We start from the raw sequence: 1,124,790 nt of genomic DNA, 5'->3' as shown, positions 1-1,124,790 counted from the left end.
GCCCAGGTATTGACCATGACCAGCAAGCATCGTGAGACCTGAAGGTGACTCTTTTCTCTGATTGTGTTGGTAGCAGCAAGCTGTTATCTTACTCTGGATTCTGATTACATACAACGTATACAGTAATTACGTAACAGGCCAGGTGAGCATTAAACAAAGGCTGTTTTCATTTCTTAAACTTCCTGTGCAATTCTTTAGCATAAGGATGATACACAATCTGGCAGAAAGTCAAGTGTTTTAAAAATATTTTCGGGATGGTCATTAAGATATCATTGTTGTAATTCCTTAAAGTTTATGGTAACTTTTAATTGTATGTTCAATAGGAACAAATCCAAGCTGACCTATCGAACTGGTTGGTTGTGTAATTAATACACATAATAAAGACATTAAAGGACCATCTTAGCTAATAATAGCAAGCTTATCTTCCTTAAGTGAGCTATTTTTTTCCAGACAATTTGCAACATAATTTATTTAGGCTAGTTTATGTTCACCAAATTTCTTTACGTACTGTCTACTAGAAGCAATTTGTCTTTTCTTCATAGGCTTATAAATTTGAGTTTTAAAGCCAATTAAAGAAAGAAAATAACCAAATTAACTCTGCTAATTTATTTAACTAAGAACTTTTACAGAATAAAAAAATATGGAATTTTATGTCTTACTTTGTCTTTAATGACTTTCCTTTTAGTACATTAGACTTCAATGCCCCTTTATATAATTTTTAGAATTGAGTTAATAATTTAACTAATACATCTATATTTATCTTCTATATATAATAGATGTGTTATAAGCTATAAGCTCCTCTAAACAATATCAAATATGAAATGTTCAACACAAATCTGTATTAAAGAATTTGTTTTTACTTCTTATTTGGTAAAACATTAAAAAGTCTCAATAGCTTTAGAAAACATTTATTCAAATACCAGGCTAGATGTTGAGGATATAGTGATGAAAATGTAATCTTAAGTTCACTGTGTATTGGGAATACAGATAAGGAATCCAAGGGTTTCATTACAGTGTGATGAGTAATATAACAAAGGAATTCACATAATATTTAAAGATGAGAGCAGAGAATAGAGGCATATTTTTTAACCTAAAAATTGACTTTGTTGTCAAAGAAGATTTTCTATAGGCAACTAAACTTAATGGGTTTCTTGAAGGAAAAGAAGGTATCAGCCAGGAGGAAACACGTGTGTGTGTGTGTGTGTGTGTGTGTGTGTGTGTGTGCATGCGCACACATGAGAGACGGAGAGAGAGGTAGTACTTTGGGTATTTCAAGTATGTGCAAAGCATGTGCAAAGACATTATGGCATCAAATAGCAATGTCTCACTTTTAATTCTATACTGAAACTAAAGGTTTAATAACCATCAATGGAAAGTTGGGGGAGGTAAACAGGAGACAGATCATGAAGAAACCTGTAAAACATGCTAAACAAATGACTCTTTATTCTAAGAATAATGTGGATCCACTAACAACTTTTACACAGAATAGCCTTTTTTTCTTTTAGACTACAATCTGTCCTTCAATATATATAAAAATAATATGGCTTCCTTTAAAAATTTTTGAAGTACAAAATAATCATTTTTTTAAGGCTAAAACAATTATAATCTTTGATAAGATTTTCTGAATTACTCTGTCATATGATTTGTTTAATTAAAGAAGTCTCCTTTCTTTCACCCTACCCCTTCCCCAACCCTTGGATGGGATTATTATATGATTTCCTTGGAGTCACTCAGTTGAGAATAACAGATTTAGGATCAGTGTGGAATGTGGATAAAGAAATCTCAGAACGAACTGGGGAGATCTGTTAGCAGGCTATCGGGTATTGCAGGTAAGAGTGATGTGTGTCTGTGCTGACATAGCAGTGGTAGGAACTGAGAGAATAGGATTGGTATAAGAGACACTATGGAAGTTGCATCAGTGAGACTTGGTGGTAGATTGAATGGGGGATGGAAAGACAGAATGGTTGAAGTTGACTGCCCAGTTTCTGGCTCAGACTATTGGGTAGATGGTGACACATATCACAGTATTTTGAAGGAGTATGGAATAGAGGTAGAAAAGATGGTGAGTTCAGTTCAGTTCTATTGACTTAGAGATAAATAATGTGTAATAGGCATATGGAGATATGGGTTGGCGCTCAGAAGAGATATCTGCTAAGCAGTTATGAATTTGAAGCTCATTACTGAACAGATAGTTGAAGTTACACGTCTGGCCATGATGTTCCAGGACAGAGAGTTTACTGGAATCAGAAGAATACAAATCAAGAAACTCTGGGGAAAACTCCCATATTGAAAAGGAGAAAGAGGAAGATAAAACCTGAAAAAAACTGATAAAGAGCAACCATTGACATAGGAATTAAACCAAGACAGCAAAATCTTGGAAGATGCTAGAAGAAATAATCATAATGTCAAAAGTGATGGAGAGGTCAAGTAAGATGAGGACCTACGAGTGTCCATTCAATTTGGAGTTACTTTTTTTAACTCCAAAGACACAGGCACACACACTTGGCAGCCAGATTACCTCATTTGTAAAAATTCAGGTGGCATTTTAATAATTTTATTAAGCAAAATAATTTCTCTAGAAGAGATAAAACCAAGCCAAACCAAAAAATACTAATAGCATAAAAGCATTTCCTTTACTTATCTGTATAAATGTAATAAGACACTTTAGTCTTTTGGTTGAAGAGAAAGGAGAGGGAGAGGGAGCATTATATTTATGGCATTAACATTCTTATTATTTAAGTCAATTATAGATTTTAGTAAATCCATATATTCAAAATGAAAAAGTGTGCCCCTCCAATCTATTTCTCTTTTTTTTTCATGGCAGTATTTGTATTTCTTTTTATAAATTTAAATAATAATTCTGAATGTCATTTTCTAGAATCACATTAGTGATTCTAGATTCATAATATAGAGATTATAATGTGAAATTTAATACCATATTAATGCCTTTGGAAGAAGGTAAGAGACAACATAGCTTAAAAAGTAAACAATTATAGCACCCTTTATGCAGAGGGGCTATAGGTTTCTTCAAGGTAATTAGTAAATTTAAAAGCATCAATTAAGATTTGTTCCCAGAGTGAGGTTTTTCTCTCTGATGCAGGTTTTCCAGTTTGATCCTTAAACATGGGAAGAAACATACATAAAGTTTAAATCTGGTGGCAAGACAGGAAAGAGAAGGGAAATACAGAGACTTACCAGTGTTATTTAACAGTGTTGTGAACAACAGGCCAACTTCTATTTCAAAGTGAAGTGATCACAAAAGCTCAAAATAGCCTTGGGCAGTACAGGAGAGCAGAGAAAGCACTGAACTGGATGCCAAGATGAAATCGATGAGAGAGAACCGTTGAAAAATTGTCAGCAGGAGTTACATTTTGGGCCTAGGCAAGAATGTGATGGTTCCAAAGGGCTACCCACTCTCTGAAACAGGATTGTATGAATTATATTTCCTAAATATATAGCACCTGCAGTGTGGATGGCTAGGAATTTTGGAGAAGTTAAATTGGTTGCTTATTTCATTGCACATCAATGCAAACATTTTTCGATGAATAGAACATGTCTACAATTAACAAAAGAAAGTTCCAGAAAATGTAGCACTCCCTAAGCCAGAGTCTGCTTGGTGAATAAGTAGATATGTTCTTATATCCTTGATCAGCAACATCCAAGGGACAGAGACAGGACTGATGAAGATTTCTATTCTCTCAGTAAGTTTAGCAGAACTGATTGGAGTCATCTGCCTTAGAACATCCACAGAGCAACGATGTCTGTATATCTCAGTATATCTCGGATGTCCTCTAATTCAGATTGTGAGGGATGGAAGAACTTTTGTCTATTTAGAGTCAGAGGACACTCTAGACACTCTAGACAGTTATGTGCACAAAAACATTCCAGAAATCCCCCAGGGTGCCATGTCTAGAAATAGTAATTTCTTGGATTATTGATTTAAAAATGTCTCAGTCTGGAAACCAATTAGAATTTTTACCTAAATATTTCAATAATCTAGCATTGTGTGTCTGATTTAAGACACCTTTGAAAATCACTGCAAGGTTGGGTGCGATAGTTTACGCCTGGAATCCCAGCACTTTGGGAGACTGAGGCAGGTGGATCACTTGAGCCCAGGAGTTCCAGACCAGCCTGGGCAACATGGTGAGACCCCCATCTCTACGAAAAATACAAAACTTAGCTGGATATGGTGGCGGGGCCTCTGATCCCACCTTCTCGGGAGGCTGAGACACTCAGGCATCTCCCAGGATCTCTTGAGCCTGGGATATCGAGGCTTCAGTGAGCCATGTTTGCGCCGTTGCACACTCCAGTCTAGGTGACAGAGTGAGACACTGTAAAAAAAGAAAAAAGGAAAAGAAGAAAATCACTATATATATCCACATGAGTATATGGACATGGACACACACAAGATTTGGAAATTTGATTCTGGACATGACTCAGAAATATGAGATTAAACTCTGCTGTGGAAAATGTTCAAGTCCTGATATTGATGTCTATACCATAATTTCCATCTTGCTAAATGTGAGAATTTTTTAAAGAACTATATAAAAGTTGCTTGGAAAAGCAGTATATTTCTCTAGAAAGATGATTAACCAAATGCTAACCAGACATTATCAATGAGGAATAGGTGATTGTTCACATTTCTGTGATCTTTTGAAACATGATAGGAATAGTTAACTATTCCATAAAATTTGTTTTCCATTTTATATATGTGAGGGTTACTGGAAACAAATGAAACACCATTAGAAAGTATCAAATTCTCTCCTTGGAATGAATCAATTTTCCACCAGAGCCAGTGAGGCAATTCCTTAGCTCCTGGTTGTCAAACCCTGCCTTCAGAGAGTGACATCTATCTTTCTAAAGTCCAACTCCTACCCCACTTATTCAAAAATATTCACTGACTGCATATTAATTAGCAAATAACGCTCCCTCCAGCTCTCCCTGACAAAAATTGAACTCATTTTCAGATTCTTTCCAAAATGTCATCTCCTTCCTGAAACCTTTTCTGAATCTTTTCAACCAAATATATTCTCTCCTTCCTCTGACCTCACAAACTATCTCACTCTTCACTGTGTGACATTTATTTGTTTAATTTGTTAATTTGCCACACTATTTTGTAACTTCCTTGAAGGCAGAGTTTCTTCTTTGGGTTTGTATTCTCTATCTCATTAGATCAATATTAGATAGATAGATAGATAGATAGATAGATAGATAGATAGATAGATGGATAGATAGATAGACAGATTGATAGATTGATACAGAGCAAGAGAGAGAGAGATAAGTAGATAACTCATGTTCAAATAACTTGTTTTTAGTGGAATTAACTTACAGAGAAGAAAAGCAGGCAAGCATAAAAGGATTTTGAAAGATAGAAGATACTTTGGCCAAAAACGTATTTATCAGCAGCATACTAATGAGCTTAAACTTGGAGGCATTATGCCAACCCAAATACAAACTAGTTCTTTTTTTGTCAACACATTTTCACTATTGTCACGATAACTTATTTATCATATTTTTCTCTTGACTCACTTGCCTCCAATTATTGGGTCCTAGAATGATCATGTTCCTGCTGGACAGAGCAAGACGTGTTTAGAAGTTTGCTTATGGAGATCAAAGTTGTTACAGTTTCAAGGTCATCTTATCTTTGCACTTTAAATCTACTATTTAGTTCGTCTTAATCTTTAGCTTTTGTCTACTTCCAACCTCTGAAAGTAATTTTACTTCTCATTTTGAACTCCATCCCTGTGTGGAGTTTCATATGGCTCTTGGCTGTCCCAGTCCTGCCTCTCAATGACTCACAACCCTGGCATGATCTTTAGCAAGATTCTTCTTAGTTGTTTTTTGTTTGTTTGTTTGGTTGGTTTTTTGTTTGTTTGTTTGTTTGTTTATTAAAGGGCAAGGTGGGTAGGGAAATGGCACAGAAGAACGTACATCTGGTTGTTTATGTGATTATCATCAGATAGCTCTTGCTCTTTACATGATTTGAAGTCTTGTCAGGGACACTTCTGCTTCGGCAATGATTTCTATAGGAAAGTGAAGCCCATAACATTCAAACTTGTGTTTTTTATCTTCTTGATTACTAATTAGCTCTAACTTCCAATATCCACAAGTAAAACTTTAGTGTCAAATTAAAAGTCTTTAATTGATTACTTTAAATTTGAAGGGCATGTATACTTATTTCCATGGAATTGCAAGATCAAAGGGGATGAAATTCCTGCAAGCAGTACTGTGGCCCTCAAATCCTCTGATATTAACTGCTCTTAAGGATATGGGGAAATGGGATATTTTGGGATGGTCTGTAACATAGCTCTTAGGAAATAAAAAATAAGTTAGGAATAGAAGCTTCAAAATACATTAGGAATAGTGTAATTACACATTTAAAAACTTAGATATGTGTGAAAATAATGTTTTTAACAAATTATTTGAATAAGTAAAATAAATTTAATTTTTAAATACTTCTTTTTTTGTGAATTATTTCTTCCATGATGATTTAGAGGGTCTATCATCAAACCAGTACAAATATTTCATAAATATTATCTGCCTCATTTCTAACCAATTGAGTAATTTGTTGCACAATAAGCCACTTCACATCCTTCTGCAAGAAAAACATTAGCTGTGAATAGTAAAGTCATTACACAATGAATTAGGACACGTTTAAAATTTGCTTTAAATATTTCTTTAGAGGAGGGAATACCACACTTCCACTTAATGAAAAGAAACGTTTTTACAGTCCAGAGGTCTTTAGCTTCTTTTACACCTATTGTGCCATGAATGCATAGGAGACAGGTTCCAGCAGCTCAGGCTTCTTTCCACTGATTCTCACAAAGTGTGCTTCTCTGGGTGGGACAGGCTGGTGCGTCAGTTGAACTCAGGAACCTTTCTCTTGGCTTCCTTCTTTTTCTGACCATTTCCTTTATGTGTTTTAGGAAACTGTCTCAGCACTTATGGTGCTTAATATGCTCAATATGCACATAAATTCCCTTGGCAAGAATCTCGCCCTTAACTTGTTTACAATGATGCCAACAGCATGCTGGGTAACATCGTAGACTCTTCCAATTTTGCCATGGTAGCACTTGTGGGGCATTCCTTTTCGAACAGAACTCATTCCCTTGATGTCTACAGTAACACCTTTCTTAAGTTTGCATGTACAGGGCCAAATGAACAACTCCCTGTTTTCCAAAAAGCCTAGAGAACATCTATCAGTGCCTGTCCTCTTTCCCTATGTGTTCATCATTGTGGTGAATTACTGAAAGATGATGGAATTACTGAAAGACGGTGGTTCTGGCTGAAAGGCTAATTTTTTAATTTAAAAATTTCTAATGATTCTACTTTTGTAATTTCTAATTAATTTCTAAAAAGCAATTGTATAGTATTAAGTAAATTTCACTTTTCAGAAATGTTCTAAATTTGTTTTTTTCTAAACATGCTAATACCACAATTTCAGATTCAGATTGATTCTGTTTAGTAAGCCATTTATAATTTGCTTGTAGTTCCTGGTAATAGTATGAGAAGGCAACTTCTTCTTATTTATTTATCCAAATTTGCAGTACTATTCAATTCATACAGTATTTACTCATATCCCATTTTAGCTTTGGCTAATTTCTCTTTGGAGAAATATGGGAGACAATGGAATCTCACTTTGGAAAAGAAAAAGAGAAACTAATTCTTATTCAGTATCTATTACATACCAACCACTGTGTCAGATACTTTAATCTCACAACTATCCTTTGAGGTTGCCAAATTTTTGTGCATTTTTATACGGTTGAAGAAATAAAGTATCAAGAAGTTAAGTAACGAAGTTGCAAATAACCTAAATGACTGGAAGCTTATGGATTGAGTAAACTGTAGTACATTCATGTGTTACAACGCAAAAAAGGCAATGAAAGATTAGCAATTATGTTATTATTTGATATCATAAAATGCCTACTAGATATTGCCAAATTTAAAAAAGAGTACACACAACCATTTATATGTATGTATATGGGTGTCTATACACACACATCTATTTTTTAAAAAATAAACTAAAGACATACATACAACACAATACTCACAGAATCACATAAAATCAAAAAACACATTAAAACAGAGAAACCTGGTAAAAGTTGCTTTAGCACTTATATCAGGGTAGTGAGGTACAGATGATTTTCATTCTTTTGTTTATTTACTCTAAATTTCTGACAATGAGTATATCTCAGCTTCATATTTTAAAAAAGCAATGTATCAATCATTTAAAAAATACATATTCCAATGTTACACAATTATAAACATTAGAACTCAGTTTTGAAATATAAGGTTATATTCCTTCCTCCATGATCAAAGATAGACTACTCAAGCCTAAAGAAAAACACTCAGACACTTGCATGTGGGAAGTGGGGGGCAGGGAGAGAAAGAGAGAGAGGGGAGAAAGTGTCAAAGACACACACACACACACACACACACACACACACACACAAAGAGGGACATAGAGAAAAGAGCTTGCATTTGGCTGTTCTTCACATTAGATTACCTTCATTCTAATTACTGATTGTACAGTTGTAAAAGTCCTTCCCCATTACATATAAGGATATTTTTGAGTTCTACTGGTTGCTATTGCGAAGCTATGAAGATCTTCATAATTACCTTCAGGCAGTTAAAAATTTAGAGATCCAGAGAGGTCTAGGTATAGATTCTTTTGGAATAGCTGGGCCAGCTGAAATTGTTAGGAGGTTAATATTCAGTACAAAGGAATTTGGCTCTTCCTGTTTAAATCGCAAATTTGATCAACGCTTAGGTTAGAAGATTTCAAACCAAATCAATTGTATATAGAGAAGAACCGAGAAAAAAAAAAAAAAAAAAAAAAGAATCCATTTAAACAGCAGAGTAGGTATAGTAATTGGGCCTATAGATCACAGAACCAACTGGTAAGATTGTATTACTAAGCCAAAATCATCACTGAAAGAAAATAAAGCCAGGTGACTAAGTCAAGGTCTGGTATGACAATGGTCATGAGTCAGCACAAATAATCTTGGCACAAAAGTTTCAGGACAGGCTGTCCAAAAGCAGCTGAGTGGAAGATTCAAGTAAGGTTTTGTGTGTGGTGTGTTACTCTGATCTTCCTCCCTGACTCACTTCCTTGTTTTCTCTTTCCCTGCTTCTTCCTATTCCTCCCTCCCTCCCTCCCTTCCCTTCCTTAACTTCCTTCTCTAATTTTCCTCTTTTACAAAAATAATCTCTACTGCATACATTGTTTGAATCACTTATAATGATGAATAAGATGTGTCTCCTGCCTAAACAGAGTTTACAGAATATGTGTGTTGAGATCACAGGTTAATATTTGTGTTTACTTATTATATCTTGAGGACTCATTTGCAGTGTTTTACTTGTTCACAATCTAACATATGGATTTAATGCTGAACACACGGCTCATGCTGTAGAAAGTTATGGGCCTTTGGACAGAAACCCTACTCCTGACCTTCAAACTGAAATGGATGTCCTAATTGATGTAATGTGTATAGCTAACGATGTTATACAGTAGAACTCATTTGTAATAGCGGTATTGAGAGAATTGGCTAATGGCCACATGTAGACTTAGTGATAAAATGAGAGAAATTCATGATGAAACTTTAAGAGGACATGATTTTTCTTCCAGTATAACTGAATCCTTGCTATTATAAGAAATATTAGGGTGAAATTTAATAGAATTACACAAAACATATTGAACTACTGTTGGAATAGTATGGAATGTGATATCAAAATCATGCTTCAATAGAATATAAGTTTAGGCTTGAAATATGTTATATTTCAAGTTGAGCTTCATGACAGCTGAATAAGGGATATGATATTGCCTTTTAATGAGCTAATTTCTTCCCAATTTTAAGAGTGACCAAAGGTCAGCCCTTTTGGATTGCGCAGCACACACTTGTAAGAAACTGTTATAAATCATCCTTATGTTCAAGTGCAAGGCAACTATAACACAAGCCCATGTATTAAATCAAAAGTGCCTTTCAAAATATGAGAGAGAGAAGCAAATGTTCACAGTAACAGTATGATAAGGGTTTTATGAAATAGAAAATTAACCTTGGTAGTTTCTCAGTGGACAAGGCTTAGATAAAATAAAAAAGTTATTCCTTTGGTATGCTTAGAGGATACCAAACCATGTAGAACAATTTGCATTTTAATGTGGATGTTGTGCCGTCTGTTTATTTCTGAGTGTCAGTCCTTCTGCTTTATCCCCATTATTTTCAAAACTGTAAACTACGTACAGCATGGCTCTAATGAATCAGGTTGACAGGGGTTGCTAATGCATTGGAACATTTCTGAATGTTCATTCCAGAGAAATATGAATTTAGCAAGTGCCATATCTGAAACCAGTACAGAACCTGGGGGTGGATAGTTGGTATTGGTGGGTGGTCAGAATTTGACACCCATCCCCAGTCTTCAAAAGAGATTCAGAGAAGTGTTTCTAATAAGATTGAACTTAAAAGGATATGACAATGGGAATACCAATTGGTTTAATCCTTTTGAATGGCAAATTATTATTAAGAATTAGCTAACATTAATTTAGTATTTTCTATATGCCAGGAACTATATTAATTTATTTATATATAATTTAATAACTAAATTATTTTATGTGTAAAATATTTAAAATTTTAAAATTATAAATAATTTTAAAATTATTTATAAGTCTTAAAATTATTAATGGGGTCGGGCACGGTTGCTCACACCTGTAATCCCAGAATTTTGGGAGGCCAAGATGGGTGGATCATGAGGTCAGGAGATTGAGACCATCCTGGCTAACACAGTGAAACCCCTGTCTCCACTAAAAATACTAAAAATTAGCTGGACGTGGTGGTGGGCACCTGTAGTCTCAGCTACTCGGGAGATTGAGGCAGGAGAATGGTGTGAACCTGGGAGGTGGAGCTGGAAGTGAGTCAAGATCGTGCCACTGCACTCTAGTCTGGGTGACAGAGTGAGATTCTGTCTCAAAAAAAAAAAAAAAAAAAAAAATTTAATGGTTTTGACCTAGTATTTCTATATCTGAGAACTTAGAGTAATAATTAATGGCCCATATAAATAATTATGCACTAAAATGTTTGCCTCAGCATTATTTACATAGCATAAAGTCTGAAACAAATGTCCAACAGTGAAGAATGCTTAGGTAAAGTTACATAAAGGATACTATACAGTCACTGAAATCATGTTTGCAGTGAATACTTAACAGGAAGATGATCTCCATGCAATGTTAAGAGAAAAACAAAGTACCACGCAAAATAGTATATATAAAATACTTAAAAATATAATAAATGATAAACTTCAGAACTTTTATAAAAAGACTTAGAGGAGATACAGCAAAATATCAATTGTGGTTATATCTGGGTAATGGGAATTATGAATAATTTTAGTTTTTAAAATTTATTTCTGTACTTTCTAAGTTTTTTATAAAAAGTTTACATCAAGTATATAATTTGAAAAATAAGCTTAAACATTTTCTGGCTGAAAAGGATTCCTGGCTTCCCTACAGGGAGATTCCCTTCACACAGCTTACTGCTCAACTTCCTTATCAGTGGGACCCCTGCTCATGTGAATATTTCTTTGTGCTAGTTTTTGGATCTCCAGGCTAGAGCAGTTTTCTTCTGGGCTTTGAAGCATTTTGTTTCCTACCTCTTAGTAATCCACCACCAACAGTTGACTACTGGTTTTGGTGTCCACCCTTTTATGAAGCCATCCTCAGGTTAAGGTGGTTAAGCCGTTCCATTCCATCATTAGTTGCTCACTGCCACACTGGCTGGCTTCATGCTTTAGTGAAGCTAGTAAAACCTCAAGGGATGTATCAAGTATCCCAAAAGGTACTTAAAATTTTGGGATGACCAGGGGGGATATCTAGCCATCTTCAGCTCTCAGAAACTTCACTACACCTCTCTACCAATAACCCTGTTTATACTGAGGACTTTAATGACAAGATGGATTACAAGAATGTTTTCATGCAAGTCCCTAGGACTCCTGGGTAAATAAAGGGTATGGGACTTTGGGATTAAAAGTCAGTTACTCTCAGAGACCTTGGAGCATTAGAGATACTCAAGAAGTATCTGATGAAGGAAAGAATACTAGGGGTGACAAAGGTAGTCTTTAATATAATATTTTTACTAATCAAAAGAATAAATATTATTTTTCAGGGAATAGACAGGAGGCGGGAAAGACATACGAAGGAAGCAGGGAACTCATTCAGAGGCAGGGAAAATTGATGGAACATGTGCCCTGTTTTGGGACAGATATTCAGGGTTAATAAGGAAAATTAAGAGAATAGTTTAGTGTGATATGATATCAATGGACATGTAGATAACCGATATCAGTCCTTTAACAAAGGAAATTGCACATTGTTTTTTCAAGAGTTTCAAAGAGGTACAATTTTTATTGCCTTGACCTTCTGTGGCTGACTGTCATAGGTGAACAATGGCTGCCCCAAAATATCAAGTCCAAATTGTTGGAATTTGTAAATGTTACCTTCTTTGAAAAAAAAGGTTTTTGCAGGTATGACAAAGTTAAGGATTTTGAAATGAATAGATTCTCCTTGGATGACCCAGGTGAGCCTTAAATACCATCAAAATTGTCCTCAAAAAATACAGGCCGAGGGAGATTCCACACCGACACATGGAGGAGACAAACAGAAGAGGAGGGGGCAATGTGACCATGGAGACAAAAATTGGGTGATGGCCACAAAACAAGAAATACTTGGAGTTACAGGGGAAGTAGCGGGAGCCGGTGCAGACGCGAACGACTCTGTCTGACAGCTTTGGGGAGAGCCGTGGATCTTCCAACGCGGAGGTTGAGATCTGAGAACGGACAGACTGCCTGCTCAGGTGTGTCCCTGACCCCTGAGTAGCCTAGCTGGGAGAAATCCCCCACTAGGGGCAGTCTGACACCCCACACCTCACAGGGTGGAGTACACCCCTGAGAGGAAACTTCCAAAGGAAGAATCAGACAGGTACACTCGCTGTTCAGCAATATTCTATCTTCTGCAGCCTCTGCTGCTGATACCCAGGCAAACAGGGTCTGAAGTGGACCTCAAGCAATCTCCAACAGACCAACAGACAGTCCTTCTGACTGTCAGAAGGAAAACTATCAAACAGGAAGGACACCTATACCAAAACCCCATCAGTACGTCACCACCATCAAAGACCAGAGACAGATAAAACCACAAAGATGGGGAAGAAGCAGGGCAGAAAAGCTGGAAATTCAAAAAATAAGAGCGCATCTCCCCCTGCAAAGGAGCGCAGCCCATCGCCAGCAACGGATCAAAGCTGGTCAGAGAATGACTTGGACGAGAGGAGAGAAGAAGGCTTCAGTCCATCAAACTTATCAGAGCTAAAGGAGGAATTACGTACCCAGCGCAAAGAAACTAAAAATCTTGAAAAAGGAGTGGAAGAATTGACAGCTAGACTAATTAATGCAGAGAAGATCATAAACGAAATGACAGAGATGAAAACCATGACACGAGAAATACGTGACAAATGCACAAGCTTCAGTAACCGACTCGATCAACTGGAAGAAAGAGTATCAGCGATTGAAGATCAAATGAATGAAATGAAGCGAGAAGAGAAACCAAAAGAAAAAAGAAGAAAAAGAAATGAGCAAAGCCTGCAAGAAGTATGGGATTACGTAAAAAGACCAAATCTACGTCTGATTGGGGTGCCTGAAAGTGAGGGGGAAAATGGAACCAAGTTGGAAAACACTCTTCAGGATATCATCCAGGAGAACTTCCCCAACCTAGTAGGGCAGGACAACATTCAAATTCAGGAAATACAGAGAACGCCACAAAGATACTCCTCCAGAAGAGCAACTCCAAGACACATAATTGCCAGATTCACCAAAGTTGAAATGAAGGAAAAAATCTTAAGGGCAGCCAGAGAGAAAGGTCGGGTTACCCACAAAGGGAAGCCCATCAGACTAACAGCAGATCTCTCGGCAGAAACTCTACAAGCCAGAAGAGAGTGGGGGCCAATATTCAACGTTCTTAAAGAAAAGAATTTTAAACCCAGAATTTCATATCCAGCCAAACTAAGTTTCATAAGTGAAGGAGAAATAAAATCCTTTACAGATAAGCAAATGCTTAGAGATTTTGTCACCACCAGGCCTGCCTTACAAGAGACCCTGAAGGAAGCCCTAAACATGGAAAGGAACAACCGGTACCAGCCATCGCAAAAACATGCCAAAATGTAAAGACCATCGAGGCTAGGAAGAAACTGCATCAACTAACGAGCAAAATAACCAGTTAATATCATAATGGCAGGATCAAGTTCACACATAACAATATTAACCTTAAATGTTAATGGACTAAATGCTCCAATTAAAAGACACAGACTGGCAAACTGGATAAAGAGTCAAGACCCATCAGTCTGCTGTATTCAGGAGACCCATCTCACATGCAGAGACATACATAGGCTCAAAATAAAGGGATGGAGGAAGATCTACCAAGCAAATGGAGAACACAAAAAAGCAGGGGTTGCAATCCTTGTCTCTGATAAAACAGACTTTAAGCCATCAAAGATCAAAAGAGACAAAGAAGGCCATTACATAATGGTAAAGGGATCAATTCAACAGGAAGAGCTAACTCTCCTAAATATATATGCACCCAATACAGGAGCACCCAGATTCATAAAGCAAGTCCTTAGAGACTTACAAAGAGACTTAGACTCCCATACAATAATAATGGGAGACTTCAACACTCCGCTGTCAACATTAGACAGATCAACGAGACAGAAAGTTAACAAGGATATCCAGGAATTGAACTCATCTCTGCACCAAGCGGACCTAATAGACATCTATAGAACTCTCCACCCCAAATCAACAGAATATACATTCTTCTCAGCACCACATCGCACTTATTCCAAAATTGACCACATAATTGGAAGTAAAGCACTCCTCAGCAAATGTACAAGAACAGAAATTATAACAAACTGTCTCTCAGACCACAGTGCAATCAAACTAGAACTCAGGACTGAGAAACTCAATCAAAACCACTCAACTACATGGAAACTGAACAACCTGCTCCTGAATGACTACTGGGTACATAACGAAATGAAAGCGGAAATAAAGATGTTCTTTGAAACCAATGAGAACAAAGATACAACATACCAGAATCTCTGGGACACATTTAAAGCAGTGTGTAGAGGGAAATTTATCGCACTAAACGCCCACAAGAGAAAGCAGGAAAGATCTAAAATTCACACTCTAACATCACAATTAAAAGAACTAGAGAGGCAAGAGCAAACACATTCAAAAGCTAGCAGAAGGCAAGAAATAACTAAGATCAGAGCCGAACTGAAGGAGATAGAGACACAAAAAACCCTCCAAAAAATCAATGAATCCAGGAGTTGGTTTTTTGAAAAGATCAACAAAATTGACAGACCGCTAGCAAGGCTAATAAAGAAGAAAAGAGAGAGGAATCAAATAGATGCAATAAAAAATGATAAAGGGGATATCACCACTGACCCCACAGAAATACAAACTACCATCAGAGAATACTATAAACGCCTCTACGCAAATCAACTAGAAAATCTAGAAGAAATGGATAATTTCCTGGACACTTACACTCTCCCAAGGCTAAACCAGGAAGAAGTTGAATCCCTGAATAGACCAATAGCAGGCTCTGAAATTGAGGCAACAATTAATAGCCTACCCACCAAAAAAAGTCCAGGACCAGATGGATTCACAGCTGAATTCTACCAGAGGTACAAGGAGGAGCTGGTACCATTCCTTCTGAAACTATTCCAATCAATAGAAAAAGAGGGAATCCTCCCTAACTCATTTTATGAGGCCAACATCATCCTGATACCAAAGCCTGGCAGAGACACAACAAAAAAAGAGAATTTTAGACCAATATCCCTGATGAACATTGATGCAAAAATTCTCAATAAAATACTGGCAAACCGGATTCAGTAGCACATCAAAAAGCTTATCCACCATGATCAAGTGGGCTTCATCCCTGGGATGCAAGGCTGGTTCAACATTCGCAAATCAATAAACGTAATCCAGCATATAAACAGAACCAAATACAAGAACCACATGATTGTCTCAATAGATGCAGAAAAGGCTTTTGACAAAATTCAACAGCCCTTCATGCTAAAAATGCTCAATAAATTCGGTATTGATGGAACGTACCTCAAAATAATAAGAGCTATTTATGACAAACCCACAGCTAATATCATACTGAATGGGCAAAAACTGGAAAAATTCCCTTTGAAAACTGGCACAAGACAGGGATGCCCTCTCTCACCACTCCTATTCAACATAGTGTTGGAAGTTCTGGCTAGGGCAATCAGGCAAGAGAAAGAAATCAAGGGTATCCAGTTAGGAAAAGAAGAAGTCAAATTGTCCCTGTTTGCAGATGACATGATTGTATATTTAGAAAACCCCATCGTCTCAGCCCAAAATCTCCTTAAGCTGATAAGCAACTTCAGCAAAGTCTCAGGATACAAAATTAATGTGCAAAAATCACAAGCATTCTTATACACCAGTAACAGACAAGCAGAGAGCCCAATCAGGAATGAACCTCCATTCACAATTGCTTCAAAGAGAATCAAATACCTAGGAATCCAGCTTACAAGGGATGTAAAGGACCTCTTCAAGGAGAACTACAAACCACTGCTCAGTGAAATCAAAGAGGACACAAACAAATGGAAGAACATACCATGCTCATGGATAGGAAGAATCAATATCGTGAAAATGGCCATACTCCCCAAGGTTATTTATAGATTCAATGCCATCCCCATCAAGCTACCAATGAGTTTCTTCACAGAATTGGAAAAAACTGCTTTAAAGTTCATATGGAACCAAAAAAGAGCCCGCATTGCCAAGACAATCCTAAGTCAAAAGGACAAAGCTGGAGGCGTCATGCTCCCTGACTTCAAACTATACTACAAGGCTACAGTAACCAAAACAGCATGGTACTGGTACCAAAACAGAGATATAGATCAATGGAACAGAACAGAGTCCTCAGAAATAATACCACACATCTACAGCCATCTGATCTTTGACAAACCTGAGAGAAACAAGAAATGGGGAAAGGATTCCCTATTGAATAAATGGTGCTGGGAAAATTGGCTAGCCATAAGTAGAAAGCTGAAACTGGATCCTTTCCTTACTCCTTATACGAAGATTAATTCAAGATGGATTAGAGACTTAAATGTTAGACCTAATACCATAAAAACCCTAGAAGAAAATCTAGGTAGTACCATTCAGGACATAGGCATGGGCAAGGACTTCATGTCTAAAACACCAAAAGCAACGGCAGCAAAAGCCAAAATTGACAAATGGGATCTAATTAAACTAAAGAGCTTTTGCACAGCAAAATAAACTACCATCAGAGTGAACAGGCAACCTACAGAATGGGAGAAAATTTTTGCAACCTACTCATCTGACAAAGGGCTAATATCCAGAATCTACAAAGAACTCAAACAAATATACGAGAAAAAAACAAACAACCCCATCAAAAAGTGGGGAAAGGATATGAACAGACATTTCTCAAAAGAAGATATTCATACAGCCAACAGACACATGAAAAAATGCTCATCATCACTCACCATCAGAGAAATGCAAATCAAAACCACAATGAGATACCATCTCACACCAGTTAGAATGGCAATCATTAAGAAGTCAGGAAACAACAGGTGTTGGAGAGGATGTGGAGAAATAGGAACACTTTTACACTGTTGGTGGGATTGTAAACTAGTTCAACCATTATGGAAAACAGTATGTCAATTCCTCAAGGATCCAGAACTAGATGTACCATATGACCCAGCCATCCCACTACTGGGTATATACCCAAAGGATTATAAATTATTCTACTACAAAGACACATGTACACGTATGTTTATTGCGGCACTATTCACAGTAGCAAAGACTTGGAATCAACCCAAATGTCCATCTGTGACAGACTGGATTAAGAAAATGTGGCACATATACACCATGGAATACTATGCAGCCATAAAAAAGGATGAGTTTGCGTCCTTTGTAGGGACATGGATGCAGCTGGAAACCATCATTCTTAGCAAACTATCACAAGAAGAGAAAACCAAACACCGCATGTTCTCACTCATAGGTGGGAACTGAACAATGAGATCACTTGGACTCGGGAAGGGGAACATCACGCACTGGGGCCTATCATGGGGAGGGGGGAGGGGAGAGGAGGGAGGGATTGCATTGGGGAGTTATACATGATATAAATGATGAATTGATGGGTGCTGATGAGTTGATGGGTGCAGCACACCAACATGGCATAAGTATACATATGTAACAAACCTGCACGTTATGCACATGTACCCTAGAACTTAAAGTATAATAAAAAAAAAAAAAAAAGAAAAAAAAAAAAAAGAATGAATTATAAACTTAAAAAAAAAAAAAAAAAAAAAGAAATACTTGGAGTTGTCCAAAGGTGGAAGAAGCAAGAGCAGATACTTCCCTGGATCCTTTGGAGAGACTGTAGTCCTGCTGATGCCTTCAGAGCAGTGAGGGAACACATTCCTGTTGTTTTCGGCTAGCAAATCTGGGGTAATTTGTTATGGCAGCCCTAGAAAACACACACAGTGAATAAAATAACTTTTGTGTGGGAGAACAGCCTCATTCTAATTGGTTGGGGAGGAAAGTGATTGCCAATAGTGTACCTGTAAGATGGTGGAAGGTGAAATCAGCTGTAAAGCATAGGAAGGCAGTGGTGGTAGGTGTCTGGGAGTACGGTGGTCACAATAGCATCTGCTATTGTAAGAGCACTGGGGAGTGAAGGGGGGAGAATAAGAGTGGAAGGGTCACTTTCCTGAGTGCCCTAATCCCTCTTTTAGTTGACACATCAGACCTAGCCATCCAGATGAGATGAAATTGTTCTATTTACAAGACTGAGTGGGAACTGGAGTCAGGATACTCTGTGGGGTTATTTATCCAAATCCATGCCCAGTGCATCACTCGAAAAATAGGTTTATGCCATAGTTTATCAAGATGGAAACCAAAAAAAGGAAAGTTGCCAAGTTAATTCTTGGGGGCTTGAAGAACAGTTGTTTGTAAAGAAATGGTTTAAATTACAGATTAAAAAAAAAAAACAAAAATCCCTGCTGCTTCAAAACTCAAACTAGACCACCTCCACAAGCATTCTTTCCTCAAAGCTCCCTTGTAGATGCCAGACCTAGTAAATTTACATTTGACAGACAAATAGCCAACTTTTTCATGTTACACAAAGGCAACATTATAATCTAGCTGTCAGGCCTTAGCTCCATTGATGCACTGAGATGTGGGCCAGATGAAGATCATTCAGGGAATCTAGCTCCAGCGAGAGTTTCAGGGAGCCCTCCCTCAGTTAGTTGAAATCCCAGACGCTTATCACAAAAGCAAGAGAAACTTGATAATGACCTGGCAGTGGTGACCAGACTTATTCTTCCTAGAACAAGAAAGTGATATTCAGAGATTGACATACCCTTAAAACGATCAAAAGGGAAAAGCAAGCATTTTCTTTTTAGAGGTTCAAGTCATGCTGAGTTTGGTCAGATAGTGTGAGGGGCCCAGTCGAGTCACTTGTGAGAGTATATAATATAAAGTTGGCAAACAAAGAAAAAGAGTGAAAAGAATGAGGTATTTATTCACTAAAAGGACCAATGAAACTGATCCCCTCTAAGTGTAAAAGGAGGAGTAGAGATTACTGCGCCTGTTGTTTAAAATGTGTGGACAGAAGATTATTTCTAGAGGACGCTTAGTATATATTTACCATGGTATACACCAAAGGCAACAGAATTTTGTTATGTCACTTACCATAAAATAATAGAATAAAAAAATCAATATTGATGTTTCTGTTTTAAAAAGTAATACATGTTCGTTATTTTAAAAACTAAACAAGAGCTGTAATAAAAGTGTACAGTATGGAGGGCGACATTCTCAGAGATATCCACTTCTTGGTGTCAGCCACAATTAACTGTTTGGTGTACAAAATCACAGAAATAAGGGCTGATAAATGTGTAGATGCCATCTAATCCAATTCTCTTATTTCATAGTGGAGGAAGATGAGGCACAAACAGGGCTATAAGGCTATTGAGTTATTGAAGATTGTTCACTTAGTTAGAAAACAATGCTGGTTTGCTCTTATATTACCTACAGATACAGATAATTTTATTCACCTGTTTTTTTTTTTTTCTGTTGCGCTATCAGGGAAACACATCCTAGATATTCAGAACCCCCTACTAGGTTGACTAAAACAAAGCAAGGAAAGAAATTTTAAAAATAGCAGAGGGCTTCTAAAGACAGCTGCTTGAGGTAAGCAAATGAACAGGTGTTTATGATTGAATTATTAGCCTCAATAAATTGAAAAAAACACTGTTCCTTTTTCAAACTTGAGGTAAAAACACAATAACAAGAGTCTTTATTACTCTCCAGAACTTTCTTTGTTGAATACAGGAGTATATTTTTACCTTTTTCTCTAGGAAATCAGCTTCCAGTTTCTGAATCATTTCAGCTAGTTTTTATATGCTTCCAATCAAGCCTTTGCATCACTCCTGCAAGCTGCTTATTTTGTGGCAAACAATATCAAACAACTTTTTATTTTTTTCAGAGATATCCAGAATTTCACCAAATGCTGATGTTTTTTCCTCTAAAAGAGTCTTTGTGAAAATCCCTTACTTATTTCTGTCTAATAAAACCGTATTTAATATTTACTTTATCCAGGGAAGACTGTTTCAGTACTATGAAAATCTCAGAAGAGCAACTAGAGTCATTTAACCTACTCTTAATCTGTCCTAATGCCATTTCTCTCTTAAATGTGTCTCCATTTTTTTCGGAATTGTATGCCTCTTAGTTTTTCAAAGCAGTGACTAGGTTGAGCAGAGAAAGGGCCAGTACAGCATTTGTTCTCCCCACACGGTTGAGCATAGTCATCAAAATGTCCTAAGATATGTGTATGAATAATCATCTAAGAATATGTGTATATTCTGTATTCATATAGAACACATTTGTATACGTACATGTTCTCTGATACATATAGGGTTCTCAATTTTTGAATAGGAAAGGGACTTGGACTTTGAGACCTATAGATTTGGGATCAAATGTCAACTTCTACTTCATGGCTATGTGATCTTGGAAAAGTCATTTAGCTTCTGAAATTTAGTTTTGTCACATACAAAATAAGGATAATAATGACTATCTTAAGGTGATGTTACAAGGATTATATGTGGTAATGATATAAAGGGTCTGTCTGATAAATGCCCGACATATCATTGTCAACAAATGGCAATTGTTATTTTCTCATATAATCACATACATTTTCAAAAAACTAAACCATACTGACTGAAAATATTCAGCATTTGCCCTTTCTGTCCTCTAGAAAATGCTACTTCTTTGAGATCATTTGCAAATTGTAGCTTTGTTCAGTCTTTCTCAAACTTAGATTTTCTCCCCTGCTCCATCTTTGACAGCTATAGCTGCTCTGCTATTATCACTTTCTGGCTCCTCTTGTTCATGCATCATTTCAGATTGGATGATAACATGCTCTGGAACCACTTCAGGTATTCTGCCCTCTGTGCAATTGCCTTAGAATCAACTTCTCCCACAATTGGTTGTCACTGGTTACATTTTTATCAGTTAACCAAAATGCTTAGTTGAGCATAGATTAGGTTGTCATGCCTCTGGAGAGCCTGCAGTTCAGAACTTTTTTACTGGACACTTTCTCTTGTCACTGCTAAGAGGAACATGTCAACAGTGAAACTTATCTGGAAGCTGAATATGAAGTAACTGATAGATTTAGGTGTCACATTATATAGTAGACAGTAGTGTTGCTTGATAGAACATCCTTTGACTCCATGCCAAAAGGCACACTGGGTTCACTATAGCTGTCTAACTCTTCCCATATCAGTATGTCATTTCGAAGCTTGCTAAAAATGTAGCAAGAAGCCAGGATTATTTTTAGTTGGAAAACTTCATTTACTTCTTACAAGGTAAATAAATCTTTAATAACTTCTTTAATTTAGTCTTGTTTTTAACACATGAAATGGGAATAAATATTCAGTGATGTGAATGATGGATTCTCTGTAACAATGAAATATTTAAATGGTCTTACTAGGAGCAGTAATCGACCATAACATTTCTTTTTGACACTCATAAGTATTTTCTGTTAAGTGGGAGTAATGTTTTTAAAACTAAACATAAAATCATAAATGTAGAGCATTTTCAATTTGAACTTTTTATACTTAGAAGTGAGCCTTTATTCAGAAGGCTCATAGAAGTATTTTCCTTAATTTTTACATATATAAGGATCTCTTCTAAATTAACATCAATTTTATGATTAATTTTGAAACAGAAACCTAATTTTTAGTCACTGGCATGAAATGTTTCTTGGAACAGCAAAGAGAAATTTATTTTTGTTTCTTACTAACTCAGTCATCATTTAATGCCATCTGATATTAAATGCCGTATTTTCAACAATCTAAAATGAATAATTTATAAAATGTTTTAATTATATTGTTATGATATTAAATATGGTAGGCTGTGTATAGTAACACAAGCTCACCAATAATGAATTTGCTGAGATTAACTGTGAAATCTGGTTGAGAGATATGCCTGTGGAGGATTATCCTCCCTTGAGAGTAAGAACTATGAAGGTGGTTCATTCATTTGACTAAAGCTTTGAGCTCACGCTCATGTGGTAGGCTACTTTTCCTCTATTTCTTATCAAAAAAATGTGTAGCCAGAGGAAAATAGTATTTTCAAGTATTTCTTATGGTAAATTAAGACAATAGTTGCTATCATTTGAATGTTTGTTCTCTGTAAATATCATGTTGAAATTTAATTCCTAGTGTGGCAATGTTGGGAGGTGGGGCCTGGGGGAGATGTTTGGGTCATGGGGCACATTCTGCATGAACAGATTAATGTTCTCTCTTGGTGCTGAGTGAGGTTTCACTTTATTATTTCCCATAAGAGCTAGTTGTTAAAAAGAGCTTAGTACCTCCTCCTTCTTTGTCTTGGTTCTTCTCTGTACATGTGATCTCTGCACACTCTGGCTTTCCTTAACCTTCCAACTAGTGGAAATAGCCTGAGGCCCTCACCAGATGCTCAATCTTGAATCTTCCAGTTTCAGCAAAACTATGGACTAAATAAATTTCTTTTCTTTATAAATTATCCAGTCTCAGCTATTTCTTTAGAATAACACTAAGCAAAGTTAAGCCAATAGCTCTTGTATTTCCCGTATCTGCATTGCTTGAGATAGATCATTATGTAGCAAAAATTCCTGATCTTTGACTTCACCAGAACTGATGGAGGTGTATTTTGTTGCTGTTATTGCTGTTGTTTATTTTTTCCTTTTAAATTGTCTAAAGGACTATTTATCAGTCAATTTTTGGCCATTTCAAACTTGTGGTATTTTCCTGTATGGGTAGGTTTTAGTCAGGAAACCAGAAGCCACTCTGGATATTCAGATAGGAAGGGTTTTGATACAGTAATTGTAGGTATAATCATTGTTAGGGCTGCAGAGCGAAGGTCAGGAAAGTCTCCCTGTTGATTCAAGTAGCCAGTAGACCTACAGAGCATTCTCAAAAGTTCATCCGGAAGCTGCTGTGAATGTTAAGAATCAACATTCCTGCTGCCTGAGATACTCAAAGTGGCTGATTTGAAAGCTGTCACGCATAGAAGCTCATGCCTGCATGTGCGTATTTCCTTAATTGTTGATAGAAAATAATGTTTTTTTCTTCTTTGATACCTTTACTACAAGCTTGCTTGTCATTTGCAGACTAATCTGTAGCCATCCAGTTAAATGGGTTCTGGGGAAGGGAGTTTCGGGTTTCTCTTTGTTGAAGCAGACAAAATGATAAAACAGGCAGAGTAATGATGTCAAGTTGAAGACAACTCTGGCATAGCCATGTTTTGTCAACCTAGCATTTGTATATAGTCTTCTACCTACATTCTAACTTCAAAAACAACAATCCAACTTCATGCTTCCACATGATATGATGTAACTATGTCTTATCCAGCCATATATACATATACATATATGTATACACTCTCTCCCTACATGGGTAGACACAAAGTTCTATAAATCACTGTATGCTATTTTTGGGTGATGTTCCTTCTTTTTCTAACTCAGTTCCAATTCTCCTTTGGTATCTCTTAACTTATAGACTAAATTATAAGGTAAATCTCTGTTAATACACTTTGCATTAGATAAAAAATGAGGATGGTGGCAAAAAAATCTGGTTAATATATGCAACTATGTCTATCATAAATCAGAAAAGGAAATAGGCTTAGCTTTCACATGCTTCACTTCTACAAGTGAATAAGAGGCCATAATTGGTCTTTACAATTTCGCTCCCTCTCTATCCATTTGATTTGCTCTCAGTGGGCGCCTTATCTGGTCATGGTTCTTTACTCAATGGGATGATGCAAAACCTCATTTTTGAAGGGCTAGAGCCACTAGTTGCCTTGCTTTTTTGGGGTGCTCTACTCCTTTGCTAACCTTTTACACTAGATATACAAGTACTGAGGGGCAATCCAGAGAATCCTTTGAATCCTCTTTGCCTTTATTATGCAGCAGCAACTCTATTTCTCCTTGACAATCAATATTATTCACTCCAGTTAGTACAGCCAGCCCTTCTTTGACTGTTGCCTTAGTGGCATGAAGAATTCAAAGTGACAGTTTAAATTTCACATTCAGTAGAATCATTGTTAGGTCCACTAGTGTAAGCATTCATTTTTTAGAAATTAAGTCCTCTAAACCTGCAGAGTCAAAAACTGGTAAAGAGAAGTGATGTAGTTTGGATCTGTATACCCACCCAAATCTCATCTCGAATTGTAATCTCCAGGTGTAGAAGGAGGGACCTGGTGGGAGGTGATTGGATCATGGGGATGGATCCCCCATGCTGTTCCTATGAAAGTGAATGAGTCCTCACAAAAACTGATGGTTTTAAAAGTGTTTGGCAGTTCCCCCCACGTTCTCTCTCTCCTGTCATCATGTAAGAGGTACCTTACTTCCCCTTTGCCTTCTGCCATAATTGTAAGTTTCCTGAGGCCTCCCCAGCCACATGGAACTGAGTCAATTAAACCTCTTTCCTTTATAAATTACGCTGTCTCAAGTTGTATCTTTAGAGCAGTGAGAACATTGACTAATATAAAAACCAAAGCTTTTGTGATTGGGTCTTTAAGAATAACAGAGAGAGGAACCACTCCCGTTCCCACTTCTTGGCTCCTTTATCCATGTCTTCTGGCCAGGGGAAAAGACGGTGTCATGTTGTCATATTGTTTGCTAGTTCAGAACATATATGAAATCTTTCAGGACAGCACATAGCCAAAAAAGCTATTATTACTTGGCCATCACCTAAAATGGGTTTTTAATAGGGTATTCCAGACAGGCCAATTTGAGGTGATGTGGTACACGGTAAGACCAATAAATTCCCTCATTCTTTGCTGGTCAGTGTGTTCTTTGGCCAGAAGCAAAGTTATGTGGGCATCATTAAAGAGAATCAAGTATTCCATTAGTCTGTGGATACTGGTACTTTACAAAAGCAGAGCAGACAGGGATGACACATTCATATGTACTGTGTTTATTCAGGTAAAACATGCTGCTCTTTCTTCCATGATGGAAATGGTCAACATGGCTAGTAGATCCCCTCAATAATAGTGCCACAAAAGGAAATCAGCATCAAACTCAACTGACAACATACTAGGTTTTTAGCAACTATGATAGCTAAAATAGTCTTATTGAAGAGAAGACCCCACTTTTGAGCCCATGCATAGTCTCTATCACTGACACTTTGACCATTTTATTTATGAGCCCACTGGTCAAGCTCAAATGGCTGGGAAGAGGGTGGCTAATATTTGTAGAAAGCATTCTCTCTATTTTATTATTGGGAAAATGCCTTGCAGTTGAAGCCTGTTTGTGAGCAATTACTTGGGGCACAAAAAATTTCAAACTCTTACCATTCCCAGAGGTTTATCACTTCTTACTCAGACCTTTGTGTTATCAATCCAGTATTTTTTTTTTTCAAAATCCGGAGAAATGAGAAAACCACTTTCCATTGTCCAGTGTAGATATGACATCTGTTTTCCAAAAAAGAAAAAAAAAATGAATGCAGTTCTGCCCACTAGAAAGATTTCCTTTCTCCCCAATCCTTAAGGGCCATTATATAGTGGGACTGAAAGCTACATGGTACAAGACTGTTGTGTGGACATATCTACAAACCAGGACTGATTTGTTTTACCTCAGTCACTTGATCATGAACTCCTCCTGAGGTCCCAAATGTGGTGTGTGGTATAGTTGTCAATGCAAGTTTTTGATGCCAAAAGTTCAAATTTTGCCATCAGTTCAAATTCTTCCCCATATCTCATGTTTCTACTCTGGCTGGTATGAAGGGGAACTAATGCCAAACTTATGTGAACTTGCTGAATTTTTCTCTATAATGCAACACACCTGTGTTTTCAGAACGACTTGAGTTCAGTTGCATATATGCCACTTAAGTTTGATAATGGAATGCTGCTATACACTCTAAAAAATTGAATCAATCCTATTGAGATTTAATTTATATACCAAAATGCATTCATTTGAAGTGCATAATTTGATGAGCTTTGGCAGTTGTACTCCTTGCATGACCTTCACAAAACCCAATATGTAGAACATTTCCTTCATTCAAAAATTACCCTGTGCCTCTTTGCAGTCAGTACCCGCACTTATTCCTGGCCCCAATTAAACACTGATCGATTTTTATCACTATAGATTGGTTTTGCCTATTCTGGATTTTTATATAAGTGGAATCATGCAGTATATAGTCTTTCATGCCTGGTTTTATTTCACTATATAATGTTTCTGAAATTCATCCATGCTGTTGTATATATCAATAATTAGCTCTTTTTCACTGTTGAGAAGTATCCCATTGTTTGAATATATCACAATTTGTTTACCCATCACCATGGTGGATGTACTTGTACAAGTTCTTTCTGTGAACAAGTATTACTAATTTTCTTGGGTAAATAAGAATGAAATGACTGGTTCAAATGTTCTGTTCATGTTTCACTTTATAAGGGACTCACAAAATGTTTTCCAAATGGTGGTTGATTATTCCCACCAGCATTACAGTAGGGTTCTCACTGTTTCACATTTCTATTTTGTATTGTCAGACTTTTAACTTTAGCAGTTTCTAACGGGCATTTGGTGGACTTAATTTTGATTTTTCTGTTGATTAATGATATTTCCTATGCTTATTAGCAATTGATATATCTTTCTATGTGATGCATGAGTTCAACTCTCTGTCCATTTAAAATTTTATTGTTTTTCTTATTATTGAGTGGTAAGAGATCTTTATATATTCTGGAAACTAATCCTTTGTCAGAAATGTGTACTGTAAATGTTTACTCCCAGACTTTAGCTTGCCTTTTTATTTTTGTAAAAGTGTCTTTCAAAGGGTAGTCATTTTTAATCTTGATGGAGTACAAGCATCAGTTTTTCTTTTATGTTCATGCTTTCTATGTAGTATGTAAAAATAACACACAAAACAATATAAATAGTATACCAAGGTCACAAATATTTTCTACTATATTTTATTTTAGAAGTTTTACAGTTTTTCACACAGGGCTATGATTTAAGTTAATTTTTATGTATGACTTGAATTAAGCATTAAAGCTTATTTTTACTTTGTTATTTTTATCTCTGGTTAGAGTTAGGTCTTCTTCATATCATTCATGTCTCTGTTTAAAATCTTTAATATTTCCTCTAGGTTCTTGAACACCTGGATATAGTTGTAATAACTGTTTTAATGTCTTTGTTTATACATTCTATCATCTTCATAATTTCTGGGTCAGTTTTGATTTAATTTTTTCTCTTCGTTATGAGTCTTATTTTCCTGATTTTTTATGTTTGTATTGCAGGCTTTGTGAAATTTACCGCATTGACTGATGGATATTTTTGTATCACTGTAACTGTTGTTGAGCTTTGTTCTGGGACATAGTTAAGTTACTCGGAAACAGATGGGTTCTTTCAGGTCTTGAATTTAATCTTTGTTAGGTGGGATTAGAGCAGCTAATTTTGTCATGCTACTGAAGAAAAGCCATTATGCATATACTACACAATGCCCCATTTTCCACTCTGACTAGTGGGTAGAGAAACTATTCTTAGCCCTGTGCAAACTCTGTAAATTTTCTCCTCTAATCCTTTTGGGTTGTTCTTTTTCCATCCTCAGAGAGTTTCTTCACAGTAATGCCCTGATTAATACTCAGACAAAGCCTTGAGGGAAGGAGGATCCTGTGAAGATTTCTGAATCTCTGTGTAATTTTCTCGTCTCTGGTACCGTGACCAGCAAAATGTAGCCTTCTCCAAAGAGACGTGAGCAGTTTGTCAGGAATTAGAGTATACTGGCACTTGAGTGGTGTTAGCTAGGGAAATGAAATGTTTTGTGGTGATGTCCATCAATTTTAAGGCCTAATTTCCTCATTGTCAGACATATCCCTCACCTAGACAAGGAAGCTCATGTCAGCTGACTAGACATCCCCTCTCCAGGATAATGGTGGAGACTCCCTATGAATCTAGCCCTCTTGATTTCCTTTTCCTTTTGTTGCATGCCAACATGCCCTTGCTTGATAAACCCTCTTTCTTTTGTGATAACTTTGTAGCTCTCTCAGTCCCAGTGACATTACTATCTTTGCCAATTAGTCATCTCACTGGGGTTTCCAAAACTCTTTATTCACAAATACTGATAGTCCTATAAGTCATTCTTATATATGAGTAATTCAGTAATTATATGTTGATTTTTACCAGTTTTATCTTCAAAGATCAATTTCATTATAAGTGTTGTGACTATAATTACTGTGAAGAATTTTTGAACATATTCCTATTTCAAACAAAATCTTTGCTAGGACCTTCTATCTTATTTGTATGAGCTCCTTTATAATCTAGATTTTTGGGTATCATTTATTTGTTAATATTTTCTAGTTTGATCTTGTCCTTATTTTAGTTCTATTTCATTGTCTATAGAATTAAAATAATTTTTTTCATGGTGGATTGGTTGGCAAGGGAAGACGGCGGCAAACAGGGTCTTGCTCTTTTGCCCAGGCTGGAGGGCAGTGGCTCAATCATAGCTTACTGTAACATCAAACTCCTGGGCTCAAGAGAGTCTCCTAGCTCAGCCTCCCAACTAACTGGGACTCTATACATGCACTATGACTGGCTAATTTAAAAAATTATTTTGTAGAAGTGGAATCTTGCTATGTTGCCCAGGCTGGAACAGAATTAAAATTCTAATTTAGTAAAAACTATAACATCTTCACATTTATTGTTTTGTCTCTTTCGAGTGCTGTTCCATCTCTCATATTTTTCTCCTTCCTGACTCTCCCCTCATCACTTGGCTAACCCATAGCAGCGTGGGGGTGGGTCCATAATAGCCCTGTTGGCACAATCTGATTCTTCCTCTTTGATGATAGTTTATTTTAACCCAGGGACCATCTGAATCAAGATGGCCTAATTAGCATTATTTTCCTGGGACTTTAAATCGGGGCTGTAAAATTTAAATTGAAAACAAGGAGAATCACTTGAATGAATAAGATGTAATCTTACGACACCATAGAAGAGATATCTTAGTTACCACATCACTGGGTGTTCAGAGAAGAGGGGAATAAATGAACTTAATGCTCAGTAAGAAGCAGAAGTGAGAGGAGAAAGGGAATTTTCTGAGATTTTTATGTCTTCTGCTCCTTAGTTCCAGTGTTTCTCTAAAGCCAGCCTGCATTCCTGTTCTTGGTCATTAATAAAATATACTTATATCTTTATAATAAATTCTCTCTTTCACTTAATTTAGCTAAATTTAGTTTATAGTACTTCTAATTCAGAAGTTTTAACTAATAAAGAATTCAAGTTTTTTCCTTTTTCGTAGCAAGTTTGGTGTAAGCTGTCAGATGGAGTATCCAACATTCACCCTAAGAGTAGGAACTAGATAAATTATATACCATCTTCTGGGCAGCATATGAAGGCAGTTCACAAAAGAAAGAGGCTGAGGTCAAGGCAGAAGCTAGTTATGTATATTTCTATCAATTCTTATAATTTCTAAGACAAAAAAGATTAAGCTTAAGCTAGGTTAGAAAACCATGTGAGAGACTGGTTAAGTATCAACACTAGACCTGGAGAAGGGGCAGACACAAAATGGAAGAGTAATAAGAGAAGACTGAAAGTTACACGTAGTAAAATTAGATAATCCATACAGAGTCAATCTAGAAAGAGTCTCATGGTTAATAAGTTTAGTTAATCCTTTATTTTTTCATTTAGCAGCTATATAGGCAAAGGGTACTGGACAAAACCAGGATATACAGCAGAAACCAAGGCAGACACAGATCTTCCATCATGGAGCTCATATTCTTGTGGCTTGGAGAAGGAAGGTATTAAATAATTAAGTATACATTTATTCATTCATTATTACTGTAATGAGTACTGTTAAAGGAGAACCATTAAAGTTTAAGCTGATGGAACTTGACCAGGTCTGGGTGACAAGGAATGATTCTTTAAGAAAGTGAAATAAAGTATCTTTGTATGTATTTTCTAGGCCAGATGTTTAAAGGAGAAGACTTGTTCCAGTGGGCATGTGGATTTAACAACAACAATAACCAAAAAAAAAAAAAAAAAAAAAAACACTTTTTAATTACTTGTAACAAAAATTGGCAGAAATGCAAAAGTGTATGGATTTAAATTTCTGGGTTTTTTTTATGCCTTTGACAATGTTCTTCTTGAAATAAGTGTTAGTCTTGTGACTTAAAATGCAGAGGATAATACACATTGTCTAGCTTTGTCAGAGGGATGCAGTGAGTGCAAAGAATTATCTTGCCTAAGAAATCTAACATTCTAAATGGAAAGGCTTTAAATATCAAATAAACCCGATGCTACTTTATTTGATACCTCCTTACACCATTTCATTTAGGTTTATCTTTTTTCTGCCTCCTAACTCACATGCTCAGACTTTTCTTGAAACCTTCAGGCACTGAGAAGGAAAAGAGAACAAGGAAACTAGAAAATTTTAAGCATGAGCTATGTACCAGCTCCAATAGGAGATGCTCGGCCATTTTGGGCTGCGTCTTTAGCATTAGAAATCCAATCTTCTCCTCAATGATCTCTTTATGGAATTCTCCAACAGAACAGAGCTTTCTCACTAAGGCCAGGGACCTCTGGAGTTATTGTGTGGATTTCAGGGGGTCAGTGAAAACTTGGAAAATGTATATATTATCCTATATTTCTACATTTCTATAATTTATAATTAGATTTAATTGTTCTTATAAATTTTTATTTGTAAAAAAATATGTTTAGCTTAATGAACAAGACGTGTAGAGTTTATTTTGTTATTACTTGCTATTACTGCAGTATTTAGAAAAGGACCTTGTAAATGTCAGTTTTTTCCTATTATGCATAGTTTTAAAATGTTAAGATTAGTAGAGTAAATAATATTGTTTAACTACTCAGTATGTTGTAGGCAGAATAATGGCCAACAAAGATATCTACCTCCTTATCCCTGAATCTGTGAAGATGTTGTGTTGGCGTAACATCATGGCAAGGGGGTGTGAGGTTGTAGGTGGAATTAAGATTGCTGATCAATTGACCTCGGAATAAGAATATTTTCCCGTATTATTGAGATGGGTGTAATGTAACCACAAAGGCCTTTAAATATAGAAGAGGAAGGCAGAAGGACTGGAGTCAGAGTTATTCAATGTGAGAGAGACTTGCCAGTCTGTTGCTGGCTTTGAAGATGTTAGGAGACCACAAGCAGGTGTTCTCTAGCAGCAAGCAAAGGCAAGAAAACAGATTCTCCTCTGAAGCTTTGAGTAAAGGATACAGAAAACACCTTGATTTTAGTCTAGTGGGACCTATTTTGAACTTCTTATCTCTGGAATTATAAGGTAACAAATCTGTTTTGTTTTAAGCCACTGAATCTGAAGTGGCAAGAAGCTTACTAATATTATCAGGTAGGAACATTAGATTACTTTTATTGCCCACACTTTGTGGGCCAAGTAAATAATTAAGTACTTTACGTACATATATTTTTTAGTTCTATCTGACTCCAGGATGTACAGTCTTAACCACTGTGCTATACAACCTCTTTTACAAATTAATAATTCAGTGAATGATTGAAATACAGAACATCAAGTCTGTGCTCATTTGGAACACATATGAAGTACTCAGCAAATGCTTATAAGTCCTTTTCTGAAGAGTGGCTTTTTGGCCCATAGGAATATTCAGGAAGGCAGAGTTATTCTACCTCCCTGGATAGAGACATCATGGCCGGAGCAACTTTGAGGTTAGCACATTCTATTTGAGCTGTTCATTACATTCATCATTTTAGATATACTCAAGCCTTTGAGGGTTTATTTCTTATAATTCTGAAAATACGAAGATATATGAACCTCCTAGTACACCCTGGTGAATTATCTTAATCAGGGTGTTTCCCTCAAGGTATTCCAAACAGACATTTTTTATAATATGAGAAAGTGAAAGCATATTGAACCTAAGGCCAAATTATAGATTCCCTAAAGGTAAGCATCATATAAAACAACCGATCCATTTTTTTTTTCTTCACCTTTCCAAACTTGTTTTTACCCATTTGCTTGAAATGTTTTCTCTCTTGCTCTGTAAGTATGTTTTGTGTAGTGCCTGATTCTCCCTATGGTATTTGCTTTCCATTAACTTCCTATTGATTTTCGGTTATGTGAACACAGTACTTCAGGAACATAAACTGCAAACACCAGACTTAAAGAAGTCTGAACTCAACTGTTTTATCTTGGTGACAGAGTACTACAACATGAATATTACCTGTGGCCTCTTTTAAAAAATGTATTTAAAGGCAGTTGTGACAAGTAGGGTCAAGTCTGAGTAATGATGTATATAAATTACAGTGGGAAAATATCTGGCGTCTCAGGATGAAGGATGTTCAAGTTGAAAGGACAAGTCGGAACAGATAAAGATGAGTTTTTGAAAATATGGCATTACAGAAGGTGAAGCAAAGTGTAAGTCATTGTAAAAAGAAAGGTGCCAAAAAATGAGAAAAGTGAGGAGGAGTGGGAAAGAAGAAACACATAGCAAGTGGATATGACACCCCAAAAGGAATACCGTTTTTGAAACAAGTGAAATTTAAAGTTATCTTAAATTAATCTGATTGATGATTTCTCTCACATTTAAAAGCATTCACGTTTTTATTGTTTTGCTTTATAATAAGCTCATCCAACCGGCAGCGCACAAACCGCATGCAGCCCAGGATGGCTTTGAATGCGGCCCAACACAAATTTTTAAACCTTCTTAAAACATTATGAGTTTTGCCAAAAGCAACTGCAACAAAACACAGAATTGACAAATGAGATCTAATTAAACTAAACAGATTCAGCACAGCAAAAGAAACTAACATCAGAGTGAACAGGAGACCTACAGAATGGGAGAAAATTTTTGCAATCTACCCATCTGACAAAGTTCTAATACCCAGAATTTACAAGTCAGGAAACAATAGATGCTGGCGAAGCAGTGGAGAAATAGGAACGCTTTTACACCGTTGGTGGGAATGCAAATTAGTTCAACCATTGTGGAAGACAGAATGGCGATTCCTCAAGGATCCAGAACCAGAAATACCATTTGACTCAGCAATCCCATCACTGGGTATATACCCAAAATACCAAAATAGTATTCTACTATAAGGACATGTGCATATGTATGTTTATTGCAGCACTATTTACAGTAGCACAGACATGGAACCAACCCAAATGCCCATCAATGATAGACTGGATAAAGAAAATGTGGTACATATGCACCATGGAATACTATGCAGCCATAAAAGGAAATGAGATCATGTCCTTTGCAGGGACATAGATGAAGCTGGAAGCCATCATCTTCAGCAAACTAACACAAGAACGGAAAACCAAACACTGCATGTTCTAACTCATAAGTGGGAGTTCAACACTGAGAACACATGGACACAGAGAGGGGAACAACACACACCAGGGCCTGTTGTGGGGTAGGGAGGTGAGAGGAGAGAACTCAGGGGATAGGTTAGTAGGTGCAGCCAATCACCAAGGCACATGTATACCTATGTAACAAACCCACATGTTCTGCACATGTACCCTGTTTTTTTTTTTTTTTTTTTTAAGAAGAAATAAAAAATATATGAGTTTTTTTGTGATTTTTTATTTGTTTTTTTGGTTCATCAGCTATCATTAGTGTTAGCATATTCTATGTGTGACCCAAGACAGTTCTTCTTCCATCATGGCCCAGGGAAGTCAAAAGACTGACAACCCTGCTTTATAATCTCAAACACAGTAGCACACTTTGAAGATCAGAGAGAAAACACTTAACCTCATCAGTCTTGGTTATGTCACCTGTAAGATAGAGATAATAAATATTAACTCAGAGAGTTACTGAATGGCTTATGTGTAAGTAGAGAAACTAGTAAAGGGCCCATGTAGCTTATATATATTTTTAGAGGTGATAAAAATAACCAATAACCACATTTATAATATATTGAAGTTAATTGAAATGAAAAACAATAAATTAACAGAAAAGATTAGCCATAAATAAAATGAGTTGCACTAATCAAGCAAAAAACTTAATTTCTTTCAATTATTTTATAGATTTTGACTGAAGTCCACAGTGCTGATTAAATTCACATCTCTATTAAGAGGCATTAATTGTACAGAAGAAATAGACAAGCCAAGGAGATCGATGGCAGAAATAGGATTACTTTAAGTTGGTGTTCTATGAAAACAATCTTAAATTAAAATATTGAAGTGAGATTCCTTTATATTATAATCTCATGTTTCACAAATTTGTGAGTGTATGATTGTACTGGGCTAAGATTGAAATTGAATGTTTTTTCTATTTTCTATATTAAATCAATAACAAGCAATTTTCTAGAATTTTGAGATTATATTCCTCTTTCATAAGTATTTTTAGAAATGGAACTATGTTATAAATATAAGAAAATTTTGTCACATTACTGAAAAATGTTTACATAAAAGACCTGAATTTCATGAAGAACCTTAAACAATGTTCATCTCCATAAACATAATGTCTGTTCTGAAACTTCTTTCTTATTAGAGCCAGGAAATAAAGAAAGGTGTATTTTTGGAGGAAAGATAAATTGCCTGTGATATCTTAGCTTTATGCCTTTTTTTCTTATATGTCTTTTATACTAATGAGAATTCTATTTATCTTTTATGAATTGATTGTTTGAAACACTATTTTGTTATTTTTACCATATTTTGTTTGGGGCATTTGATACTCTTAAGCAAGAAATTTAGTTACTGAGTATTTTATATTGATCTAGTTTCTTTTCTTTCCATCATAAAGTTATTTTTTATTTTTTTATTTTTTTTTGAGACGGAGTTTCACTCTTCTTGCCCAGGCTGGAGTGCAATGGCACGATCTCAGCTCACCTCAACCTTCACCTCCTGGGTTCAAACGATTCTCCTGCCTCAGCCTCCCGAGTAGCTGGGATTACAGGCATGAGCCACCATGCCCGGCTAATTTTGTATTTTTAGTAGAGACGGGGTTTCTTCATGTTGGCCAGGCTGGTCTTGAACTCCTGATCTCAGGTGATCCACCCGCCTCAGCTTTCCAAAGTGCTGGGATTTCAGGTGTGAGCTTCAAGTACAGGAAATAACGCTCAGTTGGGACTGAGTTGGACTGAGTGGGTTTACGATTAACTGTGGTCTGCCTGAAACAGAAAAAGTGCTGTCTGTAGCAAATGTATCTTGAAGGACTGATGGCTACACCTCCTGTTGCTCTGTTCCTATTCTTACACTAGTTTTGTAAGTATCTACAAGATAAATAGAAAACTCTCATTAGTATGAATCATATATAAGTTCCATTTCTAAATAAACAAATTATTTAAAAAGAAGTTTTTTTTTTTGTTTTTTTGTTTTTGTTTTTGTTTTTGTTTTTTTTTTTTTTTTTTTTTTTTTTTAATTGAGTGCCTATTTTCCCAGTCTTACCCTCTTCCAGGATCGTACTCCTAGTTGGGAAAAACACTGGCTCTTGATAGGTTACTTGATATTGCTGTAGTATTGACGTCTCCATCTAGACCATGGTTCAGTATAGTAGGACATTACTTTTTCTGACTGGTGAAGAGAAAGTCTAGGTTTTCAAGTATCTTGGAAGACAATGGATATGCTACCACCTGTGGTAGTCCTGTTATTTGATCAGGGCTTAGATCTTTTTAAAGGAGCTTTCCTTAAGAATTCTCTCTCTCTCTCTCTCTTTTTTTTTTTTTTAAAGTTCTAGGGTACATGTGCACAAACGTGCAGGTTTGTTACATATATATACATGTGCCATGTTGGTGTGCTGCACTCATTAACTCGTCATTTATATTAGGTATATCTCCTAATGCTATCCCTCCCCCCTACCCCCTCCCCACAATAGGACCTGGTTTGTGATGCTCCCCTTCCTGTGTCCAAGTGATCTCATTGTTCAATTCCCACCTATGAGTGAGAACATGCGGTATTTGGTTTTCTGTTCTTGTGATAGTTTGCTGAGAATGACGGTTTCCAGCTACATCCATGTCCCTACAAAGGACACGAACTCATCCTTTTTATAATATTCCATGGTATATATGTGCCACATTTTCTTAATCCAGTCTGTCACTGATGGACATTTGGGTTGATTCCAAGTCTTTACTATTGTGAATAGTGCCGCAATAAACATACGTGTGCATGTGTCTTTATAGCAGCATGACTTACAATTCTTTGGGTATATCCCCAGTAATGGGATGGCTGGGTCAAATGGTATTTCTAGTTCTAGATCCTTGAAGAATCGCCACACTGTTTTCCACAATGGTTGAACTAGTTTACAGTCCCACCAACATTGTAGAAGTGTTCCTATTTCTCCACATCCTCTCCAGCACCTGTTGTTTCCTGATTTTTTAATGATTGCCATTCTAACTGGTGTGAGATCGTATCTCATTGTGGTTTTGATTTGCATTTCTGTGATGGCGAGTGACAATTAGCATTTTTTCATTTGTCTGTTGGCTGTATGAATGTCTTCTTTTGAGAAGTGTCTATTCATATCCTTTGCCCACTTTTTGATGGGGTTGTTTGTTTTTTTCTTGTAAATTTGATTGAGTTCTTTATAGGTTCTCGATATTAGCCCTTTGTCAAATGAGTAGATTGCAAAAATTTTCTCCCATTCTGTAGGTTGCCTGTTCACTCTGATGGTAGTTTCTTTTGCTATGCAGAAGCTCTTTAGTTTAATTAGATCCCATTTGTCAATTTTGGCTTTTGTTGCCATTGCTTTTGGTGTTTTAGACATGAAGTCCTTGCCCATGCCTATGTCCTGAATGGTATTACCAAGGTTTTCTTCTAGGGTTTTTATGGTTTTAGATCTAATATTGAGGTCTCTAATCCATCTTGAATTAATTTTTGTATAAGGAGTAAGGAAAGGATCCAGTTTCAGCTTTCTACTCATGGCTAGCCAATTTTCCCAGCACCATTTATTAAATAGGGAATCCTTTCCCTATTTCTTGTTTTTGTCAGGTTTGTCAAAGATCAGATGGCTGTAGATGTGTGGTATTATTTCTGAGGGCTCTGTTCTGTTCCATTGGTCTATATCTCTGTTTTGGTACCAGTACCATGCTGTTTTGGTTACTGTAGCCTTGTAGTATAGTTTTAAGTCAGGTAGCATGATGCCTCCAGCTTTGTTCTTTTGGCTTAGGATGGTTTTGGCAATGCAGGCTCTTTTTTGGTTCCATATGAACTTTAAAGCAGTTTTTTCCAATTCTGTGAAGAAAGTCATTGTTAGCTTAATGGGGATAGCACTGAATCTATAAATTACCTTAGGCAGTATGGCCATTTTCACAATATTGATTCTTCCTATCCATAAGCATGGTATTTTCTTCCATTTGTTTGATCAAGTGGGCTTCATCCCTGGAATGCAAGACTGGTTCAGCATACGCAAATCAATAAACGTAATCCAACATATAAACCAAACCAAAGACAAAAACCACATGATTATCTCATAGATGCAGAAAAGGCCTTCGACAAAATTCAACAGCCCTTCATGCTAAAGTCTCTCAATAAATTCGGTATTGATGGAACATATCTCAAAATAATAAGAGCTATTTATGACAAACCCACAGCCAATATCATACTGAATGGGCACAAACTGGAAGCATTCCCTTTGAAAACTGGCACAAGACAGGGATGCCCTCTCTCACCACTCCTATTCAACATAGTGTTGGAAGTTCTGGCTAGGGCAATCAGGTAAGAGAAAGAAATCAAGGGTATTCAGTTAGGAAAAGAAGAAGTCAAATTGTCCCTGTTTGCAGATGACATGATTGTATATTTAGAAAACCCCATTGTCTCCGCCCAAAATCTCCTTAAGCTGATAAGCAAATTCAGCAAAGTCTCAGGATACAAAATCAATGTGCAAAAATCACACGCATTCTTATACACCAGTAACGGACAGAGAGCCAAATCATGAGTGAACTCCCATTCACAATAGTTTCAAAGAGAATAAAATACCTAGGAATCTAACTTACAAGGGATGTAAAGGACCTCTTCAAGGAGAACTACAAGCCACTGCTCAGTGAAATAAAAGAGGACACAAACAAACGGAAGAATCCTCTCTCTTAATACAGCTTCTCGTGATGACTGGTTTACCTTCCATGATACCATTACATCAGAGGAGAGCCTGGAAAAAGTGGGGTGGATTTTGTGTGCATGTGTGTGTATGTAAGCAGTGTATGATTCTTATTGGCTTATTTCTTCATAATTCAGCTAAAGGAAAGTGTATGGTGACGTTGATCTAACTAGCATTTATTTATCTACCTTATGTTTCCAAGAAATCGAATATTCTCTTGAGTTCCATTTACCAAAGTAAATTTTAAATCATCCTAATTTAGAGCAAAAGCATAGTTACTTTTCAAAATTGCAATTCCATAAATTTTAGCTTTATTTTCCAAGATGAGAAAAACAATAGAGGAAAATTCCCACTTTCAACCTAACTCAGTTATCATCAGAACATTCAAGGCTGGATCTCCTAACCAACATTGAAGAAGTATCCCCTACACTGGGAAAATACTCCTGGTCCTGTCTTTACTTCATACTGCATTATTCTCAGATTGGAAAAGTATATAAGTACGGCAATTGAATCTACTCCCTTCCCCACATATCCCTCCCTTTGTAGTGAGGTCAAGCTCGGCTCTTTCACTGTGTTCATAGTGTCAGCATTTTTGTTAGAAATTTACGATGGGTGTGGGGGCATTACAATGCATTCAACATTTTTTTTTCAATGCCTTGTATGTGGAAGTATGGTGACATGTGCAGCCAGCACTAAGTAAAAGTTTTAATGGGAGGGGAAACTAGTGTAAGAATAGGAACAGAGCAAAAGCAACAGGAAGTGTGGCCATCAGTCCTTCAACATACATTTGCTACAGACAGCACTTTTTCTGTTTCAGGCAGACCACAGTTAATCTTAAGTTAGAAGAAGAAAGAAGCAGAGCTGATGCAATATATATCTATATCTATATCTATCTATCTATCTATCTATCTATCTATCTATCTATCTATGGAGAAAGTTAAGTTGAATGTTGCAGAGTTAACATTCAATAAGTATTTGGAATGTTAGCAGTACAACCTTTATTAGCAGCTACAAAAATCAGACTACATAGATTTTTGATAACAAGATGACCAATTCAAGGTGACACAGAGGCTTGTGCTTGGATAAGGATGTCTTGTAGACTACTGACCTACAGGGCAGAATTTCCCTTAGTACATTCATCACTGTTCAGGTCTAACTTGCATCCTTTTAAGTACAGACACCTGACCCATCACACCCGCAAAAGCAGATCAGATCAATCTCAAGCAATGAACTTGCACTGACCAAACACACAGGAAGTGCATATAAAAGTAGATTCCTCAAGGCCACATCTGACCAGAGTATTCATTATTTGTTACAGAAGACTCTTGAAAGTGTTGAATGGCTATCTTATCATTGTTTTTTCCTCCCCATCTGAAGATGCAGACACTATTTGAAAAGTGGCTACATCCCAGCCTATGATTGTTCTCAGGTGGCATTTTTGTTCTTTTATTTTCTAAATCTTGATGGGTACCTCACTGTTATTCCCATATATCACTCGCGATATTTATATTATATACTAGTAATTGAATGTGGGTTCCATATTCTACATTCATTTGCTAGAAAAATGATTGAGATTGGACTGTATGCCAAGCACTGGAGTAATCTGTTGGTTAGTTAATTCATTTATTAGTTTCTTTAAGATATACTGTATTTACTATGTATTGGGGACTATGTTATAAGCTTGAAATATCATGGTGAACATGCTTGACAGTGGCTACTTTCAAAGTATCTACAGAAGAATTGAGAAATCAAGTGAACAATCACAATACTTCTGATAAGAGATAACACAGAGGAGGTACTAGGTTTTCTGTTTTTTTTTTTTTTTTTTTTTTTTTTTTTTTTAAGAACAATATATACATATAGTGGCTTTTGTATTGTAAAATTCAGTGGCAATGTAATTTGTATAAAACAAGGGAACCCAAGTGGATAAAGTAGGAAATCAAAATATTAGCTAGTAGTAAAATAATTAAATGACATTCTCTGGTCTGGAAATTTTGCCAAGTCTTTTCAAATGAAAGAAGAAAAAAACAAAAACAAAAAAAAACGTACCTTGGTTTGTTTCCTAACAAGTCAAAAGGAAAACCACGATGCAACAACATTGCAAGTAACAGAAAATCTTTAAATAATGACACTGAAATTATCTTATAACTTTAATAAGTAAAAGTAGAAGTGCAGAAATAAACAGAAGTTTGGCAGACAGAACAGATAGAAAAATTTCAAACCTCAGGAGAAAAAAAAGTCGAGATCTTCATGAAACAAAGCTTTAAAGGAGAAGAGTTAATGTTAGAAAACCACACAAAACTCTAAAAGCTTAGAATATTCAGATCCCTAAAGAAATAAGGAGAGCATCGCATAGATTTTATGGGGCATTTTATTTTCACAATAGTTGACACAGAAAGTAATTTTTTTTTCCCAAAGAGAATGTGCCATATAACAACTAGTAAAATAGCAAAAACAACAGGCAAAATTGGATAAAATACTCTGTTTTCTAGCAGTCCAGGAGTTTACTCTGTAATTTGTCTTTTAGTTTTTAACTTAGCCCATCCCTGACTGTCTCATATAACAATTGGTTTGTAGATGATCCCATCATTGAGTAGTTTGGCTGTCTCTGAATCATAGGCCAGGTACGGCATTCAAACTTATGTAAAAACATTACTCTTTTGGTTCTTAAAAAATATTTTGTGAAGGAGATGCCACAAGCTTTCCCTTAGAAGCCCTGTGGAAATCATCTAACTGCTGGGCTATTATTAGACACATTATCAAAGATTCTGCTTTTTTGCAAGTCTCTTCTTAATACAGTACTAGCACATGATGACAACAGCCCATGTTATTATCATGTCATTCTAGTACTTTAATAGGTCCACGGGAGGAGAATTAGTTTATTCCTTTGAGATTTTATATAGATTTTCTTTCTTAATTTTTATCTACAGTGTAAACTTATACCCAGATCATGTATTTTACTTACTTTGTATTTTACATAGCACTCTCTTTGCCTTTAGTCAAGGTTTAGAAGAGACAATGAGGAAAGATCATTTAAATGGTAGTAGAAATAAGTTGAATTTGAGATTTGAAATGGATGTGAAAGGACTTGGAGAGGTAGTTGCTGAAGTAAGAGGCAAAGCTGGGACTTTGTCTTTGGAGCAGCCTTTTTGGACATGTAGAACAGTATCTTTGCCAGAGAACATTCTGGACCAGGAAAACTGGGAACATTAATCTAGATTAGTACAGGACTTTGAACATAATTGTGACTACCTGACTTGTAAATTGGAATATCCGTATTTTTCTGCTGTCCTTAGTTAACTTTGTATTTTAAAATACTCATCTGAATATATCTGCTACTTTTGCCCACCCAGAACCCATTATCTTTTCTTCAGTGCGACACTGTTCCCTCCCCACCTTTTTTGGAAAAGGATGCTGCTCCAGCTTTTAGGGCTTTTGTTTTGGAAAGGCAGACCACCAACCTAGATCCAGATGTAGCTGTGGTCCAGGCCTACCCAATGACCTTATTCGATTTCCATACCTACAAAGCATGGTTGAGAGGAGGAAAAAATCCACACTTTTCAGAGGCAATCCTAGGTTTGTACTTTTGAAAAGGAGGAGCTCTTTCCACTGTGGTTTTTGAAGGTCAAGGGCTGCCTGGAGCTGCCAGTAGCCATCTTGCCACTCCCTGTGCTAAGCCTGACTGAATAAAGTTCACACAGAGGAAAGCAGACCTGAGAGAAAGAGAGGGACCAAATCCCTACTAATCTCATTTGACACACTCGGTCTACTGCCTTCTGAACATTTCTTGAGCCTGTAGATTACCCTACCTCCCTTATTTCCCATAAGTCACCATGACTTGCATTTTTCTGTTACAACCAAATTAGTCCTAGGAAATAAAATGTTTGTTTTGCTTCCACACCCACCAGGGGGCTTGGGAGCATCTATATTTCAAAGCTGAGAATTCTTCACAGAATCCAGTTCCCTTCTGTCTTGTTTTACCTTCTGAGGAGAGGACCACGAAGGTAGCGCCAGACACATTACACAAATGGCGGCTGTGTTTCATCTCTTTTGTGCAGATAGTTTAATAATAAATACCTCCTGCCCTTATTAGGGAACAAAATAATTTTATTTTATATAGAAATTTCGGCTGTAGTGAATAGCAGTGAAACACTAATATTTATTAAAGAGAAATCACCACTAATACCCTTTGTGGAGCCCAAGGGGATGTAAGAAAAAAAGGAACAAATGGCACCTCTACTCTATAAGCTGCCTAAGTGGAATCTTAATGTAGAATTTGTTGCTTTGCAGTCTTCTTCTTCTTCTTCTTTTCTTTTTTTAATCTAGCAAGACTGGTGTTACAGAGGATCACGGACGTTAGTAACTTGTTCTTGATAACCCTTGGAGAGCTGGATAAAGGAAAGACACTGCCCCCAGTGAAAAGGGATGATCTGCAATATCTGAAGAATTATTTCCCTGGAAGACAATGTTATTATGAGATACTGGAATATTATGACTATTTTGGCAGCTTAAAGAAAAATAAATTCATAATACTAGATATTAATTATATTCAATGATATACATAATTTATAATACTAGGATAGAAAAAATCTTTATTAATTTTCAAGTAGTTACATCATTTTTTCCTTCTTACTTCTTAGCATGAAGGCCATTTATGTACTGACAGATGAAATGTCAGGTTGAGAAGGCTCTAAGTCATTTGACAGTAGGGAAAGAGTTGGGTTTTCAGCTTGGAACCAAATTTTATTTTATTATTTTTAGAAAATTATATATATATATATAACTTAAAATGGAAAATTGCACAAATCATAAGTGGACAGCTTGATACATTCTCACCAAGAGAACACATCAATGTAATGAACACCCAAATTAAGAAACACTACATGATTAGCTCCCAAAAATCCTCCATTCGGCTACTGTCTAGCCAATTCCCTACCAAGGGCAACTGCCACACTGACTTCTAACACTGTAAATTAGTCCGTGGCAGAGATTTTGAAAGGCAGTTTGTCCTTGAAATGTGAGGGAAATTCCATTGATGATTTTAAACCTAAAACTATATGAATATCTTTAGCAACAAAACCTACTTTCCTCCAGACCACATAGGAACCCGCCTATGCCTGTCATATTTCCTCTGGAGCATTTTAAGGTTAAGTTTTAGATCTTGTAGTCTGGTGATACAGTACGCTTTGACATAAATGGAGTGAGGTTGCCATGGGGGTGCCCAGCTCATGTAGGGGGTGCCCAGCTGGTCTGTGATAGTCACTGGGAGAAAGGGTTAAGGGGAGGGCAGCCATGTCCTTTCCTTCTCCCTCTTATCCTGCACTGTTTATTCTTTAAATAAGTAAAAAGGGAAAGAAAGAAAAGTGTCATTTAAAGGGTTCCAATTTAAGTCTCCAACTTTATTCTGAAGCCCTGCTTAATCTTTCTTGATACTACCCTAAGGAGTGCAAATCTCTTTTGGCCGATCCACTTTCCTTCGAGGAACCAAAAGTGAACACAAGCAAACAGGCTAAAAGATAGCACAAGAGCACTGGTCAACCTGTGCCCTGTGTGGTTGGATCAAGTAGAGGGAAAACATGATTTGCTTTAAAAGAATAATGGTCATTGCAATGTCCTGCTTCTGTTCTGGGGTTCAGAATGTAATATTCTGCATCCAGTTAAAGTAATCTCTTGGCCATTTACCACAGTTAACAGTAATTAACAGAACCTACTGAAAATGCAGACGCACCCTCTTCAAACTAGTAAGTGTTATTCATCATGCTGGGATATTGAGAGAGATTTGACTTCGAGAAGCATGGAGAAATGATTTGGTTTAAAACTAGAAACTCTGGATTATACAAACACTGATGGCACTAAGCAAATTCAGAATTAAAAGAATATGCCTTCAGAGAGACAAATGCCATAGGATCTCTCTCATATGTGAAGTTTAGAAAAGCCAAACTCATAGAAGTAGAGATTAGAATGGTGGTTACCAGAAACTGAGGGTGGTGATGGTGGGTGGAGAAAGGGGAGATGTTGGTTAATGGATGTATCCATTTAGTTTCAGTTAGGCAGTAGGCATAAGTTCTGGTGATCTATTGCACAGCACAGTGACTGTAGTTAATAGTAATGTATTGTATATTTCAAAATTGCTAAAAGAGAGGATTTTAAATGTTCCTACCACAAGAAATGATAAATATTTGAGGTGATGGATATGCTAATTAGCCTATCAGATCATTCCATCATGTATACATGTATCAAAACAACCTTATACCTCACAAATAGATGCACTTATTGTGTCAGTTAAAAATAAAATTTAAAAAAATTTTTTTAAAGAATGTGCCTTAAAAAATATTTTGTTCTTTTCATTAAATAATAATCTTAGTAACACTGACAGTGAGAATCTATAAATTCAGCAATTTCCAGAGCAGTCGTTTTAATTGGATTTATAAGGGATATTATAGTGGACAAAACCGTCAGAATATTTTATGTAGCAGTGTCATGGTTTATTATACAGAATTCATCTAAAGTACACATGCAACACATCACATTAGCTTCTTACAAACCTTGCAATAAGTAATTATTGAGAAGAGTTGAGAGGGTGATTTTCTGAGTTTAACAAAGAAGACCTTACATCTAGAAGCTTGCAGTCTTCTTAAAGACAGAGATTCTGAGTTGGTTTTGGCTCGGCGTCACCCTTACCTGAAATAGTATGTGGAAAGCCACAATAATGGGAATGAGCATCGTGTATCTGGGGGAGGAATAGACAAGTCAGTCCAGCTGAATGCTATGTATGTACGTATGTGTTTGTGTGTTTATATACCAAATGTAAAATAAAATAAAGTACAAGTCATAAAATTGGACATGTTATGGATAGTTTTGTATTGTCATAAACACATTTACACTCAATAAATGTGGAATGAATAAATCAAAGGACAAAAAGCTTTGAATACCTAATGGAAGCTGAGGGTGTTCGTCTTGAAGGTAACTAGAAGATGTAAGTTATTTCTCTCTTTGTGGCCAGAAAGTCTAGAATTCCTTTTATAGACAGAGCAAAGTTGCAAGTTTTCAGACAGATGGGAATTGAAACAACTTTTATCTTTAAAGACAAAATCCCACCTAACATTGTGCATGTTTAAATTTATGTGAAGTTGCCCACAGGCAGTGGAATGAGTTAATCAAATGATAAAGAAATGTCAAAACATCTTATACTTGTATATAAACCTGGTGGTTCAGTATCCTATAAAGTACAACCAATCCATCTGTCCCAAAGCCTAACACCACTTTTTTTGGTGACATTAAATGCTTTAAATTATGTCAGCAAGATTTGTGGCAATGCCAAATGCTAGAGTGATCAATATCAAATGCTAGAGTGATCAAACCCAAATATTATTGTATATGATTACGTGTGTGTATGTATATAAATATACACCAAAATGCTATACAAATCTATACATACTTTTGGTAAGTACTGTACACACACATACACACACATAATTACTGTTTAAAAAATTCCACATGATGAAATTTTCTTTTAAACTTTAAAAAATATTAGCTCATTAGACTTTTTTTGGGGGGGGGACCGGGTCTTGCTGTGTCACCCAGGCTGGAGTGCAGTGGTGTGATCTCGGCTCACTGTAGTCTCTGCCTCCCAGGTTCAAGAAATTCTCCTGCCTCAGCCTTCCAAGTAGCTAGGATTACAGGCTAATTTTTGTATTTTTAGTAGACACAGGGTTTCACCATGTTGGCCAGGCTGGTCTCGAACACCTGACCTCAAGTGATCCGTCCCCCTTGGCCTCCCAAAGTGCTGGGATTACAGGCATGAGCCACTGCACCCCGCCAGCTCATTAGACTTCCTGATAGGATTTCAAATTTTATGTCTTGTCTGAAGTCAGATCTATAACTTTAAAAATATAAACTAGTTATTTTTGTTTTCATTTGTTTTATTTTTCTGATTTTTTAAGTAATTAGTTCTACAAAATGGTCTACTTGGCTGTGCTCATGTGTATAGCTGATGTCGGCATATTAATAGCCAGATGTAGATGACATATTTTGATCTCTGGTCTCATCTCTCTACTGTTACCATCAACACTGTTACCAAGCATGAGCTGGGCAATGCAAGGCAATTATTTTCTGACCCTTGTAGTCTGCATAATTTTGTTATCCCCTAGATACAATCTCTATAAATAGTGTTTGTTGGGTTCTGGAAACTAGAGTGGACAGATGGCATGGAGGACATAATCACCAACCTTACCCAAGTATGTAACAGATCTGAGTATATAAAGAAACCTTGGGTATTTCTTGTAGTCAGTATGATATTTTGCTCATAAATTTCCAACATAAGGTAAATTTTGAAACAAAAAGGTAAGGAAAATAAAGCTTTAAGACTGTTTTCAGCCTGCTGTTTTGGAGGAACAAGGGACAGAATCTGGTCATCATTCCATTCTGCATCTTTGGATTATTTTAATGGATTATGTCCCAGATGGATATTAGCATGTTGGTAGGGCATGGGCAGCTAAATGGTCAAAATTTTTAAAAAGCAACAGCTACTGGATTGGCTTGAACTGTTTCCTTAAAATGGCAGATTAGTTTTACCAGTGGTGTTTTTAATACAGCTTCACAGCAAAGCAGATTTGTGTAATTTGGCCACCTGCTATAAACATCAATTTTAATCAATCACGTATGTCTTTGCCAATATAGTTTATCAGTGGTAAATGTTTAAAGATTTTGAAATAAATTTTATGATAAAATTAAGCAGCCATCTGGAATTGTAATATAGGTTTTTTTCTAAATGGTTTGCAAGTCATAAATTTTAAACACTATATATAGAGAATACACACAGTAAGTGTACATTCATTTTGTCCTTGTTTACAATGTTGTTTTCGAGGACATTTCATTGTGAATAATACAGAAAATTTACCTTCTGAACAGGACCTATCAACAGTCTCGGGCAGAAAGATGTTTGAGCTCTGCTGGTCTAGACCTGTGTGCTTGGATAATGAGTCCAGCTATTCTTGCCAGAACGGCTTGGCAATTATGATTCAATCTCTGTAGCTTTTCAGTCAGTGTGAAATTATTGCAAAAAACAAAATCTGCTTTCTGATACATTTATTTCAAGTGATATTGCTTTAATAATGTACCCCCAATCCAAGTACACTTTACAAGAAAAATGTTGTATTTAGCCTGCATATGCAAGTTGCATATCCTCCCCATTAGAATAGTAACTTCTCAAATTGTTTGGGAAAGATACCTCCAAAGAATTTGCGTAATTATTATATTGCAATCTGGATTTGTGAAATCAAAGGTGCAGATATTCCTACTAATCTAGAATTAGTAGGAATATCTGTACACAACCCCTCAATCCACTTATTTCATTACATGGCTTACTTTAGGTTTTCTTTTTTTAGGCTTATTTTGGAATAATTTATTTCTTCATTACCAGTCGTAGAGAATGTGGGGGTTGGTTTTTATCTCCTCTGTTTTATCCCCCTTTTTATTCTTCTTTTATTGCTCATTTTAACATGCCACCTGTGGGGGTTTCTCCTTGACATAACTAGTATTCTTCTGGCTAAGACCATATTTTATTAGTTTTATGGCTTGTCTTGCCTTTATTCAAAATCACAGGTCTAGAAAAAGACTGGATACAAATGTAAAATGTAAAGAAGAACAAAAATACACTTTAAAAAAGGCTTTGGATTGCCAATATAAAGTCCATTATTAGCATTCATAAAATAAACTATTTTAGAGTCAATAAGGATGAAATGCTCTACTTTTAATTTCTGTGGCAGTATTAAAAATACTGTGTATGGGATATATCCTACTTTATAGGAATTAACTTTGAACATGCAAATAAAACAGGAATCATATAACCAGTCTTATGTATTTAAGATTTAATCTAAAGTCAAAATATTTTATATATTTGATGTGTATCCTTAGGTTATCACTTTATGTAGATAGATGTGGAAGTCTTTAATACTTAACAAAACACATATAATAGGCTGGGCACTTACCTATATCATCTGATATAAAACTCCTGTGAGGTAACTAGGGTTGACTCTAGATAACAAACTATCATCAATATACTGCAGTATGTCTCACGTAAGCTATATTTGTGGCACAACTTGATGTGTGGTGTAATAGTCATAGTTATGAATAAGCATATGTTTGGATAATACAGGAGGATGCAACTCACTCTTCCTTGAATAGTAATGATTTCACAGAAAAACTAATATTTATTCTGGGACACAAGGAATGCATAGGATTTTATCTAGTCCAATTTAATTCTTGTACAACAGAAGTTGGAAAGAGAAAATGTCATTGACTTTGGAAAGTAGGAACTCTTGCTATGAAAGTTGGAGGTGAAGAGTATTCCAACAAAAAGAATAGTATGAAATGATATAGTCAGTTAAGGGAAAGCCAAGAAATTGAAGTTCATAAGATTGGGAAGGTAAACAAGATGGTGAAGAAGTAGAGTAAGGAGCTTCGAACTCATCTAAGGTCAGGTTATCAAGGGCATTATTGCCAAGATAAGGAATAATTCTGCAGGCATGGAGAGCTAGCCAGTATTTTAAAGCAATAAGACTGACATCAATTTATAAGCTTTTATAAAGAGATTATCAAGTTATACTGTGGAGGTTGTACCAAACAGGAACAGATTGATAGCTGTGCCAATTATACAGAAATGATACTGATCTATTTTTTTTCCTTTTAGCAGAAAAGGAAGCCATGGGTTTTTCTAGGAAGAGCTCTCTTATATGTAACTAATTAGCATTGGTTTTACTGCAAGATTACAATAAAATATATAAAGATTAGACAACATTGTTTATAATTAATTTTTTGCATTTTTTATTTTCGACAAGACAGTTTATCATCAAGTTTATATAATGATTTGAATACATCTTCATTCTTTTTTCTTCATACTTTTTTAAATGATGTTTTTCATATGTTCAAGTTACTATTCATCCATGTGGTTGACAGAGGCCCATGAGGTTGATAAATGAACTCCATTGTAACCAAAACAACTATTTTTAAAAGTAAATATGCCTCCTTTACCAAGATTTTGAAGACATCTAAAAGCAAAAGCAGTTGATCTGTTTTACCTTCCTTACCTGACACTTCCTGCAAAGAAAACACAATGTAAATTGTTAGAAAAAGATTCAAAAGGCAGCTGACTGAAAAGAAAAGGTGAAAAAAGTACATAAACGAGCAACACAACAAAAGACAATTTAATTATTGTACAACGAAAGTTGAAAAGACAAAATGTCATCGACTTTGGAAAGTAGTAACTCTTGCTATGAAGATTATTATTACTGTTATATATAATGCCTTTATTATTTATTCTGTCTTGTTTATACTGTTCAAAATCTCTACTGTGATAGATTATGAAACAGAGAATATTCTTGTGCCTGGAATTGTTTGTCCATGTCAAATATTGTTTGATGATTTTGACTTGATTTGACAAGTCAGGTCAATCAAAACAATCAAGTCTCTATGCCATATTTAGTCTCATTATCCTGTCAAAATTTAGATATTTTGTAATAGTAAAGCATATTAATTGTTTGCTGCAAGAAGTTCAGGGTCCTTAGCTGTCCTTCTAGCATGGAAAATACTGTTCATTTTAGTGAATATGTAAAGGAATAGTTGGATTAACTTTTGAGCAAAGCAATTTATTTCCTTACTTAATGCAAGACTAGTACTAATGATTCTTGTAACAATTGTCATAAAGATGATTCATATTTTTCTATGTGGCTTTATAAATGCACCATCTAGCATAAGATAGAAGATTCTAGTTTAATTGCTAACATTTATCTTTTTGGGTCTCATTTTCCCCCTGGAGTAACATTTCCAGAAATGATAAAAAAAATCATTACTTAAAAGATTGGGCTTTAAAATTGGAATTCAAGGTTATTAGATAAAAATTTCTGTGGGGGAGGAAAGTGCATGTATTATCCTAAGTTATATATTATTTTGGCTGTTAAACCATAGATATAATTAAGGGGTTAATTGTTGTAATTGTCTTTGGAGGTCAAAGTTTAGATTGAATGAGCAATTGAAACTTGCTATGTTTTAAATGTAAGAAAAATAGAAATTTGCTTTACAGTTAACCTTTTAAATAAGACCTTACAGGAGAGTTTTTTTCTGTCATTCTCCCTCTCTTGTCCTCTGCCTTGTCCCATCTCCATTACTTCCTTTTTGCCTCTTTTCCCTCCACAAATATTTATTGAGAGATTACTGAACGAGTATAAAATGTATTAATGTAGTGGCAAATACATTGCTGTACAAACAAATGCAAAACTTTCTTAGATTAAAACACTGTTAAGGTTAGTTTTGAGCAATATTTGAAGAAGGAAAGGTCTGCAGTGTTGGAGGGAAGACATCAAGAGTGGGCAGTGACTACATCAGGATAAAATTGACCATTTAGGAGCAAGTCCAAAAGTCCAGTTAGGTAGGAGTCCTAGAGGCACAGTAGCACTGGAGGGCAAGAAGTCATGTTCAAGCTAGCAGGGGGGAAGTTCTATTAGATGATGACTCAAGTAAGGAAATAATAAACAAACTACAGTTCTAGCAGGCCCTCATGAGGGAAAATTGCATGATGTGGAAAGGGGCATTGGCAATGAGAAGGGAGGCATAAGCAGTGTTGGGCTATCAAAGAGGATAGATTCATTTTAAGAGAAACCAAGTCACTTTGGCTTCAACAGTGAACATTGGTTGGTCCATAGTGTGGATCGACAAACAGGGTGAACTTTTGTCGAAAATATTAATTTAAATTGTTTGGTTAGCTGCTACTGTTGTTGTTTTGAGGGGAGATTATAGCTATCATGCAATCAAAATAGTATCTAAGGAGGACAATTGCAGAGAGCATGGTGATTAAGAGTGTGTACTTTGGAGTCGGATTGCCTGAATTCAAATCCTAGTTTCACTATTTACAAACTTTGTGACTTTGGACAAATTATTTAACCTCTTTGTACCTCCGTGTTCTTATATTTAAAATGGGAAGAATAATAGTGCATACCTCAAAAGATGGCCATAAACATTAATTGAAATATTTGTAAAGTGCTTAGAATAATACCTGACCAATAGTAAATGGTTGTTAAGTGTATATGTGTATGTGTGTGTGTGTGTGCGTGTATATATATGTATATATCTGTGTGTGTGTGTAATAAAGGCTGTATGAGCAGCTCATGACAGAAATGGTAAACACTATCATTGTAGGGAACAAAAGACAAATGTATAATAATGTTTGAACTTGAAGTAAAGCTTGCAGTATGTAAAGGATGGAGCGGATCTAGAGTTTATTTCTTCTAGTTTTACAAGGCCGATCTAGCATGTTCTTGCCCAAACATGCTAAATTAGCCTAGATGTATTGTTAGCTCAGCCAGGTAAGTATGAAAAGGATCTAGTTTCAAATTCCTGCTTTAGGGAACAAGGACTATTGAGATTCCAAACCACTCTAGAGTTAGTAAAATTGAACCAAACTTCTCTTTCTAGGAGTCTTGAGAATATTCAGGGTTAGAAACCTTGGTGCTTCTGAGAACACCATACCACATAGTCTACATAAATCCAGACTCCAAAGAAACATGTCAAACAGAAGACCTGAAAGGATTTTAGAGCTGGTTCAGAGGCTGTTACCTGTATTTTGCTCATTCATGAATTGTTGGCCCTTGTGATTTGCAAATGTTTTGTGGGTGGCACCTGGGACTTTTTGACATTTGGAAGTCTCATTCAATATTTGAGTCTATGATGCAGTCATTTGGAGAGTCCTAAAAATATGAAGATATTTTGTAGAAATTTTAGGATGATACAGATTAAGAAATGGTTGATTGTCCTGTTGAGAGGTTGATTCAGATTTTCTGTTATTCCAGGGGGAGAATTCTATTGATGACAAAAATGTAAATTTCTTTCTATGTCACTTTGTTCAGTCTGTGGGGAGTAGCAAAGGATTATTCTTTACAGTATGTTTTCTAATGATTTGTCCAAACTAATTTTGTATTCCAGAATCACATACTGCTCTTGCGTTTTTCTCCCCACATTTCCCTTCAGTGGATTATTTATACTTTTAACAAAATGATGAATGGGTCATTGTATATTCAAAATGTGTTTACTTCCTCTGGAGAATCTGAGTGAAGCAAGTACATTCTTGCAGAAGAATCCTAACATGGTTACCTATTCCTTTGAAATTGGTTTTATCTTTGATTCTGAGAATTATCTACAAATTGAATGCTGTATATTAAAAAGCTACAATATTTCATATTTTTAATAGCAGAGATAAAATTGTAGAAACAAGTTATAACAGAGAAAGGATTTTAGTTTCTTCTGGAGAACAGTATTTCATAACATAAAATAAATCCACTTAGGGATTTATAGAATATTTTTTTCTACATATTACTGTGAAACTTTTAAGACATAATTTTTTTTCTCCTTCCTGGAAATCCTTTCTCTCTCCTCTCTGTGGCCCTTCTCTATCCCCCACCCCATTATTGTACTTTGACACTTAAGCATTTAACTACAATTTTGACCTAACAGATGTATCTGTTTGTTTCCGTATAGTAATATATGTTTATTTTAGAGAAGAAAAAATAAGATGAAGTAAACATATACAGCAACTGAGGCACAAAATTTTGCAGTGACTTGCTTCATTTTCCCCTTCCTAATTAATCAAATTACTGTCAAATGTTCTATTTAAATTTCTCAAATTAGAATATAGGAAATATTCAGATATTTTTTTAAAATGTAATTATATACATAAGCATAAGTAATAGCACAGAATGTTGCATAAGCTGAAAATGTATATAAACTTAGCTGTCATTGATCATACTGAAAATTATTTCTAAGATGGATTTCAATAAACTACAGATTTTTAAGATTTTTAGAATTGTAAGCTCTGATCAAGGCACTGTGTTACTTACATGGGGATGTATTGTGTGCATGACTTGGTCCATACTTTCCAGAAATTTATAATTTAGTTGAAGAGAAAAGAAGTAGACACCATGAAGATACAATCTAGTCTGTGAGTGGCATAGATTTTGCTATAGCTCAGAAGAATGAAGGCATTTTTTTCATTTCAATAGTTTTTGGGGAACAAGTGGTAGTTTGTTACATAGATAAGTTCTTTAGTGGTGATTTCTGAGATTTTGGTGCACCCATCACCTGAGCAGTGTACACTGTACCCAATGTGTAATCTTTTGTCCCTTATCCCCTGCCACTCTTCCCTCTGAGTCCCCAAAGTCCATGGTATTATTCTTGTGATGCCCTTGCATTCTCATAGCTTAGCTCCCATTTATAAGTGAGAACATAAGATGTCTGGTTTTCCATTCCTGAGTTACTTCACTTAGAATAATAGTCTCCATCTCCATCCTGGCTGCTGCAAATGCCATTATTTTGTTCATTTTTATGGCCAAGTAGTATTCCATGATACATAAACACCACACACACACACACACACACACACACACCACATTTTCTTTATCCACTTGTTGATTGATGGGCATTTGGGCTGGTTCCATATTTTTGGAACTACAAATTGTGCTGCTCTAAACATGCATGTGCAAGTGTCTTTTTCATATAATGGCTTATTTTCCTCTGGGCAATAGCCAGTATTGAGCTTGCTGGATCAAATGGTAGACTTAGTTCTTTAAGGAATCTTCATACTGTTTTCCATAGTGGCTTACTAGTTTACATTCGACCAGCAGTGTAAAAGTGATCTCTTTTCACCACATCCAAGCTGACATCTATTTTTTTTTTTTTTTTTTAATTATGGCCAACTGTTGCATGAGTAAGTTGGTATCTCATTGTGGTTTGAATTTTCATTTCCCAGATAATTAGTGAAGTTAACCATGACCTATTTTGGGTGCAAGTTTGGCTTTGGGAAGTGCTTTGGAGCTTCTTCTGAGTCCAACCACTGAGATGGTCATCGAAAGTCGTATAAAATCCACTTCTCATTGCATGTCACAATTCAATCTAGAAATGATTTGTTGTTTTTGTGTTGAATAAGAGAATATGACACTTCCAAATGACTTTTTTTTTTTTTATTTTCAGTCAGCTCATGAGACACTCACTTATTGAGCTTTTTCACCTTTCCAATTTGCTTCAAATGCCAAACAACCATAGAATGGTCAATGTTGAGTTCTTCTGCATCCTCTTGTGTAGTTGTGGGAGGAGCAGCTTCAATGATGGCTCTCAATAAGTCATTGTCAACTTCTGATGGCTGGCCACTATGCTTCACATCTTCAACACTCTCACCTCCTTTGCAAAACTTCTTGAACCGCCACTGCACTGTATGTTCATTAGCAGTTCCCGGGCCAAATGCATTATTGATGTTGTGAGTTGTCTCCGCTGCTTTATGAACCATTTTGAACTCAAATAAGAAAATGGCCCAAATTTGCGTTTTGTCTAACATCATTTCCATAGTCTAAGATAAATATAAAATAAACATCAAGTAAGTCATTAGCAAAACAACATAAAGCAAGAAATGCACATTAAAATGATGTATGGCATAACAACACTTATTTAAGAATGTATTTCAATATCAAACAGCGAATTTCAACAATGCAAAAACTGCAATTATGTTTGCACCAACCTGATAACTGTGAAATATACTTTGCTTTAGGCTGCTTCTGTCACTGAAGCTGACTAGTTACAATCTTACTAGGCACTGAGAATTGAAAGGACGGTGCTACAGTTGACACAGATCACCAGTCCTACACTATTCAAAATTTTACATTAAAAAATATTTATTGAGTACTTTTCATATTCAAGGGACTGTAAAAGACAATGGAAATAATTTTCTAGAAGAGTAAAAAACAGATTTGTCTCCAAAAATTTCACCATCCACATATGGAAACAATCAGGCTAAAAAGTCAAACCAAACAAATCAAAGCTTTAAGGAAACATGGTTAAAGGAACTCAGAAAAAAGGGTGTCTAATTCTGTTTTAGGGTATATAGTAAGCTATGACCAGAGGAGTAAATCTCAGGATAAGTCCCAAAGATAGACCAGGTAGGAAAGGGCATTTCAGGTAGAGGAAACTGTATAGGCAGATACACTAAAGTGATGTAAAGTAGAGAATCCTAAGGAAATTGCAGACTAAATAGTAGAGTGCTGATGGAGTTGTCAAAGCCATGACCCCAGAGTGTGGCAAAGGGCCGCTCATGAAATGTCTTGCACATTAGCCCGAGGTAAAGTGTTTTGAAGTGCAGTCCTACGAGTCCTATAATGTTAGAAGAAATAATGCCGTCATAATTCCTAAACATATTATGTCAAGATATAACACAAATCTATGAAGTGTTGTGAAACAGGATGGTGCAGTCTAATGGGAAACAAGTGGTCATTTTTCAGGATGAATCTAGATTCCCTGAGGTGAAGGAGAGTCAGAGTGTAAATAGATACAGAAAGTTTAATGAGCTTTGAAAGGCAATCTTTATTGAGTCAGAATGTAAAAGAGTCACAAAATGAATAACACAGATGTATTAATTTATTAATAAATATTTATTAACTGCCTTTAATGTATCCCTGTGGGAGATGAGAGTCTTACTCTTCAGAATTTTGTAACATACCACAAACATCAAGATCTTTGAGTCTGGAGAACCAAAGTAATAAAATTGCCTAGACAATGTTGTGGCTACTTTTGGCCCTCCAGGTGTCTTGAGTTAATAATATTGCTGATCTGGAAAGAGTAGGAAGTTTAATGAACAACTGCATTTCTTAATGTTCTTGTATGTGTTTCTTTTGAGAACTGAATGTTAGCCTATTTATAAGACATGCCACAAAGTGATCTAGTAGAAACTCTTTAAGCTCATGCTACAAACTTGGGGTTGTGAATTAAGCAAATAAGTTGGTATTTTTAGTAAGTAATGAAAGGAGGAAAGTTGTGGATGAGTAGAACAAAGAGATAGGTTTAACAATCATAACACACAAAGTCGTTTGGTGGTCTATATCCAAACTTTCATTGATTTTGTTCATGTTTTGTCCTAGAATCTTGAGAATCGGGAGAATCTAGTCTCTTCCCCAACCTCAGAGGTGAAGCTTGATTAGTCCAGGCCAGTTATGGTAATGCCACACCATTGTCAAGTGACTCATTCTGTTATGGACATAGGATGACAGAATTTTGGCAAATAAGATATGAGGGAAAATCAGTTGGGTAGCTTCTGAGACAGTTTTAGCCATTCTTATTTAGGATAGAAAGATGAGAAAATGCCCTGTTCTGGCTTTTCAATATTACTATGTGAAGATGTAATATTTGAAGCTGTTGCAGCCATCTTGCTATTATGAAGGGCCAGAGGACATAGTTCTACTTTGTGATGATGGCAGTATGGAAGGGATGAAAAGGACAGGAGTTATTTTTTGTATAATGGACTGAAGAATTAACCAGCTAACCATTCTTGCCCTGCCACAGCTCTAAACTCTTACATAACATAGAAAATGTATTTACAAAAGCCAATTTTGTTTCAACTGCTTTTCTTTTCCTTGCAGCTGAAAGCATTCTTGTGGAGGAATGCATTTCTTCTATCCTCTTATTTTCAGTATCTGGAAGCCTGTAAATTAAACAAACAACAACAAAAAAGGCAGACCTACAGGAGGAAGGGCATATATTTCTTTTCTTCTTAAAATTTTATTGACTTATGATTGACATACAAAAAATCTGTACATATTTAATGTACACAACTTTATGATTTTGAAGATAAGCATACATCCATGAAGCCAGCACCACAGTCTATGCCATAAACCTATTCGTTACCTACAAGAGTTTAAAACTTTATTGAAGTATGATTGACGTACAAAAAATCTGTACATATTTAATGTACACAACTTTATGATTTTGAAGATAATATACATCCATGAAGCCAGCACCACAGTCTATGCCATAAACCTATTCATTACCTACAAGAGTTTACTCCTGACTTCTTATCTATTATTCTTATCTCATATGATACAAAAAAGAGAAAATAATTTAAAAATATCACCACAAGGAAGCATCAAAACACAAAGATAGACAACATGAGATGGAGAGAGGAACACAATAACTGCAAAACATTCAGAAAAACAGTTAACAAAATGCCAATAGTAAGTCGTTACCTATCAATAATTACTTTAAATGCAAGTGGATTAAACTCGCCAAAAAAAAGACACAGAGTGGCAGAATGGGTTAAAAAATAAAACCAGAATCCAACTATATGCAGTCTCCTTTCTCTTTTCTGTATCTGCTGCAAGTTTTTTCTTTGTGATTATGATGAGGCTTGCATAAAACTCTTTGTTACTGTAACAGTCCATTTTGATTAATGACAACTTCAATTGCATACAAAAACTATACTTGCACTCCCCTGCCCCACTTTATTTTATTAATGTCAGAATTAACTTATTTTTATACTATGTATTCATTATCCAACTTTCTATAGTTATCAGTTCTCTCAATGTTTTGCCTTTTAAGCTCTATGTTAGGGTTAAGAGTGATTTATGTAACCTCATTATTATTTTACATTATTCTGTATTTGTGTATATATTTACCTTTACTATTGAGAGTTATGCTTTCATACGTTTTCATATTACTGTTTAGTGTTCTTTAATTTCAATTTGAAGAACTCCTTTTAGCACTTCTTGCACGGCAGGTCTAATAGTGATAAACTCCTTAGTTTTGGTTTCTCTGGGAAAGCCTTTATGTCTTGTTCATTATTAGAGGAATTAGAGGAAAGATTTTCCAGATATATTATTGGTTAGCAGTTTCTTTCTTTCAGCACTTTGAATATATTATCCTACTCTCTCCTAGCCTGGAAAGTTTCTGCTGAAAAATTCGTTAGTAGTTTCATAGGGATCCTTCCTATGTGATGAGTCACATTTTTCTTACAGCTTTTAAAATTCTCTCTTTGACTTTTAGCAATTTAGTGATAACGTGTCTTACTGTAGACCTCTTTATTCTTTAAGTTCTACCTGGGGTTTTGGGGGCTTCATAAATCTGAATGTTCATTTTCCTTTTCAGATTTGGGAAATTTTTATCCATTATTTCTTTAAGTAAGGATTTTGCCCCTTTCTCTTTTATATTTTTTTCCTGAGGCACCCATAAGGTAAATATTTATTTGCAGGATGGTATTCCATAAGTCCTGTAGGCTTTCCTCACTCTTTTTCATTTTTTATCTTTTCATTCCTCTGAGTAGATAATTTTAAATGACCTGTATTTGAACTAATAAATTCATTTTTCTACATGATAGTCTGCTGTTGAAACTCTCCATACAAATTTTGAATTCAGTTATTTTCTTTTGCGGTAGAATTTCTGTTTGGTTCTCTTTTATGATTTCTATCTCTTTGAGGAACTTCTTGTTTTGCTCCTGTATCATTTTCCTGATTTGTTTATTTGTCTATCTGTGTTCGCTTGCAGCTCATTGAGTTTAAGATGATTATTTTGAATTCTTATCAGGCAGTTCACAGATCTCCATTTCTTTACAGTTTGTTACTGCCATTTTATTTTGTTCCTTTGGTGGTGTCGTGTTTGCCTGATTCTTTGTGAATTTTAGGCCTTGTCTTCATGTCTATGCAATTGAAGACATCATTTTTCCAGTCTTTACAGACGAATCAGTCCAGTCAGAGATGCTGGATGAACTGGTTGGTCAGGTGGGGGCAGGACTGCTGTTGATGTCTTTGGGAAGGTAGCCTGTAACCTGGGTTTCTGGGAACAGGCCTGGCTCTGGTTTCCATTGGAGTAGGTCTGGTTTTGGGGTCATGATAAAGTCTAATATACACTTTCCTCTTCGTTTCTTCCACAGGTGAACTCCTGGGCCAGTAAGATCTCTTTGGGCACTTCATTAAGTGGGCTAGGGAAATATTGATGTGGAAGTGAAACTATCCTTTCTACTCTGCTTATTGCGCCTTTTCTAATTTCTGTGCTCTATTTGTGTGTTGCAGCCTTTCACCTGGATTCCAGAGTTCTTATCAAGATGTTTTGTCCGTGGATGTTTGTTAAATTCATTTCTGTGGCATGACGAGGGCTGGAACCATCTATTCCACCATATTGCTGATCTCATTTCCCCATATGTTGCTTTATTGATATTAATATTTTATATGCTTGAGACCTCAGAAAAAGAAGTGAAAACCCCAAAAGGCAGTTAGACCCAGAGGCATATATACCACTTTAATGAAGGGCAATAAATTGCAGAGAAGAAATCAGCAATAAAAAACGGGATTTGGGCTCCTAGGGACAGTAAATTGTGAAAATGTGACTAGTATAGTAGATAAAGCCTGTTTAGTATGGTTTGTCATACAGGTAGGAGTTGTTTACCTCTTCCAGGTACAGGAGAGGAGAACACCTTTGAAAATGGAAACTTATGTCACTTTTACAAAGGAAAATTTATTCTGTGATTTTAGGCAGAATGTTGACACCAGAGAATTCTTCCTGCTGCTTCTCAATTTCCTTCAGCTCAAAATGATCCTTATGCCAATATGGAATATTTTTGGGGTGGCATATTCTGCTCCTCTTCAGCATCCTTCCTGGTACGTGAATTACCCAACTCTTGTGTTCTCAGAAGTTGGGCTTGAGCCTTTTGTTCAAGCTTATGGGTACATTTTGTACTCTCTAGGAGCTAAAGCAGATGGGAAGGTAGTTTTTAGCTAAGATATTTTTACAAATCATAATTTTTATGTCTATAGTAAAACCAAATTTTAAGCATCATTACAGCAAATCTAAAGTGGATAAATGAGTTGAGAATTTTTTTTTAAATTAAAATAGTTTTAAGAAATTGACATGTAGGTTCTAAACTAAGATTTAATAGCTAACAATTAAGACACCTTCCTTATTTTTATGACTGCTGAGAGCAAAAACACAAAGACCTAAAGCAAGTAATTGAAATAAAAAATGATGGATTGGGCCGGCAACTATTCTTTAGATATAAAAATAAATGCAGTCTGTCTGGAATTCAAGGGGAGTTGGTGATCCTTAACCCTTCCTTCAGATAGACATGTAAGAAATACAAAGTTTAACCCTTAGTAAATAAAGCTTGGGAGTAAGGCAATTCAGAAATTTGAATCATATGACCAATAAAATATCTCTCTTTATGTCACTATTGATATCGTTTGTGTAGGGGTTTGAATGGCATTTAAGAACCTCTTGGTTATATGAAATTGAATTTCAGTGAAACTAGGCTGTTATTTTGTGAAGTATCTGACTTAGCATTTTTTAAGGAAGATATCATTTTAATTAGTGTATTTGAAGTTCCAGTGGATAGTTTTACTCTTAAGTAATGATTTTCTTCACAAACTTCAGTTCTGTGTCCTATATTACTGACCTTTACAATGTCTCTGAGTTACTGCTGTTTTCCGTTCTTAAATTGGGAGGACTTTATTCCTGATTGAGAAGCAAGAACTGAAAATGTCACTTTTCCCTTTGAGGTGTGGAGGAAATCTTTTGGAAATGTTCAGTCTCTAGTTTTGTAATGTGTAACTTATACTCGTATAGAATGTTAGGTCAAATTTTTTTTTAATCAGTGTAAGGGCTTGACGCTCATGTAGATACAGGAAGTGAAACTCACAAAAAGTCTCCACTTGTTTTAGGGAATTCAGTACCCAGATGAGAGCAATTACAGTCAATATTATGTTGGCAAGAAATGTCAGAGTTCAAATGGCCAGTCTGAGTGTTCACTTTTTCCTTTACTTGCTCAGTAATCATGGCTTTAGAAGGTTCTTTTTTTAAGAAAAGCTGTGACCTCACCTGAATTGAAAGGTGGAAGCCATGTTTCTTATCATGTGTGGCATGGCCTCTGGTCAAGTGAAAATTATTCACTTACTTGGAAAATGTCTTTGGTATAGGAAATGATGTCCTGAAATTCATTAAGGGTTTACCATGTGGTTGGATTGTCTATATGAAGTGATCACAGAACTTCAAACATCATTCTATTAATAACAGCTTCCTAGGCTGCAGGGAGAAGAAGTTCATTTTCTCAAATATTTGTTGAGTACCACCACAAGACATGGACCTGTACTAGGTTATTGATGTTTATAGATAAGAAGTTTCCTTAACTATCTATAGTTTCTTTAACTGTACCTCAACTATATCACCTGTAGCTCATTATGTGTAGATATCGCTGCATGTATGATCTATTTTCTTCTACTACTACAGACTAGTAGGTATCAGAGTTTACAATTCTACCAAAAGAACCTATAGTCCCAGCTACTCAGGAGGCTGAGGTGGGAGAATTTCTTGAACCTGGGAGGCGGAGCTTGGCTGAGATCGCACTACTGCGCTCAAGCCTGGCAACAGAGCAAGACTCTGTTTCAAAAAAAAAAGGTCGTTTTGGGTTCCAATCAGTTTCCTTAGGGAATTAGTCCCCTCAAGCTCCAAAGAGAGTGGACAGAAATGTCTTATCTCTCCAATGGGTAATTATGACTTTTCTTTAAGTCTACTACTGCAGACTAGTGGAAGGAAATAGATCATACATGCAGAGATACCTACACGTAATGAGCTGCAGGTGATATAGCTGAGGTAGAATTAGATGTGGGTAATACAGTTGAGGTAGTTATAGCTGAGGTGCAAAGGACAAAAGTTAAACACTATGTGATTAAAAGAAAATCATCCATCATCTGAGCAACAACTATTCATTGACCATCTCTAATGTGCCATGGATCATGCTTTGTACAGGTGTTATGATGGTGAACAAAATAGACTTTTGGAGTTTATTCTTGAATGGTAATGTATTAATTAAAAGGTCTCATTAATGTTTAATTACAAACTAGATTAACTATTGTGGTTGAAGTGGACAGCTGGGTCAGGGGTGGAGTATATCAAGGATAGAGAATTTCAGTTCTGTATTTTATTAATTAACTGGGAAACAGGAGGTATGTTCTATACTTAGATTTAGTTGTGTAGCCTTTTGTGCTTCAATTTCATCATCTTCAAAAGCAGGAAGAGCTATATTCATCTTTTCTCACAAAGCAAATTAACATAAATGAAGGAGCCTTGGAAGATGGAAAGCATTATACAAATGTAAGTTGTATAGAGTTTTATGGTAATTGCTAAAGATACTGAGGCAGAGATAATCCTTTGTAGACAGAGGTTTTGGTTAACTTGTAAGAATAGAGTTAGTAGAATGCTAGACGCAGAAAACAGATTTCAGTGATTTCAGGAGAAAATCAGAGGGAAGGAAGAAGCACGAGGTGGGGCCAGAAGTGGAAGTCTTCAATTCCTTTAGAAAAGGCACATGCAGATGGGCGCAGTGGCTCACACCTATAATTCCAGCACTTTGGGAGGCCGAAGTGGGTGGATCACAAGGTCAAGAGATCGAGATCATCCTGGCCAACATGGTGAAACCTCGTCTCTACTAAAAATACAAAAAGTAGCTGGGCGTGGCGGTGGGTCCCTGCAATCCCAGCTACTCAGGAGGCTGAGGCAGGAGAATCACTTGAACCCGGGAGGTGGATGTTGCCATGAGCCGAGATCGCACTACTGCGCTCCAGCCTGGCAACAGAGCAAGACTCCATCCCAAAAAGAAAAAAACTTTGGGTTCTGATCTGTTTCCTTAGGGAGAAATTATTCCCCTCAAGCTCTCTTTCTAAGAGAGTGGCCAGAAATGTCTTATCTCTCCAGTGGGTAATCGTAAGCTAAATTGGCAGAAAATTCCCTAAGGACGTATGTCTAGGGTATTGTAGGTTTAGGTCATATCTGAAAGGGTTGCTCTCCTTCTTCCTTTTTCAGAGTACTCTGTACTGTTATCGATTCCTTTCGTTTTTTTTTTTTTTTTTCTGAATATTTTCCTAACTTATTTCGTCTACATGTTGTTCTACAGGTAAACCTTAAAGATTACATTCTGTTGACCTTGTGCTTTCTTCAGTCTAACTCCTTGGCACACTGAAACCACATTTGATATTGAATGTTTTACATAATCTATTTCAGGAAGTAAAAAAAAACCTAGAGCTCCCTCTTATTTTCCTGTATGTTAAATAATCACCCTCTCTGATATTATAGCTTTTTAAGGAACACATCCTACAGAATTGATAGGTTCTTTTGGTAGAATTGCCAACTGTGATATTTATTTCATGCCTATACATCATTCTCAGCAGGTCAAAAATCATTGTATTATGAGCATCTAAATTGGTTCTTTAATATATTTTTGTTAGCAACAGCACATCGCCTGAAAAGCAACACTTAAGTCGATTCTGTGGACATAAGGATGATTTGGTATTGACATCTGTCAGCCTGTTAATTACTAAGGAAGATTTGGCTGAATTAATTTGTTTCCTGGTTAGCTCCTTTTCTCCTGCTCCATTATGTCCTTTACTATGTTGCAACCTTGGACAAATTAAAGATACATTCCAAGATATGAGAAGAATTTTCATCAAATGTATAAAAATCAAGTACATAAACATACATGAGAAATTCAGTTTCCAAAACATAGGACATCGTTGTGCAGAAGAACAGCTTTTTGAAGCTTCCTATAGAGGAACACCTCCAGTTCTATAACATTTCTTCAGACACTTAATGATAGTTCCCCTGCGCCAGGCACTGTCTGTAAGGTGAGAGCTCAGGCTGGGAAGAGGGGTGGGAATGGGGTGAATGGGTAGGGGGTGGGGACAAGGAAATAAACATAAGTGTACACGCACAACAAAAAGGCCCTCTCGGACCTTTAATTTTGTATCACCTGCCTGTATTGATATTCAAACATGAAAAATTTTTGAAACAAATTTGAAGGGGGAGTGGTCCTTCACCAACTAAGGCAGGTTATTTTTTCCTTTGTACTCGCAATCATCTTTTCTGTAGTTCATGCTGTGCTCTCACTCTATGTGCTTGTTTCCCATCTGAGATAACCGTCCCCCTTTTCTGTTTTCATGACCATTATTCAATGGAAAATTGGAATAAAGTAAAACAGGACAAGCTTGAATTACTTTGAGCTCTTTGTTATATCTCGTCATTTTTTTGGTCTCTTTTCTCCACTACATGTAAAGCAAAAAATAACCTTTGTCCATGCTTTTACCTCACTTCTAGATATGTTTTTTTTTAACCTTTTCTTTCTTCTCTTTTGTACATGGTTTCTTAGTTAACATGACAAGTTTTCTGTTTTTTCTAAAGCTAATTTTAAAAGGAGGCCTATAATATTTGTGTAAAGTTTTTCATTCCTCCAGTCATCCCATTTTCTATATGACTTTAATGTGTTATCTGCCAGAACAACTAGAATAGATATCTCTGTTATTTCTGCACAGATGACAGAGTGAACAAGACTTTGTCCTTATAATTTCCATCAACAAAACCAAACCAAACCGCTTACTGTATATGTATTGCCATTCGTGTTTAAGTGCTGAAAATGGACTTGGAGACTTATCTCAGCATTATCACTTATGTACTCGAACTCTTCTTTATTTGAGTAGGGAATCCTTCTTGTGACTTCCTTCAGGATGTGGACACATTGAAAGATTAATTATTCACATATCAGCTGGAAAAAAGTGAGGTGACAAGTGTTGACATTTGCATTTCTGAAAGAGGCACGTTGTTACATCAAAAAAAGGATAATGCCAATTAGGATTTTATATGTATTATTTCATTTTCACAATAACAATGTTAGAGGAAAGCTCAAAAGTAAAGGCTTTTGTGAAAATGATCAGATGATAAATCTTGATACCTATGTAAGAGATGAAAGCACCACAATTTTTTAGAAGATGAAAAATGAAAAAAAAAAAGAAAATGAAACTTAATTTGGTGTTGTTAGAAATTTTATATTGGGAGTGGAAAAACATGAAATAAAGGGAAAATAGCTTTAATTAAATCCAAATTCCTTCTTTGGAAGTGCTGTGCATAATCTCCCTAATATAATGCTGGTGTACATTTCCCCTAACTCTATTAAAACCATCATCATCATTGTCATCTTCATCAACATGGTCATCACCATTGAACATACACTCCATACAAAATAAGATGTTATGTGTTTGTATTATAAGCAGAGATTAGACGATAACTCTACTCACAAGGATGCTATAACTAGTAGTGTAGATGGTAGATGTGCACAACAATGAAGGAATGTTTGATGGTATCTAAGTTGTGTAGTCATTAGTGTAGATGGTAGGTGTGCACAACAATGAAAGAATGTTTGATGCTATCTAAGTTGTGTAGTACTTGAAGAGTTTCCCCTAATCAATCTTTTTCTTTCTTTCTCTCTTTCTCTCTTTCTCTCTTTCTCTCTTTCTCTCTTTCTCTCTTTCTCTCTTTCTCTCTTTCTTTCTTTCTTTCTTTCTTTCTTTCTTTCTTTCTTTCTTTCTTTCTCTCTCTCTCTCTCTTTCTTTCTTTCTCTTTCTTTCTCTCTTTCTCTCTTTCTTTCTTTCTCTCTTTCTCTCTTTCTCTCTCTTTCTTTCTTTCTTTCTTTCTTTCTTTCTTTCTTTCTTTCTTTCTTTCTTTCTTTCTTTCTTTCTTTCTTTCTTTTTTTCTTTCTTTCTTTCTTTCCGTTTCTTTCCTTTTTTAAAACAGGGTCTTAGTCTGTACCCAGGCTGGAGTGCAGTGGCACAATCATGGCTCACCGGAGCCTCCTCAACCTTCTGGGCTTAAGCAATCCCTCAACCTCAACCTTTCTAGTAGCTAGGACTATAGGCATGAACCACCATACCAGCTCATTTTTTTATTTTTTAATTTTTTGCAGAAACATAGTCTCACTCTGTTGACCAGGCTGGTCTCAAACTCCAGGGCTCAAGCAATCCTCTGTCCTCAACCTCCCAAAGTGCTGGGACTACAGGTATGAGCCACTGTGCCTGACCAGAATTTTTCTTGAATGTGATATTCTCCTTCATTCTATTACACATAATTTCTCTAATCTTCATAATTTAGTTATCATTGAATTTCAGTCTATCTGATTCATATAAATAAAACCTGTCATTCCAAATATGATTTGTCCTGTTTACAAAACTAATCTAATAAGAACTGTATTTGATTCACTAGAGAATTCAGTATAGTGGTGCCTCAAGTTATTGATACCTGCATTAATCAGGGTAACTAAGGCTTACTACTGGAACAAGTAATGCTGTAAATCTCATGGGCTTAACATAAAGTCTGATGTAGGTTTGGGTGAGGGCTTTCCTAGGGGGCTTACCTCTAAGCAATGACAAAAGTATGTAGGCTTTTTTCAATTTTGTGACTCTGCCATCTTTAAGTCCATCACTTCCTGCCTCAGCTATAAAAGAGAGAAAGAATGAACTATCAAATGAGACTTTTAGGACTATATCACATGTGGCTTCAACTTAACAGCAAGGATAGCCTGGGAAATGTCATCTTCCTGTGTACCTTCCCAAAAATAAAATGAGTTTGTGAATACATAGCATTTTCTTTATTACACTATAGAATATCCAAGTAGAGATTGGATATTCTATAGTGTAATAAAGAAACTGGGAAATTAGGAGTTAGGGCTGAATGATAAGTCTAGCCTCTGAAGACAATGACAAGGATATACAGCTGATTAGTTGGATATTGGATAATAAAACCCATCGCCTAAAGAAAGAGAATAGCAAATGATTAAAAACAGGATTTAAAGAATGGTTTTTACAATGAGGGACAATGATAGAAGCTTGTTGTGGTGTAGACTTGTAGTTACCTCTTAATTTCCATTTTTTTTCTTCCTTTGTAACAAAACTCTGATTTTTTGCCTAACTAAAAGACTATTGTATACCCTTCTTTATAGTAGGGTATAACCCCATGACTAATTTCACATATAAAAATGGAAAGCGGGTGCACATTAAAGAGTAGGTAGGTGGTCAATATACTTTTTCTGTCTCAATCCTCCCAACATGCCCTCTTTCCCTTTATTTCTCCAAAATAACATGTTTGTTGTTTAATAGAGATGACATTATCCTAATCTAAGTCTTAAGATTCCTGTACCTCTTAAGTCACACTTTGCCAAATTTTTATTCAATCGCTGAAGGCTCAGTTTGCCTCTGAAAGAAAAAATAAAAGAGCAAGTGAAGTATTTCTGACTGTGAGGGTTCTTATATTGGCAGCTTAGTGTGAGCTTAGGGGATATGTTAGCATTGACTGTTTTCTGTATCACCTCAGGTGTATTTTGTCTTTCCAATCTTGACTTCACTTACCTACTCAGTCTGACTAATGTCCTAGTAGTGGCAAGCATGTAGATGTCTAAAAATGTAGAAATTGTAAGAAAGAGGTTGTTTCAGGGCAGCATTTGGAAGTGGCTATTGCATGGAGGCAAACCATATCTCTCTTCTCCTGCCAGAGGTTGGTGACCTTGATGATGGTCTCTAGTCAAGAGCAATCCCATTAGTGAAAAAAAAAAAACAACAACAACAACACTGACAGTGACTGCCTCCAAATATTCTCCTGTCTGCTACTATAGAATCTCCTAGTGTTTCCCATCTTGTCAATTCCTTTCCCTCACCTTTTTTACACTGAGTGAACAACTTTTACTTAAAGTGTTAGGTACTAACCCAGTTCTTCTATCACCATTCACCCTGCTTCCTTCCTTTCTTAAATGCTTCCTGCTGTGTAACCCTCTGCAGCTAGTGATAAATTAGTTTATGTTTATGTTTTCTTAAGAAGTGAAACTGTTGTAGGTTGATCTATTACATAGAAGTACATACTCCTCAGTAGAAGGCAACTTATGATTGTAGAAACTGGGTGTTTGGTGAGAAGTTGATACTTAACTGACCAATTAGGAAAAGGGGCACAGAAATGATTGAGACCCTCAAGGAGATACAGATTCATTTAAGTTGAGTGTACCACTGCAGACATCATTTTGAATATCTGTATTACGAGTAAGTGGTGGAAATTCAAAGACAAGTCCATACTTTATGAAAGCAAGAGGACAAGAAATCTGTTTCCCTAAATCTGTAAGCATACCCTATAATTCATCAGAAACAGCAAATTCACAAACACAAAATTGACAGAAATATGTAAAACTTTTCCAACAGTTTGCTTCTGAATACATTAGAAAATGTGACAGAACATAGTAAATTTCTTGTCATTTTATTTCCCAAGGGAAGTGCTAGGTTTCTAAATCCTAGAATATCATCAAATTATATTTTGAACTCTATTTCTTTTTGAGCTAGAATTTTAAAAGATTACATGGTTTTTTTTTTTTGCAGAATATGTTCATCCAGTTACTAATAATGATGCTGAAGGAATGGAAATGTAATTTCTAGGAATCACTTACCACTTTTTAAAGTTTTATAGTTTGTGAACTGGAATACTGAAGATTGAAGTATGATTTAATATTTGGTGGAAACAGGAGAGTTTATTATTTGTAGCTCTGATATTAGAAATTACTTGAGGTTTCTGTTACCAAACTTCACAAAATATATTTCATAAAAATGATTCTTAACTCAGGTTATACATTTTTAAAAAATTATTCTGAAAGGAATTAGATATTTGACATTGTAGCTGACCTAAATAAATTGGAGAAAGTTCTTAAACAATTATCTTTCATTTTCCCATCAATAAATGGAGCAATAATAATACCTAATTATTTATTGCACAGGAGTCTTGCAATAATTAATTAAAGCTTTAAAGTACTTTGAAGATGAAAACAATTTTATAGGCCTCATTATTAAAGGTAATTTTTTTATGGTAAATACTAACCAGTCGAAGTCCTTCATTTGGTCTTTTAAACTTGTTTTTAAATGCTCTATTCGGATCCATGTGTTAATTTAAAAAGTTAAAAACAACACTTAGGAAACAGATATGAAATTCTGCTTTCAATCTTGATGCTTCACTTGTGAAAATCATGGGTAAGTTTTTTTTCTGAATTTAGTTTCTTCATGTTTATACACCTCTCTGAAATACCACTGAGTGGGCAAGTATTGCTCCCAGCTCATTATTACAAAAAGGGGTTTGCCATGTTAAAGCTACTAAGATTTTTATTTTTCTGAAGCCCTTTGCTTAAGGCAAAGACAAAGTGTCATCTCTGATAACAATTCTGCATATGGAAAACACAAGATTATTCATCCATTTAAACATTTATTTAGCAAATGCTACAGCTTACAAAAGACACACCCCTTGGTAAATTGGAAAATATGTCACTTGCATAAAATTTGTATCCAATGAAAGAATCAAGTAATTAAAATCAAGGTGGAAAGTGATTGGTGTAATATAGGTCAAAAGTCAGAATGGCAAACACTGAAACATTACAAAGAGAGGCATCAAATATGCTTTTGGGAAGCACTCAATTTTTGTGTAGGTGATATCCTAGATGTAGCTTATATTTAATAGGAAAGAAGGCAGTAGTGGTATTCTAGAACAGTGATTCTCAACAAGGGCAATAGTCCCCTATCCCCCATTCCTGGGACATTTATCAGTTTCTGGAAATATTTTTGGTTGTCACAACTAGGGAAGTGCTACTTGCATCTAGTGGGAAGCTACTAAACATCCTATGAAACACAGGACAACCCACCACAACAGAGAATTATCCAGCCCTAAATATCAACAAGACTGAGCTCGAGGAAGTCTGCTCTTGTGGGAAACCACAGAACTATCAAGGCACCAGATGGAGAAAGTACAGGATGTATATCAGGAATAGCTAGGAAGAAGTAGACTTTGAAGGTAACATTGAAAGTGCTTTAGGATAGCCTTGATTATTAGATTAAACTACAGAGCTGACTCATTGAATCACTCATGTACTGTGAGTCATTCAATAAACATTTATATCTCAGGCAATGGGGACAGAGAGATAGAAGATATAGATCCTGCTGTAAAGTTTACAATTTAGTTGGAGACAGTTAGATAAACCACCCACTGCGTGAACAAAGTGATATCTGTCAAACACCAATTCTACTGTGTCTTTATAAAGAGTTCAATTAAAAATAAATTTTGGAAAGAGTATGCACTACATACTTCTCCACACCTTGGAACTATATACAGTCTTGTTTTGTGTATCAGTTTGCCTTTATTTCAGCCAGCATTTCTTTTGGCAGTGTACTTTTAATTTCCTTTTTTCTAACAACTATTAGCAAGCCATGATGTATTGGATAGCTCCCCTTGCAGACAAACTCTGGACCCTTCTCCGTGCTCTTCCAGGCTCAGGATACTGATCTTCAGGAACTTTATGCTGAGTGTCCCTGTGTTTGCTTGTGGATTGTGTTTGGCCCAACAGGGACATTTACAGGAGATGAGAGGGTGAGAAGAGAGAGTGGTTGGGGCATTTGGTCCCTCAACTCCCTCCTCCAAATAGCCAGGTCACCGCAGACTTGTTGCATCCCTCCACTGAAGCCACACTCCTTTCAGATGCCCTTTCTTACAGAGCTACCCTGTCTGGGTCCTTATAACTGCTCCCTCTCCTTATCTCTTCTATCTAAAGCTGGCAATGCTCCTCATCTGTTGTGAGCTGTATGCTGCTGCACTATCCCTCTTTGGGAAACTTCCTACACATTTGCAAAAATCCTTTATTAAGCACTCCTCAAGGTGCCAGTCTAGGATTCTCATTGTTATGTAAGGGGAACATGACTTGGGAAATGCTTGTATAGTAGTTGCTTATAAAAAGAGTTCTGCATAGCAAGGAGTTCAAAAAGTTGAAATTTCATATTATGACTCATACACATCTATTGAAGAATGTATTTGTTAGCTTATATATTCCTGCATGTATGTATGTATCTGTATGTATGTATTTATTTTGAGATGGAGTCTCGCTCTGTTGTCCAAGCTGGAGTGCAGTGGTGCAATCTCAGCTCAGTGCAACCTCCACCTCCCGGCTTCAGGCAATTCTCCTGCCTCAGCCTCCTGAGTAGCTGGGATTATAGGCACCTGCCACCACACCCAGCAAATTTTTTTGTGTATGTGTACTTAGTAGAGACAGGGTTTCGTCATGTTGTCCGGGCTGATCTCGAACTCCTGACTTCAAGTGATCCACCTGCCTTGGCCTCCCAAAGTGCTGGGATTACAGGAGTGAGCCGCCACGCTCAGATTCATTTATTTATTTTTAAATGTGGTTTAGCTGTTCCCCAGAACCATTCTGCTGTTCTCTGTGTAATTCCATTTTTGCTATATTTGGTTTCAGTGAAAATTTAAGGTTTTGAAAAAGTGAAGTGACTCAAAAAGAGCCATGCTTTATTCTAGTAGATGGATTTCAAAGGAGGGAAGAAGGCATGAGGCAAGGAGACAAACCCAGATGTGCATTTAATACTGGGTAATTAATACTTTATTCATTATGTTTTCTTTTATTTTAGAATTCTAGTGAACTGACGACAATACTTTTAAAATGCAAGATAATGATTTGAGGAGTTAGCAATGGCAGGGAAAGCATGAACGGAAAACGATTGTGCTATTATAGTGACAACGCCTGGAAACTCATTGAGTCTGACAGTGTAGAAAGATGATGTGATATAGGCAGGAAAAGACAGTAGTAAAAATCCAAAATTTAATGTACAGAAACAACCTTGTCTGTGGCCATTGCACTCTGAACACGCTGATATTGTCTGATCTCAGGGGCTAAGCATGGTCCAGCTTGGTTATTATTTAGATGGGAAGAAATATCTTCCTCCCCAATTCCTTTTTAGTTACCAATTTATCTATTACTTTTATGAACGTTAAGAGTCTACATGGAGATTAGATTATCATGCAGGGGTATGACAACCTTTTAATGGAGAAGGTAACTTCTGGTATCTATACACTGGAGAAAAGGTGATTCCTACAAGAAATGAACTGCAGATGCAGATCCGAATAGAATGAAGCAATAACTCTATTTCCCTCTTTTGATCTTTGAAGTATCTATATCAAAAAAATCTTCTTGGTGGTGGGGATATACCATATGGACATGGGCCAAAGACTGCAAAGAGAGACTTAGGTAAAATCTTGTCTTTGTATGAGGATTCTACTTGAATTCAATAGGCCTCTGTCCCCAAAGAAAAAAAAAACATATATATATATTTAATAATATATATTTTATTATTATATTATTATATTAAAATGATATATATTTTAATATAATTAAATATATATATTTAAGTAAAGGTACACATTTTGGGGTTTTATTGGTTGTGGTTGTTCAGTTAAATTAATTTATCCTTACTGAGCACCATATATGCCAACCACTGTCATCCATTCTAGGAATGCACAAATGAATAAAATATGGTCCCTGTCTTTTCTTTTATATTTTCTGTGAACTTTCTACTTGTGTCACAATGGTGCAATGGGAAAAGAAGAAATGGATAATTTATTCAACTTTTAATCAAAGAAAGACCCCCTCCTAGTTAGCATGGTGGTAGCAGGGATAATCTGTAAGGAACCCTAAATCCAGTGTGAGCCTCTGAAGAAAGTGAGGATGGTTAGAGTAATCTAGCCCTGCCTCCACATCAGGACATACTTTCCATGACCAGCCTGGGTGTGTCTTTATTGTTTTTCCGCATTAAAGAGGGTAGCATTTCCTTTTAGTTAATGCCCAGATTCCCCCCAGAAAGGTTATAATAATTGAAGTGTAACAAAGTTAGTGTCAGGTTAATGTCCACTTTAATGGGAGAATTTCAAAAACTAATATTTTCAGTTTTAATAATACCTTTTTGCTTAATCAAATGTCTGTTATTCACATAGTTTTTGTTAGCAATCAACACCAACAAAAATATTTGATGAACCCAGATAAATATTTGAGAAAGTTGTATGCTATAACGCTTCATTTTTAAAGATATGTATTTTGTCATCTCCAAGTTTTCTTTTTAAAATTGCTATTCCAACCCTTCTTCCCCTCAATTTACCAGCATCACTAAATGCCCACCTTGTTGCCCAGTAGTTGATGTATTCTCTCATATTTTAAAAAGCTTTCTTGAGGTATAATTTACATATGATAAAATGCACCCATTTTAAGTGTACAGTTCAATGAAATTTAGTAAATTTTTATAATTGTGCAACCATCACCACAATTCAGTTATATAACATTTCAGTTGCCAAGAAGTTTTCCTCATGCCCCTTTGCAGTTAATTCGTGCTCCCACTGCAGCCGTAACAATAGCCACTAATTTTTCTGTCTCTATAATTTTGCCTTTTCTAGAAATTTTGTATAAAAGGAACCATACAGTATGCAGTCTTTTGTGTCTAATTATATTTGTATGTTTTTGAACTATTAACTTGCCACATGTATTAGTACTTTGTTCCTTTTATTGATGAGTAGCATTCCGTGTTTGGATATATTTTGTTTATTCAGTCGTCAGTTGATAGATGTTTGGATTGTTTCTCATATTTGCCTATTATGAATTGTTCTGAACAAGCGATTATGAATAATGATTTCTCACACACAAGTGTTATGTAAACATATGTTTTTATTTCTCTTGGGTAGATACCTAGGAATAAAATTTCTGGGCTATATGATAAGTATATTCTTAACTTTTAAAGAAACTACCAAGCTACTACTTTTCCAATGTGTACGTACCATTGTGCATTGCCACCAGCATAAAAGGGTTTGTTTTTCTACACTCTTACCAACACTTGATATTTATTGTCAGTTGTTTTGATTATAATCACTCTAGTTGGTGTGTTGTGGTGTCACCTTGTGGTTCAATACCCATTTTCTCAATAGTTACTTATGTTGAACCCATTTTTATATGCTTTTGCATATCTTTTCCAATGAAATATCCATATCTTTTGCTCATTTTCAAATTGGGTTATTGTTCTCTTGGATTGTAAAAGTTCTTTTTATATTCTGAATACAAGTCACTTAGATGTGATTGGCATATATTTTGTCCCATCCTGAGGCTTGTCTTTTCTTTATCTTAATGGTGTCTTTAAAAGCCGTGCTTGGTTCTCTTCCCGCCATCTTGGGAGGCCTGCTGGGAACGGGACTTCTAAAAGGAGCTATGTCTGGAAGGCTGTGGTCCAAGGCCATTTTTGCAGGCTATAAGCGGGGTCTCCGGAACCAAAGGAAGCACACAGCTCTTCTTAAAATTGAAGGTGTTTATGCCCGAGATGAAACAGAATTCTATTTGGGCAAGAGATGCGCTTATGTATACAAAGCAAAGAACAACACAGTGACTCCAGGCGGCAAACCAGATGAAACCAGAGTCATCTGGGGAAAGGTAACTCGGGCCCATGGAAACAGTGGCATGGTTCGTGCCAAATTCCAAAGCAATCTTCCTGCTAAGGCCATTGGACACAGAATCCGAGTGATGCTGTACCCCTCAAGGATTTAAACTAACGAAAAATCAATAAATAAACGTGAATTTGTAAAAAAAGAAAAAAAAAAAAAGCCATGCTTGTGTAAACATATGTATCCACAAACATAAACAATGTAGGAGTTTTATTTTGTCTTTTTTATTTTATTAAAATGGAACTGACTCTATATACTTTTCAGCATCTTGATTTTCTAATTCAACATTACCTCATTGAAATTCATCCATAATTCATATCATTATTTTTAATGGCTGCATACTCTTTCATGGTATGCATTCCCCCACTGATGAGCATTCAATTTATTTCTAGGTTTATTCCACACCCCCAACAGCCAGTAAAACAATAACCACATTTGTACCCATTTATAGATCCTTTATGGGTGCTTTTTATTTCTACAGTTTCAAGCCCAGGAGTAAAATTTTTGGCTCAAAGGCTTATATGGTTTTATTTTGATTTATGTTACCAGATTGCTTTCTGAAATGTATGTGATAATTCACTTTTCTCTCAAATGTGTGGGCATCCTTTCTCCCATATTCACGTTAAGTCAGGGAGCTATCCATTTTCAAAGGTTTGCCTTTAAGAAGGTAAAATGTGACTGGACATTTGCATTCCTATCATGACTAGCAAATTTGGGCATTTTCATATGTTTGCTAGTTGACTGAATTTGCTCAATTGTTAACTTCAATTTAACCCTCTATAAATTTTTCCTTTGGATGTTTTGTCTATTTTTTCAGAATATAAATATATTCGGAGTTATAGATATTGGGTTTTGTCATTTGAATTGCAAATATTTCTTCCAGTTGTATTGTTTGACCATTGGTTTTGCTTTGATCTCCCTTGCTACAAGAATTTTTAAATTTTTTGATTCCTAGTCTTGAAATATTTGTAATATCATTACTATATATTTTTTAATTCTTTAAGGTGGGTACTAAATTCCTTTATTTTTGTCTTTCTCCTTTAATAAAGAAGTAGTGTCCTGGAAGTGATAACATCCCAGTGTCAAACACCTAGAGTCCAGATCTGGGTTTCTTAAGGTCATTTCTAAAAAGAACCAAGAGTCCTTGAAGAAATGGCTGATTAAAGGTTGTGGCCAAGAAAAAACAATCAAATCTGAATTATTTTGTGGCGTTAGAAACAAAAAAGTACTCAGAGACTAATGGAGGGAGTCATGTTAAAACGACTCAGAAATCACATTGAAGGAGCCACTGCTGGTCTAATCTGGAAAAATTTGAACATCAAAAATAGAGAATAAATAACAGTCAAACTGAGGATCACAAAACATTTGAATAAACAAACAAACAAATAAAAAAAGAGTCAACAGAGATATTCCAAAAAAATGAGAGACTAATAAATGTATGGAAAACATGTCTATTTAATAATCACTGTTGCAGCTCCAGTATAACGTGATTAGGCAAGAACATGGACAGAGGCTAGAACTTTTGGCCATTAGATTGTTGGGGAACACGGTAGTCTCACAAGGATACAATGTTTGATAAGGTTTGGCTGTGTGCCCACCCAAATCTCATCTTGAATTGTAATTCCATGTGTTGTGGGAGGGACTGGATGGGGTTAATTGAATCATGGGGGCGGTTTCCCCCATGCTGTTCTTGCGCTAGTGAGTGAGTTCTCATGAGATCTGATGGTTTTATAAGCATCTTGCATTTCCCCTGCTATCATTTGTTCTCTCTCCTGCTGCCCTGTGAAAAGGTGCCTTCCACCATGATTATAAGTTTCCTGAGGCCTGTCCAGCCATGTGGAACTGTGAGTCAATTAAACTTCTATTATTGATAAATTACCCAGTCTCAGGTGTTTCGTCATAGTAGCATGAGAACAGACTAATGTAGTAAATTGGCACCACAGAGAGTGATGTGCTGCTATAACGATACTTGAAAATGTGGAAGTGGTTTTGGAACTGAGTAGCAGGCAGAGATTGAAACAGTTGGGAGAACTCAGGAAAAGAAAGGAAAATATGGAAAAGTTTGGAACTTCCTGGAGACTTGGAGGGCTCAGAAGACAGGAATATGTGGGAAAATTAGGAACTTCTTAGAGACTTGTTGAATGGCTTTGACCAAAATGCTGATAGTGATATGGACAATGAAGACCAGGCTGAGGTGGTCTCAGACGGAGATGAGGAACTTATTGGGAACTGGAGCAAAGGTCACTCTTGCTATGCTTTAGCAAAGACACTGGCAACATTCTACCCCTGACCTAGAAATCTGTGGAACATTGAACTTGAGAGAGATGATTTAGGGTATCTGATGGAAGGAATTTCTAAGCAGCAAAGCATTCAAGAAGAAGCAGAGCTTAAATGTTTGGAAAATTTGCAGCCTTATGATGCGATTGAAAAGAAAAACCAATTTTCTGGGAATTCAAGCCTGCTGCAGAAATTTTCATAAATAACAAGGAACCAAATGTTAATCACCAAGACAATGAGGAAAATGTCACCAGGGCATGTTAGAGACCTTCACAGCAGCCCCTAGCTTCACAGACCCAGAGGCCTAGGAGAGAAAAAGGGTTTTGTGGGCCAGGTCCAAGCACCCCCTGCCCCGCCCCCTGGCAGCCTTGGGACATGGTGCCCTGTATCCCAGCTGTGTCAGTTCCAGCCATGGCTAAAAGGAACCAAGGTACAGCTTGGGCCATTTCTTCAGGGGTACAAGTCCCAGGACTTGGCAGCTTACTTGTGGGCCTGCGGGTGCATGGAAGTCAAGAATTGAGGCTTGGGAATCACCACCAAGATTTCAGAGGATGTACAGAAAACCCTGGATGTGCAGGCAGAGGTGTGCTGCAAGGGTAGAGCCCTCATGGAGAACCTCTGTTAGGACAATGTGAAAGGGAAATGTGGGGTTGGAGCCTCCACACAGAGTCCCCACTGGGGCACTGCCTAGTGGAGCTATGAGAACTAGAACACCATTCTCCAGACCCTAGAATGGTAGATCTACTGGCAGCTTGCACCATGTGCCTGGAAAAGTCACAGACACTCAATGCCAGCCTGTGAAAGCAGCCAGGAGGGGGTGGTACCCTACTAAGCCACAGGGGCAGAGCTGCCTAAGGCCATGGAAACTCATCTCTTGCATCAGCATGACCTGGATATGAGACATGGAGTCAAAGGAGATCATTTTGGAACTTTAAGGTTTAATGACTCTCCTATTGATTTCAGACTAGCATGGGGCCTGTAGCCCTTTGGTTTTGGCCAATTTCTCCCATTTGGAATGGATATATTTACCCAATGGCTCTACTCCATTTTATCTAGGATATAACTAACTTTCTTTTTATTTTACAGGCTCGTAAGTGGAAGGGATTTGCCTTATCTCAGATGAGACTTTGAACTCGGACTTTTGGGTTAATGCTAGAACAAGTTAAAACTTTGGGGGACCTTTGGGAAGGCATGATTGTGTTTTAAAACATGAGGACATGAGATTTGGGAGGGGCCAGAGGTAGAATGATATGGTTTAGGTGTGTCCTTACCCAAATCTCATCTTGAATTGTAATCCCACATGTCATGGGAGGGACCCAGCAGGAGGTAGTTGAATCATGGGGTTGGCTTCCTGCATGCTATTCTCGTAAGAGTGGGTGAGTTCTCACGATATCTAATGGTTTTATAAGTGTCTGGCATTTCCCCTGCTGTCATTCTCTCTCTCCTGCCACCCTGTGAAGAGGTGCCTTCCTCCATGATTTAAGTTTCCTGAGGCCTCTCCAGCCATGTAAAAGTATGAGTCAATTAAACCATTTTTCTTTATAAATTACTCAGTCTCAGGTATTTCTTCATAGCAGTGAGAACAGACTAATACAGTGTTACTTCATAAATTGCTTACTAATTGGAAAGGGGAAAATGTATTAATACCTTTAAGATAGAAAGATCTGACAACCAAGTAGACAAACTTAACATTGCTAATAATAGGACAACCTGATATTTTGTTTCTCCTCTGCTAGGCAATATAAAGTATGTAAATCATTACCAACAACCTATGCTTGCCAAAAATGTTTATTCTAAATAGAACATCTACCCAACTTCTCATTTATGTAATAAGTATAGGAATTAGAGAAACAAATGAAGTAGCACTATTATGCATCAATCAGACAAATCCATGATTTGGGACATTCTCTAAGTCAACTAATTTGGCTCTTTTAGAAAGTGAAAGTTGGCCGGGCGCGGTGGCTCAAGCCTGTAATCCCAGCACTTTGGGAGGCCGAGACGGGCGGATCACGAGGTCAGGAGATCGAGACCATCCTGGCTAACACGGTGAAACCCCGTCTCTACTAAAAAATACAAAAAACTAGCCGGGCGAGGTGGCGGGCGCCTGTAGTCCCAGCTACTCGGGAGGCTGAGGCAGGAGAATGGCGTGAACCCGGGAGGCGGAGCTTGCAGTGAGCTGAGATCCGGCCACTGCACTCCAGCCTGGGCGACAGAGCGAGACTCCGTCTCAAAAAAAAAAAAAGAAAGTGAAAGTCAAGAGAAAATAAAAATGTAAGAGGCTTGGCATGGTGGCTCACACCAGTAATCTAACACTTAGGGAGGCAGAGGTGGGTGGATCACTTAAGACCAGTTTCAGACCAACCTGGGCAACATAAGTGAGAACTCATTCTCTTAAACAACAACAACAAACTCCTGCCAGCAGAAGTGTGCTATTAAAAAAAAAAAAAAAAAAAAAAAAAAAAAAAAAAAAAAAAGAACTATCTAGATTAAAAATGATTTCAGAGAAGTAATCTTTGTTGTAATATGAGAATTTTTCTTTGGATACTGAAGTTGTTTTAAAGATATAAATTTATTTTGATGAAAATTGAGGAAACTTTAATATGGACTGAATTAGATGACATGAAATTATTATTAATTTTTAACAATTTTGATAATGATATTGTGCTTATGTAGAAGCTTGTCCTTATTAGGATATGTGTGCTGAATGTAGGCTTTAATTGCTGCAAAAGTCTTCCTCACATAAAGTCAAAACTTTTTAGGTACTACCTATTCATCTTCATTCTGCCATCTGGAATTAAAAGCATCAGCTGATACTGTCACAAGAAAATTGTCTTCTTTGTATTAGTAAAATAATTAAAATGTATATATACAAGACAGAGAATTACAAAATTTGTGTATCAATACTATTATATTAATTTTATGCTACTATATAGTATATGCCTTTTTAGATGTTTAATACCTGCTAACAGATATGTTTAGGTAGAAATGATGTATATAGCTATTTCCCACCATTTAGATGCCATGAAGTTGCAGTGATTAAATAAATATTTGGCAAACTGGAATAACCTATTTTAAAGTGTTCTTTAAAAGATACGCATAGGCCAGGTGCAGTGACTGACGCCTATAATCCCAGCACTTTTGGAGGCCGAGGTGAGTGGGTCACGAGGTCAAGAGATCCAGACCATCCTGACTGGATCTATTAAAAATACAAAAAAAATTGGCCCGGCACGGTGGCTCAAGCTTGTAATCCTAGAACTTTGGGAGGCCGAGACGGGCGGATCACGAGGTCAGGAAATCGAGACCATCCTGGCTAACACGGTGAAACCCATTCTCTCCTAAAAATACAAAAATTAGCCGGGTGAGGTGGCGGGCGCCCTGTAGTCTCAGCTGCACGGGAGGCTGAGGCAGGAGAATGGCGTGAACCCGGGAGGCGGAGCTTGCAGTGAGCCGAGATTGTGCCACTGCACTCCAGCCTGGGCGACAGAGCGAGACTCCCTCTCAAAAAAAAAAAAAAAAAAAAAATACAAAAAACTAGCCAGGCATGTCGGTGGGCCCCTGTAGTCCCTGCTACTTGGGAGGCTGAGGCAGGAGAATGACGTTAACCCAGGAGGCAGAGCTTGCAGTGAGCCGAGACTGCACTACTGCCCTCCAGCCTGGGCAACAGAACAAGACTCCATCTAAAAAAAAAAACAAAAAAAAAGGTATGTATGTACATGTTTGTGCACAGACACATACATATTTGTGTATCTTTTTAAAGATTATATTTTATATGACATATATTATGTGATATATTATTATACAACAATATATTCTACACAACTATTTTTTCTTCAATTTATTAAAATATTATTTTCATGTAATCCCAGCACTGTGGAAAGTTGAGGTGGAAGGATTGCTTGAGCTCAGGAGTTTGAGAACAGCCTGGGCAACATAGTGAGAGCCCATCTCATAAAAATTAAAAACATGTATATATTATTTTCAGTTTTATACTTGACAGTCTTTACAAGAATTTCAAGGAGGTATAAAAATAATGCAAATTGTCTGGAAGAACTCGTCCTCTCCTCTCCTTACTCCACCCTGCTATTGGGAAAAAGATTAGCTGATGGTCAGTAGTGAGTCTATAACACCATCACTCCATGTTCCTGGCTGTTTAAAGCCACTCACACATGTGACTTCTATCTTTACAACACATGAAGTAGATGAGGCCAGAATTCTGCTTCCAGCTAACTGGGAGACGTAGTCTGTTCCCAAAGACTTAAAATATCTTCAGGTCAGGAGTTTCAAGGTCTACACTTAGAGGGCAGAACCAGGAAGTCCATAAAGTCATAGGTTTCAACCGCATCCTTCAATTTAGTATTTCTAACAACAATGCTGGTATTTTGATAGCCATCTCTTTAATACCTGCTTCTATTTCCAACTTGTTTAGAGCTTCAAGAGGGAGATAAGGTTTAATTTAGTGCCTTCCCCAAGCCCAGCATTTAGGGATACAGAGGTATTATGTATTTTAAGCATGTGCTGTAGTAGCCAATGGGAATCCAGAATGTTGTTTATTTTCATTTTAATTTGACTACAGAATTGTTTATTTTAGGTCCTTTGATCCAATGCTAATTTAAATCATTTTCAATAGAACATTGTTTCTTTCCCTTCATGCGTTGAAACTCTAAATAATAAAAGATACCATCATTTACTTCAAAGTCCATATTCTCCAGGCATTATTTTTGAGCTTCACATAGGCTTAGAAGAAAAACTGATGAATAGTAGTGATGTGATGGTTGTGGAAGCAGTTGCATAGCTTAGATAGCTCAGGTTTTAAATCTCAGCTTTGCCTTATATTAACTGTGTGAACAGGTTAAAATGACTTTCATCTCTCTACACGTGTTTCCTTGTATGTAAAATAAGAATAACAAAAGAGTAGCTGGGAAGATTAGTGAGCTAAGACATGCACAGTGATTACCATGTCTCCTGCCATATGTGCCTCGAAAATTTAGCTCTTATTATACTTGTTTGGTTCATAGTAGCTGAGGTATTGGGTAGAAAAACTGAGAATTCATTCCTTTCTTGATTAGAGTGAATGACAATCCATTTGCAGAAAGCTGGAGAGAGATCTCTCCAGAAATAGAAAGAGACAACAGCTCTGGAGAACTGAGAACTAATGGGAACTACGCTCCACAAAGATAAGGAAATCAAAATGCCAAGAACAATATTTTGAGAAGAAGGGAAAACGAAAGAACAGAAAAATTATCAGTTATGTAGCGGGGAGAAATCTGAAAGGAAAAATCTCAAAGAAAGGGGGACTAAAGAAGTATAAAGCTGATTATTCTATACTGATCCACCCATCAATGTGCTAATCAAGCAGTAAGCAGAAGAAGGTTGCAGGATGAAAGTATGGATTCTTCCTGACCATTCTTTACACAGTAGATGATTTCTCTACTTAATGACAACAGCAATAGGCAACTGGAAAATGTCACTTAGCTAGCGTGTCCAACTCCATCTTCCTTGACTTTCCTGGTGAAAGTTTTGTCTGTGTAGAGACTACGTATTTTATTCTAGATTCCAGGTTGACCATAGAGGTAAGACATGCAGTGCTTTGGAGTTTGTAATTTTTTTTTTTTTTGACGGAATCTCGCTCTGTCGCCCAATCACCCGAGTAGCTGGGACAACAGGCGCCTGCCACCACGCCTGGCTAATTTTTTGTATTTTTAGGAGAGACGGGGTTTCACCGTGTTAGCTAGGATGGTCTTGATCTCCTGACCTCGTGATCCGCCCGCCTCGGCCTCCCAAAGTGCTGGGATTACAGACATGAGCCTCCGTGCCTGGCCTGGGATTTGTATTTTCTTAATTCTTTTGGTTGGTATTTTGCAGATTTGGGGAGAAAAAATTGTTGAGAAAAACAATAGTATTATATATGAAAATTCAGCTGCTACCTTTTTTATGTAAAAATAATTCGGCTTTTCAATTATACGCTTTCAGGTATAATCTGTTGTTTCTATAGCATCATTAGTGACAGTATTTAAAAGTCTCTAAGCTTGACAGTTCACTTCGACAAATGCAAAGAACAATGAGCACTGATTTTCAAGAAGCTAATAAGAAGTAGTTTAAGAAAAAAATTGGCTTAATTTGAGTTTATGATAATCCAAAATTTTGCAAAGATTTATTTATTTATGTATCATAGTGTGCTTTTGAATTAGACATTTCTTGGACTAACATGTTTATTTTCAGAGGATTACAAGGATGTAATAAACAACATTCCATTTGATGTACATAGCTGCGAATGTATTTAACATTGAAAGTTTCAAGCACTTTCTTTTAGTATTTGAATTTTTCATTTCACTCTTTCTAGCAAGATAACTTAGAGATATGTATGAGAAATATAAAGTAAATGACAAAATAGAATGCTGTATGGAGGACAATTTGATGAAAATATAATTGATTCAGAGATTTTTGTTGAACAAATGAAACCAACGATATTTTTCCCCATCAGAAACTAATTGCATTTCTTTCTTATTTCCTTGGAGACACATGTGGAATAAAATGTAATAAATACTGTACTTGTGTGTTTACTTACCAGAATGTTCTCTTCAGAAAAAGTAATGATACCCTTTCATTGACATCATCCAAGTGATAATATACTTTTGTTTCTGTCATTGGAGTAATAATAACCTTTCAACCACATCACTGCACAGTGCTTCTTTCTTTTATTGTACATAATGCATAAAAATAAAGAGGGTATATTATTTCTTAAGGAAATAGGTTGTTATTTAAATAAATTCCAGGCATCAGAAAACTACAGTTCTTGCTGGTGTGTACTAAAAATTCTATAGATACTTATAACTTTGTATAGAAATTTAATTTTAATATTCTTTTAATTGTCACATCATACTTAACTGCAGATCTCTGCTATTTCACATCTCAAAAATATGACTTAAAACCAGTTACAGTTGTTTATAACCCAATGATAAGGGATAAGAATTTTTTTTTTTTTTTTTTGCTAGATACTTTTTAGGCTAAGTTTCAAAGTCTGATTTGTGTAAAATATTACTAGCATATAAATAGTTTGTTAATAAAACATCCAAGCTTATGCTGATAGGTGAATTTGCTATAATTTAATAAAGGCTGACACTACTCATAGTGAGAATTTAACCTTTTTCTCTCAGAATACATTATTCATTTAAATGAACTCACAGGTTTAATGTAAAACATTTGATATATATTTAATACGATCCTTTACAATTGTTTCCTAGCATAATAAATTGAATACGGTGTGAAACAAATTGTGACTTTGTTTTTTTACTTAGTATCTCAAGTTTGAAGAACTTAAGTTCTTCATGTTTTTGCTTAAGTTTGATTTACTTTATCATTAATCATAATAATAGGATTTGTGCTAGATGATGGAAATCTAAACAGTGTTACTTGGCATAATAAGAAAAGTGAACTACATATTGAATGTTTAAAATGAAGAACTGATCTTAAACTAATCAGATTGTTTCATGATGCAGACAGCAATCTCAGGAAATAGGCTTAGCGGAATTTTCTGACAATTAAGTATAAAATTTTACATGCTTTAAGTAAATATTTCTTAAACAAGTGTCTATTTCTGGTCTCATTCCATGCTTCAAAGAGTTTCATCTGAGCTTAACAATGTTGGTTTGAAGGCATGCTTGCAAATAGAGGGCAGAGATGTTACCTCTATTTCCAGATTTCTACTATTGCAAACAGTCTCTAAGTTAAAGCCAAAGTTGTCTATTTTATTGGAACAAGGAAAGCCTGATTAAAGCTTTTTTCAGAATACATATTCACTCAGCAGAGCAAGAAAACAACTTCAAGACTGACATAGCTGTTCTAAAAGTCATCTTTTGGTTTTATTGTTGGAAAGAGGGATTGTTCTTCAAATCACTGATAATAAGAGTGCTTAGATAACACTGTTACTTAGTTGGTGTTACTTAGCATGCCAAATCTCTTTCTGTACATATTAAAAGTGATAAGTTGTTCTCAGCTAAGACTGTCTAATAATTTTTTTTTCTGGTAAGAGCTTTATTGAGATATAATTCACAAGCCATACAATTCACCCATTGAAATTGTACAGTTCAATGGTTTTTACTATATTCACAGTTAATGCAATCATCACTGCAATCAATTTTAGAACATTTTCATCACTCCAAGAAGAAATCTCATATCTATTAGCAATCTCTCCTCATTTCCTCCTAACCACCCCTCAGCCAACCTCTCAGCTCTAGGCAACCACTAATTTACTTTCTGTCTGTATATATTTGGTTATTGTAGACATTTAATATAATTGAAATTATATAGTCTGTGGTCTTTTGTAACTAGTTTCTTTCACTTGTCATAGTGTTTTCAAAGTTCATCCATGTTGTAGTATGTATCAGTAGTATTTCAATGCGTTTTATTGACAAGTGATATTCCATCATGTGTATATACCACATTTTATTTAACTCTTCATCAGCTAAGGACATTTGGGTTGTTTTCACCCTTTGGCAATTATGAATAATGTCACTATGAACATTTGTGTACACATTTTTGAGTGGATATATGTTTTCACTTCTCTTTGATATATGCCGAGGAGTGGAATTGCTGGATGATATAGTAACTCTGTGATTACTCCTTTGAGGAACTGCTGGACTGTTTTGCAAAGAGATTGTTCCATTTTTCATTCCCCTGAGTGGTATATGGGGATTCCAGTTTCTACATGTCATCACCAACACTTGTTATTATCTGTCTTTTTTTTACTATGGCCATACTGGTGGGGGTGAAGTAGTATTTCACTGTGGTATTATGGAAGTAGTATTTCATTGCCTTACCTTTCCTTAATGATGTTGACATTCACCTTTCAGTGCTTTATTGACTGTTTGAATATCTTCTAAGATAAATGTCTATTCAGATTCTTTGCCTATCTAAAAAATTGTGTTGTCTTTTCATTGTTATAATAAGAGATCTTTATATATTATTTTACCAATTTTGCTTTGTGTGGTTTACTAAGATAAAAACCTCGTGTGTGCAATTAATAAATTTAATTGTTAGCAAAATTATTAAAACAATAAATTATAATTTTTGGTCCACCTGAAATAGGGAAACTAATTTGACTCAACTTTTCTTTCAATTGTTGTGGAGTCCGGTTGACTACCAAATTTTGTGAATCTTAGTATTTTATCCAGTAAACAAGCTTATTAAATAACAGGATGTACTGATTAGAGGTTACTTTCAAGAAATTAAATATTTTTGTGTCTTCAGAAGGAGTTCTCCTTTTGGAAAGATACTGTATGAATAAAGAAGTAAATTTTCATGTACATATTTTTTTTAAGTGCATCTCAGTTTTTTTTAAAGGAACATTTAAATTTTAGCATTTGAGCAGCTATCTTTCCTTCTTTCAAACTTTTCTCATTATCCTTTCCCTGTACATATTATTATTTATAGGCTGCAAATGAGATCTATAAGAACATAAATGGTTTTCTATTTCAACAGAAACAATCACCTCCACGTCTCACTTTCATATCTTTAAATAAGATAAAAGTAAAAGTCATGGTTGTCCCCTTGGTTTTGCTGATCTGAACCATTATCCAAGCACACTGTGGTAGAGATATAATAAGCCTGCTTTGCATAAAAGATCAGTTAGGAACAACCAAGGCTTGGAGAAGAAATCAGTTACCACTAAAATGTCAAAGTATCAAGTATTTCTGCATGTGTAACTAGAGGAAATGGAGAAGACAGCAGTGCTTCTGATGAGGCCCAAGGTCTCTGGCATTTGAAAGAGAGGTGACAGCTGTTGATGGTCACTTTCTTTGGGTCTCTTTCCTTGGGTCAGGATTGTACATGAAAGTCACTTTGGATACATTGGCCAGAAAGAATGTGTATAACCTAACACAAATGTGACCTTCTTTTTAAGAAAGGAAGAAATTCTTGGGAGATATAACTGAAAATTATCATCCCAATTTACAAACTCACTGGACAATATGAATTTCTCTTAGGGCTCCTAGTGTATTTCTGTCAGACAATAAGTCTTTGCCATGAAAACAAAAATGAAATGGACTGTAAAACTGAACAGGCTGGGCTCAGTTATAGATCTGATTGTTTGGCTATATGCAGGGAACCAGCATTTAAAATATAATTCCAACTGTAATCTGAAATAAAGCAAAGTCTGAAGGTATGGCATAGCTTAATGATAAAATAAGCTCATAAATATCTATAAATGCATTTATAAATATATGAAAAGATTTTTAAAGCAGATGTAATTCTTTGTCAGAAATACAGATATGATTCTAAATATCATCAAGCTTCTGCTAACAAAAAGATGCAAATGAAAGTCATGATCCAAAAGCTGGGCGTAGTAATAATTCTGGTATCTGGTTTGAGTTTTAGCTCCTTTCGTAGCTGTCAGCAAAATCATCCTCTGAACTTCTCACTCTTATGCCCGCCCGTCTTTATTTTAACTCATAGACAAGCAGTTGGAATTTTACCATTTAACAGCCAAGCCCTGTGGCAGGATAATAAGTAACAGTCCACTAACATGAATGCAGAGAAAAGCATATGTTAGGCCAGGAGGGATGAAAATTGTCCACAAAGAAGAAAAAAATAGAAAAAGCAAATAAGACAGAAAGAAAAAGATAAATAAAACCTTAAGGGCCAGAATTTTCTGTTTACAAATATGCTCTCCTTTAGCCTAGCTTTTACAAGTGGGTGACTGCATTTTGTAGTCTTAATAAATCATGACTGCTTAACCATGCATATAAAGCTATTAAATTAAGTTACCAACAGCCAATCCCCCAAAACTTATATGCATGAAAAGACATAAAAATATAATAAAACAATAAAGAAAATTTCCTATTTAAAATTTAATGCTGATATGATTAAAAACATGTATCAACAGCTTAAAGGCAATCAGACTTCATAATCAAGGAGTAGGCGTGTTATAATAAAAACAAGCTCTAGTTTCATTTCTGGTGCAGGTTTAATTTATTATTATTTTTTAAAAAGCTGAAAATGGTAGGAGGTGATTCATTTGTTTGGATTGAGGACTACATCTGGTTCAGAGTTAATAGTCATCTAAAAGTAAAGTATCATTTGAGAAGGCTTAGGGGTATGCCCAAAGTTTTAACTTTACATCATTTGCTAATGTGCTAGCTATCTGGAAGCTATTAAATTAGAATATTTGATTTTGCTGAGATTAAAAAGAAATATTAGACTCATAGTTAATTTTTTGTGCAGAAGGCTTCCATTATATTCTGCAAAGTTTTAAACATCCAATGTAACAGCCTGTTTTTGGTTTTTTTGCTTTAGGAAATGTTCTTCAATTTGCCATATAGGAAATTAAAAAGTATAACATTTGAAGTAGGTTAATGTTCTGAGCTTATGTTTTACAAAGCTTTGAATATTAAAACAGTTCATGGTTTAAATAATTTCATGGTTAATATTTGTTCTGTATAAATTCACTGGTTTCCTCTACTACGACACGCTAAATTCCAGAGAACCTATATCTGAAGAAGAATTAGTTGTAACAAAAGTATTTCTTTTTTATCTTTCTTTAATGGGAAGATCCATATAGTATAGGAAATTGTGAGAATACTAATGAATTACTCAGAAATAAACTAAAACTGTGAAAAAAGTAAGGAAGTTAGAGTTGAGAGAATGTCAAGATCAACAATGGATTTAGACTTAATTGTGTATTTGGTACATTTAAGTGTAAGTACATCGTTGGTCATTTATAAGTTTTTAGACTACAATTTTTAATAGTTGGTTTTCTCTTCATTTTCCTTTCCTAAAATTATTTCCTCTTCTTTCTTTTCATTTTTTCCTTTATTCTTTGTTTCCCAGAGAAATTATTTTCTAGCACAGCAAGACGTGATTTTCTTGCTGAGGAGCAATTGCACGCTGAGGAGGATTTTAAGATGCTGATGTTTTTCTATTTAGTTTTGCAGGCTCAGGGCACACATGTATGAGTGTGTGGAGTGTGTGTACATATCAAAGAAGTTTTTATTCTAAGACAATTTTGAATATAGGTTTGAATTTATTACCTTTCTCTTTTGCCTAGTATGTTATACAAATTCTACACAGTTTTAGAGCCAAATTACAGCAATCAGTTCACAATCCCTGAGATCATATTCTTTTCTCAAAAATTCTTATTTATTTGAAATGACTATATTGACTTATTTTAACTGAAATATAGTCACAAACAGGTCCTCTTGTAATACTTTTCTCAAGGTTCCAGCTGAGAAACTGCAAATATGAAAATACAACTAATTTCTTCAACTGCTTATTAAATATCATCTTTGGTTACAGTTCAAGATCAACTTCTTTGGGACAGGCAACTTTCTACTTATGTATGAGATTTTTTAAAATATTACTTATGATTGTTTCGGTGTATGAAGGATCCTGTCACTGAGGTAGTAAGCATAGTATCCAGCCAAAGCTCAGCAACATGCAAATTACCCATGTAACAAACCTACACATGTACCCTCTGAACCTAAAAGTCAAAAAATAAAAATAAAACACGTATTCCAGTAACTTATTCTTTAAAAAAAAAGATTGTTTTTAAATTTTGGAAATAATTTTCCACTGCAACAGTATTAAAAGAATGGAACTTGGTCCAAGAATAACCCCTAAACTGGTTGTTTATCTCATAATAAAGCTGAATTGTGGAAATCTAGAATCTAACTTCAATACACGGTTTTCAGGAGAAAAACTGGATGGGAATACTCTTAATTTATTGATTTTTCTAATTTATCAGAATTTTGCTCTCCTTGTGCAATCCAATTCTTACCTCTGGATGCATGACTTCATAGGGAAAAAAAATGTTCATTTCTGGCTCGCCACAATTTCGTGCTCATTTTAACTGAGCCCTGATCAGTGCCCTTCTATTTTAATTTATCTGTTGCTGGTTCTCTAACAAAATATCCAAAGAAGTAGCTGCCATGGATTTTTTATCTTTCCAATTCCATATTCCCTTCCTTCTCAACTTCCATTTGTATTCCTCATCAAATGATTATTCTCTCTGTTGATTTGAAAAGATTTAGGGCACTTTCCCTCCTCCGCAGCTTGTCAACTTGTGATTTCCTTTGATTTCAGAGAAAGAGATGATTCTACTATAAAACCAAACTATCTCTCTGTCCTTGACCCAGCTTTCCCTGTTTCATAAGAGATATTATTTTTATAGATATTCTTTTCTAGTCTTCACATACACATTTGTTCCTTCATCCCCCTCTGGCTACTGTCCTCTTTCCTCTTTTCCTTTAGTGAAAAATATCTTCCATGTCCCTTGCATCTCTATCACCCTAGATGTAAGTCCATTTAATTGTTTTCTCTTTGTTCCCTTTCTATGGGAATTGCCTTCTCAAGATCAACTTTGTATCAGCTCTAGCAGCCACATATTCACTCAGTCTGGTTAATTCTTTAGTGCAATTCACAACTTAAAACTGCTTTTTCCTTGACTTCTGGGAAAGTACATTATATTGCCCCACAATACTCAGATTCTTCTCTTCCTACCACCTAAATGCTCAATCTTTTTCATATATTCTTTTTCACTCCTCTGTGTGTTTTCTCTACTAAATATGAAATCTCAGCGATCTCATCTACCCCATTACTGCGACTCTCCCTTCTATGTGAAAAAGCACAAAATAATAATCATTTCCCATTTTCAAAGAGCTTTTCCTTGGATACTTATATTTAATCTTTAATAAGAATTTATGAGGTAGATATACCCATTACACAGACTACCAAATTCACATTTTCGGTTTCCTACTAATTTAGTCATTCTCCATAAGTCAACAAGACATTTACTGCACTTAAGCATTCACTATGGTATAGTAACATATCAAAAATTAAGTCTATGGTCTTTTTATGTCCCATCCAGTGTCCCTTCTCAACTTTCCTAATGAGATTAAATTGGCCAGGCTACTGGCGAAGTCTGTTAGTTCAAAGTCTTAAGAGTAAACTTCATTTCAAACAGTAGAGGCTTCCAATGGGATGAACTTGGATTATTAACTATTGGTGACCCTCCCCATTGTCAACTCATCCTTTAGAAGCCCACTCAAATGCCACCTCCTTCAAGAGTCACCAGCTTATCCTAGTGTTCCTAGGAACATTTTCACAACTCTGTTCCTGTGGCACTTTTTGTCCCCATCCTGATATTGCTAAATAGTGTGGCTGTCAGAGCTCCGGTTCTTGGGTCAGACAGGCTTGTGCTCCAGTTTTTGTGCTGTCACTTACGAGGTGGATGACTTGTTTCAAGTCACCTTTTTAAAGCTTCATTTTTCCATATTGGTACACAGTGGTCATGATTATAATGCCTAGTTTGTGGGATGTTTAAAAAGATTACATCAGATAATCATATGCAGAACTGGAACACACTAAGTGCCCAAAAAATTGTCAGCTAATTCACTTTCCAAAACGTAATATTCTGAACACATTCAGAACCTGACTTTTAAGATCCAGTTCCTGGTTTTGTGCCCGAGGCTTTACAATGCTGTGATGCTGTCATCTGGTCATGACTCAGAATACTTTGATTATCTCTGCTATACAATGGGATGAATTATAATTTAAATAAGTATTTGTAGGGCTGGACGCAGTGGTTCTTGCCTGTAATCCCAGCACTTTGGGAGGCTGAGGTGGGTGGATCACTTGAGGTCAGGAATTCGAGACCAGCCTGGCCAACATGGTGAAACCCTGTCTCTACCAAAAATACAAAATTAAGCTGGGCGTGGTGGTGGGTACCTGTAATCCCAGCCACTCAGGAGGCTGAGGCAGGAGAATCACTTGAACCCAGGAGGCGGAGATTGCAGTGACCCAAGACCACACCATTGCACTCCAGTCTGGATGACACAACGGGACTTCATCTAAAAAAAAAAAAAAAAAAAAAAAAAAAAATTGTAGGATAGATGAGAAAAATTTCTATAAAGATGTTCACAAACTATAAGATTCTTGCTAAATTATAAGCAATGATTAAAATCAAGCATCTGAACAGCAGAATCTGGTTTTGTACATCTTTGCATTTTGTATGTTACATGAGCAAAAACAGAGTGGCTTATATTAAAAACATTTAGTTATTTGTTGATTGAATTTACTTTGATGTCAATCCTCCGTTTCTTATATATATGCACTTTCCAAATCCCACTGACCTAAAAAAAAAAAAAAAAAAGAAAAATCTCATCTTCATTACTTTACCCCGTAAGCCAAAGCCACTCCTCTAATCAGACCCCAACTCCCTTTAAGAATAACCATACGTGTCTCCTACTTGGCCCCATACCTCCAGCTTTTAACTCTATTAATCCATTTGTTACAATGATATACAATAAATAATCTTCTGTAAACACTCATTTGACCATGCCCTTCCCTTGTTTAAAAACTCGCAATGACTTGCTTTTTCCTAGCACAGCAAAGCTAAATTTCTCCCTTGAATTTTAAAATCCTCCATCTGTTTCTACTCTTCCTATGCAATATTATTTTCCATTATTCCTTAACAAGCTTCCACTGTCCTACTGAGACAGGTATATTTTTTGTCTCTAGTAAACTAGGCCCTGAAGATAAAAATTTGCATAAAATATTCAGTAGCATGTTCCTTATTTTGCTCTCACCTTCTATGCTTTTACACATGCTATTTATGTCTCCTGGAATGCCTTCTCCTTTCCCATCATCTGACATACAGTTACCTAAACTCCATGACCCAATAAATATTTTTTCTCCCCTGTCAACTATTTCTTCATGAACCTCCCCCTACTCTTAATGTTGTTACATAGTCTCTAAAAATAATCTAAAATAGATGATTTAGTCATGTGGAGTAAGATTCAGAAGGTATCCCAGGCCATGTAGTTATAGTCTCTTAACTTCAGCAACGTGCCTCCCAGATTCCCTTCTTCTCCTAGAGATATTCTATATGTAAACAAACTATTACATATATTCTTCCCTTATCTCTCTTTCTTCCCTCTTTTTAGTGCAAATGATGGAGGGAGTAACAAAACTGTCCCTAAAGAGATCACATTTAAGCAGAAACCTGAAAGAAATGATTGAGCATGTCAGGTAAGGATCAGGGGAAAGAAGATTCCAGGCAAAATAAGCAGTAATTGCCAAGTCCTTCAGATGGCAGCAAGCTTGTACTCCAGGGAGAATAAGCTGGACTGTGTTGTCTGAATGGAGCGTAAGGAGGAGATTGTGGCAGAGGAGGATGGGAAGTAGGAGGGATCAAACCAAGGAGAGTAAACTAACCCATGGGAAGTTTCGAATTTATTCTAAAGTTGATGAAAATCTATTACAGAGTTTTGTGGAGAGCATACTGTGAAATATTCATATTCTAAAATGACCGTGTGGATGCTCTGTTGGGATTTTTCAATAGGCAAGTATAAATAAGCAGGGAAGATATTTATTATGGATCTTGGAAAAAGATAAAAAAAAACTCCATAAAAAACTGTGAAAACACTTTTCTAAACTGCCTGTGACATTTCAAATCAATTGCAATTACAAATTACTTAGAAATTAATGACATTAAGATTACTATATATTAAAACCCATAGAATATAAACATAGTGGTACTTGGTGGGAGGACATTCATAACAGGAGATGTATTTTTTTTTTTAATGTTGAAGGTAAGTAACTGAAAAGCAACCAATTGAAAGTATAAAGATTAACAAAGTAAGGTAAAATAATTTGGTAGAAAGGATGAAACAAACTATAAACAGGAATTAAATATAAATACAATTAAAATTGGCAAATTTGAAGAAGAAAAAGAGAAGATGCATGAATAACTGTTGTGAGTAACTCTCATGAGGGTGGTTCAGCTCAAAATTCCACCTTTTCTGGGACTGGTTTCTAATGTATAGCAACTGATGCTTGGTAGCCCAATGTATGATATGTAGTCCTATCCAAGTAATTGTGATTCATAGAGGAAGGATTAGTGAACTCACCTTAAACCAGTGGTTCAGTTTGGGCTAGATTTTCCTGGAAATTTGACATTTAAAATTGTTAAGAAAAAGAGAGTGGTTAGAGCATACAGCAGTGGTCATTTGGGGATGTGCCTCCGCTGATATGTGTAGTAGGCGCTCCAAATGTTACTTGCATTCATAGATATTTTAGAAAGCTTGTCCAACCTGCAGCCCATGGGCCATCTGTCACCCTGGATGGCTTTGAATGTGGTCCAACACAAATTTGTAAACTTTCTTAAAACATTATGAGATGATTTTGTGATCTTTTTTTTTTAAAGCTCATCAGCTGTCGTTAATGTACATTTTGTGTGGCTCAAGACAATTCTTCTGATTTGGCCCAGGGAAGCCGAAAGAACGGACACCTCTGCCAGGGAGGTTCTATATTCACATTATTCATACGTACATTAGCCTAAAATCCATCTGTTTGAAAAGAGTTCAATTTTTAAAAATTATGCTTTTCTCCCATTCATTTTCATAGTAACCTTTTTCTTCTTTACAAGAGAGAGGCATATGTGTCCATCAGTATTCTTGAGTATTACAATGGTGCATTGTATTAGTGTGTAAAACTTACCAGAATGCCAAACAATGGACAAACAGAAATAGCGATGTTGGTGCTGAGAAAGTGAATGCCTAATGATTGGGTAACAAATCCTCTTGCAAATCAGGGGATTTCTTTTTCACTGAATTAAATAAAATTTAAAGAGAACCTAATAGAATTTCTATTGATTAATCTTTAAAAATATTTTTTGAAGAAATATCACTAAGTAATTTTTGTCATATATCCAATAATGAATTCAAAGAACTGGATACCATGGCTATATCAAAACTCCCTCTAGGACCTATTGTTACTTTATGTGAACAAGCTTTCTTAGCACTTGCATCTATGACAATGAAAATAGGGATTATATGGATGCTGAACTCTATTTCAATTGACAATAGTAACATTCATTGATGGATATGTGAATTAATAGAAAAAATAAGTGAGAAATCAGTAAAGCTTCAGTTCCATCTATTTCATTAAGAAATGCATTTTCAATTAAAGTTTACATTTTCATGATTGAAAATCATCAACATTTGCAAATTTATTGTGTAAGTCACCTGCATACAACTAATAATTATAGAAATAATTTAGTCTGGAAAAAAGTAATTCAATACTTAGAAACTTATAATCAAAGGAAATTAAACTTTAAGTTTATATCATTTTCTTTTCCTTTTTTCTTTTTTCTTTTTTTTTGAGGCAGAGTCTCCCTCAGTCGCCCAGGCTGGAGTGCAGGGGCGTGATCTTGGCTCACTGCAAGCTCCGCCTCCCGGGTTCATGCCATTCTCCTGCCTCAGCCTCCAGAGTAGCTGGGACTACAAGTGCCCACCACCGCGCCCAGCTAATTTTTTGTATTTTTAGTAGAGACAGGGTTTCACCGTGTTGGCCAGGATGGTCTCGATCTCCTGACCTCGTGATCCACCCGCCTCGGCCTCCCAAAGTGCAGGGATTACAGGCGTGAGCCACCGCGCCCGGCCAAGATTATATAATTTTCTTGTAAAAATATGTTAAAAGATAATAGAAGATGCCCAAACATAAAAAATATATATTATCTTAGTATAAAGTTTTATGGGGCAAGTAAAAGATAAATAAAAAGAAAAGAATTATGTAAAATTTTTACTTATAAAGAAAAGACTTTTTAAAAATGGATTGTAGTGGGTGTCAAATTATTATGGTATTTAGATTCCCACTACATACAATTTAAAGTGACATGACAGTTTTATTTTTAACGTTACATATTTGCAATAAGAAGAAAGGTATCTTTTGTAACTTCTTATATTTAGAACGAAAATTTTAGTTCCCAACCTAAAAATTCATATACAGATATATAAGAAAATGTCTGGAGACTTGTTCTAGACAGAAGACCTACCCCTGAAACTTGTGCTGCGGAGGTCTTACAAAAGAACTTCTTTCTTTCACAAAGTGAAGAGTTAGATTTGCAATTGAAAGAACCTAAAGAATTGCCAGCTTTTTGTTGGTATGAGTTAAGAACACAGGCTTTGAGTTCAAACTCTTGTTAGGCCACTTGTTCTCTGTCTGATATCAGACAAGTAACATAATGATTTACCACTCAGTTTCCTCATCTGAAAAACGGGAAAAAAATGTAGTACCTATCTCAAAAGGATATTATGAGTTAAATTAATACAGTGCCTGACAGAGAGATCCAAAATGGTAGTATTGTTTTTATGATAAAGAAATGGACTCTAAAAATACGAACAGCAAAGAAAACGTTAGAATATTTTAAACAAATATTTGACAAAATAACTGAAAAACTGGATTACTGAACTTGCCTTTAAGAAAATACATATACAGATTTTGACTCATCTAAAGAAGAAAATCTGAACAGAGTAACAATTATAGAAGAAGCCAGCACCTAAGAAAGATACCAGGAATAGATGATTTTATAACCAGGCTCTTCTGAACCTTTAGTAAAGGGAAAATTCTTAAGTTTTTAATAACTGGTTCTGAACACAGAACAGGATGGAAATCTTATTTCTGTATTGACACTAGCAAACCACTGATAAGCTAAACCTGTCCCAGAAAGGAATCATTCATATATACACACACACTCATGACAAATCTTACTTATAAAATATGATTTCAAAATCAAAGTTTTCTTCAAGCATATAGCCATGCTTATGCATTAGAGAAACTATTGTGATAATGGGATAGAAAAATAGAAGCCACAACAAAACACCACATCACCTACTTATATGAAGAGTCAGTGACCTGAGAAATAGAGACATATAGGATGTTCTAGATGGGGAAACTCAGTATTTTATAGCTAGTAATTGTCCTTAAATTAATCTATATATTGAATGTGATTCAAATAAAATTTTCAGTAGAATCTTGAATCTCGATTTTATCTGAATCAATGTTTGCAAAGAAATGGGCACTCTCAGTCATGCTTGTTGGGAGTGGTGTTTTCTGCATTGGAGCGGGGCTAATATGGCATTATATATGTAGCTGCGTAATATACATATTCTTTGATTCAGCTGTGAGACAGATGTTTATTAATTGGCAACTGTATTAGTAATGGAAGAAAGCAAGTTGAAAAACTGTTTAATATAATTTTATTTTGCTAAAAATCTTTATATTTTTAGGCATATTTACATATATAGAGAAAAGTCTCTCAAGATGCACATCTAAATGTTAATGGATGAGGCATTAAAAACTCTTTACTAATTCATACAGTGCTATATGTTAGTTTTTTGAACAACAAGAACACAATATTTTCATAATTAAAATAAAAAGTCAAGTCTTGGGAGGGATCATAAGGTTGGCAGTGACTATTGGAAAAACCACATGTCACTTAGCTTGGAATTGCGTCAAAGAGACATAGACTGATGGAGAGATGTCAGGCTTAGTAAAAGCATTTCCTTATAGCCTCTTTATTTAGTAATTAGTGGCAGATCTGCTTTAGAAACCAGATTCACTCTAATTTCAGCTAAACTACACTATCTCTTTTGCAGTTGAATGTTTAGACTTAAGCGTAAGTCCTCACATTCATCTCATTTAATGTTGCTTTTAAATTACCCTGTTCTCTTAACCTAATCCAGATGGTTTGGGAATTTTGGTTAAACAAAACAACATAGTCTCTTCATAGTTTTAGGTCACATTACAGATTTATCTAAGTTATTGCTTAAATATTTTCATTGTATAGAACAAAGGATCAGTCTGAGTTTTTGTATCGAAAGTCTCCTTGTTTTAAGGATATGGATGTTAAAAGAAAGGTAGACTGTCACAAAACTGTGCTGTCAGTCACCTGTCCTTGGGATGTTCCCATGTTCCTATCTTTCCTTTTGTTGTTTTGCCTTCCAGTTGCATCTTCCACTCTGAACCCACCCAGAAGCATTAGACTTGCATCCTTCCCCAGCTTGTCCCCATGTGGCTGAACCTACTTTCCCTGTACAGCCTTTAAATATGGTCCTTATCCTTGTCAAAATGCTTGCTCTCTCTCAATCTCTTTCATCTATCTGTCTGTCTGTCTATCTATCTATCTATCTATCTATCTATCTATCTATCCATCCATCCATCTACCTACCCACCTATCAATCATCTACCTATCATCTCTCATCTCTCTCTCTCCCCCGCCGCTCTCTATCTCTTTTATCTACCCATTTATTCAGTATAGGCAGCTGTTCTTGATTTTCACGTGGATATGATGAATATGCTTACACTTTTATTTAAATAGCTTTATGTATTACCTCTCCCAGGAGAGTCTAAATTTGAAAGGAAAATTTGACCTTGAAGTTTTCCATAGATATATTTCAAATAGAAGAGTAAGTCTCTATGAACCCGAAGGACTTCGGAAAAAAGCTTAAAGCACTCCAGCAAATACTAAATGTCTCTATTTAGCATACACTAAATACTAAGTATCTTTGGATCCCCATGTTTTGTCTGTATAATTCAAGCATTGCTGAATTATACTTCATAATACATTTATTTTAATATAAAATTGTGGTTTCAACTATGAAATAAAATGAACCATTATTTCTTTTTTTTTTTTTTTTTTGAGACGGAGTCTTGCTCTGCCACCCAGGCTGGAGTGCAGTGGCCGGATCTCAGCTCACTGCAAGCTCCGCCTCCCGGGTTTACGCCATTCTCCTGCCTCAGCCTCCCGAGTAGCTAGGACTACAGGCGCCCGCCTCGTCGCCCGGCTAGTTTTTTGTATTTTTAAGTAGAGACAGGGTTTCACCGTATTAGCCAGGATGGTCTCGATCTGCTGACCTCGTGATCCGCCCGTCTCGGCCTCCCAAAGTGCTGGTATTACAGGCTTGAGCCACCGCGCCCGGCCCTGAACCATTATTTCAACAAATCTTTAATATGGTGGATTCTTCAACAAGGTGTCTTCTGTTATACCATCACTCCTCATGTTTTCTTGCATATCACGTCCCCAAAGCACAGTATTTACTACTTAACTTTCGCATGCATTTGCATTAGAAGAGTGTTTGTCTGAGTAGGGTATTATCTTGCGGTATTATTTGGTAAAGAGAGCTTGCCTTCCCAACATTTGTCAGGGACCTGCCACGCTTACTTGTAGGAGTTACATGTAAAGAAAAGCATAATGTGTACGTAAGTTCCTTGCTGAGATTTCCATGCACTTTGAAAGCTGAATTTCTAAGAGGCCGTTTCAGTGTCTCATGAAATTACTCACTGGAAGGAATGGATGCAACTTAAAAGAAACAGAAGTTCCCAGAGAGTGCTAATGCTCTGCTAGAATGAGCATCAGTAGGCAGGTAAATCAGTCATACAAAATGAAATTATGTATGCACCTATTAAAGATTACCTTCTTTCTAAATAAATGAAAAATTTTATGATAGACATATTGCTTGTAATTGAAAGTCCTTGATTGCAGGGGTGCAATGACAGCAGGAACTCAAGGGAACCTGCTTGAATGAATTCTTTTTTAAAACAATATTGAAAATACACATTAAAAAGAGGTATTTTACTTTCTTCCAAATGTTTAAATCAGAAACACAACAGAGTAAAATAAATCTCTTAGTGCTAAATAATCTTAGAGAGTAAAATCTTGTTTTTTGTTAATAAAAATAACATTCTTTCAGAGCATTATTTTAAATAATTTAGTAAGTGTGATCTAAATAGTTTATGGTTACAAGGTACATAACAGATATTTACCAGGAACCATTCATATGAAACAAAAAGGGGTGCCTTTGCTGATAAAGGTGAGGAGGCCACTACAGGATAAAGTCAGAGGATATAGGAGAAAAATAAATAGAAAAATGTACTTGGAACCACATTCAGGGACTTTGGTAAGGCTTGGAGGGTTTAAATGACTAACAAAATGTTTGCTGGTAAAACTGGAGCTTAGAAAGCATAAGATACCAACTGTAAAGATCTCACCAAGCAAAAGGCTCTCTTTTCGTGGAAGCAGTAAAACAGTGAGAAAATGAATTCAGATCCTAAGAACTAACCATGTTGTATGGATGATGGATGATGTGTCTTCAGTCATTGTTAATAGAAACTTTCTATTGTTCTTTCAAATTCTCCCTACCATATTATATTGGCAATTTCATCTCCATGTTCCAATTCCTTCTCATCCTTAATTCCCTCATCAGTCTGTACTGTTTCTTCTCATGTCCGTACAAGTACAAGGAAGTGGCAGAGCTGTCCTCAGCACAAACTTCGCCTAAGTGTCTCTTACACCACTTTGGCACCTCAGACTCAAAAGGGGAGCAGGAAACATCAAATTTTGCTTAGCTCTGTGCTGGTGCCAAGCCAGCTTCAGTCAAGAGACTTTCAACAAATCTTTAATATGGTGGATTCTTCAACAAGGTGTCTTCTGTTATACCATAAATAATGGCAATGAAACTTATTAGGAAAGAACGTCAGGGCTTTCTTACATATTATATATATATTTTTTTCTCCAAGAAGAATTTCCCTTCACATGTAAGATTTCCCTGTCCCAGCATATGCGCTTTTTGCCAAAATCTCCTCTTGTTGAGTGACAATGAGTTCAAATGATGCAGTAAGTCACTTTTGACCTCTCATTTCATTTCATTTTGTCACAAGTGACTGGTGTTTAGGCTGAACTATTTTCCTGCTTCTGCAGGACTAATGACCTTGGGCTCGTGAAGGTAAATTTTTTGAGGCAAAAACTAGTAAGGAAGTACATGATTCTCTCAAGATTTCCTTACTAAATACTTCACAGAAGTCTAATGCTGCGGCTTGAGTATAAATTGTCATCTTTGGTACAATGTGGAGTTAATGTTTAGCCTTTATTTTTTTTCCTTGATTAGTTTTCTCTTTGCTCACTCAAGCAAATCTTGTGCCTTTTGCTTTTATGTTATTCGTTTTCGATTTGTACACTTTCCATGAGTGAAGGGGAGTTTATGTGGGAGGAATTGTTGTCATTTGAAAGATTCTCTTAAAGCATTTGAATAATATCTTAAATAATAGCGATTTATGTGTCTAAAAGCAATTAAGGTAAATAAATTCAGTATTTTGACTTTTAAAATAATGCATGTTATTGAATTCTTCCCCATATTGTTGAAACTTTGCATGAATTTGGTTTCAAAGGCCAACACTAGGGGTCACCCTTCCTTATTGTAAAGGTTTAGTCATTGTCCAGAGCCCACTGACAACCCATTATCTCTGACGAAAGTGAGGAATTTTATAAAGAAAAGCAAGACTTTCAGCTCTAAGAGTGCTAGTAATGTTGCTTTTTGTCCTTGCCCTGTTGTGAAGCCCAAATTTGTAACAAAATTTTATGAATGAGGAAATGATGTTGAGCTTTTAGGGGGCAAAAATATTCTGAGAATAAAAATTTATTCAGCTTGAAGTAGGATTTAAAAAAAATAAGCATTTTAGGGTATTATTTATAGGGTATTATTTGAAACCATTAAGTTTAAAAATGCATTTTTTATTTAATAATCTATATTATAGATATACTGAGTTTGCTTAAGAAAATAGTACAAATGTCTTCATAAAATGAGATGGGAGGACTTAATGATTATGCATATCAGACTATGGGCTTATAAAAGTTAGCTGAGAATGAAATTTTAGATAAAAGGTGTATGCTGAAATATATAATGTTTGTTCATGCTTTGTTTGTTTGGTGTGTGTGTGTCTGGTTGAAAGAACATTTCCATCTATAATGATGCAAAGAATTTACATAGTAGAAATCGCTAGTTGATCATTTGCTCTGAAGTTCAGTTTTGAAGATAAGTTTAATAATTTTGTCAGGAAGCTTGTGTCTCACTCTGTCCCTATTTCTTCTTAGCTGGATTATTTCACACATAATGTGGTTCTAAAAGAGATCACAATTCTCTCCAACAGTCTTGAATTGTTTTTGCTTTCATTTAAAAACTGTTACCTCTGCCCTTACACTTTTTCCTTGTTTTGAAAGTGTTCCCGTTGATTTTTCATTTCATTCATCCAGATCATAAAGATAATAATCTCAGTTACGAAATGTTTATTATGTGCTAAGCACAGAGTGTTCACATCTTCATTTTAGAGATGAAGAAACTGAGGCACAGTGGTGTAAATGGAATGCCAGAAGCAGGATCTGAACTGGGGCTGCCAGACACCAGAATATATGAATACATTCCTAAACTTTAGGTTGTGCCGAATTGGCTACCCAACCACAAAACTGCCTGTCAGTTACACAGCATACATGCATAAGTGCCCCAAGAGCACCTAAACATGAGTTGGGAAGTGCACAATTACCAGGAATTTTCTGAAGATACTGATATAATTTCAAATGAATGATTCTAACAGTGGCATTTTGGACACAGCAGTGGGATCAGTAGAGTGCCTATCTTAAAAAAGTGGGGATCACCCAACATCCTCAATTTTCCCACAAAGGAAGCACATCAATGAGCAGAGCCAGCAGCCTTTGTAGCAATAACTGGGTAATCCCCTCCTTGGGGACAGTGATGTTTGAGGGTGTTGGGAAGACAGGGAATGGTTAAACAGGATATAATGACATGTAATTGGTTCTTTAGGCAGATTTGCCCCCGGTCTATAGCTTTCCCCAAATTCAGAGTAACAACAAATTTCTCCTTCCTCTGCGCGCCTTAGCAATTCGTATATGTGTTATTACTGTAATTTGCTCATTACCTCATAATTATGTCTTTGGTTTCCTGCACCTCATCTATATGCTCACGGAAGTCAAGACTATGTCTGGTTCTTTGTCACATCGCCAACATATATCACAGTGTCAAACATACGAGAAACAGATAACAGTTGTGAATAAATGAATTCATAATTTTAAGAGACTCCTTGCCATATTTTGCAATATGAGATTAAAATGTTGCACAACACCATTAAGATGAGGATTGGGGCTGGGTGTACAGGGATGCTATGCTGGACAGATGCAGCAAGTTACAAGTGATTCAGAGAGAGAAAGAGAGAAGGGAAGGGAGGGAAAGGAAGGGAAGGGGAGGGGAGGGGAGGAGGAGGAAAAAGGGAAGGAAAATGATGAGGCTCACCTCATACCTGGACCGAGGTAGCCTTTCTGCGCCAGTTCCCAGGTGGTAGTCTATATATTGCACTGGAAAGGTTAAAATAATCCTTTGCCAAACTGAGTCTGGTGTAGGCAATTAAATCTCTGCTTCATTGTCAGCATTGACAGAAACTCTATTTGGGGGCTGAGGAAACATCCTCTTGTCATCTAGATGCCTGATGAGACATCTGTCACTCTGCATCCATACCTGCTGCTCCTGTTTACACCTCATCAATCTAGTTATAAAATCTGCCAATTTGCCATGTTTGCCCACAACATTTTTACTCACACTTGATTTTTTTGGAGTTGAGAAACCCTCTTTGAAATTTAAGAAGTCATGGGGAAGACTTAAATCATGGAGATACAAGAAGTCATGGATTTAAGAAGTCACAAGCCCACCTCTGTATTGGCTTTGTTCTGTGCATTTAACTCATCACATCTCTCTCATCTGTTCTCTGAGCAAATCCTTCTCCTGGCCTCAGGTAGGTAGCCTTGGCACTAGCAAGTGGAGGGAAGGGAAGAAATGAGCAAGAAAGTTCTTACTTGACTGATGCTTTCAGGAGCTGGCATTGAGCTCTCTGGGTCTTGATCTTGTTTTGAAATACCTTTTTCCTCTTAAAGCACTTTTGGGGTTCCTTACAGACTCTCCCGCTTCCACCTCATGTTGTAGATGACCTCACACCTGTAGTTCTCTTGAAAGGGAAAGTTTCTTCCCCACCTTTAAATTTAGACATGCATTACTCTTTAAATGGTTTCTTCAAAGACCTCTGCTTGGTTTTGAGATCAAGAAAAAAGAGCTCCTAATTCTATTTCCCTTGTAGAGGAGAAGCACAGCACACAAACTCGCCAAAAATTCTCTACTAAATTCCTCCAAGACTGTTATATACTCAGTGGGTGAGATGCTAAAGACTCCCCCAAAGCCAGATCATGTCATCATTTTCTGCAAATTTCACAGGTAGTGTTGTACCTGATTTTAATATGTAATCTTAAGGTTTTGGCTGAAAATTGAGATGAAAATAACTCTTAACGTTCTGTTAATCAAGTTACAACTCGGGCCAATATGCTGAAAAAGAACACAAACTCCTTGCAGTTAGAATATTTGGCTCGTGTCACAGAGCCGGTCAATGGCAGATCTACTTTTTTTTTTAAAAAAAGTTATGGTTAAAATATGCATCACATAAAATTTATCTTTTTTTTTTTTTTTTTTTTTTTTTTTTTGAGACGGAGTCTCGCTCTGTCGCCCAGGCTGGACGCTCTGTCGCCCAGGCTGGAGTGCAGTGGCCGGATCTCAGCTCACTGCAAGCTCCGCCTCCTGGATTCACGCCATTCTCCTGCCTCACTCTCCCGAGTAGCTGGGACTACAGGCGCCCGCCACCTTGCCCGGCTAGTTTTTGTATTTTTTTTAGTAGAGACGGGGTTTCACCGTTTTGACCAGGATGTTCTCGATCTCCTGACCTCGTGATCCGCCCGTCTCGGCCTCCCAAAGTGCTGGGATTACAGGCTTGAGCCACCACGCCCGGCCTAAAATTTACCATTTTAACCATTTTTAGGTGTATAAATCAATGGCATAAAGTACATTCACATTGTTGTGCATTGAATCTACTTTAAACCAAAGTCTTTCTTCTTCTAGGCTGTGAGCACGTTGTGTGACACCAGTGATTTTTATTCTGTGCTTTGTGGCACTCTGGGCTTCATGAGAGGTGACCACCAGGCTCTTCATACTCTGTTATTTCTCCAAGTCTTCTCCTCAACTCGAGCATCTTCTCTATGATTAATGAGGTTTCTTACATAAATATTTCACTTTTAAGCTGGGCACGGTGGCAGCTAGCATCCCAGCACAGTGCTGGTGGTCCCAGTTATGAGGGAGGCTGAGGCAGCAGAATCACTTGAGTCCAGGAGTTCGAGACCAATGTGGGCAATATTTATTGAGACTCTGTCTAAATAATATGAACAAATACATAAACAATTTAAAAACACTCTCTACTTTTTTCTCCAGTCCCTCTTTTAAACCCAAGCATCTCCTCTATGATTAATGGGGTTTCTTACATAAATATTTCACTTTTACATTCTACTCAAAACAAATGTTTAAAAACATCTGCACTGTATCTGTCCTCAAGAACCAACTGCTCTATTCCACCATTTTGCCCATTTCTGTTAGAGTTTTCCTCATGTTTCTTTCAACTCCTGAGATAATAAAACAAAAACAAACAAACAAAAACCCCAAACCAAACAAAACAAAATCCTCTGAGCTATTTGTAAGAATAAACCTAAGTAATATCAATTTACAAAGTCCAATCCCTAAACCTTATCCCTCCTGAAAGTTTAACCATGTCTTCGTCTCATAATTAAGTAACCCAGGTACTGATTCTGTGTTTCCTGCTGTGGCCTGGAGCATCACTCATTAATTTGTATGATATTTGTAAATACATAAGTAAGGAATTAACCATAAAAGAAAAATGGATGCATTTACCATGCAAATGGGAAATGTTATTTCAAAAAACAATGTAAACCCGTGTGAAATCAAGTGACAAACTCAAAACATGTTTTCACATCTATGTCAGAGCTGGTAAATTCTTGTTTTTAACACTTGATGCTCTTGCTCACCCACTAATATTTCTCCAATTTGAGCTAGCTTCCCGGGATTTCTCATCCTCAGAAGAGTTGCTCCTCCCCTACTTTGTCAGTGTGATTATCTCAGTGCTTTCAGTCTCTGTGAGTAAAATGATCAAAATGAAAATATAAAAATAAGTATTTTTTCTAGTCTTTGAACAGCAAAGATCTTTCTTACCATGAAAAATTCATAGGAGCCATAAGGAAAGAGTCAGATTTGGCTGCATGGACATTTAAACAAAATTCATAATAGACAATGAGATGAGACAAATATTTGTAACATTTACTGACATAATACAAATATTATTGAAAAATGGAATAATTCCATAAAAATGAGAAAAAGACAATATATAAACAATTGTTAGGATATACTGATGGTAGAAAATATACAAAAGCTAAACTTCATAGTAAGTAGATGTGAAGAAAAATGAGATACCCTCTTCTTTGCTCTTCAGACTAGTGACGATCAGAAGATGTGATAACCATCAGTGTGACAAGTTTGAAATGAACCAGTACTTTTTAATATGCTGTTGATAGGAGGCTGAACTGGTGCAAAATTTCTGGAGGATTAGGCAATATAGTTTCATTCATTCACTCAAAAATATTCTGTGTCTGCAATGTGTCAAGTATTATACTATTCCAGGCACTGGGGTTAAAACACGAAACATGACTGACAAAAGTCTCTGACCTCATGGGATTTCATTGTATTAAAACTTGGTGTGCAAACCCTTTGACCCAATAGTAGCACTTCCAGAAATTTATCTTACAGAATAGCTTGCAAAAGTGCACAGAGGTTTATGTAAAATGATATTGATTGTAGCATTGTTAGTCATGTGAAAAATTAGGAACAAGCTGAACTTCATCAATACAGGACTGATTGAATAAATTATGGTATTCATTGTATAAAAAAGTTTCTGTAGCTATTAAAAATAGCTTAGGTAGATTTAGGTACATGGGTTTAGGCATAAAAATATTTACCTCTGTAGACATATTGCATTGAAGAAAATCTGGCAAAACAATCTGACCAAAACTGGTTTCCTCTGGAGGTAAAATTATGGCAGACTTTCATTTCTTTGTGCATTTTAGAGTGGTGTAATCCTGTTTTCCAAAGGGCTTTGGTTGTTTGTACAATTAAAATTTTAAAAATTACCATCTTATTTCTATTAATTAAAAATGCAAATTAAAACAACATAAGATATCATTGTTGTCTCTCAAATTGGTTTAAAAAAGAAGAAAAAGAAAAAAAAGAACTGTATCGGCAAAGATGTAGAGAAATATACATCAATATATGGATGTTCTATTGACACCACATTTCTAGGGGACAGTAATTTAGCAGGGGCTAGCTCACGGCATTAGGCAATACTGCTCCCTAGAGGTCATTATCATTCTCTGGTCACGCTTTCAGACATCCCAGGGACTTAGAAATAGATGCCTAGCTAGGATTCTACGCTTAAACGTCCACGCACGGGGATGTGGCTTTACTACCCAATAAACCAGCAAGCGGTTCATCTTCAATCCTGCCTTTGTCAACTGAGGGAGAGGTCAGTGATATGAAAGGAGGGATGTGTGTCATCAGAGACCCAATGCTTGTGAAAGAGCAAAGTCTTGGAAAAGGGAGAGGTTTCTTGTTGGCTAACAAATGAAAGAAAGCACCAGTATTCAGTGTTCCAGAAGAAGGCAGAGCCTGGTTCTGTGGGAAAGAGCAGGAAGACTGAAAGATCAGAGGACAATTCAGCAGGGGGACTACAGAATTGTTCATATCTCCCCGTACTCCTCTCGTCCACTACTTATATGAGGAACAGTTGGGAGAGTAACACTAGAAAGCACCAAACCCCCACATTTGTATTATCACACTGGAATACACTCATTTGGATTTACCAGCAGGGAGGCCAGTGATAAAGATACACATACCAAGGCCAAAAAGCATATCTGTTCACCTAACAATTGCACTGCTAGGAATTTGTCCTAAGGAAAAATACTTGCCATGACCATGGTTTATGCACAAGAACGGTTATTGCAAATAGCAGAAATAATCTAAAGTCCAATCATAAGGGATTACTGAAATATATTTATACCATTATCATGTGATTGCATACAAGGGAGCCTTAAAAATAATCTTGAACAATACTTATTGTCAAGGGAAAATGTTAAAACAATTCAAGTAAAAAATGAGACTGCAAAGCATATATCTCCAATGTTGTAAGAATCTAAAATAGAGGGATATATTCATATGATTAAGAGTATATGTACCAAAATGTTAACAGTGGTTATTCTGGATAGATGGGATTTATTTTTATGAGTGATATTTTCTTATTTATTCTGTTGCTCACTTCTAAAAAAAAACAAATTTTTTTTTGAGAAGTCTTGCTCTGTCGCGCAGAATGGAGTACAGCAGCACAGGATCTCAGGTCACTACAACCTCTGTCTCCTGAGTTTAAGCGATTCTCCTGCCTCAGGCTCCTGAGTAACTGGGATTACAGGCACCCATCACCACACTGGCTAATTTTTTGTATTTTTTGTATTTTTTTTTTTTTTTTTTTTTTTTTTTTGAGACGGAGTTTCGCTCTGCCACCCAGGCTGGAGTGCAGTGGCGCGATCTCAGCTCACTGCAAGCTCCGCCTCCCGGGTGTCCGCCATTCTCCTGCCTCAGCCTCCCGAGTAGCTGGGACTACAGGCGCCCGCCACGTCGCCCGGCTAGTTTTTTGTATTTTTAGTAGAGACAGGGTTTCACCATGTTAGCCAGGATGGTCTCGATCTCCTGACCTCGTGATCCGCCCGTCTCGGCCTCCCAAAGTGCTGGGATTACAGGCTTGAGCCACCGCGCCCGGCCTAATTTTTTGTATTTTTAATAGAGACAGGGTTTTACCATGTTGACCAGGCTTGTCATGACCTCAGGTGATCTACCGCCTCGGTCTCCCAAAGTGCTAGGATTACAGACGTGAACCACTGTGCCCAGCCCACTTCTAAAAATTTTTAATAAACATATCCCTTTTATAGTTAGAAAATATTTAATCCAGAGAAGTATCCCTGCTTGAATTTTAGGTATAATTCAGATTATTACTCTTATGTAATTATTCTCAGAATAGTTATTTACTGGCTTAATTTTAGAGTCAGTGATTTTAGGTAACCTAATATGTGTCTTTAAGATTGTCCCCTTATCACAGAGAACATAATGATATATATATATATATATATAATACGGCTAAAATTTTTTTTTTTAACTAACAATGGTAACTAACTCTTATGTAATTATTCTCAGAATAGTTATTTACTGGCTTAATTTTAGAGTCAGTGATTTTAGGTAACCTAATATGTGTCTTTAAGATTGTCCCCTAATCACAGAGAACATAATGATATATATATATATATAATGGCTAAAAATTTTTTTTTAACTAACAATGGTATATATGAGTCAGAGACATAAATTCCTCTACACTATTATAGTAGAGTTAATATCACTATTCCATAGGCTCTTTTTGGGAAGTAAATGAAATTAATTCATGCAAAAAGCCTCATGAAGTGTCATTCTCATAGTAGTCTTTATTTATTACCTATTAGCAGTGCAGCATATCTATTATGTTACTGTTTCTTCTTTGCTTTCACCCATCATGCATGCTTTGCAGAGATTTGTATATATTCAGTGTACTTCTAGTTGGTTGGATAGATACTGGTGAGCAACATGTTCACCATTCAGAAATTTTTTTTTTTTTTTTTGAGACGGTCTCACACTGATGCCCAGGCTGGAGTGCAGTGGCATGATCTTGGCTCACTACAACCTCTACCTCCTGGGTTCAAGTGATTCTCATGCCTCAGTCTCCTTAGTAACTGGGATTACAGGTGCCCGCCACCACACCCAGCTAATTTTTGTATTTTTAGTGGAGACGGGGTTTCACCATGTTGATCAGGCTGGTCTCAAACTCCTGACCTCCTGCCCAGTATCCCAAAGTGCTGGGATTACAGGTGGGAGCCACCACACCCAGCCCAAACAATTTTTATTCCCCACCTTGCTGAGAAAAACCCTGAAATCTTCAATGATGAGATAGATGAAATCTGTTACTAAATTTCATATGGCTCCACACTATTAAATGCTGTTTGGCTTGCATTTGTCCTCATTTTCATCAGTAGTTGAAGGAAAGTGCCATCTTCTTGGCAAAATATTATAAGATCTATTGGTTTTTATTATTGTGTAAGCTTGTTTCTTGACATAATCAAATTTTGCTCGAATGTATCAACTAAGTAGAAAGCAATTTTTAATGGCTCTACATTATACTCACAAGTATACTGTGGATAACACTGGAAAATGTATCAACTAAGGAAAAGATAAGCAAATATAACAGGCACAAATGATGACTTTACATTTATAGTAAAAGTTTCTCACACCCATACCTAAACCCAGGAAATTCAGAGGAAGGCTGGTCTTTAACTGTGAAGCATTTCATTTAACATTTCAATATTGCAATATTTCTAAATAAATATCATGTAAGATTCCTATGAATTGCTCTGTGACATCTTACTACGCAGAACTGAGTTGAAAGTAAAAAGGATCTCTGAAGTCATTGAGATATACAATTTTAGTTTGAAAAATGATTTTTGCATTTATTTTTGCAGTTTTTCTACATCAAAGAAAACTATTGATTAAGCAAACCACACTTATTACAACAGCACAAATGTGCAACGTTAAATAGATGTATTAAAATGCGAAACACTTACCTTCATATAATTATATAATTACTAGGCTATTAAACCATAGGTAAGAAACACATAATTTCAGTGGAATATTACTAACAGAAAACTTTGTCGTGGGAATTAGAATGATCAACTTTTCAGAGTCTGAATTATTTATTAACAAGGAAAAATTATCAAATGGCTCTTTGCTCTTCTCATGTTTATAGGGCCATGATGTAAAAAAGAAGCAATATATAAAGTGTCAAAAGAAGTAGCAAGCTCATCTATACTAAGAATTCAGGATTTTTAACTCTCATAATTTATGATCTAGTAACTTTTAAAAATAAAGGAGGACAGGAAGATGTACTCCTGATTTGTGAACCTCAAGTTATTAAACTATCCAAGTAGTGTTAGTCTCTCTTCAGAGGCAATACATTAAACTTGCTTACTTATTTGTTATGCACATTTATGCTGCTGACTGGAACTAGTATGGTTATCTCTGGAAATTTCACTTCAAGTTTTTACTGGAAATTCAGAGAAATAAAATAATAACTAATTGTTCTCAATCATATTATATAGGTTTGCTACTACTTCCAAAAATAAGGTAGGTAAAATACCCTAATTGACCCTATCAAATAAAATAATAACAGTTTTTAAAATATTTAAACATCTTGAAACATATTAGCTGGCAGAAAGGAAACAAATTTTAAAAGAATAAGCACAAAATGAAAATAGAAACCGTAGAGGTACAAAAGAGCCAAAGCTTGCTTTCACTCTGGAAGACATGGAGTGCAGGGAATAAGATATAAAGCCTAGAACCTTTGCAGGATCGATAGTCTTACAGCAGACACTTTCACAAAGCTCAGATTCTAGTGTAAAGATTTAAGAGTGAAGAATAAAGAACCCACAATGCTGAAGGGGAGAGCAAGGAAATTTTCCTGTATCGACTTTTGTTCTGGGATGAAGGGAAAAAAGAATATAAGAATTTATGTCCATAAACCAACCCTTAAGTAAGTTTGAGGTCCAAATTCCCACTGAGTTGTTCTAAAACACTTAAATGGAGAATTTAGCTTATACTTGTCCAGGGTTGGTAATGCCTTCAGAAAAAATTTGCAGAAGCAAACTCAATTTCTCTCTGGTGAAATACAACTTCAAATATGCTCTCAAGAATTCACTCATACCAGATTTTCAGCTATACGAGTACAGGTTAAAAAACAACAACTCTCTTATAACACACACACACATACACACACACACACACACACACACAAAAATAAGTAAGAGACCATATGAGAGGGCCAGATGAAACAGTAGACTTCACAATGAGATTCAACACTTTAGACCTTGTTACAAATGCATCTGAAGTTATTGAGGATAACTAAAAATGTGCATACTAACAGAGTACAATTTTCAAACAAGTAGAAGGAAAAATGTGATCAAGAAAACCCAGTTCCAATCTCAAAAATATAAGAAATGAGTAAAAGTGAAAAAGAAACAGGAAAACAAAAAACTCAGGTCAATAACAAGTACATATAAAGTTGATATAAATAAATCCAAACACAGCAGTAGTCACAATGTAATAAATGGGTTAGTCTCTCAAGTGTATCATTTCCAAACTAACAGTAGAATGTAATGAAGAAACAAGACTCTAATCCAAAACAAGACAAAAATTAGTTAAAGCAAAATGAAACAGAAAATATAAACAGAAAACAATAAAAATACATAAGAAAGTGGCACAAATAAATCCAAATGCAACTGTAATTGAAATAAATATAAATGGTTGAACTAGTTTCTAATTACCAAAAAATTATCAGATTAGAATAAAAAAACTTGCTTCTCATACAAGATAAACTTCATATTACAAAAACATAAAAGTAAAAGGATGAGAAAAACATAGACTAAAAATATATTAAATCAAAAAAAGGAATATTATTATAAGACAACATAGACTTTTAAAGCAAAAGGCATTATTAGATATAAAAAGTACTAAACTGGCTGTAGAAATGATTGAAATGATAGGGGAACAAATCCACTCTTTTAGTGGAAGATTTAAAAGTACAACTCTCCAGGAAATGATAGTTCAAGGAGACAAAATAAAAAGTGAAGATACAGAGCATTGATATGTTTGATCAAATAGACAGAATGATGCTCCCAAGGCATCATTATGGGCTCTGCTTGGATGGACTCGGTATGAGATAGTTCATCATTCACCACTGATCTGCATTACCTTTGTTATATATGTTTTCTATAAGTATGTAGATCTATCTCTAAGCTATCCTCTGTTTATAGCTGCATTGAAATAACAGCAACATAATTGTTAAATTTTTTAAATAAAAACAGTGGTAGGACAGTATTTTCAACAGCCATGAGGCATGACACTTGTAAGTAAAATATAGCTGAATGAATATATAGGCATATATATTTTTTCATTACTTTCTCTATGGATTTGACATGTAAATATAATCTTTTTGTTTATTTCAACATTAGCATAAATAACAATCATTTAAAATTCAATTCTATAATTTTTAGTATTTGTTTTGCACCACAAAATAATAAAAATCTTTGCATGATTTTCCCATAGAACAATCTACATGTCCATAATCTTGTTATTTTAGTTAAGAATTTTGATTTCCCTACTTTTAAAATACAAAATTAGTATTTACACAGTGTAGTTAATTAAATTTACTAGGTAATTTAATCAAATTTACTGCTCTTTTGTTTTCATTTCTTGTGATAATTTTATGCATCAGCTAGACTGCTTTAAGGGATGCCTATGACTAGTCAAACATTATTTCTGGAGAAGGGTGTTTCCTGAAGAGGTTAGCATTTGAATCACTGGAGTAAATAAGGGAGATCTACCCTCAGTAAAGTGGGTGGGCATCATCTAATCTGTCAAGGGACAATTGAATAGAACAAAAAGGTGAAGGAAATGCAAACCCTGGCTTTCTCCTTCAGCTAGGACATTCCCTTTCCCTTGGACATTGAAGCTTCTGGTTTCCTTAGAATTCCACTGGGACATACAAACCACTTTCCTGCAAACTCCACCATCTTTGGCCTCAAACTGGGAGTTAAACCATCAGCTCCCCTGGTTCTCAGGCCTTTGGACTTGGACTGCATTACACCACTGGCTTTCCTGGTTCTCCAGCTTACAGATAGCACATAATGGGACATCCTGGTCTCCATAATCATGTAAGCCTATTCACATAATAAATTTCCTCTTATATATGTGTGTGTATGCATATATATACATATATATGTATGTTCTGTTGCATAGATATATATACACATATATATATCTGTGTCATATATTCATGTATGTATGTATGTTTATATACATATATATATATGTAAAATAGACTGTTGGTTTTGTTTATCTGATAACCCTGACTAATATTCTGACTTACCACCTTTTCACTATTCCTTTGATATAGTTCATGGATAAATTTTCTTTTGGAGAATAACTACTGGGTAAAAGATTTTAGATGTTATATATCAGAAAACATTTCTATTTTGCCTTCACTCTTGAATAACATTTTAGTTAAGTATAAATTCTATGTTGATAATTTTCTTTTTCTCCCTTCCGTCTTTCCTTGAATATAATTATTCTGTATAATTTTGAAGTACATTGTTGCAGATGAGAAGTCTACCTTCTATCTGACTGTCATTTGTATATAATTTTTTGTTTGGCTCTGGTAGATTTTAGGATTGTCACTTTTTCCTTGATGTTCTTGTAGGGACAGAATGGTGCAATACCTTTCCTTGCCCATCAGAAGGATCATAGCCTACACTCCCATGACAAAAGATACGTTAACAAGAGCATAACAAATTTATTTAATCAACATTTTACATGACACAGGAGCCTTCAGGAATGCAGAGCTCAAAAGGCCCAGGAAAAACTGTCTTTATGCTTAGGCTCAATGAAGAATAGACAACCATCTAGAAATGTAACTGGAAAAAGGTATGATCTAGTGATAGCAGACTGAGGGGAAAAGTCCACCAAGGCCTGTCTGTTCAGTTTCTTCTTGGCCTCTCTGTGTAGCATTTCTTCCTCCTGGGTATATTGCAGGACTCCTCTGGAATGAGGGTTTTATGACCTATTATCAGACAAGGTAGGTCAGAGAACATTGTTATGGCCAGGTTCTACAGAATAAGGTGGGAGAAGGTTATAGTAATGTTTCTAGATTTTGTGGTTTGCTTTGGAGGAGAAGGGTTCTAGTTTCTATGACTCGCTTTGGAAAAGAGAAACTGGTTTCTATGATTCCCTTTAGGGCAAAGGGAGGGACAGGAGACAGGAGACAGTAGAAGGTCAGAGAGAGACTTGGCTGCTTCTGAGGCCCTCCAGTCTCCTTAAGTTCAGAGTACTCAGCAGGCTAAAGTGCCACACTATGGAGTATTATTTTCTCAGCCCCAGTACTAAAGTGTCAGCCTACTGTGTACATGTGTGGAGTTTGCCAACAAATCAGAATACAATAGTCCCCTCTTATCTGCAGGGAATATGTCCCAAGACCCCCTGTGGATGCCTGAATGGCACAGAGTATCAAAGAACCCCATATATATTATGTTTTTTTCCTATCAAACATTTCTACAAAAAAGTTTAATTCATAAGTTAGCCACAGTAAGAGATTACCAGCAATAACTAACAATGAAATAAAACAATTATAACAATCTTCAGAATGGCACACGATCTAATATGTAATTTTTTATTTCTGGAATTTTCCATTTAAAGTTTTTGAACTGCAGTTGACTAGCAGTAAGTGAAACCACAGATTGGGAAACCATGGAAAATTCTGGAGCATTCTCGAGCAGTTATCGCTTCAATATTATATCTCTACCAGTCTTTCCCATTAAGGAAGAGTTTTAGCCTTTCAACCCACCTTCTATACTTCTCAATTACATTTCTATATTTATTCTAGCTTCTCTGAACTGTGTGCAAGATGAGTTCCATCCTTATGTCATCTCCCTAGTCATTCTGTAGTTGTTACCATTTTTATATTAATCATATGTATTGAATTTTATTTTAATGGTATAACATGACAAGCCACAGACAAAACCCCTCAGACACCGAGTTAAAGAAGGAAGGGGTTTATTCGGCCGAGGGTGTCCACAAGACTCCTGTCTCAAGAGCCGAGCCTCCTGAGTGAGCAATTCCTGTCCCTTTTAAGGGCTCACAACTCTGAGGGGGTGCACATGAGAGGGTCATGATTGATTGAGCAAGGAAGTGGTACATGACTGGGGGCTGCATGCACCCGTAATTAGTTTGGAACAAAACAAGATGGGGATGTTCACAGTGCATTTCTATACAATGTCTGTAATCTACAGATAACAGAACCAATTAGGTCAGGGGTCGATCTTTAACTACCAGGCCCAGGGTGCAGCGCCAGGCTGCCTGTGGATTTCATTTCTGCCTTTTAGTTTTTACTTCTTCATTCTTTGGAGGCAGAAATTGGGCATAAGATGATATGAGGGGTTGTCTCCTCCCTTAATGGCATTGTTTTTTATTTTCAGGATGTTTAAACGATCTTTTTATATTCTCGATAGATTTCTTAAGATTCTCTATTTTTTTTTCTTTTCTTCTCTTTTCTTTTCTTTCTTTCTTTTTTTTTTCCCCCAGACAGGGTCTCACTCTGTCACCCAGGCTTGAATGCAGTGATGCGATCATGACTCAGTGCAGCCTTGACCTCCTGGGCTCCAGTGATTCTCCTACCTAAACTCCTGGGTAGCTGGGACGATAGGTACGGGTCAGCACACTAGCTAATTTTTTGTACTTTTGGTAGAGACGGGGTTTTGCCATGTTGCCCAGGCTGGTCCTGAACTCCTGGCCTCAAGCCATCTACCCACCTCAGCCTCACAAAGTGCTGAAATTACAGGCATGAACTACCATGCCTGGCCTGGATTTCTAAATTTTATAATTTGCTAAATTTAAAGCAACCTATACCTCCTTTTTCCCTTGAAAATCTTCACCATATTTATTTAAAAATCCTCGTCCCAATTTTTTTACAAGTTTAAATTAATTGAAATGAATTTACATTTTAATTGTTGACTTTTCTTAGCTGTGTTTTGATATTATGTTTTTATGTGGTTTCTAATTTTCACTGTTTCTCTTTCTCTCTCTTCCTCTCCCTCCCTCGCTTCCTCCCATCCTAACCAGCAGTCTGAATTTGCTTCTGGCTAGCCCTCTGATTCTTCAATTGAGAACCAGGTCAGGAAATGTTAGATAAATTTATAAATCCAGTGATTGGTATAGTTTAGCTTCTTGTTATAATTCTTGTATATTTTTTGTCTATTTTTTTTTTTTTTTTTTTTTTTGAGACAGAGTCTTTCTCTGTCGCCCAGGCTGGAGAGTGTGGCATAATCTCTGCTCACTGCAAGCTCCGCCTCTGGGGTTCATGCCATTCTCCTGCCTCAGCCTCCTGAGTAGCTGGGACTACAGGCTCCTGCAACCACGCCTGGCTAATTTTTTTTTTTTTTTTTTTTTTTTTTTTTTTTTTTACTAGAGACGGGGTTTTACCGTGTTAGCCAGGATGGTCTTGATCTCCTGACCTCGTGATCTGCCCACCTCAGCCTCCCCTGAAACATCAGTGTTTTACAATGTTTTGCATTTATATTCCATTTCTGGTCAATGGAGATACTTACTTTGAATTTGAGTTTGGCTATGCCATTTTGTTTCTCTATATTTTATCTGCTGGTATCATGGAGAAGGGTTTATCAAAGGGTGTGTGAATGCTTTGTACTATTTTGACCTGGATATCAATTTATTCATCTTACTGTTCGGTTTTTCATCATCCTTTTCTGCCGTGACCCATATTTTGTCTTCTTGACATTGTGATAATTTTTGAAAGTTTGCCACAGGTCTTTAAGCTTCTTTTTAATTTGTTTAGTGTCTGGCTATTGAATTGCAAGTCTTTGCCACCCTTCCAGGTATAGTTCTATTATTCTTGTAGCTGCAATAGCACTGTTTCTTGGTCCTCTGCATTTTACTCTGTGCCGTAGCCCATTCTTCTCTTACACTCTTCTGTTATGTTCTGCATTTTGTTCTCAAATGCACTGGAGAGGAGAAAAACAATAACATCTTTTCCTTACCTACTGGTAGGTTAATGACTGAGGCACCTATAATGAAAGCCAGATTAATGAGAAAAGCATACAAATTTATTTATTGTTTTACATGACATGGGAGCCTTCAGAAATGACCTGAAGAAACAGGGAAACCTGTGTATTTTTTACTCAGATTTTTAATGCTCAGACTTGATGAGGAATGTACAGTTGTAGGGAAGTATGATTGGACAAAGTGGGTATGATTTAATTATAATAAACTGGGAGGAATTTAGCAAGGCCTGTTTGTTCTGATTCTTCTTTGTGTCCCTGTGTCTTCAGAGGTAAGTGTGGAGTCCTAATTAAGGAAAAGGAGTCAGACTGGTAGGAGCAGGGAAAAGCAGAAAGAAAAAGAAGATACGCTCTAAGTTGCTTTTCATGGTCCAGAACACACAGCCCTCCTGCACAAATAATTCATAATATTCCTGTACCCAAATATTGCCAAACCCTCGGCCGAAAGAAAAATTCAAGTTAGCTCACTGCAACCTTGGCATTATCAGTGTTGCACAAAACCCTCTTCAGCCCACAGCACAAGCACCATCCTACGAAGTCCTCAGCAAGCCTTTGTTTCCCTGCAGTCAGTTCCTATCTTGCTGACTTGCCCATTACACCCTTGCAACATATTTCCATACTTCTCATAAGTCTGCTGTTCTTTACCTACAACTGTTGTAGTAAATTCTTTTTACTGCCTGTGTGACACTGGCCCCAGATAGTCGTGACCTGTGACAATAAGGATGTTCTTTGCTTCTGGGTATGAGGAGGGCACCCCGGAATGAGGGCCTATGACCTACTTCAAAGGAAGATCGAGAATTATTTTATGGCCTGCTTCAGAGGAAAATGTTGGGAGAAAATCAGAGAGACTGTCCTGCTTCTGCTGTTTTCTTAAATGCCACAGTGCCATATTTTTGGGGTAGTGTGTGTCCTGAGCTCCATCAGTACCACTTTTTTTCTGTTGACCCCTTAAACACAGATATTATTTTTAAAACTGTCAATTCTAGCCATCTGACAAAAAAGTTCTTGAATTTATAGGATGTGCTCTTGCTATATGTGACCAGATCTCATCTTGGTTGTTGTGACTTTCACGGATGTCTTTGGTGCCTCATCCATATCCTGTTGGCATTCACTCTAAAGGTTTGCTTTTTGCAAATACATGACTCTTCCACTTAGGGAATTTTATGTTTGTATTAGTTTGCTTAGGCCACATACAATACAAATCAGAAATTCTGGAGGTATAATACCTCCAAAACAAGTCACCAGAAATTTTGGAGAAGATGTGATGTGTAATTGTTACAGGTTGCTTGCTTCTCATTTGGGATAAGTCTGATGCATGTTTTGCACTGTCTCCTGGAGTTCCTTAGTGGCACTTAGTTCCACTTGCCCTCAGTGGTAGTTTACTTGTAATGCAGCTTCTATTGATTTTATTTTTTTCCTTTTTTTCTCTATTCTTTTGTAGACACTTACCTGGATCACTGAAAAAACAAATTACTTATATTCTAACCTTTTTCACTGGGTTTGCCTCTGGGGAAATTCAAACTCAGATACAAGTCAGTCTCATCTGCCTACTGTATTTAGTGTTTATCCATTTCTATTTGGTCTCACAACATATTGTGGCTATCTCTTCTGAATGTTTTTAATTTGCTCTCTGTATACATGTCTCCTTTATCTATGTGCTGAACTAGTCATATACTCTTTAAGAGGAGTTCTTTTATTGATATGGACAGGAGGCAGGGAAATACTGGGTAGAAGAGGGTGGTTCCCTGGCAAAGGCCCCACCCTCAAGCCTGGAAACCCATGGGCCTAAATAGGAATAGGCATTCCTGTTTTGGTACTTAAATGGTGCCTTTTTCCAAGACCACTCTGGCCTACCACACCCCTATCCTGTGCCCATATAAACCCCAAGCTCCACTGGCAGAGCAGCAGAGTAGAGTGGCAGAGGAAAAGAGAAGAGTGTTAGGCAGGAATCTAGACCCAACATGGCGGCATTACCCAACGTAGCAGGCCTTTTGTTAAAGACTCCCTTCACCCTTGTACACACCCGCAGACTTACATGCATCAGAGTTCTGGCTGGGCAACCACACTCCCCCATGACCTGCAGCTCACCTGCATTCCACAAGTTTGTAAACAGCAGTTTTGGTTGACAGTTTCCAAAGACCCCTTCCTCATGACCCTTACTCAACTCCTGCCCTAGTAGTTTCAAGACCCCCCAGGCCCTGTTTGCACAACCAGCTTCCCTACTCTCGGGCTATAAAAAGCCCCTACCCTCCTCCCTCAGCGCGACTTCCTCAGCCCACACCTTTGGACCGAGGAACCTTGCCCACAAGCCCTAATAAAGGCTATTCTCACTGCCATTTCCCTTGTGTCTTCGTTCCCGGTTCGGCTCCAGCCTCAGTTTACCTTTACAAAGAGGAGTATCAACGTCAAGAGGAATTTGGCTGGGGACTGTGGGAGAGGAGCTCGGCCACAGGACAGCTGAACTCCAGGGGAAGATCATCTTCCCACTCCATCCCCTTTCTAGCTCCCCATCCATCCTGCTGAGAGCCATCTCTAGCACTCAATAAAATCCCCATATTCACCATCCTTCAAGTCCATGTGACCTGTTTCTTCCTGGATGCTGGACAAGAACCCTGGTACCAAAAGGGCAGGATGTAAAAGGCTGTCACCCTGACTCTCCCCTGAGCTGGTTAACACTTAGCCATCTGCAAATGGCAACTGCTAAAAGGGCATTAATTGTAACACACTCCTAGATGCTACCGTGGGGCTGGAGCCCAAAAGTGCTTGCCCAGGTGCCTGCCTGTCTGCATGCTCCTCCTCCTGTAAGGAAGCAAATGAGCCACGCCCCCCGTTTCAAGTCCCATGGAGGGGTCAGGGAACTCTCATGTTTCATTACTTTTGCAACATGTGCTAAGATTCCAGCAACATCCTCAGAAAAATTCTCCCGTATTCACTCCTACGGTCTCTTCCTTTTGGTCTTCCTTGTCTCTCTTTGGAAACATGAACTGCTTTAAAAAACTGCTATATTCATAGTAGAGTTTTCACAACCAGGCATAGTTTAGAGCAGACATAGGCAAGACTTTATCATCCACATAGATACTATGAGTTGTTTCATTTTGTAGCAGCAAAGGTGTGATTGCACAGTACATCCATAGGAAGCTATACTGTAATGCCCAGACCGTTTATTCCCCAAAGAAGACCACCAGAGTCCAGAGTCAAAGCCAAGCGGCAAGGATCTTTACTGCAAGTTTGAACTTGGTCCCTCCGTTCCACAGCATAAAAGAGGGCCCCGAACGATGCATGTGCTCGCTTTTTATATCCCGATGTAAACAGGATATGTAAGGTTACAGAGGAACAAGGGAATTCTTTTGGTTACAGCATTACAATTGGTTAACATTTTAAGTTATACTTTTAGCAGTTTTTTTATTGGTTCCCGCGCTTTCAGTAAAACCACTCCACAAACGGTTGTGACCTTATCGGGGACTCTCCAGGTGGTGTTTTTGAGACAAATGGAGGAATGTTTGTACTGGGCCCAGGACTGAGATATATGGAGGAATGTTTGTACTGGGCCCAGGAAGTTGAGACAAAATGGAGGAATGTTTGTACTGGGCCCAGGACTGAGATATATGGAGGAATGTTTGTACTGGGCCCAGGAAGTTGAGACAAATGGAGGAATGTTTGTGCTGGGCCCAGGACTGAGATATATGTTTGATTTCTTACATTACCTGTTTGTTGACTTAAGAATTTAAAAGAGGGGAGTAATAGATGGTATGGTTTAAAGCTTGGTTTACAAATATCAGATGTGATGGCATCTTATAGTACTACTTCTTTTCTTTCTACTTTTTTAGTATAAAATAATATTTAATAATACTTTATTTGGATAAAATACTTAATACTTAATATTATATAGTATATACTTAATACTTTTATTTGAATAAAATAATTATCTAATGGGTAAAATGGTTAATCTGTGTAAATGTATTCTGGATACATAACTATCTTTTATAATGCTACAACTAGCAAGAACTTTCTTGTTTCGTATTTTTCTTCTTCTCGTATTTTTCTTCTTTTCATTTTTTCAGCAGGGAAGTCACATTGATTTCTGCTATAGAAAGAAGGCTAAAAACAGCCACAAACTGCTCTATGGGGCAATTTAGTATCGAAAATCAGCTAGCAGAATAGATAACATTCAAAGACAAAACACCACCAGGCAAATTCAAGAGCATTTAGACCCAACTTACGTTTAATCTCTCCCCAGTTGATAATAGGCAAATATTGATAGTGGATACTAAAATCTACAAAGCAAAAAAGAATGATTCATGGCTATTGAAAAAAACCACTGCAGTCAGTTGTTTCTTTTCGTCTGCCAGTTGCTTCTCCTTTTTATCTCTTGGATTGGCTTATTGTTTCAAGCTTTGTTCCTCACTTAGAGGCAATTTACACAGAAAAGAGGTTTTCATTTGCATATTCTGCTGAGGAACTCAAAGCATGTTTCCTTGGAAACTTTGGTTGTCTGAAACAATTATTTACGTAAACAATGTTTTTTATCAAGGCTAATATTTCTAAAGAAAGAAGAATATTAGTAGTTTGCCCCAAATAAAGCATAAATTAAGACTAACATATTTTATCCTGAGATTCATTAGGATTAGCAAAATTTAATTATTTTGTTGTAGGACTCTTTCCTTAGTTCAGCTAAAATCAGGGGTCCTTATCACATGGCCATAAAAAATTAGGCTAGCAGAAAATTTTGAAGGGTGAGGAGGGGAAGATTTATGGGGTGAAAAGGAAAAGAGAGAAGCAGGGACTCTCTGCAAGGCCTGAGTCCCTGCTAGTGTGCTTCTAGCCTCGCAGCTGGAATCCCAGGTTCCACCCAGGAAGAGGAGGGGCCAGGCTCCTCCCTGTTGCAAATGGCATGAACTTCTGTGTTTCTACTCTAGTGTGCACTCTTCTCAGTGTACAGGCTAGTTGGAGTTTCTTTGGGGATCCCTTCCCACCTGGCTGTCTCACGTTCATCAACACTTTGAAATAATCACCAAAACTTTCATAACATACATTAGGTTACATGTTCAATACATTATACAACAGTAACACCTCCTACCTAATTTAGGACTGGTAGGTGAAAAGTTAATTGAAATAGTTGTCTAAAGTGTCATATCAGAAGAAAACAAAAAGATAGATACTGTTAAAGAAAAAATATTTATGTCACTTGTTAAAGATGGTAATGCAGACTTTATTCAAAGGGGGCCATAGAAATAGGTATAGGAATGCCTGCAATGGGATTCTGCAGCTGGGGAGAGGGAGTGGACTCAACTCCAACTGGGACAATACCATAATTCATGCCAAATTTTAATTTTAAAATTTATTTCCAAAATAAACACAATAGTGAAGATGTAAAAAATATATCTATATATATAAAGACAATATATGTATATGTACATCACACATATATTCTATCTTTTAAAATAGGAATTCCTAAGCAAATAATACTTTTGTGCTTTCTCTTACATTAGCAAATTATTTGAAATGGGGAGACTAACATTCGGAAATGTTATCAGATGTGTCTTATAATTTTCCTCTTTTCTCTAAGTGCCAGTTCTGTTCAGAAGTTGAAAAACAAATCAAGTATCACCCACCTATTTAACATTGTTGTCAGAATCCTTCAACTCCACATGTAGCTGATCCCCAGATCTTTGACTCCCAATTATGACAAGGTATCCAGTGTTTTCTTTTTCAGTTTCTTACCCTAATCTCTAGCTCCATTTTGTAGCTTATTTTCTTTCCCAAAATGAAAAGTTATGTTATAACTAATTTATTGCCTTTCTACTCACATATAGTTATATTAAAAATTTGGGCATTGTAAGAAATGACGTAATAGTAGAAAAGATAGATTTGGAACTAAAACCAAACAGGGAGTAGATGCACCATTGTGGTAAAATCCAGCTTATCTTCCCAGAAAGAAATCAAAATTTCTTGAATGTCTTCTATATCAGCCTGAGTTTGGCAGCCTATATATTACTGATAGTTGATAAATATGTATTGAAAGTCTCAAAATTATAGATTGAAATTGGCAAGCTTATTTATTCTGGCAAAACTGACATTCACTTTACTAGAATTTAGGCAGCCGTCTCAGCTCTTCATGGACAACATAACCTCAAAATTATGACAGAAACTGAGGAAAAAATCATGATTAAATATTCCCAATTCTCAGTTTGGTTCCATGTACTTAGAAGTTCTTCATGTTTTATTTAAATGAATTTTCATTGTCAAATTAAATACCACTTACAAATTTTTCTCTCCAGCCAAATCTTTTCTCTGAATATCAGGTTTCTACATCTGTTTGCAGTTAGTGACTCCCAAACTCAATTCCCAATCTTTCCCCCCACACCCCCTCACACTTCCCAAAATCCGTAAAAGCCATCTTCATCTCAATAGCACAAATCCTTCCAAGTGCTTTGGCCGAAAACTTGGGTTCATCATTGACTCCTCTTTTTCTCTCTAATCCTGTATCTAGTCATCAGGAAATGGTGTTTTCTGTAATTTCAAAGTATGTATAGCAGCTTAACCACTTCTCTGTCTGAATCACCATCTATAGACTAGAAGATTGCAACAGACTTCTATCTGTTCCTCCTAGACTTTTAAATGGTCTTCTTACCCCTCACCTTGCTCCTTTACAATTTGTTCACATTAAACCAACCAACTGAACTTTTTAAAATGTAATTTTCTGTTTTTTTTTTTTTGAGACGGAGTCTCGCTCTGTCACCCAGGCTGGAGTGCAGTGGCCAGATCTCAGCTCACTGCAAGCTCCGCCTCCTGGGTTTAGGCCATTCTCCTGCCTCAGCCTCCCGAGTAGCTGGGACTACAGGCGCCCGGCACGTCGCCCGGCTAGTTTTTTGTATTTTTTAGTAGAGACGGGGTTTCACCGTGTTAGCCAGGATGGTCTTGATCTCCTGACCTCGTGATCCACCCGTCTCGGCCTCCCAAAGTGCTGGGATTACAGGCTTGAGCCACCGTGCCCGGCCTAAAATGTAATTTTCATGTCATTTCTCTGATAAAATTCTCCATTGGTGCCTCATTTCAATTTAAAAGCTGAAGTTCTCACAATGGCCTATAAGCCCCTTCATGACCTGGTTTACTGTTACCTGTCTTACACAGGAATACTGATCAAGATCTACCAGGGGAAGGGGCCCTAGTGAACACAGCCTGATGTCAGGGGAGAGCCTTGAGGAGATCTTTGGCTCCCAATTATGAGTACAAAAAAGTACAAACTAGGAGTTTGTACTCATAGGAACGAGTACTCATAGGAATTGTACTCATATGAATGAGTACAAACTAAAGGAGTCTCAACAAAACAGCAATGCAGACTTCACTTAGCTCAGTCCCTGATTTATTATGAGGATAGCTATGCCTCTTGATTTTATTTGTCAAGCAGCAGTTGGTGGGGAAAACTTATCTGGAAGAAGTCAATATCCTTTGGAGTCACCACAACTTTTTACACACAATTTGTATGTTTCATTAAATACTACTAGACATGTTATGAGATAGGATAATATGATCAGAAATACAAAGAAAAAACCAGACCATACAGCAAATCCACACGGTGATTCTGTTATTAGAGTTAGCAGATAGAAACATTAACATAGCTGTAATTAATGCATTCAAGAATTTAGAAAAATGGGAAAAAGATGAAAAGTTAGACAATGTTATAGAATTACAAATTGTACAGCAAATTGATATTCAAGGCTCAAATTAAGCTCTATAGAAATTTTATAAACAGTAGAAGATAGGATTCAATAGAAAATCTGAGGCCTGAATGCTCAAAAGAGAAAGGACATTAGAGACATATGAAACACGTGGATATGATCAGGAGTTCCAGGAAAAAGTAAAAAGTGTAGCAGAAGTAATATTTGAGTAGATCATAGCCAGGATTTTTTTTAACAACTGATGAAGGACTCAAGAGAAAGACTCAGAGAAGGACTGTGCTAGAAAACAACCAGAATAACAAATACAAATAAATCATATGCAGGCATATAATAGCAAAGCTCTGAAAACCAAAGTCTAATAGAAAATCTTAAAAGCAGGAAAAGTGAAAAAGACACTTCACCTTCAAAGTCTGACAGCTAAATACTCAGCAGAAATTATGGAAGCCATTTATTAAAAAGTCAAAATATAATAGATGCTAGCAAGGTTGTGGCAAAAAGGGAATGCTTAATGCTTATATGCTACTGGTGGGAATATACATTAGTTCAGCCATTGTGAAAAGCTGTGTGGCAGTTCCTCAAGGAACTCAGAACAAAATTATTTGACCCCGCAATCCATTATTGTGTGTATACCCAAAGGACTATAAATCGTTCTAACATAAAGACACATCCATGCGTATATTCATCTCAGCAATATTCACAATAGCAGAGACATGAAATCAAACTAAATGCCCCTCAATGGTAGATGGATAAAGAAAATATGGTACATATATAATATAGAATACTACGCGGCCATAAAAAGGAACAAGATCATGTCATTTGCGGCAACATAGATAGAGCTGGAGGCCATTATCCTAAGCAAATTAACACAGGAACAGAAAACCAAATGCCACATGTTCTCACTTATAAGTGAGAGCTAAACACTGAATACACGTGGACACAAGAGAACAACAGATACTGGGGCCTGCTTGTGGGTGAAGGGTGGAAATAGGGAGAGGATCAAAAAACCACCTATAGGGTACTATGCTTATTACCTGGCTGATGAAATAATCTGTACACCAAACTCACGTGACATAAAATTTACCTATAACACAAACCAGCACATGTACCCTTGAACGTAAAATGAAAGTTAAAAAATACATACATAAAACAAAATCATGATGGAAGCCAGAAATCAATAGAATGACACCTTAAAAATGCTAGAGAAAAAATGCCTACCTGAATTCTACATCAAGCAAATAACCCTTCCAAATGTAGACAAAATAATTAATGACATTTTCAGAAAAATAAAGAATGAGAAGTCACCACCAGCAGATCTGAATGAACAGAAACACTTAGGAAATTCCTCAGGCAAAAGTAAAATAATTTGAGATAGAGATGTAATGCCCAGACCGTTTATTCCCCAAAGAAGACCACCAGAGTCCAGAGTCAAAGCCAAGCGGCGAGGATCTTTACTGCAAGTTCGAACTTGGTCCCTCCGTTCCACAGCATACAAGAGGGCCCCGAACAATGCGTGTGCTTGCTTTTTATAGCCCGATGTAAACAGGACTTGTAAGGTTACAGAGGAACAAGGGAATTCTTTAGGTTACAGCATTACAATTGGTTAACATTTTAAGTTATACATTTTAGCAGGTTTCTATTGGTTCCTGTGCTTTCAGTAAAACCGCAAATGGCTGTGTCCTTATCAGGGACTTTCCAGGTGGTGTTTTTCTAAAGTTGAGATATATGATAGTCTCTGAGTTGAGAGATGTGTTTGTACTGGGCTCAGGAAGTTGAGAGATATATGGTGGGTTGTGTTTGTACTGGGCCTGTTTGTGTTGAGCCCGGGGCTGAGGAATGTGCCTGATTTCTTTTATTCCCCCCTTTCAGAAACATGTAAATTCAAGAGGTAAAGATAAATATGTGGATAAATCCAATCACATACTATTTTTAAAACAACAATAATAGTAATTATTTGTAGTTCTTAAAATATGTGAAAAATTAAAATATACAATAATACAAAGTATCATAGGGGGCTAATAACAAATTTGTACTACCATATCAACATTCTGATTTTTTCTAATCTTTCCTCTAGAGCTACAGGCTGAATGACTTTCAGTGTATTGATGTTGACAGTTTTACCAAATCTTTTGCCATTGCCTAATAGAGTCTTTCATATTTTCCATTTCTGTTATCAATTTCTTCATTGTCTGATCCCTAAGCCACTGTGACACATTCAAGGCATTTTTCAAAGGATGTATCCCACTTCAAATTACCAATATCTATATTAGTTAAGATGATATCAGAAGCTATAAAATTTAGGCCAGTGTGGTGGCTCACACTTTCCAGCACTCTGGGAGGCTGAGGCAAGTGGATCACTTGAGGTCAGGAGTTTGAGATCAGCTTGGCCAACATGGCAAAACCTTGTCTCTAATAAAAATACAGAAATTAGTCAGGCACAGTGGCACTCCCCTGTAATCCCAGCTACTTGGGAGGCTGAGATAGGAGAACTGGTTGAACCCAGGAGGCGGAAGTTGCAGCGAGCCAAGATCATGCCTCTGCTCTCCAGCCTGGGTGACAGAGTGAGACTCTGCCAAAAAATAAATAAATAAATAAAAGCTATACAATTTAGAAAGAAAGCAAAATTTTGTTTCTTTTGGTGAGTTTATATAAGTAGAGTTTTTCTCTTTTTTGCTCAAGTAATAGTCTAATATAGGTGTTCTTGGTTGATAAGTAGCCTTGTATCCAGTGATTCAAGACCTTAAGCTCTTTCCATTCTGTATCTTCAATATCCTTTAGGACCTTGAAGTCCTCTGCATTTATCTGGCAGGTCAGAAAAGAGTGAGAATAAACCAGAGCTGTTGTTTCTCAGCCTGAAGTGGCATCCATCCCTTTTACTCACAAAGGATTGGAATTACAGACTTTGCATAGACAGCTGCTTCCCAATAGAAATGGGTCTTAGTTTTCAACAAAATCTTTAAAAAATGAAAATAAAAAAGCTTTAAATCCAATAAAGTTTACAGAATAAGGATAGAATACATTTTTATTTATAAAAAGGATAAAAAGGATAGCTGAATTTTTGTACACCTGTTCAATGCATTTCTCTTTTAAGCTAACTGTTACTTCAAAACAGTCAAAAAGTTTAAAAATTAAAAATTTTATGAAGCAAAAAAGTTATTGAACAGAAATTTTTTTTATAAATTAGTGTAGCCTAAGTGTACAGTGTTTATAAGTCTATAGCAGTAGAGTATAGTAATATCCCAGGCCTTCACATGCACTCATCACTCACTCACTGACTTACCCAGAGCAATTTCCGGTCTTGCAAGCTCCATTTCAGGTAATTGCCCTATATAGGTGTACCATTTTTTATCTTTTCTATTGTATTTTTACTGTAACATTTCCATGTTTCAGTATGTTTAGATATACAAGTACTTATTATGTTACAATAGCCTACAGTATTCAGTACAGTAACATGCTGTACAGGTTGTATAGCTTTGTAGTCTAGGAGCAAAAGGCTATACCTTTTTATATATACCTTTTATATAGTCTATATATGTAGTAGACTATATCATCTAAGTTTGCACAGCAGTAAAATCACCTAACGGTGCGTTTCTCAGAATATCTCCCTGTTGTTAAGAGACATATGTCTGTATATGCTTATTTTTTTTTTTTTGGTGGATATATTTTTACATCTTTCTACATCCTACTCAAAAGCAGAAATTATTTCAACCATCTTATATTGTGCCTTCTGTTTGTGGAGACAGAATTATCTCTACTGTCTGTGTTCACCGACAGACCAATTTCTTTCCTACCATCCTTTTATTAAGGGTACGGCCATCCCTGAGTGCGGCTATGAGTAGGTCCAAGATTTTGTCTCTTAGTTTCTTTCTGCACCTTAAAATACAAACCATTAGTTCATTGAAGTCAATAAATCGTTTATGAAGAGTGATGATTAGGTTTTGGTGTATCACACAGGTTATTAGTGCTTTGTTTCTATTCTCTCTTCTCTCACTCACCCTTTTAGCAACTCATGGGGGAGTTCCCCCATCCCCAATGCGCTAAACTATACCTATGAAAGCTTGTTTTCTAGATTTTATTCAGCATTTCTAGGGGTTCTGTGGTTGGACAATATCTACTGTGCCATATTGACAGAAAACAGAAGTCCCTTTTTATGCCTCCATGTAACTTTTGACCTTTCCATCACACAATCTGGAAATACTGTTTTTCTTCTTCTGAAACCCTTCAAAATTTTTCAGTTCCCCCTTAATGACACTTATCGTGTTCTCTGTTATGTCACTACTAGTTTGCATGCATGTCCTAGATGTACTATGAGAATGTAAGTTTAATAATGAAATAATATTCTTACATTCTTTATATCTTTAGGGCCAGGTGTAATACATTGCAATATACTATGCACTCAATGGAATAACCGATGTATGGAGAGTATAATAATGTCAATGAATTTCTCCAGACAAAAAGCAAAACATTTCCATGACCCAGGTAAAATTCTGCAGTTTTTGATCCCTTTAGTTGTAGAAACAGACAAGAAAAAAATCCAAAGACAAGAAGACAACGGTGCTTTTCTCAAGCCAATTACAGCGAAGTTATATTGCCTTCATTATATAGTTGCCAGATTTAGCAAACTATTATAATAATATAAATCTCTCCATTAAATTTGAATTTCAAATAAACAATGAATTTTTAAATATATAAATATGTCTCAAATCGCAGTATTTGTTGTTTATCTGGAATTCAAATTTAAATAGATGTCCTGTATTTTATCTGGTAACCCCAATTCACATTACAAGTAAGATGCTCAGAATCTAAACTTCAGGTTTAGACTCCTTAGACTGTATCCTATACCCCAAATATCTCTCTCAATGCCACTTCTCTCATTATCAGGAGAACCCACTCACGATGTTTAACGTGGGTTCTTTTCTATTTCCTAAGTGTCTCGGCTGGGTTGATAAATAAAGGGAAAGAGCACAAGAGAGAGAAATTTAAAGCTGGGTGTCTGGGGGAGACATCACATGTCGCAGGATCTGTGATGCTCCCCCAGCCGTAAAACCAGCAAGTTTTTATTAGCGATTTTGAAAAGCGAAGGGAGTGCACGAATAGGGTGTGGGTCACAGAGATCACATACTTCACGAGGTAATAAAATATCACAAAGCAAATGGAGGCAGGGTGAGATCACAGGACCACCTGATGAAGTGAAATTAAAATTGCTAATGAAGTTTCGGGCACGCATTGTCATTGATAACATCTTATCAGGAAACAGGGTTTAAGAGCAGATAACCTGTCTGACCACAGTTTATTAGGCGGGAATTTTCCTCCATCTAAAAAGCCTGGGAGCGCTACAGGAGACCGGGGCTTATTTCATCCCTTAGGCTTCAACCATAAAAAAAGGGACACCTTAAAAAGGGGCTGTCTGTAAGCCTACCTTCAGGGCGCATTCTCTTTCTCAGGGATGTTCCTTGCTGAGAAAAAGAATTCAGCGATATTTCTCCTATTTGCTTATGAAAGAGGAGGAGTATAGCTCTGTTCCGTCCAGCTCACCTGCGTCCAGTTCAAAGATACCTCTCCTTCCCTGAACATCGCTGTTACCCTGTTCTTTTTTTAAGATGCCCAGATTTCATATTGTTCAAACACATGTGCTCTACAAACAATTTGTGCAGTTGATACAATCACAGGGTCCTGAGGCGACATTCATCCTCCTTAGTTTACAAAGAAGATGACAGGATTAAGAGATTAAAGTAAAGACAGGCATAGGAAAACACAAGAGTATTGATTGGGGAAGTGATAAGTGTCCATGAAATCTTCAAAATTTATGTTCAGAGATTACAGTAAAGACAGGTGTAAGAAATTATGCAAGTATTAATTTGGGGAACTAATAAATGTCCATGAAATCTTCACAATTTATGTTCTTCTGCCGCGGCTTCAGCCGGTCCCTCCATTCACGGTCCCTGACTTCCCGCAACGTCTCATGAGGGTAATTTCCCAGTATTCTTTTTGTTTTTCAAGAGTGCGATTAGCAAATTGACAAAACTAAGCTGTGTTGCATGAATAATAGTAGGTATATCCTGGAATTTGCAAATCTCATGTAACATGTGCCTAAGATAACAGTGATCTTTTGGATTCAATAATCCAAATAGATGATTCTATTAATGGATATCTCAAACCAGAGACAAAAATATCAACAAAAAGCAAGGAAGAAACTTGTCTTCCAAACAACTCAATAAGGTGACTGCTAGTGACGCCCATGTTTGGAGGAGTTTTCCTGCCTGTTGGAACCCCTAGCATGCAGATTCTGTGATTATTAGCTATCTTGTGTTAACTGTAATTGAAAACATTTTTTGTTTTTTAAAAAGATATTAAAAATTTCACATGATCACTTGCAGTCTTGCATTCTAAAAATTTATTAAAAATCATATTAAAAATACAACCAGCCAGGCGCGGTGGCTCAAGCCTGTAATCCCAGCACTTTGGGAGGCCGAGATGGGCGGATCACGAGGTCAGGAGATCGAGACCATCCTGGCTAACACGGTGAAACCCCGTCTCTACTAAAAAATACAAAAAACTAGCCGGGCGACGTGGCGGGCGCCTGTAGTCCCAGCTACTCGGGAGGCTGAGGCAGGAGAATGGTGTAAACCCAGGAGGCGGAGCTTGCAGTGAGCTGAGATCTGGCCACTGCACTCCAGCCTGGGTGACAGAGCAAGACTCCGTCTCAAAAAAAAAAAAAAAAAATACAACCAAAACTCATCATAAATAGGTCTTTTAGACACAAAATTGCACATACCACCAGAATTTCTCTCCAGATCACATACTACTTACTGCACACCACAACTTCCCCACTATTAAAGTATGCAAAAAGTCTAGAAATCAAATAGACACATTATTGGAATTATGAACAAATAAACTGCTACCTAAAATTGTTGTTTTATTATTATTATCAGAAGAGGGAAGAGAATATGGAATTGTTAAATGTTTCAAGTGAAATAAAAAGAAGTTTTTGAGTATTTTAAGTACATGTTTTGTTTTGTGAGACAATAGAGATTTTAAATTACAGCAAAAATAATGGTTACATGGAATATAAGGAAATACTTGTAACTGGAGTATAAACCAGGAAGATAACTGACAACTGTGGATAATTTTCAGAGGAACACTTATGATCATCTTTTTCAGATGAATATTTTCTTGATGATTTTGCACATTCTACAGATTTCTCTGTGGTTTGTTTATATATAATGAGTCAGATTTTAGGAATGGAAAGGACCATTTTCTTGTGGTTCTCAACCATTTTCCTGTGGTTCTCAACCATTTTCCCCCTACTCAACACACCTGAGGAAAACAACCAACTCCTAAAGGTAACCACTGGAGTGGTTCCCAAAATGGTAGTAGTTCAGAATTCTGGTGAAGGATTGGGAGGCTACAGAGTGACAAAAGTAGCTTGATGAAGTCCTCCAAATAATTCTGGCATCCGGCTGGGTGCAGTGACTCACCCCTATAATTCCAGCACTTTGGGAGGCCTAGGCAGGGGGATCACCTGAGGTCAGGAGTTCGAGACCAGCCTGGCCACCATAGCAAAATCGCATCTCCACTAAAAATACAAAAGTTAGCCGGGTGTGGTGGTGGGTGCCTGTAATCCCAGCTACTCAGGAGGCTGAGGCAGAATCACTTGAACTGGGGAGGTGGAGGTTACAGTGAGCTGAGATCGCACCACTGCACTCCAGCCTGGGTGACAGAGTGAGACTCTTTCTCAAAATAATAATAATAATAATTCTGGTATCATTTTTCCTTTCTGAAGAATCATATATCTAATATAAACTTTTTTTTTAATGAAGTAATTGAGAGTCAGTTTTGTCCAACATTGCTGAGAAAATCAGATAAGAAAACAGAATTGGAAACGATGTCTGTGTCTCCCATTTTTAAATGCAGTGCTCTTTCTAATGCACCATATTTTACCCTCCTCTTCATATACTTCTCTTAGTGACCGTAATGATTTATCACTTCAGTTCACAAATGCATGTGGATTCTTTGACCTTTTTCTTTTTCAAAAAAACTGATTTTGTTTAACTGTGTTAAAACAGTGAGTCTCTGGCAGATAAATATTCAGACATGAATTGCCTTAGTTATTCCTCCTCTGCTGCTTCCTGACAGACTCAAAGGTATCAATATAGTTCTATCAGTCCTTAAGCAGATCTTGTCTTTTTGTATTACGTAAGGTTTTGGAACACATTGTTAGAATCTTTAATCAGGGATGAAAAAGTTCAAACCTCTTGCCCTAATGATTAATTCTGATTAACTCATTTAACCAATCTGGTTTATAATTCCATCCTGTGGTTTCACTAATTTCGTAAGTTCAGATGGTCCAATAACAAGGAGGATAATCTTATGGGACAGTAGTCAGTGATGATGCACAGTCCTTTTCTAGTATCAGAGACAAGTGGGTGAAAAGAGGCATTGGCATGCAGCTGAGATCTGTCAGTTCCTGCTCATGGCACCTGGTTCTTGGGTGAGAATCAGAGCCAATTTCATCATATCAGAATGACTAATCCTACTCACTATGTAAATTATTTTACATCCATCAATCTAATTTCTGAGCTTTGAGATATACCCTTTTTTTGTTATGTCTTGAACTTTCTTTTGGTCTATTAACTATCTGTGTATATAAACTCATCAGAATTATATATTTTTTAGTATACATTCATTCATTTATGTTAAAAATATAGTCATTGAGCTCCTCCTATATGCCAAACATTGTCCTAAGTCATGGGCACAGAACAGTCACTACAGCAGTCTTTGCTCTCATGGAGTTTATAGCCTGGTTGAAACTTATAATTTTACAGTCTGGCTGGTAAAGATTTTACACACACACATATGCATGTGTATGTGTGTGTGTGTATATATATATATGTTTATAAATATATATGTATATGTCTGTGGGTATATGTTTGGTGATAAGGGGTAATAAAATAAAGTGAGTAAGGGGACAGAATTTCCCAGGGGTGTTATTTTAGCTAGACAGCAAATGCCTCCCATATGTAGTAATGTATAAGTGGAGATATAGATTAAGTGAAGGAGTGAGCCAGGGTGAAATCAGACCAAAGAACGTTTCAATTCTTGCTTTGGGAGGAGCTTGGTTTGTATGTCTGTAGAATTGCGGAGAGGTGATTTGGTAGGAGCACCATGACAGGAAAGTGAGAGAACCTGGCATCTGAGAAGTTGTCAGGAACCAGGTGATGTAGGGCTTTGTAGGCCTAGTAAAGAGTTTGGACTTTATTCTCTATAACATGTGCATATACTGGGGGGTTTTGAGTTGATGAAGGAGATGATCTTGTTTATGTTTTTAAAAATAGTACAGGAAAACACCAGCAAGATGGGAGATTATAGATGCCTGGCATTTATCCTCTCAAAAACAAAGGACTAAGGCAGAAGATACACAGCTAAGATTTGACTGGAGTGTTGAAGGGGAGAGTGCTGGAGTGCAGTGGGGGAGTGGAGAGGTACCTATGGTGATTGGAGATCCAAGAGGGAAGTGTGGAGGTGCCTCACCTCTGCAGCCCCATCTCCCCTAGCCTGGATAAGACCTGACTGGAGTCAGAATGAATTCTTGTTGAGGGGAAAAGGTAAGCAGAAGAATTCCACAGCCTCCATTGCCATCACAAACACCTATAGTCCTTGTAACAGGAGACTCCCACAATCTCCCAGGTTGGAGGACTTCCAGGTTTTCATGCCACTGCATTGCCCTGGATTGGGAGCACAGGGTGTGTACTCCTCACACCCTATCCACTCCCTGTGAGGCAACTTGTTTCAGCACCGTGCCATCTTGAGAATGGAACCACCTCTGAAGTGCGCCCTCCTCTGGAGGCCAGTGGCCACTGTAATTCCCCAGCATTGAGGCTCCATTTTTGTTCCTCCAAGGGCACGTCAGTGGCTGAACACCACAACCCCAGTAGCATGGAACCTAAGCCCAGGATTGGTTGTGATGTTGTTCCTAGGCAGGAGGGAAGTCAACTCCTGTTACCCTAACTTCCAGTCAGAGAAACAATCTGATATTCCCACCGAGAACCTGCCCTTAAGCTGGTCAAACTGCTGCCTACTCTTCCCACCAAGCGGGAGAGGCCTTTAAGCCTCCGAGCAGCTGACGTGCTCCCAGGCCAGCAAAGTGGCTACATACCTGATTCAAGAACCTGAGTAACAACCCTGAGGGCCCCACCCCATGGCAGACGAGCCCTTAACCTGCCCAATGGCCCTGCACCTGCAGCCAGAGCCTGAGAAAAACCTCTGTGGGTTGCCCCTAGCATAAAAACCCCAGGCCAGCTGAGCAGCTGTGTACCCATGTCCCAGGACTGAGAGAGACCTCTGCAGGCTTCCCCTGGTGGGCAGGCCCCTAGGCCAGTCAAGCAGCTGTCTGCCCATTGATATGCTTTGGCTGTGTCCCTACCTAAATCTCAATTTGAATTTTATCTCCCACAATTCCCACATGTTGTGGGAGGGACCCAGCGGGGCGGAGGGAGTGGGGTAATTGAATCATGGGTGCTGGTCCTTTCCTGTGTCATTCTTCTGATAGTGAATAAGTTTCATAAGATCTGATGGATTTATCAGGGGTTTCTGCTCTTGCTTCTTCCTCATTTTTCTCTTGCTGCTGCCATGTAAGAAGTGCCTTTTGCCTCCCACCATAATTCTGAGGCCTCCCCAGCTGTATGGAACTGTAAATCCAATTGAACTTCTTTTTGTTCCCAGTTTTAGGTATGTCTTTATCAGCAGCGTGAAAATGAACGAATACACGTATGCTCCGAGCCGAAAACTAGCCCCATGGGCCACCCCCCACAGACATAACCCCAGGCCAGCCAAGCAGCTTTGCACCTATAGCCCACTCCTGAGAAGCTGCCCTGCAGGCTGCCCCTGGCATACATACCCCTAAGTCAGCCAAGCAGTTTTGCGCCCACATCTCATGCTGGAGAAATAGTCCCACTAGGCCACTCACAGCAGATATGCACCTAGACCAACTGAGAAGCTGTGTAGCCATATACCAGACCTGAGAAACAGCTCTGTCAGCTGCCCCTGTTGGCCAAAACCCACCATGTCCCCAAGTTGGCCAAAATCGACCAAAACCAAGATGGTGACAAGAAGTGATTTCTGCTCGTCCTCACTGCTCATTATATGCTAATTATAAGGCATAAGCATGCTAAAAGACACTCTTACAAGCACCATGACAGTTTACAGATGCCATGGCAACATCCAGAGGTTGCCCCATGTGGTGTAAAAAGGAGAGGAACTCTCAACTTTGGGAATTGCCCACCCCTTTCCTGGAAAATTCGTGAACACTCCACCCCTTGTTTAGCATATAATCAAGAAATAACCATAAAATAGCCAACGAGCAGCCCATGCTGCTGCTCTGCCTATGGAGTAGTCATGGTTTATTCCTTTAATGAACTTGCTTTCACATAAGAAAAAAAAAAAAGAAAAGTAAGAAGCCAGGAATAAAAAGTTAAACACTGCATGTTCTCACTCATAGGCAGACACTAAAAATAGTTGATGTTATAAAACTAAAAAGCAGAACAGAGGATACTAGAGACCAGGAACGGTAGAGAGAAATGGGAGTTCAGGAGACATTTGTTGAAGAATGCAACATATATAGCTAGATAGGAGGAATAAGTTCTAAGGTTCTGTACCACTGTAGGATGAGTATAGTTAATAATAATATATAATTTTAAATGGCTAGAAGGAAGACATTGAATGTTCCCAGCAAAAAGAAATGATAAATGTTCAAGATAATGAATATGTTAATTACCCCAATCTGATCACTATACATCATGTGTGTTGAACATTACTATGTACCCCATTAATGTGTATAATCATTTTTTGTCAATTCAAAAAATAAAATAAATATTAGTCAGAAAAACCATTGGCAGTGGAGAAGGAGCAAGAAATCTGTAACTGGTTGTGAGCAATTAATTGTAAACACCACGGCACTTGGACCTACCCTGAAGGCATTTTAAAGGGAATGTTTTCAATATTTTCCAGTAGGATGGGGACAGTCTGATCTCAGTGCCCCCACTGTCTCCCGGCCTTTTCTGGAGCCCCAGCCTTGCTGTAGCCACTTGCAGAACAGCCTTGAATGCCCAACCAGGGTGCTCCTGAGGCCATCATAGCTCCTTCACTGGGAGACTGTGCCTGACTATCAGCACCCCCTGACATGCAACTACCCCTCTGCAGCCTCTCCTCATTGCAGCCTCCCCCAACCACTTTGCAGATGCACACTCACCAATGCCTGCGCCATACACTGTTTTGCTGGCACATGCAGGTGGACTTTGCCTCTTCTCCTCCACTAGCATGCATGCACACACTACATTGCTCCACTGCCATTGCCACAAATGTGCTGGTATGGCTAATGCTACCAAACCCCCATGGGCACCCCACCCCCACCAATGTGTGGGCACCTTTCTGCACCACTGCACACTGTTGCCAGTGTGAGCATGTGCATGGATGCTCGCCTCCCACCCTCACCCACGCCCCACCCCTGCCAATGCATATGTACCTCATCATGCCATGGCTCCTGCTGGTATGTAGTTGCAGGTAAGGATCCCACTGCTATTGCCCCAATGAAGCACTGTGGTAGGCACTCCTCGTTGAATGTTGATGCCAGCAGACCTGCAACACTTCAGCTCCAAAATGTAGCAGGTTTCTAACCTCAAGGGGTCACAGAACAAAGCAATGGGCCTAGAAACAGCCCTTCAGGGCTATAGCACACAGCCCAAGAGTGATAAGCTGAGCTTTGGTCCCCTGAAAACTCCCAGTAACAAGACCAGTCAGGTGAGCCCACCTTATACAACAATCAAACCCTCAAGGTATCAAATATAAAAGGAGAAAACCTCTTCCAAAGGACAGCAACTTCAAAGATTCAAGGAATATCAACTCACACAGATGAGAAATAACTAGCACAAGAGCTCTGACAACTCAAAAAGCCAGAGTGCCTTCTTACTTCCAAATGAACACCCAAGTTTCCCAGCAATGGTTGTTAACCAAGCTGAAATGGCTGAAATGACAGAGTTCAGAAACTGGATAGGAATAAAGATCATCAAGATTCAGGAGAAAGTTGAAACCCAATCTAAGGAATCTAAGGAATCTAATAAAACAATACAAAGAATGAAAGATGAAATAGCCATTTTAAGAAAGAACAAAACTGATCCAAGGGAGCTGAAAAACTCACTACAAGAATTTCATAACACAATTGCAAGTATTAACAGCAGATTGGACCAAAGTGAGGAAAGAGTCTCAGAGCTCAAAGACTGGTTCTTGGAATCAATATAGTCAAATGAAAATAAGGAAAAATAATAAAAAGAAATGAGCAAAACCTCTGGGAAATATGGGATTATATGAGGAAAACAAGTCTATGACTCATTGATGTCTTTAAAGGGAGGGAGAGAAAGCAAGCAACTTGGAAAACATATTTGAGGATACTGTCTTATGAAAATTTCCCCAACCTCACTAGAGACTAGGCCAACATTCAAATTCTGGAATTGTGAATAATCCCTGTGAGATACCACAAAAAGATGACCATCCCCATTACACATAATTATCAGATTCTCCAAGGTCAACATGAAAGAAAAGGGGCAGGTTACCTACAAAGGGAACACAATTAAGCAAACAGTGCAAACTTTCAGCAGAAACTCTAAAAGCAAGAAGCAATTGGGTACCTATATTCAGTATTCTTAAGGAAAGAAATTCCAACCAGGAATTTCATATCTAGCCAAACTAAGCTTCATAAGTGATAGAGAAATAAGATCCTTTTCAGACAAGCAAATGCTAAGGAAATTTACCACCAGACCTGCCTTATAAGGTGTCTTTGCCTTATAAGGTGTCTCTAAGGGAGTGCTAAATATGGAAACGAAAGACTGTTACAGCCATCACCACACATAAAAAAACCACTTAAGGACATAGACCATTGACACTATAAAGCAACTACACAATCAAGTCTGCGTAACAACCAGCTAACAACACACTGGGATGTATTAATCTGTTCTCATGCTGCTGATAAAGACATACCTGAGACTGGAAAATTTACAAAAGAAAGAGGTTTAATTGGACTTACAGTTCCACATGGCTGGGGAGGCCTCACAATCATGGTAGAAGGCAAGAAGGAACAAGTCACATCTTATGTGGATTGGTGGCAGGCAAAGAGAGAGAGAACTTGTGCAGGGGAATTCCTCTTTTCTAAAACCATAGGTCTTGTGAGACTTATTCACTCTCATGAGAACAGCATGGGAAAGACTTGCCCCTGTGATTCAATTACCTCCCACAACACATGGGAATTCAAGATGAGATTTGGCGGGGGACACAGCCAAATCATATCACAGGATAATATCCAAACATATCAATATTAACCTTGAACAAAATAGGCTTAAATGCCCCACTTAAGAGGCAGAGAGTGGCAAGTTGGAAAAGAAATAATACTCAGCATGCTGCATTCAAAAGATCCATCTTAAATGCAATGAAACCCATAGGCTTAAAGTAAAAGGATGGAAAAAAAAAAAAAACAAAACTCTACCAAGCAAATGTAAAATAAACAACAACAACAAAAAAATCAGGGATTGCTACTCTAATTTCAGACAAAACAGACTCAAAACCAACAACTATCAAAAAAAGACAAAGAAGGCCATTTCATAGTGGTAAAGGGTTCAATTCGATAAGAAGACCTAAATATCCTCAATATATATGCACCCAACACAGGAACACCCATATTCATAAAACAAGCTCTTAGAGATGTAGGCAGACATTTAGTTAACCACACAATAATAGTGGGAGACTTCAATACTCCACTGAGAGTATCAGAGAGATCATTGAGACAGAAAACTAACAAAGTTATTCAGGACCTAAACTCAACACTGGACCAAATGGACTTAAGAGACATGTATGGAACTCTCTACCCAAAACCAACAGAATATACATTCTTTTCATTTGCACATGACAGGTACTCTAAAATCAACCACACAGTCAGCCATAACACAATTCTCAGCACTTTCAAAGGAACTAAAACAATATCAGCCACACTCTTGTACCACAGCACACACAAAAAAAATCAATACTAAGAAAAGTGCTCAAAACCACACAATTACATGAATATTAAACAACCTGCTCATGAATGACTTTTGGGTCATTCAAACGATTTGAAACAATGAAATTAAGGCAGAAATCAAGAAATTATGAAAATGAAGTTACAACATACCTGAATCTCTGGGACACAGCTAACACAGTATTAAAAGGGAAGTTTATAGTGCTAAATGCCCACGGCAAAAATTAGAAAGATCTAACATTAACAACCTAAATCATACCCAAGGAGCTAAAAAAATAGGACCAAACAAACCCAAAACCTAGCAGAAGACAAGAAATAATCCAAATCAGAGCTGAACTGAATGAAACTAAGATGTGAGAAACCATACAAAAGACAAACATAACCAGAAGATAGTTTGTCGAAAGAATAAAAATATTTATAGATTTCTAGCTAGACTAATAAAAAAAGAGAAGATCCAAACAAACAGACAGAAATTGGATGAAGAGGATGTTACCACCAACTCCACAGAAATACATAAAGCACTCAAAAACTATTTATGAACACCTCTGTATCCACAAACTAGACACCCTACAAGAAATGGATACATTCCTGGAAACGTGCAACCTCCCAAGATTGAACCAGAAAAACACTGAAACCATGAACAGACCAATAACGTTCAAAAATTCAATCAGTAGTAAAAATTCTAGCAATCAAGAAAGCCCTGGACCAGACTGATTCAGAGCCGAATTGTACCAGACATATAAAGAAGTGTTAGTACTATTCCAGGGCCAGGCACAGTGGCACATGCCTGTAATTCCAGCACTTTGGAAAGCTGAGGCAGTTGCATCACTTGAGGCCAGGAGTTTGAGACCAGCCTGGCCAACACGGTGAAACCCCATCTCTACTAAAAATACAAAAATTAGCTGGTCATGGTGGCCCATGCCTTAATCCCAGCTACTCAAGTGGCTGAGGCACAAGAATGGCTTGAGCCTGGGAGGTGGAGGTTGTGGTGAGCTGAGATTGCACCACTGCACTCCAGCCTGGAAGACATAGCAAGACTTGGTCTCAAAAGGAAAAAAAAAAGAAGAAAAGAAAAAAGTGTTAGTACCATTCCTACTGAAACTATTTTTTTAAATTGAGGAGGATGTACTCTTCACTAACTCATTTTACAAGACCAGTATCATCTTGATAGCAAAAGTAGATGGTAGAGACACAACAAAAATCAGAAAACTTCAGGCCAATGTTCTTTTTTTTTTTTTTTTTTTTGAGACGGAGTCTTGCTCTGTCGCCTGGGCTGGAGTGCAGTGGCCAGATCTCAGCTCACTGCAAGCTCCGCCTCCCGGGTTTATGCCATTCTCCTGCCTCAGGCTCCCGAGTAGCTGGGACTACAGGCGCCCGCCACCTCGCCCGTCTAGTTTTTTGTATTTTTTAGTAGAGACGGGGTTTCACAGTGTTAGCCAGGATGGTCTCGATCTCCTGACCTCGTGATCCACCTGTCTGGGCCTCCCAAAGTGCTGGGATTACAGGCTTGAGCCACCGCGCCTGGCCAGGCCAATGTTCTTGATGAACATGAATGCAAAACTTTTTAACAAAATAATGGCAAGCTGAACCAAGTAGCACATCAAAAAGCTAATTCACCACTATCGAGTAGGCTTTATTCATGGGATGCATGGTTGGTTCAACATATATGAATCAATAAATATGATTCATCATATGAACAGAACTATAAACCAAAGATCATCTCAATAGATGCAGAAAGGCTTTTGATAAAATTCGGCATTATGTTATGTTATATAAAAAAAAAACCTAAAGAAACTTGGCATTGAAGCAACTTACCTGGAAATAATAACAGCCAGCTATAGCAAACTCACAGCCAACCCTAAGACCGAATGGGCAAAAGCTAGAATCATTCCCCGTGAGAATGGGAACAAGACAATTATGCCCACTCTAATCACTCCTATTCAAAATAGTAATGGAAGTCCTAGAAAGAGGAATCAGGCAAGAGAAAAAGAAGGCATCCAGATAGGAAAACAGGAAGTCAACATATATCTGTTTGCAGATTATATGATTCTATACCTAGAAAATCCCATAGTCTCGGTCCAAAAGCCCCTTGATCTGATAAACAACTTCAGCAAAGTTTCAGTATACAAAATCAATGTAAAAAATTAGTAGCATTTCTATACCTCAACAATGTACATGTTGAGAAAGCAATCCCATTCACAATAGCCACACATGAAAATAAAATACCTAGGAATACAGCCAACCAGGGAGGAAAAAGATCTCCACAAAGAGAATTACAAAACCCTGCTGAAAGAAATCAGAGATGACACAAACAAATGGAAAAACATTCCATGCACGTGGATAAGAAGAATCAATATTGTTAAAATGGCCATACTGCCCAAAGCAATCTACAGATTCGATGCTATTCCTATCAAGTTACCAATGACATTTTTACAGAATGTATTAGTCCATTCTCATGCTACTAATGAAAACATACCCAAGACTGGGTAATTTATAAAGAAAAGAGGTTTAATGGACTCATAGTTCAGCATGGCTGAGGAGGCCTCAGGAAACTTACAATCATGGTGGAAGGGGAAGCAAACATATCCTTTTTCACATGGTGACAGCAAGGAGAAGTGCAGAGTGAAGTGAGGGAAAAGCTCTTTATAAAACCATCAGCTCTCATGAGAGCTCACTCACTGCGATGAGAACAGCATAGAGTTAACTGCCCCCATGATTCAATAACCTCCTACCAGGTCCCTCCCACAATATGTGGGGATTGTGGAAACTACAATTTAAGATGAAACTTGGGTGGAGACAAACCAAACTCTATCGTTCTACCCCTGGCCCCCAAATCTTATGTCCTCACATTTCAAAACACAGTCCTGCCTTTGCAACAGTCCCTCAAAGTCTTAACTCATTTCAGCATTAACTCAAGATCCATGTCCAAAGTCTCATTTGAGAAAAGGCAATTCCCTTCCACCTATGAGCCTGTAAATTCAAAAACAAGGTAGCTACTTCCTAGATGCAATGTGGGTACAAGCATTGGGTAAATCAGCCATTCCAAATGGGAGAAATTGGCCAAAATAAATGGGCCACAGGCTCCATGAAAGTTCAGAATCCAATAGGACAAGTTATTAAAGCTTAAAGTTCCATAATGATCTCCTTTGACTTCATGTCTCATATCCAGGGTATGCTGATGCAAGAGGTGGGCTCCCATGGCCTTGGGCAGCTCCACCTCTGTGGCTTTGCAGGGTATAGCTCCCCTCTTGGCTGGTAGCTGGTGTTACACAGGCTGGTGTTGAGTGTCTGTGGCTTTTCCAGGTGCATGGTACAAGCTGTCAGTGGACCTACCATTCTGGGGTCTGGAGGACGTTGGCCCTCTTCTCACAGCTCTACTAGGCAGGGCCCCAGTGGGGACTCTGTGTGGGTGCTGCAGACCCCACATTTTGCTTCTGCATTCCTGTAGCAGAGGTACTCCATGAGGGCTCTGCCCCAGCAATGCAACATTCAGATGTTTCTATACAACCTCTGTAATCTAGGCAGAGGTTCCTAAAGCTTGATTCTTGTCTTCTCTGCAACCCCAGGACCAACATCATGTGAAAGCCACCAAGGCTTGTGGTTTGCATCCTCTGAAGCCATGACCTGAGCTGTACCTTGGCCCCTTTTAGCCATAGCTGGAGCAGTTAGGACACAAGGTACCAAGTCTCTAGGCTGCACACTGCAGGGGGGTTCTGGACCAGGCCCACAAAACCATTTTTCCCTCCTAGGCCTCGACCTATGATGGGAGAGGCTGCCATGGTCTCTGATATGTCCCGGAGATATTTTCCCCATTGTCTTGCCGATTAACAGTTGGTTCCTCCTTAATTACGCAAATTTCTGTAGTTAGCTTGAATTTCTTTTTCAAAAATAGGTTTTTTTTTTTTTTTTTCTTTTCTATTGCATTGTCAGGCTGCAAATTTTCTGAACTTTTATGCCCTCCTTCACTTTTAAATATAAGCTCCAATTCCAAACCACATCTTTGTGAATACATAGATCTGAATGCTTTCAACAGCACCCAAGTCACCTCTTGAATACTTTGCTGCTTAGAAATTTCTTCTGCCAGATATCTTAGATTATCTCTCTCAAGTTCAAAGTTCCATAGATCTCTAGTGCAAGGGAAAAATGCCATGTGTCTTTGCTAAAACAGCAAAATTCACCTTTGTTCAAGTTCCCAACAAGTTCCTCATCTCCATCTGAGACCACCTCAACCTGGGCTTCATTGTCCATATCACTATCAGCATTTGGTCCAAGCCATTCAATAAGTCTCTTGGAAGTTCCAAACTTTCCCATATCTTCCTGTTCTCTGAGATTTCCAAGTCTCTACGAAGTTCCAAACTTTCCCATATCTTCCTGTCTTCTTCTGAGCCTGCTACCCAGTTCTGAAGCCACTTCCACATTTTCAGGTATGCTTACAGCAGTAACCCACTCTACCAGTACCAATTTACCATATTAGTCCATTTTCATACCCCTATAAAGAAATACCCAAGACTGGGTAATTTATAAAGAAAAAGAGGTTTAAGGAACTGACAGTTCCACATGACTGGGGAAACCTCAAAATTATAGCAGAATGTGAAGGAGGAGCAAAGGTACATCTTGCATGGTGGCAGGCAAGAGAGCATGTGCAGGGGCACTGCCCTTTATAAAACAATCAGATCTCATGAAACTTATTCACCGTCATGAGAACAGCATGGGAAACACCTGCTCCCATGATTCAGTTACCTCCTACCAGTTGCCTCCTATGATACATGGGCATTATGGGAGCTACAATTCAAGATGAGATTCTAGTGGGGACACAGCCAGACCATATCACAGAATTAGAAAAATCTATTCTAAAATTCATGTGGAACCCGAAAAAAGCCCAGGTAGCCAAAGCAACACTAAGTGTATTATGTCATTCTTGCATCACTATAGATAAGTACCTGAAACTTGGTAATTTATAGGAAAAGAGGTTTAATTGGCTCATGGCTCTGCAGGCTGAAAAGGAAGCATGGCAGCAGCTGCTTCTGGGGAGGTCTCAGCGAGATTTTACTGATGGAGAAAGACAAAGTGGAAGCATGGACTTCACATAGCAAAAGCAGGAGCAAGAGAGAGAAGGAGGAAGTGCCATGGACTTTTAAATAACCAGGTCTCATGAGCAGCCACTCACTATCTTCAGGATAGCACCAAGGGGATGGTGCTAAATTATTCATGAAAAATCCTCCCCCATGGCCCAATTACTTCCCACCAGGCCCCACTTCCAACATGAGGGATTACATTTTAACATGAGAGTTGGGTAGGGACACATATCCAAACTATATCACTATGCAAAAAGATCAAAGCTGGAGGCATCACATTACCCAGTTCCAAACTGTATTACAAGGGTACAGTAACCAAAACAGAATGGAACTGGCACAAAAACAGACACATAGACCAATGGAACAGAGTAGAGAGCCCAGAAAAAGACAAGACATCTACAACCACCTGATCTTTGACAAAGTCAACAAAAACAAGCAATGTGGAAAGGACTTCCTATTCAATAAATGGTGTCTGAATAACTGGCTAGCCATGTACAGAAGATTGAAAGAGAACCCTTTCTTTTACCATATGCAAAAATCAACTCAAGATGGATTAAAGACTTAAATGTAAAACCTAAGACTATAAAAACACTAGTCAAAAACCTAGGAAGTATTATTCCGGACACAGGCCCTGGCAAATATTTCATGACAAAGATGACAAAAGCAATTGCAACAAAAATAAAAACTGACAAATGTGACCTAATTAAACTAAAGAGCTTCTGCATAGCAAAAGAATCTGTCAACAGAGTAAACAGACAATCTAGAATGGGAGAAAATATGTGTAAACTATGCATCCTACAAAGGTCTAATATTAAGAATCTATAAGGAGCTTAAACAACTTAACAAATAAAAATTAAAAAAAACATTAAAAAGTGGGCAAAGGAAACAAACAGAAACTTTTCAAAAGAAGACATGCAAGTGGTCATCAAGCATATGAAAAAATGCACAACATCACTCATTATTAGAGTAATGCAAATCAAAATCGCAATGAATATCATCTCACACCAGTCAGAATGGCTATTATTAAAAAGTCAAAAAATAACCGATGTTATTTCAGCCAGTGTGGAAAACAGTTCGGCAATTTTTCAAAGAACTTAAAACAAAGCTACCATTTGACCCAGCAATCCCATTATTGGTTATATACCCAAAGGAATGTAAATCATTCTACCATAAAGACACTCTCACATGTACGTTCATTGTTGCATATTCACAATAACAAAGAAATGGAATCAACATAAATTCCCATCAATAGTAGACTGGAAGAAGAACATGTGGCACAGACACAACATGGAATACTATGCAGCCATAAAAAGGAAAGTGAAGCAACACTGATGGAGCTGGAGGTCATTATCCTAAGTGACCTAGTGCAGGAACAAAAACCCAAATACCGCAAGTTCTCACTTATAAGTAGGAGCTAAATAATGAGTACACATGCACACAAAGAAGGGAACAATAGATACTGGGGCCTACTTGTGGGTGGAGAGTGGGAGGACGGTGAGGATCAAAAAGCTACCCATTGCATACTATGTTTATTACCTGGGTGATGAAATAACATGAACACCATGCACCTGTAACACACAATTTATGTATATGACAAACCTGCTCATGTACCCCTGAACCTAAAAGTCTAAAAATAAAATTTACCATTATTTATGGTGCTATGTCTATTTGTCTGTCTGTATACATTATGTCCGATGTAAGTACTTTGAAGATGCACTTTTTCAATAAAGACATTTTCAATTCCTGGTTCATTTAGTCATAAATGAATGTTTACTGAATATGTTTTCCATATCTATAGGGATAACTATACAATTTGTTTAATATGTCAAATGACATAAATTTTTTTCTAAAGGATATTTCCATTCCTGAGTAGACCCAGTGAGTTGTGGTATATTTTTATACATATTGTTAGATTATTTTAACAAATATTTTACTTTTTATTTTATTAATAACATATTTTACTTGTATTTTATTAAAAGTGTTTGCATCTCTGTTATAGATTATATTGGACTATAATTTTCCTTTATTTTACTATCTTTGCCTGGGTTTGTTGTTCAGATTATAGATTGAGGAATTTTTCTGATCTTTCTGTTTTCAGGAAGAAATTGTGCAAGATCTGAATGATGTATTTCTTTAATATTTTATCAACCTCAGCTATAAATTCATATGGTTATGTTGTTTTCCTTGCAAAAACATTTTAAACTACTGGTTTAAGTTTAGTAATGATTATAAATGACTATTCAGATTTTCCATTTCTTCTCAATTCAGGTGACTAGTATTTTCCAAGAATTTATTCATTTCATTTAAGTTGTAAAATGTAGTGGCCTATTTCTGCTCCTAATATCCTTATATTACTATATTCCCCTCAAAGATTTCAAATGCAGAAGATTGAGTTATTCATAATCTTTGGATGATGGCACATTTTCATTATGATCCGTGTTAGTCCTGTTTCTCTTTCTTTCCTTTCTCTATTTATTCTCCATTTCCAAACCCCATAGCCTATGGATTTGCGTCTATCTTTTACTGTGGTATTAAAATAATAACTCTAGCTTCCCTTATGATATGATAACCCTCAAATATTTTGTACATCCCGTGACTGAAGTTTTCTGTGTTGTTTAACATGTATCTTTAGAATGCAAAAATATCTGGATATTGTTCTTAACTATTCCACTAGTCTTTTCTTTTACTGATGAGTTTAATACGTTCACATTTATAATGATTGCTAACATATTGCGATTGGCTTGCATCTTCTTACAAACTTTCTACTTGTGTGGCTTCTTTATTTTATGTTATTTGCTTTCCCCTCTTTTCACTCTCACCTTCTTTAGATCACATTTTTTAAAACTTCCTCCTTTAATTTTTCTCAATTCATTTTTTTCTCCTAACAGCCTGAAACATTTGTGATCTGCGTATTATTTTTGCAAATAACAAAATCTTAAGCAATCTTAGGTGATGTATTTAACATACTTAACAAATTCTAAATTAAGCAGTATCTTTACCATGATTCCAAATAACATAATTAAAGTACTGTAGTTAATTTAATTTAGAATTCAAAAGTTTATTTAGTGTTTGATATCTTGATTGCCAATTTTTGCCAACAAATTAGGTATTATTGTTATTGTTGTTGTTGCTGTTTTATTTATCATATCAATAATGTATGGACATATCTGTATACATGCACTATCTTTGCCTGTAACTTTTACTCAATTAAACCTTGTATGTCAGATTGATTTCTATTAATATTTGTCAGAGGTAAATATTTTAAACTTTTTTCAGTAATAAGAACCCTATGTGGTAAAAATCCCTAAAATTTTGTATGTCTGAAAAGAAATTTATTTTGCTGTGTTCTTAAAAGATAGATTCATTGGGTACAGAATTCTAAGTTGAAAATTATTTTTCTTGGTATATTAAACATATTCCACTTGCGGTTTCTCTTATCACTGTTAAGAAGTTGTGTCTAAATCTAAATGCTGTTTTCGTGATTTTTTATTTTTATTTTTTGGTCTTTCTGATTTCTTTTAAAACCATTCCTTTTTTTTTTTTTTTTTTTTTTTTTTTTGCCATTTTGCAATTCACATGCTGTGTCTAAGCATGGATTTTTAAATTTATTCATCCTGTTTGGGGATCCCCAAATTTCTTAGATCTGGTAATTGGAATTTTTCAACAATTTTGGAAAAAATGTAATCTCTTTGAATAGCTGCACGTGTCTGGAACTTAGCCCTGGAGCTAAGGGAAGAATGAGAAATATCTGAAGTGGAGTTTCCATCTTGATATGCTGGTAGATGGGAGACGAAAAGGAAATTTGGACACAAACATGTAAGAAGAAAGAAGCTGCGAAGGAATAGGGAGAAGACGGCTATCTACAAGCCAAGGAGAGAGGTCTCAGAAGGAACTACTTCTGCTAACACCTGAATTGCAGTCATCTGGTCTTCAGAATTCGTGACTTTCTCATGGAGTTCTAACTTGCTTGAAATTCTTGGTTACCTGAAGTATCTGGCATATTGGAAGGAATCCTCTGGACTTTAGAGTGCAATTACCAGGGCTGGATGAATGGCTAATTGGATTAAGGGTTCTCTGGATTTGCTGTTCTAAAGCTGCTAAAGTACCTGCTTTTCTGGGCTACCTAATGCTTGACCCCTTCACCTAAGGGAAGAATGAGAAATATCTCATGGAGTTCTAACTAGGGTACATGTACCCTAGAACTTACAAGTATAATTACAAGTATAATAAAAAATTAAAAAGATATGATGTCCCCTAGACACAGGGGACACATTAGGTATTTCTCCTAATACTATCCCTCCCCCAGTCACCCACCCCCCAACAGGCCCCAGTGTGTGATGTTCCCTACCCTGTGTCCAAGTGTTCTCATTGTTCAGTTCCCACCTATGAGTGAGAACATGTGGTGTCTGGGTTTCTATCCTTGTGATAGTTTGCTGAGAATGATGGTTTCCAGCATTATCCAGGTCCCTGCAAAGGACAAGAACTCATCCGTGTTTATGGCTGCATAGTATTCTGTGGTATCATATGTGACACATTTTCTTAATCCAGTCTGTCATTGATGGACATTTGGGTTGGTTCCCAGTCTTTGCTATTGTGAATAGTGCCGCAATAAACATACATGTGCATGTGTCTTTATAGTAGCATGATTTATAATCCTTTGGGTGTATGCCCAGTAATGGGATTGCTGGGTCAAATGATATTTCTAGTTCTAGATCCTTGAGGAATCACCACACTGTCTTCCACAATGGGTGAACTAATTTACACTCCCACCAACAGTGTAAAGGCGTTCCTATTTCTCTGCATCCTCTCCAGCATCTGTTGTTTCCTGACTTTTTAATGATTGCCATTCTAACTGATGTGAGATGGTATCTCATTGTGGTTTTGGTTTGCATTTCTCTGATGGCCAGTGTTGATGAGCATTTTTTCATGTGTCTGTTGGCTGCATAAATGTCTTATTTTGAGAAGTGTCTGTTCATATTCTTTGTCCACTTTTTGATAGGGTTTTTTGTTTTTTTCTTTTAAATTTGCTTGAGTTCTTTGTAGATTCTGGATATTAGACTTTGTCAGATGGGTAGATTGCACATTTTTCTACCATTCTGTAGGTTGCCTGTTCACTCTGATGGTAGTTTCTTTTGCTGTGCAGAAGCTCTTTAGTTTAATTAGATCACATTTGTCTATTTTGGCTTTTGTTGCCATTGCTTTTGGTATTTTAGCCATGAAGTCTTTGCTCATGCCTATGTCCTGAATGGTATTGCCTAGGTTTTCTTCTATGGTTTTTATGGTATTAGGTCTGACATCTAAGTCTTTAATCCATCTTGAATTAATTCTTGTTTTTGTCAGGTTTGTCAAAGATCAGATGGTTGTAGAAGTGTGGTGTTATTTCTGAGGCCTCTGTTCTGTTCCATTGGTCTATATGTCTGTTTTGGTACCAGTACCATGCTGTTTTGGTTACTGTAGGCTTGTCATATAGTTTGAAGTCAGGTAGTTTGATGCCTCCAGCTTTTCTTTTTGCTTAGGATTGTCTTGGCTATGCAGGCTCTTTTTAGGTTCCATATGAACTTTAAAGTAGTTTCTTCCAATACTGTGAAGAAAGTCATTGGTAGCTTAATGGGGATGGCATTGAATCTGTAAATTACCTTGGGCAGTATGGCCATTTTCACTATACTGATTCTTTCTATCCATGAGCATGGAATGTTCTTCCATTTGTTTGTGTCCTCTTATTTTGTTGAACAGTGGTTTGTAGTTCTTGAAGAGGTCCTTCACATCCCTTGTAAGTTGTATTCCTAGGTATTTTATTATTCTCTTTGTGGCAATTCTGAATGGGAGTTCACCCATGATTTGTCTCTCTGTTTGTCTGTTATTGGTGTATAGGAATGCTTGGGGTTTTTGCACATTTATTTTGTATCCTGAGACTTGACTGAAGTTGTTTATCAGCTTAAGGAGATTTTGGGCTGAGGCGATGCGGTTTTCTAAATATACGATCATGTAATCTGCAAACAGGGACAATTTGAGTTCTTTTTTTCCTAACTGAATACCCTTTATTTCTTTCTCTGGTCTGATTGCCTTGGCCAGAACTTCTAGCACTATGTTGAGCAAGAGTGGTGAGAGAGGGCATCCTTGTCTTCTGCCGGTTTTCAAAGGGAATGCTTTGAGGTTTTGCCCACTCAGTATGATATTGGCTGTGGGCTTGTCATAAACAGCTCTTATTATTTTGAGATACATTCCATCAATACCGAATTTATTGAGAGTTTTTAGCATGAAGGGCTGTTGAATTTTGTCGAAGACCTTTTCTGCATCTATTGAGATAATCATATGGTTTTTGTTGTTGGCTCTGTTTATGTGGTGGATTATGCTTATTGATTTGCATATGTTGAACCAGCCTTGCATCCCAGAGATGAAGCTTACTTGATCATGGTGTATAAGCTTTTTGATGTGTTACTGGATTCGGTTTGCCAGTGTTTTGTTGAGGATTTTCGCATTGATGTTCATCAGGGATATTGGTCTAAAATTCTCTTTTTTTGCTGTGTCTCTGCCAGGCTTTGGTGTCAGGACGATGCTGGCCTCATAAAATGAGTTAGGGAGGATTCGCTCTTTTTCTATTGATTGGAATAGTTTCAGAGGAATGGTACCAGTTCCTCTTTGTAGCTCTTGTAGAATCGGCTGTGAATCCATCTGGTCCTGGTCTTTTTTTGGTTGGTAGGTTACTAATTATTGCCTCAATTTCAGAACCTGTTATTGGTCTATTCAGAGATTCAATTTCTTTCTGGTTTAGTATTGGGAGGGTGTATGTGTCCAGGAATTTATCCATTTCTTCTAGATTTTCTAGTTTATTTGCGCAGAGGTGTTTATAGTATTCTCTGATGGTAGTTTGTATTTCTGTGGGATCAGTGGTGATATCCTCCTTTATCATTTTTTATTGCATCTATTTGATTCTTTTCTCTTTTCTTCCTTATTATTTTTGCTAGCTATCCATCAATTTTGGTGATCTTTTCAAAAAACCAGCTCCTGGATTCATTGATTTTTTGGAGGGTTTTTGTGTCTCTATCTCCTTCAGTTTTGCTCTGATCTTGTTATTTCTTGCCTTCTGCTAGCTTTTGAATTTGTTTGCTCTTGCTACTCTAGTTCTTTTAATTGTGATGTTAGGGTGTTGATTTTAGATCTTTCCTGCTTTCTTTTGTGGGCATTTATTGCTATAAAATTTCCCTACACACTGCTTTAAATGTGTCCCAGAGATTATCATATGTGGTGTCTCTGTTCTCATTGGTTTCAAATAACATCTTTATTTCTGCCTTCATTTCGTTATTTACCCAGTAATCATTCAGGTGCAGGTTGTTCATTTTCCATGTAGTTGTGCAGTTTTGAGTGAGTTTCTTAATCATGAGTTCTAATTTGATTGCACTGTGGTCTGAGAGACAGTTTGTTGTGATTTCTGTTCTTTTATATTTGCTGAGGAGTGCTTTACTTCCAATTACGAGGTCAATATTAGAATAAGTGCAATGTGGTGCTGAGAAGAATGTATACTCTGTTCATTTGGGGTGGAGAGTTCTATAGATGGCTCTTAAGCCTGCTTGGTGCAGAGCTGAGTTCAAGTCCTAGATATCTTTGTTAACCTTCTGTTTCGTTGATCTCTCTAATATTGACAGTGGGGTGTTAAAGTATCCCATTATTATTGTGTGGGAGTATAAGTCTCTTCGTAGGTCTCTGCTTTATGAATCTGTGTGTTCCCATATTGGGTGCATATATATTTCTGATAGTTAGCTCTTCTTGTTGAATTGACCCCTTTACCATTATGTAATGGCCTTCTTTGTCTCTTTTGATCTTTGATGGTTTAAAGTCTGTTTTATCAGAGACTAGGATTGCAAACCCTGCTTTTTTTTTTTTTTTTTTTTTTTTTTTTTTTTTTTTTTTTTTTTTTTGCTTTCCATGTACTTGGTAGATCTTCCTCCATCCCTTTATTTTGAGCCTATGTGTGTTTCTGCATGTGAGATGGATCTCCTGAAGATAGCACACCGATGGGTCTTGACTCTTTTCCAGGCTGTGTCTTTTGACTGGAGAATTTAGCCCATTTACATTTAAGGTTAGTATTGTTATGTGTGAATTTGATCCTGTCATTATAATGTTAGCTGGTTATTTTGCCCATTTAGTGCTACAGTTTCTTCATGGCATTAATGGTGTTTACAATTTGCCATGTTTTTGCAGTAGCTGGTACCAGTTGGTTCTTTCCATGTTTACTGCTTCCTTCAGGAGCTCTTGTAAGGCAGGCCTGGTGGTGACAAAATCGCTCAGCATTTGCTTGTGTGTAAAGGATTTTATTTCTCTTTCACTTATAAAGCTTAGTTTGGCTGGATATGAAATTCTTGGTTGAAAGTTCTTTTCTTGAAGAATGTTGAATATTGGCCCCCACTCTCTTCTGGCATGTAGGGTTTCTGATGAGAAATCTGCTGTTAGTCTGATGGGCTTCCCCTTATAGGTAACCTGACTGCTCTGGCTGCTCTTAACGTTTTTTCCTTCATTTCAATCTTGGTGAATCTGACAACTATGTGTTTTGGGATTGCTCTTCTCGAGGAATATCTTTGTGGTGTTCTCTGTATTTCCTGAATTTGAATGTTGGCCTGCCTTGCAAAGTTGGGGAAGTTCTCCTGGATAATATCCTGAAGAGTGTTTTTCAACTTGGTTCCATTTTCCCCATCACTTTCAGGTACACCAGTCAAACATAGATTTGGTCTTTTCACATAGTCCCATATTTCTTGGAGGCTTTGTTTGTTTCTTTTTACTGTTTTTTCTCTAATCTTGTCTTCTTGCTTTATTTCCTTAATTTGATCTTCTATCACTGATATCCTTTCTTCCACTTGATAAAATTAACTATTGAAGGTTGTGCATGCATCACAAAGTTCTCGTGCCATGGTTTTCGGCTCCATCAGGTCATTTAAGGTCTTCTCTACACTGTTTTTTCTAGTTAGCCATTTGTCTAACCTTTTTTCAAGGTTTTTAGCTTCCTTGCAATGGGTTAGAACATGATCCTTTAGCTTGAAGAAGTTTGTTATTACCAACTGAAGTATAAAGCGTACTTCTGTCAACTCGTCAAAGTCATTCTCCATTCGGCTTTGTTCCATTACTGGTGAGGAGTTGCAATCCTTTGGAGGAGAAGAGGCACTCTGGCTTTTAGAATTTTCAGCTTTTCTTCTCTGGCTTCTCCCCATCTTTGTGGTATTATCTACCTTTGGTGTTTGACGTTGGTGAGCTACAGATGGGGTTTTGGTGTGGGTGTCCTTTTTGTTGATGTTGATCCTATTCCTTTATGTTTGTTAGTTTTCCTTCTAACAGTCAGGTCCTCAGCTGCAGGTCTGTTGGAGTTTGCTGGAGGTCCATTCCAGACCCTGTTTGCCTGGGTATCACCAGCAGGGGCTGCAGAACAGCAAATATTGCAGAACAGCAAATATTGCTGCCTGATCCTTCCCCTGGAAGCTTCATCCCAGAGGGTCACCCGCCTGTATTAGGCATCTGTCGGCTCATACTGGGAGGTGTCTCCCAGTTAGGCTACATGGGGCTCAGGGACTCACTTGAGCAGGCAGTCTGTCTGTTCTCAGAGCTCAAATGCCATGCTGGGAGAACAGCTGCTCTCTCCAGAGCTGTCAGATAGGGACATTTAATCTGCAGAAGTTGTCTGCTGCCTTTATGCCCTGCCCACAGAGGTGGAGTCTGTAGAGGCAGTAGGCCTTGCTGAACTGTGGTGGGCTCCACCCAGTTCAAGATTCCTGGCTGCTTTGTTTACCTACTCAAGCCTCAACAATGGCAGACGCCCTCCCCCCCCTGCCAGGCTGCAGCCTTCCAGGTCAATCTCAGTCTGGTGTGCTAGTAGTGAGCAAGGCTCCATGGCCATGGGACCCACTGAGCCAGGCACATGAGAGAATCTCCTGGTTTGCTAGTTGCTAAGACTGTGAGAGAAGTGCAATATTTGGACGGAAGTGTCCCATTTTTCCAGGCACAGTTTGTCACGGCTTCCCTTGGCTAGAAAAGGGAAATCCCATGACCTCTTGCACTTCCTGGGTGAGGCAATGCCCCACCCTGCTTCAGTTCACCCTCTGTGGGCTGCACCCACTGTCCAACCAGTCCCAGTGAGATGAACCAGGTACCTCAGTTGGAAATGAAGAAACCACCTGTCTTCTGTGTTGATCACGCAGGGAGTTGCAGACTGGAGCTGTTACTATTCGGCCATCTTGGAAAGGACACCCGTTGTGGAGGGGGCATCATATCTTTTAAGGCTAAAGCTGCCTCTTAGAAGTTGCTATTGCCAAATACTTTCCCATCCTCCTATATAGCTAGGAAGCACAAGGCTCAGGTTCTGCCAATCATAATTGGAATCAAAGCCAGTGATAAGAAGAAACAGGTCCCTGGGCTAGAATCTATTAGGAAGTGAGTTGGAGGCAGTTATAGCCAAGCTACAGAGATAAATGAAAATAAGGACATTCTGTCAAAACTTATGAGATATAATTGAAGCTACACTTAAGAAAATTTGTAAGTGGCAATAAATCTGGTATACATCCACAGTGATCCTTGAAGTGCTACCTGTGGTCTCTATACAGGCTCCGTCATTGTAACAAATATTTATTCACTGGACTCTTTCTCAGGTGGGCTTTGAGATAACATTCCTGGCTGTGTATCCCCTAATTCTTGTTCTCTACCTTTCCTGGAGATCTTTGTGCCTCCTCACATTCTTTATTACATGTTGTTCAAGAGTAGACAAAAGTAGAGAGAATGCATAATGAACACCTTGTACCCATGACCCAGATTCAACAATTATCAATGCAGGACCAGTTCATCCATTAAAAAATATACTTTAAACAAATTCAAGACTTTATATCATTTCATCATAAGTACTTCACTTTGCATCTTTAAGAGATTTAAAAAAAAATTATAGCCACTAACAAACAAAAAATTACCATCTTCAAAGAGTAAAATTAAAAATATAAGACAATATTGTATGTATATTGAAAAGAATAGTCCGTAATTCCTGAATTTCTTAACCTAAGAAATAACCTAAGAAAATAAGCTAGAACTAATGTTGAAGTTGGCTTGAACCAATGTGGCACCTATAGAGGAATCAGTTTCTCAATATTTCTCAAAGGTAAACCAAGATTTGTTGATGTTTTGGATAGGGAATGTGGGAGGAAGAAAAGCTAAGATGACTCCATGAATTTTGGCTTGACTGGAAAAACATAAGTTGCCATATTAGTGAGAAGAAGAAATAATGCTACGTGAGTCATGATTTCCAGAGTCTTTCCTAATAATGTAACAATTCCTGCTGGATATAAGTAAAAACTCCTCCAAAAGATCAGATTGGTTCAGTACCTGTTTATGTTACTTCTTGAGTATTTTTCACACTTGCTAATCAAACTTAGGTAGGCAGCAGAGATAAAAATGATTGGTGGAGCTATGAGGGAAATTTTCAGAGAAGCTAACAATTACCTTGCTTGACAGGCAGAAACAATGATACTTAAATGCCTTTAGGACTTGGCATTTAAAAACTAGTGGCCTAAAAAACCCTAGTTTAAAGGAATGCCAGCCTTACCATAGCCTCACAGGAACCCTGACTTCACTATCTGTTTGCTACTACAAAAGAAATAAGGGAGTTTCTCCCTTCTCTTGGTTGAATTTTAAATCAGTACTAAATGCTGAAAAATTAAATATTTAGGTTGGTGCAAAAGTAATTGTGGTTTTTTCATTACATTCAATGGCAAAAGCCATAATTATTTTTTGCACCAACCTAATAGATTTAATTTTTCCTTTTTAATTAGAAGAAAAGGACTCGTTTATTTTCTCCCTGGGAGTAGAATGAAGAAATCTAGAATCATTTAGTATTCTGATACGTTTCATATTGGTGGAAAAATAATCAGATAAAAAACATAATTAGAAAAATATATTTAACAGAAATCTTGAAAAAAATATAGGAATAAATCTTTTTTTTTTTTTTTTTTTTTTTTTTTTTTTTTTTGAGACGGAGTCTGGCTCTGTTGCCCAGGCTGGAGTGCAGTGGCGCAATCTCGGCTCACTGCAAGCTCCATCTCCCGGGTTCCCGCCATTCTCCTGCCTCAGCCTCCCGAGTAGCTGGGACTACAGGCGCCCGCCACCACGCCCGGCTAGTTTTTTGTATTTTTAGTAGAGACGGGGTTTCACCGTGTTAGCCAGGATGGTCTCGATCTCCTGACCTCGTGATCCGCCCGTCTCGGCCTCCCAAAGTGCTGGGATTACAGGCTTGAGCCACCGCGCCCGGCCAGGAATAAATCTTAAAATTTATATGATGAACTTTTTTCTGGATACACACTGTTTTTTTTTATGTGTGAATTTCGTATAATCTAGGATGTTTTGTTATTAAAGAAAACTATTTTTAAAAAGAACACACTCAAGTAGTAACTTTTTAAAAATGCAAGAGTATATCAGAATCCAAGTATTTTCAGTAATGACATGTTTTGTGTACTATATTAATACCCTACAGGCCAGTTCCTATAACAATCTGTCTTCCCCCTAATGAACAGTGCTGTGATTGCAGATATTTCAAATAAAATCTATCTCTTAACCTAAGAAAATAAACTAAAAGAAAACTCAAATTTCCAGGGTCAGCAAAGCAGGAATCTTTCCAAAAAGAATTTTAATTTTTTATTCTGAATGCATTCCTGAAATATAAAGTTTTCTAACTGAGCATTTCCTTCAATTCTTTGCCTCTCCTGATGACACTGCTAATTCAGTACCATTACATTGTCATCAGGTACCAGGACGGCCCTCTTTAGTTTACAAACCACTACTCCTGTGGCTGTGCCAGATGTAAAATACCTTGCCTTGTTTTGAAACCCTTACTATGACTCCAAGCCACCTTCCTCAATTCTTTCATGACTAGGCTTTTCAGTCTTTCCTTCTCATTCACTAAAGCCTTTAATACGCGAATTACAGCTTTCCACCTCACATCATATTCCTGCCATATTCTTGGTGACTGCAACAAACAATGTGGATGATTTTTGCAACATTCTAATTTCTCAGTTTCTTGCACTCTTATCTCTACCCATCTTCAATCCCTCAGTCACTGTCATAGCCTAAAAATTTTATCATCAAGGACTTACCCACTTCAACCATTTGATTCAGATCTTAATTTCTGCCCACAGCCTCTTCTCAGGACAACTTTCTTACTTAGTTCCTCCCAGCTTGTCTCTCCTCTGCCCTCTCTGGAATCTCTGGCATTGGAATCCTCTTTTTTTTCTGCTTTCCCTGCTCCTGCATTTACATGCATTCTTATTCAGTTTAGATGTCCAGGTTTATTACTTCACTTTCCCAGTATCTTCAGTCTCACGTCAAATTCTCTTTCGATCCTATCTGCTGGGAAAAACATACCTGTATCCATCAGGAACAGTTGTTGCAAGTGATGGAAACTGCTCTGACTCATTAGAGCAGAAAGGAATGTATTAGAAAGATACTTGGTAGCTTACAAAATAGGTTGGAAGACAGGAGAATGAAGCTCAGAAAATAGGCTGGCATCAAGGGAGGTTCTGCAAAGAACCTGTGTGCAGGGTCAGGCCACAGGGACATCTGGGTAGGGTGCTGATGCTGAAGCAGCCAGCCGCACTGACACAGCTCCTCGGAACAGTGCTGCCACAGCACACTAATTCAGATACTGATGGATTAGCAAAGCTGTGCTGTGGCCACAAAAGACTTCTAAACTCTGTGCCTTTGTATCATTTTCTCAAGATTCGGGTGGGAGCAGATGTTATGTTGGTTCAAACAATCACATTCTGGTTTTAAGAATGGGAGGTAGAAAGTTCTCTCCCCTTCATCTCATCACATTTATATTTTTCCATCTTTTGTCTCATTTATTAATCTTCCATGCTCTAGATCCTTCCTCTTCGCATTTTTTTCAGATTTTTTACTTGGTTGATTCTTCTTCTTCTTATGAGATGTTGGAAAATTTATTATGTATGACCCGTCCTGTGCATTCTCCATCCATTATATAGTCCAAGGATGTTTAGAGGATTCTCATTTAAGTAAAGCATTGAGCACCAGCATCCTTGAAAAACCCTGTGGCGACTGTCTTCTGTAGCCCAGTGACCACCATATGTGATGCTGCCAGTAAGACAGGTTTCCTAATTTCAGTAGGGATGGTAAGATCCAAGAGCAACAGAAGCTTAGCAGCTGTGATTTAATAGGACAAGGTAGGTACATTTACTGTAATGGAAAGTAGGCTTGAGTTGGTAATCTAAATATTTTAAGCCACAGGAATTTTTAGAGGGGACTATTTATAAAAATGGGTGTGTATCAAAGGTGTTTTTAAATCATTGTTGGCAGAGCCACAAGATGATAAAGCTGATTTTTTTTTTAAACTATAGGGTAGAAATAATGGATAGACATAGAAAGAGAATGCTATATTAAGATTTCTAAATTATATACAAAAAAAGTCAGTGCCCTACAGGGCATACAATGTTTTCTATGGGATAAAAATCCTTTGCATATCTACAGGACAAAATTAATCTGCACTGCTACAGAAACAGAATCATCTACATAACTATCAGTTTTCTACTTTTCAACACCTATCCTTATAGAGTTGTAAAATACTATGATCAAAGGCACATCCCCTTAGGGTTAGATAATCCTTGTTAGATAAGCCTCTTAGGCAATATTCTAGTATGACATTGAAAGGACAAGCAGTTTTCCATTATTTCCAAGCATTGGATTTTTTTTTTGTCTTAACAGTTCCTCCCTTATAAACACAAATTCTCTTTATCCCTGGCTGCAGACAACCACTGATGTTTTATGTCACTATAAATTAGATTTGATCTCTTAGAGATTCTGTCAATGGAATCATGTAGAATGTACTCTTTTGAGTCTGGGTATTTGGCTTAGTACAATATCATTGGGCTAAATATATTGTAGTGTTTACCAGTAGTAAATTTTGTTGTTGTTGTTGAGTTGTGTATGGATATCCCAAGATTTGTTTATCCACTTACTTACTTTTCATGTCTTTTTATCTTTCCAGTTTTTAGCTATTTTGAAAGAAGCTAAGGGTCTTCACATATAATAAGTCTTATGTGAATGCTTTCATTTCTACTGGATAAATAACTCTGAGTTACATTAATGAGTTACCTTTATAAGTATCAATCTAAATAAACAGGGAGAGGCTTTCTAAAAGAAAAGGATATTTATTTGGGAATAGAGCATAGCAATGGTAATACATGTGCCATAGTAAACCATATGCATATTCAAAGAGGTAAAGGAAGACAAAGATTTTTAAAGAAAAATTGAAGATGATCACACAATTGTTTTAAAATAATCCTCAGCTACAAAGATCAATCAAAAGGGTGACACCAGTCTGAGGGTTGACAGCCAGTTGCTGGGCAGATATCCTTGCAGAAGTATTGTTTTGTATAAGGATGTGATGGTCTTTTTGCAAGATTATGCTTTTCACAGATTCTTTTGTGATACTTTTTATTATCAAGCATACGAGCAGGAGAACCCTCTCTTCATGGTGTTGCCTGGCTCTATTTGTCAGGGTTTTTTTTTTCAACATTAGTGACTCCATGTTGATTCTGAAAACTTTCCCATGAGAAACTGCCAACAAGTTTTTCAAAATGGTTATGTCATTTTAGAATCTTTTAGTGTATGAAAGTAGCGGGGACTCCCCATCATTACCAACAATTGATATGATCAGTCTTCTTTGTTTTAACTATCATAATGAGTATGTAGCAATAACTTATTGCAGTTTTAATTTTCTTCTTTAAATTAACTTTTAAAATAATACTTTAAGTTCTGGGGTACATGTGTAGAACGTGCAGGTTGGTTACATAGGTATACATGTGCCATGGTGGTTTGCTGCACCCATCAAACTGTCATTTACATTAGATATTTCTCCTAATACTAAGCCTCCCCTAGCCCTCTACCCTCTGACAAGCCCCGGTGTGTGATGTTCCCCTCTTTGTGTCCACATGTTCTCACTGTTCAACTACCACTTACGAGTGAGAACATGTGGTGTCTGGTTTTCTGTTCTTGTGTTAGTTTGCTGAGAATGATGGTTTCCAGCCTCATCCATGTCCCTGCAAAGGACATGAACTCATCCTTCTTTTTTATGGTTGCATAGTATTCCATGGTGTATATGTGCCATATTTTCTTTATCCAGTCTTTAACTGATGGACATTTGGGTTGGTTCCAAGTCTTTGCCATTGTGAACAGTGCCACAGTAAACATACGTGTGCATGAGTCTTTATAGTAGAATGATTTATAATCTTTTGGGTATATATCCAGTAATGGGGTTCCTGGGTCAAATGGTATTTCTAGTTCTAGATCCTTGAGGAATCGCCACACTGTCTTCCACAATGCTTGAACTAACTTACACTCCCACCAACAGTGTAAAAGTGTTCCTATTTCTCCACATCTTCTCCAGCATCTGTTTTTTTCCTGGGTTTTAAATGATCACCAATGTAACTGATGTGAGATGGTATCTCAATGTGGTTTTGATTTGCATTTCTCTAATGACCAGTGATGATGAGCATTTTTTTAAGTGTTTGTTGGCTGCATAAATGTCTTCTTTTGAGAACTGTCTGTTCATATCCTTTGCCCACTTTTTGATGGGGTTGTTTGCTTTTTTCTTGTAAATTTGTTTAACTTCTTTGTAGATTCTGGATATTAGCCCTTTGTCAGATGGGTAGATTGCAACAATTTTCTCCCATTCTGTTGGGTGCCTGTTCACTCTGATGATCATTTCTTTTGCTGTGCAGAAGCTCTTTAGTTTAATTAGACCCCATTTGTCTATTTTGGCTTTTGTTGTCGTTGCTTTTGGTGTTTTAGTCATGAAGTCTTTGTCCATGCCTATGTCCTCAATGGTACTGCCTAGGTTCTCTTCTAGGGTTTCTATGGTTTTAGGCCTAAGGTTTAAGTCTTTAATCCATCTTGAATTACTTTTTGTATAAGGTGTAAGGAAGTAATCCAGTTTCAGCTTTCTACATATGGCTAGCCAGTCTTCCTAGCACCATTTATTAAATAGGGAATCCTTTCCTCATTGCTTGTTTTTGTCAGGTTTGCCAAAGATCAAATGGTTGTAGATGTGTGGTGTTATTTCTGAGGTCTCTGTTCTGTTACATTTGTCTATATATCTGTTTTGTTATCAGCACCATGCTGTTTTGGTTACTGTAAGCTTGTAGTATAGCTTGAAGTCAGGTAGTTTGATGCCTCCAGCTTTGTTCTTTTTGCTTAGGATTATCTTGGCTATGCAGGCTCTTTTTAGGTTCCACATGAACTTTAAAGTAGTTTTTTCCAATTCTGTGAAGAAAGTCAATCATAGTTTGATGAGGATAGCATTGAATCTGTAAATTACTTTGGGCAGTATGGCCATTTTCACTATATTGATTCTTCCTATCCATGAGCATGGAATGTTTTTGCATTTGTTTGTGTCCTCTCTTATTTCATTGAGCAGTGGTTTGTAGTTCTCCTTGAAGGGGTCCTTTGCATCCCTTCTAAGTTGTATTCCTAGGTATTTTATTCTCTTTGTAGTAATTGTGAATGGGAGTTCACTCATGATTTGACTGTCTGTCTGTTATTGGTGTATAGGAATGTTTGTGATTTTTGCACATTGATTTTGTATACTGAGACTGCTCTCTAGACTCCTCCTCTCTGGGCAGGGCATCTCTGAAAAATAAGCAGCAGCCTCAGTCATGGACTTGTAGATAAAACCCCTATCTCCCTGGGACAGAGCACCTGCGGGAAGGGGCGACTGTGACGTAGTGTCAGCAGACTTAAAAATCCCTGCTTGACAGCTCTGAGGAGGGCAGTGGTTCTCCCAGCACAGTGTTTGAGTTCTGATAAGGGGCAGACTGCTTCCTCAAGTGGGTCCCTGACCCCTGTGTATCCTGACTGGGAGTCACCTCCCAGTAGGTGCTGACAGACACCTCGTATAGGAGAGTTCTGACTGGCATCTTGTGGGGGCCCCTCTGGGACGACGCATCCAAAGGAGAGAATAGGCAGCAATCTTTGTTGCTCTGCAGCCTCCACTGGTGATACCCAGAAAAACAGGGCCTGGAGTGGACCTCCAGCAAACTCCAGCAGATGTGCAGCAGAGGGGTCTGACTGTTAGAAGGAAAACTAACAAACAGAAATTACAAACAACATTAACAAAAAGGATGTCCACTCAGAGACCGTTTCCGAAGGTCACCAGCATCAAAGACCAAAGGTAGATAAATCCACAAAGATGGGGTGAAGCCAGTTCAAAAAGGCTGAAAATTCCAAAAACCAGAATGCTTCCTCTCTTCCAAAGGATCACAACTCCTCACCAGCAAGGGAACAAAACTGGGCAGAGAATGAGTTTGATGAATTGACAGAAGTAGGCTTCAGAAAGTGGATAATAACAAACTCCTCCCCAATGCAAGGAATCTAAGAACCTTGAAAAAAAGGTTAGATGAATTGCTAACTAGAATATACAGTGTAGAGAAGAACATAAATGACCTGATGGAGCTGAAAAACACAGCATGAGAACTTCATGAACCATACACAAGTATCAATAACTGAATCGATCAAGTGGAAGAAAGGATATCAGAAATTGAAGATAAACTCAATGAAATAAAGTGAGAAGACAAGATTAGAGAAAAAAGAGTGAAAATAATAAAACAAAATCTCCAAGAAATACGGCACTATGTGAAAAGACCAAATCTACCTTTGATTGGAGTACCTAAAAGTGATGGGGAGAATGGAACCAAGTTGGAAAACACTCTTCAGGATAGTATCCAAGAGAACTTCCCCAACCTAGCAAGGCAGGCCAACATTCAAATTCAGGAAATACAGAGAACACCACAAAGATATTCCTCGAGAAGAGCAACCCCAAAACACACAATTGTCAGATTCACCAAGGTTGAAATGAAGGAAGAAATGTTAAGGGCATCCAGAGAGAAAGGCTGTGTTACCCACAAAGGGAAGCCCGTCAGACTAACAGTAGATCTCTCGTCAGAAATCCTACAAGCCAGAGGAGAATGGGGGTCAATATTCAACATTCTTCAAGAAAAGAAGTTTCAACCAAGAATTTCATATCCAGCCAAACTGAGCTTCATAAGTCAAGGAGAAATAAAATTCTTTAATTTTCTTTTTCTTTTTTTTTGACAGAGTCTCACTCTCTCACCCAGGCTTGCGTACAGTGGCGTGATCTCGGCTCACTGCAGCCTCCGCCTCCTGAGTTCAAGCAATTTTCCTGTCTCAGCCTTTTAAGTATCTGGTACCAGAGGTGTGCACCACCATGCCTGGCCAATTTTTGTTTTTTTAGTAGAGACAGGGTTTTACCACGTTGCCCAGCCTAGTCTCAAACTCCTGACCTCAAGTGATCTGCCCGCCTTGAACTCCCAAAGTGCTGGGATTACAGGTGTGAGGTAACTGTTGAAGTCTTTTACTTATTTTTGAGGAGTGTGTCTTTTTCTACTAAATATTTATTTTTGAATACTCTTCGTAGATTCTAAATATAAGTCATTTTCTAAATATATATACTGAGAATGTTTTCTTTCAGTCTGTGCACTGTCTTACCATTTTCTTAACAGTGTAATTTAAAGAGCCTAAGTTTTGAACTGAAGGGGTACGGGACATGCCATGCCAAAATATGCTGCTTTGGTATATTGAATTATTTTGATCTGAAGGCACTTGCAAAGCAGTAAATGCAGGTAGAGGCTTTTCCGAACTCCCCTTATCTATCAAAAGAAAGATCCTCCAAAAGAAATTCAGTTGTCGTAAGTCTCTTCCCCAGCAGTTTCATCAGCTGGGGAAGATTGACTCTTATCACAGGAGAGGAGACTAGATTTCAACAGTATACCCAAACTTTGTCACAAACAATCATATCCCTCACCTATTCACCTTCCTTCCTTCCTTCCTTCCTTCCTTTCCTTCCTTTCCTTCTTTCTTTCTTTTTTGAGACAGGATCTCACTTTGTCACCCAGACTGGTGGGCAGTGATGTGATCTCTGCTCACTGGAGCCTCAACCTCCTCGGCTCAAGCTATCCTCCATCTCAGCCCCTCACGTAGCTTTAAGTACAGGCATGCACCACCACACTGGCCAATTTTTGTGTTTTTTTTGTAGCGATGGAGTTTCACCATGTTGCCAAGGCTGGTCTTGAACTCCTGGGCTTGAGTGATCCACCCAGCTCAACCGCCCAAAGTGCTGAGATTAGAGGTGTGAGCCACCGCATCTGGCCCCACCTATAATTTTAAGGACCTGTATTAGTCTGTTCTGCGTTGCTATAAAGGAATACCTGAAACTGGGTAATTTATAATGAAAGGTTTATCTGGTTCACAGCTCTGCAGGCTGTACAAGAAGCATGCTGCCAGCATCTGCTTCTCCAGAGGGCTTCAGAGAGCATCCAATTATTGTGAAAGAGGAAGGGGAGCTGGCGTGTCACATGGTGAGAGAAGGAGCAAGAGAAAGAAGTGGAGGTGCCACGATTTTTTTAAACGACCCGTTTTCATGTGTACTAATTGAGCACTTATTATCATTGGAGGGCACCAAACCATTCATGAGAGATATATCCCCATGACCCAAACACCTTCCACCAGCCACCCCCAACACTGGGGGTCACATTTTCGTATGAGATTTGGAGGGTGTAAATAGCCAAACAATATCAAGGTCCATTGAGTTTTCCTAAAAATCATTAACGCTCCCCTAATTGGCCTACTTTACCCTCCTCCCATTCTCCTCTTAAGACTGTATATAAACTTTCAAATCTCACTACTTCTTTTTGGTATTCACTTTTTTTTACCCTTGTGATGCTTCGTGCGTGTACCACTAAAAATTAATAAATTTGTATACCTTTTCTCTTATTGATCTTCCTGTTGTTGGTTTATTTCATAGACCTAACTATCAAACTTAGGAATGTGGTGAGAAAATCTTTCCTGCTCTGTAGAATTTTAATTAAGTCCAATTTACATATATATGCATAAGGATATGGATATATATATGAATGATGATTTTTCTGTACTATCTTTGCGTACTTCACTATTACAAAGAGGGTGTCTTATGTTTTCTTCATAGAAATGTTACATTTTTAGGTTTTATGTTTAGGTCTGTAATACACTTATACACTTTGAACCAATTTTTTTTTTTTTTTTAGATGGAGTCTCTCTCTGTCACCCAGGCTGGCGTGCAGTGGCATGATCTTGGCTCACTGCAACCTCTGCCTCCCAGGTTCAAGTGATTCTCCTGCCTCAGCTTCCTAGAGCTAACTTTTATATGTAAAAAGGTAATAGTAGCTGTCAGGTAGTAGTAGAGGTTTACATTTTTTTCCACGTAAATATCAAGTTGTTCTAGTACCATTTGATGAAAATATAATTTTCCTATAAAATTATCTCAGCATCTTTGTCAAAATAAATTCAGTGCAAATGTACAGACTTACTCTGTATTCTGTATTTTGTTCCTTTGATCCTTATCTCACTCCTTATATCAATGACAGATTGTCTTGATTTCTGTAGCAATATACTAAGGCTTAAAATCAAGTAATGCATGTTCTTCAAATTCATTCTTCTCTTTATTTATGTATGTATTTATTTATTTATTTTATTAGACTTTAAGTTCTAGGGTACATGTGCACAACGTGCAGGTTTGTTACATATGTATACTTGTGCCATGTTGGTGTGCTGCACCCATCAACTCGTCAGCACCCATCAACTCATCATTTACATCAGGTATAACTCCCAACGCCATCCCTCCTCCCTCCCCCCTCCCCATAATAGGCCCCAGTGTGTGATGTTCGCCTTCCCGAATCCAAGTGATCTCTTTGTTCAGTTCCCACCTATGAGTGAGAACATGCGGTGCTTGGTTTTCTGTTCTTGCGATAGTTTGCTGAGAATGATGGTTTCCAGCTGCATCCATGTCCCTACAAAGGACACAAACTCATCCTTTTTTATGGCTGCATAGTATTCCATGGTGTATATGTGCCACATTTTCTTAATCCAGTCTGTCACTGATGGACATTTGGGTTGATTCCAAGTCTTTGTCGTTCTTCTTTTTTAAAAAAATTTTCATTATTCTAGGTTCTTTGCATTTCTATGTAATTTTAGGAACAGCTTAACTTTCACAAAAATCCTCCTTGTGTTTTATTGGGATTGTATTGAAGAGATAGGTCAATTATGGAGAATTGTCTTGACAGCATGAGACCTATGAATTCATGAAGATAGAATTTTCCTTCGTTTCTTCAGGTGTTTTAACATTTTACCCAGAAACGTTTTGAAATATTTAAAATGTAAGTTTTCCGCATATTTTAAGCATTTATCCTTCAGTATTTCTTGTCTTTGCTGCTTTTGTAAATTGTTACAGTTTGAATTTCAATTTCAAGTTATTCATTGCTAGTAAATAGCAGTAACATTGATTTTTTACATTGATTTTATATCCTGTATGCTTGTTAAATTTTCTTATTATTTCTCAGAATCACTTTGTATATTTCTTACCATATTCCACATGAATGATCATGTCATCTGGGAATAAAGACAGCTATATTTCCTCCTTATCCATGAGAATGCATTTTGTTTATTTTTCTCACCTTATTGCATTGGCTAAAATTTTCAGTACAGTTTGAGTAGAAGAGCATATACCCTCATAGCTCCTGATATTTAGTGAAAACATTCAATTTTTTCATCATTAAGTATTATGTCACTATAGGTTTTTCATAGATGCCCTGTTTGAGTCAATTTCCCTGAATTTCCATTTTGCTCAGAATTTTTAATGTGGGTGGATAATACATTTTGCTAACTGTTTTTCTGCATCTACTGGGATGTTCATACGACTTAACATTTTATTTTGTCAATATGTTTCAGTATATGGCTTGATTTTCACGTGTTAAACCAACATTGAATTCCTGAGATAATAACTACATTTTTCACTTTTTCATTGTTGTATTATCTTTCTATATATTACTGGAATTGATTTGTCTAGCATTGCTAATTTTATCTAAGTTTTTCATCTATTTTCCAGATGGATATTAGTTTATAGCTTCCTTCCTTCCTTCCTTCCTTCCTTCCTTCCTTCCTTCCTTCCTTCCTTCCTTCCTTTCTTCCTTCCTTCCTTCCTTCCTTCCTCTCTCTCTGTCTCCCCGTTCAAATAATTTGGCTCTTTTTCATATCAGGGTAATGTTGGTTTCATAAAATCATTTAGGCAGTGTATTTTCTAAAATTGTTTTCACTTATTGATATTTTCTTTTTCTCAAAGAGCTTGATAAAATTAAATAGTAAATTCTTTGGTTCTACATTTTTTTTGTGCTAAAGTGAATTGAATATGCTTACATTTCTTTAGTAAATTTATGGGTATTTATGTTTTCTATTTTTTCTTGAGTGAACTTTGATTGCTTGTGTCTTAGAAGAAATTTTTCCTCTTTATACAAATTGTCAAACTTGGTGTCAAATTTGACACATAAACTTGATCATTTATTCTTAAGTACAAGTACACTTACACCTGTTTCTACAGTTACTAAAGACAAAAAAACCACATAATTATATCAAAAGATGAACAAAACATTTTCAATAAAATTCAACATCTATTTATGTTAAAGACTCTCAATACACTAGGTATTGAAGGGGCATACCTCAAAATAGTAAGAGCTGTATAAAACAAAGCCACAGCAAACATCATAATGAATGGGCAAAAGCTGGAAGCATTCCTCATGAAAACTGTCACAAGACAAGGATGCCCTCTCTCACCACTCATATCATATAGTATTCTCTTCCTATTTCGATGCCCTTTGTTTCTGGCCAGAGCAATTAGGCAAGAGAAAGAAATAAAGGATGTCCAAATAGAAAGAGAAGAAGTCAAACTATCCCTGTTTGCAGACAACATAATCCTATATCTATATCCCATATCCCATAATCCCATCAATTTAGCCCAAAAGCTTCTTAAGATGATAAACAACTTCAGCAAAGTCTCAGGATACAAAATCAACATGCAAAAATCACTAGCCCTCCTGTACACTAACAACAGTCAAACCAACAGCCATGAACGAATGACTCAAATCAGGAATGAACTCTCATTCACAGCTGCCACAAAAAGAATAAAATACCTAGAAAGACAGGTAACTAGTGAGACAAAAGATCTCTACAAGGAGAACTACAAACCACTGCTCAAAGAAATCAGAGGTGACACAAAGAAATGGAAAAAGCTTTGATAGGAAGAATCAGTACTGTTAAAATGGCCATACTTCCCAAAGCAATTTATAGATTCAATGTTATTCCTATTAAACTACCATTGATATTTCTCCCAGATCTAGAAAATACTATTTTAGAATTTACATGAAACCAAAAACAAACAAACAAAAAGAGCTCAAATAGCCAAGGCAATCCTAAGCAAAAAGAATAAAGCTGGAGGCATGGTACTACTCTACTTCAAACTATACTACAGAGCTACTGTAACTAAAACAGCATGGTACTGGTACAAAACAGACATATAGACTAATGGAATAGAATGGAGAACCTAGAAATACGACTGCACACCTACAACTGTCTGATCTTCAACAAACTTGGCAAAAACAAGCAACAAGGAAAGGATTCCCTATTCAATAAATGGTGCTGAGATAACTGGGTAGCCATATGCAGAAGATTTTAAATTAACTCAATTAACTCATACAAACATTAACTCAAAATGGATTAAAGACTTAAATGTAAAATCTAAAACTGGCCAGCATGGTGGCTCATACCTGTAATCTCAGCACTTTGGAAGGCGGGGATGGGCAGATCACCTGAGGTAAGGAACTTGAGACCAGCCTGGCCAACATGGTGAAACCCCATCTCTACTAAAAATACAAAAATGAGCCAGGCATGGTGGCGCATGCCTGTAATCCCAGCTACCCACGGGGCTGAGGGAAGAGAATTGCTGGAACCTGGGATGAGCCAAGCATGGTGGCACGTGCCCATAATCCCAGCTACTTGGGAGGGCTGAGGGTGGAGAATAGCTGGAACCCGGGAGTCAGAGATTGCAGTGAGTTGAAGTGGCACCGTTGCACTCCAGCCTGGGCTATAAAACAAGACTGTCTCAAAGAAAAAAAAAAATCTAAAACTATGAAAACCCTAGATGACAACCTAGGCAATACCATTCAGGACATAGGCATGGGCAAAGATTTAATGACAAAGACCCCAAAAGGAATTGCAACAGAAGCAAAAATTGACAAACTAGGATCTAGTTAAACTAAAGAGCTTCTGCACAGCAAGATAAACTATGAACAGAGTAAATAGATTACCTACAGAAAGGGAGAACATTTTTGCAAACTATACATCTGACAGAGTTCTAATATCCAGCATCTATAAGGAACTTAAACAAATTTACAATACAAAACCAAACAATCCCATTAAAAAGTGGGCAGAGAATATGAACACACACTTTTCAAAAGAAGACATACATGCGGCCAACAATTATAATTGTAAAAAGCTCGACGTCACTGATCATTAGAGAAATGCAAATCAAAACCACAATGAGATAACATCTTACAGCAGTCACAATGGCTATTACTGAAAAGTCAAAAAAAGAACAGACAGACGCTGGCAAGGTTATGGAGAAAAAGGGATGCTTATACACTTTTGATGGGACTGTAAATTAGTTCAACCATTGTGGAAGACAGCATGGCGATTCCTCGAAGACCTAAAGAAAGAATTACCATTCGACCTAGCAATCTCATTACTGGGTATGTACTCAAAGGAATATAAATCATTTTATTATAAAGATACCCACATGCATGTTCATTGCAGCACTATTCACAATGGCAAAGACATGGAATCAACCTACATGCCCATCAATGATAGACTGGACAGAGAAAATGGTACATAACACCATGGAATGCAATGCAGCTGTAAAAAAGAATGAAATCATGTCCTTTGCAGGGACATGGATGGAGCTGGAGGCCATTATTCTTAGCAAACTAACACAGGAGCAGAAAACCAAATACCGCATGTTCTCACTTATAAGTGGAAGCTAAATGATGAGAACACATGAACACACAGAGGGGAACAACACACACTGGGGCCTATGAGAAGGTGGAGGGTGGGAGGAGAGAGAGGATTTGGAAAAATAACTAATGGTTACTAGGCTTAATACCTGAGTGATGAAATAACCTGTATAACATACCCCCATGAGACACGTTTACCTATGTAACCAATCTGTACATGTACCTGTGAATTTAAAAAGTTAAAAAAAAAAATCTTATGTCATGAAAGGGCTTCTGAATTTATGATATTTCTATTGATTGTATGTTTGTTATATTACTGTACAGTTTTACTTTTTAAATGTAGCCAAGTATTTTAAATTCTCTTATTGCTTTAATCTGACAGAATTATATTATGCCTCTACTAAAAAAATAAATGTTTTTTAATAGCTACAAGCTACAGTTGACATTACATTTATAGAAACATAGATTGAAAAGTCATGTAAAAGGAAGAAGCATATATGAAAGAAAATAAGTTTTTGTTTGACTTAAAGATTTGTTTAACTTTGCTCATTTATTAATTTGTTAAATCTACAAACATTGGGCTTAGCCCCAGCAATATAACACATTACTATGTACTGAGGATATAAAGTTATATAAGACCTCTTTAATGTCCATGAAGTCACATGTTCAAAAAGGTAAAAATTAATTTGATACCATGTTAAAAGTGATAATTTAGATATGTGGTATATATACTCAATGAATAACTATACAATCAGTACATTTTATAGTATTAGTAGTAATAACCATGATAATATTATGCTTATGTCAGCCTGTATTTCCCAGCTTTAAAAATAGTACTTTATTATATTTGCGTAGAACTCCAGATTAGTTCTAGTACCTGTATTGATCACAGTATATTTTTAGTGTTTTAAAGTCCTACAGCTTAGGGCACTGGAGTTTTCATGACTGGAAATGTGAGTCTTTTCCAAAACGTTCTGCACTCAGGAGTTATAAACTTGTGGGATCCCAGAAAGAAAGTTAAGAAGATTGTAAATGTGGCAGGATGACTTCAGCTGACAGATTGGTTTCTAAGCCTAACTGAAACATCCTTGAATACTAGCAGGAGGAAAAATAACCCTGATGCATAAATGCAGGGAAGCTTATTTCCTACTTAGGCATATAGGAGAGAGGTTGGTGGCCCATATTTAAGTATATGTCCATTTTTAAAACCACAGACTAGTAAGGTTTTGGAATACTGGATATAATTAAAATAAATTCCTATCAATTGAGATAACATCATCACATCCTAAAATGTTTGTTCCATTCTGAGGAAGCTTAACTAATACAATTATATAAGACAATTTTTTCTATAAGAAATGAGCACAGACAGCAGTATTGAGAGTTTTTCTCCTACTGAATTAATGTGGGGATAGAAAAGACTGAGAGTTATGTTATTTTTATTTTTTGCTATTTCAAGCCAAAAAGGATTGTGATCAAAGAAGAAAACAACGAACTAAGAATAATGTGTTAGAAATTATCTCATAGAAATAGCTGAATTAATTTGTATAATTTAACAAATTATTTATAATTACTATTACTATTCTTTTTATTCAACTTTTTATTTTGAAAAAAATCATAGGCTTACTAACAGTTGCAAAAATAATACAGAGAGGGTCTGTATATGCATCACCCAGTTTCTGCCAACAATGGCATCTTATGCAGTGTTATCTAGGTCAGGATATTTATATTGGCAAATTTCAATTAAACTAGACCAGTTCCTCAAATGCCACAAACTACCTAAACTCACCCAAGATGACATAGATAATTTGAATGTTACTGCAACTATTAGAGAAATTAATTTGTCACATAAAACTTCTGAAAAGTGAATTTCATTGCAGAATTTTACCAAGTACTTACAGAAGAATTGACATCAACTCTATATAATCTCTCTCAGAAAATAGAAGAGGGTACACTCCTGACATATTTTTGAGGCCAACATTATCATGATACAAAAACTAGATGAAGATTGTACACAAAAATCTAACTACAAACCAGTATTTTGCAAGAATATAGATGCAAAAATCCTCCAGAAAATATTATATTAAATTCAGTAATACATAAAAAATTATATATAATGACCAAGCGAATTTTTCTCCACATGTGCGAGGTTAGTTTAACACTAAAATAATCTATCAATGTAGCCACCATATTAAGAGACTAGAGAGGAAAAAATCACATGGTTACCTCAATTAATTCAGGAAAAGTATTTGACAGAATGTGAAATTTATTCCTGATAAAAACTTTCAGTTAATTGGGAATAGAAGAAAACTTCCTCAACCTGATATAAAACATCTATGAAAAACCTCCGTGTATCATCATCTTCAACACTGAATACACTGGAAATAAGGCAAGAATGTTGCTAAGGTTTGAGTATTTGTCCCCTCCAAAACTCATGTTGAAATTTAATCTCCAGTGTGGTATCACTGAGAAGTGGGGCCTTTTTAAGAGGTAATTGGGTCACAAAGGCTTTGCCCTCAGGAATGTATTAACCCATTTGTGGATTCATGGATTAACAGGTTATCAAAGCATTTGGACTGGTAGCTTTATGAGAAAAGGAAGAGAGACCTGAACTAGCACACTCAGACCCCTCACCATAGGATGCACTGTGCCACTTTGGGACTCTGTAGAGAGTCTCCACCAGCAAAAGTGCGCTCACCAGATGTGGCCCCTTGACCTTGGATTTCTCAGTCTTCATAACTAAGAAATAAGCTCCTTTTAAAAATAAATTACCCAGTTTTGGATATTCTGTTGTAAGCAACAGAAACAGACTAAGACAGATGTCTACTCTTGCCATCCTTATTTCACAGAGTTTTGGAAGACCTTGACAGTGCAAAAGGCAAGAAAATAAAAGTACGTAATTTGGAAAGGAAAAAGTAAAACTGTCTTTACTTTGAGATTACATGATATTCTATATATAAAACCATAAAAAATCTAAAACACATTAGAACTACTAAATAGGCTTGGTAAGGTCAAGGGTACAGTCAGCACACAAATTATTTGTGTTACTTTATTCTAACAGTAAACTTTTGGAAAACATAATTTAAAACACAATACCATTTATAATTACTCTGAAAACACATGAACTACTTAGGCATAAATTTAACAAAACATGAACAGAATCTGTATGCTAAAAACTACAAAATCATGATGAAAAAAGGAGCTAGATAAACAGAGACACAAACCATGTTCCTGGATTGGAAAGCTCAACATAATAAAGAGGTTAATTCTCCCCAAACCAATTTGTGGATTAAACACGTTTCTTGTCAAATTCCCAAGAAGATGGAGGAAGGATTGTATGACTGTAGTTTCAAGTGATTTATGCACATTTGAACGTCAGTTGACAAAACAAAAAAACAAGCGTACGCAAAACCGTTTACAGGAATTTGATTAAAATTAGTCATGTATGTAAAACACAAAGCTACAAACATTTAAAGGAGAACACTGGAGAAAATCTTCATGACTTAGCATTAGGCAAAGACTTGCTAGACATAACATCAAAAGCATGATCCATAAGAGAAAAAGTAGATAAATTGAACCTCATAAAAAATTTAAAATATTTGTCCATAAAGACTCTGGCAAATGTCTATTAGGTAAAGTTAGTTGATAAAATAAAAGCCACTGACTGGGAGAAAATATTTGGAAATCACATATATGACAAAAACTTGAATCCAGAAAATAAACTTTCAACTCTACAGTCAGAAAAAAAGGAACCCAGTTAGAAAATATTAAAAAATCTTGAGCACTTCACTAAAACAGTTATTGAAGTAGTATAGTAAATAAACACGTGAAAGATGTTCAACATCACTAGCCACTAGAGAAGTGCAAAATAAAAGCTACAATGATATGCTACTATGCACCTATTAGAATGGCTACAATGAAAAAAAGAAAAAAACTAATAATACCAGTGCTGTACAGAATAGTGAAATCTGCTGGTGTAAAGGTAAAGTGGTATAGCTACTGTGTAAATCAGTCTAGTTTTTCTTAAAAAGTTAACCATACACTTACCACACAACTCAGCAATTACAACCCTGGTTGTTTATCCTAGAAAAATAAAAATTTATGTTACACAAAAACCTGAATAGAAATTTTTATAATAGTTTTATTTTTTATAGCTACAAACTTGAAACTACCCAGAAGTCTTTTATATGTATGGGTAAACAAACAGTGTTTTATCTATACAATGTAATACTGCTGTACAATAAAAATCGATTAACTATTGATACACACAGCAACTTGCATGGATCTCAGGGTCATAATGTTGGGGGAAAAAGCCAGCCTCAAAAGGTTATGTGCCATATGACTTCCATGCATTTAAATTCATCAATATTTATTTATCGTCCAGATTATGGTCTATCTTGGTAAATGTTCTGTGCATTTTTGAAACAAATTTGTATTCTTTTTTGACTGATGATGTTCAATATAATTTTAGAGTGTTGCATAAATTTCAAGCAGCTGAAGCTGGTTGATAGTGTTACTCAATTCTTCTAAAGTCAAACTGAGTTTTTAATCCATTCAATGTATCAGTTATTGAGAGGGGTATTGAAATCTGCCTGTGTAAATGTGTATATGTCTATTTCTCTTGCAATTCTATTCTTTTTGCTTTGTGTATTTTGAAACTCTAGTTAGTAGTGTGATGTCCTTTGATATATTTACTGTTTTATCCTTTATGAACTGACTTCCTTTAACCCAAGTCATATTCTTTCCTTCAAAGTCCATTTTATCTAATATTCACACAGCAATTCTATCTTTCTTTTGATTTTTTTCTATCCTTTATATTTAATGTTTGTGTATTATGTTTAAAAATGGTTTTATTACTTGTTAAAGAAGAGAGTAAACTCATAGTCAACAGGGGCTGGTGGGGTGGATTGGGGGATTGGGGAGATGTTGGTCAAGGGATACAAAATTTCAGTAAGATAAAAATCAGTTCAAGGTACAACATGGTGACTACAATTAGTAACAATGTATTCTGTGCTGGAAAGTCACTAAAAGAGTAGATTTTGAGCATTCTCAGAACAAAAAAATGATAACCATGTGAGGTAATGCATATGTTCATTCGCTTGATTCAGTCATTCCCCAATGTATACATATTTCAAGACATCATATTGTACACCATAAGTATATGCATTCTTTTTTGTCAATTAAAAAATAACAAGAAAAATGAATTTCTTATAGTCAGCATATAGTAAAGTCTTGCTTTTTATTCCATCTGATTATCTGTACTTTACTTTTCCACGGTAAAGTCGTTTATATTTAATGTAATTATTAATATGGTTAGGTTTGAATCTACACACTTGTTATTTGTATTTTATTTTTCCCTTCTGATTGCTCTCCCCTTTTTCCTTTATTGTGCCTTATCTTTGATTCAGTGATTATTTTATGTCATTGCTTTTGTTGACTTATTAGCTAGAATGATTTGTTTTATTATTCTAGTGGTTTAATTAGAGTTTAAGTCTGACGTTAGAATTTTTTTTTTCTGTGAAGGAAGTTATTAAACATCTTAGGCTTTGAAAGTCATATGCAGTCTCTGTGGTATACTCCTCTTCCCCTCCTTCTCTTCTTCCTCTTCCCCTCCTTCTCTTCTTCCTCTTCCCCCTCCTTCTCTTCTTCCTCTTCCCCCTCCTTCTCTTCTTCCTCTTCCCCTCCTTCTCTTCTTCCTCTTCCCCTCCTCCTCTTCTTCCTCTTCCCCCTCCTCCTCTTCTTCCTCTTCCCCCTCCTCTTATTCTCTGTTTCTTCTTGTTCTTCATCTAATAAGCCATTAATAATGAAAAACAGTATTCTTAGCTCATGAACCACGCAAAACAACAAAAACCAATAACAATTAAAAAAATAGACCATAGGCCATAGTTTACCGACCCTCAATTTAGAGTCAGATCTTTAACTTATCACAGTCTATTTTCAAGTGCTCTTATACCACTTTATATATAGTACAGGAATCTTACTTTGTATTGCATTTTTTTCTACCTCAGTCCTTTATGCTATTGTTATGTGTTTTATTTCTACAAATATTATCACCCCATGCTACATTGTTGTTGTCTTTGCGTTAACAATACTATGTGACTGAATAATAAGAAAAAACATATTTATCCACATAGCTTCCGTTTTCAGTGTTCTTTGTTCTTTTGTGTTGATTCAGATATTTATCCAGTGCCATTTTTCTTCTGCTTGAATTTCATTAGCAATTCTTATAGTGTGTATTCTGGTGATACTCTTTTTTTTAACTTTTTTATGTCTGGAAAAGCTCATATTTGCCTTTACCTTTGAAATATCTTTTTTTCTTGTGTAAAATCTACATTGAGTTTTTTATTTCAGTGTTTTAACCACATTGCTCTATTATCTTTTGGACTACAGTGTTTTCAATGAGAAATGTGCTATCTTCCTTATCTTTGTTGCTTCTTATGTAACAAGTGTTTTTTCCATGTATACTTTATCACTGGTTTTGAGCAATTAGAATATGATGTGTATTGGTGTAGATTTCCTTATGATTCTCCTACTTTCGATTTTCTTGAGTTTGGTGTACCTTTGAGTTTATAATTTTAATCACATATGTGGAAAAATTGGCCTTTATTTAATTAATTTTCTGTCTCATCATAATCTTCTCTTTTTTTGAGTCCTCCAGTTACTCATATGTTAGACCACTTGTGGTTATTTAACAGCTCACAACTCACTAATTCGCTGTTCAGTTTAATTATTTTTATACATCATGGGTTTTTTTTTTTTGTTTGTTTCTATTGCATATCTTAGAGTTTGCTAATATTTTACAATATCTCATCTTCAGTTAAACCTATCCAGTGTATTTTTCATCTCATATATTTTAGTTTTATCTCTAGAAGCTCAGTTCACACACACACATACATATATATGTGTGTGTATATATATGCAGAATATATATAATATAAAACATATTTTGTATCTAACATGACATATATAATATTGAACTTTATAGTAGATATATAGTATATATATGACTCTATTATATATCTTATATATTTTATAATTTCACATATGATATATAAATTCCCCCGTGTGTGTAAATATATGTGTGTATATATATGTGTGTGTATATATATATATTACCCCCATGTCTCCATGTCTTTTTGTCCCATGTACTTAATATGTTCAATCCTTCCTCTAGCTTTTGAACATATAAGGAATAATTATAGTGACTGCTTTCATGTCCTGTCCACTAATTCTAATATCTGTTCCTGTTCTGGGTCAGTTACAACTGGTTGATTTTTCTCTAATGATGGGTCAGTCATATTTTCTTTGTTCTTTGGATACTCAATCGTTTAAGTGAATGACAGGCAATGTGAATTTTGCTTGGTTTGGTACAAGATACTTTTGTATTTCTAGAAATGTTCTTTGCTTTTAGTCTCAATGCACTTAAGTTATTTGGAAACAATTTGATCCTTTCTGGTCTTGCTTTAAATTTGTTTGTGAGGACAAAAGCAACATTTAATCTCGGGCTTATTTTATCACATTACTGAGGCGAGACCTTTCTGAATACATAATGTGCCCCAAATTTTGAGGTTTTCTAATCTGGCTGGTGGGAATAGGCACTTTTTATGGCCCTGGGAGAATACTAGATACTGGCCCCTCTAATTAATGAGGGTAGATAGATTTTTCTTTGCTTTGAGTATTCTCATGACATTCATATAGCAATGAGTATTCTTTTGTAGACTAGAGACGAATGCTCCACAGTTCTTTGGGGTTTACACTCTGCGAAGCTTTCTTCTCATTGGTAATCTTTTCTACAACTCTTTGTTTTGATTTTTATGGATTTTCAGCTGTTTTCTTCACTTATGGAGTCTGCCATTCTCCTCTGGGTAGCCCTTTCCTGCACAGAAGCCTGGTAACTCTTTCAAGACAGGAAGTTTGGGCAGTAGGACTCACCTAATTTGGCTCCCATCTCTCAGGGATCATTGTCTTTAATCTGATGCATTGAAAACTATTGTTCCATATATGTTTTGTCTGCTTTTGTAGTTGTTCAAGTAGAACAGTTTTTCTAACTCCTTAGCCAGATGTGAAAGTCTCCCACCATTCTATTTTACCTACATATCTAAAATATTTCCTACATTCTCTGCTTCGATTTTCACTCTCTTCTAGTAAATTTCCTTTGTTGCAGTGAGAGTGATTCTTCTAAAATACTTAGCTGATCAAGAAAAACTCGGCTTTAAAATGTTCAGGGCTTCTGCTAGCATTTAGCACACACACGCGCACGCGCGCGCGCGCGCGCGCACACACACACACACACACACACACACACACACACACACACAAATAAAAACTTAATATAGTTTAGAAAGAAGTCTTTCATTCAAATCTGGCCTCAACTTCTCCAGTCCAATATCCTTCAAGTCTTCCTCTGTAACCTATATTCCAGCCACACTGAACTTGGAGTTCTTCAAAGGTCCAAGACAGTCTCACATCTTTTAGATACAGATACATACTTTCCCCTTTCTCCTAGTTATTTCCTACTCTTCTTTAATGATTTCCTACTTATCTTTAAGTGGAGAACGTTTAAAGTACACTTCCTATAGGTTTAACTCAGTGTCTACCACATAACAGGCAAATAAGAAATATTTCCTTTTGCATATTGTTATTTGGTGTTGGGGAAGATAGGATGGAGTAAAAACTAGACAAAATCTGAATATTTGTGATATTTTGTTTTAAAAACTAAATGAGTTCTTAAATAAAATTATGTTACTCATGCCTATCTTCTGAAGATCTGTATTTTTTTTGACTGAATGGTTAGAAAGAAGTATGTTTGTTTTCAACAACTCAAGTTTGCAGCAGAGTTTATCCACCTGCTTCCTGTTCTCATCTCTCTCCTACTGAGTCATCTGGACTTTCTCCAGGGCTCTCCATTTAGTATCAGATTTTACCCAATTTAAGGCTGGCATAATCGTTCAATTTGATTCCAAGAAAAGTTCTTCTACTCCTTCCCCAGGCCAGCTGGAATCGTCTTAAAACCCTTTCCAATTTTCATGGGCTGTCTTCTGTTCCAGGTTCCTCTTGACTTGGCTTTTTCTTGTAACACCAGATTCTCTAATGAGGCAAAGGCTATTGGTCTTGACTGGTGGTGGGCAGAATTCGTAGTCCTATTGCAAACCACCAAGCAGAAATTATTTAACTAGTGAGGCAAGATGATATTTAAATTGTTTGTTAAATCAAAGAAAAAAATAAAGGGCAAAACCTTATTTTTACACTTGAGATGAATGTCCATAAGACAGTATTCTCACATAAAACTAAAATGCATTAAGTTACTAACATGAAACTCTATTTTGCACTGTTTCAAAGGAATTTCTTTTTTCAGTTAAATGACTTGAAAATATATGTATGATAATACTTCAAAAGAAAAAACAATTACTTTGGCTTTACTTCTTCAGACCTTTTCGAATATAGACTGCACTTAATTACTTGAATCATATATCCATCTGTCATAAAATATTAAGCACTGATATATGAAAAACACAATGCTTGATTTGGGAACATATAAGAGTCAACAATGGACATGTGGAGTCCGCTTTCATGTACGTGTATATAAACAGATCACTAAAAGGCAAGTTATTGGCTCAGAGCTGAACTGTAAAAGTTTAGAGCATCTACATTGCCTAACTATATTCTATACCTATTTTTAAAAAATATTTTGCAGAAACTGATATACTAATTAAAATTTGTCTTCTTTTTTCTTTATTGCTTCTTCATATCCCAGGGGCACAGAATCAGATAAACATTTATCTTTGTTTTATCACATACTCTTATTAGTGGTGCTTGTGTACAGTGTTTATGAGTCTGTTTTTGTTTATGAGTAATAATGTAACAAACACCAGTTTCTAACCTGACACCCAGTTTAGAAACTACAACATCTAATGATCTGGTTCTTCTCTTTTCTGTTCTCTATGTACTTTCTCACCAACTTCCAGTCCGTATTTTTCTGAATTACGTTTGGATATTCTCTTGCTTTAAAAAATATGACTTACTCATAGCTATGTATCTATAAAAAGTAAATTGCTGTTTAAAAAATATATTATGTAGTATTTTAACATTTTGGATTTACTTCCCCTACTTAATTTTAGACAGTTTTTATTTATATGTGTCATTGTGTGTAGTATTTATTCATTCATTATTTAACATTATTGCATTTTGGGAATATAAACTAATGTGTTCATTCATTTGCCTGCCAGTGTGCTTTTGGATTGTTTTCAGATTTTTACTATTATGAACATTGCCAATATAAACTGGTACATACTGATATTCTGTACTTATGCACTGGTCCACCTTTGCAAACAATTATCTTTGGTATAAAATTGTCTGAATTAACCATGATTTTCCTAAAAGTTATCAGAACAAAACAGGAGTGTTCTAAACTTTGTTGTTATATGATCTCATGGATCTCAGATAAATTTAATTTATTGTAATGTACGAATGTGTAGAAATGTAATTTTAATACTTTTCTAAAAGTTATTTTTTCTGAAATCTCAAATTTGTTGTTCAAGGATTAAATTCAACCTGCAAACGTTTTTGTTTGCCTCACAAAATGCTTTAAAATATTAGATGCAAACATTTACTTATTGGAATATAAAATACGAGTCTTGTTTTTTATATCCTCTTGAACAATATAACAATTTGGCAGCTGTGAGTCTTTATTTCATACAATTAGCAAGAACTGTAGTGACAGACTCCTTGAAACTGGGTATCAGCTCGGAGGCATAAGGCTGTAAGAGAATATTTGACTAAAAGTGAACTAAAGAAAGGTAGTTTAATAAATAAATCTCCTTCACTCCACAGGTAGATGATTTTAGCAGTTCAGTTTCTCAACAGCTCTCCTGGATTTCCCCTCATTGCCACAGGATGACTACATTGCCAACCATTGTATCTTCAAATGACAGTGTCCAAGGCTGGCAGGAAGAAATTAGCTTTCTCTTTTTTATCAGTAAAAAGAAGTTTTCCAGCTATCTCATCAGGTTCCATTGTTCAGGATTGTGACTGACTGTCTTAGTCTGCTTTGTGCTTACAGAGTACCTGAGACTGGGTAGTTTATTATGAAGAAAAATGTATTGACTCATAGTTCTGGAGGCTGGAAAGGCCAATATGAAGGTGCCAGTATCTTGCAAGGGCCTTCTTGCTGCATCATCACATAGCAGAAGGACAAAGAGAAAGAGGGGACAAAACCTGTCCTTTTATAATGGCACCAATTCCACCCATGAGAATGGAGCCCTTGTGGTCCAATCACCTCTAAAATGTGATTACTTAATACTGTTGCAATGGCATTTAAATTTCAACATCAGTTTTTGAGGGAACGATCATTCAAACTACAGCACTGACAGATGGATGCAATGGTCTAGCTGCAGGGGAGGCTGCATAAGTAAATACCTGAATTTTTAAATCTTTCCATCAGGAGGCAGGTTCTGTCATAAAGGAATAAGGGACTCAGACAGTTTTCCAATGTTTCTGCCTAGAACACTTCACTAATATACAATTTCTTCATGGCCTATGTAGGTATTTGTGAACTCTGCTCAACATAATTATTTATCAGATAATTTTAAAGAGTTCTTAGGCTTATGCAAACTTGAGCAACATTTTTTATTGACCAGAAAATATTACTGTTTCTTATTTCAATCTATATGTTCCTACTAAAAGTGTAAATATGTTTTGTCAATATGCAGTGACAATGACTTATTTAATTCAGATCTCAATAAAAAGCAAAAAAAAAAAAATTAACAACTAAAATGGAAGGGAGTATTTACAATTTCAGGCTATTTTTAAAAACTTTGGCAAAAGAGTCAGTAATTATTACGTAGATTGATCCAAACTTTAAAATTCTGTTAATAGGATGATTTGTTGCAAATTTTATAGAAATTTACATTTCTATAAAACACACATTTTTCTAAATATAGAAAAATGCTTATAAAGTGAAATATAATACAAGAAAAATACTTTCAACTTATGAATTTTTCTTTTTTCATCATATTTTTAAAGGTGAACAGGTGCTCTTTTGCCTAATGAAAAAGAACATGCTAAATACTATGTTGTTTCTCAGTGGGTGTATCAGTTAATGTAATTGAAACATCTATTTTTGCACTGGACAACCATTTCTCATGGTTAGCTGAAAAAAGTAAGCCAAGAGCTGTAAACAGATTTTACAAATTGAGAGGAAATAGAAAATATCATCCTAATACCATTTTTTCATATGATAGAGTGCAGAATTTTTAACAAGATATTTGGAGTGAAAGAATCCACTGGTATGTGTTCAATATGTTTATGTTATTCAACATCACTTTTAATGGTCTCTTTCAAACTATTTGACATTTCTTTTTGTCCTAAGTCCTTTTATTCAAATTATGTCTCTTGTATCTCCTTATCACAAAGCAAAACTTACACTAAACTTTCTTTTCTGGGGCCAGGTAGGACAGTGGTCAGTGCCTCCTGAAGTTACTGAACGCGTGATTCTTACTTGCTTCTCTTAGGTCTGCTTTCGTATTCAGAATTTTTTTCTTAAGGTTGCATTTGTAATTTATTACTTTACCACAAGGGTGCACTAAGAAGCCCTCATAAACACAAGAATCAGCTACTTAATTTGCTGAAACTCATTTAATGAGAGCAGTAAAATGTTTTCATTGGATTCACTTGAAAGTGTTGATACTTAAAGAACTTTCGTACATTGTTAGAGATACTGTGCATAGGGTCAAAACTATATTTCCCTCACAAATAAAATACAAAAGATAGAGTTTGTTTTCTATAAACTAATCATTAAATCTTTAAAATATTTCATAGATTGTTTCAGGCATGAAAATAAATTCAGTCAAGGTTTTTTTATGTCTTTGGCAATTAAAAAAATAGTTTCCTCTTGGAAAAAAATGTAATTATTTGGGAGAAATTGTGATAGAATTTTAGCATATATTCTAATTGTGAACTGTAAAACTTTATATTTTGTTAGCATCATGTCAGTTTTTCTTCATTACTTGAATTGTTACGTAAAATTGTCTATTGGGTTTTTATAAGCCTTACATAAATCAAGAGGCATTTAACATACTGCATATACAATCTGCACTATTGGAAATGAGGAGATTTCTTTTCAAAAAACAAACATTCACCCAAACCTAATTATGTCTCTGTATTAGAAACACATCATGTCTGTCATCTTATTGACAAGTGGCAATCATTTTTCTTTTAGATAAAGCTTTGCAATTGTTGACATACAGATCTGACACAAGCTTTATTCTGCAGTGAACGTTATTAACTGCCTATTGTATGTCAGACACTGTGATAGATTTTGCAGAATCAAGGATTAATAACAGCAACAACAAAGACCTCTTTAAAAGGCTTTCACCATCTATCAAGATGGTAGTGGAGATGGAGTTACTAGAGAGGAGTATGAGAGGTCAAAGCTTTCTTCAATATGCATTGGAGAGTTTGCATTAGCAGAGTGAATTTATTTGCAAGGGACATAATGCCATATTATGTTTTTATGTTCGGTAATGGAAGAAGCACTAGGTTGAGAGGCAGAAGTTTTTGAGTTTTAGACTCAGCTCAATCAATAATACTTTGGAAACTTCAAAATATCTCATTTGTAAAATACAAGATGTAGAGTACATGATCTTTCAATTTTCTTGAGCTTTAACATGCTATCATGTCACTTATGTGACTGCAGGATTAAAAGATTTGCTCCACTGCATGCAAAAGAAACTGGATTGCAAACAATATTTTATAGTAACAGGACAATACATATATTGTAAGCTTTTAATTTTGAATATAAAGACATTATTCATTTTTACAGTTTAGTTCAGCAGTGGGCATCTTGCCCATATGATAGGCACAAAATGACCCCTTACATAGAAAATAATCCTTTGAATACCACAACATTCCAGTCCACTGCTGTTCATTACTGTACATTTCTTGGTAGGCTAATTGGTTTGATGATGAATAAAATGTAGAATACCATTCCAAGAAATTATATTTAACATTGAAAATTAAATACTGTGGGATTTCTTTTACTCTGTTAACAACTTTTTATTTTTTATCTTTTTATATTTTTATTTTAATTTTTTATTTCAATAGTTTTTGGGAACAGGTGGGTTTTGGTTACATGAATAAGTTTTTCAATGGTGATTTCTGAGATTTTGGTGCACCCATCACCTGAGCAGTGTACACTGTATCCAAGGTGTAGTCTTTTATCCCTCATCCCATCCCACCCTTTCCCCAGAGTTCCCAAAGTCCATTATATCATTCTTATGCCTTTGAATCCTCATAGCTTGGCTCCCACTTATCAGTGAGAACATATGATGTTTAGTTTTCCATTCCTGTCTTACTTCACTTAGAGTAATGGTCTGCAACTCCATCCAAGTTGCTGCAAATGCCATTATTTCATTTTTTTAATGGCTCAGTAGTATTCCATGGTGTATATATACCAGATTTTCTTTATTCACTCATTGGCTGATGGACATTTATGCTGGATCCATATTTTGCAATTCTGAATTTTGCTGCTCTAAACATGTTTGTACAAGTGTCTTTTTCATATAATGACTTCTGTTCCTTTGCATAGATACCTAGTAGTGGGATTGCTGCATCAAATGATGATAGTTCTACTTTTAGTTCTTTAAGGTATATCTGTACTATTTTCTATAGTGGTTGTGCTAGTTTACATTCCCACCAGCAGTTAGTGTTCCCTTTTCACCACATCCATGCCAATATCTATTATTTTTTGATTTTTAAATTATGGCCATTCTTGCAAGAGTAAGATGGTAGCACATTGTGGTTTTAATTTGCATTTCCCTGATCATTAGCGATGTCGAGCATTTTTTTCATGTTTGTTGGCCATTTGTATATCCTTTTTTGATAATTTTCTATTCGTGTCCTTTACCCACTTTTTGATGGGGTTGTTTTTTACTTGCTGATTTGTTTGAGTTCCTTATAGATTCTGGATATTAATCCTTTGTTGGATGCATAGTTTGCAAATATTTTCTCTCACTCTGTGGGATGTCCATTTACTCTGCTGATTATTTCTTTTGCTGTGCTGAAGCTTTTTAGTTTAATTAGTTCCCATTTATTTATTTTTGTTTTTGTTGCATTTGCTTTTGAGTTCTTGGCCATGAATTATTTGCCTAAACCAATATCTAGAGGAGTTTTTCTGATGTTATCTTCTAGAATTTTTAATGGCTTCAGGTCTTAGATTTAGGTCTTTGATCCATCTTGAGTCAATTTTTGTATAAGGTGACAGATGAGGATCCAGTTTCATTCTTCTACATATGGCTTGCCAGTTTTCCCAGCACCATTTGTTGAATAGGGCGTCCTTTCCCCACTTTATGTTTTTGTATGCTTTGTCAAAGATCAGTTGACTGTAAGTATTTAGCTTTAATTCTGGCTTTTCTATTCTGTTTCAGTGGTCTCTATACGAGTACCATGCCATTTTGGTAATGATAGCCTTGTAGTATAGCTTGAAGTTGGGTAATATGATGCCTCCAGATTTGTTCTTTTTGCTTAGCATTGCTTTGGCTATCTGGGCTCTTTTTTGGTTTCATATGAATTTTAGGATTTTTTTTTTCTAGTTCTGGGAAGAATGATGATGGTAGTTTGATGGGAATTGCATTGAATTGTAGATTACTTTTGGCAGTATGGTCATTTTCACAATATTGATTCTCTCATCCATGAGCATAGGATATGTTTCCATTTGTTTGTGTCATCTGTTATTTCTTTCAGCAGTGTGTTGTAGTTTTCCTTGTAGAGATCTTTCACCTCCTTGGTTAAGTATATTCCTAAGTATTTTATATATTTTTGCAGCTGTTGTAAAAGGGATTGAGTTTCTGATTCGACTCTCAGTTTGGTCACTGTTGGTGTATAGCGATGCTATTGACTTGTGCACATTGATTTTGTATCCTGAAACTTAACTGAATTTCTTTATCAGATCTAGGAACTTTTTGGATGATTTACATATTTTTTTTAGATGGAATCTTGGTCTATCACCCAGGCTGGAATGCAGTGGCATGATCTGTGCTCACTGCAACCTCCCTCTGCCTCTTGGGTTCAAGCTATTCTTCTGCCTTAGACTCCTGAGTAGATGCAGATGAGTCTTTAGGATTTCCTAGGTATACAATCACAGCATTGGCAAACAGTGACATTTTGACTTCCTCTTTTCCAATCTGGATGTTCTTTTTTTTCCTTTTTCTTGTCTAATTCCTCTGGGTAGGACTTCCAGTAATATGCTGAATAGAAATGGTAAAAGTGGGCATCCTTGTCTTGTTCCACTTCTCAATGTGAATGCTTTAAACTGTTCCCCATTCAGTATGATGCTGGCTGTGGGTTTTTCATATATGGCTTTTATTACTTTGAGACATGTCTCTTCTAGGCCAATTTTGCTGAAAGTTTTTATCATAAAGGGATACTGGATTTTGTCCAATGTTTTTTCTGCATCTATGAGATGATCATATGATGATCATATGATCATCTTTGTTTTTAATTCTGTTTATGTGATACATTGCATTTATTGACTGCCAAGATGATACCCACTTGATTGTGATGTATCATCTTTCTGATATGCTGTTGGATTCAGTTAGCTAGTATTTTGTTGAGGATCTTTGCATCTACGTGTGTCAAGGATATTGGTCTCTTGTTTTCTTTTTTTTTTGTTATGGGCTTTCCTGGTTTTGGTATTAGGGTGATACTGGCTTCATAGAATGATTTAGGAAGGATTTCTTCTTTCTCCATCTTTTGGAATAGTTTCAGTAGGATTGGTACCAATTCTTCTTTGAATGTCTGATAGAATTCGGCTATGAATCCATCTGGTCCTGGACTTTATTTTGTTGAAAAATTTTTTTATTACTGTTTCAAACTTGTTGCTTGCTATTGATCTGTTCAGAGTTTCTATTTCTTCCTGATTTAATCTAGGAGGGTTGGATATTTCCAGGAATTTATCCCTCTCCTCTAGGTGTTCTAGTTTGTCCACGTAAAGATGTTCATAGTATCCTTGAAGGATCTTTTGTATTTCTGTGGTATTGGTTGTAATATCTCCAGCTTCATTTCTTGTTCAGCTTAATTATATCTTCTCTCTTCTTTTCTTGGTTAGTCTTGCTTATGGTCTATCAATTTTGTTTATTTGTTCAAAGAACTAGCTTTTTGTTTGATTGATCTTTTGTATATTTTTTTCAATTTTATTTAGTTCTGCTCTCATCTTTGTTATTTCTTTTCTTTGCTGATTTGGGGATTGGTTTGTTACTGTTTCTCTAGTTCCTTGAAGTGTAACTTTAGTTTGTTTATATGTGTTCTTTCAGGCATATATGCATTTAATGCTATGAGCTTTCCTCTTAGCACCGCTTTTCTTGTATCTCAGAGGTTTTGATAGGTTGTGTCACTGTTATCATTCAGTTCAAATATTTTTTAAATTTCATTTTGATTTCATTATTAACCGAAAGATCATTCAAGAGCAGGTTATTTAATTTCCGTGTATTTTTATAGTTCTCAGGGTTCCTATTGGAGTTAATTTCTGTTTTATTTTCTGAGATGATACTTGATATAATTTTGATTTTCTTAAATTTATTGAGACTTGTTTTGTGACCTATTGTATGGTCTATGTTGGAGAATGTTCCACGTGCTGATGAAAAGAATGTATTCTGTATTGTTGGGTAGAATGTTCCATAAATATCTGTTAGATCCATTTGTTCTAGGGTATAGCCAAAGTCTGTTGTTTCTTTGTTGAGTTTCTGTCCTGATGACTTGTCTGGTGCTGTCAGTGGGATTTTGCAGTCTCTCAATACTGTAGTGTTTTGCAGAGGACTTTATTTCCCATCACACCTATCATCACCTTTATTTTCGATTTAATTTTTTTAATTATAGAAAATGTAAAAATGTAATAAATGAGATAGAATGGTATAATAAATCCCCTGTATTCCCCACATAGCTTTGACAATTATCAACCCATGACCAATCTTTATTACCATATGCCATCCACCCCTGATCATCATGTCATCTGAAAATACAATCACAAAGTGATCCAAACCATTTGTAAACCAGGTTCAGGCTTTTTCCTACTCGTCCCTCCTCCCACATGGCCACTGGTGTGAGTTAACGTGGATGATAGGGAATTCTGGGATGCCTGATCCTGTGCTTTTTTCATGCACTTTAGCCTTATTTGGACTTGATCCTGGATGTATTATTTCCCTCCTACAATGTATGGCTACCAGGTCTGCCTGACTTTAAGACTTAATAGACCCAATAGTACACAGTCCATGATAGGGTTTTTGAATGGTTTTTCTTCGCAATTTTAGAAGCATTTCATATGTTTGTGATATTAACTGTTTTCTGTGACAGATATTTACTTTTGTCACTTGCTCATTTGATTTCCACTTTGTTCATGACTTTTTTGGTCTCACAGACTGTATGTAATAAAATGTATCCATCTTTTTTTTCTTGTAGTTTTAGAATCTGAAATTTAGAAATATATACAATTTTGTTGTAATCATTATCCTTATACTAATGCCTTTATAAAATATTCTTATTCCTTCCCCACTGCCTTTTTCCCCACTATTGGCCACTGGTGTTCTACTATGTTAATGAATTCAGTTATTGTATTTATTTCTTAGGGTTATCATAACAAATTACCACAAACTCAGTGGCTTAAAACAAAAAAAATTTTATTCTTTCACGGTTCTAGAGACCAGGAGTACAAACTCCACGTGTCAGTAGAGCCATACTCCTTCCACAGGATCTAGGGAGATTTATTTCTTACCTCTTCTGGTTTCTGGTGGCATTTCTTAGCATTCCTTTGCTGAATAACACCAGTCTTTTCTTTCATGATCACATTGCCTCTTGCCCTTCTCTATTCTCCTCTGTGTGCCTCTTATAAGATTCTTCTCATTGGATTTAGGGCACACTCTCATAATCCAGGATGATCTCCTCTCAAGGTCCTTAATTACAGCTGTAAAGACTGTTTGTCCAAATTAATATTTACAGGTCCTGAAATGCAATATGAGTATCTTTTGGGTGCTTGTTTTTAACTTACCACAGTTAGTATCTGTTCTACTTCCTTCCCATACCCAATATAAAATAATTATAGTGTATGTATGCCTCCACAGAAATACAGTCATTGTGACTGTACTATTTTCTTTATAACTATCATTTAGCTTTAGGTCTATAGGTAAATATATACTTAACGCTCGTTCCAGAGCTCATGCTGATGGCTCCCAATTCATGTAGGTTGTTGAAACTTCTCTAACAGATTTCTCCACAAGTGCTCATAGAAGCAATATTCTCTGTGCTCTTGATGTTCCTAAGAGTTGAATGCCTTTTATGTCTGTATATATTGTATATTTATAGGCATATATGGCAGTTAGCCTGAATAGAAAATCATTGATTTACATTTTCTTGCATCATGTTTTCTTCTGACAGAAAGGGCTGATGTCAAATAGTCTAACAGACAAATTTCCCTTCTCCTTTAAGTGTCTTGGTATTTTGCCTACATGTTCAAACTTCCCTATATGCTTTTTTTCTTTTTTCCCAAATACAATAGTTTTCCTAAAATGTGTCTTGATCTTTCCTATTCTGGACCATTTGTCCATGTATACAATGTGCCTTACAATATGTACTTTCAAGTTATCCTTTTTTTCAGGGATTTTTTTTGAATTGTGTTATTATTATTTCTTATTTCATGATCTTGGTTTTTATATGTTGGATCTTGCCTGTCTTCCAGCTATCTTTCATTTTCTTTTGAATCCCACTTCATCTCTTTCTTCATTTTATGTTGATTTTTAAGCATTGGATGCTTTCCATCTTCCCTTTCTCTGAAGTCATTGTGTGTGTGTGTGTGTGTGTGTGTGTGTTTCCCTGCTAGTTTAGTCTTTATTTCTGAAATAATTTTCTCCTATTTATAATTCTTTCTAAGTTTTGACAGCTTTCCTTTCTCTGGTAGTCTCAATTATGGGTATGTATGATTCTATTTAAGCTGCTCATTCATGGCTTCTAACATTTTCTTATTTTCTTTGGATTCATTTTTAAAGATAGGTGACTGGTTCGTAGGAATGTCTTTCTAGTGGGAGATATTGTCTTCATTGTCTATGGAGACATAAGCCTTCTCCTTAATCTCTATTTTATTCCAATAATTTTACATGTGATTTGACTATAATTCTTTTTATTGTCCATGCTTGAGATTAATTTTCTTGTATGCTTAGGAGAAAGGCATGGGTAATATTATATTTCCAAGGTTCGTAATTCTGGATGTCCTTCTTAGATGTCCTTCTTCTGCTAGCTAGGTGAAGTTTGAAAACAAATGCGTCCTTGTACTCTCTGAGACGTTATGGCTCTTTTCTTCCCCACTACATTAAGTGATGTTTCTCTTCCTTTGCCCTATTGCTCATCTCCTACACAGTTTGATTCTACTCCCCAGCAGGTTTTCAAAGACATATTGCTTGAGTTTTGTTTTTTGTTTTTGTTTAGTTTTTAAATATTTTTACTGAGTTCAGAGGACTCTGACTACTCCAACACCATTTGACCTTACCATGTTTTGTTAGATTGTACCTGCAAATTGAAGCCTGTTAAGTCCTTTTCCAAATCAGTTACTTTTCTGACATTTGCTTTCTGTGCTTTCCAAAGCTTGGTGACTTGGGCATTCTCTAGATCCCATGGCTCTCAAAAGTCCTTGTGCCTTCCCTCTGCTTCCTCCTGCATGGTAAGCCAGGACATTTGGGTCTTGTTCTTGCAGTTTGTATCCTCACCTATTAGCATTTTAAGGTTTGTGAGGATAACTTACCACCTAGTATTGATGTAAAGGTTGTCCATGGTTTTTGATGGTCCTACTCCAAGTGCTCTGTCTGCTTTTATGGGAACATTAGGGAAGATAAAAAGCCATGCATATTAGTTTGCTAGGCTGCAATAACAAAGTGCCTGAGACTGGGTGAGTTAAATTCCCCGTTCTAGAGGCTGAAAGTCCCAAATCAAGGTGTCAGCAGGTTAGTTCTTTCTGAGGGCTGTGATAAAAGAACCTCTTCTAGGACTTTCTCCTTGGCTTGTGGAGAGTCATCTTCTCTCTTGGGGAGGACATAATTCAAACCACAACACTATGTAACAACTGCTGACTTTCAAACTTTATTTTCTTATTTAATTTTTTTTTTTACAAATCAAAAATTAATCAAAGTACTTTGCTTGATCCATCATATGTAGTTCTAATGTCTATAAAAGAAGATTGCAGTTTTTAAGGAGTTTGCAAACAAATGGAGGGATAGTTGTAACACTGAAATGTATGAAAAACTGAGTTTTTCATGCTTTAGGAGTTGAAACAAGAGCACTCAATAAAGGATTTTATAATCAGGAAAGGTTTTCTTTGAACTGAGAGTTGATCCAAGTTTTGAAGAATAATGGGAAGGATCTGCATAAATGAAAGGAGCATGTTTTCAATGTGATCAAGGCTTAGATGTGCATACCTGTACAAATTGTCCAGAGAAGACTTAGAAGTTTATAGTGGGCCTTGGGAAGTAATGGGAAAATGTTGGATAGCAGTGATTTAAGCAGCTTTTGGTGACCTTGAATGTTAGGTAGAGTAGCTAGATTATCTAAGAAAAGAAACTGAAAGCTGATCTGTTTTGAGGCACATTGTGTGTAAAGCAAATTTAAGGAGATTGTCAGCAATGTGCTTGATGGAGTCCAATTGAAATTAGTATTTTAATTTATAATATATAAAATAGGTTTACATCTTTTTTTTTTTTTTTTTTTTTGAGATAGAATCTCGCTCTGTTGCCCAAGCAGGAGTGCAGTGGCACAATCTCAGCTCACTACAAGTTCTGCCTCCCAGGATCACACCATTCTCCTGCCTCAGCTTCCCAAGTAGCTCAGACTACAGGCACCCGCCACCACATCCGGCTAGTATCTTGTTTTTTTTTTGTTGTTTTTTTTTTTTGTTTTTTGTTTTTTGAGACGGAGTCTGGATCTGTTGCCCAGGCTGGAGTGCAGTGGCCGGATCTCAGCTCACTGCAAGCTCCGCCTCCCGGGTTCACGCCATTCTCCTGCCTCAGCCTCCTGAGTAGCTGGGACTACAGGTGCCTGCCACCTCGCCCGGCTAGTTTTTTATATATTTTAGTAGAGACAGGGTTTCACCATGTTAGCCAGGATGGTCTCGATCTCCTGACCTCGTGATCCGCCCGTCTCGGCCTCCCAAAGTGCTGGGATTACAGGCTTGAGCCACCGCGCCCGGCCGTATTTTGTATTTTTAATAGAGACGGGGTTTCACTGTGTTAGCCAGGATGGTCTTGATCTCCTGACCTCATGATCTGCCCACCTTGGCCTCCCAAAGTGCTGGGATTACAGGCATGAACCACCGCACCCAGCCTACATCTTTTTTTTTAATGCTGGTGGAAGTTAGGAAATAAAAATTAGCCTTGATAATATCCCAGGAGATTTGCACAATTGTTATCTCATTTACTCTTTGCAAAAACACTTCAATGGACGTGTGAGTGCTCATATATTACAAATAAAATTAAGTCCAGGGAGTTGAAGCAACTTCCTCAAACACATATATTTCATACATGCTTAAGTTAAAATTTGAATCCAGGACCTTCTGGCTTCAAAGTTCATGCTCTTTTCACTGCCCTACACTACTATATAAGAGGTTACTATGTTTTAGAGGTGTTATAAAATATATATTAGAGATCTGGCAATAAAATCATAGAGGAAGGGATAGGCATTTTAGAGATCTGGCAATAAAACTGTAGATGAAGGGATAGGCATGAGAAATTTGAGGGAAGCAGAATGAGTTAGAGAGTGATCATTTATTTTTTGATCTCATTTATGCATTCCATGAATCCAGCATATTGTGACAACACATTTGTGTTTTTACAAACTTTTTTTATGAGAATGCAATGGCGAAACTTATTCTCAGTATTATACTAGTCAGAATAGCATTCTATGATCTTTCCCTGCACCGGAGTAAAAATAATGTCCAGAAAATCAATAGTATTTAATTATCATTCCTGGACATAATTTTCCTATATATTAAAAGGAAATATTTCATCACCATTTTTCTTAAGTTAATGGTCAACTGTCTCCTACTTATTGTGGGTATAAAGGTTAATTTTAGTTTCAACTCGACTGGGTTAAAGGATATCCAGATAGCTGATAAAATACTATTTTGGGGTATGTGTATTAGTCTGTTCTCATGCTGCTATTAAGGACTGCCAGAGACTTGGTATTTTGTAAAGGAAAGAGGTTTAATGGACTCACAGTTTCCCATGGCTAGGGAGGCCTCAGAAAATTTACAACCATGGCTGAAGGGGAAGCAAACATCTCCTTCTTCACATGATGGCAAGAAGGAGAAGAATGAGTGCCCAGTGAAGGAGGAAGCCCGTTATAAAATCATCAGCTCTTGTGAGACCTAACTCACTATCACAAGAAGAGGATAGGGAAAATGGCGCTGATGAATCAATTACCTCCACCTGGTCCCTCCCGTGACATATGGGGATTATGGGAACTACAATTCAAGATGAGATTTGGGTGGGGACAAAGCCAAACCATATCAGTATGTCTATGAAAATTTTTCCAGAAGAAAATTTTTAATCAGTGGGCTGAGTTAGGAAGATCATCCTCACCTAGTGTGGGCCAGCACTATCAAATTGGTTGAGGGCCTAGATAAAACAAAATGTCAGAGGAAAGGTAAACTATTTCTCTTTATCTTTCTACTGGAACTGAGACACCCTTCTTTTCCTGTCCTTGGACATCACAACTTCAGTTTCTCTGGCCTTTGGACTCTGGGACTTTTATCAGTGGCTTTCCAGTTCTTGGAACTGTGGCTTCAGTCTGAGAGTTCTTATTTGGTTTTCAGGTCTTTGAATTTGCACTGAGCCAAATAGCTTCTCTGGTTTTCTACTTTGTAGAGACTATCATGGGACTTTTCAGCCTCCATAATCACATGAGCCAATTCTGATATTAAATCTTCTCACACATCTTTATATCTTAAGGGTACTGTTTGTTGAGAGAAACCTACTAATGCAATGGCTCTGAGAGAAGTCAATTTGATAGTTGAAAGTACATAAAGAAAATTGAGAGGAGGAAAAGAGGAGCAGGAATCACTAGCTAGGTCTTTCTTTATTTTGGGGATAGCATTTAGCACAATAGCAATTCAGTCATGGCATTTTGCCTTCCTCTTCCCCCAGCTCTGGTTTCTGGTCTGTTATATTTCTATGATCAGAATAAATTTTGGACCTCCCTTAATTACATCACATTCTATATAATTTAAGGATGTTAATGTGTTGTCTGCACAAACCAGGGACGTGAAATAAGGGATACTAATTCCCATGAAACATGCACAGAGTAAGACGTTTCTTGCATTTAGTATTTTAAATTATGTCTTATATAATGTTAAAGATGAATGAATTATATTAGCGCATTGTGATAAAATTTATATTATGTTAACGTATTTTCTGTTAAAATTATGAAATTATGTTAAAGATTAAGGAACATATATTTGAGCCTCATTAGTAGTCACTGAATGCTATTTTAAAAAATACTTTTGACATACAATAAAAAAACTTTATAAAATTAAACTCTAACAAGTAGGTGATAAAAGTCAATGTATGAAGTTCATTTTTATTATAAAAATAAATAAATATACAGGAATCATGGAGATGTTGCCTTATGAAACTTTTTTTTTTTTTTTAAATTGAGATGCAGTCTCCCTCAGTAACCCAGGTTGGAGTGCAGTGGTGCTATCTTGGCTCACTGCAACCTCTCCCTCCCAGGTTCAAGTGATTCTCGTACCTCAGCCTCCCGAGTAGCTGGGACTACAGGCATGTGCCACCACGCCAGGCTAATTTTTTGTATTTTTAGTAGAGACGGGGGTTTCTACATGTTGGCCAGGCTGGTCTCGAACTCCTGACCTCAAGTGATCTGCCTGCCTCGGCCTCCCAAAGTCCTGGGATTACAGGCGAGAGCCACCTCACCAGGCCTAATTTTTTTTTTTTTTTAAACCAAAGAACATTGATTAGAGTTCTGATTCCAGTAATGGTAACTTTTATCAAACTGACCCTCCTATTGACAACTATTACATGTCTAGTTTTAAAAAACTGTTTGAAGAGATTAGAAAGCAATGAAAAGCACCAGAAACTTCATGGGATACAATATTTTAAAGACAAGAAGTGAAGAAGGTAATACTTCTATTTAGCTGGTTTTAACCCAAGGGTACTTCCCTGTTTCCTGAGACATGTAGAGAAATAGAGGTCAAATAAAAATTTCAATTCTTACTAAATTGAAAGGACAGAGGTTGAAAAAGACAAGAGCAGACAGAAATTGAGGGGAAAGTCTCAGGAAGGAGAGAGCCATAGAAAGGGGATACCCGCCGCTAAATTCTGGATACCAATTCTTCCTACACTTCTTTTAAGTCCTTCAGTGATTCCTAAAATATGCACATGACAAGCAAGACTCCAAAGAACTCAAAGGAAAGCAGAGTTGGGAGGCCAAAAAAATGAGAAGAGACTTCAGCGCTTGCCCCTTGCTCAGGACAAAGAGTTTGCCTTTACATGTTGCTAAGTTAAGTCTCTAGACCTGTGACAGAATAAGTCTCTCTTTTTAAAGTCACCCAGTTTGTGTACTTTGTTAAGGTAACCCTCGTAAACCAATATAATGAGCAAATCACATGCAGTCATATGTAACCAAGATAATAAATCATGACCAATGGCAGTTTATTCCATAAATGCAAGATTGATTTAATATTTGAAATCAATCAATGTAATTTTACCACATCGACAAGAAAATGAAAGAAAAATATGATCAATAGATGCACAAAAAGTATTTAATAAAATTCAACACTAATTCGTAAGAAAAAAAAAATCCCAGGAAACTAGGAGTACACAGAAACATTCCTAACCTGATTGAGGAAACCTATGAAAAACCTACAATTAACATAATATAACTCTTAGTCGTTCATGAATATATATATTATTCAAATGAAAAATCAAGCACTCATTGCTCTCAGCACTTCTAGTCAGTGTTGAAAGTCCTAGCCAGAAAGTTAAACAAAAAGAATAGCAAACTATCGCAAGAACAGAAAACCAAACACTGCGTGTTCTCACTCATAGGTGGGAATTGAACAATGAAAACATTTGAACACAGGAAGGGGAACATCACACAGCGGGGCCTGTTGTGGGGTTGAGAGAGGGGGGAGGGATAGCATTAGGAGATATACCTAATATAAATGATGAGTTAACGGGTGCAGCACACCAACATGGTACAGGTATACATGTGTAACAAACCTGCACGTTGTGCACATGTGCCCTAGAACTTAAAGTCTAAAAAAAAAAAAAAAAAAAAAAAGCCATAGGATCCAGAAAAAAAAAAAGAATAAAAGCAGACTATTTCAAGAGAATGAGAAGACAAAGCACAGGCTGGGAGAAAAAATTTTCAAAAGATACATCTGATTAAAAAAAACTGTTATCCAAACTATACAAAGAACTTTTAAAACTCAACAAGAAAATAAACAATTAGGTTATAAAACAGGCAAAAGACTTTAACAGAAACCCCACCAAAGAAGACATACAGATGGCAAAGAAGCATATAAAAAGATGCTCCACATTACATATCATCAGGAAAATGCAAATTAAAACAACAATGAGATAAAAGTAGACACCTATTAGAATGGCCAAAGTCCAGAAGGTTGACAACATCAAATACTGGCAAGGATGTGGAGCAACAAAAACTCTTGTTCATTGTTGGTGGGAATCCCAAATGGTGTGACCACTGTGGAAGACAATCTGGCAAGTTTCTCACAACAAAACACACTCTTATCATTTGATGTAGCGATTGTGATCCTTGCTATCTACCCAAAGAAGTTGAAAAGTATGTTCACACAAAAACTTGCACTCAGATGTTTATAGCAGCTGTGTTCATAATTGCCAAAACTTGGAAACAACCAAAATGTCCTTCAGTAGCTAAATAACTGTGGTACATCCAGACAAAGAGATATTATTAATGGGTAAAAAGAAATGAGCTATCACAACATGAAAAGACATTAAGCAAGCTTAGATACATATTATTAAGTGAAAGAAGTCAATCTGAAAAAGCTACCTACTATATAAACCCAACTATATGACATTCTGAAAAAGGCAAAACTAAGGGGACAGAAAAAAAAAAAAGAAACAGGGAGTAGGGTGGTGGTGGGAAAAGGGATGAAGAGGCAAAACACAGAGAAATTGAAGGGCAGTGGAGATATTATGATACCATAATTGTATTTACATATACAACCCTGGTGTAACTACTAATTTCTGGTGATGATCATGAGTTAACGTAGGTTCATCAACCGTTAACAAATGTACCATTTTAGTGAAGGGTGTTTTTAATGTTGAAATCTCTGTACCTTACTCTCAATTTTGCTGTGCACCTGAAACTGCTCAAAAAAATTAATTTTTTTAAAAAAGTTTTTTTTTAAAGTAGGAAGATTAGAACGGAAGAAGTAAAACTTTATTTGTTAAGGATGACATAACACATTGTATACATAAAAAATTTCTAAACATTATAAAAATAAAGTAAAAACAAAAGCAAAAGCCTACTAGAACTAATGAGTGAATTTAGTGTGGTGACACAAATGCTTCCAGAAAACTGAAGAGGAAGGATTTCTAATCTATTCTTTTTAGGCCAGCATTACTCTGACAAATGCATTACTCTAACAAACCAGACAAATGCATTACAGGGAAAAAAAATTACAGAACAATATCCTTTGTTAATGTAGATTTTTAAATTATTAATAGAATTTAGCTAATCAAATATAATATATACAATTAATAAAGTGATATGAAAAAGTGATGTTTATGCCAGTAACACAAGTTTAGTTTAACATTTGAAAGTAAGAGAATATGACCCATTATATAAACAAACTAAAAAAGAAAAAACACATGCTTATCTCAACACACGTAGAAAAAAAGTTTAAGAGAATCCAGCTTCTAGTACTATTAGAAACACTCAGCAGGCCGGGCGCCATGGCTCCAGGTGCTTTGGGAGGTCAAGGTGGGCAGATTGCTTGAGCCCAGGAGTTCAAGACTAACCTGGTCCACATGGCGAAACCCTGTCTCTACAAAAAATGCAAAAATTACCTGGGTGTGATGCTGCTCACCTGTAGTGCCAGCTACTTGGGAAGCTGAGGTGGGAAGATTGCTTGAGCCCAAGAATTCGAGGCTGTGGTGAGCTGAGATCATATCACACACTCCAGTCTGGGTAACAGAGCAAGACCCTGTCTCAACAAATAAACAAACAAGTAAACAAACACACAAAACCATTCAGCAAACAGGAATGGAAGGTGTATTAGTTAATATTCCCCAGAGAAACAGAACTGATGCAGATGGATAGATAGATGAATAAATGGATGGATGCAGAAAGGCAGGGATTGAGAGACATTCATTTCAAGGAATTAGTTCATGTGATTGTGGTAGTAAGCAATTCTGAAATTTGGCAGGCTGATAGGCTGGAATTACTGGCAAGATGTTGTGGTCTTGAGTTTGAAGATAGTCTGGAGGCAAAAATTCTCCTTTTGGAGACCTTACTCTTTTATCTTAAGGCCTTCAACTGACTGGATGAAGCCCTTTGCATAATGAAGAGGAGTCTACTTTACTCAGAATCTACTGATTTACATGTTAGCCACTTCTAAACAGTATCTTTACCGGAATATCTAGAAGGGTGTTTGACAAAACAACAGGGCACCATAGCCTAGACAAGCTGACACATAAAATTAACCACCATAGAAAGGAATGTCTTCAACTTGATAAAAATCGTCTTTGACAAACCTACAGTTAACCCCATTTTTAATGGCGAAAGATTAAATGCTATCCCTCAAAGATGAGGAAGAAAGCAAGGATACCCTGTCTCATCATTTCTATTCAACGCTGTATTTCAGATTTTAGTCAATACAATATAGCAAGCAAAAGAAATAAAAGGAATCCAGAGTGGAAAAGAAGTTGTATTATTTGTAGATGACAAGATGGTAGAATATCCCATGAAACCTACAATAAGGCTACTCTAACTAACAAGGGAGTCTAGAAATGTTGCAGGATATAGGATCAATATATAAAGTTAATTATGTTTTTACATAGTAGTAATAAATAGGAAAATGGCATAAAATAATACTACTTAAAAATACTACATCTAAAATACAAACTAGGGAAGAACCTGACCGAAAAAGGGACAAGACTTGTATACTGAAAATTATAAAATATTGCTGAGGAAAATTAAGGAAAAGCTAAATAAATGGAGAGATATACTGTGTTCATGAGTCAGAAGACTAAATATTTTTAAGATGTCAGTTCTCTAAGAACTGATTTATACATTCAATGAATTACATTCATGTACATGTTGCCCAAAGCTGCTTTAGCACTACAGTAGCCAATTTGAGTAGAAGTTGCCACAAGGGATTGTATGGTCCATAAAGCCCAAATTATTTACTACCTAGCCTTTTACAGTAAAAGTTTGCTGTATTTCATTTTCCACACTGATCCTAGTTCTTTTTTCTGGCTCCTTCCTGTGTCACCTCCGACTTATACACCAGCATGCCAAACTTCTAACACACTTTCTAATGTACCATGCTGCCTCTCATCTTCTGTTTTCTCTGAAAGATTGTAAGCTTTCTCTGAAACCTTCATGAGGAAGGGATTGTGTCTAATTTGTTTACGGGGGACTGGCATATAATATCTTCTCAGTAAGTAACTATTGAATGAATTAATATATAAATGACAGCTTTGGACAAGACAGGTTTGGACCCAGGAAGAATGGTCGAAAAAAGCTTTTGTGACTATTATAATGGCACTTACCATTGTTCTCTTCCAAAAGAACTCTATGTCATTTCTCCTGGCTAGACTAGATTCCAATTTGAGACACAGAGTTAGAATTCTTAGAATCTAACTTTTTTTTTTTTAAATAAATTGTGGAATCATATCACAAAGAATTCTTATACAAACATTTGTGAAATTAACCTTCCCTCTGATATAACATTGATAGATTTATGAATTCTATCTTTCAGAATTGCTTTCTGAATTTTTTTCAATCCTATTTTAAATGAAAATAAAAATTAGTTTATTGACTGATATGCTAACACAGGAGGGGAATTCGCTGGGCTCCTTTTTCAGATCAACCACTGAACCACTGACTTATTTTGTATAAAAAGTACACATTTTTATTTGCAGCCCAGCTTCTTCCTATTTAAGGTGGTGAGAAAATGAGTTTTGACATAATTCCTTAATATGATTGTCAGGCGAATCGGCATCCCTGTAATATTTTAAAGTACAAAATTTGGAAGCTCTCTGAGTGCAACTTCAGGGGTTATGGAGGAAGAACGGGTAGGCATCAGTAGCTGGGTAGAGAAGACAAAAGTTACACTTTTGTTATGTAAGTAAATACTATCTTGATATTCAAAGTAAATAAATGAAGTGCTTTAAAGTATAAACGAAACTTGAAACTGTGTGATGGGAACAACCATATGATACTGATCAGTAAAAGTTACAAATGGAATCTTGAATGAAAATTACTGATTCAAATCACTAGTTACTTAGTTTAACAATTGAATTGAAGGATCTTACCTGGGACAACCACATTTCCATTGAAGGCTAAGGGGCAATACAGCTCTGATACTATGTGTTTGGTCATTTGGATTAAATGCAGTAGGAACAATCTTAGGAAGCCAGAAGATACAGTGAGACATCTAAACAATAAAGGGATGATATTTGGGAAGGAAAAGCAGGTTCATTATTTAGACATTAAAAAGTTAAACGGATGTTAGACATAGTGCTTTTTTAAGATAAGGATTTATGTCATAACCATGTATTGGATTATAAGGAAACTGGAAAAATATATTGCAAAATATAGATTTTAAATTGGCTAGAAAGAATACAAAGTGACATCAGTCATGTTGCCCCAGAAAAATAACGTCCTAAAATCTCTCTTTGTATTTTTTTGGCGCAGTGCATTTGGCTTCCACCTGTGCAGGAAAAAAGGTGATGGGCAGAAGCTGCTATCATCCCTGCAGAATATTTTTGACTCAGTAACAGAAAGTGACATCCTAAGTTACAGAAAATTGGTAGAGATATACAATTGGACAAATAAAAGTCATTTTATTTCTTTCAGAAGTTAGAGTGTATAAACTAAGAAACAAAGGTTTGCAAAGCCAAAAAATCCAAACCTTAGAGGAGAAGTAAGCAGAAACTGTTGACTTAGAGTAAAAAAATTAAAAAGGTAGACAAAGAATTAATATATAATAGGATTACTGATGCATTATGTTCTTTTTGTGTCATCTCCTTGGTTCCAGAGACAAAGGAAAGATGTGTGAGAAAATAAGCAAAACAACAGCAATAAAAAATACCCAACAACACTCCCAAAAAAGACACAAAACCCCAAATTTGAATATTTATGAAGAAAAATATTTATGAGGAAGGTCAGACTTGAAATCAATCAATAAATCTGAATTAAGTAATAATTTATCAAGTGATGTATGATGTTTCTTGAATTCATAAAGTACCTTCAGAGGGAATGTGTTCTTAGAAGAAAGACAATAAACCTCTTTAGAATTGGGTTTAGGGGATGGCACTTCATTCAAATTTGAAAAACAGAAACAGCTGTTTCTGAAGAGCTGCTATTATTAAGATAATAACAAAAAATTGTTAAAAAGCCTTTAGATATAGGAAAAAATCAACTTATTCAACATGGTTCCTTCAACATTGACAGATGACAGCATTGCCCATGGATGTTGAGTAGGGAAGTATGGTCCAGGTACTTTTCTGGACACTGGAGATTCTCAGGGAAGTCACAGTGTCAGTTATTAAGTTGCTCACAGTATATTGAGAAAGAGATGTGGAAATAAAAAATACACTACCATATATTTTTGGAGAGGTGTACATAGAATACATATATATTTTGATGAAAGAGCTCTTATGTTTCAAATTCTCAGAATGGATTCTCAATTTGCAGGCCAGAGAGAGATCTTACCTACTTTATTCAGCACTGTATTTCCAGTCCCTAGAATACTGACTGGCACAGAAGAGTACTCAGCATTTTTTAAAAGAATGAACAAAAATGAAATCTGCCTTAGGATGTTAGGCTAAATTTTACTGTGGAGATGATGCATAAACCGATTCTTTGGGAAAGACAGGAAGAGAATACATCAAGTTACTCAATGGCACAGAAGGACGAAACAGCTTGATAGTCTGGTTAACAGCCAGTAGGTCTGAGTGGCTGCCAGCCTTGTTTGGGAGATGAAGTCACTAAAGGCTGAACAGCCTGGAGAGGGGAGCAGGAGTTATCATTTTAGATAGATTAGGCATGTAGAGGATACTGAATGTTTGGTATGGAAGTTCACCGAGATAATAGAAGAAAAGCTCTTGCTTGAAATTTCTTCCTGAAAAAGATGAGTTTCAATACTGTGTTAAATCTGACTGTGGCAAGATTTGAATGGGCATCTCCACCAGAGCAGAGGAAGTTCTGAGACTTGGAAATGACAGAAGCACTTTTGGATGGTGGACTTTGGGTGTGTGTGGATTGCCTCTGGCCATGGGAAGGCAGGCCAGGAGAAATAGACCCAAGGGTCGGACTAGAGCTACTCCATATTGTAGTATAAGTCATTTACTGTTCAAGAATTCTCTTCTTTATCACACAGTGGTGATATCACCTAGTGGGGTTCATGGCTAAACTCGTAGTCTGGTCTCAATTGATGGTAGGATATTAAGATAAAACCTTGGGATACTCTCATGGAAATCTGCAATGAAGCCATTGATGTCTTATGCGGTTGCAGCTTGAATAAGACACTGTGGCACGTTGTTTGGACATAGGAAGCACACATAAATGTTAGTTGCCTTTATCTTTCTTTGCCCCATATCATGAAAGGCAAATACTTAATGATTTCCATGATCACAAGCATTTGCCTTTCACTGCTCTTTATCAGTATCCGAATTTAGTGTCTGATCTTTTTTTTTCTATGTAGACAATTTTTGTAGTTTTTAGTAGAGACGGGGTTTCACCGTGTTAGCCAGGATGGTCTCGATCTCCTGACCTCGTGATCCGCCCGTCTCGGCCTCCCAAAGTGGAGCCACCGCGCCCGGCCGACAATTTTTATTTATCTGCTTCCTCTTCTTAAAATGCTTACTTTCTCTCCAACAAGTCATGTTAATCAATTCGATTAAAACCTGGATATTATCTCTATAAGGATACCTAATATCAACCTAATCTTGTGTATTTATTTCCTATGCTTGCAATTGGTTTTTCTTTATTCTCACCAAATCTTTTTTTTTTTTTTTTGAGACGGAGTCTGGATCTGTCGCCCAGGCTGGAGTGCAGTGGCCGGATCTCAGCTCACTGCAAGCTCCGCCTCCCGGGTTCATGCCATTCTCCTGCCTCAGCCTCCTGAGTAGCTGGGACTACAGGCGCCCGCCACCTCGCCCAGCTAGTTTTTTGTATCTTTTTAGTAGAGACGGGGTTTCACCGTGTTAGCCAGGATGATCTCCATCTCCTGACCTCGTGATTCGCCCGTCTCGGCCTCCCAAAGTGCTGGGATTACAGGTGTGAGCCACCGCGCCCGGCACTCTCACCAAATCTTAACCAATACTTAAGGCCTCTAAGTTCCCATCTAGTGCAAGAAGATACCTTCAGCCCTACTATGTTTGTCTGAATTCAAACTACTATTGCTTTTAGGTCAGTACTACTCATTAGGTTTTAATGATTTTGTGTGTTATGGGTGATGTCACCAATAGGTTGTAAAGTCCTTGACCATCGGGTCTTCTGTGTATTTGTATCCCTCACAATGCTAAGTCCAAAGCTCAGTGTATACTCATTAAGTGCTTCCTACTTAAAGAGTCCACGTGCGGGTGGAACAATGATTCTTAAGTCTCTCTACAGCCCTAAATCATGCACCTTTTTGATTAATCAGAGTAGGGAGATGCCTCTCTCACCACTTTTCTCTTCCAGACTTCTTTATGACCTTTCTTTTGACATTCCACTATTTTCTTTCCGCCATCAACGACTTGCTCAGCTCTACATCAATGAGATCTTTGTGATTACAAAATAACATGAGGTACGCATGGAAAGAATTTGTTGCATATCACTATAAATGAGATATTGCTCATATGAGGTAATGTGATATGGCAAGCCCCAATCACTAGAATGTTCTTGGTGTATTATTGAACACAACACAAATGGAACAATTGCAACATGCACATATGACTTTGCAAATTTATTCTCAGAAACGGTGAAGTAGAAACCCTAAATAGCTGCTTATAATTTGCTGTGTTATATATAAATACAACTAAGTGTAGACTTATCTCCAGCATCTGGTTTAGTAAACTGGTTATCAGCTATCTAAGGATCTTTGCTATTATATGAATAAAAAATTTTAAAATGCTTGGTTGAACTTTTCTTTTGTGCTTCTTAAAGGTAGAAATAGTAAGCAAGAATACTGGAACATTTATGAAGAAAATAAATGTTGCACAAAAAAATCTGTGTAGAAAATTGGACTGTTGATATAAAATTGTTATCACTCTGAATATTTTCTTATCATCATCTCAGAGTTTTTGAATGTATCATTTTCTAAGTTATTCTAAATAGCAAATGGGAATCATGTACCCAGTTAATTGACAATTTAATTAGCTGAACTATGATAGTATTTTTCTGATGGGTAACTTGGAATATTAGTTAAGGCAAGCTGATGTATTGTCTGCGTTTGTTCTGCAGGCACAGCTGTGTTTTTACTTCTACTGACGATAACAATTTTTTAACCCCTGATTTGTGATAAAGAAGGTAAGACAGTCATTTTTCTCTAACAATATCTGTGGTTGTTATTCCCAAGAGAAATTGCCTAAAGGCCCTCTTTTCCAGTTATAAGTTTTCTCAAAGACAAAAAATTCAGTCTCTCAAAAGCTATGAAGAGCTGTGAGCAAACTAGGCTTTTCCCAGTGGGTTTTCCCATAGCATTTCAGGACTACTGCTGTGCCCCTGACTGCCGAAAGTGAATGGGGTTATAAATTGTTAGGACTAGAGAGACTAGTTGGAAATATTGGTGAGATCAATTTAACAGTGACCAGTATGCAGTCTATGCTCTCTCAATGCTATTTAAAATTAATTAAATATGATGGGAGGTAGAACCCTAGAAAAAAAGAAAATCAATAAAACTAGACATCTTTACTACTGCTTTTGATTGTTTGTTGGTTATTTTATAATGGCAAATTAATGAAGTGAGGATTATGTGTAGAATTTTGTGTGTGTACTTACATACACTTTGTTATGTTAAGAGAACAGTTAGCTTCAATGAAATATAGACTTATCTTTTTTTTTAAGAACTACAATCACATCACTTTGACGGTCTGTTGATGTATTTGATGAAGCCAGAAAAGAGCCGTACTAAAATGGGAGCCACAGTCCGTATGAAACATGCTAATGTTGATAATTTATTTCTACCTCCTTTGCCTTTCTTAGCCTTTCCTCAACACTTGGACCACACTAGCCTTGAACACAAGTTAAGTTTACAGTAAGAGCTACAGAGACATCAATCCCTCAGTCCCCATCTGGCACCGTCACAGGTGTCCCATGTCATTCTGCTCACTTAAATACTTATGTTTTCATTTACTTATTCTCTGAAAGTCCTCCTGGTAATTTTTTTTTTTTTTTTTTTTGAGATGGAGTTTCACTCTTGTTGCCCAGGCTGGAATGCAGTGGTGCAATCTCGGCTCACTGCAACTTCCACCTCCCAGGTTCAAGTGATTTTCCTGCCGCAGGCTCCCTAGTAGCTGAGACTATTGGTGCCCACCACCAAGCCCGGCTAATTTTGTGTATTTTTAGTAGAGATGGGGTTTCACCATGTTGGCCAGGCTGGTCTTGAACTCCTGACCTCAGGTGATCCACCTCCGCTTGACCTCCCAGAGTGCTGGGATTATAGGCATGAGTTAACATGCCCAGCCTCTTCTGGTAATCTTTTGCTGTGGCAGTTGCTTCCACTATCATTGAGAAGCCCCTAGAGGACTGTAAGGGTCCATCCACCATGGCTATCCTTAGAATATTAATACAAGCTTATTTTTCCCACCAGTACTCACATTTTTTCCTCACCTAAATACTATCACAGAATACTGTAAAGTTCACAGAATTGGCAGATTTTCTTCATTGATTTCAGCATGACTGACCAACAAAGTGTCATTGTATTTTTCAATGATTACTGTACTTTATCCTCAGCTTTATAGTCCTTTTCACTGAGGTTACAAAGATGAAGGGTAACAAAATATAAGAATTCTCTAAAAAGTATTTTCAAAAATGTTCCTTCCACAGTCACGTGTGTGGGCCTTTTGAATCTCTCTTCAAGAAGAACTTGCTGTTTAACTGTAAGTAGTGCAGTGAGCTGAGAGCCTACAGCTGTGAGCACATTCAGTATCTTTTGATCCAAGTTCATACTATTCTCAAACAGCCCCTAGTCAATGACTGAGCATGGTCTGGGCAGTGGTCCTGGTACATCTGCCCAGAACAGGACTCCACTAAGGGACAATCTTTGCTCCAGAGTTCCCTGTTGGGTTGGTTGAGATTTCATCAGAACTGTATCACTGCTGAGAGATCTCCCTGCCCAATCCTTCTTATAGCTCATTTTTCCTTTTGTAAGTATCAGATTTTCATTGTGACCTCAAGCCTCTCTCTGCCAGATTCTGATTCTTTCAACTCTTATCTTTTATGTGTATTGCCTTTCAATAAAAGTCTTGACTGCCTATATTTGTCTCAGAGTCTGCTTCCCAAAGAACATAGTATTTTACCTGATTTGTTTAGTACTTATATCATTTGCTGTGATTTATAATCTAATTCCCCTTTTACTCTCTTAAGTTCTTCCACAAACAGAGTTTGAGACTGGGGCTTACGTCTGGACAGCTTATTTGCTAAGTTATTCTAAAGAACAGGAGTGGACACTGGAACAGAATGAAACAGAGAATCCAAGGGTAGTTAGTCAGTTGGTCACTGTGAGCTATTGGAGGAAAGTACTACTAAATACCTGTTGAGGAGGTTGGTCAAACCCTTTCAGAACTGTTTGCTGGAAGAATGAAAAAAGGGAGTTGATATGATTTGGATTTCTCTCCTTACCCAAATCTCATGCGGAATTGTAATCCCCAGTGCTGGAGGAAGGACCTGATGGAAGGTGATTGGATCATGGGGGTGAATTTCTCCCTTGCTGTTCTCATTATAGTGAGTGAGTTCTCACCAGATCTAGTTGTTTAACAGTATGTAGTGCCTCCCACTTCACTTTCTTCCTCCCGCTTCTGCCATGTAGGACGTGCCTACTTCCCCTTTGCCTTCTGCCATGATTGTAAGTTTCCTGAGGCCTCCCCAGCCATGCCTCCAGTACAGCCTGCTGAACCATGAGCCAATCAAACCTCTTGTCTTTATAAATTACCCAGTTTCATGTATTTCTTTATAGTAATGCAAGAACAGACTAATACAAGAGTGATTTTCATCACCCCCTGTGTCCCTACTTGGTCAAAGGTTGCCCTTAGGGTGTTAACTCATTTGCGCTGCCTGGTTTCCTTGTATATGCTTGTATCCCAATGATTGAATGGATTCCTGCTGGTGACCCAGGAGTGGGATAGCAGATAATCCTTTGCCAGAAAGTGAGAGACAGGAGGAATACCTGAAGCAAGATGCTATCACTTATACCTCTGTACAGTTTTTGCTGCATTAATGGCTAAAATTAAAAGGCAGGTCAAGAGAATTTGAAGTGTGCCCCAAGAAGTGTCTAATATACCTTCTTTGGAAGCTTCATTAGAAGTTAGGCTCAGGCCGGGCGCGGTGGCTCAAGCCTGTAATCCCAGCACTTTGGGAGGCCGAGATGGGCGGATCACGAGGTCAGGAGATCGAGACCATCCTGGCTAACACGGTGAAACCCTGTCTCTACTAAAAAATACAAAAAACTAGCCGGGCGAGGTGGCGGACGCCTGTAGTCCCAGCTACTCGGGAGGCTGAGGCAGGAGAATGGCATAAACCCGGGAGGCGGAGCTTGCAGTGAGCTGAGATCCATCCACTGTACTCCATCCAGCCTGGGTGACAGAGCAAGACTCCGTCTCCAAAAAAAAAAAAAAAGAAAAAAAGAAGTTAGGCTCAATTTCTCTTATCTTAAGGACTTCTGGCAATTTTCCATCTTTAAGCCTGTTTTCACTGTATTAAGAAAATTTTGAAATAAATAAAATTATAAAAAATGATGCAATAGGATCCTACATACCTAGCTTTAACAACTGTCAATATTCCACCACTCTTATTTCATCAATTGCTCCCTCACCTTTTCTTCTGGCATATTTTAAAGCAAATCCAATGCAATATATCAATTTTTATCTATAAGAACTTTAGTATATATCTCTATTAGATAAGAACTTTTAAATCTAATCACAATATCATTGTTACACTTGGTAAAATAAATGTAATCTAATGCCAAGTTCATGTTCATTTTTTCCTTTTTCCAACATGCTTCTTATACAGTTGCTTTATTTGAATTAGAATCTTAACATTGCATTTGGTTTGATTTTTTTCATTTAATATATAATATTGTGTGTGTATGTGTGTGTGTGTGTGTGTGTGTGTGTGTATACCTAACACCCCATTTATCTGTTGAAGCAACAGCAACTGGATTATGTGTCCTGTGGAATTACCTATACTATTTCACTGACTGTTAATGATTCCATGGTGTTTGTATAAGATACTCCTCCATACCAGAGTTTTTAACCTGGGTATTCCAGATTGATAGAATTCAAGGAGTCTGTTACTATGGATTGGATAAAAAAGCATCGTTATGTTCCCTGACCACTACCAGAAAGTTAGCATTTCCTTTATATTGAACGTAGGCAACCAATCACAGAAATATTAGCACCACTCTTTAGGCTTCTATTTGTCACAAGTAAACAAGTAAACGTTTTCATATAATATTACAGTTGTTGCAGATATCTTGAAATGCTATTTTCCTTTATTATTATTCTATTGATTAATTTACATCAACATTTAACTGTGGGTATTAGATACCTCACTAGAATATAAGTTATCAGTTTTCTTGTCCACAATCCTGGTTAGCCAACTAGGAACCAAACCTGAGCCTAATAATTATTTATTGACAACACCATGACTTGGTTTGGATAGACTACATGGGAGTTCTCAACTCTGTTTGTGTTATTAAAAGGCAGTCTTTTGTTACACAAGCTATGAATGTAGACTACGCAAGTTCAAACATATCTTACAGTTGAGGTAAATACCATGTTTGCTATTTAATGTAACTTCTTATTACTATAAGTAGATTGTGTGCTTCCAGCTCTAAGCTTTGTAAGCAGCAGAGGCTCTTTCTTGTTTATCTTTTTTCTTGGTATCCTTTGAACACTATCTATGTTATGAAACAAAAACTTTCACATACTAAAATATTAGCAGTGAATTTCGATTTCAGGGAGACTCTATATGTGAAAAAAATCTTGGAAATTTATGTGTCAAAATGGATTCTGATGTATTTCTTTTGACAGGTCTAAATCAACTAAAAATTATTGCACCCAATCTGTGTCACTTGGAGATGAAGAAAATAAAAAGCAGCAAAAAAATATTCTTTGTTAGAGAGAATTCCTTTTTACTATTTTATTTTCAAATTTATAGAAATTCTTAAGTTGTTGAAAATCATTTATCAAGTTATAGGTGGCAAGAAAACATTGGGGATTCTTATTGTACTTGTCTTTCCTTCCATATACTTCCTAGGTGAGTAGTTTTATTTCTTTAGTAAGAAAAACAAATCATGATAAAATATTGAATTATTTCTACACCATAGTAAGGTGAGTGTATATTTTATCATTTTCCCTGTATTTTTTAATTTTCTCAGTATTAAAAAAACTAAAAAACAATGACACCATTGCTACCCTCAAGGAGCAATGCAATAAAAAAGACAAGCAAGTAAAACACCGATTTGGAAAGTGTGTGACTCATGCTATATTAGGAGAGACTATGTGCTACGAGAGCAGAGAGGCTGGATGCCTAACTGATAAGAACTAGGGAACTGCTTCCCAAAGGCATGGCCAGCAATTAAGAGATGAGAAGGAGTTGATGAACTGGGAACTGGAGGTTGAGTTGCTGCTGAAGGCAGTAAGAAGAGTATTTACAAAGGAAAGAGAGCCAGAGAGAACATGATATTTTGGAGTAACTGGAAGGAATTTTTAATGTCTCAGATTCACCTGGTGTGTGAAGGCGTTGTGAGAGTGGAGGCTAGAAAGGCAGGCAAGAGTGAGATGCTGAAAGGAAGTAGATGAAACTCTCAGGAGTTTCAAGTTTATCTTGAGTGAGGGAACCCACCAAAGACTTTTCATTAGGGCATAATATTACCAGGTGTAGATTATAGAGAGATCATTGCAGGGAGACCAATCAGCTTGATCTTATAATACGCTATTTGAGACGTGATTATCTGAATGAAGGAGAGAAGCGGTAGGGCATAGGGGAGGAAATCAGATGTAGGAAGAGAAACCTATGGGACTAATTACATGTGACTGAGGAACGGAAAGAATAAGCAGATGACTAGGTGAGTAATTTTGAATGAACTAGGATTTCTATTATTGCTTGACAAGTGTTACTAAAGGTACGCAGTATAAATGTGACCTATTACCCTGCATAGTTTTTGAAAGACTACCTTAAATATTTCAAATGTTAACAAAAACTAGATTTTAAAGAAGTTACAACTTACTAATAATCATCAAGATTTAAGTACTATAATATTAATGAGTTGCTATTTGCTACACTGTAAAATTTAGAATCCAGATGATAATTAATGGGACACTTTGCACTGTGACATCAACTGTTATTAAAATAATACCTGAAGGAAATAATTAAATGTGTTTATGAGATAAATAGCTCTTTCTTACCACATACTTTTTCAGTCATTCATTTAATTTTAAAATTCTCAGATTTGTACTGACTCTAAATCAGGGGTTCTCAAACTTTAGTCTGCATCAGGGTCACTTGAAGACTGTTAAAACTCAGAATGCCAGCCCGGAATTTAAATTTGGAGTAGCATTTGGGAATGTGCCTTTCTCAGAAGTTCTTAGGTGATGTGAATGCTGATGGGCTATGAACCACACTTTGAGAATCACTGTTGTAAAATGTTATGTGAATTTATTTAGTCATTAATTCAACCACTGTATACAAATTTAGAATGAGTACCTACTATGTATCAAAACCTAGAAATAAAACAGTGGGAAAGCTACATAGTGAGTGTGTAAGTTTGGTTTATATCACAAATTAATCCAGTGTTTAGCTACTACTTGCACTTTCATGTTTCTATGGTATTTTTATGTCACTCAAATTTTTTCCATATGGAATGAATCAGTATTTTATTTATCAAATCAAGACAATTATACTTAAAATGAAATGTAAAGCTATTTCACTAAATCTGAAAAGTGAGATCTGAAGATCTTATATTTATAAATAGTGATTGAGATACTGTATTAGCTTGCTAGGACTTCCAAAACAAAATTCCACAAACTGAGTGGTTTCAACAACAGAGGCTTATTTCTCAGAGTTCTGAAGATGGAAAGTCTATGATCAAGGTGTTGGCAGGACTTACCTTCTGGTAAGGCATCTTCTCTTGGCTTGCAGATGGCTGTCTTCATGCTGTGTCATCACATGGCTTTTTCTCTGTGCCTGTGCCTTCCTGGTGTCTCTTTCTCATCTGATGAGGACATCAGTCATTTTGGATTAGGGCCCCACCCTACTGGCCTCATTTTAACTTCACCATGTCTTTGAAGGCCTTATCTCAAGTATGGTCACATGGATGAAGGCTCATGCTTATGACTTCATTTCACTTTAATTACCTCTTCAAAGGCCCTATCTCTATACATACTTACATTCTGAGGCACTGAGGGTTGGGACTTCAACATGTGAATTTTGGGTAAATGCAACTCATCCCATAACAGATATTCACAGTTGTTACGAGAAAATATATCCTTGAAATACAACTGTAAAATTGCCCCCTTTGAATTTGTATCTAAAACATTCTCTTTTCTTTTTCATACAGTCAGTCCTTCTACAGCCATAAATTAAGTGCTACTACATTTCCAGGGCTACCATAGGAGCCAAGAGAATAAACGAAGCTTATTTTGCCTTCATTTTCGAAGGTTATTTCTAAATATTTATTTGTAAATTTGTCTATTAGTGAATTACAACCCCTAGTCCTATAGAAGGCATATTTTGTTGAAGGGTCAGTTTCTCAAAAGATCTAAAACATCCCATTTAATTTATAGTCGGATCGAACTATCATATAACTCACAATATAAACTAACCTAATCTCAATTTGGGCTAAGGATAAATTGGATTTTCTTGATGCAAGTGGTAAAACAATTCACACAAGGTTGTTCACTCAAAGGAAGACTCCTCTGTAAAATAACTACTTAGGGAGTTGTGGACAGGGTTGAGAAAATAAATGAGATCCACTGAGGTGTACCAAGCCTAGCCATACCACTCTTAGATCAGAAGGTTCAAAGGCAGGAAATTCGGATGTTGGAGCCTGCTGAAAACTGGAATGAATCATGGAGGAAGGGACACACATGGGGAGCTGTAGATGGGTGAGTGCGTTAAGCTACTCACAGAAATATGACCCAAAGCAATGGAGTAGTGAAAATATAACAATTTCTCCTTCCTTCTGCCCTCTGTTCCCCTGATGGTGCCTTCTTTTATTCGAATCCCATAAGAAACCAGACAACAAGGGAATCTGAGTGACATAGTCCATTGGGATTGGCAAAGAAAGAAGTAGAGTACATGAAGACAGGGGAGGACCAATGAATAACAGCAAATAACCAGCACAGAAGCCACAGTGGGGCTGAGATTACAGTCAGCACAGCCATTTGGATATGTTATTTACAGACGAGAATATGTGTATGTCAAGTATTGTTGGTATAAAATAAGCTTGTATTCTTCTGCCTCTGAAATTGAATCACGGAGAAGACTAAGAAATATGCACAATAGATCACAAAGCCAAAAAGAATAAACAATTGTGAGCTAAGTCATGTACTGAGAAGAAGAAAAAAAAAAGTGGAGGCTCAGTCCAGGAGAGATCACTGGGGGTAACAAATTTATATTTTTACAAAAATCAGTTGACCAATTTTAATGATGGCTTAACTAGTGTCCTGAGCTTATTATGCTCAGTGTCATGGTCACTCGATAGTTGATGTAAGATATTTTCCCAATCCTTGTGGAGGATATGCCCTACTGGAATCTACTTATTTGAGAAGCCTTTGAAAGAAAGTCTTGGCAATATTCTCAGAGTGACCAAATATTTCTGTCTTTGGAAAGAGTTATACAGTTTCAGAAACTGCTAAGGTAGCTGTGTGGTATTTGAGCTCTATAGATGGACAGTGTAAATATGTTACTTGAAAAGATAAATGAATACCATAGTATAATAGGAAATCACCAAGTTTTTTTCTCCAACATTTAAGTGCAGGGGTACATGTGCAGGATATACAGTTTTGTTACATAGGTAAATGTGTGCCATGGCTACACAAATCATCTCATCACCTAGGTATTAAGCCCAGCCTCCATTAGCTATTCTTCCTGATGCTCTCCCTCCTCCGAATCCCCACCCTCCAACAGGTCCCAGTGTGTGTTGTTCTCCTCTATGTGTCCATGTGTTCTCATCATTCAGCTCTCATCTCTAAATAAGAATATACAGTATTTGGTTTTCTGTTCCTGCATTACTTTGCTGAGGATAATGGCTTCCAGCTCCATCTATGTACCTGCAAAGGATGTGATCTTGTTCGTTTTTATGGCTACATAGTATTCCATGGTGAACACATTCTACATTTTCTTTATCCAGTCTATCATTGATGGACATTTAAGTTGATCCCATGTCTTTGCTATTGTAAATTGTGCTGCAATGAACATACGAGTGCATGTATCTTTATGACAGAATGATTTGTATTCCTTTGGGTATATACTCAGTAATGGGATTGCTGGATCAAATGATATTTCTGCCTCTAGGTCTTCAAGGAATTGCCGCACTGTCTTCCACAATATTTGAACTAATATATACTCCCACCAGCACTGTAAAAGCATTCCTTTTTCTCCCCAACCTTGCCAGCATCTGTTGTTTTTTTACTTTTTAATAATAGCCATTCTGACCAAGTATTTATGTATATAAAAAAGCAAAAATTAGAAATATCCTTGTAAAATATTTTACCTCATTTATCAAAATAGTTGGAGCAATTATAAACAAGAGAAAATCCACCATATGATTAATTTACTCTTATCTTTGCACAGTTTCTGGGTTTTCTAAAATGCAACATATTATTGACAAAACATTCCATCTTTTAGACAAATTCTACAACTTTATCTCCTCTGACAAATATTTATAAGTTCAATTTAACTGAACCCATAAGCACTAGAACTTACTATTTCCTTAGTGAATCATTTGAACAAATATACATCACTGCTGGAAATAATTAGCTAAATTACTAGATTGAATTCTATTCATATAATTGTTTGTCATCTGTCTCTTCAAATATTTGTAGCAATTATTTTATTTTTATTTTGCTAAGGTTTACATTGGAAAAGGACATATATGTTGGGAAAAATCATACAGTGATTAATCCTGTAGGCTTGCAGTAGAGTCCACAGATTTGAGCTGTGGCTCCTCCTTGCTAACTGTTTACCTTAATGAAGCTTTTAAACTTCTACAAACTTTACTTTCTTTATCTGTAAAATGAGGAATAATAGCAATATTTCTACAAGAATTATTATGAGGAATGTATGAAAAATGTATCTTGATTAGTCAGCAATTTAAGTATTTAAATTATTATTGCTATTGTTAGTACATATAGCTAATATTATACACATCTAAAATATCAAAATAATGATAATATTTACTTGTTTATCAGTATGCAGTTTTTTGATGTTTATATCACTGAATATTAGCACAAACAGCACAATATGCAACATTCTCATATTTTAGGCTGACCCATTACTTAATTTAGTGTATAATATGCCTATGAATAACAGTAAATTAATATTTTAGACTTAATATTTCTCTTTTGCAATTATTGATCTTTTAAAATAATTTATTATTGATGAATCGAGAAATAAGATTTTAATATTAAATAGTCCATCTTATAAAAAACATATAATAGCTTAGTAATTTGGGTGAAATTTTAGAGAAAATAAATTCCTAAATGTTAAGTGTTTCCTGGCTGGGCATGGTGGCTCACACCTGTAATCCCAGTACTTTAGGAGGCTGAGGTGGGAGGATCACTTGAGGCCAGGGGTTTGAGACCAGCCTGTGCAACACAGCATGACTCCATCTTTACAAAAAAATAAAAAAGTAGAAAAATTATCCAGGCATGGTGGTACATGCCAGTAGTCCCAGCTGCTTGGGAAAATGAGGTGGGAAGATCATTGGAGCCCAGGAGTTTGAGGCTGCAGTGAGCTATGATTGCACCATTGCACTCCAGCCTGGGCAACAGAGTTAGGCTCTATCCCTAAAAACTTTTTTAAAAAAGTTTCCTCTAGTCAAATTCTGAGGCATTCTAAAAAGTCAACATTTCCATCTGTTCTTTCTATCATTAGTGAAGCAGGTGGTGTATGTAATATCCAAGGTGAAGTAAAAATCATTTGGGCTTTCAAAAACTCTAATATAAGTGTATAAGAAATTAGTACTACTCCTGTTTAGAGAAATTTTTTTAATGGAAGACAAATAATTATAGTCATAGATATTTTGTTTTCCCCCCATAAAAATAGAGGAAGACCTTAGGGCATTTGTGCCTAGTCTTATGTATTTAGAAAGTAGACCCTCCAAGGAAAAATAATTCTAGAGATCAGAAATTCATATCCACAATTAGTATGCCTTGGCTTTTCTACCATACTTTACTGCATTCCTCATGTTGCACATAACACGCAGACACAGACACCCAAGAGAAAGTGGCTTAAACGTTAAAGGGGATTTATTGGCTTTTATAAGTATGTAACTCTGGAAGCTCCTTGACTTTCTGAGCTGGTTTTGATTCAACAACCTAATGGTATCTTTACGGACCCAGTGTTTTTTGGTATTTATTTTCGCCCATAGTCAACTTCATCTTAGAGCTTTCATCATGACGACAAAATTGTTGCAGCAATTCTAGTGTGTATAACCATACATCATCCTGAAATAAGAGGGTTTCTTTTCCAGCATTCTAAGCAAGGGTCCTAAAATTCACTTGTCAAAGTTCAGCTTCTGATTGGATCAGTTAAGATTACCTCCATACATTTGAAGTAACCATTACGCAGGGGATTAGAAATGTGCTGATTGATTTAGGTCAATCAGATGCCATGCTCTCTAGTTTAACTTTTCTTATAGTATCTGGGCTACATAGTGGAATGGTATATATACAAACTGAAATTCATAATGCTCTTAGGAAGGAGAAAGGAGTCAATAGATGCTGACTAGATGGCCAATTAATCCACTGCAGGGACTTCAATCAGAGTCAAAAAAAAATCACAAACATCACAGAATCTAATCTCAGAGATTTTGCTAATATAACTACATCTTAAATTACATATAGAAATAAATAAAAACACATCTAAAGAACATGTCTACTAATATTACAGTAATTATTTAACTTATTTTTTCTCAAAGAGAGACTGTATTACCAAGGGTTACCTATTTTTTTAAATGCAGATCTTACTGAAGCATATAGATCTTGGGATGCAAAAGTCTTAAATGACTGTGACCAAGTGTATATTGGGCAATGTGTTGCAATGGAGTGCATTATTAGTTACAGAAATTGGGTACTTAAAAAAAACTAATAAATGAATAATATAATAGAAAAATCTTCTAAAAATATCCACTCCTAATGGCATCTGGGAGACACTTGTCATGTGAATCCATCATGCTCAGTTTAGATACCTTTTCATCTGCAAGCATGACATTATTGGATTTCTAGATCTGGTTTAGCACTGGATGGTTTAAGAATGCATATATGAAAATTATATGTGGTTTCATCTTTACCATTTCTCTGGTGCCATCAACAACCACACCCCCTATTTCAAATAGACCTCCAGGACTGACAACTAACTGTGTATGAAGAGGGAAGGAAGAGTTAACATTCCTCTTCTGTCTTTTTGGTTTTAGCAAAACCACTCTGGATGAGTTGAGGCAAAACTTCAGTTAGAAGAGACTTGAGAATATTGGGTCAATACACAATACATATTAGTCAAGGTTCTCCAGATAGTCAGAACCAATAGGTACTTAATAGAACCTATGAATATTATAAGGAATTGGCTCATGCAATTATGGAGGCTGATGAGTCCCCAAATCTGTAGGTGGCAAGCTGGAGACCCTGGAAAGCTGATGGTTTTGTCCTAGTTGAGTCTGTAGGCCTGAGAACCAGGTATAGTTCTAGTATGAAGGCTAGTAGGTTTCAGACTCAGGAAGATCCAGTGTTTCAATTTGAGTCAGAAGGCAGGAAAAAACCAGTATCCTAACTCAAAGGCAAGAACACTTCTTTTACTCAAGAAAGCCTCAGCCTTCTTGGTGTGTTCAGGACTTCAGCTGATTGGGTGAGTCCACTGAGTGGTGGCCCACCCACATTATAGGAAGGACAGTCTGATTTTCTCAGTCTGCCTATTCAAATGTTAATCTTATCCAGAAACACCCTCACAGACACATCCAGGATGATGTTTGACCAAATGTCTGGACATCCCATGAGCAAGTCAAGTTGACACATAAAATTAACCTTCACACAATATAAGCTCAGGATGGTTTGTGTGAAAAGTTAACAGATGCTGTAAATTCTTCTTTAGGGACTGAACAAAGCAATTCTGTTCAATTCAAATGAACAAGATATAAAGAGTTGCTCCAAATTTTTTATGACTTTAGAGCCAAAATTCTTCAGTTCTTTATACATTTTTATCCACATGTAATGACCTACACAGAACAAATAAACATGGGTTTGATTATGACTGTATTTGGAGGAAAGAAGTAGGAGGATTAGAAGGATTAAGGATATAGAAAACGTAATTTAGCCTAGAAAAGAGTTCCAAAAAGGACACCTTGAGAATGTGCATATCTTCAGGCCAAACTATGCTTAAAATTTTCCAGGAAGTTTATTGGTGCTAATATTTCTTAAAATCCTCCAGAAGAGTAGGCTCAGACAATAATTTGATAGTGAAAGTATTGCATATTATATATAAAAGGAATTACTGCTAAGTTAGGCCACGCATGAGTTGGTTTACATGAAGAAGAAAGGGCTTGGTGGTAGTTTATGCTTAGTTGACACTGGAGGTCGGAGAAGTGCAGAGAAAGACCCCCTTGACTGCATCTCAGTCTATGCACAGAGAGGCAGCAGCTAGTAATTGAAAGAGCCCTTTTAATAAAGGATTCCATTAAACAAGGGAGTCTTGAGCATTGTCAGTTCAGGGCTCTGGTCTGATATGTGACTTAGAGAGAGCGGTATATTCTAGTTGTTTATTTTTTCTAAGCAACACAACATGACACAGACATAGAGAAGACTGAAGGAAATTCAGTGTCATTTTGTTCCCTAGTGAGTTTGCAGCTTTGTAAGCAAAAAGAGAGGTTATCCTTATCTGGAAATAATATTTTCATGAAGGGCACACATAGCAGCAGCAGTGTGAGAGGCCACCCTCAGAGTGCTTCGGTAGAGGGCAAACTTCAGGGAGATGCTGGACTAAGTCCAGAGAATTGTTTGTAAGCTTATACAAGACAAAACAACAGGCAGAGAGGACTGGATGGGGATGCTGGATATTTTTTATAGACAGATGGAGTCATAATCCAATGGTATTTGCATTGTTGCTATTAATAAGATTACTTCATATTGGCAAGGGATGTATTCAATAGTCTATTTTTTAGCTTTATGATTGTAAAAACTAAACAAACATATAAAAAGAGACAATTAATGAACCTCAAGGCAAAGAATACTTGTACTTATGCTATGTATTTCAAGGGAACTCTGTTTTCCTGTTACATTACTTCCGTGTCAGTGACTTCTAACGTCAGTTGTAAAAAGGATTGCGGATTACTTACATTCAGTTTAGAGGTTAGTTTGATTGCCTGAGGCATGGAGAATTAAATGAATAAAGGAAGACCCAGGAGTTCTCTTTTATATTGTGGGAAGCTAGCATTTGATATGCAAACCTTTAAAGAATAATTCTTCAGATTGGTTAGCATCATTAGAGATGAGAAATAGTTACTTATGAGAAAAACATGGAATGTCTTTGATGGGTTTGCATAAATGACTCCTCTACATGGCCCTAATTCTGATGTTTTTTGATGTTTTAAGTGGAAATTTTTTGTTAGTAAATTGCAGTATGTGAACTATACAATAATCTTTCAATACATTTCTTGTTCTGCTTATATTAAAACTGTGGGTTTGAGGTATTCAGACAAGAACTGTGTCTGGTAAATGGATTATATTTTCTATGGAGTTACTGAAAGACACATACAGCATTAACACTTGAGTATAAATAAATTATTGAATTTGATGGTATTTGGTTCAGACTGGATCTTTAGACTCTGAAAATTTTCTTTTCTCATGTTCATTGCCTCTTGACTCCATCAACTTTGTCTTAGAACTGGTTTCTACACAAGAGAAGAAAGAGTAAGAGCCTTTTATTCAGTAGATTGAGGCTCAATGTTATCATAATGAACGTCAATCTAGATCTCGTCTTTACTTATTTCTGAAAATCGGAATTCTGGCTTGCTCCTGTTAATAGGCTACATGGATTAATTAAATTAACTAATTTTTCAAGGATGCGAATATGGTCAAACTCCCTACCACAATAACATCGTGGCATCCAAGTAAGTAAGTTTGAAATTGTCCTTAACTCTACCTTCTACCTCATACCTTCTATCCCACATTTAGTTGTTTATCAAGTTCTATGTTTTCAAATTTCTCGTGAATATTGTTGGTGTTTTGCCCATATCCCCTTGGGTTTTCCTGTCCTTTCTATGTAAAATGACCTGATTTCCAAAGGCCATTTTTGTCTAATGGCAGCCCTTGTATTGTTGAATCCATTTTGCCCTCCTGCTACTAAATGCACTTCACAAAATAAGAGTTGGAATGAAGAGATAAAGAATAGAGGTTCCTGGGAATTAGCATCCTTCTGGAAGGAGCTCTTAATTGCTAAGTAGCATATTGGCTCAGGGTCTCCTGTTGAGGGAACTCCCAAGTTATACACTTCTTCACCTGTTTTTCCATAGCACTTTTCCTCTGTGTTTCTTAGATTTGATTATAGAACATCCATGGGATCTTATCTCTTTTGACTCCTCCTCTCAACTGCTCCAGCAAAGGGACCAGAAAAGGGACTTATCTCTGCATTTCCATGATCTCGGGCTAAACTTGGCTCATGATGGGCCTTCAACAAATGGCTACTGAAATGAACTGGGATTATCCTTTGTGGCATCGAATCCCTCAATCACCCTTTTTAGTCCTCTGATTCTTCTAGAATTGTGGAGTGTTTGACACTCCATAGAACATAAGCTTCTCTTTCAGGGAATGGACTCTTGGACTCTTGTGCCTGAAATTCCAACTCATGACTTTTGCCTTCTAATTGATGACAAGTTTCATTTGATTTGTTTTTCTGATTTTTGCTTTCCTGGCTAGTCTTTCAAAAAAAAAAAAAAAGAAGAAGAAGAAGAAGAAGATGGCAGAAATGAATTAAGAAGAAAGTGAACGAGAAAAAAAGAAAAGGAGAAAATAAATGAACAAAATGAGAGAGAGGTGATGGGGAGAAGGAGGGAGGAAGTAAAATGACAGGAAAATTAAAATAGAGAAGAACGTTGAGAGCTCATGCTAGATGTTCTTTCTCTTTTCAATAAAGTTGGAGAGAAAATCAGTTGCCGAGATAAAGAGATAAGAAGATACAGGATTGAGTGGAACGGAAAAGGCTTGAGAAACCTGAAGAGGAAAACAGTGCAGATAGATAAGCAGCAGTGAGGCACAGTATTGGCATTTCTTCAATCAGTAAACAATTACAGAGCACCAATATGTATCCTGTCCCATACTGAGCATGATTGAGATAAAGAATACACATCCATTACTTTATATCAGTATTTTCATTCTATTATTTTCGCCAAGTTTACCCCTCAAAACATCTAAATAATACTATTAGCCAAAAATATGAAAACATTTATTTAAAAAGCAAAGCATATATCAAATATTTGCCTTTGAAACTAAGCATTCTTCCATTACATATAGCTGCTACCAACGTCAGAATCTATTATTTTGCTGTTTTGTTGTCCAGTAAAGAGAAAAATACTTCTGGCAATATCACTTTCTTTATTATCTTTGCTGAAGTTATCCAGAAATCAGGATATTGAGTCATTGTCCCAAAGCAGAAAAAAATACCTGCTGAGGTCTGCTCAGAGATTTACAATATATTCTAAAGTAAAGTGTAATTTTATAACTAGAGTCTTTTGACTCAATTTCACAATTCTAAGAACTTTTAGGCCTATGGCAAAAATCTTAATCTACTGGCTCAGGTTTTAAATTCAATCATAATCTTACATTATTCTTCCATATCACATTTCCTTATCAGTTTTCCCCAAGAAAGAAGGCAATATTATATGTCAAAATTACTAAGTACACTATTTACACTTCAAACCTTGTGCAAAGTTAATTATGCAATTATAAACAATGTACATAATAAGTAAAAGGGTGGAATTGGCATCTGACACACCTGAAATAAATTTTTTTTTCTGTCACTTATTAGCTGTGACCTCAAAGAAGTTATTTAGTCTTGTTATATTTTAGATTCTGCTCCAAAAATGGGGAAAATGGAGCAATGTAAGAACCCAGTGAATTAATAGATAGAAAACTAATAAAAAATTGGCTGGTAATAACACAAAGTTGATAAATGTTAACAATTTATACTGAATATTTGCTTTTCTTTTAGTTTGCTTTAAGCTGTTCATTATGTGGTCTACTTTCCTACATACTGAGAATTTCCAACCTAAAACTCTTGGTGAGGGAGTCTACTTTGTTATATAGAAACTTAAATGACAAGCATTTATGATGCTTTCTTGTCTTGCCTCTCTCAGTTAGGCTTGGAAACCAAGTGCCATGTGGCCTATACTTTGAATTGAGATAATGTTGCAAAGAAATATACACAGAAGTGCATCTGTCTTAAAGAAGAAAAAGACAGCCATAGCAATGACAACCACCTTCCAGGGGCAGCAATATCAGAAGTCTCAGCAGACATTTTGAATTGTTAGTGGTGCTTCCTGTGGCTTTGAATGTGTTTCAGCAGTGGCAACAGTGGCAAGAAAAGTGGCAAGTTCATAGGGTATTATTTTGGCTGCTGCTCTAACTGTGTGACTGCTAAGCCTGGTTCTCTAATACCACTGAAATTATTTCAAAACCTGCTTTTCTCTTGAATCAGCCAGTGTTAGTTTTTGTTGCTTTCAATGAAGAGCCCGGATTCATATAAAATTGGGACCAGAAATATTTGCAAGCAACAAGCCTAAGGGAAAATTAGGGATGGATTTTGGGGGGTTGAGAAGTCTGGGATTTGTTAACTGGCTTGGAGGCGGAAAAAATCTAGTATTAAAGGAAAGAGCTTTGGTAGTCAACGGCATGTGGTACCCAAGCCACTAATTAAATTATCCCCTGTGGTCATCTACTATGAAATAACCATTCAAAGAAAGGCTGTGACAGACCCAGTGTCTATTACAGTATAGTATGAAGGGCAATTCAATTAGTATGGAAGACTTTTTTCTGAATATATGGACCTCCTAAAAAAAGAGAATGGTTTTCTCAAATTCCAAAATTCTTGGCTTAAGGCACAGACTGTAAGGGAATTTCTAGGTCCCTGCTGATAGAAGAAAAGATATCCATCATCTTTTGCTATGCATAGCTAAGATACTGAAAACAAAATGTAAGATTGAGTTTATGTATTGCTGAATTGTGTTGAGTGAATTCATTGTTCATACTTTTATTAGTACATGCAAAACACTGTCCAGATACAAAGATAAATTAAATAGATCTTGCTTTTCCGTACAGAGAGGCACAAATAACTTAATTGTAGTTGTTTAATCACCCAGATGAACCCATCTGTTTTTGTTAGGATTATATTTGCCTGCAAGTAACAAAAGTCCAACTAGTGCAGTTTGTACCTAAACCAAGAAGCCCCGAGGTAAGACGTGGTCAATGCATTCAAAAGCTCTGTGGTGTCGGGGCCTATGGCTCTGTGTTTCACTTTGATGTTCCCTCATGTCAAAGGATGGCCACTGCAATTCTTACCTCTTCATTCATGTTCAGGGTAGGGCCATGTTAAGAAAAAAAGGGCGAAATCTGCTGTAAATCTGCTGTGTATTTCCCCATTTATCAAGAAAATAAACATTTTCCAAAAATACCATCAATCTTACACACTTCTGCTAAGGTATCGTAGTTACCTTTGGTACGTGTGTGTCCACCCTGACAATAAGAAAGTATAGAAAAAAACAGGGAAGTTTTGTCATGATGCATTCCATTGGGCTATACACATTGCTCTCTGAATCAAAGTGAGAGTGTTAACAAATGAGGTAAGGAATGAATATAAAGTTGTCAACTAATAAGGTATGCCACATTATCCTGTATTTATTATGCCAGATTCTGAGTGTATGATTGGAATACATATTTTTAGTAACTTGCAGCACCTCCACTTACTCATCTAAACCATGGAATAAAGGTCACTATGATAGAAAGGACAAAATGCAATCTGGTGATTTCCTTTCCTAGCAAGATAGTAAGTTGAAACCAATATCCTATCCCTGGAGAAAAAGACCATTATCGAAAACTTGAAAGAAGCCCAAGATACAATAAAATGCCCCGTTCTTTGGAAAGATCTAGTGGAATGCCTCAGACAGCTGATATATCCCCCATCTTCGCCAAATTTCAGTGATGTGGCAGTCCCCTGATTTTTCGAAGAATATATTTTCTCTCTTCTGCAGCTGGTTTTTCTCACCAAGGTTTCCAGCTTGGTTGTCTCTTATTGCTTATCTGGCTTCTTTAGCATAATGTCATTGATGTATAAGTAAACTACTCAGTTTTGTGCGGTATCCTGGGGCTTCAGGTCCCCTCAAGCTATATTACAAGAGTGTGGGTGAGAGTTAACAGAGATGAAAGACCAGAGTTTAAGTGTATATGTCAGGAGTCACATCAGTGTGCTTCGAGTATGACAGCCTGATGAACCAGTCGCTTGAGTGTTTGTGTGTGTATGTGTTATTATGGGTGTGTTTACAAAGACAACTCTAATACAGTTACTGATTTATTTCTAACCATTCTTTCTTAAATCATTTGGGTTTTGGATTACCATTCCTAAAGGAAACATGTATTGTATTTTTAATTAGATTGGTTATTAGGCCAGCCCGTACAGGTCAACTTAGTCTTGTTAGGCTATGAAGTAGGTATAGTGTGATTGCACTCATGAGATTTTAGGTCCTATAAAAAGGAGATCATGAACTGCAGTTGAAGAAGAAAAAAGAGGCATCTTTCTGTCTTTAGGGCTTTGGGAAAAAATAAAAGAACCAAAACTGTTGCTATTCTACTTCCTGGTTATTGATGTGTGGCCCTCATCCAGCTTTACTGTAAGATACACATTCCAAAATTATTGACTTTTAAAAATTAATTTACACTAATATTTATAGCACTGTATTTGCTAGTAAATGTGAAGATGCTTTACGTTTGGGTTCACCAAGTGCTATTTTGGTAGGCTGGCTCTACCTACAGGACTACTCCCAATGTTGGTTCACCAGACCTCTTCCGCTTTCTACAGCTTCTTCTTTTCTCCAATTCTAAATACCTAGATAATTCTGAAACTTTATCTTCTGGAGATTCCTTTGGTGGCACAGCTTGGCTTCTAAGAATTGGGAGAGTGGATAAAGGTAGATGGTTAGCATTTTGGGATTATCTGTACATTGAGTTTTAATGAAACTGAGGCCTGTTAGAAAAATTATCTTCATTGTTAAGCAGACATTGTCATTAGAAAGTCCTAGTAGTTTTATTCCAGGGCTCCCGATGCCCTAGGAGCTACTAGAAAGCATATTGCAGACTTCTGCAAGGCAAAGAGGGAAAAGAGGAGAGAGCTGTTCAGTGGGCAGGGCTCCAGCTCTCTTCTTTGCTTACAGACTTTTGTGAAGCACTAGATGATATTTAATGCCCATTGCAACTTCAAAATTCAATAGCTTGATACTTACAAATTCCCCACTTATAAAATCTTAATTTTTTGAAATGTGTATGATATTTTGTGAGTATTAAAAAATATTTGATGAATTTGAGAGAATTAAATACAATGCATTTTAAAGTGTGATTATTTTTATTTATAATTAAAATCAGTAATAGATAAGTACATTGAATTTTAGAACAAAATAAGAGTCTTAATTTTTCTTCCAAGGCTTGATAGATTAAAGCAGCATTAAATCCCTATTCCACCATTTCCTAGCAATGTGAACTGGGAACCTGTCTTGAACTTTTTATTGTTTAATTTCCTCATCTGTAAAATGAAGATAATAATGGCATCTATCTAGTGGTAGTAAAAAAATATCGTAAGACATTTAAAAGCTTTAGGAGAGTGGCTGAAAGATAGCAAGCACTCAATATAAATTATAATTTTTGTTATTGCTTATAGTGAAATTATCAACTCGATATGGCTTGACCACTGAAAATTAGAATGCCTAATTTATGCAATTGCAAAAAAAATAGGACATCTAGAATAGTTTGAAGTAGAAACACAAAAAGGAAAACAGATGGGCAATATCCAGTAAGAAAATTTTGCTCAGTATTGCCCATCTGCTTCTCTCTGCCTGCACGCTTTGCAGTAATATAAATTTTCAAAGAGCCAAGTAATATAATTCTCAATCTAGTTTAATTTGTGTTTGCACTTCATTGGCTACTGGCAAGGGAATGGTTAGATTCAGATTTGATGATAATGCCACATAGTCCTCATGTTTATCCCATGAGAGGCAAAGCTGTACAAAAGATTAAAATTAGTAGGAGGCAATTATTCTCCTTATTAATCAATTCTAGACACATTTGGCAGCTTTTCTCTTGCAACAGAAGTACTATTCAAATAAAGGTGGTAGAGACTCTTTTCAAAAATGTTATTTTAATTGAAAGTGTCAAGCTCTCTTTAGTAGACCATAACCTTCTTTGCCTAAGAATGTGTTAAGATTAGTATTTTTTCATTTGAAAATTACATAGTTTTCTAAAAGCACGATCATTATTCATTTTCTTATTACCTTAAAGCATGCTTCTTCACAGTGAAAATAAATAGAAGCTTATTTGATTCAGGAATTATGAAATAATGCACTTTCTGCCTAACAGGAAAAAGTTGATATTATTTTGATTTCTTTTAATAAATGGCCATTCACGCAGATCCAGATTAGAAATTGGATGATGGTTTTCCTAAATGCAAGACTGAAATAAAGCTTCTGTATTTAGTAAGTGATTGCCAGGTTTTGCAGAAATAAAGACAGAGATTAAGTTTGTAGATTACTAGGCCACATGATCATTTTTTCTGTTTTAAGAAGTCGATTCAAGCAGGCATTTGGGAATGAAAAATAAAAGACAGTAATTTGGGGTTTATTGTACTCCAGAAGGGGAAAGTGTGCAGATGGCTTTTCCTCTCCTTTCTCCTGGATAATTCTTAGTAGGGGTAGGAATGTAGGGATAGGAAGGTAAGGATAGGAATGCTCTACTACAATCAAATACCCCAACCTCTCAAGGTCTAATAACAGCAAATGTTTAGATCTTATTTACACTACATGTCACTTAAAATGGCATGGGACCCAGGTACTGCCTTCTCCGGACCATTGCTAGTCTCCGTGACAGAGTGGGGAAAAGCATGCTGAAGTACACAGAAGTGACGAATGCCACATTTCTTAATTAACTGACCAAAACAAGTCACATGACAAGCCGGGGTTCAGATCAGTGAATTGTAACATCCCCACTGGTAGGGTCAATGAATTACCCCTTTCAGCACTCATCACAAATACAACTGAAAGAGATCTTGTCGAATCCCCTGCAGACCTGCATCTGAAAAGTAGGAGGACAGAAAAATTCTAGTTGTGTTAGGTTGGTCATTTTTGTAGTGTGGGAAGAGAGAGAAAAGATCCAGTAAGAAGTAAAAAACATAAAATTGACCTTTATCCTGAGTAGAACTTCTAGCCATCCCCAAATTACTCTGGTTGAGTGTTTTGAGATTATATGTCCTGACATGAACAGGGTGCTTCAATTTTTTAAGGACAATTTACTCACTAACTTAAAATTCAGAGTCTGTCAAATGATTTTCTTTCTCAATACCTCTTTTTTTTTTTTTTTTTTTTTTTTTTTTTGGAGACGAAGTCTCGCTCTGTCGCCTGGGCTGGAGTGCAGTGGCCGGATCTCAGCTCATCGCAAGCTCCGCCTCCCGGGTTTATATGCCATTCTCCTGCCTCAGCCTCCCGAGTAGCTGGGACTACAGGCACCCGCCACCACGCGCGGCTAGTTTTTTGTATTTTTTAGTAGAGACGGGGTTTCACCATATTAGCCAGGATGGTCTCGATCTCCTGACCTCGTGATCCGCCCGTCTCGGCCTCCCAAAGTGCTGGGATTACAGGCTTGAGCCACCGCGCCCGGCCTCAATACCTCTTTTGATCCAAATGTTCTTTCAGTTGAAAATTTTTGTAACACTATGCTAGTTACAATGAATCTACAAGTACTTCATAATTCTTTCTATATTTCTTGTCATAATTTTTGCCTCCATGTAGATAATGGATATATTTTGATCCTAACCGAATTATAATATGGTGTAAGGTAAAATAGGTTGGTGGGACATTTGGCTTCTAAAGAATATTATTTGACACTTAAGATATAAATTTCAACCCTATTTTTCTCCTTCGGAGGAGTGCTGATTCAAGGAGCCATTCTATATTCTTAAACCTCTAAGTCAGGGTTAATGATGTATTTTATGTTCCATACAAGGGTTTTATCTACCGCAGAAGTTTTGTAAAAAAGTCCAAAAGAAAAGAATTTCCTTTAAAATGGTAGAAGCTGTTCTATGGTATGTGTTATCAATTATATTCATAACTAGGAGCTCATTAATTATTTTTTTGAAATGTTTTTGTCTCTTTGTGGTAGCCTTCTCTTAATTAAATATCAAAATCCTCACTGACTCTTCTGGTATATTTCTGCCTTTCTCAGTTTCCTGACTGTCTTTTCACCAGGAGAAGAGGAGAAAATTATCTGGTCTGATAAACTGAGGAGTAAGAATTGGGCATGTAACGCTGTGGCTTTGCTATTTCTGATGTTTGACTGCTTGCTCAGTCCACTGTTCCATAAATAAGTTTTCTTTGGGTGGGGCTCTGTGGAGTGGTGAGGGTGATGCTTGTAGTTTCCTGGAATTGACTGCTAGCTGGTGGAAGTGCCTCACTCCAGGATTTGGTATTGAAAAGCTCTCCTGTTTACCTAACAATACTATGGTACTTTCCAACATTACGATGGCATATACTGATTTTTTATTTCTTCTCTGCCTGGCTCCTTTGTCTATCTTTTAACAGATACTAAACTCAGGGAAAGAGAAAATTTTTCAAATCCTAAACATCTAATCCTCCTCTAACCAGCCCCATCCTAGGTTCACTGCTACAGATTAGTCCATCCAGTTTCCCTGCTGCTCTTCACTAATTGAAATGGAATTGCAGGAGGTGGGTCTGGAAATATATATTTTCAGAAAACTCCATATATGTTTTGATATGCTCACAGGTTAATGAAGATGTTGACACATCGATTATATGTGTTGCATATTTTTTCAAGTTTATGTTTATGTTTTCATATTGTTTATGATTTTTGACATAAAGGTTTGAAATTTACTGATAAGGCTATTCATCTTTATATTTTTCCATTTCTATCTTCCTCTACTCTGGGAGTTGAATATTTTCCTGTAGATTTTTAGGGTTTGAATTTAAAATAGGTTATTTAAAAATCACTACATGAATGCATGCATATTGTTTAAAAAGCCCCAAATTGTATAGAAAAATATTATTAAAACACAAAAATTGCCCATTAGTAACACTTCCAGCCTTATAAGCAACCATCAGGAACAATTTGGTACATGCAGATATAGCTTTGTATTTCTAATTTTAATATTAACATACATATTCCTTAGTAACTTTAAGAAGTGTTTTTAATTTTGTGGGTACATAGTGGGTATACGTATTTATGAAGTACATGAGGTGTTTTGCTACAGGCATGCAATGAACAATAATCACATCATGGAAAATTGGGTATCCATTTCCTCAAGCATTTATCCTGTGTGTTACAAACAATTCAATTATACTGTTTAGTTATTTTAAAACATACAGTTAAATTGTTATTGACTATAGTCTAACTATTTTTTTGTATGCATCAACCATCTCCATCTCCTCACCCCCCATCACCGCCTACTACCCTTCCAAGCTTCTGGTAATTATCCTTCTATTCTGTACCTCCATGACTTCAATTGTTTTGATTTTTAGGCCCCATAAATAAGTGAGAACATGCAAAGTTTGTCTTTCTATGCCTGGCTTATTTCACTTAACTTAATGACCTCCAGCTCCATCCATATTGTTGCAAATGACAGGATCTCATTCTTTTTTATGGATGGATAGTACTCCATTGTTTATCTGTACCACGTTTTCTTTATCCATTCATCTGTCAATGCATACTTTGGTTGCTTCTAAATTTTACCTAGTATAAACCATCTTTGCATTCCTAGGATAAATCCCACTTGGTCATGATGAATGATTGTTTTAATGCGTTGCTGAATTTGGTTTGCTAGTATTTTGCTGAGAATTTTTGTATCAGTATTAATCAGGGTTATTAGCCTGTAGTTTTATTTCTCTGAGGTGTCTTTGTCTGGTTTTGGTATGAGGGTAATATTGGCCATGTAAGAATGAGTTTGGAAGTATTCCTTCTTCCTCTGTTTTTTGAAACAGTTTCAGTATGATTGATATTAGTTCTTCCTTAAGTGTTTAGTAGAAACAGCAGTGAAGCCACATCGGGTCCCAGGCTTTTCTTTTTTGGAGAACTTTTATAATGGCTTTATGTACTTGTTACTTGCTATGGGTCTGTTCAGCTTTTGGATTTTGTTATGGCTCAATCTTGATAAGTTGTATGTGTCTAGGAATTTATCCATTTCTGTATTTTGCAATTTATTGGCATATATTTGCTCATAGTAGCCACTAATGACCGTTTAAATTTCTGCAGTATCAGTTGTGATGTCTCCTTTTTCATTTATGATTTTCATTATTTGGGTCTTCTCTCTTTTTTCTTAATCTGGCAAACGGTTTGTCAATATTGTTTATGTTTTCAAAAAAACCAATATTTGTTTATTGATGTTTTATATTGTTTTCATTTCAAATTCATTTATTTCTGCTCTAATTTTATTATTTCTTTTCTTCTGCTAATTTTGTATTTGGTTTGCTCTTGCTTTTCTAGTTCTTTAAGACTCATCATTAGGTTATTTCTTTGAAGTTTTTCTTTCTTTTTTGATGTAGGCACTTATAAAGTTTCCTCTTAGTACTGCTTTCACTGTATCCCATAGGTTTTGGTATGTTGTGTTACCATTCAATTTTCTTCTTAATTTCTTCATTGACCCACTGGTAATTCCAGAGCATATTGTTTAATTTCCATGTATTTGTGTAGTTTCCAAAATTACTCCTGTTATTTATTTATAGCTTTACTTCATTGAAGTCAGAGAAGATGCTTGATATTATTTCATGTTTTTGAATCTTTTAAGACTTATTTGTGACCTAACTTATGGTCTATCCTTAAGAATAATTCCTGTGCTGAAGAGAAAAAATGTGTATTTTGCATCCATTGGATAAAATGTTCCATAAATATATATCAGATCAATTTGTTCTGTAGTAAAGATTAAGTCCAATGTTTCTTTGTTGATTTTCTTTCCTGAAGATCTGTTCAGTGCTTAAAGTGGGGTGTTAAAGTATCCAGCTATTATTGTATTGGGATCTATATTTTCTCTCTTTAATGCTAATAATCTTTGCTTTATATATCTGATTGCTCCAGAGTTGGGTTCACATATATTTTAAATCCTTATATCCTCTTGCTGAATCGATCCCTTTATAATTATATAATGGCCCTTTTGGTCTCCTCTTATATAATGACCAGTTTTTATTTTGATATCTATTTTTGTCTCATGTAAGTATAGCTACTCCTGCTCTTTCTTGGTTTCTATTGGCATGGAATATCTTTTCCCCTCCCTTTATTAATTCTATGTGCTTCTTTACAGGTGAAGTGTGTTTCTTGTAGGCAACAGATCATTGGGTCTTTTTTAAAATCCTTTCAGCACTCTGTCTTTTGGTTAGAGAGTATAGTCCATTTACGTTTAATATTGTTATTGATAAATAGGGTCTTACACCTGCCATTTTGTTATTTATTATCTGTTTGTTTTACAGGCTTCTCTGCTTTCTTTCTTTCCTTCCTGACTTCCTTTAAGTGAAGGTCATTTTCTCTGGTGATATGCTTTCATTTCCTTCTTTTCATTTTGAGTGTCCTTTGGATGTTTTTCAATTTGAGGTTGCCATGAGACTTGTAAATAAATGGGTTATCTTATAACCCATTATTTTAAACTGATGAAAATTTAACTCTCATTGCCTAAACAAACATGCAAAATTAAAACTAATAAAAGCTCTACACTTTAACTTCATCCCTTCACTTTTTAGCTTTTTGTTGTTTATCTTTATGTCTTTTTATACTGTCTTTGTTTTGAAAAGCTGTTGTTGTCATTATTTTTGATTGTTTCATCATTTAGTTTTCCTACTTAAGTCAGGAAAAGTTTATACACCATAATTACCGTGTTATACTATTCTGTGTTTTTACTACTACCAGTGAGTTTTGTACCTTCTGATGATTTTTTTCTTGCATATTAACATTCTTTTCGTTCAGACTGAAGAATTCCTTTTAACATTTCTTATAGGACAGGTCTGGTGTTGATAAAATCCCTCAGCGTTTGTTTGTCTGGGAAGGTCTTTATTTCTCCTTCAAGCTTAAAGGATATTTTCACTGGATATACTACTCTAGATTACAAGGTTTTTTCTTTCAGCACTTTAAATATGTCATACCACTCTCTCTTGGCCTGTAAGGTTTCCACTGAAAAGTCTTCTGCCAGATGTATTGGAGCTCCATTTTATGTTATTTGTTTCTTTCCTCTTGCTGCTTTTAGAAACCTTTCTTTATTATTGATATTTGGGAGTTTGATTATTAAATGCCTTGAGGTAGCCTTTGGGTTAAATCTACTTGTTGTTCTATAACCTTCTTGTACTTAAATGTTGATATTTTTCTCCAGGTTTGGAAAGTTCTCTGATATTATCTCTTGGAATAAACTTCTACCCCTGTCTCTTTCTTTGCTTCTTCTTTAAGGCCAATAACTCTTAGATTTGTCATTGTGAGGCTATTTTCTAGATCTTATAGACATGCTTTATTGTTTTTTATTCTTTTTTTGGTACCCTCTGACTGTATTTTCAAATAACCTCTCTTCAAGCTCACTAACTGATTTGGATATGTGTTCCTGCTCAAGTCTCATGATGAATTGTAGTCCCCACTACTGGAGGTGGAGCCTGGTGGGAGCTAATAGGATCATGGGGTAGATTTCTCATGAATGTCTTAGTACCACCCACTTGGGGTGTCCTCATGATAGTGAGTTACTTCTCATGAGATCTGGCCATTTAAAACCATGTGGTGCTTCACTTTCTTTCTCTTGCTCCTGTTTTCACCATATGACATGCCTGCTCCCCTTTCACCTTCTGCCACTCTTCCTGAAACTTCCCTAGAAGCTGAGAAGCTGGGAATACTTCCTATAAAGCCCATATAACTGTGAGCTAATTAAGCCTCTTTTTTAAATAAATTACCCAATATTAGATTTTGTATAGCAATATAAGAATGGCCTAATACACTAGATATTTCTTCTGCTTGATCAGTTCTGTTAGTAAGAGACTCTGATGCATTCTTCAGCATGTCAATTGCATTTTTCAACTCCAGAATTTCTGCTTGATTCTTTTTAATTATTTCAATCTCTTTGTTAAATTTTTCTGATAGAATTCTGAATACTTTCTCTGTATTATCTTGAACTTCTTTGAGTTTCCTCAAAACAGCTCTTTTCAATTCTCTGTGTATATCTCTCAGGATCAGTCACTGTTGTCTTATTTAGTTCATTTGGCAAGGTCTAGTTTTCCTGGCTGGTCTTAATGCTTGTAGATTTTCTTCACTGTCTGGGCATTAAAGAGTTAGGTATTAATTGTAGTCTTCACAGTCTGGGCTGTTTGTGCTTGCTCTTCTAAGAAGGCTTTCCAGGGTTTTGAAGGGATTTGGACCCAAAGCCCAATAACACAGTGATTTTTGCAGACTTGTAGAGGCCTTAGTGGTCTTGCATAAGATCTGGAAGAATTATCTGGATTACCAGGCAGAGACTCTTGTTTTTTTCCCCTACTTTCTCCTAAACATAAGGAATTTTTCTCTCTATGCTGAGCCACCTAGAACTGGGGGCATGGTGATACAAGCACTCCTGTGGCCACCAGTACTGGGACTGTACAGGTTCTGACCTGAAGCACAGCACTGGGCCTTAACCAAGGCCCTTCCCTTAGGGGTGTCCAGTTCCCCCAGGTCCCAAGCATGTCTAGAGATGCTATCAGAGAGCCAGGGATTGGAGTCAAAATCCTTAGCAATTTATCAAATGTTCTATTCTATTGAGGCTAAGCCGACACTCAAGCCAAAATACAAAGTCCTTCCCACTCTTCCCTTCCCTTTCCATAGGCAGAGGAGCCTCTCCCTATGGCCACCACTTGTCCATGGGTTGGGGGGTTTCTCCTAGGCCATCACCAATGCTCACTTAAAGCCCAAAGGCTCTTTTGTCAGCTTCTGGTGAATGATGCCAGGCCTGGGACTCACTCTTTGGTGAGTTGGCTTTATTCTGGCCTAGTACAGGTCCAGAAATGCTTTCTAAGAGCCTAGGCATGGTCTTGGGAACCCCAAGAGGCTGCTTGTTGCTCTAACCTACTGTGGCTGAGCTGGTATGTAGGATATAAGACAGTCCACTTTAATTTTCTCTCTGCTTTTCTCAAACAGAAGGAGTCTTACATCATAGCCACCATAGCCGGGAATGTGCTGCATCTCCCCTGCAACCAGGAGTTCTCAGAGCACATGGCCCACGGTGTTCCCTTCTGGCCCACCAAAGGGAACCCTGTTCCTTGAAGGTTATATCTAGAAATGCAGTCTGGGAGCGACAGCCTGGACTAGAAGTCTCACAACTCTGCCCAGTGCCCTATCATGCTATGGCTGAGCTGATATCTAAGATGCAAGACAAAGTCCTCTTTACTCTTTGATCTCTTCTCCTTAAGTAGAAGGAAGGAATAACTTCTATTGCTGTAAGCTGTACTGCCTGGGGTTGGAGGAGGGATGGCGCCAGCCCTCCTTTAGCTGTGCCAGCTAGTGTCTTCCTAGGTCGTGTGCCACCCTACTTTGCTGGCTCTAAGCCCAACCCAGCACTAGGAGTTGTCTAGTTGTCTTTGTGTCCTAGGTTGCCTTTCACGTTTACCTAGAACCACAGAGTACTTTGTCCTGCAGTGGAGAGGTTTGCCAAGGTGTGCCAAGAAACTCAAGTTCTGATGGCTGGAATGGACCATTCCTCTCTGACTAGTGCTGGTTCAAATGCTCTCTCCATGCACAGGCACTGGCTAAGCCTGGTATGGCTCTATTTTCTACTGTGAAAGGGCAGCACTGAGTTCAATATAAAGTCTCCCAGTTGCTGTGCTCTCTTGCCCCAAAGAACACAGACTCTCTCTCTGTGCAGCACTGCCTCTGCAGGAGGAGATTGGGAGGGGTGGTGTGGGTGATTCAAGACTGTCTCTCCTGCCTTCCTCAATCCCTCTTTACATGATATGAAGTTAAAACTAGGTACTGTGATTGCTCACCTGATTTTTGGTTCTTGTGACAGTGCTTTCCTGTGTTCAGATAGTTGTTAAAATTTGCTGTTCCAGTGGGGGAGACAAATAGTATAGGCTTCTTTTCTACCATCTTGGCTTAGTAACTTTTTAAAATTAGTATGTCTTGGTGAAATTTTCATGCCTGTGGAACTACTTCCTTTTGATAATGGCATAGTATTCTATAGAAAGGAAAGAACATAATTTTTAAAATTGCCCCACTGATGGACTCGAGGTCTCCAAATATTTACCATTGCAGACACATCGTTTGCAAGTACAAGCTTTTTTCTTTGAGCTACTAAAAATAGAGCCTCATGTTCTTCAAATTAGTGCAATTAAGATGACATGGCATAAAATAGGATTGTGATAGACCACTCAATACCCGTGTGTCTTTGAAACTAGAGCACCAACCAAAACAGAATATGGTACTTGGGGAGTCAATGTGGGCTGCCCAGGCAAAAGAGTTCTTGTGTTTGGAGGCTGTCACAGTGGATATAAAAAATGTACAAAATCACTAAATGGGAATGCTGAAGAGTAGGTGCTGAAAGAGTGCAGTTGAAGAAGAGCTGTGAGCTGGATGGAAGCCCTTAACATGGGCAATGAAACCTTTGTGAGATGAGGGCTACGTGAGGCTGAGGGCAGGTCATTATGGGAAGTTGGTTGCAGGAACTGCCTCTTAATATAGTCCTGATACTATTGAATCAGCCCAGCTGTAGGCTTTTTCCTTTTATACTGGAGGTTGTATTTCTATTCATGCTTTCTGTACTTCCTTTGCTGGGAAAAAAAACCATGTAGTAACCTACACAGATTCTATGTGATATTTGCACCCATTATCTTATTTATGAATCAAGTACTCATAATTCACATTAGAGAAATATGGGCTGAGGTAAAACAGACTGTGTATATGAATCAGATGTTTCTACAAGAGGAATAATTAGAACAAAGGAAATTTATGTTTTAAATGTTGAGGATTCTACCAAATTGTTCCCCAAAACAATGATAATAATTTACAACAAAGGGTTTGAGAATATTTTTTCTGTATGTTCATCAGCACTAGGTAGGATTAACTTTTAGATTTTGTTTGTTCAATTTATTTCACCCATCAGAGTAAAAATAGATACTTCATAATTAAAACAATATCTTATCTAAGATAATTAGTTGAAAAATTTTTGTGTCTTTTTCCCAATTTAATCTTTGTTCTTGTGAATTATTTATTAATATTCTTTGCCTACTTTTACACTGGGTTGCTTGCTTTCTTCTTAGTAGTTCACAGAAATTAAAAAACATGTATATAAACCATGCACCCATTGTATGTTGAAAAAAATTCCTCACAGACTTTGGCCTGTAACTTAACATTACATGTGGGTTATTTTCACATGAAAAAAAATTAACATTTTTATGTGAAAAATTATGCTGATTTTTCTCTGGTGGTTTGGAACTTTATGATTTGTTTAGGAAGAACTTTCCTACTCCTCTATTATTCATATGTGAATACATTCTTTTATAATTTTCAGGTAGACTTTTGAAATGCTATTGTATTGTTAAAATTTGAATTTATTTGATATTTATTATTCTGTAAGATATGCAATAGTCACCTGTTTCATTTTTTTCCTCAATTGATATATAGTTAATGATCATAGGGTCAACCTTCCTCCCCTAATTCATAAGGATTTTACCTATAAATCTAAATATACACTATTGAATTGATTTATTTCCAAATTGCTGAACTGTTGATGTCTTCCCTGGTTGTTCTTCTTTTTTTAATTGAAATTTTGTTTTGGCTATTCGTAACCTATTTCCCCCCTAAGAAAACTTTTTTAAAGTAACTAAGACCCTCTCCTTGAGCAAACTTTAGTTAGGTTCTATGAGCCCTCTTCTGGATAAGGCCTTGACCCTGGACTTCCATGTTTGTCCTTTCTGAGTCCAGTTTTAGCAAGAATCCTGCTGAGTCCAAGAGTGAGTCCCCCACCCCTGATATCAGGTCACTCTGGCATAACTTCAGCAAGAATCCTGTTACGTTGGTTTGGCAAGAATCTCCCTGCCCTTGATGTATCCTTTTAGTAAGTTTTCATCCACTGACTTCGCAATCTACTCCTTGGCTATGAATCCCCACTTGTACTTCTTGCATTCGGAATTGAGGTCAATCTCTTTCCCCCATTGCAGCATCCTTGACACATACAAGCAGTCATCAGTAAAGTGTTCTTATCTTTTTAACAAATGTCAGAATAATTTTTTCTTTAACAAGAATCGACTTGTCATATTTCATAAATAATTCTAGGGTTTTAATTAGTATTGATCAATTTTGAGAATAATATTTGGCACATAGTCTGTATTTCTAGCTTTTTAAAAAAAATCTGTTGCATGAGTATAATTTTATTTTTATAGGTCTAGGTATGTGCATACAAATACACATGTGTGTAGTTTTAAGCTTTAATAATATCAGAAGTATAGGCATAAACTTACAAAACATATTTAAATGTTCATTTAGTTTTTTTACATTTTTTTTAGTTTTGGGAATTAGAATAATACATTTTTAATTCTTTTTAGTCAATGTTTGCCATGTTCAATCAGAAAGACTAAAACAAAATTAAAAATTTATGATTCACTAAATTAAATGCATGTATAGGAAATGTAAACAAATACACTTTCAAATGATTTTGGGGGTAGGTTTGTATAATTTGTAAAAAAGGCACAACATTTCAAAGTAGATAGAGGGGAAAGGCTTTTCTTGGCTTTTTATCCTGAAAATGAGACTAAAAATATAAAACAAATATTTATCTTATGAAAATAAAAGATCATTTTAACTGCTCCTATTTATGGCATACTGAAAGAATGAAATGAGACTGTTTTGTTGTAAATTTTCCTGATAATATTGTGTGAAAACATGATATAAAATTATTTATTTCACATTTGGCCTTTGTAACAAGGTCCTTAAACAGTCTAGTTTTACTTAAGTATGCAAGATTGGTTTGTTAAGCACTTTGATCTTAAAATCATTCTCTTTTAAAGCATTCATCTTGTTACTATCCTTCTTCATTTTATCTTCTTTAATTGCTAACTGGACTAATTTCAAATGATCTGGTCTGTACCTTATGTAGTTCCCAAGGTCACTTTCAATGACTTCATGCAGCGTTATAGTTTTTGCATAATTTTCATTTTCATATTGTAGTTGATGTATATTGTACTTTTTACTGTACTATTAGAAATAATTTCTACTAATCAATAAGAGACTGACCAATAATTTAGAGTGACATGCAGGGATATGCTTCACTGAAGTTTGGGAACTAATTTTAAAATCGAGCTATTAAAATAGTTATTTTAATGTTATAATGACTTAATAATGACTTTATCTTTTTCTATCTAATCTAACAACTGTGGAAACTCAGATAACTTTTACCCAGACAATCATCATACCCTTTTATCACATGAGTATTATCCTGTGTTTTTTCAGTCAACTTCCTTTTTTGGGTAACTTTTATATTACATATCTTTCCATGTTAGGACCTAAAAATATACTTTATTCTTGTATGTGGTATATATGCTTCATAGGTTTATCAACTCCTCTGTTGGTAGAAATTTAGGAGACTTCTCATTTTTCACTAGTACAAAGAACACTGTGCATGGTTGGTAATGGAATAAAGGATGCATGGATTTCAGGATTAAAAAAAAAAGAACACTGTGCATAGCTTCTTAAAATTATTATTATTATTATTTTCTTTTTGGAGGGAGCACCCAGATCATAGCTTTTTTTAGTTATATGAGAATATTTCCCAATAATAGACATGAAATGAACTTGCTGGGTTGAGATTTTAGGTATTTTACATTTAAGCATATTTTGTCAATCTGTACTCCTCAATGTGTTTAGAAATTTTGCATTTCCATAGACAGTACATGAGCATCCCATATTATGCTCTGTCCAACTCTTGAATATTTCCAACTTCTTGTTTTTTGTTTCCAACCTGATGGATGAAAACTGGCATTTAATTGTTTTAATTTGTGTTTTCTTACTAACTGGCAAGGGTGAGCATCTTTTTCTATGTGTATTGCTCTTCCCATTTTCTCTTTTGTGAATATCCTCAATATATATGTTACTAATTTTTTTCTATTGAATTATTTGTCTTCTCTTGTTCATTTCTAAGAATGTGATATATGTTTGAAGTACTAAGCTTTTATCTCATATACGTTACACATACTTTCTACCTGTCTGTTGCTTATCTGCTCATTTTATTTATTGTAATGTTAATATTATATATGACTTTTCAATTTTGAGGTGTTAAGGCTTCCCTATCTTCAATTATATTTTCTTCTAATGTGTTTATAATTTTATTTTTAATACTTTTAACACTGCCTTTAAAACTTAGCTTTAAGTTAAGTTCTTAATCTGCTGGAATTTTGATTTTGTGAAAAATGTGAAGCAAGAAAATCCAGTGAGGTTTATCTTTAAAATATGCCTAGTATCCATCTCTTCTCTCCACCTCAGCTACCCTCTGGTTCTAGACACCATCACAGTTACAGATTTCTGCAATAGCATGCTAAGTGATCATCTTTTGTCTGTACTTGTTGACTTCAAGCTATTTCAATACAGCATCCAGAGGTATCTTTTAAAAATGTAAAATACACTTTGGGAGGCCGGGGCAGGCGGATCATGAGGTCAGGAGTTTGAAACCAGCCTGACCAACATGGTGAAAGCCTGTCTCTACTAAAAATACAAAAATTAGCCAGGCATGGTCGTGCACGTCTGTAGTCCCAGCTACTCAAGAGGCTGAGGCAGGAGAATCGCTTGAACCTTGGAGGCAGAGGTTGCAGTGAGCTGAGATCACGGCACTGCACTCCAGCCTGGGCGACAGAGGGAGACTCCATCTCAAAAAAAAAAAAAAAAAAAAAAAAGTAAAATAGCAATAGCTGCTGTTTTCACTCAGAGTAAAACCAGTGTGTTCAGAATGGCTAACATGATCTGTCCCCATTCTCACTGGCCTCTCTTATGACTTTGCCGACCCCTTTCTTCATCCTTCAATGTCTTAAAGTTTGTATTGGCTTTAACTTACACACCACCTCAGCTCTATGCACATATCCCACTTTCTACACAGAGTACCCAAGGACAACCTGGTCTGTTCCCATAGGCCTCAAGCTAGGTTGCTGCTATAACAGCTTCTTCTACTTTAGACTGATTGGCCTGCTCTTGCTGGTGTTCCTGGTCCCTCTTTAACATATGAGCACAAACTTTCTTTTGCTTCTTTTTTAGGGTTCCTGTGTTGCCCCTAAGTTTCAAGACATGGGCAGCAGCTCTTCGCTCTTCATTTTACTAAGCACCCAAACATGTGCAACTCAGAAGTGTGAGGGGCTAATTCCTAAATAGTGAACTTCGACAAAAGGGTGATGGAGTCAGTGGACAAATTATTTTTCCCTTTTCCTCCTTTTGGAGGCAGAGTAGCTTCATGCAATTTCTGGAAATGTCTTGCATGGCTAAGCAATTGGCTTGCTATAAATCTGTGTCCAGCTCAACGATATTTTCCTTTATTGTCTTCTATCTAATTCCCTGTTTTACTTCATTTTTCCAGCATTCCTGCTTCTCTGGGATTGTACTTCATAATAAAACGTTAGCACAAATGTATTTCCTTTAGGGTCTGTTTTCTATAGCACCATGGCTAAGACAAATTTTTCTGCAATGTTGTGCTTTCACTGAAACCTATCCCAGTCACCTACTCCAGGCACCGCTCACCCCTACAAATCTCTGACTTTCTCATTTATTATTATCTAATGTATAATTTACTTAATTATTATAATTATTATTTGTATCTTCCCTCCTTCCCCATAATAAAAGCTTTCAGGTTATAGAGAATCAGAGGTCTTTGTTTTGTTGATAGCTGTATCCCCAGCACCTAGAACAATGCTGGGCACATAGTAGACCCTCAATATCAGTTGAATGAACTGAAATGAGGTCTGGTATTGATACTACTGATGAAGCATCACCACCATTGCCACTATAATAAATTTGAACTTATCTCTGCTTCTTTATACTATCAGATGTAGGTTAGGAGGCCTGTTTGGGCAGGAGCTTCTGATTGGCAATGTTTAACACTGTTTCCCTTATCAGCTTCCAAGAAACTGATTTGTTTTCTGTATTGGATGACAAGACCCCTCCTTCTACCAAAAAATCAAACAATAGTTGGTTCCCCAAAAGAAGGACTAGCTGAAAAAAAGAAAAAAATTTCCTTATAGGATTGAATTAGATTTACAAATTAATTTGGAGGGACTCTTTATATTTTGAATATTGTTATCTAAAAGTATTGAATAATCTTTTATTTATTTAGGTCACCTTTTATGTTATCTGGATGTTTTCAAAATATTGCTTTGTATCTTTGCCTTATGCATTTCTTGTTATATTTATTACTAGACAGAATTTTTCAAAACTAGTATGAATAGATTCTCATTTTCTAATTGATTGTGTTTGGTATATAACACAATTGTTTTTTATTTCTATAATAACTGTGTATCTGTCTTCCTTGCCATACTCATTATCATTGTTTTAAATAATTTGACATTTCTCACATTTAATTACTCAATTTATTTGGAATTTTATGTATGGCATTTAGTGAAGATCTAACTCAATTTTATTTTTCCAGTTGTTCACCCAAATGTCTAAGCCATTATAGTTGATACTTCTCTTTTCTCCTTATTAATTTATGATGCAAATGAGCATATACTAAATTATTTTGTGCCTAGGCTAGCTATGTTTTTGAATTATTTCCTCCACATTCATTGTTCAACTTCATAGAGAAATCTATTTCCTTGACTGTGTGCTCTGTCCCTGAATGACTATGAAATGCTTGTATAAGAACTAAAAATAACCATCTGGACATCTCCAATAGCAATTACTTCAACACATCTAACTCATACCTGGCAGTCTTTCTCTATGTCCTATCTCAGTTATTAACACTGCCAGACGGCCAGTTGCTCCAGCCAGAAACTTTAGAATAATCCTTAAATCCCCATATCCGGTTGGTTAGGAAGTCTTATGAATTCACTGTTCCAAACATCTCCAAAATATTTTCTCTCCTCTCCACTAACACTGCATTCATTGGAGTGCTGTCGGCTGTCAGATCTCAGCTTAAATGTCACCTCCTGTGAGAGGGTTTCCTGCCACCCTATTAAAGAAGACTTCACCTTATGGTTACTGTTGTATCACCTCATTTCTTTCCTTTATAAATGTTCTAACAGTTTCTAATGACTCATTTAAAACTTTTTACTAATTTATTATTTATTTCTCCAGTAGAATGTAAGTGCTGTGACAGTGGGCCTTGTCTATTTTGTTTTCTCTAGTAACGACAGCGTCTAGTTTTTAGCATGTAGCGGGCACTGTGTAATTATATAAGAATGAATGAATTAATTAATTAATGACACAATGCCCTCTTATTAGTTTTATATGCTTCCACCTGTCTTAGTCATTTTCTTCCAAACAGCCCTCTGCACTGATAGAACTGGTTACCAAAATAGTGATCTAATCATGATAACTCTCATTTAAAAACCCATTGCTGCCTCCTTAAGTACAAGATAGATACTACTTTCCTTAGCCTATAAAAAAAAATGATAGAACTACTTTGAATCTACTTTAAATGAAGTTTTGAGTAGAATTGAATATATGATATTAGATCAAAATCTTAAATTCATATTTCTGTATTAAATTCTGTATTTAGAAAAACTGAGTAGTTTTAGAGGGAAAAAAACAACATGAATTAATCCAGATTATGTGTATCCTTTCTTCAAAGATGTTTCCAACTTATATTTTCCCAAATATTAAATTCTTTTATTTCTATTCTCCATAGGGATTTTTTTGTTTCTATTAATTTTTTTCTATATTTTAGAATTTTAACCCTTAAACACTGTTTTTTTTTTTCTAGGTAGAGCTACAGAAATCAAACAGAAAATCATTGTGTTTTGGGATTAGACAGCAGGGTTGATTTCTCTTATGCCATTTTTTCTTCTACAGATAATAAGCCGGCACTGTGTGATAAAACTTTCAGGGACAAGAAAAATGTGCTGTGTTCGCAAATACTGTCCACATGTGACTTTTGAATATGTAAAATGACTAGGTGACTGAAAACTTGAATTATTAGTTTTATTTTATTTGAACTTATTTAAATTTAACTAATCGTGTGTGACTAGTGGATACTGCATTGGACAGTGCTAAACACTCCAGGAAGAAGGCAAAAATTATCAGCCTGTTTGAAAAAGCAAGACTCAATTATCAGCTGACTATAGGAGACAACCTTTATACATAAAGATAGAGGATGAGAAAAATATGCAAAGTAAAGATTAATTATCAAATATATAGAGTGGATATATGAATATTATGCACATGGATTTTGGCAGAAAAAAATATTACCAGAGATAAAGAGAGATATTTAATTGTGATAAAAGATCAGATTTTGAGGAAGATATAACAATAGTAATGTGTAGACACTGATAATAGAGCTTCATCATGAGTAGAAATATTATGATGAAGAACTCTTAATCTTAAAATGAAGACAAATCTTATAAGATTGTGGTGGTTTTAAAATATACTCAAATGTTTTCTGATACTCCTCTTTTGTAAGGTGTAACCTAATTTCTTGTCTCTTGAGAATGTGATCTGTACTTAATTATCTACTTACAGTAAACAGAACTTGATGGAAGAGGTGTGTGTGACTTCTGTGACTTAGTCACAAATGGCATTGTGGATTTCTCCATGCCCTCTTTGTCTCTAATATCACTTGCTGTAGTAAGCCAACTGCCACACCATACGGACACTCAAGGACCCCTATGGTGAAGCACATGTGGCAAGAAGCTAAAGCCTCCTGCCAATGGCCATCTTAGACATGGATCCTCTAGCCCCATTCTAGCCTTCAGATGACTATAACCCTGGCTAATATCTTCACTGCAACCTCATGAGAGACCCCAAGTCAGAACTACCTGAGTAAATTATTTCTGAATTATTGATCACAGTAACTCTGAGATAATAAGTGTTCAATTTTTTAAGCTGCTAAACTTGGTAGCAATTATTTACTAAGCAATAGATAATTAATAGAAGACATAAAAGGTGAAATAGAAATAGTCACAATTATAGTTGAAGATTTCAATATTTATCTCTTAGAAATCAATAGAACAAATAAACAGCAAATGATAAGTATAAAGAAAAATGCTATAAACAAACTTCACTTAATTAACCTTTATAGAACACTCCACCTAAGAAAGGCAGAATACCATTGTTTTCAAGTGAATATAGAATATTCACAAGTATAGATATACCATATACTACAATAAAAAACAAGTTTCAGTAAGTTAAAAAGTATTGAAATCATACAGATTATGTTCTCTGGCCATAAATAAATTAATGAGAAATTAATAACGATAAGATATTGTTATATCTAGCAAAAAATTTTTGCTAGAAATTTCTAGTAAAAATAATAATATTATTATCAGCAATAAGATATTGTTATTTCTAGCAAAAGCTCAAAAATTGAGTATTAACAACATACTTAAAAATAATATGTAGGTCAAATAAGGAAACACAAAAGAAATATTTCAAGTTTTTCATTGAATAAAAACTTTTCAATTTTCAAATTTGTGTGATGCACCTAAGGCTCTACTTAGAGGAAAATTTAGTGCTTTAATACTTAGGAAAGAAAAAAGGTTTACAGTCAATCTAAACTTCCACCGTAAGAAGCTATAATAAAACGATGAGTGAAGTAATCCCAACATAAGTAGAAGGAAGGAAATTTTAAATATTCAAGTAGAAATTAAAGATACAGAAAATTTAAAAAACAATAAAATAAAAAGTAGTAAAGCCAAAAGCTGATTCTTTGAAAGAATCAACAAAATTGACAAGCCTCTAGTTTGAATGATGTTAAAAAAATCGGGGAGATACAAACTACCAATATCAGGAAAAGGGGGTATCATTAAAGATCTTATAGACATTTAAGGATAATAAAAACTATTTTGAGTAACTTTTTGCCAATAAATTTGACAACCTAAACAAAATAGATACATTCCTTAATAGGTACAAATCACTAAAACTGATGCAAGAAGAAATAGAAAATCTGAACAGTAATTCTATGTTTACTTAAAATATCATGATATAATTCGGCTCTGTGTTCCCACCCAAATTTCATTTTGGATTGTAGCTCCCGTAATTCCCATGTGTTGTGGGAGGGGCCTGGTGTGAGGTAGTTGAATCATGGGGCGGTTTTCCCCTTACTGTTCTCGAGACAGAGAATAAGTCTCACAAGATCTGATGATTTTTATAAGGGGGAGTTTCCCTGAGCAGGTGCTCTTTGCCTGCTGCCATCCATGTAAGACATGACTTGCTCCTTTTTGCCTTCTACCATGATCGTGAGGCCTCCCCAGCCATGTGGAACTGAGTTCATTAAACCTCTATCCTGCATAAATTACCCAGTCTCAGGTATGTCTTTATTAGCAGCATGAAAATGGACTAATACAGTAAACTGGTACCAGTAGAGTGCAGCACTACTGAAAAGATACCTGAAAATGTGAAAATGACTTTGGAACTGGGTAACAGGCAGAGATTGGAACAGTTTGAAGGGCTCAAAAGAAGACAGGTAAATGTGGGGAAGTTTGGAACTCCCTAGGGACTTACTGAATGGCTTTGACCAAAATGCTGATAATGATATGGATGATGAAATCCAGGCTAAGGTGGTCTCAGATGAAGATGAGGAACTGCTTGGGAACTGGAGCAAAGGCGATTCTTGTTACATTTTAGCAAAGAAACTGGTGGCATTTTGCTTCTGCCCTAGAAATTTGTGGAACTTTGAACTTGAGAGAGATGATATAGGGTATCTGGCGGAAGAAATTTCTAGGCAGCAAAGCATTCAAGAGTTCACTTGGGTGCTGTTAAAGGCACTCAGTTTTAAAAGGGAAGCAGAGCAGAAAAGTTTGGAAAATTTGCAGCCTGACAATGCAATAGGAAAGAAAATCCCATCTTCTGAGGAGAAATTCACGGTGGCTGCAGAAATTTACATAAGTAACAAGGAGTTGAATATTAATCACCAAAACTATGGGGAAAACGTCTCCAGGGCATGTCAGAGACATTTGCAGCAGCCCATTCCATCACAGACTGGAAGGCCTAGGAAAAAAAAATGGTTTGCTGGGCTTGGTGGCACACATTTGTAATCCCAGCTACTTGGGAGGCTGAGGCAAGAGGATGGCTTGAACCCAGGAGGCAGAAGTTGGAGTGAGCTGAGATCGCACCACTGCACTGCAGCCTGGGTGGCAGAGTGAGACTCTGTCTCAAAAGAGAAAAAAAAAAAAAAGAAAAAAAAGAAAAAAACCCTAAAGGACATGTACATTGAGAACTATAAGGCACTGCTTAGAATGTTAAAGATGTAAATAAATGAAGACAGGCTGTATTCATGAATGGTAGTCTAAATATTGCTAAGATATCAATTATCCCACAATGTATCTATAGGTCCAACCTCATCACAATCATGTTACCTCTTCTCCTTTTTTTTTGGGTAAAAATTGATAAACTGATTTTTTAAATTATGTGGACTTAAGAAAGCTAAACATACTCTTACCATATGATCCAGGCAATTGTACTCCTGGGTATTTACCCAAAGGAATTGGAAACTTGTGTCCACACAAAAACTTTCAAACAGATGGTGATAGCGCTTGTATCCATAATTGTCAAAACTTGGAACCAACCAAGGTGTTTTTCAGTAGATGAATGGAAGAGTAAACTGTGGTACTTCAAGATAATGAAATATTTTTTCAGTGCTAAAAAGAAATGAGCTATCAAGCCATGAAAAGAGGAAACTTAAATACATATTACTAAGTGAAAGAAATCAATCTGAAAGGCTATATATTGTATGATTCCAAATATATGAGCTTTTGGAAAAGGTAAAACTAAGGGGACAGTAAAAAGATCAGTGGTTGCCAGAGTTTGGAGGCAGGAACAGGGAGGAGGCATGAATAGGTGGAGCACAGAGGAATCTCAGGGCAGTAAAATTACTCTATATGATAGTGTAATGTTGGATACATGTCATTATAAATTTAAGTAATTGTAAATTACATTAAACCCTGATGTAAACTATGAAGTCTGAGTGATAATGATATGTCAGTGTAGGTTTTCAGTTGTGACAAATATATCACTCTGATGGGTCATGTTGATTAAGGGGGAGGCTATGCATGTGTTGGGTCAGAGGGTATATGGGAAATCTCTGTACCTTCTGCTCAATTTTGTTGTGAATCTAAAACAGCTCTAAACAATAGTCTATTAAAATTAAAAAATAAAATATTCAACTTTACCAATAAATAAATTTTTACCTAAATATTACATAACATGTGAAAAACTTAAAATAGTAAAGATAATTTCATTTTGTAAAACAACATTGTAGGATTTACATTACCTAACTTTGAGACTCACTATAAAGCAACAATAATAGAGACTGTGATAGTGGAATAAGGATGGATATATATATGTCAATGAAAAGAGAGTCCAAAAATAGACCCACACATGGTCAACTGACTTTTGAAAATAGATCTAAGATAATTAGATGAGCAAATTATATCTTTCTCAACAAATGATGCTGAAGTGAATGGATATCCGCATGGAAAAAGAAAGCCCTTACCTAAGCCTTTACTTCATAGCAAACACCAAAATTTGCTGGAAATAAATTATAGACCCAACTGTAGAAGCTAAGACTATAAAATCTCTAGGAAAAAAATAAAGAAGATAATGTTCACAACTTTGGCGTAAGCAATGATTTCTGAAAAGGACAAAAATATTAAGCACAAATGAATGATTTAATTGTATTTAATCAGAATTAAACACTTCTGCTCTTTGAAAGCACTCAAAATGGAAAGTCAAGTCACAGATTGAGAACAATACATATTATAGTAAATGTACTTGACAAGGTCTTTTCTCTGGAATATGTATTTAAATCTTATTAATAATCAGGCAAACAAAGCAAAATGAGCAAAGATTTGAATAAGAATTTCACAAAAGAAGATAGACAAATGATCACTAAGCACATGAAAATATGTTCAGCATCATCAAAGAAGTGCAAATGACACTGCCATTGAGATATCACCACACAAGCACTAGAGTGGCTAAAATGTAACACTATTAGATGTTAATAAAGCCATAGAGCATCTGGAACTCCTATATATTGCTGTGGGAGGAATGTAAAATGATACAACAACATTGGAAAACAGTTCCACAGTTTTATATAGTGCTAATTACATACCTGATAATATAAACAACTCCTAAGAATTGATAGGAATACAGAAATATAAACATGACCATGTAAACACTGTGTTTAAATAATCATAGCAATTTTATTCTTCATAGCCCCAAACTAGAACAACCCAAATGTACTTTAATAGTTGAATGTATTAAAAAATTGTGATATATCCATATGATGTAGAATGATAGCTACTATTAGAATGAGATAGAGTATTATTCAGCGATGAAAAGGAATGTACTATTGATATAAGCAACATGACTATACCTCCAAAACATGTTGCAAAGTGGAAGAAGCCAGACACAAAAGATTGCTATTTTATTACTGTATTTACATGAAATATGAAAATAGTTATAATCTATGGTGACAAAATTAGATCAGCAGTTGTCTTTTTCTGGGAATGAGGGTTGGGGGATTTATTGCAAAAGATCAGAAAGAAAACTTTTTGAGATTATAGAAATAGACTGTATATTGGGCACTTTGTTAGATGAGTATTTACATTTAAAAAATGTTTCAAACGAGCATATTTATTGTGTGTACATTGTACCTTTTTTGGTTTATTTGAAAAATATATAACTCTAAATATACTGGTTCATTTTAATTTGGGTTAAATATTTAAGAATTTTTTCCATGTGCTGAATCAAACAAGTAGAGTTGACAGTGGAGATCATAGTCTTATTCTCAAGGCATTTTCATGTAAAACAGGAGCTCAGGTAACTGGAGAGACTGCAGAAAAGCAGGTACAAATATTGATTATAAAATCCTGGGAAAATGTAAAGAGGAAGGGGATAGAGGGAACATGGTATATTTTCATTCTATAATTAGAGTTAGCAGCTGCATCATTCTGATTTTCCTTTTTATTCATTTCAGATTAACTAATTTGAGTTGAGGTCATAATATTGTTGAGTAAATATAATCATTCTGAGCATAGCAATAGGTTTAGAAGGTTAATTTAGGGTGCCTCTTTGTTATTAGATGTACCTGAAAAACACTTTTAGGCAAAATTAGACCAAATTAAAAACACTGGTGTTTCAATTATAATAAACACTCAAATATAAGTTTTATTATTTTTATTATAACAATAAATAATAAATAATGTATAAGTGTGCAGACATGGGCCAGACTACGTTTTGAAAATTTCCACAGTAAGGTAAAGGATTATAAAGCTTTCTGGTATAATACTAACAGAATTTAAAAAACATGAATAATATTAAAGAATGGGCTTTAGCTAGTGATCAGTTCTCTTGGAAGCAATACTCTCTGAATTTTACTGAAAGAAAATTCAACTTTAATACAATATTTAAATAAATCAATACAACATCTTAACTATAAAATAAAAAAGAGAAAACTATTTGTATAAGACAATAGGTATTTCAATATATAAATTCTTGGGTAAAACTACCTTAGGAGACAAAATAAAATAAAAGTTTGCACCTATTCTTAGGTGACCCCAATATAATCGATGGGGTGTTGATATTGTGCTGGTGACTCAAATACCATGGGCAAGGTTGTCAGCAGTGTTGTGCTTCTCTGAAAGCACATCAAAAAAAAGTCCAAAAACGCAAAGTAAATTATCTTCTCAATTTATATAGTAGATGTATCCTAGAAATTAAAAACAACATAAAAAAATTTGATGTGGAAACATACTTAAATTAGGTTTCAAATATAATGCAAGGTTTTGTTGTTTTGTTTGTTTGTTTACTTATTACATGAATGACCAGTGACCCATTCAGAAGTCCAAGGACAAAATATGTTGTAGGATTGTCCTGACCACTGAGGGACAGCTCGCACCCTGACCCCACAGTATACTAAGGCCTGCAGTACCCACCGTTCCCGGAGTAAACTAAAAGACATCCTCCTGCAACTCACAAAATCCATTAAGGAGTTGTTTCAAACCTTAGGAGAACAACTGACTTAGGCCATAAAACACAAACGAACAAACAACAACAAAAACTAGGCATAGCAGTAGTTCTGTTGAGTTAAAAAGGAGAAACCAGGACTGGAAGAGATGAAATTGTGAGTCTGGAAGGAAACCATTGCAAAGGCCTTTATTACGTTTAAGTAAATGTCTCCTAACTGAACTGAAAGCCTTCATTGTAACCATTGCTTTGGTCAGGAACATTTCAGAGACGCCGGGGGGCTGTTTTATTTTGCACTCCCTTTCCTGTCCTCCCAGCAGCCTACCTAGCAGTAAGTTCCCCGGCCTGCAGTGTCCCCAGAGGGCACCTTCCCTCGACTAGCAACTTCTGAAACACCCTGGCCTTGGGCGCGTCTTGGATCTTCTAGGTACCCAGTGGCTGCGCACAGTTTTGCCAGGCCTTTCTTAAGAGGTAAAAGTTCCTGGCTGTTTGCATTTCCCAGAAATAATGTTTTCCATGTGTAGGGATTTTACAGATTTCAAAGTGCTTTCATGTCAATTACTTTATTTAATTTAAAAGAAGTTCAGATACCAGGTCAAGCTAGGAATGATCCGGTTTCAGAGGGAAGGAGCGCTCTAGAAAAGGAGGATCCTTTAATAGAGGGCCGTCCTGGGGCCGCGTGCCCGGGGAAGGCGAGAGTGGAGGAGTGTCCTCTCTCTCCCCCACCCTCAGGCGGCGGCCTGGCCAAAGCCAGAGGGGGCTGTCTCCTCCTCTTCCCCAGCAGCTGCTGCTCGCTCAGCTCACAAGCCAGGGTCAGGGGACTGGGCGGCAGCGACTCTTCTGGCTCCTGAGAAGTGGATCCGGTCGGGGCCACTACGATGCCGGGAGCCGCCGGGGTCCTCCTCCTCCTGCTGCTCTCCGGGGGCCTCAGGGGCGGTCAGGCGCAGCTGCCGCAGCAGCAGCGGCGGCCACAGGCACATCAGCAAAGAGGTACAGTTGAGGCACGGGCTTGGGTTGCATCCTTTGTCGGGACGGAGACCCCTCACTTCTTCCATTCTTCCGAAAGTTGCTGTCTGGGGACCGCAGTCTTGCTTCGCCTTCAGAGAGTGCGCTTTGGGGCAAGAGGAACTTGAAGCAAGTTCAAGTTCAATGCCCTGAGAGAGTAGTGTAGGGGGAATTACCTAAGTCCTGCAAAGGGAATGGGTAGTGCTTTTCATTGTTCATTTTTTTCGAAGAGATCTTGCTATCACGATACATCCTGTAAATTGATTTCTGAAATCTTTCCAAGAGGAAAACTTTTTCCAGTTGGAAAAAAAAGAATTTCTTCAAATCAGATCTTGTCTTGCAGAGAAAGGTTTCCCAAGCTGTGTGGTTCATACGGAGGGTAGCTGATGCATCTAAAAAAACAATTACCACACACACAAACACACACACATACACACACACACACACACACACACATATATACACACACACACACATATATATGTATAAATTTTACGGAACTTTGTTTTCAACTTTTAAAACAGGATTTCTAAAGAGGTTATGTGGTTTTTTTCTTTCATGGCAATGGCACCTCCAGCCTCACCTTTTTCAAGCCCACATCTTATCTTCATATCCTATTTTATTGCAGTGAAATCGGGAAATTTCTCCTTTTGTTTAAACACAGAGGAGACTTCTATGTCATGTGTACTTTAAGGCCACAGTGATGAGATATTCACTTTGGGGGACTTTGGAAGATGGCTGTATTTAATGTAACTTAAATAACTTATTCTCCTCAGAGCCTCTTAGTGTTCATGTATATCTCTCTCTCATTTCTGAAACTTTTGGGAGTCTTTGAAGAGTTATTTTATTATCATGAATTTTACAGGAAGCACATGTGCAGCATTCTAAAACATTGTAACACAGTATTTCAGCAAACAATTCTTTAAGTTGGAAAACCTGTATCAAAGTAAAAAAAGTTAAGAAATATTTATTATTCTGTTTTAAATATCAAAATGTTTAACTTAAGAGTACAAAATCTGGAGGTTAGAAGCTTTTAAAAGTTTTAGTGAGGCTGAATCTGCTAAAGTTTTGAAGTATACTTATCCTTCTTCCAGTTAACTTCTAGCTAAGTCAATAGTTCTGATATTTGTTCTTATAATCTTGCATTTTTAGCAGTACTTTTTTTTAAGGAGTAAAGAGATATCCCAGGCTCCTTCTATAATAATAACTCCCTGATTAAAATTCTTGGAATAAAAATGGCCTTGCATTCACTATATAACTTTTTTCTTCTATTTTTGCTTTTGCTTCTCTGAGAGGTAAAATGGGGCCAATATGACTTAATGAGTAGAATTTACGAGAGTGATTTTGAGAGTATCTCTGGCCACTGATTTTTTAAAATGCTACTTTCAACTATTAAACTTTGCTCAATTACAAGATGTGTTTAAATAAGACATAATACTTTAATAATATTAGGTAGCTGGGAGAAATGAGGGGCCAGGGGCACCAATCCTTATGTCCACTTGGAATGGGGTAGAAACGCAAAGTATGCAGTGTAGCGATCAAGTGAATTGTTGCTGAGAATTATCCTGAGCACACATAGGATTTCTCTTTTTTCCTCTCCCTTCTTATTTACTCTCTTTTCAAATAAGGTAATAGTAACTCTGATTTCTATGACCCAGGTACAAGATAAAGTGAATTCCGGAGGAAGGGTTTATACTACCATTCTGTCAAGATACCACTTAAATGCTATATACAATAAGGAATTTTATTCAAAATAACTACAACATACAATCTACTATAGACTACTATAATCTGCATTCTAGTATCCATTATTGTCTTTGTCATAGACCATTTACAACATATTTGGAGGTTGGCTCAAGGATAAATGATTTAAACCTGTTAATGTTAAAAGTATGTACAATTCATGGAACTTTAAAATTGGATAGTGATTTATGATTTAAAAATGCCTTATGTACATGATCTTTATTCGCCTTCAGATATTATTATTCTCAAAGGACAAATTTAGAACGTGGGCTTGTAGTAGCAGTAATTTAAGTTTACATAAGAATAACTTCATTTTCAACAATAAAACACTTCTGGTATTGTTTGTGCTGAATTTTCTTTTTTATGGTTCCAAGGTTTCTTTCCATTAATTTTTTAGGCCATGTTTTCTTTTCAGTGTTGTTGCACTGAAGCAAGCCCTCTGTGAAAATCATGGGATATGAGTATGACTGAAGAAGGGGTTGCCTGGCTAAGATCAACTTTTCTGTTTTCGATTATACCAGCACTGACCTTTCTAAGCAAGCGCTAATTGTGTAGAAGTTCTATTTCTCCTTATAATTCGATGCCAATTTATTAAGAATTTTTGAGATGAATCAACCATTTTGAGATGTTGTAATTGAGTTAGAAACATAATCAGACTTTGTTTTTTACTTTTTCTTTGAAATCTTATGTGGTTTGTATAGCATACTCTATTGTAGTATGAATAGCATTGATTCAGCAAGAATGATAGTCCAAGGAAATTCTTTAGCTATATTTAAAATTGACAAAATAGGAGAATGATGTAATCAAAATGACTCTGTATTTCAGCAAGTCAGTGTCTAAAATTTTTTCTGATATTCTTGTGAATAATATGTGGAAATGGAAGCATAACGTTAGGTAAATTGCAACTGATTGAAAAATAGTTTCCAAAGAATATTGCATAGTGGATTAAGATCATTCTGGAAAGAAGTCTCTAGCAGTTCAACAGTGGTTTTCTTATGTTCAACTATCTTGGTAATGGCTTGATGGAAAATGTAAAATCCAAGCTTATCAGAATTGCAGGTGGTCCAAAATTGATACAGGTGGCTAAGCAGGTTACTAACAAGTTCAGAAATTTTGAAGGTCTCTATAGCCTGGACCATGAATGGCACCTACATGAAGTTGTTTTTATTATTCATATCCACATGTTAAAAAAAGTCCATTTGTGCTCTTCTGGAAATTAGTTACATCCTTTATATATTTAGGAATGAATATGAAGACAGGAAGAGAAAGGCCACTCTGAATTGCAGCAAGTTCAATATGTACATATAGTATAATACAGTGACAAAAAAGGTTAGCTCACTTTTATACAAAACTCATAGAAGCACACAGGTCTGTTGGTTAACACACATTTGGGTATTTCATTGACAAATGCGTGTAGATTCAGAGAGGGGAGAGCAGAACGGTTAAGAGTCTGAGATTTTCAGAAGAGGAATGTCCCAAGTAAAACCTTTCCATCTGAACAAGGAAAGATTTAGGGAAGGCAGTCATAAGAAATGTCCTCAAATTTTCCGAAGAGTCGTTATGTTAAAGAGAGACTATTCTAAAGGCTGAACGTGGATTCATAGAAGAACATGACAAACAACCAGGTTTGAACTTTATAATATGGAGAAAACAGCTACTCTCCTCACTCTCTCCCCACACCATTTTGAGCTGTTCAGAAATAGCTGGATTGTGTTTGACCAACTTGCTTCTGGAAATGACCATGCAGTGATCAGATGTACAACTAGTGAGGGATGCTTTATGAGGGAATACCTCTACTGAGATGAAGTTAAGATCCATCAACTGTCTAGCCATTTTTCAATTCTAAGATTCTAATATTGTAGTCTATTGTTTTTAGAGTGCATACTTGTATTTAAATTTCTGAATTCTTAAAATATCAAGAAAATGTTAAATGTATAAAAATGTGCTTTTAAATCCCTTCTGGGATTTAAAATAAAAACATGTTTGAGACAATCCTCACACATTTTTGGCAAGAATACTTAGATATTTAGCATGAAATTTCCACATCACCGTCAATTGCACAGTTCTAAAACATCTTGTGTTATAACACGCAAGAATAGAAATTACCTGAGAAGTTTTCAGGGGACTCATAGTGGCCATAAACCTGGAATTAATTTTTTTAATGTTTTTCTTTGCTGCATATGTAATTTTTTGGCTTGTTTGCCATATACTGACCTAATCATTTAGTAAAAATGATTCATAACAGATAAAATGCATGGCATTTCAACATATTCAAAATATTTATATGAACATATTCAACACTAAATATTATAGATGTGATAGAATTAATAAAATTTATATAAATTTTATTTTACGTTATATTTCACATATTAATGTATACAGATTTCTGGTCTATCTTAAGATTTTTCTACCCTAGGATTTCATGCAAACTAATGAACTGAATCTATATCAAGAGATGCTGGGGGCTGGGCAAGGTGGCTCACTCCTGTAATCGCAGCACTTTGGGAGGCCTCGGTGGGTGGATCACCTGAGGTCAGGAGTTCAAGACCAGCTGAACCAACATAGCGGAAATCTTGTCTGTACCAAAAATACAAAAATTAGCTGGGCGTGGTGGCATGTGCCTGTAATCCCAGCTACTCAGGAGGCTGAGGCAGGAGAATCACTTGAACCCTGGAGACAGAGGTTGCAGTGAGCCGAGATCGTGTCACTGCACTCCAGCCTGGGCAACAGAGGGAGACTCTATCTCAAAAAAACAAAACAAAACAAAAATTTAAAGAGTTGCAACTTATCATCTGTCCAGTTTTCAGTAAGGCCTTATTTAGCTTCTAGAAACCATGTGAAAAAGATCAGGAAGAAATTATTGTAAATAATTATTGTAAGTGGTTGCACAAGTGGTTTAACTTCTAATCTAGACGATTCGGGTTTAGAATTTGTTTATAGTTGCAACTTGAAACTCGAGAGCTAAACAGGAATTTAGGCAGAAGCTCAGTTGCAGTGAATGAGAAAACAAGATAGAGTTTAGAGAAAGATAAAAGTAGATTTTCCAGGCTTAGTATATACCAAGCAGATAGAAATAAAACTAATTCTAGGCTTTCCCCATTGTTAAGACTGAATTTAGAGGTCAGAATTTGTGAAGGAAATTGGTGGGGTTGGGCCTATATGCATTAGAATGTGGTAAATGAATGAATGTTTACACTGAGTAAAACAGACAAAAAAATTCCTGCTCTTGTGGAACTAATATTTTGTTGGGATGGAGATGAGGAGACAGGACTATGATGAATATATAATGAACTAACATAAGAACACCTATATTGTATAGAATGTAGTTGATGATAAATGCCCTGGACAAACAAATACAGCGGGGTAAGGACAGTCAGGAGTTCTAGGAATGGAGGGAGGTTGGTGGCTGTTTTAAATAGTTGGTAAAGGTTGACCACTTTGAGAGGATCTCACTGGGGCAAACACTTGAAGGTGACGTGGGAGTGATTCGTGCAGTTATCAGGGGGAAAAGTACCCTCTGTACAGGGAGCGGGCCTCTGAGGCCTGCTAAGCTTGGAGCATGGTGAGAAGGCTCAGAGGAGAAATGGGAAACTGGAATACATAGCATTGTTGACCTTAATTGTAAAGATTTTGCCTTTTAGTCTGAGTGAGACAGGGAGGCATTGGTGAGTTTTAGCAGAGTTAAATAAACAAATAAAATCACTGTTATGTTTTTTTTTTCTCTAACACGCACCAATCCACGGGACTAGACCAACAGTCCAAGCATAGAATTATCTTAGATTCATCTCCTGTCCCAAACATTCCACTGATACAACACATTTAAATGATTCTACATTCAAGAGCATTCCACTTCAACCATCCTGTCTTATCTTATCATGGTGAAGCTCAGATGCGTCTTTGTAACACTTCTTTTCTTCCCTTTGGCAACTCAGCACTATTCCGTTATTCAAAATATATCAGTACCTCAAAAACAAGTTGTGTGCTGGGAACTTCCGCAGCTTTTAAAAATTTTGCTCCAGTGTACTTAGAAATATGACATAGATTTTTAATGGTAATTTTAAATAGTATGCACTTTAAAACAAAAATGAATTATTCACAATCTCACATGGACATATAGGAACTTTGGAGTTCCCTTTTTTATTTTCTATTTCAATATCAAACGCTAAAGTTCGGACACAATTGTTGAAAATGACATAGTGATGTATTGGTCTGATGACTTATTTTATGATATGAACTTTGAAATGCTATCTCTTTTACATTCAGAAACTTATTCTATGCTCTGTTTCCATTTTTGTGACTATTTTAAGAATCGCTGTAAGTTTTAACAATAACCTTTTGAACTATAGTATGCAATTTTGGCCTAATTTAATTCTGTCATTTAGAACAAAAAGGTGAAAAAATTGGATAGCTTTTCCCTCTCTCTCCCTTTCTTCTCTTTCTCCCTTTCTTTCTTCCTTCCTCCCTTTATTTTCCTTTTCCTTTAGTATTCTTCCTGTGAATAAAATATGGTAATTAAACTAGATGATTCTAACAAATGTAACATTCAGGAAGATAGTAAGGCAAAACGTTACTTAAATTTTCCTTATTAAAAGCCACAGGTAATTACTATCTAAAGATAATTTGGGACATACTTTCAGGGTGAGTTAAAGCTAAAGACATTTGCTTGTCAAAGATGTATAATATGGGTTTAAAAATGTTTTTCTCCTAAGTAATCTTGAGTGTGGATCTTAATATGGGAACTTTATGCTATTTGGCTTTTATTTGGACACGTGACAATATCATTGAGGATTGCCTATTAATGGGTTATTATTCATAATATCGGCCTCGGTGACGTGCCTAATCTAGTTCAAATAACAAGTTAATCTATGCAAATTGCTGATGATGAAAACCTCAGGAGCTGTTTAGTGCCTGACACTTAGGAAATGTACCTTGTGCAATGTTAAGTATGTCTCTGCATATGGAGTTCACTCAACTGACCCCCGAACTGTGTACCTTCCCAAGGCTCTTCATTTAGCTGCGTCCTGAGTGTCAGATGGTTTACATTGGTACAATAATATGTAGCTGCATTGTGAGCATTAACACATTTACTTACGTAGCAGAGCTATCTAGTAGATTAATATAATTATCCTCATTTTGTAGAAGGAAAATATGCCCAGCAACTTGTCAAGGACAAATAAAAATTCCAATGCTTGTTTTGGAGTTAGACATTGGGCTTTTATATATTTATCTTTTATAAAACACCCTGAGGAAAAAAAAAATCCATTTCTGAGTTATGTTAGTCTATCATAACCAGAGATTCATTTGGTATTATGGAAGAACAAAAAATAAAATGTTTAGTCTTGAAGATTCTTTTTCATTTAAATACACACACACACACACACACACACGCTGCTGCTTATTACTATGTAGACATATACACACATGTGTATTACTTAAAAGTATGCATTAATTCAAATGCATTCATCACATTTTAGTCTTTACATTCTTAGAACTTTGATTACTGGACACTAGGCTATAAGAAAATATTAATTGATTCTTTATTGGCTTTTCTGAAGTCACTTTACAGAAGTTACTGCAGCAAGCTAGAAATACAATGGTATTTATTATACTGTATAATGAACTCTTTAAAAATAGTCAATGTGTAAATGTCAGTGAATGAAAAGAACAAGAACCAAACAGATATACCTAAGAATCAGAGAAAGGTTAATCTCAAAAGTCCTTCTGAAAAGATGAAAAACCTTAGCATCTTCATAAAAACATTTAAAGACTTTCATTGGAAGTTGAACTCAGTTAAGACAAAATTTTTCTAATCTCCCAGATTTTGAGAGGGTGTGTTTGTGTATGTATGTAATTGCAGCACCAGTACACATGTACCATTTACAGCCTAGCACTCACAGGACCTAATCTGTATATTTAGTATGTTGTCTGCTTGATTTTTGTTTTCTTAAGGTATTAGATTTTGTTTATCAAAATCTTTGAATAAGAAAATCTAAAAATTGAATTTCTAGAAAAGTCTCATTGCCCTGACAAAGGATTATGGACCAAAGAATAAATTATAAATGAGACAATTATAATATTCCATCCAGTAGCTATACTGTTAAAATTCCAAGGTGTAATCCCTTTTGAATGACCTGTAACTTAGAAGGTCCTATTCTATAGAAGAAATAGAGTTAGTAGAGTTTACTGCATCAAATATCTTTTTTCAAATGCCTACGTATTATAGTTGACACAATTTCCTGGCTTATTGCCTTCTATGCAATTTTCAATTACTGGATGAAGCTGAAAGTTTGAAAGAGAGCATGAAGCAGTGCAATTGTCATTTCAGTGAGCTACCTCGTCTCATTGGTTTGTCATGGTGCATATGTAAAACACTGAATATAAAACATGAAACATCTAGTATAGCCTCAATAAATGTTCATTTTCAAAATGCCTCAAAAAAGGAATTAAACCTAACAACATAACATGACATTCTCTGGCTGAAAGAAACACTCTTCTCCAATATCATGTGGTATACCAAATTCAGTTGAGGGTGTTTGTGAAGGAAGGAATTTGCTTATATACTTGAAAACACAAGTGTTTGAATTCTGTTCTAATTAGAATTTGCACTGCAGTGTTTCTTTATTCTCAACTTTATAGCTTAACCTACAATAAAAACTCTTATTAATACGTACCTCTTTATACCTTCAGTTTCCACATACGGTACCCTGCTTTGGAGGTAACTTTGAATCGTAGAAAATGTATGGACTTGGGAGAAGGCTAGAATTGGATTCATAGCCAAGTCACCACTTTACTAAGATCAAAAGCCTGAGTCAACAGAGTTAAATCTTCTATTTGTAAAATAGGTTTAGGTTAGATAATAAATGTGAAAATGCTTGCCAGCTAATCGGTAAATGCTAGCTCTTTTCTTATTTCTTTTATGAGCATAAAACTAAAAAAATGATATTTGCTTTGCATATAACATATCGGTTTTGCTTAAAAACAGCAAAATATTCTAAAAATTTCTTTGAGTAGAACCTAAGAGATTATAGATGGCAAACTATTTATCTCATTGCCAAGAGATTGAATAATTCTGTCGAGGTTACACAGCAAGTCAGTAACAGAGATAAGAAGAAACACAAGTTCCTATAATTAGCTAACAGCTACGTTAGTAGCTCTGTGTGAGAAGTGATTTAAAACAGGCAACATGATGGAAATTTTTGCAATAATTTGTAGTTATTCATACTTCAAATGTGATACAATAAACATTTTTTCTAGGAATCTCATTGTTAACTATGTATTTATTTTGTTGATAAACTATTTTTAAAAACTTCTTTAATACATATAGTATGTTTAGATAAATATATGGCACAGAGTAAGCATTTCATAAAGGTTAGTTATTATTCTTAGTCTATGAAGTATATGTTTTCCTTGACACCTGCTTGGGTAGAGATGACAATTTGGCATGTTTGACACACAGTGTAAGTCAATTTCAGCATGGCCTTCAGTGAAAAGTCTATTGGATTCCAGAAAAGCTCTCAATATAGATTGTCTTTATTTGGACTCTCCCTAATTACTACAGTAAAAAAAAAAAAAAAAAAAAATTCTTGGAATACATTATTTAATACAACTCTGGATAGGGAAGATTTTTAGTGTGTCTACTTGTGTATTAAATTTTTAGTATGTCTATTTTGTATTAAATCTACTATTAAAATAAACCACCAAAAAACAAAACCAAAAAAACCTACTTCAGAAAATCATGTAGCACTCTAACAAATCTCTAGAGAAAACTGCTTTTCTAAACTTGGGAACACTGGATTTTGAAAATATTTCAGACAAAACACTTCTTATAGGCCCTTTTACCTTCAGAAAGTTTCAATCTTGCCTAACACATAATGTGCAACTATTCATTTTTTCATTCTGATACACTAGAAAAGGCACTGGATTTGTAATTGGAATTACAGAAAATAAATTTTCTCTCTAGCGCTTCCTAAAGAGATTACCTTAAACATGGATAAGTCATTTAACTATTCTGAAATTCAATTTTCCATCTAAAAAATGACAATATAATGTTTGAATCTATTTCATGGGGTTGTTATAAGGGTTAAATAACCTAAATAATACAAATACCATTATTAATACTATTTGTTATTGTAATAAATGACAGAGTTGGCTTTAGGCATCATTGGTTATGAAGTTTGCTCCACCCCCTTTCTTTGTTTTTTCCCCCAGTGGCTCTTAACCATTTGTTACTAATTAATAATGTTATGTATTAATATACATATATTTATTAATAATGTTTTAAAAATTCTCAACTTTATAGCTTAGCCTACAATAAAAACTAATTAACTAAGTATTAATATACTTAGTTCTCCTGTTTTCAAGGACCCATGACACATAGCTTTCAAGCATGGCACAAATTATTTGTTTAGTAAACATGTACATACTACTGCATAAGAAGAAAATGCAGTATCTGGAAATGTACATCAGTTTCCTACAAACAAGTAGCAAATAGTAAGTATTTAGTGAAACTATAATAATAAACTACAAAAAAATAGTCCAGGGGTTCTGAAATATTTTGTGTCAAGATTCCTTTATCCTCTTAAAAATAATCGAAGCTTTGATTTATGGTATATCTACTATTTGTATTAAAATTAAAATTGGAAAACTTAAAAATGTTTGCTAATTAATTTAAAATAACAGTAATAAAACAATTGCATGTTGACAAAAAGAACATAGCTTTATGAAAAATAATTTTATATCCAAAATAAAACTCTTCATGTCTGGTTTAATAGAACTGGATTCTCATTTCTGCCTCTGCATTCAAATTATTACGTTATTTTAGTTTAAATTATTTTGGTTTAAGCATATTAAGAAATATATAACAACAAGCATAGATATGCTGTTAGGAAAAAAGAGGAGGCTTTCAGTGCCTTTTAAGATAGCTGTAAATATTCTTTGATTCTATATCAAAACTCAGTAAATGGTAGTTTTCAAAATGATTGGCCACAGTGTGGTATCTGACACTGTATCAATGATATTTTTGTACTCTTTTATATTAAAATGCACTGATCTATCTTGAACTTAGAAAGAATTTTACCCATGTGTGATGTTATAGCATCATTCATAGATCATTTGGAAGATACTGATTTACTACTTATGCAGATCATCCACAAGTTGACAGATTTTCTTGTAAAATATTTTTTTAAATCACATTTTTATTACTATTGATCTCATCAGAAAAGTCCCTAAATATTAGAAGCTGTTAATCTCACAGTAATAGAGACAAGTTTTTCAGAATTTTTATTTTCCTTTGTAAGTTCATGTAGTTACTGACAAATTTTGTTATTTTTCTTGAAATACAGTTACTTTATTCATTTTTAAAAAAATGTTTATCAAACAACTGAGTCTTAAAAACCATAGTCAGATACTTTGTGTAGTACATAGGGTATTCCACGAAAAAAAGTGGCTAGTTTAGCTTGCAGCTGAAAACAGTCGTACAAATGCTTTTCCTCAAATCAACCATCATGCTTCAGTATACAATTAATGCTAAAAAGATGTACCCAAGGGTAAAGATTTAATAAATTTAATCATTGTTACTACTTCATCAGGTACATTCATCTGTGAAACTTGTTGTTTTTTTCTTCTGGGAGTGTGTAGTGGTGAAAAGTAAACTGACCACTAGCATGGTTTAGTACCCCTGCCTTGATTTGTGCTAATACCATCAGTGTTTCCCATAACTATTACTTTTGCACCATCAGTGCACATGTCAACACAATGAAAAGGCAGCTAATAATTAAATCTCATTACTGAAAGCGTTTTTGAACTTGTGTACCTATGGATAACAGATCTTCCTCTGAGCTCTACAGAGTTAGACTATAGTTAACTTCCTCACTGCCTACCTCTTCACCAATTCTACAAAATCTATAGCCATATGAAGGTAAATTTTGCAATCAGAAAAAGCCAAAACCACTTCCGTTTTTACCTCAGGTCTAGTCTAGGCAAGTGATACCATTTCTTTTTAAGGTGGAAGAAATCCAGAAGAGCTTCTTCTGTGGAAAAGCAGGAAGGGTTAAAACCAGCCAGACATACATCCAGAAATCAAAATCTCTCCATATCACCTGCCCTTCTTTCTTTCCGTTCACTTGCCCGAACTAGAGTAGAGATAGTGTACTTACCCACAGTTGGACATATGATGTTATTCCTAACAGATTTTAAAAATGAACCCATGGCCGGGTGTGGTGGCTCACGCCTGTAATCCCAGCAGTTTGGGAGACCAAGGCGGGTGAATCACGAGTTCAGGAGATTGAGACCATCCTGGCTAACACGGTGAAACCCCGTCTCTACTAGAAAAAAAAATACAAAAATTAGCTGGGCGAGGTGGCGGGCGCCTGTAGTCCCAGCTACTCAGGAGGCTGAGGCAGGAGAATGGTGTGAACCCGGGAGGCAGAGCTTACAGTGAGCAGAGATCGCGCCACTGCACTCCAGCCTGGGCGACAGAGCGAGACTCCGTGAACTCATGAGCAAGGCTTAGTACAAAGGAAACATGCTAATATCCGTAACTCTGAATATTAGCAGAGGAGATTTTTATTCCTTGCTGAGCTCCTGAACTCACATCAGGAGGGGTCCTTTGTACTTTTCATAGAAAGAATTCTTGTTAGAAGCACTGGATATCATATTTCTCAAAATATGGAATTTTCTTCATTTATTTCTAGCCTTTGAAATTTTGTGATTTCTAAAGCATTTAAAAGGTTTTGTAATGTTGAGAACCTAAAACGTGATTCTTTTCTCTGTGCCCTTCTCATACCATTATATGTATGTCAAATGATGGATCTGGTTTCTTTTTCTTATTTTTTGGGAGCTGTCCAGAGACTCAAGGATCCATCCTTTGACCAACTTTTTCACTCTTCAAGGTCCTCATGCTGCTCTGATTTCAGATATATAGATATATTGCTTACCAAACACTGCTGGGTCTGAACATGACTGGTAATAAGATATTTCCAGATTAAGTGGACAAATTGCTCAGAACTTTTTAGTATCACAATTTAAATGACTAAATTTTTGAGGTTTATGTGTTTCCAGCCCAATATGCCCTCTCCTTATCTAATATAATTTATCTTTTAAAATTAGACTGGCTTTGCATATGTCAGATTTTGTATTTAACAGACATTTTATGTATTTCTTTGTTAGGAAGTGTTCAATGTTAGACAAAGGGAGCAGTTTACTTTGGAATCCATGTCCTGGTCCTGCTGAATAACATGCCCTCACCCTCCTTCTCTTTTTTTTTTTTCTGCCATACACTTCCAGTAACATAGAAAGAGTTAATTGGTGTGTCCCATCTTTATTGCTTTTGTAAATAGCTATAGATACACTTTATAGGTAGATAATGGTATGTTTTAAAATTCTGCAAAAATACCTTTTCAATTCTCTTTATTCTTTTTCTCAAGCTTTGATAAAATATTTTTCATTCAACTTTTAGGGACGGATTTTCTCCATAGAGTTCCTGATGTGGTGCTACCGGAAGTGGGGCTGAGAAAACGTTATTCTAAAGTTCCTCATTCACCTAGGATCTGAAATTTTATCTTTATTTATTTATTCCTTTGGGTAAAACATTGCCCTCACAGGCTATTCTTTTCTAAAATGTTTGCTGTGCTGTTATTATTCACTTTAATGCAAATTAATTTATCCACTGACCTTCCTTCTTGACAGTTTAGGACTGTATTAAGTTTTCAGATATGCTTGGTGAGAAATAGTGAAATAAAACTAGTTAACATCTATGCAATACTTAACTATGCGCCAGCACTGCTGTAAGCATGTCTCATGCCTTAATTTATCAAAGGTAGGTACTATTAATCACATTTAACAGAAGAGAAAACTGAAATACAAAATGTTAAGTAACTTTCCAAAAGCCAAGCAACCAGTGAAGTGGTAGAGACCAAGATTTGGACCTAGGTGGTTCTTCTTTGTGGCCCGTTCACCTACCCGTGGCAGCATGTGACCTGAACCCTGAAAGAGCACAAATTAGTAAGTAAAGGGCTTCCTTTAGTGACATACTGTAGAGGTGATTTTGTTTCCCTTTTTTGTGAGGTTTCCTATGAAAAGATTAACATTTAAACAATATTTACCATTTACATTCAGCACTATATCCTGATATATCAGGTGAGTCTGTGAACATTTTTTTTTTAAAGAATCCTTGGAGATCGCAATGAATAAATTCTTAACTGTGTCAGGTATGCATGCATTTTTTGAGTCATATTTAAGAGTTTGTAGCACTTCTAGAATTATTAATTGGTAAGAGTGTGCTTTTTTCTCTTTGTTGTTGTGTGCAGTGTTAAAGCAAAAATAATCAAGGCCCAGGGCTTTTCCTGGTTAGTTAATGAATATATGACAAGTGATGGCAAAGGGGTAGTTAAAGTTATTAACTTAATCATTAATTGGCCCAGGGTATCCCCCAAAGCCACAGCTGGAACTGAAGTACTACAAAAATGACGGTTTTGTTGTTATACCTTTTCTTTACATAAGGAAATAAATAAGCAAAAAGAGGGAGTATCTTACCTATTTGTTGATCAAATATCTTGTAATTCTGCTTATGGTAACTCCCAGAGTAGAGAATATCATCCAGTTGGCCCCCTTTTTGAAACTGGATTGCAATGGAAATCCTATTGGCCAGGTTACTGGGTAACAGGAGCTGTAGTGCTAGAGCTGTGACTGCATCAGAAGTCCAGCGGTGTGGGCACAAAGCAGCGCAGCACTTTTGAAGTTAGACATTGAGAGTTTGAGTCCTAGATTCACACCTTGCTGGCTGAGTGCTGTTGAAATAGTGCTGTTGAGTGAATTATGTAACTTCTTTAAACCTGATAATCTCACCTTTAAAAGAATGACAATAGTAGTGCCTTTTTAAACATTAAATGGAATTCAATGTTTAATTTGTATTCAGAAGAGGATGGAATCATTATTTAAAGACTTTATAGTCAGTGGTGTTTTCAGCATGGGCAACAGGAGCTTTAACTTAAAAGATCTAGAAACTGGGCTTGTTGGCCATAGTTTTAGTGTGATTAGAGGTGGTCATAGGCTGGTCTAAGTTGCCATATCCTGGTTATGGATGGTAATAGAACTGCCTATTTATTTGATGTCTTTGCTTAGTTGTCTCCTAGGTCCTTCAAAGCCAGGACTGAACATAGCTACTCTGCATTTCCTCAACTCTTCTCCCATCAGCTTTTCCCAACTCAGAAAATGGTACCATCATTCACCCCTTGAATCAAATTTGACATCTAGAAGTCACTATTAACTTCTCTCTTTCCTTCACCTTCCAGATTGAAATAATCAGCATGTCTGTCATCTACACCACCAGAGTTTATTCCATAAATATCCGCATCTTTTTGTCCTTATTGCCTTCTAGACCACAGTACTGTCTTTTTTTGCCTAGGCAACTTCAGCAGCCTCCCAGCTGCTCTCCCTTCTTTTCTCTTTTCCATTTTACAATCAGTTTTCCATGCAATAGGCAAGGTGAACTCTGAAAATAGTAAATCAGATTAGATCTTTCCTCTGCTTAAAACCTTTCAATGCATTTCTATTATAAGAATAAATTCTAAATTCATTAGATTTTAAGGCTATTCATGACAGCTCTTGTATTTTTCTTTGATTTCAAATTATTCTCTTTTTCTGTTATTTTCCAGCAACAGTAGAGACTTCTTTTCCATTTCAAGGCCTTTGTCCTTGCTGTTCCTCTGTCCATAGCATTGTTCCATTAGATCCCCGATGGCTGTCTCCTTCTCAATGTTCCAATCTCATGTCAAATGTCACCTCTTAGAGAGGCCTTTCCAGAGGGCCACTTTAAATTAGTTTCTGTCAGGCACTCAACTCCCTGTTGTAATTCCTTTGAACAATTAAATAAATGTTTATCTTGAATACCCTTGTTTATTTATTTTTCTTCTTTGTTGTTTGTCTCCCCAGACGGTTGGAATATAAATTCTGTTCTAAAAGGATCTTCATCTCCAGAGTTGAGGAGATACATAAATAATTTTTATTTTGAATTAACACATGGCTGTGTTCAGGCTCTTCTGAATGTAATTCCATAGAAGAGGTCAAAAGTGGATTCCTATATGTAATGAATCTGTCCTGTTTATGATTTTCAGTTATATAACGAGTTAGAAGACCAATCCAATCATATTTCAGATAAATCTCAAGAGCAATTGCTATGGCAGAGAACTAGAAGGGTATTTAATCAACTAGTTCCTCTTCTAAGATCTTTAGCTCTTTAACAGTTATAAATTAGTAAAGTATGTTATATAATGCTAGGACTTTTTGCCTTTCATTGTTTCTATTGCTTTATCTCCAGCTTCTAGTCTGACATATGGTAGGCACTCAAAAATTGGATGAAGAATCAGCTCTTTTTGGACAGACCAAGAGTGTTGTCTTTTAAAACATTTTATGTGTACTTTTTCCCCTGATCCTTTTATAGTATGAATGAATATTTGTATAAGATATAAATTTCTACAAATACTGAAACACAGTATGGACAGATACAAGTTATCATTATTAATATCACCTAGATAATAAATAAAATATCTTAGAAAGTAAGGCTACCTTAAATTATCTTGCTTCTTGAGTTTTTATTTTTCCCCTCTAAGGATATTCCAGTAAGAGTTGAGCAGTATTTAAGCTTTGGATAAGGAATGCATATTTCTTGGCTTAGTCAGAACTTTTCTGGATGGAAGTTCTTTTGGGATGAGAATTACACTACGTAAGATTAAAATGCCCATTTAAGATGTAAATTCTAAGGATAAAATATAGATAACTCACATGGGGCGATTTGATTGGCATCTGTTTTCGTTTTTCTTTGTTTCTTTTTAGATACCACCAAAGTCCTTCCTATTTCAGGCAAAAAGATATGTTTTTAAAACCACTCACAAGGCCTCTACAATATGTCAGATAATTCGTGTGTGTGCATGTCCTTGGATGTGTATGGTCTCTTGCTTGAAGTTATCAGCCAGCAAAATGGTGAAATACTTAGAATCAGTAAAACATCTGGAGGTCAAGAAATGCAGGGCCTATATTCTTCTCCTTATTTTAAGAATGAAACTAATAAAAAGTAAGGTAGAGCTGACCCTTCAGCAAAGGAGGGATTTTTATTTACGTGTGAATTTGAGAGAAAGGGGGACAAGAAAAGACCTTTGAGATCAGGGCCCAGGTCTGTTTTGTTGCTACTGTATCCTTACTGCATAGCACAGTGCCTGGCACCTAGAATGGTCACAGCAAATATTGAATGAGAGAAAAATAGAAAAGGAAGAGCTAACTTTTAGGAAGGAACACTTATTTCCCACTTACAGGTATTGAAAAAAATATGAAGATGGTTAACATTATGATACTGTCAGATGTAGGCAGTTACAATTTGTACTCAACTGTAGAAAAAAGAACTAAAAACAGAATTTACCAGGACATAAAAGAAAGGTGTAAGAGCATGGATTCCTGAAACAGGATGTTCCAATTAAATATTTAAATTTAAGGGAGGATTCTAGGAGTTTAACAGCTATTTAAAATATGCCCTGCTGGTATTCTTCCTAGGTTCTCCACACCTTCAAAGCTCATCACTTGGACAAGATTGCCTCTTTACTTTCTCTAAATTAATCTGGTTCATCCATTTTTGCAAAAAATGACAACTCCCCTCTCTCACTAAAGTATTTGAACCATCCAGAACACCCTCCTGTCTAGGCATGGTGGCTCACAGCTGCAATCCCAGCACGTTGAAAGACCAAGGCAGGAGGATGGCTTGAGGCCAGGAGTTCAAGACCAGCCTAGGCACAATAGTGAGATCCCTGCCTCTATAAAAATAAAATGAAAAAATTAGCTGTGTGTGGTGGCACACGCCAGTGGTCCCAGCTACTCAGGAGGCCGAGGTGGGAGTATTACTTGAACCCGGGAGGTCAAGGCTGCAGTGAGCCATGATCACACAACTGCACTCTAGCCTGGGCAACAGAGCAAGACCCTATCTAGTAACAAAAAAAAAACCCAAAACAAAAACACGTTATAGATTATCTATAGATTCAATTTTCAAAAATCCTAGGCTTCTCATCCCTAAATATTGTTATAATACTGCAATTTTCAAATTAGCTTTCACTTTTAAGAAATGCTACTTTCCATATTGGAGTGAATAATTAATATAGAACAAAAATGCATGTCTGGGATTTAGAAAATCTTGGGATTCTGTTTCTATCCTTGCTTATTTTTTATTAAGCTCAGTCATTCATTTTAAGAAATGATCCCCTTTACCCCAACTGTAGAGGTATATACTACCTTATATACTACCATACTCAAAAGGTTAGTGAAGAGGCATAGAAAGAGTAGTGAAACAGTGAAACCTTCTAGATGCCATACAAAAGTGAAGCACATGACACCACCATGGTGAAAAGGAAGCTAATGAAGACCATCAGATAGTATTTGATTTTATCTCTCCATAGAAATCATGATAACTATGTTACATAGTTACTGAAATTTAGACATTAAGTTTATGGAATCTCTCTGACAGTTATATTAGCTAATCACTGAACAGAAATTTTAAAATAAGTATTTAATATTAATTCCCAGTCTTAGGAGAATATTTAGCTAATAATTCTACAGTTAACTGCAGAGTTTATTCATTATTCAATTAATAATGTCTTTTCAATCACTTTACTGTTTCTTGATTCATGAAGAATACATACCAAGTGTATTAGTCTGTTCTCACACTGCTGTAAAGAACTGCCCACGACTGGGTAATTCATAAAGAGGTTTAATCGACTCAGTTCCGCGTGGCTGGGCAGGCCTCAGGAAACTTACAATCATGGCAGAAAGGAAAGCAAACACAATCTTCTTCATGATGTCAGGAAGAAGTGCAGAGCGAAGAGGGGGAAAAGCCCCTTATAAAACCATCAGACCTCATGAGAGTCACTATCATGAGAACGCATGGGGGAACCACTCTCATGATCTAATCCCCTTCCAGGAGGTCCCTCCCCCAACACATGGGGATTACAATTTGGATTACAATTCAAGATGAGATTTCGTGAGGACACAGAACCAGACCATATCACCAAGAGAATAAAAATTAACACAGAATGCCACTTTTCTATTCCCTTTAAATATTTCCAATTGAAAGTATTTCCATGACCTGGCAAGTTCTTATAGAATTCAATCACTATTGATGTCCCAATTGGTATAATAAAAGAAGAAAACACATAATTTTGAGACAAATCCACCTTTCCCACACTCTCAGCATATAAACACATAACTGAAACAAGAAAAATGAGAAAATAAATCAAATACATAATATGATGAAGAATTTACACTATTCATTATGATATGTGGGACCAAAGTGACAAAAGTAATTGGACAAAGATAGACTCAGCAATGAGGACCTGGAAGAAATGAGTTTTCAGCCCATTTTAAAAGTAGAAGAGAAGGTAGGGTATCAAAAGTAGAGTGTGCTAAGGAAAGTGGAGGGTATTTTTGTCGTTGTTGTTGTTTTTAGAGACAGGGTCTCCCTCTGTCACCCATCTTTGCCCATTGCAGCCTTGAACTACTACTGGGCTCAAGTGATCCTCCTGCCTCAGTCTCCCACAGTGCTGGGATTAGAAACGTGAGCTAGCCACCACCCAATGTTTTCTTGATTCAGTAAAGGAAAATTGATGGTTTCTCATGTTCACCAGAGGGAAACATCCATTCATTTTATCAATGTGTTCAAAATAATTCTTACTCCTTCTTTCACTTTCAAGTGTTTAATTCATTTTTGTATTATATTCATAAATATGACCAGATACAACTTAGAATATGTATACTATCTTATTTCATATTAACACACACATTTTGTTCTTTCACAATAGATTTGTGTATGGTTTCATATATTAGAGTGTTAAATATTGAATTTATTATAATTTACTTAGTAAAATATTGATGTTAAAATCTAGTATGTTTATTTGAGGGGTATAGGAGGCTTACAGTGAGATCATCCTTTCATCAAGATTTTTTTGTGAGACACTATTACTGGAATTGTGCTTTGTGCATTATATTCCATTGACGTAATTTTAAACTTCCATTCTACTTCACTACAGATGGAATTTCATTATATCTGACTCCACAATAAGTGGGTTCCAGAATCGTTGACATTTAGTAGAATTACAGATATTAATGTCTTTGTATTTTCTGCATTAAAATGCATTATGTGTGCTTTCAATTCTGTTTTAAAGAAACTGCCATTGATTTACATAGTTGTATGGAAGAGTTTTGTTCAAATGCCATTGCCTGATTTCATAGTGGCTTTTATTTTCCTTCTGAAATCATTTACAAATATTTCTTAGGGTATTGGCTACTGTTGGTTTGAAATGAGATAAAACTTATGGACTATAAATATGTTTGTGTAAATTTTCTCTAGCAGTAAGTCTTTCTAAAATCTTTGTGGACATTAAGCTGTAATTGTAGCTTTTTCTTGCAAGTTTCTTTATTCTCTGCTTTATTATTCCCTTGTAGGAAATTAAGTATTTTATATAAAAATGCTTAGAACATCTTTCTCTTTTAAAGAGGGAAATTAAGATAAAGAGCTCGGTGAGAATAGGATCTTTTCCTGGATTGTATGTTTCTGAGATTTGGTGACAGAGTGACTGCTGTGGAGGCAGGAGAAGGAGGGATCCAGGCTGAAGAAGTAGACAAAGACAGTGGACTTTGGTTTTAAGAGGCCTGCTGCTGGGATCTTCTCACCCATTCCTAGCAGAGCTCAGAAGTAGGCATCCAGTTGCAGTAATTGTGTTTTGGGCTCAAAGGAGCCCTTAGAGTGCCAGACCTAAAGAGGCAACGCCCGATAAGAGTTTCAATAGTTGTATCCATTCTAGAACCGCCATTTTCTTAAGAGTCTGAGGCCCAGGGACAAATGCCCAGAACGTATATACACTTTGATAGAAGGAACATTTCAAATCCATCCAGGTCAAGATCACTCACTAGGTCTTGTGCACCTCCTCCTCCTCCTCTTTTCTGTCTGGAGTTAGTAACCACCACAAAAGACAGCTTTCTGACTTGTCATTATACCACCCACAGTCTTATTTTTGGCTTGGTTTGAGGGTGTCCTGTTCATAACTTACGGAAACAGATTTGGAGTGTGAATGCCCTTGACATCAGTTTTAATAAGCATTTTTAATTCTACAATAAAGTGATTCAGATAATTTATTTTTCCTTTGTCTCTATCTCCCTAGATAGAAATATACAGAGGTTGGATTCCTGATGAGTTTCTTTCTCTCCTCTCTTTCTTTCTCCCTTTCTTTCTTTCTCCCTTTCTTTCTTTCTTTCTTTCTTTCTTTCTTTCTTTCTTTCTTTCTTTCTTTCTTTCTTTCTTTCTTTCTTTCTTTCTTTCTTTCTTTCTTTCTTTCTTTCTTTCTTTCTTTCTTTCTTTCTCTCTGTCTCTCTCCTCTCTCTCTCTCTCTCTCTCTCTCTCTCTCTCTCTCTCTCTCTCTCTCTTTCTTTCTTTTTCTTTTTCCCCTTCCCTTCCCTTCCCTAGTCTCATCCTGTTGCCCAGGCTGGAGTGCAATGGCATGATCTTGACTCACTGCAACCTCCGCCTCCTGGGTTCAAGCGATTCTCCTGCCTCAGCCTCCTGAGTAGCTGAGATTACAGGCGAGCACCACCATGCCTGGCTAATTTATTTTTGTATTTTCAGTGGAGATGTGGTTTCACTATGTTGGCCAGGCTGGTCTCGAACTCATGACCTTGTGATCTGCCCTCCTTGACCTCCGAAAGTGCTAGGATTACAGGTGTGAGCCACCATGCCCAGCCTTCCTGCTGAGTTTCTTAGTATTATTGCCAGGTCGAAATTTAGGCATAGTAACATAAAACATGTTGTTCTGCATCTGGAGGCCAGAATATAATAAGCATTGTTAATTTAGTTAAAGGAAAAGGCTGCTGTTGAAGATTACACTTCTTGTGTATGTGTAGGAGATAACAGAATAATGTCTCTTTTCCAAGATGCATATGGTTTTCTTTTGCTTATATGCCAATTTTAATCAATGGAGGAATTAATAAGTTAAATTAAATAATTAACCATTTTATAATTTTAGTTGGATATTGGTTGACCAGTACTTATATGATGGTATAAAGTTCTAGAAACTGGATAACTTTAAAAATCTTTCCATATAATGCATTATATTCTGGGTCATAGTTTCCTATGTTATAACTACTAAACAAGATAAACCAATTTTATTTTCAAAATCAATCTTTGGGGTAACTTTTACTTAGAGCCCTGACCTAATAAATCATGTACGTGTTTATTTCTGACATGTATTTTGATAATCATTTAGATTAGTCTTATTTATGTTGATATGTATGATAAAATTTCTTTGGAAAATATGGTTTATTGAGTTTAAACCTCTTATCTCCATTTAGCTTTCCTAAATTTTAATTATATTTTTCTGTTCTATTGAAGGCATAGTACCAATTTTGTGTCAGGCATTTTATTCACTTTGTTTCAACTGTTCTTGAGACCCCTGAGGACTAGGACTATTGCAGTTATGAGTCTATAACTGAGGAAAGGAAGCTTATCTGGACAGGAAGATATTTACAAAGTGATATAAAGACACAATCTCTTTTTAAAAACAACGTTTTAAAGGTATAATTTCTATAAAATAAAGTTTCTGTACACATAAGCAGTGTATGTGACATTTGACAAATATATATATATACCCATATAACCATCACCCCAACCAAAAACAATAGAACATTTCTACTTTTCCAGAAAGCCTTCACTGGTTATTTGCTGTCTTTTTCCACAGCCCTGAAACTCTTATCTGATTAGTTTCATCTGTCCTAGAATTTCCTTTATATGAATCACCAACTATGTACTTTTTTCTGTCTGCCTTGTTTCACCCAGTCTACTGTCTGTAAACATCATTCATGTTTTTGTGTCCATCATTATTTTGCTCCTTTTAATTACTAACATTTTCTGTTGTATGAATGTACCTCCATTTTTATTTTATTGGCCTGTTGATGACATTCAGACTGTTTCCAGTTTTAATTATTATGAATAAAGTTGCTATATACAAGTCATGTACAAGTTTTTTTATGGACATATGTTTTCATTTGTCATATTTATCTAGGAGTCAAATTCCTGAGTTGCATGAAAAAAATGTTCATTTAATTTTATAACAGAAAAATTATTTTCTAAATAAAGGCATGATCTTAGTCTGGTAATGTTTATTTACTTCTATCAACATATGTGATTGGTGAGTTAATTTTTTGGATAATGAATGATACCATAACTGATGCTTTTTCTTCCTACTTCTTCCTTTCTCCCTCTTTTTACATAATTAAAAAAATAAGGAGAAAAGTTGGCTTTACAGGGAAAGATTTTGTTTTTTAAGTTTCTGGCACATTTGAGATTTCTGTAAAATTCTTCATAAGCATATAAAACAGAGTAAGTATATTTTGTTTAACTTTTAAAGCAGGGTATTATCCATTTGTTAGTTAATTGCTTAAAATTTATTATAATTATGGGTAAGACAGTGATACCAAAGGAAGAAAAGAAAAATTCCAGTTTATTCATTAAGTAAGAATGTGTCAATGCATTTTGAGTGAAAAAAGTCATTTTACACTCAAGATACAAAGATGAGCAAGATAATTTTTTAACCTCAGGAATGGCATAGTAAACAGTAAATGTATGTATATCATTAGATTTATACAGTCAGGCTGAATGTAGAAAGGGCTCTAAGAAAGTTATTAAAATTGTTTTTAAATTATGAGGAAGTAGAAACATTTCCATCTAACAGGAGTAGGGCAGTTTCACAGAGGAGTTGGAATTTGGACTGAGTTTTGAACAGAAGAGAATTTTGACGGGCAGATCAGGAAAAGAGCAGTGCAGGAGGAGGGAATGGTGGGCTGTGGAGCATGGGCGATGAGAAAGGCAGATTAAGTTAAAATAGGGTTGACAAATTGTGAGAACACAGGATTAAGGGACTGGAATTTAAGTTTAGATTTGCTTTGATAAAGAAAAATGTTACTTTGTGATGAGAGAAAATAAGCTAAAAATTAAAAATTTAGAAACATATCCACTCTGAGAGATTAAGAAAAGTAAAGATGGGGTCTGCTAACGTGTTATTGAAATGGACTGCAGAGTACAGCCATTGGCATTGATGAGTCTAGATGCTGTGAGAAAGATTATTACTACATTGACAATTCTAAGTAGCTGGAGAACTTTTAAACTTTCAAATTCCATATTTTTAGTAATTTTTCAAATATGATTAATTTAGCCCACAAAAATACACCCCATCATTGATATAACCAACCATTATAATTATTTATTCGACTGGTGCACTTTGTCTCTAAACGACACATTTCTATGAAAAAAGATCAACTTCACTAGCTCCTCAGGCTTCTGGCTGTGACTTTTCATAAATGCCTGCATGAAAGTAAGCTATAACTTTGCTTCATTGTTGTTTGGATGACATTAATAATGGTTTTACTTACTGACTACAGGCATTGTAATCAAGATTCCATTTTAAAACTGTGTACTTGTAACTTATTGCAACATAGTGACCAAGACACCATATTCTTACTTCTGGAATCAATTTGTGGACATTGTTAACAGTATCTTCACAATTGCACTAGTCAAGCAGTCAGAGCTAAGCTTTCAGAGCAGGTTAGGGGAAGCTTGTTAGCAATAAAATATAGTCAAAATATACCAGGCGTAATCATATTTTTATGTAGTGGAATTACCTCAGCACGTAGTGACTCTAAATTAAATGAGTTTATAATTGAGGTTTGTGTGCAAGGGAAAAGAAAATTCGTCTGTTATGGAAACTCTATATATTTTTTGCATTATAGCCAAAGTCTTAGTTACCTTTTGAAGGTATCTGTAGGTGCCATTAAATTCAGCTATCCTCTTCAGCTGTGGGTATAAGCATATGGCAAACCCAGGCAAAAATTAGAAAAATAAAAAGGATGGTAAAGAAATGGAAGATAAAAAATTAATAAGAGAAGAGGCAAGCTAACTTTCTCATCCATTTTTTTCCCTCAGGTTATTAACAGAAATTATTTCCAACATAAATGTCCATAAATAGTTTTCAAAAACTAGAAAGAAATTGCATTTCTACTTTAAAAATAGCTTTCTATGGCTGAAGGTTTGCTTCAGTTGTTTTACTGTCACAACTCCCCAAAGCCACCTGGTTCTGCGATGTCGTATCAATTTGATACTTCAAACCAATGGTTTGTGCTCTTTGGCTCCCTGGTGCAAACAGGGAGATAAATGTTACTTAAATAGCAGGTGAATGTAATTTTGCATTTTAGAAAATGTCTGCACGTTTATTAGAAAAGTGAATGCTGAAATCAGCAACAAAATGTAAAGTGAGCAACTGAGAAATACTACTTATGATAAGAGCTCACTTGTATTGTTTAACTGTGTAATCCTCTATCATATATATCTATAATACTTGCTTCAAGTTCATTATAGCTCCTGGGCCCAGTACATCCTAGTCCAGTTCCAAGCATGTCTAATTTTAAAATAGCTATGCTCACTTCAAAAGAAGATTTTGCTACAGCTTTATTTTATGTTATAGGCTTTATTTATTTATTTATTTATTTATTTATTTTGAGACAGAGGCTCACTCTGTCGCCCAGGCTGGAGTGCAGTGGTGCAATCTCCGCTCACTGCAAGCTATGCCTCCTGGGTTCACGCCATTCTCCTGCCTCAGCCTCCCAAGTAGCTGGGACTACAGGTGCCTGCCCCCACGCCGGGCTAATTTTTTTTTTTTTTGTACTCTTAGTAAAAACGGGGTTTCACCATTTTAGCCAGGATGGTTTTGATCCCCTGACCTCTTGATCCGCCCGCCTCGGCCTCCCAAAGTGCTGGGATTACAGGCATGAGCCACAGCACCTGGCAGGCTTTACTTTTAAAGTTGTATCACCTATAGATAACAGAGACAGCTTTCATGGACACCTCAATTTAGAAGAGTCTTATGGGCAGTTTGTGAGATAAACGGTAAGTGTATGTGCTAATCAGATAATTCTTTTACTGGAGCCTTTAGGTGAAGATACCAAATCTAAAACATCCTGATAATTAAACTGAGTTGATCATTATTGGGTTCATTATTATCAAATTTAATTATGCTTTATTTTGTGATGTTTAAAATGTGTTCTTAAATTCAGTAGAATATTAATATATCATACTTTTCCATTTTTTAAATCTTATTAAAAATAACAAAAATATTACTTATCCAAAAATGCTTTATACTTAATGTACATTACTGATTTAAAGTAAAAGAACGACTAAGACAATGAGCCAGACCTATTTATGAGTAGCCCTAATTGGAGCAGCTTATTGCTGGACCCTATTTAGTGGTAGAAATAAGATTGAGATGGCTGAATATTTCATCTAATTTGAAATACTTTGGTGTCACGTGGACCTTTTCCTGAATACCATGGCTATGTACTCGCTATTTGGCCAAATGCTGAAAATGAACATATATTTGCCTCTGCCAAAATGTTTTGTAAATGTTCACTCAGACATTGACATGAACAAGGCAGAAAGGTTAATGGAAAAAAAATGATTTTTCTTTAAAAAACATACGTACACATACACATTGCCTGTCTTGTAGTTTTTAACCTGCTTTTTAGATTAGTCCATGGTTGTCTTGGAAGAGGTGTTGGAGAACAGGGTGAGAGCTAAGGAAGTAATTCTACCCAAAGCATTTCTGGTTCTCTTAGTATTTTGTGGAACAGCATGAGAGATGTCTTCCAGTTGTGTAGGATAAGCACAGCCCACTGAACACTGCTTACCAGCAGTTTACCACAAGCCAGTTATAATGTTAAAAACATCGGAACCCTTTCTTTTCTTCTATATTTGAATAATGATAAATGCCTTCATGCTGTGTGAACACTATTGAAGTGTGTTTCTCTGCAGGTAAACTTGGCAGTGTCTTGTATAACTACACTCGATGGGAGTATTACTTAAACAGTGTGAAATACATTGTCTGATAAAAATTGTATCACAATTTGGAATGATGTTTATGCAAGTGGATAGTCTGCCAGTTATTTTATAGTCTGAAAAATGAACCTCTAAGGCTACAATATAAAATCCAAGTCTTTATAGTTGGATATTTGTAGTGAAAACAACGGTGGGGGGATAATATAAGCTTAATCATTTGGTGATTAGTCTACCAACTATTTATGATGAGAGATAACCTATCTGTTCTTTATTTCTAAAATAAGATGTATAATACAACTAATTAGTCACTATTTTAAAAGGAATTTAAATATGGTTTTCATTGAAATTCAAATATTGAATTGCATGTGTACCTAATGCCTAATTATTTACATGTCGGCTAATGTTATCTATTATTTAACTGCTGTGCTGTTCTTAATTGCTGCTAGTTCATCTCCGCCCATCTCCTTTGGTGATGATAGTCCTGAATTTCATGGTAATTTTCAATAGCAGTTCAATGGTTCTAAGTGAGTAGCATAATAGCCAGGTGAAAAAAAAAAAACCTATTTGACTAATTGGGATATGGGAATTGAGGCCCAAACTTTTAGTCCTTGTTAAAGTTTTTAAAACTTCAATTATCTTGATTCATATTCCCATTTGTTGGGTCAGTAGGCACTCCAAAAAAATATAATAATCAGAGAGAACACTAACTGTAGGTACTAGTTTTAGCAATGGAAATAACTGGTATTAAAATCACTGAGCTTCTGTTACGTGAATACCTGAGTGTTATGTGGCTACTTCTTAAATGGAGTATGCAGTGCTCTTATAATTGGGCATTTCAATTGAACATTGATTCAGTAAAGTAACTGGCATTTCAAGTCTTCCTTCTCTAGTGATTGCTTTATCTTTATTCAATGATTGCTTTTTAAAGTTAGAATCTGGTGGCATAGTGCTCCATGGTTCTTTCCTATGGAGTGGTGTTTCTCAAATAGGGTCGATGTGGAGAAGCCAGGAGACATCCTACAACTTTGAGAAGCATTTGATGTTGGCAGCAGTGGCTATGAGGTTAGTGCATGAACTTAGGGCTGGAGGTGAATCTTAACCTTCGATTCAGCATCTTTCCCATCTGAACATTCAAGTCAAATTGGAAACCTGTTGGCCCTCCAGCTGGATCTTTCCACTGTTTTAATTGGAATGGATTGGATAAGTTATAAGCCAGATGGTAAGACTGGATCTGATGGGATGGGGTTTGGTGAAGTGGAAACTTTTAAGCATTAGGTTTGAGATAGCTAGGGAGTGTTGACCTCTCTTTCCCCCTGACGTTATCCTCACATTTGGTTTTATTCCGCCAGATCTACCTTGGTCCACCTGATTCTTGTTTTCACTTTTTTCTTTCATTCTCTTTGTGCTGGCTTTCTTTCCTTTTTTAAAAATCCCATAGTATCTCGTCATCTCTTCTTGTCCTCCCATTCTACAAATAGAACATGAAATTGAAGCCCCTCTTAAAAAAAAAAAAAAATTATAGAAATAATATATGTTTACTCTGTGCTTACCACAATTAGAAACTATATATAAGCAAAAAAGAGAACTTGCCCATCAATCCACGTGCAACACCGGTTGAATACCTTGAAGATTTGTAATAGTATATAGAGAAGAACATTCATTTTCTTAACTATTTAAAAGTGTGTTCCGCATTCTCAATTAAAAGTCATTTTATCTTTTACTTTTTCTTTTATTCCTTTTTAAGCAGCAAAGGAATTAAATTTCCTTTGTTTTATATATGGCCTATTAACCTCAATGGAGAAAGAGGCTCCCCTTGCTTGCTTCAGGACTTACATATTATTATAATTAGTCCTTAGGTCAATGAAATGAGAAGAGCTTCACATCAGCCCTACTTCTTTCCCATGGAATTTTAATTTCTCCACAACCACTTTACTGAATGTGTATAATTTTAAGAATTATTTCATTTTCTTACAGCTTTTTCTCTGTATTTTATATTCTCACCCTATTATCTGTCCTTTTTCTTTTTTCTTTTTTCTTTTCTTTCTTTTTTTTTTTTTTTTTTTTTTTGAGACAGGCTCTTACTCTGTTGCCCAGGCTGAAGTGCAGTGGCAGGATCATGGCTCACTGAACCCTTGACATCTCAGTTTCAAGCGGTCCTCCCAATTCAGCCTCCCCACTAGCTGGGACTACAGGCTCTTGCCACCACACCTGGCTAATTTTTCTTTTTTTTTTTTTTTTGTAAAGATGGTATTTTGCCATGTTGCTCAGACTGAACTCCTGGGCTCAAACAATCCTCCCCTGTTGGCCTCCCAAAGTGCTAGGATTATAGGCATGAGCCACTGAGCCTGGCTTTTATATTCTTAATATTTCTTGTTTCTTCTATTTATTTTCTTTACTTTAAACTCATTGTCATAAAGTGGTATGGGTTAATCAAGAGTGATGGAAAGATTAGCTCTGTTTTTTTGTGTGTGAGTGAAAGATTTAGAAGTAAGAAAATATAATTATTTTTCTTCCCAAAGTGATACTTACCAAAACACTGGTAACATTACTTTAAATTTCCTAAATTTGTAATTCAATTTAGTAAAGTAGGACTTCTGAAATGGATTTTTAGATATATTGGGGGAAAAAAATTCAGGATCTAAGGTAAACTTTTTAGGATGTATATATATTTGCATGGCAGTCTTGGTTGTGTTTATCTGAAAATTGAATACATTTTTATCATAAAAATCTACATAATTCTAAACAATCTTAAGTGAAATTAGAATTAATATAAAGAAATAAACAAATATTGGAAGTTAGAATTTGCAGATTTATTAGGTGTTAAACTGAATTTTTCATCTTCTACTCCTATCCTCCCATATATACTACATAGAAAATTGTCACCCAACCTATTGTAGAACTAGAAACCTAGTAGTCTTCCTCATCTTCATTTTCTTCATTATCTCCACTACACTAAACATTCCCTTGTAACAAATAAAATATTCACAGCATTGTGCAAAAAAAGTACATTTTAAATTTCTAGTATAAAATTTGATTTGTGATTCTGAGCCCCCAGTTTCCTTAGGGCAAACAATATGGTTGCTTTCAATTAATTTTAGTCCAATCCAGTAATTTTTCAGTTACTTTTCCATTTAAAACAAGTAGTTCGAGGTTCAGCCTTCTGATCATTTTCTTTTATTTTTTTTATTTTTTTTATTTTTTGAGACGGAGTCTTGCTCTGCCACCCAGGCTGGAGTGCAGTGGACGGATCTCAGCTCGCTGCAAGCTCCGCCTCCCGGGTTTACGTCATTCTCCTGCCTCAGCCTCCCGAGTAGCTGGGACTACAGGCGCCCGCCCCGTCGCCCGGCTAGTTTTTTGTATTTTTAAGTAGAGACAGGGTTTCACCGTATTAGCCAGGATGGTCTCGATCTCCTGACCTCGTGATCCGCCCGTCTCGGCCTCCCAAAGTGCTGGGATTACAGGCTTGAGCCACCGCGCCCAGCCTGATCATTTTCTTGATATGGAATCTGGGAGCAGCAGGGAACATAAGTAATGTCACGGTGTCAGGATTGGGAGGTGTGCATTTTGGATCCTGATTAAATGCATCAACATAGGTAATATATTGTGATTGTTTCAAATAGTGAAGATCAGAAATCCTTCCTGGCACAAATTCAGTTCCCCACAGTAACCTCAAAATTGACTTCAAACCTACATTCTATCTGACCCATGGTGTTTCTCCTCTTCCGTCACTTTTCACTGTGTTCTGCTGATCTCCAGCAAATGAATGCGCTCCCATTCTGTTTCCTCAATGATGGGCCCATAAAAATGCTGGAAGTTTTCTTCTATTTCCCTCTTTGAGAATCATGAGGCACTCATTGGGATTGTGGTTCTGGGGTTATTTCCCTCTTTGTGCGTATTTATGTATCAGCCATATACAATCAACTGTTCTGTCAATATCAAGAGGTGGCAATTTTAAGTGTTCTATGTTTTAAACTTTAATGTATAACTTATGTCAGTCAATCGTGATAATACCACTATTCTCACTAGTCATCATCATCATCATTATCATCATTGTCATCATCATCATATAACAATTACATAATGGTTAATATTGGCCACAAATCAATCCTATTTCCTTAAAATCTATTAGATGAGCCTTATAAAACTGCCCTTTTTCTAGGTTCAAATGGTGAGTAGAAGTAATTTCATATGGTTCAACTTATTATTACTTCAATTTCCTTACAGGCTTACAACCATCACAGTGATTCAGGCCACCATCATCTCACCACTAGAATTCATCACTGTGGCCTTCTGATGGATATTCTTGCTTCCAATTTAGCCCTCCCCCATTTGTTTGTTATACTTCAGCTAGACTAAGCTTTATAAAACACAATAGTATTGAGCAATTCCTCTCTCTAAAATGCTGTCATGGCATCTGATTGACCTTAGTATAGAATCCAAGCTCTGCTAATGTGATTTATAAGTCATGTAGCCGTACATCCCAGTTAGTCTCTGACAGCCCTGGTTTACAACTGCTGCCCCAGCCTAATTAATAGTGGTGCTCCCTTTATTCTCAGAAGTGGACTGGTTTGGATGATGAATTACATGACCACCTTATTTATAAGGTACTTCACGCTCTGGTCTCTGCAATTCTCTCCAGCCTCATCTCGCACCACTTTTTAAATCATAAAAATGAGCTGTATCCATTCTGAATTCCTTTGGATTTATGGGATATATCACTGTCTCTTTCAGTTCAGAGCCTGTGCCCATCATGCTGCCACTGCCTAAAACATCTCTCTGTTAACCTGACTAATGCATGCCAATTTTCATGCTCCTTTTTCCTTTTTTCTTTTCTTTTCTTTTCTTTTTTTTTTTTTTTTTTTTTTTTTGACAGAGTCTTGCTCTGTCCCCAGGCTGGAGTACAGTGCTGTGATCTCAGCTCACTGCAATCTCCACCTCCCGGGTTCAAGTGATTCTCCTGCCTCAGCCTCCAGAGCAGCTGGGACTACAGGCGTGTGCTACCACGCCCAGCTAATTTTTGTATTTTTAGTACAGACGGGATTTCACCATGTTGGCTATGTTGGTCTTGATCTCCCGACGTCGCAATTCGCCTGCCTTGGGCTCCCAAAGTGCTGGGATTATGGGCGTGAGCCACCGTGCCCAGCCCTCATGCTCCATTTTTATAGTTTCTCCAAGAAGCACTTTCTGACCTCTAGAGTAGTTTGAATTTTTCTATTTTCTGTACCCATATTGGCTCTATTCTTCCCCTAATCAAACCCTTTTCCCAATTAACCATGTTTATATCCTAGTTTATGTGCTTCCTTTTACCTTGAACCATTGTTTCTCTGGGGCCTTATAAGTATTTGTTATATAGATATTACATATATATATATAATATGCATATATATACACACATATATGAGTGTATGTGTGTGCACATGTTGAACAAATTAATGAGACAAAATATAACTTTAAGGTTGTTTTTGGACTTTGACATCTGGTCTTGACTTTTTATGCTGAGAAAGGGATGTTGAGAGTATGAAGCACTATAATAAGAGAGAAGAAGAGAAGGAGAGACCAGAAAAGGGCCGATGATTGAATATCAAGAAAGGAACAAATAGAAAAGAACTGAGAGGCTTTGAACTGACAATTTGGATGGGCAACTACATTCCATTTCTGATCATCGATCCTGTCTTTGCACGGTTGCTTGCACTTATCTTAGCAGTGGCACTTAAAAAGCCGGAAACACATATCTTGCCTGCAATGTACAAACTTACCAGAACATCTTATATAGTAACAGAATTTTCAGTATAAGTATAGATAGTAATTATGTTTGAATTTGAGTAAGTATTTGACTAAGATTATCTCTCCTTTTTTAAAAGTTGGTAAGTTATGTTAAACAAAAACAAAACAATTTCTAAAACGATGACTGAAAGTAAGGATTGTTTAAATCCGTTTTATAAAATTTACTTCCAGAAGATAAAAGTGGGAAGCTGAAGTGGCATATCATTTCTAAGCTATTTTTGTAGGTCGAATTGCATCCTTCAAAAAGAAATGTTGAAGTCTTAACCTCAGGTACCTATGAATGTGACCTTATTTGCAAATAGGGTCTTTGTAAATGTGATTAAGTTAAGGTGATGTCATACTGGTTTAGGGTGGACCCTGATCCAATATGGCTGATATCCTCATAGAAGAGGGGAGGAGATACAGAAACACAGGGAGAAAGTTGTGTAAAAGATGGAGGTAGAGATGCAAGTGGTGCATCCACAAACCAAGCAATGCCAAGGAAAGAAGCATGGACATTTTTTCTTACTGTGTCTAGAAGGAACCAACTAGGCTGACATTTTGGTTTCGGACTTATAGCCTCCTGAACTGTGAAATGAATGTCTATTGTTTTAAGCCACCTAGTTTGTGGTAATTTAATATGGCAGTCCTAGAAAACTAAGATAGCGAAATTAGGAAACAAATATAGCTATACTAGGAAACAAATATAACTATTTTAAAAGGGGAAAATATATTCAATATATTAAGTACAGAAAGGATGAAGATATAGATAGTAGAACGATCAGAGGAATAATAATTTTTTCCCACTGTTCTCAATATCACTGCTAATTCCTATAAGAACACAATTACTCAATCACTAATCTGCTGTAGTAGTCTGATCAATGCTAAGCCATACAGCAAGAATGAATAAACCCCCAAATCTTAAAAGCTTGGCATTACAGAGGTTTATTTCTCAATGATGCAATGTCAAATACAGGTCCCTCTGGTGACTCAGGGTCCCAGTTGTCCTCTTCCTGTGATGTTTCCAACTCAGGAAATGGCTTTTATGGTTACTATGGCAGAGATAGAGAGTAATGGGGAGCTGGCACCTAGGTCTTCAGTGCTTCAGCTAGGAAGTCATAGTCATGACTCCACTCCACATTTTTACAATCTGAGAATAGTCAAATGCCCCTCTTAACTGCAAGGGACTGAGAAGTGTAGGGAACACAAGAATATTTTTTGAGAGCTATTATCTCTACTTACATATAATGGCAGAAGAAAATATGCTCCAAAATTTATTAAAATCATACTATGCTCTCAGAGATTCTAGATACTCCCTTAATTTGATTTTTTATCCCAGTTACAGTTTTTACATGCTTCTTTTTATATACATATATATACACCCACACATATATATGTATTTATGTGTGTATGTATACATAGCTGTTACACAAGTCTTTCCATTAACGTGGTGTTATATTTCTCTTTACCAGAACTACTAACTACTGACAACATGAAACTCTTCTCCACCCAAAATCATTCCTATTTAAACATTTATTAGTGTTCAATTCTAATACCATTGAACTGCTCATAAAGGAGAAAGAGGAAGAGAAGAAGAAGGAGGAGGAGGAGAAGTTTCCTGTTACGTTTTTAAAGTAAAGAAAATATCTGCCATTTTGATTATTTTGAGTATCAATTAAATTATCAGTTAATAATTCAAGAAAATATATCCTAGGAAAAAAATTCCCCTATATAATAAACTAAAGCTTTTTAAAATATCCTTCTTAATCCCTCATATGAAAAATTTATACTCCCCCTCTTAGATATTAGTAAGAGCCCATCATCCCCGCTGGCTTTGCAGGTCCAGCTCATGCAGATGGATTGTTTCCCAGCATGTGGATGCTCTATTTGACTCCACTGTAGGCCAGCCATCCCTTCTCATCAATCATGTTGCAATTATTTTTACCCAATTACATATTCTTTTGGAGAAGAGAATTATTTAACCAGAAATAACATCAACAAGCCTTTTACAGAATATACATGCTTAAGTTTCACAGCATATTGTTGAGATATTTTGAGTGTTTAAAAAATAGTATGTGAATATATTTTGGTTGTAAAAAATTCAAACGAAACTTTATACCCATTAGGATGGTTGCCATAATTTTAAAAATGAAAGGTAGGCCGGGCGCGGTGGCTCAAGCCTGTAATCCCAGCACTTTGGGAGGCCGAGACGGGCGGATCACGAGGTCAGGAGATCGAGACCATCCTGGCTAATATGGTGAAACCCCGTCTCTACTAAAAAATACAAAAAACTAGCAGGGCGACGAGGCGGGCGCCTGTAGTCCCAGCTACTGGGGAGGCTGAGACAGGAGAATGGCGTGAACCCGGGAGGCGGAGCTTGCAGTGAGCTGAGAGCTGGCCACTGCACTCCAGCCTGGGCGGCAGAGCAAGACTCCGTCTCAAAAAAAAAAAAAAAAAAAAAAAAAAAAAAAAAAAAAAAAAAAAAAAATGAAAGGTAGAAATTGGTGAGGATGTGAAGGAATTAGAAGCCTTATGCATTGTTGATGGGAATATAAAATGGTGTGACAACTATGGAAAACAGTATGGAGGGTCCTCAAAACATTACAAATAGAATTACAATAGGATCCAACAATTCTACTTCTGGGAATATGCCCCAAATAATTAAAAGCAGGGTCCTGAAAAGATGTTTGTACATCTCTGTCATAATAGTATTATTTACAATGGCCAAAAGGTGGGAACAACCTGGCTGTTGACAGATAAACAGTTAAATAAAATGTTGTACATGTATACGATGGAATATTATTCCATCTGTAAAAGAGAGGAAATTCTGACACATGCTACCATATAAATGGACATTGAGGACATTCTGCTAAGTGAAATATACCAGTTACAAAAAGACAAATACTGTTATGATTCTACTTACCTAGAGTCGTCAGATTCATAGAGACAGAAAGTATAATGGTGATTACCAGGGGCTGCAGGGAGAGAGGAATCGGGAGTTATTATTTAATGAGTACCAAATTTCAGTTTTGCAAGATGAAAAGCATTCTGGATGTGAATGGTGTTGATGGTTGCACAACAATGTGAAGGTACTAATACTACTGAACTGTACACTTAAAAATGGTTACAATGATGAATTTTATGTTATGTGCATTTTACCATACTTTAAAATAATTCAGAAACAACATCCTCACTCCCAGCGCTCTATACAGAGAAAACCAATGCCTTTATTTTTTAGTTATGCATTTACATAGACACAAATTCTCATATAGCATTATATGGTTTATTCTTTGATTCATTTTGTTTATCACATAAATGTCATCTTAATGCGTATCTTGTTCTGCACGTTCAACAGTGTCTCAGTGTTGCTATGAGAAATGGAACAGGGAAACTTCCTGGGCCTAAACTGAATAGGCCATTTTATTCTCTACCACATTCTTTGTCGTTCTATCTCCGTTGGACTGGGATTCTCCATTGGTCCTTCACCAATGAGTCATTCTGACAGAATATTTCACCAGATCTAGGATTTCTACATAGTACTTCTTTTTTTTTTTTTTTTTTTTTTGAGACGGAGTCTCGCTCTGTCGCCCATTCTGGAGTGCAGTGGCCCAATCTCGGCTCACTGCAAGCTCCGCCTCCTGGGTTCACGCCATTCTCCTGCCTCAGCCTCCCGAGTAGCTGGGACTACAGACGCCCGCAACCTCGCCCGGCTAATTTTTTGTATTTTCAGTAGAGACGGGGTTTCACCGTGTTAGCCAGGATGGTCTCGATCTCCTGACCTCGTGATCCGCCCGTCTTGGCCTCCCAAAGTGCTGGGATTACAGGCGTGAGCCACTGTGCCCGGCCTCTACATAGTACTTCTAACATTTCAATATTTCTTTGCCTAAAATTTTCTGTTCTATTTGAAAATTGTGTGCCGTTTTTTTTTCTTTTTCCTTTTTGTCACCTACATGGGGGGGTAGAGTGTTGGCCTTCAAAGGTGAAATTGCATCTTTCCACAACTCTCAGTTTTCTTAGTTTTGAGTCTGTTCTTAACTTATTTTAAAAAGCTCTTTGGTCATGGTGGCAATAGAGGTTACAGTATGAATACCAATTCCTCTCGTTTAGGCCTCTGTTCTTTAGATATGGTCATTTTACTGCTTCAAGGATCAGAACGTATCATATCCCAAAGTATAATCCCCAGACGTAACTCAGATATGTATAATTCTTTAATAATAATGTGATTTGTTCTCAATATTTAAAGTGAACCCAAGATGAAGAGTTGGAAAGAAAATTTTTAAAACTCTAATGCTTTAATAGGCTCTCAAACTGGTGACAGCTCTAATCTTCTGTTTCTTTTGTCAACATATAAAAATCCAGAATAACAGTTAAATATTCCATAGCTAACTATTATTTAATACTAATATTATGTCTTGGTTAATGGAAGACACCATAGACCAAATTTGAATATTTATGCTCCTTTTTAATATTGATAATCCTCTTTCTGAGATAAATTCAGGAAATCCAACCTTTCTCCTCAGCCCTTTTGAAATAAAGACCACTTTTCCAATTAGGAATATCTAATGAAGTGTTAAAGCTCAGAGTTGAAAAGATGCTTTAGTATTCATCAGATACAATGCTGTAGTATTATTGGTAAGATTGTGAAACAAATTCCAGTACACTTCAGCTCTGCTGACAAAGATGAAATAGAGAATAAAGGAGGTATGCACTGACTCTTATTAAGGTTGACATCCAGTTTGAATATGTTCATCCTCTAAGGTATGGTTTTAGGTATAAACCATCGAGCAAGCACAAAATAGCGAAGCTGAGAGCTGCAGGACAAAAAGATCTGGTGGATTCTAAAGGACTGAGAATGACCGATGGCTACTGAAATGAAGTGTGAGATGGTATTCATAGCTGATATTTGTCTTTAACTGATAAAATGGCTAAAACATTTCCTGGTCAACACACCACTCTTTCTCCTCTCTTCTCATTCCTCTAGAACAGTGGCCTTCAACCTCTTTTCTTGATAAGTAATGCAATTAAATTGGATAATATCTCTCTTTCTAACACATTCACACATAATAAAAATGTCATGAGATGTCTTAAAGAAATACTTAGACATTTTACATTCAGTGGACTCCAATATTTCTATTTTATATTCTTTTTAAAATACTGATTTTGACCTATTAAACGGACTTCAAGGTTCACTAATAAATAATAATAGCAATTTGAAAACTACTCATCATAATGTTTCACCTTATATATTTGACTTCATTAGAATAATTGAATGTATGTTTATTGTGTAATTCAGGAGTCCCCCACCCCTGGGCCACAGACTGGTACTGGGGATTGGGGACCCGTGCATTCCACCAGTCAGTGGCCTGTTAGGAACTGGGCTGCACAGTAGGAAGTGAGTGGTGGGTGGGTGAGTGAGTGAAGCTTCATCCGTATTTACAGCCACTCCCCATCACTGGCATTACCACCTGAGCTCTGCCTCCTGTCAGATCAGCAGTGGCATTAGATTCTCATAGGAGTGCAAACCCTATTGTGAACTGCATCAGTAAGGGATCTAGGTTGCATGCTTCTTATGAGGATCTAATGTCTGATGATCTGTCACTGTTTCTCATTATCCCTAGATGGGACCATCTAGGTGCAGGAAAACAAGCTCAGGGCTCACCCTGATTCCATGTTATGGTGAGTTGTGTAATTATTTCATTATATATTGCAGTGTAATGATAATAGACACGAAGTGCACAATAAATATAATGCACTTGAATCATCCCAAAACCACCCCCAACCCTGGTCTCTGGAAAAATATGTCTTCCACAAAACTGGACCCTGGTGCCCAAAAGGCTGGGAACCACTGGTATAATGAATTAGTTCAAATTTACCTGCATAGATAGTAAAAAAACCAATACATTTGCAAGCTGGAAACTTTGTTCAAAGACTGTACTTGAAAACCTTCATAAAGGATTTCATTCATTAATTCTTTACTAAAAATTCATGTCTGTGCATGTTAAGGCAAAGAGAATAGAAACCTCTCTTTAAAAATTGCAAAACTCTTATAATGCCTTTCAGAAGATCATCTTTAAGTATGTGCTTCTTAATTGTTCCGCTGGAAGTCAAGTTTTCACTTGTATTTTTACATGGTGAACTCCTAGGAATGAGATATAAAAACTGTAGGATATGTTAACATAAGACTCCTGAAAGATTCAAAATTCACAGCTATCACCAATTTCATCCTTAAAGTGTAGTGTTCCTTCTTCCTGAAGAACTTTTCAAATTCTTACCTGAATTATATTTATTAGTAGTAGTTTGTTTTTTTTCCCCAGAAATGTGAAGCCAGTAAAATTAGATCAACATTCTTTCTATTGACTCAAGAATACGAGAAGGTCAATCTAATGATATGAAATTTGCAGTCTCATCTGGGCCCATAGATTTAAATATTACTTCTATGTTAGTGACTTCGAAATCCTTATTTCCATATTTGACCCCTTCTGTGAGTAAGCTCCATCTCTAACTTTCTATCGCCTTTGGATATCCTTACTTGCACATTCCTTCCAGAACTTACAACTTAACATGGCTTAAACTTAACAGCTAAACATTCTCCCTCTGAAGTATCCCATTCTTTCCACAGTCTTCACCCACCTCCATTAAGTTATTTTCCTCCTATTTCCAAATTTCTGCTGAGGGTCCCATTAGTCTTGTAGGTATAAACCATTAGATTCCTACTAGACCCCTATCTTTCTTCCCATTATATCAATGAGAAAAGTCTTGATTTTATTTCTTTTTTTGTCACGATTTTTATTAATAGGAAATAAACACTTATTCCAGTTTCAAAGTTGTTATACTGGAAGTTGCTAATTTAAAAAAAATGAATTTTAAATAATCACTTAATCATCATGCTTTGACTAAGACAATGAAATGTGGCTTAAAAAAATATTCAGCATCATTTGCTCATAGGTCTTTCAGAATTTGTTCTTAAAGTTTCTGGAACTTTCATGTCTGTAAAGTACAGGAAATACTGAGCTACATTGGAAAGCCTCTCTGGGACAGGCAATGGGGAGTTAAGCAGTCATCATAAAGGAATCAATGTACATTCAGCACAGTGACTTGGACTGCACAAGAATCCCTTCCCCTCTGCAGTAGCTCAAGAGAGACATGTTTCTAAGCACAGAGGTATGAGGAGTCTCAGACTGTTTTTTGCTGTTAGAATTGGTCTCCCCATCTAGTAACAGTAAATCTCTGACATGGATACTATTGGCCCTTAATGTTCTGTGATTTTAGGAAATAGTTTGGATTTAGTTTAATTTATTCAGAAATCAAACATGTTTAATTAGGTTCACTACTCTGGCAGAGTAAGTGTATGCTGGTTTAGTATCTTTATAATATATATATAATGTGTAGGTAAATCATAGTCTTAAATCATACTTAGAATACTATATTATTTAAACTAATATCTATTTTAACAAAATGTTTATAACTAAAAACAGCTGATGAAACTAAATCTGAAGGTATGCCAAAGAGGACTCAGCTCTGTGTTGCTTAAAGAACTTTAAAAAAGCATGTGCCCATAAAGTCATTCAAGGAGAGGGAAGGAGGTCCCCTTCTCCTTATTCTTACTATAGAATTCCTATTGGGGCTGGGCCAGAAATGAGCACTTCTAAGTATTTCAGAGAAGTCCAAAGTGTTAAAAAAAGGCTTCCATACAAAAGAACGTCTTTCTGAATCAGTGAATAGTAATGCTCATCAGAATTTTCTAATAACACAAAAACAAAGCCAAGTCCACACATTCGATCAGTTGTCAAAGTAATGGGAGGTGGATTATGTCAACCTTAGTCAGAGCTCCTGCTGGCTTCTTCCTATACACTGTTCACCAATTTGAGTAAAGTGGACTTTGTGAGAGAATAGTGTTTGATGGCCAGGACTTCTTTTGGGCATTCTTCCTAAGTGGAATACACAACAGATAAGGGAGTAGAGGAGGTAATACAGGGAAGCTACTCATTCCAGCTCAGAGGGAGTTGATGAAGCCCATATATGCATTCAAGGAGCCAATGACATCCTCTATCTGTGGGTAGTGGCTTATGTGGTGGTCATCCAGAATCAACATTGTGGACCACGGCAGCGTTTTCCCGTACAGCTCCAAAAACTCTGGATAGAGATTTACAGGATCCAATGGCCCATAGATAAAATGAATAGGGATAGTTACAGAGGCAAGAGCTCCCACACAGCACCTTCTGAACTTCTTCCTCTGATTGATGTACTGTAAGAGACCATCAATGGCTAACTTCCCGTCATTGTTGCGGATCCCTGCCCACATGTCCCACAGCTCACTCTCAGAGGGCCAAGTATACAGCCCAAAGACTGTGGTGAGACCTCGAGAGAATACAAAGAAGTTCATCAGTTGTGTGAGGATGGGTGATAGCACACCTCCATCTTTGAGTAGCTTTTGAAGAAGGAGAGGACGGTGAGTCTCAGGGAAGATACCTCCATTTGACAGACAGACTCTATATGGTGTGCCGATCAGATGGATTCTGCTTGTACCTGTAGAGAAGCTCCTGAGCAACAATTATCTCCATAGTCATGAGACTTGATCCTGAGGTTCTGGAGCCCCAGATGCCGCAAAAGTGCTTCCACGATGCTGACCTGCTCAAATATGGAGTTGTGATGTGGTCTCGGTTTGTCACTGAAGCCAACGCCTAAGAAATCAAGGGCACTCACTCGATGAAACCTCAAGGTCAGACCTTCCCAAATCTTGTACCAATCGTAGCTGGATGTTGGAAAAAGTGTAAAACCACAACTATCTCCCGACTTCCATCCACACCCACAGAGTCTTGGTAGAAGATACGCAGTCCCTTGTAAGTGAAAAACTTGCCTGAAGACTTCCATGAGTGAGGATCAGGTGAGAGCTGAGGGGGCGGGATGTGCGAGTACCAGCAGCAAGCAGAAGCACCGCCCACAGCCCCACCCGGACCCACCTGGACCCACCACTCCCTCATCCTGCGGAGGCGATCTCTGCGCACGGCTGCGATATCCCAAGCTGCCCGCCGCAGCGTTGCGCAGCAGGGCTGGCCGGCAGCGGGGGCGCAGTCAGCAGCCCACAGTCCGCACAGGGCGGCGCCGCGCCGGGCAGCTGTAGCCACTCTGGCGTGCACGGCGGCACTGCATTTGCTAGGCGCGACTGCCGCAAGGGAAGTGCCCGGGTGTGCTGGTTGCCGCGGCCTCTATTTCTAAACTATTTCTTTTATTTTCTTATTTCTTTTAATTCCTACAGCTTACACCCTCATTGACTATTGCAACCGCCTCTTGAGGGGATTGAAATATTCACAGATATTCCAGTTACTCTCCTTTTGGGCATATAGTAGGATTACATTTGCTCACCCCTGAAATTAGGCATAGACACAGTCAATGAAATGTGAACGGAACTGACATGCGTTACTCCTAGACTGAGTACGCGTTTTACAAGCCAGTGCATAATTCACCATGCTATAGAGACAGATGATCTTCCAGATGGATGCCTGAGTGTAGTACAGCTCAGTTCCCCCCACCCTTCACACATGGGCCCAAAATGTACACGGAGCAGCAGCAAGAAATACATGTCCTTGCTATCTTTGTTAGTTTAATCCACAGAGACTTTGGAGTCCGCAGTTATCCAGTATCCTAGCCTGTCCTGACTGATATGATCCCTTAACTGATTTCTCAACTCACAGTCTCTTCTCCTTCCGATTATTCTACATCACTATCATATTAATCTTCCTGAAATAGAAGTCTAATTACATAAATTCCTTATGAAAATCTTTCAATATTTCCCTGTTATCTTCACTGGCTTTCACATCACAGAGTGCATCTCAACTTCCTTTTAAAACGCCCACTGTTTCTCTACATGTACACACACACTTTCTGACGCCTTCGCTTTTCTGTTCCTGTGATTCTAGGATGCTCTCTGCTAGTGCTGTCGGTTTAAGTGCTACCTATTCTTAAGTAACAGTTCAAATGCCAGTATCTCTATGAGGCCTTTTCTGGATCTCTGGAAAAAAAAAAGGGGGCGGGGGGGGGGGGGGGGGACAAGGAACACCTTCCTCCCAAAGGAACAAAGAATGGCAATTACTTATAAGTAAGACAGATTTTAGCAATTGGACCATTTTTGTCTTAAATATAACTAACCTGTCTCTGTAGCTTACAAGGTATTCATAAATTCTTCAAACAAAAGAAATTTATCATAAAGGATACAGGTAAATAGAAGTTCTGTGAAATTGTTTTAAAAATAAGGAAAGAAATGATTTCCCAAAGGACTTTGAGTGTTTATTGTAGTTCTCATCACACTTTGCAGTGGCCATTTCTAGCACTTTTCAGGCAGTAAATGGTCTTCTTTCACTTCCACATTGTTGAAAATTCTCTTGCATAATGCCTAGTAAATATCTGAATGAATGAATGAATGAATGAATGAATGAATGAATGAATGAAATTAAGGTTACATTGTATTTTACAACTACCATTTTTTTCTTCAGAAGTCACAACAAGGCAAATGTTGCCAATAAAATAGTTCTTAAGTCAAAAAACATAAATATCTGAGAAATGAACTGAGAAAAGGAGAAATCGTTACAGGACATGAATGATACAGGATAATAGTACATATCAAAGGGTGAGCTCCGAGTCACAGCTTGTGGGATTAGGCAAGAACATATCTAGTCATAGTCTTTCAAATAATCTTCTTAAAAATTATTTTTTCTGAGATCCACTTTTACTCTTTTCTCTGACTAATTTTATTTAGCTTTCAAGCATTTCTTTATGACTTCAGTTTTTAAACAATTTAAGCAAATAAAAATTACATTACAGAATTGTTACTTTTGAACTCTTACTTTCCACTGGGACTGTTATTGTAAAATCTGTTCTTATTCTTTTAATTTATCTATATTCTTTTGTTTTAAATGTAATAATTGTTCATTATATTTTTCTCCAAGTGCTTTAAATGCACCAATCCTTCTTTTCTGTATAAGTATCAAAGTCCATAAATATTCTTTGTCATTATCCTAAACTTGAATAATGAAAAAAAAAAAAAACCTCTCACAACTTTTTATTATACAAAATAGTACTTAAAATATCCCCCTATTTTTACTGTAAATGTAGTCTTCACAGCAATAGTCAAGAGAACAAGACTTAGTCATTCTTCATCACACATTGCAAGGATTATGCCTCTTCTGTTGTGAGGCCTGCAGCAATATTCTCACAAGTGGAGCTCTGGGTCATTGACTGCACTTTTGCTAATGAGAAATCTTCAGTAAGAGTGACCGGGCCTTATGCAAATATCTCCAGTAGTTTCTTCCACTAGTGATGCCTTATAGCCTCAGAATCCATCACTCAACAAGTGTTTACTGAAAACTTATTGATACTCAGACCTTAAACTGTTACTAAACAGAATACCAGATATGGGATAGAATTCCTGCCTGAAGAGTTTATGCTCCAGACAAGACTTACATATATTACAGAGAAGCGTAACAGAGCAAGTGATTAAGTTCTAAATTTTACTGTACACCCTAAAAAAAAAGGAGAAATTGATATGGAACATGAATGGTATAGGAAAATGGTCCTTAGGGAGGCCAGACATGAGAGGGTGAGCTCTAGGTGACCACTTCTAGGATCAGGCAAGAGCATATCTAGTCCTGGAGTTAAGATTTCTATTTTTTCTAGATTTATACAGGTATAATTGACAAGTAAAAATTGTATATATTCTAGATATGCATGATGATTTAATATACATATCCATTGTGAAATGATTACCACAACCCAATTAATTAATATGTGTATCACCTCACATACTTATCACTCTGTGTGTGCATGTTTGTTTATGCATGGAGGACATTTAGATCTATGTTTGGAAAATTTCAAGTAAACAATACAATTTATTATGTATGGTCACTATTCTGTACACTAGTTCCCTAGAACTTATTCATCTTATAACTGAAAGTGTGTACCCTTTGACCTAAACCTCTCATTTACCCCAATTCCTGGCAACCGCCATTCATTCCACCATTCTACTCTCTGCTTCTATGAGTTCAACTTTTTTAGGTTCCACATGTAAGTTAGATCATACTGTATTTGTTTTTCTGTGTGAGGCTTATTTCACCTAGCACAATGCCCTCCAGGCTCATCCATGTCATTGCAAATAGCAGGATTTCCTTCTCTTTTATGGCTGAATAATATTCCTCTATCTCCCTCTCTCCCTGTCTCTCTCTCTCTCTCTCTCTCTCTGTGTGTGTGTGTGTGTGTGTCTGTGTGTCTGTGTATGTGTGTATACCATATTTACTTTATCCATTCATTCACTGATGGATACTTAGGTCATTTATTTATCTTGACTGTTGTGAATGATGCTGCTATGAACACGTGGATGCAGATATCTCCTTGAGATACTGATATCACCTTTTAATATATATAGCTAGAAATGGGATTGCTGGGTCATATTGTAGTACTATTTTTATTTTTTGAAGAATCTCTATGCTCTATGGTGTTTTCCATAGTGGCTATGCCTATTTACATTCCCACCAAAAGTATAGAAGGGTTTCTTCTTCTCTGTTTCCTCTCCAACATGTGTTATCTTTTATCTTTTATGTAGTAGCCATCCTAATAGGTATGAGGTGATATCTCACTGTGGTTTTGATTTGTAGTTCCCTGGTGATTAATGATGTTGAACACTTTTTAATATACCTGTTGGCCATTTGTATGTCTCTTTTTGGAAACATGTCTATTTTTTAGGTATGTTTAGGTTCTTTGTCCATTTTAAAATAGCCTTATTTTGTGTTTTCTTGCTATTGAGTTGTATGAATTCTGTATATATTTTGAATATTAACTCCTGATCATAGATATAGTTTGCCAATATATTATTGCATACCACAACTTGCTTATTTATTTTGTTGATTGTATCCTTTGCTGCAGAAGTTTTTAGTTAGATGCAGTTACACTTCTTTGTTTTTGCTTTTATTACCCGTGCTTTGGGTGTCATATCCCAAAAATCATCACCAAGACCTATGGCAAGGAGGTTTTTCCTTATATTTATTTTAGAAGCTTTATGGTTTCAGATCATACGTTTCAGTCTTGAACCCATTTTCAGTTGATTTTTGTATATGGAATAAGATAAACATCCAAAATCATTCTTTTGTATGTGGATATCTAGTTTCCCCAATACAGTTTATTGAAAAGACTATTTGTTCCCCATTGTGTAGTTTTCATGGCCTAGTCAAAGATTAGTTGGCCATATATTTGTGGGTTTACTTCCGGGTTATTCCATTTCTTTGGTCTATATGTCTGTTTTTATAGCACTGCCACACTGTTTTGATTACCATGGCTTTGTATATAGTTTGAAATCATGAATTATGCTTCTGGCTTTGTCCTTCTTTCTTAAAGATTGCGTTGGATATTTTGGGTCATTTGTGATTTCATTTGAATTTTAATTATTAAAATTCTTATTCCATTTTTAGAACTGTTTTTTCCATATTTTCTTTTCTTTTCTTTCTTTCTTTTTTTTTTTTTTTTTTGAGGTGGAATTTCCCTCTTTTCACTCAAGTTGGAGTGCAATGGTGCAATCTCACCTCACTGCAACCTCTGCCTCCTGGGTTCAAGTGATTCTCCTGCCTCAGCCTCCTGAGTAGCTGAGATTACAGGTGCACACCACCATGTCCAGCTATTTTTTTTTTGTATTTCTTAGTAGAGACGGAGTTTCACTATGTTGGCCAGGTTGGTCTCGAACTCCTGACCTCAGGTGATCCACTCACCTCAGCCTCCAAAGTGCTGGGCTTACAGGCATAAGCCACTACACCCGGCCATTTTTTCTACATTTTCTAAAAAAATGCCATTGAAATTTTGAGTGACTGCATTGACTCTGTAGATCATTATGGGTAATGCAGACATTTTAACAATATTAGTTCTTCCAATTAATGAACACAGAAAATCTTTCCATTTATTTGTGTCTTCTTCCATTTCTTTCTTCAATGTCTTATAGTTTTCAGTGTACAGATCTTTCACCTCCTTGGTTAAATTTATTTGTAAGTAAGTATTTCATTATTTTTGATGCTATTGCTTTGGTTTCTTCTTATTATTATACTTTGAGTTCTAGGGTACATGTGCACAACGTGCAGGTTTATTACATAGGTATACATGTACTATGTTGGTTTGCTGCACCCATCAACTCATCATTTACATTAGGTATTTCTCCTAACGCTATCCTTCCCCCAGGCCTGCACCCCCCAACAGACCCCGGTGTGTGATGTTCCCCTCCCTGTGTCCATGTGTTCTCATTGTTCAACTCCCACTTATGAGTGAGAACATACATTGTTTGGTTTTCTGTCCTTGTGATATTTTGCTGAAAATAATGGTTTCCAGCTTCATCCATGTCCCTGCAAAGGACATGAATTCATCTTTTTTATGGCTGCATAGTATTCCATGGTGTATATGTGCCACATTTTTTTTATTGATTTTTTTCCAGTCTATTATTGATGGACATTTGGGTTGGTTCCAAGTCTTTGCTATTGTGAATAGTGCCACAGTAAACATATGTGTACGTGTGTCTTTATAGTAGCATGATTTATAATCCTTTGGGTACTTAATTCTTTTTTGGATAATTTGTTGTTAGTATAAATGCACAACTGATTTTCATATGTTGATTTCATATCCTGCAACTTTATTGAATTTCTTTGTTAGTTTCTAATAGCACTTTAGATGGAGTTTAGGGTTTCCTACATATAAGATCATGTCATCTGCAAACAGAGACAATTTACCTTCTTCCTTTCCAGTTCAGATGAATGTTATTTCTTTTTCTTGCTTAATTGCTCTGGCTAGGACTCATAGTACTACATTGATTGGGAGTGGTAAGAGTGGGCACCTGATAAGGTTAGGCTTTATGTCCCCACCCAAATCTCATCTTCAATTGTAACCCGCATCATCCCCATAATCCCCACATGTCAAAGGAAACCAGGTGAAGGTAATTGAATCATGGAGGGCAGTTTCCCTGATGTCGTTCTTGTGATAGTGAGTTCTCGTGAGCTCTGATAGTTTTGTAAGGGGCTCTTCCCCCTTCGCTTGGCACTTCTTCCTGCCACCTTGTGAAGAAGGTGCCTTGCTTCCCCTTGGCCTTCTGCCACAGTTGTAAGCTTCCTGAGGTCTCCCCAGCCGTGCTGAACTGTGATTCAGTTAAACCTTTTTCCTTTATAAATCACACACTTTCGGGCAGTTCTTTATAGCAGTGTGAAAACAGACCAATACAACACCCTTATCTTACTCCTAATCTCAGAAAAGCTTTCAACTTTTCACTATTCAGTATGATATCAGCTGTGAACTTGTCGTACATGTCCTTTATTATGTTCAGATACATTCTTTCTATACCTAATTTGTTGGGAGCTTTTATCATGACAGGATGTTGAATTTTGAGAAATGCTTTTTCTGCATTTGAGATGATAATATGATTTTTATCCATTATTCTGTGAAGATGGTATACAGTAGTCCCCGTTTATGCATGGGGGATACATTCCGGGACCCCCAGAGGATGTCGGAAACTGCAGATTGTACTGAAACCTACATATAGTATGCTTTTTATTCTATGTATATACCTATGAAAAAGTTTAATTTATGTTAGGCACAGCAAGAGATTAACAACAATAGAGTGATTATAACAATATACTATAATAAGAGTTATGTGAATGTTGTCTCTCTCACTCCCTCTCAAAATATTCTATTGTATTAGACTCATCTTTCTTCTTGTGATGATGTGTGTGATAAAAGGTCACCATGATGAGATGAAGTATGGTGAACGACACAGGCATTTATGTAGGCATTAATCTACATAAAATTAGGTTACTATTGACTTTCTGATGATACATCAGAAAGAAGACCATTTGCTTTGAGTGACTCTTGATTATTGAGCTATGAGAATGTTGATGGTTGGGTGCCAAGTGTGTATGATGTCAATGTCCAACAGGTCGGTTGTGATACAGTTTGGATACCCTGGAAAAAGGAATGGTTCATCTTCTGGGTGGGAGGAAACAGGACAGTGTAAGATTTCATCCTGCTACTTAAAATGCACAATTCAAAACTTATGAATTGTTTTTCTGAAATTTTCCATTTAATATTTTCAGACCACGATTGAGTACAGGTAACTGAAACCATGGAAAGTGAAACCAAGCATAAGTGAGAATTCTATATCACATTTATTGACTCATGTATGTTGAATTATCTATTTATTCCAAGGATAAATACCTCTTAATCATGGTGAATGTTCCTTTTGATATGCTGTTGAATTTGATTTGCTCGTATTTTTTTTTGAGGATTTTTATATCTATGTTCTTCAGAGATATTGGCCTGTAATTTTCTTTATTTGTGGTGTCCTTGTCTGGGTTAGCATTGTATAACAGTGACCTCATACAATGAGATTGGAAGTGTTCCCTCCAAGTGTCTGGTCTTAGATTTTTCTTTATTGGGAGATTTTTAAAATTTCTGATTTATTCTCCTTACTCATTATTGGGTACTCATTACCCAAATTTGTTTGGATTTTCTATTTCTTCATCACTCAGTCTTGGTAGATTCTATGTGTCTAGCCTTTATCAATTTGTTGTAGGTTATTGTATATTTTGGCATATAATTGTTCATAGCAGTCTCTATGATGCTTTTTTATTTCTGTTGCAATGTCTCCTCATTAATTTATAATTTTATTTAGTTGAATCCTCATTCCTTTTTTCTTGATTTGGCTGAAGGTTTGTCAATTTCGTTTATCTTTAAAAAAAAAACTCTTAGTTATATTGATCTTTTCTATTCTCTTTCTAGTCACTATTTTATTTATTTATGCTCTAATGTTTATTATTCCCTTCCCTTTTCTATCTTTTTTTTTTTTTTTTTTTTTGAGGCGGAGTCTCGCTCTGTCGCCCGGACTGGAGTGCAGTGGCCAGATCTCAGCTCACTGCAAGCTCCGCCTCCCGGGTTTCCGCCATTCTCCTGCCTCAGCCTCCCGAGTAGCTGGGACTACAGGCGCCCGCCACCTCGCCCGGCTAGTTTTTGTATTTTTAGTAGAGACGGGGTTTCACCGTGTTAGCCAGGATGGTCTCGATCTCCTGACCTCGTGATCCGCCCGTCTCGGCCTCCCAAAGTGCTGGGATTACAGGCTTGAGCCACCGCGCCCGGCCTCTATCTTTGTCTTAGTTTTTTTTTTCCTATTTTCTTGAGATATAAAGTTAAGTTGTTCATTTGAGATTTTTGAAAATATAGGCATTTATCAATGTAAACTTCCCTCTTAGAACGTCTTTTGCTGCATCCCAGAAGTTTTGGGATGTTGTATTGTTATTGTGTTTTTCATTTGTCTCAAGACACTTTGGATTTCTCCTTTGACCCACTGGTCATTTGGGAGTATATTGTTTACTTTCCATGTATCTGTGCTGGGATTAATATTTCTGACTTTTTAACCAGGCTGCCTGTATTCTAATTACAACTTCACCACTTACAGGATATTTAGCTTTAGGTAAGCCATTTAAACTCTCAGTGCCTCAGTCCCCTTATCTGTAACAACGAGGAAGATAATGATATTGATATTAATAATAATAATAAGAGTATCTACCTCCCTGACTGATTGTGAAGATGAAATGAAATAGTCAGTAGAAACTAGTTAAAATTGTTCATAGTATACAGTATTTATTCTTTTTATGTATAACTGATGTTTTATGAGATCCTTAGAGTGCTAGACACTGTTTGTATGAATTATTTTATATGATCTCACCACAACCTTATAAAAAAGTTTTTATTGTCCCATGTTTCAGATGGAGTGGTTACAGGAGTTAGTTTCAGCCACCAGTTAGTATATAGAGAAGCTGCTAGGCAAACATAAGATTTTATTTTTTAATCTAGCATAAGGACCTGAACATTTTACCACATCTGTCTTCCCTGTTGACTATGAATTCAATGCCTAGATCCCACGAGGCAAGGGTCAAAACTTTTGATGTTGGGAATGTACAACTCATACTTCTCAGAGGATGTCCTTCTGAGACGTATTCTTTCTCTTGCTTACTTACGTTTTGTTAATTTTTGCTTGGTTTTTATTGTTTGTAGACATCAGTTTGTAATTTCTTGTGTACCACAGAAATGAAAGGAAGGTCCTGGGAGTACCAACATTTAAGAGTGACCAAAACAATGGAAGCCAGCAAAAGGGATAGAAATCTATCATCTTGACTCCCAAACCTACTCATGTTGATAGTCTTAATCTTAGTTAATGATCCCTGCTGCTTGATCCAAAAACCTCAGAATGACTTCACTCATTTCCCTCCTTCTGCACTGTTGTTACCTCTTCAGAGACAAAACTTCAATACTTTTCACTTAGACTTTCACTACTGACTTCTAACTCATCTTTTTGCTGCTAGCTTTCTCTTATTTTGAGCAGTTATCCAGCTAACCCTAAGACTAGAGTAAATTTCCAAAAAAATAAAAGATTCTGCAACTTTTCATTTCTCTTCAATTCCAACTCAGGTTCATATGTTTGTCACCCAGTCTAGAAGGGCTTTCCTCCACAATTTTGTTTGGCAAACTCCTTTTCGTCCTTTAAGACCCAACAAAATTGTTGCCTTTTCATGGAAATGGACACTCTTCCATCCTTCTGATATTAACAATGTTTTGTTCTTGTGTTCATGATAAACCTTGTCATAATATATCACAGTTTGTCCTGGAGGAAAGCACCACAAGACCAAGAATTTCCTTTTGTATTCATCCCAATACTTGATACATAGTAGCCATTTGGTAAATATATGTTGAATGAAAGCATGAATTTATAGCATATTTACCTTCACTTGACTTGGAGTTTCATAAGGAATGCAACAGCATCCAATTTATGTACTTTCTTTCTGCTTAACAAAGTATCTGACACATAGTACAAAAGTTAAATATAATAAATAAAAGATTAATTGCATAGATATTTTTAAAGGAGACAGAAGATATATTAATATCCAGGAATTTCACCCTAGGATGGAAGACCTGTGGGTGGTTACAAGTAGGTAAGCAGAGTCGAAAATGTAGGGTCATTTTCAATGGCAGAGGGGAACAGGAGAGTCAATAAGAAACACATGCTCAAGGAGCTTGAATGGAGACTGGAATAGGCATCTCTTTATTATCTTATTGGCTGATTTATACTTCTTATAAAATAATTAGCTTAAGCATAACCTCGTCTAAGAAACAAGAATCTCTCCTAGGCAGATTATCCAAAGGTTTGGGTCCAAACGTGATCCGAAAGTTTACGGTGGCCTACCATGGTTCCTTTACAAAAAAAGACCAGAAATGTTCTACCATTCTTGCTCATCATGATTTTGCCTCAATTTTTTAAGTTATGTTTCATTCATAATGGATTTTTTCTTTTTTTTGGTTTTCTGAACGTGTTCTGTTCCTTTTACTGCCTTAAAAAGCCCTTATCGCTGAGTCTTCCTACTATTTCCTTCACCTCCACTTACCCTACTGAATTTTCAAACCACAATTCAAATATTCCTTCCTTAGGGGAATCTCACCAGACTGTCTCCCTAGACCACTACACCCCACCCAACAACTAGATCATATCCCTTTATTAAGGGTACTATTGTTTCAATATAATTGCAATTATAATTATTGACCCATTGAATGGGTTGATTCATGTCCTTTCCTTCTTCATTATAAGCTTTAAGAGGGCAAAATCTATTTCTGTTTTTCTTATCATCTTTCCCTCTTTAGTGCTTCCACATTGTCTGGTACATTTCAGACACCTAATAAATATTTGTTGGAAGGAATAAATATTAGTGAGAGAATAAATGGGCAATGCATTCATGAGTGAATAAGGATTATATCATATTTTTGTGGTAAATATTTTGTTTACCTCCAATTACTGAAACAAAGAGTTCCATATCCTGAAATATGACCTGAAAGTCATGAAATGAAAGGTTTGATAAGGCTAGACATGGTAGCTCACACCTGTGATCCCAGCACTTCTGGAGGCCAGGGTAAGAGGATCCCTTGAGCTCAGAAGTTCAAGACCAGCCTGGGCAGCACGATACCTTGTGTCTGCAAAATAAGAAACAAAATTAGCTGAGTGTGGCAGCACACACCTGTAGTCCCACCTACTCCAAAGGCTGAAGTGGGAGAATTGCATGAGCCCAGGAGTTCCAGGCTGCAGTGTGCTGAGATCATGCCACTGTGCTCCAGGCTGGGTGACAGAGCAAGAGCCTGTCTCAAAAAAAAAAAAAAAAAAAAAATTTAAATAAGAAAGTTTTGATAAGCAGAATATTACTTTAAATATGAATGAGAAGAGATGTATAGCATTTGTAGGTGTACAGAGCCATATATTCCATAAAGGAAGAAGTTAAGAGCAATGACATGGAATAAGCATGGGGCTTTTAAGAACTTGTCTAAGTAGAGGGTATTCTTTGGTCAGTACTTGAAAAAATAAAATAAGGCTTGCTGGAGTGGAGCAAGTCAATGGAAAGCCTTCACAGTTAGGAGGAGCATTTACACTAAATGACTTTTTTTCAAACATTCAACAAACACTGACTGTCTATTGGTTACCAGCCATATAATGTTAGGTGCTAGGGAAATAGAAGTAAGTAGAATGAGGTGGGGGAGGTTCATTGTGGCTCTTGGAAAAGAAAATACATAATCAAAGTTGTGTTAGAAGGGTCAATCTGAAGGCTTTTGAAAAATGGATCTGGGATAGGGAGGATGTTTGCTGAAAGAACGACTCAATCGATTCAATTAATTCAATAAATTAATCATGATTTTAGTGAGTATTCTGTGAACCCTCACTTAGTTTGATTACCTTGACTGTGACATTTAACTTTGTATTTCACTACTTATTTGCTTCTCTTACATTCAGTTAAAAATATTTTTAAAATACAATTTTCAAGATTCAGAAACAAAAAAATAAATGACATTCTGGAAAAAGATAGATGTGCTTAGAACCAAAAAATAAAAATAATGGAGATGGTAAATATATAAGTGAGAAATATGATGATGATTTTCATTAACAAAATATACCATTAAATATATTCTCATGTGGTCCAAAGTAATTTCATTCTCTGTGCCCAGCGAGTTGTTATCTACCGATGGTGGTTTTTCAAATGCACCGTGCAGTTAGAGGTCTATGACCCCCATCATAGACCTCCATCACTGAGAAGTTCAGAGGTAGAAGATGCAGCGGGACAACGCTGGCCTCCATTAATCTTAGCTTGAAAAGAGGATCTTTAGAGAACACTATCTAAATTTAGCTGTGTTCAAAATGCCCCACCACAAAAGAGCAGCATAAAGCAATCTCATTAAAACAAGCTCAGAAAACAATTCCAGGATATATGAGTAAAAGCAAACTGAACAATGGAAACACAAATAGTATGACCTTCTCTTGACTTGTACTTGCACAGCTCTACTTATTCAAGTTCTGTTTTGGACATTAAGCTTTTTTCATAGCCATAACTTTGTGTTTTTTCAATCATCCCATCTATTATATTTCCCCTTTTACTTTTTATTGAGTTCTTTTAGGAGAAATTTGAAAAAAAATCTTTATAAATTGAGGTTTTCTACTCAAGAGCTTTTAAAATAACAGTACATCACCAGATCATTAAAAAAAGTGTTCTATCGTAGTTAAGTTACTGTTCATTGAAATTTCTCTAGTCTTCAATGGGAGAGCTCCTGTTTCTTCCAGTTGAGCTCAAAAGGAAAAGCAAAAAAAAAAAAAAGATGGGCAGAAGCCAGAAATGCTGAATAAATTAGTGTCCTTTTTATTTACTTTTTAAAAACTATGAATTGGCTCATTTAAATAGATTCTAAAAGTATTTGTATGTGGGTCCGAACACTGTTGTCATGGAGATTAAAACATTTTTGCTATTGTTGTGTACACTAGAGATGGCAGTTTTCTTCTAGTTGATGCTTCTGTGGAATAAAAAAGAGAGCTGAGAAAGGTATGTCTTAATGGAATTGTTAATATGTAGTCTTATTTTGGATGACATTTTAAAAGCACTTGCATATTTAATCTGTGTATAGTAGAGCATGCTGGGCAATTATCAATTCCATTGGTACCTGCCTCAGTTGCAGTTCAGTCTTAAGGGGCGGCAGGGGTAACTGAAAAGTGTGGGAGCTGAGGAAGTGTTTGAGAGCTTGTGGGCAGTGTGCCTGCTCCAATCGTAGTCTCAGTGAGGAAGAGCACCATCTGTGCAAGATTTTCTCAGATGTCCTCTGTAGAACTCTCATTGTCATCAGTTCTATGTGCTCTAAAATCATTACTTTTTCTTCTTCATTTTGAACGTAAGCTATTTTTTAAGACATATAGGTTTTATTTCTGTGTGATCAAAAACTATGTCTCAGGCAACTTCTACTTTTTGGGATTCACAATTATTTTCTTTGTGGTCTTGACTGTCTCACTCTCTCTGTTTGTATATATATCCATAGATGTATATATACAAACAGAGAGAGTGTGTGTGTGTATACACACACACACACACACACACAGAGTCAGTCTTGCTCTCTTAACCAGCTGGGGTGCAGTGGCGCAATTATGGCTTACGGGAGCCTCCACCTCCCAGACTCAAGCAATTCTCATGCCTCAGTCTTCTGAGTGGCTGGGACTACCAGCATGCACCACCACACCCAGTTAGTTACTGTACTTTTTTTGAAGAGACAGGGTTTTGCAGTGTTGCCCAAGCTGGTCTTGAACTCCTGGGCCTCCAACAATTCTCCTGACTTGACTTCTCAATGTGCTGAAATTATAGGCGTGAGCCACCTTGCCTGACCATCGTCCACATATATTTTTGAAAGTGACCTACGAACAATGAGACTTCTCTAAGTTTTTTTCTGTTTGCTAACTTATCAGAGAAAACTAGTGGAAATAATATTAAAAAGAAATCACTAAATGCTACTCGTGGATAATGTGCAAGAAAACACAGCAAAATTATTAGGCACAGATGAAGAAGAGAAGAAGAAAAATGTCCGCTTTGTGAGAATACCACAGTAGGCCCTTCAGATAGGAGGTACCTTATTAAGAAAGAGCAATTCTTATTAATGAAGATTTAGAGAGATCACTTATAAGATGTATTTATGGCAGCAAGATCATTCGGTACATATATGTAAGAGGAAACCAAGATCTGAAAAGATTTTCAAAGGTTAGAGTGATGTATCTGTTATGATGCAATTAATAGTGATACACTCTCTATTGGAGATTTGTTCTCCAAAACTTGACCATCTAATACTTTGTAGGAACTAATATGTATAATCTTAGGGGGCTTAGTGGACAGAAAGTTCATTAGCTGTTGGTATTGCGATAGAATGAGGAAAAAGCAAATGGGGCCTTATACAATACGAATAGAATGGTTTCTCAAAGAGTAATCTATGGCTCACCTGAGTACAAATCACAAAGGATGCTGACAATGCACAGTTAAGATTCCCTACCTAGATTAAATGAATTAATTTTGGACTTGGGTTTAGATATTTACATTTTTATCAGGACTTCTTATGTTCACCCCAAAGTTTGCAAAATGCTTATCTAAAATAAGAAAGGTAATAGGCCTGATCCATCTTCTGCTTAGTAGGCTAAATCTGGAAAATATAAACCTCAGGTGCCAGACTACAGAGGGATATAGAAAAGCAATTACTTTTTGCATTAGTCCATTCTTGCATCGCTAAAATCCCAAAGACTGGATAATTTCTAAAGAAAAGATGATTAAGGCCGGATGTGGTGGCTCAAGCCTGTAATCCCAGTACTTTGGGACGCTAAGGTGGGCAGATCACAAGGTCGGGAGTTCAAGACCAGCCTGGCCAACATGGTGAAACCTCGTCTCTGCTAAAAGTACAGAGAAAAAAAGAAGGAAGGAAGGAAGGAAGGAAGGAAGGAAGGAAGGAAGGAAGGAAGGAAGGAAGGAAGGAAGGAAGGAAGGAAGGAAGGAGGGGGGAGGGAAGGAAGGAAGGAAGGAAGGGGAGGGAAGGAAGGAAGGAAAGAAGGAAGGAAGGAAAGAAGGAAGGAAGGAAAGAGAGAAAGAAAGAGAAAGAAAAGAAAAGAAAAGAAAGAAAAAAGAAAAGAAAAGATGATTAAGTGGTTCTAGATTCTACAGGCTGTACAGGAAGCATGCCAATCATGGCAGAAGGTTAAGGGGAAGCAGGCATGCCACATTGCATAAACAGGAGCAAGAGAGAGTGGGAAGGTACTACATACTTTAAAATGACCTCATGAGAACTCAATATCATAAGGACAGTTCCAAGGGGGATGGTGCTAAACCACTCATGAGAAATCAGGCCCCATTATCCAATTATCTCCCACCAGGCCCCTCCCCTAACATTGGAGATTACATTTCAATATGAGATTTGGGTAGGGTCACACATCCTATATCATTTTTGGAGAAAGAATGGAGGTAGCTGTGAAGGTTTGTTACATCACAGCATTTGAGGAATGGCTGGGGTGATGGCAAATATTTATCATCTAGAAGAGCAGGCTCAGAAAAGATATACCAGTTGTTTTCAAATACCTGAGAAAATATCAGTAAAAAGAAGTATAGTCATGTCTCTCACTTGCCTAAGCATTTTGATTAAAAATGCATTTTAGTAGATTTAATTATGCCCTTTTCCTCTGGTGACCATCTGTTAAAATTTTCAAAACCTAGACCTATTAAAAAAAATTGTCAGTAAGATGCATTTGTTGTACCAAACTTCTCAGTTTTGGACTTTCTAATCAGTGTTGTTGCCATTGGACTTACCCACCAGCTTGCCTGTTAATCCATCTGATCTGTGTCACTTAAATACAGCAGGGAGTGAAGAACAGCTGCTTTTCTTATTTCATTCTCCTTCTGTCTGTCATAAAATCCAGGTACCAATAACTAGGGATAAGCGTTTTACCAAGAGAAGTTATTTCAATAGCTTGAACTTAAATACCAGCTTAATAGTCAAAAAATAAAAATAATGTTTAGTGTACGTTTTAATAATGGCATATAGATGAAATATTTGGACTTGGTGACTTTTAAGTTGTGGTTGCTTTTTAAATGACTTCTCTGGATGTTTGAGGACTTTGTGTATACACAAAGTCCTATCACATTTGTGGTAGAAAGATTCTAAGATGACCCTCAAGATTCACAGCCTCTGGGGTACACATCCTATATGATCTCCTCCTGTTGAGTGTGATTGGAGCCTATGAATATGACGGGACATCATTCCCATGATTAGGTGACATTTTACAACAAAGTAGAAGATATAATTCGGATATAACTTAGGTCCCTAATTAGTTTTCTTCATGCTACTCAAATGGAATATTGTCCTGAGGGCACCCAACTTAATCAAGTTAACTCCTAAAAGAGCATCTAGTTCTCAGAGAAGATTTCCTGCTCTTGAAGAAGCAAACAATCATGCTGTGAGAGGGCCACTCAGCAAGAGGCTCAGGAGGCCTCTAGAAGCTGAAAGCAGCCCTGGATTGATAATCAGTAAGAAAGCACAGCTGAGCTAACACAGAGTCTGCAGCCTCTCTAGGTCAACAGGAACTGTCATAATCAATGAATGTTGTTTTAAGTCACTACGTTTGTGATAATTTATTATACAGCACTAAAAACCAAATACGAAAGATTTTTTAAATATCTGAGTTGAAGATATCTTAAGCCAAATTGCATTTAATACACCTAACTTACTGAACATCATAGTTTAGCGTAGGCTACGTTTAACATACTCTGAACACTCACATTAGCCCACAGTTGGACAAAATTACCTGGCAGCTCAGTACACTGTGGAATATTGGTTGTTCAACCTCATGAACACGTGGCGGACTGGGGTCCTCAGCTCACTGCCCCTGCCCAGCATCACACAGAGAAATGTGCTTCATATCACTAGCCTGGAAAAAGATCAAAATTCAAAATTTGAAGTATGGTTTATATTGACTACGTATTGCTTTGGCACTGTCACAAAATCGAAAAATATCAAGTTGAACCACTGCAAATCGAGGACAATCTGTACCGCCAAAGAGCCCATTACTCAAATCCTCAACTTTTTCTCTTTAATACTTGTGACCTCTATTTATATAGTCAATACTTCTTGATTTGAAAAAGGATTGGATGATAATGGAAGTGAAAAGTTTGAATGATTATACCCATTCTTTCTTTTTCTTTATCTACAAACCAGCATCCTGTTGGAAAAGTGTCTAATTTTAGTTCTCAGGTTGTAAACTGCTGAAAGTTGAGGTTTTCTTATTGATGATTCTCTGCTAACAATTGATAAGTAGGTCTCACTGAATATCACAATTAATCTATTGAAGAAGATTGAGCGATATACACTGTTAAACCAAAGGAAAAATGGTAAATGAAATGATGATTTATATTTTTTTCCTAATTCATGAGCATTGAATATTAATTTAGTGGTCTGCACTTGTAGCTTGTTAATTGTTTGATATCTAGCTGAAAAGTGAAGTGTTATATCACAGATAGCTTTTCTAATTGCAAACACATCACCTTGTTTATTCATTTGTTCACTAGTCTTTAATTAGGTATCTATTCCGTACCAAATGGTATGCCAGGGGTGAGGATCTAAAGATAGAATAGAACGTTTCAGTACAGTGTGAAGAAAGAAACATAAAGAAATAAGACTGCTAAAGTATTTTAACTACCAGATTTGCACATTGACTTCATGCTTCATTTGGATTTTCTGAGGCTTCAACGTTTTCTGTTTTTAAGACTAACCTCAAGGGTCAACTCTTTCATGAAAATTAATTGCTATTTATGTTTCCATCTATAAGAAGAGTGAAATAAACAATGAAATCTAATGACATTGAAAAGTGCTTTCGATGTACTGTTGATTGGGAAAAGCCACATTTTTAACTTGTATTTTCAGTGTGATTCCAATTTTATAATTCTACTCTCGATCTGTGTATGTGAATATAATACATAAGAAAGAGGTTGGAAGTAATTCCATCATGAGGTTAACAAGTTTTAACTCGGGTGAGATTGTGTGTGATTTTTAAAAATTATATTTATTCTACCTAATAAGCATGTATTACTTTTATAATCTGAGAGATAAACATTATTGAAAAAGAAGAGCATGAATTTAAAGTGAGGATGTGAGACTGTAGTTGTTACATATTTTTTTTTTTTGGTTTGGAACTTGGTTAGGAAGGGAAAGAGGGACAGAGATTGTTGGACATAGAGGGAGATGCAGGCCTGAGGACAGTTACAGAGTTATAAAGGGAGAGGCTTCAGTATCATTATAATATGAGCAGAAATTGCAAAGAGTGAGAAGCTAAAATGGAAGGGAGACGATAAACAGCTCAACAAGGTTTTTAGGGAAGCAGAAATGACTCAGATTTGAAATATAGGTGACAGAATTAGTCCTAAGGAGGAGAAAGAAAAGATCTTTTGAGACTATAAGAAAGGAGGTGGAGAGTTGATGTCGCCATAAAAAATACAGAGATGAAAGGGTGGGAAGTTAAAAGAGCATGTGTATGTAGCCTAAATTCTTGCTACGAACTAGAAAGCCAGGTCATTAGCTGAAATTGAGAATGGGGTAGGGGTGTTCTTGGGGAGGTTAAGGCTAGAAAAATCCAAGCAAAGCAGGTAACAAGAGAGGGACTTGATTTCAGACTGTGAACAGATTTGAGTCAGGATCAGAAAGCCACCCTGGGATTTCAGTGCTATAAACCTGTAGTGGGAACTCTATAGGAATACTAATTTCTCCCTTCATATACAAAGACACTATACTGGTCCTGTAAAGAGGCTTAGTCACTTCCCAGTTTATGTATTTCAAGATTATATTAAAAAAACACAGTTTTTCAGTTTGTTCCCTAACCTGACCCCAGTCTCCCTGTTTCCATCCAAGACATATCACTGCCACTTCTAAACCACCTCCAGCCACACACACAACACACACTATGCTTGAGTCCTTCCAAATTACATACCTTCCTCTAAATATTAGTGTGAAATTAGGACATTTGGGAAATGTGTTTGATATGATTTGCATGTTTGCCCCTTCAAATCGCGTGCTGAAATGGGATTCCCAGTGTTGAACGTGGGGACTGGTGGGAGGTGATTGAACCATGGGGGCACATCCCTCATGAATGGTGTAGAACCATCCCCTTGGTGATAAGTGAGTTCTCCATTAGTTCCCATGAGATCTGGTTGTTTAAAAGAAATTGGGATCTCCCCCTGCTTTCTCTTGCTCCCACTCTTTCCATGTGACATGCGTACTCTAGCTTTACCTTCTGCCATGACTGGAATCTTCCTGAGGCCCTCACCAGAATCAGATGTCTGCACCATGCTTCCTGTACAGCCTACAGAACAGTGAACTAATTAAACATCTTTTCTTTATAAATTACCCAGTCTCAGGTGTTTCTTAAAAGCAATGCAAAAATGGCTTCACACTGTGATATTTGGTATTTTCTAGTCCAGTAGCGAACATCCCCCCAATCTAGGATAAATATGGTATGAATATTTGAATATTTTTATGAGTAACAATTAAGCTTATTGAATTATCACAACTCCAGTGAGATATGTCTAATTTTAATATGATTAGAAAGATGAAGAAGTCAAGACCAGTGAGGGCTACTAAATTTTCAAGGACACGCTGATCCTCATGTGAGAGCTGGAACTCAAAACCAGACCTTGACTTTGTCAATATGCACTTTTGGTTCCCAATCTGATATTAGGTGCAGATTCTTCTCTCCTTTAACCAAGGGCCAACTGATACACCCTCCCACCCCGTCCTGCCCCAGCTCTCCTCTTAGAACCAAACTGTTGCTCCTCACTTTAGTGAGGTGGAAGGAAGACTATTTCAAATTGACTGATGAATTAACCCTATCAAAGGTCAGAAAAATGTCAGATAACCTACAGGGGGAAAAAATACAATAAATATCAAAATGTGGAAATGTTTAAAAAAGAAAGACAAGAAGGATAGGGGAAAAGAGAGGGAAGAATAGAGACAGAAAGGAAGAGAGAAGGGAAGGAAGAAGAATGTTTGATGAGCTTATGAAGGATGTCTCTTTGCAACTGAGTGTGTGAATTTAGATGCGTTTATATAACATGAAACAAAAGGAAGTGAAGGAAAAAAAAAGATACATTCAGTGATTTAAAAATGGGGTAATTCTTTCTGTTTTTATTTCACACGTCTTTTGTAACTTATTTTAGAGTTTTAAAACTTTGTAGACGTATTTAAAATGCTCAATTTTAACTAAAACAATCACATTTTTAAACATAAGGGCATATATTTGGTGTGACAACCTAACATTTACCACTAAGTTTTAAAGATGAACCCGTTTTAATTTTAACTAGACGATTTAAAACTTTTTTGATATACTTGAGAAATTGGGACTACCAAAAACCCCAAAATATGATCCTTCATAGTTTTTATTATTTCTAAAATATTTTGATTCTAAACAAATATATGTAAATACTATCTGGAGAATTTTAAATACTAAAAGGTTAAGGAAAATATTGTTTAAGTACTTACAATATGCCCGGGACTGTACATGATGCTAAAAGTAGCAAGATGCAATGGTTACTGACTTCAAGTGGCTTCTTTTTGAAACAGAGGGCAGAAATGAATAAATCTAAGAGACATGATGTCAGCTTGTTCCACACTGGTGAATATGTGGCACTCAGAAAAAAGAGTGTGTGAAACTGCAGGAGAGGAGAAGCTTTGGGTTTGGCACTCCAGGAAGATATGTTCAAAGCAGAAGGGTAAAGGGCACTGATTGTTCAAGAAAAGTGAGTACTCTGGAAAGGGTCATTATTTCTGAAGCAACATACCAAAAAGGAGGCAGGAAAAGAGAAGACAAAACAGCAGTGTGGAAGATGGGTGAGGAGCCAGACCACGTGGGTAGAACTTGAGTATCAGAGTGTTTCTCCATCTAAATGCTACTAGGACTAGAAGTCTTATGGACATTTTATTTACTCTACAAAGTACCCACCTCAGTGACAGATAAAGAGTCAACATCTGGGAGTAGCTTAGGTGGGTTCCACACTGCCCAGGATTGAGCCTCTTTCTCTCACTTTTTAGCTGTTTGACCTCCGTCAAGTTATGTCACCTCTCATGCCTCTGTTTTCTTGTCTGTAAATTGGGAATAATAAGGTACCTACCTCTTAGAAGTATTGTGAGGATTATATATACATATGTATAATAATACATCATATATAATGTTAACATATATTAACACATATATATAATCTGCACATATGCTTATTATATATATTACATTATATATTCATGTATACATACACATGTAAGGTGCTTAACAGAGTCCCTGGTACCAAATAAGCAATGAATCAACATTAACTATTATTATTTAGTTTACCTGAAACATTCAAATGGTATAGCACCAAGACTATGTAAAAATATCGTGTATCTCAGCTATTGAAACTTTTTTCAGATTTTTGGATATCTAGGATAGAGAAGGGGAGGAAGGATCTAGTCACATAATATTTGAGAGTCAGAAAATTGTTTCAACAATAATGTGTTTGTATTTGTCTGTGTGAGGTTTCTATGATGGTCATTTTCATGGAGCCAGTCAAGCATTGACTTTGAAATTAGGCAGATATGAATTTGAATTGCAGTTTTCCATCTACTAGCCGTTTGACCTTGTATAAGTGACTTTAACTCATTTTTTATTGTTAAAAATATAGGGATTTTTCTTTGTAAGATTTTTCAAAAGGACTCAATGTGATAACAGGTATAAGTGCTTGGTAGAGGGCCTGCCATAGATAAATCCTCAATGAAGGGTAACTGTTACTAAAAGGAAGATATAAGGGGAGATATGACACCACTTCCAAATGAAAATCCTCGTTCAATGTTGGAGCAGGGGGACCCCCTTTAAGAGAAGCATCCTCCCAGCGTAATGTCCAAAATGAAAATATTTCATTCATAAGCATAAAAAAGGAGTCATTTTAAGTGAAGTGACCGACTTATCAAGCCAATCCACTGAACTGTAGCTTGGAGTCTGAGTTACAAAGTAATCTATAGTGATCTGAGGGAATAATACAAACTCCAAGCTAACAACTGTAGAATAAATTCTACTGGTATTTGCAGTCAAGTGTCATGAAGGCTAATTCTCCTTTACAGAGGCAAAAGCTTCTTATTGTCCCCAAAGCTGTTGATATAATATGCAACTCAGCATGTTACAGAAATGTTGTTTATCCACTTTGGCTATTTTGTTAAAAAATTTTTTTTCTACCCTTTTTATTTACTTATTTTAAAATTTCTATATTTAATAAGTAAACCAAGCTTCAACACTCTTTAGAAAACATTTCAGGCCAGTCATGGGGACTCACACCTGTAATCACAGCACTTTGGGAGGCTTGTACAGGAAGATCGCTTGAGGCCAGGAGTGCAAGACTAACCTGTGCAACATAGGGATACCCTGTCTCTACAGAAAATGAAAAATAATTAGCCGGACATGGTGGTACATGTCTGTGGTCTCTGATACCTGAGAGGCTGAAGTGGCAGAATTGCTTGAGCCCAGGAGTTTGAGGCTGCGGTGAGCCATGATTGTGCCACTGCACTCCAGCCTGAGCAATGGAGCAAGACTCTGTCTTGAAAAAAGAAAACAAAAACAAACCATTTCAAATTCAAACAATATATTTTTCTGAATTAAAAAAGAAAAAAATACTTTTTTTTAAGTATATGAAAAAGCAAATGTCTTTTCTAGAGTATATTACATTTTAACAGCTCTTGAAAATTCAGTTAAGTGGTCTAGTGCTTGTGGTAATCTGGATGTTAGCTAAAAAGAATAAAAATTAATTCCATATATTATCAACAGTAAAGAATTTCGGAGTATCTACCATAAATAAGGAACTGCTTTAAATGCTGGAGATCTACATACGGTTAAGATATAATTTCAACCCTCAAGGATCTAGTTTGTTGAGAAACACAGGCATCAGAACAAATAAATGTTCTTGAATTCAACAAAATTAAAGCTTGATTATTCAGAAAGCAATTTCATCTATATTTAGGAGATGTTTACAGGTGTTATATTTTATAATGCAGATCTGAGTTCACTTTTTGTATAAGTAGAAGGGTCACACTTTTATATTAATAGCGATAATATTACTAACATTGTTAGATTTCTTCCATGTACTTTCCTAGATTTTGTTTATTCCTTGAATTTTATAGAATAGGTAGTTTTTCTTATGTTAGCCTTCAATTGCAGGTGATAGAAATCCAAATTGAGCATCTACTGACTCCTCTATTGATCTGTCCAGGGAAGTGCAGAGGAGATCTGCCTTAGCCATCTGTTGACCAGAGGACAAATCACATCATCAGGACTCTCTCCTCTCTCCTCTTGGCTTTCCTCTTTGTTATCTTTATTTTCACTAAGGCTTTCTTTGCATAAAATGGCTATCAGTAGCTACGGGATTAGGTCATGGTCTGTAGCAGTTTAAATTGGAGAAGAAAAAAGACCTCCTGTTCTTAAAGTCCCTATTAATCTCTGTTGGCCTTGCGTGGTTGATGTGCCCAACCATGTGGGAACACAGGGCAGCTTAGGGCGTATTTCCATAAATATCAGAGACGTGGTATTGCCTAATATATATTTCATAGCTAACAAATGACAACTGGAATTGAAGTCCATGTTTCTTCCGAGTGACCACTCTTCCTCTATTTAAGTACCTTTCAACTGAAACTGTTTCCTAGCGTTACTTTAATTTTGTGTGAAAAACTATCTTCTCAATTTTAAGTAAAAGCAATGAAAAAGGCCCTCTAATATTTTCTGCTCACAAAAAAAATTAGCTTTATAGATAGTGGACTTCATCAGTAGATACAGTCTTTAAGGAAGAAAACATAGTTCATACACAATATTACTATACCACTTATTATGTAATGCCTCCTGGATTCTGTAATAATTGATGATCTGTGTGATTCACTTGCCATCTTCCAAGATGTGCCCCTCATTGAAAAAAACAAAACCAAAACCTGTGTCTGTAGTATGTATATTTGTGCATTTAAATGTTTGTACCCATGGACTTGTGTGTGTGTGTGTGTGTGTGTGTGTGAATGTATGTCTATGTATATGTATAGTGTGTGTGTGAGAGGCAAAGAGAAAAAAAAGTATGATGTTAGCTTATCAATATATTATAATGAAATTGTGTTGACTAGTTTCTTTATCTTTCTCTTCCAAACCGATAAAAGGACAATTTTTGGTGTGCCATTTAAAAAGAGAAGAACTTTTCCCGCTATACTGAGGGCAATTTTAAAAGAAGGTGGTTTCTCAGATGTTTCTAGTCAAAATGACAAACCTACAAAGTACACTTGCGTTACTCTATGTATACTTTATTGGCAGTGTCCTTTAAATGTTGAGTCCAAGCTAATTTTTCTTAATCTTCAAAAAGTTTAGGGATCAAATTGTATCCTGCAGATTTTTGTTGTTTTTGTTATGCTAAATTTCATTTCATCTCTTTTTCTCCTTTAGTTCTACAGGGAAATTAGGTCAAGATTGTTTGAAAGTAGACTTGAGTCCAAAAATTTGTCTCTTTGACCGGTAGATTGTTTACCAATTTTAAAAAATATAGCATGCATGTGGAAGAAAACGTTACTTTTGCATGGCAGCGTGTTGTCATTATTATTAGAAGAACACATCTTTCAAAGAAAGAAAATATAAACTCCATAGTGATGCCTGATATTATTCTTGAAGATGGTTATCATTTTAACTGTTATAAAACAGGAAGGAACATCATGGAGCATTAGGTTATAATATCTAGAGTCCCACTAGCACACCATTAAATAAAGTGAAGGTATGAATATTTAAATTAGGATTTGTTTTTTATGCTATATTATGTCAGGAAGAAATTGCAAGCTCTGGAAATTCTTTGTGTCTTAGGAAAATAAGATTCTATTTTTTATAGCTCTTTTAAAAAAATACCTGCATCAGCAGACGATTGGTAGCAGTCATCATATTTGGTGTTATTTAGTATTTCTTAAAAATGTGGCAGTGTGTTTATGTGGGTGTGGCGTGTTGACATTTTTACATTATCGATTTCCTTGATTCAATTTCTACTCTGTGCTGACCTGTCATATGGGATAAATATAACTACAGTAAAGCTCTATTGTACTTCAGTATAGTACAACAGATAAGTAAGCCAGGTATAATACATTTGGGTGAAAAAAACTACAAAATCATAGAGGGGGAACTTTGTAAGAGCTTTTAAAACAATCTTTTGGTTTAAGGCAGAGAAGTATTCTACAATGAAACACTAGATTGCATAAGATGAGCCTGTGCGTGTTCCAACTTAATTTTCTTTGTTACTCTAAGAACTCCCCATATATACGTAAATTTTAGCAGTATTAATGGGCTTTCTTCAGTGTATCAGAAGATTGTAATTTGTGGATACAATCTTCTTCTGTCTCTGTGTCTTTGTCTATAAAATGAGGATAACAATAGTTCCTATCTACAAGTGTTATTGAGAAAATTAATGAATCATATGTAAAGAGTTCCGGACATTTCCTGGTATGTAATAAATGCCTCATAAGCCTTTCCTTTGATTATCCCTCAGATCTTGTATTAAAAATACAAACCAAAGATTTATCACTACATTTAATAGAACCATTTTAATGACTGTTGGATTGAACTTTTCCTCTTTATAGAGATAGTAGCACTTACTACTATGGATAAAACAAATGCATGATCCATCTCAATAATAATTGTTATTTAGTATTTCCTTGTGAAGGGTGATTCTTACTATTTTTTTGCTCACACCTGTACCTTATGGATTTATCTCTAGACACAGAGATAGAGGTTAAGTATCTTTACTGGTACCACACAGCTAGGAATTGGCAGAACCAGGATTTGGGCACTAAGATCTGTGTACTTAACCACTAGCCTACATGGCCATTGGAAATGAATTATACAGAGATGAAAAGTTTTAGTTATAGATTCCCTCATCGAAACTCAAAAACAGAAGGCCAAATATGTAAAAGAACACAAAACCGAGAATATTTTTGAAAATAGAATAAAATGTAACAGAAAAAAAAAATCACGTTTAATAGTTTCTTTCTTCTATTTCTTTTACCATTCCAGTTATGGGCATTTGGATACAGTTTGGGTTTAATAAAACCCCCAAGTATGGTTTTTATTAAAATAAACAAATCTGTCATTGGTCAATACATTACATTTATCTCTCTTTGCTAGTAGTGTCAAATCTGAGCAGCAAATGTAGAGCTACTATACAAAAATCAAAGATTTAAAAGTTTTAGCATTGCATTGAGCTGTTAATCACTGTGAAAACATTTTGAATGCCTCCATTTTTTAGATGATAGCTACACATTAAAGAGGGAATGTAGATAGGGTGGTTGATCCGTGTATCTAAATAGACTATAGTATGCAAAAACATTCAGTTAAAAAATATTCCTTGAGCAAAAAGAAAAAATAAAGACAGCTGATCAAAACACATGAATTTATATGACTCAATAATTCTTACATTATCATACATTTTGCTACCACTTTTATGAAAACAATTCACAGAATTCACAATGTGAGGAGCAATTACCATCGAAGATACATAACAATATGCCATGCGGTATATAGAGCCACAGGATGAAGATGGCAGGGTTTTTTTTTGAGACGGAGTCTCGTTCTGTGGTCCAGGCTGGAGTGCAGTGGCCTGATCTCAGCTCACTGCAAGCTCCGCCTCCTGGGTTCACGCCATTCTCCTGCCTCAGCCTCCCCAGTAGCTGGGACTACAGGCGCCCGCCACCTCGCCCGGCTAGTTTTTTGTGTTTTTTAGTAGAGACGGGGTTTCACCGGGTTAGCCAGGATGGTCTCAATCTCCTGACCTTGTGATCCGCCCATCTCGGCCTCCCAAAGTGCTGGGATTACAGGCTTGAGCCACCGCGCCCGGCCGATGGCAGGGTTTTTTGGGCCATCAATTTTACTCAAGGGCATTTTAAAATAATATTTTAATATTAAAGGAAGCATATCATGCTGTAGAATAAAATTTATTTGAATTTTTAAAATCTCCAACCTGACTCTTCTATGAAATTTCAGAGTTGTGGCTGTTAAATTGGAACTATGCCACCAGACCCTGGGGTATGTCTATTTATTCTTCTCTGCTTTTAGGGAATTTTTTTAAAAAGTTTGAGAAACCGTGAGAGAATGCAGCCTTCATAGTAACTCTGTTTGTAGATTGGTAGTAACGTTTTGATACTTATTATGAACCCAAGAGTGGAGGTGAAACACAGCACTGGATATTTTTATATGTGTTGGTCTATGTCAGACAAATAGGATAGATAAAATGATAGTCTTGTTAGTGAAAGAAAATAAGGACAATTAATGTATAATAAACTTAAAGTTACATGATATGACAGCACAGAATTAAAAATACGTGTGTCTAGTAATTTTTTTTTTTTACCTTGGCAATTGTTGCTTTCTTCGTAGGCTTTTCCTATTATTTTCTGTCAAGACACTGCAGTCTGTTTTAATCAGTATCACCTACTGCTTCTATTTCACTTGTCATATCATACTAATTCATGTTTGGTTCTCAACTAATACTATTTCAGGAGGTCACAAAGAAGGTTTTTGTTTTGTTTTGTTTTGTTTTGTTTTGTTTTTTAAAGGAACACCAAAATCAAATGATGGTATGGTGGATTTTATGTGTGACTGAGCTTGTGTGGAGTGAAGAGAAATTCAAAATAAACTGCTCTCTGAGACACACTGCACAGAAATACCAAAGCAGTGCAATTCTCTCATAAATTAAAGGTTATATTGTCATTCTATTTTAGGCTCATCTAGAACATGATGTTTCGAGAGCCACAATTTCTCAGGACACTCTTCTGTTTTTGACTGTGGTACCAAGAAATTTGCCAGGGAAAGAATGACTTGCCTTTATTCTTTAATTTTTAATCTTTATTCTTTATAAATTTAATTCTATTTTAGCAAATTAAGAATATTTTTCCAAAATCCTTTTAAATTATCGAGTGTTTATTATGAGTATTTATGATGTGCAAGGTGCCAGGCTAATCGCTGGTTGTATATAAAGGTATTTGGACTCCAGTACTATTCTATTTTTATTTTGTAGTCTGCGTGAATTTATAAATCACTAAATCTTTTAGGTTTAATACTCAAAACTCCTTTTGTCTTCAATATACCTACCACAGACTGCAAGGGATTATTTCAAGTAGTCAGTTGGGGGTTGATACAGTGTTAGTGTGTTTACACAATTCTATCAATTTCAAGTGTGTTCTTTATTCTTTGTCTTTAATTTTTCCAGGCTGAAATAGTTATCTTTTAAAGTCTATTCTACAGCAGCTGCTCCACTGCAGTCATTGCCTTTAGCTCTCTCTGGATCGCCATTAGGCCTCCTTGAAGTCATGCTTATTACAGATACGTGAGGAGTGCATTTGGCAGGGAGGAGGGGGGAAACAGATGTAGAATAATTCTTTTTTGTTGTTGTTTTTAACGACTTCTTCTATGATGGCCAGTGTTTCACTGATCTTGTTGGCTGTCTCAGTGGCTAGATGATTTGTCTCGAAGAGCAGTTTACACTGAGTAGTGACCAGGTCCTTGAGAGCTCTTAGCTCATCATCCTTTAAGTATAATTTGGAGTATTCTTCCCAGTCTGTACTACTTCATGGATTTTTCTTTGTTTTTTTTTTTTTTTTTTTTTTTTTTGCCTATTGTATTTAGAGATTTTCCTGAAATAAATTTCTCACTATGTGTTTGACTACCAAGAAGAGTTGTATCATCTGCAACTTTGAGGTTTCACTTGAAAATCCTCTTAGCTCATACAGGGAATACTTCATTCCAGTAGGTTCTTAATGTCCTTCCCTGTTTCCTGTTTCTAATGCATTTATTGCTCTTTAAAGATGACCTTATACTCCTTTTTCTTATTATAAAATATTGCATATTCATATTAAAATCTGGAAAATTCATAGAAGCAGAAATAAGTAATCTAATGAATCAAAAACAAAGTAGTGTTTATTAATCATTGCAATTATTTATGAATTTTGGTTTTAATTTTTCAACATTTGGTCTACTCGATCTGTGGCACACATTGTTCTATGAAATCCAAACAATGTAATTGTAAAGTCTCTGGACTTCTTAGAGCAAAAGTTTTAAAACCCTCAGTTATATGTTTAATATATTTTTATCTATTTCTAGATTTATTTTAAAGGCAGAAAAATAGTATAACAGGCTCCTGGGTACCCATGGTGTTTATATATTATGAAGAAATAAAATATTACTCATACAGTCGAAACCCTAGCACTAAATTGCTTTCCCTCCCTTCAGAGGGAACCTATTATAATTTGTAATTTGTGATCATGAATGATTTCAACTAATTGCTATGATATTTGTATTTATTCTGCACCTTCACCCTCATCATCATCCTTACAATAGGCTTTATCTTCTGGAAATATGTATAATATTGATGTGCTTTGGTTTTAATCATCACCTGCCTCTTGCCTCAGCAAGCTCTAGGTTGTATTTTAAAGGAGGTTAAATATATTTTCACTGAATTTAATTGTATCTAAGTAATACCTTTTGAAGAGTCAAATAATACAGAAAAGCTCATAACAAAAAGTTGCAATTCTTCTATCCCTCCTTCACTCTCAGAGACATGACTGATCTATCTTAGCTGTTTCTTCTAGCATTTACCTCCGGATTTAAAAATAATATATTTAAACAACTATAACTTAATTTAAATATTTTAGACATTATCTCTTCCTTTCCTAGTATGGAAGAGAAAGGTGGAGCACTCTCATCTGACCCTCACACATTTCTGCCTACATCCTGCAACACATACTTAAAATAAATATTTAATGCTAACATTATTAAAACTATATAAATATTCCTCACAGCTGAGCTCTGTGGTGCACTGTGTCTCCTTTTACTTTCTTTCTTTTTTTTTTTTTTTACATGGTTGCCTGGTTTTAATAGTTGCCTTGTTTTTAAAAATTAGTCTTAGTTTACTATATATATTTTCCTAATTTTAAACTACACACTCTGAAAGAATTATTAAACTCCCTTCAGTATGTTTCATCGCATTTGGAAATCTATTAATTGATGATTTTTGTTATTATTTGTGTTTCATTGTTAAGAAAAACCATCCTGATGCTTTTCGCTCCCACATTTTTGTAACTTCCTTAGAAAGAGGGAAGAAAAGGTAAATGTTTTCCATAAATTATGTGTCTGAAGATTCTGTAATTCCCTCCTCTTTTAGACATAAGCTGGCTCTAGAATTCTAGGTGGAAAGCATGTCTTCTCAGAATTTGAGGGTTCTGCTTCATGGCTCTCAATTCTTCACTCATCTTACTCTATGCACCCTGGGCTCTTTACATCCCTTGAGGACTGAAGCATGTTTCCACTTCGGGTCCTTTGCACTGGCTGGTCTTCTGTCTGGAACGCCTCTCCCCAAGATATCTTCTGGCTGACTCTCTTTTCTTCTTAGAAAACTGCTAAGATGCACCATTCCCAATGAGCCCTTTCTTGTCCTTTTATTTATTTTTGCAAACTGCTGCTGCCCACTGCCATTCCTGGTCTCCATAAACAAGTCTTAGTATTTCTTCCCTTTCTATTTTCATGTTGAAATACACTATATAGTTTACTTATGTATTAGGTAAACTTTTTATTGCCTCTCTCTGTACCCCCCAAGCTACTTCCTGACCCTTGAAAAACTGTAGATTCCATGATGGTATAAAATTTTTATTACTTTAAAAATGTTTTTCTAAGTTAATAAATTATAAAACAATAATATATTCAAAGCAACTAGATGTATGCCTAAACACCTAGAAGAGTGCCTGGCACATGTTAGAAATCAGAAAGTATTTGTTATGAATAGTTTCATGATTTTCCACATTGAAGTTGAAGAGTCTTGCCAATTTCCCCCATCTTATATATGTGATCAGATTTTTGCATCTGTAAACTTTTAGGATTTTATCTTGGTCCCAAATGTTCTGCAGTTTGATCACAATATGACCGGTGCTATGAATTTTTTGACCCTGGAAATTCATATCTCTAACTTATGGATTTTAATTTTTCATATTAATTCTTTAACAACGTGTTATTTATCTATGGAACTCTTCTTAGTTGGATATTGAATTTCATGGATTAATCCCCTAGCTTTTTGTCTTTTCTGTATTTTGATTTGTCTCTCTTTTTTTTTTTTTTTTTTTTTTTTTTTTTTGAGACGAAGTCTCACTCTTGTCCCCCAGGCTGGAGTGCGATGGCATGATCTCGGCTCACTGCAACCTCCGCCTCCCGGGTTCCACAATTGTCTGGCCTTGGACCCCTCCCTGAGTAACTGGGATTTCAGGTGCCTGCCACCATGCCCTGCTAATTTTTGTGTTTTTAGTAGAGACAGGGTTTCACCATGTGGACCAGGCTGGTCCAGAATGCCTGACCTCAGGTGATCCACCTGCCTTGGCCTCCCAAAGTGCTGGGATTACAGGTGTGAGCCACCTCACCCGGCTGATTTCTCTTTTATTTCCTTTTCTTTATATTCTATTGTTTCCCCTGGGCGGACTTCCTCACCTTTGTCTTACAACATTTTTTTAATTACCATAATTTTATTTTTAATAACTCTTTTGTGCTTTGAATAGCCTTTTAAAAATTAATGTCTCATCCTGCTCTTGTTTTGTGCATGCCATATGTTTCGCTAGTTCTCCGAGGATGTTAACTCATATTTCAAGTTTTTAATCCTGTTTTTCCCTTTGTGTCCTCCTCTGAATGCCTTCATTCTATTTCTCTATTTTGTTTACTTTCATGGGAGATATAAAATTTCTGGGAAAATTTTGCTGTCCAATAATGCTTAGCTGAGACACTAAAATGTTAAATCTCTGTATGTCAGAAAAATATGTTAACTCAAGTATGAATGAGGTATCATTTCATTGGAAGACTCCCAAATATCCTCTCAGTAGGTTATTTTTATGGACTGGTATTTTCCAATCTTTGCTAGCATTTCTGTTGAGAATGGAACATGAGCTAAGGATGAGAATGATCACATTCTACAATATGTAGATTTTCACTTCTTCATTTTTAGTATGAAATCTTGTCCTCACCCCTCATCCTTCACTTCATGGTAATTGGACACTTTCTTATTAAATTTCCCTAGAGAATTTTATTAGGGTTCTGTAGAGGAATAGAACTAATAAGATCTCTTGGCCGGGCGCGGTGGCTCAAGCCTGTAATCCCAGCACTTTGGGAGGCCGAGACGGGCGGATCATGAGGTCAGGAGATCGAGACCATCCTGGCTAATACGGTGAAACCCCGTCTCTACTAAAAAATACAAAAAACTAGCCGGGCGACGAGGCGGGCGCCTGTAGTCCCAGCTACTCGGGAGGCTGAGACAGGAGAATGGCGTGAACCCGGGAGGCGGAGCTTGCAGTGAGCTGGGATCCGGCCACTGCACTCCAGCCTGGGCGGCAGAGCAAGACTCCGTCTCAAAAAAAAAAAAAAAAAAAAGATCTCTATATATATGATATATAGGATATATATGAGATATATAATATATAGGATATGATATATATCATATAATATACGATAAGATATATGATAGAGCATATACGATATATAATATATGATATATGACATATCACATATGACATATATGATATACCACACATACGATATATGACATGATATATGATATGTATCACATATATGATATATATGATATACGACATGTATCACATATACGATATATATGATATACGACATGTATCACATATACGATATATGACATGATATACGACATGTATCACATATATGATATATATGATATACAACATGTATCACATATATGATATATATGATATACGACATGTATCACATATATGATATATATGATATACGACATGTATCACATATATGATATATATGATATACGACATGTATCACATATATGATATATATGATATATGATATATGATAATATGAGTTTAAGTATTAACTTACACGACTGCATATATCTATTTATTTATTTATTTATTTTAACTTACACAATCACAAGGTCCCACAATAGGCTGTCTGCAAGCTGAGGAGCAAGGAGAGCCAGTCCAAGTCCCAAAACTGAAGACTTGGAGTCTGATGTTTGAGGGCAGGAACCATCCAGCATGGGAGAAAGATGTAGCCTGGGAGTCTAGGCCAGTCTCTCCTTTTCACATTTTTCTGCCTGCTTTATATTTGCTGGCAGCTGATTAGATTGTGCCCACCAGATTAAGGGTGGGTCTGCCTTTCCCAGCCCACTGACTCAAATGTTAATCTCCTTTGGCAACACCCTCACAGACATACCCAGGATCAATACTTTGTATCCTTCAGTCCTATCAAGTTGACACTCTATATTAACCATCACAAGAATAAATTCCCAGTGGTCTCTTGCTAGGTTCAGCAATGGGATAGTAACTAGGTTTATAGGGTTGGCAGGGGGATCTGGATACCTAACTAAGATTTTGCAGCCTCAACATTTACTCCAGCCTTGTAAGTTACTTGGTGCTTCAAATTTCAGAGACATTCTGGGGATCAGCAGCTCAAATAACACTTCTTGCTGTGGTTTGCTCCTCCCCTTTGCAGATACATCCTATCCCCAGCTTTCACCGCTCTGGGCTAGTACCACTTACTCCATCCACTTTTCTTCCGTCCTATATGAATTTGTTAACACTTCTTTTCTGATGTCATCCTCTGGCCCATATATATACATATTATATATAATATATATATATGACTTAACTCTTATTTTAGAAGATTTGTAGGTTATAATAGCATTTAAGTGTGTGTGTTCACCATCAGGTTTAACCAAAGTCCTAGGCCTGAGTATTTCTATCTGAAGAACAAACAGAATATGATCTTACTTTTGTACTTCTATTTTTGATAGTCTATAATACTGAGCCCTATCTATGCTTTCAATCAAATTACCAATGGTATGAAACTCTTTAATTTTGTGTGACTCACATTAATACAGAGAAGTAGAGGGTGGCTTAAGAAGTCTTTAACTGCATGACTATTGTGAGGAGGATGCTTATGAGTTGTTCATTTCCATGGGGACAAGGACAATCAAAATACAGTATAACTACATTCAGAGTGTTATTAGAAGTTAGGTAGTACCTTTTAATTGTTAAACAATAAAGTAATAACATTTTGCTCATTAGGCGTGTGCTTATAAAGACAAAGAGGCCTGATTTACTGATTTAGTAATTTTGTCCAAGGCTTTGACATCCATATGATGTAGACCTCTGGGTACCAAAGAAGTCTATAAATCCCAATCACAACTGTGATTAATTACAAAAATCTTATTCATGTATTTCTTTAGCTAATGACAGAAGTAGAATCAACTAAATATTACTCCAAGTTTACTGCCCCTATTTCTCTTCATTTGAAAACAGAATTTTCTCAAAAGACAAAGGGAAAGTTTGTCATCCACATCTCTTATTAATGAAAGAAAATGTAACAATCAAATACTCACATTTCTCCTTCTGAATAAAACAAACTACTGATGAGAGACTAAGATAATTATTTTTAGTATCTCTGTTTATTTATTTTTTGGAAAAGTGAAACAAGACATGATTATATTGGGAGAAGAATAGTGACCCAAGGACTAGATGGCCTTCTTCTGGTACAGTTCTTTGACTATCTGGTACACCTCTGAAGTGTGATCAAACATGACTGATCATAACTAGATAATCTTTAAAGCCCTTATCCTCCCTCCCTTTCTGTGTTTTTACCTTTCTTCCCTTCTTGATGCTAAGACTTTGATACTAAGTTGTTCACAACTGACCCACATTCTAGGGTGAAATGATGGTGCATGTTGGAGACAAATGTACAAATAAATACCATACGGTTACGTTACTACTGTGAAATGTATGTAGAAAATACTGGGGTAATATGGACTATTTTCTTGATAATCTAATTTCTTACCTAGTAGACAGTCAACATTTCCAGTCATGGAAATGAACTATGTCCACATGACTGAAATCCTTCACATCTGGCTATCTTTAGTCACTAAATTATGTCACATTTAGTGACTGAGTATTTTCCACAGAGTGCTTTGTTTACTGTTGTAAAATCTTAAACCAAAATGTTACATCAAAGGAAGAGTTGCATCAAAAGAACCTCAGCGAAACCTCAAAACAACCAAACACTCCACTTCTCTGTTTAAATTATTAGCAAAAGCAGCTCTGTTATCTCAGCTTCTAAGCTAACCAGACTCATCATTTTGGCCTTTCATGTATGCTTTTCCCATGGCCAAAACGTCCGCAAATTACTAATAAATGCTGGCAAGGAGAGAGGTTAAAACAAGGAAGCCACGCGTTTTAGCTGACAAAACGTTCATTGAAATGCTGTCTGGGTGAAGCACTGAGAAATTCATCATCTGAATAGTCTAAATTATAGTACATGAAGCATGCAACTTGCTAGGGGGACATACCTTCAGCATTATTCGAGGTTAATTTAAACCAACATGCAGATATTTGTATGCTTCATGTGTGGTATCCCAAAAGGTTGTGTTTTCTCTTTTGATCTTTGAATATGCTGATCACCTTTCATGAACAGTGGCATTCAATGCACTTTGAAGAAAACATAATCTTTTTATTTGAAGGTAACTTGTAAGAAAGAGAAATCATTAAAGCCCGGAGTGTAGGATTGTTGTTGACTGAAATGGTATCAAGTGAGTTAAATGCCCCCTATTTTAAAAGTGGGCATGATCTCTATTATTACTAAAAAAAAAAAAAAAAAAAAAAATCTGCATTTTATGTTTTATCTGACATGGGAAAGGGATGCTTGATAAGTAGCCAATGATGTTGAACTGGCTGTATTTTCCGACTGACTTGTTTTTCTTATGAAGGCAGCAGTTTAGTAAAATTGTGTTTGTTTTTCTTTCTGATAGGCTCTAATTGAAGTTTGAAGGTTCATTACACAGTGCCTGGGAATATGCTGTCAAATACAATTCACCTCTCCCACAGTGAATGTTGGCATGATTTTATAGGACAGGGTACTCTAGAGCTCAGCTGTCATAATATTTGGCTCCAATTTCATTCATAATGGACAGAATATCTACAATGTTTTGAATCCCTACTTTCAAATGTCAGTACACTGCAACAAATATTGAAGAATGGATTTGAATCTAAGTAGATGAATATAGGCCTTCAAACAACACGTTGTATGTTGTTTCCTTCAATTATGTTGAAATAATGTAACCTTAAATGTTTCACAGATGTATCACTTGAAATCCAAAACACATACTACTCATCAAAGTCATCTTTATTTAAGCTTAGGAAGAAAAATAAAAATCTAAAATGTTTGCTCTTAGTCCACACACACTTCTCATCTGGCAGGACATTTCTGATTTTATCTGGGAAATTGAATATATGTCAGGTAGGTTTGGGTTGCTGAGTAAATGAGTGTGCTTCAGTGTCAGGACTGTTTTTATTAACAGATTTTATAAACTGACTTGGTAGTTTCCAGTTCCGTGGCAAGAACAATCTATCATAATAAACCTGTAACATAAATGTACAGAATACATTCCTGTTTCAAGAGTCTATAAGAGGAGTCCCCTCATGAACAATTTATATGAGAGGATTATAAAATGAAGTTCAGCAGTAGCACAAGCAACTGTGGTGAATGGTGTGTTGTTAAGGTACTTTAAATCATGAAAATTTATACTTTCAAGGATTTATTAATCTTACTCCAAATATGTATATTTTGGTAAATAGCAATTGGAAAGAAGAGTTTGTATTTCTTAGAAGCACAGAGCTGACCAACATATTGGAAAACTAAATAAAGCAAGCCAGTGATCTCTGTTCTGAGTGAAATAATTTGCTCTGTTTGACATCTGGGTGCAATGATGGCTATGTCAGTGTCACTTTATTTTTCTTTTGTGCAAGTTTGATAAACTCTTTAAATACTAATGTGTATTTTAGAAAATGCAAATTCTGTTATATTCCAGGAGGAAGAAAATTGCCTTAGGATATGAATCAGATTTGATAACGTGATCATCAACTGAACTATATCTTATTTATTTAATTATTCTAAATTGATAACATCATGAAAGATAATTGAGATTTTTTCATTTTTATTTTACTCTTGTTTCTTGCTTATTTGAATCATTCATTTTATTCTTCTTCCTACTCAGAGAGGCTAAGCTCTCAAAAGGAAAGAAGTAATTTATTATGTATAAGTTTCTAAGCATAGATATTTTTCAACAAACACGTAAGCAATTATCGAGGACATTATTACTTATGTCACATAAAAACTGTGTTTAAACAGGTTAAAAATATTTTCTGGTGAGTTTTATTTATTTTACAATGTTTACAAGTGAATCGTCAAGCTGTCTCCCAATATTATTTCCTCTCCAGATAGCAATCTTTAAATCCTCCTTAAGTCATCTTTTATTCCAGTTTTCCTTTTTTTGAGTTTAAACGCAATAAATTATAACAATACAAACCTTATACTCTTGGTCCCATAGTTTCTCTTTTCTGTTGAAATATAGCTTGCTCTTTGGAATATTTACATGTAAACCAGAGGTGTTTATTTTGTTGTCGTTGTTATTTGTTTGTTTTTGTTTTTTGAACAATCTGACTATTCTAAAACACTTTTTAGGATATCACGAATTGTCAATAAGGAATTGAGATCCACAGATAAATTTACCAGGAACAGAAAATTCTTTTGAATACATTTTTAATCTTTAAATAGTCACAGATCAGCACTATTTGTTTTTTTTTAAAGATTTTGTTAAATAGGTAGGACTTCACATTGGATTCAACCTCGTATTTAAAATGCAAATACTTTTTGATTTCTCTTTTTGCTAAGTAATATTCTAAGATATTAGTCATACATTTTAAAATGTTGTGACTATTTTTATGTTCCATGTTTGTATAAATGTAGAGATTAGACACTTGTTTAAGATCCTTAAAGATCTGAGGTAAATTATTTTTGAGAAATACAAATTTCTTTCTGTAATTTCTACCTTCTGTGAATAACTTCCTAAAGACTGTTCTGTTGGTCTTGATTTATATGCAGGTCTCTTAAAATAAAAAATAAAAATAAAAAACAATACATAAGGACAAAGACTGGAAATAAAAGAAAAATAATTTAAACTCAAGAGATTTTCTTGGGTAAGGCCTCAGAGAATGTTCCAGCTGTCTTAAGAAAGGCATTGTATATAAAGGCCACATTTAGCTGAATCGATTGAAAAATCCTTATTATTTTGAGAAATAATTCAATTGTTGTCTCAATGCTAAATATTCATGAAAAGTATCTATTCATTCACGTAATCCTTTTTAAAATAAAGTAATTAGAAAAAACAGGTCAATGTGCTAAGAAATGAGCTTTTCTTTATCAAATGGTTAATTCTTTATTAAATGGTTATTCTTTAAAATGAGCAAAAATGAGCTCTGTGAATAAGGTACTTGTAATAATGAAAGTACTATATGCAGGAATACTGGCTTTTTGTTTTTAATCTGCAATGGGTTAATTAAATTTCATTGTGAATGTATTGCATAAAGTATATTCCAAAGGCACCATTCTTCCTCATAATACAACTAGCGAAGGTCTAAATTTCAGTGACTCAAGTGTAGGTGGGAAAAAGTCCTCATAGACTTTACGCAAATTGTTAGAAAAGCTTACGTAAACATGACTACTGTGAATATAGACCAGGGACGTGCCCCAGAGTCAATGCGTTCTATTCACTTGCTGCCACAATGCTTTCAGGCCTAGGCTCTTTGCAGACAGAGAGCAGCATCAGGGAATGGTTAGTACCTGTGCCCAGCGGGGTTTGTTGAACTGCTAATGGACACAGGTAGATTCAAGTCCTCTATCATTCCCAAAGACATACAAAATCAAATATTGACTTAAAGAGAAATATAAATGAAATACATTCTAAAAGGAAAAGAAAACAAAGAAATGTCTTTTACAAGGCACTAAAGAAAGACACAAGGGAACGTTCATATAGATTATTTTATTAAATATTTATTGAGCAAAACGTTTGTGCCAGGCACTGTTAGATTGGCCTCATGAGCTTTGCATGGGCACCCACTTGCTATACATCAGGCTTGGAAACATACTCCTAACCAGCATTTATGCTAGACATGATTTCTATCTCATACTGTGCTGAGGCAGTGACTAAAATCTATATTGACCAATACCTGATGAGTATATTTGACAGATGTTTAAAAATTAACCCTGCTCAAAAGTGTAAGGGAATCTCTGCTAATCAAGATCATAGGTTTGCACGGGTTCCTAGGAGGAAAAGAATGAGTGGGACCAGTTTATACATCAAGCATCAAAGGACTCTGTTCTCTCCTTAGGGAAACATGGATTTTACTGCTCAGTGGATGATGAAAATTTGATTCTGACTTTTACACCTCAGATTATTTCTAAGTTATTCAGCCTTAGCCTAAGATTCCCAGCCCCAGGTCCATCGTTGCTCAAGGGTAAGGTCACAGACCTAGTGCCTGCATTATTCCCCTTCTGCCCAAGTTGTGAGGGCCACTTTTGCTCCCTAATAATTTGCATTAAACAAACCAGTTACTAGATTCCTTCTACAGATGAAAATGCATTTATTCAATCAAACAAAAGGGAATCCATGTGAGGCAACTAAGGAAAGGCTTTCCCTCCAGTCTGGTGAGCAGTGGCTATGGCTCTGCTGGCTCTGTTTTGGGAGGTCTTTATAAATGACCACAATTAAGCTGTAGATGTACTCATGCCCTAGATGTAACCATCTGTTCTGGGGAATATGGGTTGGTAAACTCATTGGTGTCTAACACTTATTCATGTCATTCATTCATTCATTTATTCAAACAAATATTTTTGAGCTCTTATGAGATGCCAGGCACTGTTCTAAGCAATGGGAAAACAGAAGTAAACAAGTGCCCATTCTTAAGATGCTTTTATTTTAGAGGGGATGGGAAGAAGGAGAAAAAGCCAATGAATAAGGAAAGAAATAAATCAACAAGATAATTTCATATAATGCTAAGGATGGGAAGAAATGAAAACAGGTGTTGGAATAGATCATGGGGTGGGAGTTAACTGAAAGGGTAGTCAAGAAAGGCCCTGCTAAAGAAGGGTTGGGTTGGTTAGAACCCAGTGAAGGACTTTCCAACTCTGTAGATGTTTGCAGAGAAATGCAGAGGTCCTAAGATGGGAATGAACATCTCATGTAGGGTATAGCTTCTCATGTTTGAGAAACAGAAACAAGGCCCTAAAGGATCTAATATTGTGAGCCAGGATAAGGGCAGCCAGGGTAAGGGCAGATGACATCTGGAGACAGGTAGGACCTTGTACTGTGTATGTAGGACCTTGTACATGTAGGAGTCAGATCACGTGGGACCTTGTGCTTCGTTTGAATTTTATTCTAAATGTTGGGAATCGATTAGATGATTTTGAAAATAATACTTGCTTAATACTGTGCCACTCTGCCTACTTTCTGAGAAACAGATCATAGGGAGACAAGGGTTGGAGGCAGGCAATGCTTCTACAGAAGGCTTCGATGGGTTCGGTTTCTATAATTTCCAAACTCAACTTTGATGGGTTTGGTTTCTATAATTTCCAAACCCTGCAGGAGACCACTACAGCTTCCTCCTCAGTTGCTCTTATTTACTATGGGTCCAAACCCCTGAGCAGATAAAATCTGGCATCAATAACACTATCAATTCTGGCTAACACCTTGGCCAGTGGAAAGAATTAATATAACAGGAGGGGAGATGACAGATGGAAAACCAGTTCTTTTACCTCTTTTTTGGTCTCCACAGGATGACAATAACACTTTGTGATAATCACATGTACGCAATTTACCAGAAGTTTAGAAATCTTAGATTACCACTAACATTCTAATTTCTAAAGGCAGTAGACATGAATTCCTGCAGCTCTCTGTGAATAGATTTTAGCTGTTAATATTATGTTACAAATTCCTACATAGTTTAAAATATTTAGGTTAATGTTTCCTGTTAGTTAATTGATTTTTTTTTTTTTTTTTTTTTAAATGGAGTCTCACTCCGTTGCCCAGACTGGAGTGTAGTGGTGTGATCTCAGGTCACTGCAACTTTGCCTCCCAGGCTCAAGTGATCCTCCTGCCTCAGTCACGAGAGTAGCTGGGATTACAGGTGCATGCCACTATGCCCAGCAAACTTTTGTATTTTTAGTAGATATGAGGTTTCACCATGTTGCCCAGGCTATTCTCAAACTCCTGAGCTCAAGTGATCCACCCGCCTAGGCCTCCCAAAGTGCTGGGACTACAGGCATGAGCTACTGCACCCAGCCTCCTGTGAATTTAAAGTAAATTAATATTATGTACACAGAAGTTACAACAAAAATGCTTCTATTTGGATAAAACAAAAAAATTAAAAGTACTTTAAAAGTGAAAGATACCACAAACTTTAGAAATAACTGGTATTTGTATGCAAGCAGGCCCAAATCTAATGTTGTATGAAGATCAAAGCCAAGTACAATCGTAGCTCATGTTGCAGTTATTTCGAGGTCTCAAAAGGGATAACAAAAATCTATAATAAAAAACAGAATCTGGGTTAAAATCAGTGGAAATAATTTTTATTTCAGGATCAAATAAATTGAGTGAAATGAAGTATCTGGCTCTTGGAGGAAAATACGGTGTCTTATTCTTTAAAATCTTTAAATTTATAAGCCATAAACTGCAAGTCACTAGCATCATTATGTTGATGAATTACCAGGTTTAATTCTTATAAAAATTGAAATTATCTTCTGAATGCTAAGTCATATTTTAGCCACAGGTAGTTTTTTTTGTTTTGTTTTGTTTTGTTTAATCAATAATTCTTGAAAGAATGAAACTTATTTGACTTTTATTATGTGACAAGGTTTAAAAAAATTTGCTTGAATAAAACATTATGGCATCTGAATTCAAAGCATAAAGGCAGAAAGTAAAGTATGAAGATCTTTCAAATGTCTGTCACTTTTAATAGTTTTGTTCTATGTTATATGACCTGCGAATGTTAAGAGTCTGTAAGAGTTTCTTCAGCTGCATTTGATTTTACCAACACCCTGTGGGTACAGTTAAGAAGATGACTTATTTGAGGCTTTATAACTGAAATTGGATATGGTTCAAATGTTGAACAGATATAAACGTACTTTAATTAAGAACAAATATTTTTATAAGATTGCTCAAGTGACTTCTCTCAAAAATTTATTCTGGAACATCAGCAAATAAATTTGCATTACAAAATAGAAAATTCAATTGTGGAAAGTCATATTCTAACTTATTCTGATGATGTATTTCCCTTGTCAGGAAGCTTTTCCTTGAAGTGTGTTTTATGATTTGTGATAGAATTACCGTCACTAAGTTGATCATTTCCCATTGGTTAGTCTACATTTACTGCCTTTTAGTGACATGAGTTCAATTCTAATTAAGAATGAGAATAGCCTATAACTGTAAACATGGATAGCTACATGTGTCTCTAGTGAGAGGTACTAGTCCCCTTTGACATTTCTCTTAAAGCAGAATTTATCTGGGGTAGTGATGGTTCTACTGGTAGCCATGTGGGAAGATAAGGAGCCCAAGATATTCATTTCTACTGCTGGCATGAGGAATGCTGTTTTTCTGCTCCATGCCAGTCTCTCATTTGATTCAGAAAGATTTGCGTGTCCTTAGCTTTGACCATCAGAAAGAGTCCATCTCCTTTGCCCTCCTGTGCCTGGTACCTGAAAGACCTAGTGAAGACTGAAAGAAAAGTTTTTATTTTTTTACATAGTGAAAGCACTTCAAAGCATTTTGTTATACATATCTATAATTTAACATGATACCTATATTGATCATTTACATTTCAACACATTATTTTAGCAAGCAATGAACCGTTCTTAAGTGCTTAGTGTTGTCATAGGCATAAATCAAGTAGGATACCTGCCCTCAAGAAAGTGTATGATTTTGTGCATTGAGGTAAGAGAGGAGTACTTTCACAGAAACAAACAAATAATTATTTAACAAAATGGATAACTTAGGCTCATAGGTGAATGTGAGAATATGGAGGAGAATGAAAATCATTGCCAGGTGAGTGGTCAAAGAGTGCATTCTAGAAAAGGTGGTACTTGCACAGGGGTTTGAAGGATGCACTGGGATTAAATAAGAGAGAAATGAGAGGGAAGACAGATCTTCCAGGCAGAGTGTCTAGAAGCAGAGCCAGCAGCAGATTTCAGTGTAAGCAATTTATTGAAAAAGTCCTCTCAGATGATATCTGTGGGAGGATAAAGAGAAGCTGAAAAGGGTAGGGGAGAAAGTAGACAAAGATGTGATCTCCAAAGTTGAGCCTCAGACTGATACATGGCATGGTCTGAAGGGAGAATTGCACCACAGAAGTGGGTACCCCTTAAGGAACAGGATGCCGGGATTTTACACCTCATATCTGTCAGTTATTGGCTCCAGGTTCAAGGGGTAGGGGGAAGTGCAAGTGATGTATCTTGCTAGAGGTGTCAGGGTGAGGAGGCTCTCATTCAAAAAGGCAGATCGCTGGAATGAGGCAGCTGCAAGCCATTAGCAACTAAGTCTTGCCTCAGCTGAGAGATGGGTATCACGATGAAAGGCCTGGTAAAGGGTTATGGGTGTGCCACCAGTGGAATTTCCTACAATTGGAATATATATGCTAGGTGCATACAGCGTTAGGTGTGAGAGGGGAGACCAGCCTGTTGGAAAGTATTCATTAATGCATATTTGTCAAGAATTCTAGCTGGTAACACTATTAAACATTAGATATTGCTATTTTATGTTCTTTGAAGCAATTACACTGTTGGAAAAACCTTGTTTTGTAACAAATCCATTCTATTCACTGTCTCACAGATTTAGGACAGTGTATTAATTAAGACCACTAGATTTCAAGTCAAACAGACCTGACCTTAAACCTTGACCTTGTTCTTTGCTGTATAAATGGTTTTGTAGGAGTTACTTAACCACACTGAGCCTCAAATTCCCATCAGTTATATGTGGATTATAATGTCTGCCTCATGCTTGTTGTGAACGTTCAATGTGATCATTCATATGAAGAAGCAATGAACACAGGGTCTGGTGCACATAAATGTTCACCAAGTGATAGACATTACTTCCTTCTGGATGAGTGAAACCTTGATGTTTTCAGTAGAGGTATTTGGAACTATGGTTGAATCTTTTCTGGGAGTTATTGACAGGACTAGAGTCAGGATGAGGTGGATGAAATGCCAGGTACTTTCATTTGTATGACTTGAGAGTATATGCATCTAATTTTGCACCCTCAAGCACCTCTCTCACCTCAACATTGGAAAAAATATATGCCGGATTAAAAAACATTAAATTGGAAAGAATGGTTTGTAGAAATGTTAGCGTATCCATAAAACTCATTACAAAGGAAAATATATTAGTAATAAAATGATTCTAGTAATACCTTGGGAACCACTCTAATTCTAAATCATCTCTATGTCTCTTGTAATGGCTTTCCAATATTCTTTGAAAAATGTTGAGGCTATTTTAGTTGTGATATTGGTATTCTGATTTAGTTTAAATATCCTTTTATTCTTGAGATATAACATTTCAACTGAATGGCAACTATGGTGCAGTTGAAAATGTACAGAAAAATAAATTACAAATTAGTCAACATATTAATTTAAAAGCAGTTACAAGCAAGTTACTATATTGCAATGAAAAAAAGTTCCTAAAATTGGTAATTCAACTATTGCTGTCCTAATAGCTGAAGTCATTTTCATGTGTGGCAATCCTAAATCAAAACCATCGTAAGATACTGCAGACCTCTTAATAGCTTGGCTCCAGTGCTAATGAGCCGAGGACATTAAAGCTCATTTGAGAGCGGGATTCATGACTTTTTTTTACTGTGCAGTTCTACCTCTGGCTTTATCTCAAAGACATAGCCACACATGGAGAAGACACTGATAATACGAGACTTTAACATTCTTTATAATTGTTCTTTTGCCAGGATCCTTATAATCCTTGAATCAAAATGACTGAAGCAGTTATTTTTAAAAGTAGAAGCTAGATCTAAAATGTATGATTTCGTGTCTCTTTCTTTTGACATTATTTTGTTCAGAGCACCTTTAAAAATTCTATTGGTGATTAAAATATTGAAACTATGACAGTACTTATGGTATGATTTTTAAATACTTCTTTCAACTATATACTTCTATAACTTATTGGCTTATTATTTGGTTTAATTGTTCTTAGGTAGTATTAATTATGAGAATTTGCTGACTTTCTTCTTGGGAATTTGAGAATAAAGGAAGCGGGAAAGAGGAGGTGGTTGGAGGATGGATATAAATTGTTTTTTCAATGTACTGAAGGCATTTCAGATAACCAGAAGAATCACAGAGATAAGGGACCATTTGGCCATAGGATTAAGCCTGTCACTTTACCTACCCCATGAATAAGTAACTATAGCAACTCACTAAAAGTGCTTAGCCACCATGGGAGTGGATGGAGTTCTTGCTTTGTGGGGACAATGCTGTGGGACCTCAATGCCCCCATCCGTAAGGGATCTTGGGAATTGCCTTCTAGCAGAGAGGCCAACTCACATTTCAGATAAATATTTTTCTCTCCTCAATGGCTTTTTTAAGCTTTGCACATTAACACTGACCTAGTGCACCATTTAAAAGTCTTAAATATATCACACAGTGGCCAGCCCAATCAGGGTAAGTGGTCAGACACCAGCATGCTGTGCACAGTGTGCTAGTTGGCCTTTGTATAATACAGGGTACACCATTTATGTCCAGTTAACCAGGTGACCCTCTAGTTGCTTTATTAAGCACAGGGTTGACTGTGAAACAGGTCACAAGGAGGACAAAAAGTGTCCTTGCATCCTATGAAAACAGTTACTTGAAATCACAGAATAGCTCCTATTAATTGCTAAAATCCAATTTCTACCTGAAGACATGCCTCCATGACTTGTGAGAAAAATCAATTCTTTAGGTAAATAGGATCTGCAACTCAAACACTCAGACCTGTTAGAGTATCTAGCAGAATGCCAGGAGATAGACTGAGCTGCAAGATAAATATGGAGCCATCTTGTGGGATATAAATTTTAATTAAAGGTTTTAAGTGAGCATATAATAAGGAAAGCATTGTTTTATATTAAAATGTATTCAATTATATTATGGGATGGAACTGAAAGTTCACATGTAGTTTTCAGATGTGTCCCCCAAAGTTAATATATTTCCTGGGCACTCGTTCACTCTCTTCTGCCAATAGTATTAATGCTTTGGGAAATGTTTGAGAAGTGCTGTTCTAGTGGAAATGAGCCTGTGGGTTCACTGATTCATTTATCCACTCATTCATCTACTCATTCATACAGTGTATAGCTTTCAAGCCACTTGTATGGATTATTTTTATTAACTTTGAATATCAAAACCAATAAAATAGACTTTGTGTCTGCTTTGTGACACAATCTAATGAGTAACAATTTTTAAAAGAAAAATAAATAGCAAATGATGAGTTAAGTACAACAATAAATCAAACATAATGCTATTAGGACCATATGGCAGAAAAACAACAGAATCTTAGAAGAGTTAGCGAAGACTTCCCAAAGGAAGTGGCAGTTAACCTGAGGTTTTTAAGGATGAGCAGGAGAATTTCAGGCAAATAAAACTTGCAGTGGGGTTGGGGGTAGGTGGATGGACCATGATATTCCAGGTGAATAATTGAGCGCTTTAGCTTGGGAGGAGGGCCCTAAGTGAGAAAGTATATGACGTATTTCAGGAACTGAAAGAAATTTGGAATGCTTGGAATATAAAGTGTGGGGCAAATGATGGAGGACAAAGAGGCAGCAGGAATAATATGGTTTGGCTGTACCTCCACCCAAATCTCATCTTGAATTGTAGTTCCCACAGTTCCCAAGGGTCATGGAAGGGACCCGGACGGAGGCAATTGAATCATGGAGGCAGGTCTTTCCCATGTTTTTCTAGTGATAGTGAATAAGTCTCACGAAATCTGGTTATTTTATAAAGGAGAGTTCCCCTGCACATACCCTCTTGCCTGCCACCATAGACGTGACTTTGCTCTTCATTTGCCTTCTGCCATGATTGTGAGGCCTCCCCAGCCATGTGGAATTGTGAGTCAATTAAACCTGTTTCTTTTATAAATTACCCAGTCTTGGGTATGTCTTTATTAGCAGTGTGAGAACGGATTAATACAAGGCATTAGAGGAAAAGAGTGGGGAGGGGTAAGGTTGAAAGACAAGCAAGAAGCAGATCATGAACCACTTTGTGAGGCTTGTTAGTGAGTTTCAGGGAAATCCTTCTGACTGCAGTATGGAAAATGAATTGGAAGGGTTAGAAGAGGAAACTTCATTAAAAGGTTATGAAGTAATTAAAGGGATTTAGGATAATGGGCTGAACTAAGATGGTGGCAGTGGGAATGAATAATATGAATGGACGGACAGGATTTTTTATTTTTATTTTTATTTTTATTCTGTATTTTGACTCAGCAGGCGTTGGTAGCATTAGGTATAGAGAGTGAGGAGGAAGAAGGCTTTAGGCATGACACTCAGATTGCTGATTTGGTTAAAAGAAGCACAGAAAGATACATTTGAAGAGGAAACAAGAATCCCCACTTGGAGTTTTTTGTTTTGTTTTGTTTTTGTTTTTTCCAGTTCCTGATAGATAGCCATGCTCATGTGTCCGAGTGGCAGTTGAGTATTTAGAGTCAAAGCTCAGGGGAGAACTCGAGCTGGTGATAATGATTTGGGAAATTTTAGCATATAAATACTCATTGGAACACAGGGAAATGGGAGGTAGTACCCAGGATAAGCTTGCAGAAGGAAGAGACTGTATGGTAGGAACACAGAGAAAGATATCAACACCAGAGAGGAAGAGATGCTTTGCTTGAGGGTGGACTCTGCATTTACATTTTTCTCTTTGAGAGAAGCATCATGACAACAAGAAATTTGATTTATTTCATATTTCAGATGGTTTTGAAAGTGGTATCTCACTAATGAAAGGTGTGTGAAATGAATATTGTCGACATTCCTGAGGAATGTATATTGGGGCCTTAAAATTTGTAAGTATCATAAATATCATATGAATCCTAAGAAATTCTGGGATTTAAGGATGAGCAGGAGACTTAGGTTCTTGATTCTGTGTTATGTTACTCTCCAAATATCGTGGGACCGTAGCACTGATGAAAATGATTTATACAGTAGTCTTATGATCCAATACCCATGTATGAATAAAGGTTACTGTTCCTGTCCTCTAAATTGGGGTTGCCAGTGTAATACAGAAAGACTACCATGTGCTAGTAAACAGAAAGCACAATCTACATTTGACCTTATTTTCCTCGTTGGATGTGTTTATGAATATATTTTATTCTGCTTTTATCTGTCTGAGATTAACGCCTTGTCTGGCCTTTTTTCCTGTGAGTACCTTTGGTTATAAAGAACTTCTCATTGTTACATTATCAATTTTCAGCCTCTCTTCTTTTTTATTTTTTAATTTCTTTGCCACCTCCTTTTAATACATAATGTTCTTTCTTCCTTCTTTCCTCCCCTTCTCTCTTTCTTCCTTCCTCTTTTCTTTCTTTCTTTTTCTTTCTTCTTTCTTTCTTTCTTTCTCTTTCTTTCTTTTCTTTTTCTCTCTTTTCCTTCCTTCCTTCCTTCCTTCCTTCCTTCCTTCCTTCCTTCCTTCCTTCCTTCCTTCTTTCTTTCTTTTTCTTTCTTTCTTTCTTTTCTTTCGTTCTTTCTTTATTTCTTCTTTTTCTTTCTTTCTTTCCTTTATTCTTTCTTTCTTTTCTTTTCAGGGTCTCACTCTGTTGCCCAGGATGGAGTGCAGTAGTGCTATCATGGCTCACTGCAGCCTCAACCTCCTGGGCTCAAGCAATCTTTCCACCTCCGCGCCCCTAAGCAGCTGGGACTACAGTCAAGTGCCACCATGCCCAGCTAATTTATTTTCGGTTTTTGTAGAGATGAGGTCTCCCTATGTTGTCCAGGCTGGTCTCAAACTCCTGGGCCAAGTGATCCTTCTGCCTTGGCCTTTCAAAATACGGGATTACAGATATGAGCCACCTTCCCCAAACTTCCCCTCCTTGTTTTGTTTGAGAGATTCTTAAAGTAGATTGTACTTATGATAAATGTTGGTTGATTCATTACCTTCGACAGTGCTTTCAGTCTCTGATGGTTCAGAGAAATGATTGTGTGTGGTTTACATTTCACCTGAATCAGGTTTCGATTGAGACAATAATTTCCTGACTATGTCTCCACTTCAAAAAATTAATTTATTTTCAACTTTTCTCTAGTTTTATCACTGTTTTGATACATAGTCTTGTAGTGGAGGAAGACTTATTGAAACAATTCCATCGCTTTTTTTCTCTTGTTTGCCTTAGAGTATGGTTGATTCATTCTCTCTCTAGGTTGGAGTCATTGCAAAATCAGTATTTTACTTCTAAATGACTCTAAAATGTATACATTCTAGTTAAGTACTCTCAGCACTATGAGTTGTCCTTCTTTTAAAGGGAACTTATTTTTCTAAATGATATCATTAAAAACAAGCCATTCCATGAGAAGAGAAGATGAGTACAGTGTTGTCAACCTGCAATAAAATAAGTACCCTGAATATCCAGCTTCACTGACTAGTTTAACTGGCTCATTCTTACTCGTTAACCAAATGGTTTTGAGATGCAAAGGCAGAGTCTGAGGGGAATTATCAATGAATACTTGTAATGAACCATTGAGGCTGGTTGTGAATAGTTGAAACTTTCAATATTAAGGCACTGTATGCCAAGAATCTAGTTATACTTTCAGAAAAAATTTTTTCTGACCATCCACCCTGAGCCTTAAGCAAAAGTACCTGCACTTCTCTCTCCCCGCTTTTTTTTGTTTTATTTGAGAGCATTGGCATGGTCTCGGCTCACTGCAACCTCAGCCTCCTGGGTTCAAGCAATTCACCTGCCTCAGCCTCCTGAGTAGCTGGGATTACAGGTGTCTGCCACCAAGCCCAGCTAATTTTTGTATTTTTAGTAGAGACAGGGTTTCTCCATGTTGGTCAGACTGGTCTTTGAACTCCTGACCTCATGATCCAACCGCCTGAGCTTTCCAAAGTGCTGGGATTACAAGCGTGAGCCACCATGCCCAGCCAGGACCTTCCCTTCTCTAAACGCACTTGCTTGTAGTCGTTGGAGGAGATAGGCTTTGATTAACTCATCAACCTAATTGCAAGTATCATTTGACATGAGAAAGGGTAAGAAACAGGATTCTCAATAGTGTGATCTACAAGATAGACAGCAGTCAGTAGACTCTTGGGCAAACTGTGGTAAGATAGAAGGTTGAGAAAGAAGTTTTCGGAGAAGTCTCCACAGGAACATAGTTCCTCTCCTGCTGTATTATGGAGAGAAGATGGAGCCTTCAGAGATATAAAAATGTCTTTGTGGCTGGAATGCAAAGATGAAGTGAAAGAGTTTGAATTGAGGAAGGGGCCAGAGCATGCAAGACTTTAAAGGTTACTTAAAGAATTTGGTGCATTGTACTCATTAAGTGATGTGCTTACCACTTAGATCAACAAACATTCTGTAAAGGCTTAGATAGTAAGTATTATAAATATTACAGGTGATATGGTCTCTGTTGAAATTATTCAACTCTGCTGTTGTAACGGAGAAGCAGATATAAACAATATGTATGTGTGAGTGGATGTTTCAATAAAACTTTATTTACAGAAACAAGCCATGACAGTATCTGGCATATCCCCTGATTAGATTAATCCTTACATTGCTGCCTTATTTCCCAATGTCTCCATTTGAACTAGTGCAGGGATATTTTGGAGACTTTAGCAGTGCCTAGTCAGCAAGCATCAGTGTCTTTAGACATTGAAAATAAGATTAAGAAAAAAATAATGGACTCCTTTGATTTTCCTTTGAAGTAATGTCATAAGAAGAAAACAGCAGGCTGATTCATTTGCCAAGAAAGGAAGAGCATAAAAGACAAAATGAAATGCCAGAAACTAGGTACTAGAGGAAAGGAGTGCTAAGAAAATGTTCAAAAGGTATCTTGAAAAGCAAGGATCACCTGGTAGGTGAACTTGTTCAAAGTGTTCACTAACTCACCTTTTGCAAGAACAAACTATCTTATGAGGCTCTGCTCCAACATGTCTGATACACAGCACCTGCAGTCAACAGACTCTGTAGTTGCAAAGTATTGAGTTTTGTGCTCAAGCTACAGAGGATAATGCACTATCATAAAATTGTTCAGATGAAACCCAGCAAAGCTTAAAAGACTAAGGTGGATTTTGCCTCCTCTTTTAATCTAGTACTAATTTCTTTGAGTAATTTCAGAAAACTTTTTTATGCTAAAGTGATTCGTTTATGAAGTTCTCGTCGGCTGGGCATGGTGGCTCACGCCTGTAATCCCAGCATTTTGGGAGGCTGAGGCGGGTGGATCACGAGGTCAGGAGATCGAGACCATCCTGGCTCACATGGTGAAACCCCGTCTCTACTAAAAATACAAAAAATTAGCCGGATGTGGTGGCGGGCACCTGTAGTCCCAGCTACTCGGGAGGCTGAGGCAGGAGAATGGCATGAACCGGAGAGGCAGAGCTTGCAGTGAGCCGAGATCGCGCCACTGCACTCTAGTCTGGGAGACACAGCAAGACTCCGTCTCAAAAAAAAAAAAAAAAAAAAAAGTTCTCGTCAAAACCACCATTGTATTTAAAATATTTTGGAGTTATAATACAGGACACAAGTGAAAGAAGATACTTACTAGGCAGGATGGGCTAGATTATGCTGCAATAATGAACTACCCCCAAATCTTTAGTGGCTGAAAACAATACAACTTTTTGTTCCTCATTCACAATATGGGTTCATCATCGTCAGCAGGGTGCTCCAGGAACCATAACTGCTGATATAGTTACTGACAGATCAGTAACCTTCTCAGTGTTGCTGGTGGCCATGAGAAAAGGCAACAATCATCTTTCATATCAAATATCAGAACAATGCAAGAGAAATATGGTGATTTTACTCTGTATATCAGTATCACACACACTAACATTTGGTGTGCATTTTAGAATATCTTGCTGGTGCCCAGTCAATGTGTCAACTTTTTGCACTGTATACCCCTTGAAATGTCAATACTCCACAAATATGCATAGTCTGCTGACAGTAACCTGCCAGGTTCTAGACTTCCATATTGATCACTGTTAGCTGAATGTGTAGGTGAATTTTTTTTTTCTTTTTTGTTTTTTGAGACGGAGTCTCACTCTGTCGCCCAGACTGGAGTGCAGTGGCGCGATCTCGGCTCACTGCAAGCTCCACCTCCCGGGTTCACGCCATTCTCCTGCCTCAGCCTCCCGAGTAGCTGGCACTACAGGTGCCCACCACCACGCCCGGCTAATTTTTTGTATTTTTAGTAGAGACAGGGTTTCACCATGTTAGTCAGGATGGTCTCGATCTCCTGGCCTCATGATCCACCCGCCTCGGCCTTCCAAAGTGCTGGGATTACAGGTGTGAGCCACCGCACCAGGCCATGTGTAGGTGAAATTTTTGTAGGGTATGCATGTGACCATTCACAAAAGGCAAGAGGTTCTCTTTGGAATTTAATTTTCTGTGTGAAAAAGAAATCACATTTTTTTGTGTGTGTGGAACATTTCTCATGGAATAATGGGTCATATTAGGTTAAGTTTAGGAAACTGATGTTTATTGAGCTGTGCACATATCTGCTAAAGGAATTTCACATCTATAAATAAATAAGCTTATTTTTCCATGGTGCCAGAGAGATAATGAGACTTTCATATAAAACTATTTTTGCCAGCTGAAATATCATGATTGTTATTCTAATATTTCCTCCACAAAGACTTAGTGAACTGCGTGTCCATTTTAGAAAATTGGAGTAGATATTTTAATTTTTTCTTGCTTCTTGAGAACTACTATCAACAATAAAAATAGCTTTGATTTTAACGTGTATATCTTAAGATTTCTTTGATCAATACTAATGAAAATAAATCTGAAATGCTAATCATTGGACAAATGTGAGATTTTTCCTTTAATTTATACATTAATTGATGTAAGAGAGTATTTAGAAAGTTTCAATCCTTTCCAGGTACAATTGTAATTGTCCCTTACCTCAAACTAAACAAATGGACTCTTTCCCATATTTTTCAACTTGGTGAAGGACATTCTAATCATCTAGATGCCTAAGTCAGAAACCTAGGAGTCATCCCTTCATTCTTTCTGTTCCTCACAGTCACACTTAATTAGTTGAACGATTTTTGGTCCCTACATACTTCCTGATTTCCTTCCCAGTGCCCTACTGCTTCTCTCCTTAATTCAGATAATCATTTCTCGACTATCCCATTTTAAGATCAAGCTATTTTGTCTCCCTGCAATGATCTTTCTAGAACCTGGTAATGTCATGCCCTAATGAAAAGTCTTTAGTTGGCTTCTGTCACCCAGGATAAACTTGAAACTCCTGAGAGTTGGATCTACCTCCTTTCAGAATCTCACCCTTGCCTGCCCTTCTAGCCTCCACTCTCAAAACTCTTTCACACATCATTTGAAGCTGAGACATTAAAAATGCTTTCCAGGGCTTGGTGCAGTGGCACACACCTGTATTCTCAGCATTTTGGGAGGCCAAGACCAGCAGATCGCTTGAGCTCAGGAGTTCGAGACCAGCCTGGGCAATATGCAAAACCCCATCTCTACCAAAAAAAAAAAAAAAAAAAGATTAGCTGGGCTTGGTGGTTGTGCCTGTCATCCCAGCTACTCAGGAGGCTGAAGGTGGGAGGATCCCTTGAGTTCAGAAGTTCAAAGCTTTAGTGAGCAGAAATTGAGCCACTGTACTCCAGCATAGGTGACAGAGCCAGACCCTGTCTCAAATGATAATAATAATACCTTCCAGTTCCTCCAAAATAACATGTCTTTCCTTTGTAAATACTCTTCTTACTGCTTTTAGCAGACATTCAACCTGCAGGTCCCACGTCATTGACTCATTCTTGTCTCTTAATTGCTAGCCAAGCCTTTGGGAAGCCATTCTCTGGTTCCTACTCAGTTAGGCACCAACCTCTCCGCTCTGATAGTACATAGGCTGTCCCTGTAACACAGCATGAGCCACAAACTTTCCAAACTGGTGTTTACCTGCTTGTCTTCTTTACTGCGTTGCTCCTTGAGGTAGCAAGGATGTCTTCTTTATTAGCCTTTATATACTGAGAAAATTTTAAAATACAGGAAAAGAAACATGATAAAATATATACCCACATGCCTAAATCTTAGCAATAACTGTTGACATTTTGTCATGTTTTCTTTTCTTACTAGAGAAAGAAAATGAAATAAAACTAACCTTCATTTCCATCCTACTTTTCTGCCTGTCTTAGAGGCAAACAATATCACCGGTTTGTTGTCAATTTCTTTCCCATTAAAAATACTTTTACATACATATTATGTATCTATAGTCAACAAATCTTATACATATGTGGTGTTTGTGCTTTTCCAATTTTAGAAATGGTTTCCTACCTTTCTTAACCTATGACTTCTGACAATTTTCTTTCAAAATTATGCCAATATGTATAAATCTCAAAAACATAATATTGAGTGAATATGCCAATTGGTAGAATGTCATGCAAAGTTTAATTTTTGTCAATTTTATGAGTGAAAATGGTATATCACTGTTGTTTTTACCTTTCTGATGAATGTGATTTAACTTTTTCCCATTGACCATTCACATGTTCCCAACTCTGAATTTCTAGTAAATTCATGTTTTTCCAGGGAATGAAACAGTGAATGGCCAGCGTCTTGAGGAAATGGGAGTATTCTAGATGCATAGTCAGGCAGTGTGGTTAGTATTGTGCAAGAATGGTAGGAGAGGATGGAGAGGATGGAGAGGAAGATGGGAAAACACCTTGCTAAGAAGTTTGGATTTTATCTTCTGGTGATAGAAATGTATTGATGGGCCCTGACAAGGGTAACAACTACTTTAGAGCTGAATTTCAAGAATCAGTTTGTGAACAATGCTTTGGAGATTAAGACAGTAGGAAGAAGATTTGAAGCGGTAAAGTGATTTAGAAAACTATTGCGGTGGACAAGACAAGAGATAGTAATGGCCTGAAATGAGCAGAGGGAGTGGAAATGAATTCACATGGCTGCAGTTGCCATTTATTGGAGAAACTGAATTTCAGGGATTTGGATTGGGTCAAGGTATATTACGCACATAACCTAAATGTTAATGATATTTGTTTAATATGCACCAATGATACTCATTTTTCCCTTCACTAAACTGAAGATTAAGGCAATCAGAACCTACTAAACATTGCTGAATTCGCCATTGTATCCCCCAGTGCTAGCACACAAAAAGTATATAACGCATTCTACTAACTACCTTTTGTAGTGTGGTTATTCTTGCAGATTTCACCCTTTTCCTTCCTTTCAGTAATTCTTGTTTCCTCATGCCCCACATATCATTTAGCCACCACATCTTTTTGTGTTATTTTGTTTTCTGCAATGATGCTGCTGCAATTCAGAACTGCTAGCAAAATCTCGTCTTTAGCTTGATGTGATATTTTCCTGCTTATAAACTACCCATGTTCTTGCTGTGCTGTAGTCAATATGTGTAACTCTTTTAAAGCCTCCTCATTCGTTGCAGATGTTTGCAAACTTACCTCTCTCCTTAAGGACCTATTAGTATGTATTTAAATAGGAAGATCATTAGAGACAAGTATCCACATGTGAACTCCCTTAGCTACTGTTCTTTTCTCTAAATTTGTCATTTTCTCTGTTCAAAACTTTTCCATCTTTCTACTTTGTGGACACCTCTGGAAAAAAAACAAAGTAATGTCTTACCAATTTTGCAGAATTGAATTACGAGTTTCTCACACCAAGACATTTTTCTAGGGAACAAACAAGGTTCTTTTGTAGAGACGAGAATTTAAATGAATTTTTTGCAGTGGGAAGAGAGATATTTCTCGCTAGTCTTACTGGTTTTCATCTGACTTTATAGTTTAAACTTGATAGCCATTTTGATGGCAATAAACATGGTTTAGTTAAATTTTACTCTGTCCTCAATTTTCCTGAGGGAATATCAGCTGCTGTGTTTGCTTTACAAAACAACATAAATTGCATGTATCCACCCTGGGAATCACTTCACTGCATTGGATCTGGATGTGAAATAAAGATTCATGAATATCTCACAGTTTACTAGGAACCATCACTTTCTTGCTCTTCTGTGTAGACCTTCTGCTAATTAGTTACGTGGTACGTCTAAGATACGTTATTTTTATTATACATTCAAAGACTGTATTACTTTTTATTCCTTTGATATAAATCATAATATAGTGTCTTATAAGTACAGCTTTTTAAAAACTCTTTTCATAGACTGCCTCATTCTTTTTAGATTTATGCCCATGATGTGCATGGTCTTGAATGTGGAATAGGTCTCTCTGAAGAAAAGTGGGTCAGATGGTCGTTCGTGCAGATTGGAAAGAAACTGGTAGCTTCCTGGTCTCTTTTGAAGGGCTCTGTTGTAAAATACGGATTAGTCAAGGTTTACAGTGCTGTTACTAGCCTGAACACTTCAAACCACCATGCAATTTAAAACTATTCAGTGCTTATGGCAAAATTCTGGTCTTTTGATGTTGGGGCAGGAGTAGACATTTTATTGGAATGAAAGGCAAAAATAGAGATGAAAAAATTGGATCATTTTTGGCAGGGGGATTGACTTACCTTTAATAATAATTTTTTATACCTTTAAATCCAGAAATGTCAAGAAGATGACACACAAGAACAAAACAAAAGAAAAATTCAATTTAGAGCCCACTTAAGTATCTGACATTGATCTTCCAATGCCTTAAAAATGTTTTTATTATGAAAAAATTTGAACATATAAAAAATGGAAGATACGGTGTAAGGAACCTTCAAGTACACATTACTTGCTTCAATAATTATCATCCATCAACCAATTTTGTTTTCATCTGTAACCCCACCAACTGTTCTGTTTTCCCACTGGAATATTTCAAAGCAAATCATCGTCTCATGTAATCCATAATCTGCAAATATTTAAGTATGCATATCTAAAAGTTAGAATTGTTTTTAAAAACATAGTCTCAATATAATTAAACACTAAAAAATGAACAATAATTATTTAATCCCATCAAATATTGACAAGCTATTATTCTTCTAATATATATGAGCTAGAATTTTATGTAGAGAAAAGCTTTCCACCATTGACTCTCGTTTATCTACAGGTAGAATTCAAACAGGAAAGCAGATCAAATACTTGATTCTTTCTATTTCCCAGTTTTTAGAAAAAGTGAGTTGGTTTACTAGTATCCTTTAATGATAACCAGTTGGCTTTTTGTATCTCTATGAACTCATAGATTTTAAATATATTTGATGTGTTTCAATTCATTGCAGTTATGATTCTTTTCAATAATCAAATTTTCTCATCTTTGGTTGGTAGGAGTGTCTTCAACTTGGCTTTCTAGTCCTTTAAACTCAGTTTTCCTTAATGATTCCCATGCTTTTCAGTGTTAAGGTATGGTAGGATTGTTTTGCATATTTCCTGCCCTGGTCTTAGAAGCAGTCATTTCATGGAGGAGTCCTGGTTCCTTATAGTGAAAAAGGGTATTTCAAGACTACAGGTCTGTAGGGCTGTTTATTGTTAATATGTAGGTGGTTTCTAGGTCTTTTCAGTGGACCAGGTGGGAAATATGTATTTTAAATAGAGAAAATACATTATAGTTTATTCTGACATGCCCATTTAGGAATACGAGGCTTATATTTAAATTCATTAATTTCATATTTGTATCTTTTTTCTCATCCACTGAAAGTTTTGATTCCTAATAACTTGTTTACTCTGTCATGCTCTCTATATAACATTTCATAAAAATAATAGAAATATTATCATATACAACATAGTTGCTGAAATGACTTTGAAAGATTTCTTAGCTACGATTTTATATTTCTAAAACATCCCACTAGGCATCTACAATCAAATTACCTTTAAAAAAAAAATCACTTGAAAAAATTATTTTATGGTTAAGCCACCAAACAACTTCATTGGCTTATTTGACTTTTTGCCTGAAAATATTTTAAATACTTGTTTTATAATGATGCAAAACTCTTTTACATAGTTTCAAGGTCAAATTTGCAAAATAAGTTATATTCAGAGACTAGACTCTCTAGATCCATTCATCCTGTTTTCTTCCTCACTAATGTGTAACCATTTTCTTTAGGATTATCTTTCCTTTTGTTAGAAATATTATATAGAAAAATAGGGTACTTAAACAGTCCACTTAAGAATATTTTTCCAGTCTTTTGCTGCTACAAATAATCTTGCAATCAGTTATTTTGTGCATGTGTCTTTTATTTTTTGTCGGTGCATCTTTAGGATAGAATTTTTTTTTTTTTTTTTTTTTTTTTTTGAGGCAGAGTCTCACTCTGTTGCCCAGGCTGGAGTACAGTGGTGTGATATCAACTCACTGCAACCTCTGCCTCCCAGGTTCAAGTGCTTCAGCCTCCCTAGTAGCCAAGACTACAAGTGTGCTTCAGCATGCCTGGCTGTTTTTTTTTTTTTTTTTTTTCGTGTGTTTGGTAGAGATGGAGTTTCACCATTTTGGCCAGGCTGGTCTCAAACTCCTGATCTCAGGATCCACCGGCCTCAGTCTCCCAAACTGCTGGGATTACAGTTGTGAGCTATTGTGCCCTGCCAGGATAGATTTCTAAAAGTGTGATTACTCAGTCAAAAGGTAAAAGTAGATACATTTATTAGATGTTGTCAAATTCTTCTTTGGGGATAATGCCACTTTCCAATCCTAAAATCAGCATGTAAGAGTGTGTTGTGTTTCCATAGGTTCGCCAACAAATTATCTTGCCAAGCTTTATGTTCCAAGGCTTTGTGGGGATATATCTGGTAGTTGATTGGGGCAGAGAAAATGAGAAAAACTTGTATGAAGAAAAGAGTCCTGGGCTTGAAACTAAAAGACACGGGTTTAATTCTTTACCATTCCTGATCACTTGTTTCACCTTAGACAAGTCAGCTAACTTTTTTCATCTGCTCCACAGATCTGTGGTAAGGATTAAATGAGATGACATCCATGAAACATATGACAGAATACCTTGCCATAGTGGTTACTCAGCATGTAGGTTTTTTGTTTGTTTGTTTGTTTGTTTGAGACAGAGTCTCCCTCTGTCACCAAGCTGGAGTGCAGTGGTGAGATCTCTGCTCACTGCAACCTCTGCCTCCCACATTCAAGTGATTCTCTTGCCTCAGCCTCCTGAGTACTTGAGATTACAGGCATCTGGCACCACATCCAGCTGATTTTTTGTATTTTTAGTAGAGATGGGGTTTCACCGTGTTAGCCAAGCTGGTCTTGAACTCCTGACCTAGGGTAATCTGCCCGTCTTGGCCTCCCAAAGTTCTGGTATTATAGGCGTGAGCCACCGCCCGGCCTAGCATGTAGTTTCTAAAAGGCAAAGCAGTTGCGATTTGTACAACATTTGGATATCGACAAAAGTTATTTGATGAGAACATACAAGGGGACACCTCTTATGGACTAGTGATTTTAGGATTATCCACTTGATGTTACCTAAATATCCTTCCTAATGCCAAACCAACACACAGACTAAGAATATGTGATGCTGAATTAAAAAAAAATTGATTTCTCTATCAAATATACTTTTAGGTTAAAAAAATACAAAGCATAAAATATTTGTATGGGCAAATGGTTTACTAAGGGTGTCTGGATTATTTTCTATTGAGCAAAACGTGCTAAACCAGCATAAGACGCACTAAACTAAAGTGCAGTAGAGATGCTACTGTCAGCAAGAAAAGGACTCAAAGAGACAGGAAGCCCAATCCAAGCATTACCTGGACAATTAAACAGTCAGTTATTGGGATTTTCACAGTTCTTAGAGTTTAGACTAAGTTAGCTTTTTTTTTTTTTTTTTTTTTTTTTTTTTTGAGACGGAGTCTTGCTCTGTCGCCCAGGCTGGAGTGCAGTGGTGCGATCTCGGCTCACAGCAAGCTCCGCCTCCCCTGTTCACGCCATTCTCCTGCCTCAGCCTCCCAAGTATCTGGGACTACAGGCGCCTGCCGCCACGCCCGGCTCATTTTTTTTTTTCTTTTTTTTTGCATTTTTAGTAGAGATGGGGTTTCACTGTGGTAGCCAGGATGGTCTCCATCTCTTGACCTCGTGATCCGCCCGCCTCGGCCTCCCAAAGTGTTGGGATTACAGCCGTGAGCCACCGTGCCCGACCTAAGTTAGTTTTTTTAACTTTAAGTTTTAAAAATCAAAATGGAAAGAAATTCAGTTCTTAACTTTTTTTTTTCTGGGCTTGATGATGATTAAATTTCATCAGAGATGAGCTAAGCAAATTAAAACTGAAGTATTTAATTTAGAAACCTCAGAAATTTCTTCAGTCCAAAATTGTTCATTCAAACAAGTTTATTATATTCTCAAATTAATAGGATACTGAAAAATCTGAAATTATTCTTTCCTGGAAAGGTAAATCGATAAACAGGACAAAATCGCTATTTTATAAGTAATACATATTGAGTCAAGAAATAGTAAAGGATTATTTGTCTTCAAGAAAACATTTGATGAAGAATGGCAATATTGGTGATATATAGATGTAAGATGCTTAAAAAGAATGATTATCTAGAGGATGTTATAGATGTTATAATTATCTTTAAGTCTGCCTTCTCTAATTCTGTAAGTTAGTTAAAAACAAATATTGATACTTTAATTTTTTAAATATTTTTAAAAGTAGCTGAAAATGGGGCTCCATCCTTCAAAGTTCTAACAATATAATTTATAATAAAGAATATGTATGAGAAACATTTGTTCTTAGAAATTCAGAAAAATCAAATATATAATATGAAGACAGAATAATGTAGAGAAGTTAAAGAGGAGAAGGGGGTGACGAATTCTGAATCAAGTGAGTTTTAGCTTCTTTTAAGTGAAATCATGCATGCTCCTCACATATGCTAATGTACAAAACATCAATTTATAGAATAGTATTTGAATTACCTGCCTGGCCTTTGCAAGACTAGACCTTTGAATGTGCATTGGAATTCTTGATGTATATTTTCTAGCTAGGTTACTTGATGTATATTTTCTAGCTAGGTTACTGAAAGGAAAGTGTCTAGCAAGACACTTTCCTTTCAGTACCTTGGGCCCCCCGTCTATTAAGTGGAGATCATTAAAATCTGTCTTGCATCGCTGTCCTAAGGATTTGAGATGAAACATACCAAGGGCTTAGCACATAGTAGGTGTTCCTAAATGGCAACTTTATTCTTCACCTCAGGCTTTGCTTATACTTATAAAAGCCAGTTTTGTAGATAATTTGCTGACTAGAACTAAGAATAGTTATAAATATTATAAATATTGGCTTAGTTTATTTGAGCTGCTATAACAACATACCATAAACTGGATGGATTATAAGCAACGAAAATTTATTTCTCACAATCTGGAGGCTGGGAAGTCCAAGTCCACAGCAGTGGCAGATTCAGTGTCCAGTGAGTACCCGCTTTCTTGTTCATAGACAGCACGTTTATTTTCTGTAGCCTCACATGATGAAAGGGAGCAAGAGGGACCTCTTTCAGACACTAGTCACCTCCCTAAAGCCCCACCTCCTGATATCCTCACATTGGAGGTTAGGTTTCAACATATGAATTTTAGGGGGACACAAACATTCCTAACATAGAAAATACATATTATTTTAAAATGCTTTCTTATTCTTTATGATAACCACTATTAAAGCCAAACAGAAAGCTGTAGAACTAGCCAAGGTATCTTACATAGATTTGCTTCAGAGGAGTGTTTATTAGATTCTGTTGTATACAATATTTGGTTAGTTTTTTCTGTTTTTCGGGTCCTCGGCCTATGCTATTACAGAAAGAATATTACTCTCTTTTGTATTTATTATTGGTTTCCTGAAGGAAGCAATTATTTTAATTATTGATTATTTATGGTTTAATGGGGAACCATTTTATTCTAAATCATAGAAATAAAACAATAACAAATAGGATGCATGCAAAATATCTCATAAATGTGTACCTAATAAATAAAACATACATCTTCAAATATGAATATGCATTTAGAGCCTGGCTTGCTGTCTGACGTCTTAACTTGTTCTGTGCTTCAACTTCCTATTATAATGGATGCTGCACATGGAAGCTCTTGGGTCACCACTGGAGGTAATAGCACCCTGTAGAGTTTTGTGTCTGGGAAGAAGTGGACTTTGTGGTTAGGCGATTACATATTTACACATTTGCCTTAAGCCAAGTACATGTTAAAGGACTATTTTGTATTTTGATTTTGTTTTTAAGTAGGCCCCTTTCTTTCATGTTTATCTTTCTTTAATTGGGGAGTGTATTGTTTATTAAAAAGCTTTAATCTGAACTACTTTCATTGTGTGTGTGTGTATGTTTGAAACAAACAAACTAAAAATGTTTTTAACTGAGCTGCAAGTGAAGACTTGTCAGTACATAAATTATACAGTATTCTATATCCCTATATATGCATAAAGAGGATATTTTAGTCAACATATGTCCCTGTATTTAAAAGTTAAAAGAACCACTCTACAGAGCTAAGAATACAGGTGTTTTAATTTTTTAAATGATTATAACAGGGGAAATTCCACTGTTGTTTCTTTAGTGTTTGATGAGAGATTGTAATCTAATCAGTTTAAACAACTATAAACACAGAGATGATCATTTAAGTTGGATTTTCATTTGAAAAGTAAGTTCTTGGAATTTAGCATATTGCACAATCTGTCCCATACAGGGGGAAAAAATCACCTACTTGTGATTTTTGCTAAATTTTTTTCCCTGAGAATAGAATCCTGCTGGGAAGCTTATTTTATTCTCTTAGATTTGCTTCCTCCTTTTTTCCCCCTCCTGAGAACGATGACTGGTTTACAAATAGAAATTTATATCAACTGACACAGTCCTTTTTCCTTATACTGTTGATCTCAAAACTGTTCTGCAGTCCTGAAATATGAAACACCATTGCCATTTTTTGGTACAGCCAGTGCTCTCAAAAATGTAAATGGATGAAAGTGATTCAATCTATTATGGAAGCAGAAACATCTTCCTATTTGCTTTACAAATTTTTCCAAGTAAAATACAGTCAGGTTTGTAACATTGCATAAAAACTTGTTTTAGAATTCTTTACAATAAATTGAAGAAAACAAAGCAATCTGTTTCTCATACTAAACTGTGAGGTGAAAAGCATTATTTTAAAGAAATATTTCCATTTTGTTAGTGTACAAAATTCTGTAATAGTGGCTAACTTCTTTAGGAAACTTTTTAGGTGAAACTTATGATTGACTATGAAATCTATTCTAGGACAAGTAAAATAAAATGAGAATAGAATTTCATGTCTAATTAAATGATGAGATATCTAGGCAAACTAACCATTCAAGTTTCAATTTTTATGAATACTTTCTATGTGCCCCTGACATCTGTACATGTGTTTAATTTCCAATGAACTCAAAATACTTCAAGTGGTCTCATTTGAGTATTAACTAGGGAAATAAATTCATAGTCTAGTAATTTTCTTTTATGTCTACATTATTTTAAAACATAGCATAGATTTTCCACTGTGCTTTATGACCAGAACACATTTATTTGTAGAATATTTCACTTATTTTATATTACAGCATATGGTATAGGACAATTGATAAGGTCAACTGTTAAAAACTTCAGATGCAATGATGGAACCTTGGCATTTATAGATGTAACATTCACAGTTGCAACTCTTTCAGTTTCAGACATTTGTGAGGAACCTCACAGGTGTGTGATATGGTTTGAAATTTGTGAGGACAGCAATTCGTGCTCTGACTCCAGTCATTGGCGGCCAGTGAGGAAGTGCAACTGATCACCCAGTATCAACTTCACAATGTGGCTTCCACTAATCGGCACCTTATATTAATTTTTATGAAATAATGAAAACCTTATTTCATAACAGGAACTGGTACCCAAAAAGAAGTTAAATGGCTAATCCTTTACAGTTTTTATAGTTTTGGAAATTTGTGATCTCAAGACTATCCCTCAAGAATGTCAAGGTTTTGCTGAAGTTAAAGACATTTGTTATTCTGTGGTCAGATTATTTCAGTAGTTGAGATGTAGTTTCACATTAAGGGAGAAATCTACAAACTAGAAATGGTTTGCAAATGGCAAGGCAAAGCATTCAAATAACTGTTACGTGTGATAAAAATCTCTTTTGGAATTCAGAATGACTAGGTACAGGGCCCAGGGATTGGCATTTAAAGAGAACTCTTATACACACACCTAAATTCAACCAAAAAAAAAAGTCTGTACTCTATAATATCCAATTACCTTCATTGTGTAGTGGGGAAAACGAAGAGTTGAGTTTCTGGTTAGCTAGATTAGGGTAGGAAGACACCAGCTGTTTGTTTGTTTTGTGCTTTGACATTTCAATTTTCCCACTTAGCTTTGTCCGTCTGTCTTCCCTTGCCATTGATGATTTTGTTGTAGGTACATCACTTCCTTGAATCAACGGATATGAAGAGAAAGCTGTAACTGAAGTTAGAACAATGTTAAAGTAATGTCCAGCTCTCAGTTATCTACAGGGTTATCCAAAAGAAAAATGGAGGCCGGGCGCGGTGGCTCAAGCCTGTAATCCCAGCACCTTGGGAGGCCAAGACGGGCGGATCACGAGGTCAGGAGATCGAGACCATCCTGGCCAACAGGGTGAAACCCCGTCTCTACTAAATATACAAAAAATTAGCCCGGCGATATGGCGGGCGTCTGTAGTCCCAGCTACTCGGGAGGCTGAGGCAGGAGAATGGCGTAAACCCGGGAGGCGGAGCTTGCAGTGAGCCGAGATCGCACCACTGCACTCCAGCCTGGGCGACAGAGCAAGACTCCGTCTCAATAAAAAAAAAAAAAAAAGAAAGAAAGAAAAAAGAAAAATGGAAATTTCATTTAAAATAGCTGCATCTTTTAAGTAGGAATATTTTGGGCTATTATATGCCAAACCCATCACTGGTACTATTTAATTTCTCCTCCCATCAATTAGAGCTCTCCCTGAGACATACTGTGAAATCTTTCTGAGGATGAAATCACAACCGCAGCAATGCCACTGATTATTTTCAACTACAACAACCACACTTCTATGCACATATATCAATCATGCCATAAGACATTCTGACTAAAAAGCTCAAAAGGAAATAATTAAGCATTCTCTTTTCCATATGAAGGTATTACTGACCAGCAGAAAGTGGAAAAATGTATACATAATATATATAGATACTGACTTAACAATGAGTGAACAGTTGCGTCTCACAAATTTCAGTAGCGTTGTGTTGACAGTGGTTCATGGTGCTTCTGCGTTGCTAGGCAACCCAAGAGGGGATGGCGCATTTAAACGCAAATTTACTTATATATGTTAGATTTTAGACATATTATATTGAGAGCGTATTACACATATCATTACCGCTAGTTGTACATTTCTATTCTGTCTTTTATGTGAGCTTCTCTGTATGTACATGAAAGACACTCTGCCTGTATCCTTGCTCCTCTATTTTTGAAAATTAACATAGTCCTAATATGCATTTTTATGGTTGACAGTTGTGGCTATATGAGAGAAAATATGTAGCCTTTGATGTAAAAAATGATTGTTTTTAAAAAAACATAAACTGTCCAATATATGCTTGTGTGTGTCAGTCAGAGAAGGGGAAGTTGGAGAGAGGCAGTGTTTCTAAAACAAGAGATCTATGAAAGAAAGGAACAGTCTGTTAGTTCCACCTGGTTCTTCTCATTTAATTACTATAATTAATATGTGCAGAAGAAAAATTAATAGGGTTCTTAAATCCAGGGAGATATTAAATGTCAGAAATGTGGATATTTGAATTAAAGACGAATCAACTTGAACAATACATTATAATGTTAAAGAACTGGTAGCATATTAATTTCAAGTGAGAGTTTTAAACTTGATAACTGCAGTGGTTTTGTGAACCCAATTTTAAGAGTTAAATGTTGTGTCAATGCCATGAATCAAGGAATAAATAACAAAAGATCTTTATGAAATGATGCATAATAGATTGTGATGGCTGAAGCTGCTGAAAATTGATGGTCTAAATCAAAAGGATGGATTAGGAATCTTTGTGGAATTATTACACACCTGTAGTTTTGTGAGAAAAGCAGGGAATGTCAAGATCTTTTACTTCAAGGAGGACTTGAAGAATTTGGGGGTATACATTATTGTATTAGCTTACTCAGTTTACAGCTAGCTAGACAGTGCAAACTTGTGAAGGAGGATGTTTTCAGTATATCACCTGAGGATCATGGCACTAGTCCTGAAGAAGTAGGTGGAGCTTTTGATCTCCATCATACCATATACACACCTATGTGTGGAAATGCTAATGGGATAGAATCTGATACAGTTAGTGTCTGAAACACTTTGAGTTCCTTATGGTACTTTGAATCAATATTTAGTTGAGTACTTGTTGTTCATTTCTTTGTATTATTCTCATTAGACTGAACCTGTATAGGTTTATCTTTGAAACTAAAGATTAAATTGAAAGTAAGTTCTACTGCATATTTTATCAAGATTATTTTTAAAATAGCTTTTATTACAAGAATCCTGAGTACATATCTACTGCTATCCTCTACTGCATAGAAATTTAGAGACGATGAAAAAGTATGCTCCTGGCTTTGGTTTTCTGGGCAAAGAAAATTAAAAACTTTAAACAGGTATCACATAGAATAATATACTCAACAGAAATTATTTTGTGGGTGACAATTTTAATAGGCATTATATGTCAGATGAAATAACTAATTAACATTAATTCTATTATATTTAGCATAATACCATATATACCTGGGTGAATAAAGAAGATTTCTAAAGGATGAGTTTGAGAGGTATTGATAAGGACCAGTTATTTAGTAAAGAAATCCCATGATTCATTAGATTTGTGACTCTTCAGTGACACATTTAATTAGTTAATGCTTTGTGAATCCCAGAATTCTTTGTAAATATTGTGATATACCATATTTTTGTCGTATGAATAACAATGTAATTCTGATTCTCCTATAGCTGAATCTCTGCATTCTATCTTTCATGCTACTTTGAATTCAGTTTTTAAAAGTGAGTTTAAACAGCACAGTACTTATCATATGATATTCAACAACCTGACTGATTTGTTTTCCATTTTATTTTATTTTATCAACTTTTATCTTAGAATCAGGGGGTATATGTGCAGGTATATATCACACAAGATATATTATGTGATGCTGAGGTTTGGAGTACAAATGAATCTGTCATGCAGGTAGTGGGTATAGTACCCAATAGGTAGTTTTGTTTTGAGATAAAGTCTCACTCTGTAACCCAGGCTGGAGTGCAGTGGCGCAATCTTGGCTCACTGCAACCTCCACCTCCTGAGTTCAAGCACTTCTCCTGCTTCAGCCTCCATAGTAGCTGGTATTACAGGCACCTGCCACCACGCCTGGCTAATTTTTTTGTATTTTCAGTAGAGACGGGATTTTCACCATGTTAACCAGGCTGGTCTTAAACTCCTTACCTCAAGTTATCCGCCTGCCTTGGCCTCCCAAAGTGTTGGGATTACAGGCATGAGCCACTGCACCTGGACCCAATAGATGGTTTTAAACCCTTTCTCCTTCTCTCTCTCCCCTCTCTTGTATTCCCCAGTGTCTATTGTTCCCACTTTTATGACCATGTATTTTTCTTTTTTAAATCAGTAATTTTTTAGTTGTTAAAATCAATTTTTGCATAGATGACAATTTACTTAGCCTAATTTCTCATTCTTAAGTAAAACAAAATAAGGACTTAATGAATAGACTTGATATATACTGATTTTTTGGCATAGATTACTCAATAAGTACTGAACTTTTTTCTTTAGGACGTTTAGAGTTTTTGACAGGTATATAGTCAAGTCCTACTCTCTTTTACTTCCTTTTTATTCTCTCTGATTATTTGTATACGAATTCATTCTTTATTGATAATATCAACATGACAAAACATACAAGGCCTTTGTCCTAATGGATCGTATAAATCTAATGCAGGAGGCAGACAGTAAGTAACTAAACAATGAAATGGTGTATGTGGTAAGTGCTATGAAGGAATTAAACAAGGTGACACAACAGAAAATAGTTGTGTCGGGCAATTTTAGATAGAATGGTGAGTGAATGCTGTGCATGGAGGTGACATCTTGCCAGAGACAGGAGGACGAGAAAGAGCTTGGCATGTGAAGATCGGGGAAATGAGCACACTTGGCAGAGTGAGGCAAATATGAAAAGGCATGATGATGGGGAGTGTTTAGTGACTATTATCAGAGTAACAGGCAACCTACAGAATGGGAGAAAATGTTTGCAACCTATCCATCTGACAAAGGGCTAATATCCAGAATCTACAAGGAACTTAAACAAATTTACAAGAAAAAGCAACGCCATTGAAAAGTGGGCAAAGGATATGAGCAGACACTTCTCAAAAGAAGACATTTATGCGGCCAAAGACATATAAAAAAAGCTCATCATCACTGTAATTAGAGAAATGCAAATCAAAACCACAATGAGATACCATCTCATGCCAGTTAGAATGATGATCATTAAAAAGTCAGGAAAAAACAGATGCTGGAGAGGATGTGGTGAAATAGCAGCACTTTTTCACTCTTGGTGGGAGTGTAAATTAGTTCAAACATTGCAGAAGACAGTATGGTGATTCCTCAAGGATCTAGAACCAGAAATACCATTTGACCCAGCAATCCCATTACTGGGTATTTACCCAAAGGATTATAAATCATTCTACTGTAAAGACACATGCACACGTATGTTTACTGCAGCACTATTCACAATATCATAGACTTGGAACCAACCCAAATGCCCATCAATGCTAGACTGGATAAAGAAAATGTGGCACATACACACCATGGAACACTATGCAGCCATGAAAAAGGATGAGTTCATGTTCTTTCCAGGGACATGGATGAAGCTGGAAACCATCATTCTCAGCAAACTAACACAGGAACAGAAAACCAAACACTACATGTTCTCACTAATAAGTGAATGTTGAACAATGAGAACACGTGAACACAGGGAGGAGAACATCACACACCAGCACCTGTCAGGGGGGTGGGGGGCAAGTGGAGGGATAGCATTAGAAGAAATACCTAATGTAGATAACGGGTTGATGGCTGCAGCAAACTACCATGGCATGTGTGTACCTATGTAACACCTGCACGTTCTGCACATGTATCCCAGAACTTAAAGTAAAAAGAAAGAAGAAAGAAAGAGAGAAAGAAAGAAAGAAAGAAGAAAGAAAGAAAGAGAGAAAGAAAGAGGGAAATGGGATAGCCAATGTGACTAGAGTGAAGTAAGGGTAAAGAAGGGGAAGAATAGTATGAGTCAAGGTTGAAATTGAAGACATGAACTGGCTATTCAAGACTTTATACCTGTGATGTGGCCAGGCATGGTGGCTCACACCTGTAATTCCAGCACTTTGGGAGGCCGAGGCAGGTGGATTACTTGAGGTCAGGAATTCCAGACCAGCCTGGCAAACATGGTGAAACCCTGTCTTTACCAAAAATACAAAAATTGACCAGGCGTGGTGGCATATGCCTATACTCCTAGCTACTCGGGAGGCTGAGGTAGGAGAATCACTTGAACCTGGGAGGCAGAGGCTGCAGTGAGTCAAGATTGCACCACTGCACTCCAGCCTGGACAACAAAGCGAGACTCTGTCTCAAAAGAAAAAAAAAGTTTATACCTGTAATGAAATGAGAAGTTCAGATTTTCTGGTGTGTGTTGTATAAATGAAGGATGCAATTTTCTCAGACAGAAGATAAAAGGAGTTGAGGTTCGTAATGAGGTGATTTTAAGGATGGATCATAGAATCATCAAGCCAGGAAGAAGAGAGTGAAATCAGGGAGAAGGCAACGATGGGAGAAAGGACCCTGACTTACTATAACAGAATCCAAGAGTCAGAGAGCTGCACAGATGAGGTGTGGTATGCCGGTCAAGGGAAGAGCCATGGGAGTGGGTGCCTGATACTGAGAGGAGGAAAAGAGGTCAGCGAGGAGGTAAAGAGCCTGGGCACAGTCATGTTGGTGGATTTTACAGTTACACAAGGAGAGATAGGACGGAAGATGGTGAACCAGAAAGTAAGTCATTAATCATGGCTGAAAGGTGGTTTTATGGGGTATGTGGATTTTCGGAGAGAAAAAGAAAACTGATTAGGAAGTAGCATCAAAGAGGAGCAAAGTTGACACACAACCTATCTCTAGATCTTGAAGGTCTTATAGGATATTGTTTCTAAGTCAGAAGTATGATGATGAATGATCATTTTCCTTAAAATAAAATCATATATCAATACTTACTGACTTGCACCTATGTGCACTTCTAGGAAATTTAGCCAGCATGTATTTCCACAAGGGCAGGGATAGTTTTTGTTCTGTGGACTGCTGAATGATCACAGCCTAATGTATTGCCTTCTCAGTAAGCACACATTGACTTAAATCAGTTGGGTAAATTGTAAACTTAATTCCTTACTTTGACTTTAATTTGCAAATTAAGACTAGTGTACTTTTCTTATTTTCAGGCCTTATTTATAATTCCTAATGCTATACGCTATGATGTTACAGCATGCACTCGTATTTTGACACTTTCTAATTATTGTCAAATTATAAATATTACTAATTAATATATCCTTGATTCTTCATAATATTCTATTAACCAGCACTTAACACCTTTTTCATAAAACACTTTTCAGGATATATTTATAGTTAGGGCTTGTTGACACTATTTCATCTTGGTTTCAATTTACACAGTCCAAGTTTTCAAGTAAAACCTTATGGAATTATCAGATTCATCGCTAACTTTCAAAACTTTTATAAAACATCTGCTGAGTTTTCAGACATTTATTCTGGAAAGAAAAGACATCCTGGAAAGAAAAATTTTACTTATTCTAATGTGTTTTATTTTAAATAAAAAGTCCTATAGGTTATGATTTTACTGTCTTCTTTTTTTTCTGAAAAACGTTAAGGTTTCTTTCCCAAAGCTTATTAGTTGTCAGTTTTTATATAAGCCCATGAGGTTAGATTTGTATAAGGCAGTAATTTTAAATTCTCCCTCTCTTCCCACCCTTCCTTTTTTCCCTTTCTCCTTTATTTTCTTCCTTCTTCTTTATTAATTTTTAAATATGCATATCTCTTTTTATAGGAGAAAGGATGGATAATGAGTGCAGCATTCTCTGACCATTCTAATATCTCATCCTAGAAATTTTAATAAATGATTTACTAACATTCTCATCAGGCTTTTTATTATAAAATAATATCAAAGAAAACTTGCTTTTTGAAAAAATATCTTGATACTAGTATTTTACCAAATTCATGGGTATCGATAACTTTCGATTTCTCATTACTTTCAAGTATCTTCTTATTGTAAAATTTTAATCAAATTTCAGATCCCACGCTTAACACATAAAAATGAATAAATTCATGTTGAGGGACTACCACATTATTTTATTCTGAAAAGTTGTTCAATTATTCTAAAGTTCTATATATTAATCCAAAGCTGTCTCTACTTGGGGGAAAAATGTGTGTGTTGTGTGTATGTGTGTGTATAATTTTTTGGAGACACACACACACACACATATATGAGGATGATTCCTTATTATAAGTTCCAGTACAATTGATATATATATAGGTTATATCTACATTTTTGGTTATATATATTTATATATATAAATGCTTGGCCATTTTGTCTCTTTATTTACCTATCCACCTATAAACTTCAGCATTTTTTGTTTGGGTAATTAATATTTTGAAGTTTTCTCTCTTGTTATCTTTGTTTGGAATGATCTGTTTGAGACTTACTGTGTTTTTAACAAAAGTACATGTAAGTTTGATATACTTAACCTTATTTTTTGCTAAACAACAACCAAAAACACCCCCTAATTTTGAAAAGTGTCCATCAGTATCACTGTTTGGCATTTTATCATAAAGATTCAATCAGTATTCAATAAATTATAATTGAATAAATAATGTTAGCAGCAAATATCACAGGCTAGGATCAGCATAAGAAATCTTCAAAATGTGAGCCTACATAATTGAGACCAAGTGACATTTCATTTGGTGTTAATTAACATATACTGTGTAAAAATGGTATTATTCTTTGCACAACAATATTTTCAGCATTTTAATATGAATTTTAACATGCTTTCTGATAGTTTAATATCTTTTAACTTGTGCCAATAGATTTTTTTTTTTTAGTAAGAAATGAGTGATAATCTTAATTTTATTTTACCCAATTCAAACATTCTTGCCTTGATCTTAGAGGCCAGGGAATAGGCAGCATGACCTCTCATCTCTTCCTCTCTTTCCTCAGTCTTAGTGAAGAGTGTCCTATTCACCCATCTGTCCACACCATGAGCCATACTGTGGATCATCCACTCGCCACCAAGTCCTGCATGTACTGCCTCTTTCCAGTTACAGCCACTGCCTTCATTTGGAATCTAAATATTTCTGCCCTTGTTTTCTGAACTGCGTCTGCAGTTAGTCATCTGCTACCCTCTTCTCATTCCTTTCATCTTTCTATCATTCCTGCTTAATACTTTCCTAGGGATCTCCATGGCGTCTGATATAAAATTGTACTGAAACTTGTAATCAGGCAGGCATCCCCTTTATAATCAGATCTCCATCATCAGTCCAACCTGGTCTTTGACCTTTTCTCACTGACACTCTATGCTCCTGTCATGCTGGACTCTGCAGCTGCTGGGCAGTGTACCTGCATGCTTTCCTGCAGGCTAGCCCTTCTGACTCTCTTCTCCTAAACCTCACCATATTTTCATGGGTAACAAGTCCTCACCTCTTAAGAATTTCCTGAAGTTCTCCCTGACATCCTGATTCCTGAACAACCACCCCTTTGTGTTCACAAAGGTCTTTGTAGCTATATCATTTATCATACAGTATTTCCACTGAGAGTTTAAGTGCCTGTTTCCCATCGTGGCTCCTGAGTAGCTATGCAGAAGGTGTAGGGGAAGCAATCTGGTGGAATTGGGCCAAGGAGACTTGTCTCTAAGCCACATTGGCAGAGCAGTGTTTTACTTAGATTATATCTATTTAAGATGGATTTAGGGAGGCTCAGGGAGATTATTGGAGAGAGGGGAAATATGAGAGACCCTAAGCACCTCTTGGCAGCACTGCTGTGTTTCCTCTACTGTGGAGTGAGCTCCTGGAAAACAGGGACTCTGTCTGTCATGTGTGTGCTCCCTGAGCACCACACGGTGTGTGCCAAATAGATTGTATGCCTGCTACACAGTAGGCTCTTAATAAATAAGAAGTGAATTGAGAATTAGATGCTATTCATGTTCCCATATTAAATTGCTTTCAAAAAGTAAATCCTCTGTGGCTGAAGTCTATTAAAAATACACTCTTCTTCCAAATAAAATGTCTGCTCCAGGCGATTTGAGGAAGACATGTGGGCTCAAATAAGATTAAACCAAACCATTGTCATGTACATGTAAATACTGCGTGAGTTACTAGTCTTACATTTTCTTCACTAATGGGGATTTATTCTAAAGAACTTTTTTGTTCAGTATTTTTTGATGAAGAAATAGTCAGAAATATCAAAAGCCTTCTTACTCCATTTTAGGCTGCCATTTTTTTCCTAAGAGCTGTTACACATCAAGCATACCTAAATTGCCTTTCTGAAATACAGGAACACAGTGTATTGACAGTAAAATGGTCTGTGTTGATTAGTTTGTCTTTGGGGTATACTTGATTCATCAGATGATGGAGATCCTGCTGGCATTTCATGCAACCTGCTATGGTATGTGGGCTTTATTGGCTTTCCGGCAGTGACACTGACACAAATTGTCAGATTTTACGGGCAGTTTTAAACCTAATGAAATACATCCTTGAGAAGCTTCCTTCACCATTTTAGTAGCTGTGCAATTTGAAAAAGTCAATGTACACCACACAGGGTAGTTCACTATTGAAATCATGGAGGACAATGACAGCACGCTTATTTTGCTCTTGAACATGCTGTCATTAACTGCACGATGGGATACTGATGCTGCCTCAGAGGCTGGTATTAATCTTTGTGCCAAACCTTGCAGAAACCCTGCGTGCATCTACTGACGTAAGCATTGCTCTCCACCACTTTGATCTTAAGATTACTCCTTTGGGGATAGAAGTTAATATAAGGCTGCTGAACTTAAAAAAAAATGCTCAAAGTCAGTGAAGGTAGAAGATGTTCATTTTCTTCCAGTACTGAAAATTAGGAGTACAGACCCACATGTTATTATACAAGAGAAAGTAGTCCTACGACTGCTGGATAATTTACATACATCATCTAATTTAATCATAACCCTGGGAGAGTGGAAATATTGCTATTCCTATTTTACTAGTGAGAGACTAAGTGATTTGTTGGTTTTTGATCCCAGGTCTACATGAATACAAAGATAAATGTTTGATTCATTCTGTATAGGGTCTCAAAGTAGTCATTTTACTAAATTTTTGATCTTTATTAGACATAGACGCAAAAGTAATAAGAATATTTCCACATGTAAAGGGATGATGACAAAAATTAATGTTCAAGACTCATTTCAGTGTTCTTCTACCTCTTTAAATATTCCAGAAATGGTGATACAGTCAGGAGCAATATATTGCCAGGAACTTTGGCAGGATGAGAGATCACTTTTTGGATAGAATCAGTTGCAGGAATTTTCCAAATGATTCACACAGAATCAACTTAATCTTCTGGAAAACATTTTAGGGACCACAAATACATATTGTACCCAGGATGTAGTGTACTTACTGCAGTGTGGTCTATGATTTTTCTTGGCATGCGTAATTCAAAGACCAAGATAGAAATGACTGATTTTAGCACTTCCAGCAATAAAACAAAAGCTCTTCTACAGGAGAATATCTTCATTCATGTTAAACATATCAATATCTCAAGTAAATGTAATGAATTTTGAGATAGGGATCATGCCATTGGGGTCTCATCTGGTGGCCATGGGGAAATGGTCCTCTTTCTTGGGTATCTTTGGAGAGTATAGTATTTGACTCTTTAGTCAAACTGAGGATCAGTATTTTAAAAGTCTATAAAATACTTAAGCCATCTTGTAGAAATAAATAGTCTTCCCACCCAGACCATAATCTCTCGAATAATTATTAGGAATTTTCTTTTTTCTTTCAAGCACTTTGGAACTATAACTTAGATTCTTTAAAAACTGAGTTTTATGACTGGTTTTTCAAAAAAGCCTCAAAATTTTGACAAATGTTACATTTATTTTTCTAATCAGGATAAGTATTTCAAAAAGTCACAACATGTTTCAGCCAAAAATCCAGTGTGAAAATAGAAATTAGAAATGATCTTTTGAAAAAATTAAGAAATTATTTTTTGAAAAAGTATGGGGTCATTAATTAAGTGTTTGACCTTTTGTGGCTTCTTAAATGTCCATTTTCAAAAAGATAGAAGCAGTTAGAAGGAAAAGACTATGAATGTAGCTTCAGGGCCAGAGGACAAAAACTGTTGAAATTGCCTTGATATAGATTCATAGATTGCAAACGAGCACTTTTTAAAATTGAAACCCTTGAATATGATATCTCAGGCACAGAGTGAGTTCTTTATATATACAAAACGTGATTCTTACCGCCTACCAGCTGTCTTCCGATTTCACAAGATGACCTTGCCTATAAGTTTGACACGTAACTCATAAAATGCATGGCTCTGGAGAACAATTATCATGACGGGAGTATGCTTTCTTGATTATATGGCGGGATCCTCTTTCCCACTTCTGCTTTTGAAGGATATTAAAGGTGAGATTAAAAATGCTCCAGTTGTTCTGCTTGTCTGATTGTAACAGTGAAGGAGACAAAATTGATTCTAGCTTATGGCTCAGTGTTTCAATGTTATTCCGCAGCACTTGTTTGCCAGCAGCTGTTAGGGATTATTGCAGGTTTCTTTGTCAGGAACAGTGTGGCAACAATAATAAATCAGATTTAAACTGGCTACTGAAGGGGTTTGTTTAAAAGATTTAAAAGTCTCTTTAGAGTCAAAGGTGTTAATTCTACCTGGTGAACCAGAATGATCATGCATGTATCTTGGGACTGACTTATATTTTCTAAATATGGGCAATGATCATACATGCACTGAAAAGAGGACCACCTTCTCCCAGAAATATACAACACCAAAAGATTCTCTACCAGACATGCATGAAAAGATAGAAAAGTACAATATTTCTTTAATCATTTTCTTTCCTCTTTGGTTTAGGTGAAATAGAGGATACAGCTCTGATCATTAGAATTTCATATAGAAAACGCTCACACACATAGTGGATTTGAGGAAATCAATTTTCACTAATCTAGAAAATTCTCTCCTCAAGAGAAAAGGGATTTAAAAACTTTCATGATGTATTTAAATTCAACATACCTTTCGCCTACTTTAAATAGGGAAAAAGTGACTCTAAGGTCATAACATGGAACTGACTTTACCCTTCCTGGTATAGAATGGCATTTCACATTGAGAAAAACTAGGGAGAAGCATTGAAGAATGAATGGGCAGTGGGGAGAGTCATGTAGTTCATTATTTCATTATTTGTCATAGTAACACCTACTTTATACAATCTATCACTCCTACTTGTCCAAATATGTGTTTCTCCTAAGGTAAAATTTCAAAAATTCTCAATGATGTTTTGGAGGTTCTGTAGAGAAGGTGAATGGTATAGAGCTAAAGCAAATCTTGTATGACTTTTTATTTAATATGTTTATTTCCTATACCTATGCCTTTACTGTGTATACATATACACCCATATCCCTATATATTCACATGTTCACTTTTGATTTCAAATTTTATTTGTGAAAAAAGCAGATTTATTATTTTTTCTCTTTGAGATGGAGTCTCGCTCTGTCACCCCCCTGGCTGGAGTGTAGTGGCTCGATCTAGGCTCACTGCAAATTCCGCCTCCCAGGTTCAAGTGATTCTCCTGCCTCAGCCTCCCGAGTAGCTGGGACTAGATTTATTCTTAATCCCATTTATCCGTGTAGAGAATATGTCACCCTGCTCATTTCACTTTGCAAACCAACTCACTATTTTTTTTTTTTTTTTTACCTCTTTCCTTCTATTTCTTTTTGCTCTGTCACTAATGGAGCTTTCAGCTACTAAGACACACAGGAGTGCTTTCTAGAGAGTAACTGAAATTAACCACATACATTGTTTTGGTGGCAAACCTTACACTCACAGTCATTTATAGTACCAAGTCTCTGCTCTTTGGGCAACAGTGGAAAAGAAATGCTACCAAGCTCCTTATGTGGAGAAAAGACTGTTCTCCCATTTGGAAGCCTTATGCCCACATCTGTGCCCTTTGCACATTTATAAAATAACCGTGACTTGTCCTTTACGTTTTTTCAAGCATTCATACCATTAGGCAAGGCTCTGCCTAATGGAAGAGAAGTACTCTTATTCTGTGCCCAGGTGGCTCATCCATCTCTGGGTATTTTCAAGCATCGGAGGTGGCAATAGTGTGCTTAGTCTCATGACTGAGCAAAGAAAATAACTTTCCAGAGATTACTCTTAAAATCTCCCATTATGGGAGCACATGTTTCTCTTAGCACTGTTTACTCAGGACTTTCAGGGTCAGTAGGCAAATTTTTCAACAAATTTGGTTTCTTTTAAAACCTATTTTTGGTAGTTTTGTTAAATGTACCTGGTAATTCATTTTAAGTGGAAAAGGGATGGAGATAAAGGGTAGGTAGAATTCTAAATGTCCTAAGGCTGTTTTATCATCCTATGGTTTTAATAAGTTTTATCTGGTAACAGACAAACATTGTAAAAACAAGAATGGGTTTAATGTAGTCAAATAAAGAAAATGTATTAAAAGAGAAAAATGAGGCACTGGGCTCTTCTACTCTTGTTCATATTCTTCACCCTTGTGTTCCTTCTGCTCAGGACTCCATTGTAAATGCTCAGGATTAATTTTTTGTTACTTTATGCAGTTCTATACTGTACCTTGTCTTTCTGCAAAGCAAAGATAATATTGTAGTTTAAAACTTGGCTATACACCACCATGAGGGAATATGCTTCCATTATTTTTCTGCAGAAACATTTAAAATTTCTTCAGCTATATTTTGTACTTACTTGAATTCTTAAAAATAGAATATAGATAATACATTTCCCTATTTTTGTGACTCACATAATGTTAATAGTTATTGTTCTAATTTGAATAATATTATGCTTTGTTAAGTTATTTAGAACCACTTACCTCTATCTGTAAATAACCCCGAGTTCCTATACTGTCATCACCGTTGTTTCTTCTAACATGCTGTAATGTAAAATCAAAATTAGTAAGTTGTTATAATTATTTATGATATAAGAAGTATTCTCCTGTGGATAAAGTACACATTTATTTTGGATATTTATAATACTTTTTGTTTGTTTTTGACATAATTCCTTTTTCTTGACTATTTACGGGAAATAGCTGGTTATAGTTTTTACCTAAGTCTCATTTGAGATAATGGATTATGCAAATAAAGTTTGCTCACTGAAGGACAAGAATATTCTGTACTTTTTTTTTTCTGGTTCTTCAAGATGATGGTTGATAAAGAATATGTTCCACTGACAAAGTTAGTTATGTATTTTAGCTTATTAAATAAATTTAGGGACAAAGAAGAGAAAATAATTTTCAAACCCACTGTGCTTGGCCCTCACTAATTATGGTTTTGCCTATGGGATATGGATTTTGGAGGTTATATTTATGATAAGTGACCCTTACACCATTTATAAATGATAAAATATAAAATATTTGTCTTAAATAGGGAGATGCTATAATGTCTCTTTCCCCTCTTCAACATAATCATGTTACAGTGATTCCTCAATGAGCAGCTGAATTTTCACCTCTTCTTGAGCCTATCACCATCATGCTGTTTTATGAAACTCACTTTTAGAGATAAAGCAAATTGTCCAAATGTCACCAGTTATTGAATCTAAATGTGGGCATACAGGTTTTATTTGAAGCAGTCTTTCGGCTTTTCTATATGATTACATTTTTATTTAAAAATTTTGAATAAAATCCCAGCACTTTGGGAGGCCGAGACAGGCAGATCACGAGGTCAGGAGATCAAGACCATCCTGGCTAACACGGTGAAACCCCGTCTCTACTAAAAAATATAGAAAACTAGCCGGGTGAGGTGGCGGGCGCCTGTAGTCCCAGCTACTCGGGAGGCTGAGGCAGGAGAATGGCGTGAACCCGGGAGGCGGAGCTTGCAGTGAGCTGAGATCCGGCCACTGCACTCCAGCCTGGGTGACAGAGTGAGACTCTGTCTCCAAAAAAAAAAAAAAAAAAAAAAAAAGAAAAAAAAATTGAATACACAGAATAAAGTGATAGCAAATGGCTAGGCAGCTATTATGGTGGTCAAGGAAAACCCACTAAAAGAAACCAGCATAGTATTTTGTATGAGCACAGAAAGTGTGGGTTAGAGAAATCCAGTGTCTCTATTTTAGAAAGAAATGTCATCAAGGTGGTCAGGGACCAGAACATGTAGCACTTTGTAAGCCGTGAAAGGCATTTTCATTTTATTCTTGTAGATTTTAAGTAGAGATGCAGCTTGCATTTTAGAAATATTTCTTTGGTTACCATATAGAGCAAGTTCTCATATAGGGAGTTTATTATTGAGGTGCAAGATCTAAAATAGAAAGACAGGATATGAGGCTGTTGGATCCCCATTATAATGGTAGCTTGGATGAGATAGATTTCATGAAAATGGGAAAAAGCAGACATGTGTGGGATGTTTTCGGCAGGAGGAATCAATAGTACTTATTAATGGACTAGAGATCTTGGTAGTAAAGCAAAGAGGAGAAACTTTAGATAAGGCAGTTAGAGAAGGAAAATCAAGGATAGATAGACTCTAGATTTTGGTCTTGAGCAATTGCATGGATGGTGATATCATTGAATGTAATGGAATAGATTGAGAGTGGTGCAAGATTTTTCATGGAGGGAAGTCCAGAGAAGAGAATTCTGCTTTAGCCATACTGAATTTTAGACACCTTTTAGACATCTAAATAGAACTATTGATTTACTATTTGGATATGTAAGTCTCATCTGTATGCCATCTCTTCTGACTATCTTACATTTGGATCCTGTGTATTTTTTACACTGGTCTGGAAAAGCTGGCAAAACCTAGAACTGCACTTGTCCCCTCTGCATTTATACCATTTCAGATAACAGGTCTAATTTTAAGTTTCACCTTTTCATAATTGATTATTCATTTGTACACAAGTATTTATTGAGTACCAGAAATAGCATTTAGTCATTTCAAGCTTTAGTCTTTCATAATCCTATTGTCCAAATTTCAGCAGCATCAGAAGAAGCCATATAAACACTGCCTTGGGATGGCCCTTAGATGGCCACCAAGATCCCCTAGTGACATTTTCTGAGTACAAAGCAGAAGAAAGATGTCTTTCATTCTGTACACAGTGTGCTACATTGTGGTTTAGTTTATTATTAAAGAGAATAATTAAAAAGAAAACATATGCTATTTAGGTTTGGATTTCTAATTTTAAGATTAAATGCCTTTACACCATATTTCTTTGAAGCTAAACATGTACTTAAACCTCAGCTCCCCCAATAATTAGATATTTGAACGTGGTGGAAATAATGAACCTATCATCTTTAAAACAAAGAATATAAAATATGATAGAGTAGATAACATTATTATAACAAAGTAAAGATTTAAAGATTATAAAATATTAAAAGTTCAATTTGTCATTAGACTCTAATGAATAATGAGTATATCAGGTATTATATTCTGACACGAAGAACTATCTAGCCTTAGAGATTTGAAATATAACTAAGAAATCCATTAAAATAAATTAAATAGAATATATTCCAAAGTAACTAATGTTTTTCCATATTAACTCAGAACAACTTTGTCTGAAATTAAACTCAATATAGATCATTTATAGGTATAAGCATAGAGTTTAAATTCAGGTAATCTTATTTGGATGTACAAACCATGAATATAGACATTAAGGAAAAGTAGCCATAATTAATTATATCAAATCTTCAGAGTTCACACCTTTCCTCTTCCTAAAAACACATGCAAGTTTAGGCTGGTCAAGATATCAATGTCTGCTCTGAGATTATCAAAGTAATGCATCCATTCTAAGAAGCACTAGTGGCATATAAGATCATGGTAAAAGAGCAAGAAAAGGAGCCCTCACTTCGAACTCCATAAGACAGAAAAGATACATCATCAATCTGTCCTCCCCAGTTTATCTGTATTAAGGATGTAAGAGCATTTTGAAATAATATTTTACTTAGTAAAATAATATCCGCAAGCATTTCACCATGAAAAAATTAAACATTTTCAGTATATAATATGAAATGTACCGTCTCTGAAGATTATTTTTATTGACGATATTCTTGCCAACTCTAAAGTATTCTGATACTGGAATTTTAAACTTGTTATATTTTTTACTTTCGGTATGAATGTCAAAGAAAGGTATTACCTGTAAGAATTAGATTTCTCATTGTTCCTAAACAAAGAATGTCTTCTTATGTAGTCTGCACTAGGAATTGGAAATGATGCACACAAAATACATCCTTTTAACCTGCGAGATTGTTTATGCATCTTAGGTTTGCATAGTTTCGCAAATGCGTGCATTTAAAAATCACCATTTGTATTTTGTACTCTTCTGGCTTTTGGCTGTAGTGGAAATTTGGATTGAAGACAATGGAAACTGTGAAGTACAATATATAAACTTGCATCCAACCGAGAAAAACCACTACTCTTATCTGCACTTCAATCAGCAGGAGGTTCTTTTTCAGTTTGTTTAGAAAAAGTAGGGCCTGTCATCTGCATGGCATACAATCTTTGACAGAGAAATTTTCTTTTGCCCTTTGTATCTTAACTACTAAGTGCTGCAGAAACTTCTGTCTAACTGCAAAACAGTTTAAGGTATCATCTATGGCAACGTTAAAAGTAAAACCCAATCAAATTTTATGTTATCATGCATAATAGACCAAGCACAATTATCTGAATACCAAACAGGGCCAAATATTTCTCTATGATTCCGATGAGACATAAAAATGTTTTAAAAACAAATATGTGCTATGAATCACTTTGGAAAACCTTTGGCATTATCTACTGAAATTAATATGTGCATACTCTGTGATGCTGCAATTCAACTTGTAAGCATATACTCAAGAGAAATAGGTGTGCATGTGTACCAAGACATATTCAAGAATGCTCATAACAGCACTATTAATAATATCTAAAGCTGGAAATCACCAAACGACATTGCTATTGGCAAGAATAAATATTTTGTAGTATCATCATATTAGGAATACTATAAAGCAGTAAAAATGAACAAGCAACTGTTATATCCAACAGCATGGGTGAATCCCTAAACATAATCTTAAGGAAAATAAATTATACATAAAACAGGATACAGTGCCTGATTCCATTGACATAACATTCAAAAACAGATGCAATTCAACTTTCATGTTAGATAGAAGTCAGGATACTAATTATCTTTGGAAAGGGTAGAGATAGGGAGGATTCTTAGTATGGGCAACATGCTATTTTGATCTATATGATGTTTACATAGGTTTGTATATATAGGTTATTAAAATAATATAGTGATAATATTATGATCATACATTGAGGCTTTTATTTATTATAATCAGTTGGGATTATACATGGAGTAAATTTGTTCATTTTTCTATACATATATATACAATATATATTACATATACATATATATACATCCATTTTTTAAAATGTTCTAAGAGAAAGAAGAAAAGTTCAGTAAACAGAAACAACCCATTTCCTTTTCACTAGAGTTGAATTACTATTATGTTCAAATCATATATACAGCATACTATATATATAAAACTCTTAAAATACGCTGAATAAGCAAATCAACAACTACATCTAGACTTTCTTCTGCATCGCAAAGCAGAATTACAGTTAAATGTATTTTATTTCACACTTAAAGGATTAAAATAAAACTCTTTTCTGAACAATCATCCAATATATTGACCATAAGTAAATTTAATATGAGTCAATTATTTTAGCGGTTTTGTAACTCAATGCCTGTTGTATTTATCTTGATTTTTATCAAGTTCGGCAATTCGATTTCCACATTTACTTTTGTTTCTATTTTTGTGAGGCACTATACTTTTTATATCATAAATGTTACTGATATGGCCACCTAGTTAGAAAATTTTGTTCATGAGAGTATATTGATTTTAGCAAAATATACATATTTACATATATACATCCACATGTTTGCGTATGTAAAAATGTAGGTTATTTACTTACTATTGAAGTGTATTATGGAAGATAAAAGGTTTTCATCCCTGGCATATGACAGCTTTGGTAACATAAGTTCTAGCAAACTTTCATTACTCCTACATATATATATATGTGTGTATATATATATATATATTTAATTGTTTTTCATAATTTCATAGGATGCATCATCCAAGAGAATGATCGAGCTGATGCTAATTACTACCATTGACTAGGCACCTGCCACATGCCAGACACATGGTGACTTGACTGATGATACATGTGATAGGTGTTTCCCAAGAGAGTCCCTTTAAACAAGGTTTTTTCTCTCCCTTCATATTGATGAAGTGTTTTTTCTAAAGCCATTATTTCATTTATTCTACGAAAGACAAAATTGGCATTTTCAAAGTAGAACACGGTCTTTTGATACCTGTCATCTGAGATACTTACAAGTTTTTTTTTATTTTTTCACAAGTTAGCATCAAGGGGAAATAATAACAAATGCAGTTATTTTGTGTTAGATCTTGTAGGTCTAAATATATGCACAGCAATATTTAACATCCTGAAATCAGGAGTTTTGTTTCTGAAGGCATCTTTTTCCATTATGTGACTTGAAACATTTTAGGGATATTTTCCTGTCTACTTTGCATGGAAAAAGCTACAGACTTTGTCAAATCTAGTTGCCTTGGAAGAAGAATGAAAAAGAGGAGATGTGTTAACCATTATAAAATTTTTTGCTATTTCAAGTTTGAATTGATTTTGAAATAATAGTTTCAGGCTAAATAATAAACTTTCTTTTAGGAAACAAAGGTGAAGTATTTGAGAAAAAGACATTAAAAAGACTTTATTAAAATAGAGGACATGATGATCTTGTTTGTTGTTTTAAGCAGCTTATGTAGCAACTTTAAGGGGGTAGAAAGTGTCAGGAAATCAATTTGAAGGCAAATCTTCACATATGAAAAGATTCAGAAATGTTAACCCAGTTCTTAAATAAAAAGGAAGAATTAATAGGATATGTTAAAAGTAATATGAAAGTCAAAGGAAAGACTGATGAGACTTACTATTATGAAATGAGGTTTCTTCAATAAATATGTAAGTACAAAAATGTTAAATTGTATTAAGAAGCTTGAGAATAAAAAAGAAAAAAAAAGCAAAGTATTTAAACCACCCCTCTGGAGCTCCCAGACACATTCCTCCTAGTTGTCTAACAATAACGCTTCTTGGTTATTTCACTGGATATTTCTAAATGATAGGGTCCTATTGGTATATCTCAACTTGTCAATTTTTGATATCATCAATTGATATTCTTTTTTAGAAATCATGATTTAGCTTTCTTATACTCCATGTTCAGTGCTTATCCTTCGAATGTAATAATATCATAATTTTATTTAAATACTATGTGTCTTTTATGATGTAAATATTGTCTAATACTAAAACATCTACTGTTCCATATTTACGTGTTTTATCTTAAGAGGTTTTTTTTTTGTTTATTTTTCCTGGATTTTTAGTTTTTCTCGTACTTCTTGTCCTATTTGCCATTATTATATTATTTTCCCACTAACATTTCAAATATTAGTTATTCTAAATAGTATGACTTTTCTTTAGAGTTCTTCACCCAAAGTCCTCTGTGTTCTACCTGAACTAGGACTGATTATTCCCTACACCCACTGTACTCTTTTTCTACATTGGATCTACCTTGTCAGGGATCCACACATTCCTCTTTCTTGGTTTACTTTCTCATTTTGCTGGAGCACATCCTCAAATGGCTTCTTAAGAAATATTACATGGGCGGTGAATTTTCTGAGTCCTATGTTTAACTCATTGCAATATACAAAATGGTAGGCTCGATCCATTTTATATACTTATTCCTTCAAGTTTTGGTAATTTACCTGCATTATTATTAAATAATACAATAATATATTAATATATTATTTAAAATATAAATTCAAATATAAATTCCTTCTAATTTCTCCATTCTATTTTTTTGAAACTCCCATGAATCAAATTTTTACCTTTTTGTGTTGGTAATTGATACTATCATTTCTCTCATATTTTAAATATTTTTTTGTTTCTCTTTTGTGGGTGATGTCTTCAACTTTTTCATCCAAGAGTCACATTAAAACTTTATTTTAAAAGATTTGTATTTTTCCCTTTTTAATATTATTCAATTTTTCTTCTTGAATCTCTTCAAAAATATTAATTAGCAGTTTGCTTTTAAAAATATTTTCAGTTTCTTTTCTTTATAAGCATTTGTCTTCCAGATTTTTCCCCCTGTTTAATCTTGATTCTTCTTTTCCATGAGGGACTGTTTACTCAACAATCTACATACTCTTTATTCCCTATTAACATTTAACTGTGATATACTAAAATGGCCTGATTGAGGAACCGATTGAGATGATTAAGAGCTCTGTAGCAGGGCAAGGTGGCTCACGCCTGTAATCCCAGCACTTTGGGCATCCGAGACAGGCAGATCACCTGAGATCAGGAGTTCGAGACCAGTCTGGCCAACATGGCGAAACTCCGGTCTCTATTAAAAGTACAAAAATTAGCTGGGTGTGGTGGCAGGCACCTGTAATTCCAGCTACTCAGGAGGCTGAGGCAGGAGAATCGCTTGAACCTGGGAGGCAGGGGTTGCAGTGAGCCGAGATCACCACTGCACTCCAGCCTGGGTGACAAGAGCCAGACTGTCTCAAAAAGAATTAAAAAAAAAAAAAAAAAAAGAAGAAGAAGAAGAAGTCTGTGTCTGTGTATAGGGCAGGACAAAAGGTGATTTGGTAGAAAGTTAGCTGTTTTGCCAGGCAGCATCAAATGTAAGAATGTGCAGATTTTTTCCTCTGGGATCCTATCATTTCTCCAGAATGGTAATCTCCATACTTACCCCTGGAGGAGAGGTGGTTACAAGTAATCTGGGGCCACAGCTGTTCTTGGTCTTTTGTCTCCCCTGAAGGTTCCATCACTGGAATAAACTGGGCAGTTAGACAGATTAACAGGAGAAGAGGCATACACTTTCATTACACGCACATGTACCTGGAAGGGAACAAAGTATGAGACTTAAAGAGGGGCCAGATGGTTGAAATTTAGATAGCTTCTGGAGCTATGGAAGGAAATAAGGACTTAAAGTCTCGTAGTAGGTGGTGGCAACAAGCTGTGGGAGTGTGAAGAGAGGAACTGCATGGCAAGCAAAGGTTGTCATATCATGAAGATAAAGTCTCTAAGGTAACAATCCTCAGAAGAATACGTGAAAAGGTGTCCCAGGCGTGGTGTCCTGGGAGTTTCCTCTCCTGAGATAGGATTTAATCTTCTCTGGTTCATGTAGATTCCATGGGAGGGGTTCATGGCGATTACATTCCTTCTGGAGGAACTTCCCTTAGATAAGGGAGAACTTCAGAGAAACCCTCTCCCTGTGCTTGAGGAGAGGCAGAGGGGTGAGAGACAGGAGTGGAAGGTGAGTCAGAGAGACCTTGGTTCTAAGGCGGCTTCTTTAGTCCAAGTGCTCAGCTCATGAAAGCGCCATACTTCTGAGTACTATTTTCTGAGCCCTAACAGCCACAAATGGAGGAAGTATTCTCCTGTACAGAAAAGTTTGCATTACTTTGTCAGATTATGTTTCTTAATATAATCACATTTTATGAGTAAGTTTCATTTCACATAACTGATTTATTTATTTTTTGAAAGCACAACTTTAATTCCCAAGTGACTCTTAGAAGTTTCTCCTTTTTGGATTTTCATTTTGATATTTAGTAGGCTTAAATTCCAGTGTTTGACAAAACCCCCAGCTTTTGAGTCACAGTTTATTTCATTATAGTAGACCCCTGATTGCCAAATTATGGTATCTTATGAACTGGACAAAATGTTGACTTATTTAGGACATTATGTTACCTGTTTATTCCAAAATATTTCATTTGAAAATCAACTACATTCCCATGTAGACTTTTCTTTGTACAAAAATTAAAATAATTATGGAAAGGTAAATTATTCTGATGCTAAAATTAGCCTTTCATTGATTTCAAGTGGATTGTAATTGGCTAGGATTAAATACATGCTTTATGTAATACAGTTTATTTCTCAAAATGACACAGAAAGTGCACATAATTCTGGAAGTAAAAGTGTTCAAAAGCTAAGAAGCTCTCCTGTTATTTTTCTTCCATTTGCTACAAACATATAGAGTGTAGTTACTTCTCTAGCCATAAGAATTAGCAGCAGCTTTGGAGAGAAAAGGTAGGAGACTGAATGCCCTGAGCATCCCTTTGAATAGCTCAGGCAAGAACAGGTGCTATTATCCCAGGAGGAGACTGTAAGTGACTTTTGTGTAATTGGAAGTATGTCCTGCCCTGATAAGGACTTGTAGGTAAGGAAACAAGAGACTAGTAAATAGCCAAAGGGAAGAAAGTCAGAAAAGCTTGCTGTGTTCCTCCACTTAAGTATATGTTATTTCTTTAGGGTCTGCAGGTTTTACAAAGAGATGAAGACTAATTTGGAATGCTACTTACCTCTGTTTCCAAAAGAAAAAGACTCCTCCAGAATGTGGTTTTAAGTAGGCCATGGACCAAAAGTAGGCCATAAGGCATGGCAGGCAGCTTTATGAACTTCAAGGTTCTAGGAAATTTCATCCTTTGGAGAGTTCCCCAGTGCTTTAAACAGTATTAGAAAGAAAACAGCAGTACAAATCAACCATCCTAGTAAAAATCTCTCCTGCAAGACATTACTGAGTGGCGAAGACTAAGTGGTTTTGCCATTGTTGTTTTGTACTGTTAGTTGGATGGTTTGCTTTGGATATTTGCTTGCTTCTTTGCTTGTTGAGTTTTAGCATATAAATAAAATTTACAAGGCCAACAAAAGAAAATAAAGCAACCTTTCAAGAGGCTTTAAGATAACATCATACATTTCTGAGGTTTTTAAGGCTGAGATTCTATTTTGTTTTACTTAAAAGGAATGTTACAATGCTGTTAACATTTTTGCTTATTCTACATTTTTGCTTATTCATGAAACTCAGAAGAAATTCTGTCTATTGACAGGCTCTCATTGTGTATTCATCACCACACTAAACACTCATTTACTCCAAAATTAAGTGCTCAATGATATGCATGTTATAAATTCATTCTCAGTTGCAAAATTTTCTTGGTGCTTAAGAAATTGTACTTTAATCGCTTTTAGCCAAAAAGTTTAGCAAAAATTGTAGTTTAACATAGTACCAACAGCCTGTGTTTAGATTTTGATAAATGTGGACAAAATCAATAGATAGATGCATGAGGAGTGCCCAGATAAAATCATCATACTTCAAAAGCTTTTTCTAACGTTAACTCACAGCTGTAGACTTTTCCTTTCAATAATAAGCAAAAACAGTTTTTATAACTAGAAACCACCGACTTTCTATTCAAAGAGGACTTATTTGCAGGAGGCAGAGTAATAACTCAACAAAATAAATAGAATCTCTAATTTCAAAATACTATTATACCCAAAAGTAATGCGAATTTTAAAAAATATTTAGTGTTTCCAGTTTAGATATTTAAGAGCACCACTCACATCTACATGCCAAATAAATTGACTCCACCCTCCACCCCTAATATCAGGGCCCCATTTCGTCCATTGTCTTTTTTCTTAGTTATATCTTGATATATCACCCTATTAGTTTTTTCCTTGCAGCATTTCACTTGCTAACCTCTTACCTTTTTTAAACAAAAATTTACACACTACCCTGCCTGCATCCATGTTCCTGCTGCCTCATATTCATTCATTCTTCAGCTGGTGGCAATCAGCATTCAGTTTCTCTCTATAAAACTGTTATTAAATTCAATAAGCTTTTCATTTCTGAAACAAGTGAAGATTTTTCTCTATCTTTGCTGAATGCTTTATGGCATTTAACATGTCTTTTCTAAATAAATTAACATTATGATGGTAATGGTATATCCAGAGAGCTATCCAGTTTTTGATTAGGCAGAAGTATGCTTATGGTCAGTCAGTATAAAAAGTCAGACCAACATGGTGGCATGCATATGTAGTCCCAACTACTTGGGAGGTGGAGACAGGAGGACCCTTTGAGCTTAGGAGTCCGAGGCTATAGTGCACTATGATTGTACCTATGAATAGCCACTGCACTCTAGCCTGGGCAGTGTAACAAGACCCTAACTCTGAAAAAAAAATTGAAGGTCTTAAGAAATATTTTATTTTTAACTCAAAAAATTTAAAAGTTAACTTAGAGCTAAATAGTTTGGAGTTCATAGTGTGTAGAAATGAATCTTGCAACAGTAACAGTTTCCCATTACACATAATAAATGTCTGCTTTGAGTAAATTTGTTGAGGAGTCTAATTTAGTTTGAATCACCAGGAAAAGACACAACTGAGGTTTTATAAAATGTAAAAAATCAAATGAACTCTGTACTTCCACTTTTTTACATAAAGTAGATCTTCCACTTCCATTTACAAAAATTCTTTTTTCCTCACTCTTGAGTTGTTTATCTGCAGTAAGTTTGAGAAAAGTGCAAGTATCCATATATACATTGTTTTGCATTTAAAAGAAAAGTGATAATGTTCAAACCCATGGTATTTACAAAAATCAAAAGCTCAAATCATGAATTTTGTTTGTGTTAAGGATTTTAACAAATAGTGGCATGAGAATAGTTATTGCTCTTTAATAAAGATAGAGATACCACGTTTTGCTTTAACATACCTAGAGGCACCTTTTTCATCAATAGCTTTGTTAGTAGGTCAAGGAGAAATCATACCTAAGTAGAAAGGTCCATGGAGAAAAGAGACAAGCCATATCGGAGTTAAAATTAAATTGAAAAAATTTAAATCAAGGAAGCCATTTTTGCTTCTTTTGATATGATGTGCAAAATCATGCATTTTAAATGGGAAATGGGAAATTTCATAGCCTCTTAGCAGTGATGTGAGCTCTGTGGTCTGAGTGGATACAGGGCATGTGGGTGCTTTTGCTCATTTAAGGAAATTGCATTAGAAACATTCTCACTATATTATGGAGCCACAAGAAAATTTATAGTGATTTCTTTTTGGTGGAACAAAGTACATACTCTTTTCCAGCTCAGGATCCTTTTCCAGTCTTCCTACACTTAACAGCCAGTACAAACTTAGTCCATAGAATGTATTTGTTGTGCACAGACCTGCACAAACACACACACATGCAAAGTTTCACGAATCAGGTATGTATTTTGTGTATGTGTCAAACTTAGCCATCAACTGGAATTGTGTTTCAGTTTGGATGGTAATTTGCCTTATCAATAAAATGCCCTTCACTTACTCTCTCTAGATGTAGACTATTTTCCATAAACTATATTAGTGATTTCATATTTAATGTGATATAGAATAGAATGAAAGGTTGTGTGAAATTAAAATCATGATATCAATTATCTATCTGTCATGCAGAATAAAATAAGTGCTTTGACCAGATACAAAAAGTATTTATGGTAATTAAGTACATTCATACTGTATCAACTAAATTTGTAGAATATTGATTTCTGCATTAAATTATGTAACATTTTAATTAAAACAAATGTATTGTCAATTGTGAGCAGTACAGTGGTAAGAATATTTTGTATGAAGATCATTGCATAACAGTGCACTAAAATTGAGTCTAACTGCAAAAAAATGAATGCAGTAGCTACACATTTAGAAAGAAGTTCTAAGAATAAAGCAGTTTACAAGCAAATAGTATATATACATGTATGTGCTTTGTTAGAAGAAAGATAATTTATCGTGAGTGGGCTACTTTCACTCTTTCACACTTAAGGATTCTATTTCCCAAATAACTTCATTCATGTAAGCAGCATACTTCATGTGAGTCAGGTTTTATTTTCTAGGTGTTTTCTAATGTGGGAAAGTGAAATACTAGGGTTTGAAATGGTTCTGGGGATGCAGTCTTTCCTGTCAGATTCCAGCAGATGCTGATATAATTTAATATTCGTGGAAGACAGGGCAAATATAGAATAGCATCAAATTGATTTTGCAGAGTTTTCAAGCCAGATGTCCCTTGGCATTTACATGGAAGAAGTCTACTGTGTACCAAGTTGCATATTTTTTGTGTAAGTTCTCAGCCATGGTATGTAGTCATTGGTGTTTTGACAGCCATCTGCTCAGACCTTTCTTTCTCCATTCAGCCATAACTAAAATTGAATATCTTTCAAATGTTCCAGGTAGTTTTGATTTTAAGATAACAGAAAACTAATATTCAGTGTTAAAAAGAAAAAAAGCAATACCTGTCTTTGGCTTAGTAATAACCCCTAAATTGAAAGATAATTTCTTACAAATAGCAGTGCAAAATGAATAAACTTTGAGAACAGAGGCCTCACCTTATTATCAAATGAGTTTGTTTTAATCATTTGGAAGGCTCTCAGCTAGACACTGAGGAAGTTATAGAAATGAGTAATTCCAAGGTGACTGTTCCAAGCATAGCCTTGTCTTATACACAACAAGCACTTCGTCAACATTTGCTGAATGAATGCGTATGTTAGAATCCATATGTAATAGCTTGTCCATTTGAACATATTTTCACCCCACTAATAGCTTTTAATATGTGGAGGTACACATACACATTTCTGTGTTTTTCGTGGTGAGATATGTAGGCTTACGTGTTGTAAGTGAATGAAACGGTATTTGATAAGAACTGTTGAGCATTGACTATGCACTTATTGATGTGCTAGACATTCTGAAGATTCAGAAGTATACAACATTATTTCTAATGTTATGATTACATCTACAGACAAAGAATTAAACAATGATTCTTTTTAATGGTAAGTTGTGTTTTTTTAATGGCAAAGATATGGACCAAATGATACAGAATAGGAAAGGATGAGTTTTTTTCTCTTTCAGAAGGATAGATTTTGAGCTAATCTTGAAAGAAATACTAAATTTAGACTTATGGAGAATAATTGAGGAAAGTAAACGAGCACTACCCAGGGGAGGTGGGAAGTGAGATGCTGTGTTCAGAGTGAGATAAGGAAATAATTTGACCAGAGCATGGGATTTTAATTGAGAATATTAAGAGATAAAATTATAATAAATGTAGGGAAGGTGTATCAGAGTGAGATTATCATATACTATACTTGAAATATCTAAATGAAGTATTTATGTTACTCTAAAAGTCAAGTGAGAGAGATTCTGGAGTGAGACAAGAATGTGAGGAATGGGGACTTCTGTGGAGTTTAATCTACAGTAATGCACATGAATCTGATAAATTATTATAATCTTTGTTTTTAATAGAAATGGGGATTTAGAGTACATCAGTACAGGTGGAGAAAAATGCGAATTTAAAACATATTTTGAAAAACAAGGATAAGAATTAGTGCTTAAAACCAAAAAGAGAAGAATTTGTGTCAGATAACTCCAAAATAAAGTAAATGCACATACACGTACACTACATACATGCTCATAATTTAAATTACGAACTATTTTATCACACTCTGCTGTGTAACTTTTTCTAACTCATATTGTATATCATCCATATTGTATTCTTGCATTAATTAATGTATTCATTAAATATGTCTTCAGTACTTTTTTGGGTCCAGTATTACATTAAGCGGATATATTATTAAGCAAGTTTAGTTTCAGAAATTTAGTTCAGAAAAAGAGGGACGATAAATAAATATTATTATGAGTGTTTAGAAATACTAAGACCCTGAATCCATCTGTCAGTTTCCCCTGAATCCATCTATCAGTTTCATAACAATGATTTTCAAGCTTGTTTCATTTCTCACAGGGTAGACAAAGACAAAATATATATCTCATAAAAATAATAATTTACCAGGCATGCTTGTTGTAGCCAAGCAAATATACTGAATTCTAAAAATATTGTTTATAGCGCTTGTTTCAACATGCTCGGGACAAGTTAATGTTTACAGTTTTATGAGTGAATAAATCTATATGAAAACATTTCATTCAATAAGTTGACCTTCTTGAGGTTTGAATACATTTTGGAGCCTGAGGGAATCAATACGGTTCTTAAGTTGATCTCCTAGGTATGTCCAAGTGTAAGCTCTTAATATAATTATCAACCCTTTATTATTTTAATATTTCATTGTATTCATTCTCTTTTGGAATATTTTCACTGATCAGTAACTTCTAGTCGTAAACCATTCTGGTACCAATCATCAAATTTCATATTTGTAAGAAAAAGTTAATAGCCTTTGGCTGTCTTGACATGCCCAAATCCACCAAGTATATATCTCACTTCCAAAATAGTCTCAGGATATGTTTTCTAGATATGATCTTAGATGATGGAGTGTATTGTTAAATTAACAAGTAGGAGAAAAATAAACAAAATGTTATTAAAAAAACAAGGAGAAAGGAATATGTTAGAAACGAGTAAGAAGTTCCATATGGAAAACTGAGAAGCAATTTTTTAGAAGCAAAAATCTCATGACGCTAAAACAAGATGATGAAGAAATTACTCTGTGTGCAATGTGGAGAAAAAATAGCTCGTGATACCATAGTGATCTTAGAGCTCATTATACATCAGCAATGAAGAGCTTTAACTACCATGCAATTAAAATACTAGAGAATATAAATAAGAGTGTACCATGTGTATGTGGCAGCATATAAAAACTCAGAAGTGGAAGGAATTTTAGTCAAGTGCTACTCTTGAAAAAGCAAATTGATTAGGAATATTTAATTGGAGAACAACATAGACACCTTCTGTAATATCATTTAAGTAAGAATGTTTCATTTTGGACATCTTACTTACAGTCAGATTGATTCTCAAAACACTTTTTAAATGTCTAGAAATATTTACAATGGTATTTATCCTGAGAAACGCTAAAAAAAAATTAAAAAACGTAAAGGTGACTGAAGTTAGGAAATAACATAAAATTGGTGATGATGAGCAATTTTCTTAATGGCTGTTCATAATTGAAAAAGAACAGATATGCTCCTAAATATATGAATTGTGAGATAAACTGCAGGAAAAGACCCCAAGAAATTGAGGGAAACTATGGAAATGATTTTAGCAAGTGGTAGCAAACTATTTTTGGTTGCATTTTGAAAGCAGTTTTTAGAAATTTCTAATTTTGAAAATCTTAAATTGATTCTTACGAATTCTGGGGCTACTTCTTTCTCAGACCTCTAGGGCAACCAATTGTAGAGACTTATCCCTTCTGTTAATTGACTAAGATCTGCTTACATATCAAAGGTTACCTCTCGTTCTCAGCTGGAAAAAAGAGTTCCTCCCTTTTGAAGCAGTTGACTCAGAATCAGGTCCTTCTTTTAAGATCCTTACATTTAATTACTTTGTCTTCAAATCTGGGGTCCTAAGCTTTGCCTAGGAATTTAAAGTAAAGATTGGCTGACTCTTATTTCTCTTGACTTGTATCTACCTTTACTTTAGCTCACCCTCTGGGCTTGACCTCTAGCCAGTCTCACTTTGAGTGTTTTTGAAACTCTCTTCTTATTGTCAACCCCTACTTTGATTTTTTTTTTTTAAATTTACTGTTTCCAATGTAGAAATGTATCTTTAAAAATATGCAGAAATTCTATCATAGAGTGTGCTTGCAAGGGTTTGAAGCTCTTTGAAGGCAACAGACTTTGCCTGCATTGTTCATTGTTGTGTAATTACTGCCTAGACGAGTGCTTGGAAAAGTGGAGGGATTCAATGAATATGTGTTGCATACAGTTTAAGAAGAAATGGGGCTGGAATTAAAAACACATGTTCCATCTTTAGCAAATCACCCATCATTACTAATCTTCTGTTATTTTATGTTATTTTATCTATGATATTGAGCAAGTAATGCCTATCCCATCCATGTTATAACTTTGTTGGAAGAATCAAGGGATAAAGTGAAAATACTTTGTAGAGTTCAGTGCTACACATTTATTATGGTCAATGAACTGTATTACCCAAACCAACATTAATTGTACATAACATGTGACAAAGAAAGGCTTATGGTTTTGGAGTTTGTTTGTTTTAGAAGACCAGATAAACTAAAACAAATATTTTCCGTGAAGAATTTTTTTTCATGTTAGAACTCATGTGATTAAATTGATTCACAAAATTTGAGGTCATTTATTAATTTTATGATTATTTTACTGAGCACCTATTTGATGTCAGTGACTCTGTCTCTGAAAATAAAAAGATTAATGAATCATGGCTTCTGCCTTCAAGGAACTTAGAGTTTAGTGGTTATAGAATGTTGGTTAAAAAAAAAGGCAAAAATAAAATTCTGACGAAAACTCATTATATGTGAGAGTTTATATGTGCTTGATAAATAAAAAGAATTATTACCAATACTATGCTGAATGACTGTAAAATGCTGCCTTTTTACTTGAAATACTTACAAGAGGAAACAGAATATTTGTGGGTTTTCCTGCATATTTATGTGTGTGTTCAAACAGCTGCTAGAGAACAAAGTGTTTTGCTATAAACACTGTCAAATCTCACTTTGAAAAAAATTTGTCTATAAAACAAGTATTTTCATAGATATACTAAAGCTGCATAGAATTTGCTTTTATAGCATAAAACAGAATTAGATGCTTGAGTCAGCTATGAAGTACTTTTTCATGCAACACTCATTCTAATTCTTTACTCCATGCATTAGGCTGAGGCCTGGTGTAATTTGAAAGTGATAATGCAATATAAAAATTCCAGAAGCTGGGGGTGGGGGGAATAGACTGGAATACTGCAAAATGCATCATTTAAGCAATCAAACCCCTAATTCATCAACCAAACCAACCTAATCCCATAGAGAATTCAAAGTGACTCAGAAAAAGACAAACAAAAGATGAAATGTTTTGTTTGTTTTCCAGATGGAATATGTAAATATCCAGAGGGTAGTGGTATGAGTTTAGAAAGACAATTCACACAATAAATTTTAAGGAAATAATGGTTTTAGTCTTTGATGCTAACATTATTTCTGGGCTTCCAAGTCACTAAAACAATACATGCATCGTTTTTTAAACCTTATTTTTATTGTGTTGTTTGGTTTCGTGTTTTAGTCTTTATTTTCTGACAAAAGAAAGTTTGCCATGTCTCCAGAACAGGCACACAATTTATGTACTAAATCCTGATATGAATTTCTTTTCTTCTGTTTTTTTTTTTTTTTTTTTTTTTTTTTTTTGAAATGGAGTCTTACTCTGCTTCCCAGGCTGGAGTACGGTGGTACCATCTCTGCAACCTCTACCTCCCGGGTTCAAAGTGATTCTCCTGATTTATCCTTCTGAGTAGCTGGGATTACAGGCGTGCATGCGCCACCATGCCTGGCCAATTTTTGTATTTTTAGTAGAGATGGGGTTTGGCCATGTTGGCCGGGCTGGTCTTGAATTCCTACTCGGGTGATCCTTCTGCCTTGGCCTACCAAAGTGGGATTACAGGCGTGAGCCACCAGGCCCATCCTCTGATATGATATGAATTTCTCTCTCTCTCTCTCTCTCTCTCTCTTTTTCTTTTTCTTTCTTTCTTTTTTTTTTTTTTTGACGGAGTCTTGCTCTGTCGCCCAGGCTGGAGTGCAGTGGCGCAATCTCGGCTCACTGCAAGCTCCGCCTCCCGGGTTCACGCCATTCTCCTGTCTCAGCCTCCCGAGTAGCTGGGACTACAGGCGCCCGCCACCTCGCCCGGCTAATTTTTTGTATTTTTAGTAGAGACGGGGTTTCACCGTGTTAGCCAGGATGGTCTGGATCTCCTGACCTCGTGATCCGCCCGCCTCGGCCTCCCAACGTGCTGGGATTACAGGCGTGAGCCACCGCGCCTGGCCTCTGATAGGAATTTCTTATTGGAGAATCCCTTTATATGTCCGGTCCGGTGGTAGGCTCTGAGAATACAGTGATGAACAAGGTAAACAAAACATACATAATCTCTCCCATCATGAAGCTTACATTCCAGGAAGGAAGCTAGACCTTCGATAGATAATTATCATTTAAAATTAAACTTTGTAATCAGTGCTATGCAAGAAAAATAAGGCAGAATTAGGGGCTGTAATGAAGGACCTGTTTACAAAGCATTAGGAAAGCCTTCATGGAGGAAATAAGATAAGGAAGAAACACTTGTGAACAATAGGAAGGTATGTGGAGTGAGGGAGAGTTAAGGAACAGAGATTTCTAGACAAGCCCTAAGGAAGGGAAAAGCAGAGCTTTATTGTAGAAACGGACTAAAGGCAGTATTCTTTGAATGTGATGAGAGGATATTGTAAGCCAGGATAATCATTTTGAATTTTAACCTAGGTACAATTGGGATCTACTTTTAAGAAGACTGACTTGATCAGATTTGAATCTTAAGAAAACTCATTATGTTAAAAAAAAGGGGGGGGGGCTAATAAGAGTAGCCCCAGGCTATTAAGGAGGCTATTGCGGACATCCAGATGTTACAAACGCTTGTGACTTGGCCCCAAGTATTGGCAGTGACCCTGGAGAGAAGCAGATGGATCTGAAATTTATTTTGGAGTTAGCATAACATTAAATGATGCAATGGCATCAGTAATGACTCCCAGTTTTCTCTACGAGACACTGGGTGGGTTAAGTAAAATGTGTTGAGCTTGAGAGAATTCAGGAGTAGCTAATCCTGGGTGTCCCTTCCGGTGGGGATTGGAACACTGAAAACCATAAACTCTACTTTGGAGAGTAATATTAAATTTGTGATGTTCCTGAGACATCTAAAAAAGTGGAGATTTAACCAGGCATTTGGATATATAGGTCTATACTTTCAGAAAGATATCTGGTCTGGAGATATGACTTGGGAGTTATTGACTCTACAGATGGTGTGTAAATGGGTTGGAAGTGGATAAGATTTGGGGAAGAGAAGAATGAAATAATAAAATGATCCAGGATTAAGCCCTGAGGAATGCTAATAGTTACTGACAAAAAAAAAAAATGAAAAGAATGAAGTAAATGAATGTGACTTTTCTGTTTCATTTTGTCTAAGTCTTTTAAGCCAGAGAAAACATAATGTGGAACAGTGTTTTTATGGGTGTTTTATCACTAGAGATAGGAAATTGTCAAGCTGTACTTAAGGAGCAGGGAGGGTCCATGGGGAACAGCATCTTTCCTGATGCTGTTGCATTCATCAAAGCGTACATGAATCTCTTCTGATATTTTTGTTTGAGGAACATGAATATAAGCTCATGCTCCTAGCATAGCAATTAGTTTAGAGATTTATCATTGTTTTGTTTTTACTTTTGAATTGTTAACTGTAGACACAGCCCTAAATTTTTTTTTGTTTTCTTTATCACAAATACCATTTTTTGGTTTAAGGTTCTAAATTTCATTTTCCGTGGCTTGAAACTGTTTTGCACTTCCTCTCCTTGCTTTATATTTTGAGTTTACACACTAACCTGCCAAAGAGACATCTAGTTTATAGGCTTGATTTTGGAAAGCAGACAGAAGAGAGCAGATACTGAACATATGTTCCGCTGATATTGATGAAGTGAGGTTGAAAAAAGCTTGGAAGAGTCTATTTCTCTCCAAATGCCACCCCCACAATGAATATTTTGGGTACCCTTATGCTGGAACATTCCAAATAAGTGCCCCAGCTATGGGTTGGTTTTTTTTTTTTTTTTTTTTTTTTTTTTTTTTTTTCTCATAATGATTCTGAAAGCCTTTAGGATGATTTAGAATTGTTCTACAAGTGGAACATAAACCAAAACAAAGCAATTCATGGACTCTAATTTTAAATGGGTGACGGATGATTTCAATGCAAATTGTAAAGAATGAAAATGGTGTGACCAGAGAAGTGCCCCCTAGATAGTTAAGTACACAATAAATGACAGAAGCAGGGTGTAGTATGAACCTGTTTCTTGGGAAAATAGATTTGAAGTTAGACAAAAATCTGTTTAATCAAAGTCTAGATATGATCTTTTGCTAAACTTTTATGTTTTGTTGCTTGGGTTTTTTGGAGTTTTTTTTTTGCACTTCAAGAAGTCTTTTTGATCTGAGGTAGGGTAGTCAACTCTAATTTATTAAGCATAAAGTGATTGGTTACAGGTGTTTTAACAAACACTTGGAGGAGTTTGGGTAACTTGAAGTACGAACACATTATTTGAAGTCACTGTTATAGAGGTGCACTATTATGTCCCTCCTGATGTAGCCATTAATGTTCCTACAAGAAATCTGAATTATCATGACAGATTTTTTTTTCTTTTTTCTTTTTTTAATTTTAGATTCATGGGATACATGTGCAGGTTTGTGACATGAGTGTATTGTGTAATGGTGAGGTTTAGGCTTCTAGTGAACCCATCACCCAAATCGTGAACATTATATTCTGTCAGTAATTTTTCAGTCCTCATTCCTCTCTCAGCTTCTTCCCTTTTGTATTCCTAGGTGTCTATTTTTTCCATCTTTGTTTCCATGTGTATCCATTGGTTAGCTCCCACTTTCAGGTGAAAATGTGGTATTCAATTTTCTGCTTCTGAGTTATTTCATTTAGGATAATAGCCTCCAGCTCCATCCATGTTGCTGCAAAGGACATGATTTCATTCTTTTTTGTGGCTGCATAGTATTCCATGGTGTTCATATAGCACACTTTCTTTGTCCAACCAACACATAGATTGTTGACCACATAGATTGATTCCATGACTTTGCTATTGTGAATAGTGCTGCAACAAACTCACAAATGTAGACGTCTTTTTGATATAGTTATTTATTTTCCTTTGGGTAGATACCCAGTAATGGGATTTCTATATCAAATAGTAGTTCTCATTTTCATTCTTTAAGAAATCTCCATACTGATTTCCGTAGGGGTTGAACTAATTTACATTCCCACCAACAGTGTGCAAGCATTCCCTTTTCTCTGCAACCTCACCAACATCTAATATTTTTTGACTTTTTAATACTAGCTATTCTAATTTGTGTGACTTGGTATCTCATTGTGGTTTTAATTTGCATCTCCCTGATGATTAGTGGTACTGAGCATTTTTTCATTTGCTTTTTGGCCACTTGCATGTCTTTCCTTTTCTATCTTTTTTTTTTTTTTTTTTTTTTAGAAGTGTCTGTTAATTTCCTTTGCCCACTTTCAATGGAGCTATTTGTTTTTTTTCTTGTTGATTTGTTTAAGTTTCTTATAGTTTCTGGATATTAGTCATTTGTCAGATGTACAGTTTGCAAGTATTTTCTCCCATTCTGCAGTTGTCTGTTTATTTTTGTTAATTGTTTCTTTGCTGTGCAAAAGCTCTTTAGTTTAATTAAGTCCCATTTGTTCATTTTTGTTTTTGTTGCATTTGCTTTTGCAATTAGTCTTAGTCATTAATTCTTTACCTAGGCCAATGTCCAGAAGAATTGTTCCCAGGTTTTCTTTTTATGGTTTCAGGTCTTGCATTTAAGTCTTTAATTGATCTTGAGTTAATTTTTGTATATAGTGACACACAGGGTCCAGTTTCATTCTTCCGCACAGTGCTAGCCAGTCATTAAATAGGGAGTCCTTTCCCCATTGCTTATTTGTATTGACTTTGTCAAAGATTAGTTGTAGGAATATGGATTTATCTTTGCATTCTCTATTTTGTCTCATTGCCTTATGTGCCATTTTTATACCATTACCATGCTTTTTTGATTACTATAGCCTCATAGTCTCAGAGCATAGTGTGAAGTCAGGTAATGTGATGCTCCCAGCATTGATCTTTTTGCTTAGAATCTTTTTGCTTTGGCTATTTGGCTCTTTTTTGTTTCCATATTAATTTTAGAATTGTTTTTTCTAATTCTGTGAAAAATGACGTTGGAAATTTGATAGGGATTGCATTGAATCTGTAGATTGTTTTGGGTAGCATAGTAACTTTAATGATATTGATTCTTTCTATCCGTGAGCATGAAATGTTTTTCCACTTGTCTATGTCATTTATGATTTCTTTCATCAGTGTTTTGAAGAAATCATAAACAATTCCTGGTAGAAATCTTTTACCTCCTTGGTTAAATGTATTCCTAGGTATTTCACTTTTAATAGTCATTTTCTTATGTATGTCTAAATTTTAATCACAGCAAGTTTATGGTGTAATCCTATCTTAATTAGATGAATGGTGTCCTTTGTTGGGGATTTAATAAAATCTAATACTGCTTAGCTGGACTAAGTGGCTTAGATGACATTTGAGTCCATAGTGAACCTCGTAGCCCTTCTTTTATTTGGGGTATCTACTACACAGAGAAAATATTGGTATTCTATAAACATGTCTAAGATCCATTGGAGTATGTATGGTTAGCTCTGTTTATTTTCTCTTTGGTTAAAATAAAAATATGTAACATTTTCACTGTAATCTGTTTGGAAGGAAGATAGCAAACAATTTTAAAAATTAATTCTACAGAGAAACATGTACTACTTTTTCTGATTAAAGAAAAAAAAAAGAAGAAGAAAAGAGCCCACAACAGCTCAGAAGCCTCCGAAAATACTGTTATATTTTGGAAGCTGAAAAGGGCATATCTAACTAACAGTACAAGACAAACTGAAAGTCCTATAAACAGGAATGGAATACATGCTCTCTTTGGTTTTGTTTGCTTCTGAACAACCGGATTCAACATTATTTCCCCCCCAATCTCTTATGCATTGTTGTTTCAGGACAGCTATGATTCAAACTGGGCTGATTTTCCAGATCTATTAAACCCTTCATCTGCATTGTGGATCAAATACATTAACTTGCTGTCTGCAGTGCACAGCGGGAAATCATTCTCTTCCACATTTTGTTTTGTGCCATTTTTGTTTTATACCAGTATGCTCTGACGCACCCACATAGCTCAGGATTTCAGCAGTCGAGTATCTCCTTTTCTTCCTTGATAGGTCTTAGAACATTTTAAATTGGTGTATTGTCTTTTGTCTTTTAAGTATTGAATCACTTGCAAACATTTCTGCTTGCATGAATATTTTTCAAAATGCTCCATAGACCTACAAGCTGAAATGGAACGTTAGAATCATTCAAACACAAATTTTGATTTTATTCCTTTGAGAGGTGATAGGTGCTTGGCATGAACTAGCAGGAGAAATATTGTCTACCAAGAGTAAGATGACAGAGAAAGAGAGAGAGACAGACAGAAAGAATGAGAATCTGCCATGTATTCTTGTAAACAATGTATGATATCTTAGAGGTTATTTTAAAATTAATATATTGAAGTGAATTGTTTCATTGACTGAATGGCTTTTCCATAGAAAGACTCCAGCTCTCATCAGTTATCAGTTACATTATTGGTGGTCTTTACAAACTTAACTATAAATGTTGAGACATTATTTGAGAAATACAAACACATGTATGTGTATGTGTGTGTATAAGTATCTATTGGTATCTCTGCATGTTAGTTAAAAATATAATAATATGCCAGCTACAAACAATGAAGACAGCTACTCCACAATATTCATTTAGTTTGATATTTAAGCTGATAAAACAAGAAAATATATTTTTAAAATTTTGTGCTAGACTACATTAGAAAGATTTTCTTTAAAGATGTGAGCTTTATAGAGGTCATTTTAAAAAGATGATTTATCAAATTTTACACAGTTAAAGATAGTGAAAATAAAGAGCACATTGAAAAATAACTAGATGGACATTTTCACTGTGAAACAGAATTCCTGAAGTGACACTATGTTCACTTCTGATCATGGTCATTGTACAACCATTAAGTCTTTGTATAATTGCTGTGAGTAGTGTTACTACCATTTTCCCTTCACATTTTTTCTGTAGATATTTAAATGAAGCAACTGTATACATATTTATTCATTTTGTCAGTTATAATCAAGTTATTCTCTCTTAATCTTTCTAGCTTCACTCTGTGTGTGTGTGTCTGTGAGTGTGTACATAACATGTGATATTTAGATCCATCTTCCTTCTTGATCACAAGCAACAGAAACCACCAATACTATTTTACTTAAGCTGGAATACATTTGAAATATATCATATAACTTGCAGAGTTGATGGGAAAATTTGAAAACCAGGGTGAGAAGATGACAGACAGCAAGGTCATCCCTAGGTTTTGATATGTGTACAGAATAGTCATTGCTTACTGCTGCCGCCATCACTACTTCCTCTTTAATTCCTCTGATATGACTATCTCTGCCACTATCATTATCTGATTTTCCTTATCTCTCTAGTCTGTGCTTCACATGCTCAAGAGTCAGATTCCTAGGCCAAAGTCACGTGCACATGCCCTAATTGCTATAGGGTAGGGAGAAAAAAGTTCTCCTCTGTTTACACTTCCTTGGCAGGAGGCAGGACACTGCATACCCTCAATAGTAAACACAATGCCAATTACTCAAGAAAAGAAATGGAGGATGAATGTTGGACAGTCAAGAAATGATGAAGGTCTGCCACATTTTTCATACAGGTTGGCTTTCTCTTTGAATATTTTCACTTAGCTAGTGTACCAAAACAGTTCTACATTTCCACCAAATTAAGAGTCTGAGTAGTTTAATGGCCTTCATTTGCCATAATTTTCTCAAGAAAGATTATACAGTGCATGTACTTATTCTCATTCAGCAAATTTAAATTTGAGTGGCAATATATTCCAGCTAGTGTTATCCATGCCCTCAGTAATTTTATAGACTAGAGAGCCACTGTAAAAAATATTAAAGTTACAGTATGGTGAGGGTTCTACTAAATATCAAGTAAGTAGTATATGGACACCGAGAAAGAAACAGAAAATTCTGTGGGGCAAAGTCAGAAAACACTTTCACAGAGCAGGGAATATTTGAGCTAGGTCATGAAAGATGACCATGCAACAAAAAAGGAGAACATTCTTTGTTGAAGAGACAAGATAATGTCATCACAAAGCATTTTCAAAATGCCTGCTATATTTGTAAATAGGAAGATATCAGTTCACTAGGTGTATAAGAAGGCATGCAGGAGGATAGCAACAGATGAGTTCAAACAGGTAGAAAGGGGGCCCTGATTATAAATGCTGAGATCACCAAGGAGTTTGTCTACTACACTACAGGTGATAGGCAACTCACAAAAGTCTTTAAACAAGGAAGTGAGTTTTGGGGAAGATAATTTCAACAATGGGGAAGATTAATGGGAGTGGAGTCATGCAGGAAGACTGGGAAGGACAGTGGTGCGCAACCTTTTTGACGCCAGGGACCAGTTTTGTGGAAGACAATTTTTCCATTGACAGGGGTCAGGGCAGATGGTTTCAGGATGAAACTGTTCCACCTTAGGTCATCAGGCACTAGATTCTTATAAGTAGCTTGTAACCTAGATCCCTCACATGCACAGTTCACAATACAGTTCATGCTCCTGTGAGAGTCTAATACTGTTGTTTATTTGACAGGAGGCAGAGCTCAGACAGTAATGCTTGTTTGCCAGCCACTCACCTCCTGCTGTGCGGCCCTGTTCCTAACAGGCCACAGGCTGGTACTGGTCCACAGCCTGGGAGTTGGGGACCCTGGGTTAGGATGCTACTATAATAAATGTAAAGTAAGGATAGGATATCCGAATATAAACGTTGATGTGTGTGTGGTGGGGGAGTGGTGTGTGTAGCTGAATTTGAGGTAGAGACAAAAAGTAATTAAACTGGAAGCAGAAATCTTAGAATGGGGAAAAGTAAGACATATTTGTTCACAAAGTATCTTTTAACATTTTCTGGTTTCTGTGGAGTCACATTTTATTAATGCTGGTTGATGTTTATCTACCTAGAAAGAATGACAGAAATTTCAGGAACAAAGGTGACTGTGAACTAGGTACCAATATTTTTGTGGACAGTCTTCATGAAGTCAGCCAATAATGGAGATGAGTATGTGGAAAGGGTGGATTATTTGCACTTTTCGAAAAGAAGTTATTGGGCAAGCATGATGGCTCATGCCTGTAATCTCAACAGTTTGGAAGGTCGAAGTGGGAGGATCACTTGAGGCCAGGAGTTTGAGATCAACTTGGGCAACACAGCAAGATCCATCTTTACAATAATTTTTTTAAAAAATAGAAATTAGCTGGGTCTGATGGCTTTCACCTGTAGTTCTACCTACTCTGGATGCTCGGGCAAGAGTATCACTTGAGCCTAGGAGATAGAGGCTTCAGTGAGCCATGATCATGCCACTGCACTCCAGCCTGGGCAACAGAGTGAGACCCTGTCTTAAAAACATTAAACAAATGAAAAGAAATGAAGCTATTGAGTGACAATGAAAGAAACTGATTTGTAAGTGGCCTTCAGGAAGCAGAAGGAGGCTACTTGTCTTTCCCCAGTGATTTTATGAATCCATTGAGGAGATCTGCAGAAGTGGTGTCACTGCTAGAGGAAACGAAGGCTTCACTTGCAAAGAGGAGTACTTTCTTAAAATTGAGAACTTTGGAAATATATCATAGAACTTGTAAAGCTGTGATGAAAGTTGGCCCATGAGTGTGTTTATAGAAGGTAGAAATAGATGGCATAAGACTCAGGAATGATGCAGGAGGTGATAAATGTTTTGGTTTAGAGTAGGAAGGAGAGTGAAACACAGTAGATCTTTAACAATAAAATTTTCACTCATTTGGAATTTTGAAAACTGTGTTTGAAAACCAGCTGTGTCATTTAAATTCTGGGCATTTGTTTCTTCGTTTGTAAAATTCAAGTTTGAACTAGGCTTCTTTGAACTAAATTCTTCTTGCCACTAGACAACATCCTTCTTCTTCATCACCTAGAGGAACATTGCCTGCCTGAAGCCTAAGGAAGTAGCCTTCCCTATGCCACACAGCAGACCCCTTAATGGTTCAATGAATTTCTCATTGACTTATACAGTACTTCAAAAGAAAACACTTATGCATCAGACATGATTTTAAGTCCAAGTTCTTTATTTATATGAGATTAAACAACTGGAAAACTGTACAAGAGAAATAGTCACCTGCTGATTGCAGACCTGTGGGTTTCTTGGAAAAACTCAGCAATTTTGCTCATCCAGGACTATCTTTTTGCCCGGTTCCTCTGATTCTGAAGGAAGTTGATAAGATAGTTTTCCTTTGCCGTATCCAACATCCTTTTCTACAGTTGATTTAAGAAATGTCAATCTAACTTTTTATTGATACTGATATTGAAAATACATAAAATCCAATGACTGAGATAAATCTTACGTATGTGTCATATTTCTATAGATTTTTTTTGACCAACATTTTATTTTGAAAATTTTCATGCACATGGTAAGGTTGAAAGAATCATACAGTGAACACTACGTACTCGAAATATAGATTCTAAAATTAGGCCAAGTATAGTGGCTCATGCCTGTAATCCCAGGGATTAGGGAGGCTGAGGTGGGAGAATTGCCTGAGGACAGGAGTTTGAGACCAGCACAGGCAACATAGTGAGACCATGTCTCTACCAAAAAAAAAAAAAAAAAAAAAAAGTGGGCCTAGCACAGTGCTGCATGCCTGTACTTATAGCTACTCAGGAAGCTGAGGCAGGAGGATTGCTTGAGCCCGGGAGTTCAAGGTTACAGTGAAGTATTATAATCATGCCATTCCACTCCAGCCTGGGCAACAGAATGAGATCCTGTCTCAAAAAATAATAATAGTTAATGCCAGGTGCGGTGACTCATGCCTGTAATCCTAACACTTTAGGAGGCTGAGGCAGGCGAATCAGTTGAAGTCAGGCCAATATGGCAAAACCCCGTCTCTACTAAAAATACAAAAAATAGCTGGGTGTGGTGGCAGGTGCCTGCAATACCAGCTACTCGGGAGGTTTAGGCAGGAGAATCACTTGAACCTGAGAGGCAGAGGTTGCAGGGAGTTGAGATCATACAGCTGTACTCCAGCCTGTGTGACAGAGCAAGACTCTATGTCAATAATAATAATAATAATAATAATAATAATAATAATGATAAATTAACATGTGACTATATTTGCTTTATCACATATCTAGCCATCTGAACATATCAACCCATAAATCCATTTTATCTTTTAATATACTGCAAACCTCATTCCTATACACATGATCATGAATATCGTTAACTGGAGTTAAATACTGCTATATTTCTTTTCAAGCTCAAATTTATCTACATTGAAATGCATAAATTATCACCCAGTGTAACATTCACTCACTGAATGTAATATTTAATTAACAAATACATACACCATTATAATACAAACTGCTATCAAGAATATTATCATCATCCCAGAAATTTTCTTTATGCCCCTTCCCAGTCAGACTCTGCCCCCAAGCCCCCAAAGGCAACCATTTTTCCTGTTTTATTTTCCCAAAAGATTAGGTATGTTTAAAAAAATCATATAAATGAATAATAGAGTATCCACTCTTTGGTGTAAACTTCTATTATGTGGCACAATCCTTTTTGGAGTCATCAGCGTTGTTGTGTGTATCAGTAATTTGTTCCATTTTTATGTTGAATAATATTTCATTGTTTAAATACACCACAGTTTTTGTATCATTTCTCCCATTTCATGGAAACCTAAGGTGTTTCTAGGTTTGGCTATTATGATAAAAACTTCTAGGAACATTTTTTTTTTAGGTCTTTTTATGGACATGTAGTGTTGTTTATCTTGGATATGTACCTAACAGGGGAAAATGTGAAGGACTTTTGTATTTATTAAAAACTACCTGTTTTCTAAAAAGGTTATGCTAATTTACATTCCCAATAGCAACGCAGCAGACTTTCAGTTGTTCCACAAACTTTTTAATATTTGCTGTTGTCAATCTCTTTAATATAATGCCATTTAATCTAAAACATGAGAACTTTGCCAATATATAGGTCCAGTTACCATGATCTCTCACCCACCATTTCTTCATTATAGTTGTCATATATATTCTATTTACAAACATAGGCAATGATGTGATTTTTGCCTTAAATATTAATATGCATTTAAAAGAATTTAAGAGGGAAAAAGTCTATTGACTTCAAGTGTACTTATACTTTCTTTTATCATCTCCAATTTTCTATTAATCACATATAGTGGATTTTTTTTTAATTCTAGATACTGTGTTACATTTTTCAGTTACAGAGTTTATATTCAATATTTTTTGTTGTTACTATTTCTTTTTTGGTACAATAATTTTGTGTATGTGTGTGTGTCCTTGAGTACAGTTTAAAAGCTGCTTGAAGATGCTTGTTTGCTTATTCCAACATCTGGTTGATCTCAGTACAGTCTCCATTGATTGCTTTTTCTCATAAGTATGAGTTACTTTGTATTGCTTTCTTATATGTCTAGGTTTTTTTTTTTTTTTTATTGCAACCTGGATGTCATGAATAGCATATTGTAGAAACTCTGGGTTTTGTTACGTTCCTCTGAAGAGCACTCACTCATTCTTTTTTGTTGTTGCATCAGTTGGTTAACTTGACTGGGCCCAAACTTTTCTTTCCTGTAGAGTGCACGACCTAAAATCTCTGTTCAGTTTTTCAGTCCTAGTTGGACTACTTGGAATCTGCCTAGGGCATGTGTAGGTGTGGCATCACTGAGCAATTTGAATGGAGTTTATGCACAGATTGAGGCTCCCTTTCTGTGGCCCTCTCTTTACAGCTGCTGTGGCTATTTTTAGTTTTGTTGACTAGTTCTTCAATCCAGTAAAACTGTGGGTTTCTATTTGAGTTTTAGCCATCCAGTGCCTTTTCCTTCTAAGTATTCATAGCCCTCCTGGCTTACCTGTTGTTGGGTGCACTCCAGGTATCTGGTGTTTGCTGTGTGTATATATATACACACACACGTGTGTGTGTGTGTGTGTATATATATATACACACACACTAAATATATATAGGTGTATATATATTGGTGTATATATATGTGTGTGTGTATATATATAGGCGTATATATATATTTGGTGTATATACACCAAATATATACACAGGATTTATAGCTGTTATCTATGGGAACTTTGCTCCGATAAAAGCTACTTCACAATTATTAAAAATAGAACCTCCATAAGTAGATTTTAAAATGCTTCTGCCATTTGAAACCAAAAAGTGGGATTTTGAGAATGTAGATCATCAAAATCATGCCAACATGTATGAACATACTACATTATTTGAGAAAGCAAATACAGTATAAATACATCCAAATAAAAACAGTGGAAATTTGGTGATTTTTTTCAAATGTTTGCCATATTGTAGCAGAATTTCAATTTTTCACATGATATACACTTAGCCTTTTTCTAGATATTCTGTTACCACATATATATATATATGCTATAGAACAGAATATATTATTCTATATATTATATGAATAGTCTAATCTCTAATAAAATATATAGTATAAACAGAATATTGTTTGATTTTTTGTTCAGACATTGTTCCTTATAACCAGAACTCCAACCAATTTAGTCTAGTGCTATGCAGAAAAAAAATGTCAATCATAGTTGTATGGATAATGATCACTGGCTTTTATGTCATTAACATTACAGGACCTTACATTGAGTTAAGAAGCTGTAAGTCAATACTCTCTAAAGGTTCATCAGTTATTTATAGTTCATTTACACTCCTAATATTTACATAATCTTAACCAAGTAACACATATTGAATATGGAAATAAATATTGCCCTGGTGCTTTTGAATGGGAATAAGTAGGCACAGCATAATAGATTTAACATATAATGAAAATGGGTTGCAATCTATAATAAGACATGCTGAAGATTCAATAAAAGCTCAGATATTGATTCATTCTTCAAACTGGTCATTAGCAACTAATTGGAGACCTTCACTGACCAATATGCTTAACTGATTTTTAAAAATAAACAGCAAAATAGCTGACGAAATTTCATAAAGCAACTGTTCCCTGACTATAAAACAAGGCAATTAAATTGTGCAAAGGTTAATTTTTGAGCACATAATCAACAACTGTAATAGAAACAAATCAAAGACAAGAATTGAAAGATCCTAAATGTAAATTTTATTAGTATCTTTAGTTTTATGGTTAGAAAACTCTATGAAGCAATAATGGATTGGTGAGGGATAAGTTACATATTTTATTAAAGAGTTAAATAAGCTTTGCCAAGGACCAGATTTTGGTTCTACTTTAGGCCCTGACAAGAAGTCTTGTAAGCTTTTTAAAGAGTTCTCTTGAAATCATAGTTATCAGTCTTACTAATTCATAACTTTGTACATATTGTTTATCTTCTCTGAGCTGCACTTCCTTCATTTATAAAGTGGAATTAATAAAATTTATACAATGGGTTATGTGGGAATCAAATAATATGAAGAATATAGAATAGCTTCAGAATCAATGTTTCTTCTACTCTGTAATCCCTTTGTAGCTGTATGATTTTGCTCTCTTTAATTATTTAATTATGTGGGATAATTGGGGTATAATCCAATTCTATATTTTCTTTTTTTTTTTTTTTTTTGAGACGGAGTCTCGCTCTGTCGCCCAGGCTGGAGTGCAGTGGCCGGATCTCAGCTCAGTGCAAGCTCCGCCTCCTGGGTTTACGCCATTCTCCCGCCTCAGCCTCCCGAGTAGCTGGGACTACAGGCGCCCGCCACCTCGCCCGGCTAGTTTTTTGTATTTTTTAGTAAGACGAGGTTTCACCATGTTCGCCAGGATGGTCTCGATCTCCTGACCTCGTGATCCGCCCGTCTCGGCCTCCCAAAGTGCTGGGATTACAGGCTTGAGCCACCGCGCCCGGCCTATATTTTCTAAACATACAACATGAAGAAAATACTTTTTCCCTGGTCTGTTCTCTTCCTCCCATGATTGCTCAGGCCTGGGAAAGTACAGGTCTTGCCTGCTCCAATCAGCTCTTTCAAGGCTCACCAAAGCAGGGCACAGGGAGTCTTACCCATACCTGCAAAACAGGACTGAGGCCATGGTCAGGGTCAAAACTAGTCAGTGCTGAGGGAGGCAGCAAAAATTCAAGAGAAAAACTGACAATGCCTTGGTGAAGTTTTAGAAATGTTAGCACCTGCCTGTGATGACTTTTGTGTAAGTACACTGGCTGTCTTTGAAGGGGGCAGATGGAGCTAGACTACTTAAACTCATCATATAAGCCAGCAAGAGAAGTATAATTTTACAGATTCCCAGCATGTCTCTTCGTTCTTACTACCTATTTTTCTATACTGTAAATTAAATTTTAAAGAACTGGAGAAAAATCCACTAAAACAAATTACTAACAGTGACAAATAAACAGTGGTTTGTGTTAATATGTAAGTGCGCCATTGTATTAGTTCATTCTCATGCTGCTAATAAAGACATACCCGAGACTGGAGAATTTATAGAGAAAAATAGATTTAATAGACTCACATTTCCACATGGCTGGGGAGGCCTCACAATCATGGTGGAAGGCAAAGAAGTAGCAAAGGCAGGTCTTCTTACATGGTGGCAGGCAAGAGAGCATGTGCAGGGGCACGGCCCTTTATAAAATTGCCAGATATCATGAGACTTATTTACTAGCATGAGAACAGCATGAGAAAACCCTGCCCCCATGATTCAAATATCTCCCATCGTGTCCCTCCCACAACACATGGGGATTATGGAAGCTACAATTCAAGATGAGATTTGGGTAGGGACACAGCCAAACCGTATCAACCATTATGTATATTCAGTGTGTAACCTATCTGTATCTGTATATATATCTGCATCTATATCCAGAAAATTACATAATCTTGTATGTTGAACAATTACAGATTCAAGTACTCTGACTCACTCATCATTCACATAAGCTTTCAGCATAGAGACCATACTCATATGCCATTTCCTCTGCCTGGTATGTTTGGTTTTACTTTCTTCATTTTCCCTAACAGATAAACTTCTATTTCTCCTTGAAAATTCAGCTCAAGATTACTTCCCATGATAAGCCCATCTTAGCAATAGTTTTATTCTCAGATCCTTTACTGTCTGGCATGATATGTGCTCGAAACATATTTGATGAAAGAATAGTTGTACAGTTAAATGCAAAATGGTGATGAATGACAAAAGAGACAGATATACAGACAAACTTTATTTATTTAATCATATATCATTTATTTACCTAGAAAATAAAATGTCTAAGATAGATAATGGCGTGGAGACCATCTAATTATTTTTAAATTCGATGGTCTGATAAACTTCACAAAATTGTTAACCTGATAAACTTCACAAAATTGTTAGACAGTTTTCACTAAGCCTTATATCATGGAAAAGATAAAAAGAAAAAAGGTAAAAACTTTTATATGGTACTCTACTTTTTATAAAACATTACATTTTCTAATGAAATAAATAATACTTTATGAATGTTTAATATTTCTGTAACCAAATATTACATTAGCTTTCCTTACATCACATTGACAGACTGTTTCATCGTGTTGGGGCCAGAGAGCACAGAGATGAGGGGGGGAATAAATTTATCAGGAGCAATAAATGAGATAGAGATTAAGTGAAAAAGTAGGTACCCTTGGCAAATCAGGAAAAATTGGGAACCTCAACTTTCACCTGGAGAAAAACACAAGGCAGGAGGCCAAATGAGAGCTGGGGGGCACTATTTTGGAGGAGCAGAATCAAGGGATTTTAAAGATGTATGTATGGGGAGGAGAAAAGAAAGAACAGATTGTTTGGGTGCAGCTCTTTGGGAGATCTTAAGCATGACTGAGACAAGAACTGAGCTGTCACTTGATCTTTTGAATTCATTTTCCTATGGAATTTTTTACAGTGATTACAATAAAGATTTAAACTATTTATAATTGCCATTTTTACTGTACTATTATCTTTAAAGAAATCATAATAATCAATACATACAAGTCTAATAATCAAATATTATAAAAATTTTCCTAATTTACTTTCTTTTTTAATTTTTTGTTTCTTTCAATTCCAAGGCCAACCAGGTCCACAAGGTAGCACTAGATCTATGTTGGTTTCATACAACATTGTAGATGCCATTTAGTGGAGTGATTAAGAGGATAGACTCTGGAGCCAGATTGCTTTGGTTCAAATCATAGCTCTGCTACTTGCTAGCTGTAATCATGCGCAAGTTACTTAACACCTCTGTGCCTTCTTAATAAAATAGAGATAATAGTGGTATGAAGCTCATGTGGATGTTTCGTGTAGCAAATCAGTTCATGCAGAAAAATAATGTAGGAACAGTGTCTGACAATAGTGCCTGGCACATTGCAAACATTCAACGATGCTGGCTATTATGATTATAATTATTATTATTATATGCAGATGATACAGACAAACATTTATGAGTCCAATATTTATAATCTAATTATTCATTTATTTTACAAATACATTGAGTGCCTACTCTGTCCCTACTATGTGCCAAGCTTTGAGGATAAGGCAGAAAACACAAATTCAAGATCTAGGGATCTCAGTAAAATATCAAGTCATGAGATTTAGTCAGAAAAGTTATTTCTCTTTCTTTCTTTCTTTCTTTCTTTCTTTCTTTCTTTCTTTCTTTCTTTCTTTCTTTCTTTCTTTCTTTCTCTCTCTCTCTTTCTTTCTTTCTTTCTTTCTTTCTTTCTCTTCTTTCTTTCTTTCTTTCTTTCTTTCTTTCTTTCTTTCTTTCTTTCTTTCTTTCTTTCTTTCTTTCTTTCTTTCTTTCTCTTCCTTCCTTCCTTCCTTCCTTCCTTCCTTCCTTCCTTCCTTCCTTCCTTCCTTCCTTCCTTCCTTCCTTCCTTCCTTCCCTCCGTCTTTCCTTCCTTCCTTCCCTTCCTTCCCTTCCTTCCTCCCTTCCTTCTCTCTCTCTCTCTTTCTGTCTTTCTTGACAGAGTCTTCCTCTGTCTCCCAGTCTGGAGTGCAGTGATGTGATCTCGGCTTACTGCAGCCTCCATCTCTGGGACTCAAGCAATTCTCCTGCCTCAGCTTTCTGAGTAGCTGGGATTACAGGCGCCCACCAACATGCCCTGCTAATTTTTGTACTTTTAGTAGAGACAGGGTTTCACCATGTTGGCCAGGCTGGTCTTGAACTCCTCACCTCAAGTGATCCACCCACCTCAGCCTCCCAAAGTGCTGGGATTACAGGTGTGAGTCACCATGCCCAGCGAAGAATGACTTTCTATCAGAAGCTGAATTGATATAGACCTACTTGGCACATATATAGAGCTGAAACAACCTAGATGGTCAGCATATTTTCTCCACAGAGTCAAATTATCTGTAAACTCAAATGTACCTTCTCCAAGAACAGATTTTTCATTAAAGAGTGGCTTTTGATGAGTGACTTTGCTATACTGTTATTGAAAAAAGGTCTATAATATGCAAATGCTAGACATGTATGAAGCACAACTGACATTAAGTTACAGGAAGAAAAGAGACTGAATTTGGTTCTCAGAGGGAATAAAAAAAAATCTCCCCAGCCCTACACTTAGATGGACGTCTGAGATTGTATCTATGGAAGTCAAAAACTTCTATTATATCTAAGACATAATTACTGGTGTATGATCATGGACTACTATAATGGCTTGTTTCTGGCAATATACTGCTTTATAATATTGCTGGATAGCATGGAAAGCAGTAAAAAATGGTTTTCCAAAATAAACATTCTCTATCTTCTCTAGTCTGGGGATAAAGAAGTTTTAATAATTATTTACACCAAAGGATAACTGGAGCATGAAATGACCATAAAAATATATTTGCATAGTTGTGAGGAAACATTAACGTGCAATTATGTCTTAATACTAGATGTAAAATATATGAAATGGAAGATGGAAGATTTAGTGAGATCTTTTACCAATAACTTCAACAGAATATTTGTTTTTTAGAATGTGTCCTAGAGACAGGACCTTCTTTCTAGCTAAATAATAGAGATGAAAAATTAAAAAGAGCCTTAAAATCCATAATTAAGACCCAGAAAGAAAGGTAATATTCTTTTGATAACACATAGTATTTATGTAGTATACTGAATTGTCAGGTATTTATCATTAATTATCTCATGTTGAGTTACTTTAATGCTCTGAAAAATATTTTATCTCAATTGTTTTTAAAATGCATCAAAATCATAACTTTGTTTCTGGTCTACACACCTTCATTTGTCCATCTTTTTCAGGTTTATTCCCTGCTGTCCTGAATCTTGCTTCTAATGCTCTTATCACAACCAATGCAACATGTGGAGAAAAGGGACCTGAAATGTACTGCAAATTGGTGGAACATGTCCCTGGGCAGCCTGTGAGGAACCCCCAGTGTCGAATCTGCAATCAAAACAGCAGCAATCCAAACCGTATGTATTTTAGTGTATATTTGTGTGGCAGTGGGTAGGATCTATAATTGTGAGATGTTGAGGTCAAGTTGCATTAAATTCAAGGGTTTGTAATCCTAAGAATTCCTAGAATTCTTTTTTCCACTAAGAGCTTCTTCCTGGCCCCTCTCTGTCATTCAGCAAACATTATTAGACTTCCTTCTATGTACTAAGTATGGTGATTGGAGATGATTCGCCAGCTGAAGGCCCGGGGCAGTCATTGGGTTTACTAACTCCAGATACCAGAGTGGTTTCTGAGGACGTGGTTATTAACTCAGGCTATCGTCATTCATTGGTAATTTATGTGCCAGGTGTTATACCTGAGATCCAGGAGGAGTAAGGTAGGGTCTGGTCTTTGAGCTACTGATATATAGTGTGGTAAGTACAAAGGGAAGAATGAGCACAGGGTTCTGCAGAATAGAGAGGATGGCCACAAAGTCAGTCTTGGTGTAAGTAAAGGCTTGCTAGAAGGAGTGATATCCAAGCTGATAACCAAGGACATGAGATAAACAACGGTATGAGATAAACAGGTAAAGAGGTGAGGGAGGGGAAGAGGAGAAGTCATGCCAGGAAGATAAATCAAAATTAGACAGAAAATCCTAGTTACTCAGGGAGCTACAAGTAGTTAGGAATGACTAGAACTGAAAGTGCCAAAGGGCAGAGAGTAGAGATGAGACGAGCAGAAGGCTCGAGCTGGATTATGAAGGTATTTAACACCACAGGAGAGGTGATTTAGGGAGAGGCACCATGCGAAGCCCTCTTTCTGGCCTCTATGAGCCACAATGATACCTCAGACTTATTGATGTATTTATTCAACAGGCCTTTGAATGCCTCCTATTAGCAATGCATTGTATTGGAGCATAATGTTACATTACACATAACCCCTGATTCAGAGGACCTAGAGGGGAAATAGAGGCAAAAGAAAAGTAAATTTGGTGATAAACGAACATGAATGCTCCATGTAGATGCTCAGGTCATCTAAAGATTCCTGATTAAGAAATCTTTATATCTATATATCTCTATCTCCATCTGTATCTATCTTTCTGACATGCCTTCTTCTCTTCTCCTCCCTCACCTCACTCTCTGTATATATATATATAAATAAAATATGCATAATATAATATAGAAGGTGGATATATACTTATATGTAATCTACTTAAAGGTAAATATGTATCTTATTTATATTATTTTTATTTATATTATTTTTAATAAACAGATATATTATTTTGTTATTATTTTGTTTTTGAGGCAGAGTCTCACTCTGTCACCCAGGCTGGAGTGCAGTGATGCGATCTCAGCTCACTGCAACCGCCACCTCCTGGGTTCAAGCGATTCTCCTGCCTCAGCCTCCTGAGTAGCTGGGATTACAGGCACGTGACACCATGCCTGGCTATTTTTTTTGTATTTTAAGTAGAGGTGGGGTTTTGCCATGTTGGCCAGGCTGGTCTCAAACTCCTGACCTCAAGTGATCCACCCACCTCAGCATCCCAATAGATATATTTTTTGTTAATATTATTTTATATATAATATATAAAAAGGTGTGTGTGTGTGTGTGTGTATATATATACACATATATATATATATGTAGAAAGAGAAAGAAAGGAGGTTAATAAAGTGAATACTTAGTGCCAAGTGAGGTGAACTATGATGTGAGTAAAGCTTCACTGTTATATTATTTTAAAATTTGCTCAGTATTTCTTTTTCTTCTTCTTCTTTTTTTTTTTTTAGACGGAGTCTTGCTCTGTCACACAGGTTGGAGTGCAGTAGCGCGATCTCGGCTCACTGCAAGCTCCGCCTCCCGAGTTCACGCCATTCTCCTGCCTCAGCCTCCCCAGCAGCTATGACTACAGGCGCCCGCCACCACACCCAGCTAATTTTTTTTTGTGTGTGTATTTTTAGTAGAGACAGGGTTTCACCGTGTTAGCCAGGATGGTCTCGATCTCCTGACCTCGTGATCCGCCCGCCTTGGCCTCCCAAAGTGCTGGGATTACAGGCGTGAGCCACCGCACCCGGCCTCTTTTCTATCTTTTTTAATAGACCTTATTTTTAGAGCAGTTTGAGATTCACAACAAAATTAAAAGTACAGAAACTCCCCATATATCCCCTGCCCCAACACATGTGTGGACTTCTCCATTACCAATATCCCCCTCCAGAGTGCTACATTTGTTACAGTCCATGAACCCACATTGACAACAGCATCACCAAGTTCATAGACTGCATTAGGGTTTACTCTTGGTGTTCTACATTTTATGGGTTTGGACAAACTTATAATGATATATATCTACCATTAGAGTATCACACAAAGTAGTTTCATTGCTCTTTTTTTTAATTACAAAATGTATGAGAGCTTTTTCTCACAATTTACATTTTTTATCCCAAAAAGAAAAGTGAAAGGCATTGTGCCTTTTTTCTTGGAGCTGGTTAAAGAGAGGCATGCATAGTTCCCTCATTATATAATTTAGGAATGCAGAAAACATTACTATATTTGAGCAATTGAGACGTGTGATTAAAATTAGTGGTCATATATATTGCAGAATATTAGAAAACATGTTAAGACACCAAAGAAGGCAACCATCAGAAACCTTTCCTATTAATGACTCTGGTTCATTTCCTTCTTTTTTTTTTTTTTTTTTTTTTTTTTGGTTTTGTTTTGTTTTGAGACGGAGTTTTGCTCTTGTTGCCCAGGCTGGAGTGCAATGGCACGACCTCGGCTCACCGCAACCTCCGGCTCCTGGGTTCAAGAGATTCTCCTGCCTCAGCCTCCTCAGAAGCTGGGATTACAGGCATGCACCACCATGCCCAGCTAATTTTGTATTTTTAGTAGAGATGAGGTTTCTCCAGGTTGGTTAGGCTGGTCCTGAACTCCGGACCTCAGTTGATCCACCTGCCTCAGCCTCCCAAAGTGCTGGGATTACAGGCATGAGCCACTGTGCCCGGCCGACTCTGGTGAATTTCTGGGATGTAAGTTGTTATGGCATGTGTGTAGGAGTGGGGAGTATCATTGTATACCCATGTGTTTGCTAGCTCTTGTATAGAATGTCAGAGGAAAGGACCTATGTCAGAGCCCTTTGCTTTTATGTAAAAGCCAAGGGAGTTCAGGTAAATGGAGTCAAGGAAGGCAATAAAGGGAAACAGATTTCAAGGAAAAAAGTCAGGAAAATGAGGCATTAGGTATGTGATGAAGGAAATAATTTTCAGGAAGAAAAAGTAACAGTTTTAAATGCTTCCAAGATAATTAAGAAAAGCATGAAATAGGTTTCCCTTGCTTTTGACAACATGGCCATCCATTGATCACCTTTCTAAAGTACTCAGCAGATTTATGGTGGCAAGAGGCACACTTAAGAGGTAATAAATGAATGATGAAGAAGAGGGGAATATAGAAATATCTCTCAAGTATCCTTGATGTGAAAGAGAATGAAGGACAGAGGAGGTTGTGGAGTTGCAAAGGTTTTCAAAGATAACAGACATTTGAGCTGGTTTAGATGCTTAGGAGGAAGGGCAGGGAAGTTGAAGGCCAAGTAGTGGTAGGGATGATATCTCTCTAGAAGTAAAAACATATGGGTCCTTAAGAATAGTCTAAAACCTTATGTTATAAGATACATACTTTTACCTCACCAAATCAGAAAGAAGGAAGAATGAATAGCAGCACACAGCAGAAAGTATTGGGAGAAATTTCTTATTTGATGATCTTGATTTCTTCATTAAGATGTAAATCTGGGGTTACCTGCTGAGGAAAGAAGCAAACATTTAGATTATGAGCCTCTCAGGGGAATAGGAGGGGATCACTGAGCCGTAATCGGAATAAAGTGGGAATTCCATATGGAGTAAAATAAAGAATCAAACGTGTGGACTGACACTCTTGGAGCAATACAGGGAAAACAGAATGGAAGGAGAAGATGGCAAGAAAATTGAAGAAAAGGCCAGAAGGTAAATGAATTGATGGATTATTAGTTTCAGATTCATTAGGCAAGACGTAAAGTCTGATGGAGGGAAACCACCATTGGTTCAGGGACTGGTGGCCTTGAAAATTTCGTGGAGAATGTGAGAAAGCCCAGGGGCATGAACGGAGTTGTGGGGAGGAGGTGTGAGTGTGTAGATGTGTGTCTAGGATGGGCTGTGCAGACAGGGAGGATTAGAGAGATAAAATATGTAAAACCATAAGTGTGTGTATATGTATGCAGGTATATAAATATACTTATGTATTTATTAAATGTTTAATTTGACATGAAATATATGATATGTTATATAATATACTTATATAATTATATTAAATAAATTTATATAAATAATATATGTACATATATAAGTATAAATATTATGTATATATAATAATATATACATATGTGTATATAATATTTACACCAGAAAGGCAAGAAATAAGAAAATGTATCCAATCATAAAAATGGGATGGAGGAATGATACAAAGATTGGGGTAGAAAATAATTGGGTTCTCCACTCAATTATTTTTATTCTTGGTTGGAAAAATGGATGAGATGCATTTGTCAAATTGAGTCCAAGAGCTATTCTGTCTCTCACCCTCTTGAAAGTTCTGCATTCAGAGTATCTTTTATCTCGTGGAAGATATATCTATTCAGCCAATACTATCCATGTTTTCACACTGAAACCAAAAATGAATAAATGATTTCAGTAAAGCAAGATGTATATAAGTTATGATTTGTATTTCCCCATTTTTATTTATCTGTAGTGTTTTTTAAACCCATCACAGTCTGGATTTACTTTACATTATTAGTGTTAATTATTATTATTATTATTATTATTTTTTTTTTTTTGAGATGGAGTCTCACTCTGTTGCCCAGGCTGGAGTGCAGTGGTGTGATCTCAGTTCACTGCAACCTCCGCCTCCTAGGTTCAAGTGATTCTCAAGTCTCAGCCTCCTGAGTAGCTGGGACTACAGGCATGTGCTACCGCATCTGGCTAATTTTTTGTATTTTTAGTAGAGATGGAGTTTCACCATGTTGGCCAGGCTGGTCTTGAACTCCCGACCTCACGTGATCTGCCTGCCTTGGCCTCCCAAAGTGCTGGGATCACAGGCGTGAGCCACCATGCCCAGCCTGCATGATTTTTTTAAATGACCAGATTCATTCCACATTTCCAGATGATGCTTTAGTACTAGAAATTTAGAAAGAATAAAACCCCACAGGAATAAAAATCTAGCAATCAACTGCATGAATATATGTTAGTAAAAGTTGGATCAACAGGTGATAAAATTCCACAAATTCAGTGAACTCTGAGAATAAATATGGAAGGTCCGCAGTTAATTACCCTGCAAAGAAAACGAACGTTGAACTTTCTGACTGTTAATAGACTTTGCTTCCCAATTAAAAACTAGCAGTTTGAAAGGTTTACCTCATCAATGATTCCCTATCCAGTTTTCAGATGCAGTTAGCCCTTGGATTGATTTGCGTATTTATCCTTGTTGAGGATGTTATACATTTCTATCTCCTTTTAAATAAGGGAACTATGCCAACAATTCATCAGTATTTGCAAATTAATTATGATTAAACTTTCATAATAGGGATTATGGTTAATTGTTGATTCATCTCCCAGTCCTCCTTTTCGTGACTAATTCTCTTATCAATTTGACCTGAGGTGGCAGATATCAAAATTTCCAATTAGACAACTTCTCTCACAATTACCTAAGAGCCATGAATTTGATTTAGAAATGGCGTTGTACATGTGTGTTTTTCTATCACGTATTAAACCCACAATCTGTAAAAAAGATTTAGGCGGATGTTTGGGAAATGTTTTCTGTGATATTTATTTTTCTTCAAAGGCAGTGCCAACAATATTTCATTTATGGTTTGGATTCCCAACATGCTAATTTCAGCACCCCTTTATGTCACCAGGGTCATTTGTTTGGTATTTAGTTATGCTTCTGGTATTTGCTGTCATCATAGAGACCTGACATCTTCCCTAGCTTCAAAAGAACAATTTAGCTAACACTAACATTTAAATATATTCAGAAATTTTGCTTTTCATTAATAAGACAGGAAGCCTCATCTCTATGGACTGCTAACATGATGATTTGGTGGAAAGTAAAGTCCAGCCAGCTGTTAAGTTGAATTTAAAAATTTACCAATAACAATGGAATATTTTTGTCCTGTCCTGTACAGTCATATTAAGATTTGCAATATGAATATCCATATCTGGAAAAGGACTATCATACCATAAATAGCTCAAAACATAGCCTGTATGTTTTCAGTAAATATTATGGCAGTTTATTATATATCAATTATAAACTAATATATAATACAAATCTTCACAAATCTGAAAATGTCAAATTTAGTGAATATTCAGCTTTTTTATTTTTAAGTGGAGTCTCACTCTGTCACCCAGGCTGGAGTGCAATGGCATGATCTCGGCTCACTACAATCTCTACCTCCCGGGTTCAAGTGATTTTCCTGTTTCAGCCTCCCAAGTAGCTGGGAATACAGGCGCCTGCCACCACGGCCATGCTAATTTTTTTTTTCTTACAGATGGGATTTCATTGTGTTGACCAGGCTGGTCTTGAACTCCTGACCTCAGGTGATCTGCCCACCTCAGCCTCCCAAAATGCTGGGATTACCGGCGTGAGGCACTGCACCTGGCCAATATTCCGCTTTTAATAAAATTTTTCTTTTCAAGATGATTTTACTTTCTAACAGATTCCTATTGCATTGAGGACTCAGTTTTGCTTTATTTTTGTTGTTTTTTCAAATGTTTTACCAAGTGCAACTTGTCTCTAATTAAGATTTAGAACAGTGTACATTTTGAACAGATATATCATTTATTTTATGTATATACATAATAATGGTTAGAATGTTCATAGTTACACTGTTCATCAGTAACTCTGTGAATAAAGGGTTCACATCCAAGATGTTTTCACTGGTCCATGGCAAAGTAAGAAAATGAGAACAACTTTCCACATTTTTCATAAAAATAGAAAGGATGCAATTTAAATAATTGTCCTCCATTTTGATCTTATGGTTTTTAAAAACTATTGATGGTTTTTAAATGCCCTTTGTTTCATAAAATAATAATGATGTTTCATTAAATGATAGAAGTATATTGGAGGTTATTATTACTTGGAAAAACTAAAAGCTAGAACTCCTATATCAGTTTCACAAATCTGTCACACATTTATTTTTAACTTCACATTTTTTTTTTTTCTGAAAATTATGAGTCTGGAAACCACTGCTGTGAGCAGAATTTTGTTATTCCTAGATCAGAGATGACACATAGTGTTGAAGTGATTTTTCTGTGGTCAATTATGTACTAAGTGGTGGAGCCAGGAGGAATATCTAGCTACCCGTGTGCTGGCACCTCATGGTCCCCCTCTCTTTCATCACCATTATTATTAGAATACATGGCCAGATTGCAATATTAGGTAGGAAAATTGAGAGTCCATGTTTGTTCCTCATAGCGATGTGATTTGTTCATTATGTCAGGTATTCCTTCCAATTTAAACAGGATTGTGTTCTAATCTAAAAGGTCATTCATAAGCCACTCATTTGAAACATCTTCCCAGATAATTAGTTTTATGAAATTCTCAAGACTGACACCCCAAAGCATCCTTAATCTATAATAAACACAGGAGTGCAGGGAAGCTCACCTCCACTTTGTTTACATTTCTATGGGCAAATGTGCTGACTTTCCAGTGAGATGTGTGGAACTTAAGTGTCCTTACTGTAGCCTTGGGAATAGAAACAGGATCACCAACAACCTCCACCCCTTCTATCTTCACCCACACGTGAGCAAGGCCTGTTTAGAGAGGGAGAAAGAAAAAGACCTTATATTACTTGGAAAATGAGAAGCAAAGATTTTAGACAAGAACCAATGACTGGGAACCAAAATGCAATGAGTGCTTGGCAACCCAGGAGTAGTGGCTGCTGTTGTGAGACATGGGAGCTAAAACGGGAGGAGATGAGAAACTGAGCTTTAAGGGTTTTAAGAAGGAAGGGAGCTGCAGCAAAGATCACAGGTCTGTGGGGTTGCCACGCCTCCTATTTTCTTTTTCTAATATCCCTTTTGATTTTCACAATTGGTCCTGTTCTCATATGTCTGGAGTGAAAGTAAGGGAAGATCTGTGGTTTTTTGGTAGGATGGAGTTTCATGTGCCATTGTCTCCTTCCTTGCCATTATTGTGAAGATTCCTCCACTAGAGTTACTGATGATGGCAACAGACAAATGCCAGATGGGAGGTTTGGGTTATCGTTCACATTATTAAATAGCGGTAGAAAATTGGGAAGTTAAAGACTCGCTGCAAAAAGCTTCTGTAAGGGCCAAGGGGGAACTTCCCTTTTGCCCTCTGAAGGTTTGCTGAAAAATCAACTGAAAAAAGTTAGCTTGGTAGGTGAAAGGCATACGAAGTGTGTTTTAAAATGCATAGCATGGAATAATCACAGGAGGATGATTACCCAATAACCCCATGGGGGCATAGATGTAGACATACCCTTCTTCACAGGGGAGGGGAGATGGGGAAAATATGGCAATTTGGCAAATAGTAAATGATTTTTAGGGGAATTCAAGAACATACAACTGCCTGGGACAAAGTCTGTTGGGCCCACAGAGCAGACAGTGGTTTGTAACAAAAGTTTGTTCAGGTGTGTTGACAAACTTCAGTCCCTCTTCATGTGAAATGAGTTAAATTAATGAAAATTTAGCAAAAGGGCCAGAGGAAACTTTTCTTTTTGGTGAGATCAGACTGTAAGTAGATAAGGGAGTACCAGAGTAAAACTTATTTCGGCATTTGCTGGTCTCCAAGGGCCTTTAATTTAAAATCATCAGCATACCAGGATGCTATATTTTCGGGTATGGGTTTCTGAGCCTCAATATCTCATAAAATGAATTTAACAGTGTTTTATATTAAAACCAGATACATATTGGACTCCTCAAGTCTTGATAATAATGAATATGTCAGAAGGGCAAGTGTTCAAGTATCTTTCAACCACAAGTCAGGATTTTATGTTTCTGTTAACAAAGTTGATGGCATACTAGAGCTGTCTCAAGAGTTAGTTGTTGCTTTTTTGAATGATTGACAGGTCAATTAGATTTTAATATTATATCTTTACACTTAATTTCTGTAGTTACCTTTAAAGTTGTGCATTTTGGTTGATGGCCAGAGTGCTGACCAGCTCATTCCCCTGCAGCCTAAGCATTTAAACATTTTCTGCTACCTTGTATGGTTGCTATGAGACAGCTGTCATTGAAGAAATTCTGTTGAAAATCTGAATTACTCTCTTTTTGTATTATTTTAATGTTTGATATTCACATGGTGATTGTTTTAACAGTTTTTTTTTTTTTACTTTAAAGAAAAAGCTATAAATTAGTTATATGATCTTTTCTTCCTCCTTTCACATGATGCTGCTAACTCAATAGAGAGACACCCGATTACAAATGCTATTGATGGAAAGAACACTTGGTGGCAGAGTCCCAGTATTAAGAATGGAATCGAATACCATTACGTGACAATTACACTGGATTTACAGCAGGTATAGTTCCTCTTTTCTTGTCATTTCCACTTTTGAAACTGCATTTTACATTTGCTGTTTGTTCAGTTAGTAGTTTGTGAGTGAAAGGATACTCTTTCTTATCACTCTCCATTGTTTTCTTGATAAGACGAACAAAGGGTCCTATTCATATGGCATATTGTTATTTAGAGGTATTTGGCATTTAATTCTAAAGCACAACTCAAATGGAAGCATGTGAAGAGCTTAGAAATGAATTAGGAGCTGACTCTGTTTTAGCTAGCTGGACTTAATGATGAAAATATGGATCAATAAAATTTTACATAACAAAAATATAATAGCATCATTTTTAACTTTTAAAATAATACAACGCTCCCACTGTGCTGATGGTGTGTGCACTTGAAGGTTCTTGGATAGCAAGGCTCTTGAGCAAATTGCCTCTCATTACTGAGAGTTGAGAAAGCTGTGACAGTTGATTTCAAATTAAACTTGGGTGACTAAATGAGGCAACAAGCCTTGTAGTTATACAAAATTGATGCCGGAAGTTGTTCAAGTTTGTCTTGCATAGGCCTGGGTGCCTTCTATGCTTAATTTCTTTCTTCCTTCTCTTCACAATATTCAGGTCAGGCTGAAGTTATTAATCAGGAATCACCAGCACCTCAAATTATTTAGGCTTGCAATTAGGATGGAGAGTGGACAAATGCCACATTCCATCCTATTTGTATGCCTAAATAATGTGCAGGGGTGATGGTCAGGATAGTTAATGACAGACACCATACACTGTAAAGGTCATGGTTTTTATAAGTTGTCAGTGTGTGGGGAAGCCACAGCCAGTGGGCTAGATCAGCACAAGACATTTTCCTAATGAAGGCCATTTGCCACCAGCATGAGTACAGTCTCCCTCCTCCAGTGTCTAGGTTCATTTTGGTGAGGGCTGCATATATTCAAGAGCCACAAAAAGCTGGCTGGAGCAAACAAGCTGGCGGGTTACATGGTAGACCTGCCTTCCAACCATATGGGACTCTTCGGGATATGAGGAACTGGTGGCAGCAGGGGCTCAGTGTTGCAGCTTAAATCACCAACTGGCATGGACTTATTTCTACCCTCACTAGTATATAGCAGCTGAATGTCAGTCCTGAGTTAATAATATTTCTCAGGAAGTCTCAGAACACTATCAGAGAATGGCAAGGCAAGCGACCACACTGATCAATCATGCTTTAGGAAAATTAATCCTGTGCATGAATCCCCTGGGGATCTTAGCCTTAAAACGGACTGCATACCGCTCCTGATAAAGACAACTTGGTCCTTTATTGGTCACAGGAGTTCTCCCCCTTCATGTGATCATTGAAAGTCTAGTCTCCCAATCAAGAGTGAGTCTGCTGTGCATTGACTCAGGTCATCTCCTGGGACAGGCAATCAATAAATAGTGATGCTTTATTGTTCTGGTTTACTTTCCATTTATTCTTTTAGATTGCACATAGAACAATGGAGTCAATTTTTAATATAATTTGCACAAATCACTTATACTACTCTTTGAGCTCAACAGCAATATTATTTACCTGTTATCAAACATGGCAGCATTTTTTGCCTCCTAATTTACAATTGGATGGTGCAACCACAAGTTTTTGCTAAATCATTTCTATCTAACTTGCCTGTTTTTATCAATTCAGCAAGTCAAACAGTTTACCTGAAAGCCTGTTTTTCAGTGATGTCATTGATATTTTCCTAAATTTGCTTTGCATACTCACTCATCCATTCCCACACAGTGGCTCAAAAATTATGTGGATTTATCTTTCTGTTTTCTCTTCTTCCCATTTAGTTTAATGGAGGTAAGATGAGTGAATATGGCAAGACATATTTTATGCTTCATTCATCATAACAAAGTGCCAGAAATCTGTATATAACCCAGGTCTACTGGACTCCAAAGTCTGAAATTCACCAAGTGGAATTGGTACAGAGGATACGTGTTCAAATTCTCCCATATTCCAGGATGGTGTCCATCCATATCCTTATTTATTCCAGCTTTCTATTTCCTGAAAATCAACCTACTGTGTGTGTAAAAGAAGGGGAATTCAAGTAATCTATAAAATGTAATAAACCCTTATTTCTACTTGACTCAAGATTTAAATTTAGTCAGTTATTTAATGATGTGAAAAGTTAAACAGTTTTTGTAATCAAGTTTCGTGATGGAGCTTCTCAGACAAGAAAGAGCTTCAGACTTCTCATTTGGCCTCAGGCTTTGGAATAACAAGCTGTGAGACATATTTATAATACTTATTCAGCTACGGATGGTATATTGTACTGCACTGGCAACAGAGAAAATGTGGACATTCTTATTATGTAACTCCACACAATAATCCTGAATAAGCCAGCTAATATTAATATTCCTATTGCATAGTTGAAGAACACTGTGCTTTAGAAAAGTTCAGTGACTTGGCCTTCTTTCTAAAGCTTATTATGGGCAGGGCTGGGACAACACGAATAGTCTGGATCCAGACCCAAAGTACACTAGTCTTTTCTAAGGGGAATCTGAAGACATAATCCTAGGGAGCTCAGGATAATTTTTTATATATATTTTCAAGTGCTCCAAATATAGTTCAGGTTCAAGAAATATTGCACTATCTTCTCCTGGCTTCTATGGGATAATATAGCCAACAACCTGTTTTGTTATAAAGCAGGGGACTAGAACTCTCATTTTCTAGTATTCTCTAGTGTGCCTCTAAAATGGCAAAGCTTCTGTCTTTTCTACCTACAGCATGAAGGATTAATAGGTTATTCAAAATAAGATGAACTATTATCCACTGGGAGTAAAGGGCAGTAAAGTTATAATGAATAGGTAAATATCACTAAATGTTTGTTTGTCATTGATTCAGCAAGAGGCTTGACCATTTATTAGCTTTTCTTCTTATTTTGAGGTGTATAAGTTTCAACAAGTGCCAGTATTGTTGTTGATGAATGCTTGGCTCCTCTATGACACATTTTTATAAATTAGTATCTGAAACATAACAGGAACTATTGCATTTATTTGATTAAATCACCATAGATTACAGTCAGTGGGCTTTTTTTTTTTTTTTTTTTACATTTTAACATTCAAGATAAGCACTAGAAAAAATAGCAATGTGGGCCGGGCGCGGTGGCTCAAGCCTGTAATCCCAGCACTTTGGGAGGCCGAGACGGGCGGATCACGAGGTCAGGAGTTTGAGACCATCTTGGCTAACACGGCGAAACCCCGTGTCTACTAAAAAATACAAAAAACGAGCCGGGCGAGGTGGCTGGCGCCTGTAGTCCCAGCTACTCGGGAGGCTGAGGCAGGAGAATGGCGTGAACCCAGGAGGCGGAGCTTGCAGTGAGCTGAGATCCGGCCACTGCACTCCAGCCCAGGCGACAGAGCGAGATTCCATCTCAAAAAAAAAAAAAAAAAAAGAAAATAAAAAGAAAAAGAAAAATAGCAATGTGTTTGGAAGAAAGTAGTTACTTATTTTATAAGTAGATTGTTCTTAGATACGTATTACTAAGGGATTATTAACTTTTCTCAATTCTATTTACTCATAGCATATTTTGAGCAAGTGACTTAATCATGCTGTGCCTCAACTTCTAGATTAGCAGAATAAATATTACAATATCTTGGCAAGAAAATTAAAATCATGATAATAGCAATATAGCAACTAAATTCCATCTCACAATTACAGCTATTAAAATGACCTAGAGTCAGCATGAACTTAAAGAAAAGCTTAACTGTTCCAGTGATGTGTATATAAAAATGCAATATAATCATGAACAAAAAATACAACAATTTAAAAGAGACAGTAATAGGGACTCAAATATTAATAAGATGTCCAAAACATTCTGTTTTAGTATTTTTCCTACCAGATTTCACCAGAATGTGTCATTATGTCTGATTTTATTTATTTCTTTTAAAATCTGGCCATTATCTCCATCGTGCCCTTTGATTTGTTTCAGAAGAAAGCTGATTGGCAGGTGGGGTAAAACGGACGGGCAGCTTTTCAGTAGGCTTTTCCAACATATATTGTGGTCATACTCACTCCTGGCTAATCCAGGAATGCCATTAATTAGTTAAGCTCATGTCTTAACTAGGAGTCTTCTTCTCTTCAATAAACAATTCACTTCTCTTCCTGGTGTATCCCTCAAAACTAAGAATGCATTTATCAAACAAGATTATCTTACAAATACAGAGATCACACACCACATATTCTTAACCTAAATATTTTATTCACTGACCTTGCAGAGAAAAATTTGGTGAGATGGGTTAACACTTTTAACTAGAAGTTATGTTTTAGGAGGAGGATAAACTAGTATTTCTATGAAAATATTACTATACTTTTAGAATCCATGTGAATAGTATAAAATGATTTTTTTCTAAAGCCTAGAGTCATTGATGTAAAGGTTAAACATTTCTGCAATAATAAAACATAAAATTCATGGTGATACTTTATATATTCAAGTTTTAACAATCATTTAAACATATTAAAGGTGATCCAATTTTCAGTCTTGAAGGAAGGTCATTATTCTTTCATATCAAATTCTTTCTTCATGCTCTTTTTACTGATTCCTGATTACTGATTAAAGGATGTGTTGTACAAGGAGGGAATTTTGGAAAATTCACAATTACATGGAAATTAAGCAACATACTCCCAAACAATCAATGGATTAAGAAAAAATTAAAAGAGAAATTTAAAAATAACGAGACAAATGAGAATGGACACACTAACACTGATGAGAAGAAGCAAAAGCAGTTCTAAGAAGAAAGTCTATAGTAATAAATACCTACATCAAAAAGAAGAAAGATCTAAAATTAACAACCTAAGGTTACACTTCAAGAAACCAAAAAAAAAAAAAAAAAAAAAAGAAGAAAAGAAAAAGGAACAAACTAGGCCTAGAAGTAGCAGAAAGAAGGAAATAATAAAGGTCTGGTTAGAAATAAATGAAATAGAGACTAGGGAAATACAATGGAAGAGATTAGCAAAACTGTCACTTGGGTTTTGGAAGAGATAAGCAAAATTGACAAAACTTTAGCTAAACTTACTAAGAAAAAAAGAGAGAAACTCAAATAAGATCAGAATTGAAAGAGGAGACATTACTACTGATACTTCAGAAATACGAAGGATCATAAGTGACTACTCTCAACAATTATATGCCAACAAACTGGATAACCTAGAAAAAAATGGACAAATTCCTAGACACATAACCTACCAACACTGAATCATGAAGAAATAGATAATATGAGCAGACCAAGAGTAACGAGATTGAATCGGTAATAAGAAATACCCCATCAAAGAAAAGTCCAGAACCTGATGGTTTTACTGCTGAATTCTACCAAACATTTAAGGAACTAATACCAATCCTTCTCAAAATCCTCCAAATAACTGAAGATGAGGGAATACTTCCAAACTTATTTTATGAGGCCAGCCATTAGATACCAAAGCCAAAGACACTACAAGAAAAGGACATTACAGATCAATATTTTTGATGTACATAGATGCAAAACTCCTCAACAAAATACTAACAAACCAAATTGAACAGCACATTAAAAGGATCATTCACTGTGATCAAGTGGGATTAATCCCAGGGATGCCATGGTTTAACCTTTGCAAATCTATAAATGTGATATCTTACATTAGTAGAATGAAGGAGGAAAATCATATGATCATCTCAATAGATGCAGAAAAAGCATTTGACAAAATTCAACATTCTTTAATGATAAAAGCTGTCAACAAATTAGAAGGAATGTACATCAACATAATAAAGACTGTATATGACAAATCCACAGCTAACATCATACTCAATTGTGGAAAGCTGAACGATTTTTCTCTAAGATCAGGAATAAGACAGGGATATCCACTTGCACCACTTCTATTTGGCATAATACTGGAAGACCTAGTCAGAGAAATCAGGCAAGAAAAGAAATAAAATTGGCATCAAAATTGAAAAAGAAAAAAGGTAAAGTGTCTCTTTTTGCAGATGACATAATCTTATATATAGAAAACCCTGACTCCACTAAAATAACTGTTAGAACTAATAAATTCTGTAAATTAGCAGGATACAAAATCAACATACAAAAATTAGCAACATTTCTATATACTCACAAGGAACTATCTTTAAAAAAAATCAATAAAATAATCCCATTCATGGTAGCTAAAAGAAAAATAAAAAACTTGGTAATAAATTTAACCAAAAGGGTTTCCATGATTTGGCTCTGTGTCCCCACCCATATCTCATCTTGAATTGTACTCCAATAATTCCCACATGTTGTGGGAGGAACCTGGTGGGAGATGGTTGAATCATGGGGGTGTTTTCCCCCATGCTGTTCTTGTGGTAGTGAATAAGTCTCAAGAGATCTGGTAGTTTTATCAGGGGTTTCCACTTTTGTGTCTTCCTCATTCGCTCTTTGCCTGCTGCTATCCATGTAAGACAGGACTCTCCGTGCCTTCCACCATGATTGTGAGGCTTCCCCAGCCACATGGAACTATAAGTCAAATTAAATCTCTTTCTTTTGTAAATTGCCCAGTCTCAGATACGTCTTTATCAGCAGTGTAAAAACAGACTAATACAGGGATGAAAGACCAGTACACTGAAAACTGTAAAACAATGATGAAAGAAATTGAAGACACAAAGAAATGGGAAAACATCTTGTGTTCATAGATTGGAATAACTAATATTATTAAAATATCCATACTACTCAAAGTGATCCATAGATTCAGTGCAATTCTTGTCAAAATTCCAATGACATTTTTCACAAAAATAAAAATAAATCCTAAATATTTTATGGAACCCCAAAAGGTGCTGAATAGCCAAAGCAATCTTGAGCAAAAAGAACAAAGCTGAAAGCTTCACATTATCTGACTTTAAAATATATACAAAGCTGTAGTAATCAAAACAGTATGCTGCTAACATAAAAACAGATACAGAGACCAGCAGAACAGAATAAGAGCTCTGAAATAAGTCTAAGCATTTAGGGTCAATTGATTTTTGACAAAGGTGCCAAGAACACACAATGGGATTGAACTATCCAATGAAAGGTGCTGGGAGCAGTAGATGTCCACATGCAGAAGAATGAATGTAGACCCTTATCTCACACCATATAAAAAATCCATTCAAATTCTAAGTGAATTGAAGACTGAACCTGTAAAACTACTGAAAGAAAACACAGGGGAAAAGTTCCATGACATTGGTCTGGGCAATGATTTTTTTAAAGATACAAACCAAGAAGCACAGGAAACACAATAAAAAATAGACAAATGAGATTACATTAAACTGAAACACTTCTGGATAACCAGGGAAACAATCAACATTGCTGCTCTTCAAATCACTGTATTTATTTTGTTGGTACTATTTGGGTCACTGCTAAATTGGTGAATACAAAAGTAACACAGAAGAGATTATAATATACATGTTCAAAATGTAGATTATACCTTACCTGGATATACTTTGTTTAAGTACAATAGAATATAATTAAAATCACAGTTCTTGGCCCGGCGTGGTGGCTCACGCCTGTAATCCCAGCACTTTGGAGGCCGAGGCGGGCGAATCATGAGGTCAGGAGATCGAGACCATCCTGGCTAACACTGTGAGACCCTGTCTCTGCTAAAAATACAAAAAAATTAGCTGGGCGTGGTGGCGGGCGTCTGTAGTTCCAGCTACTCAGGAGGCTGAGGCAGGAGAATGGCGGGAACCCAGGAAGCGGAGCTTGCAGTGAGCCCAGATCGTCACGCCACTGTGCTCCAGCCTGGGCGACAGTGTGAGATCCTGTCTCAAAAAAAAAAAAAAAAAAAAAAAAAAAAAAAAAAAAAAAAAAAAAAAAATCACTGTTTTTACCTGCTTTCCTTGTATACATGTATTTAAGATCATTGTTCAGTATCATAAGTAGAATCTGTGGTTAATTAGAAAATATATTTTCCCTCTAAATGAATTTGTGCTGACTTTTAAAATCATTAATAAATGTGACAGCCAGCTTTGGTGTCTATATTGAAGAAACTGTTCATCCTAATTGGTTTCCACTTGTCTACCCTTTGGTCTGCTTTCAACATAGCAGTCACAGCAATCTCATTAGTACAGATCACGCAACACTTTCCACTAAAAGTGGAAATCTTATTAGTACAGATCACACAACGCTTTCCATTAAAAGTCTCTACTGGTTTTCCATCACATTCAGTGAAAAAAGCACAATGCCCCACAAGGCCCTAAGGACCTTTTCCTCACCTCTCTTCATCTCTAGCCTCATATGATCTCTCCTCCTCAGTTGCCCAGCTGGTTGTCCCGCTGTGTCTTGAACACTCACACCTGTCTCAGGGTCTTTGCACTTGATATTTCTTATGTCTAGAATTATTTTCTGCAATTTCAATGTAGCCTATTTCCTCACCTCCTTTTGGTTTTTATTCAAGTGTTACCTTCTCAACAAGGACCCCCTTGACAACTCTATTTAAAATTGCAGTCCCCAGCCTGTCCACTTCCTAAACCGCTTTTCTTGCTTTATTTTTCTCCATAAAATATATCACCATTTAACTTACTATGTACATTTTACTATTTATGTTGAATATCTTTCTAAATGCAATTTTTATGTGCATGGAGATATTTGTTGTTGTAATCATTGTTTTCTAAGCACTTAGAATAGTGCCCAACATATAGGAAGCATTCAATGCATTTGTATTAAGTTAATAAATGATTGAATGAATAACCAGTACAAGCCACCGATCCATAGTTTAAGAATCTTATTGAATCTGAGAATTAAAGGATTAAGTGATTTCATTGTGCTTCTTATGATAAACCACACTGCATTTTTTTCTAATTTATGAAATTTCCTTTAAGGTTGAATGGCATTGTTTTAGTCTGTTTGGGCTATTAAAACAAAGTCAGCAACAATTTATTTCTCATAGTTCTGGAGGCTTGACATCCAAGATTAAAGCATTGGCAGATTCAATGTCTGGTGAGGCTCTGCTTCCTGGTTCATAGATGGCCTTCTTCTTGCTATAGCCTCACACGGCAGAAGGAGCAAATAAACTTTCTGAGGTTTCATTTATAAGGGTACTAATTCCATTCTTGGGGGCTCTGTCCTTGTGACCTAATTACCTCCCAAATCCCTGTCACCCAATACCATCACATTAGGGATTAGGATTTCAACATATGAATTTTAGGGGAACAGAAACAGTCTATAGAAAGCATGAAGTAAATTTTCCTCCAGTTCCTATGCATGTTCTTACTCTGCTTTTAAGCATATTCTAAATTTCAGTCATATCTATCACAATGTGACTTTACCACACTTACAGCTTTATTTGGGAAAAGAGATGTTAATTATTCTAACTCTTCTTTTGTAACAGAGAAGTCTGGGACTGTCATTTTTGTTTTTTGCTTGACATTTTATTTTTTCCTCATAGAAAAAAAGTTAGTATAAAAGAAAGGGAAAAAAGTTCATACAATGATGCTGTTTAAACAAGAGTGTAAATGTAGGATATGTATTTTGATCTAAAATGTTGATAAACCAAATTCTAGCAATGTCATGAAAATGTAAACATTTTGGAGACCCAGATCCTATTTCCAACAGAGTTAAGATGACTGCCCTAGAAAATGCTTCTTGAAGTCATGGAATGAATTAGACAATTGTTTATTTAACAACAGGAACAATAATACATAGAGAGGAGATCTGTTAAAAAATTTGTGAGGAAAGAGCTGTTAAAATGTTGAAACCACATGAATTCTGTTATGGAAAGTCTGAACAAGACTCTCTAAAATAGACTGAATGTGGGCAGTTTTCACAGCTGTCTGATGACTTCCACATACAAAACATCCACATTTCATCCTTTTGGTGGAATACTGTGTATTTTCCAATTTTATTCTTAGAGTTTAAATTTTTACTTACATATTATGCTTATGTATATCATATTTGTTATCTATATTATATATAACTAATATACGATATTATTTATAAATAAGGAATTAAAAACTTACAATAAAATCAATTATATTATTTATTTATAAATAAGGAATTAAACAAATAAGGAAGAGACTGTATTTATTATAGATTTTGAATCTGTGACTAAAAACCCCATGCACGGAGAAAATTCTTGAGTCAAATGGCTTCACTGGTGAACAGAAGTTAGAATACTGGTTATTGTTACAAGGAGAGGGAGGATAATGACTGGGAGAGGGTATGAGGAAAATTTCATTTCTTATTTTGTATTATATATAAAATTGTACAATAATAATGTGTTAGTACATAGAACTAATATAATTATAAATAAGTATATTATGTAATAAAATATAATATACAAATATGTAATATATTATATAATATGTAATTATATACAATATAACAAAATATGATAAATATTATATAATATATAATTATATACAATTATATTAATTATATGTACTAATGTATTAGCTGTATGTATTTATATGTATCTATATATAAGATTTTTTTCTAGAAATTGACTACATATTTGAATTGTGAGACAGCGTGTATGTTTTGATTCATAGATAAGATATGTTTCCAATATTACCCGAATCTCTAAAATACAAATATGGCAAAAAAGACTGGGGTGAAACTAAGGAGAAAGGAGGAGATATAATTGTGCCCAGATTCCATTTCTTTACCTATGACTTATGCATCAGTACATATACCTTAGGTAACTTGTCCCACTTTTATGCTCTTCAATTTGGTCATGTGTAAAATGGAACCAATAGGCCCACTTCCTTATTATGAAGGATATTATAAGGATAAAGTGATGTGATATAGGCAAAGAGCATAGCACATTGCTGCACTTTAGTTGATACTCAGAAAATACAACTTTTGGTCTTCCACATTGGAAATAATGGTGAATGGAGAATAAATGGGCTAGAGTTACAATGGGAAAGATGGAAAATAACAAAACGAAAGCTCAAAAATGCTTTAATTACTGGATATTTAGATGATACCTACTAGGTTCACTTTGTATATCACCTAAGAACAGTATTTTACTCAATATATTTTTAGTACTTTATGGACATTAATATTTCTATGGAGAAAGTTTAAAAAGTGTCATTTGTGCATTGAAACTCTTTTGTAACACCTTCTTTACTCTTCTGTTGTGTTATTATATCCTCCAGATTACTTAAATTTCTAATCAAGAAGTAACTTTACTTATTACTAGTATGCTCTTTACTTAAAAGCTTTTCTGATTGATATTATTTTAGTTATATCAGTCTTGTTTTGTTATTATTTACAGTTTTTAATTCTTTCCATTTTAATAGTTTTCCATTTTAGATATGTTTCATTAATAGCATATAGTGAAGTTTTGATGTTTTGTCTAGTTTGGCAGTGTTGGTCTTTCAATGAAACATGCATTTTCAGCAGATCTGTGTGTATCTAAGTGAAATGTACACAGAAAAGGTAACAAATAAAAGTCGATAGAATTTTTACTAAATGAAATTCCCAAGTAACTACTACTGAGACAAAGATAACCAGCATCCCAGAAACTTCCCTCATGCCTTTTCCAATCACTATCTTGCCTCCTCCCCAATAGTAACCAGTATTCTCACTTCTATTCACCAGTGAAGCCATTTGATCTAGGAGTTTTCTCTGTGCATGGGTTTTAGTCACAGATACGATATCTATAATAAATGTGGGACTCACTAGAGTTTTCATTTCTTATATTTTCAGTTTAGTTGAGTTGGGTTTTTCAAGAAATTGATCCATTCCCCTAATTTTTCAAATATATCAACATGAGTTGTTAGTGATATTATCATCTTTTAATTTACAATGATCTGTAGTGATGCCCTTTTTTTATTCCAGATATTGTTTGTGTAACCTTTGTGTTTCCTTTACAGCTTTAATAGGTCTCCATAATTTCATTAGTCTTTTCAAATAGCCAGCTTTTGGCTTGATTGATTGTCTCTATCATGAAATTGTTTTATTGTATTGAATTCTGCTCTTTTGTCTTGTTTTTACTTCCGGTTATTTTTTATTTTAGTTTACTACATTTTCTTAGCTTCTTGCAATGGATGCCTATATTATTAATATTTCAGTTCTTCTTCTAATATATTTATTAAAGCCTACAATTTGCCTCTGCACAGGGCTTTAGTTGCCTCCTACACGTTTGATGTATTGTATTTTTCATTATCATTTATTTTAAAATATATTCTAATTTTCATAGTAATTTTTTCTGTGGCCTCTGAGTTATATAGAAGTGAAGTGCTTAATTGCTGAACTATTGAGTGTTTTTCTAATCTTTTTGTTTTTGTTGTTATTCCTTTCTTCACTAATTCCACTATGGTCAGTATATTTTCAATTCTTTGTGACTAAACTTTTTGAGACTTGTTTTCATCCAACATGTGGCAGTGACTTGAAAACAATGTGGAACAGTTGCCCTGGCTCACTACTGTAATCCCAGCACTTTGGGAGGCCAAGGCAGGTGGATGGCTTGAGCCCAGAAGTTCAAGACCAGTGTGGGCAACATGGTAAAACCTCATCTCTACCAAAAAAACAAAAACAAACTAACTAACTAAAACAACAACAACAGAACAACCCCAAAACAAATTAGCCAGGTGTGTGCCTGTAGTCCCAGCTATTCTGGAGCATGAGGTGGGAGAATCACTTGAACCCAGGAGGTAGAGTTTGTGGTGAGCTGAGATTATGCCACTGCACTCCAGCCTGGGTGACAGAGCTGGACATCAGACTCTGATGTCAAAAAAAGCAAAGAAAAGAATGCAGATTCTATAGTTGTTGGTTGTACTGCTACAAATACATCCGTGAGTTATATTTATATATATTGGGACTTTTTAATTAGAGGCATACAAATTTGGGATTATTAAATTTAATAATTTAAATTTTATATTAACCTTTTTGTATTAAATTTTGTATTAACCATAGTACTGCCAGCAGTACTATCTTTAGAGTGTACTTTTGTCTGTGGATTCACTAGCTTCCTTTTTTTGTGTGTTTTCATGATATAGGTTTTCTCATATATTGGGTGTACGTATATTTAAGGTGTATCTTCTGTGAGCAACATAAATTTGAATTGTTTATTTAACTAATCTAATAATCTTTTTCTTTAAATTGGATACTTAATTCATTTACATTTAGTATTACTATACTGATATATGGGTTCAAATTACCATATTCTCATCTGTTTTCTGTTTGTCTTTTGTTAATTTTTCTTCCTCATAACTTTCTTACATTTGGAATACTAAAGGTTTTTCCCTATTTAATTATTCCATTTCTTCTTTCATTAGCTTTTCTTCTGTGAAGTCTTTTATTACTCATACTAATTACCATAAATATGGTAACCTGCATCCTTCATTTATCAGAACTTTGTAATATTTTACATGAGTCCCACCTCCCTATCAGATTTAATTCTATAGTTCTCATATGTTTAATTCTATGTATATATTAAACTCCATAGGAAGTAATTGTTACCATCATAAACATGCAGTGTTCATCTAGTTTTAAACATCTTTAACTTTTTTATTTTTTGTTAGTATACTTTGTTTATTTATTTATTTTTGTTAGTATACTTCCATCAGGAAAGTATCCCATTTCTTTTCTGCCTTTTTAAAATGAAGGCCTGCTAGTGACAAATCTCTCTTTTTTTTGTTTTTTGTTTTTTACTTTTCTTTACTTTTGAGACTTACTTTCCACTAAGTATAAAATAGAATTTCTTGCTTGGTTAGACTGTTTCGTTTTGTTTTGTTTTGTTTTGTTTCCAGCACTCTAAATATATCCTATCATTATTACCTGGTTTTCATTATTTCTATCATGAAGTAAGTGGAAAGTCTTATTGCTGGTCCTTGGAAACAAGATCATTTTTCCATTTACTCCATTGAAGGCTCTTCTTTTTTGTTTTGTTTTGCCTTTGGTGTTCGGGGGTTTATCACAATGTATTTAGGAATGATTTTATTTGTATAAATACTGCTTGGGATTCAAAAGCTTCTAGATTCTGCGGATCAATGTCTTTCACCAACTTGGGGAAATTCTTAGCCGACATTTTCTCGAATGTTGTTACAGTCCGTTCTTTCTCTCCGCTTTCCCTGAGACTTCAGCCACAACTCTGCTAAACTGTTTGCTGGGCTCATTATGTATTCTGTGGCTTCTTTTCATTTGTCTTCTCTTCTTTTGAGGTTTCTCAGTCTGTACATTTTCTGGGTGACCTGTTGTTTGGTATAAATAATCTTTTTTTCTGCTAGATTCAATTTTCTATTACGTACATTTACTGGATTCTTAATTTCAGTAATTTTATTTTTTAGTTTTAGAATATCTATTTGATACTTTAAAAAAATTAGATTCCAAATACCTCTCCACTTAGTCATCCGGAACCTATCAGTAACAGTAATTTTAAATTATGTGTCTGATAACTCTAACACTGGAAACAACTGGGAGTATGTTTCTATTGTCTTTTCATGTGCTCATGTTTTACTGTTTTATGACAAGCTTGGTAGTTTTTGATTAAATAATGTATGTGTCTGAAAATGTATAAAATTCTGGAAGATGTTAATTTTCTCTTAAAATTATTTATTTTCATTCTGTCAAGAGTTAGTGTAGAGGCAAGTTGCTTTGATTCAGTCAGCAACTTAATTGTTTTGTAGCTTAGAGAGATTCGGATGGTTGTTTCTAGTTTACCCTTAGTTCTAGGGATAGACTTTCAGGACTCCAACAGAAACCCCGTTTTGTTTACCACACTCTTTCCTTCTTGGCTGACTCTGAACTCCAAAGTTTGTCTTCCCAACTCTGTGAGACTTCCCAAGGATCTTCTTAGTTTTTCACTTCTCATGAGTTCATTTTTGCATGATGTTTATCTTCTGGCTCCTTCACCACTTAGAAACTGGCAAATCTCTTGAAGGCAAAAGCTGTGAAGAATGTAGATCTTATTACTCTATGAATTATGGTCCCTCACATCCTAGCTGACTTCATAGCCCTGAATTCTAATGTTTATCTTCTTATCCTGTGAGATTGCTGAACACGCTAAGATGTAGCTTTCCCTATGACCTCCTATTCAACTGTCAGCAAATCAGTAAAAGTACCCTGAGAGGAAAATGGCCAGCTTACCTTAATTTGCTTCCCTTTTGTTAAGTCTGGCTGCCTTGGTTACTTGCTGATGCCTTCAAACAGCTGTTTTTAGTATTTTATCTAGCTTTTATGGTTGTTGTCTTTGAGAGAAAATGGAAAGGGAGAAAATATTTATTTTATTTACAGTTTTAAAAACAAAAATCAGAGCATATTATCTGATAAAATTGTTATTGCTTTTTGTGAATTTAAGGAACGTTCTGTATTATGACTTCAATATTAAAACAGTAATGATTGGAATCTTTTGATGGATTATGAAGATAGAATGTGTAAAATTGGGATCATGTGGGAAATCTGGGATGCATGAAATTGGCATATAAAGTAGGCCTAAACAAAATAGGTGCTATTCTTAGTAAGAAACATCATGCCTCTTATGGTATATCTGCTCTGAATAATACATAAAGAAAATAATTCAACAGTAATGCATTTGAAAAAATATTTATTGAGCAACTACTGTTTTTTTAATTCTTTTTTAATTTTTTTATTTTTTATTATTATTATACTTTAAGTTCTAGGGTACATGTGCATAATGTGCAGATTTGTTACATATGTATACTTGTGCCATGTTGGTGTGTTGCACCCATCAACTCGTCAGCACCCATCAACTTGTCATTTACATCAGGTATAACTCCCAATGCAATCCCTCCCCCCACCCCCTCCCCATGATAGGCCCTAGTGTGTAGTGTTCCCCTTCCCGAGTCCAAGTGATCTCATTGTTCAGTTCCCACCTATGAGTGAGAACATGCGGTGTTTGGTTTTCTGTTCTTGTGATAGTTTGCTAAGAATGATGGTTTCCAGCTGCATCCATGTCCCTACAAAGGACACAAACTCATCCTTTTTTATGGCTGCATAGTATTCCATGGTGTATATGTGCCACATTTTCTCAATCCAGTCTGTCACTGATGGACATTTGGGTTGATTCCAAGTCTTTGCTATTGTGAATAGTGCCGCAATAAACATACGTGTGCATGTGTCTTTATAGCAGCATGATTTATAATCCTTTGGGTATATACCCAGTAGTTGGATAGCTGGGTCATATGGTACATCTAGTTCTAGATCCTTGAGGAATCGCCATACTGTTTTCCATAATGGTTGAACTAGTTTACAATCCCACCAACAGTGTAAAAGTGTTCCTATTTCTCCACATCCTCTCCAGCACCTGTTGTTTCCTGACTTTTTAATGATTGCCATTCTAACTGGTGTGAGATGGTATCTCATTGTGGTTTTGATTTGCATTTCTCTGATGGCGAGTGATGATGAGCATTTTTTCATGTGTCTGTTGGCTGTATGCATGTCTTCTTTTGAGAAATGTCTGTTCATATCCTTTGCCCACTTTTTGATGGGGTTGTTTCTTTTTTTCTTGTAAGTTTGTTTGAGTTCTTTGTAGGTTCTGCAACTACTGTTTTTTAAGCACTGTTCTAAGCCTGAAGGTCTGCCCATGAAGGAGACAGGAGTCCTTGCATTCCAGGGTTTTCAAGTAAACAATTTAGAATAGTGCAAGTTCATGGAAAAAAAAAAAAAAAAAGCAGGATAAGATTATAGACAGTGATGAAAGAGCTAATTTACATGTATGTTCTATGTATGCATTTTTGAGGAAGTGCTATTTGAGCTGAGAATTAAAAACCAGAAAATATCAGTCATAGAAAAATCTGGGTAATATTTATTACCAGCGGGAATAAATGTGGGGTGCCGAGGAATGGAAAGAAGACCACCGTGGCTGGAACCAAGTGATCAAGAGCAAAGGTGGCAGGAGATGCTGTCAGGGAAGTCTCCAGGTCTTCTTAGCTCCTGAAGGGAGTGGTCAGTCATGATAAAGAGTTTATATTGAATTGTGGGTATAATGAGAAACCTGCAGTGGTATTTAAGCAGGTGTAACATGATTTCCTTTATCTCATTAGAAGTACCATTCTGCTAAATGGAGAATGATTACAGTGAGATAAGTATGAAAACTAGGTGGCAGTCAGAAAACCATAGTACTTTTTTAGCAAAGAGATGGTGGTAACTTAGACTAGAGTGGTAGTAGCAGAGAGAAGTGGCAGGCTGAGATTCATTTGGAGTTCGGCATCATCCGACCTGATGGCTGAACAAATGTGGAGAGTGAGGCCAAAATATTGACTCCTAGGAGTTTGGCCTGAAGAAATTTTCCTGAAATAGTATGGATTGAAGGAGGAGCAGAATGGAGATACTGGGTGGCAATTAAGGGTCCGTTTTAACATGTTGTGTTTGGAACATTTGAGTGGTGCCGGGCATGGTGGCTCACTACTGTAAGCCCAGCACTTTGGGAGGTTGAGGTGGGAGGATTGCTTAAGCGCAGGTATTTGAGACCAGCAACCAGCCTGGGCAACAAAGTGAGACCCCCATCTCTACAAAAATAAAAAATAAAAAAATTAGCCAGGCATAGTAGTCCCAGCTACTCAGGAGGTTGAGGCAGGAGAATCACTTGAGACCAGGAGGTCAAGGCTGCAGTGAGCCATGTTCACGTCACTGTACTCCAGCCTGGGAGACAGAGCAAGACCTTGTCTCAAAACAAAACAAAAAAATTATTCAAGTGGGAATATTAAAGGGACAATTGGATTTATGAGTCTGGAGTTGAGTGATATGCATTGGGAAAGAGACTGTACTTAACAGTAAAGCCCTGTTTAAGATCATTTAGAAAGCAAGTATAGAGATAAAAAGAGGGCCTATAATTGAATCCTGGTCACTTCAAATTTAAAGATGGTAAGATAAAATACATCAAGAAAGACTATGGCAATGCAGGTGCTATGAGGTACAAGTTAAACCACTCAGGTTTTGGAAATACCTAAACAGGGGGAAAAACACCTAAATGGTAATGAGTAATATATATATACACATATATATTTTTTTAATTAGAGAATCTTTAATAAGAAGTGAATGGCTCCAAACACAGATTTAATTTGGAAGCTTCCCTAGTAATACCTACTGGTGTTCATTTTATTTATGTAAACATATAAATGTTGACTATGTAATTTTTCAATTAAGGAAATAGCCAATAAAACTGTGTGGAAAAAAGATAGCGGTAGCAGATAATAGTATCTTTTACTTACTAAAGAGATTGTGTCTAAATATTAAAAGTAATACATTCCCTTCTCAAAACACTTCATTTTTGTTTGTTTTCACAACTATTTTAATGTGGATTTTGAGCCACATTTTCTGTAGGAAGGTCATGGTAGATTAATCTCAAATTAGCTGAAACAATCAACATAACGAAAAGAAAAATCAGCCTTGTAATATAGTACAACTAAGCAGATCAGTTGAAAACACTAATGAGCAGTTGCCTCTCAGCACTGGGTGATTATGATTATAGTAATATAATAAGTTAAGTTCAGGTTAGGAAGCAAAGATGAATAATCTTCAAAAGACACAGTAAATAGTCAATTTAGCTGTCTACCTTCATAGTATTTACTATTTCCATACTAAAAGTTTACAGCTGTGGGTTAGAATATATGATATTCACATAATAGTATTTAAATTGAATTTCATTTCTTTGCTTCTTCATTATCCTTACCACCACCCTCCTCAATGAATTCATGTCAAATGATAAGTTTTTCCACCCATCATTGTGAAGAATAATTTATTTACTTAATGAGTCTGGAAACATGGGAATGTTTACAAAATGAAATACAAAAATTAACAAATGGAGTGGGCAAGTAAAAAGACATTTTCCCACTGATTTTAGAATATAATCAAGAAAACTAAACTAGTGATAAAATAGATTTATTTAACTTATAAGCTAATTCATAAATTAATTGCAAAATTTATCATAGTATACATAACTGGGATTTTGCAGATTTTTTTATAAATAGATAACATCCTGATACAATTAATATCAGTCATAGAAAAATTAAATATATCAGTCATAGAAAAATCTGAGTGCAGTGGCATGATCTTGGCTCACTGCAGCCTCCACCTCCAGCGTTCAAGCGATTCTCCGGCCTCAGCTTTCTGAATACCTGGGACAACAGGTGTGCACCACCATACCCAGCTAATTTTTGTGTTTTTAGTAAAGACGAGGTTTCACTTGCCCAGGCTGGTCTCGAACTCTTGACCTTAAGTGATCTGCCCACCTCAGCCTCCCAAAGTGCTTGGATCTCCATCAGCTGCATTAGATTTCACGTTGCCTTGCTACCATTGTATATATGCATACAGATAAATATGTATATGTACCGCAATACAGATGAGAAGATACAAAGTTGTTTTATTTTGTTTGAATATGTAATATAGAGAACCCTATGTGCTGTATAGCACCTTATATATCTTTCTTTTAAGAGAACCTCATAGGACTTCCAAGTTCTTGACTGAAATAGCTCCTGCTTCTTATATTACCTTTTGATATGTCAGAAAGATTCTTTTTCTGGAAGCTGTGGTTTTCATCCACATCATTGCTCAGGCTGACAATCAAGACACTATTTCTCACTTTCTTTAAAATTAAATCAGGAGTTGGGGGAGTGGAGGGATGACTAGGCAGAGCAAAAGGATTTTTAAGGCAGTGAAAATACTCTGTAGGATACTATAATGATGGGTACATGTCCAAACCCACAGAACGTGCAAGGCCAAGAGTGAAGCCTAATGTAAACTATAGGCTTTGGGTAATTTTGACATGTCAATGTCGTTTCATCAGTCATTACAAATGTACCACTCTCCTGGGGAATGATGACAATAGGGGAGGTTATGCGTTTATGGGAGCAGTTGAGTGTATGGGAAATCTCTGTATTTTTTTCTTTTTTGAGACAAGGTCTTGCTGGGTCGCTCAGACTGGAGTGCAGTGGCATGAACTTGGCTCACTGCAGCCTCCACCTCCAGCGTTCAAGCGATTTTCCGGCCTCAGCTTTCTGAATACCTGGGACAACAGGTGTGCACCACCATACCCAGCTAATTTTTGTGTTTTTAGTAAAGACGAGGTTTCACTTGCCCAGGCTGGTCTCGAACTCTTGACCTTAAGTGATCTGCCCACATCAGCCTCCCAAAGTGCTTGGATTACAGGTATGAGCCACTGCACCTGGCCAAAATCTCTATATCTTCCTTTCAATTTTGCTTTGAACCTAAAACTCTCCCTAAAAAATAAAATATTAAAAATAAAAGAAACTCTGTGTACCCCACTGACTCTTTGTCAAAGATTATCTGTTTTTTTTTTTTTTTCCCCTCAATTCATGCAATTATTAACACTTTGGACCACATTATCGCTTATGGTTAGCCTCTTATAATATGCTAAGGCTATTTTTTTAAAAGTAGTAAAATGACATAACAAACAATTTTTTTAATCTTAGCCACTTTTAAGTGTACATTGTTGTGCAACCATCATCACCATTCAGCTCTACAATGCTTTTCACCTTGTAAAACTTGAAATACTGCACTCATTAAATAATAACTCCTCATTATGTCCCCCCAGCCCCTGGCAAACACTATTCTACCTTCGGTCTCTATAAATTTGATCATTCTAGACCTGTCATATAAGTGGAACCACACAGTATTTATCCTTTTGTGACTGGCTTATTTCATTCAACATAATGTCTTTGAGATTCTTTCATGTTATAGCATATATCAGAATTTCCTTCATTTTTAAGGCTGAATAATATTCCAATGTGTATGTGTAAGTACACTCACACACATACATATATGGCATGTTTTTTATCCATTAATCCATCTGTGGACACAGGATAATTCCACCTTCTGGCTATTGTGAATAATGCTATAAACATGGGCATATGGGCTTCAATCTTTAAAGTTTCAGTTACTCATGGCAAACTGAAGTCTGAAAATATTATGTACAAAAACATTTTGAGAGAGAGAGTCTACATTCACATAACTTTTATTATTTTATATCGTTCTATTTTTATTAGTTGTTTTTAAATCTCTTACTGTACCTATTTTATAAATTAAACTTTATCAAAGCTGTGTATGTGGGGGGCGGAGCAAGATGGCCGAATAGGAACAGCTCCAGTCTCCAACTCCCAGCGCGAGCGACACAGAAGACCAGTGATTTCTGCATTTTCAACTGAGGTACTGGGGACATCTTACAAGGGAGTGCCGGACAATCGGTGCTGGTCAGCTGCTGCAGCCTGACCAGCGAGAGCTGAAGCAGGGCGAGGCATCGCCTCACCTGGGAAGTGCAAGGGGGAAGGGAATCCCTTTTCCTAGCCAGGGGAACTGAGACACACAACACCTGGAAAATCGGGTAACTCCCACCCCAATACCGCGCTTTAAGCAACGGGCACACCAGAAGAATATATCCCTCACCTGGCCGGGAGGGTCCCACGGCCACGGAGCCTCCCTCATTGTTAACACAGCAGTCTGCGGTGATCTAACCACAAGGCAGCAGCGAGGCTGGGGGAGGGGCACCCGCCATTGCTGAGGCTTAAGTAGGTAAACAAAGCCGCTGGGAAGCTCGAACTGGGTGGAGCTCACAGCAGCTCAAGGAAACTAGCCTGTCTCTATAGACTCCACCTCTAGGGGCAGGGCTCAGCTAAAAAATCAACAGGGGAAACAGCAGAGGCCTGAGCAGACAAACCACTCTGTCTGACAGCTTTGAAGAGAGCAGTGGATCTCCCAACACGGAGGTTGAGATCTGAGAACGGACAGACTGCCTGCTCAAGTGGGTCACTGACCACTGAGTAGCCTAACTGGGAGACATCCCCCACTAGGGGCAGTCTGACACCCCACACCTCACAGGGTGGAGTACATCCCTGAGAGGAAGCTTCCAAAGTAAGAATCAGACAGGTACACTTGCTGTTCAGCAATATTCTATCTTCTGCAACCTCTGCTGCTGATACCCAGGCAAACAGGGTCTGGAGTGGACCTCAAGCAATCTCCAACAGACCTATAGCTGAGGGTCCTGACTGTCAGAAGGAAAACTATCAAACAGGAAGGACACCTATACCAAATCCCCATCAGTACGTCACCATCATCAAAGACCAGAGACAGATAAAACCACAAAGATGGGGAAAAAGCAGGGCAGAAAAGCTGGAAATTCAAAAAATAAGAACGCATCTCTCCCTGCAAAGGAGCGCAGCCCATCACCAGCAACGGATCGAAGCTGGTTAGAGAATGACTTTGACGAGATGAGAGAAGAAGGCTTCAGTCCATCAAACTTCTCAGAGCTACAGGAGGAATTACGTACCCAGCGCAAAGAAACTAAAAATCTTGAAAAAAGAGTGGAAGAATTGACAGCTAGACTAATTAAAGCAGAGAAGGTCATAAACGAAATGACAGAGATGAAAACCATGACACGAGAAATACGTGACAAATGCACAAGCTTCAGTAACCGACTCCATCAAGTGGAAGAAAGAGTATCAGCGATTGAGGATCAAATGAATGAAATGAAGCGAGAAGAGAAACCAAAAGAAAAAAGAAGAAAAAGAAATGAACAAAGCCTGCAAGAAGTATGGGATTATGTAAAAAGACCAAATCTACGTCTGATTGGGGTGCCTGAAAGTGAGGGGGAAAATGGAACCAAGTTGGAAAACACTCTTCAGGATAACATCCAGGAGAACTTCCCCAACCTAGTAGGGCAGGCCAACATTCAAATTCAGGAAATACAGAGAACACCACAAAGATACTCCTCGAGAAGAGCAACTCCAAGACACATAATTGCAAGATTCACCAAAGTTGAAATGAAGGAAAAAATCTTAAGGGCAGCCAGAGAGAAAGGTCGGGTTACCCACAAAGGGAAGCCCATCAGACTAACAGCAGATCTCTCGGCAGAAACTCTACAAGCCAGAAGAGAGTGGGGGCCAATATTCAACGTTCTTAAAGAAAAGAATTTTCAACCCAGAATTTCATATCCAGCCAAACTAAGTTTCATAAGTGAGGGAGAAATAAAATCCTTTACAGATAAGCAAATGCTTAGAGATTTTGTCACCACCAGGCCTGCCTTACAAGAGACCCTGAAGGAAGCCCTAAACATGGAAAGGAACAACCGGTACCAGCCATTGCAAAAACATGCCAAAATGTAAAGACCATCGAGGCTAGGAAGAAACTGCATCAACTAACGAGCAAAATAACCAGTTAATATCATAATGGCAGGATCAAGTTCACACATAACAATACTAACCTTAAATGTTAATGGACTAAATGCTCCAATTAAAAGACAAAGACTGGCAAACTGGATAAAGAGTCAAGACCCATCAGTCTGCTGTATTCAGGAGACCCATCTCACATGCAGAGACATACATAGGCTCAAAATAAAGGGATGGAGGAAGATCTACCAAGCAAATGGAGAATAAAAAAAAGCAGGGGTTGCAATCCTAGTCTCTGATAAAACAGACTTTAAACCATCAAAGATCAAAAGAGACAAAGAAGGCCATTACATAATGGTAAAGGGATCAATTCAACAGGAAGAGCTAACTTTCCTAAATATATATGCACCCAATACAGGAGCACCCAGATTCATAAAGCAAGTCCTTAGAGACTTACAAAGAGACTTAGACTCCCATACAATAATAATGGGAGACTTCAAAACTCCACTGTCAACATTAGACAGATCAACGAGACAGAAAGTTAACAAGGATATCCAGGAATTGAACTCATCTCTGCACCAAGCGGACCTAATAGACATCTATAGAACTCTCCACCCCAAATCAACAGAATATACATTCTTCTCAGCACCACATCGCACTTATTCCAAAATTGACCACATAATTGGAAGTAAAGCACTCCTCAGCAAATGTACAAGAACAGAAATTATAACAAACTGTCTCTCAGACCACAGTGCAATCAACCTAGAACTCAGGACTAAGAAACTCACCCAAAACCGCTCAACTACATGGAAACTGAACAACCTGCTCCTGAATGACTACTGGGTACATAATGAAATGAAGGCAGAAATAAAGATGTTCTTTGAAACCAATGAGAACAAAGATACAACATACCAGAACCTCTGGGACACATTTAAAGCAGTGTGTAGAGGGAAATTTATAGCACTAAATGCCCACAAGAGAAAGCTGGAAAGATCTAAAATGGACACTCTAACATCACAATTAAAAGAACTAGAGAGGCAAGAGCAAACACATTCAAAAGCTAGCAGAAGGCAAGAAATAACTAAGATCAGAGCAGAACTGAAGGAGATAGAGACACAAAAAACCCTCCAAAAAATCAATGAATCCAGGAGTTGGTTTTTTGAAAAGATCAACAAAATTGACAGAGCGCTAGCAAGACTAATAAAGAACAAAAGAGAGAGGAATCAAATAGATGCAATAAAAAATCATAAAGGGGATATCACCACCAACCCCACAGAAATACAAACTACCATCAGAGAATACTATAAACACCTCTACGCAAATCAACTAGAAAATCTAGAAGAAATGGATAATTTCCTGGACACTTACACTCTTCCAAGACTAAACCAGGAAGAAGTTGAATCCCTGAATAGACCAATAGCAGGCTCTGAAATTGAGGCCACAATTAATAGCCTACCCACTAAAAAAAGTCCAGGACCAGATGGATTCACAGCTGAATTCTACCAGAGGTACAAGGAGGAGCTGGTACCATTCCTTCTGAAACTATTCCAATCAATAGAAAAAGAGGGAATCCTCCCTAACTCATTTTATGAGGCCAACATCATCCTGATACCAAAGCATGGCAGAGACACAACAAAAAAAGAGAATTTTAGACCAATATCCCTGATGAACATCGATGCAAAAATCCTCAATAAAATACTGGCAAACCAGATTCAGCAGCACATCCAAAAGCTTATCCACCATGATCAAGTGGGCTTCATCCCTGGGATGCAAGGCTGGTTCAACATTCGCAAATCAATAAACATAATTCAGCATATAAACAGAACCAAAGTCAAGAACCACATGATTATCTCAATAGATGCAGAAAAGGCTTTTGACAAAATTCAACAGCCCTTCATGCTAAAAACGCTCAATAAATTCGGTATTGATGGAACGTACCTCAAAATAATAAGAGCCATTTATGACAAACCCACAGCTAATATCATACTGAATGGGCAAAAACTGGAAAAATTCCCTTTGAAAACTGGCACAAGACAGGGATGCCCTCTCTCACCACTCCTATTCAACATAGTGTTGGAAGTTCTGGCTAGGGCAATCAGGCAAGAGAAAGAAATCAAGGGTATCCAGTTAGGAAAAGAAGAAGTCAAATTGTCCCTGTTTGCAGATGACATGATTGTATATTTAGAAAACCCCATCGTCTCAGCCCAAAATCTCCTTAAGCTGATAAGCAACTTCAGCAAAGTCTCAGGATACAAAATCAATGTGCAAAAATCACAAGCATTCTTATACACCAGTAGCAGACAAACAGAGAGCCCAATCAGGAATGAACTTCCATTCACAATTGCTTCAAAGAGAATAAAATACCTAGGAATCCAACTTACAAGGGATGTAAAGGACCTCTTCAAGGAGAACTACAAACCACTGCTCAGTGAAATCAAAGAGGACACAAACAAATGGAAGAACATACCATGCTCATGGATAGGAATAATCGATATCGTGAAAATGGCCATACTGCCCAAGGTTATTTATAGATTCAATGCCATCCCCATCAAGCTACCAATGAGTTTCTTCACAGAATTGGAAAAAAACTGCTTTAAAGTTCATATGGAACCAAAAAAGAGCCCGCATTGCCAAGACAATCCTAAGTCAAAAGGACAAAGCTGGAGGCGTCACGCTACCTGACTTCAAACTATACTACAAGGCTACAGTAACCAAAACAGCATGGTACTGGTACCAAAACAGAGCTATAGACCAATGGAACAGAACAGAGTCCTCAGAAATAATACCACACATCTACAGCCATCTGATCTTTGACAAACCTGAGAGAAACAAGAAATGGGGAAAGGATTCCCTATTGAATAAATGGTGCTGGGAAAATTGGCTAGCCATAAGTAGAAAGCTGAAACTGGATCCTTTCCTTACCCCTTATACGAAGATCAATTCAAGATGGATTAGAGACTTAAATGTTAGACCTAATACCATAAAAACCCTAGAAGAAAATCTAGGTAGTACCATTCAGGACATAGGCATGGGCAAGGACTTCATGTCTAAAACACCAAAGGCAATGGCAGCAAAAGCCAAAATTGACAAATGGGATCTAATTAAACTAAAGAGCTTCTGCACAGCAAAAGAAACTACCATCAGAGTGAACAGGCAACCTACAGAATGGGAGAAAATTTTTGCAACCTACTCATCTGACAAAGGGCTAATATCCAGAATCTACAAAGAACTCAAACAAATATACAAGAAAAAAACAAACAACCCCATCAAAAAGTGGGCAAAGGATATGAACAGACATTTCTCAAAAGAAGACATTCATACAGCCAACAGACACATGAAAAAATGCTCATCATCACTCGCCATCAGAGAAATGCAAATCAAAACCACAATGAGATACCATCTCACACCAGTTAGAATGGCAATCATTAAAAAATCAGGAAACAACAGTTGTTGGAGAGGATGTGGAGAAATTGGAACACTTTTACACTGTTGGTGGGATTGTGAACTAGTTCAACCATTATGGAAAACAGTATGGCAATTCCTCAAGGATCTAGAACTAGATGTACCATATGACCCAGCCATCCCACTACTGGGTATATACCCAAAGGATTATAAATTATTCTACTACAAAGACACATGCACACGTATGTTTATTGCAGCACTATTCACAATAGCAAAGACTTGGAATCAACCCAAATGTCCATCTGTGACAGACTGGATTAAGAAAATGTGGCACATGTACACCATGGAATACTATGCAGCCATAAAAAAGGATGAGTTTGCATCCTTTGTAGGGACATGGATGCAGCTGGAAACCATCATTCTCAGCAAACTGTCACAAGAAGAGAAAACCAAACACCGCATGTTCTCACTCATAGGTGGGAACTGAACAATGAGATCACTTGGACTTGGGAAGGAGAACATCACACACTGGGGCCTATCATGGCGAGGGGGGAGGGGGGAGGGATTGCATTGGGGAGTTATACATGATATAAATGATGAATTGATGGGTGCTGACGAGTTGATGGGTGCAGCACACCAACATGGCACAAATATACATATGTAACAAACCTGCACATTATGCACATGTACCCTAGAACTTAAAGTATAATAAAAAAATGAAAAAAAAAAAAAAAAGATGTGTATGTATGCAAAACTACATTGTATACATGGACTTCACGCATTGAGTGAGGGTCTTAGGATGTATCCCCTGAGGATAAGGAGGGACTACTATAATTCTACTGTTAATTTTTTGGGGAACCACCATATTGTTTTCCATAGTGGCTGCACCATTTTACATTCCCATCGGCCATACACAAGGATTCTAATTTCTCCACACCCTTGCTAAATTTTTTTCTGTTTTTTTTTTTTTCTTTCCTTTTAAATAGCATCAAATGAGTGTGAGCAGTAGTGGTTCATATTTTTAGTCATCGTTTTCCAATATTTCTCAAGATAATTTTGAAATATTGTAAGAGACATAAAATAACTTGGATGTTGGAAAGAATAGCTGTGAAGAATATGCATGTAAAATCTGAGAATCTTGAAATATGACAGATACAACATTGCATTAAAGGAAATTAAATCCTGGACAATTTTGCTTAGCTTGTAAGTACATATACAACACATAGAAATACATGTACCTGTAAATACATATAAAATACATTCTTTCTAATTTTGGCTATATTGTCAGATTCCTGAGAAAATTATTATCTTTATAGCCTCTGTGATATGTTGCCAATGCACGGCCCATGATAACTCAAAAAGAGTCTGTTAGTAAATGAACTCTTTCATTATTTGTATAAATTACAGTTTTTATAATATAAATGTAATGTATGAATACTTGTGTCTGGAATTACAATAGACACATTTTTATCTCCAGGGAGTTACTACTGGCACTTTTTGAAATCCCGTTTTGTCCAAGACACTGGAGAAAATATTTTACATAAATTATCTTATAGAACTTTTCAACTCCGTAAGAAAGATACTATTATAATTAGAATATTGTGTATCACAGAAATGAAACAACTTGCTCAAAATGACACAGTTAGAAAATAATAGAGCAGAAACTAAATCCAGTTCTTTCTGATGTCAAAGACTGCCCTGTATACTCTGGATGACCTGAACCTTAGAGTAACTAAAAGCGTCAGGCCTTCTCTGATGTATAATTGTGATAATCTCACTAAAAGCAAGATTAAATTACTACAGAAGAGTCTTAGGATTTAAAACTCTAAAAAGTGAAACTTAGAATTTACCAAAACTGTTACTAACTTCTCAAATACATGTATGGATATAACCTGAAATGCTGGGTTGACTATTGAAATGTCTGTATGGGGGCAGAGCAAGATGGCCGAATAGGAACAGCTCCAGTCTCCAACTCCCAGCGCGAGCGACACAGAAGACCGGTGATTTCTGCATTTTCAACTGAGGTACTGGGGTCATCTCACTAGGGAGTGCCGGACAATCGGTGCTGGTCAGCTGCTGCAGCCTGACCAGCGAGAGCTGAAGCAGGGCGAGGCATCGCCTCACCTGGAAGCGCAAGGGGGAAGGGGATCCGTTTTCCTAGCCAGGGGAACTGAGACACACAACACCTGGAAAATCGGGTAACTCCCACCCCAATACTGCGCTGTAAGCATACAGGCACACCAGAATATATCCCACACCTGGCTGGGAGGGTCCCACGCCCACGAAGCCTCCCTCACTGCTAACACAGCAGTCTGCCACGATCTATCAGCAAGGCAGCAGCGAGGCTGGGGGAGGGGCGCCCACCATTCCTGAGGCTTAAGTAGGTAAACAAAGCCGCTGGGAAGCTCAAACTGGGTGGAGCTCACAGCAGCTCAAGGAAGCCTGCCTGTCTCTTTAGTCTCCACCTCTGGGGACACCGCACAGCTGAAGACCAACAGGGGAAGTAGCGGGAGCAGGTGCAGACGCGAACGACTCTGTCTGACAGCTTTGGGGAGAGCTGTGGATCTCCCAACGCGGAGGTTGAGATCTGAGAACAGACAGACTGCCTGCTCAGGTGTGTCCCTGACCCCTGAGTAGCCTAGCTGGGAGAAATCCCCCACTAGGGGCAGTCTGACACCCCACACCTCACAGGGTGGAGTACACCCCTGAGAGGAAACTTCCAAAGGAAGAATCAGACAGGTACACTCGCTGTTCAACAATATTCTATCTTCGGCAACCTCTGCTGCTGATACCCAGGCAAACAGGGTCTGGAGTGGACCTCAAGCAATCTCCAACAGACCAACAGACAATCCTTCTGACTGTCAGAAGGAAAACTATCAAACAGGAAGGACACCTATACCAAAACCCCATCAGTACGTCACCACCATCAAAGACCAGAGACAGATAAAACCACAAAGATGGGGAAGAAGCAGGGCAGAAAAGCTGGAAATTCAAAAAATAAGAGCGCATCTCCCCCTGCAAAGGAGCGCAGCCCATCGCCAGCAACGGATCAAAGCTGGTCAGAGAATGACTTGGACGAGAGGAGAGAAGAAGGCTTCAGTCCATCAAACTTATCAGAGCTAAAGGAGGAATTACGTACCCAGCGCAAAGAAACTAAAAATCTTGAAAAAAGAGTGGAAGAATTGACAGCTAGACTAATTAATGCAGAGAAGATCATAAACGAAATGACAGAGATGAAAACCATGACACGAGAAATATGTGACAAATCCACAAGCTTCAGTAACCGACTCCATCGACTGGAAGAAAGAGTATCAGCGATTGAAGATCAAATGAATGAAATGAAGCAAGAAGAGAAACCAAAAGAAAAAAGAAGAAAAAGAAATGAGCAAAGCCTGCAAGAAGTATGGGATTACGTAAAAAGACCAAATCTACGTCTGATTGGGGTGCGTGAAAGTGAGGGGGAAAATGGAACCAAGTTGGAAAACACTCTTCAGGAAATCATCCAGGAGAACTTCCCCAACCTAGTAGGGCAGGACAACATTCAAATTCAGGAAATACAGAGAACACCACAAAGATACTCCTCCAGAAGAGCAACTCCAAGACACATAATTGCCAGATTCACCAAAGTTGAAATGAAGGAAAAAATCTTAAGGGCAGCCAGAGAGAAAGGTCGGGTTACCCACAAAGGGAAGCCCATCAGACTAACAGCAGATCTCTTGGCAGAAACTCTACAAGCCAGAAGAGAGTGGGGGCCAATATTCAACGTTCTTAAAGAAAAGAATTTTCAACCCAGAATTTCATATCCAGCCAAACTAAGTTTCATAAGTGAAGGAGAAATAAAATCCTTTACAGATAAGCAAATGCTTAGAGATTTTGTCACCACCAGGCCTGCCTTACAAGAGACCCTGAAGGAAGCACTAAAAATGGAAAGGAACAACCGGTACCAGCCATCGCAAAAACATGCCAAAATGTAAAGACCATCGAGGCTGGGAAGAAACTGCATCAACTAACGAGCAAAATAACCAGTTAATATCATAATGGCAGGATCAAGTTCACACATAACAATACTAACCTTAAATGTTAATGGACTAAATGCTCCAATTAAAAGACAAAGACTGGCAAACTGGATAAAGAGTCAAGACCCATCAGTCTGCTGTATTCAGGAGACCCATCTCACATGCAGAGACATACATAGGCTCAAAATAAAGGGATGGAGGAAGATCTACCAAGCAAATGGAGAACAAAAAAAAGCAGGGGTTGCAATCCTAGTCTCTGATAAAACAGACTTTAAACCATCAAAGATCAAAAGAGACAAAGAAGGCCATTACATAATGGTAAAGGGATCAATTCAACAGGAAGAGCTAACTCTCCTAAATATATATGCACCCAATACAGGAGCACCCAGACTCATAAAGCAAGTCCTTAGGGACTTACAAAGAGACTTAGACTCCCATACAATAATAATGGGAGACTTCAACACTCCGCTGTCAACATTAGACAGATCAACGAGACAGAAAGTTAACAAGGATATCCAGGAATTGAACTCATCTCTGCACCAAGCGGACCTAATAGACATCTATAGAACTCTCCACCCCAAATCAACAGAATATACATTCTTCTCAGCACCACATCGCACTTATTCCAAAATTGACCACATAATTGGAAGTAAAGCACTCCTCAGCAAATGTACAAGAACAGAAATTATAACAAACTGTCTCTCAGACCACAGTGCAATCAAACTAGAACTCAGGACTAAGAAACTCAATCAAAACCGCTCAACTACATGGAAACTGAACAACCTGCTCCTGAATGACTACTGGGTACATAACGAAATGAAAGCGGAAATAAAGATGTTCTTTGAAACCAATGAGAACAAAGATACAACATACCAGAATCTCTGGGACACATTTAAAGCAGTGTGTAGAGGGAAATTTATAGCACTAAATGCCCACAAGAGAAAGCAGGAAAGATCTAAAATTGACACTCTAACATCACAATTAAAAGAACTAGAGAGGCAAGAGCAAACACATTCAAAAGCTAGCAGAAGGCAAGAAATAACTAAGATCAGAGCAGAACTGAAGGAGATAGAGACACAAAAAACCCTCCAAAAAATCAATGAATCCAGGAGTTGGTTTTTTGAAAAGATCAACAAAATTGACAGACCGCTAGCAAGGCTAATAAAGAAGAAAAGAGAGAGGAATCAAATAGATGCAATAAAAAATGATAAAGGGGATATCACCACTGACCCCACAGAAATACAAACTACCATCAGAGAATACTATAAACGCCTCTACGCAAATCAACTAGAAAATCTAGAAGAAATGGATAATTTCCTGGACACTTACACTCTCCCAAGGCTAAACCAGGAAGAAGTTGAATCCCTGAATAGACCAATAGCAGGCTCTGAAATTGAGGCAACAATTAATAGCCTACCCACCAAAAAAAGTCCAGGACCAGATGGATTCACAGCTGAATTCTACCAGAGGTACAAGGAGGAGCTGGTACCATTCCTTCTGAAACTATTCCAATCAATAGAAAAAGAGGGAATCCTCCCTAACTCATTTTATGAGGCCAACATCATCCTGATACCAAAGCCTGGCAGAGACACAACAAAAAAAGAGAATTTTAGACCAATATCCCTGATGAACATTGATGCAAAAATTCTCAATAAAATACTGGCAAACCAGATTCAGCAGCACATCCAAAAGCTTATCCACCATGATCAAGTGGGCTTCATCCCTGGGATGCAAGGCTGGTTCAACATTCGCAAATCAATAAATGTAATCCAGCATATAAACAGAACCAAATACAAGAACCACATGATTGTCTCAATAGATGCAGAAAAGGCTTTTGACAAAATTCAACAGCCCTTCATGCTAAAAACGCTCAATAAATTCGCTATTGATGGAACGTATCTCAAAATAATAAGAGCCATTTATGACAAACCCACAGCTAATATCATACTGAATGGGCAAAAACTGGAAAAATTCCCTTTGAAAACTGGCACAAGACAGGGATGCCCTCTCTCACCACTCCTATTCAACATAGTGTTGGAAGTTCTGGCTAGGGCAATCAGGCAAGAGAAAGAAATCAAGGGTATCCAGTTAGGAAAAGAAGAAGTCAAATTGTCCCTGTTTGCAGATGACATGATTGTATATTTAGAAAACCCCATCGTCTCAGCCCAAAATCTCCTTAAGCTGATAAGCAACTTCAGCAAAGTCTCAGGATACAAAATCAATGTGCAAAAATCACAAGCATTCTTATACACCAGTAACAGACAAGCAGAGAGCCAAATCAGGAATGAACTTCCATTCACAATTGCTTCAAAGAGAATAAAATACCTAGGAATCCAGCTTACAAGGGATGTAAAGGACCTCTTCAAGGAGAACTACAAACCACTGCTCAGTGAAATAAAAGAGGACACAAACAAATGGAAGAACATACCATGCTCATGGATAGGAAGAATCAATATCGTGAAAATGGCCATACTGCCCAAGGTTATTTATAGATTCAATGCCATCCCCATCAAGCTACCAATGAGTTTCTTCACAGAATTGGAAAAAACTGCTTTAAAGTTCATATGGAACCAAAAAAGAGCCCGCATTGCCAAGACAATCCTAAGTCAAAAGGACAAAGCTGGAGGCGTCACGCTACCTGACTTCAAACTATACTACAAGGCTACAGTAACCAAAACAGCATGGTACTGGTACCAAAACAGAGATATAGACCAATGGAACAGAACAGAGTCTTCAGAAATAATACTGCACATCTACAGCCATCTGATCTTTGACAAACCTGAGAGAAACAAGAAATGGGGAAAGGATTCCCTATTTAATAAATGGTGCTGGGAAAATTGGCTAGCCATAAGTAGAAAGCTGAAACTGGATCCTTTCCTTACCCCTTATACGAAGATTAATTCAAGGTGGATTAGAGACTTAAATGTTAGACCTAATACCATAAAAACCCTAGAAGAAAATCTAGGTAGTACCATTCAGGACATAGGCATGGGCAAGGACTTCCTGTCTAAAACACCAAAAGCAACGGCAGCAAAAGCCAAAATTGACAAATGGGATCTAATTAAACTTAGGAGCTTTTGCACAGCAAAATAAACTACCATCAGAGTGAACAGGCAACCTACAGAATGGGAGAAAATTTTTGCAACCTACTCATCTGACAAAGGGCTAATATCCAGAATCTACAAAGAACTCAAACAAATATACGAGAAAAAAACAAACAACCCCATCAAAAAGTGGGCAAAGGATATGAACAGACATTTCTCAAAAGAAGATATTCATACAGCCAACAGACACATGAAAAAATGCTCATCATCACTCGCCATCAGAGAAATGCAAATCAAAACCACAATGAGATACCATCTCACACCAGTTAGAATGGCAATCATTAAGAAGTCAGGAAACAACAGGTGTTGGAGAGGATGTGGAGAAATAGGAACACTTTTACACTGTTGGTGGGATTGTAAACTAGTTCAACCATTATGGAAAACAGTATGGCAATTCCTCAAGGATCTAGAACTAGATGTACCATATGACCCAGCCATCCCACTACTGGGTATATACCCAAAAGATTATAAATTATTCTACTACAAAGACACATGCACACGTATGTTTATTGCAGCACTATTCACAATAGCAAAGACTTGGAATCAACCCAAATGTCCATCTGTGACAGACTGGATTAAGAAAATGTGGCACATATACACCATGGAATACTATGCAGCCATAAAAAAGGATGAGTTTGCGTCCTTTGTAGGGACATGGATGCAGCTGGAAACCATCATTCTTAGCAAACTATCACAAGAACAGAAAACCAAACACCGCATGTTCTCACTCATAGGTGGGAACTGAACAATGAGATCACTTGGACTCGGGAAGGGGAACATCACGCACTGGGGCCTATCATGGGGAGGGGGGAGGGGGGAGGAGGGAGGGATTGCATTGTGGAGTTATACATGATATAAATGATGAATTGATGGGTGCTGACGAGTTGATGGGTGCAGCACACCAACATGGCATAAGTATACATATGTAACAAACCTGCACGTTATGCACATGTACCCTAGAACTTAAAGTATAATAAAAAAAAGATAAAATAAAATAAAATACATGATTAAATTTTAACAAAAAAAAAAAAAAAAAAAACAAGAAATGTCTGTATGTTTTCTTGATTTTTTTCAAAATGTTTTGAAGGAAGTTATTGTATTATTGAATGCTATTCATTGGTCAATTTAAGTAATCTTCTTTTAAGAAATCATGCAGAATTTGTGGGTCCTTGATCCTAATTCTGTTTGGGTAATTTCAATTGCAATAGGCTAAACACTGTGCTGGAAGATTTGAGAAAGAACACCATTGATCCATTTTGTCAAAATCATTTCTAGAAGTTTAAATCCTTTTTTCTTCATTTTTAGTGTGATTCACTGATTTTGCTACGGAAAGAACATTTAACTTCTCTCAGTAATCACAAGGAATACCTGCCTGAGTGTTTAAGTATCAATAAAGGATTTAAAATTCTTATTACTTGTAAGCATTAAATGAATTCAATACTCCAAATTTTATAGAAGAAGCATTTCTGAAGATAGAAAACAAGGATAATTTTTAAACACAAGAAATCACATGCTTTTTGTATCATTATCAATGTGGTAAATCCTAAAACAAGTTGGTATTAAAATCCATTTATTAGAAACTTGTTCAATTAATATGTCAAATATCTGGGTTTTTAAGTTATATATAACAATCAAAATATTCCTAAAAACATATTGAGAACTTTAACAAAACGTTTTATACTTGAAATGAAATTAGTACTGGATGATTGGATTAAAAGCCAGTAGAAATTATTTATTATCCTATAAATGTAGGACTGTATGAGTTCTTGGTAATCCTTTTTCATATTTTTGTTACTTTTTCCAGTACCTAAGTGGATACTGGTGACTGATATATAATAGGTAACCAATGAATAGATATTAAATGAATGCGTTCCTTTACTCAATTTTCTCATCTCTGAGCTTTCCTATCTGTGTTACTATAACATTACTTTATTAATTATTTTCTCTCACTCCACTACAATAATATTACAGAAGTTATTCCCTGATTAAGAATAGTACAAATTGACAATCCCAGCCCTCAAATGAAATTTTTTGGTGATCTGAATGTCCAATAAAGGTATAATATGCTAATTTTCCTGTAGGCGCCCATTTTCAAGTTTCCAAAAGTTTCAACAAAAACATTTATATATTTTTCTATTGATTGCATAATGTGGGGATTCTGTTTTGGGAATGCACATAAAGATTATGATATTCTGAACTGTATCCTGAACTGTAATTTATTCACTGTCCTTTTTAAATTTGTTTGTATTTTTGGTTTCCTGAGAAAAATCGTGTCTTTGTAGCTGTTCTGGATATTGAATATATTGAGACTCACTTTAATTATCTTGATTTTTATTAAGACTTCGAATTCCAACTTTATTAGTGAATTACATGCTTATATAAAAGTAGATTTCATCAAACAGCTTTCTCTTTATCTCTTTAAAATCATTCCCTTTGATTATTTTCAGTATGCTTTAAAATTAATGCTTTTAAATTTTATTCTTGAAACATTTGGTTTTTCCATTGCTACTGTCCTATTGATTGTTTTCCCCATATTTATCTTTAGATTGTAGTCTAGGTTTTATAACAAGCATAGCTATATTTACAGATTTTTTTCTATAAGGTTTTTATATAGATTCTAATTTTTAATCTTACAAAAAATTGTTAACACCATTATCATTTGGGTTTATTTCCATCTAGTTCTCCTGTATACACACACACGTGTGTACACACAAATACATATATATATATAATGGCCAGCACACCAATAAAGATAAAAATGAACTTTATAAAGTTTTACACTTCTTTTAAACTGGATATTATATTGTGAACATCCCGATGTAACTGCATAGTATTTGAAACTTAGTTATTTAAACGTTAAATTGCAAACATATGATCTTATAGGCTATTTTCCTACTTCCAAGACTTCTTTGGAACTGTGGACTCCCTGAAATGCCAGGGTAACATAAGTAAGACAGAACAGCTAGGGAACCTCAGGGAACACCACTGACTTTATGGTGTTAGCCAGTATCATGAGAGCCCACAATGTTACCTTTCAAATCAAGTGATACATTTATATCAAAAACGAAATAAATTTGAAAGTACGCTGTCATTGCATTTGCAATCTTCTGTCTTCGCTCTTTATTCATTGCAATAATAAAAACAAACAAAAACCAACCCCAAATCCAATGACTATTGGCTGGGGAATTATAAGAATAGATGGGAGTGAAGACCCAAGCTGACTTTACCTCCAACTCGAAGATTTTTATCCACTAATCTAATGTCTCTTTCTGTCTCTTTTTGTTAAAAGTTTCAAAGTAGATGCAGGTTCTCTTGCCAACTTGGTACTCGTGGTCTTTCCTTTTCAAGATTACATAAAAAGTACAACTTAGATCCGACGTATCAACCTGGAATGGATGAAAATATCACTGCTGATTACAACTAGTATTTAACGAGGCTTACTATGGACCAAACACTGATCTAAGTATTTCATATGTATTATGTTTTGTAATCCTCACAACTGTGTGAAGGAAGTCTACGATTATTTCCATTGTACAGATGGAAATAAGCTGGGGCACAGAAAGATTAAGAAACTTGCCTAAGTGACAGAGCCCATTTAACAGTACACTGCAGCAGTCTCTCGACCAGCAATTCCACTTAAATGTCTTTCTGATGGAGCATCACAAAGTTTACCGCTCAAAACAGAAGCCTTAATTTCCTTCCTCAAAACATGCACTTCTCTCCGTGAATAGCACCATTCTTAAGCCAATTGTTCAGACAAATAAAAATAAACAAAAACCCTGGGAATCATCCTGGATTATTCTTTTCTTTTCTTGCCTTTTAGTCAGGTCCTGTGAATTCTACCTACAAAATATACCCTGAAACTGCCCACTTATCTGAACCTCTATTATCTTTATCTAGGCCACCATCATCTCTCTCACCAGAGCCACTAGTATCCCCACATATCTGGTGTCTCTGTTTCTACATCCCCTCTCTGTAGCCCACTCACCAAACAGCAGCCAGAGTAATCTTTTAAAAATATACATTAGATATCATCACCCCTCTGCTCCAATGACATCTCAGTATATGTAGTCTGAAATCTATATAGACTACATCTTGTACAGCCCACATTACCTGACCCTTGTGTAATTCTCCAGTGTCATAACTGACCACAATCTGTTACCCCTATTTTATTCCAGCCACATTGGCTTTCTTGAGATGAGCCAAGTTTATTCCTGCATCAGGGTCTTCATACTTGTTCTTTTCTCTGTCTTAAATGCCATTTCCCAAGATCTTGACATGGCTTCATCACTTGAGTCACTAAGGTCACTGCTCAAATGTCACCTTCTCAGAAGATCACCATCTATTATAGAAACCTCTACCTAAAATCGCATTACTTACTCATTTTCCTTGTTTGCCATTGCAGCGTTATCCTGAAAAATGTTTAACAACTTGTTCTCTTCAGAGGATTTTAAAAAATAAAAATAAATATGATTTAAAGTGTTAGCCAGTTTCCATGGTGTAGATACTCCCTTCATAACTGATTTCAAGTGACCAATGTGATGTTATTGGACAAGGAGTTGAGAAAAGATACACACGATTAGATTTTGAGAGCCAGTGCAAACTGCACTGCAGGTGTATTGCCTGTTCAAATTTTTCTTTATCACTCTATATTAACACCGAAGTTAAAGGCTGGCACAAAAAGTAATGTGTTGCTTGATAATATTTGTAAAATAAATGGATGAGTGAACAAGCTAATATGTCAGTCTGTGGTCTTTAAAATATATATGGAAACGCAGAATATTAAAATCTGTAATACATATTTTGAAAACAAAGGTGAGAGTAATGCTAGCCAAAGTAGGTTTGACTGCAGGCACAACTGTCCTTCCCACTCTTCTTAATTGAAGAGTCACCTCAATCCCCGTTTGAATGTTCTCTTTTCAACCTCCTTAAAAAGGTTACTGAGAATGTAGATATTTAAATGTATTCTGTTCATCTTTAAATAATTTCATTTATGTTTAAGCTGCAAAAATTGATCCGAAGTTAGTCTGGTGTATTGTGTAAGCATTTGATACATTTCTAAAATGTTGTTCATGTCAAGAATATCTACAATTCAAATCATGACCTTCTTTTGGCTTGTATTCTAATTTTGAAGTTTCTGACCTGGACACAAAAATGATTAACTCAAGAATTTTAATAGTCATACTCTTGTTCTTCACTTCTATCAGCAATGATATTTGATAGTGTAATATGCTGAGCAGGCAAACAATGAAAAAGTCCCCTCCATGCAAAATGTATGTAAAATCAGCTTTCAATAAGTGAACAGTATTTACTACCTGCTGTTCCTTTTCATTATTTGCAGTACCATTCTTAGACTCACTGCAGGCATAAACCCTGGGATAAGGAAAAGTTAAGCCTGCATTCTTCATACCTCTAATAAGGCTTTGCCAATAGCTGCAATCATTTTACAACCATCCACTTATGTTTAGGTTTAACAGAGTCTTGGCTTCATAATGAAACACTTCATTAAAGTATTTTTATGGTATCTGTTTACACATATGTTCATGGTAGAATTGCATGGTGTTCTGTTAACCAGTCCTTGCCATTCACACGGACTCAGTTTATAGTGTCTGGTTATGCTACTGAAGATCTTCCAGCTTTGCCATTTGCTGTTAAGTAATTGTAGTCAGTCAGACTGCCCAGGAAGCCCCATGGACTCAGTTTTATCCCTCGGGTATCACAAATGAGGAAGAGTTTGATTCCATATTGGTAAAATGCTACTTCTGTTTCCCAAAGATATGTTGTTTCCTAAGATTTACTTCTAGATTTTGTGATTAAATGTTTTACTGGACAGGGATTTCGGAATCAGAATTTCATGACACTTTGTCCTACTTTAAATGAAAATGTCTATAGACTTTTTTAGTGAAAGCTTTTACAAATCATGTTAAGGGATGATTGAATGATCACAGCAGGACACCTGGCATTATGGAAGGTCTCCAGAATTATTCACCCTTTTGGGGAGAACTATAACCATGATTTTTTGTGACACTCATAACCTGTAATATTAATGTTAGAAATCCGTTTGCATGTCACTTTTAAAATTCTTTTTCTTTTTTGCCTCCTGTAGCCTGAGTGCTAGTTTGATTAAACTAGACACTTGATTTTCTCCAATGGTAACCTATGTTTTACAAATGATTTTTACTCTGTTGCAACCAATTAGGCCAATATGAGGAACTTTGGAAGGACCATGAGCAGTCAAACTTGCTAACAGCAAAATATATTTTTCTGAAGGCAGCATGAAAAGGACGGAGGAGTTCTCTAAGTACTGTGAGTTCCACGGGTCCTTCTGAGCTTCAGAAATCCAGCTCTCAGCACTTCATAAATCATTTCTGACCTGATGTCACTGAAGTTGTATTATTATGCAGTTAGTATCAAATTCAGAAAAATTGGGAGAAAATACAAAGAGAAGAATTTGCAGGGTGATTCTTGTAAGAATTTTATCATGTCCTCTTAAAAATGGTAGCTTTTCAGAAATATTTGTTAACTTTTTTGCATTCCATCTTGAGAAAATGTCTATAAAGGTAGATGAGTGTCATCTCCTATCCTTGTTTTTAAATCATATCCAGAATGACATCAGGCTCTGTAGCCTTCTCATTTTTTCCTTTCATTTACACTCTTCACACTTCATTGACAATTGAAGTCACCACTTTAAATTTGAGGGTGAAGGCTAAAGGCCAGCTTGACAGACTGTTGGCAGATGCTCTCTTTTGTGTAAGTCTTCGTTTTAAAGAAAGAATGTGGGATTTAGAAATATTTCAGATTGTCATCTTGGTAGAATTTCTCATCTACCAATGAGGGATGTGGCATCTCTATTTATTAATGTTGTGTTGGTTAGATATATTCACCCATTAGGTATGTGCAGAGGTACCTCAAACCATCTGAGAGGTGGCATCCCATTTTTCATCATCTATTCAATTGAATTTTAAAAATAACTGACCATCTTTTATATACAAGATATAAACAGACATTTATATTCTATAGTATCTACTGCTAGCAATTTACAATAGTTTTGGGGTAAAATAAAGGCAAACTTGCTTCATAACGAAACAAAATTAAATTATCAAAAAGAAATGTTCAGTTGTTAATTTAAAATATAAAATGAGACATGAGAATAACCTTAGGTTAGAAATTCAGATGTAGAAAATATCTGTATAAGAAGTTACTTAAAATACTCACAGGCATGAAAGGTATGCAAAAAGCAAAAGTAGACAAAACTGGATCTATGAAGTTGCTCCATAATGTACTAGTCAGGTGAAGTAGCACAAGTTACCTAGTGTATCAATTTTCTATTGTTAACACAACAGATTACCACAAATGTAATGGCTTAAAACCTCACAAATTTATTGCTCACAGTTTAATAGGTTAGTAGTCTGACACAAGTCTCACTGAGCTGAAGTCCAGGTGTGGGCAATATTGCATTTCTTTCTGGAGGCTCTAAGGTAGAATTCATTTTTCTAAAATTCATTCATTTAGGATGGAAGCTGGAAGAATCAGTTCCTACAGGCTACCTGTATCCCTTGGCTCCTGACCCCTTCCTCCATCTTCAAAGCAAGGAACAGTTTGAATCCTCCATTGTACCACCCAAACGTCTTCTTTTGACTCCCTCTTATACTTTTCAGGACCCTGATGATTACATTGAGCCCAGTGGATCATCCAAGATCATCCTTTCATCTCAAGGCCTTTAACTGAATTATATCTACAAAGTTCCTTTTGCCATGCAAAAGATCATATTCACAGGTTCCAAGAATTAAATATAGACGTCTTTGAGGGACCATTGTTCACTCTACCATAACTAGCCTATCTCATTTCCATTTTCTCATCAGTTACTACCTGTCTCTTAGAGTTCTTGTTAGCAGAAACAAATTTCTGTGTGGTAAAGTGCCTGGCAAAAAGTAGGTCCTGAATAAAATGTTATTTTCCCCAAGGAAAAGATTATTAGGAACTAGAACATTGGGACACATCTTTGTTTAAAAAGCTCTAATTAATAAGAACCACAGCAGGGGCACACATGCAGGGGTTGGAGAGGAATTCAGTTAGTGCTGTCTTCTGAACACTCCTATCTTCATTCTCTCCTCTGCCATTGTTTACCTTCCATTTTAGGCAAGGAGCTGTATTAGGAAAATGTGGTTTCCTTTTATTAAAAGAAAATCTCTAAATTATTAATAGATATTACTTTTCCAAGGAAAGTGTCAGGAAGGAGAAAAACAATATAATCAAGATCTGTGGACACTTTAAAGATGATGATGATGGAGAAAAAGACTGAATTTTGCAACCAGGTTATGATAGCTCCTGAGGGTGATTATAATAGGGTGATCAGGCCATGCATGGGCTGCAGGGGATTAAATAGAAAAGGAGTGGTAAAGTAATAAACAGCAGAGGATACAGGCTACTCTTAAGAAAGTCCCTCAAGAAGGATAAGAAAATGGGGGCAATATATAAGCTTGAAAATAGATGATGATATTTCGTTTGCAATAGCTAAAATCGACTGTTAAGTGACTCTGATCTGTTGAAAGAATTCATGAACCAAGATCAGAAACTTTCTACTGTCTTTGATTTGTTATTCTATGCTGTTAACATTATACTTCTAACACTTCCCATCACTACAAATCTTTGCTATTATTCCCCAAATGCTTTGAACTAGAGTGATTCATTTATGTGTGTAATGTCGTAAATTGGAGTACGTGTAGGTTGTTCTTACCTTGGTAACTACAGAAGCACAAAAACCAAAGGCAATGCCAGGTATTTCTCCAGGGTGAATAATTTTTAGAAGGCAAGTTTAAACTGTCATATTTCTGATTGTCTGTGATTCACACCATTGTTGTACTCTGTGATGGTTTTATTGAAAGGACTGTCATGTTCCATGGGGGACTCAGCCTACCTGCTCTTTTACCAGTAGCTGGTGGGAAAGCCATGCTGTGCCAGTGACTTATTCACAGGAGGCAGGTCAATCTTTTGAAACCATAGATTGTTTCAAATGAGAGAGAAATATGTGAGAAGAGAATAGATGTCAAGGGTAATGCTAAAGACAAGGAAAATGCTTGCCTGGGTTTTCCCTGCAGCCAGTGTTGTTAAAAATGATAGCAACTTAATGAAGCATGGAGTACTAAATGCATTAATAAGCTGAGGGAGGACCTTATTCATTCCAATTTGGTCTCTGCTCACTCGTGTTACTCGTTTTCTTAAGACTGGACTAAAATTGTGAGACCTTATGGGCTAACAATGCCCTTTAGAGCTGATAATTAATTTGAAAGAATTATTAAAGCATATTTCTTGAGCTAAGAATGCAGTGTGTTCACAGTAAGAGGCAGAGTTAACCATTTATCAAGATAATTAAGAAAATGCATTAAAGGTTTGCTCTGTAAGAGAAAGCACTAAATTTCCAGTAATAGTAATATAATACTATTATGTGAAAGGCAATCAATAGTTTGTTTATTAAAATGAAATGTATTAGCAAGCTTTTTTATTCTGATTATAAAAATTTTCAAATATACACAAAAGTATAGAGAATACAATGGACTCAAATGTACCCAATACCCATCCATAAGTATTAACTCAGGACCCCTCTTCTATCAGTTTTCAACTCATCCACATCCTACTTCACCTCTCCAGATTATTGGGAAGCAAATTCCATATGTATTACTCTCTTCGTAACTACTTCATTATGTATCTCTGAAGGATAAGACTATTTTATAAAGGAAACCATTGTCACATCTAAAAATTTATACTATTACTGCTGCTTCTTTAATATTAACAAATATTTCCTCAGTATTCAAATTCATCACACCTGCTTCCAAGTTTTTTAAAAACAGTTGAATCAGGATTCACATGAAGTCACATATTGCATTTGTTCAATATACCTAGGTCTCTCAATCTATAACATTATTATTTCCTTGCAACTTATTTTTTTGAAGAAACCGTGTTGTTTGTCCAATAGTGTTTCTTACATCCTGCATTTTGCTACTTAGGGTTCCTGTAGTACTGTTTGCATATTTCTCTAATACTGTATTTCCCAAAAACTGATAGGTAAATTTAGAGAGTTACTCTGGTTCAGGGTTCACATTTTTGGCACAACCACTTTTTTTGTGATTATTTCTTTTTTAAAAAATTATACTTTAAGTTCTAGGGTACATGTGCACAACATGCAGGTTTGTTACATACGTATACATGTGCCATGTTGGTGTGCTGCACCCATTAACTCGTCGTTTACATTAGGTATATCTCCTAATGCTATCCCTCCCCACCTCCCCATAATAGGACCCGGTGTGTGATGATCCCCTTCCTGTGTCCAAGTGATCTCATTGTTCAATTCCCACCTATGAGTGAGAACATGCAGTATTCGGTTTCCTGTTCTTGCAATAGTTTGCTGAGAAAGATGGTTTCCAGTTGCATCCATGTCCCTACAAAGGACATGAACTCATCCTTTTTTATGGCTGCATAGTATTCCATGGTGTATATGTGCCACATTTTCTTAATCCAGTCTGTCACTGATAGACATTTGGGTTGATTCCAAGTCTTTGCTATTGTGAATAGTGCTGCAACAAACATACGTGTGCATGTGTCTTTATAGCAGCATGACTTATAATCCTTTGGGTATATCCTCAGTAATAGGATGGCTGGGTCAAATGGTATGTCTAGTTCTAGATCCCTGAGGAATCACTACACTGTTTTCCACAATGGTTGAACTAGTTTACAGTCCCACCAACAGTGTAAAAGTGTTCCTATTTCTCCACATCCTCTCTAGCACCTGTTGTTTCCTGATTTTTTAATGATTGCCATTCTAACTGGTGTGAGATGATATCTCATTGTGTTTTGATTTGCATGTCTCTGATGGCAAGTGATGATGAGCATTTTTTCTTGTGTCTGGCACAACCACTTTATAGATTTGCTTCCATCATACTGCAGAAACCATCTGAGTGTCTCTCTTTTGGGGATGTTTGTGGTCATTGACCAGCATTAATAGCCACAGGTCCATCATTTTATGGGGGCTCCCTTCATAGTAAACTGCACAGTAAACTATACACAGTGAACCTTGTAGTAAACTGTAGTGTCCTGTGTACTATAGCAATTTACTCCATGTTGCTTTTTTCATTTAACATTAAATCCCGCCATTCATTGCTCTTCCACCTCAGGGTTTTCTTGCTTATTGTTACTTGTTAAAATTCTTCCAAATCACATTTATAATCAAGTTGTTCAGCACTAAGGAAAAAAACTAACATTTTCATGAAAAATGAAATTGCATTACATTTATATATTCTCTTAGGGACATTAAAAATAACTTGCTATTTTTCAGAGCTAGAATTTGAGATTTGCTTTCTTGCAGAGTGAGATAGAGAAGTCCTTCAAATACTGTCCTTGAAGAGTTAGACATCGATTTAAACCCTTTTGAAAAACAATTTCAACAAATAATTGAAAATGTTCTCTTCAAAGGATTATCATTAGTCATCCAGTTAGATTATTATTTCTTAGGAATTCTGGGGTGGTGGAATAATTCATTTTCCGATTTGTTAACTTCTTATGAGTTTAATGTGAGTATAAAAAGTCTGTTTTAATTGGGGGCAGAGTATTTCTTTTTCTTTTACAGCGCAGGAGCCAGTTACCCTGAGGTGAAATGGCCTGTTGGTGTACCTGCGACTTCAGGAATTTCATGCTTAGCAATTGTAGTATACACTTGCGGGGGTAGGGGTAGGAGTGGGGATAAGTGGGTTGAACTTAATAACTCAGTGGCAATTACAAATCGTTTCACTATGGGAAAGTATTTGAAGTAATACTTCAAATACTTGAAGATAGAAAATATGGGTGGGCAAGCTCCTCCTGAATTCCCCACCACGTTATTCTAGGTTTATTGAAACTTATAAGGGGACATAAAACTCACACAGAAAATAATAATTAGACGTATTTCCACGTTAATCTTTAAAGTTTAAAACATTATTTAAAAACTTATTATCATTGGAGCTTGACTTAAACAAGTTCAGTTATAACATTGTCAGAATCTGTATAAGGATCTTTTCAGGGAATTTTTAAGTTGAGAGTGAACAACTAATTTTCTGAGATTGCCTAGACATTTTTGTAACAGAGTAGGAGCCAGGTAGGAGCCAGGTTCTGTGTGGCTTAGGTGGGGATGGGGCTTTGAGTGAATCCTCTGTTGTACACAGACTTAATACATTCTCCATTTCAGCCCACTTTTCACCTCTGCTTTCATCAGACCTCCCTCGGTGAGGTTCTAGACTTCTGCTCTGCTGCAGTCACTCAGTGCTTTAGGCCATGACCTCCGCTCTCCTTCCTCAGCAGCTCACTGTAGACCTTCCGGAAAAATTCTAAACCCTTCTCATCCTTTTCTTGTTATTGGTTTCTATTTTCTTTCTTTCTTTTTTCTTTAGAGTCACAGGGGAAGAGCTGATAATCGCTTTGGCTATAGGTATCAACTCAAACAGAGAGACATTACGCGCAGTTCTGTGAAGATTCCCAGATTATTCCAATGGGTACTAAGCTTGAAAACATGATGTCTATGATTCTTTCTGGTTATGATGTTGTATAACTCTCATCACTTAATGAAAGCCACCGTTCCTATTTGGATAAATAAGAGAACTGAAAAACACACTACTAGAACTAAGAGTACAAACGACCTTTCCAAATATATTAGAGATGGCATCACAGTACATGGAAATGTTAAAATCCGTAACATGGGCAAGAGCACATACTAGAAAAGTGCAGAGCCTCCTTAGAAGTGAAACATTTTTGTTCCATGTACATCCATTTGCTGTAGGAGTTCAGGGACAGATAGCAATGTGGGAAAGAGGCAGAGCTCAACATTGGGCAGAAATTAGACACACACTCTTCTCTTGAGAGATTAAGAAAGAATAAATAGAAGAGGGTAATTCAGGTCCTATGAAAAGGATAAAGCATTGTCTTCCATAGAGAGTGACCTTCATTAATATTTTTATGGCTTTCGCGGAGATCATCCTAAGGAAACAGAAGTCCTGTGGCCTTATTACATTATTACAGAATCACACTTTGGCTGTGTCTCTTAACATGTGTGACAGTGATGCTCAAAAGTCTCTGTAAATCTCCAAAACGCAATACTCTTTAGTAGCATTTCTTAGATTTGTGATTCTTCTGGGGACAAAGGATCTGGAATACAATGGGTTCATGAGTATCATAGTAGAGGATTTTTTTCTTTCTTTTTTTTTTTTTTTGACAGTTTTGCTCTTGTTGCCCAGGCTGGAGTGCAGTGGCGTGATCTCAGCTCACTGCAACGTCCGTCTTCCGCTTTTCAAGCAATTCTCCTGCCTCAGCCTCCGGAGTAGCCTGCCACCACCCCCGGCTAATTTTTTTTTTTTTTTTTTTGTACTTTTTCGTAGAGACAGAGTTTCACCATGTTAGCCAGGCTGGTCTTGAAATCTTGACCTCATGATCCACCTGCCTCAGCCTCCCAAAGTGCTGGGATTACAGGCGTGAGCCACTGTGCCCAGCTGAGGTTTTTTTTTTTAAATCAAGACTTAGCCGTGCATGTGCTAGAAACTGGTTCTGGTTTTCAGACTTACTGACATGGGTATAGGTGAGCTAAGATATTCAACTGCAGGGCAGGGTCTAGAGTAGCCAGAGGTCCTGGGCTGCTCACTTCAGGCTATGAGGGCTCCTGAACACCGGTAAAAACCCCAGTACTGTACAAATATCATTTTATCTTAGGCATGATGTTCAAAAGATCGGAAAACATAACTGTATGTGATGATCATTGTCCATTGCTTATTATTTTGAGACTAAAGGATGCTTTAGAAAGACCCTATTCTCCATTTCCACACTAAATGAGATCAAGTTCTTAATACTCTTCTTATTGTAGGAGGAACACCTAATTCAATGCTGCATCAGTAATTAAATGATATTTTGTTAGATGATATGCAAATGAGTAACAAATGGACTATGAAATAGAAAGCTTCCTTTGTTACGTAAATTGTCAAACACTTGGTATTGTTTTTAAGGTTATTTGGGATTTTTTTTTAAGACACCAAGTTTGTAACGAGTGCCCTTCAACAGAAAAGATACTGGGGTATCATGCGATGTTATCTTGGGTTCCTCAAAGCCTAGCAGTCATAGCATTTTAATATTTATTAATGGAGTGTTTGCCTTCCTTGCTGCACATGAGAACAGATTGGGGTGGGGGTTAATCATCTGGAAATGAGGTATTATAACTACTGATTTTGAAGAGTCTTTATAATGAAAACAAGACACAGTTAATAAAAGTAGCATAGATAACATTAGAGAGTTATTTTATTAGGGCCATTAAATATTTGGAGTACAGTACTTAGAAAATCACTATTAAAATTTTTACAGTTACTCTGAAGCCTGCTAAGAATACTGCTATTTGTTACATTTTTAATAATGCTATTTACTACATTTTAAAAGTTTACTCAAAAACTACATGACTTTCAAGTCATTTAAGAAGTCCAAAAGAAATTCCATGCCAACAAATTTAATTAATTTTGCATGGAATGTGAAAGAACTCGTAGAAAATAAATGAAAGAGGGATATTGTTTTGAAATGGGACTCATTCAGTGTTCTCTAAGGCGGTGACTGCTTTTCCATGTCACTTACTACTGGCAGTTATGTTGAATTATAGAGAGAGTCTGTGGCGTCTCTAGAAGAACTTCTCTTCATGGATTATTTTTATCTATTATTCCAGAGCCAACACAGGAGCTATGAAGTCATAAATCCACATTGTAGCTGCATGAGAACTTGGCCCTGTCCCATATTTGCATGCTGAGTGCTTTCTAAGCAAAGTTCTTTATCCATAACCTTAGTGTAGTCTTATTTTTCTTAGTGAGTACCTGTGATCTCTAATATGCTTTGTTATCTTTTTGTTTTATATCTTTAAAAAATATCTCTATGTTTTTATTCTTTCTGGAAGGAAACGGGCTCACTTGAAATATTTACATAGGTTCTCTCTTTCACAAGAACACGCAGTATTTTGTATTCATTATCTCATTATCTCTTCCCTCCTTGTGTCTTTAGAAAAGTAACAATGGACCGCAGAGGGTAAAAGAGTTTAAGTAATTGTCTCAACTCACAGATACCTAATGGGACAAACACTCCAGGAATGTATGCCTTAGTTCCTGCAGGTGACAATATATATTAACTGGGATTCAAGCTTTAACAAACAGAAAAGACCAGTGTAAAACTAATAACCATAACATAGAAGCACATTACATGATTTTGGCTATCCAATTAAACGTAATAAATATCAAATGTCCACCTTTTCAGAAGAATTACAATAAGAAATATAGCATCTGTAACGCATTTCTCATTTGCCCGAAGAATACTCGCCAGCAGCACTTGTGGCTGTAGTGTTTACCCCGAGATAACTTGTGGGTTACCGTCCTAATATTATCCCCAAAGTTTGCCACGAAATATTTCACTTTTATTATTATTTTTGCAATGCTCTCTCACATTGACTTTGGAAACAAAAGACATTATTCTATTTATAGCATTCTGGGTTTGATAGTAGTATTTCCATATACAAAATATAGTACTTATTGATTGCAGAAATGTCAAATCCTAGAAAATACAGCATTCCTACATACAAAATTATTAAATTCTGATCATCAGATACATTTCTGTTACATTAGGATTAGAAATAAGTTTTATTTAGAAATAACTCTAAGAACAGTTTTTATATTTTATTTTCACTTTGAAATTAAGTAAAATTTGCTTCAGCCTCAAAAAACATGTTTATGTAAAATTAAATGAGAGCTGGCAGTGAGCTGTGTATTTTTTTTCCTAATGGGAAATGGGTTATGGGTTAAAGATGTACAAGCTGGCTGGGCACGATGGCTTATGCCTGTAATCTCAACACTTTGGGAGGCTGAGGCAGGTGGATCACCTGAGGTTAGGAGTTCGAGACCAGCCTTACCAATATGGTGAAACTCCATCACTACTAAATACAAAAAAAAAAAAAAAAAGGATAAAATAAAAATTAGCCCAGTGTGATGGCACCTGCCTGTAATCCCAGCTACTAGGGAGGCTGAGGCAGGAGAATTGCTTGAACCTGGGAGGCAGAGGTTGCAGTGAGCCAAGGTTGTGTCATTGTACTCCAGCCTGGACAACAGAGCACGACTCAATCTGGGGAAAAAAAAAAAAAAAAGGTATAAAAGCTAGAGGCCCTGGCCTCTACAAGCCAGCAATTTAGTTATTCATCTTCCTTGTCTTCTTTATCATTTTAAGACCTTGTCAGGAATACTTTGGGATTACCAATAGTTAGGACCAGGATATTTCATATTTTATAGTAGAGACAACTCTATCTGTGCATTTTATAAGATTAATCAATTGGTATGTTTCTTGGTGAATTTCTATATAAAGAAATTCTATGTAATGAGTTGTTCAATATGAACTGCCTAAAAAGCAATTCCTTACAAATAATACCTAAAAATGCATAAGTAGCAAGTATCTTTTATAATGGTTGGTGTAACATGTTCTATGTTGTTCCTACTTTTGCCCTTTCTCTGTTACTTATTTTACTTTGTCTTTGTTTTAAAGATAATTTTATTTAAAAGTAAAACATTTATGTTCATACAAAAAATATAGCAGAATACGGGTTGGAAAATAAAAGTCCTTCTCCTTTTTCCTTGACTCCTAAAGTTCACATATTTCCTCTCCCCAAATGTCTTGGCATATTCAAGCAGTTATAGGCACATACATAGATAAGTGTGTCTATCTGCATTTATACTTATCTATGTGCCTTTGTAAATATAAATTCATCACTATTTCTCACCTGCAGTGATACTCAATAAAACAGAATTCTCAAAGCCCAGACGCCTCAGGACAAATATCTTGGCTGTCCTTCCTATGCTGGAGCCAATCAGCTGGTCTCAGGGGAGAAGAGGCATTTGGGAGGTTGGGCAGCAGTGATTTGTCAACAAGTACAGAAGCATATCAGTATTTTATCAACTAGTTGTTCCACAACTGTGCCTAAAAGGCTAATACTAACCCTACTTTGACTCATTCAATGGGTGATTTCCCCTCCATGGCTCTCAAGCAAGCCTGCATTCAAGTAAAGATCTCGAAGGACTAGCATCAGAGCCACCTGTATTACCCTATTCCATACCAACTTTTTATATTTTTAAATCTAGTCCCTTATGGTATACCATAGATCCTATACATGTATGCATGAGCTACCATGTCAAAACTACGAAGCAGATAAAATTTATTTCTAGAGCAACCCTTTCAGGATTCCCTCTAGCTCAGCAGGCCTGTTAATCACATTGTAGTGAGCCTGTCCTCCCAATTGTGCCCCACCAGTGATCTCATCCACTTAGAGCTTAGAGCTGCCAAGTTCTCATACCTCATAGCATTTACTAGTCAAGAACATATCATACTGTTTTATTATTATAGCACTTTCCATTTGTCTCATTATTACACTGTATTAACAACACATTGATGGTGGAATAGTAATTTAAACTAATTTGTATCTGTCTTTCTACCTAGAACATTGTATATAAATGTCATTCTATAATGTTTCTGCACTATTCTTTTGGACTACATTGGTAAAGACACAGATATGTACTACCACAAAACATTTAGAATATTTCTTTTTTTATATCTTGAAATTCTATACAAATTTGTAAATAGAGCATTGCCACATTCCTCTCCATTGTCACTCTGTCGACAGTAACAATACCTCTTTATTTCGCCTCTTTTCTTGCATGTTTACCTTTTGTAAAGAGTAGGTACAGAAACCCTTCAGTTAATGTCAGGTTCAATCAGTTGTCTTCATAACACTGGAATTTCTCATCCATTATTTTCTATTTGGGACTGTAAATGAATGGACATGTATTGAGGGTTTACTGCCACAATGCTAGAACCACAATCTGAACATAGGAATGTGTTTATGTTGTTTATGCTATACCATACTAACTCCCTCTAAATGGCACTTTTTTGAGGATTATCTGATATAAGTAAACATGTTTTCTAAACTATTAAGCACTATTCACACTGGGAATTTCTAGTTTATATTTTACAGTCTTTAACATAGTAAGGTGAGTAAATTGGTATGTACTATTAATAAATGCTTTGGGTGGTAATAACTATAATGGAACTTTAAGTGTCAGGTGAAATGTTGCCAGTGAATTGTTAACAAAACTAAAATCCAGTCTTAATCCACTTCTTTTAAAGCCAAAACAAAACATCACTTTTTAGCAAAAAAGGTTATTAAATATGAACCTGTAATGGCAAAATCATTTTAGACAACATTATAAGATTATAGAATAAAATCTGAAATAAAATCTACTGTAGCATTTAGACTTATATTTGACATAAAATGATGACAATATTTGGGAATTCAATGTTATTGTTGTTGTTGTTCTTCCCTAGGTGTTCCAGATTGCATATGTGATTGTGAAGGCAGCTAACTCCCCTCGGCCTGGAAACTGGATTTTGGAACGCTCTCTTGATGATGTTGAATACAAGCCCTGGCAGTATCATGCTGTGACAGATACGGAGTGCCTAACCCTTTACAATATTTATCCCCGCACTGGGCCACCGTCATATGCCAAAGACGATGAGGTCATCTGCACTTCATTTTACTCCAAGATACACCCCTTAGAAAATGGAGAGGTAAGATGAGAAAACTCACCATTTAAGCACATTTAAAATGGTGAAATAGGCCTGTCAGAAAAACCTGAATATATCAGTAATTAATGTGAGGGAGATTTTAAAATAGGATTTAGCAAAAGTACATTTAAATGAGTTATTAAATAAAAAAGAAAAACCTGAGGTGATTAGAATTTTAACTACCTTCATGTGTCTCCCATCTCCAGTAAAGATCAGAGAAGAGGAAATAGGTTTAATCTGGAAAGTCAATGATTAATTTTACATATAAAGAGACTTTCTCAACAATGAGGATTGCTAATGACTAGAGAAGGATTGGAGACCTTACAGGTGGCCTTACATTTGTGTGTACTTTGGTCTGAGATAGAGACAAAAGACATGAATTTGTGAAGAAATGTAATCCACAGGAAAGACCCAAATGAAAAGTAATTCTTTCAATCTTTTGATGTTTTCCTGCTGTCACCCCATAGGCCTACAGTGGGGTTTCTTCCCTGGGTCAGGCTTTGTGGAATAGTAATGTGCAGGAAGTCTTAGGTTCTCTGTGATGTGCAAGTTAGGTTATATGCTTAGTTCAAATATGTTCTACTTCTCCAGTGTCTTTCATCCCGTGGTTGAGATTCATTCATTTATTTTAAGCCACATATTCTAACCATGGCTTCAGTTGTTATTAGTTTATTAGTTGTGTGTGAGGGTGAGGGGGTTGGTGGTTTTTTTTTTTTTTTTTTCTATTTTCTGGCTTCGTTGTGTGTTCTTGATCCAGTTACTTACATTCTCTGTACCTCAGTTTCATCGCCCATAAATCAGGAATAATAATAGTTCTTACCTCATATAATTGTCAAGAAGAATAAATGCATTATTTTATTTAAAGCATTAGAACAATGCTGAAATGCACACTAAGTACTCTGTAAGTGCTATTTTTATTGTTTTGTTGTCATTAAGGAAATAAAAACCGTTACTACTATTATTTTTATTATTATCCTTAGTTTTCTCTCAAATACCCAAGCTTTGACTGAGTGACTCTCTTGGATTATCCAATACCTCTTTAGTATATTTCCCTAACTTGTCTCCCTTTAGTATATGTGACCCATCTCCTTTCATCCTACCTAATTATGTACATCTCCATTGATACTCACACATCTGAAGCTAGTATCATCTTTTATATTTACATTTTCAGAAAACCCATACATTCTATCATGCCCACCCCAGCTGATCTAGGGTTATCTCTAAACACTTCTAGGGAAAATTAGGTTTTTGGCATCAATCTGTCAGACCCTCATTAGGCACTATTTGTGTATTAATATATACCAGTGCTTCACTCTATTTCAAATTCCATGGTCAAAAATACCAGTTTTGGGGAAAAACATTCCAAATAGTACTCTCAGCAGAGATCTCAATCTGCCAAATGACAAGGACTCAAATGCAGTGAGTCAAACAGCTGTTCAACCTGCTTTGTGCCTAGAGGCATCCAATTCCTGGCCAGTTTGGCCTGAGGATGGGAGAGTAGGGACTGCAGAAAGAATTTTGAGTTGAATTTTTATTAATTTTTATCCTAGATTCAGTTTACATAAAACTAATAATTGTCTAATATTTTAAGACTATTCTATACCTTTAAAAATGATTCAATTCAGAAATTTATTAAGCAATGCAAAATACACTTAGGCAGATATGTAAAATGCATGTCACAAGCATATACCCTACCCATTCTCTCCCTTCTGTAATCCCAGCACTTTGGGAGGCCGAGGCGAGCGGATCACAAGGTCAGGAGATCGAGACCATCCCGGCTAACACAGTGAAACCCCGCCTCTACTAAAAATACAAAAAAAAATTAGCCGGGCGCGGTGGCGGGTGCTTGTAGTCCCAGCTACTCAGGAGGCTGAGGCAGGAGAATGGCATGATCCTGGGAGGCGGAGCTGGCAGTGAGCCGAGATCACGCCACTGCACTCCAGCCAAGGGGACAGAGCGAGACTCCGTCTCAAAAAAAAAAAAAAAAAATGGTTCTCCATGTCTTAAACCAAGTCAGCCTGCCAATATGAAACAAAAGATATGTTTGTTAGTTAATTACTTAGTTTCTTTAGTTGGCTATATTGTTTTCACTCCTAGACAACACTTAACTAAAAACTATTTATTGATGGTTACTATTAGGAGCAACTGACTGAACTATCTCTATGACATGTTTCCTTACATCCATTTGTTGCTCATAGGGAAGTGAATGAAATAAGGAACAGAAAATAATTCAAAATATTTGTTATAGAATGATAGGATTGAAGAATAAGAATTAAATTCAGACCTCTCCTAGGCTATCTGTTCATTTTATATAGCTTACTTTGTGGAATATGTTACTTTTTTGAATAGACAGGTGATATTCTCCAAGACTCTCAGCTCAATGGTAATAGAACTGAAATAATAATTGAGGTCTCTGATTCTCAGGTAAATATTTCATCCATAATCTCGTAAAGACTAGAAGTTGTCTTTTAAAGTTGACAATCGCTAAACTTAAAAGTAGTTCAGAGGAGATATAGTATTGCTGGATCTAATGTAAGTAGAAAGACACATGGAATTAGAAGACCTGGATTCTGGTACTGGTTCCAGTTATTTGTGGGACCTTGGTCAAATGATTTAATCTCTCTGGGATTAAATTTCTTTAGGCCAGGCGCGGTGGCTCAAGCCTGTAATCCCAGCACTTTGGGAGGCCGAGAGGGGCGGATCACGAGGTCAGGAGATCGAGACCATCCTGGCTAACGCGGTGAAACCCCGTCTCTACTAAAAAATACAAAAAGAAAAAACTAGCTGGGCGAGGTGGCAGGCGCCTGTAGTCCCAGCTACTCGGGAGGCTGAGGCAGGAGAATGGCGTAAACCTGGGAGGCGGAGCTTATAGTGAGCTGAGATCCGGCCACTGCACTCCAGCCTGGGCGACAGAGCGAGACTCCGTCTCAAAAAAAAAAAAAAAAAAAAAAAAAAAATTCTTTAATAGATGAATTAGTTCAATGCCAAAATTGTTCTAAGGCAGCATGGTAATTTCTAAAATAATATAGTTTTGGCTATCATACAACATTTCAGGATATTCTGAAAGTTTTGGATGCTTTTCTCTAACATTATCCAGACAAAGCTGTGGAATAAATCTCACTCATCAGCTTCAGTTTCAAAATTATGTACTTTCATATAACCCTTAACACCTGGAATACAATTATTAGTTGTTTATGTTCAAAACTTTACAGAGAAGTGACAGTCAAATAAGAGAAGCAAATATTTAAACCAGTACATAAAACATGATTGTATAAGTACTATAACAGTAGTGTGTACAGAGAGCGATAAATCTCCCCCTGCTTGAGTGGAAGGAGGCACATTGAGAAGATAACTTCTCAGAATACAGGACAGCAACAACTCTTATCTCAAAAGTCTCAAAGCCAATATGCAAATTCATCTCTAATAATGCCTATGTGTTAAACTCGGTACATACAGAATTTACCTCCTTTGTTGATGGATATTGTTATTAGATATAGGATTCTAGGTTTGCAGTTATTTTGTTTTGGGACATTTTATTGTTTTCTGGTTTCCATTGCTTATGCAGAGAATGCAGCTATCTAATTACTATCTTTTGGAATGACTTTTCTCTGATTTCTTTAAATATTTTTTCTTTATCTTTGTTCTTCAGTAGTTTTACTGTGATGCTCCAGATCTTCACTGCCCACTGCAATAGCTACTAGCCATATGTGGTAATTAAAATCTAAATTTCAGTTAATCCAAATTAAATTAAAATTCAGTTTCTCCATTGCACTAGCCACATTTCAAGTGCTCAATAGCCACATGGGACTAGCAGCCATCACACTGGATTGGGCAGAAAGGAACATTGCCATTATTGCACAAAGTTCTGTTGGGCAATGCTACTGTAGATTGTACCTTTTTATTTTCTACATATCTACAGACTGATGTCTTTCATCAGTTCAGAGAACTGTTCAGTCATTACCTCTCTAAATATTGCCTCTTCCCCATTCCCTCTGCTCTATGATTCTAATTAAAAATGACTTGAAACTTTTTACTGTATACACTATGTATCTTAAACTCTCTTCCTTAGTTTTCATCCTTTTGTCTTTCTGTAGCTTCATTCTGGATATTTTCTTCTGGATTATTTCTAGTTCATTAATTCTCTTCTCAGCTATGTAAACATTGCTATTAAAATTATTCATAGGATTCTTAATCATATTGTAGTTTTCAGTTTCTAAATTTCTCTGGTTCATTTTCGTTTTTCTTTCTTATTTTTTTTGAGACAGAGTCTCACTCTGTCACCCAGGCTGGAATGCGATGGCGCAATCTCGGCTCACTGCAACCTCCACCTCCCAGGTTCAAGCGATTCTCCTGCTCAGTCTCCTGAGTAGCTGGGATTACAGGCATGTGCCACCATGTCCAGCTGTTTTTTGTATTTTTAGTAGACAGAGTTTCACCATGTTGGCCAGGATGGTCTTGATCTCTTAACCCTGCAATCCACCTACCTTGGCCTCCCAAAGTGCTGGGATTACAGGCATAAGCCACCGTGCCCAGCCTGGTTCATTTTCAAATAGAAGTTGTTTCTCATTTTACATTGAAATTTTATATTTATAGTAAAATTTTAATTTAATTATATGATTTATTCTAAAAGTTTCAATATTCTATTTTTGATCTCCTCGAACATAAAGTAAAAATTATTTTTAAAAGTTTTTGTCTGATAATTCTAATATATGACCTTTTTGGATATATTTTATTTTCTGTTTCATCTGCTGATTCTTTTTATGCTGTCTTACGTTCTTATGTGCCTGATTATCTTTGTATAACAGAAGTTGTATTTGAAAGAGAACGTGTAGAAATAATTTGAGAGCTAGTATATTGTTTTCATCCTGTGTGGATTTTCTGATGCTACTGCCAGGCAATGGAAATCTGAATCAACTTAATTCAATTTTAGGGATTCAAATTTCTGGGACATTCAGATGATTCAAAGTGGTACTACAACCCAGTGACAGCTGCTTTAATTCCAGTATATGCTCATTCTCATGCTGCCTGTCTTTGGAGTCCAAGGCAGCGTGTGTGGGAATTACCAAAGTCCCACCCATGCAGTCCTGGAATCCAACTTTTGTCCTCCTAATACAACAGGGCTGTCAAAGTGCTGCTCAGTCTCTCAGCCATGTCTCTGGACAGGAAAATGCTCACAGGACAAAAACTGTCACAACATACCAATCACCTGTCTAGACATCTCTTTTGTCCTTGATGTTGAAAAGGTTATTCTTCACTCTCCTGATAGCCCTCACATGGCTTTAAACATATGTTTTTGTATATTTATCCAGTTTCTCTAGTTGTTATCATTGACAGTGTTGACTCTTACTGTATAATCTACCATAAATAGAAGCGAAGTTGCACATGCATTTAATTTTTTTTTTATTTTGGAATTCTGTTAAATTTACACACATATATGAAGATTACAGAGAATCCTCACATTCCCTCATTCAGATGTTCCTAGGAATAATATCTTAAATAATGACAATACACATGTCAAAACTAAGAAGTTAGCATTGATACATTGTTGTTAACTAAACCGCAGACCTTATTCAGGTTTCATTCACTTCACCAATTTCATTTTTTCTCTTCTGGGTTCCAATTCAGGTACTATGTTGCATTTAGTGACTGATCTGTGACAGTTTTAAGAGATATTTTAAGAGATATTTAGAGATATTTTATAGACTATTATTCAGTTTGGGTTTGCCTGATGTTTTCTCATGGTAAAACTGGGCTTCTGGATTTTTGGAACCAATACCACAGAGGAAACAGTTTTCTCATTGCATCAATCATTGTTTATTAATATATGCAAATATTTTTTGTTTCTTTTTTATTGGTTTATGGGGCTTATGCTTCTATTAATAGGTAGATTTTAAAAATGATTTATTTTTAATTTTTATGGTTACATAATAGGTATATATATTTTAGACAGATTTTTAATGTGGACAACAGTATCTAAATATTTACTGTGATTTGTAATGTATATTTTTGACTAAGCATTGAATGGTCATTTTCTTCCAGACCATCAAAATATTCCTTAAATATGTCAAAATAAGAAAAACAAGTCCCTCCCTCCCTTCTGCCTGCCTGTCTGCCTGCCTTCTTTCCTTCCTTCCTTCCTTCCTTCCTTCCTTCCTTCCTTCCTTCCTTCCTTCCTTCCTTCCTTCCTTCCTTCCTTCCGTTTTTTTCTTTCTTCTTTAAAAACAGGTTCTCATTGTGTTGCTCAGACTAGAGTCCAGTGGCATGATTATAGCTCACTGCAGCCTCAAACTCCTAGTCTTAAGAAATCTTCCTACCTAAAAAATCAACCTCCAGCTAATTTTAAAAATGTTTTTTAGAGACAGGGTCTTGCTATGTTGCCCAGGCTGTTCTCAAACTCCTGGCCTCAAGTGATCCTTCCACCTTAGCCTTCTAAAGTTACAGTCTTCTGAGATTACAGGCACGAGCCGCCATGCCTGGCCCAGAGGAATTTTTAAGGCCCATCCATGTAACAAGGCATTATGAAATAAATATGTCTGAATTATTACACACTAGTCAGACAACAATGTTCATGTTTTAGGCTTAGAATATTAATAGGAAATAGTCTTCTTATGACTAACGCCAAATCTACTGAGTCTAAGGTTTATTACATTGCCACTCGTCTAGAGAATTTAATTTTTGAGACATGTGCCAAAATCTTTAGAACATTAGAGCTGAAAGATACCTTAGGTAAATTTCTCATCGATCTATTAAAGGATATTCAAACCCTCAATTTCAGCCTCTGTATCCAAACTTCAATACTGTCCCATGTCCATATCATCACTGGAGAGGTCTAGTCTTTCCTTATGGCCTCTTTAATCTTAATTGCATCATCTCTGATGTTTTATTTGGCTTTGTTACTCCAGCTATTCCCACCTGTTTCCCTTCATGGTTTAATTTGGCCCCTTCTCTGCCCTCCACCCCACAATGATTTCAAGAGATCAACAAATGTTAATCATGTGGATTTGCCAGTCCCCTAGATAACTAGGTTCAACTACTACCAAGAAAGAGCTTAACCCTGAAGCTTAGCATCCTAGGCCTGCACCTAAAGGGAGAAGAGAAGCTCATTCTGAGCTATGAGATAATCATAAGGTATCAAGTCTCAAGGCCTGGCAAAGGATGGATAATGGAGGACATAGGCGGGACAATAATATGACCGGGTGTGTCTCTATCCAGGCTGCAAATAGAAGGAGGCTTTGAGCAAAAGCCTTAAAAGAGTTTTATTTTAGAAGAGCAATTTTCTGTCATCAATGCCAAGAGAAGGCTCAGCAGGGACCCTACTTTGTCCTGCTTTGAGCAAATGATACTGAGCTCCCTAAGAGAATTTGCAGGGTATGAAGCAACAGACCGCAGAAGCCTCCATTACTTTGAGGTCAACCATAGGGTAGAGTTCTTGTGGGAACAGCTACATAACATGCATGTCCAGCAGTGCCGCAGGGAACCAAGCCATCAAGAGCTGCTATCATAGCCCAAGTGCTGCCTCTGCTGAAAGCAGTAGCCCAGATGCTATTGAGAACTGCTAACAAGAACTGCCACTTGGAAGCACCTCGAGAATTTGGCTTTACTGGAAATCACCTAGAAGCATTTGAAAAATAGCCACTCCTGAAACCAGAACTTTTAATTCATTAGATTTGTCAGAAGCTCAGGGCTTCAGCCTTTTAAACCCTGTAGGAAAAAAGGGCACCAGTTATTTAGGGAAAGAATAGTGGTCATTCCAGCTACTTCCAACTGAAGAAAGAGACTAATTTTTCTGTCAAGAAACGTGATAGGTTTTGGTGGACTGAATCTCTTGACAGGTTTGAGTCGAGCAAATAAACTTCTAACTAAAATTAAGTTATTGATGGTCAAAGGGGTAGCTGAGAGAAGAATCACAGTAATAATGTTGAGGAGGACGAACTGTCTAGATGGCATTGCTTTAGAGATCCTAGAATTAAAATTATAATATTTTTCTGTTGTATGAGACTTTTCCCTTTCTATGACTCAGATTATTGCTTTTAATTTATTTGGATTGTCACTAGACTGCTAACTAAATATTCATGGTTGCCATAGTGATTTTACTTCTATTTCCTCATACAGAGAACTTTAAGTTATTTACATATGATTTTTTTTTTCCTTCTTACCACCACCTTCTCCTTCTCCTGGACTGCAGCTCAATGGAACTTAGATTCACTTTGATTCTGCTTTGAAACATGGCAGGCTTGTATAAAAATCCCTGGAGAAACAATCATTAAATCTTGAAGACACTTTTTTTTTTTTGTAAACTGTATGTAGAGCTTTGATATTATTTTGATTTCCTATGTGACAGAATTTTATATATACAGACAGAATATTTTTCTTCCTCTTTTCATCATCTGACATTATGGTGATCCTTAGAATTGCAAATACAGGAGAAGGAAGACACAAACCCAAGACTGTATTAAAAAATGTTTCAGAAATTCTCCTTTGATATAACATTGTTAAGGTTATAACATGATTTCACATGTGAGTTTGTATGGAAATGAGGGAATGGAAATGAAGACCTAGCCTTTCTCAATTACCCTTGCAATTGTTCCTTTAGGGAGAAACAGTGGAGTATCGCTAATTTGTATTGGTTTTGAATAGAAATTTAGGTAAATAATTATTTGGGGTTTCAGGCTTCCTTTCTCTAAAAATAATTCTTTTTAAACCAATGTGGGGCCAGTCAGTACCTGGAGCAACAATATTAAAATACCTCCTTACAATGAGGTTTATATGGAGTCCTATAAAAAATGAAATGTTTCAACTCTGGTTGGAAGACACAGAGCAGCTGAAATATTTTGGAATGACACACACATAAAATACATTATCTATTTAAGGTAATTTATTGTTATATTTTAAAAATATATCATTGTAATAAAATAAAGATAAAATTAAGAGGATTATATTCCTCCTTTTTCTCTGCTGATCAGTTAATAGACTCCCTTACTCCTCCAAAATACGTACATATATATATAATGCCCAGAAAGCATCCACAAATCCTTATAAAATTAATGCAGTATTGTTGAAAAAGAAAGATAGCCAGAGAAACTGAATGAGAATGGAATCCTGAGGAGAAAACACCAATATTTAAGAGACCTGGTTGTCTCAGTGTTGTGGAACAGGAGCCACTGAAATGGAACAGAAGGGTAAGCTTCTGTCAAGCTGGGTAAAGAAGCCCAGGGCTGTGGAAGAAGGTACAAAGACACTGCACACTGACTTTTGGGGAATTACCTGGATTTGGCTTTCAGATAGCTCTGCAAGGATTAACAATAGGGTTCAGAAAGAAGAGTAAACTACCTAATATGTGCCCCAGCCAGTTTACATGGTTATGAAAATGCTCAAATTAGATTTTTATGGCAACACTCTCTTTAACCTCTACAATATGATAGCATTTCCAGCCTTTTTATTCTCAAGGTTCAGTAGGTAACATTGGCTTAAGCCCACTCCTAACTGTGAAATGACTGAGCTGGCTCAGCCTGGAATGCAAGGGGGGAACATGAGAGGGAACCAGCCATACCACATGGGGCCATGGCTAGGGAAGGCAGAGGCGACTGAACAAGACTGAAGGAATGTGAAGCAAAACACCACAAGCTTACTGAAGTTGGAGGACCAGAAGGCATAGGTGAGGGTCTCAGTGCTAATGTAGGGTTAGTCCAGGACTAAGTAGACAAAAATAATAATAAAAACAACAACAATAATAATAACAATAACAAATGATGGCTAGTATTTGTTGCACATTTATTTTATGGAGGATGTTAATCTAAGAATTTCCCATGTATAAATTCATATATACTAATACTTGTCTCATTTTACACCTGAGACACAGATAGTACAGAGAGGTCAAATAAGTTTCCCAGGGTTCCTTAGTTAGTAATTTTTGGAGCTTTGATTTGAATTCAGTGTATTCTCAGAGCACCAGAAAGGTACAAGGCTAAAGGTTTCCTTCTGTCTGGGGTTTCCTGGAAAATCTTCTCAATACTATAGGCTCAGAAGTCCCCTCTCTTAGCAGGTTCTGCTGAAACTCTATGTGAGGTTGCACAGGTCTGAGTTTGAGCTGCTGCTTATTTTTTATTTTGGGGTTTCAGTGTTTTCATGTTTTAGATTAAAAAAATTCTTTACCTTTAAGCTTTGATGAATTACTTCATTTTTATATCTAATAGGTTTTTTTTTACCTTCACTTTAATTGATTTCTTAACCTCTTTATCTTGCTCATTTTTTAATCTTTTTAATGATTTTAGATTGCTGATTTTAATAATTTTATCTTGGTATATTTATATTTATCAGTTTTTTCTGCTTCAAGCTTTATTCTGGCAAATGATGTATATTTATATTTCTTTTGTGTTGTGTTTAAAATATTTTTAAAATTTGGTTCTGGATTTTCATGTATTTCAATTGTGTTATATACTTGTCAGATTTTTTTCTTTAATAATTTTTAAAGTGACTTTTTGCATTACTTTTGATCATTTTACTCTTAGCCTATTTTGCACTTTTGATACCTAAATATAATCTTGTTTGTCTAGTGTTTTAGTGTCTTTATTCATTGCTTCTACATGGCAATAGGAAATATGACCATAAAAACCTCAGTGAAAGTAACCCACATTTACAGATGGCTTATATTTCTTTATCCCACCCCCCCACACCACACCCATTCAACCCATCTGTAGCCTCCCTTTCAGTTGTTCTTAAAAGACCTTCCTTTTTAAGGGAACTTACATTTTCCCTTCAATACTAAATCCCAAAAGCTAATAGCAATACAGAAGATCCACTGACCAACAGTTCTTCCCAAGACAGTAATAGTAACTTACATGCATAATTGTTAAAGCAGTTTTAAGGTTTTTGTTTTGTTTTTTGCTATCCATGTTCCTAAAACATGTTATTCCTCTAAAATTTTACTATATGAAATAATTGACTAATGGTTGAACAAATAGTATAAACATATAAGGAAGGTGATATGGGTTTTACTCACAGAAGAATCCTCGAAACGCATACCTGATTTGGTTCTAATAAGAATCACATTACAGGAGATCCAATAGAAGCTATATAAAAAGGGTTTTAGAAAATATCTTTAAATATTAATTTGCATCCACTATAGCGTTACTAGTTGAATTTAACTTCCTTCCAGTACACCTGTAGAATGAGCTATTGAGTTTAACTTCTTTCCAGGCGTGGTTATGGAGTCTGCTAGTGTTTAGGCGTCCCAGGGGCCACACCATATTAAATAGGCTGGTGATAAAAATGGATAGGACAAGATTTCTCATCAGGAACATTTTAAACAGAATCTGTTGATTCTATGTTGGGGGCAGAGGCTGGGAGAAATAGGGAGATATTAGTCAATGCATTTCTTTTATAAGTGGGCAACAGAACCCATCTTTTGTGGTCAAAGTACTGCAGAACTTCTCAAGCATTATACCCATGTTTCAGTTTTTGACCACGACTTTAATGCTCCACAAGGAGGCCCGCTAAGAATATTTTTCTTGTCCATTTCTATAAGAGAGAACAAAATGCTGTGTTAGACATAGTTGAGACCCATTATAATAATGTCACTACATTTTGAAATAAAATTCTGAAATGCCTTAATACATAAATCAATTTATGAAGTCTTTAAAATTGGCTGCTAAAACCAGTAAAATTATATTTTTGGAACATAGTTAACTATTTTGTGCACATAAGTGAGGCTGTAGATACTAGGGTTTTAAATGACTTAAAAGAGATATATTTCTCCAAACTGTAGGTAATTATATCAATATTACTTTGACAGAGATATAGTAATTCTCTATCTTAGAGTAAAATTTATTAAAACATTAAGTAAACCAACAAGTAAATACACTTTTGGTCAAACAAAACCTTAAAAATTATGTTTTTCTTTTATTTGACTCAAGCTAATTCTTTCTGTTATTTTTGTTATTAATTGACTACTCAGGTAAAATTCCATCTAAATTGAATTGACGTCATCTATCCCATTGTCAGAAAAGACCAGCCCTCTATCCCATTCAATTTATTAAACCACTAATCTTCCGAACTTTTCTTCAAAGCTTGTCAGTTTTGATCCAAATAAACTTCAGATTTCATTGTGTAGACCTGTTACTTCTTGTGTGAAAGACAGTATGGTTTCATAGAATCCACTCTTGGCCATTGTTAGTATTGTACAGATAGGCACACAAGCATTTAAATATGCTAGCACCTTATTGCAAAAAAAAAGTTCTACTTATATTCATTGCAATTTATTATAGAAAATGTTTTCTGAACTGAAAATTATAAACTGTTGTCAATAATTCAAGTCCCAATTCTGAAGTGTATTGAGATTACTGAACTGTGAGGCAGGAACAATATTTATTCTCTACATAAAGAAAGAAAAGGGCTATTAAATGAACTTGATATTATAAGAAGCACTTCAGGTTGTCAAAATTCATATATGACATCTATAATCAGGCCTAAAATCCCAAGTAAACATTCCCTGATGGAATGGCAGATCATGCTAGATTTGCTGGTTATTATCAGTTTTATTTTACGTTACCTAAGTAGAGTTTAAGCCTTTCAGTTAAAATATGACTCCCAAGCAAAAGGAAGAGGATTAGTGGATTAACTATTGTTTGTATTATCAATAATATTGGCAATAATCATTTGTCTATTGCGCTGTGTCAGTTACAAGGCACTCTGCCATGCATTCTTCCATCTGATCCTCACCAAAGCCTTGGAGATACTTGAAGCCAAAATTGTTGTTATTCTCATTTTACAGATGGAAGTGAAGGAACTGATTTGTGGTCACACTGTAGTAAATGTTCTACACTAATCTCTAGTCCAGGTCCAGTGCAGACCTTCTGATGGCAAACCTTATAATCATTCCATTCATAAATGGAACACTTAGGTCCAATCAGTCATTTCCTAAATGTATATTTACCATTGGTCACAAGGGTTTGTACGACACTGTGTGGATAATTAAATGCCATCCACCATCTCTACTGAGAAAAACCCAAGGGTGTGTCAGTTAATCAGTCTTACACGGGAAAGATAATGTACTATAATCTTTATTGCAAAAGTATACTTGAAAATATAACAAAGGATATTGAAGCTATTAAAATAAGCTTCTGATCCTTAGGGAAACTATTTCAACACTAGAGCTATCATCAAAAGTCCTTGAGACAAGTAACCCAGGAGTGGAATGGTTATGATTACACTTTATAGGCAAACTTAAAAAGATATCAGAATTTGCGTTACTAGGTCCCCTGCTATGAAGTGAAAACTGGAGAAAAATGTACAGCAGAGCATTCTAGCCTGAGGATGTGTACTATTTTGCACCATAGCAGACTGACTACAGTCAAATGTTTTCATTGGAAAAATGTAAATGAAAACTATTGCTCAATTCTGCTACCTGGGTAGTACATAAGACATATAATTTAAATTCTAATCATGGATAACAAAAATCCTATGATACTTATTTTGCAAAGGAAAATGGCAGTCCTGGCAAGATTATAAGTTAGAAAATTATATTTCCTTTGTGTAAATTTGTTCTTTAGCTTCATTCAGTAATCAGAATTATTTGTTTCCTTTTTCAAATTATAAGTGCCCTCTAAAACCGAGCCTACTACTGTTATGTTGAGCCATGGGAAATTGCCAATATTTGACTATTTTATTCAATAAAAATGCAGTTTCATATGGTTTAAACTAATAATATGCCAAAGCCTGAATAGAAATACTTGCAGAAATACTGTCCTAAGTATAACCTCAGATGTACACAGTATTTTAGCAAAAGCATCAATGGGAAATCAGACAAGTCCTTTTGCTAAAACAATGTGTAAGTATAACAATGTATAAGTATAATTTAATTTGTGAAGGCCTTTTCTTTACCAAATTAGTAATATGGTGAATATTAAACTAAACATGAGTCATACTACATTTGTTTTTAAATTTTGCAGGTAAGGGGGATATAGCAAATAATATTTTTGTACTAATAATCAGGCATTATATGAGTTGTTATAAGGAACTACATGAAAGTTGGTGGTATACAGGTTACCAGTAGTAAGTTTGAGAACTGTGTTGTTTTGGCTCACAGAATATAAAGCATGTATGTATATACCTGTATCTTCACATAGACACACTCTGTTACCCTTATATGTATTATATAATCACATGTGTAGATGTTCATTTTATCAGGAGTGACAGTTGACACCTTTTAGGGGCATTTTACATATTTTAAAACCTGACATCCACTTACAGCACTTATCCACTATTCTCTTCAGGATAAACTACCTTTATTGCATGACTGTTGGTAAAATTTCTTGGATTATGTCAAGGGGAAAAAAAATCCTCTATTGCTTTTTAAAGAAAAAATATCAGAATGGTTTAATTTTGTGTTATTTTTTATCTCCACATTAGTTTGTTCTTTCGGTGGATTAAAGACATTTTTCTCTTCCATTATTTCAATTTGTTATGTTGCATCCATTTATCTTATAGAAAGATAAACTTTTGTGTCGAATTAGCTGTGGAAGACCAGTGCACACATTAATCACTACTAAGCAAATGCATTACAAAAAAAAAGAGGACAACAAAAATGAGCTGGAATACAGTTTCAGTTCTAACACCAAACAATTTAATATCATGAATAATTTTCTTGGGAATATGTAGCCAGTGAGTAGACCTCAACATTTAGCTATTTTTTTCAATAAATAAACATTGAGCACTGCCTTTATGGCAAACACTGTCTTAGGTGCAGGGGATAACAGACATTATGCTTTGGAGGGATTAGATAAGAGATGAAATAAGTCAGAGTAAAGATCTGTAGTACAGAAAAGTCTTGGTTACAAGATTACAGAGAGAGAGAGAGAAAGAGAGAGAGAATGGTAGTGACCTGTCTAGGGAACTGTGTGGTTGCCACATGGAAAATGTGGAAGGGAATGATGGGAGACAGGCTATGTTCCTAGCAATTGCCTTGACTCACCATAATTATTTCACCTACTGAATAACTGAATACATTGCGTAGAGAGGCTGTTTGTACTGAACTGTAAAACAGTTTCAGGATGAGAAAATTACATTTTAAACGTACACTTAGGGAAAACAAAAACAAAAACAAAAACAAAACACCTGCCTTGCAGAAACGTGTCATAGAAACAGATTTTAGGGAGAATTATTTCCCTGTACAATGATTATGATTAAGTAAATGTTAAAATAAAAAGAAGGATGTTTAGCAGCATAAGAAATAGAAACATTTGGAATTTTAGCTTTGATTTATACAATGCATCCTGTTTCATAAATGTTTTCCAACAATGTTTACATAATGTGGGGGTCACTCTTTAGCATGAGAGGCTCTGTCACTAGTATTACAATGTGTTAGCCCCTCATTTTCTCCAGTGTTTTTGTAAATCTTTCCATTGACAATCTTTTAATAATTCCTAAAACAATCGGGGCTAATGTTCGAATTCTAAGTTCTTGTCATAAATCAATCAACCCAGTTGGCAGGAGATGGATGTACTCTTTTTGCTGGTGTTCCATGCTAAGAAAAGCACACACATTTTTCTTGAGAGTATGGTTAGCCGAAAAGCATCTGAGAACTGATGGAATCCTAAGGCAGACAGAAAAGCCAAAAGCCAAAAGCCAAGTAACTGGTTTTGTCTTCAGCACTTACATTTTGTTGTCTGGGTGCCATGACATAGCCTCTACTAGTTAATTCCATTAAGCAACATGGGCCATTTAAATATAGGCAAAAGAACAACAAAACAAAGCAAACAAATAAAAACTCTGTGACCGCAGAAAGAGCGGGTAACATAGACAGAGGACTACAAATAGTGTTCTTAGGAAGATAAATCATTAAGACAGTAGCAAAATGATGTCCTGAGCAACATAAAGTGTGTATACCCTTCTACCTGTACACTCAACTGAAATTTGCCAAGGCTCACTAGTGTCTTTGAGGCACCCTTGAGAGGGGAACCCGGAAATAACCGTCATCCTCAGCCCTTCCATGGTAAGGCCCTACACTAGGACTCAGAGGAGAGATAGTTCGGAGCATTTTATCCCTATCACTGGAAAATAGCTCAGTTGGTGCCTAAGTTCCTTTAATTGAAAATAACACAGGTAATTTTTTAGCCAAATGAGATTTTTATCAAAAAAGCAAACAAAGGCAGCATGTGAAAAGGAGCTGATATCAGTAATTCCAAGAATACTAAAATTTGTCTTAAATAATAAAGAAATAGCATCTTCAGGCCCTTTAGACTTTGGACTTCAAAATTGGATGCAGATCAAATAGAATATTTATATATTAAAAAATCCCAAGAGGACTTGTACAGCATAAGGTAAATACAAATCAAGGTTGAACAGATATAAAATAATTAGGTCAAGAGTAATCAACAAAATACATGCAGAACCAAACAATACTTTGATATTCTGGTCTGGAAAGAGGATTTGGGGTTATTCTGAAAAATAGCATCACTACAACTCTGTCCAGAATTCACAGCTGCAGAAACAAGAGTAAACAAGTCATCTTATTAGAAGACTGCAAGGTTAAAGAACAGCTAAAGGTTCAAAACTAAATGACATTCTTGTTAGTTCCCTTTGATACGGTTATAACTCATGCAATTCCCTAAAGGAAAACTACAAAAAGGATGTTTCTTGAGATAGGAATACAAATAAACTTTTGCTTGTTTGTTTGTTTTGTTTTAAATCCAGTAATAAGAATGAATGTTTTCTGTATTTGCTTTTTTTAAAAAAAAAACTCTATATTTTATGTGCAGACACTTAACATAAAATCTTTTCCCAATGTCTTTTCCTACATGATTAGGTAGTTGAAAGATACTACTGTTTACCAGGCATTGCTAAAAGCTTTTGAGTTCCATGAGGGAGGGTGCCATGACCTACTCCTTTGTACATTTGCCCACTCCTCAGTTTACATCCCATAAACATATATGTATGGTCTTCCATGCAGTCAGCCAATTCAGATAAATCATGCCTGGGAGTTGAAAGTGGGAACTGACTTGTCTAGTTTGAATATTCTGATTATTGAACTAACTAGCTTAGAATTTTGTGGTGTTTGCATATGTCATTCATTTATGTACTAGAGCTACACCTAAATCCCAGAAAAAATCGATAACAAAATAACCTATCATTCTAGATTCAAATTTTAAAATCCACAGAATATTAATAACACAAATTATTTGTATGACAATGACTTCTATTTTTTTCATTTCACCCTCAGAGATCTGTACTTCCTCTATCCAAAAGCAACACAGAAGCAAAATGTTACAGAGATACCAGAATGTTGCCCAGAAAACCGTGCATTAATTATTCAAGCCAGGAAACTCCCAATTTTGCAACTCTATTTTATCATTTAAGAGAGATCTTTCCACATGTGTGTACTAAAAAAGAACAGAGAAATGACCAGTCTTCTGTAACTTAGCAAAAATACAAATTGGTGTCTCCACTTTGATTTCTCTTTTTGAAATCAATTTTCAGCTGGGTTTTCTTTTGCCTCCAGTATTCTGGATGATCATTTTGTAGCATCTGGATAATTTTACATTAACATCTGGAGTCGAGGGTCTTTTTATTTGTCTGATGCATATAGAATACTTCTGTAAGAAATGTATTTTCTCAGCTGCTGTTTATTCATTTTAAAGAGACATGGTTAAGTGAGTGTAACAGCCTCCTTAGGAAATTCAATTCCTAAATTCCTTAGGAAACACAAACCATGTTTCATCTGAAGTCCTGCCAGTCTATTTTCTCTCCTACCAGCTTTTCCCATGGCAGAAATGGTTGAGATCTGTACAGAAGGAGGACTTCAGTCTGGTAACAGGTGGTGTTGCTGAGTGCAAGGGCCTTTGAAATCAGGCCTGGTTTGGAATCTTGGTCTGGCAATCAATAGCTGTATAATCTTGGGTAACTCTTTGAAGTTTAGTTTCCACATCTAAGAATGAGGAAGTATAAATACATATCTGCCCACATTAGTTGTATTAAATGAGATAATTTATATAACACATCCGGCTAAGGTGCAGATATAATAAATGACAGCTGTTATTATCATTTATTTCAGCACATTGCAGAAAGCAACTTACAATTTCTTTTTTTCCTGACCTCCTAGGGCTTTTATGCATGCAATTAGCAATTTGGGATTTGCACAGGGTTTTTTCGGAGTACAAGCTTTTTGAGAGCTGTGACTGAATCTTACTCTTTAGAAACTTGCTCTTAGAGTGGAGGAAAAGGAAGAAACTAAGTTGATTAATGACATTATAAAAGCAGGTAGAGAATCATTTCTTTCTGAGCTTTTGTAGCACAGGCTATGAAGTGTGCTAGTAAATTCAATTTTAAGCAAAGTTTCAGAAATCACCATAATAAAATAAATACTGTAAGTCCCAGCTATTAAACTGGCAGGGATAAAAGAGACCCTCATTCATTAAATTAAATGCAATGTTCAATGTTGTTCGAATGTTGTTCAAAATGTTTTTAACTTTTTTCTTGGAGTTGATTGTTTTTAAAACGATGACTTCATGTCGTGACTCTCAATGATTTTGTTTGTCTCCCTGCACCCAAAATCATTCACCTTCACAGATGAAATTTGGTAATATTGAGACAGTCAAAGGAATGTCCTGAAGTTCTGACCACAGCTATGCATAGTTCTAAAATCTTCTGAATATTTTTGGGATATGTATCCAACCAAGATGGTTTGTGTGAAAGGTTTTTCCATTCACTTAGTTGTATTATTTTTTAATATGATAGTTTAAAAAAGATTTATGTCATATTCACAGATTAAAAGGCAGTTTTTTAAAGGAGATGAATTAACAGATTATCAGAGAAACAGTTTTAATAACATACATTTTATGCATGTATTCATTCTGAAAACAGTAATTTTCTTCAATATATTATTTTCTTATAACTACTTTAAAGAAATTAAGGACTTGCAGGTTGTCTAGTTTTTTACTATTTTTCTTATACATAGCAAGATTGGTGCTCAATAATACTAGATGAGCAACTGAATAAAGAGATGACACAAATAAATGAATTTATTACCACTGCATGTTAAAGAAGTGTACTTTTTATGCTTGTCTTTGAGAAAAGTGTCAAGGTGGCATACATGACAAAACACAACTTAAAAAGACAAAAAATTAAAATTTCACTGAACAAAAAAAAAAAAAGAAAGAAAAATGCACACTAGCTGCTCATCTGGGATGAGTTAGTTGTTGCAGTTGAACTTGTAATTTAATGCAGAATTGTCAGACAATTAGGACCAAAAAAGAAAATGTTAAATTATCTAGTGTCTGACAAAGAAGAAAGCTTCCAAATTTTCAAGATGAACATTTTATTGGCAATGAATTCTCAGACAAATTTAATGCAGTCCTTATGTAAGGACATCAGGTAGAAAAAAGTATAAGGATTTCAAGCATCACTAGTGCAAAGGACAATATTACTCTCTTATTTCTGCAGCATAAGAAAGCTAAAGATATTCTCTTAAATTTTTTACTCAGTGGTGATTCATATGTCTCTGAGGAACTAAGATAATATGATTTAATTCTGTACTTTTGGAACAGTCTAACTTAATTCATGAGGAGTACAGGGGGTGGGTGCTTAGTATGTCCACTTTGTCATCACTCTCAAATGTCAGATGTGCAGACAAATTCTCAGAGTTGAATTACTTGACAGACACTTAAGCATCCGTATTTGTTGCCAGGTAGTCTTCTGTGTGATTAAAGTACAGAATGTACTCCTACAAAAACAGAGAGGCAGCCTACTGCCATGCAAAAATGTTTTTTCAGATGGCTTCTGGTTAGAACCAATGTATTTTTCTAGCACACACTTTGAGTGATAATAGCTCACATTTCTTGATCACGTGCCATGCGCCAAGTACCATTCTAAATGCCTTGCATCTTGTAACTCATTAAACCTTTACAGTAACCTCATGCAATGTACACTCTTATTGTTCCCATTTTGCAAATAAGAAAACTGATGGGCAATATTACCTTGCCCAAGTTTATACAGCTAGTAAGTGGCAGAGTCAGGATTTGAACCCAGGCTGATGGTACAGTCTGCGTGCTTAGCCACAATCATGAACCTGCCTTCAAAGTGTCTGTGTTTGCATAAGCATGTGGATACTACGGGATACATACTTTAGACTTACATCATGTAGGAGGAATAGTGACATGAACCATCATAAGAGGAGCATTAACTAAACTTTGCTTGCCTTACCCATGAAAGAAAATCAATGTGACTCCCTGCCAAATATCTGATAATGAAAAGAAATGCATTGTGATCAGCAGGATAAAATGAAGAAAATAAAAATGTACACTGAAATAGCTGAACGAATGAATTAACAACCTATTTTATAGCATTGTGCAGGAGAAGAATGCTCATCTTACAGAGGTGATTGTGTCTAATAAAAACTGCATTGGATTTGAAGTAAAAAATGAAAAATAAAAACTGGATCTAATTTCCAATTCTATCACTTGTAGTCTCTGTAACCTCCTGGTCTCTTTCACTGAGCTCTTAGATGTGCCTTTTTAGAAGCTAAATTTTCTTATCTGTGAGTTGGTTTACGATTCCTTCTTCCTCTATCCTCTCACTTTATTGTGATATCAAAATAAGATAGTGTATGTGCATATCCTTGGAGATTTTAAAGCTATTTGAAAATGTGCTGTATTTAAACACGCTGAACATAGTTAAAAGACATTCATCTGATTAATGTAAAAACTATACCAATGTATTGTAGTCCAGTTGGAGACAAGTAGCTTACATAAAGGTCTATTTTGTTGCATTTAAAGTTGGAAATTCACCTCTTACAAATCTCTTCCCAAGTACTGTGATCCTGTCTTTAATACAATTTTAATAGACTGGAATATATGACAAGAGTATACAGTCAGAATTTCTCTAAGTATCAAAGACTGATGAGAAACCACTGAAAGCTGTGAAAAGTGTGTTATTGTTTTTAATTGCTTCCCTAAAGAATGACAGAAGGCGAAGCAGGGACGCTAGTAGTGTTGATGGGCTGTTACTCCTTATCCATGAGGCGTAAGGGTGAGGAACTAAGTCTGAAAACTTTTTAAGGGGAAAATAGCAATATAGCATACTGGAAGTTTTGTTGTAATATTTAAAAATTCCAATTAAAAAATAAATAGTGCAAAATTGTATAAAGCAATTATATGAGAATTGTTTTGGGATCAGCGGTTCAAAGATAAAGAAAGTCTCCTCCCCATGTTCTTTTCACTGCTAGCAACAATTAACATTTGGCATATATCCTCCTAGATTTCATTTTCTATGCAAAAGTGAAAATGTATGAATAAAATATGTTCTTGTTATATTACATAGTTCTTGTTTTAACACAAGTGGAATTATCCTCTACATGGTGTTTATGATTTGCTTTTGCACTTATGAGGTTGTATTTAAAATGTTGTACACTTTTTAAATTTTAGCATCGGTAAATTTGCCTTGTTTTTATTTTAACATAGTATTCCATTGAAACGTAAGTATACTGCAACTTATTTATCATATCTCCACTGATGGTCCTTCAGGTTATTTCTAACTTTTCTTGATTATCAGCAATGTTGTAATGACTGTCTTGTACAAGTATGTTTATACTCTTCCATGAATACTTACGTAAATAAATCTGAGAAGCGAAATTGTAGGCTAAAGGATATATTGTTTATTTTATTTTATTTTATTTTATTTTATTTTATTTTATTTTAAGACGGAGTCTCGCTCTGTCACCCAGGCTGGAGTGCAGCGGCATGATCTCTGCTCACTGCAAGCTCCGCCTCCCGGGTTCACGCCATTCTCCTGCATCAGCCTCCCGAGTAGCTGGGAGTACAGCTACTGTACTCCCAGCCCGCCGCCACGCCCGGCTAATTTTTTGTATTTTTAGTAGAGACGGGATTTCACCGTGTTAGCCAGGATGGTCTCGATCTCCTGACCTCGTGATCTGCCCGCCTCGGCCTCCTAAAGTGCTGAGATTACAGGCGTGAGCCACCGCGCCTGACCCACATTTTATTTTCGATATGCACTGGCACAGAATTGTGTGAAGAACCAACTAATAAATATGTCTAAGGACTTTCTACGACTTTCTACATGTCTCTTCACATTGGGTTAGGAAATCTTCAAGGAAATTAGTATCCTCGGGTATACACAACCTTTTGCTATCGTATTTGCTCTAACATGGAACAAAGGCAAAAGATACGGGAAAATGTAGAAGTGGGCATTGTAAAAGAATCCAAATGTATCTAATGTCTTCTTCACACTCCTTCCTTCTAGCCTTTATTAAAAAAATAGCTTCTGAATTGCAAGGATATTTTTAAGCCACATGAATCAGTATGCCCTTTCAGCTGGACTTTTCAAGGAGACTGTGAATGCTGAAATGGTTAACAATATGTGAAGCTAAATTGCACTGAACCGTGGAACCATGTGGTGTGGCAATAGTGGGTGGGAAGACATATTAGGCCAGAGGTCCCTGCTGAGCAAAAGACAAAGACCTCCTTCTCCATTGTCCCGCGCTGATGGTGGGCTTGGGATGTATTTTCAGAAATAATTATGTGCAGGGAGCTTATAAAAACAAATGAATCACCCTCATCACTGTGCTTGTTCCGTTTTGCGATGTTTGTCTACTAGACTTTCTAAATTGGGAGATTTTGAAATTCAGTAAGAAAGATATTTTAACAATTTTTTTGAGGTCCTCAGTGTCTTCTGCAAATACACTTTCAATTTTTATTATAGACAGATTCTCTTGATGCTGTTGTTCACCATTGCATTTCTTTTTAACTTGAATATTTTAATTTAGCATGAGTCATTCCCATGGATTAACAACTTTGTATGCTAGTATATCTAGTTGTATCTTCTGTGTGTTTTCAATGGTGTGTCTGCTACTCCAAAGATCTTCCTGAATTTTACATATTAGAAGTGGCGTAGGCTCATGACACTTTATATCAAGCAGGAAGTTCTGGAAGGTGATGCTAACAAATACCTCAAATCTGGAAACTGTGTGCTTTAGAAAAATAAAGTCATCTTGTTAGTGAATCTCTATATTAGACTTTCTAATACCTTATAAACAGGTTTTCAGAAATTAATTATATTGATATCCTCAAAAAAAAAAAAAAAAAACTAGGGAAAAAGCTGTGTCTCAAAGACATTACAATGGAGTAGTAAATTATAAACAATATATTTTGAAATCATAATTAAAATTAATGAGTCAATTTTCTGAGGCATTGACCTATTAAAGATTTATGAGTTACCTAAACCCCCAAATCTTTCCTGAGGTAATAGCTTCAGATGAGATAAAGGGAAGGTATCTTATTTGTTGCTTCACTGCAGGAAAAAATAAAATTTGTGATTATGACTCATTATCCTGATGCCTATTGCAAAATTACAGCTCACTCTCAAAATTTTGTGAAAAAAGATCATTAAATGTTTTAGACATTTCTTAAAACTTATAAGCAAAACTTTCAAGTTTTTAAAACCGATTTACTGGTTGTATATGTAGCTAATTGTCTATGAAAACTTTAAGCTTAACTCTGTAGACCTTCCATCATACCATTACTTTATAAATTATCATCAGAATATTGAAGGAAATAGACTTTTTTCCAACTATATTTATGTAGTCAATATTTATTAGGTAGTTTTTGAAAAAATATTATATGAGAACTTATTACTTGTATGCCAAATGTTTCTTCATAGAACACCACCAGCATAGACATTTTTGTTTCCTCTGTGCAACTGGATTTCGTTCTGGGAAGCTTCAATTTGTACATGAGCTCATTTTCACAAACCGTCTTACCAATACTTAGAGTCCGAAGTGAAATTCAGGGAACTATGGCCTAGCAAGCCTTCATGTGCTATTCTTTGCTTCATGACTTTGGAAATCTGTGGGAGACCCTGTATCACCAGACTGAAAAGCAGGATTACATATGAAGTTTACCATCTGATTTTTTTCCCTAAGGGTTTTTACACAAATGTTTGTACCTTGTCTTTTTGTGTGGATTCAGCATCTTCAGGTTTACTGAACAGGGCTTGTGAAATCTGTTGTTCACAATTGAGCTCATTCTCACTGTGTTGGTATACTCTGGCTCACCAACACAGCTCCACCCCACTAACTCCCAACCTTATGCACCACACTATTGGGCTTAAATTCAGGCTCTGCCACTTCCTAGCTGGTTCTTGAGCATGTTCTTTAACCTCTCTGAACTTGTTTCCTCATCCACAAAAAGGATGAGAAACACAAAGGATGCGCTAATATCTTCTTAACACTGATAATTAAATAAGATAAGCTTAAATTATAAAATCAGCATAGAGGGAATGTAAATTGGTGCAACCATTATGGAAGGAAAAAAAGTAGGAAGGTTCCTCAAAAAATTCAAAATGGTACTGCCAGGCCAGGCATGGTGGCTCACGCCTGTAGTCTCAACACTTTGCGAGGCTGAGGCAGGCAGAGCATTTTGAGGTCAGGCATTTGAGACTAGCCTGGCCAATGTGGTGAAACCCTGTCTCTACTAAAAAACATAGAAAAATTAGCCTGGCATAGTGGTGCATGCCTGTAATCCCAGGTACCTGGGAGGCTTAGGCAGGAGAATTGTGTGAATGGGGAGGCAGAGGTTGCAGTGAGCTGAGATTGTGCCACTGCACTGCATTCCAGCCTGAGCAATAGAGTAAGACTCTGTCTCAAAAAAAGAAAAAAAAAAGAAAGAAAGAAAAAAGAAAGAAAAAAAAAAAGAAGAAAAGAAAAAAGGGACTACCATATGACCCAGCCTTCTCACTTCTGCATATATGTGTGTGTGTGTGTGTGTGTGTGTATATATATATATATATATATATATATATATATATATATATATATTCAAAGCAATTGAAATCAGGATCTCAAAGAGATATCTGCATCCCCATGTTTATTTTAGCATTATTCACAGTAGTCAAGATATGGAAACAACCTAAATATCTGTTGACAGATGAATAAATAAGGAAAATGTGGTATATACATACAATGGGATATTACTTAGCCTTAGAAAAAGAAGGAAATCCTGCCATTTCAGACAATGTGGAAAACGTGAAGGACATTATGCTAAGTGAAATAAGCCACAAGTGGAAGGACAAATATTACAAAATATCATTTATATAAGGAAACTAAAATAGTCAAAACTCAGAAACATGAGAGTAGAATGGTAGCTACCAGGGTCTGGGGTAGAGGGGGAAACAGGAAAGTATTCGTGAAAGGACAAGATGAATTAAGTCCTTGAGATCTACTGCACTGCGTAGTGCCTACACTTAACATTACCGTATCGTATGTTTTAAATTTTCCTAACAAAGTCAATCTTACAAATATCCTTATCACAAAATAATAATAATAATAAATAAATAGAGTGAGAGAAAACTTTTGGAGGTTATCAATATGTTCATGGCAGAGACGGTGGTGATGGTTTCACTGGTGCATACTTATCTCCAAACTCATTAGGTTATAATCATCAAATACGTAAGGCATTTTGTATGTCAATCAACCTCAACGTGTTTTTTTTTTTTAAAGCAGTATAGAAATACCTATTTTTTAAAATTATGGCAACTTAAAGCCTTCTAACTCGTGGTGTTTTCTTGAAATAATCATAGTATCTTGGTTAATAGTTGAGATCTAAAAGCTTAGGCCTAAATTCAGATAGAAACCGTGGCACATCTGTTATAAGTTTTGAAACCAGGTGCACAGATCATCTTTGTTCCAGACGATCTTCTCAGGGATGTTTGTAAAGTGGACAGCCTTGGAAGGTAGAGATGGTGTCTACCTGGGAAGCAAAGTGTAGGTTTACTCATAGCTTGCGAAGAGAGATGGTGTCTTCCTCCAGATGAGGGGAATATGTTTACCACCCATAAGAAAAGATTTGTGCCCCTTAAACTGAGGGTTCCTCTTCTGCAACACCACCCGCTGTGAGTGGCAGCATCAGCTGGCCTGCTTTCTTTCTCTCTGCAGGAAGTAGAGCCCAGGCAACTGGCACCAAACATGCCAAAGCGTATGCTGCTTCCTGGGCTGTGAGTAATAAAGTCTCTTTTCCCTCTTTTAGAAGTCTCATATGTTCTGCCAGCAGCCACCAAGCTGTGTCAGGCTAAATTGTTGTCTTGCAAGTAGAATAAAATCCCAGACCCTTCGCAATCTTTTACAAAAAAAAAAAAAAAAAAAAAAATCTTATTAAAGAAATATTTTAAATACCACATAATTCACCAATTTACCATATACAGTTCAGAAGTATTTATTAATAGTATATTCACAGAGTTGTGCAACCACCACCACAATCAAATTTTAGATCATTTCAACAACTCAAAAAGAAACTTTGTACATGTTAAGTGTCATTCCTTCCCCACTCCATGCAAATCTGCTTGCTCTAGCTGTGCTGGATTGATGTCAGAACACAGGAGGGAAGGGTAAATGCAAGGGAGCAGGTAAGAGGCTTTCACACATCTCGGGACAAATGATAGTGGCTTGGAGCAGGGTAGTAGCATGAAGGTAGTGAGAAGTGGTGGAATAGAAGATACATTTTCAAAGTGGAACCAATAATATTTTCTGACCAATTGACTCTGCCAAGAGGATGTGCTGATCAATTTTCTGTGAGGTGTGAGAATGAGATGGCTGAGGGGTGAGTCCACAGTTTTGGCATGAGCAAAGGGAAGATTGAGTTGCTTTGAAATGAGTTGGGGAAGACTGTGGGCATAGCAGGTTTTGACAGAGACAAATAGGAGTCCAGCATTGCATATGTCAACTTGAAATGTCTATTAGACATTTTGGTGAAGCTGAATAGACAGTATATAGTATTCTGGAATTCAGATGAGAAATGCTGCTTAAAGTTACGAATTAGAGAATTTAAAGTCGTGAGACTGAATGAGATCACCCAGGAAGTACAAGAAGACCTAGAAAAGTAACAGTCCAAGAACGGAGCTCTAAGGGACATGAACCTTCAGAGGTCAGAGAGATGAAGTAAAGCTAGTAAAACCAAGGAGCAAACACACACAGTTTTGGACAGAGAGATTTCCTGTGAGAACATTGCATGCGTTACATATTCTCTTTGTTGGATGTGAAAATAATCTTTTGGGAAATGTGTGCTTAGACCTTGATGTGATGCATACAATAAGCAAGGGACAAATTGCTAATTCTATTTGCTTCCTAAGAAAATGAAATGTTATTAAATAAACAGTGTCAGGGCAAGGAGTCCAGGTCCATAAAGAAAAACTTGACCATGCTTTTCCAGGTTTGGTATACATTAAAAGTCAACAAGTTGCGTATGCTGTTTTATGGCCCTGAGGATCCATATTCTAAATTATCACATCAGATTTCTTTTTTTCTTTTCTTTTGAGACAGGATCTGCCTCTGTCATCCAGGCTGAAGTGCAGTAGCACAGTCTCAGCTCACTGCAACCTCTGCCTACCAGGCTCAAGCAACCCTCCCACCTCAACCTCCTAGTTCGCTGGGACTACAGGTGCACAACACCACACTTGGCTAATTTTTGCCTTTTTTTTGTAGAGCTGGTGGCGTTTCACCATGTTGCCCATGCTGGTCTCAAACTCCTGAACTCAAGCAATCCACCTGCCTCAGTCTCCCAAAATGCTGGTGTGAGCAACCGTGCCCAGTCCCTATCAGATCTTAAATGTCATATAGTCAAGGATATGTCACTATGACATATGCTTGAAATAACATGTCAGGGATAAACTCTGAATTTACAGATTTACTTTTTTAAAAATTTGTAATTTATGATATATTCAGTTTCTGAAATTCATATTTAACACTTGATATTCAAAATTAAGTTTTGATTCTGGCTTTCTTTGTGTTTGTAAAAGTTTGAAAGACATTTATTTTAAAGTACAATTTTATTTATGATATTATAAAAGTCTTATCAGTAGAATTGTACACATTGAGAAAAAAAAAATGAACCATTCTGCTTCATTCATATTAGTTTCCTCCCCATTATGATAAGCCAGACTCAAGAAACATTTTATTTTTATGTAAAACTAAGGTGGTGTCTTATGTGATGCCAAACATCTGGGTGAAACTGAAAAATATAGTTAGTCATCAATGTTTATTACTATCTGGATATTTGATGTCATGGAAATGATAAATCATAATTAGCATTTCAATTTGTCAAACAGATGTTCATTGAAAAACAAACACAACCTATTCCACAAGCTGGAAGGACGTTTTAGATGGCCCACCTAAGTATAATTGTTTTTCTGGTTCTCAAAAAAAGAAACAAAATTTATCAGCATAGTTCATTTAATGATGTGTAAAGATAAGGTATGGTTTGTTTTATTCAAAATATGAGATTTTACACTGAAATGATACTGTGTTGAAATTTGATTTAACCTGTGCTTTTTTAATGATATTAATTACTGAAAACAGCAGCAGGCAGAATTATACATTTAAATATAATTTATAGTGTAGGTTTAAATACGGGTATAAGTATATCACAGATTTTTGCCAGGTGTTTTTTGATGGCTTTTATTTTTTATTGTAAATTGACAATTTCTAATTATATAAATCTATGGGGTACAAAGTGATGTTATAATATATGAATACAATGTGAAATAATTATATGAAGCTAGTAACATACCCATTCCCTCAAATACTAATATTTTTTATGATGAGAGCACTTGAAATTTACTCTTTTAGCAATTTTGAAATCTGCAATACACCATTATTACTTTTATTCACCATGCTGTGCACTAGAAGTAAAAAAAAACAAAAAATAAAGCCCAATTTTTTAACTGAGATTTTGTACCTTTTGACATCATCTCCCCATTCCCACAGCCCTCAGCCTCCGTAACTTCCTTTCCACTCACACCTTCTAAGAATTTGATTGTTTTAGATGTCACATGTAAGAGAGAACATGCAATCTTTCCAAATGACAGAATTTTCTTTTTTAGAGCTCAATAGTATTTCATTGTGTATGTGTGCAACATTTTCTTTATCCATTCATCTGTTGATGGACAGGTTGATTTCAAAATGTGGCTACTGTGAAGTGCTGCAGTGAACATGGGAGTGCAGATATTTCAGCTAAACTAATTTTACATCTTTTGGGTGAATACTTGGAAGTGAGATTGCTAAATCACTTCGTAATTCTACTTTTAGTTTTTTTAGAAAACTCCATTTAGCTTTCCATAATGGCTGTACTAATTTACATTCCCACCAACAGTGTACAAGGATTCTGCTTTTTCCATATTCTCACCAACATTTGTTATCTTCTTTTTGATAATACCTCTTCTGATAAGTGTGAAATGATATCTCATTGTAATTTTAATTTGCATTTCCCTAATGATTAGTGATTTCTTCATGTATCTCTTGGCCATTTGTTGGTCTTCTTTTGAGCAATGTCTGTTCAGATTCCTTGCTCATTTTTAATTGTTTTTCTTCCCCTTAAGTTGATGGAACTCTTTATATATTTGTGGATATTAACTCTTTATTGAATGTGTGGCTTGCAAATATTTTCTTCACATTCATAGTTTGTCTCTTCACATTGTTGCTTCCTTTGTTGTGCAGAAGCTTTTTAGTTTGATATAACCCAATTTGTTTATTTTTACTTTTGTGGCCTATACTTTGGGGGTCAAATTCAAAAAATTATTACCCAGACCAATGTCATATAGTTTCTCCCCTGTGTTTTCTTCTAGCAGTTTGGAGTTGCTGGTCTTACACTTAAGATCTTACACTCAATTCATTTTGAATTGAGTTTTGTATATGATGTGAAAGAAGGGGCCAATTTTATTCTTCTGCATGTGGATATCTAGTTTCCCCAACACCATTCATTGAAGAGACTGACCTTTTCCCATTGTGTATTCTTAGCGTCTTTGTCAAAAATAAATTGATTGTACCTGCATTAGTTGATTTCTGGGCTCTCTGTTATGCTGCATTGATCCATATTTCTTTTTTGCCAGTACTATGCTGTTTTAATTAATACTACAATAGCTTTGTAGTATTGTTTGAAGTCAAGCAGTGTGACGTCTTTATTTTTGTTTTGTTTGCTCATGATGGGTTTGACTGTTCTGGGTTTTTTGTGGTTCCATGGGATTTTAAAACTTTTTTCTGTATCTTTGAAAAATGACATCAAAATCTTGGTAGGGATTGCACTGAATCTGTAGATTGCTTTGGGTAGTATGGACATTTTAACAATATTAAATTCTTCCAATCCATGAGCACAGGATATCTTTCCATTTATTCATGTCTTCTTCAATTTCTTTCATCAACACTTTACAGTTTTCAATGTATGCACGTCTTTTCAACTCCTTGGTTAAATTTATCCCTAAGCATTTAGTCTTTTTTATAGCTATTGCAAATGGGATTTTTTAAACTCTAAGTTTATTTCATAGATGGCATCAATATAGTAAAATCCTTTATTCTATAAATGGCATTTATATAGTAAAATATTTTCCATGATGAATGATTATTAGTCTTAAATGAAATACAAATATTTGATTTTATAAGTGAAAATATTTCTTAAGTAAACTATCCTTGGTTGCCAGTTTCTTTCTTAAAACTTTAATATTTCCCAGCAGCTTCCTGTGGTTGATTCTTAAGGAATACTGAAGCTGAAAGGAGCCCAGGAATTCTGGGTGATGGAGGAAATATGTGGCCAGGCTCTGCTATCCGTATCTCACTCAATTTTCAGCTTGAATTTTATACTTGTACTCTGACCTTTAATTTTTGCGATCTAATTTCCTTTTCCCCAATAATATTTGTTTTTGAACTAGTCTTCCTCATGTCATTTAAATAAAAATTTCAGGAATAAAGAAAAACACAGGAGTATTAAAATGGAGAGCATCAATATTGTTATAAACAGAGCACCCCAAAATAATTATTTTGAAAGAGCAGCACTCATTTGAATTTATAAACTCTGGAATGCTTATTTCAAAATTGTTAACTAATGTGTTAACCTACATACAAATTTGTATTTTTACTTGAAAGCAGGATTGCTGGTACTGTACATGTGCTTCTGTACAGATTGTACACATTGAGGATGATATTTATGCCATAAGAGAATCATTTCCTCTCTTTTTGTCGGGGCCATTACATCATTTCTCAAATAGACCACTGTTAGGAAGTAGGGATATGTAAGTACAAGGGAAGAGACCCAAGTAAAAACAGAGTGGTGCATATCCTACAAATTGAGAATAAGGCATATTTTATTTTTTAAAATAACATATTTTAGAGACTCAGTAAAAGAATTTCAAACGGGCAGAAATACAGATGTAGCTGTTAGGAGGAAGCATTATTTCAGTCACAGCACATTATTGGAGGCTAGGAAGAGCATGTGGTATTCCAGTGAAGGAGCTTAATTATCATAGAGAAGAAAGGATTAGAAACAGAAAAGAAGGTGGATTATCAGGAATAAAGTCAAAAGAGGGACTGAATATTGATCAGATTTTCAGAAAAACCTACAAACAAACCCCAGCACACACTAGCACCAGTCATAGGACTGAGATTTGCCAAAGCTAGCTCTCTTGGGGTGCAGTCTGGTTCACTGTGAATACAAGTGGGCCATAGAGTGTGACCATTGTGGTCTCTGGCCCTAGGCCATGGAGTGAGATAATTGAGACAAGAGAAGTCTGTATATCATCTCTCCACATAAGCAATAGAGCTCACTGGGCTGCCTGTGAACAAGATTTTAGAGATTCACTTTTATTTTTCTTAAAAGACTGCCACATTTAGCCATCTGATACAGAATGGCATCTCCTCTTAATGAAACTGTGTCTTTATTTGCATCTTATCAAACTAGGAGATACTGAAGTTGGCAGTGATGCTGATAGTGGTAAGACATGGGAGATGTAGAGGAAAGCTACAAGGAAGCCTGAGATGGGAGAGAAAGGGTAAGTTTTAGAAGTAGATTGGAAGAACTGCATTCTGGGCCATAAATATTCACTGGACTTAGAGTGTATTCCTTTTTTCTTAAGGAACCAAGTTCACAGTTGTTAGAACTACAAGAGCACATTAGATAATCATGACATTAAATAAGCATAAAAATAATGCTTATTTTTAATTTTTCCAGGTGTCGTTTTATAAACTATCTCTATAAAGGGATTAATGTTAGCTTCTTGTTTTGGAAATAAGATAATGGGAGGGAAGGACAAATGAAACAGTTTTGTTGCATCTCTCATTGTGAACCAGTTTAAAAATGAAAACAAACAAACAAAACAACTCTTAAGCCCAACAGCAACATTCATTATAATTTTCCTAATTACACTCCCTTTTCTTTTTGCTAAGAAGGAATGGTTGTATTTTTGTCATTAACAGAAAAGGGAACAGTGGCTAAACAACCTATTATAAATTCTTCTGGGAAAGCATATTACAAATAATTGAAAACAACCCTGATTCTGTGAACTTGGCAGCAAAAGTATAAAAGAAAGCAATTCAGCCCTGGTCCCTGGATGATTGATTAAATGTTTTATTCTTTTTACCTTTCATTCATGCTGTGTTTGTCAAGAGGAAAGAGAAAAGGAATGCTGTGAAACAAAGTCCACTTTAGACAAATAACTTACAATAATGATCAATGACCTCTAATCTGCTGTTTACTCATTTTTCTTAAGTTGTAATGTTTCTTAATATTAGCTATTCTGCATGGACCTGGCAGAAAATAAGGTCCTGAGTGTTAGCTTGTCCCCAACTCCCTGCCAGCTAACCAGCAACACAAGCTGTATCTGAGCTTCTTCGAGAGCATGGCCCTGCAGCTCCCTGTGGTCAGTTATTAGTCTGAGTCCAGCAAAGGAACAAGAACACTGTGTGCTTGGTAAATCTACAGAAAACTTCATCTTCTGGTTGTGTGGGAGGAGAGGTCCCTTTGTGTACTCTGTTTCTTTGAAGGAACTAGGGATCTGTTGGTGCTGTACAGATGTCGAGGTGCACAGAGCCAACATCCTACAAACCTAGCAAATAAATGATTACGATTCAACTCTGTACAGAATCTCCCATAATGGTAGGAACCTAAACCTTGGGATACTGTTGACTTATATCAAAATTGTTGTTGTCCTATAAGCCATGTAAAATTAACTACAAATCTCCTCAATGAAAGACTTTCTTAGAACCTTGATATTTTTAAATGATATCTAGCCATCTGTATACATCACAATGTTGAGCTGCAAATGTGGTGGCTTTAACAAAATTTTAAGTATGAAGTCAGATGTATAGAGGATCCCTTCTCCATCGCGTTCTTCTGTTTTTCATTTCCCGCTTCTCACAAACTACTGCCCAGATGTCAATAATTCTACAATCTCCTGTTCCTGCAATCTTTGTGTTGGTCCTTGGTCATCTACTCTGATCTCAGCCACAAAAGCCATCATGTCAGGGGACGAGATTATAGGCCATTCCCAGAGCAACAGCCTCAGCACCTCAGCAGAGATCTGGAGGGGATTTGAGCTAGAAAGAACTCTGACCTTACTCTTAATTGCTTGCATGAAAATTGGATATGGATAAGAAGACAAACCCCAGAACATGTCCTGCTTTCCTTGATGCACATTTTCCTATTGATGTTCAGCTACCTTAGCATTTCCAGAAGCACTTCTTTATTGTGGGTGGAAACTTATTCATGTTATCTCAAGCTGTCCATGTTGGTAATGGGTAACTGCTATAAAGGGTGGAGCGCATCCTGCTTAATGGAGAGATCCAGTGTCATTTACCTTTTTTTAAACTCTTTCAAGGATAATGGCAACTAGCAATGGTTTCTCCTGTGTGCTAGATATTGTTCTAATCATTTCACATAAATTATTTCTTTTAACCCACCAAACAACACTATAAGATAGATGTTATTTTTATTTACCTTTGTTAGAGAAAACTGAGGTACAGAGAGATTAAGTAAATTGTCTAAATTCACATAGATAGTAAGTGGAGGAGCCAGAATTTGAACACAAGCAATTTGTCTCCAACAAATGTGATCTTAAACTATGGTTAACTCTGAACACACACACAAACACACATGCATACATGGAATCACACAAAGTATAAGGCACATGGGGATAGACGATATTAGAAAAGCATATATATACAAACCTCCCTACAGTCGCACACATAGACTCAGGTTTATAAACCCACTGAAACAAAGACTCATCATTTATGAAAATATACAATTTTGTTCTGCAAAATAATTTAATTATTTTAAATTCCTTGTGCAATGAGAAAAGATCAGAGAGGCCTGAGTTTCCTTTTACAGAGCTAGGCTAGGGGCTATATTTAGAGTAATTGAACACATGAGTTCACTTGAAAGCAGAGAAACTTGACCAACTGTGAATATGCAATTTCACTCTACAGATGAAATAAAATTAAACAGGGCAAAAGTAAAGAAGAATAGAGACTAGGTAAAGTGATGGAAAGAGACACCAAAAAAGTAGTCATGTGAAAATGAAACTAAGAGGAGAGGGAAAGGTGGCAAAAGAAGGAAACATTCAGAGAATGTTGATATATTGAGAGGTGAGAGTAGGGAGTTGGTAGGCAAGTGTCAGAGTGTGGAAGGATGGTGACAGTCACTAGGAACTCCAGTTTGCATGCACACAATGTTAAGAACATTAGAAATTAGCCAATGGAATACTCAGTCTTGAAGAGCTTGAATCTTTACCTAAACTCCTGTATGCAATAGTATGATTCCAAAAATTTAAAGTCTCTGACATCTTGAGTTTTAAGCTTTCTGAACATTAAATCGGCTGAGACTGCTGGTAGTTATCCTGAAATGCTGCTTCTATACATATGAGTAAAAATCCAAATTAATGTATTTATACAGCTTTTCATTTATGTACTCATAAAATACACACACACACACACAAACACACACACAATTCAATTTTTCTCTGAAGAACCTTTGAGTCAGAGAATGAGAATGAAGGAGACTGAATTTCTCTTTTAAGTTCCGGTCTAGGTTTTGTTCCAATCTAATGACACAGGATCTGGCACCATATTTAGACCTCCTGCTCCAAGATTTTATTTTAATTTTAAGCAAGTGTTCCCACATGGGGACTGAAAACAAAACAGGAAAATGTTGCTCAAGTTTTCCTTTGAGCTGTTGTTATCTGACTTTCAAGTGTACTGATTGTTCTGTCTCACCAATGTAGGTCATTGTACTCTCAGTTATTTTGTTTTCTATCAGAACTTTCTCTAACAGCTCTCCACATTAAGGGAGATCATGTTATTTCACATAAATTTATTTTTATTATTAACATATTTTCTTCATCTCCCTATTATTTGAGGTTTTAGCACTTTCTTCTTTGTAGAATTTACCATAAAGCATACGTATTTTTGAAAACTAGGGAATGGCTTTTACTTACTAAAGTACTTAGGTACTAAACCTATCATAACCAATTTCATTTATTAAGATGTTAGTAAGACTTTAGGAGTTGTTGGTTCTTTTCCGGAGAATAATACTTTAGCCCAGCAGTCCCCAACCTTTTTGGTACCAGGGACTGGCTTTGTGGAAGAGTTTTTCCACGAAACTGGCAGGGGGGGTGGGGTGTGGGGATGGGTTTCCAGATGAAACTGTTCTTCCTCATATCATCAAGCATTAGTTAGAGTCTCATAAGGAGCCTGCAAGCTAGGTCTCTCACATGCACAGTTCACAATAGGATTTGCGCTCCTTTGAGAACCTATGCCACAGCTGCTGATCTGACAGGAGGCGGAGCTCAGGCACCTCCTTCTGTGCAGCCTGGTTCCTAACAGGCCATAGATAGTACTGGTCCATGGCCCGGCGGTTGGGGACCCCTGCTTTAGCCCTCAACTCTTAGGCATGTTTCAATTCTGATTTTGGTCAGCATAGAGCTTTGCTTCTATTTACCAGGAGGATCTCTACTGTTATGGATCAATGGCAGGAGGTGATACTGGGTCTGGAACTATGCTTTGGCTTAGTGACATTTGTACTCTAATCTGCCTCACTCCTGCACCTTCTCAGGGGACCTGGGCACTGTCTGATCCCATGAGGGGTCCTACATCATGACCTAGGGCATGGTAAACAGTCTACCCTGGGAAGCCTAGAATGGATAGAATACAAATTCATCCAACACAAATTCATGAAGAAAAGCCAAGATCTGCAGAAAATCAAACAGTAAAGACTATTCCAGAAGAGCAACAGCAGGACAATAAAGAAGAGGTGGAGTTAAAATGCTGGGTCTGTCATAGACAGGACTGGAATGGAATCCCAAATCAGATGATAGAAAGAAGAGAAGGTGCACGGAATAAGGCTTTCCACTAGTGGTGAGTTTTCTGTCACTACAAGTCTTCAAAAGGGGCCTAGATGACCAGTTCTTTTTCATTCAACAAATGCTTATTGAACCCTTCCTCTGTGGGTAGTGATGAGCACATTCAGTGAATTCAGACTGGAATTGAACACACTGAAGCATTAAATGAGTTAATCTTATATGAGTTCATACATACAGATCACATGCAAGAGTGTCTCATATCCACTAAGTTTGCAAGAATAACTACTATTGTTTTTGTGCACAAGATCTTGTGTATTGTAAAGAAATTTCTGAAATAGCAATGAGGTTGGAATAAATGACTAATGATTCTATTCTCTTATGATATCTCTGGTTGGGGCACACCCAAAACAAAATGTGGAGCAATGCAAATGTTTGAGGAGAGTGAAAGAACTTCCTTCTGGTGTTTTTTCCTCATGACTTGCTCTGAAGCCACTCCTCTTAGATTGTTTCCTAGCTGTGTATTCCTATATAGTCTTAGCTTAACAACACAAAGATTTGACAACAGTGTCTGCATTTGATAAAATGTAAATGAGAAGCTCCCAAAAGAGATTGAGAAGCCCTATTTTGACAACTCTTCTTTTATCTATGTAATTATCATATTCTTTAACTGAAGAAAGAAAAACACAAAGATAAATACAATATTTCAACTTTGAGTACTTTTTAAAAATTATTTGAAAGCATTTAAAAATATATGTAAAATGAACTCCTGTATGTCAAATTCCTTTCAGAGAAAAAAAAAAAAGTTAGAGGGAAGGGGGAAATTTGCATTTAGTAATTTTATTTTGTTTTGTTTTGTTTTTAAATTTCAGGCAGTTAGTAATCAGTGTTCCTTTTGTACATCATGCCCAATGAGAATGATACCAGGATCTTTCATTCAATTATATGGATTACAGGTCACCCACCTGGGCATGTTTCAGATGAAACTAACCCAAGCTTATCTTGAATAAGGGGCTTAGAAGTAAATGCTTTGTTGGTTGCTTTGAGTTGTACAAAGCAGGACGACCACCAGAGGCTTTGTAAGAAAAAGAATCATAAAGACTTTGAGAAAATTGGAATCCTAAAGCAGCTGAGACTTTGCTTCTATTTTTGATCCTTTTTAAAAACTTAGTTCTTCCAGTGTTCAGTAGTTCCATAGTAGTTAGAAATCATTGCCATATGAAATCTGCTATTGGTACAAAAAGAAAATGTTGCAGCCAACTCTGATACAACAAGACAGAGAGAGAGAGACAGAGAGAGAGAGAGAGAAGAGACGTGTTCTTCTTTGACCAGCAGGAAAAAAAAAGAAAAATAAAAAAACTGCACAAACCTTTTAACTAGTTTTGCTAGGAGAAAAGAAAAATAAAAACATAAAATAACAAACACTCTTTAAAGAAAACTGATTTTCTTATTATGCTGAAATTTATTAAAGACTATTGCTTTGACTGAAGAATATGTTTAAATATTTTGTAGAAGGCAAAGCTTTCATCCAGGAATGACAAGTGCAAGGACTGTAATTCTAAAGACATTAATGAAAAGGAGAATGGCAATTTAAGTTCAGGGACAATTGGAATCAAGTGTAATGATTTACAGCTTTTGAAAATTTTCAGGCACTTAGTGGTCAGTGTTCCTTTTATGCGTTATGACCAGTGGGAAGGATACCAGGATCTTCCATTCAGTTATTACGGGTTACAGGTCACCCATCAGTGACCTGTGGTCGTAGTGTTAGGTACTGAAAGCATAATACCTTCTTATGTAAGAGGGAAAGACCTGTTAAGTCTAAGTTTAGGGGTAGAGTTGTCAATGATACAGTCATATTTGTTGAATAGTTCAAGTTGCCATTTCCTTGTATTCTTGGAAGAGGTAAGTTAAAGAAGGTTGTGCCCAGTTCTTGACACTTTATTATTACAGCACTACCTTTCAAGCCACTCAGTAGTCATTGAACATGTACAAGTAGTTGTTCTGTTTGGTCATGTAAATTTGTAGTGACAGTAGGAAAAGAAAAAAAGGACCTTTATTAAAGACCTTCCAAACTAATTCATTGCCCTCCATGCTGCATGAAAACAAAGTCTTTCCAAAAAAAGGAGTATTAAGGCACCTGAAGGGACAAATCCATTTATAAAATTATTTTTCTCTTTGTGATAAAAAATATAAATGGCTCTGTATACTAAAAAATATAAATGGCTCTACTAGTACATTTAATAATCCTTTATTGATTTACCTAAATGTATGAAGATACCCATATAATGTTTTTAAAAATATTTAAGTTATTATAGCTCTAAAATAATTTATTAGACTATAATAAATAAATTTATACTAGAATTCATGATGACCAGTCATTAAATAGAATTAAAAATATAGGTAAAATACAGTTAAAATATATACAAATTTTAAATGATACATGCAATGCACAAATTGTAAATGTTTGCTTGAGGAAAGAGTTAATTCATTGGAAACTCTATTCCAGTCTATAGTATTTGGGGACTGCTGTTGATATGTTCATTCAACAAATAATTACTGATAATATAGTATGTATTTAAATCATTATGTTAAACACTGAGGCTATACAATAAATAAGAAAATGTATACCCTCATTGAACTTAAATCTATTAGCAGACACAAGCAAGTAAATTGTCAGTAAAAATAGGGGGGAGTCAAGGGAATTTGGATAAATTGTAGAAGGAGCTCCTAGACAGTCCATGGAAGTATTAGTGGGAGGATGGAAATGGCAACACAGTTGAGATTTTAAAGATATATAAAGTACATCTTTGTAAATGGCAAGCAATGAGAACACAGAAAAGGTGTTTGAGGAAAGGACCTAAAGATAAGATAGACCATGACACAGAAAGGAAAGTAAAAATTCAGTGACCATCTAGTAGATATCCAATACATACATTTGAATGAATGAGTGATAGACTAACTATATGAATGGGAAATATTGAAATATAAAAAGGGAGTAAAGCTCTGAGAGGTAAGTGTATGTGTTAAGCCTTCAGAGTACCTAATCATCTGAATATGCAAATGAGCAGTGTTCAAATTAATAAAAATGACTCTAAAAATGAGAACTCTTGGCTGGAGAAAATAACAAAATATAAAGTAAAGGAAAATTGACAGAATACTTCAAAAACTGTGCCTGATATAATTGGAAATAATGCCTGGAAAGAGATTGAGTCCATAATCCTGTATTTGCTCATTAAGGCCAGAAAGATTCTTGATAAGGAAATGTCTAGTCTGAAAGGTCTAAAGATTGTATTAACCTGTATAATAAATTATATCTTATGAAACTCTTGTCATTTATCCAGTATATTTGAATTATCCATGCATTACTGTTTCATATATTCATGGTATTTTCATATTTTATAACATTTAAAAGTATTTCAACATTCCATTGATTTGAATAAGATTTCTTAAATTACAGTGAAAACTTTCTGATAAGGTATGGTAAGATTATTTTTCAGTGACTATGCTGATACATACAATAAAGCCAGTGATAATTCATAAAGATGATAATACACTTAGTACAAACTGAGCTTCAATGGGATTACTAAATGAGTATGTGAGGACAGAGCAGAGAAAAAGGCCAAGGATTGAGCACTGTGGTGCTCTGTTACGAGAAAGTTAGGAAGGATTAAAGGTAGCAGTGAAGGGGATTGAGAAGGGGTAGCTGAAGCAGTAGAAAGAAAACAAGAACAGTGTGTCCTGGAAGTCAATGGAGTAATCAGTTGTCTCAATTGCTGCTAATAGATCAAATATGGTGAGGACTGAGAATTGGACACTTCAGTTAGTAATGTGAAGAACATTGGTGACTTTCCCAAGAGCAGTTTCAGTGGAATGGAGGAAGACCAATGGAATAATAGGAGCCTTGTGGAGGAATAAACCAAAATGTACCTATTTACCATCCCGAGCCAGAGTCAGAGCCTTTACTCTGTGCGAGAAGCACAATGACCAATTGTTGCATTGTTCCCGTTCCTTGAGCTTTGTACAGCTCACCTCGCTTCTTCAAATGTATACAGTCAGACCTCCGAATCTGTGGATTCCACATCCATGGATTCAACTGACTGCAGATGAAAAATATTAGAAAAAATACCTGCATCTGTACTGAACATGTGCAGACTTTTTTCTTGTCATTATTCCCTAAATAATACAGTATAACAACTATTTACATAGCCTTTACATTGTGTTAGGTATTTAAAGTAATGTAGATGTGATTTAAATAATTTTGAAGTATGTGTGTAGGTTACACGCACATACTATGCCATTTTATATCAAGGACTTGAGCATCCTCAGATTTTGATATCCACAGGAGGTCCTGGAACCAATCCCCACAAATCCCCTGAAACTATAACTGATGAGGGGTGATGGTACTTCTTTTTTTATACAGTCAAAAGAAAAGAGATTAGGCTTATTTTTGAAAGTTCTTTTTATAATCTTATTATTTCTCCCGAAATAATGCCATATTGAGCATGACTGGATTTAAGAGGTTCCCAGATGTCTCAGCCACTCATTTACATACAAATTCTTTGTCCATATTCGTACATCCTTAATCTCAAACTACACGTATGGATTTACTGTTTTGTCTCCTGGAATCAGCTTACTTTCAATTTGTTTTGCCTATTTCATTTGCACATTTGTAGAGATTGATAATACAAACATGTTTTAAGAGAGAGCATACAACACATCAAGTTGCCAACTTTAGCCACTTCTGCTACTTATTTCAAAGTTTCTGACACTTATTCATGACCTTTCAGTAGCCTTCATTCTCCCGTCTATCCATTCACTCAAGAAACTTGTATTGTTAGGGAAGGTATTAGAATTGTGGCTCTTCCAGCTGTCAAAAAAAAAAAAAAAAAAAAAAAAAAAAAAGTAGCGACATAAACAGACAAGCATAATACTGGAAAATCATGTATATGAGAAATCTAATTATTTGTGGCATAAATCATTTTTAAAATGTATTCTAAAATAAAAATGCCAGAGAGGCACGGAGGTCTTACTAATCTGTAAAGGAAACATGATTTATATAGTATGCTTACACTAGTAAAAACAGGATTATTTGGGTGAACAGAATATCATATTGATATAGTCATTTAGTTATAAAAAGAGATATTTCTGATGAGGTTTCCCCTATTTATTTGCCTTGGAAAATGAATTTCAAAGAAAAGTATAATTTTAAAATCTAAAAAACCAGTTGATACCCATAGTCTGATATTTTCAGTTGGAATGAATTCCTGTGACAGCATGAACATACACCCACCACCACGTCTGTAATAGAAACCACTTTGCAAGACATTAGAGGTTGCCACAGATTTCTTAGGTCCTCACAGCAAGACAGTGGTGGTCTTGGGGATGGATACATTTCATCTTCCTTGAAGACAGATACCACCCTCCGGTTGTCACTCCATAGGAAATCAGGAAGTATGCTAAGCTATCCAGTGGACTTGGAATTACACTGCATTGTGCTAGTGGAAATATCCTATCCAACATTATGATTTATTTTGAAGGAAAATGGAAAAAAAATACACACAAAACGGTGGAAGGAAGCTGCACACAACATCGCCAAACAGCTGGCTTGTTTTATATCCCAGAAACAGCTTGGAACTAACTGTATTCACAAGATCTCTTGGCAGAGTAGCTTGATGAAAATACCAAAGCTGTGAGAAGTGTTCTTTTGCTGAATCCTTCATGTAGCTATCATATGGTTTATTAACTTAAATGAGAATATGTACACCTTTTTTTCCAAAAAAGTGCTTTGTATATTTAAGTGAGAAACTTACTGATTCTTTATACGGCACAAACATGATTCACCACAGTATTCACACCAAATGAACCCTAATAATGTTCAGAAACTATAATCCTAGACATGTATTGATTTCCTTCTTTCTTTCAAGTAGTATTTTTGGGGACAGTCAAGGGAGAATTTGATAGAAATGTAAGCTTGAGTTCAACGGCACTGATGACTTTCTTGGGTGCCAAGGTTAATTTCAGAGGGAAATTAGTTTTAACGGCTTCATCCATACATTTATCCATTCTTTTAACATTTAACTCTTACTTCCTTAAACGAAAAATATAACTCAATTCTAAACACATTTCTGGCTCACCTGCTAGATGCCAGAAATGTGTATCTTGAGGAATATACAAGGTCTGCTTTACTCTTGTAGAATCCCTGCATTAGAGGGGACTCAGTATTTTCAGATTCAGTATTTTAGAAGACCTTGCATTCTATTCCTTACTAAGTATCTAAGGTAGATTCAATTAGCTGGAACATATTCATATTTTTATCGTGAGGCATTTTGAGTCTATTCTTTGTGACACCAGAATTAGTTTCTCGTCTCAGAGTTTGCTATATTTCTCTGGCGACTCAAGTAGTTCATTGGCAGTCAGTTTGTAAAAGGCTCCCCGGGATTATCTAAATGCAGGATGTTAGCAATGGAAATACATATCATTGCCTCTCCTGTCAAAAAATGTAATTAACACACATGATATATCATCTTACAAAAGTGGATGAAAATTCCAATGGGTGACCTTGAGTCACAGCTCCCCAGTGCACACACTGTCCTGTACCCAAGCATCTCCCAGACAGCACAGAACTCCCACTTCCTGCATCCCTGTACGTTTGGCACTGTGTGTATGTTTGTGCGTGTATGTGTGTGTGAGTGTGTGTGTGTGTATTTTCAGTTCAAAATCTACCACTCAATTTCATTTTCTTTAACAATTTTGGTTTGATTCAATTTGTTACCTTGGTAATAATCAATTTACAAAAAAAAGTGAAAGTACGTGCTTCTTCCTCTCTGTATATTGAGAGATTCCTCATTCTTTTTTATGGTTGCAAATAATTCATTATGCAGATATACAATTTATTTATCCAGTCCCATATTGATGGATACCAGGCTATTTCCAGTCCTTTGATGTGACCAAAAAAAAATTATAATAAAAAATGCTGAGGTAATAATATTGTTTTTGTCAGTTAGGGCAGCCATAAGAAAGTTCCATAGACTAGGTGGGCTGTAAACAAGAGAAATTCATTTCCCACAGTTCTGGAGACTGAAAGTCTGAGATCAGGGTGTCTGCATGGTTGCCCTCTGGTGAGGACTCTTTTCTGGCTTGCATACTGCTGACTTCTTGTAGCCTCACATGGTGGAAAGAGAGCTAGCTAGCTCTCTGACCTCCTTTTATTAGGTCACTAATCTCATTCATGAGGGCTCCACCTTCAGGATCTAATTATCTACCAAAGGCCTTGCCCCCAAATATCATCACATTTGGGATTAGGGTTCCAACATATGAATTTTAGTGGGGGGATGCAAACATTCAGTCCATTAGCCATATTCAGTTCACCTGCATTATAGTATCCATATCATTTTATATATGTAGAATAATTCCTAGAAGTGGAATTGCTAGGTCAAAATTACTGTGTGTTTCTAATTTTACTTTCTTGAGAATTTGTATCATTTTAACTTTATACCTGTAAATGTAAGAGACATGTATCTACTCTCTTAGTCTTACCATCAGAGAGTATTACTAATGTTTGTGGAGTTTGCCAATCTGAAAAAATGGGAAGTTTATCAGTGTGTTTTTAACTAACATTTATCCTATTATGAGGGAGGATCAGTATCTTATAAACGTTTAACAGTAATTTTAATTTTCTTTTCTTTGAATAGGGCCCTCATATATTTGTGCATTTTGTTATGTTGTTCGTGTGTTTCTTGATTTATTAACAAGAGTTCTTTAGGTAATAGGAACATACTTCCTTTATTTGTGCTAACAGTACTTTTTATTTTATCACACAGTTTATTCTTCATCAGAATTCTTTGCTCTTAGGACGTCTCTGTGAGAGCCTGCCAGCATTGTACACCTTTGGAGGGCAGTTTGTTGGCAATTTCTCAATTTTTCTTTCACATAGAAAGTGATCTAACTGAATTGTATTTCTTTCGGTGTCAACTGTGCGAAATTATTGTCCTAAAAAATTCACCATTCCATTCAGGTTTAACATATTTTTTAGAGTGTGATTTTCACAGAGTATGTTACATTCTTGGTGATTTTTTGTCTTCTTGACCTATCAATTACTAAAAAAAAAAAATACACATAACAATAACCTAAAACAACCTATTGAAATATCTCACTGTGATGATAGATTTGTCTAGTTTTTCTTGTAATTTTTGTTCTCCACATTTTAAGGCTACATAATGTGATGCTTTCAAGTATAGAATTATTTTAAGTTCCTAATGGGTTCCTTTTTTAATCTGATGTTTTATAACTTTTTCCCCAAGTTTTCTGGTTTCCCACCATACCCCAGATTCTTAAATAATTTAGGGCACAATAATTTTCAGAGAAAGAATGATTAAGAATTCATGGAAATCCTAAGAAGGTCAAGTTGATGCAGTGCCTTGGAAGAAAGAAATAGAGGTAGCTGAAGTATATAGAGAAATGCCTATGATATAAACAAACAAATTGCATGTACATGTATTAAGAAGACTATAACATATGTCAATTACTTCACTAGATGCCAGTGCATAGGCATGTACCTGAATCTGCCTAACTAATTAGGAGAATGGGAAGTTACCTTTATTTTTCCAAGAAAAAGAAACAAAATCAATATTTAAATTTTGGAAAACATAATTGTTAAATTATTTTTCATATTGTCTAGATTCACATCTCTTTAATCAATGGAAGACCAAGTGCCGATGATCCTTCTCCAGAACTGCTGGAGTTTACCTCTGCTCGCTATATTCGCCTGAGATTTCAGAGGATCCGCACACTGAATGCTGACTTGATGATGTTTGCTCACAAAGACCCAAGAGAAATTGACCCCATTGTCACCAGAAGAGTAAGTTATGATGAATCATATTAGAACCTAAAAATGATATCCCAGTTATCTTTTTGTCTGCTAAATACTTTTAAAAAATTGTTAGTGATTTGTAGGAGTGGTTATTATCAACTTTTTATTTTAGAATTTTAAATTATTTTTATTAATTATCATTATTTGAAATTTGGCAGACTTTCATTTGTTCAGATTCAAGCTGTGCCGCTTATTACACGTGTAACATTTATCAAACATTTTAGCCTTCTCAAACTTTAATTTCTTCTTTTGTAAAATGAGAATCACAATGTCTAGTTAATAATCTTATTTTCCAGAATAAAATTAGTCTTTGTACTTTAGGTGATCTGTACTACTATTGTAATTGGCTTTGGCGTTACTACTGCAAGTGCAGGGGCTTTGAAACATGATTTTTGCCATAACTGAGCCAGTATACGCACATGCACACATAGAGAGAGCAGTATGTCTGAAACCTTAATGTGCATAGAATTAGCCAGTGATCTTGTGGAAATATACATTATGATTCAGTAGGGCAGAGCAGAGACGCTGCACTTCAAAAACTTTCCAGATGATGCTGGTGTTGCTGGTTTGTAGACCATCAAATCATTTGGTTTTATGCTTGATTAATGAATCACAATCCATAGTTTTAAAAATGCACTGCTATAGGAGAAAACTGATTCTACATACTGTTTTATTTTCCTTTACAAATAAAATATTAGGTGAAAAAGGTTTAAAGCATCTTTTCAAAAGCTTTTTGAACACAAGAGCTAACAGACGTGCTGTCTTCCAGTGTTAAACAGGAATTTGTGGAAATACAAGATAGATGATCAGCTCAGATTGGTATGAGTGATAACCGTGCTTCCTCCTGTCTACCTTCTACCACATTCACTGGTTTATGGCACCTCCCACATATGCTGCTACACAACCAAGACATTATTACCAGTGAAGTCAATTCAGCCATAACTCCATAAAGCAAACTCCTGTGAATAGAGTATCTACTGTATGACTAGAGGCATAGCTAAGAAAGAGGATTATAGGGAGAAATTAATATTGCAGGACAAAGCACTTAATTCTAGAATGATCCTACTAAGGTAAGACCACAGTCATCAGTTGCAAAGTTGCTGAATCACTAGGGTAAATAGTTACGGATCCTAAATACTTCTCACATGTTTTCTTTCCTCGTTACTTAACTTCCCACATCTAACCTCTCCATCATCACAAGGTAACTTTTAAGGCTTTAGTTAGTCTTATGCAATGTATGTCAGATGTTTTAGTGCCCTGTATTTTCCAAACTTGAAATAATTTCCCCTTGTATTATATCTCAACATATTGTAAATTGTCTCATGTAAAACTAATCATTATTTTATAGCAATGTTTAGATTTTTCACTCATTTAAGAAAACATTTTCAATTCTAATTTTGGTGTGACTTAAAAATATACACCAAGGAAGACTGAATAATATTGAAGTGAAATTTAATCTTTCTTGACAGTATATCTAGCAGAGAAAAAAAATCAATGAAAATAAATTAGTGTTCTTTCTATCATCTTTTGCAGGAGGCAGAGTGGGGGTTGGGGTACACATCTATTATTTGTAACTTTATCGTACATGAGCCTTTAAAATAGTGCAGTATAAGTCAACATATAAATATGTTGTTTTGAAAGTACTCAAGTTCAATAAACACTACATCTAAATTTAAATATATAAAAATAAGATAGCAAATTTTAGCTCTTCTTCATTACTCAAAAGCAAAGCGTTATACATTTATATTTGAAATAGATTCTGCAGTTTTAAAAGCATTTACAAATACTACTGTATCAGCATTCTAAGCAAATATCTCTATTTGTATGTATATTATTAAGTGATGAGGTAAAATGAAAAAAAAATTTTATACTATCCAAACTCCTTAGCCAGTTCCATTACTTCAAGGTCTCGGTATATCAAATAAGATAACATAACAAATATATTTTCAAAGACACTGTATGTATGTAACAAAAACAAATAAAAGGAAAAAGAAACAAAGAAGTAAATTGGAAAAAGGGGATTTTTAGTCAGGTAACTCAGATATGTGTCCACCTAGGTATTCTTGCTAAATCTGTGTTTTTCTTTTGTCTGTGTAATTGGAATAATAGAACTATCGAACACTAAGATGGTTATTTGAATATGATAATGTAAAGTGCTCTGGCAATTATAAAATGTTATATACATATTAATTAAAATTGTAAAAATAGTCCAGCCTCCATAATTATCCTTAAAAAATAGCTGGATAGATTAAAATAATTAGTTACATAGCTCTATGTTAACTTCATATATAAAGGTAATTGTATGGACTTTTAAACATAGTAATATAAAAATGCAAATGTTCTGCACAATAAACTTACAGTTAATGACATTTTAATTTTCTTCTTAATAATTAAGGACTATGTTGTTATGAGCACCATTTCTCCCTAAATTTTGTTGGTTCTTTTCAAATCCATCAAGTAAAACAGTGTGCATATGATTTGTGAATACTGCAGTTCCTATAATCACAATAAAAGAGGGTTTCTTGCAAGAAACTATGTAAAACAATTTTTAAGAAGAATAGTTGTCCTTAGCCCCAGATAAAAACTACTGTCAGCCACAGGTACTCCAGCATGGACTTGGTACTGACTGGGAGAAAGACGTTTCTAAAATGCCTACCTAACTTAAATTAAAGGCCACTCTTCCTTTGGGCTAAGATTACAATGCTAGAAGTTACTTTGTCGGTTTTGTGAGTCCTCACTTGTCCTTAAGAAACACAAATGTCCTTCAAACTAAGGATAAAAGCAGAAAATAAAGTTTTTACTGAATGTCCCCTTTCGTTATTTTCACCTTGCAATCATCTTAACAGGATTTCTCTCTGGATTACTTTTTGCAGTATTACTACTCGGTCAAGGATATTTCAGTTGGAGGGATGTGCATCTGCTATGGTCATGCCAGGGCTTGTCCACTTGATCCAGCAACAAATGTATGTATATTTATAGGATGCTTAGGCAAAATGAAGCCCTGAGCTGTAAAATGTTTCATGAGAGTCTTTGCTGACAGAGAACGCTGTAAATGGGTGTCAGGTCCCCACTTAGACAGTGTAACAGAAATCCATGCCAGGGTGAAATAAGAGCTGGCAGTTAGGATGATAGACTTTGAAATCAGCCATCACAGTATCAGAAAACAGATTAGTTTTTCTTTTTTTTTTTTTTTCAAAAAGGCTCCAAACTGCTCTATCTATTTTGAAACCTCTCTAGCTATGACAGCCTGCCTCATGATGTAGCTATAGTGAATGCCTGCCATCAATCAACCTGACCATTTCTTTTAAAGTTTTTAATTAAAAAATTAATGCAAATGAATTTAAAAATGTGCAGGGAAGTAAATATATAAATGGCAATGGAACAGGAGGATAAAGTAGAGCAGGGGCAATGAGGGGGTGGAGCGGTTGGAGTGGATGAGAGAATCAAGAGAGCAGTAGTGGCAAGCCGGAAAATGCCAGAATGCTTTTGGATAGAGGTTTTTCATTAATGACAATGAATTAAGTGAACATAACCTAAAGGAGAAGATGAATAATGAGCATCTATTTTTCCTGTCATAGACAAACTGGTGAAATTCAAACTCATCTCCTGTACAGTATATGGAAAAATACATTGAATAGTAACATCAGTGAATGTAAATAGGCCACAAATTTTTTTCTCAAATATTGTAATGCAAATGACATTATACTCAAAGCTAGTTTTCTGATTATTGGATTATAATGTTATCTCCTAGGAAGATTAAGGTATGCTAGCATATTTTTATGGGCAAAGCTGCAATGCTGCTTTCTGCCTGGTATGGGAGCTTTTTTTTTTTTTTTTTTTTTTTTTTTTTCCATTTTTAAAAATTTTACTTTAAATCCTGGGATACTCATGCACAACATGCAGGTTTGTTACATAGGTAAATGTGTGTCGTGGTCATTTGCTGCCCCTATCACCTGTCCCGTCACCTAGGCGTAATTTTCCACAGGCTTTACAGAGTCCCTTTGTCTCACTGGCTTTCTACATTTTAAAAATCCATTTACTATTATTTTATTTGTAAGAAGTGAAAAAATGCATATGCCACCATGGGATACAATGTTGCCATTAAAAGGAATGAGAGCATGTCCTTTGCAGGGACATGGATGAAGCTGGAAACCATCATCCTCAGGAAACTAACACAGGAACAGAAAACCAAACACTGCATATTCTCATTCATAAGTGAGAGCTAAACAATAAGAACACATGGACTCAAGGAGGGGAACAACACACACCAGGGCTTATCAGATGGAGGGAGACAAAAGGAGGGATAACATCAGGACAAATAGCTAATATAGGCAGGGTGCTTTCTATCAGGTGTACTGATGAGCAGTGTTTCCAAGGCTTTGAAAGTCCACAAGACAGCCTTGGAAGGCCAATTCCATGTAGTAAATTGAGACTGTTTTCAGAGCACACACAGACAGGAGATTTAGTCCTAGAGACATTAGATTTATGTTTTACCTGCATCCCTAGAGGCCTAGGAGTCAACTCCCTCCTTTTTGCCACATCCAAAAATGTTAACAACATTTTGAGGGGAGCCTTAAAATAAGCACATCGACCCCCAAAAAACACATAGATCCCAGGCATCAGAGAAGGAGAATCCAGTCTTCAAGACCACTCCCAGCTTGGCCTTCCTGCTTTCTTCTGAGCCTAAACCCAGTGATTCCAGAACCAGCCTGGACTTCCTTAAGCTAATGTTGATCAAATACACCTACTTCAAGCCTGGCACCACTTTCTTCCTAGACTGTGTAGTTTTACATTTTGGTACATAGTCCAGATGTTTTATCTTTTCTTCGTAGTACCTTTAGAGAGAGGATTCCTTCATGGTTCTAAATAAGGCTAAAATTTGTGCTTCCTCCCTCTTCTTGACTAGAAATCTCGCTGTGAGTGTGAGCATAACACATGTGGCGATAGCTGTGATCAGTGCTGTCCAGGATTCCATCAGAAACCCTGGAGAGCTGGAACTTTTCTAACTAAAACTGAATGTGAAGGTATGTTCTTTAGAAGCCAACAAAATATGTCATACTTCCTTTCCAAGAAAAAAAGCCAATAATGAAAAATAGTGAAATGGCTGGTTATGCAAATGTGTCAACAAATACTCATTTATATTATCACTTCGAAGAGAACCCATATGTCTAGCTTTTCCTAAAGGGAAATATCTAAGAAACATAGCAGATGACTTTATAGCCTAATAGTGACAACTGGTCTTATTAGGTGACAGGTATCATGGAGAAACCTGTGTTTCTGGAGATTTTCTCAACCCAAGAAAAGACCTAAAAATAGTCTTGGGCTGAACTGTAAACCTAAACTAGCATAAAGTCCAATTCAACTGAATTCAAATATTAATATTACAGTAAATCAGTCCTAACCACATTTTTGCAGCTCACTAAGTATATATGGCCTTCAAAAACAGCTTGATAGACATTTTAAATTAATACCAACAGTATATATTCTTTGAATAACAAATTAACTCAACTCACATTTATCATGTACAACATGTCAGACATGACAGGTTTTTAAAGCTATTGAATCATAACACACCTTAATCATAAAATGTTCCCCAACTATAAGATATAAAGTCAGCCTTCCATATCCATGGTTTCCCCATTCATGGGTCTAACTAACTGCAGATCAAAAATGTTTGAAAAATAATTGCATCTGTACTGAACTTGTAAAGATGTTTTTCTTGTTATTATTTCCTAAACAATATAATACAACAACTATTTATATAGTATTTACATTTTGTTAGGTATTATAAGTAATCTAGAGATGATTTAAAGTGTACAGGAGAATGTGCATAGGCTGTATGCGAATACTATGCCACTTTATAACAGGGACGTGAGTATCCTTGAATCTTGGTGTTTGAGGGAGGTCCTGGAACCATTCCCACGGATATAGAGGGATGGTTGTATTTTCTTTTTAGTTTGAGATTCTGCATATATGCTATTAGGTCTCCTTATTTTCTGCACTCACTTCATTTGCTTTTGGATTTGTGTCTGCCTGCTTATAAAGATATTATCAATTAGAAATCTCCCATTATTATAGAAGCATATCTGGAGGCATGAGCCACCATTGGATCATCACTCACCATGCATGGTAGGGGACCATTGGAAGCCCAGCCTTTGTCTCCTTCAACTACTTCCAGCCATGTTCTGGCTAATCTCTCAGTTCTCCACAGCTTCTCCATAGAGAACAGACATTTGTTCTGGAGAGTAACTTTAAATGTAATGCCACCCAGGGATGTTTGCTCTCGAGCTTCTTTAAATTTTAATTACATTTCTCTTCTGTTTGTGGAATATCAGTAATCATAAGTGGGAGCAGCACTTGAAGTTAGGGGTCTTCCTGTTGCCACTGACATGCTTTCACACAGTGATAATTATGTAATGTTAAGTGGCTCTGCAAAATCCTTTACCACTCTTTACTTGTGTTTCTATGTTTAAACACAAAACAAAAAGAATAGAGCAACTTGTTAGCAATAGAGGTAGACTAAGCAAAGCAAGACATTTCAAACTGCTACTGTACACGTTTTTAAAATAGTGAAATTGTGAAGCATTTTTTTTTCTTTCCCTGTAGGGAAGAGGGGAGGTCATATTTCCAAACTGAAAAACAAACATTTTAAAAACCCAGAAATTCAAGATGGGGATCTTAGCCATAAAGCCATACATAAAATCACACTTTCAGCAATGAATACATTCCTAAAAGCTTATGTAAAAATGTTCTTTTCCAAGTTGAATCATATTCCAATCACCTTAATATTTAGAAAAATCCTTCCGTGACATGACAAATCCCTCCATAAAATGAATAATCACATTCTAATTCATTTGAGTTTAATTTGGATTTTCATCAATCTAGCTTACATAAGGGAAGATAATATCTCTAAAAAGCATAGAATATTCATTCAACTGCTAAGCCTTTACTAAAGAACAGTTTCATATGATATATCTTGGACATTCCGTGAAATAGTAAGTTGCTGATGACAGAGCAAAAACATGGCTTCGTGATCAGTTACTAGTCACATTCTTGAAGGTTACAGACAGAGCAGGGTAGGCTGCAGCCTATAGACAGAAAATGGGGCTGTAGGTGTAGGGTCCTGGCTGCACAGAGTGTGTGAAGGACCGTTTCTTTGGCATCAGTGTTTTACCTATAGTAGTTCATAGTTCTAAACACTCTTGACAACACCAATTCTAAATAGTGTGAGTCTGTATTACTTGATGTTTTCCTCTGCTTATACTGACAGCAGAAGTTTTGACTCTTTCTTGAAATACACTTTTACAACAAAGCTTTTAAGAATTCATAGCCAGGTCCAATGGCATGCTCCTATAATCCCAGCTACTGGAAAGAAGCTATGGTGGGAGGATCTCTTGAGCCCAGGAGTTTGAGGCCAGCCTGGGCCACATGGTGAGATCCTGTCTGTATTATTCCATTTTCACACTGCTATAAAGATACTACCCGAGACTGGGTAATTTATAAAGGAAAGAGGTTTAGTTGATTCACCCTTCTGCATGGCTAGGAGGCCTCAGGAACCTTACAATCAAGGGGGAAGAGGGAGCAGGCATGTCTTACATGGTGCAGGAGAGAGAGGAGAAAGTGAAGGGGGAAGAGCCCCTTATAAAACCATGAGATCTTGTAAGAAATCACTTGCTATCATGAGGACAGTGTGGGGGAGCTGCCCCCTTGATCCAATCTCCTCCCTCCCCCCATACATGGAGATTACAATTTGAAATGAGATTTGGGTGGGGACACAGAGCCAAGCTATATCACTGTCTTTCTGAAGAAAAAAAAGGAATTCTTGTATGTTGTCCTAAAGATATAAAACTGCTTACAATGCCTAGTGATTTGTATTTATTACTATGTGTTCCCTAAAGTTTGAAACTCTCCATTAACATAGCAAAAATCCTATATTCTAAATCAAATGTCAGCAGGTTGGGAAAGGTATTTACAACAAACATGACAAGGGGATAATAACCTGTCTATATTAAGAGATCTTACATATCAATAGAAAAAAGTTAATTAACCTGTTAAAAATGAGAAAGATCAAAACAGGTATTCCTCAGAAATGACATATAACTTTGTAAAAAGATAATCACACTCATAATGAAGGAAGTATCAATTAAAACAATGACAATATTATTTTTCACTTATCAAAGTGTTTATTCTTATCAAAGTGTTTATTTTTCCACTCAACAAATATTTGAATGCTTATTATGTCCAGGAATTATATTCAAGGGTTGATAACACACTAGGTTGGTGGCTATGGAGACACTGTTTTATCATATCTACTAGAGGAAAAGTCATTTGTCATAGCATTCCTGGAGGGGAATTTTTAAGTGATTAAAATTTAAATTTTACAAATCCTTTGACTAGAAATTATGCTTCCAGGAGTTTAGCCTATAGATATATTCATATAGATGTACAGGGCATATTATCATGATCCTCGTCATTATTATACAAGTGCTACCACTACTACTACTAACATTTCTTGAGTTCAGTATTTAGTATGTTTTAGGCATTCTGCTAAGCATTCGCAAAACATGTATAAGAGACAAGTACTAAAGTGATGCTAGGACTTGAGTTTTTGCCTCAGTCTCTCAATTGGCAAATAGGAAACTTTTCTAACATTAGAGCCCCTCCCTGCACCCAGCATCCTTGTCCTCCCAGTATGTGTTCAGTGTTACTTGAAAGGGAGAAACATGGAAACTGTGTAACTGTTCATTAATAGGGACCTGATCAATACCTTCATTCAAGTAGTACCCTGTGTACCCTTAGGGGATACACATGCTAATGTGGAAAGAGCTCCATGATCTATTGTTAGTAAAAAGAAACGGTCCTAAACAGTATACAAATGCCCTTTCCCTTTTGTAGAATAAATAAAAAGATTGAGCTGTATGCATACAAGCACACCTATGTGCACGCACACACACACACACGTGGAAATAAATGTAAGTACTCCTAAGAAACTCAACATCTCAGGTAGGAAGGAGACTCTGCGTCGGTATATTTCCCTGGTTCTATCCTAATATCAATTCTTCATGTTTAGAAAAGTCTTACCCAATCCTTTCTGGAGAAAGTGATTTTTCACTTATTTGAATTCTTCTAATGTAACATGAAAAAGACAAGGAGAATGAAGAGAAGAAAAATCAATTGTGAACTTATTTATAAGACATTATGCTAATGATTGTACATGCATTATCTCACTTGCACTTTTAGATATCCCAATCTAGTAATTACTATTGATCACTCCGTGTTTTATATGGAAACTGAGCCTTCATGTAATTAAGAATTTTCCAATGTCATATGACTACTAAGTAGGGGAGAGCACACTCACATCCAAGACAGTTGGGTGCAAAATAGCATGATCTTAGCCACTAGCTCTCGGTTTGTCTTAATTCCTTGGCACACGCCATGTATCTTATTTCGTTCACCAGGTAGAATGTGAAGGGATTCTGGCAGTCTTTAGCAGTGCAGACTCTGGAGTCTGTCTTCAGAGGTTGGTTTCCAATACTGATTGGAGGATCTTTTACACGTTATTTCACTTCTCTGGACTCAGATTTCTAGTATACAAAAATGGGCTGATAATGATAATACCTAATTCCTAAAAGCAATTTTGAGGATTAAAATCAGTAGCAACAAATATGGAGCATTCAGAATAGTGTCTGGCATTGAAGAAAACCTAAATATGTTTTAGTTGTTATTAGTATCAAAAGAAAGGCATTATATTATACGTATTTTTCTTTACCCATAGGCTCTAATACAGAAATTTCCATATGGTAATAATTCATTACAGATGACCTAGTTGTTAATCATTCAGTGCCATCATTCAATAATTTATTATTTGTTATAATAGGAAATTGTAAATTGATCCATATAAAATTGCACATTAGTCAAAATCAAATATTGGCAATTGCATATGATTGAGCTTAATGTATATGTTTTAATTATTTCAAATTCCATTAAAATGTGTGAATTTATTAATACCTCCAATAAATCCAGATGCTTTCTAGATGCCTTTGTGTGTGTGTATGCTAAATGTAATTTCCCGTATGGTACAAAAATCTAGGCCAGGAGCGGTGGCTCATGCCTGTAATCCCAACACTTTGGGGGACCAAGGCGGGTGGATCACGGGTCAGGAGTTCAGGACCAGCCTGGTCAACATGGTGAAACCCTGTCTCTACTAAAAATACAAAAATTAGCTGGGTGTAGTGACGCACGCCTGTAGTCCCAGCTACTCAGGAGGCTGGGACAGGAAGATTGCTTGATCCTGGGAGGCAGAGATTGCAGTGAGCCAAGATCGTGCCACTCTGCACTCCAGCCTGGCAGCAGAGGGAGACTCTGTCTCAAAAAAAAAAAAAAAATCTATTATGTATAAAAGAAATGATTTTTAAATATATCTGAAATCTGAAATTAATGTTTATTAATTTATTTTTCCCTAATGCAGCATGCAATTGTCATGGAAAAGCTGAAGAATGCTATTATGATGAAAATGTTGCCAGAAGAAGTCTGAGTTTGAATATACATGGAAAGTACATTGGAGGGGGTGTTTGCATTAATTGTACCCAAAATACTGCTGGTATAAACTGTGAGACATGTATTGATGGCTTCTTCAGACCCAAAGGGGTAAAGTATGCTTTTTCCTTCATAAAGAGTTATTTTTTGCTTTTTCATACAAAAATGTTTTATACAAAAAAAAATTTTTTGAAAGCTTCTCTAAGCAGTTGAACCTCAAATTAAAAGGTGAGTAGGAACATTTCATAGCTGAAACTGACCTAAATCTTTGAGGATGTAAAATAAAACATTTCCATCACTCCAGAAAGTTTTATCATAGCTTCTTCCAGTCAATCCCCACCCCTAGGCAAACTGTATTCTGAGTTTTAGAACATAAATTACTTGTGCCTCTTAGAGAATTTCATAAAAATGGAATCATACAGTACATACTAGTCTGTCTTCTTTCACTCAAGATAATATTTTGAGATTTATCCATGTTGTTTGTGCATCAGTAGTTCTTTTTCTTGAAAGAAATTGCTGAGTAGTATTTATCTGCCTGAACATATTAAAATTTTAAATCCATTCTCCTGTTGATAGAAATCAAGTTCTTTTCCAGTTTTAGCTTAGCTTCTACAAATAATTTTATACTACTATTTTTTTAGATTATACATTTTATAGTCATGTTTTTATTTACCTTGTGTAAATACTTAGGAGTAGAATACTTTTTTCATAAGATAGGTAGATGCTTAACTTTATAAGAAACCATCAATATTTTGCCAAATTAGTAATAATGTATAACGTGTTCACCAAAAAGTTATATGAGTTCCCGTTGTTCTACATCATCTCTAATATTTGATGTTGACTACCTTTTCGGATTTTAGTCATCTAGTGGATGTGAAATGGCATCTGATTATGCATTTAATTTTAATTGTAAGGGCTTATTGACCATTCCTGTATCTTCTCATATGAAGTACATGTTCAACGTCTAAATAATATTTTTTATCCTAAAAACTTACAGAACTATTGCCCATATCAAGTAAATGTTTGTGTGTGGTGTGAAATACGTCACCAGATTTATATGGGTAACCTGAAGTTCTATACCATTTGTTGAAAAATCAATTGATCATATTACATGGATCAATTTCTAGAACCTCAGTTATCTATTTTTCCAAGCATCTATTTTTCCCTCTATGTGCTAATACCATACTATCTTCATTGCTTTAGTAAGTCTAGAATTTAGGTAATATAATGTACCAATTTTATTATTTATTTTCAAGATTGTTTTGTCTATAGCAGGGTTTGTGTGTGTGTGTGTGTTTCTATAGGATTTTAGAATCAACTTGTCAATTACAGAAAATGTTAGGATTATTGCTTATAATCTATATGCAAATATGGAAAATGGAGCTTGAGGAGTTGTTGGTCAAAGAATACAAAATTTCAGTTAGATAGTAGGAAAACATTGAAGATATTTATTGCACAACATGGTGACTATAGTTAATAGCAATATATTTATTCTTGAAAAATGCTGAGAGTAGATTTTAAGCATTCTTACCACAAAATTGATAATTATGTTAGATAATATGTTAATTAGTTTGATATAACCATTTCACAATTTGTATATATATAATAATATATACAGTGATATTCAAAATATCATGTCACATGTGATAAATATATATAATTTTGTCAAAAGAAGAAATTAAACTTTTAAAAGAAAACAAGTATTCAGGAAAATAACATAATAATATTGAGTCATTTAACCAATGAACGTAGCATACCTCTCTATTTATTTCTATCTTCTTTATTCATGTCAGTGTTCCAGTACAGAGATCTTGCATGTTTTTTGCTAGATTAATCTTTAGTATTTTGCTTTGCATGATTGTAAAAAAATTGTTTTTTAAATAGTTTTCAATTTATTTAATGTAATTATTAAAGAATTTTGAATATTGACTTTATGTCTTATAACCATCCTTAATTTCTTTATTAGTTCTAGCAGTTTTAACCTACATGCTTTAGAAACGTACACATAAACAATCATTTTACCCGCAAGTAAATTCAGACTTACTTCTTCCTTTGCAATCTTTATGCCAAGGTTAACTAAAAATAGTGAGAGCTGACTTCTTCACTTTGTTCTCAATTTTAAAGTAATATTTCACTATTGAGTATGATGTGAACTGCAGATTTTTAATGGACGCCCTTTATCGGATTCAGTAGGTCCCCCATTATTCCTAAGTTGCAGAGAGTTTTTATGACAAAATGGTTTTGAATTTTGTCATATGCTTTTTGAAACCTACCGAAATGAACATAAGAATTTTCTCCTTTATTCTGTTAACGTGGACAATTTACACAAATTTAATTTTAAAATATGAAGCCAGCTTTGCATTTGTGAATTAATCTCCATTTGGTTATGTTATATTATCATTTTTATATATTGGATGATTCAGTTGACTAATGTTTGGTTAAGAATTTTGACATCCTTTCATAAAAGATACTGGATTGCTCTATAATTTTATTTTATTATGTCTTTGTCAGGTTTTTTTTTATTGGGGTATACTGGCATCAACAAATGATCTGGGAAATGAAATTCATCTTCCTCTGTTTTCTAAAGTAACTTCAGATTAAAATTAATTCTCTTTAAAATGCTTGATAAAATTTCCCAGTGAAACTATCTGAGTCTCTAGTTTTCTTTGTGGGAAGAACATTTTAAATGCATTGGCTAATTTTTATTAGACATAGGACTACATAAGTTTTGTATTAATATCTTTGGGGAGGGTCAATTTTTGATATATTGTATTTTTCAAGTAATTTGTTCAATTCATCTAAATTGTCAAATCATTGGCAATTGGCAGTTTTAAAAATTCTATTATTATTTTCTTGAAGTCTATAGCATCTATCTGGATATCCCCTCTGTGGTTTTTAAAATGATTAAATTGTGCTTTTCTCCTTTTATTGATCACTTATGTTAGGAGTTTATCAATTATCTTAATCTTTTCAAAAAAACTCCTGCCATTTTATTTTTTGTATTTTTATTGATTCTGTTCTATTTATTATATTATTCGTTTGACCTGTTTTGGGTTTAAATTACATTTTCTTTTGCTACCTATCAATTTGGAAAGTTAAATGATTTTAAACCTTTCTTCTTTTATCATATGAACTTTTAAATATAAACTTCCTTCTAGCAGTTCTTTAGCTGCTGCTCATGAATTCAGAAATGCTTTATGTTCATTATTTAACATAATTTATAATTTCTCTTGAAATTTATTTTTTGTTGTCTAATTTCCAAATATTTGAGCTTTATTAAATATTACATTTTTTTATTTCTACACTGGATGTTTATGATCTGAGAACATACTCTCTAAGATGTCAAACTTTAGAAGTTTATTGAAATTTAACTTATGGCTCAGTGCATGGTCTCTCTTGGTAAACAAATAAATGTGGATTTTTCCAGTCTGTGATTATGGATTCCTACCTTTCTTTCATTTTTTCAGTATTTCTTCATGTTTTTTGAAGCTCTGTTATGAGGTACATACCTATTTAGAATATTTTGAATCTTTATATTTTTATATCTTATAAATTGATATTTTAATAACTGTGATGATCTCCACTTAATCTCAGATATCACTTTTTGTCATGAAGTCTACTTTGTTTTTTATTAATATTGTTATAGTAGTTTTCATACGCTTACTCTGTATGGTATGTCTTACCTGATTTTGTTTAACTTTCAACCTATCTTTATTTTCATTTAGAAGATTTCTTATAAAGAGTAAAATAGATGGAGATTTTATCCTGAAAGTTACTGTGTGTTTAGTCCATAAATTTAATATAGTTAATAATATGATCGGGTTTTGCTATTTGTTTCCTATTTGTGTCACAAAATTTTGTTCCCATTCTTCCTTTTCTGTCTACTTTTACGTTAAACAAATATTTTTCAGTATTCCATTTTATTTCCTTTATTATCTTTTTAGCGGTACTGCTTTGTATATATTTTTTTCCATTCCAACTTTTATTTTAGGTTCAGGGAGTACGTGGGTAAATTATGTGTCATGGGATTTGGTGCACAGATTATTTCATCACCCAGATAATAAGCATAAGTTTTTCAATCTTCACCCCGCTCCCACCCTTCTCAAGTAGGCCCTAGTGTCTATTGTTGCCTTCTTTGTGTCCACGTGTAGTCAATGTTTAGCTCCCACTCATAAGAGAGAACATGCAGTATCTGGTTTTCTATTTTTACATTAATTCACTTAGGATAATGGCCTTTGGCTCCATCCGTGTTGCTTCAAAGGACATGATTTGATTCTTTTTTATGTCTGTGTCGTATTCCATAGTGTATATGTACTACATTTCTTTATTCAGTCCACTGATGATTGTACCTAGGTTGATGCCATGTCTTTGTTACTGTGAATAGGGCTGCGATGAACATATGCATGCATGTGGCTTTATGGTAGAATGATATATATTCCTTTGGGTAAATGCCCAGTAATGGGATTGCTGAGTTGAGTGCTAGTTCTAAGTTTTTCAAGAAATCTCCCAACTGTTTCCCACAGTGGCTGAACTAATTTACATTCCCACCAGCAGTGTATAAATGTTCCCTTTCTCTGCAGCCTCACCAGTATCTGTTATTTTTGACTTTCAGTAACAGCCGTTCTGACGGGTGTGAGATGGTAGTATTTTAAGCTCATGATATAGTGATATAGCCCTATCTGTTGGACTACTGTTTTCATATGTTGCACATAATTTATTAGTCACTAATACAATGTTGTAATTTTTGTTTGAAGTCACAAAATTACAAAAACAGTCTTAAAGAAATGAAAAGAAGGAAACAAAATTTACATTAACCCAAACTTTCCCATTTCCCATACTCTGTGGTTCTATCTTATATATATTGCCCTCCTGCTTGAAAAATTTCCTTTTAGCATTTTTTTTTTTTTTTTTTTTTTGGTAGTGCAGAGCTGCTGGTGACAAATTTTCTCAACTTCCCTTTATCTGAAAATGTCTTTAATCTGCTTTCATTATTGAAGGATATTTTCATCATAGTTACAGAGGTGTGTGTTTTCTTCTTTGTTTAGCACTTTAAAGATGTGGTACCATTATTTTCTGGATTTCATTCATTCTTATGACAACATAGCCATTATTTGTTTCTCTGTTCTATATATATCTTTAATTCACTAGATGATTTCAAAACTTTTTTGTATCTGCTTTTTGACAGTTAAACCATGTATGATAAAACTTTGGCCTGTAGACCAAATCTAACTCATGGCCTATATTTGTATGACCTGTAAGCAAAGGATGTTTCTGCATTTGTAAAGGTTTGTTAAAAGAAGAAGTAGAAGGGGAGAATGGAGAGAACTATGAGGGGGAAGAAGAGAAGGAGGAATGAAGAGAGTCTTTATATGGCTTATTTTATTATCTGGCCCTTTACAGAAAAGTTTTCCAGCCTCAGAGTAAACTATGATGTGTCTGTATGGCTTTCAAGCTTACCTTGCTTAATTCACAAAGCTTCTAGGAACTATAAATTGAGATTTTATTCCACATTTAGGAAATTTTAGGCTATTATTTTAAAACCTGTTTTTGGATCAATGTTTTTCCTTCTCTTTCTAGGACTCCAACTGCATGTGTGCTAAGGTGTTGATTGTATCTGAGGCAGTGCTAATTAATTTTTTTTTCTTTCTCTGTTCTTTAGATTGGATCTTTTCCCGTTTATCTGTCCTTATACTTTGTTCTACATATAATGCATCTTTAATTTAATAGCTGATTTTAAAATATTCTCATTAGGCCAGGCACGGTGGCTCACACCTGTAATCCCATCACTTTGGAAGGCCGAGGCAGGCAAATCACTTGCGGTCAGGAGTTCAAGACCAACCTGGCCAACATGGTGAAACACCGTCTCTATTAAAAATACAAAATTTAGTCAGGCATGGTGGCAGCCACCTGTAATCTCAGCTACTCTGGAGACTGAGGCAGGAGAATAGCTTGAACCCAGGAACTGAGGCTGCAGTGGGCCGAACTTGCGCCAGTGCACTTCAGCCTGGGCGAGAGAGCGAGACCAGTGCACTTCAGCCTGGGCGAGAGAGCGAGACCCTATCTCAAAAATAAATGAATAAATAAATAAATAAATAAATCCTCATTATTTATATATAATTTTAACAATTATACCGTGTTTGAGAAAACTCTGGCCTGTAGACCAAATCCTGGCCTATGGCCAGATGACTACAAAAGTAGTCATTAGGTAAACTTTTCTTCCTCCTATCATCTCTTCCTGATGTTAAGCATATCCAGTGGATTATTAAATTGAGGTATTTTACTTTTCAGCTTTCTGGAGTTATTATGTTCCTTAGAGCTTCCATTTCCCTGCTGAAATGCTCCAGGCCTTCACTCATTATAAACATTATTTTCTTTATATTCTTGGACATATTTACAGAACTTACGTTGACTTCCTTGTACGCTAATTTCGATATCTGGGTCACCTCAGGATCTGCTTTTTTCAACTTCTTTTTTTTAATAAGGACAACATTTTCCTGTTTCTTTCCTGTATATCTAATACAGTAGTCCTCCTTTATTCACAGATGATATGTTCCAGGAACCCCAGTTGATACCTGAAATCACAGATAGTACCAAGCCTATATATACTATGTTTTTTTCTGTTTGATACCTGTGATGGGACTAAGTGACTAACAGGAGGGTAGTGTCTCTACAGCATAGATATGCTGGACAAAGGGATGATTCATATCCCTGGCAAGACAGAGCAAGATGGCTTGAGATTTCATCACACTATTCAAAATGGAATGCAAATTAAAACTTAAGAATGTTTATTTCTGGAGTTTTCCATTTAATATTTTTGAACTGTGGTTAACCATGATAACTGAAACCTCAGACAGCAAAACTGCAGATGAGGTGGGGACTACTGTAATTTATCATCTGTACAGGACATTTTGGAGAATGCAATGCAGAGACACCGGTTTCTGTTATGTTCCTCTGAAGATTTTGAATTGGTTCTAATTAGTAATAAACTTGCTGAGTGATCACCGTGAAGTCATGAAAGTTTACTTTCATACTTTGTTAGGACAGATTAATGGCAAACTCCAGGTATTCATCAGACATTTCTAATGTAGTTAACTTAAAGTCCAATTTCTCTTTATTTTATGGTTTGTAACACCTGAAAACTCTTCTCACCTTGTTCAGTTTACCAGTGATTGCTTTCCACTGAATTTCCTAGAATCTTCTGAATGAATATACAATAAAGGGATCAGTTAAGGCTGGGAAGGGTATTGTTATGCAAATTTTGTGAACTGCAATTCTCTATGATGTTCATAAAATTATTGTCTTAAAAATGTCATTTTAGATTTATCCACTTAATAACATTTCATTTATATGTGTATATAAAATAGGCCTTACCTATTCTGTGCACAGTCCTAACTTCATAATGGGGGAACGAATGAATGTGTCTTAAACAAATGATGATTTTGAAACTGATCTGTGAACTTAGTTAATTGAGATTCAGTCAGGTATATAAATAAGTCTAATTTTAACACTCTGATTTATAGTAGCAAACAAGTTTTCATTTGTGAATTAAGCCTAGATATATATACATATGAAAGCTATATTTAATAGGTGGGTATTTCTTGGGCAAATAATTTAGTTTTTTGTTTTTTTCCTATTAAATCTGGAAAATAAATCTTGTATATATAGCATATGAACACAGTGTAGGTTTGTTTAAGTAAAGTAACTGTGTTCATATACTATATAAACAAGATAAAAAGGAATAAAACATGAAAATATCAATAATTATTGAATCTAAGTAACAAATATATAGGAGTTTATTGTTCCATCATCTTTACATTTGTGTAAGCACGTAAACGAACTGGATTTTAGACTTTATAAACATGTATTAAAGGTAATTCTTATAATTTTCTCAGTAATTTACTGCTCTGTATTACTAAAACTACTTTGTCTATAAAAGTTTGCTGAAATGAAAAATATTGCTATTTTTATTACATTTGGTTAAATTCATTTTAATATTTTTGTTAGGTATCGCCAAATTATCCAAGGCCATGCCAGCCATGTCATTGCAATCCAACTGGTTCCTTAAATGAAGTCTGTGTCAAGGATGAGAAACATGCTCGACGAGGTGAGAGCTGCAGCAGAATGTCACTGCTCTGATAAAAGGACAACTAAAAACCAAATATGATTATTTTCAGAAGAAAATTTTGCAGTAAATGTCATTCATGTAATAAATTTATTCTTTAATCTATCAGTGTATTAGCGTTCCCTCCAGGAAGCAGTTTTTAAATTCATCTCAATAATTACTTTCATGTTTAATTATAATGTTTTCATAGCAAGAAGAGTTGAATTATTTATTTTGAGATACACACACTCACACACACAGAGATAGAAAGACAGAGAGAAAGTCAATCACAAATCTGTGGTATACGTAATTTTTTCATGTCATGTTATAGTTTGTAGCTTCTATGAGTTCTAGCATGAAATGCCAGCGTTCACTGAGGAATGTGTGTGTTGTAGTGGGAAAAGCAAATAGAAGAACTCACACATTGAGATGTAGGCAATAATATAGAAAGCAAGAAGTGTTCATAAAGGACTAAGAAGGTAGTAGTCATGAGTTAATGAAGAGAAAGAGGCTGACACTAATTTAAGCTAAACACTTCCTTTGAGGAATGACATTCATGAACTCCAAACATTAAGGAATCAAATGCCAACATAACTCCTTGATATAAAGCGTTTAGGAGCTACTTCCAGGGCAGTTGCTCTCCAAGTTTAAGTAGGAAATTTATAGAATGCACTGGGACATTTCTTCTCTAGAAAGACTAAAATTAACCAAGGCTACAATGTAGGTTTTTTTATTCCCTAATGACTTTAGCGTTAAAAGACTGGCAATGTTTGTTAGGCACAATTCTGATTACCTGCATTCTTTATAAAACTGTAGGATTATCAATCTGAGTGTTACATGTAGACTACATTTTGAAATATTAAAAAGCGGATACGTTTTGATAGTCGAATGATGAATTACTGAGCTCACTTTTCGTTTTAAGCCTTCTTTTCTTTTTGTGGTTACAAGTAAATCACAATGTTGTTTTCATTAATATCATGTAACTCTTCCCTATCCCTTTTTGAATAATGAGTATATGATCACAGAATAAAAATGGAAAAGTAGAAAAATAAATATACAATTCAGGGGTAATTCAGGAGAGATACCATTATTAACAATGTCATATATTTCTGTCATTATGTATAGAGAAATTTCTGATACTACTCCTCTTAACTTTTTGTGATGAGTTTCCCCAAAAATTTATGAAGACGTTCTCTGAAGTCTGGTTTCAGCACTTAAATAACACGTTATTATATGGTTGTGCCATAATTGTTTACCCTCTAAACTTTATATGGACATTAAGATTATTTCAAACTTTTGTTTATTGTAACCAGTCCTTTAATAATAATTATTCTGTGTAATTATTTTTCAATTATTATAAAAACAATACATAGTAAAATAAATTCTTAATAGTAAAGAAATAAAATAACAAGTGTCCTCTTCAACCTATTTATCCCAGTCTTACTTCCAAAATTGAAAATATTGAGCATTTTTTCCAATTCAGTTTTTTAGTGAGTTACCTTTAACATCTAAATAATATTCTTATCAGTACTTTTATCACCGTTACATATTGCCTATTGACTCTCCGTCTGGAAAGGTGAAGAAATGTATCATTCATAACACCTCCTTCCTTCATTCCACCATTCATACATTTTTATTATGTGTTTCTTCTATGATATATTTATCATATTCAAGAGAGCTTACATGTCTATTTCATCGTTGACTACATTTAGACTTTCTCTTGCGGTCCTATTATATAAGATGTGATAAAGAGCATCATCCCCCCATTCTTCGCCACTTCTCAGTGTCTGTCAATTACATATTTATCTTTTCAAAGATTTTCAGTTATATTCAGCTCCAGACCAATAATGAATGCTTATAATTTAGAAATAGAAATCTAATAATCAAGATTGTAACACTGTAATTAGATACATATTATTTGATACAGACTCAGATTGCAAAATTGGACAGATATCCGTAGGTCATTTTTATCTTCATGCTTACTCTGATAACTTCTTTAGGAAAGAGTGTAAGATGTGGTCTTATGGTTTGCACTTCTTCATCAGATTACATAACCAGATAGTAGAAAAGGATATTTTAGTGTATTACTGGCATTAATTTGATTACCAGGGAAATACAATATATTTCTTTTCTGATTTTTCTTTTAGTTTTCTTCATTTTCCTTCGCTAGAAGGAGGTTTTCTCCCTCATAGATTTGTAAGAGCACTTTAAATATTAAAAACAGTGATAGTAGGTCACTTTTTAATAATCAGTTTTCAGATTTGCTTTGTGTCTCACTACTGTTGATAATTTCTAATGCACAAAACTTCAAAAGTTTTATGTAATCAGCTATCAAAAGTTCAGGCAAAATTCTCTACTTATAATAATGATATCATCCCATGGTTATTATATATTTCGATATGTTTATATTTCTTACATGCTTTATAATCCTAAAACTCTCATCTATCCAAAGATTAGAAAAATGTGTTTGTTTTCTTTATTTGTATGATTTCATTTTATAATACTTAATTTTTAAATCCATCTGGAATTTATTTTGTTATATTTTACGGGGAAAGTTTCAAACTACATTTTATTTTCCAATACTCTTTTTTACTCATCTACATTTAATATTACTTTCAGCTCTTTAGACATATTATGTATATTTATTTTATTTTCTCTATCTGTTAGAAGCACTCTCTGTTATCTGAGTCTGAGTCTGCATTTTTATTTCTCTTTTATCTCTTACTCATATGGTCTTCATTTTCTTATGTGTGTGTATGTATGTATGTGTGTTTTGTGGATGTATGTCTGCATATGTATTTCTTAGTTTATTCTTTCAGAAGCCTTGAATTTACATGAGGTTATGTGATAATGACCCAGCTTATGTAGGACCTAGAATTTTTTGTTGTTCTTCTGTAAAGCCATGCTCCATGAACTGTAGTCTAGTCATCAGAATTTGCCAGTCAACTCCAGGAAAGACATTGTGTTAAAGAATGACTTAAGTCAATTTTTCTTTCTAGAAGTCTATTTTGTAGTTTCTCATCTCCAAGGAGTTTCTTTATTTCACACCAGTGCAACCATACTATTATCTGCCATCTACCTACCTACCTATCTATCTATCTATCTATCTATCTATCTATCTATCTATCTATCTATCTATCCATCTATCTATCTATCTATCTACATACGTACCTACCTATCTATTTTTCTACGTTTAATTTTATTCTGTATCTTCAAGTGTTCTGAACAGGAGGGGTTCTTTGAACATCCAGTCTACAATATTTCCAGAAATAAAAGTTAAGATAGGCATTGTTTAATACATGAAGTACTTCTCCATTTAGCCTCTTTTCTGCAAATTTTAACATCAGAAGTAAATGTTAAACCATTTAATGCCTTTGTAAACTTTATTAAAATTATCAGATTTCTTTTCCATTTGGTCTATTGGTGTAATCTCTTAGAAATGAACTTATTAACATTAAACAATATTTATATTTCCAGAGTATGTTCTACCTGACATCATAGAGGATCCTTTTAATGTACTTTAGGATTCAGTTTGGAGTTTTGCTCATCTTGATTCATAAGTTAAATTGCCTGTGACTCAGACACCCACCAGTTGTGCTCCTTTGGCAAATCACTTAATTTCTCTGTGCCTTATTTACCTCATCTGTGAAACGGAAACATAATAGTGTCTGTCTCATATAGATGTTTTGAGTACCAACTGAATTAACCCATGTGTTTTGTGTAACGCTAAGTATAATGACTACCTTAAAATAAGTGCTATTTGAGTCTTAGCAGTTTTGTTTATTTTGTGTTATCATTTTTTGCATTTGGATATCAAGTTAAAATTAGCTTCATAAATTGAATTACATAGCTCTCCATTTCTATATGACCATAAGAGTTTCAAGTTTTGAAAACAGTCTGTAAAAATTAACTAGCATTACAGAAAATCAAACACCGCATGTTCTCACTCGTAGGTGGGTGTTGAACAACAAGAACACATGGATGGACACAGGGAGGGGAACATGATACATCGGGGCCTGTCAGTGGGTGGGGGTCTAGGGGAAGGATAGCATTAGGAGAAATACCTAACGTAGATGACAGGTCGATGGCTGCAGCAAACCACCATGGCATGTGGATACCCATGTAATAAACCTGGATGTTCTGCACATGTATTCCAGAACTTAAAGTATAATAATAAAAAAATTAACTAGCATTAAAAGATATTTATGGTAGTTCTTTGATAATTTGTCATCTTTTGATACCCTTGATTAGCTTTGTTTATAGTTTCCTTTTGCTTGCTTTCCTTTTTTTCAAATCTCTTTATTTCCTGTGGTGTTTATGTTTTCTCTTTTTTATACTTAAGTGAATTGAATTTTAATTTATCTGTTTTTTTTAAAGTAATGGACTATTTAAGCCTAGAAGTTTACTTTTGGGTACAGTTTTTTTTTTCCCATACCCAATAAACATTAAGTTCCCTTTTTGCTGCTATTATATTCTACCTGGATAGCTATTTATTTTTAATCAAAGTCTTGATTTTTCTCTTTAACCCAAGAGTTATTAAAGAGAAATATTGAGACATTAATTCTTAAAATGGTTGAATTTTGCATAAAATTCTCTCATCATGTTTGATATTTGGAATTAATTTAATTCTAATTTTTGTGGCATTTGATACACATCTAAAAGTAGTAATTTATGTTAAGAAAATAAGCCTTAGATAATTTCTGCTTTGATAATTGAACATTTTTTATAGATTAGTCAATCATAAACTATGGTAAATATTTATAGTTATATACCACCTAATATGTAATTCGACATTATTAGATTATTCAAATTTTCTGTTTTTTCTTACTTCATCTGTAAATATTTAAGATGAGTAAGTTAGCATCACTTTCAGCCATTGACTTTTAAACTTTTTATTTCCGATATCTTTTGTTGTCTACATATTTTCGTACTGATAATTAGTGCTTATTTGAAGCATGAACATAATAATTTAAATCATGTTTTTATTATATTTTTGTCAATGTAAAATGAGAGTTTGTCTTATTGAACCTAGTTTATTTGAGTTCTACTTTGGCCCTAATTAATATTTCACAACTTTTTTTTCTTTTCCATATGCTTTCTTGACACACATTCATTTTCTTTTATTTGTAATATTCCTGTTCATTTTGTGTATCTCTTGTGCACATTACATGTTTATGTTTTTAATAAGAACAGTAAGACTACTTAACTCATTAGTATGTATTTAGTATGCATTTCTGACACTAATTCTGTCATTCTGCTTTCTGCTTCCTCTCCCTAACGTTTCCTTGTCTTTTTTTTCCCTTCCTCCTTTCTTCTTTCTGATGGACTATATATACTACTGATCTGCTTTTATCTTCCTCCAGATTTTGAAGGTCTGTTAGTTGTATTAATTCATCCTGTATTTTTTCCATTTTTTAAATCAAAGACATGAGTAAACAATGTCTTTTGTACTTCTCTATGTTAAAAAAGTTAATTTAAACTTTTCATTTCCCTCATCTGTTGCTTCTTATCCCCAAAGTATCAATTCCCATGAACACCTTTATTTTCTTTAATAATACTGCCAGTGGCAATGTTCTTAGAGAATCATTGTTAAACTGTTGTTTTAAGTAGTATATCTTTATTCCCAAGGCTACTTGCACCTGTGATAGTCTGTTGGCGCAGGCTTGTTTCATGAGCCACTAGTTTTGCATTCGTTACTGCTTATTCGTCTCAATGTAGCATCATCAGCATCAGTGTTTGTGGAAATCACTCCTTGGTCATTGTTTTCTATAGTCGTAGTTTGGTAGATGCTTTGAGATTTCATCTTTCTTGTTTACATTTTTAATATTTTTATTGACACTTAGAAGATGCTATGTTCAGCCAATCATAGAAAGCTTTTAATTAAACCCTATGTTCTTTGGTTTTAACTTTTCTTTATTGATGTACATCAAAAATCTATTTTTGTGTCAAAGTAGTCTTTTAAAGGTTACTATCATTAAAACTTTAAGAACGAAATTGTGTATTTGTTTTAGAAATGTTGATATGTGGCTCATCTTTCTTTAGGTTTGGCACCTGGATCCTGTCATTGCAAAACTGGTTTTGGAGGTGTGAGCTGTGATCGGTGTGCCAGGGGCTACACTGGCTACCCAGACTGCAAAGCCTGTAACTGCAGTGGCTTAGGGAGCAAAAATGAGGACCCTTGTTTTGGCCCCTGTAACTGCAAGGTACATTGTTTATTCCAGTAATGTCCCACTGTCAAGATAGAAGGTTATTTTTCTTGGCTTCTCTGTTGATTTCCTTGGCATTAAGCAATTATAATGACTTCTGGAAGTATCCACTATCTATTCTATATGTGGTGACCCTATAAATGTCTTTAAATGCCCACCAGGTTCACTGTAGCAAGATGTTTATAAGGCACTTATCTAAAAGCCTACAAATGCACAGAGGATAAAACACATTTAAAGGCTATGTTATTTTATAACAAAAACACTTTCACCCCATTGCCCAACTAGGGTGTTAATTTAAAAATATACGGCGCTAGAAATAGCAACCCTTTAAAACTAAAGTGCATTCAAATCTATTATACCTTTGCATCTAAATCAGAAATGAATTCTGTCAAGGGTTTTATTCTGAATTTTTAAATAAACTTCTAAAGGTTGAACCCAGGTAAGTCTTCCCATACTCACTACATTCAAATTTTTCTGTTTAATTATAAAAAATGTACGAAGCCCTAATGAAATTGATTAAAGGCTCAATATTTTCTTCCAAGAGTACTTTTAGAAATGCAACTTTCTTTGTTGTACATGCTCACCTAATAACAAATCATGTTAACACCAAGGGATGCATTACATCTGCAGCTTATAAACATTATGAAACATAGAGGTATGCACAAGTGAAAAATGAAAAGACTGATTTACTTTAGTTATGGTAATGAGTTCTATAACATTCTGACCAGACGGTGTATAACTACATTAGCTGAGAGAATGAACCATTCTTTGAAAAAGTTAGCATACCATACTAATGTAAAAATGAAAGTTACTACTTTTTTTCTTTATTTTCAATTAAAGAGGGACCCTTATTAAAAATATTTTAACTTGTTAGTATTATCTTGGCAGCTATGAAATATTATATAGTTGTATTTGATACATGTGAGCCTATATGTACATATACAACCATTAAGCCATAATATAAGTAGCAAATATTAGTTTTAAGGAAGTGTTTATGAATTGGGACAAGAATGTCTGGAAATATCAAGCTAAATATAATGATAGTTACATAATCGGTTTATGTTACAACAGGGGCAATTTAGGAACCTATTTTGAACTACTGAAATAACAAAAGTCCTGTGGACACAGTAAGCAGAAAAGTCCACAAGCCTGTAGTAAAAAGTTGCCATGTCCTGGAATATAGTAAATTTTCTAATCTATTACATTTCATTCCAATATTATCTGAAATGAAAAATTGCTTGAGTCGACCAAGATTGTGTAGCAGTGTGTGAGTGATTGCCTGCTTAAGGACACCTCTCCTCTCCATCTTGTATGTCTTTGTGGGCAATCCTGCAGGCTCTTAGTGCATCTTCTCTAGTATTTATCAAAACATGCCTTGTGTGTGCTTTATTCTCTTTTCAAAACTCCACAGAAATCTCTAACCTTTACCACTCGTTCAAATAAAGGAGAGGCAAAACTAAGCTTAAAATGGAAAGAAACCTCCTGAGTTTCTGGAATACATGAAATCAAACAGGGAAGAAAAAGAAGTGGTTTGCTATACCTACCACTCATACAATGGTGATGTCTGGTATTTGCAAGGAAAGGGAGTAACAAGTGAGTTCATTTTCTTTGGTAAATATAGCGAGAAAGGCTAGAGCAAGAGAGCTGTAGTGGTGATTAGCAGGGCTCCAAGGGAAAGCCCCTTGAGCTACTTACTGCCTGCTCTCAGCCGAACTCAATATTGTACTGAGAATGATTATAATCCTAATAAGAAAGATGCCTCCTGTGTAGACACTTGAAGCTCTACACAGACAATTAAAACGCAACAATAAACAGCAATTAAGAAATCATAAAAGAGAATGAAAATTAAGTAAATAGCATCATTAAAATAAATGCCTTTCAACCATGTAGTATCTTAAATAGAAAACTGTAAGTTCTTACAAACTAAACTGTTTCAGGATTAAAAACTTGCAGAAAGCAAGTTTCATAAAACATCTACATAATTATAAAAATCACAAATTATATGCATATAACATGAATTATATCACAAAATTACATCATATCACAATAATATCACAATATGCCATGAAGAGTTATATCAAAATGTGCATGCAGTGTACTGCAATTAAGTGCCTACAGTCTCTTGTTTAAAAAATAATAAATAACCCAGCATTTCAACAAAATATGCATACAATTTAAATACTGAAAAGACAGTGTAGAGAGAAATGTAACAGTTCATACTGTTTCACAAAAACATGATTTGACATAGATATGGCAACTGATTGTAAAAACAGCATGAACCACAATGCTGTCTTAGAAGCAAAATTTTATTGAGAGACTAAAATATTGGAGATATAAATTCAAATCAAATGACATATTTTTAGCAGAAGGGTAAGAATATACACATAAGTGTCCATGTATTTATATCCAACTTAGTAACTTTAAATAAGTATTTATCTGTAAATAGAAATAATATAAATCACATGTGAAATAATGTGTATATAAGTATTCATCTCCAAAATGCATATTAACCTTAAATATTTATACCTTTATTCTCTTATACTGTAACATATGAGTTTTTAAATAATTTTTCATTAGAAAGAAATATCTCACTGAAGTGTGAAGATGTTTTTAAAAAGGGCTTCATTAAGAAGTCTTGGGCCTAACTGTTTTTTGTTTTATAAATTTTAAATGACTGCTCTGTGATGAGTGCATTTCAGTTGAGGCTGTATTATTTTTCCTGTGGGTAAAATGACATACTGAGCTGATACGGACATCACTTCTCCCACTTTCGCTATTTTAAAAACACAGATATGCTGCATAAACATAGCAAATAGATTTATAAACATTTAGATTCAAGAAAGAAAGGGAAATTCCTAGATATCAGACCGAAGAGGGAAATCTAAGTTAAGCGTAAGCAAAAGCTTAAGCTAAACTGAGCAACTGGGGTCATGGGGTGGGGGATGGGAGGCAAGTCTTAGTTCTAAGATCAGGGCTAAAGTTTGGAGTTTTAATGCCCTCACTAGGACTTGCCACTAGGATTTGGACCCACAGAGGGAAATTGCAGCTGAACTCACTGAAGCAGGGACACTAGAAATACTTTCAGACAGTGAAATGGGGGCTAGAAAATTCTTCGTGCAAGCCTACAGAGGCAGCTAGAAAACTTTTCTTTTAGGGCCTCTGAATGAGTAAAGGTTACTACCTTGTGTAGGACCAAATCCCCAAACCTGTGTGCCACATGGGAATGGGATCCATTTTTATTCTCCCTTTATGTGCTGGAATTCTTCAACAAGTCAAGGAAATGGTATTCCCATAGGAAAAATAATACAGCCTCAACTGAAAATGATCTCATCACAAAGCAAGTAAAGTACACAAAAGGAAAATAACTACAAAAGGAAACCAGCAGCCACAAAAATAAGAATATTTGTACACAAAGAACTAGAAAGGATAGTCTGAAAGAAGTTTTATATTCATAAAAATCTGTGATAATATTTTTATCACATAAATCATAAAAATATGTTTAAAATATACAATTGTAAAAGCATGATTAGAAGATTGAAGAATAAACAAAGAAGGAATAGAAAAAATAAAACAGATGCTACATTAAAATTCAAAAGTAATCAGGTTTGGAAAAGAAACATACGTAATTTACTTCCAGAAATGAAAAAAATATGTATAGTCATTGAAATTAAAAATTCAATGATTGGGTTAAACAAGAGATGAGAAACTGCAGGATAGAAAATCAGAAATATAGACCTGAAAAAATTACCTATAAATTGACATAGGGAAGTAAATAAATATGATGCTAACTGACTCATAGAATGATAAAATTCAACGGAAGTTTAGCAGAAGTTGACAAAGAAGAGATTAGAAGAAGTTGAGGAGAAACAATATTCAAAAAAAAAATGAAGGAGAAAAGAATGATCATGAATTAAAAACTATTATAAATCCTCAGTTTGAGGATGATAAAAAGTAATCTTACCCATAGCAGAAAATCTGTCAACCAGCAAGACAAAGAGAAAAATATTAAAATTGGGGGCAAATATCTTTATTGTGAGTGTTTACCACTCACAGTCCAACTTCATTGAAAGAAATATTAAATAATATATGTCCTTTAGTAAGAATATGGAACCCATAAGACATTTTAACTGGATTATAGCCTAGAAGAATCTATCTATAAAAAGCAGTAGTATTTCTATATGTCAATGACAAGCAAATAGAAAATATAATAAAAATATTTAGAATAGCGACAAAAACTTTGTGATACCTAAAAATAAATCTTTTTAAAATTGAGATAATTTTTAAAGGTTATTGAAGAACATAAAATTCTAAATGAGCAGACAGCTGACCATCACCAAGTACCAGTGAAAATCTGTGAAATTTTAAATGTTTAGCATTTCTATTAATAGAGTTAATTAGTACCACAATTTAGGAGGGCAATATGGCATTATTTAGTAGCTTTGAAGGTGATAAAACCCTAACCAACAATTTCACATCCAAATGTTTACCCCAAAAAACTCTCAAAATATGTACAGAAAAACCATCTAAAAAGTGCTCAACATAGACTGACTTACTATGATGAAGATAAGAAAAATAAATAAATGGCAAAAATAAATTGTCATATTCCCTTTAGTCTGATAAAAAACCAGTTAAAGTGAATGAAATAGGTCTTCATGTATAAACAAAGATAAATTTCAGAAATTTCAGGTGGAAAAACAATGTCATTATGCTATTATTTATATCAAGTTGTAAAACATAAAACAATGCTACATTGTTTGTGAGCACATACATTATAATTTAAAAATTTAAATACACTTGTAGGGTAAGTATTAATTTCAGAATAGTAGTTACCTCTAAAGAAACAGGAAAGGGAATAAAACAGAAGTGAAATGAGATTCATTTGTATCTAGGTATCATTGCTTTAAAAATATATCTGAGGCAAATATAAAATATGAATGTTTTGTTACCTCTAGGTTGCATGGGTAATGCATGTTATATGTGCTTTTTGAATGTCTTAAAATAATTTCTAATTTAAAATTTCTTTAATTGAATGTAAAAAAGAATTCCAGATTTAAAAAGAGGTGAATGAAATTTTTAATACAATGTCAACTACATTATTACATTTTACACATAAAATTTTCTCTTCAACAATGATATTACTGAACATTATCATCATTATATTTCAAAATGTTAAAGGAATGCTAGCTCAAGACACTAAAATGTTTATAATAATTTTGCATTGTTAAAAATTTTGAAATTTCTGTCTCTTATGAATTACAAGAGGGAAGTCAATTTCAGATATATGACAAGTCATTGAATATAAGTGCTGTCTGACTCTCAGTATTTGTTTATTTCAAGTACCATATGCTAGAAATTGGCTCTTTTGCAGTTTGGTGTCATATTATTTATGCAAAATCAGTTGGTTTGTAGAATCTCACACATAATATAAATTGACCTTGATCTAGGTAGGAACATATGCTTTTAGTTTTATCAAAGTCTTATAATAGAAAGATAAATAGTCAAGTAGAAGACTAGAAATTAAAGTCTGTATTTTCATATTGTTTTCCTTTGTTTTTATTGCATTTTTCCATTAAGTCCTTACAGGCCCATGAGACTATGTGATCTGGCCTTGGCTTGCCTCTCCAGGATGTTCTTGAGTTTCAGTCACTGTTTTTCAGCTTTGCTTAAATTTCTTGAGTCTATTAGTTCTTTGTAGCATCTGGAATTTTATAAGTTCTATTCGGATTGCTTGGGAAATCTCATTTCTAGCCCTATTCCTTTGCTTAGCCAGGCATTTTTAATGCCTCGGCTTAACTTCAGCTTTCTCAGGAAAGCTGCCCCTGCATCCTCAAATCGTATCATTCTCATGGCATAATCACTTTTCAAACCTTTTTCTTTTCTTTTATGATCTCATAATTATTAATTCTGTTTTATGTCTATCTTACCTCTGGTGATGATATGGACCCTATGTATTTTCTTTATCATTGCACAATAAGAAGATAACACAATGACTCATACAAAAGAAAGATGGAAGGAAGAGAACTAAAATCTCGTGAAGCTTTAACTATCATTTAGCCTTTCTGATTCTATTTTGTAATCTATGAAATGGTGTTATTGAATCTTTTCTGCCTTTCAATAGGTTTAATTATAACATTGAAGCCCCGTACAAATATAAAGTATAACTATAAATACCTATTGGATTACTTTTTGTTGTTGTTTATATTGCTTTTCTGGAGCAGAGATAAGTTTCTGTTCTTTTTCCCTGAAAGGATTTTTATGGTGTGTTAACATTTTTATTGGTTTTGGATTTCCCCCTTCTTTTTCATTTGTGTACAGGAATGGTCACTTCATTAACTTGTAGACTTGATTCCTGGGTATTTTTACAAATGGCCTTTAATGGTACATTTAATCCTGAATCTAAATTACAGATGTAGAATTTTTGGCATAAAAAGTTCATGCAGGAATTTATCTCTTGCAACAGCTACTGTTCAAATATGTTATTATGTTATTGTGTTAGCCAATTTTTTACATTGACAGACTCCTTGATCAAACTTTGGAAAGGCTTCTCTGAGTCCTCTTTTTGATGAGGCCTCCTCTTTGAGCCTTGTCCTCAAACCTAGCTTGGTTATAGCAAGAATTCTGCTAAGTCAGTGTGTGAATAACCCCTTACCCTTGATATCTGATCCCTCTGGCCTGTCTTCAACAAGAATCCTGTTCATGTGGTTTAGCAAGAATCCCCCGTATCCCTGATGTCTCTCCTTAATGATTGTTCACCCCTGATCCTTGCTCCGTGGCTATAAATCTCCACCCTGTTCCTTGGCTGTGAATCCCTACTTGTTCATGTTGTATTGGGAATGGAGGCTAGTTCTTTACTAAGGTCGCTTTTTCCCTATTGCAGTAGTTTCTCACTGAAGCCTATTTTCATTGTTTTAACTACTGTCCAGCTCTGATTCTCTTTCATACTACTAAAAGCTAAGCTTGTGAAAAGTGAGAACTAATGTTTATGCATTTCCTTCTCCTCCCTAACCCATCAACTATTATCTAGCCTTGGAAAAGTGTGTTTTAGGAGTAGTCCTCAACAAATACTGCTAATTAACTAATTATCCTTGTTTTGTTAACTTTTTTTAATACTAGGATGCATTAGTATAAAGGTCATAACAGAAGAAAACCTGTAATTAACTACAAACTACCAAAAAACCAAGCATGACTGAGAAATTCCTGAAGCAATGATCACAGAAAAATAACTTAAATGTCACTGGATCTATTCCTGGTAACTTTGTCAGTAGTACTCCCAGCTGACTAACAATCACAGTTCAATATGTATTGCTGAAGTTGTACCTAATTTATAAGGCAGTAGCTTCCATGAGAAAGAATACAAGAGGCCGGGCGCAGTGGCTCAAGTCTGTAATTCCAGCACTTTGGGAGGCCGAGACGGGCGGATCACAAGGTCAGGAGATCAAGACCATCCTGGCTAACACAGTGAAACCCCGTTTCTACTAAAAACTACAAAAAAAAAAAAAACTAGCCGGGCGAGGTGGCGGCGCCTGTAATCCCAGCTACCCGGGAGGCTGAGGCAGGAGAATGGCGTGAACCCGGGAGGCGGAGCTTGGAGTGAGCTGAGATCCGGCCACTGCACTCCAGCCTGGGCGACAGAGAGAGACTCCGTCTCAAAAAAGAAAAAAAAAAAACAAAAAAGAATACAAGAAAACTACTGTGACTGTATTTCTCCAGAGAAAAACTGTACTGAGGAAACTACAGCAAAAAGAAAATTGATGTCAACACGATAGTATCTCACTTCAAGAAATCAAAAATAAAAGAACTTAGTAAAATTTTTCTAATTCAACTTTGTTTTTAAAGGGAAAAGAGAACTAAAGAAAAAAAGGCAGCCACGATAAGTTTTTTGTAGCATAGCCCACAACATTGAGCTATGTTCAACAGAAATAGATGTCTAAAGCACACATTTCTTCCTAAAAGAATGAAAACTAGTTCTTGGGGAACAAAAATATCATTGATTTTATGTAAAGGCAAACATTCACATGGTGCATCTGTACATAAAATCTATCTGGAGTATTAAAGCTTCGTGGTGGGGATGATTATGAAAAAATGGCTATATAGGTTCTGTAGGGACATGATAATAAAAAATAGATTAAGTAGACTGAAAACACTAGTCTAAAGTGAAGTAACATGTTTTAATATCATAATATGTGAGAATATAAAAGTATTTATGTGTGGATTATTTACAATGGAAAAATGAATATTATCTATTGGGGGAACCTGCCCCCAATATTTCAACATAGGTTCTTTCTATTTTCCCTAAGTGTTGACTGGTCTGAGAAATAAAGGGAAAGAATACAAAGAGAGGAATTTTGCAGCTGGGCCTCTGGGGGTGACATCACATATCTGTAGGACCGTGATGCCCACCTGAGCCGCAAAACCAGCAAGTTTTTATTAAGGATTTCAAAAGGGGAGGGAGTGTACGAACAGGGAGTAGTTCACAAAGATCACATGCTTCAAAGGGCAAAAGGGAGAACAAAGATCACGTGCTTCTGAGGAAACAGGGCACAGATAAAAGCAAAGATCACAAGGCAAAGGGCAAAATTAGAATTACTGATGCAGGTCTATGTTTAGCTGTGCATGTATTGTCTTGATAAACATCTTAAACAACAGAAAACAGGATTCAAGAGCAGAGAACCAGTCTGACCTCAAATTTACCAAGGTGGGGTTTCTTCCCCACCCTAATAAGCCTGAGGGTACTGCAGGAGATCAGGGTATATTTCAGTATTTCAGTCCTTATCTCAACTGCATAAAACAGACACTCCCAGAGCAGCCTTTATAGACCTCCCCCCAGGAATACATTCCTTTCCCAGGGTCTTAATTATTAATATTCCTTGCAAGGAAAAGAGTTCAGCGATATCTTCCCTCCTTGCACGTCCATTTATAGGCTCTGCAAGAAGGAAAATATAGCTGTATTCTGCCTGACCCCACAGGTAGTCAGACCTTATAGTTGTCTTCCCTTGTTCCCTGAAAATTACTGTTATTCTTTTCTTTTTCAAGGTGTACTGATTTCATATTGTTCAAACACACATGTTTTACAATCAATTTGTACAGTTTAACACAATAGTGGTCCTGAGGTGACATACCTTCTCAGCTTACGAAGATAATAGGATTAAGAGAGTAAAGTAAGACAGGCATAAGACATTATAAAAGTATTAATTTTGGGAACTGATATGTGTTCATATTAAAATGAAATCTTCACAATTTGTGTTCCTCTGCTGCAGCTCTAGCCAGTCCCTCAGTTCGGGATCCCTGACTTCCTGTAACAATTATCAATTCATATTTCATTTTATTAATATAATTGATTAGAATAATGGTATAGAAATAGCAAAAGTCAAACATTTGGTTTTAAGAAAATATGGTGATATAAGGGAATGAATATTAATCTCTAGAGTGGAAGTCTGTAGCATTCTAGAAATTACCCTGTCTTATAGGCTTTAGTGTGAAAGTTATCATTAACTATGCAAATTGAAAAGAATCACTAATGGACTCTATACAAATAAAGTATTAAAATGAATTTATTGGATCAATAGGAGTTTCCCAGTAGGAATGCTGAGAGATTTAATACATTAGACTCCATTTTGTTTAGATTAACAGTTAAAACAACTTTAAATTTTTTTATTAAATTATGGTTTTGCAACCATTGAAGTACAGACAATAAAAAAAGAAAAATTAATTATATGTTAATAACTTTTTTAAATTCATCAGTACAAATAAGTTATAGAGTTATAAAGGAATATAGAAATCTCATGATGATTAAAATAACATTCAATCTGGAAGGTACAAGACTTTTACCATCACCATTTGATATTTAGGGTCAATTATATTCCCATCTGTGCTTTAGGGACTGAATTGGATGATGGTAATAAGGTATAATATATGGTCTGTGCCAATCTTATAAATTGCAAGAAAAGAATAAAATTATGGTTTTACTGTTTGTATTTATTTATCTATTCACTTATTTCAATAAGTGCCCGTTAGTATATATTTTTACATCTGGAGACATTCTTACATCTGGAAGAGGACAGCGTGGCAGTACCCTATTTTAGTCTTATGAAAGTCTTGGGATACATCTTTTTTGCTCAACCCTATGGTTTTTCTGCCTTATTTTTTTTCTTCAGGGGCATAGTGGACTCTGGTGATGAATTTGGTGTCAGATCCAGAACATGTTATCTGTATGCCTCTTACAGCAGTGATTTTCTTCCACCTTGTGATATACTTATCTGAAATCAGCCTCATCAGAAAGTACATAGGGAAACTATCGTGACTCTATTTCTCCAGGTAGAAACTGTGCTAAGGGAACTATAGCAAAAAAGAAAATTCCTACTTCCTTTGCTATAATCCTCTTGAGGGCATTTTTATATTTCCTCTGATATCTCATATGTCTTGTATATAGTAGTTCAGCTATAAGGTGATGAACGAATAATATAAAGAATAAAGCAACAATAAGAAATAATGTACAGAGCATCTATTCATAATTTGATATCGATATTGATATTGATAACAGAGGAAGTGAAATTATTCAAAGAGCTCAATCATAAAGCTAATGACTCACTTGCAAGCTGGGAATCAAAAACAATTTAAGTCCTAGAATATTCATATCAAGAAGATCTTCCAAGAATAAGCCAGGAATGCAATTAGAAGCTGACTCATGGATGACAATGGTTGATGAGTCACAAAGAAACTTTGTAGAAACAATGATGTCCCTGGAGACACATAGAAAGAATTGGAACTAGACTGTCAAGATCATGTATATTAACAAGCTAGTAGAAGGCAGGAAACTTTGGTCTCTATGAAGATGTGCACTAAAGTCCCGGAACACGGTACTTCTGTGTTTGAATTGTGCTACTCTAAATTATATAACATATACTCTGTAATGTAATAAAGAAAGATTTCTTTAACCCAATGTCTCACATTTTATAGATATTTTACCTGCTACTGCCAACTTAAGTGATTCAAGTATAGTTCTGTTGATTTATCTCCTAATGAACAACCACTAATGACTTACCAATTCCTAAGGAGTATCTCTTAGGATGGGCTTTCTGAGGGCAGGGCCCTGGATCTCAAGTACCAAGTGAAGTTCTAGCATATAGGAAGTATTAAATGCAAGGCTGAGTATCCCTTATCCAAAATGCTTGAGGCCAGAAATGTTTCAGATTTTGGATTTTTTCAGATTTTGGAATATTTGCAGAATACATACTGACTGATCATTCCTAATCAGAAAATCCAAAATCTGAAATGCTTCAATGAGCATTCCTTTTGAGCATCATATATGTGCCCCCAAAGTTTCAAATTTTGAAACATTTCAGATTTTGGATTTTCTGATTAAGGATGCTCAACCTGCACATTTGTCTTAAAAAATAAATAATGAATGAACCTCCAACTTTTAAAATGAATTCTTGTTCCCAGTGTCTTTGCTAACATGGGTCTCTCATTCTGTCTATGTCCCCAAGTTGAATTTTTAAACCATGCTTCAAGGATCAGGTCAAACTCCACTCCTGTCATAAAGCTTCCTTAAGCCTTATAGCAGAAATTAGTGCTACCTCTATGTTCCCATAATTTAATTCATTTCTCAGATGCACTTACCATATTCCACCTTGCATTATAGTTGATTGTGAGTATATCTTTTTACCCAACTGGATATTGGTTTTTAAGGACAAAGACCTTGTCTTATTTATCTTCATAGTGCCTAGGACTCCTACCCTAATATGTTGCTTCAGGTTGTTAAATAAAATTGAATATGAAATTATTTAATCATATTTTTTCAAGGTTATTTTACTAGGCTAAAATGGAGCTAAGGAAAATGTAGCTAGTGTCTGCAAATTTCTCATTGTTGAACTTAGTCTGAATCTCAGAATAGTGGCATTATAAGCTTTCAAATTAGAGTAAATGAAAAGTAGATTAGACCAAGCGCATAAGAACACAGTGTACAGAACAGCTGTACTGTGTCCTCAACGGGATAAACTAAATCATAATTACAGATATGTTTCATCTTTCTTGCCTTTATACTCTTTTGAAGATGCTCTCAACCTCAGTGCTTTGGGGATTTATTTGTCACTGTAAGTCTGAAATTAGTTTGATTAGTTTTGCTGATATCTATCATTTCAAAATGTCTGAAATCTGCCTTAAAAAGTAAGCTGGCAAAAATCTTATGGCAGTGCTTAGTAAGGTTCCCACATAGAAGTGGCTGAGTTTGTAAATGAGTCATAATAATTTAGTATCAAAAAGTTAATTTAAGACAAATTATTCTCTTGGATATAAGGAGGACTGCTTTCTTTATTCTTAAATTTTTCTCCTTATTTCTTCATGCTATTTTTCTCTTCTCTTCTGATTTTCCTTATGTGTTCTCAGATTTTATCATCCCTATCTTCTGCTCAATCTGGGTTTGTTTAAAGATGTTTTTATTAAGCTCGTACTCTGTGTATAGCACTTTGCTATGCATGAAAAACATGACAGCCAAGAGATTTATTTGAACTTAGTAAATTTGATGAAGCTAATGCTCAATGCTGTACCAGGAACCATGTTATTTTCTCAGACTATAATATAAAGATAAGTAAGACAGAATTTCTACTTCTGAATAGATTATGGTAGATAGCTAGAGAGAACAATCTTTGAACAACGCTTTTTGTGGTTGTGATAGGGTAATGTATAAAGGGCCACGAAAACTACATTGAGAGAGAAGTTAGTTGTCCAAGGGAATTTATTAGAAAGCCTCAGAACTGATAATAAGGGAATTCAAGGAAGAGGGGAAATGTAGAGAAAATGTGTGTGTAGGGAATATTACAAATCTGTTTCCTGGAAAGCAGGATGCCTTCATTTAGAAGTATTAGTCAAGATTAACTGCTCTTTAAATTGAGAGATTACATGCTTCCCTGTTTATCATTATAGGGTCAGCTTTCACTGGCCTGAGTCCACATTTTTGGCTCAACTATATACAAATAATTTTTCAGTGTACTGAAAGTAAGATTAATGAAACCAGTCCGGAGAGCAGTCACAGAATGAAAATAGCTCTTTCCCATAGTATCACTATGTGACTAACTGATTGTTCTGATGTGTTACAGAAAACACTGTAAAAAGTTAATCAGGAGAAACCTTTGCTACCTTTCTACTTTATCTAATCTTTACCCCAGTTTCTCTACCTATCAACTTCCTATGCTTGCCTCAAATGTACATATTTTTAATCTGAAATGTGAAAAGTATTTATAACTGGTGTGATATCAATGTTCTATTATATATCCATGTATTAATGTCTTTAATTTTACCATAAAATTAAATGAAGTACCTCAATAACAGAACAGTGAACCTAACTGGCCCCATTTTAGTCTAATTCATTCCTGCACAGGTATTTATCATGACATTTACTCAACACTCAACCTACATGAAGATCAAAATAGTCATTTTTACGAGAGCAGATTTGCATCCAGTAATCTTTCTCACCAGTGTAATTAGAAAGGATATGGCTTAATATAGAGCTTTCGAGCAGATTTTTAAAATATCATTATACTTTAAATATAGTTGAGAGGGTAAAATGAAGAATGTACAGTTAATATTTTCCTATACAGACATGGACACAGCTCATAATGTTGAAGGATACCTCTGTTGCAGATGCATCTCTTTATTTTCAGGAGAATGTTGAAGGAGGAGACTGTAGTCGTTGCAAATCCGGCTTCTTCAATTTGCAAGAGGATAATTGGAAAGGCTGCGATGAGTGTTTCTGTTCAGGTGTTTCAAACAGATGTCAGAGTTCCTACTGGACCTATGGCAAAGTAAGCAAGCACCATTTGGTTCTGTTTGCTGCCCCATCAGCCTTCTTTGTTGCTTTCATTGTGGTTCCTTTGTAAGAAATTTTTACATACTTTTTTCTGATAGTGAACTTCTACATAAAGTTACATGAAGAAGTAATGGAATTTTCTTCAAATGCTATTCTGTATTTTTGCTCAAAGCCTTTGAGGTTGTATTTGTAATATTGTGTAGACTGGAATTTCTTAGAATAGGTAGACATAGTCTTTTTAGTGTTCATGATTACTCTATGAAACAGTAATGCAATTAAGGTTTCAACTCCAAGGGTGCAAGATTTAAGAGAGAAAACACGACATTGTGATATGAATTATATTTTCCATTTACTAGTATGTTTGTATACAAGTTGAGAAAAACTCTTTATCATCTATATACATAATACATATTATCCACCAACCCTTTAGTTACTATTTGATGTTGCCTAGGCTCTTTCATCATTAAAAGGGGGCATTAAATGTAGACAATACCTTCATTCAGAGTTGGCTTGAAAAATGATTAAACTATTTAATAGCAACTGAAATTTTCTTTTTTTCTTTTTTCTTTTTTTTTTTTTTTTGAGATGGAGTCTTGCTCTGTCACCCAGGCTGGAGTGCAGTGGCGCAATCTCGGCTCACTGCAAGCTCTGGTTCCTGGGTTCACACCATTCTCCTGCCTCAGCCTCCCAAGAAGCTGGGACTACAGATGCCCGCCACCATGCCCGGCTAATTTTTTGTATTTTTTAGTAGAGACAGGGTTTCACCATGTTAGCCAGGATGGTCTCCATCTCCTGACCTCGTGATCCACCTGCCTCGGCCTCCCAAAGTGCTGGGATTACAGGCGTGAGTCACCGTGCCTGGCCTAAAAATTTTCTTTCTTTAACATGAATGTCTTTACTTTTCTAACTTCACTGCCTACACTACTTACTGCCTTTTCAACTCTGTGCAGACAGCATGTTGTCTCCCTATACAGAAGAGTGTCAGAGGAAAACGGGACCTTCTAGGAATTTTACACAGCCTATGTGGCTGGACTTAAGAGTGCAGAATGGTAGGAAATGGGCTGGAGAGAGAGAGAAGTCTAGAGGAGGGAGTGAGAAGCTAGAACTTATAGGGTTGAATATGCTAAGAATTTGAGATATTTTACTTGGAGTGTCATTGAAGAATTTTAAGCTAAGGACTGACATTATCAGAGTTGTGTTTTATAAAGACTGTTATTTAGATAAACTATTTCCTAAACACTTCTTCCTTTCAACTTTAATCAGTGGGCTAATCCTGAACAGAGCTATCAAATAGTTTCTCTGCCTGCAGTGCTTTTAAGTCAAACCTCATATTATGAAATATTATCTATACTTTATCAACTATATTGCTTTCAGAGCAGACTTCAAAGAATCAAGCACAGATGGACATCTAGTCTAACTTCCTCATTTTGTTTATAAAGTCCCACCCCACCCTCCAGACTACTCCACTGACAGATCAAAGTTTCATAGCCAGCCAAGGGGCAGAGCTGGTACTCAAGCTTTGATCATCAGATGCTAGAGACACAGAATCCCACTCAACTGTCTTAGAATGCCTCAAGGGTGATGTCAGAAAGGGAAGAAGAGCAAGGAATATATTACTTATTGTCCAGCAAGTCAACAGGTTGTACCTGGTTTCTGTTTCTCATTTAACCAAAGGAATCTCAGTGATTTCACAGCTTTGGGATAAGCAGAGTTAAATAATCTATGAAGAAATTTTAAAAAATATTTCAGCCACATAGAGTCACCCTTAGCATTCTGCTTCCCATCACCCACAACATGAAGCAGCTCATGCATGTCTAGTAGGTTCCTGAGAGCTGGTATCCTAAGCCCTCAGTAATCAGTGTTTTGTCCTGACTGGGTAGGATGCTTTAAATTAGACATGTAGCTGTGGGCCTGAACTTGGCTAGAGCATAAAGATGTAAAAACAAATCATTATACATTCCCTGATTCCTCCTTTAAGGTTCCTTCCATTTCTGGGTCAGGGATCTAGGCTGTGGGTCCCCACAGAACTTCTGACCCTGTTTGAAGGAATACATAACAGTATTGCGAGGAGTTGTCATAGTAACAGGCCGGTGGGTTCAAATATCCTTAAGCCTCAAAGTAGAAATTTTTCTAAAAACAACAAGAAATTACTAGTGGAGTAAAAAATATGGAACTGAAAGTCCAACTGTTTGATTAAGTGTATGTTATAACCGTTGTATGGCTTTGAGTGAGTTTCTATTTTTAAGAAAGTGGTATTTGGAACCACAATTTTTTAAAAAGCATAAGTTCAATGAAAACAGATTATTATAGAATACCTTGGAAACTCCTAGAAACATCGAGGAAAAAAAAATAAACAATGGAAACCTACGTGAGTACATATGTCTAATGATATTCATAATGCTCATGTTTTTTTTTAAATGTTTGTAGTTTTGTGGGTTTTTTTTATATTTCCAAAAGTAGACATGACCAGGAACATGAAAGAAAATGAAACTTAGAGATATTTTTTTAAATTAACGATGATGTGTGTTTTCTCTAAGATACAAGATATGAGTGGCTGGTATCTGACTGACCTTTCTGGCCGCATTCGAGTGGCTCCCCAGCAGGACGACTCGGACTCACCTCAACAGATCAGCATCAGTAACGCGGAGGCCCGGCAAGCCCTGCCGCACAGCTACTACTGGAGCGCACCAGCTCCCTATCTGGGAAACAAAGTAAGTCCACGCTTGATTCCCGCTATTCTGCTTTAACTGACTGATCGTGAGAATGGGTTTTAGTTGGTAATTCTTTTAGAGAAAGACAAAATTAAATACACACTGAATTGGATTGCCAGAACCAGCTAAATCACATTGAGTTGGGCGTTTCTTCCATATTGCACAAGATCTTAACGAGCCACGGCATCCCTAATATGCAACTTTGTATAGCTGATGTTCTATGTAAACTTTTTGAATGGACAAATAAATTAATGAAGCCTCTAGGGTATTTTGTAAAGCAAATTATAGTTATTGGAAGAAATTGTGTTGTGCTTATGTGAAAAGAACTGTTTTCTGGAGTTGTTTATGGTGGGATACTTACTGAAGGTTTTCTCATCTGTTTCTATTCCATTACAAAACTGATACTCAAGAGATTTACTTTTCCTTCTACCTGATATGAATGTTAATTGGAAAAGAAATGTATTACATAACTAATTAAATGCTTGCCATGAGGCTTATGTAAACAACATATTTCCTGGAGCTCAGACAGAAACTACCCTAAAAGTGCCAGATTGGAAGCACATGTTTGTTTTAAAGCCCACACATATGTAAAAACATACACAGATAAACAAATGTAGCAGCCTCAGACATACAGGCTTATTTTTTTCTGTTGTGGATTACGTCTATCTAGATAGATATCCTGCAGTTTAGAATTTTAGTTTATCTTGCCTAATACTTCGTTGGAAACAAAATTTGGTGACTTCTTTATAAACATGAATACTTGCTTGTTGTGTGAAAGTTAATACCTTCTCAGCTGATAGTTAAAATACCTGATCACACCAGAAGCTGTGATGGGAAAATCCCTTCGTGAATTGATGCTGTTTAAGCCTAGTTTACCCCTAACAAAATATAGCATTATTTATGAAGAAATCATCATTGATTAAGCAAATAAAAGTATGTTTATAGTCAGTGGTTTTCTTGCATGGCATGTGAGTATTGAAATAGAAAAACTTGTATCTCATATGCTACTCAGTGAATGGGAACTTGTGGTGTTGGCTGGTTGGAACATTTTTAACTCATGGCCGGTTTCTTATTTTTAATAGACCTCTAAATGCTATTACAAAAAGTATGTAAATGTCTAAAACACATTTTCAATGAACATGTATTCTAAGAGACAGCGTATGCTGCATAAAATTCAATAGCTGTAATAAAAATCAAATTAAACTTCTATTTGCAAGGCCCTTACAGCAAGAAGTCATTTTATCCTATTCTATTTAGGAAACTCTGGTATTCCCAAAAAGAACAAAATAGCATATAAGACTTGAATTTCTACTGCTTAAAATTGCCAACAAAATATAAAAATGTACTGTCAATATAAAAAAAAAAAAAACTACTCTGAGGAGTTGCAAGAAGAGCCTTAGGTCAAAACTGGATGAATTTCAGAGGTCTTATTTCTTATATGATGGCAACACTTATTTAAAGTAGCTTATAATAGAAATATTCTTTACCAGATTTTCCATCCTTTCTTCTTTGGTCATATGCATTTTTTTTCTGTTGGCTGACAATCAAACTGACAGAAGGAAAGCAAGCAAATGGAATATTCGATAGAATCAGAACAAAGAATTTGGACATCCCATTAGTAGTTGTTGGTTCCCGAAGATAACTTCCCTTATCCTGGTTGAAATGTTTCTTTCTTATAACCCACAATGAAGCCCTTCATATTCCCCTACCGATCATTTTCACATCAAAACGCTGTTCTTGCCTGTGCTGCAGTTTCCATTCGGTGAACAAAATAACAGTAACAGGGTGTGCAAATTGTTTGAATACGGAGGACATTTTTAATGTAACGTGAAGCCCTTGGTGGTTTACTGTCAGGCATCTCAGTATGAATGAAACAATTTGCCTTAATAACTGAACCATATAAATTTTTGATACTACAATAATACTGCAAGCTCTCAGAAATTACCACAGTACATCTTAACTGTCATGTCACATCACGTAAATTATAGTCATGATGACATGCTTAGCTTGGTTGATTTAATATCTTGCTAAGGAAATGGAAAATTGTAGGGCTTTGTCGGTAAATTCAATAAAGCCACTTTTCTAAATAGCTGAAGCTAAATTCTTTTTTTTTTTTTTTTTTTTTTTTTTTTTCCCCAAACGGAGTCTCGCTCTGTCGCTTAGGCTGGAGTGCAGTGGCACGATCTCGGTTCCCTGCAAGCCCCGCCTCCCGGGTTCACACCATTCTCCTGTCTCAGCCTCCCTAGTAGCTGGGACTACAGGTGCCCACCACCACACCCAGCTAATTTTTTTTGTATTTTTAGTAGAGATGGGGTTTCACCATGTTAGCCAGGATGGTCTCGATCTCCTGACCTCGTGACCCACCTGCCTCGGCTTCCCAAAGTGCTGGAATTACAGGTATGAGCCACTGCACCCAGCTGAGGCTGAATTCTTTACCTGTAATTGCTGTTCGAATCAGAACCATTGCCAGAATCTGACAGAAATAGCATATCAAGATACAAATGCATCTGCTTAAATGTTGAATTTTATTTACATCCATGACCAGGAGGCTATGGTACATAATCCTTCCTCTGCTTTTTTAGTGTTATTTCCTAATCGGAAAAAATTATGAGATGCTATTAGCTTTTCCTAAATATTTATATACAGACTTTCAAACATTTTCCAAGTTGCTTGGTTATAAGCCTTCTTCTAACAGAAGGGAGATATGGTTTGCACGTTCCCTTATAATGGAGATGCCACATGCCGTTATTCTTTTTTTTAGGAGCCTAATCCCAAATAATAAAAGTGTGCTGACATGGGACACACTTTTGCTAACATGGGTGTCTGCCGGGTTGTAATAAAATTCAAGAATACTAGCCAATTTAGCAAAGGAGTACTTTGTATCCTGTGAAACATTTTTCACATTTTTACTCTTTTGGAATAACGAAGTATAAGTAAGTGATTATAAGTGCATGTGTGGATAATGGATGAGGCCTAGGAAAACTTAGCACGTTTTTATACTTTCTATTTTTGAAATTCCCACAATCTCAGCTAGGAATTATTCCTCAATTTTTTCCCCTATGTACCAGTGAAGATTTGGCACAACTGACAGAATAAAGTGTTAATTTTTCCCCGCCTCGTTCTCGATAGTCAAAGAGAATTAAAATAGGCACCCACAGGGCTATCCAAGGTGCATTTCATTTTCAAAATGCGTGGCAAATGTTAATGCTTGGTTTTAGGGCATTTGTTTAAGCAACCAGGCAGCAGTGGAAAGAGCTAGAGGACAAAGAATACTGCTGGCTTGCTGCAGGCTACAGCTATTCAGAAACAGTTTGGGAATTTCAGAGTTGGGTTAATTTACTGCCTTAGTAAACTAAGTGCTACTGGAACATTGCGACAGTCATTTACTTAAGGTTACCCTAGTGGTCTGAAATAGTTAATGCAGCTTCCAAAAGCAATTCTCTTTGCATCTGTAAAGTTCTGAGAGAAGCTAGCTTGGCTTGTCTACTGTTCCTGTATTACCATTAAGGTTTGAAATTCTGTCTCTGAACATTATTAAATTAATCTTATATGATTTGTTCTTCACCAAAACATGCTTATTTTCTACAGCATTATGCTGTCTTTCTGTTTCTAGCTTAGAGAAGCCTTTAAATTTTTTCATGTAGTTGCCAAGAATACCTACAGCCTAGTTTAAGATGCACATTAGGAGAGTCTGCTGACATAGTAGCACCTGGCTTCTAAAAGTAATCTCTGGTAAATTCTTTTGTTGTTCTTGCTTGACTTTCAGTTCTTCACAGATCTCAAACTAAAGCTGTCGATTTGAAGAAGGAAACTGATATTTGAGATTTATAGGACAGGGTAGATCTTATCACATAAAAGAAGCTCAACAAGTACTTTGTAATTGATGCTACCTGCTTAACACAAACAAAATTCTAAGAAATTGTCTTTTTTTTTTTGGGTTGCTCAGAAATGTCCATTGAGTTAGATTTGTGTGAGTTGAAAGATGAATTCTGTCTTGCTTTACAAAATAATTAAAAACTCACTAACAAATATGTTCCACTCTCCTTTTGTATTTGTGACGTCTTTCTCCATAGTCCTCAAAATTATTCAACAGTGGAGATCAAACCCCTCCTCCCCATCCATAATTTCCTCCTATTTGAATCTTGGATTAAGTGTGTTAGTTAAGAAGACCATTATGCAAGTGAAGAATGGCATGACTATAAAAGTAAATAGGATAAATCAACTGTGGTTGATTTTTTATTCCATAAATCAGATTCCATCAAGACTGACTTGGCAATGGAGTAGAACCAGGAAGAAGGTTTGCTGCCTAAAATAAACTGAATGAATTTGTAAACCAAAATAAAATTCTAAGCCCCCTGACCGAATGAACCCCCATCTTGGCCAAGGGAATCCCAAAGAAACCTGAAAATCCCAAAGAAACCTGAACATCATGGGAAGGAACGATTACACATTCCTCATTATACGATGTTCCCTTTGGAGTTTAGACACAACAGACCAACAGTAACATTAAAACAGATTTTAAAACTGACTAGACAGATGCTTTACAGCAGCAAGGTACCAAATTCCAGCCTCACTCTGGTATAGCATAACACAACAGATAGCAGACCCTAAAAGAAATCAAAGTATTTTGTACCAAAATATATTTCTTTGACATATTCTGAAATGGCCTTGCAAAGCTGTCTCTTGGGGAAATTTGCATTCTATAGAGAATCTCCTTCCCTTACTAAGTCTTTTCTGGAGAGTCGGAAACCTTTTAAGGTCTGGTGAGAGACAGTCACCATCAGCCTGCTACTTTAGCCTACTACCCGGAGGCTTCATCTGCATGACAAGGACCATGGCTTCCACAACCGAACCTCTTAACTCAAGCTGACTTCCACTCTTCCTGCATAATTTTACTTTTTTGACCAATTGCCAGTCAGAAAATTTTTGAATCCATCAATGACTTGAAAGCCCCCACCTCGCTTCGAGATGTCCTACCTTTCTGGGCCGAACCAATGTATAACTTACATGTATTGGTGTATGTCTTTGCCTGCAACTTTTGTCTCTCTAAAATATATAAAGCCAAGCTGTAACCCAGTCATCTTGGGCGCATGTTCTCAGGACCTCCTGAGGCTGTGTCACAGGCCATGGTCCTTAAACTTGCCAAATAAACCTCTAAACTGAGACCTGTCTCTGATGCTTTTTGGTTTATAAATTGTTAAGGATAAATGAGAAAATAAGTATTAAAAAACAAAAAAATCAAGGACTGATTTATTTCCCATAGCTATGATAGAATCTGCTATGTAAAACTAGCACAAACGCAAGAGCTCAAGGTCAAACATAGAAATCTCTGTCTTACATACCCTGGTCATAATATTCTCTTGACATTTTTCCTAATTAAATTTATAAAGCACTAGTTCTCACATTACAAATTTTTATATAAAAAGCATTTTAATATTCACATGCATTCTGTTTACAGTGTTTTCCATTTTGTTTACAATTCATCAACTGAATGAATACTAGATAGGAGAATGTTCCATTTGATAAAAACTCATGAGAAAAATAAAATAGCTTACTTAACAGTAATTTCAGTAAGAGTTGATGTGTGATGTGGTTGGCAACAAAACTTACATAATCTAGGGCTACATTGGCAGGAATTTACTGGTCAGGACAGAGGAGGTAGTGTTTGTACAGATTCTGCGCAAAACACATGTCACCCAAAATATTTACCTTACTTGTGAATTTCTCTTTTTATCTTTGTTAATATACATGACCCAAGTCATCAGCTAATAAACCCAGAAATCCAAATTAAGAAGAAATAGAGCCAGGATGACTGTCCAGATATGTCTATAGCCTCTTCCAATTAAGCATTTTTTTCAATCAGTTAAGTTTATGAGTTCTTGCAGGGCATTGATCTTTGGAATAGAGATACTGAAGCAGCTTATACAAAAGAAAGCATAAGAAAGGAAACAACAAAGATACGAATTTGTATAAATACAAATGAATGAGATGAATAACAAATGTCAATAGAAAGGACACAAATCCACCAACTTTTTAAAATGGTTTCAAAGCTCTGGGAAGATTAAGCAAAAAGTGGGTAAAGCACACAAAAACAATTTTAGAAATGTAAAAATGGACATAACTGCAATTACTTCAAAAATAAACAAATAAGGAAGTATCAGAAAATAAATTAAGAGTGTTATGAAAATTTACACACAATAAATTAGAATACAATTTAGAAAAAGGAATATCTTTCTAGGAAAATGCAACTTAATAAAACTGACTCAAAGGAAAAAAATCTATAATGTCAGATAAACATTAAAGTAATTGAATCAGCAGTGCAATAAACCGTCCAGTGAAGTTAACTCCAAGCCTATTTGTTTGCAAGTAAGTTCAATCAAAACTTAAAATTTATTTTAAATGCAAAATTATACAAACTTTCCAGAGAATGGAACAATTGGGACCTGCTCCTCAAGTAATTTTATGTGACTTGATATAAAATCTTGACAAGAGGACTATGAAAAAGAAAACCCCTACCCAAAGTCATTCATGAATATGGATGAAAATATCCTAAATAAAACATTAACAACCCAAATCCATCAGTTTATAAAAATAGTCAGGCTAAATTGGCTAAGTGGATTTCATCATCAGTGTTTAAGGTTACTTTCAAATTGGAAAACCGGTTTAAGTGGTTGACCATATTGACTGATTAAAAGAGAAAAAAATCAATTATCTCAATAGATGCAGAAAAAGAAAAATTGGTAAAATTAATTAAACATTCTTCATGTCTGAAAAATTTTGAAAACTAGAGTTGGAAAAGCACTTTAACTGACGAAGGCGACCTACATAAAAATCAATAGCAAATATCTTATTTAATATAAAATCTTTAAAGTATTGTTTAAGATCAGAAACATGAAACAGTTATCACTATCACGACTTGCATTTAACGTTGTGCTAGAAGATCTGGACAGTGCAATAGATAGGAAATAAAATATATAGGAATCAGAAAGGAAGAAATAAAACTCACTTGTAGATGATATAATTAACTGCTTTGTAAAATCAAAAGAATCTACAGACAATTCTTAATCAGTGAGTCAATAAGGGGACTATATGCAAAAGTAATATACAAAAGTCAATCTTTTTTTTATATCAACACTTTTCAAAAAAAATTTTAAAGAAGCCATGTATAATAGCAATAGATATGAGTAGTACCAAGGATTAAATTTGTAGGGAAAAGCCAATCGCCAAGAATAATCAAAAGAAATTCTAAGCAGGGCACGATGGCTCTCATCTGTAATCCCAGCACTTTGGGACGCCAAGGCGGGTGGATCACCAGAGGTCGGAAGTTCAAGGCCACCCAGGTCAACATGGCAAAACCCTGTCTCTACTAAAAATACAAAAATTAGCCGGGTGTGGTGACAGGTGCCTGTAATCCCAGCTACTCAGGAGGCTGAGGCAAGATAATTGCTTGAACCCAGGAAGCAGAGGCTTCAGTGAGCCAAGATCGGGCCACTGCACTCCAGCCTGGGGCATCAAGAGAGACTCTCCAAAAAAAAAAGTACATGTATATATACATATATATAGAAATTCTAAAGGAAAGAGGTGAGTCTTTTTGGAAAGTGATTGTCATGAGGGTTCTAATCTCCATGAATGGAGTTAATACCCTTATAAAAATCTTATCTGATATAAAGAGTTAGGACTTACTTTAAAAGATATAATGATTAAGGCAAAATGTTATTAGTGTGAAAATAAACCAATGGAACTGAAAAAAATAGCCCATAGACATCGCATACATATATGAATACTTAATTTTTAATGAAATAGGCGTTGCAGATCAATGACAATAGGATACACCCTATACAGAAAATGGTCTGGTACCACTGATTATCTAGAGAAAAAATTAAAATTTCTGCATCCTTAGTCCACATTATACATAAAAATAAACTCCCCTTGAAACAAATCATAAATGTTCAAAAATTATGCTAAAAACAAGCCTTTATAAAGAGAACACATTGGGATTTCTGCTCCTGACCATAACTGAATAATAGTGTTTAGATTTCCTTATCTGCCTTAAACAACAAGAAAGCCTGAGGGGGAAATAATGTGGAACAACAGTTTTTAGACACGTTTCCACAGATAGCATAAAACTGTGATCTCTGAAAAAGAGAAACAAATGAGGTGAGGTTTATAGTTGCCCCAAGATTATTGCCTGGGGACTGTCTCCAGGGTGAAGTGCATTGGTGTATTGAGAAAAAAGCCAAACATAGCATGCCCTTGCAAAATGGAAGGACAGAGGTTAGGTTTCATGGAGGCCCAGGCAGCCAGCATTTGTGAGGCAGCATACAAGGGAAGAGGCACCTGACCTACACAGAGAGAGGAGGAGAGAGCTGCAGATACCTGTAAAGAGAATCTAGAGTACTGAGTTGTATATATGTGAGAGAAAACTACCTAAGGGTAATGGAAGAATCACTAAAAAGTAGTAAGAGAAACAATTCTGAGCTGATACAGGGCTGGTAATAGTTTACTTTCCTACCACCCAACGTGGAATGCCTTCATAACAGGGACTAAATTAGCTCCAAACTGTAAGCTACTCTAGGTTCACCCCAACAAATCTTAAAAACAAGCCTTAAAAGAAGTCGACTTATTTCAAATAAATTAACTACATGCCAGAACAAAGTCCAATAGTATTTAATTACAAGAAAATCCAGCACTCAACAATGCAAAATTCATGATGTCTGGCATCAAATCAAAAATTACCAGGTACATGAACAAGCACAGCATATAAACCACAACCAGGAGGAAAATCAATCAATGGAAACAGAATCCCAAATGGCAAGAAAATCATGTCAAGATATATCGGAATCGAATTATTAAAAAGGCACATAACTGGAAAATTTGTAAAAGCAGCCAGTGAAAAAAATAACATTGCCAGACATGGTGGCTCATGCCTGTAATCCCACCACTTTGGGAGGCCACGGCGGGTGAATCATGAGGTCAGGAGTTCAAGACCAGCCTGGCCAATATGGTGAAACCCCATCTCTACCAAAAATACAAAAATTAGCTGGGCGTGGTGTGCACACCTGTAGTCCCAGCTGCTCGGGAGGCTGAGGCAGGAGAATCGCTTGAACCTGGGAGGTGGTGGTTGCAGTAAGCCAAGATCACGCCACTATGCTCCAGCCTAGGCAAAAAAGCGAGACTCCATCAAATAAAAAAAAAAAGAACAAAAAGAAAAAAAATAAATAACAGGTACAGAGGAACAAAGATAAGGAAGAACAGTCTCTTGTGAGGCATGATATGCTGTGGTCTGAATGTTGGTGTCCTCCTAAAACTTATATGCTGGAACCTAATGCCTCATGTGATAGTATTAAGAGGTGGGGCTTTGGGGAAGTGATTAAGTCATGAGGGCTCTAATCTCCATGAATGGGATTAATGCCCTTATAAAAGAGGTTGAGGATGCTGCCTTGCCCTTTCCTTTATGTGAAGGAGCAGCAAGGAGGTACCACCTTGGAAACAGAGAGCAAGCCCTCACCAGATATCAAATCTGCAGATGCGTGGATCTTGGACTTCTCAGTCTCTAGCACTGTGAGCAATATATTTTTAATACTTAAAACTTACCTAGTCTGTGTTATTTTGTTGTAGCAGCCTGAATGGACCAGGACACTTTGCAAGCCAGAATGCAATACAGAGATATGTTAAAGTATTAGGAAAAAACAACGCAAGCAATCAAACAAACAAAACAAATACTATCAGTTTATAATTCTTTACCAGGCAAAAATATCTTCCAAAAATGAAGAAAAAACAAAGATTGTTTCAGAGAAACAGAAGTTGAAAGAATATATCACAGACTGATGTACACTAGAAGAAATGTAGAAAGTTCCTCAGGCAAAAGAAAAATGATACCAGATGGAAATTTGCTCCTACAAATAGAAATAAAGTGTATCAAAAAGGTGAATAGCAACGTTTTGTCACCAGTGCTAGCTATCACAAGACCTGCAGCCAGTCATGTTTTTAGCTGTAGGGGCTAACACCATGGTTAAGGAATGAATACCTAAATACACAAACTTAAAGTAGAACTTCAAATACTCCCTGTATAAAATTTTCTCTCTGAAGTTTTAAAAGGAAAGACTGGGTTGTCAAATAAGTATAAAAAAGTCTTGCTTCTCCAGCTCTCATTTCTCATTTCAAACCTAAAGAAAGAAAACCAGCACCAATTGTAAAGTGTTTCAATCAACTCTCAATGTAAAACTTCATGTCGTTTTCTGTAGCTTTTCAGTAACTTCTCACACTCACGTTCTGTGTGCAGCTCAGTGGAGAACTATTTGGTATTTGGATCCAGGTGATTGCCCCACACTAGCCTACGTGCATGTGGGGCAACCCCCAACATAATGGCCCCTGCCACTTGCAATAGATCAGACCCACCCATTGTGGTTGAGTGAGGCAGTATTATGCCAATTCTAAACCTGGCTTTCTGTTTATTGTTGTTGAGTGTTATTGGTAGTGGGAGAAGAAAATGGGTCACAGACAGTGTAAAGACAGAAGGAGATGACAGCCATCTACAAGCTAAGGAGAGAGGGCTGCAACAGCTTAATTCCTTGTAGCATTCATAAAGAACCAATCCTGTTGACAGCTTGGTCTCAGATTAACAAAATAATACATGACTTTTTTTCCTCCTTCATTTCCATGAGAATTGGGTGAAAGCTATTATTCATATAAGCAGATGATCTGATTCTCTTATTGTGGTTACCTTTGATTAGTGTTTTGGTCTTTATGCGTTTCACAGACCTGATTCAAATGCTGGATCTCTGCTTTATTAGCTTTGTGATTTCGGACATATCCCTTAATCTAGTTGAGCCAGACTCTCATTGTCTGCAAAATGAGGGTTCTAGCACCCCTCAGAATTGTACAAAGCTCTCAAAAATATCCTTAGCACACCGAAGCTCTCCAATAAATGCCAATTGCTTTGTGCATTTCTGTAGTTGTATGCTGCAGTAATTTATTTTGGAGATCATCCTTGTATCAGTAAAAGACATTTGTTAAAAAACACTTTGTCACCTGTCTGACACAGTATCTGGTGGTAGTAAGGATAAGACATCATTAAAAATAAAAACGGACAATCAGAGGAAGTTAATTTTAGCAAGTAAGTAGATTATGTGCCTTAAATAGCAGCTTTGTAGCAAAGTGCAAAACATAAATAAATCAGTTAACCAGCTTTGTGAAATACCCACAGAGTGTTTTAGACTTTATTTTAAAGGTGCCAAATTAGAGCTAACATGCATCGCTTCATGTCTTCCCAAGAAAATTACATGGTAAATATCTAACTATCTCTGCTTCACTGACGACCTAGCAGTGAAAGGGATCTGAGGTTTGTGCCCATCAATAACTAATTAGAGAAGCAAATTTTATAACTAGTCAGTATTCTGTGGCTACAATGTGACAAGTTAAAATAAGATCCTTAAGGTGGGCACTAACCCAATATGACTTGTATCCTTATGACAAAAAAGGACAATTTGGAGATAAACACACAGACAGGGTGAACATCATGTGAGCATCATGATGGCCATTCACAAGCCACGGAGAGAGGCCTGGAACAGATTTCTCTTAGCCCTCAGAGGGAACTAACCCCGCCAATACCTTGATTTCAAACTAAAAGCCTCTAGAACTGTGAAACAATACATTCTTATTGTATAAGCCACCTAGTCTGTGGTATTTTATTATGGCAGCCCTAGCGAACCAATACAAATCATAAAACATCAATTATTTGTAAAATCTCACAATTTTCATTCTTGTTATATAAACAAAAAGTGAATCTCATGTATAAAGAAGTTAAAGAAATTGATAACAGTAAGGCCAACAGTCCAACAGAAATGAATGAGCAGTTTATAGAGAAGGAAATTTAAATGGCTCTTAAATATATGAAACAGTTCTCAACCTCACTCATAATATGCGAACAACACTGAGAAATCATTGTCTTCTAACCTACAGGAAAGTCAGCCAAATGAATAACACATGCTATTACTGTGGTTTCTTCAGGAACAAAGGTCCTCATAAATTGGTACTGGGAACATACATGGATGCAATCCAAAAAAAAAAAAAAATCCAAAGTTATAGCCGGGCAGGGTGGCTCATGCCTGTAATCCCAGCACTTTGGGAGGCTGAGGTGGATGAATCATGAGGTCAGGAGATGGACACCATCTTGGCTAACACGGTGAAACCCCGTCTCTACTGAAAAAAATACAAAAAGTTAGCTGGGCCTGGTGGCATGCACCTGTAGTCCCAGCTACTCGAGAGGCTGAGGCAGGAGTATCGCTTTAATCCAGGAGGCAGAGGTTGCAGTGAGCTGAGATCATGCTACTGCACTCCAGCCTGGGTGACAGAGCAAGAAAGTCTGTCTCAAAAAAAAAAAAAAAAAAAATCCAAAGTTATAAATGCATTTAGTCCTACATACTTCTCTTCTGGGAATGTATTCTGTAAGTTTGTGTGTGTGTGTGTGTATGTGTGTGTGTTTGTGTATATATATATATATATATGTAAAATGACATATATGCAAAGTGATTCATTCCAGAAATGTTTGTGATAGTCACCACAAAGCTGTCAATCACTGAGAGACTGATTAAATGAGTTTCGGTACACTCGTGCAATCAAACACTGTAAAACGATAAAAAAAAAAAAAAGGAAGGAAGATTTTTGTATAATAATATGGAATGATCCAAGGTGTATTTTAAATAAATTAAACTTAGGAGGCCAGTTGCACTGGCTCATGCCTGTAATCCCAACACTTTTGGTGGTTGAGGCAGGTGGATCACTGGAGGCCAGGAGTTCAAGACCAGCCTGGCCAACATGGTGAAACCCCCTCTCTATTAAAAATACAAAAATTAGTGGGCATGGTGGCATGTACCTGTAGTCCCTGCTATCAGGGAGGCTGAGACATGAGAATCACCTGAACCCAGGAGGCGGAGATAGCCGAGATTGTGCCACTGCACTCCAGTCTGGGTGACAGAGCGAGACTCCATTTCAAAGAAAAAGAAAGGAAAAGAAAAAAAAGAAAAGAAAAGAGAAAAGGGAAGGGAAGGGAAGGAGGAAGGAAGGAAGGAAGGAAGGAAGGAAGGAAGGAAGGAAGGAAGGAAGGAAGGAAAAGAAAGAAATTAAACCTAGGAACAAAGTAGTTTACCTAATCTATATATATGACTACTATTTGTCTTTTAAAGTCAGAAACAAGTATGTCTTTGTAATTATAAGGTGACTTAGCTACTTAGAGTGACATGTAGCATTTGCATCAAGGTGACTTTGTCTCAAAAGCTCTGTTCTACTGCCCCACTCAAGAACAGGTATTGTCAAATTTGTAAAATAGATATTTTAACTAGAATAGACTTTATTTTTATTGCTGATTTAATCTATTACAAACTATTACTTTTCTATTCTAAGCTGTTATAAAAATTATTGCTTTAATATGATCACTTAATAAGTATTAAACGCCCCAATTCTATCTGCTAAAAATTGTTTGGCATGTTTAATTGATCACAAGGATTCGAATAGCACTCTTATCTTTCCAAGTATCTTCAAGAAATTCTTATTTTTAGCAGGGCGTGTTGAGGAAACATAAAGCTTACGTTTTTATTCCTGATGTCTTCTCATCACTTCCAACAGTAGCCACTGACTGAAAGCCAGTGCTCTCTTTCCTCACTTTTTCTAAAGCTCTCCCTGTCTATTAGTTACGTGTGAGATTGCAGGCAGTTAAAATCCAACATTTGGCACACTGAAAAAGGGGCTATGTGATAGGGCCCCAAACTGAAATGTGATGAATTATTAAACAGGTAGTTTGTTGGGTGATTGAAAATTACCTGCGAAAGAGTGCTTATCTCCTTGAGGCACATCGAAAGCTAACGGAATTGAGCCAATTAGACTGACTGTCTCTTCAATGAGTTGTGACCTATCATTGGTAATAGCTTATTATGATGATAAATGAACCCATCTCTCAAACTGGAGCCTGAGTACACACTTCAGCAGTTTCCTTGAATCATGAGGCCATTACCTCTCAACTTCAGATCGACAGCAGTGACAGCCACAGGAGCAGAGAGCATGCATGACTAGACACAGATGATTGTTTTACTCAGATGAATATATTTACAGCTATTTCCAAAGAAACGGGCCCTTCTTTTGCATTGTGTATTCATATCTGAAATAGTTACCATATGACGTTTCCTTCATTAGGAAGACAATCCCTCCCTGCTGTAGCATTCTGAGATAACTGGATTTTGAAGGTCTTTTCTTTTCTTCACTTTTTGTTTATTGTCTACAATGCTTTAATTTCTCATTCTTGTGAGTAATAACTCCTTGTTGAGTAAAATTTCAGAATAAAAATATTGTTTTATAGTAAAGATGCTTGTAATATCAAAACAAGTGTGCTTTTTAAAAAATTAATTTCATCCTATTACATTTCACATTTTATATTTGATGTGGGTTGGAGGAACCCCTTAGAGATTCTTTTTTCTTTGTAGAGAAGTTTTGTAGAGATCAATAGTGTAAGAATCGTACAAGTGTAAATAGTTCTGTTTCGTTTTAATTAAAAAAAAATTGAAAATTCTTTAAGTAGTTACTGAAATTTGGTAAGTTCCATGTGCTGCTATATTGATACATTTTGTTTTAGGAGAATTAGGAGCAAAAGGGTTATTTTTATAATAAAATACAATCTTCTAGTTCCTAAACAGTATTAGACACGTGTTAGCTGCCAACTTCCCAAAAATACCCCTGAGAAAAAAACCTGTTGGTCAAGAAAGTTTATGAAATTGTTACAGTAAAGAAGAACATCACCTTGATATTCTTAGCAATGCATCAGAAGGTGAGAGTCAGGGGAAGATATTTATAGGTTTTAGGGAAAAGACTGGGTGATTTCAAGGCAAATCTTGCATGAGAGGAACTGGTTGGGATTCTGCAGGGTTTATTATATAATAGTTTTGGATTTGTCACCAGAGTGAAGCAAGGGTCTTGAATCAAACATTGAAGAACATGTTATGAGTCTATAAGGAAGTTAGTTTACATGGATCACAGAGCAGGCAAGATTTTCTTGGAGATTGTTCACAGCATTTTTAAAATAGGGGATGGAAATTTTGCTTGCTCCCAGCATTATTTAGTACAGGAACAGGAAATTGTGTTAACGTTACAAGAGATTGTGTTTGCTTTAGTTCTTACAGACATATGTTTACTGAATCTTCTGTGCCACTGTTTCCTAATGTATAAAATGAAAATAATGTGAATACCTATTTTATAGTGTTATTTAGAGGGTTAAATGAATTAACACATATGCAGTACTCAAGATGGTGTCGGAAAATGATAAGCATTTGGTATTAGCTATTATTATTAACTCCAGCTGGGCTTAATTTGAGGTCAGGCATTATTTTGTTGAAACTTTAGAAAGACTTCCCTCACACATAAACAGACAGAAAGAGAGACAGGAAGAAAGAAGAAAAGAGAGAGAAAGAGAGAGAGATAGAGAGAGGCAGAAAGAGAGAAAAAGAAAGAGAGAAAGAAAGAAAAGGAAGGAGGGAAGGGAGGGAGGGAGGGAAGGGAAAGAAAGAAAGAGAAAGAAAAGAAGGAAGGAAAGAAGAAAAGGAGAGAGAGAAAGAAAAAGAAAGAAAGGAAAGAAAAGAAAGAAAGAAAGAAAAAGAAAGAAAGAAAGAGAAAGAAAGAAAGAAAGAAAGAAAGAAGAAAAGAAAGAAAGAAAGAAGAAAGAAAAGAAAGAAAGAGAAAGAAAGAAAGAAAGAAAGAAAGAAGAAAGAGAAAAGAAGGAAGGAAAGAAACGTGGGAGAGAGAAAGCGAAAGAAGAATCAGACGAAGAAAGAAGAAGCAAGAAAGAGAAGAAGAAGAAAGAAGAAGAAGAAGAACAAGAAGAAGTAGGAGGGGAGGAGTAGGAGGAGGAGTGAGGGAGGAGGGGGAGGAGGAGCGGGCGGAGTCGGTGATGAGTTTTCTTTCTCTTCCGAGAGCTTCGGAAGAGATTCTCTTCTCTTAGGGAGGAGGGGTGGGAGGAGGCGGGGGGGGAGTCGCGTGCGGCGAGAGAAGAGGGCGTGAGCAGGGGGAGGGGAGGGGGCTGGGGAGGAGGGGGGGGAGGGGAGAGGCGGCGGAGGGGGGGGGGGGGAGGAGAGGCGGCGAAGGAAGGATTGCTTTCCTGAGTTCCTCCTTCTTCCCCTTCCTTCCGGAGGACGTCCGTTTCCCAGGAAGGGAAAGGAAAGGAAAAAAATGGAAAGAATAAAGAAATAAATACAGCAGGAAAGGAAAAATAATAGGAATTTGCTCAAATATGTTTAATTTTTAGGGTATTTTGATTTACAAAGTAACTGACTATCAAGACCTCTCTTAGAGATGATCTGTTATGACAGTAAATGACTTTTCTTTCCAGTTTTCATCTGAGGCTGGGTTTGAAGTGATCATCAGCCTCAGTGTTCTGGGAGTAAGTCATTTATAATGGAATGGAATTGGAAATAACCCACAGACAAAAAGCTTAGCAAGCCATTGAAGTTCCCCTAGGCCATTTACTGCCTTAAGCTTGTTTTTACTTGTACTGCAGGAAAAAAAGAATGAGTATGGTGGTATTCTTACATCAAATAATTTTAAATTAACATGTGATGGTTTTATATAAAAGTAAAAATGCTTGATTTTGCTTTTTTCTTCAAGACAAGTACAGGGATGAAATGTAAATATGTTAATATCTAATCTTAAGTCTGCTCTTGATCCGAAACTCTTTTGAAACTTTACGTAGAAAATGATAGAACAATTTAATGTGTCTCAGAATCTAGCAGAGATTTGGAGGGTGATGGATAGAATAAGGGCTTAACACGAGAAATAATTTCAGTTGTACCAAGCTCATGAGCTTTATGCATGGTGAAAGATATTTAGGCTAAAGAAAATGTTAACTATGCAGGGAATGAAACTCGTGACAGCTTGATCCCATAAGACTCAGCAAGGATGAGGTTTGACTCTGCATCCCTGACTTATATAGTACAGTCTTTTTATTTAAAGGAGATAAGCCAGGTCAAAGGATTCAGCAAAACTGTTAAATTAACTCCTTTAAAAAACTAGTTATTGCTATGAAAGTCTCTCAAGTGCGGTGCTCAGGCTTTTTGCAGCAGTCATCTGGAGTCTTTATTCAAACTGTTTATTATTAGCTGGGCGCGGTGGCTCATGCCTGTAATTCCAGCACTTTGGGAGGCCGAGGCGGGCAGATCACGAGGTCAAGAGATGGAGACCATCCTGGCTAACGCGGTGAAACTCCGTCTCTACTAAAAATACAAAAAAATAAAAAATAAAAAAAATAGCCGGGCATGGTGGCGGGCACCTGTAGTTGCAGCTACTCGGGAGGCTGAGGCAGGAGAATGGAGTGAACCCAGGAGGCGGAACTTGCAGTGAGCAGAGATCGTGCCACTGCACTCCAGCCTGGGCGGCAGAGCGAGACTCCGTCTCAAAATAAATAAATAAATAAATAAATTTTTAAAAAAGTTTATTATTGACCCTTACTCTGGATTCACTTACTCAGAAGATCTGGGGAAACCTACGATTTTAATCAGCTCCCCTAGTGATTCTTCACCCATAAGAATTTGGGGGCCACTCTTCTATGACTACTTTTTAAAATTACTGATGATTAATTATCTGCATGTATTTCCCTAGACTATGACTTTCCAAGACTTTAAAAAAGCAAACAAATAAACAAAAAGCCCTGCATATGCTTTTAGTCTGAATTCAGGGATTGATTTTCTTATTCAATAGTCTATCCTGTACAAGGGAACCCTAAAATAACCCCTTCTTAGCCACCACCAAAGTCTATGCAAATACAAATCTATTTATCAATCTCATTAGAAACCGAACCACGCATGTGCGCACGCACACACACATACACACACACACACACACACACCACACCAACCACACATTTACATTGGAATAAAATGAATCTTAGAAAGCAGCTAATTTTTTTTAAACAGGAAGTCTAACAGGTACTGCCATTAACATTTGGAATGACAGAGAAAGGAAACTTGGCAGAACCAGAATATTGCGTGAAGGTTGGAGATAGCTTCAGATTCTAGCAGTTTCTAGCTCTTCCTGAATATGTGTTAACAGTTTTGCTGTTTGAGCTCTGCTACCCACTAGCCAGATGTAAACACAGGCAAGACCCTTAACTTCACAGGGCTTGTTGGGAAGAGGTTATACTTTTTTAGCACAGAACCTGTTTTTCAAACAAAATCCTGATTAGAACACCCAAAAACAAACAAAATAAAGGATTCAAATGGGTGACATGGCCAGTCCTGGTTACAATGTGAGACAGATGCCGGTTACAGTGGGCAACAGAACAGATGCTGGCTACAGTGGTTGACAGAGTTCATTTTTTCAAGCAGAAGGTAGGGCTGGTTTCTGGTTATAACATAGGACAGAGTTAGGAGTTCTACCTACATTATGTCCCCATGGCCTCATCTGTGGTTTCCCCATAACAAAACTACCTTTTGGGAAAACAAGTTATGAATACAAACAGATCAGATGATTTAAAAGGTCTCCTGCAGATTTAAAATTGTATGAATATAATTCCAGATATAATCTTACACTCAACTGACTACTAATAAGGAAAAAATAACCCTGCAAAATATGGTAAAAATAATCCATGACAACAATTGAAAAGAAAATAATTGCGCTCAGCTGAGCTATTGTCCATATCTAGATGCACTGATGATACATAAACCCAGCCACAGAAAATGTGGAATGTTTCAAAGCAAAGCAACTAAAATGATTCAAGACACTGAACAGTGTTCAAGCTATGTAATTTCTTACCTATATTGCAGGAAAAAAAAATCTAATTTTTTCTACCTCCAACCTCCCTCCTCTGAAATGTTATTCACATACCTGGTTGAGAAGAATCTTTAAAAAACTCAAATTTGATTACCTTAGTCCTCTGTTTAAAATTTCAGTGTCTTTCAATGAAAGCTCAGAGACCATTCTGGACTTGTAACTCCCTTGCAGCTCAGAAGGGACCTGTGGTCCAGTAATTAAAATGCCCGTAAGTGTTCAGTGCTCTTTCATGCTTTTCTTTTCACAATGTCCCTTCAGTACAGGATTTCTTTCTCCCATTTTCCTGAGTAACTAACTTCTAGTCATCATTCAAAATGCATTTAAGCATTGACTTCTATAGGAAATGTTTCTGATCACCGTATCTCCCAGCTCTGGCTAAGTTAGGCCTTCTCTACACAATTCTCATGAGACCACCTACCACCCAGCAGGCAGAAATATCCCTCTTTGACATTCTCACCAAACTGTGAGTTCCTAGTGAGTAAGAACTGGATTCTGTTCTTCTGACCTCTAGAACCTAGCAGATTGCTTTGGAGAGCTTAGGAACTTAATTCTTTGTTGAGTGAATAAAGGGATGCTTTGTGTGGACAGTAGTTATTTCTGTTTCCACAGAAGATGAACAAGAGAAAATACAGGTAAAATTATCCTAAATTTAAAAAAATTTAGAACTTAGAAAAAGTGTTAGATTTAAGTTCCTTTGTCTGGATTTCTGAAACATTTTTAAGATTTTTTCTGGGATAATTTAAGGCCACATCTATTCAAAACCAAGGGGAGGACCAAAATATTCTGCCAAATTCTTTTCCAGCCCTCAAATTTTATGAGCCTGAGTTGCATTGTGTGGGTAAAAGTCTTGTGCTCTGTGGATCAGGAGGAAGTTAGATGTTTTGGATATTTACATAGAAACAAAGAATTTGAAGACTGGAAAGAACTGAAAGAACTTGAGCAGGACTCTATTAAATGTGTTTTGTGTGAGATGGTTTTCACCCCATGTTCTTGTGGTTCCTCCATGCTAGGGGCAGGAGGTAGGATGAAGCAGATCGGGAGTCTCTTTCCCTCTTAAACCAGGATGTTTCTTTAAAATCAATTTTGTATGTTGAGAGTCCATGGAATGGAATGTGGAAACTGAGACCCTGAAAGATTAAGTCACTTGAAAAAAGATATACAGCTTCTCCAGAGGCCAGGCAGACATTAGATTTATGATTTCCTGACTTCCACTGCAGATCTCTTGCCATTTTTCTATGCAAGACGTAAAAAAAGAGTCAGCTATTTATTTCTAGTCAAGGTAGGTTAAAATCAAGCCACTTGTTTTCAAGCATCGATTTAGGGTTCATGCCATCAAATTTAAAAATTCGCTTAACTGGGTTTAATTTGCGTTCACTTAGGAAGCAGCTGCCTTTCAAGATAATAAAATAAACAGATACAATAATATTTGGTCAGCTGTGGCTTTTAATTTAAATGTTTAATTTAATGTTGTTTAGTTTGCTGGATTCCAAAATATTCTCTGCAAGAGAAGCATACACATTCTAAAGCATTTCAAATGTTTATTATGATGTCCTAGAGGTGGCTGTCTTTCTGTTGCTGTGCATACCTTGAGCAGACTTGACTTTGCTTTGGAAGCACATATTTTCTGATAGACATATTACTCTCATAATCTAAAATTTTTCAGAAGTTACAAAAGTGGGGTGGGCCATTTTCTTCTTCACTGTCTCCAGGATTTTGCTTTTTTCAAGATGTCATATAGTTAGACTCATAGTGTGTTGTCTTTTATGTTGGCTTCTTTCACTTGGCAATACACCTGTCAGATTCCTCCACGTCTTTTCTTGCCTTGACAGTTCATTTCTTTTTAGCTCTGAATACTGTTTTGTTGTCTGGATATAACCACAGTTGAATTATCCATTTACCTCCTGAAAAACATCTTGCTTGCTTGTTCTGGCACTATGAATAAAGCTGCTATAAACACTTGTGTGATAAGTCTTGTGTGGATATAAGTATTCAACTTATTTGGGTAAACACCAAAGAGTACAATTGCTCGATCATATGGTCAGAGTATGCTAGTTTTGTAAGAAACTGCCAAACTATCTTCCAATATGGTTGAATAATTTTACATTCTCACCAGCAATGAATGAGAGTTCCTGTTTCTCCACATTCTCACCAGTGTTTGATATTGTCAATGCTTTAGACATCAGCTATTCTAATAGGTATGTAGTGGTGCATCATTGTTGTTTTAATTTGAAATTCTCTAATGATGTAAGATGATGAGCATCTTTTCATATGCTTATTTTCCATCTGTATATAAGCTTTGCTGAGGTATCTGTTTAGATTTTTTCCAATTTTTAAATAGAGTCATTTATTTTCTTATTGTTGACATTTAGGAGTTCTTTGTATGTTTTGGACCATATCAGGTACATCTTTTGCAAATATTTTCTTGCAAATGGTGATTTCTCTTCTCATTCTCTTCACAGTGTCTTTCATAGAGAAGATGATTTTTAATTTTAATAAAATCTAAAATGAATTTTTCTTTCATGGATCTTGACTTTATATATAAAGAGTTATATATAAATAATTACTGCAAACTCAGGGTTATTTAGATTTTCTTCTATGTTATCTTCCAAGAGTCATAGTTTTGCATTTTATATGATCCACTTTGAGATCTATGATCCATTTTGTGTTAATTTTTGTGAGGGTCTGTATCTGGATTTATGTATTTTTTCAAAAGTTGTCTCAGTCGATTTTCTGTTGCTGTAACGGAATACCTGAGACTGGGTAATTTATAAGGGAGAGAGTTCTATTTAGTTTGTGATCCTGGGAGCTTGACTAGGACATATAAGTTAGGACAGCTGCGTTTGGTCAAGTTCTGATGAGAGTCTTGCGCTGCATCTTAACATGGTGGAGAAGTGAAAGAAAAAGTGGGCATGTCCAAAATGACCAAACACAAGAGGGAAACTTCCTGTTTAACAACCCACCCTCGAGGTAACTAATACAGTCCTGCAAGAGCAAGAACTCATGCTAAGAAAGGTATTAATTCCTTTTTAAAAACCTAACCACCTCTCCAAGGCACCACCTCTCATCACCCCATTGGGAACCAAGCCTCACTATGAGTTTTGATTGGGACAAACCATATTCAAACCATAACACAAATGATGTCCAGTTTTTCTAGTGCCATTTGTTGAAAACACTTTCCTTTCTTCATTGAATTTCCTTTGCTCCTTTGTGAAAGATCAGATGACCATATTCATGTGAGTGTATTTCTGGGCTTGCTTTTCTGTTCCATTGACTTAAGTGCCTTTTTTCTCACCAGTACTACATTGTCTTGATTACTATAGTTTTATACTAAGTCTTGAAGTTGGGTAGTGTTAGCTTTACAAGTTTGTTCAATATTATTCGAAGTTGTGTTGGCTATTCTTGGTCTTTCCTCTCCATATAAATTTTAGAATCAGTGTGTTGATATCCAAAAAATAACATGCTGGGATTTTGACTGGGATTGCCTTGAATCTATACAAAAATTGGGAAGAACTGACATCCCACCTTAAGTCTTCCTATTTATGGACATGGAATAGCTCTCCATTTATTTAGTTTTCCTTTGATTACTTTCATTGGAGTTTTATAGATTTCCTCATATAGATTTGGTACATAATTTGTTAGATTTATATTGAAGTGTTTTGCGGGGCATGCTAGTGTAAATGGTTTTGTGTTTTTAACTTCACATTCCAATTTTCTTTGCTGATATATAGGGAAGCAATTGACTTTTATACCACCTTTTTCTTCAGACAGATGGAATCAAGTGACTTAGAAATTGGCTTTGTTGCTCTATCTTGAAAATTCTCATCTTCCTTCTGAAAACCATAACCCACATATCTCAAAGTTATAGATAAAATGCTACCTACAAAATCCTTGTAATGTTTATGATCTAAAAGACTAAAAAGGCCTCAAGAGATTATTCAAAATTAGAGTTGTTGATTCCCAGTGGATTCATAAAGGGCTATGTTACGTTAGCTGCAACTCTAATCCAGTATCAAAGCTTCTGACTTCCACTTCCCCATATCTAGGGAGGTTTCCCTCAACAGTTAAAAAATAACTGCAGATACTGCTTTGCCATTTCATGCCACAAAAATGCATTTCTGAAGGATGCTACAGAGCGATATGTATTTCTTAAGCCCAGCTCATATCTGTTTCTCAAGGCTGTGTGATATCATAGAAAGAATGATGGAGTCAAATAGATAAATGTTTGTTTATTTATTTATCGGTCAAATAAATCTGATTTAATTTTTTAGAACTTAATATTTAGTAACTGTGAGACCTTACAGAAATTTCTTCACCTTGTATCCTTTGTCACTTTATCTATAAAATGGAGAGTGTAAATACTACTTCTTAGAGTTATCATGATTATTTAATCTAATAACACATGAGACACTGGATATGTAATAGGAACTGAATAGTTATTAACCCACTTGCTTTCCCTTGACATTTCCAGAAAATAAAACTTGATTGAATATCTAAGATTATATGATAGATTGCACTAGACTAAGTGAATCTGAGGGAAAAAGTATTTGTCACTTTTCTTCTCTTCTTTGGTTTTTAAAAAGTACCATTAGAAATAGAATCAGTAACTATAAACAAATTTCTGTGTACTGATCCAATATTAACGAGACAATAATTGTTGACTGTGCCTTACTGTGCAAGGTAAAAATGAACTCAAGATATTATCAAAATCGTGAATCAGAAAGAAAATTTTGTTTTACAAATGATGGATAGCCACAAAACAACTAGGACATATAATCTCTGATTACACGACTACAGTCTTTAGCTACAGTCTGCAGATTAAACACCATGGTAGAGATGGAAACTTCATTGTTTATATTTTATGAAAACTGTTCTCTTTTGTTTTCATGTCAGTTTGAGAGTAGAAGAATATCCTGGAGGGCAAAACATGCCTTTCATACATTAGAGCTTCCTAGAGCATAGTCTGGCACATTATATAAATATTAAATAATTCCTATAATTAAACTGATATTCTTTGGAATGAGGATGGAGACACATAGTTATCTGAATTGCCTTAAGCTAGTTTTGCAATAAGTAGATTTTTACTATTCTAGAATATGTAATGAATGAATCGTGCTATGTTACAAGTAAGTATTAATTAATGGTTGAAATACAAAAACATCTTCCTTGAATTATGTGAGAATCTACATCACAGTGAAAGGAATTTATCATGATAAATGCTAGTCAATGTTGAATCACAGAGGGCTATATGAGATCCATTTTCATTCTTAAAGAAAATTATTATATATATTTTTATTAATACTGTGAATATCAACTCAGTAAATAATAAAGAAAACTAATATAAAGTGTAATTTGTAATATTCTATCTATGATGCATGATTTTTGTTGCACAATTAGAAAATACTTAACTTCTTGAGAATAGTTGGAAGGGGTTGTAATTATCAGAAATACATATTATACCCAAACATGTATTAGGACCTTGTTTTAAAAATTAGATCTTGGAGCAAGAAGGTAAGCTGTATAATTATGTTCTTAGAATACAGGGTCAGGTGCGGGTGCTCATGCCTGTAATCCCAGAACTATGGGAGGCCAAGGCGGGCAGATCATGAGGTCAGGAGATCAAGACTATTCTCGCCGACATGGCGAAAACTTGTCTCTACTAAAAATACAAAAATTCGCTGGGTATGGTGGTGTGTGCCTGTAATCCCAGCTACTCTGGAGGCAGAGGCAGGAGAATCGCTTGAACCCAGGAGGCGGAGGTTGCAGTGAGCTGAGATCGTGCCACTGCACTCCAGCCTGGTGAGAGACTCCATCTCAAAAAAAAAATAATAATAATAATAATAATAATACAGGAAAATACAAGGAGTGTGTTTTGAATGCAAAACATCTATTTTTAGAATCTCAAACCCATGAGTTACTTTCTTCCATATATAAGTCCCAACATCTATTTTCTATAATCAGTCTATGTCTATTAGATGTGTAATTATATTAATTATGTAAGTGCACATGAATACCAAATTATTTGGTTAATCTTCGAGTTTCTTTTAGCAATTATATACTCTCCTCCGGGTTAGATTGAGCTTTCCCTTCAACTCAGAGAAATCAGTGTCAACAGGCTACCTTCTATAAGACTACAAGAGAGCTATGCATTAGTATGTACGAGGATATTTCTCCTATAAATGTTCCCATAGTGCTTTCAATAGAGAAAATCTGTTACCATGTTGTCAGTAAATTCAAATATTTCCTCTTTTGGAATACTCTGTTCCTATTAAAACAAGAGCTGTTTCCTTCTTTGAAACAGGATATTTAGATTTATCTGGTTAAGATATCCTATCTTAAACCATAAGACCTTTTTGAATACTTTACATAAAGAAAAATGAAAAAAAGTAAACAAATGTCAGAGCTGCTGGGAATCCCAGGATGTAATCTACTGTACATTGTCATTCATAGACAAAGACACCTCCTATTTATAGGCTTGGGACAGTTGAGCTTCTCCAACTTGAAGAGTGTTTTGAAGATCAAATACAAGTGGGTCTTGTGAAGTTTCAAAAAATGTTTCTCAAAGTCCTTTGAGAAAAATAAATTTGGGCCTGTAGCCAGTAGTTTGTATTCCAGGCTTTTTAAAAAAAATTCAAATCCAGAAACATCAGATTTTCTTTGCCATAGGGGTCATGACATACTTTAATGTAAGTGCAGAAACTATCTGTAATGAATCAAAACTTAAATCAGATGACATTAAGACCAGCTTTGCTATTACCACAGATGGCATCACAATTAACTTTTAATATATCAAATATATGAGTGTATTCATATATTATCAGTCATTTGATCATGACATTCCAATATTAACATCTTAGTGTATTGTGAAAATGATTCATTTGTAAAGTGTTTTTCCTCTTCTAGACTTTCAATTTCTTGAAGGAAGGAACAGTATTTTACTCATCTTGTGGTGACCTCGTACATGTTGCCTGAGACATAATAACTATTCAACAATGTTTACAGTATTCAGTGGAATTATATAAATCTTGGTTTAAAAATTTTGATATACAACAAAGCATACTTCGGCAAATTATAAAGCTGTTCCTGAAAATGAGCTAATACATATTTAGTTGTTAAAATTCTGAGGGGAAAATGTAAATTAGATGTGAACTACCTCTACAATATAAAGTAGCAGTAGGCTGTAAGTTAAAGTAATGGTTTTTCTCATTTTTCAGTAACATTCATTAAATGCCTGATACAATTCTGTACTTCTGAAAATTGACTATAATGAAGAAATCCTGGCCATTATAAAATTGTCATCCAGTCAGAGGTAGAATAAATGAGAGAATTATGGTGATCTAAATATAGAAAGCATTTAAATTGAAGAACAGATGAAATTGTGCTTCTAAAACATTTCAGAGTTGTTCATTTTCTATATGTTATATTGAAAAAAGTAATATGGAAATGTAATGTTTTAATTTGCAGATGCTTAAATTTAGGTACATGTTTAATACTGTAATCATTTTGATCAAACAGCTGTTATTATTTATTATTCAGTATTTATATGTAAAACCTGAAACTTTCATCTACCTTAATGATGGTATTGTGATAAAAGTTACCTGTGTATCAGCAAGATTTGCCAATTCTTTTTATTCCTTAAAGAACACTGACAATTTGCTGGTGTGCATAAGTTTGAATTAAGACACTGTGATAATGTCCTGCAGTATATATGTCAAAATATATGGGGTCAAAAAGGCACTCTAAGATAGCAGTCTCCAGGAACCCAGGAAGTATGTGATCCATAGGAGTGTACATATTTTATTTTCTTTAAAAATAACACCATTAAAAGTTCATTGCATGGATTGCCGCTGGCCTGCTCCCTGATGGAGTACCAGCTCAAGATGTTTTGAGGAAAAAAATTTTCATTTACCAAGTGGGAGGATTTGTAGTGGTGATTTCACTTGTTCATTGATTTAGACATATAAAATATTATATTTTTTGCACAACTAAGTTGGCTTTCAAATTATATGACTATATTTTGAACTAAATGACGCTTTGCTGAATAAATACATGAGTTAGTATATGCCTTCAAAAAACTTATAGTGAAATAATATTAACTATACAAAGATAAGCAATGAACAAGAAAACGCTAGTGCTTACCACTACCCTTGGTAAGAGCTTTCCTTCAGGCCCAAAATGAGATAAAAGTAATGACAACATAAAACTGGATGAAAAGTTGGTCAACAAATGAGGAATCAACTGTCTTGCAAAAGCAATTTTTAATTATACAGAAACCATTTTGAAAGCAGTTATTCAGAAAGATTCTATCAGTATATGATTTGTAGCTCAAATTTTTGTTGGTCTATCAATCACAAATACTATTTTCTGCATAATAAAACTAGAAAATATAATTAACCTATTTTTAAAGTCTTCTAAACATGAAGTTTCAGTGGGCTTTGAAGCTTTTTGTTAAATATGTTAAAATGTTATACTTTCCAAATAGTTTCCAATTATAACCAATTAGCATCAGAAAATGTATTAGCCAAATTTCATCAAGAACCTAATTTGTGAGAGAATTGAAAAATGGGTATCGTAATTTAGTATGCTCAGCTATTGATGTAATTCTTATAATGGGACCTGTGTATTTTTTTGTCTGTGCAGTATCTCTTTTCAGCTGTGAAAACTGTTATTATTAAGTATTAAAACAAACCAAGGTCAAGTCATGGTAGCTCATGCCCGTATTTCCCAGAACTTTGGGAGGCCAAGGCAGGTGGATCACTTGAGGTCAGGAGTTCAAGACCAGCCTGGCCAAAACGGTGAAACCCTGTCTCTGCTAAAAATACAAAAATTAGCCAGGCATGGTGGCACATGCCTGTAATCCCACCTACTTGGGAGGCTGAGGTGGGAGAATCATTTGAACCTGCGAGACAGAGGTTGCAGTGAGCTGAGATCGTACCACTGCACTCCAGCCTGGGTGACAGAGCAACACTCCATCTCAAAAAAATAAAAAATAAAAAAAAACTGAACCTAGAAACGGACCTTCAAATGTCAACACTTTGTAATATTTTTAATTATTAAACCAAGATTTTCAAAAATAAGAAAAGCATAGTTGATTATACTGGTTTCTAAAAAAGATTATAATATATTGTTGAGAGTAAAAGGGAGTTTTATGTCAACAATTAAATTATTTTAAAATAGTGTTTATTTCATTTCTCATATTTTAAATTACTTATTTACATTTTAATAATATATTACTATCATAACACATGTATATAGTACAGGTAGAAAGAGAGAGCATATACTCTGAAAGCATTTTTAATTATAATATTGTAAAACCAAACTCTAGAGACCCCTGTTCTAGGTAATTGATTAGTACAGTAAATGCAGGCATAAGAAAAATATATGAAATAGATGACATTAATCTTTCATGCACAATAACACCTTTCTCCAGCTGTGGCTCTAACTCTCCTGATGGATTCTTTACTGCTCTCAACTAATCCATTATATGGTTTTAGACATTCAGGATAGACACTGAAAGAAATAACTCTTACAAAAGTAAGGAATAACTATTAAAAAAGTAATTTTAAGAGGAGCATTTGATTGACTTATGTATTCATTGATCCTTACATATATTTGATAATTTGATTGGTGGTTTGATTCCAGATACATTAACTTGCCAGAAACTTTCTAGTTTCCAAACAGCGAATACAACTTAGACATCATGAAGCTTACATTCTCGTTAGAAGACAGAATATTAATTAGATAAGCACATAAAATATATAGTGTGTTAGATAGTGATAAATGACAAGAAAAAAAGTAGAACATGGAGGGCCTAGGAAGGATGATAGTGATTGAATAGGCTTTAATTTTAGATGGAATATTAGGTCAGAGAACTGAAAGTGACTAGGAAAAAATTATGTGGGTATCTGGAGCAAGAAGGTCTTAAGAGAAAGAGAAAGTAAGTGCAAAGGCCCTAAGATATGAATGTGCCTGGCATGTTCAAAGAGCCTCAAGGATGGGGTAAGAGTGGGGGAGAGTTGAAGGATGTGGGGAAGGGGAAAATACTATAGGTCTTTGTCACTTTGTAGTTAATGTCTTCACATTTTTCTTGCAATGCAATGCGAAGCACAGACATGTAGTGATCTGAGTTATGTTTTAAAAGGGTTAGTATGATTGTTACCTTGAGAATTGATTGAGCTAGGACAAACAGATAGACCAGGTAAGAGACTTGGCATTCATCCAGTCATTAGCTATGAAGGCTTGAACCACAGTGATGATGGTGAAAATGGTCAAGTGTGGTTTGATTCCAGATACATTTTGAAGGTAATGCTAAAAAGGTATGCTAATAGTTTGGCTGTAGAACATGAAAGAAAGAGAAGAGTTGAGAATTATTTCCCAATTATGGACCTGAGCAACTAAGAGACTTGTCACTGACTTAGATAGGGAAGACTGTGGTAAAAACAAAATTTTTTAAGGAAGATCATAAGCTTAGCTATTTATATAAAGTTAGAGATGCCTATTATATATCGAGGTGGAAATGTTAAATTGATAGCTAGTATAGAAGTCTGAAGTCCATTGGGTCAGGGGCATCTGAACTGAAGATGAAAAATGTTTGAATCATCAATCCAGATGTCTTTTAAACCAGGAGACTAGATGTGATAACCAAGGAAATGAATAATAAGAGACAAAATAAGAGATCTAAAGATTGGGCCCCACAGCACCCCAAGATTTAGAAGTTAGGATACTGAGGAGGAAGTAGAAAGGAGTCTAAGGATCAGTGGCCAAAAAAGTAGAAGGAAAACCCAGAAGTTTTGTATTGAAAGTCATTTGAATGAATCAAGTGATCACCTTTGTCTGATACTGTTGATGGGCCAAATAAGATAAGAAATGAGAATTGACCATTGGATATAGCAATGCATTCTACCAATGACCTTGAGAAGAGTACTTCAGTGGAATGAAGGACAACATGGGAACTAGAGTGGATTTAAGAGAGAATGAGAAGAGAGAATATGGAGATGGCAAGTGTAGACTTGTGTTTTTCTAGAAAGAAAATAAGGGCATAGATACTTTTATAGGGGGTGAAATGGGGCTGGGACATGTGGAAGTCTCTTCTATTGGTCTTTATATTCTTAGAAAATAGAAAATAATTGAGTATGAGAATATGGGAGGAGAATGCTGAAGATTCAAGGAGAAAGGAGAAAGTATGAAATAGTATCCAGGAACATAGCAAAGAACATGGACCAGACAGCCTTAGGGATCTACATGAGCTTAGTAATCATGAATTTGAGGCAAGGTCAGTCAACAGGTACTGTGAGTTTCTTCAGATGTATCCAGCTCAACAGTTGCAGGTACAGAAAGGATAGAGATTAGATTTAACTGAAGTTGTGGTTTAGCCAAGTGAATACAGTAAAACTAGAGATTAAAATAATTGACCATGGAATCTAAGACAGTGATGAGAAACCCTCAAGCTACAGCAATTTCCCATTGTCTCCCTAAAGGCTATTGGTACTGTATTCAAGACAAGTCTTTGTTTTATGGGACTACACAACGCCTTAGAGGATATTTAGTATCCTTGGCCTAAAGTATAAAGGTAAAGTGGTACAGTACACATTTATTGTGCTGTACACTAAATATCAATAGCACTTTGCCACAAATGAAAGGAACAGTATATAGTCCTTGACAGTGCTTTAACTCCATTGCATTTCCTTCTTTTTTAGAACGGAGTTTTTTTCTATATGTTCCCCAAAGCAAGGCTAGTTTATATAACATTAAATTACTTATGCAAATGCAAAAATTAATCTGTTCATCTATTTATTATATCCAGCACAAAACATAGCAACAAAGAAGGCATAGGTTAATATTTGGAAATTATGCTTTACTGAACACATAGGAATTACTATCAATCATTTAAATAGTTGCCTTATTTCTTAGACAAATAGTAACTGAAATGTATGGAGCATTCATGTGTATATTTGGAATGTATTAAGTGTTCATGTGTATACCTGGCACAGTGTTAATTGTTTTGCCTGCATTATCTGATTCAATTTTCCCACAGTGCTCTGAAGTATGAATTATACTATATAATATCTCTGTTATATAGTAAACAGTATAAAAATATACCTATGACTTGGAGAATGGAAAAATGCTTTACAATATTACATTCTGGTTATTCACTTTCCTTCCATTCATGTTGACATTGAATTGTTCTAGGCTGCTAAGGCAGCACCGTCAGAAGCCACTTTTTTTTCTAGGCATACACACTATTTCTTTGTCCTTTAGTTCCTTAAATTACCCATGCACTTTTCTCCTCTTTCTTTTTACATTGATGATTAAAATAGTGAGCCTAAATTTTTTTTAATAAAACCCAACCGAGTGGAACATACGCCCTACAAAATATCATTTAGTGCATTTTAAACACAAAATGATTTAACTGCTTGAAGAAAATTTCCAGCTTCTGAAATGGCATGCCATTAGATGTTAGTGACATTTATTTATAAACAAATAAATGTCTTCAACCTCTATGTAGTTAGTACCAATATAGCCATGCAATATATATGGAGTTCCAAATACCTTTCAAAAAGTAATATAGATACAGTAGTGATCTCTTATGTCCCTTTGATTGAAACTGCATTATATGAAGTTCTTTCCTTTCAGCACAATAACCTGAAAAATATAGCTGTCTATTTAAAGAAGACATTTTCTTGTTTGGCAGAATATTATCATCATACAGCATATGTACAATATGGTCCTAATTTGTGTCAATATGTGCTAGGCTTAGAAAACTCGCTTTAAGTTTTACTAAATTTATTTTGGAGTTTAACTCTTACTTTTGACATGATTTATATTCTAAGGAGATCTCAGCTTCTTTCTACTTAAATGACATTACATAGATAGAAAGGTATATATTCTTATTATAGCAGTGTCTGCCAGGGCTGCAGTCCTGTTGTTAGAAGGCTGTCAGAATTTTAAATGTAAGCCTTCCTTTCCTAGGTGTTATAATTTAATCTGCTAACTCCTATTAGTTTCTGAAGACTGTGCGGCCATCCTGTGTCTCAGCACAAAATCTAGATATGTATGTTCCTGATTTTTTCTCCATATTTACCTTCCCCCAAATGTTTAAATTTTATTATTTCAAAATAATAATAACAGCAATGGATTTCAAATTAAAATTCTGGCTAGTGAATCCCTCAGGAATTTCTTTATATTGATTGATTTATATGTTGTAGGCTAAATAATGCCCTCCTCCAAGATACCCATAGCTGAATTTCCAGAACCTGTAAATATGTTCCCTGTTACATGGCAAAAGAGACTTTGCAAATGTGACTAAGTTTAAGAACCTTAAGGTGGGAAGATAATCCTGCATTATCCAGGTGGACCGAATCCAGTCACGTGAGACCTTAAAAGTAGAAGAGGGGGTCAGAGTGATGAAACAATGGAAGAAAGGAAGGAGAAATTTGAAGCATGAAAAATAATTCATTCATCATTGCTGGATTTAAAGATAGAGAGTCCCTTAGACCAAGGAATGTGAATGACCTCTAGAACCTGGGAAAGAGCATTGGCTGACAAACAGCAAGGAAATGGGAACCTCAGTTCCACAACCACAAGAACTGAATTCTGCCAACAACCTGAGTGAACAAGGAAATAGATTCTCCTCTAGAGCCACCAGAAAGGAATGTATCCATGCCAACACCATCATTTTAGTTGTTTTAGCTAAAAGAGACCCATGTTGGAATATTCACCTACAGAACAACAATATTCCAACAAGGAGGCACATGTTGGAATATTCACCTACAGAACCATGAGATAATATATTTGTGTTGCTTTCAACTGCTAAGTTTGTTATGGTAGCAATAGGAAACTAACGCAATGTACAGTTGACCCTTGAACAATGCAGGGGTTAGGGATGCTGACCTCTACACAGTTGAAAATTTGTTTATAATTTTCAACTCTCTAAAAGCATAACTACTAATAGTCTACTGCTGAACAGAAGTCTTACTGATAACATAAACAATTTATTAACATATTTTGTGTTTCATATGTATATATACTGTATTCTTACAGTAAAGTGTTAGAGAAAAGAAAATGTTATTAAGAAAATCATAAGAAAGATAAAATATATTGTTGTTCATCAAGTGAAAGTGGATCATCTTAAAGGTCTTCATCTGCACCGTCTTCATGTTGAGTAGGCTAAGGAGGAGGAAGAAGAGGAGGAGTTGATCTTGCCATCTCAGAGGCAGCAGAGACAGAAGAAAATCCACGCATAAGTGAACCGGACCTGCACGGTTCACACCTGTGTTGTTCAGCTGTCAACTGTATGTGAAGGCCTTCTTCTTTAAACAGAAAGGAAGTATTTTGTGCACAGGATTTGAAGAAAACAATGGGATAAAAAAAATCATGGCAATTTCATGGTATTTGTTCTTTTTTTCCCTCTCCCCTTGACTAAGGGTCTTGAAAAACCGGTTTGAAGCTCCACTCCAGTAGAGCAAAAAGAAGGACTGAAAGTTAAGAAGATATTTTTGTGAAAAACGTTATGAGACAAATTTTGACACAGGGTTGAAGAACTCTTTTTTTTTCCACATCTGACCAAGAGCAGACTTGATATCCTGAGGGTTAAGGCCAGCTTTGCTTGAAGCAAAGTTCTCACTATGTGAAGTAGCAGTCACGTAATGAAGAGTTATCTTGATGGGAGGCCAGAACAAATTTGCTTTGGAGATGTAAAAGGGCCTAAGAACTATTCTTACTGGACTCCAATGTGAGACTTTATTTCTATCCATTGGTTTGCAAAGCTTGGAGATATATGCATTATATAAAAATACTGTATTTATAATTAGAAAAGCCTCCAATAATTAATGTCCAAATATGCAACCAATTTAAATGATGTCCACATAATACCACATGTAGATGAAAATCCAAAAAGTCAAACATTCATTATAATAATTCACCTAATCTAGTTATTATTATGTAGAAGCCCCTCAGAGGGCACCTTGTTTTGCTGACTTTCTTGAGTATTTTACTTACACCACAGAATCAGGATGTTCAAAGTATAACAAAGATGAGAAGTAAGTTGAAAAAAGAATTAATAGTGATATTTCTTCTACCAAATACATGTTATCTTGGAATTTTTTTATAATAAGAAATCTATCAGGATAAATACAGTTTAAATTGAATAAGTAAATTTCATTAAAAACAAAATATTTATTTGGGGTATATTTTATAAACAGTTGCAAAATCAAAACTGTATTTTTTAAATATAAGCCATATTGATGCAAGTAAGTCAATATGCTCATTATTAATTGTGTACGTACTTTTATGTTATTTAGAAAATTTAATTACATGTACAATATTTTAAGTATTCAATAGATAAACCACCTAGGAATATAATAGGGGGCATAAAACATGTCATCGACTCTGTGTCTTTATGAAACCAGATAAAGGAAAGAAAAATCTGTCAATTACTCAGCCAGTTTCATCTTGGTAGCCTACTGTAAATTGAGGTCTATGTTTTTGAGTGAATGAAATCTAGTAAATTAAGTTCATCAGGTCTTATTCTAGTTTATTTTAGATATAAATGTATTATTTTTAAAACTGGGAGTAAAATCTTACACATATTTCTGAAATGTTAAGAAGATAATTTCATAATTCAAACCTGTACAAGAACTTAGTCTGCCTATCTGAGCAAATTGTACATTCCTTATTGAATGCTCATGTGAAAGACAAGCAGGAAACTTCCAGGGGGCCAAGGGACTTAGAACCGACTGAACTGGAACAAAATAAACCATAAACCTTAAGTATTTCAGTACATAGAGTTTGTGGACAAAAAGAATAGGCTCTTACCAATTACTATGTTACTAAAATATCCAGTTTTGCTTTTACCAAGTCTTAGTGAGAAGTGAATGAATTCTAACAAGATTCAAAGACCCTGGTGCTCCTGTGTTTCCCTTCACTTATTCTGCATGGTCAGCACCTCTTCAAAAGACCAAACTTTGCTTCACCCCAACATTTTCCATTTGTTGATAGAGCTACCGGGCTTTTCTATCTTTCTACCATGATATAAAATAGAGATTTATATTTTCATGAATTGTACCAAAATAGAAATGTATTGATTCTCTTTGCTGTATTCTTAGATTTATACATGCTTTGGATAGGACCAAGCTTAACATCAAGCCATATATAAAAATATGCCTATTGAATTACCTAATAATCACTAAAATTATAATGGAATTTTACTTTGTCCAGAAAGATGATCAAATTTTCTTGAATGTCAGATATGTAAAGTAAGATATTAGAAAATTTAATAATATGATATATGTGCTTGCCTAATGATTATTATACACATTAACATTTCTTCAGTTCTCATTAGCTAAATATAATGTAACTCTAAAAATGTCTATTATCACATTAATTTGCTGAAAATTTATTATGCAACTTACCTTGCCTGAAGAATATTTTGCCTGGATGTTCTTTTCTCTTTCTTTTTGAACTTTTATTAACTAATTTAAAGTATATTGCTAGATTTTATCACTTTTTTAGAAAGAGTGAAATTCCTTGTTTTTGTCTTAATTATTTGATTCTTAATTATTTTAAATTAAAAAATTACACAATTATACAGGGAAATTTTTTAAAGAAATTTGACTAAAAATGTAAAGGCGAAGTCACTCTATTCTGGGATCACAAAAATAGTATATGAATAGATGGAATAATTATAGGCCCCAAAGAAAGATTAAGAAATAAAGCTGTAGAACAGCCTAACTTTTGACCTGTGGTGGATGAATTTATTAAACTAGCCAGGTACACTACATCAGACCTAAAAATGTACCCGTTACCTATTGCCAACCTGATTAACAAACAACATCAGAATTAGCAGTGTAAAACAGCTATTTTAATATGTTCACAGATTTTGCAGGTAAAGAATTTGAACAGTGCATTGTAGAGATGGCTTGTCTTTACTCCGTAGTATCTGGGGTCTCAGCCAGGCAAACTTAAATGGTAGGGGTGAATTGAATGACTGGAGACTTCTTCACTGATATGTCTGGTGCCTGGTCTACAAAATCTCAAAGGCTGAGCTCAGCTGAGATAGATAACCAGGCATCCCACGCATGACCTAGATATGTAGCTTGGGCTTCCTCAAAACATGGTGGCCTGAGGTAGCTTCCTTTAGGGTTCCAAAAGAATAGGTAATCAGAACACAAGGCAAAAGCTCAGTGGTCTTTTATAATCTTACCTCAGAAGCTGCAGACTACTTCCACAGTATTCCATTGGTCAAAGCACTCAGAAGCCCATTCAGATTCAAGACACAGGGCAAAGACTTCAGTGACACTCACTGGAAAGATCATCAAAGAATTTGGGACCATATTTTAAAACCATGATAACGAAATAAAATGGAACAGAAAATATGTTGTCCCAAGCAAATAGTATTTATGAACACATGTGGAGACACAGAACTGAAAGCCAAGACCAAGACCCTCTGCCATTATTTGCAATTTGACTTTGGGCATATTGTATATCTTTCCTAGGACCATTTTTTCTTAATGATAAAATAAAGTAAGTGGTTTGGGATTTTAAAATATATAAAATGCTTTGACAGCTGAGGAAATAAATGTAATCAATAAGATTTTCAGGCAGCTTTTTAATACATGATTACTTTCAGAATTTAAGCTGTAGATTCTGAAGTGATAAAAAGTCATTCATTTATCAAGCTACTGCTTATTCATCATTGAATACATGTCTACCAAAGATCAGATGGTCATACCTATAGGTTTTCTTTATAATTTGCTTTTAGTGAATTTCAAAAAATTTCTGATATTTTAAAATATAAAATGATTACTTCAAAGAATGACAAGTGGCCTAAGTTTAGGAGACCGTTAAAGCTCAGTATTTTTCTGTCTCAGCAGTTAGGGTATGGGTTAACGGAAGGAGGTGTTTTCCTTCCCCCTCAGTGGGAGGGGACATTTTTGTTAAATGAACCAGAAAGCTTATGGAGTTTTGGATTAGGAAAACCTTTGCTGTTGCCATTTCCATGCGAGTACATGGGACAGTATACATTTAATTGGAAATGTTTTATATTAGTCGTTAGTAGCCAGAGATAGCCTTCTGTTTTAACTGATAACACAAGTCTCGTGTATTTTCACATACCAAGATCTAAATGGTAGCTCAAAGAGAAAAACTGATGAGGAGCCTGAAAATTAATGATACATAAAAGCTTTTGACTATGACCTTGAGATGCAATTTGGTATTTATGATGTTAAATTACTTGCCTTGTTTTAAATACAGAAACAGCTGGTCTGTGTGGGAGGGATGTTCAGTTAAGATTGAGCAAAAAGAGAGAAACAACAAGAATATTAAGTTCTTCAAAAAATACTATATAAAATAAATACTACAAAATCCAACGCAGTATGTTAAAGTTCACAAAATGCATAAAGGTTGTCCCCTGCAAGAAGTATACAATTGCTCCTCTGATGTGAAAGCATATGAAGAAAATAAGTGTCCAAAGCTGCATAAATATTTGCACCCCTGTGAGAGTGTGAGAAAGTGCGTGTTTTATGTTGTGATTGATAGGACGGCTTTCATGGCCCACTTTGAACTCTTAGCAGGAACTTTGGAATGTCCTGAGGGCTGTCTGCCTTTGTATGGCAGGAACTCTGTTTTCTTAGAAAATAGTAAAGAACAGTTTGTACTCCTTTGTTCTAAAAGGGTACCTATAGTTTATGGGAATTGGGGAACTTAGTAGAAAAATCACCAACTTTCTCATATTTCTTGTAAAAAATGCTCAGCTTTATTTGGAAACTTTGGCCATTGTTTTCTTTTTCTTCTTTCTTCTCCTCCTTCTTCTTTTGAGTTAAAAATGCCAAAGTCTGACCTACTTATATGTGTGATGAAATCTGTAGTCTCTACCAAGACTATTTATTCTAATGATTTATCTACTCAAGATAAAAAGAAATAGTGAAGACAAATCTAAAATACTGTGTAATGTACTTACTTGAAAGCAGTAAGTTCGCATGTTAGAGGACTTCCCTATTAAACAAGAAATCTTGAACACTTCATTGAAATTGTATGACCTGAGTTTTATTACCATTTAAGTCAGGGAATTTTAGAATTAAAAGTGTCGATTATAAAACTGTACATATGTATAGCCTCCAAAATGTGTTAAACATTACTTCATATGAATCTCAAAATACTGTAACACCATAAAATGAGCAAGAAAATTGTTGAAATTTGCACAGTAGAGATGACACTTTTAATGTTCACTGAGGTAAATAATTTATCCAAAGTTATATTTCTGTGAGATACTCAACTGAGACATAATCTCAGCTTTTTTCCCTTCCATATTCTATATTTTGGTTTTCATTTTGTTCTTAAGAAACAAGTATTTTTAAAATGAAACATCTGGTTTCAGCAGTGCTGGCTAACACTGCGAACTCCCTTCCCTTGTTTTCTTCAATGTCACCCTTCTATAAAAACCTCTGAACATCTGAATACATTTTAAGAGCACCCTTTATAAAACACACTTTTTGCTTGGTTATAAGTTTCATTTTGCAGGTGCCAAAGTCACAAATATTTCACCTCATGCAGATATTCCAGGTAGTAATGCTGATATTTTTATGAGTCATTTTATCTGACAAAATTAATTTAAGAATAAATAACATTGAAATAGTAAGTAGCATGTATTTTGGACTTAACTCTTATTTTCTCTATTTCTATCCTTCCATGTTTTAATAGATTAATATACACTCATATGTATGTATGTACATGCACACTCATATACATGCACATATAAGTATATATATATATATTTCTTTTTCTTCATTTTATACAGGTGGAAATGTGCTATACACATTATAAGAGCACAATATAATTTTTGTGTAATATAATTTGAAGTTAATTCCATATTGGATAGTTTCTTCATTATATGTGTAAGTATATGTAATATATCATATGTATCTATGATTGTGTATTTCATTGAATGAATGCACTCAAATGTGTTCAGCAATCAGCATAGAGGTTATAGAGGTTAAACATTGACTCTAGTACTAGACTGTGAAGGTCCAAATCCTGCTTTTACCACCTGTCATCTTTGTAACCTTGAACAAGTTATGTAAGTACTCAATGCTTCAATTCCCTCATCTTTAAAATCAATATAACAGTTATAAGATTCTTACCACATAAGGCTGTGTGTGTTGTTTTGAGAATTTAATGAATGAATATATCCAAAGCCACATTGTGGAGTGCTTAGCACTTACAAAGCATAATGTCAGTGTTAGCTGTCATTTCCATCATCATTTTTAACATGTTTAATTGCAACCCCTATTGATGGACATAAGGATATTTTCAATATTTTTTACTACAAACATTGTTCAACATTGTTTTTCTGTTGTTGTTGTTGTTTGAGATAGAGTCTCACTCTGTCACCCAGGCTGGAGTGCAGTGGCGCGATCTCGGCTCACTGCAACCTCCACCTCCCAGGTTCAAGTGATTCTCTGCCTCAGCCTCCCGAGTAGCTGGGAATACAGGCGCCTGCCACCAGCCCGACTAATCTTTGTATTTTTAGTAGAGACAGGGTTTCGCCATCTTGGCCAGGCTGGTCTTGAACTCTTGAACTCATGATTCACCCTTCTCAGCCTCCCAAAGTGCTGGGATTACAAGCATTTTTCAATGAATAGCCATGTGCCCAGCTATTTCTCACATGCACCCTTATAACTGTGGGATAAATCCCTGAAGGTGAAACTGCTATGTCAAACTATATATATCCTTTTATAATTTTAACAGATATTGCCAAATTGAACCCATATATTTTAGACGTGCTACCACCAATGCATGAGAGTACTTGTTTCCCTAAACCCCTCTCTAATAGAGTATATTATCAAACTTTTGGGTCTTTGGCAATCCGATGGGTGAAAAATGACATTTTGGGCTTGGGGTGGTGGCTCATGCCTGTAATCCCACCACTTAGGAGGCTAAAGCAGGCAAATCCCTGAGGCCACGAGTTCGAGACCACCCTGGCCAACATGGTGAAACCCTGTGTTTACTAAACACACACACACACACACACACACACACACACACACACACACAAAGCCAGGCATGGTGGTGCACACCTGTAATTCCAGCTACTTCGGAGTCTGAGGCGTGAGAATCGATTAATTGCTTGAACCTGGGAGACAGAGGTTGAGTGAGCCAAGATAGTGCCATTGCACTCCAACCTGGGTAATAGAACGAGACTCCATCTCAAAAAAAAAAAAAAAAAAAAAAAAGGAGAGAGAGACAATTATACTTTTCTCCACACAAGCTTTACAATCTAATGCAAAAAATATATTTTGAACTTACCGAATCCCAAGAATAATTAGGAGAGGAAAAGAGATAATGTTTACATAAATTCTATCTGCCTGGTACTATAGAACATGAAGAATGGGTTCTGTGTTCCTCTTAGGAATTTCTTTTTAAAACCCTTCAAAGTAGATATTTTCATACCCTTTTAGACATAACACAACTTATAATTCAGAGTTGAATTAATTTACCCAAAATCACACAGTAAATATATAGACTACAATTAGAGAGTGGGTAGGTCTCATTCTTAAACACATACCTTTGCATTATAGTCACATGATACCACTGAGAGTGTACGTGTATGTATGTGTGTGTGTGTGTGAGAGAGAGAGAGAGAGAGAGTGAGAGTTTGTCTTGAGGAGAAGTGTTTAAAAGGTAAACATAAATCAAGGATGCATTACAGTATCACCAAAGTAACGGTGTGAACTTGAACAATTTAACCTCTTAGAGCCATGATTGCTCCATCTATACAATAGAATAATAATAATAAACTCACATTATACAATTTCTGGAAATTAAATGAGGATGAAGAGTACTTTTGAAATTCGAAAGTTCTGTGAAAATGTTAGCTTTGATTACATATGGTTCAGCAGTTGGGTCTCCTTATTTTTTGAGCTCTACCTTTTTTTTTGTATTATCTATAGCTTGCTAAAATAACGTGCCAGATGTTTTTGTTTTCAAATTTTAAAAATCCAGATCATACTGATTAGTTGCAATGGTATAGTATTCAGAGAATCTTGCTCTGGGCAGTTACAATATTTTGGAGATTGTTTTACATAATAGCAACAATAACAAGAACAATGATAACTGCTAACTTGTTTACATTTACAAAATGTCAAACACTATTCTAGATTATTCAATTGAATCATCACAACAACCCTATGAAGTAGTTACTGTTATATTGTTTTGATTTCCCTGATGGAGACTTGACACAAAGAGAGACTAAGTAATTCACTCCTGTCACACACAGCTAAAAAGTGGCAGAGCTCAGTGTTTTACCCCAGGTAGTCCAGTTCTAGAGCTGTACTCTTTTCCACTATGCTATACTATCTTCCTAATACTATCTGTACAAGGAATTTTCTCCTAATAAAATGTGTTGCTGTACCCTATACAAGCTTTAAGCTCTAAAATTGCAGAGCAGGGAGCAGCTGGATAAAGCTAATTGCTATTCTAGTACCCTACAGTAGAAATCGCAATGGACTAACTCTAATATTTAAATAACCCACTGTTAATAAACTGACATGGTGGAATTGCATGTTTCCCAGTTAGATCACATCTAGTCCAACGTCTCAGCAGATATAGGAATTCCTTTTCTATCACCTCAGACAGGTGGACCTCTACTCATGAATCTTCAGAGAAATGGATACCATACAAAGCAGCACATTGCATTTTCAACAGCTCTAGATATGATTTTATTTATTTATGTTAGATGAGGTTTTTCCGTGTTGTCCAACCTGGTCTCAAACCCTTGGACTCAAGCAGTCCTCCTGCCTCAGCCTCCCAAGTAACTGGAATTATAGTTGCGTGTCACTGCACCTAGCTCTAGTTCCAGATTTTAGAAGTTAATTCTTACACAGGGTTCTCTGGAGGGACAGAACTAATAGGATTGATGTATATATGAAGGGAAGTTTGTTAGGAGAGTTGACTCACATGGTCCCAAGGTGAAGTCCCACAATAGGCCATCTGCAAGCTGAGGAACAAGGAAGCCAGTGTGAGTCCCAGAACCTCAGAAGTAGGGAAGCCAGCAGTGCAGTCTTCAGTCTGTGGCTGAAGGTCCGAGAGCCCCTGGCAAATTACTGGTGTAAGTCAAGGATCCAAAAGCTGAAAACCTTGGGAACTGATGTTTGAGGGCAGGAAGCATCTGGCACAGGAGAAAGATGAAAACTGGAAGACTGTGAAATTCTAGACCTTCCATGTTCTTCTGCCTGCTTTATCCTAGCCAAACTGGCAGCTGATTAGATGGTGCCCACCCAGAATGAGGGTGGTTCTGTCTTTCCCAGCCCACTGACTCAAATGTTAATCTCCTTTGACAACACCCTCACAGACACACCCAGGATCAATACTTTGCATCCTTCAATGCAATCAAGTAGATATTCAATATTAACCATCACATTCTCTAACACATTCTTATATAGGTTCTATTTCTACACTATGAACAGTGAGGTTTTTCTCTAGTATACTTGATAGACCTTCAAATGCTCCAAGAAAGCAATAATCATGCTTTTCCTAAGTCTTCTTTTTTTTAAACACTCCCATTACCTTTCCAAACCTTTTGTTCAGCTATTGGGACCATCAACATCCTGGTCACACCTCTATGGATGAACTCTAATTTGTCAACTACTCTCTTAAATGGTGGTGTCATGAATTGATCACAGTGCTCTGGATGTGCTCTGACTAGCTATGACTGCTGCTGGATCGCCGCTTCCTTTAATCTGTACACTACTTGTCTTCCTAATACGGAGAGTATGTTGTTTGCCTATATATCATAACATATTGAAAATGCATTTACAACTTATAAAGTATATATTATTAGGTGCTAGAATTTACACTATTATTCTAATATACAGAAGCTGAGAAAAGTAATGCCATATAGTTGATTTATGTGTGTAAATATCTAAGTGACTTAAATATTGATTTTTCTCCTTCAACTGCAGATCAAACTTCCCAAACGCTAAAGCTTCCTTATTTTAAAACAAATGCATTTATGGTTCACCAGTCTGCAGTACAGTAAGCTTTTTATAAGTAAGCTCAAATCACTGAAAAGCTCAAATAGACACATCTCCTTTAGCCTATTTTTAGGACTGATGAAGCTAAGAACAGAGAAACCAATAAAGATGTATTTTAATGATGGCAAGGTATCTCATGGGGTAGTACAAATTTATCCCAGTTTTTTTTATGCCTTCTCTATGTGTAACACGTTGATGTGTAATACGGTGTTGAATGTGGTTAAAATTCAGCAGATACTTATGCAAGATCTACTATCTATAAGATGCTTATGCAGAGTTCCAAAGGGAAACATTAAGACGTGAATAAAATCTGAATTGGGCCATCACTATGATCTCTCCCCAAAACCTGGGATTTGAAAGTGCATTTAGAATTATGAAATAAACCACTAGGTTTTTAGTGTGAAATGTTTACAGTATTTTAATTTTGAAAACCATACTTATTAAAACAGTATGACTAACAACATTGGTTGAATACATGTTATGTGCTAGGTACCAAGTGAGGAGTTTTATGTTTATTTTCTCATTTCATCCTGAGAACAAACTTCTGAGGTAGGTGTGATTCCTCTCATTTTAGTGAAAATTCACTGATGCTCTGAAAGCAAAATTAACTTTCCCAAGGGCCTTGTAGTGCTTAAAGGCAGAATCAGAATCCACAACCAGCTCTGGAAAATCTCCAGAAATGAGCTTAATTTTTTATGTTATTTATATATGACTCCAATATTAATAGACATGTCAAACAACTAACACAACCCTTTACCTGTTTATTTTGGAAGAAGAGGCATAAAATGTATTTTATTAACCTGTTGATTCTCCTCTGGAGTGTGACTTAGTATCTATTGCACCTTTGGGATTCTTATCTTCTAAAATTCACAAACAGTGTCTACTGCTGTAATAAAGAATCACCTGCAGAGTTCACGAATGAGGGAAGAGTGAAAAGGGAATAGTGGTAGATCAATAACACTTAGCATCACATCAAAATAGTATTCCAAGGTTGGTATTCTGGCTTCTGCTTTTGTGGGAAATAAGTTGTCTGCTATTTCAAAATGCCCTCCGTCTGAATAATGGAACCTGAAATTTATTCAACTCATATTTAGCACTTCAGGCCATATCCAGGGTTGTGGACAGTGTAAGAAAACAATGAGAATTGGCTACAAGGCAAGATGAGAACTCTGTTTTCTATGCTTTTTATTGTGCCTCCCTTTGCAACAGAAGTAGAAAGGGCCATACCATAGCCATCTACTGTCCAGCGTGATGAGTATCCTTAAAGACAAAATCCTTAAGCAGTAAGTGAAAGGTTAACTACAATTCTCATTTAAAAAGAAAATTGCATTGCTGATATCTCTTTTTTACAGCATTCCCATAAATTTTCCACAAAGATTATACATTTTCTTTTTATTCATTTGTCATTTATTTGACAATGGTAAGCCTGTTTGTCTTTAGCTTAAAGGAACTTGTATTAAAATAATTTTTTTTTTTTTTTTTTTTGAGATGGAGTCTCGCTCTGTCGCCCAGGCTGGAGTGCGGTGGTGCAATCTCGGCTCACTGCAAGCTCCGCCTCCCGGGTTCACACCATTCTCCTGCCTCAGCCTCCACAGTAGCTGGGACTACAGGCGCCCGCCACCACGCCTGGCTAATTTTTTGTATTTTTAGTAGAGACGGGGTTTCACCGTGTTAGCCAGAATGGTCTCGATCTCCTGACCTCGTGATCCGCCCGCCTCGGCCTCGCAAAGTGCTGGGATTACAGGCGTGAGCCACCGCGCGCGACCTTTTCTGTTACTGCAATCAGCATTGATGTTGTATATGATGAACGTGTGACTTTTCATTTTCTTGGCAGAGACCTTGAAAAACTTTTGAACTCTAGTCAATAAGAAATCTCTGTATTAATATAAAACCATAACTTAAGGTTTATTTGATTAGATCAATGTTTAATTATGGATAACATGTATTTTTTGCACTGAATATTTACACATAAATTAATCTAGCCCATAATAAGAGTGCTAATGGAATGTTTCATCCAAACTTAAGTTAGTAAATGGAAAACAAACAGCTGTTGCAAAGACCCTGTTTTTGGGTCTGGGCCTCATAGCACAAAGCACTTCAGAGAATTTCGCCACTACCATTTACTCACATCTGTTGAGATTGTACTATTTCAACTCAAGATTTGATCAGTATATGTCACAAAGTAACAAGTAGTACTCTTAAGTCAGAAAACTCAAAGGAAACATTAAATACTCATTTCCTATATGGAATGTTGCCTTTCTAAGCACATCATCTTCTTGTATGTGACGTTTTGCAAATCTATTCATAGGAGATTTATATTTTCAAGTGTGCCCAAATGGATCTAAGTGTTGGGGAAAGATATGTGAAATAAGAAAAGAAAAGAAGCTAATCCATTTGTTTTAAAATTTTGTCTGCCTGCTACATTTTGTTGGGCTTCTTGTTATATGAGAACTCCTAACTGTCTGGTTTTCAATTGCAACCAAAAGCATTCTTACCTGATCAAACTCTTCAAATTCTATTTACTTTGAATTATAACTGAGTACATGGAAAGTATAATTGGGCTTTACTTTTTTGTTTTGTCATTAAGTTCTAGGGTACATGCGCACAACGTGCAGGTTTGTTACATATCTATACATGTGCCATGTTGGTGTGCTGCACCCATTAACTCGTCATTTACATTAGGTATATCTCCTAATGCTATCCTTCCCCCACGACAGGCTCCAGTGTGTGATGTTCCCCTTCCTGTGTCCAAGTGATCTCATTGTTCAATTCCCACCTATGAGTGAGAACATGTGGTGTTTGGTATTTTGTCCTTGGGATAGTTTGCTGAGAGTGATGGCTTCCAGCTTCATCCATGTCCGTACAAAGGACATGAACTCATCCTTTTTTATGGCTGCATAGTATTCCATGGTGTATATGTGCCACATTTTTTTAATCCGGTCTGTCACTGATGGACATTTGGGTTGATTCCAAGTCTTTGCTATTGTGAATAGTGCTGTAATAAACATTCGTGTGCATGTGTCTTTATAGCAGCATGATTTATAATCCTTTGGGTATATACCCAGTAACGGGATGGCTGGGTCAAATGGTATTTCTAGTTCTAGTTCCTTGAGGAATCAGCACACTGTCTTCCACAATGGTTGAACTAGTTTACAGTCCCACCAACAGTGTGAAAGTGTTCCTATTTCTCCACATCCTCTCCAGCACCTGTTGTTTCCTGACTTTTTAATGATTGCCATTCTAACTGGTGTGAGATAGTATCTCATTGTGGTTTTGATTTGCATTTCTCTGATGGCGAGTGATGATGAGCATTTTTTCATGTATCTGTTGGCTGCATAAATGTCTCTTTTGAGAAGTGTCTGTTCATATCCTTCCCCCACTTTTTGATGGGGTTGTTTTTTTCTTGTGTATTTGTTTGAGTTCTTTGTAGATTTTGGATATTAGCCCTTTGTCAGATGAGTAGATTTCAAAGATTTTCTTCCATTCTGTAGGTTGCCTGTTCACTCTGATGGTAGTTTCTTTTGCTGTCCAGAAGCTCTTTAGTTTAATTAGGTCCCATTTGTCAAGTTTGGCTTTTGTTGCCATTGCTTTTGATGTTTTATACATGAAGTCCTTGAATTGGGTCTTTGAACACAGCAGACAAAACACATGCTCAAGATAGGTTAGTGCTATTCAAGTGAATACACATTTTGACAAAAATTTGTATGAGAAATTCCTGTTGGCCTCTCATTCCTCTCTACATGTCTTTCATAGTTATTCTTTTTCCCCCGACAATCAAAGCACTGTAATGAATATCTCTTGGCCTTAACAATAAGAAACATTGAATTGGGTTTTGTTTATTGTATATTGACTAGGCTGTAGTTGATGAGAATGTGGAGTTATATGAAATTGGGAAGAAATAATATGAGTGAGTAGTCCTGTGGGCAGTGGAATGGCTGAGCTTCTAGGACACTGATAAGCAATCAGTGTTAGTTACACTTAAGGCAGTATCTCTGGTGGTCTGTCCCAGAACTATGTCCTTGACCCTGTCACATTCATAGTTTTCATCACTACCTTTTATACTTCTGCAATTTAGGTCACCCAATACAGATTATCTTATCAGGTTAAACTGATTGTAGTAGTCACATTGAAAAGGAAAAAAAAAAAATCCCAAATTCAGGCCTTTTCCCAGCCATTTCTAATTACTGCACGTGTAAAAGGACATAGTTATTGTGAAAAGAAATGCTATCAAAACAGTCTAATGTCTACAAGAAGAAAAAGAAAAGAAGAAGAAGGAGGAAGAGGAGAAGGAGACAAGAAAGCTAAGGAGAAGATGGGTAACAGGAGAAAAAAAAGAGGGCAAGAAAAGCAGATAGGAAGGAAAAAAAGGAGGAAGAGAGAAATGAATGCAGGCAGGCAGGATGTTTCCTCGAGGTGTTTTATTTGTCTCCCCTGGACTGCATAACTCAGTTTCTTCCCTTCTAAACCAACTTTTCTAGAATGTATTGTCTCTGTTTGACACCTACAACTCTGGTCCATTTTCTATGCATTAAGGATGATGTAACTTTAAAACCTCTCATGTAAATTCTGCCTGTTCTCTAATTCTACAATCCTCTTGTTTATGTTCTATTCTAATAATTATTGAGCTTTTAAAGAAGAGAAATCTGTTCTTATCTCAAATTTATAAATACACTGAAGGAAATAACAAAACCTTGAAGTGAAACAGTGTTTCTATGATAAAAGAGAGCTCTACAAATAGATGCATGAATAAACACTTTTATGGGAGGGATACCTTTTCAGAGTTTAAGACTCAGGGGCTTTGGAATCTAAGAAGATGAATCGCTTGCCCTGTTTGTGATCCTGAATGGAAATTGACAGGTATGTTTAATTTATCCTGCTTGCTATCACAAAGCCTTTTTCTCATTTGATTTTTGTGTATCCCTCCTGAAATATTTGCTCTGGTAAGCAAAAGCAAATATTAGGTTTTACACCCCATTTAGTGAAATAACAGTGATGATAATCTGACATCAGAGAACCAAATGTTCCAGGCTTATTTCATGAAAAGGATTTCCTCTCCAGATACATTGTCCTCAATAGGCTATCCCATCCTTCATTCCTCAATTCATATTTCTTGAGTTTGAGAGGAAAAAAAAAAGAGGCCAGACCACTAGTAGCCTACTGCTAAATTCTTTTATGAAGCTTAGTTTTATAAATTACCTTTTAGCCTTTTCCAGTCATGTGGGAAAACTTTCCTGCCTCATTAAATCTTTAAGGCAATGTGCACCATGCACACTATATTGTTATTTGTGACATTAGGTTATATATTGCATAGTAATGATAATATTACTTGTAAACAAGCTGGTTTTTTCCCCCTGAAGGTAGAATTAAAACAGGTACTCATGGGAAACAGCTACTTGTGTTGTTCTTTTCTTAATGGGGTGAAGTTGAAGAACAGGAAAGTGAATGGCTTAGCCCAGAACCATCTCCAGAAATGGTGGTACATTTTTCCTGCAGTGCCTTCTCAATTTGATATCTGAATCTCCCTCAAGAGAATTTCCCTTAGTAGATATGGAGAAAGAGGGAAAAGGCCAAGCCTTTGGAGACCCTTATGAAATGGAATGAACTGCTCTCACTAAATTCGCTTTCTCTTTGTATTGAAAAGAGATATAATTTTCATCTCTAGTAAATATAGTCTAATCCATCCAGCAAATATAAGAATTACCTCAAAGTGAACTAAAATTGCACTTACTTCTACCTGTGGAAAACCATATTTCTCTAGTCAATAGAACAATGACAGCTTAGTTCCTAAATAGCAGGAAAAAACGAAATGTTCTATTGGCTGAACACACAGTGCTCTGTAAAATCAGAGAAACCATTTTGTCCCCAAAAATGAACTAATTTGAAAGTCTCGAAGATGCTCAATTTTATGAAAGACTCATAAAACTAATAAATGAGTCTGCAAAGTCCAAAAATGTGGAAAATTACAGTTGTATATAGCATATATAACTTACCAAGACCACTTATATTTTGTTAGAAATTTTCAATGAATGTTAATGGATGAATTTTTTTATACAGAGTTCTCCTGTTTGGAATCTTTTAGCTCCCTTATTTACTGTGGTTGCCACTGACTCCTCCATCAGACTTTGAAAATATAACTAAAAACTTTTTTTTCCTTAGTCTTCTTACTAGTGAAACATCAGCTAAGCAAACAAAGAAAAGCATTTGAGTGATCAGAGAGCTATAAGAATGAGAATTCTGACAGGAAATTTGTTTTTAAAAATCTAAGTAACAGAATGGATAAATATAAAAAGAGGCTAGATCAGACATACCCAAACATTCTCAGTTCAGAATGTTCATAGTGTATTCATGATTTTTTCATAGTGCCTCCTTGGCCAACAGAAATAAGCCACTGTTCTATTTCTTAAGTAGTTAGTGCCAAACAACGTAATAAATATTTATGTTCTAACAACCTAGCAATTGTTTAGAAAGAAAATGGACAGAAAATAATAATTTTTTTCATAAATAACCAGAATTACTTACTGATGGGATGTGGTACCTTTGGGGCAGTATATGCCTTCTCAAACTGGAGTATCAGATTGGATAATGCTATCCTTATTTCCTTTTCCACATTGACTTTTGTGCAGTTCTTGCTTTTAATTACAGTCTCCCCTGAAAACCTTTCTTAATAAGATATAAGATGGCCTAAAGTACAAGTAAGCAAAAACATGGCTCAAAATGTTGAGAACATCCTTAAATGGAATATAGCATGTTCTAAGGTTTCAATTTGTGAACCACCTTGAATTAGTTGTTGCAGTGCCCAGTAGATATTTAGTATTGCTGTGTTTCCTTCAAATGTTTATAATATTCCACTGTGCCTTTATGAGTTCACTGCAGCACCCTGGGGCACTTCTACACACAGTTTGTGAACATGGGAGTAGATAGATCCTAGAGTCATTGAAACTACACAGAAACTTGAATGACATTAGGGATCCCAGAGCCATTGGAGAATCTTCATTAGGGAAGTGCAACAACATGTGTAATAGCTGATTAAACTTTCCCCATCAAAAAGATTGAAGTCAGAGAGATGAATTCAGATTCTTGATGAGGACCTTGTTGGTGTGATATGGCATTGGGAATGGAAAGTTAGACTAGAAATATTTCAAGAGAATAGATTGAAGGACTAATTTGATATAAATAATAAAGTTAAAAAATATGATTCACTTATGAATTTTCTAATTTAAAATAGAAAAATAAAGCATTTGGCTTGACCCAATCAGGGAGATTGAGAAAATGATCAAGTTTGGCTCCCAGAAAGATCTAGATAATGAGATTAACTTAGGGTATGTTGAGTGTTTAAGACATTATTGGAAAGTAATTCAGTAAAAGACTGTTATGGGCTACACCGCATTCCCTCAAAAGTCATATGTTGAAGTGTTAATCTTCAGTACCTCTGAATATGACTCTGTTCAGAGATAGGATCTTTTAAGAGGTAATTAAGTTAAAATGATGTCATTAGGGTGGACCCTGATCCAATATGACTAGTGTTCTTATAGCAAGACACAATTAGAGCACAGATACACTCAGAGGGAAGTCCCTGTGAAGAAACAGAGGGAAGGCAGTCATCCATGAGCTAAGGTGGGAGGTCTCAAAAGAAACCAACTCTGTTGACACCTTGATCTTGGACTTCTAGCTTCCAGTATTGTGAGATAATAAGTTTCTGTTGTTTAAGTCACTTCATCTCTGGTACTTTTTTATACAGGCCAGAGAAAATTAACAGAGAAACACAGGACAGGCCAGAAGATATAGATTGGTGGACCAGGTAAAAACATGGTAGTTAATCTATGAGAATGGAATCCATATGAAATGATAATCAAAAAAGAGTGAGAAAGGTTTTAGAGATATCAATCACTGAGTGGAGAATAAAAAAAAAAAAAAGTGTCTATAAGTGAGACAGAGGTATGACCAGAGCAGGGGAAGGAGTACCAGGAAAATTCAGTGTAATGAAAGACAAGGGAGTCAAGAATCATAAGAATCTTGACTCTTAATCATAAAGATTAAGAATAAAACTCGGCCGGGCGCGGTGGCTCAAGCCTGTAATCCCAGCACTTTGGGAGGCCGAGACGGGCGGATCACGAGGTCAGGAGATCGAGACCATCCTGGCTAACACGGTGAAACCCCGTCTCTACTAAAAAATACAAAAAATTAGCCGGGCGAGATGGCGGGCGCCTGTAGTCCCAGCTACTCGGGAGGCTGAGGCAGGAGAATGGCGTAAACCCGGGAGGCGGAGCTTGCAGTGAGCTGAGATCCGGCCACTGCACTCCAGCCCGGGAGACAGAGCGAGACTCCGTCTCAAAAAAAAAAAAAAAAAAAAAAAAAAAAAAAAAAAAAAAAGAATAAAACTCAACCACAGGGCCATTAGTGGTTGCTACACAGAATTTATAAATGACCTTTCAAGACTCACTTCTAATGGAGTACCAAAGGCAGTCAACAGGATACAGAAGATAAAAATTAGAAAACATGGATGTATGGGAAGACAGAAACTGAATGTGATGCCCCATATCTCTAAGTTTGATAGTGAAACTAATAAATAACCATAGGTGAGAGCTGGAGGAGACAATAGAGATTGGCAACCCTGTGCACATGGGATTTGAAGGAAAGAGTAAATGTTAGGATAATGAAGGGTTTCTAAGAGAGTGCAGAAGCGAGGGCAAGGAGGCACCAAACAAAGGTGGCACCTGGAACATGGAGGAGTGAACAGATGGAGAAGAGGTAGAGAATTCTTCATCTAAAGCAAGAGGAAAGGATGATGTATACTCAGAATATTCTCGAAGCTTTTTCCCTGAATAAAAGCGTCCTTCAGAAAAAAAAAGTGTTGTCTTGTAACTGACTCATTGCAAAGTCTCTTATACAATGGTATGTACTCTTTGGGGAAGACACATTAGCTGGAGACAACACCAGGAAAAGCTTGATTTTACAGCTTATGGAAAGATTGTGGAGTTGGAGAAAAAATAGAAAGAAAGGAATTTTAAAAATAATAAGTTAATATTCCTAGGGGTACAACCTCTAAATTGCAGAGTGATATCTTAAGCAATCCTTTTAAGAATTACTTAAGTGACTGAGCATAGTAGCTCACACCACAGTAGCACTTTGGGAGACAGAGGTGAGTAGATTGCTTGGGTTAAGATTTTGAGACCATCCTGGCCAACATGGCAAAATCCCATCTCTCCAAAAAATACAAAAAGTTAGCCAGGCGTGGTGGCACACACCTGTAGTCCCAGATACACAGGAGGTTGAGGCATGAGAACTGCTTAAGCCTGGGAGGAGGAGGTTGCAGTGAGCTGAGATTGAGCCACTCTACTCCAGCCTTGTTGGCAGAGTAAGACTCTATCTCAAAAAGTAAAGAAAGAAAGAATTACTTAAGTAAGTACTTGACTAACTGGTTATATAAATGTGATCATAAACACATACCTTTAGGGTGACTGAAAAAGATATTGATTCTCATATTGTAAATAAGTACTCATGGCTTGGGAAAAAACATCTAGTAACAGTATCCTGAAAATTTTTTGAATGGTCTGTGTTTCACACAACTTAAGTGGAAGTGAAACAGCTTCACTCACGACAATTTCCAGGCGATTCAAAATATGTTGTAATAATGACAAACATGAATATCAGAGACACATAAGAGAGTTTAGAAAAAAAAATTATTTTATGGAATATGAGCTAAAACAATGTTTTACTATTGTTGCTATTTTTATTAGCCCTCAGCAGAATAAGGTAAATTATTTCTATTCCTTAGTTCATGTTTTATATTATCTCTGACATGGGTAAGGCACCCCTATTTTTCTGCATATTTATTTGTTCGTCTTTCCCCCTTTCTCGACCTCTAATTTCTCTCTCTTACTATTTTACTTTATGTCAGGGATCCCCAACCCCCCGCGGCTATACAGGTCCATGGTCTGTTAAGAATTGGGCCACACAGCAGGAGGTGAGCATCAGGCAAGTGAGCATTACTGCCTGAGGTCCACGCTGTCAGATCATCAGGCGTTAGATTCTCATAGGAGCATGTGCGTGAAATGCACATGCAAGGGATCTAGGTTGCATGCTCCTTATGAGAATCTAATGCCTGATGATCTGACGTGGAACAGTTTTATCCCAAAACCCCTCCTCTGCGTCCGTGGGAAAATTGTCTTCCATGAAACCAGTGCCTGATACCAAAAAGGTTGGGGACTGCTGCAAGTTTACATTATATGTGACTTTATTATAAATAGATACGAAAAACACATTAGCAAATCAGATATCATAGGTGATCTTTTTCTACTTCATCTATAGTCCTAACAGTTTTGACATTCAAATTACACACAATTTGACTCTTTTTATTGACAAAATGGAAAATTATCCTTAATTCAAAATGTGTTTTATTTGAGCATATATGGTGATTTCATATATTAAGTTGATATTTTTCTTTCCTTTTTAGAGAAGCCATATTCAAGAAAAATAGCATGTACTTCAAATTTTAAATAATCAAAATAGATTTGGAAGCTCAAAAGTTTTGGAACATTATAGGTCTATATCCCAATATTCTTCCCAAACCTCCTTTCAAATATATTTATTAATTTAGGAAATTCTAAATAGTTCATTCTTTTTTTTGAAATATATACAATGTAAAACTTTTTTTTCTCCTGCCTTTCTAGAATCCTCTTATTGAGAAAATGTGTAGCTGATCTGAAGAAGCATGCTATGCGAAATTTTGGATGTTTATCTTAATAGAACCTAAAATCTTCCACATAGGTTCACCCCTCATTACTCACAATAATGCCAAGTGCTGTAGTCCAGGCAGATGTTTATTATTTTACATGTGAAAAGACGTTAGAATAAGGCCATTTCTCAGTGGATTAGAGGAATCAGTTTTCTGAATTTAAATTCCTTATAGAGCCCCACGTAATAAGCTCTTAGAAGACATTGCAGAGCTGTAATATAAAATCCTGTTTAATCAGCCATAGCCAGCTATGTGCCATTCTCTGTGGAACACTAAGAGGAATCAGGGTTCCTCCTCCTCCATCCAGTGCACTCCCAGCCCGGAATTGCTTTCTGGTCAGGGTCGGCCATGAACGGCCATAGAGAGCCAACCCTGCGAAGCCAGGTCTCCGCATGTCAGCACAGAGCAAGCAGCAGAATACAGATCATCAGCTTTGTTTTATGAATGTCTCTATTTACAGTGCTGGAGTGGAATTTTAAAAAAAGGATTGCAGTATTTGCATTGAATCTGTCACTCACAACTTCAGTTTTGATTCCTGTCCTATAAATGATCTTGCTTTCCCATTTTTTTCTTAATTTCTACAAGGTGACTGTCAATGTCAAAAAATGTAAACCTCAAGTGTATATTACATGGGGCTTGGCATGTATGTTAGAAGGAAAGAAGTTCTCTTAATGAAAAGTGGATAATATTTATTTAAACTAAGCCTATTAAATTGCACAGAGGAAAGTATACCTTCTTTGGCTGTTTTGATTGAATTTTAATATAAAATAAAACTTGCTGCTAACCTTTTGTTTTTCTTTGACCAATAACATTTCTCAGCTTAGTGTATGGGTTATGTAAAGTGCCTGTCAAATGGAGGGATGTCTTTGTTGAAAGAATACAGACTCACAGAAAGTGAGTGACCCTCAGGGATGGGTAGAAATCTCCCAATTTTGACAAAGATCGTTCTCTGGGATTTGTAAAGCTCAAACTATAGACTAAGAAGATGACAGGAGAGTCTGGTGTTTGGCTTCATGGAACTTAACCTATTTCAGCAAGCCTGCAATACTGGGGAAAATAATACATAAATTTATGTTTGTGTCAGCCTTGCAGTTGATGAGTAAGGTTTGTAAAAGCTTACTCCTAAATAAATGCCTATCGTTCCCACTCCATACTCCAGTGATTTCTGCTTCTTGCAAATACTGCCCTCTAGAACAATAAAATTCTGATACAACAATAAGTAAAATATGATTTAATAGCCCATCTCCTATCCTGTAATGATTATGCATCTTCTGTCTTGTAGCTCCCAGCAGTAGGAGGACAGTTGACATTTACCATATCATATGACCTGGAAGAAGAGGAAGAAGATACAGAACATGTTCTCCAGTTTATGATTATCTTAGAGGTAGAGTACTGAGAGCATCATTGATGTTCACCCATGTTACTTCCTTATGTTACTTGAGGTTACCAGTACTGTATTTTTTACCTGCCTTGTTTGACATTGACTTACATGACTACTAAAAATATATACCTGAGGAGTTTTTAATGCCACTCTTATGTTTCACTCTGAGACATATCTAGAAGATTGAGTATATTTGTTGGGTTTGAACGATAAAGGACAACTCTAGACCAGACTTGAAATGAAATTTCAAACATAAGAACCATGTTTCCAAAATATAAATATTATGAAAGTGTTTAGGTACATGCTAATTTACATAGTTGTGTTTTTCTCATTTTAGCTTGCTTCCAGGTAGATTTTATTGTCTACTTCCTTGATTACATTAGATAAAATAAAATGAAACAGGAAGCTTGTTTATTTAGTGATAGTTTAATCTCAACTTCAAAATCCTGTTTTAGGTAAGAAAGGTACAGGAGAAACTTGCTTTCAAGATTTTAAGGGCCATAGGCAATTTCAAAATGCTCGAAGCCTGAAGTTTCCTTAGAGGCTCTCTGCCACCCTTTCTTATCATATCCATTCTTTCCAATAATGTATCCCCTCCCCTCGACACTGATACATATTCAGAGACACGCATGTGCATGCATGTTCGTGATTCCAAATGGGTAGATGTTAATTTAGCACCAGGCTCTGTTGTTCTTCTGTCCTGGAACTTTCATACATGTGAATCTATGACAAAATAAAAAATTCTTTTCTCAAAATGGACATTTTCCAGTATTGGATGAAGTGGTCTGCTCTTGCTCTCTCTTTCTCTCTCTCTCTTTCTCTCTCTCTCTCTCTCTCTCTCTCTCTGTGTGTGTGTGTGTGTGTATATATATCTATGGCAACTAGATGTATACTTTGGAATTCCTTTAAGATGAAAGGAATTCTCTAAATGCAAAGTGTTGGGTGAAATTGCGTAGCATTCATGTGAATGAACTAAGACAAGAAGGATTACCTAAATGTCATAGGTCATTCAATATACTCCTTAGATGCCATTATCCTATTTTGAGAATTAGACTGCAGTCTCTTTTATTGTTTGTTTTTTTCCAAGTAGAAAGTTCCTTTAAAATAATAGCTTAATTCAGTTTTAAGTTTCTTTCCCTATTGTTCTACACAACCCACATCCATCATAAAATAATATATTTGAAATATGTAACTTTTGTGCACTTTTGTCAATTTGAGGTGTTTGTAATCACATATATGTTTATGATTTGTCAGGTAGCTATTATTTTAGTTAATGGGGAACTAACATCATGCCAAACCAAGAAGCAAGAAGCATATGCTTCATAATGCATTTGGCTAAGGTTAATATTGAAATTGCATTGCCTTCCCTTCATGTATACCACAAATATATTCCCTGAATGATAGGGAAAGCCAGCCCAAAAATACAAGTCTACTAAAGCTGGGCGTGGTGGCTCACACCTGTAATCCCAGCACTTTGGGAGGCTGAGGCAGGTGGATCACCTGATGTCAGGAGTTTGAGACCAGACTGGCCAACATGGCAAAACCCTCACCTCTTCTAAAAATACAAAAAATTAGCCAGGCTTGGTGGCAGGCACCTGTAATCCCAGCTACTAGGGAGGCTAAGGCATGAGAATTGCTTGAACCTGGGAGACAGAGGTGGCAGTGAGCGGAGATCACGCCATTGCACTCCAGCCTGGGGGATAGAGCAAGACTCTGTCTCCAAAAAGCATAAATAAATAAAAAATAAACATAAATTTAAAAAGTTAAAAGTCTATTGAGGGTGGAGGATCCAAATATAGATATGTTTGACACTTTTGTGCCCTCTTTTCAGTTTTACCCTTTTTGCTTTCTTTTTTTGCCTCCCTTTAGGGTAATGACTTGAGAATCAGCACAGCCCAAGATGAGGTGTACCTGCACCCATCTGAAGAACATATTAATGTATTAGTACTTAAAGAAGAATCATTTACCATACATGGCACACATTTTCCAGTCAGTAGAAAGGAATTTATGACAGTACTTGCGAATTTGAAGAGAGTCCTCCTACAAATCACATACAGCTTTGGGATGGATGCCATCTTCAGGTAAAATCAAGAACTGCAGCTCCAACGTCCACACATTTGCTTTGGGGCAAAGGTGCAGGAGCCGCCCCAGTAGTGAATTTTTTAAGGCACCTAGGATTTGCTGTCTTCAAAGAGCAGATAAGAACAGAGTCCTAGTTTTCTGAAAGGGTTTCCTCTTAAACCTTTACAGTTTTAAATGCCCAGAATAAATTCGTCTCGGTTTTTATTATTATTGATGATTCGTTCACAATTGTGTCAGAACATGTGATCAATAATGATTCCTATATTGAGAAATGTTATATTGGAAAATAAAGTCTCCTTTATGATGGCTCAGAGTGGGAAACTAAAAGATATACTTTCCAGGGCACTCTTATTCGGAAAGCGGTTTCTAAAATATTTCCTTCCAGTGGTTGTTAACTAGTTTCTGGCTTAATAGTATATAGATTGTAATAAGAAACGTAAGTCTTTTCATTTAAGTAACCACCGATCTCACTATAAAACACTTTAAGACTATAACAGCCACATGGTATAAAGGAAAGAATATGAACTTTGGAGCCAAACTGAGTAGAAATTCAATAAGCTTTATTGCTTATTGTATGTGTGACCTTGGGCAAGTGATTAGGCCTCGAGGAACGTTTCTTTCCAGTGTAAAGTAGATATACTAATGCCTACTTTTCAGAGTCTTTGTTAACGTGATACGTGATAATTAGGAAAGTGCTCATCACCTAGAACACTTTCAGTTTTTTCTTGTTCTCCCCCGCTCCCCCTTGTTTTTTAAATAGCAAACTCTCTGACTTGAACCAAATCTGCTTGTGTCTGATTAACTGCCATAGGCTGCTATATTTTTTTATTTTTAAAACAATGACATTTTTATCTGACAGAATTTTAACTTCAACTGTGTCTGAATGGGCTCTTTACCCTTCTTCTTTTCTACTCTAATAATAAGTAACACAGGATGTCATAGGAAATTCCTTCTAAATCAGATTAAGTTAGATGTTCAAATGTGACCCCAGCCTGACAACCCAGTATACCTTTAATGAAAGCAATGCCTCCAGTATTGGAGTTTTTATTGCTGACACTACCACCTCTCACCTCCCTGTGCCCCATCATTTCCCTGTGCTGCCTAGTTTGCCTTTCACTGGTAATATTTCAACTTAGTCTAATCATTATTACCATTTCCCAAAGGAGAGAACTGCAGAATCATAAACAGAACCATTGCCAAACAATGTACCTCTTTTGCATAGGCAATTCTTCTAGAAGCTGGGTTAAAATACCATGGAGATGAGAAGCAGCACTTAGGAATTAATTATGTTTTTCCCATTTAGTAAATAGAGATTGTCATGATGTTTAAACAGTACAAAGAGATGAGTCCTCCGGCTTTCAAAATGAATGACAACCAAATTGAAAAAAAAAGTGGCTAGGGGGCCTTATTTATTTTTGTCAGCATTGCTTTTCAGGCTAGTTAATACAGAGACATTTCCCCCTGATTTATGTCAGACAGTTTCAGTATCTACCCATCTTAAAATCACTGGTTTCATTCGCAGTCTTCTGAGGTTTCGCCATATAGGAGGAATGCATTCACAGTGCGACTCTGTGAAATGACAAAAGAACTAATCCAAGCAGGTGGCTACTTTCTGTCACCTATATTACCTAAAGCACTGTGGTTCAGTAAGTAAAAGCCAATGTCAGATTTGAAACTCCTACCCACTCAGGTGAGCTGAAAGTGAGCATGAATCTGGAGTCAGTCAGTAAGCTCGTTATATATTATCTTTGATCTACTAGTAGATTGAGTCATATTTGCAAAACATTACTTGAATTGATTTCAACTTGTCTTCCACAGTAGGCTTCCGACTTGGTATACTGTTTGTGTGCAAGCATGAGTAAATTGAAGCTCAACAAAAATTCATATTTAGACATATTTACAGTGGATTTACTTCCATGGCAGTTCTTTCAGCAAATGGGCTTAGGTTCCTCCAGTTATATGGTTAGACGGAATTGTATAACGGAAGGAGAACTGGACTGCGGGTCAAGGATTTTGACTTTTGTTTTCAAGTCAGCTATTTAATAGTTGTAAACATAAGTATGGTTTTGACCTCTTTGGACTTCAATCACTTCATCTGTAAAATAAGGAGAAGGACAATTGCCCTGCCAACTTCAAAAGGTCGCCGCAAGAATTGAATTACAGAGCTGCAAAAGCACTTGGCTAGTGATAACCCAGCATACAAATATGAAGCATTTCTATCTCATCTACTTCATCCCAAAGGATCACGTTTTCTCCAAATACCATTAAGACTTAGAGACCTCTAGAGAAAGGCACATACTGGTATTTCCATACATATGACAGTTCTTACTGTCATTTTTTTCCAGAATCCTGATACTCATTAGATAAAATAATTTATTTTCTTCTCACTGTCCTCACTAGGAAGATGAAGGCAAAAGTAGAACACTTTTCCTTCTTCTTTTAAGAGTATAAGAGAAATCAACCTAACTGAACTGTGCATCTTTCTCCTTTAAATTCTCCAAGCCTTGGATTTAGTAACATCCTTGGTCTTTAAATTAAGAAAGGCTTTTATGAAGCACCTACATTAGACACAGAACTCTGCACAAAATGTATTTTTCTCTTACTTTACAGTAGACATTAGTAGAGTTCACCAAATTTCCAATCTCATCCATAAGAGATATTGCATTTCTCTAACCCTGGAGGGTAGATGTGTCATATGACTTTTTTTAGCCAATGAACTGTGGCAGAAATGTATTTTTTTCCCCCTGGGTTAAACGTTGAATTTACAATGTGAGACTCTCTGCAGCTTACTCAGCAACCAGAAGATTAAAAAAGAGCCTGGGGCCAGGTGCGGTGGCTCGTGCCTGTAATTCCAGCAATTTGGGAGGCCGAGGCGGGCAGATTACGAGGTCAGGAGTTCGAGACCAGCCTGACCAACATGGTGAAACCCTGTCTCTGCTAAAAATACCAAAATTAGCCAGGCATGGTGGTGCACACCTGTAATCCCAGCTACTCAGAAGGCTGAGGCAGTAGAATGGCTTGATCCTGGGAGGCGGAGGTTGCAGTGAGCCGAGATCGCGCCATTGTACTCCAGCCTGGACGACAGAGGGACACTCTGTCAAAAAAGAAAAAGAAAAAAAAAGAACAGCCTGGAATACAGATTTAGCACACAGAGGTCACCTGCCCTAACAGTCACCCAGGCCTGTAGAGGATTTTACATGAGTAAGCCTTTGTTTTCTGTGAAGCCATTGAGAATTTGGAGTTGTTACCACAGCATAACCGAGTCCATCATGACTTTATCATTGATACAACTCATGAGTATTGCTTGAAAATAAATACAAAATATTTTCAAGGCAAGGTATTTTTACACAACTTTTAGTATAAATTTTGGGGTTTGGGGTCAAAAAAGATTATACAGAATTTATATAATAATCTAGAAAAATTCTTGTAAGCAAAGGAGTCTTTGATAACCATATAAATAGTATTGATAGGTACACAGTGTACCTCTGCCTTCTGAAGTTAATGATTTGGATAACTACATTTTGAAGACATTTTGCTGATTACACTAGGACTTAAAAAGATTATTGCAGCTCCTTTGGCATCCGGCTATTGGTAAGAGGTGCAGCCAAAATTTTACCCTACGTTTCCTTCTCATTATCTTTGACTACCTCCCAATGCTATTCCATAAGTATTCGATTCGTTCAGTCTGCAGATATTTACTGAGCACCTTCCATGATTAACTCTCTAAATCTCAGTTCCTCTTCTATACAATGGCAGAAACAATGTCTAAATTTCAAGATTGGCAATTAAGTGAAAACACAATGTATATTAAGCACCTGAAATAGTATCTAGCATATGTTGGGAGGCAATGCAGGGTGACAAGGAGATCTCTGGTTTTGGAGTCGTGCTTGGGTTTGAATCTATGCTGCACCCTTTGCTAATGGTATTATGTTGGACAAGGCTCTTCACTTCTCTGAGCCTCAGATTCTTCATTTGTAAATGTGACTAGACATGAGTTGTTAAATTGTTTATTGATACTTAAATGAAATGTCTTTTCAGCCTGTATCATAGTGCACAGAAGATAGTAGACAATAAGTAGTAACTATTAAGAAGCAGTCATTCTAGGCTAGGCTATAAGGATACAAAGGTGGACAAATGATCATTCAATTCAAAGAAGGCATTTTACAGCAGAGAAGACAGATACATATATATATACATACTGTACATTTATGATAATATAAATAGTGCAGAAGAAGTGTGCACAGTGCATGTAAATAGTGCAGAAGAAGTGTGCACAGTGCATACTGGTAGAACTAAGAAGAAAGAGATGAATTCTTGTGTTAGCATTTAATACACTTTTAATAAATTGCTGCAAAATTATCAGATTCTGTCAGTTACTGCTCTTACTTGATGTGAGATTGAAAATGTTTAGATAAAATATCTTGCTCTCTCTCTATATATATAGAAAAAAGACAATTGTAACATCAAGGGTTTTTTGTTGTTTTAAAGTATAATGTTTTGAGCCAGTTGTTTTAGTATAATATAGCATGTCTTACTCTGGTGGGAAATGTAGTAAAACAAAAATATTGAGAACAATCTTCAAAGCAGCACCAGGACAATGTTTCTGAAATAATTCCAATATTTTCCATAGTAGCTTGTATAATTATGTCCTCTCTCTTCATCCATCATCTTTTCTGTATTTTCAAGGCATAAAAATAAGAAGAGAAAGTCAGCTAAAGCATTTGACTTAGTTGACAATTCTTTGATAGCTCATGCATCTCCAAAATTCAGTGTTTTATTACTGCCAACATTATGTATTTAAATGAATACAGCTTGATATCAAGAAAATGACCATATTGAAGGAAAAAAAATAAACTGCAGCCTTCTTCATGAGTAACACTTGAAACTGTTAAACACATTAAAATCCCATTTAACAAATAGCAGAACCTAATGAACATTGGGATTGCTCAGTGAATACTAATGTGGAATATTACTGGGAAGGATGTTTGAGTGTTGAAATTTCTCATAGCTCAAAATAGTTCCACAGATTAAGGAGAGGAACATCTGTTGTTCAAAAGACAAATGAAATTAGTCAGTTCACTGAAAATATTTTTGTTTTTGTATCTTTTTTAAAACCGTTTCTTAAAGTAGTCAATTGCTCATTCTTCTATTTTGAAATTTCCAGAAGTCTTTCTTTAAGTGTTGCATGTCAATTTTATATCAGAAATTCTTGGGCTGTATCTAGATACAGTTAATCAATCTGCTGTTTAGTAAATTATAGTGATCTATTGTATGATAATCAACTAGCATATCAACCATGAAATCATCTAATTCTGAAATTAAAATGATTGGAATTATAGGCTTATCAAGTGACAGTCCATTAATTCCAGGCAGTTAGATTTCACAATACATTCAGGTGAGTTCTGGTCTCTGGCCTCAAGTTCTAACGATAACAGTTTCCGTTCATTTTCTATGTCAAATCAAACAAGTAATTTGTCTTTTACTTATCTGATTTTATTTGTCTGAAATGTGGTTAGTAGGCTTTATTGTATCCTTTGTCATGGAGTGTGTTAGTCATTGATTGTAATAGAACTGTTTTCCATTCATCTATTCATTTGTTATTTAAGTATTTAGTCAGTTACTTTTGTATACATCTATTCGTCTATCTACTCATCCATCCAACCTTTCATCAGTTCACCCATTCAACAAAAGTCTACTGAACTACTGAACATGTGTGGACATGATCATGTTGCTTGTATAGATGGCAGGACAGGTTTCTGTTCTCAAGGAGTAGCCCATAAGCTTGTACCAACATAATTACTGTCTTAGTTTAGTAACTCTTCCAAACCCTGTTGTGTTAAGGAGACTTATGAGGCCCAGAAATTCTGTTTCTAGATATATATCCAAAAGAATTGAAAATAGGTATTATGTGTTCACGAATATGAATAGCAACGTTATTTATGATAGCTCAAAGGTAGAAACAATCCAAATATTCATCAACTGATGAATGAATAAACAAAATGTAGCATGTACATGCAGTGAATATTAGTCATAAAAAGAAATGACATACTGATACATGCTACAGTGAAATTATCTAGAATAGGTAACTTCATAGCGACAAAAGCAGATTGTTAGCTTACAGGGGTTAGAGGAAGAGGGGAATAGAGAATGACTGCCTAATGGATTCTGGGTTTTCTTTTGGGCTGACAAAATGTCTTAGAATTAGATGTATGTAGTAGCTGCACAACATTGTAAATGTACTAAAAGGCAGAATTGTACAATTTATTTTTTAAATTTTAAATAGGTTTGAAAATGTCCATCCTACTCCAAACATCAAACTTCCTCTCTATGTATAATTTACAATGCTTAATTTTATGTGATGTGAATTGCACCTGAACTAATGACAAGAAAAAGAAATGCCTGTGACACTGCATTTTTCATTGACAGGGTTCCTTGGTGAAAGGGGAATAAAACATTTAATGATTTTCAGATGACACAAGTAACCTAAACACTGTAGAACAGTGATATTTGCCTAATCTAGGACCTTCTACCAGGTTGTCCAAAATGTGCCTCTAGAGAAGGTAGCACTCAATTAATAGTGTTGGATGAGTTTATTTACAGGTAAAGATAATTTACATGTCTTTAGAGGGTGCCACCTAGCACTCAGCAGCTAGGATGATTCCATCCAACTGCCTATATTTGGTGATTTCAGGGTTAATTTCCTTTTCTGCTTCCTGATCATATATGAACTCAAACATATTCAAAAGTACTGTCAAGTGTCTAGGCTTAGCAAAGCGGGGGTAAAAGCAATGAAAATTTTAGAAATCTATTGCGGAAAAGCTTACAATTTGGGTAAAGATCATCATTTTTGAAGATACGTTTACACCTTGTAATGAGCCTTTTAGCTTTGGTCTCTGGCTTGATTCCCAAATTCCCAGCATTGATTCCCAAATCTAACAAGTTATTTGGTAAGTGTGAATCACTGATCAATAAAAATCTACCATCACTCCTGAGAAAGGAACTGAAAATGCAGGCAATAGCAAGAATCAGTTGCTTCTTTCTTATGGTTACAAGATGGCATATCATATGCTATGAAATGTCTATCAGTAATTTTTAAAACTGTAATTATTATGAGTCAATAGTAGTCATTTAATTATGTACTTTTAGAGTTTATTTAAAAAGTATTTTCATACACCAAAATGATTTGGAGATACAAATAGTAAAAAGTGTATTTCTTGTAATGTTCATGTAGTCATTTTTATTTGGTTTCAACAGTCAATGAAAATAGGTTAATAAAATGTCTAGTATTCCATAATAACCTACTGTGTGTTACATATTGTATAAGAACTTTATATTCATTTTCCTTTTAAATCAAGCTCAAGGTATATGGACTATTATATTATCTCCATTGTATAGAAGAAAAAATTGAGGTCTAGAAAGAATAAGTTATTTTCTTCTAGGCCACAAGGCTGGTAAATATCAGAGAAAGGACATAAATCCTGGTCTATTTGACTCGCAAAACTGTATTCTTAATAATTAAGCTTTTAAAATGTCCTTTTACACAAAAGTAGGAAAAGCAAGTAAGATATAGGTAACATTTATTTAAATCATGAATGCATAATAAGAAAAGAAATGTGTGTGTGACAGCATTTTTTCCAATTTTCCATTTGGCCAAACCAGCTTTTCCCTAAAATAATGAGCTATGCCAAATCACTCCACCAACATCACCAGATTGTAAAAATGTACCTGTAAAATGAAGGCCATAGATACAGAGAACAATGGATTTAATTTAGGACAAAAACAAATCCCAGAAATCATTCTAAGTCAGTCAACTGAGCATTTTGAGAAAGTTTAGCTTATACTGATGACAAACATGCAGGTTTATTTCAAAGGAAAAGAAAACACAATGGTTTCATCTTTTATTTCAATTTAAAAGCTGAGATGGAATGTTAATATTGTCTACTTCTGCTTTCCTTGTTTAAGCACTAAAAGAAATGAAGCAGTCATTGGAATGTTTTCCATTTTAAAAATCCCTTTAACTATATGATTTTAAAAATGTCTGTCTATCTTCAAAAAATGAAAATCAAAGCACATAGCCAAGAGCCAAGAGACGAGGAAGAACATTCTCATATCTCTTCAGCACTTGGGGTTGGTAGTGATTGTCAGCACTTTAGACTGAGCCAACTCGACCTAATATGACAGACGACCAGAGCTTTTAGTTATAGTATTCATCAGCTTCCTTTCTCAGCATACATAATTGGCTCATATTTATGTCATTGTTGCTATATGATTCCTACAGCTGTATAATACCTAAGAACTTTACTTATTCACCATCTCTTTTTTTCTCTGCCATAGGTTGAGCTCTGTTAACCTTGAATCTGCTGTCTCCTATCCTACTGATGGAAGCGTTGCAGCAGCTGTAGAAGTATGTCAGTGCCCACCAGGGTATACTGGCTCCTCTTGTGAAGTAAGCTTGCAATAATGCATCCTCAGTGCATTCAAACTTCCCTCAACATTGCTTTCAATAACCTATTCTAATAAGAGCTGTTTTTTTCTATCAATAATTACACAGATAATGGGTATCACTTAAAAAAGAAACTTGAATGTCTACCAAAAGCTGTGGCTTTCAATTAGAGTATTAACCACATAATTTCATCTTGTAACTGTTTCTCTCTGAGATATATTGCCTATGACTGAAAATCTGATGTTTCTGTCTTTGTTATCTATTTGATCTATTGTATGCTGGATGGTAGCAGAATAACACTTCAAAATATTTTATCTTCATTTTCATCATAATGGTTATCCAAAATTTAGCACTGTATTTTTTTTTTTACTTTTCTCTCATTTTTTAATTCTATGTATCACACTCTTCCTCTACTTCATTTCTAAGAATACAACCAAATCACAATCATCTGAAGCATTACAATCTTCAGAATGTCAAGAACATAATATATAGAAAAAGTACCTTGATAGAGAAAATTGCCTATAGGTCTTTCATTTGTTTAGCACCTAATGTTTGAGATATTTATTGTTGTCTCCGTATCCTAGATTTATAATAAGATAAATGGTTCTTACTTAATATCACAGTGTGTCATCTTAAGGTAACACTTTTTATTTACTTCTATATATTTTCTTTTAGATTGTCTGAAAATTAGTTTTACTTGAAACCTGGTCAAAAAATGTGAACATTATTTCCTTGACAGAGGGCATGGCTTGCAGATAAATAGGAGCTTAGTTTCTTTAAAATGGTGCCTTTAAGGAATCATTTGAGTGTACTGAGATATTTCACTTCAGAACACTACCTCATTATGCCATTTATAGAAATACTCTAGGCATTGCTTTGTCGGTTCTCTCGTACTTGAAAAATAATGCATACATCTAGAGATACACAGTCATGTTCATGACAGCTGTGTTTCCTTTAACTGAGCTCGGATTCACCTTTCTAGAAATAAAACTAGGTATAACTTATAGAAGTACTTGCTTTTCCAAAATTCATGTAGATAAGATCAAAATAATTATGGATATCAATTAGCTATGTCAACCTAAATTTGATTTTACGTATAAAACATACACTGTATTTGATGAAACAAGAGCCTTTCGCTCTTGATTCCAACCAGACTGCTCTATTTGAACTTTGAAGATCCTCTCTCAATTGGCATAATACATAACTTAATTCTACTCTTGTTTTAATGCTTGTTTCCACATATGTTATTCTCATCCTTTGCATTATCTTTTATACAAGTTCCAAAAGCCCATTGAATATAAAATTACTTGAATATTACAATTGCTTAATTGGCTATGCTTTTAGTCTCTTCCTTCTCTCCGTCAAAAATATTTTTGATACATTCTAGATATGTCTGATAAATTCTGTAAATTTACCTGCATAAATTATCAGTAAGTACATACAACATAATCCCTGTCCTTATGGAGCTAGCAGTCTGTTTAGGGAGACAATAAATACCTAGGAAAAATAGGATCTCAGCGCTATGTAATTAAGAGACCAGTATGTGCTACAGAACATACATACGATAATCATTCAGAGGGATGAGCTACTGCAGTGGAGAGAGATGTAAAGTGTCCTGGGGTGGAGAAACCTTAAATTGGATGCTAAATAATGGTAACAGATAGATAGAAGCATTTGAGTGTGAAAAAAAAAAAAAAAAAAAACAAAGAAGAGAGAGATAATAAAAGCTTCCTGTATCTGTCACTCAAGAATTGTTTGATAAATAAAGTTACTTTGTAATCCATAAAAGAACTTAATTGAATCAAGAGACAATGAATTTTGGAACTTTGAATTTTCTCTCTGACTTCTTCATTTCTTCTACTCTCTAAAATTCGTTTTTTCTTTATGAAAATTTTCTATCCCTAAATTCTCTATTATTCAGTCCTATCCTTTCATTATTTCATTTGCTTTTCAATTAAGTGTAGTTCATAAGGCCAGTCATTCTAACCTTGTTATCACTAATATCCTGGGATCCCTTAAAAGCTGAGTAAACACCAAAGACCATTAATGTCTTAAGTCCAGCTTGCTGAGAACCTCTAGCCAAAAACAGATCAAATGACTCCATTGTAGATATTCTCTTTAACTTCATTTGAGGCCAAAATGTTGATTCAGAATCTTTTTCTCGTTTCTACTTGACTTCTTATAAAGTGTTCTACAGTTAAATCTTTTTAAAATTTTCTTACTGCCATAGTACTGTCATCATTCATTTCACCTGACAGATGAGACAGGTGGGATACTAAAAAAAGAGTTTTGGGCAATCTCAGTTTCTTCTATGTAATGGAAATAATATTAACCACTTCATAGAATTGCTTGTTTGTTCATACTTTCATTTAGCTGACTAGTATTTGATGATTATATATTTTGAGACAAACAAGACCCTACACATGGAAAATAGTACAATTAACAATGCAGATATTGTACCTGTCCTCAAGGATGTTGCATTGAGTGGTGGCATTAACAATATGCCAGAAGGCAAATATAATAAATGTGACAAATTCTATGAAGGAAATAAACAGGGTGAAATAAATAGGGTTCCATGATAAAGTTACTGCAAGTGGTTGTATGAAGGTTAGAAAGCCTATTTTGTAAAAGTTTGTCAGGAAAGGCTTCCTGAGGTGGTGACAGCTAAATGGAGTGTTGAAGAATGAGAGGGACAACGATGTAAAAAGAACTGCTAAGGAAGCAGTGTAGATTGTGGAGTATGTAAGGACTGCAGAGAAGGAGCATGGCTGGAGCTTTGTAGGCAAGGGGGAAAGTGGGACAAGATGTGAATGGAAACGCCAGGCCATTAGGAGTTTTGCACATATAATAAGAATTGAGCATTTTATTCTCATGGCATGGAACATCATTGCAAGCCTTTTAGCAGAGAAGTGGAGTAGTGTAATGATCTGATTTACATTTTGGGGTTTGGGGTATTTCTTGTTTTTTGAGACAGGGTCTTGCTCTGTCACCCAGGCTGGTGTGCAGTGATGCTGTCAAAGCTTACTGCAGCCTCAAACTCCTGAGCTTAAGCCTCCTGAATAGCTGGGACTACAGGTGTATACCACTATGCCTCAGCCTCCTGAGTAGCTGGGACTACAGGTGTATACCACTATGCCCAGCTATTTTTGTTTGTTTGTTTGTTTTAATAGAGACAAGACCTCACTATGTTGCACAGGCTGGTCTCGAACTCCTGAGCTCAAGCAATCCTCCCACCTCAGCCTCCCAAAGTTCTGAGGTTACAGGCATGAGCCAAAGCAGCCAGCCTGAGTTACATTTTTTTGAAGAAGGCATTATGGCTACAGTAGGAAGAACATGTCTTAGGAGGGCATGAATGATAGGAAGGAGAAGGGTTAATATGTAGTTGCAGTGGAACACCACAATAATAGTGGGTGCTGTTAGGATCATGGCAGGGGATATAAAAAGACTTATCATATTCTATATATTAAAGAAATAAAGAGTTTAAGAATGAATCATAGATGACCAGTTTGAACGATTGATCAGTTGCTTGTGTTGTCATTTACTGAGCTGAGGAAGACAGAGAGAGGAATAGTTGGTGGGGGTGGGGGGGTATGGAATCCATAGTCCAGTTTAGAAATTTTAGGTTTGAAAAGACTGTGAAGTGTAAATGTCAATGTGTATTTATAATATTCAGGTCTTAAATTCAGCATGTCTGTCTGGTCTAGAGATGTTTTTGGAAGGCATCATAAACTATGGAACTGAATAAAATTACCCAGGAGAAAGTGCAATTGATTAAAAAAAGAGAAAAATAACCCAACTCAAGCCCCGAGGAGCTCCTGACATTAAGAAGCAGGGTCAAAGCAGAGGACACAGCAAAGAAATATGGTAGAAATTTGAGAAGTGTGATGTCATAGAAGTTGAGAAAAGAAATTGTGAGAGGAAAAGGAGTCAGTTAGGCCCCAGGCTGATGAAAGGTCAGATAAAATGCAATTGCAGAATCGTCCATCAAATTTGGCTGCATGGAATTTGGTGACAAGGACCAGAGCAGTTTTAATTGAGAGGTGGTGACACAAAACAGATTAGAATGGAATGAAGTGTGAAAAAGAAGTGAGGAGTATAATACCTGTTAAGAGTAGTGTTACTGAAAGGAAAAACATAGATGACTGGAAAAGTTATATGAGGTTGAGGACAGTTTTGTCATTTGTGTTTTGTTTATTTTTGATGGAGACACTAGATCATATTTTTTTTTGTGCTGATAATAATGACCCAGTAGAAAAGAAAGTTATTACTAATGCATCAGAGAAAGTGAATATTGAGAAGAAAACAGGTGCTGGAATCAGATGACAAGTGGAGCAATGTTCCTTTAGGAAGAAGGACCCCACATCCCCCACATCTCTTGTTTGGAATGGGAATATGGCAACAAGGTTTGGAGATATATGCTTAGATCTCTGGACTTGTTAGTGCAAAGATGGCTTTAATTTTTTCTGTGAGTAATAAGATAAAATCACTGGCTAAAAGAGAGGTGTAAGGAGTTGGGAAGATTGAAGAAAGAAGACGTGGTATGAGTAGTGCATTTGCAGAGTATTAAAATAAAAAACTTATTAAGGAAAACTTCATGGATATCTGTCTGAAAACAGATTAGTTCTCTCCGTTTTCTCAATATCCTTAATTTTTACCCCCTTATGAACATGTAGCTTCACCGGCTTTTTTTTTTTTTTTTAATTATTATACTTTAAGTTCTAGGGTACATATGCATAACGTGCAGGTTTGTTACATATGTATACTTGTGCCATGTTGGTGTGCTGCACCCATCAACTCGTCAGCACCCATCAATTCGTCATTTATATCAGGTATAACTCCCAATGCAATCCCTCCCGCCTCCCCACTCCCCATGATAGGCCCCGGTGTGTGATGTTCCCCTTCCCGAGTCCAAGTGATCTCATTGTTCAGTTCCCACCTATGAGTGAAAACATATTTCAGAAAGAAATCACTTCTATAATAAATCTAGGGATACAAACAATTTAATGGGGAGGTATGGGAAGGGATTTAATTAGGAGAAATGGAAATGGAAAGGGATAGAAATTTGACAATTTTGGGTTGGTTGTGGGAGTTGAACAATGAGAACACATGGACACAGGGAGGGGAACATCACACACTGGGGCCTGTTGGGGGGTGGGGGCTAGGGGAGGGATAGCATTAGCAGAAATACCTAATGTAGATGATGGGTTGGTGGGTTCAGCAAACTACCATGGCACGTGTATACGTATGTAACAAACCTGCACGTTCTGCACATGTATCCCAGAACTTAAAGTATAATAATAATTCAAAAAAAGAAATTTGACACTTTTTTGTTACTGCTCAAATTAAAGAGAAAGTTTATTTTATTTATTTTCAGATATGAAGTATCAGTACATAATGCTTTTATGTGTTTGTTATTGATGCTCAGATTTGAGAGTCCTCATATCCTGAGGCAGAAGGAACATTTCCACGGACACATAACACAATTCTATATCCTTTATTACTTCAGTGATTGCTCTTTTGTTTCCTTTTTCAACTGAAAAAGATGGGCTTTTCATGATATATGATGTTGTACTCAACCATCCGGAAATATAGTAAATAACCCACAAGATGCAATTTCACTGGAGGGGGATCATAAGCTCTTAGAGGGCAGCAGTATTTGCCTCGTGCTTATTTTGCATCTCATCCACTTTGTAGTAATCCCCACAGACGAAAAACTTAATTAAGGATGACGGGGAACTTAGAGCAGGCATTGACACAGGGAATCTAAGACGCAAATATCCTGTTTTAATCAGAATTCAGTTTTTATATAATAAAGTGTTTCACATTTTAAACAAGGAATGAAAAATACAGGCAAAGTTATAGAAGAATGCCATCAAGTAAACTAACAAGAAAGTATGTGGGAAATAAATCATAAACTTTTTGTATACATAGCAAAGCATAATAGGATTGAGGAAATTTAGCATGAAATACATGAATTATATATGCGTAGAAATTAGCTGTGTACGTGGTCAAATATAAGTGTGGGTGCTGCCTTTCTTCCAAATCATGTCAAATATTTTCTGGAAATGATGAAGTTAAGGGCAATTAGTATGTGGGAAAGTGAATACATTCCAGAAAATCAAAATTGCTTGGGATGACATTGGGTACTCTCTTAGGCTAAGATTATATGATGAGTCCTTTTATATCAGCTGCCTTTTTCACAGTACTTTTTCTTCTATTTTCCTGTCTGTGCTTTTTACTTTGAGACTGTCACATTTCAATTCTTTATATCTCTGCTTTATTTTACCATTTCAGAAGCGACACCAAGCTAATGCTTCCTCTAATCTCATACCTGCCAATAACACTAAGGTCAGTGCAAAGCCCCAATGTCAGGAAGAATACCTCTGTCGCAACGTGTCAATAATGGCAATGCTTTGACAAGCACATTTGATGAGTTTCCTACCTGTTATTTTCTATTATCAGAAAACAAACAAAAACAACTTTTTGTTTTAATCTCCAAGACCGACTAAAGCCTTATCTTCCTTTCAGTCTTGTTGGCCTAGGCACAGGCGAGTTAACGGCACCATTTTTGGTGGCATCTGTGAGCCATGTCAGTGCTTTGGTCATGCAGAGTCCTGTGATGACGTCACTGGAGAATGCCTGGTAAGTGCTCTCTTCTTTGGGGATGCTGATTGACAAGTCTGAAATCATCTCAACAGATGCTACAATTCAGTTACTACCCTGGGGGCCTTAAACACTTGAGTCAGTAAGTGCTTTGACAAAGATCTTTGTATTGAACTGAATTGGAACTGAGAATGCCCTTTCATATGTGATCTTCCTAATGAATATGAAGAAGTGTTTATCCATGTTAGTCCAAGAATTAAATTAGAATCACATATATTATTTTAAGGCATAACTTATGATTGGAGATATAACTACCATGAATATATATGGTTTACTTCCTTCTATAAATCTATGGAAAGTACAGTGTACTTTTAAAATAGAGAATAATTTTTATCCCCATAACATGAAAAGTATAAAATATAACCTTTACAGGAAACATAATTAAGTTTTCTTCATGTTGAAAGTGAAAACATACTGCATATTTTTATTTAAAATGTTCAGAATTTAACTAAATGCATAGCATCATTTGTAGATTAAAAATAAAAACAATATGTAATACATATTCACCAGAGCTGCTTCTCCTTTACAATTAAGTCTAAGCTTTAACCAGAAAATAGGCTTTACAAAGTGCAAAGCACTTTCCATTCTGCTAAGAAGTCTTAGGATTGGAGAATTACACTGAATAGACCATTTTGATTAACTCAAGGGCACATTAGTTTTATATTGTCTGACATGGCGTGAAGCTTGAAACAACACTTCTCATTTCGTTAGTCTTGCAGAAACACAATTTAAAATGGTTCCAATTTAGGAGGATATCACCCTCTCATTTCCCTGAAGAATTTAAGGCAGACTCTGTTATCTGTAATTCTTAATATTCTATCTTTCTCTTGCTCATTTTCCCCCATTTCTCTTCTACTTAAAAGCTTCTGGGAAAAATCCAAAATGAAAATTCAGGACTCTCGTTTCAGTGTAATTTGGCATTTAGGTTTATTGATGCTCTTTCTCTTTTCTGTATATAAGATTTTGTTTAATTGCATTGCATTATAAAGCATGAGAGTCTTAATTTGTGGATCAGTAGATTTTTGAAATGACATTTTTATGAATAGAAAGACTAAGTGATTTTCATTTTAATTATGCCATAAGTCTTTTAAAATGTACTTTGGGAAAAATATTGGGTTACCTTTAAACACTTTACGAACATGCAATACGAAATAATATGCAGCCCAAAACTGACGTGGAATTGTTTTACGTACCCTAAGAAGACAAAAATAAGTATGTCATAATACCAAACTCATAATGTTCTCTATAGTCATATTTCATGTTGAATTCATTAGGATAAAATCAAATCAAATGTTCATGCTGAATTCATTAGGATGAAAGCAAATTGGTCCATTTGGTGATGTGATATTTCTAAAACTAGAAGCCTTTTTTAACGAAGAAAACAGTGTCATTCAGCATAATTTTGAGAGAAAGAAGGAAGAGAACAGACCCTACTAATGAAACCTACTTTACTGATTTTGTTTCATGAACAGAGAGATAGGAGGTCTCTTTCAAATAACAGAGCGATCTTGAGGCAACAGTGGACATCTTGATGATAAAGACAGAATCTGGTGTTTCCTGAATTTTCCATCATAGCTAGTAAATAGGTGATCATGTAGGATATACTGACTTTCAAGTGCCCTTTCTCCAAAATAGTACTGAAAACTAAGTGCTGATATTCCATTTTGAGTATGTGAGTTCTGATATAATATACAAAGAGAAGAATATTTTAATGTTGCTCATCAAAGGCATTCTTACTGTTCAGTTGACCCTACATTTTAGCTTCTTATTTATTTTTCATGAACATTAAATAGTATGGTTTTTACCATGAAAAATAAATTTATGAACGAATGCTTAGCTTGCTTTAAAATTTGATTATAAATTATCTGAAATATATTTTTGACAACAGAACAAAATCTAAACTTCTGCAATAGTGTAGGTCTATATTAAAAAGACATTTTAACTCAAAGTACATTTGAAATAAGCCAGGAAGTATTCAATGTCACATGGGAAGATTGCATGCTTGCTTCTTCTCATGGTTCTTGTGATATGTAATGTGAGCAAAAATTTGTAAAGCGCTTTTGTAACAGGACGCCTGTAAAAATAACCAATTCATCAGAGTGAAGTTTCCATCTTTTTGTTTTGATTTCCATTATATAGGTTGTCTGATGCTATTTTCTGGTTTCCACTACAAAAATACTTGAGTTTTAAGATGATTTTTATTTAATGAAACGTGACATTAGAAAATGTAAGAACTACATATTATTTCTCTTTTAAATCAAAAATTGGGAAAAAAAAAACCCTCTTAATTATGCAAGATTTTCAGTTGAATGCTAGAAATACCATTTTCAACATGTTTAAGGCATAATTAATTTTTTGATTCCATTTCTTAAAACCCTTAAGTCTTTGAAGACATAATTTTAGTTGTATCAGTGAGATAACATGCAAATAATTTTATTAAAAAAAACAATTCTTTAGTAATAGCTTAGTTTAGCTAAACTTAAAAATTGAAGGGAAGTAAAACAAAAATCAAATCAGGGGAAAAATCTTTCTCCATGTTTTGCCCATTAAATCCCAATATGCTGCATTATTCAGGCAAGTATTTATAGTGAAGTTGACCTTAATGCTATCTTTTAAAACGTTTTGTTAAAAATAAATTTCAGAAAGAATTTTAAATAACTTAAAGAAAAGCCTATTTTCAAATATCACCAGTTACTACAGAAATACATATTCACATTTAGTTGATGAAACTGGCATGTGATGTGTAAAATTTTTCAGTTTTCTAAATGTTTAATTATGAGTCAAGCAAGCTTCTCACAGATGTAATACACTAGTGCGTTGTCCAAGCCATCAGAGTCCACTGAGGCCAAAATTAATGTCTGAGCTAAGAGGGCATAGCCCCAGAGGATTTGTATGACTAGCCACAGTCTCCATTAAATTAGCAATTTCAAGCTGAACAATTGATTTTTACCTGGAATCAGCTACAATTTCCATTAAACATATGTCGTTAGTGCCCTATGACCACATACCACACACACACACACACACACACACACACACACAAAATCATGTATTTTCTTAAGGAAAAAACTAAAGAAAAAATGAAGTAAGATTTGCATAATGAAAAACATTAAAATGAATTTCAGTCATCTTTTTGTAGGTATGCATATGCTGAAATTAGTGTGTAGTTTATAAGCTAGATATTAAATTAACTTTCAATGCTATTTCCCTACTATAAAATTGACCATTTAACATGGAAAAAATATTCTTGCTGGTGGGGAACAGACTAACGACTTTGTAGACCTATTTTTGGCAGCATGTTGATCCTTGACACCAAAATAATAAACTCTGATGCGGATTTCTTTCTCAGAACTGTAAGGATCACACAGGCGGCCCATATTGTGATAAATGTCTTCCTGGTTTCTATGGCGATCCTACTAAAGGAACCTCTGAAGACTGTCAACCCTGTGCCTGTCCACTCAATATCCCATCCAATAAGTAAGTAACAAACTTACCCCGTGAATAAATTCAGCATCCATTTCTGCAAATACACTTTTCATAGCAAATATACCCTTTCTCTTATCCCTTGTAAATAAATAATAAACACAGACATGAATTTTTTTCAGGAAAATAATATGAACTTTCCAAACCTAAGGTATTTAAAACTATGAGGATTTCTAAGAATTTGTAATTTTTTAGCTCTAGTTTTGGTGATTTAATATCTGAGAGTAGAACTCAAGAAGAATTTTGACACCAATTCCAAAGAACATAAACATTTATACAAACACATACATGTGCATGCATGTACACACCTACACACAGACACATACCCATCTTCATGCCTTAATAAAAGGATACAAATACAGCTAATTTGGATTCTACCCATACACTATTTTTTTGTGAATCTTGGGCAAGTCATAAACCTCTCAAAATGTAAACTGAAGGGGCTGATTTAACTGACTTTTAAGCACCCATCCTATCTCTTCTTTTAAAAAAATTTCCAGTTGTTTACGTAGAACAACCACCTTACAGCAGATTTTCGAAAAACACACAGCAATAAGAAAGAGCCCTTGACTTCCTCATTTCCTTACCTTTTAGGGGAATGCTATATCCAGCTGCTTGAATTCACATTTCCTCAGGGCAGCCATCTCTAAGTAAACAGCTAAGCACACTCCAACGAAAATATTCTGTTTTGTTCTTAAATTGGGATACTATGTTGAAAAAAAATCAACAATTGTTACTCAAAAGCAATTACAGATAACTATACTTTTAAATAAAAGGAGATTCTTTTCTGAAGAACTCTCTTAAAGGTGAGCTTAGTGCTTAATGAAGTTCATATCGTATTGTACACTTTCCAGCTATCTCTAGGCACTGTGATAACTGACAGAGCAAAAATTGTCAGTGATCTTTAAGGGAGATCTGTCAGCTATAGTCTTTAATGTGAAGATGTGATCAAGTAGGTCATACTTCAAACTCTTACCCAGAATGCGCCTAATTAAAATGGTCTTTTGTTAGATTCAATGAATACTATAAGCTAAAGACTTTCAGATAATTCTGACATTAAGTTTAAATGTTCTCCTTGGAACTGTTCTTCCTACTGTTCAATCCGCATGAAATCCTTATCCTCCCAATGACCCTCTTTACTCAGAATTTTTTACCTTACTCATTGTTTGGAAAAGAAAAGAAAGCACTACTATTTAATAAAAGCAGACTGCTATATTCTAGGCCAAACACTATATTTGGTATTATTTCACCTTCAGCTATAACTCAGTAAGGTAGATATTATTATCCTCATTTTATAGATTAAGAAATGAAAACTATTAGTAGAAAAATGGCATTATGGTGCCAATTCTAGAACCAGAATCTTTGGTTTAAATGCTGGGTTCCATTCTTTCCAGCCGTGCAACTTTAGGCAAGTCACTGAAACTCTCCGTGCCTCAGTTCTGTCATCATTAGTTATAATAACAGGACTCTCATAGGGTTGATGTGGGAAAGACATAATTGAAATGTGTAAACCACCTAAACTGTGACTGGATATGATGAACCCAATCTAAGAGCTGACTGTTATTAACCTGCTCAGAGTCATAGAGCATTAAAGTATCAGAGTTGGAATTCTAGTTTTAAAATCCATGTGCTTCCCAAATCTCTACAGTCTTCAATGAAGACTTTAAAAAAAAATACACAGTGCATTTTAAGTGATAACACTAAAAGCAATAATTAATTCATTAGATAAGTCAATTTATCTAGCAAGGTTTTGAGAAAATAAGACTTTGGGTTAATGCAGGGTTCCTCAACCATCTATGGCCTGTTAGGAACCGGGCCGCCCAGCAAGAGGTGAGTGGTGGACGTTACCACCTGAGCTCTGCCTCCTATCAGATCAGGCAGGCATTAGATTGTCATAGAAGCTCGAACCCTATTGCGAACTGCACCTGTGAGGGATCTAGGTTGCATACCCCTTTTGAGAGTCTGACTAATGCCTGATGATCTGACGTGGAACAGTTTTATCCCAAAACTCCTCCCCTGCGTCTGTGGACAAAATTGTCTCCAAAACGAGTACCTGCTGCCAAAAATGTTGGGGACCACTGGTTAGTGTATATTAGTGATCAGAACATTTCCAGGGCTTAAGGCATGAGCCTGAATGAGCACAAAGCTGTAGATTCTTTAACAACCAAGGATGTTAGAGAAGAGGAAGAAGGCAAGAGAGAAACTTACTAGAAAATAATGAATATAGGAGAACAAATGTAATATATTCCTTCATAATTAATGGCTACTCAAGTCTATGATAGTCACAACATCACACAAAAACCTGCCATCTGGTATGTAAGTGAAGAGTTAGATCACCCAATGGAAGACCTACTCGTTTGCCATGGCTGAATGGCATTCTCTTAACCATTCTCATTTACATGAAACTCATTGTTCATGACTAACATGCATTTGAGGAAAGCAGAAGGATTTTATCTGGCCACTTGTATTGCATCTCCTTCTCAGCCAAGATACCAAGAGCATTAGCACCACTATCAATCCAATAGAGCTGGCCGCTCATTGCACCATGTGAATTCCAGCTGAATACATATTAGAATTATATAATTCATTGAGTATGTAAACCCTATGGATTTACCCTCAAGTCTGACCAACATTTACTATAAATGCAGAGGAAACATTAGGGAGATAATTTTGCTTGGATAATTATAGGCATTCATGACCCATTGTTGTCTCTTTATTTGCTGTGCATTTACTTGGATAATGGGTTCTAATTGTTGTTTCTGAAAAAGAAAGAAAGTCTGCAAGCATTAAGACACAGTCTATCAGTGCCAAAGGGATTGGGGTTCCAGTGTCCAATAATGTTATTTCCTAAAAGATGTGTATTCCAATTTGGTATAATTATGTTGATCCTGATTTTTAAAAATGCAGATAACACAGTGATAGCAATACCAGTAACACCAAGTATTTAAGGATTCTTCCATTTTCAAAGTGCTTTCACTTAGAGTAAGTAATTAGCAATACTAGTAAATATTATAATTAGCAAATTATCAAATATTAATATTATAAAATATTAAAACTAGCAAATTACTAAATAATAATTTTATTTTTAGTAATGGAATTGGGACTAGAGTAGCAATCTATTTTAAATTCCAGCTTTCAATGTAGTATTTTAACAAGCAGAAAGGGAGGGCAGTGATAATTCACTTAGTTTATAAATCTTAGAAGTTTTGTGATAGGATTATAATGTCTTTTACATTTAAAACAATTTAAAACAATTTTACATTTAAAACAACTAGAAAATTATCATAGTTTAACTGCACAACTGTGATGAGAAAAATCCGTTTTCATCTAACAACCTGAAATGTTTAAAAAAAAATCAGTAAACAAGACACTTACTGACCTAGGGAAACTATCCTTTTTAAAAAGGTTTTGTAAAAAACATTACTGTTATAATGTGAGCTAGAAACTCTGAGATATGAATTGAATATGTGCACATAATCCTGAAGATGGGATTTTAATTTCCATGGGTTATTCAGAGAGAAAAAAAAAAAAAAGAGCTAAAGGTTGCCGCAACCTTCATGGGAAGTCTAAAGCTTAGTGATAGTTTTACCTTGGTGATTTATCTGTTTAATCCCTGGTCATAAATCTTATAGATCACAAGCATTTTGGCTCCAAATTTCTTAGATAATATTGCTAAATAAATCAAATGTGTAAGAAGATAGAGATAGATTGGTGTAATTATTATGATGTATGAATACAGACAAGCATATAATATTTAAATTATACATATATATCAACTTCGTCAACTGTTTACGGTGGGCACTGTGCTTGGCCTTCTCATCTTGTTGATGTATCTATTCTAACTATAGAATGTAACTAGGCAGTAAAATTTATCTGGAGAGAAGCAAATAAAAATGTAAGTATTCCAAATGTTTATATTCACTAATTTCTGGCATTACATAGCTTATAGGTTAAATAAAATATGAAAGAGACGTGTGAATCTCTGCCTTTGAATACTTAGGATGTGTTTGAAAATATAATGTTATTGAAGTTGTTATAGATTTTCATCATTTATATAATAAAAGACAGTATTGGCACAAGGCTGGGCAGAGGTAGGCCCTCAATAAGTTCTGTCTACTAATATCATTGTAAATACTACTGCCTTGTGTGGGTCAGGAATGCTGAAATTTAAGTTTTTGAAAGAATGAAACTCAAATTTAAGTTGACCTTTAGATCATATTGAATGCATATTGTTAAAATTAATATAGAGAAATATATTCCAAGACAAGAGGTAAATTTAAGGAAACATCCAATTTAACCATATTCTCTAGAAAACTGGGAATGCTCTAGATGCTTTAGTACTCTTTCCTACACATTGTTTTATGTCCACATGGGAGATTATGATGGGTCTTCCTGGTTCCATATAACAAAGGAAAAAACTAAAGTTCAGAGAAATTAAATGCCTTGGTAGTGATTATACAGCTTGCTTGTGGCAGAACCAATATTGGAACTCATATATTTTGACTCACCTCTCTGTGCTTCTTCCAGTGGGGCTCCAGTAATAGAAACAATTACAGAAACATTGAAAAGAAGCAAAAAAAAAAAAAAAAAAAAAATCAATAGAATTTAATGTCAGACAAACTGTAAATGTTCACTGTAAAAAATCAGTAAATCTTCACTGTTTGGCAAGAGTTATGTTAACTATGCTACATAGTTACAGTTATATTAACAGGTATGTTAATATAAGGGGCTACAACAGGATGCGAAAACTGCAGATTTAATTCTTTAACTATTAACTAAATACCTTAAACATTAAATCAACATACCTTAATTTGTTTAAAAATTTGTAAAAAAAAAAAAAGGCAAACTTTTTGACAAATTAGTAAATTGTATCTATAATTTATTATGGCACTATGCTTTCATACTTTTTCAGTATAAAAGGGTTTATCAAATCAATCATATTATTCCATTTTGCAGAATGGGAAACAGGTTTAGAGAAATATATCATTCAAAGACATACTTAGAAAATAAATCAAGTCTAATTAAAAAATCCAATTGTGAAGATTAAATCAAATTTCATAGTACTTAAAGGTAATTAAAGAAATAAGTGTTTGCTTAATGATTCTTCTGGGAATAAGTAGGAGAGATCATCGAACTGAAGAAGAAAAAACTTAGAGAGAAACTTCAGAAATGTATGAAGCTAACACCAAAATCATGAAGTAAACGATTTTTTTCTTTTTCTCCTCTTCCTCTCAGTCCTCTGCCCCTTCTCAGTTATGTGTGGATAGTCTCATTACCCTCATCGGCAGCTTCTCCACTGACATTGTGTAGCCACTCAGAATGGTTTCTTCTCCTACCCAAGATGATAATTAGTTGAAAGGACTCCTGATCCCCTCTATATGCAAATACAGAACATGCCCTGATTCTCTAACCCTCATGATGGAAGTTTTAATTTTATGCTCGTGATTAAAGGAGTGGTTGTTTTATATGACATCACAGTCTTAAGAAGCAATTCCTTATGTTTTATTTCAAATGCATGACAGTTAAAGACACACAAAATATTCTCACACATTTACTTAATATGTGTTTAATTTTATTTTAGAGTATTGGATTAACTCTCTGTGGGAGCATTTTATGTTGGAACTGAATTTCAGGACCCACAGGAGAAGTTTCCCTAATGTCTGATAATCAGGAATTGTTGAGCTTCTATTGAGCAACTGGTTTGTTTTTGGCTTCTGGCTGCTCTGAATTGTTTACCTGTTGATTGTTCACTTTTGCATTAGCTGTGAAAAACCTCAAGGCCAAATGCTGATCCACCATTATCAAATGGACATACCTTATAACATGCAGTTTGAATTCTAAATGCACCCTTGAGTTTATCTTTTTTTTAGTTTTTTTATCTTTAACCTTGCTTTATTCTTAATGCATATATTTTGACAGATAGAATTAAATTATTTTTAGAACAAGATTGATTGTTTCTGTATGTATGCATGTACATGCATAAACATACATGCATATGTTGACATACATAGTCACATGTATACAAGTATATGTACGCATACATATATGCATACATATATACATACTTATAAGTAGATCCTTATAAAAATAAAAGTGTATATTCAACCATTAAAAGGGATTATTTTCATGTCCAGCTTCTTATTGGTTATCCCAATAACAGCTTCCCTTCCTCCCCTATTTGTGGCAAATGCCTGCTGCTCTTGGCTTTTCTGTGTTTCCTGTGGCGTGGTTTGGATAATCCAGGATGAAGAACATTCTCTGCTGGTGTGGAGCTAGCCAATTAGAGATACATGACATAATCTTGGAATCACTTGAACTCAGTGATGATCTCAAAATTTCCTCTTTGTATCATGGAACAATTAGCTTCATATCTTGGCCAAAATCAGTGCTAAGTCACTGCATTTGCCAATGCAAATTCTGTAGACGTTTTTTACTGTGCATGTTTTATTTCTCATTCTAATTTTATTTTTGTTGTTGAATGCCATCTTCTGCCATAGCTGTAACTGCAATTACAGCAATAAGAGAGAGAATCTTCAGTTTATGTTGTTGAAAGGATATCAAAGCACAAATACAGATATATTTTATGAGAATGTTTTATTTGGATGCATTATGTCAAGTATCTACATTACTAGAAACCTAAACTTACTTAATTCTTACCGGTAGGTTTCAATGACAGTTGGTTATAGGAAGAAGAGAATATCACCTTAAGAATCTAAAGTCCTAGATCCCATACTAAATTCTCCTGGAAATTTTGCATATGACTTTGGTTAAGAAAAACTGTGCCTGCCCTAACCAGCTCATAGGATTTTGTGAAAATGTGGTAAAATTGTAAATGTATTCTGAACTGTAAGGAGCTAGTCAAATCTAACATTTTTATTGCTTAATTTTTTTCTTGAAAAAGTGTTGATTTTTGTCAGTGAACACCTTTTACTTTACTTACGTTGCTTTTAACTGACATGTGAATGCATTTAAGAATTTGAAGTCTATTTTATGAATAGGTTTAAAGTGTAGGGTGCAGTGGCTCATACCTGTAATCCTAGCACTTTGGGGGGCCAAGGCAGGTGGATCACTTGAGGTCAGGAGTTCAAGACCAGCCTGGCCAATATGGTGAGACCCCATTTCTACTAAAAATACAAAAATTAGTCAGGTGTGGTAGCACTCGCATGTAATACCAGCTACTCAGGAGGCTGAGACAGGAGAATCGCTTGAACCCAGGTGGCAGAGGTTTCAGTGAGTCAAGATCGCACCACTGCATTCCAGCCTGGGCAACAGAGCAAGACTCTGTCTCAAATAAAATAAAATATTTTTAAAATTTTCAGAAGCCTTGTCAACAACCATTGACACAAGTTATGACAAACTGATAGAGGATTATAAAAAATAATTGGTATAGTTTTCTTTCAATCAGTGTAGTCCTATAGAGGGGGTATTTTAACCTGTGCGTCTTCAGTGCAATCCTGTCAAGAAAATCACCCGTAGTAAACTGTCTTTGGATCATGTGTAGCAAAGTACAGGATGCTTTATAAAAGGAGGTTCTTTACTCGCAGTGCACACGCTGGGTATGTCTTGTCTGCTGTTCATGACAGCTACCATAACTCCTTAATGTGGAATCTTTGATCCAGATAATATTTATAAATTCAAAGCATCCCAGACCAGGTTTTATCTCCTTGACCCAGCAGATTCATGTAGACTTTCCACTGAGCTGAAATGTTTAAAACGTAGACTTACCTGGTCCTAATATCTTGCTAGTATCCCAAAAATGAGAAGAACTATTAAATCTTTGCAGAACTACCCAGAGTTAATCTAGAGAAATATCATTCAGAAATAGCATTCATGATCTGATCTGCACCGAAGTTAAGAAAGTATTTCAAAGTAATTCAAGTGTCAGGAGCAGGATGAAATCAGGACTTGCAATGTTTAATTTGTTGTTCTTTCTTTAATTCATTTAGCCATCAAGCAAGCCTCTATTGAATTGCCCTGTCACATATAATAGAAAATAAATCTACTTAGGGAAAACATAATAAGAGAAGGATGAATTGAGGGCATTTCCCTTTGAAACGGTAGTGCAGCAGACCTTACAGAATTCAAAATGGTTGATGGTCCTTCAGAGAGCCAGTCGAGAACCACATTACCATGTGTCAATCTTGGGGTAAGGGTTCATGTATGAGAGGTGCCTCTCACAAGGCAAAGAAGCATGACTGGAGTGAAACATGTTGTTGAAGGCTAAAACTAGCACCTGAGTTCTCTGCTGGTTCTTCATCTGGTGTTCAGCTCTATTACTTCAGACCCAAATTAGAACTATGTGCAAAGAGAGAAGTGAACTTTGAAACATGCCAGAAGGTATGAGATGGCAAGGTTGCTTTTGTTTGTTGAGGTTTATGATAAGTTTAGGTAGAATATGCACATTTGATCTCTTCTGAAAGCTTTCCTGAGGATTCCATCAGTGTGAGGGCATACCTGCAAGGAAGCACATGCCACAGACTGCACACAGGCATGCCCCACTATGGCAGTAGCTGAAGAAGGAAGAACTGCCACCACCACTGCCACATACTGAGATTTCCAAAATCTCTAACAAATTTCTTCAGGCTGCTTCAAAGTCAGAGGGATTTGGCTAGAGAAGAAAGTATGTGAGGCTGCATATGTACCAGGCCTGGAGGAATTTCTAAAAAGCAGCTCTACATTCCCACTTGTTACTGATGATCACGACCCAGAGCAGTCAAAAGTCAGTTAATAACATGTCACAGGGATACTGCTCTCCACTGGGCTATATTCACGTCTGCAGAAACAGCAATGTCATTTCATCCTCCATTGGCCAGACCCTAATCTCCATCTCTGGGGTGAGAATGACCAGCCTGTACTCTTTTGTCAGAGCAGTAGTGGAGAGAGAAATGAGAAAATGCTGCTAATGACTTTGTGTATGTGCTTCTTCCTTGTCCCTGTTTTCCACAACAATATCAACGTAGCTTTAGCCCAACGTGCCATTTAGACCGGAGTCTTGGATTGATCTGTGATGGATGCCCTGTCGGGTACACAGGACCACGCTGTGAGAGGTAAGCGTGTACTGCACTGTCTTGCAAAATGATTTCTACCTTGGGAGTTATAAAACCACAGATACAATCATCCTTTGCATCATCCTTTGGAGAAAAATGGCCACACTCAATGAGGTGAAATAAAGTTTCTCAACACGCTTGTCAAACAAATGCATTATATTTTTGTAATTTATTTATTTTTCAGAAATTGCTTCATAAATCTTCATTCACTCAGAGAATATCTGATTAATGTTTTAATCTTAGAGGTTAAGTATTAACCTACAATCTTTGTAGAAAGTATTGCTCAAGTGGAAAGTCATGCACTTTAAGATTTATCTTGCTGTCTATGTCGGCACCATTTATTTTTCATAATTAACTTTTTGTCCTTAAAATGTAGCTTAAATGCATAGTTCATAGTTCACCAAGTGGTTCATAATTTACTTTAAATATACTCGAAAATAGAAACAAAATGTAATTTATTATCATGATTTGTATCCTCTTCTAATTACTCCTAAACCAGTATTTTAATTCCTGTTGATTTTACTGGGTTGCTTTGCAGTGGAAACAATAGTATTATTTTATGTGATTTGTGTGATTATATTTCCTCCTGAAATGTTTTTGAAGAAATAATTCTTCTATATATTCAGCCTCAGCATAAAAAGGATACAAACTTCCCCCTTGACGTCATTGCCAAACACAAAAACCTCCCTCTGGTTTCAGCACTGGAAATGTCCCTGCTGCTACCCTTCCTGGGAGGGAGGGGTGCAAAGGAAGTGACCTGCTTTCACTCATCATCACTGAGGCTAACCCTGAAGAGGGCTGTTTTTGCCCATCTTTTCCTGTCATCTTGGCAGCTATCACCCCTGTTTCAACCAGGATGCATAAAATTAATGAAGCAGGAGCCTATCACCCAGAGAGAATTTAGCTAGCGACTAGCAGTCTGTGGACATACTGCCAGTGACAGTTCCTAGCAGCAACAAGTACTATTTGTGAGTATGGAAGCATCTGTAAATTAGGAATGTAAGAAAAAAAAAAAATGAAACAAGCAGCATTTATTTGCAATCAAGAAACTAGATATCTTTAATTGTATGTGTGTCTGTGTGTGTGTGTTTAAAGAAAGGCATGTGCATATTACTTACTATAATAGGAGAACATATCATTGCCAAGACAGATTTACATCAAGTGCTTAAACCCCCCAGTTCACTACAGGCAGCCTTTTTTAAGCAACTGGAAAATGACAGCTGCTCTGTCATACAAGGCTATTAAATCCACTTATCTAGGTGAGAATAATCTCTGATATATTTATATTGCTCTGCTTTATGTACTATACTCCCTATACATGTTAGACAATAGTTTCTGAACCATCTATAATTTAAAACCCTACATTTTACTTAACAAACATCTGTTTAGCAACTACCATGTGCTGGGTACAGGGCTAGACATTGGATATAAATATATGCATTTTCCCATCCTTGCCTTCAGCACCTCACATCTTTCTTTAATGCAAGTGAGGATGGTTGCATATATTCTTCAGAGAATTCTATTTGAATAGCAAAAATCACCAGGGAACGAAATACCTGACAGAAAGCATGATTTCCTGTCTAAAATCTCTATTAATCTGATTCAGAAGATGGCAACATGCATATGCAGTGTAATGAATGGCATATCTTATCTCCAGCTCAAGTTTTTCCACAACTGATACCATATTTTTCTAGCCAGAATTTAGGTTAGGGTTTTCCAGGAATATTCAAAATTTATAATTTCATTGTATTTATGTGAGTCAAAAGAACCCCTTAGATAGATCTAAAATGTGAGGGAAACATTTTTTGTTTGAGATGTGCCTGTTGAAGTAGAGGAGAGGGAAGATAAGGGTCAGGGTAAGGAGGAGACACTGGTTGCATTGAAAATCTTGTAATCAAAACCATTCTGTAAATGATTTGTGTGATCAGCTTATGCACATCATCTAAATGAGACCAGAATTTAAAAACTAAAGCAACATTTCCCAAATTGTAGATGTTCCTGGAATGAAGAATTCTGTGATCACATAAGTTTGGGAAGCATCCATTTGCATGTTAAAAGTTCTGGCATGTCCTACACTGTGTAATGAAGAAATCTGTTCAATTTGTTTAGCTCAGCATTTCCTAAACTTATGTGGCCATAAACTCTCTGCTTTAACTATATAGCAGGAATATATCTCAGACTACAGCTCAGGTGGGACAACAGTTATAACTTTATAGTCTTTATCACAATTTAATGTATATTTTGAGACCCCTTTCTCTATATGTGGGACCTGTGAGGGCTTAGAAACATAATCTGAGCCCTTTTCAAGTTGCTTTCTTGTCCTCTCTCCAAGCTTGAATCAAAGTTCTATTAAGTTTACCTAGTACCAAAGGCCTTGTTATGCAAGGGTAGAAGGGAGGGTATAATGTCTGTGAGTGTGTTGAGCAAGGGGACATATGGTAGGGCCAGCCAGTGCTGAGCATTTCACCCGAGCATGTTTCTGCTGACCTATCCCTTTTTTCCTGTCCTCCTAATTACCTTTCCTTTCAGGTCTAGAAAGCCTCCCAACTACTTTCATTCCATTCTTGGGGGCACAGGAATCATTCAGCTTATTTCATTCCACACAAAGACCCACCAACATCTCTACCATCATCATTTTTCCAGCTCCATCCCATTTTCTATTTGGAAGAGGATGAGCTACATTCATGGAACTGGTGGCTTTCAGAGCTTGGAGTCTGGAAGATTCCTATGTCTCTGCCTTCTGCCCTGTCAAATCCCTTCACTCAGACATGTAGCATAAGATGGCCTTGCTTCTTGAATTGAGGGGGTGAAGAAAAGCAGTGAACAGGAGAGTGGCCAAACAAGAGACAACAAAACATGGACTGGTAATTCTGTCACAAGTAGAACACTAGTCACAGCTTGGAAAACATTCACTTATGGCCAAAACACCACTATTTTTGAGGTATCACTGCTTTGCTGGGGAATGTTTTAAACCAAGGAAAAAGAAGAGTCAGAGAGTGAGGGGAGAAGGTATTCATCAAGGCACCTTTGCTAAGATTCTAGACGTTTATCATCTGGACAAGAGGAGAAAAAAATTAACAAAGAAACAGTATCTTGAAGGGCTAAAAAGGATTAAGTAAGCATTAGAGCATCAAGAGCAATTAAAAAGAATATTGAGCTAAAAGTTAGTTAAATGCTGAGGATACCTGCCTGATCGGACACTAAGATACTTTCAGAATAAGTCTGTAACCTCAGCAACATGTCATACATTATGGAGAAGGCATTTCAAAAAGCCTGTGGCAGGTTCACCTGGTGGGTTCTATAGGACAACATGAAACTTAATGGGATACATAGACTTCTTAAGCCCTCCCCACTCCCCAGCTGGCAAATTTTTAACAACTCCTCCCTAGGTGAGGAGAGAGGGGTCAAAAGCCAGGACTAATTTCACAGTTGCCACTGAAAATATGGAAGGTATTTAAATCCAATTGCTTAATATTTTGAAAATTCACCTACAGTTTTATCCTCAAGATTCATATCAGGTATCGAAGAAATTCCTTTTTGTTTCTTAAACTTCAGTTCCAAAATCCCATGTAGTTTTTGTCTGCTTCAGAATGTCTGAATTGGAATCAAATCTAATCACCCCTCTGATCACTATGCTCTTGAGACCTTCTACTCATTTCTGAGTCTCCTTGTGCCTTTGGGTCCTGAATGCAGAGCATGGGCTACAGAAATAACGACGACCGGGGCGGGGGAGGGGGGGCGGGGGAGCAGTTATACCTACTTGCTAGTGCCGTTAGCAAAACTGCGACTCCAACTGAGGTGTCCAGAGGCCACTCATATGTGGTTGTGCAGTTTGTACACTGCACAAAGGCCCTCAGGGAAGGGGAAGATTGAGGGCTTGAATCCAGTCTGCCCTGTTCTTTTCCATGAAGTCCCTGGGTGTCTAGCTGTGTCCACTGTCTCTTTACTTTTTCTGCATGTGTCTAGAGAGAACACTTTCTTCCAACTTGCAAAAGGCGCCATTTGAGCAGGCAAACACCCTCAGTCTTTTGCTGATTGTGTCAAATGGGAGGAAGTAAGAACACAGCATTACAGCCACGCCCCTTTGTACAGCAGCCACCCTCTTCTGTGCCTTTGCCAATACTGTTCCCTCTGCCTGGAGGATTGCAGCCCTTTCACTCCTCCACCCGAGGCTAACTAATCCCTGTTCAGCTCCCAAGTCAGCACTATCATCCTGAAAATGTCCTTGATTAGGCCTAATCTGAGTTGGTTGCCCTTTTCTGTGCTGCCATAATAGCATTTGCAGATCTCCAGTTGTTCTACTGCTACATTTTAAAATGTGTGTTCATTCTCCATGGACTGTAGTATAAGACCATACCTTCTTTATATTAGTACCATGTAAAAGTGCTCAGCTGATTTTTTTTTTTTTTTTTTTTTGAATGGGGTGGGAGAAACAAGAGCTTTTCTCATTTGCTTGGCTAGATTAAGCTAGCATTATATTGTTTCATTGTTTTCAGTGTACAGATAATAGAAATGTAGACCATGATTTTAGCCAAAATGTTGCTGGAAAAATGATGGTGCAGAATGATATAAAAGTCTCATCAGTGCGGTTGCTTTCTTCTCATTGTTGCTTCTCTGCACGTCCGCTCTTTTTCTACCTCTCCCTCTCTCTCTTCCTCTCTCCCTCCCTCCCTCTGACATTGTTCCTAAATTATCAATAGCAGCAAGAGTAACAAATAACTGCATGTGTTATCTGGAGTCTTATTTACATTTAAATGGTCCTTTTTCAAAATATTGCAATTTGATTTGAAAAAGGTAACAGATATGGAAAGGAACAATGCCTTTGTTATGTCAAGATGTCCGTTTCCAGCAAGGCATTCAATAAACTATTTTTTAAAATGCACTCATTCTGCCTTGCATATGAAAATGAGAGGGCTTGACATTTCACATTACAATTATTTTTGGTGGAGTGAAAAACCAAAGGACTGTGATTTAAACTGATTTTAATTAGGTGAATCCAACTTGATCAGACTCTAACACATTATTTTTATGAATAAAAGTTCTATGATTAGCAGTATTATATTCTCTGACCCTCAAATTACTTTTTAATTCCTAATGGAACATCTTCAGAAATCTCTAATACTGTTCTCTGTATAGAAACCCACACCCATACACTAGTAATGTGCTGAAGTGTTGCAGAAAATAGTCCCACTTTCAGTAACATGGCATATGATTTTTCTCTCATGTATATTCACAAATTTTCCTTACATGTCCTGCAAGAAAAAAAAATAAAAGACACATACTTCTTTAGTTATTCTATTTAATTATAGTTATCTTCTTCCTGAAATGAGTTTTTTTTTTTATTATGGAGAATTTCAGTCTTATTAATTGCTATCTAAGTTAAGAAAAATTCCCAGATCTCGTTATATAAAGCCATCTCTCCGAAGGGCAATAAGTCATCTTGAGGAAAGTGAGCTGAAAATAATAGGTTTTCGTTTGCTGTGATAATGATCATTGTATATCCTTATTCCAGTGGCGCAAAGTCACTCTCTTACTGGTAAACAAAATGAGATGTGAATATATGTGGATGTGATCATAAGCTCTGAATATTAAATAAGGCAAGAAGAATCAGGTTAAAATTCAAAAGAATCTTCTTCTTATCTTTATCAAATGTCTCTCCTGAAGGGATTTTGGGGGAATTTTATTCACTCAAATTTTATTACATATTTTATAATAGAGAATTAATGAACAATTATATTTGTGGTTGGCAGTATTCTTCTAAGCAATATTTATATAACTCATAAATGTATAAAATCTTTTGTGAATATAAGTAATTTCATTTACAAAATTATGATAAAAGATCAAATCTATGAATTATAGTACCTAAATATCTATACATTTTCTAGAAAACTAAGAATAGTCAGTGTATCTGCACCAAATTAATGACTCTGCCCCAGAATTGTGATTTGTTAAAGTACTCTCAACATAATGTATTGGATTTAAACCATTTTTATTTCAAATGGGAGAGAGCCTTTCTCTAAATAATGACTGCATATCTGTGAGTAGATGTGCATAAAAGAAGTGTACTACTGAGAAAATTATATTCTCCCACATTGTTTTTGATCCCCTTCAATTTTGACACTTGCTGCAAAAGACTTTATCTTCGTAAGATGGCAAAGATAACAGAGCTAGCCTGACCATAAGATTCAGATGCCCTGTTTTGTTTCTCCTTTGGCAAGTATGGCTTAGTATAAAGCGTGAGCGAATGTCATTGAAAGAGAAGACAGAGCAGAATATAAATAGGCGTTGCCTCTAAGGACATTTCCGCATGCCTGTAGCAGTAAGTTGCATTTTAAAATATAACATTTAGGTCAGAGAAAATTTGCTGCAATAATTTTAAAAAAATCTTCTCTGCCATGCCCTGTAAACAAACTTTTGTTTTTCCAATAATATGTAGATAGTTTTTGGTAAGAAAGAAAGAGAGAAAGAGAAAGAAAGAAGGGAAGAGAGAAAGAAAGAAAGAACCTGGATTTGCTAATAGAGTTGGCAGGCACAGTTCAGTATCACCTTATGGCATATTCCCATAATATACAGGCATGCTTTCTCAAACTTCCCTTTAGTAAAGCCTTCAATGAAAATCCGCCTCTGAATTCATATGCAAATACATACAAATAGATTATTAATTCAGATATACCCACAGCCCCCACCCAATTAATAAGAATCTTCTGAGTCACAGTTTCTAGTTAATAAATTCTGAACTCTTATTACTGAATTTTCTTGTGAGCCTGTTTCCTCATAACAAGTTCTGGCTGCAACAACAACAAAAAATGTGAACCTTACATATTTGTAGAGAAAATAACCAACTGGAGTAGAGACACATGATGTGTTGTACTACAAAGGCTTTCCAACATGGACCTGGATTCCTCCAGAGTGCCAGCAGCAGATTCTTATTATGCTTTGGTCTCGTCTTCAGTGCCAGTGACAAGATTATGTTTTTTTTTTTTTTTTTTGGGCTGAAATCTAATTACTAGTGGGCTGGCAGGATTTCATCTTGTATCTACACTGCAGTTGTAGAAAAACATTTTTTTAATCACTTTGTGTTTGAGAAAAGGAACACTTAAAAGGAAAAGCCATCATCCTGGGAGAAAGGGAGAATGAAAAATATGTAAACATTGCCCCAACTGAGGTCCCCACAAAGGCTCACTGATGAAATTTTTTGCCTTAGGTGTGCAGAAGGCTATTTTGGACAACCCTCTGTACCTGGAGGATCATGTCAGCCATGCCAATGCAATGACAACCTTGACTTCTCCATCCCTGGCAGCTGTGACAGCTTGTCTGGCTCCTGTCTGATATGTAAACCAGGTACAACAGGCCGGTACTGTGAGCTCTGTGCTGATGGATATTTTGGAGACGCAGTTGATGCAAGGAACTGTCAGCGTAAGTCCTGAACTATTGATGCCCCTGACAGAATTGATGTATTGTACTTCAAAGTAGCTGATGAGTTCTTGACTGTGGATTGAAGAGTAGGAAATTATGTGGAATACATGGTTGATAGATGCGCAGAATATACAGAGTCTGCATATTCCAGAACATTTCCTTGTACTAACTAATAGAGTAAATCCTTTGAAAATTGCTGTGTTATTGAAGCGTCACTGTTTTCCAAATGATAAACATGTTTCTATTTACATGCGGAAGGAAGTTTTTTTAATGAACTGATATCCACTGCAGGAAAGAAGAATTTGCACATTAGGTAGACCCCATGTATCCTTTTTTTGTTTATCTCAATTCTAATCACTTGCTTGAAATAAATTTTTCTGCCCATGATATTTCAGTAGTAGCCATCAGAAGATGTTTATCAGTTATGCTTTCATATGTTAACTTTACAGTGTCGTATTTTGTAATAGGTGTAAAATTCTGCCAGTATTTTCGCACATGGACATTTGTCATTGTTGAATGATTAACCTCATTTTAGTTTCATAATAGTAATTTAAGGACTATTTCTAGAATGCTCTTTCAGTGTTTTCCTTCCACAAAATTAGCTACTCTAGGGCTTCATCCATACTAGTATAATACATTTCTCCCCTCTTTACCTTTTTAGCTATATTAATACTACATAGAATTTCCAAATCCTTAATGTCAGTGGGATTATAATATGAAGGGGGATCTTGTTGCAGAAGGTCAAATGGAATGTGAATCCAATGTTAGCACTTGGCCATCATCAGCTTCATCTGCTATCATAATGTTTAAGACCAGTAGGTTATGAGACTAGCCCATCCATTCATTTCTGTCAAGTTTATGTGAGAGGCCCTTCCAATTATTCAAGTGGGTCCCACGACATGCAGAATTATAGAAACCACTGTAAATGTAGCCTATCATCAACTCTACTGTAAGCACCAAAGACCCAGTAGGGTCCCCTATTTCATTAACAAATGTGCCTCTCACATCACAGGTTTAGAAGATGAGTTCTAACTTTGTTATTTAATAATGATAATTTGTTGAATCAAAACCAGATCACTCTCTGTACCAACTGGCACCTATTAATGTAACCTGTACATTGATCTTTTTTTAAAGCGAAATTTCCAACAGGCTCAAAGTGCCATTAAACACTGAATTCTTGACAAATGTGTAAAATCATAGGGAGCCTAAGAAATTCTTCCTTTCCAACAGATCATCTAGGATCTACATTTTCTAGCTGTGTGTTTCTGAGCAAGACATTTGACCTCCTTGAGATACAGTTTCCTAGTCTACAAAAAGGGTCATGAATTTTCTGTGGGGACTAAAGGGTTTGGCACATAGAGGGTATCCAGTGAGTTCCTGAGTCCTAGAGATGCTCACACATGGTAACTGTTTTTGGTAGCAGTGCTCATAGTAGCTGTGCATATCAATTGTTCACCAGTGAATTCTAGGGCTAAGTTAGTCATTTACTGACATTTTATCCTGTCTTCCAATAACCCCCACCCCATAAAGTTAGAGATATTATTCCACTTATTTTATTATGGTAAACTAGAGATCTGTGGCATGAAGTCTTAAGAACATAAAAAAAAGAATGTGAGAATAAAAACATTTTGACCATTACCAATTTTCATACTACTTGCCATGAGTATAGATGTGATTATAATTTTTGATGCTGTTTGTCATATAATCACAATTAAAATTATAAGAAGCACATTTGTTACTTATTTTTATAATTTTTCATGGATACAATTATCACTTCTATGCATAGGTGGTAAAACCTCAAGGAAAGAAAGTTCCTGAAAATACATTATTTTAGTTACCTATAGATTTGTTTAAGAAAAGTACACCACTACAAAGAAATATATTTTGCATTTTAAATTTGTGTATATTGTTGGTGTCATACTTTTCCATTGAAATGACACTTTAGCAAAACTTTATATTGCTTTGTTTTTTTAAGATAACATTAATTAATTACCATCATATTTATGGTAAATTTAATTTTGCAGTTTACACTCTAAGAAGAAGTGACTTCTAAAGTCTAAATAATTTGATGTTTTAAAAATGTATGTATGATATGTGTAAGAAACTTTCATAAAGTAATGAAAGTCTATACAAATTTGATAAATCAGATGAAAAAGGATATTTAAAGGAAAAATTTTCAGCCTTTCCTTATATTTCAGCTATAGACTATCCATAGGCTCTTTCCGTTTCTCAACGGCCGTTACTCTAGTATCCACTTGGCAGACACTGAAGACACACTTTACCGGAAGATAAATTAAACAGTTTTTAGAAAAGCAGTTGCTTTGTTTGTTTATTTCTTTGTTTTATTATTATTATTATTATTATTATACTTTAAAAGGAGAACCTAGAGCCAGAAGAATAAAATACTAGCATAGGCTGATAGAGTACCTGTTTATAACATAATTTTAAGTTGTGTTCAAATCAAAGTATTCGGAAATTTAACAAAATCAGCTAAGAGTAGCCTAAATTCCCATGTCATCTCCTCCTTGTATTTTTATTCTGGTATAAATGCAATTATATGTACCATTAAAAATATAGGGTAAACAATGAATTACTATTCTATTTGTGAAAAGGCCACTTGAGCTTTAGACTGATTTATTCTACATTTTAGAATAACCTCAGACAGCTTTATAACAAAGCAAAAAAGAAACAAAGATTACTTAAACTTCGTATATTTTCTATGTTTGGAGAGAGCCTATAAACTGTAAAATAAAAGTGATTCTTAAATGCTATAATGCTATAGTCTTAAGATACTTGAAATGATGTTGTTGTTGTCTTACAAACTTTCGAATCTTAAAAAAGGCATAAATATTTCACCTCAAACCATTTTTTAAACTTAACACAAAAACTGGCACATAGTAAATCATTAAATCAAAAAAAAGTAACTAAATTTGCCTAGATTAATAGTAACATTAAAATTATGCCAGGGGTGCTATTAATTTTGATAATTCCTCAAAATTGTTTTAGTTCTAAAGTCAGTATGCATTACTTACAATGGTGTGATAGTATTTTAAGTGTTACCCTGATGTATCTGTAAAGAACTAAAACAGCATTGCACCTTGAGTCAAGAACTCCACGTTCCCATCACGTTCTGGACTCACCTACATGACAGAACAGGCATATGGACTTGTATAAGCTATGGCTTCTTTGGATTTCAGTGTCTTCATGCTCAAAATTGGAATAATGATGATGACATTAATATTTTAATGGCGTGTGATAGGCCAGACAAGTCGCTAAAGCCTTTACATGAATTATGTCTACAGCTTGTAGAGTTGTCATAGGGATTAAATGCCTAACAGGGCACTTAACATTCTGTTACTGAACTTAAGTGTCCATGTTACCATGTAGGGTATATTATTATTTAACAAGCCTATTAAGACTATTAGAAAGTTTTCCTGACCACAGATTTCTCTTCTCTTTTCAGCCTGTCACTGTAATGCCAATGGCTCTTTCTCTGAGATTTGCCACCGTCAAACTGGACAGTGTGAGTGCAGAGCCAACGTGCAGGGCCAGAGGTGTGACAAATGCAAGGTAAAGAGTAGAGGCTGACCCATAAATTACTTTCTCCTTGCAAATGTTCACTGACTTTTCATGACATGTTTTATATACCTTCGTATATTAAAAGAAAGGTTTGGGATTATCTAATTTTACAAGTGGAATGACTGTGATCAGTGAAAAGTTTTTTTCAGACTAGAACAAAATTCATTGTACATTACCATTTGACCTTAAGCTAACATTTTGTTTGTCGGTGAATGTTTATTATATTCGCTTTAATTCAGACATTTCTGAAACAGATAGCATGCAAATTTAATCTTAATCTGTGGAGATACTCTTCCTTTTGCCTTTACATTTTTGGCAGAATAAAATTTTACTCCCGGGGCTGGGTGCGGTGGCTCACGCCTGTAATCCCAGCACTTCGGGAGGCCGAGGCAGGTGGATCACAAGGTCAGGAGTTCAAGAACAGCCTGGCCAAGATGGTGAAACCCCGTCTCTGCTAAAAACTACAGAAATTAGCCAGGTGTGGTGGCAGGCACCTGTAATCCCAGCTACTTGGGAGTCTGAGGCAGAAGAATCGCTTGAACCCGGGTGGCAGAGGTTGCAGTGAACCGAGATGGTGCCACTGCACTCCAGCCTGCGCAACCGAGTGAGACTCTGTCTCAAAACACAAAACAAAACAGAAATGTTACTCCCTTTGCTTTTTAGCAAACACCTTCTTCTAGTTCCATCATTTCAAAGCTACTTCCTGTGAGAACTGTACCTAACAGAAGTTTTCAGTAGAGAAGCTAATCAAGGTATTTTTTAAGATGCATTATTTTGCTAAAACAAAATATTCAATTAAAATAGAGCATGTTGTTCTCAGTCCCTGAACATACCGATTGCCCTGCTTTCAGTATGGCAAGCAACTTCAGATTCCTCCATGAGAGCGGACAGATTTGCTCTAGCTCTTTCACAGAAATACATTGTATTTGTGATAAAGATGGTTAATCAGAAGCAAGCATTTCTCCTATGTCAAACTGGCCTTACTGTAGGAAGTTTGAAAGTATCATCTGCTTCTATCTCTTGAATAATATCATTGCTCTGTTTTGTTTTTATTTTATTTTATTTTATGGTTGGCTTTTAAAGCCCAATATGTGGTGGGATCCAGAGAAGCGATTCTGTGTGCTATGTGACTGCGATCCCGTTGGCTCTGTGTCACCGCAATGTGATATTACAGGAAGATGTGTCTGTAAAACAGACTTCGTAGGGAAACAGTGCAACCTCGGCAGGCAGGTGCACCAACAGGAGGAGCAGCCGCAGAGAGCGCAACGGGTGCTGGGTTCTCCTCAGAGGTGGGCTATCGGCAGCTCCAGCGGGTGCCCTCGGGGAGCCTATCGGGCCCCAGCTCCGGTAATCCCAGAGGCACTGCATGGCTCATGCCTCCGCATGTTGTGTTCTGTGTGCTGCGGCTGAGTTCCCTGGTGGCATTTTACCAAGTAACAATTGCTAAGTGTGCAAATTGCAGATGCAAAAATTAGACATTTCCTAATTGAACCCTTGCCCTTTTAAAAATAACCATCCATATGCTTTAAAAAGCATATTCAAGTTCATAGGGTCATAAAACTTTCAATTAACCAAACTTTCAATTAACCATGAATATGTAGAAATCAAATAAAAATCTACTTGCGAGAACCTATAATCTTAGAAATGGAAGGGACTTCAGGCATCCTTTGGATAAAGCTAAATTTTATGAATGAACAAATGAAGGGAAATCTAGCAGAGAAAGTGATTTGCCCAAGAAAACTCAGCCCGTTTATCTGGCATTTTATCATCAGTAAGAATTTTGTTAATTTCCACATCAATTGTGCTTATGTGTACGACAAACTCAAGAAACACATTTTCACACACTATAAATGGACAAATACCCAAAATGGGGAAAGTTTTTTCTAATTACAAAAGTGTGGTTCTCCTATCACAGGACAAAACAAAACAAATGCTGGGGAAGAAGGAAGAGAGTGAAGGAGGGAAGAAGAGGTCCCAGGCTGAGCTGCAGAAGAGCAGGAGACAAAACTTGCCAGTATAGAGTCAGGACCTGTAGGGAGTTGAGGATAGGGCATAGAAGGAGAGAGGGAAATAAAGGGTAAAGAAGAAGAAGTGAAAAACAATTCATGGTTTTATTTCTTGGCTTATTATCACACATTTTTTAAAAAACAAATTTTGATGTCAGACTGCCTTAGATCAAATCCCAGCCTCATTACTTCCTAGCTATAAATTCGTTGCATCTTTCTGCAATTCAGCTTCTTCATCTGTAGTAAGATCCACTTCAGAGAGTTTATGTCTGCTTGCATACTCCAAGAAGCAAATGCCAAGAGATTTCCTGGGGGAAAGGCCAACGAAACATGAAGTGGGAGAGAGCATAGCCTTCTGCTGCAATGGGGTTCTGACTCCCAGGAAAACACAGAAGGAAAGACTGGGTAGGAAAAGCCTCATTTGGTGAATTTCATCAAACCCTAAATTCTTGGCCAAGCTAGTGGGATGTACCCAAGCAAATTTTACCACTAAAGGAATCCTGAATTGGTCAGGAAGGCTCTAGTATCTTACTGTTATCAGCCTGAGAGAAAGATAATCTTGTGGAAGCTGATCTTAGTTCATTCCGAGTGCTATAAGAGCATAGTATAGACTAAGTGGCATGTAAACAACGGAAATTCGTTTCTCACAATTCTGGAGGCTTGGAGGTACAAGATCCAGGTGCTGGCAGATTTCCTATCTAGTGCGGGCCCTCTTTCTCTAGACAGTCATTTACCCACTGGAACCTCACATGGTGGAGGAACCTCTCTGGGGCCTCTTTTATAAGTGCAGTGATCCCATTCATGAGAGCTCCATCCTCATGACCTAATCGCCTCCCAAAGGCTGCACCTCCTGTCTATACCACCACCTTGAGGGTTAAGATTTCTACATATGAATTTTGGGGGGACATAAACATTCAGTCCATTCCAGAGCGCCTCTGGTGGATCCAAAAGACAAGAAACTGGAGGCTTTCATTCAGTGAAATTCTGTACTGCAGGTTGTCTGGCAGGTAGATCGGATGAGGCGCCTCCAAGGTGTCTCAGGGCAGCAGTGAGAACAGTGCATCAGGCAGGAGCATGGAGAGTTTCTGGTAAATGTTAGACCTGATTACTATTATTATTACTAATGTTGTTAAATGAAAACATCTTTAAAATAATTTTTTTTCAAAAACAAATGCGTACGTTTAAAATAAAAGAAAAAGATAATAACTGATTAAAATGTCTCCAAAATATAAATTTAGCAGAAAATCAACGTTCATTCAAGCCCTACATGTCTTACAGTACTATTGTATGAAGCAGAGTTTTATCCTGAGACTATTTCTTCCTCTGCGGCAGTATGTGTGAGAGCTAAGAACTCGAATTCCAGAGCCAACCTAGCTGATCTGGAATCTTGACTCCACAGTTGGTTAGCTCATGACCTTAGGCAACTTACTTAACCTGTCTGTGCCTCAGTTTCACCACTCAATAAAAAAGTGGTGAGAATGACAACTGTCTGCCAGGGTTGTCCTGAGGAGTAAATGAGTACGTATTTGTAAAGAGTTTACATTTGTAAAGGGTTTAGAATCGTGCTTTGCAAAAAGGAAGCACAGTATGTGAATGCTAGTTCTTATTACCCAGAGAGAGACACATTTATGGGAACCCATCCAATTTCCCACTGGGTCTGGACAGACACTTTCTCCTGTATTTGTTTTACCTCATTAATTTCAATTACTGACTATGAATGTCTGGTCCTTAAGTTTGTTTACTAGTGGAGTTTTCTTTAGCCTTTGAAATAAATTTTTGAACAAATTTGTAAACATTTTATTACTGAAATTTGGTAGTATTTATTTTGCTACAACTTAGCCTTTAAAGCTACATTATTTAAATATTTGAAAAGTGAGGTAGAGCCATTTCTTCTTGTATATTTCCTTACATGATCAACTTTGGAATTTTTAAAATGATAGATATAATTTGGAATTTCATTTGATATTTGATTGATTTAAAGGGGTGTACACACACCCCTTTAATGACTAAATCAATATGAGTGTGTTGCATATATAGATATAGATGTAGATTATATAAGTCTATGTATATATGTCTGTGTATATATGTGTGTACATATATCAGCATACATATATGAGTGAAGATAATTTCTGAAATAAAGATGAATACAATTCTATGACTCAGATATTTTTCAATATTGTTTTAATATATTATGTTTAGTCTTTTTGTCTATATATTTCTGTTTCTGTTTGTGTGTCTGGGTAGTGTGTGTGTCATTATGGGTATGTAATTGAAATTTACATAGCATTTATATAATTTCGTATTTTTGTTTAATTTTTATTTCATGCTGTATCCTAAGCATATTCATATCATTAAAACTGCTTCAAAATGGATTTTAATTCTTGCATATTATTTCATAATGTGGATGTCATCATTTAATTTATTCAACAATTTTTCTAACATTGAACATTTAAGTGCCTGCATAGTAATATTGTAACAGGCATGCTTTTGCTTTAATAATTGTTTCAATTTCTGATTATTTCTCTAAGCCAGGTATCTACAATTTTTTGTGAATTTCTTTTTACCAATAATAATACTATATGGTTAGTTTTATTTATATAGGTGAATTTAATTTCAAAGTCATGTCATCTGTTGGAACTTACATGCTTTTTTCTTTAATCGTTTACCACAATCTGAATTAGAACTAGAAATAAAAATAAAACCAAAAGTGCATGTAAAGATGAGAATGATTGTCAAACTCAGTCAACCCATTTTACATTTTAAAAATAAAACTATTCTTAGCTACAGTCATTTTAAAAGTCTAATTTTCAGTTTGATTTCATTTTTATAACATTTTTAAAACTACTAACAATAATATCTAAAATATATAATGAGGCTTATTCACTTCTCTTTGGGTGGCTCATGTTAAGTGGCAAGATTTGTTTTTTTTACCAAGAAGCAATGATTAAGTCTAATTTTCCACAATAAGAATTATTCTTACAAATAAGTAATTACTGAGACTAATTTTCCAGATTAAAATATCATAATAATGTGACATGCTTTATATTTTTTAAAAATACCCCTGAAATACTTTAAGCAGGATAGACGCTTTTCATTTTTCTGATACAAGTGATTTTTTAATCCATCAGCATTTTCTAACATTGTCATTTTAGGCCTGATAACATTGCATTTCAAGAAAGTCAGCCGAAGCTGGTAATGCAAACTTGACCATAAAAGATGATTTGTTATAGATAGATAAGAGATAGGCATATGAATAACTCATCAGAGAATGAAAGTTTCCTTTACTTACCTGCTCTGGTTCTTTAATACGTGTTCTCACTAAGCAATTTTAGTTATCAAATGTTTGTTGAACCAATTATTTGGTCAGTGTAAGCATAACCTGAAAATTATATTTATAATGTGAACATTATAGCAATGATTAAAAGTATGTATGGATATGTGACAAAATTCTATCAAATGCTAGGGCGAAAAGGATTATTTTAACATTAGGCTGCTGGTCGATAATGCTGAAAGTACTTTTACCAAGTAGGAGTCCATAGATCTGAAAGTAATCAATTCAGATTACTAAGAAAGAAGCAAGTAAAATTTTAAATTAAGACTAGAAATACCACCTATAGGTCCTTTCCATATTGCTATTGGAACCTTGAGAAGTATTGCGACAGGCTGGTGAAAATACAACAGACAGTAAAGGAAATGCCTAATTCTGCAGTTAATTTTGATAAAATATCAGAATAATTGAACTTTTCTCTTTGGATATCCTAGAAAAGGTCCATTTGATTGAATGAAAACCCAGTTGTCATAACATCAGTGAGGAATCCTGATAACTCCCAAGTTCCTCTTTTCCCACCAGATCTTTGGTATTGTGATTCTTGGTTCACTTTGAGTTAACTGATTTAAATTTAATTTTTCTCTCCTCTTCCATTGCCAGCCTGGGACCTTTGGTCTGCAATCAGCAAGGGGCTGTGTTCCCTGCAACTGCAATTCTTTTGGGTCTAAGTCATTCGACTGTGAAGAGAGTGGACAATGTTGGTGCCAACCCGGAGTCACAGGGAAGAAATGTGACCGCTGTGCCCATGGCTATTTCAACTTCCAAGAAGGAGGCTGCACAGGTCTGTAAATACCACTTAAGTCCTACATATTCACTCTGATAGTTTTAGGGTCTGACTTCTGTAATGGTTTGTTCTTTTAAAGGAAGCGCAGATTGATACAACATATTTAACATAATGAGTAATGTCTACTTATTTTTACATTACTTAAAAAAAGAAATACATGGCAGTTTGAAACACCGCCTTAATAACTGTGTGCAAGTACTCAATAAAAATCAGCAGAAGCTCATTTGGTTGTGTTCCTCCCTGTCTGTGACATTCCTTCAGCCAGTCACTCAAAGACTGCTGCAGCTTGAAAGGTAGATGTTCGACTTTTCTGGTACCAATCTTATCTTAGTTTAAGCTCAAACTCCACGCCAAAGCATTTCAACTTTCCCTTTTTCCTATTGCAAAATTGGTATCAGGATCAAGAAGTCAAGGTGGTTTTTTTTTTTCTGGTACCCCAAAATATGTTTTCATCTACTTTTGGCTACCTTGAAAACTGTGACGTTCTAAGAGAGAAATAGGTTGGCTCTAGATATTTAGTTCATCAAAAAATGCAGGCAGAGGTTTCTAACCATGATTCCCTCAAGCAGTATTCTTATACATCTAGCCACAGCCTTCACCCAAATCATGAGCTAAGAAAATATCACTTGGCATGCTGCAGATGAAAGTAAAGATTGAATATTAACCTTGATTTATATGCCACTAATTTCGAATTGACCCTTATTCCAACAATCACTAGTTTGAATATTACCTTTGCTTACTAATGTCATTGATTCAACCTGGATAATGCTCACACACTCTCAGCACCATAGTAAGATTTCAAAACATTATTATTCACTGTTGTGGCAAATTTATGTAGGAAGCAGTAGGAATAATATTTAAAACTATTTAAATAACCAATATCTTTCAGATACTCTCTAGCACTTTAGATATGTGGATTTTACCATAAATTAAGCCATGATAAGTTATTCTAATTGTTATAATTGTAGATCCTGTAAGAATCTGTATATCTCTAAGCCAATATCTGTATATACTTAAAAATTATAAAGCTGTATTTTAAAATATACTCTGTTCTTTAAATCCAAAGCTCACTGACATTTTTACTTAATATGAATTAATGAGGTAGTATTATGTATTTACTTACCTATAGTAACAAATTATAAACGAGACCAAGAATGTTATTTTAAATTATAGAAAGGTGACAGCATTTAAGAATTGAAGACCAACTAACATTCTGACCCAAAGAAACATCACAGAAAAAAAAAAGCACAAAACAAGCAGGTTAGTAATAGGACTGAGGACATGACTTGCACAAAACAGCCTGGATTTGTCTCATGGGTCCCTCAGTAACTAGTTCTGGGACCTTGAGTGATTTTGTTTCATTTCCACCTACAAAATTCATCTATTAAATTAAGATAATAATAGTATCTACCACACATGGTTTTTGTTACAATTAGTTGAGTTAGTGGCTATAAAATATTTAGAGTAATGCCTAGCATGTAAGTGCTATGGAAGCATTTATCATTATTATTATTATCTTTATTAGTTTTATTCATTGTGGTATACATTGTGCTTTGGCACAGGAAAACTAGCTAATTACTCAGGTCTTCTTTCTATTTAGTGTTATGATTCCACTGAAGAACTACTTAAGATAATTTCTGTTTGCAAGTAATGATTTGGACTGTCCCATGACATTTTTTAGCATATAAATTTAAATGTAATGGTAACTATTTTTCTTCTTAATGAAGGACACATCTAAAATAAATCATTTGACTTAAAATTAGCAACAGCAGTAATAACCAAAACAGCAACGACTAACATTTATTTAGTGTTTACTCTGTGTAAAGTATTTTTCTAAGCATCTTTCACAGCTGGTATATAATGCTGTGAGCAATGATTATTGTAATCTCATAAAAAGTGAATTTAGTCAAATATTCTAAATATATTCAGTGAAAATGATTTAGTCATTATATAACCAATTAAAAGTTTACTTATAACATTAGTCTTCTATTTGAATTCAAGTATTTGGGTTTCTTCCCTCACTTAACGTTTCTTTGACATGAAACGCTGCACTAAAAATATTCTTAGTAGCTGGGTCAACTATCGCTATGTGGCATGAGTTCCTTGTCTTGGATGACTTTGCAGATACTCTCAAACATTATTTTTACAATCTTTGAAAAAGTACAAAAGGTAGATAACTTTGTACCCTTTGAATATTGCATGATAGCAACAAAAATGAAAAATCTATACAAAAAAGTTAGGTGGTAAATAAAAATCAAAAGTATCTTTATATATAAACAGTGTCCATAATTCAACCATTTTAAAGTTTTTGCAAAATTGGAATATCCTGATGTGTGTGTTTCTGACTATATACATGATGTACCAAATTTAAGAAGCTTATTAAGTTTTTTGGTTTTTACTGTAGATCGGGCTCATCAACAAGGAAAAACTACTCCGTACAGCATAAACAAATCAGAAATGAACTTAAAATAAATATACAAACAAAATAGTAAACTTTATAATACCTGGATATAAGGTATTACAGTTAACATGGAATCTGATAACACCAGTTCTTTCCTTTCTTAAACTTCATAAGAAAGCTAAAAATACTTTAACTTTTGAAATTATTACATGAAATACGTCTTATATTTATTGAACAGCTACTTTCTGAAATACATTGTATTATAATATAAAAGATGAATGAGGAAAGTTTTTATTTCCAAATATCCTTAAGTATAGAACTGAAAAGAAAGTAAGACAAACCAACACAATATAAAACTCAACGCTTTGTATCAAATTTTTACTTTTTTTTCCCCTTCTTTGTTTTCCCTCTTACACCTGTGAAGCTTGTGAATGTTCTCATCTGGGTAATAATTGTGACCCAAAGACTGGGCGATGCATTTGCCCTCCCAATACCATTGGAGAGAAATGTTCTAAATGTGCACCCAATACCTGGGGCCACAGCATTACCACTGGTTGTAAGGTGAGTGAACCACTTTTTTGCTCTGATAATTTTTTGGAGAGATCTTTGTTTTGTAGAGCTCTATAATTGGGCGTTTCAGAATTCAATATTATATCACAAAATAACGTAGAACTATTACTATAATGTGATTGCAAATATTAATCAGTATCTTACAGTTTACTTGTGGGAAAGATGATGAAGTAAGCACACATTGATGCAGCTGAACCCTTGAAATCTACAAGAGGGGTACAAAAGAACAAAAAATTCTATAATAATACCAGAAAAGAGCTATAACCTCATACCTAGGCACAAGGACATACATCTGCAAAGTATGAGGAAATGAGGAACTAATTAATTTTCCAAAAATCTATAGAAATGGCCCTGGATTATGACTAGGTTTTAGGTTTCAGGAAGTAGTCGAGATCATTCTGAAGAGTCATTTTAACAACATTTAGCTGGGAAAAAAATCATTTTTTCCCATTAGTAGACCATGGAAAGTGACATGGCCAGAGTCATGTTCAGAGAAATCTATCTACATTAGCAGGGATGGGTAACAATTTATAAGGCTGTTGAAGAAATATTAATGAGAGATGCCAGAAGCCCGGACCCAGTCAATGAGCATCAATGAAGATATATAGAAAGCGAGTTACATTTTAGAACTCAGACTGATACAGCCTGGCAAACTCATTGATTTGGGGAATAAGAAAGAGAAGGCGTAAGGATGACTCCCAGGTTTTGCTTTGCAATGGAGTAGATGATAATAAGTACCATTTATGGTTATAGGAATTATAGGAGGAGGAGCAAGTGCAGGAAGGAAACATAATCACTTTGGATTTTTATCAGCTTTTTGTGAAGTATTAATAAAACAAAATTCACTCATTTAAAGAAATGAATTTTAACCCATGATTACAGAGGTGTAATCAACGCTTGTGTCCCATTGCCATGAACTCCCCATCACCTCCCATGCACCTACTGTTTTGCCTTCTAGCATTGTAATTTTGCAATTTCTACAACTTCTTAAAAATAGAATCATAGTCTGTTTTTTGGGGGGAGGATTGTTTGTTTCTTTGTTTGGCTTCCTTCACTTGCTGTTATGTTTTTATGATTCATCCATATTGTTGCATATATTGGCAGTTTATTCTAAAAATTGCTTGATAATATTCCATTTGTATAATGTACAGTGACTTGCTTATCTGTTTATCATTTGATGGGTGTTTGGGTCATTTCCAGTTTGGGGTTACAATTTTTCTATGAACAGTAGCATACAAGTCAAAAGCATATTTAGAGACAAGTGTTTCCTCTTTTTTTCATAACAACACTCCACATGTTTACCAACTCTTGGAATGTTAACCCTATTTTAATTTTAAGAATTCTGAGGCATGTGTATTTCTATTGTTTGCATTTATTTAATGCATAATAATGTTGGGAATCTTTTTTTTATTTATTTGTCATTTATACATCTTCTTTTATGAAGTGTTTACAAAGCTTATGCCCATTTTTTTTTTTTTGAGTTGTTTCTTTAGTAATGCATTGCAAGAATTCTTTATAGATTCTGGATACATGTTCTTTAACATATGTTAAAGCTTGCTTTTCATATAGATTGCTTTTTCCTGGTTTCATCATCTAATTTTTATGAACACTAGCTTATTATCTTTTTCTTTTATAGTCCATACTTTTTTATGTTCTACCCAAGAAAGACAAGGTCCAAGAATTTCTCTCCCAGGTTTTCTTCAAGAAGTTTTATAGTTTTAGGTCTTAAATGTAGGTTTGTATTTCATTTTGAATATTAATTTTTCTGTATATCAGGTAATGGTCAAAGTTCACTTTTTATGGATATCCAAGTTTTCAAACATTATTTGTTGTAAAGACTATCTTTTTCCCATTGAATTACTTTGGCTCCTTTGTCAAAATCTATCGAGACACTGTGCATTTCTGGACTCTTTCCTGCTTCACTGATCTATTCTTATGTTAATACTAGTTAATATATTAATTGTTGTAGCTTTCCAGCAAGTCATAAAATCAGGTATTGTAAACTCTTCAACCTCATTCATCATTTCCAATACCTTTTGAGTACTTTACCTCCTTTACATTTCCACATAACTTTTAAATTTAGCATGTCAATTCTTTACCAAAAAGCCTGCTAGGATTTGGCTGAAATTATATTGAATTAATAGGTCAATTTGGGAAGAAGTGACATCTTACAAGTATTAGATATCCCAATGTATGAACATAGCATAACTCTGCATTTATTTAGGTCATTATAATTTTTTTCTCAGAAATGTTTTCTGGTTTTTGATATGCAAGCCTTGCATATATATTGTTAAATTTATCAGTGTTTCATATTTTTGATCAAAAGCAAATGCTACTGTATTCCATTTCAGTTTTAAATTTTGTTACTAGAATAGAAAAATACAATAACTTTTATATATTAACCTTCTATACTGTAATCTTGCTAAACTTATTAGTTCTAGTTACTTTTCGGTCCATTTAGTGGGATTTTCTTATAGATAATCATGTCATCTGCAAAGGGAAATTTACTTCCTTTCTAATCTATGTAACTTCTGTGGCATTTTCTTGTCCTATTGCAGTAAACTATTGACTAGAAGTGGTAGAAGAAAATATCCTTGCCTTATTTCTTATATTAAGTGGAAAGCATTGTCTCTTACAATTGAAAATGATGTTGGCTATATTTTACCTATAGGTGCTCCTTATGGTTTGAGGATGCCCCCTCATGCTTTTAGTTTGCTGAGAGCTTTTATCAAGAATATGTGTTCAATTTTGTTAAATGGACTTTTCTGCATCTATTGAGATGACCATATGATATTTATTTTTCAGCTGTTAATATGACAAATTATACTGATTGATTTTCAAAATGTCAATCCAGTCTTGCAATCTTTAGATTAATCCTGCTTGGCCATTGAGATTATCCTTTTAAAATTATGTTGAATCCTGTTTGCTAGCATTTTGTTAATGATTTTGGATCTATGTTTATAAGGAATATTGGTATGAACTTATTTTTTCTTGTGGCGTTGTCGGGATGAGATACTGCAAGCCTCACGAAATGGATTCAGAACTATTCCCTCCTCATAATTTCTAAAAGAGTTTGCACAATCAATGAAGTAGAAAAAAGAGATACTTTAGAGGAACCCAAAAGCTGGTTCTTTGAAAAGATCAGTAAAGTTGATAATATTCTAGAAAGGTTTATCAAGAAAAAAGAGAGAAGAAACAAGCAGTCAAAATCATAAATAAAGGGGGACATCACTATAGATCCTATAGACATTAAAATAATAATATGGTAGAAATAGGAACACCTTTTGCCTAATACATGTAACAACTTGTATGAAAAGAGCATTCCTTCTTTTTGCTTACTTTGAGTTTAATTTTTCTCTTGTGTTCCAAGTTTCTTAAGGTTAAACCTTAGATCATTGATTTGTAATCTTTTTTCTCTGCTAATATAGGCATTTTGTATTAGAATTTTTTTCCAGGAACTGCTTTGTTTGCACTCCACATATTTTGATATGTTGTGCTTTAATTTTCACTTGGTTTAATATAATCTTTCATTTATTTTGGGGATAATTTTTAGTTTCTAAATATTTGGGGAATTGTCAAGGTATCTTTACTGTTGCTAGTATCTAGTTTAATTCTAAATTGGTCTGAGAACATAATTTGCATTATTTCAGACCTTTTGAAAACTATTGAGATTTAGTTTCATGGCCCAGAATAGTGTTCAGTTTGTTTATTATAACATGTGCACTTGAAAATAATGTATATTCTGGAGTTGTTGGATGAAAACTTCTATAGAGGTCAATTATCCTTAATGGTTTTTATATCTACATGTTCTCTCAGTTACTGAGAGTGTTGGACTATAACTTTGTCTGTTTCTTCTTTCACCTCTCTCAGGTTTTATTCACATGTATTTTTGAGCAGTGATATTAGGTGCATGATCATTTAGGATTGCTATGTCCTTTTGAAAAGCTGCTACCTTTTGGCATTATGAAATGTCCCTCTTTATTCTCGGTAACATTCCTTGTTTAGAAGTACACTTTTCTGATATTTATATAGCTATTCCAACTTTTTAAAATGATGTTTGTGTGGTATATATTTTTCACACCATCACCTATTTCATCTCTCTTTTTAGTGTTTTAATGTGTGCCTTTCTTTTTTTCTTTTTTTTTTTTTTTTTTTTTTTGAGACAGGGTCTCACTCACTTGCCCAGGCTGGAGTGCAGTAGTGTGATCTCAGCTCACTGCAACCTCCCCACCTTCTGGGTTCAAGAAATCCTCTCACATCAGCCTCCAGAGTAGCTGGGACTAAAGGCGCACACCACCATGTGTGGCTAATTTTTAAATTTTTGTGTAGAAATGAGGTCTCACTATATTGCCCATGCTGGTCTCAAATTCCTGTGCTCAAGTGATCCTTCTGCAAAGTTCTGGGATTACAGGTGTATACCACCACGCCCAGCTTACGTGTGTGAGAGAGAGAGAGTGTGTGTGTGTGTGTACATAACATATATTTAGATCTTTATTTTTCAACCAATCTTAATAATTTAGCCTTTTAATTTGAGAGTTAAGTCATTTCCATTTAATGTAAATATTGGTATGATTGGATTAAGCCTACACTTTGCTATTTGCTTTGGCTTGTCTTATCTGCTCTTGCCTTCTTTTTTTTTTTTTTTTTTTTTTCTTATTGTCCTGCCTTCTTTTGCATTAATTTGTATAACATCTTCTCTTGACTTTTGGATTATTAAAGATACCTATTCATTTTGTTTCTTTGGTTTTGTCTAGGAATATATATCTTTAACTTTCCAGAATGTACATTAAAATAATATTATACCACTTTACGTTTAGCATAAGAACCTTACAACAGTAAACCTCCAATCCCCTTTCCTACCTTTTGTACTATGTTGTCATATGTTTTTACTTCTATATATTATACATCTGACAATATAAGCTTATGATTTTGATTTCAATAGTCAATTATCTTTTTTAAACAAGAAAAATTTCTCCTATAGCTATTTTTCCATGTACATATCAATTCTAATGCTTTTAATTCCTTTGTGTACATTAAAATTTTCATTTCATATCATTTTTCCTCTTCCATTAACTACTTCCCTAATCTTTATCATTTTATTCCTGTTATATCAAGTCTGCTGACAATGATTTTTTCCTTTTTCCTTTTCTTTTTTTGGTTGTTCCAGTAAGTTTTTGTTTTATTTATTTTTTTCTTTTTTTTTCTAAACAAGTTTTTGCGGAGTATGTAATCCTAAATACTGGTTTTCAGCAATTTAATTATGCTTTTTGTTTTTTTGTGTGTGTTTAATAATTATTTTTTCATAGGATTAATTAGATCTGTTGACCCTGTAGGATTACAGTTTTCATCAAATTTGGAAATGAAAGTTGTCAGCCATTATATCTTTAAATATTTTTCTGTTCTTCATTCCAACTGTCTTTTTCTGGAAATCATTTTTTGTATGTTGGACCAATTGATATTTTCCATCTCACTGAGGTTCTTTTTTTTATTATTATTTTTGTATCTGTATTTTTTATTTCTGATAGTTTCTATTATTAAGTGTCCAAAGTCACTGATTTTTTAATGCAGCCTAACCTGTTTTTAATCCAATTGAGTCTATTTTTTATTTTAAACATTGTATTTTTTTATCTTTTAAATTTCCTTTTGGACATTGTGTGTCTTTTATTTCTTTACTATATTCACAATTTTTCATTTGTTCTTGAAAATAAAATGTTTATAAACATTAGCATTTTTTAAATGGTTGTCTGCTAATTCCATCTTTTTTTATTGCAAGACTATTTCTATTGACTGATTTTTCTCCTGTTTATGAGTCATATTTTCTTGATTCTTTACATACCTGGTAATTTTTGTTTGGATGCCAGGCATTATATACTTTTCATTGTTGTGTATTGGATTGTATTATATTTCTTTAAAGAATGTTGAACTTTATCCTGGAAAATAGTTTGGATAGTCACGGGTCACTTGGATTCTTTTGAAGCTTGCTTTTAAGTTTTGTTAGGGAAGATGCAGCAGAGTAGTCTGAAAGCCAGCGGTCAGTTAGCCCCTCTACTAAGCCGTGAAACTTCTGAGAATACTACCTAGTTGGTTACTATGTCTCTTTACTCTGGTTGTTGAAAATATGGCTTATTCCAAGCTTTCTCTGGGCTCTAAGAATTTTTTCAGCCTAGAGTTTTCCAATGCCATTTTCCTTCATCCCATGCATGTACCTATCAGCATTCAGCCAATGACTCAAGGGAACCCTTCTGCACATCTCTGAAATTATCTTTCTATCTAACTTCTTTCTTTATGAACACATATTCTATTTGCCGTCATAAGTTTTAGCAGCCTCAGCTTCCTCAGATTCCACTCTTTGTCTCTCAACTCAGCTATAATACGGGCTTTGGGTTTACCCTCTCTGTGTTGCAGCCTAGAAATTGCCTCTGTACTCTGCTTCATGTTTTTTTCCTTCTCTCAGAAATCACAGTCCTGTGCTTCCTGTAATTCAATATCTAAAAACAATTGTTTCTTGGTCTGTATTTTTGTTTTATTTGGTTGTGTAGTTTAATAGCTTAACAAAGAAGAATAAATACTGTAAAAACTAAGAAGAGACTGTTCAGAAGAAGAATATTCTTCAGTGCCTAACGCAACACAAAGGTCACGTAGGATTACTGCTGAAGTGTGTTCATTAAATTGAAGAGCAATAATAAGGGCATTTTTTTTTAATGTTAGTGAGAGTCATTCCAATTGATTCCATTGGGTTGTGAAATATTGGAACATGATGACCAAGTGTGGTTCTGCTTGACCTAATAGCAGTACCCTATAGAGATATAAACTCTTTTTACCACTGAGGTAGCACAGATAAAATAATAGACTCTAACCATCTTCACATGTATGATAAAACATTTGAGCCTGGTTTAGAATATGCTGACCTAGAGGAAAACAAGTGTACTGATGATTCTTCAAAGAAGTTCAGATGTCTGACTTCCATTAGACATGTGATTAGAGAAAATAAAAACTGGATAGGACATTCATTTTTCTATTGCCAATAGCATTATTAAGTTTAAAATTCAAGAGAGCTACATTTTTCGAAACAAAACAAAAACTCCTCAGAATTTCAAAGTGTTCTGATGAGTATGAACGCTGCTTTAAGTGTCTATGACACACTTTTGCATTTTCAGCTTCACATGCAAGCATCCACTTTATCACTTGGACTCAGGAATAAGCCCTAGGGAAACTTACAAGAGTTCCATTTTATGCACAAAATGCTATGATATAGCCAAACTCTAATTAAACTCCTGAAATGGAAGTTGATACCTCATGTTCAATATATAAATCAGGATAAAATACATTCCAAATTTCTGTTGAAATGTAGTTATATGTTTGGTACTATCATTTTTACTGATCATTAGATAAATATTCTGTTAACTAAAGTTGGTTGAATTTTTTGATTACTTTAAAATCACTGTTAAAAGTCTAAACTTCTGAATCAAGAAACACTTCGCCATTATAAAGAATTACAAAAACAAACAAACAAACAACAACAAAAAAGCCTCATAGAGCCTGTGTCAGACCATTCTTGCATTGCTATAAAGAAATACCTGAGACGGGTTAATTTATAATAAAACAGGTTTAATTGGCTCACAGTTCCGGAGAGTGTACAGGAAGCATAGTGGCATCTGTTTCTGGTGAAGGCCTCAGGAAGCTTCCAATATTGTGGAAGGCCAAGCGGGGACAGGCTTCCACATGGCAGGTTCGGGTGAAAGGCAGGATGCCATGCACTTAAACAACCAGATCTTGCCAGTTGGCACTCTCTGTCGCAAGGACAGCACCAAGTCCTGAGTGATCAACCCCCATGATCCAAACACCTCCCACCAGGCTCCACCTCCAACACTGGGGATTATATTTTAACACGAGAATTAGTGGGGACATATCCAACTGTATCAGAGCCCTCTCAAGTAATTTATTTATGAGCATGTGTTTTACTGTTTTTAAAACTGGAATGACTAATTTAAATGAACAGTGATTTGAGATTTATAGCTTCCCTTTCTTTGTGTCACGGATAATTTCTCTGTGCTAAGGTGTGAGCATACACATCATTTGAGCTGTTATTGAAGTAGAATACGAAGCCTGCCTTCTTTCACTAGCAGGGGAATAGTGAGTAAATTCTCTATTGCTAAACAAATACTACATCTAATTATGATTTAAGTTTGATGTTGGCCATAGTGCTATCTAAACACGTGGTTAATGGTCTGGTTTATTCTCCACTATAACTTCCTGAATAAACTTTCTGATTTGGAAAGGTCCCAATGTCTATTTGTACTGTCAACAATTTTGTAAAAATTCGTGCTTTGGTTTTATACAATTATTTGGATAATTGCATATTTTAGTTAAAGATAAAGATGTCTCACAGGATAATTTAAATTTATTATATGATTATAGTTTTGATAACATATCATAGTTTTCTATTAATACCTGATTATGGCCCATTTTGTTTAAGTGAGTCAATACATACTCAAAGCAGTTGGCAAAGAAAAACTAGGTAAGTGAATATGTAAGTCATTCTAATTTTGAGATTTTATTCTACATCTGATGTTCTTTAAGTTACTTGGGGGTGAGATTAGTGAGTTATTCTATGCCTTAGAAGCTGTGTCCATGTTTGTAATATACAAATAATCACATTTTAGGTCTTTGGGTTTAAAATACCTTCTAGTAGCAGCCCCTATTGCAGCCTTTCTACTGATTAGCAATAATGAGATAGAAAAATACTTACCTATAAAGACAAAAAATGAAGCTAATCCTGATAATTATTTTAACATCAGAATCTGGGAAGATTTTTAACCAAATATTTGGGCAGGAAAGACAATAGAGGAGGAACTGGTGATTATACATCACATCTTAGAAACGATAATCTCATAAGTAAGCTACTGTTAGCAGGAACAAAAACATAATACCCTTGGTAGCAGTGGATATAAGAATTAAACTGAGGAGGGAAAGTGTGAAATACACAGTGAGATGCAGCCAGATTTGGATCTAGGAATTTGGCAAGGTGCTATGCATACGACTTTACCACTGAGCTGTAGATCTGAGAAGGATAATAGAACAGCACCAAAAAGAGTTAAGTCACAGACAAAGTGCATACACTATGTGGTGGCAAACTCAGACACAGAGAGAGGTGATGCCCTTTGTAATGACAAGTCATGCTCTGCTTGGGAGACAGAAACCACACTGGTTTCTTAAATGGAATTGTTAACTGATAAAAGGTGGTTGGTTACTAAAAAAGGATAAAAGAAAGCTATGAAGGGTCCCGAGTACAGGTACAGAAGAGCAGCTACTCCCTCTAGGCTGAGGGAAGGAAGACAGTGAAGGAGTTAAGGGCTAAGAGAGGACATGCTCCTTCTCCCCACCTGCAGCAAAGCTGAGGTTCAAAGGTCTTTGAAGAGGGTGTTGCTGTCATAGGAATGTACAGCCTATGGGTGGTCAAACAAAACCAGAAACAAACATGTCGGAGTTCATAGGCAAATGCATGTCTGTAGAAGCTGCCCACCGCTCTTGGAGGATGGGAGCATGCTGGGCTACTGAGAAGCAGACTTCAAAGTCAGAGTGTGTGTGCAGACCAAAGTTAGTCAGAAGAGTGCCTATGGAGAGACAGTGTGCCCTCCCAGCTGGTATTCTTTCTGGACCACTGGGTTCCCGTGCTAAATAATACAAAATAATGATGAGGATTCTAATGAAGAACCAGAACTCAGCTGGGAAGTGTGGTGGGCCACCATTATGGACTTATTAGGTCCTTCCAGGGGCCTCTATTGACTAAGCCTATCATTCTGCCACCTGATACGGAGAAATGTCTACAGGGTCTACCTACTGTATCACAAAGCAGGGTGAATTTGGAGCTCAGAAACAGTAGATGTATAATTGGCACAACTGGTCCCAGAAAATGACTTATTCCAAGATCCTAAATGACATTTTAGAAATTCATTTGGCATTTTTATTAAATTGCAAGAAGATATGAGCTCTGTAAATCAAGATCAGAAATCTTTAAAAGGAGAATATAAGACAAAAAGACAAATGGATAAGCAGAAATTAGAGATGAGAGAAATAAAATAAAATTATTCAAAAGAAGTTATGATTGCAATAGAGTAATGAAAATAAGCATTTGTGATATGTGTATATAATAAAACTTTTCCTGTAAAATAGGAGCTGTAAAAGTAGGGTACCAATTTGAGAGGTAAATACAGCAAGAAACGTAAAACAAAGGAAAATGATTTCAGAAGACATTAGGATATTACAGATTTGGCGGAGAGACCAGAGTGATGTACTTTAAGAATTATAGGTGATCCTGAAAAAGAAAATTGATTAATTAGAACAGATGTAAAAATCAAAAACACATCTGAAAAAGAAACAGTACTGAATCAAAACCCAATTATGTTCCCAAACTGAAAGAACTCACTATGTTCCAGTAAATTGACGGGGGAAAAAAAAAAAAAAACCCAAGCTTTAAAAAATTCTAGCAAAAATGTGAATTATGTAAATAAAGAGAAAATCATGTTTATATCTTGGGCAAAGGAAAACGTTACTAACAAAGACCTCAAATCAGAATTGTATTCAAGAATAAATGCCAAAAAACAATAGGCTAGATGTTACTTCTCTTTAAGCACTCCTTGGATTCCCCAAGTCTAGTTTGGTGCCCTTTATATGTTCACATAGCATTTTGGACTTCTCCTTTTATATAATGCTTATTCTATCATGTTATACTAACATATTTACTTGTCTCCCTCTACTAGACCATGAGGTATGTCTCCAAAGAAATGTTTAAATGCTACAATTATAAGATGATAAGGTAAAATAACTTTGTCTAAAATTAAATCTTCAAGACAAAGAGCAGTTGGAAAAAAAACCCATACCCAACCCCTCTCTACCTCAAAAAGAGAGAAAACACATTTTCTTTCTAATTCACATAGCACTATGGTTTCTGGACGATCATCTATTTCCATAAATGCAGGAAGCAGTTTTAATGTTTATGTTCACTGATGTTTCCCAAGTGACTAAACTAGAATAGTACAAAGCATATAACAGATACATGATTAATACGTGTTTAATGGAAGCATAGAAACATTAGAATTAAAATTTTAAGATATTTGCCATAAAGTTGTGTTAATGGTTGCTGTTTTTATCTCCTCCATAGACTTGTAACTGCAGCACAGTGGGATCCTTGGATTTCCAATGCAATGTAAATACAGGCCAATGCAACTGTCATCCAAAATTCTCTGGTGCAAAATGTACAGAGTGCAGTCGAGGTCACTGGAACTACCCTCGCTGCAATCTCTGTGACTGCTTCCTCCCTGGGACGGATGCCGCAACCTGTGATTCAGAGACTAAAAAATGCTCCTGTAGTGATCAAACTGGGCAGTGCACTTGTAAGGTATGTGCTGCTGACATGCAGCTAGGGAAAACCTCCCATAATTCTGTTTCCATTGCTGAGTTTTAACTTCATTCAGTGTTTGTTATACCTGCTTCATTAAGCTAAACAAACAGATGGACAAAATCTCATTGCCAGACACGGAGTTTTCATTGATATGTATTTGTTGGCATACCAATAAAACCTGCTTTTCTAGAACTTGTTTTCAACCAAACCCACCTTTTTTTGGAGTTGGTAGAGATGATATATTTTCAATGGTAAAGTGATTTTTTTAAAAGTATATTAGCTTTGCTTCAATAAGGACAACCTGGGAAGGGTGACAGGGAAGACAGTTCTTTTAAGCATCATCAGAGAAAATCACAGCTAAATAATAAGCCTTATAAAAACCATTTCTCCAAAAATTAATCTGCAGTCGCTGTATACTGGAAAATACATTTACTGCTGTGGAAGTTTAGTAAAATTTCAACACATATAAACGCTGTCATTACAAACAGTGACTATGTGCAAATTTCAGCCCTCATTAATATGGTTAAATGATGTAGAAAAAGAGCCAATTAAAAGGGATAAAAAGGATTTTTCCCCTCGGATAGTTCTGAAAAATCAATTCCAGGATAAATACAGTTTAAACTGTGTCAGAGGTATCTTTTCAAGATAAAATCTATGCAAAGAAGGACAGAGGAAACAGGAGGATAAAATCTAGGGAGTGGTTGTTAAAAGGGCCTTGAGAATTGAGGAGAACAGCAGTTTCTACCATCAAGGGCTTCAGCCAACACCGAGTACAATGCTGCATTATTATATCTTGCAATTATGATCATATATTATATTTAATACATGTTATGTATGTATATATTATATTATAATAATTACATAAATTGATATTTTAACAAGCCGCGTATTTCTTACGGCTTTTAATAGCACCACTGTTTAGGACTCAATGTTTTTATGTTGCTTTTGAAATTTTCATGAGTCTTTCATATTGCTCGGAGCAGAATCGTAGAAAATGTACCACTTACGTTTAAGAAACAATGTACGATACCTTTAGTCTTACATCTATTTAAAAATAAAGCATTTTTAAAAGACCCATGAACTCCCAACAATGAGATTAACTACATGTGCCATTTGAGATGTGAGTCTAATATTCAGTGTTCTTTTGTTTTGTTTTAAATTTTTTAAAAGGAGTATGCTCCTGTTACACATTCTTAAGGTGATTTATCCCCTAACTTTGCTGTTACAAACTCTGAGGGTCTCTTGTCTTTCCTCAGGTGAATGTGGAAGGCATCCACTGTGACAGATGCCAGCCTGGCAAATTCGGACTCGATGCCAAGAATCCACTTGGCTGCAGCAGCTGCTATTGCTTCGGCACTACTACTCAGTGCTCTGAAGCAAAAGGACTGATCCGGACGTGGGTGAGTAGGGAACTGCTGAGCCATGTAATGGTATAATGTTAGTTCCTGCTGGTGTCTTTTAGTCAGGCACTAAGGGGTAGTAGGAAATGGCAAAACATTTAAGTAACCTTTTCCTTTGTGAACATTTAGGAACAGCAAAGGGGTCACGTGCCATTATACAGTTGGAGTAAAAGCCTTTCTTATTTGTTCTTAAAAGTATTGATAAGGAAATAGATGCCAAGTGAAAAAGAGGAACCTTGTCCAGGAAGCATTATGTTTTGGGATGGGAAGAGTGAGGGCACCAGAGCATGAACGTTGATGTGAGCTAACGCAGCGATGAGAACCAGAACTTGTCACACATTCGTTCCAACCAACCTCAGGCAATCATGATTTTTGGAGTGGAAGCATGTTCATTTTTGATTTTCCTTTAACTCTTCTACATTTAGATTCCATTTGTGTTAGTGTGAAAGGCTCCAGTGTTCACAGTCATTGTGGTTTTCACTATGTGAATTAGTCAAAAAGATTTATGTCCTGCCATGCTTGCCCACTATGTGTGAGTTCTGTTGCTTGTGAGAACATCGTCAAAATGGGGATAGGGACTGCAGATAGACATGCAGTTCATAACTTAGTTTTAAATAAATGTCCAAAAGTGTAAATTCAGCCTTCTGCTGTATTTTGACCCCTTGCAGGTAACTCTGAAGGCTGAGCAGACCATTCTACCCCTGGTAGATGAGGCTCTGCAGCACACAACCACCAAGGGCATTGCTTTTCAACATCCAGAGATTGTTGCCCACATGGACCTGATGAGAGAAGATCTCCGTTGGGAACCTTTTTATTGGAAACTTCCTGAACAATTTGAAGGAAAGAAGGTAAGCACAAGAACTTTAATGTCAAGTGAGAACAAGATAAAATCTTGTCTTTAGAATCACAACATTTGGAGATTTATCCAATTCCTCATTCTTCTTTTTATTTTGTCAGTTGATGGCCTATGGGGGCAAACTCAAGTATGCAATCTATTTCGAGGCTCGGGAAGAAACAGGTTTTTCTACATATAATCCTCAAGTGATCATTCGAGGTGGGACACCTACTCATGCTAGAATTATCGTCAGGCATATGGCTGCTCCTTTGATTGGCCAATTGACAAGGCATGAAATTGAAATGACAGAGGTAAAGTTATTCATTGTTTGGTGCAAAGATGCCAATGGTTTTGCATTCGGTTTTGTCAGAGTGATTTCTCTTCTTCTTAACAGAAAGAATGGAAATATTATGGGGACGATCCTCGAGTCCATAGAACTGTGACCCGAGAAGACTTCTTGGATATACTGTATGATATTCATTACATTCTTATCAAGGCTACTTATGGAAATTTCATGCGACAAAGCAGGTAAACTGTAATAGAAAATATTCAAGCTCTTATTTTAGAGTATGTAGGGAAGGTTACTGACCTACAGATTTCAGATAAGAAAGATTGGGAAGTGGTTGGTTTTGCACTATAATGATAGAAGACAAACAAACTTCCCTGTGACCTGGAAGAAGTTACTGTCATTCACCAGAAAAGAAAAATAGCATGAGAAGGAAGTTAAAGGGAAAAAAATATTTGGAATTCACTGCAGACATAGTAAGTTTAAGATGCCAGTGATAAATTCAGGAGATCATGTACTGTAGGGCAGGTAAAATTAGCTGTTGTGCTATTAACGGACTATAAGAGTGCTGAGAAAGCGACCTTCTTCACCCATCAGGAGAACTAGGCAGGGCCAAGTTGGTCCAGCCTCCTCCAACCGTGGGCATTATCTGTTCACCCCAGTGTGCCACACAATGTTGTCATTTTCCCTATGCATCATGATGAGAAATGATTCTGAATCACTTTGAAAAAATCACACAGAACAGCAAGAATGAATGCAATGTTGTCGAACCTACATGATAGGAATACTTCAAGGGAGTTGTCCATGTTTTCTTATGACCCAAATTGGCCAGTTGAAATGAGGCTTGTTGGGTCTGACACTTAGGACCACACTGGGGACATTCATGATACCAGTGTCGGTGGAGTCCTGGGACAGAAATCATCTCAAACTTTTAAAAAAAGAATGTGACACATGAACCCAATATTATGAGTGTAAACTATTATTTTCCATGAATATAATTGTAAAAAGAAGGAATAACATAGTGTCAAAAGTAAAGAGATGATTGTTTAATTTGAAAGAGTGTGTTTACAGACCATGGGAAAGGATTAGTAATGAGGAAAATATTAAAATGTGAAATAAAGAGAGAATAACTAATAGAGGAACCAGGAGACTTCCACATCAAGAGCCCTCATGGTCATATTGCTTGAGTGGAAGGTTCACCTTATCCAATGGGATAAAATGAGAAATCGCACAGATGTAGGTAAGTTTCACACCATGGAGGCAGAAAGTTGAACTGAGTTCATATATGAGATCTCATTTTCTCTTTCACATCAGTTTCTGTTACAGTCTATAAGAATACAGAATCAATATATGTTTGTAAATAGTCTTATGTAATAAATTCCTAGACCTGCGTAGGAAAGCAAAACAGAAAAATTATGAAGTTTCTCAATGGCCAACTAATTAATATAAAAATACTATTTTTCAAATGTTTATACTGTAATAAGCACACAAGACAGCAGAAAATCTTTTATTTCATGCAGAAGATCCATAATGCTTTTCTGATTCATGTAGAGACTTTTAGTAAAAGAGTAAATCAAGGACTAAAACTCACTTTTATATCTGTATTCTTATGGCTTCCTTTTGATATTTCTCACTATAACAGGAGATTTTTTTTATATGAAATAATAAAAAAGCATATACTTAAAAAATGCTGTCAGCTATACTGTTAATTATTTTAGAATATCAAATGTAAATTAGGTGGCAGAAGCCATAGCAAATTTGCATGTCTTAGAAAATAGCAGGTCATTTCGTGAGTTTACAAATAGATTATTTCGCAAATGGTTCTGTACTGCAGTAAGAGTTTGGTAGTAAACAGAACATCTTGTTAGCAGAACTGATAGAAACAATATTGTCATTCATCTTTAATTATACTTTCTTTGCTCCTCTCCCACCAATTTCACCTTCCTACACTGTGACACTTTGTCTTTTCTTCCCCACCTCCATGTCTTTTTCTTTTGTCACACTGTTTTACATACCTCACTAAATGAGATCCTTTGGTTTAAGTGAACATTTTTTTGAAACTTTAGAATGCATTTTTCCTAATCTCAGTAAAAACTAGGGTCATAGTCTCACAATACTAAGAACAAATAAAGTGTGTCATCAGCATTTGATTTTGTAAGGCAGTGGAATTGTGGCAAAGGTTTTTAAAAGGTTTGAATAGTCCCCCTAAAGTAATTAAAATAACCCTGTATCTTTATTTATTCAATTACAAATTTAAATCTCAAAAGCAGAGAGTTTAAGAGTTTATATGTGATTTGAGATTTGAACTTTGTACGTTGTATCAGTGCTGGCATTATCTTTTTTCTTTGCTTTTGTTTCCTTTTATAAAGTTTAATTTAAGGAAATAGCAACTTTTGCATTTCAGTATTCATTTAAATGGAAGCTGGAGTTTGGCCAAATCCCTGATCCAATCAAAGCCATTGCCCTCTAATCCCCTGAAAAAAAATGGTGTATTACAAAAATATTTGTTGTTGCTGCCATTCAAGCTTCACTTGATTTGTAAACACTTGCTGGTCTGTTATGTGCATGCGTGTGCAAGAGAAAGGAGAAGGAAGCCAGTAGCTCCTCCGGCTATAAAATTCCATGGAGATACCAATGCAAAGTTACCTTCTTACTCCCACAGAGAGCCCAGAGAACATAAGGGAGGTCTTTCTTGCAGGAGGGACGTGGTTTGTTAACAGCTTACCACTACTGTGTGTACTTATAGGGAGCAGAGAGTGAAACTTGAATTTTAATTGAATGTGTGTTTCATCAAGACCAATCTTCAGAGTGCAGATTACAATGTGTGTTTCATCAAGACCAATCTTCAGAGTGCAGATTACAATGCTAGCAAAGCGAGAACATGCATTCATAGTTCAGTTTCAATAAAGCCTACTATGCTTGTTATAAAGTTTTGATTCAAACTCCTTAAACTACTGGAGGTAACTTTTATTTGAAGCAAAACTATTCATTGTCACATTTTAATTTGAAGCAAAACTATTCATTGCCACATTTTAAAGTTTATTTGCCAAACATGTTTGTGTTGCCAGTTAGTCCATCATAAAACAGTCCCAGTTTATGGACTACATATATTTTTTAATGAAAAGGGTATTAATATGTTATTTTCAATTATGATTTTCTTTTCAATTATAATGACTATTCACCATCAGAAAAGGTGAGTTAAGTTACTTGAAGGAATTATTTAATAAAGTTAGGAAAATATTATTTTGAAACATGATTTATCCTCAGAAAGATATCAATATTATTAGATTATGCGTGATCATTATTTTCTAGGTGGTTTTCTGAAGTTCTTGAAAGGTCATTCAGAGCATTGGAAAGAAGAAATTTGCGATAGTAGTAAATTAAAAGCAATTTCACCAGTGCCTATGCGAGATAACCAAATGGGGAATGACCTTGGGTTGTCTGTTTGCAAGAATATAAATGTCTAATTAATTGGCCATGTCTACCTGAAACCATTCATATTTTTAAAAGTAGGGGAAAAGTTATCAACAGGATATAAGACATCCAATATACTGAACTTCTTATGATTTATGTGACTCTTTTGCTAATATGTACTCCTAACATTTGAGGAAGCAAAAATGCAATATTAGGATGTGGTACCTGAGTTCCAGAAATTTAAACAGCTTCAAAACAATGTTAATTATCTTGATTTAATCATCCCACAACTTATCTATGTATCAAAATATCACATTGTTTTAATAAATGCAGTTGACCCTTGAACAGCATGATGGTTAGGAGCATCAACCCCACCTCATGCAGTCAGAAATCCACATATAACTTTTGATACCTTCAAAACTTAACTACTAATAGCCTCCTGTTGAACAGAAGCCATACTGATAACATAGTAGATTAACATATATTTGTGTAGGTATTATATACTCTATTCTTATAATAAAGTGAGCTAGAGAAAATAAAATGTTATTAAGAAAATAATAAGGGCTGGGCTCAGTGGCTCATGCCTGTAATCCTACCACTTTGGGAGGCCAAAGCAGGCAGGTCACTTGAGGTCAACAGTTCGAGACCAGCCTGGCCAACATGATAAAACCCGTTTCTACTAAAAATACAATAATTAGCTGGGCATAGTGTTGCACACCTGTATTCCCAGCTACTCAGGAGGCTGAGGCAGGAGAATCACTTGAACTTGGTAGGCGGAGGTTGTAGTGAGCCAAGATCATGCCACTGCACTCCAGCCTGGGTGACGGAGTGAGAATCTGTCTCAAAAAAATAAATAAAATAATAAAATAAAATAAAATAAAATATTAGGAAAAGAAAATATATTAAGTGGAGATGGATCATTGTAAACGTCTTCAACCTCATTGTCTTCATTTTGAGCAGACTAAAGAGGAGGAGGAAGAAGAGGAGAGGTTGGTTGGTCCTGCTGTCTCCGGGTAGCAGACATGGAAGAAAATCCCCATATAAGTGAAACCATGCAGTTCAAGCCCATATTGTTCAAGGGTCAACTTATGTACAATTATTATTTGTCAATTAAAAACAAAAAAAGACAATAGAACATACTTGAGGTTGACAAAAACCTGAGAAGGATATTGCTGTGGGATCGAGTGTTTACTAGGCGATCTTAACTGACTGCCCTTGTAATCTAAGTACACTCTCACTGTTTCTAGGATTTCTGAAATCTCAATGGAGGTAGCTGAACAAGGACGTAGAACAGCAGTGACTCCTCCAGCTCACTTGATTGAAAAATGTGATTGCCCCCTGGGCTATTCTGGCCTGTCCTGTGAGGTAAGATAGCTCCTACTAACCTGCTTAATCTCAACTCACTTCAGGAGCTAAATGGAAATACTCCCAGAAGTACTTTTACTGCATACTTATTCTTAATCTATTTTATTTAATCTTCCACTCACAGTGTGAGTCACAGTGGCAAGAGGATAATGTTATCGATGCTTAGTACAAATCACACCTGAAGGGAAATAGTTGATAAAAAATTTAAAGATTTGTGAAAATATTTACCAATCAGGAATTAAGAATGTTTTAGTAAGCTGCTTTATTATAACTGATCTATTTTCTTGAACCACTTCTAAAGAGTTAGAGACATTTAAACTGCAATGATTAGGAGATAGGATTATACTGGGTTTTGAAAATATTTTTATATAGAACATGACAAAACTTGTACACTAAATAGCAGGCTGCTCCCTTTAACATAAGCTTCTCAGGGAAGCATACATTTGTTCCAACAGTGCTGCTGTGAATCATTACATTTGTAAAACTATCTCTTTTTTTACTGTTGTTTTTTTTTTTCTTCTGAGACAGAGTTTTGCTCTGTAGCCCAGGCTGGAGTGCAGTGGCGCAATCTTGGCTCACTGCAAACTCCACTTCCCAGGTTCACGTCATTCTCCTGTCTCAGCCTCCCGAGTGGCTGGGACTACAAGCGCCTGCCACCACGCCTGGCTAATTTTTTGTATTTTTAGTAGAGATGGGGTTTCACCGTTTTAGCCAGGATGGTCTCGATCTCCTGACCTCGTGATCCGCCCACCTCGACCTCCCAAAGTGCTGGGATTACAGGCATGAGCCACCGTGCCCGGCCTTTTTTTACATTTTAAAAGTAGTTTTAAAACTGCTTTTTCATAAACTTTCTGGGATATTCTCTTGTCTGCCTTCAGGATTGTCAAATTTCTTAGGATCTTCACCTTCTGAAAGTTGATTTAATTTCTATAATTATGAAATGTGAATAGAAACAGTATGATTTAAGGGAGGTGGAATGAATGGATGAGAAACTGCCCTGGGTTTGAATCTCAACTTCGCCATATAGTAAGCCTGAGGCCCTGCACAGGGTACTACACCTCTTCAGGCTTTAGCAGGTAGACACCAAGTCCCTGAGTAACCACCACTACACTCTCACCTCTCCCACAGACCCTGCAGTCTGAAGCCTGGCATGGGAGGGACCTGCAGGACTGCTCCAGCCCTGCAGCTGGCATTCTTTCTCATTAGTCAGGCTGGCAGTGCTCACAGCATACCAGTTAGATATTATTAATATCTCCCTCACCTACAGCCTAAGAGTCTTATGAAGACTAAATGAGCTGTGAACGTTAAGGATCCATCACAGCACCTGGTGTGTAGATGATGTAAGTTTTGATGGTTAATATTATTATTAATGTAATCACTAGTTATGTCCCCATGTGCTGATTCAGTTATAAACAATTTTATACATCGTATTTTGTAAATAGGATTTGAGAAATTTTATTAACTATGGTACATGAAACAGATGATAACAGTGGGTCAAAATTGAAGTGCAACTTAAAAATAATAGTATGCATTTCTTGAGAGGGACATGACATCATGAAAAGAAAAAGGAATTTAGTTTCAGTGAATCCTACCTAGTTGCACTACTTGGACAGGGTACTTGCTCTATTTCTTGCTAAATCTTGACTTTTTACCTATACGTCGTAACGATTGATTTAAATGGAAACGTATGTGTGAAAGTCCCGTTACAAACTGACATGCCATTCAACTTAGTTACCATCACATGGATTCTGCATTGTTCAAGGAAAAATTTTATAGAATAACTGCAACTACTTTGTGACACAAGCTTTAAATAATTTTCTAGCCTTTCTTGTGACTGCTCTGAAGGGCAATATTTATTTACCTGTGTTCATTTTGAGCTAATAAATAATCAAGTAATCCATCTCCTTATTAAATCATATCTCCTACATGTATTTATACACACATCAGTAAACTTAAACTGGTAAGCACTGCTGATACAGTAAGCACTGCTCTTTCCAATATACGTATGTACACATAGTGTATGGGTGAAAACTGAGACCATGTGGCACATATAAAATGAGTGACCTTTCCAGTGAACATTGAAGATTTTAAAATGGAGGACAGAAAGAATGTGAGATTTTTCTAGAGAAGAGATGGAATTTCCTTTATCCTAGGTAGTGTTTGGTTTTACTCTTTACTGTGTGCACTTGTGATCAATGCTCTTAATTACTATAGACCTTCGTTATTGCATAGGTATCCAATCTATAAAACGACAGATTGAGTTGAAGTTCTAAAATTCTCTGATTCTACAATATTATTTTGCTATAGAAAATATTCAGTAAGTAGTCAAGGCTGACCTTTAGCTATCCTAAAGAGAAGGTTATTACAGCTATATTTTTCTGCATTTATTTAAAATAATACTGTTCACTTGTGAACAAAAATGTTAGTAGAAGAGCAAATTATTTTCATGCAACCAACCTTCCACTCTGGATTTAAAATGCTAAAAACTTTTCTTCGCATGATTGATAGACTTTTTAAATATTACATTCAAATACATGCTTTTCCATTAATTTGAGTCATTTTCCATCATTATATGAAAATGTAAATGAGCACAAATAAAGCAAATGATAAATGAAAATCAGGAAAAACTAAGAATATGTACAAATTGTCATCTGCATTAGTGGCTTCACCGTCCCATGACTTTCACTTAAACATCTATTTACAGACAGTAATTGCAGTAGTATCTTAGTAGAGAGATTAGAAATAAAGGCCTATCTCTCATAATAAGGTACCTGAAGTGTTTTCCACAACCCATGGCCTCTAATCCATTATACATCTTATTTATAATTCATCTTGATTCCTAAGTGTCATTACCCAGGCATAAAATCTTATCATCAAAGCAAGAGCTAGGACAGTTTTGAAATAATACATCGCATTCCAGTAACATATGCTTTGGGTCGTGAACACACAAAGCAATTCCTCTACAATATTTTTACAAAATGTATAGTATTCTAGAGATGTCTGCATCTACAGGCTATTTTATTTCATGTTTTAATCCACAATATGGTTGCAAGTAAACAAAATTAAGTATCAATTACTGCTAAAATATAGCCAGTTGTAAAGACACTTAGCCTTTGCCTGTTACCTGTACTGTGATGACACTGCAGCCGTGGTCATTAAAAATGTTAGTTCTAGAAATGCCTAATTATTCTGATTTACTATTCCCGAAGGGGCCAAATTACCTTCAGGAGTCAAACAAAGGACACCATTTCCTCACCAAATGTCTTGGTGTTGGAGCCCTTGAGTTTGTTATACTTTATTTAACCTGCCTTTGAGTTACATTAAATGTAGGTTATTGTCCAAACTGACCTAAACTGAGCTTTATGCAGCTTTATGCAGTTTATATAAAAGGTTATATGCAGGTACCATTCTGACTTATGACTTTCTTTCTTAAAAATGGAAACTATTCACATTGCATGTGCAGCTCTCTGCAGTAATATGGAAATCAGAAATTTGTCAGTGATCTCTAGGTCATGTTTTCATAGTTTCAGCTTCTATCCTCTCTTCCCATATTTTAATAGGGCTTTAGGCTCACAGTTGAATGGCCTGTGTCTATCGGGTCGCCACTCAGAAGCTGTCCCTTGTGGCTACTAAAACTGATTTTTTTAAATCTCCAAATAATTTATACCTCTCATCAACTCATAAACCCAAAAGGCAAAATGTAAAAATAGTCTTAGCTACTTACACATGCACACATCTATCCTTTATCACTTCTGTTGCACACCAGAGACCCAAAGTCTCTGTTTTCACATACAGACAAGTGTTGAGGAAAATGGCATGGGTAAGTTATATTATAATTTTGTTTACAAATATAACCTAAAACAATCTTGGTGTCTTTATTTGTAGTTTATTTCCAGCAATTACATTGAAAAAACTATTTGAAATAGAGAAACCTATTGATTTATGTATGTCAGTTATTAAACATACTGTATCTCAAGTTATCCTCAGATCAACCCTGTGAAAAACAGAACCTACCATTGATTGAGTGCTTACTATCTCCTGTACCTTTCCCAATACAGTTACACCAACATCGTCTACTATAATTTATGATCTCCATTTTACAGGTGAGAGAATTGAAGCCCATGATCACACACCTACACAGCAATTCAAACCTCAGTGAGTCTGTTTCCAAAACCTAGGTAAACTTGTACTCAGCTATTATATTATACAGTCATGTGCTGCTTAATGACAGGGATACTTTCTGAGAAATGTGTCATTAGGTGATTTCTTCATTGTGCAAACATCATGGAGTGTACATACACAAACCTAAATGGTACAGCCTGCTACACACCTAGGCTGCATGGGATAGCCTGTTGCTCCTAGACTATGAACCTGCACAGCATGTTATTGGTACTGAATACAGTAGGCAATTGTAACATAATGGTAAGTATTTGCGTATCTAAACATATTTAAACATAGCAAAGGTACAGTAAAAATGTAGTTCTATAATCTTATGGGACCACTGTCACATACATGGTCCTATCATTGACCAAAATGTCATTATGCAGCAGCACATGACTGTACAATATTCCTACATTCTAGGTGAGGAAACCGAGGCACACAGTATTCAAAACCTTACTACATACAAAGTGGTGGAACAGGAATTAAACCTGGGTCTGCCTGATTGCAAAATCCATGCAAAGATACAAGGTAGAGTGTTTTTATGAGCTCCAGCACAAGTATCTACTTTTATTACTAAACTCTGAAGAAAGAAAGGAGCGCAGTGTGCAGCCCTGAGCCTAGGATATGATGGGTCTCTACTGTCTGCTTCATTCTCTCCTCTCTACCCTCCCACATTTTTGTGTAAATTCGATCTGATGTTTTGATGAAACAATATATCATGGAAATAAATTAAAGATAGAGGAGAGCAGAAGAAAATTGAGCCATGAATAATTTCAACACTGAGGAAGAGAACTTTGGAAAAGTTTAAATTAGAGTGGAAATGGGAAAGAGGAGCTCAGGAAGGTATTTATTTACTTTTCTTTAATTCGCCATTGTGTTCCAGAAAGGATTTTAGATGGGACTCAAAAAGTAATTTTTTTGGTTCCAATTTAAACATAATCATTCTCATAAACTTTGTCGCAGTTCACCAAGAGAAAAAACATTCAATATTGAAAAATACCCTAAATTTTTTTTAATTGAAACAATGATACAAAATTATCAAGGAAAAGAGAGACCTTCTGTGTTTTTTTTTTTTAATGTTTTAAGTTTCTAATTTTTGCATTGTCAAATCTTCTCTCTCTCTCTCGCGCTACCTCATAGAAATTGAATCCATCAGGACACAAAATAAATCAAAACTAATCTAAAATGTTAAAATTGAAAGACAGTTTAGAAGTCATCTAGTTAACCTGCTCATTTGTGGGATGAGGAAACTGTCTCAAAGTAACTTGCCCATATCTCTCAGACAAAACTAACATAAAATCAAAGCTTCCCTATTCATTCCTTTTACAGTACCAAGGAGTGGTATGCACTTTGTTTGTTTGTTTGTTTGTTTGTTTTGTTTTGTCTTGTTTTTTGTTGAGACAGAGTCTCGCTTTGTCACTCAGGCTGGAGTGCAGTGGCCGCATCTTAGCTCACTGCAACCTCCACCTCCCAGGTTCAAGTGGTTCTCGTGCCTCAGCCTCCAGAGTAGTTGGGACTACAGGCATGCATCACCATGCCTGGCTAATTTTTGTATTTTTAGTCAAGACATGGTTTCACCATGTTGACCAGGCTGGTCTGGAACTCCTGACCTCAAATGATCCACCCACCTCAGCCTCCCAAAATGCCGGGATTACAGGCGTGAGCAATCATGAATATATATGTATATATATATTCAAGGATGAAATCCATGCACAGAAAATCCAATTCTCTTCAGTGATCAGCTTCTTAAAGAATTGGAATAAGCCACACTATGAGCCACTTTTTTTTTTTTTTTTTCTTTGAGATGGAGTCTCGCTCTGTCACCCAGGCTAGAGTGCAGTGTCGCGATCTCGGCTCACTGCCAGCTCTGCCTCCTGGGTTCACACCATTCTCCTGCCTCAAATTAAGGAGTAACTGGAACTACAGGCCCCCGCCACCATGCCCAGCTAATTTTTTGTATTTTTAGTAGAGACGGGGGTTCACCGTGTCAGGATGGTCTCGATCTCCTGACCTTGTGATCTGCCTGCCTCGGCCTCCCAAAATGCTGGGATTTTAGGCATGAGCCACCACGCCTGGCCACTATGAACCACTTTTAAATGGATCTTGGTTTATTTCTTCAGTTATGCTTAAATTAATTCCTCAACCATCATTTCCAGTACTTATTCAATAATAATGGCAAAAATGAACCTTGCTTTTTAAATAATATGTACAAACTTTGTTAAATTATATGATTATGTCCACCGTAAGAAAAATAAGACTCAAAATATCTTGAATACTATTCTCAGTTTTGTCTGCCAGCTTGCTCAAAGTTGGGACATTATTAAATCTCATTAGAATTTCTTTTAGGATATGATGAAAGCAGAGTCTTTTGATTAAGTGCTTAATTGAGGTACTTTTGCGTTATCCAAATCTAAATAAACAAGAAGGGTGCTGGCTATTAAACTAGATCTTTTTATCAGGAGCCTGTTTGTATATTTGTCTCTGGACTGTCTAGGCCAGAACTAAAGGGATGTGGAGGCATTAGAAAATTCTTAGTCTGATATTTTTTCTTGCTTAGTCAGCAATCACTCTTCTTTCATCAATGGGCATAAGATTTTTAAGTGAAAAAAAAAAATCCTACTTAACCAAGGTGGTAAAATAGTCCCCTTGTAATTCTCCATGGAATTTGAAAAACTGACTTCCACCTTTTATTCATAAATCAAGCAATGTCTGCAGCTATGCGTGAGGAGAGGGCTGAGCCTGAAACACAAGACAGTTCTCATCCGCATTCCAGAGCTGTGGACTGCCTTCCAGAAAGCCAAAGATGTTTGTTGATACGTTTTCATAATAAACCCAAATGAAGATGGAAGTCTTGATTTTGCATATGTCAGCTTCACTAGAAGTTTTCTGTTTGCTTTCAGATTTTTATTGCAAGATGAAAAAAATTATATCAGGTAAAGATAAATTTTTTTGGTGGTCTAATAGTCCCAAGATATGCAGAGCTTTTATTATTTTGGATTTCTTACTTTTAGAGTCTTTAAATTATATCAGTATAAATAATGCATCCATAACACTTTTTATTTCATTTTTTGCTGTGTTTCATTGGACATTTGCTAGTTATCCATCAAGCACAGTAAAAGCATATTTTAGGTGTTAAAGACATTGGAATTGTCTTTATTCCATATGACAATGTTATTTAAAAACAAACCTCTTTTGCAAGAAAAAGACTCTTTGGAGCTCTTTCAGGCTGAGTTGTATCTACAAATAAAAGCTTTCCTTGGTTAAAGTCTGATTACACATGGATGCCGCCTGAACACCTTGGAGACCAGGAAGAAATACACATTAGGTATCAAAATTGGCACTTGAGTTTGTAAGTGATGTTGCCCCTGCCGCAGGTAGGGGAAGGCCAGTCTGTCTTTGCAGCCACTGAAGAGCTCAAGTGTTGCTAATGCAAGATTTCTAACTTGGCTGTCCTAATTGGCTTCCTTTTCTTTCAGGCATGCTTGCCAGGATTTTATCGACTGCGTTCTCAACCAGGTGGCCGCACCCCTGGACCAACCTTGGGCACCTGTGTTCCATGTCAATGTAATGGACACAGCAGCCTGTGTGACCCTGAAACATCGATATGCCAGGTAGTCCTCTGAGCCTTTCTTGAACAAGGCCCATGTGCTCATTTCTCTTTACACATGCCCAGCATCTGCACTCAGAGGCCGGCTAAACTGCAAGGGAACACAACCGTGTGTGTGAAACAAAATATGCAGGGGAAAAAGATATTCACAGATTCTACATTTTAAAAAGTAAGGAAAAAATAACTGGGAGAACCACTGTGCGTGTCAAAAAATAGAATTTTAGCAGCATCTTAGAAGGGCACCAGAAGACATACCTATTTAAAAATTACATGTGCCTTTTTTTCTGATTATTTTCTTATAGATAAACTTTATATAAAATTTGGAAATTACAGAAAAGAATTAAGAAGAAAAAGTTCACCCCAAATGCAACATAAGATAAAATTTTAATATTTTAAGTATTTCCCACCAATTTTTACATGTGTTTGTGAATAAGATTTATACAACACCATTGATGCAGTTTTATGTCTTGTCCCTTAAATTTTTACCTATCACGAGGTTGTATTATGTTGTTAGATATTATTTAAAATCTTTACAATCTTTGTTTGGATGTCCCATAATTTACCCATTTCCCTTATAATTAAGGTCGCTCTTATTTATTTTATGTTTCTGCTAGCACCCTGCACTCTCTACCACTACCATCTACATTAGAACAATCAGAACACTCATGTGTTCCACCCTTTTTATTGTAGTCACTGTAAGAAATTCAGGTTGCCCCTGTCACCACTTGTCCTCCAAACTGTAATCTGCCCACAGCTCATCTTTGTTAAGCCCATCTCCCACCTCTGCTCATCTTCTGAAACCATTCTACTGAGCTTTGTGGCACTCATGGTCAAAATAGGCAAAATCCCCTGCAGAATCCTCCTCTTTCCTCAATGTTCTCTCCACCATGCTGACTGAAACCCAGCTCTCACTTTGCATGCTGCTGCCCTGGCAGCCCTCTTAAGGAGTAGCCATCACCTTTTTTTTTTTTTTTTTTTTTTCCTGAGATGCTGACTTGCTCTGTTGCCCAGGCTGGAGGGCAGTGGTGATCTTGGCTCACTGCAACCTCAGCCTCCTGGGTTCAAGTGATTCTCCTGCCTCAGCCTCCTGAGTAGCTGGGACTACCGGCTCACACCACCATACCTGGCTAATTTTTTGTATTTTTAGTAGAGACAGGGTTTCACCATGTTGTCTAGGCTGGTCTTGAACTCCTAACCTCAGGTAATCCATCCACCTTGGCCTCCCAAAGTGCTGGGATTACAGGCATGACCACCACGCCCAGCTGCAGTAGCCATCACTTTCTTTCACTCTTTTCATGCCCCTGAGTCTGAAAGTGGGGCAGGTTTTCCTGCTTCTCGCTGCCAGTTTTATATTATCCATCCTCCTCTATATCATGGTCCACAACCCCTGGGCCACAGACAAATATTGGTCAGTGGCCTTTTAGAAACCAGACTACACAGCAGGAGGCAAGCAGCAGACAAAGGAACAAGCTTCGTTAGCATTTACAGCTGCTCCTCATTCCTGGCATTACTGTACTGCCTGAGTTCCACCTCCTGTCAGATCAGAGACAGCATTAGATTCTCAATAGGAGCACACACCCTATTGTGAACTGTGCCTGCGAGGGATCTAGGTTGTGCGCTCCTTCCCAGAAACTAATGCCTGATGATCGACGATCTGTCACTGTCTCCCATCACCCCAAGATGGAACTGTCTAGTTGCAGGGAAACAAGCTTAGGGCTCCCACTGATTCTATGTTATAGTGAGTCGTATAATTATTTCATTATATATTACAAAGTAATAATAATAGAAATAAAGTGCACAGTAAATGTAATGTGCTTGCATCATCACAAAACCATCCTCCAATCCTAGTCCATGGAAAAATTGCCTTCCACGAAACCAGTCCGTGGTGCCAAAAACATTGGAGACGCTGCTCTACAGCACCCAGCTTTGACTCTCATGCTTCCCTCTACGTGCGCCCCTCTCCATCTGCTTGTCGAAGTCACCGACTAACCTTTAAATACCCCATGTCCTTCCTTACTGATTTTCCCTGTCTAATTGTCATTTTCCCTAGCACTACTCCTGTCATCATTCTTAGTGATTTTAATGTCCATGATCTTAACTCTTCCATACTCTTAGCTTTCAGTTTCTTGTACCTCTCTGGTCTCCATTTGAAGCGTCCTTTTTTTTTTTTTTTTTTTTTTTTTTTTTTTTTTTTTTTATCACTGCGTCGTTTCTCTCTAGTTCACTTCCAAATACTTCAGCTTCAATGTGTGTAATCTCACAATTGACGCACACACTTTTTTCTTGTTCCTTATCTCATGCTTCCACTGTAGTAACCAGCTTAATAGTCATGATTCTTCATTGGCATTACTGCTTTGCAATGCTCATTTCCCTGGCTACTCCTTTACTTATTTTTCACTCAAGTGAACTCCAACACTGTGAGAGTCCTACTATCTCCTCCATACCTGCAGCTTCTTTTTCTTTTCTTTTTTCTTTCTTTTTTTTTTTTTTTTTTTTGAGACGGAATCTTGCTCAGTTGCCCAGGCTGGAGTGCAGTGGTGCGATCTCAGCTCACTGCAAGCTCTGCCTCCCGGGTTCAAGCCATTCTCCTGCCTCAGTCTCCCGAGTAGCTGGGACTACAGGCACCCGCCACCATGCCTGGCTACTTTTTTTGTATTTTAAGTAGAGACGGGATTTCACCATGTTAGCCAGGATGGTCTCGGTTTCCTGACCTCATGATCCGTGATCCATCTGCTTTGGCCTCCCAAAGTGCTGGGATTACAAGTGTAAGCCATCATGCCCGGCCACCTGCACCTCCTAAACTAAACGTGGCTGTAGAAAAAGACAATTGTGCCATCTAATCTCACCTTAAATTCATGATCACTCTCTTCAAATGGACCCTTTGTGCTGCTCTGCAATCATGCCACTTTTCTCTCATCCTTTTTCTTTTCCACATTCCTAGTTGATTATTTCATACCTTCCCCTCCATCCTCAAGCCTAAACCTCTCCTCTCACCCCCTCCAATCCTTACCCTCAGTTGATGGTGTTGCCTCTTACTGCATTGAGAATTTAGAAGCTATCAGAAGAGAGGTAACAAGCTCCCACTACTGCATGCACCCATTTTTCTGCATGTGTGCCCAATTATTATGACTCTTTTCTATTACTGTGGATGAACTATTCTTGTTTCCAGAAAAGATCACATATTCCCCATATGTTCTCAATTCTACCCCTCTCCCGCTTGATGACATCACTCTAGCTAATCTCTCCTCCTTCTTATCTTGTCACTTTTTTTTTCCACCTTAAAAACAAAAACACTCTCCTGACTCATTTCCCTTCTAAGTAACCACTTCATTCTTCTCCTTCCATACAATGGAGAGCTGTCTATCTCCTGTCTATAATTTCTCTTCATCCATTCTCCTTTGAATTACTAAAAACAAGCTATCACCCGCTCTTCTGTGTTGGAACCAATGGCTAATGTACAACCACCAGTGTTCACCTTACTAGATCTAACAGCCATGTTTGCCACTGTGAATCACCCCATTCTTCTTGAAACCCTTTGCTCAATTTGCTTCCCAGGCCATGGTGTTCTGGAGATGTTCAAATTCAAACACTGCTCCTTCTCAGTTTTCTTCATTACTCTGAAATCTGCGTAGTAGTATTGCTGGGACTATCCTTGGAGCAATTTGTTTCTCTAGCTACATTCATTCAGATGTTGATCTTACCCAGGCACGTGGCTTTCTACGTTGAGATATTTTGATATTGACATCCCACAGTACTTACTATTAAGTTTATGATTTAATTTTAGATCCAATCATTACTATGGTGTGAGGAGGTAATTTTTCTGCAGATATGTATTACCACTGTAAAGAAACATTTACTGATTAATACTTCCTTTTCCTCTTGATACATTGTTGTATCCGAACATACACAAATTTATTTTGTTGATATTAAGATGTTTCAGATAATCCATTTTGTTTTACTTACCTTTTAGTTCTTACTACAGTGTTCTGCTTACCTTCATTTTATGTTAAGTTAACATTATTTGGTAAAGCAAGGTCTTTTATTTCTCTTCTCTTCTAATTAACTAGATGCTCTTACATATTCTTCCAGCTGACATTTTTATGCACTATTTCAATCTCTTACCCAAACATGTTACTGGAATTTTGATTGGAATTAAATTAGCCTATTTGTAAAGAATTGCTATGTTTACACTAGTCACTCTTCTCTATTCAGACATTTTATGTCTTACAGTAAACTGTTTTAAAGTTGTCTATATCGAGCACACATGTCTCATATTAAAATTCTTTATGTATCTTACATTTTCATTTTAACGGTAAACATTACCTATTTTGTTTCAACATAGTAAATGTACTAACTGGTCATTACTGGTAAACCTTAACTATTAGAATAGGTGTTTTTACATATATTTGATATTCGATAACTTTTGTTTTAGTTCTAGAGGTTTATCAATTGATTCAGTTATTGTTGTGTTTACAATACTTTTTTTTTTTTTTTTTGAGAGGGAGTCTTGCTCTGTCACCCAGGCTAGAGTGCAGTGCTGATATCATGCCTCACTGCAACCTCCACCTCCCAGGTTCAAGCGATTCTCCTGCCTCAGCCTCCTGAGTAGCTGAGATTACAGGCACCTGCCACCACAACTGGCTAATTTTTGTGTTTTAGTAGAGATGAGTTTTCACCATTTTAGCCAGGCTGATCTTGAACTCCTGACCTCAAGTGGTCTGCCTGCCTCAGCCTCCCAAAGTTCTTGGATTACAGGTGTGAATCACCACACCTGGCCTATAATACTATTATTTGCAAATATTATAATTGTGTTTTTACTTGTCAAAAGCTATATCTGTTATAATAATAATTTCATGTTTTTTAATTGTCTCCCAAAATAATCAGCTTTCTATTTTATTCTTGATTTTAATATGATTGCCTTAAGACTTTCACCATTAAGTATGATGCTGATGTTTAGTATAAGAAAAACATTTATTGTCGTGTTAAGAAAACTTATTTCTATTCCTAGCTTATTAAATATATCCTATTTCAATCAGAATAAGATATTTAAATTAGTCATATGCTTAATTGTGGAGAGTGGGGTAGGAATGCAGATGCATTTAAGAGGTGATCCACCTTAAACAGAACCATAAATGATATTATTGACAAAATAAATAACTAATATTAGCCATCCATGAATTCCAGAAATAATTACTATCTTGCTTTAGTATACTATTTTTTCATCATCTGCTTGCCTGAAAAATTCAATAGGTAATTTGGAGGGCAGTTAATCTATACACATTCTTAAGCAAGAATTAAATGCATTTTTGTTATACAATCTTCACTGGCATTTTTAACACAGTTATGTTTGCTTTATATGATTAATTTAGAAGCATTTATGAAGAATGCAGTTTAATTTGATTTTTATTAGGATTAAAATTATCATCTTTATACTGTCCTCTTTTGACCAATTGACTATTATGACTACTTTTGTTCCCTAAGAATTCTAAAAGCATGTCTATTTTCTGAGTAATCCCTAGATGAAGTAAAAAATAAATACTTCCATTAAACAAGCACAGCTGGTATAAACCGTTAAGCTCTGAATTTTTATATTTTCCTTCATGGAACTCACAACTTTTGAATTTAGGCAACTCTGTTCATCTTTGAAATGGCCTCATGAGGCAAATAAGAAATAGCTGTTATTACTCCCACATTGTAACTGAGGAAACCGAAGCATACTGATTTCTCTTTTATGTGTAATATGGATCTCAGTTTCATATCATATCCATTATATAGTGCAATGCCTTCCACTTTGGTATAGTGGCAAGCATGAACTCTGCAGTCAAAGTGCCTTGATTCAAATCCTGGCTTCACCCCTTACTTACTTGAGCAGTGTGAGCCTACTCAATTTATTTAACCTTAACGAGGTCTTAGTTTCTTCATTTATATAATGAAAATAATAATAGTGCCTACTCACAGAGTTTTTGTAAGGATTTGACGAAATACTCAATAAAAGGCTTAGAACATTACTTAGTGTATGGTATGCTTCATAAAAGCAATTATGATAATGATGATCATAAAGATGATCATTACCATACATGTTATCTACCATTTATAGCTGAAGAACCAATCAGTTGATAATTGATCAAAAAATGTAAAAAAAAATTATGTCTAGCGCTATGTTAGATTTTCTTACTGTCTTAGTCCATTTAGGATGCCATAACAAAATATCATAAACTAGGTAGCTTATAAATAACAGGAACTTATTTCCCACAGTTCTGAAGCCTGGGAAGTCCAAGATCAAGTCTCCAGCAAAGTCAGTGTCTGGGGAAGGTTTATTTCCTTATCATAGATGACCCCTTCTTTCTTTGTCTTCACATGTTGGATAGCTCTCTGGGGTCTCTTTTGTAAAGGCCCTAATCCCACGCATAAGGCTCCAGCCTCATGATGTAATCACCTCCCAAAGGCCCCTTCTCCTGTTGCTATCACGTTGGGAGACAGGATTTCAACATACGAATTTTTGGAGAACACAATTATTCAGGCCATAGCAAGCCTTAACCTCCAACATGATGATATTTGGAGATGGGCACTCACTTATCTTGTTTTTCTTTTTCTTCACACCTTACCCTGAAAATATAAAGTGCATAGGAAAGAAAACTATAGAAAGCTTTATAGACTAAATATTTCAAAGAAACCGAGATCACTTTGTAACTATGCTCTTCATCATACCTAATGATACTTGCAAGACAATTGTTGCTTCATCCTAGGCATTAATAAATCTTATACATAGGCATGTTATGAATAGCTCAGTGACTATTGCTCCTTAAGAAAAAAAAATTTTTTTGAAGAATAAAACCTATGTGATACTGAATCCAAGGGAAGAGAGGGAGATAAGTGAACTAACAGTAACTAGTACAAACACATGGGTAAGTAGAAAGAGAGAGAGACAGAAGGAAGATATTTTCATTTAATCATTGCTACACCCTGTAGTCAGAATTATTTCTCCTATTTTTTTTTCACATGGGAATATTGAAGCCTTAGCTAGCTCAAACAACTTTTTAAAGATAAAATAATTTGTGGAAATATTATTTTCACTCTATCACAATTCTTATTTAAAAAAAAAATAAAATAAATCTCTATAACTGATTGTTGCTGTTGCCTGAAACATTTAATCAATTAACACTATCTTCAGTAAACAGACAGATTTGTAACTAGAATTCACTAATTTTTTGTTTTGTAAACCTTATTAAATCTACCTAACAACCTTGCCAAAATAGAGATTGTTAGCCTTATACTAAGTTCTGAAAATTAATGCTAAGAAAATGTAAGCAACCTATAAAGTCTTGACCAAAAAGTATTAGAAGCAGGTTTCAAATCCACCACAAACTGCTTTCTCCAGATGGTGAGAGAGTGTAAACACACTCTGCTGATTAAATGAGTTTGATTTTGAAAGTTCAAGTGAATTATATCTTAGAGTCGTGACAGAATCTGCAAAAGTGACTAGGGGTCATGTATGGAAAACACTTGACAAATTGTGAGAACATAAAATATGTCACAGGATAGTAAGCAATAAAATGTCTTTCCAGGTTTTATAAAGGAAAATAAAATGTAGGAAACAGATTGATTGTGATCTCCAATGAAATTTAAGTATTGCTAACTTAACAAATATCTGTCAACTGTGGAAAAAATAAACAGTGCTCATTAGGAATCAGAATAGGTTCACTTTGTTGGGGGCAGTGGCTCATGCCTGTAATCCCAGCACTTTTGGAGGCCAAGAGAAGAGGATCCAGGAGTTCGAGACCAGCATGGTCAACACAGGCCCCGTGTCTACAAAAAATTAAAAATTGAAAAAAAGAATAGGTTCACTCAAAATAACACATATCAAACTAAGTGCTAGGTTTACTGTATATATAATATCTGAAAATCTAGTTTTCTAAATCCCAGTAAAATATCAAGTTTATCAGACAATGTGATACATCATATCTCAAATTCAGCAAAAATAATAACCGCTATTATGTGTCCAAAACTGTGTGTGTACTGGGACCAAAACAGGTCACTGTACAGAGATTTTCTCATTTATTGTTACAATAAACTTATGAGATAGACAAGATTATTTCTTCTTTTACAGTTGATGAACTAATGCTGGAGAAATTAAATAACTTGCTTATGTTATAAAGCAGAAGAGGTCTTATCCATGATTCAAATGCTGGTTTTGTTTAAATAGGCGTTTGATGAGCTATTTCGTAGTATCCTTGCACACAAGATTGAAAATATGAGCCAGATGTTAGCCAGCTGATAGGTTGATGGGCATATACGTTGCTAAAAATGTGTGACCCAGAGTACGCTCTAGTGATATCTCCAATGATGAGGCATAAGCTTTGTATTTGACCTTGTTTTGTTCAAAATATCTGTAAATGCTTTGGATGAGATCTATCAAATATTCAGATAACATAAAGCTGAAAGGATTATCTAATGTGTTGGATGGTGGGAAAAGATCCTGACAGATGAAACTATGAATTACAATTAACAAGATGAGATTAATAGAAAAGATTTGAACTCAGGTTAGCTCACTTGTTTGTTCATTCCTGTGGCATCTGTTAATTATGTTTCCAATATACAGGTCTATGGCCTGTGATAGGTACTAGGAATATGAAGACTGCATGGGTCTCGCCCTCTAGAACTTATTTTCTAGTTTAGGGGAAAGAACAGAGGAAATGACACGTATTAGCAATTCACGTGAAGTAAGAGTCCTTACTTGATTGCAGATTCACTAGGTGCCAACACAGGGCATTGCTACTTGTATAAGATCCAAATCAAGGGAGGAAGTACATTTAATATATTTGCAAATCACAGCTAGAGTCTTATATTTGAAGGAAACCCTGAGTAAGATTGCTAAATGTTTAGCTTGAAACAAAGATTTAGGAGGTAATAATATTCTTAGATATTTGAGGACCTTCCCTAGGAAAAGGGAATTAGACTTAATTTTCATCACTTCAGAAGGCAGGACTTGGATCACTGAAAATTAGAATGTAAGAAATTTTTATTCACTGTAAGGAAAAACTTCACAGGTTATGCGAGATGAAAAAAAAGCTGTCTTATAAGAATTCATGCATTTAATGATATCTCAAGGAAAGTATACAAGGCACTCCTGTATGGCAAGAAGGTTAGGCTAAGTAATTTCTCACCTTAGGCCCGAGATACTATAATATTAATGTTATATTCATTTGATTTTGTAGAAGGAATATATAACAACAGTTTTCCAGTGTGCAAAAAAAACTTAACAAATCTAATATATTCTAATGTATTATTGAAGAGATACTAGCACATACCACTCTTGAGAATATAATTAAGCTTCTCATTAGGCATCCAAAATATAGAAATTTTCCCTAAAGACTTATTTTTATATAAGAAAAAATATTATGTACACTATTTCAAAGCAGACAGGAAAGTCACATGAAAAGGGTATGTCAAAAAAGTTTCAAAAAGAGGCTCGTGATTTATGTGTTGTGTGTTTGTGGACCTAACCAGGACATTTGATTCAATTAACCAAGTTTAGTATGTCAGCAACCCTGTGAAAGATTGACAAGATTGTCCAGAGAAGATTACAATATTTGCTTTCTCTGTTGAAGAAATTATGTAGACTTACAGGTATAAGAGAAACAAAATCATATTTTTGAATCTCTGTCTTTTTAGTAATGATTATTGGCTTTAAGGATTTTAATTGAGTTACTAATGTTATATTTAGGTTACATAAAATAATTCATTATGCAATTATTTTACTGCAAAAGTAAAATGCTGAAAATTATTGTTGGAGGTCCTATGTATTTTTGGCACATTCATCTCTATAACTATAAAATATGTTCTTAAAACACTCCCCAGTTAACACTTATTCATCAGCATGACCCCTTGCTGAATGACTTGAAGTTAGAATTCATAGATAATTATTTTATCTTGGAGCCATTATCTCTCATAATGCTACTGTTAAATACAGAATGGCTCTTTTATTGCTAAAAACTGGTGGTTCCTTTGGATGGTTGAGTAAAAGAGGATTATGGCACTTAAATCAGTGGCAAAATATGACAAATCATTTTGCTCTGCTAACCACTTTTCTGCAATGACACTTGAAATTTGGGCTTTTTCATCTGAAAAAGCCTGACCAGTTTCATCTATACTTCCTGAAACATGCATTCATTCATTCAGCCATTCAAAAATAGTCATCGAATGCCTCCCATGTTTGATGCACTAAAAGGAGCATTTAAGCCAGTTTTAGGGCATCAGGGAATGTTTCTCAGAGAAACTGACATTTAAAATGAGAGCTGAAATGAATAGGTGCTAGCCCAATATGCACTCTAGAGCTAAGGATTTGCAAATGAAAAGTCCCAGCAGTGATAAAGAGTATCCGTATAATTTGAGAATTTCAGATGGCCCCATGTGGCTATGGCATTATATGCAAAGAAAGCCGTGGTTACAGCTACATATAGAGGGGTAAGCACTGTGGTGGTGAAGGCATAGGGGGGCGGGGTGGCAGATAACGAAGCTCTTCCTTGCCATGCTAATGACTTGTTATTCATCCTGACTGCATTTGGGAACTAGTGTAGCCTTTCAAGCAAGAGAAGGGCATGGTCTGATATGTTCGTAGGATGATCACTCTGATTGCAGTGTGGAGAAATCAACCAGATAAGAAAATATGGAGACAGGATCTTTAGCTAAGAGGCTATTCCAATAATCCAAGTAAAATATGACAGTGGCCAGAAGAAAATAGTAGCAACAAGAAAGTCAAGAAACAGAGAGTAATAGACTCGTGGAACTGATGATCTGATGGATACATCAGATAAGAGAGGCCTCTAGGTTGCCGACCTTGGCAATTGAGTGGATGACAGTGACCTCAGATGAAATGAGAAATACAGGAGTATTCGCAGGTTTAGCAAGAGATGAACTTAATTGTGGTCATTTCAAATTTAAGGCACTTCTGTGTTATACAATATTTACTCAAGAAGCAATTAGAAGTGGAAGTCTGGAACCCATCAGAGATATCCAGTCTGAATACATAAAATACAGAGTTTTGGGCACACCGTTAACTGAAGTCATAGTAATGGATGAAATCACCAAGGTAAATATGGAGGAGAAAAAAGAGATGAGGATCAAAGTTAGAATTAAGGGCGTCAATTATATTAAACAGAAGGGGAAGGAAGAGTCCATAAAAGAGAATTAGAGTAGCCATAGAAGTGGGAGAAACATCAACTGGCTTACTCTTAAAGAAACCATGGGGGCTGGGTGCCATGGCTCACGCCTGTAATCCCAACATTTTGGGAGGCCAAGGGGGACGGATCACGAGGTCAAGAGATTGAGATGATCCTGGCCAACATGGTGAAACCCCATCTTTACTAAAAATTCAAAAATTAGCTGGGCATGGTGATGCACACCTGTAATCCCAGCTACTTGGGAGGCTGAGGCAGGAGAATCGCTTGAACCCGGGAGGCAGAGGTTGCAATGAGCCAAGATCATGCCACTGCGCTCTAGCCTGGCAACAGAGCGAGACTCTGTCTCAAAAAAGAAAAAAAAAAAAAGAAAAAGAAACCATGGAAAGAGAAAATTTCAAAGAAAGAGTATCCAGAAATATCAGTGGCTACAGAAAATGTACATATCATGAGGCCTGATGATTCTAAGTTTTGCTTTAGCAACAAAGATCTTACGGGTGATCCTGGTATGATGTTTAATGGTGAAACCAGAAGCCTGTTTAAAGGGTGAATGGGAGATGAAGAAGTAGAGACCAGGAATGTAAACAATGTCTTTTTAAAAGCTTATCAAAAATAGGATAGACATTGTTGAGCAATTTGAGACCTCACAGATTTTTTTTTTTTTTTTTAAGACAGGAAAGGCTTGACCAATTTCAAATATTAATGGGAATGAGCCTGCAAAGGAGGGAATGAAGATGCTGGAGAAAATGGGGAGGCAGGAGGCAAGGAAACCAATTTAGGAGTGGAGTAGCTTCAGACAAAGGACGGAAACAAATGTCAAATGGATGGAAAATAATGTGGCAAGACACTGAATTGTTTGCCAGGAAACCAAGGGAGCATCCAAATTAGACTGGATTATTATAATAGATAATAGATAATTATTTTATCTTGGAGACATTATCTCTCATAATGCTACTGTTAAATACAGAATGGCTCTTTTATTGCTAAAAAATGGTGGTTCCTTTGGATGGTTGAATAAAAGAGGATTGTGGCACTTAAATCAATGGCAAAATATGACAAATCATTTTGCTCTACTAAACACTTTTCTGCAATGACACTTGAAATTAGAACTTTCTTATCTCTTAAAATAGGGGGCCATTGTTGACTGAGGGTGAGGTATAGAAGTAGAGGATTTGAGATTTGCCGGGCACTTTGTGAGGCTGAGACGGGTAGTTCACCTGAGGTCAGGAGTTCGAGAACAGCCTGGCCAACATGATGAAACCCCTTCCCTACTAAAAATGCAAAAATTAGCCGGGCATGGTGGCATGTGCCTGTAGTCCCAGCTACTCGGGAGGGTGAGGCAGGAGAATCCCTTTACTCAGGAGGCAGAGGTTGCAGTGAGCCAAGATCATGCCATTGGACTCCAGCCTGGGGGACAGAGCTCTGTCTCAAAAGAAAAACAAACAAAAAAAATGACAAGATTTGTACCTTGTCATATTGGAAAAACCGGATTCATTTCACATTGTTATAAAATCTGTAAATGTCACAATATACTTTCAAATATAACATGAAAAATGTAAAAACTAAATGATCTAAAATTCACTGTGGCAATGTCATAGTTTCACTGTAAGAAATAGCATAAACTCTCAGAAAGAGTTAGCAGAAGTTCTAAGCAAAAATTAATTCCATGGCAATATCTGTGGTGGAAATGATGTCAGCTATTGTTTGTTGTGAATTACCACACATTCCATACCAACAATTGTCTGGCCATTAGATGACACATGAAACATTCTTCAAGAAAAATAAATACATTCTTCTTGATTGATTAAATGAAGCAGAGCCCAGTCTATGGGATATCATCCAAGTTCAGTATAGAGCCTGCAGGCAGCTTTGTGGCTCCAGCTGAGATTATCAGGAAGCCAGTTCACTAACATGTCCATCTAGTTTGTTACTGACTTATTTGTTTCTCAACTTTTCTTTCGATATTGTTTATAAGATGTAAGTCACTATTCTGACCAGTCCAAATCTTGTCTTATAAAATCCAGCTAAAATCCAATTCCAAATTCCCTTCTTCCTTTTTCTCAACTCTCAGATGCAAGGACCACATTCCCACAAAACAACATTCAATGTTGCATTCTTGCTGCCATGTTTATTTTTTGGCAGGTGGTTTTTTTAAATTATTATTTTCCCAAAGCTTACGTAAATTTCTAGAAGGTAGGATGTTCTTTCATTGACTGTTTCAGTTCATTCCATGTAGCTCTTCCTAAGTTCTTATTGCATAATTGATTATTGCATTAAATATAATTCTGCTTCATGAAAATTTTAATTTGAAACTATTTACACACTATTCTGAAGCTATTCTCATTTCCTTGTGGAAAGGTGTTAAAGGATATCACTCCGATGTCTCTTATTACGCAAGCATAAAAAAGAAGATATTGATCTGAGATTGCTGGTTTTAGATTGACTCCTCTGTATTTATGAAGAACCACCTACATCTATGCTTTCCACTTTGAGGTGGTTTCAGAAAGCCCACTAGTGGGCATGTGCCAAGGCCACAGTATTTGTAGCACCTTTTTCTAACATCTCAGAGAGCTAAAATCTGGGATATGAAGAAACATAAATGCCTAGAAGAAATAATAAATTTTAGAGACTCTTGAAGTCTATTCCCCAATTTAGAGTAGGAGAAACATTTACATAGCGATTGATGCGGGGAAAAGAATAGAAACTCTTATTGTCAGTGTAGCTACAATAGCTAGGTATTAGTTTCTCAAATAAAAGAGCTTCTTTAAAAATATTTATATCAAAGACTGAGTTCTCTGTCAGTGATAAAAGTGTGTGTGTGTGTGTGTGTGTGTGTGTGTGTGTGTGTGTGTGCGTAAGAAAGTATATGTGTTCATAGACACATTCATCGCTAGGGACTGTATGATAAATTACATCCTAACTCTCACTAAATGAAAAACAAACTTCTTTCCTTTACAGAATTGTCAACATCACACTGCTGGTGACTTCTGTGAACGATGTGCTCTTGGATACTATGGAATTGTCAAGGGATTGCCAAATGACTGTCAGCAATGTGCCTGCCCTCTGATTTCTTCCAGTAACAAGTAAGATTGAGAAATATAACCACATTTCCCAATCAGAAATGCCATCTGTCTAGCACATGGGCTGTCTATGATTTGGCTATTTTTTTCCATGTAGACAAAAATCTCAATTTAAGATAGAGATATTTTTAATAATACAAAAACATGACAAAAGTGAGTATATAATACTCTATGGTTCATTTTTCCTTTGAAACTCTGCCCCAAGTAAATAATACTTATTACTTAAAATGTAAGTACCAATATTAATGTAAGATATGTTTATAAAACAAATTATATATATATATATATACACACGTACACAAATATGCATGGTTTCATAAATATACCTGTCTAATGTTTACTTATACCTCTACCCATAATATCAGCTATGAAGGATTGTTCGGGTGCATATTATATAATTTTTGTGGCTGTTTCCATTTATTTTATGTGTTTGATTCAAGATTTGGAAATAATTATCAAGAAAACAGTTGAAAAATTGTACAATTCAAGCAGGTGACTTATTGTTATGCTCCAAAAAAAAAGGAAACTCCCAAAATCACAACCTCCTTTTTCTTAAGATGGTCTGAGCTTGGTACCATGGAAACACAGCCCTAACAAGAAACAAAAGCTGGAATATCTTCTTTCAGTGCTGTCTGAAGATTCTGCACCGGTTTATATATTGATGAAAACCGTAGGTGTTTTCATTTAACTTTTTGCCCAGACTACCTGCACTTTCTGTTAAGTGATTTATAGACTTCAGTAAGGCAGGGCAGTTTTACTCTAAGAATTTGCTTTTGAAAATAATGTATGGCAGTTTGTTCAGAATTAGAATTCTGGACACTCTATCTTGAGTGTTAAAGAGCCACAGAGCAATTCCGACAACGTGATCTTTGCACCTGTGCCTACTCACTTTCTTCTTCATCTTCGGCTTTGTATGCATTCTGAAAACATTTCCTGTAAATCATCTCCTTTTCCTCTGAAAGCTCGTCTTTTTTGTTGGCTGGAATCACAAGCCTTTTACAGGGTGTCAAATGTAAATTTTTAGGTAAGCTGGATATTGAAGAGGATAATATGCATGATCTTATTGTTCATCCAGGGACCAAGTAGTAGGTGTATGAAAAATAATATTATTTTTGTCTTTCTTTCCCTAATTTCTCCTTGATGCCCAGATTTAAACAAGATAATGCTATGTATTTAATTGTTTTAAAAAGTAAGCCATTTGGATTAGAAAAATGTAATAACTAATTGATAATTCCCTGGTGATTACACTATAATAAAAGCTACAGGAGATATACAAGAGAAGCATGCCATTTTTCGGAGGAACTCACTGTAAAACCTGTGTTAAGGGGTATCAACTTAAATGTAAAGAGAATTCAAAGGCACAAAACACCACACTTAATACCAGAAGCTTCAAGAACATATGAAAAGAAATAGTAGCATGTATAATGGATCTTAAATAATTAATTTAAAGATTTTCACTGGTGGGAATAGTAGGAAATTAAATGGGCAAATGCTTAGAAAATACAAGGGATGTGCAAAACCTAATAAGTAACAGAATTTGGAACATGGAGTTCAGACACAATTTCATAATCGCAGATGAAAATGAATGGGAGAATAAAGTCCATATTGTAGAAAACCCTAAATACCAGTCTAAGAAATAGTTATTTAATTTTCTATGTAATAAGGAAACACTACAAGTTTTTATTTTGGAAAAAAAGGTTAATATGATTATAGCCACATTTTAGGAAAACTATTATAATAGATTTGAGTATAATGAATTGAAACAGGCAAATGAGAAAAGCATAGAGGCCAATTAAAAGGCTAGTATACTCGCATGGGCAAAAGATAATTAGAACCAGAAGTAGGTAATAGTAACAAGAATGGAGACAAAGGAATGAATGTGAGAAAATTGTTTAATACAGCTCTACAGATTTGAAAACTAATTAGATGTGAGGGGTGAGGGTCCGGGCAGGAGTTGAAGACTGAGGTTTTTAGGCAGGTTGCCCCCGAAAATGGTGGTGCCATTAACTGAAATAGAGAAACCAGGAGAGAACTGTTAGAGAAGAAAGACAATTTATGTTTCAAATAGGTTCAGATTGATAGAACATATCTGTCTGAATGGAAATATGCAAATAGCTGCAGGAAATGGAAATCTGAAAATTGCAGGAGCAGATGAAGGAAAAGATATGTTAATAAGTGAATTAAAGTTGTATAAGATTTCCCAGGCTAATGTTATCCAAAGCTAGTATATAGAAAGAAGGAAAGACAGGACTTCATGTTGGGAAAGAAGAAAAAGGAGAGCCAAGGCAGGAGCAGTCAGAAGAGAGGGAACCCGGGCGGCACTGCCATTGACACCAAGGGAGAGAAGAGCAATGAACAGCATCAGTTGCTGCTTTCACAAGGGAGACCCAGTGAATATGGTGGCAACTGACTATTGTAATTGAGCAAATAAATGGGCTTGCTGCCTGAAGCACATAGAAGCCAATAACGTTGGCACTGACTTTGGGGAAAAGAAAAGCTTTATTGAAAAATTAGTCAGCAAGGAGACAAGAGTCAGGTTCAAATCTGTCTCCCTAATTTGGGATACGAGGAAGTTTCAAGGGATCAGAAGGCAAGGCAAAGGATTTAGAAATGCTGGCTTGGCAAAGTCTGATTGGAGGGCTTCAAATTTGATCACTTACAATAAGGTATATTGAGGCAGATTTTAGCCCTAGATCTTCAGAGCCAATGAACCCCTCATTTCTGAAGGAGTGCCAATGTTCAGGTTTTGATTTTGTCCCTGTCTTGTTGGTTCAAGGGGAGGAATAGTTGGTTCCTGGTGTTGTTAGAGGTCACAGTTTTTCTATTGAACATGCCTAGGCTACACGACTTGCAGTTTTTGGCTCTGTTATACCTTAAAGGTAACCTGACATTTTGTTATCAACAGGGTAGGCCCAGTTTTGGTTGGTCCTGTGGTTACGCTATAAGAGTCATTGATGAATTTTAACCATCAATAATGAAAGCAGAATTTTAATTTACAGTTTTAAGAAATTTCAAGAATAAAATGGTAGAATACTACCCTGATTTGTTAGCAGGATCAATAAGAGTGTGTTTTCATTTTTGTTTCATTGTTGTTTTATGTGATTTGTATAATTTGAGTAAATTTTTATACAGAAGACATTGAATCAAAATATCAAATTAAAATGGCAAGTTCAGTGACTTTCAAACTTTATTGATTGCAACCACTGTAAGAAACACTTTTTTATATCATAAGCCAGAAACCCACAAAAACTTGTGTGTGTAGATATCTAAATAGATGTATTATATACCATGATGTTTATTTAATTTTGTTATTTTACATTTTTAGAAAAAAATTTTAGCCAAAACCTACTAAATAGAGCTCATGAGTCACTAATATCACCATCTAAAGCTTGGGACATATTAGGCTAATTAACAAAGTGAAGACCTATAAATGGTGAGAAGAGAATAATTAAAATGTGAAGCAAAGAAACCAGCCAGGGCAAATAAAAGAGGCACTTCTCCTCAAGACATAAAAACAGATTCTGAGGAATAGATGCAGGAGGCTGAGATATCTCAATTTATGACTTCAATCTGTGCAGTCAGTGAGAAATATGGAGGCATGATGAGTGATTACTGACTCATTTCCACGGCATTAGTTCAAGTCCTCATTATCTCTTACCAAAACAAATATGGTAGAAAGTTAACTCTTATAACAAAGTGGCAGTGCTCACACACCCTTAGAAGTTTCCAGTGCCTTCCCAAGGAAAGATCAGACTCTTTGAGCATTAGAAACCCTTTGTAATCTGATTACCTTTCCAGGCTCCCTGCCCTCAACACCATTCTATATAGTGCCAAGTTTGGCGTTTCTTGCACTTACCTAGACATCGTTAGCAGTCTGCTCTTGCTATTCCCTGAGACAATTCCTGTAAAATCTAATTTGTTTTTCAAGACATTTTTCAAACCCTACCTCTGCCACAAAACCTATCCATAGCACAGCGTGTATTTTGTACATTTTATATACAACTAACACATTTTACTATACAGAATTATTTCAATCTTTCTTTCAGAAGATGAACATTTACTAAGCGTGTACTTCATCCCACACTATGAATAGATAAAAGATATGTTTCCTGTCCTATATGTGTACATATCTGTCTCTCACACGAAATTGTAAATTCCTTGAAAGTAAACATAATATTTTATTTATTTCTTTATTCAATAAAAAGTTAATGAGGGCCCAACCCAATGCTAGGCATGGCTCTTCATACTGGGAATATATAAGTGAACAAAACAGCCCATGTTTCCTAGCCTTCTGGAGCTTATATTTTTTATAAGAGAGTAAGATAAAGAAGTAGATATATAATGTAATGTCAGGTAATGACAAGTACTACCAGGAGAAATAAAGGAGCCTCAATGAACTTAGAGTGACTAAGGTATGATTTTAGATAAGGTGGTCAATGATCTTCACAAACAGATGAGATTTGTGCAGAAATGTGAATGGTGTGAATCATGTGAATACCTGCAGGAAGAACAGTCCCGTCAGAGAAAAAAGTCACTGCACTGGCCCAGACACAGGCCCATTCTTGGCCCATGCTTGGCAGACAACAGGAGGCTAGGGTGGTTGGAACAGAGTGAATGAGAAGAGGGTGCTAGGAGATGAAGTCAGCAAAGCTCTAATGAATATCTAAATGTCCTGAAGGCTAAAAATCTTCCAGTGGCAAGAGGTCTCTTGGGACAGGATAATCCAGTGGTGTTATTGATGGAAGCACCAGCAGCATTTGCAGATAGGAGATAAGTGGAGTGTGACAGAGAAGACACGGTTGACACCATGGTTTTTGGCAAAGCAAATGGAAACATGGAGTGGCCGTTGACTGGGATGGGGAAAATTGGGAAAGATCTGGTATATTTTTGGAGGGGGAGAAACTTACTATAAATCTGTGAAAGTAGGCACAATATTTAGAGCCCTTAGGACTAAGTGAGATCATTTAGAGGAGAGAGGAGAAGGGAGCAGAAATCAGAAAACTGAATTGTGAAGCACGTTAAGAGATCAAGGACATGCCACAGATCCAACAAAGGAAACTGAAAAGGAACAATCAGTGAACTGGGATAAAAACCAGAAGGAAATGGTTTCCAGAAACTCATTTATCTCTGCAGTGTCCATAGGAGATGACACAGAGAGCAGACTCTGTAAATGTTTAAAATTCAGTTGAGGGGAGTTTGGAATTAGCAGCCATAGGGAAATGTAAAAGATGGTCACCATGAGAAAAGCCCAAGGATTTCTGAGTAGCCCTGCAGACGAAATGAGAATTGAGAGCAGATTAGGGAGTTGTGAACAGAAAGAATAAACTCAAGCTTCAAGTGAGATGGAATCCCTACTCCCTCCAGAAGACCTTTTATGAGATATAAGGAAACAGTGCAATCCATCATAATATCATAATTTGAAAAAAAAATCAACTATTCAAGAATTACTACATTCCTATATAGTAAACACTTTATTAATTATTTATTGACATTTCATTATTTTACTATAAAGAAATGTAATTTAATCATATTGGCTCTTTAGAGTTTCACTGGAAATGTCTAAAATCTGTATAAGACTGTGTGTGTGTGTGTGCACGTGTGCGTGAGTGCGCATGCACGGATGCACTCAGTATCAGGCTTTAAATGAATGAGCTAAAAACTTGGCAGAGGGTGTCAGTTATAAGTTTATTTTTTGTGAAGGCAAAAATAAATTTGTTGGATAATGAGTTTGTGAGTAGTAGATCAATTTGTTCACAAATTTTGCAAAAGTTAGAGCCTATTACTCATTGATGTACTATTGATGTAATGCATTAGAAGACAGTTAACATTAGGTCCTAATGGCACCTGACCAAAAGGAGCTGTGGGCCTGGCCTGTTATTGTGTGTTCAGCATCAACTGATTTAGTGAAGCAGCGAAAAGAAAAATGGTGTGTGCAGCATTATTGTTCTGCCACAGATACATGTTTTTAATTTCCAAATTTCCAATGCATCACTCAGTTTTATCTAATGGGAATGCAGCTGAGAGAAGTTTGTAACAACCCAAAACTACATGCTAATATAGTTTAGTTTTCAAGTCTTGTGGAGTCTTTCTTTTTTCTTTTTTTTTTTTAATGGAATAAGATCATCAGAAATCCTGGAGCAAGACAGACTGGCTGTGGTCTACCAGCATTGTAGTAAAAACATTGGGGAAGTTATATAAGACCTAATTATTAGAAAATATCATAAAAGAGTCATTTTCATAGAAAAAGCTTTCCCTTTTTTCCTCACACTAAATCACATTACTTTGTGTTCAAAGTAAAATGTAGTTTGAAATCTGGGTGTAAATTAGAAAAGATATTCTTTTATTCCAAGTGAAACATTTATTCACACTTCATGTCTTGAAGCACCAGTGGCCATTTGGGCTGAGTTTTCAAGAAAAAAAAAAATTATATAGATTTTATGCTCTTTTTTTAACCTAAAAGATAATAAGTAATAGCTATTCTACTATCGGACAATGTGCATAAATTCTAGTCAGATTTTTCTTTTGATTAGTGAACAATAGGACAATTTTGCTGGACATTTAGTATATTCGTGGCTGTCACATCATTGTTAAATTCCAGAATATTAACATGCCTTGTGTGATGCATTTTTAATCCATCATTTAAACCAAACAGTATGTATTTGTTTACTCTTATTAATGGTTTTTCATTGTGATGTCCTGCCATTAAATAAGAACGTCAGCTAATTATAAGGATGGCATTTATCACCACTTAAAAGTAGGTCCCAAAAACCTTGATAATGGATAGGAATACTATTTTATAAAATAAATGGATTAAACTTTTTTTGCAATCCTTTTCTTTCTGATTCAGTTTCAGCCCCTCTTGTGTCACAGAAGGCCTTGATGACTACCGCTGCACGGCTTGTCCACGGGGATACGAAGGCCAGTACTGTGAAAGGTACCAACAGCCATGAAATGTACACAGTAATGATATGTAGGGATTATATGGTAAAAAATCACAATAGGAAAACATTCATTATTTGAAGAACTTCAATATTTGCGTAGTAGTTTAAATTATAATGCTTTCAAAACTACTTGTGTATCTTAGAATTTGTCCAAAGAAAGTTGTTTATTTCCACCATATGTTTAGACTTTCTCAAAGATTCCAAACTATTTCACAATTATCTAATTTATGCTTTAGTATATATACATAATTTTATATATAAATATATAATTTTGTAAGAACAAATCAATTTTCAAAAGCTTAGCAGTAGTTACTACTAATAAAAAACTGGCTACCCTTTTCTTATTTTAATGCACTGGAAAATATTGTCTGGAAGTAACTGCATTCACATCATTGTTCTGAACACTGTAGCACTACACCAGCAAGTGTATACGTAACTCAAAATATAAATAATATCAAGAATTTTTAATTAGTACCCAGATAATAAAGTATTTGTTATTCAATTTTTCTTTTCAATAGGCAAACAATATGATTTAAATGTTTTCTCTTACCATATTGCTTATGAAATCTCATGATGCATGTATACAGCTGTTAAATTGAATTCTGAATGTAATCCAAATGGTAAATTAGGGAATATAGTTTACTGTCTAGACAAACTCACTGTCTAGAAAGGTTGCAATTAATATCTTCCAGATACCTATTTTCTGTAAGATCAGTATCCTGGATATTCAAATTTGTCACCACCATTTTTAGTACATTTTAGGTATTATCTCTAATATAACAGAGAGTTACTAATGTTAACTACTAACATTATACACACATGATAATTCTAGCATAATTGCTAGCAGTATAAAAGTTTTATAAACATCCATAGACTCTGCTTAGTTCCAACAGTTTAGCTACATTCCATTTTCCTCATCTATTATCTCAGGAATCATCGATAGGCCACCTATTTACGCTAATATTATGACAATAAGTGTGTAAAGGACACTGTTGATGCCCTGCCTAGGCACCTACACTGAAGCCTTCTCTCCAACAGAAGAGGAAGAAAGGCCTGAGTGCTTACCCCACCTTCCTGCAGTGGCCCATGGCTAACCAGCATGAGAGTACAAAAGTCCAGCTCTTTGGCCCCTAAGTGGAACAAGTTTTGAGATCTTATTTTATGCTCCAGAGCATTCCATGGAATCAGGCTAAGACTGGGACATCACCTGAAATCACACCCTTAGAGTTTTTCTTTTCCATGTCCTGCTTCACCCATTCCTTTGCTAGATTCTCCAAAGAACACTTAAATAAGTTTCTTTGTAAATATAAACTAATACTAATTATCAGCACCCACTTAAGAGTCTTGTTTTATATAGCAAGCAACAGCTGTATTCATCATGGCAATAAGTAACTAAATAATTAGGCTTAACTTTTATAAATCCCAATGCAATTTTTATACATTTGTAAAATATATTTCTAAATAAATCCATATGTGGTAACTCTAAACACAATATCCAATATTTGCATATATATAAAACAGTGGATTCATAATTTCCATGCCAATAGAAATTAGCAGCAATGAAATAACTCACAGCAACACCAAATCTAAAAATATTTCCATTTGTTCTGAAGATATGTACATCATTTGGATATAGATATAGGTGATACAAGTACATACTTGTTAATATCCATCAGTGAGCTTTGGTATTTATGGTTAGACTAATACTTATTTCTTGCAGTAGGATAGTCACCAGTAGGATAGTGACTAAAAGCATTGCTGGGCACCAAAAGGATTATATACAGTAATTCATGAAAAAAAATTTATAGTGTAGCTACATTTATACACTGTAGTTACATGTTCTACAAAAGCAAGTGTATAGAAAAGGCTAGAAGGGTACACTAAAATAACAATTATAGTGTTAAAGCAGAATGATTCCAGAAAATTTATTTTTTAATATCCAGGAGTATTTAATCAATAAAAGCTGTCGGTTTGTATAGCATATAGATGAGCAGGGCCATACAGTATCAAATGTGAGTGACTTAAATTGTTTTTCCTGTCCTCAAATGTTGTTATAGCTTTGCATTCATCATCTGTAACATATAAATGATCAGGTTATATGTCTCTGAAAAATTGCTTTATTCAGCTATATTAAACCAAAGTTCTTGGTTAAATTTTTATTGTAACCTTCCAAATAAATTTGTTCCAGTGCTGAGAGCTTCTTAAATCATTTAAATCATCTTTTGACCTGCCCAGACTGATCAGGTTAGGTCTAAAACTGCTTAAATTTCTTGAGTATCCCTGTAATATAGAAACCTCTCCCCATACTTTATTTTCAATACTCTTGTAATAAACTCTTTGAACATTTAATCAATCTGAATCTGCTTGGAATACAATTATTTTACCTGTAAATGTTAAGAAGTCATTCAAGTGGACTTACTTAAATGCTATTTTCAGTATTTGTAATCTTTCATTGAAAAGAAAATAATCAAAAACATAAATGTATAAAAGTCTAATGTCACAAATCGTTTTCTTCGTGTTTTGCCTTTTCTAACCAGCACAGGATGAATTAACTTTCACAGTCAGCCATGCAGATTTCACAGTCTCAGGCAGCTAAAGATGGTCTATGATTATCTTGCCAGTATTTATAGCTGTTGGCTCCAGTCCCTTACTGTCTCTCAACTTGCTCACATACTTGCCTGTTCAACAAAAATTCTAACTGTTGGTTATATTTACACTGACCATATATATAACTTGTTGTCCAATGAGACACTATATTAAAAACAGGAAGTGTTTTTAGCAATTAAGCCAAAACAACAGGTAGTATGAAATTGTCCTGGGCAAACCGCAATATATGGCCCTGCTAGCATTGTGTAAAGTTACCAAACTTCCAGTGTCATAACCCCGAGTGAAATACACTTAGGTGAATGGATGCATAGGTAGGTGGAAGAGTCAATTAATGGACTGCATTTAGGGTTCATCCAGTTAGATTCTCTTTCTAATTTTCCAAATCAGTGTTATATATTTTGTTTGCATATCATTAACCCACTTCCACAGATACACATGAAAAATCCATCTTGAGGAAGATGTGGTAAAAATAAAAGATGAATAAAATTAAACAGAAAATCTGAGTAGCCTATTGCCACTTAACTTGCCTCTTTTGCCTCATTAGTAAAATTAATGCATTGTATTATTTGGTTATTTTGAGCTCTGAAATTCATGAGTATAGGAAAGCCCAGAAGTCAATATAGAATTGTATTCATCTCTAATTGTAGAAGAGAACTTAACAAAAAAGTTTATGATCTAGAGCAGTGACAGACAAACTGTGGTCCACAGGCCAAATCTGGCCTATTTCTGATTCTGTGTGGCACTCAGTTAAGAACTGTTGTTACAGGTCAGCATTTACAATCAATTTGATGACAGCAGGCACTAAATTATAACCCAAATGAAGGATAATTTCAAACCTCAGGAAGAATCCAATTCTTCTCATTAGTAGCCTGATATTACAAAGTAATTTGACTTGTTATTATTATCATTATTACGTTTTCAATTCTGTCAACAACAACAGCAGAATGCTTCAGAATTTTATTTCTTTTTCACGGCATAATCTTAATTTTCCCTATGTCCTGCAAAGTCTACTATTTACTATCTGGCCCTTTACAGGAAAAGTTAACTGACTTATGGACTCTTGCTATCAGTTTTGTTTCATCAAAACAGAAGACCACGCACACAACAATGTGGAGACATGACTTGCTATTAACCTCTTTTGCTTTGTCACTGTTTCAATTCAGGTGTGCCCCTGGCTATACTGGCAGTCCAAGCAGCCCTGGAGGCTCCTGCCAAGAATGTGAGTGTGATCCCTATGGCTCACTGCCTGTGCCCTGTGACCCTGTCACAGGAATCTGCACGTGCCGACCCGGAGCCACGGGAAGGAAGTGTGACGGCTGCAAGCACTGGCATGCACGCGAGGGCTGGGAGTGTGTTTGTACGTATACTAACTTCGCTGTTAGTTTTGGAGGCCTCGATTCCATTTCTGTCTCATTTCCAATGAGAAAGACTGACTCCCTCCACCTGCCTTTTTTTTCTGCAATAGCTAGTTCTACTCTTCATTCTTTCTGACACTATCTATCCACCTTCTGCTGTTCTCCTGCTGATTTCGTGTCCATCCTGCTGAGCCAAAAACAGCTGAGAAAATCCTCAGTGTGCTTTACTCAGTTCATTGAAAGACCTACAGTGAAGCTCCTGGAGGCATTTTATTTGATTTGTCCATCTCAGGGTTTCCAGTTTCGCCTCAAGTTGGCATTGCCTTTGTGACAGATTAAAGATCTGAGTATATTAAAAATTTTAGAATCCTCCTGAATTTGTAATCGACTGGACAGATACTTTAAGCCTTGAATGACAACTGATGTTTCTTTTCCCAGCTTTTATGAAAATCCTTGGGGATACTGCTTCATAATTTTCTCTTGAACTACAAAACCCATAAGCAGTAACAATGAAGTCAAGTATTTTTACTCATGTACAATAAGTGGAGAGTAGTTTGCTCTCTTGCTGTCTCTCTTTTTTCTTACCGATTCTGGATTTAGTAGTGCCATATTGAAAGTACATTGAAATCAGTAGCTAAATATAATTCTTAGATCTTGCATACATTCAAATCAAAAATAGGTTATTTATAAATTTAAGGAAGGAGTGCTGTTCTATAGTATTCTTTTCTTAAGGAATTTATTTTAGCACTTTTTCTTTCAACATTTACCTATTTTACTGATGTTTGTGCATGTCAACATTTCTTGTTTTAGCATGTTGTTTGTGTCTAAATTGTAATAGTATCTTAAATAGAAGAATTTTTGTTTATGTTCTAGTTCTATAAGCATTAACCTCAGAAGCTAAGGCTGTATTAAAAAATACACCAAAAAGTTAAGACTGGGTGTTATTTGGGAAAATAGATTTTAAAATCATTTTTTCTTTGTATTTTAACCATCTTTAATGAAAAGGTATTACACTGAAAATAAATGCGAAGGTAGGTGAGAGGGGAGAGATTAAATGTACTGTCAAATACATTTATATTGTCATATTTAGTTGTTAGTATATCCACACTCATTCTTCCCAAGTATAATGATATATTTTAATGATAATTAAAGAAGTAGACTACCAAAGTTTTTATAATATTGCTTTCAAGTTAAATAAATTATTAACATGCACATAATTAACTAGATAATATATAGATATTCTTAATGTAAACATGAAACAGTCCTTGAATTATTAATCATCACTTTTATTAATTATCCATAAGCAAACTTAAAATGAAAAGATCATTAATATTAAGCACAAAAATTAAACAATAGCACATTAAAATCTGAGGAAGATAATATAATGGGATTCTTTTGGGAACATTTCTTTTAAAGAGAACTGGCATTCTGCCCATCAACAACAATGGCTTTAAGTTTTCATTGTTATTGTTGATGATCAATACTTTTTGAACATTTTGAATACATTTATCATTAGACATCTTAACTCATCTTTTCCTTGTCGCATATGCAGGTTTCTAATTTCCACTTGTCCCGTGTTGTATTAACAAAAGGGCCAATCCTCCAGCTACAAAGCTAAACCAGTATTTTATTTTATTTTATTTTATTTCATTTTATTTCGTTTTCGGAGTCTCGCTCTGTCGCCCAGGCTGGAGTGCGGTGTTGCGATCTCGGCTCACTGCAAGCTCCGCCTCCCGGGTTCACGCCGTTCTCCTGCCTCAGCCTCCCAAGTAGCTGGGACTACAGGCGCCCGCCACCTCGCCCGGCTGGTTTTTTTTGTATTTTTTAGTGAAGACGGGGTTTCACCATGTTAGCCAGAATGGTCTCGATTTCCTGACCTCGTGATCCGCTCGCCTCGGCCTCGCAAAGTGCTGGGATTACAGGCGTGAGCCACCGTGTCCGGCCTAAACCAGTTTTATAATGCCTATTTGCTTTATTCTTGCCCCACGAGGAAATGTATTTGCAGGGGTTATACATGATATTTAATTCAGTTGCTAGAATGAAAGTGTTTATATTCTTTTGGAGGGTTAAATAATAACAATTTTTCTTCCAGAAAAAAAAATATTAAATTATAGGATTGTTTTTGATATCTAGACCCCTTTTCTAAAGCACAATTAATTATCTTATAATTATGCTGTATAGATTTTCCAAATACTGCTCTTAAGCATTAGTGATTTCCACTTACTTCTAGGAATGTTTTCTCTTCACCTTTCATGAAGCTAACTCTAAGAATTGTTACACAGAGTGTCTTTAGACTTTTCATGTTTTCTTTTCTTCTAAAATTTCTCCAATTATGGAAAAATGTGCCATGATTCTATGATCTTGGCCTTTCCCAGGATTCAGTTTCTACTTCTACTCCTAGTTTTGAAATGAGATAAAAGGAGACACAAGTGAGGATGTAATTCTGACTTATTCTCAATTCTCCTTTTAATATATTTCTGTATCCTTAAGTTAAATTAGTGTGAGAGACCAAAAAATGGGTTCACCTGGTGTGTTTGATCTGCAGGGCCTGTTTTAGCACCTGTGGTCATGGTGGACTTGTATAAGGCCTGGGGGTGAGAGTAAGGGAGGTAGGTTGGCTCAAGCAAGAGAATTTAGATGTAGTAAGAGAAATGTCTGCAGTGCTTGTTGTTAATATGGTACTGACTACAGAAAATAAACTTTCTCCTATTACTTAGAATAAGTAAACAGTTTAGTAGCATGTATTGTACAAGAGTTAATTTTGCTCCCTTTAGTTACTTCTCTGGGAAATATAATTTAGACTGATCCACACCATAGATTTGTGTATTTCAAAAAAAGAAAAAAAGAAAGAGAGAAATGCATGATAAATGACCTAAGCCTGACCATTGCATGATCTCAGGTAATTTGCATATTGGTGAAAGGAATCTATACACTCGCTATAAATTTAGATTAGGCTCTTATTTCACAAAGGATATAAAATTCTGCTGAAGAGATCAGGCAAAACAAAGCCAATGCAGGAACTGTGAAATTACTTCCCTTGTACACCTTGGTCCCTAGATTACTTAGAGCTTCCAGGGACAGTTGCCAGTGACCAGGCCTGGATTTTGCTGGATCCAAAATGGAATTTTTTGCAGCACACAGGCCTTTTATATGTGGATTTTAACTACTATCATGAAGAATTTATAAAAATAATCTGTGTCCACATTAGGAACTATTTAGACATCACAGTCTCTCAAAGTTAGTGACCTAAATTCAGCCCCACCAAGCAGAGTCAGTTCCTGGGCATAACTAAGCAATGTATTCACCTTCAAATTCCAGACATTCTCTAAAGTCCCTTTTACCACACAGGGTTCATCATAATAGTAACTTTATTTAAAGGCTCACCTTGACTGAGAACTTGCCATTTTCCAGGCACTATATTAAGCATTTCACATGTGGTTCTTTTCATTCTGGTAACATTCCCGTTCCTTATCATCCCCACTGTGTGATAAGAACACTGAATTTAGGTAGGTTAAGTCATTTTCTCAGTGACTTTTCAGTAGATCTGTGATTTGAGCATGGGTCAGTCTTACAAATCTTATTTTCGTAACCTCTGTGCTGGCTACTGATAAACAGAGAAAGCAAACGTGGTTTAGCCAATATATTCAACAGTAATGAATTCAGCCCTTTATTCATGTACTGCTTCCGTGTTTAGAGACCATTCTACCTCGATTAAAAATAAATATAAAATGAGGTAAAATTACAAAATGAGAAATTTTAAGTACATATAACTCGATACTGACATTTATTTTCTGCTAACCTTTGAGACTCCTCTAAGATTTAAAACATTATGGCATTTATGATAGATGCTTTTTCATCAGAGATTGTCAAGTAGAGACTGTCTTCTATGCAGAAGAAGAGACACTAGCTGGGTGCCCAGATTAACTTCACAGCCTCTTTTTTTCCAAAGGAATTATTTGGGACAGCTTTACAATGTTATGTATGTTGGTGAGTTCTGAACAGATTATTTTATTAATTTCCCAAATTAAGATTTCTTCTTAATAAGTTAATACAAATCCATCCTCCTCTTTCAACTCTCATTCATAGTTCACATGTCATTTTATAAAATAAGAACAACTAACCTGCCTTCAAGAAACTTAAAAATGAATGAAGAAGCCATTATTTGCTTAGCAGTAAAGTTTAGTATTTTGAAACACAAAACTTGGATTTGTTCATATCCTATTTTCTGTAAACTCATATAATTAACACAGAATAACTCATGTGATGTTTAAAATAGATTATGAGTGGCATAGTAAAATATATTACTCTCCTAGAGAACAGAAATTAAAATTAGTATCTGTTGGCAAGATATTACTTCATAAAAATTGCCTGAAATAACATTTTATAAATATCAAATTGATGTTGCCTATTTTTAATCACTGCATAGTGAGGTATTTGGGATATATCAGCTTTTATTATTTACAGTAACAATTTACTTAAATTCTAACATACATTTATTTAAAATAAAACATACACTTTGCTTGCCAATTTGTAAAAGTGATCACAAAATATGTTTTCTACTTGCAGCCTGAGATTAACCTAGCTAAATGTGATAATTTACCTTTACTCTGTAAAATAGGCAACTTCCAACCACTTGGTGAAACCTGAAGTCTGAAGTTTTGTCCTACTTTGATCTACAGAGATGTAATCAACACTGTTGTTTTTAATAGCCAGTTGCCACCAAAGATCTGATCACAATAATGCAGAGACCATTATATATTATCACTAGAACACTATCGTACATTTATAATAAAAAATGATTAATAATGGCAATTATGGCTCCCTATACATGGGAGCAGAAACAAAATAAAATGTGGTTATCACTGTAATGAAAACAGGACTTTCTATTCTAAAAGATGATGATAAACATCAGTTGATCTCCAGATGCTGATTATTGATCTAACACTTTGCTTGTTGTACCTCCTAAATGTCATCCTCTCTCTGTTCCTCCTCACTGCTCAAGTAAGCTCTTATTTGGAAGGACAGTATGTATGATATAGTTTTCTATAAGTCTAAGCTGTGACATGTTGTTCACATCCAGGTGTTAGGCAATCTATAAAACATTTCCTCTTCACCTTGTCTGCACCTTCTACTCATTTGTTTTGTTAGTAAAAGATATTTGAGTTTCTTGTTGTCAACCTTAGCATTGGTCCAGTCTAACAGTGTGTGGAATGGCAACTATCACTGTGACTCTAGGTGATTTTCCTAGTTGTTAGAGATCCGTCTCAGTGGTTTGTATATAATTGAGGAAGCTGTTCTGTTAGCTGATTAAGGAGTTGCGCATTTGAATTGTCATATAGAGACAGCTGATGACTGTTGCCTTTGTTTTCAGCAAGTTTTATTTTAAGAGTAAACTAAACTCTATTTTGATTGCAATTTCCACTCTGGCAAGGCCCAGGAGGTTTTACTGACCTTAAAAGACAAACTAGGCCGGGCGCGGTGGCTCAAGCCTGTAATCCCAGCACTTTGGGAGGCCAAGACGGGCGGATCATGAGGTCGGGAGATCGAGACCATCCTGGCTAACACAGTGAAACGCCGTCTCTACTAAAAAATACAAAAAACTAGCCGGGCTTGGTGGCGGGCGCCTGTAGTCCCAGCTACTCGGGAGGCTGAGGCAGGAGAATGGCGTAAACCCGGGAGGCGGAGCTTGCAGTGAGCTGAGATCCGGCCACTGCACTCCAGCCTGGGCGACAGAGCGAGACTCCGTCTCAAAAAAAAAAAAAAAAAAAGACAAACTAAAATCACATAATCTTAAAGTTGGAAGAAATAAGTAAACTAGTCTAGCCTTCTCTTTTTCTGTGACATCCACAAAACAGACAGTATCCTAATGCAAGGAAGCATGGCATTATGAACTGGCTACAGAAGGTTTGAATCCTAGCTTGCAATTTGTGTGACATTATTTAATTTCCTAAACCTCATTTTCATCATCTGTAAAATGGATGTAAAATACTACATACGTGTATGTTAAGTATCTAAGCATAATAGGTGCTCAATAAATTCTAGGCATTATTATCATCATTGTTATTATGTAACCATTTTTTTCCCCAAAGACCTGATGTTTTGTGCAACTCATCAGTTTCTGATGAAATATTTTCTTTATTTTAGGCTGACTTTCCATTTCCAGTTATTACCTCTAATTCTCGGCTCTTCAAGTCACTGAAAACCACTTTTATAGCCACCTTACATTCCTCCTGTCTTTAAGCCCTTCACATGCATTATTTATAGATTCATAAGCACCCTGGTTGTGACTATTTTTCTCATCTGTAAAATGAGGATACGAATAGTACTTACCTCACAGAATTGCTGTAAATATTAAGTGAGATAATGATGGCAAAATATAATACATTGCCTGTCATATAGTGACTGTTGTGCAGATAAAAAATATTATCCCATTATTATTTATAGTACTTTCAAAGTTTCCATTAGTGTTTTGAACAGTTACACCATCTTTGAACCACATTGAACTTGTTTTCCTATGTATTATATATATAATTTGATTTAATATATATAAAACACACATCATTATTTAATATACAAAAACATATATATATATATATAACATGTACATATAAAACACATATTCATAAAACATATATAAAAAAGCATAAATATCATTACTTGGTACATCAGCAAATTCATCAGTCTCAACTGAAGTCTACAGCTTTCCTCTCTGTTCAAAGAAATGACAGGTTAAAAGGCCTTCTTAATGACTCTGGAATCAAATATTTATTTTAGAAGATATTTATTTTAAAATAGAATAACTAAGTACATTTTAATAAGCCATAAATATATGCTAATGTAAAAGTTTCCTTTTGAAGTTGATAAGGGGAAGTGAGAAACATAAAATTCAGATCCAGGGAGCCATCAATGGCATTCTTCTAGAAGAGTTCATTTAAAATACACACATTAACACATAATTTTATCTTTTGTTAAAAACATGTCTTTATTCATTTTATTCCTGTTTGATTAGAGCAGAGAATTTATGTATCTCTACCTAAAATTGGTTAATAGCTTTGGCCGTTTCAAAAATACTCAGTGTCCTCATTTTAGCTTCAGCTTCTTTGGTTTGGATGCAGTGTGTGATTTCTTTTGTGACAGTAAGCCAGTAGTTATTATGCATGGGGAATCCTGGTAGAAATGCAGTATTTTGTACTAATTGCTAACAGAAAGATCTGTAATACTGGCTGCATGATTTGCCCCTGACATGTGCCCAGCTATAACAATCTGAATTTAGTACTGCGTTTGTTAATATTAGACACAAATTTATCCTGACACTTTTATAGGCAAAGCCTCGGAAACATTTAGTCATGTAAAATATAATCATGGTCTTGAAATATTTGCTTTTGCTCCTGTGCATTTTAGACAGGATTTCACTTTGTAGCCTTATTAGTATTGCTGAATTTGGAGAATGGTTTGGAAAGGTTCTTTGAGGTCCCGACTGTGAGATAGGTGTTAATTTACACTGAGCTGTTACTGCACTTTGTCAAAGAACAGTTGTTTACACAATGTGAATAGTCCATGTCTCTACATACTCTTCAGATCTTCCCTATTATAGTGAATTAAATTTGGTTTTAATTTGCATTCCATTTCCAATGTTTGTTGCCAGACACTTTGGACTTTTTGAGGCCAAATAAAAATAGCTTCTGGTGTAAGCAAAATATTTTGTGTCGGAATAAAATAGCAAACCATTAGGTAAAGGACACTTTTCCCCATGTGTTTACCTTATAACTTCACAAGCTAGACTTGTACAGAAGCTTTGAAAAAATCCCCATGGCTGTCATATTCATAAGTCTCTCTGACCCATTCAGACAGATGTTAGTACATTACTTGGAGCATACTGTAAAACTTACCTTTCACTTATGGAAATGTGCTTGTACTTTGTCCCCCAAAAAGCAAATACAGAGGCCATAAGACATGGGATAATAATAGACCTTTGGACACAGAAACATAAAACGGAATGTATGAGCCCTTGAAAGAGCAATTAAATACATTTTCATTTCAACAACTGAAGATGAGGAACCAAAACAGATGGGCAGAGGATAGAATAAATGAGAGAAAAATCAGTATTCATCATGCCTCTTGGCATTCTAGTACACCAATTTACTCCATAGCATATTATAGTACATCAGCTCTAGTTCTGCAGTCCAGTCCCTGGTTTATTCTTGTATGAGGTAAAAATTGAGAAAACTATAGGTACTTTCCCTGGCAATTTCTGGAACCATCTAGTAAGGAGTATCTAACCATGCTATTATCAACAAACTGATCCAATTCCTTCTCGGAAATAGGTTATATATTATTAAATAAATTAAAGAATAATTTAGTGTTTGCTATCAAAGGCACACGCTGCCCTAAAAAGCATGGTGAAACATCTTATTATCATTATCGAGTATCTTTCAAGATCTTGTAGGTTAAAAAAGAGCAAATTGCTTGCTTACGTCCTGGGAACATCTGCCCAAAATACATCTTCACTAGAGGTGAAATGGAACTTTTAAAACAATGATGAACTTGGACTCAGTGGGAAAAGAACCTTCCTATTTTTCATAATTCCTAATAAAATTGTAATTGTTACTAATGCTGTTTTTAGCCTATGAATTGCAGTTGAAAGTCTCTGATCTGAATCACATGTGCAAACCTTGAATAAGTGTATCCATTATTGATTTTATCAGTTATACATTCCAAAAGTTTAGTAGCTTAAAACAACAAGGACATACACTCTCATGATTCTGAAGGTTGGCAATTTGGGCTGAGCTCAGTTGGACAGATCTTCCACTGTCATGCCTAGGGGCTCCCAGATGGCGTCAAGCCCAAGTTGGGGCCTCAACTGCCTTTTCCTCTCTCACGTTGCCTCCCTTCCTCAAGGAGGCTAACCTGGGATTGTTCTGAAGGCAGCAGGGGTCCAAGAGTGTGAAAGCAGAAACTGCAAAATTCAGTATTCTCCTCTGCCACTTTCTGTCAGTCAGAGTATGCTGCAAAGCCAACCCAGATTCAAGGGGAAGGGAAGTAGACTTCACCTCTTAATGGGAGGTGCAGCAAAGAAGTATTAACAATAACCTTTTTTTTTTTTTTTTTCTTTTTTTTGAGATGGAGTCTCACTCTATCACCCAGGCTGGAGTGCAGTGGCATGATCTAGGCTCACTGCAGCCAGATTCAAGTGATACTCCTCCCTCAGCCTCCCGAGTAGCTGGGACTACAGGCACATGCCACCATGCCTGGCTAATTTTTGTGTTTTTAGTAGAGATGGGGTTTCACCATGTTGGCCTGGCTAGTCTCAAACTTCTGAACTCAAGTGATCTCTCTGCCTGTGTCAAGCCTCCCAAATCCTGCTTGGATTACAGGCCTAAGCCACCACACCCAGCCAATAGTAACCATTTTTAATTCTCCCCAGAAATGAGCATCGCTTGATCTGTCAGTCATGGTGTTGTTTCTTTCCTCCTAAAGTTTTGTGCTGATTTTCTTCCCCTCCATCTCTCCATTACAACATCCCTTTCCTGAGTCAAAACTGAATTCCTTCAGGCAGACATCTGAATAGTCATTCTTATTGATCGGACTATCTCTGCCTCTGCAATCACAAGATAGTTCTCTTTCTCTCTCTAAACCATAGTTTTTAATGTATTATCCTGTTCCTCACACATCTGTGAGGTTTTCTATCTTGTTCTCACATTCAGAAGTTTTCTGTTCAGCCAACCCCAACCTCATCCCTTTTCCTTCTTCCCCTCTCTCTTCTCTCCTAACATTCTACCTCCCTGATCTCACCATTTCGTGTACTTGGGCACATGCCATGCTCAAACATTAACCCTGCCATTCTCTTTGTCCAAAATGTTTTGATGCCCTTCCTTCACAAAAATATTAGCCCACAAATATTTATTGAATGTTAACTGTGTAAAACACCCTTTCCTAGGCACCATAACCAAGGTGTTTAAGGTCCCTTCTTTAATGAGGGAGAAAGAATATATAAATAAATAAAGTAATAAGGTAGCTCAAACAGGTATGAGTGTTAAGAAAGCAAAGGAAATGCAGTAGTGAATGGCGCAGGGTATGGGGCAGGCGGTGGTGGGGAGTTTCAGGTAACAGTAATTTTAGAATCATCAGGGACTTTCCCTCTGAGAAAGTGACAATTGAACTCTTGACCTGAATACCCAGGAACCAGGTGAGAGAAGACCAAGGGAGAAGAATTCTAGGTAGAGAAGATAGGAAGCAAAAGGACCTCTTCCAAATCCTTGCTCCCTTGAAGACTGAGCATCCCTGTAATTTATCACCTGGTTCAGTGGTTTTACCCTTTGGCTACATGGTTTTTCAAATACTGGAATATTTAAAAAATACAGTGCTCACGCCTGTAATCCCAGCACGCTGGGAAGCTGAGGTGGGAGGATCACTTGAGGCCAGGAATCTGACACCAGCCAGGGCAACACAGCAAGACCCCATCTCTACGTAAAAAAAAAAAAAAAAAATAGCTGGATGTGGTGGCATACGCCTGTAGTCCCAGTCACTCGGGAGGCTGAGGCAGGAGGATCACCTGAGCCCAGGACTTTGAGGCTGCAGTGAGTCATGATCACACCACTGTACTCCAGCATGGGTGGCAGAGCAAGACCCTGTCTCAGAAAAAAAAATAAAAATAGAAATACTGAAGCTTAGACCTTACCACAGACCCATCAAATCACATTCTGTGGTGGTGAGGAGAGAAAGAGCCCAGGCATCTGTATTTTATAAATCCTTATGGGATTCCAATGGGCAGCCAAAGTGAGAACCACTGATCCACACCAATGTTTGTCACATTCTAATGCGCAGAGATAACGTGGGACCTTTCTAAAGTGCAGATTCTAATTTCCTAGACCTAGGGTAGAGCTCGATTATACATTTCTAATAAGCTTCCAGGTGGTGCCAAAACTGCTGGTCTGATTGCTACTCAAAGTGTGGTTCACAGACCAGCAGTATTAGTATCACATTCTCAATCAGAGACTAAGAGAAACCAGGTGATCAAATCACCTCCTGATTCAGAAACACCGGGGGTGTGACCCAGCCCTCTGGGACTTCCGAAAGTCCTACAGGTGTTGAGGCCCACTAAAGCTTGAGAATCAGACTGCGGATCTTGGTGTTTAGACACAGTCAATTTGGCACTTAATTGAGTTCTGTGTTGTGTTTTCTGTAACTGTTTAATGTAGACAGGTCTGTTGAAGCTTGCATTGAACGGGGCTACGAAACCAAAACAATCTTTTCCTTTTACTTGGTTTCCATGCAGTGCAAATTCTGTTTCATTCTGGCTAGGAGAAGAGTAAGAGATACAGCCCTAGTTCCAGACTTCTGCTCTTGCCTTCAAAGCCTCTGTGTTCACTCAGCTTGTGAAGCATCAGGAGCTTGCAAAGCCCCTGCAGGTGACATTCTGCAGTTGCAGGTGTCACCTGCAAGGAGCTGATTTATTAAAAGCCCTGCCAGGGCAGTTTAATCCCTGTGAAGTGATATTGTAACTCACCTCTAGCTGCTGTCCTATCAAAAAATCACCCTGCGTCCTCCTTCTCTTTGTTTACAAGCACCAGTTAATGGTTTTCTCTCCATTAAGCAGCTTAGGGGACTGCTATTTAGAGAACTAATTGAATTCTTGCCAAGTTTGGGCATGATCCAGAGCTACTCCAATTCTCAGTATTTTCCATGCTATGTATTTTCCCCTATTTTAACATGTATATAGCATTGATACCTCTATCTGCAGAACGTAAGAAATTATAACTGTACACATGAGAGTATATTATAAATGCGGTAGTTCCTGCTCCTTGGCATGAAGAAACACCTCATTACTCTGCAATGCAAAACTAAAAATATGCATGTTTTTCAAATCTGCCAAAAGAATCAACATATGTTAATTTTGGAAATTATACTACTATTTATGAGATCTATTCCGTAATGAAGAGTCAATAATCCATTTGTCTCTCTACCAATTCTACCACCAATCCTGGCCCCTACCACCAAATTTGAATAGTACCTCTTTGACGGCCAAAATGTTATAGTGAGTGCATTAGTCCATTCTCGTTATAAAGAAATGCCTGAGACTGGGTAATTTGTAAAGAAAAGAGGTTTAATTGGCTCATGGTTCCTTCAGGCTGTACAGGAAGTATGGCTGGGGTGGCTTCAGGGAACTTTCACTCATGGCAGAAGGCAAAGCTGGAGCAGGCATCTTCACACAGCCAGAGCAGGAGGACGTGGGGACTGGAGGTGGCACACACTTTTAAATAACCAGGTCTCATGAGAACTCTGTCATGAGAACAGCACTAGGGGACTGGTGCTAAGCCATGAAAACCACTCCAGTGATTCAATACCTCCCACTAGGCCCCATATCCAGTATTGGGGATTACATTTCAACTTGAGATTTGGATGGGGACACAGATCCAAACCATATCTGGTAGAATATTAGCGTTCTTGGCTACTTAAAGGATACAGTTTTTCTGGCCTTTAGCAATTATTTCTCTATAAGACCAAAAGAGGTTAATCATCAAAATAGGGATTTGGGACTGCATCTAATCATGCCAGGTTCATGCCATTCTTCTGCCTCAGCCTTCCGGGTAGCTGAGACTACAGGCACCTACCACCACACCCGGCTAATTTTTGTATGTTTGGTAGAGACAGGGTCTCACCATGTTGATCAGGCTGGTCTTGAACTCCTGACCTCAGGTGATCCACCCACCTCGGCCTCTCAAAGTGCTGGGATAACAGGTGTGAGCCACCACTCCCAGCCTTCTTTAGACTTTTTTTTTTTTTAAATTATTCTACTCAGTAGATACCAAGCCAAAAATTTATATACTTTTTGAATGTGTAATACATAAAGCATGTGGATGTCAAATTACTATGATTTTCTCCAGTGCAATCTAATGTAACACCGCACATTTAGACTCTGGAGCACGTTTTATTCCCTGTGGAAAGGTTCCTTTAGATTGCTCGTGTAGGGATTTAGGGGGTATTTTAAATGTTATATTCGATGGTTTAAAGGAAATCTTCAATGCTTGTGCAATACACTTTTTCTTCCCAAATCTGTTTGCTTCTCCTCTTTGGTCCCTCAGTTTATATTATCGCCTCTATTTCAGGTTCTGGGTGACATGCATATCTGTTCTTTTGTTGTTGTTCTTATCTTTTTTCAACCATCATCCATTCGAAAACATTAATATTCTGAGATGAGTAGCTTCATCTTCCATGGAATTATTCTTGGACCATAAAATAGTTCATAGCTGAATTCTTTGAACATCTGCCTGGGATGTTTAGCAGAAGTAACTACTCTTTGTCGCTTCTCTTTCACAGTTTGTGGAGATGAGTGCACTGGCCTTCTTCTCGGGGACTTGGCTCGCCTGGAGCAGATGGTCATGAGCATCAACCTCACTGGTCCGCTGCCTGCGCCATATAAAATGCTGTATGGTCTTGAAAATATGATTCAGGAGCTAAAGGTAGGTTGGTGCAGTCACAAGCAAGGGCCAGGGACAAGGTGACAGAAGCTTCACAAGCGGTATTGGCCATAATTGGTAAATGTTCTTCCCATAGCCCCAAATCAAGGGATATAGCTGTTAGGGAAATTCAGAGACTTTCTTAACCAGTGTTTTTCAAACTCAAGAACTATAATATACAGATTTCTATTAAGGGAAAAGAGTCTCATGTACTCCCCAGTATCTGGCCTAAATCAGTTTTATTATGTCACTTAAAGATGTGCAAACATAAAATCAGGTATGAACCCTTTATACTTATAGCTCTATAAAATTAAAACAAATTAATCCTTATGAAACCAATAAAATTCAAATTAAAAAACATTAATAGAAAGTAACATGATTTTGGCTGAATGGAAATTGCTGCTTGTAACAAAAATAGGATATTGAGTATTTCCACACAGTTCTTCCACCAGAGGTGATGTGGTAATTCAGTTCTCCTACCTTACCACATTTGAACGAGAGAGCCCCCTGCAAAGGGTCCTGAAATGACACGTGGGCATCACTTGACAAGTTTATGTGACTTATGTGCTCAGTCTGCCATCGGATCAAACATGCAAGCAAATGTAGACACTGAGATCTAGTGGCCATATTCAACTCTCAGGTGCCTAGCCTGGGATCCAGAAATGCTTACGTTAATATTTAAGGTTATCGTCAAAATGAAAACACATAATTAGAATCTTGTACTCGAGAACTAGAACTAGGAGACCTTTAAAAGTTCTTCAACAAGCACTAGTTTGGTAGACACTGTTCTAAATTGTGATTAAAGCTTTTGGCAGTTAATGGGGTCGAAGAAAATATTAAGGAAATTGGGGTTGTTTCGTCTGATGAAAAAAGATGAAAGGTGTCAACTTACTCTCAATTCTCAGATATTTATTGAGAAATTATAGAATGCCTCAGCATTGCACTTGGTTCCCTGGGGATTTCGTGACTCTTTTAATGTCTTCACTACCCTTAGGCAATGTAGATTCTATGTGCTTTAAAAATAATCATTAATCAATAATCAAGCAATTAGCAAAAATACATAATGACCATGTGTTTTACAAACATTCAAAGTACATTAGAGTACAGTGATTGGAGATATCAGTAAGATTCAGAGCAACCAGGGAAGGTACCATTACTGAGAGTATAATTGCAGTTGGAATTTGAAGCGGAGACACAATTTTAATAGAGAAGTATTGGTTGCTCTAGAGGAAGGCATCTAAGATTTCTTCACTAGGTGTTGGTAGATATTCTTTCAGGAAATATATTCTTTAATTCTGATGGTAACCTTCAAGGTAAGTATTATTATGCCTATTTTCCAGAAGAAGAAATCAATAATGATGATAACAAGAATAACTAACATTTATTGACAAGCTAACAATTGACTGAAGTCCTACATGGATTACCATACATAGCTTTTACAGAAACTCCAAGAAATAGGAAAGAAGTTGTCATGGGCTGAATATTTACATCTCCCCAATTTTATATATTGAAGGTCTGTCATAGTCCATTGGAGCTGCTATGACAAATACCATAAACTGATTAGCTTATAAACAATAGAAATATATTTCTCACAGTTCTGAGGCTGGGAAGCCCAAGATCAAGGTACCAGCAGGTTCAATGTCTAATGAAGGCCTGTTCCTCATAGAGGGTGACTTCTTGTTGTGACCCCACATTTAATTCATTTAATATCTGGATACTGAGGAAAAGGATGGCTGGCTCTCTGGGGTCTCTTTAATAAGGGCCCTAATCCCAATCATGAAGACTGCATTCTCATGACTTAATCACTTCCCAAAGGCTCCACCTCCTAATATCATCACACTGGGGACTAGGATGTCAACACATGAATATTGGAAGGACACAAACATTCTGACCACAGCAAGCCCTAGCACCCAGTGTAATGGTATTTGGAGATCCCTCTGCTGTGTGAGGACACAGGGAGAAGGCAGCTGTGCTTAACACAGCCATATGAGCAGAGGCAGTGGTGTGAATTAGGCCTGTCTGGCAGATATTAAAAGTCAGACCTGCTAGTGAAAGATAAAGCTGGAGACTTCAGTGAGGCAGGGTGATATGATGGACAACCTTGAAAGCCAGGCAGAAGAACCTGAGTGTACCTTGTGGTCCCGGTATTCAGGGAAGTGAAGAGTTTTAATAAAAAGAATGCTGATCAGTTATTTTCCTTGTATATGGAAGGAATACAGAAAAATAAACTAGAAAGGCAAACATCTTAGTTGAACATAAAACATTTTAAAACTAATAGCTAAGCAATGGATGATGAATTAAAGAGGGTCCTATAGAAGAGACTCCAATCTGTAAACATCATCTAAGCCAAGGGTTTCAGTGACCCATCCACTTCTGGCTGAAGATTGATCCAGATGACCTGGATTATCCTTAAATTCCAGTCTTTCTTGATTCTTTATTTTGTTCTTCTTCCATCATTCACTTGACATGTGTATACTGAGGATCACCTTTTGATACTGTAAAAACTTAAGTTATTTCACCTCTTTGCTCAATTCTTTTAACTATGTCAGTGCTCCCCAAGCTTCAGCCAAAGACCATCAAGGACATACATGTGATGGAACAAAGTAGGATTTATTAACTTGTTGCAACAAGGGATACTGAACACCATGGTGGAATTGTGGGCTGTCTCAATAAGAAGGTGTAGGAATAACTTCCAGTATTTGAGGTTGTGCTAGATAACTTAAGGTTAGCACTCAGCTGTGTGCTATTCGGAAGTGGGAGTAATTCTGTGAGTATTTTGTGAATCCCATCTAGAGGGAAGGAAGAACAGAGAGAGGATAAAGCCATGATTAATAAGGAGGCAGTGATCATTCATATTAGCCAGGAAATGGGAGGTTGGGGTAGTTTTGTGGTCTGCACAAAACCCGCTATGGTTTTGTCTGCGCTAGACGTTGCAGGGTAGTCTCTTTTTTTGTATTTCATTCATCACTGGCTCCAAGTGACCTGGTCTAATGTTAGTGTCCTGCGAGATTATTTATGTTCCATAGGAAAAAAATATGGCCCTGCTGTCAGGCCAGTTCCTAGCAACACGGAGGGCAGGCCAGTTAGTTACTGCCTAGCCAGGTCCCTACGTCAAGGCCTGCCATTCTCTTTTTTACCTGTGATCTGTGTCTCTGTTAATTGGAATGGGAGCCTTAAATGGGCCAGGTAGGGAGTTAATCTTAACTCTACCCCTTACTGACTGTGTGATCTCGTGCACATTTTTAATCCTTTTCAAGACAGTTTGCTCTTTCATGAAATGGAATAACACCCCCCATCGAGCTGTTGTGAGAATTAAATGAAAAAACAAAACAAAACAAAAAAGCCTGGCACTTAGTAATTTCTCAATAGTCACTGCAATTTTTATTTTTATTTTTTTTGAGACGGAGTCTCGCTCTGTCGCCCAGGCTGGAGTGCAGTGGGGAGATTTCGGCTCACCACAAGCTCCGCCTCCCGTATTCACGCCATTCTCCTGCCTCAGCCTCCTGAGTAGCTGGGACTACAGGCGCCCGCCACAAAGCTCGGGTAATTTTTTTTTTTTTTTTTTTTTGTATTTTTAATAGAGATGGGGTTTCACTGTGTTAGCCAGGTTGGTCTCGATCTCCTGACCTCGTGATCTGCCCGCCTCGGCCTCCCAAAGTGCTGGGATTACAGGAGTGAGCCACTGCGCCCGGCCTGCAATTTTTATTATTTGCCTGATTATTTGGCATGACACTCAATGTGTAAGTGCACAGTTGAAATAGTTCCCTCCTCTTTTCTTTGCAGGTGAGAAGGCTAAGTTCCTTATACATATACAAAAATGTGTTCTGTTAAACACTGATCACTGCAAGGCCATTTACTAAAATGTTTATGGGATGGAATCTTTTTCAGCACCTGCTCTCACCTCAGCAGGCCCCAGAGAGGCTTATTCAGCTGGCAGAGGGCGATCTGAATACACTCGTGACCGAAATGAACGAGCTGCTGACCAGGGTAAGTTGGCAACATTATGAGTCTCCTGAAAGCAGATAGATTATGTCAATGAAGGAAAATTACTTCGAAGTTCTGAAATGCAAATCACCTTCTTCCTAATTCCCAATTTGGTATATAAAATAGATGCATTCTGACTTGCTAGTTCTGCTTCAAATCAAATCATAGAAATCAGTAGCACACAGAAAAGTTTGAGATACCTGGAAATTGTCAAGAACATTGGCTAAAAAGTCCAGAATGACAGTGTGTTTTGAGAACTTTATTCAGTAGCATCCATGGTAGTTTTCATCTGTTCTGATTTCCAAAAGCACTATCTTTGATTGTGTAAAGAGAAAGAAAAACAAATGAAAATACTTGTGGTCTCTTTCATCTCATCGTGGGATTTTTGCATTTGTATAGAAATACAGTGTAAATCAGTCTTTCTACACAAAAGAGGAAATCTTCTCTATTGTGAGACTCCAAAGCACTTAAGACAGTTTTTAAAGTCAGAATGTAAAGTCCATGTTGCATTTATCAGACTTTTTAAGGACTTGGAAATTTTAAATTTTCAAAACTGCGATGGCATTAAAAACTTTCTGCTGTTAGAGAATGAAGAAAACAACATAAAGCCCGCCATCTTGTGGCCAGAAATATGCATGAAGCGAGAAACGGGGCTGCAAAGTAGGGATTTAATTTGATTATCTAAGAGCTTTAAGTGATAAAGAATATTGGAGCTAGAAGGTTCCTGGGGATTATCTAGTCCATTTTGTATTTTAAAGAAGAGCTGCCTCGGGCCATGACAGTGAAATGAATTAACAATGGCCATACAATTTGCTAAACCCAGGGACCTAAGCAGGACCCAGTCTCAAGATTCCCACTGGCCCAGTACTTTTTCTACATAGCCTGCTGTCGGTTTAGGAAAATTTCCACAGGGAAATCAAATAGGCTTCTGAGCACATAATGCTAAACAATGGCCCTGATGTTACAACAGCATATGAAACACTTTTTCAGAATCTCATAGCAACAATATAAAATGTACAGATACAACATGGCGTTTCTTGCCAAATGTATGTAGACATTAGATTAAATTGAGTGCATTTATCTCATATTAATTTAATATGTAGCAATTCATATTTGTTATGTGACTACTAATAAATAAGAATTTTCTAACAGGTCATGGCAGAATAAATCAATTTAACAAGCACACATAAATGTTCATAATATGCAAAGCCTAAGTTAAGTGTTGGCAAATGAAAAATATGAATGAGGCTCAATCTGTCTTCAAAGAACTTTCAGGTGCGTGTGTGTGTGTGTGTGTGTGTGTGTGTATACATCAGTGTGTAGGTGTATGGAGGACAATATTAGACATGCAAGTATACAATAAAACATGAAATAAAATAAAGTCAGAAGAAATTCTTGAGAAATATGTAGTAATAGAACAATTTCATCTGGTTAGGGTTAATTAGAAAACAATCCATGTAATAAGTGGCATTTCATTCATTCATTAACTAATACTTATTGGGGGTTTCCCATGTTCTAGGAATTATGACAGACACTGAGGATAGAGGTGTGAGCAAAACTGTGCAGTCCTTGCCCTTATTGGCTTAGTATAGTCTGATGATCTGACCTTGGAGACACAAGAAGTACTTCATTAAGAGTGTCAGATCTTTATTATGTCTCAGTCTATAGTCTACTCTTTCCAGCAGATTCTCTCACACTGTTTTTTAAACAGACTTTATTTTTTAGAGCAGTTTAAAGTTCACAAAAAAATTGAGCGTAAAGTTCAGAGAGTTCTCATATCTACTCCCTGCCCCCACAGTCTTCCCCACTGTTTACCTCCCCCACCAGAATGGTACATTTGTTACAGTCGATAAACCTAAGTTGACACCTCCTCATCACCCAAAATCCATAGTTTACGTTAGGGTTCACTCTTGGTGTTACACATTCTATGGGTTTGGACAAATGCATTATAACATGTATCCACTATTATCGTATAATATAGAAAAGTCGTACTGCCTGAAAAATCCTCTATGCTTCACCTATTCATACCTCTCTCCTCCTTGACCCCTGGCAACCACTTATATTTTTACTACCTCCATAGTTTTGCCTTTTTTGGAATATATAGCTGGAAGCATGCAGTGTGGTGCTTTTTCATGTTGGCTTCTTTCCCTTGGTAATATGCACCTAAGGTTTCTCCATGTTTTTTCATGGCTTTTTAGCTCATTTCTTTGTAGTGTTGAATAATATTTCATTGTCTAGACAGCTCACTGTTTATGTATTCATTCCCCTACTGAAGGACATCTTGGTTGCTTCCAAATTCTGGCAGCATGAATCAAGTTGCGGTCAACATCTTTGTGCAGACTTTTGTGCGGACACAAGTTTTCAACCTATATGGGTGAATATAAAGGAGCATGATTGCTGGATGGTATGGTAAGAGTATATTTAGCTTTGAAAGAAATTGCCAAACTGTATTCCAAATGGTCTTTACTATTTTGCATTTCCACCAGCAATAAATGAGAGTTTCTGTTGCTCCACATCCTCACCAGCATTTGGTGTTTTAGTGTTTGGATTTTGTCATTGTAGTAAGTATGTATAGTGTCTCATTCTTGTTTTAGTTTGCAATTCCTTAATGACATGTGATGTCAAGCATCTTTTCATATGCTTATTTGGCATCTGTATATCTTCTTTGGTAAGGTGCCTATTTAGGGTCTTTTTCTGTTTTTTTCATTGGGTCCTTTTCTTGTTGAATTCAGAGTTTTTTGTATATTTTGGTTAATAGTCCTTTATCAGGTATGTCTTTTGCCATTACTTTCTTCCCCTCTGTGGCTTATCTTGTTCACTTGAGAAGTGTCTTTCACAGAGCAGAAGTTTTCTACTGGAAAGAAGTCCAGCTTGTCAATTAGGTTTCTCCCAGTTGAGCCTTTGGTGTTGTATCTAAAAAGTCATTGCCATACCCCCGGTCATGTAGATTTTCTCCTATGCTGTCTTCTAGGAGTGTTACAGTTTTGCATTTTACACTTGGTCTATAATCCATTTTTAGTTAATTCCAATACTATTGTAAAATAAACTTTCTACTTTACAATAGTTTTAGATTTCAGAAAACTTGCAAAGAGAGTACCAAGAGCCTTCACATACTCCATTCCCAGTCTCCCCCATTGTTAACGTCTTACATTAGCATGGTACATGTGTCATAACTAATGAGCTAATAATATTGACATATTACCGTTAACCCAAGACTATATTCATATTTTTTCAGTGTTTACTGAATTTTTTTTTTACTGTTTCAGCATCCCATGCAGGATACTACATTACATTTAGCCATCCTGTCTTCTTAGGTTCCTCTAGACTGTGGCAACACTGTCAAAAATACTGTAACAGTGTTTTTGAAACAGTGCTTTTGATGACTTTGACAGTTTGGATAGGTTCCTGTATTTGGTAAGCTGTCCCTCAATTGGGGTTTGTCTCGTATCTTTCTCATGATTAGAATGGAAGTATGAGTTTTTGTGGGAAAAACTTCAGAGGCAAAGTACCATTTTCATCACATCAAGAACCCATGTGACCAATATGACTTATTACTGTGGATATTGACCCTGATCCCCTGACTAAGGTAGTGTTTGCCAGATTTTTCCACTGTAAAGTTACTCTTTTACGCCCTTTTCATACTCTAATACTATTTTTATCTGCCCATTCTTCAGATTCAGTAACATAAAAGGCATAAAAATAGGACTACTGAAAGCAAAGATCACTTTAATGGGTTGAGAAGGGGGAGGAAATGTAAATACTCATTAATTACTTTTTTCCTACTATATTTGTAATTAGAAATATATCTTCCATGCAGACCATAAATACTCAAGTCAATATGACAAATTCTCTCTTTCCCTGTGGTCAAGGTGCATAACAATCAAAAGGTGATTTAATACAGATGGAATTATAATTAGAGAGTTAGATGGTTTCATTATCCAAAATCAGACTAAATCCGCTAATGCCTCTATCTCAGAGTCATGAATGATCCTGCACTTGCGACCAGGGTATGAGAAATGCAGTGGCCACAACTTCCAATTACCCATTACTACATTAGAGAAGACAGTGCCGTAGACTAGGACTGCACATTGGAAATAGCAGGAGCCCTATCTCACACCCATAGGTTGTGATGCAATTGCTCTGGGGGTACAGTCAGACCACTGGGATATTCAAGAATTCCCCAGATTATACTGATAAAGACTTACTGTGATCCTGTAGTTACCTAATAGCTAAGACTCCCTTTCCTCTGGAAAATGCGTTAATTGGTACTGCCAATCTTTTTTCTTTTCTTTTTTTTTTTTTTTAAACAGAGTTTCACTCTTGTCCAGGCTGGAGTACAATGGTGTGAACTCGGCTCACTTCAACCTCCACCTCCTAGGTTCAAGCAATTCTCCTGCTTCAGCCTCCCAAGTAGTTGGAACTACAGGCACCGGCCACCATGCCCAGCTAATTTTTATATTTTTATTTATTTATTTATTTATTTATTTATTTATTTATTTTTAGTAGAGACAGGGTTTCATCATGTTAGCCAGGCGGGTCTCAAACTCCTGACCTCAGGTGATCCACCCGTCTCGACCTCCCAAAGTGCTGGGATTACAGAAGTGAGCCACTGTGCCCGGCAGTACTGCCAATCTTTGTTCTGCTCGTTTTTCTCTGCTTGGTTGGCTCATCAGTCACTTGATACAGTCTTTAGATTTGTTAAGAGCACATGGCGAGGTTGATCCTACATGACTGCTGTAGGAGTTGCCCTCTCTTCTTCAAGGGCTTTTATATTTTATACTCATAGTTTTTAAACGGAGAAATCTAATTCCCTAATATCCCTGGGTAAAGAAGATATTATTCCTCCCAAGAACTCACATTTAAAATGTATTTTGATATATTTTAATTAATGTATAAAGTAAAAAATTTACATAATCATATATCTATTTCAATGCATTTTGATTTGTTGCCATTTTGTTTTACTCATTGGAAGACCCCAAGTTCCTCACATATGAGAATCATGCTTAACATATTCAAACTGCCCTGCAATATGTGTGGAATATTAGGATGCTTTTTGATGATGACTCTACTTACCTCTGTAGCTATTGTCTTCAGCTCCTTTCTTTTTTCAGAGCCAAAATGTTTGAAAGACTTGCAGACAAGTCTGTATTTATTTCTCACTCCACTTCTGCCTGGATTTTCACTCCAGCCCACTACTGAAACTGTTTTTATAAGATAACCAGTGACGATCTGGTAACTAAATCCACTGGATACTTATTAATTTTACTTGGAATCTCTGCAGCAATTGCCAGCTTTGATCTTTCCTTCCTTCTTAGCATACTCTCCTCTCTCTGTTTTCCTCCTAATTCTCCAACCTTTCATTCTAAGGCTCTTCCTCTCATCATCACTTCAAAGTTCGTGTTCCTTGGGGACTAGACCTCAGTCCATGTTTCCCCTCACTCTATAACTCTTCCTTTGATCATCAGTTGCCATGTGTAAGCTGTTAACTCATAAATCTATATTTTCAAGGCTGACTTCATTCTCACGCTTTGGCCCTATGTGCCTTACTATGGATTGTGGATTGAACATCTCAAACTAAACTCATCATTTCCTCTTAAAGCCCATTCTTTCTCCTATTTAGACCATCTCAGTGTTTTATCCTCCAGTATATGCCCAGTCTCCCAAACCGAAATTATTAGCAGGTTACCCTTCACTCTACTCCCTCTTTCACCCTTCATCAAATTCAGTTTCCTTCTATGGTGGCTCTTTGTAAGCCTTATCCAACTCTAACCAGTTATTATTTATATGGCAGAGTGAACATTATAAATTACAGATCCTGTCATGTCATGTCATTCTCTTCCTTAAATTGTACTATGGCTTTCTACCTTTTTTCAGGATGGCATACAGTGTTCTCCCACCATGATCTAATCTTGCTTCTCTCTCATCTCTCCCGACCACTCATGGTCTGGTCATCTGGACCCCCGTGGATTGAGCATGTAAGTCAGAAACCTATGAATTTTCTTTGGTGCCTCTTTCTTCCTCGTGATGCTCCTGCTTATCCAACTCATTACCACACACTGGGCTTCCACTTGTGTGTATGGCATTCATCTCTACTACAACACTCTCATCCAATTTCATATTGTCTAGTTTGGGATTACCACATTTGTCTTTTAGCGGGTCTCTCTGCTTTTACTCTTGTTCTCCTCCAAATCTGTTCTCTGTAATGTAGCCAGAATGAACGTTTGCTATTCCAAATGTGAATATGTCGTCACAATGCTTACAAATTCTTCCTCTGACTTCCCTTAGGCTCTTAGGATAAAGATCAAAATTCTCCCCTTGATCGTATCTCCTACCACTTGTGCCCTGGCCGTCTGCACTCCAACCATACTGTCCCCCAGCCGCTTTGTCCCACCACAAAGCAGTTCTACACATTTCTCTACTTTGCCTTAAAGGTAATCTACCTCTTCCCACATTTTGTTAATTTCTGTTAACTCCAATTTACTTTTCAAATCTCAGCTTGTGAAAGCCTTCTGTGCCATCGCAAGGGTTCTGAGATTCTTCCTGTGTTTATCTTATACCAGTATTATTTCCTCCAGTTTGCAATTATAAATTTATCTACATGATCATTTGACAAATAACTCTCTAGTCCACCAGACTATAGACTCCAAATGGGCAGGAAGCCTTTTCGTTTCTTATCAGAGTGTCACCAATATTATGCACATAATAGGTGTTGAGTCAATATTTGTTTAATTAATTGTGAATAATTTTAAAAGCATTTGAACAACAAGATGAAATGTAGACAAGCCCAAAATAAACACTGATTTTGCGTGCTTTAAAATGCATTAAAATCAGGCATATATTTATAATTATCTCATTGAATATTTTGTTTTCATTGATAAACACCTCTTAAATGTTTATATCCAGTAAGAGGAGAATGCTGTGTAGTAGACTGAGCTGTATAAAATATTAAAATTTAGCTTCACTTATATTGTATTTTATTGCCTATTTAATATCAAATTTAATGAAAATGAAGCATTTCCAAAAGGATGAAACTAGTTTTTAAATTATTTAAGTGCCAATATTATAAGTTTATATTTTATTTATAGTTTTTAAAAGATTTCAACTGCTAACAGTGTTTTTTATTTCTCCTTTTATATTTTTAAAAGATATATAATATAAAACAAGTCATATCTTTTTGGTTTGGAACTTTTAAAATTGGCACGTGAAATATTTAGGAAGAAATTCTACATGGAACTGGCTCATTGTCATTCCACGGGGTCAGCTGGTTGCTCTCTTTCCTTGTGTGTTGTTGGTCTTCACGGCTTGCCTGATAAGTCCTTCACTACCACTTAGACATATGGAGCTGGTAATATTGGAAGATGACCCTTGAGAGTATCATATAAATGATTTGATCTGAAATTTAATTTTAGCAGGAAACCATATGAGTCTGCAAATGCAAAGGTAGACGGTATCTAAGCAATGTTATCTATTCAGTAGTTAGGTTTGCTCCATTGGATTCTAGTTTTAACATAAAGAAGGCAGAAAATGAAACACACTGGTAATATCCGACCAAGAAAATTACGTGCAGATTTTAAGAGGCGCAGTAAGAACTGCTTGAGCTAAAGCAGGAAAGTAACAGCTACATTGTTCAGAAGTAAATTAACGTGTGCCTAATGGTAATGCATGCTGCCTAGTTATAAATACTCTAAAAAACAAAACAAGAAAAAAATAGAAAAAGAAATGGGAAAAAAAAAAAACCTAGTTGAGTGAATGTCAACATAAAAAAAAGGTAATCAAAGGCAAGAGAGATACAAGATACTGTGTAAGGCATCATTTACAAAGGAACACTGTAAAGATTGCAGAATAGAGGTAAGAGGATGTTAAAATAAGAAAAGCCAAGATAGAGAATGAAAGGAAGATTGTACAACATATTAGAATAAATGAGAAGTTATTTGTCAAATACTCAAAGGACAAGATAATAGTGAATGAGAAGAAGGCTAACTAAAAGATGGAGATGGTAATTTAATAAAACACAGAAAGAGCCAAACTGAATCAGACAGATAGTTTCTATCATGTAGTATTTAGCATTTACTCATAACATTATCACTAGCCTGTCCTGGGCGAGATTGATTTTTGTGAATTTTGCTTTGACAATGATACCACTATCTATCACCACTGCGCATAGGTGATAGTGCATTTGTCATAGGCTTCTTTATGAAGTCTCTCGTGGGTGTTTTTGACAAGGGTAACTCTTCAACTTAATTACTGTGTAGTGAGACATGATTTTAAAAAATATATACCTAGATGATGTTCTGATACGATTTTGAAATGTGTTAATTCACTGAAAGCCAAAACTTACATACTTAAAGTATACATGAACTGGAGCAGTGTCCTCCACTCACCTAGAATATTCCAGTTTTCATGTATTTTACTACTGTTTCTGAATGTTAGCTGAACAAAAAGTAGCATTGGGTACAAACAAAACAAAAAAAAAGTGTGTATTTCATCTCCAATTCCCCGTACATGTAGTTCAGATAAGTCACTTAACCTCCTCATACCTTCCTTTTCACCTGTGTAAAAAGAGGGATCATGCCTTCTATATATCTCTAAATGCAGGAAGAGTAAGTGAGACACAGGAGAGTGCTGTAAGCCTTTGCAAACATGCATATAAATCTGGCATAACTATTCACAATAGCAAAGACATAGAATCAACCTAAGTGCCCATCAATGATAGACTGGATAAAGAAAATGTGGTACATATATGCCATGGAATACTATGCAGCCATAAAAAAGAATGAGTTCATGTCCTTTTCAGGGACATGGATGGTGCTGGAGGGCATTACCCTTAGCAAACTAACACAGGAACAGAAAAATCAAATACTGCATGTCCCACTTATAAACGGGAGTTAAATGATGAGAACACATACACATATAGAAGGGAACAATGCACACTGGGGCCTACCAGAGGGCAGAGGGTGGGCAGGATGAGAGGATGGAGAGGATCAGGAAGAATAACTTATGGGCACTGGGCTTAATACCTGGGTGATGAAATAATCTGTGCAACAAACCCCGTTACACACATTTACCTGTGTAACAAATCTGCACATCCCGCACATGTACCCTGAACTTAAAATAAAAGTTAAAAAGATATAAAAAATGCAATTACTTCTGAAGTACAGCTGAGCCTGACTGTGTGTAACTCATCCTTTAGAGTGCCAACCCGCATTAAGTTGATGCTTTTGGTGCCAGGAACCTCACATCTCCTCCTCCTCTGGAATGTAGCCTAAAGAGGAAGCTCTTCTTCTGTGTTTAGAGGGAAGGTATCTCCTTCAGTAAGCACTGCACTGGCCCTGAAGAGTCTTCCTACCCTCTTCCTGCCCCCTACTCCCACTCTCATCCCACCAGTGTGGAACTACTTGGTGTGTAATCAAAGGCCCAGTTTGAATTACTGTAAGGCCAGTGGCTAGCAAGCAGTGTCGTTGGGACTGGAGATTATCCTGCCTGGTTCTCCTCCCAAGCTTCAACTGTAGCTCTTGAGCAGCAGCTTCCTCTGAGCTTCTAAAAAATGCCCAGAAAACTGCCCAGCCAACCACATTTGCTGGCAAGCATAGCACCAGGCATATGGTCAGTTTGAGTGCTATTAGTTAGGCTTTAGAACTTCCAAGGGATCGTTGGTTTGACTGTCATTGTATCAGCCAATCACCCAACATCTTTGACCCATGACAATTTGCCAGACACTATGCCTGGCACTCTGAGGAATAAAAAAAACATGAGACAGAGCCCTAGCCTGCTCTAATCTATCTATCTAATGGAGATTAGAGAGATATGGCAAAGCACCCAACAAAGTTACTACCCATTACAGTTGTGAATAGTGGTAATAATAATTATTTTTGAAAATCTAAGAAAAGAGAGCATGTGCTAGAATAGGTAAGGAGGGCTTCACTAAGAAGATGGAGTTGGAATTGAATCTCAAAAGCTGGATTTATTTTGGAGAAATAGAGAGGAGTTAAGAAGCAAAAGTGTGAACAAAATCTTTTTTTGAGAATGTTCCAAAAGAAAGTAGGCAAGAAGAATGGTAATAAGGTTGGCAAGATTGGTTAGGAAAATTGTTGTTTAGTCCTGTATATAACAACATTAGAGAATATTTACTGTAAGTTAGGTATCATACTAGGAGCTGGATATAATATGATGAACAAAACAGACCAGTTCTCACCCCCTTAGAACTTACCTGTAAGTTGGATAGGTTGTCAATAAATAGGTGAGCCAGTTACTAAGTAATTCTCAAATCCATGGGTGCTATGAAGGAAACATCCTGCTGCAGGAAGTGTGGCAACCTAGGTAGCACCCTGGGAATGGCCACACTAAGGAGAAGCCCTTAAACTGAAAGCTGATGGGTAACAAGGACCCAGTCTCTAAAGGTGTTGAGGAGAAGCTCATTCTAGGTAAAGACAACAGGATACAAGAGGGTGCTAAGAAGGGATGAGTTTTGCATATTTAATATACTAAAACTATGTCAGGGAGGTTCACTGCATAGGGTCTTAGTGCTAATTTTTTCAACTTCTTTCTTATCATGGAGCTTGTAGGATTGTTGACAATTTAGTATTGAAGTCCTCATATAATCAATACTAAGAATAAAATGCACGTGAATGATGACTCTTACACAATCCTACATAAATGAAATAACCTGTACAACAGATTACAGGCCAGAGGAAGTAAAGACAATGAATATGATCTTGATCATCCAGAATTTAAAAGAGACAGTGCATGATATATACTCACTTTTTAAAATTTAGACACTTTGAGTTGTTAATAAGAATTGGTCCATTTGTTGCAAAATTATGATTTTTTGGTAACAGAAAATATATTGATGAAGCAAAAGAATATATTTTAAGTTTAAATTATAATGTACATTTTCTGTATCATAAGAGACACTGGTGGTATTGATACATTAATTCTTTTTTATTTTTTTAATGAATCTTTCTTTTTTTATTTTTTATTTTTTTTTATTATACTTTAAGTTCTAGGGTACATGTGCATAATGTGCAGGTTTGTTACATATGTATACTTGTGCCATGTTGGTGTGCTGCACCCATCAACTCGTCAGCACCCATCAACTCGTCATTTACATCAGGTATAACTCCCAATGCAATCCCTTCCCCCTCCCCGCTCCCCGTGATAGGCCCCAGTGTGTGATGTTCCCCTTCCCGAGTCCAAGTGATATCATTGTTCAGTTCCCACCTATGAGTGAGAATATGCGGTGTTTAGTTTTCTGTTCTTGCGATAGTTTGCTGAGAATGATGGTTGCCAGCTGCATCCATGTCCCTACGAAGGACTCAAACTCATCCTTTTTTATGGCTGCATAGTATTCCATGGTGTATATGTGCCACATTTTCTTAATCCAGTCTGTCACTGATGGACATTTGGGTTGATTCCAAGTCTTTGCTATTGTGAATAGTGCCGCAATAAACATACGTGTGCATGTGTCTTTATAGCAGCCTGATTTGTAATCCTTTGGGTATATACCCAGTAGTGGGATGGCTGGGTCATATGGTACTTCTAGTTCTAGATCCTTGAGGAATCGCCATACTGTTTTCCATAATGGTTGAACTAGTTTACAATCCCACCAACAGTGTGAACGTGTTCCTATTTCTCCACATCCTCTCCAGCACCTGTTGTTTCCTGACTTTTTAATGATTGCCATTCTAACTGGTGTGAGATGGTATCTCATTGTGGTTTTGATTTGCATTTCTCTGATGGCCAGTGATGATGAGCATTTTTTCATGTGTCTGTTGGCTGTATGAATGTCTTCTTTTGAGAAATGTCTGTTCATATCCTTTGCCCACTTTTTGATGGGGTTGTTTGTTTTCTTCTTGTATATTTGTTTGAGTTCTTTGTAGGTTCTGGATATTAGCCCTTTGTCAGATAAGTAGATTGCAAAAATTTTCTCCCATTCTGTAGGTTGCCTGTTCACTCTGATGGTAGTTTCTTTTGCTGTGCAGAAGCTCTTTAGTTTAGTTCCCTATTTAATAAATGGTGCTGGGAAAATTGGCTAGCCATAAGTAGAAAGCTGAAACTGGATCCTTTCCTTACTCCTTATATGAAAATTAATTCAAGATGGATTAGAGACTTAAATGTTAGATCTAATACCATAAAAACTCTAGAAGAAAACCTAGGTAATACCATTCAGGACATAGGCATGGGCAAGGACTTCATGTCTAAAACACCAAAAGCAATGGCCACAAAAGCCAAAATTGACAAATGGGACCTAATGATACATTAATTCTTAAGGTAAGATACTGGAAGATGACCAAAATGTAGATCAAGTTCCTTATTATAGTGTTCGGTAATATGTGAAAGTAGGAGTGGTACCATAAAGTCCAGTCGAGTCTAGACTGGAAAAATATCCAAAGCAGTTTAGACTACCAACATCTTTTTTTTTTTTTTTTGAAACAGAGGCTTGCTCTGTCGCCAAGCTGGAGTGCAGTGGCACGATCTCGGCTCACTGCCAAGCTGTTGACCTTAGTTAGTGATTCAAAAGTAACGTTTAAAAAATTATGGATGAGTATATGTGTGTATGGGCATGTGTTTATGTATATGTGTCTGTGTGTAAAAAGTTATTTGACCCATCAGACCTTTGAGTGCAAACACGTGCAGGAAACGAAGTTTAAGGAAATTAATGGAACATAATTGCAACACTCACCACAAAAGCAAGGATTTGAGTAACCTAGGGATTGGATGCACAGTTTGTTCCAAAAAAAGTTTTAAATCTAACAGTGAAAATTTTAGAAGAATAAATCCAGAGCATTATAATACATTGGTTAATACTCTCCAAATTATTGTGTATATGTACTGCAAATTATACAGAAAATTCCAATGGATTCTTGCCCTTTGATCCTTTTATTTGTGATGTGAGCACTTGCAGGTTAAGGGGTTAGGTGATAATAGTTGGACTTTATAGTCTTTCATTTATGCAAAACCTTGAAAACTTCCATAAGTTAAACCTCTTGCTGCCCTTGGGAAATCACAAAATGCAGTACAATTCCTCTAGCATCTTTTACCATGTTCTGTGCTGGCCAGACATTTAATTCTATTTAAAATCCACTTACGTATATTTTAAAAATTAATTCTCTGGCCATGCCTAGTATGCAAGCACTCTGGTATAAGATTGTAGACTATTAATATGCTGCCAACTTGGACCTTATTCAAAATTATATTGAGACAGTTTGTGATTCTCTAATTCATTATCTGTAGTTAGACTATCCATATCTTTTTAGTAAAAGAGAAGAAGGCTTATATATTGGCATATGTATACACATAGGAAAATAAAGTGTAAACCTTTCAGGATACTCTAAACCTTGTAATTTTTAAAGAAACAATGTTATACACACACGCCTTTTTTGTTTGACTAGATATGGTATATTCTAACCGTGAACACATTAAATGCATTCCAGTGTGTCAAATGATATTTTAAATGTGAACAGAGGTGAATGTGCTTGAGAATACTCTTTGGGAGGTGTGGCTGTTTTGGGGTTCTGTTTTACTTTGCTGACAGTGTTGCATGATTCTGTGATTAACAACCATATTTCTGGTGCTATCATATGGAAAAAGCTAGCATTTATTCTCCCTTAACGTTTTATTGGCATCTTTGATGTGTTACAAAACAGACATTTACTACTGAGTAGCTAAGCATTTCCCCCTCTTTGTTTCTTTAATTAACATATTGATCTAAAACAAATCTATAGGATCAAGCTTATTGAGGCAGACAGCCTGTTCATCTCTCAAGAGATCACTGCTGCACTCCACACACTTTTTCAGTAAATAAAATATGGACAAAACTGCAACATGTGGAGCCTGAAGATTCCATTAAAGACTTTTGGCAACTGTACCTTAAAGATATTTCAAAAATAATTGTGCTTTATCGCTTCTTCTGTGCCATAGCATATAACAAGGGTTTTTAAAAAGACCAAATACAGCTCTCTGATTTCCATTTAATGGAAGAAGTAATAAAGTTTAATTGTATACTTGAGCACGGGGTGTCATTTCCAATACATCTGATCAATAATTCATTGATTGCCTTTGGCTCAAAGTAATATTTGAAAGAAAATGCAGCCAGTGGGAGCTTCTCTAGCTGTAGCTTCATCATCTCTATTAATTATGCTTTTCCTGAATTTGGATCATTAGGCTACCAAAGTGACAGCAGATGGCGAGCAGACCGGACAGGATGCTGAGAGGACCAACACAAGAGCAAAGTCCCTGGGAGAATTCATTAAGGAGCTTGCCCGGGATGCAGAAGGTATTAGAAAGAATCATGTTTTAATCATCATTTCTCCCAACAGAAAAATGCAGAAAGGAATGACACAGGACTAGAATTTCTCTTGCTATAAGTGACATCTGTAAAATCAAAGGTTGAGTTTCAAAAAGTAGTGTGGTTAAGATATTCAAGGGTATTATCTGCTGAGAACCCGTGACCTACAGTGTTAAATTAGCGACAGTAATCAGTGAATTAATGACAATGAGGGCAGAATAGCAGTAAATTCTTGAAACATGGCTATTATGATTAGGTAAGAATAGGCAACTTTTGTTTTTATTTGAAAGTATTTAAAATGTTTTTCATTTTTAAGAAAGCTAATGTCATCATTCCACTTGATACGTTAAAGCAGCACTTCAGTTTCTCAAAATGGCTTTTCAAATACCGGGGACTGGTTTTTAATGAACATCTGTTGCTTGGGATTTGAATGTGTTACTGTATGAGAAGCTCTGATGCATTTAGCTCACAATGCTCTAGGAGTTAAGGAGTTAGTTCTTGCCATCTACTAACATAAATGAGAAAGTGGAAGCCATTTTTGGGCAAAAGCCCAAATTAAGAAACTCAAAGAATGCAGACAATGCCTCTCCGCACTCACCCCCCGGAAAAAACCTAGTCCTTAAGTATCTGCTGAAATATAATAAACATGCATGCAGGTTTAGAAATTGGGAAAAATTGTTTTTGTTGTTTTTTGCTTGAAGAAGTAAAACATTTTTCTTGCTCTGCAATATTATGCATTTTGGATACTTTGTTTCTTAATGTAGGCCAATAAGTAAGGATGTGAGATCAACTTCAAGGCAGATTCTGATTGATAATTCTTAGGCACCACTGGCCAAGAAGAAACAAACTCCCAAATATTGACCATTGCAAGAAGCAACAGGGTTTTAATTTGAGAGCTAATTTGAGGCAAAGGTGTGAGGTTCTGAAAGAGAAATTACCTCTACCAGCAACATCTCAGTTAACTCATTGTGGTTTATCCTCTGCTAGATGAAGCTGTTGTACTTTCCCTAGTATTATTTTCCATTAATGCTACTCGAAGTGCCCTCCTCCGACCGAAAACAACAACAACAACAAATCCCACTGCAGGTAGAGCATCTTCACTCTGAGCTGATCCCCAAACGCCCTAGTCAATGCTCCAGGAACTTTCTTTTTCTTTCCATTGACATTTCAAACCCCCAACACCCAGGAGCCCATCCTATTATCAAAACTGCTTACTTTATTCTCTGGATTGAACCCTCCGTCTCCCACCAAACACAGATGCATATTCATGATTATGCATGAATCAATATGAATGACCATGCATGGTTATGCATGAATGATCAATATGAATATTTTCTTCTTCTGGGTGTCTAGGGCCTCTGGGTACTGTTTGTACAGTTAGTGAACCAACATGGGGGGAAAGTGGAGATGACATTTATCCCAGGCTTGCTCACCACCCCAAATCCCAAGTCTATACACCAGAGAAGGGATTACCCACCAAAGGTGTCGCTGATTTCCTAAATTATTCATAGATCAGACACAATCATGTGTCTGTCCAGATAGGGCACCCGTTTCTAATTTATGTTAAGTGCCATGTGGGACAGCTATACTTTAGGGAAATAAGAACACTATTCACTTTTGCCTGCAGGCACTATTTGGCAGAATTAATCCAACTGTTAAAATTGAATGAAAGCTCAAATTTAAATTGTACCAAAGCAACACTAAATGTTCATTGAGATGTAATACAAAGCTTGGCAGTTTAAGGGGGAAAAAAAGAGAAGGTGGGGGAAGGAAGAGAGGGGAGGGAAGGAAGGGAGGGGAAGGAAGGAATGGAGAGGAGGGAAGGAAGGGAGAGGAGGGAAGGAAGGGAGGAGAGGGAGGAAAAAAGGAAGGAAGGAAGGAAGGAAGGAAGGAAGGAAGGAAGGAAGGAAGGAAGGAAGGAAGGAAGAAAGGAAGGAAGGGAAGGAGGGAGGGGGGAGAGAGGGTGGGAGGAGAAGGGAGGGAGGGGGAAGAAAGGAAAGAAGGGATGAAAGAAGGAAGAGAGGGATGAAGGGAGAAAGGAGGGAAGGAAAGGGAAGGGAAGGAGGGAAGGAGGAAGGAAGGAAAGGAAGGAGGAAAGAAGGGAGGAAGGAAGGAAGGAACGAAGGAAGGAAGGAGAAAGGAAGGAAGGCAGTAAAGGAGGGAGGGAGGAAGGAAGAAAGGAAGGGCAGAAGGAAGGAAGGGCAGAAGGAAGGGGGAAGGGAGAGAGGAAAGAAGGAAGGGAAAGGAGGGAGGAAGGAAGAAAGGAAATGGAAAGAAGGAAGGAAGGAAAGAGGAAGGGAGGGAGAGAGAAAAGAAGGAAGGGAAAGGAGGGAGAGAGGAAGAAAAAAAGAAAGGGGAAGGAAGGAAGGAAGGAAGGAAGGAAGGAAGGAAGGAAGGAAGGAAGGAAGGAAGGAAGGGAGAAATAAGAAAGGGAGGGAAGGAAGCACTAACCAAAGGCTTTAAGTAGGTTATACAACATATGCACACCTCTTTTTTTTCACTCTCAAAACTAGAATATGAGGGATAACCATCAGTACTTTTACATTTTTGTTAGTTGTAATAAATTGCTGTGGGAAAAGCAGATGCTTCAGCCTGACATTTATCTATTTCAGCTTTATGTTTGGATAGATGTACTATTCATCCTATCTTTCATTATGAGTCATGACCTCTTCATAGATAATCAACTTCTATTCATCTAACGCATTCTTATCTCACTATAATTTTATAATATCTACTGTGCTATGACTCCTGATTAGTTCATAAATAAACTCTGTTTTCTTCCATGCATTATTAGAATTAATGGGTGGACATAGGTAAACCCATTAGTGTTTATTTCCTGATATACAATAGGACTTATTCAATGATAGACACCTTTCCTTCCTGTTTCTCACATCAGAGTATTTCTATTCTTAATAAATTTACCCATCAGAGGATCTTTTTTTTTTCAGACTTAGTATGAAAACAATTTTGCTTCTCCTGAGGAATTTTACTTATATTTATAGATACTGTATACCTCTTAAGAATCCTATTTGTATTCCCTGCTACACATAGGCTACTAAGATGCTTAGAAGTGGACTTAGGATGCACTGCATGGAACGTTACAGTGTGATTTTCTGTCTACTAATTCTTTTCCTAATTTACACAGTTTTTTTTTTTTTAACCTGTAGCACTATTTCCCTTTATTTTAATTTTATCTGATATTAAGATTTTTTAAAATTACCTAAATCCTCCTTTGAATTCAGTTGGAAATAAATAAGTAAATCGCAAAGATATATATTTTACAATCATTTTCAATACTATGGGAAAGAAAATATATTGAAGTGATAGTGCATACTTTTGAATAAGAAACGAAAAACACATTCATCTGTAAGAATGCTCAGATAAGTTCCAAATCCTATTTATACATAGGATCTGGAACTATATATATGTATATAAACATAAAAATGTATGTTTATATATGTCTATAAAGAGTGAAACAATTAAACTTCTATTAAAATAATGCTTCCTTTCCTTTTTTGGCGGGGGGGGGGTGGTGGCGGTGATTTCTAAGAAAATCATATTGCCTAGCACTTGATAGATGCCTATGAGAGAAATGGAAAATGACAGCATTTTTAAATTTAACTTTCAGTAGAAAAATAATGGAAATAAAAATTAAACTGGACAGTTCACCATACAAAAAGAATGTTAAATGAGGGTAAGTAAAGCACAGTGAAATAATCTGGAAAATAACTGTAAAACTTTAAAACACTAATGATAAGTGTTATCTGAATGAAACTGAAAAGTTTTAATGGGCCATATATAATTTATTTGTGGACCAATGAGGCCATATTTTTCTCCAAAACCCATATCTAAAATTTGTTTTTCATAATGAAGATAAAGTAGCACACATACCAAATATCCATTTGAAAGATGCTATCATTTAATCCAAAAAGATACTGAAGGACCATGTCCATTTTGGGGAGCTTGCATTTTTTTTACATAACATGGGTTGCAACAAAAAGTTGGTCATGGAATAGCAGTTTATTCCATGCAGCCAATAGCAGTTTATTCCGTAAGCAGCCAATATATTTGCTAAAATGTTTGTTCTTTTGGTCTTAATCACGTTGCCATCTTTTGGGACTATTTCAATAATAGTAATTGCAACAATTGATAATATCCAACTGGAAATAAAAAAACAACAACCTCATGATTGAGTTGCACAGTGATGCCTTTTAGAAACTTTATGGAGTATATGTTACATGTTTTGATGTTTTTCTTTTTTTTCCCTCATGTTTTTATTTTCCTTTTTACTTTAAGTTCTGGGATGCATGCATAGAATGTTCAGGTTTGTTACATAGGCATACCTGTACCATGGTGGTTTGCTGCACTTATAAACCCATCAAAAGAAGACATTTATGCAGCCACAAACATATGAAAAGCTCATCATCACTGATCATTAGAGAAATGCAAGTCAAAACCACAATAAGATAACATCTGATACGAGTCAGAATGGCAATTATTAAAAAGTCAGGAAACAACAGATGCTGGCGAGGCTGTGGAGAAATAGGAACCCTTTTACACTGTTCATGGGAATGTAAATTAGTTTAACCATTGTAGAAGGCAGTATGGCGATTCTTCAAGGATCCAGAACCAGAAATACCATTTGACCCAGCAACCCCATAACTGGGTATATACCCAAAGGAATATAAATCATTCTACTGTAAAGGCACAGGCACATGTATGTTTATTGCAGCACTATTTATGCAAAGAGATGGAACCAACCCAAATGCCCATCAATGATAGACTGAGTAAAGAAAATGTGGTACATATACACATGGAATACTATGCAGCTATGAAAAAGAATGATATTATGTCCTTTGCAGGGATATGGATGAAGCTGAAAGCTTCAGCATCCTCAGCAAATTAACATAGGAACGGAAAACCAAACACCGCATGTTCTCACTCATAAGTGGGAGTTGAACAGTGAGAACACATGGACAGCGAGGGGAACAACACACACTGGAGCCTTTTGGGGGTTGAGGGGAGAGGAAAGAGAGAGCATCAGGACAAATAGCTAATGTATGAGGGGCTTAAAACCTAGATGATGGGCTGGGCGCCGTGGCTCACTCCTGTAATCCCAGCACTTTGAGAGGTCGAGGTGGGCAGATCACCTGAGGTCAGGCATTCAAGACCAGCTTAGCCAACATGGCAAAGCCCCATCTCGACTAAAATACAAAAATCAGCTGGGTGCGGTGGCATGCGCTGTAATTCCAGCTGCTCAGGAGGCTGAGACAGTAGAATGGCTTGAACCCGGGAGGTGGAGGTCGCAGTGAGCGGAGATTGTGCCAATGTACTCCAGCCTGGATGACAGGGCAAGACTCCATATCAAAAAAAAAAAAAAAAAAAAAAAAACAAACAAACAAACAAAAAAAACCTGGATGGCAGGTTCACAGGTGCAGCAAACCACCATGGCACATGTATACCTATGTAACAAAGCTTGCTTTCTTAATACATGATCATTTTGCTAAAGCCATTTTTGTGTACCTTAATGATTTCTTCTACTTGTTTATGGATGGTTTTAATTTAAAGAAATTATGTATGCCATCCAAAAGATACAGCCATATTTGCCTTTTCCCTTTCTCTATCTGATGTCATTCTTTTTCCACCAGATTCTTCTCTGTAGAAGTTTAGCTTTGAGACTAGAGCACAAGAGAAACAGTGAGATTCTATCTCTCATTTGTCCCTTCCTCTATACTGCCTAGGCCCAGAACCTAAATTAGATCAAATTTCAAAAGATATCTCTTATGAAAGCTGATGTATACACACACACACACACACACACACACACACACACACACACACACATTTAACAAAGAAAAAACATACAGCTTTAGCAGGTTGGGAAGTGGCATTTATTAATATCTTCATTTTAAAAAGTGAGTACAAATTATGTCAGTTAAAGCCCCGATTGCTGGTCCTCACCCCCAGAATTTCTGAGTCCGTAGGTTTGTCGTAGGGCCTGAGAATCTGCATTTCTAATGGACTCCAAGGTGGTGATGCTGCTGCTGCTTGTTGGGGACCACATTTTAGAACCACTGTACTGACCCAACTTCTCACATACCCTCTGCCTGCTCTGCTTGTCCTGCCCTATGTGCAACTGTTTCAGGAGCTCTGCCCAGTGCAAAATTCTCTCCAAGAAAAGAAATTAATTTTCAGGATTCTCTATGTCATAAGGAGATCTTCAGATACACCCTTGAATGGTAGAAAATGCCTCTTGGCCAACCCAGACCCCTCATTCTAGAAGTTTTCAAAGGTAATATTGTAGAAATAAGTATTCAGCTGACAAAAGAGTTTGAGAAAACATCTCTCTTAAACTCACTAAAAAAAAGTCCTATAGAACACACTCCAGGAAACTTTAGTATAAAACTAATAATATAACTGTGTAAACGTTTCAATTCACCATTTTAAACTTTTATTTGACATAAAATTCTTTTTTCAAATGAAATCTTGCCCAGAACACCAACCTATAAAGCAGATTCTTGGCAGAATAGACATTATTTGTAGAAAACCTGAAGCACCTGGAGAATCCTACGATTCCAAGGAGCACAGTTTGAAACCCCATTTAATGCGTAATAAACACAGACCCTTGTGAAGGATGCTATGGCTGGAAGGTGTCGTTGAAGCCTAATTTATCATAAGCCTAGACCAGAGTGCTTCTTTCTTCACTCCTTTAAAAAATGAACACAGGAAAACTATGTGGAAATACAAGAGCAGGTTCATTTTCAGAGATCTCATCACTGAATGTATTTCCATACTTGGTATTTTTAAACTGACTGATAGCACTGCTGTGACAGCAATGCAGAGCTTGTGTTTCCAGCCTCCAAGTGTTACGCTACAGGTCACCGGTTTTTTTTAGAGCTCTTACCAATTCTATGCTTTGACCTACTTCTTAATTTGTAATTCTTTCTTTCTTTTGATGTTAGAAACACCATGTTTTAATTGCTATAACCCCCAAAAGAAATAAAATACTGAGAAATATATTACATTTCCCTGTTACTGATTGTTGTCTTAACTGCCTCTGTGTTTCCCAACAGGAACACTCACGGCAAAATATTCTTCATTTGGAGGTAGTGGTACCCAGCAGATGCTGAATATCATGTTTTCATGTGGCATTTTTGTTTACTAATTTACAAAATTTGTTTTACCCCCTGCAGCTGTAAATGAAAAAGCTATAAAACTAAATGAAACTCTAGGAACTCGAGACGAGGCCTTTGAGAGAAATTTGGAAAGGCTTCAGAAAGAGATTGACCAGATGATTAAAGAACTGAGGAGGAGAAATCTAGAGACACAAAAGGAAATTGCTGAAGACGAGTTGGTGTGAGTAGATGAGTTATTATTTTTTCATTTGACACACTGACATTTCCAGATAATTTACAGTTTTCTAAATGTTTATCATATGTATAAATAAAAGATGCTTTGTTTTTCCAGCCTGGAGATGTTTGCTATGTTATCTATTATCTGTCTATCTAACTATCTATCAATGAATCATTATTTATTCATTTACTTATTTAATTATACTTTACCATTGTTCTAAAATGAAGCAAAAGCATGTTCTTGCCTACATATAATCAAGTAAATGATCTTTTCTGGTGTTGCCCCTTCTGTAATTAGGCTAATGAGCTTGCTTTGTTAATCACCTGCATTAGGGACTTTTGGACTATCAGTTGATTTTTGTTTTAATAGAAATACCTTTGGATATACAAAGTAATGGCTTTACCGTTCATGTATTGGCCAACCTATACATTTTATCATCTTAAGAAATGCTGAAAAGTCATCAAATAATAAACACCTAATACTTTCAAATAAGAATTGGGAATGTGAGGGTTGGGAAAAGTGATAGGGATTTTACTCATGCTAAAGAACTTTTGTGATAACACTCAATAAAATAGATACATCTCTACATTCATAGTCAGCTAACTTCAAAGTGGTAGTATTATTAATAGTTAAATAATTTATACTAAACCAGCAATATCAGCACACCAGAGAACTTGTTAAAAATACAGGCTGTCAGACCCCATCCCAGACCTCCTGAATCAGAAACTTTGGGGATGGTACCCAGCAAACCACATATTAACAAGCCCTTCAGGGGATTTTGAGGCACGTTAGTTTGAGAATTACTGTCTTTCAAGTATTTAGAGTTTCTGAATGACTTGGAATTATCACTTTAGAAAAACTAGGTAAGTTAAACCCAGAAAAACTTCCAGATCAGTCCGTTGGAAGAAAAAGAAACATAGATTAAAATCATGCTATTCTACTAGCATGACGATGACCTAGAATTCTGTTCACAGTTTCTAAGCAAACATACCAATAGTCATCATTACATTCAAAGTAATAGAGAACAAGTCTCAGTATGATGAAACAGGTGGACTGTTTGATTTTGGTATGTGAACTGAATCATAAAACTCATAAAACTCATTTCATCAATCAGATTCCCAGGATGACATGAGACCCCTTCTGATGCAAAATGTCATTTTACTTACAAATTTAAAAGGATTTTTTAAAAATATGTTTTGCTTTTATTTTACTTAATTATAAATGGTCTCAAGTACCAGTTTTCAACTTGATTTAGCACAAGTGAATCTATTTTACATGTTTTCTTATTTTCTCATTCTTTTCATGTTAGTATCTCTTTGTAATGTGGTTTAATACCAATAAACCCTAAGGCAGTGACATGAGCTCATTGTTTATCATTGGGCTGGGGGTGGTTGCAGAGCTGCAGAAGGCCTTCTGAAAAAGGTGAAAAAGCTGTTTGGAGAGTCCCGGGGAAAAAATGAAGAAATGGAGAAGGATCTCCGAGAAAAACTGGCAGACTACAAAAACAAAGTTGATGATGCTTGGGACCTGTTGAGAGAAGCCACGAATAAAATCAGAGAAGCTAATCGCTTATTTGCAGTAAACCAGAAAAACATGACTGCGTTGGAGGTGAGTCTTAGGACCACTTTTGTCTTAATCTCAGAAGGTTGGGGACTGTGGGGGCAGTGTTGAATATGGCTGGACTATTCTACTTGATGCACATTTACAAAGATCAAAAGTGACAACTCTGAAAGGGAACTTCTAAGAAACAGAACAAGAAATGACTTCTTTTGTTTTGTTTTTAATGACCAGTTACCATTGCTCAAAATATCAAATAAAATTTTGATAAATTAAACTGTTGAAGATATTTAAGAACACTGTGATACAGTGGAAGAAGTTCTTTACAGGGAGTCAGGCGACCTTGGTCTCAGTGACAACTGTGCCACTTAACTAGACATACAAATTGGGCAAGTCAATGAACATCTATAAGCATTGGTTCCCCAAATCTACAATGAGTGCATTATACTATAGCAGTTGGGGTATCTTCAAATATTCATATCATATTATTTTGCAGCTTTCCCAAACTAATTCACAGACCTTGTTCAAAGATCTTGCTGCCAAAGATCATAGAAGTTCCCTACACTTGCAAATTCAATCTAAGCACATGACAAATAGCTCAATGAATTGAGACTAGAGCTTGGAAAATGTTTGGTTCCCCTTTTTCTGTGCACTGTGTTCTACGTAAATGATCTTTTAAAAGGGACTAATAGGAACAGATCAGGTCTGGGTTATTTTCTCCTCCTTTTCCACACAGATAACAGTTATTTCTCAACTCAAGAAATTATGGGCAGCCTCTATCTTTTTAAGAGTGCTGATGGAACTAGAACTAAAACAGATTCCTCCATTATTATTTTCTTCTTCTTTGCATTTTCTTTCTTAATCATAACATAGTAAATAATCACTTTTCCTAAGAGTAAATTCAGCACATATAACAGCAGAAACCTGCATTTGATATTAATATTTAAACAACAACAACTTTCTCCCCAGCGACAAATTTGCCTTTACTGTTTCCAAAGTATCCGACTCCAGCAGGCCAGAAAACAGCAGCAGACCAATACGTCTTCTAACACATAATCTCACCTACAACAGTAACTCAACACCCCCGGGCATATAGCATGTATGTAGAAATGTTTGTCGAATGACAGTAACAATTGAATAAAATGAACCAGGATTTTTTTAATCTATTTATTTCTATTTTCCTTTGGATTAAGTAGTAAGAGGATGAATTACATTTTTTTGAATATATTTTATTTCTGGGTCCCTCTTCTGGGACTCAGCCTTATCATTTCTGGTAGAAGACTGAAGAGGCTTACTTTTTTTCTTAGCTGAGGCACCTAATCCTAACTAATTTGGAGTCTACTGACACGCTAGCAGTATTCCAGAAAAAGCTCCCTCCTGTGAGGCAGGATGCTGGGCCACTGTCCTATCACAGGCTCCAGCATGATTCGCCCTGCTCAGTGACACACCAGCCATGTGACTTACCCGAAGGTGCACCTCTCTATTTTATGGCAACAGTTTGAGAAATGAAAATTACCTGTGCGGAAAGCACAGTAAGTATTTGAGAAATATTTCAAGAAGAGTTATATGGCACAGTCAATAGTACCTTTAGCTATTCATTTCTTTTAGTGATGTTTAAAACCAGAAGTCATCATTCTTGGGCACCCCTACAAATGCCTGGAGCTTATGTATAGTCAGTATTGAAATTCTAAGTGGTCCTTTTTGGATTTTCATTTTATGTGCCACGCTTAACTAAAGGCTTGTTAAAAAGTTACTGGATGAAATAGATAAACTAATTGAATTAATACGAATAAGGCCTAGATTATTTATGGTTGCTTAAATTACCATGGTTGCTGCCAAAATGGCTGAAAATCACGTGGAGTGTTTGTTAAGTCAACAGGTTTCATGGGCTCCCACCTGGAGAGTCTGTGTAGGCTGGTCTGGGGTGTGGCCCCATGTCTATATTCTAACACTCTCCCTGGGCTAATCTGATGCCTATACAGGTTGAAGAAAACTGGTGCATTACATCTCTTTGATAGAATAATAAGTTGCATTTTAAATAAATAACTCTCTTATGGCTGTGCCCACAATGAAGGTGATATAATGAAGACCCAACTCAAAAACTTTTTATTTATTTTAAGGTGGTATGTAATTTTCTTTTTAAAAATTTTATCAAGCCTCTAATTCATTCAGGAAGCATGCTAGACACCAAAATTGATTGTGTCAATGATGAGGCCCCTCAGAGCAGCAGCCTCGGTGTAACCTAGAAACTTCTCAAAAAGATGAATTCTCGGACCCCATCCCCAAATGATCAACTCAGAAACTCTGAGAATGGGGCCCAGAAATCTGTGCCTTAAAAATCCCTCCAGTAATTCAGATGCAGCCTCAAGGTTGAGAACCACTGGTATAAACAATAAAACACCATCTCTGATTACTTCAAGTAACTTGTATTTAGTGGGAGGTACACATAAGCAAACCACTCCATACAGTACCATAATTGTCACGGGGATAAGCAAAGGAGGGAGTCTAAGTCTTGAGTTTAGGAAGAGCTTTGTAGAGGCCCTGACACTTGTGCTAGATCCTAAAGGTTAAGCACTGGGCCACAGAAGAAGAAAGAGAAGAACATTCCAGAAGCTGGGAAAAACATATACAAAGGCATGCAGGAAAGAAAAGGACATTTTGGGGGAAAGTTCAGTGGTTTGACAGGCTTAGAAAGAAGACTGCATCTGAACGACTGAAGGGATAGAAAGACAGAAAAGATAGGCAGAGTGCAGACCTTCAGTTCTAAGAGAATCGCATTGTGAGACTAATCTAAGTAATTGGTTTTTATCCTGACAGCTATAGGAAGCAATTGAAATATTGCAGTTATGGGTTAAAATAAAATGTTGCAGAATTTGAGTGGTCCACTTAAACTGAAGAAATGGTTTTGTATTGGAAAATAGTGTGATATTAGGCTAGAAAAGTAGGCTGAAATAATATTTATCTAAATGTCTGTCAAGTACCTACCATATCAAGGTACTGTCAGTAACCAGGGTATTTGAGGTTGAATAGAAATGATTCCTGGCCTCAAAGAACTTACAATCTTCTGAAAAATTCAGATATGTTAACCTTTCACTCTATGTAATACTATGATAATATTGACTGGGAGATTCAGCAAAAGTTTCACAAACATGACAGCATTATAGCAGAAGTGGAGAGGAACTGGAAGAAAGACAGAGCAGCAGGAACCCCAGCCAGAGCTTCGGAAGTGTAAGGTGATCTTAAGATGTTTTCAGTATAGCAGAAAAACTTTCAAAAGCTGTGTAAAAGTCTGTAGCAGAGAAGGCTCTGGAATTTGGAGCGAGATCATAAAAGGCTACTAGATGGTGATGGAGTTGGAAAGGCATTTCCAGCAATAGAGAGAGGGCTAAGGGAACTGGGGACCTCACAGGCAGGAGAGAAGTTGAATAATTTAGTGAAGCAAAAGAATATGTATTGAACAGTCTAACCCCAAATCTACCATTATAACCTTGCCAAAGAAGGCAGTGCGGATCAAGTAAAGAGTAAGTTGCTACATAAAGATTACACAGGCCAGCCTGGGCAGCATGGTGACACCCTATCTCTATAGAAAAATGCAAAAATTAGTCAGGCATGGTGGTGCATGCCTGTGGTCCCAGCTACTTGGAGGCTGAGGTGGGAGGATTGTTTGAGCCCAGTAGTTTGAGCTGCAGTGAGCTGTGATCATGCCACTGAACTCCAGCCTGGATGACAGTGAGACCCTGTCTCAAAAAAAAAAAAAAAAAGAAAGAAAGAAAGAAAAGAAAACAAGAATAGACAGTAAGAGAGCTTTTGCAGGTTCCTGAAGAATCTACCACCTCAACACACCACAAAATAAAGAAAGAAAGAAAAAGAAAAAGAAAGTGTTCAATTTGCAAGGCTCTGGAATAAATTAAGATATAATTGATTACAAGTTAAATGTAGAAATATAATCAACCTTCATATCCAAACATTGGATATGAAGATCCACTGGATATGGAGAATCATTGAGCAATTATACTTATGCCATACTTTTTGTAGAATAATTCTCCCTATATGTAGGCCTTCTTTCTGTTTCTTAAATAAGTTTCCTATATTAGGTATTTTATATGCTACATCATTTTCTATCTGTCCCTCTCTTTGTTTTTATTGTACTCATCTAATCTTTCTTTAAGAATTTATTATACATTAATTTACTCATTCATTTTATCTCTCCTCCAGACAAGCCATGAGGAACACATGTTCTTCCTCACTTCATCCCCAAATCCTAGAACAGTATCTAGCAAAGGCAAAACAGATTTCTTTTCAGTAAATAAAGTGCATAAAACAAACTCAAATACTCTATACTTTTATCAATATTTGTGAGCTCCAAATTTCCATCTTTCCTTGGTTCAAAGCTGGAACCCATCAGTATCTAATCTGAAAATAAGACACCTCCAAAATTTCTTTAACCTCATCCCAGCACTTTGGGAGGCCGAGACGGGTGGATCATGAGGTCAGGAGATTGAGACCATCCTGGCTAACATGGTGAAATCCCATCTCTACTGAAAATACAAAAAAAAAAAAAAAAAAAATTAGCTGGGTATGGTGGCAGGTGCCTGTAGTGAGGCAGGAGAATGGCGTGAACCCGGGAAGTGGGAGGCGGAACTTGCAGTGAGCCGAGATCACACCACTGCATTCCAGCCTGGGTGACAGAGCGAGACCCCATCTCAAAAAAAAAAAAAAAAAAAAAAAATGTATTTAACCTCTTGATCATCATTTCTGATTGAGTATGATAAGAAGCACATTTTGATCTTTGCATGACAATTAACTCCCTAAAGTGACTCAATTAGAGCTTTTACAAAAGATTCTAAGTCACTACTTTATTGAAATCAAAATATACATAGCTCTTCAATTAACACGTGTGGAAATATTCTCCCTGTTTCCAGTGGCACAGCATTTTAAATTACCTAGATCCATTAATTCGAGCAAACCACGTTGTAAAATATTCTTGTGTTTCTGTACATGCTATACTTTAACTCAGTTCATACAAAAGCTAAGGGCTAAAATTGGCATTTGTGTAAAAGAATGTTAAATTCTTGGAAGATAAGATATGACTTGTAATCAGGGACATTGTAATCAGGAACATTGGGACTGTTCCTACATTTGTTGTCTGTGAAGAGTGAATGACATATCACTACTCCCCTGAATTAGTGATGGGAGTAGCTGAATGAGCCAAGTGTCACCAGCACAAGTCCCAGGAATTGACTCCATGTTCTTTTTCTTTCTTTCTTTCTTTTTTTTTTTTTTTTTTGTAGACAGAGTTTTGCTCTTGTCACCCAGGCTGGATTGCAATGGTGCGATCTCGGCTCACTTTAACCTCCACCTCCCAGGTCAAGCAATTCTGCCTCAGCCTCCCGAGTAGCTGGGACTACAGGCATGCACCACCACACCCAGCTAATTTGGTATTTTTAGTGGAGACAAGGTTTCACCATGTTGGCCAGGTTGGTCTCGGACTCCTGACCTCAGGTGATCCACCTGCCTCGACCTTCCAAAGTGCTGAGATAACAGGCATAAGCCACCATGCCTGACCCATTTTCATTTATTTACTAAAAAACATTTATTGAGGAAACTCATCTAGGTACTAGAGATAGTGGTACATAAGACTGTCTTTATGGAATTTGTATTACAGTACAGGAGACAGTCACTAAACCAATAAACAAGTATAAGATATGACCATAACGTCTGGATGCATAGACTGATATACATAAATTGTTTATTGATATGTAATACATGGTATGTTGCATGATATTGCATAATACATTCAATGTGTTGTCCTTCATTAACAATGTATAGTTCAACAGGCTATGTCTTTCTGCTAGTCCCTGTACATGTATCTGTGATGCATTGGTATTTCTGATCTTTATTTCATAATCTTTGTTTTTAGCAACTCCTGGCAAAAGTAATCAAGATGAATCAATCTATATAAAAAAGAAAATAATATTATCTATGTTTCTATAGTTTTTGACCACTCTATAGAATATAATTCAGATAAATGAGCTCTAAGAACAAAATAAGGTAATTATAATAATTAAAATCATAGTGTTACTGTGTGCCAGGCAGTGTTTCAAGCTAATTCTTCTCTAATTTTACAATGTCTATCAATCTCATGGGGCTCTTGTTAAAATTCAGATTCTAAGTCAGTAGTTCCTAAGAACAGATCAAGATTATGCATTTCTAATGAGCTTCCAGGTGACGCTGATGCTGCTGGTGAATGGGCTGCACATTGAGTAGGGAGGGACTAAACATTTTATATGAAGCTAAATTACTTCCTTAAGGTTTCATAGGTTAGGAGTGAGCAGAGCTGGGATCCCAAACCAGGAGGGCTGTCGCTTGGATGTAGCTTTTAATCACTGTGCCCTAGTATATAAAGATTGACTGAGACAAGGATGGGTGCTATTTTAGACAGGTAATCAGAGGAGTGGCTGTTACCAAAATGGAGGGAGGAAACAAGTCAAAGAGCAGGAAGAGCACATAGTGGGAAGATCTGCAAGTGCGAAGGCTTAGAGGCAGGAACTAGATGTATGTACCTGGCAACATACTGAATTGGTTGGTGAAGGTGAGGAAAGAAGGGTATGAAATTAGCACCAGCCCAGTGCAAATTTTAAAAGTGTGATTTCTATAATAGAAGAGATAGTATTTTCATAGTCCAGGACCCAGGATCTATCATTAAGTAGACAGGGGTTTAAATCTTAACCACACTGTACTATTTTACCTTAAGGAAATCATTTAATGTCTTAGTTCATTTAAGTTGCTATAGCAAGAGACCAAACACTGAGTGACTTATATGCAATCAAAATTTATTTCCTATGGTTCTGGAGGCTGGGAAATCCAAGATGAAAGTGTTGGCAGATTTGATGTCTGATGAGGGATCACTTTCTGGTTCACAGACACCATTTTCACTGTGTCCTCACATAGACACCATTTTCACTGTGTCCTCACATGGTGAAAGGATGAACAAGCTCCTTCAGGTCTCATTTATAAGGATAGTAATCCTATTTATGAAGTCTCTGTTTCATGACCTGGTCACCTCCAAGGGCACCACTTCCTAATCCTATCACCTTGAGGATTAGGATTTCAACATATTAATTATCAGGGGACACAAACATTCAGACCACTGCCGTTTACTTATTCAATTTTCCACATATGTAAAAAGTGATCAACATAGGATCCAAAGAGTTGGAATAACAAAATGCTTATAAACTGTCTGGCACATATTGAGATCTAAATGAATTAGCATTATTGTTTATAGAAAAAGCCTATAAGTGGTCAAAGCTTAAAATTATAATTGATGCAGTTAAATCTATAGGTAGAATGGTGATTTCAGGAATAGGAATGAATCAAAAGTACAAAGAATAAAATAAGTAAAAAAAATGCCCCAAATGGAGAAATAGCAATATTTGTCTCTCATTAATTTTACTCTTCTAGGGCAGGATTGAGTTTCATGTAATTTCGAGACAAGCTATATGTTCCAAAGAAAAATTATAATCTATTCTCCCATGAAACAGTCCATTAGGTTGATTCTTCCATGTGATAGTTTCTCTATTTCTTAAAAAGTACTTTCCCTAAGTTTCCTTAAAAATCTCACTTCAAATTTCACAGAACTCCCATTGAATACATCTGCTTATGTTTATGCTCACAAAGTATTCATTTGTATATAGATTCTAGAATTCAATATGTAGTACCAATGTAACTATTCAGCACTTACATTTTAGTTAGAAATGGATACTCCATCTTTCTTTTAAAGTAGTTTTAATTCCTCAACTAGCATCGCATAACTTTTCTTTGCTTGGATGACTTTCTCACAATGAGAAGGAGAAATAACCTGTACAAGCCTCTACATAGAAGAACTGTTGAAGGCTGGCTAAGTAGTTTATATTATTCTCATCTAGCCACATTGTCAACATGATGTAACTTTTTTGCCAAGCTTTTATTCAAACAGCTCAGGAAAGTCAGGAATACAGGGTAGGTAGGATTTTATGAAACGCAGTTTTGATGTCTTGTTCGTAATGGTCTACAGAAAAAGAAGGAGGCTGTTGAAAGTGGGAAACGACAAATTGAGAACACTTTAAAAGAGGGCAATGACATACTCGATGAAGCCAACCGTCTTGCAGATGAAATCAACTCCATCATAGATGTGAGTATTTGGTAGAACTCAAAAGAGAGATGGTAATGAGTAAATGGGAGCCTATGAGAAAGCTCAGTAATATAAGCAAATACTAGTATTTGTTTTCCTGTAGAGATAAAATTATTTTTGCGTTATTCTGCTGTGACCATGCCTATCTATTGGTGACAACTGGAATATCACTTTGTTCTCCCAGTGGACATGAGTGTTTGTGTGAGGGTACTCACACATTCACACAAATCTGTTTTTGTCCCCAGCGATGAAGGACATTTCTTGTTCCTAGAGCAGCACTTACAATCTGCTTCAATATTTATATAACATTAGTTTAAAGAGAAATGTAAATTTACAAACAGGCTTTTAACATGTAATGTATAACGCATTACATAGAGTGATATGTGGTCATAGAAATGCAAATGGCCTAAGAGATCCTAATGATATGTATACCTATGAAGTGGCATTGTTTAAATAGATAGGCTTTTCTTGGTGTAAGTTGGTTTCTTAAATTTCCTAGTCTATTTCATTAAATAATGACTTTAATTCTCTATTCTTTTTGCTATGTTAGTAACTTTGAAGTTTCATTTAAAAACTGAACATTTGGGCCAGGCGCGGTGGCTCACGCCTGTAATTCCAGCACTTCGGGAGGCTGAGGCGGGTAGATTGCCTGAGCTCGGGAGTTCAAAATCAGCCTGGGCAATACGGTGAAACCCCGTCTCTACTAAACATTCAAAAAATTAGCTGGGCCTGGTGGTGGGCGCCTGTAATCCCAGCTACTCAGGAGGCTGAGGCAGCAGAATTGCTTGAACCTGGGAGGCAGAGGTTGCAGTGAGCTGAAATCACACTACTGCACTCCAGCCTGGGTGACAGAGCAAGACTCTGTCTCAATAAATAAACAAACAAACAAACAAACAAACAAACAAACAAACGTGTAGTTATGTCTCATAGAGAAATTAGTAAAAGAGAGGAGGCTTGAATTCACTTGCTTAAAATGCCCTCTTCTCTACAAATCAGTATGTTGAAGACATCCAAACTAAATTGCCACCTATGTCTGAGGAGCTTAACAACAAAATAGATGACCTCTCCCAAGAAATAAAGGACAGGAAGCTTGCCGAGAAGGTGTCCCAGGCTGAGAGCCACGCAGCTCAGTTGAATGACTCATCTGCTGTCCTTGATGGGTATGTCATTTGTTGTTGGAAATGTTTGTGTATTTTGATACTTGTCCAAAGGTTTTGACTAGCATAAATGGTACAGAATCATTTTCAAATCCTGATTTCTGTTAACTATGAACACACTAGCTATATGGCTTTTCTGTGGACAGGCTTAATTAGGAGGTTCTGGGCAAAGCTCTGCTAGAACAGCATCAAAGACTGAGTTACAAGTAGATTCAAATATGGCTTAGTAGGCTTAATATTCAAGTATGGCCCTAGGCTACACTTAGAAAAAATTAGTTTCTGTTCTTTATTAGAAAGCACAGTGGTTGCCTTATTAGCATTTTAAATAACATATAAAAACACATTCTGTTTCAAATTTCAGTTTTATGTTTCTAATGCAATCAAAACAATTTATTGTTAAAAGGGTGACTTTTGAAAATGTGGTCCCATACATAACATTTAAGTCTTTTTTTTCTCTTTTAAGCTCCAGAGAGATATTACATTTTCTACTGTAAAATAGCAGCTTATTCTAGCTGGGATTATTACATAGGTCATAGGAGGGAGAGTAAAGAGGAAAGTATATTTGGCTTACAAACAGCCTTCTGTGTATAACTGATATGCTTCTCCCACAATTTTGAGATTGTCATAATTAATAGAGGTGCTATTAGCCCCAAGAATAATTTGCCCAAATAAATCTACAGCCTATATGCAAGGCTTTTTTCTCATACTTAATACTTACTGTTACAAAGAAAATATACTAGTATTTGAAGACCTTGGACAATATATGCATTACCATTTTATTTTATGTCAAACTTTTGCCACTTTATAATGAAGGGTGGGTGGTAGATGAAACACAAAGCTAGATATCATCAGACCCAAGTTCTAAGTCCTTACTTGGGGACGTATTGGTCATTTGGCCTGAAACAGGCCATTTAACCTTCTGAAATTCATTTGGTCTCCTCTGGGAAGAGCACCCACCCCAGAAAGATTTTGTGAAATTAATTCCAGTAGTAGAAGTGCTCTGAATCTCACAGCATGCTTCACAAATATAGAATTGTCTCATATCACACACCTGCTACAGCACATGGTTGCAGAGACTTTTGGAGGATGCTATGGGTATTTAAGATATGTTGGTAGTATTTCATAGTTGAATTATTTAGAAATATAAGTTTAGGTTGTAGAAAACTACAAGACAATATAATAAGGAGATACTTCACTATGATTTGGAATTGTCATAGATATATTGGCCATGATCATTTGGAAGCCAGATTTCTTAATAATTAGGACATTCTTCACTTGAGTACCATTGAGTGCCCTGACATTCTTTTTCTGAATCATCCCACCAGAATCCTTGATGAGGCTAAAAACATCTCCTTCAATGCCACTGCAGCCTTCAAAGCTTACAGCAATATTAAGGACTATATTGATGAAGCTGAGAAAGTTGCCAAAGAAGCCAAAGATCTTGCACATGAAGCTACGAAACTGGTAAGAAACAAATAGCACATGTGCTGGGAATGGAAGTCAACCTTTTTGAATTTTTCAAATGTAAGTCAGTCTAGAAAATCCCAGTAAATTGGCATATTTGTTTTGGGTTATTTTTGAAGACCTCTTTTAAAATTTACCTAAAATAAATTCTCGGTATGCTATAATTATAGCGAACTCTTTCGTCAGTCACCCACTACCACTGTTAGGGTCTTAAAATTATTACAGACACCAAGCAAAGTTTGTGCTACCAACTCACAAAATAAAAGAGGCAAAGAGAACACTCTGGATAGGGAATTTTATCACCATTGTCTCAAGTATCATTAGTAAAAAAGAAAAAAAAAAAAACATTGCATATAATCACACACAAGTTGGTTACATATGAAAGTTTGTATTGTTGTACAATACATTGTATTGAAGTATAAGTTGGTAGTACTATTTCAGGTTTAAAAAATTCTCATAGGAATCTGCCTGAATAAAATGTTTAGAACCATCATTTATTTATTTTGCTTCACATAGAACCTACCAAACACATGAGACTTTTTCTGGGGGGAATCCTGATTGGACATTGACTGTGAGTTAAATACACATAAGCAATGGTGTTAAAGAAACCGATCAACATTTTCTTTGCTCCAGTGTCGGGCAAAAATGCTTTCTAGGATTTCAGGGATATTAGAGATACCACAGGCTTAGCAGGTTCATTTTGTGGTCATAATGAAACATCACATTCTATGAGCAATTAGTACTGTTTTTGGTTTCTCTTGAATGAGCTCTACTGATGATGTATGTTCTGTTTACTTCTTATTCAAAATAGTGGCATGATCATTGCAGAAGTGTTTCTGTGTTCAGTTATCCTTTCAAAATGAATCTACTTTTCAGATCTAAACTAAATTTTTATCCATCTTCTGATAGATAATTTTCTATTTTAAAGACCCTAATTTCCAAGTTCACCATTTTCATTTCACCTATTTTATTGTATGATTATTTTCAGCACCTAAAATGGTGCCTGGCAAATAGTAGGCACTTACGAATGAATGAGTGAATTTTTTCATTATAACTGACACCTTTTATGCCTATTCATAATCTTTTATACCAATAAAAATTTGCTATAGTAATTGCTTCATCCTTATAAATTTATTGTAACATTTTATGTTAAGTAGTTGTTTAATTTTACCCTAATTTAATACCTTTAGGAAAAATCATTTTTTACCAACATGAAGTGTGCACTTACTTCTTACCACCCATGCTTATGCATGGTAGGCTAACCAACCTCAGAGAGTGATGGTGAGTTGTAGTGCATTACATCATGTCCGCAGTTATCATTATTCCTTCTCTCTTTCCACAATCATTTAAAAATAATTAAATGTCTGAAAAATTACAAAATAAGTGCTACAGAGAATCACTGATTCATGAAACGACTATCAGAAAAGAAAAAGATGATCTGTCCCAGAAATTTTGTTGGAATGTTTTTTCATAAGCAGAATAAATAAAATTTTAGTTTTAATAAATCAATATAATATAGTTCTATTTTGCTGGAAAATAAATATATTTGAAAAACATTAAGTTGAGTAATTATCTAAATAGGACTAACATCCCATAAATATAAGATCTGATATGTAAGCTATAGATCAACAGAGAAGAATGAGATTAAGTGTATTATTAAGTTTAAAAGAGTTCAAAGCATAACAATATAGAAGAGTCCTCTACCCATTTGAGTCTAGCCCTATAAAGAAGGAAGAATGTTTTTAATAACTTAAAAAGAAAAACAAAGAAACAAATTATACATTTGCAGGAGAAAAGGAAAAGGTCAAGTAAAAAAGCAACCAATGACCACTATGAAGAAAATGGAGGTCAGATAATTTGAGAAAAAAAAAGCATTGAAAATACCATAAGAAAAGAAACAAAGAAATGATAGAAATAACGTCCAAGCATAATTAAGACAATACTTTAAAATCAACTTTGATTTTTTTTAAAATTTACTTGTATTCCTATATATAAACACACATAGACAATCAAGAATCACATTAAAAGGAAAATATGAGTGAGAAGGAAGTGGATCCTTTATAAGCAGGAGACAGCTAATATGATTTGTTTGTAGTGCAGTATTATTTTGTAAAGACTAATAGCTACTTGTCTTGCATAAATAATTTCTTTAAATATCAAAATGGGCCGGGCGCGGTGGCTCAAGCCTGTAATCCCAGCACTTTGGGAGGCCGAGACGGGCGGATCACGAGGTCAGGAGATCGAGACCATCCTGGCTAATACGGTGAAACCCCGTCTCTACTAAAAAATACCAAAAAAACTAGCCGGGCGAGGTGGCGGGTGCCTGTAGTCTCAGCTACTTGGGAGGCTGAGGCAGGAGAATGGTGTAAACCCGGGAGGCAGAGCTTGCAGTGAGCTGAGATCCGGCCATTGCACTCCAGCCTGGGCGACAGAGCGAGACTCCATCTCAAAAAAAAAAAAAAAAAAAAAAAAATCAGAATGAAATATTATTTTAAGAACTTAGACATCATGAAATAACAAATACTATTTTTCTATTGATGTTGGGTGAGGAAAGTACTATAAAGCATTTGTTTTCCTACATATAATCTCCAAGAAAATATCTCATTTTGTACTTTTCTAGAGGGTGCAAGGAAAAGGAGAAAGGAGATACGTCACTCATAAAATGGAATCAAAATGGAATATGGACATCCAGTAATTTTTTCTAATCTTAGTGGCTTTGATCCTATAAGACTCTAAAATAACAGAGAATTAGATGTTTTTAAAACATCTCCAGGTCATAGATAAACTCAAAGCCTACATTATCTACCAGATCAGATTTTCAAAATTGATGAATGTATTAGGGTTCTCTAGAAGGACAGAATTAATAGGATAGATGTGTATATAGAGGGGAGTTTATTAAGGAATATTGACTCACACCATCACAAGATGAAGTCCCACAATAGGCCGTCTGCAAGCTAAGGAGCAGGGAAGCCAGTCCGAGTCCCAAAACCTCAAAAGTAGGGAAGCTGACAGTGCAGCCTTCAGTCTGTGGCTGAAGGCCTGAGAGCCCCTGGCAAACCACTGGTGTAAGTCCAGGAGTCCAAAAGCTGAAGAACTTGGGAGTGCGATGTTTGAGGGCAGGAAGCACCCAGCACGGGCGAAAGATGAAGGCTGGAAGAGTCAGAAGATCTGCTCTTTCCACTTTCTCCTGCCTGCTTTTATTCTAACCATACTGGCAGCTGATTAGATGGTGCCCACCCACATTGAGGGTGGGTCTGCCTTTTCCAGTCCAGTAACTCAAATTTTAATCTCCTTTGGCAACACTCTCACAGAGACACCCAGGAACAATACTTTACATCCTTCAATCCAATCAAGCTGATACTCAATATTAATCATCACAAGTCTACCCCTTGTCAACTTGAAACCATACACATCTCCTGAAATCATACATAATCTCCAAATAAAGAAAATAAAAATTATACCTAACAGAATACAGCTATCCCTTGTACAATCGGATGCACAATAATCCTTAACCTAAATGCTATTACATAAAGTTAACAACACTTAAATGCTGATATGAAGTCAATAAATTTTATGTCACGTGATAAAGGAAAAAGAAAGCAAATGAAGATATTTTCCTAGTACAAGTGCATACATGCACAAATATATTCTTAGCAGAATAAAGAGGAAAGATTCATGACAATTACAGTCTTCATTTCTGCTACTGGCCATGTGGTCACAGCTGGTATTGATGACTACCTTCTTCTACTACCCATTATGTATTCCCTTTGCCTTCTGCAAGCACTCAGCGGGTCATGGTTTTTTTACCTGGTTGGGTGACCCAAACCTTTATTCTGGAAGGGTCTGTGCCATTTGTAGTCCTGTCTAGATTGGGTTGTTATAGTTTCCCGTTGACCTTAATCACAGGGGATGGTAATATTAAGAGATGTCCTATGGGATCTCTTGTATTCCACGCATGCTCTTCCTTACCTCCATTGTGGAATAGTAGACTGATTCCACCTTGATATTCTGGGTCAATTGCCAACCAACACTGTAACTCCCTTCTTAGCCTGTTGACATGGAGGTAGGAAGGTCCCAATTGGCCAAGTGGCAATCTTAACTTCTAGTTTAATGGAATCATTGTCGTATCTCCTGGTGACAGCATTCTTCCCTCTGGAACTAAGATGTCTAGGCCAGCAGAACATAATGTTGTGGGAACAGGAAGCAAAAATTTTGTTAGTGGGTCACTTGGGGTGATGGTGAGTGGTGCCACTTCCACTTCCACGTCTTCATTCCAGGACCCATGAAACCTGGCTGTGGAAGAAACAGTACCGTATTTTGGACACTGATTCAAGGTATACACAGCCTTCTGCAGAACTTTACCCCAATCCAGCAAGGTATTGTCACCTAGTTGGCATTGTAATTATGACTTCAAAAAGCCATTCCACCATTCTGTCAATACAGCTGCTTCAGGAAGATGGGAAACATGGTAAGACCAGTGAATTCCATGAGCGTGAGCCCAATGCTGCACTTCTTTAGCTGTAAAGTGAGTGCCTTGGTTAGAGGCAATGCTGTGTGGAATACCATTACAGTGGATAAGGCATTCTGTGAGTTCATGGATGGTATTCTTGGCAGAAACATTGGGTGTAGGATGGGCAAACCCATGTCCAGAATAAGTGTCTGTTCCAGTGAGGACAAACCTCTGCCTTTCCATGATGGAAGAGGTCTGATATAATCAACCTGCCACCAAGTAGCTGGCTGATCACCCTGAGGAGTGATGCCAGATGGAGGGCTCAGTGTTGGTCTCTGCTGCTGGCAAATTGAACACTCAGCTTTAGCTACAGCCAGGTCAGTCCATGTTGCTGAGCCTATGCATAACCTCCATTCCTGCCACCATAGCCACTTTGTTCATGAGCCCATTGAGCGATGACAGGGTGGCTGGGGAAAGAGGCTGAGTGGTGTCCACAGAAAGAGTCATCCTACCCACTTGATTATTAAAATCCTCCTCAGCTGAGGTCACCCGTTGGTGAGCACTCACATAGGATACAAATATCTTCACAGTTTTTGACCACTCAGAGAGGTCCATCCACATACCTCTTCCCCAGATTTCTTTGCCACCAATGTTCTAATCATGCTTCTTCTCTTCCAAGTCCCTGACCATCCAGCCAAACCGTTGGCTACAGCACACAAAATAGTATATAATTACACATCTTGCCATTTCTCCTTGCAAGCAAAGTGCACAACCAGATGCACTACTCAAAGTTCTGCCCACTGGAAATGCTTCCCTTTGCCACTATCCTTCGGGGATGTCCTAGAAAGGGGCTGTAGTGCTGCAGCTGTCCACTTTTGGGTGCTACCTGCATATCTTGCAGAATCATCTGTGAACCAGGCCCCAGTCTTCTCTTCCTCTGTCAACTGATCATGGGGAACTCCCCATGAGGCCATCATTGCAGGCTTGGGGAGAGAAGGCAGGGTGGCCGGAGGGGAGGCCATAGGCATATGAGTCACTTCCTCACGCAACTTACTTGTGCCTTTAGGACCTGCTTGAACCTGATCATGTATATACCACTTACATTTGACAATGGAGGGCTGCTGTGTATGCCCAACTTTATGGCTAGATGAGTCAGAAAGCACCCAGTTCGTGAAAGGCAGTTTAGGTTGCAGGGTGACTTGATGATCTACAGTCAAACGTTCAGTTTCTGCCAAAGCCCAGTAACAGGCCAAGAGCTGTCTCTCAAATGGAGAGTAGTTATCTGCAGAGGATAGCAGGGCCTTGCTCCAAAATCCTAGAGACCTCCACTGTGATTCACCTATGGGAACCTGCCAAAGGCTTCAAACAGCATCCCACTCTGCCCTGACACCTCAAACACCATTAGATCTGCTGGGTCATATGGCCCAAGCGGCAGAGCAGTTGGCACAGCAGCCTGGACCTGTTGCAGAGCCCACTCAAAATTGGCAGCCTTTCAGGTCACTCAATAAGTGGGCCATTGTAACACACTCAGGAACAATGCTTTGCATCCTTCAATCCAATCAAGTTGACTCTTAATATTAATCTTCACAGTGAATGAATAGATTTTCTATGATGTTGGCTCCTTGGAATGACCACCAGAGGCAATAAGCCCACTCTCAGTGGTACTAGGAAACGAGGTCCTCCTGTGCCCATTTCCACTGGAAATGTCTTAGATGCTATGCTTTTCAATCAGGTGCATCCAAACAACAAACAAACAAATAAAATAAGATTAATGTAGAATGAATTCCATAGTTCAGATTCTTAAAGATGGTGGAAAATTATCACATAATCGCCACTTGTTTTGAAACATTATCTTCTTTCCTTCCTTTCCTCCCTCTCTCCAAGTCAATGGAATGTCCTAGTTTAACTTTGATGTGGAAAATTTAGGCAGTCCTCAACCTCTCTAGGTATACTGAATTCAAAAAAAAAAAAAAAAAAAAAAGAACCACATTTTTACTTCCCATGGCAAGTGGAGTTCTCCACTTTCTTCTGATCCTCTTCTTCACCTCGCAATCACTGTCATTTTGTAAAATTTCTCTCTGTCTCTGTCTCTCTTACACACACATACACTCACAATGTTCCTTAATATCTTCTAATCCTGAATTTCCTTTCTCAATTTGTTTAGTTATATCTTCATTAGAAATTGGGAAAAGTTTATGCTGGTTGTATTAGGGTTCTCCAAATAAACAGAACTATTAGGAGATGGGTAAATAGATACATGGATTGATAAGTGACAGACAGATGAATGGATAGATAGGTAGATAATAGGTTGCTAGATGATAGAGAGAGATAGATAGATAGATAGATAGATAATAGATAGATTAGATGATAGACGGAAAGAAGAGATTCATTATGAAGAATTGGCTTACATGATTGTGGAGGCTGCAAAGTCCCAGCTGTGAGCTGCAGACCCAGGATATAGTTCACTTAGAGTCCAAAGGCCAGAGAGCCAAGAGAGTTGATGGTATAAACCACAGTTCAAGAACTAGAGAGAAAATGAGATGAGATGTCCCAGCTCAATCTATAAGGCAGAAGAAAAGGGAAGGAATTCCTCCTTTCTTTGCTTTTTGTTCTATTCAGGCCCTCAAGAGATTGGGTGATGCACAACCACCATATTGAGGAGGGCAATCTCTTTTACTCTCATCCAGAAACACCCTCACAGACACACCCAGAAATAATGTTTAATCTAGGTGCCCGTAGCCAGTCAAGGTGTAAACATACAGTTTACAATCACACTGGCCTTCAACTCCAGCGCGCAATGTGGTCTTCCTCTTTATTCTCCAAATTCAAGTTCTCTCACTTACTACAATTATCCATATTTCTTGGGAACCATCATTCTAAAAAACGTTGACCAGGCCTTTTGTAGGCATTTCTAGGAAAAATAATATAAAATACGGAAGAAAGTGAGGGGAGTTTAGATATAATGCATTTTTTTCGTAGAAAAACGATAGTGGGAAGGTTAGTAAAGAACTGTGCTGTGTAAGCAAGATGTAAGCTTTAGACAAAGTGAAGAAAAGGGGAGAAGCCTAGACAAAAAGATACCATACAGAAAGAGAATATTCTTAAATATATGAACTTCTCTTATAGCAAATTTCCCATGTTCATTCCTAATACAAGGAGAGTAAGAACTCCACAGAAACCTCAAAAAGAGCTTTTTCTTGTGATGGGGTTAGGTGTCTAAGGAATAAACAGGACTTTTGAAACTTTACTCTTAAGTGACAGATCAGTGAGGAGGAAAGACACTGATAAGAAGCACTGAGATACTACAAATACACTTCATTTGCTATAAATACACTTCATTCACTGAACTATAATAAAATTCACTTTTATTATATGTGAACAAAATATAAAGAACTTGGATATTAAAGGGGCAAAAGTGAACAAAAAGATAGAAACTGTGTACAAATCTAAGTAAGCATTGTGAAAAGCATAATGATAATAATTATTAAACATGTGGAATTAAAAACAAAGTGGAACTAAAACACAAGAGACTAATGACATGGAAAATGGGGCAGGTAGTCATTATTTAATAAAAGTTTTTAAGATTCTTGAATTCTGGGGAGGAAAGTAAAAAGCTAATTAACTTTAGTTTTTACTAAGAATATGTATTAAACATTGAAGAAAATTATAGAAAAATAAAATTGACAGTATTTGAGTTCTCCAGAGAAACAGAACAAATTGGAAGTGTATACACACACACACACACACACACACACACACACACACACATATATATATATATATGTTTTAAACAATTGGCTCATGAGACTGTGGGGTCTGGCTACAGGGAATAGTGAATATTACCGTCTTGAATCCAAAGGCAGTTTGGAGGCAGAATTTCTTCTTCTTCAGGGGACCTCAGTAATTCCTCTTAAGGCCTCCAACTGCTGGATGAGGCTCCCCAACATCATGGAGGGTGACCTGCTTTACTCAAAGTCTACTGACTGAAAGGTTAATCGCATCTAAAAAATACATTCACAGCAACATCTAGACTGCTGTTTTACCAAAAACCGGGTACGACAGCCTAGCCAAGTGGATATAAATTAATAATCACAAACAGCTAAACATTCCAAACAAGCAGACAGAGAGAGAAAAATAAAGAAGTGTGAAGGGGAGGAGAATTTTCAATCAGTTCTGTAAAAGGCAAAAAAAAAAATAGAAAAACAGAAACAAATCGTAAATATAAAACATAATGGGATTAAATCCAAATACAACCATCAGGGTAATTATCACCAGCTACCTCAAGAAATAACCCCTGAAATCTCACATGATGGACATAATTCAAGTTTATGTCTCACATCACAACCCAATGTGAGTTATACCACCGTTTACATCTTATAGTGACACCATACCATGTAGCCTCCAAGGCAGGGAAGAGAAAAAAAGGAAGAGACATGCAAGCCCCTACCATATTGGCTCATGTGGCCTGGACCACGTCTGGTCTAAGTCGTTGACCAGAAGTAGCCATGTACCCCAAGCTAACTGTAAGGGAGGCCTGGAAAAGTAGGAGGCACATAGGATGTTTGATGAGCACTAACTATCTCTGCTTCAAGTTGTCTTCATAACAAATGCAAACATTAAAATTGACAGGTAACAGTGATTTTCATATTGGATTAAAATGTCTGAAACAAAGGCATTCGTCTATATATGACTTACACAAATACCGCAAATCTTAGGGGAACAGAAAGACTGAAAACGAGAGATAAGATACACTATGGAAACTCTAACCAGAAGAAAGCTAGTATGCTACTATTAATAGCAATCAAGAATACTTTAATTTTTTAAAAGAGTTATTAGTGATTAAGAAAGTATCATGATAGAATAAAAGGAAGAAGGAAGACTAAAAAATTACTAGCCTGCAAGGTCATAATAACAAAGCCTATGGATAATTAAAGATAAATATATCAGAATAAGGACGTTTTCATATGTATAATAGGGAGTGATTTTACCATATCTCTCTTAAAAATTGATAAGTCAAGCAAAGAGACACAGATATTAAAAGTACCTTAAACAAGATGACTTAATGGCCTTATAGAACTCTATATCAAATAGATAATTAATTCTACATGCCCCATTATATGAAGTAACTCATGAAAAAACCAAAGGACCACAACCTAGATCACAAACCAAGTATCAGCAAATCCTAATGATCCAATAGCATCTAGACTACATTCTCTTATCATAATGCAATACAATTAGAAATTGGTGTAAAACAATTGACAAAAAAGTTTTAAAATAAAAAACACTTCAAAGTAATCCATGGTTTGAGGAAAAACAGTTTAAATTTACAAAGTATTTAATAACAGAATGGAAATAAAACTTCACCTCAAAATTTGTGTGTGCAAATAAAGTGCTACCAACAGGAAAATGTAGTTTGGAATGCAGATATCAGGAAAGGATAAGAACTGATACTAATTATCTAAGGTTTCTGCTCAAGGTGTTTTAAAAACTGCACAGAAAGAAATAAAAATAAAAGCAGAAATTAATGACCTAAGGAAAAGCATTAGACAGGGTTGACAGAAAGCTGATTCCTAGAATAAACTAGCAAATAAACAGAAGACAAGAACAATTAAGCAAACAAAGAGAGACAACACAAATGAATAGGATCAAGAATGAAAAGGGGATCATAACTGTAGATGCAGTATAGATTGAAAAATAAAAATTGATACGTTGGAGTATATGAGCAACTTTATTCAAACACATTTGAATACTTAGGTGAAGTAAACAACAAGATTAGAGCAAAATTTACTCAAAAAGAAATAGTACACCTGAGAACTATAACCATTAAATAAACTGAATCAGTAGTTAATACAGCAAAATAACAATGTGTTCAAAAATGTCAAGGACCCATTATGCAATTTGTTCCAAAGAATAAAAAAAGAAGAAAAATTTCCTCAGCTTATTTTATGAGGTTGATACAATCTTGATGGCAAACCCTACAGAGGACAGTACTACAAAGAAAACTATAGGCCAGTTATTTAACTAGAAAGAGAAGCTATAAATGAAACATTATAAAACTCAATTCAAATGTACATATTTTAAAGATCTGTAAATATACAGTAAAACATTAACATTTGCCAGATATGGATGATGGGAACAGAGGTGTCTGTATTAATTTCTAATCATATCTAATCATATGAAATCATATTAATTTCATATCATATCTAATCTAATCATATCTAATCATTTAATTAAAATCATAAATATTTTAATTAAAGTGAACCTAAGAGGAGATAGAACATCAGTCCTGCAATAAAATCTGTTCTAAAATAATAAAGAAAATAGGTCTAAAATGAGTCTGGAAATGAAACAACAACCCTCATCCTTTACATCAACAAGAGGTTCTGAATTTCTTTCTTTTTCTAAATTCATGATACATGCCTGTTTTCATTTCTTTTAAATGATCAGAGGGTGATCATTGCAAGCAACAATCCCCTGACCTAACTTTTCTCTCAACTAAGCTCGCAGCTCCAGGATCAACCATTCTAAATCTTTCAAATAGTTCTTCTTTTACTACCTCTCTTAGTAATATTATTGTGCTATCATGTATTTAATTAAGTGGGGCATTGTCTGTTTAATTACTGCTATGATGAGGGAGATGTAGTTCACTCAGAGAATATCACATCACATTTTCCCACCCATCAATTTTCCAATATAGGTACATTACTATGTTTAGATTCTTCATTTTTTAACCTAATATACTGAGAGCGTTATTTCCTGTGTAAATGATAGACTCTGTGCTCTTTAAGATGAAGCTATTTATGTCCTCATTCTTCCCTTTAGCTTCATTTTTTCCTCCTCCTCTCAGCTTCTACCTCTTTAACTTTGATATTGTGATAGTCTTTACATTTTATCTATGTCCATAATTGTTCCATAGCAGAATACAGAAGTCCCTTCTCTGAAGCCATTTGATGCCTTAAAGGACTCCCTTTGATTTTTTGTCAGTGGGGCATTTGATGCTTTATTGCCAGTTGCTCTGTGCAGGAGAGAAGGGGCATTCTGTTCCATAAAATAACTTGCAGTGAATTATTCCTTTTTATTCTCACAACTGACTCTCATTCTCTACCTTACCTGTTCTTTTGAAGGCCTGGCCTTCTCCCAGTTTTTTCTACCTCCTTGCTGGCATTTACCCTATAATGCAAGTTGTGGGTACAATAACTGAAAAAGACTGAGGAGCAGAAACTATCTAAATAAACCATGGTGGCTGAGTGCAGTGACTCATGCCGGTAATCCCAGCAGTTTGGGAGGCTGAGGTGGGAAGATTGCTTGAGCCCAGGAGTTTGAGACCAGCCTGGACAACATGGCAAAACCCTATCTCTACTAAAAATACAAAAATTAGCCAGGCATGGTGGCACATGCCTGTAATCTGAGCTACTCAGGAGGCTGAGGTGGGAGGACCCTGAGCCTGCGAGGTCAAGGCTGCAGTGAGCCAAGATCATGCCATTGCACTACAGCTTGCATGACAGAGCAAGACCTTGTCTCACACAAAAAGAAAATAAAAGGCCCATGGTGGTGTGGCTAGGAAAGAGTGCCAACCCTGCCCGAAGGGAAGGTTTCTTTGCTGAAATTATACACTTTCTTTGATCAACTTCTCTTTACTCCATCATAGTTTTATTCCCCACCAATCTCCCCCACACAGTCACTCTATTTTACTTAGTCTCTTGGTAGTATTCTCAGAATTCAAATTTTAAATTAATTTATCTATACTTCTGAGGAGCTGTTTGTTTTCCTACTGTATATTTTGCTTTCTCCATGGGAAAGATATGCTTGGGAACCTCATGCAGTCTTGGCGGGAGTTATGTAGCCACTGGGCTAGATATGTCAGAACACACAGCATAGTGAGCCATTTCCTGGCCAGTTCCATCGCCCAGAGCCAGACCCTTTGGGCACTACACAGACTGCACAGCCCCAGCATGTGGGGGCTTGTATATGGGAAGTTCTGACGTCACAGGATCCTTGGGGTGTTGCTTCACCAGCTAGAAACCTCTGTGGCCGGTAGCACCTTTGCCTGAGTTTTGCTCAGGTCCACTGGGCTCATTCCGCCCACTCAGCCTGGCAGGCTACACTTGGCTCACACTACCGCTACTGGGCTGGATCCCACACCTGCCAAGGGTGATTCGGGGCAGAGTGGCGAGGGGTATGTGAGTGAGCATGGGGTCCAGCCACTGTGCACAGCTAAGTGTGCCAGCTGCAATGGACTCGGCAGCTCCAGGTCCTTGCTCCGTGTGAGGCTGTGGCTGAACCAGACATACTACAAGTGGTTTCCACCACTGGCACCAGGGAATGCAGTGGCACCCAGGAACTTGGAGATGCCAGGAACCACAGAGTCTGAAAGAGGGTCTCACAGCCCTGGCTCAGGGAGCCCTTAGGTCTCAGCTCACCAAAAGGCTGCAGTTCTTCTCTCCTGCTCATTGCTGTCAACATGGTGAGCTGGGGAAGGGGGTGTGTTTCAGCCCTGGTTGTGTTACAGCTCTTTTCATTTACACCATTTGGGGGGTCCCGAGTTCTTGTCCCACATCCAGGAAGAATGAGGTTTGCAGACAACTGGAGGGTGAACAAGGTAAAGAGGTGCTTTACTGAGTGACAGTGCAACTCTTAGGAGGCCCGAAATGGGTAGCTCCTTTCCACAGGCAGGTAATCCCAGCATCCGTGCAGCACCCTCAACAGAGGGGAGACACACAGTGGGTAGCTCCTATCCACAGGTAGATCATCCTGTTGTCTGCCCATGTCTGGCTGAGTCCAGGGTTTTTTATGGGCTTCAGAGGGGAGGAAGTGTATGCTGATTGGTCCATGGGTGGCCACGAGCTGGCCCAAGAAAGCACCATAAGTTCTCACTCCAGTTTGTGAAACTGACAGTCCAGCCCCCTTCCTTCAGGCAGTCCCTGGCTTGAAGGTGGGGCTTCACCGAAGGCCCACCCCTTTCCACCCAGGAGCCTGTCTACCTCCTGCCACCACCAGCCTACCATCCACAGCGCCCACTGGCACCCAGGCTGTTCATGCCGAGGGTCACCTTCAGGCCTGTGCAGAGCCACCCTCGGCTCCCTCTTGGCCTCCTTCCTGTGCTCCTTGGCATCCAAAATCCAGAAGGGGCCAAGGTAGCAGGGTGCTAGAGTGTCAATGCTGCCCTGAGCATATGCACACCTGGCTGGGTTGCAAAAGCCTCAACTTAGCTCCGAAATCAGCATGGGGGCTGGGAACAGGGAGAGGCCAGGCAGAAGGAGCAGGCACTTCTGAGCCTGTAGTGGAAGAGAGGTGGCCCGAGAGCACAGGGATGCCTGGGTCCACAGCTGGCTAGATGGCTGCAGCTGCACCCAGGAGGGCAGGGCTCTCCCACCTTCAACTCGGAAGGGGACATAGCTCCCACCTGTTCCTGGCTCCCACCACCTCTGTGGAGCACAAAGCCAGACAGGCTGACACTGCTATTACTGAGACCCTTTTGCTCTCAGAAGAGTTTTCATGGCCAGCTGCCTCTGTTTTCACTGCTTGGTGACTGCGGTGTTCTGTTTTGTTCCTATTTCCTTTTCTCAGAAAAGAAAGTTTTTAGAATTAAAATTTCAGCTGACAATAGATCCCCTCTCCCCAGGGAGCAGAAATATGGATATCCCTAAAGGTCTTGAGTGTTTCAGTCTTTCACTATTTTACACTCAATATTCCATGATTTTTATCTAGATATGCCTGGTGGACAATAGGTGATCGCCAAATATAGGTTGTCCCTCCCATCTCCAAATTCTGATGCTAGAAATCGGGAATGGCTATGATAGTCCAGATTTTCAGAATTAATAAGATATTTATATTGCCCTAAGAGATATGGAAGTTGAACAAAATAAAAAAATTCAAAGTAAAAGTAAATAAAATTTCTTTCTTTTCCTGTTTAGTTTGAGGTCATGTGTAAATATCAGTGAATGTGATGTCATAGAGGATTTTTTTTTTATCAGAATTAGGTTCGAGTTGTATTATGGAAACTTCTAATCAAATTGAGGGAAGATGCTAGCAGGTCAGAATTTGGGAATTAGATGATCTGGTTCCAAATTCAATACATATTGTCTATGTAATTAGCTGTGTCACCTAATGTATTAATAATACCTTTTCAAGAAACATTGTGCCATCTGTTCTGATTCCTCAATTGCCTTAATTCTTATAATAAATATAGCTTCCAAAGTTTAGAACTTAATTTTCAGAATTTATTTTAATTGACAGATAAAGGTCGTATATATTTATCATGTACAAAATAATGCTTTGAAATAAATATACATTGTGGAATGGCTAAATCGAGCTATTTAAAAATATGCACTACTTCACATACTGATCATTTTTCTGTGTTGAGAACACTTCAAATCTACTCTCTTAGCAAAGCCACACTGGCTTTTGTGATTTTTGTTTGTTTGTTTGTATATGATACTCTCATTTGGGTCAATAATTTTTTTTAAAGTCTATTGAAAGCAGAGAAGTAAACTTTTTGACCCAAACTTAGATGTATTTAAAAGTTCAAGGCATAAAATGATGTCTCGGGGTTTGTGTCATCAGTCAGAAACACAGAAAATCTTTTGAACAATGCCACAATGCAATCTAAGATTGATCTAACTTACTTCAAGAAAACAATGCTCTTGGTGCCATCCTACCTGCTCTTTGTAATTTCTACCCATGAGTAGAATAATCAACAGGTGAGATTGCTATGTTGTATTTGATTCTGTACATTAACTGGAGGGAAAACTCGAAGCCCTCTAAAAATGATATCTAACTTAATAGACATCTCTCCATTACCTTTACTCAAAACTAAGACTCTTTGTGGTATCTGCCCACCCCACCTCTAGTAGCCAGCTGCTAGTCCAGTGTCTGTCTCATTGAAGCAGTCTAGTGGTACACATAGGTGCTGAGCAATTATGGCTATCACGCTGTAATTGGGGAAAACCATTCTTACTTAGCTTTATAGTTTTGAGTGCTCCGTTGATTGTCTTTCTCGGTGTTCTCATCAAGCTAAAAATCCACACTCGCAAATTTTAAATTATCATGAGCATTTTGGGGGATTTCCTATTTCATCCCTGAGTCTCCTTTGCATGCTCAGTTGCTTTCAATCTTGACAGAGACTCTTCTGAGCCATCTACCACTCTTAGGATATGCTATGCAATGCCAGGGACCTACAGCCTTTTAACAGGTTTTTGACCAAGGCCATCTCTTTGGGGTGGTTCTTGACTCATTTTTTACTCATTATTTAATTTTAATAACCTTTAGTACTTAAAAATATACAGTACTGTATAAAGCACCTTAAAAATGGATGCATAGTGATTTTCTTATTTTAAAATTGTGTATGATTTTTTAAATTATTACAAAAGCAGCTTATGTTTATTATAGAAAATAGGAAATTCAGAAAAGCAAGAAGGAGAAATTATACAATGTGCATACGAATAGTTACTTTTATAATATCATTGTATATCTACTCATATCTTTACCCATGCAAATAGTTTTTGTACAAATGGGTGACGTTTATGTAACTGTTTCATAACTTACTATAGCAATTAACATCACACACATTTTTAAAAAATATTCTCAAAAATATATTTTTAAAATGTATATTGAACTAGATTCCACTATTCATTCTGAGAATTTACATTATTATAGTAAGAACATTATCCTTGATTTTGATTCATAGTCTAACATGCCAAACTCTCAATTTCTTCTGTTACACACTTTACATAAACATAATGCAGCCAATCACCAACCCTTATATATATCTCTGCACATTTTGAACAGTTTTCTTTATTGAAAATATTTTTAATTTAAAATCATCTAAGTTTTATATTATCTTGGCACATTAACCCCTGTGGAAATGTGTAAGACTTCTCTTCTAAAATAAATTATTTCATAAAGAGAGAGTAACAGAATAAGTCATAAGCCATGCTGATGAATTTTTAGTTACTACTGTCTTTAAAAAATAAAAACAAAAACGGAAAATAAATATTTCACATCTTCTTTTAGAGCCAACTCTTTCAATGAATTCAAAAAATTCATCTCTAATAAAAAAGTAATTTGAGGAACATTTAGGAAAAAGGCATAATATATAAAGCAACGTAAACAATAACTTTTAAACTTGCTTGTTTAGAAAATCACCGGGGTACAGGTTAGTCAGCCTGATAAACTCTAACTTGCCTTCAGGTCTCATCATCATACCTCCCTCCTCCAACAGAGCCTCCTCTGACAGCCAAACATCTAGGCATTTCTGTGCTCCATTATGGTAATGATAGTCTTTTTTTATAAGCGATTATATTTGTTTGTCTTTCGCCTTCCCTGCACTCCAGTTCCATTAGGGAAGGCATAGTCTTTCCATTTTGAATATTTGGTGCTTGAGACAACTAAAAAGTTTTGTTGGGTAAATAAATCAATTCACTTACCTATTAATCAATGGCAGTATGCTTTAGTGAGAGTAATTATGAATATTTAATAAATAGTAGGAAGAGAAAAACAACATATATTAAAATTAATTAAATGCCAAGCCATCTGTTGAATCCTAATAGACTTTATAATTTCATTTTTTTCTACTATAATGACGTTTTAAATTACCTCACATTTTCATAAACAATTATTAACTAATAAAAACATACAACAACTTACATAAAAATAGACTCTTTTGCATGATATAGTTGAAATTTTTATATAACTTATATATCCATATGTATGAATATATATATGTATACAGACACAGAGAAAACCAAGAATTTATTGTTTTAAAAAAAAACTCTAAAAAGCAAGAAACAAAATACCTTTCAACTCAAAGAATCTCATTTATATTTCACATATGCTGTAGACACAGCTCAGGAACTCAGATGTGATGCTTATGCATATGTATAAAGTGTAATTAGCTTAGAAAATGCTGCTTCATCACCTGTCCTGATATTGTTGATGTGCTTCAATAACTTACCAGGCAATGCTGGAAAAGGTTCTCTCCAAATTCCAGTGAGTTGAAACGGTGCTTTTCACCCATAACATGTTAGTGTTTTCCATTTCCTTATCGTATGAAAAGTCTGTCCTTTAAACCCGGATTGCTGGCAGACTGCTTGTAACTGACAGTTGTACGCCATAAGCTCTTCACTTTAATGTTTTAGAGAGCTTCTTGAAACATTGAGGCATGTCTTTTCCTCCAAATCTCTTGATTTTAACCTCTCAATTCCACGGTGCTTGGATGAGGTGACTACTCTCTTTTCTCTGGCCTATTCTATTACAATAACCAATTGATGGTTCCTTTTTTCCCACACAGCTGCCCAATACATCTTCCTAGACTACAGCTCTGATCACACTCGCCTACTCAGAAACTTTCAATGCCTCCACATTGCTCATTGCTCAGTTTCCTTCATCGCACCTTCAAACCTTCCAGAAATTGACTCTGACCTAATAGCCTTACTTCTCCACCTTGCCTTTGACGAACCCTACAATCTTAGGGAGCTAAAATACTCACTCTCACATCCACGCATCAAAAGTCCCTGCCTGCCTCCCTGCCTTTCCTTATACTGTTTCTACTATATCTTCTGCATTCCGGTATATACCACCTGTCTTCTTTGATCTGAGCAAGGAGTTGTTGACTAAGGATCCAGGAAGAAATCACTGACTTCCTAAAAAGCAGGAAAGAAAACATTACCTGGAAGCAAAGAGCAGGTGATATTCAGAAATGCAAGAAGATAGAAAATTAGCAACACGGAGGTCTGTATCAGTAGATAGCCTTCAGTCAGGGCCGCCATGTTCCTGGATGAAGGTGCAAGAGTCAGTGGAAAATCAATACGTTGATAATCATCCAGCCAGACTAATCAGAAAAAAATAAGAAAAGTCAACAACTACCAATATCAGGAATACAAGAGATGAAATCACTACAACTTCTGCAGACACTAAAGGATGTTAAGAGGATATTGTGAACAATTTTATGGCAATAATTCAACAATTTGGATAAAAAGGGCAAATTCTTTGAAAATCACAAACTACCAAAACTCACTCACAAATAAATCATCTGAATAGTTCCATATTCATTAAAGAATTTAATTTGTAGTTCAAAACCTTCACACACACAAATTCAGTTCCAGATGACTTTACTTGTGAATTCCACCAAACATTTAATGAAGAAATAATAAACTCGTTCAGAAAATTGAAGACGAGAAAATACATCCAACCTCATTCCACGAGGCCGGTATTACTCTGATACCAATGTCAGACAAAGATAGTTTTTTTAAAAAGAAAATTATATTAGATAACAATATCCTGCCATGAACATAGATGCAAAAGTTCATGGCAAAGTTATAGTAAATCAAATCTAATGATTTATTCAAAGGATTATACATTATCACTAAATGAGATTAATCCCAGGATGTAAGATTGGTTTAATATTTGAAATTAGTCAGTGTAATTTACCATATAGCAAACTAAAAAGCAAACTGTATAATCACCTCAATTGATAGAGCAAAGACATTTGACAAAATGCAGCATCTATTTTTTTAAAAAACAGCCTACTAAGAGTAGGGGAACTTCGCTACCTGATCACTATAAAAATTTATTTTTTTAAAAAACCTAACAGCTAAAATCACACTTAGTAAAAAATTGAGATTAGGAACAAGGCAAGGATATCTGCTTCCATCACTTCCGTTTAACATTGTACTAGAGATGCTGGCCAGTACAATGGGCAAGAAAAAGGAAATAAATGGCATCCAGATTGAAAAATAAGTACAATTGTTTTTATTCACAGATACTCTAGAAGTCTAAGCATAGAATCCTGGTGGTTCATGCCTGTAACCCTAGCTCTTTAGGAGGCTGAGGCACGTGGATCGCTTGAGGCCAAGAGTTTGAGACTACCTGGGCAACACAGCAAGACCCCACCTCTACAACCTAAAAAAGTTTAAAAAGCATAAAATAAAATGCTATCTATTTTAAAAAGTTACTAGAACTAATAAGTGAGCTTACCAATGTTATAAGGTACAACATCTATATATGAAAATCAATAATTTTGAAGACTGGCAAAGATACGTTGGAAGTTGAAATTAAAAGGATACAGTTTACAATAGCCTTAAAAATGTGAAAGACCCCCTACACTGAATACTCTGGAGATAAATTACAGAAAACCTAAATAAATCAAGAGAGATACCATGTTCATAGACCAGAAAATTCAATATTCCTATAATCCTAGTTTTATACATATTGACCTACACATTCAATGCAATCCCAGTAAAAATCCTAGCAGGCTTTTTCCTAAAAATTGACAGGTATATTTCAGAATTCATATGGAACTGGAAAGGAGAAAAATGTTGGAAAGGTTATACTACCTGACTTCAATACTTACTACCAAGCTATGGTAATCAGAAAGTGAGATGTTGGTATCAATATTGACAAATAGATTATTAGAACAGATTAAAGAGGCCAGATATAGATGTGTGGTCAAATGATTTATGACATAAATACAAAAGCAATGCGAGGTACATTTATCAAATTCTATTAGAGGAATTGAATATCCATGAACAACAACAAAAAAATGGACTTCAGTCTGTATCTTGCAACTTATTCCAAAATTAACTCAAAAGAGATGCTAGACCTAACTGTAAAACATAAAAATACAAAACATCTACAAATATATAAGAGAAATCTTTGTGATCTTGGGTAAAGCAAAGGTTCTTAGATACAACACCAAAAGCATATCCTCAAAGGGAAAAAAAAATTAACAACTTAAACTTCATCAAAATTGAGAACTTCTTCCCTTCCAAAAAAAAAAAAAAAAAAAAAAGTACTTTTAAGAAAATGAAAAGATAACTATAAACTAGTAGCATATTTCCAAATTACATATCTGATAAAGGACTCACATCCAGATTATTCACACATACCATTCAAAACTCAAAAATAAGAGCAAATAGCCCAAGAAAATTTGAACAAAAGATTTAAACAGATACATCACCAAAGAAGGTAGAAAATAAGCATGTGAAAAGATGCTCAATGTTATTAGTCATAAGGAAAACACAAAGCAAAACCAAAATGACCAATTAGAATGTCTAAAATTTTAAAAGACAGGTTTTACCAAGTATCAACAAAGATGTAGGCAAATGCAACTCTCATACACTGGTGGTGGGAATATAAATAGTTCAGATACTTTAGAAAACAGGTTGATAATTTCTTAAAAACATAAACATAAATTGCCGTATGATCCAGCCATTCTGCTTCTATGTATTCACTCCAAGATGAATGATGGCATATGTTCACCCAAAAATTTGTACACAGATGTGTACATATCCCTATGATGAAATATTACTTACCAATAAAAACGGTCAAATACGGATACACACACAACATGGATGAATGTTGAAACTATGTTGAGTCGAAGAAGCCAGACAAAAAGAGAGTACATCCAGAATGGTTCCATTTATATAAAATTCTATCAAATGCAAACCTACAGTGATGGAAAGCAGACCAGTATTTTTCTGGGGACAGAGAGAAGAGAAAGAAGGATAGAAGGAAGGGATTCAAAAGAAATGATGGATATATTCTCTACCATGGTTGTGTTAATGGTCTCATGGGTGTTTAAATTCAAAACTTATCCAAATGTAAATTGGTTTGCGTGGTGTGTTTATGCCAGTTTTACATCAATAAAAGTATTAAACAGTATGGTCATCTCTGGTCCTACCACAATTTCCACAGCTTAGATTTTAGGCTCTTTCACTGTCATTTGGGCCATCTTCCTCTCCTCTCTCTTACCTATTCCCTTTATTTCCTTTTTTAAATTCTTTTCAAATTTTTTTAATTTTTGAAACTTGTATTTTAGGTTCAAAGGTACATGTGCAGGTTTGTTATATAGGTAAACTCTTGTCATGGAGAGTTGTTGTATAGATTTTATCACGCAGGAACTAAACCTAACCACCCAATAGTTTTTTTCTGATTCTCTCCCTCCTCCCACTAACTACCCTCAAGTAGGCCTCAGCGTATGTTGTTCTCCTCTTTGTGTCCGTATGTTCTCATCATTTAGCTACCACTTATAAGTGAGAACATACTGTATTTGTTTTTCTGTTCCTGCATTAGTTTGCTAAGAATAATGGCCTCCAGTTCCATCCATGTTCCTGCAAAGGACATGATTGCATTCATTTTATGACTGCATAGTATTCCATGGTATATATGTACCACATTTTACTTATCCAATCTGCCACTGAGGCTATTCCTTTTATTTTCTTATGCTCAGCAAATCAACCTTTTCTCCCCACTGTAATCCTGTGCCTCACTTTGCACACCTGAGGTTAGTTTTAAAATTATGACTTTTAAATGCTTGTCAGATTATATTCTTGCAAAAAGGTATTCACACTCCAAGGCCCTGAGGAAAGCTGTTTTCTTTTCTCTTTTTCTTTCTTTTTTTTTTTTTTTTGTCTAGTTTTATCTAGTACTATAAATGGCCCATATTATCCTGGCGATTCAAGACTGTATTATCATCCTTGGTTATTTTACTACAATAATGTTGGCATCTACTGAGACCTACTTTACCTCTATACATTTTATCCCTTTCCAAATTGACTCAGACTCCTGAGCTTTAAAAATTCTTCTCTCCACTTTTTAGAGTTTTCTCTTCTCTTTGCTCATTGTCAGACAGATCGTCAGCTGTCACTTCTGCTGTTTTCATGTGTTTGTTTAGAGAATCTTCACACATTCTTTCACTGTAGTTTCCTGTCTCTAAACTGTTTTGATTCAGAAAACCTATAACCAAATGTTATAGTAAAAATGATGTGTAAATTTGGAACAAATATAGAATCTGAGTGGGTAACCTGAGGCTTACTTTGTGAGTTAAAGTGCATTGCATCTGTGCCATTAATTTTGACACTCTTTTTTTTGTTTTCCAAGATAAATGACACTTATGTGATGTTACTGTATCTAATTCCCAAGAGAACTGTAGCAATGAGAATTCCTGTTTTTCCCAGTAGAAAACATCATCGGTTTTCTGGAGAATAATTTGCCAAGGTTGTCTTTTGCAAGAACTATGTTCAGTGTTCCTTTTTATTCATGTAGATGTTTCCAATATATCTTTTTGTAGATATCATAGTATTGTACAATCAATCTGTTCTATGAGCAATCGATTATTTACCTGAAAGCTCTTAGAATAATACATTAAAATAAATTTGACCACAGCCATACCAAGTTCTGTAATCTTTTCTAGTTTAATGTTCAAATAATGTGACTGATAAAAATAATGTAACGAAGGCAGTCCAGATGCCTTCGTTACATTATTTTTATCAGTCACATTATTTGAACATTATTTGAACAAGTGTTATGCCTGTGATAATCTGAGTTCAGATTTATATCTTCAACAGTAAGTATTTAGCATTCTCCAACCCTTCTTGCACTTGCCATACTTTTCTACTTTAAAATTTGCACATAAGATTCTATTTGATTTATCTCTCGGTATTTATGAATTATGTAATGATTGCTGAGAAGCAAACACTATTAAAATGGGTAACTAGACATTCAAGTTAAACATTCCTTTTCCCATATCATTCTATTAACTTTGTGTCACCTTTTTTAGTCTAAGCCTAAGCAAATATATCTTTGCTTGGAGATAATTGTGGCTCAGAGATTGTCATTTAGAAGATTGTGTTTTGCCATACTGCTTTAAGATGCATTTTTAAAAAGGAGCAGTGTTCTTTCTCATTTCAGCACTTGGGAGACACAGGAAATGCTCCCCTCACTCCACAACTAGAGTGAAATTTACTTAGGGATAAAGTCAGGGGATGTGTTTAGTTCTTAATTTGCTTGACTTCTGCAGTGCGTCGTAATACTGCTCAGTTATGTCCTTGCAACACCGCCAGTTATGCATTGAGTCACTTCTGCCTCTCTTAATTTCCATGGTGTCATGCTCTCCTAATTTCTCCTTTTCATCTCTGGAATGCCAGTCACCTTGCCAGCTCCATTTTCTCTACCTACTCTCTAAACATTGAAGTTCCTAAGAACTCTGTTCTAGATCTTCTTCTCATACCATAATAAACAGTCTCTTAACTTTAACTACCAAAAATGTGCTAATAATTTACAATTCTATATCTGCAGCCCAGAACTCTTTCCTGAAGGTAAACTCTGTGTACCAACTGCCTTCTGGATCCCTCCACTCCATTATTCTATGGTTTTAGATGTATGACATTTGTTTTTCTGTCCACAGGCAACAGGTCCTCGGGGTTTGTTAAAGGAAGATGCCAAAGGCTCTCTTCAGAAAAGCTTCAGGATTCTTAACGAAGCCAAGAAGTTAGCAAATGATGTAAAAGGTCAGTGTGGCCATAGTTTTTATTATATTCCAGTTAATTGAGTTGTTACTGGTAAGATATTCTGTCACACTACTGGAGAATATCATTTCTTTAGCATGGTTTTTGTGATGATTCTATAATCTATTTTATGCAAATAAACTTTCTCACTAGTTTTACAAAATTTTGTCTACCTATCTCACTTCAAGTAGGGTAATATTTCACAATTTTTAAGTCTCATTTCTATAGCATCATTTCACCTGTATCTAATGTATAGTAACTTTTTGTGTAACAAGTTTTTAAGAGTCTCAAACCTAAGCCAGCCATAGTGGCTTACACCTGTGATCCCAGTGCTTTGGGAGGTCAAGGCAGGAGGATCACCTGGGGCCAAGAATTTGAAATCAGTCAGGGAAGCATAGCAAGATCCCTTCTCTACATAACATTTTGTAAAATTTAACCAGGTGTAGCAGTGTGAGCACATAGACATAGCTACTTGGAAGGCTGAGACAGAAGGATCACTTTAGCCCAGGGGTTTGAAGGTACCGTGAGTTGGATCACACTACTGTACAGCAGCCTGGGTAACAGAGTAAGACCCTGTCTCTAAAAAGAAAAACAAAATTAAATACATTTTTCCTTTTTTGAGACGAAGTCTCGCTCTGTCACCCAGGCTGGAGTACAGTGGTGCAATCTTGGCTCACTGCAGCCTCCGTCTCCCAGGTTCAAGTGATTCTCCTGCCTCAGCCTCCTGAGTATCTGGGATTACAGATGCGTGCCACCACACCTGGTAATCTTTGCAATTTGAGTAGAAATGGGGTTTCACCATGTTGGCCAGGCTGTTCTGGAACTCCTGACCTCAAGTGAACCTCCCACCTCAGCCTTCCAAAGTGCTGAGATTATAGGCGTGAGCCACCGTGCCCGGCCCTAAATACATTTTTCTTGTATTTTATTTCTGATTCAGGGATCAAAATGCACAAAATATCTACTGCTGTATTATGGGCTTCGTGTTAATAATACATCATTAAACATGGCTGCTCTCTATATGAGTCATTACATTTATTATTTCATGCACGTATCTCTTGTTTCTCATTTGAATTGCCACCTGTTTCTCTCTCCAGTTTCATTCCCTACCATTTTCTGTCTCATATGTGTCTCCCCAACCTTACCTAAGTATTCATAATCCCTCCCAAACATGGTACTATTCCAGGCCTTCATGTTTTCAGTATTATTTCTTCCCCTTGGAATGCCTCATCCTTCACTTCTCTTCTTTGTCTAGCCTTCAGGATTTAGTTCAAATGCCATCATTTCCAGGAAACCTAACACTTCATCTGATTTACATGCCCTGTCTCTGGTACAGTTTTCTCATAGACTTGTCAAACCACCGCAGTCATGGACTAATTAATGTTTCATCATCTTTTTAAATTTTTTAAAAAATTTTATTGATGCATAATAGGTGTATATATTTTTGGCATTCCATCTACTTGAGGAAAGACATGGGGTTTTATTAACTGTGTATTTCTAGTATGCTTAATAGTGACTAGCTCAAATGAGGAAATACTTATTTTTTACAATAAATGGTGTTGGCTTACCTTACTTATCTTCAAAAGAGAAGAGGTTTTAAAATTATTTATATTTGGCATGTTTTGGTCTCAGTAGAGGTTGATATGGAATTACAAGTTCTATCTCCATCATAAGTAAAATTTTAATAGTACAATTCTTCAGGCTGTGTATTACAGGTGAAATAAACTCCCTACATACATAATTCTGCTCAGCAGGTACCTCTTATTACAATCTGAAGAATGACTATAAAAAGCCAAAACCTGTGTTCCTATTGTACAAATGGACTCAATCCCTTGACTTTGCGGTCATTCCTTCCTATCTCATACCCTTGCCCAGGGCTGGGAATAGGAAGGATGGGAGTGAGGTGATTCATGCAAGTGCAGGAACCAATCCTGTCTTTAAGATTTTAGTAATATCAGGGCTGTGCCCTTGCCTCTATTTCCCCACAAACACTGGTATTATAAAAATGAAGACTGAGTCCACTTGTCCAACAGGAACACAGGTTTTAGCTTTCTATAGGGACTCTACAAATTGCAATAAGAGCTCTTTACTGTGCAGAATTATGTATGTAGGGAGTTTTATTTCACCTGTAGTACACAGTCCAAAGGGCTGTGTTATTAAAGTGCCGTTTATAATGGAGATCAAATTTGTTCATCATGTATCTTGTTTATTGCACCAATTTTGATTTTTTACATATTGCATTAAAATATTTTTATCTTGACTGCAGAATTTTTTAATGCACCTTTAAATTTTGCACCTGAACTGAGTGCCTTAATGACCTTGTTCTGCTTCCAACCCTGCTCTTGCCTCTATTTCCCCACTTACACTGATATTCTAAAAATGAAGAAAGAATTTTATTTTTAGGCATTTTTTTCCAAGAGAAAAAGCAATCTAAAGACAAGTATGGTAGGAAGGGTTAGGAGACAGAAATGTTCGTTCGTTTAAATTTCTTTTTTTGTAGTTCAGGTAGTACATTATTTAAAGTAATGAAAACCCACAAACTACTCAAGTAATAATTCCTCTAGAAAACCAAGCCAAGGCTATGACGGAGATGGGAATGTTTTCGTGCTACATTATGACATTTCTCTGATTTGTGGCCAATTACAGAGGTTATAAAATGGCTGTTAATCAGGGAAATGCCATATATTACCACCAGGAACTGCTGAAATAGGCCCTACAGAGCAAAACTCTTGACAGCAGCTATTAAAATAGAGATTTAGTCATTTCTCTCTCTATCGTGCCTGGAGTTAGAAGGAATAAAAATGGTGAGGCCAGTATACCCTCCATATTTCTAATTTGTTGCTTGGTTCAATTCAGTACAGTTCAGTTAGTTCGTGAGCTTCAGTCATGAATGACATAGAACTGCTCCCTGCCATTTTTATGCTGTCCTCGCCTTGAGGGAGTCTGAACTTGCCAGGAGCAATTTGTTTTGCTTTTTAATTTTTTAATATACATCTGTTAAAAGCAAATTTGCCCTTGTGTGAATTTGAGATTTGAAGCCTGTCTACATTGCACTGATCAAATGTCTGTGGAGATAAAAAGTATTTTGTTGATGAATATGAGGCTTGGTACAAATTGATGACTAAAAGAGTGAGAAGATGAATTAGTACCACCAGGTGAATGAATACTACTTTGCAGATGGACAAGAAATTTTTTTAGGCTGGGCACAGTGACTCATGCCCTGTATGTAATTCCAGCATTTTGGGAGGCCAAAGCAGGCAGATTGTTCGAGCCCCGGAGTTCAGGAACAGCCTGGGCCGCATGGTGAAACCCCGTGTATAAAAAAATAAAAATAAAAAAAGAACCAAAACTTAGCTGGGCATGGTGGTGCGCATCTGTAGTTCCAGCTACTCAGCTACTTGGGAAGCTGAAGTGGGAGGATAACTTGAGCCCAAGAGGCAGAGGTTGCAGTGAGCCAAGATCGCTCCATTGCACTCCAGCCTGGGTGAGAGAGTGAGAGCCTATCTCAAATAATAATTAATTAATCAATAATAAAAATTAAAAAGAAATTTTTTCAGTAAAATACCAACTTCAGGTTCTCATGGAATGTGTATAAGGCAAGGAAGAAGTAGAGCTTGGTTTATTAAAAGTTTGAGAATATTAAGATTTTAAAATTATACATCTTATTTTATATTGACTAACTTTTCAGTTTTATTTCCTTTTTCATTTATTCCCAGTTTTTGTCTTTGCCCAAGATAAATGAAATTACTTAAGTACTTAGGAAAATAATAGGTAACATGTTGGCCAGGTGCAGTGGCTCACACCTGTAATTCCAACACTTTGGGAGACCGAGGTGGGCAGATCACCTGAGGTAAGGAGTTTGAGACCAGCCTGGCTATCATGGTGAAACCCTGTCTCTATTAAAAATGCAAAAATTAGCTGGGCATGGTGGTGAGTGCCTGCAATCCCAGCTACTCAGGAGACTAACGTAGGAGAATTGCTTGAACCCAGGAGACGGAGGTTGCAGTGAGCCGAGATTGCACCAAGGCACTCCAGCCTGGGCAACAGAAAGAGACTCTGTCTTAAAAAAAAAAAGTAGGTAACATATCTATAAAATAGATAACACAGGAAATAAAAAGAACTATTCCCTGGAGATCTGTGACAGCTCCCTTTGAAGGAGGTGGTTTGTCTCATAGCACTGTAGCCTGTGGTATATAATTACAGTTAACCCTTGAATAATGCGGGAGTTGGAGAGCATGGATCCACTGCACAGTTGAAAATCCACGTATAACATTAGACTCTTCATAAACTTGACTAAAAAAAAAAATCTATTCCCAAGCCCAAGAATAATGAATCAGTGCATTGCTTGACATATGGTGCTGTCCCACACAGAGAACAGTATGAAACATTATTCCAATCATTAAGTTTTATCAAACCAATTGAAGCCTTCCTTCCATACTATGGTCCTCCAAACACTCAGTCATTCTGTTCAGACAAGTGAGTCATGAAGATTCTGAGATCATGGATGTAATACACTTGCAATTGCTAACCTGTTGAGATTCTGTGTTATTATTTTGTATTTTTAAAATAAGAGAATACACTGGAATACTGCAGTGCTGCTAAATCAAAGTATGATATAGGAGTGCGATTGTGACTAAGGGATCCTTTTATTACTAAAGATATACTCCTTTTGAATTTGCATATTACCCTTTGCCTGAATCAGCCTTTCCATAGCAGGCATGTACAAGACAAGCAAAATCTGCTCTATTGACAACAATTTTAGACTAAAAGGATGAAATTAAGCCTGGGTGCCCTGGCCTACTGTGGTCTGGAGAACAATGCAGTCTTTTGCAGGTGAAATTGCCAATCCCTCCTACAAAGCTTTGGTTCCTCCTTTAGAGTGTGAATGGTGGAAATCAAAAAAATAAAACGAGGGTGGACTTCGATTAGGAGAAAAAATGAAAAGTGGCAAAATAGTGGCAAATATAGAGGGGCAGGTTCTATTGGCAAGATTATCCCTAAGAGTGAGTTGTAGCTTGTCATATCCAAACCCACTATGTGAGTAGAGGATAAGAAACAAACATTCAGAACATTCCCGTATATCATCTCAGCAAGAGACAAAGGCCTGTGAGATAAAAACTGGACTTAGAGCTAAAAACTCATCTGGACTTTGTTGTGATTAAATCCAATCAGAGTCTGAGATTCTGTGGGGTTTTTTGCAAGTAAGTTAATTTAGACCAGAGATAAACAGAAATGCCTTCAAGAGACTTACGGATAACATAAAGGGATGGTGGGGCCTGTGTTAAACCAAAGAGTATTTGTCTTATTTAAAGGTATTCAAACTCAATTTTCTTGCTGGCCAAAAGAAAACAAGTCTGCAAGTCCATAGTCAGCATGTCCTAGAGGAGTCAAATGCGGCTGTTGATATCTGGTGGTTTTAGTTTTCCATTCCACTGGCTGCAGAGAGGACTCCCTTTTATCCCAATATCCTAAATATTTGCAGAACCTGCTGCCAGACAAGTACACCTTCCCTCCTTTCCCGAAGCTCCTACTATGACCTCCTAGTGGGAGGAAGAGCATATGCAAGCATGGTGTTCATTGTGAACAAGATCTAATTTTTTACTTTCAAATCAGAAGAGGGTTTCTCCATAACCTGACTTCCTGTGAAACAGTCATCTCTGAGGTTCCCATACGTGGTCACTCTGGTATGTATGCCTGTCTGTGCAGAATAAGTAATCAGATATAGAGCACATCCCAAACTTGTGACAGCTACTGGGGAAAGGGAACACAGGAGTTACAATCCTGAAAGAAGGCTAGAAATATAAAGGTTCAGGAAATGATACCATTCCAAGTCATTGTCACCAAACTCAGTGATTGCCTGCATAATGCAGAGAATTGGAGGGATTGTTCTAAAAAGTACAAAGATTGGATGTAGCAACCTTATCAAATCAATTTGCTGGAGACCTAGGAGAGAAACACAGTTGTAGATTTCACCTTCTGTTCTTTCTCACTCGGGTGCCCTTCTTTCCTACCCAGGTCTCAAGATCCTGCACTGGGTCTTTAGGTTGACTTAGGGGACAGGGTCTTTAGAAATCTCAAGAAGCTAAAATCTGAACACAGTGGCTTACCCCTGTAATCCCAGGTCCTTTCCAAAGTCATCACATTTCCATGAATTTCACCCTTGTGAATAGGGCATTCTTTCAGGGCATTTTATTTGTGCCCTGTTCATATTAATAAAAAACGAAAATTCCATTTGAGAAACTCAACTGGATGGAATTTGAATAGTCAAATTAGACGTTCCCATTAAAACTTATAGAAATCATCCTGATATTTAGTTTACTAACTGCCCATGGTAAATTCAGCGCTTTTTCATGCATCTCCCAGTTTATTTCTCATATCAGTCACATGAAGGAAGATGTTGTCTTTATTTGACACATGTAAAAGGGACAGAAATGACGTTTGAACCCACATCTTCCAACTCTGTGTACTATAATAATTTCACTGTACCAGACTATATTTCAGAGAAATGATGCATAGCAGCTTTATTTTGAGATCGTACATAGTTAGTTCTAATACAACTAAGCCCTAATTTATATTTAACATCATGTTAGAAACATGATAAACACGAGTAACTGCTCATTATTAATGCAAGTGACTTGCAAATCTGCCCTGCGATTTTATTCTGGATACATCTATTTTGTGCCATTTCAATGGGCATGTGACAAAGGAGAATTATACTGTCAGCGTGTTCCCAGTCAACCCTTGCTACTCTGCTTCTTCCATTCCCTCATTTTGAGTCCTGCCTTTGCCAAACTAATTCTTGGACATTTTTCTTCTACTGTATGAAGAGGAGATGAGAAAGGGAGAACCAGAATTAAAGAGGTATGTGTGTGGAGCCTTTGAGTTTTGGTGGATGTGATCTGTAGAGAGAAAATAGAGAGAATGACTAGGCTTCTGCTACTGGGTATGAAAGCTGAAGGAATAAGGAGAGGGAATCTAGAAAATGTAACTATGAATTATCAATTAGATCTTCTTCTTATTCTCCAGAAATCACTAGTAAAAATATTCAGTTGGATTTTCTTTTAACTATCGATAAATCTGTTTCTTTCCCCTTGTTACAATCCAAACTGAACCACAAGAGTTCTTTCTTACATTTTAGTTACAGATACATTATCCCTCCTCTGTCTTTTGGCTAAACTCAGCCTTGGAGTGCTTATTTTTCTAGGTTTTCCTCGCTATTATTTTGTAAGTTCCATTTTGAAATCTGCAATTCTTCTCTGAATAGCTTCTACTCATCTAATTCTATCACCAAAGCTACAAAATGTTTAGACGTAGTTCAAGAAATTCCAGAAACTACTTTAGAAAAAAGTGATCAATGTAAGAAAGGGCAAATTAATAAGGATCAGAGTCAAGCAGCTGAAATATTTTTTAAAAATCAGAACAGGGTTGGAATATACACACTGTAACTCGCTAGTACAAAAAAATTGCAGAGAATCAAAATTAGTGCTTTGGAACTTGAGAGGCAGCAGTAAAAATATTCTTCAGGTCAGTCTTCTGAATAATTGGCCCAATTGTTCAGCCAGTATTTTGCTATCAGAATGCAGAAAGTGATATAAACCCAGGGATGCCCTTCAAATTAATGATCTTTTTCACCATGCGGGAATATCTTGCTTGCCAGAACATTTGAATGCTCCATTATTTTAAAAATTAAATCCAATCAAGAAGCTAAGAAATGAAATTTCTACAGTTACATTTTCTAAAGTGTCAAAGACTTTTAAGCTACTATCAAAAGAGCAGCCCTTTATTCTCAAAGTATTTGTATAGATATCAAAGTCATAATCAGACTGGCTTTATTTCAGAGAATATGCTTTCGGTAGCCTATCCAAGATTTCATTTTAGTATAAACAGTAAAAATAACAGAAGTATTGTAGGAAAGATGAATTGTGATTGACACAGGAGAAAATTCAATTACTTGGAAAGTATATTTTGTGGGATTAGAATTGAAAATAATAATATATTAGTGACTGAAATAGACATATTGATGTTTTAGAGCCATGCTTTGCTGGAATATTTTATGCTTTGTTTTTCAGTGATGTCAGGTCTTTGACTTGGAATTTAACAACAGACACTTTAAACAAAGTTATGCGCTTATATTAGTATAACCTGTAGTATAACAGAGGTTTAAAGTGTCTGCCTATTAAACTCTTTATATGAAATGGAGTGGATCATTAATTAATATGCCCAGTACTCTTCTTCACATCCAGACACCATCTCTCCACCTTTTCCTTTGCTATTCTTCACAGATGCAGGCCAATACAGATGCCGATAGTTCTCCAGCTGCCCGTGGCCTGCACAGCTCCTCTAATGAGCCGCATGCACAGCCTCTGAGAGGGGTGTGCACACAATCAAATCAAGACTGCTCTAGCTCTATTATATGAGGCATATTCTCTCCCACCTGCCTTCTCTGGGTACCAGGAAAGTGATGAAAATCAGTCTTGGTGTTGGCAAATAACATGAAGATAGCAAATAACATTCTTCCCCAGTTAGGTGGTTTACCTTTTTCAAAAAATTGAAAAACAGAAATATATGCAATATATGCACACAGAAAGCAATTTAGCTAGCACAACCAGGTATAAAATGAGAAGTTTTAGTACATTGTTCCTCATGACGCTATTAACTGCCACCTTCATTCCCAGTTTCTGCTCACTATTAAGTACTGTAAAGGTTTTTGGCATGTTCTTCTCTACCCAGCTCCCACCAGCCCCTACCATCCCAAATGCTTGTATATGTGTCAGCGTATATATGGTGCATCTTGCTTTATTTTCATGGAAAGGTCTTAAGATTTATTTCACGTCCACATCCGCTCATCTACTTCTTTTTATAGATTGCGCATGTACCATTGTATGAACATGCTATGTTGATATACACAGTACTTTAATCCTATTAGGGTATTTTTATTCCCCCCTCCTTTTTTTTATTACAAAAGAAGAGCTAATGAGTATCCCCAAAGATAAATCTTTTACAGGTATATTGTAGGGTAAATTTCTGTCAGTAAAATTGCCGAACCAAATACATGTCTATTTAAAATTCTAATAAACTTATTAACTTGCTCTTCAAACAGTGGAATCAGTTTGCACTTCCACTAGCACTCTTGTGAGCACTTGGCATTATCATACATTTAATTTTCCCCAATCTCAAAAATAAGAAATGACATCTCACTGTTGCTTAGTTTTTCAGTTCTTTATGATAATGTTGAGTGCTTTTTAAGAATTTCATAATTGATTATGTATGTTTATTTTATTGTGAAGTACCTATTCTTATATTTTCCTCATTATCCTTAAAACTATGGAACACTTTGCATATTTGCCTGCCACTTTCGCACATAGACAATGCTAATCCACTCTGAATAATTACAATTTGGTTATATATGTTGCTTAGGTGAGGCTTCTCTGATTTCTGTAACTGCGACCAATTTTTTTTTTTTTTTGAGACGGAGTCTCGCTCTGTCGCCCGGGCTGGAGTGCAGTGGCCGGATCTCAGCTCACTGCAAGCTCCGCCTCCCGGGTTCCCGCCATTCTCCCGCCTCAGCCTCCCCAGTAGCTGGGACTACAGGCGCCCGCCACCGCGACCGGCTAGCTTTTTGTATTTTTTTAGTAGAGACGGGGTTTCACCGTATTAGCCAGGATGGTCTAGATCTCCTGACCTCGTGATCCGCCCGTCTCGGCCTCCCAAAGTGCTGGGATTACAGGCTTGAGCCACCGCGCCCGGCCTACTGTGACCAATTTTTTTAAGACAACAAAGGAGAAAATTAGAGGAAGACAAAGGAAAGGAGGAGGACAGGAAGAAAAGGTTGAGGGTGATGGTGGGAGGAGCATTACTACCCCAAATGCTCTACTAATCCCTGGTTTTGACTATCAGTCCCTGGTAGAATGCAGTAGTTAGCATTGTTTATGGAATGAGACGAAGTGGATTTGAATACCACCACTGCCATTTATTAACCGTGCAAGCTTAGGAAATTTACTCAAATTCTCTAAGTCTCAATTTCCTCATTTGTAAATTGGAGATAGTAACAGTATATACATCATCATACACATCATACATCAATGTTATTGTAAGGATTTAGTAAAACAATCCACTGAAACTGAAGAACACTAAATGTGTGTAATATACATACTCAATGCTTGTCAGGCATTACTCTTACTAAATACTGGTCCATCCTATCCAGGAGGGACTAGAACAACTTCTCTTTCTTGGTCCTTTCTCAGTGGTCCTCCTTATTTGGGGACTCTGTCTTGTATTTACATGTTGCATTTCTGTGGAGCTAATTTAAACAATTGGTATACATGTCCCAAAAACAATTTTTATGGCATAATAAACTATTAAAAATTTACCTAAGAAATTATCTATTGTATCCAGTCAAGAGAGGTAAATAGTATTGTGGGAAGTATAGGATTTTTCGTATTTTGTTTTTTCCATTTGAATTTTCACTAATAGAAGATGTAAGAAAAAGAAGACAGATGAACTCCATTTCAGTCTTAAGATATATTTGCAGTTTAATGCATACCTGAGCAAGATTTCTAAACTGGTATCAACAGATTGGATCTTTATTTTCTTTCCCCTTAATGATTTCAAATTTTGCTCTTTACATTGTTGTACTCGAATTTTTTTTTTTTTTTTTTTTTTTTTTTTTTTTTTTGAGACGGAGTCTCGCTCTGTGGCCCAGGCTGGAGTGCAGTGGCCGGATCTCAGCTCACTGCAAGCTCCGCCTCCCGGGTTCACGCCATTCTCCTGCCTCAGCCTCCCGAGTAGCTGGGACTACAGGCGCCCGCCACCTCGCCCGGCTAGTTTTTTTTTTTTTTTTTTTTTGTATTTTTTAGTAGAGACGGGGTTTCACCATGTTAGCCAGGATGGACTCGATCTCCTGACCTCGTGATCCGCCCGTCTCCGCCTCCCAAAGTGCTGGGATTACAGGCTTGAGCCAACGCGCCCAGCCAATTGTACTCGAATTTAAACTGCTTAGTTACTATTACAATATAAATTAATCTAAAGTTTAGAGAATATTAAAAAGCTAGTGGAAAGAAGCTGGAAAACTTCTATATGTAATATTAAATTATCTCTAGCAAACGGCATTTTTGAATATTAAAGATAACATTGTTAAAGTAGCAAGAGAAAAAATCTATATAAAGTTTATTGGACCCAATTTGTAAAAATATTGTTTACTTTATGAGAAAAATGACTATTATCAGATATGTGCTAAAAGTTGTTTTTCCATTTATTTAATTTGTATTTTAGTCCAAATAAATATTAATAAATATTATTATACTGAAGTTGGAGGATTCTGCTAAACAGTAGTATCTGAGATTTTGAAAATCTAATCCAATGATTCATTTTGGTAATAAAAGTTTTTAAATAAGTGGAATCAATGGGAGTGATAACAAGAAGGCATAATTACAAATGGAATAAAAGAGTAATTCTTTGGAGGTTTCTTCTCTATAGGAAGATATCAAATTAAGTCAGATAAAGATCAGATACCAAGAAGAAAATGTCAGTGTTCAACATGTAGAAGCATCCAATAATTCAATGATAATAAAAACACATTTTTTTGTGATTGGAAATACATTTATGTATAGATGCCAATAAATACATTGTCTTGCTTTTAATTAATTTTATATTAAAATAACCTGAAATCGCACATCCAAGTATAAGCTCAGAGATGATAAAACTTAATCCTTTTCTTGTTGTTGTTTTCTATTCACAGAAAATGAAGACCATCTAAATGGCTTAAAAACCAGGATAGAAAATGCTGATGCTAGAAATGGGGATCTCTTGAGAGCTTTGAATGACACTTTGGGAAAGTTATCAGCTATTCCAAATGGTAAGCATTCAGGACACTACCAACTGTGTCAGTTGACCTGAAATTTTGAAGACTGTTGTTAACTTTTACCAATTTTTTCTAAGATTATTCTGGTACTATTATCTGGAAATTAGATACTGGTTTTCCTACTTATGAATTCTTCTTTGTGAGAATGAGAAACTAAACCATACTTTGCATTATGGTATTTTTTATTTTTTATTTTTTATTGCCTTTAGCCAGTATCCTTAGGAATGTGTTACAGAAAGGAAGATATAGACATCTTATTATTGTAAAACTCATTCTTCAGTATTGGCAGGGGATTGGTTCCAGGACCCCCCCACACAGATATGGAAATCCTTGAATACTCAAGTTCGTTTTATAAAATGACATAGTATTTGCATACAACCTATGCATAGCCTCCCATATACTTTAAATAATCCCTAGATTATTTATAATACCTAACATAATGTAAATGCTATGTAAGTTCTTACAGTGTATTGTTTAGGAAATAATGACAAGAAAAATGTTTGTCCATGTTCAGTACAGACACAACCATTTTTTTCCCCCTAAATATCCAAATATCCAACTATCCAAGGTTGGTTGAATTTACAGATACAGAACCCACTGACAAAGAGGGACAACTGTATTGTCTTCTGTGTTTCAGCCCAAGAAATCGTGTATTAGTGAGATAGAATAAATCACATAGACACTATTCTCTAAAATACTGATGTAGCACCACAAAGGCACAGTTTATTAAAGTACCTGCAGTAATAGGTGAGAGCCCACTGCATTCTCTCTTGATAAAGTTCAATTTCTTTAGCTATTCCAACTTTCAAAAACATTAGTGGTCAAACCATGTCTGCAATATCTTTCTACCTATTAGAACTGCTGGAAATTTTTGAATGTTATTAGTTCCTGAAAGCACACATTATTTTAAAGATACTACTTTTACTATTTTTATACTGTTAAAGCATGATATAATAACTGCAAAGATTATAAACACTTACTGAGTACTTAATATACTTACGTTAAGTGTATGTAATCCTCATACCAATTGGAACAAAAAAATTTGCTTCATTTGCTCACATCAGTTGGTATGAGGATTACATACACTTAACATAAGCATACTGAATGTAGATAACGTAAGTATAGATAGTGTTATGGTAATAACACTATCTTAACATAAGTTAGCACTAACACTTAACATCAGTTAAGATAGTGTTATTATCCCCACTTTACAGGTAAGAAATAGACACAGCATACTAAAGGCCATTTTGTTAAAACTGGCACAAAGGAAACTTAAACCCCACAGTTTGATTTCAGAGCCTATGATCTTAACCACTAACCTATACACACTAGTAGTCATCTGCAGGTACAATATACAAATTAGGATCAGGAGACAAATGCACATATTTATACAACACAGTTAACATTAAAATCTAGTGGTTTTTACCTTTTTAACATTTAAAAACCTGAGTAACTTTTCAGATTTTCATGTCACTTCTTTAGTAGTAAGTACATAGAAAATTTCCAATGCTGAAAACAAATATAATTACACAAATGCATGGCCTAACATACCTGACAATGTTTCTCTATCCTAAAATGAAAATACGTTAATTTTCTCCCAACCCCCACCCCGACCCCTGCCCCGCTTTGGAAATGCAGATTAAATCTTAAGCCTCGTTTTCATGACGCTCACGTGGATAAATTTATCTCGTTAATAAGTTCAGCAGCAAATCACAATATGACCTTAAACAATGAACATTTAGAAGAGTCACTTCACTACTTTAAGAGCTAATCAGGTATTCATAGCAAAAGTCCCTGAGAAAATTTAATCTAGCTAAAAACTGTGCTTCATTTGCTACACCTGAATGAGACAAAGTTCAGCCTTTTCTCTTTGTAAATGTGTCCCTGAGATTAGCCAGCAGCAGCCTCACTTTGACAAGCATGGATTAAGCCACTAACTCCACACCCTTGGTTTTGTTTTTCATACCCTCGTCTGCTGACAGACACAGCTGCTAAACTGCAAGCTGTTAAGGACAAAGCCAGACAAGCCAACGACACAGCTAAAGATGTACTGGCACAGATTAAACAGCTCCATCAGAACCTCGATGGCCTGAAGAAGAATTACGATAAACTAGCAGACAGCGTCGCCAAAACGAATGCTGTGGTTAAAGATCCCTCCAAGAACAGTAAGATCTCCTTTTTCACTGCGATGATGTCATTTATTTCCTCTCACTGTGAAAGTATCCCAGACTCGTAAATGCTCGAGTTGGAAAAGACCCTCACAGTGGTGTAGTCTGCCTTCCTTGTTTCATAGATTGGCCTCAGGAATCGAGTGTCGTGCAGTTCCAAAGCTAGAATCCAAGTCTTCCACCTCTGCCCCAGTGCTTTTGTCATCTGAATTTTTTCAAATCGGGAAGAGATTAGGAATTCTCAAGGTGTGCCTAACATTCAGCATAGAGATGCCAAACACTTTTTAATCCATGTGTGTAATTAAAAATACAGTTGTACTTGGGTAATTATATCCTCAGAATTGGCAAAGTGTCCTGGAACATAGAGGTTAAGGGGCACGTTCATTAGCAGACTTGTTAGAACAGGGTATGAAAATGATATCAAATTGAAATACATTAAAATTTGAAAATCTTGATATTTTATTATTTAGATTCCAGTTATTTCACATTTCCAGGAAAAAAAAAATAAAGCATTTATCTAGTTTCTAAAGACTATTCACATCTTTTATATATTGTATCAAATTATATTGACTTAAGGATTTACTGAGAAAACCTGAGAGAAAATATCATAATTTATATTATTAGTTAAATATAGTCAAAATATTAACATTTTAAAATGTATTTTTCCTTTTCTGTCAAATGATACAAAGCTATATTGGGCCAGGTACAGTGGCTAACACCTGTAATGTTTGCACTTTAGGAGGCTGAGGCGGGAGGATCGCTTGAGCCTAGTAATTCGAGACCAGCCTGGGCATCATAGCAAGACCCCATCTTTACAAAAAATTTTAAAAATAGCCAGGCATGGTAGTGGTATTGCACCTGTATTCCCAGTCACTTGGGAGTCTGAGGCTGGAGGATCCTTTGAACCCAGAAGGGTGAGGCTATAGTGAGCTGTGATCATGCCACTGCACTCCAGCCTGGGTGGCAGATTGAGATGCTGTCTCAAAAAAAAAGGGTTATCTTGGTACCCTTGTTACATGGTTTCACCAAAGGAGATGCTTGGGTAATCTGTGTGTTTCACTTTCGAGAGACAAGCCCTCTTTATATGCCAACATTTTTGGGGGGTGTCAAAGTATTTGGAGTATAAAAACAAAAGCACTGTAATTGGTATTATATGCCATACAATTCAAATGCTGTTTGAGTGGGGAATGGAGCTTGATTTCAGCATCCTAGCCTCAAATCAAATCCTATGGATGCTATGATATAACAGACATTATTAATATGACTTCTTCATAAGCAAGGAAGAGTACAAACACATATAACATAAACTTCAGAGCCAGGGAGAAAAAGGGGAGATAAAAACATTTAAACAAATGTTTAATGTAAGCCCAGAAATGGCTTGCCTTGTAGTTCCAAGATTCCATAATAACTTCTTATGATTTATGCCAAATCACAATATTCCCACTAAAAATGAATGAAAGCAAAATTTTAATCAAATGTTACTATCTCTTCTGCTTATTTCATAACTTAAGATACATTTTTAACTTTCATTTTAAGTTCAGGGGTATAAGTGCAGGTTTGTTACCTAGTTAAGCCTGTGTCATGGGGGTTTGTTGTGTGGATTATTTATTTCATCACGCATGCATTAAGCCTAGTAACCATTAGTTATTTTTCCTGACCCTCTCCCTCATCCTGCGCGCCATCCTCCAAAAGAATTCCATTCTGTTTTAGATTGATTCTCAACTAGTAGTGGTCTTTCATAATATCTCTGTTTTAATCCTATCCTCTATTATGAGAAATAGTTAATTATCTACAAATATTAATTAAATTGGGTCTGTTTTCATCTTACTGAAATGTGGAAATAATTTTGAAAATACAAAGAGTGGTCACTAAATTGTATATTTTGTGTACTTTTATTTGATAACATTTGTTTGAGTTAAAATGGGGTGCATTTATAATTAGTATCTGTTATGAAAAATACCATTTTTTTATAGTCATTACTTTATAATATTTATAGAAAATACTTTCTCATGAATTTTCTAATTTTTTTGTTTTGCTTCCATGTGAAATTGCCTGCAGAAATCAGTATGTATATGTTTACTTATATAACTTTTAGTGACGCTCATACTTCATCGTCTGTTGCAAAAAGTTTCAGCTTTGCATGTACTATATTTTGGTTTTGCTTCAAACATTGCATAGCTATTCTTTCCACTGTCACAGTATTAATGGTAGATATGTAAAAGTAATCTTCCTTTATAAAAAGGTCATATGTGGATAAAGGTGATATAAAATGTTTTTAATAGTGTTATAAAAAGTTTGGTCAGGCAGGGTGGCTCATACTCTAACCCCAGAACTTTGGGAGGCCAAGGTGGGAGGATCACTTGAGGCCAGGAGTTTGAGACCAGCCTGGGAAACATAGCAAGACTCTATCTCTACAAAAAGGAAAAATGAGTGAAATATCTGTATGATAGCCACCTAAAAGTAGAAAACTGAATTTCTCTATAGAATTAACTAGATTATGCTGCCTCTGATAATACAGATTCACCCCCTGACATACAAATGACTTATTTGCAAGAGGATTAAAATAGATTAGGTCTACATTGTTGTTGTTTTTATGCCCCGAAGCTCACTTTTTCCTCTCCATGTAATTATTCTCAACTTCTGTAGAATTATATTTGGAGAAACACATAATAAAATTAGGTCTTAACAAATGAGCAACTACTGGGATATCAAAATATTCTCTCTTAAACATCCCATAGTTTAAATTGAAAGTCAAGATGAAACTGAAAAAAATAGCTACAAAAATAATAACAACAAAATTTAATTTATCACTATTTGAAAAATATGACCAAGGATGTCCTCAGTGGAAAATGAGAGCAACTACATTACTAAACCATCATTGAAATAACAATTTTAAAGAATCAACTTTGGTAACTTAGAAAAAGCAGAGTTAACTTAAAGAATGAAAAAGATTAAAAAATTAATGAATTTGAAGACAGAAAATAATAGACCTGATAAATCTAAGAGGTGACTCCTTAGGAATCTAGATTAAAAATTAAGTGATTGTCAGGTTTCATCAAGAAAAATAAAGGACAAATAGGCAAAGCTCTAAAAGAGGCATCACTAGACAAGGGAGGAAATTTAACGCATAAGAGATTACTTGGCAAAACTTCAACTGCTCCAGAGGATAGAGGAAAAAGAGGGGAGAAGAGGAACCTACAAGTTCCATTTTGAAACGTGTGGCAAAAACTTCTGAGAACTTGTAAATAAAAGTGTCTGTAATTTGCCTCAATCTAAGTAGCCTTTGTTTAACTACTTTTGCTCTTCCTCATTAATCCAAATCTAAATCATTTTGCTTCAGTTTTAGAATAATTTGTAGAATGTCAGAATAACAGTGGAGAATTAAAGGAAGGGCAAAATGAACAAATGGTTTATTAAAAGTATACAAAATAAAGGGATCACTGTGTTTATGCTATCTATTTGATGACATAACAAACACTTCTTTCCAGATGACACGCACTTCAGGAATAAAATACTGTGCTCAGTTCTTGATATAGCAAGCCCCAGCTATTTGTTAAAGTTAATAATAGACCTATGTTCTTTTTAAATGCCAGTAACAATATAAGTCATATTTATGAGTATGAGTTCAAAATACCTACTTCAAAACCGAATTTTAAAAAAATAACTTACTTCCCTTTGAGCACATGTGATTCCTTCCTGAGGGTTAGTTCTCAGTGGTTGTGTGTCAGCCACAGAGCAGATCATTCAGAGTCTAACACGGCATGTAGCCTTGAACCTTAAGCAGTTTAACTTTTTCATCAGAGTCACAATGACAAAAAGCTGAACAATACACACTTAATCAGATAATAAATGACATAGTGTAGATGAGACTGCCAGCATCCCAGCAATAGAATAAGTGGTTTACCACGTGGCATAGGCCCTCCCTTGAAAAGCACATACTGAAAGTCTGTGGATCAGTGATGACCTCCAACTACTTTAGGGTTGAAACTTTTGAAATTGCCAATATGTAACCCATTATTTTTTTTAACCTACAAAAACAGCTGTTTAATATGGGTCAATCTAATATATAACACAGGATAATCAACTGTTCTTCAAAATGAAATTGAACTGCACCATGAAAGATTTAATTAAATATAGGCATTTAGTCTAAGGGTTTTTCAACATCAAAATGTTCTTCAAAAGACATTTTGATAGCTTCTCTCTTTAAGATGTGCAAAAAAAAGGCGGTGAGAAAAAGAAAGAAAACCAATTTTGTGTAAAAACCCTGATTTAAATACAGTTCTAGCTTGGACAGACTAGGTGACATTTTAAAGATGCTTTCATTTCCTTGCTTCTGTGACTAAAGTTCTATTCTGTAAAGGTTAACTTTTTGGCTGAAGTTAGAAATTAAGCATTGAATTAAGTTCTTCATATTCTCTACCTTCAATGCTAATTTTTACCTTAATCACAAAGCAAAAGTGGTGGCCCTCTGTCCTAACATCTGCTCCCCTGGCCTGCTTGAGTCTCAACTAAAATATTCACATTTGCCATCACACATTTTGCTTTAGCTGTTATGGCCATGCTTTGTCGCGTTAATAAGATAAAATTGTTTGGTTAAGCATACTGCTATTCTAATTCTGTGTGTGCACGTGTGTGCATGCACATACGTGCACACTAATTTTGTTCTATGCAGTTGCCGACGCAGATGCCACTGTCAAAAATCTAGAACAGGAAGCTGACCGGCTAATAGATAAACTCAAACCCATCAAGGAACTTGAGGATAATCTAAAGAAAAACATCTCTGAGATAAAGGAATTGATAAACCAAGCTCGGAAACAAGCCAATTCTGTAAGTTCTTTTTATCGTCAGTATCAGTAATTGATTGTAATTGTTGGATTATTCCTAGAGGGAATGTCTTTCCCCAGGATTCCCCAATGAATGATCTTGGGTTCTTTTCCTTTAACCTGAAGTGATTTGGGGTAGGAGGAGTTGGAGTGGGGGAAAGGTTAGTTTTGTTTTGTTTGTAAATTGCAAAAGACATTTCATGAGAACAATAATCTTGTAGAACTAAGAATTCTGGTATATTCTATTACTGTTTGCATAGAATAATACAAATAGCAAGAAAGAAAACCTTATTGTTGTATAATAAAAAGCCATGGATGAGAGTACCTTCCTCTTGCTAAAAACAAACCAAAAAAAGGCCAACTAGTGGGGTTACGGCAGGAATGAAAGAACAATATACGGAATAAGAGCAAAAAGAAACAAATATTATACATATATATTCTTTTGTCTCGTATAAACAGCAATAAAAATGGCTTTGGTTATAATTTTTACATTTATTTTTTGTTTTGGAGTAGATAGGAAATAGCTGATTTGTCTCAAAATTTTGCTCTTTATTTACCCAATTTGAAGTTTACTAGGATAGAGACAGAGCTTTCTAGAAGGTAGTATGCTAATGAGCCAGGGCAGAGTTGTTAAGTGCCCATGTGAAACTTTAGTCAAAGGAAGGAAGGAAAGGGAGTGGAGGGGAGGGGAGGAAGAAAGAAAGAAAGGACAGTTTTCTTGTTTTCAGGCTTGAACTCAAACCTTGTTAGATACCTTAGTCTTCCATCTCAAAAATTCTGTTTTTTTGACAACCCTGGAGCTAGGATGATCAGAAAAGCCCTTTCTTAGTCCATCAATTTATATTTTTGTAGTATTTAAGAATATGATGCTCCAGTAACAGCATATTCTTTTTCCTCCTTATTCACATCTAACACTTCTAAACAATGCCAAGACAATAAGTTCAAGGTGAACATTGTTCACGACTGCCTGAAAAAAACTTAGAAAACAACAAAAAGGGCCAGGGCCGGTGGCTCACGCCTGTAATCCTAGCACTTTGGGAGGCCGAGGCTGGTGGATCACAAGGTCAGGAGATCGAGACCATCCTGGCTAACACAGTGAAACCCTGTCTCTACTAAAAATACAAAAAAATAGCCGGGAGTGTAGGCGGACGCCTGTAGTCCCAGCTACTCGGGAGGCTGAGGCAGGAGAACGGCATGAACCCGGGAGGCATAGCTTGCAGTGAGCCAAGATCGCGCCACTGCACTCCAGCCTGGGAGACAGCGAGACTCCGTCTCAAAAAAAAAAAAAAAAGAAAAGAAAAAGAAAAAGAAACAAAGAAAACAACAAAAAGATTAGTGAAGATGATGTTACATAAGACCAGAGTAATAAATCAGTGAAAGGATCTGAGAAAACATATATTCAGCTAGAATATGAAAGCCAGGCAATATCGTTGACAGGTGATCATTATGTATGTGAAGCAGAAGATTAAAAGAAACCAGATGTTACTTCAAGGTTTGAAGTTTTATCTAAGATTTATCCAACATGGAAAAAACCTCTACTATGTTCAGTGTTACTTTCTGTAAGGTACATAAAGATGAATAAAGGAGTTCTTTCCCTCACAAAGTTTATAAAATAGTAGGGAAAATAAGATATGTACACATACCTTGTCACATAATGCAGAATGTTCTACCACATTATAGAAGCCATGAGAAGTGACATAAAAGTTCTAGAAGGAACAATCACTTCTAGTAGGGCCTGAAAATTTCCTGAAGGGAAGGATTTGAGCCAGGCATTGAGGTGGGATAGTGCTGGGGAGTTGGAGGTAGAGTCAGGGAATGGGGAGAGGATTCTGAAAAGAGGGAATGACTTAAAGCAAGGCAGAGGGAGAAGGAAGTTTTAGGGTCCGTTTAGGAAAAAGAAGTCCAGTTTGCCCAGAGTAATTGATAAAGGAAACACATAGCCAGAAAGGTCAATAGAGGCCAGGTCTTGTCAGGCCTTCAATAATCAGTTAAGCAGTTTCATTTAACAACACTTGTACTTGGGATAAGCCTCACTGGAGAGGATAAGCTGAAAGCTTTGAGCATGGAACACAGTGTAATCAGAGCTGTGCTTTTTAAATATAAATCCAGAAGCAATTTGTGGGGTAGATGAAAGAAAGAAGAATGAAGGACCCAACTATAGCTGTGGCAAGAGAAAAGAAGAACGTGATGTACCACTCTTATATTTTGCAATGTTAACTTGGAAGAAGCAATAAGAGTAATTATTTTGTGAATCTCACATTTAGCCACATTTTCTGACTTAGTCATCAAGTGGATAAATCTAGACATTTTTATTATTTCTTCATTGTAAAGATTTCTGAGTGCTTTTCCCCTCCTCACAAAAGGGTGAAATTTGGACATGTAAGCATATAAAACCTGTCTTAAAGTACAAAATAAAAGAAAGGTATAGGCTGGGCATGGTGGCTCATGCCTGTAATCCCAACACTTTGGAAGGCCAAGGCGGGTAGATTTCATGAACTCAGGAGTTTGGGACCAGCCTGGGCAATGTTACAAAACCACATCTCTACAAAAAATTGAAAAATTACCTGGGCATGGTGGTGCATGCCTATAGTGCCAGCTACCTGGGGGGCTGAGGTGGGAGGATCACTTGCTCCGGAAGATGAGGTTGCAGTGAGCCATGTTCACACCATGGCACTCCAGCCTGGGTGACAAATAGAATCCCCGTCTCAAAAAAAAAAAAAAAAAAAGGAAAAAAAAAGAAAAAAAGAAAGGTACAAAAGTAATGTTAGAAAAAGTAATCATTGTCCATGCATTTCAAAGAAATTCCCAATCACTTTTGCAAATGGAACTACAGCACAATGCCTTATTTTTTGTAAGACATTAGAAATATGCAAGTAGCCAATTTTTTTCCAAATGAGTTTTGTACTAAATGAATATTACATTTTCTGATTTGTAAATATGGATATCTGGATACGACCTTAACACATACTTGTCATGACCAAAACATTAAAGACATTTATTTTAAAATAGCTTTCTCTGGGTTTGTTGATTCTGAAATTGAGTGGCTGATACTCCTTTAAATGAATGACCTACTTACTGGATGAAAAATACAGTGAAAATCCAATAGATATAACAACGGGATACTCAATAATGTTTGAGTTCATGATGATTAACTGGTAAATAATGTTGTATTATTGAAATGCCTTAAAGATACTTAATGCTTAGTGATTTTTGTTTAGAGATCTTACTAAGGATCTGCATTAGAAATAACAATAATTGATAGAGCCAAACATTCTGAAAGGATGATTGAATTTCAGAAATTTCTTTCCTCTTACAAGAGGGATATATCCCAAAGATTTCTTCTAGAGATATAGTATTTTGATTTACCTGATTTCTTCTAAAGATATAATATTTAGATTTACCTGTTTAAAGTTGGTTAAAAGAAATACCTATTATTGAAAATCAAAACACAAAGTATTCAGAAGGAAAAGACTACTAGTTATGTACTGGTTGTCAACAGTTTGGGCTAAGTGAATGTTTCAGGTTCTGAGAGTATATTCAAAACCAGAAAACAGAGAGCAGACAATCCAAGAGGATTTTCTACATGAATGTGTGAGAGCTGGACGATAGGTTACTGTCTAATCCACTTCACGCTGCTGTGACAAAATACTACAGACTGGGTAGTTTATAAAGAAAAGAAATTTATTCTCACAGTTCTGGAGACTGGGAAATCCAAGATCGAGGTGCTGGCAGGTTAGGGACCTGTTTTTCTGCTTCCAAGATGGCACTTTGAATGCTGCATCCTCAGGAGAGAAGGAACACTGTGTCTTCACATGGCAGAAGAGCAAGAGAGAGAGAGAGCTCTCACCCCTGTAAGCCTTTTTAATAGTGGCATCAATTCATTCATGAGGAGAGAGCCCTCATGACCAAAACGCTTCCCAAAAGGGCCCCTTCCCAACACTGTTGCACTGAGGGTTAAATTTCAAACACATGGATTTTGTTGGACACATTCAAACCATAGCAGTTACTCTGTAGGATTAATTGCTGGCATATTTGGTATAATAACATCATCATTTTGTTCCAAGAATTGTATTTGTTAGATATGTATTCTATACAATAGATTGGTTGTAACCTCTAGTGACATTAGATACTCAGTTTTAAAATGGCTGCTCCCTTAGACTTGGAGTTCTCAGGTAGAGTTTTACCAGGTCAGTTAGATTTTAATGCTGCTGCTCTATCTGCATCACTTTTTTTCTTTTTTCTTTTTTCTTTTTGAGATGGAGTCTCACTCTGTGGACAGGCTGGAGTGCAGTGGTGCAATCTCGGCTCACTGCAGTCTCTGCCTCCCAGGTTCAAGCAATTCTCCTGCCTCAGCCTCCTGAGTAGCTGGGACTACTACTAATTGTTTTTGTATTTTTGCAAAACTTTTAGTATTTTTACAAAAACAATTAATAGTTGTTTTTGTATTTTTAGTAGATACAGGGCTTCACTATGTTGGCCAAGATTGTCTCCATCTCTTGACCTCATAATCTGCCCGCCTTGGCCTCCCAAAGTGCTGGGATTACAGGCATGAGCCACCACACCCGGCTCTGTCTGCTACACTTTGACAACCTCCTTTTCAACACACTAATCATGGAATCCCCTAGTTTTTTTTTGGTTTTGGTTTTGTTTTGTTTCGTTTTGTTTTTTTTACCAGGCTTACCTAAGCAAGGACTGAAATTCATTCTGTGACCAAATGATCACATTACATTTATATTCAGTCATCTCTTCTCTAATTAATATCTGAGAGATATTGTTCAATTGTGTTTTGTTTTGTTTTGTTTTGACATAAAGTCTCGCTCTGTCACCTAGGCTGTGGCGCAATCTTGGCGCAATCAGTGGCGCAATCTTGGCTCACTGCAACCTCCGCCTCCCGGGTTCAAGCAATTCTCCTGCCTCAGCCTCCTGAGTAGCTGGGACTATAGGCACGTGCCACCATGGCCAGCTAATTTTGTATTTTTAGTAAGATGAGATTTCACCATGTTGGCCAGGATGGTCTCGATCTCCTGACCTCGGGATCCACCCACCTCAGGCTCCCAAAGTGCTGGGATTACAGGCATGAGCCACCACACTCAGCCTCAATTGTGTTTTTTAAACAAAACTGATTTATTAGGAATTAAACTAGCCGTAATACAGCCATAGGGCCAAGCTATAAAGCGTTTATGAAATAAAAATGAAGTAAACTACATATAGTCACTTTGACTACTAATTCAGCCCCATCAGAATTGGATATGATTATCTGCCAGGGATAACGCACTATTCAGTTCTACTCATGAATTCCAGACAGATCTTGATTTCTTGTTCGCTTTGATCTTCTTATGATGTCAATGGTACTTATAACCTGCCTCAGATATTAGATTTTCTCAATGCCAAGGTCTTCTCTGATAGTGATTTTGGTTCACTTTCAGCAAATTGCTAAAAAAAGCACTATATCTGACACCCTTTCCTGAACATTAAAAATATCTGAGGACCATATTTTTCCCCCTGCCCTCTACTGTGCTGTCTTTCTCTTGCTTTGCTTTATTCTTTTTATCTCTAATCCCTTGGATGACCCTTGGTATAGCTGCCATTCTAGCACAGAACACCCTTTACCAACTCCCATCGCTCATCTGCTTTGCCATGTTAACATCCAAGTAAAAATTGTACATTTCCTACATTGTTTTGCAATTCATTTTCACTCACCTACTCTCAACACTGTATGTAGAAGGGAAATTCTCTGCTTTGTGAAGCAGGAACTAACTTCCCAACTGAAAACCACCCCATCCAGAAGACTATCTCCCTAGGACACAGAGCAAACACTCTGGGGACCTTAGTTGACCCCAAGTCCTGCACCCAGCAGTTGGCAGGCTGGCCCCATCTTTTTGGGGAAGGCAAGAACAAGAAAGTGGTTTAAGCAGCAGACTTCCTGGGATGTCCAGCCCCAGGCCACCACACTCAGGCCTCCAGGAGTCACCCTTCCTCAGGTGGTGGAGGAAACAGCCCCTGTTTCTCTCCAGAACACAGTTTCCTCTTTGTGGAGATACAATTTGTTTACCAGATCAGGTGAGGCAACAACAATAAACAAATAAATGACTTATGCAGGTCTGTGGGAGACATAACAGATCTTCTGTATCCCTAGAAGTCTCAATTCTATATGAATTTACCATTGCAAAAATCCCTCTTTAGTCTTCTCTTTTGAATCCAACCAATTTGGCACCCAACCTTTGCAGTAAACTTTCGTAACCCTTGGAGAAGGGCCACAGTTCTGCCCATACTCAAACACAGATGAGACTCCTGGAGACACCTCCTGGTGTCATGATCATAGGGAGGCTGTTTTGGTTTCTAGGCTATCTTGTTGGGAGTCTGCACAGCCCTTCCATAGGGGTAATGATAATGCTAGTTCGTTTTCTTCCAAATGTGCAAATTGCACAAGTAGCACAAAATGCTAGAAGAAATGAAAAAATGAAAATTCACGGCTAGTGAAGGCCAACAGGACATTTGAACAAATGGCAGAGAGAGGTTTTACATCTTCCTCTGTCTCTGCCTCTTTCTAGAGTGCTATCAATGACCAAAGGTACAGATTCTCTCTGAGAATCTCTCCAGGCAACTATTTTGCTATCCTGAAAGTAACCCTTTGATGGTGATTTTCCATCTGACCCTACAGAAATTAAATCAGATAATCAACTAGTGTTATTTATGATTGAAGGAGGGCTATCTAAATGTAAGTAAAAAATGGTATGAACAATGTTACTCTATTCATATAGGCATTCCTTTTTTATCAATTTATAGTAATTTTAAGGTATTTTTCAAAAGAAAAGGGAGCTATTAAATACATTAGTAGTGATAGCTATTGGAAATTATTTCCATTTCATTTCCTGGCAACTTCATAAAAAGGTGTAATTTATTCTGAAATGTGTGTTCTGAGTGGAATGATTAATATTCTTCTTACTGTTAGAACACCTAGAACAAAATCTATTTGTCCTCTTTCAACTATGAGAGCATGAGAGGGTTGGTAATTTCCTCTTGAAAACTAAAAGAAAAATAGTTTCTTAGTTTAAGTGATACCAAAACCGCTGAAATTTCAATTGTAAAATTTCACTAAACAACCTAATAAAGATCATTCTTGTTAGCTCCATGTAAAATCACCTTCCTAAAATGTTCCCATATTCATAATGGAGAAAGGTATGATGGTAGCAAGTTGTTAGCTGCATGCTTCAAAAAATAGCATGATAACAAGACATGGAGCTGTGAACAGCTCATTGGCAAAATTCTAGTGGAAAACTGCTCTTCTGTGCCCTCATTAATGAGTATAATGGTATCTGCATATGGGCATTGAATGATACTATTTGATGATAGAAAATAACTTCAAAGAAAAAACAATGATGGCTTTGTGGTTGGAAGCTACTTCAAACTTTCTGAGAGATTTACTCTTGGTTCTTTGTACCTTGTTTTTCTTAAAGATCAAAGTATCTGTGTCTTCGGGAGGTGACTGCATTCGAACATACAAGCCAGAAATCAAGAAAGGAAGTTACAATAATATTGTTGTCAATGTAAAGACAGCTGTTGCTGACAACCTCCTCTTTTATCTTGGAAGTGCCAAATTTGTAAGTCTAATATTCAACTTTTCATTAGGCTGCTATATGTGTCTAGCTAGAGAGTAATCCAAAAATGTGTAGAATCCAATAACATGGTCCCCAAATGGTCTAACATAGGCGTTCAGATTTGAAAACCTCAGCATCTTACCTCACAAAATTCTGAAGTGTCAAATTAAGTTAGAAGTCAAATGAAAGGAAGAAAACTACAGTATTTAGTCACATTTACCTTCATTTGTCGGTATATCATCGTTTCTATTAAATTATACTTTCAGATCCAGTGATTTAAGAACGCTAATGAGAACAAAGTTATTTTACTTACTTTTTATTTATTTATCTTATTTACTGTTCAAACTAAATTACAATAAACTCTTCTGTTAATGAAATGAAAATAGCAAAGTGTGTACTATTTTTTTTTAACCAATGAAAACTCTTCTAACTTGTTTTGAATTTGTGACTTGAACTAAAATAACACAGATTATATCGACAAAAGCCCACCCGTAAAGTTCTAATTTCTTCCATTTGAACTATTTGATTTTGCATGCATGGGGATCTTCCAAAATGAATATGACTTCTTAACAAATCAGTCATGGTATAAGTCAATATTTGCCATTTGGGTAAGGAATTCTAGGTCAATTTGGGAAATAAAATCATAGCTGCCTCCTCAAAAATGTCAGCGTCCTTGATGAAAATAATGATGGATTCTGAATTTAAATATTTGTTTTTATCTTTACCACAAGTATCAGAGTGAGAAAGGCTTTGGTCTCAAAATTAGACTTAATTAGAATTGGTAAAATTAACAAACATGCCTGAGCATTATGGACTTTTTTTTTTTTTTGCTTTAAGGATACAAAAATAAAATATTATTTTAATAATGTGTAATGATAAATAATATTACTTGACAAGTATTATCATGAAGCTCCTAATTGTTTCACATGTCTGCAAATGGCACTTACTGAAAATCACTCTGCTTGTCTCCTCTTTAAAGGTGCTTTATATCTGATATCTCTTGTTTTTGTATTTCTCTGAACTAGATTGACTTTCTGGCTATAGAAATGCGTAGAGGCAAAGTCAGCTTCCTCTGGGATGTTGGATCTGGAGTTGGACGTGTAGAGTACCCAGATTTGACTATTGATGACTCATATTGGTACCGTATCATGGCATCAAGGTAACCAACTTAATAAAGATCAAGATAATTAAATGACAGAATTTTGAAGTAATTTCCCAGTTTATAAGACAACTCCTATTTCCATTTCAATAAGGTAGCTGTGTATGTATGTAGACACATGTGTATGAATTCTATGTTATACATATACATGTCTGGGAGTGGGTATGTTTGTCATACTTGTTAGGAACTGACAAACTTTCCAGGTATTGACCAGAGGACCCAGTCCATTTCTGACCCCTTCATCTTGTGTCTGTAGGAATTTGGGGGCGTCACTGTCTCAGGCTTCTTATCTTGCCTGTAAAAAGCACTGTCACTCATTCTTATGCAATACAAGCCAAAGCATAAGAGCATCATTATTGCCTGTCTTTGGTGTACACAGCTCCTCTTTTAGTCTATATAGCCACCATAGAAACATGCAGTATCAAAACACTGAAATTCATATGTAACATATCAGGTCCACCCTACTTAAAATGGGAAATAATCGAGAATTGATTCAGTTATTCTATCTTTGGAGCTTTAATGCAATTATCAACGTCTAGTATGATATAGATTACTTATAGAACTATCCCTGTCTTCAGCACTTCCCTCTCATTGTCTCTTCTTGTTTTCCCAATTCTCAACTCCCTGTTAAACCCAAAGCAGCTAACAGTTGAGAGGTATGGTTATGGGCCTAGGGCTGGACATGAAGCTGATCGGAGATAGAGAAGACTTAAAGAACTGGTAATCGTTGACTCTGGGTGATAGATACATAGAGTTGCATTCTGTTTGTGGATACTTAAGCTTTTCCATAATAAAAAGTTTAAAAGAAAGAGCCATGTTCAATGACATGTGCTGTAGTCCCAGCTACTTGGGAGGCTGAGGCAGGAGGATCATTTCAGCCCGGGAATTCAAGGCTGTGGTCATGATGATCGTGCCTGTGAATAACCACTGCAGTCCAGCCTGGGCAACATAGCAAGACTTCATCTCTTAAAAAAAAAGTTATAAAAAAAAAAATGAGACGCAATATTTTTTAGTTCGTTTCAAGCAAGTTTTTCAGCAAAAGTGTGTGTGCATGTGAGAGAGAGAGAGAGAGTGACAGAGTGCTTGCATATTTAGTGGTGTTGAGGGAATTAAGTACTTAACTGGGTTTAAGGACATTTATACTCATAAAGTACAGTTTTTCTTTCAGAAAAGATACATTCTGTTAAAGAAGGTGAACCTTATTTGATAAATTCATTCTTTTGTTACCATGTATTTCACTTAACACTGCATCCTCAAAGATAAAAAGATTACCAAAATGAGACAGCAGGGAGAGAAATATGACACCGAAGTTTTATTATGACTGCTTGTCTCAAAGGAGAGACCAGATTTTCATATTTAACAGCTCATGGAAATCAATCACTTAAAAAAGAAAATGAAATAAAATGATAATAGCTTTCAAAATTCTGTTAATTGAATTTCAAAGTGAACTTCTATGCAATTTGTACACTGAAATCTGAAGGGTGGATATGGTACTATATATTAAGATACTGTGCCAAACAACTAAAGATATACCATTCTAGGAAGACTACTTCAACAAACTGGGATCCAAGATATTATAAAGAATTTTAGGAGAAATCATGCAGCTTATGATATGGAAGGGTGGTTCATTTGGGGTCCACTTGCTGAATTAAATTAGACAAAATGCTGAAAGTAATATAAACTTGCATAAATTGTATGTGTTGGTAAATAGTAAATTATGTAAGCCATAGGAAAAAGACTTTCCACTTAACCAATAGCAATTCCATCAATTAACTGCTGCTGTGTCATTTCATGTCAATGAACACACACAGAATCAGGATATGGTGCTCACTGGTTCTGGTTGAAACTGATGTGGGTGTTCAGCCAAGATCAGACTCTGAGTATTGATTTGAGATCTAATGAATTTGGAATGTTAGAAACTAAACAGCCAGTTTTCTCCTAAATTCTTAAAAACAAGTCTCTGCATTTTATATCTTTTAAATCTGGAATTACCAGAAATGTGATGCATATTTCATTTTCTGTATGTTCCTCCCCTTCACTTCAACACGTACCCTTGAAGAACTGGGAGAAATGGAACTATTTCTGTGAGAGCCCTGGATGGACCCAAAGCCAGCATTGTACCCAGCACATACCATTCGACGTCTCCTCCAGGGTACACTATTCTAGATGTGGATGCAAATGCAATGCTGTTTGTTGGTGGCCTGACTGGGAAATTAAAGGTAATGTGTTCATCCTCCTCCTGTTCTATTTCATCTTTGTTGACATCTCTTGACATAATTGCTTCAGGAGAAGGTATGATAAAGCTCTGTAAAACTTGACCATGTTTTACTTAACTTTCATTTAAGAAAACATGAATTTATATTGAGTAAGAATTTTCTTCTTTGAAGATTCAACCTGGAAACACAATATTTTTAAGCCTATGTGTGTTTATTTAAACAGCTGTTGTTTTGTCTTTATCTGTGGCATCAGTTTCGTGTGTATTCTTGTTTTAGTTGCCTCAAGAGCCAAGTGTTTTTTAAGTATACCTGATCTTCTGAATCGATTTATGATTTATAGATATGAAGTGCTATAAAGTTCATACTCACATCTAATTAAAAGATTTATGAATACTTTGGGAAATATCACAGGAGCTATAAGCTTTCAAAACATGATCTGGTTTAAAGTTTTCAAGTTGCTCTTATTCTTATACGGTGATGCACTTAATATTCATAATTGCTTCATGACAGTCCTTGCACATTTCAAATTGCAGAAAGCTTGCCTTTTAAAGAAGATTGTGTTGATTAAATGGAATTAGGTGTTGGGAAACCACTATGGGTGAGATGCAGAAGCATAACCAAATATAATGGATAATCCTGGGATTGTCAGAATCATTCTGGGATGAGATTAGTCAGAAAATGTGAAAAGCCAGGGTGACCCCAAATTTATGAGGACTCAGCCTTCATATAGAACGAGGTTATTTTATTTGCTTTGAATATGAGATGTGACTCTAAAGTATGAGAACTGATTCCAAAATCACACACTGAAGTTATCCTCATTTCTTAGAACTTCATATAAATGTATATGGTACATAGTTATATATAGTCATATTATCAACTTTCTTTCCTTCACAGATAGATAAATACAGGGACAGCACACAGTAGTACAAAAGCCATGAATTTTGAAATCAAATCCAGGTTGAATTTCCTTCTCTTCCACTTACTAAAATATGACCTTAGACAAGTTACTTAAACCCTTGGGCTTTGGTTTTCTCAACTAGAGAAGAATGATAAAAATATCTACCTTGCTTGCATATTGTACGATACAATAATACATTTTTTAATATGCTTATATCTCTTCCTATATGTTAAGTAATGTTCCCAGTAGTTTACATGAATTAACTTGTTTAATTTTTACAACAACCCCAAAAGGTATGTCTTAGTCTGTTAAGGCTGCTGTAACAAAAATACCCTGGGTAGTTTATAAATAAACAAACATTTATTTCTCACAGTTCTTGAAGCTAAGAAGTCTGAGATCAAGGTACCGTCAGATTTGGTGTTTAGTGAGGGCCAGTTTTTCATAGAAGGAGCCTCCTTGCTGTTCTCACATAGTAGAAAGAGTGAACAAGCTCCTTTGGACCTATTTTATAAGGGCACTAATTCCATTCATGAAGGCCCTGCCCCTCACCACCTAAAACTCACCTTTCAAATGCCCTGCCTCCTAATACCATCACTTTGGTGGGTAGGATTTTAATATATGAATTTTGGGAGGGACACAAACATTCACACCACAGCAAGGTAGATACTAATATTCTCCTCATTCTATAGTTAATGAATCTGAAGAAGAGAGATGTTAAATATCTTGACCAAGGTCACACAGTAATTAGCAGAGCTGGGATTTGAACGCAGGTTGATAGGCACAATAGTCTTCACTCGCAACATCTTGCTTCACTGCCACAGTGAATAGTGAGACTGTGTGTATAAAATATATGGCAAGTTGGGGGGGGGCGGAGCAAGATGGCCAAATAGGAACAGCTCCAGTCTCCAACTCCCAGCACGAGCGACACAGAAGACCGGTGATTTCTGCATTTTCAACTGAGGTACTGGGGTCATCTCACTAGGGAGTGCCGGACAATCAGTGCTGGTCAGCTGCTGCAGCCTGACCAGCGAGAGCTGAAGCAGGGCGAGGCATCGCCTCACCTGGGAAGTGCAAGGGGGAAGGGAATCCCTTTTCCTAGCCAGGGGAACTGAGACAAACAACACCTGGAAAATCGGGTAACTCCCACCCCAATACTGAGCTTTAAGCAAACGGGCACACCAGGAGAATATATCCCACACCTGGCCGGGAGGGTCCCACGCCCACGGAGCCTCCCTCATTGCTAACACAGCAGTCTGCGGCGATCTAACCACAAGGCAGCAGCGAGGCTGGGGGAGGGGCGCCCGCCATTGCTGAGGCTTAAGTAGGTAAACAAAGCCGCTGGGAAGCTTGAACTGGGTGGAGCTCATAGCAGCTCAAGGAAACCTGCCTGTCTCTGTAGACTCCATCTCTGGGGACAGGGCATAGCTAAACAACAATAACAAAAAAGCAGCAGAACCTCTGCAGACGCAAACGACTCTGTCTGACAGCTTTGAAGAGAGCAGTGGATCTCCCCACACGGAGGTTGAGATCTGAGAAGGGACAGACTGCCTGCTCAAGTGGGTCCCTGACCCCTGAGTAGCCTAACTGGGAGACATCCCCCACTAGGGGCAGTCTGACACCCCACACCTCACAGGGTGGAGTACACCCCTGAGAGGAAGCTTCCAAAGTAAGAATCAGACAGGTACACTCACTGTTCAGCAATATTCTATTTTCTGCAACCTCTGCTGCTGATACCCAGGCAAACAGGGTCTGGAGTGGACCTCAAGCAATCTTCAACAGACCTACAGCTGAGGGTCCTGACTATCAGAAGGAAAACTATCAAACAGGAAGGACACCTATACCAAAACCCCATCAGTACATCACCATCATCAAAGACCAGAGACAGATAAAACCACAAAGATGGGGAAAAAGCAGGGCAGAAAAGCTGGAAATTCAAAAACTAAGAGCGCATCTCCCCCTGCAAAGGAGTGCAGCCCATCGCCAGCAATGGATCAAAGCTGGTCAGAGAATGACTTTGACGAGATGAGAGAAGAAGGCTTAAGTCCATCAAACTTCTCAGAGCTGAAGGAGGAATTACGTACCCAGCGCAAAGAAACTAAAAATCTTGGAAAAAGATTGGAAGAATTGACAGCTAGACTAATTAATGCAGAGAAGGTCATAAACGAAATGACAGAGATGAAAACCATGACACAAGAAATACGTGACAAATGCACAAGCTTCAGTAACTGACTCGATCAACTGGAATAAAGAGTATCAGCGATTGAGGATCAAACGAATGAAATGAAGCGAGAAGAGAAACCAAAAGAAGAAAAAGAAATGAACAAAGCCTACAAGAAGTATGGGATTATGCAAAAAGACCAAATCTACGTCTGATTGGGGTGCCTGAAAGTGAGGGGGAAAATGGAACCAAGTTGGAAAACACTCTTCAGGATATCATCCAGGAGAACTTCCCCCACCTAGTAGGGCAGGCCAACATTCAAATTCAGGAAATACAGAGAACGCCACAAAGATACTCCTCGAGAAGAGCAACTCCAAGACACATAATTGCCAGATTCACCAAAGTTGAAATGAAGGAAAAAATCTTAAGGGCAGCCAGAGAGAAAGGTCGGGTTACCCACAAAGGGAAGCCCATCAGACTAACAGCAGATCTCTCGGCAGAAACTCTACAAGCCAGAAGAGAGTGGAGGCCAATTTCAACATTCTTAAAGAAAAGAATTTTAAACCCAGAATTTCATATCCAGCCAAACTCAGTTTCATAAGTGAAGGAGAAATAAAATCCTTTACAGATAAGCAAATGCTTAGAGATTTTGTCACCACCAGGCCTGCCTTACAAGAGACCCTGAAGGAAGCCCTAAACATGGAAAGGAACAACCGATACCAGCCATTGCAAAAACATGCCAAAATGTAAAGACCATCGAGGCTAGGAAGAAACTGCATCAACTAACGAGCAAAATAACCAGTTAATATCATAATGGCAGGATCAAGTTCACACATAACAATATTAACCTTAAATGTAAATGGACTAAATGCTCCAATTAAAAGACACAGACTGGCAAACTGGATAAAGAGTCAAGACCCATCAGTCTGCTGTATTCAGGAGACCCATCTCACATGCAGAGACATACATAGGCTCAAAATAAAGGGATGGAGGAAGATCTACCAAGCAAATGGAGAACAAAAAAAAGCAGGGGTTGCAATCCTAGTCTCTGATAAAACAGACTTTAAACCATCTAAGATCAAAAGAGACAAAGAAGGCCATTACATAATGGTAAAGGGATCAATTCAACAGGAAGAGCTAACTCTCCTAAATATATATGCACCCAATACAGGAGCACCCAGATTCATAAAGCAAGTCCTTAGAGACTTACAAAGAGACTTAGACTCCCATACAATAATAATGGGAGACTTCAACACTCCACTGTCAACATTAGACAGATCAACGAGACAGAAAGTTAACAAGGATATCCAGGAATTGAACTCATCTCTGCACCAAGTGGACCTGATAGACATCTATAGAACTCTCCACCCCAAATCAACAGAATATACATTCTTCTCAGCACGACATCGCACTTATTCCAAAATTGACCACATAATTGGAAGTAAAGCACTCCTCAGCAAATGTAAAAGAACAGAAATTATAACAAACTGTCTCTCAGACCACAGTGCAATCAACCTAGAACTCAGGACTAAGAAACTCAATCAAAACCGCTCAACTACATGGAAACTGAACAACCTGCTCCTGAATGACTACTGGGTACATAACAAAATGAAGGCAGAAATAAAGATGTTCTTTGAAACCAATGAGAACAAAGATACAACATACCAGAATCTCTGGGACACATTTAAAGCAGTGTGTAGAGGGAAATTTATAGCACTAAATGCCCACAAGAGAAAGTAGGAAAGATCCAAAATTGACACCCTAACATCACAATTAAAAGAACTAGAGAGGCAAGAGCAAACACATTCAAAAGCTAGCAGAAGGCAAGAAATAACTAAGATCAGAGCAGAACTGAAGGAGATAGAGACACAAAAAACCCTCCAAAAAATCAATGAATCCAGCAGTTGGTTTTTTGAAAAGATCAACAAAATTGACAGACTGCTAGCAAGACTAATAAAGAAGAAAAGAGAGAGGAATCAAATAGACGCAGTAAAAAATGATAAAGGGGATATCACCACCAACCCCACAGAAATACAAACTACCATCAGAGAATACTATAAACACCTCTACGCAAATCAACTAGAAAATCTAGAAGAAATGGATAATTTCCTGGACACTTACACTCTTCCAAGACTAAACCAGGAAGAAGTTGAATCCCTAAATAGACCAATCGCAGGCTCTGAAATTGAGGCAATAATTAATAGCCTACCAACCAAAAAAAGTCCAGGACCAGATGGATTCACAGCTGAATTCTACCAGAGGTACAAGGAGGAGTTGGTACCATTCCTTCTGAAACTATTCCAATCAATAGAAAAAGAGGGAATCCTCCCTAACTCATTTTATGAGGCCAACATCATCCTGATACCAAAGCCTGGCAGAGTCACAACAAAAAAAGAGAATTTTAGACCAATATCCCTGATGAACATCGATGCAAAAATCCTCAATAAAATACTGGCAAACCGGATTCAGCAGCACATCAAAAAGCTTATCCACCATGATCAAGTGGGCTTCATCCCTGGGATGCAAGGCTGGTTCAACATTCGCAAATCAATAAACGTAATCCAGCATATAAACAGAACCAAAGACAAGAACCACATGATTATCTCAATAGATGCAGAAAAGGCTTTTGACAAAATTCAACAGCCCTTCATGCTAAAAACGCTCAGTAAATTCGGTATTGATGGAACGTACCTCAAAATAATAAGAGCTATTTATGACAAACCCACAGCTAATATACTGAATGGGCAAAAACTGGAAAAATTCCCTTTGAAAACTGGCACAAGACAGGGATGCCGTCTCTCACCACTCCTATTCAACATAGTGTTGGAAGTTCTGGCTAGGGCAATCAGGCAAGAGAAAGAAATCAAGGGTATTCAGTTAGGAAAAGAAGAAGTCAAATTGTCCCTGTTTGCAGATGACATGATTGTATATTTAGAAAACCCCATCATCTCAGCCCAGAATCTCCTTAAGCTGATAAGCAACTTCAGCAAAGTCTCAGGATACGAAATTAATGTGCAAAAATCACAAGTATTCTTATACACCAGTAACAGACAAACAGGGAGCCAAATCATGAATGAACTTCCATTCACAATTGCTTCAAAGAGAATAAAATACCTAGGAATCCAACTTACAAGAGATGTAAAGGACCTCTTCAAGGAGAACTACAAACCACTGCTCAGTGAAATAAAAGAGGACACAAACAAATGGAAGAACATACCATGCTCATGGATAGGAAGAATCAATCGTGAAAATGGCCATACTGCCCAAGGTTATTTATAGATTCAATGCCATCCCCATCAAGCTACCAATGAGTTTCTTCACAGAATTGGAAAAAAACTGCTTTAAAGTTCATATGGAACCAAAAAAGAGCCCACATTGCCAAGACAATCCTAAGTCAAAAGGACAAAGCTGGAGGCGTCATGCTACCTGACTTCAAACTATACTACAAGGCTACAGTAACCAAAACAGCATGGTACTGGTACCAAAACAGAGATCTAGACCAATGGAACAGAACAGAGTCCTCAGAAATAATACCACACATCTACATCCATCTGATCTTTGACAAACCTGAGAGAAACAAGAAATGGGGAAAGGATTCCCTATTTAATAAATGGTGCTGGGAAAATTGGCTAGCCATAAGTAGAAAGCTGAAACTGGATCCTTTCCTTACTCCTTATATGAAAATTAATTCAAGATGGATTAGAGACTTAAATGTTAGACCTAATACCATAAAAACCCTAGAAGAAAACCTAGGTAGTACCATTCAGGACATAGGCATGGGCAAGGACTTCATGTCTAAAACACCAAAAGCAACGGCAGCAAAAGCAAAAATTGACAAATGGGATCTCATTAAACTAAAGAGCTTCTGCACAGCAAAAGAAACTACCATCAGAGTGAACAGGCAACCTACAGAATGGGAGAAAATGTTTGCAATCTACTCATCTGACAAAGGGCTAATATCCAGAATCTACAAAGAACTCAAACAAATATACAAGAAAAAAACAAACAACCCCATGAAAAAGTGGGCAAATGATATGAACAGACATTTCTCAAAAGAAGACATTCATACAGGCAACAGACACATGAAAAAATGCTCATCATCACTGGCCATCAGAGAAATGCAAATCAAAACCACAATGAGATACCATCTCACACCAGTTAGAATGGCAATCATTAAAAAGTCAGGAAACAACAGGTGTTGGAGAGGATGTGGAGAAATGGGAACACTTTTACACTGTTGGTGGGATTGTAAACTAGTTCAACCATTATGGAAAACAGTATGGTAATTCCTCAAGGATCTAGAACTAGATGTACCATATGACCCAGCCATCCCACTACTGGGTATATACCCAAAGGATTATAAATCATGCTGCTATAAAGACACATGCACACGTATGTTTATTGCGGCACTATTCACAATAGCAAAGACTTGGAATCAACCCAAATGTCCATCTGTGACAGACTGGATTAAGAAAATGTGGCACATATACACCATGGAATACTATGCAGCCATAAAAAAGGATGAGTTTGCATCCTTTGTAGGGACATGGATGCAGCTGGAAACCATCATTCTTAGCAAACTATCACAAGAACAGAAAACCAAACACCACATGTTCTCACTCATAGGTGGGAACTGAACAATGAGATCACTTGGACTTGGGAAGGGGAACATCACACACTGGGGCCTATCATGGGGAGGGGGGAGGGGGGAGGGATTGCATTGGGAGTTATACATGATATAAATGATGAATTGATGGGTGCTGACGAGTTGATGGGTGCAGCACAGCAACATGGCACAAGTATACATATGTAACAAACCTGCACGTTATGCACATGTACCCTAGAACTTAAAGTATAATAAAAAATAAATAAATAAATAAATAGAAAACAATAAAATAAAATAAAATAAAATATATGGCAAATAACTGAGATGTGGTCATCACACCTTAAATTGTATCTTAATAATTATTATGCAAATGTAATTGGTACAAAAGCAGCATTCTGTCAGTCTCAGAAAAAGGAAGAAAACATGAACAAATGAAATGTACAGAAAACCTTAAGAAATCATTTTGGCCAAGAATTTCAAGGCTCCTGCCACACCAGACTATGAACCAAAAGCTGAAAACAACTAAATGAACTTGCTGATGAGAATTCAAATGAGCAGGAAAATCTCTCAAATATAGCTTTTCAGGATGCGAGAAGAAGCAGAAAGCAAGCAGAATTCACAAGTAGGATAATCAATCTCTAGAAAATTAAGAGGTTCAGACTGATGACAGAGCATTGCAAGGATGACTCCAATGTGCAAGTCAGGGGCTCTGATCAACAGTCTTTCTATGCGGCTGTGCAACACGTGGTCACAGCAGTGGGAAATGTACATGTTGATGGGTTTAACCTAAAACTATAGCAGTAGGCCATACCATACAGCCTAGGTGTGTAGTAAGCTATACCATCTAGATTTGTTCAAGTACTGTACACTCCGTGATTTTAACTATTCAGTAACTGATTTTACGATTTAAAAATTTAACTAGTCAGTAACTGTTTTCTTACATGTGTTCTAAAAACCAAATGAGTCAATGCACTGTTTTTCCTAGATAATTTAAGTAAATATGGGTTCACTTTGGCACAAAGTTTTTAAAGTTATAGGCACCAGAATATAGTACAGTCATGTGTCACTCAATGTCAGGAATACATTCCGAAAAAGATGGAATTAGGCAATTTCTTCAATGTGCAAACATCATAGAGTGTACAGTACACAAATCTGGATGGCACAGCCTACCACACACCTAGGCTCTATGGTATAGCCTACTGTTCCAAGCCTGTACAGCATGTTACTCCACTGGATACCGTAGGCAATTGTAACTCAGGGTAAGTATTTGTGTATCTAAACATAAACAAGGTACAGTAAAAATACAGTATTATAATTTCATGGAAGCACCATCATATATGTGATCTGTCATTTACCAAGACATTTGTAATATGTCAATGCCTAAACAGTTGTTTAAATTTACAACAAACTTCTCTAGAAGGGACCAGGTCATTCTCTTTCTTCATGATTGTGCATCAAGCCTAAGACCTTTCCTGTGAAAATGACACCAGGATTGAATTTGTTCAGATTATTTATTGATTTTCTATTTGACTCCAGGCCCCGTGCTGTGTATACAAGTAAACAACACCAACGTGGTCTCTTTTCTTACAAAGTTGCTTACTTTTTCTTCATTCCCTTGAACTTGAAATCTTCTTGGCTGTGAACAGAAATTTAAAAATTTAGAACAGCACTACCATAGAGTGATTTAAACAAGTGCTTTTACAAAATCTCTTCTATGTCATCAGCATGTACCCTTTCTTCAGATCTCAGGGGGAAAATCTTTGTGTATGCATGGCCCAAATTTGCCCAAAGAAAATTAGGTAGGAGCATTAGCATTTATTGAACACCCTCTGTATGTCAGGCACTGAGATTGGTGCCATAAATAAATTATCTAACTTTATTCTCACAATAATTCCACATTGCAGACAAAAGAATAGAGTTGTGGGGAAGGTCAGCAGTTCACCTAAAGCAAGAAGCTAGGAAGTGTTTATTTACTGATGATGAAAACTGGTATAGCAAAATGTAATCAGCATTCATTGATTGCATAGTTGAGCTTTTCCCCTGTTGTTGACTCATCCTGGAGTAGCTCTAAGGATATAGATATAATATGGTGAAAAGATGAATATGTACATATGCCAAAATATCAGAAAGAATGGATAATGATCACTTTAGCTTCTGCTGACAATAACTTTCATGGATAAACCAAGATTATTTGTGAAATTCCAAATTCTAACAAATACGGTATTTCTTTCTGCAGAAGGCTGATGCTGTACGTGTGATTACATTCACCGGCTGCATGGGAGAAACATACTTTGACAACAAACCTATAGGTTTGTGGAATTTCCGAGAAAAAGAAGGTGACTGCAAAGGATGCACTGTGAGGTTAGTTGAGATGAGGACTCTCCCAGATCTGTCCTGTGCATAATAAAAGCTTCAATTTTTATTGCATAATATTCTATTATCATGTGGATGATGTAGAGCAGGTTTGAAATGATTATGCTCAGAGGTGGAATTACCCCAAAACTAATGAATCTTCAAGTCCCTGCTTGCATTTGTGAAGGCATATTTCAAGGCCCTGGGAGGTACACTAGCAGTACATTTGCATAGTCATATGTTTTTATAAAATTTGCAAAGGTAAGAGATTTTGACTACAATCAGTTAAGTTTCCACTCCAGTGTTCCTTCATGTCGAGGGGGGTTTTAGTGTCTGTGAGTAACTCATTGTTATAATTTTTTTTTTTTTTCCTAAAGAGAGCTTTCCCCAAATTGATTAAGTTTCAGGTCTTGCTGAGCATTAATTCACTCTATTTATGTTTATAACAAAATTAGAACTCCAGCCCAGGCTTTATGGATTTTTTATTGACACATAGGATCCTACAAGTGCTTCAAGTAGAAACCTATGGGATTTAATGATTCTGCTTCAAGAGAGAAGGAGAACAAGGGGCCGAGATAGTCCAGGAGGAAAGTTCCTAATACATGTCTTCAATTATAAGATAGAGGGTAGAATGAATAAGAATTTGAAAATATTTAACATCCTATCATACTAAGCATGTGTAGAGAATAAACATTTTTATATAAAAATGAATAGAGGATATAAAATATTTAGCTAGAAGTAGAGGATTTCTCAGCATAAAAATCTTAGAGCCCACTGATCACCCAAACCTGAAGCAATTGTATTATATTAAATTAAAATGATAAAACATACTTTAAATACCTGCAGACTTAACATGTCATAACAGCAGCTCAGAAACCATTAAGTGCTAAGGAGTTTGTGTTATTTTCCATTTAAAGGACATACATATGTTTGTAGGACCCAAATCCTAGCAGAGTACACTTCACATTTCCTTCTCTACATCTCTACAGTTTCATAGAAGAAAGTAGCCCCAAAATATTATCCATCTAAAAGTCTTAACTTCCAACTCTTTGTTTTCTTTTTGACATCATGGACTTGTCAACATGAAATTGAGGATAGTTTGAAAGCCTGACCCATTCATTGTTTAAGATGATTTTGTCAATAATCTTCAACAAAATCTAACATGGAAGGTTGTCTGTAAAATTCTTTCAATACATGAAAGACAATGAAGCCCATATTAATATTCTGCTACTCACAAACAAACACCAACTTTTCCCTAAGCATTTTTTTTTGGTAAACTTCTAAGCAGGATTTTCAAAAGCCTATTATCAACAAAACATCTAAGGCATTTAAATATCCATTCAGCAGTGCATGTCATGTGAGACTGTAACATCACTAATTAACAATTCTGCAAAGATTTTACGCTTCAACATATAAAGCATTATGCTAATTTCTGATAAGAGTATTCCTGTATATACAAAGGGTGCTTTGTAGGTTGCAGAGATTCACACTTACAACTTTTTGATACTAGAATGAATACAGCCTAGTCCTGGCCATGAGGAGACATCACCAAGAAGGGAGGAAAAGACAAATACTAAATAGTTCAAATATCAGGCGCAATACAAATCCCTTTAAAAAGACATATTCAGAGTATACTACGATTGCCCACATCAGATTAAGGGCATCATGATCTGCTTCATGGAGGAGGTGACGTTTGAAATGGGTCTTGACCTGAGGTAAGAGTCCAAAAAGAGGAGACAGCAGATGAAATGTGAAGAACATTCTAATTCCTGAAACCAGTAAGAGCCAAGGGAGGAAGAGTGGGCAGCTGGAGTGTTTTTAGAAAAGAACAAGTGTGAATCCAATCATACAGGACTGGCAAATGGGAGAATGATTCGGGTAAGCTGCAGTGGCCACGCAGGTTCATACACAGTTCTTCCCAGCATAATCATGGTTTCTTTTCTACCCCATAATGGTAGCTGAATGCAAAGTAAACCAACATAGCTGAAGACACCAACCTCAAAGTACCATGCCACAACACAGCCTGTCCACAGTGCCCATTCACCCATATGCCTGCCTTCCGCTTGATTTGGCCAAGCACTCTATCTTGGAAATGTTCATGGCCCACGTCTTTTCCGTCATTGTGCATTTTTGCCCCATTGCTAACACTTGGCAGTGTCAACCCTTTCTCACACCCCTTGCCATCAAACTATCTTCGCACTTTCCTTTTAAGGTGAAGTGATACGTATACTGAAATAATCCTATATTTTTTAATGTTTTAGTGTGTCGTTTTGAGCTGTGCTAATACTTTGATCAGGATTGTTATTGTTTTGTGAGTTCTCTAATTACATAGTTGTGTAAGTTTTTAGCGGTCGGCCCCAACCCTATTTTCCCATAAGCCCTGTTATTTGTTAGAGTAATTTTTATAGAACTCCTGGTGTGTGTGTGTTTATTTATTTGTTGTTTTCAGGAAAACACTAGCACATTTGAACATAAAGAGCAATCATTCCTACTAAAGAGCAGGAGTGATTTTACGGAGAAAATGTAAAAATGAGGCTAAAAGAGGTAGACTAAGAAAATGTCATAAAGACCTTAGAATGTCAGTTTTAGAAATTTGCATTTATTCAATAGTCAGTAGAAGAGATAAAATTGTTGCTATGCTTTAGAAAGAGTAATCTGTCAAAGATATTTTTGAAAGTGTATCTTATTTTTCTCACACTTCTAAAATTCACATTAAGATTAAAGTAAGGGGGAAAAAAGTAGCTACAAGTAAAATGTAGTTAGTTGAGCATTGAAATGATATTTTAATAGACTAAGCCCCAATAGTCACCTAGTTCTTGTTAACTAGAGTTACATGTGGAAGAACATAGTTGCTTCAAAATAGCATAATTAATCTGTACTAACTTTACCAGACATCAAGGTTCAAAAGAGAAACGAAAGGTAAGTTAAGAAGCTTAGTGTTTATTAATTATGAAAGAGTAGGGGTTTTTTTTTAGTAAATGTATTCAGAATGAATAGGATAATTCTATTCTATGTTGAAATATTACAGTATATACCTTGAAGGACTCATATTTTTTCTCATCCCATAGTCACCAATTCAAAGCCAGACTTATCTTGTTTCTTCTAGTGTTTGCTAATGAATTAAATGAAGTGGGGGGATCTACAGCTCTGTGTGTAGCCACTCCCAGCCCACAACTCTTTCCTGCAGATATCTCCACAATCGTAGTACCATCAGACAGATAGATAGGTAGATAGAGAGATACATAAAAATAGCCTCATGTTTGGAAAAAATATTTTAAATGTTATATTCACAAGACTTATCTTAGATATTCATTAATTATGCACCCAATATTGATTAGACATATGTTCTTTGTGAGGCAATTTGCTATACTAAAATCTTTTTCATCCAACAAACATCAACTGGATTCTAGGATCCAAGCACTGTACTGTATGTACTAGATGTTTTGAGTTTGTGCCTGACATGGGACCTAGCCCATAATCTCTTAGATGGTCTCATGAAATTTACATTCTAGTGAAGAAGACAGATAAAAAACATACAAATAAATACAGGCCTCCTTCATTGTCTGAATCTAATTTGTTCCAGAAAAACTTATTGGAAGGCAAATATTGAGAGAGAGTAGGATCCTATATAAAAGAAATGTAATAATGTATTCTCAGCCCATCCAGAAACCCCACCATTTTGCTCAAATACCACTAAGACACCCTTAGGCTTCGATATAACTATCTACTACCAAGTACTTCTACAAAACATAAAGCACTTAAAAAAACTGATGACTTAGTTATTGCACACCTCATGAAAGGTGAGAGATGGTTTTTACTTATTCTAGCACGGTGGCAGTAGAGATGGAGATATGTGGATGGAACGAAGATGTATTTAAGATATTTCCTGCCCTACAACAGCCTATAATCTCACTGCTGTTCAATGAAGTGTTGAATAATGACAGACCAAATAGATATGATCTGATTCACGTGAAATGTCTCCTTCTCAGTCCTCAGGTGGAAGATAGTGAGGGGACTATTCAGTTTGATGGAGAAGGTTATGCATTGGTCAGCCGCCCCATTCGCTGGTACCCCAACATCTCCACTGTCATGTTCAAGTTCAGAACATTTTCTTCGAGTGCTCTCCTGATGTATCTTGCCACACGAGACCTGGTAAAGATCATGTGCATAGCAGAGCTTCCATGATTGAAAATGTGTTTGCTTCTTTTATCAGTTATTGGTAAAATTATCAGTTATTTTCTAAAAACCTTGGGATGGCTGTCTGGCAGCCAAGAATGGGTGATACAGATAGTGCTTATGTATTTTCACTAATAACTTTAATCACAGACACAATTTAATTACTGTTTATTTTCGGTACAGCTCCCCACATAATCCTTTAAGCAATACATCCGGTAATAATTTTTCCCAGCATGGAGCCATGCAGCAGCAAAATGCTTCCTTAATCTTCTTTCAGAGACCTAAGTTGAAAAGGAGATTCTAAATATTCTTTGGCCTCATTTTTTTCTGGTCATTATTTCTTAATGAATTCTTTCAGGGAACATACCTTTTGGTTCACTTAATGTGTTTTCAAATGAACTCACATTTTACTACTGTAACAAAAGAGTAGGTCTTAGAAATTTGGTGGTGACCATTTGCATCATAATCTCACAACCACAAAAATTCAGAAAATAGTAACACCAATTCTATTTTCAGAATGTATTTCTGTAACAGAGTGACATATTCAGCAATTTAGCGACAAGACCCTAATATAAACCCCACAAAAAAGCCAACACTCATCTATTTCTCTGTGTATCTAATCACTGGTGTATGTTTACTCTATTAATAGAGAGATTTCATGAGTGTGGAGCTCACTGATGGGCACATAAAAGTCAGTTATGATCTGGGTTCGGGAATGGCTTCCGTTGTCGGCAATCAAAACCATAATGATGGGAAATGGAAATCATTCACCCTGTCAAGAATTCAAAAGCACGGTGAGTTTTTACAGTAATAATGCAATATGGGCCTTAATCATGCAATCCAGAGTGCACATGTACCTGATCAAGAGGAAGATTCCGTCTATCATTTTAGCTACTCACGAGTTCAGTGAAAAATTGATACAGTCATTTTTTTGGCTTAGATTATAGGTGATTTGGGTTAAACATGACTGATTGAAGAGCCAAATGCTTCTCTATCATTTTCTTTTGAAACTGAGAGCTTAATTTGAAAGCATAAAACTGTCTTACAACTTGCAAAATTATATCCTGTAATATGTTTAAAAAATGTTGAGTGCTTTTCTTTTCTCCCTATTCTATCAAGATGTTTCCTTTAAAGCGGCCCACAGTGGAATCTGTAGGGGTGGTAGGGCATAGTTATCAGTTCTCTGCTCATTTAAATTGCCAAACATTTGTATGCATGCAAGTAAATAATTGATCAATAGTAACATGACATGGTTATGATTCGGGGACATTTTAAAACACTTCCCCAAATGTTGTTTTACCTAATCACATAAGCAGGTATTTTGTTCCAGTGTTAGAGAAAGTAAAATGTACACTCAAACTTTTATGTGGTCATAGACATATATATAAAATATCTCACAACCAAGACAGAAATCCAAGTCTATTAGTTCCGAGTGTCGTACTGTTGCTTTTTAAGTATATAATTGCACTAATTCTGTGTGGTATGGAATTACCAATATCTGCAAATGAAACTTTGTTACTTCTGCTAATATAAATACACTTAATTAATGTTGCCAATGCCAATGTGACATTTCATGAAAATTTAAATTTAACTTTGTACCGTCTTTCATTTCTGCATTTAATACATATCTGCCAAGCACCTTCTAAGTTCCATGTAAGAACTAAATGAAGTTCTAAGTTCTTGCCTTCAAGGAACTTGCATCAAATTGGGGAGATAGACAAGTATCAATGGTTAGAGGTTAGAGAGCTAATTGCTCTGATAGAGATGTGTGTAGCCAGCGAGCAATCTCAGAAGAGAGACACTTGAGTGAAACAGAGAGGTCAGTTTCCACTGGAGTGCCCCTGAGGCACAAGCTGGATGAGGAGTTAGCTGGATGAAAAGCATGTATGGACATTTCAGAGTAGTGAAAGTCGTGTGAAAGCCTGGAGTCATCAGAGAGCATAACACATCCTTTTCCAGCTGCATTTCCAACAGGAAACTCTAGAGAAACCCCTCATACGGGACAAAAACTGGCTTTACAATTCTTTATTTTGGAGTGCTGCTGCATACATTGTTCCTGTGTAAGAGAGGCACAAGGCACATTTGCATGTCAGAAGCTCTGTGTAGTCAGTTGTTCAATAAGAAGAATGTTTCACTGTTTAACCCAGCATTTCCCAAATTTATTTAATCAGAGAAATCCTTCCATTCCTGTAATACTAGCATTCTGCTGAACACACTCTGGTGAATGCTTTAGTAACTACAAGTCAATACATAGCTACATGGATGAATGTTGGCAGGAAATTATCAGCAGGGGCCAAGTGATGACAGAACCAGTGCATAAGAGGACATATGAGCTAAGTGAGTGAGTTTCAACTTTATCCTGAAAGCTACAGGGATACAGAGAATACTACGAGTTTTAAGAAAGAGTATGATATCGTAAGATTTGTGCTTTAGTAAAGTTTCTTTAGCAGCAGTTTGGAGATGTGTAACAATCTAGGATGCTACGGAGTCTGGTGAGCCTAGTGTCTCCCCACCAACTTCTCTTCTATAGTAGTAGAATAATAGATTTGAAGAAAGAAGGAAAAGATGAATATGCATTATAAAAGAAAAAAAGACAACCTAAATGTCCATCAACAGATGATTGAGAAAAAATGTGGTGTATATATACACCATGTAATAGTATGCAGCCATAAAAAAAGAAGGAAATCATGTCTTTTGCAGCAACGTGAATGGAGCTGGAGGTCATTATCCTAAGTGAAATAACCCAGAAACAGAAAATCAAATGCCACGTGTTCTCACTTACAAGGCGAGAAGCTAAACAATGGATACACATTGACGTGAAGGTGGAAACAGTAGACACTGTGGACTCCAAAAGGGTGGAGGGAGGAAAAGGGGTGAAAGTTTAAAAATCACCTATTGGGCTGAGCGCGGTGCCTCACGCCTGTAATCCCAGCACTTTGGGAGGCCGAGGGGGTGGATCACAAGGTCTGGAGATTGAGACCATCCTGGCTAACACGGTGAAACTCCATCTCTACTAAAAATACAAAAAAATTAGCCGGGAGTGGTGGCAGGCACCTGTAGTGCCAGCTACTCAGGAGGCTGAGGCAGGAGAATGGGTGTGAACCCAGGAGGCAGAGCTTGCAGTGAGCCAAGATAGGACCACTGCACTCCAGCCTGGGCAACAGAGCGAGACTCCATCTCAAAAAAAAAAAAAAAAAAAAAAAAAAAAGTCTCTTGGGTACAGTGTTCACTGTGTGGGTGATGGATCCACTGGAAGCCCAAACTTCACTCTTGTGCAATATATCCATGTAACAAACCTGCATATGCACCCCCCCAATCTAAAATTTTAAAACAATAAAAATAAAGACATTCAAAACACTAGGCTGAATTGGCTAATGCTATAAACTCTGAAGATAATAAGATGCTTGGTTAATGTATAGTGTAACAAACAGGGATATAATGATTCAACAACTTAGAAGAACAATTTTTATAAATGGTCACCTTGGAAATGCTAATTTCCATGATCAGTCCGTTATCTCAACTTTTATTCTAGCCAATAAAACAAATAACCAAAAGATACGTGCTCTGAATCAATGTTAGTCAAAGGTCAAGTTACAGAATTATATAAATTTGAAAGTAGTTAAAAATATGTTTTAGGTTTACTATAACGCCAACATTCCATCAGTTCAGAAAGTTCTTCCCCCAATAGGTCTAATTTTTCCAGATTTTACTAGAGCTACTGTTACTGTTACTTTTACTACTGTGTGGCCCAGAAATCAGAAAGAACTTTCCTTTATCCCAGCCTACTCAGTATCTTCTGTTCCATCTCTGGTTTCTAGTTCAATGCTTTTGACACAGTTGGCTGATATCTTCTCATTTTTAAGTCTTCTCCTTGGTTTTCAAATTGACTCTAGACTCACATTGCTTTTTGCCTTTCTGAATATTCCTGTCAAATGCACCAAGCAGTCATTCTCACTTTTATTTTGGGTATTAATGACATGAATCATTCTCCTTACTTCTCTAATGTATCTCCCTGGTGTCACCATTAAAAAGAAATTAAGTCCTATGAAGTTCAGTTGTTCAGAATTTTGATTCTCAAATTAGACTGGGAACATCTACCTTCTCCTGCCCATGGTTATTACCCATTCTTTGTTATTTCTGATGTCTCACCACAAATTTCTCAAATTAAACAGGTGAAATTTTTTATTATAATAAAACTATAGCTGTTCTGTTTTTCCACATGCATTCTCTTATATCCTATATATTTTCTCTGATACTTTTAAAGTATTTTATTACTATAGCAGGTCAGTTAATATGTATTAATTTTTCCTTATAAAAAGAAAAGCATTGAAGCCCCAATGGGAAAAGCAAATGTTATAAACAAATAATTCAAAAAAGAAAAATGCAGACTTCTTATATAAAGGTGAAAAATGCAATCTCAATAGATTACAAGCATATGGTCCTTGACCTGCAGTAGCATATCCAAAGATCACACTTAAAGCAGTAAAATCTGAATTTAAAAGGAAAAGAAGAAAGGCTTGGCGAAATAACCTTACTACCTGCTTTGATAAGATTAGCTCTTATAGGACACATTTATTAAATACCAACTATACATCAGATACTATGCTGGATCAGTGAAGATGCATAAGGTTCCTACCCTTGAGTAACTTACCTGCTGCACAAGTAGCAAATTACCATATTGTTTAGGATACAGTAAATACCAAGGGAGATACTATGGAGGGAGAGAAATAAGGCGCTACCTGAGCCCTAAGGTGTTTTTTTGGTTGTGGGGGTAGGAGAGGTGGAAGCAGTTGCAGGACGATCCAGGCCAAAAAGCATCACATGAAAAGATAAAGATGTATAAAAACATGGATTATTTGCGCAGATGTTGCAATCAGTTTGAATTACTGGCGTTTAAATTTCAAAAGAGTGATAGAAGATAATGCTGGGCATGTTGGCAAGGGCCAGATCACAGGAAGCTGTTTAAACTATGTGGAGAGTTTGCAGTTCATCTTGATGAACTCGATTTTAAGTAGAGATGTGACAGGGTAATTTCGACTTAAGTATATTAGTCGAGGTGTCAATGTGGAAGATATATTGTCGGAAGACCAAACTGAAGACGAAGTGAAAAATTAGGTTCAATAATAGTCCAGGCAGGAGATAAATGATGCTTGAAGTAAGAGTTGCTGTGGGAATTGACATCAAAGAAATGCAGAATAAATCCACCATATGATACCACTACACAGTTATTAGAATGACTGAATTAAAAAGACTGGCCATACTCAATGCTGGCAGAAGGTGGAGACACTGGAACTCATACACTGCTGCTGAGGATATAAAGTGGGATAACACTGGAAGAGGTTGGCCATTTCTTAAAAGACTAAATATACATCTACCATACAAACCAGTCATTTCACTCCTAATTCTTCACCCAAGACACATGAAAGCATATTTTTATACAAAGACTTGTACCAGAATGCTCACATTACTTTTATCTGTGTTACTTAAAAACTGTAAACAACTCAAATATCCATCAGCAGGTAAATAGATACACATAAATTGTAGTATACTCATACTATGGAATACTAGTCACCAATAAAAAACAAGAAAGTATTAATATAGGTACAAAATGGATGAATATCCAAATAAGCAGACAAAAAAAAAAAAGAGGCAAATTTAGGCAGACAAAAAGACTACATTTGTATAAAATTACATGGAAAATGTAAACTAATCTATAGTCACAGAAAGCAGAGGGATGCTACTTGTGAATGGCATATGTAGGAAAAGGCAAAAAGGAGGGATTACAAATGAGCATAAAGAAACTTCCAGGGTGATGGATATGTTCATTGAGTGTGGTGGTGGTTCCACAGGTGTATACATATCTCCTAAAGCATGCAGTTGTTAAATTGCATGCTATAAACATGGTTTAAATTATAGCATGTTAATTATTCCTCAGTAAAACTGTTTTAAAAGTAGGACAGATATTAAAGGTATTTAGGAGAAGAAATTAGTGAAGCTGTTGATTGGTTAGATGTGGTAAGGGAGAAGTCAGGATGACTCTCTAGTTTAGTAAACTGGGTGGGGGGTCAAATTATCAACAATAAAAAAGTAAGTTAAGTAATACAGATTTGGGAGTTAGATGATAATTATTTTGATTTGGAATGTTTAGCTTTAAGTACGCAAGGAAAATATAGATGATGGTGTCTCACCTGTTGAATGTGAATTTTTAGGCAAAAATCAGGTCCAAGCATACAAATATTTAAGTCATCAATACATTGTCAGTAGATATAAACTTGAGTTTGCCCAGATGGCTAAAACCTGAGATGGGCAAAGGAAGGGACATTATAAAACATCAACATTTTAGAAGTGTTCAAAAATAGATCCCGGGGTAGGAGATTGAGAATGAAAGGTAAAAAGAAAGCCAGAGAGCTTGACATTATGAAAGCCAGAAGAAATTTCCCATAAGGAAGGAAATGCTACAGCATTAAATGTTGCATAAACATGGATTCGGATAAAGCTTAAAAGGACTCCACTGGGTTTGGATATAGGGAGGTCCCTGAGGACTTTAGCAAGACCAGAGTTCACAGAGGAATGGGAGGGGAATTGAAATAAGGCTCCAGCAATGTGGATCATTGCTCCTTTTCAGTGACCAGATTACTTGTTTTACAGAATTATTCTTAACTAGTTGGCAAGAGCAGGGTCCCTTGAAATTCAAGTACAGTCCTTCAGGAGTGTTCCCCACCTTCTTTGAGTCAGTTACAGAACCACAGTCCCTGACACAAGTGTGCCCTATCCCCCAAATGCATCAATAAGGAAGCAAAGTTGAGAACACTCAATTAGATTTTCAGTGGATCAAGAAAGAGAAAAAAGAATAATAGCCAAAGTAAAAACACTTAGCTTATAACAACTCTGCCTTGATTATAAAGTATTTGTTAAGTCCCTACTCTATTACTTAATAAAATCCTGATTTCCCTACCTACTTATAAATCACATCTGAACCCATCAACTGTGAAATTTTGTGTTAATAGCCTACTTTTCTATTCTGTAAAGAAAAGAAATAGGGCATGAAATAAAAGCAAGCATTAGCATTTACTAGTATTTCCTGGTAGAACCCACTTCATCGCTATCACTCATGAAGGATAGAGCAAAGCACTTCCTTTAAGTCAGTAAAAATATGCCATCCTGTCTCTCTGCCAAAGTTACCTTTTGGGCCAGTGAATTTCAATTCAATTGTGTTGCTGCTCTTTAATCATTCTTTCTTAGAATGATCTCTAAAAATGCATATATTCATTCATGGATAAGGAGGAAAACTACCTCCAGTCACTGGCTTGCCTGTGATAGAGAGGCAGAATCTCATTTTCAGACACCATTAAAATACCCACCAGGTCTGCAGAAAGAGACTATTTTCATCTTCCAGTCAACAGCCCCATATGAAAATGTCTTTGCAGATCTAGATAAAAAAGAATGTGTATGAAAAAGTCTTGAAAACAGTTTTATAAATCTATTTGCTTTTAGCCCCCAGTCCAGTCAAGGAGATATATGAAACTATGTATACAAAAATAATAAAATAGGTGTGTGAAAGTGATTCAATTTTAAAATCTTAACATGCTAACTATATTTAGTAGGACAATTATTCTTTTAGGTATTTTTCTTGTTTGCTTTTAAGTCTGGTTTGAAGTGTTCATTAGTTTGTGTATTTTATTTCAGTCCTTTTTTAATAAGGCAATTGTGTTTGATTTTACTGAAGATACATCTTTTTGAAATGATAGAGCTATAAACTTCAAGGGAATTTTGGAATTCGATGTTTCTCTGTGTTTTCCAAAGAACACTGATTCTGAAAGATGATGGGTTGAGTGAAAATAATATTTCATGGTCAAATAAATTTGGGAAATACTTTTTGCTCTATGTCCTTCTCTAGGAGCATTGCATTGTATATTAGCATGCCGAAAGATCTGGGCAGCCATAAAATTAAGAAGATACATGTTTAACTTTGTATAACCCAGTATTTGTCATATTTATTTGAGCCAGGAACATCCAAGAAACCAGCATCCTAAAGAATAAACATTTAGAAATTCCCTTATAACTCATTGGTTCAAATGCCCACTTTCAAATCCTTGCTATTTCGGATCCTACATCAGATAAAGGTTTAGAGGCCAAATCTGTCATCTTAAGGAACTGATGTCAATATGCATCAAGGATGCATATGAAGTAGTTAAAGACTGGATCCAAGGAATTGTGGTAGAAAAGCGTGTAATTCAGAAGAAACCTAGCTTGACCCCTAAGAAGGGGGAGGTAGTGAGGGAGATCAATGAGATAAAGAGTTCCTGTCTGCTTTCTAAACAATGCAGTTTGAACAGAGAAGTTCCTCGTCTTTCCTTTTTTCTATCTATTTCTGAATTCTTATCTTCATTACGTTAAAAGTACCTTGAGAGACCCAAAAGAAAAGCAGGAAGGCATGATGACTATACCTCTGTCACAACACTTAGCATCCCAGTCTAAAATGTCATTTATAGTAGACCTGGATCCCACAACTTCTGTGTACAACATCCCCTTCCACTTGCGTGTACAACCATATTTTACAACAGTAACACTTTGCAGATGAGTTTAAATCCCAGTAGTTTCTGTGGATAGTGAAACTTACAGAAAGAGCCATAAATTAGACGTGTTTCTAATTATCTGATTCCTAATTAGATATCTTTGTTATTTAGCATTTTTTAATCTTGCTTTATTTTCTAACTACTTATCTAGATTATAGAAAACTACGTCAAATGGATCTTTGATGTCCATTTATTTTTATCTCTTTTATCTTCATTGGTTTGCCTTCATTGATGTTCAAGCTATTATTTTCATGCTCTTTGGGGGATAGTTTAATAATGTATTTTATTGATGTTGTTTCTGTAATTATTAAATTGCTAAATATAGTGCAAGTGCTTGAGAAAGTCAATGTTAATTCTCGAATTAAACCAAATTTGTCCTGAAGTATTAATGATGATATAGATGTGGTTGATATTGCTCAAATAAAATGTTAAATGTTCTATCTCCTTTATAGCCAACATATCGATTGTAGATATAGATACTAATCAGGAGGAGAACATAGCAACTTCATCTTCTGGAAACAACTTTGGTCTTGACTTGAAAGCAGATGACAAAATATATTTTGGTGGCCTGCCAACGCTGAGAAACTTGAGGTAATTTAGTTTATAGGTAAAGCTAAGGATTAAGTTTTAATTAAATGACCACTTTGCTCACTAGAGTTCTGAAGCTTAATTATAACAGGAATGTCATATAACCCTTGGTTGCAGAAAGGCTTAATCAAAAACATCATGTTGCATGTTAGAACAACACCAGGATTTAGAAACCAAAGGACTAATTTGACATCTTTGTTGAAGAGATGGATTGGAGTCGCTGTTTCCTTTATATGCACCTGCTGAAAAGAATTATGAAAGTAATTAAAGGTAGAAGCCAGAGTTGAATGTGAATCTTGTAATTGCTGTTCTTCTTGTACATTCACTGGAGATAATGGCACTCAGACATTGCTTAGTGTTCTGAAAATTAGTCAGTGTTCCAGGATGCTATGAGTATAACCTATTTTATTGCTAAGCATTAGCATCATAATGGTGTATTGGAGCTTTCCCATATGCCTAATACAAGAACTATATTAGTTGTTCTCATACCCATGCCAACATTTTTTTAATTTCACATATGCTTTTTAGCTAGCAGTATGGGGAGACACATTTGCTTCCTAATTTAGTTAGTTCAAAAAATAAAGTAACTAAAAAATGTCAGAAAATACTCACGTGCTATGTAGTTAATTTACTGCTCATTATAAAACATAAGATAGTCTATAAGGATGGTATTTGGTGCTCAATAAATGTTAATTAAACTCTAATTAGAATGGGATTAACTGATTTGGTTAAACCATAAGAGTTTATTACAGACTACCATGTTTTTAATTTTTTTGTTTTGTTTAATTAGTTTGGTAGTTTTTAAAGGGCATAAAACTTCTGTCTAGGTGTTTCTACTCCAAAAAGGCAGATTATGATTGGAAAAATCCCAGAATTTTTCCAGTGAAAAAATTCACTAGGAATCCAGTGGTTGTTCAGATCTAAGATTTGCTTTACAAGATCATTAACTATATATTATTGAGTGAATTAAATACAGCCAAACTAAGGTTATTCAAATCTAGCTTCATTTATTCTAGTAATGATTTTAATTATCATAAAATAATTTTAGGAATTACCTATAAAGGCATGCCTGTTAAATTCTATAAAATCTTATAAATCTGAATCTGTTAAATGAATCTTTATCACTAAAATGTTTTTACTTTCATGGTACAGCATTGCATAATTACAGTATAGTATTTCCATAGTGTGGTACATTATTTCAAAACAGCTGTTAGAGATATGTTTGTGATTGATAAAGGACTCAAACATTCATAGTTACCTGCTATTTTGCCTGCAGACAGGTTCTCAATATGACAAAGTGCAAAAGATGTGGTAAACAAATTATTTTTACATGCATTGTTAAGCTCAAGCTCTTTGAGAGGCAATATTTATAAGCCATTCATGAACACTACAGAATAGTGACATTGTACATTTCCCATTTATTAGATTGATAAGAACAAGTACTTTAAATTCATATTTCAAAGTAAAAATTTTCCAAGTTGATAGTGTGAGCTATGGTCATATTTTGATTCTAATTTCACTGCCTTCAAGGGCATATATCTATTTTTAGTTCTGTTGGAGCTTTTGCATTTCTTTCCTTTGTAGATCCCTGTGAAATGATCTTTTTAAAGATTTATGATTAAAGTTTATTGTTTTACTAAATGAAAATGTAATTAAAAGTAAATTGTTTTTATTTTTGTTTTTTTTTTCCCTCTTTCCCGTTACCTAGTATGAAAGCAAGGTAAAATTTAAATTTATGCATGCCTTCTTCGAGTGCATGGGTTGGGTAAATGTGGCTTCTTAGATAAAGCAGCCGTGCAGAAACAGAGCAACACCAGTACAGCTTTGTTCATAGTATGTTTCACAAGCAAGCCGTGCACTCTGTGAGAGTTCTCCTGCTGCCCCTTGCTGGCCAACATTCTGCTGCTTACCCACCATCAGTTGGGCTGCAATTTGAGTTGTCTCACCAGCAGTGATGAGATTTGCTCTGCTCACTTGTTCAAACATCTGGGCAGAGTGCCCCTGGTAACCAGCGGCACACACTCAAAAGGCAGCTGGTCAATTTCTGGTACACAGTCTAGTTCTGGGGAACACAGGAAAGTGGACTCTTGGGTTGAACCCCGGGCCCTGGCCTCCCTAGTGCCACGCTGTCTGCTGAAGAATCAAACTGTGCTCTCACATGCTTACCACCGTCTTCTTGCTTTTTGCAGGCCTGCAGATATGCAAACATTTACACAGCCTCTACACCTCTTGTCAAAGCTGTTTATGTATTGACATGTTTATTTAAAACTAGCTATGGTGCCAGATGAAGGAATCTCTGGAAATACTATATTTAAAATAAGTATTTGCATTAATAGTAAAGAAGTGTGAGATAGTTCTAGCTTCTCAGGAGCATTTTAATTCTTACTAGCATTTGCATAAAAGCTGTGAGCAACGGGCCTCACAGCCATAAATGGCTGACCAAACCTCGGAGACGTGCAGGCCCGGTATCCTCGGGCTAGAGCTAAAGCCTGGTGTTTTGGCATTTCAGAGCCCAGCTGTGCCAGATTTCTGGAAAGAAGATAATAAAGCCAAACTGATCAAAGAAAATTTTAAAACCAAGTCTAGATTTTTAATAAAAGGAATAGAATATACAGAAATGAAAGTAGGGGAAAATAAACCATGCGTTTTATCATGATTCAGTTGTAAGACCACCTGTGCTACACTTGCTGAGATAGCTAAAAAGTGAAGGCTGGCTTTCTTGGAAATATATGTTAATAAAACTCTGGGATGGCATTGTGTAGGTTTGTAATTTTGCCTTTGAGTGGTGACCCTCAAGAAACAGAGACCCGTTGTTACCATTGAGTCCGGTCACCTTATGTGACTATTTATCCCCTGTAATTGTCCTAATATTGAGGTTGCTAAATCATATTTTGGAATGGTTCTTTGTGTTTCCATGAAACAATGAACTATATAACTTATAGGGGTGATTTACTTTATTAACAAGACCTCTGAAAAAAATGGTGATAAATCAGTCTTTCCATAAAGGAAAATATGGAAGCAAGTGAACACTGTTAATGAAATTCACCATTCTCTTTGCATTATGCAAGAAAAATATAAGCGAAATTCTCGCCCTACAGTTGGACATGTACTTTATAACAACCGACTGAACGAAAAGAAAACCTTGAGAACATGGAAAACTTATCAATGAAAATAAAGAAGTTCCAGAAAGGAGCTGGGGGTGGAAACAGACATGAAATAAATCACCTGATATACACTGCCAAGGTCTAATTTGTTTTTCCACCTATTTTTCCTCATGCTATGTGTTTTTCATTAAGATAAAAAAAGGAATTTGGCATCATGGGACAATGAGGAGAGAATTAATCATCACCCTATCAACTACAATATATTGATGCCTACTGGACAGCTTTTACCGATGCTGATTAACACCACATAAAGAATTATCTTTTTCACTTCTGTATACTTTCACTATTCAAAATAGTAGCCACAAGTCACAGTAGCTATTTAGTTGTAAATTAAATCAAATTAAATAATAATAAATATTCAGTTTCTCATTGAGACAAGCTACATTTCAAGTCCCAATAGCCACATGTGGCTAGTAACTACTGATTTGAACAGTGCAGAACAGACAATATCCATCATCACAGAAAGTTCTGTGGAACAGCACTGTTATAATTAAAGAAGTATCATCATCACTGACATTCTGATAGCCTTTGTATGTTGAGCACTTACTGTGTGCAGTGCTATTCCTTAATTTATTAAACCTTTGCAACTTGATCATGTAGATACTATGATTACTATTATCGTGCCTATTTCACATATAAGAACACTGAGTCTTGGAGAACTCAGATCACTTGCAACATCTGGACTCAAGGGCAAGGACTTCATTTTCTAATCTGCTGACACACTTGCCCCATTTTATGAAGTCGTATGCAAAAATAAACATTCAAGTGTAGATTGAGTATAAAAGTCATTTTTCAAATTTATTGAAACAATGAAATGTATGGGTTTTTGCATTTGATTGCTTTATTTTGTTATTGTTCTAATATAGAATACAGACTTTGGGGTCAATCTGTAAACTAAACTCATCTGTTTAAAAAAAAAAAAAAAAAACATGTATTTATTTTGAGACAGGGATCTCACTCTGTAGCCCAAGCTGGAGTGCAGTGGCATGATCATAAGTCACTGCAGCCTCAGCCTCCTGGGCTCAAAAGATCCTCCCTCCTCAGCATGTCCAAGTAGCTGGGACTCCAAGCACACACCAACATGCCCAGCTACTTTTTTTGGAGGGGAGGGCAAAGACAGGGTCTCACTATGTTACCTCAGGCTGGTCTTGAACTTCTGGCCTCAAGCGCTCCTCCCTCTTTGGCCTCCCAAAATGCAGGGATTACAGGCATGAGCCACTACATCCAGCCAGTAAACCTAATTTTTAAACATCTGTTATTAAACTATGTAATCCGAAAGAATGTTTCTTAGACTTTGTTTTACTTAAAAGCCTTAAAGAGATATGTAATATTATCTTATTTTTCAGCTATCTCTCAAGAAAAAGCCTCAAATAAAAAAAAAAATCTTTTTCAAGATAAACATTTTCAGATTTTTTTCTAACTTTTGAGCAAGGTTTTTAAAAACTTTTTATGATATAGTTTGTTTATGCTGCCTACACAATTATCTTCTCTTTGGTGAAAAAAAAAAACTTATTTCATTACACATATAAAGCATTAATAAGAAGTCAGTTAATTCCTGTACTCCGTGTTTAAAGGCTGTGGGTGAGATTATTGTTAAAGGGGAGAAGAGGGACTACAAAAAGACTCCTTTTGCAAGATAACATTCACATCCACTTAGACCAACCAGTAGATAATGGAAACCAGAGTTTGCTGGGTACACGTGTGCACAGTTTGATAGACATGTGCCTGCATGTATCTGCTCCATAAGGCTTCCTTCCAATTGTCAGAGACTATACTGCCATCACCCTAATGATATTGCTTTTGCTTTCCATTTGACTATTCAATAGGCCAGAAGTAAATCTGAAGAAATATTCCGGCTGCCTCAAAGATATTGAAATTTCAAGAACGCCGTACAATATCCTCAGTAGTCCCGATTATGTTGGTGTTACCAAAGGATGTTCCCTGGAGGTTGGTCTGTTCTTGACAGTTCTCTAAACACATTTATATCAGATTTTACTTACTTAGTGTGGCTGCTCCTACAAGGATCAGTCTTTTGTTAATATATTTTACATTTCTACTGATCCTACTCTTAAAGCAAGATTAAAGCATTCTCTAAATTACCATGATAAAAAATGGGATTATGAAGTCCCAGAATTGTGAACCAATTTCCCAAATGTGTAGCTCTCCACGGCACATATCAGTAATACTAATCTCTTTTCTGTTTTTCTCTTTTTTTCCAACACTACTTTTCCCTTTTCCTCATTTTTGTCATTCATTTTAAATTTATTTTACTTTTATGTGTTGCATTTAGCTTTATTAGCAACCTTACATTTTTTCTGGAACCATTTGAGTTTATACAAGTAGCAAGCAGTAGTTTACACCATAACCGTTAGTGCATAGTCTATTGTCTACAACCTTGAAGTCTAGCCCCCTTGTCTTTGAAATAACATAGACTGGGACCTGTGGCAACCAACTCTGCAAAGACTTGTGTTTGACATGCCTGCAAAGTCCTTTGTTAGTTGATATCCTCAGTAACTCTTCTTTGATGCTAAAGCATCCTAGCATTCCCCTATTTTCATTTAACTATTCTGCACTGTTTCTTCAGTTGACACTGACCCATATGTGAGAAAGACCCAGGCCATAGCTCTACTCTTACAATATCGATAAGCAAGAGTCAATGGTCAACAGCAAATATTAGCAAGAATTTTATAGAAACTCAATAATGATGAGCTTGTTTTTAAAATGAAAATGTTAAATATGTCATTCTCATACATTTTTAATTATCCTACTGTAATACAATTATTCATTTCGGCTGCTTCTTCTAATTAAAATTATCTTAAACCACTCCAACAGAATTAGGGAAATGAAGGGAAAACGTGGGTAAAGAAAAAAGTGAATCCACCACTTGAATGATGAGGTTTAAAGACTGGAACAGAACTTTCAAGATCTTCATTGTTCACAGCTACAGGCCCCAATTTGGAATAGGCCATAGACACCCACTCTGAGAAGTCTGGGAATAAGAAAAGGGAAAATACATTAAGAACTAAAACTGTAAGGACCCATATTGGCTTCTTAAAGGAAGTTTTACTGAGAATTTTAATGTTCAAAGCCTAACTCTCATTCACATTCAAAAGATATATACATGAGGATGGAAACTGTCCGGAAAATGAATAGCCTCTGCACGTGGAAATTACGATTCCGTAAAGGCATTTTTCAGTAACCAGGAATTATTTTGCAACTAAAATATGAGGCAGAAATTTGATGTGGATAAATATTGAAAAGTCTGCACAGTAGTTTTATCTGAACTATCTAAAACTCCATGATTTGAAAATTGGAATAGAAAACAGATTATACATTTTACCAGCTTTTGTGTCATTTAACTGGTCTTGAAACACTGTGGGAGGAAAATAGACTACATTAAAGGATTCTTTGCTTTTACTCCTACAAAATCTAGGACTTTAAAAATGAATATTTTAAGCACTTTAAATTCCTAACTACATGGGCTTGCTTAAATAAATACTAGCAAATTCATACAGTGGAAAGTCCTCCTGCCATTAAAAGTGATGATCTACATTTACTGAGAGTGATATCCTCCACATATGTAAGAAAAAAAAGACATTAGGAATGAACGTGTCTATCAAGATTCATTTGAAGTGTAGGGAGGAGGAGAGAGGAAGAGGGCAAGGTTATGAAAGAGTGAACGAATGAATGAATTAATGAATTATAGAAAGCTATATGCTTCTGCACAGCTTTGAGGAGATGGAGATGGGGAGCTGATTTTCTCCCTTTTGCACCTTATTCACATTTCTACTTGAAATGTAACTGTTTTAATTTTATACTCAGCAAGGACAATGGTACTATTTTAATTTTGAGAAAAAAACTAGACTATGCGGTGTTTGGTTTATTTATTTTTAAGGTTTGGTCTTATCACTGGGGAAAAATGCAGGCACAGATAATGGTCATACCCATCTGTAAAACATAAACAATTAAGTGATAGAGTTTATTCAAGAGATATTAATTATAGTGTTTTCAAGGGAAACTTAGGGAGATTGATAGACATGTACCTGCTTGTATGTCAGTTTGGCTTAAATCTTTGGTTTAAACAAAAAAAAAGTTATCTAACAGTGATAATCTTCTATATTTAAAATCAAAAGTTCTGGAATAAAAGTAGATGCTATCATTCTGATTTTAACACAAACTGCTTAGTAGATTTGAAGTTATCATATAACTAGAAATAATATTTCTTCAACTGCTCTTAAGCTTTCCGTGTAACTGTGGGTTTTCCTGCTTTCTAAAACTACGATCTATTTCATAATCACATTAAGTGCATCGAGGAGGGTGAGTGAGATGGAGAATTTATTTAAATTTTTATTTCTAATGGTGTCTACTCTCCTTTTCCTTTACTCGCAGAATGTTTACACAGTTAGCTTTCCTAAGCCTGGTTTTGTGGAGCTCTCCCCTGTGCCAGTTGATGTAGGAACAGAAATCAACCTGTCCTTCAGCACCAAGAATGAGTCTGGCATCATTCTTTTGGGAAGTGGAGGGACACCAGCACCACCTAGGAGAAAACGAAGGCAGACTGGACAGGTACCTTCACACCTAGCTGATAATGCATTTTCCCTAATGCTTATATAAAACAGTTAACTTGCTTTTATATTTTTAGTTTTGCATCATTTATTTCTGCTCTCATCTTGGCTAGCAAGGACTAAATATTCCATTTTTCCATGCTGGCCTCCTATTTCACTCGCATCATCTCCCCAGGACAATTGTCTTCTCTAGGATGTTCCTGTTGATCAATTGCAGGTGCAAAGTCACACTCATATTTGCACCTATATTTCCTATGCGTTTAACATATGTGTATGTAAAGAGGACAACTTAAAACATATTCACATTATCTTAATTTCTACTGTCTCCAAGTCCAACTCCTTACCAAATCTGTAGATATTCACCTACAGTCCCTTAAATTTAAATTCCTCTAAGATCAGTTTCCCATTTGCACTAGCTGAAGTGATAGTCTGTTGGGCCTGACTCATCCCATTCTCTCTGGACACAAAGAAGGGCAGAAAATGGACCTGGGAGAAAGCAAGTAGAACACAACCAACACAGACAGGGACAAGTGTAGCCCAATAGCATTCAAGGATGTTAAAGCCTAAAGAATATCAACCGGCCAGGTGTAGCGGCCGATGTCTGTAATCCCAGCACTTTGGGAGGCCGAAGCAGGAGGATCGCTTGAGCCCAGGAGTTTGAAACTAGGCTGGGCAACATGATAAGACCCTGGCTCTACAAAAATGTTTAAAAATTAACTGGGCATGGTGGCGTACGACTGTGGTCCCAGCTATTCAGGATTGCTATTCAGCTATTCACACCACCACACTGTAGCCTGGATGACAGAGTGAGACTATCTCAAAACATTTTTTTAAAAAGAGTATCAATTTTGCAAGGACATAAACTTTAGTATTTATATCCCTTGTCCATTTGATTATGTTAAAAGCAATCCCCCCAATGCCCAGATTTAAGCGTCATACCTCTTATTGCCTTGGTATTCTTTAATACCTTCAATCACATTTTTTAAAATGTAATTTTGCATTTAATCTAGTTTTTCTCAGTGAAAGGGTTCATAGGAATTATTTTGTCTGCCATGACCAAAAGAACAGAATACTTTATAAATATGTCCTTAAGTATGTACATACCCTTGTAAACCAGATCATGTTATTTGTGATTATGTGTTTTAAAAATCAATTTTAGCATGTGACATTTAGTGATCAATCATATCATGTAACAAATCTTATTTATTTTTCTAAAAAATACAAAGCTCACACAAAATATTCGCAAATAGAACCCAAAGATGTATAACCATGAGTAATTTGGATTATTTCAGGAATGCAGAAGTGGTTTAATATTAGAAAATCTGAAAATCGACCCACCACAGTGGCTCACACCTGTAATCCCAGCACTTTGAGAGGCCGAGATGGGTGGATCACAAGGTCAGGATTTTGAGACCAGCCTGGCAAACATAGTGAAGCCCTGTCTCTACTAAAAATACAAAAAAAATTAGCCGGGCATGGGGGCAGTTGCCTGTAATCCCAGCTAGTTGGGAGGCTGAGGCAGGAGAATTGCTTGAACCTAGGAGGCCTAGGTTGCAGTGAGCCGAGACTGCACCATTGCACTCCAGCCTGTGTGACAATGCGAGACTCCAACTTAAAAAAAAAAAAAGAAAATCAAAAAATCATATAATCTTGTCAATAGATAGTAAAACATGGTAAAATTTAACAGTCATTCATGATTTTAAAAAAATACTTAAGTAAAGACTAATAAAGAAGAAAAGAGAGAGGAATCACATAGACGCAATAAAAAATGATAAAGGGGATATCACCACCAACCCCACAGAAATACAAACTACCATCAGAGAATACTATAAACACCTCTACGCAAATAAACTAGAAAATCTAGAAGAAATGGATAATTTCCTGGACACTTACACTCTCCCAAGACTAAACCAGGAAGAAGTTGAATCCCTGAATAGACCAATAGCACACTCTGAAATTGAGGCAACAATCAATAGCCTACCCACCAAAAAAAGTCCAGGACCAGATGGATTCACAGCTGAATTCTACCAGAGGTACAAGGAGGAGCTGGTACCATTCCTTCTGAAACTATTCCAATCAATAGAAAAAGAGGGAATCCTCCCTAACTCATTTTATGAGGCCAACATCATCCTGATACCAAAGCCTGGCAGAGACACAACAAAAAAAGAGAATTTTAGACCAATATCCCTGATGAACATCGATGCAAAAATCCTCAATAAAATACTGGCAAACCGGATTCAGCAGCACATCAAAAAGCTTATCCACCATGATCAAGTGGGCTTCATCCCTGGGATGCAAGGCTGGTTCAACATTTGCAAATCAATAAACGTAATCCAGCATATAAACAGAACCAAAGACAAGAACCACATGATTATCTCAATAGATGCAGAAAGGGCTTTTGACAAAATTCAACAGCCCTTCATGCTAAAAACGCTCAATAAATTCGGTATTGATGGAACGTACCTCAAAATAATAAGAGCTATTTATGACAAACCCACAGCTAATATCATACTGAATGAGCAAAAAGTGGAAAAATTCCCTTTGAAAACTGGCACAAGACAGGAATGCCCTCTCTCACCACTCCTATTCAACATAGTGTTGGAAGTTCTGGCTAGGGCAATCAGGCAAGAGAAAGAAATCAAGGGTATTCAGTTAGGAAAAGAAGAAGTCAAATTGTCCCTGTTTGCAGATGACATGATTGTATATTTAGAAAACCCCATTGTCTCAGCCCAGAATCTCCTTAAGCTGATAAGCAACTTCAGCAAAGTCTCAGGATACAAAATCAATGTGCAAAAATCACAAGCATTCTTATACACCAGTAACAGACAAACAGAGAGCCAAATCATGAATGAACTTCCATTCACAATTGCTTCAAAGAGAATAAAATACCTAGGAATCCAACTTACAAGAGATGTAAAGGACCTCTTCAAGGAGAACTACAAACCACTGCTCAGTGAAATAAAAGAGGACACAAACAAATGGAAGAACATACCATGCTCATGGATAGGAAGAATCAATCGTGAAAATGGCCATACTGCCCAAGGTTATTTATAGATTCAATGCCATCCCCATCAAGCTACCAATGAGTTTCTTCACAGAATTGGAAAAAAACTGCTTTAAAGTTCATATGGAACCAAAAAAGAGCCTGCATTGCCAAGACAATCCTAAGTCAAAAGGACAAAGCTGGAGGCGTCATGCTACCTGACTTCAAACTATACTACAAGGCTACAGTAACCAAAACAGCATGGTACTGGTACCAAAACAGAGATCTAGACCAATGGAACAGAACAGAGTCCTCAGAAATAATACCACACATCTGCAGCCATCTGATCTTTGACAAACCTGAGAAAAACAAGAAATGGGGAAAGGATTCCCTATTTAATAAATGGTGCTGGGAAAATTGGCTATCCATAAGTAGAAAGCTGAAACTGGATCCTTTCCTTACTCCTTATACGAAGATTAATTCAAGATGGATTAGAGACTTAAATGTTAGACCTAATACCATAAAAACCCTAGAAGAAAATCTAGGTAGTACCATTCAGGACATAGGCATGGGCAAGGACTTCATGTCTAAAACACCAAAAGCAACGGCAGCAAAAGCCAAAATTGACAAATGGGATCTAATTAAACTAAAGAGCTTCTGCACAGCAAAAGAAACTACCATCAGAGTGAACAGGCAACCTGCAGAATGGGAGAAAATTTTTGCAATCTACTCATCTGACAAAGGGCTAATATCCAGAATCTACAAAGAACTCAAACAAATATACAAGAAAAAAACAAACAACCCCATCAAAAAGTGGGCAAAGGATATGAACAGACATTTCTCAAAAGAAGACATTCGTACAGCCAACAGACACATGAAAAAAATGCTCATCATCACTGGCCATCAGAGAAATGCAAATCAAAACCACAATGAGATACCATCTCACAGCAGTTAGAATGGCAATCATTAAAAAATCAGGAAACAACAGGTGTTGGAGAGGATGTGGAGAAATAGGAACACTTTTACACTGTTGGTGGGATTGTAAACTAGTTCAACCATTATGGAAAACAGTATGGCAATTCCTCAAGGATCTAGAACTAGATGTACCATATGACCCAGCCATCCCACTACTGGATATATACCCAAAGGATTATAAATCATGCTGCTATAAAGACACATGCTCATGTATGTTTATTGTGGCACTATTCACAATGGCAAAGACTTGGAATCAACCCAAATGTCCACCTGTGACAGACTGGATTAAGAAAATGTGGCACATATACACCATGGAATACTATGCAGCCATAAAAAAGGATGAGTTTGCGTCCTTTGTAGGGACATGGATGCAGCTGGAAACCATCATTCTTAGCAAACTATCACAAGAAGAGAAAACCAAACACCACATGTTCTCACTCATAGGTGGGAACTGAACAATGAGATCACTTGGACTCGGGAAGGGGAACATCACACACTGGGGCCTATCATGGGGAGTGGGGAGGGGGGAAGGATTGCCTTGAGGAGTTATACATGATATAAATGATGAATTGATGGGTGCTGACGAGTTGATGGGTGCAGCACACCAACATGGCACAAGTATACATATGTAACAAACCTGCACGTTATGCACATGTACCCTAGAACTTGAAGTATAATAAAAATAAATAAATAAATAAATAAATACTTAAGTAAACTAAGAGGAAGGAACTTCCTTAGCCATCTATTTAAAAAAAACCATAACAAGTATTCCTGATTAAAAAAAAAAAAGACATTATAAACATTTGCTATAAAATCAAGCCCAAGAAACGGATGACTATTTTAACTGCACTGATCTTAGCATAGTAAGAAAAGAACAAGTAAATATAGCACAAGAACAAGAATAAGAACAAATATATAATTTAAGAATCATTATAACAAAATAGGCACAAAGCCCATATGGAGAAAATTATAAAATTTCATTGAATGATATCCAAGTATTTCTCAATGATTATAGTCAATAAATTGGGATAGTTAACATGTTAATGAAGAGAGTAAAGACTCAATATTTAAAATATGTCATTTCTCCCCAAAATGATATGTAGATTCAATTAAAATAAAAATATCACCTTATTTTTCTGTGAATCATGATAGCTTATTCAAAAATTTCTGTCAAGGATGAAAGTCCTAGAAGAGAAGGATAATGTAGTTGGGGCTGTTCCACCAGATAGCAGCACATTGAAAGGTAGAGTTTTGTATGGTGGAAATATCGTGTTAATTCATGTATAACTGTGCAAACAGGAAAGAGCTGAAAATACACAAGCACAGATGGAAACAGCATTTGACAATAAGTGGCATTGCATTTCATTAAAAAAAAATTGAGCTGTTCAGTGAATGACTTCAGGGTAATTAGTTATTCATATGGAAAAAATGAAACTAAATTTCTTTTTCATATCAAATGAAAAAATAAGTTCACAATAAATTAAAGTCTTAAATATGGAAGGACAAAAATCTTTAAAATTCTTAGAAGAAAATATACTGGGATAACTTTTGACCTTCAGCAAAAGAAGACTTGATCGAACAAAACAAGATTATAAGTGGAACTGCATTAAAATTAAACTTTTTGGTCATCAAACAACACAAAACACAAGCCTTGGTCTGGAAATGTACAGTATGTATAATCTATAAGGAATACAATCCTTGTCCCCAAAAGGGGAAAAGCTCATTGCAGTTTATAAGGGGATATCAAAACATACTGGTTGCTATAGTATTAGAAAGAACAGTATTGGAAAGATGTGAATCAAAGAGTGCCTTTGATCACTGCTGGTAGAAAAAGTAAATTTCTAAAGCAACTTTGGAAAACAATTTGGCACTGTCTTCTAAAGTTGAACATTTGCATACTCTCTACAAGCCAACAATTCCACTCCTGGGTACAGACCCAAGTTTTTGCACATGTGCATAATAAGACTTGTACAAGAATGTTTATAGAAGTATTCTTTATAATAGCAGAGAAACTAGAAACCAACCCAAATATTCATCAGCTAGAGAACAGAGAGGCAAACTGTGGCACTTTTGCATAACGGGATATCAAGCAATAAGAAAAAGGAATAAATTATAACTAAACATAACAACATAATAAATAGAAAATAAATAAAAATGAAAAATGTGCTATATGATACCATTTTTGTAGATTTGTTATACAAGTAGCACTAAACAACATATCGTTAACAGACACATGTGAATTTCAAAAAAAAAAATTTTTTTTTTTAAGTAAGGTAATGATAAACATAAAATCCACATTTGTGGTTACCTCTGAGATGGAGAAGCAAAGAGATGGTATTAGAAAGAAATTCATAAGAGATGCAATGGTATTGTTTCTGAAATTTGGTGGTAGATTTACAGGTATTCATTTTATTGTACAGTGTTAATGCAGCTTCATCATTTACATGTATATCACTCATATTGTGAAGAATATATCAAATAGTCATAATAAAAATATTTTTGAAGAGTAGAAGGAGAAAAGTGTTATTTTATTTCATTTCTTACTACACATAATAAGCACTAAATAAGTATAAAATACAAATGCCCTCTTAAATTTTTTTCTTTATCTTGAAAAATAAACTTTATTCTCACTATTGCAAATGATAAGCTAGTTATAATAAGAAGACCAGATCAAATATTCTGAAATAGATTTCCACTAAAGGATACTTGATTCCTTCATCACTGCCAGATTTTTAAACACTACCTACTGGCTCCAAATTTCTCCCCCTCAAGACAAAAGAATGAACGTGAATCACCAGATTTCAGGATAGTGCCTAAAATAAAACAGATTCCTATTAAAACAATTACAATAAGAAAACACTAAGTACTATAGTATAAATTAAGCTAAAATGACATTTTAATGTTTTAACATTTTAATAACTCATATCTAGTTTATAAAATATCATAGTATATGCTATCTGAAGAAGGACCCAATGTTAAATAGTGTAAGTCTGTTAGACATAATTAGATTTAGATTCAGTGCTGGTTAAATTGACATGTTTTATACTTCAAAGCTAACAGTTTTGATACCCATAGAGTTATTTGTGATTCCGTTCTGCTAAATGGGTTTGATATGTCAAACAATCCATGAGCTAAGGAATTTTTAATTGAGTGAGTAGTTTGTGATTTCCCTTTGACAGATGGTGAGCACTTATCCAGATCCTCAAAATGTTTTGTGGAGGACATGTAACTACATACATGATTTAGTAAATTATTGGAACGCGATGATGTTTGATGGAAACTGTCACTACCACCACAGATGACTCATGGAGAACTGAGCCATCACTGTGCGTCAGGTGCTCCTATACTCCACAAGAAAGGAAGAGCACATGGCATCAGCTCTAGGGATAAGGACTGCATTTAGGCTCCCTGGGGTTCATGATGGGATATCAAAACCGCACTGGTTGCTATAGTAACAGTAGCAAGAAGAAAGCAGACAAATTTGTGGATGAAAATTTATCTTCCTTCTTTCTAAATGTGGGAGGCAGGTTACATGTTTGTGATAGCAATCTATTCCACCAGCTCAGAGAACAAATTGCAGTCTAAATACTCAGAATGCCACAAGGTTGTGAGTCAGTCCTGATTCTCAGAAACTAGCTATCCACTTGTGAATATAAGGGACAGGGATTTTGTTGACACCGTTTGTCTCCTGATGAGTTTTGTAAGTTAGAGGACCAGCACAAGCACAGCTGTTACTTTCAGCATCACAAATCTGCTTTGCAGAGAACTGCTATATTAATATATCCACTTTCCAGATCATCTCACAAGCAAAAATGGTAACTTATTAGAAAGATATTTCCAGCTGTTTTCAAAACCATTTGAGAAAAGTCTTAATTTCTCAGGTAAATTCTCAGAGCAGATAAGCCTGTGGTTCTGCTAGGGAATCTCTAAAGCTAAGTCATAAATGAGACTTCTGTTTAATCTTCAATAACCACTTGCTTTTGCAGGCCTATTATGCAATACTCCTCAACAGGGGCCGTCTGGAAGTACATCTCTCCACAGGGGCACGAACAATGCGGAAAATTGTCGTCAGACCAGAGCCGAATCTGTTTCATGATGGAAGAGAACATTCCGTTCATGTAGAGCGAACTAGAGGGTAACAATAGCACTAAAATATTTATTATTGTAACTCAGGTGAACTTCCTTTGCTAGCACCAGTATCCATCAGTATCTGCCTGAACTTCTGTGTGTGTGTACCTACTGTGCATTGCAAAAGGATACAGTAGCTTAATTCCCTCTTCTTTACTTTTCATACTTCGGGAACCTCATTTGCCTCAGCCGTTAGGAGTTCCACCCTTAACATTTCTATTTGTGCAGTTATCTCTACCTTTGGAAAAACCAAATATGTTTTCTGAAGCTATAAATAAGAAAAATCTCTCTCTCTCTGCCCCTCCTCAAATAAGGCACGCACACAGCGAAACACACAAAACAGCTCAACTGGAACCAGCAGGCTTTGGTGGCTGCTATCTCATTCAGGTTCCAAAGCGGTTATGGCAGCTGCTTAGCTATCACAGATACGGAGTGTGGCAGCAGCTGCAGGACCTACTGAACCTGTTAAGTGCACATCTTGTCCCTGTCCCCCTTCCCAAGGTTTGCAGGGTCCCAGCAGAGTGGCTTCCTGATGGAACAGAATCAAGGGAGGGGAGGAAAATGACTGCCGCCCTGAGACTGGTCACCTTTCTACAAATCTACCAGAGCGCTTGCCCCCAGCCCTGGGCCTGGGAATTGGCTTCACTCATGCACAAACAGATGACTTTCTTTAGAATGCTGCGATACTTTATACTTACTTTATTAGGAAAGTCATCTGTATTTTTCATCAAAATACTGTATGACAACTCAGAGAGATACTTAGTTTAGAAGAACAATTAGAGAAAAAGGAAACAGAAACCCAGAGACTTCAGGGGCTCCAGACCTCCAAGCCAGCAATCCATTTATCAGACTGAAGACGGAAAAGAACTGGAAATCCAATTTGATGAGGCGTCAAAACACAGAGGATACTTTTAAATGTAACGAGTATGAATATGCAGCAGTAGTTCGGTCAAGCTGATACTATCCTGCAGTGAAAGACCTACATTTACTAATTACCCTCTTGTGGAAAACATTTAGATAAGTAATAAAGATTTCTTACCTTCTAAGTAAATAGCAAAGCTTTCCTCAGATATTATTATTATTATTATTATTATTATTATTATTATTACTATTACTATTTAGAGGATTAGGCTTTAGGATGAATTGATACTAAGCATTCATGCAGAATGGCTACTGAGATGTTTAGAAACCATGATTGAGACAAATGAGGGATCAATATTTGGGCAAACTAAGAACTTTTACTAATCTAATAGCCAGATATTACAGTCATGGTCTCTGAGGAGAAATGCAAACTGAATGCTCTCATTTGAATCTTAGAATGCTTTAGAATCCTGGTTTGACATGTCTTCTAGATTAGATGTTAGACACTTTGACAAACTTTAATCCTTTTCATTGTGGAAAGGACTTCTTAAAAGATTTAAACTTTAGTCAGGTGCGGTGGCTCACGCCTGTAATCCCAGCATTTTGGGAGGCCGAGGCAGGTGGGTCATGAGGTCAGGAGTTCGAGACCAGCCTGGCCAACATGGTGAAAAGCCGTCTCTACTAAACATGCAAAAAAAAATTAGCCAGACGTAGTGGTGAGTGCCTGTAATCACAGCTACTCTGGACACTGAGGCAGGAGAATTGCTTAAACCCAGGGGACAGAGGTTACAGTGAGCTGAGATCGCACCACTGCACTCCAGTCTGGGCAACAGAGCCAGACTCCATCTAGGACTCTATCTCGGAAAAAACAAAACAAAACAAAATAACAACAAAAAAACACACACACACAAACATTTAAATGTTAAAGAATTTCAATAAATAACTGCAGATTTGAGAAATTAGTTGACCAAAATCACTCAAAATGTGTTATTTTGTTGAGAAAGAATTCTGGAATTCCCAAATGCATTACGCTGTTGTACCAAGGTGTCCTTTTAACAGATGCTTCTTCAAGAAGGGCATTTTATTATGCCAACTTCACAGCTGTTGACCATCAATCCAGCCTTTATTTGATTAAGTTCAGTATATGGTACATCACTGGAAACTGGTCATTTAGTTAATTGGCCATATAAACAAACAGTTTTGCCATTCATTGTTAATTACAGGTTAATATATTAGATATATTAGTGTGTAGTCACTGAACTCTGTGCCAAAACAAGAACACATTTGCTACCATAATGGCTCATTTGGCACTCTAAGGTTAAAATGCCATCTACTCTATAAGCAAGTGCCACATTAAACTGATTAACCAGAGATCGCGAGTGACCATGAGAACTTCACCCAGAAACATTTTTTAATGCTTTATATGCCTATTCTATGGCATGATTTGTGTAACATACTAGACAAAGATGATTTGTTTTAATTGTTCTAAATGTATGTGAGATCTGTAATAACATCCTTTCATCACAGATGAGAAAATATTAACTAACTTGCTCAAAATCATATACTATAAATAACAGGGTCAGATATTAAATGAGATATATTTGACTTAAATATCTCCATCTATGCACAGCCGATAGATTATTCTTACATTTTTGTGTGACTATAAAGGTTTATATTACTTAATGTTGATTATTATATATGATTATTAATTTGGAGATATTTGCTTTATCCCAACACTTTTCAGACTATGCATGTCAATCATCATTTCTTTTCCTAAAATCCTGGACAAAATGATAGCTTTAATACCACCTCACAAAATAATTGGATTTTTACCAAATTGGGGGCCAAGCTTCTCAAGAAGCTCTTTCTCCCTTGCCTTCTGCCTCTGTCTACTCCACCTGCCTCATTCTCTTTCCCTTCCACCCCTTTGTCTGGAAAAATCTCCCTTCAGTCACTTTGGTATCTAATTTCTTGGCACTCCAGTGACCTCTGCCTCTTATATCTGCTTTGGCCTCTGATCCTTCTCCTGGCGTCTGCCTTGGTAGCCAGACGTTCTTACTGGACAAAAACATTAAACCCTAAGAGCGTGAAGTAGTTACTTAAGCAAACAGGACAAGCAAATGAGCTGAGTTTTTCTTCTGGGAAAGCTTTCTTCACACAGGTACAGAAATAGGCTAAAGGTCAAAAAGTAGGGTGAGATATTTTAGGAGTCATTTGGGGTTTCCAGATGAGATAGAGATTTTAACACTGAAACCTAAATATTTTCTTTCTTAACATCCAAAGTATGTTCAAACAGAAAAAAGATTAGATCTTATTTATTATGTAAATTACAAATGCTAGGACAATTATTTCTCTTAATATCTTCTTCCAAGTATCCAATCCAATTGATATGCTTTTTTAAAAAAATCTTAAACCCATATTCCAAACAAATAAGAAATAGGGGGCCGGGTGCGGTGGCTCAAGCCTGTAATCCCAGCACTTTGGGAGGCCGAGATGGGCGGATCACGAGGTCAGGAGATCGAGACCATCCTGGCTAATATGGTGAAACCCCGTCTCTACTAAAAAAATACAAAAAACTAGCCGGGCGAGGTGGCGGGCGCCTGTGGTCCCAGCTACTCCGGAGGCTGAGGCAGGAGAATGGCGTAAACTCAGGAGGCGGAGCTTGCAGTGAGCTGAGATCCAGCCACTGCACTCCAGCCTGGGTGACAGAGCAAGACTCCGTCTCCTGAGAGAAATAGGGTATAAGAAAGAAATAGGGTATAAGTAATAAGGTAATTATGAAACTCTAAGAATTGGCCATTGAAACTGTAAAAAAATAAATAAATAAAGCTGACCTATTACAATCCTAAAGTAATACAAAATTTAATGTACCTTTTTGCACATAGTAGGCCTCAGTAAAAAGCTGTTAAATAAATACTTTTAAAAGTGGAAAACACACCAGAATCATAATGGACTTATTGACAATGTCCTTCTCAATGAAAACAAAATAAATGATCTAGATTTGATGCTCCTAAAAAGTAAAATATGAGCAGGATTTAGCTATAGTTTTCTAGCAATGCTCTTATTAAGTAATACAGCTTCAGGGGAATCCCTTAATTAATATTTTCCACTGTTTGAAGTAGGCATTTTTATCTCCATCTTATAAATGAATGAAATGGACCTGAGCGTGATTAAATAACTTGCCCAAGGTCACACAGCTAGTAAGCTTCCACACTAGTACTTAATTCCAGTATGTTCCTCCTGAAAGCCCACACTCATTCTCCATCACCACCCTGTGAACTGGTTTAAAAAAAAAAAATGGGTCACTATGATGGTCCTTGTGGCAGAACCACACTACAAAGAGAGGCTACACCATAAAGAGGAAGGCCTCTAGCTTTTTAAAATTCTAATCAAGAACAGAGATTTACTCTCCTTGGACAATCTTTAATAGAGGCTTATATCCCTCATTAAAACCCTTAGGATCCCTGTGATATCATGTTGCTAAGAGGCTGCTTTCAGCTAAAGGGGAAAAAGGGTGTAGGGGAGGGGCTTCTCAATGAGTCACACATACCCGGAAGTGAGTGGTTTTCTGAAATTCTCATCTTAGAAAACCACCGACACTCTTAGCAAGGAAGCTGAACCTCCTGGGTTTTGCCAACACATTTTTCCATAGTTTGGTAAAGAAAGAAACCTCAAAAGTATGTCATTTCCCCCTATTTTCTCTTTGAAACTAAATTTTACCGGTGCCTTCTTCACCCCCTTAACAGTGACATTTTGAGCCACAGCAAAATCCATTTTTTGTCCCTTTCTCTTACTTTTGAATTCTCTTGCTTGTAAAGTGCCAATTCAGAGCATCTTTACCCTGGCTTATTGTTTTTTCCAGTTCTACATGTGGTTTTTCTTCATAAAATCAAGTAAGAGGGCACTTTAGGACTGAGGTTTCCACCCAAGTACTTTGGTTTTCTCTCCACATATAAAGTAAGCTTTCAGTAATCCATTCATGATCCTCAGGCTAGTGACTAATGCTTATGACTAATAGCACCGTGATGACTGTTAAGACCGAAACTCAAAACTTGCTTCCGGAACAAAAGAGAAAATGCCTTTGGTCATTTTCATCAGAACTCTTTGTCTCCTTCTGATTCTTGGCCCAGGGTTCCAAGGATTGTTGTAAATAAGTAGCATGAGGTTCTCAATTAGCAGTGTGTGAGTTATCTCTCATAAGCAAATTAGGGAAATTAATGAAACAGCCACTAAGGAAAATCATTGCAAGGAACAATTAGCAGGGTGTTCTTGCCTGCCTCTTCTATTCAAAAGCCATCAGCTACATTCTTTATAAAATGTGCTTTAAGTGTTTGCTGTTGATTCCTGCAATCTAAGCTCTCAGGAGGATGGTTTGTTCCCTAGCAAGAAGATAATAGCCAGCACAACCCAAGAAAGACCCACACTATGCTAAACCCACTGATCCTTATGCAATTAGACATTACTGCACAGTACAGAAGCCTCAGTTGTCACAACCTCATGTGTTGGGCTGCACAGTGCTGTTGTCAACTCCACCAGAGGCTAATGTTGCAGTGCACCATGACCTGGTTTCAGTAAACTTTCAGGAAGAGTGAACGAGGGTGTCACAGGACGAGATCCTGAGAACAGCGTTTGCTTAGTGTAGAATTCCTAACCATCCAATTTTGGCGCCTTTAAAAGCTATGGTTGAGAGGGGTGAAGGGTGGCAGGAAAGCATTTGATTTCCAACTGTATTGAATGAGATGTGATTTATACTTATTTTTAATATTTTATCAGCATCTTTACAGTTCAAGTCGATGAAAACAGAAGATATATGCAAAACCTGACAGTTGAACAGCCTCTTGAAGTTAAAAAGCTTTTCGTTGGGGGTGCTCCGCCTGAATTTCAACCTTCCCCACTCAGAAATATTCCTCCTTTTGAAGGCTGTGTGTGGAATCTTGTTATTAACTCTGTGTAAGTGGATTTCCTCATTACTGCTACTAATTCTTATTTTTATTTTTCGGTATCAGGGTCCCAATGCATCTACATTGTCTACAGCTATGCAGGGGAGGAGGGAAACAATGAGGATCTTCCATTTAGACAGAGAAAAGCACACTGATGGACTTAAAACGGCATGCAGGGATCGGGCTTAATTTTAAGGAAGCAAAAAAATGAAAATAAAAAAGTCTTATTTTATTACATTCTATTAGCCCCATGGACTTTGCAAGGCCTGTATCCTTCAAAAACGCTGACATTGGTCGCTGTGTCCATCAGAAACTCCGTGAAGATGAAGATGGAGCAGCTCCAGCTGAAATAGTTATCCAGCCTGAGCCAGTTCCCACCCCAGCCTTTCCTACACCCACCCCAGTTCTGACACATGTAAGTGTTTATATTATCCCCATTGCTTTCTAATTTTTACCTAGTATTCTGAGTCATTTCAGAAGGAAGATTATTCAGGATATCTAGTACACTCCGCTATTAGAATTGAAGGAAATATAACCTATCAAAACCTATTCTTACATCTTTGTTGAATGACTTACCTATACTTCCTTCTTTAATTTTGTTTACAAAACAGTGCATTTTCAGTTGAAATGTTGGAAAACATAGAAATATCCAGAATCGAGAATAAAAGCCACCTATAATACCACGACAGAGGCAACCATTTGGTTTTTAGGCCCTTTTATCTGCATAGTAGATGTCCTACCTCCATACAATTTGGTGTCCTGTTTTTAGAAACTGTTAATACACCACTAAAACTGTTTCTAGGCCTGGCAGGGTGACTCACGCCTGTAATCCTAGCACTTTGGGAGGCCAAGGCGGGCAAATTGCCTGAGCTCAGGAGTTAGAGACCAGCCTGGGCAACAACGGTGAAACCCCGTCTCTACTAAAATACAAAAAAAAAATAGCCTAGTGTGGTGGTGTGTGCCTGTAGTCCCAGCTACTCAGGAGGCTGAGGCAGGAGAATCGCTTAAACCCGGGAGGCAGAGGTTGCAGTGAGCTGAGACCGCGCCACTGCACTCCAGCCTGGGCAAATAGAGTGAGACTTCTTCTCCAAAAAATAAAAATAAATAAATAAATAAAAACTGTTTCTAAACATCATATAAATGTGTATGTCTAACATGATTTTAAGTATTAAGTATATATACACACAGACACACCACTATTTATAGCATTGGAGGTCTTATAGCCTTGATTAGAGCATGGGCTCAAGTCAGACTGCTGGTGTTCAAATCCCAGCACTGTAACCGACCATCTCTGTGAATTTGAAAAAGCTACCTAGCCAAGCTATTTCTCAGTTTCGCATCCAAGTACTAACCAGGCCCAACCCTGCTTAGCTTTCCAGATAAGAAAAGATCAGATGCTTTCAGGGTGGTTTGGCCACAGACTATTTCTGTATCCTCATCTGTCAAATGAGGATATTAACAGCACAGACATCAAAGATTTTTATCAGAGTTTTAAAAGATAATGTTTGTTAAATGACTCACATATACTGAATGTTTAATAAATGGCGTAAGTACTATATAGTAATGATAAGAATTAGTACTTTCACCAGCCCAGGGCTAAACAATTTTCATTCAATATATATGTAATTCTCATAACGGCTCTGTAAAACATAGTCTTTCTATTTTTAGTCGAGTTAATAAGAATTAGCTATCTTAAGTAACCAACCCACTCACATCACTAGTAAAAGGCAGAGTAAGAATTTGATTCTAGCGAGTCAGACTCCAAAGTCTGACTCCTTATCTCTGGAACACTCTGCCTTTCCAGTTTCTTCTACTTTTAATAGACCATGGTAGGCTATTGAGAGTGCTTCCAGTTTTTCACTATTAGAAACTATACTCTGATGAGCTCCTCTATGCATCAAACTTTTTCATTATTTCCAATTATTCTTAAAACAAATAAGTAGTTAGGAAATTACAAGACCAAAAGATGAACATGTCTAAGGTTTTCAATACACATACCTGAATTGCTTCTTCCACAGGCTATGCCAATTTACATTCTTACCACCAATACAACAAAGATGGTCACGGTCACTACACTCTTGACAGCTCATGTGCTGCGGTTGTATTCCATACCAGTAATGGGTGGGAAATGTTGTCTTGAGTGCAGATCTGGAAAGCTCTTGAATATCTCATTCTCTTCCTTAGTGTCCACGATGGAATTGGTTAAGCAATGTGCTCCTTGCACTAGAAATATTTATTCAATGAGAGGCCAAATAACCATCATTCAAGGAAACTGGTTATTCACTCCAAGCATCCTTTCATCGTTTGTAAAATATGGATATTTCACCTACCTTGCCTACCACATAGAGTTATTATGAAAAATCAAATGGGATAATGTATGTGGAAGTTCTTTGAAAACTGGAAAAAGCATACCCACATAGACAATCTGAGGAATCCCTGCATTTAGTGAATAACTACTATGTGTCCAGTACTCTGCCAGGCATTTCCTATCTGTTATTTCATTTGATCTCCACACTATTAATCGTCTTATTTACATTTATTTTTATTGCTGGAAGTACTATATTTTACAAAGGAAAATACCTAAGATCATACAGCTAGCAAGTGGAAAACCATCAGTCATGTGGGGATTAGTTCCAGGTGTTGATTTCATCCTAAGGCACTCCTGAGATCTGCCACATGGATTCCAGAATGTTTCCTCAGCTCTTTTATAATTCAGCCACAGGCTAGATCTTTGCTTAGCAAAGGTGAGGTTAACGGTCCTCCTCTTCACCCTTATATACCTGAAAATCATGTGTTTCTCAGACTCAAGAATGCATTTTCAATTGAAGAATTAGAAAACATCATGAGTTGAATGAACTTTTTTGACCTTGTATTTTTATAAAAATGTTTCTAGGAGAAAACAGAGCCTAATTTCTAAACAACTAACTTAAAAGTATAAAGTAAAATTGGCAAGAGCCCTAACGATCATCTGGTCGAATCACCATCTTAATGCATAAATTCCTTTTATATGATACTTACAGCCTTTGCTTGAACACTTCATTGACAAGATTTTCCAGTGTTATGACAAGGCAGGCTCGAGTTGTTAGAAAGCCATTGGTTATATTGGGGTAAAACTGAGTTCCTAAAACTTCTATGTAATGATTGTGTTTCTATAGGCAAACACACTTTATTATGTATTCTCTAGCATCCCTTCAAGAATTTGAAAATAGCTAAGTCTTCTCCTTCCCTAGGCTAACCATTTCCCTAGTTCAGGTATTCTTTGTATTACCTCATTTCTAATTGTTATCTCCTCCATGATCAGTATTCTTAAATTTGAAATATTCCCTTCATAATATGGCACCTACTACTCAAAAGGAAGTCACCAGCTCAGGGGACAGTGGGACCCCTCCCTCCCTTAATTGTTACCGTATTTCTACTAATGCATCTAAGAATGTTTTAACATTTTTAATAGATATAATGCTACTAATTCCTAATCGGGTACCTTATTCAATCAAGCAGAACCTCATGGACCTTCTTATCTATCACTAGAACATCCTCCAGGCAGGTCTCTCAACCTGTGCTGGTTTGGATTTTTAGGGATAACCCTGCCGGCCTCCATGGATCACCTTACTTTTCTAAGTACTTACACAAACTTCATTTTATAGGGCCTCTCAAGCACATTTTTCTGTTGTATTTAGAGATCACACTTTTTCCCTTTTCCTCAAAATAAGATACTTGCCCATCTGGGAATGGAGATTTTTACTCATTTAAGGTTCTTTTTTTTTTTTTTTTTTTTTTATAACCTTCTGTTCTAATTTCGATTTCCATTTCCTCTCAGCAGTGTATGTTTTAACTTTTCCGAAAACAGAGCATTCCACTTAGTAGATGAGACAGAAGCAAAAAGTTGAGTAGCACCCAAATTGGTTGGTTTAGAAAGAATCACCGAACATTAGAGCTAGAAGACACCCTAAAGATTCCAACTCTTAACTTGCACATGAGGAAAGAAAGCCCTCAAACTTACAGCATGGCCCAGGGTTACCAACATGAGCGATAGTTGGAACTAAAACCCAGATATCTAAATTCCAACTGCTATTTCCCCTTCTTTTTTTTTTTTTTTTTTTTTTTTTTTTTTTGAGACAGAGTTTCGCTCTTGTTGCCCAGGCTGGAGTGTAATGTCACAATCTCGGCTCACTGCAACCTCTGCCTCCCGGGTTCAAGCAATTCTCCTGCCTCAGTCTCCCAAGTAGCTAGGATTACGGGCATGCATCACCACGCCTGGCTAATTTTGTATTTTTAGTTGAGATGGGATTTCTCCATGTTGGTCAGGCTGGTCTCGAACTTGCGACCTCAGGTGATCCTCTTGCCTTGGCCTCCCAAAGTGCTGGGATTACAGGCACAAGACACGGCGCCCAGTCTATTTCCCCTTCTTTTGCACATTGTAATTATTTCCGACTGTGTGGTCAGAATTAGATTTTTTAGAACTTTCCATCTCTATTAATTGTATCATATTTTACAGTTCAGCTCATGGAGCCACACATATCTTCTGTTTTAATGTGAGTCCTTTCTTATGTTCTTTTCTTGTGTGTAGGGGGAAAAGGGTGTCTTCTTTCTAAAGGTCATTAAAAGTTAAAAGTTTTACAGTTTATTTTATAACAAATATTTATTAAGCATCTACTAAGTGCAAAGTTGAATACGGTATTATCATTGCTGGTCAGGGAAAGAGAGAGAGAGCTGCTTTTTCTGCCATAGCCCTCCCACTTTTATTCTATGATTTCTGGCACGTTACTTGTCCTTTCTAAAAGTAAAATAATTAACGGACAAATAAGGATAGTAATATCTTCCTTCTAGGATTACTATTATGAGGGAATAAATTATACATTTTATGCAAAGCACCCAGCACCATGCCTGGCTCAAAGTAACATTCCATCTCTCTATTTATTCTTGTGTTAGTTTAACTTCTGTGTTTCTTTAACTTAATTATTCTAGTTAGTTTAACTTTTCACATTTTTAGGGTGGGTGACAGGTGCTGGAAAAAAAAGGAATGTGGTGAGTATTCAATTTTTAAGCAATTCCTAACCCTTTAATTGGTTTGATATGTAATGATATATGCATTGTAATGATGTGGGTATTAAATAAGTCCTCCATAATTTTCAATTCTCACCATTTTCCTTTTTTGTATCGGACTTTAGATTTTTTTTTTTTTTTTTTTTTTTTCTTGCTCTGTCGCCCAGGCTGGTGTGCAGTGGCACAATCATGGCTCACTGCAGCCTCAACCTCCCAGGCTCAGGCAATCCTTAAGCCTCAGCTACCTGAGTAGCTGGGCCTACAGGTGCATTCCACCGTGCCCCGCTAATTTTTGTATTTTTAATAGAGACGGGATTTCACCATGTTGGCCAGGCTGGTCTCGAACTCTTGGGAGTGATCCACCTGCCTCAGTCTGCCAAAGTGTTGAGATTACAGGCATGAGCCACCATGCCTGGCCCAGAATTTAGATTTTTAAGAGTTATTTAAGAACTAAGACTTAAAAGTTAACTCCTGAAGTGAGAACTGCCTATTTATGAGCTCCATATTTGTGCTAGCAGAGTTGACAGAAAAGATCTCCTATTCTCAGTGCCCTTCTTTTTCTTCTTTACACCCATCACACCCAACCCTGCCAGCAACTTACAGCACGAGGACAACATTCACTATACTACAGGGCAATGTAAGAGTGTCTTGAGAAAGCTCTGCCCTGTGAAATGGATTATGTCAATCTTATGATTAATTCATGTTGAACATGCTAGATTAAAGAGCATTTCATGCATATTATCTCATTTCATAGTATGGTAGCTTGTCTTCTCTTTATACTTCTCTCTTATTCTTTAGCCCATTCAGAGCTACAGAAAACATTTCTATGTGTTCTATTTGTGGATATTTTTCATGGAGGATGGCAGGAGGTAGAGGTAGATAAGAGGCTGAACTTCAAGTATTACAGAAATTTGTTGACATGTGGAAACGTGACAAGTTCTCTGCAAGTATGTACACTGTTTAGACCAAGTCTTTTTAACAAGGGATAGCTTGTGTGGATTTGTAGATAATGAGCTGGCTACATTCTTTTACTTGAATTTTATTGAAGAGTTCAGCTGTTTAAAATGTGAAAACTAAGAAAAACAATACAAGTAGCCATGGAGAGTTCCTGTACTGGTGAGGTCTCTTTGGGATTTGAGGAAAAGAAGTGAACAGAGAAGGAAAGAATAGAGGAAAGGAAAGTGATTTCCCTAGGAGCTTTAGTGCTACACCTTTAAGAGCTAAGTACAGTCAAGGCCAAAGGGTAAACTGATTGGATACTGATATATATTTAAAGAGAAAACATACATTTTCCACGTATCAAGGAATCCCTGTTTAGACATTAATGTATAAATATTACTGTAAATGCCCAAGACCCACCGAAAGAGCTTAAGTGCAGTGTTAACAATAATTCAGTTTCTTAATAAACATCTTGAGTAGGGCTTTTATATTTTAGAAGATTAAAGTCAGTGCTATAAAAAATATCTTCCACTTATTCATCCATAAAGAAAATCATGACAAATAAGCATCAGATGTGATTTTAGCCCACATTTATTAGGGGAATTATTGACTCATGAAAGAAGAAAATTATGCAATTTCTATGATGATTCATTGTTTGGTGCTTTCAAGAACAAAGATGCCAGTTTTGATAAATGCAACATAAATCTCTGCTCAGGACCTAGGAAATTCAAGAGATGCTTATCAACGAATTATACGCACTCCTGAATCTAAGAACTCATTTCCAAATGTCAGCCACCAATCTGCAGATAGAAACGACCATTGCTTTATTCTGACCTGAAGTTAAACAAGTGACAGTGTGAGGGTGAAAACGTTTTGGTCCCATTACTAATTTGGTGCACTATCTACTTCCCTAAACAAGGCTTTTGGAAGCATGGCTTCCTCCATAATTATTCCCAACCACGTCACTGCTGTAATCAACAGGTGCATCACCACGCTAGACTCCCCAGCCAAGTCCTGTCTGCCTACAACTTGTAACCTGCCAAGCAAAGGCAAATGAAAAACAAGCATATCTGTCCTCCTTTCATACCCCATTTTCACCATTATCTATTTCTAGTACTTTAAAAAGTCCCCACAAGGTGGCAGAATTGTAACACGTTGAGATTGATGAGCCTCTACTGAGACCCTGAATTTTTCTAATTATTATTCTTGTTTTAACACATTTGAGAGATTAGTGCGTCCAAAACACAGGTAAAGCATCATGTCCGTAGAGATGAGGATGCCTTCAAGTATACACTAGCTTAGAAAAGGATGATTCATCTTGCAATGACCATTCTTTAAAAGTTCCTTAAAATTACCTCATTAGATCTTTTCTCTTACCCTTTGTCTTAGCTTAGATTTTAATGGCAAGCAGAGTTGAAAACATCCTTAATGACAAGATCATTTTATTTCTGAGCAAAGCACGGGGCAGTGTCTGTTCCATCTCACTTGTTCCCCCTTTAAAATGCTAGAAGGAAAAAGGAAGCTTGAGCTGCTGAATGAGCAGCTCCACCCACTGTAGAACATGAGGCAGAAGGAAGAGAAGAGGAAGCAGCACCGGGCAAACCAATAAACTGGTGCTGCCCTGATTCCGTCATGCTTTTTTCTTTTGGAGACAGGTTCTTGCTTTATTGTCCAGGCTGGAGTGCAGTGATGCAATCGTAATTCACTCTAACCTTGAACTCCTGGACTCAAGCGATTCTCCTGCCTTAGCCTCCCAAGTAGCTGGGCTTTCAGCATGCAACAACATGCCCAGCTGTTTTTTTTTTTTTTTTAATTGTTGTTGTTGCTGTTGTTGTTGTTGTTGTTGTTCTTTTGGAGAGACAGAGCAGGGCAGGGGTCCTCACTTTGTTGCCCAGGCTGGTCTCAAACTAGTAGCCTCAAGTGGTCTTCCTGCTTCAGCTTTCCAAATGCTGGGATTCCAAACATGAGCCTCCACGCCCAGCAGACTTGGTTTCAGTTTACCCAAGGAAAGCGATGCAAAGAAGAAGACATCCTTTAACCAAGCAAGGGAGAGATCTAGATTTGTACAAAACACTGTCAAATTAGAGGGTGGGGAATTTTTGTCCCATTTAAATCCTGAGGTACACACGTATAAAAACCCTCCCACACCAGCACTTCTCAGTCCTTTTCCAACTGCCAGTGTAATAAAGGAAGGTGATAGAAGTTTTATTAAAACAACATCCATCCTGTTGCAAATCAATGATAGTAAACATCACCTTGGATGTCCTTAAAAACAAAGGGCTATACACCATAATGGCTTTAAACTTTGAGGTTACATGTTAGAGTGTCAGTTTGGTACAACTATTCCGTAACATTGGCTCATCTGAGAACACCGTTTTATTAAGCACTGCTTCTGCCTGCTTCTCCAGGGCTGCCCGTTGCAGAAATGGAGGATCTAATCCAGGAGGTGCTGTTCTTCGTAAATTTCAAGCGGGTGTGTCCTGCAATGACTCTTAAAAGAACTTTGACAAAGTCTTTGGCCTTTTCTGGTCAAAGGTTTTTTTCTAAAATGACTTGACCAGTGCCTTGTCCATCTAGAAAATCTGATAGTAAACGACACAACAACAACAACACAAAAACAAACAAAAAAACCGCTGCTGAGCTCGGGACCAGGTTTGGATACACCTGTCCAGTCTACCAGCAATCAGAAAGTCCCCCACAACATACAGCTGCTACCAGGAGTGTACAACTGCCACCTTGAAATTTGTTTTAATTTTAATAGAGAAGTTATATTAACATTTACATAGAGGAGTCAGACAAGTGACTGTAACCGCGATAATATGGACATAACCCACTGGCGGTTCTCTTTTAAGCTACATGTAATTGTTTCCTAATTCCTCAGCATCCATTCACGATTTTAATCCCTCAGTTTTCAGAGCTGAGGATGTAAAGATGTTTCAGTGAAATTCTGTCCCCAGTGGACTCACAGCAGATAGGATTCTCTTAGCAATTTCTGAGGAAGACTGCAGGCTCCACATGTTTGTCGAGATGGTCCTCTGTCCGGGAAGTATCGTGAGAGGTTGATAAAAGACCCTAATTCTATTAATAGGAGTATTCATGACTGAGATCTTAAGCTACCGAAGCATCTCCATTCGGGCTCTTTTTGCAGGCAGCGTAATAAGAAAGGTGCCACATGCTGACTCTAAAAGAGGCCATTCAACTGTGCGAATGAATAGCATTTTCCTGTCCCACCCACGGGGTTTTGCATAGCTGTGTGAATTTCGGCCAGTCTGCTCTTTATAACTGACCATCTCCTGGGAAGCAAGAAGGGAAATACTTCCATGAAGACCAATTTTATAGCATTTCAAAACACTTAAAGCCTTTTACCTGCTGTGGCAGAGTGCTTCGTTTGACTAAGATCAAGAGAAAAGAGAACAAGGCTTTTCCTCATCAAGTAAAAATTTCCTGTGTGCTGATGAGTCATCTCTGAGGTACACTCTTTGGGGAGAACACTGTGCATCAAAAGCCTGCCTTGGGCTGCTTGAGAACCTCTGCTGAGTCAGCACTCACTGGGGCAGTGGCCCAGCCAGAGCTATTAAGTGCAGATCTTAAAAACAGATGTGTTGGTGAGAGTGTGCAGGTCATTTTCTCATGTACTGCGTGTTCTAAGAGACTTCCTAAGCAGCCTGTATATCGAGCTATCTTGTGAAAATAGAGAACAGGGAAAGGAATTGTGGCTTTGGTAATTTCAGGAGCCTCGATTATTTATGGAGCTGTGTGTTATGGTAGCCAAATGTGATCTACTTAGCCAGGACTGCTGTATGCTTTGCAAGACCCAGTGCAAAATTGAAAATGCAGGACCCCTCATTGAAAAATTATTAAGAATTTCAAGATGGTGACAGCAGAGCATTAAACCACGTGACTGCACAGCCCCGCACCTAGCTCTCCCCCTTCAGCACCCTGGGAAGCTGATCTTTGAACAGTGGCAGTTGAAATGGTGTATGTTGGATTACATTTTTAAAATGTGCTGGGTTGCCTAGCAACTGGCAAGGGCCTGAATGGGCTGACGTGCAGGTTTAGATACACCATCTTGAAAGTCTAAATTCATGGAAACCTTCTAGTGGACTGATAATTTTCAAGAAAAAGTAATATAGTGGGAGATGGAAATGGGGAGGGCAAGAAAAAAACACATTTTTCTACTGTTATAACCCAAGTGGCTAGCTTGTCATTTTCACTGTTCAATCTTCTAAGAATAGAACTCTTCATACGTGAAGGAAAAATGAAAGGGAAATTCCAGTTTTCTCAGAAAATATAAATAAATTTTTAGAGGATAATGAAACTATGAATTAATCAATAAATATGAGCACATTCCTTTAGCAATTCAAGGGTGTGATATAAGAAAACTGATTCACGCTCACTGAGCACTTGATAATAAGTACTTACTATGTAGTAGACTACAGAGATGAATAATGTACAGTTTTTATTCTTAAAGAATTACTCTAATATGTAAGACACAATTAGACAGCATCATTACCTTTTTAAAGAACAGTCCATAATCTCCTGTCTTTCTCTCCTGGGTATTTTACAGGGTCCTTGTGCTGCAGAATCAGAACCAGCTCTTTTGATAGGGAGCAAGCAGTTTGGCCTTTCAAGAAACAGTCACATTGCAATTGCATTTGATGACACCAAAGTTAAAAACCGGTATGTATCATCCTGAGACACTGGGAAAAATCTGATAAATGAAGAACTGAGTATTTGTGTTTAATTAAGTTTAATCTACTACACTTATTAATTTATGAAGCTAGCTTTTCTTTTAATTTACTGAGTACAGTAGAGAATAGAATGTTATTTGAGCCTGAGGAGCCCAATTTAGGAAATCAGTAGTCCAGGACATTCCTCATCTCTGAGAAAGTTTTACTCTCCTTTATGAAAATGCAGCCACGATCTGATACCACTCTATTTTAGGATGAGAATGCTCTTATTTTTCTGTTTGACTTTGCATGCTTTTGTTTCACAGTCTCACAATTGAGTTGGAAGTAAGAACCGAAGCTGAATCCGGCTTGCTTTTTTACATGGCTCGCATCAATCATGCTGATTTTGCCACAGTTCAGCTGAGAAATGGATTGCCCTACTTCAGCTATGACTTGGGGAGTGGGGACACCAACACCATGATCCCCACCAAAATCAATGATGGCCAGTGGCACAAGGTAATAGTCCCCTGGATATTGGCAGTATCCTAAGGGAATTAGTGACTGACAGCCATCAGCATCCTCCTGGTGCCAGTATATTTTGCCAGGGCAAACACTGACTCTGGCAGAAGCTAAAAATAAAATGAGTGCCATATACAACTACCACAATCTTGGAAAATGTGCTCAGACCTGTGTAGGTTTACATTTGACCACTGACATGCCTCATCATGGTTGCATCACTGCTGTATGGCTGTGGTTCTCAAACATCTACCCATAAACTGAGGCCAGGCGGCTGAAGACATTTCCACTGCTCTAAGTGAGAAACGTAGAACAACAGAGAATGTTCATCATAAAGCTTGATGTATTCGATCTGAAGGAATAATATTTATTCTGAGATTATATTATAGCATTTTTATGGTGGCTAAAAGGCCTTTCTATTATGAAATAGTATTTGCCAAAAGCAAAAGTTGGCAACACTAAAATGGGTCCCAAGACTCCCCACCTAACCACACACTGGTCTGTGAAAACCAGGAATCCAGGAATCTCTAGTTTATCGTGTTTAAAGGGCTCTAAGGTATCATTTCTACTGACAGTTATTTGGAACAATTTAAAAAACGTTGGCCTTACACCCAGAAACTGGTACTATTATGGGCACAGAAGTCTCGTTTGCCAGCTTACTGTCCTCTTTGGCATGACTGCAAATAGATAATATACTGCCTGATTAAAACAAAATCTCAACATTTGTCTCTGCACCTGCGATAGCCTATTAAAGTAAAGCTTCCCTAGGTAGACCAATAAAATTTTTAATTTTCAGAGTACGATATTATTAGATGTTAGATTTGGTTAATGTTAACATACTTGGACTTGTCATATTCTAGAAAGTCAAAGAACCTTAAAAAATGCAAAGCCAACCAATTTGTTATCATGGAAATAAGAAAAGGAATCTTCATTTTTGCTGGGAGCTTATGACTAGCAAATACAGATCCAAATGAAGGAGCTCTCATTAAGATTTCTTCCATCTCTAGCTAATAGAATAATAAATATGACACTCGAGAAAAAGACATATTGTTGAACCACAATGAGGCTGGGATTAAGAAAGGGAACTTAAATACTATAATTAGTCAAATTAACAATGGATTTTATTTTTGATGGTTTTTTAAAATTACTTCCCAAACCAGAATAAATATATGTAAAATGAAGTGTTAAATTACTCTAATCCTGACCCAGACTAATTTTTAAACCATTATGGTACTTTAGCGTTTTACAGGCTTTCACGCTGCTTTACCTAAATTCAGACTCGAGGTTTTTATACTCCAGCCAGTCTTTACACCCCTTATTTCATTCTGTCTCAGAAGACAATTCACTCCACCACCCTAATTTCAGCCTCAGTCAGTTCTCTATCTTCCTCCCCGACTTTGTACTAATCAGGTTCTGCAGAAAGAAGTGCAGCCTATTTGTGCCACTCTTTCTTTAATTCTGCACAAGAAGGGCCTGTTAGGCAAAGGGATGTAGCGTATCTGAAATTGTGTTGGGAGCCCAGGCTCCTGCTTAATCAAACTAATGCACTTTTAAAACTGTACGTGAATTTTGCTGCACTTAATTCATGAAAGTGCTATTAGTCTGCAGGCTTCCTTACAACATTCCTCCCTCTCAACACATATCCACACTTGGGAAACTACTGAAGAGACTTCAACCTAAAACTGACCCAGGAAAATTTGGTATTCTTTTGGTGATAGTAGTCATGGAAAAGACAGAAGTTGAGATATTCTGTAAAATGGGTTTAACTTTCCCATATATAATGGGCTTAGCACATACTAAGCACTGTGTACATTGTTTCAATTTTTCTTGGTAACATCGTTAAAGTTTTTATGTCTTATACTGTGCATATTTGAAATTTGTTCAGGATTGGCATTAATGACCTCTTTCTTTTTTGTAGATTAAGATAATGAGAAGTAAGCAAGAAGGAATTCTTTATGTAGATGGGGCCTCCAACAGAACCATTAGTCCCAGAAAAGCTGACATCCTGGATGTTGTGGGAATGCTGTATGTTGGTGGGTTACCCATCAACTACACTACCCGAAGAATTGGTCCAGTAAATATCTAATTTCTTCTTTATTACCTAAATATATGACTGATTCATTTATTGATATATTTTGATTTATTAGGTCACATGGGCCCATAAAAACTGATAGGTGAGTAGGAAGTCATCTTTTCTGAAAAGGGACAGGTTTTTTGTTTTTTTTTTTTTTTTTTGAGATGGAGTCTCGCTTTGTCGCCCAGGCTGGAGTGCAATGACGCGATCTCGGCTCACTGCAAGTTCCGCCTCCCGGGTTCACGCCATTCTCCTGCCTCAGCCTCCCGAGTAGCTGGGACTACAGGTGCCTGCCACCACGCCCAGCTAATTTTTTGTACTTTTAATAGAGATGGGGTTTCACCGTGTTAGCCAGGATGGTCTCCATCTCTTGACCTCATGATCCGCCTGCCTCAGCCTCCCAAAGTGCTGGGATTACAGGTGTGAGCCACCGTGCCCGGCGGACAGAAGGTGTTTTAGATTAGCTTATGAGAGACAATGCCACGGAACACTGAGTGGGGATTCTGGAGCCAGACTCTCTTGGTTTGAATTCCTATTTAACTATTGACTAGCTGTGTGTTTTGGAGCAAGTTAATCATTTTAAACAAAGATTTCTCTTTTGCAAAATAGGGTAATGATAATACTAAACACAAAGGATTGCATAAAGATTAAATGATTGAGTTGGGTGTGGTGGCTCACACCTGTAATCCCAGCACTTTGGGAGGCCGAGGCAGGCAGATCCCTTGAGACCAGGAGTTCAAGACCAGCCTGGCCAAAAACCCTGTCTCTACTAAAAATACAAAAAATTAGCCAAGTGTGGTGGTATGTGCCTGTAGTCTCAGCTAGTTCGGGGGCTGAGGCACGAGAATCACTTGAACCCGAGGGGCAGAGGTTGCAGTGAGTTGCAATAGCACCACTGCATTCCAGCCTGGGCGACACAGCAAAACCCTGTCTCAAAAAACAAATAAATAAATAAAAATAAAGTGATTGGAAGAGTAGCAGGCATATAAAAAGCACTGAAAGATGAAAATGATGGTATGTATTCATGGTGTTTCAGTCATAGAGATTTAGCAAATATTGAGAGATGCAGTAGTTAGAGTACAGTTATCCAATTTTGGATTCAGAATTTAAAGCCCTCACAGTTTTGTAAATCAATATTCACCAAATAATTTTTTTATCAGACCATGTGTCCTAGTTTGCTTTGGAAAGTGTTACTCTGAGAGAAGCATGGGGGATTGATTGGTGCTTTTAGAGAACACACTAGATACAAATGTGATACATTTCTGTACTCAAATTAGAACACATGATAATGTAGATTTGTTCACTCATCAAAGACAATCACCCATTATAGTTGTAATTCTCAGCATTTGGCTTCTCTTGTGGATGATCAGTATTACTTTCCTTTCATAGCTATTGGATATGCTTTTTAGGTCTATCAAAAACAAAAGTCTCTGACGTGACACTGGTAAAAGCAATTCACTTGAATTTCTAAAAACAGATAAAATATAATGGACTAGAGTATGATTGAGTTACTTCTAAATTCCTTGAATCCCCAATGTTTCATGCAAACTTTCAAGTGTTATGCATATTTGCATTTTCTTAGGGGAGGGTCTGCTGCTTTCATTAGATATTCAAAAGGAAGAAGCACTGAACCAAACCTAATTACCTTTTCAAATAGAAATTGAACATAGGCTATGACAAAATGTGTATATAGTAAGTTTAATAAACTATTAATAGAAATATAAAATCAGGAACATAAGAGACCAATTAAAACTTGTGATACCCACATGGGGCCCATAGCTCTGTCAAACCAATGGAAACATAGGGTGCAGTATGTAGACTATGAGAACAGTCGTATTCCAGGATAGATACATCTGAGTTGAGAAGCCCAACACAGGATTTTCTGCATCCATGTCAAGAAGCCTGGTGGTAATAGAGAACCCAGGCAGCTTTGGGGGAAGTCCTACCCTAAGACAACTGGCCAATAACCACACACATAGAGCACCCCGCAAATGATTGTGTTCTACGTAAAGGCAAAGTTCTGCTAAAACTTGACATTTGTTTCTTCTGATCTGAACGTTTAGGTGACCTATAGCATTGACGGCTGCATCAGGAATCTCCACATGGAAGAGGCCCCTGCTGATCTGGAAGAGCCCACCTCCAGCTTCCATGTTGGGACATGTTTTGCAAATGCTCAGAGGGGAACATATTTTGATGGAACAGGTTTTGCCAAAGCAGGTAAGGCTCTTTCATTTCCTTCCTGTTGATTATTAACTGGATACAAATACTACCTTCTTGCTAGTACCAAATAATAAAAGTTTCCAGAGTCCTAAACTAGTATCCTTTATTTAAGCCAAAAATAAACTTATGGAAGTAATTTCAAAAATGCTTCTTAAAAATTCATGTATCTGATCCTGATAAGAATTAATAGAAGAAATAAGGTACAGGTCTATTTAGAGAATTTATTCCATCTCCTTCACTGGAGATTAAGAACAGCAAAATAAATAATTTTGCAAGGACACTCATATGTTTATACTATGTTGTTTTCCTACCTTCCAGTTTCTGGAGATATGTTTTTTTCTTCTTTTCAATTCCCTGCAAGGCTGTATTTCATAATCTCCTCCCCATCAACACACACCCATACACACAATGCACACCCATGTCCATTTCTTGTTGATGGTGACGATGGCTGACATCACTCCTGGCTTTCTCCGCTCCATTTCCAATGAACATTTCCAGTATGGTTTTATATCACTGGTCATGAAGGTGCAGCTAGGAAAAAGAAATAGGAAATAACCTCTACATAATGATTTTTTAATCCTTTAATTTTTAATTTTTGTGGGTACACAGTGGGTGTATATATTTATGGGTTACCTGAGATATTTTGATATAGGCATGCAATGCATAATCGTATCAGGGTAAATGGGGTATCCATCACCTCAAACATGTATTCTTTATGTTTCAAACGTCTGATTGTACTCTTTTAGTTAATTTAAAATGTACAATTCGCCACTGCACTCCAGCCTGGGTGATATAGAGCGAGACCCCGTTTCAAAAAAAAAAAAACAGAAAAACAAACAAAAAAAAGTACAATTAATTTTTTTTTTAACTGTAGTTACACTTGTGCTAGGAAATACTAACTCTTACTCATTCAAACTATTTTGTATCATTAACCATCCCTACTCCTCCCTGCCACTAACCTTCCCAACGTCTGGTAACTATCCTTCTAATTTCTATCTCCATGAGTTCAATTGCTTTCGTTTTTAGCTCCCACAGATAAGTGAGAACATGTGATGTTTGCCTTTGTGTGCCTGGCTTATTTCACTTAATATAATGACCTCGAGAACCACCCATGTTCTTGCAGATGACAGAATCTCATTCTTTTTTATGGCTTATTCATATCCATTATGTATATGTACCACATTTTCTTTATCCATTCATCTACTGATGGACACATAGGTGGCTTCCAAATCTTGGCTATTGTAAATAGTGCTGCAATAAACATGGGAGTGCAGATATCTCTTCGATATTCTTTTGGGTATATATCTAAGAGTGGAATTGATGGATCATATGGTAGCTCTATTTTTAGTGTTCTGAGGAACCTCCAAACTGTTCTCCATAGCAGTTGCACTAGTTTACATTCCCACCAACAGTGTACGAGGGTTCCCTTTTCTCTACATCCTTGTCAGCATTTGTTATGTTGCCTGTCTTTTGGATAAAAGCCATTTTAACTTGGGTGAGATAATAGCTCATTGTAGTTTTGATTTGCATTTCTCTGATGATCAGTGATGTTGAGCACCTTTTCATATACCTGTTTGCCATCTGAATATCTTCTTTTGAGAAATGTCTATCCATCTTGTACCCATTTTTAAATAGGATTATTACATTTTTTTTTTTCCTGTAGAATTGTTTGAGTTCCTTTTATATTCTGGTTATTAATCCCTTCTCAGATGGGTAGTTTGCAAATATTTTCTCCCATTCTGTGGGTTGTCACTTCACTTTGTTGATAGTTTCCTTTGCTATGCAGAAGCTTTTTAACTTGATGTGGTCCCATTTGTCTATTTTTGCTTTGGTTGCCTGTGCTTGTGGGGTATTACTCAAGAAGTCTTTGCCCCTTTCAATGTCCTGGAGAATTTCCCCAACATTTTATTGTAATAGTTTCATAGTTAGATCTCCTAGATGCATGTCTCTAAACCACTTTGATTTGATTTTTGTATATGGCGAGAGATAGGGATCTAGTTTCATTCTTCCACATAGGCATATCCATTTTTCCCCGCACCATTTATTGAAGAGACCGTCCTTTCCCTAATGTGTGTTCTTAGAACCTTTAAGGAAAATGAGTTCGCTGTAGATGTGTGGATTTATTTCTGGCTTCTCTATTCTGTTCCACTGGTCTATGTGCCTGTTTTTATGTCAGTACTATGCCGTTTGGGTTACTGTAGTTCTGTAGTATAATTTGAAGTCTGGTAATGTAATTCTTCCAATTTTGTTGTTTTTGCATAGGATAACTGTGACTATTCTGGGTTTCATATGAATTTTAGGAATTTTCTATTTCTGTGAAGAATCTCATTGGTATTTTAATAGGGATTATATTACATCTGCAGATTGCTCTGGGTAGTATGGACATTTTAACAATATTGATTCTTCAAATCCATTAACATGGAATATCTTATTTTTGTGCCCTCTTCAATTTCTTGCATCATTGTTTTATAGTTTTTATTGTACTTTCCTCTAAGATCTAGAATATGACGAGGATGCCCACTGTCACCACTGTTATTCAACGTAGTATTGGAAGTCCTAGCTAGAACAATCAGATGAGAAAAAAGTAAACAGCATCCAAGGAAGAAGTCAAATTATACTTGTTTGCAAATGGCATGATTTTGTATTTGGAAAAGCCTAAAGACCCCACCAAAAAACCGTTAGGACTGATAAATTCAGTAAAGCTGCAGGATACAAAGTCAACATACAAAAATCAGTAACATTTCTATATGCCAACAGCAAACAATCAGAAAATGAAATCCAGAAAGTAATCCCATTTACAGTAGCTACAAAGAAAATAAAATACTAAGGAATTAACCAAAGAAGTGAAAGATCTCTACAATGAAAACTGCATAATAATTTTTTAAATCTGCCATTAATATACTTAAAAACAGAATATTCAGTCCTGCAGTATCATAGAAACATGTATATGTTCATTAGAAATAAACTAATAAGCACATAATATGTGGAGATTATGATGGGAAACAGAGAAATAAGTAACAGTTCTTTCTATCAAGAATACATTATCATCTGGTAATAAATTAAAAGAAGGCAAGTAAAAATGATTTAAGATATAAAAGCACAGTTCTGTAGATACTTAGAAAAAAAGATTAACTTTGTTTGGGGAAATCAGGAAACGTTTCATGAAGGAATCAGCATTTGAGCAAGGATTCAGGTGATTTTAACACTCCCATACAAAGTAGCGGGTGATAGAAGAGTAGGACCCTCCAGCAAAATATAGGTAAGAAACCTCACCTACACAGAAGCAGAAAACAGAAAAACACAGGATATGCTAAATATTGAAACATTATGGATTATGCTGAACCCCAAAGTCCATGTGCTATGAAAGTCTAAAAGCTTCCCCCAAGATTTCTGCAAATTCACAGATGACTGGCATTCACTTAGTCAAATTTTGTGATGAGTTTCAGCTTCAGCTTCTGCAGTTAATGGACTGACTTGCCATCCTGCCTGGGGTCTTATAATTCTGGATCAAACCAAACCAGAAAATTACCCACTTCCTCTGTTTCTAATGGCCCTTGCCATCCCCTGAACACACAGTGTAATACAATTTACATAAGACTTGGGTGGTCAGAAGAGATCACTTCACTGGAAAACATACAATTCATCTTAACCTTTGACATCTTTGTTCTTAAATGTTTTCCAGCGACCCAGTCACTGGGACTTTTTATTGGCCTCTTCATTCTTTCTGTCCTCAGCCGAACTTCCTCATGTCCTTCCTCTCTTCTCCTTACTTCTCCCTTTTGGTTTTATTTTGCAGAACAATTCAGCTTCTTCTACCCTTTTTTTTTTTTTTTTAATTTATTTACAGAAGGGGTGTCACTATGTTGCCCAGGCACAACTGGCTAGCTTTTATTGTTAAAATCTGCTATAAACCCACCTTTGCCAATCCAAACCCATCAAGGTTCTCAGTAGAACAAAAGTCTTTCACATAATAGCTACCATCCTTCATTGGAGACAGCTGTGGCTACACATAGCATTTATTTCTTGCCTAATAAATAGAAGACTTGGAGAAAATTCCCCTGAGTAGTTCCCTGATACTCAATTCAGTTTGTGTGGTCTAGACAGATCTTAACAGATCACTTTGTTCCTAAGAGGCGTATCTTAAATACTTGCTCAAAGATTTTAAAAAATCAAAGAGTCAAATATGGAAAATCATAGAGAAAAGAATTAACTGGATAAGCAAGATAAGTCTACTTATGTCCCAGAAACTTCCCATCAACATTGTATTTACAGTTTCTCTCTGTATTAATAAAATGTGTGGCAACTTTTGAACCCTTTCAGATGATTGTGGCACCATTTAGTGTGCCCCACTAAAATTTTACTGAAAAATCACTGAAATGTTTTTCTTAACCCAATAGAGAGACTTCTAAGATAATAATACCTGACAGTGAGATTCTTTGAGTCAATCTCAGTGTGTATCCATTTATTCAAATAATACATACTAAACCTCCATGATGTGCCAGATACTTTAGTAAGTACAGGGATAAAATGGTGAAAAGTATAGACAATGCCCCTGATCTCATAGAACGTACATTCCAGAAGGGAAGGCAGCCCAGAAAAGAAGCAATAACTATGGAGTGTGTTACAGGACACAGTGGTGGAAGATAGGCCAGGCAGGATCTGAAACTTACAGCCCTCATTAGAATTAGCTAGCATTTGAATTGAAATCTAATAAAAAGTCATGCATTGCACACGTTTGAATTAACAATCCCCATACTCTAATCCACAATATTTAAAATCTTCATTTTACAGTTGGTGGATTCAAAGTGGGATTGGACCTTCTCGTAGAATTTGAATTCCGCACAACTAGAACGACTGGAGTTCTTCTAGGGATCAGTAGTCAAAAAATGGATGGAATGGGTATTGAAATGATTGATGAAAAGGTGAGTGTCAGCAATCGAAACATTTCTGATTTCTTCATGATATTGTTGATGTGTAGATACCGTTCATGTGTGGCAAACTCGAATATTTTGAAGCCTGGCTGTATTCTTTGTTGGGAGAAAGTTAAATTGTATGTTTTCATCCTTCTGGATTGTTTCAATTTGTATATGTTTTCAGCATAACTATTGTATAGGCCAGTATAAACTTTAAATGCATTAATTCTACGGCAAGCCAATTATGTTGACTAATAATGAACCAAATAGTTTGAGATCTCAAGTTCTTACTGTGTTGCTATGAATACACTCTTATTCTCCTCTTAAGGAACACACAGTCTATGAAACTATTGACTCCAGTGGGAGAAAAGGCAGAGGTGTATATCATCTAAAATCAGTCTGCCTCTTGTAATAGGCTAGGCATCTCTTAGAAGTCAAGGTAGCCAACTGACATATCAGTTTCTCAATTTTTTTAAAAGAGCATCCAGATACCATTTCAAAAAACAGCAAATTTATAAAAGTAGTGTGTCAGTTTGATAATAATTGATAATCAAATTCTAAACACCTCTCTAAGCCCTGCAGTGAAACAACTTTGCACTATAGGCAGCAGGTAAAAAGAAAAGGCAGAACAAGAAATTTCACAAGTTTTCTGTTTGGCTATTAAATAGGAATTGTACTTCAACTCAGTTCACGTTTCCACCCTTAGTGTTGCCTCCCAAGAAGAAAAATCACATAGTGACTTAACTATTTTTTTCTTGCTTTCTTCCTCCTTCTGCTCAATTTTCAAACTGTCCTCAAACAAAGGTAATACAGGAAAAAAGATCCACCAGTTTAAAGGTAAAAAAGGGTGAACAAAAAAGCAACACTTAATAGTTTTACCAAATTTTCAAAACACACTTTTACTACATCTTTTTCAAGTAAGCTTCATTTCATCACGTGCTGTTACGGGGTAGTTACCATCAACATGTCACTATCATGTGCATTTCTCACCAAGCTCCTTTTACATGCAAAAACCACCCAATATAGTATGCAATATTGTATGCACCCAATATAGTATGCAATATATATGCCAACTCCACCCAATATAGTAAACATTTCAGTAATAATTACATCACTAGAGTTTACAAACTTTTTACCTATTTACTTGCATTTTCAATCTTTTTAAGACTTCTTTTTTTTTTACCTTGTCAAATGTGTTGCCAAACTGACTAATGTTTTTAATGTTTCAATATGTTTCATTTCTTCACCAGCTTCAAAAGAATTCTGTCATCTCAAATTTCAGGGGCCTTTCCACCTTACTAAAAACAGATTTTTCTCATTTAGACCAGAACTTCTAATCTAAGTTCTTCATTGTTAGGAATTTAACTGGCCTTCTGGCTCAGGTCTTTGGCACCTGTGACATGAAACGGGCTCCAAAATGTAATTTATGTAACTCTTAATCTTGTATATAAAATGAAATCCATGAAGGAAAACACATAATTAAAACATTAGAAGTTTAAAATTTAAAAAATCCTTTACTTTGAATTTGTAAACCAAATTATTGAGTCACTTTAAACAATATCTTTTAAGAAAATTTTATAAGGTTCAGTAAGAACTCTCACATTCTAAAAATCTCTGAGGTAGAATTTTTCCCTGTGTACACTAGGTCCTTTTCTTGTCACCTGGCCTCAAATTTTTCTGAAAGCAGAATTATTACCAGCTTTATGTATCTTGCTTATTAACTCCCAACAATTCCCCAAAGCAAAGAAAATAATTTGTGGCTCCTGGTGATTAGATTTATACTTTAATTTCTATCAAGTTTTAAAATTTTTTTCAATATGCCCAGTTACATCCAGTTCCAATGATTCTGGCCGATATCTTTCCTAGAGACCTGATCATTTTTATGTGTGAAACATCATGATACTTCTTGAATAAAACCATCTGTGACTGTTCTATTTCCTGCTTTCCAGCTGATGTTTCATGTGGACAATGGCGCCGGCAGATTCACTGCTATCTATGATGCTGGGGTTCCAGGGCATTTGTGTGATGGACAATGGCATAAAGTCACTGCCAACAAGATCAAACACCGCATTGAGCTCACAGTCGATGGGAACCAGGTGGAAGCCCAAAGCCTAAACCCAGCATCTACATCAGCTGACACAAATGACCCTGTATTTGTTGGAGGCTTCCCAGGTGAGTGTTGGCTTCCCCAGCAAGAATGTCTTTGCTCTCTTATGTTAGTGGTTTTGAAAACATTTATATTTACGTATGTCTAAGAATGTGTGATTATGTGTACTTGCTTCCTAGCTTTAGAATTTGCTCCTATAAATAGCACCTTACCTAAAATTTCCAGTGTGTAAAATGAACATATTATATAAACCACCTGGGACTGAACTTTTCATGAGAACCCCCAAAGTTTCATTTGTGGAGAGATTGAAGCTAGAGGAAATGAATTTGGCTTATAAAAGATATGAGGCATTTAACAGCAATTGGACCCAAACTTGGTGTTCTTTCTGATTTTTTTTTAAATTAATATACCAGAGGAATCATAAAATGTTATGGAACTTATTTCCTCAAGTTCTGGAAATCATTGGGTTAAATGTAGCTAATTTCCCCCTTATGTTATTATAGAGTTTATATTTATATTACAAAGAAACCCAAGCAATAAATCCTCATTCAAAATCCTTCTCTAGCACATTAAACATAGCATGTGAACTGCAGAGATTTACCTAAAGTGCCCATAAACAAGAGTGGCCCAACTTGATGAGAAGTAAGCCAAGTGGCTCTTAATAAGTACTGTAATAACATAGCCTCCTGGAATGGTCTTTCATCATTTTGTTGAGAGGAACTTTTGTCCCCGTTTATATAAAGCTCCTTTGCTTAATGAAACAAGCAAAATGTATATTCAGCAATTGTTGACAGAGCAATGTTGACAGAAATGCAATGGGAGCCCAACGACAGCTCCTCTTTCCAAAGTGCCTTCTGGGTTTTAAAAAGATCTTTTGCCTCAATCAGGATACATTCCAAGACATTATGAAGGAGGTAATGTACTTCTCCATTCAGTCTATGAAATGGAATCCTAATTAACACCTAGTAGGCCTGCTGATACAAGCACCTCCATAATAAGAGGAAGATTCCACATGAATTTCCAAACTACTTAACCTTTAGGGATTTATTTTTACAATGTAAGAAAGTGATAAAGTCACCTTCAAAAAGTTCTAAGTCAGTACTTAAAAGTATCTGATCAATTGCTTTGTTTCATGAACTAACATTTTACAATTTTAAGTCATAACTGTAAATCTGTTCATCCCAAACCACTTTATTTCATTCTTAAGATGTATAATTCTAGATGTTTTCAGATTTTATAATATATAACTGTTAAAAAGTTGAGGCTGGGTGGGCATGGTGGCTCATGCCTGTAATCCCAACACTGGAATTACACTTTGGGCTGAGATGGACAGATCTCTTGAGCCCAGGAGTTGGAGAGTAGCCTGGGCAACACAGAGAAGGGAGGATCGCTGGAGTCCAGGAGGTTTAGGCTGCAGTAAGCCTTGCACCACTGCACTCCAGCCTAGGCAACAGAGCAAGAACCTGTCTCAAAAAAAATTTCAGTTGATCTTTCTTCACAATTCTATTAGTAAGGCTAACAACAAAACCACTAACTTTGCATAAAACAGCATTCCAATTTAATCTCAAGCTAACAGGTGACTTTGAAACATGCTCTTAATATTTGGCGCAGGAGCATTTCAAAGCTGAGCCCTCTTGCGTTGCCTTTTTCAGATGACCTCAAGCAGTTTGGCCTGACCACCAGCATTCCGTTCCGAGGTTGCATCAGATCCCTGAAGCTCACCAAAGGCACGGGCAAGCCACTGGAAGTTAATTTTGCCAAGGCCCTGGAACTGAGGGGTGTTCAACCTGTATCATGCCCAGCCAACTAATAAAAATAAGTGTAACCCTAGGAGGAGTCTGTCAAAACAAGTATATCAAGTAAAACAAATATATTTTACCTATATATATTAATTAAACTAATTTGTGCATGTATATAGAATTCTTTCTGTATTCAGATGGTGCTAATTCAGACTCCAGACTGAATTTTAATTCAAGTTCTTTCTCAAGTCTATAAATATTAAACTTATTATTTCATTCTAAATAATTGCCTGTTTTGTGTAATTTTAAGGATAAAAGGAAATTGGCCATAAATTGTTGAATTTGCAACATGCCCTCCAGTCATCTCAAGGAAAGAGTTCAGATGTAATTTATGAAGGCAAATTTTTTAACTTATTTCTATTAATACTTTTATCATCCTTTACCATGTATGTCAGCTTTGGCCTTCTGTCCAAGCCACTGACAGCAAGTGAATTTGGCATGTGTGATTGGGAGGAAATCAGTTCCCTTACTCTGTTTGTGAAAGAATTAGCAAATCATTTTCCTGACCCAAGTTCATTATTAGAGAGTTTAACTAGCCACATGAGAGAATAGCTTTTTATGCTGAAGGTAGAGGGTATAGATCAGATTCAGTCCAGAAAGCTTAATTATTTGATTTTCTTATTGATAATGATTTTTGGGCTTTGGGGAGATGCCAGAACCAAGCTTATGAATGACAACTAAGCACACATTTGATACTACAGTACTAAGATTTGGGACTCTCTAAGCCTATAGTGAATATCACAATTTACACCTAGGTGGGGAGGAATAATGCTGAAATGCATTTCTACTTATCAGGAAGCAGTAAACCAGAAACTTAAAAGGCATGCTTCATTGAGTCTTTTGGAGTTGTAATTTGACCTAACAAATCCATTTTCTAAAAAAAGTTCTGTGTTTTGTTCTCCTTTTACCCATGATTTCAGTCATCTTCAAAGAGCTCTGTGAGAAGACTGGCCTTGATTTTATGCACCAGCTTAAAAAGGAAACGTTTCATTTGCCATCTTCAGTAGACAATGGTCGCAGTCTAATAATTCAGAACATGTAAAAGAACAGGAAACTTTCTTCTCCTATTTTAGCAAAAATTTTAGCAAAAAAGAATAATCCTCTCTGACAATGTTATCCACTAGGGGAAGGAAGGTGCTGTTTCCAATCGAGGTGATGACTGACATATTCACTATTTCACCACCGTCCAGTTGCTCAATACAATTTGTACACACAACTTCATTCTAGAGAAGCAATTCTCAACCTTGGCTCAGTGTTTTAGAAAAGTGCCTATGTTTTAGAAAAGGGCCTAGGGAGTTTTCAAAAATCTGGTACCTGGTCCAGTGATTCTGATTTTGTCTAGGACATAGCCAGAGCATAAGAAATTTTTTTTTTTTTTTTTTTTTTTTTTTTTTTTTTTTTTTTTTGAGACAGAGTCTCATGTTGTCACCCAGGCTGGAGTGGAATGGCACCATCTTGGCTCACTGCAGCCTCAACCTCCCCAGTTCAAGTGATCCTCCTGCCTCACTCCCCAAGTAGCTGGGACTACAGGTGTGCATCACCATGCCCAACTAATTTTTATATTTTTAGTAGAGATGGGGTTTCACCATGTTGCCCAGGCTGGTCTTGAACTCCTGAGCTCAAGCAATCTGCCTGCCTCAGCCTCCCAAAGTGCTAGGATTACTGGTGTGAACCACTGTGCCCAGTCAAGTATGAGGATTTTAAAAAACATTCCCAGGCAATTCTAATGTGTTGTCAAGGATAAGAACCACTATTCTAAAAAGAAACATTATCCTCCATGCCAATAAAGAGTTTTATAGTCATTCGAGAACCCTACTATTAGCTTTGTCTTGGCCATTTCCACACTTATTAAAAAAATAATATAGGTCAGGTGCAGTAGCTCACACCTGTAATCCCAGCACTTTGGGAGGCCGAGGCAGGAGGGTCACTGGAACCCAGAAGTTTGAGACCAGCCTGGGCAACATAGGGAGACCCTGCCTCTACCAAAAGTCTAAAAATTAGCCAGGCATAGCAGCATGCACCTACAATCCTAGCTACTCCAGGAGGCTGATGCAGGAGGATTGCTTGAGCCTGGGAGGTCAAAGCTGCAGTGAGCTGGTGATCATACCACTGCACTCCAGCCGGGGCAACAGAGCAAGACTCTGTCTCAAATGAAAGAGATATCTTTTTATATCAAATATTGAATCTAGTGAATTTAATATATAAAACATTGAATCTAGTGAATATCTTTTAACCAAACTTTAAGAAATAAAACTTTTGAAAACCAATGTGTTTTAAAAGTGGAAACATACATCTGCACTAAACACTGACATGACTTTGGGGGCTTAATCTGGACACTGAGTGGGATAAATGGGAATAAAGATGTTGGGTTCCTTAGATTAAAAGCTAAAGCCTTTCTTTCTTAAGCCTTGCACAGAAAGATATGTAACAAAATGGAAAGCAAAGGTACTTAAATTGGCACTCCTATCAGAATAAAATCCTGCTTCAGTCAATTTGTAGGTAGAGGCCTTAGAATGATAGAATTGGAAGTGAATTGAGATCAGTGAATACAGTGATTCTTAAGTCTAGCTAGATATTAAAATTGCCTTGGGTGCTTAAAAAATCTACATTTGGGCTGGGCACTGTAGCTCATGCCTGTAATCCCAACACTTTGGGAGGCCAAGGCAGGAGGATTGCTTAAGCCCAAAAGTTTGAGACCAGCCTGAGCCACATAGTAGGACCTTATCTCTACCAAAAAAAAAAAAAAAAAAAAAAAAAAAAATTAGCTGGGAGTGGTGGTCCTCACCTGTGGTCCCGGCTACTTGGGAAGCTGAGGTGGGAGGTTCACTTGAGCAGGGCAGGTTGATACTGCAGTGAGCCAGTGATTGTGACAGTATGCTGCAGCCTGGGCAACAAAGCAATATCCTGTCTCGAAAAAGAAAAACAAAATTGACATCTGGGTGTCACCCCAGCCCAATTAAACTATAATCTCTGGGTAGGGCCCAGGCATTGGCATTTTCTAAAAATCCCCACTTGATTCAAATGTGAAACCAAGACTAGAAAACCCCTGGGCTCCTGTCACCTCCACATTTTATGGGGAAGAATTAGAAGGAACCCAAGGATATTTTGATAGCTGTGCTCAAAGTCCAGCCGTAGTAAAGTTTCCCAGTGTAGTCCAGACAGTTGCATCTGGATCCAAGCAGAATTTACTGAATTAGGTTTGGGCAAAACTTGTCCCACACAACGTTCATACTCCAGAGTGACCCGTGAATTTGGATAACCAAAAATTGTCCAAATTTTAAGATCAGAAATAAGGACATTTTGGTTGGGCACAGTGGCTCATGTCTGTAATCACAGCACTTTGGGATGCTGAAACAGGTGGATCACCTGAGTCAGGAGTTCGAGACCAGCCTGGTCAACATGGTGAAACCCCATCTCTACTAACAATACAAAAATTAGCCAGGCATGATGGGGCATCTGTAATCCCAGCTACTCGGGAGGCTGAGGCAGGAGAATTGCTTGAACCCAAGAGGTAGAGGTTGCAGTGAGCCAAGATCATGCCACTGCACTCCAGCCTGGGTATCAGAGTGAGACTCTGTCTCAAAAATAAATAAATAATAAATAAGGACATTTTATGAAAGAGAAAAGTTTCTTCTCTAGTATTTTTAATTAATTTCTGACCTCAAAAATCAAATTAATTCTTACCCCTAAACAAGATAAAATATTTTCTCCACTCAACCTTGTCCCCTCAATGATTTCCTCTCCTCCTACCACCCACAGCAGTTATGAAGAAAGCAGAAGACTTTTCATTTATTTTCCAAACACCCACTCCTACCAGGTTGTCAGCCTTCTTCTTTAAAAAGGTGCTTTGCACTTTAGGAGAAAAACATTTGTGAGGGGACTTTTATTGAAGTTACCATGGTGAACACCACTGACTAAAGAACAGAGCAGATTTCAGCCCCAAAGCACCAGAACACTGACAGACACTTAAGGCTTCAATTAGCGCTTTAAAAAAATCATCACTATTTTCTCCTACTTTGATTTAACCTATTGTGCCCAACTACAGAACTCTTCGAGATTTCCTACTTACTGACCGAGGAAAAGAGGACTTTGACAAATTGAAATTCTCTTGATGTTATATGAATTATTTGCTGAATTATTTGGTGTATAATATAATCTGTGATTAACATGAAAACAAAACACAATACCATAATCCATTTTTGCAAGCCCTGAGTATACTCTTTTTTACTACCACTTGCAAAGGATATGACTCAACTGCTAATGCCACTTTTTAATCTCATGTTAATGTCTTTTAATCTCAGTTAAATTAAGAGAGATATAAAAACATATGCACTTTATTCCTTTGCTCAACTGAGATTAATACATACCTCACACCCAAGTGTACCTGGAGGGAAGCAATGCCCCAGGCTGGACCCTAAGTTCCAACTTGATTTCGGAATCGTGGCATGCAGGGTGGCAGCTCAGACTCATTCTTCGGCCTTTATGCCAGTTACCTAAGTGAGCATGATGTTTGTGCCCATTATTGATATGAGGGTGTCATTGGCTGAACTGTGTCCCCACAAAATTCATGTGTCAATGTTCTAAACCCCAGTATTTCAAAAAGTGACTCTATTTGGAGACAGAACCTTTAAAGGAAGAATTAAGGTGAAATGAGTTCACTTGGATGGGCCCCGATTCAATATGACTGATGTAAGAATTTGAGAAGAGATTAGGAAACAGATAGGCATAGAGAGAAAACCACGTGAAGATGAAAAGATGGCCACCCACAAGCCAAAGAGAGAAGCCTCCAGAAGAAACTGACCTTTCCAACACCTTGATCTCAAACTTCTCCAGAATTGTGAAAAAATAAATTTCCATTGTTTATGCCACCCAGTCTGTGTTACTTAGTAATGGTGGCTCTAGAAAACTAATATGGAATGTTTCTTCACTAAAAATAATATTAAAAAAATTTAGTGCCGGGCGCGGTGGCTCAAGCCTGTAATCCCAGCACTTTGGGAGGCCGAGACGGGTGGATCACGAGGCCGGTAGATAGAGACCATCCTGGCTAACACGGTGAAACCCCGTCTCTACTAAAAAATATGAAAAACTAGCTGGGCGAGGTGGCGGGCACCTCTAGTCCCAGCTACTCGGGAGGCTGAGGCAGGAGAATGGCGTGAACCTGGGAGGCGGAGCCTGCAGTGAGCTGAGATCCAGCCACTGCACTCCAGCCTGGGCGACAGAGTGAGACTCAGTTTCAAAAAAAAAAAAAAAAAAAAAAAAAAAAAAGATCAGCACATTTCAGGTTCTCTGAAGAGTGACATATATATCATAGAAATCCATTATTTTGAACAGTGACCATTATCACTTATGTAATGATTAGAAAAAGTTTGAGAATAAGAAAATAAAAGCACATTCATAACATACTTAAGAAAGTTGTTTTATATATTTTTGGAGATATTAGAAATAGCTACATTCAGTTATAAGTCAGAATTAATACTTTTTGAACGTTTTGGTAGAATGGGCTCTCTTGAGAGCTAGTTTTGTATCTTTAGGTTTGAAGAACTGCTCATTCACCCTTGGACAAATTAAGGCCCTGTTTTATTTAGAAAAGTTATCTCCCTGAAGCTCTATGCTTCTGCAGGAACACACCTAGAGATAGAAAAGGTGGCAGCAGTAGAAGAATTGAGAGGTAATTAGACACTGATTTATTTTGAAGGTTGGGTTAGGCTATTTTTGCATCACTATAAAGAAATATATGAGGCTGGGTAATTTATAAAGGAAAGAGGTTTAATTGACTCACAAGAAGCATGGTGCCAACATCTGCTTGGCTTCTGCTGAAGGCTTCGGGAAGCTTACAATCAAGATGTAAGGCCACAGGAAGTCAGCCCATCACATGGCGAGAATGGGGAGCAAGAGAGAGAGAAGGGAGAGGTCTCAGACTCTTATTAAACAACCAGATCTCCATGAACTAACTGAGCAAGAGCTCACTTATCACCAAGGGGGTGGTGCTAAACCATGCATGATGGATCTGCCCCCATGATCCAATCACCTACCATGAGTCCCCACCTTCAACACTGCAAATCACATTTCAACATGAGATTTAAAGGAGACAAACATCCAAACCATATCAAAGGTGGACTAGTGCTTCCTGAAGGATCGCCTATGGAATGTGACAAAATAAGGTACTGATAACTTGTGGTCATCTGGAAGGATAGAGTAGGTATTACTGGGGGATGTGAGTGGAGTAGGCTTTTTGTGGAAAACATAACACAGAATTTAGTTTTAGACAAGTTTAATTTGTAGTTATCTAAGTGCATCATGCCACAGGCAATTGAACATAAAGGTCTGCAGTTCAAGGAAAAGATCTGAACTACAGATATAAATATGGGAATCATGAGAATATTGATGTTATTTATAACCACAAGACTGAGCGAGATCACTAAGGGAGCGAGTATAGAGGAAGGACTATGGACACACTCCCACATTAAGAGTATTAAGAGCATGGGCATCAGAAACATTATTCAGAACTTAGAAATAGGCAAAATAAATTTCTGGATATTCTTTCAGTGCAGTACTTAACTGGGCTTGTCTTTCTATCAACTGGTCTGTTTTAAAACTCCACATAGGCAAAGGTGAACTTGTAGGTTTTTGTCTAGTAGGGATGCAAATAAGTTCTGTCTGGTGGAGAGATAACCCTAAAGGTAACAGTTTTATATCTGAGAAATCTTATCCTAATATTCTTTCATGAAATGTGTGTGTGTGAGTGTGTGTGTGTGCATATGTGTGTGTAGCTTCTCAAATTCTTATACCAGTTTTAACATTTTATTGGTTCCCTCATGGATTAAGTTAAATAAAATCTTTGACATGAGTTCACACTATCTTTGCCTGAGAGTCATAAATTTTTTAACTTTGAAAACTGGGAAAAAGGGAAAAGGAGTAACCAGCTGAATTTGCCCAGGTTAATTGAAAACTAAAAGCCGGTTCACACAATGTGTTTATTTATGATTGAATTTTCTCAACACCCTGACCTTATGTTTCCACTGCTACATTTCTTATGAAGTAAATAGTATGTTTAAAAGTTACTTTAACGCTAAGGAGGGAAAAAAGGCTTAAGAGAAGAATTTTGGCTTTTTATTTCACTTTTATGGGCAATTACATTCTCCTGTTAGTCAGCCTCAGCTTCTAGACACAAACACACACACACACACACACACACACACACATACGCGCACACACACACATCCAGTCTTACCTGTTTAATAATGTTGGAGCCAAGAACAGATTCTCTGAAGCCAAATACACCACTGATTTTTATATTTCTTTACAGAAGTCAAACTCTTGAATAATAACAAAGGATTGAAAAAACATAGAATTTTTTTTTTTTTTTTTTTTTTTTTTTTTTGAGACAGAGTCTCGCTCTGTCCCCAGACTGGAGTGCAGTGGCCGGATCTCAGCTCACTGCAAGCTCCGCCTCCCGGGTTCACGCCATTCTCCTGCCTCAGCCTCCCGAGTAGCTGGGACTACAGGTGCCCGCCACCTCGCCCAGCTAATTTTTTTGTATTTTTAGTAGAGACGGGATTTCACCGTGTTAGCCAGGATGGTTTCGATCTCCTGACCTCGTGATTCGCCCGTCTCGGCCTCCCAAAGTGCTGGGATTACAGGCTTGAGCCACCGCGCCCGGCCAGAAAAAACATAGAATTTTTAAATCATTTTGTTACTTTTGAATTACATAGGACAAAACAATAGTTTTAAGTTAAAAAATTATGTCAGCATATTATTTAAGATCACTTTATGTAATTAATTTGTATAATATTTAAAGTCTATTATCTTACATGTAACTTAAATAAAATTATTGACTTTAACATCACAAAAGAAATATCTGAACAGACTTTCACCGAATTTGGAGAACGTGTTTTGGATTGACTTAATTAAAATGCAAACTACGCAACATTACAGAATTCACTGGAGCACCCTGATGGGCACCTCAGGGAGATGGGCAATCATCCCTGAAACTGAAGTATCCACATTAGAAACTGTTAACTGCTTATGGAGGAAAATACACCATACATATTAACACATGGTGAACAGAAAAGAAACACAATATCAAGTACAAGTTCCAAATCAAAATTCACCAAGCAGATGCTACAAATTTTAGGTGCTGATGAGTCATTGTGCTATATTTTGCATGGGCAACTCTATAGAGTATGTTCCAGGGTTAGAACCACCAAGGACTTATTTAAATAAATAAATGATGGTTCATACATCTTTCAAGAGGTATAGAATCGGCCAGTTAACTTCTTTGTACATAAACAGATGGAGATGGAGTACAGAAGGGTAGAAGGATGGGAGGGAGAGGCAGAAAGAAAGAGAGATTTAGGCTTTTCCCATTTTAAAGGTGATAGTCCCTTTCATTTAAATATGTAAATAAAAGTAAATGTATTTATAAATTTCTTTTGTTTGGTCTTATACCAAATGCATATTAATATTTTCATTGATATTTTAACAATGTGTTGTGGAATCAAAAATGGACCAAAACTAACTTTATGATCTGATGTTTGTAATTCTTACATTTTTATACCTTAAAATATCAATTGGATTATTTAGATACTCTTCATTTTTTTGATTCTTAATGATAATTAAAAAGTTTACACTACTATGTGTAGATGATTCTCCAAAATAACACTTTGTTGCTATGAATAGTTTAGTCCCAGTAAATAAAATGTAAATTGAATATAATTTAACATTTCATTTTCTTTTATAAATTGGTTTTTAATGTATTAGTGGTAATCATGCTGCCTCATATAACGAGATAAATGTAAATTATGGATCTGGTGAGGCAGATGAATATAAATTATGGATCTGCTGAGGCAGATGAATATAAATTATGGATCTGGTGAGGCAGATGTGCAGAAATTACTTCATAACAGTCAAAACAATCAAGGTGTTCGGCATCACTGTGTTAGGTAGTTAACAAAATGAGTAACTGAATCATAAAATTTATCTGGTTTTCATTAATTGGCATGCATACTCACTTGATGTGCTCCAGTGGGCTCTAAACAGTGCAGCTATTAAGTGGAAACTTTTAATACTTTTATTTTGTATAATGCTCTTTTAAATGGAAATAGAAATATTTGCCATTTTTGCCTTACAAAGACAAGAATTCTCTTGAGCACAATCATAAACCCTACATGTACAATATCACTAGTGAGAAAGTACAGTTTGGCAATAATTTTCAAATGGTATGTTGAGACATGTCAGTGGGTTATAAGATCAAATTACAGATTTGTAAAAGAGCAACTTTTCTAACAGAGTAGGATGGAAGGAAATGAATCAAATAGAACACAGTAACAACACCAAAGTGCACTCTACAGAGGAAGCATTGTTTCGTGAAACTTGTCTTCTGTACGTTTCTGTGAGTATACACACTGGCTCATAATACAAAATGTATTTATTTCTGTGGATCATAATTTTTAAAAGTTGAAGTAAAGGATATCAGAAAATATGGGAAAATAAAATGGGGGAAAATGAAAGGGATCAAAAAGGAAATTATTTCTTTGGGAAAATTAGAATAACAAATTTGTAAAATGTATATACTAACCAATAAAATTGGCTTAGAAATGTAATATAGACCATCAAGCTGTACTCTCAAACCTCACTGGGGTGTTCCATTAAAAACTGTGGCTTCATGAAGACTCCGCAATTGTGATGGCTCTGACTCTACCGGATAGTAAGGGCTTCAGTTGAATCAGAAAACTTGTCACTGAAAAGAACAGAAAAAATGTGGTCACAATAAAGAAGAGTCATGGGAGAACAAAGTTATTGAAGGAATAATGGAAGAGGAATATAATGGAAACTAAAGACAACCAGATCCAGCACAGTAAAACTAGGATTTCTCTTTTTGAATTAAAACATTGCCAAAATCTCATTTCCTCAGCAGACTCTGAAGAGTAGAGCCCCCATAAAAGAATTTTTTAAAAGGCAAATAAAATACAAAGAAAGATTTGTTCAGATCAGCCTTTAGGTTAAGAATAAACCATTTCTTAAGATCCATTTGTAAAAATCATATTCAGACATAAACTAACAAAAATGTATGCAGCAATTGTAGTAGCTCATGCATAATTATAATACTGGATAAAATAATATACTATTTTGTATGGGTTCTTAAAAAAATCCTTTTTAAGGTAAAAGAAAGGTACATTTACTGAATGTATTGCACTGCAAGACAACTGCCTGAAATCTATTCTCTTTACTTCCGGAAAGAGTTCCTTACATTTTCTTAGGGACCTATTCCTTTCACCATCCCTATGCCAGAACTGGGTGCTATCAATTCAATAAGTGAATTCCATTTCGCTTCCTGCCTACAATGCTTGAGATGATAAGGAATCTAATCAGAGCCAGTGAGTTTTTAGTAAGGCTTATTTGAAATGATGCACCCCTCTCCTGAGCTAAAGCGTAGTGTGCATAAGGATGTGACAGTTGGAACTGTTGTATCTGATTTGCTACTAAGTAGGGATAGCCCAGATCTGCCAAGCGACCAAGGGATGCATCCTGAGGATGAAGATGACGTTGCAAAAGGCAGAATGGAGAAACTACATCTCCAGTAAGACCTCATCTGAAGCCTGTCATAACTCTGCCCTTTTCACCTATGTGCACCAGAATAGTTATTTTGTTGTTAAAGCCAATATTGGAGTTTCCTCTCATCTGCAATATTCGGTTCTAATGGATAGATCTGCGAGCCATGTGCCAGACCCTGTACTCTGCCTAACAGACACAGTTTCCTAATAAATGCCCTCAATAGTCCTTTGTGACAGCACTGTTGTCATCCCCATTTTAGATATGAAAAAACAGAGGCTTAAAACAATTAAGTGGCTTGCCCTAAGTCACCAAGCCAGAAGGTCCTGAAACCATACATTTTAAATTTAAAACATTCTCATTAGGTTCAATATGTTCCAAAAGTAAAATCCTATATTACTTTTCTAACATTTCAATTATTTTAAAAAACTAGAACTTGAAGGATAAAGGTTAAGTAGTGATTGGGAGCCCAGTGCTGTTCTCATTGAGAAGAGAGGCAAACAACGTTCCTGACCTTTCTTTCCACATACATTCAGTTAAATCCTAAAATATACAGGCACTCTTGAGACAAGAAGTATATCTTGTCCACAGTTCTTTAGTTTGTAAGCAAAATCCTCAAACCAGGCAAAGCAACACAAATGTGTTTATTATCAAAGTATCAGGATTTTTCGTGGAACCCAAAGGAAAAACAGAGAAGCCTGAGACTGTAAGGACATGCAATCAAGGACTGAAACTATCAGGGCTCGTGGCAGCTATTCTGCCTCCATCTTTGCTTCTTTCCCACTGTGTTTCTGCTTCAGTCTTCTCTCTCTCCAGATGGGATGCCTGGCTTTGGCTTCATGGAAATAGACAACCTCTGATTATAACAGTTATTTTCAAGGGGCCTATGGAGAAGAACCAGCTGCTCTTTATTCAAATTTTAAATTCCCTAAGAAGGAAGCATGACTGGCTGGACATGAATCAAGTGTTGACCTCTTGTGATCCAAGCGCTATTGCAGGATCAGGTGGTACGAATAATCACTCTCAAGTGGCTGAGAGGTGAGGTGATCTAGAGAGGAGGAGATTGGCTACACAGAAATCCAAAAACTGTTTGACTATAGGATTAGCAGTAAAACGAACCAAGACAAAGTCAGAGCTAAATTCAGGATGCATAGAAGTTCAGGGGAGAAGGAATTCTGTGGGGCTGTCAGGTGAGGGTTTGAGTCCCCAGGGAAACTTGAACTTGGTCATTAAGAGATTTAGGAAGAAGAAGGGAAGGTAATCCAAATAGGGAAATCTGAAACCTGAACAACAGAACGTGATCTGATGAATGAATGAATCATTTTTTAAATAAAATATGTAACAACAGAAACAGTCATTGAAAAAAAAATGAACTGACATTTTGAAAGTAGAGCTTTTTTGATATCCCTAAAGAGGTAGTAAGAATTATGTGGTGTCTCTTCGAATTCTTCCAAAAAGACAGACAATAAATGAATTTCTTGACTAAGTGTGGTTTTGAAGTGAAAGCTTTATCACCACAACTAAAAAATATTAGTCATTGATTAATGATAATGAGTTTTTAAAATCTTTCTTCTTTCTTCCCCTGCTTCTAAACAACCCCATCTGCCTGATAAATCGATACAAATTTCTCCATAATTTAAAGTCTTAGTGTTTACTCAGAATGTTTGGTTTGTGTGTCTATTGCAGTCCACATAGTGCAAATATGAAAAAATATCTAATTTTCTTAATGGAAAGTCTATAATTGATTCAATGTAATGTATTTCTGAAAGATTAATAAAACTACTTCTCCTCATGGCAATAAGACAAACATTAAACAAAAACTTCTCTCAGGAGTGAATGGCAACCCCAGTGACCTCCTTCTCATGATCTGCAAACACTTTATAAACACATCCAAGTGGGATGTGATGGTTGGATCCACTGTCATCTCTCTTGAACTAAACTAGATTGCTTTCCCACTCAAGTGGAATAAAAATGTAAAACTCAAATAATGACCTTTATTTATGCTTTCTAGATCAAACATTAGGATTCTCAGAAATGATTTTTCAATTAATTCTAAAACAAGGTTATTAATATGAGTAGCTTGATAAATTATAAAATGCCTCTTGCTTTTCCTCTGTCTTCTCCCTTTTTCTTTGCCTTTCCATTATGTCACTCTCTTGTTTTAAAAAAATATATATCTAATCTTGGTGAATGCCTGGTTGAGATCAATAGACATGGCTATGAAAAATGAGAACAAGAAAAGTTATCACTCATCTTTCATGTGGCACCTAAGTTTGAGAGCCTCCTATATGTAATGCACTGATTAGGTGCTGGAGACACAATGTTGAATAATTAAGACAGAATCCCTTGTCTGTTCTCTTCCTCTGGGATAGGCAGGTAAGTCGAGCAATAAATAAAATAAAACTTTGTTGGGAGTACTATAAAGGAAACAAGGGACTAAAACAGAGAGAAATGGGGAAACCAACTTTAGAATGTATGCTCAGGAAAGCCTTTTCTCATTTTAGGTGATACCTAAATAGTATCTCATTTTAGACATCATTTGGGTGATACCTAAAATGAGAAGAAGCCAAGTATCTGTAAAGCATGTTCATGCGTTTGGGCAAGGCAGGGTGTCACTCCTCAGAAGGCAGTTTGAGCAGAACTAGAACACAGAGACTCCAAACTGGGACAGGATAGATGTCTTCTAGGAAGCAGAAGAAGATCAGTGTGGCCAGAGGTTAAGAAGCCAGTGGAAGGATGGCATGAACTGAGTTGGACAGAGGTTCAGGACCACATCATGCAGGGTTTTATGTATTATGGGGATGAATTTGGGTATTGGTTTTAAGAGTAGTGAGAAGCCACTGAAAAGCTTTAATCACAGGGCCTGATTCAGTTTCTTTTGCTGCTACCTGAATACAGGATTGGAAGGGCACGAGAGCAAAAGCAGAAAGATGCCCAAAGTTATTGTGACAAAAAGGTGATAGTGGCCTGGACTACGGTGTGTTTGCAGAAACATAGAGAAAAGGATACATTAAAGAATATTTTGAAGACAGAGCTAGACTTAAGATGGATTGGGTGCAGGGGAGGCACCTGAGGAATAGGCAAGGAAGGAGATTTCAAGGACAACTTTTAGATTTCGGGACTTGAAAGATCATGCAGATGATGACGACGTTATTTATAAGACTAAGGAAAACTAGGGAGGTGAGAGGAGAGTAACAACTATAGGATGCTTTGGCTACAGAAAATCCAGGCTTAATGTGCTTTAAATCTTATGAAAATGTGTCATCTAACATAACTAAGAGGTACACAGTAGGGCAGGATCCAAGTGCTAGACTGAAGGGCTCTGAGTCCACTGCTCTGTGGTTCTCTTAACTCTGCCCTGTTCCTTATGGGTCTATCCTCAGGCACAACAGCTGCAACAGTTTCAAGTATCAGTATATTTTTAGACAGAAGTGGCCATCTTGACCACTGTTTCCTTCCTACAAGTGAAGAAAGATTTTCTAAAAGTTTTGCAGAAGTCTGTACTCAGTTCTTATCAGCAGAATATAACTACCCCCAGCCAACAGTATGCAGGAAAAAGGAGATCTTCATATTTTCTAGTATCAATAAGGATATTTTTCCCAAACTAAAGATAGAATTCTCTTCCCAAAATATGTTAGGAAATTGCAAATAATAAGATAAAATCAGGATTTAGGTATTTACCCTAATGTATTCAAAATGTATATCCACTCAAAAACCTGCACACAGATGTTTATAGCAGCATTATTAATAATTGCCAAAAATTGAGAGCATCCAAGATGTCCTTCAATAGGTGAATGGATAAACAAACAGTGGTATATCCATATAATGGAATATTATTCAGTGATAAAAAGAAATAAGCTATCATGTAATGAGAAGACATGGAGGAAACCTAAACGTACATGTCTCCTTTTTTTAACCATCTAACCTAAAATGTGATATAGGCTTCGAAGTGAAAGAAGCCATTCTGAAAAGACAACATACTGTATGATTGTAACCATATGACATTCTGGAAAAGGGCAAAGCTATAAAGACAGTAAAAGGAATAGTGGTTTCCAAGGGGCCAGAGGGGAGGAAGGGGGAGAAATGACTAGGCAGAGTACAGAGGATTTTTGGGGGCAGTGAAACTATTCTGCGTGATACTGTCATGGTGGATACATGATATTATGCATTGGTCAACACCCACTCTGTACAACACAAACAGTGAAACTTAATGTAAACTATGAACTTTCGTTAATCATAATTTATCAATATTGGTTCATCAGTTGTTATAAATGTACTGCACTAATGTAAGTTAATACTGTAATAGAGGAAACTCTGTAGGGGTTGGCAGTGGAAAGGAGTTTATGGCTTTTGCTCAATTTGTCTGTAAACCTACAATTTTTTCTGAGACAGAGTCTCACTCTGCCACCCATGCTGGAGTGCAGTCATGCAATCTTGGCTCACTGCAACCTCTGCCTCCCAGGTTCAAGTGATTATCATGCCTCAGCCTTCCTAGTGGTTGGGACTACAGGTGTGTGCCACCACACCTGACTAATTTTTGTACATTTTGTAGAGACAGAGTTCCACCATGTTGGCTAGGCTGGTCTCGAACTCCTGTCCTCAAGTGATCCACCCACCTTGGCCTGCCAAAGTGCTGAGATTACAAGCATGAGCCACCATGCCCAGTCCCTACAATTACTTTTTAAAAATGGTCTATTAAAATAAAATCAGGACTCTGCCAACCAGAAATACAGGATAAACAGAGCTGTATAGGTGACTAATGATGTCTACAATGGGTAAGGGAAATAACTAGATTCTTTTTAAACATCTTGAATTTGTGATGTGAAGTATCATGTCGAATGTGTCAGGTAGGCAGTCAGATGTGTGGATCTGACACTCAAAGGATAGGCCTGAGCAAGAGAGATGAATTTTGAAGGCGAGGCGTCAAAAATTCATGGCAATTAGTAAGACCTCTGTATTAGTCCATTCTCATGCTGCTATGAAGAAATAACTGAGGCTGGGTAATTTATAAATGAAAGAGGTTTAATTGACTCACAGTTTCTTATGACTGGGGAGGCCTCAGGAAACTTATAATCATGGCAGAAGGCACCTCTTCACAGGGATGCAGGAGAGAGAATGAGTGCAAGCAGGGCAAATGCCAGACACTTATAAAACCATCAGATTCAAACAAGACTCACTCATTATCACAAAAACAGCAGGGGGAAACTGCCCCCATGATCCAATTACCTCTACCTGGTGCCACCCATGACACGTGGGGATTATTACAATTCAAGGTGAGATTTGGGTGGGGACACAGAGCCAAACCATATTAACCTTCTAGGGAGAGAGAGAAAAGTAGAGGGTTCCAGGAGCAGGTATGAGAAACTGTGGCAGGAGAATAGGGTCTGGAGGCAGGGAACCCAGGCTGATTCACACTGACTACCTAGAACTGAATCAAAAGGAAAACCCCACTTCTGCACACCCAAGTAACAAAAGAATCAGAGCTTACTCCCTTTGCAACTCTCCTCCACCGCCTTTTTTCTGCCTTGCAGATGAAAAATGAAAGTACCTCTGATTGGTCCCTTCCTGCAACCAATCAGACTGGTCATAGGCCAAGTCTTCATGTGTAACTTTGTAACTTCACTTCAGCCTCTGATTTGGTCACCTTCTGCAACCAATCAGACTGGTTGCAGGCCACTACTTCATTTACATAGGGTGTAAACCAAGTAACCAATGGGAAACTTCTAGAGGGTATTTAAACCCCAGAAAATTCTGTAACAGGCTCTTTTGAGGTGCTTGCTCAAGCCCACTCCCATTCTGTGGAATTTTTGTTTCAATAAATCTGTGCTTTTCTTATGTTGCTTTATGCATTTTGTCCAATTCTTTGTTCAAAACACCAAGAACCTGAACACCTTCTACCAGTAACAGAACTACCACATTCAGAGGTTGAACTTGAAGGTGATGTCAGTGAAGGAGAATGAGAAGGAGCAGACAATGAGATTTTAGGAAAATGTGATGTCAAGAAAGCTAAGAGACGAGAGTGTTTCAGGACACAGGGAGAGTCAAATCTTATGTTATTTCTGTTTAGTGTTTTAGTTCTATTAAACTCACCATAATTGCTTGTCGCTGGGGGTTTTTTGTTTTTGTTTTTGGGTTTTGTTTGTTTGCTTGTTTTTGTGGACAATACCTATTTTGGTTTAACACCTTGTTTGCTTACTATCCTTTCTTGAATTCCACACCTTCCATCTGGCTTATTTTTTTGTTTGTTTGTTTGTTTTTTGCTGAGGAATTAGATAAATAACTCATTTAGTGAGGGTGAACTTCTTGGTTTGTAAGTGTCAGAAAATATGTTTGTTCAGCTCTTAATCTTGAGTGATTGTTTTGGGTATAAAATTCTAGGTGGACATTTTCCCTCAGCATTTGATGATACAATTACATTGTCTTTCTACATCAATCAACGCTAATAAAAAATCTACTTTTATTTTGATTAGTATCTTTATAGGTTTTCTTTCTTTTCTATGGTAGTTTTTAAGAGTTTCTCTTTGTTTATGATAATCTGCAATTTCATTATGATGTATTTAGGTGAAGATTTTGGTTTTGCACTATTCAGAACTTAACGTACATTTTCAAGATTTAAGTCTTGCAATTTGAGAAAATTTTTTAACATATCTCTTTAAATATCGTCTCTTCCAAGTTTTTTTATTCTCAGTTGAATCTTAGTTAACTTAAATTGGAGCTTCTCATTTTATCTTCCATGTGTCAACCTGTCTTTCATACTTCCCGAGACAGATCCAGGTTTTTTGGGACCTGCAGTTTAGACAATCTGGGAGTCTTTAAACTTAGACTCCCAGAAAAAATCTGGGAAAGAATACAAAAGTACAAGTAGAAAATTAGATATGAAGTACATATTTCTTTAGAATGAGGAAAGTAAATCACACAAATTAGACATTGAAACAAAACAAACAAATTCTACAAACATAATAAACTCCAGAAAAATATTGTAATATATATATTAACTACTAGAATACCTCCATAATTATTTTATTGTTCTCTATCTTTGGGTGCATATTTTTCTGTGACAATAATTATGTAACATATTTTTCAATTGAGGGAATGAAAAATATTTAATTTCTCCTCTAGCGTTGTTATTATTGACAGCTGTTTTAGTGCCACAAGTCATCATTGGTCAAAAAATGTGCATGGACTCTTCAATGTTATCTAACATACAAAAAGTATGACAGAAGCCAAGTGGAATGAAAAAATTCTGCAGTCTTCATCAATTGCAGTTAAAAATCTCACTTTGCAAATTTTTTTAGCAACATATGACAATATAAACACACAACTAAGGAGGAGCATAAGCTGAAGGGTCTATGCAATTGAGGGGCCTAGAGCTTAAGCACCATTACTTCATTATAAATTTGGTAAATCAGTCTCTGTGTATTTCCTTCCTTCCTTCCTTCCTTTCTTTCTTTCTTTCTTTCTTTCTTTCTTTCTTTCTTTCTTTCTTTCTTTCTTTCTTTCTTTCTTTCTTTCTTTCTTTCCTTCTTTCTTTCTTTCTTTCTGCTGTATTCTTGTTTCTGCAATTCTATTTTGCATTTCATAAATTCTCTTTTCAATGAAGTTAGTCTACCATTTAGCCCATCTATTGACTTTTTCATTTCAATGACTTTATCTCTGAAATCTTTTTTTCTTTTTCATGCCTTCCTATAATTTTCAAAAAAAAATCTATTATTCAGTTTATTCTTCATAAGTATCTAAACATTTTAAAGATTCCGATATTTTAATTTATGCTAAGTTGCCCTATTATCTGTAATTCCAGTCATTGGAATGCTTCTAATCATTATAGAGGCAAACAATCACAGGGTGGTAGAGTGCCTTGGTGTTTTGTAATTTTTGATTGTATGCTAATTACAATGACAGTCTTTCATGTGCCCTGGCTTATGAAGGCATCTCCATGGAGCACTTTTCTGTTTATCTTTATGAATACAGCCCAGGTCTGATATTTGTCATATATAGGGCCTGCATTAGTATTAAAATCCCATCCCCTTGTTGAAAAACAGATGTAAGATAATTTGCTTATTCAGGAAATAGCAGATTTAGGAGGATAAATATTGTTATTTTTCTATGGAAAGAGGTAGAAGTTGATACCACTCACCAACACAAACATACATACAACTGGAAAGATGGTCACTAGCAGCTCCCAGTATCACTTTCCAACAGCTTTATGACTGGAGAGGGAAATAAACTTCTATCATCCAGTTTCAGTTTGCAAATTCCAGTGTACAATGCTCCTCTTCAACGTGGCGTTCAGAACAAAATGGCCCGATGTGAGCCAAACATCGTTAAAAAATAATAACTCTTATACCATTGAGATTGACATTCTAATTCTGTTGACATGATTGCAGAGTTTTCTTGCAGCTATTGGCTGATGTTGTTTTTAATCACCTGTTATTTCTCACACGTGGACACAAGTACTCAACATAGGAATCCTCCATTCTGTAATTGTATGATTAATTTTTTACATCTAAATTTAGGGATTATATGTATCCCTTTTACATTTAATCTTACAACTTTCCCCACATAATATCCAAGGTTTTTTTTTAGAATATTTATTCTACCATCTGGGTGAACAGATGGATGGATGGATAAAACATCTAACATTACTCCACTCAGTAGAGCTGACTGTTTTACAGTCAGCAGTGCTGTTCTAAAACTATTTCAAGCTCTGGATCCTGCTTCTATTATTTCCCTATCATTGCCCCACTTTCTCACTTTTTTTTTGGATATTGCAAGCAGCCACCACTACTAGCAGCCAAGGAAATTGCAACTGAAGAGAAAAGCTTATCATGAAGAAATAGTAATTTATGAAGTGGTACCCCAGTGGCCTGGATTATTAAAGGCTCCCAATGAGCCTAGCTCCCTTTGGAGGAGCAGTTTATGCAGCAGGAGAAGCTGATTCAACACATTTCTGATTCTGTACCCCCTCCTGGTATTGGGTATGCTATCACCAACTCTGCTAAGTGATCAAGTTTCATGGCACATGTAATGATGGCACAGCGGGACTTCAGTAAACAACAAAAATTAAGAGGTAGCTAGGGAAAGCAAACAGTTATGGAAGAGAAGACTTAAGGATGGGGAGAGGTGGCTCCTAAGGCAGAAAATTATTCCTGTTTCAGACTTGAGTCTAGGGAAACATAAATACGGTAGTCTATTGTACAGCTGCCCAATCGGAATGGATTTTGGCCACTATCAGCCTGGAAACGTTTGTAACAAGCAATTGTAAGAGTTATTTGGCTGATTATTAGTGACTGAAGCCATTCTGTCATTCTATGCTAAATAATAATAGTAATAATCATAATAATAATTTCAAATTCTTTCATACAATGGTCTTTTAAAAACTCAGTACACTCTAATTCCTAGCAAAATATTATTTGATAAGGGATATGGCATCATATTGCTAATCTCTCAAAAGCTCTTGAGGGATATCATATTATCCCATTGAATATCTCTGACTATAGTATTGGTTAAATGAATGATCTCCCTGTAGATGAGTCTAACAGACATAAAAGGCTTGATTCTTTTATTAAATGATGTTTTCCTCAAAACTATGAAGTCCTCTGTGTGTATATTTAAACCCTAGAATTTTTCCCCTTATATAACTCCCCTAAAGAAGAAGTCTATAAACCTATCAGAGTTCTCTTTTGGGGGGTCTTCACTCATGTTAATGTCTCTGCCATGCCTCCAAAAGCTCCCTTTCACATTCCAAACTTTCCTTTCATTGTATCTTCATTTTATATTGACTTATTCAAGAAGGAAAATCTGTTTCTTGGTTTTCTGGTGGTGCTAACCCCTATTTTCTTTCAGTAAAGTGAATATTTACAATGAGACATTATTATAGATTTTAAAATGCTGACACCACCACAAATATAAAATCCAGAAAATAACAAAAGAATTAACTGCTTGGCAATCACCATACTCCTTTTGTTGTTGTTGTTGTTACCTACATTTTGTTTTTTGTTTTTTGTGTTTTTTGGGGGTTTTTTTGTTTTTTTGTTTGTTTTGTAAAATACATGTAGCAGAAAATGTAACATTTTAAAATGCTAAAGATTAGCATTTGTGATTCACTATATGCTTCTGATTGTTCTGAAAAGCTCCTTCATGGGTCCTATTTCATGTTTGAAAGATGCTAGCAAAAATCCCTCTTAAGCAAAGAGGAAATTGCTTCTTCTGCCTTGATTCTGGATTGTCTTCTTCATCCTCTTCAGGAATAGAGAAAGCAAGGAGGCAAGTCAGTGAATCCCAGTTCTCAGGTAGCTGTCAGCTGCAGCCCTGACAAAGCCTCTGCAATGTCTTTGCTAGGGTGCTTAGCTGAGCAGTGCCTGAGCTGTGCGGCCCTCCCCTGGCAGCAAACGTCTGCATGTGCCGATTTCTTGTCAGGGTAACGATTGTCCAGGGTGGTGATTTCTTGTACAGGGTCGCTGTTGTGTTTTGTGAATATGTGAGTATGTTGGAGTGGGGTGTTGGAGTAAAGATCTTCAGCTCAGCAAACAACAAATCAGCAAATCTACCAAAGTCTCAGTCTCTGCCCCAAGATAGCAAAGAAGTATAAATTCTGGTTTGATTTTAATTGACTAGAATTAGATTTAAAAAGACAGATTTCAGTTCTTCTGTGTTAAGACTAAGTGCCTTTTCATTTATGCTGCTTGTTAAGTAATATACACAGAAAATAAATACAGACGAAAACTATGCTGACCTAAATAACTATTTGCCTTGTCTTCTGCAGATGTAATTTGAAAGCCTGGATAAAGAAAATAAAGTTCCTTAGGGTTTCATGTGATTACAAAGGAAACACTCCAGAAAACTAAAATGGCAAATATATTTAAGGTAATTCTCAGTGAATAGACTTGGGTTGCCACAATCCATTTTATTATTGCTTTTCTAAATTGCTTTCTTGCTGTTCTCTACCAGAGCCTCAGATCAATCTCTAGGAATTGTTGTGAGAACTTGTCCAATGTAATGACACCTGGCACAGAGCTGTAATTGTTTTATGTGCAGGGCATGTTATGCTGTGCACTAGGTCTTTTGCTTCATTAAGAGACTTTGAGTCTTTTTTTTTTTTTTTTTTTTTGAGATGGAGTCTCGCTCTGTCGCCTGGGCTGGAGTGCAGTGGCCGGATCTCAGCTCACTGCAAGCTCCGCCTCCCGGGTTCACGCCATTCTCCTGCCTCAGCCTCCCGAGTAGCTGGAACTATAGGCGCCCGCCACCTCGCCCGGCTAGTTTTTTGTATTTTTTTTTTTTTTTTTTTAGTAGAGACGGGGTTTCACCGTGTTAGCCAGGATGGTCTTGATCTCCTGACCTCGTGATCCGCCTGTCTCGGCCTCCCAAAGTGCTGGGATTACAGGCTTGAGCCACCGCGCCCAGCCGACTTTGAGTCTTATAGTAGGTTTTAAGCACAAAAGAGGGCACCACACAGCAAATGTTTTAGTTTCAGTAGAATTTCACCAGAAAGCAAGGAGCACATGGTCACAAGCATTTGGGAAATGAGAAGTGGTGGGGAGGCATCTGGAGCACAGTGTGAGTTATTGATTTATTGCCTCTCAGCTCCAAATCCTCCTTTCCTTCCATGGAGCTGAATTCTGTAAATACCTTCCCATCACCAGCTGGCCCAACGTTCAGCTCTGTCAGTGGAGGAGCACTGGAGGAAAGAGTGTTTTCTCTTGCTCTGCTGTGCTCACCTTTTTGGGCTCCTGCAGAGGGTCCAGTTGTTTCAACAGTGCCTAGGGGCCAGCAGCAAGTGCTCTCACCTGTGGCAGCTTCCCCAGCATACCCTTGGGTTATGAAGCGCCTCACTGTGACCAGTTTTCCAACACTCTCCTTTTGGGCAGCTTCCTAGGGGAAGGTCCACTCCAGTTCTCTGCACTCTTCCCTGAGGAAGCCTCATAATAGAGAATTAGTGAGCATGGTTTCTCCCGTAGAACAGTTTCCCCAGCTCCCCACAGTCTGTAGAGTTCTGAGGCACAGTACCTTCATGAGGACAGCTTCCCTCGAACTCCAGGGGGAAGATTTCCAGCAATTCCTACCAGAGCAGTGCCACAGTGAACTCCTCCATGCCCTTCCACAGTCGGCATCTCAACCCCTGGAGGAGCGGCCTTTTTCTTGGGTGCTCTATCCCAGCCCCAGGGCGTGGCTCTCCCTATGTCTACTGTTCTTTACTTATTTGCATTCTCCATGCTTCTATTAGCTAATTCCTCATTATTGAAATCCCCTAAATCCTCATTGCTGAAATCCCCTCTGAGTTATTTATGTTAAACTTTCCCTATTTTTATGTGGTTTCTGTCTCCTGTTGAACTGACTGATAGAACCCCTCAGTGATGAAGAAGAGAGAAGGGTTCTCAGTGCTTCACAGAAAGAAATACTGCTTTTCCCTCGAGCATTTCTGTGCCATGTACCCATCTTCTTAACAACACCCTCCCTGCTCTCTATGCTTGGTCATCAATGGTTTAACCCCATTGAATATTCTTCCCATAAAGGTCTCCTACTTCCCTCACTCCCAGTTTCCCCAAACCTGTGCCTGTCTTAGACAAAATCTTGGGGGGATGAGCAAGAAAAATCACTTTAATTTCTCCATGAAATGTACCGAAGTAAAACCTGCACCTTGACCTTTAAGAAAATTCCCAACTTTTATATTCTGTAACAGATTCTTGAATAAGACTCTGACTTGATCAATATTGCAAACTGCCAAGTTTGTGAAAGTTCCTGAAAATCATGCTGAGAAACAGCAGAAATTTGTTCATAATATGAAAGTCAGTTGAGAATTTCTGAATTGCACTGGACAGGATCAGAGCCACTATGGCCTGGTTTGACACTATAATCTGTCTCAACCACGGCACACAGAAAATCGGTGTTCATTACATAATTTTCCAGTACATGACCAGAGTAGTGACAAATTTACTTCCCATGATGATTATAAATAAAAGAAATGCACTGTAAGTGAAAGCTAGAGATGCTGAAATATACACTACACTTATTTCTTTGATCTGATTTCTCTACTGGCCTTTATCCTCTAGCCCAAATAGGCATGTGCTCCAATTATTTCTCTAGGTGTAGGTAACTTTAATCTCACCTTAAAAAAAGAATGATTCATTTGAAAAATTAGCATCTGAGCATAAAACATGAAACAAACGATGGACTTTTGTCCAATAACAGAAACACATGACCAGATTCCATTTCACAAGCATGTTGCAAAGGGTACAGAGCTATTCATTTTATATTTGAAATCCATTCGTTTAAGCATACGACATAAAACCCAGTTCCTGAAACCTGCACGAATATTGTACTGAGGCTCAGCTTAGGTAGTGCTTGGTCTTGCAAGTTTCATTTTGATATACATTATGGTCTGTTCACCTCTTCAATTAGCCTCAGAGGTGAAAGACATAGAGGATTTTTCTCTTGAAGTGCTATGAATCTCAGAGGGTTTAGTAGCAGAAGGGTTTTAGCGGGTGGAAAAGGGTGAGAGCTGGATGTGGCCCATGCAGGGGATGTGCAGAGTGTCGTGTGGATTAGAGTGATAAAGATGAAGATGGTGTTGGGGTCTGGGGCCTCTGGAGGTAATCAGTGTATATAGAGATGAATGACACCATGATATTCATCCTGGTCGACCCTAGTCAGATGGCAGAAACAAGACTTTGGGTGCTGAGGAGTAGAGAAGTCAAAATACAGAAAATGCTAGAAAAATAACTTAATGAAGATAAATGTGGAGAGTGGGATGAGTGGTGCACAGGACTGCTATTTTTTTAAGCCATTAATTTTTCAAAAAGTAAAATTTTCTGAAAGGCATCATTTTGATCAATAATTCTAAAAACTAATTTTGAGCCACAGATAAAGATCCAATGAAGCCTCTCAAACCCTGCCAATATCTCTGAAAGCCTAAGGTCCTGTAACTATGAGTTACAGTGCTTGTTACATTCCAAATGTTTATCTAAAACCCAGACCTCCCTCTCAGTCTCCTAACCCACATGTCCAAATGCCTTTTCAAAATATCGACTTGTATGTCTAATAGGAGCCTCAAATTTTATATGTCCAGAACCCAAATCCTATTATCTCTCTATTATCACCAAAACTAAAACTAAAACAAACTCCTGCATAGAAGTTATACATAATCAAATTGCTCAGATCATTTCACTGCATAATTCCCTCCAACTCCTTTACCCACTCTCGCTTTGTTTGTTGTCTTATGTTTTTATGCTTTTTAAAATTTTTTTACAAAATACATGTAACATAAAATTTATTAACATTTTTAAGTGTATAATTCGGTAGTATTAAGTACATTCACATTGTTGTGCAACCATAACCGTTATCCATCTCCAGAACTCTTTTCATCTTGCAAACCTGAAATTCTGTACCCCTTAAACAAGAAATACCCTCAGCCCCTGGCAACCACCATCTAGTTTCTGTCTCTATGAATTTAACTGCTCTAGGTATCTCATGTAAGTAGAACCATACAGAAGGCATCCTTTTGTGACTGGCTTATTTCACTTAACATATTGTCCTCAAGGTTCATCCATGTATCAGAATTTCCTTCCTTTTTAAGGCTGAATAATATTCCATTGTATGTATATACCACATTTTGTTTATCCATTCATCTGTCAATGGACACTTGTAATGCCTCCATCTTCGGCTATTTGAATAATACTTCTCTAAACACAAGTGTACAAATAGTTTGAGACTCTTCTTTTAATTCTTTTGGATATATACCCAGAAGTGAAACGGTTGGATCAAATTGTTTGGTGTATTCTTTGGCAAAACTACAACCCTGGTCAAATTCTCTCTCTCTCTCTCTCTCTCTCTCTCTCTCTCCTTCTGTCTCTCACTCTCTCTCTCTCTGTGCCTAATTTAACCCTGCACTCCTGCAGCTGTTCCTGGCAGCAGAAGAAACAAAAACATTAAATTCTCTCAATTCACAACTAAAAACTGGTATGACCAACCATCCTGGTTTGCCCAGGACTATTCCATTTTTAGCACTGAAAGTCTAAATCTGAGAAAACCCATGAATTTCAAGCAAACTGGGACAGTGTGTCACCCTACCAGAAACCTGAAACAGGCCTTTGATCGTACCTTGCAATCACATTGCACTTTCCTAGGTCTTTTATTCTCCTACTCCCCTGAATGACTACTTCACACCTTCTGCTCACTCCTTAAGCCTCCAACACATCCTCGTCTCCTCACTCTCAACTGATTATCTTAATTCCTACTCCAGTAATTAAACAGAAGCATCCAGAAATTAACTTGCCAGATTCCTACCACCATCTACCCACTTGCCATGGTCTACACCCACAATCTTTGACTTCCCTCCTAGTACCTATCTGTAAACTATCCATTTACCTAGAGAGGAACTCTCAGTGTTCCTCTCTAAAGCTACTTCCTTGTTTTGTGAACTACATCCCATTCCTTCTCATCTACTGAAGAAACTCTCTCTAGCAATCATCCCCTCATTTTAAACATCAATTTCCTCCTTTACTTGATCATTTCCAAAAACAATAAAATATTTGGTTATTACTCCTGTGTTTTAAAAAAAAAAAAAGAAAAGAAAAACAACTTTCCTTCAGCCCCACTTCCCCTGTCTGTTAGACCATGTCTCTAATCTTCTTTACAAGCAAAACTCTCTGAAAGTGTTTTCACATATTTTCTCCAATTCCCCTCTCAGTCTCTCTTAAACCCTCTTGAACCTAGCTTTTCATTCCCTACCATGGTATTAAATATGCTCTTGTCACAATCACCAATGATCTTTATGTTGCTAAATTCAATGATCGATTAGCAGCCCTCCTCTTACTTGTCAATAACATTTGATAAGTTAGATGAATTACATCTGATAGGTTGATATACTTGGTCAGACCTTGTTATCTAATACATTGCTGGGCCTTCCTCCTGTCTCCTCATTTCCTTTTCTTCTCTTTCTTGACTTCTGAAAATCTGAAGTGCTCTGTATCTGTTTTTGGCCCTTATCTCTTTTAGATTCATGCTTATTTAAGAAAAAGTTTTTAATTTTAAAAAATTGAAAAAAAACTGTAGATATTTATGGTGTACATGATGTTTGAAAACATACATATATATGTAGTGGAATGGCTAAATCAAGCTAATTAACATATGTATTATCTCACATATTTGTGAAGATAAAATCTTTCTTACCAATTTTCAAGCATAAAATACATTGCTTTCTTTGTATAATAGATTTCTTGAACTTGTTCCTCCTGTTTAACCTACATTTTGTAAACTTTGATGAACATCTCCCCAATCCCTTTCCTGCCAACTCCTGGTAAACACCATTTGATCTTCTGCTACTATGAGTTAAATATTTTAACTTTTGAATTTCTACATATATGTGAGATCATGTTGTATTTGTCATTTCATTCTTGACTTATTTCACTTAAAATAATGTTCTTTAGTTTCATCCATGTTGTCACAAATGGCAGGATTTTCTGTTTGTAAGGCTGTATAGTATTCCATTGTGTATATGTCCAACATTTTCTTTATCCACTCATTCACTGATGGACACTTAGGGTGATTCCATATCTTTATCTTGGCTATTGTGAATAGTGCTGCAATGAACATGTGAGTGCAGGTGTCTCTTCAACATACTGATCTCATTTCCTTTGGATATACACCCAGTAATGGGATTGCTGGATCACATGGTAGTTCTGTTTTTAATTTTTTGAGAAACCTCAATACCATTTTCCATAATGACTGTGTGATTCCCACCAACAGTGTGCAAGGATTCCCTCTCCTCCACATCCTCATCCACACTTGTTATCTTTTGTCATTTTCATAACAGTCATTCTAACAGCTATAAGGTGATAACTCACTGTGGTTTTAATTTGTATCTCTCTGATGATTAGTCACGTTGAAGATTTCTTCTATATCTGCTGGCCATTTGTACGTCTTCTTTTGAAAGATGTCTATTGATGGGGTTCAGGCCACGCTACCTCAAAATGTGGCACGTTGGCATTTTGAAACCACCCTCACAAGGCTGATGAGAATTATAAGCCAAGATTTCAGCAGGATTATAGTTAGGCATTAACTAGGGTACATTGGTGCACCTAGACCCACTTTCTTACAGCTGTTGACTAAGAATCAACGTAGAGCATGCTGATCCATCTCCTACATTGTTCCTGTAGATAAGATTTGTGATATTAAAATTATAAAACCTTTTGTACTCGAGAATTGCTTAAGGTATTTTTCATTTTATTTTATTTTTTATTGAGACAGAGTCTTGCTGTGCTGTCCAAACTGGAGTGCAGTGGCACGATCTCGGTTCACTGCAACCTCCACCTCCTGGGTTCAAGCCATTCTCTTGTATCAGGCTTCTGAGTAGCTGGGATTACAGATGCGCACCACCCACGACCGGCTAATTTTTGTATTTTTTAGTACAGACGGGGTTTCGCCATGTTAGCCAGGTTGATCTTGAACTCCTGACCTCAAGTGATCCTACCTCGACCTCCCAGAGTGCTGGGATTATAGGCGTGAGCCACCGCACTCAGCCAAGAATTGCTTAAGTTATTTTTAAATCCTTAATTCCAGCAGAATGGCTGATGCTAACCAGTCTGAAGACTCCCCTTCCAAGGGAACTGACTCAGCACAAGAATGCAGTTTCTACATCACCCTGTCCGATGATTTCACATCTCACTTCTTGACCGACTATCTATCCCCACACTTCAGCCCATTCCCCATCCAGACCCCTTAAAACGCCTACCCTCATACCTTTTGGGAAGGCAGATTTGAGGTTTCCTCTTGTTCAGCTGCCCTACAATTATCAAACTTTTTTTCTGTTGCAACTCCTGGTGTCGTGGTATATTTACCCACTGTGCATTAAGCAATGAACCTATTCAGTTACAATTTGAGAAAACAGCAGAAGCAGGAAGGTCTCTCTGACTATCTCCCACCCTCCTGGACTGAATAAGGCCTTCACTCCAGAGGCACCTGTCCTATACACAGAGAAAAGGAATGTTCTTATCTCTGAAGACATACTGAAACAGAGAAGAATCTGAACAAATAGGCCTTGGTAAGTTTCTCCCAGTTTTTTACCATTAGATCATACCCCTTTTATCCAATTATACTTCTCTGTAGCTATCTGCTTTTTCATCAAATTTAGCATAAAAATACATATTCTCTGTTTCGTTGGGAGTTTATTTCCAAAGGCTCCCAAGTTACATAAAACTTATTTTAAATAAAGTTGTAATTTTTAAATTAATCTGTCTTTTGTGATAGGAGCCAAAATCATGTACCTCGTGATGAGTAAGGAAAATATGTTTCTTTTCCTTTACTATTCAGGGTTTTTGCCCATTTTTAAGTTGCATTATTTATTTTCTTGCTATTGTGTTTTCTGGGTTCTTTATATATTTAGTATATTAATCCCATTTCAGATATATGGTTTGCAGATATTTTCTCCCATTTCATAGGTTGTCTTTTCATTCTGTTGATTGTTTCCTTTGCTGTGCAGAAGAACTTTTAATTTGATCTGATCCCATTTGCCTATTTTTGCTTTTATTACCTAACCTTTTGTTAGGCATTATTTGATCCACACTCATTCTTTTGCTGATCGCACCGAGCTTCCTGCCTTTAAAGATGCTGACTGCCCTCAAATTTACATCTCCAACCCCAACTTCTCTCCTGAACTTCAGACTCACACACTTTAGTTGCCTAACTAGCATCTCCACTTGGAAGTTAAATAGACATCTCAAATATATCCCAAAACTGAAATTTACGATCTTTATTATTTCATTCCCAGCTTTTTCTCCCTAAAGGTTTCCCTATCATAAATGATGGTAAATGTATATTTTCAGTTTCTCAAGCCAAAATATTTGGAACCATCCTTTAGTCTTATATATTTCTTTCACAGTTTATATCCAAATTATCAGAAAATGCTATTCGGTCTACCTTCAAAATACACCATGTTGCAGTTGGTGTTTTGCTGGTGTTTCTGCTGTTCAGTAAGGGGTGGCTGTGACATTTTCCTGGCAGTTTTTCTCCTTCAGCTTGGGTAATTTCAAAATAACAGACAAACAGAGCAAGCTAATGAATAAAAGGGTATAGCATGGGTGTGGTACTCTAATGGCTTCTAAGAATTTCCTTTTTTTTCCAGGAAGTTATGCTTAGAAACACATACATGTAGCTGAAGAAAGATGAAAAGTAAAGTAAGACTATAGCTCTTGTACAATGGTTTAATATGTTCTGTACACAGTCTATCACATTCAGTGCCTAATGACTGCTCACTGACACAAATAATACCATATTACATTTTTATAGTGGCTTTCTACGTGCCCAGTGTTGTTACATGCATCTCATTCAACACATTTACTCTTTACAACAATCCTACCAGACACTGAAGTCCTTGGGGGCAGAGAGTGCTTTGCATCCCCAAACACTAGCAAAGGGCCTGGCGCTCAGTGATTCTCCAAAAAACGTTTGTTGAAGGGGTAGACTCACTAACACAGGCTTATTATCCTTGTTTTACAGCTGATAAAATAAGACTTAAGAGAGACAGAATGACTTGTTCAGTATCACCAAGTTAATAACTGGGAGTCAGCCATCTTCTAATTCCCAAGTGAGTGTTCTCCACAATAATCACAAGCTATAATTACTTCAGAATGAGTTATGGCATCTCTGTAAAGTGGGATTTAACACATTAGAGTAATAATCTAACACAGCTTGATTGCTAAAATTCAAGTTTTAGTGCAGATCTGCACCACAAAAGCAAAGCTAAATGTTGGGGGAATATTTTGCCAGAGATCTTAGTTATTTGCTTTTGCAACAAAGAGTCCGCACAATGAGAGAATGCTATGGGGCCTCCAGAAAGATGGTCATCTCACCTGTATTTGAATACTGCTCCAGGACAGTCCACTCAATATTGGAATTCTTTATTGTTAGAAAGATATTTCTTATTGGCCGGGCACGGTGGCTCAAGCCTGTAATCCCAGCACTTTGGGAGGCCGAGATGGGCAGATCACGAGGTCAGGAGATAGAGACCATCCTGGCTAACACGGTGAAACCCCGTCTCTACTAAAAAATACAAAAAACTAGACGGGCAAGGTGGAGGGCTCCTGTAGTCCCAGCTACTCGGGAGGCTGAGGCAGGAGAATGGCGTGAACCCGGGAGGCGGAGCTTGCAGTGAGCTGAGATCCGGCCACTGCACTCCAGCCTGGGCGACAGAGCGAGACTCTGTCTCAAAAAAAAAAAAAAAAAAAAAAATTACTTATTTAATATAACAAATATCTACTGAATTTCTACTGTCACTGAACCAAAGCTAGGTCTAATCACTCAGTGCAATACAGTGCACTAAAGCCAAACATCCACAGAAAGATTTTACAGCAAGAGAAAGGAGGGTGTTTACTTGCAGGACACCAGAAAATGAGAATCAGGAAGCTCATGCTTAAGACTCAACCTCCCTGGTAATTTACAAGCAAGGGTTTTTAAAGGTAGGAGTACATTTCAGGAAGGCAGAAGTTAAAGGCAAAATCATGAATCAATACATGGAGGTTATACATTGATTTGGCCTAAAAAGGCAGGATATCTTGAAGTGGAGGCTGACAGGTCATGGGGAGATTCAAAGATTCTCTGAATCGCCATTGGTTAAAGAAGAGAAACTTGGGGTCAGCAGAAATGAATGTTAGGGTCTGGCCTATGGGAATGACTTTCTCCAGGCCTCTCAGGAAGAAGTTTAGAACATAGAACCACCATCGGAGTTCAGTCCTCAATTCCCTCTTATCTGAGGTCTATGTGCCAGCAAATGGCATTTTCTATTTGGCAGGGTCTAGGTTTCTGAAAAACAACTCAAGGACATATGTTAAGATGTTATCTTTAGTTTCTATACAAAAACAAACATCTTGTGACTCTAACTTCCTTGGCTATTTTCTTAAGTTATTATTACTTGCTTTCTTATCAGGTTGCCTATTTCCTTCTCAAGGCTAGGCAGGCACTGAAACTTTCCTTGAAGGAATTCAAGATTGCCCTGTATTTCCGCGCTTGGTGGTTGAGGGAGCAGCAGGCCCCCAAGAGTGTTGGCTGCTCTAACTACTGTCAGTCATTTGGAGTTTTCTACTCCATATGTTTAATCTTTATCTGCCTCTCTACCCCACTCCACCTACCTTTTTAAATCCCTGAAGACTACTGTCATACCTACTCTAAGTAGCCCCATTCCTTCCTTCTGGGTTTTCAACCATGTTTCATGTGACATCATGTCCATATTTCCCATCATCCTGGTCCTCATGCTCTGAATAAAAATTAGATTATCACGAGTCCTCTTAAAATGTACTTAGCAGGCCGGGCGCAGTGGCTCACGCCTGTAATCCCAGCACTTTGGGAAGCCGAGGCAGGCAGATCAAGAGGTCAGGAGATCGAGATCATCCTGGCCAACACGGCGAAACCCCAAACCCTGTCTCTATAAAAAAAAAATTAGCCGGGCGTGGTGGCATGCACCTGTAGTCCCAGCTACTCCAGAGGCTGAGGCAGGAGAATCGCTTGAACCCGGGAGGTAGAGGTTGCAGTGAACTGAGATCGCACCACTGTACTCCAGCCTGGGCGACAGAGACTCCGTCTCAAAAAACAAACAAACAAACAAAATGTACTTAGCAGAACTTAACATAATATCTCAGGATAATTTGAAAATGCAGAATTTAGAGAGTAGGTCTTCTCTTGCTTGACTCTCCCTAACTTTAGTTGACAGAATTTAAAATAATTGCCTTTTTTTCCCCCAAATGTATTGCTTCATGTAGAGTATACTAAAAGTGTGTTCAACTAAAGAACAATTTTTTCAATTCACAGAAACTTTTGCCCAGAGAGCTGCACCAAGCCTGTGCACTCACGATTTTTTAAAGATTCTAATAAACAACTTCACAATTTTCTTGAAGTTCATCTTCCTTGTTTCTGTATAGCTTTTGACATTGAAGGCTAAACACACCAAGTCTGCAGGCCAATTTTACCTAAGCAGTAATTCGACAGTTATATGAGAGTTCGCTTCCCCTCTGCGGTTTGAAATGAGACTTAAGTTTCTGCCTGCAGATCTTCACACCTTCATGATGTTTAGGGCCTTGGTCCTGAACCACCACTCTCATCCATCTTGCACTATCTGTCCTGCTCTGTCAGCTTCCAACACCATGATTTTCTGCCCTCCCACACTGCCACTGCTCTTCTTGTGTCTAACACAGTATCTTTTCTTTCTGCTTTCTTCCTCAACCACAGGTAAAGTTCTGGGCTTGGGCTATTCTACCCTTAGCAGCTCTCGGTAAACTATGCATTACTCAGCCCGTCCTTGAAACCTCATGTCCCACAGGGTTTGCCGTAGTCCCCTAAGTAGGACCCACTGGACACAAAGCAGAAGCACTTTCCCCACAAGCCCTCCTGAAATCAGCATTTGCATTACTGGGTTTGACCTTAGTTTTCTGATTGCTAGCCACCTCTGTATAAGGGGTTGGCCTGATTTCCTTTCTGTTTAGCTATTGGCCAGGATCATGTTCTAACTGCGTAGAATACTTTGCATCTCATCAACTTCATTCTATCACCTTCTATATGAAAATTTCAGTGGCTCTGTTCTACCCACTAGATTGGACTACCATAGATATTGATAGCTCCTCAATCAAACTGAGGTTCACAGTATCCTTTTGGACAGGTATCTGGACTTCAGGTCTCCCTTTTCTAAGAGTGGCCTTACAGCTGGATCAAGTCCCCTAAGTCCTGGCTTCATCCCAAGTTCTAGTCTCCATTTCTCCTAATCTGCCCGTGTACATCTATGATTTCAGCAAGCCTCAGTCCAAAACCAAGCCTGTTAAAAGTCCTATAATAATCTTTCACTTGACCTTGTCACTCATAAATCATTGTCTACACTTTGTTGATTTGATAAGTTTATTTTTTTCTTCACTCAACCTGTGAACAACATCAACAAAAAAAATGTTGTTCGGTCTTTTCCAGTGCAAGAAGAAAGAAAAAAACTGTTGACATGAGCTATGTCAGCCTGCGTGAGGCTTCTCTCTAGCTTTTAAAACAATCACCGATCAAAACTGTTTGGGTAAGGTTGCTTAAACATACTATAATTAAATTCACATTTTACAATTTTACAGTGGAACAAGAAAAATGTAGTCAAATATTTACCTAATTTAATGCTATTTCTAGGACAGTCTCTTAATCCACTAATCCTACTTTATAAAGAGAAGAAAATGAGATTTATTTGGCATATGTTCTTCCTAGTGAACATATTTTAGTCCCTCATACACATGCTTACAGATTTATAGTTATTGCAAATACAGACAGGTGGAAACAGCCTGCAATTAGTGAAACAGTGGCAAGAGACGACTCCCACAGGTAACGGCTTCCCTTGACAGAGAATCACAGCACCTTTTTTTGACCTTTCTGAAATATGTTCCTTAAGTAGTTTAATAAATAAACAACGAGGGTAATGTAGAATTTTTAAACTGAGTTTTACATCTTCTCTCAGAATGAAAAAAAGATGAACTTTGGCATTTGTCAGAACTGGTTTCAACCTACAAATAGACAGCTACATGACCTGAATGTCTTTAATTATGAATTTCCCTGTGTGTTAATGAGAGCATAATATCTTACAATTTGATTGCCAGGATTAAACTAAAATGTAAAGCAACTAATACGTAAGAATTTAATAAAGGTAAAATCCCTTTCTCTTCATCCTCTTCTAAATGTTAATCTAAAGTTTCTTATACAATTAATTTTCCTCTTTAAGATTTAGTTTCCTATTCTATATAACAGAACAAAACTTTTATAAAACATATGGTCACCATTATCTCCTTTCAATATCTTCCAACTTACCCTAAGTGAATACTAGTTTCCAATTATCTTCAGCCATATAGAAAAATTAGTCAAATAGGTATATGCTCCCCAGTTACTAAAAGGGTAATGAAGTGCTCATATTAATGCTTTTGAGAATATCCTATTTTATTTAGATTGGGTATATGTGATTATATTAAATAAACAGTATTCTTTTAAAACACGTAGACCTTGCACATAACTTTCCATATTTGGGGGTGGAAGGTGGGCTTTCCGAATGTTCCGATCTCCACCAGCCCACTTCTCCGAGACTACTGTCTTTAATGGGTTATTCCTGTCACACTTTACTAAACTTCCCGACATCGCCATTTTTTTCTCATGGAAGTATCTAATTAAATCTGCTACTCCTGCTGCCATTTAGGGGATATTGTTTCATCTTCACTTATATGTGTGCCTTATTTTAAAAAACATTGTTTTCATTTTCCAACTACCGTCTGCAGTCATCCTCTGATGCCTTCCACATAGTGGGGACTCAGCAATCAGGACCAGCTTATTCTCTCCTGAACCTTTTGCTCCCCAAAATCCTCCCCCCACTATTTTTTCAGTGCTCTCAGGTGGTCCCGCACTTGATGCTTAGATTCTAAAGCCAAAGTCTCATCCATGGCAACAAATAACCAAGCTAGAAACCTACTCCCTCACCAACCTGATTATAGCAATAATGGTATCTCCCACCTTTGTAATATTCTCTCTTCATCTCAGCAATGTTCATAAAATCTACCCAAGACTTCTTAAGATATTTCTTTTTTTCTCAATGAGTAATGTTAGCAAACATAAGAAAGAAAAGTGCCAGGAATGTAAACAAGAAAGGTCAGGATAATCAGGGCCCTAAGCAAGCTCCATCCCATGTCAGCCAGCCAGGGCACCCAAATTGTCTTCTTCAATGGCCATGGCATGACTTTCCAGGTTCAACCAATCTCAAGGCAGCTTTGGAACAATCAAGAAACAGTTATGCCCTAGGTTCCAACTAATCTGTGGGAGGCAAGCACACAAGAAATAAGAAAGAAATTGACAAAGAGTATAGTATTTACAGTTATTTTCTTTATGTTACATTTTCTACAACCTTACAGAGCTTTGTAATGGCTAGAATGCCTAACAGGCCCAGAAAATGTTCTCTACCTCCTTCCTTACCTTGAGCTGACATTTTCTAAAAAGAAGTAATGAATTGAAAGACTCTCGAGTACCTTAAAGAAGCAGGGAAAGAACTGGGAGCCCTGTGTTTGAGTCAAATTCAAAATTTGCTTAATGACCTTGGGTAAATTGCTTTGCCTCTTTGAGTGTGTTTCCTCATCTAAAAATGAGAATGACATTATCTTCTTCCTAAGACTATTGTGAGGGATAAATGAGAGTATATTTGAAAGGATTTCAGAAAATATAAAGTGCCAAACATATGGTAAGTGCTATCATCCAATTCCAGCAAAATAACAGAGTAGAACCACCCATCAGATGAGGGGGAAGCTACAAAATGTGCAATTTGGATCAGCGCACGAATTTCATTCCCCAAACCACAAAATTATCATCCCTGCTTCAAGTCACCATACTGGTCTCTCACATCTTATAGAATGTATCTTTTCAAAGACAATGTGTAGAGATTTCCAGAGCTCTGGAAAATGGAATTGTGACCCCTGGGAGTATAAGAAGAGAAACACAAAAATTGATCTTAAAATAAGCTCATTATGTGGCATTTTGTTAGTGTTGACTAGAGAAATAAGAACAAAAGATTTGATGTAAATGTGATTTAATCTCTCAAGGAGAATTAATGTCTTCTTATATGTATACATAATTTTCTAAGGTAAATTATATTTTTCCAACTTATTTTGCAATCATTTCTAACATATTTCCCAATCGACCCTCACCTCCTCCACTCTAATTCTACGGGAAAGCCTTTGCCCATCCCTGTCCGTTCGTTTGCCTTATCAATTTGCCTTATCAGTTTGCCATCTATTTGCTGTCAACCCCCAAATACATATTTCCAGCGCCGACCCCTCTCTTGATGGACAGACTTTGATATCTGACTGCCACTCAATGCCTCTACTTAAATGTCGAACACGTCTCAAATTGAACTCCTGATCTGCGCTCTCTCTCTGTACCATGGTTTTCTCCATCTTAGTTAATGGGTACTCCATTTTCTGGTTGGTTAGACCAAACACGTCAGAGTCACATTTCCCCATTCATTCTATCAGGAAATCTTTTTCATCCTACTCTTCAAAACAAATACCAATCTAACTACTTCTCATAGATGCTACAGCTACCATTTTCGTCATAGCCACCAATATCTCTTGCCTAGGATACACAATAGCCTTTTGAAACTTACATCAGTATATGCCATGGCTCCGCTCAAAACCCTCCAATGGTAACCCATTGTACTCCAGGGAGAGCCTGACAAGAGTTGACTCTACTGCTACCTCTATGACCTCATTATCCTATTTTTCTACCCCAGCTCACCCTGCCTCAGCCACACTGGCCTTTTTACTGTTCTGTGAATATCCAGGCACATTCCCTTCTTATGACCTCTGTACTAGTTTTTTTATCTGCCTAGTGAATGCCCTAAGAGATCCATATAGCTAACTCCTTCACATTGCCCACTATCCATCCTATTTAGAATTTCAATTCCCCTCCCTAGTACTACAGATCCATTTTATCTTCTTTTTTTTTTTATCTTCTCTAAATGCATAGCACTAATAACTCCAATATGATCTTTATTGGGTTTTTTTCCTGTCTTTCTTAATTAGAAGATAAAACCACAAGGGCAATGTTGCAGGTAGAATACCTGGCACTCAAAAGATATTTGTTAAATAAATGACTTCAGTCTGTCGGTTTTCTAGAATCTTGAAAGTTGGATCATGGGATGTATTTGTTTCCTATTGCTATTCTAACAAGTGACAATAAATTTTGTGTCATGAAACAAGAAAAAATTATCTTCCTACAATCCTGAAGATTGGAAGTCTAAAATAAGGTTTTCAGCAGGATGTCTTCCTTCTGGGGACTTCAGGTCTCTGTTTCTTTGCCTTTTTCAGTCCTAGAGATTCCCTGTACTCCTTGGATCATAGTCCCTTCTTATCACCCTACCTTCTTGCTTCTGTTGTCACATTTCCTACTACTCTTGCTCTGATCTCCTGCCTCCCTCTTAAAGTATCTTAAAGAAGCAATGAAAGGTTGAGGTAATTACGGCCATTAGTAGAGCCCTAATTGTAGACTTGTGATTACAGCAGGCCCACACAGATCATCCAGGATAATTTTCCCACCTCAAGATCCTTAATTTATTCACACCTGCAAAATCCCTTTTGCCATATAAAATAACATTCACAAGTCCCAGGACTTAGGACTTGAACATATTTGGGGTGGAAGGACAATATTCAACCTACCAAGTTGAATATGAGAAACAGCTAGAACTACAACAGCTGAACAGATGCGAATGAAACTACTACAAAACTATATTTGCCAGTGGAGCAGGCACAACAAGGAATAGCCAAATTGGGGTTCAAGCTTTATTTGAATACCTTGGGAGACAGATAATATAATTTATATTTAGGGACCTACTGAAGATAGAAAGAAAACCAGTAGATTTGGGTTAGAGAAGTTTTGATCAAAGAGCTAAGAGACAAGAGTAAGAACTTGGTCCAAGGTGAAACACGGCAATTCTCTTAAGCCACATAAAGGATTTTGGACTTGGTTCTAAGGGAAATTGGAAACTACTGACAGGGCTTACATAGGAAAGTGGCCTAATAAGACGTACATTTTGAAACATAACACTCTTGTAATAATGTGGGAAAAGAGTGAAGAGTAAGAGGATATGTGAAAAGACCACTTGGGAGAATGATGCAGTAGTCAAGGTGATAGTGGCTTGCTATTGTATTAAGTCTTAGTTTCCTCTTTGTCAAACGAAGATCATATTATCAACCTCACCTGGCTTTTGCAATGATTCAATAAGAATACACATAAGTCACCATGTTGGGCACATAAACTGTGCTGGCTACTGGCATTGTAATTCTGTGTTATCTATTCCTAATACAAAATTACAGAGCTACTGCTTAAAAGGAAATAAGGTATTGATTATATCTAAAACAAGGTATTTAAAAACCAATCAAACACTGACCTAAGCACAACAGGATAAGGAGCTGCCCTCTGCACTGTCTGATTAGGTTAAGAAGATAGGTCTTTCCACACCTGTTGCTAACAGAAGTAAGAGAGGACAGTGAGGTCAGAGGGAACTTTGGGCCCTGGATGTTAATAACTGGGAAACAGGGAGAAACAAAATCATCACAGCGACATTTTGTTGCCAAAGATGCAATATTATGAAAATGAAAAATGTTGAGGTCTCAGAAGTACTTTTCCTTGTGTCTCCAAGCAGTGAGGTCGAATAGTACTGGGTATAGGAATAGACTTGGGCATGGCAAATGGGCTCAAGTTGTGCCTCTATCATTCACTAGTCTTACCATTGGGAAAGTAATGTAAACTCTCTGAGCTTCAGTTACCACTTCTGAAATCAAGATAACACCAGAAATATATCACATATGACTTTTCATCAGAATTTGATGAGAAAATGCTTGCAAAGTGCTAACATAGTACATGACACAAAGTACCCAAATAGTTGTTATTACATTATTTATGCTGTAGCCTTTTTCTTTTCTTATATGTTGATCAGTCCAGTATCTTCAAGGAATTATGAAATAGCATCCTGAAAGTTAAGGGAGGCAGAAAAGAGATCAGAAAGGAAGCAGCAGAGAGAATGCTAGGGTCAATATCAAGTCATCTTAACCAGAGACCACACTCGCCTATGACTCAAGCAAGGATGGGGAATTGTGTTGCAGTCGAAGTGTGTCAGCAAAGAGCAGACTAAGAGCAAGCAAGGGAAGATGCAGGCCGGAGCCAAGGGGAAGACGGAATGACAGTATCACCAAGAAGAGGTCATCTCCTTGAGTGTCCGACTCACTGTCGCCAGGAATCCGACAGCCCACAGGAGGCGGAGGACAAACGAGAACACTGGGCGTACCCTTGAACTGCAGCTGCCTTCTCTGAAAACACAGGCATGTTAACTCTCCTTAGATGAAAAGGGGAAAGAAGCTCTTTGTTTGCAGTCTATTCCAGAGGGCATTGAGTATCTCCTATTGCAGTGTGAAAAAGAACCACTTAAAAGAAGACTGCTGTTGTCAACAAATAAAATTAGGAAGACAAATCTCATTAGATACTATCAAGACTAAGAGAGACTAGCACTTCTGAGCTTTCCAATAGATTTGGACTGCCAAGGTTTATGAGTTGCATATGGCTAGGAAAATAAAATAGATAATCTAATTTTCCAAAAGCCAAGGGGGTGTGAGTCAAAGATAAGAAAAGAAGGCTTACATAACTAAGTCTCCTCAGGAGGAGAATGGGACAGTTGCCTAATCCACATTCTTCCCTTTTGATGTCCCATGAACTCAGGCTGAGAAGAACACATTTAATGCTGTGGGAAGGAAGAACTGGGATTTTTGTCTCAACAAAGTACGTAGAACAGGCACTTGGAATAGCTGTCGTAAGATGAACTTAGAAATTTTCAGAATTATAAAGTGTAAGATGTCTTCAGCAAACTAGATATGACTGGTTACAGGTTACGCCCATATAAAAAAAGATTTCAATGGCTCCCCATTGCCTAATGATTACAAGATCCTCCCCCTGGGGAGGAAAAACCTTCCCTTTCTCTGTTCAGTCCCCATGGTGAGATCAGGAAACCCTGAGTGTCCCAAGTATGCCATATCACCTGTGTGTGAAGACTAATCAGAGGATGCCCAGTCCATATTCTAAATTCCCAAGATAAAAGGACTGTCCATCTCAAGGCAAGCATCCACTCTTGGTCTAATTACACATAGTGAGCCCCACACCACAAACATGGCTCCCAGAACATGTGCAATGGGGGAAGGAAACTGTGGATTTGTTAGAGATCCTAAAGTGTGTCCAGCTTACTTTTCCCTCTCTTTATCTCCTGGTTGCTACACTCAATCACATTAGACCTGTTGGAAAAAGAAATTACACAGGACTTCAAGGCCAAGGTTTGTGAAATAGTCAGTATATGTGCTCAGGCTCATAAATCTTAAATTATATTGTACCTTCCTAAGCTTAAAGGGCATGGGTCTCAGTAAAAGTGACAAAATCACATCAAGGTGGGGATGTTCAGAGTACAGTTTCTCTGGTACGTGCTGGTTCCTTACCAGGGAACGTGTGTAGATGCTGGTGTACATGTCATGGAAGCCTGGCACTGGGATGTTTTGAGTCTCTTTTAAATCCAGCTATGTCACTTTGAAATGATAGTGTTATTATCTTAAAAAGATCATCAGTGCCATATGGTTGAATTCATCTCAGTTGATTTTCCCCTAAGTCTCATGCCTGTAGCTACAGAATGGCACCTAGTTCTCATAGATGAGTGATCATTCATCTGCAGAGCCACAGGGCCCAGGAGGTACTGAACATGACAGGCTTGGCCATGGCCTGTCACACAGGCCCCACTCAGTGTCCCCTCAGAAAGAAGCCTCTTCCTTATCCTTCCAAGCAGTGCAATATCTCCCTCTTTCCCATCACTAGAATGCTGTGGTTTTGTCTCCTGGATTAGGTTGTAAACATTACAGCACTGCTTAGGTGTCAGTTTGAATCCTGGCTCAGCCACTTGACCATGTGACCTGGGAGAGAGAGTTGCCAACTGGGAAAAAGGAGATAAAAATATCACCCTCTTAGGTGTGCTGTGAAAATTAAAAGGCAATGTATATAAAGCACATAACATGTTGCCTGGTACAAAGGAACTGCCCAATAAAGGCGAATAACATCATTATTATTTTTTGAGAGAAGAGTCAGTATCATACTGCTATTTGCATGCAATGCCTATACCTAAGTACAAAAACAATAAATTAAATAGAAAAATGGCCACTCCAGGACAATGCCTCCAGCCACCTGACACAGAGACTTGCCAAATGCCTAAATGAAGACACAGCATTGGCAGGTTGCTAGACTTGCCTGTCTTCTTTGAATTCCTCTTTGGTTGCTAGACTTGCCTGAGTTCTTCAAATCTCTTTAGAATCCTACCTATCTGTGGATGCTAGACTTGCCTGTCTTCTTCGAATCCCTTTAGAATCCTATCTATCACATGTGGGTAAGTTCTAGGAGTGTATTAGCCACAAATATCCACCGAGCACCTATTATGTGTGAATTACTGGCTTTTAACATTGGAGACATCTGATGAGAAAAACAAAGACCCTGTTCTCAAGGTGCCAACCATCTCATTCCTGAATGCATTATCTACTTTAACTCTTAATGTTCACCTCGTGTTCACCAATCCAAAAGTTTACACAATTTCATGGTTTGCAATGATTTCAGATTTTCTAGCTGAAGCAGCAGCATCTTTTCCGGTTGACAGCATCCCTCAGGACACCGCTGTCAGCCCTACTCTTGCTCTGGTTCTATTGCAACAGCATCAAGGTCACTGTTGTCATCGTAACTAACATTCACAAATGATGGGCACAATTTACAAAGTATTTGTGTAAATTATCTCATTTATTGTATCCAGATGGGATACATATAGGTTGCTTTACCACAGCTCTATATAGCACAGTCTCTGCTGGGTTTTAGCATTTTTTTAAATAAGCCTAGATGCTCAGTTTTCTTTTTGTCCACAATAGGTCACTGAGTCTTTATGTAACAATTTATATGTTATCCACCAAGCTTCTCTTCTAGGTTCAGACTCAGGGTAACACATTTTGTGTTTGAAATTTTGTGTTTCTCTCAAATCCATGGCTTTGTACTTACCATCCTTTGAAGGTCATCCGCTACCTTTGCATCCATTCAGAGCTTTGGTCATTCTTATAGTCCGAAGTCAGATCCCAAAGCATCAAAGCATCTTCATTCTGAAATGATCTTATGCTGCCCTGGGAAGGAAAGTCTCTTAATTTATTTTTATTAATTTTCATCCACTAAATATGTATCTCAGTCACAGCATTTAAAATCTTAGTCATTACATTTCTCTACCTAGATAATTCATTTTACTTATTTTCTTCTGTAGGTAGTTTCCTAACTAAATGACTCTGACAGAGCCACAGAAGTTGCATGTGTACTAGGACATATTTTGGTGTAAAAGTTTGAGAAATAATTTTAAAATCTCAAACACATGTATCAGTGTCCCTCTACCTAAATGCTTCTTCACTCTCACTCAGGATGATGCAATACTGCTCTGTGGTGAATTACCACGGCCATTCTTGTGGGTCAGTGCTCATGCCACATTAGTGATTGACATTTGACTATCGCTCATGTGTCCATAAGTTTATGTGTATATATTTTGACATAAATAGACCAGTTTCAAATATCATTTAACTTCTTAGCAAAAAAAAAACTGATACAAAATCTCAAGTTAAAAATGGCTAAAAGAAAATTCTGTTCTATTCGCCTAGTAATTCCTATGTATAAATCAACATATTCAAGGAGAGGATGAGGAGCAACATTATTTGTAACTATACCAACTTTGCAAGGACAAATAGTTCATAATTTCTAAGGAAGCCTTCTGTAGCAATCATCTCAGGCTACGATAACAGAATGCCAAACGGATGATTTAAACAACAGAAATTGATCCTCGCAGTTGTGGAGATTAGGAAGCCCAAGATAAAGGTGCTGGACAATTCAGTTCCTGGTTGAGGACTCTTTCCCTGGCTTGCAGACAGCTGCCTTACTTTACCTTTCCACCTTGATCCATATACATTAAGAAGAAGGGAGATCTCTCTTTCTTCCTGTTAAGCCACTAATTCATGATGAAATCTTGCCATATTTAAAAGAAAAGCCACTAGTCGTAAGAGACCCACCCTTATAACCTCACCTAATCCTAATTATCTCCCAAAGCCCTCATCTCCAAATTAACAAACGAATATTGGGGAAATAAAAACAGTTCATAACACCTTCTTTATTGAATAATAATCTCTCAGCTCAGAGCAACTCTGGAACACCAAGGCAAAAAAAAAAAAAAAAAAAGGCAGCATTATGTTAAAATAAAAACATTTAACGTCAAATTGGAAGAAATATTTATCACTGTAATAATAATGCTGCTGAGTTTGGTTGATGTACACATTATTTACTGTGGGCCAAGTGCTCTTCTATAGCATTTATATTCTCTATTATATATACTCATTCAATGTGCAAATATGATCAATCTAAGGATCCTAAATATACAGTTTATGCATTTGTTATAGAGTATATAGAGTATATATAACTAGTACTGTAACAGAGAAACAAATAATATAAAAAGATCTCTCTCCTGGTTTTATGAATTCACTAACAAACATATGAAACATTATTAGCCTCATTAGTTATCCATGAAATGCAAATTAAAACAGAAAAATGTCATTTCTTCACCCATGAAATTAATGAATATTAAAGAAAATGATGGTGCGAAGACACTGAGATTATCACTCAACTGCTATTGATGGAAGTATAAATTACTATGACTTTCCTAAAAAGCAATTTGACAATATATGCAACAAGAGCTTTACAGATTTTTCTCCTCATCAAGCCAGTAATCATTTTCTGGCATACTTCTCAGAAATTAAAAAATGAATGATTGTAACAGCTGGGTAACAAATCCTTATATAAGTCAGATTGTTTCAAAAAATACAAAGAAGGACCTAATAATTTTGAGACAGAGATCTATGTTCTTTTGGCATATAATGAACTTTTTAAAAATTCAAAAAACTGCGTATCTCTGAGCATCACTAAAATAATTGCAATTTACATTTGATTGTGAAAAGTTTCTCGGTGTCTACACATATATAATTGAAAAAGAGGACTAAATCGATGCTGAATTTATTAGGAAAAATATCTATCCATTGATAACTAAATTGTTTAAAAAGTGAAATCCTTTCTCAGAAACTAATTTTCAGTAAAACTTAAATGTTTTATTAATTTTTATCAAAGTATGTGATATATTTTTGTTTCATCAACAATAACTTCAACATATATACTTATTTTGCTGTAGAGAAACACAATTGCTTTGTATCATTGAATGTATTACTTTAGGATAAACTTCTAAGGAAGGAAGTCCAATAAAAACAGGAGTTCGAGGGAAAAAAATGTAGAAGTTCTTGCTATTAATGATGAGCTTCCATGCATTTTTTAAAACAGACAACAGGGTATCAAATCACTATGGTTCTGATATTATTCTTGAAATAATTTAAAGTATTAGAATGTCCTTTGCAATTATTTAAACTTAGGATGAAAAATGTTAGATTTTAATGAAAAAAATATTCCAGGTAATACATTCTTGTAATAATCATTTTAGGGAGTATGTAAGTGGAAAATTTTGAAGAACATCATTATAGTGTACTCAGTGTATTGTTTACCATCCAATAATTAGGCTTTGGAATCAAAGCCTTCTGTAACACTTGTCCTAAGTCTTGTTTTACAGGGCATCATATTTTTCAATGCATCTAGTATATGTTCCTTGGGTTTTGCTATATAAATTATAGTAGGCAGAACAAAACTCTTATTATATGTGGCAATGCAGAAAAGGAATGAGAATCAGGATAGCAGCTCCCAACCAAGGATACTTTCAAAAACGCTGCTAATATGGAACAAGCTTTAGTGTCTCAGTTATCAGCCCTCTTTAACACCAGCTCCCAAACACGTTTACTTTAAAATCATTTGATTTAAATGTGGAAAAGTTTCTTAAAGGTAAAAATCATAAAAAAGAAAATTTAAATTAATGGTATCCCTTAAGGACAAGCAAAATTCTTGGAGAAGGAGGCTTTTTCACCTTTAGCCCAATTTTCTTCAAAAGTTACTCTGAGTGATCTTTTAGATACTTTAGCACAGTCAATTTTCTTCAAAAGTTAATCATTGTGAGTAATATTTTAGATAAGAGGAACCAAGAAGCTTTTGAATTAACTAAAAATAGAAATACAGATAATTCAGATATTAGAAATTAGATGTGAAAACTATTTGATGATCAAGTTTCCCTCTGCAAAATATCCAAGTGGGGAAAAAAAGCCTTGATAAACTTTATTCCTCTGCCTTTTCCCCCAACAATCCCAACTAAATTCATAGTTCCCAATTCCTATTTACATGTTGGTGTTTGGCAATAGGCATCTGTTCGCATCACTCCAAAATACTGTAGACCTGCTCTCTAGGTCAGCCTTGAACTTGTAGACTTCAGCTCCAGTGGTTTCTACTTAACTGATGTCTGGTTCACTTCTCTCAATTTTTTGACATAATCATTTCCTTTCTGTTAAACCTGTTATCAAGCCTGACATCTGTGATTTTTACTCTTCTGACATTACTACTATGGTTTGAACTGTTCCTTCTAAGGTATTTCTCCCTTTATGCATCCTGTAAGCAGAGAAAGGCATTCTTCAAAGTTGTTCTTAGCCCTCTCTTGGCCCTTCGCTCTCAAGGGACAATTTGTTTTGCTTCTATGGCTTTAAATATCACCTCCCTGCAAAGCATTTTCTAAATACATATTTTCAAAGAAATCTTAACTAAAAGATGTCTCAGTTGTAACTGTTCAGTCTCTTCAACACTGTAAGCTCAATATATTCTCACCTTCTCTCCTTTCACACCCATAATACTTCCCCCTCTCTTGCCCCAATCACTTCATTTCAAACCACTACTTCTCCCTGTTCTGGGAGTCAGTGAAAAGCACCATTATCTTCTCCTAAAGGTCTTTAAACCCCGCTCCCTCACTTCTCTTCATCCAATGGAATCATCAAGTCCTTTTGACCTCACTCGGCAACATCTGTCTGCCCTGTTCTCACTTTTCACTGCCACAATCCTAATTCTGAGCCTCATCATTTCTGACCTGATCTAGTCTTCAATATTCTAACTGGGCCTCCAGCTTTACTCCATTAACAATTACCCAACTAACAGTGTCCTTTCTCTATCCTCCCATTACATTTTACCGATACAATCAGTTGTACCCATATCTGCTTCCTTCAAATCAAAGCCCATTTGCTAGGGATACATTCCCCGTCAATCCTAGTCACAAATCTAAATCCAATCTCCTTGTGGAAATGCACATACCATTGATTTTTACGTCATCACAACCTAATTTATGGTATAGCACATAGCAAGCACCAAAATGCTAAGAAAAACAAATGGATAGCCATTTTTCTTTCAGAAATGTTAGAGTATTCCTTATCAAATAACATTGTCTAATGAACTCGGTATACTTTGATGTATTATCTAGTTATGCCTAACAGTTTCTTAAGAATAAAGAATCTTCATTCCTTCTCCCTTCTCTCTCTTTTTTTTTTTTTTTTTTTTTTTTTACAAAGTTTCACTCTTGTCACCCATACTGGAGTGCAATGGCGCAATCTTGGCTCACTGCAACTTCCGTCTCCCAGGTTCAAACAATTCTCCTGCCCCAGCCACCCAAGTAGCTGGGATTACAGGTGTGCACCACTACACCCGGCTAATTTTTGTATTTTTAGTAGAGAGGGGTTTTGCCATGTTGGCCAGGTTGGTCTTGAACTCCTGACCTCAGCTGATCCATCCACCTCAGCCTTCCAAAGTGCTGAAATTACAGGTGTGAGCCACCACAACTGGCTCCTTCCCTCTTCTTAACATCATAATTAGCATGAGGATGAATGAAGCATGTCCTAGAACATGTTTCAGGATTCTTCGACAAATGGAGATGCACAATCTCTTACTTAATTCTTCATGTTCTCAGTAAAACTCTGTTTTTGCCAAATACTTGACAAAAAAGTAACAAATATAAGAAGTAATGTTTACTTGCCAACAAAATTTTAGTCTCCCTGATTCTAAGTATGGATCTCCAAAATAATGCCTTAAAGACATAAACAAGATAGGGCACACAGCTCCCCACCATCTCTTGCCTAAGATATTACATTCCTTAAAAAAATAAATGAACTTGGTCCTTGCCTGTTCTTAAACATAAAATCATGCCTGCCAAAATCAACAATTATGCCCTCACAAATTGTAACCAAATATACTTAGGCCCAAATTTTAATATAATTTTACACATACTGGATCTTCACTCCCTATATAAAAACTATATGCTGCATTAAAACAGTCTAACAAAACATCTCTCTAGACAATTTTTCCAAAATATAATCCTCAATAAGACTCTAAATGAATTTTAATTCTTTAAACATCTAGTATTTCTTTAGTCAACAATACAAACTGCGTGATACAAGCAACCAAAGCTAAGATGCCCTAAGATTTCCCCCATTGAAATGAGAGTTATGAAGGCACAGGAAATGATTAAATAATTCCCTTTTTGTGATTGTGACAAAGCTACAGTCAGGTGAAAGAAAAATTTAACTGATCGACTGCTCAGAATTTGGCCACTGTCTGTGACTCTCCTTATGAACTTCCCTCCGGGGAAAATCCTTGTTCACTTTGGCCCTTGCTGGAGGGAAAGGTGACTTGCAGCAGAGATTACACGAAAGCTGTTATTTTGTAAAGGTTACAGGAGATGCAACAAGAGGCAGCTCTGAGCTACCCAGGTGCAGTGAGAGGAGAACATCAAAAGAGGAGTAAAGACAGCACGAAGTAGAGCTGCATTCTCTGAAGCTTATCTGAGCTCCTTCAGTTGAGAAATCAAGATTTGCAATCTCAAGATAAAAAGCTGGCTTGTGACAAAGCCAGTGTTTCTTGACTAAGTTGGAAGTACCATAGAAGCAGTTTTTCTTGCAACCAATCTATTTCTCATATACAGTATGCAGCTACATGTGAAAATAACTCATGAAACTCTTCAAATAAACCCTAAGGACTTGAAGAAATGCTTATATGGAAGAAGGGGGTTCTAGTGTTTCATTTGGAATCCTTTCTACCAGAGCCAACCGACTGCATACACGACTTTGGGGTACAAGTGAAAAAGAGAAGCTAGATGCCAACTCCAGATTCCAAGATGTGAAGCCAATGGAAATGGGAGGGAAATTATTATTGCCATTTAATATGTATTAAATATAACATTTGAGAGATCACAGACCTAGAAACACCAGGGCAAGGAATTGGAACTTCTGCCAGCATGAGCAGCTAACGCCAATTGAAGGAGCCCAGGATTGTCCCAGGAGTGAACAATGTATCAAGACAGAACATGAACTGGATAAGAGTTTTTCTTCCTAGACTTTCTGGTCTGAAATGCAGGGAGAGAACTCTGTCTTTATGCCAATCTGTTTAACTTAAATGAAACAAACAATATTTAAGGTTGAGCTGAGCTCATGGAAGTAGAAAAAAGGTGTTCTCACAAAATTATTTCTATGCCCTACGGTGCCACCGATATTCTAAGGAAGAGTTACTAGCACTGATTTCCAGCTGAGATAGTGTGGCATTGGAATCAATAACTCCAAATGAGATAAAGAGGGACATTCCATAAATATCCAATAAATGACTCCTAACTTGGGAAAAGGAATGTTCATGGGGGATGCTATCAGAATTACCCTTCGGGGGAAGGCTGGTTATTCTAAATATAGGTGCTGCCCACCATTCCACCATTCTCTCATCTATTTATTAGGATCTATTACTGATAGGTCTGTTACATCTTTTCTCTGTATTGATGGGAAAAATAGAATATGGCAGAATTACATATATATATATATATTTACACACACACATTTTTTTTTGAGACCAAGTCTCACTCTGTCACCAGGCTAGAGTACAGTGGTGCTATCTCAGCTCACTGCAACCTCCAACTCTCTGGTTCAAGCGATTCTCCTGCCTCAGCTTCCCGAGTAGCTGGGATTACAGGCACGCGCCACCACACCCAGATACTTTTTGTATTTTTAGTAGAAATGGGGTTTCATCATGTTGGCCAGGATGGTCTCGATCTCCTGACCTCGTGATCTGCCCTCCTTGGCCTCCCAAAGTGCTGGGATTACAGGCGTGAGCCACCGTGCTAGGCCCAGAATATTTTAAAATTATAAAGGTACAGCTCTGATAATATTGAGCAAAATAACAAATAATAAAAATACATTTATTAAATACTATCAGGCTAGTATGCTGCTGAGCCCTTTGTATGGATTATTTAATTCTAGTAAGTGGCTAAGAAGTAAATATTCCTATTATTATCTTTATACGAAGTATGAAATGAGGCACAGGTAAGTAACTTGTCCAAGATCACATTTGTTAACCCAGGTAGTCTGGCTCCAGTATCCATATCATATCTTCTCAAAATATTAAATTTGAAAAAAAAAATACTTAAAATTTAAAAAAGTCTTTTGCCCGGCATCAAAGGCCCTATGTGAAGCACTTCCAACTCTTTCTTCTGCTAGTGCCTTATTTGCTCTCTTGTGTAGCAGGAGAGCTCCTTATACGTGCTGTCCATGCTCACAGTCCCCAATTCTCATTCTCTTAACCCCACTACAAGCATCCTTATCACTTTACCAAAACTACTCAGCAAGGTCTACTAAGACCTCCATATAGATAAAGCCAGTGGTTAACTTCTGCCCTTTAGCTCATTTGAACTATAAGTAGCATCTGATACTACAATCACTCCCACTGCAGTTGGCTTCTGGGACACCACTGTCTCTCGGTTATCTATAAGGTTACTTATTTTCAACCTCTTTGCTAGTTCCTTTTTTTCTAACCGCTAATGTTGGGTAGCTCCAGGGCCGAGTTCTTGGTAATTTTATTATACCCAGACTCACTCCCTTGGTGATCTCATGCAAGGTCATGGTTTAAAAGTCCATATGCATGCAGATGAATCCAGTCTAGACTTCTCTCCTTAATGCCTGCTCATGTAACTGCTTTCAAAATATTGCCACTTGGATATCTAACAGGCACTTCAAATTCCATACATCCATGACTGAACTCCTGAATCCCTGCTAATGGTACCTGATTTACCTCCACTTCCCTATTTCTCTTGTTGGAAAATCCATCCTTGCAATGGCTCAAGTCAAAAATCTTGTGGTTATCCTTGATTTAAAATCCTCTCGTATCAGAAAAAATCCTATAGACTCTACCTTCAAAAATATATCTAGAATCTGATTACTTATCACTCCACAGTTACTGCCCTCACCAACAGTGCCCTGCTTCACCCCCAGAAATGTCCTGATTTGAACAATAATCACCCTAACACAAAGCCCTCCATGATCTTGTTCCCCATGATAGTGTTACTTCTCTGCCCTGCCCTGTTACTATCACCAGCCCTGAGTCCACCCCAGCCACACCTTTGGTAACAGGCACATTTCTGCTTTGGACCTTTGTTCTAGTAATTTACTTTGCATAGAATGTTCTTCCAGATATCTACATGGCAAGTTCCTTGAAGACTTGTTTCCAGTATTTTCTTAGTTTTTAATGATTCAATAAGACTTCTTGTTGAATGCTGCAATGACCCTATCTCTCCACATCTTGTCCTATTTGTTCTGCTCATCTTTTTTGTCTCCATTGTACTTACCACCTTTCAATACACTATAGAATTCTTTTTGCTCATTAATATTTCATTATCAGTCTCCCTCCACTAGAATGTAAGCGCTATGAAATAAGGGCTTTTTGTTACTTTGTTCACCGGTGCATCTCAAGGGTAGAACATGTCTGGCATATATGTAGGTGACCAGTAAATATTTGTTGAATGAACACATATACACTATCACAGTGACTGGCAAGAAGGCCAAATAGGAACAGCTCCGGTCTGCAGCTCCCAGCAAGATCAACGCAGAAGGCAAGTGATTTCTGCATTTCCAACTGAGGCACCCTACTCATCTCATTGGGACTGCTTAGATAGTGGGTACAGCCCATGGAGGGCGAGCCGAAGCAAGGTGAGGCGTTGCATCACCCAGGAAGTGCAAGAGGTCAGGGAACTCGCTCCCCTACCCAAGGGAAACCATGAGGGACTATGCCGTGAGGAACAGTACATTTTGGCCCAGAAACTACGCTTTTCCCAGAGTCTTCACAACCCACAGAGCAGGAGATTCCCTCAGGTGCCTACACCACCAGGGCCCTGGGTTTCAAGTACAAAACTGGGCGGCCATTTGGGTAGATACTGAGCTAGCTGCAGTGGTTTTTGTTTCGTAACCCATTGATGCCTGGAACGCCAGCGAGCCAGAACCATTCACTCACCTGGAAAGGGGGCTGAAGCTAGAGATCCAAGTGGTCTAGCTCAGCAGATTCCACCTCCGCAGAGCCCAGCAAGCTAAGATCCACTGGCTTGAACTTCTCGCTGCCAGAACAGCAGTCTGAAGTCAACCTGGGATGCTCAAGCTTGGTGGGAGGAGGGGCGTCTGCCATTACTGAGGCTTGAGTAGGCTGTTTTCCCCTTCAGTGTATACAAAGCTGCTGGGAAGTTCTAACTGGGTGAAGCCCACCACAGCTCAGCAAAGCCACTGTAGCCAGACTGCCTCTCTAGATTCCTCCTCTCTGGGCAGGGTATATCTGACAGAAAGGCAGTAGCCCCAGTCAGGAGTTTACAGATAAAACTCCCATCCCCATGGAACAAAGCACCCGGGGGAAGGGGTGGCTGTGGGCACAGCTTCAGCAGACTTAAACATTCCTGCCTGCCAGCTCTGAAAAGAGCAGTGGATCTCCCAGCACAGCACTTGAGCTCTGCTAAGGGACAGATTGCCTCCTCAAGTGGGTCCCTGACCCCTGTGCCTCCTGACTGGGAGACACTTCATACAAGAGAGCTCCGGCTGGCATCTGGCAGGTGCCCCTCTGGGATGAAGCTTCCAGAGGAAGGAACAGGCAGCAATCTCTGGTGTTCTGTAGCCTCTGCTGGTGATACCCAGGCAAACAGGGTCTGGAGGGGACCTCCAGAAAGCAGCAGCAGACCTGCAGCAGAGGGGCCTGACTGTTAGAAGGCAAACTAACAAACAGGAATAGCATCAACATCAACAAAAAGAGCGTTCACACAAAAACCCCATCCGAAGGCCACCAACATCAAAGACCAAACAAAGGTCGATAAATCCACGAAGAGGAGGAAAAAAAAAACAGCACAAAAATGCTGAAGATTCCAAAAACCAGAACACCTCTTCTCCTCTGAAGGATCACAGCTCCTCACCAACAAGGGAAGAAAACTGGATGGAGAATGAGTTCGATGAATTGACAGAAGTAGGTTTCAGAAGGTGGGTAATCACAAACTCCTCCAAGCTAAAGGAGCATGTTTTAACCCCATGCAAGGAAGAAAGAATCTCGAAAAAAGGTTAGAGGAATTGCTAACCAGAATAACCAATTTAGAGAAGAACAAAAGTGACCTGATGGAGCTGAAAAACACAACACAGGAACTGCATGAAGTATACACAAGTATCAATAGCAGAATCAATCAAGTGGAAGAAAGGACATCAGAGACTGAAGATCAACTTAATTAAATAAAGAGTGAAGACAAGATTAGAGAAGAATGAATGAAAAGGAACGAACAAAGCCTCTGAGAAATATGGGACTATGTGAAAAGACCAAAAAGACCAAACCTACGTTTGACTGGTGCACCTGAGAGGGATGGGGAGAATGGAACCAAGTTGGAAAACACTCTTCAGGATATTATCCAGCAGAACTTCCCCAGCCTAGCAAGACAGGCCAACATTCAAATTCAGAATATACAGAGACCACCACAAAGATACTACTCAAGAAGAGCAACCCAAAACACATAACTGTCAGACTCACCAGAGTTGAAATGAAGGAAAAAATGTTAAAGGCAGCCAGAGAGAAAGGTCAGGTTACCCACAAAGGGAAGCCCATCAGACTAACAGCAGATCTCTCTGCAGAAACCCTACACGTCAGAAGAGAGTGGGGCCAATATTCAACATTATTAAAGAAAAGAATTTTCAACCAAGAATTTCATATCCAGCCAAACTAAGTTTCATAAGCGAAGGAGAAAAAAAAATCCTTTATAGACAAGCAAATGCTGAGAGATTTTGTCACCACCAGGCCTGCCTTACAAGAGCTCCTGAAGGAAGCACTAAATATGAAAAGGAAAAACCGGTACCAGCCACTGCAAAAACATACCAAATTTTAATGACCACTGACACTATGAAGAAACTGCATCAATGAATGGGCAGAATAATCAGCTAGCATCATAATGACAGGATCAAATTCACACATAATAATATTAACCTTAAATGTAAATAGGCTAAATTTCCCAATTAAAAGACACAGACTGGCAAATTGGATAGAGTCAAGACCCATCAGTGTGCTGTATTCAGGAGACCCATCTCACATGCAGAGACACACATAGGCTCAAAATAAAGGGATGGAGGAATATTTACCAAGCAAATGGAAAGCAAAAAAAAAAAAAAAAAAGGCAGGGGTTGCAATCCTAGTCTCTGATAAAACAGACTTTAAACCAACAAAGACTAAAAAAAGGCAAAGAAGGGCACTACATAATGGTAAAGGGATCAATGCAACAAGAAGAGCTAACTCTCCTAAATATATATGCACCAACACAGGAGCACCCAGATTCATAAAGCAAGTCCTTAGATACCTACAAATAGACTTAGACTCCTACACAATAATGGTGGGAGACTTTAACATCCCATTGTCAATATCAGACAGATCAACGAGACAGAAAATTAATAAGGATATTCAGGACTTTAACTCAGCTCTGGACCAAGTGGACCTAATAGACATCTACTGAACTCTCCACCCCAAATCAACAGAATATATGTTCTCAGCACCACATAGCATTTATTCTAAAATTGACCACATAATTGGAAGTAAGACCCTTCTCAGGAAATGCAAAATAACTGAAATCATAACCAACAGTCTCTCAGACTACAGTGCAATCAAATTAGAACTCAGGATTAAGAAACTCACTCAAAACCACACAACTACATGTAAACTGAACAATCTGCTCCTGAATGACTACTGGGCTAATAAAAAAATTAAGGCAGAACTAAATAAGTTATTTGAAACCAATGAGAACAAAGACAAAACATACCAGAATCTCTGGGACACAGCTAAAGCAGTGTTTAGAGGGAAATTTATAGCACTAAATGCATTGACACCCTAACATCACAATTAAAAGAACTACAGAAGCAAGAGCAAACAAATTCAAAAGCTAGCAGAAGACAAGAAATAACTAAGATCAGAGCAGAACTGAAGGAGATAATGAAAAACCCTTCAAAAATCAATGAATCCAGAAGCTGGTTTTCTGAAAAGATTAACAAAATTGATAGACCACTAGCCAGACTACTAAAGAAGAAAAGAGAGAAGAATCAAATAGACACGATAAAAAATGATGAAGGGGATATCATAACTGATCCCACAGAAATACAAACTACCATCAGAGAATACTATAAATACCTCTACGCAAATAAACTAGAAAAACTAGAAGAAATGGGTAAATTCCTGGACACATACACCCTCCCAAGACTAAACTAGGAAGAAGTTGAATCCCTGAATAGACCAATAACAAGTTCTGAAATTGAAACAGTAATTAATAGCCTACCAACCAAAAAAAGCTCAGTACCAGATGGATTCACAGCCGAAGTCTACCAGAGGTGCAAAGAGGAGCTGGTATCATTCCTTCTGAAACTATTCCAAACAGAAAAAGAGGGATTCCCCCCTAACTCATTTTATGAGGCTATCATCATCCTAATACCAAAACCTGGCAGAGACACAACAAAAAAAGAAAATTTCAGGCCAATATCCCTGATGAACATCGATGCGAAAGTCCTCAATAAAATACTGGCAAAGGGAATCCAGCAGCACATCAAAAAGCTTATCCACCACGATCAAGTTGGCTTCATCCCTGGGATGCAAGGCTGCTTCAATATACTTAAATCAAAAAAACGTAATCCATCACATAAACAGAACCAATGACAAAATCCACATGATTATCTCAACAGATGCAGAAAAGGTCTTTGATAAAATTCCACACACCTTCATGCTAAAAACTCTCAATAAACTAGGTATTGATGGAACACATCTCAAAATAATGAGTCATTTATGACAAACCCACAGCCAATATCATACTGAATCGGCAAGCGCTGGAAGCATTCCCTTTGAAAACCAGCACAAGACAAGGATGTCCTCTCTTACCACTCCTATTCAACATAATATTGGAAGTTTTAGCCAGGGCAATCAGAGAAGAGAAAGAAAGAAAGGGTATTTAAATAGGAAGAGAGGAAGTCAAATTGTCTCTGTTTGCAGACAACATGATTGTATATTTAGAAAACCCCATCGTCTCAGCGCAAAATATCCTTAAGCTGATAAGCAACTTCAGCAAAGTCTCAGGATACAAAATCAGTGTGCAAAAATCACAAGCATTCCTATACACCAATAACAGACAAGCAGAGAGCCAAATCATGAGTGAACTCCCATTCACAATTGCTATAAAGAGAATAAAATACCTAGGAATCCAACTTAAAAGGGACATGAAGGACCTCTTCAAGGACAACTACAAACCACTGCTCAAGGAAATAAGAGAGGACACAAATGGAAAAACATTCCATGCTTACGGATAGGAAGAATCAATATCATGAAAATGGCCATACTGGCATACTGTCCAAAGTAATTTACAGATTCAATGCTATCTCCATCAAGCTACCATTGACTTTCTTCACAGAATTAGAAAAAACTACTTTAAATTTCATATGAAACCAACAAAGAGCCCATATAGCCAAGACAATCCTAAGCAAAAAGAACAATGCTGGAGGCATCATGCTACCTGACTTCAAACTGTACTACAAGTCTACAGTAACCAAAACAGCACGGTACTGGTACCAAAACAGATATATAGACCAATGAAACAGAACAGAGGCACCAGAAATAACACCACACATCTACAACCACCTGATCTTTGACAAACCTGACAAAAACAAGCAATGGGGAAGGGATTTCTTATTTAATAGTGTTGGGAAAACCGGCTAGCCATATGCAGAAAACTGAAATTGGATGCCTTCCTTACACTTTATACAAAAATTAACTCAATGGATTAAAGACTTACACATAAGATCTAAAACCATAAAAACCCTAGAGGAAAACTTAGGCAATACCATTCAGGACATAGGCATGGGCAAAGACTTCATGACTAAAACACCAAAAGCAATGGCAACAAAAGCCAAAATTGACAAATGGGATCTAATTAAACTAAAGAGCTTCTGCACAGCAAAAGAAACTACCATCAGAGTGAACAGGCAACCTACAGAATGGAGAAAATTTTTGCAGTCTACTCATCTGACAAAGGGCTAATATCCAGATTCTTCAAGGAACTGAAACAAATTTACAATAAAATCAACCCCATCAAAAAGTGGGTGAAGGATATGAACAGACACTTCTCAAAAGAAGACATTTATGTAGCCAACAAACATGGAAAAAAGCTCATCATCACTGGTCGTTAGAGAAATGCAAATAAAAACCACAATGAGATACCATCTCATGCCAGTTAGAATGGTGATCATTAAGAAGTCAGGAAACAACAGATACTGGAGAGGATGTGGAGAAATAGGAACACTTTACACTGTTGGTGGGAGTGTAAATTAGTTCAACCATTGTGGAAGACAGTGTGGCAATTCCTCAAGGATCTAGAACCAGAAATACCATTTGACCCAGCAATCCCATTACTGGCTATATACCCAAAGGATTATAAATCATTCTACTGTAAAGACACATGCACACATGGTTTATTGCAGCATTGTTCACAACAGCAAAGACTTGGAACCAACCCAAATGCCCATCTATGATACATTGGATAAAAGAAAATGTGACACATACACACCATGGAATACTATGTAGCCATAAAAAAGGATGAGTTCATGTCCTTTGCAGGGACATGGATAAAGCTGGAAACCATCATTCTCAGCAAAGTGACACAGGAACAGAAAACCAAGCACCGTATATTCTCACTTATAAGTGGGAGCTGAATAACGAGAACACATGGAGACAGAGGGGGAACATCATACACTGGCACCTATCAGGGATTGGGGAGCTAGGGGAGGGAGAGCATTAGGAGAAACACCTAATGTATATGACCGGTCGATGGGTGCAGCAAAACACCAACGCACATGTATACCTATGTAACAAACCTGCACGTTCTGCACATGTATCCCAGAACTTAAACTATATTTAAAAAAAAAAAAAAAAGGTTAATTATGCCGTCTTATCTTAGACATCCCTTCACTTACTTTCCCGGTTCACTGCCTTCCTTCTTGTCATAATCCCTCTGCTTGAAATAGACGTTGTCAAAAGCCTAATTTCAGCTTAGAAAAATGTCCTCTTCTCCCACCCTTCCCATTCAATGGATTAAGGATAAAAGCAGACAAACAGGTTGAACATAGAAACTCTGAAATTATTACAATTTCAGAATCAGTAATCAAAACAGGAGCTCCACAGTGTTCTTACCTAACTGCCTGGCACTGAGTCTTAGCAACTTCCCTATGAACTCAGGTTCATTTAAAAAACTTCCCGTAGTTTCGATTCAAAGGAATCCCTGACCAATACTGCCACCTACTGATGAGTAGGTGAGAAACCAGGACAATCAGAGAGTGCAAACCAGTTTAATGAAAACGAGGAAAGACAATAATGAAAAATTCCATGAAGTTGGTAAAATAATCTGCCTTTCCCAAAGAGTACTAGTAAGGAATTTACATCGAATTCTACAGCAGCATTAAGCAAAGACTGTGTAAGTGCAAAGAATTACAATGAAATCTGAGATAGGCTGGCTCTGTGTCCCCACCCGAATCTCATCTTGAATTGTAATCTCAATGGTAATCCCCACATGTTGGGGGAGGGACCTTGTGGGAGGTGACTGAATCATGGGGGCAGTTCCCCATGCTGTTCTCGTGATTGGGAGTTCTCACAAGATCTGATGGTTTTGTGAGGGGCTTTCCCCCACTTCACTCTGCACTTCTCTTTCTTCTCCGTCCTGGCGCCATATGAAGGACATGTTTTCTTCCCCTTCCGCCATGACTGTAGGTTTTCTGAGGCCTCCTCAACTATGTGAGTCAATTAAACTTCTTTTCTTTATAAATTACCCAGTCTCAGGTATTTCTTCATAGCAGTGTGAGAACAGATTAATGAAGCCTCTTTCAGAAAGGAGCATCACCAACGTTAACAGGACAACCAGTCTTCCTTTAAGAGTTCAAATGTTTCAAACTCAAGGCAAATATATTTGTTTTTATTTTGTCTCATACACATACAGAAAAACAAATAAAAATCTAGCCTGAGATTTAAAACTCACTAAGGGAAAAAAATCACAGCAAAAGCAGTAGGTTAATATCAGGATATTTATATTCAAGGATCTATAATATCAAGCTTTTTTTCTCTTTAGATCCAGGCATGGTGGCATGCACCTGTGGTCCTAGCTACTTAGGAGACTGAGGCAGGAGGATTGCTTGAGCCCCAGCACTTGAGGCTGCAGTTAGCCACGAATGCGCTACTGTACTCCAATCTGGACAACAGAGCAAGACCCTGTCTCTAAAAAAATAAAGATTTTTTTAAGTCCATATTTTTTGGTTATTTATGTGATATTATTCAATATCGATTAACTTGGGTCATGAGTTCTAAAAGACATTCAAAATAAAATGGCATTTTCACTTTTTCAAAATTAAGATCTGATACTTTTTCATGATCAAAAATATATTGTGTCTCCCTCCTGACCCTCCTTTTCAGGTAGGTAGCAAACATTGTGAAAATTGGTTGGCATAGGCTTCAGAAAACCTTTTACTTAAATCATTATCCTCACTGCTATCTTCTTTTTTTTTTTTCTTTTGAAGTCATATACACCTAAAATGTTCTAAGCACATAATTTTTCTTTTATGTTGTTAATTGTTTTCAACTCACTAATAAGTACCATTTTGCTAATTGGGAAATTAATACATATTGTCAAAGAAACAGACTAAACTGTATTTTGAAAATCCTAAAAAATAAAAATTTGTAAAAGGAAAAAACCTAAAGATGAAAACACATTTATATCTCTGACATCTTCCTACTTTAAAAATTACAAAGAAAATAGCAGAAATAAAATAGAGATGACTTTTAATAACAAAAGGAGTCCATTTCTCAATATTAATAAAGAGCAAAAATACTCATAAACACATAGGATTAAAAGTAATGATTCCAAGAGAAGATAATTTAGAAAAAGGCATTTAATTACAAAATTTTCTTTTAAATAAAAAAGCAATGGCACGAATCACCACAAAATTATTTAAGTGATCATATCCACAGGCTGTTCTTGTAATTATATGCTAAAAATTTATGACGGTTCTCATTAACACCATTCCCCCGCTTTAATCAGAGACATCAAGAGCTTCTGAGAATGTGTAATTTTTCCTAAAGTACTACTAAAAGTATCATAAACACCGTTTGTGCAGCATTCATTTACATCACCTTTTATTTACTACATTCTAAACTCATAAAATATTTAACATTTCTCTACTTCATTTCTCTTATTTACAGTACAGAGGCTCATCTCTTGTCACAATATAGTTTGTGCATTAAAATCCCTGGGAATAGGACTTTTGACAATATTTTAATAAATTGACTCCAATTATTTAAAATAAGAACACAAACAAAAGCTTGTTCATCCAGAAGAGTAACTCTTCCAGTAGACTTATTCGGGAGTTTAAAAAAAATCCCTCTTTAAGTAAAATACATTCTTCAACCATTACTGGATTATACTATCATGCATATTTATAATGCTAATATGACAACATGTAAAGCCAGCTATGACTTTTAAAATTCCATTTAGAAGAGTACAGTAGACAGAAAGTGCTTTGACTTTCACTCTCTTGTTATCCATAATCCAGTTATCATTTCACATGGGTATATTTTATTTATTCTTAGTATATAAGTATTTAATGGTTCAGTAATAACTGGCAGCTTCTGACAGTCCTATTTTCTTGATTGCTGATACAATTCTGTGAACATAAGTCAGATGAACTGAAAAAAATGCAAATCACCTCCTGTAATACAGCAGGAAAAGGTGGAATGTTATTATTTGAGCAAATGATTCAAAGAGATGAATACTAACATTCTGTCGTGACAGGAATACTGTGAAATTAGGTATGTTTTAATGTGCTGTCTTCACAACTTGCCATACCTAGTATTTGTTATCTTTTTGGTCAAAAAGCAAACCTAACTGGGAAAGGGCAGATGTGAAGAGGCAATAGAAGTGAGAGAGCATATATTACAGTATATATGAGTTTAGGAGAAAAGAGTGGGAAGAGAATACATTTTCACATATTAAAAAAAATAACTATGTCACATCTGGACACATTTCACAGAGCATATGAAAAATGCCCATAAGCTAATTAAGCCTCTTTACTCTCACTCCAGAAATGTTTTTTCTAATAATAACATTAATAATAATTAATATAATTCTGGCAGCAGCACAAATCTATGACTTTTTAAGGCTTGAGAGAGTCATTTTTAAATAGTTGAGTACAACTGAATAATAAGAGTCCTGCCACTTCTTTTATTTACACTCTTGACTCAGCAAGAATTATTACAGAAGTCCACATGGTTATCTGCAGCTTGTTAAGTCTTCTACAATGGCTTTGACTTTATAACCCACTCAGCATTTGGGTTAAGCTGATATAAATCCTTCATGTAAGTGTCATCATCAAGGCAGCGTTCCCCTGTTAAAATAGATGTTGTGTCAGTTTAATACAGCAGGTAGATTGGTATGCAATTTTAAACTTAAGCTTAACTATTTAACTCTTAAATCTTGGGCTTCAAAATACTTATTCTACTTTGGGAGGCCGAGGTGGGCAGATTGCTTGAGATCAGGAGTTCGAGATCAGCCTGGGCAACATAATGAAACCCCGTCTCTACAAAAAATACAAAAATTAGCTAAGCATGGTGGCTTGCACCTGTAGTCCCAGCTACTCGGGAGGTTGACGTGGGAGGATGGCTTGAGCTCAGGAGGTGGAGGTACAGTGAGTCGAGATTGCGCCACTGCACTCCAGCGTGGGTGACAGAGGCAGACACTGTCTCCAAAACAAAACAAATAAAAAAAAAAAACTTCTCATTCTTTCCTGTTTCTCAAAATATTGTAAAAATTGGCCAACAACTGGAAAAGTAAAATTGATAGTCTTTCTCTAAATGAATAGGTTTCAAATTAATTTAGGAAGCTGAAAATACTTTGTATGATAGGCTTTTAAATGGTTCCTTAAAAGCTTAATCACCTTATTAGGAGGGGCAATGGTTCTGAATCCACCTAAGAAACTACACTTAATTCCCAAGATCTAAAAGTAAAATAAGAAATCAAATATATTAATATTTAAATAACCTTTACTAATAGAGTTAACAATTGCAGGTTTCTAGTGTCATGGCCTATTTAAAGAATAAGCCTTTACATTCCTATCTTTAACTTTCAATAATTTACTAACATTTTTAATTCCCACAAAAACATTCTACAAAATTTATTGTTTTATATGTATGTACATATATGTGTGTGTGTGTGTATATGTATGTGTGTGTGTGTGTGTGTGTACATATATATATATATATATTTTTTTTGAGACAGAGTCTCGCTCTGTTGCCCAGGCTGGAGTACAGTGGCCTGATCTCAGCTCACTGCAAGCTCTGCCTCCCGGGTTCACGTCATTCTCCTGCCTCAGCCTCCTGAGTAGCTGGGATTACAGGCACCCGCCACCACACCCGGCTAATTTGTTTTTTGTATTTTTAGTAGAGACGGGGTTTAACCATGTTAGCCAGGATGGTCTCGATCTCCTGACCTCATGATCCACCTGCCTTGGCCTCCCAAAGTGCTGGCATCACAGGCATGAGCCACCGTGCCCGGCCTGTAAAATTATTTTTAATTACTATTTTGAACTTAACATTATTTCATTTATTTCTTAATAATTTTAGCCTTACCATTTCCAAGAGTCAAAAAAGAGAAAAAGATTATTTCAAATTTTTAAAAAGAGATGGGTAAGACTCACTGATAATTACAAAAGGGTAAAATTAAAAAAATGGTCAAAATTAATTCATTCCATTTTTTAAATTACTAATGTGAATTTGAGTGTGTGTGCATGTGTATAAAATTTAGCAGTAAATCAACTATGGTAAAAGTAAATCTGCTTTTACTAAAAATATCTAACACTATACTATAATAAAGTGTTATCTTAGCCTTATATAAGCTCAACTACTTCCTTTACTATGTGACATGAGTATATTAAAAAGAAGAGAGTTTTGAAAAACTTGCATCATTAACCATTCCAGGAGTTATTCTTACTGTATAGGGAACTTGCCTTTGCTGAAATTGAACATAGATGGGCATTTGTACAGAAGGAGCTCAAACAGAGCCTGAAGAGAAAGGTCAAACCATTAAATAAATTCACAATATTCAGCAACTATCTAAAGCATGGTATATTTTACTTCTAATTTCCTGTTCTTCCTCCAAAGACATAAATAATAACCACTGGCAATATCCGAACAGCATGTGAAATGCAAAGAGAAAAAAAAACCCTGCTTACCAATATTTCCTCCAATTTCATACAAAAAAACTTCTCCTTTCTTGAGAGTCTGGGCAACCCCACTATGAGGGACAAAACAAAGGGATTACTTGTATCATCAAACAGCTTGCAAGTAAATCACTTTAACATGCTTGGGGAATTCTGGCTGGTATGGAAAATTCATAACTTAGACACACTGTAATTATCCCCACGTTTGTATTTTCCCATCTGTTAAATGTACCCAATAGGTAATAACAGTGTCACACCTGTACATTAAGATAAACAAATGGAATTATACATCTGAAGGCAAAAGAGTAAATCAGTATCTAAATTTGTAAAATTCAAAAGAAAAGTTAATGTAACATTTCACTGCCAATCAAATTATTAATATGATTATCCACTTTGTATACAAGCCTAAATGGTCCTCATAAAACTATTAAAAGAAATGTTTCCACCTTAGTTTTCACATTATGCTTATTTAATAAGTATTTATCATGGGTTTGCTGTGCTGACAACTCCAGTAGTGTGCAAGATGCATGTAAAGAATAAGACATGCTTCTGGCTGGGTGTGAAGGCTCATGCCTGTAATCCCAGCACTTTGGGAGGCCAAAGCAGGTAGATCACTTGAGCCCAGCCTGGGCAACATGGCAAAACCCCGTCTCTACCCAAAATACAAAAAATTCAGCCGGGCATGGTGGCGAGCGCCTGTGATCCTAGCTACTCGGGAGGCTGAGATGGGAGGACTGCTTGAGCCCAGGAGATGGACGTTGCAGTGAGCTGAGATTGCACCACTGCATTCCAGCTTGGGAGACAGAATGAGACCCTGTCTCCAAAAAGACCAAAAAATTAAGAAAAAAAAAAAAGTGTTTAAAGATTTACACTCTTCAAAGAATAAAGTGTTCCAGAACATTAGCTTCAAACATAAAAATTGGTGAAACTCAGTGGCTTTCAAATCTTTCTATAAAAGAATTACCTGAGAAACCTGCTAAAAATTCAGACCGAGAGCTCTAGAAACTCAGATTTAACTGGTCTAGAATAAAGCCCAAGAAACTGCTTTTCAAATGCTCTATAGTGGATTCTGAAACATGGCAAGGTTAGTGGAACACTGAGATAAGGCCCTGAAGACACACTCTCTGGAACTGAGAAGAGAAAATCAGGTCTGACTTGTATTCAAGCCATTAGGAAGAACATGGTATAGCAGCAGTGCTCCTCACCACCCATGGAATGGTTCATCCGGTTCTCCTCCTTTCTCTCCCCACCCTGTGTCCCTGGCACACTGGAGGGCTCTCTGGGTCCTCAGGCTGTGTTCCACCTGCTGCACTGCATCTGATCCACTTTGTTTCCAACCAGGGTGTAGGTTTATCTTTTAAATTAAGTAATTTAATCATTATTATTTTTGTTTTTAATCTAGTACATAACACAATCAACTATGGGTCTAAAGAGAGTCCCTATTTCTATGAAAACCAAATTGAATGTTTCAGGAGACTTGATTTAAAGAAAAACATCTAGTTAGATATTGCTGTCAGACTGATTCTCAAGTATCTGTGTTCCACTTTAAAGAAACAGGAACTAGATTTCCTGGCATACTCAGATTTTTGCATAATGCTAATCAACAAATTCATCATTAAAGAAAAGGCAATAGTCCTTTATCAAAGAATGAATGAATGTGCGATTTATTATACATATATTGTATGTCATTCATGTATCTATTGGCTTCAGTTGAGGAGGTGGGGGGAGAAAAAGAATGGAAGGATATAGAGTTTCCAACTGCCTCAACACAGGTGGAATACAAATGGAAGAAGCACAGGAATGTGGTGGAAGAAATATATAAACATTTACTGAGAATTTCACTTACTATGCGGCCCAGACAGACAGTGCTATATGTGCACGGTCATTTTCCTAGTTAATTACAATAATAGATGCTATTCTGGTCCATTCTTATAAATGAGGAAGTTGGTACTTAAAGAGATGATAAAAACTAGCTGAAGGTGAAACAGAAATAGTTAGCTTTGAAATCCATATTGCATCCCCACGCATAGGGAAAGGGGCTGAGGACTGGGGGCGGAAGTGAGGTAAATGGAGAAGTTTACCAGACTTCCATCTAGGTGGAGAAGGATAGGAGGAAGAGCGGGAAGAACATACCCTGCTCCGGGTGTAGCAAATGCTTATTTAATACAAACACCAAAAGCAGGAAATCCAAATTTGTCAGAGGATAGTTGTCACAAGTTGGTGCTTTCTGTAACAATATACCTATGATTGTTTCATGCTATATCTTAAATATTAAAGTCACAGTTGAATGTGGAGTACAGCTTCATAGTCTCATATTATTAGCAAGTAGAGGAACAAAAGCACAGACTAAATTGAGCACTTGGGTCCTGAAAGTAAATGTAAATTAATTGTGTCTGGCTGGAAAGAGCTGCTTATATCTGAAGTCTGGCCAGGTCTTCAGGTACACATTCTGGGAGACAATGAGAGCGTGGCTGGTGGGAAGAATGGCAAAATTTAGTATCTACTAAGTCAAAGTAGGGAGCAGAGAGGAAGTGGACCGACTTGGCAGAAGCTGCAAAACACTATAGGGAGCAAAGACATTTGAGAACTTCCAACTGCCCCCAGGACATAATCCCCAAAAATCCATCTACTCTCAGACTCTGCACTAGTGGTTCCCAGATCTATGGTGCTCTGTAGATCCTCCAGCCAGCGTAGAGAATGGTGAAGGGGACTGCCTTCGGAGTGAAACCACAGATTGAGAATTCCAGCTCTACCACCTATGAAAAATGTGTGACCTTGCAAATCTCTGTTTTCTTATCAGTGAAACAGACGCAATAATAGCACTTACTTCAGAGTGCTGTTTTGAGGGAAGTTTACACTGGCTTATTGAAGCCTAGATATTACCAATAAACCTCTCTCTCATTTCATCACCATCTGTTAGCTGCACAGATTCATCCTTTCTCCCAATTTATAAACCCCGAGGGAAGGTACTTTAAAATATATGTTTATATCTCCCCTTCCATTTATGGTACTAGAAGTATATAACATGTTTCTGTTCGTTTAAGGCCCTGTGCTAGAACAGAAACATATTACATACTTCTAGTACCATATATTAAAATTGGAGAGGCTTTGGCGGAAAGCTTGATTGAAGCCCCCAAATGTTAGAATGAGGAGATTCAATTCAATGAAAGACCAAGAGAGAGTATTCGTAAACTGAGATGCCAATGCCCTGGATTTCCCTCTGTTTTTAAACATTTAGTTTATTTCAGTGACTGAAAATGAGGCTGGAGAAGGCATGAAAACATGACTTCAGCTAAAAGAAAGAATTCAAAGGGTAAAACCTGAAAATTCAATATACTTGTTAGAATCTCTAAAATTTAAGAAAAGACACTACCAAGTGTTCTGGAAAGGGCATACTCTAATATAGTGAGAGGGATGCTAGCAGCTTTCCAATGACTTTCCCTGCCCCGTCAACCCCAAAATATAGATGAAGGGCCTGTTGTCCTTAATGAGGATGGTATGTTCTCCCCCTGAGACTTAAGCACTCAAAGGCCTTGTTTTCCTCTTTCAATTCTTTATGGTTTGTTTTTAAATTTGACCATTTTGAAATTCATTATATTTCATAGAAAAAGTTGTGTCTTTTATTTTAATGCCACTGCATCCTAATTAGTAATTTTTCTTACAGCCTACAAACAGTAATTAACCTCCAATCAACATATCCTGGAAAGAATATTGAGTGGTCTCGCTTGGCAAGCCCATCACAGGCCCAATGAAGGAACGCTCAAATCCTGCTTGAATCAGGCTCAACCTGAACACAAGCTACATGAAATGAACTAAACTCATTCTAATAGTCTAATGGTTAAGTCTGCTGTTCTCTTCTTCTGGGAACACAACATTTTTAAGCATTTCCTACTACCCCACAATTTAAAAAAGGAAAAAAAAGCAGCAGCGAAGGGGAGAGAGAGAGTAAGTGAGTTATGCCATGGAATAATTAACACAAAACAGGCCTCTACCTTTCTTGGCTGAGAAACCTGGCAAGTACATCACTGGCTTTTAGTTCTTCAGTTAGCTGTATTGCCATGGAAACTTTCGAAAGATGGGGAGCTTGCACTCGAATCACTCCCTGAGGAACGTCAGCCTGCAAAGCAATAATGACACTGGAACAAAGCTGGCAGCAGCTGGAACGTGTAACTCTACAACGCATTATATAGTAAGTGTGCTTAACTACTACACATTTTACTTCACTACATAAAAACCTTAACTACTGTATAATGTAATTTGCTAAATTACATCAAACCTCAAATATCCTCTTAATGGTGATAGGGGAACTTTATAATGCCTGTGCAGTAATGCTTAATTATTTTTAAAGATGTAAAGAATGACAGCAATAACCATTACTGCCATATTAAGTGCTGATTTCTGAGTATTATCTACTGAGGGTGCTTCTTCATGTAGCAATTTATGAAATTGAATCAGAAAGAAGTTACTTTGTGTGCTATTGCAATATGTACATTTGAAAAATCTTCCTGGACATTCACAAAATTTCACAAAAATTTTTTTGTCTCTGAATGTTTTATAAAAAAGAAACATGCTTTTCTATTTATATTATGTCTGTTCCCCATTTGGTTAATGAGCTCATGCTTTTTGGCTATACACTTTGAACTTACGATGACCCCTTCTAAATCTTTTGCCCATGGATGTGAAAAACATTTTATGGATTCGAGGATACCAGTGAAAGTTTATGAGGTTTGTAATACCAAAATGTCAGCTATAGCATTAGAAATATTAGGCTTAATTAATTTCTAAATGGTTTTTCTAAAATAAATACTATTATTTATAACCATTATGACTTAGATCTTAGAATAAACAGCAAGCATAAATCATGTTTAAAAGATAATGATTTAAAAAATATAAATACCCTGTTCAATTGAACCAAAATTTATTAAGCATCTACTGAGTACCGGATATTGTACTATGTTCACTTACCTAGTAATAAGAAACAAGTCCTTTACTGCATAATATTATTTTATGCCCACAATATCATGTCTTTTTTTTTTTTCTTTGTAATGTACACGGTCTTGAATTTTTTTTTTTAAATAAACATCTTGGGAGTTTGAGACTAGCCTAGCCAACATGGCAAGACCCTGTTTCTAGTAAAATTAAAGAAATTAGCTGGGTGTGGTGGCGCCCACCTGTAATCCCAGCTACTTGGGAGGCTGAGGTAGGAGAACTGCTTGAACCCAGGAGGCGGAGTTTGCAGTGAGCCAAGACACACTCCAGCCTGGGAGACAGAGTAAGACTCCATCTCAAAAAATAAATAAATAAAATAAAATAAATATCAAGCAGAGATATACAACAGATGCCATTAATCTGATTTCTTTCAAAGTTCAACAAAAATAATATACCTTTAGAATCAGGCTCTATAAAAATGTAGGTACCCTAAAAGATTTAATATTGCTTCTCAGTAATATCAAAGATTTAGTGTGGGAATAACAAGAAAAAGAAGCAACACTGTATAAGACTGTACAGTGAATGTGGCACTGTGTAAGGCCACGGACTGCAAACAACAGGTAGACCTGCAAAGGTATCACAAAGGACCTGACCATCAACCTCAGAAATCCTGCTGCTGAGTGGGTGGTGCCCCACCTGCCTCCTTCCTCTGACCAATCAGTAAAGGGCCACAGAACACATTACTCCAAACCTTAACAAAAATAGACAAAGGCTTCGAGGGCCTTGCACTCATGATTTTGCTGGGCTAACTTTGGTCATAGCATCCTCTTCTAACTTCTCTTTCAGGACATATTATGCTCAATTCAATCTGTGAAGGACAACCTAATTCCAACCTCCCAATTCCAACCTGTGCCCAAATCCCTCAATTCCTGCTTCATCTTTCTATCCAGCCTGAATCCTTGGCTTGGTTTTTTGACTTATTGATACTTTAATCTATGACCTTGACCTCATCCCTAGGATACAAGTATAATTTCCTCTGCCCTTGATTCTGTGACAGGCTTTATTTTCACTTGTAACACTTTGGAAAACCTGCTGCTTCTTGCAATGGATGGGGCATTTCATGTGGTACAAAGCAGTTATTAAATCAATGGTGTAACATACAACTCAGGGACTCCATGAACTTCTCCCTGGGGTTTGAACTCTAGGTTATTTCCCATTATGGCCATTTAACCTGTTCGCATGGCCTCACCTATCTGTTGCCTCATAGAAGGTGGAAAATAATAAGTGGCATGGACACATTTAACGTCAGACTGAAAACTGTAATAGCAACATCTGAAGCATTGAGACTGTGCTCGTAAAACCCCAATCCACCTTGTCTACTCAGTAAGCACAACAATATTAGTACTTTGGATTCTGTTAGTTTATCACTATTATTACTTTTGTTTTGTGGAGGGACCTGAATGGCAGGCTAGAGTTTGCAGACAGCCATGTACTTTATATTGAGGTTAAAAGTTAGGAAATCCTGGTTAAGTCATAGTGTCAAATATCCTTATATATAGGTTTATCAGGGACAGAAATTGCTCCCATAGTCACATCTCATCCAGCCCTAGAATATCAAGGCAGTCAAATCTACACTGACATTTAAAGGGAAGATGATTGGATTAAGTTTTTATATAGAGAAAGTCCACAATAAATGAGTTGCAAAACCAAAATGATTCAGAAAATAATATATTATCATAGAGAGTTCAGGGGTATGGCAATCTTAAGTCAGCTCCTTGCCTTTCCCCCCACTATTTCTTGTAGCACTGCCGATTGTTTAGATAAAAAGGTCGATCAGCACTCCAAGCTTTCCTATCTTTGTGTACGTTCTACTCTCCCTCCCAAATCTCTCTCTGCTAACCATTTTTCAAGGCTCAGCTCAAATACCTCAAACTCCATGGACTCTTCCATGCTCCACAGGGTCAAAACGAATCTCTTCATTCTCTTTCTTATAAAGGAGAGCCAACTCTCCTTTATAAGGGTCCTACTATACGACCTGTATTCTGGTTGTATGCCACATGTCTTACTCTTATATGTAGCCACCCATCAATGTTTATTGATTAAATGAATCATTCAAAATTACTTATTTTTTTGTTTGTTTTTACTAACAATGATAACATAAAGTAAAATTAATCTAGAATAAAAGAAAGTATGCAAAGGGGTATTTCCTTAATGGCAAAAAATCATCTTAGGAACATTGTCTAAAAGAAACAAGTTAAGCTGCCTCTATCCACCATATGGTATTCCCTCTACTACCAAGAAAAGGCAGGAAGGGAAAGAAAGCAGAGAAAAGGAATTAAGTATGTTACAAGAGCCAAGTCAGTCACTTACTTCTGTAGAGAGCCAAAGAGAAAAGCCAGAGTTACTAACATTAGCATGTACCTGCTTGGGGATGTAGTCTCTTTTCCCCTCCAACACCTCTCATGAAGAGCTGAATGTATTAGTCTCTTCTCCTGCTGCTACGAAGAAATACCCAAGACTGGGTAATTTACAAAGAAAAAAGGTTTAATTGATTCACAGTTCCTCACGGCTAGGGAGGTCTCAGGAAACTTACAATCATGGCAGAAGGCACCTCTTCACAGGGCAGCAGGAGAGAGAAATGTCAAACAAAGGGGGGAAAGTCCCTTTTAAAACTATCAGATGTCATGAGAACTCACTCGCTATCACAAGAACAGCAGCATAAGGGTTACTACCCCCATGACTCAATTACGTCCTACCAGGTGCCTCCCACAACACATGCAGATTATGGAAACTACAATTCAAGATGAGATTTGGGTGGGGTATCATTCCATCCCCAGCCTCCCAAAATCTCATGTCCTCACATTTCAAAACATAATCATGCCTTTCCAACAGTCCCCCAAAGTCTTAACTCATTCCAGCATTAACCCAAAAGTCCAAGTCCAAGGCCTCATCTGAGACAAGGCAAGTCTCTTCCGCCTATGAGCCTGTAAAATCAAAAGCAAGTTAGTTACTTCCTGGATACAATGGGGATACAGGCATTGAGCAAATGCACCCATTCTAAATGGGAGAAATTGGCCAAAACAGGGGGCTACAGGCCCCATGCAAGTCCGAAATCTAACAGGGAAGTTGCCAAATCTTTTTTTTTTTTTTTTTTCAATGGAGTCTTGCTTTGTCACCCAGGCTGGAGTGTAGTGGCCTGATCTCAGCTCACTGCAACCTCTGCCTCCCGGGTTCAAGCGATTCTCCTGCCTCATCCTCCCGAGTAGCTGAGATTATAGGTGCTTGCCACCATACCCAGCTAAATTTTGTATTTTTAGTAGAGACAGGTTTCACCATGCTGGCTGCTGGTCTTGAACCCCTGACCTCAAGTGATCCACCCGCCTTGGCCTCTCAGAGTGCTGGGTAACAGGCATGAGCCACCATGCCCAGTCTAACCAAATCTTAAAGTTCTAAAACGATCTTCTTTGACTCCATGTCTCACATTCAGGTCATGCTGATACAAGAGGTAGGCTCCAACAGCCTTGGGCAGCACTGTCCCTATGGCTTTGCAGGGTACAGTCCCCCTCCCGGCTGCTTTCACAGGCTGCTATAGAGTGTCTACAGCCTTTTTAGGCACATAGCAACAGCTGTCAGCGGATCTACCATTCTGGGGTCTGAAGGACAATGGCCCTCCTGTTATAGCTCCACTAGGCAGTGTCCCAGTGGGGACTCTGTGTCGGGGCTCCAAACCCACATCTCCCTTCTGCACTGCCTTAGTAGCGGTTCTCCATGAGGGTTCTGCCCCTGCAGCAAATTTTGCCTGGACATCCAGGCATTTCTGGATATCCAGGCATTTCCATACATCCTCTAAAATATAGGTGGAGATTCCCAAACCTCATTTCTTGACTTTGGTGTACCTACAGACTAAACACCATATGTAAACTTTCCAGGCTTGGGGTTTGCACCCTCTGAAGTAATGGCCCGAGCTGTACCTTGGCCCCTTTTAGCCACGGCTGGAGCTGAAGCAGCTGGGATTCAGGGCACCATGTCCTGAGGCTGCGTAGAGCAAGGGGGCCCTGGGCCTGGCCCAGGAAACCAGTTCTCCCTCCTAGGCCTCTCTGTGATGGGAAGGGCTGCCTTGAAGGTCTCTGACATGCCTTAGAGACATTTTTCCCATTGTCTTGGTGATTAACATTTAGCTTCTTGTTACTTATGCAAATGTCTGCAGTGGGATTGAACTTCTCCCCGGAAATGGGTTTTTGTTTTCTATCACATTGTCAGGCTGCAAATTTTCCAGACTTTTATGTTCTGCTTCCCCTTGAATGCTTTGCCGCTTAGACATTTCCTCCACCAGATACCCTAAATCATCTCTCTCAAGTTCAAAGTTTCACAGACCTCTAGGGCAGAGTCAAATTGCCACCAGTTTCTTTGCTACAGCATAGCAAGAATCACCCTTATTCCAGTTGCCAACAAGTTCCTCATCTCCATCTGTGACCACCTCAGCATAGACTTCTTTGTCCATAACACTATCAGCATTTTGGTCAAAGCCATTCAACACATCTCTAGAAGTTCCAAACTTTCCCACATCTTCCTGTCTTCTGAGCCCTCCAAGTCTCTAGGAAGTTCCAAATTCTTTCATATTTTCTTATCTTCTTCTGAGCCCTCCAAACGGTTCCAACCTTTGCCTGTTACCCAGTTTCAAAGTCACTTCCACATTTTCAGGTATCTTTACAGCAGCACCCCACTCTATCGGTACCAATATCTGTATTAGTCATGGTTCTCTAAAGGGACAGAATTCATAGCATAGATGTATACATAAAGGGGAGTTTATTAAGGAGTACTGACTCACATGATCACATGGTGAAGTCCCACAATAGCTCATCTGTAAGATGAGGAGCACAGTCCGAGTCCCAAAACCTCAAAAGTGGGGAAGTGGACAGTGCAGCCTTCAGTCTGTGGCTGAAGGCCAGACAGCCCCTGGCAAACCACTGGTGTAAGTCCAACAGTCCAAACCTTGAAGAACTTGGAGTCCAGTGTTCGAGAGCAGGAAGCATCCAGCCAGGAGAAAGATGAAGGCCAGAGGACTCAGCAAGTCTGTTCCTTCCACTTTCTTCTGCCTATTTTTATTCTAGCCATGGTGGCAGCTGATTAGATGGTGCCCACCCACATTGAGGGTGGGTCTCCCTCTCCAGTCCACCAACCTAAATGTTAATCTCCTTTGGCAACACCCTCACAGACACACCCAGGAACAACACTTTGCATCCTTCAGTCCAATCAAGTTGACACTCAATATTGACCATCACACGAAGAAGGCCTCTAATAATATGACCATAAGCTCATGATTTCTAAATGAGCTCAGGTATCATAGCTTTGGGGAGTACGACCATGCTTCCTTATGAAATGAGGTGTTGAGTTCAGGGTGGTATAAGGACTTGCACAGAAAGCACCACATCTGACCCAGGAATCTAGGATCTTTCTGATAGTTAAAGAGTTTTAATAAAGAGTCCCAAGGTACTAGCTTCTGGGGGCAATTGAGAGTTTTCACGTATATGTGTAACGTTAGGTGACTGACATATAATTGACATAAAAACCACAGGCTGGTTTTTGCCAAGATGGGAAGCAGCACGAGTACTCTCCTACAGATTCCTTCTGGCTATGAAATAAAACATTTCCCACATCCCTTTCCCTCAATGAGCAGGGGATGAGGTTAAGTCACCTTTGAGCTCAGCAAGAAACCCTCCCAAGCTACAAACTGTAATCATTTTGACTTATTTCAAACAGCTTGGATATCAATATCCTTGGAAAGCATTTCATTAAACTAACAATAGTACATGGTTTTCATTAAACCTTCCTAGGCTGACATTCCCTGACCACTAGAGAACCTGTATTCTATAGCAGGGAGAGCGTGTGTGTGTGTGGTTTGTGTGTCTATGGGATATGAACATTTCTCAGCTTGTTTATTTCTGCAGTGATTCATCCCATCCAAATTCTTACAACGATACAGAGATTGAGTGTGACTCAATATGGATCTACAATGCTCTTTATCTCTGAAGAAGAAATGAGTTTAACCAGTATATATAATGGTAAAGTTAAAGAGTTAAACTTGTTTCTGGGAAGTTTTTTGCTGGATATCTTGACAAGGAAGGCCAAATGATATTTATGAAGATGACAAACAATAAATTATGCCAAAGCCATCATTTAAATGGCGTATGACAACCACTATTAAGTACTAGAATCATGCTGTATCGAATACTGAAGCTATTAGTATACTAATTACATTGAGCTGCCAAGCTTTGAAAAGACATAACATGCCTGATCGTTAAGCCAAACAGTCTGTTCTTAACTTGAGCCATAATAATAACTGAATCTGTACACAGTATGATCTTTATAACCTTTCTATTTCACATGTTTTAATCTAAAGTTGTGACTCTGTCCCCTGCAATTTTTTTCCCCATTGAGATAGGGGAGGAGTGTGCTTGCGAACTGCAGTTATGGGAGATACAGCAGGACTGGATAAGGGCAGTATTTGATTAACACACCATCAAAGAAAAGTCACAAAGGATTTTACAACTTCAAGAGTGTTAATTTCTTATGCATGCAAAGATTACAATAATAGAGAAAATGACCTCATATTGTCTTCACATGTTTTACATATTGAAATAAAGTTTATATTTCTAAACCTGATTTTATTATTATCTGGTTAAATCACAATTTTAGCATTTTTTCATAAGGTATATAAAAACACTGCATTGCTCATATTTTTGCACTCTAGAGATTAGAAATTTAATGTCAGACCTGTAGAAGAGGTCTTTTTCTTTTCCATTAAAAGCTAATTTAAATGTAAAGCTGACATTTTTTATGCTACAGAAAACCCTTTTTATCTTCAAAAGGGCAAATTGGAAATACAGCTTTTTCAAAAAGAAGGCCAGATATAACACATATTTTAGAAAATTAAACAGGGACATTTTAGCAAGGTATCTTAAACTAAAATGGTATATTCATCACCCTAGTCTTAACTGACAATACTGGGAAGTGGTGATATAAAAGGAATTCTCTAGTATCTTGAACTATGTGCTAATTATAATTGGATCTTTGTTATCCAAATGCCTTAAACTTTTATCCAACTCACAGATTCAGAGGATTTTAAAGAAAGGCTTAAAATAACTTCCATAGTTAATAAGCATTCAATTTCCAATGACATAAGTTCTAGTATTTTTCTTTTAATGTGGTATTTTTATGCACTATTAAAAAATCAGGGAATGTCATAAAAAGAAATAAGATTTTGTGCTTGATATCGTAATTTGATCTTCCACTTGGGTCCCCAAGTAAATCCAGACACTGTTTCCAGACCTAAAACAGATGCTCGAAACAATACCTGCCACAACGCTTTGCAGCGAGAACCATTAAATGAAATGAGAGTTGCAATTCTAAAAAGAGTTGTGCATAAAGGCACGCAACCCTGGCCACAAACAACTCAGCATCTACACCGCACTGCTGCCAATGCCAGGATTCTTCCAGTGGTAGCAACAGGTTTCTTTTTCACAGCCATAGCCCTACGCTCTAAAATGTGACAAGATTATTCTGGAACTTTCAGCAAGTCACGTAAGCTCTCTAAAGCTTGAGTTCCTCCCTGGTAAATTAAGGGTGTGATACTAGCATGTCCCAAGTTAGCACTAACATTAACCCTAGGAGAGAAAGCCTTTTGTTTCCTTGACCTATGAGGTCAGATGTGGTGAGCAGCATATGGCATCTTTGACAGAATCTCACAGAGCCACTCTGTACCCTCACTCTCATAAACGAACAGCCTCCCTTTGAGAGGTGAGCTTGAATGGCAGAAGAAACACCATACAAACCTAAGTCACAATAACCCTGAGGCCTGGATGAGTCAACAAATCATAACCAATTGTTCATCAAAGCTGCCCCCACATTCTTAGTAGGCAGAGATGCAATCTGAGGTAATTACAAGATATCTGGCATTTCCTTTAAAATTCTAAAAGAAAGAAACATGTGGGAGACAGGATGCAACAAGATCAGAAAAATGTGTTCAATTGTTGATGATAAAGGTTTTGGGGGGCTCATGTACTATTCTTTCTACTCATATGTGTGTTAAAAAAAAGTTTCATGATAAAATTAAATATACATGTGCATACACACATACAAACACACCAATAGGAAGAGGGAATTACCCTTCCAGTTTTTACACGCCCAAGTCCTGCCCTGGGAGATTCTGACTCAGTGGGTCTAGTGAGTCACCCAATCATAGTTTGCTTTTTGTTTTGTTCTAAAATAATATTAGTAGGCCAGGTGCAGTGGCTCACACCTGTCATTCCAGGTGTGAGAGGCTGAGGAGGGAGGATTGCTTGAGGCCAGGAGTTCGAGATCAGCCTGTGCAACATAGCAAGAGCCTGTCTCTACAAAAAACTTTAAAAATTAACCAGGCATGGTGGTGCATGCCTGTAGTCCCACTTACTCATGAGGCTGAGGTGGGAGGATCCCTTGAGCCTGCAACTTTGAGGTTACAATGAGCCATGATTGTACCATTGCACTTCAGCCTGAGTGACAAAGCAAGATCTTATCTCCAAAATTAAACAAACCTTTAAAAAATTAAATATTACAGATGCCTCTATTGTGAACTTCTGGTTAAACACCATTAACCTGCTCCTAGGCTATCATTTTAGAAAAGAGACTGAAGCCCACAAAGGTAAAATGACTTGTCACACTCACTCATGGCAGAACTGGGGCTATATCCTCAAGCCACATGACTTCTGAGGTGTATGTGTGGGTGCAGGTGTGTGTGTTATCAACCCCAACAAGTTAAAGGCTATCAGAAAATGATTATTATTAATGGTCTACAATTTTCTTATTGTTCCTCCAACTGTTTCTTCCTCGTATAATTAATGGATAAGACATATTAGTATTTAAGAACATCTACATTTGAACCAAACACTTAGTATGAGGTAATCACTAAAAACACTTGCCTTATGAGGTAAATTGAGTACATCTTACAAGCTGGCTCAAATTATTAATTACCTAGTCTAGCATGTCTTAATAATACGAAGGCCCGATTTTAAACAGTTAGCTTTAATAGCATACAAAATTATTATTTTTTAAGAGGGGTTTCACTGTGTTACCTAGGCTGACATCTAACTCTGGGCTCAAGTGATCCTCCTGTTCAGCCTCCCAAGTAGCTGGGACTACAGGTGCATGCCACTGCATCGAGCCAAAGCCTCTTAAAAATATTACCTTGAAGAATGTTTATGATCTATAATCTCTTTCACTCTCCAATCCCTGGCAATCTTATTCCATAAATTATCATTGACAATGTTTTGGGGAAAGTAATAATTACCTTCAAATTAAAAAACCTTTGTCCAATGTTAACCTTACTCAGCCTCTCCGCAGCATTTGGCATTACTAACCAAGCTCTTTTTACTTAGTCTACTCTTTCTGCCTGGGCTTCAGATAAACTGTACATCCTTCAACTTTCTCTTACTTCCTATTATTTCCTAGTACCCTTTACCAGCTCTTCTTGAATGGCCGATACTTCAATATTGGAATCCCTAGAGATCTCTCTTTGCCTCTTTATTTTCTTACTCCATATATCCACCTTGTATAATATGAATCACTCTATGGCTTCAACAACAATTTCTAGGCTCATCCCAAAGGCATGCCTCCAATGCTGGACGCTCCTTGAAATTCAGGCCCCTGTAGCCAACTCTCACACAGGCACGTTAACCCATAGTGTCAAAAACTTACTTTTACGTCTGTTTCCCTTTTGATTGATGCTAAAGTCACCCAAGGCAAAATTTGGCAAGTCTAGATTCCCTTCTTCTTCCATACCCTTCACATCCAATCAGTATCCACATCTTGCAGGGTTCCTATTGGCTCACATTCTAAAGTTTTTTCCATTCTCAACAGGGCCTTGGCCTAGCCCAGGACCATTTTAAGAACTACATATGAAACATATTTTATAACAGCAGTGATCCATGTTCATTGTATTACCACCCATAAACCCAGAGTTTTGGTATATATCCTTCTTAGAGTCCTTCTGTGATCTATGGCGAAACAAAGGATAATGGTTAAGACTCCATGGATTTAAAGTCATATAGATTTGGTTTCAAATTCCAGCTCCACCAATTCCTATCTAGATAACCTTAGTAATTTTAAGATCGGTAATTCTCATTTTCCTCATCTGAAAAAACTTAGACAATAATACACTCCAGTTAGACTACCATAAATATTACATGAGACAATGTTTATAGAATGTTTAGCATCATGCCTGACCTATGCAAAACATTAAAATCATAGTTATTATGCCCTAAAAATACAGCACTACACCACTCACTGATTCCTAACTTCTTTTTTCACATAGTAACAGATTACGAATCTCTTCAATGTCAAGATACACATTTGTACATTTTCATGGTATTTCACTGTATAGATATGCCATAACATATTTAACTAGCCACCTCTATTCTTTTGGATTATCTCTAATTTTGGTCAGTGTAAGAAAATGACAATGAACTTAACCACAAATATTTGCTTGCTCACACTATTACTCTCTTTGGAGGAATCTCTGAGTCCAGTGAAGTGCATGGTTTTCAAGACTTTGCCACATGCCACTGTTCTCTGGAAGGACTCCACCAATTTATATACTCCCATCAACAAGGAAATTACCTACCATCTCCCACCTACCCTCCAGTCTTACACTCCCTCAATCTTTCCTTTGCCTTTCAGCAGTTCCCTGTCATGCACAGAGTAGAAACTTTGCTCTCTCTCTTGAGGCTCACTCCTGCTTCCCCCCTCTGCCCCTGTCTCTCTATGCACCTAAGTGGCCCGTTAGTATGACCTGATTTTCTCTCCAAACATTTCAAATATCCCCACTTACATGTCTAATAGACATCATACTCAACAGGTCCTAAATTGAAATCATGAAATTGAAAGCAATACCATCTTTCCAATTTCTCAGGCCAAAAATCAGTCATTTTTGACCTCTTTTGTTCTCCTACATGATTTCCATCAGGAAATCTCAATGGCTCTAACTTCAAAACAAAACCCAGAATCCAACCATTTCTCCACTTTCCAATGCTGATACCCTGGTCTGAACCACCATTATCTCTCACCTGGATTACAAGAACCTCTCAAATGATCTCCCTACTTCTCTTTGCCCTCTTATAGTCTATTCTCAACACAACAGCCTAAGGAATCATTTTAAAACATCGTATAGATTTTCAAGCCTTTGTTTCAAACTCCCATTTCACTCAGAGTAAATCCAAATTTCTAAAGATGATCTGTCTACAAGGCCCTATGCAATCCTGTCCCCTTGCCCCCGACCTCATTTCACACTACTGTTCCCTCTGCTGGCTTCACTCCAGCTACACTCCCTCCTTAAGGTAAGTTCCTGCCTTAAGGATTTTGCACAGACTATTCTTTCTGCCTGGACTGAGTTTCCTGAGATATACACACAGGTCAACTCCCTGCCCTTCTTCTTGTCTTTGCTTAAATGAATAATATCCAGACTATCTCAACTTAATAGTGCCAGGGGCTCTCCTTCCCTATTCCCCTTGTTCTGTTGTTTTTATTACTTTTGGAGGATAAACCACATACTAACACATCATATGAATTACTTCCTAGATTTACTTTTATTTTTAGAATTTAAGCTGTAGAAGAGCAGTGACCTTTATATGTTTCGTCCAATAATTTATATTTCAAGTACCCAATAATTCCTGGCACACAGTAGGCACATATCAAGTAACTGTTTAACAAATGAAAAAAATTACCCCCAGGCAATTTCATGCCCTATAGTTTCATATTACATATTTGAATGATTTGGAGGAGAGTCAAGAAAGTACAGCAACCAGACAGAATGAAGGAGGGGGCGTGGCTTACAGCAAAGTAGATGGTCTATGTTCCATCCAAAGGGAACAGCTTCTACTCAATTCCAGGCAATTGCTACCCTGCTCAAAAGCAGGCCCCTTACCGCCAGAAGATGAGGGATGTCCCAACATCCATTTGTTATTCGGATGGTGGTTCAAACTTTCACATTAAATCTTTTAGTTTTAGAATTCTGGCAGTTGCCAGTTGGAAGCAACACGCAAAAAACTCTTGTTACTTAGTGACTTACCACATATCCACAGTATTTGAACTTAGCTTGCACCTCTACTTGTTTTGTAATTGCTTTCTGTGTCTATTTACTCTCCCTAATAAAATGACATAATTTTTTTTAAAAACCTTTGGATATTGATTAGAATTTTTTTTTTTTTTTTTTTTTTTTTTTTTTTTTTTTTTTTGAGATGAAGTCTCACTCTGTCACTCAAACTGGAGTGCAGTGGCACAGTCTCGGCTCACTGCCTCCTGGGATCAAGCGATTCTCCTGCCTTAGCATCCCAAGTAGATGAACTACAGGTGTGTGCCAACACGTCCAGCTAATTTTTATATTTTTAGCAGAGATGAGGTTCCACTGTCTTGGCCAGGCTGGAGATTAGAATTTTTCTACCAAAATGACAGGCCAAATGGACCTCCACCATGGGCTGTGATGTCAGAAGGCTTCCTCTGCGGGTTAGATGGCTCCTCTCTAGTGACACCTGAACAACACTGATTTATTTTTTACATCTCAGCTTGACTCCCCAGTGAAGTCTCTCTCATGCATACTTCCTGTTTTGTAGATGACGGTACCCTGGTCAGGCTTCAATCACATACCTCTGAGCTACCTCCCTTCTATATCCCTTCCCCGGCTCCTCGAGGGTGAGCACCCAGCTCCCCGACTCCCTGGGAACACCTAACATAAAGTGGGGGGCTAGCACCAAGGTGGCAGTAGCATTTTGTTAGATGAGTAACTGAATTTCACGTAAGGGAAAAACAAAACAAAACTCAAATGCTTTTTTTCCATAAATGACAAAATTACTAAAATATTCCATCTCCAAAAAATAAACATTTCATTTTTTCTAAATATTATTAAAAAGGTACATCCCAAATGTTTCTTTAAGTAGATCCTGAGCTTCAGAGTATCACGGCTAAATGCCCTATAAAAAGACAAGGCTATAAAGTCACTTAATATGAATGAGAAGGGCTGCAAAACAGATTTTATTCACATATTTACAATGGTCTTAGAGGTAACAGAACATTCTAAATATAACCAAAAGCCAAACAAAAATGCTTTCTAAAAGCCTTTAGGATAATATCAAGGCCTTTCTAAAAAAAAAAAAAAAAGCATTATTTGCAACTTCTCTTTATGTTTTTAAAGATACTTAAAACTTGATTTAAAATGTTTTACAATGCCAAGAAAGTATTATTTTTTAAGAGTGAGAGATACAAATAAATCTAAGAGAAAAACTTTGTTTTTATGGTTACTGGATCCATAAGCAGGTCAAAACCAAAAATCCAGACAAAGGCTGATAACTGCATTTTCACATTATTCCACAAGATGTCAGCATGTAACTAAACAACTTCAATGGTGGTGGTAGAGGGAGGAGGTGGATTCACCTAAATAGAACAATAGAAACCCGTTCATTTCATGATCTTACGCTACAGCTTTGGTAACTCACTTCATAAACGTATATCCATGTATATTTCATTATTGTAAACCCAGTTCTTAATATATCCTTACAGTACTTTATAAATACAGCTATTTAGATATTTCTTTTTTGAAACACCTTGATTTTTTTCTTTCCAATTTAGCTCTCAAAATTCTGATCAAATTAAGAACCTTCAAATATACTTATTAAGGTCTAGGAATAATCCTCGGCACAACACAAACATTAACCTATTTGTCTCTCTGGATTAGCTATTTTCCCCCATTCTACAGATGAGAAAAATTTAGAAAAAAATGTCAGTGGTTCACATGGGGTTACTTACTCACTCTAGATTATATATTCAGTAGGCGACTAGAGTCTCTGCAGGAGAGGTAGGGGTAGGGGTAGGGGTGTGTGTGTGTGTGTGTGTGTGTGTGTGTGTGTTCAGTCTTGTCGTGATATCTTCCTTTGTTCCCCATTAACAGCTCACATGCTGAGTCACCAACACCTGACCAACTATCAATCCTGATCATTAGCAGCAGTAGTAGGACGATAGTTACTGATGTCTTTCACTTACAAGTAGTACCAAAGCCTAGTAAGTGGCAGAAAGTCATACTACGACGACATTAAAAAAAAATTTTTGGTATTAAAAAATAACTTAAAATCGGAATAGATACACATCTCCATTATTTCCTTACATCATTTGTACTCTTATCTTGCTTTTCATATTTTTCTCGGTCATAAGCCATTTTCTTCAGCAGTTTCTTCATGGCTCTTTTATCCTTTTTATGATTTTCCGTGTTTTGCTTCCTCACTTGGTTTACAATAAACTTGGGAATCTACAGAGAAAAGGAATTAATCTTAGAGAGGAAAAAGAAATGCCAGCATTTTCAACTACAGAAAAAAACTGTGTTTTTTAAATTTCAAAAGGAGTAAAGAGTTTCTCTTTTTGATAAGACTGCCATTTTCCAGGCACTATTCATTAAATCTATGAAAAGAAAGTGCTTCATACTACTCACTTACCAGGTGTGCAGGGCATCCACGTGGTGTAATTCACCACCCACTGTGGAAGGTTCCAAAAGAGGCTTTGTGAAGTTCAAGGACACAGTGGCCTTCTTCCATGCCAGACTGGAGACCCCCTGAGGTGAAGAGCAGTAGAAGCCACCACCTCCATAGGTCTTTCCTTTTGCAGCCTCCTACCTACAGCCCTGCTAGCTAACCTAAAGTCCCCTTCTAATAACCAGCTAGCCTCTGCTGTCATGAGAGAAAGAACAACTCCCCAAGAAACAAGAGCTGATAGGTAGCTAGCAAAAATCCAGGACAAATTTCTCCTAAGAAATCACATTAGCAAAACCCAAATATTTTAAGGTATCAAAATGTAACCATGAAATAATGTTGACAAACATTGAGATTTAATAAATGGATATTGATTTTTTATTAAAAAACACATTTGAAATCATCTACATCAGTTGTCTTTTTATAGATTAGAAAGACTTCAGGATCTAAATATCATCACTCTTTTTAACAAATTAATGTTTGGAAGTTCCTCAAATAAGAGATTGAAATATTCAATATTATAATTTTGCTTGGAATTCCTTTAGGTCATTTTTTTCTAAATGCTTATAAGATGCCTCACTGAAAAATTATAAATTTCATTGGAAAATGAACACCTAATCAACGAAGGCTTTCGGCCACTACCATCCACTGATAAGCTGTCAAAATAAGCTCAAAATAAGTGTAAAACAGAGGAAACCATTTTTAAAGATGTTCTCAGCAATAAGGGTACAAAATGCATGCACCCCTTTCAATAAAGGGTCTATGAATAAGAACTGAATAATCTGAAACGACAATAGCATGGGCTTTTAAAAATAGAGCAGGACTTTAAAACACTGAGAAATGGGAAAATAGGCAGAAGTAAATAAAAAGTACTTCTTACAAGGCATGTTTTGACATAATTTGAAAACAGAAATTCACAGGGCCCTCCTTACCTATATGAATAAAATGTCTTTAATATTTTCTGCACTCACAAATTTTAAATTTAATTTAATACAGCTAATAACAAACATGTAATATGTTTTTAAACTACTAAGAACAAAGCATATGATATATACTTACTGTCCACAGAAGTTTTTGATACTTAATCAGTAAGTGCATGGTATTTGCTGTCCCAGCTGCCATTACAAATTCTCGCTGTTCACTGGACTTCAATCCCAACGCATGACACATAAAGAGATTTGGGGCCATGACCATTGCTACATTCATGACTGTCATTTTATTTTTTTCTTTATTATCTATTACTCTTTGGAGAAATTCAAGAAGGGCCTGAAACAGAAATGACTCTTTTGAGATTGGTGTCATATATGAAGGTAAAAGATTAAAGCACTGCTGCATATGCAATTTTTATTTCATTAAAAACAACAAGTTGTGTATAAGCAGTCAACTAATCACATCCAACAGGCCCTGTTACCAAAACTTCTCCATTTGGTTGACACTCCCTGAGATGAAAATTTGCTTCTACTAAGGACCATGGTGCTGGAGAATGAAGCAGGGATGGCACATAGCTGAACTAGGGAGCAGAGAGAGGAGAGGGGAAGTGTCAGACCTCTGGCCTATGGGAGTCATGGAGAGCTGAAAAGTAATTTAAAACATCATACAAACATTTGCCTATTTCAGGAAGTGCTGCACTTTCCTATGTAGAGACTTTTAAAAATTACCTCAAAAAGGGTCATTCGACTCCAGTTTCATTTGCTTTAAGGCAATCAATATCTGGCTGATATGGAACTTATAAAGAATGAACCAGGCCCTGGGCATGATGGTGTACACCTGTAGTCCCAGGCCCTGGGCATGATGGTGCACACCTGTAGTCCCAGGCACTGGGCATGGTGGTGCAAACCTGTACTCCCAGGCACTAGGCATGGTGGTGCACATCTGTAGTCCCAGATCGGTGGGAGGATCATCTGAGCTTAGGAGTTCGAGTCCAGCCTAGGCAACAGAGAGAAAACCTATCTCAGAAACAGAGAAGAGAAGAGAAGACAAGAGGAGAGGGGAGGGAATATTGTGATAGAAAAAGCGGAGAAATGAGGAAAGACCAAAGAGAAATTTTTTTTTTTTTTTTTTTTTTTTGAGACCAGGTCTTGCTCTGTTCCCCAGGCTGGTGTGCAGTGAGAGATCATAGCTCACTACAGCCTCAAACTCCTGGGCTCAAGTGATCCTCCTGCCTCAGTCTCCAGAGTAGCTGGGACCACAGGTGCATGCAACCATGCCTGGCTAATTTTTTTTATTTTTCATAGAGGTGAAGTCTTGCTATGTTGCCCAGGCTGGTCTTGCACTTTTGAGTTCAAGAAATATTTCCACCTCATCTTCCCAAACTGCTAGGATTACAGGCATAAGCCATCATACTCAGCTGAGAATTTTTTTTTTTAAATGAATGAAAAAAAAGGAACTTTTCATAAGAACAGGTTAGGTTATGCTCAGCTTGATGCCACATATGTCCACCCCTATTGCAGACACTCACTGTCCTCTGAAACTACCTTCTCCAAAAGACAAAGGCAGCTGAGGTCGCCCTACTCTAACAGGGGTTAAGGCTTCAGATTTTTCTTTTGCCTTCTTCATTTGTTCTAGAACAACAGTAACTAATAACTGCACAGGTATTCAATGTTCTCTATGAATGAGGCAGTTTATGAAGCACATTATAGATATTACTTAATCCTAACTTGGAGACAGATGCTATAATTACCTCCATTTTACAGATGAGAAAACAATGTTTGGAGAATGTAAGTAACTTCCTGGTGGTCATACAGCTAGCAAACCCTGAGAAAGAATTTAATTACATGTCTATCTGGCTTTTGTATCTAAATTCTTAACTACTAAAAGAATCAGTTTTTCATAGTTAGCCTAAAATCCCTACCCTAAAAAAGCCAAATATACTATACTAAAATGGAAAAAGGAAAAAAAGTGTCTATCTTTCAAAGAATTTCAGGAAAAAAAATTACTGTAAGTTCTAACAGGTTGCTCTTGAATCAAGTTTAGCTGCTATATAGACCTTGAAAATTTGAAACAAATTAAGGACAGAGCTTTAATATCTAACAATGAGATTTACGTATCTAATTTCCAGTACAGTGCTCAGGAAGTTAAATTGTAATCCAAGCATAACGTTATATAAAACAACATGTTCTCAAATGAGGACAAAAGATTAATTGAAGTTTAGAAAAAATATTTAATTTTGTTCCACAGAGACCAGAATAATTGTTCAGGGACCAGTGTATCTCTTTCTTTATGAGCATAAATTACAGAGATTAGGTAATCAACCATTTTAATTGTGGTGTGCATATGTAATAATGTTACTCAAAATATTACTATCAGAATACTAGAGAATAAGAGAGTTGATATAAAGTTAACAAAATGTTAGCCCAGCCCTTGCTGAAGGAACTGCAGAATTTTCTATCTGAACCTTAAGAATTTCCCCTTTTTATATATATATTTTTTATTTCAATAGTTTTTGGGATATAGGTGGTTTCTGCCTACATGGGTAAGTTCTTTTGTGGTGATTTCTAAGATTTTGGTGTGCCTGTCTGTCACCTGAGCACTGTACAAGGTACCCAATATGCAGTCTTTTATCTCTCACCCTTCTCCTATGCTTTCCCCAAGTTCCCAAAGTCCAGTGTATCACTCTTATGCCTTTGCATCCTCATGGCTTAGCTCCTACTTATAAGTGAGAACATGCAATATTTGGTTTCTCATTCCTGTGTTACTTCACTTAGAATAATGGCTTCTGGTTCCATCCAAGTTGTTGCAAAGGCCGTTATTTCATTCTGTCTTATGGCTGAGTAGTATTGCATGGCATGTGTGTGTATGTATGTGTGTATCTATCACATTTTCTCTATACACTCATGAGAACTTCTCCTGTTTCAAAAAGTATTTACTTTATCACCACCCTGGTGGTATCAATCTATCACTGGACTCACTCTCTGAAAAGCCAGGTTTGAGTCCCAGCACATTTACTTATTAGCTGAGTATGATGTTAAATCTTTATATACCTCTGCTCTTTAAAGCTTTCTTATTTGTAAAATGGGAATACTTATCTCTCAGCCTGGAAGGATTGAGACAATGTATATAATGAGCTTCTTAAAACTACAAGAAACATAAATGTCAAGAATTATATTAACATGGATCCCCTCTTGCTATCTTAAAATCAGTCTTCAATATAGTTCCAAGTCAAAGGTAGGTGTGATCATTTGTCCAAATGCATCATAATTCAAAGTAAAAAGGAACTGTGGGCTGGGAGCAGTGGCTCACGCCTGTAATCCCAGCACTCTGGGAGGCCAAGGTGGGCGGATCACCTGAGGTTGGGAGTTCGAGACCAGCCTGACCAACATGGAGAAACCCCGTCTCTACTAAAAATACAAAATTAGCCGGGTGTGGTGGCGTGCGCCTGAAGTCCCAGCTACTCGGGAGGCTGAGGCAGGAGAATCACTTGAACCCGAGAGGCGGAGGTTGCGGTGAGCCAAGATCACGCCACTGCACTCTATGCACTCTAGCTTGGGCAACAGGAGTGAAACTCTGTCTCAAACAAAAAAAAAAAAAAAAAAAAAAAAAGTAACTGTGGTTAAGTAGCTTGCCCAAACACACCTGTCACTTCACTATCACGCCAAGATGTGGTATTTAACATGGTGCCTCCTAAGTTACTTAGACTTGCTGTAGCAATATTCCAAACAAGTCATGCACGTGATTCTGTCCTTCAGATGACAACTGAAGGCGTGTTGCTAGCAGTGGATAAGTCAGGGAATTTTGCGTTAGGCTTCCTGAAATTATATTGCATTGGAGTTTCCCTTCCCTTTCACAGAACTAAATTTATGGCTTATTCTTTGCACATATGGCATTCTTGTTAAAATGTTCTATTATTAAAGTTCTGGTTTGAAACCTTCAGTAGAGCTGGCTAATTAAGTCACTAAAGCTTAAGTAAACATGTAAAATTACTTGTTTGCATCTTCCAGTTTTTTACCAAAAATAGTACTTCCTCCCCTTAATTAAAAAATTATGTTTCCAATAGCTTCATACACAAAATGTAAGAACTATCCTATAATTTAAAAATTTTTTTTAATAGAATTTTTAAAAGAATATGCCTGGGACTTTGAGGGCAAAGTCCAAAGAAGAGTTCCAGATCAGCCACACCCAAAGCAGCTATATTGAACTGAGTGCTTCCTCCCACAACGACTTGAACTCATTTGAATGTAGGGGTATCTTAAGTAAATCATAAGTCTTGCAATACCCACCGCACACTGGTCATTGATAGGGCGGTCACCCAAAGATGTGCCAAGAAAAAGTCCATGAGTAAGAAAAAGATGTTCCTCCCTATTTCTGAGTAGTTGAAGCCCTGTGTTGGGAGCTCTGCTGACAAGCAGGGGACATGTTGGATCATCAGCCCTACTTTGTCCTGGGCCATATGCCCCTGTCTCAGCCACAATCTACACACACTTACACAGCAGCCCTGGGCACATACTCTTCAAATATAACCCTTTCTGAATTGACCTCTGTCTCAAAAGCAAATTGAACCAAAACCTAATGCTGCCCCTTCTGGGTTACTCATTTGACAACAGTGAAGCAAAAGGGTTTTTTTCTGACTTAGGAAAGGGAATCGCCCTTTGGAAGTTCTCCTGTAGCAGACATAGCGTTTTTACCTCCAGTAATCTCCATAAGCTGCTTCATCAAGAAAAGCTGAATATTAATATTCATTCAATGGCATTAAAGAACTATCAGTCATGCAGTTACAATTCAAGGAGTTTTAATGAATTAAGAGAAAAAAATTCCAAGATGTACCAAGTAGTAAATTTTTTTTCTTAACTTGAGAGTTCTTTTCATGAGGAGATTTCATTTTAAATAGAAAAAAATGAAGAGGGTAAAGAAGCCCTCTACCCATATAAAAAATATTTTTTCGGCAAGGGCAAAACTTAAGATAATACTTTTACTAAGTTAATTTTTTTTTCTTTTTCTAAGAGTTTATAATTAAACCTTTTACAACTACACTGTAAACTCTGTTGTTAAGGAAAATAAATCAGTGTAGCACAATCCCTGATTATAAGAGCTTCTGAAAACACTTACAATAGACGGTATTAAGTCATATAAACATTAGACCAAATCACTTCAAAATGATGCTCTAAATCAGAAACTCAGGATAAATCCTTAGAGAAATAACTAGAATTGTTTGAGTTGGTCTATATTTTGGCTAACAAATGTATCAAATCACCATTAAGACTTACTTCAAAATCTACCATTTCTAACTACAAAATGTAGTATCTTTAGGTAGTAGTGGGTTATATTTGATGAGCCTTAGAATTTTTGTTTTAAACATTTATATTTTACCTTACTGCTAACTGCTTATTAAATACAATTTGATAAACGCAAAAAAAAAAAATAAAAAAGGAGAAAAACACTAAAAACCACCCATGTTTCCATTAACCAATGAACCTCAATCATCTGGTTTGGAAGAATATATGTTATAGTGAAAATTTAAAAAAAAACTTAAAAATATTAGTAACATAATCTCATAAAGAGTTAAAGACTTTCACCCTCTGTCCTTAAAAGTAGGCTTTTTTCTTTTTAGACTTTAACGACCATGTCCAAGATACACATCTTATTGCTTTGCAACAAATAGTGAAAAATTACTGTGCTTAGTTCTAAGGGATATTTAATGTAAATTAACCGAGCTGACCTTCAGTGTGTCCCTGTTTGCATCAGGTAGGAGGATGACAAGAAGGTTCAAAGCCTGTAGCTGCTGCTTCTTGGTTGGAAGATCTGCAGAAAAATTAAATAAATCTGAACTCTTTTCTTTAGTGAACATTTTCCTTTACTTTCTTTTTTCATGTTTTAAGGAAAAAGTTATTTGGCATAAACATGACTGTAAAACCTAAGACACAACGACTGAGCAGCAAGCCTTGTTGAGAGTGTGTTTGTGGGAGATGAGCAGAAGCAGCTGCTGTTAGGAGCTTCCTCTCTCTCAGAATGCTCACTTCCAACTGTGATCATATGACGCGCGGCCTTATGTTTGCAGACACACAACAGTGCTTTGGAAATAATTTTAACTTCTGCATGATAATTATTCCCCAATGAAAAGACATAGAGGATTGGACCTTCCATGATATGGTATCAGGGTGCGTCTATAACAGTGAAGTTTGTTTCTTTTAATGGCGAGTGAACAAGTGCATGGTAAGAGTCCATTAATTCCAACAGGAATATGTAAAATACGGCCTGGAACACGATAGGTGCTTATAAATGCCTGTGGAATAAATTAGAAAACCAAGCAGCAATTCAACAGTCTAAGAGGTGCATTATTATCATTGATGCTATCATTTTCAGCAGCCCTTCCCCTATTTAAGTAATACTCATGGATATTTAGAGTCATTCCAGCATTTCTTTTCAGCAATAAATCTGGTCCTCAAATCCATATCCAGGAAATGTATGCAACATAGCACAATTTAAACATTAAAAAGTATTTCCAGCAGAAGGTAATTTATTCTGTTTAAAGAAGAAACTTGTTAAGAAATAAATACTTTAAACAGAAGATGATTTCAGTTTCATCTCTCCTAGAAATTCTGAAGAAATGTCATGATACGAGATGACTCATGAAACCATCTCAATATTGTATGTGTTAAGAATAGCCTGGCAGTTCTGGTTGAAACCGTAGCTCACTGCAATTTTTTTTTTTTTTTTTTTTTTTTTTTTTCCCTGAGTCGGAGTCTCACTCTATCTCCCAGACTGGAGTGCAATGGTGCAATTTCGGTTCACTGCAACCTCAACCTCTCGGGTTCGAGCGATTCTCTGCCTCAGGGAAGCAAGGATCACAGGTGCACACCACTACGCCTGGCTAATTTTGGTATTTTTAGTAGAGACGGGATTTCACCATGTTGGCCAGGTTGGTCTCAAACTCCTGACCTCAAGTGATCTGCCCGCCTCAGCCTCCCAAAGTGCTGGGAGCTCACCATAATTATTAATAGTGCCCCTCTTTCATTCTTATAAGTGTCCCTGCTTAAAAGATAAAGGTACAGTTACTTGAAGGCAGTGATCGCATTTTTACTTTTCTTCATGGCCTCTAGGTGTAAAATGGATAATTAGGTCAGTAGATAAACCTTGTAAGATGTGGGTTCACTGGAAAAAGAATCGAGAACTATTAGAGACACTAATGTGTAACTTGCCCAAGATGACAAAACGGCAGTACATAAGCAGCAGCTTGTGACCTTCCACCAATGAGGCAGCAGAATGCTTTGCTCCACATTTCTGCATGACAACGTCAGAATTTAATTTTTCAAGAAATGCTCACAGACCCTACCGCTTCTCCTTGTGCTTTTATAATAACCGTTCATCCACAACTTCTCCAGTAAGAGTTGTTTTTTAACACTTGGCAAGAAAATTGTATCAGAGATCTGACATGACTCATTCTATTATAAGAGAAACGTGAAGTTTCCAGGTTTTAACACTGAAATATATTGTATTGCTTAAATGTCATGCAATTAATCTGTACCCAAAGAGAACATTCTGTTATCTGTTTACTCAGAAATGCATATTTATAAGAAAAACGGAAAACAATGCATGGCAGCTGAGCACCCACTGACATCAGTTGAGTCAATATGTCCACCCAAATACGTCTGGTTACGTTCTTTGTGATGCCAAATGTCATTAAAACAATTAACATAGATGGCACCAGCAGAAGGACTGCTTCAAAGAGGGAGAGCACTTACTCTGGACAGCCTGAAAGGCTTTGAGATACTCCACACTGAGCAATGGCTGAGGCAACTCCCGAATGAAGAGCTTCAGGAGGCTGGCAGCATCATGCTGTTTGACACTTTCCCAATTAAAAGTCCCTTCATAAAACTTTGCTTCTAGTTCTTGGCAAAGATTCTGATAGGCACAGGAAAAAAAAAAAAAAAAAAAAAAAGCAGCAGCTGTAAGTGCATTTTTTTCTTGCAGAGAGTATGATACATTTTCACTTTGAAGAGATTCTGCCCTTTAGACAAGACAAACTACCAAAAGTCAGTATTTCTTTTACTCAGAAAAAAACTACTCCTCTCCTCTAATCCAAATGTACTTTACCAATAAAAAACCGTACCTAAGGCCAAAAAACATTTTAATATTTATACTTTTTCCTGGACATTCCACAAACTGTAAATAATAAAGTTTTAATTAAGAGATTTGGTTAAAATAATTGTTCCATTTTGGGGCTTCATCTACATATTATAAATCTTCATTAAATTAAGAAAAAAATCATTAAAAAAGAAGTACGTTTTAAATTATTTAGAAGTATATTACATAACAAAATACATATTCAATCTCTGGGCCTAAAACAGAAGCCTACCTCTGATTAGTCACCTATGGGAAATGGAAAACCCAATTTTAAAGCAAACGAGGCATGAAAATACATCAGTATACCTGTCTTTTTTTTTTTTTTTTGAGACAGAGTCACGCTCTGTTGCCCAGGCTGGAGTGCAGTGGCCGGATCTCAGCTCACTACAAGCTCCGCCTCCTGGGTCTACGCCGTTCTCCTGCCTCAGCCTCCCGAGTAGCTGGGACTACAGGCGCCCGCCACCTCGCCCGGCTAGTTTTCTTTTTTTTTTTTTTTTGTATTTTTTAGTAGAGACGGGGTTTCACTGCGTTAGCCAGGATGGTCTCGATCTCCTGACCCCGTGATCCGCCCATCTCAGCCTCCCAAAGTGCTGGGATTACAGGCTTGAGCCACCGCGCCCGGCCCAGTATACCTGTCTTTAATGCACAGCCATCCTGCTGCCAGCTGCGGAAAACAATCTGAGTCCATGCAGAATTAGAAATATCTAGTTCACTTACCTCAGAACTCCACAATATTTGTCAGGCAAATTATTACTACTAAATCAATTGAGTTCCGTAATTACTATTTTTTGTATACTTCTTTACTATACATAAATCTACTATACATAAACCCTACCATGTTAAAACCATCACAAGTTTCTGTCACTTTCCTCTATTACATGAAACCATTCTCCCAAAGGACGTTTCCTGTTTTCTTGTAAGGCAAATTACCACGTTTTCTCTTCCTAACACAACAACCATTCTCTACCCTCAAATATTTTTGTAATTGATGAAATAGGTGAAGGGGAGTGGGCAAAGACAGAAAAAGAAATAGGGAGGAGGGAAGGGGGAGGGAGGAAAGGATGGAGAAAAGGAGGGGAAAAAAGAGGAGGGAGGGAAAAAAAGAGGAGGGAGGGAAAAAAAGAGGAGGGAGGGAAAAAAAGAGGAGGGAGGGAAAAAAAGAGGAGGGAGGGAAAAAAAGAGGAGGGAGGGAAAAGAAGAGGGAGGGACAAAAAGAGGAGGGAGGAAAAGATAGAAAAAGGGAGTGGGAGATAGGGAGGGAAGGAAGAGGAGAGAGAGGAGGGATGAAGGGAAAGAATGAGGGAGGAAAGCACAACAGAGGAACATCCAGAGAAGAGAGGCAAAAAGAATGGAGGGAGAGGGAGAGAGAACAGTACAGAGAAGTTTGGTGGGGCCAGGGAGAAAAGAGACAACCAAAATTTTTGCATATTATCTTTTAAATTATTTATAATGGACCAGCTGCTGCATAATTTGGCATATGACAACAGGCTGGGTTGAAGAGTTGAGCCAGCTGAATCCACTTAATTGGCCTTCTTAGAAATTATACTTAGTTAAACTTGTCCTTCTGCCAGCCTTCTCATTGCAAAGTAAAATCTGCATTATATTCACTATTCCGTACTAAGTAAATGTATTTTTGCCTCCTGTGAGCTGGCCATCGCAGTCTGCTAGTGAGGGCCTGAGTGCTTTCAACGGTGAATTGAGGACTATCTTGCTAATATGGGTAATATGAGGTTATATTTGTTACCTGTTTCTGAGGAACTATATCTTTGTTAGTGAATGTACTTACTAGAACATGTCTCAGAACCACACAATGTCCATGACTGACTAGTGGCGAACGTGCCGTAGGTGTTATATGAAGTAAGACAATGACAAACTATGAAACTTACAAATACGTCTAAATATTTGGGGGACGTCTAAATATCAGACGCCAAACCCAGGCGACACAAGTGGAAGCTTATGATCCGAATATAGCAGGCTACTCAAATCCTATTAAAATGAGATCACTATGCAGTAAGAGCCAAGGAGGTCGAAACTGGTGTCCTAAATCAAGGCAACTTATCAAGATAAGCAGGTGATGCAAACTGTGAAATGTATAAAGAGTAATTCCAATCCTGGCCACACCACAGCCCATTAGAAGCAGGCCAGGACAGTGTGCACTCTCCAAGAAACACTTAGTCCTGATCCAGTTCTAAAGATTTCATAAAGAATGTTATGAAAGTGAAGAGAGAATATCTCTCTTCTCTCCTATTTTCTCTTGGATTTTCAAATTCAGGAAGACAATGCGTTGGATGTGGGCAGTGGTTACTTGTGCTATCTCAGTGCAGAGGTAAAGGTGAATTGGAAGATAGAGTAAAAGTGAATAGTTAATGGCTGCTTTCCAGATACAGCTACAATTCCAAGTATGAGTCCCCTTGACATTTAAATCCCCTGAGGGGATATGTAGTATGCATCCCCTGTAGGGTAATTCCATCTTTATCATGCATTCATTGGAAGCTTCATCCCCCAGAGCAAAAAGTGAGGCACAAAGATGACAGCAGGAGGATACATGGTACCCCAGAACAGTAGGAAAGAAATGTCATCCAGAGAGAAGAAAAGGCAAGGGAGAAGGGAGGGCTCAAATTGGGAACTCTGGGAATTATTCTTTCACCAGCCAGACTCAGGCTACCCTGGATGCAGCAAGACAGGGGACTGTGTGAATTACGAAGGTGGTTGAGAGTGTCTCGTCTGACCGGCTCACTAAGAATAATTATGCATAGGATGCCAAGGCCCTCCATCTGCTGGAGTCTATGATTCTGGCTTTTTTTTTTTTCATCTTTTGAGACAATGTCGCGTACTGTTGCCTGGGCTGGAGTGCAGTGGCACGATCTTGGCTCACTGCAACCTCTGCCTCCCAGGTTCAAGTGATTCTCCTGCCTCAGCCTTCTGAGTAGCTGGGAATACAGGTGCCCAACACCATGCCCAGCTAATTTTTTGTATTTTTAGTAGAGACAGTGTTTCACTATGTTGACCAGGCTGGTCTCGAACTCCTGACCTCATGATCCACCCACCTTGGCCTCCCAAAGTGTTTTTTATTTTTAAGAAACAGGGTCTTATTGCTCTGTCACCTCAGCTGGAGTACAGTGGGCCAATGAGAGCTCAATGCCACATGGAACTCCCGGGTTCAGGCAATCCTCTCTGCTCAGCTTCCTGAGTAGCTGGAACTCCAAGTGAGCACCACAGTGCCTGGCAAATTTTTTAAAATTATTTTTTGTAGAGACAGGCTCTCACTTTGTTGCCCAGGTGGTCTTGAATTCCTAACCTCAAGCAATCCTCCCGCTTTGGCCTCCCAAAGTGCTGGGATTACAGGTGTGAACCACCGCACCCAGCCTTGACTTTTGTAAACTCAATTGCTACTACTCATCCTGGCCAAATCTATCACAACTATCCCCACGCCATTAATATTTTAACTCATCACATTCTCTTATCATAGTATTATTATACATAATATGGTGATTTCGAAAAAAAAAAAAAAAAAAAAACGAAAAACAAAAACCAGACGGGACTGTAAAAAAAACTAAACTGAATGATAAAAGGTTTTATTGTTTTATTTTATCTACTTTACTAACAATGGAAAAAAGTGGTGGAGAGGACAAGCTTTTTTAGCTTTTAAAATGCATAAATGTAAATAAACAATAAAATGTTTACAATTAGCAGAACTCAGAGATTACCTTGATTCTAATGGCAGCTCCAGGGATTCGTAAGAGGCCTTCGGTTTCCAAACCTCCCTCTTCAATTCGAGAAATTAGCTGTGCATAGACAGAGAAACATTCTAGTTTCGATATTTGTAACAGGTACAATTCCAAATTTAACATCTGTTTCACATGTAAATAAAACTGATTACAATGACATGTAAACTGGATTTTATGAGATTTTGAATGCTATTGCACTACCACTGTCCTTCAAAACAATAAGTCCAGAAACTTTTGTTGTAATTTAGAAAAAGTTGGGCCTTATGCTACTTTATAACAGAAGTGTGTAATTTCACACAACAGCTGTGGTACTCCAAACAAACAGAATAAAGATGCTCATTGTTTAAAAGCAACTAAGAACATCTATTTATTCTGCTTTTCCAGAAACCTACATTCTGCAATCAAATAAATCTTATGAAAATCTAACATTTGCATATTTACATCTCATTTTTAGCTTGTTCCAAGAAAGAATTATTTATGACATGCAGGAAAAAAAAAACTGTTTGCAAATATTCATTTTTAAGCCTTTGGTGTTAAACAGAGAAAAATGTCCTTGTATATGGCCTCTAAGTCATACCTGATGCCCAATGAATACACTGATCTAACTCCAGATTCCCACAAAAAGCATTTTTGTTTTTGTTTTTTAAAAGAGCAGAAACCCGCAAAAATAAGGCAAATGGAGAAATTACAATGACTATTGGAGGCTAAGAAGAAGATAAAAGAGTGGTCAGATTCTTGGTAAAGTGATCTTCTTGGAGTAGGCATTCCCTGAGCAGTACACAAAGCCTTTATAGAACATATCCTGCTACTTTAAGAAAATCAGTTTTCATATCCTCATTTAAATACAAGGCATTTCCTAGCATCATACAGGTTTTCCTCCCTGGCACCCATTCTCATTTCACAATTGCCTTTTCTACTTTATAAGAGACAGACCTCTTCTTCACTCATTCACAATCTTACTATAATATTCTCTGCATGCCCCAAGGCATAAAATCTTCTAGAGTACCAAAAGAATGTAAAAAAAAAAAAAAAAAAAAAAAAAAAAAAAAAAAATTCAGGGAAGTCTCGTTTAATGATTAAACAAGACTCTATAAACTACCTAGAGCTTAATGTTTTCCCCTTGCACATAAAAGTGTCTGTTAGGAGCAAAGCCTGGCATCATAAATGAGGTCTTTTGACCTTTGTCTCGATATTCTGAAGTTAGATATATCGTAGGATGTGGACACTGGAAGAGATGTCAACTTTTCTTTCAAGACTTCGCCTCTTCTATTCCTGGGTTATATTATGGCCAAAGAATGCACTGATATTGAGGAAGTCAGATAAGAATTAAGCATAGTAGTCTCAAAATTCTCCTAAGGATTATTAGGAAAAGAGAAGCATCTTTGATCAGTCAAAGCAGTACAGGATTTTTAAAAATTCTTCTGGAATATTTTCCAAGACCACATTTTTCAAGTAACACTGGTTAAAAACCCACAGCAAAAATTTTAGGCGAATTATTTTAGATCAGATGGGTGTTATTCAAAATAAAGTATTTAAAACCAAATTTAACCAATATTCAATGTATAGCCAATTTTCATTTTATTTGATCTTATAAAATGTTTAAAATGTTTCTAGTCTGGCCGGGCACAGTGGCTCATGCCTGTAATCCCAGCTCTCAGGGAGGCAGAGGCGGGAGGATAGCTCGAGCCCAGGAGTTCGAGACCTGCCTGGGTAATATAGCAAGACCCCGTTCTCCATAAAAAGGAAAAAAAAAAAGACAAAAAAAAAAATGTTTCTAGTCCTATTAACAAAATGTACAGTTGTATGCCAGCTGCTGGAGCAAATTAGTTTTCAGCAATATATGCCTTTCACTTTCATTAAGTACACAGGAAAAAGTGATTGTGACTTCTAAATAACTGAATGAGCATAATTTCTGCATTTTAATATTTGAGTCCTTTTCATTATTCTCTAAGGCTAAAAACCAGCACCCAATAGTTATGTACATATATCGTCAGAAGGAATGCCATGTGTTTTCTCATATATATCACTCTGAAAATAACATATTTTTAGCTATATTATACTGCATTATTAAAATATAAATAATACTTTATAGCTTTCCTTTTATTATCAGGATTAAAATAGAGATGAAAAATAACTACATTGACCCATACATTTTAATGATGCTGTTTTTACTAATTTACCTATGTTCTGAAATTTATCAGTAATTTTCATAGCATTTCTCAAAATATATATTACATACTTATGTGAATTGAAAAATGAAATTAAAATACAGACTCTGACACAAAGTATGGCTGAGTTGGCTGATTCACTTGACAGTGAAAACACTAGATTTGATAATTAGGTTATAAGGCAGACTTTTTTCATAGATTAAAATTAACAATATTTCTATTTCCCCACCCTTCTAAGAATACAAGGTTTAAACAATGTACCTCTGAGTAAAATAATAATATAACAGATACAGGTTCATAGGTACTAGATAAGCTTTGTTAGTGCCCTTTCTGGGTATATAAGCTCAAAAAATAGTCCTCTAAAGACTGGTAATGAATCTTCTTGCAAATCAGTCGTTTCTAATTTTTCCCCTTTAACAAAACAGAGATAAGACCTAATTGAGTTGTCAGCTGATAAATCAAAACTTTTTTTGTGAGAGATCACTGTGATTTTTGGCTTGTAATTCACAGGGGATGCAAACAGATGAGTGTTATCTACAAGTAAACTTTTTATATGCTCCTTTATTTTTCATAGAAACAAAAATACTTTAAGGCCATTATCCAATCCTTCAAACAGATAGACAGCCAGAGTCTGCAGAATGTTAAGGGACCAAAAATATAAAATAACCAACTAAATAAATAAATAAACATTCAAGAGAAAATGACAAAGGGAAATTTTTCTTAATAGACTGGATGCAATCCCAGGCAGATCACGTGGCATCATTGACCCTCCACAGAAACTGAAGCTCGCTGTATTTCTGTGGTGTGATGGTGAATTTTGTGTGCCAATTTGGCCAGGCTATAGTGCCCAGGTGTTCAAACACCAGTCTATATGTTGCAGTGACAGGTTTTGTTGCTGTTGTTGTAACAGTAGACTTTGAGTAATGAAAATTATTTAATACTCTCTATAATGCAGTAGGCCTCATCCAAACAGTTGAAGGCCTAAAAGATTTTGGTTTCCCAAAGCAGCAGCAATTTTGCTTCAAGATTGCAACAAAGAAACACTGCCTGTTTCCAGCCTGCAGCTTTTCCACTCAAGATGGTAGCAACAACTCTTGCCTGAGCTTCCAGTCTGCTAGCCTGCTCTACATATTTCAGACTTGTGAGTCCCACAACTGTGTGAGCCAATTAAAAAAAAAAAATCTCTTCATCTCACTCTAAATATATCCTATTGCTTCTGTTTCTCTGGAGAACTTTGACCCAGGAAAGGATGCTGCTGAGATCCCTGCTTTGTATAGGCTTTGGTATATAGTAAATTGCAACTGTTACTGACAGAAGAATTTGAATATGTAGCCTGTATTTGTCAGCCTCCTCCTGTTAATCACAGGTACTGCTGACAGCTCTCCACAGATACATGTTCTGCACGCGGTGGCTAGCAGGGGCTGATGGGTGGGATAAACTGTGTAGAACAAAGTTTGTCAGGAGAAATAATGAGATGCAGGTTTGAATGTAGTGGTAGATATGAGAGGAAAAAAAGCACCAAATGTTAGTAGGTAAGACAGGGAACTGACTAGTTTGGAAGAGGGGAAGAATAAGTGCCAAGTAGATTGAGCCTTAGTACTGGATGAGCTTGCTGAGCCAATTAACTGCAAATCAATTTCTACTGTCCCAAGAAATTTCAGAAACGGTGATATGCCTGGGCTGCAGCAAAGAATCTACAGCTTGGGTAGTTCGCAACTGAGTTGACCTGTCTTCCTCTCTGTGCATTCCTTAGCTTTTCTCAAATGTAATCTGTGTTTCTGAACAATGATGGCTCAGAGGTTGCATGTAAATTTTTATATTGCCACAGATAATCCCCTTATGAATAACTGAGTGTTGACTACACAAGTGACTTAATAGTTTAGCAATCATTTTCTAATTCTACTTTATGGTTTCTTTGCCTACTTTGGAAATAGGCACTGGTAAATTAAATTGGACATCCTCACTGTAAATAGAAAAGCTTAGGAAATATACACTGGCATGAAATATTCATGAGGATGCAATTCCCTAGAAATTTATAAGCAGTTCCCACTCCTATGTATTATAGAATTGAAATCTCAATTATACAAAGCCAGCTAATATAAGACAGGAAAATGATGCCAGGTAATCACAGTTACAGTAATAACACAGAAAGCATCACCATGAATATAAAACTTATGAGCCCTTGAAACAAATTTGCTTCCTGAAGAGAAAATCAAAGTACAAAACATGACAGTATATCAATTGGAAAACTATATTATAATAATATGAATACAAAAAACCACTATTAGCTTAAGTATGTTCTCTCTATGCTGACCGATCCAAGCCTACTTACTTTTTGAAAGATCAAGGGTATTCGAGTTCCTAGTACTTTCCTCTGATCTTGTTCTAATAGCACTGTCAATGGAATGCAAAAAAGACCAGAATCTGCAAGAAAAAATTTTGTCAATCTATAAAATATTAATATAAAAATGTTAAAGCATGAGATTTCTGATACTGTCAATCAGACAACTATATACTGAGTAACTACTAAGTGAATGACAGCATCTCAACATTATATATATGGTGGCCAATAGCAAAATCCTGGCCCTGACTTATAGAGGCATATAGCAAGGAAAGACAGCTAAACAAATGATTGCAAATAATTACCAACATAATTACAAAAGTGCAAACTGCTGCATAAGAGAAATAGAGTGCTGTGAGAGCATGAAAAATATCCAGATAATTTACTAAATGTAATCAAATTAAAAATTCTTACTTAAAAGCAAATATTGGCCAGGTGCAGTGGCTTATGTCTGTAATCCCAGCACTCTGGGAAGCCAAGGTGGGAGGATTGCTTGAGCCCAGGAGTTCAAGAGCAGCCTAAGCCTGGGCAACATAGTGAGACTCTATCTCTATGAAAATTTAAAAAAAAAGTTAGGCAGGTATGATGGCAGCCTCCTATAGTCCCAGCTACTTGGGGGGCTGAAGTTGGAGGATAGCTTGAGCCTGGGAGGTTGAGGCTATGGTGAGCCGTGATTGCACCACTGCACTCTAGCCTCAGTGCCAGAGCTATCACCTTTTTATCACCAAAAAAAGTAAATATCATTCGTCTTTTCCACATTAAACAGACATTGAACATTTTACAATATAGCAAAATATAAATATTTGCTTTCTAAGAAATTAGACAAGATTAAGATCTTGTTCTACAAATGTTTCTCTTTAGAAAATAGATACTTGCTACTCTTAAATTTGTGGTTGTATATGCTTAGAAATAGCTCCAGAAAAAAATGACGGTAATAATTTACAATTTTTCTAAATTAAAATCATATGCCTTGAGTCTGGTATGAACATGGCTTCTACCAGCACTTCCACCCTGCCCCCATCACTGAGTGGACGGTTAGCACCAAAGTGATAACTTTTTCCTTTATGATACACATCAGCATGGAAACGAAAATCATCTGTGAACATGGAAAAGGGGATTATCTTGTGGTATGAGGATAGACATTGGATATTGTGACACTTAATCGAGATGCCATTCAAAAGAATGCCAGTACCCAGTAAATAACTTTCCAGTTTGGGAATTCAGAAAAGATGCAACCTCAAGAATGGCAAGGGTCTAGGGTATAACATAAAATCAGCATCTTGGATAAGACAAACAGGTATTACATAAAAATGGAAAGAAAGTCTATTGACAGTGAGAGTCTTGATATAAACAATTTAATGTTTCTTTGCCAGGTTGCAATTCTAAAACATACCATTAAAAAATAAAAAAACTCTCTGAGCCACTTTAGAAATCTTGGGCACTGACCCACAACTGCTGAAATTGTATTTCTAGTTTATGTTTGGAAAAAACTTTGTGATGAGTTTCTCAGAACGCATCTTAAGTCTTCATTATCCACAATGGACTTAGGAAAAAACAGAGCACCATTTGACTCAGAAATTCACCATCCTAGGCTTTAAGCTCAAATACTCAAAGGAACTAAGCACAGAATGAGGTCTTCTGGGGCCCAGCATGACAGGACAAGAAGGGAAGGTACACTTCAGTCCTACAGAGTAATTGCCTCTAAAACCTAAATCAGGTGAATACTCGTCTTTGTGAATGTTACCATAGCAATTCCATAATCCTCATTCTTGGTTTCTCTTTAGGAGGTACCTCTAAGGTTAAATACAAGGACAAAGAATCCTAAAGTAAAGCTTTGTCAGCAGAGAATTATGTGGATTTCAAGACCAATAAATTACTGGAGAAACAAAAACTGAAGAGGTGTCTGTTCTCTATTATATCATTAAAAAAAAAAAAAACTGTTTATTTAATGGGTAAAGCAAGGTACTCACAAAAAAAAAAAAAAAAAAAAAAAACCACTCCACATTTCCACGATGAGTACAGTCTACTGGTATTGTTGTGTCACAATGGTGGTATTTTCTTAATAGGGGAAAGAATGTCTTTGCAAAATAGGTAAAATTAGAATGTCGAGGAACAAAAAGGCAGAATACTAACTAGCCTATTTATTTTCTATCTAATGAATAAACAAAAATAGTCACTGAGAATCAACAGTCTTAAAGTCATTTTTCAAGACCTGATTCTGGAAGTAAGTCTGTGTACCAAATATGTATCTTTTTAAATATATAGTTTTTAAAGGAGAAAGCACATGAGTTACAATTGATTGTTTCAGATTTTCCTTCTATGAGAATTAAATTATTTCATCATGCCTTTATAGTCTAGGACACAGTGTATCTCTATCTAGTTACAAAACTTTTGAAGGCAACATCTTAGAATATAAACTTTAGACGTCTTCAAGTGTTGGTTTATTTTGTAGGTGTTTTCCCTGTCTCCCAGAAACACTGCTAAAAAGTCAAGTCCATCCTTGCGATTTGAGAAATAAATGCAAAGGTTGATCATTTCATGATTACCTCTTGTTTTGATTTTCACAGCCTTTTGTTGTTTCAACTCAATACCCAATACATCATAGAGGGCGGTCAGCTCAATCAGGGCTAAATGGCAAACCTTCTTCATGTCCTGTTGTGCGAGGTCACCAATCCTTGTGGTACCCGTTTTGTCTTTTGGCAATCTGAAACTCTAAAATAAACATCATTAATATAGTAAAAGCTTACAGTATCTAACCTCCATTGTAATGCAAGAAGAAAAAACCAGCTACAGAAAGAAGTTATACTCAGAATAAGTGACAAGAAAAGCCACAGTACAATTTCTCCAGTCAGAATGAAGAGTGATTCTGTCATGACGACGACCCCTAAAGCTGTGGAGTGTTCAAGAGTCAACATCCAAAGTCTGATAGACAATGGCACCGGACCGCAAACTCGGAGTATTAATACCAGTGGCTGGGAGGACAAGAGAGAGAGAGTGAGCCCAATAGAGAAAAAGACTTCTAGTTAAGTGACCTTCAGAAAAGGAAGGCTAGAAGTCACACATAATAATGAGGGGGAAGGGGAAGAAGAGGGGGAAGGGGAAGAAGGGGGGAAAGGTAAGGGGAGGGGGGGGAAGGGAAGGAGAAAGAGAGAGGGGGAAGGGAAGGAGAAAGAGAGAGGGGGAAGGGAAGGAGAAAGAGAGAGGGGGAAGGGAAGGAGAAAGAGAGGGGGAAGGGAAGGAGAGAGGGGGGGAAGGGAAGGGGAAAGAGAGGGGGAGGGGAGGGGGAAAAGAAAGAGGTGGGGAGAGGAGGGGGAGGAGAAAAGGGGAGGAAAAAGGGGGAGGGGAAGGGGAAAGAGGGAGGAGAAAGTGGAAAGAGAAATGGGGAGGGAAATGGGGAGGGGAAAGGGAAATGGGAAAGGTGAGAGGGAAGGGAAGGGTGAGAGGGAAGGGAAGGGTGAGAGGGAAGGGGAGGGTGAGAGGGAAGGGAAGGGTTGAGGGGTGGGGGAGGCGAGGGTGAGGGGTGGGGGAGGCGAGGGTGAGGGGTGGGGGAGGCGAGGGTGAGGGGTGGGGGAGGCGAGGGGGAGGGGTGGGGAAGGCGAGGGGGAGGAGTGGGGGAGGCGAGGGGGAGGAGTGGGGGAGGCGAGGGGGAGGGGTGGGGAGAGGGAGGGGAGAGGAAGGGAAGGGGAGAGGGAGGGGAGAGGAAGGGAAGGGGAGAGGGAGGGGAGAGGGAGGGGAGAGGGAGGGGAGAGGGAGGGGAGAGGGAGGGAGGGGAGAGGGAGGGGAGAGGGAGGGGAAGGGGAGGGGGAGGAGGAAACAGAGGAAGATGACATGAAAAAGACAAGTATGGGGAAGAGAAAGAGGAATAGTAGCCATGAGTGTATGCTTAGAATGTGCCAGGTACTCTTCACATACACTTATGTATCTTTTAATTGTCACAGAAGTCAAATAAGGTTGGTCCAGAAAGACTAGAGCACATTAGGTTAAGAGTGGAGGGACACAGGGAAACGAAGAGCATGGACTTCAGAGCTTACCAGTCATCTGTCTACTTACTAGTTTTGTGACTATGGCAATGGCTTAACCTTTCTTTCCGTAAAATGGGAGATGGAGGGGGAGGGAAAGGAGAGGGAGGGGAGGGGGAAAAGAAAGAGGGGGGAAAAGAAAGAGAGGGAGGGGGAGAGGAGGGGGAGGAGAAAAGGGGAGGAAAAGGGGGAGGGGAAGGGGAAAGAGGGAGGAGAAAGTGGAAAGAGAAATGGGGAGGGAAATGGGGAGGGGAAAGGGAAATGGGGAGGGGAAAGGGAAACGGGAAGGGTGAGAGGGAAGGGAAGGGTGAGAGGGAAGGGGAGGGTGAGAGGGAAGGGGAGGGTGAGAGGGAAGGGGAGGGTGAGAGGGAAGGGGAGGGTGAGAGGGAAGGGGAGGGTGAGAGGGAAGGGGAGGGTGAGAGGGAAGGGGAGGGTGAGAGGGAAGGGGAGGGTGAGAGGGAAGGGGAGGGTGAGAGGGAAGGGGAGGGTGAGAGGGAAGGGGAGGGTGAGAGGGAAGGGGAGGGTGAGAGGGAAGGGGAGGGTGAGAGGGAAGGGGAGGGTGAGAGGGAAGGGGAGGGACAACAAAAAGGAGGAAGAGGAGGTGGACAGACCACCGAATTCAGAGGGCTGTTGTGAGATTTAGTGCCCAGCACTTCCCAAGTGCTTTTATGTGGTTGCTACTGCAGGTTGAGTATACCTCATCCAGACTGCTTGAGACCAGAAGTGCTCTGGATTTCAGATTTTGAAATATTTGTATATACACAATAAGACATCTTGGGATGGGTCCCAAGTCTAAACACAAAATTCATTTATGTTTTATATACACATAGCCTGAAAGCAATTTTCCAAAATATTTTAACTAATTTGCATGAAACTAATTTTGTGTTAAGTACTTATGTGTGGGATTTTTCACTGTGGCATCATGCCAATGCTCAAAGAGGTTCTGATTTTGGAACATTTAGGATTTTTGATTTTTGGATTAGGGATACTCAACTTGTATATTACTTTCACTGCTGAATAAACTGGGACTAAGATGTTACTTCATAATCACAAGCACACAGTGGTGTGTTTTTCTGCCTTTCTCAAATATCATCTTTTAATATTAAACACATTAAACATTAGAAAGCAAACCACAAGATAAAAAGGCAAATTTCACTAGTGTGTACATTTAATACAAATTACAATCCCATTGTGTTTACCTATTATTAAAACTGATCATTCTCTTACAGTTTGGGTTTACCTTTGAATTTTCCATTTAACTCAATTGCTGATTAGCTGATTTAACTGCATCTATTTTATTCCCTTTGCTTTGGTACTACTTGCATCTTATCGTTAATACTTCATCGTCTCAATACTAGGGCAAAAGACATGTCCTAAAGCAATAATTCTCAAAGTGTAGTCCAGGGACAATTGGGGGTATCCAAACCCTTCCAAAACGTCCAGAACTATTTTAATAACTAGTAATGAGGCATTATTTTGCCTTTCAAACTCTCATTGTCTCATGAGTATACAGTGCAGTTTTCCAGATGTAAATGAGTGCCATTGCAACAGACCGAATGCAAACATAAATATGAGAATCCAGCTGACTTCAACTAAAACCAGACATTAGAGACTTGCTAAAATTAAAACCATGATACACTTAATTTTTAGAAAATATGGCTATTTTCCATTTTGAGAAAAGGGTATTTATTTTAACTATAATATTCTTATATTAAATGGACTAATATTTTTTCAATTTCTCAATTTTATTTTCAGATATGGTAAGTGTCCATAAGTATAACCCACATAAACAGAAGGTTTTTGAGGCCCTTAATAATTTTTAAGTGTATGAAGGAGTTGTGAGATGAAAATGTTGGAGTCACTCTCCTAGAGCAATTCGTAAAACCTATGACTTTAAGTGAGAAGCTAATTCCCTTTAAGCAAACTCAATTCCAAAAGAGAGACTTCAAGTCCACTGTAAGAGGAAGGGGTCTTTCTTAACTGTTTGTAATGTGTTTTTTTCCTAGGAGAACATTAAATAAACAGAATGAACATCACTGAAGATGGGGCCTAAGCAAATTTCCAGCAGGGGGCAGGATGGCCTCCATGGGGCACTGCACTGGATTCAAGAGGGTGGAGCCAGACTACAGGTGGCAAATCCTGTTTTCATCACTTTCTATGTGACCTTTGGCAAACAATGTCCCCTTCTGTGCCTTAGCCTCCTCATCTGTAAAATGAGAACAACTGAACCTAACTTATAAGGTTGTGGTGAAGATCAAATGATAAATAGCACTCAAAAAGTATTACATATTATATTTTTTCATGGAGCTTTTAAAATAATATCAACATTTCATGGTCTTCCTTTATTCCTGCGTGTCATGGCAAGGTAAGAAAAAATTGAAAATAATAATTATCTTATCGAAAAACAGTTCACTTAATTCTGCAAAAGTCCTAATAAGATAAGAATTATTACAGCATCTTCTAGATGGGGAAACTGAGACTCAGTTAAGTCCCTTAAACATAGCCACGAAGCCAGTGATGTCATGAGGATGCAAATTCAGTTCTCCTAAATCCTAAGTTTTGTAACCATTCTGTTTTACTCCATGTTTCCCATCTACCAGAGTAGGCAGGGAGATATCTAGGTTGATAGGTGTTGATGTGGTACTGTGAGCCCCTCAAGGAGAACAGCCACTTCTTAATCACTTCTGTAACCCTGTTGTACCACAGACCTGGCACATTACGGGTGGTCTGTCACAGTCCACTAAATGAATGAGGACGCACATCCTACAGGGAGGAGAGCATAGAATCAAACTCAGTGAGGTGGAGGGCCACTGGCTTCGTGTTCCCCTGATTTTCTATGAGTTCTACTGAGTTTTCCTTTTTAAAAATCACACAAAACTGGCCACATTTTTCCCATGTTTGGTCCTATATTTCTGCTAATTGCTTCATTTTCTGAATGCTGAACCAACCATATTTACCTTTTTTTTAAGTGCTAAATGTTTCATTAAAATCAGTTGCTTTGGGTATAATAAGCCAAACACACGTAATACAGCCGTTTAAAGCATTACCCAAGGTAAATGTTTACAGAATCCTGAAATATTATTAATTCAAACATTTGATTTACCTAGCAATATATGTCATGAGCTTATTTATTTATTTATTTAAACATTGTGCTTAATGAAGGAGTTAGTTCTTTATCCCAATGTTTAATTCATAGCAGCAGCTTTAAATATTTATGAAGTTTCCTGTCGTTTTTTGTTTAGTTAATAGACTGAATGGTTCAGTTCGTTGGCTAAGAGAAAGCAGTGAAATTTCAGCAAGAGAAAAGTTCTCTACCTCTTGGAAAATGTGTTTAAAGAAAAGAATAAGGCCAGGCATGGTGGCTCACACCTGTAATCTCAGCACTTTGGGAGGCTGAGGCAGCTGGATCACCTAAGGTCAGGAGTTCAAGACCAGCCTGACCAACATGGTGAAACCCCATCTCTACTAAAAACACAAAAACTAGCCGGGTGTGGTGGCAGGTGCCTATAATCCTAGTTAGGAGGCTGAGGAAGGAGAATCACTTGAACTCAGGAGGTGGAGGATGCAGTGAGACAAGATTGCGCCATTGCACTCTAGCCTGGGAAACAAGAGTGAAACTCAGTCTCAAAACAAAACAAAAAAAAAAAAGAAAGAAAAAAGAAAAGAATAAAATAAAAATTTTCACAAAAAATATAAGGTCATTGATTCCCATGTGTTACCATAAATTAACTAGGTAGCTTTCCCTGGCTGTGTTGCTCTTTTGTAGGATTTGCATTTGGGGGTCCTTAGGCATTTCATCACTAATAATAAACGACTTTTTTACTCATCAAATCGCTCTAGCTTTGACTTGGAAAGCAAGAGAAAGTCTTCAAAAGCGTAGTCATTAATGTCAAGCCTCAGCATGTCAAGTTACCTCTCTAACTTGTTTCCATGTATGAAAAACAGGGATATCTACCTCCTGGATGTCATCTGATAAATAAAATAATTATAGACCATAATTTCTGAGATATAATGTGTACACACTACGTAGCTAAGTTTTCAAACTAAAGCAAATTAAAGGTTATAAAACCCGATCTCCAAATTTAAGAGGAGAAATTTGAATCCACTGTGAGAGATCATAAAGAATTAACAAAGACTGCTCGATGCTGTGAGGAAAAGGAAGTGAATATGAAATGAGGTCAACAGAGAACAACGTATTACATAAAGCCTACTGCTTATTCACAGAAGCAGAGGAGCATGGAACAGAAATGGAACTGAAGGTTTTATCTACTTAGACACCTGCCTCAGAGTAGTGAATAGAAATCTTACTTCTTCGACCATGGGAAGGACTTGTAGAAATTTAACAGAGTCCACACCTTCTAGAAGACAAATGGACTAAAAAAAAGTTTGTATAGATGAGTATAAGCCTATTTGCATAAATAAATACATGGATAGATTAACAGTAATGTCTAAAGGATGCAACCTAAATCAAAGGTGATTTCATATATTTATTTGATCTAATATAAGTTCATGATCAGGAAAGACTGAACAGGAAAACTGATCTTAAGCTAGTCTCTGAAGAACAGATTAAGGTTTCCTTGGCAAATACGGAACAGAGGGGTAGAAATGGAGAGGTCATTTTAAACTTGGGGCACAACATGCATATAATTAAGACGCTAGGTGAAGGTAAATTAGTTAAAGAGAGAAGAAAATGGCAGAGGGAGTTTTGTTTTGAAAGCTCTCAAGTGGAGACTGATTATATTTCATTCCATTGTTTGAGTCAACAACTTAAAAGCCAACAATGTCTTCATTTTGTTTAATTAGATTCTACTATCTTTCAATTTAAAACTTTTCCATATTTTGTGACAAAGACTGTCACTTTGAAAACATACTTTTCGGGCCGGGCGCGGTGGCTCAAGCCTGTAATCCCAGCACTTTGGGAGGCCGAGATGGGTGGATCGCGAGGTCAGGAGATCGAGACCAACCTAGCTAACACGGCGAAACCCCGTCTCTACTAAAAAATACAAAAAACTAGCCGGGCGAGTTGGCGGGCGCCTGTAGTCCCAGCTACTTGGGAGGCTGAGGCAGGAGAATGGCGTAAACCCGGGAGGTGGAGCTTGCAGTGAGCTGAGATCCGGCCACTGCACTCCAGCCTGGGCGACAGAGCGAGACTCCGTCTCAAAACAAAAAACAAACAAACAAACAAAAAAAAAAAACAGAAAACATACTTTTCGGCCACGCACAGCGGCTCATGCCTGTAATCCCAGCACTTCGGGAGGCCGAGGTGGGCAGATCACAAGGTCAGGAGTTCAAGACCAGCCGGGCCAACATGGTGAAACCCTGTCTCTACCAAAAATACAAAAAATTAGCCAGGCATGGTGGTGCATGCCTGTAATCCCAGCTACTCAGGAAGCTGAGGCAGGAGAATCACTTGAACCTGAGAGGCAGAGGTTGCAGTGAGCCAAGATGGTGCCTGGGCGACAGAGCAAGACTCCATCTCGAGAAAAAAAAACAAAAACAAAAACAGACTTTTCCTGAGGATAGTCTGGCAGAGTGGATCATCATTTTAGGCCAATTTGCATACTCTTTTACTTTTCCCATTAGGTATAAACACAGAGTTTTAAAAATATACAAGAAGGCCAGGCACTGTGGCTCATGCCTGTAATCCTAGTGTTTTGGGAGGCCGAAGCAGGAGGATCACCTGAGGAGAGGTGTTCAAGACCAGCCTGGCCAACATGGTGAGACCCCGTCTCTACCAAAAATACAAAAATCATCCGGACGTGGTGGCAGGCACCTATAATCCCAGCTATTTGGGAGGTTGAGGCAGGAGAATTGCTTGTATCCAGGAGACGGAGATTGCAGTGAGCTGAGATCGCGCCATTGCACTCCAGCCTGGGCAACAAGAGTGAAACTCCATCTCAAAAAAAAAATATATATATACACACACACACACACACACACATATATATACACACACATATATATATATACACACACACACATATATACACATACACATACACACATATATACGAGAGAGCCTGGAAACAATTCAGATGTCCACCATTAGGGGACCGACTCGAAAAATTATGATACATCCATACAATGGAGTACAATGTATCTAATAAAAAGAAGTGAGAAATATTTCTCTATACTACTATGGTATGATTTCCAGAATACACCACTAAGTCAACAAAACAAAAATCAATATGGACGAAACTGCATAGTGAGCTACCAGTTATCTACGAACAGAAGGATAAACCATGATATTAAAAGGAAAGAAAGTTTGCTTCTAAGAGGAGGGATTGAATAGGTTGGTGTATATATACGTGTATATACATATATATACATATATACACATATATACACACATATACACACATATATGTATACACACATAAATATATACACACACACATATATGAATATATATACATATATATGAAAGTTTGCCTCTAAGAGGAGGGATTGAATAGGTTGGTAGCTGAAGGATAAAAGCTAGACTTTCAATACACTTTGTTTTTCAACTTTAATGTTGGACTACGTAAGTATTTTACATACTTGTAAACCAAAATTAAATTTCAAGAAAAGCAATCTCTAAAAATTGATAATAAAATAAAGCAAATTAACCAAACAAGGTATGCAGTTGATGGCTTAACCATACAAAGAGTAACAATCCTAAGCAACCTAAAACACAATAATTTTACTTATAAAATCCCTTTTAGGATGTACCCCCAAAACACACACACACACACACACACACACACACACACACAAGAAAGAAAGAAAAACAAGTTTAAACCATTTCTAGTAATCATATTATTGATGGTAGTATTAGCATACTCCGAGAATGCTGTGCATTAGCGTAGGATAAAGCAAACATACAATTATGTGATATTCTAAATATATCACCTGCCATTTCCTGAGAACTACAATTCTCAGCATGGAAGACAGAAGATGCTCATGTACTTCTGTCCTCTGAAAAGGCTCAAAAGTAATGACCAGCCCAGAGAAATGAACACTTCTAGTGTCCTGATCCCAGTCACAAAAGTCTATTTCTGCTAAACGGAATCAGGGTTTCCTGCAGAAACAAATCAGTCTAGGTCTGGAACAGAAAATACACCAGACAAGCCTGTAAAATCTTGTCCAGGATCATGTCAAATATGTATAAATCCATGAGTTAAGACTACTTTCACAAATAAAAATAAGTCTATGAGTTAAGACTATTTTTTACAAAGCAAATTAAAACATTAATTGGTCACAGGTGAAAACTGTTAGTAAGTCAACAATTTCTGACAACAAAGAGAAGGTAAAAATGACCACTTTCAGAAAGTTGTTTGCAAAGAAATAGCCAAATTAATAAATAAAAAAGAAGAAAATATTAGATCACAATTTTGTAACCATTAATAAATTAATGGATCCAGGTATTGATCAGCAACAGCTGCTACACTGACAAAAAAAAAAAAAAGAAACAGATATTATGAGCTTCCCAACAGAAAACACACAATCACATATCTGACGTAGTCTTGACCCCTTCCAAAAAAGTGAAAATTTAAAGTCAATTTAAATGGATCAATTTAAAGTCAACTAATTGATAAGAAACAAAAGTACATGTTAAACTACACCAGGGGAATAGTCAGAGGGGGAAACTCGCCACAATTTATTAACCAGGTTTCTTTAATAAAGTAATGAGGAGGGAGGACGGAAAAATAGTGAGAGAGAGAAAGGGATAGAGGGCAAGGAAGAAAGGAGGAAGGAAGGAAAGAGAGAGGGAAAAAGAAACAGAGAAGGAGATTTAAAAATTCTTAAAAGATGTATCAACTAATTGCAATACAATACATGAGCCTTATTTGGATCCTGACTCAACCTGTATAAAAAGATCATAAAATGATGTGATACAATTTGAAATCTGAACACTGCTTAGATATTTGAAGTTAAAAATTGTTAGCATTTTTGGTACAATAATGGTTATATGGTTAGGAGTTTTAAAATCCCCTCTTTGTCTTTTAGAAATATAGATGATAAAATGTAATTCAGAGATGTATTTCAAAATAACACAGAATAGGGAACTGGGTGGGGGTATGAATAGGTCAGGATTGGCCATGGGCTAACAAATGTTAGGGCTAAGTGCTAAGTATTTGGGGGTTCAGAATACCATTCTTTTTAACTTTTGCCTGTGTGAAATTCTGCATAATAAATGTATTTTTTAGAAAATACAAGATATTCAATAGCAATGAGAACATTCATTACACAGAGCTTGGTTTCTAAACACAATTTGCTGCTAAAAAGTACCAGAGCTTCTTGGAGAAATGGATGCTTTCAAGTCTGCAGGGAGAAAATTACAAAGAGAGCCTGGAACATCTTGTGCTAGAAACTGAAGAAGCAATTATGGAAGACTGTGTCAGCCAGTAAGTGTAGAAGGAATAATAGAATTTTAAAATAGCCATTTCTTAAGCACCAGGTTAGTTATTGTTTAAGGCAAAGTTACAAATGGATGGTGAAACCACTGGCCAAATAGGCTTTACTGACATAAAAAATATTTGCTCAGTCTCAAGGATGACAAATTATTATTAATTGCACATAGGAAAGGTATCTTTTTATGATGAGGAGATCTAGTGAACATCTCTCCTTAGACAAGTTGGTGATCAAACTTCTAACACCAATAAAGGGACCAGCTGGTACCATGCATCTCTTCTGATGATGCAATCAAAGGCATAAACATCCTCCATGCAGTAAATGTGGCTAAAAATGTATAACTTGAATCCCAGTCCTGAGGAAACAATCAGAAAACTGATTTGGACTCTTCGATAACACTGAAGAAAAGCAGGAGACTGACCTAGATTCAAGAAAACCAAACAGACATGACAACAAATATAGTATATGACCCTTGTTTGGAACCCAAATGGGAGTGGAAAAGGGAGAAGCTATAAAGAACAACATTGTGACAATTGGGAAAATTTTGATATGACTGTATATTAAATATGATTATCACTTCAGTTTAAATTTCTTAAGTATTAAACTAAAAACAAAGTTAGAACATACATATAGATAGATACGGAAAAGAGAAAGAGGTTATAAAATGTTAGTAACTGTTGAATTGATCTATGAAGGCCAAATGGCATTTGCCGCAGTATTCTTTCAACTTTTCTGTGGGTTCCACATTTTTAAAATAAAAAGTTGATGAAAAATATATCCTGAGCCAGGTGTGATGGCTCATCCCTGTAATCCCAAGACTTTGGGAGGCTGAGGTGGGAGGATTGCTGGAGCCCAGGAGTTTGAGATAAGCCTGGGCAACATAGTGAGACCTCATCTTTCTCTGTCTGTCTCTGTCTGTCTCCGTCTGTCTGTCTGTCTGTCTCTCTCTCTATATATATATATATATGTATGTGTGTGTGTATAACTGTGTGTATATATATGTATATGTGTATGCACATATATGTATATTTATAAACAGTGTACTACATACAGGTAATGTGGCATCATCGCCTTTGCTCTTCTGGATTTTCTCCTTGGAGCTCTCTTTCAGATTGAGTGCTTGCTCGGCAAATGATACCTCCAGGTTGATGTCTGTTTCAGGGGCAGGTGTCTCCTCAGGTGGGATCAGCTTCTCTTCACCAACAAGGTTAGATGCCTGGTCTGGGGGGCCGGGGGAAAAGAACCCAATTCATATGCTTTATTTATTTCTTTTTTAAAAAAATTCTAATGCATTCACTACACAAAAACATTTGGGAAGAGTACTATTGTCTCTAGGCAATATTTAGCTGTTATTTTAATAATAAAGAGTATACTCAAAAATCCTATCAATGGTGCATGGGAAGTGGGCAGGGAGACTGTGGTGACTAGCAATCCATAGTTCAATTGTGCAGTCTTTGAGAGCACAGTCCTTAAACTGGGTTCCAATTCCAAAACATTGCTGGAAGATAGTAAACTTTTAATGAAAAACCTCAAAAGATTTTGAAGTATTAATTGTTGTTTTATTCTACACTGAGAAACTAAAAGCAAAAAAAGAGGGAGGTAATGAGCAGTAATCTCTTGTAAAGCTAGTAATTTACCATTTAATTAATTTCCTCAGAGTGGATCAGATTCCTGGAATAAACTTCTTCCACACCCTGCATTTACTTTCTGGAATATTACCTACCTATCACAGTAAAATTTCCAAAACAACAGTTAGTGCCAAATAATTATCACTATACGAGTCGGGTCTGGACGTACCTGGTACGGGAATGGTTGGGTTTCCACCTGATCATGTCAAAGAATATAAAAGTTCCTACGACTATAAATACTAGTCAAATAATTTTCACATATTTACATCAAGATTTCAAAGATATCGTAAGTTTAACTTTGTTTTGGCTTTTTTTGGTTTGTTGTAATCCTCCAGAAAGGAATTTACATTTAAAAATCTCTTTGCTGAAAACACCAGGTTTAAGCTTTGGAGAAGATACTTCTAAATTTGATTATTTGGTAAATTTACAGTTTTAATGCAATTAACAGAAAAAGACCTAGAGCCAATAACCAAGATTACTGTTATTTTCTCACTGTTGACCTTTGAATCACAGTAAGAAGCTCTGAACTACAAAATACATCTATGCAGTGTATACACATGCTTACATACTAACAGGCTCACATACAAACAAAGTGACAGAAGCTAAAGTTAATTCAAAAAGTTAATAAATGTCAAAAATGCATACATTATTAAAAGTCTGTGGTTCCGAAAAATAATATTTATATTCATTTATATAAAAGTGAAAATGCCTGTTTTAATCAAAATCAAGTTTAGAAGTAAATATGGATGTAGTTTTATTGAGTCCCATTAAATAACCAGGGTAGACTTCGTGGGCATGAGACCCGTGCAGCCACACAGGGCTCCAGGCTCAGGAGGGTTCCATACGTAGTTTAATACTCTGCTGTTACATCATGAAATTAAATAAGAGGCCCTATATTTTCAGTTTGTCCCTGACCTTGCAAATTACATAGCTGGTCCTGATAGCATCTCACAGTTAAGAAAGTAAGAATTTACCTGTGCCAATTCCAAAACTGAGGATACATTTAAAGTCCGTTGATATTATTAGTATTCATCTGTTGCCATGTATATTTATGTTTCTCAGCAGTCTGTGACCATTTTTTAAATTAGAATACCTACACTTTTTGATGATTAATTTTTTTAAGTATCAACACGAATGTCAAAGCACAATTTTAATTTTATTTTCCCTCTGGTTTACACTCCTTTATGTTTTACTGTGACTATGTACATTGGTTTCCTAGGAAACTATTCTAAGAGGAAAAAAATGATTAGCCATTTTCTTAAATTAGAAGCTACCTTTCTAGCAGCTGAGTAGTTATGGGCAAGAATTTCAAAACTACTCTTTCTTCTCACCACTTCCATGTCAGGGTTACAATAAATACCCCCACACTCACACCCACACCAACGGACTATGCTGAATGTAAAGCTAAGTAATTATAATTAAGGTATTACACATTTGACACACAAATTTCCTTCAAAAGCATGGCAAAAAAAATACCGCATATCAAAGTTCTGGTTAAAATAGAAAACCAAGTTGAAGCAGAGCACAGAAAACAACAGTTTCAGGGTTGAAGGGGGTACTGCTACAAGAAATGGATGATTACTTGGCTAATAAGTGATGATTTAATTATCTACTCTTAATAAGAACAGAATGCTGAGATCAACCTTTTGGTTCTTAAGGTCCTAAAATAAATAACATTTCTGTCATCTAGTCTTTTTAAGTGCACAATAGCACTGGGTTACAAACATTTTGCAAATCTCCCTCAAGTTTTTCAGTTGTCCAAAATATCCTGAAATGCCTTTAAAAAAATTTTTTTTAATCACCTGACTTTAAGATTCAATTGCTTCTATTTAAAAAAAAAAAAAAAAAAAAAAAAACATTTTTCTTTCCTCTGTAGAAATTCAAAAGAAAATAAGAAACTATACATATCAATATAAAAGTTCAAAAAATTATTGGGGCATTATTAATATTTCTAAATGTATTATTAAATACTGGGACTTTCATAGAGTTTATGATTTAATGAAAAATGAACACATTACGGTGAATTAATTAATTTGGAATGTAACAACCCTTGCAACTATAAAACTTAACAACTTTTTCATTTAGAATAAGTATCGTTGGTGGAACATGTTTAAAAATCCAAGTGTGGGGGAACATTAAAAGAGACTATGCCTCCCACGCCTTCAAATTTTAATCAGAAACAGCCCCATTTTTGAACCTGAGACAATGTTTCCATGCATTTCATCCTGAACTTTCCAATGTTTGGCTTACACTGGTTAATTCACTGGCTAGTGAAAGAGCATGGCATTGCCCAGAACAGGTGCAACAGGGAATACTCAGTGACTTGGATGGCATCACACATTCTCTTGTTATTCTGATTGGAGGCTCTATGGCCACTACATAGTATTCCAGCAAAAGCAGATGTAAATCAAGCAGCAAGTTTGTCACATTTCACTTGCCTGCTGCAAGCTAGGCAGGAAAGTGCTCACACTATGAACTTGTCTTCCAGAACTTTTGTTGATATAGCCTACATCATGATCCCTGGCAAGGGAGGAAAACACCAAGAAAAGGACAATGTTTTCCTCAGTATCCATTCACCAACTGCCAGTCACTCTTTCCCAGAGCCCAAAGCATATTGACATTGGCACAAAAAAACCTGTCTCTCCTGATGACCCAGCTCTGTAGCAGGCAGGGTAGCTATGCCAGCTTGCTTGCCACTTCAACATCTGCGGGTACATAGATTTGAGAAAACACCTAGTGATTTCATTCAGATATAACACATAAAACTGAAGAAACATCCACAGAATCATAAAAAGCAAGCGCTTTTATAAATATATGTGTGTGTATATACGTGTGTGCATATTACCTTTAAGGCAGGGGTGCCAGAGAGAAGTTCTGAGAAAAGTATGGAAGGAAAATATCCCATATGATCTTGAGTAATGTAGGATTTTTATAGGAATGTTGGAACACTCCTCACTCCTCCACAGTTTACCTAATACTCCTCCCACTACTACTTCCAAACCAAATGCAACACTATTAACGGCATGAACACCCCAGTTGCTAAATTTTAGGAATGTAAACATAAATCACCTGTTTTAGTTTATTGAATAACAATTAACAATTAAATTTTTAAGCTTAAATCGATTAACTTCACTTAGAATATTTTCCCTTTCTGCAAACAAATGAAATAGCTATAAATTCTTTCTTAGTAAGTACTAATAAAGCCTTAATAGTTACTTTTGGCTGGGCATGGTGGCTCACACCTGTAATCCCCGCACTTTGGGAGGCCCAGGTAGGCAGATCATTTGAGGTCAGGAGTTCAAGACCAGCCTCACCAACATGGCGAAACCCTGTCTCTACTAAAAAAAAAAAAAAAAAAATAGCCGGGCATGGTGGCATGTGCCTATAATCCCAGCTACTGGAGAGGCTGAGGCAGGAGGATCGCTTGAATCTGGGAGGCGGAGGTTGCAGTGAGCCAAGACCACACCACTGCACTCTAGCCTGGGAGACAGAGCAAGACTCCACTTCAGAAAAAAAAAACAGTTACTTTCTTCCATACCTCAAGTTTCTAATTCACTTCTAGAATAACAAATGTTAGCAGAGAAACATGAAAAGGAGAATTATAATCAATTGCCCATAAAAATCTTAACTGTTTTAAAAAGTTTTTCTATAATATCTAAAAAGTTACCCCATTTATGAATTAGGAGCTTGTGATTTAAGAACAATGCTGCAAGTTTGTTGGCTCAGTGACTAGCTGTATGGCATTGGAAAGTGGCTTCCCAGCTCTAAGCCTCAGCTCACTCATCTGTAAAATGGATTAAGAACAATAACCATTACATTGTTTTTGGGTGTATTAAATGAGGTAAGCATCTCCTGATAACATCTGGCACATGGTAAGCACTCAGGAAGATACGTATATGCATTTTGAATCAGAAGACAGGGATACACATTAAAAGAAAATGGAAGGCCAACTATATGTTCAGCCTCACATAATGATCCACTTGGGACTTTTTATTAGCATTTTAATAGAATTTGTTTACTAGAATTGAAAGGGAATTTTTTTTTTTTTTTTGAGACGGAGTCTCGCTCTGTCGCCCAGGCTGGAGTGCAGTAGCCGGATCTCAGCTCACTGCAAGCTCCGCCTCCCGGGTTTACGCCATTCTCCTGCCTCAGCCTCCTGAGAAGCTGGGACTACAGGCGTCCGCCACCTCGCCCGGCTAATTTTTTGTATTTTTTTGGTAGAGACGAGGTTTCACCGTGTTAGCCAGGATGGTCTCGATCCCCTGACCTCGTGATCCGCCCGTCTCAGCCTCCCAAAGTGCTGGGATTACAGGCTTGAGCCACCGCGCCCGGAAGGTGAATGTTTTATAAGACTGTAACCGTTTGTTACGTTAATTAAAGGGGGGGAAAAAAACAAGAGAACAGGTTCAACATACCATCTCTTCCTTGGTATTTGTTTTCATTTGTTCTAAGTGACTGCGATTCAGTGCCACCTGGAGCCTAAACATAGAAAACAGGCCATTTAGTCATCTCCAACTCAAAACCGGAGAAAATGATATTGTAAATAATTTTGTTACTAATCTTTAGAGTACAAGAAATGTACTCAGAATTATAACAATCACAGTGCAAAAGGGGCACTAAGGTAATAATCAACAAGCAATCATCCAAAAAATATTTTATTACCTACAACTTGTAAGAGACAATAGTAGGCCCAGTGGGAAATATAAAAAAAGTCATGAGTGTGTCCCTGTCATCAAGAATGCTACTATTTAGTGCAGGAGAAAGGACAAGTATGTTAAAAAATTCGTAATATCTATTAATTGACAAATGGATAAGCAACATGTGGTCTATCTGTACAATGGAATGGTATTTGGCTATGAAAAGAAATGAAGTACTGATACATGCTGCAACATAAATAAACCTTGAAAACATTATGCTAAGTAAAAGGAACCAGTCACAAAGAGCCACATATTATATGATTCCATTTATAGCAAATGACCATAATATGCAAACCATAGAGACACAAAGCTGACTAGTGCTCACCTAAGAGTAGGGAGGGAAAGATGGGGAGGGATTGCTAATGGATACAGGCTTTCTTTTGGAAATAATAAAAATGTGCTAAAACTGATTGTGGTGATCATTGCACGACTGTGAACATGCTAAAAAGAACATTGAATTGTGCGCTTTTAGTGGGCAGATTGTATGGTATGTGAATTATATCTCAATCATGCTGTTATAAAACGATAAAAGTAAATGTCCCTAATAAAATAGAAATTCTTCAAGTAAAAAAAAAAAAAAAAAAAAAAAAGATCCCAGAAATAAACGGGAGATAAGAATTACCAAACCAGCAATAAGACCTAAAACATCTGAAGGAATTCCTGTTTTCAAGGGGCCGGGGCAGTGACACCCAAGGAATGGAGCCTTCCAAAGGTTTATGGAGATGGTAAACCATGGCTGACTCTGCTCAGCAGTAAATGTGGCCAGACAGTACTTCCTCCTTTCCAGGTAAGGCTTCAGAAGGAATTCAGAGGTCAGGAAGGAGAGTCTGGATCAACCACAGAAAGAGGTCTATTCAAATTATTTTAAAAAATAATATTGATAATTCTATTGGATTTTATCTCAGACAGAAAGTGGCCATTGTAGTCTCACTACACATTTCACCTCAAGCTGTTGTCCAAGAAGGACTTCATCCTCCACCTGAAGTCTAAAAAGAGCCTAGAAAAGCACTAGGCTAGGGACATCTTGACCACTGATGAACCACTTAGAGATGGGGAAAACCCAGGACAATGTTACAGTGACTACCAAGTCACAGAAGTGGGACGTGGGTACCCAGCATCACTTTAACCCCTTGAAGGACAGAGCAGTCCCATTCTCCCTCCCTCCTCCCACAAGTCGGCAGAGGCTGGTCCTGCATGGCACAATGAGCAGAGTGATTCCAATCTCACAAAAGAACACATATTTTGGAGCATGTGGTTGGAATTATTTTCCTTAGCAATTGAAGATGGCAGTACAGATGGTGTTCATTTCTGTATTATATTTCCTAGTGTCAGCAAGGCCTTCATGAGGAAGCATTTAACATGGAAGAGCTGAATATACACTCGCTCAAAAACAGAAGAACTGCAAGTGAAGATGGCTGGCCCACGTTTGCTTGAGAGATGGGGGAGATAAAGCACTTTTCTCATGGGTGGCAGTGTTTCAATTAAAGGCATGCAGTGTAAGCAAGTTACCACTATTCAAATTTCCTTTTGCTAGTTCTCTCTTAATGACTCCATCAGATGACACAATCCACCAATTACCTTGGACTCAAACCATGTGGTTCTGACACTGCCAGAAACTTGCTGGAAAAATGTTGTTTCTAGCACCGAGTAGCAACATCCTCTTGGAGACTGGCAGAAATCCCACAGTTTATATTTTGCTTAGGCTCAGCTCTCTGTTCCATCCCCCTTTTCACTTTTCACTTCCTCTTAACTCCCTTAGTGAGGGTTCTCTAATTGGGAAGAAAATGTCATAATACTAAATTTCCTTACCATTCATTTTTCTTCAGCTGGAAACCTAGCCCAGTCCTTTAATACTAGTGGATATCCCAAGCAACCACTGGGTGGTAAGCAAGTGCTTAACTTAAGCAAGTGCCTGGAGCAATTTAATGACCCCAAAACTCCTATAAAATGGACTGGACTTGATTCGAAATTGGTCATGCAAAGAGAGTAGCAATCTGCAGCTAGAAGGGCTTTCTTGCAAGAATAAAATGTCTACAAAAAGCAAAAGAGTGCCTACATGACAGGAAGATACCATGAATATAAACCCTTTCATTCCTTATTTAAAATAAATAATCATTCAATTTTTGTTATCTTCTATAGTGTGAATAGAATCTCATATTCAGGATGCTTAATGTCAGAATCGTGTACAAAATGCAAATATACCAGGATAGAGAGTGGTTAAAAGCATGTACTTCAAAATCAAACAAATTTGGGGTTACTATCTACAGGACACTGAGCAAGTTACTTAAAATCCGGCAGGGCACGGTGGCTCACACCTGTAATCCCAGCGCTTTGGGAGGCTGAGGCAGGCAGATCACCTGAGGTCAGGAGTTCAAGACTAGCCTGGCCAACATAGCGAGACCTCGTCTCTACTAAAAGTACAAAAAATTAGCCGGGCATGGTGGCGTGCACCTGCAGTCCCAGCTACTCGGGAGGCTGAGGCAGGAGAATTGCTTGAACCTGGGAGGTGGAGGTTGCACTGAGCCAAGATTGTGCCACTGCATGCCAGCCTGGGTGACAGAGAGAGACTCCATTTCCAAAAATAAAAATTAAAAAATAAAATAAAATCTATGAGCCTCAGCCACAGAATGGAAATAACACCTCATTCACAAGACAGCTGTAAGGATTAAGTGAGATAAAGCATGTAAAGTGGTTGGCACAGTAATTGTTCAGCAATGGTGGCAGCAGCTGGTATTGTTATTATTATTACAATCATTGTTCAAGAGTCCCATTCTGTGTTCATTCTCCTTCCAACCACCTCACTGGGTCTTTTAGGCCAGAGCTACTCAAGCCAGAATGTAAATCAACTTTGACCTCAAGAACACCATCTAGATCAGCTGATTTTTCACTCTTTTTCTGGCAGCAAGACTTTTTTGATGAAAGAAAGAAGGATCATTTATATTCTGTGCAAGCTCCTTATGCCCTTACAGATGAGAATAGGTAATACACCAACTGGCTTGTTCGAGTAGCACTGATCTGAGCCACACAGTTCTTGTATGGTTTTTGTTGTTGTTGTTGTTGTTGTTGTTGTTGTTGTTGTTGTTGTTGTTGTTGTTTGAGATGGGTTCTCATTTTGTCACCCAGCCTGGAGTGCAGTGGCATGAACACAGCTCACTGCAGCCTCGACCTCCAGGGCTCAAGCGGTCCTCTGGCCTCAGCTCCACAAGTAGCTGGGCCTACAGGCACACGCCACCACACCCAGCTAATTCTTGTCCTTTTTGTAGAGATTGGGTTTTGCTATGTTGCCCAGGCTGGTCTTGAACTCTGCAGTCTCAGCCTCCCAAAGTGCTGGGATAACAGCTGTGAGCCACCACGCCCAGCCTCTCAAACTTTTATCATGCCTTCCCTGATACTTCTCTTCATTCATCAGTCCCACAGTCTCTACCAGACCCCACAGCTTTCATTAATAAGTCAATCACCTAGACAAATATTTACTCAATCTTTTGTGTGCTGTCGCTGTGCTAAGGCTAGATACCTTAAAGTTTAACCTAAAGCTGCCTCCTTACATATCTTATGTTCATCCTAAAGGGTTTCTCTGTATTTAGTGAACTCTAACCTAACTGAATATGTAAACAGACTGTAACATACTCGTGTCAATCACCAAATTTTGACCAGTCAAAGGTGGCCAACTGTTCAAACCATATTCAAATAAGGCAAACACAAAGCTGTAACCAATCCGGCTGATTCTGCACCTCACTTCCGTTTTCTGTAGATCACTTTCCTTTCCCTGTCCATAAATCTTCTTTGACCACTCGGTAGCACTGGAGTCTCTCTGAATCTGCTGTGATTCTGGGGGCTGCCCAATTTGCAAATCATTGTTTGCTCAACTAAATTCTGTTAAATTTAATTTGTCTAAGGTCTTTCTTTTAACACCACAAAGAGAAGTTACTTCATATCTCAAGGTTCCTACTTTGTAATTCAGCTGCAATTAGCTCCCTTACACTCTACTTCATCCATCCCCAAACGAGTCTAGGGACAAATCAAATATTCCTACAGCATTAATAGATAGGGAAGAATACCCTAATCCTACTTTTCTCTAAGTAACTGTTGGTAGTCACGTTGTCTGAGAAGCTGTCCCTGTCACCCCTAGTGAAGTTAGAGTCACTTCTAATGCTCCAAGGACACCCTCTTCCCCTGATGCATGGATTATCATGCTGAATTTTAACTAGTTTTGTTTTCTGCCTCATCAGTATAACTTCCAGAAAGGCAGGAAGCAAGTCTCTCTTGTTTGCTGCAAGCATAGAGTTTTGGTGCCTGGCACAGAATAGGTGATCATTACGTTTTTAATCATTCGAATTAAACCAGTATGATCCAATTAATTCTAAGCAATTAGTCCTTTGCCTTAACATCAAAAAAGAAAACCTACTGTTTCTTTCGATTCTCTCTGTTGAGCAAATATGTCTCTGACATCAGGAATCTGGTACTGTTTGTTTTTTTTCCTCAAGGTCTGGGAGACCGTCTCTACTCGCTTCTGAACTGCTGCTGCCTGGGTCCGGGTCAATGTTGATAAAAATACCATGCTTTCCTGTGGATCTCCAGCAGACTCTCCGAAGAGATTGGACAAACCGGCCTCTTTAAGCCACTCTTCTTCCAATTCTCCCTCTAAGACAGTAGAGAAAAGTGGTACTTAAATCACAAAATATAAGAACCTTTACATTTTTTAAGCTGTTAAAATTTCTTACTAAAACTCTTCTATTGTAACCAAACCACAGTGCTAATAATCATTATCTAAAAGTTGGACAACTGCCATACACTCCAGCCACGATATCAAATTTTAGATGGATTTCATATATACTCAATTAAAATTTTTAAATGACTTCACATGTAATTAACCTCTATAACTTCCTTGCAGATTAACCCAGAGGATGATACTATTCCCCTTCCAGAGATGAGCAAAGAATAAAAAGATAACTTACTTCCATCAAGTTACAGAAGGAAGTCAATGGTGGGGCTATACATTAAGCCCAGTTTCTTGGCTTAAATTCAGTACTACCTCAGAGTCCAACACTAATTTATGGAAAGCCTTGTTTTCTCTGTTTACTGTAGCTAACAGGAAGTGCAGCAAAGAAGTTAACAGCATCAGAACATTGGGAACTAATCAATTTCAAATTAATTTTTCTAATCTTCCAAGTCAGCACATCAGATTATGTTATTTTACAATGTTTTTTAAAAGCACAATATATTCAGCAAAAAAAGCTTATATAGGAAGCTAATCAAACAAGAATCAATTCAAAACACAGAAAGCAGGAAGTAAATATTCATGCAAATATTGTGTAAGATCTAATGAAAGTTATTTAAAAGCAGAAGGATAATTAGAATAGATTCTTTCCAACCATCATGTTTATAGAGGAAAATAAAAGAGGGATGAATTGGGACACAAAAGACCTGGATCTGTACCCCATTTCTGCACCTTGATAGCCAAGTCTCTTTGGACAAGTTACTTAGCCTCAAGTTGACTCTGTTTTCTGATCTGTACACTAAAGCATACCTCTTCCAGTTATGCTATAACCAAAGGTGAGAATGTGATATGGAAGGAGCTTTGAAAAGCTCTGAGACAGACTGAATCACATGGTACAACACCTAGTCCTGCCTGTCTTTCTATAATATATAAACTTCTTGATGGCAGAAATCAAGTATTAATAACTGGCTTCAAGAGACTTAAGCCAGTATTAGGCACTGTGCACACCAGACAACAAAAACAGCTTACTAGCATAAAAAGTCAGCAAGGCTGGGCATGGTGACTCAGGCTTGTAATCCCAGCACTTTCGAGGTGGGTGGATCACTTGCGGTCAGGAGTTGCAGACCGGCCTGGCCAACATGGTAAAACCCTCTCTCTAGTAAAAATACAAAAATTAGCTAGGCATGGTGGTGCACGCCTGTAATCTCAGCTACTAGGGAGGCTGAGGTGAGAGAATCTCTTGAACCTGGGAGGCGGAGGTTGCAATGAACTGAGATTGTGCCACTCCAGCCTGGGCGACAGAGCGAGACTGTCTCAAACAAAACAAAACAAAACAAAAACAAAAAAGTAAGTCAGCCATTTTTACTTATGCTTTTAAGGTAGTACTCAGTATTGGTGTACAAAACCAAATTGCCAGAAAAAAAGCTGATGTTTTTACACAACAAGGAAAATAAACAAGATTACTATGTAGAGTCACTTTTTCCATTAAAAAGTAGAAGTAAAACTTAAACAATTTAAAGTCTAAGAAAAGGTGTGGGCATGTAGAAAACATTCCCAATCTTCTTGATGACCACATAGTACCTAATAATCAATGAATCTAATTAACATTGGAAAATTATCAAACAGCTAACGACATACTTCTATGTATCGGGTTTAAATGCCGCTTTCTCAAACATATTCTCTCTTTATTCAGCAGACTAGTATGAGTATGCTACGTCCATCTTGAAACAGGGAGAAAGAAAGGGTGAAAGATACTATTAATTATCACAAATAAGCTTGACTTTATTGGTATCATATTTGGGAAACAGTGACAGAACAATAAACAAGAAGCTAAAGAATGAGTTACAAATACAAACAATAAAAGCTTTATTTAGTTAGTTATTACCATCAGGTTCTTTGACGACAACCACCTCTTGATCTTCTTGTCTGTTTTCACTAGATTTCTTGATGTTTTCTAGTTCTATCCAATAGTCTTCCATAGACAGTTCATCCAAAGAATCCTGGGAAATTGATCGATCAAATGGAGGCTTCTCCATAACTCTGGTGGTGGTGCTTTCCTGGTTCATAGTGTACTGGCCATATCTGCGACTACAAATTCAAAAGAACACATGGTTTATTTTAGTACAAAAGGAAGCGTATAATTTCTAAAGTATCACAGCAATAAGCTGGAGAATTTGTTAACTCCTTAAGTTATCCTTAATAAAACCAAAGGAATATATATTTTGAAACTGTTTACTCTGGAGTGCTACTGATTATAATATGCTTGTAGAATAAACAGTTGCATCCTCCACAGAAAAGTATGGTGAAGTACAAAGAGCAACATGGTAAATTATTTTTCCATTTACATTAAATGAAGACTCATTTTCTTTTTTTTTTTTTTTTTTTTTTTTTTTGAGTCGGAGTCTCGCTCTGTCGCCCAGGCTGGAGTGCAGTGGCCGGATCTCAGCTCACTGCAAGCTCTGCCTCCCGGGTTTACGCCATTCTCTCTCCTCAGCCTCCCGAGTAGCTGGGACTACAGGCGCCCGCCACCTCGCCCGGCTAATTTTTTGTATTTTTTTAGTAGAGACGGGGTTTCACCGTGTTAGCCAGGATGGTCTCGATCTCCTGACCTCGTGATCCGCCCGTCTCGGCCTCCCAAAGTGCTGGGATTACAGGCTTGAGCCACCGCGCCCGGCCCCGAAGACTCATTTTTCAAATATATTTTTTAGCGACAAGGTCTTACTCTGTTGCCAAGGTTCGAGTGCACCAGTGTGACCATCGCTCACTCTAATTCCAAACTACTGGGCCCAAGTGATCCTCCCACCTTAGTCTCCTGAGTAGCTACTACTACAGGTATATACCATATTGCCCAGCTATTTCTTTTTCTTTTGGCAGACATGGGGTCTTGCTGTGTTGCCCAGGTTGGTCTGAAACTCCGGGCCTCAAATGATCCTCAACTGATCCTCCCACCTCAACCTCCCAAAGCACTGAGATTAAAGGCATGAGCCACCACACCCAGGGATAAGAGTCATTTAAGCCTGAAACTTAGTTTTTAAAAAGTAACATGTTAAATCTTAATTACAGACTATTAATTGGGAATGAATTTTATACAATTTTTGTGTTTATCATTTATATTCATAAACCAAACTTAGTCAACTGTTATACAGCAAATATCATCAACCGATGAACTATTTGAATTTCCATTTTATTTTTGAAATCAAAATATAAATAGGATGATTTAAGTTTGCTGTTATGATCTACTGTAGAAAGCAATTTCTAATCTTTATTTATAAATGGACCCATGATTTATATGTATTAAAAATTCCAAAATGTGGTAAAAACTCATTTATTAGCAACTCTGAATAGCTTGGAATTACCTCAAACATTTCTCTCTCTGACATTGTCTATGAAGAATAAATTGAATAAATAAGAGTATTTGTATAACTTCAAGTAAACGGTATTTTTTGTTATAATTCACATCTCACCTACTTCTAAAATTGAATTAAAGGAGCTTGTAAGACCCAGATATAAAAAATAATAAGTTTTTGTTTTATTATTTATAGAGAAAACCATGCCTGATTCCTTAAAAGAAGAAATTTTTCAGCTTTGATGCCTTTCCTTTATTTACAGTTGATATGGTTTTGCTATGTCCCCACCCAAATCTCATCTTGAATTGTAGTAACCATAAGCCCCACATGTCCTGGGGGGAACCAACAGGAGGTAATTTAATCATGGGGACAGTTACCTTCATGCTGTTCTCGTGATAGTGAGTGAGCTGTCACGAGATCTGATGGTTTCGTAAGGGGCTTTTCCCCTTTTTGCTTGTTACTTCTTCTTGTTGCCATCATGTGAAGAAGGGTGTGTTTGCTTCCCTTTCTGCCATGATTTAAGTGTCCTGAGGCTTCCCCAGCCATGCTGAACTGTGAGTCAATTAAACCTCTTTCCTTTACAAATTACCCAGTCTCAGGTATGTCTTTATTAGCAGCATGAGAATGGACTAACAGAACAATAAAGTTTTTAAAGAATACAATTTGAGTGAGGACAATCGTTGAATAACTGTTTTGCTATTTTCATTTTCAGATTACTTCTCTCAAGAAAGACTTCCAGGAAGTAATTTTTCGTTTGCCAGATTGGTTTTACTTACTGTACATATTGAAAATAATTTTAAAATTACAATAAAATTCTTTAATAGTGTGTGAATATTCACATTTAAACTAGCCTTTCCCAAAATTGTTTAAAATCGTAGGATTTTAATAGTACCTAAGGGAGAGGGTCACTAAACTCTGGGCAAATCTATCCAGCAGCTTAATTCCAACTGGTTTGTTAGAAAAAGTCAAGGAACTTAATTGCCTACTGCTGCAAATAAATGCAGTATAACTGAGCACTTAGCTTTAATATGCTGATATGCCAGTTTTATTCCTTTAAAGATGATTCTTCCTGCCTTGATTACAAACTTTATTAATGCTGGTTGCATGCATGAATAAACAATCAATATAATCTCTCCCCAGTAGCAACCTTGGGGTGGTGATGGGTGGGAATTAGGACAGGGGCCAACAAGCCTAAGTCTAGACATGTTTGTGAATCTCTTTCCTTAAGTCTCCATTGTTCATTGTTTGCCTTCTTCATCCCTCAATTCAAGGGGTACTTCCTCCCTCCCTGGCCTCAATCGTCCTGTTTACATCTCTGTATTCCACCTGGGTCCCCATATCCGGCCCCAATGGTCATTACATAGCCAGTATTTTTCTTTTAGAGTTTTCACTCCTGATTCTTAAATTAACATGTAAATGAGAAAGTCATCCCTCTCTTAAAAATAAAAAATATGTATTTTTAAATTTCTGGTTCATCAGCTCAACTTATCTATATTGTTCATATTCCTTACTTCTGCCATACCAGGATAGCTAATGTTAATTTACAGATGCCTGCCAGATTCATTTTTCATATTGCATGTCAAATATACAGATGCCTTATCCTTTTGTTTTCTCTCATAGTGTGAAATTGACCACCTTACTTCTGTCTCCTTCAACTCTTACCCCCCTGTGAGACCACAATAAGTACTGTAAACTGTGTGAAGTATAATGACTAACGCCAAATAATTTGGTTTATCTGCTCATGGGAAAAAGGTGCAGTTGAACTAGAAGTACATTAAGCCTTTCAGTCCTGAAGGAATGTGTTTATTCTGGCAAGAATTTTCCAGTAAATTTCCATTAAGATAGCATGTGCAGAAAAATGCAAGGTCATTGAGTAACACCATTGTTACATAAATACACCATCTATATCAAGCCTTGCTTTCAAAACATGCATAAAGCAAAAATTGAATAGCTTAGTGCTGATGAATTGACTCAATATTTTGACTTTAATAAGATTCAGAAGCTGAATAGCTTTGTGATAACCTAAAAACACTGAGTCATGGAAAGGGGGAATTTTCTTTTTCTTTCTTCCATATTTTTTTGATCACTGGTAAATACTGCAAGAATACATTTTCATTTTTAAATAAGAGGGGATGAGGAGTGGGAAGGAGGCAGCCATTCAGTAATAGACTGCCCTCCTTGGTCAACCTGCCATGTATTTTTTCATTTATCTAAAAATGTAAGTGAACATTCCTTCAGTTTACATCAATGAACATGTTGTGTTACTTCTTTTCTTTGTAGAATATATTCTACTTTCGTACTTCACACAGGCAGTGACTAAAAGCCTGGACCCTCTTCAAACCATTCTGCTAAGAGGCCAGTTAACTGGTTTCCTCTTTTCTGTTTTTAGGAGTATGTTACATGATATCATGTTCATTCTGCAAATGAGGTTCAAAAACATAAAGCAACATCTGCTAGATGTAATGAAGTACAGAGCAGAAATATTTAATATTTCCAAAAGATCCAAGCTGACACATGGTGTTGAAATCAAAGAAACACGTAGTTTATACCACAGGCAACTACCAGTGACCCCTACCTGACTTTCTAGCAAGCAATTATTCCAATTTCCTTCCTCCTCCCTCTCCCTCCAGAATTCTGGGTGCTAATCATGCCATGGATATGCTTCAGAAGCTCCCGCATTTCTCACCTTTTCCAACTACAATGACAGAACCAGACACTGTCCTCTAAAGGAAGTTACCAGCATTGCTCTATAAAGAATCGCTTCCTAGCTTGCTGTACAAGTCACGCTCTTTCCAATACACCAGAGTATAATCATTTTGCTTTTTTACTATGGACACTCACATCACAAGCAAATATTCACTTTACAGACCCTGATGGGCCTTCCCGGAATCTTCTTTTCCATCTTGCTAGCATGCTCTGTTTACAAAAATGAGGGCTTTGTTTTGTTGTATTTTCCCCAGGTATATGCTATCCCATTTTCTGGTGATACATTTTCCACCTAATCAGTGAATTTCAAAGGCAATGATATCGTTTAGGGTATGAGTTATAATGCCTGTTATTTATGTTGTCATAGCGAATATTAAACTGGTCTGACATTTTTTCTTTACAAAGAGGTGGGGGTTGCCATTGACTACACCGAGGTCAGCTAGAAGATTGATGATTTATTCTGCTATCAATGCAGTCAGCTCAGTCAACAAAATGAAATGGAAACATATGGAACTAGGAGTCTAAGTACCAAGTGATTCCAGCTCTACTTAACTGCAATCTTTGGGTAAATCACTCAATTTCTCTACTCCTCACTTTTCCTATCTAAAAAATGGGAAGAATAACAGTAGCCTTGTTTGCTTTGTTTGTTGTGAAAATTCTTACTGAAGTGCCTCATAGGTAACCATGAAAAACGTGCCCTAGGTAAACTTGTGCTAACTGCATAGAACTGCCCCTCACACTGTTTAATAAGATCAAGAGGAATCATATGTCCTCTAGAATATTCTCAAGCTTTTTGGTCTCAGGACTCCTTTACACACTTAAGATTGTTCTAAGACCCTCAAAGAGCTTTTGCTTATGTAGGCGATATCTACTGATATTTATAATATTAAACACTGCAACAAAAAAATTTAAATACTATTCATTTAAGAATAAACATCTTCACAGAGATAACATTAAAAAGTCCATTTTTCAAATAAAAATAGTGAGATGAGTAGCTCTGTTTTATATTTTTGAAACTGCCTTTAATGTCAAGCTTAACAGAAGACATCTGGATTCTTACATCTGCTTCTGCATTCATTCTTTTACAATATTACAGTTCATGTCGTCTCTGGGAAACTCCACTGTATTCTCATGAGAGAATGAGAGTGAAAGAGGCAAATAACATCTTAGCGTTATTATGAAAACAGTTTTACTCTGCTACACACCTGAAAGGGTCTGGAGAGCCTCAGGTGTTCCCAGACCACACTTTGAAAACCACTGTTTTAAGAATTCTTGGCCGGGCGCGGTGGCTCAAGCCTGTAATCCCAGCACTTTGGGAGGCCGAGACGGGCGGATCACGAGGTCAGGAGATCGAGACCATCCTGGCTAACACAGTGAAACCCCGTCTCTACTAAAAATACAAAAACTAGCCGGGTGAGGTGGCGGGCGCCTGTAGTCCCAGCTACTCGGGAGGCTGAGGCGGGAGAATGGGGCAAACCCGGGAGGCGGAGCTTGCAGTGAGCTGAGATCCGGCCACTGCACTCCAGTCCACGCGACAGAGCGAGACTCCGCCTCAAAAAAAAAAAAAAAAAAATTATCAAAAACAACACCTAATGGGTCTGAAAATGCACATTTCAATTCTGTGGGCAAAACTCCAGAAAGCCCTCTAAGAGAAACAGACTTGCTTTCCTAGTGACTGGACCTATTGCTTTGTTTTTGTTTAGTTCTGTATCTTTTCACAAAAACTGGGACTTATTCCAATACATCCATATTTAATCAATACTATAATGACAAAGAATAAACACGTCATTTAAAAAAAAACCCTCCCTTACCAATATTGTTCATCTTTTGCTGGTGTCCATTATGAGTAAAGGGGCAGAAGTTCTCTCTGGGTGTCCCCTTTTGGCGTATATTTGAAAAATGTGCCTTAATGTGCCTTTGTCATCCCTACCCTCTAGCTAAAACTCCCTCAGGGCAGATTTATTTGAAAGTAGGATGTTTCTTCTGAGCTCATATATTTAACTATCTGGTCCAATCTCTACCTTGTGTTCCCTACCCTGTTAAAAGTCCTGCCGTGATGTTTTATATCCAGTCTGTCTCCTGATTCTCACCCTTCAAGGCATTTTTGTGGCCCAAAGTCAGCTTTCTTGAAATCCTCTGATCCTAGCACCTGTTTTGTTTTGTTTTCTTACAAGATCCTTTCTAAAAAGGATATATTTTCTTTCATGTTCCCTATTCTACTTTTATTTCCATGCAGGACAAGAAGTGACTGAGTTGGGATAAACATACAGTGTAAGACAGAAGAATAAAGTTTATTTTTGTTTCGGCTTTGTTCTGTTTTAATGTGTAGAAAAAGAAAAGGCAGGGGGGTGGGGGTTCTTACTCAGATCATGACTTATAAACCATAACGCCTAAGAATATTTTAGAAAAAGCCATATGTATTGAAGTGTAAACATTAGAATGCTATTTTACCTCAGAGATTTAAACCTATCCCATCATTTTCTAGATGAGGTAATGAGGCCTCAAGGTTAAATCTTCCTCAATTTTATCCAGCAAAGGGGTGACAGAACCGAGATTAGTGCCCTCATTTCTTCTTCAGTGGTCACTTTAATATGTCAAACAGACTAAAAAGGGTAGGATTTACTTTGTTTTCCCCGGATGCATCAATCTTTCTGAGTTTGTATTGCGTATAGTCAAGGCAAAAGTAATCTTGTTGACAGTCTATAATTTGCACTTTCAAATGACCATTGCACTTATCAAGAAAAAAATACATTTAAAAATCAAACCATATATTTTTAAAAGGGATGAGAATTATTTTCCAATACATTTTTTTTTTTAATTTTTCAGTTTTTTTTTTTTTTGTTTGTTTTCTGAGATGGGGTTTTGCTGTGTCTCCCAGGCCGAAGTGCAGTAGCACAATCATAGCTCGCTACAGCCTCGAGCTCCTGGGCTCAAGCAATCCTCCCAACTTAGCCCCCCTGAGTAGGTGGGACTATAGGCACATACCACTTCACCTGGCTAACTTTTTCTAGAGACAGAGTCTCCTTGTATTGCCAAGGCTGGTCTGGAACTCCTGGCCTCAGGCAATCCTCCTGTCTCAGCCTCCCAAAGTGTTGGGATTACAGGTGTAAGCCACTGTCCCTGTTCAATGCACTTTCTAAAATATGGTTTGTGGCCAGGCACAGTGGCTCACACTTGTAATCCCACTGCTTTGGGAGGCTGAAGTGGGAAGAGTGCTTGAGCCCAGAAGTTCAAGAGCAGCCTGGGCAACTAGTAAGACACCCATCTCTATTTACAAAAAAATAATAATAAAAAAAAAAAGTGTCATGCTGGGCATAACTTCAAATATAATCTGTTTTTTAAAAAACTTTGTTTTGTAAATTTTGAAATTTTAAAATTTAATGCTGTCTCTTTACATTATCTCTATGTTGAAAAAAAAAAAAGCATGTTTCTCATGTGTAGACTTATCTCTTTCGTTTCAGCAGTCATATTAAAGAACTACTGTAATCACTACCATGGTGAGATGGTAAAGCTATTAATACTGTGTAATGGCCCTGTCCATCAAAATATGCTGAATTTGAATGACTATGAAGAGCTGCAGCCTATGAATGACCCAAGTCATTTTTACCCCTTCGAAGAGAATGCCTACTGTTGTTTAGCTGAAAGCAGTAATTATTAGAAGTGGCTCTAACATCCAGGAAGAAAGAACACTGATAATGCCTGAAGGCAGTAAGAAGTTGATTAGAAAGCAATACCACATCACTCACCCACACACATACCCATGCAACCATCAGAACCCAGAGAAAAAATCTAATCTCTTCTATCTGACTCAATTGCTATAGTCTCAAGGATGTACTGAACTTCACATAAACTCACTTATTTTCCTCTTTGCATATCTTACTCTTTTCATTTTGGGAAAAAAATAAAATTTACTTAGTTCTTTCAGCTTTCCTTTTCTTTAAAAATAAAAGTTACAGCCCGGTGCGGTGGCTCACGCCTATAATCCCAGCACTTTGGGAGGCCGAGGCAGGCAAATCATGAGGTCAGGAGATCGAGACCAGCCTGGCCAACATGGTGAAACCTCGTCTCTACTAAAAATACAAAAATTAGCTGGGCATAGTAGCTGGGCATAGTAGTCCCAGCTACTCTGGAGGCTGAGGCAGGAGAATCGCTGGAACCCAGGAGGCAGAGGTTGCAGTGAGCCAAGATCATGCCACTGCACTCTAGCCAGGGGACAGAGCAAGACTCTGTCTCAAAAAAAAAAAAAAAAAAAAAAAAAAAAAGTCACTTAACATCTTGTACAGTGCTTTATAGTTTTTCAGTGTTCATCCACTTTTTGGTTTGTTTTTTACTCCTCACTTTTGACAGTGGGTAGAAAAGACAAAAAAAAAAAAAAACCTCAGCAAAACAATAAGCAAATGACCTGATTATCCTGTTTATGTCACATTACCTAAGCAAAACTGAGAAAAGAAGTCCATTAATGACACTGTTAAGAGCTAGCTTTGAAAACTTGGCTTTATCACTTTTAGAGAAATATATGACACAACCAATTCATAGGTGCTGGGTTTTTTGTTTGTTTTGTTATTTATCGTTGCGACTTTCACTCTACTATTTCTTCTTTTTTGTGTTTGTTTTTTGAGACAGAGTTCTGCCGTTGTTGTTCAGGCTGGAGTGCAATGGCGCGATCTCGGCTCACCGCAACCTCCACCTCCTGGGTTCAAGTGATTCTCCTGCCTCAGTCTCCCAAGTAGCTGGGATTACACACATGTGCCACCACACCTGGCTTTTTGTGTGTGTGTTTTTAGGAGACAGGGTTTCTCCACGTTGGTCAGGCTGGTCTCAAACTCCCGACCTAAGGTGATTCGCCCACCTTGGCCTCCCAAACTGCTGCGATTACAGGCGTGGTCACCGAGCCTGGCCTCCCTCCACTTCTTGACATCACTATAAGAATAGGGATATAGTAACCACCGCCAGGTCTGGTAGAAAGAAGGGAGGGAAGGCCTAGAAAGAAAGGAATATGGGAAAGGCAGCAGGCAGCCGAGGCAGGTTTCAAAAATTCACTTCCTTTTTAGATACAGACACAAGGAACATATAAAGGGAAATTGGTAGGCCATCACTGGCCAGACATAGGCGTCTTGCTTTAGAGCTCTGGTTCTAGGTAGAAGTGAAATCCTCTTTGTTCCTGAGCTTGCCAAATCTCTCAGGAAGCAGTTTTTCCTCCTCAATCGGAGGTACAACTCAACAAGTAGCCAAATGGGAACCTGGGACCTTAATGTCAAAATCACCTTCCAAGACAAGGATGAAGGTATCTGTAGTGGGGCTTTGACATAAAAATCTCAGGATCTTGCAACATGGGTTCAAAGCATATCCACTTCATTCAATTATCTGTCACCATGACTTGCATCCACCTGATACCCTGGACCTGCTGTTCTTTCTCCAGGACCCTCTATCTTTTTCTTGTTCTGGCCAGCTGTAGAGCCACCTGGAAATAAAACACCAGTAGCTACCTTGCCACTCGGAGCATAGGCTCTCCAGTTTGATCTGTTTTCCAGCTGTCATGACTCAATTTCATATCTCAGTACCTTTCTCTGTGGGTTTGGAATCACCTTGCTTCTGCAGCCTCCCCACATCCCTCACCACATCCTGCACTTTGATGATCTGCTCATGAGTGTCCCTACCATTAAATTATGTGTTTCTTGGGGGCAAGAATCCATGTTTCTTTTTTCTTTTTTTTTTTTCATTTTAGTATCCCTGGGTTCAAGCAATCTGCCATAGCAGATGTTGGTGAGCTGTTCAATTATTAAAGTACTACTGCCTCTGAAATAATTTCTAATGCATTTCTTATTTAATTGCACAAAACTACAAAAAAATAAGAGAGAGGGATGAAAACTGGATAGTAAAGAAATCAGTCATCAGAAAACTCTAAAATGAATTAAGGTAAATGTCCCATGTCTCCATGATGCTACTTGTGAATGTTTAGTCTAAAAGTAGGTTTCCTAAAGGAAACAGAAGCATACAAAAGGAAGGGCTGGTTGCATATGAGATTGTAACTAATATTAAATTATAAACAAGTTTCGGCTCAGAGTTTTTTTAAGCACACATTCCATAATTCCATTCTTCACCTTAATCTTTAAAACAAATAAATATTTACTGAACACACTACTCTCTGGTTGGGTGCCTTATCACAGATGTTGCTTTAACCAAGCTCTTCAAACCTTCAGTGTAAAGTAGATGACAAAAGACACCAGCACCAGTTACGAGTGGAATTTTCCAGTTCCTCACTGAACTAGTGGCCCAGACAACTCTTTCCAGCATAGGCCTCCAGGTCATGGCCTTTATTTCAAGATTGTCTCTAACACTCTTCAGGCCCTGCAGTGGTTCACCATTCCTTCTTCAGTAAGAATTTCACCTCCTCTTGGGCCATTTCTGCCGCTGTTATCCACTTATTCTCAAGTCATCCCCTGATCAATCACTTCCTGAGATTTAGACCAATAATTTGAGGTAACATCTATAGTCCCTTGCTCTGGCCTAGGTCCTACTTATTCCCCACCAACTTCATATGTTGAAATCCCAACTCTCAAGAAGATGCTATTAGAAAATGGAGCCCTTAGGGAGGGGATTCGTGCTCTTATAAAGGAGGCCCCAGATGGCAGCCTCGCCTCTTCCACAAAAGAAAGCCAGCCCTTCCAGACACCCAATCCACCAGCCCTTTGATCTTGAACTTTCCAGTTTCTGAAACTGTGAGAAATACATTTCTGTTGTTTACAGGCCACGTAGCTTATGGTATTTTGTTACAACAGCACAAACAGACTGAGACACCCTTCCTGGCATCCCTGCCCCTCCCCTCGTCTGTTTCTCAAGTTCTCCAGGGTTTGCCTGAAGCCCCCTCACTGTCCATTTAATATTAAAGCTGTTTTTTCCCAAGCTGGAGCCCAGCTTCCTCAGCACGACTGTCTAGTACTCAGTTCTTGTTTCACAGCAACCGTATAGCTTTAGAGGTAGTGATCAGCATCTAAATTTTTTGTCAACCTTTATCCATTCATTTTTATTGCTCCTGGCAAATCAAATTTTTCACCTTTTCAGTTTCAAAGCTGTGCTCCTGTTTTCTTTCTGAGAAATCTATCAAGTTCCCAAGACATTTTCAGGGATAAAATGAAGAAAGATTCACTAATGAAGATTAAAAGTTTTTCCACCTCCCCTCATATTCTCCAACTGGTCACTCAAAATTCCCCCAACGTAATTTCTATTAGTTCAGAATCTCATCACTACAGTTTGCCAGTACACCTTAAACATGCAATAATACAGATAAATTTATGCCAAGATGCAAACTCCCTCACATATAAGACTTAATATGCTTCGAGATCTGGGATCCAAGAAGAGTATTTAAATATCAGCCAGGATTTCATTCTGGCTGCTGACTGACTACAGATTTATAAATTGTAATATTCTGACATCCCTGCAGTTCATAAAAAGTTTCTATTGATTCTTAATACCTGTCATGATATAAGCACTAACAAAATACTTGTTGACATAATACAAAATTATAAACAATGTTTTGAAATTTAATGTTAGAATAGTACTAAATATAATCATGGTTTTCCTTGTTTCCTATAGCAAATATATTGCCCTCCAGCAGGACTTTTATATAACTTTCCATGCTAATAAAAACATCAACACAAGGCAATGGTGAATTTAAAAAAATTTTTTTGACAGTAACAAAAGCTACATAACAGCATATTATGAAAGCGACATGGGCATTATCATTAACCTCTTCTTGGTTCTTTGTGATTATCCACTGCAATAAGGTAGAGAAATCATCTAATATCTCAGTGGGAGTAGAAGCGTATAAAACCAACCCTCCACCAGCTAGCAAAGGAAAAAACATAGACAAACACTGGATGAAAATATTAAAAGTGAAAGGAGATTTGTGTTTATGTTAGAAAATATAAATGGAGAGGATATTTATAAAGTAATGTTGGTGAATAGTAATAGAACAATTAAAAGCAGCAGCACTTCTGTGGTAAATACCTAGATAGGAAAAAAGAAAACTCCTTCCCTTATGCTATAACTGTAATTTTATGGATAGCTCAAAATGAACTTCAAACATTATAATGCTCCACTGGTAAGTATGGAAGGCCAGGAAGTGTTTTTATATGCAAGGTGCTAAAAGTCAGCTCTACTAGGGGGACAGAGAGGATGGAGAAATAACTTCCAGCCAAGCAAATAATTTAGCCAAGCTTAGAAACAATTCATTTGTATTTTCTACTAAATGTGTTCAGCAGTCAGTAACAAAGTAGAATATGTGAATACTACTACAAAACAATCTTTCTTAAGTGAGATTATCTAAGGCCACTTTTTTCTTTGCATATTTGAAACGCTGAGCCCAAGACAGATGTGAATGCAAGCAGCCTAAAAGATACATGAAATATAAAACAAGAATTAAAGACGACTTCCATATGCAAAATGCTACTTGTGGGTAACCCACAACATTTGAAGAAAAAAAAAATCCAACTGACCAGCCTGGGTAACATAGTGAGACACTGCCTCTACAAAAAATAAAACAATTAGCCAGGCACAGTAGCATGTGACTGTAGTCCCAGCTACTCAGGAGGCTGAGGTGGGAGGATCCCTTGAGCCCAGAAGTTCAAGGCTGCAGTGAGCTATGATCATATCACGGCCCTTCAGCCTGGGTGATAGAGTGAGACCCTGTCTGGAAACACACACACACACACACACACACACACACCTCACAAAAACAAGCATTTTCAGTAAAAGCCACTGAGCTTTGTTTAGAGGATAGGAACAGGGCTCATAGGGCAGTGAAGCCTAACATGAATATGAGGGATGGGCAAAGGTTTTACAAGAAGGGATTGTGGAAACCTGAAAAAGGTGAAGGGAGAAGTAGATGACAGAGAAAAACACTTTTAATAAGGAAGCATAGTTAATGCTATTCTTGTGCAATGCCACATCATCTAGCACAATATGGGCATACTGAGCTCCAGCAAATGCCACCCGCAGACACATCAAATTCTAGGCGGATTAAACCCCATAAGCTGGAAGTTTATTACCCTGTCCTAGCTTAATTTCTGTCCTGATCCTTAAGAAACATCTCTACCTTCCAACCCTTAGTCTCAGTCTCATTACCAGGCTTACACTAGCCTACTGCTTACCTGTTTTTCACATGGGGCAGCAAAATTCCCACTGAACCAAAAGCAATATGGCATCAGGTTCCAAAATGTCATTCCCTGTGGGGATCTGAAACAGCTGAAGAAGAGCATAAGTAGTTCATGGCCTCAAGAGTTGCCCCGCTACCTACAGCCAAGGCTGTCTTGGCACCCTATAGAAATCTGATTCTGTATCAGTGTCCCATTCAAGGACTTCCACCTCTAGTCTTCCATTTCTGGTTCTCCTTCTGCTTTTCCCTCTGGTTCTCCTCTGCTTTTCCCATTGCTATACACCTGGATCCTCCTCTCTGCCCAGTTCCTATAAAGAAATGATCCAAGTTGACTGATTTCTACTTCTCCCCAAAATGCTGTCTGCTACATCACTTTCCTGAGCCCTAAATTCTGCACTGGTCAAGGCTCCCAGGACCTCAACTGAACCTCAGCAGAGGTCTGAGCTACCCATGCCCCTGCTTGTCAGGAAAGAGAGGTGGAAGAAAGAACTGTTGTGTCAGAAATCCATCACTTCAGAAAAGATTAGTTAATGAGCTATTGAATGGAAAACAGAGTCTCGACCAGGTACAGTGGCTCACGCCTGTAATCCCAGCACTTTGGGAGGCCGAGGCGGGCGGATCACCTGAGGTTGGGAGTTCGAGACCAGCCTGACCAACATGGAGAAATCCCGTCTCTACTAAAATACACAATTAGCTGGGCGTGGTGGTGCATGCCTGTAATCCCAGCTACTCAGGAGGCTGAGGCAGGAGAATTGCTTGAACCCAGGAGACAGAGGATGTGGTGAGCTGAGATCGTGCCATTGCACTCCATCCTGGGTGACAAGAGCAAAACTCTGTCTCAAAAAAAGAAAAGAAAAGAAAAGAAAAGAAAACAGAGCCCGTAGAGACCATAGTTATAAAAGATGATGAAAGGATTAAGAGTATGTAATATCCTCCAGGGCAGAAGTCAGTATTTATGCTGTATCACAGCCATGGAAGCCAGGGTAGATGATAGCATCAAAAATAGAACTTCCTTTACCATCTTGCCAGGATAAGTCTACAGAAAGATCAAGGTTGTCGGATACTCTAAGGTAAAGATCAAAGACTTAGAACTTTTTCTTGCTCTTTTTTTTTTAACTCATGTGTTTGAGGGCCAATTGTTAAAGGCTCCTACCTCATGAATGACTTCAGTTATTTGCAAAAGTCAGTTCTGTAAAATGCACAGCTTTCATAAGACAAATATTGTCAGACTCTAAGCATACTTTCATACACCAACCAATGCAATACAGAAATGCTAATTTCTTAATCCAATAGTTTTATGAATACAGTTTTACTGAACAATGCCTATATTTATTCATTGGTCTTCTCTCATTACAGATATTAATCAGAATTATGTACTTAGGTTTTATTATAAAAATCATTGCGGTTATGGTTTTAAAAGGAACTTCATCCACATAATATATGTCAGGCCTCTGAGCCCAAGCCAAGCCATCGCATCCCCTGTGACTTGCAGGTCTGCCCGCCCAGATGGCCTGAAGTAATGGAAGAATCACAAGTGAAAATGCCCTGCCCCGCCTTAACTGATGACATTCCACCACAAAAGAAGTGAAAATGGCCGGTCCTTGCCTTAAGTGATGACATTACCTTGTGACAGTCCTTTTCCTGGCTCATCCTGGCTCAAAAAGCTCCCCCACTGAGCACCTTGTGACCCCCACTCCTGCCCACCAGAGAACAACCCCCCTGTGACTGTAATTTTCCTTTACCTACCCAAATCCTATAAAACGGCTCCACCCTTATCTCCCTTCGCAGAGTCTCTTTTGGCACTCAGCCCGCCTGCACCCAGGTGATTAAAAAGCTTTATTGCTCACACAAAGCCTGTTTGGTGGTCTCTTCACACGGACGCGCATGACAATATATATTTTCATTTCAAGTAATACAGGAGACACTGAAAAAACAGTGAAACTGAAATGAAGCCAAGGCTTCAATGTTTTGGTGGAGTGATACTATAGAACTTGAGTTCCTGCTTGTTAATAATAAACAGATCACTAAAGTTGTGATTCACATAATCATTCAACAACTACTGACTCCCTATTAATTGCAAGGCAACTATAAACGCTGATGTTTGAAGTCCAAAGAAGCACAGGGCTTTACTGCTGATCTCTGAATCTACATTTTGATAGAGGAGATAACATATGTAGGGAAAGAGTAATACAGGGCAGCCTTGGCTTCATGCTATATGAGTGGGACAAACAACAGGTGTGGCAGTGCTCACTGCCAGTTAAACATAGGCAAGGACAAGATGCCAAAAAGTATTTAAAAATGTCAATAGCACAGTAGGCCAGGTGCGGTGGCTCACACCTGCAATCCCAGCACTTTGGGAGGCCCAGGCGGATGGATCACGAGCTCAGGAGTTCAAGACCAGCCAGGCCAATACGGTGAAACCCCCTCTCTACTAAAAATACAAAAATTAGCCGGGCATGGTGGCGCGCGCCTATAATCCCAGCTACTTGGGAAGCTGAGGCAGAAAAATCGCTTGAAGAACCTGGGAGGCAGAGGTTGCAGTGAGCCGAGATCACGCCACTGCACTCCAACCTGGGCGACACAGTGATTTCGTCTCAAAAAAAAAAAAGTCAATAGCACAGTAAGAGGAGGTGAGAAGGGAGATTCCAGTCTTTTGCTATGCCTCATTCTAACTGAATAAAGCTCTCCCAGAGCCAACAGTGTCTTCCTGTTGTTCAGTTCAACTTTATTTCCCTCTAACTTAAGCCCATTTCCTGTGAGCAAATAAAGAAGTAATCCGTGTCCTCTTTATATTAATCCCCTCCTGAGAAAAGTTCAAGGCAGTCCTTTATTATATCTTGAGTTGGCCAATGAGTATTACTCCTTTACTTTTTTCCCCTATATTTTAAAAAGCAATGTCTTATAAATACAACCTGTAGTACACATTCTTATTGACATCTAAATCATGAAGTACCTACAGATAATAGCGTATCATCTTTGTTCTGAAATTTTTCCATTGGGCCTTTTTCAGATTGGCTCTTACTCTGCAAGTGAAAGCTCCAAGTTGACATTAATTTTAGAAACAGGTACATATTTAGGCCCAGGTGGGAAGTCCTTGGCACAGATACCAAAGTTAAAAGCCTAATCATAAATGTTTTTTGCTTCCTAACTGAGGAAATTAGCACAGTTATTAATTGCTTTCCATGGTTCTAGTTTCTTTTTAAGAAAGCCTTTGCAGATCATTTGCATTAATATTATGCTAATAAAAGGGGATGGTAACTAGTTTAGTCTCTTCAGTAGTAACTACAGATCAGAGAGAGGTAATTTGCATGTTTTCTTAATTGAAGTGAGCTGGCATTTACATACTCATTTTCATCATTTTTGAAAAAAAAAAAAAAAAAAAAAACTTAATACATGTTGGGCCAGACTGGACAGGAGTAATTTCTCCAATGGAATCATCTAAACTCAAGTATTTCAAGAGACATTTTGCTTCTAAGCATGAATCTCAAATGACAAGGATGAGTATTCAAACACAGAGCAACCATCTGCATCACAAAATACATTTCAGTTCCTCTCTGCAGAAGGAATTCATTTACCGTGGAAGGCCATTCACTTCCACTTCTGAGTGCTTATTCCTCAAAAAGCTTCCAAGTATTGTGAGAACAATGATTAAAAGAGGATCTTTCCATCTGTGCTGCATTAGGCTGCAACACAGACCCTCCTGCAGAAACAGTTTTTGCATAATTCATTATGCCATTTTAAACCCTCATCAGTGAATTGCAATAAGCGATGGAATATGCATGACAGAAAAGAGACCGACGTTTATTAGCTGCCCGCTAAGCATTCACCTAATCCTTACTTTGGGCTATTGCTCCATGAATCATAGTATAGGATCACTCATCTTATCTCCAGTAGGTTCTTACTCCCACTTGAAGTGTGGTCATCATTTTTAGCCCATACTAATGTCTCCAGAAAAAGTGTTTCTTACACCATTATCACTGTATAGTGTGGGAAGGAAATACTACTGGAAGAGAGAAGGTGGCATATCTTCAGGTCTACTGTTCACCGTGTAAGCATGGCTGATGCATCCTACAAGAAACATCCTACAAAAGGAATGACAATATCTTGTCTCTTCTCCTTCTAAAAATCATATAGCACTAACCTGTTAGTAGTGATTTTTCACCTATAAAGCCATAATTTCACCTGCCACTTTGCCTGGGTCTCAACTGACACCCCAACCACAGAATCTGTATCTTGATTTTGTTATTTGGAGATCTGTTTAAGGATGCACTGGAAAAGAATTTTATGATTACAAAAAAAATTAAAATAAAATTGCCTTAGGTACCTCAAAAACAAAACAAAACAAAACAAAAAAAAACCTTAAAAGTGATAGAATCCTTAAACTTTAAACACTGAAAAACTGATTAAGCAGAAGGCATCAATGATGGCATGATGGCATGCAATGTATATAATTTTAAACTAGCAAAAGTAGTGAGAAACTGTGTGGACAGCAGGGTTGAGGATGCGGACAAATCTTACACTAAAATTTCTCACTTTCCATTTCTAATTCCCTAGGTCACAGTAAAAAGAAAAACAATATATTTTGAGTTTTCTATTTATAGGTGACAGTAACATCTGACATATGATGAAGTTCTTCAGTTTGGTGATTCAGTAAGAATCAAGATATCATCTCAAAAATACAACTTGAACTGAATTCACTGATAGACTCTTCACTGAAACAAATTTAAAGTCAGTAACTCATAAGAATGGAAAACAACTAAACATCACTTTATGGAATCTTCAAAAGCACAATTTGGTGGGGGGGGGGGCATAATGGGAAACCTTCCTGAGGTGTTTCAAATATGAGAAATAAATTGATATTTGAGAACAGTGCTAGCCAATAGAAATAAAAGGTGAGGACAAAAGTTATTTAATATTTTTTAGTAACTACATTTACAAAAGTGAAAAGCAGATAAAATTAATGTTAATTTTAACCCATGCAATATACCCCAAATATTATCACTGCAACATGTAATAAATATGACAATTATTAATGAAATCCTTTTTATTCCATTCTAGGTCTTTGAAATCCTGCACGTAATTTGCACTTCTATCATAACTCAATTTGGAGCAGACAGTCCAAGTGTTCAATGACCACGGGTTGCTGATGACTACCGTCTTGACAGGATAGCTTTAGAATGAATGAGGCAGTAGGCAGGTTCTCCTTGGACAGCCCAGCAGATACAATTGCTGTAATTCCTTCTCACTGCTAACATGTACAAGTTAATGCCTGTTTATCTACAGAATATTTGTTTTCTCATTGACTCAGCAAATATTCAGAGAAAACCTACTTTATTCCACACTATGCCAAACTAAGGAACACAGGTGTACTTCACACAAGATAGGCCTAGAATTTTTTATTTTTATTTTTATTTTTTATTTTGAGGCAGAGTCTTACTGTCGCCCAGGCTGGAGTGCAGTGACGCAATCTCGGCTCACTGCAACCTCCGCTTCCGGGGTTCAAGTGATTCTCCTGCCTTAGCCTCCGTAGTAGCTGGGATTACAGGCACTTGCCACCAAACCCTAGCTAATTTTTTTGTATTTTTAGTAGAGATGGGGTTTCGGTATGTTGGCCAGGCTGGTCTCGAACTCCTGGCTTCAAGTGATCCATCCACCTTGGCCTCCCAAAGTGCTGGGATTATAAGTGTGAGCCACAATGCCCGGCCTGGACCTAGAATTTAGAAGGCAACAAAGATATGTGCAACTCCATATCCTAAGTGGTAAGTGCTATGGAAGCACATATTAGGGAAGTCACAATCTCTAGTGAAGGGATCCATTGAAGGCTCCACAGCAGAGTGACATGAGCTGGAGGTTGAGTACAAGGAGTCTGCCAGGTAGAATATGATGAGAAAGGCCTTCAAGGCATGGCAACCACACAAGCAAAGACAGAGAAGCAAGCATGGACAGTGGGTTTAGAGAACCACGAATGCGGTGATGTAGACAGATTGCATTCATTTTCAGGGAGGTACAACCCACTGGGGGAAGGAGAAAGCACCAGGTGGGGGGTTGGGGGTGGAGGGAATAAGGCTGCCGCCAAATTCTGCAGGACCTTGCTTGTCAAATTAAGAACCCTGGAATGCAGGCAGTACAACAATGGAAAGTTTTTAAACAAGCAAATGTCACTATCAAATTCCTGTTTTAGAAAGATAATTCTGAGAAGGCACATCCTGAGACAGCCTGGGGCCAAGATACTGTGGAGTAAACAGATTGCTGAGCGATGATAAGGTCCTGAATCCAAAGGGCATTGGTAGAAACAAAAGCGGAAGGACACATGCAAGAAGTTTTTCCCAAAGAGAATGCTTTGGTGACCAATTAGATAGAGTAGATAAAGGAAACAGAAAAAACAAAGATAATTCCACAGTTTGTTCTCGGACAGGAGGGTAGATGGCAAAGTCATTAATTGAGAAAGGGAAGACAGAAAAAAAAAAAAAAAAAAAAGAGCAGTTTGGCAGAGATTGTGACACCCTCAGTTTGGACCTGCTGAATCTGAGGTATGCTGGAGACCCTTGCTACCTAAATGTGCTCCACGGACCAGCGGCACCAGGCATCAAGCTTGCCAAAAAGACAGAAATCTTAGGCTCCACTCCAGATTTGTTGGATTCAAACCTGCATTTTAACAAGATCCCAAGGTGACGCCCGTGCACAGTCAAATTAGACAAGAACTGATCTAGGCATCTGAAAGTCTAGGTTGTGCTCATGAAAGAGTTACTGGCTGGAGGATAATTTTGGAATAATTAGCATATCCATGAGAGTTAAAATGATGGGAGTGAAAGAGCTTACCAAAAACAAATTTAGGATGAAAGACTCTGTGTGTGGTGTGAGGGAGGTTGCATGTTTGGAATTGAAATAAAGAATCATCATAAAGGTCTACAATAGCTCTCTTGTTAAGCACATTAAATAAAAACTGAACCAAGAAGAAAAGGAAGAGGAGGAGGAGAAAAAGAGGAAACAAAACCTTTAAAAGCAAAAAAAACAACAACAAAAAGAATCACAATGGTGAATTAACATTAAAGCTATAAAGAACTTCTTTTTATGATTAAGAAAAACTCATACTAATGTTCCTTAATAGTCAGGGATGCTGAGCAACAAAAATTTGATATGAGTAGAAGGAGAAATAAATGGAAACTTTAAAAAAGAAGTGGGAGCAGTCAGGTGTGGTGGCACATACCTGTAGTCCTAGCTACTGGGGAGGCTGAGGCAGGAAGATTGCATGAGCCCAGGAGTTCAAGTCCAGCCTGGGCAAGAAAGTAAGACCTCATCTCCAAAAAAAAAAAAAGAAAAAAAAAGTGGGATACAAAACATGGATAATTTGTTTAATAATTTGTAAAAGAATTTAAAAAAAGTTAATATATGGGATGATGAATATAAAAATATTAACAGTGGTTTGTCTTGATAGTAGGATTATAGATTACTTTGTTCATTCTACTTTACTGTTCCTTTCCCCCTATTTAATAAATATCCACTCCTTTTTTCTTTAAATGAAAAAAAAAAAAAAAAAGACACTGTTTGCTGGGATGGGGGGAATCAAAAGGCCTGGATTCTTGGCTAGTTTTACCAAGCAGCTAACTGACTTTAGGCAAGTCATTTCACCTCTGCATGCCACAGTCTCTGCGGCTGTATACTGAGGGGCTTGAGAACAAGATGTTCTCTTCTAAGATGATTTCCAGCTGTGACTGTCTATGATCCAAATTGGCAGCAAGGTGAGATTCATGTGTTGCCTCTAAACTCTCCCTTGACAACACCACAAATAATGTGCAGGTTATCCGTTCAGCCCTCCACCCTCAGCCCATCCCAGTCTCTTCATTCCACCAGCTCACCCAGCGAACAATTTTCCTGGAGTTTTGTTCAGAGCCCAACAGCTGTTTAGAGCTGGTTTCAAGTCCACCAAGCAGTCGTCTGTGTCCTCTGTTTCCCAGGTGACACTGTTGTCAATACCTGGTGTTGCCACACACACACACACACACACACACACACACACACACACACACAGAACACAGAGGCCCTGAAACCAAGGGCCCCTCCCAAGATCCATGCAAGCTGCAGCTCTCTGAGGCATAACACTCTCTGAAGGCTCCATGCTAGATGCCAAATGATTAAAAACCATTGTGCATAATTACCATTCCATGTAAAAAGCCTTAAAATATATTTTTAATGGTTTTACTGCAGGTCACAGAAGCAAAGACAGGAAGAGCAAGCTGTGCTCTTTTATGTGGGAGGATAGTGCACATGAATACAAATATGGCAGAAGATAAAAGTACAGCAGACAAGGACAGGCTGCTCTTTCAGCAGCGACAGCAACCCAGTGTGAAGGGCCCATCAGGGCATGATGCCTGCTTCTCAGCTTCTTGGAACAAACACTCAGTGTAAACGCAGGCTCTCCTTTTGAAGTGGGTGCAATTTGTCTATTGTCATCCTCTTGCCTTAAATTATGCTCCAATATGGATCTGGAGAGGTGTTTTTGTTCTTCTAGTGCAGAAGTCCTTCACATTAGCCCATGAAAGCTACTAAAGCGGTTCTTCTCCTGTAATACATGCTTCCCTCTACAGCAAAGTTGTAGTCAGATGGCCTCCTTCGAGTGACACTGAATGCCCATGTGAAGCCTTCTTTCTGTTTCACTGTGCAAGGATTCACAAGCACGACCTTGTAGCCGTAGGCAAAGTCAGCTGTTTGGTTAAAATCAGGGTACCGACAGCTCGCACTATCTGATACAAGATTCACTGCTCTCTACGCCTTAATCAATTGGTCCTGCTGGAATACAGAGAGGCACATTAGGCTAAACTGAATGTGTAAGTGAGGAACAGTATGGATTGAGCCTGCCACCTCTTAATTCCAACACATCTCAATTCCTAGTAAGAATTTAAAAGCCTAAAATCTGCCAGAAAAAGAGAACTCTCATGCATTTGAAATGTAAATGTTAATTAAAATTTTATTATTTATGCTGCCCAGTTGTTCCACTGTAAGAATTAAAGGTGTATTTAATAATTTGTCAGGGGCAATTATCACAATAACAAGACTACGAGGCAGTTGTCATTATAAACCCCATTTTAAGGATGAGGAAACTGAGGCTTAGAGAAAATCAGCATGGCCAGGAAAGTGAAGATGCAACCCAGCCGTGTGGCCACAAAACCCATGCTCTAGTCTCTATATGATAAAAGCCTTTGAAGTTCTCCTTGAAGAGGTCCTTTACATCCCTTGTAAGTTGGATTCCTAGGTATTTTATTCTTTGAAGCAATTGTGAATGGAAGTTCATTCACGATTTGGCTCTCTGTTTGTCTGTTACTGGTGTATAAGAATGCTTGTGATTTTTGCACATTGATTTTGTATCCTGAGACTTTGCTGAAGTTGCTTATCAGCTTAAGGAGATTTTGGGCTGAGACAATGGGGTTTTCTAAATATACAATCACGTCATCTGCAAACAGGGACAATTTGACTTCTTCTTTTCCTAACTGCATACCCTTGATTTCTTTCTCTTGCCTGATTGCCCTAGCCAGAACTTCCAACACTATGTTGAACAGGAGTGGTGAGAGAGGGCATCCCTGTCTTGTGCCAGTTTTCAAAGGGAATTTTTCCAGTTTTTGCCCATTCAGTATGATATTGGCTGTGGGTTTGTCATAAATAGCTCTTATTATTTTGAGATACGTTCCATCAATACCGAATTTATTGAGCGTTTTTAGCATGAAGGGGTGTTGAATTTTGTCAAAAGCCTTTTCTGCATCTATTGAGATAATCATGTGGTTCTTGTCTTTGGTTCTGTTTATATGCTGGATTACGCTTATTGATTTGCGAATGTTGAACCAGCCTTGTATCCCAGGGATGAAGCCCACTTGATCATGGTGGATAAGCTTTTTGATGTGCTGCTGAATCCGGTTTGCCAGTATTTTATTGAGGATTTTTGCATCGATGTTCATCAGGGATATTGGTCTAAAATTCTCTTTTTTTGTTGTGTCTCTGCCAGGCTTTGGTATCAGGATGATGTTGGCCTCATAAAATGAGTTAGGGAGGATTCCCTCTTTTTCTATTGATTGGAATAGTTTCAGAAGGAATGGTACCAGCTCCTCTTTGTACCTCTGGTAGAATTCAGCTGTGAATCCATCTGGTCCTGGACTTTTTTTGGTTGGTAGGCTATTAATTATTGCCTCAATTTCAGAGCATGCTATTGGTCTATTCAGGGATTCAACTTCTTCCTGGTTTAGTCTTGGAAGAGTGTAAGTGTCCAGGAAATTATCCATTTCTTCTAGATTTTCTAGTTTATTTGCGTAGAGGTGTTTATAGTATTCTCTGATGGTAGTTTGTATTTCTGTGGGGTCCGTGGTATTGCGGCACTATTCACAATAGCAAAGACTTGGAATCAACCCAAATGTCCATCTGTGACAGACTGGATTAAGAAGATGTGGCACATATACACCATGGAATATTATGCAGCCATAAAAAAGGATGAGTTTGCATCCTTTGTAGGGACATGGATGCAGCCGGAAACCATCATTCTTAGCAAACTATCACAAGAACAGAAAACCAAACACCGCATGTTCTCACTCATAGGTGGGAACTGAACAATGAGATCACTTGGACTCGGGAAGGGGAACATCACACGCCGGGGCCTATCATGGGGAGGGGGGAGGGGGGAGGGATTGCATTGGGAGTTATACCTGATATAAATGATGAATTGAGGGGTGCTGACAAGTTGATGGGTGCAGCACACCAACATGGCACAAGTATACATATGTAACAAACCTGCACGTTATGCACATGTCCCCTAGAACTTAAAGTATAATAAAAATAAAATAAAATAAAATAAAAAAAGCCTTTGAAATCTGTCCTCAGCAAGGGTAACACACGCTGTGACAGGGTTTAGAGCTGAAACGACCCTAGAGATCACGAGGTCCAGTCATTCTCAACCTATGTAAGCTTCACAGCTGGCTGGCAGAGGAGGAGCAGCAAATACCCTGGATTATCAATGCGCTCCAAGACATATGTGATAGATACAGACGATCCAGTCCCTATCTTGCTCTGACAACACAAGCTTTTTCTTTTTTTCTAGAGATGAAGATAAAAAACAAAGTTCAAATCTGGTATAAAATCCTCTGCATCCTGTTTCCTAGGGCCCAGTAATTAAGTCCAGTCCTTAATTACTCAAATGTGAATATGGCACAGCAGAAAAACTGGGTGCTTTGCCCAGTAACATCCAGGTAGTTAATAGCTACACCAAACATCTAAAAAGGTCTCCTGACTCCCAGGCAGGAAACAGCATAACCAAGTATCCTCCATTAGGACAGACTGTATCATGACAGAGGAAACACATTACTCTTTAACTTTATCAGCAGGGTAATAAAGACAGGCAATAAATACTCTTTTATTGATAATTATTTTCATTCTGTGAACTTTGACAGCCCAACCCACTGATCTTTTGGCTAAAGAACAATTAGCCACAGTGATAGCACTTCACATATTCTCCACCATATCCACACGTAATGAAATCTCTTTTGGAAAGAGCTGTTCATACAAAGATTTTAGCAACTGCAAACTGAAGCCCACCAGGGCGACCTGGCAGCCAGAAGTGTTTTCTTTGGCCAGCAGGGTGTTTCAAACATTTTTAAATTGGTTTACCATGTTTTTTTCTTGTAACATGTTTCTCTGAGCAGGCAGCAGGTGCGGTGGGGCTGGCCCCTTTGAACAGGTTATCTACCTCCCAGGTTGGCACAGCCCCCACCAGTCCCATCTGAAAGCTATGCTATCTATGGGTCCCTATGGGCCTCTGGGTTTGCAGCCTCTGCTTTACTGCATTAACGTTATGAGATTAAAATGGCATGACTCATTATCTCGAACCCATTACCAATGATTGGCATCTGAATTCTGCATCAAAATATTGGGCTTACTTTAATCAAGACAACAATGAACACAGCAGGGGATGGGGAGATAGGACTGAACTGATGACCAGCTAGGTTGATTATGGTCCTTCCTTTACCAGTAAATAGCAGTATTACTTTGATCAAGACACCTCCTCTCAATGGATCATGGTTATTTCCTCATTTGTAAAATACGAAAGTTGGACTAGCTACTTAAGTTTTTTTTTTTTTTTTTTTCAACTTTGAAATCCCATGAGATGTTTCCTACCCAAATTGTGTACAAATCTAGGAATTTTCCCAGGAATAGAGATGTTAGTGAAGAGTGGAACCTGAGAAATGTGTCTTTGGAGTCACCTAGACTAGAATCAGCAACTTGGTTTCACCATTTTCCATGAGATCAAACGCAAGTTATCTAAAACTCTCAGAGCCTCAGTTTCTTCACCTTCTTTCATTTACTCAAGATTGAAGTAAATGCATTTGAGCATCTACTATATATCAGATACATTCTAAATGATGGGGATTTAGTAGTGAACAAAACAGTCTGTGGTCTGCTGCAACTTACACATTCTAGTGGCAAGAAGACAAAAAATAAACAAAAAGATGTATAACCAGTCAGGTGGTGAGAAGTGCTATGAAAATAAATTAGGTGGCTTAAGAGGATGGGTGGGTAACAGGCAGCAGGTTATTAAAGATAGAAGAGAAGACCTCTCTGATGACACTTGAGACCTGAATGAAATGGGGGGATGACACTAGAGACTTGAATGAAATGGGGGAAGGGGATAGCGGGCAGGGAGTTTCAGCCATGCAGATATCTGTGTATAGACTGTTCTAGGTGAATAGTTATTACGAAAATTTGATGATGTGAGAAAGAGAACTCTGATAGAGCCTTTAGCACTTTTTAGAAGTGTGATAAGTTCCTTTCCTCCCACCTCTTCATTCCCCACTTTCCCTCTTCTATGCCTGTTTGTCTTCGGGATCTACTCTCTGCCTTTACATCAGCCCCAAACACAACACAGCGAAGTAGACCAAGGGTTTAATTCCATGCTCTAACCAGTGACAATCTACATCTGTCAAATCCTATTTTTAATAATCAAGTAAGAAGGCCAGTGCAGTGGCTCACGCCTGTAATCCCAGCACTTTGGGAGACTGAGGCGGGTGGATCGCTTTGAGCTCACAAGTTCGAGACCAGCATGGGTAACATGATGAAACTCCGTCTGTACTAAAAATACACACACAAAAAATTAGCCAGGTGTGGTGGTGCATGCCTGTAGTCACAGTTGCTCGGGAGGCTGAGGTGGGAGGATGTCTTGAGCCTGGGAGGCAGAAGTTGCAATGAGCCAAGATCGTGCCATTATACAGCCTGGGCAACAGAACCAGATCCTGTCTCCAAAAAAAATGAATGAATAAAAAATAATCAAGTAAGTCTTGATTATTTTAACCAAGTCTTGCCTCCACTATGTTCTGGAAAGATCCTTTTATAATAAAATGCTCCAAAATACAAACAGGTAGTTAATAAGAACATAGAGCAGAGCAGAAGAGGTTAAGATCACAGTCTCCCTATCAGAAAAGTCTGGATCACATCCCAGCTTTGTTTGCTGTCTGCATGACCTTGATTAAGTTGCTTAACCTCTCTGAACCTCGGTTTTTTTCACCTGTGAATTAGAGACCAACAATGTTACCTCTTCTCCAAGTTCAGGAGAAACCTGAATGAGATATGTACATAAAACACATGCAACTTTCTTGGCACAGAGGAAAGTGCTCAATGATGTGCATCTGTTTCTATCAGGGCTTTTCATTACAAGTTACAGAAATCAACTCCGATATCTTTGCCTGCTGCTAGTCTACTGGCAAAATAAATACATTAAAAATATAAATTAAAAGAGAAAAAAATTAACTCTGATGAGCCAAGCAGAAGAGAATTTTATTAAAAGCGTACTGGGTGGCTCCCAGAATGTCCAACAGCCAGAATAATGCCTCAGATCATGCCACGGACTGATCCAGGAGCACCAGGGAGCAGCAGATGATGATGCTCCACCAGCAATGCCGGTAGCAATTGACATGGCCCTCTTTTTGTGTGGAAAAGAGGGTTACTCTGCCTCCCAGCAAAGCTCTGAAAGTAGAGAACTCCCCACACCAGAATGAGCGCTCAGATTCTGGACAGCCAAAAGAATCGCAAGTGTCTAGCCACACCACCTGTGCAATACGGTCCTCCTCCCTCCACATCATGGGGATTGGCTTCAGGACCCCCTGTGGATACCAAGCCCTGTGGATGCTCAAGTCACCGAGTTGGCCCTCTGTTTCTGTGGGTTCTTATTCACAGGGCCAATGGTATACAGTATCCTCATCAAACCACCTTTGGAGCACCTACTAGTTGATCACGCTACTTCCCTCACCAAGAATGTCCCTGGCCCTCTCCACACACTTCAGCCACATCCTGGAGACCCCCCACTCTGGGATGCCTTCAACCTGAACTCCAGGCCCTGCCTCCACCCTTCCCTAGCTACTTCTCTTGCAAAGTACCCTATTATTAACTGATTTACATCCTGACTATACCTGTGCATATAGACACTGATTCTTTTTAGAAGTAGAGATCAAAAACAAATGTATATACAGTTGTAAGTAACACATCCTGGTTCACTAATCATTTCTGTGTATATCTCATCCCACAAATAAGGTTACAAGTCTTGGATGACTGGGAACACCATTCTTTTCTCCTGTACCTGTTAAAAGCCTATTTCCTATTCTTTGTTAATGCTTAATAGCACTTCCTTTAAATCTGGGATGAAGCATAGTTTTTTTTTTTACAGGGAGGGTCAATTGTCTAATTCATCTACAAATATTCCTTTGTTAAAAAAATAAATTCAAAATCTAATATGGAATGAGAAAAGTAATCAGTCAATATTGTTTCACAATATTGAAGCACTTAAAAATTATAATAAATTATCATTTTATAAACTCAGTTTTGTTTTGTTTTTTTAATCTAAAAGGAGTAAAAGTATCTTCCCGCTCTGGGAAGTGGGGGAACCTACAGTGCCCCAATTTTACCAAGAAAAAAAAATATTTTTTTTTCCTATGGAATAACATCCCCATCTTGTGGGCACTGTTGCTCAATGTTTTCAAAAATCATAGCAACATTTTTAGAACAGTGATATCTCTTAATACTTCTCGGGAACAGAATTGAACTACAACCCCTATTTGGCCCATAAGCCAAAAGTTCCCTGTATCTTTAATAAACGCTTTCTGCACAAAGCATTCAAAAATTTAAACTAATCAAAATCTATAATGAGTCAGGCATCAGCCAGGCCTATATAAAAAGAAAAATATATATGTGTGTGTACATGTGTGTGTGTATGTGTGTATGTTGTGTATGTGGATGTATATGCATGCATATCTTTGGATTCAGTACCTAAAGAGAATTCCTGCCATGAAAGGATTCTCTACTCACATGAGTAATAAACTCATTCAGGAAACATATATTGAGATCCAAAGTGTCTAGTAGGGCATTGGCTATTCCCCTTAGGTCAGGATTTGCCAAGCAGAAGGCAATACATACATGGAGGACAGGGAGAAACTGACAAGAAACTCAGTGGTTCCCAGCAGGCTCTTGGCCAAGGACAGGAGGCTGATAATATCTGCCTGGGCTCTTGGCCAAGAGGAGGAAGGTTACTGAGCATTTAGAAATATGCATGCACAAAAGAACTGAAAATCAAGAAGGGAGAGGAGGGTTACGAAACAATGGAACAATGGAAAAGCAAGGGAAGAAAGCATCAGTATCCTCTTCATCAAAGGGAAGGAAAGACATGCACATCTATAAAAAGGAAGTAAAATGAAAGTGAGGAAAGAGGCTGACAACAGTTTCCAATTCTTTCTCCCTCTGTCTGTCAAATGCCCCTTGGATATGCAAGTAAATCTGCAACTTCAAGATACCATAGATATGTAAAGTACCCTAGTCAGCTACCTGCCATCCATTTGGAATTATCATGTAACAAGCTTATCTGGTCTTGTTTATATTAATTTCCCTCATTCAAATAGTTCTTTTCTAGAGATAATGTTTCCCAAGCCAGGACATGATATAAACCCACTATTTCTGATCACATTTATTTCAGATGACCTTTTTCATTGAAGAAGGGTATCACTGCATAATGGAGCACATGTGCAATATAAATACAGCATCCTCAACCGCTAGTACCCAAACCATCAACTTATCCAAATAATCTCACATACACGCACACACACACACACACACACACACACCATTAAAAACAGTTTATGGACTCAGTACATGTCAACATCTCCAAAATCTCTTTTAAATCTTTCTAAACCATAAAAGAAGTCAGTACCAGGGCACCCTGGTCCATCTGGTCCCCACATTCTTCAGTCTGCTGTTCAAGACTCTACGAGCTCTGCCCAGCTTTTCTCCATTCCTCCTCGGGTTCCTCTCCCACTTCTCCCTTCAAGTCCTCCACTATGGCCAAACAGTACCAGCTTCTGGAGCCCACCAGGCACTTTTCCTACCCCAGAAGCATTGCCTGTACCATCCCCCTCCACCTAACACCCTCGACACTTCCCTAATGGCCACACTGCAGCAAATGTCCTCCACTCGATCTCTAAACGTCTACCATGTTGTGCACTGCTCTTCTCCAACAATCACTGAATGACTCCACAATTATGATGAGATTCCTTTAGTGACAGTCTGCGGTTGCAGGGAAAATTGCAGGTTTTGAAGTCCAACAACCTTGCTGCTGACAGGACATAGAACTCTGGGTATAATATCTAACTTCTTTGAACATTTGTTTCCTTATTTGTAAAATGAAACTGAACAGTACCTATCATCTTGCATGGCTGTTAAGAGGACTAGAAATAATTCACATAAAGGGCCAAATAGAACTGCCTCAACTCCAGAGAAATAAAGCAATTATGCGGTGTCTGTAGGACAGGCTGTGTGCTTAGTGAATACAGAGCCAGGCACTACTCTCCTCTGTGGTCTCCGTACTCCAACTACTGTGTTTGGCATCTAACACGCACTTTTTTGTTTTTTCTTTTTTCTTGAGACAGAGTCTCGCTCTGTCGCCTAGGCTGGAGTGTAGTGGCGTGATCTTGGCTCACTGGAAACTCCGCCTCCCGGGTTCAAGCCATTCTCCTGCCTCAGCCTCCCGAGTAGCTGGGACTACAGGCACCTGCCACCATGCCCGGCTAATTTTTTTGTATTTTTAGTAGAGATGGGGTTTCACTGTGTTAGCCAGGATGGCCTCAATCTCCTGACCTCATGATCTGCCCATCTCGGCCTCCCAAAGTGCTGGGATTACAGGGGTGAGCCACCACACCAGGCCCTAACGCACACTTTTTAAAGTCAGAAAAAATAGGCCAAGCACGGTGGCTCATGCCTCTAAATGCCAGCATGAGCTGAGGAGGCCGAGGCAGGCGGATCACCTGATGTCGGGAGTTCAAGACCAGCCTGACGAACATGGAGAAATCCCATCTCTGTTAAAAATACAAAATCAGCTGGGCATGTTGGTGCATGCCTGTAATACCAGCTACTTGGGAGGCTGAGGCAGGAGAATCGCTTGAACCCAGGAGGCTGAACCCAGGAGGCGGAGGTTACAGTGAGCCAAGATCATGCCACTGCACTCCAACCTGGGGAACAAGAGTGAAACGTCTCAAAAAAATAAATAAATAAATTCAGGAAAAATAACTAAACTAATATGCATCAAAATGTTAATGAATCTATATTCAAGCAATGGTTTTATAGACAATTTGTTTTTTTATTTGTACTTTTCAGTACTGCCTTAATTTTCTAGAGTAAACAAATATTATAAAAGCTATGCTAAATATATTCACTATAGCACCATAATTTTGGCACATAATCCCCGTTACACATTGCAAGTAGAAATTACATTGACTTTATATCTATTTGTCTCTTATACTTTGAATAATTTTTCTCCTCAGGCACTTATGCTTGCATAAAGCAACTTTGCTGGACTGAAATAAGGACAGTTTTATTAAAATTCCCCTTAAATTCAACTCCAAAACACCTCCTCAGAATTTTATTTGTGACTTCAGTGTGTGTTAATTTGGTTATCAAGTTCAAACTTTCTCTGGTCTAAATTCAACTTTAAAAAAAAAGGAAATAAACCTAAGAGAGCTTACATTATCACTTCATGGATATCTCATTATTTTGACATTCCCACTTTCTTAGATGCTAGGTGTCTACAGTCACCTGGAGTTTTAGTATTTTAAATATTCTTCAATATATTATGCAAAGTTAACGCAAGTGGAAGATGGAGAAATTCTCTATTTCAAAACTGAAGTGGCAACAATGTGCCCATTAAAATGAAAAGGAAGATCACACATCACAGGTAGCGTTTATTCCTGCATGCTGGTAGAGAATATTCACACCAAGGATGAAGGGTGGTACCCTCTCATAATTTAAAAGCAAAACAAACTGCCAGAAGAGAAGACTACACTGGTGGACAACTAAATTATTTGAAAAGTCTCTTATACCACCTACTTCACATCAAAAGGAGAATCATTCAGATTCACCAAAAGTATGTGAAGTCGTAACTCCTACTTTTTTTTACTGCCCTCCCCCCACCAAGCCTTTCTCAGCCTACTCCCCTCCTCTGGGAACTGCCAAATCATAACGCTGTGCTCCCCTGTGCTCACCTGCTGGCACCAGCAGGAACCCAGCTCCCCCTCAGGTTCCTCCCCTCCACACAGATTTCAACTTCTCAGGCCTTCCTGGAGTCCCAAGAAGTAATGACTTTTACCCAATTCCCAACCTGATGTCAGTTTTTAACACTTCCCGGTACCAAGCCCTTCCCAAGATAGAAAACCTACCTCTTCAAATCATAACACTTGCAGAGTTGCAATATTTTAGAGATGTCAGGAGTTAGAAGCCATGGATACCTTCTAGTTCAGTGGCTCTCAACCTTGACACACTTACTTGCCTTTAACCTAATACCTATTTTATAATCTTCACCTTTATGATTCTGAAGTAAAATTCAAGTAATTTACCTATACATAATCCTGTGTGTATGCATATGCCCTTTATCATAACATTAAGGAGAAATAAAGGAAAATCATTTAAAATAGGTATTTCAATATGTGCCTGGACACTAACAGACATAAAATGAAGTGGTCAACTGTTTATATTTACCTATACTTATGAGTGAGTTCACATTTGGAAAAAAAATCAGAAAACATTCTGCATGAGAAATACAAAAATTAAAAGGATAAAGGGACACATGTGTTCATCTTCACAAATGAAAATGTGAATTAGGGCCAGGCACAGTGGCTTATGCCTATAACCTCAGTGCTTTTTGGGAGGCTAAAGTGGGAAGACTGCTTGAGCCTGGGGGTTCAAGACCAGCCTGGGCAAAAAAGCAAGACCTCATCTCTATAAAAAAAAAAATTAAAAATTACTCAGCTGCAGTGATGTGAGCCTGTAGTTCTATTAATAGCTACTTGGGAGGCTGAGGTGTGAGGATTGCTTGAGCCCAGGAGCTCAAAGATACAGTGAGCTATGATCGGGCACCTGCACTTGAGCCTGGGTAAACGGAATAAGACTCTGTCTCTAAAAATAAAAAATAAAAAATAAAAAAACTTGAGTCAGATTAAGCAGAGGTGAGACTGACTTGTACATGACATCTTTTCAGGAATGCCAGCTAGGTCATTCTAGACACCAGACAATTCTTTGTTTGGCAGGTCTGTCCTGAAATTGTAGAATGTCTAACACAGCTGGAACCTGCCCTACAAATGATGGGACAACATAAAACACCCGCACAAATTCCCAAAATACCCTTTAGAGGGCATTACTGAGAAGTACTGATCTAGTTCACCCCATTCTGCCTCTGTGAACACAGAAGTTCTGAGAGGTTAAGTGATTACAATACTCACAGCAGGAACAGGTCACGAACCATGACAAAGTGGGTTCCAGAAACAAGTCTCATAATCACCACCCACACATACATGTGTCTCTTGGCTGACACCCACTGTTGGCTTTTTCCTTAGTCCTTACTACACAGAAGTGTGAAGTATATTAAGTTCCATATCTACACAGGCTTGCAATACTTCCTATTCACCAAACACAGTACAATTCTATTCAATGTAGTTCTAGCTGTTTAAACATTTTTTTCAATGGCTGTCCCCAGTGTGCTGAGCTAATGTCTAGTTCAATCAACCTATAGGAAACAACTTTGCTTTTCTAATCATTAGGCAATAAATGATAAGGAGGCTCCTTCCAATAATGTCTTTGTTCATGCTCTATGGCTAAGAGGAATGCCCTCTTTCTCAAAGAACACATTTCCTTCAAAATCTGGTTCTTGTTAATATCCTCAGCAAAGCTTTCAAGACCTTAGCTCATATTGATCTCTGAATTCTCAACTTATTAACAATGACAGACTTTCAGAGAAGAAAGAAATCTACAGATTACCTAGTCAAGTCATTTTATTTTATAGATGAAGAAACTGGAACTCAGAGAAGGGAGCAAGCAGTATCCAGTGATATAACCAGTTGTCTGCAGAGAAAGCTGTAACATAGGTCTCTCCACTTCCTGCCCAGTTTCTTTTGAATACACCAATGACTCATTGCATAGCATTTACAGACCTTTCAAAAGATCAGAATTGTTTTTCTTTAAAAATATGCTTCTGCATAAATTTTAGAAAGATAATTCTATTATGCTTCACAATGTCCTTCATCTAGTGCTTAAAAATGGAAATATTTTTGCTTGCTACATATTTTCATACTACATGGAAGTTTAATACAAATATCCAGTTCCTATTTCCCTTGTTAATTTCTTTCTCTTTTCTTCCCCCCCAAGTCAAAATCCATCTGCAGCTTGCTTCCCAGGACAAAATAGTCATGCCAAAAAAAATCTTAAACAGAGTAGCCAAATCAATGTCCCAAATGAAGGTTAAGTTATACAGCATTTTGGTTTCCAACCAGGTTTATTTTACAAGTGTTTTTTCTCTTTATAGGAAGGAGAGAGTAAAGGAAATCACAACGTTTCTAAAGTGTGCCTGCATGCCTTAACTATTAGTCAACAATGATTCATACATTTTTAAGCTCTTATGTGTCTCAATGAAACTTCTCAGATCTCAACTATTTTATATGGTAAATGCCTTGAATGATCAGATTCAATTATTTCTATTCTTTTCATGCACTTATTTTTACCATTTGTTTCTTAAATTAATGTACATCAGTTAACTCTTTTTAATGGTATCTGTAGAGAAGACCAGTCAAAATCCAAAATAACAACTCATTTCATTAGCTTTGAAAATCTGATATTTCTATTATTTGAGGTTATTTTATAATATATTTTAAATACAACTGCAATGCAGAAAAGGAAGTAGATCTGTTATCCCAAATCTACTAAACTGAGTGACAAAATAGAGAAAGTTTCAAAAGTACTGGCTCAAATTTCACTGCCTTAATCTCTAGGCCCACAGAGTAATACACACACACACACATACACACATTCCTCCTCTTTGAAAAAGATGATAGTCATTGATTTGTTTTAAGCTTCTTCCCAACTCTGCCTCAAGCTTTTAATCTTCCCATCACTAAAGAAATATATTTTATTACAGTATTTTATAAACTGTCTTAAAATTTCAATTAATAATTTTTATCTACATGAAAAGTGTTCATTGAAATTCTCATTATTACAACTACCTGGTATTGAAGGAAACAAGTGTAAGATGTTAGGAAGGAAGGAGGCACACAGGAAGATTTGTAATACATGTCCACAACTTTTAAAAAAGACACTATAGGCTGCCTGCCTGGTTCCATCATTAATTGTGAAATCTTGAATGTCACTTAATCTTTCTGGCCTCCTTCCTTCCATGTAAACCAAGGGAGAATATGAACATGGTATCTGTTTAAAATTCTATGGTTCTAGGACACCATAAAAAATGTACTGGGCCGGGCGCGGTGGCTCAAGCCTGTAATCCCAGCACTTTGGGAGGCCGAGACGGGCAGATCACGAGGTCAGGAGATCGAGACCATCCTGGCTAACACGGTGAAACCCCGTCTCTACTAAAAAATACAAAAAACTAGCCGGGCGAGGTGGCGGGCGCCTGTAGTCCCAGCTACTCGGGAGGCTGAGGCAGGAGAATGGCGTGAACTCGGGAGGCGGAGCTTGCAGTGAGCTGAGGTCCGGCCACTGCACTCCAGCCTGGGCAACAGAGCGAGACTCCGTCTCAAAAAAAAAAAAAAAAAAAAAAAAAAATGTACTGAATTATTCTTCTGTGACATGACTGATTAAAGAGCTTATATACACAGTCAGCTTTCCATGTCCATGAGTTCCACATCTGTGGATTCAGCCAACCATGGATCGAAAATATTCGTGAAAAATAAATATCCTACACAAGTTCCAAAAAGCAAAACTTAAATTTGCTGTGCACTGAATACTATGTTGAATCTATGCAAGTAAAGTGATGTATGGGTAGTGTGTTAAGTATTATAAACAATCCAGAGATGATTTAAACTATACAGGAGGATGTGCATAAGTTATACTATGCCATTTTACATCGGGGACTTGAGCATCTGTGAACTTTGGTGTCCTCAGGGGTTCCTGTTCAGTCCCCCATGGATACCAAGCGAGGACTGTTTATGTTTAGTTAGCCCCTCAGCAGAGGCCCTCCCCAAGAGTTAAATTATGAATCCCTGGTGTTTGTGACATCAGTTCGCTATCACATATTAAGTGTGGCCAACTGAATCTACGATTATTTCACAAATTTTATTTTTATAAGGTGTCACCTCCATTCTTCATTAAAAAAATTTTGACAAAATTGCTAACGAGCAAAACAGCCACGAGGGAACACAATAATAATCAAACGATACCAGCAGCTTATACTTACTGAGCTGTCACCATCTGCCAGGGACTCTTAAACATCTGCACAGGTATTTTTGCATTTACCCCTTACAATCTTACCATCCTAATTTGTCAGTTGAGACACAGAAGGACAAGTGGTGAAATAACGTGGCCAATGCCACATTGTAAGTGGGAGATCTGGACTTGGCCCCCAGGCAGTCCACCTTCTGCTCACTCAGGTGGCTAACCCCTTCACCTAGGAGTGTCTAATTAAGAAACTGAGTGGCAATATACGTACGTCAGTCCAATCTCACACTGATGAGCTACATAATCCTAGAACCCATTTTTCACATCTGCAAGGTGTGGGCGGGTGTTGGAGCTTTCACAGTCCCTTATCTGGCAATGTAATCTGGAAAGCCCACAAAAGTGTTTACCACAGACATCTAAAAAAGATGGATACTTCTCTCTGGAACACCTCTTACAGCACAGCCACTTGCCTTTTCCCTGCTTAGTATAAATGGACCTAAGAGCAAGGAAACAGCTGGGTTCCCAGCCCTAAGACATCATGAGAGAGTATCTCAGAGGGAATAAGAAATAGAGACTTAATTGTTTTTCCTTGTTCCTAGAGATCCAGATAATAAATTCCCCTCCATATGTCCCTATGTCTACCTGTGCTGTCAATCAAATAGCTACTATTTTGAGACCAACTCCTACACTAAGTTTACCCAAGAGCCACCTCACTGCACCTTACTCCACCCAAACCTGCTCCATGCTTGTCCGCAATTGGAGAAGCAATTGAATCACATGTAAGGACTGACCAATAAGGGGCCATGGGTCATTTTAAATGGCAGCTCTTATTTCTGCTCATGTTTAAAACAGATCCACCCAAAACACCTGGTTGGTGCCACTGGGGTCAGACACTTGATCCATTGTATCAAGTGTCAGGCTCTGATTCTTTCCTGGCTATCTTCCAGAAGAGGCTACTGAATGGTGAGAAAGGTGGGAGAGAATGAGGAGAGCTGCTGACCGGCCAAGCTTCCTCATACCTTATGCAGTTGGTCAGTGTTCCTTTAATAGGTGGGAAAGTAGTAATCTGTAGCAAAAGTAGTCAATGTCTTCTAACGAGGGAAGGTGGTAAGGACTGTCATTTCTGCTTCCTAACAATCCACAAAGGTTAAATTACCCTAATGAGTTGCAGAGGGGGGCAACAGGTCCAATACCACCATTAGAACGTATATCACAGGGTCAGTCTATTCAGTGGGGTTTAAGGTATTCAGAAACTGAATATTCACTAGTATGTGAAACCATCAAATGATCCAAAAATCAACTATACGTGGCTTATGAGCTCTCACACCCCTGGCATCCCCACAGTTAGAGCTCACATGGAAAATATTCCTTTTCCATCCTGAAGATGGAATGGAAAGACTCAATCTACTCATGGAGCTTAATATTATACACCTTATAGAGCTTCAATTTTAAATGTTACAATAATACTCTTTAAAGCACCTGCAAAGTGTGATGCACTGAGCAGGCACTCACTGCATAACACTCATCAGGGATTCTAGGTTCTGGTCCTCCCATTACCAGTTAGACATGAGCTCCCTGAGTAGTCATTTTACCCCTCCAACGTGCATTTCCTTGGGTGTGTAAAAAAAAAAAAAAGAGTTATACCAAATGACACTCAAAGTCCCTTAAACACAAAAATCTGTAACTATAAGGTAAAAGTCATATCCTCAAAAATTATCAAACCATCAGTGGTTTATCTGAAAACAGACGAAAAATTTTTGTTCTCTTTTTTTTTTAAGTAAGGAAAATAGAGGATTCAGGGACAGTAACACCGCTGAATTTTTGTAAGCCTAGATAAGATAAATGGCAATGCCAGATCTAAAACGTAAATTCAAAGAGACTGTCAGAGTCCTGTGCCAAAGGTCAAGTTTAAATAAAAAGTTGTTTTGTTGGCCAGGCGCAGTGGTTCACGCCTGTAATCCCAGCACTTTGGGAGGCCGAGGCGGGTGGATCACGAGGTCAGGCAATCGAGACCATCCTGGCTAACACGGTGAAACCCGTCTCTACTAAAAATACAAAAAAAAATTAGCCGGGCGTGGTGGTGGGCGTCTGTAGTCCCAGCTACTCGGGAGGCTGAGGCAGGAGAATGGCATGAACCCAGGAGGCGGAGCTTGCAGTGAGCCGAGATGGCACCACTGCACTCCAGCCTGGGTGAAAGAACGAGACTCCATCTCAAAAAAAAAAAAAAAAAAAAAAAAAAAAAAAAAAAAGTTGCTCTTGACTAATACACCTCCATCTACCCTTCTTTCCTTGTTCATAATAATTACATTAACTTATGATTATGGGTAGCTAGTTTTAGCCAGTTTGGTGTACTCTCACTTTCACTAAGTACACCAATTTAAAGTTCTGACTCTAAAAGAAATGAGACACTGTTTTAAAGCATTTAGATTGTATCTCTGGGTTATATTTGTGTGTGCTATTCAACAAACTCCTAGAAATGTCCTCACTGATGTTTACAGAACATTCAATGAAAGGCGCAAAATAACAATGGCTACACTATTTCTCAGAATTCTGTTATCATTAAGAGTACCTTGAAAAGCTGGTTGGCTCTTTCCCACACATCCCCAATCCTCTTGTCTTTTATTATAGCAACACTCTTCACAAGTCACTTCTTCCTATCATCATTTTTCCTTGCCCTTTCACAGAAACCTTCGCAACCAAACTTCAGCACTCCCACCACTGGCTGGTATTTAAGCTTCCCATACAGCAATAATATTACCACCAAAGCTATGAGTAATTTTAATGTGGGAAAGGGAAAGGAAATGCAAGATAGCAATAACTGAAAGGTAAAAAACAAAACTTGCCTATGAGTATCATCCATATTTTATCAACTCTGCCTTACATTTCTACCAAAGTAGAATTATCCTTGTTCGTTGTCAGATAACAGAGAGATGATTACATGCACACAAGTTATACCAGCTCACCCGGGGGAAGGTGCAAACTTCAAGTGTGTGTTCTTTCAAACCATGCCCCATTGAACCCCAGAGGTCCATAGGGTAGGCCCTTTTGGGTCTCTGATCAATATTTACACAAAACATGAAATAAAATTCCCCCTTACATCTCTGAGCACATATCTGAACTTAAATGCATTATGGATTAGAAAGTTGCAGTTCTTTATTGATCTCTTTTCCAAATCCATGCTGATACAACATTTGTGCTTAAGAAAAGCTGTACAGGCAAAGATACTGCTCAAATAGACACAACACACTCAACAGATGCCTGACAAAATGCAGGAGCCGTTGGCATCCGTACTTATGGAGATATAGCAACCAAATACATTGTAATTTGGAAACAAAACCATGTAAGAGGTATCTGGGGGAAAACTGTGGAAATTTTAAGATGGCCTTCATATTAGATCATAATTATCTTTGGTGCGATAATGGTACAGTGCAACGGTTCTCAAACTTGCCTGCACATTAAAATCACCCGGAGCTTCACAAAACACAAACAAACAAAAAATACTTATGCCTGCGACTCATGCAGGGATTGAGATTAATTTATCTGGAGTGTGGTCTGAGCTTTGTAGTATTAAATTTTTCTAAATTTAAAACTTCAAATATAGAAATAAGATTTACATGTACTCATTAACCCATTTGTAAAAATTTCTAAGTGCTTAAATCTTTCAAACAAAAAGTTGAGAAAACAGTATCAACCATCCTGCTCAGGTGACTGTCTTAGACAAGATACTATCCTGAGCACAAAATTCAGCATATCACAAACAGAAGACTACTTTCAGATGATAAGAAATGTTTAGGAATTCACCAAATAGCTTAATAAACTATAGAATAAACTTTTTTGGCTTCAATGCGTACTTTAAAATGCCTTTAAAAGTTGAAGTCCAATGCCTTACTTACATTATGCTGAATATTAATTGTCTCTGTAGAATACTGCAGGCATAGGATCCATTTGGGTTTTATCTCTACTGACCCTAAAAACACGTTTTATTAAAGTACATTTTAAAATAAATCCTTATTATTCATCTGATTTGTCCTAATTTGCCACTTTCTCTTAAGAGATACAACAAAAATGTTCCAATTAATATTGATTCTTCAATCAGTCTAAACTAGTGCCATCTGTCATCTGGACAGTTATTATTCATAGGAAAACTGTAGTTATTATTCATTATTTATCTCTCATCAACTTGATATTTTTCCCTGGCAAGAACATAAAAAGAATAGTGAGAAACATAGCTGGAAAAGCAGATTGGAGTCCTGATTTTGAAAATGTTCATACTTAAGCATGTACTCATTTGGAAAATATTTATTGAGAACCTACTACATGCCAAGTAATGTGGATACAATTATACACAAGCCAAACAAGATCCCAGATTTATAGTTATGTTGGGAATACAGACAAACATGCATGACACAATTAGAGGGCTGCTTTTGGAAAGTAATCTGATGATCAGAATTCAACCAAACCTGGCTTGTAGTAAAAGCTGATATTATATGTAAGTAAATAAAAGGGTGTTCTTTCAAGAAAATTAAGTTTAGTGGTAAGGTCCTCCTGGACAAGCTGCTTACTATTTCGTTTTTATTTCTCTTTCCTCCTATATTGATTTCATGTGACTGCTATAACAAATTACCAAAATTTGTTGGCTTAAAACAAATTAAATCTATTCTCTAAAAGTCGGAGACTAGAAATTTAAAAGCAGGATCACTGGACTGAAATCCTGGTGTCAGCAAGGTCGCACGCCCTCCGAAGCCTCGAGGGATCCAGTCCTTGCCTCTTTCAGTGTCTATCTGGCGGTACCAGCATTTCCTTTCTGTGGCCACATGACTTCAGTCTCTGCGTCCATCTTTACATGCTTCTCCTCTGCATATCAAATCTCCCTCTGCCACCTAAAAGGATACTTGTAATTGCATTTATGACCCAACTGGATAATTCAGGATAATCTCTCATCTAAAAACCCTTAACTTAATCACATCTGCAAAGACCCTTTTTCCAAATAAGTTCATATTCACAACTTCCGTGAATTAGGACTTTTTTTTTTATTTTTGGAAGCCATTATCAGACTATCATACCTACACAGGAAGCCTAAGAATGAAAAAGGGTAATGAGAAAAAAAACACAAATTTACTAAGCCAGAGCATTTACAGTTCTGCTCCAAACACATCTGAAGAGTTTTTCTGCTTTTGAATAGGTCCCCAAAAGTAAAGTTCTTTACTCCTAAGTTATTTAATGTGTTTATGGTGAGAATTTAATTAAATGATACTGGGAAGTGCCATACAAATTAAAACTATTTTATTTTTATTTTTATTTTCATTTTTTTGAGACAAAGTCTTGCTCTGTCGCCCAGGCTGGAGTGCAGTGGCGCGATCTCGGCTCACTGCAAGCTCCACCTCCCGGGTTTACGCCATTCTCCTGCCTCAGCCTCCCTAGTAGCTGGGACTACTGGCGCCCGCCATCACGCCCGGCTAATTTTTTTTGTATTTTTAGTAGAGACGGTGTTTCACCGTGTTAGCCAGGATGGTCTCGATCTCCTGACCTCGTGATCCACCCGCCTCGGCCTCCCAAAGTGCTGGGATTACAGGCGTGAGCCACCGCGTCCGGCCGAAAACTAATATTATACCTCTTTTCTCCCCCCTCTTCTTCCTCCTCAGTAATAACCTCAAATTTCCCTTCAAACAGCTCCTGTAAGTTTTACTGACCCATTTCAGAACTCTGGCTTGACACTTCACTGTATTACATCCTGGGAGAAAGAGCCCAAGAAAACTCAGCAAACAGCCCCCTACACAGGGCCAGTTTTCAGGGGCCTTTAGGATCAGAGGTGAATCTGGGCAAGGCCAAAGCCTGGTCTGGTAGTACCCTGGAGCCAGATCATTTCCAGAACTGGAAGAGTAACATGGCATTCATCCAGGGGACATGCCCATTATAGCTGCTTTTCCTTAACTAAAAAAAGAAGTCTGGGCTAGAGAGCCTAAAAGCCTAAAGGCAAAATTATATGGATAACCCAGACAGTATGGAGAGACCTCAAGGCTCCAAGGAAAACAGTGAGGAGCCATTATGACTTTTGTACTTCAGCAATGACAGCAGTGGAGGATGGGCCAAATCTCTGCCTTCCCGATAAACCCTTTGAGTAGAACTGTAACACAGCCCACCATAATCCTGACGCGCCTCCTTCTCTAGTTTCCTGGATATGGAGAATTGCTGCCATTCTAGAATCCACTTGCTAAGATCCTTAATCAAAAGTATTTGTTTGTTTGTTTGTTTGTTTGTTTGACACAAATTCTCACTCTGTTGCCCAGGCTACAGTGCAGTGGCGCAATCACGGCTCACTGTAACCTCCACCTCCCGGGTTCAAGTGATTCTCCTGCCCCAGCCTCCCGAGTAGCTGGGGCTACAGGCATGCACTGCCATGTCCAGCTGATTTTTGTATTTTTAGTAGAGACGGGGTTTCACTATGTTGGCCAGGCTTGTCTTGAACTCCTAACCTCGTGATCCCACCTCGGCCTCCCAAAGTGCTGGGATTACAGGCATGAGCCACCACACCCAGCCAGAAGTGTTTCTTAACATTGTTAATACTTAATGGTGTCCTCCAAAAAAGAAAACATCCTGATGTAGAAAACCTATGTATAAATCAATAATTCAATGATTGCTTGTATATAAGCCCCATCTACTTTCTTCTCACTCCAAATCTGAATTAGTATACAAATTCAATCCTCAGCCTCTTAAGCAAGAATAAAAATACCACCTCATACACAATGATGCCATTAGAAATCTATTCCCATTTTATTTGTGCTATTAACATTTTTTTTGCTTGTATAAACAGAATAAATAATTCATTTCATGGGTTAAAACATAGCAACATGAAGGCAAATGCAAAATAAATAGCAAATCAAAATCCGTGAAATACTAGACAAGGGTTGTCTGATGTAGGGCAAGCCCTGTGAGACAGTCCAAAGACAACACATTGCATTTCACTTTGTTTTCAAAGAACATGGTGACCAAGTTCACAGGTTAGGCAATCCATTATCCCCTCTTCCTCATTTATTGGCTTGCCTTCACCTAGCAGAAGTTTCAGGCAGCTACACAAAAAGTCTATTGTTTCCTCTCCGCTATATCTCATCAAGTAATGTCCTTTCACTCCAGTGAAAAGCCTATACTCTCTTACTGAGCTCATCCAAGCTTATTAAATTTATAATTTAACAACTGTGCCAACACACTGTAATTACAGAATCATTACATGGTTTTTACATACAATTATTTTTTAAAGGAAGGCTCGCTGGAGATCCAGTTTATGAAAGCAGATATTACATCAATCCCCTTCATACATTCTGAAGAAAAGCTCCTTCACCTCTTACTACCCACCCTAACCCCCGGTTTTGGCTAAACCAAGGAAAGGACAATATTGGTGTCTGTTAAGTATGAAGGCATGCCAGGGTCACAGAAGAAATACCTCCAGCTTTGGAACATAAAACAACCCACACCTTTCTCTTTGCCAAGCCAGAATCCTGACATGACCACTTCTGAATCCCCCTTGCCTCATTTCCCTGTGTTCTGAGGTTAGCTTTCCTCTCTGGCAGACCCCCAGGACAATACATGAGTCTTACAGCCGAGTAATCCTACAGATTCAAGAGGAATCGAAGCACAGCTGTCACCCACACAGGATGCAAAGGGCATCTTCTTGTGGACAACTGGGTGCCATTATCTGTAGATGGTTATCGAAACAGATTTCTGACATTAGTGTTAGTCGAATTCTAAAGTTTGATCTGGCAAAAATAAACTAAAACCCTAGAGATACAAAGTAACATTCTTATGTTCCAAAGTATCATCACATAATTGGCAAACATTTATTGACTGTCCCCAGCCTGCCTGGCATTAACTAGACATTGAGATTCAGGAATAAAGAAAACAACGTGTTTAATGCCTTGATGAGTTTATAGTCTAAGATGGATACAGTAACTGGACACACAGCTGAGAATAAAGGACTGAACAATAAAACACAATGAGAATTTTTTTGAGAAAACTGCACACATAATGCATTTTAATTAAGGTAAACCATATAATACATTTTAATCAAAAGACATAGCTTGATAATATTACTATATTCTATTGATTGTTCTATTTCTTTCTTTCTCTTCCTGTTTCTCCTTTCTGTTTTTACCACCATGGTTATTCGCAGACTTATATACTTCAGAAAAGAAAAGTGAGAAATGTGTTTTGTTTTTTCTTTTAATTTGAAGTGGAAGGAACCAGTACAGGGTTGTTGGGTTTTTTATCTGCCAAGTAAGGGCTTTTCTTCCCCCAGAAATGAAAAACTATATCTACTTGCATTAGCTTCATTTCAATAAAACATTGATCACACATTAATAATTTGTGATCAAATTAATTTACATATAAACAACCAATATCAGATCTTTTCGTATTTTGATTAGCAGTACGAATTACAGAGCAGGAATTATAACAAGAGAAGAAAAAAGCCCTAATGAGTCAAAAATGTAATGGAAAATAGAGGTTGGAGATGGCAAAATCTTTCCTTATTTCACAATTTTCTCTGGGGCCAGCCCAATTTACCTTTAACAATGCAGTAACAAAGCAGCAAGGTGTATCTCTGCCTTGCACGGAGTGGATATAGTGAATGAGAACACCATCAAGAATCATAAAATAATGTAGGCATACCTGGAAAGTAACGTGGAGGTGTAACCACACTGGGGGGAGTTCTGCTAAGAAAGGAAAGGTGAGAAAACACTTGGGAGAAAATGGCTTTTTAAAGTGTGAATTGAAAAAAGAAGGAGCTCAAGGCCAAGAAACTGACACTGACGGCCCGAGATGATAGAAGTGCAGATTAGGATTGAGTTGGGGCAGCTGAAAAATAAAGTACAGATCTGAAAAATCTTAGACAGAAAAAAATAACAACGCTTAGTAACAGCTCCTTGAGCAGGCCTGGGGAGAGAGATGTCAGTGATGACTCAGATGTCAGGAGTGGCAAGGCAGGCCAGCAGCAGGACTGCCAGCCACAGGAGGAAGTAGGAGAGGAAATGATGCATGTGATAGCTAAGAAGCACTATAAATGGCTACATATCTGTGGTTTCTCCAGAAAAAAATGCATGTGCAAAACGTTCTGTATTCAGTACCCTAGTTAAAATATAACTGTGGGGAGAGCAACAGATTAACTACACAAATTGTTGCTGTAAGATAGCATGCCTAGGAATGTGCATGGGAAAAAAAATACTGAGGCAAAACAAAATTCAACTGTGGTTAGCTCTAGAGTAGTATTATATTAATAATATAAGTGACTTTTGCCTCCTCCTTTGTGCTGCTATTTTTCTAAATTTTCTCTAATGAGAATGTTGTCTTGGAGGGCAAATTTTTGAAAGTTCCTAAGTGATCATGTTAGAATGCTGTGTGTTAGTTTGTAAAGTTCATGGAAACACATACACACCAGAACGCATCCACCAACATTAGGTATTATGGAGCTTTCAGCGCATACAGGGTCCTCCAAAACAGCATTAATGTATCCATAGAAGTCGATGTGAGTCATTGTAGTTGGCTTTCTGGTGACTTTCACGTGTTTAGCATATAATAAGAAGTACACAGATTAACCATACTTTACCCAAATCATGAAAGCCAAGAAATTTGTCTAATATATAAATTACTTAACGCAAAGTCTAATATTACCCTAAGGAATTTTTCAAGAAGATCTGTGAAATGCCCTCTAGAGTTAGAGAAGATATCAGCACTAAGATATTCAAGTATTAAATCATGCTTCAACGATCCTAGAAAAGTGGAATGGGTACTTGCAAAGTAAACTGGGCAAATCCAGTATGCAAGATCACTGAAACAGAGAAACGTCATTACTGCTTTCTCAGACTCTAGCAGTGGACAGTGGACACAGTGTGGTAATTAATAGGACAGCCTCTGGAACCAGGCTGCCAGGGTTTCAAAGCAGCCCCACCACATTCCTAGCATGTCACCTTGAACAAGTTTTCTTCACGTTTGGGTCTCGGTTTCCCCAACTATAAAATAGAGACCATAACTATACCTACTCTCATAGAATCATGAAATATAGGGCTGGGCGCAGTGGCTCACATGTATAATCCCAGTACTTTGGGAGGCCAAGGCTGAGGTGGGCAGATCACTTGAGGTCAGGAGTTCAAGACCAGCCTGGCCAACATGGTGAAAACCCATCTCTACTAAATATGCAAAAATTAGCCAGGCATGGTGGCAGGCACCTGTAATCCCAGCTACTTGGGAGGCTGAGGCAGGAGAATCGCTTGAACCCGGAAGCCAGAGGTTGCAGAGAGCTGAGATCACACCACTGCACTCCATCCTGACAGATGGGCTGACAGAGCAAGACTCCGCCTAAAAAAAAAAAAAAAAAAAAAAAAAAAAAAAAAAAAAAAAAACAGTGTGAAATATAAATGAGTCAATATTCAAATATAGGATATTATAAAGCACATAATAACAGGCAAATTGACAGTATTATTTAAAGGTTAGTTGTTATTATTATATATTGATTAAAGAGAGATGTCAAAAAAGCCCAGCCTTCTCAAAAATTCTATTCAGACTTAGATCCAACCATTAAATGTGCCATCATGGTGATCACTTGATAGTTTTCTCCGTATTGAAAAATACAAGGTAGCTTTTTCCTCTCCCACTTCCTTGTATTTTCCCATCTAAATCTACACACAAAAATGAATCTAGTTAATACTTGAGTTCCCAGAAGTGAGAAGTCCAGATGGTTTTCTCCCTACTCAAGCCCTCCTCTAGGAAACGAAGAAGTCTTTTTGCAACAACCGTGTATGTTGGCAACAACTTTCAAAATCAAAAGCAAGTTGACCCCACTGTAAAAGAAAAAGGCTTCTTGAGCCTTTACATTGCAGGGTCGGGGGCGGGCGGCAGGTGGGGTTGGTACACGGGCGGAGAAAATTAGAACAGAAAAGGAAAAGTCTGGGCTAAAGGAAAATTAAATAAATTTGGGATTTTGCAAAAGGCTGTAACACCTAGCTCTCCCGTGATGCAGCACAGCTTCTCGAAACCCAACTCTTACTATTTCCTCAGATTCCCTCTCTGGATGAAGTTTCTTTTCCCAACAGGGCCATTCATTTGTCTGGTAAGTACCAACATAATGTAAAATATGAACTCCCACGCTTCCAAACCCTCCTACCATGGCTGCCCCGTGTTCCTCAGCCACTTTCTCCTTTGCACTGTCCTCTACAGGCTGGGCTGCTCATCTCTTAGTGAGCTTGCCTTCCCAGCCATTCCCACAAGACTCCCTGCACATTCTACAAGTGATCTTTGAACTTTGAAAGTTCCTAAGCGATCATGTTAGATCATGTTCAGGGAGCATCTGCAAGCTCACCTTACCTCCAAATCCCACCAATCAGAGGAGCCTCCAGCCTACCACTCCACCAGTAAGATATGAGGATAGAGGTTCCCTGCGCAGGTAAGCTAGCAAAGACCAGAGTCTTACCCAGAATTGCTTGGCTCCTCACAGGGTTCTCCTCACCGACTTCTTCAGTCTATTCCCTAGGATACTGAGAAAGCCATCCACCTGGATATTCCAGAGAAATATGGGCTGAACTTCCAGAATCCTCAGATTTGCAACTATAGAAGTGTTTAAGTGTTACAAGTTATAAGTTATATGGATTTTTGTCTTTATCCAGATTGATATTTCTTTCAGAAGTCAGGGGAGTCATCCTGTTATCTGTCACTGAATTCCCTCCCTAACCCTCCCTAATAAAATCTTTTTTTTGTTTATTTGTTTTTTTGAGATGGAGTCTCGCTCTCGTTGCCCAGGCCAGAGTGCAATGGTGCAATCTTGGCCCCACTGCAACCTCCGCCTCCTAGGCTCAAGCACTTCTCCTGCCTCACCCTCCTGAGTAGCTGTGATTACAGGCACAGGCCACCACAGCTGGCTTTTTGTGTGTGTGTGTGTGTGTTTAGTAGAGACGAGGTTTCACCATGTTGGCCAGGCTAGTCTCAAACTCCTGACCTCCGGTTATTCACCCAACTCGGCCTCCCAAAGCGCTGGGATTACAGGCGTGAGCCACTGCACCTGGCCATAAAACCATTCTTTGCAAGCACAGTTTCATCCCTTTGAGATGACAATTGGCTACAGATGTTGAACAGGTATGCAGGGACCAGCTTCTATGCACCCCGCCTTTAGGACTTGCAACTTCGGTTCATGGGTCTCAGAGAAGTTGTAAGTTACCAGTTTCCAACATTCCAAATTACTGCAAATGGCAGAAACTACTAATGTTTGGAAACGCCAAGAGTCTAAGGATCTACTGACACAGCATGTAGCTGAAACCTCACCCACATAGTGTTAAGAAACCATTTCCTGCCTGTCTGGGCTGACAAGCCACAACCCTTTTCTTCTCCTCAGGCACCAAGCAGGACTCATCAGGACACCTGGACTCAGGCTCAAAGCCTATCAAAGTAGGGCTGGACTGAGGACACACCTTCATTCTCTTCCCAGAACAAAGGAAGGAAATAGGAGAGCATCTTTGCTCTAGGAAGGCAAGCTTCAGTACAGGAAGTGGCAACAATTCATACAAAGTGCCATTCTTTCCTCTAACCCACACCTTGACCTGTACTGACCATCTCCCTCTCTCATCACAGTATCTCTAGATTCTTCCACATACTCATTGAAAACTGTGTTCATGACAGAATAGAGGAGGAAACTGTCTCAGATAGCATAAGAGGCTCAATAGTAACCAAGCTCATAAGAGGCTCAATAGTAACCAAGCATTTTTTTTTTAGTTATTTCCAGTGGGCCTGTGTGCTTTAGCTCACTTAAATCTTCACAACACCACTAAGGCACAGAGATGTTTTGTAACTCATCCAAGGTCAGTTAACCAATAAGGGTGGATGTGAGACACAAAACCATGCCATCTTGTCATCGAGAGCTCCCTCTTCCCACTGCAATGTCAATCCATTAGAACAGTTCCAGTTCAGTAGACCCAGTGATCCCTGCTAGAGCAACTGGGTATTCTGAAGAGTGGGTAGATCACAAGCAAACATGGATGAAAAGAAATCCCAATTCTTCAGTCAAGACTGACCTTTAAGACCTTCCACAAAGTGGCCTCAACCTCTCGTTCCAATCTTCCCTTCTCCTCCCCAAGAGCCATGTCAGCATCCTTACAGTATCAACTCCCTTCCAAACTTCTCTCTCTTCAGAATGTATTTACCTTCTTCCCCTAAAACCAGAATGTATTTACCTTCTTCCCCTAAAACGCAATCCTATCCAACTGTGCCAGCAAGATGAAACCTGAAACTTTCTCTATCTTCTTAGTTGGATCTAAGATGTCATTCTTCTGTAAACACCTATAGCAAGATTGTTTAAAAATTATTTAACATTATAATAATTGTAACTTCCAGTCCTGTAACACAGATATGACAGAGCTTATCATCCTTAGTAGAAAACATGGGATAGTACACAAAGCACCTGTTAAACTCCAAGGAGTTACCACAGCAGTTTCTAAAAATCACGTCTTATCAGCTGCACGCAGTGGCTTACGCCTGTAGTCCCAGCACTTTGGGAGGCCAAGGCAGGTGGATCACCAGAGGTCAGGAGTTCAAGACCAGCCTGACCAACATGGTGAAATTCCATCTCTACTAAAAGTACAAAATTAGCTAAGCATGGTGGCACATACCTGTCATCCCAGCTACTTGGGAGGCTTAGGCAGGAGAATCACTTGAACGCAAGAGGCAGAGGTTGCAGTGAGCCAAGATCACTCCATTGCCCTCCGGCCTGGGCAACAAGAATGAAACTCCAAGTCAAAAAAAAAAAAAAAATATGTCTTGTCATTGATAGCTACTATACTGGGTAATGAAAACCAAATATAGCTGCTACCAGTGACAATGATTCCATATTTTGGAGATTCAATAGACTGATGCTAAGAGCAATGCATCTAACTATTGTCTAATATAAAAACCTCTATTTTCTTCCTGTTTCCTTGAGAATTTCAATGTCACAGAGTCAACAAGAGGCAAATTCTAAGTAACTCTTTAGTATGCAAAATGTATGTGCTATTACTCTTCTTTGTCTGGAATTTATTAAACAAGCAGAATCAAGGGAGCGAATCTTAAATTTCTAGAGGAATAAATGTGTGCTGTCACTAATGATCATCTCTGAGGCCTTGTCAGGCGTTTGGGAACAAACTTGCCAGACTCCAGCATGAAAGACACCAAGGAGAAACCTGACAGCTGAGAAGTTCCGATTTCCCTCTCATATGAGGATAAGAGAAACTGGCATATATTGTTTGTGTGTGTGTGTGTGGTTGCTTGGACGGTTTTGTTTTTGTTTTATTGAGACTAACTCTCACTCCGTCACCCAAGCTAGAGTACAGTAGTGCGATCTCGGCTCACTGCAACCTCTGCCTCCTCGGTTCAAGCAACTCTCCTGCCTCAACCTCCGGAGTAGCTTGGATTGTGGGCATGCACCTTCATGAACGGCTAATTTTTTTATTTTTCGTAGAGATGGGGTTTCACCATGTTGGCCAGGCTGGTCTCGAACTCCTAGCTTCAAGTGATCCACCCACCTCAGCCTCCCAAAGTGCTGAAATGGGCATATATTGTTTTTTAACTACCCCAAGGAGAAACGGGCATACATTGCTGTGAATTTGAAAACTTCACCAGAGTACTTTCCTCAATAATACAGGAATAAGAATCCACTTAAACATTACAGTTTTGCATTAAAATGCCCTTTCAGCATAATTGCAGGAATCCTTGTGAGTGTGTAAGCAGAATGCATATATATTGACACCTTTCTGTTCCTCTATTTCATCACTCAGAAAAGGCATGCATTTGCTTTTCACAGAAACCTGGAAAACAGTATTCCTGGAAAAATGATTCTTTGTGTACCTCCCACAGTCCTGGCGTCCACCCTTCAAATTTCCATTCTGAATTCCAAAACTACAAAGAGGTTTGGCCATGTAAGTAAACTTGTCATCTAATTTCTAAAGGAGGCTGATTCATTTTTAAGTAATTGTATCCATTTAAATTATGAGTCTTATGTTAATAAGTAGACATATAAGCGCTGTGGCCAAACAGTTCATTTAAAATGTTTTATTCATTATAAAATCAACATAAATGTTCTGCCCATGTACACACATGTGTGTGTGTGTGTGTGTGTGTGTGTGTGTGTGGTGTATGTGTAATGATTTGTATGGAAATTATAAGTAAAAATGCACCAATAATGTATTCATAATACTTACATTATCTTCATATACATGCAGTGCCTAAAGTGTAACAGTTCACAAAAATGAATAAAACCACTGCTGAACTAAATATATGTTCATCAGAGAGAAATCTACAGATGCTATGCTTAAGACAGAGACAATTAGTATCTGATATGGCTTAAACAAAAGTGGTAGATTTTTACCCTCATCTCATCTATTATTCCATACAACATATAACTTCTCCAAATGCAAAATGATTCACATTCCAAATACAATAAAACATAACAATTCAGAGACTAAAGAGAGTTGATTGTCTATGTACAAGTACAATTTTACAATCTACAGATAAGGTTCATTTTCAAACAAATAATATTTTCCTTATTTAGTTTTTCCCCAATATGTAATACAAATAAAAATATTAAATGGTATAAATATTCACTTCAAAGATATTCAAGCATAGAAGATACATATCAATAATACAGCATTACGTAGATTTGTAGCATTTCATATTCCTGCCCCTGAAAAGAAAAACATTTCATACTACAGTTTCACCAGCTTAATGACATATGTCACAATCTAGAAGATTCATGTGAGACCAAATAAATTGTATATGCTTTCACAATTTCATATATTCACAATATTTCACAATATCTGAATAAAGCAAAATTGATATGCTTTCAAAGATTTTTTAAAAATCTTTGAAATTGAAAATTCATTTCAATGCTATCATTACTTATTCAATACAAACTACTTTTGAATTTTTTTTAAATGCTACTTGAATGCAAAATCACCCCATAACAACTGTTTTGCATCTCAATCATTTATATATTGAGCTCAACGTAAGCTGATCCTTTAAGAAATACAATGCATGTAATATTATTGCGCAAAATCCTCACAATTCAACTGGTTGCTCAACATTAATTTAGTCCACTAATACAAATGAGATGGGGAAGAAGCAGGTAGTATGTGTATGGGGGAAGGAAGTGAATGGCCCCAAAACAGTCACCTCCAACATAAACACACACTTTCCCTAGCCTTATTCCTTGATAAAGACTACACAGACTTTGGCCCCAGCTCTTATCAGCATGGAGCCCTTAGAAGCCTAGAGAACTCCACTAACAGAAAAAGAAAACTAGTACTCGGGGGTGGGAAAATATTGAATCATGCAGAAATGCTTTAGCATATCCATGAAAAGATCTATCTTAATCTAAAAAGAATTCTGTGCACTTTAACATTTTGCTGAGTAAGCTGTTTTTTCCTAATAAAATTCACTTTCAATCATTTCTTCAAGATGCTCAGATTATTACGATTTCAGGTAGAAATTTGAAAAGTGGCTCTCTCTAAGCATTAAAACTTACTGGCCAAGGGTTCACAGAACAAAGTTTTATAAGTGACATATTGTATTCGAGCACTATCAATTAAAAATTTTTAAAAGTACACCTAAACAAGTGCTTCTCGCCACCTAACCAGGAAGCATAATCTCAGAGGTGTGAACTACCCCACAATGGCAACAAACAAAAGGTCTCTGGCTGATACTACATTCACATAACTGTGGGAGTCCTCACCCACCCACTGCCCAGTCTGTTTTCAGGTTCCCAAAAGGCTTGCTAGGGGCAACATCTACTCCTCCCTACAGCCATGTGCTCCAGGAAGTGCTATGTCCATGCATCTGATACCCCCGTTTCTGGTCAGCCCACACTGGCTTCTCCAGTCCTTGGCTGTTCTTGCAAGCCACCTCCATTGCCAGGAGTGCCTTGGGCAGTCTCCTCTCAGGGGCCACCTGGGCTTGGCCCAGGGCTTCCTCAGCACTGACATAGCCAGCACCTCTGTAGAATGACAGAGGAGGAGCAACAGCCCTTTCCTTCCATAATTGTTCTCCTCTTCCAGGCCCCTGACCATTTTTCTGTTCCTGGCCCTGAAACCCAAAGACCCCCTCTTTCTTTGAACGACAACCTCTGGGTCTACTGGGCTAAGTCAAAGGCTGGGCAGCCTGGGCAATTCTGTCGATTTTGTTTTCAGTACCTTGTGAAATGTTTTACTCTTTAGAAAATGCATGCTTCCTTCCTTTCCTCTCCTCAAAGGCAGGCTGTCCAGGGAGTTAAGCTTGCTTGAGCAAACCCTTTTCTCAAGAATATTCCATCGTGCCTGGGTCCCCAGTAACACATTCATATTTTCCTTCCCTCTCTTTGTCCTCCCTGCACTAGGTTGGCTGACTTTGGAAGATCCCTCCATACAAACCACTTGCCTGGGTACAGAGAAATGATATCATGTCAAGGTGTTTAAAAAGGCACAGAATTTCAGGGGATAAATATGAAAGCATACAGACATCACCCACAGAACTCTACAGGGAAAAGGCAGCATGGGATGGCATCCTAGGAAAGCAGGAACAGTTTGAGTGGACACAGAATTCTATTTTTGCCAAGATTTGCAATTTGTGGCAGCAGGACATTTATGGGAACATGTCATGCAGGGACACCTTGGCCTGGAAATCATCTATTTATAAAACAGGTCTAGGTTTAGGACCAAGAATAAGGCAATCCCCATACCTTTGGCTTCCTAAGAAATTCAAATCACTTCACCTAAAAATGGAGAAGCTCCTGAAAGAGCTGTAGTGAGTTGATCACTTGGCTAATATTTATAAACTAAGAAACTCTACATGCTATGAAAAAGATCCATGACTAAAAGATTATTACAAGTATATTCTCTCCCACCAGGCAGTCCTCATTCATCACCTTCTCAAATATCCAGTAATTTAATCAAAGGCACTTTTGAACCACCAAATAGGTCATTTTATTTTAGAACCTTTGGGTCTGTGGTAGGCCAAGACTTTAATGTCCTTGTGTCCCCCTGAAATATATAAATCACTTTACTACGTGAAAAAGAGCTGTTCATCGGTAACTATGAGAACGCCAAGCTATTTCACACCCAAAAAGAATTGTCCTTGGATTGAGTGGAAAGTTCTCATGAACAGCAAGTGTACCGAAACAATCTAGATTGTTGGGGAAGACCTGGAGATAGGGAGACTCACAGCCATCTTACTGTACTATTTCTAGGCTTAAGAAGATCTGATGCTTCATCTTCTAAAGAAAAATACAACCATTAATGCCAGCAGTGATGGTGGTGGTGGCAGTGGTGGTCTCAAAGCATATCTTCTGTGTCATGCTGGTTCCAGAAGACTTTTAATGCATCTATGGAGTTTCCAGTTTTCAAATGATTACTAATGGGGAGAGAAGAAGGTTCCAGCCTAGGGCTTTCTCTTCTGCTCTATCTACAGGAACTCTTACTTCCCCCTTGGTTCCTGTGGCCCCCACTACAGCCATGGCCCTCCCCAAATGCTGCTAGGAAGAGCCAGACCACAGCCTGCCATAGAAGATGTCCTCCCTGTGAACTGAGGCCCCACTGCCACTCAGACACATGCACACAGAAGGGAGAAAAACAATAACTGCACTGACTCTACAATGAAAATGACTGAGGTTCAAACCAAAGCTGAATCTACATACAGGTCACGTCATCTGGGACCAGTTATGTCATGTACCTGAGTTTTAAGATGAGGATAATAATTCTCACCTTATGAGGATTAAACAAATTCCATCTTAAAGTACTTGGAATATACAGAGTGCTCAATATATATTCTTCTTTCCTGCGATGATACAATTTGCCCCAGTTTTATGAGCAGCTGACCATGAAATGCCAGTCGACGTCAAGGCGACACAAAATTATTTACTAAATGGCAGAATTTTGTAAAAGTATTTACTACTTCATTGTAGTAAATAGCATCTTGGCACCTGAAAGCAGTTAAGGTGATTTCCCAAAGTACCTATTTTACTACCAATGAATTGCCTAGAATCCAGACTGGCGTAACCTTCTCTAAATACCAAAGGGAGTAGAGCTTTTATTACAAAAACAAACACAAACTACCAGACAGGCAAACATTCCCTTGTACTTTTAGCTTGCTCTGTATATACTTGAAGAAATAGCATTCGGTTCACAAAAGATAGAAACAAAATAATTTCTCTGAATGGCACAGTGGTAAAGACCCTGACAACGAATTGCCTAGGTCTAAATCTCAGCCCTGCCACTAGCAGTGTGACCCTGGGCAAGTTACTTTACCTCTCTGTGCTTCTGTTTCATCATCAGTAAAATGAGGATAATACCAACAGCCTGAATGGGTTGCTATGAGGATTAAATGAGGTAAGACAGCCTCTCCAACTGAGTGGCAGTGATCTTTACCTGAAAATCAATGTTCTGCAAGAAAACGCTGAAACTGTGCCACTTTTAAATGGAAAAACTTGTAACACATATACCCAAGACACTGAAGCAGTTTCTAAAACATACGCAACAAAACTCCCATGTCGAATAAAGAAACTATCATGTTGGAATACAAAATGCTTAAAATGCTATTAACTGAAGACCAGTTAGTAAGATTATGAGTCGCTTTTAGGCAGTGACAATGGTATATATCATCCTCTTAGCTGACATTGTGTATGTTTTCAACATGTCACTTATTCCCCCATATTTAGGTTAAAATGTTTTATTGGGCTTTAAGACATAAATATAAATTTTCTCTATAGAAGATATAAAGTAAAAACTGTTTTACTGAAAGACTTGTGTTCTATGAAGCTTGAGTATTAAAAAGAAATATTCTTACTATGGAAATAAATTCACTAAGGTGGAGATTCTGCAGATCATGTCAATATCTGTAAAGTATATGGTAGCAAGCAGAAGACAGCTTCAAAACATTAACAACTGCGACTATTACAAAAAAGCCTAAAATATCTCACTAATTCCAAAGTATATTTTTAACATTTTTCAACATATAAAGGGATAGCCATGTTTGGGAATTTCACAAACTGTGTTCCCTGGAACAATGGTAATAACAATTCTGCTAATAATAATAATAATAACAATAATAATAATAATAATGGCTCCTAGGTCAAAAACAATTTGGAATATGTTACTTGCTACAAAATCTCTACATCTCTCTTTTAGAGATTCAAAACACTCACCAGGATATTATATGCTACAAGAAGTCCTGCAGTAAACTTTTTTTTTCCCCCAGAAACTCATTGCTTGCTAACTGCAGTAAACTTTGTTTACACCAAAATATTGAACCACAAAATTCTTTTTAATGGAACACCTGTTAACAGTGTCCAACACACAATTTTGGAAACAGGGATCTAAACCCAATTTATGGAAGAAATTTTGCTTTAAGCGGATTAACAAAGTTGTGTAAATAGCTATAAGAATGGGCCTTTCATTTTAAGAGCTGCTACCCTGGACTTTGCCTTCAAGCTTCAGGCTTCAAGCTAAGTTTAAAAAGGGATTAGTCTTTTTCCTCTCCCTGCAAAACAGAGATGACACAATTTTCAATCCATAACATAGGGGATGGGAAAATTATTGAAAGTTTATTTCTCTAAATTACACTAATATCTTAGCAATTAAGTGATCTGATAAAGCATCCCATCATTTCTACAGACAAATAATTTAAATTTATGCATTAAGTCCCCACAAAAACAGTGGCAGTCCTAAGCTGAAGATACAAAGTATTTTAAAGAAATGTAAACATTTTCTTATCTTAAAGTACTGTTAAAAGAAAGTTCCCTCAATTAAGGGAAAAACATTGTCCTCCACCCTGCCCCACCCGCCTACAGCTCAGAGGGCTTCCTAGTCACGTATCTTCTCCCTTTCTTTGAAGTGTGGCAAGAAGCAAATAGAGTTTAGTAATAAGCACAATAAAGTGAAAGTTTCTAAACGAGAGAAAGAAAGGAAATCCTACACTGATGCTATTTAAGTATGTGAAGTCTCAATGATAACAGTTATTGGATGACTACTAAATGTAACTACTGTACTGGGAGTAGAAAAACCAAGTAACTCAAATACTGGCAATTAATTTTCGTATAGCCTCTGGGATGTTCTTCACATGTAACATGTGATCTCAAAAAAATACTACCGGCCGGGCGCGGTGGCTCAAGCCTGTAATCCCAGCACTTTGGGAGGCCGAGACGGGCGGATCACGAGGTCAGGAGATCGTGACCATCCTGGCTAACCCGGTGAAACCCCGTCTCTACTAAAAAAAAAATACAAAAAACTAGCCGGGCGAGGCGGCGGGCGCTTGTAGTCCCAGCTACTTGGGAGGCTGAGGCAGGAGAATGGCATAAACCCGGGAGGCGGAGCTTGCAGTGAGCTGAGATCCGGCCACTGCACTCCAGCCTGGGCGGCAGAGTGAGACTCCGTCTCAAAAAAAAATACTACCCACTCTAAAATACTGCATCTGTGTCCAATAGTCCCTTACAGTAAATATCACTGGATGTAAACAAACAAGGGCCTTTGGCAACTTGGCTGCCAACAAACGAAGGCAGCAGTTTAATTTATTATACTACACAGAATAATAGCTAGCTGACATTTCACAAGAACTTCCTACAGACCCTATCATGTTCTTTAAAAGAGTATCTCGTTTCTCAGTACTCTGTTCTTCCCAAATTCAAATTGGCACTTGTGCCTAAAATCTAAATTTACATACTTTTTGGAAAAGAGTTTTGGGAATCAAGCATAATTTTTTGTTTTTTTTGTTTTTTTTGAAGATGGAGTCTCGCTCTGTCACCCAGGCTGGAGTGCAGTAGCGCGATCTCGGCTCACTGCAACCTCCGCCTCCCGGGTTCACGCCATTCTCCTGCCTCAGCCTCCCGAGTAGCTGGGACTACAGGCGCCAGCCACCATGCCTGGCTAATTTTTTGTATTTTTTTTTTAGCAGAGATGGGCTTTCACCCTGTTAGCCAGGATGGTTTCGATCTCCCGACCTCGTGATCTGCCCGCCTCAGCCCCCCAAAGTGCTGGGATTACAGGCATGAGCCACGGGGCCCAGCCCCATAATTTTTAGCAGGGCGGAAAAAGGCTGTATAATAAAGTGTCCTGCAAACAACAAATACCCAATCCTTCTAAAATATCAAATATCAATCAATTCAAAAATATAGTTGAGTTATATTATATATGGGGAATTGAATCTATATAGTCCTTAGGATAAAGAATAATACCGGGCCCCTGCATAAGGCATTTATGTTCGTGATGAACAAAAAGATTATTCAATATGAAGTTACCAACAAAGCAAGGCTAAGAGATAAATGCACATAGGATATGCATTTATATATAGATGCAGATTTTAAAGTCAAGCTCCAGGGTATAGGGGATCCTGCATAAGAGAAGCAAGCAAGAAGATCAGGAAAGGCAGGTAAGGCCAGGTACAAAGAGACTGGAATGACATCTGGGTAGCTTTTCACCAAAGATAGCCACAATCAACTCCTTCCCCTCTCTGTCTGCTAGCCATTCCCTCATTGAGAAGTGTATTCTATTCCTCCATCCTCTCGAATCTGAGTTGGCCTATGATTAATTGGCCAATAGAACATAGCCAAGTGACAATGAGTAACTTCTGAGGTCATGAGAAGCCTGGTAGCTTCCTCCTAGACTTCTCGAAATCCTCGCTCTGGGGTAAACCCGCAAGAATGTCAGAAGTCTGATTACCTGGCTACTGCCGAACTATCAGGGAGCCCAAGTCATCCAGAAAATGCAGGAGGAGAAATGCAAGAGATAACCAACCAGCACAAGTGCCAAACAAATGTGTATATGAAGAAGCCTCTGATGACCGCACCCTAGCCCATCTTGCATGATAAAGCCCAAGAAAGAATTTGATTGTAATCCTCCAGAATCAGAAAAGAAAACTGGGATTTTTAGCCCCTAAGTTTTGGAATGGTATGTTTCATAGCAACAGACAACTCAAACCACCACCTTGTCCTTCAGGATAGGGGTCACACACTGGCAGTGCCTGGGTCAGATCCATCCTGCAGACGGGATTTTTTTTTTTTTTCTTACTCAGTATTTTGGAAATACTAGCTAACATTTTCTACCAAAACCTACATTTTTCTGAGGCCTGCAATTTCTAGTCATCCACTTCACTCATTTATTACCTGCCAGGTCTCTCTATTGATTCTTCTGTAAATAAACCTTGTTCTAAGAAAATAACAGGGGGCAAAGGATTAATAATGCACTTTTACAATTGCCTAAATATATCCTGTGTGATTACACTATAATAGAAAATAATTCAGAAATGCTATAATTCCAAAGAAATTCAGTCTGGAAACATTAAAATATATCCCCATTTTCAATAATAAATAAAAAATTAACAACCAATAATTTATCTTTAAAAAAGACACTATATACATTTACTCCTAATTTCACCTAAAAATATTCTATCAGATTATATACCGTAACTTTGCATTATTTGGACAACAAGAAATGAACGAGCACACACTTAGTAACCTTAGTAAAAACATTAATTATAGAATACGTTGATCAAGTTACATGTTTCTAGCCCACCTATAAATAGCCTGAGTTGCTTTCAACTTTCAGTTGCCAACTTACCTTTTCTTACTCAAACTTCATCTCAATTACTCAACAACAAACTCTTTGAAAGTTTTATTCCTCAAAAGAAAGAACCATGCAAGACTTCCTAAATATTATATTTAAAAAGTTGTTTTAGAAGCCAATTGAGTTGTACTGCAAGCTCCTTCAGAGCAGGCATTTGTACATTTGTTTTTTTCTAGTCTTATCATTTGTACCTAGCAAAGACCTTCACTCTTGTTTAGTTAAAACATGTATTCATTTTCAAAAAATAATTTAAAACTTAAAATATCCCATGTTTACATGTCTTTAAAGCCTGAGTTACCCAAATCTCTAAGTATGATTTTCATTTTATGCTGTTCAAGCAATAATTCCTATTATTTTCCTCAAATATAGATGGTATCTGACAGTCATTAGCATTCAGAAATGAGCCAGATCTCTACAGCCAAACTACCAAAATTTCAAAATTCTTGTTAGTGTGAATTGCAAGATTTTTCTACAGAATTCTAATTTTATAGAAACATGGTGTTAAAGCCCTTTTTTTTTTTTTTTTGGAGATGGAGGCTTGCTCTTTCGCCCAAGCTGGAGTGCAGTAACACGATCTTGGCTAACTGCAACCTCCGTTTCCTGGGTTCAAGCGATTCTCCTGCCTCAGCCACCCAAGTAGCACGTACCACCACGTCCAGCTTTTTTTTTTTTTTTTTTTTTTTTTTTTGAGACGAAGTTTTGCTGTTGTCGCCCAAGCTGGAGTGCAATGGCACAATCTCAGCTCACTGCAACCTCCGCCTAATGGGTTCAAGCAATTCTCCTGCCTCAGCCTCCCGAGTAAATGGGATTACAGGCATGTACCACCACGCCAGACTAATTTTTTTTTATTTTTAGTAGAGTCAGGGTTTCGCCATTTTGGCCAGGCTGGTCTTGAACCACTGACTTCAGATGACCCACCCCGCCGTGGCATCCCAGAGTGCTGGGATTACAGGCATGAGCCATGCACCCGGCCTAACGCCTGGCTAATTTCTGTATTTTTAGTAGAGACGGAGTTTCACCATATTGGCCAGGCTGGTCTTGAACTCCTGACCTTGCAATCCACCAGCCTCAGCCTCCCAAAGTGCTGGGATTTATAGGCATGAGCCACCACGCCCAGCCAAAGCACTTCTTCTTACTTTACTAAATTAATTACATTATACAGCTATAATCTGATTCATCTAAAGTCACAAGAATGTATGCCATTTTCCACCTTCCTAAATATTCCCAAATCAATGACAAATGTAGACAAGTACATAATCCCTAACAGAAGACAGGCACATGTTTAGGAGACAAAGAAAGGCATATTTATTGGAGTATACAAAGCTCCCATGTGCCTGGGGAAGGACATTGTACTAAAGTAAGATAAAACTAGAAGCAGGAAAAAAATCAGAACTTTTACTTCTCAGATCACAAAAGTCTGGAGCGGCAACAAAGAAACATTGAACAGAAACCCCCAACTTAGTTGAAGTTTTATTTGGGTTGGAAAAGTTTATTTCTAAACCTGTAGTTGGGAACTTTTCCTACAGTAATGGTGCTACAAATAAATGCTGTTTTAAGTTTTCTGGCTAGTAAAAAGAAATTAATCCATAATACGGTAGAATCATAGAATGAACATCTCCATGGAATTTAAATATCATTTTTGCTATTTTTCCCCTATGAAAAATGGCTTCTAAATTTCTAATTGCATACAGCTCTATCCTCCCCTCCAGTTCATCCTTTCGCTAATTATGTCCACACCCACCAAAAAAGTCCCCAGTCTCTTAGAGGTGGAAGCAAAGCAGCCTGCTCTTATGAGCTTTTTGTAAGCAGGAACTACAGTGCTCATAAGAACTTGAAATGTAGGTGTAGGGAGAAACTGGAGAACTTACTAGGAGGACATAGTTTCCTAGCCTACAGCCCGGAGCATGTAAGCAAGTTTATTATGTATTCTATAGATGAGGAGACAAACAGTACAGTTTTCAAATTTTGGCATTAAATGGGAAGGAGATGGGGCACAGAGCTCAAGAAGAACTAGGTGAAGGGAACACATCCCCCAGATCTGTGCCACAGATACACATTCAGCTGAACTCTGCCCCATGAAACATCACTTCTTGGTTATGAGAACAGCCTAATCAAAAACAGCTGTTTTATATAAACTAAATAAATTTTAAGGGCACAAAAGTATAACAATTATTCTTTTCTCAAACACTTTAGCTATAACGATACATTGGTACTTTTACCTGCAAGTATTCATATAACCTAAAGTCAATTTGCTCTTTGAGGAACATGTGCAAATAACTTTTCTTTGCTCTACACTAGACGATTTTCCATCTTATTAAGAGTAACAAACGCTCTGCAACTTTATAGCTACCCAAACTGAAGCATTAAAGCTATTCAAAACAGTCACCCGGGCCTAACAAGAGTTCAATACCTTTAAACACTTAAGGTCCTTTTTGGATATTAAATGTAGTATTAAAATAATATGAGCTATTTATATAACTTATCCCACTATTAGTTTTAAAATAAAGGCATTATACTGCATATGCATTAGAAGCAAACATTCATTTCCCAAATGACTTACAAATTAATCACAACGATGCTTCCCTATACTATTTCCAAATTAATTCACCAACAGCTAACAGTCTGCCCTTTATCATCATCGAAAACATGTACTTTACGTCAAGCACTCATGTAAGTATGTTACATATGACGACTCAGTCAATCCTTAAAATAACTCTTGAGTAAGGTATTATTATTCCCAGTGTGCAGAAGGAAACAAAAAACTTGAGGCCCTGAAACATTAAATAACTAACCCAGAGTCACAAGCTACTACATGAAAGAAAGTAGGACTTCAACCCAGGCAATCTAGCTCCAAAATCTGTGTATGCAATCACTAGGCCTCCTCCCGCTCACTCGTTCATTCATTCAATCTTTTAGTAACTGCCTAAAGTGAACTAAGCACTTTGCCGAGGCTTAGGTATAAAGGAACACTCCTCCCTTAAAAAAAAAAAAAAAAAAAAAAAAGGCAAACTTTCCACCCTCGATGAACTTACATCTGAGTATATAACGAAAAGTAAAATTCAAATTAAACTCAAAAGTTTAGTATGATACCTCTGGTTAAGTGAAATGAAGTGAAATGTCTGGGGAAATTGTAAGGTACTGTATGGAAAAGGATTTAGTAATAATGTTCATTTGTATAATTTTTTAACTTTCTCAAACGCTACACATTTGATCTTTATGATTAACCTTGTGAAGCAGGCAGGACATCATTACACGATATGATTTCATAAATGAGGAAACAGATAAATGTGTTATGTCCTAAATATCTTAGCAAAGATGCCGCATCCTTTGTCCAGGAATCTCCCTATCCACAGACTCTGCTTTTCTAAAAAGATCCGGAACAAGCCAAATCATAACCTGCCTGGGGATGTACTATGGCCTGTTCACAAAGATTAACTGGACAAACCTGATGTCCTTTTAAAAATGTGAAATTGGCCGGGCGCGGTGGCTCAAGCCTGTAATCCCAGCACTTTGGGAGGCCGAGGCGGGCGGATCACGAGGTCAGGAGATCGAAACCATCCTGGCTAACATGGTGAAACCCCGTCTCTACTAAAAACTACAAAAAACTAGCCGGGCGAGGTGGCGGGCGCCTGTAGTCCCAGCTACTCGGGAAGCTGAGGCAGGAGAATGGCGTGAACCCAGGAGGCGGAGCTTGCAGTGAGCTGAGATCCGGCCACTGCACTCCAGCCCGGGCCACAGAGCGAGACTCCGTCTCAAAAAAAAAAAAAAAAAAAAAAATGAAATTAAGGCTGGGCACGGTGGCTCATGCCTGTAATCCCTGCACTTTGGGAGGCCGAGGCAGGCAGATCGAGAGGTCAGGAGTTCGAGACCAGCCTAACATGGTGAAACTCCATCTCTACTAAAGATACAAAAATTAGCCAGGCGTAGTGGCGGGTGCCTGTAATCTCAGCTACTCAGGAGGCTGAGGCAGGAGAATCACTTGAACCCGGGAGGCGGAGGTTGCAGTGAGCCGAGATCGTGCCACTGCACTTCAGCCTGGACGACAGAGCGAGACTCCGTCTTAAAAAAAAAAAAAGAAAAAAAAGCCAAATTAGGAAATAAAGAGATGGGTCAGTTAGCTATGAAATGTAAGATGACTCCGGAGGTAACCAGGCTGGGCATCCGTCAGGAGCCAAAATCTCAAGCTGAAATGATGAGATTAGAAAACCAGTGGTTAGAAAAGAATCAAGAGTCTCCAAGAGAGCAGAAACGCCACGAGTGTCCACACATGACCAGTTGCTGAGGGAAGAAGAGATGCCTCCTTTTCCTATGACCCAGATCCCTGTAATAAACCTCATTTCCCATAAGGAAACCTCAGTGTTCTTTACAGCCAAAAAGCTTCTACCAAATGCATACGAAAAGGAGATGAGGTACCATACTCTTTTTCAACACAGAAATTTAGATACTTAGTGGACTTGAGTATGGGAAAAAAACCACAGGTAGTAACTGGTCACACAGGTCTCCATGGTTTCTGTTTATTTCTTGCAAAAAAAGGATAAACTTGGCCAGCTCACAGCAACAAACATGGAAGTCAAAAGAATGTGCCTTCAGAAAGATCTAGACATCCCTTCTGCTCCTCCTGCCCTAATCCATGCCCAATACCCTGACTCATCCCCACTCTCCTCAAATAATGAGATGTCTTATTCTGTATCCCTTTTTAATCAAAAGAAAATAAAAAGCCCATTAAATACCAACTTAATAAAACATTTAGAACAAACCATCTTTCTCAAAGTAGTCGTATGAAATGAAAGGGTGGGCACAGGACAGAGGGCACCTAGAGCAGGGTTCAGGAGAGGACTGTTGTCATACCTGGTCTAGCAACCCCAAACCTACGGGGTGATCCATGCTGTTAACGACTCCCACTGAGACCCACCGCCTACGGGCCTCGTCACAGTGACACCACTACGACGACGAGACAGCCTTCTCTGGGCTTTTGGACAGAGCAGAATCAAGAAGAGGCAGCAGGGCTGAGCACAGTGGCTCAGAGCTGTAATCCCAGCACTTTGGGAGGCCTAGGCGGGCGGATCATCTGAGGTCAGGAGTTCGAGATCAGCCTGGCCACCATGGCAAAACCTTGTCTCTAATAAAAACACAAAAATTAGGTGTGGTGGCGCATGCCTGTAATCCCAGCTACTCGGGAAGCTGAGGCAGGAGAATCGCTTCAACCCAGGAAACAGAGGTTGCAGTGAGCCGAGATTGCGCCATGCACTCCAGCCTGGCAACAGAGCGAGATTCCATCTCCAAAACAAACAAAAGAAGAAGAAGAAGAGGAAGGAGGAAGAAGAGGAGGCAGGAGAAAGAAGACAGCCACAGGGCATGGACCTTACAGATTCATGAGCAAGGAGTAGAGAGGGAACTGACCCTGTGGCCAGGGGCAGTCTTCGCCTCGAGGGTGCTGAGTTCTCTTTCTAATATGAGACAGATATTTACAGCCAGCGGGGAATTAAAAAAGAAGAGTGAAACAGATAATTTGTTCTGGCAACAGGTCCAATTATCAAAAGTGATTTAAGCCTAACACCCATGCAGTCCAGTGGCAATCATGTGCATCATTAAATGCATCAATTGTTATGAGTCTTTATTGCTTCAACACTTGTAGAAGTATGATAAATACTAATAGAACTCAAAATATTAGGAAATTCATAAAATATGAGAGCAAGCCCCCCTTAGAAGAGACAAGGGAGCACAGTGCAACTGTACAATGCACAAGTAATAAATGTGCCGTGGACAACAAGGCAAATGTTCAGCAAGTTTCTCTAGCAGGGGGTGGGTGGGGATGGTTCTGATAATTTCTAAATCCTTATATTTGAAAGGCATAAACTTAACTAAAAGTCCTATGAAGATATAATAACTTTAATAGGTCCACAAAAACCACAGGTCTTGTCAATGAGAGGAATCAAAAGGCAAATATCACATGTCTGTGAATGAACATAAGACCTCCCCAGTTGGACACTGGGGCAACCTCTAACAATTCAAGAAGAAACTATGGTTAGGGCTTTTAAACTACAGTGAAGAAAATGTCTTTACAAAGGACCCTTATGTCACGAAATTGAAGAAGAGATTGATCCGGAAAACAATTATCCCCATGGACAGGTTTAAATCCATTTAGTCACTAAATTCTATGAAATTAGAATGAGGAAATACGCTTTAGAAGCTAAGGTTAGAAAAAATAAAATTTACATACTACATAATTGCATTATAAAAACTCATTACCATTCCTTTTCTCCAACAACAACAACAAAATATATATATATATATATACACACACACACCATCAGGTAATATACAAAGTCAGAATGCGGAAACTTTTTTAATGGTATACTACATAGGTTTTTAAAATCCTGTGAAGATTCACGTAAAAACACTGAACTAATCAAGACAGCCAGCCATGTTCCTTTTTTAATGTTTATCTCAAAAAGATGTTTCTCAAAACTGAGCTTCAGGCCAGGCATGATGGCTCACACCTATAATCCTAGCACTTTGGGAGGACAACGCAGGCAGATCACTTGAGGTCAGGAGTTCAAGACCAGCCTGGCCAACATGGTGAAACCCCGTCTTCACTAAAAATACAAAAATTAGCCAGGCATGGCAGCAGGCACCTGTAATCCCAGCTACTGGGGAGCCTGAGGCACGAAAATCGCTTGAACCTGGAAGGTGGAGGCTGCAATGTGCCAAGATCACCCATTGCACTCCAACCTGGGTAACACAGCGAGACTCAGTATTGGAAAAAAACAAAAAAAAAAAAAAAACAAAAAAAAACTGAGCTTCATGTCTTGCTCAATTTACCCCAGTCCCCTTATACCCCTCTGCAAGTCTTCCCTATCTAAATTAATGATCACTTTAACATTACAAGTTTCTTAGGGCAAAAACCTTGCAACAATCTTCAGGTATTCTCATTTGTCCATCTCCTACAGGCTCTAATGTCAAAAGACTCCGCTGCTCACCCCATTAATTACTAAAACAACTGAAACCCTGGCCCAAACCACCACCACCTTAACCTCTTGAGCAGTACCACTGCTTCTACACTCTATAATCAATATAACAGCCACAGGGACCTTTTAAATGTGCTCTCTTCCTCCACTGCTCAAAACCCACTCCCTCAACAGCTTCCCATCTTTCTTTCAGCAAAAACCCAAGTCCTCAAATGTTCTATAAGGTTATCAACTCACACCTTGCTTTCTTCTTCCTGCCTCTTCCTTACCCTGACCCCTGCAGCCATGCAGGGCTCTTTGCTCTCTGGGTACTTGGTTTTAGACTTACTCTATCTAGGCTTAAGGCTTCTACACTCCCTACCCACTACCTGCCTTAAAAGCTCTTCTTCTTCTGATTTTTGCCCCCAGATATTTGGGGCTCACCTGTCACCTGCTCAGGTCTTTTTTCCCTCCAGGCTACCCTCCCTGCACCCAGGTGTTTGTCTGGTTTATTTTCCCCCATTACAACCCCAGTATTTAAACAACTGCCTGATACACAGTAAGAGACAGCTCTTATATGTGGAATGACTGAATGATTATGCTTGCAGAACCAAGGAATGGGTGAGACATGAACAAGTCAAGAACTGAGATAAGCTTATCAAGATGATAGCCCTCTTAACATTTGGTATGCTGGGCAGTAGTAGTTTTAAGCAGAGGAAGAAAGCACGGAGACAGGAGTGAGTCCAGCTGCCAAAAGAGGATCCACCCACATTCTATCTTGCCATAGAGTCAATATTTGCAGACCTCAATGCCCATCAATACCCCCAAGAAAGGCCTAGTATAGGCAATTATTACCAGTTCAAATCATAAATGGTACTATGGATCAAGATAATATTTCCAAGGTCTTTCAAACTTCAAAGGCCTAAACTTCTACATTATGGTTCATTCTCAAATACGTCATTTTTTAAGCATATGGATCATGCCCAGGTTTCTTAACACATAACAAAATGATATTCAGAAAAAATGCTTCTGAAACAAGGGAGAATATTCCATATCCTGCAAAACTCAATCCTTTCTTTCCTTTTCTTTACCTAGTATTAAAGAAAAAGCAGCTAGCTACAAACCAGACACTCTTCTATGGGCTTGACAGAGTTCATCCCACTCAGCTGTCTTAATGAGGTGAGTAATATTATGAAGTTCAATTTACAGGTAGAGAGATAACTCCTCCAAGGTCACACTGCTAATGAATGAGAGAGTTGGAATGTGACCCCAGACAGGTTGGCCCCAGAGTCCAGGGTTTCTGGGTTTATGTCACCCCTGTGTAGTGCCTCTTGGTTCTGCCCACCCAATACCAATGGCAAGTTAGGTCAACAAGACCTTACGTGGTGAATGCCATACATTTATTCAGAGAAGGCATAAAAATATCTCACTCATCAGTCCATTTAGGTAGCTAAGGAGTTAAAAGGCCCAATAAAAAAGGTTGATGTTCATATTAAAATATTAGCAAAAAATATACAAAGTAAACAACCATTTCTCTTAAAACGGGAAAGTCAAAGGAGAACAGTAAGAATAGACAAAATGCAATATTCTTTGAAAAAAATCTTTTCTAAAGTAAATATTAAGAAGCCTGCTTGAAAAACAAGTAAACAAAGTCTTATAAATATAGCTACTCATAAAAAAGTGGTTTCCTTTGGAAACATTCAACTGTGTACAAGTCAGCCATAACAACTAATGTTAACATATTTCTTCAAATCCTCATGTTTTGATGAGGAAACATACAAAAGAAAAACAGAACTCTATAAAGGGAGAGGCTGTAACCAGGAGTGGGAGGAATTCCTTAATCTGACATTCAATGAATGTTTTCTGATAAAGAGGGATAATGGAATGGAGAAAATTTTAGCTAACAAATTACTTCCAAAAATATTAATTCCCTACTATCCCAGCTTTTCAAAAGACCAAATGGTAATAAAAAAGGACTTGGAGCCGGGTGCAGTGGCTCATGCCTGTAGTCTCAGCACTTTGGGAGGACAAGGTGGGCAGATCATCTGAGGTCAGGAGTTCGAGACCAGCCTGGTCAACATGGTGAAACACCGTCTCTACTAAAAATACAAAAATTAGCCAGGGGTGGTGGCACTTGCCTGTAATCCCAGCTGCTTGGGAGGCTGAAGCAGGAGAATCACTTGAACCTGGGAGACAGAGGTTGCAGTGAGCCCAGATCACGCCACTGCATTCCACCCTGGGTGACACAGTGAGACTCTGTCTCAAAAAAAAAAAAAAAAGACTTGGTATGGCTAGGCTAAAACTCAAACACTTTCAGGCTGGGCAGAGTGGCTCATGCCTGAAATCCTAGCACTTTGGGAGGCCAAGGCAGGCAGATCACCTGAAGTCGAGAGTTCGAGATCAGCCTGACCAACATGGAGAAACCCCGACTCTACTTAAAAAAAAAATACAAAATTAGCACTCAATACTTTCTTTCCTTTTCTTTACCTAGTATTAAAGAAAAAGCAGCTAGCTACAAACCAGACACTCTTCTATGGGCTTGACAGAGTTCATCCCACTCAGCTGTCTTAATGAGGTGAGTAATATTATGAAGTTCAATTTACAGGTAGAGAGATAACTCCTCCAAGGTCACACTGCTAATGAATGAGAGAGTTGGGATGTGACCCCAGACAGTTTGGCCCCAGAGTCCAGGGTTTCTGGGTTTATGTCACCCCTGTGTAGTGCCTCTTGGTTCTGCCTACCCGATACCAACGGCAAGTTGGGTCAACAAGACCTTACATGATGAATGCCATACATTTATTCAGAGAAGGCATAAAAATATCTCACTCATCAGTCCATTTAGGTAGCTAAGGAGTTAGGTAGCTACAGGTGCATGCCTGTAGTCCCAGCTACTCTGGAGGCTGAGGCAGGAGAATAGCTTGAACCTGGGAGGCAGAGGTTGCGGTGAGCCAAGATCGCGCCATTGTGCTCCAGCCTGGGCAACAAGAGCAAAACTCTATCTCAAAAAAAAAAAAGAAACACTTTTCAATAAATACGCTAAGTCATATGCTAAGTCATATACATACGTATAAACGGCATTATAAAGGCATGAATTCATCTCATGAAACTAAATATTGGATTAAATATTTCAAAGGACATATTATTTACAGACAAAATATTGTGATAAGAAAAGTTATACTTCCATGCTCTCTCCTATAACTTTTAAATGGGTAGGAGGAAATGCAGAATTTAATTTAGCTTTTATTTTTATTTTATTTATTATTATTTTTCTTTGAGACAGGGTCTCGCTCCCTCACCCAGGCTGGAGTGCAGTGGCGTGATCTCGGCTCACTGCAGTCTCTGCCCCCACAGCCTCAAGTGATCCTCCCACCTCAGCCTCCTGAGCAGCTGGGACCACAGGCATGTGCTACCATGCCTAGTTTGTGTGTGTGTGTGTGTGTGTGTGTGTGTGTGTGTGTGTGTTTTTAATTTTTGGTAGAGAATTGGGGGGGGGGTCTTTTTTTTGCCCAGGTTGGTCTCTAACTCCTGAGCTCAAGCAATCCACCCACCTCAGCTTCCCAACGTGCTGAGACGGCAAGTGTGAGCCATCACACCCAGCCTAATGTAGCCTCTTTTTAAGAGTTTTGTTTTGTTTTTACTTTTTGGAGAACTTCTTTAAATAGGCATCGACCATCAACCTTGCACCTTGGAGCAGCTTCCCAGTGCTTAAAACATCACCTGACCAACCCAGCCAAAGCCAAAGTCCAGTTCACCCCTACCCCAAACCACCATCACCATTCTTAGGTAGTCACCACTGACCCCATCCCACCTTCAAATCCTCCTTCCTTCTATCCATCCCCTCCCCCATATCAATTACAGTATCTCAATTCTTCCAGGATAAACAGGGCAGTCTCTCAAAACAACAACAAGTTTATCTGATTCGTTACCCCTTCCTTAAGGGTAAAAGCCAGTGAAGACTAGCCCTCCTCCCTCCTTCCTCCCTGCCCTGAAACCAGGCTCCCATCTTCTCTGGTCAGTATCAGTAACGATCCCTAGAACTAATTCAGTGGTGGGAAGCTGGGTCTGGTATGGGCAGGCTACATGGCAGCCAGCAAAGAAGCCCACCTGGAGCTGTGGCCCTACACAGGGCACCTGCTGTGTGGGCAGCTGCCCACCCTGCCACCTTAGTGCCTCTTGGTTCTGCTTCAGCCTAGGCAGAGAATGGTCTGATCCTCTCTTGTTCTCTCAACCCACTCAAGTATGGGCCACCCACACTGCAAACACAGAATAATGAGTATCCAGAACTGGAGATGCAGCCCCAGACAAAGGCCTAGAACTTCAGACCTTCCAAAAACTTAACTAATCCCTGGGGTTTGAGTCCTAGGTGAAAATGAGAGGTTTGGACTCACAGTCCTTAAGGTCTTTTCCATTCTCACAATCAAGATCCAAGATTCTGCTCATATCCTTAGGCCATCCCAGCCTAAAGTCATTGGAGAATGTCCTGTGCTTGTATAATTTTGGCAATTTTGACTGACATGTGGAATCCAAGTTATGGTTGGATATGGGGTTGGTGTTGCAGGCTGCTTAATGCTTAACAATTACTAATACATTACAGAAAAATGGATGAAAACACTTCAAGATCTCTTGATTTAATGATTTAACATTAAGTCATTTAAAATGATGGAAAATGAAATGGTAACACAGCTAAGGCACAAGCAGCAAATCTTTTTCATCTTTGGAAATGAATTCATTCAATGAAATACATACTGTGGATGCTATGTGAAAAACAGTTCCGGTCAGCTGGGAATCTAACACCAAGTATTACAGCCATTCCTTTGATTTTTCTCCCTCCCTCATATTTGGGGATTTTAAAACAAATGAAAGGCAGCATTATTTCAGCTTAAGGCACAGGCATAAGTCACATAAGAACAAAGAAGGTTTTATTATCACATTAAGCATTGAGGAGGAAATGTGCTTACTGATAACTAATTTAGTGTTCTAGGCTATTAGGTTAGTATTTGCTTCTTGCAATCTTCTAGGCCAATATTTATGATTTATATCTTGAAAGAGGTAAAAATGTTCAGCTAGTGAGAAGGTCATTAAGGAGAGAAAGAAAAAAAAAAAGCTCTTAGAAAACAGAACAAGAACAAAGTACACAGACAGGGAGAAAGGTACCCTTTGTGCCTCAGTGGTCTATAGAACACTTGCCCTCTCTGCCTAAAAAGTGATTTAACATTAACCACATTTCACTCCAGCAGCAGAGTGCTATCTCCTGACAAAAACTCCTTTTTGAAAGCCTGGGGGAAAAAAAAATCCACATACACAAAAGAATGTGAAACATATTGCCACAGGCCAGTGTCTTGGGCTTTTTGCCTAAGAGATTTGCTTTCAGCAAAGAGAGGGGGGAAAAAACACTCTAACAACAACAGCTTGTACAGTACAGTGAACAGCCTCCCTGCTTTTTGGCAGACTTTCCCAGCGAACAGTTCCAGTGGCAGTGCCTTCAGCTCATTCAAGAATTCCATTTCATAGGAAAGGAAGTGTTTCAGATACACCTATTTGATCCTCCAGCATGTGCAAATGCACCTGCTAAACACCTAGTCTGACAGCCCATACAGTCCTCTCCCCAGTTCCTTCTTGTCCGTCTTCACCAGTAATCATATGGGTTATTTCACACTTGGACTAGGTGAGATGAAAAGTACATAAAAATCACGCCAAACGTTGCTACTGCTGCTGCATGAGCTTAGGTTCGACGTGCAGATGGAATTCCCTTCTCCCCACGCCAACGTCCCTGTCACTTTTTCCCTGGAGCAGGTAAGAGGGTTTGGTTTTGTTTTCAGCTTCCAAAGGCTTACCTCGAGGTGGCTTCCTCCCCTCCCTTTGCATGGCTGTCCCCCACGGCCTGGTCCTTGCCGCTGGGGTGGTAGGCTGTTAGCACCACTCCCTGGGAACTGGAGAGCCAGTTCATGGTGAGAGAAGGGGCATAATTTCTGCGATCCTGACACAGAGAAGGGGAAAGAAGTTCCTGTCTCGCCTGGCAACTCGCTCATTAGCATTGGCCAGCTCCTCCCCGCAGGCTGGTGATTCGCACGGGGAGGGGCGGGGTCTGTCCAGGGAAGGGCTTCCTGCCTCTCCAATTAGAAGCTGCAACTCACAGCATTGTTTAAACTCTGGGCAATTGCACTCCGGGCGGCTTTGGTTAAAGGAGGCGAAGGGTGGAAGCGACGGGTTGCACCTACCCCCAAGTTAGTCTGATGAGATTAAACTGCCAGAACGTATATTCAACTCAAAACTGTAACTACATGCCGTCTTGCTTAGGAAGCCATGAGTTACTACCGAGCCTTTTTTTCCCCCTCCCCAATTCCTCTATCTGATAATTTCTGCTACTTAATGTAACATGAGTTAAAGGCATTTCTTAATCCCTTCATGTTCAGCGTTAAAATTAGCCACAGTAAAAAACAACGAACCTGCGGCAAAACTGTGCAATCCAGACGACGAGAAAGGCTTGATCCTTGTGCCCAGTTGAAAATGCCCTCATAAAAATTATTGTGTGTCCTGGAATGTCGTCTTCTTTCACATAAAGCCAATCTCAAATACACATCTTATCAAAATATTTTTCAGTACCAAAAAGGGATAGACCTACCAATACTCTGTTAAGTGTTATTGCTGAGAACAAAAGAAGTCCCTGCCATTTGTTGAGCACCTACTATATGCCAAGCTCTCATGGACGGGTGTTTCACATGTATTATCTCATTCCATTCAATTCTCTCTCTCTCACACACACACACACACACCCTACAAGATAGGTATCACTATCATCTGTGTTATACATAACACAAGGATAGTAAGGCTGAGGGACGAGTTAAGTAACTTCACTAAGATAACACAGTTGCTAGTGCCAGAATTCTAGGCTACATTCCTTTTTTTTTTTTTTTTAATCACCAGTATGCTGTTCTTTGTTTTGCAGATTAAGAAACAAGTTCAAAAGTTACCATAAACACAAAAGACAACTCTGTTCTTTCTCTCCATACCCTCTCCAAAAAAACAAAAAATCACATTTTTAGTTTGTTTTTGAATCAGGGTCTCATTCTGTCACCCAGGCTGGAGTACAGCGGTGATCATAACTCACTGCAGCCTCAACCTCCCAGGGTCAAGAAATCCTCCAGCCTCAGCCTCCCGAATAGCTAGGACCACAGGCATGCACTTCCACGCCCAGCTAATTTTTTTATGCTTTGTGGAGAGAGGGGGATCTCACTGTGTTGCCCAGGCTGGTCTTGAACTCCTGGGCTCAAGCAATCCTCTTGATTCAGGCTCTGAAAGTATTGAGATTACAGGCATGAGCCACCACACCCAGCTTCTACTCTCTTTGACATACCCAGTAGTCTGAAGTTTTTTTTAGATTTTTATGATTCATCCAACTATCTAGAATTCCCCATGAACAAGCTTTCAATTCCATCATTACATAAACTTATTGCTTATACCTTTTCATTGTTTAAAACAGTCATGAAAAATAATTTCTTCCTCCTTACATACTCTAGAAGTATCTGAAATTTATTTTTGAATCCTCTTATAATTTACAAAAGTCTTCCTTAAAAAGAATTTATATCTTCCTCCCTCCCCACTGCACAGCTGCTCAGCCTTCCCATTTCCACTTCCACAGGACTTTACTTGCTGTCTCCTTTTTATCCCCATGACCTCAACCACCTCTAGATCCTATAATGCAGTCTTAGCTCCAATCTTACAACAACCCTTTTAGCTCATCTCCTTGTCACCTCCTTTAAATTGCTTTGACATTATGATCACACCCTGGCATAGCCCTCATGATCCCTCTCCTTGCTTAAAAACCTTCATTGGCTCCCTACTGCTAAGAGAGCCAGTTCCAGGCTTTTGAGCAGATCACTGGGCATTCCTGCTACCTTATTCATACAAGTCTTTCCATCTGCTAGACACAATCTTTTCAGGTCCCACTATCACTCCTTTCTCTTCATCTGACAGCTAACTTAAATTTTATACCTACTGAGCCTTCAGTAAACACTGAATGGAGGAAAACTGAATGAATTGAAAGTATCCTTTAAAACTCTACTAAATATATATATATATATATCTACTAAATTAATATATATATCTACTAAATTTATATATATATATATATATATATATATATATATAGAGAGAGAGAGAGAGAGAGAGAGAGAGAGAGAGAGAGAGAGAGAGAGAGAGAGAGACAGACAGAGTTTTGCTCTTATTGCCCAGGCTGGAGTGCAATGGCGTGATCTTGGCTCACCACAATCTCCATCTCCCAGGTTCAAGCGATTCTCCTGCCTCAGCCTCCCGAGTAGCTGGGATTACAGGCACCTCCCAAGATGCTGGCTAATTTTGTATTTTTAGTAGACAGTGGGTTTCTCCATGTTGGTCAGGCTGGTCTTGAACTCCGGACCTCAGGTGATCCGCCAACCTCGGCCTCCCAAAGTGCTGGGATTACAGGCATGAGCCACCATGCCCAGCCAACTCTACTAAATTTTTATATTAAAATTGGTAATATTAGATAAGTGGTTCCCATGCACATACCAGTACTAACCTATGATGAAATGTTCACCAGTTCAGGCAAAACGAAAACTATAGAGAGAGGGAGGCAAAAATTAAAAGTAAATTAGAAAAAAATGTGTTTGTCTTTTTAATGTCCTTACACGGAAAAAACGTTAATACCCAGCTTATCCACCGTCACCCCGTTTTTTATGTAGCTACTCTGAAATGCAAACATATGGGAATCACTATCTTACACAATTACTGATGGCAATCACTACTTTATCGTTTGGAAATTCTTTTCTGTTCCCCTTCACCCTTTTTCCTCCCCTTATTTCCCTCTACCTCACTTTTTATTATCTTCCTTTTTTTCTATTTCTCCTTTTTCGTTTGCTATGTCTTTAGCCTGTCAATGTCATCCATGCCCATTGACAGACATGGGCTCTGCACCTCTCACGTGACAGTTTGCGATGAAGATTTTGTCCAGTCATAGCCAAAACACTTATTTAGTTATATTTTTGCCTAATTATGGTCTTTTCACTTGTTTAATAACAAATCACAATGTACAGGTTGAAATGTAATTATTTTACAAGGTCAAAATAATATTTGAGTTTGCAATAACCAGTTTTTAATTTCTGTGCAGCAGAAAACCAAATGTGATACAAATTGATTTACATAGCTTAGTACAGAAAATTTGAATCCTTCTAATTTAGCTCTCAAATGTCTGAAAATCCTCTGAGTTTCTTCTCCTTTCCTCCCAGCAAGCTCTGTTGCTACTGGTCTAAGGGTATTTCCTGTCACAGGCAGAAAACTGGTAGGACTGTGGCCTGGTGTGCATAGCCTCAGATACATGCTCAAGTAGATTAAAAATGGTTTTCAGAATTTTCCTATGTCATCAAGGAAGCAAACCTAACTACCAGTATGGTCCCTTAAAAAGCTGTTCTTTTTTGGGAGGCTGAGGTAGTGGATCACCTGAGGTCAGGAGTTCAGGACCAGCCTGGCCAATATGGGGAAACCCCGTTTCTACTTAAAAATACAAAAATTAGCCAGGTGGTGTGGTGGTGGGCACCTGTAATCCCAGCTACTCAGGAGGCTGAGACAGGAGAATTGCTTGAACCCAGGAGGCGGAGGTTGCAGTGAGCCGAGATCACACTACTACTGCACTCCAGCCTGGGTGACAGCACAAGACTCCGTCTAAAAAAAAAAAAAAGAAAAAAAAAACCTGTTCTTATTTCACACTGTAAACTGTACTAAGGTTTAGCTCACATCCATCCCTTATACCATTATCGCTCTTTTGCAGAGACAAATATTATGAAAAAAAAACACACTTTTTTACTCCTTTCCGCAACCATTTTAAACACACACTAAGAACCTCATGACCTTGAAGATGTTAATATTCCGAGATATTGAGTGCGTGCCAAACACTTTCCTGTTATGAAACATCTTACAAAGTAATTAACAACATCAAGACAGTTTAAACATTCATTTCATTCATTCTCTTTAAATGGGGTGTACTAGATGACACAGGAAGGGAAAAGGAAGCGGTAATTTATGTACTCAAGTAGGTTGTTAAAAATAGGGTGAAGATGGTACTGCAGTCTCTGACATTTGACACCCATGTTCAAAAACAATGAAAAAATTTTTCTTCAGTTCAGTGCTAGTGGTAGCAAAGAGTTTATTAGCTGGTTTTTATCTGTTGATTTAGGACCCTATTTAGTAATGTGGAATTGTATTAGAAGAATGTCATGCAATGGAATCAACATATAATTTATCAAATTTTTCCTCAATTGGTCTAGTTCTCTTAAAGAATTAACGAAGGAGAATATGTACACACAATCTCTATATGATGATGAAAATCTTCATAGAGACAAAAGCCATATGAAAATGACCTTTCAAATGGTAAAATTAAATCCAATTTTCAATATTATAACAAGAACTTGAATAAATTAATCAACTGTGAAGTTAAACTTTCACGTAGCTGGTAAAGGCTAGACGTATGAAGTAGCATTGACTAATGAAGAGGAAGGGTTCTTAACATCCCTTACCTCATGTTTTATCAGGACCTTGTAGGAATAGTTCTTACCAGCTTACAAAGTTAGCTACCTCTGTGTTAGGGTACTATAACTGAAAATTATTCCACATACAGAATCTCAAACTATTTCCTTGGGAATTACACTCATTGTTATTAATTCTGCCTCTGGAACAACAAGAAATAACCATTTTCCCTTTCTCTGGACAGCTCTAAAAATGTCTACATTATTCTCAAAGTTATTTTCTTAACTGCTCCTCCTGGGAGAAAATACTAGCCATGCTTGGGATAATTTGTAACTGCTATTGCCAGAGGTTAATTTAGGCTTTTCGGCAATCATTTAGAAAACATGTTTCTTACAAATAGTTTATTACCAATAAATAACAATAGCTAATATTGAGTCCTTACTCTTCGCTAGACATGGTACACATAGTCTATCATTTAATCATCACAACCACCACCAGGGATAGAAACTGGAATTATGCTCACTTTAGAGATGAGGAATTTGAGGTCATCTGGTCTGTAGGTGGCAGAACCAGGACATGTAAACCTGGGTTTATGTGACCTTGGAGCCTGAGCTCTGAAGCATTATAAAGGTTACAGCAGTCCTAGAGTTGGTATCATTTTATTTCTGAAAAGAATCATAAGAATAACAAAGTTAAATAATCTACAGCAAACCTAAGGTCCTTAATCAAATAGAATATTGATATAAATGCAATGCTATGGAGATTTACACTCAATTCTTTTCTGGTACTTTGAAACTTGTTTTTTATATCAAATTATTGGGGTAGTGTGGCATAATATATATACTAGTCCAAAAGGTCATCATCATTATGCCATCATATCTAAAATTGTTTCCACTGACAGAAGTGAAAAAAAGTACTCTGATCATTATGATTATGAATTTTTTTCTTAAAAAAGCAGATTAGATGTGCGGAACCCAAAGTTTATAGAATTTGTTAGCTATGGAGCCTTAGATGAGGCCTTATGCAAGAGCCAGACTCTGAAGATTCAATTTCATTTAACTTCATGAGAAATTTGCCCTTCATATCAAAACTAGCCTAAGCTGGAAATTATCCAAGAAAAAGTGCCATGCCCCTAACTTTTCTTTTGGTTTTCTCTTCATTGACAACTAGAATGGAGACATATGTTGCAAACGCTTGCAACCAGAAGTATGAAGATGAAGTATATTCTGGAGGCTAATACATACTAGAAAAGTAGAATTTTGTTTATGAATATAAGATTCGATTTTAAAAGTCTACAATTGTATCAATATTCGATTTGCCAAAAACAAAAATCCTTGTCCTGCAGTTGATTACAAAGGATGCTTATCCCCTTGTTATGTAAAAGCAGCCACTGTGAGTGGGGAAGAATAGTGAAGCTGCAGATCTAAGGAAAAGGATGAACTGATTCATGACTTGGAGAAAAAGAAAAATGGAAACCATGTTTCCTTTTTTTTTTTTTTTTAAACAGAGTCTCGCTCTGTTGCCTAGGCTGGAGTGCAGTGGTGCAATCTAGGCTCACTGCAACCTCTGCCTCTTAGGTTCAAGTGATGCTCCTGCCTCAGCCTCCCGAGTAGCTGGGACTACAGGCATGTGCCACCACGCCCGGCTAATTTTGTATTTTTAGTAGAAACAGGGTTTCGTTGTGTTGGCCAGGTTGTTCTCAAACTCCTGACCTCAGGTAATCCAGCTGCCTCAATCTCCCAAAGTGCTGGGATTACAGGCGTGAGACACTGCGCCCGGCCTTTTTTATTAATGGGGTTTATCTACTCTAAAATGAAGGCAGTTCTTCCAATGTGTTAAAGTAGTCCCTGGAGTATTCTTTTTTTTTTTTTTTAACCGAAATACTTGATAAAACTGCACAAATGTCATTACATAGTAATTTCTATATTCTGAGCCCACTGGGGAATTTTCAGTCCTAGAAATGTCATCAAAAATGGTGAAGCTTTCTGCTTCCTTTCTTGAAGGTAGAGGGGAAGAAAGGGTGAAGCAAAGTTTTTCTGGAAAACAGAAATCCTAGTACCCTACTTAGAAATGAAGCATCTTAAATGTTCACTAGTGTACGTGCTTTTCTAGTGAAGAGATTAGATTCACATATCATCATGGATCATTGCCCTCTACAAGAGCACGAATTAGTAGCAAGAACAACTATTTTAGGGCCATGTAAGTTATCAATATCATCAGAACTTGGGCCTTAATTACTAACATCTTAAAATGGGGTATTAAGAAACAATAGAAAAATGTTACTATTCTCTTTTATGACAAAGTTCATTAGTTTTCTAGAGTATGTCTAGATATACATGACTATTTCACAGAAAAGGTTTAGTTTTAAAGAGAAAAGGAAAATACACCCTCAAGATAATTTCAAAGAGGAATTTAATGGGCATGGGAGGTAGCTTATGTAATAGTAATTTTTTCTGGTCAATTGGATGATTAAATCTTTTCATTGTTAAAGACTCAGAAAATGCAGAGTTGTTTTGCACGAGCAGCCACTGTGTCAGCAGAGATTGGAAACAAACACTAGCCAAGATTTTTTTAATGCCACAATTGAATGCTGGCACAGAAAGGGACAACTTCTTAATGTCTCTGCAAGCAAAAATCTCCAGAAGGTGAATATAACTTTTTTCCAAATTTGCTTTTACTCAAACAGGAGAGTAACAATTCTTGGCCTCCTGACATGACTTCAACTCAGGGCCTTGGGAAGATTCTAGATGAGTCAGCCTCAATCTGTGTCTAGCAGAGCAAGTTACACGAATTCTTTTTTTTTGACACAGGATCTCACTCTTGTCACCAAGCTGGAGTGCAGTGGCACAATAACAGCTGATTGTAACCTTGAACTCCTGGGTTCAAGTGATCCTCTCACTTCGGCCTCCTGAATAGCTGGCACTGCAGACTTGTGCCACCACGCCCATCTAATTTTTATTTTTTTAAAGACAGGGCCTCTCCCGTTACTCAGGCTGGTCTTGAACTCCTGGGCTCAAGTGATTCTCCTGCCTCAGCCTCCCTGAGTAGCTAGGATTTCAGGCAGAAACAACCATATCCAGCAGGTTATATGAATTCTAATTTCCTCTGCTACTACAGACCTCTAGGAACCAAGGTTTTCAGGAATTATTGTTAGCAAAATGAAAGTAAAATAAATTATATATTAAAAAAATATAGCCAGGTGTAGTGGCTCACTCTTGTAATCCCAGCACTTTGGGAGGCCAAGGCAGGAGGAATGTTTGAGCTCAGGAGTTTGAGACCAGCCTGGACAACATAGCAAGACCTTGTCTCATTTTTTGTAGAGACAAGGTCTTGCTATGTTGTCCAGGTTGGTCTCAAACTCCTGAGCTCAAACATTTTACATATATAATATATATATTTGTATGCATATATTATATATAATGTATAGTATATACATTATATGCATACAAATATATACAAAATATATACTATATATAATTATATAATAGATATTTTTGTATATATATAATATACACATACAAATATATACAAAAATATATACTACATAATTATATAATATATAATACATTTTTGTATATTTTTTGTATATATTATATATATATGTATATATTATATATAATGTGTATTTTGTATTTTTAGTAGAGACAGGGTTTCGCTGTGTTGGCCAGGCTGTTCTCAAACTCCTGACCTCATGTAATCCAGCTGCCTCAATCTCCCAAAGTGCTGGGATTATATATATATTATATATTATATGTAACATATATAATACATACATACATATATAATTTCATATATTATATGTTTATTATATATAATATATATTTAATATAATATATAATATATAACATATTTACTATTATATATAAATATATAATATATATTATCTATATATACATATAATATATTAAATATATATTAATTATATATTATATGTATGTTAAAAATATTAGCCAGGCAAGGTGGCATGAACCTGTAGTCCCAGCTATTCAGGAGGCTGGGAGAAAAAGATCCCTTGAGCCCAGGAGGTCGAGGCTGCAGTGAGCCACGATCAAGCCACTGCATTCCAGCCTGGGTGACAGAGGAAGACCCTGTCTCAAAAAATAAAACTAAATAAATACATGTAGGTGTGTGTGTGTGTATATATATGTTTATATGTGTATATATTCACACACACATTATTTTGTGGAAAAATAGAATTTTATTAAAATTTATTTGGGGAAGAATTTACCTTGTTTCTTATATGACCATTATGACCATTGGGGATTTTTGTTTTCCGGAAATAATCATTTTTTGCAAATAAATGAGCTATAGGTAAACACATTTTGTACTGTATCCCCTCAATTTTAAGAAACAGATTTTAACATATTCAAAATTAGTATATACTGTAAAATCATTCAGATTATTTGTTATGGTGGCAAGACTTATTTCCCAAAAATCAATTAACTTGACTCATCTTACAATTAATAGAAAGCTAAAATGAAGAAATGATGTACTCTGTCTGCCAAATTTTGGTATACCTTACTTACCTACCTCATTGGGTATAAAGTATTTGCTTCATTGGTTATATATTCTTTATGAAAAAAAATAAATTTCTAGTAAAATAAGTAAATTGCATCTAAAATTTTAAGTATCATTCATTATATGTTTTTTTGGAGCCAAGATCCGTAAGTTTCAACTGATTTCGTGCCTTCAGAAAAGATTGAGAATCACTGTGTAGATATTACTGTAAAGGCTTTTCACCCAAATGCCCCATACCTTACTCTAATTGAGAAAGATCTCTTTATATAATATCCTAGCACCAAAATGGTTTGTGCTCCTGAAATATGCTCCGTAAATAGCTGGAAAGGTTATTTTCCCTCATTCTATTTAATAATTTGGCTAGCTGGTTTGTTACAAAGGCTCAAAGAACACAGCTATAATCACAAGGACCTTGGCCTTCTGAAATTTTAAAACAGAGAGAGTTTAAAGTATAGGGCTGAGGTTGTCCAGAGTTTATATCTAGTCCAAATACCTTTTTTCATAGAAATAGCTGCTAAGGAAACAAAGGTTAGGCAACAGCTGGTCAGGCAAATGGTTACAGTGCCAAGACTGTAAGATTTGAGGAAAACTCCATATCCTGACACCAAAACGCTTTCTTACAGTGTAAACTGCTCCTGTTCAGAGACTACCTCAACACACAGTCCTGGGCTCTATCAAAATAACTATTATAAGAACTGATGCCAAAGCCTTACGAATCACCCATAAATAACGTCTTCAAAATTTCTATTCCACCCCCCCAACACGCCCCACCAAACAAAACAACAAAAATTCAGAAGATTGTCTACACTTCAAACAGTGAAAAAAATCACATTCCACTACAGAGAGTAAAAAATATATTATTTTCCATCAATCTGTCTTCCCAGTAACTATGTTTCATCTTTGTATTTTTCTTTAAAAGTCTATAAGATAGTTTTCCTTTTCCAATAAGAAAATTACATTTTTAATACAGATATGTCACATTCCTAAGATTAGTAACAATAAACGTAATAAAATTCTGTCTAGCCATCATCCTTCTAAGCATGTCACCACATTTTATACATGCAGAGAATACCTCTCAACACTGCAGATTAGATACATTCCTAAAAAAAAAAAAAAAGGTTTAATCATAATTGGCATGAGAGTGAAGAAAAGCAGGAAGAGAGTGCCTTGGTGTGACAAAGGTAGATTATTGAAGTAGTTTTACAATTTTTTCCAGAAGGTGAATATAACCTTCTAAGTGTTTGAGTTTAAATCATACTCTGTGATGTTCTGGGAAATTTATATCACTATAAATTATCAAGCATTCAAATCAAGGCAGTAGAGCCACATTTGGGGTCACAAAAATGAGACATATATCAGAATTCTCCTTACTATGTCTGCCAGGCTCAAAAGTAATGCTTGTCTTAACCTTGCAAAGATCATCAAAATAAAACTCTGGTGGGCAAATGAATACATCAGTTGGAGAAAACAAAGTGAAATAGGCAGGGCCCTTCACAATTTCATTTCTTTCAAGAGAGACTGCCTTTACAGTATTTTGTGCAGTCTATTGGGAACATTCATGTATTGGAGGAATATAAAAAGAAATTCAGTAGAGTCACCATCAAACATTTTAAAAAGAGACTTCTTCAAAGGTTTCAGTCCAGAGCAGAAATTCTACCATCTCAGTGTGAACAAGAAGCACAAAATGATCCTGTCTGAGACTCCTCAGCTCATCCAAGAGCAGGTACCAGGCACCAGTAATGGTCTCCTCCGGTGTTTTGAGGTAGACAAGTAGACCTGCCTCCAATAAAATAATTCCCTATCAATCTACAGTTCCACCATCAAAGTCACATGTGGGGTTATATTGCAGAGTCACTGATTCACTTCAATCAAATAGTTCTAAGAGGGATAGATGAATCAGATACAACAATCCAGCCCCCAGATGTTTATATTCAGTTAGGATGGACACGTGTGTGCCTATTTATGACATCAACCATTAAATCATAAATGCAAAAATAAGTATACTCCATTGCTAAGTGGACATTTAGTTGTAAATATTTCCAAAATCTATTAAAGTTTCACAATTAAAGTAATGGGCATATGTGATTTTCCCATAAGCTTTCTGTATTAAACACTTATTATAACTAGAGAAAATGCTAGTAAACATACATCAGGTACTAACACACTATATCTTGAATTAGGGTGGGTAGAACAGGGCTTTTCATAAGGAGTGGGGACAAAAGAAGCCAAGGCTGACTGCTGACACTAGGTCAAGGTGTGTTCACAAAGTGTTGTGAAGCATGCAGGATGGGGAAGGGGAGGCAGGATAGGGAGATTCACCATAGAAATAGATAAATTTCTACCACATGTTTAGGGACATCCAGCGCTTTGCAAGTATTTCATCTATATTCCATAGCAGTGGGGAATAATCCGAGGTGACTGAGCGAGATAGCAACATCATCAGATCTACACAAAGAGAAAACACAGTGACGGCTGTGAATAAATAGCCACGGACAGGAGGAAAAGATGGCTAGGAGGTTGCCATGGTGAGCATATCAGTTAGGAGGTTGCATTGATAGGACAGCAGGGGCAGATCCATCTCTGCTTCATCATCTCCCCCAACCCATGCTACACATAGCAGGGCCAATGCAAAGACACAGTGGAGCAATAGAATCTTCAGGACCTCATAGATATGTGGAAGTGGGAATGAAAGAGGGAGTCCAAAACTATCCAATGGATTTTACCCTAGATGAATGGAGGTGTCTAACAAATGGTCAGAAGACAGACCCTGATAGTCCCCACAATAGGAAAGCCTTGGGCATACAGTTTTGAAGTGCGTGGTAGCAGACGGTAGGTGATGAAACAGTGTTGAAAACTCTGTTTTCATAATTGAGGTTTTAGATCTCTAGGCAGCCTTCCCCAAGAGAGCTAGTTGTCCAAAGGATTTTTCTTGTGTCTGTCTTATTGATGAGTGCTGCATTTACCCATTTCTCAGGGATGCTTAATTTCCACACTGGGAGCCCACATAGGTCCTTTAAACTTCAAAACTTCAGGGAAGTTTTTCATCAAGGATACAGGGTTTAAGGGCAGAGTGAGGGAGTGTGGAGAAGAAAGATCAGAAAGGTGAACTTACTAAGCATCTATCAAGTTTTAGACACTCGCTGAGCTCTTTATTTTTTCTCTCTTAATCCCCCATTTGACAACAGAGGGATGATGATACTTCAAGATGTATCAGTGACTTGGTTGCCCAAGATGGTATAGCCAGCCTTTGGTAGAGGCTGGAAGGAGGCTAGGCTCACTTGGAAGCCCAACTGCAACTTCCAGTAACAGGCACCCATATCATCATCATTTAGGTTTGAGGATTTTTTTTTTTTTTTTTTTTTTCTGAGACAGAATCTCACTCTGTCACCCAGGCTGGAGTGCAGTGGCACAATCTCAGCTCACTGCAACCTCTGCCTCCCAGGTTCAAGTGATTCTCCAACCTCAGCCTCCTGAGTAGATGGGATTATAGACATGAGCCACCATGCCTAGCTAATTTTTGTATTTTTAGTAGAGACAGGGTTTCTCCATGTTAATCAGGCTGGTCTTAAACTCCTGACCTCGTGATCCGCCCACCTCGGCCTCCCAAAGTGCTGGGATTACAGGCATGAGCCACTGTGCCCGGCCTGGATATTTGATATTACTGAAGTAAGTTTATTTCTTTGTTACTGGATCCATTTGCAGCCTAAATAAAATGTGATTACTAAATAGAAAAAAAAATTCTAAAGCTAAAAAAATTCATAGTTGAAGATTTTCCAGATAGACCATAAAAATATAAAAGGAATTCCCACAGGAACTTACCAGTGATTCCACCCTGGATGTTTAAGGCCTGAAGGTCTAATACCTAACGTCAGTTGCGCTATCACAGTATAATACTGATAACTTGCTTTGCTTTTGGGTTGACACCGTGGTCTGAGGTTTTAGTATTGATCTTTAATTTTCAATCCATCCTCATACATTTGCTCTATCCAAGCAAAAGAATAGTATGAATTGATTTAGGGATCCCAGTTTTTTTGAACATTTGGTTTATATGACCTCAAACCAATTTTCTGTGAACAATGAAAGGAGGAAAACATCTGCTCCAAAAAATGCTAGGCCAGGTGAATAATATCCTTCCCCCCTCTTCCTTTTCCTCTTCTTTAAATAGAGGCCCATCCTTGTTTACAGGATGAGGGCAAGAGGTAAAATCCTTTCCAAAAAGGATGTAGTGTATGACGTTGTTTTTAAGTTATTCTGCAAAACTGCTACATTGGCTGCCCAAGGAGATTTATTCAACATAAGTGTAGCTAAGCTCTCACCTGTATCAATAGATACCTGTGAGAGGCCTAATGGAACACTGAGGAACACAGGAAAAATCAAAGGCTCTGAGGAGATCTCTCTCTTAACTCACTCATGCCACTCAACTTCTGTTTCTGAATCCATAAAATGGAAATGCCACGTTCCTACCTACCGGGGCTGTTCTAAGGTATAAATAAGCTTGTTGAGGGGGTAGAGAAGAACAGGCTTTCACTGAATTTTATTCATTGCATATCTGCATAGTGCCAAAGCCTAATATGGAATGCTTTATTCCCATCATATAGACAAGAACAGTGCAACTCAAAGTTTAACAGCAGGACAAGCTCTTTGCTCAAATTGCTTAGATTAAAAAAAAAAAAAAAAAAAAAAAGCAGAGCTAGGATTCACAATAAAATCTCTTTGATTCAAAAATTCATGCTTTTCTCATTATTCTATTCTGTATATAAAGTACCATATGCATTGTTAAGGTGAGCTTAGTTTTGTTATTATTAGTTTACCAAATCTAAGAAATCGATCACTTGTTAGACCTACCATTCATTATTTTGTCAACGGCTTATAAAGAAAAAAAAAAAAAACACTGCCAATAATACTATGAACCAATTGTAAGGTTACACTCCAATTTCAGAGAAGTTTAAATGTGAATGAAACAAATATACATCTTAGAATCAATGGGAGACAGAAATAGAAAGCCCAAGTAGAACCAATTTTTAAATTTCATAAAAAAGTTACAAACTTGGTTCTTTTAAGGCTTACCAGGTCTTTCAAATCTTTAATAAATGATAGAGATAGAGCCATTTATTCAGTCAATATTGTATACCTACTCTGTGTGTGGCATTGTCTCAACCTTCAAGGACAGCAGGCATACCAAAAAATAGCCCTGGATATGACGATAGAAGACTGCAAAGATAAGAGGGTACACAAAGCATGGAGTAGTTAATTCTCCCAGGGACAGAATGAGCTGTCAATTTTTTCAAGGCAAACACAAAGGTCGAGTTAGTTGCAGGTAGTCATTTACCTCCTCATCATCTTTATTACACGCAAGTAACTGATGTCAAATGCAAAGCATCCATTTGATTATGAAAGTCCCTACTCTGGATTCATCTGCTTATCCTTTGTCACCTTTAGGAAGGTTTGTCGCCTTTCTGACTGGCACAGGTCTTTGTAATGAGCCATGGGTTATTGGAACCTGCCCAGGCCTGGATTCCTCCAGACTTTGCACGTCACCACCTGTACCCGTCACGTTCCTTGGCTTGGATTTTGGGCTCCTGGATAGACTCTGGGATTGTCCCTTGGCTGACCTGCACCTTAGCATTTTCACTGAAACAGTCCTGCTGGGATGAGTTTCTGTGTCTTCTAGGAGTACATGTGAAGGCCTAAACCCTAGAGACCACCTACTCTGCCCTGGATCACTTGGCAGTGACTCAGTTTATATCTTTTAAGAGTTCTGTTTTGCACCAATCAATGAATTTATTTGTAGCCTGACAGACATGTGTTAGAAACACAGTCATTCATTTCTAAATATCAAAGCCACTACTTGTCACATTAATTGATGCAGCAAACTTCAAGTTAATTAATAAAAGAAGAAAATCCCTAACTACCTTTTGATAGTTGCGACTTGTCTCTTAACTCTCTATATCCTGGATTAATGTGAGGGTTGCCAAATTGGCTCTAAAATATCACCCATGGCATAAATATTGCCAATTCATTTGTTTATTGTTCTGTGAGAATGTGTTCCTTGCCTACGCAGTTCATTCATTCAGCAAACACTTTTGGCATGCACCTACTAGTGAAAGGCACTGTGATACTGATAGTGATGATAATATGTTGATGAATAAGATGGAATAATGAACCTGCATAAAGCTAATGGGCTCAAATTTTTAAATCCTTGAGTTGAAAACAATATGCATTTATTAAAATGTCAATTATATGCTATTCTGTACTATTTTTCATTTCTGTTTTCTGAAACAGTTTCTACTCCATTGCCTTTGTTTGACAAATGAGGAAACTGAAAAATTAGTCAGAAAGATTAAGCAATTTGCCAGAGATAAAGCCAACAGTGCTTAGATTTGAACCCAGGTCTCTTGACTCTAAATCAATCATCTGACCTTTTTACTAAAACATGTTGCTCATGACATCTATTCAAAAAGGGGTATTATGGTATAGTTAGACGTTCCAGGCTCAGGCAGATTTGTGTTGTGCTGGTTGTCATTAATGAAACCTTAGAGAACAACTTAGCAGCTAGAGCTACAGTATTTCAAATGCTAGTCTTTCAACTAAACAAACAAGATACCCTATGTTTGTTTACATTTGACCAAGGAAATATCATGGATCTATATTATATTCATATAAGTGCTCCATAGATTCACTGGAACTCATTATAATGAATTCCAGGTCCATAACAAAGGATTAGGTGACCCACTCTTAACTTGAAATAACATTTGGTCCCAATAACTAAATCCTCCTGGACTGGAGTCCGCTGAGTAGCAAAGCACTTGCCTGCTTGCTTACTTTCAGAGTACTCTCTGTACTCTGTACCACCATAAAGAGGGGTATGAGGCTGTTCTTTCAGGTATTTTTAGTTAAACATGTACTCTTAAAACACATACAATAGCCTAACATTTTAAAAAAGTGACAGCCTTCATTTCGCATGGGAAAGAACTGGTAATTACTTTAGATCTCCCTTAGACACTCTAGAAAGGTCCAATTACTGAAGTATGAACAACATTTCAAGGTGTGACAGTTTCACCTATAACATGTTCCCATGGAATGCGTCTCACTCTTTATTCTGCTATCATGCTATACTAAAGTTATTTATACTTCTGATAAACCCTTCCCTCTGCTGTGCACACACATACACACATGCACACAGACTCCATAGGACTCTGTTTCCTGAGGACAGGAAGTTCCACCCATTTCCCTACTCTCAATATGTCATCTGGCACACAGTCATTCATTAGCATTTGTTGAGCGAATATGCCAACCAAAGTAAAAGCCACTGATCTGCCCAAGGACAAGTAAATGCCTGGAGAGCTCTGCATCTCCACAAAGGAGATGGATGGGTCAGTATCAACCCTGAGAACAGCATAATAGAGAAATAAGGTAGCTGTAAATCCTTGCTAGAATAGTTATCTGGTTGATAAAATAAATGCTGGAAATCTGTGGTAAGAATAAGCTGTTGCACTGAATCACGCATTATTAATTCAACCCTATATCACCAGTGAAGGAAAAGTAACATCAACTATACATTCCAAAATAGCAAGGAAAAAAATCATTTTCACTCTGTGCTTTTACCTCCCCTCTCTTAAAGAAACCAGAATCACTATCACATTAGCAATGACTGTTTTGTCAATAGTCACAACCTGTCTTTATCTTATTGGGCTTCGGAATCCATGATAAAATTGTATCAAGAGAAGACTATGAAGTCCTTGATTCTCTACAGCACAGCATTAAACTACTACTTTAATCACTAATCAACAACCATAATTTAGCCTAATTATAAATTATAAGTATCTAATTTTAGAAGACCTTTGCTTTATAAATCCTAGACACTAGAGACATTATTAACTTAGCTCCTTGAAATTATTCCAGGGCCGGAAACATCCCTTGTACATTCTTGCTGCATGTATCTGGTCTAGAAACAGACCTGTAATCAGGATCTTTTCTTCAGATTTCTAGGGGTCAGAGCAGCCATCTATTTGGTATGAGTTGAGCATCTCTGAGAAGGCAATTATAGGCCACCCACCCAAATCTTTCTTCTCCTTATACTCGAAATATCCCCTTGGGCCTCAGATTGTATTTTAATTGCTCCCCCAAGGTACTGGTCTCTGGAATTGTGGTAAATTCAAGCCCTTATCAACGTAACAAAGACCTGAGTCAAGGAGATCCCTGAAATGGGAAAATAAATCCCAGAAAGGAAGGGACACATTTGCCACAGCATATACGCATGTGCATGGACAACATAAGCCTTTTGCTTATAGCTTTGAACTACCACCAATTATGTTTCTCTTGGGTGTTGAACATTTTCAACTAGAACTGGGACAACTGAAGTATTATCTTTGCCAGGTGTAACTACTGGCATAAAAAAAGAAAGGCAAAAACCATTGTGGTCTTTCAAGATGTGATGGCCAGTGACATTGCGCTGAATTTTCTGATTTGTAAAATGAGGGGCTGTGCTGATCCTGGGGACCCCTGCACACTTTTAAGCTCCCACATGATAGGTCCATGGTATATAACTATGGCGCAAATTTCACTGGCAGTGTGATGGACCTCACTTTGTACATTGGCAGGTCATATAGGTATGATGGTGACAGTCACCAGCTGATTCAAAGAACAGTGTCCCAAAACTCCTGACCTCTGGAGATACTGGACAGTCAAGAGTAGGGAGCAGTGAAACAAATGGGAGAAAAGTGTTTGCTCCCCTGGCCTCCTACTCCTTGAAAGGCCTTCTATAGGAAATTGCAAATCCTTAAGAAAGCTACAGGGGGCCAGGCACAGTGGCTCACGCCTGTAATCCCAGCACTTTGGGAGGCCAAGGCGGGCAGATCACGAGGTCAGGAGATGGAGACCATCCTGCCTAACACAGTGAAACCCTGTCTCTACTAAAAATACAAAAAAAAAAAAAAAAAAAAAAAAAAAAAAACACAACTAGCCGGGCATGGTGGCGGGTGCCTGTAGTCCCAGCTACTCGGGAGGCTGAGGCAGGAGAATGGCATGAACCCGTGAGGCGGACCTTGCAGTGAGCCGAGATTGCGCCACTGCACTCCAGCCTGGGCGACAAAGCAAGACTCCATCCCAAAAAAAAAAAAAAAAAAAAAAAAAAAAAAAAAAAGAAAGAAGAAAGAAAAGTACAGGGTAGCAGCTTTAGCAAGTGAAGGTTAGTAACTCTTTTTTCCCTGGAACCTGCACAGTGGTGCTGATTAGTCATTCCTGATAATCACATGATGCTGGACATCACTAAGTACAACAGCTAATTTGTATGATCTTCCTGTTAAGAGAGAGGCAGCCTAGTAGGGACTTGGCTTTGGAAAAGGAAGCCAGTATTAGGAGTTTATCTTTACTGTTTAGAGTTGACTTTATTTCAAAGGATGTCAGCAGCATATATCATGTGACAGTGGGTCAGTCATGACCCCTCATCCAAATGCAGTCATCATAGTACCTGGTCTTCCCACTACTTTGCCCACCGTCCATAAAAAGAGGGTTACTCTAGTCCCTGATAACCTTGCCTTCATACCATCCACCTCCAACCAGAACTAATTATTAATCCAGGGATAGCAGTGTGAAAAAGACCAGTGGCTTCAGGAATTTTGGTTTCCAAAACTGCTATGGATACTAATTAGCTCTGTACAAGTTAACTTTTCTCTGTCTCCACACCCTAAGCAAACAATGAAAGGGCTGGTTAGACATATGAGCTCTCAGCTCCCTTCCATCTTTAGTGATTCTTTGATAATAATATAAGTTATCTAAATGGTATCATTTATTATGATTGCTTACTGTGTACCACGCACCATACTAAGTGTTTTTCATTTATCATCTATTTTAATCCTTACAGAAAGAGGAAAATGACATTATCCTCACTTTATAGATTAAAAACTGGCCAGGTGCAGTGGCTCACACCTGTAATCCCAACACTTTGGGAGGCCGAGGCAGGCAGATCACGAGGTCAAGAGATTGATCGAGATCATCCTGATCAACATGGTGAAGCCCCGTCTCTACTAAAAATACAAAAATTAGCTAGGCATGGTGGCGCGTGCTTCTAGTCCCAGCTACTTGAAAGGTTGAGGCAGGAGAATCGCCTGAACCCAGGAGGTGGAGGTTGCAGCGAGCCGAGATCGCGCCACTGCACTCCAGCCTGGCGACAGAGCAAGACTCCATCTCAAAAACAAACTAACAACAACAAAAAAAGAAGAATCAAAAATAGAGTTTACAGAGAGTTCTTCCCTACTTATACTTTTCAGTCAAAAGGTGTTCTTTGTTTAAAAATCACACACAAATTCAGTGAGACAACAGCAAAAAATTCACGTAAAACCAGACCAAATATAAAATAGTATTATTCTAACCATTCTATTTTATCAACTGATGACTTCACTTTTTACTCTGCTCTTTTAAACTGCCAAATCAAGTGAATAGATTCATTATTTTAAACACAGTGTTGCATAAATCTGGAGGATTCCTCTGACAAGCCTCTAAGAAGGTGTATGACAATGATACGCAGGTACTGAAATCAAAAGCAGCTTTAGGAAAACTAGTCTTCTGTGTCTAGGGCCTCGTGTTAAAAATGCCTTCGTCAGGGGTGACTCCACTTCAGTGCCAAATGTCTGTCATTCACCTGTCATTTCCATCAAGTATTAATATGAAAAAAGGCAATGTTTTCACCTGTTATAATGAGGTGAACTTTTAGCTTTAATTTGATTGCCACCTGCTGGCTAAAAGACAAAACCTTCCTTCCGTAGCGAAAACTGCATAGTAACTCAGAAGGATAAATGCAAACAAATGAAATTCATATCATTAGCAAAGCCAGCACTCTCTTCTACCAGGTTGTTTTCTAAAAGGAAGGGAACTGATATTTGATGTGTCTATTGTATGTCAGGTGCTACGCTAGGGGCTTCAGATTACTATATTATTACATTTAATCAGCTCCAAACCATGTGACATACCACCATTTTGAAGAAGAAAAAACAAGCAACTGGCTTCACATCACACAAACAAAAAGCAGCAACAATCCAAAACTAGGTCTCACCTAGACAACTTTTCTTCATCATCAACATATCCTCATTCCATGATTCCACCCTACCATGAGATGCCCTAATAATCTCATGCTATCCAGAAAATATTGGTGAGCTGAGGCTTAGAAGCAGAGCTATAATTCACTGCAGAGTCACAAAGCCTTCCTGGTATTTCACAGGGAGGCAGAGACAGGCCAGATAAATACCTCAAAACATTAGCAGGGAGAGCCACCAACAATTAGTCAAAGTAAGGTAGTAGAACGAGAAGACTGAAAGTTATCAATAGAAGCAACGTAAGGGGATGAGAAAAAAAAAAGACTTGAATAATTACAAACCTTCAGTCCTTTAGCAAAAACAAACAAACAAAAGAAAATAAGGGGTGTTGGGTATTTTTCTTTGGTTTATTTAGGAAAGACTCACCTGCTCACCTGTCTCCTGGGGGTCCCGGGGTACTGGTGCCATGTAGCACACACATGGCCTACCGCCTGGCCACTAAGAGCTCAACATCTTTTTGGCCAGGCACAAATAAAAAGGAAAGCTTTCGTACTGGGGTACTCAGGGCCCCTCTCTCACTCTCATCTACCATCTCCTTTTGTCTTTGAGAGTCTTTACCACTGAAAAAAAAACAATGGCTAGTGTTTGAGTGGTAACCTTGTGCCAGACACTGTTCTAAGTACTTTAACATATTAACTTAATCTTCACACAATGGTAAGAGATAACTGGTGTCTTTAATCTCTCTTCCATAGATGGGAGGGTAAGCAACTTGCCTGAGATCACACAGATCTCTTAAGTGATGGAACTAGTGTTCAAATCCAGGCACTGAGGCACTTTGTTCCACAATTTATGTCTTTAAAAAATAGTTTATGTGGCCTCTCAGAGAATCGTGATCGCCTTGGTTTCGCAGAGGAAGACTAGGAACAGAAAGGTCAAGTGATTTATCATATGTTGTACAGTTAAGAAGCCAGCAGGGCCATAAGTGGAACTAATTCTCCAACGATTTGTCAGTCCAGTTATCTATTATTACCATCATGTTGCTTCTGAAAATAAGAATAATGACACAACAAGCAGAAAGAACATACACACCCGCTAAGGAAGTTCAGGGTCAGGTTCTTGGGAACAGAACTTGGAGTAGTAATGATGGTGGAATGTGTTTATTCCAGCAAGGCTGCTGGAGGTTGGGAGTTACCTCCAGACCCAGCCCATCAGGCTGAGAACCCCTCTTTTATCTTGGAGGCCAGCTCCACTCCACAGAGAGGCCTGGCACGAAGAAACAATTCTGTTAGTTGGAAGTGATTAATTAGACATCACAGATAGCCCCTGTACTTGGAGGAAGCATGTGAACTTCCATTTACATGGTTTATCGAATTAGAATGATCATCAACTTCTGGGGCAAATTCAAATGTCAGCTTGATGTTCTAGAGCCAACTGGAAAGAGAAGAGAATTACAATCCACTCCAAACGCCACTATGAAAGTAACACCCACACAAAATCATATCCTCAGATGAAATTTTACCTGGAAGTTTTAGGAGGAATAATTATCATTTAACAATCATTTTCTACTTTGTCTAAGACCACTATAATTGGAGAATATAGTTATAACTAGCATTTACCACCAATCAAAATATTGACACTGAAGGCAGTGTTTAATGAGATAGATCAGGAATTTAACCGGTCCAGAATTAAAGACAGAAAAATCACAAACTAATGATCACCAGTGAGTAGACCTAAAGGAATTTGATGAGTGTTTCCACTTTGATTACATGTATTCGATTTCATAGGACACTAACGCTCGTATGGGACTCTACTTTTTAAATTTTTTTTCCACCATATAATGTGTATGTGTTTTCCTTTATGACAGCTTTCGGATGAAGGGGAAAAAATGCAAGTAGAGAAAGGAAAAAAGTATGATGGAAAATGTAGAAGATTCCACATAGAATTTTACAAGAGTTATAATATTCATTGTTCTAAAATACTTTATAATCATTGCCAATAGCTTGAAGATACATATATCATGCTCTGCCCGTGAGCTAAATAAACTGAATTTGTTTTAAGCTTTAGTGTAACATTTCAAGAAAAATATGTATCTAGAGAGGATGATCAGAATGGTATGAAATTCTCAAAATATATATGAGAAAAAGTGGAAGGAAACAGGAATGCTTGTCTTTGAGAAGGAAAACACCTTCGGAAATAATAGTAGCAAACATTTACTGAATGTGTATTATATGCCAGACATGGTGCTATGTAATTTACATGTATTACCTCATTTAATCCTTACAACAACCACAGAAGGTAAGTATTATTGCAATTTACAGATGAAGAACTGAGGGTGAGAAATACTCACTACTCCCCCAAGATCATGAGTTGACAAATGGGGAAGGTAAAACCTACTGGCAGGTCTGCCTTATGTAAAAGCCTAGCATCTCATTCAATCTGCTGTGTGGCGGCAATGTAAGAAACAATTGCCGAGTCTGTATTGTAGAGACCGTGTTGATAGACAGGTTCTGGTACCACTGCTGCCACCACCTGGGAATATGACTTTAGGTAAATTATCATCTCAATGCATTATTGTTCCCTCATCTACAAAGCAGCAGTTTGGATGATCATTAAAGATTTTTATTACTTAGATTCTATAACTCCAAATATTTGAAAATGTATTGAATGGAGAATGAATGAATTTTGTTGCTCTAGATGGCAGAATCAGAAGAAATGGACTTATACAGAAACTGATTGTCTGTAACACATGGATTTTTCTGGCATTTCTATAGAACAAAATGGAAGAGAGAAACATACAGAATAAGAGAATCAATAAAAATATGTCCCAAACTTTTTCAACATTAAATACATTTACATTTTAGCGATATTTTCATGTATTTCCTACTAATGGTATAGTAGAACCAAAACTTTACCCTGAAGTCAAATTTTACAAAATAAAATTCTAAAATTATATTCTGTGCACCTTCTAATTATTTTTGTATCTATCTTTGAGGCAGTGACTTTCAAAAAAATTAAATTCTGAATATCTTAAATGTTAAAATGATTTTAGTAATTTGAGGCAGTTAAAATGTAATTTGGCAGTGCTAATGAAAAGTGTTTTAAAATATTTATAATTCACCAAAAAACATGTTGACATATTTATCAGAACAATTCATTCTCAAATATAAATGTTTCAGATGACATTTAATTATTTTTCTATCAAACTAAGGCTACGGTAAATAAAATTTAAGATATTGAGAGAAAATCCATATTGTCTAGCCATTCTACTCTAAAAATTAAGTTATTACCTCTATGGGGATGATTTGCAGTATGGATTTCTATTCTCGATTTCTCTCCATTTAATGCTAGGCCTTGCATTTCCAGCTACCTGCTGGATCTCTCTGCTGGGCATCCCTTCAATACCTCAACTCTAAATGTGCATCTTGCCAGCCTGTGGAAATTACAGAAAGGTGTCCCTAAAAGAACTTTATGAAATGATAGCAATGAGCAGTCCTCAGTGTCTGATCCAATGTAACCTGAAGAGTAGATCAACTATCAGGCCAGCAGGACCATGCCAGTAGGAATGGTTTATAATCCCATTGGGTTAACATATCCAAGGAAAGATCATGTGGATCAGGAGAGAAGCATAGCCAAGGCAGGAAAAGCAGACACATGCATGGGAAATGGCAGCATCTCTCCAAATGAGAGGCCAAGGACCTTACCAACTTGACACGGACACTGACCAGACCTCGTTACTGAGAGAAATATCCCAAGTCTATTCTATCTGGCATCCCTTGTTTTTGCGTACAAACTTTTTCTTCTCATAACATGGCTTCACATGTTGTTCTGCCCAAAAGTAGACATAGTACTACGCAAATCAACCAAACACAAGAATTTCAGGCCAGGTGTGGTGACTCACGCCTATAATCCCAGCACTTTGGGAGGCCGAGGTGGACAGATCACCTGAGGTCAGGAGTTCAAGACAAGCCTGGCCAACATGGCAAAACCCCGTCTCTACTAAAAATACAAAAATTAGCTGGGTATGGTGGTGGGCGCCTGCAACCCCAGCTACCCAGGAGGCTGACGCAGGAGAATTGCTCGAGCCCGGGAAGTGGAGACTGCAGTGATCCGAGATCACACCATTGTACTGCAGCCTGAGCGACAGAGCAAGACTCCATCTCAAAAACGAAGAAGAATTTCACCTTTCTGTGTCACTGGTCCCTGATAATGTATCAATAAAATGGCTTCTAACTTACTTGACAGAGGATGAATTGGCCATGCCCACCTGAATACTCTTGCCCTTGACAAGTCAAATATAATACAAGAAACATGTACAAAACAGAAATACAGCTCTGTGATTTATCACAATGCAAACTCAAGTAAACACCTCCCCAGTTAAGAAATAAGATACTCAGGCCCAGAAACCTTGCATGCTCACTCCACTCCCTTTTCTATGTCTACCTCTACTATCTGAAGTTAACATGGTAACCAACTCTTTGCCTTTTTTTTTTGTACGGTTGCCACCTAAGCACACACCCCTAAAACTGAAGCTCATGTTTTATCTGTTCTTTAAGTTTTCTGTAAATGTAAAGATACAATATGTATTCTTTACTGCCTGGCTTTCTTTTGCTTCTAATTATGCTCATAAGATCCATTCATATTGTTCAGACTATTCAGATAATTGGAGTTTATTCATTCTCATTGCTTCATAGTGCTCTATGGATAGAACACAATTTATCTGCTCTACTGCAGAAGTTAGGGCTGTTTGTGGTTTGTTGTTGTTTTATGTTTTGAGATGGAGTTTCACTCTTATTGCCCAGGCTGGAGTGCAATGGTGAGATCTCAGCTCACTGCAACCTCTGCCTCCTGGGTTCAAGCGATTCTCTTGCCTCAGCCTCCTGAGTAGCTGGGATTACAGGTGCCTGCTACCACACCCAGCTAATTTTTCTATTTTTAGTAGAGACAGGGTTTCACCAAGTTGGCCAGGCTGGTCGCGAACTCCTGACCTCAGGTGATCGACCCACCTTGACCTCCCAAAGTGCTGGGATTACAGGTGTGAGCCACCATGCCCGGCCCTGCAGTTTTTATCTGCACAAATAATGTGCTATGAATACTCTTGTATGTCTCTCGGTTCACTTGTGAACACATTTCTACTGAGTATATACCCAGGAGTTGAACTGCCATGTCATAAGGTCTGCGTATCTGTAACTTTAGCAAATAATGCTAAACAGTTCTCCAAAGGGATTGCACCTATACATTATCTCAGCAGCACAGGAGAGGTCCTGCTGTTCCATACCATTGTCAACACTTGGCATTGTCAGTCTCTTGAATTTTAGCCAATGCGATAGTTAATACTGAGTGTTAACTTGTTTGGAGATATATATATATATTTATATCCTATTAGTTCTGCTTCTCTAGAGAACCCTGACTAATACAGCTTCAACCTGTTGGGTGGAAAAACTTAAAATCACAAATAGAGTTAATTTTATCAAACACTACATGCATCTATTTAGACAATCAAGCTTTTTTTTTTTCATTTGTTCTGTTAATGTGGTAAGTTATGTTTTTTTAATGTTAAACCAATGTTATATTTCTAGATTAAGCCCAATTTGGTTGTTACATATTATTTTTTCATATGTTGCCAGAGTTGGAATGTATTTTATTAGTGACTTTTGCATCTAGCTTCATAAATGAGAGGAATGTATGCTGTGATACGAAGAATAATGCTCTCCCCTCAAAAAATGTCCAGATCCTAATCCTTAGAACCTGTGAATACATTATATTCTACAACAAAGGGAAGTTAAGGTTGACAGTTAGCTGACCATGAAATCTGGAGTGCCCTAGATTAGCCAAGTGGCCTAAGGTAATCAGAAGAGTCTTGAAAAGTAGAAGGAGGAAGCAGAGGAGGCCAGAACGATGCAATATCATAAGGACTAGGCTGCTGTTGGCTTTTTAGATAGAGGAAGAGTTTTCACAGCTAATGAATGCAGGCAGCTTCCAGAAGCTAGAAAGGGCAAGAATTCTCTCCTAGAGCTTCCAGAAAAACATGTAGCCCTCCTGACACACTGATTTTAGCCTAGTGAGACTTGCATGGATTTCTAACTTATAGAATTGTAAGATAATACATTCATATTGTTTTAAGTCATAAAATTTGTGATTTGTCATAGCTGTAAAATTGTAACATGTGCTTAAGTGGCAATTCTACCAAAAAAGTAAGGAATTCTCAATTTCTTGTAATAACCTTCTCAGTGTTTGATATCATGATTATTCTGGTTTCCCTAAAAAATACTGAGCTTTCGTTCTTTTTCTACTATTTCAAAGAGTTTGAAAAACATTCATTTTTTAGTGTTTTGTAGAATTCATCAATGCAGGCATTTGGGCCAAAGGTGTACCTAAGTAAAGGTTTTAATTATGAACTCAACTTATTTAATAGTTACAGGATGACTCCAGCATTCTATTTTTTCTAATATCAGTTTTGCTAGTTTATATTTACTAGGAATTCATTAATTTCAACTAAATTTTCAAATATATCAGTATGAAGTTTTCATGATATCCCCTTATCTAATGTCTAAGATTTATAGGGACGTCATGTTGCCTTCTTAGAGATCAGTATTTGTGCCTTCTCTTTTTCTTAATCTTGGTTTCACCAAAAGGTTATTTGTTCTTTTAAAGAATTTGCTTTTAGAATATATGATTGTTCTTTATTATGTTTTTTCATGTCATTTATTTCTTCCCCTATATTTTTAACTAAATTTGCTGGTCTTTTTACTTTCTCCTATCATGTGCTTAGCTCACTGATATTTAGACTTTCTTCTAACATATAGTCATACATTTCCTTCTAAACAGGGCTTAGGTTTAGCTAATTCATCTTACAAATATGAATCAATACTATGTGCTGAAGATATCAAAATATTTTATAATTCTGGATTCAAGGGTTACTGGATGCCAGTTATGTCTTTATTTCCAATCATGTGGGTTTTCTCTAAGTCTCCGTTTGTTGATTTGTAGCTTATTTGAAATTTGATCTCCAAGATATTCTGCAGGATTTCAATCCTTTAAAGTTTGTTCAGACTTTTTTTGACCCAGTATATAGCCTATTTTAATAAATGTTTTACACATGCTGAAAAGAAGGTATATGCTCAGTTGTTAAGCTCTATGTGCTCATCAAGCCACATTTGCTAACTGATGTTCAAATCAAACTAATCATGCTGTTCAAATTTTCCACATCTTTGCAGGGTTTATTTTACCTTGCTTATTCTATTAGTGCCTCCGAGTGGTACATTAAAATCCCTCCCTCTGGTTAAAGATTTATTTCTCCTTGTAGTTCCATAAATTTTATGTGGCAGTTATTTCTTATTGCAAATTAATGAACTGACATTCTGGTCTTTACTTCAGCCTTCCATACGTGTAATTTAGATAGAGTGAGTCAGACTCTGGAGGTATCACAGCCTCTGGATCCCCACAAATGTCTCTGGGTCAAGACTTCTCAAACTTTGTACCCTGAACCCCCTGTGTCAGTCTGGGGAAATTGGTAGACTTCAAGTTTTTAAATGCATAAAATAATCAAGATAACCATTTCAAAGGAGTTAATTTCATCTGTTATCAATATGTTAAAAATAATTGTGATATTGTAACACATGGGTTTCTTTACTGTTGCATTCAATAACAAGATCAAATGATAGTTCTCATGATCTCCATAATTTCAAATTAGTTATAAGCACAAATAGCTTTAAGATATTTGCAACAACTGCTCTGTGATATGAAAATATCTGTGATCTCCATTGGTGACAAAGTAACAGATTCTGCTAAATACTACTGTGGTTTATGGCCTATATTCTTTTTTCCTTTTTTTTTGGACAGGGTCTCACTCTCTCGCCCAGCCTGAAGTGCAGTGACAAGATCAACAACTCACTGCAGGCTCCACCTCCTCAGCTTGATCTATCCTCCCACCTCAACCTCCCGAGTAGCGGGAACTATAGGCACATGCCATCATGGCTGGCTAATTTTTGTATGTTTTGTAAAGACGAGGTTTTGCCATGTTGCCCAGCCTGGTCTTCACCTCCTGGGATAGAGCAATCTACCTGCTTCAGGCTCCCAAAGTGCCAGGAATACAGGCGTGACTCATCATGCCTGGCCTTTACAGCCTATATTCTTAAAGAAATATTCAATTTGAGACAGTGAAAATAAATATGCAATTTTGTTTCTGTCCATGTTCATAGGCACCCTCAGTTTTACCTGTTAAGGGATTCATGTTCATGGACCATAGGCTAACAACTTCTGCTTCAGGTTGTCAAATCAGAGATAAACCTTTTAGGTTTTATAAGTTTAGGTTTTAAGGTTTTAATTTTTTTTTTTTTTTTTTTTTTTTTTTTTTTTTTTTTTTTTTTTTTTGCTTTCTGAGACAGGATCTTGCTCTGTTGCCCAGGCTGATGGACAGGAACATAATCACAGCTCACTGCAGCCTTGACCTCCTGGGCTCAAGGGATCCTCCCACCTCAGCCTCCCGAGTAAAGACAGAGAATCCCTGTGTTGCCCAGGCTGGTTTCAAACTCTTGAGCTCAAATGATCCTCCTGCCTCAGCCTCCCAGAGTGTTGGGATAATAGGCATGAGTCACTGTACTTGGCCAAATCAACCTTTTATAAAATTCTCTAATGGTGTTTTCACCTCTAGTTTGCTAGCTCCTGTTTATTCCATTCTCATTCAGTATTTTCTTCCCCTTTCCTCATTCTTGCCATTTATTATTCTTCAGTTTATAATAAAAACAAATTCCTAGTCTTTCTCCTATTTAAGTGTCTTTTTCTACCAACTCTGCTATTTAAGTTAATGATATAATCATTTTCGTAAGGAATAGGATTGTTTCCTTCTCTGAATACAAATAGTAATCTATTCCTCATATATTCCTCTCATTGTGTTTATCACATTGTGTCTTGTATTATATTTGTATACCAGCCATATCAACATTATTAGATAACAAATTTGTTTAGAGATTTACTCAACTATTTCATGAGTGTGAATGCAGCAGATGTTCCATAAACACTGGTTGAAATTATGTAATTTTTACCTTTTAATTATATTCATCCTTTAGAGATCAATTGAGTGGATAAAAAATTGACTGACATTTCATTTTTATTGTTTTAATCTCTTTACTTTAGAAAAATCTAAATCTATATAAAATCTCGATTTACGTTAACTCAATTCTGGAAAGCTGCCAAATGCCCATTTATAGAAAAACTGACAATCTGTGGTATTTTCATACAATCAGTAATAAAAAAATTAGCTTGATACAAGAAATACAGGTGAACCTCAAAAACATCACAATAACAAAACAGACATACACACTTAAAAGCTAGACACAAAAGCACACATGTATTTCATTTTAAATGAAGTTCAATAATAGGCTAAAACAATCTACAGTGACAGAAATCAGGATAGGGGGCTATGAGAGCAGGACTTGGCTGAAAAGGGCACAGGAGAACTGTCTAGGATGATGGACATGCGCTTTTTCTTGATCTAGGTTGGTGGTTACACAGGTGTACACATTTGTGCTCATTCACTGATGTCTACATTTTACCATAGATGAATTATGCCTCAATAAAGTTAAACACTAAAGAAAATATACTGGTCAGCCACGGTGGCTCATGCCTATAATCCCAGCACTTTTGGAGGCTGATGCAGAAAGACCACTTGAGCTCAGGAGTTACAAGACCAGCCTGGGCAACATAGGGAGACCTTGTCTCTACAAAAATAAAAATAAAAAATGAGCCAAGTGTGGTAACACATGCCTATGGCCCCAGCCACTTGGGAGGATTGCTTAATCGCAGGAGGTCAGGGTGGCAGTGAGGAGAGATCATGCCACTGTACTCTAGTCTGGGCAACAGAGTGAGACCCTGTCTCAAAAACAGAAAAACAAACAGATAAAAAGCTGCAGCATATAGAAGAAAGCCTACTCCTAGGCACTATTCTAAGAACTGAAGATATAGCACTAAACAAAACACTGGGATATGAAAGAGAAAAAAATAATGAATAGTATGTTGTGATTGCAAACTTCTTTTGACCAGAGCAAAAGATATGCCTAGTAACATAATTTGAATTGCAACCTTTCAGAAGCATTCTTTCATGCTGGTTTCCCATTTTTATTACAGTTTAATGTCTTTATTAATACATTTTTATAATACACAGTTAAGTGTTCATTGTAAAAATATATATAGAAAATCCAAATAAGGATGAAGAAAATTAATTCTCCATAATCCCACCACAGAGGATATGTTTTTACATTGTCTAAATAAGCTATTTGTTCTACTATTGGACTATGTCCAATAGTAACAAGGGGTTTTAACTATAAATTCCAAGATCCTTTCAACATTGAAAATATTCCATTCTTCGCCTATAAACCCAGCACTCTGGAAGGCCAAGATGGGAGGACTGCTTCAGCTCAGGAGTTTGAGACCAGCCTGGGCAATGTAGTGAGACCCCATCTCTTTTTTAAATTAAAAAAAAAAAATCCATTCTAATTGATTCATCAGTCATTAAAAAAACAAACTTAAAACAAGAAACAGCTAGGATATGTTTTATTTACAGCTTTTCACAATAAAGGGAGTATGGATCTATGTGACATTTGTACATTTAGTACATATTTTAATGAGATTGAAACTAAGTGTGAGGAGACTATATGGGCTTAAGAATTCTTGACTTCCATCGCTGGATATCATCAGGATTTCTGGAAATGTTTAACACATTAAAAACATCCATATAGAGAGGATGGGGTGAAAGTAGATCCAGAATCTTAAGAATAAAATATTCTAATGGATCCCCAAGGCTTGCAGCAACACTTCCAATGAGGGTGGAGGGAGTGGTTAATTGTTCTGCCATCAGTGCATTTAGGAAACAGTTCATGTCTTTTCTCACCCTAGGAAAATCGGAATACACATAGTAAAATGATGCTGTCAGAAGTCCTACAGTCAGAAAGCAAGCTTGTTTTTATTGAACATTGCCTCAAACTTATTTGGCTGTCCAAGCTGCTCTCTCTCCTCCTACTCCCATCTTAAGTGACAACTGGGAACATCTCAAAGGCTACACTTTGGAAACATCAGTGTATCAGGGGCACCCGGTCCATCCTGATGTTCCCAGCTGCTCTCTAGCCTGCCCGCCATCTTCTTCACACACACGTCAGAGCACCACCACTGCAAATCCTCTGCCACTCACCATTGACACCCTGGTGGCTCCAAATGCTACCCCTTGGGACATGCTATTTGCTCAGCATGACTACTCTGCTCCCACTTAGGCCTGCCAGCTGGTAAATGCCTTCTCACTCTTCACCAAGTTCTGGTAAAACTTGCTTGTCTCTGCCATAGAGGCTTAGACATTTTACATTCCAGTTTTCTAGGCTTCCATTTTACACGCCAGTTTTTGCCCTTCTAGACATTTCCACAATATATTATAATTGCTTGTCTTCTTGTGTAACACCCTACACACAAGTCTAAAGGTAAGATCCCTAGATAGTAGGTCGTTTTCCTTTTTTTTTACTAAGGTAGACTGTCAGATAAGAGAGTCTTAAATATTGGTTAAATTAATGAATTGATGAACAGTAAATTATGATAAAAGCTCTTTTCAGGGAGGGAAAACAAAATGAAATAGCAGATTAAGGTGCCTGGCTATATTCTTATTTCATCAACTAACATACGGTGTTCAAAGTCTTTTTAAGAGTGTATTTCTGAGTAACCTCAGATCTCTCCATTTATTATCCAATCAAAAAACATCTGTCAGTGATGGGTTATGCTGTAAAAAAAAATAAAAAATGCTGGGTGTGATGGCTCACACCTGTAATCCCAGCACTTTAGGGGACCAAGGCGGGTGGATCACTTGGGGTCAGGAGTTCAAGACCAGCCTGGCCAACATGGTGAAACCCCATCTCTACAAAAATATAAAAATTAGCCAGATGTGGTGGCAGACACCTGTAATCCCAGCTACTTGGGAGGCTTAGGCAGCAGAATCGCTTGAACCCAGGAGGCAGAGGTTGCAGTGAGCCAAGATCGTGCCACTGCAATCCAGCCTGGGACACAGAGCGAGACTCTGTCTCAAAATAATAAAAAAAAAAAAAAAAAAAAAAAAAAAGAAAGAAAAAAATGGACTAAATATCACTGAATATACATTTTAAAATGGGTAAAATTATGTTTTATATTGTATACATTTTACCACAATAAAAAAGCAAATAAAAACAAGAATCATTTTTCTGGTTGTTGTGGGAGAGGGAAACATACTTAGTAAACTAATACAACACCTACAATTTTTTAACCAATTTCTTTGAATAGACAATTTTTAAATGTGTTGAGCTGAAATTGAAAACAAATCTAAGGGTAAAAACAAAGCAAGTGAAAAGAAGTTATGAAAGCATAGATGCATGTTTTTATTATAAAATTAAACCACAAAGAGCCCTTTAATTAGAGAAAATAGAGAGCTATTACTGTAAATGACATCCCCATTAGTACTAAGTAAATTGCAAGGGACAGCTTACAGCTTATGTGTGACTATGAAGTTAACTGGTTTTACAATAAAACACATTCTAATACCATCTAAGAACTGTCTATGAGTGAGATTTTTATGTGGTTCATAAGCTTATTCCAAAAGACATCACGGTAGAGGGGTTCCTAGGGTACTTTGATATCTGAGGGACAAGTTGTAATAACAGATCCTTGAGCCCTTTACTCGTAAATGTTCTTCAAAGGGGATAATGTTTCTGCTTTGTTTTAGACTAATCAGCCGTGACTTTATAGGCAAACTGCTTCTTTATTTTGGAACTTTAATCAAAAGCTCTAGTCTTTATAATATACACAGAAAAAGCAACTACATTTAAACTCAGTCCATCATTCACATGACTTACACAGATCAAACACATTCTGCTTCTTTTAGTTTTGCCATTCTTAAAAATAAAACACTTCTTAAATTGGTTTAACTAAGATTTTCCAGGTTTCCTTTGTACGTTATGTAACATGTAACACTGAGAAAAAAAAAAAAAAAAAAGATCAGTGAAGAAATAGTAAATCATATAAAAAAAGTGCCAATCCAACCACAGAAATGACACTTCCCTAGAAATAGTCACAACATACCAGATAAACAGCAGTAAGAGCTTTCTAAAAACAAATTCCAGAATTTTCTGTTCACCTCTTGTAGTTATTTTTCATAATCAAATGTGGGAAAGATAAGGGAAAAAAGTATTATCCATTGACTCTGATGATCTGGTGGCAAACTATAAGGTTAGTATTTTCTGTCACCTTTTTCTTGCGATGAGGCTAGGAATCCTTGTACTTTTCAATCCCCAGGATCTGCTATAGACCACATGGAGTTAACGGATTTATTTTTTCCACTACTACTTGTAGACAGATAATCCAGGATCATAAAATAGAAGAAACCAGTTCATACAGAGTGAGTGCAGCCAAGTGGCCATCAGCTTCTTCCTGTTCCACTTCACTGAGCAATTACTGAACAGACGAGCTGTACAGACACTAAATGAACATCGTCACTACCTCTCACTTGTTTTTTGCTTCTGACCTCTTTAAAGGTTTGGACAAAGCAGGTACATTTTGTAAAGACCTAAATAACTTATGAGAGAGTACAAAGTAAAAGCTATTTATCAATTCTGCATGGCCTGCCATGCCCTTTCACCATCCTAGGGATACAACTTCCCCCCAAATGATTCCAGTATTAAATACCGTTATTTTGTTGCTATTTTATCTACTTCTAAGGCCTAGTGTTTAGACCTTGACATATAGATTTGTCAAACAAAGCTTCCATCCTCCCCATTGCGCAGCTTCTCTGCCTAGACCCATGATCCCCTCTCTCCATGGAATTCTACACTTGAATTTCTGACTCATCCCTTCGTGATTTTCTCAGAGTTGACACTTTATCTGTTTGGGCTGTGGTCCCAGCCCGTCCCTTACAACTTAGTTAACTTCCCCTATACTTGACTCCAGAGATGCTGTACTTACAATATCAACCAACCTGCCTTCTAGCTGACCAAATTCCAGACACTGGCACCCTGGGTCTGCTACTTCACTTAATTTGTAGACTGCATACTCGATACAATAAAGAGTATGAAGTTATTATGTTGGTGCAAAAGTAATCGCGGTTTTTCTCATTACATTTGATGGCAAAAACTGCAATTACTTTTGTACCAATCTAATATTTGGCAGTATTGCCCAAGCTGTTTGGGGAGGTGAGAGAAGGGACACATTTGCACAGCCAAACACTAAGACTTGATAATAAGAACTCTGATCCAAAAAACCAGACATATATTAAGGGAAAAACTACATCTTGTCAGCATAATGTGAAACATGCAAGAGGTTTAACACGTAATATGTGACACATCAAATAAGCTTACATCAAAATATAAGTAAAGAGAAAGGTATCAGAACATCCTTTAAAGTACATTATATGCAAAGTTAATAAGTAAAGAGTAAGTTTGGCCATTTTCAACAAATCCTTTTTTCCCCATGTAACCACAGATGTAAAAGAATATCTGGATAATATTACAGGAATAATAATGGAGGAGACACAGAAGAGCACGTGTAGTCTCCACCATCCAGGTACAAATAGTGGGAAACAATTATGTATATAATAAAAGTTTTCCCAACCCTCTGTAAAACCCACAGCAGAAGCAGAATGTTCGAAACTTGCAGGCTTCTATCTAGGTTGGGGGAGCTTTTCTCTCGTTATATGTTTACCAAGAATTGGTAAGCTATTAACTAGTTGCACCTACTATTCCAATCAGACACATTTTATATCAAACTGATGAAATGAGTTCAAAAATAATGGCTTCTATAAAAACAAAGTTGAATGCCACATGAATCCTTTAAAAGGCAGGCTGCCAAGAAAAACTGCTGTTGAATTAGGAGAGAGCTAGACAGCCATAAAAAAGCTAGAGAGAAATTTATAAAAGTCTAGAATCCAGCCAGGCACGGTGGCTCACACCTGTAATCCCACCACTCGGGGAGGCCAAGGCGGGCGGATCACCTGAGGTCAGGAGTTTGACACCAGCCTGGCCAACATGGTGAAACCCTATCTCTATTAAAAATACAAAAATTAGCCAGGCGTGGTGGTGCATGCCTATAATCCCAGCTACTCGGGAGGCTAAGGCAGGAAAATTGCTTGAACCCGGGAGGCAGAGGTTGCAGTGAGCCAAGATTGGGCCATCATACTCCAGCCTGGGGACAAGAGTGAGACTTCGTCTCAAAAAAATAATAAATAAATAAATAAAAATTTAAAAAAAAAGAAAATCTAGAATTCTACTGTGAAGATGTTTTAAACCATAGTACTACATGATTTTTATTATTTATAGAACAATAGAACTCAAAATACATTTATGTCCTTATGTTTCCATGTGTTATATGAGCATGGGGAAAGACACGAAGAGGTACCAACACCAAGTTGTAAGTATGGATTTCCTATTTTTGTACTATTGTTTGGAAAATGGTTATGGAGATAAGGTGAGGGGGGGAAAAGACTGCATGTGAGAAAAAACTTACACAATAAATAACATCATAAAGATAACCGTGAAAGGATGATGATTGAAATATCAGTGGTAGTTATTGTCAAACAATTTTAATTTCATACATTTCACCATTTGTGTATTTTACAATGAACATTATGTTATATAATCATAAGAAAAGGAAGTTGATTTTCATTTTGAAATTTTTTAATATAAAAAGTGTGAGAACAGAGACCATGAGATTAACTTTTGGGGGAAAGCGGGAAATCAATGCATAGACATTGCAGGAAAATTACTTTTGATTTTTGCTGACAGAGTGCCGACCATTATACCAGAGAGGAAAGACTATAGTGAACAATCTCTATCATTTAATTTTCCGAATCTAAAGTTCCATTCTTCAGGGAACGAAGGGATCAGTTGTTTCAAACCTCATGCTCAGCTTTTAGCAGGACATTTTCTTGTCCGCTTTTACCTGCAGTATTTTAGTAGAAAATTAACATTGTCTGTTTATAACTAGAGCCCATAGACTTATTTATAATTCTAAGTCAACTTGTCTTCTGGTGGATTTTCAATATTTAACTCTGGGCCAGTGCATCATTCAAGCATTGCCTGTCACACATTATAATTTCATTGAAAGAGCGATGTACTTATTATCCTTTGACTTCCCAATAGATGCGGAGCATCCGATTGGAAGGTGCTTTGTGTTAATTGCAAGGGATAGGGGCCTTTGATATTAAGTTCTAATGATACACTTCCATGTGGGAAAACAATTTCTAAGGAAACTCTGATTCTTTTAAAAGTTGACTTAAAAGGAAAAATGCAACGGGGAACAAATTCTAAAAGAAAAATAACAACTTTGCTACAGTGCAAACTACTAACTCAACAACATCTGGGACCAGCAATAAGAATCCAGCTCCAAGCTGGACACAGTGGCTGATGCCTATAATCCCAGCATTTTGGAAGGCCAAGGAGGGAGGACTGCTTGAGGCCAGGAATTTGAGACCAACCTGGACAACATAATGAGACCCCATCTCTACAAAAAAAAAAGGTCTCAAAAAAACAATTCAGGTCTACTTACAGTGTCATAACAATTCTTTGGAGTTTTTAGGAAGTGAACATATATGTATTTTTTTAATCCTTTTTAACATTTTTCCCTTTCCAATACATCTCAACCTTTAAACTTCAGTACTACTTAGAAAAATCCACACACCTCAATCTATTCCTTCTTCTCTATGAATTCAATTATTTATTAGACAGGCCAAAATAGCCACTACCATTTAGGTGTATGGTATCTTCTGTACATCAGGTTCTTCACCCATTAGGTTGGTGCAAAAGTAATTGCAGTTTTTGCCATTATTATGGCAAAATATTAACTCATATATGGGGGAATTCAGGCTCACAGAAATTACCTAACTTGCCTATGTTTCTATACAAATAGGAAGTGATAAAACCGGAATTCAGATACATCTCACCCTGGATTCTGCGTGAGAGCAGGTACAATGTGCTCAAGACAGGGACACACAAATGCCTCCACTTTTGCTATTAGCTCAATTGGTCAAAAGCTACCTTAGGAGTAATTTTACAAGATTAGGTTTACTCAAAAAAAAAAAAAAAAAGTATGAAGTGAATTAATCTGTACTAATCTGGAACCACTGAGTAAAAAAGTGAAGTCCTAGAAAATGAATACAATTTTAACAGTTTTTTAAAAGATTAGGTTTACTTGAGAGGGATTCCATCACCTTGGTTGTGCTCCAGAACTGTTTGTCTCCATATTTCTCCAGGAAGGTCAAGAGAAAAAAAAAAAATTATTCTAGAGCTCCTGCAGGCTAGCATCAATTTTCTAGGTCCCCTGCAAAACCGCTTCCATTCACTCTGAGTTAAAAGGACCATGACTAGGAAGGAGCCCTCCTGAAGTGGACTTTAGGCTCATACCAGACTATTAGGGAATCTGGTGCGTGAAAACACTTCCGGTGGTAGGAATCCCGGTGTACCTTGGTGCAGCTGCCTTTGGCTGACGCAAGAGTCCTGACAGACTCTGATCCGGCCTGTTTCGCTTCCTAGCTCTTCTCATCCTGTCTTAATAATTCATTTGGTTTTACTTTGACTTACACACAAACACACACACCACACGAGTATATCACTAGGAGTTGTTATTAGTATACTTAATGTTAATGTCAAGAGCATGTATTCTGAGCTCACCCAAAAATGCAAATACTTTTTCTCTGTGAAGAAAATATGGTTAATTCCACAAATTTTTCTTTTTCTCCTAAAAGTAACAATTAGATTGTTTAGATCCTGTATACGCTGTAATGTACAAAACCAGACCTTTAAATCTCATGTCAAAAGCAGAAGTCAAACACACAAAAATCAATGAATTTGATTAGCAGGATGGCACAGTTTGCAAATTACCTGCTTTCCTTTTTTCTTCTCGACATCTAGGTACCGTAAAAAGCGGCAACGTGGCATGGTAGAAGGATTCTGAACTTGACCATCAGGAGCCCTGGAGTCTAGTCCTGGCTCTCCCACTGAACTGTTGTTGTGCTACCACAGGCAAGGGACTTAACTTCTCTGGCCTTAGTTTCTTGATACGGGAAACAGGAAGAAAGATGAACAACTAGCTTCTAACCAGCCTTGCAGTCTGATCCCCACGCTGGAGACTAGTGATCCCACCTTTGACGATGCTTCCCTACTTTAAACTTTCACTTGAACTGTGAACTTTCATTATCATTGCCCAGCACCCCCATTAGAAAAAAACAATCACTTGGTTACAAGACTGACCAAACATCTGCTCTAATCTTGCAAAAAAAAAACTGAAGAAGCAGGAGAAATGAAGCACTACCACCTCCTGTGCGAAATGAAACTTGTGGTTATTTGATGCCACTGACAAAGGACATTATTACACTATTCGGAATTACAAATGAGGTTAGAGGTAGTGTTAGATATTAAGCAGGTTCTATTTCATGGTGATTAACAAGGATAGAAAACGACATGCTAAATCACACCAGAAATGTCTTTTGGCTGTTTTTCTTAGGTATGTATACCAGGAAGAACTGGAGTCGCTTTTATTGCTTTTCTTATTCCTGTGCTCCTGAAGGGAGAGGGGAACAGGCAGAAGAATATTAGTCATCTGCAATTAATTACTCACTGAATTTTCTAAGCCATGATCATCTTTCCTTTTGAGCTTTCATCTAAGTATCTTTCAGAACTTCTGAGTATTAATTATAACAACACTGTCTTGAAATAAGTTTTGGCTTTGATTAAAAATTATGTGTCCTACTTTTAATTACTCTCTTCAGGTGTGGAGCCTAAAGAATCCCAGAAGGTTAGAGTTTGGAAAGATGTTGAAAATACATCCGGACCAACCCTCACATTTTACAGTTTTTGAGACTGGAGAGGTTAAGGGACTTGCCCGATTTCACCCACCTAATAAAGAGACAGATTTAGCCTAGAACGAACCACATCCTGTTCTCTAAGGCCTCATTTGAGCTTCTGCCAAAATAACATATTTCATAGTAATCTTGTAACCACTCACCTCCTAAGTTACTTCAAAAAAAGTAATTTATGGATAACTTCCTTAGACACAAGGCCAGCATGTAGGTGGAAATGCCTGCTGCCATTTAAAGATGATCTGAGGACTTAACATGAAATATATTTCCCTTCCTGAAATTTTCAGTATTTGTGATATAGGCTAAAATTCAGGCAATCAAGATTAGGTTAATCATCTCTACATGGCAAGTTATTTTGGAGATGAATGAGATCAACTGTGTTCAAATGCAAGAAAGCAGCCCCTAAACCTTAAAAAGTCCACTTTATCTGGCTAGTAACATTAAAACCTGGGTTCAAGCATTATGCTATCTGTGAGGGATAGCAAAAACAGGTGAAATAGCTTCTTTTCTTAATGTCACCTACAGTACCCAAGTTTCTCTAGGGTCACTGAGCAGTGTGGGAAGGACATAAAAGAATGCTTGTGGGTGAGAAAGAAACAGGAGACCACCTAGGGGGTGTTGAAAGAATTTTTTTTATTAATTCACAATATGGCAGAGGTCCAGCCTTCAAATGCAACTTATCTCAAGGGAACACCATGACATAGTTCAAAGCCTTGAGAATCAGAACAGGCTCCTCCACTTGACGCTCATGAGACCCTGGGCTTATTACTTCACCTCCTTAAGCCTCAGTTTTCTCATCCATAAAGTGGGATAATTGCCCCCCACCACAGAACTGTTAGGAGAATTGAATGAGATACTACACATAAACAATGGTGATGTTAGTCATCAAAAAGTAGTACTCAATAAGTAAACTCAAACTTGCTTCAAGACAATTGGCCCATCTTCTGTCCAAGTGTTGGGCCATTAATGGTTTATGTAGTTGTAAAGCACAAAGATACTCATGGAGCATTCTTTTCATGATGCTATTTTTCTTCTCTCCTAAAAAGCTGTTTTAAATATATATATATATATTTGTGTGTATGTAAGAGAGACAGGGTCTCACTCTTTTACCCAGGCTGGAGTACAATGGCATGACCATGGCTCACTGCAGCCTTGACCTCCCCGGTCTCAAGCGATCCTCCCATCTCAACCTCCTGAGTAGTTGGGACCACAGGTGCATGCCACCATACCTAGCTCATTTCTTAATTTTTTGTAAAGACAGGGTTCTCCCTATGTTGCCCAGGCTGGTCTCGAGCTCCTGGGCTCAAGCAGTCCTCCTGCGTCAGCCTCACAAAATACTGGGATTACGGGAGTGAGCCACTGAACCCGTCCTAAAATTAATTTTTTGTTTGAAAGAATGAGACTTCAACTGATCCTTCTGACCACCATTATTTTTTTTCCCCTCTAGAGACATTCAGAAAATCAGGTGAAATTGCATTGACCTGGGTTACATTAGAGCATCTAATCCGAATACTTAGGCTTTGTCTCTACTTTGTAATATACTTTTGTTTTCTACCTTTTGTTTGTTGCCTCTCACTCTGCCTCACTAGGCTCTCCTCCTCAAAGGAGGCACAGGTGATAAAAAAGTGAAAAAAGTTATGAATAATAGTTGAAAATACAAATAAATTACATTAGAGCCCAAAGTCCGGGCGCTTCATGACCTAAAAAACAAAGACCTCTAGAGAATACATCTGTATGCTTTTTGGTTATGTT

General features: G+C 36.8%; 2 protein-coding genes, 1 long non-coding RNA gene and 2 pseudogenes across 13 annotated transcripts; 3 read left to right on the top strand and 2 right to left on the bottom strand.

Moving 5' to 3' along the window:
- The first annotated feature begins 74,242 nt into the window (after window positions 1–74,242).
- Window positions 74,243–74,651, top strand: LOC104658408 (annotated as a pseudogene). Its single transcript, XR_747430.2, has one exon. The product of XR_747430.2 is annotated as a 60S ribosomal protein L35a pseudogene (transcript).
- A 136,284-nt stretch (window positions 74,652–210,935) lies between these two features.
- Window positions 210,936–887,021, top strand: LAMA2 (laminin subunit alpha 2). 7 transcript variants are annotated; one of them, XM_030928801.1, is made up of 67 exons: window positions 210,936–211,327; window positions 408,017–408,187; window positions 417,584–417,696; window positions 469,619–469,861; window positions 514,644–514,823; window positions 517,709–517,798; window positions 519,742–519,859; window positions 525,304–525,482; window positions 533,376–533,475; window positions 539,515–539,675; window positions 553,337–553,477; window positions 556,020–556,193; window positions 611,038–611,139; window positions 613,006–613,217; window positions 621,553–621,664; window positions 627,956–628,009; window positions 628,190–628,303; window positions 631,674–631,801; window positions 640,768–640,854; window positions 648,059–648,270; window positions 651,734–651,840; window positions 652,933–653,196; window positions 657,784–657,964; window positions 660,793–660,929; window positions 672,100–672,336; window positions 673,596–673,739; window positions 674,408–674,587; window positions 674,697–674,885; window positions 674,969–675,102; window positions 679,522–679,639; window positions 687,277–687,411; window positions 701,543–701,667; window positions 708,512–708,598; window positions 712,376–712,569; window positions 725,885–726,027; window positions 729,913–730,011; window positions 744,169–744,280; window positions 751,486–751,648; window positions 753,043–753,253; window positions 761,256–761,372; window positions 762,369–762,532; window positions 763,855–763,993; window positions 787,627–787,729; window positions 799,461–799,577; window positions 801,566–801,748; window positions 803,810–803,815; window positions 806,424–806,578; window positions 814,032–814,175; window positions 815,198–815,331; window positions 817,391–817,550; window positions 827,446–827,570; window positions 831,551–831,713; window positions 832,387–832,531; window positions 840,766–840,904; window positions 842,610–842,621; window positions 845,892–846,012; window positions 848,455–848,631; window positions 856,575–856,723; window positions 862,351–862,527; window positions 862,764–862,932; window positions 873,067–873,179; window positions 873,496–873,685; window positions 875,604–875,759; window positions 877,823–877,976; window positions 882,771–882,901; window positions 884,842–885,064; window positions 886,652–887,021. In XM_030928801.1, exons 2-67 carry the CDS (start codon window positions 408,097–408,099, stop codon window positions 886,807–886,809), a joined length of 9,495 nt encoding a protein of 3,164 aa, XP_030784661.1. In that variant the 5' UTR covers window positions 210,936–211,327; window positions 408,017–408,096; the 3' UTR covers window positions 886,810–887,021. The 7 variants fall into 7 exon arrangements, with proteins under 7 accessions (XP_030784661.1, XP_030784660.1, XP_030784659.1 ...); XM_030928800.1 differs by lacking the exon at window positions 210,936–211,327 and adding an exon at window positions 251,561–251,795 and having other exon boundaries at window positions 712,376–712,431; XM_030928799.1 differs by lacking the exons at window positions 210,936–211,327; window positions 627,956–628,009 and adding an exon at window positions 251,561–251,795.
- LOC104658435 lies at window positions 292,214–357,472 on the bottom strand (annotated as a pseudogene).
- A 58,130-nt stretch (window positions 887,022–945,151) lies between the features above and the next one.
- ARHGAP18 (Rho GTPase activating protein 18) lies at window positions 945,152–1,122,415 on the bottom strand. 4 transcript variants are annotated; one of them, XM_030928932.1, is made up of 15 exons: window positions 1,122,062–1,122,415; window positions 1,011,574–1,011,776; window positions 1,009,377–1,009,612; window positions 1,004,690–1,004,753; window positions 999,698–999,867; window positions 988,780–988,945; window positions 986,225–986,316; window positions 981,704–981,781; window positions 977,615–977,774; window positions 975,592–975,674; window positions 969,999–970,205; window positions 968,582–968,722; window positions 953,460–953,584; window positions 949,480–949,541; window positions 945,152–947,637 (listed from the first exon to the last, which is right to left on the bottom strand). In XM_030928932.1, exons 1-15 carry the CDS (start codon window positions 1,122,085–1,122,087, stop codon window positions 947,546–947,548), a joined length of 1,905 nt encoding a protein of 634 aa, XP_030784792.1. In that variant the 5' UTR covers window positions 1,122,088–1,122,415; the 3' UTR covers window positions 945,152–947,545. The 4 variants fall into 4 exon arrangements, with proteins under 4 accessions (XP_030784792.1, XP_010353013.1, XP_030784793.1 ...); XM_010354711.2 differs by lacking the exon at window positions 1,122,062–1,122,415 and adding an exon at window positions 1,083,981–1,084,182; XM_030928933.1 differs by lacking the exons at window positions 953,460–953,584; window positions 1,122,062–1,122,415 and adding an exon at window positions 1,083,981–1,084,187 and having other exon boundaries at window positions 947,490–947,637.
- LOC115896925 lies at window positions 1,013,748–1,018,024 on the top strand. Its single transcript, XR_004056844.1, has 3 exons — window positions 1,013,748–1,013,812; window positions 1,016,147–1,016,306; window positions 1,017,978–1,018,024. It is a non-coding gene; the product is annotated as an uncharacterized LOC115896925 (long non-coding RNA).
- Window positions 1,122,416–1,124,790: the final 2,375 nt, after the last annotated feature.

This window comes from Rhinopithecus roxellana, chromosome 4 (genome assembly GCF_007565055.1).
Source record: "Rhinopithecus roxellana isolate Shanxi Qingling chromosome 4, ASM756505v1, whole genome shotgun sequence".
NCBI classification, from domain to species: domain Eukaryota; kingdom Metazoa; phylum Chordata; class Mammalia; order Primates; family Cercopithecidae; genus Rhinopithecus; species Rhinopithecus roxellana.
Note: the sequence above shows the minus strand (reverse complement) of the source record. Positions and strands in the feature narration are given on the sequence as shown.

What these genes read in the sequence shown, in the direction of transcription:
- LAMA2 (XM_030928798.1), top strand. Translation starts at nt 251,684, where the DNA reads ATGCCGGGAGCCGCCGGGGTCCTCCTCCTCCTGCTGCTCTCCGGGGGC. An exon ending in CATGTAGAGCGAACTAGAGG is followed by an intron (nt 856,724 to 862,350) that starts GTAACAATAGCA and finishes ATATTTTATCAG; the next exon opens with CATCTTTACAGTTCAAGTCG. An exon ending in ATTTGTTGGAGGCTTCCCAG is followed by an intron (nt 885,065 to 886,651) that starts GTGAGTGTTGGC and finishes TGCCTTTTTCAG; the next exon opens with ATGACCTCAAGCAGTTTGGC.
- ARHGAP18 (XM_010354711.2), bottom strand. Translation starts at nt 1,084,093, where the DNA reads ATGAACTGGCTCTCCAGTTCCCAGGGAGTGGTGCTAACAGCCTACCAC. An exon ending in TGTCGTCAAAGAACCTGATG is followed by an intron (nt 1,009,613 to 1,011,573) that starts GTAATAACTAAC and finishes CTACTGTCTTAG; the next exon opens with AGGGAGAATTGGAAGAAGAG. An exon ending in ATCAAAAACTTCTGTGGACA is followed by an intron (nt 968,723 to 969,998) that starts GTAAGTATATAT and finishes TTTTCTCTGTAG; the next exon opens with ATTCCCAAGTTTATTGTAAA.